Source organism: Macaca fascicularis, chromosome 8 (genome assembly GCF_037993035.2).
Source record: "Macaca fascicularis isolate 582-1 chromosome 8, T2T-MFA8v1.1".
NCBI classification, from domain to species: domain Eukaryota; kingdom Metazoa; phylum Chordata; class Mammalia; order Primates; family Cercopithecidae; genus Macaca; species Macaca fascicularis.
Genome location: NC_088382.1, coordinates 39,650,694 through 40,804,126, shown reverse-complemented (window position 1 = coordinate 40,804,126; position 1,153,433 = coordinate 39,650,694). Strand labels below are relative to the sequence as shown.

General features: G+C 39.9%; 2 protein-coding genes, 4 long non-coding RNA genes, 1 other non-coding gene and 2 pseudogenes across 11 annotated transcripts; 5 read left to right on the top strand and 4 right to left on the bottom strand.

The window, feature by feature from the left end:
• Window positions 1-98,671: 98,671 nt before the first annotated feature.
• LOC141407510 (uncharacterized) lies at window positions 98,672-118,217 on the bottom strand. Its single transcript, XR_012416911.1, has 2 exons — window positions 117,819-118,217; window positions 98,672-98,961 (listed from the first exon to the last, which is right to left on the bottom strand). It is a non-coding gene; the product is annotated as an uncharacterized lncRNA (long non-coding RNA).
• Window positions 118,218-286,960: 168,743 nt separating this feature from the next.
• On the top strand, window positions 286,961-291,918 carry LOC135964526 (uncharacterized). Its single transcript, XR_010577011.2, has 3 exons — window positions 286,961-287,118; window positions 290,193-290,292; window positions 290,422-291,918. It is a non-coding gene; the product is annotated as an uncharacterized lncRNA (long non-coding RNA).
• A 48,111-nt stretch (window positions 291,919-340,029) lies between these two features.
• Window positions 340,030-366,863, top strand: LOC102127437 (uncharacterized). 2 transcript variants are annotated; one of them, XR_012416910.1, is made up of 3 exons: window positions 340,030-340,109; window positions 364,268-364,402; window positions 366,084-366,863. It is a non-coding gene; the product is annotated as an uncharacterized lncRNA (long non-coding RNA). The 2 variants fall into 2 exon arrangements; XR_012416909.1 differs by lacking the exon at window positions 340,030-340,109 and adding an exon at window positions 364,053-364,140.
• Window positions 343,934-345,144, bottom strand: LOC102127046 (SWI/SNF-related matrix-associated actin-dependent regulator of chromatin subfamily E member 1 pseudogene; annotated as a pseudogene).
• Window positions 366,864-510,457: 143,594 nt separating the features above from the next.
• On the bottom strand, window positions 510,458-673,106 carry KCNU1 (potassium calcium-activated channel subfamily U member 1). Of its 2 annotated transcripts, none has more exons than XM_045398140.2 (27): window positions 672,894-673,106; window positions 669,763-669,882; window positions 651,452-651,513; window positions 650,224-650,314; window positions 649,110-649,221; window positions 648,076-648,151; window positions 646,729-646,804; window positions 641,181-641,351; window positions 639,520-639,611; window positions 637,145-637,255; window positions 619,851-619,956; window positions 618,643-618,725; window positions 617,118-617,187; window positions 616,540-616,692; window positions 612,909-613,021; window positions 612,481-612,552; window positions 607,793-607,882; window positions 607,560-607,657; window positions 588,913-589,030; window positions 546,245-546,341; window positions 542,517-542,741; window positions 541,012-541,201; window positions 527,507-527,581; window positions 523,848-523,987; window positions 515,419-515,613; window positions 513,549-513,661; window positions 510,458-511,070 (listed from the first exon to the last, which is right to left on the bottom strand). In XM_045398140.2, exons 1-27 carry the CDS (start codon window positions 673,086-673,088, stop codon window positions 510,665-510,667), a joined length of 3,450 nt encoding a protein of 1,149 aa, XP_045254075.2. In that variant the 5' UTR covers window positions 673,089-673,106; the 3' UTR covers window positions 510,458-510,664. The 2 variants fall into 2 exon arrangements, with proteins under 2 accessions (XP_045254075.2, XP_045254077.2); XM_045398142.2 differs by having other exon boundaries at window positions 510,665-511,070; window positions 513,543-513,661; window positions 672,894-673,088.
• On the bottom strand, window positions 562,907-567,123 carry LOC135964864 (putative translationally-controlled tumor protein-like protein TPT1P8; annotated as a pseudogene).
• A 25,281-nt stretch (window positions 673,107-698,387) lies between the features above and the next one.
• LOC123575176 (uncharacterized) lies at window positions 698,388-1,051,079 on the top strand. 3 transcript variants are annotated; one of them, XR_010577245.2, is made up of 4 exons: window positions 698,388-698,577; window positions 1,041,195-1,041,281; window positions 1,045,978-1,046,083; window positions 1,050,200-1,051,079. It is a non-coding gene; the product is annotated as an uncharacterized lncRNA (long non-coding RNA). The 3 variants fall into 3 exon arrangements; XR_010577244.2 differs by lacking the exon at window positions 698,388-698,577 and adding an exon at window positions 919,815-919,921; XR_012416908.1 differs by lacking the exons at window positions 698,388-698,577; window positions 1,045,978-1,046,083; window positions 1,050,200-1,051,079 and adding exons at window positions 919,815-919,921; window positions 1,043,435-1,043,621.
• A 74,785-nt stretch (window positions 1,051,080-1,125,864) lies between these two features.
• Window positions 1,125,865-1,134,060, top strand: LOC102141904 (putative UPF0607 protein ENSP00000382826). Its single transcript, XM_073999925.1, is given in 6 exon segments — window positions 1,125,865-1,126,147; window positions 1,130,620-1,130,657; window positions 1,132,044-1,132,135; window positions 1,132,655-1,132,870; window positions 1,132,872-1,133,335; window positions 1,133,338-1,134,060. Coding segments are annotated over 6 exon segments (1,638 nt in total). The 3' UTR covers window positions 1,133,883-1,134,060.
• Window positions 1,134,061-1,150,920: 16,860 nt separating this feature from the next.
• Window positions 1,150,921-1,151,025, top strand: LOC123575337 (U6 spliceosomal RNA). The gene has a single exon (XR_006700636.1). It is a non-coding gene; the product is annotated as a U6 spliceosomal RNA (small nuclear RNA).
• The last annotated feature ends 2,408 nt before the right edge of the window (window positions 1,151,026-1,153,433 follow it).

Here is a 1,153,433-nt window from a genome sequence, read left to right as displayed (position 1 = left end):
ATAGCTTGGAGCTGTATTGACTTTTTAGATCTAAGGGACCTAAACGACCCATTTAACTTTGAACCTTTAATATAACAGATTCAAGATCAGAATCCTCTTTGACTTTATAGACCATCAGTGGAGCTCAATGGTGACCTACCTTAAATGTTCCTGTTAGGTCCAATGAACAGGCGAGGGAATGAGAGAAAGAAAAATATGGAAAAGTGACAGTTGGAAAGACAAAGAAAAAAAGGGAAATAATAGAAATAAATTACTAGCACTTAATAAAGTGCAAATATGTATTCTTATTCTGGATCTTATTCTGATAAATAAGTAAAGACCTAATTATAAGAAGTGAGAAAAGCACAATAATAGGCAAAAACAGAGGTTTGAGGGGTAGGGCACTGGGTGATGGCCAAAGATGATTTCCTGGAGTTGTCATATTAGTTGCATCTCAAAAAAAAGTATAAAGAAGAGCAGAAGAGCCTCCAGGCTGGTGGTGGGCATGGGCAAAGGTGAAAAGCCATGAGAGCAGGAGGAGGTGAGATCCTCATTCTGTGTGGGATCCTCATTCTGTGTGGGATCCACATCTGGATGACCTCCCATGTCCATGCCTGTTCTCTTTGTTATACTCTTTTGGTAGAGATCATTTGTGGCCCACCTAACATCTGTTCTTGTCTTCCTCTGTAATAACAGGTCCTCACGTTTTACAAGGCACTTTTGTTGTCTCTCTTGCAGCCATGTGTGGTCTTGTTACTAAGTGTTAGCCAGTGAGATGTAAGTGGAAATATTGTGTGGGCCTTCTGGGCAGGCTTCTTGAAGGGAGGTGGCTCAGCTTGGAGACACTCTTCTTGTCTTGCTGCCTCTTCTCCTCCTGGCCTAGAATACAGATGTGATGGCTCGAGCTCCACAGCTGTGCTGGATCCTGAGATGGCCTGGAGAGTGGACATCATTAGCTAGGATATGGAAGTAGAATTATTGAGTCTTCTGTTTTGCTGAACATGGTATACAAGTTGAGGCAGAGCTGAATTTCTTGGGAGGACAGGGTTTTAAAGGCTATGTAAAGGCAGGATAGACAGAGAAACAGAAAACTCTTAGAAAACAGTGTGGGGCTATCTACTGTTACCCCAGAATGTCCCTTGGAGGTCTCATGAGGAGGTTAATGGAATAACACATTCAATAAAAACAGATCTTTTCTTGGGGATATGCGCTAGGTGGAGGAGATTGTGAATGAAGAAAGAAAAAGTAAGAAAATTAAGTCAAAAAGCAAGTTTCTGTAAAACACAGAGCTGGAATAATTTGAACCCAGAACCCAAATCTAACCCCAAAACCTCTTGCTTTTTCCATAGGATATACAAAAGGAGGCCCATGTTGATTCAGAGGATGAATGAGAGGTGAGATATCATAGTCACATTAGTGCCTTGAACCTTCCTAAGGGCATCACAGGGACCTAGCTTACTTCCAGAAACAGACTTATCTCTGAGAATGGCTAGCTAATTTGATGGGGCGATTTTTTTAACCTTTTGTTTCAGTAGAAGAGTGTTATACTGCTTGTGTTCAAACAGCTCTTCCCTTAACTTCCCAACCAATTTCTTTGGCCTTGATAGATTCATCCCATGAGTAACTTGGTGAAATCATATACATCCTAAGAATTTGCCTCCAAGCTTCCAAAAGGAGTGAGGGAGTGTTTTGTTGTCAGCTATTCCATTAAAAACTGGTGTGTGTGTGTGTGTGTGTGTGTATGTGTGTGTGTTTTATGTAGTGTGTGATATCTATATGAAAGAGAAAGAATCAAAGGAATGTAAAGTTCTCTTATAAAAGTGGGGAGTCCTGGCCCTGGAGGCCTTCATCCTTGATGTTTACTTCCTGAGAGGCAGGATTTGCTAGCTACCATTTTATCCTGCTAATGCCAGGTTCTGCCAGTCCTGTGACTTTACCTTGCTAGAGAGCCTTGCCAGCTCTTCTTTTTGTTATCATCTTGGTTTATGGAAAAGCCCAACAAGTCAGGGCTGGAGGGCCATCTAGGAGCTACTGGAAACTTGCTTTGCATTCGTTCTTTATTTTTTCTTTTATTTGAGCCTGGTGCTCAAGTGTTGCCTTATTAAGGAAGGCTTCTTTGCCTACCCTGACCTACTAACACTGCTAATGTCCTTTCTTCCATATTTTTCTCCATAGCATGTATCAACTTTTGATATAAAACACCTTTGGGCTGGGTGCAGTGACTCACACCTATAATCCCAGCACTTTGGGAGGCTGAGGTGGGTGGATCACCTGAGGTCAGGAGTTCAAGACCAGCCTGGCCAACATGGTGAAACCCTGTCTCTGCTAAAAACACAAAAGTTAGCCAGGTGAAGTGGTGCACAACTGTAATCCCAGCTACCTGGGAGGCTGAGGCAGGACAATCACTTGAATCCAGGAGGTGGAGGTTGCAGTGAGCCAAGATCACCCCACTGCACTCCAGCCTGGGTGACAGAGTGAGATTCTGTCTCCAAAACAAAACAAAACAAAACAAAACAAAAAAACAACCCAAAAACAAACAAACAAACAAATAAAAAAACACACATTTGACCTATTTACTTCATTGTCAAGTATCTCTTTACTAGAATGTAAACCCTAGGGCAGATTTCATCTGTTTTGTTTACTAATATGACCCTAGTGCCTAGGACAATGATTGACTAAATTTTCATTGAATGCCATGGTCTCCAGCTATCTATTGGCAAAAGGTATTGGTTTATGGATAATCTGGTCATTAGGACCATATGGACATCTAGAGTTGGCAGAGAATAATTCCTACTTTCTCCTTGGAGTGGGCCATGGTAAGAATTTTTAGATCTTCCTCCATCTCAAGTTCACACTCGCCTTCTTTTCAGCTCCCACCAATTTGGTGTTTTAGGACAACCGCCTCTTCCCACCATGTTCTGCGTAAACTCTTGCTGTCTTATCAGGAACCTCTTTATGAGGTTCCAGCAGAGAAGATAACCTTATAACCTCTATAAAGCAACATCACTGAGCATGTGGGCGAGTGAGAAGAACTCCGGAGTGTCAAGACACTTAGATTCCAGTTTTGACCATGCGGAGACCTAACTGTGGGCCTCGAGTACCTAATTCAACCCAGTACATCTTTGCCATTCACAGATTTACTGTTTGTGAACAACTTTGAAGGTCCATAGTGTGTGATATAATTTGTCATTTGTGTTGAGGTTTGAATTTGAGCTGCCTTGAGTCTTGGATACACATTTCTTAATGAGAACTATATGGCTAAAACGTAGCAGGAACCAATTTGAACAGGCTTAAGAAGAAAAATGGCTTAAGTAGGAAAGGTGTGCATGGATATAACTGAGAGACTCAAGATCCAGATTCTCAGGGTCTGTTCATGAGAATTTAGAATTCTTCTCATGCCATCGCTTCTTCAGTGGGTGTTTGAGTGCATTTATGACTTCAGTGCTAGCTAAGAGGTAGTCAGAGATAAACAGAAGCTTAGACACTGTCTTTGTTCTCAAGGAGTTTATTGGGTAGTTGAGGGACAAGACTCTCCCTCTCCCTCTACAATGAACACCAAGAGTGTGTAGCTGAGTTCACTAGTCCTGGGACTATTTCACATCATTGTGACCTACCTGTGCCCTGAGGTAAACTCAGGTATTCTTCATCCAAGAGAGAATAATGTTTTATTATTATTTTTCTTTCTAGGAACTATAGAGTTTGCTTCGTAGATCAAAGGAAAGATGAGGGGAACAGAATGAATAAAATATTGGAAATATGAGTGAGTGAATCTGGTAGTGGAAATGCAGAGCAAAGAAATGACAACAGAGAATTCCCACAAGAGGGAAAGTTCCATGCTGGGAAGAAGTGAGCAAGAAGGTGTGCCCAGCTTTGGGAGAACTTAAAATGCCAGACCCCTGAGTTTAAGCTTCATAGGGCAACATGGAACTACTGCAGATATTTTTTAAAATTTAAAATATTCTAATGAAATATTTCATTTATACAAACATACCTATATATGTGAATATAACAAATGAAGAATAAAATAAACACCTGTGTGCTCTCTATTCCACTTAAGAATTAGAACATAGCCAATACTTTTGAATTCCTTTTGTATTCCTCTTCCATATGTTTCCAATTCTGTGTTTCCTATTCCCAAAGAGTGATCATTATTCTGAATTATATATTCATTATTCTCTTGCCTTTGGGTTTAATTTTACTATGTATATATTAAGTTTCATATAATTTTAAATTATATATAGATTAATTTCTCCCTTGTTATTTCAGGCTATTAATCTTACTTTTTCTATGTTTTATTTCTCCCCTACCCTTCTTGCCTTCTTTGGGATTGTTTGTTGTTCATTTTAGTTTCCTTTTACTGGTTTGGAAATTATTCACTCCATTAATATTTATTTAAAGATAAACACTTACATTTTATTATGTGCACTTTAACAGTCTAAAATTTGTTAGTATCTTAACTACATTTTTCTCAAGTACAAGGATCTTGGAATGCTTTATTTTGTATTACCCCCGTCCTCTTCAGCATTGTCCAGTTATTTTGTTTTTAAATACACAAAATAGATATTATTACTTTTGTTTTACTTTGTCAATATTTGTTAGACTTATATATATGTTTCATTTTCATTGTTCAAAGTTTCTTCCTGCATTGCTAACCTTCTGCTAAATTCCTTAGTGAGGATATCTTTGCAATAAACTATTTTATTTTATTTTTTAATCTGATAGGAACTTAAAATCTGGGTTTTCTGGATAGACTGTCCATAGTTGACAGTTACTTTTTCCTGGCACATTAAAGATATTATTCCATTATATTCTGACTTCCATTGTCACAAGTGAGAAGTCTGTGGTTAGTCTAGTTATTGATTTCTGTTTTGCATTTTTATTTTTGGTGATCAATCTTTTGTGTGTTTAAAAATATTTTTATTTTCATTGCTCTTCTGCAGTTTAACTACAAAGTTTATAGGAATGCATTATATTTTATTTATACTACTTTATATAATTCTGTTTTTTATATGAATGTATATATTTCACAAATTTTGGAAATTTCTTATTATTTTTCTTTCAATTATTCCTTTGAATATTGCCTCTATCCCATTCACTATTTCTGTAACTTCAGTTACATATGTGTTATATACATTCTAATTCTATCCTTCATGTTTCTTGACTTCACCTTCCTTCCTGTTTTCTACCACCTACTTCTCTATGCTGAGTTCTATATAACTTGTCAGCTCTCTACCATTTCATAAATTTATTTCTCAAAGGTGTCTAAAATGGTGTTAAAACCTTTCTTGGAGTTTTTAATTTCAATGATTGTATTTTTCATTTTAATTAAAAAATTTATCTTGCCATGTTTTGATACTCTCTGGCACTTTGTCCGTTTTCCCAATTTTATCTCTTTTCTTTAAATAATTTCATAATTAGTTATATTCATTCTCTGATAACCCAGTATTCAAATCTGTTGGTGGGCATAAATTTGATGTTTGCCATTTCTACTGATGCTAGCTTCTGTTAGCTTGTTACTTTTTTCATTTCTTAAATTTTTACTTGGGCTCTTGTTTGATTGAACATAATTTGTGGGATCTGATTTGAGGATTTTGTGGTTTTTATTTTCCCCCTCAAAAAATCTGCTTCTGTTTGAAACTGGGAGCACTATTAAACCAGACAGACTTCAGTTTCTCAGATGGGCTTTTTTTTTCCATAAGAGCAATACAAATTCAGACTCCTGATGCCCCAGTGAGAACAGATCTAGGTTACACATTATAAGGGAAGACGATTTATATATATTTCCATCTAGAGCTACCACAGAGATAGTTTTGCTTTGTTAGAAGGCTGCTTTTTTCAGTTTGCCCTTTCAATGAAGACATATATTTATGTGGAGGCCTTGGTAAGTTTAGCTCCTTGACCTTGCATGAGGCCAAAGCCTGGCCTCCCATTTCCCATTCACATCAAAACCACATTGTATTAGGGACAGGACTAATAGAATAGATACGTATATGAAAGGGAGTTTATTAAGGAGTGTTGACTCACACGATCACAAGGTGAAGCCCCACAATAGGCTCTCTGCAGGCTGAGGAGCAAGGAAGTCAGTCCAAGTCCCAAAACCTCAAAAGTAGGGAAGCTAGCAGTGCAACCTTCAGTCTGTGGCCGAAGGTCTGAAAGCCCCTGGCAAACCACTGGTGTAGGTCCAAGAGTCCAAAAGCTGAAGAGCTTGAAGTCTGATGTTTGAGGTCAGGAGGCATCCAGCACAAAAGAAAGACAGAGGCCAGAAGACTTAGGCAGTCTAGTCTTTCCATGTTCTTCTGCCTGCTTTTATTCTGGCCATTGTGGCAGCTGAGCAGATGGTGCCAACCCAGACTGAGAGTGGGTCTGCCTTTCCCAGTCCACTGACTCAAATGTTAATCTCCTTTGGCATGACTCAAAGTGCTCATGCCAGTAAACTATTTTATTTACTACTTTAGGCATGACTCAAAGTGCTCATGCCTAGCACTTTGGGAGGCCGAGGCGGGCAGATCATGAGGTCAGGAGTTTGAGACTAGCCTGGCCAATATGATGAAACCCCGTCTCTACTAAAAATACAAAAAAATTAGCCGGGCGTGGTGGCGTGTGCCTGTAGTCCCAGTTACTCAGGTGGCTGAGGCAGGAGAATTGCTTGAACCTGGGAGGCAGAGGTTGCAGTGAGCTGAGATCGTGCCACAAGCCTGGGTGACAGAGCCAGACTCCATCTCAAATAAATAAATAAATAAACCAAAATTTTTTTACAAAGTAGAATTGTCTTCCTAAGGGATGGAGAAGTGTAATATGTATACACCAGTTCGCATTTCCTGTTGGTGAGGGGTGTTCTTGATGGTGTTGAATCCCTGGTTATTTCTGGCCTGCCCTGCACAGGAGCTGAGCAGTTTCCAAGGTACTAGAGAAAGCGCTCAGGCAGTGAAACAGAGTGTGGGTATACCTCAGAAGCTCTCAGTGTTCCTGGGAGCTGTCCCCTGAGGCTACAGGTAAACTCAACAGTGGACTAAGGACTATGAGGCAAGGTGTCAACAATGTCTGCTATAGACTGGAGTTTGTGTCTTATTTCTGGACCTAATTACACTTATGCAAACACTACAAAATGATAGGGACTATGGTGATTAATACGAGAATAGTATAGAACAGAAGTTGGCCTATAACAACCCCAGGGCCAAATCCAGCCTGCCACCTCTTTTTGCGAATAAAGCTTTATTAGACTATAGCCACACACATTCATTTATATCTATGGCTGCTATTATACTGCAACACCTGACTGAGTAGTTGCAACAGAGACTGTAATATTTGTAGTACGGACACAAAGCCTAAAATATTTACTATCTGTTTGCCATCCCCTGATTTAGAACAACTGATCAGGGAGGACCCTATTGTTGAGGAGACAAATTTGGGAACTGCTGTAGATTTCCAAATCTGAGATGAGAAGAGCCATGACTGAGGTCTATACCTACGACCTAGTCTACATCTACACCTATTTTTTTGAATTTAGGGAATTATGGTGAAGGAATTTGAAAACACAATGGCGAGGTCTTGAGTCTGAGAGACCGTGAGAATGGTGGTTTCATTGTTAGACACTAAGAAGTCAGGACATTTTTGTTTGGGGCCGGGAGATGATGAGGGGTTGGGATGGTGAGAAATTTGGTTCAAGAAGAAATCTTGAGTCTTGAGGGCAGTTGAAACATCTAGTTTCTAAGTAAAAATACAGCGCTGGGATGGAAGTTGGAACTGCAAGGCAATGATGGGACTTTCCATGGATCTATGTGCCTAGACAGCTTGCTGGAGCACTGGGGGGCTGCAGTCCCACCTGTCTCAAGGATTCTACCATCAAGGCCTGCACCATCCACCATGTGTTTTGGGGAGTGCCAGGTGTAGGGACTCTCTAGAAAGGAAATTCTCTAGTTTAAGCTACTTCACAGTACATAGGCTACCAGATCTGTGACTATGAAATATGAAGTAAACTTTCTTTCCCCCAAGCTCTGTGGCTGGAGAACTTGTCTAACTACACAAGACAGACAAGCAGCCGCAAGGACAAAGTGAGGCAACCCAGATGCTCCCTTTGGGCCTGGGGCTCCTCTGTCCTCCCACAACCTGTCTCGCTGTTCATCAGGAGATGCTGTAGTAATGGATTACCCCACGGTGAGGCACCCAGAAAAAGCCCAAAGGATGTGGAAAATCTGGTCAGTTCTCAGATTCACAGCCCACATTTCACAGTCACCATAGTGCAAGTGAATTGGTTAGGTGTTTTTTTTTTTTTTTTATTTTTTTTTTAAATCCAGGGCCTCTAGAAGTAACATAGCTTGTTAGTATGACTAACAAGGCCACAGATGCCAGGACATGGAAGGGACTTTAGAGTAATGCCAAAATTTCAAACTAGTTTTAAAGTGTAATTAAACAAAACAGAGTGGTTTTGTTGCTGTTCATTTATTGAATAGTCAGATATTTTATAAAGAGAGGACACTAGACGGGGAAAAAGACCTGGAAGAGCTGGGCGTGAGTCCTGGTCTCATAACTTACAAACTGTGATCTTAACAAAGTTACTTTAATTTTTTCTGGCTTTATTGTGGTATAATTGACAAGTAAAAATTTTATATATTTATGATAGATAACATGTTGCTTTAATACATGTGTACATAGTAAAATGATTACTGCAATCAAGCTAATTTACATACCTAACATATCATATATTTTTGTTTTTTGGTGTGAATATTTAAGATCTACCGTCTTAGGGATTTTCAAGTATACACTATATTATTATTAACTATAGTCACAATGTTGTACGATAGATCTCCAGAACTTACTCAACCTGTCTAGCTGAAATTCTGTACCTTTTGACCAACATCTCCCCATCCCCTGCCCCCCGTCCCTGGCAGCCACCATTCAAGAAAGTGACTTAGTTTGTTCCTAGTTCCTACTCTATTATTAGGTGGGAGTGGTTGTCATGAGAAGTAAGATAAAACCTATGAAAGGGTTTTGTGAATAGAAAGTATTGTTTAAACTGTAAGCATAAAAAAAGTATGGTGAGGCAGCAGAATAATTAATTGCGCCTAGAGTTCATGCTTACTGAGCACCCAGCTGTGAAGGCAATGGTCAGGTGCTTTCCATTCATTGGTTCGTCTAACCCTTACCTGCACCCATTGGATGCAGATGTTTTTCTATTTTCCTTGTTTTACAGATGAGGAAACTGAAGCTTGGAGGTTTTCAGTAACTTGCTTACAGAGGTGAAACAATGAGACTAAAGGACATATGGCCCCTGAAGCCACACTGGCTGCACAGACAAAGCCCCAAGTTGGCGCTACCTTGGTTTGGTTGCCAAGATCTAGGACCTCAGCCTCAGAAATTTGATTGCTAGTATACACAAGTGTGAACTGGACTTATGGATTAATTTAATCTAAAGCTAACTTATAAGAGACCAATACATGCAATCTAGAATGTCAATTTATGAATTTATAATGAGAAACATCTAATAAGTAGATTGAACCTCCTGTTGACAGATCAGCAGGGTCTTTTCTTCTAGGGAAGCCAAATTATAATCAATAGCTTGCTTGATGGAGATGAAATCAGAGCACATGAATTGGTAAGAGTAGTTAACAATTACAGCCATGATAGTAATAATGACCAACACACAGACCAACTACTAAGTGGCAGGCACAATGATTTATGTGAACTATTGCATCTAATTTCTGTAGTAATCCTAGCAGGTGCTGTTTTGTTCCCATGTTACAGGTGAGTAAACAGAGATACAGCAAGGTCAAGCAATCAAGCAACTTACCCAAGGAGGTGAATGTAATAAGCAGTAGAGCTGGAATTTCACCCCAGGCACTCTGCTCTGCTGAGGGTTGATTTGCTTCCCATAGGCAGCACCACATGCGAAGATTTCAATTCCAGATTCAGAGGGAAAGTCAGGGTGCAGCATACAGCTAGCAGCAGAGAGTAGTTTGTGATAAGGCCCCTATGGGTGGCCAAGCAAGAAGAGGACACGGAAGGCTCATGGAATCACAGAAGTCTGCATTAGGGGATGAGGAAGGCTTGAGATAGGCCTGGAAACATGAGTAGCATTCGGGAAGGTGAGACTCACAGGAAGCAGAGCAAGTGTGGAAAGCCAGAAGGTGGGTGTTGGGATGTGCACAGCACACCTAGAAGAGGTGATCTGTACTGAGCGGCAGAGGGAGGAAGTACTTGGAGAACCTCCAGTCCTCAGGGTGAACCTCAGATGCTGAGTTGGGGTTTTATCCCAGTCTTTGGTAAACATAGATGGTGCCATGTTTGTCTACAGGTCTGAATTGAGTGCCAGCTCTGCACCAGATATCCTAGGAGATGTCGAGGACAGAAATGTGGCTCATGTTCAGTCCCTGCCTTCCAGGTGCTTGCAGCTTGGTCCAGGACGCCAGCGGGACCAGACAGAAGACCACAGCGACACGTGGGGATGGCTGTTCCACAGGCAGAAATGGGCAGCCAGGAGGAAGTCCGGGCAGCCAGCCACCCAGCTCCTTCCACATCGTGGCCCTAGAACGGAGTCTTGAAGAATAAGAAGCCACAGCTTGTCAGGGAATCAGTCTGGAAAAATGTTATGAGACCAGAGGTAGGTAGGTTTGGGTACCAGCGAAACAGGGAAGGTGTGGCAGCAGGGAGCAGGGTGCTGGGCACAGAGAGAAATGAAGGGTGGGGAGGGAAGGGGGTTTCTTAACCACACACCTCAAGCATTTCCGGGCTTCCACAGAGCCAGATAGGGAGGGGCATGCAGATAGGTGAGTCATTGTCTTTGCTCTCTAGCCTGTCAATCTAGGAGTGAATAAGACTAGACTGCAGGTTTTTTGTGGGAGTAGAACCACATCTTGCTCATTTTAACTTTAATTCTCAGAGAACAGTGAGCAGGTGCCTGGCACATATTAAGTGCTCATCTGTTGTTCATGGAATGAATCAATAAACATAAATAATTTGCATGTAATGCGTAAATGAATAAATGCTAAACAAAGGTGACTATAAAGGAAGCGGTGGTTAGCGCTGACTGTGAGGATCTGAGGGCTCAGGGTCAGCGGGGCGATGGCCCCACTCACGCTGGGGTGCCCCTGGGGAAGGGGTCATCTTTAGTGTTCCCGGCCACTCACCCCTCAACTCTCATCACTTCCTCCCCTCCTCTTTCTGCCCAAGTGGCCTGGGACTGAAAATCAGCCTGGGCAGCACCAGAAGAGCTTTGCAGACGAGATTAAAAGCAAATCAAAGAAGAAAAATTGTGGCTCGGTTTATGTCTTCCTAATTAAAACCCCGCCAGTCTCCCTTCTTTTTCTTCCCAGCTAATGTTACACTAACGAGCTGAGTTTAGTGGCATTTATGTAGATAAAAGTCCCAATGATTGATCTCAATGGCTTGTTAAAATTAGTTTCAGTCCACCATATTGATTTAATTCCATTGCTTGAAAGTGCTAATTAATAATGATAATAAAAGTGTCTTGGCCCATTATTATCAGTGGGCAGGCGGGGGCGGGTGTATGTGGAAGCGGGGGGATCGTTGTTTTTAGTGTCACTTACTCTGGCTAAGGGTGGCCTTTGAAGGCTGACTGCGGGGACAGGAGGCGGGGGTACTGCGGGGCATATAGGGATGGTTCTGCCCCTTTCTCTGGATCTAGTAAGTCCTTATGGAGGTGCTAGGGGCTGCTGGAGGGGAGGGAGTGGTGGCTGCATAGGTGAGCAGTGCACCTGGCTGCCCTCTGAGCCCTCTTGACTCCCTCCAGAGTTTGAGGTGTGGGAGGGGGCACTGCTTGCCTGGGAGATTCTTGAAGGAGGTCAAATCTTTAGATCCTGTTCTAGAGGTGAGGAGGCTAGAGGGAAGGTGTCAGGAGTTCACTGCTTGGGTTCCTGACCAGCAGCAGAAGACGCAGGTCTGGACATCTGAGCTTAAAGGCACAGCCACTCAGACCTAGTGCTGTGGGAAGCCCAGGAGTGGAAGGAGGGATGTGGGGCAAGAAAGCTCGTGGATGAAGAGTCCAATGATGGACAGGGGAGAGGCATGTCTGAGGGCAAAGAAAGGAAGGGCCCACAACAGTTGAGTTGATAAGGGCGAATTAGAGGTTTCTTCAACATTAATTAATTAGTTTAGCTTTCAAGCAGTCTTCGCACCTGAGATAAAGGCTTATGCTCCTGAAAAAGATTCTTGCAGCCACTCCAGGGAATGGAATGTGAGAGTGAGGGGAGGGTGGTGCTGGGAGTGAGAGCAGCACCTGGTAGAGTGAGCAGATATTCCAAGACTGTGGAAAGGGCCCACATAAGAAGCACCTGCGTGGTGGGGGCGGTTAGTGGGAAGAAAGTGGGAGCCAGGAAAAATGTCTCCTGCAATTTGGCTAACTCGCTCCAGCCCAAATTCTCTAGGATTCTTCTATGGACCACCTTTCAGATCTCTTCATCTCTCTCTCTCTCATTCACTTGCACAAAACACAAAGTGCATCATACAGAGGCCCAGTTTCATTAACCACATGTGGTTTGCATTTTAGAGCAGTTGGAGGGCTGTATTCCTTTCTCTATTGAATGTAATGGATTATACGCGGAGAACCAGGAAGGGAGTGGAAAGAGCGTTCGGGTCCTTGGGGAGGGGTGGAAAGCCTGGGACAGCAGAAAAACACACAGGTTGAGGACATGCACGCTTTTGAGGTGAAGGGCCAGGGATACACAGACACAGCCTGCAGAGGCCACACAAGAGCTCAGCAGCCGGGCCACCATGAGGGGACCTTAATTCTGAGGCAGGTTCGGATTAGCCCATTGTCACTTATGTGTCCCTGTGAGCTCCTTCCCTGGGCTGGTCTACCAGGCAGGAATAAGCCTTTAAAGGCAGAATTCTGTAGGTTGTGCAGCTGCTAGATTAGGCAATTCTGGGCATCACAGTCTAGAATGAAATGTCCAAAGGCATTCGTCTGATGTATCTATTCCCAGAGGTGTTTTCTATTGAAGAATATTATAAAATCCCCCCCAGCTTCCTCCCAAAAAGATGAATTGAAAACTTACGCTATCGAATGCAAACTATATATGATTTGCTTTACAGTTAACTCGAGCATAATTATATGCAGTAATTATACTGTGGAGTTCTGATATTAATTACACTCCATCCTCATTAAGGAATTAACCAAACCATGTGTGGCTGGGGTGAGGAGGAGGAGGGGGTCCTTTTTATTATGATTTACTCTGTATTTTTCTTTTTCCACGTTATGCTATTTTTTTCTCCTGTGTTTTGTGCACGGGATGAACAAGATGTACTTGTTCTTCCAGTGGTTCTGGTTGGGATATGGTGTTCCTTGCATCAGGTCCTCCTTACTAACCACAGAAAGTTGTCTGTCTCTGTTTAAGTAAATCCTCTAGGTTTCTTGAAGTGAATAATCTTTACCTGGGATACATAGGAAAGGGTTTCCTGTAATCTGACCAGTCAAATCCCGACTCTCAGCTTTGCTTTCCATGGGATTTGGATTTGAATGATCCTGGCTTTCTGTTTCTTTCTGCCTATCCCCTGCCGGCTGCCCCATATTCACCACAGTGCCCTATGCTGTGATACGGTGAAGGTGTTTGAGCTCGACTCATTTTGGGGGAAGAGTAACTTCCAGATTGAGCCCAGGCTTAGAATAGATTGCCTTTGGTAAAAAATATGGGGATCCATATGCTTCCCTGTTTAACACTGTGAGGCATCCTCCCTGATTCAACTCAAGAATATTGCTGTTAACTATTTCGTACATGTGTTTGGATGGGGCAACAATGCTCTTAGCTGGAAAGGAATCTTAAGATCCTGGTAGGGATCTTAAAAGTGATCCGCTGATTTCTCTGTTTTTAGGTGAAAGACATCATTTATGTTCTTTAGGGTCCGCAACTCCCAATGGAATGCTGGAGACCATAGCACATTCCATCATCCCCGTACCTTCGATGGTTCCTTTCCATTTGGCTATAGCATTTTCTCCTTTTCCTTTTGCATTTTTCGCTTCTGCCCTCTTCTGCAATCCCAGCTTCGTCTTCCCAGCTGAGACTGACACAAGAGAACGATAAGGCTGTCCCTACTGGCTGTGGGAAGGAAAGGAAGCAGTAGGGACAGATAACCGCACTCAGGACAACATTGTATGTATGCAGTGGGGGGGGTGCTTTCTCATGGAGATTCCTGACCCTAGGAATGGCAGGCTCCACTTGTCCCGCAGGACACGGCTTGGTTGACAGCTGGGATTTCTTAAGGGACCAGAGTGATTCCCAGTTGTAATTTTGGAATAGACGTCATGGGTGATCGAGTCAGATGGATGGACACACAGCAAGGTGTTCCAACCAAGAGTTCAGTTTGGGCATCTGATAGTCTCAAGTCTGGAAGTAAAGAATCTCTGACCATACTCAGTGAAGGATGCAGTGAATAGTATCTGGTCCTGGGGTTGAGGGGCTGGCAGGGTACCAGGGCCCACTCACTCACAGAGTGGAAGGTCTATTCAATCCTCCATGGGTGAATATATGTTCATGGGAGTTTGGGGGGCTGGCAAAGAGGGTTTCTGGAATAGCCAGAGAGAAAAAGAGTAATTTTAAAATCTCACCCAATTTTGTTCACTCATACGAAAATGGAATTTGTCATCAGATCCATGGGGTAAATGCTGGCTGGGAAACTGGAGGCAAAGGAAAGGCCAGGAGCTTGGTAAATCTCAAAGTGGAGTGGAAGGTGAGGAGCCAGCAAGCAGGGGTGTGAGGTAAGAGAGTCTAAGACTCTGTAGTGAGAACAGAGAGGCTGGAGGAGGGGGAACAGCTGCACAGCAGGGCAGCCTGAGTTGATGCCACAGGGTTAAGTTGTCTGTGGGCGATGGTACTTGGCATTTCAATCCCACTGACCTCTCTAGTGAATCAAGCTGAAGCCCAAGTGTCATATGAGTGTGACAGTATTGTGGCTCAGGGATGTGGGAGCACCCAGAGCAGGTCTCTGCTATTCTGGATCCTGTGTGTGGTCAGATGTGGAGGAGAATCCATATGGGGTGGGGAGTCAAGTGTGGAGGAGAAGAGAGAAAAATTCAGTGGACCAGAGACAAACAGGCAGTGATGTCTGAGGCTGGCTCCACTGGCTTACAAGAGCCTGTTATGCACATGTCTGTCCAGTTCCAAGTTCTGTGACATTATGCTGGTAAGTTGTTAGCTAGAAACCAGCTGTGATGAGAGTATTTACACCACAGGAAGTGGCAAATGCTACAAATAGGGGTGTTTTTCCCCTTGGTTTGTTGGGTGTTAAACATTTACCAGCACTCCACTGGGAGCAGGACCTCTTTTTGTGTCCTGTAGATTTAGTGACAGTGGACACTGGTGTGTACTTTACTCTGTGGGATTAGCTCAGAAGTTGCACAAACTGGAGCCCCTGATGAGTCTGTGTTTTAAGAACTGAGGGAGAGAGATGCAGGTCAAAGAGAGGAGAGGGTTGGCACTTGCTCTGACAGCTGCACAGGCTGCTGAATGTATCCATCAGCGGCCCCACTCTTAGGCTTCTGGCCACTTGCCTCACTCTGGGCGTGTCGTGTGGGCTCTGTCACATGCTGCCGGGTAGTGAAAATGGATGTGGACCTGCTGAAAAACAAATTGGCATCATATCCCAAGAACTTAAAACATCTGTACCCTTTGACCCAGTAATTCTTCTGGGAGTCTGTCTTAAGAAATCAAACCTAAACACATGTCTATTTTTTTTAAACCTACGATGCCAAAAGATGTTAGCTGCAGTTTTATTTATATTAGCCAAAAGTTGAAATTAATTGTAATGTCTAAGTACAGCGGAATGGTTAAATCACTAATGGCATATTTTCTTAGTAGATTATTATGCAGTGATTTAAAAGGATGTTGATACAGTTTGGCTGTGTCCCCACCCGAATCTCATCTTGGATTGTAGTTCCCATAATCCCCACTTGTCGTGGGAGGGACTTGGTGGGAGATAATTAAATCACACAGGCGGTTACCCCCATGCTGCTGTTCTCGAGATACTGAGTGAGTTCTCACAAGATGTAATGATTTTATAAGGGGCTTTTCCCTCTTTCCTCAGCACTTCTCCTTCTTGCTGCCATATGAAGAAGGATGTGTTTGCTTCCCTTTCCACCCTGATTGTAAGTTTCCTGAGGCCTCCCCAGCCATGCTGAATTGTGAGTCAATTAAACCTCTTTCCTTTATAAAGTACCCAGCCTTGGATATGTCTTTATTAGCAGTGTGAGATTGGACTGATATAGATGTGAAGGAAGTTTATGAAAAAATATAGAAATGCTTATGATGAGAAGAATACAAAATTGTAGAGTAGCATTTTTCCAAGCATGTTTTTTGGAACACTATTCCCATGTCTAATATATTTGGAAATAGTTGGTATCACATGCCCCTCTCAAGACTTCATGATGCTCATCAGCACTGAAGGTTCTGAGAAGTGCTGCGGCTTAACCTATTGTTTCTTGAACTTATTTTGCCCTGGAGTCCTTTATCCAACCAACATCTATTACTATCTTTGAACATTTGTGTTCTGTGGGAGAGAGTTTTGGGAAATGATGACACATAGAATGGTTATAATTAGGTTAAAATTCCACTAGAATATAGAGAAATAGCTGGAAGAAAAAAAATAACAAAATTCAAGTAGAGACCGTGGGTAGCAATGACGCAAAAAGATTATTTAATAAATCTTTCTTTTTTCATACATCTGCCAGAAATTCTTTGATATGCATAGATTATTTTATTAAATACTTTTATAAAGGTCTCGGTCTAAGTAAGTTTGTGTTTTTATGCAGTTTATAACATGTAAGTTTCACAATTTGTGCTTTCTGCCTAATGAATAAAATAGCTATATAACCCAGTAGGATATTTGATAAGAGTCTGATGGCCTCTTAATACTATGTAATAAATAACAGTATTTATTCTAGCATGATGACAATTTCAGAGTGTGAATTTGGACTTGGGAACTGCCTACTTCATGACAACCAAAAAGAAAGAGTCTTTTAAGAACTAGTAAACAACTAACAGTTAAAGGTGTGCCAGGCACTATTCAGATCACTTTATACACATTAACTTATTTAACCCTCTCAGCAACTGCATGAGGTAGGTAGGTAGCATGATCACCGTCATTTTACAGATGAATAAACTTAGCCACAGAGAGGTTAGGTGATATGCTCGGTTCCAAGTCCTCCATCTCTAGAGACCAGATTCTGATGAGTACCCAGTGCTGCCTCCTACTTAGGGAGCCAGTGATCCCACCACAACAGCAGCCAGGATTTCACAGCTGCTGATTTAACTTAGATCCTAAACCGTTCTTGCCTGTGAGAGTGACAGAGCCCTTTCCTCTGGGGTCGGTAAGCTGGAACCACACAGGCCCCTCACGTCCTCTGGCTAGTCTCCACTAGTCGAGAAGGCAAAGAGGGTGCAGACTAGAGGAGGAGGGGGTATGAGTCCCACTTCTGGCCTCCAAGGGCCCAAGAGTAGCCTTGCTTCTCTAGCTGTTTCTGTGGACTTTGGTGAGGAATTCTGTATCTTTCTTCCAGAACATCTTCTTTTTTCTTTTTTTTAAATGTTTCTTTATACACCTTTTAGTTTTAAATTTTTCTTTAAGAGGTTGTTATAAGAGGCCATTGTAGAGTGTCTTTCACAATGATGTTTTTGAACCAGATTATACTTTAGATGGGCTGTGATGCCTACATGGTAATATCAAGTAAGTTTAGAAACCTGCTTATACACTTGAGGTGCCCAGAGGCAGAGGATGGGCTAAAGGGCCACTCAAGGTCACGTCCATTCTCTGTACTCTGGGATGTTTTGGATATCAGGTGTCAGAAGAATGTGGCTAGCCAAGTTACCATCTAGAAATGGGCTACTCCCAGGTGTGAGAGACAGAGGCAGGAAGGCTAAGGAAACAGGAGCAGAGAAGCTGCTCTTCATAGGTTTTATTTATTTTTATTTTTATTTTTTTAATTATACTTTAAGTTCTAGGGTACATGTGCACAACATGCAGGTTTGTTACATATGTATACTTGTGCCATGTTGCTGTGCTGCACCCATCAACTCGTCAGCACCCATCAACTCGTCATTTACATCAGGTATAACTCCCAATGCCATCCCTCCCCCCTCCCCCCTCCCCACAATAGGCCCTGGTGTGTGATGTTCCCCTTCCAGAGTCCAAGTAATCTTATTGTTCAATTCCCACCTATGAGTGAGAACATGCGGTGTTTGGTTTTCTGTTCTTGTGATAGTTTGCTGAGAATGATGGTTTCCAGCTGCATCCATGTCCCTACAAAGGACACGAATTCATCCTTTTTTTATGGCTGCATAGTATTCCATGGTGTATATGTGCCACATTTTCTTAATCCAGTCTGTCACTGATGGACATTTGGGTTGATTCCAAGTCTTTGCTATTGTGAATAGTGCTGCAGTAAACATACGTGTGCATGTGTCTTTATAGCAGCATGATTTATAATCCTTTGGGTACATACCCAGTAATGGGATGGCTGGGTCATATGATATTTCTAGTTCTAGATCCTTGAGGAATCGCCATACTGTTTTCCATAATGGTTGAACCAGTTTACAGTCCCACCAACAGTGTAAAAGTATTCCTGTTTCTCCACATCCTCTCCAGCACCTGTTGTTTCCTGACTTTTTAATGATTGCCATTCTAACTGGTGTGAGATGGTATCTCATTGTGGTTTTGATTTGCATTTCTCTGATGGCCAGTGATGACGAGCATTTTTTCATGTATCTATTGGCTGTATGCATGTCTTCTTTTGAGAAATGTCTGTTCATATCCTTTGCCCACTTTTTGATGGGATTGTTTGTTTCTTTCTCATAAATTTGTTTGAGTTCTTTGTAGGTTCTGGATATTAGCCCTTTGTCAGATGAGTAGATTGCAAAAATTTTCTCCCATTCTGTTGGTTGCCTGTTCACTCTGAGGGTAGTTTCTTTTGCTGTGCAGAAGGTCTTTAGTTTAATTAGATCCCATTTGTCAATTTTGGCTTTTGTTGCCGTTGCTTTTGGTGTTTTAGACATGAAGTCCTTGCCCATGCCTATGTCCTGAATGGTATTACCTAGGTTTTCTTCTAGGGTTTTTATGGTTTTAGGTCTAACATTTAAGTCTCTAATCCATCTTGAATTAATTTTCGTATAAGGAGTAAGGAAAGGATCCAGTTTCAGCTTTCTACTTATGGCTAGCCAATTTTCCCAGCACCATTTATTAAATAGGGAATCCTTTCCCCATTTCTTGTTTCTGTCAGGTTTGTCAAAGATCAGATGGTTGTAGATGTGTGGTATTATTTCTGAGGGCTCTGTTCTGTTCCATTGGTCTATATCTCTGCTTTGGCACCAGTACCATGCTGTTTTGGTTACTGTAGCCTTGTAGGATAGTTTGAAGTCAGGTAGCGTGATGCCTCCAGCTTTGTTCTTTTGACTTAGGATTGTCTTAGCAATATGGGCTCTTTTTTGGTTCCATATGAACTTTAAAGCAGTTTTTTCCAATTCTGTGAAGAAAGTCATTGGTAGCTTGATGGGAATGGTGTTGAATCTATAAATTACCTTGGGCAGTATGGCCATTTTCCTGATATTGATTCTTCCTATCCATGAGTATGGTATGTTCTTCCATTTGTTTGTGTCCTCTTTTATTTCACTGAGCAGTGGTTTGTAGTTCTCCTTGGAGAGGGATACCTTTACATCCCTTGTAAGTTGGATTCCAAGGTATTTTATTCTCTTTGAAGCAATTGTGAATGGAAGTTCATTCATGATTTGGCTCTCTGTCTGTTACTGGTGTATAAGAATGCTTGTGATTTTTGCACATTAATTTTGTATCCTGAGACTTTGCTGAAGTTGCTTATCAGCTTAAGGAGATTTTGGGCTGAGATTATGGGGTTTTCTAAATATACAATCATGTCATCTGCAAAGAGGGACAATTTGACTTCTTCTTTTCCTAACCAAATACGCTTTATTTCTTTCTCTTGCCTGATTGCCCTAGCCAGAACTTCCAATACTATGTTGAATAGGAGTGATGAGAGAGGGCATCCCTGTCTTATGCCAGTTTTCAAAGGGAATGCTTCCAGTTTTTGCCCATTCAGTATGATATTGGCTGTGGGTTTGTCGTAAATAGCTCTTATTATTTTGAGATACGTTCCATCAATACCGAATTTATTGAGAGTTTTTAGCATGAAGGGCTGTTGAATTTTGTCAAAGGCCTTTTCTGCATCTATTGAGATAATCATGTGGTTTTTGTCTTTGGTTCTGCTTATATGCTGGATTACGTTTATTGATTTGTGTATGTTGAACCAGCCTTGCATCCCAGGGATGAAGTCCACTTGATCATGGTGGATAAGCTTTTTGATGTGCTGCTGGATTCTGTTTGCCAGTATTTTATTGAGGATTTTTGCATCGATGTTCATCAGGGATATTGGTCTAAAATTCTCTTTTTTTGTTGTGTCTCTGACAGGCTTTGGTATCAGGATGATGTTGGCCTCATAAAATGAGTTAGGGAGGATTCCCTCTTTTTCTATTGATTGGAATAGTTTCAGAAGGAATGGTACCAGCTCCTCCTTGTACCTCCGGTAGAATTCGGCTGTGAATCCATCTGGTCCTGGACTTTTTTTGGTTGGTAGGCTATTAATTATTGCCTCAATTTCGGAGCCTGCTATTGGTCTATTCAGGGATTCAGCTTCTTCCTGGTTTAGTCTTGGGAGAGTGTAAGTGTCCAGGAAATTATCCATTTCTTCTAGGTTTTCTAGTTTATTTGCGTAGAGGTGTTTATAGTATTCTCTGATGGTAGTTTGTATTTCTGTGGGGTTGGTGGTGATATCCCCTTTATCATTTTTTATTGCATCTATTTGATTCTTCTCTCTTTTCTTCTTTATTAGTATTGCTAGCGGTCTATCAATTTTGTTGATCTTTTCAAAAAATCAGTTCCTGGTTTCATTGATTTTTTGGAGGGTATTTTGTGTCTCTATCTCCTTCAGTTCTGCTCTGATCTTAGTTATTTCTTGCCTTCTGCTAGCTTTTGAATGTGTTTGCTCTTGCTTCTCTAGTTCTTTTAATTGTGATGTTAGGGTGTCAATTTTAGATCTTTCCAGCTTTCTCTTGTGGACATTTAGTGCTATAAATTTCCCACTACACACTGCTTTAAATGTGTTCCAGAGATTCTGGTATGTTGTATCTTTGTTCTCATTGGTTTCAAAAGAACATCTTTATTTCTGCCTTCATTTTGTTATGTACCCAGTAGTCATTCAGGAGCAGGTTGTTAAGTTACCATGTAGTTGAGTGGTTTTGATTGATTTTCTTAGTCCTGAGTTCTAGTTTGATTGCACTGTGGTCTGAGAGACAGTTTGTTATAATTTCTGTTCTTGTACATTTGCTGAGGAGTGCTTTACTTCCAACTATGTGGTCAATTTTGGAATAAGTATGATGTGGTGCTGAGAAGAATGTATATTCTGTTGATTTGGGGTGGAGAGTTCTGTAGATGTCTATTAGGTCCACTTGGTGCAGAGTTAAGTTCAATTCCTGGATATCCTTGTTAACTTTCTGTCTCATTGATCTGTCTAATGTTGACAGTGGGGTGTTGAAGTCTCCCATTATTATTGTATGGGAGTCTAAGTTTCTTTGTAAGTCTCTAAGGACTTGCTTTATGAATCTGGGTGCTCCTGTATTGGGTGCATATATATTTAGGATAGTTAGCTCTTCCTGTTGAATTGATCCCTTTACCATTATGTAATGGCCTTCTTTGTCTCTTTTGATCTTTGATGGTTTAAAGTCTATTTTATCAGAGACTAGGATTGCAACCCCTGCTTTTTTTTGTTCTCCATTTGCTTGGTAGATCTTCCTCCATCCCTTTATTTTGAGCCTATGTGTGTCTCTGCATGTGAGATGGGTCTCCTGAATACAGCAAACTGATGGGTCTTGACTCTTTATCCAATTTTTCAGTCTGTGTCTTTTAATTGGACAATTTAGTTCATTTACATTTAAGGTTAATATTGTTATGTGTGAACTTGATCCTATCATTGTGATATTAGCAGGTTATTTTGCTCATTAGTTGATGCAGTTTCTTCCTAGCATCGACGGTCTTTATATTTTGGCGTGTTTTTGCAATGGCTGGTACCAGTTGTTCCTTTCCATGTTTAGTGCTTCCTTCAGGATCTCTTGTAGGGCAGGCCTGGTGGTGACAAAATCACTAAGCATTTGCTTATCTGTAAAGGATTTTATTTCTCCTTCACTGATGAAACTTAGTTTGGCTGGATATGAAATTCTGGGTTGAAAATTCTTTCCTTTAAGAATGTTGAATATTGGCCCCCACTCTCTTCTGGCTTGTAGAGTTTCTGCCGAGAGATCTGCTGTTAGTCTGATGGGCTTCCCTTTGTGGGTAACCCGACCTTTCTCTCTGGCTGCCCTTAACATTTTTTCCTTCATTTCAACTTTGGTGAATCTGATAATTATGTGTCTTGGAGTTGCTCTTCTTGAGGAGTATCTTTGTGGTGTTCTTTGTATTTCCTGAATTTGAATGTTGGCCTGCCTTACTAGGTTGGGGAAGTTCTCCTGGATGATATACTGAAGAGTGTTTTCCAACTTGGTTCCATTTTCCCCCTCACTTTCAGGCACACCAATCAGACGTAGATTTGGTCTTTTCACATAATCCCATATTTCTTGGAGGCTTTGTTCATTTCTTTTTACTCTTTTTTCTCTACACTTCTCTTCTCTCTTCATTTCATTCATTTGATCGTCAATCATTGATACTCTTTCTTCCAGCTGATCAAGTTGGTTACTGAAGCTTGTGCATTTGTCATGTATTTCTTGTGTCATGGTTTTTATCTCTGTCAGTTCATTTATGGCCTTCTCTGCATTGATTATTCTAGTGATCCATTCTTCCATTCTTTTTTCAAGATTTTTAGTGTCTTTGCGCTGGGTACATAGTTCCTCCTTTAGCTCTGAGAAGTTTGATTGACTGAAGCCTTCTCCTCTCACCTCGTCAAAGTTATTCTCCATCCAGCTTTGATCCATTGCTGGTGATGAGCTGCGTTCCTTTGGAGGGGGAGATGCGCTCTGCTTTTTTGAATTTCCAGCTTTTCTGCCCTGCTTTTTCCCCATTTTTGTGGTTTTATCTGCCTTTGGTCTTTGATGCTGGTGACATACTGATGGGATTTTGGTGTGGGTGTCCTTTCTGTTGATTAGCTTTCCTTCTAACAGTCAGGACCCTCAGCTGTAGGTTGTTGGAGATTGCTTGAGGTCCACTCCAGACCCTGTTTGCCTGAGTATCAGCAGCAGAGGCTGCAGAAGATAGAATATTGCTGAACAGCAAGTGCTGCTGTCTGATTCTTGCTCTGGAAGCTTCATCTCAGTGGTGTACCCTGCCATGTGAGGTGTGAGGTGTGGGTCTGCACCTAGTGGGGGATGTCTCCCAGTTAGGCTACTCAGGGGTCAGAGACCCACTTGAGAAGGCAGTCTGTCCGTTCTCAGATCTCAACCTCCGTGCTGGGATATCCACTGCTCTCTTCAAAGCTGTCAGACAGCTGTCAGACCACCCAGAGGTGGAGTCTACTGAGACAGGCAGGCCTCCTTGAGCTGTGGTGGGCTCCACCCAGTTCGAGTTTCCTGGTGGCTTTGTTTACCTACTTAAGCCTCAGCAATGGCGGACGCCCCTCCCCCAGCCTCGCTGCTGCCTTGCAGTTAGATCTAAGACTGTTGTGCTAGCAATGAGGGAGGCTCTGTGGGCGTGGGACCCTCTGAGCCAGGTGTGGGATATAATCTCCTGGTGTGCCGTTTGCTAAGACCCTTGGTAAAGCGCAGTAGTAGGGTGGGAGTGACCCGATTTTCCAGGTGTTGCGTGTCTCAGTTTCTCTTGGCTAGGAAAAGGGATTCCCTTCTGCCTTGCACTTCCCAGGTGAGGTGATGCCTTGCCCTGCTTCAGCTCTCGCTGGTCAGGCTGCACCAGCTGACCAGCAGCGATTGTCCAGCACTCCCCAGTGAGATGAACCCAGTACTTCAGTTGAAAATGCAGAAATCACCCGTCTTCTGTGTCGCTTGCGCTGGGAGCTGGAGGCTGGAGCTGTTCCTATTCGGCCATCTTGCTCCCGACCTCAATCCATAGGTTTTATTTTATTTTGTTTTTTATTTTTTAAAATTTGTACATATTTATGGGGTGCAACTGCAACTTTGCCACATTGATATTGTATTAGTCTGTGGAGAACTCTCATGGCTTTGTTACTGATGTGGGGGCTTGGGCTGGGCACTGCTTATTATTATCATCTTAGTTTTTTAAGTGACATTGTTGAGGAAAGAATCTGAAGACCCATGGTTGTCGCTTGGCCACTGAAAAATAAATCACATTTTGATAATTTCTCAATTTCCCAGTGAATTTCCTTTGCCCAACTATATAATATATGTAAGAGAGTATCCTGGACAATTGTACAGGGACACTGGGAGGACAAAATAGTATAGTATTTGAGTAATTATAACACAGATTAATACTAATTACTATTAATACTAATACTAATAGGTAGCAGGAGCCAGTAGTCATGAGTGCTAACTTTGTGTTAGGCAACTAGTGTTACATTTTGAGTGCAGAGCACCTAGAGTGATCATTTCTGTTAAATACTGTGAGTTACCAGGCATTCCATCCTCTGTTTTCTCTCTCTCCTTTCCCTTTGTAAGTACTATGGACTCTCTTTTAGCTATTTCTTTTTTTTAGTCCTTTTCTCCCACACAAGTTGAGCTCTCATTGCTGCCCATGGTTGCCATGGTTTCCTGCCTTCCTGGCCTAGGACTCTTCTTTGTCTAACCCACCTGCCACATGCCCCAGGCTGACCAGCAGATGACACCACTTCCACAAAGGCCTCCCTGTTATTTGAGATTATTCCATGTCTCTCCATGACCTGGTCTAGCACTCAGAGCTCTTCATGTTCTGACTCCAGGTTACCTTTCCAGCCCATCTCCTGTGCCTCTGCAGGGAGATCTTGCTGTAGCCAGGTTGGTTCCCTCAAGGCTGTGCCCAGAGTGTTCCCTCCTCCAGGCCTGTGCTCACCCTCTCCGCAGCTTCTGCTCCACAGTGTCACCTCCATAAATTCTCCCCATGCGCAGAGTCCAGCCCAAGCTCTTGCTCCTATTCTAAGTCTTCCCTGAGCACTTCTGCAATCACCTCTTCGGTGAGTGCTCACACTCTTAGGTGCTCCATTTGTCATTTTTGGCATTGTTTTGTGTTGTCATTTAATTCCTCTTTTTCTTAAACATTTGAGTGTCTATATTCCTCCTTCGACTAGATTGTAAATTCCTTGATGGCAGGGGTCATGGGATGTCTATCTATCTATCTATCATCAATCTATCTATTGCCTATCTATCTATTTATCTGTCTGTCTATCTATCTATCTATCTATCTATCTATCTATCTATCTATCTATCCGTCTAGTCTATGTCTATTATCTATCTATCTATCTAATCTATGTCTATTATCTATCTATCTATCTATCTATCTATCTATCTATCTATCTATCTACTGTCTAGTCCGTAGGAGGTATTTAATAACTCTTTGATTAAAGAAAGAGTATCATTTTCAGTTTCCTTCTCAGATTCAAGAAACGTAAATGTTTGTCATGGAGTGAGAGGCAAAGAGGTAGTCTGAGGCACACAGAGGTGAGAAAGAATCAACTGTTCTTGAACAGAGTCCTGGACAGAACCCTTAATAAGACCCAGGGTTTGGAGCTCAATCTAAGATTTTGTGGGGCTTTGCTTAACTAATCCAGAGTCCAGGATCCCCAGATAGTTGTGAGAAATAACCACTAGCAGGGTAGCTGGAGCAGGCTGCAGAGAAATTGTGTAGTACTCATTACTGTTAGGAACAATAATAGCAATTATGATAATAATGATGATGATGATGCTGATGCTGATGATTAAGCAGCAGCTCTGGCTGTGCCTGTCTCCAGGGTGGCAAATCCTCCAATGTGTAAGTAGGAATCTGTTTCCTTTTTTCATCGGAGTAAGGTCTCTGGCTGGCAATGCAGCCTGTGACCCCAGCCTCCCTAGGCCACCGGGGCTGGGAGGGACGGCTCAAGAAGGCTGGTCGAAAGGCGTCTGGCTGGCAGAGGGGAGGGAAGTCATTCCCAGTCCCATTGGTCTTGACTGAAAACAAAGTGAGGGTCCCTGAGTTCTCCTATAAACGGTAATGATAACACAATTATCATGCAAAACAAAAATTAAGTTTAATGGTGCAAAGCCAGGGTGTACCAGGGAGGTAATTCATATTAATTATGTTTGGATTAAAAGCTTATTTCTTTTGTTAGCATCTGCAAGTAGAAACTTAGCTGTTAAAAAAAAATCCGCATATAATTACAGCCTCTTATGGAGGAGCAGTGTTGAACTTAATGGAGCATCCCTGCACTCTTCAAGCTCCTGGAGAATGGTAATATTTCACATTTTATGAAACACAGAAGAAATAAATTACAGGTTTAATGATAAGAACTACTTGGGCTCATAATGAAATCTGATTGGCCAGTTAATCCACCGAGACCCTCAGATGTGAACCATCCAAAAAGGGTAAAAATGATGAAAAATGAAATTAAATGGAAAAACCCTCACCCGCAGCCTCCTTTGTGAAGGCTGGGGAAGTGCCAGAGCAGGAGGGAAGCCCTCAAGGGGTGAGAAGGAAAATCACTCTCTCCAGGTTTGAGGAGAGCAGAGCCGCTGGAAGAATTTCCCTGCGTCTCCAGGTTTCCTGTAGAGATGAAGCCAAGGAGAGTTCCCCGGGGAGGGGGAGGACAGGGAGGGAGCCTGGGAGGAAGAAAGAAAGAGAGGGAGGAAGGGAACGAAGAAGGAAAGAAGCGGGGAAGAAAGAAGGGGAATATTTCTTCTGGTGGGAAAGTTTCAGGACTTCCAGCAGGGGCAGGAGCATTGCCTTCAGCGGGAAAGACAAAGACAGAATGAAGGCTAATGACTTGGGCTGAGTTTGTAACATTTTTTTTTCACAAACAAGAACACATTTTGCTAGGAGGGGAAGGTGAAGGTCTTTTCTTGTCCTAAGCTCAGGGTGCACTGAATCCCCTTGAGAACCTGGAGTGTGATGTCCAAAGGCGGGAGGAGAAAAAGACGTCCTGCTCTGAGACACAGAGAGGAAGCAAGAGGGAGCTGAGTATCCCCTTTGTTCCATCTGCGATCTGCCAGCTGGGCCCGCCAGCCCGTGGGATGCTGCCCCTCACACCGAGGGCAGGTCTTTCTCTCTCAATGCACTGACTCGCCCACCAATCTCCTCCGAAACACCCTCACAGATGTGCCTAGAAACGATGCCTCACCGGCCATCTAGGCATCCCTCAATCCAGTCAAGACAGCACCTCATATTAACCATCATGGAGGCCCTGTGGATTCTGGAAACTCTTGCAGATCCCTTTTCCTCAGGCCCTGCCTGGCACTGCTCTTGTCCTGGCTCTCCTTGGAATGACATCCTTTGTCTCTCCTGGCTTGGTGGTCCCATGGAAAACGTCTAAGCTTACGGAATCTTGGGTATCACTGGGTCCTGCCCCCTCACAGCACAAATCGGGAAGGAGGTGTAACCCATGAACACTTCCCAGTGCAGGGGCCTCCCCCTTGTAGATACTCAATAAATGATATCTGTCCTTTTTCTCTTAAGGAACTTGCCTAAGGTCCCATAATGCTCAGGCTAGAAATACCAACACTCCCCAGTTTTTGGCCACCTCATATGCCAAATAATACACTGCCATGTTTTTGTGTACACTGCTGCATTTTTTTTTTTCTTTTTTTGAGATGGAGCCTTGCTCTGTCACCCAGGCTGGAGTGCAGTGTTGGATTTCAGCTCACTGCAACTTCCGCCTCCCAGGTTCTAGTGATTCTCCTGCCTCAGCCTTCTGAGTAGCTGGAATTACAGGTGTGTACCACCATGCCAAGCTAATTTTTGCATTTGTAGTACAGATGGGGTTTCACCATGTTGGCCAGGCTGGTCTTGAACTCCTGACCTCAGGTCATCCACCTGGCTCAGCCTCCCAAAGTGGTAGGATTACAGGTGTGAGCCACTGCGCCTGGCCACTGCTACAGTTGATTCTCACCAGCACCTCCAAAGCAGGGTCCTTTTTCCACTTTCTGATGAGAAGATGAAGGTTCATGATGTTAATTGATCTGACAAGATAACTAGAGGCCTTCTGACTCCCAGTGTGGAATTCTCCCCACTCCACCACACTGGCTCCAGGACTGGGGACAACAGTTTTCTATTATTTTTCAGTGTAAATAATTTACCAACTGGCAAACATCTATTGACCAAAAGGCCTTTTATGCCTTCTATAGATGGACATTTGACTGCATCTCCTAGGACTTTCCCCGTTGTTTATTAAACTACAATTACACTAACCACAGTATCTCTCGAACATACTTAGCGCTTCCAGCCCAGGGTCTTTGCACTTGGAGTTACCTCTGCCTGACATACTCTTCTTTCTAGGTCTTCAGGTGGCTGCACCTAGCAACTCTTCAGTCACTCTCTGTCTCAATGCTCTGCTTTCTGTTTTTTGTTTTTGTTTTTTTTTTGAAGGAGTCTCGCTCTGTTGCCCAGCCTGGAATGCAGTGGCATGATCTTGGCTCCCTGCAACCTCTGCCTCTCGGGTTCAAACAATTCTCCTGTCTCAGCCTCACGGGTAGCTGGGATTACAGGTGCCCATCACCATGCCGGGTTAAGCATTTTTGTAATTTTAGTAAAGACAATGGTTTTGCCAAGTTGGCCAGGCTGGCTTTTGAACTCCTGACCTCAAGAGATCCACCAGCCTCAGCCTCCCAAAGTGCTGCGATTACAGGCGTGAGCCACCACATCTGGCCAATGCTCTGCTTTCTTTCCTTTCCTTTTTTTTTTTTTTTTTTTTAAACAAAACAAACAAACAAAAACCTTTACTTTTAGAGATGAGATCTTGCTGTATTGCTCAGGCTGGCCTTGAACTCCTGAGCTCAATTGATCCTCCTGCCTCAGCCTCCTGAGTAGCTGGGATTACAGGCATGGGACACCACCCACACCTGGGCTGCTTTATTTTCTCTATAGTGCTCATTGCTCTCTGAGATTCCCTTATTTGTTTAAGAATAATAAACTCTAGGAAGGCAAGGACTATATCTTGTTGACTGCCACACCTGTAGGTTGAGAAGAGGGCCTGGCACTACGTAGACTCAGTAGGTCTTTGCAGAGTGAATGAATGAATAAATGAGTAAAAGAAATCGGACTCTATCTCCAGTCCCTCTTCAGTTGCGCTGCCCTGGTGCTCCTCTTGGGTTTGTTTCTCTTCCTGCAGCTGTGAAGCCCTCTGTGCAGGTGGGTGCTCACACCTGTGCACAGAGGGAGGGAAGTAGCACGTGGAATAACAACAGCTATTCCCACTCTGCCCTTTTTCTTGCATGCTGACTGGTAGAGGCCTGGGGAAAACAGCCTTGAGCAACAACAAGCAGCAATGATTTCCCTGCCTGTGACAAACATGGTGCTGTTTAGTTATGGTTTGGAGCTGAGAGGCCTCAGTGGGTGCCTGAAAGCTGAGCTTGGGCTGAGAAGGGACAAGGGAAAGGGGCTCTGACTGATGGCAGGGTTGGCAGGTGGCACGCCCAACTTTTCCCTCTCCTGTTCTCCCCTGCTGCGGCCCTCGTAGCCCATCTTACTGTGATTTCATGGCAGCCCAGCTGAGGACAGTGACAGGATCATGGTTTCTCCTTGCAGATTCCTCGGCAGTGCCTGGAGAAGACCAGGAGAGGAAGCAGAATACCCTCCTCAAAGAAGCGGACTTCACCTCCAGACCTCCCAGCGGGACTTAGACAATGGGGCTAGGCAGTCACATGCCTGCACGTGGAAAGTTTCTGGGACTGTGCTTGGATCCCAGCTCTGCCTTTACTAGTCATGTGACCTTGGGAAAATCACTTGACCTCTTCGTATAGGATTCCTCATCTGTAAAAACAGTCTAAGATTAGGAGCTACCTCAGGGTTGTTGTAGGAATTAAATTAATTCATGTTTATAAAGTGCTTTGAACAGCGCCTGGCACATGGTAAGCGCTATGTGGTAAGTGCTATCTATTGATTACGTAAATAGAAGTGATCACCATTAGACTTTCCATGCAGATGATATTATGCATATGCATGTCTCCCGCATATGATATCATTGGATCATTTTGCAATGGTGGTGAGTTTATTCTTTTTCTTTTTGTTTTCTTCTTTTTTTTTTTTGTCAGATGAAGAAACTGATGGGAAGTGAATTGGTTTGTGTTAAACATTAGGTTTGCTAGGTCTCTCACATATTTATTTAGTCCTCATAACAATTGTATAAAATAAATATTATTTATTCATTTATTTATTTGTAAAGATGGGTCTCACTATGTTGCCCAGACTGGTCTTGAACTCCCGGGTTCAAGTGATCTTCCTGCCTTGGACTCCCAGAGTGTTGGGATTATAGGCATGTGCTACTGCACCCAACCTAAAAGAAATACTATTATCCCCATTTTACAGATTTGAAAACAGAGGCTCACACTTCAGAGTTCCATCCTAAAGAAAGTAGGATGTGACAGGGGAAGAAATCTGCTTTGCCCCCGCCCGGGGCCTGGCAGCTCCTCATGCTGGGGTGCACGGTGAGTGGGTGCACCACTCATCTGTACGTACTTGGCAGAAGCTGTCAAATCAGTTCACGTCACTCAGGTTGATTGGACGTAAAACACACACAGAGACGCCAAGCAATTACATTATTTTCAAATTACTCAGCTCTAGGAGAATGGAATGAGCAAACAGAAGAGCAGCAACTCTGAGTTATATTTCTCAAGACACTGGGGCTCCTGATGGCATAGCAGCAGCTTGGTAGAGCTTGGTAAAGAGACTTGGGGTTGGTACCTGAAGGGCAATTCTTTGGCCATGACACTGTAGGGAAAAACTTCTATGGGTGTTGAAAAGACAAGGCGAGGACAAGAAGAGTTGAAAAGGAGCTGCTCTGCAGCAACCTGGCTGTGGATGGAGGCAGCCACATGTAGCTTAGGTAGACTGCTATTGTAATTTTCTCTGCAACTGAAGAATTTGAAATGGGCTTGGGGATTAATGAAGAGCAGAATCTGGCTTCAGGGTGACAAGGTTTGCATAGAAATGGCCTTCTTGAGCAAAGGTAGTGACTCCTACCTTTTTTTTTTTTTTTTTTTTTTGTAGAGTTATGACACCCATGTGTTAGTCAACTTGGACTGTCATAACAAAATATCACACATTGGGTGGCTTAAACAACAGAAATTTATTTTCCTATAATTCTGGAGGCTGGAAGTCCAAGATCAAGGTGGTGGCAGAGTTGAGTTTCCTCTGAAGCCTCTCTCCTTGGTTTTCAGATGGGCGTCCTCTTGCTGTCTCTTCACATAACTGTTCCTCTGCATGCATGCCCCTGGGGACTCTTTCTTATCTTATAATGACACTAGTTCTATTGGATTGAAGTGCACCCATACGACCTCATCTAACCTTAATTGCATGTTGTAAGGCCCTAACTCCAAATACAGTCACATTCTGAGGTACTGTGGACTAGGGCTTCAACATATAAATTTTGGAGCAATCCAGTTCAGCCCATAAAATCCCTTTTTGGTTGCTTGATTCTGTTTATTTGTATCATGCCTTCCTTTTCCTAAAGAAATTTATGAATAGAATTACTTTCTAAGTGAAAGAAACAAAACTTATTTTTATTAAAAATTATTTTGAGACTCTTGTGACAAATTTTTAAGTAACTGAAGATTTTCCTGGAGCTTCTACAAAATCCTGGCTGAGAATCCCTGCTTTCTGGACAGTGGAGAAGGAAACACACTTAGTACAGCTGTTAGAGGAGATATAGTTGCAACCGCTGAGTGCTTATTATCTGCCAACTCAAATATATTGCCCAAGGGAATAACAAATATCCTAGTATTCTTGTTAAGTATATTGTGTAAGGTCACACAGCTCTTAAACAACAGCTTCGGGATTTGAACCTGGAATCTATCTGACTCCTAAGTCCAGATGCTGTTCACCACATTAGGTTGAAGCGTGGCCAGTATTCATAACATACAACTATGATTCCATATCCTTTGCTAACTAATGTTCTTGTGTGTGCAAACCTTACAGGGCAGCCATTCACCACAACCCCTACTAGATGGCTTTCTGTAACGAGAGTAGAACAGTAGTACTCTCCTTTTGAGAAGTCATTTGTAATTTTGTTGGTGGGCTGACATTTAGGTCCTGCTCTCTAGCCTTAGAGGGGATCCCATAACCTGGATCAGGCCAATGATGATTATCTCCATGACTGTAGTGGCTGGTCCAGCGGGGAGGGTCAGGCAGGTAAGCTGGCCCAACCTGAGTCCTTCTTGAGGATTTTAGAAACTGAAGGTAGGAGAGAAAAATTACCTCTCTTCTTCTGGGGAGCAGGATGAAGGTGGGTGGGTAGGCAGAGCTGTTGGGATGTGGATCCAGGGATCCTGGAAGTCCTGTCCTCCACCAGGTAAAGAATACATCCTGCAGAAGTAGAGAAGGGATCCAGTACACAGAGAAGCAGAGCCAGGAGATGGAGAAGAATCCTGAGAGCGTGAAGGTCCCTGGGTCCAGCCATCGTCAAGGCTGAGTTCTACCCTCCTTAAGTTGTTTATCTTTCTTTCTTGCTTCTGTTAGAAGATGAACACTCAATGAAAAATCACCAAACATCTGAGGAAAGCCATCAAAATGAAATAAATGAAACAAACAAGTTCTTAAACACAAGTGAACAGCGTGGGCTGAGTTTTTGTCACTTGGAACTGGAAGCACTGACTATAATGCTAACCTCTGAGCAGGCCCACATGAGGGGCAGCTGTGGTGTGGTGTGATAATGCTGGGATATGAAATCAGGTGGTTGATTTGAGTTTGGCTCTGATATTATATCAACTGCATCGTTTGGGGGAAGACACAGTTTCTCAGAATTTTATTTAGTTGTAAAATAAAGATAATGATATTACATGTTCTGTCTACCATCTAGAGTTTTTGTCAAGACAAATTGGGGTAAAGCATGTTCGAGAAAAATGTTAGCAAAATTTTAAGCCTGAAGTGAGTAAACAGTGACTCTGTCCTGAGACTACAGTGGAAAGCTGCCTCTCTGGCCATATGTGAAAATCTTCTGCCAGAGAAGATGAACACTCAATGAAAAATTGCCAAACATCTGAGGAAAGCCATTAAAATGAAATAAACAAAACAAACAGTTCTTATAAACAAGGAAACATAGATAATAGAGCCATCAGCACAGGCCTTTAAAAGAAAAGCAATTATATTTAATATCCTTAAAGAAATAAAAGAGGGCATTATATGTGTGAAACAAGAATAGGAAATTATAAAACAAGGACGGTTTTTTTTTTTTTTTTTTTTTTTTGATAGGGTTTCACTCTGTTGCTTAGCCTGGAGTTCAGTGAATGGCATGATCATAGTTCACTGCAGCCTTGAACTCCTCAACAATCCGCCCACTTCAGCTTCCCAAAGAGCTAGGACTACAGGCATATGCTATGATGCTCAGCTAATTAAAATTGTGTGTGTGTGTGTGTGTGTGTGTGTGTGTGTGTGTGTAGAAATAGGATCTTGCTATGCTGCCCAGGCTGGTCTTAAACTTCTGGTTTCAAGAGCTCTTTCTGCCTCGGCCTCCCAAAGTGCTGGGATTACAGGCATGAGCCACTGCACTCAGCCCAAAATTGTTTTATATAAGACTAGTTAGAGAGCTTAAAGATGAACCATATGATTACTAAGGAACAGAATTGATTCAATCAGATATTTATTAACAGCCCGCCAGGTGCTCTCTGCTAATGCAGGGGATACAATAATGGGCAAAACCAGACATGGCCTCTGGACTCACATACTTACTTGTAAGTAAGAAAGGAATTTGTACAATAACCACACCAACCAATTTCAGACTGGGTGTGATGATTAGATGATTAGGGGGGTCAGGCAGAGCTTCCCTAGGGGAGTGACAACTGAGTTGAGATCTCAAGGATAAGTCAGAATTAACCAGGTGAAAAGGGAGAGTGAGTTCCAGGTAGAAGGGGCAGAATATGTAAATGTGCAAATCTAAGAGAATGCAGCAAGGCTGTGGTAGGTGGGCCAGAAAGAGTGAGGGGGAGTCTTAGAGAGTCTGAGGTTGGGGAAGGGGTGAAGCAGGGACAGATCATGTCAACAAGAAGCCTTTATAAGTTTGAACTTTAAGCCAACTTTTGTTTGGAAGGTAGGAGAATTCTCTTCTTGCAAAAAGAGATTTAAAACCCCCCTCCCATTATCCAGTATTCAGAATACTTTTCCTCAAAGAGAAAATGCAAACTTCAGGTTCGAGAAGGAGAGTTTTATTATCACACAGCTCATAGTCAGCATTTTGCTGAGCACAGGAGGAAGTGAAACTGCCCATAGAAATCATGTGATGATAAAACCAAGAGATGGGGCCCCTGGGGACCGCAGGTAGCAATTGTGCCAGTTGAGACCAGGAGAGCCCCTGTGATCCATGTTCATGCTGAGGTTAAACAGAGCCCAGGCAGTGGGGAGGGGAAAACAAGGCGGAAAACTCAGAAAGAAGTAGATATGGCATGAGGAAGAGGCAGAGAGGGACAGAGGAAGATAGAGACAGAGACAGAGAGAGGGAGGAGGAGAGGGCACACAGTTAGTTCACGGTGTCTTTGAGTTCTCTATTCCAGTTCCTGTGAGGCCTTGCTGAGCTAGTGTTCTACTTCTTGGGTTTCCATGAACTTCCTTTTAAGGTTCCGCTTATATCCTTACAGCTAATCCCTTTTTAATCTCCTGAGAAAAGAAAGAAAATGAAATAGAATGATAACTATTTTCTACTTAAAGACTGCCGTATTCACAGGGAATAAGTAAAGGCTGAGATTTAGTAACAGTGTTCTTGTAATAAGAGGCTTGACATTCTAGCCTGACAGCAAGGGATAAGAGCAGAAGAGCATTTTTCCTGGACCATGACCATTCTCTTAGCTGGTGGAATAAAGGTTATTGCCACATCCCTAAAGAAGAGCAGCTGAAGACATATAATTCTGTAACCTGTATAGTCAGATGCATATAATATTTTGGTACTCTGTTTGATTTTTATACAAAATATGACTTTAGCCATTCTTAACCTCTTAATATCTTCTTCATAAAGACATTAAAATAATTTTTGAAGTATTACTGTAGACTAGCACCTCCCAAATAGCATTCCTTGAAAGACTATCATCTCTAGATATACAACTGTATATTGTGTGATAAAAGACTAGTTGGTTAAAAAAATTGGGAAACACTCTTGGAGATTCATAATGCACATTTGTATATTAAAGGCTCTGAGAAGTCCTTCAGTGAAGAAGCTTGTTGAACTTTAACCCAGCATGCCCCAAATTCATTTAACTACTGTCGCCTATGCTTATGTGCAGTGGCGCGATCTTGGCTCACTGCAACCTCTGCCTCCTGGGTTCAAGCGATTCTCCTGCCTCAGCCTCCAAAGTAGCTGTGATTAAAGGCGCCTGCCACCATGCCCAGCTAATTTTTATATTTTTAGTAGAGACGGGATTTCACCATGTTGGCCAGGCTGGTCTTGAACTCCTGACCTCAAGTGATCCACCCTCCTGGGCCTCCCAAGGTGTTGGGATTACAGGCATGAGCCACTGCGCCTGGCCTAATTATGAAATCTTTTTTTAAATGAGCGCCTATTAAAATCCTTCTGGACACAAATAATATGAGGAATAGAACTTAGGAAACACTATTATGATTCTAAGAATGTTCATGTTGGCTATGGTATGGTAAAGTTGGCATGACCACAAGAGTGAATGAGAATAAAGCTTGAAAAGAAAAAGTTGATTACACTTGCAGATCCCAGAGAGGAGGTCACCACATGCCTCACTGGGCCACAGGAGAAGCACCAGGTTTGGGCCAGGTGGCAGAAGACAAGAGTGTGGGGAGAGCCTGAGCCATTTCTGCAGGAAATGCAAGGCAGGGCAGAGTGGTCAGGTTAGAGTTGGCTAGTTTGAATAATTCTGGTGGGCTTTGAGCTACAGGAGTGGTCTCTAGTTGGCTGGTACCTGGCTCTGGGATGACTTAGGGGAGAGGAAATATTGGCTTGATATGTGAGAGTTAGAGAAGGAGGTGGTTGATGCTACAGATGTGGGACTAGTTTGTTTGTACATAAGAAACATACTCCTTGCTGAGTCTTTTACTGAGGCTAAGAAGGGACTGGCCAGGAAGGAGCAGTCTCTCCTTTGTCAGAAAGCTTTTTAAGATTTCAAAACATCATAAAATATAAAAAATACAAAAACACAGTCAATACAGTGATGTAGGGATATTTTGGACGAGTGTACCCTGATTAACTTCTGAAGTCTAGATTTTGGAGACCAAAGTGGGCAAAACCCAAGTGAGATGAGCAATTCCTCATTAAAAAATTTTATTTTTATTGTATCAATCACAGTCTAGTCAGAAAAAGAAACCAACCTATGTATTTCAAACAAAGGATATTTAATACAGGAAATAGGCTACAAAGACCTTAGACAGTCAAGGAGCAAAAAAGGAGAAATTAAGGTAAATCAGAGATTATTTAGGGCTGGAGGAACAAAAGAATGGTGATGGGGTTTCCAGAACCTAAGAGCAAAGAAAGCAGATTATAGTCTCAAAAGTTGTGATGGTGGTGATGTGTACCTGTAGTCCCAAGCTACTTGGGAGGCTGAGATGGGAGGATCACTAGAGCCTGGGGAGGTTGAGGCTGTAGTGGGCCATGATCACACTACTGCACTCCAGCCTGAGTGACAGGCCAAGACCCTGTCTCAAAAGTAAAAAGCTGAGGTGATGGAAGAAACACTATTGGAAGAAGAAAGGAAAGAAACAGGAGAAGAGAGAGAGAGAGACAGAGAGAGAAAGACAGAGAGAGAGAGAGAGAAAGACAGAGAGAGGGGGAGAGAGAGAGAGAGGAGCAAAGACATCTCCCTTCCTCTCTTGTCTTGATTTTTCTGCCAGTTAGACAAAACTTAACTGGAAGCCAACTGCCAAAGAGACCGGGGAAATGTAGTTTTCAGACTTCCAGCCCCATTATTATGGAGGGAAGTTGTGGGACCATGCTTAACGAAGCTCAGTTTTGGCTCGGGGCAGTTTTGTAGAGAGCTATATATTACTAGCTATTATTATGAAGCTATCATTCAAGTCTTAATGGACCAGCCAAACAATCATTTAGACTTATACTCTCTTCTAAATTAATTAGTAGTTTGACTAATCAGTGTGATCATTTAAGGCCAACATGCTGCAAGAGAAAACATGTGTAAATAAGTTTTTTTAAATTATTCAAATAAGAGAAAATTCTACATGAAAAAAGTCTCTAGCAGTAAAACTTTTCATAGAAAAAAAAAAAAACCCAAAACTACACCTGAAAAGAACCTGAGTGTTTAATAATAGGTGATGAACTAGGATAATTTTAGTATATTACTTAGACTCGTATGTATTTATCACAAATAATAAGTGTTGGTGTTACATAAGAAAACCCATTCTTGGGAAAGGTTTAAATGCTAACCAAAGCAACTTATTTTTAATTAATATTTTTAGACTCTATGCTGTCATACTGAATTCACTGCTAGCTAAGAGACCTATCAGAGATTTAAATATATTTTCTCGAGGTTTTCTGTGGGTTTTCTTTTGGTTCTATCTATGTGACAGAGGCTCTTTCTAAAAGTATGTAGTTCACTGTGGGTCAGCTCCAGCAGTAACCATCCTCACTGCACCACATACTCCTCTGTAGATGTGCATTCAGTGGGAGTTCCCTCCAGCCCCAGGACTGCAGCAGCAGCCAAATGTTGAGTGGTTTGAGTGCCAGGTGGATCCAAGACTTTTCCTCCCTTCCAGAAGGTGCTAGAAGCTCCTCTAACTGAAGGCAGGGTGGGTCACGTGGGGCTGGCTGAAATGCTCCAACTTTTTCATAAACCATGGGTGGTCCAGTTTAGACTGATAGGAATCTTCTTGTCGTTCTTTTTAAATGGATGAAACTGATGGAAATAAAAGGTGGAAAATATATTTAAAAAAGAAAACCAATTCTTTTAAACAATATGTATTCAGCACCTATCATGTGCTAGGCACCATAATTAATGACAGGCATAAAAACACAAATGGGACCTTGGCCTCTGTTCTTATGGTTCCTATAATCCCATGGAGGAGACAGCCTTATAAACATGAAAAAGGGTTTACAACTTACCTAAGAAATTAGAATGGCAAATTTTTATGTATACAAATTTTCTATAATGAACATGTATTATATGTATAATAAAAGTAGTAAATTCTTGTAATATAGTTTTTATAACTATGTAAAACACCTAATTATTAGTAGAGAACACAAAAGAGTGAAAATAATTGTGTTAGGGTAATCCTAATATGATATTTAGTTTTATTTCAACTTGGCCAGGCTATAGTCCCAATGATTTAGTTAAACATTAATCTAGATGTCGCTGTGCAGGTATTTTGTAGATGTGGTTGACATCTTCCATCAGTTGACCTTATGTAAAGGAGAGGCCTCTGGGTAATGCAGGTGGGCCTCATTCAATCAGCTGGAAGGCCTTAAGGGAAAACACTGAGGTTTCCTGAATAAGAAATTCTCCCTCAAGACTGTAGCATCAGCACTAGTCACAATAGCAAAGACATGGAATCAACCCAGGTGCCCACCAATGCTGGATTGGATAAAGAAAATGTGGTACATATACACCATGAAATACTACACAGCCATGAAAAAGAATGAAACCATGTCCTTTGCATCAACATGGATGCAGATGAAGGCCGTTATCCTAAGTGAATTTATGCCAAAACAGAAAACAAAATATCACATATTCTCACCTACAAGTGAGAGCTAAACATTGAGTACACATGGACATAAAGATGGGACTCCAAAAGGGGGAAGAAGGGAGGGCGACAAGGGTTGAAAAACTTCCTATTGGTTACTCTGTTCACTATCTGAGTGATGGGATCAACAGAAGCCCAAATCTCAGCATCAGGCAGTATACTCTTGTAACAAACCTGCACATGTACTCCCTGAATCTAAAATTTTTTTCCCAAAGACTACAGCATCAGCTCCTGCTGCAGCCTGCTGGGCTGTCTTTGGATTTTGGACTTGTGTGAGCCCGTTCCTTAAAATAAACATCTTTATTTCATATGTATATTGTATATATTTAACACACATAGACACACACACAAACACACACACACACAAAACCCCTTACCTCCTGTTGGTTCTGTTTCTCTGGAGAACCTGACTGATACAGCTACTGCCTTTTTCTTTTAAATAGTCCTTAATTTAATGTTGGTTAATCATGTATAATTTCTTTATAGGATCTTCTGTCTTTATGAGCCCCTTTGGCTATCTTTTCTCAGTCCTCCAACAACTTCTGCCCACCACTGGCTCACAGATTCCCAAAGCCTACCTGTTAAGGCAGAATCTAATGGAGACAAGGGCCAGAGTGTCTTAGCTTGCACATTTTTTCTCTCCAAATTGGCTACTGAGCAAGGGCAGTGGTTGCTTTCAGGCTCAAGGCCAGAACAGCTCTGTGCATGCCTGGACTCTATCAGCTCTTTGTTGGATCCCAGAGAGCTGTGCTACCATAAGGGACAGTGGCCCATCGAGGGCAGTATTTTTAGACAACCCAGGACAGTTTGGCTAAGACTAGCACAAAAGTCCCAGGAGCCCTGGGTAGTGTGACATCCCCAGCATTCTTCAACCCCCACCTCACCTAGAAGGGGATTGGACAGTGAGCCTTTACTGATTCACTCTCCAGTCCAAAGCATGGTCTTGTATTTCTTGAGAGGTGGCATTGTCAAATAAACGCAGATCCTGGGAACAGAACCTTGGATGGCAATCTCAGCTAAGCCACTTTCTGGTTGTGTGAGTGCCTCCAATGTATTTAACCATGTTGTGACTCTGTTTCTCATCTGTAAAGTGGGAATATCTATTCAACCAAACTTGCAGGGTTGTGGTGAAGATGTCAAATATAATGTGTAATTTTCTAGCACATAGTAGGGGGGTCCCACAAATTGTAATCACTATGATGATTATATCTTTGAGGGTGAGGACGAATTTTGGAAAAGCCTTTGGACACCTTTCCTAAGAAGTGGAGATCATAGTCACCTCCCACATCCAGCTGAGGGTAAAGAAAGAAAGGATGTTTGCAAAGCACACTGAACCCTGAGAAGATACCAGGATTTCACTGTCATTTAATATTGCCACCATGTTGGTTAATAACATATTGACCAACTCTACAAATAGTGGAGAAAATTTACTATCGCTCAGAGATTTTGTTTTTGCAGCTATGTTCTTCTCCCAGAAAATATGCAAACAGTAAATAAATAGCTTTTTCCTCTTTCTTTTTTCTTTCTTTCTTTCTTTCTTTCTTTCTTTCTTTCTTTCTTTCTTTCTTTCTTTCTTTCTTTCTTTCTCTTTCTTTCTTTTTCTCTCTCTCTCTTTCCTTCCTTCCTTCCTTCCTTCCTTCCTTCCTTCCTTCCTTCCTTCCTTCCTTCCTTCCTTCCTTCCTTCCTTCTTTCTTTCTTTTCCTCATGCACCATATTTATAATGGTCTTGGCCTGGTGGGTGGGTGCCTGTTTGTGCTCCCACATTCTCCTAGGCCCCAGGACTCAATGCTAGTTAGCTTTCATGTATCTGCATGTGGATTATCCACTTAATGAAGCGTTTGCCAGGAAAGTTTTAATCCTAACCAAGCTTTCTCCTAGCATCCCCCTCTCCCTCTTTTCCCTCCCTCAGCCCTCACCCAGCTGATGTGTGCTTAGGAAATGCAAACTAATTTTAAAATTCGCTAGAGCAAAACATGATTAGAATGGTTAAGTCTGCTGCCAAAAATAAAATCAGCTAATGCATTCCATATATTTAGATTTCCAAAATTAAGTTGAAATGATGCTTAGTTCATCCAAAGTTTGGGTTGATATACATCATCCCATACCTCTGCTAGTTGACCCTACTTTTTCTGGCAGCAATAAATTTGGCTCTCCTGCAAATGGCATCACCTTTTCCATATCCTAAGGCAGTGTTTTTCCTCTCTCAGCCTGCTGAAAATGGGGTCCCATTCCCTGTAAAAGATGGTGAAGAACCTCTACCACTCTGGGGAGAAGCAGCAACCAAGAAACACTTCTGGCTCTGTCTAAACTTAGGTTCTTCTCTTCTTTAATTCCCTCTATTCAGCTTTGCTGGATGGTCATGGGTTCGTCTGAGGAAAGGTGCTTCGGTTAAACCAAGTGCTGGCACTGAGAGATACAAGAAAGTCTTAGAAGTCAAGTTGTTGCCCACAGGGAGCTCACAATCTCTTTGTGGAGACAAGGTTAGCATTACAGTATAGCGCACATAACAAAGTACAATTAATTGCTAAATTTTTTGGCAGAGAGTATAAGGAGAAACCCAAAGGAGAGATTATCAGCAAGGGCTGGAGCAGTTTTCGTGATGAAGGAGGCACTTGTATTAGGAGGAGGATAGGTTATGGGAATCGAGAGGGCATCTTAGGTGAAATAATCAACTGGAGTAAATGTAACAACGTAGAAATGAGGGAGGCTCATGGTTGCAGGACAGCAAAAGAAATTAGCCTGACTTGAACAGAAGCACCGTGTTAGGGAGTTGTAGAAAATAGAGGTGTTTTAAGACTCTTTTGTTTGCAGGTAACAAAAAGAAATCTGATCTATTTTAAGAAAAAAGAGGAATTTATTTGAAGGATACAAAGGAATATCATGGGCCTCCAGTAGAGCAGTGCACGGAACATCGCGTCTGGATCCAGGAAGTTCTCACAGTATCTCTTGTCTTCATTCTGCTGCAGAGCTAACTTCTTCAGTTGTCCACAGCATCTCGAGTGCTCTTGTTCATTCTCCAGTCTACTGGCTGTTATTCCACCTCAATTCCAAATTCCTGGGAGACAGAGAACCTGTGGGTTGCACTGCGTAAGCGCGGACATGACTGCTGCTGCCCCTCCTGGGTGGGAGGGTTGGAGTGGGGAGGGAGTTGGGGTCAGTCCTAGGAAAGGAGAAAAAGAGTGAATTCAACAGATGAGTGAGAATGGCTAGGACAGGCCGCCTGCCATTGGCTTCTTTCAGAGTCTGTGAGGAAAACTGGGTGAAAAGACTCCAGTTGGATGGGATTCTATAGGGTACCTCGCTTTTGGTAACTCTTGAAAAATCCCAATTTTGAAAGCAGAGAAACTGACTTGTGACTACTCACTTCTTGGAAGAGATATACCACAACCCCTTTCCACTCTCGGTGACACTTTCCAATTAGGTTTCTAATTGTGCCCATCTTATCTGTAATGCACCCTTGATTTGGAGACCTTCCTCCTTTAGTGGGATCCAGGATCCCACCCTGGGCCCAACCTGGGTCTGGCACCCTCCATGCTGGAAGGACCCAGGAGGGAGAGATGATCATCACAGTTGGCCAGTGGCTGCCTGCTGGTTGGAATGTGAGCTTTCTGAGGGCAGGGATAGGTCCTCGAGACACTTTGTCTCTATTCAATACCTGCTACCTGTTGATACTAATGAGTGCTTATTGAGCAGAATGAATAAAGTCAGTTCCCAGATATAAGCAATTCATAGGCAAGGAGCAGCTTAAGGAGAATATAGCTTTATTATAAATAAGGGAAATAATCATAGTAATATGTCCCTTCCTGGAGAAACATTACATATGACACTACTTCTGGTCCTGCCAACAGTGTCACTTGGGGGCTGGATGACCCCAAGTTCTGTTTAGATTTAGGGCATATTTTGACTGACCCACCTCAAATCATGCCCTGAGACCTTTTGAATATCTTCTGTCCAAAGGGGAGTCCCATGCCAAGCTGACCCCAGGTGCAGCTGCATCCCTTTGGGAAGGATGGGAAGCTGGCTCCAGTCACCAGAAAGAAAAACCCCACCCTTTCAATGGTGGCCCCGGGGATGGGGTGGGCGGGATGGGGTAGAGAGAAGGAACCGGCCTCCCGCAACCTACCAGTCCCTGGGCTCAGCCCCCTTAGCAGGGCTCCAGGTGAAAGGCGGTCCGGAGGGTGGTCCACCCTGGCGAATTCCTTGCCTTCCATGAGAAGACGACGACAAATGAGACAAAATGAAAAATATAATGATGCATATTATATTAATCATCCTCTCTTTTTCTGACACAATAAATCTTCTCTTTAAACTCAGGGTAGTGATTGCATCATCTCCCTCTCCCCTCGAAACAGCACAGATTAAGATAAAGTGATAGTACTGTGTCAAAGAGAGCTTTACTGCCACACTTGGGATACAAAGAGAGAGGTTAATTTATCATCGCTGGGGAGAACTGACAGAAGAGAGATATACTACCGAAAGGGGATTTAGCACAGGGCCAAGAAACTTCACACTATTTTTACCATCTGTCACATGCTCTAACAAAGCAGGGCAAAATATGAAGAAAGGAAAAATGAACTATCAAACACTGATGTAATGCAGCCCATAAATCTAATTTAATTACTTTGCATGGAGACAGGGCCTCGAGTCTGTGTGAATATACTGGATTTTCTTGGCAACTTAACAACTAAGTGTTTTAATAACATCACACTATAATTTATTCTGCTTGAAACACAAAACCCCTTTTGTGAGAGTTTCATTTTTGAGAACTGTTAATTTTTTCGGCTAATGTCAAAACTGGCATAAATTCACATGTGAACTTGAAGCCTGACTGTGAAAAAGGCTTAGGTTACTGCATGTCTTTTTATTGTTTGGCACTTTTCCCCTCTTCTGCATGCATTAGAAATAATTGGGCTTTGTTGATGACTTAGGTGAGGAGAGTTGTCTTGCAATTAGGTTTAAATATAATGACAAAGGGTGTGTGGGGGAAATCTTTGTACGATATGAAGAGGTAAGAAAATGCAATGGGGAAAAAAATCCTTATTTTCCAGCAGAATAGCAAAACCTCAAGTGCAATATTCCTGGAACCAGGCTGTCCCCAGGACCATGAGAATTTTGCTCTGGAGGATGTAAGATCTCAGGGCCAAAGGGACGCTGGGAAGGCAGGTCTGCCCTAGAGGGAACAACCGGGAGGAGAAAATAAATCAAAAATAAAATTAATATTCATTGGGTGTCTTCCCGAATTTGGATGCAGTTACAGAAATTATTGTTAATAATGAAAGCCATATATCAAAGGTTATAAAATTCATCTGTGCTAGGACACTATTTTTTTTAGGCTTTGTTCTGAACCATTAAAGATGACATATTGCATTTGTGTGCTTCTGTGTATAATAAGATACATTTAGGTCTGAATCTAACCTAAACTGGCAATTTTGGCATTGAACTCAAGTTCTTAAATGGGGGCCATGACACTACAGTCCAGGGGAGGTCGGCTGAACCCATCCGTTCTCCCATGACCTCACCCACTAAGACAGGATGGATGGGTAATTAATTTGTTAGATCATCAGTGATTCATGTTGGAAAAATAAAACTCTAAGTCTCTTGACAAATTCATTTGAAATATAATGGGAAAAAAGGATAAAAACTCCTATCCCCCCTCTCCAAAAAAACCCCTGAATCCTCATGCTGAAAGCAAATCTAAATACAGAGATAGACAGTTTGCTGAAGTTCATTTATGTTTTTCCTTCAGCAACACTGAATATATCTTTACCATATGAAAATCTTTGTTGGACACACCTTGGGTGGAGGGGTACATGCATTCGGGTAGTAGAGATATATCAGACTGAAAAAGGACCACAGTTTAGGACATTCTAAGAAAGTTTAACCTATCAGCTAATATCCGTGAAGTTCATTGGGAGGGCAGATATGGAGTTGGTGATGGTCTGGAATCTGGATAAAACAGAAGTGATTCATCTGGAAAATTCTTTTCTTTTTTTGAGACGGAATTTAGCTCTTTTTGCCCAGGCTGGAGTGCAATGGAGCGTTCTCGGCTCGCCACAACATTTGCCTCCTTGGTTCAAGCAATTGTCCTGCCTCAGCCTTTCTGAGTAGCTGGGATTACAGGCGTGTACCACCACCCAGCTAATTTTGTATTTTTAGTAGAGATGGGGTTTCTCCATGTTTGTCAGGCTGGTCTCGAACTCCCGACCTCAGATGATCGGCCCGCCTTGGCCTCCGAAAGTGCAGGGATTACAGGCATGAGCCATCGCACCCAGCCCATCTGGAAAATTCTAACAAGTGTTAGACCCCACCAGGAAATTGACCACAATCTGCATATTGTTGAATATTTACTGAATGTCATCAGTGATTTGGTCTATGTCAAATATCTAGGGCTAACCAAGGGCCTTGAAGCCAGGAAACTGAGGTGCAAAGGTATTCAGAGAAGTGCTTTCAAATAAATTTATCTTCATGCCTTTTTCTGAAGTTCATATTCCCCGGTTTAGACTTGGAAAACACTCAATTCTTGTGGTTTCTTGTTCTGTTGAATTTGTGTGGGAGAGAAATGTCCAACCTTGAACTCTGAATGGAGCCCAGTGTGTAAAGTAGTGGTTTTCAGCTGTGCTATTTCAAATGCTCTCATTGGTATTTTTAAAGGCTTCCCACATATTCGGTTACTGACCAGGGGCCCGGAATAGTGAACATTAAAAATAAAATTAAAAAAAAAACTCAAGCCGCCAGTATTTACTTATGAACTGACTTGGTTATAGCCCAGCAATCCAACTGCCTGAAAATTAGTGTACAAATTGGAAGTTTGAAGGGTTTCCTTTTTGTCATTTTGATTTCCTCATCTGAAAAATGGGGATATTAATACCTACCTCCTGGAGTTGTTGTGAGGATTAAATGCAGCTACATATGTAAAGCATTGAGTACACTAAAATGATAGCTGCAATTATTATTTTATTATAATTATTTTGATTTCACCACCTCTCTTTCTTCTCCGCTTTGCATTTCTAACCACCCCCTCTCCCCTCACCGACTCCTCCCCCCATAATGTACTTTTTTTTGCAGACCTACGGGAATCCACTTCCTTCAGCCTCCCCCTTCTGGCCCAGAGGCACACTGCAGCTATGTTGCTTTTTTTTTTTTTTTCTATCCTCGAGATAGGAAATGCAAAACAAAAACAAAAACAAAACCCCATTACCTTTGGGGTGGACCCGGGTGGCTGTCTGCAAATGAACCTTATTAGGGAAGCAGTTGGCAGAATCAGAAAGAACACCCAACACAGTGTGTGCTGTGTGGCAAAAGAAGAAAGTGCAAAGGAGTCCACTTTCTCAGAGGTCTAGGTAAGTTTTTAAGATCAAAGTGGGTGGGGAGTGGGAGGCATACCAGGAGTTTAAAAGCTAGCAAAATTTATGGTATTGTCTCCTTTAATCGGTAACTGTTAGCCCAAGTGCCCGACACAAGGTGAACATGAGCTCTCATATAAAACAATTGTACTTGAACTCTCCATGCTACTCTGTGGCTCTTCATATCCTTCTTTTAGCAGGTACCTTGCTTTAACCTTGCTGGTCAAGATGACAGATCATTTACATTAACAGGAGCATGATGGGGAAATGCTCCAGGTCTAAGCTGGAAGTGCCAGGTGATTTGGGCAGCTGATAATGAGGACCTGAAGCAAAAACCAAACAGCCAACACACCCATCTGGAAGGCATGAAGTTTCAAGGAAACATGTTAAAACCACATTGGTCCCTGTGTGGTATCCAAGAGATGTTTGGTCATACTGAATTTTAAAAAATTGTCTTCACATTCTTCCCAGTTGCTTGCTGATAAATGTTCTGTTCATTCATAGGTTCATTTAATCATCAAGTGTTTGATGCATCTTTATTATGTGCCAAGCATTATGCTAGGTGCTGAGATTGATAAAAAAGAACAAATTGACCCTGCCCTTAAGAAGTACTGAGTAGTTGAAGGACACAGACACAAACTCCCTTAACTTTAGCACAGTGTGAAAACTACCGTAGGATCAAAGTCTGAACAAAATTCTGTAGGAGAGGAGGAGATGCCTTATAGAAGAAAGAGGGAAGGTTTCTAGGGCAGGATACTATTTAAGCTGGGGATTGAAAGATGAATAGCATTTTGTCTCAGGAGTAGAAGGAGGGGGATGACATCTCTGGCAGGTGGCACAGCATGAACAAAGAGAGAGCTGAATGACTTAGTGTACAGGAAAGTCAAACTGGTCCTGATGGCGTAAGGGTCAAAATATTCTCTGATTTCCTCTTAGGTAAGGTCACAGGCAGGCAGAAGGTGAGTTAAATACCAGTAAATCTCTAGCTGCTCAGTTGCCTAGACCTTGTTCTTCAAATGCAAGGGTCTAAGCAGCAGACAGAATAGGAAGTTCTATTGGGCCTTGCTCATCTGCACATTCGTTAGTTCCAGAAGAAGGTCTTGTGAATGTTTGAGCTCCTGAAGGAGACCCTGAGGGTTTGTGGTCAAGATGGGCAGTGTCCCTTTGGATAAGTGAGTTTGTTTTGATGTATCAGGGTTGGGGGAGCTGAAAGTCTCCACTCAGGGCCAATGTATTCCTGCTAACCAGAGCATCATCTACGCAACCCCAGCGAAAGCTCATAATCACAATTGATATTTATTGAACACTCTTTCTGGGCCTACCACTTCCTAATCACTTCACTAAATCCTTACAGTCAACTTAGAGAGTAGATCCATTATCATGTTCATTTCACCAAGAGAGAAACTACAGCACAGACAGGCAGGGTGGCTTGCCTGAGGTCATACAACCAGTAAGTGGCAGAGCTGAACCCATTCTGTCTGTCCTGGAGCCTGGACATCCACCTTCCCATGCCACCCAAGACAGTGAAACTGCCATGACGCATTTACTAAACGATGTGCTTCGTTCACATATCTCATCTCATTATATCATCAGCAGGACATCTCCATGAGTCAGGTGTTACTTTCATTTGGCGGATGAGAAAACTGAGGCTCAGACAGACTGACTTATGATCATGCAGACAGTAAGTGATAGAAGAGGCACTTAGATGTGCCTGACTACAGAGCAGGTATGTTTTCCATTCTACCATGATGAATTTCCAAACAGTTTCAACCGATGTTGCTCCTTTTCTTGACATTCAAGAAGGCAGGCATTGGTGGTGCATTTCACTTAACAACTATTCCTCTTGTGAATGACCATCCAGGAACTCCCTTTCCAATCCCTGCCTGGAATGCAGGGCTGATCTTTACTACAAAGATGGTAGACACAATGATTTTGCACTCAAGCTTCTTACCCAGTAGATTGGAGCCAAACTCTATCCAGTCACTGTGGATGGGAAGTGAGTCACAAATACAGGGATACCTTATTTTAACACAATGCAAGAGCCAAAGTGAACTAGAGTTGTTCACCTTAGAGAAGGATTATTCATACTTGGTGTCTGTCATAGCTATTCAATTACTGCATGATAGTGCAAAAACAATCATAGCCAAGGCATGAATGAACGAACAGGGCTATGTTCCAATAAACTTTTATTTATGGACAGTGAAATGTGACTTTCACATAATTTATATATGTCACAAAGTATATTATTTTGATTTTTCCCAACCACTTAAAGTAGAAAAACTATTTTTCAGTTCATGGGTCATGCAAAAACTGACAGTGGAATGGTCTTGGCCTGTGGATAGTAGTTTGTATGGTTTGGTTTATAAAATATTATTATGTCCTTGTTAGGAAATCTAGTGTGTAAATTAAAACACAAAATCCACCTCTTGTAAGCCATGTAAATACTCAGTACATCTTTTTTTTTAGTGGGGGGAAGGCTTCATTTAGTTGAGTCATCTAAAGACACTTGTATCTTGGAGCATACAGAAAGACCCAAATCATACCCTGTTGAAGACAAGTTGACACTTTTCACACAAGACAGACAGCAGATGAGTTTCTGGCCAGATTTGGCCCTGCTGACTATTTCTCTCCAGTATTTGTTCTAAAGAAACTTTCTCTCTGGTGTGTTCATTGCTCTAGAATGCACTGTCTGGCCAATCTTTAGACAAACTTGCAACATCTTCTGTCAGAGCACACTCTTTGTTTTCTCATTAAGAATCCCATACTCATTTTCAAGGTTTTCCTCTACCTTTTTCATTCAAGATTGGACAAATTCCATTTCTGAAGGTTCTGTAAGCAGTTTATAGGGGAGCTGCTGGAGTTTTTTTGGCCTGGTCAAAACAAGGAACTCAAAGGGCTGGAGGATTCAGGTCTTGAGATAGTGCAAAGAAAAAGCAAAACATGGAATTTGGGGAAGTGTAGGTGTATTAGTCAGTTCAGGCTGTCATAACAAAATACCTCAGACTGGGTGGCTTAAACAACAGACATTTGTTTCTCACAGTTCTGAAGGCTGGATGTCCAAGATCAAGGTGTGGGCGAATAGGGTTCCTGGTGAGGGCTCTCTTCCTGGCTTGTGGATGGCCACCTTCTTGCTGGTTTCTCCTGTCGGGGAGAGAGTGAGTTCTTCCATGTCTCTTCTTATGGGGACACTGATCCTATTTGATCAGGGCCCACCCTTATAATCTCATTGAACCTTAGTTATTTCCTTAGAGGCCTCATCTTCTAATATAGCCACTATGGGGGTTTGACAAATGCATTTTGCGGGGGAATCCAAGCATTCAGTCTATAAGTAGGGGAAACAGTCCCTCTGAAGTCCCTTTGAATGCCACTTTTTTTCCATTCTTGGGCTTGCCCTGCTAACTGGAGTCCAATTTTGACTGACCCATCTCAAATAATGCCCTGATCTTTTGAATGACCCCCGCTTGTCTTGTGCCAAGCTGACCCCTGGTGTGGATGCCTCCCTTTGAGAAAGGTGGGAAGCTGGCTTCAGTCATCAGAAAGAAAATCCCTACCCCTTTCATGGTGGCCCAGGAGGGTAGGGTAGAAAGAAGGAGCCAGCCTCCCTGCACCTGCCAGCCCCTGGGGTTAGCCCACTGAGAGGGGTTCCAGCTGAAAGGAGCTTGGCAATGACTCCTCCTCCCTCCAACATGGACCCCTAGCTCCCTTATCCCTATTTTGCCACCACATTGTTAAATTAAGTTAAAAGAGCAGAGAAGACAAGCCTTCTTGGGTCTCCGGTGTCCCTGATGAAGATTTGCCCTTGTCCTGCCGGTGTGTGTGGATGGGGCCCTAAGGGTTGAGGAAAAAAAGTTTGAGGCCAGATGCATGCTCTGACAGCTGAGACTGGAAGATAGGGCTGGTGCTCCAGGTGCCACAGGGCCCTCCTCTCCTGGGCATCCCATTGCTGCTATAGGAAACTCACTGTGTGTCTTTCACAAGGATGTCACCTTGGATGGATTTCTGCACACCCCTCAATTCCCCTCCACCATGCCCCTAAGGGAGGCTGGCCAGGGGATTTATCTCAGGTCAGAGTTTGGTTTTGTAACTTGAGCTTCTCTTTCTTCTTGGTCCCAGTCCTGTCTCTACCTCAAGGCGGGTAGTGTTGAGGGACAGGCAGGTGTGGTCTGGTACAACAGGACCCAGTGATGAAAGATCCCAGCTCCTGGTATACACCGAGGGGTGTGGTGAGAAGGGTGAATCACCTGGCCTGGACTCAGTTTTGCATGGTTTCCAGGAGCCATGCATGCAAATGGAGGTTGGGGAGAGGGGTACATGAGGTTCCTGGATTCTGGCTACATGTGGGTCATAGGTAAGGGTTGTAGCAAGAAATATAGATGCAAAGTTTGTCTTGTGTTATATCCTCCTGCCCCAGTTCCCTCTCTCTCTGGATGCCCAGGGCCTGCTGGCTACCTGCTGTCTCTTTCCACTGTGGGATGCCACTGAGGAAGGAGGTGGGCTCTTTGAGGCTGATCGTGCTTGTAGGAAAGTTAACTCCACCTTTGGGGTATGTCATGAAAGATACCAGAAGGCTCTTGTATCAGTTAGACAATGCCAAAAAACATTGTGCAATAAACACCCCAAATGAGTGGCTTAATAGAACAATCACTTATTGTCACCACTCTGCAGTTCTGGGATTAGCTGGGGCTGGGCCTCCTCAGTTCTGTTCTAACATCTCTTATCTTCCTCCTGGAAGAAAAGACTAGCTTGGACATGTCCTTCTCATGGCAGTGCCCAAAGAGCAAGAGCACAAATGGAAATATTAATGGTTTATTGGCCAAAGCAAATTACATGGCCAAGCCAAGAAGTGGAAAAATAGGACCCAAAGTTGGGAGGAGCACTGTGAAGTTACATGGTGGAGACCACAGATGCAGAAGGGAATGCAGCATCCACCAAAAATATCTCCTCCCAAAGACCTTTGACATGGTTTAAAATCCCTGGTATGAAAATTTCTTCTTTGCATTAAAGCACTCTCTGCATAAGGCCCTTGTGTGCACAGCTTCTTAACTCTTCTTTCTTTCTTTTCTTTTTTTTTTTTTTTTTTTTTCTGAGATGAAGTTTCACTCTTGTTGCCCAGGCTGGAGTGCAGTGGTGCGATCTTGGCTCACTGCAACCTCCACCTCCGAGCTTCAAGCGATTCTCCTGTCTCAGCCTCCCGATTAGCTGGAATTACAGGCGCATGCCACCATGCCAGGCTAATTTTTGTATTTTTAGTAGAGATGGGGGTTTCATCATGCTTAGGTAGGCAATCAGTCAGTCGACACAGTGTTCTGAGGGAATGGAGCTCAGGACAGATGTGTTTTGCAGGGAATTTGGGCTACAGGAGGAGGGTGGGCCACAGTCAACCTGCCCTTCCCATTTCAGTTCTTCGTGCCTAACTATGCTTACTTTCCCCTGGTCAGCAGAGAAATCCCACAGAAATTCTTCATCTGCCAAAGGATGCTAGAAGATTCCAAGAATGGAAACATTCAGGAGAGAGCAGTTAACACTGCAAGAAACACATCCTAGGCTTTTTGGTGATGTCAGCATGTTTGTATCTTTTTGTTTCTGTTTGGGCACATGGAGCACGTGGGGTTGGGTGGGCGGCTGCGTGGGAGTGTGGAGGTCTGTGTTTGTATGCATGAGTGTTGTGTTCATGTTTTTGCCAATATGCCTGTCTCAGTCAGCTTCAAAAATCTGTCTTTGTAGTCTGGGAACAGAAAAAGGTTTTCATTATTAGACAATATTATCACCAAATAGTGTTTTTAAAAATGCAAGTTAACAGGATCAGACTTATTCCAAAAACATTTAGTAAGAGGTGTGTGTGTGCAAGTGTGTGTGTTCTGTGCTGTGTGTTTGGAGGCAGGTTATAAACAGAGAGATGTCTTTCACCCCACAACCCTTCTGATTCTATTTCTGGTGGAACTAAAATGAATTGGGTAAATTATCTAGAAATTATACGGTTGCAGAAAAACTGTATATGTCTTAATTAATTACATATTACTTCTAATAATAGACTGTCTCTATCTACATATCCACCTATATGTAATTTTGAGTCCATTTCATTCCTTGTATTGCTGATCCTCTTTTTTTTTTAAACAAGTGAGGGGATGGGAAGGAAGGATTGGCTGGTGTTCTTTCACTGTGTCTAATGCAAGGAATCCTCCTATATTTAAATTCAGCTGTAGTACATAGCTGGGTAGATTGGTTCCCGGTGAGTACACCACCTCCAGTGCCATCCCCTAGAAAACCTCAGAGCATGTATGCATAAAGGAGACGGTAGATTAGGTTACTGGGAAAGGAAATGTACAAATGTACCTTTGCAAGAAGATTGACTGATGGTAGCAGCAAGTTGCTGATGAAGGCAGTTTGTGTAAGAGCAGGCCCTAGCTGCCGGGCTCATCTGTCTCTGTTGTCACTCTCTCCCTGGCTGCTTGTGCAGCAGGCAAGCTGCCCTGGGCTCCCTGTGGCTCCCTCCCTCCTCTTCCTCCTTCCTCCATGGGAATCCAGCCTCACTGAGCCTCAGAGGCAGAGCTTCCCAGGCCAGGGGAGTTAGGAAAGGTGCTGATAAAAGTCTGTTGTTTTGCTTGTCTTCTATTCGTTGAATGGCCTGGCCTGGACATTACCTCTCCAATGTGCCTCTGGAGCCTCGGACAGTGAAAGCCTTCCTGGGGCAAGTGGTAGCAAAAGTGGGAGCTATCCTTCTTGACCACCACTCATCTTTGGTAAACATCTCAATCAACGGGTGCAAAAACAGAAGCAGTAGGATCCAGTGATCGGCCACACAATTGGAAGACTATAGTTAACAGTAATTTACTTATATTTCAAAATAACTCGAAGAGTAGGTTTGGAATGTACCCAACACAAGGAAATGATCAATATTTGAGGTGATGGATATCCCAATTACCAAGATTGGATCATTACACATTGTATGCTCGCATCCAAATATCACATGTACCCCATATATATGTACAACTATTATGTATCCATAAAAATCAAAAAATCCCACAACAACTCCTCTCTGGTAACCATGGTGTGCCCATGCCTCTGGGAGCTGGCAGGTGCAGGAGGCAGGGTGTGAAGACTCACGTGGCCTTCAGGCCTTTTCAGTTTCCAGTTCTCTGATCTAGACACAGCATTAACGATATACATGTTACTGCTAACTACAGTGACAAGGGTTGGTGTCTAAGAAGCCATTCTTTACTACTCCTGAATTCTCTCCTCCAGTTTTTGACTCAATTTTGTGGTTTTGCTCCTCTTTGACTCCCTTTACACACACACACACACACACACGCACACACACACAGACACACAGACACACATGCACTCACCTACACCCACGCACATGCACTCATGTACACAGTAAATGAAGTCTCATTGCACACCCCCACCCTATCTCCCTTCTTTTTTTTTTTTAGTTTTTAATTTAATTTATTTGTTAGAGACAGGGTCTCTCTCTGTCACCCAGGCTGGAGTGCAATGATATGATCATAGCTCACAGCAACCTCGACCTCTTGGGCTCAAGCCATTGTCCCACCTAAGCCCCCTGAATAGCTAGGACTACAGGTGTACACCACCATGCCTAAGTTTTACGTTTTTTGTAGAGAGGGTCTCACTATGTTGTCCCGGCTGGTCTCCAACTCCTGGCTTCAAGAGATCTCCCACCCCAGCCTCCCAAAGTGCTGGCATGAGCCATCACACCTGGCCTTTCTCTTCCTTTAAAAGCAACAACAACTACTAACCTTTCCAAATCCACTCTAAGATAAAGTATATGAGTCCACCTCTTATACCATACTGTGTGTAATTGTAAATACTAGTAAGATGGACAAATATATGATGAAGTTGTGCCCGTGGTGATTGTAGTGTGGGATTTACCTTTATCTTCTTACCTGTGAAGTGGGTCCTTCTGACACCTAAGAAGTGCATAGGTACTTGATGTCAGATTGAGTGCTATGGCTGTCACGGTTCTTGGGAACAGTTCAAGCCATTGAGGTGGATGTAACTTTTCCACTGATCAGCATTACTTACTAAATAAGTGGATTTATTTCCTACAGGAGAGTCACTTTCTTTATTAACCCAACTTCAATAGCCTTACAGAGAGATCCCTCTGTGTATTTAGGGCAGGCAGGACCTTCTTAAAAGCTTAGTTGTATTGGGGAGGAGGTATACTTTGTGTCTTGGTATTTCCTGATTTCTGCAGTAAGAGTTCTACAGCAGTGTGGGCACGGTGCTGGTGAGTGAACACTTCAGTGAGCGCAGTGGCTGGGAAGTCTGGGGAGGCACTAAGCTGATGGAGAGTTTGAGGTGAAGGAATCCATGTTGATTGACACTTCAGAAAGTTCCTGCTTTCTGAGAAGAATGCTGCTTTCCGTCAACAGCTATATCTATATACTATGGACTATATACTATGTACTGAATACTAATATAGCTGCATATTATATCCTAATGACTTTACTTTTACAGATAGAACAATTGAGGCCTGGTCAGTGGCAGGCTAGGGTCCTACGGTCCTGTGCCTGGCAGCAAAGAGGACCACACCAGGAGTCTTGGCTTCCAGTCTGTGCTCTTGCCCCGGGACTCAGCAGCCTGTGGTCTGAACTTCTGAGGGGCCGCTTTGCAAGTGATGTTGAAAGCACTTCATCAGGGCCATGCTTACTGTCGCCTCAGTCCTCTTCTATATTTCTTCTGTTTTAATTTGAGCATTAGCAAATAAAACAGTGGTTGCTGTTCTACAACCTATAAGACTTCTTATTTGTTGCACACACCTCAGGAAGCGCATGCGTGCACTGAAGCTGGGGCGTGCGCATACACACACACACACACACGCACGCACTGACACATGCACACACACTCACACACACATACGCAGAAGTTTTCATATTAGTTTCCTGAGTTCATGGATAAAGTCCAGAGCTGCCAAAGCTCCCACTCCTTTGCCATGTCACACTAATAGCTTCCAGATCCCATCACATATTAAATTCATGCGGCTTCAGCGAAGCCATCTATTTAATGCAATTCACTAAATGCCTGCGCAGCCCCGCTGACAGTGACATATTAGTTTTGCAGTCTTTTGCAATCTGATATCTCTGAATTTGCCACTGTACTAAAGATTTGATTAATGTGGTTCCATTTGGATGCAGTAATTGGCTGCGACTGTTGTAGAAAATAATCAGGCTTTCATTCCTTACAAGTGCACGGACATGCTAATGAGAGAGTGGGTTAATTAAGCCCGCGGCAGAAAGCGACAGTTACTGATGACTGTTATGACAAACCACCGACTCGGCATTTGGGAGCAGGACAGCAAATTTGCACTTTATGAAATTACAGGAAAACTAGGACATAAGGAATAAATAGTTACATCTGTTTGGTGAAAGGTGGAAAAAGGGTGGGGAGAAAAAAGAGGGGCTCAAGAGGAAGAGAAAAGAACAAGTGAGAGACAGTTTCCCCAAGAACAGGGCGGGGGTCCTGAGCAGCAGGAGGCCCACGGAGAGGCTTCCCGGTCCTCAGGGGCTGCTTCTGCTTGTGCTCCAGTGTCACGGTGCTGGTGGAACGTGACACACCCAGTCCAGCACCTGCATTACGGACTTTTTGCAGAAGGACCAGACAGCAGCTCCGTTGCCTAGAAACAGAAAGAGATTTGAGGAAAGAGAGAGAGATGCAGGTAAAGGTTGGGGAGAGTGTGGACTTGCTTGGGGACCTTTTGCTTGTGACCGCTCAGAAGGATCATGAGTGAGGACCTGGGGAGATTACATGCTGTTTCCTCATTTTGGAGGAGCTAGTCTATAAATATCTAGAATGAATTGGATGCCTGGGGCTATTTGTTTTGTTTTGTTTTGTTTTGTTTACAGACAAGGTTTCACTCTGTCACCCAGGCTGGAGTATAGTGGCATGATCCTAGCTCGCTGCAGCCTTAAACTCCTGGGTTCCAGCAGTCTTCCTGCCTCAGCCTCCTGAGTAGTTGGGACTACAGGCATGCACCACCATTCCTGGCTAATTTTATTTTTGTAGAGACAGGGTCTTGCTTTGTTGCCCAGGCTGGTCTTGAACTCTTGGGCTCAAGGGATCTTCCTCCCTCAGACTCCTGAGTCCGAGCCTCTGGGATTATAGGCATGAGGCCAGCATGCCCAGCCCGGGGTCTATTTTATCACCCTTTCATCTCCCTAGCTCTCCCCAAATGGATTCCTGCTTCTCAGATCCAAATCTAGGCTCCCTTCCTTGGGCTGGGCGGGGCTCCTCTCAGCTCTGCTGGCTCCCTGGAATCCCTGTGTTCTCCTGTGTGACTCAGACTCTGTTACTCCTTTCTTTGCCTCTCTAAGCCATTTAGATTTCAAAGGACCAAAATTTCTATTCATCTTCTGGGGTTCTACTTTATACATGAGCTCACAAACTTCATCTCTCCCCAGCCTGTTGAGTATTGAGGAGAAAACAAACATGAATATAACTTGGTCCCTGCCCTTCCGGAGTTTATAGACCAGTCGAGGAGAAAAGCCACACAGACAAGTCACTAATGGTCTAGGTGTCGTCAGAGAAGAATAAATGAGCCTGCGGAGTTCAGAAGGAAGATGATCACTTCCTTCTGGGCATGTGGGAAGCTCTGCAGACAAGGAGATGTGAACATGGGCAAGGTAAGAAGGGGGTGGAGGCAGAGCACACAGCAGAGTGAAATGATAGCGATATGAGTGTGACATGGGTGATGTGGGTGGGTTTGGGGAGATACAGGAAGCTGAGCTGTAGGGGTCACCTGGGGATAAGTGGAGAAAAGTCTTTGATGTTTTCTAAGGAGATCGTGTTTATCCTGCAGGCAATGGGGCATCATTGAGTATATTTTGAGCCTTGCATGTCACCATCAGACCTGTGCTTACAAGAAATCCTTTGGAAGCAGGGATGTGGTGGAAGGCATAGGATGGAGAGGTGTGGGAATAATCTGAAAACCAGAGATCAAGCAGGAAGGAGGTCAGTCCAGGCCTTCAGGGGAAAGCAACAGGAGCTGGTCAGGAGCAGGGGCTACGAGGATGAACGGGAGCGTGGTCTACTTGGGGCGGCTCTGCACCCTACTCCATTTGGCCATGCGCTTCTTAGAGCAAATGCCTTTTAGGCCCTCTTTGAGCTCAGCAGTGGGGAAGGGGTCTCCAGGAGGAAATTTCTGGGCAAAGCCCACTGTAATCAGTGTTGAACTTTCCTTTCATGGACCACGTCTTCAGTCTTCAAGTACATAAGAAAAATTTGCATCTGCAATGGTGAATATTAGGTGGCAACTTGATTGGACTAAGAGATGCCCGGATGACTGGTGAAGGACTGTTTCTGGGTAAGTCTGTGAGGGTGCTGGCAGAGGAGATTACATCTGGGTCAGTGGACTGGGAGAGGAGGGCCCACTCTCAATGTGGGTGGGCACCGTTCAGTCAGTCGCTAGCGTGGCTGGAACAAGGCAGGTGGAAGCAGATGGGATAAACTGGCTTGCTGGGTCTTCTGGCTCTCTTTCTTCTTCCTGGGCTGGATGCTTCCTCGCCCCCTGCCCTTGGACATCAGACTCCAGGTTTTTTGGCCTTTGGACTCTGGGACTTGCACTAGCGACTCTTGGGCTTTCAGCCGTAGACTAAAGGCTGCACTGTTGGCTTCCCTGTTTTTGAAGCTTTAGGACTCAGACTGAGTCACTTACCAGCTTTTCTCTTTCCCCAGCTTGCAGATGGCCTATCATGGGACTTCACCTTGTCATCATGTGAGCTGATTCTCCCTAATGAACTCCCTTTCACATATACATAGATTCCATTGGTTCTGTCTGTCTGGAGAACCCTGACTGATATAGCATCCAAGATATAAGAAGTACTATCTGCTTTCGTGTTTAGGGAATGATATGGCACAAGGCTCACTGACATGGCAAACCTGTGAAATACATTTCAGTTCTCCGAAACCCAGTTTACGGACAATGGTTCCAGGAAATCCATCACTGCACCATGGCAGGGATAGTCAGTTACATGTTGATGAACTATTCTCCAGGTGGCCACTGGCTCTTCCACCCACACATCCCATGAGAAAATAGAGACAATTTACACATATAGAGTATTCAACACAAGTAGCTGCAGGGAAAGGAGGGAACTCACTTTATCAAGGCCTAGTCTGGCCAGCACCATACAAACATTACTTGTTGTAATTCTCACTTTACCTGTGCAGACACTCAGGCTCTGAGACATAAAATAGAAGCCCAAGTTCGCTGAGCCAGTAAGTGATGGGGCCGGGTTTAAGAACAGGATCTATGTGATGCGAATACCAGGCTCCTTCTCTTGATTCTCAAGAATTATTTTTATGACGTAGGAACCTACTAAACAATCAATTTCTTGATACTCAGGTGGAGCATGCTTGTATCTTCAGGCTCTGATGTGATCCTGCCCTGCCCTGGGCCCTCTTCTCATGCCCCCTGCAGCACAGGTAGAGGCCGTCTGAAGTGATGATGAACAGCGTGAAGCCCAGGAGTTTTGCAATGTGCCATGTTCTAGGTGCTTAATGCTGTCGTGTCAAAGAGGTTCCACTGCCCCAGCCACATGATACTTACAAACAGGTTTCACATTGCTCTTCGCTCTCTTGGCTAGAAGGAGATCGGAAACTAGAGGCCCAGAGAAGTAGCCTTTGGCTAACAAGGTGGGACATGTCATTGGGTGAGGCTTGTCATTTTTGTGTTTCCTGTGACTGAGCCACCCTCTGGGAAAGAACCCCAGAGAAAGAAGAAAAAGTACAGCCAATCAGTCCACAAGTAGAGCAGGTGCCCACAGATATTGAGAAGGGCCCTTCTGCAGTCATGGGGAAGAATCATCGCTCATTTGCCAGATTAGCGGGAGCCTCCCAAACCTGCTGGCTGCCATCTGGGGGAGGTCTGCAGCCCGAGCATCCGGGCCTACCTGGGAGTTGCTGATTTAGATCAGAGAATTGTATGGTCTGAAAATGACCTTAAAATTTGTTTGGAATTACCCAGAGCACATTTTAAACACTGAAATGGCCATCTTCATATTTCTTGGTATTTGCGGTTTACCTGGGTACAATTCCTTTCCGGTCTTTCTCAGCGCTTCCCTCACTCCTCAGGCTTTCCTTTTGCTCTTCGGAAGGGCTCCAGGCTCCAGCCTTTCTCCAGCTTGCACTGAGAGGCCAGCAAGCATTTCACCCCCACATCCAGAGTGTTCTCTCTCCTCCGTCGTTCTGCCCTCTGTACCGGGTTGAAGAGCAATCCTCTGAAAATCTGTGTCCATTCAGGATCTCAGAATATGACATTGCTTGGAAATAGGATCTTTGGTGATGTAATCAGTTGTAATGTGCCATGTTCTAGGTGCTTAACACTGGCATGTCAAAGGGGTTCCACTGCCCCAGCCACATGATATTTACAAACAGGCCAGCAAGCATTTGAAGTCATACAGGATCAGGGTGGTCCCTGAATCTAATCACTGGTATTCTTATAAAAAGAGGAGAGGACTCACAGACACGTGGGGAGGACAGCTGTGGGAAAACGGAGGCAGAGATGGAGTGAGGCAGCTACCAGCCAAGGACACCAAGGCTTGTTGGAAGCCTCTAGAAGACAGAAGAGGTGAGGATGGATTCTCCCTGGAGCCTTCAGAGAAAGCAAGGCCTGCCAACACCTTGATTCCAGTCTTCCAGCCCCTAGAACTTGGAGAGAATAAATTTCTGTTGTTTTCAGCCACCCAGTTTGTAATAATTTGTTGTGGCTGCCCCAGGAAGTTAATCCTCGTGTTCAGATCACATAGGCTCTGCCAACCTTCCCTAAGAGGCCCAGCACATACTTCAGAGAAGAAACCCAGGAAGGCCTTCGTTATCTCACTTTTGAGACATGAGTTTAGGGGTTTGTTGGGTTGGAGATCCGTCCATTTCCAACCAAAAGCTCATTTCTTCCTTTATTCTGGTGTTCAATTCCTATCTCCAAGTTTCTGCCCTTCAGTGAGCCTGTAAGATCTGACATCCTGGAGACAGCATCAAGATCAGAGCTGTATTGCTTCTATTAACTTAACGCATACTAAGTGTCAGGCCTTTTTGTAATCGACACTAATCATTTATTCTTACACAAAATAGTTACTCCACCAATGCTTGGTGTCTGACCTGCACTTTAGGCCCTACCTCCGTGTGTGCTGGAAACGGGAGGAGACTGGTTGTGTTTTTAACCAATTCTAGCTCTTCCTCCTGACTGGTAACACTCCAGAAAGCTCTACAGGAACACTATGGGACCTTCCAAATGCAAGGGGACCCTGACTCCATTTGCCACCATGCAACCTGCCTCCCCCGGCCCTGTCCCCCTTTTTAACTGTGGAAGGCCTCACCTCTGTGGGCTGTCAGAGGGGTTCTGCACATTTTATACCTGACAGGACCTCTCCCAGAAACCCCGTAGGGAGACACCGTTAAAGTGTTTTATGTTGGAGAATAGGTTGGTTTCTGAGCAATAAAAAACAACCCCATTGAAGAAGCAAGCTCCCGGTAATTACGGGGACCAAGGAGATGGCTTCCATATGCCGGGTGGGTGCTTGCAGGCCGGAGCCTGCATCTGTTCCCTTTGTTCTGTCAGAGAACAGAGCCAGGAGGGGGTCTGACCTCCCGATAAACCCTGAACCAGAACCCTCTGCCGAGCTTCAGGGAGGAGAGGGTGCCTAGGGGTGGTGGAGGGAGGTCAAAGGTCAGCAACATCTGGCAGAGGGAAGGGTGGGTGGGAGGTGGGCATAGGGAGGAAGGGATTGGGGCCGGGACTGCTCCCTCCCTAATCAATAAACCCAGCTACCAGAGGAGATCAGAGAACCATTCATTAACGAGCTCGTTAAGTGATTGATAGGCTTAATTTTCCTGTCAAATGTGGACTTCCCTTGTAAACATGTCAATTGGGGAAAGTTCAAGCTTGTCACTTGGATTTATGGCTGGAATAACATGTAGGTGGGAAAGAGGGGCAGGTCCCCTGTGACCCAGGCTGGCGGCTCTGAAATGTGAAGGCCAGTGTATCCAGGTGCCTGAGAGGCCCTCCTCTTTTCTTCCCACAGCTGAGACAACAATCACAGCCTGGAGTTCTCACTCTCTCATCCTCAAAGGAATGAAGACGTGGCAATCCCACGCCCCTGCCAGCCCCTCCCACCCCACGAGGCTCTCCCTGAAGTTATTCATCCGTCCACCTGCAAATCCGGGAGGACCCCGGTGTTGGAAGGACCTAGCCAAGCCGTGGCTCTTGGCAAACAGATCTGTTTCTTTCTAGTTGTCCTGGAAGACCAGGAGTCAATGAAAACAGGAGCTGAAAGCACCACTATCATGTGACATGAACAAGTCATCAGCTCCTCAGTGATCTGGAAAATGGCTGGTGGCACTTGGGGGACAGGTTGCAGCAGAGGTAGGCACGAGAGGAGCGACTCACGCAGCACAAGTTGTGTGGTGGGCGGTGGAGGGCAGCTGCAGGCTGCAGCCTAATGGGTGGTCCTGTAGGGGGCCCATTTCTAACAGACTTTGTCAAATGCTCCATGTTAAATTAGCCAAGCGCAGCCATGCTCCTCAGATGCGTAAGAGATGCAGGCATGATACAAGTGAGCACTGGATAATTGAGTTCAAAATCCACTGGAATCCATCAGTGCTATTATTACAAAGTGCTGGCTTTAGGAGAGAGGCTTTCTAGGACCCTGCCTGTCTGCTTTAACTAGAACAGAAATGCTGCCTGAACTTGGAGATGGCCTGCCCTCTTCAGTATTAAAATATACTTGGCCTTCTATTGTGCACTTTCCTCTCTGGCATGGCTGTGGACCCCTTGAGAACAGGGGCCTCTGGCTTTGGCCTTTGTGCTTCCTGCAGTACTTAGGGGAGGACCTGAGGAGCTGCCGCCTGGCTGGGTGCTGAGAGCCTGGACTGTGCTGGAGAGTGCATCCCTGCCAAGTTGGACCTTGTCAGGTCATCTAGGAGCTTCATCGTGCAGACCCTCGGTGTAAGGAGTTAGGGTGGAGGGTGGCCTTAGCGGGTGGATGATTTCTAAATGAAACCTCTGTGGAAGTCTTGTCCTAGCAGCACTTACCAAAGTGGTGTGTGTGTGTGTGTGTGTGTCTGTGTGTGTGTGTATGTGTGTATGTAGAGGGATGCTTCACTGGGTTCTTGCAAAATCCAGGCCCCCTATGATTTATTATTTATACCATAATAAATCATGATTGCACTGGAAATGTGCTACACTTCAAAGTACAACTCTGCAGTGACATCAAACTTTTCAGATAAAATCCCAAGGCAAGGAAGAAGGAGGAGGAACATCCAGTAATGCTGCTCACGGAATCCCCCTGCTCGGTGGTGTCTCCTATTTGTTTCTTTTTCCAGAGCTGAAAAGTCTGTTATTGATATAAGCTTGCTTACATGTCAATATTCTTGAAGTGTGACCACAGCAGTCATGATAATAACAATGGACAACAGTGGCAAAGTGGTATTGTTTGGCTCTGTGTCCCCACTCAAATCTCATCTCAAATTGTAATCCCCACATGTCAAGGGAGGGAGGTGATTGGATCATGGGGTTTCCCCCACATTGTACTCATGGTAGTGAGTGAGTTCTCACGAGACCTGCTTTTTGTTGTTGTTGTTGTTGGAGTTTTGCTCCATTGCCAGACTGGAGTGCAGTGGTGTGATCTTGACTCACTGCAACCTCTGCCTCATGGGTTCAAGTGATTCTCCTGCCTCAGTCTCCCAAGTAGCTGGGACTACAGGGCCCCACCACAACACCCAGCTAATTTTTGTATTTTTAGTAGAGACGGGGTTTCACCATGTTGACCAGGATTGTCTCAATCTCTTGACCTCATGATCCACCTGCCTCAGCCTTCCAGAGTGCTGGGATTACAGGTGACCCTGATGGTTTTATAAGGCGGTTTTCCCTGCTCTTGCTTGCTTTCTCTCCCGCCGCCTTGTGCCTGCTTCCCCTTCCACCATGATTGTAAGTTTTCTGAGGCCTCCTCAGCCATGTGGAACTGTAAGTCAGTTAAACCTCCTTTGTTTGTAAATTACCCAGCCTCGAGCAGTATCTTTGTAGTAGTGTGAAAATGGACTAATACACAAAGCAATCTTTTTTTTTTTTTTTTAATAGAGGCAGGATCTCTGTCACCCAAGCTGGAGTGCAGCGGCATGATCATAGCTCACTGCAGGCTTGAACTCCTGGGCTCAAGCGATTCTCCCACCTCCGCCTCCCGAGCAACTGGGACTACAGGTGCCCACCACCACATCCAGCTAATTTTTAAATTTTTTTGTAGAGTTGGGATCTCTCTATGTTGCTCAGGCTCATCTTGAATTCCTGTCCTCAACTGATCCTCTTTCCTTGGTCTTCCACAGTGCTAGATTACAGACATGAGCTTAAGCACTTATTATGTGCCAAGCAATCCAAGAAGTTCTCCACAAACATCTCTTCTAATTCCACATCAAACTGTACTCCTGCCCAAGGTCACATAGGTGGCTGGGGATGGTGCCTGGCTGGTCTGAGGGCTGCTATGCTCCAGAGGCCGGTAGTGTCCACTACTCCACTGTGTTACTTTGGAGCCATCTACGTTAATTTTATGAAGTTGCAGCATGATTGTTGTATTGACCAGAAACGTGTATGTTCATTTTTATGGCAGGATCTCTGAGCACTTAGTGGCAGCAATTTTCTGAAATACTTTAGGTTTAGACCCACAGGACATTTTTCTTCTTTATCTAAGTGCTGGTGTATAATAGGGAGTTATATTATTACTATAATGTTCTCTCGAATTGAGCCTCTGGAAAGGCGCCAAGATCAAGTTTGGACTCAAGCAAAAGGCCCACTGGGAAGAGTTGCATAGGGAGTGTACGGGCTGGGAGGCTTCTCAGTCACAGAGGCTCCTCTTGGCAGGAGACTGGACCCTCACTTTCCTTTAATGCACTCAAGACCATTGAACCCAGGGCCAGATGCCCTCCCTCCCTATGCTATTGAGTTCCAGCCCATAATTATGAATTACCATTAAAGTAATATCTACTATTTACTGAGCACCTACTAAGTGCCAGGGATAGCCCAAGCTACTTTACATAGGCTCTTTATTCACTACCACACTGACTTTATGGAGTAAGATCTATTGCTATTTCTGTTTACAGATAAGGAAACTGAGGCTTAGAGAAAGTAAGTTTTCCCAAGGTTAGGATGTAAAGGTCTGCTCAACCCTAGAGCCTGTGCTTGTTTTTCCAGACTCAACTGCCTGCTATTCTCAAGCACTCAGCTCCTCAAATCTCAAATCCCATATCCCTGACCGCCCATATCCCTAATCCCCTCATCTAAACATCTGCAGCAATACATTTCTTTCTTTTATTCTTTTCTTCTTTCTGACAAGGTCTTCCTCTGTCATCCAGACTGGAATGCAGTGGCACGATAACAGCTCACTGCAGCCTCCGCCTCTGCCTCCCGGGCTAACGTGATCCTCCCACCTCAGCTTCCCAAGTAGGTGGGACTACAGGTATGCACCACCATACCCAGCTAATTTTTTGCAGAGATGAGGTTTCACCATGTTGCCCAGGCTGGTCTCAAACTCTCGGGCTCAAGCAATCCTTCTGCCTCAGTCTCCCAGAGTGCTGGGAGCAATACAGTTCTAAAAGTCACAACCAGTACCAAACACAGCCCCCTGGTGAAGTGTCCTCTTGTTTTGTGATATGGTCAGAACAGACAAAAGATCCTTTGAACTGTGATGCGGGGAGGGGCTGTCGCCTGTGCTTTGCTGTGTGTCCCTGGAGTATTCGTGGCAGGCTTTTCTTAGGGAATTGAAGGATTCCTTCTATCCAAGTGGTCTAGCCGGGAGGAAGCAGATATGCCTCATTAACAGGTCCTCTCAACCTTCGAGAAGCACAGCGAAGCATCCTGAGGCTTCCAGACTCTGCAGCCGCCAGCACTGTGCTGCACCTCCCTGGAGCAACTGACACTGCTTCTTAGGGCCTGCTAATGCCTGGATGCAGCTCTCATTCTTAGTACCAGATTCCCCTCCCCCACAACTTTTCCAGAAACCCCCAAGATCTTTCATTTTTAAGAAATAAACAAGAAAGTGGGCCCTGTGTTTAGTAAAATATAGCTTTCAGCCCGTTCAGCCAGCTAGGTCCTTGAACCCAGGCATTTTCATTGTAAGGAAGACTTTGATCAACTGCCCCATTTCAAAGAGACAGTGAAGTTCTTTAGCTTGCATGAAGCACAATCCCCGTCTGCACTGGAAAGTCCCGGGCTGCACAGTGCTGGCACCAGCCCCTGGGAACCAGCAAGTGAGATGAATTAGGAGCCTAGAGCAAAATATTTGGTTTCATGCAATTTAGTTTCTTATTACTACTTGCTTAAAATTCTGTGGAACAATTAAATCTTAAAAGTGTCTTGTGGATGCCTTGGGCTCTCTTTTCCTTCAGGTTTATTGATTGTATTTGATATCACTCACAACTGCAATTTTTTTTTAACATTTAATAAGACCATTTGGTTGGAACCCAGAAAAAGTTCACAAAACGAGAGAGCACCTAAACTATGGCAAGAGGCCCAAGCCAGTGGAAAGCCTCACATTTACCCACCAAAAACTTTCTCCTCGAGGTTGACTTTGAATTCAGGGCATTAGCTCGGCCCAGTGGAGAAACAATTCTGAAGGAATGCTTGGCGATCCTGTCCTTGAGTAATATAGAGAATCACTGGGAGTAAAGCAGAGAAGATCCCAAACAAAAGACGTTTGAGAACGCTTTAAGGAAACAGATGAACAAAAACAAATGGTTATAGGATTCTCTCCCTCCCTCTACTCAAACAGAGGTTCTGAGAGCTGATTTACAAATAAACATTGGCAGCATGCTCTGAATTTGACTTGCAACTTTCGGTACCAGGTAATCACACTGAGCGTCTTAACTCCAGGCATTTCAGGAGCAAAGGAGTCGTCGAAGGTAGAAAAACACTATAAGCAAGTGTTTATTTCATTTTTCTGACCACTTCTTGGCAAGTGCTTTACTCATTCTTCTTCCCAAGAGCTGGCTTCTAATGCCTGAAGAGGGCCTGAATAAATTCACGGCCTCAGTACGGCTAATGAAGCCAGATCTGCTGCCTGAGCTGCTTTTTTGTTTTTAAAAAAATCCAGGTTAAAAGGCATTTTAGAATAATAAAGTATAAGAACTGCCTCCTGTCTATCCTGGAAGATGGGCTACCATCCCACTCCATTTCAGCATGGAGGTGTCGTAAGAAGCTTAAAACACATAACCCCTGTAAAGATGGAAATGAATATTTTTCAGCAAAAGAGGAAATGGAGGGGGTGAGGAGGAGGTGGAGGAAGAAACACCGATTACACTGCTTTGATGGCCTTCTATTTTCAAGGCCTGGGAAAGAAGGATTGGAGCTGCCGCACTCAATATAGAGCAGCGATCTGTGGTTGAGGGAATGCAGCACATCTGCCTTTTATAGGTTTGGAATGAAAAATGTTTTTAATTAAGGAGTGGAATTGGGGCTTTTAGTCTTGCTACATGCTATGTACCTGTCAAACCTGCTGGATGGGAATTTAGTTCTGACCTCTCACCCCCACCAACTTTAACCAAAGGATTCCTGGGAGAAACAGAGGAGCTCTGAGCCCCTGAGAAAATCTGAATTGCTGCTTCTGGGGTTCCAGATTCATCGTATGGAATGATGCAGGAAACTCTTCCACCTTCCCCAGCCTGTGGTGACTCACAATGTGACTCCAACGGCTTGACTCGGGCAGGAAGGAAGGATGAGTGAAGAACATTATTGACTGTTCTGATACTGTGAGCCAGGAGGGCTTAGGGACCCAATGAAGCTAGAAAAACAAAGAAGAAATAGAATGATGATAAAAACTTAAGAGATAAAGATAAAAAGTAAAACAAAACTAGAAAGGTAATGCCCCATTGAAAGAGTCCCACTTAAAATCAAAGAAAATCCCTTTACCATTTCCCCTTGCCCTCCAAAGAAAGCCCACTGTCAAGGGAAGGAAAATCATTCTGTTCAGGTGACAGCTCTCTGTCTGAGATACCAAGAGGCAGTGAGGCTCAATAGCATCTTTATGGGATTTCAGGAACCAGAAAAAGGAAGTAGCTACAGTAAGAAATTGCTATTCTCTCCTGATCGTAAGCTACAGGGTCACTTGAGCTTACTTTCTGGGCTTTTCCCCAATTTTTTCTTTTTTTTTTTTTTTTTCCAAATGCCTTTCAGCTATAAGGTGCTCCCCTAAGAGATGTAACTCTTTCTCCAAATATTGGAAAAAGGCTCCTGGGAGTGAAGTCAAGAGCTAGTAATCTTCTTGGATAGTTTGAGGCAAGCTTCAAAGCAGGAGACTGGCCTAATGAGATCGCCATGCTTCTTCAGGCCCTGACATTCTATGTTTGCATTCTCTTTGACCCTCCTTCCATGTCTGCTTTATAAAATTCAGTTTGAATACTTGAATTCTCTTCTAGGCCATCAGTATTAATGCCCACGTGTTAATATGTTACTAACACTTTTTAAAAAGTTTTCTGATATGGCATTAAACATACACATGCTGAAATTAACGCCCCTCCCAATTTTCTAGTTAGATTTCTAAGTAAGTTCATCAAAGCCGAACTGTCCTTCCTCCATCTCACTCTTCCTCTCTTTCCCTCCTCTGTGTTTCTGCTTTGTGGGTTCCTTAAAAAAGTGTTTAGCCCGCACATTGGTAAACTAGCTCTAGTTGTAGTTCTAATGTCACCTCCTGGTGTTCCCTTTTGCTAGGCAGGAATAATAGCTCCTCTGTTGTGCTTGCGCAGTCTAGGAAGCACCTCCCTTTGCCTCCTCTCCTTCTCTTCCATCCTCCATTCACAGCTTAGGGGATGTAGCACTTACCACCTTGTATTCCTGTTAGCTCTTTATACACTTTGTCTTTTGGGTTACTTCAGGGCAGGGATGCTATTCTTCTTTGATCTCCATGTTCCTGGCACGTTGAAAATGCTCAAAAAATGTTGTTGAGAGCAACTGAGTTCAGAGCAGAGGAATGAAAAAAATCAGAGGGAATCCACAGTAGACTGTTGGAGCCTTGGTGGAGAAAAGTATGTCTTGCTGATGGGCTGAAGACCTATTCTGGATATTCTGCCCTTGTTGAAGGCAAGGATGGTAGTGACGGATCAACTATATTAGCCTGTCATAGAAATTGTTGCTATATATCATATCACGGATACACACATGTAGATATACTCCCTTGGTAAAATGTTGACAATTTAGAGAGTTACATTACACTGGTTTTATTTCAGTGATTGAACTTACTGTATTTCTCTTACGATTTCGTGTGGGAAATTATAGACTGATTTTGATCACATTTGGTATCAGGCTTTACATAATAGCCAATAGTAATAACTGCTAACATTTGTTGAGCCTTTACTATGTTCCAGGCACTCTTTTCTTTTTTTCTTTTTGAGACACAGTCTTGATCTGTCACCCAGGCTGGAGTGAACATGGCTCACTGTAGCCTTGACTCCCGGGGCTCAAGCAATCCTCTTGCCTCAGCCTCCAAACAGGCACTCTTAAACACTTTACATATATATTAACTTATTTACTTGAGACAATGAATCTATATGGTGCTTAAGCATGATTCATAGTTGATACTACTATCTTGCATGGCTGAAAATAGAAATTTTATAATATCCTATAAACATGTGGACAGTAGTGCCAATGAGAAATTGGGTAGAAGATCTAGAACTATTGTGATTTAACAAGATTATTTCTCTAATCTACAAAACCATGAATTCAGTTGGATGACTTCAGAAAAAAATGACATTTGGACTCATAAACATAACTTGGGGAATATGGTGTCCAGTTTCTCCACTATGATGTCAGTTCCTTGGTGGGAGCCTCAGCGAGAGAGCAGGGGAGAGAAGGTTCTACCTTTTGTCTCAGCCAGGTTCTATGAGCCTGATACTCGGGAGCTGCAGTGACCCTTTTGGGTTTATCTGGCCTCCAGGATGAAGGTGGGTCTATGTGTCTGAAGAGTGAGGGCAATAATGAGTTACTAGACGTTTACTTCACTCAGCTCCTGGAGAGACGTTTATTCTCCCCTTTGCTGTTATTTATAGGTAATGATTCTTGCTGTTCAGTCAAAACATGGAGGATTCATAGATTCAAGGAGGCTTTGACACCTCACTTTCTGTCCTTGCACCAAATTAGTTTTTGGAGATGATGAGAAGAAAGAAGCTGTCTTAGTGCTCCACACATAACAGGACCTTAATATGTGTTTGTTGAGTGGATCAGCAGATTTCTCTCTCGCCTGCTCTGGCACTGTGATAGCAATTTGCTATCTTATTATGTTAGGTTCACACCCTATTAGTATTTATTTTAGTTAATATAATGCAATTAGAGTGTAATCATATCAGTAGCTCTCAGATCATGTCAAAAAAAATAAAAATTATTGAAATACCAGTGCTAATGTAAAGTGATAGAAAATAGTTAATGTGATGGAATACCTGGATTGAGTTATACATAAAAAGACAGTTGGGGAGAAGGAGGAGTGGGAGGATCAGATCCTTGGCTTCTTCTGAGACTCTTGTTTAAGTGCTCATGAGCTCGGGAGTGCCTTGTCTCTGCATTGTCTCCCTATTGGGCTGTGATCCTATTTCTTGAGAAAAATTCTTCATTTGGATCTGTCCAAAAAGGTGGTCTTGAGGTTGATAAAGGAAAAATGGAGACCAAGATCTACTTCCAGTGCTTCTCTAAGTGACTGTGTGACATAACCAAGCCTCCTAACCTCTCTGGGCCCTTAGTTTTCACCTGTATAATAAAGAGGCCTAGATAATTAAAAAGACCCCTGGCTTTATCATTATATTTAATGATGAAAGCATATAATCCGACCCCAATTGTTTTCTTTCTGCCTGAAACAAACACCAAAGAAGCCAGTGGTTGCAGACAGACTACCAGTACTTCAGCACTGTGCAAACTAGTGGGTACCGTTCAGTGCGGGCCATCCCATCTGCCCAGGTCTCCCAGGTCCTGGATGGTCAGGTGTAGGTGAACACCTGCTCCAGAGTGTCTTAAGCCATTATGAGGCCTCCGTTGGTCATGCTTCCCACTTTTCATTGTTTGTTTGTTTGTTTTTGAGAGGGAGTCTCACTCTGTTGCCCATGTTGGAGTACAGTGGCACGATCATGGCTCACTGCAATCTCCACCTCCTAGGTTCAAATGATTTTTGTGCCTCAGCCTCCTGAGTAGCTGGAATTACAAGTGTGCACCACCATGGCCCAGTCAACTTTTGTATTTTTAGTAGAGATGGGGTTTCACCATGTTGACTAGGGTGGTCTCGAACTCCTGGCCTCAAGTGACCTACCCATCTTGGCCTCTCAAAGTGCTGGGATTACAGGCGTGAGCCACCATGCCTGGCTGCTTCCCATTTTTCGGTCCTTTCTCCAGTCCCTTGGCTGGCCCTACTTTCCCCTAACAGTCAAGGGGATGGGTGGAGGGCTTGGACAGGTAGAAAATTCTGGAAATGAGGTCACGTGAAGAGGAAGGAGTCATCTCCATGAAAAGCCAGATACTGTTTCCCAGTGGTGCTGTTGCTTGGGAGGCCAGAAGCCATTGTGATGGTTGCTCTGTTTCTGATCCCTTCACAGAAGGGCACAGCTCCTGCTCTAGGCCCTGGTCCAAAGGTTTGATTCTTTGGTGCCTCTGAAGCATTGCCACAAGAAGCTCATTGTTTGGGGTTTGTTAGGTACAGTGCTGGTGGTGCAACTCTGAGGAAATAATTAACAATTATTTCTGAGGAGAAGCTTCCAGCCAGAGCCGCACCTTGTGGTGGCACATACATCTCCCAAAGAATTGTTATTTAAGCAATAATCCTTGAGAAATTGGTCGTTACCCACATTAAACGACTCAGCCCATTGCCAAGGATGGTTAACGCTCTAATAAACTGGTCATTAACTGCAGTAACAATGAATTTCGAGGGGATTATTGCTATTATAAACTTTAATCAATGGTTTATAACAGCAATAATGTGGTCCTTTCTCTTAATGGTAAGTAGGGCAGCTTGCACCATTGCCTTGAAAATGTTTTTGTGGTGGCGGCGAAGTCCAAGGGGAGGCTTGGGAAGTGCTGCCTACTCTTCAGGAATGGACCGTGGAAGGCAAAGGACACAGCTGAAGCTCATGGCTGCCCTGGTCTGCTCTCCAGGGATCAGGTGTGGAACAAGGAGCTGAGGATTCTCCTCCAACCCACATGATCCTCCGCCATTACAGACTGGTGAGGTGCTCGGCTTTGGGACTCCTGGGCATGCTTGTCCAGCATGAGATTTGGATTGAGGATGTGACTCTGTGTAGGCCTCCTCATGAGCAATAAGAGATAAGAAACGGCCCCCTGCGTCACGGGGTGGATGTGCTGGGATTACAGAATGAACACCGGCCTTGGAGTTGCTCCGGGATCCATTCAGTCCCTGTCTTGTTACGAGATTCCAGATAAGTCATATCACCTTCCTGATTCTCTGAAAAGTGGAGTGTGGAATAAATAACTTCCCAAGTTCCTTTCTAATATAACACTCCATGGTTCCTTTAATAATATTGACATGTTATGTTAGTATACCATTATAGAGCAATAATAATAATAACTTACATAATGTCTTGTAATTGTTCTTAGTTGTTTGCATATATTAATTCAATGAATCTTTGCAACAACCCTACTTTTGTTGTGGAGGACCCTGAGGCAAGAGAGATTGAGAAGCTTGCCTGAACTACAGAGCTAATCTGAAGTGGAGATGGGATTTAGATACAGATACTCTACTATCCCTCTAGGAATCCACCTTCATTATTTAATTTGATCCTTCCATCCTTTGAAATAGGCAAACTGGGGCTATAATCTCAGGTTCACAAATGAAGAAACCAGGGCTTTGGGAGATGAAGGTACCTGATCAAGTAAATAGCATGGATCTGAGTCCTGCCTGGGCAGAACCTCTGCTTCTGGCTGTGTTGGTGCCGGGAAGCTTCCAGACTCAGGAGTCTCTCTCTCCAATGATGTGGTCCGGCAGCATCCTGAGGCCAGTCCCTCCTTGCTGAGACTTTCTGCCCCAGCAAAGGGAAAGGAAAAAGTTCACATCCTCCTACACATTACTGGAAACACGCTCCCTGGAGCTAGTAAGGCTGATCTTTATTTCCAGCCTGGCATTGCTTAGAATGCACGAGAGAATGAACGCTGTGGTGGACTTTGGGGGCCAGGGCATTTAGGTATTTAATTTTAATTTTTGTTACTATGGAAAATTTAAAACATATACAGAAAAGGATAGCATCATGAACCCCCAGATACCTATCACCAGCTTTAGCAGAATCAACTCATGTCATAGCTTGTTTCATCCAACCATTGCCCCCTATTCTTCCCACCTTGGATTATTTTGGGGTAAACCATAGCTATCATACCATTTCATCCGTTATCACCTTAGTAGGCATCACTAAAAGTAAAAAAGAAAAAAATTGCAATACTGCTGTCAGACTTTTAAAAATTAACAATAATTCCTTCATATTATCCAATATCTACTCATATTTCAAATTTCCTAGCTTGATCATAAAAATATTTAGATCTTCTTCTTGCTCCAGCAATCCCCGTGCTGTGACCTAAGACAAAACCCTTTTTGGGTTTGTTCCTATTTGCTCATCTATAGAATGAGATGTACAGCCAATGCCACTTCTCTTTCATCACTGACAGGTGGAAGGGAGGCCTCTGAAGCACTGGAAGGCCTTTGAATGACAGCACTTCTTAATAAGCCACATTGTCATGCCCAGGTGTCATCCGCACACCACTGGGAGGAAACTTTTGAGAGGCTACTGCCATAGCATGCCCTTTTGAGTTTGACTTTCTTTTTGTGCTGCACACTCCAGAGCACAGATTTGCTCTGGGAAATAGAGGAAAAGAGAGAGCAATTCTTCACATGAGCCCTGCCTCCCTGCCAGGCAGCCTGTCGGTAAGAAGGGAGAGGTGTACTTGGTGACTTTTCTCAGGAAGGGAAGCAGAGAGGATGCTGGCTGCATTTCTGCCATCAGTGACGTGCTGCTGCCTGTCCAAAGCTGGCCTTGGGGGGAATCTGGCCATATCAAATGAAAAAGCTCTGTTCTCCTCTTAGCCTTGGTTGTGTGGGTGGGTGATAAACCCAGTTCTGTCTGCTCCAGCGGGTGTCCATTTCCTCAGGTGCAAAGTGAGAGGGCTGGGCTGGGTATTCCCTGGAAGGGTGCATAGGAAACACCTGAGGGTTTTTTCAAACCTCGTATTTTCTTTTTTAAATTTCAACTTATTTATTTTATTTTATTTTTTACTTTAAGTTCTGGGATACATGCACTGAACTTGCAAGTTTGTTACATAGGTGTATACATATGTGCTATGGTGGTTTGCTGCACCCACCAACCCATCATCTAGACTTTAAGCTCCGCATGCATTAGATACTTGTCCTAATGCTTTCCCTCCCCTTTCCCCTCTTCCCTTGACAGGCCCCAGTGTGTGTTGTTCCCCTCCCGGTGTCCATGTGTTCTCATTTTTCAACTCCCATTTATGAGTGAGAACATGCGGTGTTTGGTTTTCTGTTTTTGTATTAGTTTGCTGAGGATGATGGTTTCCAGCTTCATCCATGTCTCTGCAAAGGACATGAACTCATTCTTGTCAACTTTTATTTTAAATACAGAGGATACATATGCAGATTTGTTACATGGGAATATTGTGTGATGCTGAGGTTGAGAGTACAGATTCTGTCACCCAGGTAGTAAGCACAGGATCTGAGAGGTAGTTTTTTAACTCACCTTCCCACCTTCTAGCATTCCCCAGTGTCTGTTGTTCCCACCTTGATGTCCATGTGTGCTCAGTGTTCAGCTCCCACTTATAAGTGAAAACGTTTGGTTTTCTGTTCGTTTGTTTATTTGCTTAAGATTATGGCCTCCAGCTCCATCCATGTTGCTGCAAGGGACATGATTTCATTCTATTTATGGCTGCATAGTATTCCAGATGTATATGTACCACATTTTCTTTATCCAGTTTACCATTGATAGGCACCTGGGTTGATTCCATGTTTTTGCTATTGTGAATAGCTCAGCAATAAACACACGAGTGCATGTGTCTTTTTGGTAGAATGATCTATTTTCTTTTGAGTATATACCCAGTCATGGGATTGCTGGGTCAAATTACAGCTTTGTTTTACATTCTTTGAAAAATCTCTGGACTTCTTTCCACAGTGGCTGGACAGATTTACATTCTCACCAACGATGTATAAGCATTCTCTTTTCCCCGCAGCCTCACCAACATCTGTTATTTTTTGACTCTTTAGTAATAGCCCTTATGACTGATGTGAGATGGTATCTCATTGTGGTTTTGATTTGCATTTCTCTGTTGATTAGTGATGATGAGCATTTTTTCATATGCTTATTGGCCACTTGTATTATATTTTCTTCTGGAATTTGTATGTTTGGGTATCAAACCTCTTCCCCTGCATTTCTTTTCCCACACATTGAGAGTTTTAGGGCTAAAGGATGTCCAAGTTCTCTTGATGTGCTAATGACCCATGAGCACATGGCTTTGTCGAAGCTACCAATGCATTTCCTGCCCTGCAGGACTAAGAGGGACATGCCTGCTTGGAGAGTTTCAGCCCTGATTTCCTGGAGTGGGGAGTTACCCGAAATGGTTTTTGGTGTGACTTCCTCTTTCAGATTTCTTCTGGAGCTGCAGGCTCTTTTCTGCAAGATGTGTCTAACTACAGTGACTTGTGACTTGTGAGTAGTGTGAGAGGATTATTCATCAACGTGATGGACCGATGTATTGAAATAGGGACGATTTAGCAGTGGGAAAATCCACCAAATGCCTTCTTGCCTTCTCTCTTCTGGACTCCTAATTGGGCTGTGGGCTAGGAAAATTGACCCAGTATTCTCGTGAGTCTCTCACCCACACTGTAGCCTGATTCACCAAGGGTCTGATGCATCTGGGGTGTTGCTGCAGGTGGCTCTGTTGGGTGCTTCAGTTTCAGAGCCCAGTTGCCAGTGGATGGGGGTCTTTAGAGGGTCTGCAGGTTCAAAACAGGTCCTTTCTTCTCACAGGTGGGCAACTTTATGGGGCTTATTTAAGGTGTATGTCTGGACCCCCATTCCTGGCTAACTCTCCCTCCCCCAGCCCTTGAGCTGTGTCTGCTGGGGGCCAGTCCTGCCAGGAAGATCCTCCAGGCTTTTCCCAGGCCTCCTGCCATTCCTCTGTCCCCAGCCTGGGTGGAGAAGAGCCGGTTAGGCCGGAGGCAGAGGGTGGGGGCATAAAAAGACTGATCTGGAATAAACTGAAAAGTTTACTCTGTGCAGCACTGAAATAAAAAAGCTCATTCAGAAAGTTAATGATTTATTTTATAGTTTCATTATCAGGGTCACATTACTCAATAGCATTTCAAACATGTCATTTGTACAAACTATGGTAATTAAAATTTATAACATACTTCATCAGCAGCATATGAATCTTTTAGCCGGCACTCTGCTGTCATATAAACAGTGTAATTTCAGCTGCAATTCACCCTTTATTGGCTCCCATTTGTGATTTAACAGCCATCAATGACTGTGCTATAAAGAATAAATTAACCATCCGTAAACCTTACGATGACAGGGACAGTCAAATAGACTTAAACGCCTTCCGCCCAGCGCTGGGAGCCGACCTAGAGCAGGTGAAGGCCAGGTATGCATCTGGCCTACTGCTGAAAGGACTTTCCTCTCTCCTGCTGCTGCCTCGCAGTGGGATGGCTCCTGGCTGGACCCGAGGTCCCTCTAGCTGCCACTAGCAGGAGCATCAGCTTTTCTGCTCTTTGGTTATGGAGGTAAAGGGAGATGGGCCCCTTTGCAGACCCATGTAAGATGTCTGTGCCCAAGTTGGGACCTTAGATATTATCTCCCAGTAACTGTCAAGTGAGGGCACTTGGGAACATGCTGGGGGCACTTTTGGATGATCCAACGACTGGGTAGAACTACTGACCTATGGTGCTTGGGACCAGAGATGCAGGCCGTCTTGCAGTGAACAGGGTTTTTCCTCTCCAAATGCCTCTAGTGCCCCACTGAGAAATACTGGCAACCCCATCTTCTCATCCTGCAATGAGAAACCTGAGGTCCAGAGAGGGGAAGGGCCTCACTGAGGGCTGTGCCAGCTCTTAGATGAGAACCCGGGACAAGCAGTTGGAAAGTGCCAACTCCTAGGGCAGGCAGGTCTGGCTGCCTCTCTGGGAGTGACAGCATGGCTTGGGAGCACTGCCTCTCTGAGGCCACACTCGTGGGCGCCCTCTCGGAGAGGGTGGTCAGGGTGGTCTGGCTTGGCCCCATAGCTGACACAGCACACAGCTCATAAATGAAGTGGATTGGATTTGTTACAGAGACATCTCCAAGGAGCCTGGGTCACGCAGGCCAATAAAATTGGCCTCATAAATTCATCGTGACATGCAGGATTACTCCAGCCCGCTGAGGTCACCTTCCTGGCCTGATTTATCACAAGCCTATGGGTTAATAATACTGTTTACTGAGTGTTGCTTTCTTGTTCCTCCACTTCCCCTCCCCTTCTTGGAGCAGACACTGATCAAAGCCTCCCTCTGGAGGGGTGTGGTGGATGGAGGAGAGGAAAGGGGAGGAATATGAGGGTTGGGTATTTAATTCTGCGCTGCTTTAAATCAATGCTTTATTTCTGCCCCACCTTTTTTCTTTTCTTTTTCTTTTCTCTTTTTTTTTTTTTTTTTTCTGAGAAGGTACCTGTAGTTACCTAAGTTCAGTTCCCTGCTAGGAGTTTTAGTGAAGAACGGTGGTTTGGGGTTGGAGGGTAGCTGTCCCATTATCATTTGGGAGCTGGTGACACTAGGTAAGAGGTGACTTTTCTATTGCTTTTATGGCTGAGTTGAGAGCTATTCACATTCGTTTGATGGTGCTTGTCAGTCTCTGCTTTGAAATCTTATCCAACTTCCTGTTCATATGGAAAAGATAGTGCTTTCTCTTTTAAAGACCAGAGGTTATAGATGGTAACAATATGGAAAAAGCCTCACACAGATTTTATAGTCACTGCTAAACCTGGATTCTCTGAGTCTACTTTTTACCACTTAGAAGCTTGCAAGTGTTACATTCTGGGATAGCTTGCTAGGGTTTGAAAGATTCCACCTCCACCCCCCCAAAAATAAAAATTAAATTGGGGTTACTCTTAGAATATTTCCCTTTATCCAAAAAAACAGGCTGGACAGTGAAAGCGGCTCTGGTGTCTTCTCATTTCCTGTAGCAGCACTTTGTGGTTAAACTTCTAGAGAGGCTTTTTTAGTAATGTATGTTCAAGATCAAGTACTCAATTATTATACAATAAATAAACAGATGAAATTGGAGGGCCTGAAGCATCAGAACTTCTGTGTTTTCCCTTTGGGAACTACAGCCAGCCCCTTTTAGTAAGATCACTGCAAGGATGACTTTAATTTGGACTAAATGCCCCCAGGAACTTGGAAGCCTGTGTGAACTCAGCAGCAGGGCTCTGGTTGGAACATACCATCATTAATTAAATCAGCAAACAATTCCTGAGCAGTTTCTCAAGTAATTGCTGGAGTTCCAAAGCACCAGGAATTAGACAGTCCCTGCCTTCAGGGTGCTTAGAGTTTATTGAAGAATTAGAATGAATGACTATTCAGCTGATTTGGGCACGACAATGAAGGTACGAAGAACTGTAGTAAAATAAAGGAGGGAGATAGTGGAATTGGGGCAAATCCTGGAAGTGGTTTGAGGGCTGGACATTTACTTACTCAACCATCAAACACTTGGGAAATCCTGTCTCTTACCAGGCACTGAGTCCAGCCTATTTGAAAACTTTTCTTGGCTGTTGTTTTGGGGCCAATTTCAGTGCAAGTCATAACCCTTTTCTATGCAAGTGACCTTTCTCTGCTCCCTCTCTCCAATCTCTTCCCCCACCCTGGGCTCTCATCCAGACTTGCTGATGTGCCCTGAGAGAGCATTAAGAAGACAAAGTCACATTTAGAGAACCTGGGCCTGCTTCCATCATTTGAAGGCTAAGGAGACTTGAGTCGTGCAGCCACACAGCTGTGGAAGAGATGCTGCTGTCACTGGCCAAAACCAGCCCTGGAGACAGCATGATCCTGTCTTGCTACAGTGAGAAAACCCCCTTGTTTGCTTCCCATGATCCCTGGGGCTTTGGGTAATTGTCTTAGGAGACTCTGCCAGGCAGAGGATGGAAGTAGGAGAAGAAATGGGAAGATTGGGGCTCCACCTTATTGAGAGTGGCCAGGACAGGTGGTGATTTTGGTGGCACCAGAGAACAGAGATCCCATAAACTCCAGTTGTTACCAACCTTCTACATAGCTCTTACAGTAAGGCTACCCCGATTGGGAAGACGGTACACTGGATACCAGGTGATGCAGCAAATGCTTTCACATTTGCTACATCATATCCTGCTCTCAGTACCCCTGAGAGGTAGGCATTTTTATCTCCACTTTTACCCACCAGGAAGAGATCCACTTAGAGGAGCTGAGCAGTGGGGTGACCATCACATATCTAGTAAACGATTTGGACCAAGGCCTGCCTGGCCCTAAAGTCCATGCTTTTCAAAATCATATCAGGCAGCCTCTCAACTTCTCTGAGGAAGCTAGCACTATGACAGTAAGAGGCTTGGCCAGTGGCAGAGCTGGTCTTGAATCTGGGTCTTTTCCCATGTCACCCAGCTGAGTCCCACTTGACCCACAGGAAGTCCATTAAAAATAAATACTTGCCCTTCCCAAAACATCTACTCTGTCTGGTGAATAAAAAGCTCTGGGGAATTTGGGGACAAGTACTGCCACTGTGGAGATCTCTCTGTCTGTCTCTCGGATTCATCTCTCTCTCTCCATCCATCCATCCATCCATCCATCCATCCATCCATCCATCCATGCATACATGTACCCATCCATTCATCTGATATAGGAGTTAAGAAATCACTTAGGCAGATAGCAAAGGCATGGGAGTCCTCAGTAAGATTTTTTCTTTCTAATGAGAAGCAACCACAGTCATTTTCTAACACAGAGCAGCATGTAAAGTCAAGCTGCAGACATAGACAAGCAAGCTGGGAGCTTGCACGGGTGAATTCAGGCAGGAACTAGGGTCTAGATATGTTCAAGATGGTGGCTCCATCTTCCCTCCTCTACCAGCTATGTGTACGGTAAGGAGGAGACAAGATGGCATTGGCCAAGAGGAGAATTCATTTGCATAATAAGGTTGGGGGGGCGACAAGCCTTCCCTGCATGCTATGTAAGCATCACACCTGATCGAACCAATCTGTGAGCCCTATGTAAATCAGACACTACCTCCTCAAGCCAGACTATAAAATCCGGTGCATCAGCCACCAGCCCATCTTTTCTGCTTGGAAAACCCCTCTGTCTATATAGAGAGAGCTGTTTTCTTTCCCTTTTCATCTGCCTATTAAACCTCTGCTCCTAAACTCCTCATGTGTGTCTGTGTCCTAAATTTTCCTGGCATGAGATGATGAACCCTGGGTATATATCCCAGACAACATAGCCGCTTCACATCCATGTCAACATGCATGCATGCATGCATGCATCCATCCATAATGCATTCACACATGCATCCATCTATCCATCCATCCATCTATAATGCATACATACATACATGCATCCATCCATCCATCCACCTATAATGCATACATACCTGCATTTATCCATCCATCCATAATGCATGCATATATGCATCCATTCATGCATCTATCATCCATCCACAGTGCATGCATATGTGCATCCATCCATCCATCCATACATCCATAATGCATGCCTACATGCATCCATCTATTCCTTTATCATCCATCCATCTGTCCATCCATCCATCTATAATGCATGCGTACATACTTACATCTATCCATCCATAATGCATGCATATGTGCATCCATCCATAATGCATACATACATACATGCATCCATCCATCCATCTATAATGCATCTATAATGCATACATACATGCATCTATCCATCCATCCATAATGCATGCATCCATGCACCCATCCATGCACCCATCATCCATGCATAATGCATGCATACGTGCATCCATCCATCCATCCATCCATCCATCCATCCATCCATCCAGCCATCCATCCATGTGTCTATCTACCTTTGGATTGGATGCACAAAGCTGATGGGGTGAAACTACTTCAGCGCCTCATAGGCACCATTCTCCCCCAAAGTGTTGTCAAGAGGGCCGCTGTTGGCTGTGCATTTTCATGGCTGGGCCTTTATGCCTGTTGATGCCACCAGCTGAGTTCCTTTCTTCCTATGTTTGCCTAAACAGTGCCAATTGTTTTCCCGTATCTGTTGCAATCAGAAAGGGCGGGGTTGGGGGGAAGGGTCTTCTATGAAACAAAACAAAACAAAAAACAAGTTGCAGGGAAACTGTTCAGTTAGGCCTAGCATCAGGGAAGGCTCTCTGGGTGGAAAAGATTATCCTCCACAGGTGAGTTGGTGGACACCGTTCGCTGTGTTGAACTCAACAGGGAGGTAACATTTGATGGCCAGCAAGCCGCGTGCCACAGGTAGTGTGCTGTCCCCATAGACACCTGCACATCAGATGTCAGAACTCTTTTGTGCTCTTTGGCACTTGCTCCTAGCAGTGGTGAATAACTTTTTAAGGTGACAGTACAGAGTCACACACTGAGATGGGCAAGAGCCACACATCTTGGTTCCAGACCTAGCTCTGCTGCTTGCTGCTATCTGTGTGACCTTGAGTGAGTCCCTCCCATGTTTTTATCCCTCCATTTTTCCATCTGTCAATAGAGGGGCACCTTTAATGACTGAAGCAGGACTCTGAAAACAAAGTAATACCCTGAAATGGAAGGAAGGCATGGTTAGTGTTGGAGATAGGGAGTCTCATCACTTGCGCTATGGTGCTGAGACACACAGTCATGCATCACATGTTTGTGCTTATTAAAATATGCTGGATCCTGTCTTCCCCTCCTCTCCAAATTTGTATGTTGAAGTCCTATCTCCTGGTACCTCAGCACGTGACTGTATTTGGAGATAGGGTCTGAAAGAGATGACAAAGTTGAAATGAGGCTATTTTGGTGGGCTCTCACCCAATATGACTGGTGTCCTTAAAAGAAGAATAGATAAGGACACAGATGGGTAGAGAGGGAAGGAAGATGTGAAGGCACAGAGGAAGACGGCCTCTATAAGCCACAGGAGATGCCTCAGAAGAAACCAATCCTGTTGACACCTTGATCTTGGACTTCCAGCCTCCAGAATTGTGACACAATATATCTGTGTTGTTTAAGCCAGCCGGTCTGTGGTACTTTATTATGGCAGCCCGAGCAAACTAATATACAAGATAAATGACTTAATATTCATCTTGTTTAGAGGCACTGTGGGGAATTTCCATAGCAACCTTGACAGGACAGGGCTTACTGAAGGGACCATCCAAGCTGGGGTGTGGTCACAGTCTAGGCTTGAGACTTGCATGTTATCGTCTGGGAATTGATTGAGGACGAGTGCATGGGTTTCACCTACAGTTTTCTAGGTACCATGAGAGGATGCTCATTTATGCTGCCTTATTTAATCCTCCCATTAACCCTGTGAAGTAGGGATTATACTTTCCATTTATTGATGAGGAAGCAGAGGCCCAGGGGGTTAAGCGACTTGACCCGGGCCACACTGCTAATTTCAGCAGAGCCAGCAGTTCTGGCAGTTGATTTGCTTAAATGTTTTTGCTTGCAACCAGCCCAGTAAACATACTTTGAGGCTTGAACACAGCTGCAAAGGTGACCTGCTGGAAAAGCGATTTGAAAGAAGTAAAGGTGAGGAACAAGGAAGAATTTCAAAGCCTTTCCCTAATCAGGACAAATGGCTGCGAGCCTGAGGTTTGCAGAGATAGCCTGCCACATCTCGGAAGGCAGCTCTTGCCACAAGCCAATGCCTCGCTGGCTTGGAAATTTATGCTGGAATTTAGACAGAGAACACAAATCATCGTAATCTCCCGATGAAAGATCACTGTCTCTGCAAATGCATTACCTGCTTGGAAAGCGACATGTTAAAAAATACTGATAATATATGGGCACAGGGAGAGCGATTTCCATGCCTGGGCTCCTCCAAGCTAAAATATGCACACCTGCACAAGAGGCGGCAGATGACAGAGGAAGTCACCAGGGCCCAGGAGCAGCTTCTGTGTCAGGCTGTGATTGATACTCCAAACAAAAGAGAGTACAAGCCTGTCTAGGTGTCCTCTCTTCTCCCTAGTGTGGGGCATCTTGGATGAAGGAGGCCAGAGTTGGGGGCATCTGATTCTGTTCTTTTCACTCCAGAATCAAATGCACTTAGGGTTTACACCAGGAAGGAGAGATGGGAGGAGGAATTAGAGCGATGGAGGGGGTACTTACTGCTGAGGGAAGCTCAAGGCATGAGTTAGATAAATCATTCATTTTCTTTTTTCCCTTTCACCTCCTCTGGACTTGTTCACCTCCCAGTTACCCCATTGGCAGCCTCTGCAGTCTTCTGTCACCATAAGGTCTTCTTGTCTTATTTATTTATTCCTGCCTGTTCATGGGTAAGTCAATTTCACTGATTGAAAGTAAGAGACAGCTAAAGATCGGACACAAACAAAGCCCTAAGCATGTGGGCACATGGGGGCACAGACTTCTGTGACTTTGCCATACTGGCTTCCCCCCTCTTTTTTTTCCTCAGCTGCTCCCCAATATAATGAGGTTGGGGAGAGCATGGGCTTGGAACCACACAGACTTGCTTCCTGTGATTATAACTCCAGCTCCAAAACTAATTGGCAGCGTGACCTTGGGCAAGTTTCTTCTCTCTCTAAGCCCCAGCCTCATTCCAGGCAGCACCGCGCCTCCCTCTCCCAGCCCTGAGCCACTTCGCATTATGGCTCAAGGTTGCATCTTGGTCTTCTCTGCACTGCTCACACTCCTACTGCAGTGTGCTTCCGGTGCCAAGGCTAGTTTTTCTACATGCCTCCGCTTGGGAGAAAAGCCATTCGGAGTCTAATGGGCCTGCAGAACAGGTGCATCCCTCTTGCTGTAATGATTACTGGATAAACAAAGCAAAAAGAACTCAAACCCAAGTACATTGTCCTAAAGGGGGAAATAATACTTCAGAATGGCCAGAATGTTTACCAACCCAGTGAAAAAGGAAATAGCAAAGATACACTGAGGCTCACTCTTCCCTCTTGTGGTGGGGGAGTTAACCTCTGCTGACCCACATGCATCTCCTGGGGCCAGTCTTTGTCCTCCAGAGGGATTGTCTGGTGGAGAAGAATTCAAGAATATCTTCTCTGCCATTTTTCCTCCTTCTTGACAGAAATGAAAAAGAACCCAAGAAACACTGCGGAGAGTCTGGCTTGGAAGTGTCTGTGTTTATCAACCCTATTCAGGACTGATCTGAAGGCAAGGGGAGGATGGCTGTCAGAAGATGTCTTTGAGGGGTTTCTGAAAGGCCTGTTCTGAAACTTGCAGGTGAGGGTCTGGACGCAGGGCTGTCGGATGTGTGTTTGGTGGAATAGTCAGGGCTTTCCAAATGTGCTGGGAAGGAGCAATTCTGCCTCTAACGAAACTGTGCAACAGGTGTGTAAGGGTGCCTGCCCCTCCTCCTCCTGGAGCCACATCCCATTCACCATCACTTTCCAAAAATGGGTTTTGGCGCTATCAACCCAAAGAGGCTGACAATACCAAGAACTGCAGAGAATATGGAAGCACAGGATGTCTTCTCCGTTGCTGGTGGGAGTGTAAACTGATGCAACTACTTTGGCATTCGGCTGGGAATTTCTTCCTAAAGCTAAACTCTCATAAACACTGGAATACATCCCAAAGAGTGTACCAAGGGGGCATGCAATCCATCAATGGCCTTTTGCCACGAGTTAATAAGATACAGAATCCTAGTATCCCTGTAAGCTGGTGACAGGGTGGGAGAGTCGTTGTTACCAACCTTCTGGTGTGCCTTTCGGAACTGTTCCCTTTTCACCTTACTTCTTCCTCCCATGGAATGAAAAGTGCATCAAACAGGCACACGGATGCTAAGTTCCTACCTTGGGTCTGGCAATGCTTATAGAAAATAAAGAATATGGAAAGAAGCAAGAAGAGAGGTGAATAAAAGCAGTTGAATGAAAGGTGAAGGGGGAGAGGGTAAGGGTTTGCATTTGAAGCAGTTGTGGGAAAACATGCATGCAAATGTGGCATTTATTCGTTTATCTAAAAACATTTATTGAGGACCTATTACACGGCAGGCCCAATAGATAAACTGTAAGCAAGAAATGGATGCAGCCTTGCCCTTGTGAAGTGTGCATTAAAGAATCGCACAAATATGTGTGAATATTAGAGCCATAAAAATGCTAAGAAGGAGCGCTACTTGGTCCTATGAGAGCACAAACTAGGACTTGATCACATCAAGGAAGTCAGAGAAGTCTTCCCTGAGGAAATGACCAGAGAGGTGAGATGTGAGGCTGCACAGGTGTTTGCTAGGTGAAGCAGAGAAGGAAAAGTGTCCCAGTCGGGTCAGGCAGCTGTGCAAAGGCCTGGGGCTTGGTGACATATTTATAATAGACATAAATATTATGTCTATTATAAACTCTAACAACAGGTTAGAGTCAAGAGTATATTAAGAACTCTCACAAAATCAACGCGAAAAGTGCAAACAACCTCATAAAAAGACACAAGGCATTTCATAGGGAAGAAAGCATATTCGGTGAATAAACATATATAGATTTATTCAATGCAATCAGTGATCAGGGAAGGGGAGATACCATCTGACACCATTTGGTTGGCAGTGATGAAAAGGTTGACAATACCAAGTGCTGCAGAGAATATGGAAGCACAGGATCTCTTCTACATAGCTGGTGGGAGTGTAAACTGATGGAACTACTTTGGCATTCAACTGGGAATTTCTTCCTAAAGCCAAACTCTGAAATACCCTGGAATACATCCCAAGGAGTGTACCTATGGGGCATGTACAAGAATGTTCATAGCAGTACGGTTTATAATAGAAAAAATAAACCCAGGAAACAACGTGATTGGTGATCTAAAGGAAAGTGGATTAAGAAAAACTATGGTGTATCCTCACAAGGAAATATTGTATTTCAGTCAAAATAGATGAACCACTGTGACATACAACTATATAATATAAATGAACCTTAAAACTTTAAATCTTAAAATCTTAATATATAATAAATTGAAAAGCAAGTCCGCAAATAATGCATACCATAAGGGTCTATTATTTTAGAGTAATAAACAACCTAAATTATTTTTAGGAATATATATATATATAAAAAATATGTACAGGAATATTTATACATTTTTATATGTACATTTATTTATACATTTTTATATGTACACATTTATACATACATTATATATAATATATACAATATACACATATATGCATGCGTATTGCATATGTATTGCATACGTATACATGCAATACAACCAAATGGTAAGACAAAAGAATGATGAACATAAAAGTCAAGATGATGGTTTCCTAGGGTTAATAACCAGGAGGGTTAGATGTGAAGAGACCATATGGTTAGCTGTAGATTATTAACAAGACCCTTGCTTTTGTGTTGGTCGTGGGCTTGTGAGTGCCTATTATGTTATTAAAAATTACTTACCCAAATAAACACATGAATATAAAAAAACCAAGCCATCTATGGGCAACGATGGGTCTTTAAGTAAAGATTATGATTGGTGTGATTCTGTTTCCCTGAGATTAGGAAAAAAGTCTTGCATTTGGAGAGGGGATTGTTTTTCCAGCCTGAAAGAAAGCTGCACACCTGGGATACAGAGAGAGGTGGGGTGTTTGATGTGAGATGGGACTGCAGGAGGTGGTGAGGTATAGGCCATGTAGGATCCGACAGGTCCTATTACAGAGTTTGGGCTGAAGTGGAGTGTATGATCCCCACTTCATGTGACATGATCATATTTATATTTCAAAAGACTTGTTCTGGCTGCACTGTGGCTATTTTATTATTGGTGGTAAAAGAGCATGTGGGGAAGGTGGGTTGGGAGGTGATATCAATACTCTGTGTAATAAGTGATAGCTTGGATTAAGGTGAGATGCCAGCCTGGGCAACATAGTGAAACTTCATCTCTACAAAACTAATCAAATAAATAAAAATTAGCTGGGTGTGGTGGCATGTGCCTGTAGTCCCAGCTACTCAGGAGGCTGAGGTGGGAAGATTGCCTGAGCCCACGAGGTCGAGGCTGTGATTGTGCCACTGCACTCCAGCCTGGGCAACAGAACGAGATCCTGTCTCAAAAAAAAAAAAAAAAAAAAAAAAAAAGGAAAAAAGATGAGATGATGAGAGAAATAGATAGAAGAATTAAAAGAGCAGTTAGGTAAAATTGTTATTATTGGGTTTAATATAATGAAGGAGAGGGATGAGCCACGGAGGCTGCTTACATTTTATTTGGGAAGTAGACAGATAGTGGACTATTTGCTGAGAAGGGTTGGGAAGAAAGTGAGTTTGTTTTTGAACCCGTTGAGTTGGAGGTGATTTTGAGACATCCAGGTAGGCAGCTGGACATAGGGCTCTGTAATTTAGGTGGGATCTGAATTATCTGAGGATGCTCAAGGAAGTCACCATTGTTGAAACTGTAGAAGTTGGTAAGATTGCCTAGAAAGAAACAACGAGGTGAGAAAAAAGTCATTACAAAAACAAAGCAAAACAAAAATCAACGTTAGTAGTTAACTAAATAAAGCAGGTCATGCCTGCCCCATAATAAGAGTATATCATGAATCAAGGATTATGATTAATCCAGGTTTAAAAAAATCTGGCATTTGGAGATATTCTGACTTTTCCAGAAGGAAAAGAAAGTCAGAATTCCTGGGATACAGAGAGGGATGGGTGCTGTGGGTGATGGGGGAGAGGTAGAGAGGGTTAGACATTCAGCATCTCAAAGTTCACATTGAGGATTTCGATATTTATCTTCGAAATATTAGGAAAACTTTAGAGTTTTTACATTTTTGAATGTTAATTGCATATGTTTATTTTGAAATAAACTTTGCTGAGGCATAATATAGTTTGCATACAATAAAATGTACCCATTTTAAACGTACAGTTTGAGGAGATTCGACATGTATATGCTGCCATGTAACCACCACCACCATCACAATCAAGATAAATAATTTCTCTATCATCCCCAACATTTCTCTTGCACCTCTGATATTGTTTGGTTCTGTGTCCACATCTAAATCTCATGTTCTGTTGTGATCCTCAGTGTTAGAGAGAGAAGTGGCCTGGTGGGAGGTGAATGGATCATAGGGTCGGTTTCTAATGGTTTAGCACCATCACCCAAGTGCTACTTGTTTAAAAGTGTTTAGCACTTTCTCCTTTGCTCTTTCTCTCCTGCTGGCCATGGAAAGATGTGCTTGCTTCTCCTTTGCATTCCACGATGGTTGTAAGTTTCCTGAGGCCTCCAAAGAGGCAGAAGGCTGTACAGCCTGCAGAACCATGAGCCAATTAAACCTCTTTTTTGTAAAAATTACCCAATCTCAGCTATGTCTTTATAGCAGGGTGAGAATGGACTAATACAACTTCCTTTGGAGTCAAATGATGCTGTTCCCTCACACTAGCCCCAGGTAGCCACCAATCTGCTTTCTGTCATTGGAGATTAGCTTTGCTTATTCTAGAATTCATATAAATGGAATCATACAGCATGGACTCATTTGTGTCTGGCTTTTTTCACTTAGAAACGTGTTTTAGATTCATCTAAGCTGTTGCATGTATCATAAGCTCATTCCTTTTATTGCTGACTAGTATTGCCTTATGTGGATATGCCACAGATAGTGTAAACTATTCACCTGTGATGAACATTTGTATTTTTTTCCATGTTTTGTTGCTATGAATATCATGTACAAGCCTTTGTGTGGACATGTTTTCATTTATCTTGGGTAAAATAATAGCACTGAAAATTCTGTGTGCTAGGGTCAATGTAAACCTGACAAGAAACTGTCAAAAGTTTGCTGAAGTGGTTGCATCATTTTCTACCTTTGCCAGCAATCTATAAAATTTCCAGTTCTCAAATATCCTTTCCAATACTTGAGATTGTCAGTCTTTTTAATTTTAGTCTTTCTACCTGGTTTCCAGTTGTATCTTGTAGTGGTTTTAATTTGTATTACTTTGGTGACTAATAATGCTGTGTCTTCTATGAAGTGTCAGTCCATTATTTTTTTGAGGCTTCTGTCTTCTTTATTATTGAGTTGTAGAAGTTCTATATACAGCCATATGTCACTTAACCACTGGGAGGCATTCTGAAAAATGAATCATTAGGCAATTTCATTATTGTGTGAACATCATGGAATGTACTTACATAAACCTGGATGGTATAGCCTACTAACACATCTAGGCTATATGGTATATCCTATTGTTCCTAAGCTACAAACCAGTACAGTTCCTAAGCTACAAACCAGTACAAAACAATACTGTCCTGAATGCTGTAGGCAATTGCAACATAATGGTAAGTTTTTGTGTATCTAAACATCTCTAAACCTAGAAAAGGTACAATAAAAATACAGGATAAAAGATAAAAAACACTTGTCTAGGGCACTTATCACAAATGGAGTTTGCAGGACTGGAAGTTGCTCTGGGTAAGTCCGTGAGTGAGTAATGAGTAAATATGAAGGCCTAAGACATTACTGTACACTACTGTAGACTTTATAAACACTGTACACTTAGGATTCACTAAATTTCTGAAAATATAATATTCCTTTGTCATATATATCTATAACCTTCTGCCAATCAGTGGCTAGTCTTTTCATTTTTTATTTTTTAATAGGGTGCCCATCAAAGAACAGAAGTTTGTAATTTTGATGAAATTGAATTAAGAAATCTGTGATTTTCCCCCAGAAGTTTTGTAGTTTCAGCTTTTATATTTAGGTTTATGACACATGTTGAGTTAATGTTTGTGAATGGTGTGAGGTCAGGGCTTAGGTTCATTTAAAAATGTATATTTAGTTGTGCTAGCTCCATTGTTGAAAGGACTAATCTTTTCCCATTAAATTATATTGCTATTTGTGTCAAAAATTAATTGACCATATATGAATCGGTCTATTCTGTACTTTCTGTTTTGTATCATGGATCTATGAATATACCAGCATTTTAGGTCACACTGTTTAGGTTCCTAGAGACTCCTATTAATAAATCTTGACATCAGGTTGTGTAAGTTTTTCAAATTTTTTAAAATCATTTTGGCTATTCCAGGTTCTTTGAATTTTTATTTACATCTTAATATCAGCTTGTCAATTTCTATAAGAAAAGCCTGATTGGATTTTGTTTGGGATTGTATTTCATCTATAGGTCAATTTGGAGAAATACTGACATTTTAACAACATCGAATCTCCCAGTGCATGAACATCATATATTTGTACATTGATATAGATTTTCTTTAAAAATCTGAGCCACATTAAAAACATTTCAGCATATAGGACTTACACAGATTTTATTAAATTTATTCCTAAATATTTTATATTTCTATGCTATTGTAAATGGCACTTTAAAAGTTTTACTTTCAAATTGTTCTTGCTACTATAAAACATACAATTGAGTTTTATATATTCACCTTGTATCCTGTGACTTCGTTAACTCAACTTATTAGTTAATAATTTGAAGTTATTTGAACATTTATATGAATTTGAATATTTTATCTGAGTTGCCAATTGTTGGCATAAAATCATTCAGAATATGTTCATATTATCCTTCTAATGTCTGCAGGATCTATAGTGATGTACTTTCTTTCAAATATTATGTTGGTTATGTATGTCTTTCGTATTTACCAACATATTTATATTTTCCAGTATTCTTCCATATTTTGTGCAGATCTGAGTTTTCACCTGCTTTCATTTTACTTCTGCCTAAAAATCCTCCTTCTACACCTTGCTATGTAGTTCTAGCAATAAGTCTGTAAACTTTTGTGTTTGGTAGTCTTTATTTTTGAATCATATGCTTTCCTAGATATGGAATTTTAGGTTGACAGGTTTTTTTTTTCAGTATGTGACAGTTCTTTTTCCATTGTCTTTTGGTTTGCATTGCTTCTAATGAGAAATATGCAGTGGTTTTAACGTTTTCTCTCCGTATGTACTATGTCCTTTTATTCTGCTACTTTTAACATGGCTTATTTGTCACTGGTATTTATCAATTAGATTATGATACACTTTTGTGTTTATCCTGCTTTGGGTTCATTGAGCTCTGGGATTTGTTACTCTTAGCTTTCATCAAATTTGGAAAATTTGATCATTATTTTTAAAAACTTTTTTTCTACCCCCCACATTCTTTTGGGACTCTAATTATATAGTGACTGTTTGATATTGTACGTCAGTTATTCGAGGTTTTGTTAATTTTTTCCCCAACCTTTTCCCCTGTCTGTTAGTTTGGATTGTTTCTATTGCTATATTTAAGTTTGCTGGTCTTTTTTCAGCAATGCCAATCTTCTGTATGATCTTCAGTGAAATTTTTTATCTATAGTATCATATTTTTCATCTCTATGAGCTATATTTTATTCCTTTTTAATAGTTTCTTTTGTCCTCATTGAATTCATGTTTTGCTTAAAAAGCTTGTGCGTATTTTTACAGATATTTAAAAATCTTTGTTAGCTTGTTCTATTACCTCTGTTATTTCTATGGTCTTATTTTTTTCCTGAATATTCTTCTCATGTATAATAATTTTCGACTGGATTCTGGACATTTAGAATGTAATATTTAGTGTCTGCGTTCTGTTGTGTTCATTTATAAAGTATGAAGTTTGTTTTGGCTTGCAATTAAATTCCTTGCAGATCAGCTTAATTCATTAAAGCTTGTTTTTAAGCTTCATAAGATTGGGTTTAGAGAAGCCTTTTCTCTAGAACTAGTGTATTTATACTTATTTGGTGTAACCTTTTTGGAGACTCTACTGAGTATCCTGAGAATTTAACAAGGCCCTGCCAGTCTGGCTGATTAGAACTTAAACATATCCAAGCCCTTTGTGATCTCTGGGAATTGTTTAGCTTACAGCACTCTAATAGTTATTCTTTGCCTGCCTCACGAAGCCTCACCTTAGTATTCAACAAATGACTCAAGGGGACTCCTTTCTCTGTGTAGCTCCCTCTTCTTTGATGTTCTACACTTTAAATTCAAGCCACTTTGGCTTCTCCAACTTTGATTTCTCATGATTACCAACCATGGAAATCTCTGTGCTTTGCTAATATTCTCTTTCTCTTTAATGCAGAGCAGAAGGTACCTTCTGGCAAAAAGTTGGGATGACTGTAGGCTTATCTTGTTTGTTTCCCTTTTTCAGAGCTCACAGTCTGTGATGCTTATTTTCAAACCCTGAAGTTAGTTTTTAATGCAATGTCCCCAATTTTCTAGTTGTTTATGATGGGTGGGCAAGTCCAGCTACAGTTAATTTAACATGGATAAACTCAGCAGTCAAGTTGGTAGAGTTCTGAGATGAGGAAGTAGAACTTGAGCCTATGAAGGAGACCAAGGAGCAACTGGACAGAAAGGTGGAAACTTGAAAGAGTTTTGTGTCATGGAAACCAAGGAAGGAAAGCTTGCTAAGAGAGAAATGTGCAACTATGTGGAATGCTGCTGAAGGATCAGCTAAAATTCAGATGAAAATGTATCCATTGAATTAAGTAACCCGGAAACCACTGATGGTTTTATAGAGATCTGTTTCCTAGGAACAAATTGGAAACTAGAATGAAGCAGACTGAGGAATGCTTGGTAGGTAAGTTTATTGGTTAGAGAAATACTAGTTGTTGCAACAAATAAATAGCAAAATTTCAGTGTCTTCACAAAATAGAAGCTAACATATAGATTTCCTAATAGTTGCATTCAGGTGTTCCTGGTCAGTGGACAATGTTCCTTCATGATGTGATTCAGGGAAACTGCCTCTATGCTTTTATGGTTGCATCATCTCCTAGTGGGACCTCAACACTGCAGTTGTCCAGATCCACTAGGTGAGAGGGGAAGAAGTTTAGAGGAAGTTACTTTTTAAAGCCTTTGCCTAGAAGTGACACAAAACTCCTACTCATTTTTATTGGTGCAACTAATTACAAGGCCATACCTAGATGCAAGCGGAGGTTGTAAATATAATCTCTATCTGGGCAGCCACCAACTTTCTACAATAGAAAGAGGGCTATGGCACTTATTGGGCAACATGCCATCTCTGCCACAGTAGAGATAATGTTTTTGAGAAGTTTGCACTGAATGGCAGGAGAGCAATTCCTTCAAAACTGGATAGAGGTGAGGAGTTGAGGGCATTTCTCTTTTTAATCTGAGAGACAGGTGCATGTTTGAAAGCCGTTGGGAGTGATCCAATTCAAAGGGAGAAGTTAAATATACAAGAAAGAAAGGGATAAACAGAATGAATATAACAACCCAACAAGGTGGAAGAATATGATATGCAAAGCCCAAATGCAAGGGTTGGCCTCAGGGAGGATGGATGATTATTCTGCTCTATGAAGAGGGAAGGGGGATGGGGTGGGGCCATAAGTAGATTTGTGTGCTTAGTCATAGGAACACAGAAGTTTCTCACTTCTGGAATCTTTTTTTTTTTTTTTTTTTTTTCTAGAAAATAAAAGGTACATTAAGGGGGGACGTGTGGGGTAAGGGAGTTTGGGGAGAGTGAAGACTTGAAATAATTGTTGCCTTGCTCGCTGTACTTACGGTACAGTAGGTGCTCTATAAATGTTTGTTGAGTCTATTGAAATGTGCATTGCCTTTCCCAAGAGCTTTAGGACAGCATTTGGGTATTGCCATGAATAAACTAGGGCTCCTTGCCTTTGCCTCTAAGCAGGGACCAGAACCTTGCTGTGAATCAGGTGCCATTGGCTGGAATTCATTACAAGGCAAGCCCGTCTTCTGCCACACCTGGAGGGGCTTGGTCACTGAATTCCTGAAGAGTCTGGTTCCATAAATTCCTCCTCTGACATTTTCACCTGCTGCCAACAGCTGTAAAGCCCCGGGTACAGGATGGAGGTGAGGACGGGGTGCATTTTGAAGGGTGTCCCATATCCAGTAGGCTGTCTGGCCTCCCTGAGTCAATCCACTGAAGCTTTTGCTTTCTTCTCTCCTCTTTCTGCTGCCTCCAGTACAGAGAAAACCAGACCTCAGAGTTAACAGGCACCTGCTTCCTGTTGCGTGTATTTAGGATTAGGTCATGAACCTGAAATGAATAAAATAGAAGGTGGGCACTTTGCCAGAAAATAATGAATTCATAAAACAAGCAGGATGGAGCGTTCAGAAGACCTTCAATGGGCCCCCTTAATGGGCCACTCAATCCCCTCTCCCCTCCCTGTCCCTCTTTCCCACCCCTCCCATTATTTTATTCTCTCTCTCCCATTCTGCTTCTCTCCCCTCTCCTCTAACACCCCCACTTCTTTCAAGTTCTCCCTCTGACCCCTGAGAGGCAGCGCATGCTGGAGGTGATCCCGCGGCCAAGGGCTCTGCAGCCTTCCTGGTTCCTGCTGTTCCCTGTTATTTTCATTTCCCTGTAATTCGAGGGGACAGGTGAGATGTGCTTCAAAACACTGTAATCATATTTTAAATGGAAATGAAATGTGTGAATTAAATGTAAATTACAGTAGAATGGAAGGACAATCACTATTAGTTAAGGTCTGACACCTATTTTTGCAGACCTTTCCCAAACGCCACAACTTGTTTCCCCACACGTGTGATGAGAAGTTGTAATTATGTGGCAGCTGCTTCTGCAGTCGGGCTGATGCTGGTTACCGGACCATTTGTGCAAGGGGCTCTGGATACGGGGTTGTGCATGTATTTTAAATAGATATGGACTGCTGTTGGTACTATAAAATTATCCAGAAGAAATGATATTTTTATACGAGGGCCATGGAAAGAAACCTTTTTCCCCTCTAGTTTTCCCTTTGGAAAGGTAAGGTGGTAATATAAAGGGACACTTTTATATAGTCAATTTATTCACGGATTCTCCATTTGCTTTTATATTGGAAAAATATGTGCTGTGCCAATGAGTTGCAATTTTGCCCTCAATCTCGGCCTGCCTCCCTCCCACCTAGTGCTAGAGCTGCACTGGTTCCCAAGGGAGCCCCTGTTCCTCATGTATAACTGTTCACAGAGCATTTTTCAAGACAGTACCAGCTCTTTGTTATAATTTCTTGCATGATAAAAGGAATAATTTTATTATCTAACTACCCAATGTCATGTCAAACAGCAAAAGAGATTGAAAAGGAAAATCGTTCAATTCCAATCAATCCAATCTCTTGTTCGTGGACAGAAAGACTGGTTGATTGACTACACCTTCAAACTTTCTAAACCATTTCTGGGTGTGTTGCAGAACTCTCAGGGACGAGGGCAGATCTGGATAACTAGATAAGGTCAGAAGTATGGGAAGATCAGTAAGCTCATTAAAAAGGGATCTATTTACATGCCCATTGTTGATTCCAGTGTTGTTTGCTTCAGCCAAACTCCTCTGTCTCCATTGGAGTAGTCAGCAGATAATATAGGTTGAATAATCATGTGTGTCATTGAATTTTACAAATCTTGCATTTTCAAAGCAACAGAGATGCAAGTGCAGTCAATAGTTAGTTCTTAGGGACACTTGCAATTAAGGCAGAACGTGAATGTCTAGCCTGTGATAAGCAAAGGTTCTGTCTTAAAGATTCTCAGGAATCCTGCCAATCCCCACTCTGCACTTGACCTCGGAAGAGCTCCCCACCCTTGATCCTCTCCTAGAGGCCAGCTGAGGGCTCCAGAATAGCCCTCAAAGCTCACACCCCATCACAGCCTGAGCTCATGTTCTAAATGCAGCTCTCATCATAGCATTTGCTGCCCTGTTGAGAAACCTTCAGTGGCCTTGGTGAGAGTCGAGTCCCTGCTATAGCCACCTGGGGCTGTTTCCCTTTCCAATACTCCGAGAACCTTCCCTCTGCCCAGGCTTGCTTCTCGTCCTCAAATGTTTGCTCTCACCTTCTCTGTCTGGTTATCCCATTTACCCTTGAAAGTCTCTCTCAGACTTCTCTTTGGGGACAAAAACCTTCCCGAAACACCTGCAGGCCAAATGAAGTGGCTGGTGTCCTACTGTCACTACCCTGAATCACTGCCGACTTTACAGACACACATCTCCCACCTGCTGGGACCCACACCAAAATGCCTGGTGCCATAAGCGTATCTCCTGCAAGACTTCACAGTCAACCAGAAGTCTTCTAGGTGGTGGTCGTTTCTCTTTGGAAACTGGAGGTGCTAAAATAAATAACATGAATACGTGCCAGTGTTTGAATTCCCCAATTGTTTTTTTCTCTTGGTGGCATTGTCCATCTTCATTTTTTTTTTTTTTTTTTGAGACGGAGTCTTGCTCTGTTGCCCAGGCTGGAGTGCAGTGGCATGATCTTGGCTCACTGCAACCTTCAACCAATTCTCCTGCTTCAGCCTCCCAAGTAGCTGAGATTACAGGTGTGCATCACCACGCCTGGCTAATTTTTTCTATTTTTAATAGAGATGAGGTTTGGTCATGTTGGCCAGGCTGGTCTTGAACTCCTGACCTCAGGTGATCCACCTGCCTTGGCCTCCCAAAGTGCTGGGATTACAGGCATGAGCCACCATGCCCATCCTTCATTTTTTATTTTTTTGAGGCGGAGTCTCACTCTGTCTCCCAGGCTGGAGTGCAGTGGCGTGATCCCATCTCACTGTAACCTCTGCTGCCTGGATTCAAGAAATTCTCCTGCTTCAGCCTCCCAAGTAGCTGGGATTACAGGTGCTTGCCACCATACCCAGCTAATTTTTGCATTTTTCATAGAGATAGGGTTTCACCATGTTGGCCAGGCTGGTCTCAAACTACTGACCTCAAGTGATCCGCCTGCCTAGTGCTCCCAAAATGCTGGGATTACAGGTATGAGCCACGCTCCTGGCCCTTCATTTTTAAAATAAAGCATAAAACTGCTGTACATAACAAAATGTAAACCATGTTGAGTGTCTTCTTTTTGATTGCATTATACCTACTACCAACTCGTTTATGTTCGTATGGAAATAAAATTAGTTGGCAGCCTGTGTTCTAAATGCAAATCTGATCATGGCTGTGCTCCTTTGCCACAAAACCTTCTGGCTTGGTGTTAGGAAGATTGGTTAGGATAGGCAAAAAGGACAAAAGGAAAAGTTCCATGACCTTGTAGGGATTGTTAAAAGGAAAGGGTTTGTGTTTCTGGAGACCCCTTCAACTCTTCTAATTTCTATGAAGTACAGGAGATATTCATATTCTCACTGTATAAATGAGGAAACTGATTCAGAGGGCAGATCTAAATAAGAGAAACCAAGGCAAGGAGAAATTGTAGGGTGTTCAGGATCACAGAGTTAACTGCAGCCCTGGAACCCGTGAAGTTCCTGTAGATGTCAGCATGCCTGATAGGCATCAAAGAAGCAGAGTCACTGTGGATCAAACAGATTTGGTGAGTATCCCACGAGAACCATGATTCCTGTGCAATGTATTATTAGGGAGCTTGGATGTTTCTGCAGAAGACAGTAGTTCTGACTGAGATTTCCTTGGGTTGCAGGGGTGAGATGTGATGGGGTAAGGACAGCTCTTGGCACTGACCACACCCACCCCTGGCAGCCTCCACATCACTTGCTAGAAAGTGAGTTGCCAAGTGTCCTGGCTTGAATTAGGAGTCAAGAAGATGCAACCAACCGATGCACAGAAAACTCAGCCCCCAGATCAGCTCTTTCTAGTAATGCAACTAGACAGGCCCTACAAACCTGGGATTTATACTGGTAAATCTTGGTCTCATGAGGGCCCAGCTCAATTTGTGCAGAAATTCCACCAATGGTGGAGAGTTGATTTAGTGTCAGAAAAGGGTATTTGAAACAAGTGCGTTTTCCTTTACGACGAGTCTTTTAACATCAGGAGAGAAATACAGTTGATTGGAATTGATTTGTGTACGTGGCTGTTTGTGTGAAGTGTCACAGCATGTTTGATGGGAACATAGAAACAAAGAAGGAGAAAGGACAGAAACTGCTCTTCTGGAAGGTGCAGAGCAGAGAGTACAAGAGAATGCATCTTACGGAACAAGGCTTGGCCCTCCAGGTTGCTGTTGAATCTGGACTCAGTCCCTTAATTGCTGTGTGACTAACAGCAAATTGCTTGAGGTCTCTAAGCCTTGGTTTCAACATCAGTAAGAGGGGAATAATGAGTGTCTACCTCATGGGCTGTGGGAAAGATTAAATCAGTGCATCTGAAAGGCTGATTTTCTTCTACTTCAACTTCCTCCCTAAAAGGCACTTCCAGGAAAAGGCCTTATAAAAGCCCATCTTACTTAAGCATAGCAGTCTAATGATGGTTTGGAGTGTGTCCCATACGGGAGAGCCCACAAAAGAAGACTTAAAATGTTTCTTTTCTGTACAGAGTTCTTTTTTTTTTTTTTTTTTTTTTTTGAGACGGAGTCTCGCTCTGTTGCCCAGGCTGGTGTGCAGTGGCGCGATCTCGGCTCACTGCAAGCTCCGCCTCCCGGGTTCATGCCATTCTCCTGCCTCAGCCTCCCGAGTAGCTGGGACTACAGGCGCCCGCCACCTCGCCCGGCTAATTTTTTTGTATTTTTTTTTAGTAGAAACAGGGTTTCACCGTGTTAGCCAGGATGGTCTCGATCTCCTGACCTCGTGATCCACCCGTCTCGGCCTCCCAAAGTGCTGGGATTACAGGCTTGAGCCACCGCACCCAGCTCAGAGTTCTTTTTTGTTATTTATTTATTTACTTATTTACTTATCTGGAGATGGAGTTTCACTCTTATTGCCCAGGCTGGAGTGCAATGGCTCGATCCCGGGTCACTGCAACCTCTGCCTCCGGGGTTCAAACAATTCTCCTGCCTCAACCTCCCAAGTAGTTGGGATTACAGGTACCCGCCACCACGCCCAGCTAACTTTGTATTTTTACTAGAGACGGGGTTTTGCCATGTTGGTCAGGATGGTCTTGAACTCCTTACCTCAGGTGACCTTCCTGCCTTGGCCGTTCAAAGTGCTGGGATTACAGGGTTGAGCCACCGCGCGAGTTCTTTATGATTTAAAAGACACTTGCAACCATCTTACCGCATTTAACCACCTCAAAGAGTCCCGTGTGTTCTATAAGTCAGGTATTATTTATTCCTCTTTTAAAATGAAACGTGGACATAGAAAAGTAAATTTCCAAAATTCATCTTTTTGCTTCTTAAACATGGTTGGAGGGATACATAAATGACTTATTAAGAATCACATAGTTAATGAAGTAAGAACCTGGGATGAGATTTTGTGCTGTCTGACTCCAAGTGTAGTGTATTTAATAAGAGGAAAGAACTCTAAGGTTCAGAAAAGACTAACTGCAGAATTTCAACATAATCGAACACATCAAAGAGTGGAGGGTTTTTCTGGGGTCTCTGCTCTAACATTCTGCAGATACCCAGCTGTCCATGGAAAGGCTCACCCCTGCCAAGATGTATTATACCAACAGCAAGACTTTCAACCTTCTTTTGGTCTTAATCTTTCTGAGTGTGTCTCCCTTCATTGTCTCTTCTAATAAATATATTAGAAAATATGTCTAGAAAACAGTTATGGAAAATATGTCTAGAAAATAATATTAGAAAATAATATATATACTACAAAATATAATAGAAAATGTCTTGAAAATAATATTAGAAAATGACAATGAACATATTTATCTATTGCGACGTAATAAGTTACCCCAAGACTTAGTGACTTAAAACAAATCACATTTATTATCTCATAGTTTCTGTGGGTCAGGAATCTGGCCATCCCTTAGCTTGGCTCTCTGCTTCTGGGTTGGCCGTGAGGCTGTAGTCAAGGTGCTGGGCCTGCAGTCATCTCCAAGCTTAACTGGGGGCAGATTGACTTCCAAGCTCAACAAGTGGTTATTGGCAGGGTTCAGTCCCTGTAGGCCTCAGTTTCTCCGTGGCTGCAGGCTGCAGGCTGCCCTCCTTGTTATGTGAGCTTCTCAGTAGGACAGCTCACCACATGGCAGCTTGCTTCATCAAAGAGAGAGAGAGCGCGCAAGTGAATATGAGACAGAACTCACAGCCTTTTGTAATCTAATCTCTGAAGAGACAACCCATCACTTTTGCTGTATTCTGTTCATTAGAAGTGAGTCACTAGATCCATATCACACTCAAGGGGAAGATATTTTACAAGGAAGTGCATACCAGGAAGTAAAGATCAGTAGGCATCCTCTTAGAAGTCTGCCTACCACAGGCCTCTTTTGTAGAGAAGCCTTCAAGGCCAGACCTGATCTCTACTAACTTCGTTTGCTGGTTTCTATTTTGAAATTGGTAGTCCTTCTTAGAACTTTGTGATAGCAGTTGTGAGGGTATTATCTCAATAAAGCCTCTAGCCAACTGGCTTTACAATGGAGCAACTGGAATGAAATCTGAGTGATACATCAGTAATGTCCATGACTGGCTAGAATGAATGAAAACGGGTGTGCCTCAGCATTGGGTAAACCTTCAATTCTTTTTCTCTTTCCTTAACTCAATTTGTTCTGATGATATACAAAACCATAGGGCAAACTTTTTTGACAGGGAATTTCTTGTCCCTGTACCACTACCCCCTGCAAAGGTAGGTGGTCTGAATCCAGCAGCATGGGTACTGATGCCAGCTCTTGGGGCTCAGGCGATGGTGACTGCAGCCATGCTCTGATCATCTTGGCCCAGCAGATATTCCCATGGGGACAAGTCCAGCGTGCCTTGAAATAAGAGCCTGTTGCAGGCTAGGAGTATGGGGTCTCACACACCCAGATGCACATCATCAATTTGGAAAGTCCTTTTTATTTTCATTCATTTAAATGCTTCTGTTTTCTGTTTGTTTTACGAGGAGTTAGTTTCATTAGTGCTACTGAGTCCATGTGTTCACCCACCACAGTCGAGCCTTACGTTGATATCTCTCTTTCCCTTCAGTGTACTCAGGCCCTGCAGAGAACATGCGAAGTCCTCACGGCCTCCCCGTCATTGGACTAGCAAGTTCGTGAAGACTTCCCTGTGTCTTTGTCTCTCTCTTATTTAAAAGCCATGATGGCTCCCTGCATGTCTGCAGGAGATGCCAAGGTCTTCACAGTCCAGCCCTGGTCTGCCTCTCTGAGACTCTCCAGCTGCCTGGCTGGGCCTCCTGTCTACACAACAGCTAGAATCCCATGCCACCTGAAGGTGTTGAAACAAATCATGCACTTCCCAGGTTCTGTTGCTTTCTTCACCCCTTCCCTTTACTTGGGAACAAATGTCCTCCCTCCCTGACACCCTCTGCACATCTCTCGCTAGCCATCACTGGTGCATCTGCCAAGGCCCAACTCAAATGTCCACTTTCCTTTGGAGCCTCCCCTGACCTCCTACTCACTTTAGGTGGAGCCCATGTGTCTATAGTAGCTGCCATGGGTGCTGCACCCGGATCCCTGTGGCATTTACAATATTTGCACAGGCAGTGTGACTTTCAATGGCCAGCACCAGCTGCTCTACCTGAGGGCTTTCTCTGTCTGCTCACTCTGCCCTTGCATGGGGCAGATTGAAAATGTTGGGGGTTACCTCCCTAGGAAACCCCTCTACCAATGACTGCTGGTTCCCCACCCCTGGACAGGGTGTTTCTGAGGCAAGATAGCCCAGAGAGGTCTCCTGTGGAGCTGAGCTCCTCCTGTCTGGAGTAGCAACTGGTGACAATGAACCCCGCCTGGCTTCCTTCCCTCTCCTGGGTTACTTTGTCACTCCCCTATCCGTGGTTTCTCAGTTGACTTCGAATGATCTATTTGTACTTGAAGCTTTGCTTTGGAGTCTGCTTCTGGGGAACCCACACTGAAAACAGAGCCCCTCCTCTGTGCTTATGCTCACTCTACACATTTATTACAGCCCTTACATTGCACTTGGGGGTATCCAGCATCATGCTCCTGCACAGTGACCTCCTTGAGGGCAGAAACTCTGCCTCCCCAAGGCCTGGTGCAGTGCTGGGCATACATCTGGTGCCCATACTTTTGTCGAGTTGATTCTCTTGTGCTCATTTCCCTAATTAAAAGTTTTTTTTTTTTTTTTTTTTTTTTTTTAAGTTTTCAAGGGGGCTGGTTGGAGCTTAGGTCCTCATCTTGCACTAAAGAGTGAAGTGATCCAACCATCTTGGCAGCCACTGCTCTACTGCTGTCACAGCCCTTTCGGTGAGAAGGTTGCCCAGAGCCTTAGGTAGCCAGGTGATGACAGTGGCTGCCCTGTCCTGGCCACTCTGTAAGAGACTGTGAGGTTGCATCCTTCCTGACTTGGTACAGCATCTGATCTCATCTGCTTGATTCTGATTCTATTGTTACAAATGACAAATTGGGAGGAAAGTAAACGAGCTATTGAGAATAAAATCTCCTCCTGCCAAGTGGTAATGCCCCGGAGAGAGGGAGGACATATTCCCCGTGTCATTATGGGGATAAATTAGATGTCTGCTGAGCTTCTCCCACACATGCTCACTGGTCAGATTTGGGACTTCACATCAGAATTGTCACCCTGTCTGGGAGAAAAGCATTTAGCAAGGAAAGCGGTAGAGACTGCCATTTTGGAAGGGCAGTTAAGTTCTCAATAGAAAGTCTTTCCCACAGTATTATTCTGTGAAGACGCTGTTCTTTTTTTTTTGGTTTATAATTACTTTACTTTTCTAAAACTTTTTTAAAAGTTTTTTTGAGATGGAGTTTCACTCTTGTTACCCAGGCTGAAGTGCGATGGCGTGATCTCTGCTCACTGCAACCTTCGCCTCCTGGGTTCAAGTGATTCTCCTGCCTTAGCCTCCTGAGTAACTGCGATTACAGGCACGCACCACCACGCCTGGTTAATTTTTTGTATTTTTAGTAGAGACGGGGTTTCTCCATGTTGGCCAGGCCGGTCTCAAACTCCTGACCTCAGGTGATCCACCCGTCTCGGCCTCCCAAAGTGTTGGGATTACAGGTGTGAGCCACCACACCCGTCCTATAATTACTTTACTTTATTTCAGGGGGAAAAGAGGAAGACACCAGGAAGTTCTTCACCAGCCAGAGTATCACACTCCTACTAAGTGCATCTCTGTGAAGACAAAATCCCAGAATGCAAGAAACATTCTGAGGATGTTTGCTGAGCTCTGCAATTGAGAGAAAGGTCTGTGACTTGCCAAAGGTAGGGAGGAGGCCGGGCGCCCTGGCGGCTGGGCTGCATGGTTTGGTTGGCCCTAGCCTGGTCTGGCCAGTGCCCCACTTGCCTTTGGGGCTTGAGAATGTTTCCCATGGGGCAGGAGGATGAGAACAAGGCCTCCTCTTAGCAGGGCTGATGAAGCTCCTCCTTTTTCTCCCCTGAGTCTCTGTGGAGTTCACATTTGTGGGCACTTCCCTTGGGAGAAGCCCCACTGAATCATCCACTGAAAATAGGTTTATGGTGCACGGAAGGATTTTTTTCAATAGCAGGCCCTTAATGAATTGTTACAACCTTGGGCACAATAAAATGAATACCAATGTGGAGCGTGCGGAGGGTGCGGAGTTGCCAATCGTCTTTTTGGGAGGACTATACTTTGTTCTGAGATTAATCTTTCTTACTTTGCTTTTTCAAATTAAGATGTCTTTCTTTAAGAAGTATAAATATATGGGAGCTGTTTTTTTTTTTTAATGTTTTTACTTGGCCAAATAAAAAAGTTGGCAATCCTATCATTTTCAACACCCTCTTTAAAAAATATTTTAAAATAGATATGTGATATACAAAAGATAGGGAACTGATTTATAGGAAGAGTTTGAGTCCCCACGAAGTCCTCACCCAACCCTGACTTTGGACTTTCCGAGAAGAGGTACACTTTGCCCTCCATGGGCCTGGCTTTCCTTATCTGTGAGAGCAAGGAAGAGACTGGGCCATCTAGTTCCACGCAGATCCGTTGAGAGAAGTCACTGGAAGAAGAAAATTTTATGGGAATTATGGAAGGTTGGGAAGAAATGGTCTTTGCAGATGAGATTAAGTTAAGGATGTTGAGATGGAAAGATTGTTTTGCATTATCCAGCCAGGCTCTAAATGAAATCATATGTATCCTTACACAAGGGAGGCGTAGGGAGCTTTTACACACAGAGGAGAGTGCAATGTGAAGACAGAACATGAGATGTGAATGTGAAGACACTGGCCTTGAACACTGGATGAATGAGGCCACAAGCCAAGGAATGTAGGGGCTACCAGACTCCCCCAGCACCTCCGTAGGGAGCACAGCCCCCTGACACTTTGATTTCATCCCAGCAATGCTGATTTTGGCCTTCTGACCTCCAGAACTGTGAGAGAATAAGTCGGTGGTTTTAAGACACCCAGTAGGTGGCCATCTGTTACAGCAGCCACAGGGAACTAATGCAGGAATACAGACTGCAGGCTCCTTTAGAGCAGGATCTAATTACGACTCCCCAGCAGTGCCTTGTCCTTTGCATGGAGCCGCCCATAGCTGCAGATGAAATGTATTAGCACTTCTCCAGTTATTTAAGGTCAATCTTTTTGAGTCTTCTTTTCTGGGACCTGCAGATATTTCCTGTTAACCAGGATCTTAGGGGACACCCAACCATGGTTCTTTCTCAACATCATCTCTGGAAGCATCAGCTGTCTCCTTGACATCACACATCAAAGGATGCACTTTCTAAGGCATTGTTTAGGACTTAGGAGAGGCATAGTTTTTAGCAATGAGCTGAGAGATGGGGTGGGTCCTTGCCACATCCTCCTTCCAACATTGCTATGACAGCTTTGTGTTTTTTTGGGTCCCAAGTCAGTTCTGAGTAGGACCTGGTTTGCTTTCAAACCTTATAAATGGCTACTAAAGCTTAAATTGTGTATCCCGAATTCATATGTTGAAGTTCTAACTGCTGGTACCTCAGAGTGTGACCTTATTTGGAAATAGTGTCCTTGAAGCTATAATTAGCTTGGATGAAGTCATTAGGGTGGGCCCTGACCTAGTTTGACCAGTGTCCTTATAAAAACGTGGAAGTTGGACAAGGACACACCCACCGGGAAAGCACCATGAGAAGATGATGGCAGAGACCAGGGCGACATGTGTACAAGCCAAGCGAAACCAAAGGTGGCCAGCAGCCCTTGTGAAGCTGGAGGAGAGGCCTGGAATAGATGCTCCCTCACAGCGCTCTGGGGGAACTGACCCTGTCTGCACCTTGACCTTGACCTTCTGGGCTCTAGAACCATGAGACAGCATGTTTCTGTTGTTGAAGCTACCTGGTCTGGGGTGCGCGGTACTTTGCAGCCAGAGTGAATGAATGTGGTGACACTGACCTGTGCACTGTATGTCTTGTCTGCAGCTTGCTGGTAAACGAGGGAAAAAGCAGGGAATCGGTGGTGGGGAAAGGGTAGTGGGAGAAGGGAGTCAGACCAGAGCAGCTTTAGAAGTGCAGCCTGGCCGGGCGCGGTGGCTCAAGCCTGTAATCCCAGCACTTTGGGAGGCCGAGACGGGCAGATCACGAGGTCAGGAGATCGAGACCATCCTGGCTAATACGGTGAAACCCCGTCTCTACTAAAAATACAAAAAACTAGCCGGGCGAGGTGGCGGGCGCCTGTGGTCCCAGCTACTCGGGAGGCTGAGGCAGGAGAATGGCGGGAACCCGGGAGGCGGAGCTTGCAGTGAGCTGAGGTCCGGCCACTGCACTCCAACCCGGCCGACAGAGCGAGACTCCGTCTCAAAAAAAAAAAAAAAAAAAAAAAAAAAGAAGTGCAGCCTTGAGTCTGAGCAAGAATCCTATGTCCAGCTTTGTGTCTGGTGCCTGTGATAAGAAGGCCGGCGGAGTGCCTCTCCAAGCCACCTCCCTGCTCTGATCCCTCCCGGGGGACCCAACCTTTTCCTCTAGATAGGGTCAGCTAAAGAAAGTAACGTTGCAATCACACCTTCCAAGCTGCCCTTCTTTCCCTCCTCCTTCAATCTCCCCCCACCCCCGTTCCCCCTTGTTTCTAAGTGCCCAGCCTTCTCTGAAGAGAGGGGACCATCTGGTTAGTCCTTGTTTACTGCACACCCTGCCAGTTTGAGCTTATTAATCATATTTACCCAAGTATCTTAATTACTCCCTGTCTAGCAACTTGCTTTGCACTCAGCTGTTGACCCCTCTTTTTTTATTCCTTTCTATCATTAATCATAGGAGCAGCGTGGCTAGAGGAATTCCTGCAGCTTAGATTTTGCTGGCACTGTTACCACTCCCAGAGAGGAGCGGCTGGAGTTCACCGCTGGTTTCTGACAAACTTCCTAATTAATCTGCTAAAGATCAGAGGAGGACTAATAGGAGCTGAAGACTGTGTGCGAGACCAGCCCTCCGCCCTCTCGCTTTGTGTGTGCACGTGTGTGTGTGTGTGCGCGCGCGCGCCCGCGCGCGCATGTGGTGCTGAGCTTGGCAGGGGAGAGATGGCCTCACTAGCGATTGAGCACAAAGCATTCCTGCTGCTGTTGCTGCCACCTACCTTCCCTGCTTTGGGAGGATAAATTTTCTCCTCTTGCTTAGAAGTTTAAGGGAGTCACCTAAGCCTTCTTCTCCCAGATACAACAGCGGAATAAAGTATCTTCCAAGCAACACTTTTTTTTTTTTTTTTTTTTTTTTTTTTTTTTTTTTTTGAGACGGAATCTTACTCTGTCACCTAGTTTGAGCGCAGCAGCGTGATCACGGCTCACTGCAACCTCCACCTCTCGGTTTCAAGTGATTCTCCTGCCTCAGCCTCCCGAGTAGCTAGGATTACAGGCGTGTGCCACCCACCACGCCTGGGTAATTTTTGTATTTTAGTAGAGACGGGGTTTCACTATGTGGGCCAGGCTGGTCTCAAACTCCTGACCTCTGGTGATGTGCCCACTTCGGCCTCTCAAAGTGCTGGGATTACAGGCATGAGCCACCGCACCTGGCTGCAACCAACTTTTTTGTGGAATACAGGATCTTGATGTTTGGGTGCCTGAAGGCAGAAGCTGCTGCACATGGAATGGATTAAAGGTCTCCCCTCTGCAACCAAAAATCCTTGGGATCCCAGGAGCAAAAGATGCTCCAGCGCACAGGACAATTCAGGAAGGCCCGAGGTGATACTGAAGACTGCGGAGACATCCAGCTCGGTCGTGTCTCCGGAGGTGTCCAGACTTTGCAGACAGACGTTGCACATAAAGAGCTGAAAAACCGAGGAAGCTGAGCTGGAGAAGGAAATCACTTCTACTCAGCCTTGACCTGAGTCTGATGCTATGGGGCCTCTTAGGGTTACCTCATGCTTCATGCACCCCTTTCTCTGCTCCTCAGCAGAAGGCAGGGAGCAGGGAAGTGGGTCTGTGCCTCCTTTCTCCCTGCCAGGCCTGACTCTCCAGGCCGAGAGACACCATTAAGGAGTATAATTTGTTGATCCAGGCTCTCCTTGCGTTTCAGTGCAGAGTGGCATCGTTTTCTTTATGACCTCGTAAAGTCACAGCCGAGAGGCCGATTTGGAAAACAAACTGCCTCAGGTTGACAGATAATTAGATACAGGGGACATATTATATGCCTTTGCATATAAATGTGCTCCAAGGCATGTTGGTTCATCTGAAGTTGAGGTTAAAGGCGCGCCAGGTATTCCTGACACATCAGGATATATATTTTCATACAGTCTCAGGCGCCGTGTTGGTTTTATAGGCCTTTCATCCTGGTGCTGACGGATGGGGTGTGAGCGCGACCCAACTAGAAGAAAGGGACTCCCTTGCATAGGGGCCTCCTGGCATTTTGTTTTGTGTTCTCCCTCTCCACCCCCACTTTCTGTCCTTCCTGGGAAAGGAACTGTTCTTTGGGCCTAGGATTCTGCAGTGAGTGACTAATGGCCCGAGTAGAAGGGACCGGGACTCATTTTTCTTTTCTGGACTCTAATAGGCCCAATTAATTCAGCTACAACATGGGCCCTTACAAGCTTGGGACAAGCCTGGGTGGAATTCTATATTGAGAGTAAGAAAAGGGATGGAAATAGATGTTTTCCAGAAGGTTCTGTGGACTCTGGGGGTGACCTGTGGACAGCTGCTGCTGCCCACTACCTGGCAGTTTGGCTACGTGATGCGTGTTGGCCTTACAAGGAGATCCCCCTTACCCTGGAATCTACTTTGCCAGAGCAGAACTTGAGCCTCAGACACACCAGAGACGAGGGGGAAGCTTTGCTTTTTCCTCCAGTGGCAGGAAGCTCTGGGCTGGGGAAACGTCTCTTTGAACACAAAGTTCCAGTTGCATTCATCCCCAGGAAAATGTAAAGAGCTTAATTTAATGCCCTCTGGGAGTCATTTCGATTTAAAAGTGGCATTATAGCTTGTGGCTAGAAGAATGGGCTTAACGGTTAGTCACCTTCTGTTTGGGCATGTCATTTAATCTCTTTGAGGCTGTTTCTTCATCTTAAAATATGAGTGAGAAGGTAGTACCCACCTTATAATATTGAGAAGATTAACTTAGGGAAAACACGTAGCGCAGGGCTTCACCCATGGTAAGTATTTCATAAACGGTAACTATTTTTAACAATGACAATTCGCAGAGTTAATACTAATAAAAAATGATTACAGAAGAGGACGCCTCCACCCACAGGAAGGAGCCAGCACAGTGGGGAGCTGTTTGACCAGGGGAGTGTTCTCAGCAGCTGCCACACATGGAGGTGTGGAGGTAGCAAGCAGAGTGGGGGGCGGAGGGGGAACCCTGGTTCCTGGGACGCCTGGGTCCTGCTCTTCCATGATTAGCTGCGCAGTCTTGAGCACGGCACTCCCTCTCTTCCCAGCTTAGTGTCGTCATCCGTAAAATGAGGGGCTCTCTGAGGGTCTGCCAGGGCTGCTGTGTGATCCGTGACAGCGTGGCATGTGGTGTGGTATGTGATGCATGTTCCCGCCTGCGGGGAGGCCCTCTCCCTTCCCCCACCAGGCCTCTGGGCAGCACTCACTGTCATCCTTGCTTCTGGAACAGGCCTGTGCTATTTTCCAGGCCAAACTGGAGGGCTGAGGGGGTCTATTAAGAAGACTTCAGGGAGATGCTGGAACAATTCTTGAAATTACCCTCCTCTTCAAATCTTGCCATGGCCCTATTAGAAAAGCTAAGGGGGCAGAGGGAGAGGAGAGAGCGGGGAGAGGAGAGAGAGAGAAGAAGGAAGAAGGAAAGGGAAAAGTAAGAAACCCCATAGCCCGACCCTCAGCCCTGTTGAAGGAGATGATATAAATAGAGTCGCTGTCACTTTGATGAATTAAATCCTCCGTTAATTAGGACGCATAGATTTAAGGGTTGTCCAACCAGGTAGTCCTTTTCCCTTTCCAGCAAGTTACAGCTCACGGAGGAGGCATGAGAGGGATCGTTTTCCGTGTCTGGCTTGATTGCTGGTTTCTTTCTTACTAGGCTCCATTAATTATCCTAGAATGTGGTCACCCAATTTTCTTCAACATGGGCCATTCTCCTTTCAGCGGGATCTTGGCAGCAGACTGCCACAGGAGCTCTGGGGAAAAAGGACTAGTGGGATCCCAGTACCTCCTGAGAGACCACCACCCTCCCCGCCTCCAGCTCATGCCCAGCTCTGAGTCAAATGGACTCTTCCTGTTGTACTGTGAGGTTGCGCAAACCTTAAAAGGCAAACACTGCTGGGCGCGGTGGCTCAGGCCTGTAATCCCAGCACTTTGGGAGGCCGAGGTGGGCGGATCACGAGGTCAGGAGATCGGGACCATCCTAGCTGACACGGTGAAACCCTGTCTCTACTAAAAATATAAAACAATTGGCCGGGCATGGTGGCGGGCACCTGTAGTCCCAGCTTCTCGGGAGGCTGAGGCAGGAGAATGGCGTGAACCCGGGAGGCGGTGGAGCTTGCAGTGAGCAGAGATTGCGCCACTGCACTCCAGCCTGGGTGACAGAGCCAGACTTCGTCTCAAAAAAAAAAAAAAGGCAAACACAGTGAGGGTCTCTGGCTTGCTGTGTGGACAGCCCACTCTCTGACAGGCAGATCATCTGCAGCTATCCCTGGGCTAGGAGCTGGAAGCCATTCTTGTGAACTACTCCTTATACCTTGAGCTAAACCTCTTTGGGTCCCAGAAGTCTGAGGCTCCAGCTGCCTGGCAAGACTGAGTCTATATGATTTCTTGAGTACAAGTAGTTTGGCATTTTAAAATACTGGATAAACCGCAATGTAAACTTAGATTGCATTTCAGATTGTAAACAATGACCCCAGTGCTTCATGTTAAATCAGAAATGAGCTATTAACCAAGCTAGTCCTCTTATGAATGAGCCCCTAACCCTGATCCAGGGATCCTTGAGCGAAAATCATCAAAATGATTTATCTTCACTTTACCTGTTATCTCACAAGAATCTCATTACTCAGGGAAAAGGAGGGTGTTTTTCAGGGGACAGAGGGCATGGGGGAGGGGACTTCCTTATAACTCAACTTTCAGAGGGAGCTGAGTTGTAAACAGATGGAACAAGGTGTGTACGAGAAGCCTCTTAGATTTCATCTTTCATATCAAGGCTCTTGCTGAAAATTCTGGCACCACTGTGAAATGAGGGGAGCTCTGACACACAGACACCCTCCTTGCCTCGCCAACCTTCCCATATACAGTCATGCGCACCGAGAGCAGGTACCAATACTGAAAATGCCTTTCTGGAGTTGCCTCAGTATAAACCCTTGACAACTTAGCAACAGCATCAAGTGAGGAAGCAGTTTCCTTGATCTGGGGAAGAAGAACCAACTCATAAACATGGAACTGTGCACACTGCCTCTTCCTTTGCTGTGTGGATTGGCTGTGGTTCTGCCCTGGCACTTGGATGTTGCTCGGGCTGCTTGGGAGGAAGCCCAGCCTGGGTCAGGTGGTCATAAGCCAGAGCCCCTGTCCTGTCCCCAGGACTGGCCTCCCTCTGGGGTCCAGCATGGCTCCAGTGCTGAGGCCCCCACTGCTGGAGAATGTGCCCTCTCCTCTCTTTGTTTCCATACCAAGGGGATCTGCAGGATAGAGGGCAAATTATTCTTAGCAGATTGGGGCTATGGGTAAGCCGGAAGGGATGAGGGAGAGAGGAGAGAGGAGAGGAAAGGGAAGGAGAGAGGAGGGCAGGGGTCAGGTAGAGGAGAGAGACAGCAAGAAAAAATAGAAAAAAAAAAAGGAAATAAAGGTTGCAAATACAAAGGGAGATTAACAAGGAGCAGAAGAAGGGAGGCAGAAGAGGGAGAAACAGAGAAGAGGAACAAAGAAGACATTTCCAAAAAAGATGTGACTCTTCCAAAAAAGAGTCCAGGCAGGAGGTAGACAAGGAACAAGGAGAAAGGAAGGAAGTGAGACAAGCTGGGGAGAGAAGAGGCAAAGGCAGCCAGGAGCAGGGAGAGGGGAGAGAGGAGTGGGAAACCCCAGGGTGTGCAAGGAAAAATATGAGGGAAGCCAGTGGGAGGAAGGTGAGGAAGAGGAGAGAGAGCAGGCACTGGGTGGGGAAGAGGCGAGCAGGAGAAAGCCTGTGCTATGTGGATTATTGTGTGTTTGTCATCTGGAATGGTATAAGCTGTAGGTACAGCAACTCCCGCCCATGATTTATGGTCCCTGTCAGGCAGGGACCGTGCTTTGTCTGCTGTAGCGTGGACGATGAATGCTCCGCTGTCATCCCAGCCTGGCCGGCCTTTCTCTCTCTCTGCTCCCAACGCCGGCTCCCCATTTCACGCCAGTGAACATAAACAATCTTTTGTAAACCTGACAGTCACACTTGCTTCTTTGGAAACATAAAGCAGAAATGTATGACTCGGCTTTCATTACCCAATTTCCTACGCTATATAGAAACACTCAGGAAAGACATGTAAGTGGTCACGAAACCTGGGAAACTGGAAGTGTCCTGGAGGAAAAAAAAAGGAAGAGGGGGGAGAAAGGGGCTGTAGGGTGGGAGGGATCTGGTGAGGAAAGGAGACGATGTGTCTAACTCCACCACATCCTTCCCAGAAAACGCCGGCTGATAAACGGGCCGTGCAGGCACATAATTATATTACATTTCTGAATAATAGACATTTCCTGCCTGAAGTGTTGCTTTTTTTCCTCCTTCTCCTTTTAACCCAGAGTGCAGTAATGAAACAGTCTTGAGATCAAAGCTGCCTGATAATGTGGCTTTGTTTTTTCTCACTTTTTCTGCTTTACATTTTTTTCTTCCCCACTAGCCATTTGGCAGACTCCAGGAAGTGAAAAGTGTAACTTGTTTTTAAAGAGCAATTAGGGTGTAGATCTTGGTGATTTCTCAGCCAGGAAGGCGAGATGGGCAGTGGAGAATCTGCATCCATTTTGACAGCCAGGCCAGCGTGGGACAGGTGGGAGGCCCTTGGCAGTGGGGGGATGCTGGGTGGCTTTGGAATCTGCTGAGACCCGGCCTAGAAGCCACTGGACATTTTCCGAGGCTTTTCTTTAGGGAATAATAACTTCTCTTCCAGCCTTCAGTTATATTCAGCTATAGTCTCACGCCCATCAGAGGGGAGAGGTGCCCAGGGTTTGGAGCCTGGGTGCTTTCATTATGTGGGGTCCTGGCCTTGATGGTCTGGGCGGTCAGAGTCCTGGGGAGGTTACTTCAGCAACACTGCAGGCCAATGGGATTCCTGGCTTTGTGGATCTGGAAGTGGAGAGCTATTTGCTAATTATTTTAATCATCTTTCCCCTGCCCCCGCATTCTTTGAGATCAAAATCTTTGAGAGGCATTTAGGGAGTTGCTTTAGTTTGTCCAGGTGGTTGCTTTTGGACAGAAGAGAACCTTGCAGCAGCTACTGGGGAAGAGTCAACTGAGCAACATTGCCATGGCGATGCTAGTGCACATCCTGGGCCTGGGAACTGACGCAGAGATGGAGGAGTCCTTCTGCTTCCCTGAACCTCAGCTTTTCTAGAAAGACGGACATTCCACCCACCTATCTACACATCAAACGCACACATGCCAAGTGCACGCACACGCATATACAGAAATATTAGGACACTCTTTCAAGGACTGGAACATTACAATTCAAAAGAGGTTTTGGATACTTACTATATGTCCAACACTATACAGTCATCGCTTGGTATCCGTAGAGGATGCGTTCCAGAACCTCCTACATATACCAAAATCCATGGATGTTCGCGATCCTTACATAAAGTGGTGTAGTATTTGCATGTAACCTATACACATCCTCCTGCATACTGTAAATCATCTCTAGATGACTTATAATAACGAATAGGATGTCCATGCTGTGTAAATAGTTATTACACTGTGTTGTTCAGAGAATAATGACAAGAAAAAAAGTCTGTGCACGTTCAGTACAGATGCAGACATTCATTTTTTTTTTGAATATTTTAAATCTGTGGTTGGTTGAATCCATGGATGCAATGAGGAACCCATGGATATGATACCCATGGGTAGGAAGGGACAACTGTAATAGCTTTTGTAAGATGTATGTCCTCAAAATGATTTTTGCTTAATTGGAGAGTTTCCAATATACTGATAAAGCGGTGTAGAGCTTGGACAGAAAGAGTGGCTCTAGACATGCATGTGACACCAAGAAGGCTTCCTTCTCGTCCTTCTGTCTCACCCCATCTATGCCTAAAATTTATTCATGATTGTTTCCTTGACCTCCTCCATAGAAACCTCTTGGCCTCCACACCCATGCTGAATGGTCTGTCCCCTCTGGATGTGCGGAACTTACTGTCCGCTCCTCCCCTGTGGTAACTAATCAGATGCTGTCCCATGCCAGCTCTCACGCGGCTCTCGAGTCTTCATTTGTATTTCAAGGGGCAGAGATTTTAATCATGTCTTGTTCCTCTGTGTATCCCCCGCTGCAGTCAATGGTGGGGGGGGGGATGGTTCTATAGAACACAATCTACATTTTGGGAAAACATACATCCCAAGATTATTTATAATTCCCTAATTTACCCCCACAAAGGAAGGTGTGTTTGTGTAGATTTCTGACTTTTCCCCTAACAACATTTCCATAAGGAGTTTAGTATAATTTTGAAACCTTCACAATTTAAAGTATCTTTTTTAACTAATTTGATGGCCATTTATTTTTCACAAAGAAACAGCTTCTGTTCTTTCAAAAGAATTGCAATGCACACAGTGAGTGTTAAGAATAGGAACCCAGCATAGAGATTTAGGTGCTGGGGGTCACTAGACTCACACACTGGCTCAACCAACAACCTCTTGATATCCATGATTCTCATTTGGACCTCATTTGGAAAAGATTGTTTCCGTTATTTTTTCTGGTTATAGGACTAGGGGTTAGCTCACAAATAGAGGAAACCACTAAGGAAAAATCTACCAAGCATTCATGTAGCTGGTGCCAAAAATCTGTGGATTATTTGAAAGCTAAGTGCATTCTTTATGTCCCTGAACCCTTGCTCACTTCTCACCCTCACCGGGCCTCTTCAGTCTTTCCTTCCTATAATCTGAAAAGGCTCTAGTGAAAACACATAGACTCTGCCTTCGGATCTGGTTTCAAGTCCTGTTTCTACCACTTTACTGAATGTGTTGTCTGTGATGGTTTGGATGTTTGTTCCTTCCAAACCTCATGTTGAAATATGATCCCTGCTGTTGGAGGTGGAGCCTAATGGGAGGTGTTTGGGTCATAGGGGTGGACCCATCGTGGATAGATTCATGCCCTTCCTGGAAGGGTGGGGAGTGAGTTCTCACTCTGTAAGTTCCTGTGAGAGCTGGTAGTTAAAAAGAGCCTGGCACTTCCTGCTCTCTCTCTGGTGTCACCATGTAATCTCTGCACACACCAACTCCCTCTGCCTTCCACCATGAGTGCAAGCAACCTGAGGCCCTCACTAGAACCAGATGCTGACACTATGCCTTGAGTACAGCCTGCGGAACCATGAACCAGATAAACCTCTTTTCTTTATAAATTACCCAGCCTCAGGTCCTCCTTTATAGCAATACAAATGGACTAAGACATCATCTAAGACAAATAACTACCTTGAAGTTCAGTTTCCTCATCTGTAAAATGGGCAATGTAATGACTCCCCTAGAGGGATTGTTGTGAGGATTACATGTACAATAACTACTACATAGTAGCCACGTAATCAGTGCCCATTCCTTTTCTTTCTTCTTATTCACTACAAACTTATCCTTCCATTTCATGCCATTTAAAATGCAGAGTTTCAGGAACCCCAGTGCTGGCAATACTTAAGGAAGAAATAGACAGGCAGCTCACTGAGCACTTCTAACCATGATATACAGACTCTGATGCAGACTTGGATTTCTTTGGGGCTTTGGAGGAGTCTTTTCTCTGTTATTGTTAGGCATGTTCATTGGACAAACAAAGTAAGCACGATGAGATGAATTTAATACCTGTCAGGCCTCAGAACAAATGCCATTGATCTTGCTGATACTATATAAAAAGCAGGAAAGTGGATTTGGTTTGGTCCTATGGCAATTTATAAGCCTTTGGCCTCCCTAGTTAATTTTCACTAGGACAGACATTCTTTTGCCTGCTGGGAGGAGAAGTAGCTACTCACAAAAGCTGCCTGTGCTATGCCATTAGGAAAGGGACTCAGAAGGAGGGCATCTTACATGTGCAAAAACTGGAGGAGTAGCAAGCAAAGAGGGAGGCGGTGGGGATATAGTTGAACTTCATGTGAGCAGAGTTCAATACGTGGAAATCATAGGTCCTCTCTTGTCTCTAACTGTCCCTGCCATATATATAAAATTAAAGGGAGTTATTCATAGTTCAGAAGGAGGGTTTCCTACCTTTTAATGACCCCTAGAAATATCCTGCTTCCCAAATAGGTATACTGAATAATTTACACTCGGCTTAAGCCGTATTACCATCTTATAGGAGAACTTAGGAAGGCAAAAAGATGCTCTTGGAGTGTGTTGTTTTATGGCTATAGAATGGTGAATTTCACTCCCAACGACCAAAAATGGAAGGATTTGCTTTGAGGGGTGATGGTGATAACAGCAGCATGTTTTAACTCATTGGCAGGTTGGGTCTTCTTTAAAATTTTGTCTGAGTCCGTGGAAAAGATCTCTGGCTAGGAGATCTTCCATAGCCCCTCCCATAGGAAGGGCTATGGAAGAGTCCCTATGGGCTTAATGTGTGGGATAAGAGGACCCAGCCAACAAGCTGAGAGAAGCAAGTTTTTCTTTTCATTCGGACAGTAGCTGTAGCTGCTGGTTGGTGTGAAAAAGTCTACCACAACTTTGGTCATCAGTTTTAATCTTGTTTGGAGCATCAAGGTATCTCATCTTCTATATCAGTTATCTATTGCTCTATACAACATTACCCAAAGTGTAGTGGTTATTATCTTGCAGTTTTTGTGGGACAGGGATTTGGGAACAGCTTATATATCGGTGATTCTGACTGAGGGTCTTTCATGAGGTTGCATTTAAGACATTGGCTAAGGTGACATCCTCTGAAGCTTGAGCAGGGCTGGAGAAATTCTTCCAAAGATGACTCACTTCCTGACATGGTTTTGGTTCCTCTCTGGCTATTGGCAGGCTGTTGCCACATGGACCTCTGAATAAGTTTGCTTGAGTTTTCTTACCATGTGGCAGCTGGTTTCCTCAAAAGCAAGTGATCCAAGATATAGCCAGGAGGAAGCCATAATGCTCTTTTGACCTGGGAGTCATATACCATCACTTTTGCCATACTCTATTTGATAGAAGTGAATCACTATGTCTAGCTCACTCTCAAGGAAAGGAGAATTAATCTTGACTTCTGGAAGGGATATGTACAAAGAATTAGACAAGATACTTTGAATCTCCATTTTGTCTTATTTCTATTCCTAATTATTCATATAAAAATCATAGTGCCGAACCTTTATTTTATTGCTGAAAATTTCCATTTTCACACCATGTATTATCAAAATTTGATGTTGAAATGGAACAAGATGAAATACAAATAAATGTGATTACAGACATTTATTAAATATGCAAAACCAAATGATATAAAGCTTCGTTTTGACTACTTTCCCTTTATGATTCTTCTTCTTGGGTTATACTGGGTAAAGCCCCTCTTCTACCTTGTGGATTTTCCTTGTAGACTTTTTTTCATTGCCCCAGGGACCTTGACTTTGCTTTCACATTTATGGTCATTCATTTAGAAAATATTTAGGAAATTTGCATGGCCAGTTCAATGAGGTTGTTCACTGCAAGTTTCTGAATTGCAAATAATGGGGGAAGTGCAGTTAGAGGAGCACCTCCTCCATCTTCTTTGTACTGGCCAGTCCCTGCTCTAAATGCAGAGCAGATCAAGTCAGTTAAGATGCGGCTAAACTTGACTGGCCAACTGACCAGTGTCTCACTGAGCATCAGTGTTGGCACTGGTTGTTTACTGGATGGTGAGAAAAGAAAAGAACTTTTATCTGAGGAGTGGGAGTCCTTTTAATTAACAGGCCCAGAGAGATATTAAAATGAGACAGCAATCACATCCTACTTCCCCCTTGAGCTACGTATTCTTCTCTTGAAACTGCTTGCTATTACTATAAGCTATAACTTAACCTCATAATGCCACAGCAGACACTATTAACTACACCCTATTGCTTAACAATGTTTAGCCAATCACTAATCAATGTTATTTCTGTAAACCAGTGAGAATTCCTGACAAACAACTTTGTACCAACCCACTCCTTGTCCCCCGTTTTGCCTTTAAAAATCCACTTGTAACTGCTATTAATCAGAGTGTATATTCAAGACAACTTGATTCTGTGCTCCCGGGTTGCAATTTCAAGCTTGGCCCAAATACCTTTCTATTTATACTAATGTGGCCTCAGATTCTTCCTTTTAGGTCAACAATAGCTATAAATATGTTTTCGTTGTTTAGTAGAGGGGGTTTCAAGGCAAGTTGCCATAGTCTGGGCATTATCCATACAAAAACTGGAGACTCTTAGCAGGCCACAGAGTAAGGATGACATTCAAGTACACGAAGCTGGTTCTACCTGAAGCTTTCCCAAGTCCCCAGTCAGGTTCACTTATCCAATTATCCATCCATTTCACACACATTTATTAACCTTCTACTGTGGGTCAGGCATTATGCCAAAGCAAGAGATGACAAATAGTGAAACTGCCTTTGCAAAGATGATAACAGTGAGAACATTATGACAGTGAAAGTGATCTGACCTAACCAATTCCATCTTGCCTTTAACTTCTAAGCTGTCCTCGTTCATTCCTGAACATAGGCGGAACTATGTAAAACTGACACATTAGCCACAAAATTAGACATTATGGCTCAGGAGTCACGCAGTCAGAGGCCATAGGTTTGCTAACCTCCCCAATTGCTTTGATGGCTAACATTACTATTCTAAGACCTAAGATTGGTGTTTGAGATATTTTCCAGACCTTGCATTCTGATGCATCAGCTGGCACCACCCAGACTGGTAAAGTGGCTCATCTGGTCTTGTGGCCCCCACCTAGGAACTGGCTCAGTGCAAGAGGATGGCTTCAATCCCCTATCATTTTATCCCTGACCCAACCAATCAGTATTCCCCATTCCCTAGCCCCTGCCTGCCAAACTATCTTTAAAAAGACCTAGCCTCTGAATTTTCAAGGAGACTGATTTGAGTAATAATAAAACTCCAGTCTTCTATTTAGCTGGCTCCATGTGTATTAAACTCATTCTCTATTGCAAGTCCCTGTTTTGATAAATCAGCTCTATCTGGGCAGTGGGCAAGGAGAACCCATTGGGCAGTTATAATACTTTCCAAGTAGGTGTTGAAAAGCACTGGGGTGAGGAAGAAGGGGCAGGGTATTTTTCCTGGCAAAGAGCCAGTCTCAGGGCTGATGTTCAGGGGGCAGTAGAGGGTGGTGACAAAGGAAAGGAAGGGACTCAGGACACTTTTCAAGGCTTTGGCACAGAGAGAAGGAAGAAGACAGAAGCCCTGTGGTAAGAACTGGGTGCAGGGTGGGACCAGCAGCCAGAGATTAGGGAGCCATTCAACTATCAGACTTGAGGCCAAATTAGCGGCAAGTGAGACTCACCTGCTGAGACCCTGAGGTGGGCCTAGAACCTCTTCCATCTCACAGGTCTCAGGATGGGCAGGACTGGAAGGTAGGTTTCCAGGCAAGCATGACGTCAAGTTTTCTGAGCCAGGGGAGAGGAGAGCTGCAGAAACTGGCAATTCCTGCTGCACCCCAAACATCCCAGCATGGGGGATGGCTCTGCAAATGAGCAGAGAGAGCCAGGCAAGGGAGCTAGATGGGCCCAGGTAAGAGTCCCTGTCCATCCCTGACACCCACTACACAGGCCCCACTTCTCTGCCTCCTATGGCCAGAATGAAGCCCCCAGATGCACAGGCAGGGGAGACGCCCCCAAGAGCGGGCTCCAGGAGAGGTGCCCTGTCTTGGCAGATCCAGTGCCAAGGAGCACAAAGCCCCATTGAGGTGCAGGGGAGCTTTCTCTCCTCCCCTGCAGTAGGGCCCGGCTCCTTCTCCTTAGGGGGTTCATTTCAATGTTAATGAGACTAAGAAGGTGAAGAAAGTTGTTTTCTTCTAGAAATTCCATTTCACCCTTCCTTGCTCTCTGAGCATACCTCCCTGATTTAGATACACTGTGTTTAATTAAAACTGTGTTTGTTTTTCTTCCTCCTTTGCTCTCTCCACTTCCCTGTGCAGACCTCTTCCTGGGCTGTCTCTCCCTCCCAGCCCCACCAGGCCTTTGAGGAAAGCTTGGTTCGGAAATTTTCTTTCTCCGCCTTGCCAGCTGGGATGCAGAAAAAGGTATGCATTGGGAACCTTATGGAGAGTTGCATACACATGTGCCTCACTTGAGGTAAATGTGAGAGCTCAGGTATAAAAAATCTGGATGCATAAAAACTAATTATTGAGAAGAGGAGGGTTTCCCAATGCATGGGAGAATGCTGGGACAGGGAATTGGGGAGTAGTTCTTTTCCTTAGGGAAGTACTCTTCGCCATTTGATGGGGACTTAGAGGAAGTGTCCTTTATGCAGCCAGCTCCTCTACTGCATTTAAAATAGGGATTAATTCAACAAAATGAAGAATATACAGTTTCAGGGAACATAGAGTCATAATAGGTACCATTTATGTGCCAGGTTTTGTGTAAGCACTTGAATGTATCCAGTGAAATTTTTACTGGAGCTTTGATTTATTTTATTAATAATGAAATAATTATATAAATATACATAAAAATAAATAATTTGATTTATTTTATTAATAATAAAATAAATGTATAAATATATAGAATCAATAAAATAAATAATAGTAAAATAAATTATTTTATTACTAATAAAATAAAATAAATTTATTAGATAAAATTCAAAAATTTAATAAAATAAATTATTTTATTAAAGGTAATGGCGAAATCGGCAATTACTTTTGCAGCATCCTAATACCTAGTTTACATAGGAAGAAATGACAGCTTAGTTTCTTGTCTAAGCACGTGGGGCTTATCAACAGCAGAACTGAAATCTGACTCCAGGTTTGTCCAATCACAAATCCCACATTTCCCACTATATCCAGAAAGGACCCTAAAGGTTGAGTCTGAGCAATTCAATCTGTTCTGATTTTTCAGAAGCCTACAACAGCCATAGGTGGGGATTGGATAGGAAATGCTGGCCGTGAGGTCTTTTGCATCAGGAAAGTCCAGATCTTCTGAGAGGAAGACGTGGGAGATAATGGGCTAATTGGAGGCTGTGCTTTGGTTTGACTCCCTCTCCTGGCCCACATCTGGCTGGTGGAGTTTCCAGGCCTGTACTCTTGGTGCTTAGGCCTACTGTCTTCCCATTTCTTTATGTTGACCTTCAAGTTTGCTGAGTAAAATGAGGCACACTTGTCATTAAATGCTTTCCATACATGGCATGCTCAGAGTGGAATGACCTAGTAGTCCTTGTCTGTTTCTTTCATTGGTGTTTATCCTCCAGTTCAGGGCTGTACAATAGAAATATAATGCAGGCCCCATGTGCAATTTTAAATTATTTAGGAGTCACATTATAAAAAAGTAAAAATAAAGAAGTGAAATTACTCTGAATAACAAATTTTATTTAACCTGATATATTTAAAATATAAGCAGTATGAAAAAAGTAATATAAAAATCAATGAGATATTTTACATTCTTTTTTTTTTTTTATTTTTGTGCATAGTATTCAAAATCCAGGGTGTATTTTCCACTTATCGCATGCCTCAATTCTGACTAGCCACATTGCAAATGCTCTCAGGTCACATGTGCCCAGCAGCTAAGCAATTCTGAAAGCACAGTAGCTGATCCAGTTACAGGTTCTTCCCCTTGGAGTGGATGTTTCTGACTCCTCTTGACTCAGAAGCAAAGAGCCGAAGGAGCAGACAGGTGTGTCCTCTTGAGCTACTCTCCACTTTCCCTGCTGGTCACCATGTATTCCTTGTAGCAAGCATCATGGGGCTGATCCCAACCTTCCCCAGCAAAGAGGAGCTGCAGGGGAGAGAATTTGGGTCTGTGTCGATGACTCATGGCCCTAAGTGTGGGAAGCACTTCCCAGGGGGACTGCAAACTGTGGCCCATGAAAAATGCGTCTCTTCCTGTTGTGCATTTCTGTTTAGACAAAGTTTGATGAAGTTTCTATAATCAGTAAAGGCAAGCTCGGCCCTAGGAAACCTGTGCAGCTGGTGAGGTTTGATTTCAGTGTTCCCATTTCCCCACTGAGTTTGATTCTCTCCTCCGTTCTCAAGGGGCCTAGGCCCCAGTCCAGTGGGAGGTCCAGCTCCACCATGCTTCGCCACCTGAGGAAATCGAACTGTCTTCTTTACAGCTGCTGTGCTCAGCTGGACACAGAATGTATGCAGAGCCTCCCACTGTTCTCATGTCCAGTTCTTCACTGAGTTTGTCTTGAGACTTCTGGGGAAACAGACCTTTGATAGGTGATGTGGCTTGGTTCTGTGTCCCCACCCAAATCTCATCTTGAATTGTAATCCCCACGTGCAGAGGGAGGGACCTGTAATCCCCACGTGTCAAAGGAGGGAGATGATTGGATCACAGGAGTGGTTTTCCCCATGCTGTTCTCATGATGGTGAGTGGCTCTCACGAGATCTGATGGTTTTAGAAGGAGTTCTTTCCCCTTCGCTTTCTGCTGAGTCTCTTACCACCATGTAAAACATAACTGCTTCCCTTTCTGTCATGATTTTAAGTTTCTTGAGGCCTTCCCAGCCATGCAGAACTGAGTCAATTAAACCTCTTTCCTTTATAAATTACCCAGTCTTGAGTAGTATTTTTTTTTTATTTTGAATATTTATTTACTTGGAGACAGGGTCTCACTCTGTCTCCCAGTCTGGAGTGCAGTGGTGCAATCTCAGCTCACTGCAACCTCTGCCTTCCAGGTTCAAGTGATTCTCGTGGCTTAGCCTCCCGTGTAGCTGGGATTACAGGCGCCTGCCACACTGCCTGGCTATTTTTTTTTATTTTTAGTAGAGATGGGGTTTTACCATGTTGGCCAGGCTGGTCTCAAACTCCTGACCTGAGGTGATCTGTCCGTCTCGGCCTCCCAAAATCCTGGGACTACAGGTGTGAGCCACTGCACCTGGTCCCATTGAGTAGTATCTTTACAGCAGTGTGAAAACAGACTAATACACTTGGTGTAGGAAGATGCGGGGAATGTGTACAGAACTGGCTGTAGACAGGGAAGGGATAGGTTGAAAAGATATCATGGCTTTTGGGGAGATGACAGTCATCTATTCAACCCTCTGAGCTTTCGTGTCTCTAACCTTGGACAACATAGGGGCAGTGCACCCCCACTTCTGAGACCTGCTGGCATCCTTGGACAGGAATTAAAGCCCTCAAGGTCAGATGTCTTCAGATTCAGCTGCTAGTCCTGCTCCAGTTTGCACACAGTCACAGGAGTCATTGTCCCCTTGTGATACTCTCGCTTGCTTCTGGTGTGGGTCCCTCTCTTATATTCTTGGTGCTTTCAAGGATTCATTTCTTGTTCCATAGAGATCTGGTGCCCTAAGCTTACGTCAAACTCTGCTTCAGATGAAAAGCTTAATTCTGGTCTTGCCTAGGTGTTGACAAAGGGAAGAGAATTCCACAGAATCAAAAGAAACAGCGGGTGTGTTTTACAAGTGCTAGGACATTTTAGACAGTTGGATAGGGTATGTTTTATATTGAAGGATGAGGAGAAAAAACTAAGTTCTTTCTATTTAATTGTTAGGCTACCTTGCAGAAGATGGCAATAGAAAGAGACTTTTCATTTCAGCTTTTGGGGCTGTTGCCCTAGGAGAAAGGTGCTTTTCCAGTCCCTAGTGGCATAGGTTACTCAGCCAGTATGCTTAGCAGAATTATATTAAATAGAAGTCAGGTGCTGGTGGTACCCAACATTATAACTTAGCTAAATGGTCATGGACTCAGCTTTGGAAGAATCCTTGCAACAGTCTTCATCATGGCCTGAACTTTACCCACTTCCTCTTTGCTGTGTGACTTAGGCCATCTCCTCCTGCATGCCTCCCATGCACACTTTGCTTCAGCCATATAAGCCCCCTCACTGTTTCTCAACACACCAGGCATGAATTCAGCTGAGAGCCCTTGCTCTTCCTGCACCCTTTCTCTGGAAACCGCATTCCCCCTCAACTTTCATAAAGCCCACTCCCTCACGTTCACATCTTTCTTCTAATGTCATCTTCCTAGTGAGGCTCTCCTGACCACAATCTCCTTCCTCTTTTCCAAGCCCTGCAATTCTCTATCCTCTTATCCTGTCTTATGATTATATGTCATTAGTGCATACATGTATTTGCTCATTACCTGTCCTTTCCACTAGAACGTAAGTTCAAAAAAGGATAGAGACTTTGTTTTGTTCATTACCATGGAAAACATAAGACAGTCTGTGACACACAAAAAATGAGAACTAAATGTTGAAGGGTAAGTATACGAATGAATCATCTGGTTTCACATTCCAACTGTCCGTGGCATCCTCAACAGATTCTGGCTTTTGCTCAAATATCTTTAGGAATGGTCAATTCAACATCTTTTGTTGGGTAGCTTCAATTGTTGTAAAAATATGTGTGTGGAAGCATGGCATGGTAGAGAGAGCACCAGGTGCTTTCCAAAAAGGCAAATCAAACAAACAACCAACCACACGCATGGATGTCTGGACACAAGCCTGGGGAAAAAGCAGCAGGCTACGCCTGTCGCAATCCTGCCATCAATTCCCACAAGATGTCAGAGAATTCATTTCACCCCTCTGGCCTCAGCTTTCTCTTCTATAAAACAAGACTGTGTAGACATCTTAGAAGGAGAATCCCATGACTAAAGCAAAAGCATGTAGCGATGAAGGAATCTGATAGCAGTTCACACACTGCTGTGGTTTGAATGTTTGTCCCCTCCAAAAGTCATGTTGAAATTTAATTGCCATTGTGATGGAATTGGGAGGTGGAAGCTTTAAGAGGTATTTAGATCATGAGGGCTTCACTCTCATGAGTGAAATCATACTGTTATTGTTGGAGTGGGTTTGTTTAGCAGGAGTGGTTTCATTTCTGTCTCTCTCTGTCTTTGCTCTTTTGTCATGTGATGCTTTCTGCCATGTGATAATACAGCAAGAAGGCCCTTGCCAGATGCTGTTGCCTTGATCTTGGACTTCCTGGCCTCTAGAACCATGAAAAATAAATTTTTACTCATTATAAACTACCTAGTCTGTGATATTCTGCCATTGCAGCACCAAATGGACTAAGACGAACAGTAATGTTTAACTTAACTATTGAATCCTCAGAGTGTCTCCCTGGTGTGTGTGTGTGTGGTGTGTGTGCACAGAGGTGTATAGACATGCCATCTCAAACTGGACTGAAAGCAACACCACTTGTTTCGAGGATGCATCACCTGTTTCTCTCTTACTATTCCATACAACCTGTGCAGAAAACTGGACTGGCTCAAAAGGTTGATAACTGACTTAATATAAGCACAAGAATAACTGTGCATTTATGTAAAGCCTCCCTCAAAGGAGCTCTCAGCACTCTGCAGATAATGGACTTATTTATCCTTAGAGCACCTCTGTGAGGCAGTTATAGGACAGGGGTGACCAGGCTCATGTCATAAATAATGTCAGGAACAGCGCAAAGCCCAGCCAGCCTATAATTCTGAGGCCCCGGAGAAGATGGGATGGGCCCAAGGTCACTCGGTGAGGTTGGGCTAGGGAAAGCTTTCCTGCTGCAACAAGGGGACTCATTCTTTCCAGTATTTCTGCTCCCAGGGCCTCCTCACATGTCTCCTTGGGCAGGCTTGGGCCTTTTCTGTGCACATTCTAAGGCATATTTTGTAAGTCATCAGCAGTGTCCTTATTAACCCATGGCCCAAAGAGCTCCAGAAATATTGTGTTTCACAGAGTTAAACATGAGTCTTTACTGGAGAACTTGACACTTCACAAGATCCTTTGTGTTGTGAATCTCTAAGAGGGGTCTTCAGTGTGCACAATTTTCCAAATTTACTTGCCCATGAAAACATTCCTCCCTGGGCTCTCACAGGGTTGGTGAAATGCTGCTTTCTTAACATTGAACACCAGAACTTCCCTTGTGGAAGGCGCGATCTAGGTTTATGGAAGGTCTTGGTGAGCCCAGTGGGCATGTGGTCACTTTGTCAGCATGGCTGTCAGATGCTGAGATATGGAGCGGGAAAGCTGCTCTGTATGTGACAAGGAGAGGAATGAACGGCTTTTGTTCCTAAAAGAGAGGAAGAAAGAGAGGAGAAGAAAGGAGAAAGGTAAAAGAGAGAAGCCAGGAAGAGGGGAGAGGCTTGGGCTGGATGAAGTAAAGGTTCAATGAAACTCCAGGATGGTGGGGAGACCAAAGGACAAGGATTTCAGGATTTAAGAATAAGGATTACAGTGGCTCATGCCTGTAATCCCAGCACTTTGGGAGGTTGAGGTGGGCGGATCGCGAGGTCAGGAGATTGAGACCATCCTGGCTAACACAGTGAAACCCCGTCTCTACTAAAAGTACAAAAAAAAATCAAAAAACAAAAAACAAAAACAAATTAGCCGGGCCTGGTGACAGGCGCCTGTAGTCCCACCTACTTGGGAGACTGAGGCAGGAGAATCGCGTGAACCCAGGAGGCGGAGCTTGCAGGGAGCCGAGATCATGCCACTGCACTCCGGCCTGGGTGACAGACTGAGACTTCTTCTCAAAAAAAAAATAAGGATGCTGGCTGGGCATGGTGGCTCATGCCTGGGATCCCAGTGCTTTGGGAGGATTGCTTGAGACCAGGATTTCAAAGCTGCAGTGAGTTATAATCACGCCACCGCACTCCAGCCTGGGGGACAGAGTGAGATCCTGTCTCTTAAAAAATAAAAATAAAAAAAGGAAAAAATAATAAGGATGCTTACTGCCCCATTTGAAGTTGCTGGTGTGACAATGTAAACCCCTCCTCCAGTGTCTTCCTCTCCCATTTTTAGGGGAGTCTATGAGATCATATTGCTTTGTAGTGAGTGTGTGTTCATTTCATCCCTGAACTTCTGTGGACAGGGAACAGACAGCATTAACAGAAACAGGAGCCTAGAGGCAGAGATGACCAGGAGAGGCCCTTGGTTGCTCACATAACCCTTTGGGAAGGTTGAGGCACTATAGGGCTTGAGCTAAATTCCCTAAGATTTCAATGGTATCCCAGGCTGCAAAATTGGGTACACCATGAATTAACTGTTTCTGATGATGTCCTCTGCTATGTCACCCCAGAGTCATAATTAAGTGTCTCCATTTGTACTACACTAGTCCAGGCATCTGGAAGCATAGAGAATACACATCTTAAGATAGTGATCCTATTTCCCTGTAGCGGCCTGTTCTCCAGATTACATACATTTTACTGTCTGTGATCTGGACCTTCCGCTTCTATTAAGGAAGCCTCAGTTTCATCCAGCATTGTTTTTATTTAGCCTTCACATTGTCTTCTCAGCACCTATTAAACTGGGTCAACTGAAATCCTCATTAGGTAATAAGTAAGTTCACTCTTTTTGGTTACAGCTGCTCAGATTGTATGGTATTACTGCCATGCGAGTGAGAACTGCTTAGTTTCATGTCTGTTGCATCATGATTTCAGTTTATATCATGTTGTAATGGGGGAGGATGTCTCCAAATACATGCACATGTGCAAAGGCCTCGAGAGCCACTCTGTGCCATTTTAAGGAGCGCCTGGTGTAACAAAGTGATAATTAATAGCGTCAGTCACAAACAACTTTTTTCTTTTCTTCCCGCACTTCCCAGCTTGTTTGTCAAAGCCTGCTGATGTGCCAGTGATAGGCGTGATGTAAACATAGGTAGACACAGAGATCCTGGCAGACAGTGATTGTGGAGGGTGTACTGAGACCCCCTTGCAAACATCCTTAACAATAGTGACAGCCACATGTCTAAACACAGTTCACCTTAAACAGCTTTTAAGTGCTTCTGGGGGTAAGAAATAGGAGTGATGAGGGGAGAGAAGGAAGCAGTAGCAGGATGTGGAGGTCTCTAATTCTGTTAACTGAGTTTTAGTTTCATCAGAGCTGCGTTAACATCTCCTAATGGAAATAGTGCTGTAGGGCTGCTTGTCTTTAGCCCACAGCCTTGCAGGACAATGGAGCTAACGTGGGTAGGGGAGAGAGACGGTGCTTCCTCTTCTGCTACTCACCAGCCATGAGACTGTAAACAAGTCAGTCTTTTCGAATTTGTTTCTTCATCTTCAAAACAGATTTTCCAAAGTGGATCTGAGGGATAATGAGAAGGTGGAACCAGTGCTCTGATGCTACAGAGGAGGAAATTTAGTAACCTGAAAGAGTTCTTCCCCCACTCAATATTGTGTGAATCTCTTGGGGGTCAGACCTTACGGTGGGGCCATGGACCTTAGAAGACAGGCAGTGACTCTACCTTCATACAACTGCAGAGGTGATGAGATCTGTACATTGACAACCATGAAGCAAGGCAGATGGGAAGTGCTTTAAGAAGTAAAAATAATAGGAGAAGGGAGAGCCTCCTCTGAGGGAAAGACAAGTGGGAGGAGGGGCACACTGCAAGGGCTGGCATTTGTGCTGACCCTGAAGGATGAGTGGGGGAGGATCAAGAGGAACGCCCTTTTTGAGAAAGGGAAAAAGTATGACTCCCATTCGAAGGCAGAGTGTTTCCACATAAATTATCCGATTCAGCTCTCCCTTCAGTAATGGTCACAATTTGCCTGGCAAAACATTGTCCGTGATAGAGTCTGTCTGAACTTACTCAGCAGAGGCCGTCGTGATTCTGTGCAATGTGTTACAGGGTGCAGGGAGGGAAGTGAGGGGAGACAAGATTGGAAGTGGTTTCTGGGAGCTTAGCATTTGTTGCATAGGCAGGAGGAGCCCTGAGGGTTTTGGAGCAGGGCATTGACAGGAGTCAAGGTAGTACCTTTACGGGGGTGAAGCAGGTCACTGTGTCTCGGTATCTTGTAGGCATGGGGAGTCCCCTCAAACCTCTCTCCCTGTTTTCTTGGGTGCCTGGAACCATATTTCAGTCTGAAATCATTAATTCAAAGGTGCAGGGCATGAAATTATCTTTCAAGCTGAAACTTGAACTCACATAATGCTACAGTTTTCTGGAGGGATGAATGGATTAAAGTCATTCACCAAGCACTTAATTCAGTCAACAAACATTTACGAAAGACCTAAATGAGTCAGGCACAGTCAGACAATGACTAAAGCCAGCTCTTGTCCTACCTGGCCTCCAAGGCTCGTCTCAAAAGGGCTTTACATCAAGAAGCCTTTCCTGATATGTCCCCTGAAAATAGTCTCTCCTCTCTCCCAAGTTAACCCCTGAGATCTCCCTACATTCTCAAGTAGCTCACCAGCTAAGGGTGGCAGAGCAAGTCAACAACAGACTGGATTTGATAGAGGAAGTAGGGTGGAGCCTTGCACAGGGTATGATGTGGGCAGTCAGAGAAGACTTCTTGGAGGAGGTGAAATACAAGTGGAGCCTCTGAAGGGAATGCTGAGGACAAGAAACAGCAAAAGGTGTGGGGAAAATGGTGAGCAACTACAACTTGTTACAGCAGAACCTGTGAGGCCTGGGGTATAGAGAGCTATGGCTGGACACAAGTTGATGGGGATCAGAACACAGAGGACCTGTGCACACTGTGCTCAGGAGTTTGGGCTCCATTTGACCAATGATGAAAAGCCACTGATATCTTCTGGGTGGAGGAATGACATGGTCAAACTTGAATTTTCCATGGATGATCATACAAAATACTGGTATTGGCTGGGTGTGGTGGCTCATGCCTGTAATCTCAGCACTTTGGAAAGTTGAGGCAGGTTGATCATGAGGTCAGGAGTTCGAGACCAGCCTGACCAACAAGGTGAAACCCTGCCTCTACTAAAGATACAAAAAATTAGCCGGGTGTGGTGGCACACGCCTGTAATCCCAGCTACTTGGGAGGCTGAGGCAGGAGAATTGCTTGAACCCAGGAGGCGGAGGTTGCGATGAGCCAAGATTGTGCCATTGCACTCCAGCCTGGGTGACAGGGCAAGACTCCGTCTCACAAAACAAAACAAACAAACAAACAAACAAACAAAAAATACTGGTATTATTCCAGGCACTGTTTTGGAGCTTTGCAAAGGATATGGTTTGGGTCCATGTCTCCACCTAAGTAAATCTCATGTCAAATTTTAATCCCCAATGTTGGAGGTGGGGCCTGGTGGAAGGTTACTGGATCACAGGGGCAGATTTCTCCTTTGTGGCTGTTCCTGTGATAGTACATGGGTTATCACGAAATCTGGTTGTTTAAAAATATGTAGCACCTCCCTCATCTCTCTCTTCCTCCTGCTCTGGGCTTATAAGGTGTGCCTGCTTCCCCTTTGCCTGCTAACATGATTGTAAGTTTCCTGAGGCCTCTCCAGCCATGCTTCCTGTACAGTCTGCAGAACCGCAAGTCAATTAAACTTCATTTCTTTATAAATTACCCAGTGACAGGTATTTCTTTACAGCAGTGCAAGAACGGATGAATACAGCAAATAATCCTTACAATAACTTACAAGATAGGTACTACTATTATCTCCCATTTTACAGATGGGGAAACTGAGGCTTAGAGCTGAAATGACTAGTCAGGGGCCATACATATAATAAGTGAGGAGAGTTGGGGTATGAAGCCCCAGAGTCTGTGCTTTTAGCCAGGCTATTCTACCGCACTCTGGAGACACCAATGAGAAGTCCCAGGTAGCAAAGTCTGGAAGTTGGGAGGCTCATCTGGAAGTTGTTGGCAGCATCCTGTTTGGAGATGCTGGGTTCTTAACTAGTAGTGAGCAGTGAGGGTGGATTCCATAAATGTTATGGAGGAATTCTTGAGGTGTTGATGAGTGATTGCCAAAGGAATTGAAAGAGGAACCAATGTTGGACTTGGTTAGGGGTTGGCACACTGTTTCTACAAAAGCCTACATGGCAACTCTTTTAGGTTTTGGAGGTCATATGGTCTCTGTCACAATTACTCAACCTTGCCATTGCAGCAGGAAAGCAGCCACAGACCGTAAGTGAATGAATGAGCGTGGCTGTGTTCTAATAAAACTTTATTAACGGACACTGAAATTAGAATCGTGTGGCATTTTCACGTGTCATGAAATATTCTTCTTTTGATTTTTTTTGCAATGTTAAAAAATGCAAAAATCATTCTTAGCATGAGGGCTGTACAAAAATAGGTAATGGGCCAGTTTTGGGCAGTAGTTGGCTGACCTCCCAGCTAGTTCCTGGGGGGTGGGGCAAAAGAATCCAGGATGATTGGAGGTAAGCTCCAAGTGGAGGGCATAGGAGGCTGCACAGCATCTTCCTGGGCCAGGATCCTCTGCCCTGGTGTCCTCTAGCCAGGCACACATGCTGCGAAGGGAGTGATTCACAGCCCGCATGCAGTATTCGACCCCCTTAGACCTGAGCTGCTGCTAATCAAAGAACATTCGCAAGGACAGCGTTAACAAGCAGTGGCTTTCTCTTCTTCCAGCTCCCCCTTTCCACCCCAGGCACGGTGGTAATGAAAACACGTTTACATAAACACAGAGGTCACGGTCACACGGCCACTCTCATGCTAAAGCATTTCCGAATACTAATAGTTTCCATTTAATGCAAAATCCAGGTTGTACGGGAGAGCTTAAGGTGACCTGAAATACCACTCTAAATTGCACCACTTTATTAATAAAAAATCATTCTGCAGGCTAACCGACTCCAGTTTTCTTCATCTGTGTTGGAGACGGGGGAAACAGAAAGTTTGAAACTGTGTCTGAGGACAGATCTTATGGCATGAGGGCATGGCCTCAAATGTCAAATCCTCCAGAAAAAACCCAAAGGTCATCTCTTAGACTACAAGCCCTATCAGCCAGCAGCATGCCTAACTCTGCTCTCAGAAACCCTTCACCATGTCCAGGAGAGAACCCTTCCATGGGGGTTCATTATGAGTGGGCAGTGGTTCATGGTTGCCATCTTTGAGCACCATCTTCCTGCCAGGCACCAGGCCAAGACCTCTGCAAGTGCACAATTATAGACATTTCATCGGTGCTAATGACGGCATGGACAAGGCATGGGATCTCAGAGAATGTCTAGTTCAAGTGCCCTTAGACGTTAAAAACTTTTAAATTAAGTAGAATATTGTGCACTTCATCAAATTTACACAGAACTTTAATATCTATGACATAAAAGAGGGACAGGACAGTCCCCTCTCACACAGTAGGCCCTGAGGCATTCTAGGATCTTGCATTGTGACTGTGATCCTTCATTTTCTTTTCTTTCCCTCCCTCCCTCCCTTCTTTTTCCCTTTCTTTCTCTTTCTTTCTTTCTTTCTTTCTTTCTTTCTTTCTTTCTTTCTTTCTTTCTTTCTTTCTTTCTTTCTTTCTTTCTTTCTTCCTTTCTCTTTCCTTCTTTCCTCTTTTCTTTCTTCCTTTCTTTCCTTTCTTTTCTTTCTTTCTTGACAAAGTCTCACTCTGTTGCCCAGGCTGGAGTGCAGTGGCGTGATCTCGGTTCACTGCAACCTCTGTCTCCCAGGTTCAAGCGATTCTCCTGCCTCAGCCTCCCGAGTAGCTGGGACTACAGGCACGTGCCACCACGCCCGACTAATTTTTTGTATTTTTAGTAGAGACAGGGTTTTCACCGTGTTAGCCAGGATGGTCTCGATCTCCTGACCTCGTGATCTGCCTGCCTCGGCCTCTCAAAGTGCTGGGATTACAGGTGTGAGCCACCGCGCCCAGCCGATCCTTCATTTTCTAAATCAGGCAGCTGAAGCCCAGAGAGGTGGTGCGACATTCCCAAGAGCACTTGCTCTGTCTGGATGCAGTGACTCCATAGGTCAGTACTCACTTCATTCCACAAGACAGTCTCTGACTAGCAATTTCTAGAGGAGAGCATAGGTACTCCAAGAGGTGCAGCTTGGGAACATGGAATTAGCCCTGGATTATGTGACAGCAATTTGGGTTTGAGTCTCAGCTGACACTTAACCTGCTATGTGACATTGAGCAAATAACTATGTAACATCAGCTGTGGTTTCCTCATGTGCAATAAAGGAGTCACAACCAGATTTGTTAGACGATCTTAAGAAAGAAATAAGCAGAAGCATTTTGTGAAGCGCTGTTTCAGAATGTGGTTATGAGGGCATGATGGCTCATACCTGTAATCCCAGCTACTCAGGAGGTTGAAGCAGGAGGATCCCTTGAGCCCAGGAGTTTGAGACCAGCTTAGGCAACACAGGAAGACCCTGTCTATACAAAAGATAAGAAAATTAGCCGGGTGTGGCGGTATGTGCCTGTAGTTCAAACTGCTTGGGAGGCTGAGGTGAGAGGATCACTTGAGGCCAGGAGTGCACCATGCTGCACTCCAGCATGGGTGACACAGAGAGACTTTGAATCTAAAAATATTAAAAAGTAATACAAAAAAATGATTATGGCTGTTCTAGGCATATTTCAGGGGCTGTCCCTGAGATATTAAAAGACACAAATAAAAATATTAAAAATAATACAGAAATAATACAAAATGCTGTTCTAGGCATATCTCAGGGACCACCCCATGGAGGGCCACAGCCTATGTTTGTGCAGAATGGAACTGTGTGGGATTTTCAACCAGCCCAGTTTGTCTTAACCCAATTGCGTGCTCAGCATCTAAGGATAGGCTTTTTGAGATTGGGGGGAAAAAAAAAAAAAGGAAAAAGAAAATACTACTGAATTTCAGTCCTTGGTTTGTGACCATCTTTCTAGCTCCAACCCTGTTTCTCATTTGCCATCCTGCTAGCAACTGGGAAGGAGAAAAGAACTCTTCTTTTACCCTCTAGTTCCTGGGCAGCATTCAAGAGTTATGGGCTTTTGCTCCCCCAAGAAAGAAACATTCTCCTCAGCCTTCAAGGATGAGGATCCCTGAATGTGCCAGGAACTAAATAATGCCTTTTCTCTATCTTTCATACTGGAATTTAAGAGGCCCCTAGAGCAGCTGAGTTTATTAGGACCCATAAGAACTGTACTATAACCAGGACACCAGCAGCCATAAACCTGTACCTTGAATTTTGCAACAAATCCTGAAATGGTGAACTAGGACGAGCTCTTGTCTCTGTCAGCAGAAAAAAATAAAATAAAATAAAAGGAGAAATGCAAACTCAAGCAGAAAAAGAGACCTGAGAAGGGAAGGCAGGAAGAATGAGCGAGAGCAAAAACAACAGCCACGCTATTAATGATGGCAACAGTCATCAGGACACAAAGAGGGAGGTGGTGTGTGCAAACCTCACTGTGCAAGTCTGGGGAAGTTACCTCAATCATCGGATGGGGTCCAGCTCATTAGAGAAGTGGGGAAGCGGCTGGGGCAATTAGAAAGACACTTGCACCTGTATACACACACACACACACACACACACACACACAGCCACAGAGGAAAGCATAAGAAGCTGCTTGGAGAAAAGCAAAACCCAGGTAGACAACAAAAGACCTCTTGGAACCTTCTGAGCAGCTTCCACTGATGGAAGCACCATTGGGAGCGAGGTCTCTGGGGAAGGAGTGGATATTTTCTCCTCCATCCTTTGGTGCTACTCAGATGGCTGAATTGACTTTCCTCTGAATACCCCGTGTTCCTCTAAGGCTCAGCAAAGTGGACTCTGCCCGTTTTAGAAAGGAGTACGACAAAATTAGAACGTGTTGTGTCTGTGGTGGATGTGCACAGTTGGCGCAATCGTGGCAGGGCAGTGCTGTGGAGCAGGGCTTAGAGCCCCAGCACTTTCTCCTGTGGAATGAAGACTATTTCTGCAGAGAGCATGTTGCAAACACACACACGCACACAACTGGCTCTTCCTTTGCAGGAAGCCTGCGTTGCCCCATATCCCACTTTACCAGCATGGCAAACCCTCCTAATTAATAACACAAAATTCATTCCTCTTTCCTTGCCCATAAACAGAACCCCATCTTTCTTTGGGGTTGACAAGGTGTCTATTTCATCTCTCAGGCTCTTTGGGAATCATATGAGACAATGCTGGTTAATGAGATAAATGCCTAATTTGCTGCTGGTGTAGGAGTGGGGGTGGTGCTGTGAAAACTTTTGTCTTTCCTGGTATCAGGGATAATGAAGGCTGGAGCTGTCTTTTCTCCTCTGTTTTCCCCTTGAACGTGGATACGGTGTCTGGAGCTGCAGCAGCCGTCTTGTGACTATAGAGTCAAAGAGCGCAAAAGGCAATCCCTATGAGATTCTAAAACAGACGTTTAGAAAACTTATCCAGCACCTCCCACCCCTGGACTTCCGTTATGTGAGAAAAAATAAATACTTCTTTGTGTAAGTCGCTGTGAGTTGAGTTTTTTGTACTTGCAGCCAAATTCAATCTTAACTGGTACATTCAGGTAAAAAGAACTTGGCACCTTTTTGTTTTTTTAACTTCCAACCTTCGTGTTGCCTCTTTCTAGCTCTTGAGACTTCATTGTCAAAGTATTAAATAACCCCAACATTCCCCAGGGTGTAAAACTGAGTGTCTTGGGCTGGGCTGGGGCAAAGAGAGAAGCTTCCAGTGCCTGGGCTGACTGGAGCTCTCCAGCTCTCTGTCCCGCCCTCCTTCGTGCCTGTCTGCTCCTGCCTGCCCTGCTCCCCGCCCTCCCAGGGTCTTGGCTCTCCCTGGAGGTGCTTCGTGCCTCCTACTTCGACATCATCTCTGATCCAGAATGGGTTAAATTTTTTATTGATTTATTTTTCTTTTTGTGAGCGCATAGGGAGGAAGAAGAGGGAAAATAAATTATACATCTCCCAAGATACGATCTGTAGTTAATTCTTAATTAGGACTGACAGATGCTTCCCCCATAATCCTATTCCCAACATGTTCTGTTTGCTTTGTTTGGTGCTGGAAGATGTATTGTGACACAGTAATGACCTTTCTAAGCTTGTCCTGGAAGTGTTATTGGCATTCTAATGATTTATTGCATGTTCCAGTTGATTACAGGGCCATTTGTCAACATTTTATTTCTCTCTCCATAAACCTGTCTCCTGCGTCACAGACATTCACTGGCATGAAATTTAAACAAATACAGTATATTGCTCTTATTCAACTTCTGTTTTCACTTGGAGCCTCTGGAGCCAACCCATTCTGGCCAAGAGGGGGCTTTTTATGACCGGCATTGCTGCGGCTTTCACAGGGCAGGAGCTGGTCTCTGTGTATGAGGCTGGAGATGATTTCCTCTCTATTGATTTGCAATTCCTTGTGATGGGAGTATTTTTCTACAGCCGAGTTGGTCAGGCCAGTTTCCCAATGACTTGTGTGGATTCTGTCTCTGGGTTTGTGCCTGTTGGCATGCGAGGAACTGCTTGGCTGGAAAAGAAGGTGCTGACCTGTCCTAACCAGTCTGCCTGGTAGATTTATCTCTTAACTCCTTACCACCACAGAGTTACCACACAGGTGACAGGGCCGAGCAGGCCCAGGGGACATTCAGAGAGAATGTGAGTCACGCCATCACAGCACGGAGGCTCATCCTGTTCCCAACTCGCTGGGTGACCTTGGGCCCACCCCATCTTGCCCAGGGCCTCAGAGTTATAGGCTGGCTGGGCTTCGTGCTGTTCCTGACATTATTTATGACATGAGCCTGGTCACCCCGTCCTGTAACTGCCTCACAGAGGTGCTCAAAGGATAAATAAGTCCATTATCTGCAGAGTGCGGAGAGCTCCTTTGAGGAAGGCTTTACATAAATGCACAGTTATTCTTGTGCTTATATTAAGTCGGTTCTCAACCTTTAGAGTCGGTTCATAAGATGCTGTGGGGGAGTGGGAAATAAATGAAAGATCTGGCTCCCTTTTCAGTCTCGGATTGAGAAAGCATGAATATTCACCTGTATGCCTTTTCAGACACATGCACACCCCCCCAAGTGCCTCCACCCCCAACGGAGAGCACTTGTGAAAGTTAAAGATTCAGCACGAGCAGGAATAGTGTTCAGCTTTCCTCAGATTTCTGCATCCCTAGTAGACTCTTCCTGGTCTCTAGCATTGTCTGTCCTAAGTGATGCGGGGAAGCTGGAAAGCTACAGTGGCGCCCCTCTGTATTCCAGATCCACGTGTGCCTCCCACTGGCATCTCAAAATCTCCAGATTGATAACTGAGCTTGTAATGAGTTTACATGTGTTCGTTCCCTGAAAGCTCCTTTCTCTCCTTGGAATACCTTTCTCATTGAATGGCGTGAACATCAGCTCAGTGGTCCAGTTAGAAACCTGAGAAGCCTTCTTGCCTTCGTCTTTTCCCGTATCTTCCTCAAGTCCTGGTGGATTCTGTGCCCTGTATGTTTATCAGCTCCAAACCTTCCCCGCCATGTCTATCCTCAGGCCCTCAGCATCCCTCCCGTGGACCATGGCCGCGTGCCCTTCCTTGGCTGGGGATAGTGGTTGCAAGCAACAGAAACTCAGTGTTGCTGTTGCCAAACATATTTCATGCTTAAAATAGTAGGGGGAAGCCAGAAAGTCAGGACTAGAAAATAGCTAGGAGTTAAGAGACCTCTAAATATTACACAGTTGGATCCTCAGTCAAGGTCCCCATTCCAGTGATCTGTTTCTGTGGAACAAACCACCTCACACTCAATGACTTAAAATTACAATGTTTATTTTGCTCATGAATAGGCAATTTGGGCATGGCTCAGAGGGAGCAGCTTGTCTTTGCTCTACGTGGCGTTAGCTGGGGTGGCTGGAAGGGTGGGCCCTGAAGTCTCCCAAAGGCTCCCTCCTTCATAAGTCTGATGGTCTGTGCTGGCTGTCAGCTGGAATCTTAGCTGGGATTTTTGGCCAGGACACCTACCTACACATGGCTGCTCTGTGTGGTCTGGGCTTCCCTGCAACATGGTGGCTAGGTTCCCAGGGCAAGCCTCTCAAGAGAGAATGAGCCAGATGGAAGCCATCTCACTCTTCATGATGTAGTCTCTGAAGTCTTGCAGTGTTACTTCCATTGCTTCGATTCCAGAGGAGAAATAAACTCCACCTCTTGTTGGAGAGTAACAAGACTGTGGAAGAGCATGTGGAATTGGAAATATTGCTGTGGTCATTTTTGGAAAATACAATCTGCCACAGCCTGTGAAAAGCGTGCTGTTTAGTTACCCTCTCAAAAGTCAACATTTCTAGAAGGCAGTGTTGGATTGACTGTGCCTGTCGTCCACTCCTGGCTACTCTGGCAGGTGAGGCAGAAAATCTTGCCCCTTCTATGATAGAAAGCAGCAGTGGTCTCCCTTCAGGACCACACAAAATAAGGAGTTTCCACTGAAAGGGAGATCAGGGTGCTAATAGGAAGATGGAAATGGGGATGTGGAGGACAGTATTGTGTGCTAGGCTGCCCCCAAATGACAATGATCTTCTGCAGCCTGTCTCCCCAACTCTGTTTAGGTCTTCATTACTTTGATGCCATTATGATCTAAAATTCTATTGTGATCATGTGACCGCCAAGCCTAAGATCCTCTGATGTTTCCCAACAATTTTTGAATCAGTCTCAATCTCCTCAGCCTGGCATGGCAGAGAGTTATGAACCTGGCCCTTCCCCGTGTTTGCAGGTGTCTTCTGGCCACAGCCTAGAGCCCACAGCCCATGCACAGCCTCTCCACTGCCATGTTGCTTTCTGGCTCTTTCTCACGTTTTCCATGCTCGACTTTGTCTGAAATTTTGTAGAGTATGGAAATTTTGTATTTGCAAATCTGCAGATCCTTCGGCGTCAAAAGTCTTTCCTCTGCATCCTTGTGTATTCATATATATGGATATATGTTTAATCCATATATATGAATTAAACATACAAATATATACACACACACATACACATACATATATATACTTATATACATACACACACACACACCTGTGTCAAGGGCTACGTCCACTGAGAAGCTTTCTCTGGATTCACGTCCCCCATCCCAGGTCAGGTTGTGGATCTTTTCTGTGTTTCCATAGCTCTATTGCAGTTCTGATCTTTGCCTTTCTTGCCAGTTTTCTCAGAGGGGCAAAGACTCTGTCTTTACTGTTTTTAGATCACTCAGAGCTTAGAATGCTACTGGCCACATAGTGGTTGCTCAGTAATGCCAACCAAATGGTAACAAACAACGTAAGGTGGTCCAGATCCCATTTTCTTTTCTTTTCTTTGAGACGGAGTCTTACTTTGTTGCCCAGGTTGGAGTGCAGTGGCACCATCTTGGCTCACTGCAACCTCTGCCTGCCTCCTGGGTTCAAGTGGTTCTTGTGCCTCAGCCTCCCAAGTAACTGGAATTACAGGCATGCACCATCACACCAGGATACTTTTGGTATTCTTATTAGAGATGGGATTTCACCATGGTGGCCAGGCTGTTCTTGAACTCCTGGCCTCTAGTAATCTGCCCTCCTTGGCCTCCCAAAGTGCTGGGATTACAGGTGTGAGCCACCGTGCCTGGCCGCAGACTCACCAATGCCTAGCATCAACCCCATTTTTTTCATATGACTGTCTGAGGCTGGGTGTCATGGTGGGAGATAGCTTTTGCAGTTAAATGTTGGAAAGCCAGATGAAAACCGTTCACCACCAGTGGCACTATTGACTGTGCAGAATAGGGTTGGAGGGGAAATCATCTTCACTCAAGTTTCTGGACCACATGAAAAGTTGATGCTAGGCATTGGTGACTTAGTCATAATTTGGGCCTGGGTGGGGTACCCCTGTGTGGGGTATGTACACATGCAACATAATGTGTGACCAAAACTGTTCTTTGGTTCAACATTATCCCGAGAGAAATGAACACTGGAAAGTGGCAGGGAGGAGCAAACCCATGTAACTGGCAAGGAGAATCATTTATTTTTCTTTGTACCTTTCTGATCTAATTGCTCTCTCTCGGTGACTTGGACAGAATATGAAGAAAAGCATGAGAGGTGAAATATCTTTGAAGAATGGGGATGAACTTCGTAAGTGAAAGGCAGAGAGTCAACGTGGTTCCTTTCACATGTAGACCCATGATGGGATTAGGCCCAGGGTGCATCAACTTGCTGGGAGACACAGGGATGGGATCAGCAGGGCTTTAGCTCTCTTTCTGGGGACAAATTTCCCAGTCATTGCTGGATCCTCAGTGCAAAAGCACTGTCTCATCAAGGACGCCTGCACAGGCCACATGGCAGACCCGTGACCATTGGTCCCCAGCTCTGCAGAGGTTGCAGCAGGCCCTGTACAAGGGGCAAGAAGGAAATCCAGCCTTTGGCTAAAGAGGACAGATGGGGTGAGGAGAGGGGCATCCCTGGGAGACTGGGAGGCTGAAGAGCTCCAAGCCCAGTGCGAGCTGCATGTAACGTATGGCTTAATTTCCTCTCAAATTAGACACTTGATAAAAAAAGTTATTATATCTGTCAAATTGCCAGGGCATTTTATGGGTGTGATAAACTAAGAACCACTGCTTTACAAACCTTGATGGGATGTTTCAGTACCTGGAAAACAATTTTATGGCCGCCCAGGCTACTAACAAATTGCAAATACTGATTAAGCCATAAAGTTACAACAACATTAAAATATAATGAGAGGTTATTGCATGAGGGAAGGCTTTTAAGCAACAGCCGCAGCTGCACTCAGCTGCCAAGGCGGGCTCATGCTTTCTCTGGCATAGTGAGACATGTCAGTACTCAGTGGTCGCTTCTGGGCCAGGCGTGGGCTCTAGGGAGGGCGTCTTAGGTGGGATTTCCTTCAGGGTGGAGCAGAGCACAGAGAGATGCTGCCTACACTGAAGGCTTAGAGACATCGGACATTGGACGTTGAATGTCATATTTCTTGGGACTCTGGGACATAAGACTGGGCAGAGAGCAAGGGCCCTGTGTCTGTCCCACACACCCTGGTTTGGATGTGACACTCTTCCAGGAAGTGCAAATTCCCTCCTTGACCCTTTGTTTTCACTTGCTATGGAGATTCATCTCCCCTTGATGTGGCATTTCCCGTTCTATATACTGGGCAACTCCAAATGGTCAATGTGTAGGCTCGAGGGTGGTGCTATGGGAAGCAAAAGGTAAACTGATCTATAGACCTAGTTTCTGCCCCTAAAGAGCCATAGTCTAGTGGGGGAGTGGGAACATATGCACGAGAACATAAAAATCTAGTGCAGAATTTTCTAAGAGCTGGTCAAGCCCCTCGATGGAGTCTACTGCTGGGAAAGAAGTGAAGTGGGTTTTCTCTCTCTGGTTCTCTTTGCCTCGCTGTGCTTCAGTCAAGCTGAAATTTTCTTGAGCTGCCCAGTCTGTTACCCAAGGAGGCAACAATTCCTGTCTGGATCACTGGTCCATACCTTCAGCTACAAGAAAATGTCAATGGAAGCCCAGACTTCTTGAGTCCTGGGGTGGTACTGCTTGCCTCCTGTTTGAAGTCCTGTGACAGGGGCTGTTGCCCGTGGTGCCCTGCATTTCCCAGAAGGCAGGAGTTTCCTTCTTCATTGCCCATCCCAGAGCTGAAGTCGTTTGTGTGATTCTTTAAATCTCAGAGCCTTTGCCACGGAGGGTGGCAACTTCTCAAAAGGGGTAGGTACATTAGTCATTTGGGGCTTCCTTTACCAAGCATGGGCCACAGGCCTCCTGACAGCACGTGGATGTCCTTCGTTTTATCTAAGAAATAAAAAGATGTGGCTATGAGACCCATGTCACCTCCCCAGATGGGGGAGGTAGAGCTAAATATTTTCAGGGAACTTGTGTAATGAGTCAACAACAGTGACAGCTGTTTAGTGTGGAGGGCAGGAGAGGGTGCTTCGGGGTCAGGAGGGTTGGGGAGATAAACACAAACTCAAGACTTCTCCACTGAGTGGCCCGGGGTAGGTTATTTAGCATCTTAATGCTTTAATATTCTCTTTTTAATTTATGTATTAATAGATTACATTATATTTATGCTATATTATTTGTATAATCATATTTATGTTATATTTAACATTTGTATATTTATCATTTATGTTTATCCTCATTTAAATGACCTACTCATAGGGTTGTTGGAGGATTAAATGTGTGATATATGTGAATCCTTGAAGGGGTCCACACTGGTATATCATAAACCCTCAATTAATATTATTACTGCCATTTATTGAACATCTACTATGTATTAGCATCTCTGTACTTTACATGAATTATCTCTTTAATATTCATAACAAACAACAGCATAGCTATTGTTAGCCCTATTTCATAAATGCGGACACAGTGAGGCTCAGGGGAGAAGGTCCCTTGAAGTCCCATCGAAGTGCCATCAAAGCTCTTTGATGGCGGAGTTGGAATTCACAAATAGGTTGGGCTGATTTCAAAGTCCATTCTCAAGATGCCATAATTCAGAATACTTTCTAGGACTCATAGGGCAGATACCTAGAGAAATGGGAAGAAACCTCTCTTCTTATCCTTCCTCCATTGCACCGCACCCATCTATAGGACTTCAACTTGGGCTCTGTCGATCTTGGTTTCCAGGAGCAGATCTGGCTTCTGGCAGGCTTGGGGAGGGTATGATCAAAGCCATCTGGTGTGCCCCTTATGGCAGATTGTATTTGTTGCCTCAGCACAACTCTTCAGCATTTTACAAGGATAAGAATGCCTTGGAGCAGCCTGGGTTCAGGGGTTCGAGACCAGCCTGCCCAACACGGTGAAGCTCCATCTCTACTAAAAATAGAAAAATTAGCTGGGCATGGTGGTGGGCACTTGTAATCCCAGGTACTTGGGAGGCTGAGACAGGAAAATCGCTTGAACCTGGGAGGCAGAGGTTGTAGTGAGCTGAGATCGTGCCATTGCACTCTAACCTGGGCAACAGAGAGAGACTCTGTCTCAAAAAAAAAAAGAAAGAAATTTAGAATGGAAATGTATTCAGGAGACAGGTGGTCCCATTTTGACTATATTCATATGAAGAGATGGGCAGGCATAGGGGACAATGCTACCTATGGAACAAACCACACAGTTTGCTCTTTTAGGGTGTGGTGGGGTAAGTATGCAACAAATGGAGTGATAGCACTCAGAGGCTCCTTATTCATTCATTCCTACTCATTCATAATTTATTCTGCTAAATGTAACAGTTCTTAAGCACCTGTGAAAGACCAGTGCCATCACTGGCACTTGGGATCAGCAGTTGAATAGAGAGGGAATGCACTCTCACGGCTGTTAGAGTAATAGACCATTGTACTGTCCACGGGGCATCAAATACTATAACAAATGTGAACGGAGTACAAGGGACTATAGGGGAAAAGGTGATGGCGATCTCAAGTCAGCTTGGGGAAGTTCTGAATCTGAGGCTGCAGCTGAACTGTCCAGGCCAGAGAGAATTAGGATAATCATATTTCAGTTCTGTCCCTTCTCTCTTAGGAATACTGCTCCTGGGGTCTAGGCTGTGAAAACATTCATAGTGACAACTCACATCTGTGCAGCACTTTGCAAAAGGCACAGTCGTCCCGTAAGACAGCTATTGTTGTCATTCCCATTTGATAAATTAAGAAACAACAATGCAGAGAGGGGGTGTTCTTTTCCCAGTGTTACTTTTTTTTTTTTTTTCTCTCTCTTTTGTACTGTTAGTTCTTGGCCAGGTAGCATGTGGCCCCCATGTGAACAGGGACTTGTGTCCTCTGAGTGGCTGCTCACTGGCATGTTTTCCGCACCTAGAAGAGTGCCTGGGACATGGTGCTCACTGGATAATGTCTTGTCAGATGAGTGACTGAAACACAGATTCTTTTTAATTCCAACACATCTGTGCTTTTCACTACATCACCAGCTCCTGCTGAAATGCCGGTGGCCTAGAGAGCATTTCTGTGGGAGAGAACATGACACACAACTATTACTTTCTTCCCTTAACCGATAAGCACAGAGGACAGGTACAAGGTTTTAGTGATCATCGTGTGTATGAAGCACACTCCGTTGGACCTCTCCGAGGTACCTGGGGAATGGGAGCACGGCAAGGGTGTGAGGATGGGCTGTGGAAGTGGAGAAGGTTAGCATGAGGTCTCTTGCAGGGTGGCTGAGCAAGATGGGAACAGTCTTCCAGCCATTTCTGCTCATCAGACAGGACCCTGTTGTGGCCCAGCTGGAATCAGACACAAACAAAGTAGCCTTCTCCATGCCAACAAGAGTGGAAATAAGATGTGTCAGTAAGATAAAACCTCTCCTCGAGGCTTCTCTGCAGTACCTATTAGAAGTGCAGTCAAGAGGCTGCGGGTGGTGGTGGAGAGCCTGTGGTTCAGAAGAGGGGGATATTAGCGCCGGCACACTGGGCTGTAATGGAAAATGTCACCTTTTTCAATTCCTTTGAAATAGTCACCTGTGATATATTTTCTGATGTTGCTGCCCTGTTCTTAGCTCGGTCTTTCCTCCTCTCTGGCATCTTGGGAGAGGAGAGGGATGCAGTTGCAGAGGAGAGACCCTGATGGAACACCAGCCTCCATTTCTGTTGTGTTCTAGAGCCCAGGCTGAGCTTCTCTGTGCCCAGGTGCAGTGGTCCAGCCTGTCTTAGTGAGTGTTGCCTTCACACTGGTCCCCATACTCCTGTTGCCTTCACACTGGTCCCCATGCTCCTGTTGCCTTCACACTGGTCTCCATACTCCTGGTCACTGCAAATAGGTCTAAATGTGTTCATTTCCTGCCCTCTGTGGAGCAGGGCTGACCAATGCCTGGTGTACCCCAGAGGTGTGTGCTGGTCAACCAGGGCTGCACTTAGCAGCCCTGCAGGTTGTCTCAGAGAGGCTATTTTTAAGTCTTTTGCTCCTTTCTGGAGCGCCAGCATGGTGTCATTGCCTTAGTGTTGTCGCATCTTCCCAACGTGACCAGACCTTGAGAGGTACAGGGGAATTTCATCTGGAGAAACTGCAAGTTGAAGTAAGAACAGGGTATATTGGTGACTGCATCTCTTAGAGGCACACCTAGGAAGGTGTGGCAGTGCAATGACCAGCTCCACTCTGTACAGGGATTGGCTGAGTCTGGAAGTGCTGTGTGTGGAGGGAAAGACAGAGGGGCAACTGAGAGACAAAAATCTTGGGCAAAAAAGCGTGGAAAAATAAAAAATGCAATGCACCAAACTCTAACAAACTGAGGCATGAAACTTTGAAATCGCTCAGCAAGTAAATATGATCTTGCAACTGGAGACAGAGGGCAGGAAATAGACACATTTAGACCTATTTGCTGTGACCAGGAGGATGGGGACAAGTGTGAAGGCAGCACTCCCTGAGACAGGCTGCGCCCAGTGGTCCACCACTGTGCCTGGAAACAAAGAAGCCCAGCACAGCTCCTGCAGCCCGTCAGAGAAGAGCATGGACCCCTTCAGGTCCTATCTACTTTAGCCTACACGGCGTCTTCTGTGTGTCCTGGGAACCGGGATATTCATCCGCACATGCCTCCAGATATTGCTGAGGAGTTGTGTCACTGTATAGATCATCGTCTTTCACTTTAACACTTTATATTCTATAGTACTAGGTAGCCTAACCTGCATCCTGGGGCTCCAATGCAAGGCCAGAGCATCTACGCTTACCCTATGCATTGATACAGGGATGTGTGGTAGCCTAACAGTCACAGGAACAATCACATCGTCTGTGTCGGGATCTGCAAAGCCCAGCACTATGGTTATCATTTTACATACAAAGTCTTTCATTTCCACAACCCTTTGCTGGGTTTTCACCTGCACTGATCTGTCTTCAGTTGCAAGATCACATCTACTTGCTGAGAAATTTCAAAGTCTCATGCCTGGGTTTGTTAGAATTGGGTGCATTGCATTTTTTATTTTTCCACTTTTTTTCTCAAGATTTTTGTCTCCCAGGTGCCCCTCTTTCTTTCCCTCCTTACACAGCATTTCCAAACTCAGCCAATTCCTGTGCAGAGTGGAGCTGGTCATTGTACCACCACATTTTCCGTTTGCTCTCTGAATCTCTTCATCCTTATGCCAAATTGTCTGTGTTTATTGAATTTGGGCCTGTGATGTTTCTGGCACCCCTGGGTGTTCTGAGCCACACAGCCCAGCCCCCTGAGGCTCTCATTTCCACTGCCTTGTGCTCCTCAGTCCCAGGAGAGGACCTCTTATTTCCAAAGGTCCAAGAGGCCTTGTGGGTTTACCCAGGAGTGAAAGCTGAAGGCAGTTTTGAGTAAAGAAGTTAGGGGGTGGGGAGTACTGGTGTCCCTTTTTTATATCAGGCAGTCTGTTGACCCTACAGGGCCAGAGTTGTTGTCTGCATTTTAGAGATGATAAGAATGAGGCTTGAGGGCCCTAAATAACTGGCCCAAGATATCATAGCTAACCCTAGGAGAGAGATGAAATTTCACCCTGGGTCTGTCTAATTTTAGGGCCCTCTCTGCTATATAAACTTGCCTCTTACATGAAAGGACATAACAGGGTGGATTCTGAGGAAGTGACTCGATGGCTAAGGTGTTCTGTCTCTCTTGAAGATTACCAAATGCTACTACTAAATAAGTCTGATGACTGCTACTATGCTACCGGTAGAAGTTAACATATACTGAGTTCTCACTAACCTTGTTGTAAGTGACTCTGCATACATCAACTCTTTAATTTTTATCATACTCCTCTACAGATTTATTTACTTTCTGGATAAGAAGACTTAGGCCAAAAGAGGTCATTAGAATAGCCATTTAATGGGGATTGTGGTACCAACATGATAATGAGCATGGTTATGTTTCTGAAGTACATCCAGACTTAAAATTTTTAAAGGCCTCCCACACCTGCCACTCTGCTGGTCAGGACAAAAAGGAGATGCAAGGGGAATGGAGGCTGGTAGAAACAGTATTCATTAGCAGAGTATAGTAAAAGAAAAAAAATTGTTCTATTAAAAAAAACCTTATAACATTTAATAATGCCCCCAATGCTCAAAACCAATTGCTTTCTTGAAGTGTGCCAAAATGCATTTGATCTTGCTATGGATATGAGGCAAATGCGTTTCTTCCTGGCATCCTAGGGGGCTAATGTTGATGCTGTCTGAAGATTCTTATAGCACTTGCTGCTGTTAGCGTTGTCTGTCTTGCACAGGGCAGTGTTTGGAACGCCATTTTTTTTTTAGTCAAAGTAGGGGTCCAATAGATTCTTTTGTATGAGGGCATGATTACCTTCTTGAATAGTTTGGTCCTCATTGGCAAAGATAGAGTATGAAGAGCTTTAGATGCCCTTGCAGCATGAACAAGGGAAAGTGTACACAATTGTGGGACTGTTCCTGGGGACCCCAGCATCATAGCGTGACACAGCACAGAGTGTCTGAGGCTGGTAGCCAGGGGGCTTTGATCTGAGTCCCCTCTTCTGTTGCTGACTGCCCATATGAACTTGGATAAATTATTTCCATCTTCTGGATGGCTTTGGTTTCTATAAAATTAGAGGTTGAGTTAAATGATTTCTAAGGACCCTCCCTGCCTTTACTGTCCACCTGTATGCATGCTTCATCCAGGCATTCTTCCCCTGCTGCTGCTGAGGGTCATCTATTGCCCCCAGGCCTCTCCTCTGATTCACAGTCCATCTTCCTGCTCCCGGAGTGGTCTTTCTAAATATGCAAACCCTGTCATGACATCCTTTCACCTAAAACTCTCATGCCTGTCGAATACAGACAGAATTTTTTGCCATGGATATAAATAAAGACATAAAGGATGTAGGTAACAGAACTATAGAGTGTGATTTACCAGTAGATAATCATAGAGTGGATTACCAAATACCAACTTGGGTTTAAGCACTATGGAACTCTATTTCCCCACAAAACTGAGATGCCCATTCCTCCCAAAAGCGAGTGAAACATCTACAAAATGGAACTTTTGTAGTAATAACTTCCCTGAAGTAGAAAGTTTACTGGCCACATTCACTGACCACAATGCATTAATATTAGAATTTACTAACAGAACAATACTTGTCAAACATGTTAGAAACTTAGTCTCAGCCAAAAAACCCTAAAACCTAAGAGAACTTAAAAAAAAACCCTAATTGGCCAGAGATGAAATCGTAACTGCAAAGACAGATTGTTTAAAATTATTAAAGATCTAAAATCCTGCATATCAAAAGTTATGGAATGTGGCAAAATCTATTCTTAAAGGGTGATTCATATCCTTAAATGACTTTATTAATAAGAAGAAATGAAAAGTAAATGATGTAATAACTGAATTCCAGAAGTGAAAGAAATAAAATTAAGAAAACCAAGAAAAGTAAGAGGTAAGAATTAGCAAAAACAAGAGCAGAAACAAATACATTAGCATAAAAAAGGATCAATTCTTAAAAAATACAGAACAAACAGGCAAAAATAGATTATGCTTTGGCAAGGATGGCCAAAAAAAGGAAGAATGAACAAGAAATACACAATCGAATATGAAAAAGACTGCAGGTATTAGTTTCCTATGAGTAGTGTAACAGATTACTGCAAATTTAGTGGCTTAAAACATCACAAATGTATTTATTCTCTTACAGTTTTAGGGGTTGTAAGTCTGAAGTCAGTTTCCCTGGGCTGAACCTAGGGTGTTGGCAGGCTGGCTCCTTTTGGAGGCTCTAAGATGGATCTGCTTCCTCCCATTCCTGCATTCCTTGGCTTGTGATCCTTTCTTTGACCTTTTGCTTCTGTTATCACATATCCTTTGACCTTCTTGTCTCTCTTTTATAAAAATTTGTGTTGGGAGACTGAGGTGGGAGGATCACTTGAGCCCAGGAGTTAGAGGCTGCAGTGAGCTGTGATTATGGCACTGCATTCCAGCCTGGGCCACAGAGCAAAACCTTGTCTCTGAAAAAAAGACTTTGTGATCACATGTAGAGTCTGGCTGGCAAATACTGCATCATGAACTAATCTCATGATCCTTAATCACAGCTGCAAGTTCCTTTTGCCATTCAAGGCAATATCCACAGTTTCTGGGAATTAGGACACGGATATCTTTTAGGAAAACATTATTCAGCCTACCATATTTTATAACCACAAACATTTTCAAATGTAAATGTTCAACTTGTTAGTCTTAATGTAGATTTTAAGTATTCTCACCACAAAAAGAACGTAACGATGTGAGATGAGGAAATAATTGGCATGTTAATTAGCTTGGTTGCAGTAATCGTTTCATAATGTATACACATATCAAAACATCACATTGCACACATTGGATACCTTAAATACGTGTAATTTTTATTTTTCAATTATACGTCAATAAAGCTAAAAAAACATAAAATGCATATTAGGGAAATGTTATATAAAACATGACTTTAATAATTCGGAAATTCTAGATGAATGGTGTATCCTACCCTGGAAGGATAAAAATGTTGACAATCGACTCAAGGATAAAAAATTTGAATAGAGCAATAAATCCTCCCTTCTCCCAAAGGTTCACCAAAAAGGCACCAGTTCTAGAAAATTTTGTGGACCAGTTTTTTTCATGTCTTCATTGAAAAGATAATACCCAGATTACATACATTTCTCCAGAGCATTAAAAATACGGAATATCTTCAACTTCATTTTTTTGATTCTGATAATGAAACTAGACTTTCTCAAAGAAAACACACAGAAAAAATCTCACTTGAATATAGATATAAAAAACCTGAGAAAAATATTAACAAATAAAATATAGCAATGTATTGAAGGAAAAATATGTCATAACCAAGGATTCCAATCCAAGGATTCATTCCAAGAATGATAATGAAAGCTCCATTCAACATGAGAAAGTTTATCAATGCAATTAAAAAATGTAATATGATTTATTCCATTACTAGGTTAGAAAAAAAAAATGGTCATCTTGTTGGGGTCCCAAAGTGCATTTTACAAAATTCAACATCCAGACCTGAAAATTGTAATTTAGAAAACTTTAGTATACTAGGAATAGAATAAAATTTATTAAGATAAAAGAGTATCAGAAACCAATAGTAATCATCATAGCCAACAGTGAAATCGCTGAAATGAGTAAATCAGGAATCTCCCCGAAACTGTTGTCATGTATTACTGTTGAGATCTGGCAAATGCAGTAGCAAAATAAAAGTAAGTAAGAGATAAATATTGAAAAGAGCCCAAAGAGTTCATCATTGGTAAACCTAGAAAATCCAAGCTAATCAGGTAACAATCCACTAGATAAGAGAATTCAGTATGTTGACTAATATAAGATAAAAGTCAATAGCTTTCTTGCACATTACCAACAAGCAAATGAAGGCCAATAAAGGAAAAATGTCATATTCACAAATGAAACTAGTTGCTAGAAATTAACAACATAAAATATTGAAGATTCTCATATCATGAAACATTTTAAAGTGTATTGAAAGAGCTAAGAAAATAACAGAAACATACTATATTATTCCTGGAAACACTTGTTCTTATAAGTATGTTTTTCTATTCCAGGTTTATCTGTAAATTTATGGCATATCATTCAAAATCCCAGTAGGATATTTTTAAACTTTACAAACTGATACTAAAATTCATCTTGAAGAGCGAATACATAAAAATAGTTAGCAAATTTTGGGAAAGAGGAGATTAGGGTAGGATTTTCTTTGCTATCTATCACAATAATAATTAAATGATATTTTATTGGCACAGGAATTGACAAATTAACTAACTTATCAAAGTTAATTACAAACAGGTTTGGATTTAAATGCTATTATAAAATATAGAAAAACATTCTTTAAACCTTGAGTGGGAGCAGATCTTTCTAAAGATCTTTTGAAGAACTACATTGAGGCCAAAATCCTTTAAAAAAGTCAACAGATTTGCTTACACAATAATTGTATACTTTTCTACATCAGAAGACATCATTGGCAAAATAGACAACAAACTGGGAAAATATGTATTGAGCATGTTAGGCAAAGATTTATAATATATAAAGTACTACTACTAATCAATAAGAAAAAGTAAATAGCAACCAAATTATGTTAATTGGTGATTCACAAAAAAATACAAATTTTTGATAAATGTTAAAAGAAGATATTTTGCAATAGAAAGGAATGTATATTCAATCTTTGAGATCCCACTTTTCACTTCTTCGAAACAATGGTAGCATGTGTTTTAGAATGTGTGGAAATATATGCTATTTGTGGTTGTATTAGTCTGTTCTCACACTCCTGTAAAGAAATACCTGAGAGTGGGTAATTCACAAAGAAAAGAGGCTTAATTGGCTCCTGGTTCTGCGGGCTGTACAGGAAGCATGATGCTGGCATCTGCTCAGCTTCTGGGGAGGCCTCAGGAAACTTTCAATCATGGCAGAATATGAAGGGGGAGCCAGCACTTCACATGGCCAGAGCAGGAGGAAGAGAGAGGCAGGGAGGTTCTACACGCTTTTAAACAACTGGATCTCCTGAGAACTCAATCACAAGAACAGCACTAGGGGGACGGAGCTAAGTTATTAGGAATGGCCCCCATGATCCAATCACTTCCCACCAGGCCCTACCTCGACCATTGGGGATTACAATTCAACATGAGATTTGGTGGGGACACAGAACCAAACCATATCAGCGAGGGTGTAAATTGGTTGTCACAATCATCTGGAAAGGTAACTTATCCATGCATATCACATTTAAAATGAGCATTCTCTTTTGTTTTGAAAGCCCTCAGCTAAATTGGGATTCCAGTACTGGAGCAACTAGCAACCCTTCAACTGGAAATGAAGGGACCTAGACTTGGGTGTTTATAGCTGCACCCTAGAAGCTTCTTTTCCTGGCAGATGGCCTAATGCCTAGTTGTCTGACCTGTGACCAGGGGTCCTGCACACAGGGAACTCATTTATACTGGCAGATGCCCTTGTGGCTTTTGTCTAATCTGTGTCCACTTTATGCTTGCTCTGGTGCTAGAAGCCAAATTTCCTTGGTGTTCCAGGAAAAACCCAGCCTGGGGTAGCCCCTGGTTCTTCAAATAGAAGGTGCAAATTCAATACACCACCACAATAGGTGGTCAAAGATTTTTCACTTACAGATTCTGGACAGGGAAGGTGCAATGGGGGAGAGGGCAGTCCTCATTCCCCAGATGACACAAGGCAGGAATACATACAGTTAGGAAAGAGTAAGTGAGTGAGAGATAGAGGGAGAGAGAGAGAGAGAGAGAGAGAGAGAGAGAGAGAGAGAGAGGCAACCAGCAGTATAGAAAAGAAAATAGGGTGTAATTTTAAGTTTGTGGGCAAATGCGTTAATATTCCCTTTAAAGGAAGTGACAGCCCAGTCTGCTAGATAAGAGAGTTGCCTTCAAATTCTTATTTCTGGCTACTGGCTTGAGCCATTTGGATGTGGTGTAGAACTAGAGACAATGTCAAGGGTGACACAGTTCTGGTGTGAGAAAGTTAAACCTGGATTCAAAATGTATCCGACAGAAAATTGTATGAATTCACTACACATTTTACCTAGCAACTACGTATCTATATATTTATTCTATGGAAACAGTCTCATAAGTTTGCAAAGGCCTGTATTCAATGTTATGGGTATGTTATTTGAGATAATATATCAGTTAGTTATTTGACATAAATATGAGAGGGGACTTCAACAAGTTTTCAGAAAAATGGGATTAAGAGATAAAAAGATATAAAGTTTATTATTCAACATAAGCTCCATCAGCTCTGTGATACTTTTGTAGGTGATGATACCAGCCCTTTAGTCCATCCCTAAAGGACTGAAGGTCCTGGGAATGTAACCATGTCAATGCAGTCTTTTTCACATTATTAACTGAAGAAAACTGGGTACGTTTTACAGATCTTTTTTTTCAAGAGTAGAAAACAAAAAGAAGTCAGAAGGAGCCAAATCAGGACTCTAAGGTGGATGCCTGATGATTTCCCATTGAAACTCACAAAATTGCCCTTGTGATGAGAAGAATGAGCAGCAGTCATGGTGGAGGACTTTTTGGTGAAGACTTCCTGGATGTTTTTCTGCTAAAGCTGTGGTAACATTGTCAAAACACTCATAAAAAGCAGTTACTGTTCTTTGATCCCTTATGAGCATCCAAAAAAACTGTTGCCATGACCTTTGCTCTTGGTCTGTCTGCTTTTGCTTTGGCCAGACCACTTCCACCTCTTGGTAGCCATTGCTTTGATTGCGGTTTGTTTTCGGGATTGTACTGGTAAAATCGTGTTTCATCTTCTGTTACAGTTCTTTGAGGAAATTCTTCAGGATCTTGATCCCACTTGTTTAAAATTTCCATTGAAAGCTCTGCATATTCTCAGTACCCTTTTAACAGGTCAGTGGTGTTTGGGTGAGTGACCAAGAAAAAAGATTTCTAATTTATAATAACCATTCCATAAAATTTATTTTTCTTGTCTTAATTTCACTGAAATCACTAATTATATTGTTATAATAAATATTTTTTCACACAATTTGTGTTTTATTGGCAATGCCAGAACAGACAAACTTTCTTGAGTCACTGTAGTTCTTTTTTATAAAATTTCTTCTAAAAAAATGGGATACATGTCAAGAATGTGCAGGCTTGTTACATAGGCATATGTGTGCCATGGTGGTTTTCTGCACTACTGACCCATCCTCTAAGTTCCCTCCCCTCACCTACCACCCCTCAACAGGCCCTGGTGTGTGTTGTTTCCCTCTCTGTGTTCATGTGTTCTCAGTGTTCAACTCCCACTTATAAGTGGGAACATACACTATTTGGTTTTCTGTTCCTGTGTCAGTTTGCTGAGGTTGATGGCTTTCAGCTTCATCCACGTACTTTTCAACTTCATCTGTGTCCTTGCAAAGGACATGATCTCATTCCTTTTTATGGCTGCATAGTATTCCATGGTGTGTATGTACCACATTTTCTTTATCCATTCTATCATTGATGGGTTGGTTTCAAGTCTTTGCTATTATAAATAGTGCTGCAGTAAACATATGTGTGCATGCAATATTCCTTTGGGTATATACTCAGTAATGGGGTTGCTGGGACAAATGGTATTTCTGGTTCTAGATCCTGGAGGAATTGCCATACTATCTTCTACACTGGTTGAACTAATTTGCATTCCCTCCAAGAGCATAAAAGTGTTTCTATGTCTCCACAGCCTCGTTGGCATCTATTGTTTCCTGACTTTTTAATAATTTCCATTCTAACTGGTGTGAGATGGTATCTCACTGTGGTTTTGATTTGCATTTCTCTGATGATCAGTGATTTTGAACTTTTATTCGTATTTGTTGGTTGCATAAATGTCTTCTTTTGAGAAGTGTCTGTTCATATCCTTTGCCCACTTTTTGATGGGGTTGTTTTTTTTCTTGTAAATTTGTTTAAGTTCCTTGTAAATTCTGGATATTAGACCTTTGTCAGATGGGTAGATTTTTTTTTTGCAAGAATTTTCTTCCATTCTATAGGTTGTCTGTTCACTCTTATGATACTTTCTTTTGCTGTTCGGAAGCTCTTTAGTTTAATTAGATCCCATTTGTCAATTTTGGCTTTCGTTGCAATTGCTTTTGACATTTTTTTTCATGAAGTCTTTGCCCATAGCTATGTTCTAAATGGTATTGCTTAGGTTTTCTTCTAGGATTTTTTTATGGTTTTGGGTTTTACATTTAAGTCTTTAATCCATCTTGAGTTAATTTTTGTATAAGGTGTAAGGAAGAGATCCAGTTTCTGTTTTCTGCATAGGCTAGCAAGTTTTCCCAGCACCATTTACTGAATAGGAGATCGTTTCTCCATTGCTTATTTTTGGCAGGTTTGTCAATGATCTGATGGTTGTAGATGTGTGGCATTGTTTCTGAGGTTTCTGTTCTGCTCCATTGGTCTATATGTCTGCCTTGGTACCAATACCATGCTGTTTTGGTTACTGTAGCATTGTAGTATAGTTCAAAGTCAGGTAGTGTGTTGCCTCCGGCTTTGTTCTTTTTGCTTAGGATTGTTTTGGCTATATGGGGTCTTCTTTGATTCCATATGAAATTTAAAATAGTTTTTTTCTAATTCTGTAAAAAATATCAGTGGTACTTTGATGGGAATAGCATTGAATCTATAAATTACTTTGGGCAGTATGGTCATTTTCAAGATATTCGTTCTTCCTATCCATGAGCATGGAATATTTTTCAATTTGTTTGCATCCTCTCTTATTTCCTTGAGCAGTGGTTTGTAGTTCTTCTTGAAGCAGTCCTTCACATCCCTTATTAGCTGTATTCCTAGGTATTTTATTCTCTTTGTAGCAATTGTGAATGGGAGTTCATTCATGATTTGGCTCTCTGCTTGTCTATTGTTGGTGTAAATGGATGCTTGTGAGTTTTGCACATTGATTTTGTATCCTGAGACTTTGCTGAAGTTGCTTATCAGTTTAAGGAATTTTTGGGATGAGATGATGGAGTTTTCTAAATATAAAAATCATATCATCTGCAAACAGAGATAATTTGACTTCCTCTCTTCTTATTTGAATACACTTTATTTCTTTCTCTTGCCTGATTGCCCTGGCCAGAACTTCCAATACTTTGTTGAATAGGAGTAGTGAGAGAGGGGAGCCTTGTCTTGTACTGATTTTCAAAGAGAATGCTTCCAGCTTTTGCCCATTCAATATGATATTGGCTGTGGGTTTGTCATAAATAGCTCTTATTATTTTGAGATATGTTCCATCAATATCTAGTTTATTAAGAGTTTTTAACATGAAGGGATGTTGAATTTTGTCAAAGGCCTTTTCTGCATCTATTGAGATAATCATGTGGTTTTTGACTTTGGTTTTGTTTATGTGATGGATTACATGTATTGATTTGTATATGTCGAACCAGCCTTGCATCCCAGGGATGAGGCTGACTTGATCATGGTGGATAGGTTTTTTGATGTGCTGCTGGATTCATATTGCCAGTATTTTATTGAGGATTTTCATATGGATGTTCATCAGAGATAATGGCCTGTAATTTTCTTTTTTTGGTTGTGTCTCTTCCCAGTTTTGATATCAGGATGATGCTGGCTTCATAAATGAGTTAGGGAGGAACCCCTCCTTTTCAATTGTTTGGAATAGTTTCAGAAGGAAAGGTACCAGCTCCTCTTTTTATTTCTGGTAGAATTCAGCTGTGAATCCATCTGGTTATGGGCTTTTCTTGGTTGGTAGGCTATTAATTACTGCCTGAATTTCAGAACTTGTTATTGGTCTATTCAGGGATTCAACTTATTCCTGGTTTAGTTTTAGGAGGGTGTACGTGTCCAGGAATTTATCCATTTCTTCTAGATTTTCTAGTTTATTTGCATAGAGTTGTTTATAGTATTCTCTGATGGTAGTTTGTATTTCTGCAGGGTCCCTGGTGGTATCCCCTTTGTCATTTTTTAACTGTGTCTATTTGACTCTTCTCTCTTTTCTTCTTTATTAGTTTAGCTAGCAGTCTATCTATTTTGTTAACTTATCCAAAAACCAGCTCCTGAATTCATTGATTTTTTTTGGAGGATTTTTCATGTCTCTATCTCTTTCAATTCTTCTCTGATCTTAGTTATTTCCTGTCTTCTGCTAGTTTTTGAATTAGTTTGTTCTTGTCTCTCTAGCTCTTTTAATTGTGATGTTAGGGTGTCAATTTTAGATCTTTCAAGTTTTCTGATGTGGAGATTTAGTGCTATGCATTTCCCTCTTAATACTGCTTAGCTATGTCCCAGAGATTCTGGTGTGTTGTCTCTTTGTTCTTGCTGGTTTCAAAGAAATTCTTGATTTCTGCCTTAATTTCATTATTTACCCAGCAGTCATTCAGGAACAGGTTGTTCAATTTCCATGTAATTGTGTGGTTTTGAGTGGGTTTCTTAATCCTGAGTTCTAATTTGATTGCACTGTGGTCTGAGAGACTGCTTGTTATGATTTCCATTCTTTTGCATTTCCTGAGGAGTGTTTTACTTCCAATTATGTGGTTGATTTTAGAATAAGTGCTACATGGCACTAAGAAGAATGTATATTCTGTTGATTTGGGATAGAGAGTTCTGTAGATGTCTACTAGCTCCACTTGATCCAGAGCTGAGTTCAAGTCCTTGTTAATTTTCTGTCTCGTAGATCTGTCTAATACTGACAGTGGGGTGTTAAAGTCTCCCACAATTATTGTGTGGGAGCCTAAGTCTCTTTGTAGGTCTCTAAGAACTTGTTTTATGAATCTGGGTGTTCCTGTATTATGTGTGTATATATTTAGAATAGTTAGTTCTTGCCAAATTGTTCCCTTTACCATTATGTATTGCCTTTTTTTGTCTTTTCTGATCTTTGTTGGTTTAACGTCTGTTTTGTCAGAGACTAGGATTTCAACCCCTGATTTTTTTTTTCTTTCCATTTGCTTGGTAAATTTTCCTCTATCCCTTTGTTTTGAGCCTATATGTGTCTTTGCACGTGAGATGGGTCTCTTGAATACAGCACACCAATGGGTCTTGACTCTTTATCCAATTTTCCAGTCTGTGTCTTTTAATTGGGGCAGTTAGCCATTTACATTTAAGGTTAGTATTGTTATGTGTGAATTTGATCCTGTCATCATACTGCTATTTGGTTATTTTGCATACCAGTTGATGCAGTTTCTTCATAGTGTCATTGGTCTTTGTATTTTGGTGTGTTTTTGCAGTGGCTGGTAATGGCTTTTCCTTTCCATATTTAGTGCTTTTAGGAGCTCTTGCACGGCAGGCCGGGTGGTAATGGAATCCCTCAACATTTGCTTGTCTGGAAAGGATTTTATTTCTCCTTTGCATATGAAGGTTAATTTGGCTGGTCATAAAATTCTGGGTTGAAAATTCTTTTCTTTAAGAATATTGAATATTGGCTCCCAGTCTCTCCTGGCTTGTAGAGTTTCTGCTGAGAGGTCTGCTGTTAGTCTGATGGGCTTCCCTTTGTAGGTGACCTGGCCTTTCTCTCTGGCTGCCCTTAACAGTTTTCCCTTCATTTTGACCTTGGAGAATCTGATGATTATGTGTCTTGGGGTTGATCTTGTGGAGTATCTTAGTGGTGTTCTCTGTATTTCCTGAATTTGCATGTTGGCTTGTCTTGTTAGGTTGGGGAAGTTTTCCTGGATAATATCCTGAAGTGTATTTTCCAGCTTGTTTCCATTCTCCCCATCTTCTTCTGGTATGCCAATCAATTGTAGGTTTGGTCTTTTTATGAAGTCCCATATTTCTTGGAGGCTTTGTTCATTACTTTTCATTTTTATTTCTCTAATCTTGTCTGCATGCCTTATTTCAGGAAGGTGGTCTTGAACTCTGATATGCTTTCTTCCTCTTGGTTGATTCAGCTATTGATACTTGTGTGTGCTTCACAAAGTTCTTATGTTGTGTTTTTCAGCTCCATTGGTTGGTTGTGTTCCTCTCTAAACTGGTTATTCATTAGCAATTCCTCTAACCTTTCATCAAGGTTCTTAGCTTCTTTGCTTTGGGTTAGAACATGCTCCTTTAGCTCAGTGTAGTTTTTTATTACCCATCTTCTGAAGCCTACTTCTGTCAATTCATCTAGTTGATCCTCTGCCCAGTTCTGTGCCTTTGATGGAGAGATGTTGCAATCATTTGGAGAAGAGGCACCCTGGCCTTTTGGGTTTTCAGCATTTTTTTTCATTGATTCTTTTCCATCTTCGTGAGTTTATCTAGTTTCAGTCTTTGAGGCTGCTGACCCTTGGTTGAGATTTTTGTGGGGGCTTTTTTTCTGTTGTTGTTGATGCCGTTGTTGTTGTCACTTCCTGCTTGTTTGTTTTTCTTTCAACAGTCAGGTCCTTCTTCTGTAGGACTGCTGCAGTTTGCTTGGGGTTCACTTCAGGCCCTATTCATCTGATTTGCTCTGGTGCCTAGAGATGCCACTCGAGCCTGGAGAACAGCACAGATGGGTGCCTGCTCCTTCTTCTGGGACCTCTGATCTCAAGGAGCACCAACCTGATGCCAGTAGGATTGCTCCTGTGTAGAGTGCCTGACAGCCCCTATTGGAGTTTCTTACCCCAGTTGGGTGGCACGAGGAACAGGATCCATTTAATGAAGCACTTGGTGGAGGGGGTGTGCTCCACTGGGGGGAAACCCACTCATCTGGGCTGCCTGGATTCCTCAGAACTGCCAGGAGAAAAGACTAACTCTGCTGGTCTGCAGAGACTGTGGCTGCCCCTTTCCCTAGGGACTCAGGCCCAAAGAGATATGGGTCTGTCCCTGAGCCTCTGGCTGGAGTTACTGGACTTCCTGCAGGGAAGCCCCACCCAGTGAGGAAGGATAAGTCAGGGTCAGGCCTGAAGAGGCCCTCTAGCCACAGACTGCTACAGCTGGTGTGTTGGGCTGTGGGGACGTGTCTTGGGAACATGCCGTCCAGCCTTCCTGGCTCCAGCAGGGAAAAAGCACAGCCTGGAGTTATAGAGATGCGTGCCACCCTTCCCTGCCAAAGAGTTTAGCATGTTAGGCAATTGTCAGTCCCAGTGCTGGCTGCTACCTCTCCCACAAGCAGCTCAAAGGGCTTACACAGCAGGCAGCCACAGCCAGTGCTGGTTGCCCCTTCCCCAGGAGTTTGGTAGGTTTAAGCAGATTCTAGCTGAGAGGCTATTAACAGTCTCTGCTCTCTGGAGTTGGGACGCTAGGCCCTGGTAGCGTGGGTTCATGAGTGGGATCTTCTGTGGAAAAAGCAGGGTTTCCCCAGGTGGGTAGCATGGTTACTCACCGCCTCCCTTGGTTGGGGGGAGTAGGCTCTTCTACTCCATGTGGCTCTCAGGTGGGCCACCGCATCACACTGTTCTTCCTTCTCTCCGTGGGTCACGTCAGTCTCCTAGTCAGTTCTGATGAGAAAACCTGTGTACCTTGGCTGCCAGTGAAGGATTCACATGCTTATTATGGTTTTGTTAGATGGGAGCCTCCCAACGCTGCTGTTTCTAGTCAGCCATCTTGGCCCCATCACTGTAGTTCTTATGTGGTCCTTCATTAATTTCAACTTGGGGAAATTTTGCTTAGCTGAGGTGGTAACAACTGGAATTGTCAATATAAGTCTTACAGCAATACATGGATTCAGAAATGAGCATGAATTTTACATGTTCTGTTTAAACATTGAAATGGATCACATATGGTCACATATTATTCTTAGCTCAGAAAATAGTATAGAGTTCATCACTTTCATCATATAAGTTGTTATCATTTATATCTTGATTTTCACTGTTTTTCAAAGCAATATTGGGATCCACACAGATATGTGAAGAGTTGGTGTCATACTTTATCTATTTACATTTATCCATTTACACACACAAATGTAAAGTAATATAAATTGTTTATTATTTATTTTATTTATTTTTATTTTTTGAGAAATAGTCTTACTCTGTTGCCTGGGCTGGAGTGCAGTGGCACCATCATGGCTTACTTCAGCCTGTAACTCCTGGGCTCAAGTGGTCTCTCACCAGAGCCTCCTGAGTAGCTCCACCTTGAACTCCTGTACCCAGGCAGTCCTCCTGCCACAGTCTCCCCCAGTGTCTTGCAACGGTCTCATAGCTGGGATTACAGGCACCCGTCACTGGCATTACAGGCACCGGTCACTGGCTTTTTTTTTTTTTTTTTTTAATAGAGATTGGGTCTCATTATATTGCCCAGGTGGGTCTTGAATTCCTGCCCTCAAGCAATGCTCTTGCCTTGGCCTTCCAAGTGCTGGGATTCCAGGCATGAGTCACCAAACCTAGCCTATAAATTGTTTAAGAATGCAAAATACACCTCAGACACTATGTGTAGCTCTTGTAATTACCGTGGTTACTTCATTAATACCTCTGAAACCATGAGTGAGAACATGAAAAGAAGTAAGAAAATGACCACTTGGCTCTACTGGAAAACAATAACATTTCTTTATGTCTCCATAGCATCATATTATTTGAGAGAACAGGCTAAATTGGTTAGTTACTCCCTCCTTTCTCCTACCTAAGCCCTTCTGCAGCAGTGTCAGTCTCTGACAGCAGTGGCTCCACTCACAACCTCCATGGTACTTGGGCACAACTTCCTTATATCTAGAGGATACGAGATAGAAATTAACCTGGGGCCTGAATAGGGTTAGCCATGAGCATGAATGTTTAGGGTGATGGGGCACTCTGTGCCAGCAGTGAGGACGGGATTCTGAGTGAAGAAAAATCCCATTTATTCTTTAATAAATTTAAGTGTTTTGTAGACTTGTGACGTGTGGAGTCTTTTTAGTCAGGCAAGCTATACCTCCAGTGGCTGCAGCATGGCTAATGCCCACTTGAAGCATTATGATTTCAGGTGCATTGCCAGGCCTGGAGCAGGAGTTCATCTAGCAATTGGGGAGCAGAGCTATGGTCAGCCCATGGGAAATGTAGGTGGGCAGTAAGCAGCTAGTATGCAAAACAGCACACAGGAAAAGGGCCCAGTCAGGTAGATGGAACAGGCATGGAATGGTTTAGGGTAAAAGAAATAGCTTGGCGAGCCTGTGGCTGAAGAGCTCCAGACCCTTCCTGTTAGGGATGAAGCTTCTAGCTCATATAACCAGAGCTTTCCTTGCAGGTACCTAGGAATGATGTAGGGAGGGTTTTCCCATACAGGGATTTTGGTGGGGCCCTCAGATTATGAGAACACCAAAAAGATTGTGTGTTTGGGCATGAAGAAGCATTTATGAGACACCAAAGACATAATTTGCCTTCTTTTTTGTCTAGAGACTTGACTAGGTAAGCAAAACAATGAGGATAATATAAGGGCTTTATATTTATTTAAAACCGACCATGCCAGTGTGCTAGGCCTTTTCAAGACAGTGGGTGAGCTGCACAGGATTTCTGACTTTGAAATGCATTCTGAGATGCTTTTGGGAGTATAAGTTCAAGCATTTGAGGTGTGTGCAGGCCTGGCCTCGTGGGTGTGCAGTCTGATCAGTTGCACAGGGTCCCACATTTCGAAGAGCCCTGTGCTTGGTTTCATGTCCTGTTGTCACTATCTTGACAGTCCTAATCATTGTTTAATGAGATCCATGTTTTCATTTTGCACTGGGCCCTGCAAATTATGTAGCTGATCCTGAGTGTATGTCATTCGGCCCTACCCAGACCTTCCCTTTGGTGGCCTTTGATGCTCTGGTGAGAGCTCTTCATGCTTTCTCTGGTTTCTGAAATAAAACATGTAAGTTTCTACTGGGTTCTAACTGTTCCAGAGCCTCCATTAGGGCATCCTGAGCTCCAAGTGTTATCTAGCCAGTTGATTGGCTTCTAGAGGGAGGTAAAGTAGCAAGGAGGGTTGGGGGAGAGGTGGGGTACTGGCTTGTTTGTCTAGTACAGTGAGCATCTCTCTATGGGATGTTTAACACCTAGGTGGTGAGTAGAGTTGGGACATAGTTAATACACAGTAACTATGTTCCTGAGGTTCATTACTAAGTTGTAAGCTCCTTGAAGATGGGATCCATGTACAATATTATAGTCCTAGTGTCTGACGCTTTGTAGGTACTAACAAATATGTTTTTCAATGGATGCTAAAGTGAGTGCATAAGTACATTTACTGTGTAAATGGTGGAGGTATAAAGATGGGTTTTGCATTTTTAAGGAGGGTGTGGCACAGAAGAAACTTCCAGAGACTGGAAATCAGGAGAGCTTTGTGCCTCCAGGGTTAAGACTTCCTGCACATGAAAACGAAATCAGAAGTACTCAGACATGGGGAGGCCAAAGTAGACATTAGCGGGGCAACTATAAGGAGGAAGTGGCTTCATACAGTAGAGGCTCCCACCGCAGCTAGGCTGACATTTCTCTAGCTCCCTCACTCCGGAGCACACTGAGTGTTACTCACAGCCCTTTCCGCACATGCAGGCTCATAGACTCTAAACATCCGCTTGAAGTTGGCTGCCACAGATATTTTTAGATCTGCTTACTGAACGGGAAACTGAGGCCTATGAAGAGTGAGAGGCTCTCTTAAGACAATCTATGAGTTAAGGTTGCATTTGGGCAGGCTCTGAGATCTCTGGTCTCCTAGGGAAGTTAATTCAACAGAAGGAAATTGCAGTTGGCCACCTCTTTTTCTGACCCGAGGCATCTCAGTGGGTCTCCTTGGCTGTGCAGAGCCTTCAAGAACATGCATAAGGCAGGGGAGTTAATGTCTCGACAAAGACCTGCAGCGGGCCACTGCTTGCTGCTTTCCCGATGACAAGGTGCATCCTTCACCTCACAACCACCACACATTTGGCTTTGAACACGATGGAGCTTGCAGAGGGCTTGGAGATCCCCGAGGGTGGCAGGTGCTAGATATTAACATAACATCAAATTTTGTCAAGCAGAACGTTCACTCTCGCTGCTGATGCGGAGCTCCCCCAAGTTTCGAAATATGCAAAACTGGCTCACCAGCATCTTTACACCTGGCCGAACCTCCTAATGGCATCTCCCTGCCTGGCTCTGCCCAGCAGCAGGCCTTGTGCACAGCTTGAACGCTCCCCGTCTCTTCCCTCCTTCCCTTGCCTCTTCTCCTGTCAGTTTCTTCCTCCCAGGCTTTCATGCAGCAAGTCATTTTTCTGGGGCTGTCATTTACTGCTCTGCCTAACTGCTACATCTGAGCGTGGCCGAACTAATGATGCAGCAATTAAGAGTGATTAAGGTTATTGATAATAAAGCGACTTCATAAACTTGATTAAATGCATTCATTAATGAACATGTTGCGGGTGCCTGTGTGGAGGGTGGGGTGGAATGAAAGGTGGGAAAAACAAGAAAAAAAATCTCACTCAATAAATACCCCAGTGTGGCTCTGAAGATGAGGAGGAGGACTGAGGTATTTGGCAGGAAGATCAGGAGTCCCCAGGGGCTTGGAGGTTGAGGAAATTGCAGCAAAATTGCTGTCCGGAGCACATCATTTATTTCTACACAGTAGAAGACAAAGGCAACAAGGTGCTAAAAGAGAAGAGCCCCAAGAATCACCCGGAATGCCCCCAAGCTTGGGATGTGCTTTGATTCCCACCTTTCCCGGGGGAGAGCTGCAGAGGTTGTTATTAATTAACACAAGCAAAGCTCTTTCCTTTCCATTCCCCTACCAACCTGCTGACGAAATCAGGAGGGCTGCAGCCTTCCTGCTCCTTTGATCCTCTCCTAGCTTGCTAAGGATAATAGAGCCACATTAATTACAGTCTTCTCTGTCTCTTTCTTTTGGCAAGGCTTTGGAGTTCTGGGGAGACAGAGCATAGGGTCCTTGTCCTCCATGTCACACCTAGGAACTGGGAAGACCTTACAGGCTTAGAAAAACCTTGTTAACTCTGACCTCAACTCAGAGCCATGACAACCCGGAAAGGAATTCTTTGAAGGAATTCTTCACTCAACACATGTAGATTCAAAGTGGTGCAAATAGACCTGAGTTTAAATAAATAGAAAGGGGGCATTTAAAAAAATCGGACAAGCTGTTTATTATTAGAGGAAGCATCAACACACTTCCCAAGCACCCACTTACTGAACAGGGGCACATTGCTTACAATATACTCCTGCCCTAGAGCAGGCTCCCTCCGTACCTCCCAGACAAGCAAGCCATTAGCTTGGCTCTGGTTACTGGTACATACTTACAGTTATACTGAATTTCTCTTACATCAGTTAAGGGTTAAAAAAGAAATGAAAAAATACAAAAAATTAGCTGGGCGTGGTGGCGCGCGCCTGTAATCCCAGCTACTCAGGAGTTTGAGGCAGGAGAATGGCTTGAAGCCGGGAGGCGGAAGTTGCAGTGAGCTGAGATCACGCCACTGTACTCCAGGCTGGTGACAGAGCGAGACTCCATCTCAAAAAAAAAAAAAAAAAGAAAAGAAAGAAGGAAAGAAATGAATCCACAGTGGCCCATCATTTGGCTGCAGTGAGTCTGAATTAGTGCAATTATATGGCGTTTCTCAAACTGCATTCTGGTAGGACATGGCGGACTCCTTCAGCTGTGGAAGAATCTGGTCCCCAACTTCCATGTGCTACTCTCTAGCCCTTCTGTGTCCTGAAGCCTCCCTGGGTGGAATTTGGCATGTGGGAGGCATAGATAGCACTCACTCATTCCTATAGTACAGCCACAGATGAAATGAAATATGAGAGCTGTTTTAAAAGATTTACGCAACCATCAAGTAACTGATACTGAGGAGGAAGATTTAACAGGCACCTTAGGTTTGTGAACCCCATTGATTTTGCCTTCCACTCATTTCTGTCAGTTGTTGAGTTGGTCTGAGTCTGCCTGTCATCTAGTCAACAGCATTTATTGAGAAAGACCTCAGTGTAGGCTCCTGTACTTTGGGGTTAGGAGAATCAACCATCATGAGGAATCCCTGGATCTCAGGATTGGATGGTGCTCAAACCTCATCTCAGGCTGAATCCCTGGAGAAGCATCCCTATCCCAGGGTCCTCACTCACCAACTTTTAGGGAAGCCTATTTTGTTTTGGAGTAACTCAGACAGTCAGGAAGCTCTTTGGTGGAGATGGATTCATCAGGACCTGAAAGTTATGATGCGGGATTACTTTAGGCAAGGCCAAGTAATAAAGAGGTCTTTTTGAACTTTGGCAACTAAACCTCCTGGGATGGACAACAAAGTGAATCTTCTGTGATACTGGACTCCTCTGGCGGGTAACAGGTTCACCTAAGTCTAGTGGTCCTAATTTGCGCACTCACTACCCATCTGCTGACCACTGTGGAAGGTGCCTTCAGGGGATGCTTATGGTCAGTTGGGGAGACAAGGCTCATCCTCATGGAGAGTCATTGTAATGTTAGCAATATGTCGTTAGCTGATCAATGAACTGTAGAGCATTTGTAGTGATAAAGAGGAATGTAATAACCTTAAATCATATATACACTTTGACCAAGAAATTCCATTTCTAAGATTTTAACCTTAGAAAATAATACTAGAAATGATTTATGTACAGGATTTTTATTGTAGTATTGTTTGTAATAGCTAAAAATTAGAAACAACCTTAATATCCAACATATGGGAATAGTTAGATAATTTATGGTTAAATCCATTCAATGGAATACTATGCAGTCATTAAAAGCCATTGTTTTCAAATAATGTTTTAAGGACATGGGAAAATGCTCATTTGGGGAATCTTAAGTGGAAATAAACACACAAACAAAATACAAAGCTATATATGCAGTTTTGAATATCTATTATCTATCATTCTATCAATCTATCTATCTATGTCTATCAATCATTTACCTATCATCTATCCATCTATCATCTATGCTTGACACTGGTGTTTATTACTTTCTTTATACTTGCCTATACTTTCCAAAATTTACAATGAATGTAAAAGTGTATTTTTTTTATAACCAGAAAAACTCAGTTTATGTATTGTTGCTTCTTTCTATGGTAGAAAGAGGAAGGCAAGACCAAGCTTGAAGGAGAAAATGTGGCATTTGTAGTTCAACAATCCAATAAGGGAGTAAGACCAAAGATAACCTACCCAGTGTCGTTGCTTTCTGGGTCTCCCTTTAAGCCTATAGAGGAAGGTGGGCAAGAGAAGAGACAAACATGGGGCAGAGACTTTTCAGAAAGACTCCATGAAGAGGTGATGGAGAAGCCAGGCGGGGAGGTCAGGAGGGACAGGTTCTCACTGGCATTTTGGGTGCTGGCCTGGCAAGATGGAGGGTTACAAGAAGGCCTGTTAGGAAGCTCACAACAGGTGGGTGATGCTTGTTATGCAGTTCTGCCTTTTAATAACTGGCACTCGTATCCCATGGTTTGACTTCTAACTTGAGTTGAACTTCACTGAGATTTCGGTCAATGTAATCATTCCCTTGAGTTGTGAAGGTCAGCACACCTTGCCTGGAATGCCTTTGGCCTTCTTTCTGCCAATACAATCCCGTCGTACCTCCAAGGTGCAGGCTTGGCCTCACTTCCTCCAAACACCAGCCCTCTTTCTCTTCTGAACACCTTTAGCACTTGCCCCTTAGCTGCACCCCTCACATACCACCTCTGACTGCACAGATAGACAGAATAGACCTAGCTCTCAATTTATTTGCTACCTTCATGGAGATACATCTGACACACCCTGTTAACTACATCATAAAGCTTGGGAAAGCTGCCACTCTGTCTTGTACTGTACCTCTTTGTGCTTTTCACACAGGCCCTCTTGAGCAGTGGAGTCTCAAAACCAGAAGACTGCTTCAAGGTGATTCCTACATACCTTGCATTTTATAGGCTGTGAAACAGTCAGAGAAAGAATTGGACTTGTCCACAGTCCCCTCATGATAAATGAGAAGCAATTCACTCATTCAACAAATACTCAGTGAGCCCATGTCTTCTGTCTTCAAGATCACGGCACTCAGTAAACACTTGTTTGTTTGTTGATTGAATGGATGATTTATTGACTACATCCCTAATGTGGAACTTCAGATTTAACTGTAATAAATGTTTTTAGCACCGATTCTTTGCCAGGCACCATATACGCATCACCATCTCTTTATTTCTCACATCCATCCTCTGACATAGCTTTAATCCTTTACTTTTATAGATGAGAAGATTAACCGAGGGGAATTAACAACTTCGGTATGACTGCACAGATAGACAGAACAGACCCAGCTCTCAAATTCGTTCATTGCTCTTGCCTCTACCCTAAATCTCAGACGGCTCTCGCACTGGAAGTCAGATGTGCTGGTGGAGTCATCCAGGGCAATTCTGCTTTCAATGTCAAATACTGTCTATTTTTCAGGCATCCAGGAAAGCTCTGGCCCAAATTATCCACAACTTAATGTCCAGTTATGAGCTGACTTTAAGATCATTCTCTTCTCATACAAGGAGACCTGGCATTTTGTTTTGGGGGTAGGAAATAGGTGAGGCCTCTTTTTCTGTGGTGGCTTTGCACCTTTGGCAATTAGGTCTGCAGTTTGAAAAACAACAGCAGTCAGCCTGTGCTGGGAGAGAGAAAGAGAGAAAATTCTATCATGTCAGAATAATGAGATCTGTGATTTCAGCACTTACTGGGTCAAAGACACACACAATGTGTTATCTATAATGTTTTCCTCCTGACATTTGGGGAAATTGCATTTATGCAGAGGACACGGGACGCTGGAACGTGGTACTCCACGGATGCCACTCAGAGTTGACAGACTGCAGTCTCCCCTGCCAGAGGCTGGGCTTGATATCCCTCTAGGAGGAGTGAGCCATGGTCCAGTTCAGCCAGGGTGACAGTGGGGGTCCTCCCGACTCTTGAGACCCTGCTATGCCCATGCTGCTCCAGCTATAAGGAAAACAGCCCAGAATCATGCACACAGAGTTTGTTGGTCAGCTCAGTGAACAGGGACATGCAGTGACTTCTTGAGAATCCTTTGCATGCCAAATGAAGTCCTCTTCCAACCCAACATCTTCTAGACCCCTTTCGGCTTCCAGGCTTTCTCATCACACCAGATGTTTGGGACGGCCCTGGGCTTCTCTCGGAGGAAGGTTAGTTTCTGTTTCAGCCTTCTTCTTCATTCTCCAATTCCTTCACACAGAGTCCCATGAGCACCAAAGGAGTGTGGCTTGTTGCTCTGAGGCTGATTCGGAGGCAGGGAGTTTATTGCTCTCCCTTATGTGCTCCTCCATCTTTCCTCCTGTCTCGCCGCTCTCCTTATCTGCAGTGGCAGTGATGAAGTGATTGATTATCCAGCCTCAGATGTCTTGTGTAGTTTTAAATTTAATCCTGGTACACAACAACAGGCAGACTGAGGGGGAGGCTCACACATGTGCACACACATACGCACGCACACACACAGAGAAAACCACGACAGGGAGAGATTCTCTTGCTTGATGATGGTGGTCAAATTCCTCTCCTGGACATAATACTTCAAAGGATTCTTCTTTCTGCTCTCAATCTGGAAACTGTTTACTTGTCTGGTTCTGACAGAGAGAACTGGTGGCTTGTTGAACTGGTATGGTAGCACATATCACATCAGCCATTCCTCAGAGGCTGGCATTTTCTGTGACAGTCAAATGAAGCAGTTGGATGGACGAATAGCTTTCAAACATTTTTAGAGTGGAACTCTTCCTTTTTTCTAAATGCAAATCGTACCTGGAACCCTGATGTCAAAAACAGATTAGAGTCATGAACTGATTCCCTGGCCAGTCTAGCTCTTGGCTATTTGCTCAGATTCATGCCAATATCTGCAGAGTCCCTAAAGTATCTCCTGGGAGTCCTCAGAGTCTGTAATACTCATCTGAAAACCCACCAGACCAGACGGTGTGTACTTATCAACCCTAAGGACCACAGAAACTAAATAATTGTCCGAGGTCACATAGTGAGTTAGTGGTTGAGTTGGGTTGCAACCCAGGTTTTCTGCACCAGATACAATAAACATATTTATGCCTCTGTAAGGGATGTGGAGGATTTTTTCTTGTTGCCCTAGAATTAGTGATGAAGTTCTACAGCTGAAGATAGGAGGCATTAAACCCCACATTGTAAAGAGATCCATTAACAACTGGGTCAGCATCTTCTTCCAGAGCTTCCACAAGTGGCAACATTGACTTTCTTGCAATAATCAGGCCCCTGCCCCATGACTGAATCTCAGTCTGCATATGGAGAGAACTGGGGGCTAAGAAGTGGACAGTCATCAGAATTGTCTGCTTTGTAGGGGTGCAGTGTTCACAGTGAATGAAGAGGGGAAAGAGGAGCTTCCATTCTCTCCTCCTTACCAAACCACGAGAGGAGGGTGCACTTGTGAAATTGGAAGATTAATATCTTGTTCCTTGCTTGGATATCCTACCAAGGGAACTCACAGACCTGCCTCAGAGCGAGGGAAAGGGAAATGTGGGTGTTGAGTCTTGAGGAAGTGGCAGCCATGCAGGGCCTGACCCCCCCGACTGGCTCTTCAAGTCCTTCCTGGATCAAGGAGGCACAGAGGGAGAGAGCTAACTCTCACCATCTTGCCTGCATCACACCTGAGAGATCAGATCTATTCCTTGAGAAAGGGATGCAGGAGCAAGAGATTTCAAGGAGGTGGACTACAGGTGGCAAGGGCTGAGGGGGCCAGTGTGCAGGAGGAAGAGCTAGAGGTAGGTCTTACCTGTCAGAGAACTGCGCGGGACCCACAGGAGCCTCCAAATATCCCAACATGTGCCACGCAAAGAATAGTAATAGTGACTGGTGTGCACCAGAGAAGCCATAAAAACCAGTATGGGTAGAATTATGATTGTACACAGTTAGGCAAAGAGATAATTCCTTCTCCAACACAATGTGTGAACAGACCGCCTCCCATCCTCTTGCAAGTCCCTAAAGCCCCAAGCTGTGCCAATGATGGGAGAGAGGGATCCCTTTAAATTGGGTATTAAATGGAAGTTATAAAGTGGACTGGATTTCTTCTTCAACATTTTATTAGGTAAATTAAAAAATATGCAGAAATGTTAAAAAATTGGATCAATTAACACCCATTTAATTACTTACCAGTTTCACAAATTGTTAATGGTTATTATCTATCTATCTATCTATCTATCTATCTATCTATCTATCTATCTCAAAGTAAATTGCAATGCTGTGACACTTTAGCCCTGAACATTGCAGTATGTTCTCTTAAAATTAAGACTATTTTTCTTATAATCACAAAGACATAATCAAGCCTAAAGAAAATAATTCTCCAGTGTCATCTAATACACTGAATCAGACTACTGTAATCAGTGAACGTGACTAGAAAGTTGTGGATTCTGCCTGGGATATCACTAAGTAATAGGAGAGGGGGATTAAACCTATCACAGTTTGAGGCAGTGATTGGAAGAAGTAAAACTGCTTCATGCTCACTCCTTAAGGGAGATTACAGCTGATGGCAGTTATCTAAAGATGTTTCACAAAAGATGTGTGGCTTTCTGGTCTTTTTCCATCTTCCTGATTCGAGCTAATCTTCAAAGGTGGCCCCAATGAACCACATCTCTTGGTGCTCGCACCCTTGTCTACTCACCTCCATGTGTAATCTGAGCTGGCCTTATGACTCGCTTTGACCAGTAGAATGTGGCAAAAGTGATCCTGTGTTAGTCCGGGTAGATTTTACTTTTGTACTTTTATGGGTCCTCAGCCACCATGCAGGAAGTGCAACTGCCGTGCAGAAGAAACCGCATGAAGAGACCACGAGGAAAGGCCATGTGGTGGGCAAAAGGCCTCGAGTCTACCTGGTGGAGAGAGAGAAAAGCCCAGCTGCCCACCTGCTCTGCTGAGTCTGGTCTTCCTGCCTTTCATACAAAGGCACCAGACATGTGAGTGAGCTGCCTGGAACTTTGCAGCTCAGTCCAGTCCCCAGATGATTGCAGCCCCAGCTGACATTACAGTGAGAACACCCACATAGCTGAACCTATTGAACCCGCAGACTCATAAGAAATAATTAAGCCACGAAGTTTTGGGGGTAGTTTATTATGCTGCAATAGATGTCCAAAATCAGAGCTTTGACAGAAAAAGTGTGTGAGATTTGAAAGCAGACTTTCCCCAAAATATACAATATGCATGTAGAAAAGCATGCAGTTTAATATCTTCTTGTGCTTTCATCCTCTTGATCAAAGATCCAACTTCCATGAGGGACAGGAATACACCTCCTCCAGTTAGCGCCAGATAACAAGCACCACATAAAGGACTGGGCAGGCAATGGCATTATTATCCAATGGATGCAGCAGAATGATATTTGACGATGGCAGTGATGATAGGTTATGCTATCTATAGACAACATTCCATCTTACCTGAAGCTGTCCCAGGAGAATGATGGAGGCACCTTTATCTGCACAGCCAAGAGACCAATAGGGAACAAGCTACTGAGGGCTGAACCCTCCCTAGGCTGAAACCAGCTCCCAGGGGCTCCTTTGATGATGATGAAATTGACTCGTGGTGATGTAAAGTGGGCAGCCCTGTCCAGCGGCCGATCTTTTCCGGCAATTATTTGGAAGTAATGAAAGTGAATGCATGACATTTAAAAAGAAACTCCTCTGTCAGCAGGAAAGCTGCCACATTCTCCTGCACCTCTGAGAATACGCTTAGCTTGAAATAATGTTCATTTTAGCCAAGTTGTAAATTACAAGTGTCTTGGGGTCCGAGGGGATTTATTACCATTTGGAAGGAGGTTATTGGGCCTTGTGCAGAGTGGCTGCTGCATATAGTGCATGTTACAAAGTGGCTGTGTCGTGAAGCTTGCAGCAAGGGAAAAAGTACCTTTCTTGCTTTCTTTTTTGCTTTTTCGCTTTTTCCTTTACAGCGCCTCTCTGGAGTCTTTTTATTGCTAATGCTCCACAGAAACACCAGCAATAAAGAGCACAATGTTGCAATCTGTTTTTCCAATTGTTGCTTGGATTTGATCTGACACCATTAATGACACATGACAGCGGGTTTGTTGATGAGTGGTTTGGCTGGGCTCTCTGTCTCCCTGGGTCAGAGAAGGGCAGGAACGCTGAGCTGCACTTGGAGGTTCGGCTGAGGGCTCCTGGAGCGGGGCATGCGTCAGCTGCAGCCTTGGTGCCTGCAATAGCACTGGCCTCTCCCTGCCAGACCCCTGCCCACCATGCAACTGAAGGGTAGACAGGGGAGGATGCCATGCCAGAGGGGGAAGGGCACTGGCAACCTCACGACACTCACCTTCTTTCAGCCACTCTGAGTTACACTTTTTAAAAAAAGTTATAGTCCTTCAGCTCCTTGGGACTTAAGTTTAAAACAACTCTTTTCTTGGAGAGGATCACGCTGGGAGTGGCGGCATAGAGGACAGATCCCTGGCTTTGGAATCAGAAGGCCTGAAGTTGAGTCCAGGTTCTTCTGTGGACTCTTTAAACGACCCCAGAGAAATGTATCTGAGCTTCAGTTTCTCCATCTGTGAAGTTGAAATTTAGAAAATCAAAACGGCCCCACCCAGCCTCCCAGCCTTGCCTGAGCATCAGTGTGAGAAGGTTCATCCAGTGGACACTCCTGGGCACTGCGTGAAGGTGCAGGGCCTCAGCAGGCCCAGTTGGGTAAGGTGTGGGCCTGGTGATCACTTTGCAAATTGTGAAGGGCATGTGCATGCCATTGTTTTTATTTTATTGCATGTGAGATTGATTTTCTCTTGCTGCCTAACAGATCGCCTGATGCATAGTTTCCATGCATCAGGAGACCAGGCACCTGGGTCCATTGCTCAGGGTCTTTCTAGGCTAAATCAAGGTGTCAGCAGGACTGTGATCCCATCTGAGGCTCAGGGTCTTCTTCAAAGCATATTCAGGTGTTGGCAGAATTCATCTCTTTGTGGTTGTAGGATTGATGTCCCTGTTTTCTGGCTGGCTGTTGGCTAGAGGTCACTGTTGGCAACTGGAAGCACCCTCAGATTCAAATCCTGCCTCTGGTTATGTCAGAGTGAACTCATTAGTAATTTAATCTTGGGACACAGAGCCATCATATTCTCCATCCCTGCCCAAACCCAAGTGGAGGGATTACACAGGGCATGGACAGTAGTAGGTGTGAATCTGGGGTCATCTTAGAATCCTTCCTACCACGTATGCCCATTTCAAGATGGCCTGGATATGGCATGTGGGCCACTGACGTTTTTTGGAAGCAATCAGGGACTCACGTCTTTTCTCGGGCTTCAGTCTTGAGAGAGAAGACAGCAGGCTTGATGAACTCTGTTATATGTTGGACCTTGTTTCTTTCCCTCCGTTCCTCCCTAGCTGATAGGGTGATCTACTTGTTCCGTTGGTTACTGACAGTCCTATGAGACAGCCCTTCCTTTCCCAGGCTTGGGTTCACCATTTTCTTGCTTAAAATCATCAGAGGATGTCCGAACTGGAAGGGCCATTGGGTATCATCTAGTCCAGCAGTTCCTGTGAGAACAACTACGTAAGAAGAATCACCTGGGAACTCGTTCAAAAGACAGACTTGCAGGAGCTCCTGATTCAGTAGGTCTGGGTTGGGTACAGGAATCTGCACGTTTTACAAATGCTGCAGATAAAGGGCTTGATGAACAGCTAGGTTTCAAATAAACGAAACAAAGTAGGCAGAATCCTTAAAACTGGAAGTAAGAGATGAGCTGAATCTGATGTCTGTGGGTCCTGCCCAGCTTCTCCAGCAGCTAGCTACTCCACCTGTTTGCTCACATTTCTCTCTCAGCAGTCTCATGATGTGTTTCTTATTTATTTTTGTTGATACATAATAATTATACTTATATATGGGCTGCATATGATATTTTGATACATGCATAGAATTTGTAATGACCAAGTCAGGGTATTTGAGATATTTACAATCTCAAACACTTATCATTTTTTTTTGTGTTGGTATTATTTCAACTCTCTTCTAGCTATTCTGAAATATACAATACATTGCTATTAACTACAGTCATCCTACTCTGCATTGAATATTAGAATTTACTCCTTCTACCTAACTGTATGCTTGCACTCATTCATCAACCTTTCTTCACCCCCTCCAACCCCCTTCTCAGCCTCTGGTAACTATCGTTTTACTCTCTACCTCCATGAGACCAATGTTTTAGGCCTCACATGTGAGTGAGAACAGGAAATATTTGTCTTTCTGTGCCTGGTTTATTTCACTTAACATAATGACCTTTAGTGACATCCATGTGGCTGCAAATGGCAGGGTTTCATTCTTTTTTATGGGTGGATAGTATTCCATTGTGATATATACCACATTTTCCATATCCATTCATCTATTGATGGGTACTTAGTTTGCTTCCATATCTTGGCTATTGGGAACAGTTCTGCAATAAACATGGGGCTGCAGGTGTCCCTTTGACATACTGATTTCCTTTCTTTTGGATAAAGACCCAGTAGGGGGATGGCTGGATCTATTTTTAGTTCTATTTTTAGTTCTTTGAGGAACCTGTATACTGTTTTCCATAGAGGCTGTGCTCATTTACATTGCCACCAGCAGCGTATAAGAGTCTCCTTTTCTCTGATTTCTTGCCAGCATTGTTATTGTATGTTTTGTCTTTTTGATAATAGCCATCCTGACTGGGGTGAGATCATCTCTCAGCGTGGTTTGCATGTGCATTTCCCTGATGATTAGTGATGACGAGCATTTTTTTTCATGTACCTGTTGGCCATTTGTGTGTCTTCTTTGAGAAGCTCTTAACTGTCTCACAGAACAGGTGTGAGCTTTGCCATGAAGGGGGACCCGGGACTGCAGCAACACGCTGCAGCTTGAGGCCCCAGGAGACCGCTCCTTCGCCAGCCTCAGGATGGCATCGGGAGGCCCTGCCTGCTTCCCCTCTTCCTTGTCATTGAGAATCTCCCAAATCTCCCAGCCATGCTTCCCCCAGCCACATCCTGAGCAGCACGCAGGCCCAAATTGAGTTGTAGATGTGAATTATTTAGAGGCACCCGTGGAATATTGTTGTATCAGTAACACAGACTATCACTTTGTGGCCTTGGGGCGGCCTCTGTGCACACTCCATCACTATTTTCTCTCATGAATAATGGAGGAGCTGAATTACTCTGCGTGTAGAGGATTCATACCCTGAGAAAACAAGGTGGCTCTGAAATTAATTTTCTGTACTAAAAGAGTGACAGAAAATCAATTAATCGCATATTATTCTATACGGAGACAGAGTAAAGGAAAGAGAGGATATAGCTCAGGCCATACGTGAGCAAGTGCCCAGGGTGGCTGAGAGCTTTGTCGGGGCTAACCCCAACTAGGTGGCCCTGAAAGTCCATATATCCTACCAAGGACACCAGGGTGAGGGGTTTTCCAGGCCTGTTGCTGTGCTGAGTGCCTTTTTTTTTTTTTTTTTTTTTGTCAAATTTATTGCCACTTTCCCCTTCCCTGACCCTTAGTCCTCCCCAGCTCCCTCAAACCACCTCAAGGGCCAGTTTTGCTTCTCTAAGGCAAACCACAGAGATCTCTGTCCTTTGTGCCAAGATAAAGGGGGAGGTTTTCTCTGCCTGCAGCACTTGCTGGTTATCCATTCCTTAGGGGAGCCCCTTCCCCTTTACTTTTAATTCATTCCTTAGGAGATCCCCTTCCCCTTTATTTTAATCTCAAGAAAAATCTCAAGTAAAGATTACCTATGCTTATTCTCTCTGACGTTTAAACATCCCAGATGACTGGAGGCATTTCCTGGCCAACTGGATCCCAAAACAAAAGAATGAGCTTTGCATGGTGGAATTTCAAGCAATTGGTCATTGGATGAGAGACAAGATTTTCAGGTCTGCAGGGCATCTGGTGTTGAGATTTCCTGGGACCTGTGCAATTGCGCCACCCTGTCGGCAGCTGGCACCTCCGCCTTTTTGTAAAACTGGCACCTTTTTGTGTCTCTTTTCTGCACACAGCTTGCAAAGAAGGCTGGGACACTCTTCTTATGTAGAATATAGGCGACAAAGACGACAAAGACACTGAGGCTGGCTTCCTCCAGAGGAGAACAAGGTTAACCAGCCTGTCCCTCACTACTATTTAAAGAGGAGCTCGAGCTGAAGAACCTGGGCTTCTCTCCATCACCTCTCAGCGAAGCCCGTGATGCTCCCCCCGCTGAGCGAAACACCGAACATCCCTGCAGGCTGGGCAGGGGGTGGGGGAGGACAGGCAGGAAAGCCATGAAGCTGTGATGGCCACGTGACCAGCTCCTTCCTGGTCTCATCCACCTGGATTAGCAGAACCACTTGGATACAGCAGCCTGATGAGGGGTAACCATGTAAGGTCTCATAGAGTAGGAGGCTGGACTGCATTAAAGTCTCCAGCACACACTGTTCTCCCACCCCCTCGGATTTATTTTTTTTCCATTGGATTTGACAATATGCTGAATTGATGCGTTGAAAGCTAAGAAGGTTTTGAAGAAAGCCTTTCTTGCTGGCTTGCGCTTTTTGCTGCTGTTACACTACATTACTCTACATCCCCTTCCTCCACTAAAAAGGAACAAATGGCCTGCTTATCAGCTGCCTGCGTCTCCCCCCGCGGCTGACATGCAGGCAGATGTGTTGCATCCTGCAATTCTGATGCGACGCCTCGGCACCCCAGCCGGCTGACAGGCAGGTGCACTGCACGCCCCAGCTTGGCTCTGGCGCCGCTGCCTGTCCTGCTCCGCGGTGGCAGGATGCTGGGTCTGCCCCTAAAGTCAGTGTCTGGAGATGACAACCATCCCCCATGCAGTACAGCAGCAGCCAGGCTCACATCAGGCCCGAGCCCTGAACGGAGGCAGGAGAGGATGCGGGAGCAGCTGGGCACCTTTTACCCCACGACAGGAACACCTGTTTCCAACTGCAGATTGCTTAGAAATCCAATTTTTCCAAAAAGTCATTTTAATTGCACTATGGGTGTTCTCCATTTAAAGAAACGGGATGTGGCGGGGGAGGGGAGTGGAGGTGGTGTTGGTTCAGTTTTTGGTGAGAGAAAAAAGTATTTTTACTGATAGAGATTTTAGCTCCTCCCAATTCTTGCTTAAATTATCCAACTCTTGGGTTATAACTTTGCTTTTTAGTGACAGCATAGCTGCAGCCTGCAGGGTCTCTGAAGAATGGGTCTTCATCAGAGGGCATGTCTCCTGGCAAGGGGGCATTTGCTGCCTGCTGCCCAGCTCTGAGCAACAGCCCGGAGCCCTGCTGGCTGCTCTCCGCACCCTGAAGCCGGCTCTGAGTTCGACCAATGCTCAGCCTTCGCTGGTGCGGCCAGGGCTCTCATCTGCTGCTTCCATTTCAGGTGAGGACACTGGGGATAGTTGTGCTTCTATGGTGGATTATGTCTATAGACATAGACAGGAACTCAAATCCCTGCTCTGCTGCAGCATTATTTTGGCCTGAGTTACCTGTCTCAGTTTCCCTTTCCACCCCGTAGAGGCTCTGATCCAGCAGGAGCTAGGCGCTCACTGCGGAGAATAAGCACCGTGGAGTGGAGGACAGAGGTGCAGCTCAGGGCTGCCCGAACGTGCTGGGCCGGCTCCCCGCCCCCACACTCCCACCCTCCTCAGAGGGTGCCACATGTGGAGCCCAGCGAGGTCCCCTCCCACGGGGGCAGTTGGGAGCCTGCACTCTCAATGGGCCCATGTTTATTGACTTATAAATCTACTCTGTTTAGTGGCTCATTAGAAAGGTGCCGCTCTCCCACTGTGGGCTCCCCTCAGTCTCTCCTGGTAAGCTTCAGAGCCCTTTGCCAAAGCTCTGGGGTTTGGGGAAACAGACGCCAAGGGTCTGCAGGAGTTGGAGCCCGCGAGGGGAGGAGAGCACACAGCAGCCCCCAGTGGGACCCTGTAAACAAACCCAGCCTCATTAGTTTTCTTAGTGCCTCACCCACCTGTTGCGTTTCATGTCTTCTACTTTGTCCTGGTTCCATACACACCCTCTCCAGGGAGGCAGAGATTATGACTCCTTTTTCACAGATGAGAACACTGAGGCTAAATTTATGTGTCCAAGGGGCATAGCTACAGAGAACCTAGGCTTTGTGATCCCAGCTTACTGCTCTTTGTACTATGCCATGCTGTAAATGGGATAGAGACAGGAGGCCTGCCTGTTGATTCTTCTTCTTCTTCTTCTTTTTTTTTTTTTTTTTTTTTTTTTGAGATGGAGTTTCACTCTTGCTGCCCAGGCTGGAGTGCAATGGCATGATTTTGGCTCACTGCAACCTCCGTCTCCCAGGTTCAAGTGATTCTCCTGCCTCAGCTTCTGGAATAATTGGGATTACAGGTGCCCACTACCATGCCCGGCTAATTTTTGTATTTTTAGTAGACACTGGCTTTTACCATGTTGGCCAGGCTGGTCTCAAACTCCTGACCTCAGATGATCCACCCATCTCGGCCTCCCAAAGTGCTGGGATTACAGGTGTGAACCACCATGCCAGGCCTGATTCATTTTTATTGCAGACCCCCAAGTAAAGGCCACCTGAAATTCCCTCCCCCTTGGTACTTGTTGATTGTTGGGATGATGGCAGGGAGATGGCTATAGAGATAAGACACTCTTTCTACAAATTTGGTTCAATAGACATAGACAGAACTCATAAGTCAGCCACTGGGCTGCAGGGATAAGAATTGCATGCTCCAATGAACAAGTTGGAAAATAAGAATCCAAGCTTCTGTCGGTTTCCATCTCCTTGCTTTTGTTGGTCATAAGAAGGTAAGAAAGGACATTATTACGTCTGTAGCACCATCTGTGTTCTAGAATCGATGCCTAGTGCTATCACTTAAGCTTCACAATACACTTGTGAGATAGGCAAAATTATACCCCCGTTTGCAACTCAGCAAACTGAGGCTCAGAAGAGTCAGACAGCTTGTTAAGGCCAGGCAGTGAACGACTGACAAGAGTGGACTTCATCACAGGCGAGCCTGACACAGGCACTGCAGTGTGACCAATTTGTCGCAGCCCCTAAAGTTGTCCTGTAGGTTTCACTGAGTTTTCTGATCCTCTTGGTTTCGCAACAAGTGCTGTCTGGGACTCAGGCCTCTCTCTGTACACGCCAAGGCCCTTCCTGCAGAGTGGAGAGACTGACTCTGCAAAGGGAAGGAGAGAACAGGCCCTGTCACCAGCCTCGCCTGGTGAGAAGTCCCTGTGGCAAGCTGATTTGACACTAATATGCAATTTGCATCTAAATTCTGCAGGCTTTCAGCTAATGTCCCATCTATATTGCATTGTTAAAGACCATCTTATAATGTGTTTAAACAGAAAATGTATTGTCTTAAAGTGGTGTTGAATGGAGGCACAGCTACACATGGTGGGAAGAACAATGTAGTTAACATCTCAAGACTATGTTGGAGTCTTGATTTGCATTCTAAGCCAGTTATGTGAATGTAGCCAAATTAGTTATTTTTTCTGAGCCTCAATTTCCTTATCTATAACATGAATATAATTATGTCTTCCTACGTTACTTAGCTTATATGTATATCAATGACATAATGTTTGTAAAAATTGCCTCATGATTTGTAATGTGTTACATCAGTATGATGGATACTTACAGTATCCTTATTCCACTTTATTTACCACGTTGATTTCTTCCTTAGAAAAAGAGAGAGAAATCTACATGCTCTTCTTTAGATTCCCTTTGCCCCGAACTATTGCTCGTGCTTTTAGAAAAAACTTAGTTGGAGGAAAGGTTCTGGTTCTTTGAAAATGTGAAAAGCATCTTAGACAGAGATAGCTGTCCAACAGCTGTATAAGTTGGGTCACTTTTTTAACAGCCACAAGATGCCATGAAACTATATGGAACTTGAAGGCAATAACGTACTGGCAGAATTTCTTACTGTTGGGTGGTATAAGCTCATTTTAAAACCATTGCTGGGTTAGACTGAAGTGAAGTTGCTTCCTGTGATTCTGGTGGGCACAGTCCGTGCTTGTGGAAGTGGAGACCCACCATCCTTTCATGTGGAAGAAGTGATCTGCATTTGGTGCTGCCATTCATTGGTTCATCCCATTTTTTTTTCCTGCCAACATACCCATTGCAATCTAGAAGAAACTGATACTGATTTTCTATTATCTTTTTCCTAGGAAAGCTATCAGCCATTGTCTGCTTTTTTGGATAGCGTGACAAATGGCTGATATTTCTGGCACTTGGCATATCCTTTACCTGGGAGGGTGAACGTAGAGTCTGCTTAATAAACAATTCAAAAGGAGATTGTGCTGTTAACTTGGTGTCTGTCAGGCTTTCTGAGGTGGAAGATTGTCCATGGATTCAGAAACTTCCAGGGTCTAAAGATTTGTAAGATCCTCTGGTTGGGTTAGAGTGTGCACTAGAGCTGAATTCCTCAGATAGTGATGAAGAGGATAAAAGCAAGGAATGGAATAAAACTGAGGTCATTTTGAGTCAAACTTGAGAAAAGGTATAAAGGAATTAGGAGAGAGATTATATCTGTTTGCAAATGTGTAGAGGTTGTGCCCTTTGTAATTGTCCTGTGCTAGTTCGGGCTTCTTTCCCCTTCCCTGTCATCCTTCTGCGCGGGATCAATCTTAGGCTATGATTTAGTGTAGCATGCAAGGCAATGACATTCCAGGTAGCTACAAAACCTGTTTCTAGATTGCACTCTCTCCGAATTTCATTTATTTATGCCTCCATTCATTCAACAATTATTTATTGGGTGACTAATATGTGATAGACACACTTCCAGAGACTGGGATACAGCAGGGAACAAAAATTTCGGAGACCCTTTGCCTTCTTAGAGCTTAGATTTTAGTATGGGAAGGCAGATAATAAACATAAATAGTAAATATATCAGATGATATATGATATAGATATGGCAAAAAATAAATCAGAGTAATGAAGATAGGGAATGGAGGGGTAGTGCATCAAGTAGCAACCACTGGAGAGAAGCCCACTCTCCCACTTCCAGATCCAGCAAACAGGCCTCGCTTTGATGGGCATGTGTTGTGAATTGCCTAAGGCTGCACACCAGCCTGGGCATGGCTGAGATATGGATTCAATTTTCCTGCCTTCTGGACTCCCTACAAGCTCTGCCCTCTTATTATTTTCTATTCCACTATTTAACTCATCACCCATCAAATTATTTGATGTCTTCATTTACAAATAGTAAACATAAAGAAATTCTTTACATTGAGAAGCAGGTAAACCTATAAAACATACACAATATGTCTTGGGTGGGTTGATGAGCCAAATAAAGATGGATGTGACAGGAGGCAGGCTGGCCTTGAATGACCCCACTATCAAAGGCAACCCCTTGTGTCTAACCCATGGAGCCCCTGGACCCTCTCTGACATTTGCTAATTACAGTGACTAATTAGTATGTCATTGGCCTCTAATCATGTACCCAGACAAGATTAATAATGATGAAACCATGGAAATTAATTTACAACCATCTACATACTTCTCCTGGACCTGGCTAAGCTCACTCTTCTCTTCTGGGTAGGGGAAATAGGAAGTCCACAAGCAAGAGAACAAAGGGTCAAGGGAAAAGGAGACATTTTGGAGCTGCAGCTGAACTGGGAACAATCCCCTTCCCCAAGCAAGTGGCCCCATGGAACGCAGTGGCTTGGAGGAGTCAGAAACAAAAATAAGGAGAGGCAGAAAACCAAAGGACCTTGCCAGCCTCAAACTGATTAAATTGTATGCAGGGGTTTAAAATAAAATTAAAACTTTAATTATGAGACTCTGTAAGAGCAAAAGATGCTGAGAGTCAGGAAACCTGGATTTGATCCTTAGTTCTGCATCTCACTAGCCATTTGTGGTTGTTCCAGCCACCCAATCTCTCTAAGCCACAGGCATGTTGAAGTAAGAGCAAGGCAGCGGACTAGAATCATGTAGAGTCATCCTCAACTCCTTGCCCTTCCTCATCCTTCTCTTGTGCCACAAACCGTAAGGATTCAGCCTCTGCTACCCTCTCACAGCCCTCCTCTCCCTCTGCCCCATCACCACCGCCATACATTAGGCTCTTGAGGTTTCTTATTTGTGCTTTTGTAATTGCTGTGTGGTGATCTCTAGGCCTGTTACTCCTCTACAAGTCAACCAGTTCTCCGAGCTAAAATAAAAGTAACAACACAACAACAGTTAAATACATTGCACCCTCTAGAAGTCCAGATTCTCTAGCAGGGCTCTTAGACTTATTCACAATTTGACCTCAGCCTGACTGAGGCCATCCTCTCTTTCCATATCCCCACCAAGCATACACTTGGCTCTTCCAGGTCATATATTCTTTTACTTCTGCCTTCTGCCCCCAAATCCAATATACTTTTTCTTATTTTTATTTTTAATCACAGTAAATATATAACATAATTTCCATTCATTTTAATCATTTTTAAATTCAGTGGTATTAATTATATTCTGAATGTTGCATTATCTTCACCACTATCTATTTCTAAAACTTTTTCATCAGCCCAAACAGAAACTCTGTACCTATGAAGCAATAATATATTCAGGCTATGGTAATCTCTCCTTTTTCTCTCTGTGAATTTGCCTGTTCAAGATATTTCATTTGAGTACAATCATACAGTATTTGTCTTTTTGTTTCTGAATTATTTCACTTGGAATAATGTTTTCATAATTTGTCCATGTTGTAGCATGTACCAGAACTTCATTTTTTATGGCTAAATAATATTCCACTATGTGGATATACCACTTTTTGTTTATCCAATCATCTGTCTATAGACTCTTGGGTTGTTTCTACCTTTTGGCTTGTGAATCATGCTGCAATGAACATTAGTGTACAAATATCTGTTTGCATGCCTGTTTTTCATTCTTTTGGATGTGTACCTAGGAGTCAAATTGTTGGGTCATATGGTAATTCTGTGATTAACTATGAGGAACTACCAACCTGTTTTGGATAGCAGATGCATCATTTTACATATCTACCAACAATGTATAAGGGTTCCGATTTCTCCACTACCTCATCAACACTTGCTATATTTCACTTTTTAAAAATTATAGCCATTCTAGTAAATGTATAATGGTATCTAGGCCATTGATTTTGATTTTGATTTTCCTAATGACTAATGATGTGGAACAACTTTTCATGTGCTTACTGCCCATTTTTATATCTTCTTTGAAGAAATGTCTATTCAAGTTTTTTGTCCATTTTTTAATTGGATAGTCTTTCTTCTTGTTGTTGAATTGTAAGTGTTCTTTATATACTCTGACTATTAAATCCTCATTAAATATAAACATTTGAGCATAGTTTCTCCCATTTTTAGGTTGCCTTTTCACTTTCTTGGTAGTGTCCTTTGATGCACAAGTTTTCAACTTTGAGGAAATTCAATTTATCTATTTTTTCTTTAGTTGTTCATGCTTTTGGTGTCATATCTAAGACTCTTTTACCAAAACTGAGATTATGAAGATGTGCCCCTATGATTTCTTCTAAACCTTGTGAAGTTTTAGCTCCTAAATTTAGGTTGTTTATCCATTTTAAGTTAATTTTTGCATATCATATGAGATTTTTGCATATGATATGAGAATGCAGTGTACAATTGCATTCTTCTCTGCCTGTGGAAATCCAACTGTCCTAGCACCATCTGTTGAAGAGACTATTATTTCCCCATTGAATGGACCTGGAAACCTTGTCAAAATTCAATTGGCCATAGATATACGGGTCTATCTTGGAACTCTTAATTCTACTTCATTGGTTTATATGTCTATCTTCATGCTACTACCACACTGTTTTGATTAGTGTAGCTTTATAGTGAGTTTTGTAATTGGGAAGTGTGAATCTTCCAAATTGATTCTTCTTTTTCAAGATTATTTTGGGCATTCAGGGTCTTTTACAATGTCATATGAATTTGAGGATTGAATTTTCCGTTTCTGCCAAAAAAAGCTGTTGAGATTTTACTAGGTATTATATTGAATCCATAGATCACTTCGCGTAGTAATGACATCTTAACAATATTAGATTTCCATTCCATGAAGATAGGATCTATTTCCATTGTTTTAGGGCTTTAATTTCTTTCAGTAATGTTTTGTGGTTTTCAGTGTACAAATCTTTTACTCCCTTAGCCAAATTTATTCCTGGATATTTGATTCTTTTAGATGCCATTATAAATGGAATTACTGTCAGTATTTCCCTTTTGGATTATTCATTGTTAGTGTATGGCAATGCAACTCATTTTTGTGTGCTGCCCTTGTAGTCTGCAAATTTGCTGAGTTTATTTTATTAGCCCTACTGGTTTTCTTGTGGAGTCTTGGAATTTTCTCTATCTAGCTTTATGTAATCTGCAAATAGAAGTTGTTTAAATTATTCCTTTCCAATTTGGATGCCATTTATGTCTTTTCTTGTCTAATTATTTTGGCTAGAATTTTTAGTACAATTTTAAACAGCAGCGGTGAAAGCCAACATCCTTGTCTCGTACTTGATTTTGGGGGAAAGATTTCAGTCTTTAAGTATGATGGTAGCTGTATTTTTATTTCATAAATGCCCTTTATTATGTTGAGGAAATTCCTTTTATTCCTAGTTTTCTGAATGCTCTAGCATACTTTTATACTACAAGTGATTTACTTAGTTTTTTCTTTCTATCTGGAAATTCATTTGCCCTGATTCTCTAGATAGAGGAATCCTTCCTCAAACCCAGCCCAAATGTCACTTCTCTCACCCCCACAAGCTCTTTGTATATAAAATCTTGCCTCCTAATTACTTGATTTTATGATTGTGCACTCTGATAGCCTGTGATATCCTTGAGTGTCAGGACTGTTTTATTCATTTTACTATCCCCAGAATCTAGCACAGGACTCATGAAATGTTTGCTGGAAGAATGTCGATTGAGTAATGTTCTCTCATTTTTCAACTTTTCTGCTGTTTAACTTGTCTCCATGAGCTACTGCAAGGAGCTTTCTATTTAACAAGGAAGGGCTCTGGGAAGGGCTCCGAGAGCTGCAGTCAATGCAGCTGAGGTGGGCTTGGGGGCTTCCTGGATGCTGATGACACATGAACATCAAGGTGGAGAATGGCTTCACCCTGTTCCACAATGAGCACCTTAAACAAGCGGGAGCTCACTACCAAGTGGCCTCTCATGCTTGGGTTCACTCTTAAGCTTGCTCAAGAGCTTTGGCAATGCCAGACCACCAAATCATTTTCATCTCTTATTGCCAAATCAAACTAAACTGACAAATACCGACTTAATGACTCCTGTGTGCACAACACATTGCTAGAAGCTCTGGAGAAATGCAAAGAACTCCACCTGACTTAGCACATTCCTTCACCCACAGTATTTAAACTAGGCCAGGAGAGGAAGGTTTTCAGGCCAGGCTGTGTTGCAGGGGAATGTGTTAGTTTCTTATTGCTGCTGTAACCACAAACACAATGGCTTAAAACAATACGGATTTATCATCTTACAGTTCTCAAGGGTAGTAGTCCAAGATGCATCTCACTGGGCTAAAATCAAGGTGTTTGCAAGACTGTCATCCCTATGGAGGCTCCAGGGAAGTAGCTTCCTTGCTTTTTCCAGCTCATGTTGGCTTCTCAGTATTTTTTGCTTGGTAATGCTGTTACTCCAGCCTCTGCTTCAATCATCACAACTTCTATGCCTCTGCTTCTCATGCTTCCTTCTTTTACTTATAAGGACTCCTGTGATTACACTGGGCTGTCCTGGATAAAGAAGGCTCATCTCCCCATCTCAAGACCTTTAATTTAATCACAACTGCAAAGTCCTTTTTGCCATGTAAGGTTGTGGAGATTAGAACATGAACATCTTCAGGATGTGGGGCATTATTCAGCCTACCCCAAGGACTATGGACAGGTTGATCTTTCAATGACTGGAGCAGGTCCCTTGCTACCACTCCCAAGTTCAAGTTCATGTAGCAAGTCATCCTCCCAGCCCAGGGCTTCTTCTCTTTACAGAAGAGGAAACGGATGCCTCAGGAGAGAAAGTAGCTTAACTTGGATACCATAGCTAGTGGTCGACAGAACTGAGCCTAGAAAGAGGCTCTGTAATCCATTCAATGCCAAGATTCAGAGATTTCGTGATTGACCAGGGAAAGGGGGACAGAGGAAGAGGAAATTGGGAAAGGGCCGTTACCCCAATCTTTTTTTCTCCAGATATACAACGTGTCAGCCATTCATGAGTGGATGAACTTATTTTCAGAGAGTCAGGAGAAATTTAGCTCCCTCAGTCAAGGAGGGACAAATCTATCTGGTAATTTGTGTGTGTCTTATTACTAGCTTTGGAGATTATGTTTTTCCCCTTCCATATTCCATTCCATGAGAACATCACATCAGTTACTCCAGACTTCACAAAGTTTGAACCCACCTGGACTTTCTTCTAAACACCCCGAGGTCCCTTCAGGGGTCTTGGAAGGTACCAGGGCTCAGGAAACCCCGACTCCCCAGCTTACTCAAGCTGACAGATTGCATTTCCCGTTAGCTCAGCCATTAGCTCCTGCCTTCTGTTACTCTGTGCCCACACACGGTCTCCCCACAGACTTCCAGAAAACTGCCTCCTGCCCATGCTCGCCACTCCAGCGCTGCTCTCTGCTGGGAGTGACACCCCTCTCTGCCTGCTGCCCCCCTACCCATGTCTGACACTAACTCAGAGACTTGCGTCTGGGGCTGGAATTTTGTCGTTGCTATGGAAGTGGGAACCAGCTCAGCCTTCCAAACTCACAGAGTGCCCAAAAACACACACGGCATCTCGCGCTGACACACCACTGACAACCCGCGATGACGGGGATGTACTTTTGAGTGTCATCTTGACAAGGAGCAGGAGCCTCTATCTGCCGGCCCATCCGCCTGGCCATCTGTCTCCCGAGATTGTCTGCACTTGACTGGCTCGGATCCTGAGCCCCCCCTTGCTGGGGTGCCCGTCCTTGCACGGCCTGGCTGCTTCCAGGGGGCGAGAAGGAAAGAGTCCCTTGTCAGTGGTATTGCTCTGCAGGGAAGCAGGTGGGTGAGGGAGGGCTCTGAGGGATGCTCAGGGTCGCTTCTGAGCCTGGCTTAGGCAGTCCCAAGGCCATGGGTGGGCATTTCAGCCAGTGACAGAGGGAGGAGAGCCAGATCTCCTGCCTTGTTTGTGGCCTGAAGCCACAGCTTTTGGGATTTCCTTGGCTCTTGGAAAGGCAGCCCTTTGGGGAGGCGCCAGCATTTCCAGGTGGTGTGGGGAGGGCTGCCCAAGACACATGGATTCCTTTGCTTCCTGTCTCCAAATCCCCCTGTGAGGAAGGGGTGGAGGAATTCCTGGCTTTGGTGGACTTCCCAGCAGCTAATGTCACCAGCTACTGAAGGTGAAAACTGGGACCTGCAGTTTGGGGAAGGGAAGTTTGAGCATCTGGTGAGACAAAGAGGTGATAGGAAGGAGCAGAGAAGATAAGATCCCTTATCACTTGGGATTGACACTCTCGTGCATGAAACTTACCACATCCACCTTGCATGCCCTCTAGGTCTTGTCCATTCTCCCATTAGGACATGGGGCATGGCTTTCCATATCCTACAATGCCCGCCTTAGTGGGGAAGAAACAGGGAAGCACATGGTCAGAGGGGTCAGCCCCCTCCCTGGTCAGCCCTCCTCAGTGCTTTATTCTGTACATTTACCCCAGTCTGCAAAGAATGTTCAATGCCCAATCCATCTGCAAATGGTGTTGCAAGACCCTGCAGTCTTCTGTATTCCATCCTTTCTAAGCTAATTTTTCCCAGATTGTTATCATTTCGTGCTCCTCTCTCCCACTCTTCTCTCCCATGAATATGGGGTACTAGGTGTTGTGCCTTTGATTCCTGCACAGTCACACAGACCATGTTTATCGGGGCCTCAGGTTGCCAGGACTTCTCCCCTGTGGTGGCTGCTTGGTCACTAACTGGGAGGCATTGGCTTTTGTCTGCCCTGGAGTCAGAGCCCAGAGGTGCAGCCGTCAGTGCTGCATCTTCAAAGAGACAGCACAGCTCTCTCTTCTCCTGAGGCTGGGAGGAGACCAGCCCCAGCCATTATTAGCTGATAAATATTTGGCTTGTGTCGCCTCCTAAAATAATCCTCATGCACAATGATGGCTGTCAACCCTGGCTCTGAGATCTAATTTGAGCCTCCCTGTCTACATCTGGTACTATGGCTCTTGTGTGACTGGTGATCTCTTAAGAAGGAAATGAAACTGCATCAATCAGCTGATGGGACTTAAATGCTGATGGATGTGGCAAAAGGTGGGAAACATAAGTTGAACAAAGCATTTTGTTTGGGCTCAAGTTACTGCTCTGTTGCTAAGACTTTTGGTCCAGGGCTAAGTGTTCTCATGATTTGGACAATATAGGTTCATTTCCTTAACATGAACCAGGTAAACCGTAGCCCTAGCTCAGAGGTTCTCAAAGTCAACCTACAAAAACCCTCCAGAAACTGTTCACGAGATCTCTAGCCACAGCAGACAGTCTCTCTATAATGCCCATTTATTGGGGAATAAAGTTACACAGCAAATTCTCAGCAAGATAACTAAAGTCAAGGGAATAGTTGGTAACAAGAAACAAACAAACACAAAAATAAAGGAGGAGCTTCTAGGTAAGTCTTCTGGACACTGCTCACCTAACATTTTTTGTTTTTTAAATTTTCCTATCCTGATTTTGGGGAGGAAAAAACCCCCAAATTTTGCTAGTTTAAGCCAAAATATGGAAGGTATGGAAATTAATGTGATATAATGGAAAGACTTGAACAACCAGTTTTGGAAACTTGCAAGATGACTTCAAAGGACTTCTATACAAATTGGTATCATTAAAGGGACTAGATTCCAACTATTTTTAGTTTTTATGTCTCTCTCCCAAATTTCAAAGTCTTGGAACAGAGAATTGTACTGCGCCAGCCTGAGTCTGTTGTCTACCCTTCTGCCCCCAACTATTAATCAACCATGGCTTGGGGTATGTAGTATTCACCAGAGAAGGAAGATTACTGTTGGCCAAGTGGCTCCCCTGAGAGGTATCCAGTAGGAAGCTATGAACCCCATCCACCCTAGATAGGGAAGAGTTTCCCCTAGGCAACTGGAGGCATTCACAAACATTTTGAGATAGACAGTTTTGCAGGTGTTTCTATTAATAGATTGTAGCTCCACAAGACGACGTTCCTTCAGCTGCAAAGATCTGTATAGAGCAGAGGGGAATGGAAGTAGCTGAGATTCTGCAAGCATTTATTCAGCACCTACCAGGCATTCTTTTGGATACTTAAATACATTGATGTAAAAAAGAGAGAGAGAGATCCCAGCCCTCATGGGATCATTTGGAGTAGTAGGGTTATATTGTTAGGAGACTTTACTACAGGTCTTGAGAGCTTCCTAGTGCCTATTTGAGGAAGGACCTCATTGAGTACCAATATCTAGTCAGTTCCTATTAAGATACTCCTTTCCCTCACCCCATGTACCTAATGCATCACCAAGTCGTATCTGTCCCACTTACTAAAGAGCTCCTGAATCTGCCTGCTGCTCTCCATCTCCACCACCACCGAGTCTGAGCTACCCATACTCTCAGCTCAGCGGCTACGCCTCTTCCTAACTGATTTTTGCAAATCCACTTTGTCTTTCACTTGTTCCTTGTCCACACTGCAGCCAGAGTGATTTTCTTTTATTCAAGATGCAAATCTAATCACATTGGCACCACTGCTTTAAACTTGAGTGCTTTCCTGTTGATCTTAGGATAAAGGCCAGAAGACCGAACAGCTTAGAAGGCTTTTTGCAGCCCAGTCCCTGCTTAGTTGGCCAACCTCACCTTGTGCCATTGTGCTTGTTCTCTGGGCTGTGTTCATGTCACACCTCAGGGTGCTTGCATAAGCCTTTTGCTCCATCTGAGATTGTTTTCCCTCTCTTCATATATTAAGCACTCTCCTGTTCTTCATACAGTTAATTGAATCTCAGCTAAAGGGTGAAATATGCCCTGCTACTGCCCCTTTTTCACTTCTCCCCTTTACCATGTGATTCCACAGAATAGGAGTGGTTTGTAAGTATCCATTCGTGAGTGTAGTCTTTGGATTCATGTAGGTCTCTCCTACTAGGTTGTGAGCTTTCTAAATGTAAAGACGTTCTAACATCCCCAAAAAGTGTTTGCTGAGGCTGAGAGTTTACTGAGGGATAAATCTGCCTTAGGTATTGAGGTCTCCAAAGAACAAAGAATTCTGTATTAAAAAATGGACGGGGGCAGGGGCAGTGAGAAGAAAACTCCAATAATGGGCATCTGTTTTAGTCCAGTTTAATGGTGATGATAGTACCATACTCCAAACTAGTTAATTTATAAGGAAAAAGAGGTTTAATGGACTCACAGTTCTATGTGGCTGGGGAGGCCTCACACTTATGGTGAAAGGCAAAAGGCACATCTTACATGGTGGCAGGCAAGAGAGAATGAGAGCCAAGTGAAATGGGAAGCCCCTTATAAAACTATCAGATCTCATGAGATTTATTTACTAACAGGAGAACAGTATGGGGGAAACCACCCCATGATTCTATTATCTCCCACTGGGTCTCTCCCACAACATATGGTAATTATGGGAGCTACAGTTCAAGATGAGATTTGGGTGGGGACACAGCCAAACCATATCAGCATCCATCTACTAGTTCCTTGTTAAGGGGCCGCATGCTCTCTGTGAATTCACCAAGGTAACTGGTTGATAAATCTGTGCGAGGGAGAAATCTCATTGGGAAGAGATGCACTACCCTGTATTTAGAGCTGCACCAGCAGAATGGCAGGCTGTGGGACTCTGCTTTCCAGGTGGCAGAGGAGAGGAGAGAGTTGAGGCAGTGGGTTCAGGGGGCTGCAGCTTCCAGGGTTTGGTGGCCTCAGGTGAGCTGTAGGATCTCTGAGCCTCAGGATCCTGGACTACAAAATGAGGAAAAAGAGCAGGGAGAGTTACGAGGATTTAATAGATGATGTGAAATGGAATGTTTGGCTCTAAAACTGTTCAGATATTGGCTAGTTTAATTTTTTTAGGGGTTCAAAATCATCTGGAGATTGAAAACCCTCTCTGCTGGAAGCATTTTGCCACTGCTCTAATGAGGTCTACAGTAATCCCAGACCCAGAGATCTTCTGTCCCCAGAGGAAAGGGGCCTGGTCTTTTCACACACCCGCCTTTGGAGGCCCTGGGCTGTCTCCTCGCCTCCATTTAGCATTTTGATTTGTGCAGTTTTGCTGAGAATCTCTATTGCAGTGTGTTGACTTATCACTCATCCCAATAAGTTCCCATTCTCTCCCCTCCTGACAGCCTCACCTAATGTACTTATTCATTCAATTTAAATAAATCGAACATGGGCCTATGACAGCCGATAAGTGAGTCACACAAGAACAAACAGAAGAGAAAGCTCTGCAAATAGTCAAATGTCAAGTAAGAATGGAAAACTGTCCCCACAGCTTCAACGAACCTTGGATATCTAATATTTATGGCCAATTGATGTCATTAGAAAGTAAATAAGCCCTCTTATGCTGCATTACATAAGATTAACTGCAAGCAATGGAGTTTAAATAGCAGAGATAAGTGCAGATGGAAATAAACCTGTTTAAAGCTAGAAATATTTGATGGGCCTCCTTGCTGCTTTTAAGATAATTGATCTGTATATCTGTATTGAATCTCACCATAAAAGCTTTGAAGAGACTTGTGGCAGAGCCTGTTCAGACCCAAATCACATTTCTCTGGGGCCACCCAGGCAGTGTTAGAATCTCTCCAAAGAGAACCTCTAGAGCTGGGAAACTGAAAAAACCTGAGGAGAAGCAGGAGTCTTCTGGCTCTAGGCCCACCCCTCCACTGCCCCCATCCCGATTTCCTGGATAATAGCTAGAACTAAATGACCAGGCTCTTAGGGGGCTGAAACTATGACAAGCAGGATCACAAAAGGAACCTTGGTTCTTTAGCTTGTAGGAGAAAAGAGTGAGGTGGCTGGGAGGGTCTCAGTTGCTTTCTTTGAGGATTTTCAGCAATGTTAGGTAAAATAGTGCATCTCAATGTTCTGTTATTTGTGGCAAAGGAACGGTTAAAAAAAAAAAAACAACTTCTTGTCATTTGATACACAGTTTTATTGTTTATAACTAGTATGGGCCTCACATTGCAATCCGCTTATCACATAAGTTTGACATCTGATTGTGTCTATATTGTGTCCCACACTGCATGTCCACTGGTCACATGCTTGGTGACCAGTATCCAATTGCTGTAACATTTCGGAAACTGTTCCTTTCATCTTTGTGCTCACAGAGGCCAGATAGCAAACAGTGTATGAACTCATATCTATCCATGCACCGCCCTTTGAGTAGTGCTGATGTAGAAGACTTGTTCTCTTTGTCTGCAGATGGTAGGGAGAGAATTAGGAGCAATCGATGGAGTAGGAGGAGACCTATGTTATCCTGAAAGGACAATATTTCCCAATAGTCAAAGCAGACACAAACCTCAGTCCACAAACCCAGAAGGACAAGAAATACAATTTTTAAAGCTTTTCTGTAGCAAATGTTAAAAATGTTAATTTTGAAATGAGAAATTATGATTTTTATATACATATATGATTTTTATATACATATAATAGTCACAAGTGTCACTTTTTAAAAATCTTTTATTTCCATAGATTATTGGGGTATAGGTGGTATTTGGTTACATGATTAAGTTCTTTAGTGGGGATTTGTGAGATTTTGAGGCACCCATCACCTGAGCAGTATACGCTGTGCCCTATTTGTAGTCTTTTATCTCTCATCCCCTTCCCACCCTTGCTCCCTGCATCCCCAAAGTCCACTGTGTCATTCTTATGCCTTTGCACCCTCATAGTTTAGCTCCCACTTAAGAGTGTGAACATATGATGTTTGGTTTTCCATTCCTGAATTACTTCACTTAGAGTAATAGGCTCCAATCTCATCCAGATCACTGCAAAAGGCATTAATTCATTTCTTTTTGTGACTGAGTAATATTCTATTGTACATGTATGCCCCTGTTTCTTTATCTACTGGTTAATTGATGGGCATTTGGGATGGTTCCACGTTTTTGCAATTGTGAACTGTGCTGCTATAAACATGCGTGTGCAAGTATCTTTTTCATATAATGATTTCTTTTCCTCTGGGTAGATACCCAGTGGTGGGATTGCTGGATCAAATGGTACTTCCACTTTTAGTTCTTTAAGGAATCTCCACACTGAGCAAAATTTAATTCTATGGTAATATCACAGTGTTTGGGCTAAAAACACCAAATCTCAATTTGAAGCCTAACACATTCACCTTCCACCAGGTAGTGTATAAGTTGCAGGGATTTTAACAGAGAGCAGAGGCTGGATGGGGTGGGAGCCTCTGTCTGGATTACCATCATCTGTCTGTGTTGGCATCCATTGGGGTGTCCTCATTCCTATCTGGCCTTCGGTCTTCAGTCCAAGAAGCTCTCTGCAAGGTCTTCTTTGTTCCCAGCTTGTCCTGTTTGCTGGCTGGCTGTGCCACATTCATGCCACTCGTGGCTGTGTGGAGAACACGCAAAGTTCTCTGTGAGGTTGTCCAGGCCCGTCGGCCTGCGCCCTCCCCTCCTCCCTTCCCTCCTGCTTCCAGCACAGAGTTCTGTGTCGGTAGAAGTTGGGGGGAATTTTGAGGGGTCTTGCTGGGCCCTTTGGCTCTATCACAGAGTTGGAGGGTATTGGAGTGGGGGTGGGGACAGGCATCTTTCTGCCTTTGCTCTAATCTGTAAAGTCTGTCATCCTGGCCAGAGTTGGCCCGGGTGACAGTCTCTTTTTAGGGACTTCCCTAAAAAGAGAAGTTCCTTTTCTCTTGGACCCATGGTTTCCTTCCTCTCAATTTAAGAAGATAGAATCATTTATTTACTTTTTTTTGTTTTTTGTTTTGTTTTGTGTGTGCGTGTGGGGGGGTTGGGAACCTGTCTTAGACTAATCTCACAGTCTTTTCAATCTTTCCCTCATTGTTTAGACCTCAGCTTTTGAAACTTCAGGCATAAATTTGACTCTTTGATTCTGCTGCTCCTTCCCTGAGGCTAAGGGAATAAAAAAAGCCTTGGCTGCTGTCTACCAGAGGGAAGGGTGGCAAGGTAACGGAACTTTCTGGAATTGTAAGCCGCATGAGATAATATATGAAAATGTTATTACACACCACACTCAAAAGTTAAGACCAGATAGACTGGGCTGCCTAGGTAGCAAACGCCCCATCCCTGAAGACCTCTGAGCACTGCCTGGACCATCTGTGTTGATGAGGAGATTCAGAGACCAGATGACATAACCTATCTATAGGTTCTCTAACTCTGTGACTTTGAGGTGGGAAAAGCAGATACCACATGGGAGAATCCAAGGGAAGAAATCACAAGAGACTCCTCCTGACTGCACCTGAGCTCAAGGGCAGCCAGTGCTGGAAAAATGATGGTGGAGAGCCAGGGCTGGTGTCTGACCTTCTCGGGGACAATTTCTCCTATGTGGCTGACTTATCCATGTTTTGTTTCCCTTTAAATCAGAGATTCAAGTAGGGGTGGATTTAGGTGTGTCAGTTTAACTGTCCTGTGGCACCGGTACTGTCATTAGCACTCAGTTGGTGTTAATTGGAGATGAATGTGGCATCCCCATTTCCTTTTGTAGAGATGCCAGTGATAGACAAGTCATCCTGATGGTATCATCTGCATCATTCCTGTATCACTTAGAAAGATCAATAGCAGAACTGAGTAGCGTCTGCTTTGGGTGTGTTCCGTAAACAATAGATTGTACTCTCTTATTCCAGCCCATGGCACAGTGTCCTGCTCATACTAACTCTCCAGGATGTGGCTACACATCAGATGGGGTTACAAAATCACGAAAATGATTTCTTTTGTGACTTGCAGAAAGTTCACTAGCTCATACTGGTACCATATACTTATTAAGACAGGCAACTTCATGGTGGTATGGTCAGTCTTTTAAATTTTAGTGATTCTAACAATGAGTGGTGCTTTCCATTGTGGTTTTAATTTGCATGTCTTTTATGACTAATAATATTAAATATACACACTGCTGGTGAGAATGTGTAATGGTACAACCACTTTGGAAAACAGTTTCTAGGTTTCTTTGGTTCATAATACCACACAAACACTTGTGTATAATAAAGTTTGTAGCGGATTTATTTGTAATAGCTAAAAACTGAAAACAACCCAAGTGTCTATAAACAAATGAATAGATAAACAAACTGTGTTATATAATAGAATACTACTCAGCAATAAAACAGAATGAATTGTTGATATATGCTATAGGAGAATGAATCTCAAAACAATTATGCCGAGTAAAATGTAAAAGATCAAAAAAGAATATACACTGTATCATTCCATTTATTTAAAATTATAGAAAATACAAACAAATCCAGGGTGGCAGAAATCAGATCAGCTGATTTCCTGGGGATCTGGGCTTTAAAATTACAGAGGGGATTGAGGAAACTTTTCTGGGTGATGGACATATTCACTCTCTTGATTGTGATGATGGTTTTGTGAATGCGTGCATATGCCAAAACCGATCAAATTGTATACTTTAAATGTACGTGATTTGTTGTCATAAGTCAATTATATCTCAATAAAACTGTTTCTTTTTAAAGGCAGGCACTTTTTTTTTTTTTTTTTCCTGTCGGTTACCAACCTACCTCTCTATTTCACTATAGTTGTTGACTGGTTATTTTTGAAGACTAAATGGGTAGGTTTTCTCCTTTTTTATCATCTTCTGCTTGCCTTCACACAAAGGGGAAGCAGTAATTGTGTTCCTGGCTTATGACCTATCTACAGCTTCTCCAATTCTGTGGCTTTGGGGTGGGAAAAGTGGATGCCACATGGGAGGACATCTGCAGAGTCCACTGGAAAGTAGCTGTGGTCCTCTAACAGATACTGGAACAAGAAACAGTAGGGAGATGTTTCTGGAGGATGGAAGGAAACAATGACAAGAGCTTTTTATGACTTTTTGGTGTATTTTTAAAATGCATTCTCCCAAAAGAAGTGGCAGGGAAATATGTATACTATGACCGTATTAAAAAAAAAGTAAAAAGAAAGAGACCCCAAACTATGCATACGAGTTAGTGATCTTCAGATAAACAGAACAAACATGATATATTTCAATATAGAAGAAGGGAATCAGTACAGGAATTGGCTCCTGTGAATATGGAAGCTGAGAGGTTCCACCCAATGCCATTTGCAGGCGGAGGCACCAGCAAAGCTGCTGGTGTATTTCAGTCTGAGTCCAAAGGCCAGAGTGCCTGGGGGACTGCCGGTGAAACTCCATGAGTCTGAAGGCCCCAAAACCGAGCCTGGATATCCAAAGGCAGGAAAAAAGGACATTCCACCTTAGGAAGAGCAAGTGAATTCACACTTCCCCTGCCTTCTTGTTCTATCCAGACCCTCAAAGGACTGGATAATGCCTCCACTACCTTGGTGAGGGTGGATCTTCTTGACTCAGTCTACTGGATCAAATGGTGATCTCTTCTAGAAACATCCTTACAGACACACCCAGAAATAATCTTTTACCAGCTTCCTGGGCATCCCTTAGCCAAGTCGAATTGACACTAAAAATTAACCACCATATCCTATATAGGTCTGTATGTGTTTGTATGTGCATATATGAGCAGGCAGAGAGATACAGAAAAACACACACCAGAGTATTAATATTGCTTACCCAAATGGGTTGGATTAGGGAATGGGGAGAGGGAATATTAATATTTTAAACATAACTTTCATATGCTTTTATGTGTTATGATGAACATATATTACCTTTGCAATGTACATGACCTAATTTAGAAAACTATATATCAAAACTGAATTTTCATATTTTAGAAAATTGTCCAAAAGCTGTGAAAGCATTCTGTTTTAAATTACTAATAGATAGTATATAGGTATCCTCTATTATCTACCTTGCAGTACTTCCATGACACTGATAATTTTCTACCCTGTGTTTCATAGCATGAATGTTCCCTGGGACTTTTGGCAACAAAAATGTTCCTAGAGTCCTTTTGACAGAGCCTTGTCCTCTCGTAGAAGAGAGGTTTCCAGGTGAGACCTTGTCTTTGGTTTGAGTGGACTTGTGAGCTGTAGTTATCGAATGCGTGTTTGCTGTGAATCAACTAGGAAGCTTATTAAAAATATAGATTTTTAGAACCTATATCTGGAAATTCTGATTCGCTAGCCTTAGCATGAGGTCTAGTATCTGAATTTTTCAAAGATTTCTCAGAAGATTGTGGTATGCAGCTAAGTCTGGGACCACTACTCTCTGGGACTCAGAGAATCTTCATTGAAACCTTTAACAGGAGTCTTCCCTTTATTCTAGAAACACCATTTTCAGAGTGGAAAATTGTAGGATATTTGGAGTATGTGAAATTTGTAAATTATAATACCCTAGATTGGGTGCTCTGACCAGACCCAGGTGGGGATATCAATCTGACCAGGGGCTGTTACTGCTGCCCTAGGGCAGGATGGTCACCTGAAGAGCAGCTCCCTTATCTACACTGGGCATCTTTGCGATGGTCAGCACAGGGAGATGGGTAGAGATGGATGGCACCAGGTTCTGAGAGGAATGTGAAATCTGGGTTCATGTTTAACTCCAGAGACATGCTGACCCAGCATTGTCCTGAGGAATTCTCCCTGGGGACTGTCTAGCCCAACCACTTGAATTATCTAGTGACAATTTCAAGGTATTCAGATTTAAAATAGAGAAGAAGGATGTTGTGGTATTTCTCTTTTGAAATTGCTCACAGGCAATTCAAATGTGTGCAAAGGCTTTGGAAAACCCTTCGCGTGTTCAGATGTCCTCTGTATTCCCAGATGTTTCCTGGTTGGAAGATCATTGTCTCCAGGCTGCTGGGGTCTCTCCCTGTTTTTGACAGGTTTACATTTCAGTCTTTTGGTGTGTCAGGGGCATGCATTCATGAAAGCAAGTTTTTAATAATCATTCCACAAACACGTTGACATGATGGTGGCCTGAGGTTAGGGTTAGGGTTAGGTTTGGGGTTTATGTATTACGGCTTGGGGGGACTGAGCCCTGTGCTGAGAGATAGAATTCTAGGCAAGTGGTGGGGCTCTGTCTATGGCTATGGGGAACTGCATGCAAGTGCATGTTGAAAGGACTGGGGCTTAGAGGTGCTGGCGGTAACAACGGACAACTGTTGAAGCCCCACCTTGCCCCCCACATTCTTGGTGAGCCCACTGGGTACCATCTGCAGATCAAGAACATGACAAGGCGGCATTGCTACCACTATTTCCATCATGGAAACATTTATTTGGTCTTCCAGGGTTGCTTTCAAGATGATTAATCTCAGCGTGGCTGTGTGTTTAGGCTCTCCATAAAGGCAGGTGCATGTGTCCGTGCGCGGCTCTGTCAGGACTGCTAATGTAAGCGTCTGTTTTACAGCCCAAGTGACAGCTGTATTGTTCTGGCAGGGTTACAGCTCTGACATGTGGAATCAATCTTTTTAACCTGTCAATTAATCAGCGGGCAGCTGTCAGCCCAACTGAAAGGCCTGAAGGACAGTGCCCTTTCAATGGATTATACTGGGGGCATGGCGGAGTAAAATTGAACACTTCAAGCTTCAAGGAACTCTTGCTGCATTCAAAGCCAGGCTTCACTCTCACTTAAAGGAAACAGGCTAGAGCTCCAGTTTGGGCCCCTCCTGAGAAGGCTCTATTGAGGCATTTGGTTAATGATTAGGAAGCATGTTCCTGTGGTTACCTTGCCAGGCTCAAGAGAGCTTTAAAGGGGAGCTGCCATATTTTGCCAGGTGAGCATCATCTGGGCCTGGGTCAGGTGGGGTTGATTCATTTCTGATGTCCAAAGCAAGCAGTGGGTAATAGAACACTTGGTCTTTAGGAGGATTTACAGAGCGCCCCATAGAAGGAAGCTGGTTTGGTAAGCCAACGTTTACTAAGCCCTTTTTATAAATGGAGGATTGCCCTAAGGGCACAGGAAGAATATACAGCAGACTAAAATAGATTTCCCTTCCATTATCACTTTACATTTTAATTGGGCAGACACAGGCAGAGAGCTGCATAAAAGGATATCACATAACAGTATCCTCTATAGACAGTGAATTATTGGTTGTTAAATACTGGAATAGACATAAGTTGGTGTGTACTAATAAACAACTGGATGTTGCTGAAATAAAGTTATGAACAGATTGGAAGAAGAAAGGTGTTGAGGACTGGAGCTGCAGATGAAGTCTTCCAGAAGGTGATGAGCCCTTCGAGCCTATGTTGTTTTCTGTTTTTTCTGCTGCTCTTTCTTGCCACTCCATAAATCATTTTCTCTATTCCTCCCCTCCTTTCTTCCTTCCACACATACATATTGAGCACCTAACATTTGCAAAGCCTGCTGCAAGGTGCAGTGGGGAATAGAAAGATGATTCAGAAAACATTGAATTCAGAAGAAAATCCTCACCCCTCTTGTCACTGTCAGCCCTGGGAGAGGAAGACCTCTCTCCTCACTCAGCCCAGTGAGTTCAGGAATCATCAAGGCTGTGAATTATTCAATTTCTTTTTCATCCAGGATTAACAATCTGCCAATTTGTATTTTTTTCTTTGTGAATCATAAAGTGAAAACTGAGTTCCTTTTGTCTAAATGACAGGTGAGTTCTTGGTTTTACAGGCACATCCACAGCCCCCTATCATCATGCCCTTTCTCAAATAATGTATGTGATTTCCCTCTAACACAATGTGCTTTTGAGCAGGACAGGTCTGGGTTGAATCCTAGTTCTGCCACTTACTAATTGTGTTAACTTGGACGTATTTCTTTGTCTATCTGGACCCTAGATTTTTTTTGACCTCCAAAATGTGTTAATAATGTTCAACTTTAGAGTTGTTGGGAGAATTAATAAGATCATGAATGCAAAATACCCAGTAGAGTGATGATTATAGTAGGAACTCAAAGAATGATGGTGCAGTGGCATGATCTTGGCTCATTGCAGCCTCTATCTCCTGGGTTCAAGCGATTCTCTTACCTCAGCCTTCCGAGTAGCTGAGATTACAGGCACGTGCCACTACTCCCAGGGAATTTTTGTATTTTTAGTAGAGATGGGGTTTTACCATGTTGGCCAGGCTGGTCTCAAACTCCTGACCTCAAGCAATCCATCTGCCTCGACCTCCCAGAGTTCTGGGATTAGAGGTGTGAGCCACCATGGCCTGCCCCTGTATTTTTAGACATATTTTTGGAAGGGAGAAAACATGGCTGACTTTGTCAGTATCCCCTAGTCCCTCTCTTGGTAACTGTTTCATAGTAGGAGCTCAAAAACACTGTCACATTGTATCATTGGGTGGCTGGTGATTCTGGGATCTCTATTTGGTATGGTCACCAACTGAATTAAAGAGTGGGCCTAATTGTGGTACATGTAGGTCACGCTGCTGTCGAGTGACTTAAATCTTCTCCCTGGGCTGGTTGGCTGGAAGTCACCCATGCCTCTAGCTGGGGCTAAAAGCAAAGCAGCCGTAAGAATGCCCAGGCCAATTGCAGAGAGGACTGAGAAGTGAATTTGGATCTCTGCAAACATCATGTCAGGAGCATGATTAGCCCAGTCTTTCCTCCCTCTGCCACATGGTGTTCAGCATCTGCTCCAAGCAAACACGCCCACGCCTGTTGAGACTGGCATCTAAAAGCTGTATTTTTGGTAGGATGCGTGTCTGCACAGTCCAGTGAGAGAGGAGCTGGAAAATCCTTGTGTCTCACAGGGAAGCTTATGTGCCATTCTGACTTGCAAATATGGGGGCTACTTCCAGAGATGCATATGGTTAAACCATTTTGACTAAATGATCACTCAAGAGCACGATGAAGTTTTTCACCAGAAGGACAGGTGGTCAATTGTGCCTCTGTTTCTCCTCCGACTGAAAGGGGTGGAAGAGAAAACTCCCTCCCTCTGACCACCAGACTCTCTGACTGGTATAATTGAGTGTGTTGTTGGATCCAACCATGAGGGAACAGGTTTTACACTTGTTAGTTACACCATAGAGTTTATGGAGTGTACTTCTATACTATCACATTATGGTATTAGCTTCATACAAATTCCTTTGTCGAGGCTAAGCATGCAAAGTCATGTGAATGAATGATGGCTGTTATCAGAAGCATAGTTATTATTAAATGCAATGCTGTACCTCATTTTTACTCTGTGAAATAATTCCAAGTTTACAAATCAGTAAATTAAGACTCAGAAATCCTCAGCAATTACTCAAGATCATGGAGCTGGTGAGTATAAGAGTCAGGACTTCTGCGGCCCAAGTCTTCTGCTAACAATATCCTACTCTAACACATAAAAGTACTTTTATGCAAATCTTGAACTGCTCAAGTCATTAGATCAACTAATAGCACTTTATTGCACCATCTAGCTCTGTTGCCATGAAATTGGATAGGATAAGGAAGGCATTCTAAAAGGAGGCAAATTTGATGTATAAACCAAGGCTGTGTAAAGCAATTTGCTGAGTGACAGGGGATTTAATGAGAGTAAAATTCTTGGCAATGGCAAAACTTTTTTTCTCAAAAAAGTTTTGGAAATTAAATAAGTAAAAAAGAATTGAAGAAGTATCTAAAGATCAAGAGGAGAAGAGAGATGAGACTTTGGAGTGGGGAGAGAGGTGGGTGGGGGAGAGAGAGAGAGAAAGAGAGAGAGAGAAAGAGAGAGAGAGAGAGAGAAAGAGAGAGAGAGAGAGAGAGAGAGAGAGAGAGAGAGAGATCTGCTCTGTGTTTACAGAACAGTTCCTGTAGTGGGAGAGTGGTGTCTGCTTTCATAACCTTAGCATAAAGAACTTTCATACTATTTTAACCTCCAATTTGAATTCCATTCTTAAAATCTCAATTAAGCCACATGAATGATAGTCACTTTCACAATCAGTTCGGCAAGTGAAGATGTTGCAAATATTCATGAGTGGTTATCAAATGCTACTTATTTTGTTGGGTGCTAGATGTTACAAAAATGAATATGATGGAGTCTTGCCCTCAGAAAGTTCATAGTCCAGTGGGTGAGACAGTCATCCAACCACACATTATTTTAATATAGTGAGATATGTGCAGAATGATAGACGATAGACGTGTGCAGACAGCGTGGTACAGAAGTACAACTCATTTTGGCCAGGGAGTGGAGACAAGGAGGTAGCTAAAAGGGTTTTAAAGAAGAGACAGGAAATTTATCAGGTGAGCAATTACTTTTTAGGAAAATAGTTGGAAATATCTGAAGCAAAGCATGATTTGATGAATTTGGCACTTTTAAGACTTTCTTATAAAAAGGAAACAAGAAGAATTATGATCCAGTTTAGATATACTGCAGTTCATATTTATGGTTTCCAAACCTTGAGTTTTCCATCTTCATGTATGAGACTTTCAGGGCACGTTTATCTTCATGTTTGTGACTTTACTGAAGTGGTCTGAAGGGGCTGGGCATTGATTGGAAATAGACAATGATTTCAAAGTGGAAGAAGCCAAAGCTGATGGAGATTAATATGGCCCCCAGTCCTAAAAGCCCACACTCCAAACAACCTGCTCAAAATGCAGCTTCGGCCTGTCTGGGAGGCTTTTTGATTTCAATTAAGTCTTCCAGGTCAAAAGGAATAAAACGGAATCATGACCAAAAAACAGAACACCCAAAACAAAGTGTATTTTCTGGGAATCAATGACTCTGTAGCCTGGGGCAGGGCGTTTCCTGCTAAATGAGCCTCTGTTTCCCACTATGCACTAAGAAAGGGATATGAAGTTTGTGATGAAAAATGACACGCCTGCATCCAGTAATGAGTCCACAAGGCCCACATTGCTGTATCAATTGTAGAAAACCCAAGCAACACTCCCCTTCTGACCTTCCTCCCATCCCCAGCTTTTTAAAAGATGTAGTCAAATAACTCTTGGCTAGAAGACTGCAGACTAAAATAGCCATTGGAAGTCAAATGTACTGGGGTCTTTTTCTGTTTCCCCTTTTTTTCTTTCTTCTTTTTCTTCCTTTTCTTTTTTCTCCTTCCCTCCTTCCCTCCCTCCCTTTCTTCCTTCCTCCCTCTTTTCTCTCACCCTCCCTCCCTTCTTTCTTTCCTTTCTTCCTCCCTCTCTCCTTTCTCCTTCTCTTCCTCTCTCCCTTCTTTTTCTCTTCTCCTCTTCTCTCCTTTCTTCCCCCACCTCCCTCCCCCCTCCTCCCTCCCCCTGCTCCCTCCCCCCTCCTCCCTCCCCCCTCCTCCCTCCCCCCTCCTCCTTCCTTCCTTCCTTCCTTCCTTCCTTCTTTCCTCCCTTCGTCACTTCCTCCCTTCCCCTCTTCTTTCCTCTCTTCCTTCCTTCCTCTCTTATTCCTCAGTTTTTCATTTTCGTTTCTTTAAATAGCTTTAGGTTTACAGGGTTGGATTAATTCTGTTTCTTAGTGTGCCACTAAGCACTCTGTTTTTTATTATGTAAATTGTTATTGTAATATAACACACATAAAGAAAATTGCCCAAATTCAAGGGGCACAGCTCAGCGAATTTTCACAAAGTTGAGAAAGTTCACCAGCAACTAAAGAACCAGAGTATAATCTGAACCCCAGACCAGTCGTCCATCCCCTTCTAATTGGAGCCTTTCGCCTGCTAACAGAAGCCATGATTCTAGGTTTTAACATTATAGATTAATTTTGCCTGCTTTTGAATTCCACTGAAATAAAATTTTGCTTTTGCTATCTTTGCCATTTGAGGTATCTTACTGAACATTATATTTGTGAGATTAATTCAAACTGTTCATTTATTAGCATTGCAGTGTAGTATTCAATTGTATGAATATACCAAAATGTATTTATTCATTTTATTCTTGGTAAGTATGTGAGTTGTTTCCAGTTTAGGGCGATTGCAAGGAGTGTTGCTCTGAACAACGTTACAGATTCTTGTGGTGGACACACATATGCGTATCTGTTGAGTACATACCTGGGAGTGGAATTGTTGGTAAATATCACCAAAATGTCTTCAAAGTGATACCACCAGAAATGTATGAGGGTTTAGGCTCCTTGCCAGGGCTTGGCATTGTCTGTGTTGATCATTTTGGTTGATCCAGTCGTTCTCCACAGGAGTGTGCTGCTGTTCCCAGCTGCTCCATTCCATCCAGAAGTGAGAGTCAACACTTTGTATTAAAAGATTTGTTTACATTACTGTTCACCTAAAGTCCATTGCTCTTAACTGATGCACAGTATTCCATAGTAGATATGCATTCATCACTTTAATCCGGTTCCTGAATGGTAAACTCTAAGTTGTCTAACATTTCCTGCTGCTTCTTACTTATATGATTAAAATGCTGAAGAATTGCCAGATTTTAGGGTACATGCATTTTTACTTTTGCTAAATACTGCCACATTGTTCTCCATAATAGATGCCAGTGTTACATGTCCACCAGAAATGCATGAGGGTTTGTGTCTCTCCATATCTTTCCAATATTGATTACCCAATTTTTAAATTTTGGACATTTGGATGGTCAAAAAGTGGTCTCTCACTGTTATTTTAGTTTACAGTTATCTGATTGTTATCTGATACAGTTATCTGACTATCTCTGTATATGCCAGCCATTGGGAGTTCCCCTCTGTGAACTGCCTACTTAAACCCTTTTCCATTTGCATATTGGGTTCCTATATTCTTGTTGATTTGTGAAAATTGCTGGTATATTCTAGGGAATAACTTGTTTGCTAGCTTTTAACATTGAACATTTATCCTTTTCCCTCCCTATTTCTTATTTTGTCTATAACATTTTTCATGGAATAGAAATATTGCACTTGAATTCAGAAAATATTTTTACATTATGATTTGTGTGTTTGGAGTCTTATTTTAAAAGTTCTTCCTCACCCCACATTGCAAACAATGTTCTCTTTTATTTAAAAATTATATTTGTAGTTCCATCTTTCCTATTTAGATCTTTACTTCATATAGATATTTTATTGTATCTAACAACTTCTTTCCACACATAGAGTAATTTCCCAATAACATCTACTGACATCTATTTAAAAATCCATTTTTCCCGCTGGTTTTTGATAACATTCTCTGATATACCGTGTTTCTGTGTGCATATACACATATTTTTGAGCCCCTTATTGCTTCCCAGGCTTCTATCGACCTATTGTTTCTCTTGTAACACACATTTTAAATGTTCTTTTTGTTATCAAAACTGACTTAGCTATCTATGAACTCTTATTTTTCTACACAGTTTAAAAATAAGGCTATTTCTTTGACAACAGTTCTGCTGAAATATTATTTGAGGTTGCTTTGAATTTACATTAATTTGGTTAAAACTGGTATCTTTATAATATTAAATCACTCTGTCCCTGAAAAATGGGATGCCCCTTCCCTTTTCTCATTTTCTCAATAATCCTTTTTTTCCTTAATAAAGCTTATAAAGTTTTTCTTTGTGAGATCGTGTGCAGTTTTTGTTGGTGTCTCCTAAATATTTTGTTATTTGTGCTGTTGCAGATCTCTTCCTATTTGGAATTTCACAGCGCTGTGGTCAGCCTGAGCAAATAAGAATATTGATAGGCTTGAAAGGCAAGAACCTCTTCAGAGAATGAACTTCATTAGTCACTAACCCAAGATCCCATCAGCTGAGACAGAATTTCCAGAGCAAAGGGAAGTGAGAGGTTCCCCCTGCCATGCAACTTTGCATCATTCTAGAAAACAACTTTCATTTAAATTCAAACTTTTCATTATCTGTTAAATAAAAAATGTTATGAGAAAACATGGAATTCACATTCCCTTGAAAGCAAGATCGGTTGGTCTCCATTTTTCTCTTTGTCTTTTCTCACATTCGAAGAATTTGAGAAGATGTTACACCTTGTCAGGAGTTAATAGGACTCTGGGGTGATGTTTTGTGGTTGTTGCCTCTCTATTCTTTGGTCAGAGTCAAGTCAAAAGTGGGAGCTGCTGCCCTGGTGTGTTTCCCCAACTACTGTATTTCCCTGGGCTTTGAAAACTCATTCCTTCCCAATCCCCACCCCATTTCCTCATCCCTTGGGCTTCTCTCCTGTACATCTTTATATCTTTTCCAGGACACATCCCCCTGGGCTGTGCAGTGCTTGGTTCTTCAGCTCCATCCACTGTTCCATTCCCCCCAGGGGTTTCTCACCTGCTTCCATCACCTGCCACCCTCACCTGGACCCTCATCCTGATGTGCTGACAACGCTCCTTCACAGTCACTCTACTTCCTGACTTCCTCTTTCCAGCGTCCATCTTGCCATCCTCTTATCTCTGGCCCCTCTAGGCTCATTCACCTCTACCATACTTTGTTTCCCTTACTGCTTTCTTGCTACCAAAAAGTGGTGTCTCTCTTACATACCTCATTCATTCACATCCCTCATAAAATACTTATGAAGTGCCTATTAGGCGACAGGCACTGTGCACCCACTGTGCACCCAGGGAACTCAGGTTCTAAATCACCTTTGTTGACTGGTCTCAGGAGAGAAAGGCTATTTCAGAAAGCTACCAGGCAATGAGCTTGCCACCCCTCCAGTAAATGCACACTGAGTCTGACTGCTTGATAGGCATTCAGTGCAGGGTTTTTTAATTTTTTATTTTTTTAAATGGAGTCTTCCTTTGTCACCCAGGCTGGAGTGCAGTGGCACAATCTCGGCTCACTGCAACCTCCACCTCCTGGGTTCAAGTGATTCTCTCACCTGAGCCTCCCTAGTAGTTGGGATTACAGGCATGCACCACCACACCCAGCTAATTTTTTTTTTTTTTTTCATTTTTTGGTAGAGACAGAGTTTCGCCATGTTAGACAGGCTGGTCTTGAACTCCTGATCTTAGGTCATCCATCCGCCTTTGCCTCCCAAAGTGCTGGGATTACAGGCGTGAGGCACTGCGCCAGGCCGGCTTGCTGGTTTTGATTCCAGCAGGCATATAGTGTGGGCAGTGTGCGTGTTATGGTGGGTGAGGAAGGTGCAGGGGGAAGGGATGTGCACACCATAAACCTATGACCTCAGTTCTCAGCTTAGATTCTACCTAGAGCTGAAGCACTGGGGACAGAGCATAGCCCACTGCTCTGCTGCTCTGACTTTGCTACCTTTTAGTCCCAAAGTGTAATTCCAGCGTGTTCTGCCATTCCCTGTCATTCCTTTCTCCTCACCTTGCGGGCCGTCTACAAACCCTTCGTGGCAAGTCAGTAAGTTCTTCGGCTGTGTTTATGCCCCTTCACTACATCGAATTCCTCTTCACCCCAGGATTGGGGTGAGGGCCATGGAGGGAGAGGGTGAGGGCCATGGAGGGAGAGTGTGTCAAAAATCATTTCAGTCACTGCCACTCTTAGCACATGGCCAGTCCTGAGGCAAGTCAAATATCCTTCCTTAGGCAATGGACTTAGCCTGGCAAACATCTTCTACCTATTTGGGATTGTGGGCCTGGGAGATGGGGAAGCTGGAGTTGTGCTACCACAGAGAGAGGGAGAGGTGGGGCAAAGGTCTAAGTATAAAACAGCTGGGCTCTGATTGCGCCCATTGCACCATGGCTCAGAGCCTGGGAGCAGCTGGGACTCCTCTGGAATCTACTTTCATACCTCATGTGGCTGGAAGAGCGCCTGACAAAGACAGCAAATGTGAGGTTTCCCCTCACCAGGGAATCTTGAAAATCAGCCTTGATTGTTCATTCCCTTCCCAATCAAGTCAGTCTTATTCGATGACAGAAGGAGGCTAGCCGTTATCATGAATGATTATGGTAATCGTAGCACGTAAAAGCAGACTCGTGTGTCCTTAGACAAGTTACCAAGCTTCTCCATACCTCAGTGTTCTCATCTGTAGGTTGGGGAGAATAATCATATTTGCCCCATATGGTTATTTTCAGGGATAAAATAATTTAATTACAATAACTACTTACAGAAGTGCCTATAATTTGTCATCTGTTTAAAACACAAGATCTGAAATTCACAATATCATTAGGAATTATCTCAAAGATTGAAGTTCAGAGAAGTTAAATTACTCATGCAGGCTGGGTGCCATGGCTCATGCCTGTAATCCCGGCACTTTGAGAGACCAAGGCAGGGGAATCACCTTAGGTCAGGAGTTTGAGACCAGTCTGGCCAACAAGGCAAAACCTCGTCTCTACTAAAAATACAAAAATTAGCTGGGCATGTGGTGCGCGCGTGTAGTTCCAACTACTTGCGAGGCTGAGGTAGGAGAATTGCTTGAACCCAGGAGGTGGAGGTTGCAGTGAGACGAGATCACGCCACTGCACTCTAGCCTGGGTGACAGAGAACCTGTCTCAAATACATAAATACATAAAAATAAATAAATGACTCATGCAGCTGTGAAGGCGTACAGGTAGGGTGTGGACTGAGTTCTTCCCATACCTAAACCTCTGCTCTTTCAAGTTTGCTGCACATTTACACTGTCTGATTGTGGTGACTTCTGACGTGTTTCTTAGCCTCTGGGAATCTGTCTCCATTCACTGTGCCTGAAACTGCCTTTCTGAAAGTTGTGGTCAGGCCAGCAGCAGGAATGTGTGAGAGGAGACTTAGCATGCTGGTTTTTCTTTCTTACCTTGACAATGTGGCTCCTTCTGGCAGCTTTTCTTCTGCAGAGGAAGGGAAGTACCTGGCAATTAGGGGTGAGTTTTCTGTAAGGCCAAGGCTCTGGGAAGCAGCTACTGTTTTAGCTGCCACCACCACAGTAGCAAAAAAAAGAACAGTACTTCAACTGTGCATGCAAGGAGGGCACGGTGCATGCAAAGGAGGTAGTACCTGGCGGAGATGCATAACCTTGAAAATACGTAGCTGCGTTTCCCTAGTCCCCACAGCCTAGTGTGCTGTAATACCAGTTGAACGGCCACTGATTTGATTCATATAAGAGATTTGACCCTATTCCACCAAGCTTTCTCCAGCCTGAATTTCTCTTATGTATAGAGAGTACGTAGAGCCTTTTGCATTTTTTTTTTCAGCTGTTTAGGAACTCAGATTTCTCTATTCCGCTTGGTCCCTGGTGATCAAGGTCCCAATGGCAAAGATTTTTCCTCCCACGGTGCTGCCTCATCTATTAGTGTGCTAGTGCCGGCAGGAGATGAGGGGGCAGGGGGTCGCTTATTTGATTGTCGTATCATTTATGTGTCTGTGACTTCCAATGCTATTATCTTTGTTTAGCACAAACGGAGAGCAGTTAGTGCTCCTGGTAATCTATCTCAGAATCAAAAAGCTCTGGAGACAGAGACAGCCTCTTCTCCGAGCCTTTATCTCTTACCACCATCATTTTCTCAGCTGGGAGCAGGCGACGACCCTGCTTCCAATATGCTGCTCAATGATTTTAGATGATTGATCTTTCTAAAGTGCTTTTCCGTTTCTTGCCACACAGACGCGGAGAGATTAAGCAATTATGGATTATTTCAACATCAGATGGCCCAAGACAATTAGTCAGAGGAGAAGCAAAGAAGTGGCCCTGCTGGCTTTTGGTGAAGGGGAATTTTCAGGCGGAGGTAAAGGTGGAAGCAAGGATGGGTTCGTTCACTGGGATGGACAGGTGGGGGACAGGACCTGGTTGATCTGCGGGGTTGGGAGGGAGTATACATATTTATACAGTGGGAACGGTTAGGATTTTTTTAAATGGAACTGTAGCATAAGAACCCTCACTATCTTTGAATTAAACTAGCACTTTCTAGTAGCATTCTTTTAAGGGAGATTAGATTGCTGATGCTTCTTGGAGAAAAAAAAGTTGCAAGAAGGAGAGAGAGAGAGAGACTGAGTAGTGCATGTAATAAAAGACAATAGATTAGATAGTCTCAGAATGGATCTGGGGCCCTAAATCACTCCCAGGCCTGGCTGCCAGGGCACAGACTTCCCGAGCGGGGCCTTCATGTTTTATGGTGGCGGCGGCCCTCCAGGGAGTGAGTTACAACCTTGCCGTCAGTGGGCAGCTATCTGTTATCCTACAAGTAAACAGGTATTCAAATCCTGACTCCGGAACCTTCGCCTTGGTGTTTAATCATCCTGGTAATCTAACCCCCGTCCCCCGCCAAGGTCGCTGTTTTGGATTGCGTGACTTTCAGACTCTTCTCTGGCACTGAAGGCAGGCGCAGCCGGGCTGACAGCCGCCCAACTCATCAACTGGGCTGACAGGCCCAAAAATTAACTTTGATATTTTGTGTGGAATAATTCAGTGGCAATTGGGCCAGATGATGTTCTGTAACCTAAATTCAATTTCCATCACAGGGAAGCATCAGAGAGCTAGTCACCCACTTGCCAAGAGCACCTAGCAATCTAAGGGATATGCATTCATGTGCGTGCGTGTGTGTGTTTGTGTGCATGTGTGTGTGTGCATGTGTGTGTAGATTTGTAGATATATATATACACACACAGACGCGCACACACACACACAGTGCATCAGTCATTTCTATTATTATGTGATAGATTAATATGTACTTGTGGATGCAGTCATCAATTATTTGGGGGATGATTATGCAGGGTCCTGTCCTTTCTTTCCTCCCTCACTGCCTGTGTCTAATTCTCTCCTTTTCTGTGGTGAGGGGCAGACGGGAGGGGAGGAGTGTTGGAGTGGGAGGGGAAGTGTAAAACACTCCATTATGCTTCTTAGCAGTTTTCCAAAATGCCTAAGGATGAAGGGAAGCGTTGCTCTAACGCTAAATCTGAGACCGGCTGATACTTCAGTGTGATGTGGGTCACCTGTGCCTGTTGGGCAGGGTAGCTCAGTGGGCAGCCTGCCACCCGCAGAGATGAGGAGTTGAGAGTCAAATCCTGGCTGTGTCTCTTTCCAGATGTGTGGCCTCGTTGCCTCACTTCATCTCTTGAAACCTCAGTTTCTCTGTTTGTAAAATGGAGAAAACCACTCTCTTGGTGCCTGGCGCCCAGAGCAGGTTTTCAATAAATAGCAGCTATTGCTAGTCATGAGCAGCAAGAACACGTTGAACACTGATTTCCTCCACACCTTGGCCCTTTGGAAAGCCTCCCCCTGTGGATACACCTTTTGAGAGGCAGGGACCACCTCACTGCCAGAGCCCAGAGCCTCTCCTAAAGGGAGAAGTGGTGGCCTTGGAGAGGAGCTTCTCCCAAATTAGTCACACATTCTGGATAGCAAGACTAATGGGAGCTTGGAGATCGGCCACTCTCATGGGGGCATTTACCAGAATAAGATGCTGAGGCCCAGACAGTGCAAGTGAACTGCTCAACATCTCAGAATGGCAGACACCAAGCATTGATCACATATCCTCTTGCTCGGATTCTCAGCACAGAGCAACTGCCCCTACTCTCTTCCTGTGAGGGCGTTGGAGACTTGACGTTGGGGCCAGGCTGCAGGACCGACCGTGGAATTGTTAACTCATGAAGTCCTCTTGGAGGAGGTCTAAGCCAGACACTTTATGCCAAATTCTGCTCATGCACATGTGGTGCCCCCATGGGCTTTTGTGGCAATACCCCCCATCACCGCTGGCATAGGCCACAAGGGTAGAGAACGGAATGTCTTGCTTCGGAGACGGGTGAGGTAGGGGAGAGAGGGGTGGTTCTAGGAGAAGAAAAGGAAAGAGAGGGCAAATGTAAGAAGCCATCTGCGGGTTTCAGTGCACACAGCGTCCCGCAAGACCTCACATTGGCTCTTTGGTTAGCATCACTATCCTATTTGCATAAAAAAAAATCTAAGACTCTGAGAAGTATAAGTACTTGCTCAAAGCCACACTGCTAAGAAATGGCAGAGGTGGGCTTTAAATGCAGTGCTTGACTTCAACTCAAGTGCTCTAGTCTGTGACATCTTGTAGCCACCAAAAGCAGACTCTGACCAGATTTACGTTCATGGTCCTGAGCCTGCGTCACTAATTAATGTATTTTTCTGGTGAAGTCTAAAATCTAAATATTGTGAACCCCACAGGCCTTGGCAGTGCATGGAGGGGTGTTTGCCAAATGTCAGGGTCTTATTTGTTCCTTCAGGTCTCCCCAGGAAATGCTTTACAGACATGCATACAGACATGGCTCCCTTCATTGGGGACCTTGTATTTTTTCTTTGACTAGAAACACCATGTGTGTAATGTTTTCTTTGAAAAGGAAAGCCCAGGGATCATCTGCATCAGGTTATAAAATGATCCCAAGGTCCATTTCTGGCTCTAGGCAAGTTGAGTATACATCACCTCGTTTAATTCAGCAATATCATCAATGTCAGTGCGTATCCACCGGCAGTTGGCTATTGGTCATCCGGACCTGACACAAACTCAATAAATACTCCATAACCCCTGACAGCCGCTAGCAGATTAGCCTGAAATGAGCGATGGCCCAGCCAACACCTGCTGAACCAAATCAGCCCCGTGACGGATGGGCCTGTACTGAGCTCTGGCCACGAGTGAGATCAGTGAAAGAATGATTTTATACTTTAAGAAAAGAATTAGAGATGGTGGCTGCTGGAACGATTGGAAAGCTTTCAGAGGGGGCTGTTTTTCTTCTCGTTCTTCCTCTTCCCCCGACAGATTCCCTACTGCCACTCTCCTCCCACACCTGAGCCCATGACACATTCTGAGTTCCTGGGCCCACAGCGGGAACAAGGGTCAGGGAGCAGGAGGTAGTTGAGGTCAGTGCTGGGGGCCACTTTCAGGCACGTGTAGAGTGTAGAATGTGCCATGGCAGGGTCAGGCAGGATGCCACCCGAGAGCCATGGGGCAGGGGCTGTCTATCTGACTCCATGGTGAAGTCCAATTGTGGAACAGCAGTTCAGGGATGGGGTTGGAGAGGGGATGGGGTGCACCACCTAACTAAAGGGTAGGCTGAGGTTAAGGTCCCAGGAAGGCGTTGGCTATGTATAAACTTTTAGGCTTCTTGTGACCTTGTAGAAATCATCAACAAATTCTAATCCCAATAAACTGCCTCCTACTGTATCGTCTAGCTGAGAACACAGGCTTGGTGAAAAAAACAAGGTACAGACAAAAACCCCTTGGTCTGCTTTCTTACTCTTTTCCTTACTGGAAGACACGGACATATGAACCATCTGGACAATGTTTTGAGCTTCAGTTTTCTAACATGTAAAACTAAGATCATCCAGACCAGCCATTCTACTTTCTCCAAAATCTACTTTTTAATTAAGCCAGACTTTGGTACTTAGAACATTTGTGCTTGGTTCCTGTAGAATTTTTTTTTTTTTAATAATTGGCCAATAATTCGATATTATGACATCAGTCTACCCTGAGAGATGTTTTTAAAAACAGACCTGTGAAACTCATTGCCATGTTTATAAAAAAGCTGCTTTGAGGATGTTATAGTCACTACATCACAGAGTCCCTTCTGCGAGGATCTAGGGGAGGCATTTCTGCCTGGTTTCAGTTCCAGGAACCGTTATGTTTATCTTGAACGACTGTTTAGATTTAATGTTGTGGACACTGAATTGCGTACATGATCCCGTTTCCTTATTTGCACGGGGGTTAGAAAACACCGAACCAAATTGGTGCCCCGTCCCTGACGGTGTATTGAATTCCAAGAAGTGTCTGTGTTTGGTACTAATCTCACTCACTGCTCATATTTTCTTTTTGCCTCAGTTTTCTGATTTTAAATTAATTTTATCTTGTGGAATGAGGGGTAAGCCATTTGTTGATAGGAGATAGGAGTGTAAATAAATCAAAAAGACTGGACGGGGCTATGAGACACCCTGGACTTGGATACCAGGGTGCTGGGGGAGGTAGGTCTGAGCACAGAGGCCATCAGTTGCATCTAGGATGAGAGCAGAGCTTTCTGCTATATGAGCTTTTGAAAAAGTACCCTTATACCTACAAAGTCCCTGTTAAGTAAAAGGCAAATGATTCACACAAGGCCACTAGATGACACTAGTGACACTACATGACACTAGTCACCTATCCAGTAACCAGTAACCAGAGGGAGCCCCTGGGAGTCTCGGTCCATCTCACTCACACCACTGGGCCTGGCCAGGTCAACCTGACCCAGGTAACATAGATGGCAAAGTCTTACTTGGTGGTTCATACTGCCTCTTTCCACTGCAGGGAAGGCACTACAAATTCAGCTTCTGAGTCTCCCAGCCTGGCGGTGTCTGTGACGCCATGTCCTCCTGCTCATGCTTGCCTGGTTTTGCAAAGGCAGCTGCTCTTGGTGATTCTTGCTTAAACTTCTTCTCCCCAAACCCCACCTCTGAATAGTCTCTCTCTCTCTCTTTTTTTTTTTAAGTAGAGACAGGGTCTTTCTATGTTGGCCAGGCTGGTTTTGAACTCCTGGCCTCAAGCAATCCTCCTCCTGGGCCTCCCATACTACTAGGTTATAGGCGTGAGCCACCGTGCCCGGCCAATTCTTTTTTGATGGATCATTTATCTACATGTTTCCCTTGCAGTACGGTTCCTGCTTTCCAGCGCCTCAACTCCCCTTCCCACATGGGTGATACCAAGCCCGCTTTCCTTCCCTTCTTTTCTCTCTTCTTCTCAGTATCTTTTTTTTCTTTTCTTTTTTTTTTTTTTTTTTGGTAGAGATGGGTTTTCACCATGTTGCCCAGACTGGTCTTGAACTCCTGGGCTCAAGCGATCTGCCTGCCTGGGCCTTCCAAAGTGCTAGGATCACAGGTGTGAGCCACTGTGTCCGGCCAGTATGTGAATTTTAAAGGCCTTTATGTAGCTCAACAAAGCCAGCCTCCACCTCAGTCGCGGGCCCACATGGCAGACACATCAGGGCGTGGAGGCCTTTCTTGGAGGGCCCAGATCGCATCTGTTCCTATCTGGCTCCGGTGTAGGCTGGTGGTTCTCAACGCTGGCTGCACATTTGAATCATGGGGAAGCTTTTCAAAAAGACGAATGCGGCCGGGCGCGGTGGCTCACGCCTGTAATCCCAGCACTTTGGGAGGCCGAGGCGGGCGGATCACAAGGTCAGGAGATCGAGACCACGGTGAAACCCCGTCTGTACTAAAAATACAAAAAATTAGCCAGGCGCGGTGGCGGGCGCCTGTAGTCCCAGCTACTCAGGAGGCTGAGGCAGGAGAATGGCGTAAACCCAGGAGGCGGAGCTTGCAGTGAGCCGAGATCGCGCCACTGCACTCCAGCCTGGGCGACAGAGCGAGACTCCGTCTCAAAAAAAAAAAAAAAAAACAAAAAAAACAAAACAAAAAGACGAATGCTAGGGCCACCCCAAATCAACTGGAGCTGATTCTTGAGTAGCGGTGGTGGGTTGGGGAGCACTGGACAGCTGTGTGTTTTAAAGCTCTCCAGGTGGATCTGATGTGTAAGCCAACATTGAGAACAACCACTATCATAAAGAGACCAGCCTAGGTCAATGTCCTTAAAATAGCTCCTGGCCACCGCTGGAGCTTCGATGGGGGGCTATGACTCAATAAGGGGAGTGGTGTGAGTAGGAGAACTGCTGCCTCAGGAGTGAATGCTGAGGGTCTGCTGATGGTCGATAGCTGTCAGCAATATGGACACCCCAGCTTTGGGGGTGCTGTGCTGAAGGAGGTGAAAGGCTGAAGGAACAGCAGAGGAGAAGCAGAAGCCACACGCCTGCAATATATCTCATGACATCTGTTCCCACGGGGCCTGGCACGTCTCTGTACCAGGTGGGCATTAAAGGAGAGGCTCCTGCCTTACTGTTCAATGTGCACACAGCAACTTCTCCAGCAGGGCACAGGCCAGCCTGCTGTTGGGAGGATATGGGGAAATTTCAGAACATTATGAGCTGCCGAAAAGGTTACAGGGCTCTATTTTCCTTCCCCAGCCCATCGTGGCAGCCTTTGCAGGTACAGAGCTGCCTCATTTATCTTCCACTGTCAGGGGAGTACCGTGTTCCACTTAAGTGAATTTCCCTGAAATCCCAAGCTTGTTCTTTCTAAAGCCAAAATTTCATATATTTTAGCCATTCTGAATGGAAGACTTTCTAAAATGCATTCTACACCTCCTCACCTTCTTAGCCACACACCAGAATTTAACTCTTTCTGCATGACCCTGACTAAGTTTTATGACCGCCCAGCACCCACAATGCCTCTCCTCACTTAACTTTGTTTATTTCCTCTGCTATCGGTCTGTCAGCTGTCAATTCTCATTGCTGTTATTGAGCTTTATCTAATGCTTTCCTCTTCCTCCTCCAGTAGGTCTTATACATGCAACATCCAATTTGCTGTGACTAGGAAATCAAATATGTGAGACAGACCTTTATCTTAAGCAAGAGTGAGGAGGCCTTGAATGAGTTTCTTGGTTCTTCTTCCAAGCAATGCAATCCATGAATTTGGTGTAGGATCATGCAATAGTTATTTCAGGTATCCAGGGCTTTCTTTGCTTGCACATCTTGGAAGTTACTAGAAGTCAGATTTCAAGATAAGTGGGGATGATGCTGTAGTGGGCTGGAAGAGCAGTGTAAGTATTTTCCCAACTGTTCATTTTCAGGAATGTCATGTGTCTTATCCAACTAGCTGGGCTCCTGCAGAGGAAGTGTTACTGTCTTCACCTGCCAGACTACCTGTCACTAGGTTTTTTGTCTGCAGGTTTCATGAGTCTGGACTTTGTTTGACAAAGGACCCTCCCACATGGAAGGAAATGAAGATCAAAAGCCCCGTCAGGAATATGTCCAGGTCTTCAAACCCTGAGACAGGGCCCCGGTTTGAAGACCTGTCAGATTCAGACAGATGCAGTGACATTTGGAAAGTAATTTGAATTACCAGAGGACCAGAGATATTGGATGGCCAGCAAAAATGTCTCCTCACACCTGCTGTCAACACCGATCAACCACCAGTGCAGCATTCTCCTGAGAGGAGCATTGTCCTCACCTACATTTTGGTGTCTTGTGAAGTTACAGTATTTGGGCTGGCAGTCTGAGTATGGTGCTGGGAAGACTAATAGCCTGCAATTAGGATCATCTGCAGGGAAGATTCCGGGGTTTAGAGAATCCAGCACTGGGATGTTTAGTTTCCCAGCAAAGCTTGGGGCGTGAGTATCATCACCATCATGAGGAATTACTCACGGTCACACTATGTTGGCACTGTTCTACAAGGAGGGTATGATAAGTTCTGTTTTAAAGATTGAAAACTGAGCTTACAGATAAGGTATCTTTCCTGAGGTCAGGCAACTGGAAACTGATGGAACTGAGATTAGAACTCAGGACAATGGACAAACTCATAAAACTTGCTTCCTATGTGATCATGGCCTGGCTGAAGCTCTCTGTATCCTCAGTCTACTCAAATGCTCTTACCTCCTAAACTTTTCTCTGGAATCAAGGAGATGGGAGTTTGGAGTTTGTTAGGATGATGGCAGGCCCTGGAGAACAGAAATCAAGGCCAGCTTTTCATATAGATGGGGCAGGCAGCCACCTCTGTGGTGTGCAGGGGGACAGACGAGTCACTCGTGCCCTGGAGGTACTACTGCTTATATCATCTGAGATGCCTGAAATCCTCAAATTAGAGTTGGAATCCTTTAGCTTTGAGGTTTTTTTCAAGGCAAAAAGATATAAATAACTCTGGAAAGGTGCTACTTTTAGCTATAATACTTCCTCTTATGTGCACCTTAGAGTAAACAAGTTTCAAATATTTTCTTGAGAGCAGATTTTTCCTGGAGCACAGGGCAAGCGTGAGCACTATGTGTTCACATTGTCCACTGAGAGATGAAAAGGGGTACAGAGGAGCAGGCCGGAGGCACCAAGTCCAAGTTTATTCCGTCGCAGCTTCATCTAGAATCTGTTTGGGGACAACGATGAAGTTAGAGATCAAAAGATACACTAGAAAGTGCGTACTTCATACATCTCATTGGAAGCTCAGAAGATAGTGCAGTAGATTGGTTGAGATCCAAGCACTGGATTGACACTTTGGGAGCCATAAACAGAAATCTTGCCTGTGCCATCTTGCATAGCCTCCTATTTCCTGGGCCAGTCACGATCTTGTGGAAACTTAAATAAATCTTCCAGTACTTGGCAGCACCTGAGATAAAGTAAGGGTTCAATAAATGCTCATTCAGTATTAACCTTTCCATCCCAATCCATGTTCACGTGGGTGGATGAATGGAAACTCTTGAGGGACACATGTGACCCCATGTACATTCAAGCAAATGCCCAGCACACAGGGCTGGGAGGAGGAAAACGCCCTATCTTGACACTCATATCCTTGTCAGCCAATGTGGAGTCAGAAGATAGAACCACCTGACCCCATAGGCAGAGCTAAGTAGGCTTCTCTGGCATCCTTCCAGCTTCAAGTCAAGAAAGACCACCTCTATCCACCTGGTAAACAAGAAGAAACTGAATGACTGGAAGCCCTCAAGAGATCGTGTTGTCCAAAAATATAAACCTTCTGTGTCAGCACCTTGCCATGCCATGACCCTATACTCACACTCCTCCTCCAGACATCTCAGCCCCTTTCCTAATCATGTCTCCACCCATCTTTCCAGCCTCATCCCCACTTCTCTGCACCGGGCCTCTCAATGCTAGTCACACTGGTCTCCTAATTAGCTCTGAACACACTGAAGAATTTGCACCTCTTCATCTTTGCCAAAGTAGTCCTTTCTGCCTGGGAAACACTTTATCCTGGCCAAGCCACACCCCTTGTATGGGTCTCAGCCTACAGTAGTGTTTACTTTCTGAAATCTTTGGCACTCGTGGTCTGTACCAGTCACCAAATACAGTAATGTGATGCATAATGATGTTTCACTCAGCAACCAGCTGCATATACTATGATGATCCCATAAGACTGTGATACTGTATTTTTACCGTGCTTTTTAAATGTTTAGATATGCTTAGATATACAAATACTTAACATGGGGTTACCATTGCCTACAGTACTCAGTACAATGAAAACCTGTACAGTGCTGTACAGGTTTGCAGGCTAGGAGCACTAGGCTATTCCACATAGCCTAGGTGTGTAGTAGGCTAGACCATCCAGGTTTGTGTAAGCCCACTCTATGATGTTCCCACAATGACGAAATCACCCCTAATGAAGCATTTCCCAGAACATTGCCCTGTTCTTACGCAATTCATGACTGCTTGAGATTTGCCACCTTGATTTGGTTACTTTGAGGAAAAGGTCTATCTCTTACATGTCTCATCTGATGCACTTAGAATGGTGCCCACACCCAGAAATTGCACTATAATGATATTACAATAATGTTTTCAAGTCAGTGAAACCTTAGTACTCCAGAAGGTTTTAATATGTGTTTTATGAAACACAGGTTCTCTGGCAAAATGTGTTAGGAAAGCGCTAAGTTAGATTAAATATGAATCTTTTCTGCAGGACTTGTCAGTCTACATAACACGCAGAATTTCCTACTTGTTCATTTGACCGTGAGGTCCTTCCTGTGGCCCTGTTCACCTCTGTGCACACTCTCAGTGGTGGGTTGGAGACAGCTGGCACCAGCTTGTGTGAGTCAAAATTTTCAGGAACTTTGCAAGCCAGTAGATGTCATGTTGGTGCCTTGAAATTGGCCCATAGTGGACATATTTACACCAAATAAATTGCTAAATGTGTCACTTTCTTTGTTATTTTTACTGCTAATGTCCCAAGGAAAGCAGACAAATCCTGGTTCTTCACCCCAAAGAGCCAGTCATTAAACATTTGTCAGTACATTACTGACACTAGATTTCTGAGAAGCACAGCTTGTGAAATGATGGGAACTAAGGAGAAGGTGGTGAATGTGGGAGAGAAAAAGGAAGAGAAAGGAATAACTCTTCTGACAGCCAAAAGATCACAGGATCCTTCTAAGAGATTTCCCTAGGGAAGATCGGCACAGTGTGGCTGATGGCCTTGCAGGCGATAATGAAGATGATCAGACCTAACAAACGCATGCTTCTTGCTCCAACTTAATTTGTCTCCTACCACCTTACAGAGCCTCTCGCCAATTAACCAATTAGTAGCTAATTTAATTTCCTCGTCAGGGTCGAAGCAGCAGGTTTTCTGATTTGAGTGTGAGGCATGCCAGAGCAGGTGCAGGCATGCTTATGTGCCTGTTAGTGACAGCCTGGCCTCCCTGGGGGCCGCGCATCTTCAGGAAGATAGAAGCCAGGCTGTTCATTTCAAATCTGTCACCATCTGGCTGAGTGACCTTGGACAAGTCACCTATCCTCCCTGGGCTGAGTGCCTCATCTGCAAAATGACAACCCCATAGGTCCATTTCTGTTTCAGGGCTCGCTGAGTCATGCCCCTTCACTTTCTCTGTTATTCTTACTGCTGGTGTCTTAAGGGAGACAGGTCAGTCCCCAGCCTGGTTTCCTGAGATGTCAGCTCCCACTGGGCATGCAAGCAGGTCAGTTACAATAACCAGAGTTTCTCCTGCAGGCAGGTGCCCACCCCGAGCACCACCTGCTTGTCCTACAGCAACTAAGAAAACACAACGCTCTGTGCATCACTTGCCCCCTCCAAAATGGGGGACAGACTGGGCTCTCTTGGCTAACGATAAGATTTCTTTTAAAGCAATCCTGATTGATAGATTAAAAACCAACTACACTGGGAATTGGTTATCTACTTCACAAACGGATCATTCATTCTGGAAAATGATGCTTGAAAAAGACATCTTCCTTAATGAAATTAAAGTATGAGGCAATTTGGAATTACCAGCAACCAGTCACCAGTGGGGCCCACATTCTTTCTCTTCTGACTCCTTCCCTCGGGCTGTGCCTTCATCACTGCGCTCCTGTGCCTGTCCTACCTTCCCACTGGTTGCTTCGCAGCCACCCCTCACATCTTGTTCACCTTCCCCAGGGCCTCGTGTTATGTTTATCTTCAGGAACACCCAGATCACATCCCCCTGTGCCCTCATTCCTCTGCCAACCCCAGGAGCTTCTCTACATCCCAATTTGAATGTTGGAAAAGTTCTGGATCGGGAAGTTGGACCATTCAACATGGAGCTCTTGTAGTACAGTAGAAGGACTTTCAGAGGAGGCAGAAGCAGACATCTGTGATTAAGGGTTTGGGCTGGAGGACAGTGGCCTAACTGCTGTTCACCTGCACATAGGTATGCAAAGGTAGAGAAAACTACTTTACTGTGAATGCTTTTGTAAATTAGAAAAACCCATTTTCATAGAAAAAAAATCCCACCCTAATAAACCTCATTGGGAATCAGATTTTCTGAAAGCCTAGGCACCCAAGTTTCCTTTTTTCCTTATCAATTTATGGAACCTTTTAATGTATTGTTTTGGTGGGCATTTATTTTATAATAGCTTTATTGATATGTACTTCACATTTCATAAAATTCACCCATTTAAAGTGTACACAGTGGTATATAGTATATTCACAGAGTTGTAAAATGGTAGCATTCACAATTAGAACATTTCATCACCCTCCAAAAGAAATGTACAGCCCATAAGCAATTGCTCCCTACACCATCCCTACTCCATCAGCCCTAGACTGCCACTAATCTGTCTCTTCTCTATAGACATGCCATTTCTGGACATTTTCTGTAAATGGAACCAGAGAATATGTGGTCTCTTGTGATTGGCTTCTTTCACTTAACATAATATTTCCAAGATTCATCTACGTTGTAGAATGGATCATTCATTTCTTTCTATTGTTGAATACATTATTCCATTGTATGTATATACCACTGTTTGTTTATCCATTCATCAGTTGATGGACGTTGGGATTGTTTCCATTTTTGGCTCTAATGAATAATGCTGCTTATAACATTTATATAGAATCTTTGTGCAGACATATGTTCTCATTTCTCTTGGGTATATATGTAGAAGTAGAATTGCTGAGTCATATAGTAATTATGTTTAACTCTTTCAAGAAGTGCCAAACTGTTTTCCAAAGTTGCATCATTTTATATTCCCACCAGCAATGTATGAGGGTTCTGATTTCTCTGCATCACCAACACTTGTTATTATCTGTCTTTTGATTATAGTGATTCTAGTGAGTGTGAAGTGGTATATCATTGTGCTTTTGATGTGCATCTCTCTGAACTAATAATATTGAACATCTTTTTTTTTTTTTTTTTTTTTTTTTGAGACGGAGTCTCACGCTGTTGCCCAGGCTGGAGTGCAGTGGCGCGATCTCGGCTCACTGCAAGCTCCGCCTCCTGGGTTCCCGCCATTCTCCTGCCTCAGCCTCCTGAGTAGCTGGGACTACAGGCGCCCGCCACCGCGCCCGGCTAATTTTTTGTATTTTTAGTAGAGACGGGGTTTCACTGTGGTCTCGATCTCCTGACCTTGTGATCCGCCCGCCTCGGCCTCCCAAAGTGCTGGGATTACAGGCTTGAGCCACCGCGCCCGGCCTGAACATCTTTTTATGTGTATTGACTATTTGCATATCTTTGAGAAAGGTTTATTCAAATCACTTGCTCATTTGAAATTGTGTTATTTATTTAATATAAAGTTGTGACAGTTCTTTATATATTCTGCATACAATTCCCTTATCAGACATATGATTTGCAAGCATTTTCTCTCATTGTGTAGATCTTTTTTTTTTTTTTGTTACTTCCTTCATGGTTTCAATTCATAGGACAAAACAATCTTTAATTTTTATGAAATCCAACTTACCTACTTTTTCTCTTGTTGCTTGTGTTTTGCTGTCATATCCAAGAAACTATTGCCTGATTCAAGATCATCAAGACTTATTCCTATATTTTCTTTCAAGAGTTTTATAGTTTCAAGTCTTACATTTAGATCCATAATCCATTTCAGTTAATTTTTTTTTTCAAGATGGTTTTGGCTATTTTGTGTCCATTGAAATTTTATATAAATATAAGGACCAGCTGGTCAATTTCCACAAGAAAAGGCTGAGATTTTCACAGGAATTTCACTGAACCTACTTCTCAATATGCAGAATAATGCCATGTTAACAATAGTCTTTTTCCAATCCATAAAAATAGGATCTCTTTCCATTAATTTGGAGCTTCTTTAATTTATTTCAAATTTTTTGTAGTTTTGGCATATATCTAGACGTTCTTTTGTTAAATTCATTTCTAGGAATTTTATTTTTGAATGTCTGCCTCCCTCCCTCTTTCTTTTCCTCCCTTCCTCCCTTCCTTCCTCCCTTCCTCCCTCCCTCCCTCCCTCCCTCCGTCCCTTCCTTCCTTCCTTCCTTCCTTCCTTCCTTCCTTCCTTCCTTCCTTCCTTCCTTCCTTTCTCTCCTTTGTTTATTTATTTTTTTTTTGAGACAGGGTCTTGCTCTGTCTCCCAGGCTGGAGTACAGTGGAATTATCATAGTTTATAGCAGGCTTGATTTCCCCTGCTCAAGTGATCCTCCCACCTTAGCCTCCTGAGTAGCTGGGACTACAGGCATGCTTAATTTCATTTTGTGATTGTTCATTGTTAGTATATAGAAATAAAATAATTTTTGTATGTTGATCTTGTATTCTGTAATTTTGCTGAAGTCATTTATTAGTTGTGATAGTTTTTTGGTGAATTCCAAAGAACTTTCTATATACAAGATTATGTGATATGCAAATAAAAATAATTTTATTTCTTTCTTTTCAATCTGAATGGAATTTATTTCATTTCCTTGCTAACTACCTTGGCTAGAGCCTCCAGAACAATGTTGAATAGAAGTGGCAAGAGCTGACACAGTCATCTCATTTCTGTTCTTAGGGAGAAAGTATTCAGTCTTTTGTCATTAAATATGATGTTAGCTGACAGTTTTCAGTAGATGCCCTTTTTCACATAGAGAGTACTTTTATTCCTAGTTTGTTGAGTCCTTTTTATCATAAAAGGATATTGGATTTTGTCAAATACTTTTTCTATTTATTGATGCGATAATGTGGTTTTTGCTCCTTATTCTGTTAATATGGTGTATTACATTGGTTGGTTTTCAGATGTAAAACCAACCTTGTATTCCTGATATAAATGGCACTTGACTATGGTGTACAGTCTTTATTATATATTGCTGTGTTTGATGAGAATTTTTTTCATTAATTTTCATAAGGAATACTGGCCTGTAATTTTCTTTTCTCATGACATCTTTGCCTGGTTTTGGTATCAGGGGTTAATACAATACAATACATACACTTGGGGTTAATATAAACTTAATTTCAACAGTATAGGGAAGGTTTGCTTCAACGTAGCTTCATTGTTTCCCTCTTCCTTTGTGCTATTATTGTGATACAAATTACATCATCAGCCAACCAATACATTTTTGAAGTTGTTGCTTTATGCCATGGTAGAGTGTTACAAAGATACATTTACACTTTGTCTTTATATTTACTTATGAAGTTACATTTACTGGTGCTCTTTATGTTTTTATCTCGACTTGAGTTTCCATCTCAAGTGTCCTTCATTTTAGCTTGAAGGAATCCCTTTAATATTTCTTGTAGGGTAGATCTGCTGCTGACCAATGTTCTCATGTTTTATATGAGGATCTGTTAATTTTTCAATTTATTTTGAACAATAGTTTGGCTGGATATAGAATTCTTGGTTAATGGCTCTTTCTTTCAGCACTTTCAATATGTCCTCACTGGCTTTGGCCTTTCGACTTCAACATCCACAGTGAGAACAAACAGTTAATATCATTGAGGATCCCTTGTATATGAGCAGTCATTTTTCTCTTGGTGCTTTCAAGAGCCTCTCTTTGTCTCTGTCTTAGAACAGTTTGACTGCGGTATGCCTATGTGTGAATCTCTTCCAGCGTATCCAACTGTGACTTTATTGAGCTTCTTGATGTGTAGGTTGGTTTTCATTACATTTTATAAGCTTTTAGCTGTTATTTCTTCAAACTGTTTTTTGTTTGTTTGTTTGGCTCTCTCTTTCCCTCCTCTGCTTCTGTGCTCCTGTTATGCACATACCCGTGTGCTCTGTATCCTGTACGTCTCTGAGGTCCTGGTTATGATTTTTCATTTTGTTTTTATTTTATTCTTTGTTCTTAGCAGACTGAATAATTTTATTTTATCTCTCTTCAAGTTTGCTGCATCTTTCTTCTGTGAGTTTAAAGTTACTGTTGAGCTCCTCTAGTGAATTTTGCATTTTACTTGTAATTTTCAATTATGGAATTTCTATTTGGTTCTTTGTTTTTGGTCATCTAAATTTCTTTATTGACATTTCCTATCTGGTGTGACAGTATTGTCAAACTTTATCTCCCTAGATGATTTCATTTATTCTTTTGAACATACGTATATTAGCTGATTTAGAGTCACTGTCGACTTCTGCTCCCCTATCAGGGATAGATTCTATTGACTGCTTTTTTTTTTTTTTTTTTTTTTTTTTAACTATCTATGGGTTTTTTGTTTCTTTGCATGTATTATAATTTTCTTTTCTCATAAACTGGAAATTTTACTTAACATAATGTGCCAATTCTGGAAATCAGATCTCACCCCATCAGTGTTTGTTTTTCTTGCTGATTTTGTTTTTGTTGTTGCTGCAGTTTGTTAAATGACTTTTCTAGACTAATTATGTGAAGTATATATCCCCTATGGTATAAGGCCACTAAAATTTCTGTTAGCATATCTTAGTGGTCAGTTAATGATTGGCCACAGATTTCCTTAAGTGTTTTGAACCAATACGTCTCTTATCCTTGCTGAATATCTCTGTGTTTGGGACATGCCCTAAATACTCAGGGAGCTTACAAATTTACCTTAGCCTTAACTTCCTCCTTCCTATCCTTTCAGAGGGGAGATTAGAGACCTCTTATATCTTTTCTGGGCATATGCAAAACCCAGCACTTGGCATTGTAGGTCCCCAAGAATATTTCAGCACTTTTCAAAGAGTACTGTGGACATCTCATACCCTAAATATTCCTTTTAAATTTTGGGCCAGGCTCTTATTTTCCCCAACTTGCATTGTACCCTAAAGCAGCTGCAAATGCTGAACAATTGCTTCTTTTTTCCCCCTACAAACACTTTGGGGAAAGGGCTTTTCTGCAGAGTGAGTTCTGAGTCAGGGCAAATAAAAATGCATGGTGAATGCGACTTTTCCAGGGAGCTGATAGACAGGTAAAAGAATGACAATGCTCTGGGGATGGGACTTGTTGAAGAGCTCCAAACCCAGTCTCCACCTCTGGGTGGTAACAGGGCAGCTAGTTTTCAAAACTAATATAGAGTGGGAAAGAGGGAGATAAAAGCAGGTCAAGTTACAATGCCGAAATTCCTACTCTTCTGATGGTCTTTCCGCCCATGCCATCCCATTTTATCCTTGATATTGTGCCTTTCAAATGTTAAAATATGGATTAAATAAACTAAACAAGCAGAGCATTTACAATAAATACAAGCAAAAAGGTGTTTTGGTAGTGAGTGGTGAATAAGCTCTAGGCATTTTGCATCAGAGGCGTATTGTAGTCAGAACCACTTTGGGCACAAGCTTTTTTTTTTTAATTTGTTTACTCCTCTATTTGTCAGTTCTCTAAGAATTACAGCTTTAAAAAGCTATATTATTTCTATAGTACTTTACATATGGTTTTATATCCATTACCTCGTCAAACCTACAGCAGCCTGTGATTTGAGAGGAGGAAACGTTGCCATCTAGATGTTAGGGAACCTTCTTAAGATTTTGCAACTAAACTCTGACACAGTCACAGTAGGAGCCAGCCCTGAGGCTTCTGATTCAGGCTTCTGACTCCGTCCACAACATGACTGTCTTTGTTGAGAAAGGAATAAAATGCAAATGCATCATCTTATGCCATTAGGCATAACTTCAACAATTGACAGCTTCATAGATTCTTGACCTTCCAAGGTTCTGAATTCCTTTACTTGTTTTCTTTATACAGTACTGGGTTGGCTGTTTCCTAGAGGATTTAGCAAAGCACAATGGGTTGTTTGGGTTTCACCTGCCTGTTGAGGAGGGGGATGATTCCTCCCTGACTCTGCCGTGTCCACTGAGGTTCTCCATGTTCCCTCCATGTTGGCACCTGGAAATCTAGGAGCACAATGTAGAAATATCTTAAAGAGTGGAAATTGGAAACCGGATATTGATGATACCTCCGAAGACTTGTAGTAGTGAAGTTCCTTGGATGTAGCTTGTTAGTAGTTAAATCTATACAGATATGAAATACACTTTGTGTGGAAAAACCTCATGAAGATCGCTTATATAGTTTATTGTCTCATTTATGTTTGAACAACATGTTAATGGTGCTGAATGCCTCTCAGCATCATCACAGATAACTGAAACTGGGTCTCCCTAGTACCCATCATTTCTTGCCCCCCACCCTCCACAGGCTGTTATATTCTGCATCAAGCCTTAGAAGAGGAAACAAAGGCAGGTTTGGGGGCCAAAACGATTCATGATAATTAATAAACTAGATTGAAACTTATGTATATATATATAAATATATGTATGTATGTGTGTGTAATTGTGTATCTTTAAAATTATGAGACGAAACTTTTATATAACATGTGTACTTAAATACAAAATTACTATAAAATTTGCAAAAATAATTAGACTCTTCACAGATCAAACCACCTAACGGACCTAACGGACTGACTGCCCATCCCTACCTAGTAAAAGGAATCCTCAGAGTGAATGCTTGCTCCTTTTATTTCTATGATGTTATTCACATTTAAGTCTCCAAGGATTTTGCCCAATTTGGGCTTCTTAGTCTGTGAGCTCCGAGGAGTCAGAGACAAAGGTAGACAACAAATGTTTCCTGAATGAATGAATGAATTAATGATCTAGGCTCATTTTGCACAGAAAAGCACATAGACATATGCCACTTGTCAATATCATTTAATAAATGCTTTTCTGACTGTCATAGTGGTCAAGATAAACAGACTTTGGATGTAGGGGCCTATATGGAGAATTCACAGTGGTAGAGATAACATAGGATTTTGAAAAAGAAGACTTGTCCAAGTCCTACCTCATTGATGTGGTGAGAAATTCACTTTTCCAATATTCGTTTTCTCTCATGTAAAAGCAGAAAATAACAAGAGGATCCCCAAACCCTGTGGTCCTCGTGCTTTATACTAATAAAGAAGGATGGAAGAGGGAAGACAGCTTTTCCACATGCAGCCACAAACTGGAGATGGAGAAAGACCCTCCACTGATCCAAGTTGGGACTGATTATCTGGCAGGGGCACAAAGTTTAAACAATGTTAGTTGAGAAAACTGCGAAGTCAGAAACATCTGTTTCCAGCCAGCCTCACATTTTCTGTCAGGGCCTTTTTCTTCCGCTGGCTGGCTCTACTCAAGTGCTGGGTGCCAAGTGTCATCCCTCCTGTGAGGGCCTGAGGGTCTTGTGAAAAGATATCTTTTTTCCCACTTAAGGCTCATGAATATAGGCTCAACATTCTAACCTTTCTCAAGGAGTTATTTCAGGTAAGAGGTAACCTCTTACAAATGAGAAGCCTCCTGGACCTGAAAGAATAGTCCCCCAGAACTCAAGTGCATTGATTGGGCATGATGATTTTGACAGGGAGAGCCCTCCTGACTCTTCTCCAATCAAGTCTCCTAACAGACTGACCACCCATCCAGCCTGTGGACCACCCTAGGCGAGCACAAGACGTGTTAGTGAAGGAATGACATCATTGCTTCTGGACTCCTGTCCTCCTTGAAGTTAATCACATTCATTGTTCTGCAGCTCAGCACCCTGAGCCTCACTTGTCTTTCTTTTCCTCTTGCTTCTTGTCCAACTTTGCCCCCAAAACAGTCTGATGCTCATCCAGGGTGCAGAGAGCACTTGATGCTGCTGCCACTGGCCCCTGTCACTCCTTGTCAACTCCAATCACCCTCATTTTACTTCCTCTCCACAGTCCATTAACAGCAGCTCTCAGAATCCTGGGTGGTTACCTGTAGTCCCTGACCCTTGGCCTCAGGTGTCATGTAACAAGAGAGTGACTCTTGATGGAAAAGAATGAGCAAACTTCAGCCTCTCTTCATGCCCTTTCACCTTCTAAGGAGACAATTCTTGAAAGGGTGGAAAATCCTGAGAAATTTTATACATATATATTTTTAAGTTAATTCTGCAGACTGCTGTGTTGGTGACATTTCCTTCAAACTGCAATAACTAACCTGTCACAGCCCTACAAATGCTGACAATACAGCACCATGTGGGGTTGACTTAATAAACCTCATTTACATTCATTTTGATTCACTCAGGCGTTGAAAAACATTTCACAGGAAAAACTAGGAACCTCTCCAAGACGACATGATGTTTGCTGATATGATATGAACAGACTTAATAGGCAGCATATATGAAAACATGCATTTCTTAGATTATTAGCAAACTCAGTACTTTATTTTTCTAAAAGCATTTAAAAATTATTCCTTTGAATGCTGGGCTTCTAAGCCGTGAAATGTGTCAACTTTTACAGAGTCTTTCTGTTGAGTATGTAGAGAAGAACATACTCAACTCTCTTCTTTTAGCTGTGAACTTGGGAAAATTTTTAACCTCTCTGTATCGTAGTTGCTTCAGCTTAAAAATACCTGTTTACCTAAGTGTATCATACTTGCAATGGTGCTGCCTGATAAACATTCCCCTAACAGTAACTTACACTTAGAGGCATTTATTTATCATTTGTAGGTACTTGTGGTTCTACTGGGCTTAGATACGATCAGTCACATGTAGCTCCAGGCTGTGGGTTGGATTTAGGTCTGCTTTACATGTCTTCTCATTCTCCTTGGATCAGCAGCTACATGAAGCATGTTCCTCTGAAGTGGATGGAGAAAGCAGGAGAGCCAAAACAAATCACAAATGCACATAGAGGTGCCTCTACTTATGTCATGTTTGTTTACATTGCATTGAACAACATAAGTCACATGGCCAAGCCCAATGTCAATGGGCGTGAGGATGAATTCTCCCTCTACTCTAATGGAAAGCACTTCGAGGTCACAAGAAAAAAGGAAGGAGTAAAGAATTGGGAACACCTACCATACCACCTCACATAGACATTTTTTAAAAGGAGATGATGGCTGGGTGCGGTGGCTTATGCCTGTAATCCCAGCACTTTGGGAGGCTTAAGTGGGTGGATCATCTGAGGTCAGGAGTTCAAGACCAACCTGGTCAACATGGTGAAACCCCATCTCTATAAAAATGTAAGAACTAGCCAGGCATGATGGTGGGTGCCTGTAATCCCAACTACTTGGGAGGCTGAGGTAGTCGAATCGCTTGAACCCAGGAGGTAGAGATTGCAGTGATCCGAGACAGCACCATTGTACTGCAGCCTGGGCAATGGAGTGAGACTCTGTCTCAAAAAAAAAAAAAAAAAAAAAAAAAAAAAAAAAAAAAAAAAGTGATGGTCTTGCCTCTCACCAAAACAGAGAATTAAAAAAAAAAAAAAAAAAAAAAAAAAAGGGAGATGATGTATTTATTTCAGAGCTCTGTAAATTGCAAAGTATTATGCAAATATTAGGTCTTGTGTGAAAGTTCTACACAAGAATGCTTTCTCCTAATGTGATTATTCTCTGGTTACCTTATGTCTTTGCATGCCATCTTCCTAGCCACCCAGACTTGACACTGTGTCATCCTGTTTCATCCTCCCTTTCCCTCATCTGCCATCTTATATCAAAACTGGGGAGTCTATCCAGAGATGATACCTTATCAGCCTTCTCCCTTCGTTTTTTCTGCGTCTTATCTCTCATCTCCTCTGTCTTCCCTCACCCCAAAGTCTTCTTGCTTTAGTCAGTTCTCAACACCACTATTAGGATTGTTTCCTTATGTGGCTTTCATTGTGCCATGTCTCCGCCTCAGGTTGGGTTTCCTAGAGGCAGAGGTTGAGACAGCGATTCTTGTACAAGTGATTTACTGAGGAAGTGCTCTCAGGAGAAGCCTCTCAGGAGAAGCCACTCAGGGAATGAGGGAAGCAGATCACAGGGGAAGAAGGTAGGCACAGATGTGGCTGCAGGAAGTGTCTAGCCTCAGCCTAATTGCATAGGGAGCTCTGGCGCATTAATTGCACCAAAGAGGTTGTTCCATCCAGAGGCAGGAAGACAGCCTATTTATTACTTTTCAGTCCATCACTGTTCACAAACCATCCCTTCCAGAAGCACAGAAAATCCTCTGCAGGAGAGTCTGGTATAAGCCATCTGCAGTCATTACCTACATCACCTCAGGGAAGGGTGCACTGGCCTGGTAAAGGGGCTTCCTGTGAGGCACCAACGGCATCTGCTACCCTCTCCTATCGAAAGTGTTTGACAATTCCTCATTGTCCTCAGATTAAAGTTTCAGTTCTTTGATTTGTCATTTAAGTCCCTCTGTAATGTTACTTTTCTTTTCTTTATTTTTTGAGACAGAGTCTCACTCTGTCACGCAGGCTGGAGTGCAATGGCATGATCTCTGCTCACTGCAGCCTCCACCTCCTGGGTTCAAGCGATTCTCCTGTCTCAACCTCCCATTTTTAAGCTACTTCTTTATCTTAATTTTTACTGCTGTATTCCATGGAGCTTCAGCTCTAGCTAAACCCAATCTCTCACTCTTCTGGCCTCTGAGCCTTTAATTATGCTACTTCCCCATCTGAAATGCACTTTCCACTCCTTCCTATACTTCCTCACTTTTGACATCTCACCAGAACTGCCACTTTCTCTAAGAAGTTCAGGAAGAGAAAATAGAAAATGAAGAGAGAGACATCACTAAAGAAATAACATAAGAGAAGCTCCCAGGAAGGAAGCATGTGCCATTCCAGGGTGTATGGATCTACCAAGTGCTCAATTATATCTAATATGGTGAAATGTTAGAACACTTGGAATGAAGAGAAGCTCCCAAGATAGAGAGGTTACACACAAAGATTTGGAAGTCAGAAAGCAGGAAATAGCAATAGCAAAAATATCTTAACAGTTATGAAATTAAATACCCAACACAACTATCAAATCTTAGACATTCACATTCTAAAAAACAAACAACAACCCACAAATGAACAAATAAAAATCCCAGTTCCACAGAAGGCCACAAGAAGATGCAACTGACCAAAACAAGGAAATAGAAAAAAATGGCATCTAGTAAACTGGGAATTCAGCAGAGAATAGGAACAAATAGAATTCACAGAATGATGTTAAGGGAATGTCTGGCTTACTACTGGCCTACACATGTGAGGAATAAAACGATTCGATGCAGGAAGAACAGCCCCGATAGAACAGGCAGAACAATTTCTGGAACCCACACAGGGCTACAAATAACTTAAACCCCTCCAGCCATTTTCTATATTGTTGCTTTTTGGTTCTACTTTCTGGGAAGTTTTCTCAAGTTTAGTTCCAACACTTCAGTTAATTTTTAAAATTTCTACAATTATATTTTAAATGTATAAAATCTCTTTGTTGTTCTCTGAATATTCCTTTTCATGTCTTCTCTTTCTCTGTCTTAATTAATCTCGTCTAAGACTTCTATATTGTTTAACCTTTTCAAACAGTCATCTTGGTTTGTTAATTTTCTCTCTCTCGTTTATTACTTTCCTCATGTGGCAGTTCAAGTTCAAACTTGAACACTTGTACAAAGACTCCTTGGATGATCTGCTTGTGATATTGGAGCATTTCCTCCTTGCTGGCCGACACAATGGCAAGCTTTGTCAGTGAAGAGTGCCGAAGAGACACTGCAGGAGGAAGGGGTTTCTCTCCCAGTTCCAGGGTAAGTTTCTTCCCGCTGGCTTACGTGTCACTCAGCTGTTGTACAGGACACTCAGTGAAGCTCACCCCCAGCAAGTTTTGGTGGCACTTCTGTAGGCACTTTACCTGTGAGTTGTATGGATACTCCTTTTTCCTTCCTTTCATGTGATGAGTTCAGCAGCAGCCCCCACAGGTGGCTTCCAGGACACTCTTGGGAACATTCCAGTGAGAAGAGTCTTGCCTACCATGCATGGCCACTGGCACTCTGGTGTGAGTTTTCCTGCTTGCCACTTCTCTCCTGCACATCCCTGACCACCAATTTGCACAGTAACTGTGGACCCACCTCTGGCTCAGGGCAACCCAGCAAACTTCCCACTTTCGGATAGTGGGTTGTATCCAAATCTCTTCAACAAGGTCTGAATTTCACATCTGAGATCTTGGGTGATAGCTAATTGATCGAGATGTTCTGCAGAATGAAATCGATGGGCAGCTGCTTAGAATATTTTTTTAATCTATATAGCAGAAAATTTTGGCCAAAAACTTGACTCACATAATCAGTTTCCGAACCTAAGTCAATGCACAGACCCAGGGCCTCTTGAGTGAACGGCACACTTGAGAAGGGACCTTGTTGCATTTTCACAAGTAGGCACTGTAAATCTTCTTCCAAGCCTAATCCAAGAAGATCCCAAATCTTCTTCCAAGCTAATACTATGCAAAATCTATATAAATAGTTGCTATACTGTATGCCTAGGGAATAATGACAAGAGGAAAAGTCTGTTTATGTTCAGCACAATTTTTTTCTGAATAGTTTTGATCTGTGGTTGGTTGAATACATGGATGCAGAACCCACGGATGGTGAGGACTGATTGTACTCAGAAACTTGTAGTATCCTCATGTTGGCTCTTGGACCCATTGGATAGAGGCCATCATGGTTGGAAAGGCTAAATGAAAAACCCTTGGAACTTCTCCTCCCTACCAAGGTAATAAATCAGAGGCAATATTGCATCTTTAGGGGACATTTCAGAGATTTATACCATCATCCAAGCACTGAAAGCAACTGGAGTGGTGGTACCTATTGCATTCCTATTTAATTCACCTGTTTGGCCCATGAAGCAGTTGGATGGGTTCTGGAGAACGTGGACTGTCATAAACTGGTTCAGGTGGCCCAAATGCAGCTGTTATGTCTTTACTGGAGCAAATCAGCAAAACTGCTGGCATTTGGTTTGTAGTAATTGATGTGGCTCATGCTATTTTTTCTCCATACAAATTTGAAGGGACCGCCAGTCACAGTTTGCTTTTACCCAGCAGTGCCAATAGTATATCTTCACAGTGTGGCCTCAGAGCTGTATCAGTTCTCCTGCCCTCTGCCACAGATAGTCTGCAAAGTTCTTGATTATCTTGGCATTCCACAAAACGTCACATTGTTCATTGATGGCAGTATGCTGACTAGATCTTGGGCAAGAAAGTAGAAAGTATTTTATTTTAAAAATTCATTTAGTATTTCTTTAAAACTCTTTTTAAAATATTAATTTTAGTTTTGATTCAGGGAGTACATGTGCATGTTTGTTTCAAGGGTATATTGTGTGATGCTGAGGTTTGGGTTTCTATTGATCCTGTCGCCCAGATAGTGAACATAGTACTCAAGAGGAAGTTTTTCAGCCCTTGCCGTCCACTCTCCCTTCCTCCTTTTGGAGTCCCCAGTGTCTGTTGTTTCCATCTTTATGTCTGTGTGTACCCAGAGTTTAGCTCCCACTTATAAGTGAGAACATTTGTATCTGTTTTTTTTTTTTCGTTGTTGTTGTTGTTACTGGATTAATTCACTTAGGATCGTGTTCTCCAGCTATATATCCATGTAGCCTCAAAGGACATGATTTCATTTTCTTTTATGGCTGCATAGTATTCCATGGTGTATATGTACCCCATTTTCTTTATCCAACCTACCGTTGATGGGTACTAAGTATTTTAGATGCCTCAGCAAGTCATATGCAAACTATAGGTTGGTTTAGCAGCACACTCATGGGCAGCATCTTTGCATGTTTTGTCGTTATTTCAGTGGCAAGTTTCCTGCCAGCCAGCCTCAGTTTTCTTGCCCCCTCATGAGGAATTTCCTGCTTGACAATCTGGACCTGTGGTTCCGTGCCTGACAACACTGGCCTGCCAGATTGGGACAAGCTCTGGTCTAGGGAAACCCAGAGAACTCTGGCATCGAGTGGACTGCTATCTCCCCACTCTAAGGAGGTCTGAATCCCAGCCTTGTGGAGGAGCCCCTTCCATTTCTGTTGCTTCTTTGGGTACTCTTCCTCAGACCTGGAGCATTCTTTAGAGGTCTCCTTGTCCCCACCATAATAGGTAATTCCTTGCAAAAAGCTAATAATTACCTTTAGTAAATATCCCTTGTTCAAACTACTTGGTTTTCTGTTTCTCCTGACTATACGATGACTAATACACTTACTTTTATTACTTACTTTCTTGTTTTTCTTTGGATTTAATCCACTCTTTATTTCTAATTAATTTTTAATCCTTGGCTTACTTGTTTTTTATCCTTCTTGTTTCCTAATAAATGTATTCAAATTTGTAAATTTCCTTCCCAAAACTATTAGTTTTGTATCATAAATTTGACATGATTTTCTTATTTAGCTCTAAATAGTTCTTATTTTATTTATTATATCAACTTTTCAACTCAAAAATTATTTAGTAATATACTACTTCATTTCCAAAAATTTAAAGTTTTAAGAAAGATTGCTTGGTCATTGATATCAAATTTTACTGTATGATGGTTTAAAAGCTTAGTTGATATGAGACTGATTTTATAAAATTGATTTGGTTTCCTTTATGATCCAATATACGATTTAGATTTATAAATGTTCTGGGGGCACTTGCAGAGTTTTGTAAGTGCTGAAACATTGTTTTGTTGTTCAGATCTTTTACATTTCCATTCATTTATTTTGTCTCCTTGATCTATTTGTTTCTGGGAAGGGCCTGTTGAAATCTTCAATTGGTATTTTTGATTTACCTTTTTCTCCCTCTAATATATGTCAGTTGTTGCTTAGGTCAATATTTTGAGACTGTAATGTTAGGGGTGTTTATGTTCAAAATAGTTAGCATATGATATCTTACTTTAACCCTTAGGATTTTCTGTTTCAATATTAAATTCAACTTTTTCTGGTATTAACAGTGTTAACCAGTTTTTTGGGGGGGCTTATGTTTTTGGAGTATTTTTTTTTTTCAATTTTTACATTTTTAACCTTTCCATTCTTTTAGTTCTAAGTATATTTCTTGTAGACACTATGTTGCTAGATCTCTTTTGAAACCCAATCTGAAACTTAATATTTAGATTGGTGAGTTTAACCCACTTAAACTTACAGTAGCGCCTATTATGTTAGGATTTATCGCATCTTATTTCATATTTGCCATTTGCTCTGCTGAACTCTTCCACCACTTCTCCTGCTTTCAATTCAATGTCTTTCATCTTTCTTTAATTTTAGAAAATACATCTTTTTTTTTTTTTTTTTTTTTTGAGACGGAGTCTGGCTCTGTCATCCAGGCGGGAGTGCAGTGGCCGGATTTCAGCTCACTGCAAGCTCCACCTCCCGGGTTTACGCCATTCTCCTGCCTCAGCCTCCCGAGTAGCTGGGACTACAGGCGCCCGCCACCTCACCTGGCTAGTTTTTTGTATTTTTTTAGTAGAGACGGGGTTTCACCATGTTAGCCAGGATGGTCTCGATCTCCTGACCTCGTGATTCGCCCGTCTCAGCCTCCCAAAGTGCTGGGATTACAGGCTTGAGCCACCGCGCCCGGCCTACATCTTTATTTTTAATTTTGTATTATAAAATATAGTATACATAGGTATGAGTTTATGAAAAACATATACCCACAGTTTGAATACAATTTTTAAAAAACTTACCCAGAGACCCACTACCAGGATCATAAAACAGAATGTCACCAACTACTCAGAAGCACCCTGGGTGCATTTCTCCGTCACATCCCACTCGGTCTTCTCCTGCAAATGAGCATTGTCTTAAAATTTTGTTTTTTGGTTTCAGTTTTTTACCACCTAATAGGTATTCCTCAACAACATATTATTTAGTTTTGCTTAATTTTGACCTTGATATGAATGCAATATTCTTTTCTTTAAAATATCTGCATATTTAGAGTACTACGTGTTTGAGATCTATCCATGTCAATAATTAAATCTATATTTCATTTATTTTCATTGCTGTATATGCGAGTGTATGATTATACCACAATTTATTTATTCATTGCATTGTCGATAGATATTTGGTTTTCTCCCAGATTTTTCCTATGAAGGATAGTGCTGCCATAAGCATTCTTTTACATATCTTTTGGTGCATGTGTTTGAGAATTTTTCTAAGGTAAATGCCTAGTGGTGGAATTGCTAGGATGTAGATTATGTGCGTATTTAACTTTAGTTTGGCATGTTTAATGCCAAAGTATTTCCCCCAGGTTGAACCAGGTTATATCTCACCGACAGTTCCTATTGCTTTGAGTTTCTGTTGCTTTGCATTGCGGTAACACTTGGCACTTTGAGAATACTAAATTTGGTTCACATCTTTATTATTGCTTCAAAAACTTATTTTCTAACTGGGTGCTGTGGCTCATGCCTATAATCCCAGCACTTTGGAGGCCAAAGCAGGTGGATCACAAGGTCAGGAGTTCAAGACCAGCCTGGCCAACATGGTGAAATCCCGTCTCTACTAAAAATGCAAAATTAGCCGGATGTGGTGGCACACACCTGTAGTCCCAGCTACTTGGGAGGCTGAGGCAGGAGAATCGCTTGTACCCAGGATGCGGAGGTTGCAGTGAGCTAAGATTGTGCCATGCACTTCAGCCTGGGTGACAGAGTGAAACTCCGTCTTAAAAAAGAAAAAAAAAAGGCAAGGGAGAGAATTCAAAAATTTATTTATTTTCTTCCTGTGTTATCCTCTCATTCCTATTTATAGTTATTGACCCTTCTTTTTGACAAGTTTCTTAACTTTAAAAAATTGTTTTCCATCTCCTGCTCCTTTCAGGAAAAGCTCTTCTGTTACATCTTACAACTCCTTAATTCTTTTTTTTTTTTTCTGTATCCATCATGTAAATTGCATATATTTGATTCTTTATTTCCATTATCATCTATAATATTTCCACTTGGTTCTTTCTTTCTGACTTCTTGTTCTTGTTTCACAATGCTTATATCATCCCTTGTATCTTTAAGTATTTGGTAAACCTATTTAAAATTCTTGATCTGCTTACTCTAATCATTTGGCTTTAGATGATAGACATTTTTTATTTAGTTGCCTTTCTTTTGAGTGGTTGTACTCCTCGAGTGCTTATTCTGGCATGCAGGCTCAAGTTCCTTTGGGGATATTTCCCTCTGGGGAAGAACTGATGTCATGTAGACTGTGATTTACTCACTGGGCTTAAAGAGATGATAGGTGATGAATCCTGGGTGATAAAGATAGTTAAACCCTACAGAATTATTGCTGGTCCCTCAGAATTGCCCCCATTCCTATTAGGTACTTTCTCTCACCAGGGTTTTGCTTTAAATTCTCAGAACAAGGAATTCCTGGGTGGAGAGTAAATACCCAAAATAGTTGCTTGGTCAACCCCTATTTTCCTCACTCCTCACCCCAACAACACTTTCACACCTTCCTGATATTCTCCTGCTGATGGAGGGTGAGACCCAGCAATCTTTGCTTAACAAGCCTTCCGAGTAATTCCCATGCATGTGAAGTAATGAGAACCACTGGGTTTTTCATTTCTCAGGTTGATATTGAAGGGAGGAGCCAACAGCCTGAGCTGGTTTGCTGTGTTGTCAAGATCTGAGGACTGATTTCAACATGCTCATTTTTGAAGAGTTACCTGATCCTGTTTCATGAGTGCAACATCTTATCCTTTTGAAATGATTAACTAGAGTTCAAATTTTCTTTTAAAATTTTCTCATCTTGTCTGCATTGCCTTCATTTATAACAAGTTTCTTGTTTCTGTTTTACTTGCTTGTTTTTGTTTTGGTCTTGTTCTTTCATGTGTGAGGAGTTCCCCACAGGTCTAGTAATCACTGCATGTCAGTTTGTAATGAAGGTGGGGTTGCTCGGAGGCTTTGTTTCCCAGAAGGAGGCCTCTTGGTTTGGGGATTTGCTGATTTGGGTTCTAAGTATATTTCTTGTAGACATTATGTTGCTAGATCTGGGGTAGGCTGATTGGGCTAGGACCCAGCCGTTTCATCTGGGGATCCCCTCCCCTCCCTTAATGTCACTAACCAGAGATATTTTCTCTTAGGACCATCAGTTTCCCAGGGGAGAATCCTTAAGTATCCTGCCTCAGGTATGTCAGCTTAGCTGCTGTCATAAATGTGTTTAATGTAGTTGCTGCCTCTGCACCCATTTCTAGGCTGACATACGTTATCTGAAACCCATTTCTACCCTGCCACCTTTGGCCTAGTTAAAGCTTCCCCTCCCTGTGGTGGTTGTTTGTGATATAACCCTCTTGTTCTTCATCTCATTGACCCCAAACTCAACACACCCCTCAGTTGTTGACCACAGTAAAGCCTCATGGTCAACACCAGATCGCGTAAATAAGTTTCTCCCCTCTGGAGTGTTTTCCATAAACTAGCCAATTCACAGCCCCCTTAGGGAAGCCTGAAGGGTAATACCTATGGGCTTTGATGAAGGCGGCCCCATAAGCTCACTGACTTGCTCAGTGGATGATCTCCCTCCTGTCTCCAGACTTCTCATTGGCCTGTCTTCGGTACCAAGTCTCTCTGAACTGTGAATAATACATTTCTTCTGTTTCACGCATTTTAGTTTCACCTCCTTATTGTGTCTCACCTGATGCACACATAAACCTAACTTTGCCCTCTGTCAGCACTCTCCTACAGAGTGGCTATCTTGGCTTATGGCCACTCTGAAGAGAGAGAGAGAGAGAGATCTCAAGACAAATTAGAAGAAACCATAACCATAGAAATCACAACAGCCACAAACATTTGGGGAGCTGAGAAGATGTGCACTGGAGGGCTTAATGTTCTGTATGCCAGTTTCCCCTCTCTTTAATAATTGGTTCATCATGTTTTCAGCAACTGCTGTTGTCCTTGGTGTCAGACCCTGTCTGGCTCAATCTCCACTTAGAGCAGTAGTTCCCAGACTTTAGCTTGCATCAGAATCATCTAGAGAGGGCTTATTGAAACAGATTGGTGAGCCCCATTTCAGAGTGTCCGATTCAGCAGGTCTGGGGTGAGGCCTGCAAATGTACCTTTCTAGCCAATTCCCAGGTGATACTAATCCTGCTGGACTCAGGTCCCCACTTTGAAAACCACTGCTATGGAGTAATCCCTTAAACTCCTGCTGGAGCAAAGAGGTGCCACCTGGCTACATGGGTAGAAGAGGGCATCTGTGAGCCTGACTGCTTCTTTTAAAGACTTTTACCAGTCCTTACATGGCAAGCCCTGCCCTGCACCCTTGCTGCAGAGGTATTTGGGACCTCCAATTCCTGAGCCTTCTGGGACTATGCTGTGAAGTGGCTGGTTCTTGAGGCTTTCCCCTTGCTGCCAATGTAGTTTAGCTTTTTCTTGTCTGCTATTTCTATTGTCATTTACCTGTTTACTAACCTGCTTCCAAAATTTCATTGATATTTCTTGTCAGCTGTGACGTCCTCACCAGTTCTCTGTGGGTCTGCTGAATAGTTTTGCCTTTTTTTTTTGGCTGTTATTTTAGTGTCATTAGTCAGAATCAAGCATGTATTCAACTGGCTCTTCCTCTATCTTACTTTTAAGCCACCACCATCTCTCACCTGGCAATAAATATCTTTTGGAATGATGAATGAATGACCTTTGACACACAGAGCCATGAGGGAAGGAGACGTGATGCTGCTCAACCTCATTGAAATGCATCTTCATCTTGTTGTTCCTGTAACATCTCTTAAAGTTTCAGACATAGATGCTGAATTATTGCTTTAAGCAACTTTCAGGGTGTAATTAAAGTACAAGGTCTGACTGCCAGGACTCGAGATAAATTTCAGTGTCTCAGAGGCAGTGAGATGTGGCTTTGAATTCAGGGGCTGAAACGATTCTCCCAGAAGTGGTATATGAGGCCACAAAAGAGCTCCATTCAGGAAGGAAAGGATGGACAAAGATGGAAGCCAAAGCGTGGCGTGTTAGTTATTCTTCATATGCAGGTATCTCCCATTTAAAAAGCTGAAAGACTTTATAAGGACTTTGATCATGGATAAGTAGCCACTAAGCTGATTTCTGTCATTTTGTTGACTATTTCATGACTTGAAAGAAGAATATTTGGTATCTAGAATTATCTGTCATGTCTAGAACTAGGTAAACCAAAGAACGGTTAGAAAGTTTCGTGCTGATGAACACTGGACATTTTCATGAACATCAATTATCTCTAAATGCAGTAATTTAATTTGAATTAAGTCAGTTTATGGTTGAAACTGATAGAATGAACAATCCTTTAATAATGTGAAAATACTAAAAACTCTGGGTCACAGAATGGACAAAAATAATAAGTTATCTCTCTGCCACCTCTCCCCAGCCTCACATAGAATATTGCTTTAACACATTGAGACAGTTTGCTAGGGCTGCCATAAAATAATATCATAGACAGGTGGTTTCACCAGGAGAAATTTATTTTCCCAAAGTTCTGGAGGCTAGAAGTCCAAGGTCAAGGTGTCAGAGGATTTTATTTCTTCTGAGCCCCTTCTCCTTGGCTTGCCTGTGGTCATCTTCTTGCTATTAGTCTGTTTTCACGATGCTGATAACCATACCTGAGACTGGGTAATTATAAAGAAAAAGAGGTTTAATGGACTCACAGTTCCACGTGGCTGGGGAGGCCTCACAATCGTGGTGGAAGGTGAAAGTCACTTCTTACACCGTAGTGGCAAGAGAGAATGAGAACCAAGGGAAAGGGGTTTCCCCTTATAAAACCATCAGATCTTGTGAGACTTATTCACTACCACAAGAATAGTATGGGGGAAACCACTCCCATGATGGTTCCCTCTCACAACACGTGGAAATTATGGGAACTATGATTCAAGATGAGATTTGGGTGGGAACGCAGCCAAACCACATCAGTCCCCACATGGTCTGTTCTCTGCACACACATCCCTGGTGTCTCCTTGCATATTCAAATTTCCTCTTAAAGGACACTGGTCAGAGTGGATCTCGGCCCATGCTAATGGCCTCATTTTAACTTTCCCCTTTAAAGGCTCTGTTTTCAAATACAGTCACATTCTGAGGTTATGGGGGCTTCTGTGTGAATTCAGCCAGTAACACGCATTTTGTTTTGTGGTGGACTATTATAAGTTGCATTCCTTCAAAGGGGACCTACCTTCCCCCTCCACTCGAAATGAAGATCAGCCTGAGACACCAAACGACTTGTGGGTGAAGAACTGGACCCCTTTGGCTGAACGCTTGAAGCCAGCAAACAGTTATCCAGCTGATTTGGGGAATTCTATTGAAATTTCTGGAGAAGACTCATTATCCTCACCCTCTGAGCCCACCTCTTTCAGAAACATTGTCTCTTTTGGTCTTTCTCTTTGTTCTTTAGATGCAGACAGTGGCCTAAGGGACACTGTGGTTTATCGTGGCTGTTGATTTTTCATTCTCTGACTGTTTTCTGTCAAATACTTGAGTTGCTCACTTGCTGTTTCTCCCTCCCTCCCTATCTCCTTGCTGGCTCCTCCCACCTCAAGAAAAACCAAGGGAAATTGACAAGCAGCTGGACAGGGGAAATTGAGCTATATTATTTCTCCTTTGGGAACCTCGCTTTGCTGCCTTTATCTGAAAGCTATCATTTTCTACATCTCTTGGCAAGAGTTCTCATCGACCAGTGACCCCTAAATGCCTATGCTGATCAATAGTCCCGGTATCTTATTGACATGCCCATTGACAGCTCTTACTGAGCACAGGAATCAGGAATGGCAACCAATTGCAATCTGTTCAGGCTGCTTGAGAGGCAGGGAAGGCCCCACGTTGATATTGACACTGTAAATGGAGACGGTTTACTTAGCACTCAGGGAAGATGCATTTGTTAAGGAGACCGATAGATCTCATTACTATTTAAGGGCAGAGGCTTTTCTGGCAGCCCACGGGGTTTGCTTATATCAAGCCTTTTCCACTTACGGAGCCTGGCAAAATAAACCCTGAGCGATCTGCCCTCCCTCTCGCCCCCCATAAAAAAGAACCATCAGAGACGAAATTGAATGTGAGCAAGGAGTGGACACAGAATTTAACAATGGGAGACTTTGGCCGCTGTCATTTTGGTCCTTGGTTACTCAGATCTCAGCTCTCAGGCACCAATAAATGGCAGTTTTTCTGTCTGAGTGCGTTTGGGCTCCTACACTCTTACTGAGCAAGTGCAAAGTCAAGATTCACAGGATCTCCAAGAAGGGAGGGATTTCGGGATTCATCTGCCTCAATTTTTTATTCAGTGCAGAGATTCTTATAGCAACATCCTCTGAATGAACCAGCATTTCTTTGGTTAGCTTCAGTGACATGGGACTCACTATCTGAAGAAACATCCCATTTCGTTGTTCGGGAGCTGCAGTAGTTGGAAAGGCCTCCCTTCTGTAGGGCTGAAATCTGCCTTCCTATAGCTTCTCCTTGTTCCAAGATTGATTCTCTGTAGCTGCATACATATACTAAAGATGCTGGCTTGGCATCTTTATCCCTTATCCTGTTATCTTTATCTTATCCTCAAAGAAGATATCCTTTTTACCTCCACACCTCTCCCCATTTTACAGATGGGAAAACTAAATATTCGAGAATTTAAGTAATTTCCTCAAAAACACAGAGCTGGGACCTAGGCATGCCTGAATTCCTTGTTCTTTCTCTAGCCTTGTCTTGTGTCCTGCTCCACAGTGGGTCTGGTCTAATCTTCCTTCCCTCATCATTTCCCTAAAAATAGAATTCATTTCCAAAGAGCCAAATACCTCTTTTGTATTGTGACCTCTCTGTTCTCAATCTCTCCCGCTTCTGATTCCTGGGCTGCAGGAGAAGGTTGGTGCAACCTGCTTACCCATCCTGTTTGTGAAGAGTACAAGGAGTGAGAGCATGCAGGAGGGATTGGGGTAGCTCATGGGGATACACATCATCTGTACCCCTTCCTGTAGGCCAATCGTCTAAAGTAAAGGCGAGTAGGGCCATGCCCAGGTCATTTAAGGTCTCTGCCAAGCCCTGGGAATCTAGGAAAGACTCTTGGGCCAGGGACAGAATAAGAATGTAGTTTGGGAGGTCTGTAGGGAGACTGAAGTGAGAACCATGTGTCAGGTTGCACCACTACACCAGATCCACTGTATAGAATGAAGGCTGGAGTCCAGCTGCTTGGCTGAAAATTCGTGGTGACTCTTTTTTGATCACTTGTGCCTTTGAGATCTGAGGAGGGTAGAAAAGCCCTAGATAGTTGTAGTCTCAAGACAGAAGAGGACCGTGGAGAATCCTCACAACCCAAGTGATTTTGAAAGGAGCTGCTGACACCTCTATCCTTGGCCATGGAATGGAAGTGGTTTTTATGAGCCCCACTGGAACAATAGAGAAGCAATGAGTGGGACCAGAAATAATGAATAAAAGTGGCAGAGAAGCATATTTTGAGGTTAAATTATTCCTAGGTGAGGGCCTAGAAGATGCTGACTATGAATGCGTTATGGCATCACCATGGTCAAAGTTAGCTCACTGAGGCTTAAATGCTGGTTGTGAATGTGTGGCTATATTGACATATTGCCTTCTAAATCAATGGTAAGTGAAGGTTGCCACTGATTGCAAATGTTTGGATTGCATTTTGGAAAACTGTTGAGTGGGCTAGACAAGGTCAAGAACTGATGTTCATTGGTCAATGCCTTAGGCTCGACCATCACCACCATCCACCAGAATGATTCCAACACCTAACTAATGAGTCTTGCTGCCTTTCAGACTTTCAACTGACCTTCATCTGCCCTTCATATAATGTCAGAATTGGATTATGTCCCCCCTCCTTCATTCTCCAGTGCATTAATAGTAGAGCCAAAGTTCACCACAGCATTCGCGATTCACCGTGGTTCAGCCTGTGATCCGCCACATGACTCACACACCCTGTGATGAAGTCACATTAAACCAGTTGCTCGGCCCTGAACACACCAAGTGCTTCCATGCCTTTGTGCATTTTTTCCTGCTATTTTCTCTCCTTGACAAGCTCTTCTCTTTGCATTTTTGCCAGTTAAATTCCTAGTCATTAGCGAAGACTCTGCCCTGAAACCTTTTCTGATTTCTCTCATCAGAATAAACTCTGCCTTTTGTGCTCCAATGCTAGAGCGTTTAATTCACCTTGTAGAATATTAGCATTTAATTCATCCTCCTAGAGCATTTAATTCATCCTGCTGAATATTGTAGTTAAATGTTTTTGCATATCTTTGCTACTTCACTGAAAATGAAGACAGTAACTCACTGGTCATTTTACCTCTGGGGATCTCAACAGAGTGTCTTGCACACAATATGTATCCACTATTAGGAATTGAGGGATACTATTGGCGCTGGTTGATGGCCCATTGATTGTGGCCAGTCAATATCCCAGAGCTCTAATTGTAGGAAGAAAGTCTAGCACTCAGCAGCACCCATATTCTCCTCTTCCTTGGGGACACACGGCTGGTCCACTGTTGTTGTTGTTTTTTGTTGTTGTTGTTTGTTTTTAATTTTTCCTTACCACTTTGGTAACAGGTTCCCTACTGGTTATGAACATGCCAATAGGACATGATGGGAAGTGATAAACCCACTTCCAGGCCTACCCTCTGAAAACCTTCCCCGTGTGAGCCAATCTTTCTTTTTGTATATTGAATGCAGAAAGCTCCACGGCCCCAGAAATGCTGGTTCTGAAGACAAAAGTGGAGCTTCCAGATAGAAGGAGGCTGGGCCTCTGAAGGGCTCTGAGTGGAAGGGCCTCCACCACCTCTCCAGTGACCTATGGAAGAAATAAACACTTAGGCTATAACCCACAGAGAATTAGATGGGGTTTTTAGAAAGCAGCCAGCCTAGCCTGCTGCACTGACCAGTCACACTAGCAATGGCTGTGTGTGGATGAGTGTGAGGAGCTGGAAGGCGCAAGTCAGTGTGATCTGGCTTAGGGAGAGGGGCTGCAGTTAGCTCAGTACTGCATTTGCACTCAGCTAAAGGATAACCCAAGCCTCCTCCACCCTAAGTGTCTCACTTCTTTCAATGTTCTTCTGCATACAGGTTTTTAATTTTTCTTTACCACTTTGGTAACTCACCTTGGGAGGCACTTTGGTTTTCCAATGACTACCCCGAAAGGCAACCTTAGAGTAGGGAAGTATGAAGCACCTGGGCACCCTAGTGTTTAGGAGCACCTGAGCATTAGGGACCTGGAGCTGCATAGTCTAGGTTTAATTCCTGTGCTCACTACATACTAGTTATGAGACCTTACTTTTACAATTTTCCTCCACTGTAAAATGGGGACAATAACAGCCCCTACTTCAAATTTTGAAGCTAAAATATGTAAAATTTAAAGAGATAATGCAAATTAAACATGCCATCATGCTTAAACACTCCACAATTTTCCCAACTTAATATATTATTGTTATTGCTGTAGGAATAAAGACTTTTGGTATGGCCTGAGTACTCAGAGGAGATGTTACCTGTGAGTACACAAGTAACATTTATCTTACTTGGTCTGTGTAAAAACATCTTAACGTGAGAATAAAGTTTATTTTCGGGGTAGCCTTATCCACCATGGAGTTGACATGTCTATCAAACCCCAAAAGTCATTTCATGAATGCTGCTGTTGAGGCGTGTTTTCCTCTCCCCACTCTCACCCCGTTCTGCATTTAAGAGGTTGACATTTTGGACCTAACCATAAGACTTTACACTTATCCCCTTATATTTCACTTGATTGGGTTTAGTCCCTTGTTCCAGCTTGTCAAGGTTATTTTGAATATTGGATCTGTCATCCAATATACTTAGTATCCATGTTAGTCTTTCCATCATTAAAAAAAATCCAATAAGCTTTCCACCTATGTCTTGGTCAAAGTCACAGAAAAAGTACCAAAATGGACAGAACTGAGAGCAGGTCCCTATGACATGATATGTCCCTTTAGAAACTTTTAGAGGCCACTAGCACTATTCAATAAAATCATCCCCACAATTATAAACTCATTCAATGTAGAATTTCATTCTAGATTGTTCATCTTTTCATTCATTCATTCACTTACTCATTCATCCATCTGTCAGCAACCTTTTTCTGTAAAGGGCCAGTTAGCAAATATCTTAGGCTTTGGAGCCATACGATCTCTGTTGTGACTGCTAAATTCTATCATATTATTGTAAGAAAGCAGTCACAGACAATATGTAAACTAGTAAGTGTGGCTGTGCTCTGTTAAAACTTAATTTGAAAACAGGCTGTGAGCTGAATTTGGCCCATGGGCCATAGTTTGCTGATCCCTTACTGTTGTAGGACTTTCTCCTTAGTTCAGCTAAAAATGGGGTCCTTGTCACACGACCATGAAAGATTAGACTTGCAGATACTTTGATAGGTGAGAAGGATAGGGTTTATTGGTTGAACAGGAAAAAAGGGAAACAGGGACTCTAAGCAAAGCTAGAGTCCTGCTAGCTGGCTTCCTGCCTCATGGATTGAATCCTGGATACCACCCCAGAGCAGGAGAGGCCAGGCTCCTCTCCTCTGCAAATGGCTTAAACTTCCAGAGGCTCCACCCCAGTGTATATTCCTCCCGGTGTGCAGGCCGGTCACAGGTTCTGCCAGGGAGCCCTTGTCACTTGGCTGTCTCATTATCTAAGGTATTACTCTTCATATTTAAGCAGTATTTGAGTGTTGAGTAACCATCATCCCTAGTTGAAGAGCCCTGGGGAAGAGGCATACATAAGAGCCAGATGTCCCATATAAATGGGAGTCTCTTGTCCTATCTACACTATGGATTTTCCTTGTCATCTATAAAGAAGTTTAATGCTGGTGTCCATCCAGGGGGGAAAAAAGAACCCAGACCACCCAGAGTCACAATTCTCCTTTGTTAGCAGCCAAACTCCTGGCACGGAAGACAAGAACTCCGTATGTCCACAGTGGCCTCCTGGACCCAGTTGCTGACCAGAGATCCCTGACCTTACCAAGAGCAGGGCTGTTGTTGAGGCCTACATGGGTGGCAGACATGTCTCTCAGGGGTGGGAAATGCCCGATTAAAATCACCTTCATCCCAGTTTCTGACTCTAGCCTTTGTCATCTATCTACGATGAAAGAATCCTGATTATTTTATTAATGGCTCTTGAACTTCTTTTCTCATCTAAAGACACTGTTAATCAGCCCACATCCCTCTCATATTTATATCCATAACTGGATTTCTGACAATACTGAGGTTTACTCTTTTCCTTGAAAGTTCCTCTGTACTTTGCATGGATATCATTTTGTCTGTCCCGCGTCTTGCCTCAGAGAGACGTGGAGACTCTTGGATGCTGAACCATTCTCCTCTGCCCTTCCAGTGACTCCCAGTTTAGGTTAGTTGAGGAAGGGGTGTGTGTGTAAATGTTTGGGGAGGGAGGAGGAAAAGGAAACGAATGCATGAAAGGGAATCTTGAACTTCCAGTGCATTGTAATTGCCAAATGATCGTATCTTACATGAGATGGTCCCATTGGGATTTATTGCCATATTAACAGTGGTTTTCCCATTGCATTACCTAATGAATAATGTCTGAGCTAATAACCCACTAAAAAAATTCCAGCAACAACAACATAACTCCCTTCACTGTAATTATTATTTTTTCCTAATGTGGTGGTTTTTATATAAATACTGATGTCTTTTTATTAGGTTCTTGTATAACGACTTGCTTAAAAAATGGGCCCTATTAAATCGCCATCAGTCGTAGCAGGCCATATGTTAGTGTTTTACTGATCGCTTCCCGCTGTATGGACTTGGGTTTTTCAGGCTATATTAGGGCCCAGCAGGTGGTGCCACCCTCCTCCGCCCCCTCCCCTTGCACCCTACCCACCCATCCTCTCACTGCCCCCCACCTCACCTCCTACCTGGAATTGATGGCATTTAGAGAAGGAGGAAGGAGGCCTCAGCTGTGCAAACACAGTGCTTCTGTTTATTTTGGTAGCCTCCGAAATATTTGTTGAGAGTTATTCGAGCAGAAAGGCTGAATGGAGATCATTGCAATGTGTCAAATTAAGGAGTGCTTAATGCCTGCCTAATCTCTTGGTAATTACTGTTGTGGCAGTGGAAGGCTTCAGAGCCTGGTAAGAAAGCTAATGATAGCGAGAGACATGAGGCTGCCCGGGCATCCCTGGCATCGCTGCTCAGCACAATTAGAGGCTCCACTTTGATCAGAGAGAGGGGACCTCTGTCACTCAACACTGGTGGATCGGCCTTCAGAGGGGAGAGGTGAGACAGGAGTGTCAGCCTGGGTCACTGGACAGGGGACTTCTTCAGTTGGGTGTCACTCTCCTAATGGTGTTCTAAAATGGGACAGCCTCGGGGGTGTGTGCGTCTGTGTGGGCATGTGTGTGCGTGTGTGGATGTTGTGCAAGGAAGGCGTCTGACCTCAGGGTGTCTGGGGGAAGCCAGAGGAACGCAGAGCTTTCTTCTTAATTTTCCAGTCTTTGTCTTTCCTTCTGTCATCCATTCTCTCCTCTCTCCCTGATTTTTCCCTCTTTAGCCTCATTTTTTCTTTCTGAATCTCTGCTCCCCCTCTGTATCTTCCACTTTGTAGATTTCATGTTCTTTGCCTGCCTTTTACAGCTCTCTCTCTTTCTCTCTCTCTCTCTACACACACACATACACACACACACACATAATTTGAACAATCAATTTAACAGGCATCTACCTCAATCAATCATGAATTTTTATAGAAGCAGAAAATAGTGATGAAGTGGTGAGTAAGGAAGAGAAAATAAAACTCTTAAAAATAGCTCCAAACTCTGCCTGTAGAGGATGGAGGAAAATGGGAATTTAAAAAAGTCCAACAAGAAAATTCACATAGAAAAAAGCTGGAAAAATAATATCTGGAATATGGATCTGTGGTGGAAAAGTTGTGAGAAATCTGCTCTATGTTTTGGAGATCAGTAACTGGCCATACAATTTTTTAATACTATAAATTCCTAATAAAAACTTGGTACCCAACTCAAGTTCATTTGGGGCCTCAGGGACCTGAGAGTAGCCCTCTATAGGGAGTCAGACAACGTGAGTCCCAGTCCCCGATCTTTCACTCACTGGTCCTGTGACTTTGAATATGCCACTTTACCTAGTCACTTCCTCATTTATAAAATAGGGAAATATTTATCTCACATGGGTGGTGTTTAACAGTGCTCTGGGCTGGGTGCTGTGGCTCACGCCTGTTATCCCAACACTTTGGGAGGCTGAGGCAGACAAATCATGAGGTCAGGAGTTCAAGACCAGCCTGGGCAACATGGTGAAACCCCATCTCTACTAAAAATACAAAAATTAGCCAGGTGTGATGGCGCACGCCTATAGTCCCAGCTGCTCATGAGGCTGAGGCAGAAGAATCGCTTGAACACAGGAGGCAGAGGTTGCAGTGAGCTGAGATCACGCCACTCCACTCCAGCCAGGGCGACAGAGTGAGACTCCGTCTACAAAAAAAAAAAAAAAAAAAAAAGTGGTGTTCTGGAAAAAATAAAACACTATAAATCAGTCAATCAAACAATTAAGCTAGCCATCAACAGAGGCTTATGTACAATGTGTAGATAATTGGGGGGGGTCACAACGCAGTGTAATTACTTAGATCATCATCTGCTGATGGATTAATTAGGAGTTGTTGCTTGAGGATTGCTCCAGTTTTGAACAGAATGGCCTGGAGAAGATGGAGTTTTCTTCTTCCTTGTAATGTCTCCAGCCACCCTCTGGATCTCAGTGGACCCAGAGGCATAGCAAGTGCTTGCAGGGCCCCAGGCAGGGAAGCCCTTTGCAGGGAAGGCAAATGTGGGTTTTAATGGGAGTGTGGAAGAGCCAAGGATAAGGCACAGAGCATGAATCGCTTCTGAAAGGATCTTGAATGTCATGCCAGGATGAAGCAGGAAGATATACTGTGGATTTCTATTTGGCCATTAAGCTCTGGAGTACCAGAAGAGAGGAAATACTGAGGTCAACCAGTTGTTCTTGAGAATCTCCACCCTGTGTTGAGAGGAGGAAGGTTATAAACTGAGTGTCCCCGGTGATGATAAACAATCTGAAATATGAACGACCATTAAGAAGTACTACAGCGTCCTTTTAGGACAAAATTCTGGACTTTGGCCTGCAGAAAAGCCCTTTGAGGAAATTGCATAAAGGTTCTCATTTTTGTAAGAGAAACTGAAGACCAGAGGGCAGAAGGGCCTGGGCCTGTTTTCTCCTTACGTCTCCCTCCGAGGAATCTGGTATCAAAGGTGTCTCACTGGTGAGAGAGAGGAGCTGTGTATAAATAGGCAGCATCATTACATTTCCAAATAATCTCTTTGGAATATGTTGCTTTCCCAAAGGACAGTTCTATTTGTAAACCACTTTGTCTGACCATTGGCCCCGAAACCTGATTAGAGGGAAAGATAATCAACCCCGCAACCTTGTAAATTCCGAGTCTCTGACTCTACAACAGGGAAGAATTTAGCCTCTCCTATAGATGGGGTTGAAAGTTCAGTTTTCTAGAGAAGGTACCAGAAGTCAGGGCAGGGCTTCTGCTTCTGCCACAGGCAATTTGCACAACAATGCATCCTGAAGGCCACGCAGTAACTCAGTGTTCACCGAAAAGACAACCTCTCCACTTAGAATCCCTGTTTTCCCATTAACAGAGAAAGGGTGGTGTGAAATGAGAGCGTAGAGAGGAACCCCAGTTTCTAGAAGAGAGGGAAGGAAGGGCCTGGGGATTGTGCTGTCTTTGGGTGGAGGGAGAAGGAAGGGGCAGGTCTCTGATGGAAGCAGGGCCAGAGGACAGCCCCGACTGGCCGGTTCCAGTCACAGAGCTCAGTCAGCGAGAGGTTCATCATTAACTGTCAAACAGTGGTTTTAATCAGCTCTGCTCCTCAGTGGAAGATAGATTTAATATCAAGGCACATTTTCAGACCCATTAGTTTAATTATGACAGGTGTCTGCAAACTGGACGACTCTGCTTTCAGACCTGAGTGACAGCATTTAATTCTCTAGGTCTACGGGGACGCTGGGTTACTTTACCAAAATGAGCCTCCATTAAAACTCTAAGTGTTTTCCATTCCCTTCTCCCCCCTTGCCTTCCTCCTCCTCTCTTTTTATCCTACTGTACATGTCAAAAAGAGGAAATGGATAGAAAATTGTGCTTCCGCAGAAGAGAAAATAATTTACTTTGCCTATTAGTCTCACTGGGGCTTCCAGCAGCTGAGATCCTGCTCAGGCAGAAGCCTGTATCATTTAGAACCCACCATGAGCATCTCTGCACCGTGTCCACAGTCATTGCTTGCGGGACACCCAGTGGATGGCAAATATAATGGCACTCATGATGTGGGCAGGAGGACTGACGGAGGTGCGGAGAGAGTGTGGGCCAGGTGGGGAGCCGAGGGTAGCCTGCTCCGAGGAAGCCCAGAAGCACCCATGTGTCAGCCTCTAACCTGGCTCTCTGCCCCTCTGGGGACTCCTGGGCTGCCGTTCTGTTAGATTTTCCTATCCTGAGTTCAATCCATCTGTCCTGCTCCCCTCCACCTCGAAGGACCAGGTGGCCAACATGGGCTGGGTGATAATGGAAAGGGCACTAAACTCCCTGAAACTTCTGTCTACATGGGAAATTGTTGAGTTAGGGCCGTGTTTTTCAATTTTTGCTTTGTTTTGTTTTGCATGAACAGAAGGAGGCTTAAAAAATGAAATCTTAGGAAACCCAAATTCATGTGAATCAGTCTCTGGCAGAGACCTGGCCCACTCCCAGGGTTCCATCTCTCCCACTTCAGAAGCTTCTGAGACCCAGGGCTTGGGGGCCCTCATGAATCCAGGGCTAAAACTACTGGGCAGATGCTGGTCTCTGAGGACCCTCCCAGTCTTGTGGTGCATGACCTTGGGGGCTGGAACCCTCATCGAAGGGAATCCTTGCCTTAGAAGGAGCTGATTGGGCCAAGAGCAAACATTTGAGAAAGGATGTTCAGGACATGGCGGGGGTTAAGATGCCACAGCAGGGGTCAGAGGGCGCTTTGTGAGTGGCCGAGGATGAGTTTTATTTATCTCTGGTTAGTTTACCTCTATGATCAGATGCGTGCTCAGGCTGCAGAGCGCTCTGTCTTACCTGTCCTCGCATGATGTCTACAGGATTATTTTTGCAGTCCCTTTTCTGCAAAGGTAATTACCTTTGGAGGCACAGGGAGACAGACAGCACCAGCATGGTGACCTGGCCTTGGCCTCCTGTCTGCAGTCAAGGCCAGGGCCAGGAGTTCATCCTGATTCTGGTCCTGCATGGAGCTGTGAGCTGGGCTCCTCCCGCTGGTGCACAGTGACCCCTGCTGCTGCATGGCAGGGCTGAGAGAGAGAGAGAGAGAGAGAAAGAGAAAGAGAGAGAGAGAGGCTGAGGGGGGATAGGCAAGTGTGGGGAGGGGGAGAGAGAAGAAGAAAGAAGAGGGAGGGAGAGGAGATAGGAGGGAAGAGAAGCTAGAGGGAGAAAAGGGATGGAGATGGAGGTGAGCACTCCCCAGGGAGCTATAATATGCCCTTTCCATGGCCACCCCACCCACTGTTGTCCCCATACCCGGTGGAGGTCAGAACCCCTCTTGACCATCCCGAGGTTTTTAAAATGACTCCTTTCAAAGTGGAAATCAATCTCTGGAGACCAAAGGAGGCAAATATGCTTTGAGAAGAGCCTGGTCTGGTTTCTCAGGGCACCCCTTCCAAAGGCTCTTTGTTTGGTGTGGCTGTGAAACCACATCTGGGGCTTCAGAATATGTGGGGTTCTTTGATTTGGCTCCCTTAGGAAAAAGGGGTTTTGTGTGTGGGAGGCAGGAGAGGAAGAATCTTGGGGTGAAGGCTTAGTGAAATCACGTGGGACGAAGCTTCCCTCTCTAACGAAAGGACTGCCAAGTCCTACGCTCTCAGCGGAGAAAAGAGCTGCTTTGTGTCCCTTTGTTTGTTCCTTGGTTTATTCACCCAGTCATGAGATTAATTCTCAAACGTGGTAAGCAGAGGCTGGTTGACCCTTCAAGGAAGGGGGGATCTTCTGCATGTCATCAGATGGGAGGGAGGTGCCTGGGATAGGAGACAGTCTTTACTAGTTTTCTTGTTCCTGCAACCCTCCCTAAGAGGCTGTGATACAGGTAAAACAACACTATAGAGACGAGTGCAAGTGGAGACCACTGCGCCACATGACGTCTCATTCCTCTGTGTTCTACGGGGGGCCCACAGGTGTCTTTTCATAGGAGCCTGGAGAATACAGTCCTTCATGGCAACCTTTGCAGATAAAGTATGAGCTGCATGAGTGAGCGTTGACCTGGTGTTTTGTGAGATTTGTGCCTAGAGTGGGCATTACTGATAGAGTTCCAGAAGCAATCAATGGTAGGGGAGGGTTACTTCATGCCCTTTCTTGTCTGTGAGTCTGTGCTCACTGGGAGATGCCCTCGCCTCTCCTTTCTGCCAAGCTCTGCCCACCGTCAACCTCCCCAGACCCAGTGTGCGTGGACCCCCTCCTCCTTCACCGAGCATTGGTCTACTCCACACTCCTGAGCATTTGTGCTGAGCTCCAATTGTTCTTCATGCTAAGTCCTGTTCCCTCCACTAGATTCTAAGTGCTACAACTACAAAGCCAATGTCTCACCCTCACTGTCACTTTTTGTAGCCCCTACAGCCCCTAGTACAGCTCCTGAGAAAGACTTGAGCACAAAGACACACTTGTTAGATTGACCTGAATCTCTTTAGAACCTTTTCTTCATCAGTGTTATTTACAAATCATTGGCAAACGTTCTTTTGACACCTCATGGCCTGGAAGTTCAATTTAAGATTTTCTAGACTCAGTCTTAAAAAAAAGAGGCGAATGCTACTAGCATGCAATTTGCCAACCGCACCCACATCACTTAAGAATTGAAGGAATGTACAGAATTTACATTTCCTTTTCTCCTGATCACATAGAACAGAGGCTTCCAGGAAACTTGAGCAGAGAACTTTCAGTTCCGTAAATCTTCTAGACATTGTGGAATGGGGATCGTGGTTCCAAGGCCTTTGATGAATATTAAAAAACCATCTCTGCATACCTCTCATGTCCTGTGTGAGGAAGATCAAGAAAGAAATTACATTTCTCCCATTCATTGCAGGCCTCCCTTCTAAAGAGGAAACCATTGCATGTGTGTTTTTAACTTTAGACCCTATTGAGGGGAGGTGGTAGTGTGTTTTGTAAATGAGACAACAGATAGAACAGAATCCATAAAACAAATTATATGTGTAAGATTCAACCCTAGGATATAAAAATTTGGCATTCATAGAGGGTATAAGTTGCCATAGGATAGAAGTTGTAACTCAAGAGCTAACAAACTATGTAGGTTCAAAGTGACCATTTTTGATTTGATAGTAAAAATTTATAGCTTAGAAATTGCAACATTATATTATAAGACTTTCAAGTCACTTTACCTCCTGATTAAAACAGATGCAACAATGCTCTGTAACTGTACACTATTTTTTCTCTCTAACAAAAGAGAGAAAAATAAGCAGGTTTTAAAAAATGCACAGAGTAATTAGCTTAGTGACTAATTAGCTGAATTATTGTGACTAGTTTTCCCACTGAAGTAGCAGCAAGTTGCTTGGAAGAAATGCTGAGTATACACTACTCAAAGCATTTCAAGTTCTGAATTTGTACAGACCTAATCAGTGTGAAAACCATACTGTATTATGATTCATGTGAAAATGGTGAAGTATTTACCTAGGTTTTCTTGGCTTGTGTTTTCTAAGTGTTATAGCTGAGAGCTTCATCATGTCTGGGTTGCTGGCACAATCAGGGCAAACATCTCTGGGTTTTTCTCTCTCTCGTCTGCAAAAGCTGGGATCACAGCACGGCCTGGAGACCATGGGGGCATGTGTGGTCTATGAGCCCCAAGAGATGATCTGTAGATAAAATGGTTTAGTAGCCAAATAGCTTTGAATAATACTGTGTTATTTACCTCTTGAATATTTTCAGTGTACACAATTTATTAAAAAGCTACAGTATTGGAAATCTGTTTTATTTTGTTTAAACCAGCATTTCCCAGTCCTGATTGAACAATAAACTTTTTTTGGACATAATATTCACTAACATAAACATAGCTAATTAACATCTTGACACCCTTACAATTTTGTGGCTTATGGGTATACATTTGATGCTGTGAGTACTCTCCAAAGCTATACTATCTGCTTCTTCTTCTAATCTGTCATCTGCTCCTCTTCTCTTGAAATCCTAGGTCAGAGGCCTCATCTTCCTAGAAGTTCATTCTTCAGATTGTCAGCAAAGTGAGTCTTTCCCTCTCTCCCAGCCCATGGGTAAATTGATGATACCAGTGGATGCTTTACAGGGTCTTGGGCCTGAGAGTCAGGGATCAGGCTTGAGGATTCGGGTAAAAAGATTGTGGAATTTTCTTCCTAAAGTCGAATTAATATACTCAAATGATAAAGGTGATGCTTTTGCAAACCAAATGCGAACCATTGATTAATAGCCTGATGTTTTTAAATTGCTTTTAATAATTGAGAATAGTTTGGAATAGTTGGAACAAACAAGGACAGTTGATAGACTCTCTTGGGTTTGGTACTGGTCATGCTCAATGTTACCTGTATAATTTTCTCCCAGACTTTTGATACCCAATGTCCTCATGTGTCTAATAATACATAGCTCACAGGTTCATTTTTTTTTTTCATTTTTTTATGTGTGTGTGTTGAGGATTTTTTTTAATTTATTTTTTATTTATTTTTATTTTTTATTATTATTATACTTTAAGTTCTAGGGTACATGTGCATAACGTGCAGGTTTGTTACATATGTATACTTGTGCCATGTTGCTGTGAGGCACCCATCAACTCGTCAGCACCCATCAACTCGTCATTTACATCAGGTATAACTCCCAATGCAATCCCTCCCCCCTCCCCCCTCCCCATGATAGGCCCCGGTGTGTGATGTTCCCCTTCCCGAGTCCAAGTGATCTCATTGTTCAGTTCCCACCTATGAGTGAGAACATGCGGTGTTTGGTTTTCTGTTCTTGTGATAGTTTGCTAAGAATGATGGTTTCCAGCTGCATCCACGTCCCTACAAAGGACACAAACTCATCCTTTTTTATGCCTGCATAGTATTCCATGGTGTATATGTGCCACATTTTCTTAATCCAGTCTGTCACTGATGGACCTTTGGGTTGATTCCAAGTCTTTGCTATTGTGAATAGTGCCGCAATAAACATACGTGTGCATGTGTCTTTATAGCAGCATGATTTATAATCCTTTGGGTATATACCCAGTATAGGTTCATTTTGAGGCTCTAGAGATATAGTGCAGCACAGAGGGTTAAAATTTCCACACTGTGATTCAGACATGCAAAAAGCGTGAATCTTTATTTTTGGTAACTGAATTAAAATTTGTTTATGAGCCCCCAGTTAAGGTAAAGCATATAAAGAATTCTAGGCCAGGTGCGGTGGCTCACGCCTATAATCCCAGCACTTTGGGAGGCCAAGGTAGGCGGATCACAAGGTCAGGAGTTTGAGACTAGCCTGTCCAATATGGTGAAATCCTGTCTCTACTAAAAAATGCAAAAATTAGCCAGGCATGGTGGCGTACACCTGTAGTCCCAGCTACTCAGGAGGCTGAGGCAGGAGAATCGTTTGAACCTGGGAGGCGAAGATGCAGTGAGCTGAGATTGCACTACTGCACCACAGTCTGGGTGACAGAGTGAAACTACATCTTAAAGAAAAAAAGGCTAATTCTTTATTTTGTTACATCCAATAATTATTTTCAGCCTGATTCAGTTATAATGTCTTGTGGAACATGGAACTCTTTTGCAGGGATGCAGGGAGGCTAAATCATCTTTCTCCCATTCTTTCCAGAATGTCCATGAAAATGAGGTACACCACTTCCTTCAGGCCTGGAGGTGAGGCACTCCTGGTCCTCCTTTTTTTTTTTTTTTTTCCTTCACCTGTTGGTTGGCTGAATGCAGAGAGGTCTCAGCCGAGGACTTAGGGAGGCCCTGAAAGATGATGGAACCACAAAATTGGCATGGTGATATAGTTTGAATATGTATCCCTGTGAAATCTCATGTTGAATTGTAATCCCCAGTGTTGGAAGTGGGACCTGGTGGCAGGTGATTGGGTCATGGAGAGGATCCCTCATGGTTTGGTGTTGTCCTTGCATTAGTGAGTTCTCGTGAAATCTGGTTGTTTAAGAATGTTACTCATGCCCTCCATTCTCTCTCTTGCTCCTGCTCTGGCCATGTGAGGTGCCGGCTTCCCCTTTCACCTTCTGCCACGATTGAAAGCTCCCTGGGGCTTCACCAGAAGCCAGGCAGATGCCAGCACCATGCTTCCTGTAAAGCCTGCAGAATCATGACCAATTAAACCTATTTTCTTCATAAATTACCCAGCCTCAGGTATTTCTTTATAGCAATGCGAGAATGGCCTCATACACAGGGGGATCCCCAAATCACCACATAGAAGAATTTCTACTGAACTCTTAAACTCTTGGATGGTAATGTGAATGAGAAATAAAGATGTACTTGTTAAGACATTGAAATTTTTGAGTTGCTCATGACATCAACAACTATAATTTCTATGAGTACATGGGTAGTACACATGGTCTATTGGCAATGAAAACTTTTATCCATGCAACAGCTCTAAAGTTCTAACACAGTGCATGGTAAAAAGCAGATGCTCAATAAACATTAATTACCCTATACAAAACATAAATCAATTACAAGAACATGACAGCAAAAGGGTAATGTGTTTCAGGTACCTAATTGCACACATTAGTTTGAAATTAGGGTGATGAGATAGGATCAAGAAGACAAAATGAAACTTGGACATTATCTCAATGCACATTATCTTAGCTGTACCTACCTCCTTATGAAGTAAGCACTGTTATACCTTATGTTACCTCTAAGGGGACTGAGGTTCAGAGAACTTAAGCAAATTGCCCCAAACCACAAAGCGGGCATTGATAAAACCGAGACTCCAATCTCCTGAGGATGTTATTCCAAAGCCTGACGTTTAATCACCATATTTTATGTCACCAAGGATTCCAGCTTGGTTTGGCTTCCCACAATATTTTAACCCCCTGAGGCCAAATATGTGTCTTTTTTCCCATGTGACTAGTACTGTTCTTGGTAGAGACCTCAAAAAATGTTTCTTGACTTACTGAATGCTTTGTGTTTATTGTCTCAGATCTGAATCCAAGAAAACCTAGACAGGAATGTCTTTTCCCCACAAATATGCAATTCACCAAAGAAAAAACAAAGAAGCAGAAGAAGTATATATTAGATTATCTCAAAGTAAATAGGCAGACATTGTTGCCCCTGGATGTAAGTAGTCGGTCACTTCCGAGTGCCTGACGTGGCATTGTCTCTCAGGAGCACGGAGCGCCGAACATCCTTTGCGAAACATTCTCCCAAGGAAGGACTCGGAGGGCTGGTTCACTTTCACTGATGTCTGCTGAAGCCATGGCTCTTTATTTCAAAGTCTGGTTCTGAATTTTCTGACTGAAACCCTGTTTCCATAGTCCTTTCTATTTTTCGTATTAATTTTTTGTGTCAAATATAAAATGTATTTTCATTTTAGAAATGAATAAGGAACGGCTGGGCGCGGTGGCTCACGCCTGTAATCCTAGCACTTTGGGAGGCGGAAATGGGGTAGATCACCTGAGGTTAGGAGTTTGAGACCAGCCTGGCCAACATGGTGAAACCCTGTCTCTACTAAAAATACAAAAATTAGCCGGGCATGGTGGCATGCGCCTATAATCCCAGCTACTTGGGAGGCTGAGGCAGGAGAATTGCTTGAACCTGGGGGACAGAGGTTGCAGCAAGCCGAGATCATGCCACTTCACTCCAGCCTGGGTGAAAGAGAGAAATTCTGTCAAAAAAGAAAAAAAGAAAAGAAAAGAAAAGAAAAGAATAAGGAAAACACAATTTTCTTCATACCAAAATAATTAACATTTTGGTATATTTCTTTGTAGTTTTTCCCATGTATGTGTATTTAATGCAGTTATTCTTATGTAAAATATATGTCAATTTCCTTTTACATATTATCAGTTTGGTGCAAAAGTAATTCCAGTTTTTGTCATTACTTGCAATAGCAAAAAGTGCAATTACTTTTGCGTCAACGTAATACATCCTTTGTATTTCCCCATGTCAAATACTCTTGAAAAATATTATGGTGGAATAACCTGTCTGAAGTACGTAACATAATTTATTTAAACTCTTCCTTATTTTGAGAATTTAAGTAACTAACACTTTTTGTTAATATAAATAATGCTATAATGAACATCTTTGCATATATATCACTGTGCTCTTATCAGATTTTAAGGACTTTCTTAAAAAGTATTTATATCAAGAATAAACTATAGTTTTTTTGAGGCCTTTAATACATATTATCAAAAACTTTTAAAAATGTATAAATATATATTTCTACCAGCAGTACATAAAATGTCCATCTTTCTGCACCTCCACTATCCATCGGTTAGCATGAAGTTATAGAAATTCTAAATCTAAGTTCCCCTAGACATGACATCTAGGGGTCTAAGACCCTAAAATGGTGTGCCAAATTTTATGTATATGTACATTTTTTTGGAGGAGAGGGTTCTTGACAGAATGTTTAAGCATTGAATTATTCTTGTGTTTTTGTTTAATTTTTCATGTCTTAGATAACAAATGAAGTTGAACATTTCTTCATACATTTGTTGTTCATTTGTCTTTTTACTTCTGAGAATCATCTCAAGTTCTTGCTTGAGTTCCACTGGAGTATTTGTCTCTGTCTTTTGGATTTGCAAGAGCCTCTTAGAAATAAAAGATGTTGATCCGTTGTTTGCCATATTTGTGTGGCAATTATTTTCCTAGCTTGGTGGTTTTTGATAGAGAGAGATTTAAAATACTATAGAATCAGTGTTAGTGAATGTTTCTTTTGTTTTCTCATCCATCATTTCTATGTTTAGGAAGGCTTCTCCCAATTAGAGATTGATACAGTATATGTTTGTAATTTATTCTAGTGCTTTATGGTTTGCCAAGTATTTAATCCATCTAGAATTTAATGTATTATTCACTCACTTATTCATTTCTTCTTCTAACAAACATTTATTGTGCCCTTATGTGTCAGGCATTTAACGTGAAGTGGGAATTTAACTTGATAGTTTCCTCAACTGCCTTAGGTATTTTTCTTCATTATCATTTGTTGCACTGGTGATTGCTTCCTTTATTATATTTTATTAAATTATATTAAATTCATTAATATTAAAATATACTATTAGTATGTTTATCTCATTAATATATCTACTTACAAATTTTAATTAAATATCAAATTTTATCGTTACACAAAATGGATATATTTGACAGTAAATAAATTTAAAAATTATTACATATATGGTATTTTCAGTGCAGTTTCTTGTATTTCATTAATCTTTCTTTGATTCATGCACCAATTCCACACACTTCCAATGATTGCAACTTCAGGATTTATTTTAATATTTGCTTCTTCTCATTACTCTTTTAGAATTTAGTAGAATGTTTTTGTTTTTTGAGATAGGGTTTCACTCTCATCACCCTGGCAGGAGTACAATGGCGTGATCTCAGCTCACTGCAGCCTCCACTTGCCAGGCTCAAGCTATCCTGTTGCCTCAGTCTCCTGAGTAGCTGGCACTGATATGGAATTGGGGCAGGGAAGTGCTGGGAGGAGAAGGGTGGGTCCCTGGCTAGGGCACCATCCCCGGGCCTCTGCCCACGGACCTAGGTAAGGGCAGGCATTTTTGTTTTCTTACCCAAATGTTGCAATTCCCAAAACCACTCTAGCCTGCCACGCCCCCCTCCTGTGCCTATAAAAACCCCTGAGATTCCAGCAGGCGGACACACAAGCGGCTGGACGTCATGAGGAGTAGATCAGTGGAAGAAGACACAAGCATCTGGACATTGAGAGGACATCGAGAGGAGCACGCCGGTGGAAGAATACACCAACAGGCACACGGCAGGCCGTCAACACAGCCGAACGACATGGAGTTTGGCTGGGGCAGTCGGAGGAGAGCCCAGGACGCTGAGCTGCGGGACACCAGGGAAAAACCATCTCCCTTCTAGTTCCCCCATCTGCTGAGAGCTACCTCCACTCAATAAAACGTTGCATTCATTCTCTAAGCCCACATGATCTGATTCCTCCGGTGCACCAAGGCAAGAACCTAGGGATACAGACAGCCTTCTGTCCTTGCGGTAAGGCAAAGGTCTAATGGAGCTAACAGAAGCCACCTATGGACGGCTAAACTGAAAGAGCACCCTGTAACACATGCCCACTGGGGCTTCAGCTGTAAACATTCACCCCTAGACACTGCCATGGGGTTGGAGCCCCACAGCCTGCCTGTCTGTATGCTCCCCTACAGGTTTGAGCAGCGGGGCGCTGGAGAAGTGAGCCACACCCCATCGCAGGCCCTGCGAGGAGGACAAGGGAACCTTTCCTGTTTCAGCACCACAGGGGCGCACTACTGTGTCCAGCTAATTTCTGTGTTTTTTGTAGCGACGGAGTCTTGCTATATTGCCCAGGCTGGGAAACTCCTGAGCTCAAGAGATCCACCTGCCTTGGTCTCCAAAAGTGCTGGGATTACAGATGTCAGCCACCATGCCTGGCAGAATTTTGTAGAAATTTTAAATTGTTTCTTTTTGTTCAGATGAACTTCAGAATCATTTTGTCAGTAAAATTGGTATGATATTTAGAAATTTTACTACTGAAATTCTTTTTGTGCTTATTTATATCTTATCTTCTTTACTCATCATAGGATGATATATATGTGGTAATGTCTTAACAGCTCACATCAGTATTGGATTTCCATTCTTTTCTGCTGATATTTCTAACAGATTTTTGTTGATGTTCTTGCTTTAATTTGCATAGTTTGCTTTTTCGTTTGGAAACAAAATTTCCTGACTGTTTATTAATTCATTATGTATTGTAAATTAGATCTCTAGATCTCAGATTTCTGTCTCAGATGATACACAGTTACTGGCCTGTTTTTTTCCTGAAATCTGGAAACATTAGCATCCGGAGTAACTCTGTGGCAGATGAGCCAACATCACATTCCTATTATGTCTTTGAAATAGACCCTCTGTCACTGAAGAGAACTGCTTTGTTAAAAGCATTTTCTTTGCAATCTCAAAGAACTCTATGAGTGATGCAAAAGCATGTAGGTTTTGTCACTCAAACAAATTTGAGAGTCTTTTCCTTTAAAACAGATAACTGTTCTTTTCACTCTCATAATTGTGGCTTTTCCTCATTGTATTATCTAGTTTCATGGTCTTTTGGTTTGTGTTGTTTTGCTTTTCATTTTTAGATGATTTTTTCTTACTCTATTATTATTTGTTTTTATTTTTTTGACACAGAGTCTCACTGTATTGCCCAGGCTGGAGTGCAATGGTACGATCTTGGCTCACTACAACCCGCTCCTCCCGGTTCAAGTGATTCTCCTGCCTCAGCGTCCTGAGTAGCTGGGATTACAGATGCGCGTCATCACACCCAGCTAATTTTGTATTTTTAGTAGAGACAGGCTTTTGACAGGCTGGTCTCGAACTCCTGACCTCAAGAGATCCGCCTGCCTCGGCTTCCCAAAGTGCTGGGATTATAGGCGTGAGCCACTGTGCCTGGCCTCTATTTTGTAGTTTTATGCTTTTTGCTTTGTTCAGCTTTTCTAGTTTCTCTGTTTGTTCTCTTTTGTTATGTAAAACCGTGTTTTAGGTGGTGGTTGTTTTTTTTTGTTTGTTTTTTGTTTTTTTTTTACTTTTTCTTAGTAATTTGGAAGCCTGTCTCAGTGGAAGGTAAAATCACTTTCTGATACCCAACAGGTTTGCTATGGATCTTGGTTGCAGAATAGCAGAGCGAAAGGTGTGCTTGAGAGAAGTCAGATGGTGGTGTTTACCTCCACTTTTTCACAAATTTCTTTAAACTGTTTTTAGAACTTAAAATTAGATTGGGGAGGGGGAAAGGTGGGGGTATATTCAATAATAAGATTCCTTAGTTGTGATCTGCTTCACAAGGGGGTAGCATTCCCACCGGCATAGCTGCTGGAATTTGGTGGGAAACTCACCCAGCAGAAAGCAGAGGAACAGCAGAAAAGGGTTGTTCCTGTGGTGCCCAGAGAGCACAGAGAAGACCTTGACGTCTTGGGGGTGGGGCTAACTTGTACAGTGAGAAGCAGAACTTTCCTCAAGGAAGCCAAATTGTCCAATTGGATGGGAAACAGCATGCCCCTGTAATCTAATTCTTAAGAAGTTAATTTGGGGAGTTTTCATAGGACAGTCTTTGAAATAGATTGCTATAGATAGAAGATTCCACACTTCACTGTTTGCAAAATTCTCTGGGCAAATAATTCTGTAAAATTGCCTACTTTCTCTTTATGTGGCTCTCTGTGAATTCTGTGGTCACACAAACTTTTGCGTGTACATTATTTTTTCACATTCTGTGCACTGATTGTTATTTTGTTAACACAATCTCTGATATTGATTGTTTTTAATTTAATCCATTAACACTTAAGCTTGTAGCTCTCTATCAAAGTTAAAAATGGCTTTGGACTCTTTCTAGTATAATAAGAAATTTAGTGCTTTATTTCCCTCATCCTCTTTCCACTTTCCCATATTTGTAAATTGATTATCAGTATATAAATCTACATCAATAATAGCTGTTGCATTTTCAGTTAACATTTAAATCCAAATTTGCAAGTTATTTTTATACTGTGTAATTGGTTTTGAGATTTATCTCTAAGTCTCTCAGTCTATGAGTTTTCTATTCAGAAGTGGTTCATTTCGAGTCATCTCTCAGTTTTCAAGTTAGATTTCTCAAACTTTATAACTGATACATATTCTCTGAGCAGGGGCATCTCTTTCCCCATTTTGTAACAGCTTAATTGAATCTAGAATTCTTGATCTACAGACTGCTTTCCTCTAAATTGTGCAAATACAACTCCTTACTTTTTATTTTATAACTGGAAGGAAAAGTCTGAAGTCAACCTATTTTCCCCCTGGATTCCTACTGGAATTTTTCTTCTTGAAATTCAACGTATCTATGGGACTCTTCTCTTTAGAAGTCAATGAGCTCTTCTCCTATGAAGATGCTGATTTGAAGATCCACTTTACTTTGGTTGTTGTCTCTATTCCTGTTATTCAGGTTCTCTTTTTTTCCCCCAGATCAATTCAGGCTGGATATCTTTTCTCTTTCTTCTTTAGTGGTCAATTTCTCGCTCTTCTTTCTCTTTCTCTCTGTATTGAAGATGTATTTCTTTAGTTTCTTCTCAGTTATATTGATTTCATTTTCTATAATGCTCATTCTGCTCATCACTGGCTTTATTGTTTTACTTCTTTACATTTTTCCCTCTATTTTTCTCATTTTATTTTTCTATCTTTATCTTTTCTGTTTTACACGCGTACCTTTCTTTTTCCTTTTCTGTTTTACATAGCTCTCAGATTATCATGCTAATGTTTTCTAAGTTTTAAATTTATTTAGTCTTGTAAAAAATCATTTTTAGTCATATTGAAACTGGCCCAACAGTCCCATAGAACTGATGTTTACTGTTCTTTTGGATAAACGTAGAACATGACCCTCCTGTTCTTAAAGCTTGAAACTTAACTTTTGCCTTATCTGAGTTCCTTCCTCAGGAAACTGATGCTCAGGCCTCCCAGGTGGTATCCAGGGACTGAAACTCACCAGATCCTGCGTACAGTCAATGGCATGCCAGACCCCTTACTCATCATGATTCCTGTTTACCAACTCCTCTTCCTTACCCCTTCCTAATTTCTGTTTTCCCATACGTAGTTACATTTCTTCCCTGATATACAAATTCCAGTTTTAGTTGGTCAAATAAATGAATTTGAGACTGATCTCTCATTCTCCTCAGCTGCAGCACCCGATTAAAAACTTCTTCCCTGGAAATAGTCATCTCAGTAATTGGTATTCTGTGTTATGGGCAGCAGGACCTAGATGGAACCTCTGTTGTTTTGCTAACAATATGTTCTCCATTTTCATACTCCAAGTATTGCTTCTTTTCCCTCGTGTTCCACTGTCTTAGCATTGGCTGATTATTTAATACTTTATTTTTACTTGAATCATTATCTAAAGGAGAGTAGAATCCAGTTGGGTTCATTGCTTACCAGCAGACATGGTGGATGGAGGGTACTTGACCTCTGTCTAGGCTCCTCATTTTCAGAAGAGCATTTGCCTACTAGTTAAGAGGAGGAATTCTGGAGCCATATCGTTTGGGCTTAAACCTATTAGTTCTGGAGGCACATTTGCCTCCAGAATCACACATCTATTCCCTGCTAGACGAGGGATTCTGGAGCCATATGTTTTGGGTTTAAACCTTAACTCTATCACTTACTATGTGATCTTGGCCATGCTATTAAAACAAACTCTGGGTTACCGTTACTACATTTATAAAATAGAGATCATATACAGTACCTAACTCAAAGATTTGATACAGATTAACTGTGCTATTATATGAAAAACTCAGAAAAACTCATGACACATAACAAATGCTGTGTAAGGGTTCACTATTTTTTTTTAACAATCTAACCTGAAAATTTATTTGCTACAATCCAAGGTTGTTGAATGGTCAATTCTTAACCACTCCAGGGCGGTGGTCAGTTCCTTGAGGAAGTTCTTTTCCTCTCTACAAGTTTCTCTAATTGAACTGGAGATTCATATGCTACTTGCAGCTTTTCTTTTGTAAGTACATAAAACAAACGCCACCCACATCCATCCCTCCAGCACTCTTCTTTCAGCCTTCCACTTTAGCAAGCAAAGCATCTTTAAGCTTCCTGTTGTGTTGTGAGCTGCAAGTTGTGGTCTGTAAAAGGATGAGGGAAAGGAGAGTTAGCAGAGTAAAATAAAGGTGTGGATCTGCAGGTATCATCTGTGGTGTTTGGAGATGGCCCCCTGCTATACTCATTAGCACAGTGTTCGCATTCTGAAATCTGAGAGAGAAAGTTAAGGAGTATTTAAGTCCTACTCTACCATGTGGAAATGTGTTTCTAACTCAGTTTAGAGTATGTGGCATAAAACTACATGACCAATAATACATTTCTCAATCAGTCCATGTTGACAAGGCAGCCTGTGCCAGTGTTGCCTTGCCTTGCACAGAGGGTCTTCTCTTACATTGAGTCCATTGTACTGATTTCAACTTCGTTCTTTTTTGTGTATCTTTAGTTGGGAAAATATGTTGTAGCTATGTCTTTATTTCACTTATTCACTCAACAACATTTATTTACTACACTTTCCATGATGTCAGTCCTGAAACCTCCCTCAAAACAATATGTAATATAGTGTCTTCATGTTCATGCCTTCTACCAGATCCAAACACATGCCGTCTGGAAAGAAAGACAGATTTTAAGTACCATTTTGTTTTATTACTATTATTATTATTATTTTTTTTTTATCAGAAATGAGGTTTCATCATGTTGGTCAGACTGGTTTTGAACTCCTAACCTTAAGTGATCTGTCCGCCTTGGCCTCCCAAAGTGTTGGGATTTCAGGCATGAGTCACTTCACCTGACTTTAAGTGCCGTTTTAAAACAGCAGTTTGCGACTTGTGTCATCCCTCTCAACGTGGGGTGCCACTCTGCGTACAGGACCCTGTACGCTCTTCTGTTTTCAAGGTGCCTCGGTGCAGAAGTTTGGGAAACCCTGGTTTCACAGTCGATGGGAAGACACCAACGACTTTTCAGGCAGAGACATTACGTGAGAAGGAAAGAAGGATACCCCAAGAAGCAGGGAGGTCAGTAGAAAACACCTGCAATAATTCAGGAGGGGAGTTAGTACATCTGAAACAGACTGGCAACATTGGGAAGAAGAGGAAGGGAAGTACTTAAGAATGATTTAGGAGGTAGAATGGCTTGGTTGAAGAAATGAAGGAAATTGGAGACGAACAAGGACTCCCTGGCTTTAGGCTTGTGTAATGGGAGAACGTTGGTACCATTCTTTGAGCCAGGATTCAAGAGGAAGAGACTTTGAATTGCAGGACGGGGGCCACATGGGCCAAGTCTCCAACAAAGAGTCTGAGGCCTGATTTGGATCACTTCCTGAGTTCCTTTTATTCACATTAATAAAGGAGATATAGGGAAACATATTGCTCTTAGTATGATAATTACCATGAAAATTAATGATCACATGAAAAAACTGTCTCTGAGTAAGCTACTTCTAGCAATATTTATTTGTTCTGAAAGCACAAGGTCCTCGTCATGTTTGCAAAACCTCTCTCTTCCGCTATCGTGTTAACCTTCCTGTCCCTACCCAGGAATGTCATCCTTCAGATATGGCATCTTGTGACTTTTATCAATCTCCATGACCTTTACATAATGCACCAAGAAAACAATGGAACGAGACAGGGGCAACAGAGAAGAGTTGTTGAGATTAATGAAGGGATTTTGAGACCATCTTAACAAGAGTCAGGATTGCTGAAAATGAGGACATCAGGGAGTATGGAAGACTCAGAAGAGGAAGACCTTTCATTCCATAGGGGGAATATGCCCTTCACTGCCTAAAGCCTCTGGCGTTATCCGGAAGTGAGTAGACACAGGATTTACTGCGTGAATTTGTTTCTGGTGAGACTTCATGGTGGAAGTGCACTGGACTGGGAGGCAGCAATGCTGGCTCTGGCCAGTGCTCTGTGCCAGCTGCAGGCTCCTTAGGTACTCCTGTGTTTTGGGCTTCAGGTTCCTTATCTGTCACATGATTGGATTCTTGAAGTTCCAGAGCCCAGAAGGTCTCTGCTTCTTCCACGTCTCTGTGGTGAACCCAATGCAAACAACAAAGAAATGTACTGATGACACATGAAGCATTACTGCTATTCAAATCAGCCACCTGTAAATTATTTCTCTGCTGTCAGATCACGTAAGAGGAGTTACTAGACTCAGGCTCAGAGTAAAGGTGTTCTGATGTCCAACCGTCCAGAATCTGATCAGCTTCTCATCACCCAGACATCACCTGAGAACAATGAGAATCTCCAGGTGTCCTATCACCGATAGGCAGATCCCTGTCTGCTCCTCAAAATAGAGACTTGGGCAATCGCTATCAGTCCTTGTTGGCATGGTGCCACTTTGATTCCAATTACCACCATCGCCCCTCCCTGACAGTCACGTCTGGGATACAAGGAGTTGAAGATCCTCAGTCCACCTATGAAAGAAGGGAATTCACGCACACTCAGTCAGCAAAGGGTGGCTCTCAGAAAAAAAAAATAATAGTTTAGGTGAAATTTCCTCATCCAGGGTATCAGCTATATCCCAACAGGAGAGTTGGGACAATTTTCTGATGACTCAAGGCCCCGTGAAACACATTCTTCAGCCTGGTAATGAGTGACTTATTACTAAAACCAGAAAAATATATGCCAGGATCATCACATGGTAGACATTGTAATACAACATCCTCAGCAACAACCCTACAATGGATGTGGTGATGAAGGCCGTAGAGAGTTTCCTCAAAATATTCATCAAGGTAAGTGGATGGTATCATCCCAAGGTATAATACAATTCCAAGCAAGAGTTTCATAGCTGATGTCACAAGATGCTCCAGAGAGGAGGAGCTCTGCTGGTTTGTCTTGATCCAAGTGTAACCTTGGATTTCTGCTTTGCTTTCTGGTACTTGCCAGCACTGGATTCATCATGAAAAGAATCAATCCTAAGAGTTTTTTTAAAAAGTTGAGGTGAATTCTCTTTGGCAACAGTACCAATCCTGTGAGCTAGTTAGGAGTGCTTTTAGCCACAAGTAACATGAATCCTATTAAATAGTGGTTTTATGATTTAAAAACCTAAATTGTTTGCATAGCAAAAAATTCTAAAGGCAGCTGCCTCATACTTAATTCAACAGCTGAAGTTTGTCATTGAAAATCTAGCCTCTTTCCATCTTTCTACTCTGCCCTCTTGAGAATATTGGCTGTTTGTGTTTGTGTTTTTTGCCTCATGGCTGCAAAATGACTGCGGTGGTCATTTTGTGTCAAGCATCTCAGTCATATTCAAAAGCCTGTCGCCCCGATCCATTCAAATGAGTATGGATCAGGGCAACAGGCGTTCTCCTCAAAAGTCTCTATTAGGAAAGCCCTGCCTTTCCTAGAATTCACCATCGGATATCCCCTTCCATCTCACTGGTTAGAGCTGGAACATGGGCCACCTCTATCTAAAAGGGGAGCTGTGAGAGGGCAAAGGAAAATATTAGGGCTTCTAGATAGTCAAACAATAGTCTCTGCCACATCCAGGGAAGTGCCTTGAGGCGAAAGAAGCCTTCACCTTGCTTGAAGGATGTTTCTTTTATTTTCCAGGGCCACAAAGACCTTTACAGGAGGAGCAACAAAGTATAGTTGCCTGAGACAAAAATCTATTCAAGCTTAAAATGCAAGAGCATTAGCTGCTCAGAGCCGTCACCAAGGAGAGATAAAATACGTCTGCTCTCTCAAGACCTGGGAGATGCTAGCAGTGTGATTGTTTTTTTGGCTGGGAAAGCTGCTTAGCCGACAGAAAAAGGAACGTACCTGAACATTTATGGGTTGGCTTTTCAAAGAGAGCATCCCGTCTTCCTTTCACCCCTCCCTCCTCCCCTTCCCTGTAAAGGAACACTTAGCAAAAGTAAATAAATTATCAGCCCTGGCCATGCAGAAATGCCTCTCACAGGGTAATGCAGGGATGTCTGAAGCCATAAAGGGAATTTTCAGAGCTGAAGTCATCAACACGGAAGAGGCAAGCAGGGGAGAGGCTGGAAGGAATGTGGAGATTCCCTCTTCCCCTTGGTGGTCTGGGCTATAATGGAGAAGACCTGGGGCTCCTTATGAGTGCTGACCCAAAAAAGTCTGGGCAGAAGGTGATTATCCCAGGCTGCTCAGGATCATGCAGTTATTGAGCTCAAACAAAGCACTGTGGTGTAGAGAGCTGAGCACTGGGTTTGGAGCCAGGAACCCTGGCTCTCAGGCCCTCCTCTGCCATCCTCTTGCTGGCTGATCTCCAGTCAGTGAGCTATTCTGAACTTTGTCTTATCTGGGAAATAGAAATGATAACATTTATGTTTGCAATGGACTAAATAGTGTCCCTCTCCACAAATTCAGACATTGAAACACTGACCTCTTGAGGTGCTGTATTCAGAGATGGGGCTTTCAGGAAGTAATAACGGTTCAATGAGGTGAGAAAGGTGGGGCCCCATTCTGATGGTACTGGAGGCCTTATAAGAAGAGAAAGAGGGAAAGATCTTTTGCTCTCTCTCCATGGACTCAGAGGAAAGGCCATGTGATAACACAATGAGAAGGTGGCTTTCTACGAGCCAGGAAGAGAGTTCTCACCAGGAGGCAAATTGGCCAGCACCTTGATCTTCGACTTCTAACCTGCAGAATTGGGGGAAAATCAGCCTCTGCTGTTGAAGCCACCAGTCTGTGGTGCTCTGTTATAGCAGCTCAGGCACATCATACAATCTCCTAGCGTGCTTGAAAAAAACAGTCCGAGGAGGTAGGTGAGGGTCACTGTGAAGTCCTCACTCTTCATCGGAGTGAAACACCATGATGCCATGCAGCCCGGCCTTCTCACTTAGCGCATGAGGATCTGAGGCCTAGAGGTGTTAGGGACTGATATGGTTTGGCTGTGTCCCCACCCAAATCTCATCCTGTAACTCCCCTGATTCCCATGTGTCATGGGAGGAGCCCGGTGGGAGGTGATTGAATTATGGGGGCAGGTCTTTCCTGCACTGTTCTCATGATAGTGAATGAGTCTCATGAGATCTGATGGTTTTATAACTGGAGTTTCTCTGCACAAGCTCTCTCTTTGCTGCAATCCACAGAAGATGTGACTTGTTCCTCCTCACCTTCCACTATGATTGTGAGGCCTCCCCAGCCATGTGGAACTGTAAATCCAATAAACCTCTTTCTTTTGTAAATTGCCCAGTCTCAGGTATGTCTTTATCAGCAGCATGAAAATGGACTAATACAGGGACTACCTAAGGTGGACCAACTCTGCCCTGGCAGGTGAGACACCGCTCCGTTTTCCTGGTTTGGAGGGAAGCTCTTTCCACAGAGAGACAACCTGTGGCCATCTCGAGGGAGGAGACAGACCTCTCCTGCCTCACACTCTACTGTGCTGGAACCAAAGCTCAGCTCCTTTCCTTCTTGGCAAAAAGCAGTGAGGTCCAGACGCTTTCTGTGCCAGGCAGCCACCCTCTCCTTTGGAGATTTGAGTGTCCAGGAGTTTCAGGGAATAAACAATCTGAACATGACTTTTACTCATCGAACTCATGATTCAAAACCAGCTGAACTGCTAGGACAACCTAGTTTATGTGCTGAAAATGAACATGCTTCTGTGTTTACTTCCATTTAGTTAATACAAGGTGTGTTTATGCTCTAGAATATGCATATTTCATCTCCTTTTGACTTGGTGCCCACTCCCAAAATGAACCTGGCCAGATGCTGAGGCTGCAGGTTGTTCGGTGGCCTTGTCCAGTTCTGGGGGACTGAGGTGTGCAGTGCTGAGGACTCCCTGGGGACCCTCAGGCCTCTTGCAGAAGCTCTGGTGGCCTCCTCTTGTCTTGAGGTTTGCTCAGGCTTTGGGTAGAACTTCCTCTCTTATGCAAGGTTGGGCACAATTTCCAGTCCCCTTGGGCAAGCCAAGGCCACCAAGCAATGTGAGGTCTCAGCATCTGGCCCACTTTATTTTGGAAGTGGGCACTGAAGAGTTAGAAAACATTTTTCATTACTTTTTTTTTCCCCATCAAAAGGGGGTGGAATATGCATATACTAGGGCACAAACGTCCATTTTATTAACTAAATAGAAGTAACATTTCTTAAAGATGCCACCTTCACAGAGCAGCATAGAGGATTTGGGGGTCAGCTTCCTGGGTGTGGCTGTGCCCTGTCTTGGACAGAGTGGGGGTAACAGCTGTGTTTACACTGAGCACTCCTGGTTGCTTCTGACATGGTATTTATTTTAACATCAACTTTTCCATTTATCTTTGTTTGTCAGGCAAACGCATACACACACACAGCCCCTAAATCTCCTTGTACAAAGAAAAGCTAGGTAGGTTATAATTTCCTTCTTGGGGAAAAAAAAAAAAAGAAAACCTACAAACTCCTCACAGTATGATTTCATAGGCCATGCTAATTATTTTTTAGGGCGAGCATAATAAAACCCAGGTGACTTGCCTTCAGCAGTTTCTCCTTATCTTCACACAGCTCTGGATCGTTTACCGGCATGGCAAGCAATTACCATGAGCCCTGCAGTTTTTACCAGACATTCTTTGTCAGAACCCTGCTAGAGTCCACAAAGGTTAATATGCTTTCGCACTACAAAATCTGGGCATTATCTTGTGTATTGTAAGACATGCCTGTGACACGTTGAATTCAGACGATTTACAAGATCAGCAAAACAGAAGGGGTTCCCGTTGGGAGCGTTTTCTGCTAATGATTTCCTCATCTGAATGTGACTCCGGGAGGTGTGGTGGTTTGCACAGGACTTCTGCAGGGGGCAGGGCTTTTGGTCCTGTTTCTCCAGGGGTGCTGAAGAGTTTGGAGTGTGACCTGCTCACGTGGGCATGTGCGGCTGCCCAGAGATGTGCTTCTCCTGGAAATAGTATTTTGTTTTTGTTTCTCATAATTATTGTATATAATTTATTTGAGTTAAGATTCTAATGTTAAATGCATCATCCATTATCCATATACAGAAATAACTGCACTGAGCATTTTTTTTTAAGAGACAGGGTCTTTCTCTGTTGCCTAGGCTGGAATGCAGTGGTGCAATCACAATTGACGGCAGCCTTGAAGTCCTGGGCTCAAGTGATCGTCCCACCTCAGCCTCTGGAGTAGCTGCTACTATAGGCATGGGCCAGTATGCCTGGCTACTTTTTAAAACGTTTTGTAGAATCAGTTTCACTTTGTTGCCCAGACTGGAACGCCAGTGTTTGGAGTGACTTTCTGGAAAAGACAATTTGGACCTAAATATTGATGGAATTGGGAGGTACAGTATCTGATCCCCATTAAGACCTCAACTCAGATGTGACCTCCTTCATGGGGAGTTCCCTGGCTGCCTGTCCTACATTGTCCGGCCTTCCTGTTACCACTCCTGTCCCCCAAATTAGGACTTGTCTTCCTCACTCTTTGAAGTGGTTGCATTTGTGTGTTAAACGGATTCAGTGGCTGTCACCCCTCTGGGATGTGACGCCATGGAGCCAGTACTCTGCCCGTTTTTATTCACTGTTATATCCTCCAGCCAAGACAGTTTCTGGCTCAGAGGAGGCCCCAATAAATATTTGTTGAGTTTTCACGTACTTTCTCTCCCTGTCTGTATAGTAAGCAGAGGTGCTGGGTATGGAATAGTGTTGGCTTTCTTATTCAGAATCCACTGTTTAAGGATCCATCCTGAATTTGCTCTCATTCATTCATTCATTCATTTATTGGTTCATTAAAAATTTAACACATATATTTATACTTCCTTATAGCCTTGATGTCACCGTGAACCTTGCAGTGCACATGGATGTGATTTTGAGAGCAGCCTCTGGGGACCGTCAGGGAGAACCTGGGACGTGGGCTTTCTGGCTCCTCAAGCTAAATTACAGGGTGGCTGAGATCTGTGAACCTACCTGCACTGCCACTGGTGATGAATAAACTGGTCATAGTGGATAAGGGGTGCCCCCCCACCCCCGCCAGGAGATAACCAGTCTTCATAATGCAGGTACTTCCGTTCATTAATTGCTTCATCATTTTACAAAGTAGATATTGAGGCTTCGGGGCAGCTTAAACAAAGGCTCAGTTGGTAGGCAGTGGAGAAACCTCAATGAAGAAGCACTTACTTTGACCGATATGGATGGATTTAGATAGCAGATCTCATCGTGGCCTTTGGTCCCACCGCCAAAGAAGCGGGCTCTGCTCTCCTCTCTCTGACCTGCTATTTAGGGACAGAGCAAGGCAAAGTGGCCACAGCAATTGGAACAGTTCAAGTTGCAAATGACTTCCCAAATTGTCCAGCCTCTAGCGGAGGCCCCTGGATCAGCACAGTAATTTGCTCCATGTCATATAACCAATCAGTGTCAGCGTCAAGGCTAAAACCCTGATCTTGGGGTTCCCAGGCCAGTGCTTTGGGGCAAGCGACGCTCCATGACCTAACTGGATGCCACTGCATGGCCTCCCGGGGGAGGTAAGGGCTGGGGAACAGGCAGCCTCACCTTCTTTCCTACTCCTCTTTCTCTGTTGCCTCCCCAGTGTTGTGGTCTGGTCCCTCTCACAGGCTTTTCCAGCATGAGCCCTTTCCATTTCAACCTTAGCCTCTTGTTGGCCTAGATGCAATTCTTGGCCAAGGCTGGTATAACTGGTGCCACGGCCAGTGGCCAGAATGTTGGTAGAAATTCACATAGACATTGATTTCCTTGCTTTTTCCTGCTAGAGAAAACCCTATTTCCTTGCGTCTACAGGATCTGCCTGGCGTTCACGGCATCCCTGCACCCCACCCCACCTTGCTGGCTTCAGTGGTTCCCTTCTCCTTCCCCTCTGTATCTCTCAACACCCTGCAGCCACTCACTTCTCACTGCTGCTTTCTTTCCTCTGAAACTTCTCCATAAGCTGTAGAACAGTCCATCCAATAAGCACAGGCTTGGGTAGCTCTTATTCCATGAATACTTCCGCTCCCTCTGATCGATATCCCTCTCCAAGTCCCTGCAGCGTTATGACTTACACTATCAAATCCTCACTGTGTTTCACTGCCTCTTTGACTGTTTTCTGCTATTTGCAGTGAGGTTATCTGGTCTCCCCAGCTCCAATTATGAGCCCAGGTCACGTGAGCGACATACTGGTCCCCAATACTTACATATCCATGGACTGGCTGAAGTAAAGCTTTTTACTTTTTGATTTAAAAAAAATAACAGATTACAACATAGTAATATGGTCTTTAGCAGTTGACATAAGATAAATTAATAGGTCACAGGTTAGCTTCATGTTCTGGTATCTTATGGCTTGTGATGTTTCCCACTGTTAGACTGGGGCACATAAATTCAAACTTCTTTTACCCCCACAACCCTGCCTCTGACCTTTTTATGAAATTCTGTGAATTCTTCATCAGCCACGCCCATGTCTGGCATGACGTCGATTCCTTTTAGCCTCTGCTCTTCTCGAAGGGAAGCTGGCTGTAAGTCCCCGACATCACTTTAATTCCTTGATGTCACCAGCCCCGGATTATCATTTTGTTGCTGGTATTGGACGATGAGAAAAACCATGCAGACAGTTGGAAAGCAGCCTTAAATTGTTTCCCCAAACAAAATCAAACCTGCCTGGACATCAAAGGAGGCACTGTGGAGCATCAGTCTGAGAGATTTCCGTTTTTATCAACATTCCCTCCAAACTTCCTCCATTTCCAGCTGTCTGACAATTCCCTTTAAAACACAGACCTGACCCTGTAAGGCCTTGGGAAGATGGTTGAACGGGAATACCATAAAAGCAAGGGATTTAACTTCACAAAAATAACAGCTGGAGAGAATGGAATGGAACAGGCTTTGCAAGCCAGGGAAAAGCACGCGTTCATGGACATGCACACGCACCCCGCGAAACACTGATTGGCCCACATCCATCATCATTTCATTAAAAATGTACAAACCTGAAAACATTTTTTAAAACGAAAAGTTCAAGCCCATAGTAACTGAGTCGGAAAGGGAGAGAAACCCCAGGCTATTCCTGTGTGCCCCTTTGCCAGGCATCTTTTCCCTTCTAGTCCCAACCCAACTGCTCTTCCTTCCCCTCCCTGCCCCTCATTTGCCCCTGAACAAGTCATTTACAAGAGATGGCTGTCGTGGAGCATAAAGAAATAATTTAAAAAATCTTCAAAAGGCTGGCAGCATAAAAATCCCTGGCTCTGTCGTTTCTCTGTTTCTGCAAGCAGCAAAAGATCTATAATTCTCACACTTAATGTAATTCCAAGGCATCTAAAGTGATTTACAGTCGGTTTACTCAATACTTTCAGCTTTATTTAATGTAACAGTTATGGCACATAAAAAGTTTATTGAAAATCCTTTGGGAGTGCGATTGAGTAAGAAAGAGTCATTGCTAATACCATTACAGAAACAGAAGGAAAGGATCTCAGCCTGGGTTTTTTTCTGTGACCTTTATGGTTCCACGAACAAGGGTCATGTGGGAAAAGACTCGTCTCCCATCCCTCGGCCGTCACGTAGATGTGTCTGCTGCCAGCTACAGGGCTGAAATGCTGGCTGTTTCTGGACAGCTTTTCTTTAAGCCTGGCCGGCAAAGTGACTTGGAGGATGGCCCTTGGTTTAGATTATTCTGGAGTCTCTATTATTATGCAAGGCCTAGGTTCAGCAAAATCTGCAAAAGGGAAAAAAAAAGCTAATTGTTTCCCTCTAATGCTGCCCTGTTTCTATGTTTAATAGGCCTCACTTTCTAGTTGGCTCAGCTCCTCTGGAGTTCAGTTCAGTCCCCCTGGTGGCTATGGATGCAGAGAAGTGAGGGAACGTGGACTAATACCTTCCATGCCCTTTTGAGACAAGCAGGTCTGGTCACTGCTATGGAGACAACAGCTCTGCTGTTTCCTGGGGTCCTTGTGCTGGCTGCTTCAGAAAAGAAATGATCTATGAAAATCATGGCTCTCACCATGGTCGGTCTCAAAATATTTAAATATTTGACATTTGCCCACATATATTCCCATTGGCTGTATAAATAAATAAATACATACATACATAAATACAAACAAACTGAGACGCAGAAGATCGTTTGGAGAACAGCCTGACCCACTGATGTCTGTGGATTCAACGAAAATGGCTTCCTGTCTCTTGGCAAACTGTCACTTCCTATGTCTGCTCTCCCCGTGTGACTGCTTGTATTTGGGAATTTTCTAAGAACCCTGATGGTAACAGAGTGGACCCTGGAGCAGATGTGGCACCAGCATTTACTCTTGCTTTTGCTTCTCTACAAAAATGTGCATTTCAGTTCTAGTCATAAGATATTTCTTCGTCTCTTTGGTAAAAGTAGAGCTCTTGGAGGTTTCTCTCTCTCTCTCTCTCTCTGACACACACACATACACATACACACACACACACACACCAGCTTTGGAAAAATGACATACTCTACACTTGTAAATTTTTATGACACCTGAAGTTTTACTCTCTTCTATATACAAACTTAAAGAAAGTATTATCAACGAATATAATTTCAGACTAAATTATTCACTTTCATTTCTGCCTAAACAAAGTACCCTGCATTAATCATATGTCAAGTGCTTCCTACTGCCTCAACATCATTAGTGGGACAGTTGTTTTACCACACAGTGATGTTAGGATGTTTTCAGGACCTCTTGTAGCCATTTGTCTTGACTGTTAACGGTTTCTTTTGAGTTCCCATGACTGTTTCATACACATGTGCATGCACACATATACACATGCATAATTTTTCAGTTTCCTTCAGTTTTCATTATTCTTTCAGTATCTTTCAGTTTCAGTTACTTTTCTGATAGTTTTAAATGTTCTTTTCCTTCTAACTTTTAAAATGACATCTATTTGGAGTGAGGCATCAGATAAGCACATTGGAAGCTCGATTTTGTGATAATGTATTTTGAATTTTCAAACATATTTTCCTACTTTCTGACTCTTGTTTGCATTCTTAATATTTGTTGTTGTCAGTTGAATATCGGCCATATATATGACATATGTGGGGTCATATATTGTATATAGGTATGTGTGGATATATGTACTTATATATACACTTGAGGGTTAGTTTTAAAAATTAACTTACAACATTTCTCATAAAGATTATGTATGGGAGGACACAGCCTTCTCTTGCTCTTCCATTCTGTGTTAGACAGGTGTGATGTCACCATAACCTGGTGGGCTCTGGTGCATCCTTGTGAACTCTCAGTGATGATTTTACTTCCAGACACCCAGTCCCAGGACCTAACTTCATCCTTAACTTCACCTGTTTGAAGTCCATTATTGATTGAAAACATTCTCTCAATATGTCTCAACAGTCTGATGATTCAGTTCTGTTGTGGAGATATCTCCTGCACTAAAAACAAAACAAAACAAAACAAAACAAAACTGCAGTTTGCCCACCAGTTGGGAAGCACTTGCCGAGGAGAGTGGACCTTTCTAAGGTGAGCACACAGCCCCTGTTCCAGCTGACACGCATTCCAGCTTTAAGCCTGGTGGAAGGGTGAACCATTCCCCAAAGATTTCCTCCTGCCTCCACATCAGGAAGTAACTTTGAGAATATGCAAAGGTATAGCAAGGTTCATAGTAACATTTGCATCTTTCCACTTAAATTATCTTCACAGCTGCGTGTTATTCATGGTTTTTAATGATTGTTATGTGAAATCCTTTTCCTTGCTGGATGGATTTACCTGAATCCACGGAAGAGTTGGTATGTCAGGTGGAGGTTTGTATTAATAGTACTCGGGGCTGGGCGCGGCGGCTCACGCCTGTAATCCCACACTTTGGGAGGCCGAGGCGGGCAGATCACGAGGCCAGGAGATCGATACCATTCTGGCTAACATGGTGACTCCATTTCTACTAAAAATACGAAAAACTAGCTGGGCATGGTGGCGCGCACCTGTAGTCCCAGCTACTTAGGAGGCTGAGGCAGGAGAATTGATTGAATCTGGGAGGTGGAGGTTGCAGTGAGCCAAGATCATGCCACTGAACTCCAGTCTTGGTGACAGAGCCAGACTCCATAAAAAAAAATAGTAGTCACTTTGGTCCTTGTGTTTTGGAGAAGAACATTTTGGGGTTCACCAGAAAATGTCTTAAAATTGGTCTCTGATTGCTCTGGTAGTTATTGAATAACACAGCACTTTGCAATGTGATTTGACACGTGCACCAAATTTAATCTCCTGCAAACAACTTGTTGAGTAGGTATTATCACATTTTGCAGATGCAGAAACTGATCCCCAGACAAGTGATTGTGTAGTGTTAACTGCAATACTACATACTCAGTAAGTGACAGAACTGGGACTGGAAGACAGATCCAGTAACTCCGATCCTTGTTCTCTTTACATCATACCTAATTTTGCCTCCTAAAAAAACAGATACTCCCCATAGTTTGCAAAGCAGGGAATGCCATCCGATCAACATTGGGCAGCTCTGGCTATGCACAAGGTGGTGAACATCTGTGACTGATTCTTCTCCATTCCCATATCTCACATTCTATTCCCTGAAAGGCTGTACTCTCAACGAATCCTTCATGGAAGCTATTTAATAAGAAATAATGTTGCCACCAACCCAAGAGTAAGCTATCTTAATCAGGAACCTCCTAAAGATCCCAAAGCCTTCAAGACTTAAAGAAATGAAGGTCTAGGGGCATATAATTCCATTTGCTGACAGAGTGAAAGAAAAACGTAGAGAGAAGACTCTCTTCAGTGTCAATGACATTTCGGTATCTTGCTGGTGCCCACTGACTTGTAAGAAGAGCTTGGTGGTCACCAATTCTCACTGCACATTGTGCAATACGGACCCACACTTTGGCACATGGGGTCAAAGGGGCTTTACTGGTTGGGGTAGTTGTATCAGTAGCCACCAGAGGGCAGCAGAGGGACAGAACTGTTGGTTAGAAGAGAAAGCAGGTTAATTTCTTAGGAAAAGGCTGAAGGGTAGTCCGGGGTATCCAATAGGAGAGAGCGCTACAAGTTGTGCCTACAGTGACCTTTCTCCTAGGCAGAGCCGCTCTTCTGGGCCAACGCGTCTGTCCTCCAGCTGCTGGGAATGTTGGCTCCTGGGAACATTGGCTCTTGGGAACATTGGCTGCTGACAGATGACAGATGGATAGTTGCCGGGAATTGCCCTGCTTTGTCCAAGTTGCACCTTCCCCAGAGGGATGGCCAATGATTGATAAGTGCAGGGATAGAAAGATCTGGCCCTTTTCCCTCAGTTTAGGACAACTCTCAAGGGCCTTCCAAGATCCAAAACTCCAGGACTGGTTTGAAGCCTTAATTTCTGATCAGCTTCCCCTTTGTTCAATCCTGCCTTCCTTGTCTCCTTAGGGGTAGATAGCCTTCTGATTAATCATGCACCTCTTAGAGTCAGCTTCCAGGGAACCCCACCTAAGACTTTTAGCTACTTGGTATGGAGAAGCCCAACAGTAAACCCAAAGGGGTGAAGGCATAACCCAGCATTCAACCTGAAACACTCATGAAACACAGGCTGGGAGCCCAAGATCAGAGCTGGAAGTGGACACATCAACAGATATCAGACTGAGATGAGGCAGGAAGTGGAGATGCAACTAGAATCCAGTCCAAGATCCAATCGAATTGGGGCTACAAAAGCCAGAACTAAGAAGAGTGAAGTGGTCCCAGAATGGAAATAGAATTACTTCAATAACACCTAAGCAGACTTGTTTATTTTTTGCTGGAGCAGATGCAAGGGAGTTTGGGTTTAAAATCTTCTGCCTCCACTCTCCTTCATGTCTGTGCCTCCGAACATCGAGGGACTGGCAGCACCAAGCCAAGGCCCTACCTAAGCACTGTGTGTGATCGTGTTGACTGCAGTTGCATTTGCTACCTCTTGGGCCAATCTGATCTCCAGCCACTTAAGCTGGGATCACACAGCACATTTAGTCATCCTTCCTATGAAAACTTGGCCAAAGGAGATTGGCAAAGAAAGTAAGTTCTATTGCTTCTAGGCTCCCTTTCCAATTTCCCTAATGTTTTTTTTTTTTTTTTTTTTTTTTTTTTTTAACCCTGGAGCACATAGGTCACTTCCAGTTTTCAAGTTCATGGTAGGATTATTCCACCTAAATACTAGAGGTAACTGCCTTTTCTTAGCTTCAGTAGAACCTGCTCTATCACTCCAGCTGTTGTTAAAGAAATAGACTCTTAAGAACATGTGCAGAAAATCCAGCATTTTGGAGCGTGTACCAGAGGCTGGGGCCTCCACAGGGAGATGACTGAACGGCCTATGGATTAATGTACTATTATTACATTACTCTTTAAGCTTCAAAGGTCTGCCAGGAGGGCTAAGCTCACTATCTATTCCATGACATTTTAAGAACAAATAATACATTAATATATTTAATTTGAGAATAAACACATACATTATAGACAGGGGATTTTGTCTATGCTGATAAGGCACCAAATGACCTTTTCAGAGCAATCCCAGCACGCAGAGCTGAAAAGGGACGTGTTCCAAAAAACCTTTTGTATCTCTGGGTCATAATATGTGGACTTTAATGCAGCGTTGGCCCGTGAGGAGCTGCAGCGGCCACGGTCTTTAGAGATGGGAGCTTTAGCTATAATTACCCCTTCGACACTAATCTGCAGGAACACTAAATCTTGTTGCCTCAAATTAGTTAATCAATTAAGTGTCAAACCACAAAATGTTGGAGATTTTGGTTTGTATTTATTACCTTGGCAGGCACTTCCTCCCTCAGCCCCTTGGCTTCCTCTCTCTTTCCCTTGCAGGGGAGCTAGCTTTTAAAAATGACCAGTCACTCATTGTTTATTTCTGGCCTATTAGCAAAACAGTTGAAGTTACATAAGCCTGGTGCCCAGGACTGAAGCAGCCCTAAGATTGACAGCTTGGCTGGTGTTCAAGCAAAGTAGTGTATTTTCTAGTGCTTTCCTGGGATTAACTTAGAACACAGAGCTGATGAGCAAGCATCTTCTGCTGTGTTTGCTAAAGTCAGCCATTTTGGAGCCGATGGTAATTGACTGAGGGTCCTGTTTCTCCTTACGTCACTCTCACAAGGTAAGCAAGGCACAGGCAGTGGTGTTTCTAGATTTCCCTGGCCAGAATCTCTATTAACTCTCAGTTCTGTGGTTCCCTCAGCAGCCCTGTCTAGACTAGTGATAGCTGTGGACCCCAGGGGGACTAGGAAGTGGCTTGAGAAGCTGCCCAGGGGCTGTGCCCAGAGCTCTGGACCTGGCTGCTTGTACATCTCATAGGTTCAACTGACATGACCTCCAGGAACCTTTCTATTTCACCTCAGCCCACTCTTACCATCTGCTCAGTTTAGCCACATAAATGAGCTCATCCTCCAATCTCAGAGAGGTACAACCCAGTAACAAGATTAATTCTACTTGGTGATGAAAAACCCAAGGGAAGACATGGCCCCAGTATTTAAGGTACGTATAGTCTCATTAAAGGGACAGAGATTTATGTACTTAACAACAATAAAAGGTAACGTGTGTGTATTAATTAGTGAGCTGTGCACAAAGCCTGCAACTCGGAGATGAGATTATCAGCGTGGTCCTCACTGCACAGTCTCTCTCCTTGGGACAACATACCATTTTAGTTTGATAAGTAAGTGGGATTAGCCCAGTTGTTAAATGATAGTCTGTGGACTGGTACCTGTCTCTAGTGATTACCTCCTTTTTTAGCGTTGGGGATTTAAAATGTTCGTTCATTGTGACAAAATGGTGACAGTAGATCGTCAGTTATTATTGCCCTCATGCAGCCGATTAAAAAGTTGACAACACTATGTTAGGTCCCAAAGATTTTATTTATCATATATAGACACACACATATATATATTTATCTTGTGTATATATACGTATATGTATCTCATATATACGCACATATATATATGTGTGTTTTTTTTTTCAGATGGAGTCTTGCGCTGCCACCCGGGCTGGAGCGCAATGGTGCATCTTGGCTCACTGCAACCTCTGCCTCCTGAGTTCAAGTGATTCTCCTGCCTCAGCCTCCCCAGTAGCTGGGATTACAGGTGTCTGCCACCACGCCCAGCTAATTTTTTTTTGTATTTTCAGTAGAGATGGGGTTTTACCATGTTGACCAGGCTGGTCTCAAATTCCTGACCTGGTGATTCGCTTGCCTCGGCCTCCCAAAGTGCTGGGATTGCAGGCATGAGCCATCGCGCCTGGCCCATGTTATATTTTTATTTCAAAATTTTACCTCCCCGTGAAATTCAAAAATGTGAATCCAAATATCTAAAGCCCCCGAAGCAGTGCCTTCATCAAATCTGATTGCTCCCATATTATAACTGAAGAGATTAAAGAAAGAAGACAGCATATATTTGTAAAGTGCCGCTGCAAACTCTCTCTGATCTTGGCACTCTCTGACACCACAGAGTTGAAGACAGGGAGGGCTTCGTATCTAAAGATGCCATACTCAGGTCAGCTCTGTGTATTCCAAGCTGCGTACCTTTGCCGAAAATGCTAATGGAATATAGATCATGGGATTATAGCAATTTCACATCTAGGAGAGACCTTAGGCATCATGGAGTCCAACTCCTTAATTTTAGAGGTGAAAAAACTAGGCTCAGGAAGGAGAAGGGACTTCCTGAAAAGCAGTGGCCACCCCACCCCTACTTTGGAATAGATCATCCATCATGCAATGCATTGCTTTCCTCCAGCCCTACTGGGTCTTGGATGCCAGACTCCTGAGGCCGCTTTAACTCTTGGACCCTGAATTTCCTTTGTCACCAAAACCTATGACAGGAATTTGATGGCTCTGGGGTTGGAAAAGGAGTCTGTCCTCTTAGATCACTTACAGGCACTCCCCATAAAACTCCTTTGGTTTGGTCACACACTTCTCTGGTGTGAGTCAGATGACTCCTGAGGACTTGAGATAGTATTGGGTAATGAAAAGACTTTGAAATTGGAGAGCTGTATTCAAAATTTATAGCTTGGGTCCGTAGCTGAATCTCTGTATGGCAATTTACCCACTCTTGAATCATGGCCACAGAACTTACCTGGTGAGTTGCTGTAACAATCTGCACAGTGGCAGATGTGGAGTACCTGGAGCAGGGTAGGTATGCAAAAGGGGTGAGTTTTTTTTTCCCAGCTTCCCTTCATCTGTATCATTCTTCATTAAGCTGAGAACACTAGTGGTGGGAGAGAGGGTACCATTAACACTTTACAGTACTTAGTGATCAGCTGGCAAGCTTCCTGACTAGGTTAGCCAGCCTCACTACCTTTAGGAAGCCCTAAAGCAGCTCAAAATTTAAATAGTAATGGAAAAACCAAACCAAGAAAGACAGTATGCTTTAATCCTCAGTGGATGTTGGGGTGTCAAATCCATATTATCTTGCTTGTGTTTTAGTTCAGACTTGAGGAAATGCTCTTAGGGTGGGTTAAACCAAAATCCTCTGACTTCATAGGCGACTCGCTTGCCTCATGGAGCTTTGCAATTTGGACATTGCCCGTCTCTCTGCAAGCATTAACAGCAGGCAAGAGCCCTGTGAACTTGATGTGTCTACAAGCCTCGAGGAGATTTAATGAGCCAGTCAATTCAAGGCCCCTTTGCCAGCCTGGCCTTATACGTCTGCCCATTTTAAATTCAGCCTTCTTTCCTTTTCTCAACACTTCAGATCCTTTTATTTTAATTTTCCCTTAATACATATAAAACAATGCAGAGAAATTCCTGGAAACCATGTGCCTCTCCTCCAACCAGACTTGGAGAGGGTGAGTCACTCAGCCTCGTTCCCTGCCTGCCTGCCTGCTGGCAAGACACACTGCTCAGGCAGGGCTTTTGTTTCCTCAGGTTATGATTTACGCGGGTGGACCCTGGGCAGGGAAGAGTCGAGTATCAATTTCACTGGGTTACCGTGTTAAATGACCGATGCATGGATGGTTATTGCTGCCTCGGGAGCAAATGAAAGCCCTTCGCTTCCCTGACACCGCCATCCCCCCTCTGCTGATGATCAGTTAAAAATGTAAATAAAAAGACTGCACTTTGGAGAGAGTCAGCTCCGAAGGGGTGGGGGGGAAATTGCAGAAGCGAAGTTTATTGATCCTCCGGTCAAGATTGATGGCACAATAAGAGCAGGAGGCGAAGAGTGATTTTGCTTTTGAAAACGTTGATGAATAAGCACTCAGGGGCAACAAATAGCTGGGCTCACCGAGTGATGGACGGTGGTGGGGGGACAAGATGCATTTTTATAAATGGGTGAAAGGAGAGGAGGACTTATTAAAAAAATGAATGACCACATGTGGCAGGGATATGCCAGTAGGGAGAAGAAAGCCATTGATTTATGTGTACTACTGGCATTTGAAAATTCAATAATAACATTGACAAATGAGAGGCAAACCTGGCCACAGGACAGCACTGAGCCTGGAATGGAGAAAGAAAATGCCAAGGTCAGAGAGAAGGAATAGAAAAACATGCTTATGTTGGAAAGCCTTTACATTAACTCATCTATATAAAGACATTACAAAAATCCCTCTGCGATTAACGCCCGACTCTTTGAGTCGGCAGGACTGGCAAGCAAATAGGGGACAGAAAGGTACCTTGTGGAGCCAGAGGTTCCAGCTGTCCTTCTGCCACCTGAAAGAATATTTGGGTACTGCACTTCCTGGAGCCTCTGAGCCCCACTGCCAGAGTCCAAAATAACAGTACCCTTGCAATTTAGAGGACCCTTGCTGTTGACACCTATGTTTTGTTCCGCACTGTTTCTTACTGGGGCTTGTGTTGCTGGCACTTTCCCTGTGCTGCTTTTTGTGGCTGTTGTTGTTTTTGTTCATCACCATTTGTGCACACATTGGCCCTTGGCTATGGATCATATGCTCCCTGAGGACAGGCTAATGTCTCATATATCTGTAGCTCCCCTCGTGACTTGCAAATGACAAAGGGGCCATACCCATACCATGCCATTTATTTGACCAAGAACTCATTGGCTCCAGCTCCTCTTATCCTTTTGACCTTCCTTTCTCCCCTCCATACTCAGCCTTAATGTTTTCTGATGGAAACAGCTTTCCCCGATCTCATTCATTCATTCATTCATTCATTCATATATTCAATGAGTCTGCGCCAAGTACTTGCTCTCTACTAGGCACAAAGCTAAGTGAAAAATAACATCAGATTACAGATGTTATCTGAAACGTGAAGAATTTGGTAAGAATCTTTTCTGAGCAGCGTTTGCACCTTTGAAGCAATGGTGATAGAGCTCTCTGTGTCCATTATTACCCTCAAGCAGAAGGGTGCTGGAATGCCCCTCTTGGTGGTTGCCTTTCTAAGAAAACTCTGAGAGCAGTTGAGCTGCTTTGGGGAGTCTTGGATTTGCTTTGCTTCAAGCCACCCAGCGCAATATTTTATTCATTCCTTTTCCTTTTTCTTGCCCCCACTGCCCCCAACTTACTATCGGTTGTTATTTAGCTAAAGAAGGACAGTGGAAACAGTAGACCTGAAACAATGCTCCTTGACTGTGTGTATCTACATGAGAACACACACACACGCACACACAGACACACACACGCACAAACATACTCCTCAAGGTTTTGACTCATGACCTGTGCTGGCCTCATGGCTTCTGTAGATGCTGCATCAGCTTCTCTGCCTTTAACCACAGGTGTCCCAGCAATGCTACAAGCTGATAATGGGATTTGGGGATTGGAATATTTTAGCCACTTAGTTCATTTCCTATTCTTTTGTTCCCTGGCTCTGTCTTACATGGCATGGGAGTGCGAGAGGAGGAATCCTCTGGGGAGAGGGCTGTTGCACATCAACTGACCTCTCTTTGTTCTGTTTGTCCCCCACTTTTGCTGTTGTTCCCCTGTGGCCAGGCTGGCTCCTATGACGTCTTTTCCAAATGCTAGAAGGTGAGAGGGGGCTGGAGCAGAAATATAAATCCTTGCTAATATCTTCTTGGAAGAGTCTGGAGCTGCAATCTCTCCCAGGGGCTTGTCCACAGGCCTGATGCAAGTGGCTGGACCAAACACAAGGCCCCAGGTGTGTGCACCTGATGTTAACTTAGGGTTCCTGTAGGTCTCCATAGGCCTCTAGCCTTTCTTCAAATTTTAAAGTTTAAAACTTGTGTTAACCTCTACCATGCCTTCTTTTTTCTTCCCTGATTTTCTCTCCTGCCTTAGTTCCTAGCGGCAGATGCAGGCTGTGGAGCTGAGGGCTGGGATGACGCAATCCATGGGTTGTGAGAGGCAACCCAAGGTTTTTCTAGTCACCTGTGGATTCCCAAACCACAGTAGGAAGGCAGCTTTTGTACTTCCACTCTTGCAGATCCAGTGACACAGGTATAGCTATCAGATTCATTTGCCCATTTGAGAAAACTCGTGTTGAACACATTGGTTGAAACATTTAGCTAAGGCGAGGAACGCTGCTTCCTTCTCTCTCACCCTGTAGGGACTGGGAGATTAGAGACTGAGACACAAACAAGCAATTGTCTGGGTGTCCCTGATGTATCCCCTGGGGCTTAGAGCAAGGCTTGGCACCTGGTAGGCACTCAATAAATATTTGCTGCATAAATGAATGTATACAACGTATCAAATGCTATAATGGAAAAAACAGAAGTATGCACTGGGAATCTCAGAGTTTAATTTTGTGTCTGAGAATTAAGAATGCCTTAGCAGAGTGGGATGACATTTGAATTTGGCCTTCAAGCATGAATAAGAATGAAGAGCCATCCCTCTGGCCCAATCAGAAGATGAAGGGGAAGGGTGATAACGGAAGTCAGAGATAACCAGTTTAGAGAGCTGAGAGAATTCAGGGGAGAGATAGTAAGCAACTGAACTTTATGACAGTAGTCATCACGATATTTTTTGAGCATTTAGTATGTGCTATGTGTTTTCACACTCACTATGCTATGCATTTTCAGTAAGACTGTCATGGATCTTCACAACATTATTCTTACCGACAAGGAGACTGAGGCTCAGAATGAGTGAGCAACCTTCAGCGGCTGCACAGACAATGAGCCCAGGCTGGAGTCCAGGTCAGCCTGACCCAAAGTGCTGTTAAGCGCTGGGCTGTGGGGAGTTTCCATGGAGCCGACTGATTCTCACGAAGTCAACAGCTGGCACACTGCTGTCATGCTGCAGTTCTCAGTAAATATTTGTTGAATGAGTCAGCCATTGTCAGTTACATGGGTCTGGGCAACTGAGGGGCTTGGCTCTGCTGTTTTCCTTCAATGATGACAATCTCCTGAAGGAGGTAAGGAGAGTTTTGGGGAAATCTTTCAGTGAGCACTGACCCTACACAAGTGGACTTTTAATCACAGACAACAATCCTATATCACTAAATATCAGGGCTGGAAAATAGCTCAGATAACCTCTTCAGTGGTTTTCAAAAGTGGTTTCTATTTTACCAGGGGAAAACCCTTTCTCTAAATTCAACATTATGACTTTCTGAATCTGACTGATAGATGGAGAAGGGGCTGTACTGTCTGGTCAGAGTGCAATGGGGGGTTTCAGCCCACTACTCAGCCTCTGCAAAACCCCATGGCAGATACTGATGTGACACAGGGTTTTGACAAATTAAGTAAGGGAGTAGGAGAAGGTGCTCTGGAGCATTTTTCAGGAATTTGGTGCCATGTTGGCTTAGAGAATAACACCGAGAGGGACCTTGTGAAAATTCTGCAATCCACGTTTTTTTCTGGCTCCATTTTCAGAATCCACATCTTTGGGTTTCTGGCTCCAGTTCTAACAGTCAAGGCAGAGGGCACATGTCAGTGTGTGACAGGTGTGCAGCAACTGTCCCTGGAAGGCATTGAGAAACACCCAGTAGGACTCTTTAAGGGCAAGCAAAGTATCTTCTTCATCTTCACATTCCCTCCTGGCCAGCACATTGCTAAGACCTAAAGCTTTCATTTGTTAACTGAATAATCAAAGTTTGTTTTCTTTAAAGCATTGCTAGCCATGAGGCTTCCAGGTATTTTTGCTGGGATGAATCCTTTTATTTTAGATATTTTCTTCCCTAAGCTTGTTTTTTTTTTTTCTTTTTAGATGAGACCATCTTTTGTTCACGTAGTAAGAGTGGGATTGAAATAGAGAGATGGAGAATGAGACAGAGAGGAGGCCTGCAACCTTCATTTAAGCATCATTGCTTGGGGAAAGGTGAGGTAATGGACCCAATCCCAGTCTGTTTTCTGCAGGAGCAGAATCAAGGTAAGTATAATTTTGTTAATGAGGATCTGAATAATGAACATCTTCCACCCACCCTGTTTCTTTTAAGGAACGGTGCAGGCTGCAGGCCCTTGACAACTTCTAGCCATGGGCTCTGTTTCCCTGGCTATCTTGGCATTCCAGCCCAATGTGGGCCCTGAATGCCTAGACGGAGGGAAGGGAAGTGAATCCTTGGCTTCCTGAGAATATTTAAGGCAGGCGTGGGGTAAATGTAGGAGGTGGAGGCTCCTGCATGCTTCCTTGACTGTTGACTAGGAAGCAGTCCTGAGTAGGTCAGAGCGGCTGATGTGATGTGAGTCTGCACTCAGACAAATGTGCCCTTTCTCCCATGGAGTAGTGGAAATTCTTTTCTTCTGGAAGCAGATCATCCCTCAGTGCTGTGTGGCCTCCAGCCTATCTCTGAGCCTAGGTTTCATTCGTTGCCTGTAAAGTAAGGCTGATACCACTCACCTCATAAAAGTGTTTTAGGGATTATATGTCATTATGGCTGCAAGCATACCATGTCTGTGTGTCATATCAGTGAAAAAGTTGTCTGTGATTGCGGTTGACACAAAGAGGAGGTTTCTCTCTGATGATTTCCCTGTGTGGGAAAAATCCTGAGTCCCAGGGGAATCTCAGATCCAGTGGCATCCCTCAGCCTGGGGGTCTCCTTCTTGCAGCCAGGGCAGCTTGTGCGTATCATTCCAGCATTCACAGAGTCCCCCCGGTTGGACTTTGCAGTACAGAGGCCTGGGGCCTGGATGGTGGGAGTGCGTAGGTGAGGCGGGGAGGAGGAAGGAAACGACAGTCGTGGGCGTGCTCACTGTGTTTGTTTTCCATTTGCTGTTTATAGGTGCATGGTTGGGGCCTCTAATTCCATGTTGCATGAGTCATCGAGTGGGAAGTGTGCACAGCCCTATCTTCGTTTATACAAAGCCTTCTAAGGCGTTCCTCCTTCCTGAGGTGTGGGGTCATGGTGAGATGTGGTGGGTGGATGCAGTCTGGTTTAACTTAGTCCATCTCTGGCATGATCGCTTTTTTGGCAGAGCATCTGTTACTTGTCATTTACAAGCTTCCCACCCAGAGCTGCTGTAATCCCTGGACTTGATCACAGCCTAGAAAGTGGTGGGACAGAGACAGACAGCTGGACAGACAGGCAGACAAACAGATCAAGGTTTCAAGCTTCTGGTAAGAGAGGCTGAAGAAATAGATCTCCCTTCACTGCCACAGAGGTCACTGTGATGACTAGGTCATATTTATCTGCATGTTTAACTGCTGGGATTCCTGACAAAGGCAAGAGAATCGTGGAGTCATACGGTCCACATCCCTTAGCTAGGTTGAGAATATGGGTGACAGGAATTGTTTCCAGATGCCTTGTTGGCCAGATTTTTTTCACTGCTGTTTGCCATGATCTTGACCCCCAAAATCATGGGGCCTAATTTCAACACTGAAATTAGACATTTGCGAGATGAACCCGTAAGTTTTGCTCATTTATCTGGATATACCATGGAAACACCAATCTCAGACACTGAGTGAAATAAAGAGAAAGAAAACAGTATATGATTTTATATTATGTGATATTAAATGTTTATTAACTGGAATATACCTGACTTTTGTTGTTGTTGTTGGCAGTCCTGACCCATAGGAAAGCACAGGATTCTAGCATGAATTCCCTTTGATGAATACATACTCTTTCTTCTTGAAGTCTGGATAAAATATATCAGTGACTTGACCAGGCTAGGGAATGAATCAAGAGAAAAACAAAAACAAAAAATAATAAAATATTGTTCTTCAGGTTTAGTTCCTCTGAAATATTTCATGGCATCTGAAATAATGGTTCTTGGCCCAACGCAGTGGCTCATGCCAGTAATCCCAGCATTTTGGGAGATCAAGGCAGGCAGATCACCTGAGGTTAGGATTTTGAGACCAGCTTGGCCAACATGGTGAAACCTTGTCTCTACAAAAAAATACAAAAATTAGCCGAGTGTGATGGTGGGCACCTGTAATTCCAGCTACTTGGAAGGCTGAGGCCAGAGAATGGCTTCAACCCAGGAAGCAAAATTTGCAGTGACCCAAGATCGCACCACTGCATTCCAGCCCGGGTGACAGAGCAAGACTCCATCTTAAAAAAAGAAAAAAAAAAAAGAAAAAAGAAAAGAAAAGGAAAGAAAAGTAATACTGGTTCTTCTCCTTACTCCCCATTTTCCAGGGCAGGGTCCTTAGCCTCTGCCTTCTCTGTTTTCTCATCTGTAAAATGGAGATAATAATAATCACTTTATTGTTACTGCGAAGATTACATGAGTTAATGTATATAAAATTGCATAGAATAGTGCTTTGCACATAATAAACATTCAACACACATGAGCCATCCGTATTCCAATGGAAAATGCCACTCAACTGTGAGCCTCATGAAGGCAGGGACATAACTGTCTATCGTCAATGCTTAGCAAAGTACTTGGTACCTAACAGACCTCTAATGAATATTTGTTGATTGAACAATGGGTACACTTTGGATGGAGACTGTCTAAATTGTTGAGTTCATAAAGCATTAGAAGACATGATTTGTTATTGTGAAGATAAAGTCGGTCCTTTCTATGCTTATGGCAGCTTCCATACCTCAGCAATGACAGAATAAACAGATAGGTCCTCTTGTTGAAAGTCTGAGGCTCAGACCAAGCAGGCCAATAACCTGATGTTCAGCATGGCAGGATTTAAAAACTAGTGAAGCATAGAATTGTCTGAAGCCACCATTTGGGGAGTCAAGGAGTTCGGACAGATGCTAACAGTGGCATGAAGGGTCTGCAATGCATATCCATGTGAACCAGCTGCTTCTCCAAATCTCTAGCTTGCAGCATTTCTAGCTATGTTGTTTTGGTGAAGGCTGGTGATCAGGGGAAATGGGAGATGCCATGGGGCCATAGGGTGATGGGAAATGAAGTGTCTCTTTCTCCAAGGCAGCTGGGCTTATTTTAATGGGCAAGGTCAGCAATGAAATGACCAGGAAGAGAAATTGCTGTCATTATGCATCAGTTGCAATCTTATATCAATTATTCCCTGTACCATTCCCTTTGCCACAGGCTGAAGCAAACATGGCCCTAATCAGTTTTACATCTCCGTTTAATTTTATTGGAAAGAAGAGCTGGCAATGCATCACAGAGGCCGGGTGTGACACAAAAGGTGACCCCCCTGCCAACTTAATGGCACAATACATAACCCTTAATGAAGTTGCTATCTTGTCCCTCTTTTGCTGTCTCAGCCCCATGATTTACGATGGCATCATTTTGCTTTGCCCTCTTTTCATTTCAGCTTTGACAAAGTGGATGAAACAATTATCTTCGTTATCAGCCAGAGCAGAAGAAATGTGATAGTTGGGGAATTTTTGCAGGTGGACGGCCTTGGCTGGGGATCAAAACCAATGGGTGAAATGTGCTTAGGAATTTTTTTCCTCTTCTCTTCTTCCTGTGACTATGGGCTCCTGAAGATGGATTGTGTATTCCAATGAGCACTGTGAGTCCTATATCACTGTGGCATGAAGTAATTTCAAGAGAAGGGACAGCTGCAGATAGAAGAGAGCTTGGAATTTTGCAGTTTGTTCCTGTTGAGCCCCTTATATTTGTTTTTCCATGCACGCCCAGGACAAGTTTTTTTTCTTTTTTAGTCACATGTCATTTTACATCCACCTGCATGGATAGAACATACATTTTTCTATATTATAAATGATACCTTGCATTTATTTAACATAATTAAAAGTTATTCATTTATTCACTTATACAAACAACATTTATTGGGTGCCTTCTAAATGTTAAAGAAAAGTAGGTGTTGTGGAAGTACAGAGAAGGAACAGCTATGGATTTTATCCTCAAGAAGTGGAATATTTTCCCCATGAGAAATGAGACATGAATGTAAGTGAATGTATCACGAGATGGAAAGAGATAAGAATAATTAGAGATATAAGCAGTGAGCACTGTGCTTGTTCAGAGGAAGAAGTTATTTCCAAAATGAGAGAGCTGGACCTTAAAAAGAGGGTAGGATTGGCCAGGTGTGGTGGCTCACTTCTGTAATCCCAGCACTTTGGGAGGCCGAGGCGGGTGGATCACTAGGTCAGGAGATCGAGACCATCCTGGCTAATACAGTGAAATCCATCTCTACTAAAAATACAAAAAATTAGCTGGGTGTGGTGGCGGGCACCTGTAGTCCCAGCTACTCAGTAGGCTGAGGCAGGAGAATGGTGTGAACCTGGGAGGCAGAGCTTGCAGTGAGCCGAGATTGCATCACTGCACTGCAGCCTGGGCGACAGAGCGAGACTCCAGCCTGGGCGACAGAGTGAGACACTGTCTCAAAAAAAAAAAAAAAAAAAAAAAAAATTTACTATTTTGTAGGCAATGAAGATATGTAGATGGATAGCTAGCTATAGAAATAGATTCAGCTTTGGTAGCAGTTTTATGATACTTTGCCAAAATGATACTGGAGTTGGAAAAAGATTGAATGTGCTTTGGGCCAAGGCAATGGTGAATCATTATTCTAGTTTTGGCTCTGAATATCCAACTGAGGGTGAGAATATAGCGTATCTTGTTGAGAAAGAATTTTAGTTTTACTGGTGACTTCTCATGTACTGTAAGAAAAGGGTCTATGAAGGCTGGGATGAGGGTGTGCTGTGTCTTCCGCTACTGGGCTTGGCTTGGTGTCCCCCTCCCCTTCTCTCCAGCGTACGGGCCTGAGTTGCGTGGTAGGAACTTAGACATTCATGACAGAGGCCTAGACCTGTGACGTCCTCTGCTGGTGGATATTTATGGATGTGAATACACAAATGCTTGCTGTGATTGGCTAACATTTTCCCAGGGGTCCTTTTTTTTTTTTTTTTTTTTTAGATAAACTCGTAAAATCCTACTCCAAGTGTCTTTCTTTCCATTGTTTTGGACTCAGGAAGAATTACAATTAGTTTTTATGAACTTCATAGGTTCTGGGAAATCCAAAATTCTATAAAGTCCAAAGATAATTGGTTGTAGGTTCTTTTATCAATGAGACTCTCATTGCAAATACCACCCAAATGGGGCCTGTGTTATTAATGGGATTTTCAAAAATAGTGAGGGTTTTTCCCAGTGCATTCCTCTCAGGGTGATGGAGAGCTATAATGTTGATATGGGTAATTGGGGGCTTAAGTATATCCTTCATATATATCTACATGTAAGTAAATTAAAAAATAAATACATCATGTAAATGGACATATTTGTATATGGAGAAATTATCCCCAGGAATGTCAATATGCAATCTATTTCATCTATGCCATTGCTCTGCCCTTCTTTGGGGTATAGAGAGGGAAGAGAACAGAGAAACAGGGCTGTTCTGACCCTGAGTCTATTTTCTAAAAGCAGCATAGTCAGTACAAAACTTTTAAACTAGTACATTGATGCGATGGTTGTCTAAGTCTACAGTGAAAAATATCAGGGGAAGCATTGTGAATGCAAGGGTCACATTCAATATGCAACCGAGATGTAACGGTCAGGCTGTGAGATACACAGAAGGAAGCCTGGGACTGACATTTTTTAATGCTCTTGCTCCCACATTCAATCACTGGTGCAGGCTTCCCTCACTTAACTGCCTCACCCCTGCACCCTTCTTTCCCCCAACCCAACCCACTGCCCAGCAAGGGCTCCTGCCCTGCCCAGAAGGGTACATTACATTCATCACTGCCTTTGATGTTAAAACCTGCCTGCAAGTTAGTCCCTGATGGGTGCTGTCCAGCATGAAGAGATTAAAATAACTAGAGCAACAGCAACAAAGCACCCAGAGCTGTTTCTCTTTGCATTCTCTTGGTGCAGCATCTGAGAGAAGTGGGAGGTCCTTTTCGCTTGCTCTTCTCCTTATTCCTATTAAGTGGTGAGTTGAAGGGGCTGGGTGACCCAGAATACAACTAGCACATCATGTACAGCACCATGTGTCCAAGGACCATCCAGAGACTCCCCCTGAGCAGGCAGGGGTGGGTGATGGGATAATCTTTGGGAAAGAAAACAAGACATTTTTTGGCTGGAGTTGGAGAAAAAGGGAGGCGAGAGAGGGGAACCCTGCAGTTACTTCCTTCGATCTCAGTAAATTGGAAAGGTCTTTCCCTGATGCCTGCTGATATTTCCTGATGGAAATTTCTTCCATTGACAGAGATACAGATGGAGTTTACCGACATGGGACTGTAGACACACTCTGGGGTAATGAAAAAATGCCCAAGGTAGCCATATGCTCAGTGGCAGTTTGTTAGAAGGAACTCCAGTTGGGTGAATACATAATAGCATTTTTGGCAGCGTTGACTAAGGGAGATCCTCTGTACTTCCATGTCTTTTTGCATTTTTTGGTCTAATTTATGTGGATTTTGAAATTGCAGTCCTGTTTATTAACATTCATTATGAGGTGCTCTTTTCTCCAATCATGAAATTTATTCCCAAGAGATCAGAGTGACCTGAGGAAAGTGTAAAATTGTGGAACAGATTCTATCTTCTCCTTCACTTTCTTAAAACCTCAATTGTGACCTTTATTTTATTTGAATAACTGTCTTATAATTAACAATGGTGCTATTAATGATGATGATGATGATATTATTATGTTATTATTGTTATTATCATCATAACAGTTTCCATGTATCAAGCAATTACAGCCTAATCTTAGGTGTTAGTATCCTTGTTGCTCAATTTTGGAAACTGGAAATCTTCAAGTTTTTTGCCCAAGGCAGCACAAGTAGTACCTATAAGATTTGGGATTAGAATCCAAGTCAACCTTCTTTCAAAGCTTCCGGGATTCCATGCTTTCCAGAATACAAGTATGTCTCAATATGAAGGACAGGAATGGATGACAAGAGTAAGAATTTGCTTGTAAAACATATACCACTCAGAGGTGATTGCATTTCAAGTTTAGATTCCTGGTTCATTTTATAACCTAAGGTTGCCAGAATAGATTTTTTTCCTTCAATACCTGCCTTTATTATCATGCATAGATTTCTGGAAAAGACTCCTCTCCCACCTTTTCATTACATGCATATTCTGCTTATGTATGGAAGTTTTGTAAAAAAATTTCTGGTTTTAGGATCTCCAAAATATTATTTAATTATCTTTATTTATTTACTTTTGAGGGTATTGGAGTCACTTAACCCAATGCTATTTTCATCTATCCAGGGACCTGATTCATTTTATTTGAGACTGAGTCTACATGGCAGAAATACCACTGAGACACTTTTAGGTGTGGGAATTTGTAGGGAGAAAGAAGCCCAATGGACGATAAAATGTTCTGACCTAGAACTAAGCCAGGAACATTTGGAATCAGTGTTTTGAACCTGGTGTGCACAGAGAATAATTTGCCCCAGGCTTTCTGATGTCGACATAAACTGAAAATGTGTGCAGAGTCCGGAAAACATGTTCTAGAAGGAGGCCAAGAGAGAAGAGGTGAGTGATTTTTCTTCCGTTTCCAACATCGTAGTCAATATCTCTTACGTATCATGCATGCCACGTTGTGGGCTAAAGTGGAGCTTGATGGACCAGAGCATCAAGGTTATAGTACAGCCTGTCAGGTTGAAGGTAAGTGGCTCATTCTGTAGATGAATTTGCTTCCTTCTTTTGGAAATGTACTAAAAGTCCTGTACCTTCCAGTAAGACTTTATGCCCTCATTTCAGTCTCCCAGTGTTCCTGCACACTCTTCCCAGGTCTAGCTCCCTGCTGAGGAAATTTGGTATGCTCCTAATTAAGTGAGGCTAGCTCATTCTCAGGTCACATGAAACATATTTATAAACTCCCATTCTCTGGCCAACCCCTTGGTTTCCTAAAACTTCACCTGTCTTCTTCTAAGCTCAGTGTGTGTGTGTGTGTGTGTGCGCGCGCGCGCGTGCGTGTGTGTGCGGGGGATAGGGTGGTAAAGGGGGAAAACAAATGAACTTGAACTTGATGGGACATGAAAGTCAGTTGAACTGTGCCTTGTAACAGGGCTCCTATCTGACTGGCATATCAGAGGTGGGGCCAAGGCTGTGTCTTAAAGGGAAGGGCAGCCAGCAGCTCCTATCAGCCAATTGCCCAGATCCTGGCTGCTGTCTGGCTCCTGGAGATACCAGCTGCCTAGGAATTTTCAAACTGGGTTTGCAGACCCCTGATAGCCACACCCCTTTCTCCTCTTAGTCATCCAGAGACATTCTGAGGGAAAATGACAGCTCTGGCTGGCTTGAAAACAGTTGGAATGAGTGTGTAACCAGGCCACAAGACTTCCAGTATCTCTAGAGAGCTAGCAAATGAAACTGCCCTGAGCAAAGGTGGCTATCCCAAGGGAGGATGTTGGTAGAAGTGGGGAAAGAAGAGGAAAAGTAAGATGTGTGAGATGCCTAAAATGGCCAGGACACTTTTTAGTGCTTTTTTTTTTTCTTTTTTCGTTTTAGTGCTATGACAATCCTGCTAGGTAGATATTGCTGTCACTGTTTTATAAATAAGCAATAGAAAGTTCGAGTTAAGTAGCTTACCTACATTACATAATGTGTTAAGTACGATATTTCAGTTTCAGACTCTTGCTTGTCTTGTTCTAAAGTCTGTCTACTTTCCACTCTGACAAGCACTTTTCCAGGAGTAAGAGGCCTGAGAAAGGAATACCCTCTCAGCCCTGGCTTCCTTCTTCCCGACTTCTTTCAGGGTCCCAGAGATGAAAGGGCCAGAAGAAGAAGGGGGCAGATATCTGGGGCAGAGTCTGGAACACACAGGGGATAAGAGATTCTGGGCTGGAATGGGGAGAGGGAGGGCAAGAAATCTTGTAGTCGGAGCTTGTACAAGCTACCAAGCAATCTTGCCGCTTCTCTATTGCATCGCTGTACAATGAACCCCAAGATCTTAGCCTGAAAGGCTCTGTGTCCACTTGCTTTCTCAGTTTTGTCCTGATTTTGACTACTCCTTCACCAACAAACCCATTTCATGCCTAGATACTTAGTTCATTTTGTGGCTTCAGTGGACCAGGGACATTTGATCATAAGTTCTTTCCTATTTCTGCTTCTACTAGAGCATGAGTCCATTCCTGTGCCTCCTTCTGGGGCAGAGATTAAAGAGAACGTTGAGCCATCATATTGGCCCATCACTCCAAAGCCAAGTTGTTTTTACTTTCATCGCTCAGGACTTGACTTAAGGGCAGCTTTTTTATCTCTCTCTCTCTCTCTTTTTTTTTTCTCAGAGGACCCATGCCAGGGCTTACCTCTGCTAAAGGATTTGTCCTCAAAGCAGGCAGCAAATCTGTTCCGTTGGCAGAGGGTGGAAGCCGTGGCTTGTGACATTCTCCTGATAACCCAGCCAGGCCACGGGCAGCCAGCATTTCTGCAGGGGGTGGGCACCACATATGTAAACAGAAATTGCTCCCCTATAGGAAGCAGTTTCCACTGACATTGTTTGTCACCTCGGAGAAGTGCAAGCAGTGTGACACATTTGGTTCTGGTGGGAGGGTGGGGAGGGAATTATGAAGCACCACTTGTCTTTTAGAGGAGGGGAAACTGAGGCACAGAAAGGCCAAAGGGCTATATGGCCAAACTTCTGGAATGCATGGGAGGAAGTCACTGGAACATGGGTCCTTGGAACATCTTTTGCCCTCCCCAGATACTGAGGTGCTTCCTCCAGGTGGGCATCTCTGTGATTCCTCAGGAAATCCCAAGTACACACTGGAGAACTCTGACATCTTCTAATTAGGAAAACACATGACTGTCATGTTCAAACAACCAGCAGATGAGTGCCAGGCTCAGTAAGGCAGCAGAGCAAGCGGGGAGCTGGTCCATGAGGAGTCAGCATCATTCCATGCAGTGGTCTGTTCATGAACCAGTCCAGCAGGCTGACTTCCTGTTCCCAAAAGCCCTCCAAAGGTACTTTAAGACTATCTGTATGCAGATGGCAAGACAGCATTCACTGATGCTTCCTTAGGCAATGGGATATTTTTTCACCAGGGACTTCAGGGCTGATAAGAGATGGGAGAAGAGAGAATGTGCCTGTATCCTGGGCCATGGAGGCTGGTATAGATGCCATCTGAGCATCAACTTTTCCTGGGAGGAAGCTCGGGGCAAAGCCAGACTCCGTCTTGGTTTTCCCCCTCATCTCAGCACAGTCTTTTAGGCTAAGATCTTGGGGTTCATTGTACAGCGATGCAATAGAGAAGCGCAAGATTGTTCGTAGCTTGTACGAGCTCTAACTACAAGATTTCTTGCCTTCTCTCTCCCCATTCCAGCCCAGAATCTCTTATCCCCTGTGTGTTCCAGGCTCTGGCCCAGATATCTACCCCCTTCTCCTTTTGGCCCTTTCACCTCTGGGACCCTGAAAGAAGTCGGGAAGAAGGAAGCCAGGGCTGAGAGGGTATTCCTTTCTTGGGTCTCCTACTCCTGAAAAAGCACATGTCAGAGAGGAAAGTGGATGGAATATAGAATAAGACAAGCAAGAGTCTGAAATGCAGCTCTCATACTTACGCATTATGTAATGTAGGTAAGCTACTTAACTCAAACTTTCTATTGCTTCTTTATAACATGGTGATAGCAACATCTACCTAGCAAGATTGTCATGGCACTAAAATTGAAAAGGAAAAAGCATTAAAAATCATCCTGGCCATTTTAGGCATCTTGCACATCTTACTTTTCCTCTTCTTTCCCCACTTCTACCAACATCCTCCCTCGGGGTGACCACCTTTGCCCAAGGTAGCTTCATTTGCTAGCTCTCTAGAGATAAGGGAAGTCTTAGAGCCTGGTTACAAAGTGGGTAGCAATATGGAAAATGATAATAAAATGACAAACAACAATGGCAAGTGTGCATTAGAAAAAATGCTCAACATCAGGCATAATAGGGAATTGCAAATTAAAACCACAATGAGATACCACTACATGCCCATTAGAATGGCTAAAATCCAAAAGCTGACAACACCAAATACTGATAAGGATGTGGAGCTACAGGAACTCTCATTCATCACTGGTGAGAATGCAAAATGGTACAGATACTTCGGAAGATTGTTTGGCAGTTTCTTAAAAAAGTAAACCTACTCTTACCATACAATCCAGCAATCATGCTTCTTGGTATTTACCCAGATTAACTGAAAATTTGTGTCCACACAAAAACCTGCACATGATGTTTATAGTAGCTTTGTTCATCATTGCCAAAACTTGGAAGCAACTAAAGTGTTTCAGTAGGTGAATGGACAAACTGTGGTACATCCAGACAATGGAATATTATTCAGTGATAAAAAGAAATGAGCTATTAAGCCACGAAAAGACATGGAAACTTAAATGCATTTTACTAGATGAAAGAAGCTTGTTTGAAAAGGCTACATGCTGTGTGATGACATGCAAGGATCCAAGGATATGACATGCTGGAAAATGACACTCCGGAGAAAAAAAGTGACATTCTGAAAAATATATATATGCTGTCTGCTATAAAGACAGTAAAAAGCTCAGTGGATGCCAGGGTTTTGTGGATGGAAAGGAATGAATAGACAGAGCACAGAGGATTTTTAGGCCACTGAAGCTATTCCGTAGGATGCTATAACTGGATTCGTCTTATTACACATTTGTAAAAACCCATAGAATGCACATGCAGAGTGAAACCTAATGGCAGCTACTCACTTTACTTGATAATAATATATCAATATTGGCTCATCAATTGTAATGAATGTACCACACTAACATTAGACATTAATAACAGAGAAACTATGGAGGAGGCAGGTGGCGGTGGGGGCGGTGGACATGGGAATTCTCTGCACTTTCTGTGCAAATTTTCTGTAAACTTAGAAATGCTCTAAAAAATAAAGCCTGTTAATTTTATTTAAAAGGGCCAAAAATATAAACATCAAACACACTCAGAACCTGAGGCCCAGAAGCAGTACAAGGCCCCATCTGGCTCTCCCATGCAGGGCTTCTCCAGCCCCAGTGTGTAAGGACTCAGGAATCTGGAGGAAAACATGAGGTCATGAGGTCAGAGAATGGTTTTTGTGATGGTTAATATTGACTGTCAACTTGATTGGATTGAAGAATGCAAAATATTGGTCCTGGGTGTGTCTGTGAGGGTGTTGCCAAAGGAGATTACCATTTGAGTCAGTGGACTGGGAGAGATAGACCCACCCTCAATCTGGGTGGGCATCATCTAATCAGCTGTCAGCTCAGCTAGAATAAAAGCAGGTAGAAGAACGTGGAAGGGCTAGACTGGCTGAGTCTTCCATCCTTCATCTTTCTCCGGTGCTGCATGCTTCCTGACATCGAACATCAGACTTCAAGTTCTTCAGTTTTGGACTCTTGGACTTACATTGGTGGTTTGCCAGGGGCTCTTGGGTCTTTGGCCTCAGACTGAAGGCTGCACTGTTGGCTTCTCTACTTTTGAGGTTTTGGGACTTGGACTGGCTTCCTTGCTACTCAGTTTGCAGATGGCCTATTGTGGGACTTCACCTTGTGATCATGTGAGTTGATACTCCTTAATAAACTCCCCTTTACATACACATCTATCCTATTGGGTCTGTCCCTCTAGAGAACCCTGACTAATACAGTTTTGCAAGTAGGTTTCAGTCGAATTTGGGAAATAAATGAGTAGATTTTCCAAGTTTTGAGGATCAGATGGACAGCTTAGAATCTGGCTCCCTTTGTTTCTTCTCTGTTCAGGGACACCTGAGACTTAACTCTGCACTGCTGCTATGTTCGTAAGCACAACCAAGAAAAGCATAAGGAGAGAAAGTACCCAGAAGGGACATTGACTGTGTTGGTTTTGCTGTTGTCCAGATAGGAAGTAGTAGGCTGCAAAAAGGGGGGTTCCTAACTTTGATGGTTGATCTAATTCCCCTTGATTCTTACTAGTACTTAAAACATTTTTTTCTTAAAAATGTATCAAAATAGTGCTATTTGTCATATGTATGATAAAACTATGGAACCTAGGCCGGGCGCGGTGGCTCAAGCCTGTAATCCCAGCACTTTGGGAGGCCGAGGCGGGCGGATCACAAGGTCAGGAGATCGAGACCACAGTGAAACCCCGTCTCTACTAAAAATACAAAAAATTAGCCGGGCGCGGTGGCGGGCGCCTGTAGTCCTAGCTACTCAGGAGGCTGAGGCAGGAGAATGGCGTGAACCCAGGAGGCGGAGCTTGCAGTGAGCCGAGATCGCGCCACTGCACTCCAGCCTGGGCAACAGCGTGAGACTCCGTCTCAAAAACAAAAACAAAACAAAACAAAACAAAACAAAACAAAAAACTATGGAACCTAAAGATTGGACAAGGCTTGAAATGGCGTCTTGCCTAAGTTTTCCTCAGTTGTTTGAGTTTCACTCCATTTCCAAATGGCCATCCTTGGCTTGTATTCTGGTGACAAAGAGTTCTTTCTCATGGAAGCCTAGCCTATCTTTGCACAGTTCTAGTATTAAAGCCTTATTTCTGCATAAAAGTTTGTCCTTTTTTCCTTTTCTTTTAACACAGGGTCTAGCTCTGTCGCCCAGACTGGAGTGCAGTGGCTCAACCATATCTCACTGCAACCTTAAACTCCTGGGCTCAAGCAATTCTCCTCCCCCAGCCTCCTGAGTAGCTGGGACTACAGGCTTGCACCACCATGCCTGGCTAATTAAGTTTGTAATTTTTAATATAAAATTTCAATGGTTTCAGAATGTCAGATAGTCTAACTTTTCCTAGAGTTAACATGCCCCAAAAGTTTAACTTTTACATTCTAAGTTCTTTACTATAATTTATTTTTTCCTTCTTTCTGTTGATGTGCCCTCTCCCTCTCTCATCCATTTTACAGAGAGGAAAAACTGAGAGCTCGTGTTGCAAATGCAATTATCAGCATCCAGCAGCACTGAATGTAAGTCGTCAAAGGATAGAAAGACCAGTGGAGACAAGGAATACAGAAAGGGGTTTCATGAGACTAAGCCCCACGGGACGCCAGAGGTTGCTGGGGGCCCAAACTGCATTTGGTTCCCTAAATGTGTCCTTCAATTAAAAGGCACCTTAGGCCAGGCACGGTGGCTCACGCCTGTCCCAGCACTTTTGGAGGCTAAGGAGGGCAGATCACCTGAGGTCAGGAGTTCGAGACCAGATTGACCAATATGGAGAAACCCCGTCTCTACTAAAAATACAAAATTAGCCAGGCGTGGTGGTGCATGCCTGTAATCCCAGCTACTTGGGAGGCTAAGGCAGGAGAATCACTTGAACCCGGAGGCAGAGGTTACAGTGATCCAAGATTGTGCTGTTGCACTCCAGCCTGGGCAACAAAAGTGAAACTCTGCCTCAAAAAGTAAAATAAAATAAAATAAAATAAAATAAAATAAAATAAAATAAAATAAATAAAAAAAGCACCTCAACCAAAACCCGGGGAAATTGAAGGCCAAACTACTGCCACTGGACTCAGTCCGCTATGTAATAGAGCATCACAGAGAAGTCTTCCTAATTGGGCTTATTTTAGAGCATCATCCTTTTAGGGGTTTGATGCAGGAGTATGTTGACAGAAGCCTAAAGCAGCCATCACTCAAACCAATAAAATAAAAATAGAGAGAAATAAATAAAATAAGAGTGAGATTCAACCAAAAATGAGAAAAAGAAAAAAAAAAAGAAAGAAGGAGGAAAGGGAGCTCACATTATCAACCAATAAACCCAATAATCCATTAGTGACCAAGGTTGCTGAATAATATAGTACTTTCCCAGTGCCATAATTTATACTGCAGACTAGAGAATAGACACGGTTATTAGAGTGAGGGCTACTGCATGACACATGATGCATGACCGAGCGGCATTGATCTTCACACAACAGGAAGGTGTCTAGACCGGGAGATGTATGGCTGTGCGATTCAGAGCAGGGCATATTTCATGGGAGGCCTAATGGAGTAGTGGAGCTAGTGATGGATGGGTTTGCCCAGTTTCGGTAGCACTGCAGTTATAGCAGTGCTAATGTCTGACCTCTTCTGAGCCCCGTGTCCTTCATCCAGTCAGGGTGACCTCATCTAAAGGGACAGAAAATAAGATGGGGAAATGGGAGAGGGCTGAGGGAGAGAGGGGATCAGTCAGTGAGGCTGGCAGGGGTGGGTGGGCAGGAGGGACTTAGAGGGAAGAGAATAAAAGAAGAGAGGGAGGGCAGGAATCATGTGTGAGGCAACTCTAACATCCAAGTCCAAGATAATTTGTTGACCAAATAAATGAATAAAAAGGCTCTTCAATGCCTCTTTTGCTTCCCCAGTCCAGCAGCCTTTAGGATCCCAAAGTGGCTGTCCTGGAAAACCTAGGGCTCCTTCCACTGTGAGAATAGGTTTCTATCCCCGTAGGAAAGAAACAAGAAAACAGCGAAACTTTGTCAAAAAAAAAAAAAAAAAAAAAAAAAAAAAGAAAAAAGAAAGAAAGAAAGAAAAAGAAGAGGTAAAAGATGGAATGTGAGAGGCTCTGGGCTGGTGCTAATGGTGGGAGGAGGTTCTGGGAGCAAGTTGGAATCATCTGCATTGATTATGCAATATGGAGGGAGGCAGAGAGGGAGGATATCCTCCTCCTGGTACTCCCCATTCCCTGTCAGGTGATGCTTAATGCATCCTAATGACACTCTTGATCATTCCTAGGGAAAATTAATGATTCTTGCTACAGCCAATCCAAACCCACAGAACTTTGTGGGTGTTGGTTTTTCCTTTCTCTCTCCCCCTCTGCCTCCCCCACTTTTTTTTTGGTGAGTTTCTTTCTCTGTGCCAGTGTTGGAGAGATAGGCAGGATTTCAGTGTTGCTTCTTAGCTGATATTTAACCTAGGAAGAAATATTTATCATTCTTTATCCTTCATTTTCGTGTCTTCCATTATTTCTAAGTTACTCCTTATTTGGAGTTGACTTGTTTAGATGTGGCGGCAAGGGCTCAGACACATTCATAGACTGTGCACTGTAGAAGGAAGGAAAATGTTTTAGCCACTCATACTTCCTTCATGTATTCCCATTGCCCCCCACTCACTCTCCAGCCACAATGAACACATGACTTTTCCCGTAAAAACCACACCTACTTCTTCTCAGCCTACAGCAAGAGCTTGGCAAGGTAATTTGGCTTCCTACTCTATTGGGTGCTAGAACCAGGGAGGACTGTGTGTCCGGTTGATATTTAGTTCAAATATACTGATGGTTCCCGCGGGGTAGTAGTTACTAGGGCTTAAGGTATTTTCACTGTTAGAAATTTTGAACAATTTTTAAAAATAACTTTGGCCTTTGTTTTTTCTTTAAAAAATTGTGCATAAAATGATATCAACCTTATACCTTAGGCTGTTGTCTTAGTCTGTTTTTGCTACTATAACAAAATACTTGAGACCGGGCAATTGATGAAAAACAGAAATTTATTTCTCACAGTCCTGGAGGCTGGGAAGTCCAAGATCAAGGTGCCAGCAGATTCCATGTCTGGCGAGGGCTGCTCTCTGCTTCTGAGATGATGCCTTCTTGTTGCATCCTCTGGAAGTGAGAAATGCTATATAACCTTATATTGGCAGAAAGCAGGAGGGCAAGAGACCCAAACACTGAATGAAGCCTCTTTTATAAGAGCCTTCATCTCATTCGTGAGGGAGGAGCCTGCATGGCCTAATCACCTCTTAAAGGTCTCCCATCTCTTAATACAATCACATTGGCAACCTCTGAATTTTGGAGGGGACATATTCAAACCACAGCAGCTGTTCTTGATAATCATTAATCATCAAGGCATACATTAGCTGGCAGAGATGAATGCTATGAGATGGGAAGAGGAGGCACTCATTCGGCAACTCAACACATGTTTACAGAGAGCCTACTATGGGCTGGCCCCACTCATTGTTCTGAGAATATCTCAAAAGCAAAACAGATGGACCACATGGTTTATCAAGAAGACAAACATTAGCAGATTACCACATGATAGACAAGTTACAGAAAATAACTCCTAGTGTTGGGAGGAGCTCAAAAAAGAAACCAGCATTTTTGAGCATCTACTTTATCCTGGCACTTTACACAGGAAGTGATCTATATCATTTTATTTAGATAATTATAGCATATGGTGGGTGTTATTGTGCCTTTTTTACCAGTAGGAACACAGGGTCAGAGAAAGGAAGCTCCCAGGGACCCATGGCAATTATAGAGGCAAAACTAGAGTGTTGTCAAGTTCTGTTTGATACAAAACGTACTCACGAACTTAGAAATCTACTTCACATTATACATAGAAATAAATTCCTGGTAGACTGAGTGCGAAAAATGAAATCTCTTATATTGAAATACATTTCTTAGTTAAAATGCACACATTATAAAGCAAAATATTGCTAAATGTGATTATACCAAAAGTAGACTTTGGAGGCTTTGCTTCTGTCCAAGCTGGAGTAACAAGGACTGGGTTTACTCTCTCACCTGAAACAACTGAGAATCTAGATTAAAATATTAATATATGCAAACACAGGTCTCAGGGTGTTATGCATCAAGCCAGGGAGCGCGGTGATCCCCATAGAAGGGAGGTGATGAATTTGTTTCCTATGATTACCCCGATGACACCCTGGAGCACATTTCCAGACTGTGGAGCAGGGAGGGTATAGTGGTTCATTGTACATGACATGTAAACTTGACTGGATCACAGGGTGCCCAGATTAAACATTATTTCCATGTGTGTCTTTGAGGGTGTTCAGGAGTAGATTAACATGTGAATTGATGAACTTGGTAAAGTAGATTGTTGTCTCCAGTGTGAGCAGGCATTATTCAATCCACTGAAGGTCTGCATAGATCAAAAAGTGGAGGAAGTGAAGATTCGGCCCTTTCCTGCCTGCCTGCCTAAGCTGAGGCATCAGTTTCCTCTTGCCCTTGCACTGAAATTCACATTCTCAGCTCCCCTGGTTCTTGGGCCTTTGGACTCGGACTAGAATTACACCAGGGGCTTTCCTAGCTCTGCAGTTTGCAGACCTAGCTTTCAGGCATGGGAGCTTTCAGCCACCTTAATTGCATGAGTTAATTCTTCATAACAAATAATAAATCTTCATAAAAATAAATACACAAAATATCTCTTCTATATAGTTTATATATAACATACCTTTTATATCTCATCTCTGTTCATATAATTATATCTCATGTATATTTCATACATACATACATATATACACACACACACATCTATCTACATGTGTATTTATCTATCTGTATCTCCTATTGCTTCCGTTTCTCTGAAGAACCCACCTCGCTGAATGCAGCAGAGGTGGAACTCAGACAGGGATCAGTGGGCTAAAGACAGAGCTGGGAGCCAAGGTAGCCAGAGTTTACCAGGCAGAGTATGGCGGAGAAAGTCACACAGAGAGAGAATTCTGGAGACCTATGGAGGAATCTCTTTGAGTATATAAAAGAGGACTAATCAGCAGTGTATGTGAGGAAGCAACCTAAAAAAGAACTGGCCAGGCGCGGTGGCTCACAGCTGTAATCCCAGCACTTTGGGAGGCCGAGGCAGGTGGATCACAAGGTCAGGAGTTGGAGAGCCGCCTGATCAACATGGTGAAATCTCGTCTCTGCTAAAAATACAAAAATTAACTGGGTTTGGTGAAGTGCGCCTGTGATCCCAGATACTCAGGAGACTGAGGCAGGAGAATCATTTGAACCTGGGAGGTGGTGATTTCAGTGAGCTGAGATCACGCCACTGCACTCCAGCCTGGGCGACAGAGCAAGACTCCATTAAAAAAAAAAAAAAAAGAACTAGAGCCAGAAAAAGAACCCCCAGAAGGGTTAGAAGGAACAGTATCTGTCTTAGTGTATAAAAACTTTTGGTTTTTTCCCAGAATATGAAAGTAATTAAAATACTGAAAAATTGAAACGTAGATATTTTAAAACTCACAATATTATTTTCTGTTAAGACATTATTTTGATACTCAAACCAGAATTTATTATAATTTTTCTTTTCTGGTTTTAATAGTGGCAAACTGATCAATATTTATTATAATTTTTCTTTTCTGGTTTTAATAGTGGCAAACTGATCAATATTTTCAAAGTTGGCCTTCTTGTGTTTTTCATTTTTAATTGAGAAAACTGTCATATTGGATAATTTTCTCTTGGCCAAAGGGTGATCAACATTTAATATGACCTTAGTGATACATTTTATAGATGCCTTTTATTGGATTGAAAAAGTCTCCTTCCGTTTCTATTTTCTTTAGAGGTTTTTTTTTTCATGAATGTGTATTGAATTTTGCCAAATACTTGTTCTATATTTATCAAGATGATTTTATAATTTGCTTCTTAATTTTTTAAATAAATTACACTGACTTCGGGTGAATTACACTGATTTTTGAATATTAAAACCATGTTGTATTCCTAAGATGAAACTACATGGTCATATCATTAGTTTGGTGCAAAAATAATTGTGGTTTTCTCCATCACCTTTAAATGACAAAAACTTCAATTACTTATGTATCGCTGGATTAGACTTACCGATATTTTGTCAAAAATTTTGTTTATATTCATGGAAAAATTTAGTCTGTAATGTTCTTTTATTTTTCTTAACCTGACTTTACTATCAGGATAATGCTAAAATAAGTTGGAAAGTGTTTCTTACTATTTCATTTTCTGGAAGAGATTATATAAACTTTCCATTTTTTTTTCTCTAAAACAAATTTGGTAGAATTGACCAATGAAAAAATGTGGATATGGAGGTCTTTTTTTTAAAATTTTTTTTGTTATTAGGTTGATTTCTTTAATAGACATACCACTACTTAAAATTTCCATTTCTTCTTGAATCAGCTTGGTAATCTGAAATTTTCAAGTAATTTTTTCATTTATTGCTTTCTATACTGGCATAGTTTCATAAAATTCTTCATATATTCCTTTATTATCTATTAAAAGGATATCTTTTATTTCTTACATCAGGAATTTATGTTTCTTTTATTTTTTGGTTAGTGTAGTTATAAATTTTTCTGCCCAAAGAAACAATCTTTGGCTTCACTGATTTTTCTCTATTATTTTTCCATGAATTCTTGTCTTCATTGTTTCTTTTTCTCTTTTACTTACTTTGAGTTCAAAATTAGCTCTTCTTTTTCTAAGTACATTGACTTTAAACTCTTAGCAACATACTATGCGCACTTAAAGCTACAAATTCCCTCTGCACAGCTGTGACTGCACACTGTATGTTTAGTTTTTATAACTTGCGTGTTTTTTAAATACATTGCTAAATTTTATTTTTATTTTTGAGACAGGGTCTCACTCTGTCACCCAGGCTGGAGTGCAGTGGTGCCACTGTGGCTCACTGTAGCCTCAATCTTCTGGGTTCAATCATTTTCCTACCTCAGCCTCCAGAGTAGCCGGGACTACAGATTCATGCCATCATGCCCAGCTAAATTCTTGTGTTTTTTGTAGAGACCAGATTTTGCCATGTTGCCCAGGCTGATCTTGAACTCTTAGACTCAAGCAATCCTCCCACCTCGGCCTCCCAAAGTGCTGAGATTATAGGAATGAGCCATTGTGCCTGGCTCAAACTGCTACATTTTAGATCAGCTTTAGATTTATAGAAAGTTAGATAATGCATGAATTTCCTATATATCTGACATCCTGTTTTACCGATTATTAACATCGTAAATTAATATGGTGCATTTGTTGCAATTAATGAACCAAGTCCATATTTTATTCAAATTTCCCTAGTTTTTGCCTAATGTCTAATGTCTGTTCCAGTTTCTCACCCAGAGTACCACATTGCCTTTGTTAGTCATGTATCCTTAGGCCCTTCTTGGCAGTAACAGTTTCTCAGACTTTTGGGTTTTATGGCCTTGAAAGTTTTGAGGATTACTGATCAGATATTTTGTAGACATTCTCTCAATTTGAGTTTGTCTGGTGTTTTTTCATGATTAGACAGGAGTGATGCATCACAGTTTTTGTGGCAATTGTGCATAAAATGGCTACAAATCTTCGCCTGCAGATTTTTGTTTGGACACAGATTTTCACATCAGTTAGGTAAATATCTAGACACACAATTGCTAGATTTTATGATTAAAGTATGTTTAGTTTTGTAAGAAATTGCCAGATTGTCTTCTAAAGTGACTGACTGTATCATTTCTGCATTCCTGTCAGCAATGACTGCGTGTCTCTGTTGTTTTTCGATCTCATCCGTATTTGTTGTCCTCAGTTTCTGGATTTTAGCCAATCTAATAGGTGTACCATGGCATCACATTGCTGTTTCCATTTGGAATTTCCTGATGACAAATGATGCTGAGCAACTTTTCATGTGTTTAATTTCCATATGTTTATCATCTTTGCTGAGTGGTTTGCTCAGATGTTTTATCCATTTTTAATTGTTTTCTTTTCATATTTCTGAGATTTAAGTATTTTTACATATTTTGGGTACATGGACTTTATCTTATTGTGTTTCACAAATATCTTTCCCCTATTCTGTGTCTTGTGTGCCAATTTTCTTAATTGTGACTTTCACAGATAAATTTTTAATTTTAATAAAGCCCAACCTAACAATTTTTCTTTTATGGATCGTGTTTTTAGTGTTGTATCTAAAACTTTATCACTGAATCCACGGATTTTTCTCATATGTTTTTCTCTAAAGTTTTATAGTTTTTCATTTTACATTGAAATCTATAATTCATTTTGAATCAATATTTGTGAAAGAGTAAGGTCTGAGTCCAGAGTTTTTTTTTTTTTTTAAATTATGGATGCCCAATCGTTCCAATATCATTTGTTGAACAGACTATCTTTTTTTTCCATTGAATTTTTGTGTAAGATCTATAGTTGATCTTATTTGTGCATTTGTGCAGTTGACTATATTTGTGCATTTCTACCTCTGTACATTCTTTTCTGTACCATTGATCTATGTGTCGATTAACACCCTAATATCACATTGTCTTGGTTACTGTAGCTTTATAGTATGTCTTGAAGTCACATAGATTGTGTCCACCAATTTTGTCCTTCAGTATTGTATTGAAAATTCTAGGTGCTTTGCTCTTCCATGTAACTTTAGATTAAGTTTGTCAATATCTAAAAAATAGATAGCTAGAATTTTGATTTAGATTGCACTGATTTATAGATCAAGTTGGAAATAATTGAAATCTTAACCATTTTGAGCTTTCTAATTTATAAACATAAAATATTATTTCATTTATACAAGTCTTTTATTTTTTTATCAGAGTTTGTAGTTTTCTGCATATAGATCCCATATGTATCCTTGTACATATCTTGTGAAATTTATACCTCAGTTTTGTTTCGTTTTTTGAGGAGTATCGCTCTGTCGCCCAGGCTGGAGTGCAGTGACGTGATCTGGGCTCTCTTCAAGCTCCACCTCCTGGGTTCACGCCATTCTCCTGCCTCAGCCTCTGGAGTAGCTGGGACTACAGGCACCCACCACCATGCCTGGCTAATATTTTTTGTTGTTGTTGTATTTTTAGTAGAGACAGGGTTTCACCGTGTTAGCTAGGATGGTCTCTATCTCCTGACCTCGTGATCTGCCCACCTAGGTCTCCCAAAGTGCTGGGTTTACAGGTGTTGGCCACTGCACCCAGCCCTAAGTATTTGTGTGTGTGTGTGTGTGTGTGTGTGTGTGTTATTGCACATGGTATTGTTTTTAAATTTCAAATTCCAATAGGTTAATGCTGCTATATAGGCAAGTAATTGACTTTCATGTTTTAACCTTGTATCCTACAGTTGGCTGTACTCACTTGCTAGTTCCCAGATGGTTATTTTTGTTAATTATTTGGGATTATCCACATAGACTATCATTCCATCTAGAAACAGACAGTTTTCTTTCTTTCTTTCTTTCCAATATGTATACTTTTTCTTTTCTTGTCTTATTGCATTAGATGGGACGACAGTATGATGATGAAAAGAAGTGTGGTGAGAGGTAACATTCTTGCCTTTTTTCTGATCCAACACACCAGTAAGTATGCTAATTGTGGTGTTTTTGTAGATGTTTATTAACAAGGTCAGGCAGGTAACTTCCATCTCTAGTTTCTAAGAGTTTTTGTCACGAATAGATGTTGGGTTTTGTCAAATCCCTTTTATTTGCATCTGTTAATATATGGTTTTTCTTCTTTAGCTTTTTGATGTGGTGGATTATATTGATTAATTTTCAAATGTAGAACTGGTCTTGCATAGCTGGAATAAACTCCACTTGGCTGTGGTGTATAGTTATTTTGATTCTTTGTTGGACTCAATTTACTAGTGTTTTGCTGAGCATTTTGCGTTTATGTTCATGGAGAATATTGGTGGGTAGTTTTCTGTTCTTGCAATGTCTTTGTGATATAAGTTACTGTTCTTGTAATGGCTGCTTTTGACATTGTATCAATCGGTCTCATTTAATGAGTCAGGAATTTTTTTTCATATGCTTCTGTTTTCTGGGCTGTAGAAAACTATCATCTCTTACTTAAATATTTGGTAAAATTCACCAGTGAAATTGTCAGGATATGAGTCTTTCTTTTTTGTACATTTATTAATTATGATTCAATTTCTTCAATAGATACAGACTTTTGCTGACTATGCTTGTGTGAGTCTTGGTAGTTTATGTCTTTCAAGAAATTTGTCCAATTTATCTAAGTTATCAAATTTGTAGGCATAAAAATGTTAGTAGTATTCCTTTATTATTTTTATCATGTCTTTGGACTCAGTAGTGATGACCCCTCTTTCATTTCTCACATTGGTAGTAAATGTCATCTCTCTTTCGTTCTTGATTAGCCTGGCTATAAGTTTATCACTTTTATTAATTTTTTTTCAATGAATCAGCTTTGGATTTTGGGGAGGATTTTTTCTCTCCTTTTTCTGTTTTCAGTTTTATTAATCTCCTCTAATTTTATTATTTCTTTTCTTCCTCTTACTTCAGGCTTAAATTGCTTTTCTTTCTCTAGTTTTCTAAGGTGGAAGCTTAAATGATTAATTTTAGATCTTTCTTCTTTACTAATATCTGCACTTAATGCTAATAATTTCCTCCTATCCACTGCTTTTGCTGCATCCCATAAATTTTGATAAATTGGACGTTTATTTTAACTGATAATATTTTAAAATTTCAAAGTCATTTTTTCTTTGGCACACATGTTATTTAAAAGTATGTTGTTTAATTTCCAAATATTTGGAGACTTTCCAATTATCTTTTTGTTATTGATTTTTACTTCAATTCCACTTGGTGTGGGAGCCTACTTGTATATCTTCCTATAAATTTGTTAAGATGTGTTTTGTAGCCCAGAATGTGAGTTTGTTTGTTTGTAGCAGAGAGTGGGGTTGTGAATGTTCCATACAAACTTGAGAAGAATGTGTGTTCTGCTCTTGTTGGATGGAGCATTCCATAAATGCCAATTAGATCAAGTTGATTGATAGTACTGTTTAGGCCAACTATATTCTTACTGATTTTCTGTCTGTTTGATCCATCAATTACTGAAATGGGAATGCTGAAGTCTCCAACGTTAATAGTGGATTTCCCCCATTTCTCCTTTCGATTATATTTCTTTTTCTCTCACATATTTTGACTTTGCTGTTAGGTACAAGTATGTCTAAATGCTAGATATAACATGTAGGATTGTTAAATCTTTTTGGAAAATTGACTTCTGTAACATTATAAAACATTCCCCTTTATTCCCAATAACTTTGCTTGTTCTGCAGTTTGCTTTGTCCGAAATTAATATAGCTACTCCAACTTTCTTTTGATTAGTCTTAATATGTGTTAGCATTATTCAGAATTTTTCAGACAAACAGAACCAATGGCACATACATATCCAAGGAAAGAGACATATTAGAATGAGTTCTCTTGCTCATATGAAGGCTGGTTAGTACAAAATCTGCAGTGTGGACTGGTAGTCTTAAGATCCAGGGAGAGTCAATGGTGCAGTTCTAGTACAAAGGAAGTCTGGTGGGAAGGTTTCTCTTGCCTGAGCAGGCTGGTCTTTTTATTCCATTTAGTCTTTCAACTGATTAGATCAGGCCCATGTACATTAAGGAGAGTATTCTGCTTATTCAAAGTTCACTGATTTAAGTAATAATCTTATCTGAAAACACCCTTCAAATTGACATATAAAATTAATCATCATAAGATCACCTCTTATCAACTTAGCACCTGTCTAGTCAGCTCAGAATACCATAGACTGGGTGGCTTAAACAACAGACATTTGTTTCTTGCAATTCTAAAGACTGGGAAGTGCAAGATCAAGGTGCTGGTAGGTTCAGTTTTTGGTGAAGGTCTTCTTCCTGGCTGGCAAATTGCCACATTTTCACAATGTCTTCACATGGAAGAGAGAGAAAGAAAGAGCTCTGATATCTCCTCTTCTTCATATAAGAAAACTACTTCCATTCTGAGGGGCGGCAATGAACTGAATATTTATATACCTCCTAAATTTATATAATGAATTTCCAGCCCCCAAGGTAATTATATTAGAGATGGGTCTTTGGCGAGGTGATTAGGTTGTGAGGGTGAAGCCCTCATGAAACAGATTAGTGCCCCTATTTAAAAGAGATCCTGGAGAGATCTCTCATCCTTTCCCTCATGTGAGGACACAGTGAGAAGGTGGCAGTCCATTGATACACCAGGAAGAGGACCTTTACCAGACACCAAATCTACCTGCACCTTGATCTTGGACTTCCCAGCCTCCAGTACTGTGGGAAATAAATTTCTGTTGTTTATAAGCCACCCAGTTTATGGTATCTTACTATAGCAATCCAAATGCACTAAGAAAGGATTCAACATTCTTGACACAATTAACTCACAAAGGCAGCACCTCCAAATGCCGTTACATTGGGAGTTAGGGATTCAACATGTATATTTTGGAGGAAAACACACATTCAGTCCATAATAGCACCCATAAACTATACTTAATGCCTGAATGAAGACAATATTAAGGTCATATTTCCATCTAACATGGTACAACCAAAAACATACTACCCCTTTTTTCAGAAGAAGATGCAGAGTCCTTAAATGATGTATACTATTCTCCTTGATCTCATGTAATTTAAATCCAGTGCTATAAATGCACTTCATGTAACATGAAAAGGGGCAAAGACAGTAAGGAAAACAGATATTTGATACACACACATACACAAACATATTCACGACAAAATTAGGAGAAAATACTCATGACAATTACAGTTATCATTTCTGAAATTGGTCACAAGGTCATAGCTGGTATTCATAATTACCTTCTTCTACTACCGATTCCGTATTCACTTGCTTTAAGAAAGTACCTCTGTTGATCAAGGTTCTTTACCTGAAGGACTGACTCAAACCTTTATTCTTGAAGGGTATGAACCATTAGCAGTCCTACTTGAATTGAGTTGTTGAAGTTTTTCATTGTTTTTAGACACAGGGCACAGTGATACTAAGAGACACTGCAGGGGATCTCCTGTGTTTCAGATAAAATTTTCCTGACTTCTCTTATACAGTAACAGCCCAGTTTCCCCTTGGTAGTCAGAATCCATCACTCCACCCACCACAATATTCTTTGTTGACTCAGAGTCATGATGAATCCCAAATAGCCAGGTGGCAATCTTATCTTTCAATTCAATGGAATTATTGTTATCTCTTGGCAGAAGCACTCTTCCCTTTAGAATTAAGACCTCTAGGGTTACAGAGTATAATGTCATAGGGATAGAAAGCAAAAATTTTGCTAGTGGGTCACTGGGGGTAATGGTGAATGGTGTTACTTCCATTTCCATCTCTTGGTACCTAGACTTATGAATTGTGGCTATGGGTGTAACAGCATCATATATCGGACATTGATTTAGAGCATATACAGCCTTCTGGCGAATCTTGCCATAGCCCTGCTGGTGCTGTTACTGAATCTTCAAAAGGACATTCCATTATTCTATCAAGCCAGCTCCTTCAGGAGAGTGGGAAACATGGTAAGACCGGGGAATTCCATGAACATGGGTCGATTGCTATACTTTGATTGCTCTAAAGTGAATTCCTTGTTCAAAAACAACACTGAGTAAAATACCATGATGGTGGATAAGGAATCTGTAAGTCCATGGATGGTTGCTTTGGCAGTGCAACTGTGTGCAGGGAAGGCAAAGACACTTATTCATATCTAGATTGTGCTTTAACAGTTGACACCCTGCAAGGCTGGGAATTCAATTTGCTTTGCAAATCAGCCACTCATAGAATAAGACTCTGGGATTGACTTTCATCAATCTCAGCCCTTAGGCTACAGCAGATAAGGGTCTCTTTCAGGTCAGACATGGAAGCTATCAGGTCATTTATGTGTCACTTGAGCTGGGAATTTGAACCACTGATCTCATCTTTTTCTTTCCCCACTTTGTCCAGCAACACTAGGAGTAATCAGTCAGTCTGATTATACTTACTAGTTTGACAAAAATGTTTGAAAGTAGTATATACATAGTCACTTGGGTCTTCTTGCTTCTTAAAAGTGTTTGATTAGGAGTATCCATTGATGACATTTAGTATATCTCTATTGCCAGATCATGCCATCAGTGCTTTCTTTACTACTAGAAATAATCATTAGTGTTTTTCAGTCTAATAAAGTTAAGGAACAGATTTCAGAAATCCCTTCAAAATTCAGTAAATTTATCCTTAAAGTTCTGTTTCTCTAGAACCATTCTTAGTACCAAAATTTATATTAGTTAGGGTTCTCCAGAGAAACAGAACCAATAGGAGAGTATGTGTGTGCATTTATTGGAAGAAACTGTCTCATGTGGTTATGGAGGTTAGCAAGTAGAAAATCTGCAGTGTAGGCCAGCAGGCTGGTCACCCAGGGGAGCCAATGGTACAGTTCCAGTATGAAGACTGGAACACTGGAGGCCCAGGAATGCTGATGGTATGAGGTGTGACTGTATTCTGTTGAAGAATTCCCTCTTGCTTGAGGAGGTCAATTTTTTTGTCTATTCAGACCTTCAACTGATTGGTTGAGGCCCACCCACGTTGTTGAAGGGACTCTGCTTACTCAAAGTTTGTCAATCTTTTTAAAAATTATCCTATAAGTTGGCATATAATACTAACCACTACCATATTGTATATCTTTATCCACACATTTATTTTTGACTCACCTGAGTCTTTATATTTAAAATGGGTTTCTTATGGGCAGTATAAAGATGATTATGGTTTTCTTAATCGATTCTAATAATCTCTGTCTTTTAATTGGTGTGTTTAGATTATTCACATTTAAAGTGAATGTTAGTACAGTTGTATTAATGTCTACTACGTTTATAACTATTTTCTATATATTCGTTCTTTGATTTTCTTTTCTTCTTTTTCTGCCTCCTCTGGTTGTAATTGAGCATTTTGTATAATTTTATTCTATCCCCTTTCTTAGTATGTCAATTATATTTCTTTTTACTTTTTTGTTTTCCTTGAAGTTTGCAACATACATTTTTAGCTAATAAATAAGTATAGTAAGTTTAATAAGATAAAAATATTAAAAGTGTGACTTCAGTGAACATACAAATAATAAGACAATAAAACAGCCTTATTGCTCCTATAGAGAAGGTTATAGTGGTCTGGATAGAAGACCAAAACAGCCACAGCATGTCCTTAAGGCAAAGTCTAATCCGAAGAAAGGCCCTACTTTTTTTTTCAACTTTATGAAGGCAGAGAGAGGCAAGGAAGCTTCAGAAGAAAAACTGGAAGCTACTAGAGGTTGGTTCATGATGTTTAGGATAAGAAGTCAACTCCATAACATAAAAGTGCAAGGTGAAGCAACAAGTGCTGATGTAGAAGCTGTAGTGAGTTATCCAGAAGATCTCACTAAGATAGTTGATGAAGGTTTCCTCACTAAACAACAGATTTTCAGTGTAGATGAAACAGCCTTCTATTGGAAGAGGAATGTTGTTCATGCTAGAGAGGAAAAGTCAATGCCTTCAAAGCTTCAAAGGACAGGCTGACACTCTTGTTAAGGGCTAATGCAGCTGGTAACTTTAAGTTGAAGCCAATGATCATTTACCATTCCAAAAATCCTAGGGCTCCTAAGAATTATGCTAATCTACTCTGCCTGTGTTCTAGAAATGGAAAGACGAAAACTAGATGACAGAATATCTGTTTACAGCATGGTTAAGTGAATGCTTTAAGTTCACTGTTGAGACCTACAGCTCAGAAAAAAAAGTTCCTTTAAAATATTGCTGCTCATTGACAATGCACCTGGTCGCCCAAGACCTCTGATAAAGATGTACAAAGAGATGAATGTTGTTTTTATGTCTGCTAACAGAACATCCATTCTGTAGCCCAAGAAGTAATTTTGACTTCCATGTCTTATTATTGAAGAAATACACTTTGTAAGGCTATAGCTGCATAGATAGTGGTTCCTCTGATAGATTTGGGCAAAGTAAATTGAAAAGCTTCTGGAAAAGATTCACTATTCTAGATGCCTTTTATAACATTCATGATTCATGGGAGGAGGGCAAAGTATCCTCATTAACAGGTGTTTGGAAGAAGTTGATTCCAATCTTCTTGGATGACTTTGAGGAGTTCAAGACTGTAATGGAGGAAGTAACTGCAAATGTAGTAGAAATAGCAAAAGAACTGGAAGTGCAGCCTAATTCTGTCACACATGACTGAATTGCTGCAATCTCATGACAAAACTTGGATGAGGAGTTATTTCCTATGGGTGAGCAAAGAGAGTGTTTCCTTGAGATGGAGTTTACTCCTGATGAAGATACTTTGAACATTGTTGAAATGACAAGTAACTTAGAATATTACACAAACTTAGTTGATAAAGCAGTGTCAGAGTTTGAGAGGATTGAGTCCAATTTTGAAAGAAGTTCTACTGTGGGTAAAATACTATCAAACAGGATCACATGCTACAGAGAAATATTTCAGGAAAAGAAGAGTCAATTGGTGTGGCAAACATAATTGTTGTCTTATTTTAAGAAATTTAAGAATTTATCTGCACCAAAATGGCTGAATAGGAACAGCTCCAGCCTCCAGCTCCCAGCGTGAGCGACACAGAAGACAAGTGATTTCTGCGTTTCCAACTGAGGTACTGGGTTCATCTCACCGGGGGGTGTCAAACAGTGGGTACAGGACAGTGGGTGCAGCCCAACAAGTGAGAGCTGAAGCAGGGCAAGGCATTGCTACACCCGGGAAGTGCAAGGGGAAAGGGAATTCCCTTTCCTAGCCAAGGGAAATCGTGACATACAACACCTGGAAAATAGGGTCACTGCCACCCTAATACTATGCTTTACCAAGGGTCTTAGCAAATGGCACACCAGGAGATTATATCCCGTGCCTGGCTCAGAGGGTCCCATGCCCACGGAGCCTCCCTCATTGCTAGCACAGCAGTCTGAGATCTAACTGCAAGGCAGCAGTGAGGCTGGGGGAGGGGTGCCTGCCATTGCTAAGGCTTAAGTGGGTAAACAAAGCTGCCAGGAAACTCGAACTGGGTGGAGCCCACCTCAGCTCAAGGAGGCCTGCCTGCCTCTGTAGACTCCACCTCTGGGGACAGGGTATAGCCAAACAAAAGGCAGCAGAAACCTCTGCAGATGTAAATGTCCCTGTCTGAAACTTTGAAGACAGTAGTGGTTTTCCCAGCACGAATTTTGAGATCTGGGAATGGGCAGACTGTCTGCTCAAGTGGGTCCCTGACCCCTGAGTAGCCTAACTGGGAGACATCTCCCACTAGGGCCAGACTGACACCTCACACCTCACACAGCTGGGTACACCTCTGAGACGAAGCTTCCAGGGGAATAATCAGACAGCAACCTTTGCTGTTTAGCAATATTCACTCTTCTGCAGCCTCCACTGCTGATACCCAGGCAAACAGGGTCTGGAGTGGACCTCGAGCAAACTCCAACAGACCTGCCACTGAAGGTCCTGACTGTTAGAAGGAAAAATGACAAACAGAAAGGACATCCACAACAAAACCCCATCTGTATGTCACCATCATCAAAGACCAAAGGTAGATAAAACCACAAAGATGGGGAAAAAGCAGTACAGAAAAGCTGGAAATTCTAAAAATTAGAGCACCTCTCCCCCTCCAAAGGAACACAGCTCCTTGCCAGCAATGGAACAAAGCTAGATGGAGAATGACTTTGACAAGTTGAGAGAAGAAGATTTCAGACAATCAAACTTCTCCGAGCTAAAGGAGGAATTATGAACCCAGCGCAAAGAAACTAAAAGCCTTGAAAAAAGATTGGAGGAATGGCTAACTAGAATAACCAATGGAGAGAAGCCCTTAAACGACCTGATAGAGATGAAAACCATGACACGAGAACTATGTGACAAATGCACAAGCTTCAGTAACTGACTCCATCAACTGGAAGAAAGGGTATCAGTGATTGAAGATCAAATGAATGAAATGAAGTGAGAAGAGAAGTTTAGAGAAAAAGGGTAAAAAGAAATGAACAAAGCCTCCAAGAAATATGGGACTGTGTGAAAAGACCAAATCTATGTCTTATTGGTGTACCTAAAAGTGGTTGGGAGAATGGAACCAAGTTGGAAAACACTCTGCAGGATGTTATCCAGGAGAACTTCCCCAACCTAGCAAGGCAGACCAACATTCAGATTCAGGAAATACAGAGAATGACACAAAGATACTCCTCGAGAAAAGCAACTCCAAGACACAGAATTGTCAGATTCACCAAAGTTGAAATGAAGGAAAAAATGTTAAGGGCAGCGAGAGAGAAAGGTCGGGTTACCAACAAAGGGAAGCCCATCGGACTAACAGCAGATCTCTCGGCAGAAACTCTACAAGCCAGAAGAGAGTGGGGGCCAATATTCAACATTCTTAAAGAAAAGAATTTTCAACCCAGAATTTCATATTCAGCCAAACTAAGTTTCATAAGTGAAGGAGAAATAAAATCCTTTACAGACAAGCAAATGCTGATAGATTTTGTCACCACCAGACCTGCCCTACAAGAGTTCCTGAAGGAAGCACTAAACATGGAAAGGAACAACTGGTCCCAGCCACTGCAAAAATATGCCAAAATGTAAAGACCATTGATGCTAGGAAGAAACTGCATCAACTAATGAGCAAAATAACCCACTAACATCATAATGACAGGATCAAGTTCACACATAACAATATTAACCTTAAACGTAAATGGGCTAAATTCTCCAATTAAAAGACCCAGACTGGAAAATTGGATAAAGAGTCAAGACCCATCAATTTGCTGTATCCAGGAGACCGAGCTCACGTGCAGAGACACACATAGGCTCAAAACAAAGGGATGGAGGAAGATCTACCAAGCAAATGGAAAACAAAAAAAGGCAGGGGTTGCAATCCTAGTCTCTGATAAAACAGACTTTAAATCAACAAAGATCAAAAGACAAAGAAGGGCATTACATAATGGTAAAGGGATCAATTCAACAAGAAGAGCTAACTATCTTAAATATATGTGCACCCAATACAGGAGCACCTAGATTCATAAAGCAAGTCCTTAGAGACTTACAAAGAGATTTAGACTCCCACACAATAATAATGGGAGACTTTAACACCCCACTGTCAACATTAGACAGATCAATGAGACAGTTAGCAAGGATGTCCAGGAATTGAACTTAACTCCACCCCAAGCAGACCTAATGGACATTTACAGAACTCTCCACCCCAAATCAACAGAATATACATTCTTCTCAGCACCACATCATGCTTATTCTAAAACTGACCACCTCATTGGAACTAAAACGCTCCTCAGCAAATGTAAAAGAACAGAAATTGTAACAAACTGTCTCTCAGACCACAGTGCAATCAAACTAGAACTCAGGATTAAGAAACTCACTCAAAACCACTCAACTACAAGGAAACTGAACAACCTGCTCCTGAATGACTACTGGGTACATAACAAAATGAAGGCAGAAATAAAGATGTTCTTTGAAACCAATGAGAACAAAGATACAATATACCAGAATCTCTGGGACACATTTAAAGCAGTGTGTAGAGGGAAATTTATAGCACTAAATGCCCACAAGAGAAAGCAGGAACGATCTAAAATTGACACCGTAACATCACAACTAAAAGATCTAGAGAAGCAAGAGCAAAGACATTCAAAAGCTAGCAGAAGGTAAGAAATAACTAAGATCGAGCAGAACTGAAGGAGATAGAGACACAAAAAACCCTTCAAAAATCAATGAATCCAGGAGCTGGTTTTTTGAAAAGATCAACAAAATTGATAGACCACTAGCAAGACTAATAAGGAAGAAAAGAGAGAAGAATCAAATAGATGCAATAAAAAATGATAAAGGGGATATCACCACCAACCCTACAGAAATACAAACTACCATCAGAGAATACTATAAACACCTCTACACAGATAAACTAGAAAACCTAGAATAAATGGATAAATTCTTGGACACATATACTCTCCCAAGACTAAAACCAGGAAGAAGTTGAATCCCTGAATAGACCAATAACAGGCTCTGAAATTGAGGCAATAATTAATAGGCTACCAACAAAAAAAGTCTAGGACCAGATGGATTCACAGCCAAATTCTACCAGAGGTACAAGGAGGAGCTAGTACCATTCCTTCTGAAATTATTCCAATCAATATAAAAAGAAAAAGGGGGAATCCTCCCTAACTGATTTTATGAGGCCAACATCATCCTGATACCAAAGCCTAGCAGAGACACAACAAAAAAAGATAATTTTAGTCAGCTTCATCCCTGGGATGCAAGACTGGTTCAACATAGGCAAATCAATAAATGTAATCTATCACATAAATAGAACCATCGACAAAAACCACGATTGCTGAGTGCGGTGGCTCACACCTGTAATTCCAGCACTTTGGGAGGCTGAGGTGGGTGGATCACGAGGTCGGAATATCGAGACCATCCTGGCTAACACGGTGAAACCTTGTCTCTAAAAATACAAAAAATTAGCTGGACGTGGTGGTGCGTGCCTGTAGTCCCAGCTACTTGGAGGCTGAGGCAGGAGAATGGTGTGAACCTGGGAGGTGGAGCTTGCAGTGAGCCGAGATTGGGCCACTGCACTCTAGCCTGGGTGACAAAGTGAGACTCTGTCTCAACAAAACAAAACAAAACAAAACAAAACACATGATTATCTCAATAGATGCATAGATGCAGAAAAGGCCTTCAATAAAATTCAACAGCCCTTCATGATAAAAACTCTCAATAAATTTGGTATTGATGGAACATATCTCAAAATAATAAGAGCTATTTATGACAAACCCACAGCTGATGTCATACTGAATGGGCAAAAACTAGAAGCATTCCCCTTGAAAACTGGCACAAGACAGGAATGCCCTCTCTCACCATTCCTATTCAACATAGTGTTGGAAGTTCTGGCCAGGGCAATCAGGCAAGAGAAAGAAATAAACGGTATTCAATTAGGAAAAGAGGAAGTCAAATTGTCCCTGCAAATGACATGATTGTATGTTTAGAAAACCCCATTGTCTCAGCCCAAAATCTCCTTAAGCTGATAAGCAACTTCAGCAAAGTCTCAGGATACAAAATCAATGTGCAAAAGTCACTTGCATTCTTATACACCAAAAACAGACAAACAGAGAGCCAAATCATGAGTGAACTTCCATTCACAATCGCTTCAAAGAGAATAAAATACCTAGGAATCCAACTTACAAGGGATGTGAAGGACCTCTTCAAGGAGAACTACAAACCACTGCTCAATGAAATAAAAGAGGACACAAACAAATGGAAGAACATTCCATGCTCATGGATAGGAAGAATCAATATAGTGAAAATGGCCATACTGCCCAAGGTAATTTATAGATTCAGTGCCATCCCCATTAAGCTACCAATGATTTTCTTCACAGAATTGGAAAAAATTGCTTTAAAGTTCATATGGAACCAAAAAAGAGCCTGCATTGCCAAGACAGTCCTAAGCCAAAAGAACAAAGCTGGAGGCATCACGCTACCTGACTTCAAACTATACTACAAGGCTACAGTAATCAAAACAGCATGGTACTTGTACCAAAACAGAGATATATACCAATGGAACAGAATGGAGCCCTCGGAAATAATACCACACATCTACAACCATCTGATCTTTGACAAACCTGACAAAAACAAGAAATGGGGAAAGGATTCCCTATTTAATAAATGGTGCTGGGAAAACTGGCTAGCTATAAGTAGAAAGCTGAAAGTGGATCCCTTCCTTACTCCTTATACAAAAATTAATTCAAGATGGATTAGAGACTTAAATGTTAGACCTACAACCATAAAAGCCCTAGAAGAAAACCTAGGCAATACCATTCAGAACATAGGCCTGGGCAAGGACTTCATATCTAAAACACCAAAAGCAATGGCAACAAAAGCCAAAATTGACAAATGGGATCTAATTAAACTAAAGAGCTTCTGCACAGCAAAAGAAACTACCATTAGAGTGAACAGGCAACCGACAGAATGGGAGAAACTTTTTGCAATCTACTCATCTGACAAAGGGCTAATATCCAGAACCTACAAATAACTCAAACAAATTTACAAGAAAAAAAACAACCCCATCAAAAAGTGGGCAAAAGATATGAAGAGACACTTCTCAAAAGAAGACATTTATGCAGCCAACAGACACATGAAAAAATGCTCATCATCACTAGCCATCAGAGAAATGGAAATCAAAACCACAATTAGATACGATCTCACACCAGTTAGAATGGCGATCATTAAAAAGTCTGGAAACAACAGGTGCTGGAGAGGATGTGGAGAAATAGGAACACTTTTACACTGTTGGTGGGACTGTAAACTAGTTCAACCATTGTGGAAAACAGTTTGGCGATTCCTCAAGGATCTAGAACTAGAAATACCATTTGACCCAGCCATCCCATTACTGGGGATATACTCAAGGGATTATAAATCATGCTGCTATAAAGACACATGCACACGTATGTTTATTGTGGCACTCTTCACAATAGCAAAGACTTGGAACCAACCCAAATGCCCATCAATGACAGACTGGACTAAGAAAATGTGGCACATATACACCATGGAATACTATGCAGCTACAAAAAAGGATGAATTCATGTCCTTTGTAGGGACATGGATGCAGCTGGAAGCCAACATTCTTAGCAAACTATCGCAAGAACAGAAAACGAAACACTGCATGTTCTCCCTCATAGGTGAGAATTGAACAATAAAAACACTTGCACACAGGGTGGGGAACATCACACACCGGGGCCTGTTGTGGGATGGGGGGATGGGGGAGGGATAGCATTAGGAGATATACCTAATGCAAATGACGAGTTAATGGGTGCAGCACACCAACATGGCACATGTGTACATATGTAACAAACCTGCATGTTGTGCACATGTACCCTAGAACTTAAAGTGTCATAAAAAAGAAAAAACAACAAAAAAAGAAATTTAAGAATTTTAAGAAATTGTCATAGTCACCCCAATCTTCAGTGACTACCATTGAGATTAGTTAGCAGCCACCAATATCAAAGGAAAAACATTACAACTCCTTCCACTAGCAGAAAGATTACAACTGCCAGAAAGCTCAAATTATTATTAGCATTTTTTAATCAATAAAGTATTTTTAAAATTAAGGTATGTGTGCTATTTTTAGACATAAGGCTATTGCACACTTAATAGACTACTGTATAGTGTAAAAATAACTTTTACATGTCTTGGGAAACAAAAAAAAATTGTATGACTTGCTTTATTGCAATATTTGCTTTATCGTGGTAATCCAGAACCCAACCTTCAATCTCTGAGGTATTCCTGTAATCTTATACCATTTTTTTTTTGTACAACGCAAGGACATGAAAAAAGTATACTTCCAAACAAACCCCTACAACTCAGTAATAAAAAGATAAGTTACCCAATATACAGATGAGCAAATGATCTGAATACACTTTTTCTAAAAGACAATATACAAATGGCCAACAAGTGCATTAAAAGAGAGTCAACCTCATAAGTCATTATAAATGCAAATTAAAGCCACAATGACATACCAATTCAAACCCACTAGGATGGCTGCAGTCAGAAAGACAGACAACAACAAGATTTTTATGAGCGAGTAGAGTCATTGGAATCTTCATACATTCCTGGTAGGAAAGTAAAAATGGTGCAGCTTTTTTGAAAATCAGTCTGATAGTTTCTCAAAAGGCTAAACATGGAATTACCATATGACTTATTAATTACACTTTTATGTAGGCATGACAGTGGTAAACATGTTTGCACAAAATCTTGTACACAAATGTTCATAGCAGCATTATTCATAAGAGCCAGAAAGTGTAATCAAGTCAAATTTCCATCAACTGATGAATGGACAAAATGTAGATCCAAGTAATGGAATATTATTTGGAAATAAAAATAAATGAAGTACATCACATGTGTGATGGTTAATACTGAGTGTCAACTTTATTGGAATGAAGGAAGCAAAGTATTGTTCCTGGGTGTGTCTGTGAGAGTGTTGCCAAAGAAGATTAACGTTTGAGTCAGCGGACTGAGGGAGGCAAACCCACCCTCAATCTGGGTGGGCATCATTTAGTCAGCTCCCAACGTGGCCAGAATAAAAGCAGGCAGAAGAATGTGGAAAGATTAGACTGGCTTAGTCTCCCAGCCTACATCTTTCTACTGTGTTGGATTCCAAGTTCTTCAGCTTTGGAACTCAGACTGGCTTCCTTGCTCCTCAGCTTGCAGATGACCTGTAGTGGGAGCTCACCTTGTGATCATGTGAGTCAATACTCCTTAATAAACTACCTTTTATATCTACATTTATCCTATTAGTTCTGTCCCTCTAGAGAACCCTGACTAATACAGCATGCTACGTCATAAATGAATCTTGAAAACATTATGCTAAGTGAGAAAAGCCAGTCACAAAAGACCACATACCACATGATTCCACTCATATGAAAGTCTGCAACAGGAAATTCTGTACAAATGGAAAATAGGTTAGTGGTTGCTTAGGCCTGGGTATGGAGATGGGAAGAGTAGAAGGGTGACAGCTGAAAGGTATAGGATTTCTTATTGAATTGAAGACAACATTTAAAATTGATTGCGATGAGAGTTGCACAACTCCGTGAATATATTAAAAACCACTGAATTATACTCTTTAAACGGGTGAGTTGTATGTGTGAATTATATCTCAATAAAGTTATTACCAAAAAATGGTATATCACCATATTACTCCTTCCTGTCCTTTGTTCTATTTTTGTCGTATATTTTACCTCTTAATGTACTATTAATTTCACAATATAGTTATTTTTATTTTAAATTACCTTTAAAACATAAATAATATGTCTTTCATATTTATGCACATAATTACCATTTCTGGCAAATTTTATTCTTTTATGTCAATCTGAATTTCCACTTGGGATTATTTTCCTTCAGTGTAAATAATTCCCTTAAACATTATTTTGTAGTAGAATTCTGCTTATGAGGAATCACCTCAGTTGTTGCTTGAAAATTTTAACCTTCATGTTTGAAGTATATTCTTTTAGGTTCACAATTTTTGTTTGTTTTGTTTTTGTTTGCATTTATATATCATTTAGTTGTATTCTGGTTTACATTATTTTTCATAAATCAGGGGGTATTCTCATCTTTGTGTCTCTTATATATCTGGCTATTTTAAATATTTTTCTCTTAAACACTATCCTCCTCAGCATTTTTAAAAAATGTTTTTCGGTTTTGGCTTTTGCTGCCGTTGCTTTTGGTGTTTTAGACATGAAGTCTTTGCCCATGCCTATGTCCTGAATGGTACTACCTAGGTTTTCCTCTAGGATTTTTATGGTATTAGGTCTAACATTTAAGTCTCTAATCCATCTTGAATTAATTTTCGTATAAGGAGTAAGGAAAGGATCCAGTTTCAGCTTTCTACTTATGGCTAGCCAATTTTCCCAGCACCATTTATTAAATAGGGAATCCTTTCCCCATTTCTTGTTTCTCTCAGGTTTGTCAAAGATCAGATGGCTGTAGATGTGTGGTATTATTTCTGAGGACTCTGTTCTGTTCCATTGGTCTATATCTCTGTTTTGGTACCAGTACCATGCTGTTTTGGTTACTGTAGCCTTGTAGTATAGTTTGAAGTCAGGTAGCGTGATGCCTCCAGCTTTGTTCTTTTGACTTAGGATTGTCTTGGAGATGCGGGCTCTTTTTTGGTTCCATATGAACTTTAAAGCAGTTTTTTCCAATTCTGTGAAGAAACTCATTGGTAGCTTGATGGGGATGGCATTGAATCTATAAATTACCTTGGGCAGTATGGCCATTTTCACTATATTGATTCTTCCTATCCATGAGCATGGAATGTTCTTCCATTTGTTTGTGTCCTCTTTGATTTCACTGAGCAGTGGTTTGTAGTTCTCCTTGAAGAGGTCCTTTACATCCCTTGTAAGTTGGATTCCTAGGTATTTTATTCTCTTTGAAGCAATTGTGAATGGAAGTTCATTCCTGATTTGGCTCTCTGTTTGTCTGTTACTGGTGTATAAGAATGCTTGTGATTTTTGCACATTAATTTTGTATCCTGAGACTTTGCTGAAGTTGCTTATCAGCTTAAGGAGATTTTGGGCTGAGACAATGGGGTTTTCTAAATATACAATCATGTCATCTGCAAACAGGGACAGTTTGACTTCTTCTTTTCCTAACTGAATACCCTTGATTTCTTTCTCTTGCCTAATTGCCCTAGCCAGAACTTCCAACACTATGTTGAATAGGAGTGGTGAGAGAGGGCATCCCTGTCTTGTGCCAGTTTTCAAAGGGAATTTTTCCAGTTTTTGCCCATTCAGTATGATATTGGCTGTGGGTTTGTCATAAATAGCTCTTATTATTTTGAGGTGACAAATGGGATCTCATTAAATTAAAGAGCTTCTGCACAGCAAAAGAAACTACCATCAGAGTGAACAGGCAACCTACAGAATGGGAGAAAATTTTTGCAATCTACTCATCTGACAAAGGGCTAATATCCAGAACCTACAAAGAACTCAAACAAATTTACAAGAAAAAAACAAACAACCCCATCAAAAAGTGGGCAAAGGATATGAACAGACAGTTCTCAAAAGAAGACATTCATACAGCCAACAGACACATGAAAAAATGCTCATCATCACTGGCCATCAGAGAAATGCAAATCAAAATCACAATGAGATACCATCTCACACCAGTTAGAATGGCGATCATTAAAAAGTCAGGAAACAACAGGTGCTGGAGAGGATGTGGAGAAGTAGGAACACTTTTACACTGTTGGTGGGATTGTAAACTAGTTCAACCATTATGGAAAACAGTATGGCGATTCCTCAAGGATCTAGAACTAGATGTACCATATGACCCAGCCATCCCATTACTGGGTATATACCCAAAGGATTATAAATTATGCTGCTATAAAGACACATGCACTCGTATGTTTATTGCAGCACTATTCACAATAGCAAAGACTTGGAATCAACCCAAATGTCCATCAGTGACAGATTGGATTAAGAAAATGTGGCACATATACACCATGGAATACTATGCAGCCATCAAAAAGGATGAGTTTGTGTCCTTTGTAGGGACATGGATGCAGCTGGAAACCATCATTCTTAGCAATCTATCACAAGAACAGAAAACCAAACACCACATGTTCTCACTCATAGGTGGGAACTGAACAATGAGATCACTTGGACTCAGGAAGGGGAACATCACACACAGGGGCCTGTCATGGGGAGGGGGGAGGGGGGAGGGGGGAGGGATTGCATTGGGAGTTATACCTGATGTAAATGACAAGTTGATGGGTGCAGCACAGCAACATGGCACAAGTATACATATGTAACAAACCTGCATGTTATGCACATGTACCCTACAACTTAAAGTATAATAATAAAAAATAAATTAAAAAAAAATGTTTTTCGGTTGGGCACGGTAGCTCACGCCTGTAATCCCAGCACTTTGGGAGGCCGAGGCGGGTGGATCACGAGGTCAGGAGATCGAGACCATCCTGACTAACACGGTGAAACCCCCTCTCTACTAAAAACACAAAAAATTAGCTGGGCGTGGTGGCAGGTGCCTGTAATCCCAGCTACTCAGGAGGCTGAGGCAGGAGAATGGCATGAACCCGGGAGGCGGAGCTTACAGTGAGCCGAGATTCCACCACCGCACTCCAGCCTGGGCGACAGAGCAAGACTCCGTCTCAAAACAAAAAAAAAAAGAAAAAAAAGTTTTTCATTTTTTAAACTTTTACGCTCAGGGATACATATACAGCTTTGATATATAGGTAAACTCGTGTTACAGGAGTTCATTGTATAGATTATTTCATCACCAGGTACTAAGGCTAGTACCCAATAGTTATTTTTTTTTCATGTCCTCTCCCTCCTCCTGCCATTCACCCTCAAGTAGGAGCTAGTGTCTGTTGTTTCTCTCTTTGTGTTCATGTGTTCTCATCATTTCGCTACCACTTATAAGTGAGAACATGTGGTATTTGGTTTTCTATTTATGCAGTAGTTTGCTAAGGATAATGGCCTTGAGCTCCATCCATGTTCCTGCAAAGGACATAATCTCCATTCTTTTTATGGCTACATAATATTCCATAATGTATATGTACCACATTTTCTTTATCCAGTCTGCCATTGATGGGCATTTAGGTTGATTTTATTTCTTTGCTATGTGAATAGTGCTGCAATGAACATACACGTGCATGTGTCCTTATGATAGAATAGTTTATGTTTCTTTGGACATATACCCAGTAATGGGATTGCTGGGTTGAATGATATTTCCATTTTTAGCTCCTTAAGGAATCACCACACTGCTTTTCACGATTGTTGAACTAATTTACACTCTCACCAATAGTATATAAGCATTCCCTTTTCTCCACAGCCTCGCCAGCATCTGTTATTTTTTTACTTTTGTGATTTTGATTTGCATTTATATAGTTTTCAGTGACGTTGAGCTTTTTTTTTTTAAATATGATTTTGGCTACATATATCTGTTCTTTTGAAAAGCGTCTGTTCATGTTCTTTTGAGGCAGAAGAATAGGGTCTGGATGCGGGGAACCTAAAGCTGATTCTCATTGACTTCCTAGAACTGAATCAAAAGGAAAACCCCCACCTCTCCACACCCAAGTAACAAAAGTATCAAAAGGTTACTCCCTTTGCACTGCGTCACAGATGAAAGATGGAAAGTACCTCTGATTGGTCCTGTCCCACAACCAATCAGACTGGTTGTGGGCCAAGTCTTCATATGTAACTTTGTAACTCTGCTTCAGCCAATGATTGGTCCCCTCCTAGAGCCAATCAGACTGGTCACGGGCCACTCCTTTATTTACATAGGGTGTAACCAAGTAACCAATGGGAAACCTCTAGAGAGTATTTGAATCCCAGAAAATTCTGTAATCTGGGCTCCTAAGCCACTTGCTCAAGCCTGCTCCCGTTCTGTGGAGTATACTTTTGTTTCAATGAATCTATGCTTTTTTTTGCTTAATTCTTTTGTTTCTTTGTGTATTTTGTCCAATTATTTGTTTAAAATGCCAAGAACCTGGATGACATAGTCAAGGCCCTCCACTGGTAACATTTGACCACTTTTCAATGGGGTTGTTTGTTTTTTTCTTGTACATTTGACATTTGTTTAAGTTCCTTATAGATTCTGCACATTAGACCTTTGTCAGATGCACATTTTGCAAATATTTTCTCCCATTCTGTAGGTTATCTGTTTACTCTGTTGATAGGTTCCTTTGCTGTGCAGAAGCTCTTAAGTTTATTTAGATCCCATTTGTCAATTTTTGCTTTCGTTGTGTTTGCTTTTGACATCTTCATCATGAAATCTTTGCAGTTCCTATGTCTAGGCTGGTATTGCCTAAGTTGTCATCCAGGGTTTTTGTAGTTTTGTGCTTTACATTTAAATATTTAATCCATCTTGGGTTGATTTTTGTATATGGTATAAGGAAGAGGTCCAGTTTCAATCTTCTACGTATTGCTAACCTATTATCCCAGCACTGTTTATTGGATAGTTAGTCCTTCCCCCAGTGCCTGTCTTCATCAGCTTTGTTGACAATCAGATGGTTGTAGGTATGCAGCCTTATTTCTGGGCTTTCTATTCTGTTCTGTTGGTCTATGTGTCTGTTTTGTAGCAGTACCATGCTGTTTGGGTTATTGTAGCCCTGTAGTATAGTTTGACGTCAGATAATGTGTTGCTTCTAGCTTTATTCTTTTTGCCTTGGCTATTTGGGCTCTTTTGTGGTTCCAATATGAATTTTAAACTAGTGTTTTTCAGTTCTGTGAAGAATCTTTTTGGTAATTTGATAGGAATAGCACTGAATCTGTACATTGCTTTGGGTAGTATTCTTTAAGCAGTGTTTTGTAATTCTCATTGTAGAGATCTTTGACCTCCTTTGTTAGCTGTATTCCTATGTATTTTATTATGTTTGTGGCAATTGTGAACAGATTGTGTTCCTGATTTGTCTGTTGGCTTGGCTGTTGTTAGTATATAGGAATGCTAATAATTTTTATATGTTGATTTTGTGTCAGTAAACCTTGCTGAAGTTGTTTATCAGCTGAAGGAGATTTTGGGCCAAGACTATGGAGTTTTCTAGATACAGAATCATGTCATCTACAAACAGGGATAGTCTGACTTTCTTTCTTCTTATTTAGATGCCCTTTATTTCTTTCTCTTTCCTGATTGCCCTGGCCAGGACTTCCAATACAATGTTGAATGTGAGTGATGACAGAGGGTATCCTTGTCTTGTGATGATTTTCAAAGGAAATGCTACCAGCTTTTGCCCATTCAGTATGATGTTGTCTGTGGATTTGTCATAGATTGCTCTTATTATTTTGAGGTATATTCCTTCAGTTCCTAGTTTTTTGAAAGTTTTTAACATGAGGGGATGTTAATTTTATTGAAAGTATTTTCTGCATCTATTGAGATAACTATGTGTTTTTGGTCTTTAGTTGTGTTTATGTGATGAATCACATTTATTAATTTGCATATGTTGAATCAACCTTGCCTCTGAAGGATAAAGCCTACTTGATCATGGTGAATTTGCATTTTGATGTGCTGTTGGATTCAGTTTGCAAGTATTTTGTGGCTTCAAAACATTTTAAAATAATGAATTATTTTATTTGTGTTTATTCTCCTAGGGAGTCTCTAGATTACCTTTGATCCATTAATTTCTGTTTTTCATGGAATATTTTTAAAATGTAGCCAGTATTTCTTTAAGAAGTTTATTTTGCTTCCTTCCACTATCTTCTCTGGAACTCCGTTACTTATATGTTGACTACTGGATATTGTTTCAAGAACAACTAAGATTTTAATAAAGTTTTTCCCAGCATTTTTTTCTCTGAATGTTTCAGTTTTGATCATCATTATTGCTATGCCTTCAAACTTACTTTTATTTTATTCTGCTGTGCCTAATCTAGTATTAATTCCAGTGAATTTTTAATTTCAGATTTAGTATTTTTGACATAGCATTTCCACTTTAATAATTTTTACAGTTGCCATTTTATTCCTCATTACATTCATATTTTCATTTAAATGCTTGAACATAGTAAACAGTATTCTGTTGATTTGTAATATTTTGTAATTGATTTAAAAAGTGTTTTTTTCATCTTTGTATGTCTAGTAAGTTTGAATGAGTGTTGCACATTTTAATTCTTGCATTGTTGAATGCCTGAATTTTGTTTTCTTCTTTTAAAGAGTGTTGAGTTTGGGTCTAACAGGCACTTAACTTACTTGTGAATTATTCTGATGCTTTTAAGGCTTTGTTATAAGATATTTTTTAAGGGCAGGTCTAAAATTGCCTTTATACTAAGAGTAATATAACTCTATCTCTAAGTCATGGCCTTCTGGCGTCTTTACTGAATATGCTGGGTGTTCAACGAAAACTCTTTTATTCAGGTTTATTATAACTCAAACACTTCCCCACCCTTTGTGAACTTTAGTTGTTCAGGTTACATTTTCCAGAGAGTTGTCTTTGCCTAGCCTTACAGATACTCACACTACACATGTGTAATTTAATGTCAGCCAAAGACTCCCTGGTTTCTTCATGTGGATTTCTGGAGCTCTTTATGCAGTTTGTTGGTATTCTTCCTAATAAATCTAAGCTTCTACAACCTCTCTGAACTCCAGTCTTGATCTCCTTAGTTCTTCGCTCTGATTGTTCTATTTAGGTTTTCTCTCCCTGGACTAGGTCTTCATAAAAGCCTCAGGACAGGATACCTGGATGATTGCATGGCTCATCTCAAGTACTTCCCTTCTCTCAGGGTTCACAGTCCTTCACTACCTGTACTATCTTGTCTGAAAAGGGTTGTTTCACATATTTTGTTCAGTTTTGTAGGATTTTATGGTGATAAGACCAATTTCACATAAATACTTCATTATGGAACAGAAGGGGAAGTTTTGTCATCCTTTTCTAATTATCTCTCAATTTAGAAGAAAATTATTGTGTTAAAGACATGGGATTTTGTCAAAAATAAATATAGCCCTTATTTTATTTTATTTTTTGAGACAAAGTCTCACATTGTCGCATGGGCTGGGGTGCAATGGCGTGATCTCGGCTCACTGCAACCTCCACCTCCTGAGTTCAAGTGATTCTGCTGCCTCAGCCTCCCAAGTAGCTAGAATTACAGGTGCCTGCCACTATGCCCAGCTAATTTTTTTGTGTTTGTAGTAGAAACGGGGTTTCACTATGTTGGCCAGGCTGGTCTTGAACTCCTGACGTGATCCACACGCCTTGGCCTCTTAAAGTGCTGGTATTGTAGGCATGAGACACTGCACCCAGCCAACAGCACACATTTTAAGAGCAACAGCAAAACCAAGACATATTCTTCCTTGGACCATAATACTTTGCCACTGGCTGAGATTTTTATTTTTTACATTTCTGCCTGTCTGAATCTGCTAGGTACTTTCTGGCTGTGTCCTTTGCAAATTAAATACTTAGATCTTGTAAAATCTGTATAATATAACAATGTTTCCCTAGCTTCTAAAATAATAAGCATTACCTGTAGAACTTGTTAAAAAAGAAACTTGCTTCCCAGACATGTCCCTGAGACAGTCTGATTTCCATGGTATTAGGTAGAGACTGGAAATTTGTATTTCAAAAGATATCTCACACGTATATATCCAGGCAAACTTGGAAACACTTGTATTGTAGTTTAGAGCACAGATTCTGAAGCCAGAAAGCGTAGGTTTGGATATAATGCACTATCTGGGAGCTCTGTTGCCTGAGTATGTTTTATCCCTTTATTTCCTTCAGGGTCAATGCAGATGATTGTGTGTTTTGTGCCCTACATAAAGGAATCTGGCTAAACTGGTAAGAATGGTCTGAAATCCAGCATTCTGTTTGTGAAGCCAGATAAAAAGAGGTGTTCTTTCATAATTGGTCTGCCTAGAGGGTATGTCTTTCTCATTTTCACAGGGCCACCATATAAGACTAGCAGTGTGGCTGTGGTTTCCTTGTCTTTGAAATAAGAATGATAACAGCAGGGCTGGCTACATAATCTGTGGGGCTCCTGTGTAAGAAGAAAAGGCAGGAAAGCTTTTTTCTTTCTTTTATTGTCTCTCTCTCAACCTCTCATGGTGTTTTTTCTTTGCCACTTGATGTCATGCTCCCTAGGACAACATATATTTTCAGGGCAATGCAGACCCTCCCAGGTGCCCAGGGCCCCAACATATGATTGCCATGCAGTGTGTAAGTGCCTGATCCTAACCCTTGCTGTGCCCAGGCTGCCACCAGGAGCAAGGAATGGTAGCACTAACTGGGCAGGGTTGGGGGAGCAGGAAGTGAGAACCCATCCTGGAGACATGTGTGGGTGGGGTGCAGACAGACGTGGGACCACACATGAGATGAGACTCCAAACAGCTGCCAACATACACTTCATTGTCCCATCAGATTTTACCTACAGGACACAAATTTCAAGATGGTGACCAGACTCTGAAAATGAGACCCCTACTGAACATGGTGTCCTTGTGAAACTTCACTGGTCACACACCCATGAAGCTGTCCCTGAATAATAATACCTCTGTTCAATACCTGAAATATAGTCAGTACTCAAAGAAGTCAGTTGTAATCATTATTTTTACAAGGTGTTCAACCTGAAAGCTCAGTTCTGCCCAGTGTCTGGTAAAAAGCGCAGCAGACTCACAAATGGTGGGGCTGGAACTAATTTAGCAGCCTGATCCTGGACGTGATTCTGTGGAACGTTGATTTTATGAGAGGCACTACCCTAGGCACTAAACAAGTCACCCAATCTCTGGGCACAGGAGCTCATAGTCTAATTAGGAAGGTTGGCAATTATAGCACGATGAGATGTATGCTAAAGACAGCAAAAAGGACGAGCTGAAATCAGAGGGAGCTTCCAGAAGCCTTATCTTACAGTCAGGAAATGGGAACGTACATTTAAACTGAGTCCTAGAGGACAAGTAAGGTCTAACTAGGCCAAAACAGAAGGTAGGTAATATATTCTGGGGTCTGAGTAACAGGTACAAAAACCCTAAAGCAAGAAGAAAGAAACGTGGAACTACAAGAGTTATCTATTCTATAACTAATGAATTAAGTTATGTATGAGGAGGAGCGGCTGGGTGCGGTGACTCACGACTGTTCCAGCACTTAGGGTGGCCGAGGTGGGCGGATTGCTTGAGCTCACCAGTTGAGACCAGCCTGGACAACATGGTGAAACCCAATCTCTACAAAGAAACTACACAAATTATCCAGGCATGGTGGTGCACGCCTGTGGTCCCAGCTACTTGGAAGGCTGAGGTGGGAGAATGGCTTGAGCCCTGGAGGTTGAAGTTGCAGGGAGCCTTGATCGTGCCACTGCACTCCAGTTTGGATGATAGAGCCAGATCTTGTCTCAAAAAGTAAGATAAAATAAAATAAAATAAAATAAAATAAAATAAAAAAATATGAGGAGAAACAAGAAAGGAGGTGAGAGAGAGGCAAGCAGGATCCAGAACCTGGGGTAATTCAAAGGAGTCTGCACCTTGACCTAAGGACAATTGAGGAAGACATAGGGACTAGGAAGTGGAAATGAAATTTTTAAAAGTTTTAGACAATATGTTTTATTATGATATTGGCATTTTAGAAAGATTTCTCTGGGACTCCTGGATAAAATGGAGTTGTGATTATGGATGTCTAATTTCTGCCTCATGGAATATTATGAAAATGAACTTCCTATTTTAAAAAATAGGAAAAAGCATATAGTTGTGCCAAGGACTAGGAGGAGTGTTATTTACAATCCAGCATGTAATTTCAACAATGTTTGGGTAAATAGTGACATTGTATCTAATAAAACATATATCATATCTCTTAATATATACAGAAGCATGCACTTTCTAAATAGAAATATATCTTCTTTTGAAACATCCATGCTATGTTTATGAAACTTAATCTTACTCTGGCTAAAAAGAGAAATCTTCAATAAATTCAAAGACTAGAAATTTTACAGGCCCCACTGATCACAATGCAAAAATAAAATTTAAAGAAATGCAAATAAAAGTATATACGTAAGCAATCCAAACAGTTGGCCATTAGAAGAAAAAAGTGAAACCACCACTTTTGTGCAGAATTAAAAGGCAAATAGTATATATGATTATAGACTATTTAGCAAGTAAACCATAAGTATAAGTGCATGTGAAAAATCAATAAAGTAATTATTTTCCAAAACAATTTTATGGGGGAATATGTAAGGAGACAATGCTTCCTATACTATTTAATCCACTCCAGAGCATAGAAAAAGAAGTAAATCTTCCCAACTGACTAGCTGTCAAAATATTGTACCTAAAACATGACAATTAATACTTTAGATATAAAAGCTATAGGTCAATCTCACTTTTGAGTATAAGTGCAAAAATTCTTAATAAAATATTACCATTATATCTAACACAATATTAAGAATGATTATACATGACCAAGAAAGGATTGTTCCAGAGATGCAAAGATGCTTTAACATTAATCTGTTTTAAATAAAATTCACCAGTACAAATACCCAAGCAAAATTATAATATCATCTTGATAGGTGCTCCAAAATAATTTGTAAAATTTCCATTCCTGATTAATTACAAATACAATTCTTACTAAACTTTAAGTATAAAGATACTTTAACACCATGAATGATATGCATATTAAATAAAAAGCTATAATTATATTTAAATAATGAAACACTAGAGACAGTCCCATTAAAATCTAAGAAAAATTAAACATACTGGCTACCAGCATCATCATTTAATAGTATTCTGAGAGTCCCAGAAATAGCCCAAGAAAATATGAGGCTTAAATATTGGAAAGGGGAAGAAAACAGTTGCTGTGACTTATGGATTATATTCTTAATAACCTGGAAAATGTATAAGAAGAATTTGCAAATCTATTATCATTGAAGAGTGCTTAATAAGGTGGCTAGTTACAGAATAAATATACAAACATTTATAGCTTCCATCTACATTAAAAACAACCTATTAGAAAATGTGTGAATAGACTGGGTGCGGTAGCTCACACTTGTAATCCCAACACTCTGGGAGGCCACAGTGGGAGGATCACTTGAGGTCAGGAGTTTGAGACCAGTCTGACCAACATGGTGAAACCCTGTCTCTACTAAAAAGACAAAAATTAGCCGGGAGTAGTGGCACCAACCTGTAGTCCCATCTACTCAGGAGGCTGAGGCACAACAATCGCTTGTACCTGGGTTGAGGAGCTTGCAGTGAGCAGAGATTGTGCCACTGCACTTCAGCCTCAGTGACAGAATGAGACTCTGTCTCAAAAGAAAAGAACATATGTGAATAGTAATTTCATTTAATTTCTGGGAAAAAATCAAACAGAAAATAGGCAGGAATTACTTGAAGAAAATGTTATACTTTTATGAAAACATATAAAAGATGACTTGAATTAATAACATTTTCCTCAACTCACAGAGATAAATATTAACTTATAAGTTTAATCACAACATCTGTATCTGTAAGATAGCAACCTACAGATGACTATTGGAGCCAGGACAGGACCACCCAAGGGAGATTTTGCAAAGAAGGGGGCTGAGCCCAGAACACTGGGAAAAATCACATTTAAGGGATGTCATAGAAAGTATGGACTGAGAAAGAGGAGACTACTTAGAAGTCAGAGAGATAAGAGAAAGCCATGAGCAGAGTCATAGAATCCAAGGGAGAAGATGAGGTGGGAGCAATAAAACACTAAAAGAGACCATCCTTGGCTGCTGGAGAGAGGAGACAGGTTGAGGGTTGGTGCATTTCAGGAAAAAGGGTGGGGTCAGTCGTGTCAGATGCTGCCAAGAGTCAGGAAAATCAAGCTTGGGAAGTACAGTAGTAAGGAGGCATTGGGATTTGGGCAAGAGCTAGTTAGACGGAGTAGTGGGGTGCAATCATGCCCAAGGTGCATTAAGGAGTGAGATGGAGGTGAGGCAGTAGAGACAAGGAGTTAGATGCCTCTTCTGAGAATCTTGGTTGTGAATGGGGTAGAGTCAGGGAGGGTGGAAACTACAACAAAGGGTATTTTTCTTTGTAGGCAGTATTAAACTTGACTTTGCTTTAATGTTGATGAGAGAAGGTTTTGTGGTGGGGGGAGTGAGTTGGGGGATGACAGTGGGGAACACAGAGGAGATAACTGGTCTGATGAACTACACTAGGGAAAGAGCAGAAGTGGAGATAATGTGTGCCCAGTTGGGACCTGCTTCACCTCAGACATAATAAAGGGAGGCTGGGGTTGGGGAGAGGGAGGATAGGTGGTCAGTGCTCTTGGCTGGGGATGGAGGAAACAAGAGAAACATGGCACGTAGGCTGGGGAAGGATGGCCCAGGGTGATCAAGAGGGAGGTGCTAAGGATTCACCAGATGCCAGATACACCCTAAATGATTTGTAGATGGATTGGATGTAAGGCATGAGATGCAGCCAGTATGGTGCTCAGGACTTTAGCCTGGGAAGCTAGTTGAATGATGGCGCCCTTACTCTGACTGGAAGAGGTCAGCAAAGTGGGCAAATCTTCAGCAAGACTGATCAAGATAAATAAAGATATGTCCGGGCATGGTGGCTCACGCCTGTATTCCCAACACTTTGGGAGGCCAAGGTGGGTGGATCGCCTGAGTCAGGAGTTCGAGACCAGCCTGACAAACTTGGAGAAACCCCGTCTCCACTAAAAATATAAAATTAGCCATGCATAGTGGTGCATGCCTGTAATCACAGTTACTTGGGAAGCTGAGGCAGGAGAATCACTTGAACCTGGGAGGCAGATGTTGCAGTGGGCTGAGATCACGCCATTGCATTCTAGCCTGGGCAACAAGAGCAAAACTCCATCTCAGAAAGAAAAAAAAAGGTAAATAAAGATGCAAAAATGTGCAACATAAATTTGAACAAGCCAGAATTATAGGTACCCTAGATATTTTTAAATGTTAAAAGAAATGTTTAAGCAACTATGAGTCAATACGTTAGTAAACAGAGGCAAAAAACAATATCTAAATTGGCAAAATATAAATTAAAGTCTGACAAAATTGATAATTATGTTAATACTAAAATAATTTCAATTATTGCTTCTCCCAGTGTGTGTGTATATATATATGTGTGTGTGTGTGTATAGGATATATAACTAATGTAACTAAATCTATTTCTAGGCCTTGATTATTTTATATATGAATTTTGCTATGTTTAAGAGATAGATACTTTATATCATTTTTCAAAAAATGGAAAAGAGAGAAAGCTTCACAATTTATTCCTAAAGGTACAGGGAAGGTACCTGATACTTTCTTCCCTCCACATGATCTTAAACACAAAGTCATGGCACCTGTGAAACTCCTGCACTCCCCTGCACAGGTCTTTACCACCTATTGATGCAGGAAAGACTTTGGGGTAATCCTGACTTTCTCCAGTGATGCCCTCACCTTGTGAGATGGAAAGAAAGAGGGAAAGCTGGGTAGTGGAAAGGCAGTGGGTGGGAGTGTGAAACCTGGGGCAGGTATCGAGAGTAGTGTGGAGAGATAGGATGGACACTTCCCTGATACAGTCTTGAGCTAAGGACAACCAAATATGGGTTAGTTCTCTCTCCAGAAAGCTTGTCTATATATGAAAGCTCATATAGTCATATATGGAATATGAAAGCTCATATATGGAATATTTTGCTGGAAGCTTCCTGTTGGAGATTCCTGATGAAAAGACTTATGATAGTCTTTTATTCCCTCACATCCTCTCCTTTTCATCAGAATTCTTTATCTTTGTGGACGCGCATGGTCTAGAGTCTGCTCTGGTGGTGCAGGCCGTTCCCTGGCCCTTCTGCCTAGGTTAACCGTATCCACTACAGCCACCCCTGTGATTATGGGACAGTGCCTTTTCCCTGGGGTGCCCAAGTCTCTTCTGAGCTCAATTCTTGAGACATTAGCTTCCTTCAGTCTTTGCAAAAAGGGTGGACATTGGCCTTGGGCTCCTCACCATCTGGTTTATTTTAAAAAGCTGAGTGGCAAGTGAGAAATTTGGAAGGTCTGGAGAGTGGCTGAAGCAGTGAAGGAAAGTCTCTTTGCACTTTTAAAAGGTGGGATGGCCATCTGGCCTGGCAGAGACAGTCATTTTACATCTCCACTGGTACATGACTGAAGTCATTTACCATTAAGTTCCATTTGAATAAAGTGGTAGTAGACATTTAGGTAATATTACAGGGCAATCAATGTTTAAGAGCCTTAGGGGTATGAGCTTTCCAAATGTAGTTCAGACCCAGTATTTTTAATACTTCGTGTGTGTGTGTGTGTGTGTGTGTGTGTGTGTGTGTGTAACCTTTTTTGGCCTTTTGGCTTTTCCGCACATAATGGAAGAATTTTCTCCCCTCTCCCTTTCCTTGCACATTCTGAATTGTTTAAGAGTTCCCTGGCTACAGTCCCCTCCCCCTCCCCTTTTCTTTTTTTACTACACTGGGTAGAAGAAGCATGAGGGAAATGTAGTTAAAATTCAAAATGCTTCCCTTTTATCATTACCATGAATCAACACAATAAATGAGCCCCTTCAGAGCACAGTAATAAGAATTTGATAAATCATCAGCCAAAAATTAACTAGATGTCAAAACAATCTTTGGGAAGTGTGATGGATTAGGGGTGATAGCAGCAATTAATCTCCCAGCATGAGTTCACCAGAGAGACACAATGTAGGGAGATGGATGGGGGGATTCAGGCCTGCAAGGTCAGGACACTACTGAAAGGAGTGGGTGGAGGGTGGAGGCTGGCAGGAGGAGGAGGGTGGAGAGAGGGAGAAGGGGGGGGTGGAAGAGAGGAAGAGGGAGAGAGAGTGAGAGAGAGAGAGAGAGAGAGAGAGAAGATGAGAATCCTCTGAGTCTGCAATCCCCACGCATCCTGCAGCTGCGCTAGAGGTCAGTTACATGCCTTTGAAAAGCTCGCTGCCTCCAGCTGCTCTCTGATGAGACAAGCACTTTTCCTCTTGCGCTAATAAATGCCACAACTCGGCTCATGGGGCTCAACACATGGCCTCCAAGAGTGGCAGACCTTACGGGGCTTAATTTAGAGAGCTGGGGAGCTCCGTGTAAACAACATCTAGGAGGAGCTAAGGGCTCTAGGAAGGAGGAGCAGGCAGGGATGGGAGGGAAGAGGGGAAACTGGAGTCTGGGAAGGGCTACAGCGCCTCCAAGCCAGGGCTCAGCTCTGAGCGCTCCAGGGCCCAGCATGGGGAATCTTGATGAATCCCGGAAAGGAGGAAGAGAGCCTCTGCAGGCGCCAGGCTCATCAATCTCCCTCTTTTGGACAGGGCTGCCTCTTGCATTTATTTATTTTTTCAGCAGAGTTCCTAATATTGAAAGGAATGGCAGTTTGGGGAGGATGCAGACAAGACCCTTGTTTTCCCCTCCCTGGCAATGCTGGAGTCCTCAGGTCTGTCAGTATTGCCACAATTTTGTGGTCATGGGCTCATGGGTCTAGACTGGAAAAATGCAGCCTGAACTGATGGGGCTGATGGGGAGGGAGGTGGTGAGAGAGGCAGGAAGGAGGAGAAAGAGAAGGCCAGGCTCCGCTCAGCCAATCTGAAGATCAGATCTTAAACAGTCATGGGAAACAATACTAAGGAGAGCCCTGCCTGGTCCTCTGTGATGCCTGCAATATTTGGGATGCACTGGGTCAGGGCCTAGGAGCTGGAAAACCTGGGCTGTTCCTTTAGTCTCCTCCAAAAACAGAGTTCTGTTTGACTAAGAGTTAACAGAACTCTTAGTCAGGGCTTTGATGCTGCTCCTGTTGACATTTGTAAGTGCTTCCTGCCTAGGCTTTATAATCATGAAACAATCATAACACCTGATGACTCTCTAATGCTTTTTTTGTTTACAAAGATCTGTGCAAATCCTAGGTCTCTCCTGGGGGAGTCTTGATTGTTTTTCATGACACACCTTCCTAGTGGACAACAGAATACTAGAGCTTAGCCTATTCAAAACTCCCCAAATCTCAGATACGGAAAGGCAGGCCAGAAAGGTTCAATGATTTGTGGCATATCATTAGACTGATGATAAGGGAAAAAAAAATGCCTATGGAATTCCCTACCCGGGGTGCCTTGAAGGGCATTGCTTGTCTTTAAATTCCATGGCTTCGATATTGGTGGTTCGGGGAGGTGGGATGACTTAGTCTTGTGTCTAACCCTACTCAGATGCACAGGTATGATGGGAAGTTGAACACTTTTTAGAGCAAAGACTTAGTTAGCGTTATCTATCTAATAGCTGCCAGGAAAGAAGGATGGTAACCTGGTCAATCTTCAAGAAAACTAAGGAAGACTTACAATGTAACTGACCTCTGTGGAAGTGCTTTCCTTGCTACTTACTAGCTGTGGACCCTGAGTTAGTTACCCAATTGCTCTGTGTGTCAGTTTTCTCATCTGTAAAAGGCGAATGACAATCATTCTACCTTGTAAGTTGATATGAAGATCAAATGAGTTTTGTGACCAATGCTTGCTATGTAGTCCTTCAAAATGTTGTTACCATTCTTCTGTAGTTGACAACCTCATCCTTCGGTCATCATGACCATGACCTCCCTATTGGCTCCATGGGTTGAAAATGTTCAGAGCAAAGCTGTAGAGCACACTGTGGCTCTTACTCTATGGCTAGGAGCTGATAGGAGGAGGCCTCTATGAAACTGGTGAGAAGGCTAGGGGTGCTGGCCCAGGCCACCCAGGCCACCTGGCCTTCACACTCTGGCTGGTGCTATAGGGTGAGGTCCCAGGATGTCATCCTCTTCTCCAGAGTAGCCTCAGCGGACCACCCTGCTTCTTCCCCTCTACAGGCCATCTCACTAAAGATTGGGTGTTCAGCCTTCAGACAATATTCTGCTTCTGTGTAGTACTTTCACCTTTTTCAAGCATCTTCTCATACATTATCTTGTTGTGTCATGTGCACTTTGATGAATGTAGGACAGTCATTCTTCTCTTTCATTTTCCCGTGAGCCAGATTTAATGAGGGAGTTTCTGGATTATCTTGGTAAGTTGGAGACATCTGCCTAACTTATCCATGACTTATTTTTCCTGCTACCAGATTGTTCCAAATGATTGTGCTGGCTGTGAGTTTAGAAGATCTGGCCTTTTGCAGAAATCCTGCTGTTCTCTTTTCAGCTTCCGGGTAAGGGAAAGGCCATTGGGGTTGCTCTCTCCTAATGAGAAGTAACTGTGAACACCAATGGATTCTGGAGAGATGAAGCTTCTCTTTGGGGCTGACAGTCACAGAGAATCCATACCTGTTCTTTTTTCAATTTGCTCAATACAGCATTGAGCGTTTCAACAGATTCTGTGCCTGTACTATAAACGTGTATAAATACTAACAGACGTACACGTGCCTGCACAAACCTGTATCCGTAGTCACAGATTCTATCACATACTCACAGATAACATATACTCACAGATGTAAATACACAGTGTTATCACACAGTTGCATACTGTCACACCCATAGAGTCACACAGAGGCACACAGGCCGAGGCATGCATACATCCACACACAGTCACATATACAAACACAAAGGCACACTGATTCTCTCTCTCTCCATTCTCTCTCTCTCTCTCTCTCAGTTTTATACACACACACACACACACACACACACACACACACTCTTAGACAAAGTACCAACCCAGAAAAGAAATGCAGCAGAGGCGTTTGTAGCATTGCATACCCAGCTGGGTCTTGGGAAAGAGTCTCCTCTCCAGCGCATCATGGAGGGATGAGCTTTTGAGAGCAGGTGCTGGGTACCATCCCTGATTTCTTGCCGAGATTTCTATAGAGCTAATAGAGATCTCTGTCAGAGCTAATCTATACCCTGGATGTTTGCTGACTACCCTGATCCTCAGGAGGCAGGTGTTCAACCCAGGGACCAGAGTCGAAATTATTGGGAGACATAGTGTTACGAGTCGACTTGTTTTGTCCTCCTGCAAAAGATATGTTAAAATTCTAATCCTCAGTACCTCAGAGGTTACTTTATTTGGAAATTGGGTCATTGCAGGTGGAATTACAGGCATACCTCACAGATATTGTGGCTTCAATTCCAGACCACCATAATAAAGTAAACATTACAATAAATTGAGTCACACAAATTGTTTAGGGTGGTGATTGCTGAAGGTTGGGTTGGCTGTGACAATTTCTTAAAATTTTTAAGTTTCTTAAAATAAGATAACAATGAAGCTTGCCATACCAATTGACTCTTCTTTTCCAGAAAGATTTCTCTGTAGTATGTCATGCTGTTTGATAGCATTTAACCCACAGTAGAACTTCTTTGTAAATGGAGTCACTTTTCTCAAACCTTGCTGCTGTTTTATCAGCGAAGTGTACATAATATTCTGAATTCTTTTTTGCCTTTTCAGTAATGTTCACAGCATCTTCACCAGGAGTAGATTCCATCTCAAGAAACCACTTTATTTGCTCATCCATAAATTAATCATCTGTTCAAGTTTTGTCATGAGATTGCAACAATTCAGTCACGTCTCACTGAGTTAGGCTCCACTTCTAGTTCTCTTGCTGTCTCCACCACATCTGTAGTGACTTTCTCCGTTGAAGCCTTGAACCCCTCAGTGTCATCCATGAGGACTGGAATCAACTTCTTCCAGACTCCTGTTCATAAGAATATTTTGACCTCCTCCCATTAATCATGAATGTTCCTTTTTTTAAACCAAAAAACATTTTTCATTTAAAAAAGTATTTACAACACATAAAACACGGCAAGATTTATTCTTTTTTTCTCATTTCTGGTATGGGACCTTTGGCGGCTCCTCCACTATTGCGCTGTTGCTCTCCAAGCCAATGTTACTATCACTGGTTCCTTCCTCTGCCATACTGTCTACCCCCTCTTGCCCACTCTCCTTGTCCTCAGGAGTAGACGTGCCTTCTTCACTGTTCTGTTGGCTCTCTGTCGTTTCTTCAAGGCATGCCTCATCCGTCTCCATTGGAATGTTCTTTGTCATCTTTCTTCTCCTTGCCTTTGCTGGCTGCTTGTTTTTCCTTAGGAACAATGCTGCTCTGTCTATGCTCAGCTTGCTCTGCCACCTCCTTCTCCCTTTTCTCCTGCCTTTTGTGGGCCTGTTCCTCCGCCTGTGCAATCTCAGCTGCAATTTTCTCCATATCCACTTCTACTTTCAGACCACACAACCTTTTAAGTTCATCGTTAAATGAATCTGTGCTTTCCAGGTGTTTCCTCTTCTTCTCCTGGTGTCATTCCTCTATTTGAAGAAGTTCAGCTTCTAGTTTTCGCTGATGAATGATTAAGGACTGGACCTGCCATTTGAGGATCTGCATTCTAACTGTTGTGACAATTGACCAGACATCTGGCACGCTCTCACTAAGGATTTCACTGATGAGGCGGTGGTTTCTCTGGAAATGGGCGGTGGCTATATGCTTCATTGGAAAGCTGTCATCATAATCATCTGGATCTTCAGGAGGCTAAATGTTCATGTATGGTTGTCCTTTCTCCATGCAAGACTGTCTCTGTCAACTTTCTTCCTCTAAAGCAGCTTCTGCACAACTTTTTGCATTTATGTAAGCAAGGTATCTGGGGGATTTATGACAGGCCTTCATAGATTCATTGTACTCTATCTTTTCTGCTTTGCATTCATTTAAATATTCGTGTTTTTCTTTACCAGTGAGATCTCACCACATGCCACCAATAATCTTGCCAATCTCCCACAACTTTAAGTCAGGGTTGGAAGCCTTTACTTGGTCCCAGACCTTTCTGCCTGTACCTCATGTAGGGCATCAGCAGCTTATCTGGTGGCTTTGGGGATTTTGGTATCGTAATACCAGAGGATGCGGTGACCTGGCTGTTGGTGTCTGGATTCCCTTCAAGCCTGTAGTTGTTGTAGGTGAGATGACTGTATGGATTGTATCTCACAAACCCTGGTGTGCTGGGCATTTGTGTTGCAGGAGCTGGGGTGGGAGGTGGAGTGTAAGACGGTCTTTCCATGGGCAGAAAAAGTGGCTGCAGTTCCGGCTTCGCTTCCCTTTGTCCCGCACCATGATTGTTCTTAATGACATCTAGAATTGTGAATCCTTTCCAGAAAATTTTCAATTCACTTTGCCCAGGCCCATCAGAGGAATCAAATCCTAGGGCACCTATAGCCTTACAAAATGTATTTCTTAAATAATAAGACTTGAAAGTCAAAATTGCTCCTTGATCTAGGGGCTGTTGAATGGATTCTTTGTTATCAGACAGGAAAACAACATTCATCTCTTTGTACATCTTTACCAGAGCTCTTAGGTGACCAGGTTCATTGTTAATGAGCAGTAATTTTGAAAAGAATTTTTTTTTCGAGAAGTAGGTCTCAACAGTGGGCTTAAAATATTCAGTAAAACATGTGATAAGCAGATGTGCTGTAATCCAGGCTTTGTCATTCCATTACTGGAGCACAGGAAGAGTAGATTTAGCATAATTCTTAAGGGTCCTAGGGTTTTCATAGTGGGAAATAAGCGTTGGCTTCAACTTAAAGTCCCCAGCTGCACTCACTCCTAACAAGAGTCAGGCGGCCCTTTGAAACTTGAAACCAGGCACTGACGGCTCCTCTTTAGCTGTGAATGTCCTAGAGGACATCTTCTTCCAATAGAAGGCTCTTTCATCTGCATTAAAAATGTGTTCTTTAGTGTAGCCACCTTCACCAATGATCTTCACTAGATCTTCTGGATGACTTGCTGCAGCTTCTACATCAGCACTTACTGCTTCACTTGGCATTTTATTTTACAGAGCTGGCTTTTTTCTTTAAACCTCATGAACCAAGCTCTGCTAGCTTCCAGCTTTTCTTCTGCAGCTTCCTAACCTCTCTCAGTCTTCACATAACTGAAGAGAGTTAGGGCCTTGCACTGGATTAGGTTTTGGCTTAAGGGAGTATTATGGCTGGTTTGATCTTCTATCTAGACTACTAAAGTCTTCTCCATGTCAGCAATAAGGCTGTTTCACTGTCTTATCATTTGTGTGTTCAATGGAGTAGCACTTTTAATTTCCTTCAAGAACTTTTCCTTTGCATTCATAACTTGGCTGTTTGGTGCAAGAGTCCTAGCTTGCAGCTTGTCTCAGCTTTTGACCTGCCTTCCTCACTAAGCTTAGTCATTTCCAGCTTTTCATTTAAAGTGAGAGAAGCGCGATTTGTCCTTTCACTTGAACACTTACAGGCCATTGTAGGGTGAGTAATTGGCCAAATTTAATATGTTGTGTCTCAGGGAATAGGAAAATCCCAGGAGAGGGAGAGAAATGGAGAAACTAGCAGTCCATGGTGCAGTTTGTATACATTTAGAACATATACAACATTTATTAAGTTCACTGTCTTATTTAGGTGTGGTTCACGATGCCCTGAAACAATTACAATAGTAACATCAAAGATCATGGACCACAGACCGCCAAGACAGACAAAATAAATGGTAATAACAAAGGGTGAAATATTGGGAGAATTACCAAAATGGGACACAAATACACGAAGTGAGTCCATGCTGCTGGAAAAATAGCACCAGTAGACTTCCTTGTTGCGGGGTTGCCACCAACCTTCAATTTGTAAAAAATGCAATTTCTGTGAAGGGCAAGAAAGTGAAGCGTAATAAGATAAGGTGTGCCTGTAGTTACATTAAGATGAGGTTGTGCTGGAGTAGGTTGGGCTCCCAATCAAATATAACTGGTGTGTTCATAAGAGAAGAGAGACACTCAGGGAGAGGTCACACGATGACAGAGGCAGAGATTGACATAGCTGCCAGCCACACAAGGCCACTGATTGTCTGCACACCACCAGAAGCTAGGAAAAGCCAAGGAAGGACTCAGAGGGTTCATGTCCTTGCCAACACCTGCACTTTGGAGTCTTAGCCTCCAGTGCTTAACTGTGGTTGTAAGTTGCCCAGTTTATGGTGCTTAGTGAAGGCAGCCCCAGGAAGCTAGGATATATGCATAATTTGAAGGAAAAAAAGATGTATTTAATATTTTACCAGAATTTTCTATGTGGAAAATCAGAACAAAATCCTCTTGTTCTGAAAAAACAGACATCTCAAATAAAGCGCCCACATTCCTCTAGGCTTCTGCATACAAGTAGAAGGCGACGGGTCTCTGCTCAGACCCTCCTGTGTGTCCGCATGTCACCTGGTCTGGGGTAGGAAGTGGCCGTCTTGTCATGGCAGCCTCCAAAACCTGCTCCTCTGCCCCAGCTCCTCTCTGGCTTTGGGTCCTCGCTCCACTCTAGCCACACAGACAGCCTCCCTTTTCTCAGACTCTCCAGGCAAGCCCCCTCCTCAGGCCCTCACTTAAGCTCCTCCCCTGACTGGAAGGTTGGGACCCAGGCAGCACCCTGGCTCATTCCTTTAAACCTTTGCTTAAATGTCACCTGCTTGGTGAGACCAGCAATTCCTAACAATCACTCCTCCTCATTTCCCCTGACTTTGCTTTAATTTTTTTTTTCCAGAGAACCTATCGCTTTCTGACATACCATATAATTGACTGATTATGTAGATTGTGTATCTCCCCATGAGAATGTTAGCTCCAAAAGAACATGGTTTTTTTTTTTTTTCCTGTTTTTCATGCCCTGTTCCTAGAACAGTGTCTGGAATACACTAGGTGCTCAATACATATTTCTGAATGAATGGAAACTTAGTCTCCTGTGTATCTGACTTTCATCAATGTTACCCTCTGGGAAGAAGGAGATCCCTGAAGATTTAATGTTTAGACTTATATGGAGGAGATACAGGTTTAAGAAATGAAGAAGCTGCTGGGCGCAGTGGCTCACGCCTGTAATCCCAGCACTTTGGGAGGCCAAGGAGGGCGGATCACAAGGTCAGGACATCAAGACCATCCTGGCTAACACAGTGAAACTCCGTCTCTACTGAAAATACAAAAAATTAGCTGGGTGTGGTGGTGGGCGCCTATAGTCCCAACTACTCGGGAGGCTGAGGCAGGCTAATGGCATGAACCTGGGAGGTGGAACTTGCAGTGAGCCGAGATTGTGCTGCCACTGCACTCCACAGTCTAGCCTGGGTGACAGAGCAAGACTCCGTTTCAAAAAAAAAAAAAAAAAAGAAGAAGAAGAAAAAATGAGAGGCTGTGCAGGGCAGTGGCAAAGGCCTTGAGCTGGGGCCTTGAGGGTCTCATCTGTAAAAGACAGATGAAGCCACCGGTTGCCTACAACCCACTTCACGGGCATGTTGGGAGGATGAAGAACTTGATGCATTTTAAAGTGCTCTGAGGTCCTTAAACAAAAGACATGCCATGGATATGGAATGTTATTACATAAACTAAACCCAGAAGTGTATCAGGAAATAGCTGAACTGAATCATAGCCAGTCTCAGAGCAATTTTTTTGCCTAAGAAATTTAATAGAACAGTCTACAAAACTATGATGCAATTTTCTTTCTTATCAACTGTTCCTACCTTCTAAATTTTAGCACAGGTGCTATCTTCTTTTTTCCTACACAGTAAACAGATCCACGATAAAATTTTGGGATTGGTCTGAGGGTGGTTGGCTGTGCAAATAACTGGGCCATAAAAGTGTCTTTAGAATTTTTCTCTCTCTCTTTTTTAAACAGTGGTTCTTCTCATAGGAATAAAATGTATTACTCAGAACAAATGGCTGTGTATTTAATTATGTCGAACCTTAACACTTTTTTTTTGTTTCATATTTCATGTGTTCTGTGTTGTGTAGGGGATATTGAGAATTAGACTTTGTGGTATTCCTTCTTTTTTTTTTTTTTTTGATGGAGTCTTGCTCTGTTGCCCAGGCTGGAGTGCAGTGGCATGATCTCGACTCACTGCAGCCTCCACCTTCCGGGTACAAGTGATTCTCCTGCCTCAGCCACCTGAGTAGCTGGGATTACAGGCACCCACCATCACACCTGGCTAATTTTGTATTTTTAGTTGGCCATGCTGGTCTCGAACTCCTGACCTCGTGATCTGCCCGCCTCGGCCTCCCAAAGTGGTGGGATTACAGGCGTGAGCCACCACGCGCAGCCTATTCCTTCCTTTTAAGGGCAGTACACATAACTAGAACAGCAGTCATGAATGTCAGAACTACTGAGTGCAGCCTGTGAATGAGGTTTCCCTCCTCTGGCTTCTCCTCTTGCTGTTCAGTGCCCTCTGCTGTCTGGAAGGAGCCTGCTAATGCTTGGGTTAACTGCCTAGCCTACTTATATCACACAATGATTAGTTTTTCCTTCAGGTGATTTTACTAATAGTATGAACTGGCACCCATTACGATTCTGAATCCTATTAGGTTGCTGGTAAGTGTCTGTTATTGGCCATCCCCCTTGTTTAGAAAAAGATATTAACAAGGAAGGGTTAACTTGCAAAAGTTGATCCTCTATTCTCGGTTCCTACCTTCCTGGAGGCCTAGCCCAAGGATAGATGGAGTGAACTCCAGGCAGGTGTGTCACGTTGTATAAAGGAGTAACTTAAAGTTCAGTTAGTACTTTAGTTCTGAATAAACATAGCTCTGGAAAGTCCCCTTCAATCCTGACTGTCCCATAGATAAATCTCCAGTCTTATACGTTAGGGCTTTCCTCCTAATTAACCACATTTATCAAAACATTTATTTTTTGATAATTACTATTTAAATTATTATTATTATTATTTGAGACAGAGTCTTGCTCTGTCACCCAAGCTGGAGTGCAGTGGCACGATCTCAGCTCACTGCAACATCCACCTCCCAGGTTCAAGCAATTCTCCTGCCTCAGTCTCCTGAGTAGCTAGGATTACAGGCATGTGCCACCACGCCTAGCCAATTTTTATATTGTTAGTAGAGACGGGGTTTCTCCATGTTGGCCAGGCTGGTCTTGAACTCCTGACCTTAGGTAATTTGCCCACTTCAGCCTTCCAAAATGCTGGGATTACAGGCGTGAGCCACCGCGCCCAGCCTAAAACATGATTTTTATCTCAGAAGGGAGAAAGTTGTAGTAGTTTAGACTTTGGACATTGGGGCTGGGTTAAAAATCTAGGTTTTTCCCTTTTACTAACTGTGTAACATTAGGCAATAATCATGTTAGCTTCATTTTTCCTATCTGTAGAAAAAATATCACCTACCCCATAGGGTTAATTTGAAGATTAAATACGAATATGTAAACAAAATTCTTATTTAAGGTTCTGGTATATTGTAAGCACCAAGTACATATTTTTTTTCATTTCTCCTTCATGTTTGATTCTAATTCCAAACTCAAAAGATATCTTTATTTCTTAGTTCATATAAAGGATTTCCTAGTCATCTGTGTATCTTTTTTCTTTAATATGATATTATCCTGGCTTGTTGGGTAGTAGCAAAGAGAAAAAGGAAAGAGAAGAAGATGAGAGAAATGGCTGCCGAAACACTTTCAATTCCACCTGTTATTATTTTGGTAGTTGTTGACGCTGCAAATGAGAACCAGAACATGTGGCTGGTAGATCACTCCAAAATGTTTTGTCCTTCGCTTAAAAAGATGTAACTTGGGCTTAAATAAGGTATGACACATCTGCCCAAAAGCAGATAAGGAAAAGTCATTCATCTGGAAGGGAAGTATTCTAGGATTCAAAATTTATAAATATTATACCGACCTATTCTTGACTAGCATTGAAACATGGGAAATCAACAATGTTTACTTAATTCCACTGATTTGTCATAACATTCACTGTTTGTGCTTTTATTTCCTATGGCCCTGAAAATTCAGAAGCAACTTCCAAGAAAAGTAGTTTAGGTTAAAAATCACCATTTTCGGCCGGGTGCAGTGGCTCACACCTGTAATCCCAGCACATAGGGAGGCAGAGGGGAGTGTATCACCTGAGGTCAGGAGTTCGAGACCAGCCTGGCCAATATGATGAAACCCCATCTCTACTAAAAATACAAAAGTTAGCTGGCCTTGGTGGCACATGCCTGTAATCCCAGCTACTCAGGAGGCTGAGGGAGGAGAATCACTTGAGCCCAGGAGGCAGAGGTTGCAGTGAGCTGAGATCGTGTCACTGCACTCTAGCCTGGGTGACAGAAGGAGACTCCGTTAAAAAAAAAAAATCACCATTTTCCCCCTTTAACCTGAGAGTCAGTTGACTGGAAAACAGGATGGTTCCCAGCAAGCATATAAAGCAGTTGGACCACCATGACTGCCTTCTGAAGATGCTTCCCGGAGAACAAAGCACATCCTCTACAGAAACCTCTTGATCACCAAGTAGGGATGACACTTCTTTGTAGATGGAACACTATGAAGTTCTACCAAAGGAAGCTGTGGAGTTTTCAGTCTGAATTCTCATGAACTTTCCCTGCCTGGGTGATTTGAGATGCTTGTGCCTAAAACAGCTTTCTAGGCTGGGCTATTTCTTCCTCATCTTACCAACATTAGAGTTCTTTGAACTTTCAACATCTTTTACCAGAGAAATGGAAATAAAATGAGGAAGTAGGTAGACGGAGGTATTAGAACCATTTGCTCCTGAGTTCATAGTCACACTTACTTCAACACATCTCAACCTTTACAAAACCATTGGGATGAAGAACACAGGGGAAATTCTCTCAAAAGGGATTTTTTACTATACTGGTTCTAACCAGTGGCACACAGAAGGAAAATAAGTTTTTTAAAAAATTTTGTTTGTGTGTTGAAAGAACTTGTTATTTGTGGGTAGACCAATAGGATTGTGTTGTTCTAATTATGCACAGAAAATATCAACAAAGTTAGCAGTAGAAACAGAGTCTCCTGTTATTATTTACATGAACTATCTGCCTCAGTCACTATCTTGGTGCACATGGGATCTCCATTTTTGTTGGGATCCATATATTGTAATGAAAAAAATAATGAATTTGGACTTACTTGCATTTGAATTCCTACTTCATAATTTATGGTGTGACTATGACCATCATTTATTTATCCAATTGATGTGGTGTGGCTCTGTATTCCCACCCAAATCTTACCTTGAATTGTAATAATCCCCACGTGTCAAGGGCAAGACAAGATGGAGGTAATTAAATCATAGGGGTGGTTTCCCCCATGCTGTTCTTGTGATGGTGAGTGAGTCTCATGAGATCTGATGGTTTTATAAGCATCTGGCATTTCCCCTGCTTGCACTCATTCTTTCTCCCACCACCCTGGGAAGAGGTGCCTTCCACCTTGATTGTAAGTTTTCTGAGGCCTCCCCAGCCATGTGGAACTGTGAGTCAATTAAACCTGTTTTCTTTAGAAATACCCAGTTTGGGGTATTTATTCACAGCAGCATGAGAATGGACTAATGCACCAATACTTATAAATATCTGCTGTGGAATATTTCCTGTGGCAAGTGTGTGTTGTGGCAAAGTAGAGGGAGTCACAGAAATAAGTAAAATATTATTAAGAGGAAAACTTCAGACAAATTAAAATTGTCTAAACAGAGCTTAATTGAGCAAAGAATGACTCATGAGTCAGGCAGCCTCCCAAACCAGGATAGGTTCCAAGAGACTCTGGTGCTGCTGTGTGGTTGAAGATTATTTATGGACAGAAAATGGAAAATGACATACAGAAAGCAGAAGCGAGGTACAAAACAGCTGGAATTGCAGTTGACCAACCAGCTTCATCTTGTCTGCTGCCCAGAAAAGCCAATGCACCAAGAACAGCATGTTTTGCAGCAAAGAAAGCATTTAATAATTGGAGGGCCAGCCAAGTGAAAGGACAGTAGATAATTGTCAAATCTGTCTTCCCAATAATTCAGAGGGTAGGGTTTTTCAAGAATAGTTTAATGGGCAGGGCAGTGGGGAATGGGGAATCTGGGTTGGTTGGGTTGGGAATGGAATCATAGGTCAATGAAGCAGTCTTCTTGTGCAGAGTTAGTTCCCTGGGTGCGGATGACAAGACCACTTATGTCAGTTTCTTGGTATGGGTTAGTAATCTTGTTGGTGCCAGCTGGTCTATCAGAATGAAGGATCTGAAAAATACTTTAAACAATAATCTTAGGTTTATAAGACTGATGTTATTTCTAGGCACAGCTACATGACTCTTGAACCATAATTCTGACCTGTGGCTAATTTGTTAGTTTTACAAAGGTGGTTTGGTCCCTGAGTAAGGAGGGGATTACTTTCAGAAGAGACTGTTATCATCTCTGATTTAACATTAAACTCTAAACTAAATTTCTCCCAGAGTTAACATGGCCTATGCTCAAGAATGTACATACACAGATTTTGAGGTTAGAAGCAAGATAAAGTCAGCTATGTCGGATTTCTCTCACTGTCATACATTTTGCCAAGGTGGTTTCATATAGGTTACAGCTTGGTGTTTCCCTTATTTGAATATGATTTGAACAGTTGGCTGCCTTCAATTGGCTGAAACTCAGTTACTGGTGTAAGAGTAGGTTATGGTCTGTTTACACATCCAGTTAAGTTATAGTTTACTATGTATGGAGAAACTTTTGGGCCAAACCGATAATATGTAAGGAGGCAGTTTTAGGTTAAACTTATTTTAACACTGTGTAACTAGTAATGTGTAGCCATAGTGTCTCATAGGAAGCGCAGAAGAACAAGCAGAGCTATGCTCAGAGACCCCTAAGTTCAGCTGGGGTGGGAGTGTTCAGAGATTTCTTGGAGGTTGTTTGAACTGCATCCTTGAAAGGTCAGTAGAAGTTAGCAAGCTGGTGTGTCAAGAAAGGGAGGCATGAATCAAACATATTGAAGAGCACAGGAAGGTCATGGAGATGAGAAGCTGAAGGTAGACCTGTACATGGAAGGGTGGGTAAAGGTATGGTGTGGCGATGGCGAGAAAAGGTGCTAGGGACATGAGCAAAAGCTAGAGTATGGAAGTCCTTGTATAACATGCCAAGGCCTTTCAGATCTCTTCTTAAGGTGATGGAGACACTTGACTCATCTTAAGAAGTAGATTGATTGCCTCAGGTTTTCAGCACAGAAAGACCATGATGATGGTGACATGAAAGCCTGCCTGGAATGGGGAAGTCCACACCTTCGAAGGCTTGTGGGAGCAAGAATCTTAGATTGGTTAGAGGAACATGGGGCTTGCTGTGAGACCATGTTTGTGGAATATCTAGGCACTGATGCCCTCTTCCCGGGTGAGAATGGAATGAGAAAAATAGAAACATGAGGGCAGGCCTGAGGTTTGTCAGGTCTTAAGGCATGGTGGAGGAAGGAATGTAGATAGAAAAGGCAGACAGGGGCAGACAGGGAGGAAGGAGGAAAGACTGGGAGAAGGCAAGGAAAGAGGTTTAGAGAGGGCAGGGTTAGCAGTGGTGTCAAATACTTCTGGGGGGGTCACATGGGTTAATTGTAAGAGAACATCTGCTAAGTATGAGAACTTTGATGATAATTAACAATAAAATTATTCCAGAGAAGACAGGCATAACTGGGATTGAGAGCAAAGGCAACATCTGGTGACTCCTCTACTGACACATCTACATTTCTACTCTTACCCTCTTCTCGTGGGTTTCCTATTAGTGATAAGGAAATCCTTGGAAAATGGTTGTTGCAGAAATTCCATCTTCTCTTTGTGAAGCCACATATGTTAAAAGAGTTACATTCAGTCTTCCTCTTAGAGCCAACTAGGGAGCATCATTACCAAGAGGAAAAACATCAAGTTACTTTGCATTTTGAAACTGAAAAGTAGGCAAAAGAGGTTACATGGATTTACTCAGTTCCAAAAAAATGAAAAGAAAAGAAGAAAAAAAGACACACCGCGATCACAATTTCTCTAAGCAACACCATAAGTGCTATTATCCTCTGTGATTATTTTGACTTGATTTGAAATGTTTATTCAAATACTTACATGAATGACTAATCAAAAGGATTGTTAAAACTGCCTTACATATGTAAGACACCTTCACAATAATAACAAGGTTTGCTGGGAAGTTATATTATGTTTTTAATTGCTTTTGTCAGTCAAAACTATCTGCTGAGCCCCCACTTGAAGCTGAATGCTGCATTTGAGCTGGGGATAGCAATACAGAGAAAGCCCAGGAAACCCTTGATTACTACCAATGCTTGAGGCATGCGTGTTCTGCTTAATTAGATTTTCAGGTGAGCTCCTGCTGAACCCTTTATGAACCATCATAATTTTTGTTTCAAGTTTTAAAGAAATCTTGGTCAAACTTTCTGGAAAGACAAAGACCCTATCATGACATCTCTTCTCTGGTTCTAATTGAAATAATCAACATGCTCTAAAAATAGGAGAAACCCTGTATCAGTACAGGAAACAGAGGAGGGAAGTCATTCATGGGGAAAAAATTGAAGACATTTCTACTGGATACAGCCCAGAAAGGTCACAGTTGAAGTACAAAAGCATCAGCTTTGGAGGTAGATGATCAGATTTCATTTCCAGCTTTGCCAACCATTGAGCCACTGGGCCCTACAGTTTACTGGTGGCTCAGAATTCTCATAAATAAAATGGAGCTGCAGGATCTAATGACTTGCTGAGTCCTCTTTAGTTGTAGGTGTCTATGACGCCACATTGGTTAAGTCACAGGCAGTATAAAGTGGTTAACAGCATTTGTTCTACAGTAGGCCACATGGGTTCAAATCCCACATATTTTACATTCTAGCTATGTCATGCTAGACAGATCACTTGAATTCTCTAAGCCTCAGTTTGCCCATCTGTAAAAGGGGTATAAAAATTCCTACCTCTCCAGATTCTTGTGAAGACAAATTTAGATAATATATGTAAAATCCTTAGCAAAATGTCTGGTGTATTAAACACTGGGTAACAGCTATTATTATTATCATCATAATTATTTATTTTACCAAAGGACCATCTCAAGAAAGTTATAATCATTTCTGTGCATACATATATTCATAAATGCAGTTATTATAACTCTTGTTTGGAATGTGGAAGCAGATATCATCATATGCATATATATGTGTGTGTATACCTATAATATATGTATATATGTGTGTATTGTTAATCATATACACTGTACACACATGTATATGAAATATATGTGTACATATGTGATAAGGAGATGTTGGAATGATTAGTGACCAAAGATAAAGATGATGAATTTTGAATGGTTTTCCATAGTATATGAATTTTAAGTGTAGTTTTGACAGGATGAAAAAAGTCAGAATAGGTTAGGCAGGAGTCTTATTAGTTTGCATAAAAAGACCAAAAAGTACATTTGGCTAGTTTGTTTAATTGATATATTTAGTAAAAACAAGCAAGGAAGCCCAGGAAGGGTCCTCAGCAGCTACCTCGGCCCAGTAGAGAACCTGTGCTTGACTCTCCTCTTCAGCCTTTGGAGACATATTAGTGATGGGGGTGTCTTCAAAGTCTATCAGAAGCAGCTCCAGAGACACCATCACCCCCATGGATTTGTCTGTTAAACTACAGCTAGAATCCAAAACTCCCAAGGCAGAATCTAATGGGGTGGATCAGTTACCATTCAATATGGCACACTCTTATTGGGCAGAGTTCTTGGGCCAGGTCAGCTCTGAGGCTGTGGAGTTTCTCGGTTTACATTTGCCTAGAGTATTGTTAGGGGTTGAATCGTGTTTGCCTAAAAGAGATGTGTTGAAATTCTAATGCCCCTGTGCCTCAGAATGTGATCAGATTTGGAAATAGTGTCTTAACAGAGGTAATCAAGTGAAAATGAGGTTGTAAGTGTGGGCTGTAATTCAATATGGCTAGTGCCTTTACAAACATGAAAAATTTGGATACAGAGACAGACATACATAGAGTGAAGACAGTAGGAAGACACACAGGGAGAATGCCCTATAAGGATAGAGGCAGAGACTGAATTATGCTTCCACAAACCAATGAACATCTGGGGCTACCAGAAGCTGGAAGAAAGGATCCTCACTCTACAGATTTATAAGGGAGCAAGGCCTTGCCAACACCTTGATTTTGGACTTCTAGCCTCCGTAACTGTGGGACAACATATTTCTTTGTTCTCAGCCACCAACTTTGTGGTTTATGGCAAACCTAGGAAATGAATACAAGTAACCTTCCTGGTCTTGTTTTTTGTGGCCAGGGTGGAAGTTCACATCATCCAAACCATGCCAATTCCTGAAGAAGGAGCAGCAGAAGTCAGCTTTTCCGGGGAGGTGGTGCGTATTGCAGGAGTGCAGCATTTCGTAGATTGATCAGCGTAGACTTGATTTGATTAAGATGAGGCTTCAGCAAATGTCTGATGAGGTTTTATGCCTTGGTGTTTCACAGCATTATTCACTTATATTTAGATGTCCAATTACTCAATTATATGACTAGATAATGTCCAACCAATAGACTGTGATGTCCTCGAGGGCTGGGATCATGTCTTGCTATTGGCAGGCAGTGTCGTAGAGCGTTGTGGCTCTGGAATCACCCTGCATGGATATGAATCCTAGCTCTTCCAGTTCCTTAACTTACGCCTCCATTTCCTCATCTATTAAACGAAGACGATAATATCATAATAGTACTTATTTATTGACCTATAGATCAAGTGAGTTATCTTATATCAGGAAATTAGGTATAATTTCCTGCTGGGGACAAAGTAAATATCCCATCAATATTAGCTATTATATTAGTTTTCATATTTCCCAGAACCTATCATAGGCCACATTATGCATTATGAACTCAATAGATATTTCTTGAAAAATAAGAAAAATCGTGTTGTTTTGAGTGAAATTGTTACACTTGGCCAAGTGATGTGGGGGAGGACATACCAGGGGAGTGCTGGAGATTTTAATCGGCCTAATCTTTGTCTGCAGCATTAATCACTGAGAAATAGAAATGTAGGTCCTCGTGGCCACAGAGCCTCGTGTTTTCTTTAGTGTTTGGTACAGGACCAGGATTGAGACCCTTTGAGCTCTCACGTGTCCCTGACTCCTTTCTTGGGAGTCTACGAGGCAAGAGACACAGGACAGGCCACTTAGAGGAAGCCTGTTACACACCTGCTGGGTTCACAAAAGAGCCATTAGCCACCAGGACTGATGATTCATTGCCTGCAGAGTGATTTGGGAAAGAGGTTTCCAATCCAATCCAGCATAAGACAGAGGGGGAAACAGTTAGCATTTACACTACTGAGAAAAGGAAAAGAAAGAAAAATGATCCATTACTTGTTAACAGAGTAAAGCCTGTGGAATCTTTCTGCTTTTTGCTTGTGGGGGGAAAAAATAGAAAGGCAAGATGATTTCCTTACTAGGTAATGTACAACTGCTTTCCCCTTCCCACTGTTGTTTCCAAACCATTTCACTGACTTTTATTCATCACTTCCAAACTCACGCAACATTTGTTTAAACTTCTGAAGCAGTGTCAACATTGCCAGGCCACAGAGCCTCTGCCTAATATCACCACAAATTCATATGGACCCCTAGCCAAAACGGTGATATAGAAAGGCCCATTATAAAGCTAGGTGTTCCCGTTGAAATCCATGGAGACTCTCCCTCTTTGAGCCTTGCACTCTCGGCACTACGTAGACATGAGTCTTTGCAGCAAGTCTGAGATTTAAAACCTTGTCATTCAGCAATGTAAACACACACTTTTGATTGACAATTCTTACTTTTAAAGGGAATGGAGCAGGCAAAAAGGTATTTGTGAGTCCCTCTGCAAGGCACTCGTGATGCTGTATTTTTAGCCTGGGCTCAGCCCTCTTATTTAATGATCGACAGATATGGAATCTTCCAGGAACATGATGCCATATCAGCATGACCAGCTCTGTCACTGGTTACTATATCTTCTCTCTCCCTGGCTGGGGCAGCAAGCATTCTCCCATCCTTAAAATGACATGTCAATGGCAGTTCACGATGTGCCAATATTTGGGGTCTTGGCTGCAGACGCCTTCCAGAGCACAGCACCCCTGGGACTGGACAAGAAAGAGCCATGTTCAGGCCAACCTGCTAATGCGCCAGCCCCTTAGCAGAAGAAGTTCCTTTCTCTTGCCCTCATTCTTTCCTTCTGAGAAACTCGCCATCTGAAGTCAAGTGTGCCTCTAACACTTTCAGGAGATTATCACTTTCCTCTTTGTCATCTTTAAAATTTTATTATTGCCTTCAACTCCACCTCAGTTTTCAGGACTTGATCCCATTCTTTTCATTTTGAAAATAGCCCGGGGCCAAGACGGAAAAAGAAACAACCTGCAAACCAATTTTTAAGCAGTTTTTAACTTACCAAAAATGTCAAGTTATTGCACCTTTTAAATCTCAATAGATCTATTTGTAGAAATTTTACCAAAATCAGCAATTTCCTTGTTCTCATCTTCCCTTAATCACTCCTCCAATGAGTTTGGGCAGAAGTACCCCTGTGTCCAGGTGGCTGTGGGAGGCCCTGTAATTGGGTGTAATCAGATCCCAGAGGAGCTTTTCTGATGAGGCTGAGATTCTTTTGACAGGAACTTTTGAGAAGTAGAGTCGATGTAATGAAGTCCAGAATTTTCCAGACTCCTCTTAATATATCCATCATGTCCAGCCACATCATTGACATGTTGATTCTCTTGTTTCTGATTTCAGCTGTCAGAGTCGGTAAAATTGCCCCGGCAGCTTTAGCATATGTGGCAGAACACTGACAAGATGTTACTTACACCTAATTAAGGCTGAGAGCATCATAACGGTCCCGGCATGCTAGCAACCTGATTTCCTCTGGTTTCGAGTTTTCTGGATCTTGACCTCAGCACTTTGAAAGTCAGGAGAATTTGATACAGGGACGTTTAGGAATATTGCCATCGCCACACTTTGACTTCTATATCAAAATGGAAAACAGCAGAACAAAGAGAATTTGGCAAAAGAGATGGAAACATCACACCTAGAGGGTCAGAATGGGATAGCTGACCTGATAAGAATGACTGGACGGACTAAATGACCTTTGGCTCTCTCCTGCTGTTTTTACTTTGTCTCTGTGAATGGGGGTAAATCCAGCAGGACAGGTAGTAGATGGATAGTAAGAAAAATCACACGCAGGAAAGGGAAAGAGGAAATGAATACTGGGCTTAGCACAATGACTGAATGTGACAGTGCTAAGCTTAATCACAAGCAACTGTTTCGAACAATCATTATTAAAAAGGCTGTGGGATATACTCCAGGGAAAAGAAAACATCCCCAGTGCTTGAGTCATTTAAAAGACATTTAGATGGAACCCTCCGCAGTGGCGCAGGCTGGAATTGCTCTTTTGTGGCCTGGGCTGGGGACTGGTGCCCGCCCCGTTCTGACTCTTCAGCCTCTACCTTTGTCCCCTGCTGACATAAGGCTGCTGTGATGGACAAGCCGTTCCCTCACATGGCAGAGTGAGGTTACCGAAAGCCCCAGGATGTAGAACAGTCTGACCTCTCCTCCACCCCCTCTCCCAGCCCCCTGTAAGAATTTACAAATCCAGTTAAGGGTGAAATTTTGCCATTTCCTCTGTGGAACACAGAGGTTTTATGCGATGACAAGTGAATGGATTTCTTCTCTGCTGAAGTCTCCAATTCTCATACAGTTGCCAGAGGCAGAAAAAAAAAAAATCAGCACTTTGGCAGCAATAAACAGCCTTTTGCTTTCAAAAATGCTTCCAGGTTTTTTTTCTTCTCCTCTCTCTTTTAAAAAATTTCTTCTTTTATGTATGTGTGCATGTAGGAGGGAGAGTGATATTTAGTTTCCTTTTGCTTGGTAGGAGATAAGGAACATTTGAGATGAAATCACAAATTGTCCAGCTCCTTGTCGGATGGATCAGTGAGGTTTCTCTTCTCTTCCCTCTTTGCGAACTCCAGGGTCTCGTGAATTCCTTGGCAGGGGCCTGTTCTTCTCTCGTAGAGGGTTAGTTACAAAACACATTCATAATGTTCCTGGCTAAATGTCCCAGCCAGGAGTCAAGAAGAACTCAATTTCCTGGCCTGACTTTTTTGGACTCTGACCACTCCAGGTGTTGCGACTGCTCAGGAAATAAGAGGCAGAACATGTGTGCGTGTTTTTAAAAAAAGCACAGAGCGCTTGCTGGGGACCCAGATGCGTAGCTGGGCTATTGGCCTGCAGCACAAAGTAGATCCTGAAAGAAAAAGGAAAGAAAAAAGAAAGTTAATAATTATCGTAAAAACAAGATGGAAAGTTTCAGGGATTTATGTGATTTGATAGGATAGGCTATTTCTGAGCTTCCTGTGAAGCCAGGCAACATCTCCCCTGGGCGATGCATGGATGGGTTATTTCAGCATTGGGAAGTTGGGGAGGAGGTTTAATCAAAGGGCTCAATGTTTTGTTGACTTCTTCATGAGAAAAAAGATGAGAAAAAAATCAGGTTCATTTGAATACTTAGCAGACTTAATAAGTTTAACAAGAAAACGGTTTTACCTTGGTAACAGCCAGGCTCAAACTAGTACCCCTGAGGAACTGACTGTTATCCACTGGAGAATCCTGTGTTTTAAAATCTTCTTCCTTTCCTTACCTCAAGCTGGAACAGAAGAGCATATCAAACACAAGTGCCTTGCCTAAGCTGTCCATATAGGGCAAACCTCTGGCTTTTCTGATTGGCACAATCTCCTAGTCTTGCTGGGAAGGCGAACATCAGGTCATCATAGAAATTTTGAACTGGAAGGACTGCAGGGTTTATCTTGCCAACCATCACACTCCTAACCACCACCATTTAAGGGATTAGGAAACGGAGACCCAGAGGAATTACATGACTGGCTGAAGGTTCACAGGTGATTAGTAGCATAATTAAATTCCATGACCAGAGGATAATCCTCTTTATTCCTTGCAGAGTTCCTTCCCCTTTACCAACATTTCTTGAAGTATGCACTGTGGAAGAATGCCAGCTCTATATAGTATGTTAATACATTTTATGCAAAGCAGCTGTGGGTAGGGAGGAGAGAGAAAGAGAAAGAGCGATCTTTGAGAATCTTGATTTAAGAACTTTAGAAAATGTTGGATTATGCTAAGTTAAACAGGTTTGTTTACAGTGATATTTCTCTCTTATAATTTGATAACTCTTTTTGGTTGCAGCATCTCAAAAATGACTACTTCTGTAGAACACACTTAGGGTAATATTTCCTGGCATTCAGTTCAGCCCTTTTTCTGACTAGTTGAGTTAGCAAGTTTGTGTGCTTTCACTCATCTTGGCCTATAACTTTTCATTTGTCAACTACCAGGAAAAATGTTTTATTTTGGAATGAACATGAACCCTGCTTCCAACCTCAGTCCTGGCACATCTATTCATACCTCCCCAAATCAACCATTAACCCCTCTAGGCCTTAGTTGTTTCATGTGGAAGATGATGATTTGGATTCCATGATCCATAAGGTCCCTTTGATTAATTTACTATTTCTGAGTTTGAAACGTGGTTGTTTTCTGTCTGAGCTTGGAGGAAACATGAAGGTAGAGGAGATATGCCCAGTCTCCCACTCAGGAGGTTGATCTTAAGCTCTCAGGTTCTAAGGGATTTTTATATGGAAAGATTGTTCTCAGCAGTAAACAGCCCAGAAAAAAATATCCTAATACAAGCATGAGAATAATTCATAATGGATAGCCTGGAATCCTAAAATTCAGAGTTTCAGGTAAAAATTTTTAAAACATTAATTAGAAAGAAAAAGTATATCTTAAGTGTTTGTATTTCAGAGACAGCAAAGGCACCTTGAATTCTGGACTGAAGTCTACGTGGGAGCTTCCCTTCACCACTGCAGTTCCCTCTATTGCTGGTTCTAATGTGCACATGCAGTGTGCTCTTGGTACCTGGGCTGAAATTCTTTTTTTTTTTTTTTTGAGACAGAGTCTTGCTCTCTCATCCAGACTGCAGTACAGTGGCATGATCTCAGCTCACTGCAACCTCCATCTTCTGGGTCCAAGCAATTCTCATGCCTCAACCTCCCAAGTAGCTGAAATTAAGGTGCATGCCACTATGCCTGGCTAATTTTTGTATTTTAGTAGAGAGGGGGTTTCATCATGTTGGCCAGGCTGGTCTGGAACTCCTGACCTCAAGTGATCCTCCCACCTTCGCCTCCCAAAGTGTTGGAGCTACAGGTATGAGCCACTGTGCCCAGCCTGAAATTCTCAAGAGTGGCTGAAAACTATAAAGTATAATCTCAGTCCATTTTAGCAGAATATATGATTGCTTCCTGTAAGTAGGGTTGAAAGGGGTATTTATAGAAAAAAAATCAACAACAAAATCGAATGCTTGTCTATGGAAAATTCCCATTAAAACGATAGGCGTTCCTCTCAGGTACTAAGATTCCTCAGGTAACTGCCTGAGGTCCTGGGGCATCCAGGTAATCATAGATCATAATTTCTCCTCACCAGTTTGCATGTTTCATTTAGGTATTCTCCAAGGAGAGGGGTCCTTTTAAAGAATGAGTACCAAGCATCCACTCTAAAAGGAAGATGGAGAAAACCAGTGGAAGGCCTTCCTGTTGGGTATCATGTGGATTTGCCCTTGACTCTTGGGTTCACTCAGAGTCCTCTGGTGTCCCGTTTCCAGCTGAGCTGTGCATGCACCCTGGGGATTCAGTGGAAGAGGTGACATCTGCTGACCCTCAGTCATTAATCAAGCTGCCTGCGCAAAACCATTTCCCAGGCAGGGCTGCAGCTCTTGGGAGCTGCTGAATCAAATGGCGAAAGGCAAGAGCTTATGCCCTGTCCCTGAGTTCTTGAGAGGAATTAGATGATGGAGATGGGAGGGAGTTGATGGTAGATATGAGAGTAAAGAAAAGGGACTTGAGGGAAGCTGAATTGAGGGGATACGGCTGTCCTTTTAATTGTGGGAATTTTGGGGTACACATTCATCCTTCATACTGACTGATCAAACGACAATCCATTGACTTCAATACTGTGTTCGGTTGAAAAGGGCTTACCAGAAGACCTGTACCTTCAGCCTGAGGCTGCCTTGTGACATAGGGTGCCATCTTCCTCCTCCTTAACTCTAGAGGCAGCTTGCCCTTGGCTGTTTTCTGAAGGGGACCTTTGAATCCCAAGGGTGGAGGGTGTGGCCTTTGAGTTGTAACTACCGAGTAGCAACTCGTTACTTGGTAGCAATTTGCTGCCAAACACCTGTCTTGCTTCCAGGATCAATCTGAATCCAGCAGTGCTGAGAAAACCCAAGAACTACATGGCTGACATTTCCCATCAGAGAGCCAACAGGTCAGGTAGAAAAGCCGGGTCCCTCCATTCCTGATGTTCCCATCTTTAGGGAACATTCTCATCATCCTGCAACTGGTAACAATTTTCTAAAATTAGACTTTTTCTGTTTCATTCTCTCCCTTCTCAGGGCCCCTGGCTTTGCCTTCCCGCCCACCAGCCCTGGTTAATGGAGCTTTTGTTCTGCCTGATGCTGCCTTGCTAATCAGAGTGTATCATATGGGAGCTATCAGGAGAGTGGGGCCTGCTTCAAGAAGGAACACAGGTAATCTATGAGTAAGCCTTCGTGGTTCGGTGACAGAATGACATCCTAAAGAGGGTGGATGGGGTCTATGGATGTACGACACTAAGAATAGAAACCTGTTAGCTCTCACTCAAGGGTTTTCAGTTTTCATTAACCATGACTTCCTACACCTCTCTAATATGGAAATGTTTGTGGGTTTTTCCAGCTTCCCAGATCCCTTCCTGCTTTGAAGTGAGCTGTCATTTTCTAGATTGTTGTTGCCTGGGAAACTGTGGCCCAGTTTTGGCCTCAGAAGGCATTTTAGTGGGCATGAAAGACTTTCCAATGGCTACCCCTCCAGTAGGGGTCATTGCTTACAAAGCCATCTCCCCCTAAACAGCTCCATTTCAGCACAAAAAGTAAATGGAGCAGGAGGTTATGTTTACAGGTTGGGGCAGGTTTGCATCAAATACATTTCTGAAAAATACCTTGAAGTTCAGTGTTTTGTTGTAATTTCCTAAAGGAAAGAAAAGCTATCATTCATTCATTCATTCATTCATTTATTCATGTATTCAATACATGCTAATTAACATTATCCTAGGTGCTAGTAACACATGAACAATATGAACAAACTCTCCAAGTTCCTTCTGACTCTCAGGAGAGTCAGACAATAAAAATACCCAGACAAATAAACAAGATGATTGCTTTTATGATAAGAAGCACTGTTTGAGTGCAGAACACAGTAAACTTGTGTCAGAGTGTTCTTTACTCCCAAATTATGACAAAAATGAGACTTTTGTATTGTGCTTTACAACTAGCAAAACCTTTTCATCTATATCATCCTGTCCTCACAACAACCTCATTGGAGACACAGTGAGTATTATTATCACTTTACAGATGAAGCAATAGAAGCACAGAGAGTTTAAGGGACTTGCACAAAATCACATGTCGATAAACTATAGACCCAGTACTTAAAGCCAGATCTTCTCACTCTAAATTTAGTGCTCTTTTTCCCTGCTTTTCCAAGTCTCCACATCTCCAAGATTATGGGGTTCATGAGAGCTACTTTGATAACAGTCAGGGACTGATGATTGAGCAGAGAGAGGAAGGCGGGTTAGTGGGGAGGCCTGGGGAGCCCTTTAGCCAAGAATGAGTTTTTCACAAGAACAGGAAAGTTCCTTAAGTGGCCTTTGGCTTTGCAGAGGCTCTGCTTCATCTCTTCTTGACGTTGTCCCTGGGAAGAGGGGAGCTGGGGTGGATGCGATGGGGAAGGAAGGGAAGGTTGTCATTTCAATGTTGTCTGTTATTCATCCACATAGCCCCTGGGGCCCTATTTTCAGACTTGTCTGCTTGCCCAGAAAGGGGCAGGCCCAGGATTCACAGAAATTAGAAGCACATACACTTGGCCTGGCCAACGGCAATGATGAGGAGAGATGCATGCCGGTTTAAACCAGTGCCTTCAATGCTCAGGAACAGCATAGCTCTAGGAAGAGCAGGGAACTCTTTTCTGTCTGCTTAAAAGTGAAGGCCTCTAATCAGAATCAGAGCTTCATTGAATTGCAATGAATTTTGGCTACGACAGTCCAACAGCATTATTTCACAGACAAAGGACCGAGAGGTAGTGTGACTTGGCCAGAGTCATGCAGTGATTTAGTGAATACCAGAGCTGGGGCAGGGATGCAGCCCTTCTGACTCCTGACGCTTTGTCTCTCCTCCTCATCAGGTTGCCTTTAGAGTTGGCTACAAAACTTAGAGCTTGGTGATGGCTCAGGCACAAAAGAGCTGGCTGTACTTGAGGCTGATTTCCATTCTACCTGTGACTATTACGTTCAAGGTAGTGAACCCTTGAAGCCTCTGGCATCCTGATCCCGTAATTACTGCAGAGAAAAGAGGTAAATCAAGATCTGCTTGGGAAACAGCATCATCATCAGTTCTGGCATGTGCATCTAAGCAAGCCGTGCCTCTCAGGAAGGATCTCACTCTCTGTTGTAACTGTATCATACCTTTTACAAAAAGTCACTTTGAGGTCACTTTTTTTTTGTCCAGTATTTCAATACATTAAATGCAATTACTTCATTGTTGATTTACCTGTCATTACAGGCATGTGTTTGAACATGATTTATTGAGTGAGTTTTGTGCCAGTTGACTTGCAATAGATTGCACAATATTCAAAGGGGCTCATTTGCTTGGCATTACATTAGAGGCATGATGATTGCAACACAAAGCAATGTAAATGAATTCTGAGAGGCTCCATCATTCATGTTGTCATGTACTGAACCCTATTATTATTTATTACCATAATTGTACTGTGTTTCCTGGGGCGATAAATTAGGACTGATGGGCCCTACTGACAGTCAAGAGCTGGACTCGCTCTATATAATTTAATAGGGATACTGTAGGGTCTGTGTGTTTGGAGGAGATTTTGGTAGTGGTTAAAAAAAATGAAAGTTTTTTTTTTTTTTTTTTTTTTTTTTACAAAAAGTATAAAAACCTTCCAAAGTTCTTTTTTTTTTCCCCTCTCTCTCTTTAATGCCTTGGCTGCATTTTAAAGTCTTGATAAAAGCTGAGTTATAAGAAAGAAAAGTTCTGTCTTTCAGCACAAGATGGTTAGAGTTCATTGCCTCATGCCACAGTCCTTGCCACATCAAACACTTGTGGGTGGCATTAACTCTCAAACAAACCAGGCATTATCATGCCTAAGGAATCTAGAATCAGCTGCAAACCCAATGGTCAGCATGATGGCAGCCCTAGGAACTTAGCATATTACCATAGTAAGTCTGATGGACCCTTGGGGATCTGATCTGATCTGACAGGCCAATATTTCTGAAGAAATTGAAGGGTCTGTTTTCCTAGAGCAATGGAATAGGAGCATTGCAGATTATAGATACAAAATTGCTGTACAGGATAGAAATGTCTATGCAAATACCAGCAGAATGTATTATTAAAATCACACAATGGGGCTGGGCTCGCTGGCTCACGCCCGTAATCCCAGCAGTTTGGGAGGCCAAGCTGGGCGGATCACTTGCGGTCAGGAGTTTGAGGCCAACCTGGCCAATGTGGTAAAACCCATCTCTACTAAAACTACAAAAATTAGCCGGGCATGGTGGCATGCGCCTGTGGTCCCAGCTACTTAGGAGGCTGAGGCAGGAGAATCACCTGAACCCAGGAGGTGGAGGCTGCAGTGAGCCGAGATCACCCCACTGCACTCCGGTCTGGGCGACAGAGTGAGACTCCATCTCAAATAAATAAATAAATCAAATCAAATCAATCAAATCAAATCACATCACACAATACAAGTGCTAGAAGGGATCTCAGAGATGAGTCACGTCAACCATCTTATTTCACAGATGAGAAAACTGAGACGTAGGGAGGGCACAGCCAACAAGAAAGAAGAGTCGTTAGGAATATGCACTGCACTCTAATTCCAGGAGAACTGTAATCAACTGGCCTTTTGATTTGAGTGATGTCTAAGGAGCATGAGGAGTCATGAAGCAGAGACCTGGCCATTCCACAGGGGGCAGTCCAAAGAAAAGCCCTGAAACATCACTCTTTTGTCCAACTAGAAAGGAGTGTGACCGTTAATAAGGAGAGGGAGTAAGTTGTTAGTCAAATGGTGTTGACCAAGAATCTTTTGGAATCCCTGTTTTGCATATATTCCATTGGATCAATTTTATTTCAGAAAATAATCAATCTGTCTTTGGGCCCTGGGTCAGAGGCCAGCGATTTCATAATCCCTGGGGAAATAAACTATTTGACAGTTTACACATGTGCCTTTTGTCCTCTGTCCTTATCTGTCACAATTACAAATTTGGGAGCTTAATGTATGCAAAGGAGGGATGTCTGTGGAATGAAACTCGGAAAAGAAGTTGAATTCTGTTTAGGAAGTTAGGATAGAATAGAAACCAAGGAAACCAGGGTCGCGTTAGCCTTATATACATAATCTCCTCAGTAGAGACACTATCTAAGTAGTTTTATTTTCTATTCCTCAAGAGCTTAAAGGAAAGATTTCATCCTACTTGTCTACATTCAGCTGTGTTTATAAGTGCCACTAAATGGTTTTATTCAGATTGATTCAGGCAGGGCCATAAAATCAATGCATTGCCACCTAGTCAATCTGATTGGGTTGTTAAAACAAGTGAACTAATCAGACTACTTCTTAAAAATCAGATCAGATCATCTGTGTGTGATTTGCCTGTCCCCTGGGCAACTGGCATGGTAATCAGAAATCAAGCCCAAATAAACTCAGCCAAATGCTTCATGTAGTTCTGGCCTGAGCTAGCCCCGTCTCTATAGGTAAGGGACAAGAAACATCTCCATGTTTGACCAGTTGCATGCACAATCTGAATGCCATCCCATGCACCCCATTGGGTTGGAAATGGCAGTGGACTCTGGGCATGTTCGTGCCTTTCAACAGGTAGCAGAGTCTTTTGTTTTACAGGATTAAGGAGCAGTCTGAGGCAGCAGCAATCAAAACAAAGCAGGTATAAAGCCATTAGGGAGTGGAAAGGAGTGAGCAGTTGCTTCTTACTTCACCCCTGAAATGGGGAGCTGGATTTGCAAGCAGACACCTCATGCAGAGTGGGCCTCATCACTACTTCCTGGCTTCTCCAGGGCCTCAGTCAAAAGAAAGTCTGCATCTAGCTTCCGTATTGGCTGACAGTCATGATCAAAGGGCTCATGACCAAGAGGAGCCAAGTGATCATACCATTAGCAAAAGGAGTCTCCAACTTGGGCTTTAGGTTCTGATTCTTAGTTTTTAAAAGACCCTGGCTTGTGGCCTAAGTGGATACAGTCAGTGTTTCTCCATCAAAAAATTGTTCTTGCTGGTGTCCTGGATTTTTGTAGAATTGAGGAAATTAACCAAGTGCTTTTATCTATTTATATCATGGTTGTTGCCATATTCATCCATGAGAATAAAATTGCCACCACCAAAACATGGACTGGATAATAGCATTATTGGGAGAAAAAGTCCCAAATTATAAGGTAGTAATATGAATTATAATTTTGACATTAAAGCAGAAAACCATTCTGCATTGTTTGTGAGATGATGTACTCAGGTGCAGTTAGATTTCTGTGTGTTTAATAGAGGAAGCCCTGGCCTGGCCAGGATTCAAAGGCTCAAAGCCATTTGCTTTGTCTTCAGGCCACTGGCCTGGGATTCACAGTTGCAGCAACTCACCAGACAGGAAAGGCTGACAAAATAAAAAGAAAGCAGTAACTCTGGGTGACTATGAATACATTTAAGAAGGTAAATAAGGCCAGCCATGGTGGCTTAGATCTATAATCCAAGTGCTTTGGGAGGTCTAGGAGGGAGGGTTGCTTGAGGCCAGGAATTCAAGACAGACCTGGACTACCTAGCAATACCCCATCTGTACGAAAAATAAATTTTTAAAAAGAAGGTACATAAGACAATATGGAAGTCTACACCTGATAGTCAGGGGCCCGAATCCATCATGATGTGAGTTACTTATGTTCTTCTAGACTGGGATGAATGTACTCAAAATTTACCCCTTTTAACATCTTCTTGTACCATTTTTGATGGCTTGTGAAAACATAATTGAAAATAATTAAAATGTAAACATTCATTGTGTTTAGGAATATTCTTAGCTCCCATTTCCTCCTTCCTCAATCCTTTCCCTCCGGCTAGCACGCGCACACACACACACACACAGTAGGAGAGAGAAACTTGATCATACTTTCACACAATTTTAAGTTTAAATCAAGCCAATGGCAGTCAAACGGAGGCCAGGTGTTTTCTCTCAGGTACTAAAATGATACAAAATAAGCGAATTTGCTTCAGGCAACAGGACACCACGGGAGCCCCAAACCTGTGGCATTTCCCTTGGAAACTCCTGTCTTAGAAGTTGCCTGAGCTCCTGTCCACTGCATGAGCTGGTTCCTTTCTTTGCATTCCTGTAACGCACCTTGCTCCTAAGGTCCAGGCAATGTTTTGATCGGAAGTGCCCCTGTCAGCAAGTCTTACCAGCCAGGCAGAGGATGGTGCTTCCCTTTGTTCCTTGGCCACCACTAGGCAAGCTTTACTGAAATGCATCCATGTAGTTTTTTTTGCAGTAGCTGACCTTGTAGATGGTAGCAGTTAAGGGGTCAGAATGACATGGAAGTGGCTGACATGGAAACCCTGTGGTCAGCAGATCACATCTCAGGGCCTTTCCTTTTGGAGGAGAAAGCTCTGATGTGGCCAGGGGTCCCAGTGGAGGAGTGGTTGGGCTGAATAAATGAGCTTGTGTTTTGATAGAAACAAGCCTGGTTTAAAGTCATGACTCTGTTCCTTGCTGTGAGATTTAGGGCAAATCAGGGAATCACTGAATATCATCTTTCCTGTTGCAGTGATGAATGAAAGCCCCTGTCATCGTGTAGTTTAATACTGGCGTTGCTCTTGGAAGCCAAGGAGTACTAGACGACTGAATTCTGCTGTGAGGTCTACAGCTCAGGGAGAAGATGAGACAGGTAGACTTGGAAAGAACAATCTTCAGGGGTTAGTAGAAAAGCTGAATTTTGACTCTTTGACATTTTGATGTTCTAGAACATCTCCATCCAGTAGAACTTTCTGTGATGATGGAAATGTTCTATATCTGCCATTCCTCAACATAGTAGTCACTGGTCACTGGTCACCTGTAGTTATTGAGCCCTTGAATGTGGCCAGTGCAATTTGGGAACTAAATTTTTAACTTTATTTCATATTAGCTGATTTAACTTTAAGGAGCCATGAATGGCTGTATGGCTGGTAGCTGCTGTATTGGACAGCACCGTGCTACCACAGTGGTTCTCAAATCAGGCTGCACATCTGATTTTTTTTTTTTTTTTTTTTTTTTTTTGAGACAGAGTTTCACCACTCTGTTGCCCAGGCTGGAGTGCAGTGGTACAATTATGGCTCACTGCAACTTCGACCTTTCTGGCTCAAGTGAGTCTCCCACTTCAGCCTCTGGAGTAGCTGGGACTATAGGCACATGCTACCATGCCCAGCTAATTAAAAATATCATAGAAACATGGTCTCACTATTGTTGCCCAAGCTGGTCTCGAACTTTGGGTTCAAGCAATCCTTCTGCCTCTACCGCTCAAAGTGTTGGGATTACAGGTGTGAGCCACTGCACCGAGAGCTTCTGAAGATATTTCAAAAGTACTGGTGACTTGGTTCCACACCACACCACTTAAATCTGAGTCTCTGTTGTGGGATCCTTGCATCAGAAGTTGTCAGAGTTCCTCGTATGTGAGTGTAATGTTCAGCCAGAATTGAGAACCGTGGCTCAGGGACAGTCAGGGGCGCCACGCAGTAGGTGCCCGTGTTAACCATGGCTGTTTTCTTGTTGGACAGGGGTGTGATGGAGAATGACTTGCTCTGGAAATCTCTGCTTGGGTTTTCTCTGTTGAGAATTCTAGAAAGTTTGCTCTTGGGACAAATTCTGGGTGCCTCCAACTTGGGCAGGCTAAGAGACCATGCTTTTCTTAGTCTTGGATGTGTACTTCCCTTGGCTGGTAGGATGAGGGAGGACACCTTAGTGGGGAGGGTGACAGTTTGGATGAGGGTAAGTGGAAGGAATGTGGACCCGTGGTCCACAAGGAGGATGAGAGGCTTTCTTTTCAAGTTCTGAACAACTTTTCCTCTTATACTTGCATTTTCCTTAAAGCTTCACAAAGGAAAGTTTCATTTCATATAGGTAGTAGGAGGGCTTTTAGTTGGACACCGGGATGTCCTATACTTTTACCTCCTTGTAGAGAAACAGCATCATTGATAACTTGAAAGCCAATTAGTTCAAACAGGAAACGCTTTGTTGGGACTGGAGGAGCCAGAATGGGGTTTTAATGAAAAACACATTTTATTTCTAAAGTAACTGGTTTTACGTTTATTCCAAAAAAAAAGTCCCCAGGGTGCAAAGAAGAGAAATGCAATAAAATGATAATGAGGAGACCCAGGACCCGCACAAGGGCACTGCTGCAAGTAGTTACTTCAAGGAAACTTCCTGCTGCTTGTCCAGCCCTTGGTGGCGGTGCCCAGCAGCCCATATTCTTATCCCAAATCAATGTATGCGGAGACAGCCCTGCAAAATCTGAGAGATTGTGTGCCCGGAGAGATGTTCCAGGAATGGAAACAGTGGGCGGAGGTGGGTTTCCTTCTCTCCTCCAGTCTCCCGCTAGAGTGGGCGGTCCCTTTGGTGTCATCGAGCTGTCTACACAGCCCACTGCGCTCCAGGCCTGTGTGCCCATGGCGGTCTTAGACCACGAGAGAGCCATGAGTCCCAAGCCCCAAGGCCGGGTCCGAAGCGGGCTGATGCGCGCCCCTGGCCTTGTTGCCCAGACCCTCACCACGATCCCAGCATCCCACCACTCTACTGCGAGAAGAGGCAAGGGAGGAGATGCATACCTCAACGAAGGAGCAGATTTTATTCAAAGCCCGAGGGAGGCCAGGGGTCCTGGTCCCGGACTCCGTGTCAATTGGTTCTTCCTGGAAAAGACAATTGGAGGCACCTTCACCTTGTTTTTACTGTATGGCTCGAGTGGCAGTGCTGGAGAAAAAGACAATCCCCATCGTCCTAAGGAAGAGTCAACACCTGCTAACAGTTTCTCTTGTCATACTAAGCCTCAAGCCCTGAGCACCATTGCTCAGCAGCACTCACGGTCTTGGTACTGTTGCCTGATGTAACTACACAACTTCTGGGCTGATGACGCAACAACACGTGACATGTAGTATCTCATTTAATTCTCGAAACTGTAATTATCCCCATTTCATGACTTCCATTTGACGGAAAGATTAAGTGGCGAATCCTACAACACAATTAAGTGGTTTGTCCCAGAACTAGTGAAGAGATTGAGAATTTGAACTCCTCTGTCGAGCTCCGGAACCTGTGCTCCTAAGGGAGGAATGGGCTGGAGCTCCCCCAAGTGGTCGTCATGTAAACCCAACACTTCCTACATTCATTGATTTCTGCCTAATCTACATTCCTCTTTTGTTAGTTGCTCACAAGTGCCTCCTCCATCCTCTTCTTCCCAAGCCCTGGTCATTAAAGTCAAAGTCTTAAATCTCGGATTCCACTCTCCCCGCACCTGGGCCCTTATTTTCATCCCTATCCAGAGAGTCTTAACCTCTTGTCTTAGGTTTGTCTAACCTGAACCTGTACAACCTATTCCTTGAGACTATATATTTTAAAAACCTGCACAGATCTTGTCAAAAAAATTATTTGTACCTCTTTCTGCTTCTACCATTAGGTGACCGTTGCCTTTTCTCTGAAGACACCATTTCTCATAATCTTCTCAAAGTATCTTTCTCTCATTCCTGTCCCCTAACTGAACGGAAGTGGAATCGGCTTTTCCCTTCTCTCCGGTACTTCTCTCGTCCGTTGTTTTGTGATTATTATCCAAGAGCTTTGCTGGTGTTGGACTCCATACAGCACTTTCTAACACTTTCTTGCTTTCCTGAGTGACCCCAGCATCTGGCTCACAGCCTTCCCTTTCCTTGCTAAAATCCGAGCGACTCCGACATCAAAATTGATCATCTTCCCAACTGTGTACTCAGGCAGGGTTCACTTCCCCAGGGAGTTCTGTCTTGCTTCCATGGAGCTGTCCACCTGGCTGTCTCATTTTTACACAGCTTTATTAAAACATCATCGACGCATAAAAATGTATATATTTAAGATGTGCAACTTGATGTTTTAGTATACATTATTAAATTATCACCACAATCAAGCTAATTAAACATGTACATTACCTCTGCATAGTTGCCATTGTGTATGTGTGTGTGTGTGTGTGTGTGTGTGTGTAGAGAGAGGATTTAAGATCTGTCGTGTCAGCAAATTACTAGTATACAATACAGTTCTGTTAATTAACATCACCATGCTGTACATTCGGTCTCTAGAAATTACTCATATTTCATAACTGAATCTTTGTATCTTTTGGCCAGTATCACCCTATTTCTTCCTCGACCAGGCCCTGGAAACCACTATCCTACTATCTGCTTCTATAAATTTGACTCTTTTCAATTTCACATATAAATGAGATCATGCAGGATTTCTCTTTCTGTGTCTTGTTTGTTTCACCTAGCAAAATGTCTTCCAGCTTCATCATGTTGTGGCTAACAGCAGGATTTCCTTCTTTTTTAATAGCAGTCTGTTATACACACATACACACACACACACGCACACACACCACATTTTCTTCATCCATTCATCTGTTGAAAGACTTTAGGTCATTTCCATATCTTAGCTTTGTGAATAATCCTGTAATGAACATGGTAGTGCAGAGAACTCTTTACAATCCTGATTTCATTTGCTTTAGATACCAAGAACTAGGATTGCTGCATCATGTTAGTTCTATTTTTAAGTTTTTGGGGAACCTCCATATTGTTTTCCATAATGGTTTTACTAATTTACATTCTCACCAGCAGTGTTCAAGGGTTCTCTTTTCTCCACAGGAAAACAGTCCCATTTACATTAGCAACAAAAAGAATAAAATACTTAGAAATTAACTTAACCAAAGAAGTAAAGGTCTTATACACTGAAGCTTACAAAGCATTCATGAAAGAAATTTTAAAAGATACAAATAAATGGGAAGATACAAGTCCTATGTACCCGGATTGGAGGATTTAATATTGTAAAAATGTCCATACTCCTAAAGTGATGTACATATTCAACACAATCTCTATCAAAATCCCAAAGGCACATTTTATAGAAACAGAAAATATATTCTTAAATTCCTATGGAACCAAAAGGACCCTGAATAACTAATCTTGAAAAAGAAGAACAAAGCTGAAGGCATCACACTTCCTGACTTCAAATTATATTACAAAGACATAATAAAAAGTATGGTACTGGCATAAAGACAGATGTATATACCATTAGAACAGAATAGACAACCCAGAAATAAACCCATGCATCCAAGGATGCCAAAAAATACATAATGGGGAAAGGATAGTCTCTTCAACAAATATTGTTAAGAAAACTAGATACCCATATACAAAAGAATGAAATTGAACCCCTATCTCACACCATACCCAAAAATCCTCATAATCTTCACATTGAGTAGGCTGAGGAGGAGGATGAAGCAGAGGGGTTGGTCTTGTCATCTCGGGGCAGGGCAGAGGTAGAAAGAAATCTCTGTATAAGTGAACCTGCACAATTCAAACCCATGTTGCTCAAGGGTCGGCTGTGTTTGGTTCTGCCTTGTGTTATAGTAAGGTCTTATTTCATTAGCAGACCATGTGCTCTAGAGGAAGAGTAGGCTGAAGCTGCTGCCGTTCATTGTATATCCTGAAACATGTAGCACAAAGTCTTGTGCAAAACTGGAATACAAGACATACACTTTGTTAAATGGAATAATTGTTTTATTGCCATTTCTTATCTTATCTTTCCAATTGTACTTAAATTCAGGAAGTGTAAGGCATTCCTAACAAAGTGCCTTACGTTTGATGTTAATAAGGGTTTGTTGCTTGGTTTATTGGCTTATTGAGCAAGAGAGAGCTAGGTATAAGGATAGTGGAAACACTCAGGTCTTAAAGCTACCTGTTGTGGGACTCCAGGCAAATCACTGCACATATTTAAACTTCAGTTTGATCATGTAGAAAAGGAGGGTTAAATTAAATGACTTTCACATGACTTTCTGGTTCCAAGAAATTTTTCTAAGCCTTGCTGACTCCTTCAGGGTTCAACCCAGGCTGAGTTGGAAGCAAAATAATTCAGAGGACCCAGTGTGCCAGGCTAGCATAAAGAAGTTAGGAAAGAAAGATATGTTTTGTTATGTTGAAATGCTGGATTATAAGACATAGAGAATAAAAAAGAAAAAAGGAGAAAGAGAGATCCTGGATACTGGGGAGAGAGGGTGAGCTCAGACAGAAGGGTGAGAACTTGAAGCACAAGAAAGCTGATAAAACAGTGGTTCTCAATGTGGGACAGGATGGAGAATAGCTGCCACTCCTAGGGGAGGTGGGATTTCACCCATCATTGTAATTGGCATTTAGTAGATGGGGTCAAGGGGAACAGACCTCTTGCAATACACAGGTCAATTCCATACATGAAAAAGTTACCCATTTCACATGTAATTTTCAAATGTTTCACTGGACATACAGTTGGGTGAAAGACCTATTTGGAATAATCTAAGCCTAAATCTATATTGTGTGTAAATTCAAAAACATTTTTGCACTGTTCAAATACTCCCTGAATCTTTCAGTAAAGCATCAATTTTGTAAATTGACAGAAAATAGGATGGCATTATATTGGCACAAAGCACACAGATGCTGAGGAATGGATATAACTAGAGATCAAAGTGACTTTCTAGAGATCTCATCTCTAGGATACGGTGACACTGGACTCTCTGCTGAATCACACATTCTTGCTGTGTCACTCAAGCTGCAAGGATGGCATCATATGGCACTTCTCCAAGGGTTGTTCATTATTTTAGAAAATATATCACTAACAGAGATGCCACTGTGTTATTTTAAATCACAATAAATGTATCAGCAACAGTGTTCATTTGTGGCTGGTACATTCCTGGTGGCTGCACACAGAGGAGAAGGTATTCGGGTATTGCTGCCTCCCAGGGAAGTCATGCTTGAGTATTGACATATTGCAACCCTTTCCTTGAATTTCCCCATCATATGATTAAAAACAGAGTGCTCTATGACTTTCAAACTTACGTGTTCAGGTAGGTTATAACTTTGTGGGTTTTTTGTTTTTGTTTTTAGAGACAGGATCTTGCTCTGTCACCCAGGCTGCAGTGCAGTGGCATGATCATAGCTCACTGCAGCCTTGAACTCCTGGCCTCAAGCGATCCTCCTCCCCCAGCCTCTCGAGTAGCTGGGACTACAGGCACATGCCACCATGCTTGGCTAATTTAAAAAAAATTTTTTTTTGGTAGAAACAGGGTCTTGCTATGTTGCCCAGGCTGATCTCAAACACTTGACTTTAAGTGATCCTCCTGCCTCAGCCTCCCAAAGTGCTGGGATTACAGGCATGAGCCAGTTGTGCCTGGTCAGCAGTTTATATTTTTTATAAATTTCTTCAGGATGATTAAAAAAAAGTTTAAAAGAGTTAAACATAAAAAGGACATTAGATTACGCAGACATGGAATCCATTGTATTTGCACTCTGATCAGGACTGAGTTAGTATTTGATTCTGTTCTGTAGACTTGCAAATGCTTAACTTATACAAATGCTTAACTTATACGTAGTTCATAAGTTTCTTGTATCTTCACATAAATTAAAACAGAAGCCAAAATTCCATTCTACTAGTAATTAATATTTGCATAATGTTTTATGATTCACTGAACACTTTATTTAAAGTATTTCATTTGATTCTCAAAGTCATCTAATGATGTAGGTACTGGCCACTGCTATTATCCTCATTATTTGCTGAGGAATTGATGTAGATAGAGATCAAGGTAACTTGTTAGAGGTCTCATCTCTGGGACACAGTGACACTGAACTCTCTCCTCAACCACACTTTCTAACTGTGTCACTTAAGCTGGAATGATGGCATTATATTGGCACAGAGCACACAGATAAATAAACATGGATCAGACATTGACTCTGAACCTCAAAGGAGTTAAGATCTCATAGAATTTCCTTGAGAATAAAACAAGGTAACGCACACAAAGCATTAAGAACAGAACTTGCCACATGAAAGGTACTCAGTTCATGAAAGGTACTTATTACTTCCCTTCCATATGCCACGGCTTGTAAGAAGGTCCCGTAGTTCTTCTCATGGATGCTGTAAAACCAAGGCACTAGAGTGTCATGGAGAGCTAGAGGCATCGAGTCCATAAGTGAAAAACATAAGTGCAGGTTCATATGTTAATAGAAAACTTTTTTGGCCCATCAGTGGTCAAGACATATTAAAAGACCAATTTTAGCATTTTTTCCAGGCTACGTTTTAAAATGTTTTTCTTCTTGTACCATCCTTGTTAAAGGGACTATGCTCCCCTCAGCTCATAGCTAATAGCAACTGGAGGTTGACCGTTGTGGGTCACGTATGGATCTGTAGTTAACTCCTTATTCAACGGCCTTGGTGGGAAACTTGGCAAACAGGAAGGTGTCTAACCCAACCGTGGAAATCTCAGAGGAGTCACTGAGGCCTCACCACACGGCTCTGAATTTCCTCCCACCCTCATCTCCCAAGCATGGACCCAACCTGAATAAATAGAGCAGGAGAAAAACAGGAAAGCAATAAAATAGCCCACTGGAAGGTAAACACACAGCAAAGACACGAGCCTTCTTTCTTCATACTAGGCTCCACGGGAAGCTAAGAAAAGCAGATTCTATGAGGAAGGCTTCTCTTATGATTTTGGCTCACCTCCAATTCTGCCCCTCTTCCCCCAGCACCCCCTGGCATGTGCACACACACATGTGCACACACACATGTGCACACATAACTTGACTTCCCCACTCCCTGTCCCGCTTATGTCATAGGCTGATCCTATAGAAGTTCTGCAAGACTACAATACATTTGTTCTAAATGAAATTATTGGTGGAATACTATTATCATTTGTTCTGCATTGTTCATTTCCCTCTTTGTGAAACTTTCTGCTAATGCTGTGGAATGTGGAATGGCTATTGATCCAATCATGGCCCAAAATGAATCACTGTCATAGATGAAAAGCTTTGGACTGGAGGGCTGGATTACAGTTCTAGCTCTGCCTCTGTCACGTTTGAAGTCAGGCCACACCTCATAGCTTCAGTTTCTTGTTTGTAAAATGACAGTGTAGGGCGAGATGATATCAAAGGAAAGAAAGCAAGACACCATGTATCTTAGTCTAAAGCCATGACCATGCAGAACTCCTTCAAATACTTTCAGATGTGTGGACTTTTCCACACTGAAAATAGACATAATTCTATGAGAGAATGTTCCTCGGTCCAAGAGATAGACTGACAGGTGTCACCATCGAGAGTTTCAGATATCCTCAAAAGCATTCTCATGAAATGTGCAAAGTTAACCTTTAATGATTCTGAAGGTATACTTGTAGACTCATCTATCCGTGATTTTAAAAGGGCAGTGCATAGTTGGCTTTACATGTAAGAAAATAAACACTAAATGACATGCATTTACTATTGCTTCTACAGATCTTTGCTATTCATGAAATGATTGTTTTTAGGGGAAGAGAAAACTGAATCACTTCATACCCATACCTATTTCTTGCTCTAAACATGGCAATAATCCTAACATTCCTTTGCATGTGAGATTTGTTGGAAATGACCTCTGGGATAATATGATTTATAAGCTCAAGAGACATCTAGAAACATTGGACCATCTCTTCTCTAGCATAGGAGCAAGGAGTTAGGGCTATTTGGCTGAATGCCCCCAGAAAGTCAACCAGACAGCCACTGTCAAGGTCCTTGTCTCCTCAGTGGGTGAATGACCATGTACCATGGCGGCCTTCTCATGCCTTTGGGCTAATGCATTTGCACAGCTCCACTCCTGATACATGCAACTTGCCTTCCTATTCTAAAGCACTGTCTTGTAACCTCTACTGGGCAGTATTATATTTTTGGCTTGAAGTTTGCTGCACTATGGTTTCTTGGGGAAGGAGGCAATATACTTTCAGAGCCTTCTGTCAATAACACTGGCAGGTTCTTTCCAGACAATGAGGCCACTGTGCAGGATGAGTGTGCCTGCTTGGGCAGATCCCAGGTAGTCTGATTTAGGAGGTGTGAAATATCTGCCAGGCGCTACAGAACCATTGTGGTGCCAATTATGCACCAGAGGAATCTAGGATTCAGAGAGAGAGGTAAGCACCTAGATTTGCAGACTTGCTCTGTAGGGGCATGACTGGGTTTCTAATTTCCCTCCCTGATGTCAAGATATATATATTCTTTAGTAACTCTATGGTGTTTTCATTGTAGTATTAACCTGCATGGCCTGAAAAAAATGTAGTTCTCTAACTTCTGATCCTCCCATTCCATCTTTACCAAACTACAGAAATTCCTAAACTCAGGATTTCATTGACCTATGAATTCTTTGAGCTCTTTGCTCTGGGACTGTGGTCAAACAGACACCTTCATGGCCTTGAATGCAATAATTTCCAACTCCCCTTCTCCCTTTGCAGTGAGTCGTGGAGTCACCAAAGACACCATCAGGATAACCCTCTAGTGTGTGGTATTATACTTAAAACAGAAGTATTTATTAACAAGTTGCTAACACAAACACCCCAAAGAAGTTTAGAGTGCGAGTAAGCCACCAACTACTGTTGCTTTCAAAAATACACCATCTTTAATGTGATTTAGGGATCAGGAGGCATGACTATTGAGATTCCAGTGCCACAGTGTTCCCCTGTCTGCCTGCCTCCCCATTTATCCCCTGGCAGATTAAATTACTGAAATGTATACTATTGAAAACTATATTTAAGAAAATGTAATCCTTTATATATTTGTCTCAGATCTATAAGCAGCTTGAGTCAGAGGACTATATCTTTACATTTTTGTTTCTCAAATCAATCTTCAAAAAGTGCTTGGCACATGGATTTCCTTAACAAATATTGACTGATGAATGAGTAGTATTAGTGTATTCTGATCTTAGACATGACATGAGGAAATATACAACCTTAGTCAAATCGCTTCATATTTATGAGCTTCTGATTCCACATCTCAAAAATAAAACAGCTTCCCTTAGATGATTTTTGAAGTTCCTTCTAGCTTCAACACTTAAAAATCCCTTTGCTTATTTAGAGATGTCTGAGGTTAGGTTTTACCCAGATTTGATTACTATAGAAGGGAAACAGTAAAACTGGAGATAAGACTTGTCTCCAGAAATATTAAGAATAAGTTGGGTCAGTGGCATTTCTAAGGCCCATTAAGAATTATAGCATCTTTCTCCATGGCAGGTAGTGCCAATAGCATTGTTAATTCATGCATTAATTGATCTACGCCTGGGGCCAAAACTGGAGAAGGAGAGTGCAAATACTGGCAGTGCTCCCTATCTCTGTCAAACTTTTAAAAGTTGATGAAATGTGGTTCCGATAACTATAAATGGTAGTCTTTAAAGGGAAATATTGGATAAATGTATCACTTTTTTTTCTAACTTGCCTTCTTTGAATCAAGAAGAGATTTCAAGCCAATTATAAGGAAAGAAGAGACGGCTGCTGAAATGCATCAGAAAAAGATGAAGCATAGGGAAGACAGACTCAGGGTTCCTTAGACGAGATCTTTATCTTATTGCTGCCAACACTTGGAAAGAATTTAGAGTAAAAGAAGTGAAATGCTTTTCTTGTATAAATTCCTTCTCTGAAGGTAACAGAAGCCTAACTACGGGTTGGTTGTGAGAATTCCAGCCCCTTCTCTCTCTCTTTTTTTTTTTTTTTAGAGAGGATCTTGCTCTGTCACCCAGGCTGGAGTGCAATGGCATAATGAGAACTCACTGCAGCCTCAACCTCTTGGGCTGAGGCAATCCTCCCACTTCAGCCTTCTGAGTGGCTGATGCTATAGGTACATGCTTCCAGACCCATGTAATTTTTTTTAAATGTGGAGATGGGGTCTTACTATGTTGCTCAGGCTGGTCTTGAACTTCTGGCCTCCAGTGATCTTTCTGCCTCAGCCTCTCAAAGTGCTAGAATTATAGGTGTGTACCACCATGCCCAGCCTACTTCCCAAATATTTTTAAAGAATCCAAAACGGTCTAGGAATAGAAAGGTAGTATGGGCTTGCTTTGACTTGTCACCTTTTACACTAAGTTCCTGCTCCAAAGTCAGTCAGTGGTCCCTACTTTCTCTTTAAATTCCTGCAGCTGTGGTCCCTTCCCCATAGTATTTTCTCCCTGGAAGGGCTTATTCTTCCTTCTTTATTAATCAGTGCTATTGTGTGTATATTAGTCCATTTTCACACTGCTATAAAGATACTACCTGAGATTGGGTAACTTAGAAGTAAAAGAGATTTAATTGACTCACAGTTCCATGTGGTTGGGGAGACCTCAGGAAACTTACAATCATGATGGAAGGAGAAGGAGAAGCAGGCACCTTCTTCATAAGGAGGCAGGAGAGAGACAGCACACAGGGGAAACTGACACTTTTAAAACTATCAGATTTCATGAGAACTCCCTCACTATCACGATAACAGCATGGGGGAAACCACCCCCTTAATCCAGTCACCTCCCACTGGGTCCCTCCCTTGACACATGGGGATTACTATTCCAGACGAGATTTGGGTGGAGACACAGAACCAAACCATGTCATGTGCAACAGACTTAGTGATATCTGGAGGTAAAATGAAATACCATGAAAGTAAAATGTACTACAGTACAGCAAAAATAACACACAGCCTGAAACCATGCTTTCAGCCTTCTTGCCATATGAAAAATTTCAGAAAATGCCATGATCCTTTGGCCACCTATGACTCTAATTTCCTCTTTTGTTCTATATTTCAGGATCTTTGTTCTCTAAATAACAATGTTCTCTTCTGAATAACAATGACAATATCACCAACATTTTTGGGGGGTGGGTTGATTTGGCTTCATAATTATGCTGCTATTACTTTTGCAAAACCAGAGAACTGTCCAGAGAGCCTAAGAGCAACCTAGCACCTCCTCTATCATGAGAAAGGGTTTCCACAATTTAGTCCTTTAATTTTTTTATTTTTAATTTTCATGGATATATAGGAGTTGCACACATTTGTGAGGTGGGCTATTTCAATACAAACATACAATTTGTAATGATTAAATCAGGGTCACTGGGATATCATTAAACATTGATCATTTCTTTGTGTTAGGAACATTCCAATTCTACTCTTATATTTTGAATACACAATATATTACTGTTAACTATGGTCACCACATTGAGCTACAGAACACTATATCTTATTCCTTCCAATGCTATATTTGTATCCATTAACCAAGATTTGTTTATCATTCCCTCAATAATTTATTTTATAAAATTGCATTTTTCTTTTGCATAACCTATGTATATGTAACCCCTTATATTTGTACAACATTTTATCCTTTGCACAATGATTTCTTTATCTATGATCCTAAGAGGCTTGGGTCATATGTTAGCATCAGACACTAGCACCTCTTACCCAGGCAGCTCTGAGCACTGTTTCAGTCATTTAAATAGTCTCTTTGTCTCTATTTTGCAGAGACACTGTATACCATCGTCACCTTAGGAGCATTTAAAAAAATATTATCTTGGGTGTTCTATCAAGCCTAATAAGAATTTGGGGAGGAAGGTGGGTGCAGGGCTTATGATTCTGAATGTTTAGAACTCTTCACATGTTGTGGTTAGGTAGCTGGTCTTAGGATTAGTCATTAGAACTCACTGCTGTGAAGTTCAATCTCTTGCTATGGCCAGCCTAGTTTTCTGTCTCCTTTGATTTCTTTTTTCCTTTCTCCCACCTGTATCTAGCCTCCTTCTCTGCCATCAACTTTTTTCTCTCTTGTTCTTTTCCTTCATCAAATATTAAGTTTTCAATATGTGCCCAGCACCTGGCCTCATACCCCCAGTACCCTGACCAGTTGTGATAGAATCACCCCAGTTCACTTCTCCTTTGCTCCAACCACACCAAATTGCAAGGAAACAACCCTTTTCTCAAAGGCATCTAGCATTTCATTGGTCACTATCTCCCCTCTCATATCTAAATGTTTATGAGCATTTTGGGAGTCATTCCAAGGTGACTATGATGTTGCTTTGGAAATATTAAGATATTAATCCTGTGTCCTCATGTGATAGTGACCATTACTATTTGCAGTTGAGCTGTTCTTTACTTCTATCTTCTTTTGGAATCACAGTTGAAAATACCTTCATGGCCCAAGGAAACTGAATACAACATTTATAACAATTTATATATAAAAGACAGTGGAGAAGCTCTGTCTCCTAGGAGTTCAGCACAGCATCTCCAGGAACAGTATCTGAGCCCAGGAACAAGACACCCTATTCAATATTTCTCTTATATTCTTTTAGAAAGATATTGTAATGCCATAAAACCAAGAATATTATTTATACCTATTTTTTAAAAAGCACAGATTTAGGAATTAGTCTAATCCCAGTTTCAAGTCCCACCCTTTTCTCCAGTCATGCACGTATTTAGACTTTTTATTCTTTCATTAACACAGGGAAAATGAAGACCGTTATGACAGTTAGCAGACATAATTTTAGAGAAATACAACTTCTTATCAAATAAGCCTGCAATAAGTATTTGATGAACAGGGCTCTTCAATATAACTTCCAACACTAATTTAATGAGAAGTATCAAATGAATTTTTTTTATTCTGATATCTCCCATGAGACAAATGATACTCTGCAGGCCTATTTTTAACAAATGAATTATTGACTCAAACTGGCACAATTAATCACAATATAATGGGATCGGGGATGTTAGGGGCTCATTCATCATAGCTGATGATGAGTACTGACTCTTCCGAGAAATGAAACTCTTTAATCACTCCTAGATTAACAGTTACATGCTTTCAAATTTCAATCATAGGAAACTGGCAGTGTAGAATAAGGAGCCCAGTGCAGGAGGAGAATATGAAGGAAGCATGCAGAAATTGTTGTCTGCCTTTAGTCATCCAAATCTTGCCAGTACTCTTCAGTGAAGAGGAAAAATGATTTATTAGAAAGGCAGTGGGTGTTAGTGGGCTGAAAGCAAGGATGGAAATTAAAATTCTTGGGATCTGGATTTACCTTTTCCACTAAAAATCTGTGTGATGCCTAACAAGTTGCTCAACTTCTCTGAATTTCATTTCCTTCATCTGCAAGATGAATCTAGTACAATCTCTCAAAGTAAATTTCCTGTGAAGATCAAATGAAAAAAACTTACATCTTCCTGTTTTGGACAATTCAAAAGCAGAGTGCCTTTCATATAATCCTTGTAATTGCTATATGGAATGTTTCTTTTCTATTACTAGGACTTGTACCCATTAGGTATTTTTGACTTTTTTTTTTAAAAAAAGATATACAATAAAATGTGAAAGCCAAATAAGGAACTCAGAAGCAAAAGTTATAATATATTTGCTAATTCAACAAATATGGCCATTTCTATCTTGAGCTCCGCCGATATAGAAAGATGAGTAACACGACTTTTGCTCTCCGGGAATTAACAACCACATTGGGCAGACAGACAAAAGACCCCCATCATTTGTGCATATCAAAAAGTAAAAAGGCAAAAACACTTCATGTCTGCCAAAAACACAAAAATTAGCCAGGTGTGGTGGTGCCTGCCTGTAGTCCTAACTACTCGGGAGGCCGAAGTGGGAGGATCTCTTGAGCCCAGAAAGCAGAGATGGAAGTGAGCCGTGATCATGCCATTGCACTCCAGCCTGGGTGACCGAGTGAGATCCTGTTTCAAACGAAAAAAAAAAGGCAAAGCAATGAGGGTTATTTTTTTCCCCAATCAAAAGTATGCACATAGAAAAATGAAATGATAGAGAAAAGCTCAACTGCTCCCTTTCCTGTATGGTGACTGGTGTGGCTTGAATACTTGTCCCCTCTAAAACACATGTTGAAATTTAATTGTCATCGTAACAGTATTAAGAGGTGGGACGTTTGAGAGGTGAATAGACCATGACAGCTCTGCTCTCATTGGTCGAATTAATACCATTACAAAAGAATGAGTTTTGTGCCTTCTTGCTTGCTCCAGCTCTCTCTTGTCCTTCCACCTTCTGCCATATTATAATGCAGTAAGAAGGCCCTCACCAGATCTTGGACTTTGTTTGATCTTGGACTTCTCACATCTAGATCTGTGAGTTAAAATATTTCTGTTTACTATAAATTACACAATCAGTGGTATTTTGTTATAGCAGCGTAAAATGGACTAAGGCAACGCTCAAACTTCTCAGTTGGCCCAATTCAGCACAGATTTATGCCTGTTTATTTTTTCCCCTGATAATTTTTAATAGCATCTGCTTTTACTCCCCAAAGTGTCATGTTTGCATAATACATTTTTGGTCAACCTAACTATTTCTTTTTTCTTTTTTGCTATTACCAAATATCTAAATATGCCACGTCTTTATTTTCCTTGTCATTGTTATAGCAGTCCGCAGTCTCCCCACCTTTCTGGAGACTGGCATAGCTCATACCTCCCCTGCCTTCTCCCACTTCTTCCTAATATAGTTAAGTAAGAATTCTAAGTTTCCACTTTTGCCTCCACGTGCAACTTCAAACATCATACTTAAATGTTCATATCATATTCTGTAAAGGCTAGTTTTCTTGACTCCCCATTTTAATGATGATAACATTAACATCCCACCCCTCCATTTCTATACTTCCTTCTGTCTCTTAACTATTGCTTGGTATACCTTTGCTTTTATATCATCAGACATGATTTTTCAACTTGATATTTATTCTTCTTGCCTGTGCATATGGTGCTGTTTGTCCTTGATTGCTTTTCCCTAACATATCCCTTTGGGACACTCCATATTTTTCAAGACCTAGGAAAATGTCTGTTCATTTGTAATGTTTCCATTCAGTATTCCAGCAAAACCAATTATTTCAGCTTCCACAGATTATAATAGATTCCACTCTACTGAAATCACAACTTTATACTGCACATGCCTCCTACTAAATCTGAGCTCCTTGGGGAACATTTTGGTGTTTCCCAAGTCCAGCTTAAGTTCTTGGAAGATAGTGACCATTAAATAAATGCTTTTTGTGGGAGTATGTGTCTGTTTACATATCAGTTAATATAAATTCTAACTCAAACTGGTAGTTGGCTTAAGGCTCCTTGTGTAGTCTCTTACTAAAATAATTCTTACTAAAATACTGATTAAGGTATTAAAATAAGATTTTTCAAAAATACCACCACTTGATACTGACAGATAACATGGTGGCAAATAGTTAAGATAAATAGGGCTGGTAGTGTACAGATGCCCCAGAAGTAAGGATTTCAGTCCAGCTAGGGAATCATGACCAGCTGAAGGGAAGAGAATATGGAATAGATAGAGAAAGAAAGAAGTTATAAGCACTAGCAATAATAACATAATCGAGAAGATAATTTTTTCTTTACTTAGAGGTGAATTTTGATATATATCTATAAATAAGCACATAAATACAGTTATATATCTATATATCTATTTTGATATGTAACTATAGATGTATATATAGCTATATATCTATATATACATAACTATTTATATCAATATATTTATATAGAGTGATATACATCATTAGATATATATAGTTTATAGATATATAGTTTTTTTTCTGTTTTTCACTCTTCAATTTCCATACCAATTAACATAAGATGTGCTAATACCTTTTACCTCCTTACATATCCTTAACCTTGTATTTTACAAATATTGGCCCCAAATGGATAAAATGACACGGGCCTTTGGGGATCTTGGTGTCCTCTTTCTGGGAAGAGGGTTGCTTTAGGTTGTGTGAGGGCTATTTGCATCATACTATGTGGAGCATGGTTTTTGTATTATCTTTATTTAAAAGCTAAACATAGTTTTAAAATGTGTATATGGATGTCTCATTGGCAAAGACTGAGCTGTGTGGGGTTTTATTATCATCAAGTTGGTTAACCTTTCCCGGAATCCTCTTCCAATTTGGTGATGAGTAAAGGAGTACTTGCATAAGATTTGGGAGACAGAAGGTTATGGTGGTTAGTGGTGGTAACAGACTTAGAGGCGTCAGAGAGTTCCCCTTGTCTTTGAATGTTTCGACTCTATATTCAATTCTTCTTTGCAGCTGGTCCCTACCTAGACACTTGGCTGTGGATCTGTAGATTTCTTCCATGTATTTCTCCTCTCCATGGCTTCGCTCTAATGATGGATGTACTAGGTTTCTCAAAGTAGCTTGCTAATGACTTCTCTGCTCCTCCAAATCCCCTTATCAGATATGCCCTCCTCCCTAGTTCCTCCCACAATTATATACTGTCTAATGGCTACAATAAATCCCTTGTCTACAATTTATAGTTATTCTGCTTATCTGTTTGAAAGTTGATAGACACAGATTTCATTGGAATAGATAAAAGAATAGTAGAAAACGGAGGAATTGACAGGATTACAATGGTAGTAGAAGACTGTAGCACACATATCGACACCTTTTATAGATCAAATAGAAAAAAATTAAACTAGTTATGTAAGTCCTGAATAACATAATTAATACGGCTATATGTGTAAATGTGCATATATTGATTTTTGTGTCCTACAGAGAATATTCTTTATTTTCATCATCAATAAAACATTTATGAAATATTGATCTACATTATGTCCCAAAGAAAAACTTAAAAAATAATTATAAAAAGCAAGAACTTGGATCAATGGATAAGCCTTGAGTATTTATCACAGATGTCAAAGATTATGGTATCCTGTGGGACTAGAAAAGCTACAAAAGATAGAAGTCAGTATGACTCAATAAGTATCTGTTTAATACTATGACCCAGGTACTATGTTAGGTGCTGAGGATTTGTGAGGATACACATGACATGACCGTATATTCCTGGTGCTGACAGTCTGACACAGGAGCCCAAAGGGGAATTCTAAGTAGGCTACAGGGGATGGACCGTAGTTGGGACTGAAATCAAGCATTGCCTATCCCAGGCACAGTATTTAAAGGTGAGAATAATTTGTGTCAAGGAGTGATTGAAATGATTTTTTATTTATGAAGAAACCAAATAGTGGGAAACCTGAAAACATTTGAATTGTATTCAGTTGACAGTGGAAGCCACTGGTGGTTTGAAATGTTTTGAGAAGATTAACCTCAGGAGCATTGCTATGATTTGAATGGATACCTCAAAGTTCATAAGCTGGAAATTTAATCCCCAATGCAACTGTGTTGAGAGGGGCCTTTAAGAGGTTACTAGGCTATGAGGGCTCTGCTTTCATTAATAGGTTAATGTTGTTATCATGGGAGTGGGTTCATTGTCATGAGGGTGGATTTGTTATAAAAGTGAATTTGGTCCCTTCTTGCTCTTTCTCACCCAGGTGATGCCTCCTGCTACGATACTGCAAGAAGATCCTCACCAGATGCAGCCATTTGATCTTGGGTTTCCGGGCCTTCAGAACCACAAGCCTATCCCCATTCATATCCCCATTCATATAATGGCATTCATTATAAATTACTCAGTCTGTGGTATTCGTTACAACAGCACAAAGTGGACTAAGACAGTGTGTAGGATAGATTGGAATGAGGAGCAGAGCTGGGGATAACTTGGAACATGAGGTTCCACAATAGAAGGGACTTAGTCTATATTAGTTACAGTGAAAGCAAAAGGAAAGGTGGAACTGCAAGTAGAGGTTCAAAAACTTGGAGGCTGCTTTAAGACTGGGAGAGAGAAGTAATCAAAAGTAACACCACCAATTTAAAACCTAGATGACAGAATGGTGTCAACATTGACAGAAGTAGGTTGTATAGTGTTTTCCAGTTTCTAAAATGTGTTTCCAAACTTTCAAGAAAGATGGGAACTTAAACATAAGCCAGTAACTTCTTGCCTCTAGAGTCCCACAAAAATTACCTGTTGTTAATAATGGGGTTTATTTTGCGTTGGAAACTAATGAAGGGTGCAAGGCAAGTTCCAGAAACTTGGAGAACATTTTAATAAAATGTAGGGCAAAATCTACCTTATCTGGCCAACAACCTATGCATTTTGCTGCATATGAAAGAGAAGTTTGCTAGATAAGTGAACCAAAGAGACCCAATCAAACCTCTTCAATCCCCCAACCCACCCAAGGCTCTGAGCAGTGGAGATTTTTATTTAAACATACTGTGGGATGACCTGAGAAGACATTTGTGTCCCATTAGTTTGTCTGTGGTACCAGTCTGGTTCGAGAGTCTGCATCAAGCAATTGGCTGATGGCAATTCATAATCCTGGCATAGACAACAGAATGTGGAGAGCTCTCCCTAACAATTTCTGACTGTCTCACCTTACCTAAGAGAAGTTCATCAGTGAAAATGCCAAGTCACTCTGAACTTACTACCTTCCAGTCTGACATGTCCATATTCTTCTAATGCTGAAAAATTTCTGCACTGGTAAAGTATAAAACCAGTGTAAATCTGTACCTTTCTCTTTTCTTTTTGAAACTTAAAAGGTATATATATATATATTTTTTTCTTGTAGGGACTCACAAAATCTATGAGAGAAACCATGTCAGTTCTTAATACTTTATTATTTTCAGCTCTTAACAAGCATATACAAGTCATTTAAAAAATGCACAAGTGGGCCAGGTGTGGTGACTCAAGCCTGTAATCCCAGCACTTTGGGATGCTGAGGCAGGCCGATGACCTGAGGTCAGGAGTTTGAGACCATCCATGGCCAGCATGGCGAAACCCCACGTCTACTAAAAATACAAAAATACAAAATACGAAAATACAAAATCAGCCAGGCGTGATGGTGGGTGCCTGTAATCCCAACTACTCAGGAAGCTGAGGCAGGGGAATTGTTTGAACCAGGCAGGGGGAGGTTGCAGTGAGCTGAGATGGTGCCACTGTGCTCCAGCCTGGGTGACAGAGGAAGATAAAAAGAAAGAAGGAAGGAAGGAAGGAAGGAAAGAGGAATGAAAGAAAGAAAGAAAGAAAGAAAGAAAGAAAGAAAGAAAGAAAGAAAGAAAGGCACAAATGGAGAAAAACCACTAGCACAAAAATATTCTATAATTTTAAAAGAAAACTTTCTTTAGATTTAGAGCAGCACTCTTTCTATGGGGCTCAAACTACTGCAATAAATAGAGAAATTGCTGAACATTTCAAATGTGTATATTCTACAGTACTCAAGCAAGTATTTCATTTGTGAATTTTTAAAATGTCATAGGGAGGTAACGATATGAAATCATAAAAGTCCCAAAGAAAAAAAATGCAAGTATAGACTTTAAAAATGCAAGTATGGACTTTAAATGCAAGTATAGACTTTAAAACCACAAGGTAGCAGTGAGCCACTAAATGGAGACTACTGATAAACTGAATCAGTGAAAATGAAGGAAAATCCTAGAAATTCTCCCAGAATTCAAAGGAAAAACATAAACTGAAGTAGTAAGAGAATTGTGAAAAAGTCTGACTTAGGAAATCCAAAATATTCATAGCAAGGATTGCCCAGAAGAGTAAAGCCAACAGAAATGCTAGAAGTTTTTTGAGAGAGTTCATAGACTACAAAGAGCAATAAGTGAAAATTCTACCTAGACATGACTGATGAAATCCAGTATTTAGAACAACTTTCCCTGTCTACGTCTGAGTCTACCTCCCTATTAGCATCCAGCCACCCTATGTTCCTGTTTAAAAATGCCGACATTTTAAATGTGTCAGTGAATCCCAATGACTGAGGTTTGGAAATCAGTTGATAAGTTTAATGCAATTCCAATACAAATTCTAAAATGTTTTTTTAACTTTACAAAGGAATCATAAAGTTAATCTGGAAAGTTTTTGAAACATTTAAAAAAGAATAATACATATGGAGACATGTATTTCTAGATTTTAAAGAATTTTTATAAAACTACTATAATTAAGTATGGATGATAATAGAATAGAATAAAAAGACTCTGAAACAGATCATAGTGTGTAATTAATCAAAGGATAAAGATAGTACTTTAATCAATGAAGAGAGATGATTATTGAATAAGTGCTTCTATAACAATTGGCTAGCTATTAAAGAAAACAGCTATGATATACCTCCTCACATCACCCACAAAAGGAAATTCTACATGAAAGAAAAAGATAACTATAAAATATGAAATTACTAATGACTTATAAGAAAATGTAGGTAGGTATCCATCTGACATCACATAAAAGCAAAATAAGAAATTATAGACGAACGCATTGAAAGATTTTAAAACGTAAAAAACTCAAAACCCATATTCATCCAAAAACTGTAAGCAAACTTAAAAGATTTATTATTGTGTATTTGGGGATTATTCGCACCACTAAGATAGAGCTATAAATGTATAAATGCAAAGCTATCAATGTATTTGAAAACTCAAGAAGAAAAAACAAATTTCATAAAAGAAAAATGAGCAAGAAATATAACGAATAGGCATTTTAAACACAGGAAGAAAAACAGTAGTCAATACATATATGAAGATAAGTTAAACCTGTGCTAGTTTGCTATAGATGCCATAACAAATTTCACAAACTTGGTTGCTTAAAACAAGAAGCATTTATTTTCTTATCACTCTATAGTTCAGAAGTTTGAAAGTAGTTTCACTGGGTCAGCAACAAGGCCATGCTTCCTCCGCAGGATCTAGAGAACAATCCCTTTTGCAGCTTCTAGTGGCCACAGACATTCCTTAGCTTGTGGTCATATCGCTTCAATCTCTGCTTTCTATTCGGTGTGTCTAATTTTCTGCTTCCTTTCTCTTTTAAGAATACTCGTGATTGCATGTAAGACCCACCCAGATAATCCAGCATAACCCCTAATCTCAAGATCCTTAATTTAATCACATTTACAAAAATCAATTTTTCAAATAAGGTAACATTTGCATACTTCAGGGATTAAGACCTGATACTTTTGGAGGTATGTATAGCCTACTACGCATAACGAATAATCAAATAAATGTAAACCTATTGATAAAATATTAATATATTAAGATCTATATTTCATACTGAATGAAATATTTAAAATTATCATTATAATTATATTTTCCTTTTCTTTTGTAAAATGTTCAATGGTGAAACATTTCAAGGTTGCCTGTCTCTAAACAATGAAAATGAAAACCCTATGCTCAGAGCATTAGCCGTATCTCAGTTATCTCTGCCTGAAGATATCTATATAAAAATATATTTAGATATATGCAAATATATAGATATATTTATTTTAATTTATTTAAAGGTCAAAGACAATAAAACCAGTGTTCGTAAGAGGCTGGATGATAGAATATTAATAAATTGTTTTTAGCGGGTAATTTGTTAACATATATCAAACTACTTAAAAGAATTTAATCTTCTTTGTTTAGATATTTCTCAAATGAAGGTGATTAAAGCTGTGCACAAAGATGATCATTAGAGTATTATTATAGTACTATTTATAATAGTCAAACTTTGCAAATAACCTGAATGTTCAAAATTTTCCATAAAGGTACAATATGCCAAGCATACTTTAAAATTCATTTCTTGAAGAATGTTGAGATAGTGCAAAGTACATGTGACAAAATGCTAAGCATGCAAAGCATAAAAGGCCAAACTGTTTTATTCCAATTTTGTTGAGTATATTTGAAAACAAATAAATGCCCACACACGCACACAACTGGAAGAACACACTTTATAATATTAGGAGTAAACATTTCCGGATTTCTGAGTTGTGAGATGATAAAAGGTTTTTTTAAATATTTTTCTGTTTTTTATATATATACACATATATATATATATAATTTTATTTTTTGCAATGAACTTGCCTTTCTTTAATTTTCTTATCCCTGTTGTACTGAGATCCTAATCTCATAACTACTTAATCACTTGACCAAAGGAGAATGAGCTGAATGGGCAGAGCTGAGAGGAAAGAGGATGATGGTGATTTAAATTTTTTATGCTACTGTGCTAATGGGACATATAGATACAGCTTGTATATGAGCTCTAGGCGCTTGGTGATAGAGTGGGGCTAAATGTGCATGGAGAAGTACTAGAGGAGCTTTGTGAGTTTTCTCACGCTATAGAACTTCACTCTGGTATTTGTTCCTATGGAGCCCCCATATTCAGAACCCAAAAGTCTTTCTACTTCCCTCTCCCTGAGTGTATGTGCATGTGTACTGGCTTCCTGACCTGAGATAACTCATTTCTCAGATAAAATATTAATACATGAAGATCTATATTTCATATTGAATGAAATATTTAAAATTATCATTATGATTATATTTCCATTTTATCCTTTTTATGTGGAATGTCCAATGGGTGCAACTTTTCAAGGTTGCCTGTCCCTAAATAATAAAAATTCAAATCCTGTACCCAGAGCATTAGACATATCTCAGTTCTTTCTGCCTGAAGATATCCACATCTCTATGTAAATATATAGAGATATATGTGTATATATAGTTATATACGTTGTATATGTTTTATGTGTACATATATGTTTTAAATATATATGTAAAAATATACCAATGAATCAGTTTTAGACTCTGTGTTGCAAAAGAGAACGTGGGAGGAGATATGATTCCTGAGGACAGTGAATCATAGAATCATAAACTTCTAGCTCTATGAGAGATTTACATTTAGCCTCCGGGAACATAATCTTTCCTTCTGTTTTGAGTGAAACTCTTACTGAACCACAGAGTGGCATTTTGCAATAGCTTCAGAGCTGGATTCTGGGCTCTCCGGGGGAAGTAACAAGAATATAGAAGCTAGCAGGCCACAGAGTGCCTGGGCCCTGCTTCCTGGGCAGAGGCCTGAGGAGACAAGACAAATTCAGAAAGTTAATTTTTACAGAAATTCTTAGAACCCAGAAGAAGGGCTTGAAAATAGCCAAAGGAATCCCAAACATTGTAGCTTAAATAAAGCTAAGAGAATGGGACTGGAGCAGAAAGGGCCATATGAAGATGAACGGATGCCTTAGCATCACCTTGCATAGACCAATAGCCAGGGACCAGGGAGGGAGATGCATGCTTCAGTGGGTGCTGTTCTGTGTAGAGGACATCAAGGGGCAGAAGTCTGCCTCTCACACCTGGGCATTGCTTCATGCTATGGTTTGTATATTTGATTTCCCCATACTTCATGTTGAAATGTGATCTGCAATGTTGGAGGTGGGGCCTAATAGGAGGTGTTTAGTTCATGGGGGCAGAGCCCTCATGAATGTCTTGGTGCCATCCTCAAGATAACATGTCAGTTCTTACTCTATTAATTCCCTCAAGAGCTGATTTTAAAAAGAACCTAGAACCTCCCCACACTCTCTTGTTTCCTTTCTTATCACGTGATCTCTGCACATGCCAACTCCCCTTCCCCTTCTGCCATGAGCGGAAAGAGCCTGAGTCCCTCACCAGAAGCAAATGCTGGTGGCATACTTCTTATACAGCCTGCAGAACCGTGAGCCAAATAAGCCTCTTTTCTTTATAAAGTGACCAGCCTCAGGTATTCCTTTATAGCAATAGAAATGAAATAAAACCGTTAATCACCTCAAACTTGGGTGCAACCCCAGGGAGGTGGGAGGCAGGAGAGCTAAAATGGCTCAAGTAAGTTTCTACCTCCCTAGCTGGATGGAAGCTCAAACAACTACTAACCTAATTTGGTGGACTGGATTCATCCCTGCTGAACCAGTCTGCTGGGTCAACTTCCCAGTGGAAGGCAGTGGGGATGGGCCCGTGAAGAATAGAAGTGAAAGTTTTTTGGGTACTCTCTGTGCCCATCACTGTCTGCTAACTGGAAGGAAGAAAAGAAGCTGTAGGACTGGCCCTTGGTACCCTTGAGCAAAGCCTGAACTTTAACTCTGGAATTGAGGCTATTCCTGAATATCTCAAGGGGATCCGGTAGCCAAAAATACCTTTGTTTATGGGCATGTCAGAAAGTTAGAATTGAGAGGAGAGGCCTTGGTTTACAGAGGAGAGGAAATCCAGAGACCCAAATATTGAGCTGGCCATGATTTCATTCACTGGTTCAATTTAACAGCTTCTTGCAACATATGCAGTTTACATTATGGTATCCGGCACATGTAGACTTTGGCTGGGATTATCCTCCTGAGTTCAGAATTTATGATTGCACAAATAGACATTGAAGTGAAGAGTAGGCATGCCAGAATAAGAAGAGGGGAAAGACTTTATTGTGTCTCTTCTGGGTTGTGTTAACTCTGTCCTCACCAGTAGAGGAACAAAAGGCTCTCCTTTCCCCAAAGGGAGGCTGGGCAGGAAATGAATACACTGAGATTCTGCTCTGGGTTTGGGGGAATGTAGCTTCTCACTCCTTTTCTTTCAGCTCCCAGGAGTAGGATGCCTAAGAAGGAAAAGGAGGCTGCTGAGCCCTTTTTTGGTTCTAAGAAAATGAGGTCATTTGAGCAAGAAAAATAGCAGACTGGACATTTAATAGCAGGGCCCAGAAACCTTATAAATACTTCCTCATCAGGGCAACATAGTAATTTACTGCCAAACTCAAAACAGGGTCCTTTGAAGTCAAAGGGAGTTAAAATTGAATTAGGGCTGTGAGCATGTTAGTCAGTTTCACTGATGGCCAATGTAAAGAAAATACATTTTGAGGGTTTGTCCAGTCGTTGTGTAATTACATTTAATTATGGTGAGAGTAACCATTAGGTAAGGAAATCTGATGTAACAAAAGAGAAAAATAAAACATTAACTGACTAGAGTGATTTAATTTTGACATAATTATTTGAATACCTTATGCAAATTTTATTCTCATCATCTGATGTTCTCTTCCAGTGTAGCTATTTTTTGAACTATCAATGTACTTCTGTGCTGAAGTGTTTGAAACAGCATCAAATACAATGACTGGTTCTTTTTCCATTTTTTTAAATTTTTGCTATTGGAACAAAGAGAAGAAGCAATGGAAGATCATTGGCCGGATACTGTCATAAGCATTTCATTATTTCCATTTTATAATGAGGGCATTGAAACACAATGTTTTATTCTGTTTTCTGTTGCTTAGAACAGACTATGTAAAACTGGGCAATTTATAAAGAAAAGAAATTTAATTCTTGCAGTTCTGGAGGCTAAGAAGTCCAAGGTGGAGGGGCACATCTGGCAAGAGCCTTCTTGTTGGTGAGGACTCTCCACAAAGTTCCAAGGCGGCATGGGGCATCACATGGTGAGATGGCTGAGTGTGCAAGTTCCGGTCTCTCTTCCTCTTCTTATAAAACTACCCGTTCCACTCCCATGATAACCCACTAATTAATGCATTAATCCATTAACTCATGAATGGATTAATACAGTCATAACGTCAGCGGTTTCCTGACACAATCACCTCATAAAGTATCCACCTGTCAATACTGCCACATTGGGGATTCCATTTAGACATGAGTTTTGGAAGGGACAAATATTTAAACCACAGCTCACAGTAAGGCTAAGTAATTGTTCCAAGATCACAGAGCTAGAGAGAGGTTGAGCTTGATTTAAAACTTATTTTCTTGAGTTCTCATCCCATCCAACTCCATCTGGCTTCTGTACTCACCACTCCCTCTGCTCTGCTTTTAGCAAAGTCATCAAAAAACTCAGCTGCCAGACTTGAGTAGCATTTCTGAAATGTTGCTTGTTTTGTTAGCAGTATTGCACACTGTTGACCACTCACTCTTTTTCTGAAATGCTTTTCTTCCTTAGGTTGGTGACTCTGTTCTTCCTATTAAGTGTTAGTTTATTTGGCATCATTTTACCTGATATAATTATAACAGATAGTAATGCCCACAGCTCATATTTATTAAGTGCTTCATATGTTCTAAGTTCTTTACACTGTCTCCTAACTGGATTTGTATCATTCAAATGGGAAGTATCTCAGTAGTGGAAATGATAATTCCCACTATTTGGTGGATGTGAAAGTCAAGGCTCTGAAGAGTTCATTACATTGGATACAGTGTATTGGACACTGTATTGTGGTGCCAGAATAAAAACCAAGGCTCATCAGGTTCTAAGCACCTGCTGACTGGATGCTTGTGCCTCTCCAATGAGTGTTTTTTGTGCTTTTTTTTTTTTTTTTCACTCTACACGCTTTCTTTGAATAACTTCACTCTAGGTCATGCTTCCATCCACCTCCCAAATGCTGATGACTTCTGTATCTCTCTTGAGCTCTAGGGCCTTGTACAGATGCTCCTTGACTTATGACTGGGCTATGTTCCTATAAAGTCATTATAAGTTGAAAATATAATAAGTTGAACATGAATTTAATATACCTAACCTACTGAACTTCATAGCTTAGTCGGGCCTACCTTAAACATGATCAAAACACTTTCAGCACAGTGTTCAATAAGTTACATGAGCTATTCAATGCTTTATTATAGACAGGCTTTGTGTTAGATGACTTGGCCCAGCATCTTGAGAGAGTATCATACTACATATTACTAGCCATGGAAAAGACTAAAATTCAGAATTTGAAGTATGGTGACTACTGAATACATGAATACATATCACTTTCCCACCATCATAAAGTAAAAGAAAAAATTGTAAATCAAACTGTTTTAATTCAGAGACCATCTATATTCAAATGCCTACATGGGCGTTGTCACCCAGGTATCCTCTAAGGCCTTCACACAAGCTCCAGACTGCCCCGTTCATCTTCACTGTGTCACTTGATGCTGTCACCTTCTGTGCAATTTGTCTAAGCCGGAAACTGAGAGGAGTTCTTAGAGTCCTTCTTCTCTTGACCTGCTCCACATCCAAACCTAAGGATTCTTCCTTCTAAAAATCCCTCTCACTTATCTCATCCATTCCTAAGTTCTCCCTGCTTCCCCTTGAATGCAGGATCTCAGCTCCTCTCCTGTAGCCCAGCAGGACCCTCCTTACCTGCCTTCTCTCCTTCTAGCCTTAGGGCCTCTGTCTCATCTGCACCTTAGGATCTCCTCAGCGTCAAGTCGGGTCACATCAGGGTGCTTAGAATTCTTAGAGGCCATCATAATTGTTTCCTTCTATGATTGTTTGTTTAAGCAGTGGAATCTGATTCGCATTGAAATCTTACAAGGAACCCTGATACTTAAGACAGGCAAAGGCCAGGGAAGGAGGCACAGAGGCTTTCTGTTTGGCCTTCCCCTTCTTCCCTGATGGACTTCATTCACTCATGCTTTGTGCGTGTTTACTGAGTGCCAAGTCTGTGTGAGCACTGTTCAAGGAACTGGGAATAAACCAGTGAGTTGAGATAAACCTAAACACCTCCTTTACAGAGCTTGCATTCTAGCCATGGTAGACATAGAAGGAACAGTTAAGAATAAGTTAAACAAAATTTAACAGACACACGAAATTATTTAGGACAGGCTATTCCTGACCAGCAGGAGAGAGACGTTGGCCTGACCAAGAGGGGTCAGATGGAGGACAGAATCTCAGCCTACAGCAGACAGGGTTTTCTGATGAAGCTGTGGAGCAGATCCAAAGCATAGGTTGAAGACTTGAGGGCATGTCAGATAAACCTCTGCACACCTTTACAAAATGGAGAGCATCCCTCATGACCAAGTCCTCCGCACATGTCCATCCTATGGGCTTTCCTAGCCTCTGCACATCATATGCTGCCCTTGTGCTTGTGATGTGTGACGCCCAGGCCCCTCTTCCCAGCCTTTCTGTGGGCTGCTCCCTCTTCCTAGATCTTGAACCCTTTGCAAACTCCACCTTTAAATCCCAGCTCAAATGCCTCTCCTTCTTTGTAACCTTTTCTTCCCCAGGTCTGTCTAGATGCTTCTTTATGCTTCAATTTAACTTGTTCTTAACTCCATTAAAGTATCTACTTGGCGTACAGTATCTAGTTGCTCCTTCCTCCCCTAAGGCGTTGGGCTCCTTGAATGCCAACCCTGAGTCGTTTCAGCTTGTTACTATGATGCTGGTAAGTAATGGGTACTTTACAAACACCTATTGAACAGCAGATAAATGTGTTCTAACTTCAAGACCCATTCCAGAGTGTTAGTGTTACTTTAGAATGTGAGTTCAATTTTAGCAATAAGACCCTCAGGGCTAAATTTTTCTCTAAGTTTTTCCATAGTGAGAGTGAAATTTTGGAATGTGACTCCAATGGAATAATTGCAACTTTGCTTTTATAAGAGTGTTGCATATAAAGTGTCCACCAATGAGTACCCTGAGTTGGAATAGGAGCCAGAAGAAGCCTCACATGGAATGAAAGATGGGCCGTCTGTTGTTTGGGACCCATGGGCCATTTGGGGAGCTTTCTTGAAGTTAAATGAAATAGCATAAATTGACTTTTTGCTATAAAATCTTTAAATTTTACAGCATATGAAAAGCATATGTAGGACACTGGCCAGTCTCAGCATACCAGAAATTATCTCATATTAGTAGATGTATGATGAGACTCAGGGTCTATGATTTATACACTGGACACTTTTCCTAAACTGGGAGGTTTCTTTAGGCTGGGAGACCTATACTTCCAGGACAAACCTTGGCTTGACACCATAGCTGAGGCATGATTCGTATAATCATTTGTCTTCTCAAAGGTGAAAACTAAAACAACACTAGGATCAAATACTTCTTTTTTTTCTTTTCTATTTTTTTGAGATTGAGTTTTGCTATTGTTGTTGCCCAGGCTGGAGTGCAATGGCATGATCTTGGCTCACTGCAACCTCCACCTCCCGGGTTCAAGCGATTCTCCTCAACTTCCCCAGACCAGTTGAGATTGCAGGCATGCGCCTCCATGCCCTGCTAGTTTTTGTATTTTTAGTAGAGCCAATTGTCCATTGTTAGCAAAAACTTGGTTGCAAATTAATTTTCAAGTGCATTTGTAGTAGTTGTTTATTTAAAACCAAGGAGTAATGTCATATCACAGATGTGAGCTGGGGCGTCTGCATGTTCCTGAGAATGGGAAAGAAAAATTCCAATATACCTATTCTTCCTGGGCAATGTGTCTGACACTTCACATGTTTTATCTCATTTAATTCTGACAATAGCTTTTCAAGGTATTTTATTCTCACTTTTCCAATGAAAAAGTAGAGGCTTAAGGTCACATAGCTAGTTGGGAAAGAGGCAGTTTTAAAATAAAGTGCTGTCGAATTACAAAGTTTTTTTCTATTACACGCTGCTGCCTTCCTGCCTTGGTTATTTCTCATAATGAAACCTTTTATTCCACAGACACATGCACTGTTTAAATAAGCTCTTTTAGTGGTGTCTATAAATCATCTTTGAGTAAGGTGACCTGATGTCTAGGTTTGGCCTGGATACCCCTGGTTTATGCCTGTTGCCTTGGTGAAATTATTAATAGCACCACCTTCCACTCTCAGAATTTCCCAGTCTGGAAGGTAAATTAGATGGTCACCCTCTCTTTGAACTTGCAGATCATACCACTTACTCAGTTGCTTCATGGTGAATCCTTTGCCCAAGCTCTAGGGGTAATTTTTCCTCCTTTACTTCTCAGCTCCTAGAATCAATAGATCTTTAGAAATGTAGGAGAAAATTCCAAATGGAATCATTATACCATAAAGTCAACATGACAATGTAAGCTGATTTTAGTTCACTGAACAGATTGACTGAAGATTTTTCCAGTTGTTCTTCTGGAGAACTAGATTTAAATTGTGTTGTGTTAGAAACATTGCTATGCTAAAAAAGATATATACACATACCTTTTTGAGTATACATATGTGTGTGTGTGTATAAAAATTGTACGTATACACAACGGACATATACACACACATATCATGGTGGAAAGCAGTTCTCTGTAGGGCTGACAGATGTCACGGAGAGACCCTGTGAATTTCAAATGAAGTATAAGTTGATTCTCTAAGCCCAATACAAAAATAACTGAGTCTCTATTTCTTGATATCTGGGGGTTCCCTTTGATGGTAAAGCATGCTCCTGTTTTAGGTTATCCAGGTGTGAAGCTAGACAAGCCGACCTTTCTTTTGGCTTAGTAAATCTGGTCATGAGGATACAGATCTGGAGATAAACCTTTAAAATGTCGGGTAAGAAATACCCCAAAGCCACCCCCTGCTTCCCGGCCTTGTAAGGGTAGCCATTCTTCATCTGTGTGAGTTATTTTTGTGGGACTTCTCTTCCTGTATTGCTCTTGTTAATTGAATTCCCTAGTGGGATGAAAGCATTTCTGTGCTGGCTTGAGAACAGAAGAGCCCAAATGCATCAACTGTAAATACCGATGACAACAGAATCTCATCCCTCCTGTTGTTATTTATTTTGAGAATTTTGCTGGGGCAATAGTTTTACATTTGACATTTATATAGGTCACGGTGAGCTAATAGCCATCTGCCATCTGGGGACTCTTTTATAATGAACATTATGGAAGACTATGGAAAAATTCTCTGGCATTTCTGATTTGCACACAAGCTGGGATGGGGTTGATCTTGACAATATGCTATTCCAGCTCACATTAGTCATGTGCTTGACTAAAGTGCTCACTCAGCCTCATACACACAGGCATGGTTTCCTAGGAGCCTGGGCTGGGGTGAGTCAAACCTAATTTTTTAATCAGTCTCAGATACATCTTTTGCCAGTGAAGATGAGCTCTGGCCTTAAGTTCAGAACTTCAGGGAATCTCACAATGGATCTAATGGCACTTGGACAAGACAATGTGCTTTCAATGAACCTCCTAAGTTAGTATTATGATTTCAAAAGAACAATGACTATAGGAGACCATCCTGAGTGTGTTGCCTGCAGACAGCCTGGTTCCATTAAAAGAGCATATACTATTTATTTAGAAGACCCGAGGCCAATCTAGGCATTCGCTTGAACACTTTCAGCCTTCATTTCTTCATCTATAAAATAAAAATAAAATGTCAACTTCATTTGTTTTGAAAATCACAGGAAATTATAAATAGCAAACACTGAGCACAGGTCTTGGTAAATGAAATTCTACCCCCTTTCAACACTGAATTGTTAAATTCGCTTTTTATTCTTCATGTATTCTGTCTTTCCAGTAGCCAAGAAATGTAGACATAGGTGGGGAGGAAGGAAGCAGAAAAACTTCTTTTTTTAACCCATGCTGCTTCTGCAGTTCTACCAGGAATATCCTGGGCAGTGAATCTAGTAATTAAAAGGGTCCAAGCAATTCTGGATCGTCTGTGGATTTTGGTGAGGTCAGGTCCATCTTTCCTAGAGGTATGGGTTCAACAGCCCATGGAGTAGAAGATAAGAGAATGCGTTCATACTCCCCATGATCAATGAACAAACCTGGGCTACTTGGTGAGACCACAGGGAAGAAGATGAAGGTGGGTAAGGACTGTCAGGCTGCTTCCAAAGGAGGTGTGTCCTACAGTGAAGAGGTAAGCCTGTGTATGTGGAACCTCTCTCTCTCTTTCTCTATTGGCAACTTCATGCTGCATGGTGGGAGATATGCACATTGCTAGGGTCCATTCTTGCTGTTTTTAGGTAACTTCAGTTTTTTTTGAATATGCAGTAAGATGTTTTCCAAATCATTCTGAACCCAAAGATGGATAAGAAAAGAAAGACTGTAGACTAGCACTAACCAGATTTTATTCGCAACATGTGAACTGGCTTGTTACACCAGAAAACTCTTCTCCATATCTCCATTCCACCTGCTGTTTCTTTAATGATGGAATGAATGCCCTTTATTCTATCTAAAGTGAACAAAGTATAACATTTGGATCTTCTGTTACCAATTATGCTGCTGAGATGAGATTTCTGCTGAGACTATTTGCTGATCCTAGAGCTTAATAGTTTTTGTTTTGTTTTGTTGTTTGTTTACTGATATGGGGTGAAAGAAAAGTTCCTTCTCCCTGCTAGAGATTTGCTAAAGTAAGATAAAAATAGATTAACAGATTAAAAGGCATATCCGTTTATTAACATGCATGGGGGAAAATCACAAGTGAGTGAATACTCCACAGATCAATGAGACTCGGAATCTTTTTTTTTTTTTTTTTTTTTTTTGAGACAGAGTCTAGCTTTGTCACCCAGGCTGGAGTGCAGTGGCGCAATCTCGACTCATTGCAATCTCCACCTCCCAGGTTCAAGTGATTCTCCTGCCTCAGCTTCCTAAGTAGCTGGGATTAAAGGTGTGCACCACCATGCCCAGCTAAATTTTGTACTTTTAGTAGAGAGGGGTTTCACTTACATTGGCCAGGCTGGTCTGGAACTCCCGACCTCCAGTGACCCACCCACCTCAGCCTCCCAAAATGCTGGGATTACAGGCTTGAGTCACTGAGCCAGGCCGAAACTCAGAATCTTCTATGCTGTTCTATGCATGGGAGAGGGATATGGGGGAACGTAGGCACTCTTGATGGTAATAAGGGACTTCTAGGATAATTGAATGGGCCCAAAGAGCAGACAAGAGTTTTAGGCAAAGTTCCTCTGAGTTCTGGGAGCGATAATGACAAGTTATGGGAAGTTATGAAGTGGTGGAACTTCACTGTGAAAAGGGTTGTCTTATTATGTAGATAAAGCCTCCCAGGGAATCTCTTGGAACTGCCTTCAGAAGAATAGATAAAAAGTCAGTCTGGGCATGGCTACTGATGATTTTTAGTCTCTTTTCTTCTTCAGTGGTTAATCTTCCCTGGTTGTTTGATGAAATTTATAGGAAGGGGGTTTCAAGATAATTGAAAATAAATTTTTCTCAGTCAGATAAAAGAACTTCCAGAGAGAACCCCTTCCTGTGCTTTGGAGGTGATTGGGTAGGAGCTGGAGACTGTGAGAAAGTCCTTGATTCAGAGGTATCTTCTTAAGCCTTCCGGTTTCTTTAACTCAAAAGTGCTCAGCATGACCAAGCCCCATTCTTTGGGGTATCACTCTCTGAACCCCAACACCAATGATATTACTGGAATTGAATTTTAAACATCTCTGCCTCCACAGCATTAATCTAGTAACTTGAGACTGATCATCTCCAGCCTCAGCCAGAACTCAGTCCTCTCCCTCTTTGCTTTATATTTATTCTCTTCTGTTATCTCTATATTTATGTGTTTCCTCCACCAGTCTACAAACTTTGCTTAGGACAAAGGCACATCATTTCAACTTGGTATGCCCTTAGCAGCTAGTATAGTGATTTGCACATAAGAAAGTATTCAATGAAAGTTTGTTAAGGAAAGAAAGAAGTGACATTGGGTAGTGTAAAGAGCCTGCTTTTGCCTTTGAACCACTGCATCTTCCAATCTCTGTATAAACAGCCACCCCTAAGAGAGGCCTTCTTTCATCATCCATATTAAAGAACCCCACTCTTGTATTTTTTTGTCCATATCACTCTCTCTCTCTCTCTCTCTCTTTCTTTTTTTCTATATGACATTTAGCATCATCTGTAATTGTGTTTATGTAGCTGTCTCCTGACTTATTGCTCATCTTCCTCAGTGGACTATAGTAAACTCCATGAGGGCAAGACCTCGTCTGTTTTGTTCATCACTGGATAGCCATACCAAGCAGTTGCCTGGCACATAGTGGGCGCTTAATAAAAATAACTAATGACTAAACAAAGCACCTGTTTAAAATGCTGATCTAAGAGCATTTCCTAGTGACTATGAGACCTAGTGTAGTCTGATTTTCTACTCTTGGTGAGAGAGGAGGGAAGGAAGGCAGGGATTCAAGTAGAGACTGTGCTCCTCCGCAGCAGGATGAGTGCAGCAGTTGGGGACTTGGGTTTCAGCCTTGCTTGCACCATTAACCAGCCAAGCATCCTTAGAGAACTCACCTCTGGATAAGATTCTCTGTGGGTCAAGGAAGGGTTTGGAGTAACTTATATGAAAGGAATTCTTCAGCACTACCATGCCCTTTGGAGCAATAAATACACCTAGGGATGACTTTTCCCTCAGGGCTAAGCATTCCTGTGTCTTTTAATATATGTTAATAAATGAAAACAAACACAAACTATTCATTTACTCCAGACATGTAAGGTTCATTAACCTTTAGAGCTTATTAGGCAAGGATGGTGCTCTTTGGGGACGTTGGCTCTAATACACTTTCCCCTCCCAAGAGCTCTTATACACAGTGCTTATTTCCTACCACCAAGGTAGTAAAAGGCACCTCCTTGTTATTATGTGTGGATAGGAGGAGAAGGGGGTAAGTATGAAGGGGAGGGCACAGGACTGACTTCTGATTCATACAAAGGATGCGAAAGCTGCATATAAAAGTCCAGGCTTTCTATTTTCCAAAGGAATATAGATATCAGTGGTATATCAGTGAGTTGCAAACACACAAAATGATTAGGGAGATATTGAAAAGAAAGAGGCTGGAGGCACTTAGCATCAATAATTATTGATATCAAAAAAGAGTGAACGCCTAGTATTCTGTGTTCCCTGATGAAATAATGCAACAACAGCACTATAAGCTTGCCAAAAGAACCAAACCAGAGTCTGATCAATCCTTTTGGTCCAATTTATATTTGTATTCCCAATTTATAGGGAATACAAATTTCCAGAAGAAACATAACGAACTGCATCCTGAGTTTGCAAAATTCAAACTTTAAAAACTCTACAGGTCTAATAGCCCAGGTTCTTCAATAGATAACTATATAGAAAACAAAAGGATGGAGAAGAAATCTGTAGATTAAGTGAAATTTAAGGGACATATAAAAATTTGTTTTCATTGGCGAGACTAAACTTTAGTGTCAAAGAATGGACACACAGTATTTGAATATAAAGAAAGCAAAGAGCTGATTACTATGGATTTCAAGATACTGGCTACTTTTGGAATAAGGGAGGGAGCTGTGATAGGAATGGAGCACACAGAGGGGTTTTTGGTGTGGCTGACCCAGTTCCATTTCTTGACTTGGATACAGGACTGTTTGTCTTATAATTCCTTGAGTATTGCATTTGTTTAGTATGGTTTAATTTTAACATGAAATGGTTTTAAAAAAAGAGGAAAAAATGTACACACACACACGCACTGAATTCACACTTTAAAAAATTAAGCATATGAAAAGATACTCATTGTTTTTGGATAGAATAGTTCAATATCATCAAGATAGTAGTTCTCCCAATTAAAACATTGTCATTGTTATTCTGGAGCTAGAGAGGTTAATACTAAAGTTTTTATGGAAAAAAAGCATGCCACAATATTTAGCAAAACAATAGAAGGAAGATCTCAGAGGATGACTCCAGATATTAAAAGATACTATAAAATCTCTGTAATTAATATATTTTAGAACTAGCATGGAAATATACAAAAAGAAAAGTAGAATGCAAAAGAAAGCAAAAAAAAATCTGAGTAGATTTGGAAATTTAGAATATGATAAGGGTGGCATATCAAATCATTAGAGCGAATATACTGATGTTAGGATAACCGAATAGCCATTTAGACAAAGATAGAATGAATGCATTTTAGAAACATAAATGTAAACGTTTAATTATACAGCTATTGTTAATGGGTCAATTTCTCTTTTACCTGATTTTAGGGAAAGGCTTTATAACATAATTCAAAATCAAGATGCAAAAAAAGTTTAATAAAATTGCCTACATTAAAACAATACGTGGCAGAAAACAACACAAGCGAAGTCAAAGATAAGTGAATTGGTAGAAAATATTTGGAACATAGGCAACAAATAATGGACTAATAACAAGGAACTCTTAAAATTGAAAAAAAAAAGACCAAAGTTATATAGAAAAAAAGAGCAAGGCATACACATAAAATACACATAAAATACCATTATTATTCTTCACAGAACTAGAGAAAGCCATCCTGAATTTCATATGGAACCAAAAAAGAACCCACATACCCAAAGCAAGACTAAGCAAAAAGGACAAATCTGGAGGCATCACATTACTTTACTTCAAGCTGTACTACAAGGTGATAGTTACCAAAATGGCATGGTACTGGTATAAAAATAGGCATATAGACCAATGGATCAGAATAAAGAACCCAGAAATAAAGCCAAATACTTACAGTCAACTGTTCTTTGACAACATACAAAAACATAAAGTGAAGAAAGAACACCCTATTCAACAAATGGTGCTGGGATAATTTGCAAACCACATGTAGAAGAATGAAACTAGGTCCTCATCGCTTACCTTTTTTTTTTAAAAAAAATACAACACTCAAGATGAATCAAAGACTTAAATCTAAGACCCCAAACCAAAAAAAACTGTAGAAGATTGGAAAAACTCTTCTAGACATTGGCTTAGGCAAAGTGTTCATGACCAAGAACCCAAAAGCAAACGCAACAAAAATAAACAAACAAATAAATAAATAAATGTGACCTAATTAAACTAAAAAGGTTCTGCACAGCAAAAGAAATAATCAGCAGAGTAAACAGACAACCTCCAGAGTAGGAGAAAATATTCACAAACTGCATCCGACAAAGGACTGACATCCAGATTCTACAAGGAGCTCGAACTAATTAGCAAGAAAAAACAACCCCATCGAAAGGTGAACAAATGAGATGAATAGACAATTATCAAAAGAAGATATACAAATGGCCAAGAAATATATGAAAAATACTCAACATCACTATCGGAGAAATGCAAATTTAAACAACAATGCCATATCACCTTACTCCTGCAAGAATGGCCATAATTTAAAAATAAAAAACAATTGATGCTGGTATAGTTGTGGTGAAAATGGAACACTTTTACACTGTTGGTAGGAATGTAAACTAGTACAACCACTATGGGAAACAGTATGGAGATTCCATAAAGAACTAAAAGTAGAACTACCATTCCATCCAGCAATCCCACTACTACGTATCTATCCAAAGGAAAATAAGTTATATGAAAAAGACATTTGCACACACATGTTTATGGAAGCACAATCTGCAACTGCAAAAATAGGGAATCAATCTAAATGCCCATCAACCAATGAGTGGATAAACAAGATGTGGTATATATACACCATGGACTACTACTCAGCCATAAAAAGAAACCAAACAATGGCATTTGCAGCAACTTGAATGGAGTTGGAGACCATTATTTTAAGTGAAGTAACTCAGGAATAGAAAACCAAATATCCTATGTTCTCACTTATAAGTGGGAGCTAAACTATGAAGATGCAAAGCCATAAGAATGATATAATGGACTTTGGGGACTCTGGTGGGACTGTTGGGAGGGGGGTGAGGAATAAAAGACTACACATTGGGTACAGTGTACGCTACTTGGGTGATGCGTGCATCAAAATCTCAGAAATCACCACTAAAGAACTATTCCATGTGACCAAAACTAAAAATTAAAAAAGAACACAATATACACACATACACCCCCCACTCCCACCGCACACAGATTAAATGTATGAAAAGATATTTAACTTCACATATAAAATTATAGTGAAGTACACTAATGGACTCTGTTGGCAAGACTGTGGGGAAATACACACAGATTGTTTTTGAGAATGCGAAGGGTGTTACCTCTATAGAATTGTCTGACAAAACTACACATGCATTTGCCCTTCGACCTAACAATTTATCCTGAAGACACAGCTCCAATAACATAAGAATACACCACCACAAGCTTATTTATGGCAGCATTATTCGTAATTGCACAATATTAGAAATTACATAAATACTCAAACATAGGAAATTGATTGAATAAACTGGTATATCCACACGATGGAAGACTAAGAAAAAGAAGAATTAAGAAGATTTCTGGCAGGGTGTGGTGGCTCGTGCCTGTAATCCCTGCACTTTGGGAGGCCAAGGCGGGCAGATCACTTGAGGTCGGGAGTTCAAGACCAGCCTGACCAACATGGAGAAACCCTGTCTCTAAGAAAAATACAAAATTAACTGGTCGGAGTGGCACATGCCTGTAATCACAGATACTCGGGAGGCTGAGGCAGGAGAATCGCTTGAACCTGGGAGGCAGAGGTTGCAGTGAGTCGAAATCGCGCCATTGCACTCCAGCCTGGGCAACAAGAGCAAACCTCTGTCTCAAAAGAAAAAAAAAAAAAAAAAAAAAAAGAAGTCTATGATTTGTTATGACATGAGTTTCAAGATATGTTAAATGAAAGAAGAAAATTCAAAATAATGCATAGATTGTATGCTACTTTGGGATAATAAGGGAAATAAGAAAATTACAAATATCTGGTTTTTAAAAAACTTTTTACTTTTTTTTGGAAATAACTTACACTTTTCCTGTTTGTTTGGGAGAAAGGATATCCAGAAAGTATAAACCAGAGACTAATGGAATTGGTAATCTACCAGAAGTGCAAGTAGAGGGAAAACAGAGTGGTTGGATAGGATGAGGAGGAACACTTCTTTGGACATACCTTTCCATATAGTTTTGATTTGTGAAATGATATTACTTTTCTATAAATTTAAACATTAAATGTGGATGGGGAGAAAGCCTTAAAACTGCTTGGAAACAGAAATAAATAGACCTAACTACATTTCAATGAAATGACATAATCACACCAAAGAGAGGAATACAAATTATTCCAAGTACCTTTTCAACACAGTGTCTTGACTATATATGTCTTCCACAGAAGACAAGGATACAAACATATCTTGAACTTTTCTTAGTAATTTTTTGTAATGGTATGGATGCAATCATTTTAAAACTGGTTTTCTTTTGAGTCTTATAGGATTGAGGAAATAAACAACTTTTTGTTTGTTTGTTTGATGAGCCAGGATTTTCACTGTGAAGTAAGTATATAAAAATATAAAATAGAGAAAGACAAGAAATATCACTGAAGAGATGGTTTGTATTGGAGATATCAATATAAGCAGTTAAGTAAAAATGTATATTCACCAATTCTATCTGTCAGTATCCCCTTAAAACAGTGGTATCCCAATGACAAAATAAGTCACTTGATATAGGTTCCTAAATGCTATTTTTCACTTAGAAGAATCAGGAATCCTTGGAGGAAGACTGATGTCATGGATAGGACAGGGAAACACAAAGGAGCCTGAAACATCTAGTATTGTCAAAAAGTAAGAAAATATATAAAAAAAAATTAAAACTCAAAAAGAGAACACGCCAGAAGGACAAAGGAATGCTCAGTGTAAGACAACTCTACAACCCAATGGATAAAAGAAAAAGTTCACTGGTTGCTTAGTTTATTGTGGGGGTTGATGAAGAACAGGCCATTGACATGGCCTCAAAACATTCCTTGCAAATTGCTTATTAATTACAATAGGAAAATAGTAACTGTACAGCAGAGAAGCCACTGATCACAATTAGCATCATGGATAAGAGGCAAACAAACTCAGTGTGCATCCAGATGTGTCTCCAGAACGTTTGCCTCCAGAATGTTTGGAATGTATGCTAATACTGTGATTATTCAGTCTGTGTGAGCAATTGAGGAGTAGGCCAAGACTTTTCATAGTTGTGTCTGGTTAAGGAGTAGGCTAGGAGTAGGCTGATTAAGGAGTACACTAGGGCTTTTTGTAGTTGTCTCCTATACCCTGAGAAAAACACAGCACCACTCATGTTGCGATTCAGCCAAAAGGGCACTATCTGAATCTAATCCTGTGGAACCATCAGACAAATCCAAAATGAGGGTCTTTCTGTAAAAGAAATGGCCTGCACTCTTTATCAATGTCGATTTCAGAAAAGACAAGGACAGGCTGAGAACTGCATATCAAGGTAAACTAATGAGACGTGATGATTAAGTGCAAAGATGTGATCCTATATTGGGTCCTCTATGACAGTGGTCCGCAAACATTTTGGCACCAGGGACTGGTTTCATGGAAGATAATTTTTCCATGGAAGGGAGTTGATGGTTTTGGAATGAAACTATTCTACCTCAGATCATCAGGCATTAGATTCTCATAAGGAGCATGCAACCTAGATCCCTTGCATGTGCAGTTTACAACAGGGTTCATGCTTCTGTGAGAATCTGATGCTGCCACTGATCTGACAGGAGGTGGAGCTCAGGTGGTAATGCTCACTGGTCAGTCACTCACCTCCTGCTTTGCAGCCTGTTTTCTAATAGGCCATGGCCCAGGGATTGGGGACCCCTGCTCTATGGGGAAGATGCCATAAAGGACATCATTAAGACAACTGGTGAAAGTTGACAGTTGATTAGATGAAAGTATTGTATGAATGTTAAAATTCCTGGATTCGACAACTATGAAAAAAATGTCCTTGTTGTTAGTGAATACACATTGAAGGAATGAGGGGAAACAAACACAGAGAAACCCACTCACAAATGGTTCAGGAAGAATATGTGTGTGCATATAATCAGATATAGAGCAGAAATGTGGCAAACAATTACAGATCGATGAATCTGGGTAAAGGGTATATGGAGACTTTTTGTACTATTCTTACACCTTCTGTAAATTTGGAATTATTTCAAAATAAAGTTAAAAATATTAATACATCCAAACTTTTTTTGTGTGAAGTTGCCCGAGGGGCAGAGAAAATATTGAGTTATATTATTCTCTGACTGAACTCTTATTTAACGTTATTTTATCAGGTGTTTATTGTCTACTTTGTGTCAGGAAATGTGCCAAGTTTTACGCTTTGCCCTGCCTGTTCCTTCATGCCTTCTCTCATCCAGTAAGGGGAAGAGGGCACTGAACAATTTTTCTCCCCCTTTGTGAGTCGAAGTCTCTCTGGGTCCCACTCTTCTGATTTGTACAATCTATATAACGAACCAGATGATTTCTAGTTCTAACTCAATGATTCTCTGTACCCAATTCTTCTAGTTCTTATCATTTCCTTTTCTTTGTACTTTTCACTCTCTTTTCTGGACTTTTCTCTAAGTTGTACTTGAATGGCTTTATACCAGGTGTTTCCATGGTTGGATCAAAGAGGCAGACTGCTACAATGACCTTTCATGAGTAGGAAGGGCAGCTGGAATCCATTCGAAAAAGTATAAGCTGGCAGAATCCTCTTCTTCCCTCCTGAGCCATTGTTTCTTTGGCTCCGAAAATGCCCAGCACACTATGCAGCTAGGAGCCCACAACAGTCTCTCAACCACAGTCCAGACACGCTAGTTTGAAACACTGGCACTTAACATCCCAAATTCATCAATATTTGCAAATGGCTTAGAGAACCTATAACTCAAACGTCATGTTGGGCATCACACCTCTCTCATTCCACAACAGAATGGGAAGGTGGGCACTGGGGAGTTCCCCTATAAGCCAGGCTTGTAAAGAAAATAATAAAATGAAACTAAAGCCCAAACCAGCAAAAAGCAATTGGGATATTTAATTTTATTTCCTTTATTTTGAGTTTAACAGCTGATCACTGTTTCTGATTAAGAAACTTCTGAGTGGGAACAAGGCCTTTAAAGAGAAACACGTTGTGTTTCGGCAGAAAACCTTAATGACTTAGAACATAAACTTCTGTCAAAAGAGCAGAAGGCCCTGATGCTAGAGAGAGCCCAGACTGAATGAGGCCATAACTCATGTTGGAGCTCCTCATCTTGTTCTCTCTGCTTAGTCCAAGAAGCAGGGGGACTGAAGTCCCCTCCTCATATAAATTAGCTGGCTGTATTGCGTCTATGGAGAGCCCTATTTATTTTCGTAAACTGAAGCCAATCCTGAACTTGATGAGAGCCTTGTGCGGAGGCATAGAGAAGGAGAGGACAGTGGTATCCGAGAATTAGGTGAATTTCTCTTGTCGGTTTGGGAAATGATGCTTAATGGAGGACTTGGCCAGCTTGTGGGGATTATGGGGGAAAATGCAGTACCTGGAGTATGTTATTCTCATTCATGCATCCATCATTTTTTTCAACATTTATTGAGAATCTTTCTTATTTTAGACTTGATGACAGAGGCTGGGATGTTGCGGTTGAGTAAGGCCTTCATGGTAATGCAGGCAGGTGAGCCCCCAAATTGGAACTTAGTCCAAGAGGGTTCTTGACTTCACCCAGGAAAGAACTCAAGTGTGAGTGGTGGTGTTAGACAGCAACTTTTATTAAAGCGACCATGCACAGCAGCAGCAGAGGTACTGCTCCTTGCAAAAAAGGGCTAACCCATAGGCAGTGAGCCCCGAATAGTAGCTCAGAGGCAGTTCTGTAGTCATATTCATACCCAATTCTAGTTACATGCAAATTAAGGGTTGGATTATGCAGAAATTTCTCGATAAAGGGTATTAACTTTCAGGCATTGCCATGGCAATGGTAAACTGACATGACACATTGGTGGGCATGTCTACGGGGAGGTGCTTTCACCCTGTCCCTGTTTTAGCGAGTTGTCAGTCTGATTGGACACAATCTGGTGTCCAAGCTACACCTCCAGAGTTGAATTCCACCTCCTGAGTCAGGCACCACCTCCTACCTCAAAGGGACATAGAGTCCGTTCGGGTAGACTGTCTCATAGCTAGACAACTACAACATGGCATGGTAGGTGCTGCTTTTGAAGTTTTATGGAAATACAGGAGAGGATAAACTTCATTCCGCCACAGTTTAGGTGAGGACTAGGCAATGGAAGTCTTTACAAAGGAGGTAATATTTGTGCTGGACTTCAAAGAATGAGCACAAGTTCATAGTGAAGGGGAAGAAGGACATTTTAAGCAGGGGAAAACGTTACACCCTTAGGAAAAAAACCAACATATCTAATTCCATTGGATTGAATTTTAGAGGATTCTATATAGTGCGGGTACAAGGTAATATAGGAAGGGTGGATTGAAGTGGGATTTTGGAAGTCCTAGTGCACTATGTTGAGAAGTACAGTCTTGATCCTATCCATCAGTAATAGGAAGCTAGGAAGAGCTGTAAGCTGGGAAGTGATACAATCACCCCAGGAGCTATGTAGAGGTAAATTACAGAGGGGATTAAAAGTTATAATAAGCCTGGTCAATATAGCAAGACTCCATCTTTACAAAAATAAAAAACAAAAAAATTAGCTGGGCACAGTGACCCATGCCTGTAATCCCAGCACTTCGGGAGGCCAAGGCAGTAGGATTGCTTGAGGCCAGGAGTTCAAGACCAGCCTGCACAACATAGTGAGACCCTGTCTCAAGGAAAGAAAGAAAGAAAGAAAGAAAGAAAGAAAGAAAGAAAGAAAGAAAGAAAGAAAGAAAGAAAGAAAGAAAGAAAGAAAGAAGAAAGAAAGAAAGAAAGGAAGAAGGAAGGAAGGAAGGAAGGAAGGAAGGAAGGAAGGAAGGAAGGAAGGAAGGAAGAAGGGAGGGAAGGAGGGAGGGAGGGAGGGAGGGAGGGAAGGAAGGAAGGAAGGAAGGAAGGAAGGAAGGAAGGAAGGAAGGAAGGAAGGAAGGAAGGAAAACTAGTTGGGTGTGGTGGTGCTTGCCTGTTGTCGCAGCTGCTTGGGAGGCTGAGGTGGATGGATGGCTTGAGACTAGGAAATGGAGACACAGTGAGTTATGATTGCATCACTGCACTCCAGCAAAGACAACACAGTAAGACCCTTTGTCAGAAAAACAAAACAGTTTTTTAATAATAGTCAAAATTGCCATAACATATGGTAAATCATATTATGAAAATTAGGTAAATGTGGAAGGGGCATAGATTTCTAAAACGGAACTCAAAGGGAATAAAGATGGGATTGTGTGTGGGGGGGTGGTGGGGAGAGAGAGAGAGAGAGACAGAGAGACTGGGTATATTGGAAATTTATTTACATTCAGAATTTTTAGGCAAGAAACAACTGCAGCCTGAAGTGGAAACTTATGGATGAATGAGCCATTCAAGGGCAGACCTCATTCTCCTCCTGAGCCCTAGCAGACAGGCAGCAGACACTGAGATTATAAAGCATTTCTCCTTTTCACGTGTCTACTCAAGTCCAGAAGAGAGAACTACTTCTGGTGTTCAAAGGATGCAAAAGGTTATGGAGCTTATGATTCACATAAAGGGATTGACCAAGGTGACTTGAACTCTTTAATCCAACAAAATCAGTTAAGCATGCACTAGTGGCAGTTCTTATTCTAGGTGTAGGGGATACTCCGTCAAACCAGACATAAGGAATGTCCAAGGGTCTCCTTATGACTGCAGGGGTTTTCCCTTGCCCAGGAGCACCCCAGCTGAGGGGCTCAGTGGGGAACTACATTTAACCTGAGCTCCACTTGCTGAGTCCTGGACCTGAGAGCAGTGACCACCTAAGTGGGGTGGAAGTGGTGCAATTTTCTCATTCTTACAAATATTCCTTATGCTTCCCTGGAGGTCGTGCAGATGGAAGACTCTCCTCTCCGGGAAGAATCTCTGCTCTTAAGTTGGGGTGAGAAAGACATTAAACAAGTGAACATCTTGTAAATAAGGAATTTCACAGTTAGTGTTGTAGAGACACCTCTGGTGCCTTTGTCAGTCCCTTTGGCCCAGGAGCCCTTTGTCCAGTAGCAGGCCAGCAGTGAGGGAGGAATATGCTTCCCAGAGAAACCCTCCGCTAGCAGGGATAGCTGGGAATGGTGTATAGATGCTCCAGTCTCCCAATCTTTTAGGTGAACAGTGCTGGACTGTGTTCTGAGCTCTTCTCATCTTCTCAGGAGCCTGAATGGAGCCAAGCCCCATTGCCTACAGCAGGGACAGTAATACACATGTGAACACTGGCTTCTCCTCTTTTTCCCCTTCCTCCCTCACTTCTGCTTCCTGGGATCACCTGCCAAAAAAATTTTCTACACCCAAGTCCTTGCCTCGGGTTCTGCTTTTGAGGAAACCCAAATTTTAAGACAAGCTTAATGAAGACAAAAACAAGAAAACCAGGGAAAGCAATATAGTGAGTAGTATGTGGGAGGGAATGACTTTGACTAGAGAGGCTTCTCCTAGGAGAAGATACATGAACTGGGGTGATCACCAGCCTCTCCAACAAAAACCACCTTCAACTGTCATCAGGGCCCCATGTGTTTTTGGTATGGGGAGATAATTATGACAGTCACTTCCAGGTTTGGGTTCACAACCCCGACCTCCCCCACCGATCACCAGTATCATCAATGGAGAGCAGCCTTCCTGAGGACTTAGGCACCTGCTAAACAGGACCTGTGCTTCTTTGACTGGAGCAGGAGTAAGGCCAATCGTTCAACTTTCTCCTCCACCACATGTCCCTAGAGAGAGTATCCCCAGGGACAGCAGGGATAGCAAGGGAAGGCTCCTGACATGACTTTATATTTCACGTCTGGGAACCTGCCTCCCAAAAAGGATTTAACGCAGTTTGTAACAAGAAAGTCAGAGAAGGATGCATTAGATCTGGCCTGGAAGGCAGGATGCATGATTGACCAAGATGATAGGGAAAGTCAACCTCAGGCAAGTAGGAAAACCTAAGTGCTAAAGAGGAACAGAGGCAGGAAATCCCAGATGGGTGTGAGGCTAGAAATGAAACCAGCTCTTGTTTCTGGTTCTTTCCTTCATTAGGACTCTGTAGGAACATTTCAGGGAATGCCTGGAGGCAAATGGCGTACTAACAGAAATACCCTTCATCTCTGCAGTTCTTAACCCTTCACAGCCAATGAAGTCACTGTTTCCAATGATGATACAATTCCAGCAACATTAGCAAGGCCAGAGTGTTCGACCTACTCTAGACAGGGGCATAAAGTCAGGCAGGGCCGATTTCCACACCACACTTCTCCACACCCTGGAACAGCCAGGCCTTTGGAAACAGTTCAGTAACTAGGGTTTAAAATTAATTTTCCATTCCACTGTTCTTCTCAGTTTTTATTCCAATGTGCTCACCCTGCCATCTTTCGGGTGACCTTGCTTAGTGCCTCAGCTCGGGGATATTGTAGTCTGTGATGAATGACCTCCACTCAGACAAATCAAAACAGGCATGCTCCAAGGTCAAGTTGGTGCAAATGTAGCTCATTTTACACAATAAGTTGTTTCTCACAAGTTGTGTATACATTGCCTTTCTTGGCTTATTATTTTGGAGGAAGTGAGCATTCGCTGCCTAACCTCCCTATCCAATTGTTCACCATTTGGTCAGATGTCCCCTAAAAATTGCAAATGTTAATGTTCCTGCCCTGCTCCGGCCCTTTGGTTTCATATACAAATGTCTAAACAAATTTCAGGGGATTTCCAATGAATCACTTGTAACACGAAAATCTTCTTATAATTGCAAAACATCCCACACTCTCCTCTGTTTTGTGACCTCTCCTTAGCACTCAGCACTGCGGGCCAATGACTGCCTTTGCCCACTGTCAACCCTGTTTCCCACCTTCCTTTACTGCCATGGCTGAGCCAGGTTCTGTGCTGCAGTTTCTTCTGATGTTTTTGGGTTTTTGCCCACTGAATTTTCAGAAAGTGGGGCCCATTTATATTGTTAAATTTGCTTTGGCCTGATGATTCTCCAGTAAATTCTAGACCATTAGAGAAGTCAGTGTTTTAAGTCAGGGGGAGTTCAGGAAGTAGGTTGCTTAAGTTGGCCTCTCCACTTCTTTTTATTTTATTTAAAAATTGTTTTTTAATATAAAAGTAACATTATTATGATAAAAAAAATCCAACCCCTTGGAGGTAACCACACAGAGGTATCTCTGCTAAATGTCTTACGTATCTTTCCAAACATTAAATACATGAATTTTAAAAACACACGTATTTAACATAAATTAGATTTTATTGCACATACTCTTTGCAACTTATTTTTATCATTAAACAGTATATTTTTTCACTTTTGAGGAGGCAAACTACTTGAGGAGGTTGTTTGTTTTCTTTTCCCATTGCTACCACTTGTGAAAATCTCAAGTGGCTACTTAGTGGAGAAATGTGTGTGGATGCGAGACCCAATAAACACTCACACACAGGATTTGGAAGGAACAGGGTTAAATGGGTGGACTAAGAGGCCGAAGTTGGGGAACGTGCTTGCCACTGAGATGGGCTTTGAGAGGTCCAGGTAAGGGTGAGACTGGTACATATATACTCAAGATTGTTGTATGTGAGGTCGATTTAAGTGGGTGATGGCTACAGGGACATTTAATTTCTGAGACATTTTAATGTCTGTTTCTATGTAATCACAGTGGCACAGTAGTAGCTTCTGCATCATACAATGTTAGGGACTGGGACAAAATACGTAATAATAATTGCTACCATATTTTTGCTAGCTGGCTTTTAGAAAATGCTCAAACAAGGCCTAACACGTAACTTTGCACTGTGTATGCATGACCTCAGATGCTACCTTGTAGATCACATTAGCCACATTTTACAGTTAAAAGGAATGAGGCTCAGAGGGTAAGCATTTGCTCAAAGCCTCAACCCTAGTGCCAGGCAGAGCCTCACTCAGATACCAGCCTGCCCATCTCTAGAGTCCATATTCTTTCTACCACATCATATTGGCTCACATATGGCAACATCCTTTTTAAATTAAAAAAATATATATATATATAGCGAAGGAGAAAAGCATGTTAATAAAATACGAAAAAAAACTATAAGAAAGAGAAGTCAGCTAAGCCGATAACATTTTGACTAGGCTTTGATGCTGCTTGCCACCTTTTAATGGGACCCACAACCTAAGACCTGAAGCCAGAGACCTTATCCCAATAATCCACTGTACCCACAGAAATGAGGTGTAGAAGGCAAGCAGAGAGCCTTTTAAAGTGAGTTTTAGCATCTCTTGGAAGTTTTTTTTTTTTTTTTTCCTTTAGTGGAAGATTCTTATGACATGGTTAAGATTAAAATGCAAGCTGGTAAACACAGGAATTTTATCTTCTCAGTCTGAGTGATTTGACAGTCCCCGCTGCCTGATTTTGATTTATCTGATTCCAGTGGGTCCTTAGCATTTAACTGCTTGAGTTGTCAAGGGAATGTGGTCCCATTTTAATTCCTAAGGGAAATATAGATTGCTTTAATGTCGTAACTCCCGAAACAGCCTGAGAGATTTTTCTCAAAAAAGAAATACATGCATATGTGCAAAATCTATGTGGACAGGTTGACTGTACACAAGCGTGTCCACCTTTGGGCTGAGACTGAGCATCTATCTATGTTTTGGCCAAGGAGCAGCTCTGTTTCCTGGAGTGCTGGTGGAATGACGGGGAGTTCTGACAGTCCCTGTCCATGCACAAACTTCTGAGATCAAATTAGTCCAGTCAAAGCAAAGAGGGCGTCCGTCTGGCTGGAGCAACTGTGTAGGCTGACAATTCTCAGCAGCTTTCAGCAGCCCCAGTATGATAATGGCTGAGCCCAGCAGTGAATAACCTAATCAAGCCATTAAAGGAAACAGAAGCCCTCTGCCCTGTTTGATTTCTTCCCATAATGATATAAAGTACAGTTTAATGAAGTCAAAGAGGTCCTGGGCCTCTCGGTGTGTCCAGGCCTTTGGAGGCAGCACTATTGAGTCTGCTGCTGATGTTCATTACCAGTCTGCTGCTGGCTGCCCCAGCCCACAGACCCCGCTTGCAAGCTGCATTGTAGCTGGGGTTTTCTGGGGCAGTTTTCCAGTTGCCGCAGCCCCGCCTGCATTTTGTCTACATAAATTAGACCTTGTGCAGCATATTGGCCTGTCAGGGGACTAGGAAGAAACTGTATATTGTTTCTGGCATCCCTGAGCCCTTCTGCCCCTGACATCTGCTGCGCCTGTGACAGGGAATACATTCTTGACTCATTATCCGAGCAAGTGGAATCCCACCCTGACAGGACCATTAATCAGAATCAAGCAGTCCGGCAAATAAAAAAAAGAGAGAGTGAGCGAGCATGTGTGTGTGTGAGAGAGAGAGACTAAAGAAAAGAAAGGAGACACTTTCTAACTTTGGCTTTGGTGTCATTCAGGGGTCTGGACAACTAGCAATCTATCTTTCTGAGTGACAGTCCTGATGGATGGCATTATTTATGCTTTTGTGTATTAAAAGACAGCTCTGGCACTGGCTTGTCATTTTCAGAGAGGTTTACAAAAAGTTGAAATTTAATTTGGAGGAAAAGGAGGGCAGAGATCAGAGGAAGCTGGTGAGTTGACAGTCTGCAGAGGGAAGAGAGGGAAGTGAGGGCATTTGAGTGCAATGATTTGCTGGACAGAGGTGGGTGGTAGAAGTGGCAGCGTGAGTAGGTGTGTGTAGTGTGTTGTGGCTCTCACGTATCTGGGTAGGCTATGGGTCTCTGGAGCTTTGAAATTAAATTCAGCATGTGGTAATCATTTTATTGAGATGAATGTTTGGGTTTTTGCTGAGAAAAGATGCAAATGGAAAATATACTTGAGTGTTTGGGAATGTGTGTTGCGCATATACGTGGAGAAACTTTAAATGGTTATTTTTACCACTGGAACATTGCCTGAAATGGGAACTTCGTAAATGAAACGGGTACCTCTGTTACCCAGTACATATCAAGTATTGGATAACAAGGACACGTAATTTACCTAACCTTATTGATTAAATTGTCATGGTAGGTCTATGAATGTGTATGAGTATTGGGTAGAGGGGAGAAAGGCATCAAGATGCATAGGGGATAGATAATTCTGTAGCACAAATTTCTTGCACTCTGTCATCCCTGTGACCTAGAATAAGATGCAGGATGGAAAATAAAGGATATAACTAAGAGATTACAGCAATGCATATTTATAACCTTCATTTATAACTGTATGCTCTTGAATGACCTTATACTTCCACAGACATCTGTTTGTGAACCCAACAGCCAGAATGCATCATTTGCTTTAAATTAACAACATAGAAAACCTCCAGACCTTGGTTTGTTCTCTTTTTCTATCCTGGCCCTGCTGACGCCTTCCTACCTTCTCCCTGAGGGTTCCACACACTGATGATGTCATGTATGGGACCTCAGGGTGTGTGGGTCCCACACACTGATGATATGCCTTGGCAAGGCAGCAAAGCCCAGGCCCATGTTCATGAATCATGGAGAGAACAAAGCCTGCAGCTCAAGTGGGCCTAGCGTCAACCTCCAGCCCAACCATCAGCTCTTTTTCCTCTCCCTGAGTCTTTCTCCTTGCCTGGAAAGACATGTATGGGGGGCCTACTCATTGGCCCTGCTTTTGCCAAAAACTCCCTATGTGTTACCAGCTCTAGACCTTGACCCTGGGGATCATGAGGTTGTAAAATTTCTCATAACACCTGAGAATATATAGATGACGTGGTAGTATAGGGCATAATATTCTGGAAGGTAGACTATTTCAAGGTAGGGTTAGATTTAGTCTTAATGGGAGGGCTTAGAACAGGATAAGGGTCTAACATGTACAACTGTATCATAATAATAGCTTTTCTCATTTAGAATGGGGCCACATGCTCCTAATTTGCATAAACAGGTTAGTCAGAGACGTCAAATTTCAGTGTTTACATTAACAGGCTTTAGGCTGGGTGTGGTGGCTCATGCCTATAATCCCAGCACTTTGGGAGGCTGAGTTTGAGACTAGCCTGGACAACATAATGAAACCCTGTCTCTACTAAAAATACAAAAAATTAGCCAGGCATGGTGGCACATGCCTGCAATCCCAGCTACTCAGGACGCTGAGGCAGGGGAATCACTTCAACCCAGGAAGCGGAGGTTGCAGTGAGCTGGGATAGCGCCATTGCACTCCAGGCTGAGCGACAGTGCAAGATGCCATCTCCAAAAAACAAAACCAAAAACATAAAAAAGAAACAAACAGGCCTTAGACCAACAGTTGGCTGTTCAATAAGTTGATATCAACTATCAAGCTAAGTGGAATGAATATGACAGTCAAATAATCCTCTTGGGAGAAGTTGGAATTTAGAACTCCTGAGCTACCCTGTATACAGGTTGAGTAGCGTACCCTTATTTGGAATTTTGGGTCCAGAGGTGTTTTATATTTGGAATGTTTTTAGACGTTGTAATGTTTGTATATATATAATTAAATATCTTGGTCCTGGGAGCCAAGTCTAAACACAAAATGTATTTATGTTTCATTATATACCTTACCCACACAGCCCAAGGTAATTTTATACAATATTTTAAATAATTTTGTGCATAAAACAAAATTTGTGTTAAGTACTTCTGTGCAGAATTTTCCACTTGGGGCGTTATGTTAGTGATCAAAAAGTTTCAACTTTTGGAGCATTTTAGATTTTAGATTTTCACATTACAGATGCTCAATCTGTATTGGCCTTGCTGTGAGATGGTACCAGGTTCCACTGTTGCCCACATCATTTTTAGTCTTTCAACTCTCAGTGTCTTATCAATAAAATAAGGATAATTATAATTACACCTTTGAATTGTGACATTAAAATATCATAACATATGTAAGTTGTATTGTAAAAATGATGGAACATCTCATACTCAAAGGATCCATGAACTTAAAAGGAACTCAATTTCCTTTCAGGAGTTTCAACAATGTTTTTAGTTTCCTATGCCTAACTGGGAAACCATTACTTTGAAAGAATACCTTGAACTTTCATTTATCATGATAAAGTGTCATATACTATAGTATTATGGACTATATCTCAATTGGAAACTAGAAGTTCAAAGATTGGAAGAGTGGAGGATCAAGTGATGTGCTGGTAAGTATAAAACCCAAAATACACAATAGGTACTTTCTAAATATGGCATTTTCTCTGCCAGAACACATATGGTCATGTTATACTTGAGATCATAGAGAGCAGGGCTGACACATCCCTCAGTGGCCCTGCCGGAGCCTGGAAGTCTTGCTTCTCCCAGGAGAAAGGTTACCCTCAGGAATTCCCTGCAGAAGCTGTGGCTAACCATTCCAGGCACACTAGCATACCTCTGTCTCTCTGGTATGAACAGTTGTTTCATAAACAAAGTGAAGAGAAGTGAGCTCATCTCCAACTAAGTAACTTTAAGTCAGGTCAATTAACATTGATGGATATCAGTTTCTTCATTGGTGACATGGAGATGATAATTTTTTCTCTAGAGTGTCATTACATTATAGATATTGTATGGAAAGTGCTCAGTCCAGCATATCGCCTGGAGCATAGGGTTGGACGTTCAACATTATTCTATTATTATTGTCATCGTCTGACGCTCAAAAAACAAGTTTGCACAAATGGACTGGGCATTGACCCGGGGAAAGAATCTATATGTAGTAACTCACCCAGCCATAAAGGTCCTTTAAGAAAAGCCTAGTAAAAATGGGCTTACTGCTATATTCTTTTCTTCTAAATATTTTAGTTTGAGTAGTAGCTGAAAGTTTTAGTCACTGTTAACAAAGATAATTAGAAAAGGAGGAAATTTCCGGTTGGGAAGAGAAAAAAGGCATACGGTGAAATAGATGATAGAAAGAGTAGGCGTAGAGATTTTTCCAGTGCTGCTTTAAGAGAGGAAAAGGAATTGGAGACAAACTGAACTTGGCTTTAGGACACATTATTGTGTTCATAGCAAGGTGGGGGCTGAGGCTTGATGAGGGGAATGTGCAGAGTGAGGTTGGAAGGTTCCACGGCACTCTCATGTGACGTTATCATCAAGGGTGGAGGAAGACTCCAGCATTGGTGATGGTGTTGGGGATGGGGGGTTTGGTTGATAAAGTCTCACGTTTTCCAGTGCAGAACTCCAAGTTCTAGTTCTTCTCCAGGCCTGTGGTGGGACCTTGGAGAAGAGAGGGGCCCAGGAGGAGGGAGCTAATAACTGAGTCATCATAGACAAGATTCTGAACACCTGGATGGAGCAGCCACAGGAAGGAAATCCTCTAGGTATCCATATTATCTTTGCTACTAATTAAAAGACATTTCTATGCATCCTTCACTGTATCTGAGAAGAATGGGAGAGCCTGAAAACATTCTAGTATGGTGGGGAGCGGTAGGGTACATGGAAATCAGTGGTAGACCATGGTAATAATCAAACATCTGCAAATTGCTTTCTGATAGTCTCTTTAGTATATTGTCTTCATTATTTTAGCAAGCCTAAAAATTACTCATAATGGCTTCCTTTTATCCTCCTGTTTCTCCTATTCTGTTTTTCTCAAAATATTTTATGCTTTTACTTACAAATTCTTCTACTATGGGAAGAAATGGTAGAAGAACTCCCTCTCATTGGCTTAGGGAGGAAATACCACAGACATTTGACCTTTTTTTTTTTTTTCTAGTAGGGTATGGGCATGACTTCCTGCTGAACAGATGACCTATTGCTGGTGGAATGGACAGACTTTCATCAGCTTATCTCTAATTCCCATTCTGGAGCTTCTCTGTGCTAGTCCTACCATCATAAGCAAAGTATTTAAACTGCTTCCCCATCCATCCCCAATCCTTGGTCATGTATTGAAAAATATCAATACACTGCTTTCAAGGGTTGTTAAAAACTGTATGCAAATTTATTAGCACAGTGTCTGGCCCTTGCTATAAATGGTTTCTATTCATATTATCACATTCCTATGAGAGCAGTGATCCAGTACAAATGACAGGTCTAGTACTCATACATTTTACTTGATCAAGAGGGCGAGAAAAGCCATGTGGAACTGTAAGATGAAGCAAACCTCTTCAGGAAGACATTCTATCATCAGTTATTTCCAGACAACAGTGAAATGATCTCTCTATCAGATGCCAGAGACACAGAGGGGAAAAGATACAGTCCTTGCTCTCATTGTCTAGTGGAGGAAATAAATACATAAACATATAACCCCAGTTATTGAGATAGGCACAGAAGAAGAGAGGGATCTGCAAAGAAACAATCTTTAGGAACCCCCTTGGGCCTGTTAGCTGACCCCACGTGGCCAGCTCTTTGGAGAGCTAAGAGCAGTGGAGTCATCTGCAATCCAGAGAAAGGAACTCTCTTGCTTTCTGCTCAGAAGTTCCAAGCCCTCAGTAGCCTCCCAGGACAAATCTCTATTAGGCAGGCAGTTTGCTTTTGGGTCCCTGAAGTTCATTTGGTGCACTCAGCTGTTTGTGGAACCCAGGGGAGTTATTCATTAACTTCGGTAAGAAATGCCTGACTAACATCTGGCTTGTTGGGGGCTGGGCTTGGTTAATTCTACTTGGAACAACACCAGTATTAGTTCTGCTTGGATTAACACCAGCACTAATGATGACATAAGACTCTTACTTCATTAGCCTGATGAAGGGAAAATCTTGCATGTTCAGCCCACGCCAAAGAATAGAGTCCAGGTCCCAGACTGAAGAGCTGAGGCTAATGAGTGAATCAAGCTAACTGGACACAGGAAACAACCCAAGCATAGAAGGGGGCTGCGATGGTGTGTTATAAGGGATACCCTGAACTGAGACAGATGCAACAGGAGTACCTAAGTACTTAAGAACTTATAGAGGCTGGAGGAATACTGATCTGAGTCTTATTTTTTATGGATAGTTAAAACAACCAGAGAGCTGCTGCAGGTTTTATATCTCATATGTTCAAGTGCCTACTGATAAGGGAGAGATGGCTAGTGCTCAGGGAATGAAAGCTTCCATAGTTTGAGTGGAAGTTCTTTCTCTTCCTTTCTAACTCTCACCAGTGGCCTCAAACACGTGCCTGCTTACAGACAAACAGTTTTTCTGTTATCCACTCAGATTGCAAATATGTAACAAGTATATGCCGTAAATCTCGCAAGGTACCAAGGATGCAGTAGTGGACAAGGGAGACATGGCCTCACCCCATGAAACTCAGACTGGAGTTGGGGGAATACTGACAAAGAAACAGACAATGGAAGGTATTAAGGAATTGCTGAGGGAATAGCCCTGCACTCAGACTTGGGCAGAAGAAAGAGGGTTGTGGGGGAAACCTCCGAAGCCCAGATGTACAGGAGTTATTCAAGAGAAGAACACTGGAAGCTCTGGCAGAGAGAATAGCTATTGAAGATCCTTCAGCAGAAGGAGCATGAGGGTTCAGTGGCTGGGAGAGGTTTGGAATAGAACTGGAAATAGTGAGAGCAAGAATGCAGAAACAAGCAGAAAGCGAATCCTCATCCTCACCGGCAGGGGGATGAAGGCATGTGTCAGCATTTCTGTCTCAGATGACACTTTTCACGCTCTCTAACCTGGAAGTGTGAGGGAGAAATTCACTTCAGAGAAGATCCGCAAAGTCCTACCAGCCAACGTGTTCCCACTATTCTTTCTCAGATCTGAGCTATTCCACTAAGCTTATGGCTTTGTGGTTTGAGTTCAGATTCCTCAGCACTCGCCTGTTTCTCCCAGCCTGGAAAAGACCAATATGGAGAGCAACGACTGTTTCTGCTGTCACTCTGACCCAGGCACAACCAGGACACCAACTAAGGGCTGCTGGTCCAAGAAGGCCCCAGGTCTAGAGAGCACTCTTGGATCAGGACCTCCTGGGAAGAAACTGACTGATATGCTTTGGATCTGTGTTGCCTGGTGAGGTGATTGGATTATGGAGGTTGTATTAGTCTGTTCTCATGCTAATAAAGACATACCTATGTGAACGCCAAAAATTTGAGACATGTCTCAGTTAATTTAGAAAGTTATTTTGCCAAGGTTGAGGAAACTCATCCACGACACAGCCTTAGGAAGTCCTGAAGACATATGCCCAAAGTGGTTGGGGCACAGCTTAGTCTTATACATTTTAGGGAGACATGAGACATAACTTAATATATGTAAAAAGTACAGTGGTTCAGCTTGGATAAGCAGACAACTTGAAGCAAAGGTGGGAAGACTTGAAGTGGGGAGGGGGCTTCTGTGTCACAGGTAGGTAAGAGACAAATGGTTGCATTCTTTTGAGTTTCTTATTAGCTCTCCAATTGAGGCAATCAGATATGCATCTATGTCAGTGGGCAGAGGGGTGACTTTGAATTGAATGGGAGGAGGTTGGCCCTAAGAAGTTCCCAGATTGACTTTTCCCTTCAGTTTAGTGATTTTGGGGCCCCAAGGTTTATTTGCCTTTCACACCTGAGACTAGGTGATTTATAAAGCCGAGAGACTTAATTGACTCACAGTTTCACAGGACTGAGGAGGTCTCAGGAAACTCACAATTATGACGGAAGGGGAAGCAACACGTCCTTCTTCACATGGCACCAGGAAGGAGAAGAATGAGAGTGAAGGTGGGGGAAAGTCCCTTATAAAACCATCAGATCTCATTGACTATTACCAGAAGAGCATGGAGGTAACCACTCCCATGATTCAATTACCTCCCGTTGGGTCCCTCCCATGACATGTGGGGATTATGGGAACTATAATTCAAGATGAGATTTGGGTGAGGAAATAGCCAAACCATATCAGACGTGGATTTCTCAAGAATGGTTTAGTATCATCCTCTTGGTACTGTTCTCACAATAATGAGTGGGTTCTTGTGAGATCTTTTCATTTAAAAGTGTGTAGCCCCTTGCCCCTTGCTCTCTCTCTCTCTTGCTCCTGCTGCCATAATGTGAGACAGTTGCTCCCCTTTTTCACCTTCTGCCATGATTGGAAGTTTCCTGAGGTCTCCCTAGAAGCAGAAGCCATTATGCTTCCTGTGCAGCCTGTAGAGCCATGAGCCAATTAAACCTCTTTTCTTTATAAATTACCTAGTCTCAGTTATTTCTTTATAGCAATGGAAGAATGGACTAACACATTGGGGGACCCCTGAGAAACAAGAAACCTCTTCTTTGGAATCTACCTGCCTTCACCTAACACTCAGCTGCCCAGAGTCCCTCAATCCTTGGCCTCAACATAATAAAGTTGTACTTATCTCAACTGTTCCAATAACTCTTAAGGTTCAGCTGCATGTATGTGCAAATCTAACTGAGAGGCTGAGGAAGGAAAGAGTCAACATACTTGCTATGACTACCTTGTCAGATGTGATGAAGTACTTCCAGTGCCTCAGAAGGTATTTCTTCTTTTGTTTACACATTGTATTAAGCGAGTCACGAGTGTTAAATGAATCAAATAGCCCCACAAGCTCAGCATCAGCCCCAGATCCTTAGGAGCCAGCAGAATTCATTAGTGTCATGATATGCTGTAACCTTATTCCAAAACCAAACATCTAGTTAGAGCAGGATTTGAAGACTACAACTTAATTTCCCTGAACAAGCAGAAAACAGTTTGCTAGTGGAACTTATTGAGTTTATTACAATTGACAATATTAAAATTAAAAGAAAAATTTGTTTTTTTTGCCGATTCTGCTTTTCACTGACCTAACGAAATGGAAAGGGACAGCACGCAAAGGCTGGCAATTTTGTTGTGTTTTTAGTGTTGTGGGAAGAGTGCTGAGGTTGGAGGCCCACTGTGGTTTGTTAGCTCTGCCTATACCCTTGGCTGCCAGAAAGCTTGGAGGGAGGGGGAAGGAGAACAACAAATGCTGGGCTCCGAGTTTCCCACTTCCCCTCTCGCTGATTTGCTGACAGTTCCCAAACAGGAGGTCTTGACTGCCTGGTGCCTACCCCCAGTAATAAGAGCAAATGGCTATAAATAGTTAGTAGGTTTCTGCAAATGTAAAATGTTAATGGCGACATCAAATGAAAGGATAGAAAATCCAACTTTGAGTTTAGGATTTCCTGGCAGTTAGAAAAACGTATATTCCATGAGTTCTAGTTAGGAGGTGAATGGATAAGTTAAGATTTGCATCAAGAACAAGAGTTTTGAAAGAAGTAATTGCTGTTGATTAAAAAGAACAGTCAATTCTGAGTTCCCTGTTTAAAGAAGGTCATCTCAGATATCAGTTGGATTCTGCAGAATATTGAAACCAATATTGCTTTCAGGGGGATTTAATTTTGATTCTGTGTCTATATTTAAATAAATTACATACATCATTTAGTTCTGCAACTGTCGGAAATAGACACTGGCCCTTCTTAGAGAAAGGAAAATGGGACTCAGAGAGATTAAATCACTTGCCTAAAGATACACAGCTAAGTATTGGAGCTGGGATTCGACTGGATTACAATGCTTGTTCCTTTTCCATTATACCTCCTAAAGGGCATGGGAAAATGTAGTGGTGTTTAATGAATACTTCAACTTTTATATTATCTGTGTAACTGCCCTTTTATGTTATTTTCTGAGTGAAGAAGTTGGAAGCATCAACTGGATCATCTGTTGTGGGTGCATACTCCTCCTCTCCACCCACCTCGTTCCTCAATTAATCAGCTGTGGAGTAGTTAATACCCTCCCTACTTCAGGTACTGCCCTGGCCATAATTTCTGCAAAGGGAACATGCATGCACGCACACACACACACACACACACACAAACAAACACACACACACATAAACACACACACATCACATGTGACCTAAGAAGCCTCAGGCAATTTTTTTCACTCAGAGGCTGTGGTTCAGATGCAGAGTCTACCAGGAATTGAACCAGAAGTTGAGGGTCTAGTGAACTGTGTTCCCTTCTATGTAGGAAACATCAGGATCTCCCTGTGCAGATATTCAGGGGTCCCATGTGGACATCGCCAAGTTTTCAGAGGGTGTTCCAAGAAAATGCTCCTTCCTTTCTTAAGGAGACTGCATTTGTCTGTTAAATCTTGTTTGCCTCCCGAAATCCTTTCTGCCCCCTCCCACTTTTTTACATACTACCCCTCCTTCAGAAACCGTTAAATCCCAATATTTGATGTGTAAATTGCCCTGTCTCTGGTGCTTGTTGTGAATCCAATGTCTTTCTTCTTCTGCCCATTTTCGTTGCTTCAGAAGGGGAATATGAATGTCGGTGTCCTTGTCAGATAAGGGTAGGGTAGGTGGCACACAGATCTTTTCACTTTTCCCTCAAATAGCTAAAAAAGAATGTAGTCACATCTCATTCTTCAAGAATGAGTTTTTACTCAAAAAAAAAAAACAAAAAAAACAAACTTCATTGTGGCTTGTATCTGCATAAAGAAACATTTTTCTTCCTAGTAATATAAATTTGACCTTATTATGCTAAAAGAACAATTATCTGCAAGCCCTGCCTACATACTATGGATTACGTGTCAAATTTCTTTTTCACTAATCTGACTTCCTCCAAATTCTCAGACTTCTCTCCTGGGTGTGGAAGGAGAGATCAAAGGGCATGCATGTGTGTTTTTTGGTGGGGGTATAGAGATCATAATCATATTATGCTGAAAACCTACAAAGCCATGGTGGGTACACATTGGCTTATTAGTTGTCTCAACTTCCAAAGGAGCCTGGAATTCTCACATTCTGCTTTCCATTGTAGTTTTAAAGTAGAACTCAATTTGGAATTCTGTTCCAAGCCAACCAGCATAAGTCAGATGTGTTTGTGGTCTTGCATGTCAGATGTTTTTGTTACCTCCATATTCTGAGCACACACGGCGAGAGTTAAATTCTCTGGGTTTGCCTCTCTGCAGGCTTTTGGTTCTTGTAACCCAACACTCTTAGTTTTCTAGAGGTACCATACAAATGACTACAATGTTGGTGGCATAAAATCACAGAAATGCATTCTCTCACAGTTCTTGGGGCCAGAAGTTTGAGGTCAAGGAGTAAGAAGGACCATTCTTCCTCCAGAGGCTCTAGAGGAGAACTCATTTCTTGCCTCTTCCAACTTCTGGTGGCTGCTGGCATTCCCTGTCTTGCTATGTCTCTCTCTGCTGCATCTTCACATCACCTTCTCCTCTGTGCATCTGTCTCAGAACTGCCTCTGCCTCTCTCCTGAACAGGATACATGTGATTGCATTTAGGGCCTACACAAGTAACACAGGAAAAAAGCACCTCCTTTCAAGACCCTGAACTTAATCACATCTTGTGCCATATAAGATACCACAATACTCACAGGTTCTGGGGGCCACCATTCAGCCCGTACACCATCTCTGCCTGTATTCCCTTTGCCACACCTCCTGCCATCATTCCTTGTAGGAGGGAATGCCAATTCCTTCTTGAGCCAAATCACTGAAATTATTTACGATTTTCTCTCCCCCAAGTTATCTTCAGCTTCTCAGCTGCCAGGGGCAATGGAGCACACTTGTGCCTGACAGTGGTGGTCACCTTCAGTCTGTTTGTTGCTGTTGTTGTTGTTTTATCTTTACTTTCTTGTCAGCTGTTTCAGAGCCTGTGATCCCTTATCCAAGTGTCTGTGATACCCTGTACCCTCCCTTCCCTGATCCATCCTATCTTGTACCCTGCCAGAGTAATGGCGACTCCCCACTGTAACACCATCTGGTTAATATCAAATACTGTAGGACTGAACAGAAATGTATCTTGGTCCTGGATAATGAAAATCAAGAAAGAATAAGAAAAAAAGCAGCTCGTAGCTTAAGGAAACTTTCCATCTTCTTTAAAATCATTGATTTTCCCTGAGCTAAAATGCATTAGAAGTAAAGTGAGAAAAATGTCCAATTCATGAAAAGATATTGAGTCCCAGAAAATAAAGCCTTGGCTGGTGAGAAACTATCATTGTAGGCAAAGTGTTCTCTGAGATCAGGAATGGAGAAGAACCACAATCCACCAACAACCATTGGATGTGGGAGTCAGGAGACCTAGGTTCAACTCTTAATTCTGTCACTAACAAGTTATGTACCTAGGAAAAAAATCACTTCATATTTTTGGACCTCAGTTTCCTCATCTGTAAAATGGGGATAATAATGTCATCCTTGCTTACTTCACAGGGTTATTATGAGGATCAAATAAGATGGCCGTTATGAGAATACTTTGGAAAGTTTAGAACGCCACATATGATTTATGTCTTTCTTCTTGCAAGTAGACAGGAGCTTGAACTTGCTTCATGTAGACTAACGTCAACTCTGGCTTCCGGATGCCCCACACTTCTTCACCTTCTCTTCAGTAAGTCACTGGATTTAGAATCTGCAGACAGAAATCATAATCTTGACCTTCATGTGTATCTGAGGAGTCAGGTAAATCTTACTATATTTAAGTCTCAGCTTCTTCATCAGCAGAATGGGTATACTTGTTCTTATTCAATTTAATCAGATAAAGTAATGTATTGAAGAAGCACTTTTAGAAGTTACAAAGCACTGTATAAACTGAAGGTCATGTTATGAAGATGACTGAATACCCATTGTCCTTCTCCTCTGATGGCCTAAACAATAAGGACAAACTACAAAACACAGACCTCTTACCCATTCCTGACCCCAGAAGCGAATGCAGCTGGACTGTGGTCTTCCTTTTCTCAGGGTGACTGACAGTGGAGATGCGATGGGAGTAGACAGACGCATCTCAGATTTGTTTTTTTTGTGTCCATTTCACCAACTAATGTGATATATTAGTCAGGATGGGATAACTACCTTAAAAAATTAATAAATCATAGTTGACATATTACAAGGAAAGACTGTTTCTTACATCACATTCCAAAGCATGGTCAGGGAAAAGCTAGAGACCAGGGACCCACATAGTCATTCAGGGACAAGACTTCTTTGCAGCACCGAACAGGAATGTTTCTTGACTCTGCCACCCACTTGAGCTTCAGAATCTTCCACTTTATTCTATCCATCCAGCCTGTCAATGAGCATAAGGAGAGACCCTGGAGGCCTATGTGGGGAATTTGGAAGGCTGGTCCTAGAATGTTGTATCACACTTCTACCTATGCCCCAAAGGCCAGAACCCAATAAATGGCACTACCTAACTTTAAGGCAAAGGGGAAAAGTAGCCTAGCAGTGTCCCTAATATGAAAAGGGAAGATATGCATATCTGTGAGCACTAGGAATCTGTGCCAAAGTGGAATCTTTTAGGTTGATTTAGAGATATTTAAATTAGGATTGATTTTCCTTGGTCCACAGCCAGAGACAATAGACTGAATCTAAAAGATATAAGACATTACTCAGAGAGAGAGAGAGAGAGAGAGAGAGAGAGAGAGAATGAGAGAGAGAGAGAGAGAGAGAGAGAGAGAGAGAGTGCATGCATGTGCAGGCCTATCCCATACCTATGGATGGGTGAGGTTCTTAAGATTTATGTGTAAGTCAGTTGTTTAAAATTTAAATGCATGTCTTACAAAATCATAGGCAGCTGTAGACTATACCAGTTAAGGTATAACTCTTAGAGTCAGATGGCCTGGGTACAAATCTAAATTCACCATTAGGTAGTTGAATAGCCTTGTAAAGTTAGTTAATCTAGTGCTTTCAGACACTTTTGAATATGCATACAAGCATGTCATATATATACATACATATATATGTGTATATAGGTATGCTGCTATATTAGTCCATTCTCACACTGCCAATAAAGACATACCTGAGACTGGTCAATTTACCAAAGAAATAGGTTTAACTGGACTTACAGTTCCATGTGGCTGGGGAAGGTCTCACAATTATGGTGGAGCGTGAAAGGCACTTCTTACATGGTGGTGGCAAGAGAGAATGAGAGAGAAGCAAAACCCCTGATAAACCCATCAGATCTCAAGAGACTTACTCACTATCATGAGAACAGCACAGGAAAGACCAGCCCCCATGATTCAGTTACCTCCCCCTGGGTCCCTCCCACAACACGTGGAAATTCTGGAAGATACAATTCAAGTTGAGATTTGGGTGGAGACATAGCCAAACCATATCAACTTCATATACATATCCAACCTATATATATATATGCAACTATATAAATATACATACATATAAATAACCTATACATGCAACATATATAAATACATATATACTATATATATTATATATGTATATGTATATGTATTTACATATGTTGCATGTATAGGTTATTTATATCTGGTGCATATATATGTTATCTATACATATACATATATCGTATATGTATATATGTATATGTATAAATACTGTATATGTATATGTATTTACATATGTTGCATATATATAGGTTGGATAGAACCAACTTAATTAATTTTCCACCCAGTAATGGGTCATGACCTTCAGTTTAAAATTTGACTTAACCCCTCAATAGTCTTAGTTTTTTTTCCACTGAAGAATGGGCTTGTTGAAATAATCAAACCAATTGATACTCATGGAAGATTTCACTCACTGAGCACTTCATACATGTTACCAACTATTATTATTATTATTTTAAATTATAACCTACCAAAATTTATGCAACTAGTAAAAGGTAGAGACAAAATTTAAGCATGAAATTGTTGCCGTCTTTCCATTTTAGCACAGTAGGATCATTTAAATTTAATGATTCCTTCTTACCTCTCTTCATTCAATCAATATAGAAAATGTTTATTTAGGGCAAAACATATGCCAGATACTGTGATCGCACTGGGAATACAAGGCTGAATAAATTACAACTGCTATGCAGATGCGGCTTGAGTATCTAGAACTCTGATGCCCAGAATGGTGGCCACTAGCCATACGTGGCTATTTGCATTTACATTTAAATTAATTAAGATGAAATAAGATTAAAAATGCATTTTCTCATTCACACGAGTCACATTTCAAGTGTTCAGCAGCCACATGTGGCCACCACAATAATCAGCACAGACATGGAAAATTTTTACATCATAGAAAGTTCTAGAGAATAAACAAAGAGCCTTGTTAGAATGTCACTTATGCCTCAAATTTGAAGGAAAGAGAAAAGTCATGTGAAATAGACTTTACATGTTGAAGATACTTGAGAATATTTTAGACAGCATTTCTGCAGTGCCACCCCTGGTCCTGCTGCATGCTATTAAGTTGCTGCAAATGTAATTGTGGCTTTTGCCATTGAAAGTAATGACAAAAACCTAAATTACATTTGCACCAAGCTAATACTTTCAGTTTGCCCTGTTCTCACATACTTGGGCAGGTGTCCCTTGTGGCCTGCACCACTCCCTTTTGCTGAAGGAAGTGTCCCTGAAAATTCCAAGTTGCTCTACCTGGATTGGGAAAATAGAACACTACTCGTGATGAAACAAAAGGAACATGCCTGATTCCAAATACAGACTTTAGTACCATCTGGAGTTGTTGCCTGTCCAGCCCTCCCCAGCTGTCAGAGAGAATACATCCCTTTCTCTGGAGCCAGTGAGAGCCAGATGTAGCGGTGTCCTGGGAGCATCTCCTCCACTGGAGTGGAGGTCTCGGAAGTGCCTGCAAGTAAAGTGCTAGTGTCCTCCTGGGGAACCTGGCCTTAAAGATTGAGCACAGAGTTATATCCTCTCTGATCACCACTGTGTGTTCATATTCTAACAGGATCTTGATTGCTGATGAAAATCGAGCCTGCCTGCTCAGCCAGGGAACTTGATCTTCCTCCAGAGAACTTGACCCCCCTGCATTCAAGGGGTTAGATTCCACTTTGGTGATTCACTGGCTGGACTTCACGTGGACAATTCTTCTTGGACCTGTGGACCTGACATGTCCCTGACAACTAAACTTATCAAAAGTTTGAAGCATCTATCATGATATACTCTCCCCACCTAAAAAGATAACCCTTGCATAGAAGAATTTCCAGAGAGCAGAAACAAGTCTCATTCAGGCTTGATGACCTGGTGTGGATGGGATTCACAGTATTTAATCTAAGGGAAAGAACAAGAGCTTTGGAAACCAGCCTGGGTTCAAAAGCACAGCATTTAGTAATTGTGAGCTTAAACAAGTTACCCATTTACTCTCATTAGTAGGTTCTTCAATCTGTAAAACAAGGATCAGAATGTCTATGTATATTGTTTAGGAATTAACAGAAATGTAAAGGGATTTATACATCATTGGTATAGTTTTCTTTTTCCTTTTCCTCCACATCCTCTCCTGGAGACTTACCTGTCCTGGCCTTGGCTATCTCTGCCCCTGAACCAGTTTTCCTCACAAGCTCTGGGTCTGGGGCCTTGCAAGTTTTGTTCCCTAGTCTCCAATCTTTAAAGAATAAAGAAAAATGTCTAGAGGCAGAGTGATAAAAAGGTTTCATCTAAGTGAGGGTTGGCATTAGATTCTCTAATGGAGTGTGACTAAAGTCCTAATCTGGGTTAGGACAGATGGTGGTTGTCTGTATTTTATGCTAAAGGGTAAGAATCTTTCAACTCTGCAGGCCAGTTCACCAGGAGTTTATGACCTGATTATAGGGGAGCAGATTATAGGACATGAACAATTACACATTTATACAATCAGTCTGCTTATTTACAACTCCATAGCAAACAGATATTTCACATGGGCATGCAGAACATAAGCGAACTCCCCCCAGAAGGAAAACATGAGAGGATTGACAGATGAGTGATGAGGTGACACTGCCCATTTTTCAGGTATTCAAATACCTAAGCTCTTCCCAGCTCCAGGATCTTTGCATGTGCTGTTCCAGAAATGCTCCCCTCCCTCCCAATTGCTTTTTGTACAAGCCCTATTCAACATTCACTTCTCAGCTACCTGTGCAGCCACCCCTGATAGCCCAATGTAAATCTCGCCTCTGCTCATTCTTCTGGATTATATAGATAAGCTTTATCTGTAATGTTTATCAGAATATGGGGTTACTGTATGTTCCTTTGCATGATTGATTACTTGTTTAATATTTGTTTCTTGAACTGGCCTATTAGACCACTTGCAAACAAGGAAGAGACCATGCTTGATTTTTTTTTTCTCTTCTGTAAATACAACGTCTACCCTAGCAGCGTCACCCTTGGTCTCATGACATGCTAGCCCTTGAATGCAAGAAGGCTGTGGTCCAGGGGCACCTTGTTCTTCTTCTTCAGCTACTCACAAGAAGGGAGCTGAGGTTGAAGGGTGAATTAAGGTAGGTGTTGGTCAACAGTCGGGAGAGACAGAATTTTATGAGATGAAATTAATGTGTCAGATGATGACCTAGAAGGGAGTGGACTAGAAATTAGGAGTTGTAGTGTAGTCACAACGCAGGAAAACTGTTGGGGCCAGCTTGCTATGGGATCTGCTCAATTTGCTGCATTTATCAGTGCAAGGAACACATTCCTCCCATCTATGTCCTCCTAGACTTGTGAATAAGAGTGTGCCTGGCTCAATATATTTCTTGATAGAATGGCAGAGTTCAATGGCTCAAATTAAACTGAAAGTAACAATTAAAAAATAAACAGGATTGCAAGAGTAGAACAAAGACTAGATGCTTTCTGAAGGCCTTTCCAACCAAGAATCTATGTGTGTTCCAATGACACTTTACATTCCTTCTGTTTGGCTCCTGTTTGCTTCTCTCCATGAGAGAGAGATTCCAAGTTCCAACTTAGGAAATCAGGACACATTCCCTCCTCATTGAATAGAGGAATTGGCAGAGGCCTCTTCCAAATAAAAATAGAGGCTTCATTTGGACACATCACTGACCCAGTTAACCCCAGCTCATTCTCAGTGATAAAGACAGATTCTCGGCAAGGTGAGGTGGCTCACGCCTGTAATCCCAGCACTTTGGGAGGCCAAGGTGGGTGGATCATCTGAGGTCAGGAGTTCAAGACCAGCCTGGCCAACATGGTGGAAAGCTAGCTCTACTAAAATACAAAAATTAGCTGGGTGTGGTGGTGGGCGCCTGTAATCCAAGCTACTCAGGAGGCTGAGGCAGGAGAATCGCTTGAACCCAGGAGGTGGAGGTTTCAGTGAGCCGAGATCACGTCCTTGACCTCTAGCCTGCGTGACAGAGCCAGACTCCATCTCAAAAGAAAAGACAGATTATCTGGCATTGACAGGACAAGGAGGTGGGTATAGCTACAACTGTGAGGGCCCACTCCAAAGCTAAATTCTCTGACTTCTTTGTCTCTTAAAAGCCATTTATTTGGTATTTGTATGTCTGAAGATGCCTCTACAAGGAGAATGATGAAAGTGCTGCCAATTTGTATCCTTTACCAACCACTGCCATCAAAGCTCCCTTTGGGACCCAGAGATGCAAACTTCTCTGTCATCCTTTACGATCTAGTTCAATTCCTTGGCCTTTCCTTCCATGATGGCTCCTTGCACCACTTCCAAACAAGATGTCCTCTCTCTTCTTTAACCTCCTAACACTTGTTGCACCTCTTGTTTTTCACTGGATCTTACTCACACATCACATTGTAGCTGCTCTTGCCTGGTTGAATTATATTTCCAGGGTATGTGTCCTTGTAGGCAGGTACCATGGGATTTCATAGAAGGCACTGCAGTAGACAAAAAAATGCTCCCCAGTAATGTCCAGGTCCTATCTCCTGTTACCTGTGGACACATTATGTTACATAGCAAAAGAGATTTTGCAGATGTGATTAAGTTAACCATCTACAGAAGAGAAGATTGTCCTACACTATTTGGATGGACCCAAAATAGTCAAAAGTGTCCCTGTAAGAGGGGGGCAAGAGGGTCAAAGTCAGAAGAGGTGATGTAACAGTGGAAGCAGAGATTGGAGTAATGCGGTTTAGCAATGGAAGAAGGCACCATGACCCAGGGCACACCAGTGGCTTTTAGAAGCTGGAAAAGGCAGGTCATAGATTCTCCTCTAGAACTTCCAGAAGAAATGCAGCTCTTCCAACATCTTAATTTTAGCCCGTAAGACCGTTTTGGATTTCTAATCTCATAAAGTGGAAGATGAAAAAAATATGTGTTGGTTTAAACTATGACATTCATTTTGATTTGCTACAGCTGCCATGGGAAACGAAGGCAGACATGTTTAGCAAACCCTGGACTGCCTGGATTCAGGTCTTGCAGGACATTCCACATTCTGATATAATTTTGAACCTATCTGGAAAACTATGAAACGGCCACGACATTTTTATGCAATCTACAGAAAAAGCGTGGTTACATGTGGAGAGCCCCAGAGGTGAGATAAGAATGCAGCCCTAGGCTGCTCTAGAACTGAGCAGAGTCTGTAGGCCCAGCCACACTTCTGGCTTGAGAAGCACTTGTACAGCGGCATGGAGATGTTTACAAAGGTCAGCTAGCTAGCTGTCACACATTTGGGAAGAAAATATAGTTTATAATTTAGCTTAAAGTGGGCAAAGCCTCTGCCACTCACGTCACGTGACCAGTTCCAGCCAAATGTGGCAGCCTCTTCTTTCCTCCTGGAGACTCTCCAGGACTTTGGTGGAGGCCACGCTGTTATGTGAAAGTCAAACGCCAAGCTGTCCACATGGTGAAGGAATTCAGTTCTGTCTGGTTCACGGTTGAGGGTTGAGATGGCGGCAGTTAAGCACATTTCCTCCAAGCCAAGGAAGTCCAACTCTGCCAGAGAAATCAAATTAAAACAGGAAGATGGAGAAATGATCTTCATTAAAAGCATACCTGCCACACAATTGCTTCAAGCCAATTTGGCAAGGAACTTTGCCTCTCCTGCTTTTAATAGGTGTGAACTGATGTTTTATTTAACTGTCCACCTTCTCCAGACTCCTGATTCTGCCTAGAAAAATAAAGGTTTTGAAATTTATTTCTGATTTAGCTGGCCATGAGTCCAGGCTGTTTCCAGGGTTACAGCCTCAGGAAGACATTAGGAAGAATCCTTGTTTTTTCAGAATTAGATATTTCATCTAAAAACTCCTGAGTCCCTGTTAATTACGTTTGGAACCATTTGAGTTCTGTCCTTTGTTTGTTTTTTATTTTTATTTTTTGATGGAGGACGCTTATTTTTCTTTGAAGTATTCTTTCTTTTTTTCTTTTCTTTCTTTCTTTCTTTTTTTTTTTTTTTTGAGAGAGAGTCTTGCTCTGTTGTCCAGGCCGGAGTGCAGTGGTGTGATCTTGGCTCACTGAAACCTCCTCCTCCAGGGTTCAAGTGACTCTCCTTTCTCAGCCTCCTGAGTAGATGGGATTACAAGTGCCTGCCACCATGCCCAGCTAATTTTTGTATTTTAGGGGGCTTTTGACATGCGGCTTTGCCATGTTGGCCGGATTGGTCTCAAACTCCTGACCTCAAGAGATCTGCCCTCCTCGACCTCCCAAAGTGCTGGGATTACAGGCGTGAGTCACAGTGCTGGGCCTGTTTTAAGTATCCTTAATTTTTCTTCCCAGTGGTTATTAATCAATTTAAATGTTCTTACCTTTGTTGAGAAAATTTGAGTAACTTTAATTTTGCTATAAAATACTTGTTATCCTTTTTTTTAAAAAAAATTTCTTGTATATTATCAAATAAAGTTTTTGTTTTTTCAGTTATCTAATTTTTATTAAATCTGTGAATATATTCCCTTTATCACTTCTAGTATTGCATATTTTCTTTTTTTAAAAATTTCTTGACAACTAGTGGATTTATCTGTTTTATTCTTTGGATTTTATGAAGCACTAATTTATGGAGTTTAGTTTTTGTAAGTGTGAATTCATTTCTTATGTTTTCCCTAGATTTGTTTACTTATTTTTCAAATCTTTTGAATTAAATACTAATTATTTTTACCAATTCTTGTTTGGTAATAAGGTTGTTTAAGGCTATGAATCTCCCACTGAAAACAATTTTGTTTGCATTCATTAAGTTTGATTACAGTATTTTCTTTATTGTTATTTAATATTTAAATTATGATTCTTGACATTCTCATTGACTGGAGGTTTTTAGAGATTAAAATATTTAAGTTTGTCAATTATTTGTACTTCTGTTATTTATTTCTCATTGAGTTGCACTGTGGTAAGAAAAGCGTTGTTATCTTTGAAATTTACTTAAATTTCCTTCACATTTTGTATAATCAACATTTTTTTAAAAATGTAAATTTTTCACATAAATAATAGAAACCTTTATCACCTATGGGATTTAGATAAATAGAGTTTGAAATGATACAGTATATATCGTAACTTTACTGGTTATATCATTCAGAACAGGTATAATCTGTTTAGAACATTAAGGGCATTTTACATTTGAATTTGAACAGTGTTCCAGTTTCCTATACCTGGTGTGTTTCAGTAAAATTTTCACTTCATTTTAAACAGATTTTTATTTTATATAGTTTAATTTAATTTTATGTGGAACATAGAATGAAGGAGAGTTATACATTCATTGAGTGTTATGTCTTCATCAGTAAAATAGGACTCTTTTTGTCCCATTTAATTCTTTAATTTGGAATTCAACATTGCGAGACATAGCTATTGAAAATCTAGTTACTTCTGTTTCAGTTGTATGTGGCTTTACTTTATCTGTTACGTATTTGCTTATCATTTTAGTTTCAGTCTTAATAAATGCCTTCTTTATAGCTATGTGTTTTTGTAGCCTGAAGTTATATCTTCGTTCTAGAGTTTTTCTTTGAATAGGTAAGTTATTAATTACATTTATGTTATAAAATATATATTTGGTTTTATATTGTTATTTTATTTTCTGCTTTTATGCTTTCTCCTTTTTAAATATTGTTTCACATTTTACTTATTTATTTTTCTTTTAAAATATTTTTTTCTGTTGCCACATGATCTGCACTCACTTGTGTATCTTTTGCTATGTTTATGTTCCTTGTTGGGTCAGTTTTTTGAGAACTGTACATTTTCATCTAGTTGTGAATATTTGATGTGTTTAATTGCTAAAACATAATTATTACTTAATACAATTGAAAAGGTAAATAATATTAATTTTTGTCTATTAACAATGGAGAAACCAGGTGACTTAGACTTTAGTGTCTGGGTTTTATTATTATATTCACTTTCCTAGAAAAATTATTACTACATTATATGTCAGTCAGCATTTTCTATGTAATATACTTTGTCTTTGAATAATTTGATATTTATAATATTTTTCTTCAACATAATTAACAAAGTTACTTGGGTCCAACACTGTGTTTATGTAGATTAAATGCTCAAAATTATGCTTTTCAAATAATTCTTTATTCATGACTTATTTTGATTAATTTTCTTAATTGGTTAGACGTTATCCTCAAGTAGGTTTTTCAGGGAATGCTATGCATCAACTTTTGAGTTTGCCTTTCTATTGTCAATACACATAAATAGAATTTGGCTGGATATACAAAACTTTATATTTCATTTCCCCTCCCCTTCAAAATTCTACAGATACTGTGCCTTTTTCTTCTGGAATACTTTGTTTTTGAAGATTTGTTTTGAAGTCAACCTGACTATTTTCCTTTGTAAGTTACTTTTGCCACCCTGCCTGTAGCATATTTTTTAAATGTTGTAATTAACAAGATTTATTAGAAAATATATTTAATTGTTGTTGGTAATTTCAATATTTACGGTAAATTCTTTCAGCCAGCAGTTTGAAATCTTCATTAACTTTAGGAATATTTTCTTCTGTGATGTCTTTGTATACTGTTTCTGTCCCATTTGCTCTATTTTCTCGTGAAAGATTATTTATTAATCATATGCATGCTTATTTATTTATTTATTTATTTTGAAACAGGTTCTCTCTCTGTCACCCAGGCTGAAGGGCAGTGGTGTGATCTTGGCTAACTGCAACCTCCACCTCCTGGGTTCAAGTGATTCTTGTGCCTCAGCCTCCCAGGTAGTTGGAATTACAGGTACACACTACCACACACAGCTAATTTTCGTATTTTGGGTAGAGACAGGGTTTCACCATGCTGGCCAGGCTGGTCTCAAATGCCTGGCCTCAAGTGGTCTGTCCGCCTTGGCCTCCCAAAGTGTTGGGATTATAGGTGTGAGCCATCACACCTGGCCTCATATGCTTGTTTTCTGCCTATTCTCCATACATATTACTACTTTTAGTGTTTTGTGAGTTTTCCCTACGGTCTAGATGCCTTTGCTGTAAGCCTGCTCCTTCTCCAGTAATGACCCCTGCCCAACCCCTTACTAGTCGTAAAACCTGAATTCATTTAGAATCTACAAAATAGTCTTCATACTGCAAACTTTATTTGGTTTTAAAATTTTCTCTAAAATTTCAATTTGTATACCTGATTCTATCATTGTATTGTTAATTCTGATCTTTGCTAAATTTTTATGTCACTTAAATGCAATGGCATTATCATAATAAATTGTTTATTAATTTCTAGCAACTCTTTTAAAAACTCAGTCTACTAATTATCTCACTCAATTTGTTTCATAAAGTCCATTTTCTTTAATTTCTTTAAAAGCATGATGTTGTCTACATTTTCCTAATATTTTCTTACTAAATCTTATTCCAGAGGATGAATTTAATCTAAAACTTACAATTTATATTCATTTTTATGCTTTGTGTATATACATTTGTCATGCAGAATTTTTGCATAGCTTCTGTGTTTGCTTGCTTGTTTCATTTGTTTTCCTGTTCATTACCTTTTAATGACAGAAGCTCTTTTTGGCTATATTTGCATGACTGGAGTAGGTTCTTCCTTTTTCTATTTTTAGTTTGCTTACACAGTATTCTAATCCTCCCTTTATATTTTAAATGGAGTCTAGTTGGGGGATTGGAATGATTAATTCAGTTGTTCAGTAGTTACTGGGTGAGGAGGTCTAGCCATGGGCAGCTAAGGAACTTAGTGTGCAAATTCAGACTTCATATCGCAGTGGAAACACCTGTACTAGAGGTGTTTCTACCTCAAATCATGTTTCTACATATTAAGAAGAGTTTGTCTTTTTTGCAGAGGCAGCCTATGCCACCATCAGAAAGTAATGTTAGACAAAAAAAAATGTGGCGTGACTATCTAACCTTCTGTTCCAAAAGTTGGGTTTATAAGGCATGTTTGACCTCAGTGCAGAAAGAAAATCAGGGTAAGGTGTTTGCTTTTTTGACTGTAGCCTGTTCATATACCCCGTCTTCATTTTAATAAATTTGGGATTAGATTCTTGTGGAAATTATTATATAGAATTTCTTTTCATCTTCCTACAGCACTGCATAGATTTCTTGGAAAGTGGGTGTGGGTTGTCAGCCTTTGATGACTCATTTCCATTTGGACCAAATTGTATCTTATATGTATTTGTCAGAGTTTGTGACACAAAGTAAGATTATTCTCCAGGATCATTAATCACAATAATGAGTAAAAAAGTATTTTTCTCTATTTTGCTTATTTTTCATTCTTTTGGTCAATATGTAGGAGGGAGATTTTATAAATCTTCACTGAACATTAACATCTTACCCCCAAATTCCCCATGGGATTCTGCTCATTACTTTGCTAAGTAGCTATTAACACAGTAATCTGTAGTGTCCTCTCTCTCCCTTTATCGAATCTTATGCCTTTTCCTTTTTCTAGAAAAATAACTACCTCCCCTCGGTCTATCTGAAGTTTATGTATCACCCAAGACCCTATAGAATCTCACTTGGTATATGAAATCTTTTTTGAACAACACACTCCATAGTAATATCTTCCTCTGCAACATATTATATATGTGCTTACCATTTGAACATAAAAAAAGTAACGTTTGTCTATGTGTTCTATACTCTATTTTCCACCAACTATATTTTAATTGCCCAGTATGTGATTTTGCACATAACAGACTGCTGTAAATTTTTGATAGTTTATAACAACTGTCTTTAAAAAAGAAAAAGAAGAACTATCTTTTCAACTCCCTCCCCAGTAATGACCCCTGCCGAACCCCTTCCTAGTCTGAACACCTGGATTAGTTTAGAATCTATGAAACAGTCTTCATTACTCCAAAGTTTATTTGATTTTAAGAATTTCTCTAAAATCTCAATTTAAAGGGTCATCAGTAGGCCAACTGTTTAAATATCTCCACCAGCAATGTAAATAGTGAGTCAAATTACCTATTCACTCCGGAGCCCTTTAATTCCTTCTATCCCTTCTTCACTCCTTCCCTTTTTTATTGTTCTCACTCACTTTATCCCTGTGGCAAGAAAAGTGAAATGAGACTGAAAAAAAATGCAGCTGATTAAGGCAGATGAATGGAGCTTAGGGAACTATCTTTCTAAGCCCAATCAAGTCTTTAAAACAGATCAATTTCATTTTCCATAGACAGCCTGGCACCTGAGGTATGGGTGACTTTAAAACCTCATTTGTTTGTGCTTTCTGGCTGAGCTTTAGGTTTCTAATGCCAAAAGGAATAACAGGAAGAAGAAGGAAGAAGCAAGGCTGTTAAAGCCTTGATATTTTCTTGATTCTTCTCACTTCCCTGAGAAATCTCTCGGTAAATCATTTCCACAGGATCTTTGATGGGGCAGTTTTGTGAAGGAGGTGACAATTTATAGCAAAATGAGTCAGAGAGGGAACGAAAGTGTTGAGTCAAATTCTATGCCCTATCTGCCACACACACACAGGGCAGCAGGGTAAGTCTGCTTCACACTGAGCACTCAATGACCCATTAGGTCAGGATCAATCTCTACGATTGCTGCTGCCTTTGGGGTTCCTTTGGTATAGTTCAGTTACCTGCTATTCCTCCTGGACAGAAAATCTTTAGCAATTTATATTCTACTCCTTTTATCTGTGTTTGTTCCTGCCAAAGGCCTGCTTAGGGTCTGGCACTCTTCCAAAAGTAGTATGTCCAGTGTTTAGAGCACTATCTAATTTCAGATGAGGGAAGGGGCAATGAGAAAGTGGCTACATCCTGTGGCTGCTGGTGCTTGCAGGTGGAGGAAAGGCCTGGAGCTTGTGGCATGGCTGCCAGCAGAGAATCTCAAGGCTCTGTTGACAAACCGTGTGTGTGGAAAAACCCCAAGCCCAGCATCAACCATCTAGTACTTATTGATGGCCTAGATGTCAGGCACTGCGCTGGATGCCTCGGATGCTCATAAGAGCTGGAGGAGAAGGGATATACACAAATAACTAGAGTAGGCCAATAGCATGTACTAACAAGAGTAAGATCAAAATCATATGCACATAGTCATAAGTAAATTTTTGTTTCAGGGGGGAAGAACACATGTGAAACAAATGGTGAAAGAAGCCCCCAATGATAAAGTAAGATGCTCCACCCAACTAGACAATGTTGTTGTCTTTCTTGATCAGTGATTAGAATTTTCTGACTTATCATTGCTGGCAGCCCCTCATATGGAAGATGTCATTATTAGGGGGCTCTGGAGAGATGACAAGGAAAGCAGGAGTCCCCAGTTGATTGATTTCGTGAGACTGTGGGAGAGAGGAAGCTGATTATGGATACTTCATTGTCAGCATTCTACCCTCCCAAGGGAAAACTGAGCTAAATATCCCAGGCAGGTCATAGGCCAGCAATTCCAATGGGACAATAGATGATATGTCAGAAGTAAGGAAGAAATCAGACTTCAGCAAATTGGAGCAATAAAGTGTAGTCTCTGCTGATTCCAAAAAGGCACGTCGAGCAGGTCCGGTCACAGTCACACTCAGGATCTCTTGAGCAACAGCATCTGGGTTATGTTATGAGCCAAAATGTACTGGAACTCTAGAAGAACTCTTCTGAGGCCTAGTAGGTGGGTTAGAGGTCCTGACTTAAAGTGTTTCTATCTCATGGCTTGATATTATTATTATTTATATCAAGTCTACTCTCTATTGCCCATTTCGTCATTAATACTCATGATCTTTTGCTTTCTTCATTTTTCCTTTTGGTCCTGTCTTGTCAATTTGCTTAGAGCAGTCATTCTCAGGTGCTGTTGCCAGACCAGCAGCATCACCATCACCTGGAAACTTACTAAAATACAAATTATCTGGCCCCACCTCAGACCTACTAAACAAGAAATTCTAGAGCTGGGGCTCAGCAATGTGTGTTTTAACAAGTCCTCCGGGTGATTCTGATGCAAGCTAAGGTTTGAAAACCATTGGCTAAGAATTAAGGTTATCCTAAAGTAGTAGGTGGCAGCTCTAAAAGAAGAAAGTAGACCTACAGGAGTTGTCAATGAATATTTAACAATATATTTCTGATGCTTCCTGTGATAGAGACTGCTAAGTTGCCTTAAAAATATTTGTTCCATTTTTCTTTCTTGAAGGAAGTTGTACATTTAGGTAGGCACGTTGTCCCCTGGCTAAAGACTAAATTTCTTGGCCTCCCTTGCAGTGAAGCATGGCTGTGTCTCAGTTTTGACCAATGGGATGCAAATGGATTGGTAATGTAGAAGGGAGCGTGCTTATTCACCTTTCTCTACACATCTTGCTACTTGGAAAAGAATGTGACAGCTGCAATTATGGCAACTGTCTTGAACCAAATGAACAAAGACTATAGTCCTTGGATTTGGTGAAGCTAAAAGTAGGAAGAAGCTTGATTTCATCCTGACAACGTTGTAACTATGTAAGTCTTAGAGTTATCTAACTCCAAATTCTCTTATGTGACTGAGAAATAAACCTCTACCTAATTTAGATGACCTTTTTCTAAATCCCTGTTACTTAGAGACAAATATAATCCTAAATAAGATAATCCTTACTGAATCTGCAAAACAATACTTCTTTTTCTCTACTTCCTCAGTCCTTGAGAAAACAGGTGATTTTATATGACTCCACTAGTGGTCTCATAGGAATTCAGAGCATTTGGTAGAAAAGTGCATAATTCATCCACATGGTTTAGATTTTGCTTCTTGGCTGTCAAATGAAGCAGTGTGTAAAGGTAAAAATAATTTTCTCATAGGTTACTTTTCACAGCACACTGCAGCACAAGCTGCATTAACACCTATGGGAATATTCAGCGTCTCAGAAAAAGGTTGAGAGTTGTTCTATTTGTTTTATAGATGAGCAAATTGAGCCTAAGAACAGTAAAGTCACTTTGGTTTTAGATTATGTAATTGTACTATGAGCTCCTTGAGGGTAAGAAGTGTGTCTTATTAATATCTATGTCCTGCATGCCTATAAAAATGTGTGGGATATAGCCAAGTCTTCAATAAATTTTGTTGAACATGTAATTAAATGAAAGAGAACTAGGACTAAATTCAGCAGCCTCCTCCTTCAATTGATCTATTTTAGTGAAATAAATCAAGTAGAGATGATTTCTGGGTTGTCCGTGATTTTTTGGACTGAGTTTTAGCCTTAATTTTAATTTGGGGCACTTGGGGAAGACTATGGAGAAAGGAGTAGTAGGGAATGTAGAATTTCCAAACAAGAAGATGTAGTAATTTTTTTTTTTATCATGACAGCTGAAGGTCTCTTTATAGTCCTAATTTTGCCCATGATAAGTTCTGATAACCAAGGTGATTAAGGAAAGGTTGGTCTGAATTTCACTGGTTTAGTCATATTCTATTCTTTGTTGACTGTTGATTATGGGCTGTGTCAAGAGGAGAAAGATGTGATGCTATTAATCTCATCTTTAACCCCAATTCTGCCCCATCGTGGGCATATATCACAAGCCTATTCCTCCCATCATTACTCTGTAAATGGATTTCTCTTCATTTGTAGACTGTATCATTAACATGACACCACAATCAGCTTATTAACCTAAGTCCTTAGTGCTAATTGATGTCTCATTTAAAGGTATCTGGTTTTAATTGCTGGCTTTGTTACCTACTAAGCTGTGTTTATTTGGGTAAGATATTTAACTTCTCTGGACCTCATGTTTCTTGTATTTAATATGCAAATAATACTGCATTTGCAGGGCTAGTGTAATAACAAAATTTTAAAAATAGCTTGAATTACACATTGGGTTATTTTCCACCTTCATAATGCAAGCAAACCCAGATACTCCATATTTTACATTATAGAATAATATTTTGTGTGGGGAAGAACTTCCCTAAGGTTCAAATTTGTGTCTCTGGAGGTTTATTTACCTTTTCCTCAAGGATTTATTACTAATTTGTACTCTCACAACCATTGTTCACTTTTAATTAAAGCACAAATCTAAACTTATAGGCTAAAATACTTTTAAAATGACACGCCCACAAAAAAAAGAGAGGGGTAGGAGAACTAAGCATGAAGAGTAGCAGGCAATCCACTTATAAGTTCTAGCTCATTCATTTGCATTCATATGACCAATCTTATTCAGTGTTCACTGGTTGCTAGATGCTGCAAGCCCCTGGGTATTGAGTTACATGAATGAGTGAGTCTTTGATCTCATGGAGCTTATAATCAGAGCATCTCCTTGCTTCAGTACCAACCTGTTCTTTGTGGTAGGGTTCATCTTTCTCTCACCTCCCAGAAACATAAGAAAAGTAGAGACTTAAGAGAGTGAGGACCAAGGAAAGTTCCTGGGTAATTTCAGGCTGGTTCCAGATTCCTTCCTAAAACCTAGCTCTTCCACAGATACTTGACATTAAGGAAGTCTACTCACTTCAAGTAGAGACTCCACCCTCAACCAAAGGGATGTGGGCTACTCTTGATAGTTTACATTGTAAACTGTAATGTAAAAACTGATGTAAAACATCAGGACACAGCCAACATAAACTGCAGGTTACATCTATTATGTCTTGTCCTGAGCTCTTCAGTTGCATAATCTGTATATAATGAATCTTAGTTCTATCCCTTATAAGATAATAGAATCCAAGTACCTTTGCTTTGGAGTCTTGGTCTTCTGTCATCTGTTCTAACATTGTATTACATTACTTCCTTACTTGAACTCTCTGTTGCAGCCTAATTGAGCTACTTGTTGTCCCTAAATCAGACTATGCGTTTTGTTCATATTTTTATTCTCCTCATAGAAAATGCTATTTCTTATCTATTTATTTAAGTCTTTGCTCTTCAATATCATCTCAATTTTTGCCCTGTCTAGGAGGACTTCCTTATCTAAATGAGCCCAGTCAGAACTCTTCTTGCTCAGTATTGATTATCACATCACTTGGTTGGTATTTATTTACGCTGCTGCATGCTGCTATTTATATGTTGTGGTCAAGTTAGTTCTCTGATTGGACTGTATTCTCCTGAAGGGAGATGGAGAGTTCTAGGCCATAGGTACAATGTGTTTCCTGTGAAATTTATAAATGTTGAAAATAAGTTCTTGATAACATTTTGTGTTTTATTGAACACATAGAGTATAGAATTTTTTTTTTTAAGTTTTAAAACTGTTTCTAGACAACCAAAGTGTAATAATAGCAGGGTCAGTGGACACTGATCCTAGTATTAAAAAGCAGCAGCAAGGTTTTGCTTCTAGTAATAGCAGAGTAGGTTCAATTGGGCCAATTCTTTCACAAATAACACTACTGATTCTGGACATAATACCAAAAACAAAAGTCACCTAAAAGCACTTAAGAATGACCTCAAACATAGAAACTAGAGTGCAGGGCAACATTTGGCAGAGGGGAATGGCATTGGGTGAATTTCCTGATTTTATGGCTCTTTGACTAGGTGTAGGCTTTAGTTTGGCCTCATGTGGAGTGGCTAAAACTGTGGAAACTTGTAGTTTTGCTGACTGAAGAACCAGAGGAATGACCACAGCAATTGGAAAGTAAGGGAGTATATTTTAGAGAGAAGATATTTAAATTCTGTGCAAAAATGACCCAAATATCTGGTTCATCACTGAACTACGTAAGTGCAGGGCAAACTTCAAGCATTTATATCTATAAAAAACTGAACAGAGATATCAGCTGCTTTTTACTATAGAGAAACAGAGTTTGGAGTTTGATTCCTGTCAAGTTAACTGTCTGCTAGGACCAAAACAAACAAACAAACAAACAACAACAAAAAATCAAGACTCTTTCAAGGAATATAAAATATATAAGTTCTACAATCTCTGTGACATATCATTACAATGTTCAGGATAGAATCCAAACATTGCTAAATGTGAAATTACGAAATGTGAAGATAGGGAAACATGGCCCATACTCAAAAGAGGAAAAAGAGCAATCATTAGAGGCCAACCTTAATATTACCAAATGGTGGAACTAGCAGAACAGGGTTTTAAAGCCACTATGCTCAGGGATGTAAGGGAAAATATGCTTTTAATAAATAAATAAATAGGAAATCTCAGCAGAGAAATATAAAATATAAAATATAAAAAGAAACAAATGAGATTCTAAAATTAAAAAATAAACACCTGAAATTAAAAAAAATCAACTGGAGAGCAATAAGTACACAGAGCACTCAGATCTTGGTTATGAAATATAATTCTTCCAAAATGAATGAATAAATAAACATAAGCCCAGGGCTCTTTGGAGAAATGACTGATTCTAGTGCTAGGACAGAGAAAATACAATGTAAGCCTGGAGCATTTTGTGTATCAGAAAGTAAGGAAGGGTGTGCATGCGCGCGCGCACACACACACACATACACACACACACACAGACACACACGGATGAAGATTTTCAAAAGAACACAGGAGCCCACTGAACGAGCACCTACTGGTCAAAGCAATAACAATTTAAGTAACAAAACAAATAAAGTAGTATTGAGTTGTTACCTAAAATTCAAAATAAATATCCATGAGTTCGTACTGATATAAATAGATGTTTGAATTAAAAATGCACAAGAGAGAAGAGACAAATCATACTTACATAAGAATTCCAAACACTGCATGTAGAAAATCTCTTCTTCAAGAGGTGGAGCTTACTCCTCCTTACATCCCCAAGGGTGGGCTAGATTTAGTCACTCTCTTTGAAAGGATATAATAAAATAGGAAAAGCAAAAGGTAGTAACCTTAAGGTGGAGAAACCTGGCAAACAGAACATCAACCGATGTGGTGAAGGTTAACCACCAGTGGTGTCGTGTAGATACCACGTACCCTCGGGCATGATCCAGCAAGAAGGATACTTCCTCTCTATTGTATCTTGCCCCAAACCCTAAAGCCCATTTTAATCATAAGAAAACACTAGACAAACCTAGACTGGGGCATTCTATGGGCTAACTGGCCAATACTCCTCAAGACCGTCAAGGTCATTAAAAATGAAAAACAAAGAAAAACTATCATGGATCAGAGAAAACTGGGGAGACATGACAGTCAAATGTCAAGTCGTACCCTACACTGGGTGTGGAACAGAAAGAGGACACTAGTGGAAAGATGTTAAAATGCAAACAGATTCTAGAGTTTGGTTAATAGTAACGTATCAGTGTCAATTTCTTAGTTTTGACAAATGTACCATGGTAATGAAAGATATTAACAATGAGAGAAATTGGTTGGAAGGTGATAGCACACAGGGGAAGACTCTACTATTTTTCTAACTTTTCTGTTAATGTAAAATTATTCCAAAATAAAAACGTTTATTTTAAAAAATCACTGGAGAGGCTGAAGAACAAATTGGAGATGACAGAAGTGTAAGTAAATTTGAAGACTGAGCAGTAGGAAATAGACAATCTGAAGAACAAAGTTAAAAAAAATCCCCAAACCAAAATCTTTCATAAATGCATAGAACCGGACACAGCGTGTGGCTCTCTTCCCTTTTGCGGCCATCACCAAAGTGGGAGCAGCCAAAACGACGTTCAATCCCTTTGTGACTTCTGACCAAAGCAAGAACCACCAAAGGCATTTCAATGCACCTTCTCACATTCACAGGAAGATTATGTCTTCCCCTCTTTCCAAAGAGCTGAGACAGGAGACAGAAGTGCAACATTTGATCCATGCCCATCTGAAAGGATGACAAAGTTCAGGTTGTACCAGGACACTATAAAGGTCAACAAATGGGCAAAATAGTACAGGTTTACAGGAAGAAATATGTTGTCGACATTGAAAGGGTGCAGTGGGAAAAGGCTGACAGCTCAACTGTACACATAGGCATTCGCCCCAGCAACACTTCATCACTAAGCTAAAACTGGCCAAAGACAGGAAAAAGATCCTTGAACAGAAAACCAAATCTCACCAAGCAGGAAAGGAAATGGGCAAACACAAGGCAGAAACAATTGAGAAGATGCAGGAATGAAGTAATCTTATATACAGGCTTTCATTAAAACTTGAAGAAAAATAACTAATATCAAAAGGTCTAACAAAAATGAAGTGTCAGGATAGGAGAGAGAGAATGGAGCAGGAAAATAAAATTGAAGGAATAATGATTTAAATATTTGCCAAATTTGCTCAGGCTCAGTGGCTCTCATCTGTAATCCCAGCATTTTGGGAGACTAAGGCGGGTGGATCACCTGAGGTGAGGAGTTCAAGACCAGCCTGGCCAACACTGTGAAACCCCGTCTCTGCTAAAAATACAAAAATTAGCCAGGTGTGGTAGGCTGAGGCAGAAGAATCGCTTGAGCCTGGGAGGCAGAGGCTGCAGTGAGATGAGATGATGCCAGCACACTCCAACCTAAGTGACAAAGAGAGACTCCCTCTAACAAAGAAAGAAAAAAAAAAACTTTGCCAAATTTGATGAAAGACATAAATTTACAGATCAGGAAGTTCAATGAACCCCAAGCAGAATAAATAAAAACGCCCTCCCCCTGCAAAAAAATTACCACACATTATAATGAAACTACTGAAATCAAAGAAAAGGAGAAAATTCTGACAAAAGTAGAATGCTGTTTGGCTATGTACCTCAGCATTGGAAATCTTGCTGCAATACCGGACTCGAGGAGAGGGGAGAGAGAACACAGAATTTCTCAGCACATTAGTGCAAGCTGCATCTCTTGGTGTTTGCATGCATTCACTTCGCTGCATCTTGCTTTCTGTTTATGATCTGACTTGGGGACAAAGTTAATTTGCTATGTAGCAGTGGGTGTTCTCTGCTCTTACTAAGTACCATGAGTAAGGGAGGGGAAAATCAGAGATTGGACAGTAGAGTCTTCTCCATCCCATCTCTGGAAGGGTGAAGTTAATGTTCAGATGCTTCACAGGAGTACTGGAAGCCCTCCATGTATAAAATACCACGGAGCTTTCATGAGGATTGCAGGAATTCAGGGAGTATCTGTCAAATTAACCTCTTGTAAGGAAAATCAGGAGATCTGGGCTCTGGCAATACTCAACCTTTCCCCAAATCTTAAACTCCTATGTATTGACACTGGCTCTTGAGAAAACAAAGGACCTCACACATCTTACTCTACCTTTCCTTGTAGTCTTGATCTCTTTGGGTCTTTCCTTCTCCAAGTATATTATTCTTCTGGTGACACTTTTCCTTCCCACATGGCTCTAGGGTACTTAAGAGCCAATATGAAATGATTGGGCTGAGAAGGCTCTAAGGAGCAGGATGGGGCTGGCAGTAGGGGTGACCTTGGCAGGATGTAGCAGGGCTGAAGATGGAAACCAGGGCGTTAGACAATCGTGGGAGGAATGAAGGGGAAGCCAACCTCCTCACAAGAGGCTGGTCTGTACTGCAAAGGAAGAATTCCTGACTTTGCTTATACCATCTTATCATCATTAGGTATTAGGTCCAAAGCTCTACTTCTTTGAATATGTATATTATGAATTCCATCCCCTATTCCTGCAATGACAGATTTGTCAGCTTCTGTGGATGTTGGCAACCAGGGAAAGCGTAGGAGAGAAGCCCTTTCATCAAGAGGGCACGCCCCTGTGAAGCTCGCACTCACCTCGTCACACATAAAACTTTTCCCATCAGCAGCACACTTTCTTCTCTTCCCCACCTTGTCTGCTGATCCCCTCTCCTGCCCAGTGACTCTCCTTCACCACCCAGACCGGAATGAAGGCTTCTTTCAGCAAAAGGGATTTTTCCACCTGGTTGACTTGATGAAAGCTTTATGAGTTGACATTATGTGAAAAAAGAACAAAGTGAAGTCAGAATGTGTGTGTGTGTGTGTGTGTGTGAAAGAGAGAGAGAAAAAGAGAAAGAGTGTTTTCAGGGGCAGAGGTTGCAGCAGCTAAAAAGAACTGCTGAAAACTGTATTACAAACTAAGAGACGTTAGGAGCAATAAATCACTCATGTGTCTGCCAAGAGGCACAGAAAACAGGGCTGGCTTTCAGGGAGAGTTGGACACACAGGCACCTCCTCTGTTAACAGTGAGGGTCCAGTTGCTCCTTAAAGCAGGCGTGGGCATTGTTATGGACTTTTTCTTCTTTCTATTTGTCTCTCTTTTCTTAACCCAAAGAATAAATAACGTCACTGGAAAAGCACGGAATTTAGAAAAAGGCCATTAGCCGCCTGGAAAGTTGGGGCTCTAGTTTTCCTTTGTCTCATGAAAGAAAGTTTAAAAATTAGGCATAAGGAACCAGTTGCCTCAATCAGATGTGTGTGTTTCAATTTGCGTGTGTGCCTGCATTCCCGTGCGCGTGCACATGTGTGTGCATGCTTCTTCTTGGGTCTTCTTAATTTTCATAAATAGGGAAGATAAAATACTTGGCCCTTACATCGTTTCCGATCCCTTCCAAAGAAAAATGTTATGCTCATTTAAGTGAACAATAAGGAAACATATAGAAAAGATGCCAAAAATCATCCATAACTCCATCACCCAGAGATACCTACTGTGTTTTTATAACTTGGATTTATATGTCCATAACAGTTGTAAATATAGTATTTGTACTCCTGCTAGTGTTGACATTATTTTTGTGGGAGCCTCATAGAAGTTTGTCCAGTTTCTTTCACCACCTCTCTGATGCCCTCTGGAGCCATAAAAAAGGTAAATCACTCTTTGGTGGCTCAGGGTGGGTGATTCTTCATATGAACGATTTTCAAGGTGGCAACAGGGTTCGGTATTGGAAATTAGAAGGTATCATTTGCAGCTATTGTGACCAGAACACTCTTGACCCAGCCAACTCCATGGAGAGAGGCCTTCAGGGAGAAAATCCATCAGTGCCAAGGATAAAGCTGAAGTTTCTGGAGAGTGTGGTTCATTTTCCTTTTGAAGGGGAATCACTATTATTACTACTACTCCTATTACTAATACCACCCCTGAGTCACCCTGTAATTGTTATTACAATAACAACATTTACACTGCTTTAAAGTTAGGGAAAGTATGACATAAAGAGGATTGGTTGCAAGGTCTTACTAGGTGCTAAATGCAAAGCCAGATCTTAGCCAGTTCTGTCTACAGAGCCAATGCTGCTTCTGCTACCACCTGCCTTGTGGATTCACATATGACCATTTTTAAATCGCATTCACTTATGTTATCTCATTTAATTCCTATGGAAGTTCTTTAAATTATGCATGACTTATCCTGGGTTCTGTCCGATAGTATTGCCTAAGAAGACATGTTACAAGAAGGGTTAAGGGTGAGTCCGTGACCTTCCATTTCATGGAAAGCTCTCTTCCAGTATTGTAAAAAGAAAGAAAGAGAGAGAGAGAGAGAGAGAGAGAGAGAGAAAGAAAGAAAGAAAGAAAGAAAGAAAGAAAGAAAGAAAGAAAGAAAGAAAGAAGGAAAGAAGGGAGGGAGGAAGGAAAGAAAAGAAAGAAAGAAAGAAAGAAAGAAAGAAAGAAAGAAAGAAAGAAAGAAAGAAAGAAAGAAAGAAAAGGAAAAAGAAAAAGGAAAAAAAGCAATGTGCTCAGACATCGTGGGTTATCTCCTAAAACTAGGCAGGTAAGGAAGCTGAATTGCTGCCTGCAAGGTTTATCCTAGGCTCTGCCAGCTCTCCCAATTCTCCAGTAGAGGTAAATTAGGGAGAAACTCCTGGAAGAGCTCTCTTAACAGACATCTTCACCATCACTTAACTCCCTGTCACCCTCCCTCCCATAATTACCAGCACTGCCAAATTGCCAAGCAAAGCTTTTCGCAATCAACATACAAGATTCCCTCCCTCCTCCTCCAGCCTGTCAGGCTGCAGTGCTGTGTTAGCTATGCCTGCATTCGCCCTGTTCTTGGTCTCTAGGGCGCTACTCTCTGGGATGCATTTTGCAACATAAGCTATTCTCCTGCTCTGTGAAGCAAAGCAAAGAATTAAAGACAAGCCTGAAATTAGAGCTACCGCGGCACTGGGATTCAGAAAATCATAAAATCATAGGATTTTGTTTTAGCTGAAAGGGGCCATAGAGATCTTTTCAACCTGCTGATTTTACATAATAAGAAATGGGGAAGGAGGAGATGGAAAAAGGAGAATACAGAAATGTCCAGTACAGGTGGTGATGTTAAGTTTTAGATCATTAGTGGGTGACCAGGGTGGGAAAAATAAGAGGAAACATGTTAAGTCTTACTTAGAGTTTTCTAGTGAAAGTCTGAGTCTTTAATTCTCTCTGAAAGTGCCGTGACTTTGAAAAGGCTAAACATTTTTAGAACTATGATCTAAGTCATGTCATTTCCTTGCCCATCACATACCATTTTCCTCCAAATAAAGTGAGATGGCCAAATGCTTTCATTCTTTAGATGTGGGCAGAAAAGAAAAATGTCCTTTATGTCCCTGAATATCATAGCACGTCAAGTTTGGCTCCTTTATTTGTGTTTTTAAGCAAAGCTGATAAAGTAAGAAAAATGCCCTGAGGGGCTCTTCTTTCTGATGTCTCCAAAGATAATAATAATAATTTAAAAATCTGAGGAATCTGAGAATCAAATTTTTTCTCCCCTAAAATAAAGGACTCAAGTACCTTTCAGGGAATATGAGTTGAAACAAGAGCTGCATTATTTATTCCCCCAGATTTTAACTCTTTCACCTGACCAGACCATGAAGGGCCTATCTCTTCAGAAACATCTCATTATCACCTGGAATTTTATTCCCTTTCCACTTCTCAATCATCAATCAAGTTTCCAGGATCCTTAGGGTATTAAGAACCATAGTTAGATCACTGAGGTTTTGAATGGTTTGCAAAATTCTATCTGTATGTGAATTTTCCCAGAGGGTCCCTAGCCTCCAGCACCTTCTCAAAGGGGTGTGTGATCCTCAAAGTTATAAACAAAAAGCCTGGATTGTTAGGGCTGAAGGGGCCCTAGCTCACACCTTCCTGTATTCATTGACTAGAGATGCCATAACAAAGTTCTGCAGTGTGGGTGGGTTAAACAACAGAAACTCATTTTCTTACCATTCTGGAGGCTGCAAATTAAAGATCAAGGTCTTGAAAGGGGAGGTTTCTTCTGAGGCCCCTCTCCTTGGCTTGCAGACGACCCTCTTATCCCCATGTCTTCACATAGTCCACCTTCTGTGCTTGTCTGGTTCCTAATTTCCTCTTCTTGTAAGGACATCAGTCATATCAGATTAAGGCCCACCGTGATGACCTCATTTAACCTTAAAGATGTTTCTAAAGACCCTATATCCAAGCAAAGTCACATTCGGAGATACTGCAGGTGAAGACTTCAACATATGAATTTTAGGTGCAGGACACAATTCAGACGACTTCTTTTCTTTATTGTGTAAGTAGAAAATTGAACCTTGGAAAGATCTGAGAGTTGACCTTGAGGATATGGTAGAGCCAGCTTTTGAACCCAGGCCAAAGTCCATGCTCCCATATCTGTCTTCAAAACCCCTGACTTTTATTTTATTTTATTTTTTGAGACAGAGTCTTGCCCTGTTGCCCAGGCTGGAGTGCAGTGGCACAATCTCGGTTCACTGCAGCCTCTACCTCCTGGGTTCAAGCAATTCTCATGCCTCAGCCTCCCAAGTACTTGGGATTACAGGCATGTGCCACCATGGCCAGCTAAGTTTTGTATTTTTAGTGGAGATGGGCTTTCATCATGTTGGCCAGGCTGGTCTCGAACTCCTGACCTCAAGTGATCCACCTGCTTCAGTCTCCCAAAGTGCTGGGATTATAGACATGAGCCACCGCGAGTGGCCCAAAACCCCGTTCTTTAAGGAGTTCACAGTTTCAGAAAGATAGCCTGACACACAAACATCTCAGCAGCCATATACATTGCACAATGCAGTTCTATGTGCAATGCTGAAATGGGTAAGGGCTCGAGATTTATGGGGACTCAGATGATGGAGCAATCACTTCTGCCACATGTTCAAGGTGCTCCTAAGAGTCCTAGTCCATGGGTTCTCTCACTCCATAGGGAGGCCATGTGTAGTGATGAAAAGAAAACTGGAGAAGAAAACTGACATTCATATTCCCGATATGCAATAGCCCTGTGTTTCAATTTTCTGGAGATGTTCGAGGTGGGGATGGGGCCAATCGAGGCAGGGACAAGATGGGCTCCTTCACCCAGTGGAGGTGGTGCCTTCCTTCACTCAGACCTCACTGACAGGTCTCTGATTCTACAGCCCAGGTCTCTGATTCTACAGCCCGATATCAGGAACTTGTTCTCGGCTTTTGCTTTTCTCAGGGTAATGAGCTTTCAGCCTAGCACTTGCTAAGACTAACAAATGAGGCCAATTGCAGCTCGCTGTGGATCACCTTTCAATAGTGAGTTGACAAGGAGAACAATGCATTTGTTTGCCACTGAGTCTTCAGGGAGGATCTGTCATTGCCGAGGTGAGTGTCAAAAGGGTTTCAGGCTTCCTGTGACTGTCAGAGGAGAGAAGAGGAGGAAGGCGAGTTCAGGCCTGCTGACACTTCTGGGTGGCACTTGCAGCCATCTTGCCCTCTTTGGAGTTTCTGCAGGAATAAACTTTGTTCTGGTTAAAGAGGCTTTTAATTATAATAATAGCATACTGCCAATTAGTGGGTTTTTCCCCCTAAAGAATAGTTCCCCTACACAACACTTACGCATTCATGGCTGCACAATGGGAGAGGAGTATCTTGGCTTCTATATATAGAAATATACATTTCTGCCTAAATAGAGCAATTGTTTTCACCTTCATTTCCCTGTTGGTATTTTCTGGGCTGGAGGTGGTCTCATGCCTCTTGGAAGATTTATACCAGCTATTTGGAAGGCAATGAGCAGAACAAGGTGTTCACTGCCAAGTCTCTGGCGAGGCTGCCCTTCTATTAGCTGGATGACCAGGTGGGAGGCCTGGCAGGGGTCTCAATTATTAGGAAATTTACCCTGAAGCACTGGGCATAACCCACTGACAATAACAGTCCTCTGTATTTCTCAAAGGACAGGAATTTGATGGCATAGGCAAAGCTGTACAGACACATGGGAAAGGGACTTGGTTCACATAAAATTTCAACCTTCGATAATTTAACTATTGGCAACCCCTAGAGGGAGGCCACAGGGGGCAGTGCTGAAATGGAGCCTCTTGTTCATAGGATATCTGTTTTCTTATGATGCTTTGAAGTGATTGTGATATTATTTGTGAATTGGGTATTATGTCATAGTTCCCACTTTCAGATACAATTTCTATCAGGTTTCCCTATGACCTACTTTTTTGCAAGACCATTAATTTGAGTGTCTTACAATTCCTATCCAGTTTGATGTGACCACCTGCTTATAATTCAGGGATACATGCTTAAAAGAGAAACATTTAGAGAAAACAAAAAAGACCCTTTGAAGTCATTTAAATTAACCCCATACTTCCCCTCTCATCTATACCTTTGTGAGATCACAATCCAAAATAAGGTTTTTCTTCCAGATTTGATTGAAAGAAACCTCAGTATTTATGGATAAGAGATTCTTCACTACGAAAGAGGAAAAAAATACTGCAAAGACCTATGGAAAAGAATGATTAAAGACTGAAGGAGAAGAAACATCATTTCTATGATTTGCTCCTGAACTTGGTTCAGAATTCTTTTTGGTAGCCCTTGACCTGCATATCACAATTCAATTTATAGATTATTTATCCTGCAGGGGAGCCCCCCAAACTGAAGCTGTTGTGGTCCCATTAGTCAAGGGGCGAGAGTGCTCAAACTTTATCTCATTTTATAAAAAAGCAGAATTCAAAATCTGCTGAGATTTTGAATCACTTTTTCTCCCTACACCTCACCAAAGATAGGACTACCCAAGTAGCATTGTACGTTTGAAAAAGCATGTACTACAAATCTTCCTACCTCTAGCAATTGAGACACTAGTTAAAGGTTCTTTGTCTACTCTTTTCTGAAAGAGTATTCAATTAAAAAGTCAAGAGACTGGCTTTGTGACCAGCTGACTTGCTATGATTTGAATAGCAATGAATGAATGTCTCCACCCAAATTTCTATGTTGAACCTAACCACAAATTTGATAGTATTAAAAGGTGGGGCCTTTAGAGGTTGATTAGCTTTGAGGGTTCCAGCTTCATAGATGGGATTGGTGCCTTCTACAAGATCTTGAGGGGGCAAATTTGCTTCTTCCACCTGATGAGGCTGCTGTGGGAAAGCACTGACTGTGACAAATGGGTCTTCACCAGACACTGAATCTGCCAGAACCCTGCTCTTGGACTTCCCAGCCTCTTGGACTGTCAGAAATGCATTTCTGTTGTTTACAAATTACCTAGTCTAAAGTATTTTGTTATAGCAGCCCTACTGGATGAAGTTATCACTGTAATTAAGATGTTAAATGGCTCAGTGTTTAAGAGTTTTCTCATCTCAAAATCTTTTTTAATTTCCCCCCAACTGGTGCAATTCACCCCTCTCCTCCACTCAATTCCAACTCTCTTTTTGTTAAGTTGCCACGTGCTGTGCCCTTTCCCTGTAAGGCCTCTCCATTTATTGTGAGTCCTTCCTTTTGGACATGGACTACCTTCTCCTCTGTATTGTTTGTCAACATTGGGCTGCGTCTGTCCTGCTGGATAAGAAGCCGCTGGTCACTGGCTCCTAAAGCCCTCTGAGCATGTCGAGGAGGGAGAGTTTTCACGAGTGGTTTCACGCAAACTGGCATCTGAGGCATCTAGGGTAAATGTGGTCAATCCTCATCCCTGGTGTCATCCAAACAACAGCAACAATTTTCTTCATCTCAAGATTACCACATTGCTCCTATTTATAAATAATAATAATAAATGTATCAGAAAGTGACATTGTAAGCAATAAGTCACTCTAGGATAACAAGTATCTTGGACACAATTGGTAGTACTAATTGAGGGACACAGCTAGTTTTTGTCAGGAGGTGGGGAATAATGTAGAAGGGAGTAAAATTCCATCTTTATTAAATCTTGCAAAAAAGTCTAGGCATAGAAATGAAATTGCGATGCATGTTGAGGCAGGGGTGGAGATGAAAATAATTAGAATTGACGTCTTCTCTTCTGAGCTCTCACCTATCCCTTACCAATGCAAGTAACTTCTAAGGTAACCAACTAAACAGGATTCCTGATTACTAGCCTGAGATGACTTCTGAAAGAGTAAGATGTTTACAATGCCGTTTGGAGCTGTTGGCTTCTCTTAGAACCGAATGGCCACCAGGGGCCTGGAGGACCTAAAGTCCAATGACTTCTTACAAAATCTGGAACTTGCTGCTTCTGGGATTAGGTGGCTTGGCCTTGGACAGTGGTGGATACATTGATTTCTGTGCTGTGATTCTAAGCTGAGGCTATAGCCTGCAATAGGAAACCCTTCTGGTATTCTTCTAAGCTGTGCCAACCTTTCCTTTTGCAAAAGCAGTGTTAACAATATGGCCAATCTATCCTACACAAGGTGGGTTGGCAAACTTTTTCTGTAGAGATCCAGATAGTAAATAATTGAAGCTTTCCAGGCCCACCATCTCTGTCACAACCACTCGACACGGCTGTTGTGGTGTGAAAGCAGCCGTAGACAATACACAAACATATGAGGGAGACTATATTCCAATAAAACTTTATTGATAAACACCAGCATACATTTCACAACATTTCCATGGGTCATCACTTAGTTTTGTTTTGATTTTTGTACCAACTATTTTAAAATGCAAAAACACTCTTTGCACGTTGTCTGTACAAAAATTAGGCAACTGACCAGGTTAGCCTCTGGGCCATGGTGACGGACCCCTGCTTTACAGGAAAACTATTTACCATGGAAATCTGTTCCTTCAAGTGCTGGGTGCTTACACTGACCCTCACCCTGACAGCTGAATTAGGGTGTCTCTTCAAATCCGTGAAACTAAATAAATGAGGGCAGGCCTCTCTTACCATCCAGAATGCAGCGTGTGTGCACCGGTGTTATTTCATGTATCAGATTCCCGCACGGAAAACACTGTCACATCATTAATAATCTTTGGAGGAATACCTTGAAACTTGACTCGCTGAGGGCATGTTGCAAATGGGCTCTAATGGCTTTTATTTCTCATTCTTGTCACCTCAGATCTAATCAGCTATTTTGTCATTTTTAATTCCTACTTGGAAAGATTCTCCAACTTCTCTAGCCTTTCAGATAAAGGCTCAGAGGAGAGCCTGAGGCTCCTAGGACTGGGAAACAGAGCAGAGAGATTAGGCAGCTTGAATGGTGGCCTTCAACTGTGGCTGATTCGGGAGGAATGGAGAGGTACCCATATCATCAAATGACCCCTGCCCCTACATTCCACCTCTCTATGGAGGCTCATCCATGTTCTGAAATTTGGGGACAGGATCTTTCAGTCCTCAATTAGGAATAAGTTTCAAATCTCATATTGTTCTACATCAGTTAGGAAGAAGAAAAAGCACTGAATTAAAGAACTCCAATGTGTAGCCTTTTTTTTTTTTTTTTTTTTTTGAGACAGAGTCTCACTCGCTCTGTCACCCAGGCTGGAGTGCAGTGGTGCCATCTCGGCTCAGTGCAACCTTCACCTCGTGGGTTAAAGTGATTCTCCTACCTCAGCCTGCTGAGTAGCTGGGACTATAGGTGTGCACCACCATGCCCGGCTAATGTTTGTATTTTTAGTAGATACGGGGTTTCAACATGTTGGCCAGACTGGTCGTGAACTCCTGGCCTCAAGTAATCCACTCGCTTCAGCTTTCCAAAGTGCTGGGGTTACAGGCGTGAGCCACCATGCCCGACTGAAAATGTGTAGCTTTTTCTTATGCAGAGCACTTGAGCTCTGGTCCAGCTCCCACAAACCTGAATTTCTATGACCATCTCCCTGTGAGCAACCAAAGCGCCACTTTTGACTAAGACCTTACCTTCCATGGATTGTGAATGATGAAAATAATTCACTTACATCATTATAAATGATGTAAGGGATTGTGAATGATGACAATAAATTTCTTAAATAAATATAAAATTATAATTTAATACAAGATCCTTGAAAATAAATAAATAATGAATAAATAAAACTAATAAGAGCTAAGTGATTTTTAGCATTTATCACATCCCAGGCATGATGCTAAGCATCTTTCTTATACTAGCTCATTTAATCTTCAGAACATTATTATTTTCATTGTATGGATCAGAGAAAGAAACTCAGAATAAAGCGTGTAGTTTCTCAAGGTCCACAGCTGGTAAGTAGCAGATGTGCTTTACAATATGCAGATTCATCTGGCTTTAGAGTGTATGATCTTCACAACCCCTTAGGTGGCTGTGTGTCTTTGCCAAATCATCCTACTTTTCTAAGCCTCCATGTCCTCAGCTCAGAAATGAAGTTTCAGACTATAAAATCGCCAATCTTACTTCCAAATCAAAATTCTAAATGTACAATTTTCACCCTTCTCTTTTCAGGAGGGGTACAAAACTAAATATGTAAGTTCATATGGTAACTTAGTGAAAAAGAAAAACCCTAAATTTTCAGGCCATGACACTTTGAGTCAGTGTTTATTTAGTAAAAACTCTTACACCCTCTTTGCATAAACTGGAATACCATCGAGCAGTAATAAATAATGAGCGCTCATGCTCTGCTAGATGTGGGAAAGAGACAACATGGGGACCTGCTTTGATCTCTCCTTGCAGAAGCTTGTAAAAGATCCCAAAGGGTACACATAAATCAAAGCAAAGAGCCTTTCAATCAAAAATTCAAGATTCTGAATTATTTAAAAAAGCATTATGCTTATTACACTGTATTTATTAAATCAGAAAAATAGTTGCTACCAAGATTTTTCAGCAGGAGTTGAAGCTCTAGGTGTTTAGGAGTTTAGCAGAAACTTGTCTGATGAATTATTTAAACATGAGCATTTCTGTTTAATTCTGTAATCTAAAGTAACCAATTAACTAAAGTTCCCCGTTCCTGGAGTGTTCCAATATTAAGTGTCAGAGATCTAGGGAAGGATCAGGGCTGGAATAATAAAACCCAAAGCCCTTCCCTGAACATTTCCAATTTTAAGGACAAAAGGCTGGAGCAATTGCTTTTCAACCAATTAAAACCAGAAATCTAGAGTTCATCCCGGCAGGGACATGGGGAATAGGTGGAGGATGAGATCTCTGAATCAAACCCAGTGATGTTATCCAATCAGCTCATAGAGAGAAACCACTACCAACCTTCCCAAAGGATATAACCTATGACATTATTATTATTTTTTTAAGTCAAGAGTTAAGTATCCAGCAGAAGACAACTTTCCCTCCCTAACAGGTCCTAGCAAATGACCTGTTTCTAACTTCATTTATGTGCCTCATTTTAGTCTTTCAAATATTGATTTTTAAAATATTCTTCAGGAGAAAGCCACTTGGGGACCTTTAAGTTGGGGTTCACAAATGATACATACCCAGAGGCGTTTATTGCAGGATGGAAATATAGACTTTTTTCCTTTCCTCATTTCCCTCCACCTAAGTATCTCTTTATTCATTACTTTAATTACCTAATCGTAAATTTCTTTAGGGGGTTACTTAGAAAGAAAATTAGCATCAAAGCTTGGCAGTAAATTCAGGGGCTTTTGGAGACAGTCCAAGCTGTTTCACCTGTGATTAATTAGATGATTTTTTTTTCCTTTAAGTGCCAGAAGGCTGTTGAGGTCTTTAAGCAGTTACATGACTGCCGGCGGTGCTGCAATTATGATTGATGCATGCGTCTGGAGTCTGAGGCTGCAGCCTGGCTTTTGTTGGCGGTGTGTGTGTGTGCATGTGCATGCGGGCATGCGTGTGAGACTGAGGAACAGAGACAGACTTGGGTAGCTAGAGCTTGGAAAAACTCCAAGGGTTTTGAAAACGGTGAGGTGTCTCTTTAATATTCTTATAAGTGCATGTCTTCTAGAAGCTCGAAGCCAGAATCTTCTATCAAAATATTTCAGCCATTTCAGAAATGTTGGTTTAGTAGGCCTCTTCCTAATCATTGGTTATTGTGGAGTCTAGTTCTCTTTACGGGCGGATACACTAAGGAAGGCATATTTCCAACAATTCTTTTGCTACATATAAAGAAGAGTAGCCAAGCCTATTTTTTTTTTTTTTTTAAAGATGGGGTCTTGCATGTTGCCCAGACTGGAGTGCAGTGACTATTCACAGGCACGATCCTTGCACACTACAGCCTAGAATTTGGGTTCAAGGGATCCTCATGCCTCAGCCTCCAGAGTAGCTAGGACTACAGGTGTGTGCCACCACACCTACCTCAAACATTCAAAGAGTCCATGTCTCTGTAACATTTCATACTGCAGAAAAACAAGAGGGAAGAAAGTGGTCTCTTTGGGTACTTCGTTGGTTGTAAAATTATCCCCAAACTCTAGCAATAAAGTCAAAGCCACCTCTTGATAAATTTGGGAAAAACGCAAATACTGCTAGTCACAATAAACATGCTCTCAATGATACAATATAGAAAATTGGTGATTGTTTTATTACTAGTTTCAGTTTATCAGTTTTTCTTTATTCTCTATGTGGAGGGAAGAATTCTGAAAACCATTTGACTCATTCATGGTAGCAGGAAGTTCAAAGTTTTTTACCAACTTTTGCTGAAGTCTTTATGAACTTCTAAGCCTCTAGAAATTGAGGTTATTTATTACCTAACATAGATTCCTCTACCTGTCCATAGGATCCCATAGGATAAATGCACTTGCTAGCAATGATTTAAGCAGACCCTTAGAATGACCCCGTAGGACAGATGCACCTGCATGTGTGTTCTGAGCTAGGGAATGTGGGAGTGGCCAACCCAGAGATTTGTTCCTTATTTTTGATAAACATCTGAGCCCCGCGCCTGTCCTGTGGAACACATTCTATACAGGGGATTGAGGTCCCCAGTTTTGGGTTAAATAAAGATTGCCAGGTAGAGGTCTTTGGCTGGAGGGTGCGAAGTAAAAATGCCATAGAAACTGCATGATGTTTGCAGGTGGCCATGGTTTTCCTGGCTAGCCTGCTGTCCCTGGACCAAAGAAGGTGGATCTCTTGTCCAGTCCACCACCACTGGACTCTTTCTCCTTATATAAACCCAAAATAAAATCCCACGTCTCTGAGTCTCTTCTTCAGCCTCTCAAACCTGATGCCTTCCCTACTGAGGTTAACAGGGGTTTGACACAACACAGCTATGACTTGTTTATTTATTTATTGATTCGTTTGTTTATTTTTTGAGACAGAATCTCTCTCTGTTGCCCAGGCTGGAGTGCAGTGGCGCAATCTCAGCTCACTGCACCTCTGTCTCCCGGGTTCAAGTGATTTCTGGCTAATTTTTGTATTTTTAGTAGAGACGAGATTTCACTGTGTTGGCCAGGTTGGTCTCGAACTCCTGACTTTAAATGATCCACCCACCTCGGTCCCCCAGAGGGCTAGGATTAGAGGCATGAGCCACCGCACCCAGCCCCTATGACTATATTTAAACAATAAATTAAATATCTGGGGTTAGCCTATCTTCTGAGGATGAACAGAAATGTTTGTCACATGGGTTCCTTACAGAGATTTCCGCCATCCTGGTCAGTGCAGCCTTGAGTCGGGGTTGGCAAACTCTCTCTGTAAAACAGGGTCAGAGAGTAAATATTTTAGGCTTGTGGGCCATTGGGTCTCTGTTGCAAATTCTCTGCTCCTCTATGGAAGTGTGGAAGCGGCCATGAGGAATGGGTAATGGAATGGATATGGTTGTGTGCCAATGAAGGGTGTTTGCTGACCCTTGGCCTAGAGCACGACTTCTCAGACTTTAATGGGCATATAAAACACCCGGAAAGCTTCTTAAACTGTAGATTCCTATTCAGCACGTCAGGAGTGAGCCTGAGGCCTGTCTACCTAGGACACCGCCAGATGATTGTGGTGCCACTGGTCCGCAGATCTCCCTCTGTTACCCAGACTGGAGTGCAAGGGTGCAATCTCAACTCACTGCAACCTCCGCCTCCCAGGTTCAAGCAATTCTGCCTCAGCCTCCCAAGTAGCTGGGATGACAGGTGCCTACCACCACGCCTGCACCACGCCTGGCTATTTTTTTTTTTTTTTTTTGTATTTTTAATAGAGACCAGGTTTCGCCATGTTGGCCAGGCTGGTCGTGAACTCCTGACCTCAGGTGATCGACCCGCCTCAGCTTTCCAAAGTGCTGGGATTGTGAGCCAACACCCCCGGCCTGGTCCTTCCTTTTTATATCCAGGGCATTCCTCATAACATCAAGGCTCAGAGAATAGACACGGGCTCTTCATTCATCATAAATATTTGCTGTAGGACAATGTTCTTCAAATCTATGATCTTCAAAATTTCCTCTAGCACTTCACCCCTTGGGGAGTGCCCAAATTTCCCTCTCCTGAATGTCACCTTCCTTTTGTCACCTTTAGGATTGGTCGTTGAGGGTCTCGCACTCCTAAATGGACAGATGGCTCTGGCCGTGGTGCAGCTGCACACACACCTCATCAAAGCCCTTCACACCAGCTTCGCTCCCTAACTGCTGCCCTTCCCCACCTCAGCGTGCAGGGCTCTAATGACCGAGCAGAGGGCCCTCTGGCCCCTGCCTAATTGGCTGCAATGCAACAGCTAATGTAGGTTGAGAGACCAATTAACTGGTCTTGTTTCTACCAGGGCTGCATCTGAACATCAATTATGCTAAACAGCAGGCTCTATTAAGACATTTCCCTGCCACTGTCATTTGCTATGGGACCCTTCAGGGCAAAGCAGAGAGAAGCTGCTTCTCCTTGCCTGCCTGAAGGGTTTCTCTCTCATTGTTACAGAGGGCTGGCAGTTGGGAGCACAGTTTTAGAACTAGAAAAACCACAAAGCAGGGAAATAGTCAATAATTGGCTCCTTTATCTGGACCTCAGTTTCTAGACCATGGGGATTAAGGTCCAAGAAACCAGAGAATAGGTTGGATGAGAGATTCTGGTAATGATTGGACCATTCCACTTAGAAATGGAAAATGCCAAGCACTGGGATGTTCGAAAGATCCTTTACCTAAAACTTACATAATAATGACGGAAAGCTGTGGGAAGAAAAAGATTGTATTTTCTTCTAAAGGTTTAGCTAGTTTTGAATTTCATTCCTCCATCATTTCATCTCATCTCAAGCTCCTCCTTTGGAAGGCACTTCTTGATTTCTCACATTCACACTTTGGTCTTTATGTAGCTCAATTTTATTTATTTATTTATTTACTTATTTATTTATTTAGAGATAGGGTCTCACTCTGTTGCCCAGGCTGGAGTGCAGTGGTGCAATTACGGTTCACTGTCACCTCAAACTCCCAGGCTCAAGTGATCCTTCCACTTCAGCCTCCCAAGTAGCTGGGACCATAGGTGTGCACCACCACTTTTGGCTAATTAAAGAAAAAAAAATTGTAGAGGTGGAGTCTTGCCATGTTGCTCAGGCTAGCCTCGAACTCCTGAGCTCAAACGATCCTCCAGCTTCCTTGGCCTCCCAGAATGCAGAGATTACAGGTGTGAGCCACTGCACCCAACCTTTGATTCATTTTAATGCGTCATTATTGTGTAGTTCCTTTGTACCAAACATGCTGAGTGATCCAACCAAGTTTAAGACACAATCCCCACCCTGGAGTTAACAGTTTAGTTGGAAAGACTGGACTAATTTAGACATCTACAGCTTAATCATTCATCCATTCAACAAACATTTGTTAATGATTAATTATATTTCAGGTGCTTTGCTAGGCTAGACACACTATTCCTTTCCTATCAAGGATTACTGCTACATGGAAAGCAGGTAATCAAATAAGCACTAGTAATGCTGTGTGAGCCATGCTATTATGACTTTGATGGTACAGCTACTCAGGGAGACACAAAATAGACAAAACACAACAGTACAATAAAATCATGTATGGGCATTATACCATTAAAATGTAATGTAGGTTTAAAGCAGAGTGTTATGACCTGTTCTATTCCCAACAGTGCTTAATTCAAACTTCTACTCCTCTACTTAAACTTTTTCAGACTTCAAGAGGCAACTGAAATTATCAGGCATAAACACCCTCAAACTCCAACCATTGAAAAGCTGTTCATATTTGCATTTATTTTCACACCCTCCTTCAGGTCTTGTAGGAAGAGCTGTTATTTCTCTAGTTTAAAGCCATTCCTTCCACCTGTACCCTTGACTGACAATGCTCCTATCACCCCAAGGACTTTGTTGCACCTGGGATTCCCTTTCTCCTTCCCAAATGGCAAGTCCATCTGGATTGGCTCCTTCTTCATATCATAAAATTATGATCAAGCATGTTGTCCATCTTAAAGTCCTCCCCTGATCCTACACCTCCTTTTCTTTTCTTTTTTTTTTCTTTTCTTTTCTTTTCTTTTCTTTTCTTTTCTTTTCTTTTCTTACCATCCAAGCCTACAAATTCTTGCTTCTTGACTTGTTTTCCATCTGTCCACCTCCCAGTTTTCCTTCTTCAAACAAACTGCAGCTTGGCTCCTTCTCTCCCTGCACTCCACAGAAACTGCTCTGGCAAAAGGCTCTTGCAGTCTTCTCACAGCTACACCAATCCTGCTCTCCATTGGACTGCATCTTCCTTGACCCCGACCCAGCATTTTGCATCCATGGCCATCTGATCCTCTAACTCCGTTTGCTTATCTTCCAGTTCTCCTCCTCCTCCACTGGCCAATCCTTCTGACCTTTGCTGACTCATTTCTTTGTGTGCCCTCTAAACATCATGTTTCCATGTTTCTTCTTTGGACATCTTACTTCATATTGTCCCCCAGCGATTCCCTCTAATCACCTGGTGTCAATTTCCCACCATCTTCTGACTTTGAAAATCCTTTTTGGTTAACCCTGTGCCTCTGAGCCTCAGCCTCCTCTACCTACTGCTCAGGCATCTCAACTTGCTCTAAACCTAAGCCATCAATTTTCCACCAAAATCTGCTACTCCTGTATACCCTGTCATGGTAAATAGCAAGACCACTTGAAATTTGAATATTTTTATTTTTTTTCACTTTGACACTCAATCAACCAATAAGTCCTATCATCTCTGTTTCACTAACATCTATTATATTTGTCCTCTCTTCTTTATTCCTTCTGCTCCTGCCTTAGTTCAGGACTCATTAACCTTTGTTTGAACAAGGACATTAGATTACCTTCTAGCATTCTTGCCTCTGATATTTTCTGTGACTTTACACCCTTTCAGTCTATCCAATACATTGCAGCCAGGGTTGCCTTTCTAAAGTACAAATCTGGTCTTAAACAAAAGCACACTCAAAAGTTTTTGTGGCTGGTCACTTCCTACCATGGTTGTCACCCTGAAGGATTGGTTCGCTCAAGTGTTTGCAGGGAAAGGTGGGGAGAGAAGGCAATTTAGGGCTTTGAAGTATAGACATCCTTTTTCTGCCCCCAGCCCCTAGCTTAGTATTGTGCTGGCAAATGTTTAACAACCAGCTCCCCAAAAGTGAAAACAAAAACCTCCCACAAAATCCTTATTTGTAGATTTGGCTAGTTTCTATAATACAGACACTCCCACTGTGGTCAATTTCAAACTACCAGCACCATGAGATTTTGCAAGAAATGTGAAGTCAGCTCTAGTGCACCATTGACTCCGCCTCCTTGACCATCCCAGGGCCTCAGCCAGAAAGACTCTACCTTTATCTGTCACATACACACTTGGCTTCCTCATGAGCTTGGGATGGAAAATAGGTTTTAAGTCATGAAAACTCTGATCAATTGTTAATAGCTGTCTAGAGGGCTCCAATGAAGAATTTCTTAAATTGCCTTCAGGCTCAGGGAGAGAGTGCTATGATCAATTAGTAATGTCTGCCATGGGCATGGAAAACTACAGTGGCTGCCTATGCTACGTATTTTTACTCCAGCTACTGTAAGTGCTAATGTGAATACAAGAGTCATTAAACAACTATAAAATAGTTTGAAAGCATACAAAACAAAGCCAGAGCTCAGTAGCCTAAAGTACAAAGTCCTCCATACTGGCCTAGGCATAATTCTTTGGTCTTAACTTTTTCTACCCTCCCCCAACACTCTAAGCCTTAATCATACCAAAGAACTTGATGAGCACTGAATACACACCATGCTTTTCCACAACTCTGTGCCTGTTCTTACCCTCCTAAGACCGCTTTGGGTGTGTCCTTTCATGTTCTTCCTGTGTGAAGAATACCCACAGGAATGAGCCCCAGAAAAATCTCTTGAGTTATCTGGATGCTCTAAGCAGTTTAGCTTTTAATAAGGACCTTTCCCCTTTGCTCACCAAACTCTTGCCTAAACCAGTTGAAGCCTGTAAGTCTTAACGATTTAAGCAAGAGAATGCAATGTTGTAATAGTTCAGTAGCTTCACTGCAAATGCCCTGTGGTTTGGGAGGACTTGTGGATTATCTGCATAAATGTGAGTGGTCTGCAAAGGCCTGGCTGCTCTTATCAAGAGCCATGATGTGACTTCTGTTGGCCTCTTGACATAAGTGTGCTGGTCTTTTCTGAACACGCATAGACACATAACAGGACTACATTCTATCCTGTGCTGTTCTTCTTTCTTCTCATCTGGAGAGATGGACTCCCAGTTCCCTCTTGGCTGAAACTGAAACTCTGGGATCAGTGTGTGTTGGGCCCTGCCTGCAGGGGTGAAAACAAATACCCCATCAGCGCCAGGGGACTCTCCTTCCTTCCCACAGGGGCCAGAGAGGTGACAATTGATAATAAAGTTTGCTTTCGCTTTGTACATATACGGCAAGTCTGTGTTTGCTCTGTAAGGGCACATTTGGAAGCTCTTAGTTCTATCTTCTGAACTTTATTACTAGTTTTTAAAAAATATTTAATTGACAAAGATTGCATATACACAAGGCATACAATGTGATTGTTCTATATATGTATCCATTGTGTAATAATTACTACACTTGAATTAATTTACATGTCCATCACCACCATGCTATACATCAGATTCCTTGAACTTGTTCATCTTACAACTTAAAGTTTAGACCCTTTGACCAATATGCCCTGACTTCCCCCACCTCCTACTGTCTAATAACCACCTTCCTACTCTTTGCTTGTCTGATTTTTTTTTTAGATTTCACATTTAAGTGAGATCATACACTTTGCCTGGTTTATTTCACTTAGCATAATCACCTCCAGGTTTATTTTTGTGGTTGCAAACGGCAGGATTTCCTTCTATTTAAGGCTGAATAATATTTCATTATTTTCTCTATGCATTCACAGATTATTTGTTTTTAATCAGACTATACTCACTTATGTTCATCCATAAAATGGGAGTAAGGGCAGTTTAGTTAATTTTTATGGTCGTTTTGTGAGCACAGAAGACACCACCTGTAAGTACTTAACACAGACACCAGGACACAGTAACTGCTTTAAAATACAATTGTAACAATAAAAATCATAACCATTATCATCTTTCAGAATTCACTTACAGGAAGGCTTTCTTTACCATCTTAATTAGAATTGGCCCCTCCCTTCTTTGTGCATCTGAAGAACACAGTACAGAGATTTCTCCATGGTAATTATTATTTAAAGTATTAACATTTATTAAAAATCAACTAAATGCCCAAATCATGCTAAGGATCACAGGTATGATCCTATTTTGTCCTCATTACAGATGTATGAAGTAACAAAACTGGAGGTACCGAAGGGCTAAGTAGGTAAAGATACCCAGTGAATAGATAGAAAGGTGGAGTCTGGAGGAAAGAAGTCCCTATTTCTACAGCCCATACTTTTAGGCACTATTCATTGCTACCTCCCCTTTGCATTGTGCTTGTTTTTGCAGACTGCTTCTCCACCATAAGCTGGGAGCTACATGAGGTGAGATAGCTTTTTTCCTCTTTAAAACAAGAGTATTAGCATCTTGTGCCAAGCCTGCCATCATTCATAGAGGCTGAGGTAGAATAGAGGATTTAGAAAGGAGGACATTTTGTTACGAAGCCAACACTGTTCAACGATGGAGAGTGTTTACACCTTTAAAAAGATTGATACCTTCCTTATTTGGTGTTCTCTTCTTTAGACTGTCTCTGATGCGTTTTCAGGTGGCCACTACCAGATGAGATACCTCATCTGAAGAAAGAGAACAAGAGCTATGGGCTGGAAAGATGGAAGCGCTAATGTTTCCCTGGCCACCTCTGGTCCACCATAGAGGAGGCTTTGTACAAGCCCCACCTGGAACCAGCAGAGCCTGGATGGGCACAGGTCTTGCTGTGAACTGCACTGGGCTTCAGGAAGAGGCAATGCTGGGCAGAAACTCAATGCTACCTAATGAGATGCCCGGGCTCTGTAATCAGAAGATGGGGGGAGTCAGTGATCTCAGTAACACTACTCAGTTGCTTGTGCAAATGCCCATTTTTTCATACAGAGGACAGGGAGGTGCAATAAAGGGCTCCTCTTGGTCATGGGCTGACCCACCAGCGTGCTGGTGTCCTGTGGCTGGCTTGCCTAGAAGCAGCCTTCCCTGATGGCACTGTCTCTGTTCTCTAAAGCAATACACACACAACATTTTTTATTGCTGTGACCAAATGGATTACTCCTTTCTGCATGAGAATGTATGTCATTGTCAACATCAAAAACTTCCCTGCTTTACCCTGACAGCACATGCCTTATTGATCAGGTGCCTCTGAACAACTCACTCACACAAAGCACTTAAACCTGTGTGACTTCAAAAAGTAAGGTAAGACAAGCCATGTCGCGCAGTATAGCACACACCTAATATGATTATTTCTCTTCTTCTTGGTGATAATAGAATTATGCAAAAACGGCCTTGACCCAGTAAGGATTTGCTCTTCAGAACGAAATCTCTGCTCTCCCTTGACTCACAATTCCCCCCGCCCCCCACCCTCCTTGCTTCTGAGTCCCTTGACACAGCCGCACTCATTTTTGTACCATCTGCTAAGTCCAGAGGTTTCTGAACTGTAAAGTACAACAAAACAATGAAACATGTGGCTCTACTATCTAGGAAGTAACTGATGAAGAACAACCTCCATCTTCATTTGTTAACTCATTCTCGATTGTTTATTGATCATCTCCCACATGACTGTATAAGTCAGATTGAGTATCTACATTTAATTTAATGAGTAAGACTCATAGCAACTGTCTCAGGACTCCCCATTTCTTACTTCCCCCAAGTTATCTGGATCTTGGGAAGAGGTAGGTCCTGCCACTGGTGTTCGTTACAGTAGTCAGTTACAGCTGATTGACAGTGGCCAAAAGACAGCCCTTGGAGGGATGACACAGAAGAGTTTTCAAGAGCTTAGCAGTGGCTGGGCGCAGTGGCTCACGCCTGTAATCCCAGCACTTTGGGAGGCTGAGGCAGGCAGGTCACCTGAGGTCAGGAGTTCAAGACCAGCCTGGCCAACATATCTACTAAAAATACAAAAAAATTTAGCCAGGCGTGGTGGCACATACCTGTAATCCCAGCTACTCTGTAGGGTGAGGCAGGAGAATCATTTGAATCGGGGAGGTGGAGGTTGCAGTGAGCTAAGGTTGTACCATTGCACTCCAGCCTGGGCAACAGGAGTGAAACTCCGAAAAAAAAAAAAAAAAAAAAGCTAACTAGCTCCAAGCATGGGGCCTGAACTTTTCCCCTGTGTGCCCGGCCAGGTAGATTATGCCTACACTTTACAAGGATCTTGCAGGACAGGCATATTGGTAACCTTTCTCAGGTAGGAAAAATGAGATTTGCAGAGAATAGGCTACTTCCTCAAATTCATGCCCCACAAAGCAACAGAGCCAAACCTGGAGCCTGGGCCTCTCTGACATTACAACCAGCTTCTTTTCTCCATCTTCCGTTTTACCCATTTCTGGTACTCAGATTTTTATCACCTCAATAGGAAGGTGATGTTTACCCAGTGGGGTTAGATGAGATTATTTGGGTTTGGGATGATTAACAGGCAATAATAAAATGGCTATAGAGTGAGGAGAATATTTGGGAATTGTTGGAATGACTTAAGAAACTAGGAGATTCTATTAACTGTGGAATTTTAATAATATGCTCTAAATGCATGGATTAATAAAGGGCATAAGTTCTGAAGAATATCTTCAAAAGAATAATTCTTCTTAGACTTCTTGGAGTACTGATTTCTTGAGGAGGACTAGTAAGATCTTCCAGAGGCAGAAGACTAGTAAGATTTCCTTTGAGTCTTCAATCAGAACACCATGAGTGAAGATGCCCAAATGGAGTATCTTTGATAGTAATAAAATAATGAGCTGCTATTATCCTGAACTGCTTTTGCTCATGTTTTCAGTGGTATAAAATGTCAGGACACATGTTCTGACAAAGAATTTATAAATTTATGGGTGAATTAAGTGAGAATTTGTAAAACTATGAAAAGTGCTCTTTTGGTATGAAACCTCACATGTATTATTCATTCATTCAACTAATATCTATTTAGCATCTAATATGCACTATTCTAAATATCAAGAATACAATAGCAAATGGGACAAATGAGTCTTTTACAGAATTCCACCTAAAACAAACTCAATTAAAACTTAAAATAATAACTGTTAGGAGGCCAGGAAAATTGCCCAGTTGTAAAGTGATAAACTTGAGTAAACTAAGAGGTAGTAACAATTTAATAGCGGGGCAATGAGTTTACAGAACCAGAATATATTTGAGAAATAGAAGTGACAGATTTGCTAATAGATTGGATATGGACATGAGGAAAGGAGAGGATAAGGCCTTTCTCCTTTGGCCTGAGCAATTGGGTACATGAGGGTGGAGTTAACTAAGACACAGAGTAACAGGGAAGATGAAGCCTGGGGCCCAGAAAACGGTGGAATTCATTGTTTTTTCTTGACCATATTGAATTTCAGATGCGCCCAACATTATGATGTTGATGTTGACATATGGACACATGGAACTCAGCGGGAGATGTAAGGGCTGAAATATAAATTTCACAGTCATTTGCATTTAGAAGATACTTAAAATTATGGACTTGGATGATATCACCAAGGAAGATAGTAAACATGGAGAAGAAGAGTCAGCCTTGCTCTGATCTGTGGAACATTCCAACTCTAGAGTTTAGATAATGGGATCTATCCAATATGTCTGGGAAGGAGTGACAAGTGAGAAAGGAAGAAAATCAGAAAAGTGAGGTATCATGAAAGTGGGCAAAGCAGTTTTCAGGGGACAATGATCATGGATGTTTCTTTGGAAAAAGCCCAGGGCTTATTGAGTATGCATTTGGTAGATTTACTGCCAAAGTAAAACTTATTTTAAGGCTATTTCGGGGTCCAGAACAACACAATTTCAGGGATTTAGTCAGCTGAGATAGTAGTTGCCTATTTTGCATTTTATGAGAATGAGGATGACCTCACAAGAAGTACTGAGAGCTCTCATATATCGTTCATTCTATTCCCATTTTTCAATAGAATAACAGGCAATAATAAAATGGCTATACAGTGAGGAGAATATTTGGGAATTGTTGGAATGACTTAAGAAACTAGGAGATTCTATTAACTGTGGAATTTTCATCATGACTCTAGATAGCATTGTGCTCATCGGACTCTCATCACCTGACTCTGAGTCAACTGATGTCCTTGCTTGGAGGCTCTTACAGCAGATTCAAGCACCAAACACAGGTAAAAGCCATGTGCAAAATCAATTGACCACTCAGGAGAATTGTTAAACTATTAAGGTGATTGGTCTTTGCTGTTCAAAATAACTGTCAACAAGGAATTTTATGATCACAAACATTCATTTCAATAATAAGGATGAGACATATATTTACAGAGATCCAAAAACTGATAGAATTTATCACCAGAAAATTGCTACAAAAATTTCTTAAGCAACTCTGAAAGAAGAAACATTATTACAGGAAAGTATTTTCAGATACAAGGTGAGGTGGTACAGAGAAAGTAAAGAAAATGAATGAATTTTTAGAAATGTACAACTTACAGAAACTGAATTATGAAGAAACAGAAATTCTGAATGGACCTATAACTACTCAGGGGAATAAATCCATAATCAAAATCTTCAAAAAAAAAAAAACCAAAAAAGTGCAGGACTACATAGCTTTACCGGTGAATTCTACTAAACATTTAAAGTAGAATTAACACCAGTACTTTTTAATTACTTTCAAAGAATTGAAGAGAACAGACACTTCTAAGCTGATTTTTTGAGGCCATCATTCCCCTGATACCAAAACCAGACAAAAACGATACAAGAAAACCATAAGCCAGTATTCCCGATGAACACAGACACAAAAAATACTGAACAAAATACTAGTAAACTGAATTCAACAGCACTGAATGGTCATATAACATGACAAAGCAGGATTTATCCCTAGGTGCAACATAACCCATCAATTAATGTGATACACCACATTAATGGAACAAAAGATAAAAATCACACGATCATCTCAATATATGCAGAAAAAGTATTTGGTAAAATTCAACACCCTTTTATGATTTTAAAAAACATCATCTCAGCAAACTAGAAATAGAAGGAAATTACCTCAACCTAGAAAGGCTACCTATGGAAAGCTTATAATTGACATTATACTCAACGGTAAAAAAACTGAAAGGTTTTTCTCTAAGATTCAAAAGCAAGGATGTCCACTCTTACCAGTTTAACTCAACATAGTACTGAAAGTCCAAGTCAGAACAACAGGAAAAAATATAATAATAAAAATAAATAATTGAAAATCATCCAAATTAGAAAAGAAGAAATTATCTCTCTTTGCAGATGACAGGCTCTTACACGTAGAAAACCCTAAGTAGGCCACACAGGCAAAAAAAATTGTTAAACTAATAAATGAAATTAGTAAAGTTGCAGGATACAAACTCAACATAAAAAAGTCAGTTATAAGGCCGGGCATGGTGGCTCACACCTGTAATCCCAGCACTTTGGGAGGCTGAGGCGGGTGGATCACAAGGTCAGAAGATCGAGTCCATCCTGGCCAACATGGTGAAACCCCGTCTCTACTAAAAATACAAAAATTAGTTGGATGTGGTGGCACGTGACTGTGATCCCAGCTATTCATGAGGCTGAGGCATAAGAATAGCTTGCAACCAGGAGATGGAGATTGCAGTGAGCTGAGATCACGTCATTGCACTCCAGCCTGACGACAGAGTGAGACTCCGTTTCAAAAAGAAAAAACAAAAATCAGTTGTATTTCTATGAACCAATAATAAATTTTCTGAAAAGGAAATTAAGAAAATAGTATCATTTATAACATTAATATTATCACAAAGACTAAAATACTTAGCAATGAACTTGAGGCGAAAGTCTTATACACTAAAAATGTTAAAATGTTGATGAAATAAAATTAAGAAGGTACAAATAAATGGAAAGATATCCCATGTTCGTGGATTCACGGATTTGAAAAAATAATATTAAAGTGGACCTACTATCCAAAATGATCTATAGGTTCAATGTAATCACTATCAAGTGATATTTTTTACAAAACCAGAAAAAAAAATCCTAAAATTTATGGGAAATGACAAAGAAACCCAAATAGAAAAAAGGTTGCTGAAAAAAATAATACAGCTGGAGACATCATACTTCCTGATTTCAAAATATAATACAAAGCTACAGTATTAAAGCAGTGTGTTGCTTGGACAGAAACAGACATGTAGAACAATGGAATAGTATAAAAAGCCTGAAAATAAACCCATGCATATATGAGCAACTGATCTTTCACAAGGATATCAAAAATACATAATGGTGGGGTGGGGGCTGGGGGAATGATAGTCTCTTCAACAAATGGTGTTAGGAAAACTGTATGTCCACATACAAAAGAATAAATTTTGACCTTACTTTATATCACACACAAATTAACTCAAAATGAATTAAAGACTTACACATAGAACCTAAAACTATAAAACTCTTAGAAAAAAATAGGGAAAAAATCTTCATGGCATTAGATTTGGCAATGATTTCTTGAATATGACACCAAAAGCACAGGCAACAGAAGCAAAAATAAACAAATGGGACTAAATCAAACTTAAAAGCTTCTGCACAGTAAAGGAAACAAAATACAGTGTGAAAAGAAAATCAACTGAATGGCAGAAAATATTTTCAAACCATACATTTGATTAGGGGTTAATATCCAAAGTATATAAGGAACTCCTTCAATTTGATAACAAAAAACCAAATAACCCAATTAAAAATGGGCAAATAATTTGAATAAACTCTTCCTCAGAAAAGTCATGCAAATGGTCAACAGTTACATGAAAAGGTGCTCAACCTCAATAATCATCAGGGAAATGCAAATCAAAACAAAATGATATGTCATCTCACCTCTGTTAAGATGGCTATTATAAAAACAAAAAATTCAAAAAACAGAGATAGCAAATGCTGGTAAGGATGTAGAGAAATTGGAATCCTTGTATACTGTCAATGGGAATGTAAAATAGTGCAGCTGCTTTGGAAAATCAGTGTGGCACCTTCTCAAAAAATCAAAAATAGAAGTACCATATGATCCAGCAATCTCACTACCTCAATTTCAAAAGAAAGGAAAACAGGATCTTGAAGAGATATTTGCACTCCCATGTTTATTGCAGCATTATTCACAATAGCCGAGATGTGGAAACAATTTAAATGTCAATTGGTAAATAAATGGATAAAAAGAATGGTATATACATACAGTAGAATATTTCCCAGCCTTAAAAAAGAAGGAAATCCTGCCATATGTGACAAGACAGATAAACCCTGAGGACATTATGCTATGTGAAATAATCTAGTCACAGATGACAAATACTGCTGATACCATTTATATAAAGTATACAAAATATTCAAACATGTAGATGTAAAATAGAATGGCAGTTGCCAGGAGCTGGGGAAAAAGGGAAATAGGGATTTGTTATTCAAAGTGTATAAAGTTGCAGTTATGCAAGATGATTAAGTTCTACATATCTTCTATGAAACATTGTGCCTATGGTTAACAATAATGTATTGTCCATTTAAAAATTTGTTAGGAGGGTAGACTTCATGTTAAATATTCTTACCATAATTAAAAAAAATGATACAATGCAAATATAAAATGTTAAATCTCCAGTAAATCCAAAAACATCGTCTTTATAAAATTATCGTAAAGATGATTTGAGATGTTTATAGAAAAGACTTATTAGAATTTATCTTAGAATTTAGAAAGCCATAAACAAAAATCAATCTCAAGCTAAAAACAATGCATAAACCACCCCCAGATAATCTACAAAACAATCACTTTTCAAGAAACCCATGGGGAGCTAAGTTTGCAAGGCACCTTGGTGCCCTAAATTCCAAAATCTGACAAGACCCTCTCAGCAAAGTCAGGACACACAGATCTTTTCATCTTTGCAGAGCACAGAAGGAAGAAGTGACCCACATAATAGTAGGTAAGAATAGACATCCACATTTTGTAATTCTGAGGGGCAGAATAACATTGAAAATTCCTGAGAACCTCAGACACAAGAGGAGTCCACATGCACTACAAAATTATTTCTTATGGTCCTTCATCAGATGCTCACTCAAAAGATTGTGGACAGAGCGGAGATCTGAGAGAGACTCCTTGGAGGTGCACAGGCATGAGACCTCTCCTCATTCTCCAGTCCCTTTCTCTCTTGCAAAGTACAAACCTTTAACTGCTTGAGGGAAAGCAGAAAAACCTCTTTCCCACAAGGCGTAAGCAAAGATTCATTGTTCTGGGGTAGGAGCAGGGGAAAAAAGCCTTCTGACTCTAGGTAACAGGCTAGGAGACCTTCCTGTCCAGGGTCCCAGGAAAAGGTGAACTGATACTGAGATAAGAGAAGTCAAACCTGTAGGCTCCTAAGGGAGATGTAGGAAATATCCTTAAGCACAGTCCTCGTGCTGAGTAATAAGTGAGAGGCAAAGGAAAATGCATTGAGGGAAGAGTGAAAGAACTGTTTTCCATTGGGAAGGGGAAAAACCTCCTGAGTTTGAGGATGTTGCACTGCTGCAAACCAAAGACTGGTGACCACTGGGGAGGGGCAGGAAGTGCTCTCTTGCCCAAGATCTCCCCATAGGCAGCTGGCAAAGTTTGGCAGCCATAGAAGGAAGGGAAAGTCATACTGAGAAAACCCTAACCATGATATCAAGTATGCAGTACCTGATTAAAACTGAGGTTGAAGCAAGAGAATCCAGAATCTCTGCTCCTTCCATACATATTATACCTATTAACCAGTAGTAGCATTGCTTGGGGGAAAGTACTGCTTGGGGGAAAGACAGCATAAAGAGAAATAATCTATGTAGTAGAGCGAAACAAGACCTACAAAAAAACTAAAATTGAAGTAGAAAAAAAGGCTTCAACACCCCATGCCCAACATTGACCACAAAATTACACCCCATGCCCAACATTGACCACAAAGTTACAATAGCTGCTGCTGGAGGAATTTGAGGTCCACAGGGCTTTCAGAGTAACTATTTCAACAACAAAACCCAAATACACTCAATTAACTAAACTCCAAACTCTTTACCTGAAAGAAAAATGTATGTGCTAATTTTCAACACAAAAGTTTTGCAAATAATTTTCAACACAAACTTAGCACATAGGCCTCAGCCTCTGCTGTTCTACATACAATGTCTAGCATTCAGTCAATTACTTTGATTATTTTGAGACAGAAAATAATCAAAACAAAAGTAATTATCAAAAGATACAGCAGTCAAAGCAATTAGAGGTGGCCTAGATGTTGGAACTATCAGATGAGGACTTCAAAATTACAATGATATATATGTTAAAATAACTCATGGAAAAGATTAACATTGTACACAGATAGAAAATGTCAATAGAAAAAGGAAAGCCAAAGAAAGGAGTCAAATAAAAGTGCTAGAATTTAAAAAACCACAATATGAAAGATAAAAAAACTCAATGATTGGTTTATCAAAAGTTTGATACATGAATGGAAAGAATAAGGGAATTTAAAAAAGAGACCAAAGAGATGATTTGATCTGAAACATAAGGAGAAAAATAGTTAAATAAAAAATATACAAACAAATAAAAACTGAACAGAGTATCCAAAATCTGAGGGATAATATTAGATAAATAGCATATGTGTAATTGGATACTGAATGGAAAACAGAAAACGAGGCAAAAGGAATATTTGACGAGATAATGGCTGAAATTTTCCAACTTTAATGAAAGACGACAGACCATAAATTTAAGAGTTTCAGAGAACTGCAAGTAGGGTAAACACACACACACACACATACACACACACACATAGACACACACACATAAACCCCTAGTGACATCATAGTTAAACTGCTGAAAATCAAAAATAAAGAGAAAGTCATGAAGGCAGCCAGAGAATAAAGGAACTCCATATCCTGAGGAATACAAACAAAAATTACAGCGAACTTCCCGTAAGAAACTATGAAACTCTGAAGACAATGTCTTTAGCATACTGAAATTAAATAAATAAACATTATTTTTGCCTTCCAATATTTTATTGGATGTCCCAGACAATGCCTTCAAGAAAAAGGTGTAAACATTAGAGAGGAATAAGTAAACCAAGCTTCATTCAAAGATGACATAAATATTGATGTAAAAATACCCAAGGAATCTGGAAAATGTTAATATAACTAATAAGTGAGTATGACAACATCACAGATACAAAGTTAATATACAAGAATCAATAGTACTATATTCTAGCAACAAAAAACCTATAATTCAAACGTTAAAAGTACCCATTACCACTACATCAAAAATTATGAAATACATGGGGATATATATGGCCATGATTTATACTCTAAAAACTACAAAAAAATGTTGAGACAAATTAAGAGTGAAATAAATGAAGGGGTATATCATGGTAATAAAACTTCAACAGGTTTAATTATACATATAATCAAGGTCCCTGAAGGGAGGTAGAGAACAAAAAATTCAAGAAATAATGGTTAAAATTTTTCTAAATTGGAAAAAAAACTCTAAACTCACAGATATGAGAGACTCAATGAGTCATCAATTACAAGAAACAGGAAAAAAGCTATATTAAGACATTTCATAATAAAATTATTCAAAACCAGTGACGAATAGAAAATATTAAAAGCAGCCAGAGAGGAAGAAAATTTAAGGAAAAATATCATGTAATGATGGCCACTCACATATTCTACAATCCTGCTATTACATTTTTGATTTCTGGATATATATTCTTGTGATATTATTGCACATGTGTACCACATCAGTAAAAATGTATAAAACTGTTTACAATGATAAATAAAACAAAACAAAAATTTAAATGTCCATTGACATGAGAAGTGATTTTATTGTGATATATTCAGCCATTGGAATACTATACAGCCACTGGCATAAATGAATGAGAAATAACAAAACATCACAAATTAGTCTTAGAAACATAATGTTGAGAGAAAAAGGAAAGTGTTAAAACAACACAATAGAGTTTAAAACCCACCAAAACTAATTTTAAAAAACCATTTCAGATACACCTTTAAATGTGATAAAATTGTATAAAAGCTGTGCAGAAATAGATGCAAGTTATTAAAATTTTTTAATTCTTGGGTTGGTTGGGAGGCTCAAGGATACTGACTATATTTTGTGTTTCATAATACTCATATCACTTATACTACTTTAAATGTATTCAATATCTTTAAAACATGATACAATGTAGAGAAATAGACTAAATTTATATATGTCTCAATGAATAGATCTATAATATGCTGAATAAAAATAGTAAAATTCCATTTTTGCATATTAAAAACACTGACAAGTATACATAATTCACAAATATATATGTGTGTAAAAGTTAAAAATAAATTAGAAGGGAATACACTAAATTCATGATAATGGTTACCTTTATACACATTTATTAGGAGGACAGGTTGGGATTAGGTTCAGGATCCAATAAAATTTAAAATTTTTTCTGTAATATCTTCTTTTATTTAAAAAATTGAAGTACAACAAAATGCTGATAACAGTCACTTACAAATGATGGAAGCGTAAGTGTTTTCTGTACTATTTCTAAGATTTTATTCCTCAAAATTAAAATCATAATAAATTAAAGATTCTATGAAAATGGAAATCTCGAAGTGTGGTTCCTAAGCCTGGAGTCTTTTTATGTTCTTTTTGTTCTCTCTTTCTCTCTTTGATGGGCCTTCCTTTAAATGTTATTATTCCTTAAAAATCTCTAAATGTCTCCATTAATATGTAGGCTTATGTCACTATCTTTTTTAAACAAACATTAACACTGGATAGGAAGAGGCCATTTATTAAAATGATTGTACCCTGGGGAAAAGGAAATATTCAGGCCTTTAAAAAATTACTAGCCTTTGCCCTTGCTTTGATTCTAGTTCCTAAGGCTCCAGAATGCCATTGTGGTCCCCTGGCCAACCTGGAGGCTTACAGTGATAAGGTAATAGCCAGAGTCCCTCTCTCATTGGCCCCAGTGGGCATGTGGACTCACCCCCACATGTAGTTCCTGTGTGTGTAGTTGGAACAGACATACTTGAGAATTGGCAGAATTTGCTCAATGGCACTCTGGACCCATGGGTGTGAATGCTATCATGGTAAAAAGTGCTAAGTGAAAGTCTCTGGAATTTCCTCTCCCTACCAAAGTAGTAAAGCGGGAATAATCCCTCATCTCTGAGAGAGCTGCAGAAGCTAATGCCACAATCAAAAGCTCGAATGAAGTAGGGATTAGCAATACCTATTTAACTCCCACTTAACTCAGAGGGTGGCTTCCTAGAAATTGTATCAGCCCCTCAGCAGGTGACATCCCAGGGAGTTGTGCTGGCACCCAAGTGGGTGACTTCCCAGAGAGTCACACTTCACCCAAGTAGGTTTGTTTCTAGTGATTTTCACCTGCACTCAAGGAGGTGGTTTTTGCTCACAAGTTCCACCCGTTGGCACCTTAACAACTTCTCTGGCACCCAGTGGGCCATAGCCACATCCAATGATGCCCACAGTTCAGCTTTGGGGGGCCTTGTGAACTTCTCCTCAGACCTATGAGACAGGTAATGCTTACTTCCTAAATATGCTGTTCTTCTATTCGTCAGACTTCTCTTTATCCCTCTTAACAGTTAATCCTTTGGTATCAGTTTATAATTTATTTTATTAAATCTCTTTTTAAGTTAGGGGTAAGACTTCCGTTCCCTATTGGACTCTGACTCATACAAGAAACCTCCAGATGTTTTGTTTATACTGAAAGCACAATTTCTGATAAATTACACTTTTCAGGGAATTTTTCCCAGTTCATCCATGTTGCCAAATTCATTATATAAACTTGTTCATAGCTCCTTAATATGTAAGATCTATACAATGTTTCCTTTCTGAGTTCTAATACTAATCATTTATGGCTTTGCTATGTTTTTCTTACTCAGTTTTGATAGAGTAAACCAATTCGATTAATGTTAACAAAGATATAACTTTTGGCTTTGAAAATTTCTTTGTTGTATTATTTTCATTTTATTACTTTCTATTCTTTATAATTTATTTACTATCAGTTTCTTTGGTTTTGAATACCTTTTCTTTTCATAACTTATTGAGAAAGATACTTAGACTCTTAATTTTTAATCTTTCTTTTGAACGTAGCTATTTAAAATGATAAATTTCCTAAGTATAGCTTTAGCAGCATTTCTTAAATTTTGCATATATTTCATTGTAATTCAATTCCCAATGTATTCTAATTTCTTCTTTTATCCTTGCGTTTGTGGATTTTTGGAAGCATATTGCTTGATTTCAAGGCATTTCAGAGGTTTTCTAGTTTTTTAAACATTGATTTTTAGTTTAATTTTACTGTGCTCAGAAAATGTACTTTAAATAATTTCAGTCCTTAGAAATTCATTGAGATGTTCGTTATGATCCAAATACAATCAAATGGTAAATACCCCACATGCCCTTGGAGAAAATGTTTATTCAGCAGTTGTTGCATATCATGTTTTATATTTTTCCATTAGGTTGATTTATTCTATTTTGCTACTTAAATCTTACATATCTTTACTGATTTTTTCTCTTAAATCTATCAGTTACCAGGATATGTTTGTTAAAATGTTTTACCTTGTGTATTTATTTAGTTTTTCTGTCTCTGCTGTCATTTTTTGTTTTAAATATTTTAAGAACATATTATTAGGTAAATATCATTTAGAATTAGAATTTTTAAACATTCTCATTGGATTAACATATTATTACAAAATGTCCCTGAATATCTTTATTAATGTTTCTTACCTTCAAGTTTGTGTTACTTGCTATTACTATACTATGCCAACTTTCTTTCTATTATTTTTATGGTATAAGCTTTTCTATCCTTTTTTTCAATCTTTTTGTGCCATATATTTAAGCTGTGTCTCATCGGCATTATATACCTTGGGATTGTTTGTTCAATCTGAAAATTTTTATTTTTTGAGTAAATCGTTTATTTTTATTTTTAAAGCCTACCATCTTGCTATTTGATTATTAGTAGCTTTTTTCTTTTTTCTTTTTGTCTTTTGCCTTCTTTTGACCAATCAGTTTTTTCCATTTTGTTTTTTATAGTTCATTATGTATTCTTTTTATTATTCTTTTTTTTTCTTAATGCTTACCCAGTGAATTATAATGAGTATCTTTCACTTAATAAAGTTACTATGAATTAGCATTTTCACCAGTGTTCAGTCATTTTCCAGCAATGCACAAACGTTAGATATCTTTACCTCCATTTAGCAACTCCTATTTTTTTTATTTTAAATCTTACAAGATAATTACTATCATTTATCTTGGTCAGTATTAATTTGTGTTTACCACTTTTTTGCTTTTCATTCAGTACTGTATTTCCATATTACCATTTATGGTCTCTTCTTTTGATTAAATAATTCCCTTTAGTGTTTTTTATAGTATAAGTCTGAAGGTGATGAATTATTTCACTTTCTGTATTTCTGGTAATGTTTGTATTTTGCCTTTATTTATAAAGGATATTTTCACTGGGTATAGGAAGCTGGGCAGTTAGTTTTCTTCTTTTTCAAACCTTTAAATGTTTTATTCCACTGACCTATGACTTTCATTGTTTCAATTAAAAAGTCAGCTATACATTTTATCATAGCTTCTTTGAAGACAATGTGTATATTTTGTCTGGATGTCTTTAAGATGTTTTATTTTAGTTTAATACAAAGACATTTTACCACGATGTGTTTAGGAGTTCTTTTATTTTTCATGTTTGAGGTACAAAAAGATTCTTGAATGCAGGGGTCGACGTCTTCAGTTTAGAGTAATTCTTGGTTAGTATTTCCATAAAATTCTATCCCACTTGCTATCTCTTTTCTGCCTTTCTGGGGGCTCTAATTCCATTTCAGGCATTATCACCATGTCTCTTACGCATATTTATGCATGTTTTCTTTTTTTCTTCATGCTATCCTCTGATTTTATTCTGCTAACATATTTTGCAGTTCTCTAATTTTACCTTCTTTTTTACCCAGACAACTGTTAAATGTGTCTCTTACATTTATAAATTTACTTCTTGTATTTAAAATAGTTTTTGGATAAATGATCATTTTCTGGTAAATTTTTCCATCTTGTCATCCAATGTCTTGAACGTGGTAATTAGAGTGACTTTAAAGTCCATGTCTTATGTGTGATATCTAGATCGCCTGTGGTCCATCTCCATTATCTATTTTTTCTCAGTTTCTGGTTTATTATTATTTTTTTGAGTTTATCTGCTGCTGCCATTCATGATAATTATTTACTTATTTATTTCTTGCAGGGGTAAAAAAGGAATAAGAGATGGTCAACATTTTTATAACTCAGAAAAGAAAAAAACAAAGCTTGCCTCCCTACCTAAAGAGTAAGTAAAGGCAGAGATAAGATTGAGACTAACCATTTTTATTGAGTGCTTGATACTGTGTATACAGAGCATAGAAAAGCTCTGAATAATGTTAACTTCTAGCAGAGAGAATTTATCTTATTTTTTTTCTCATAGGCAGTTACAGTAGGGATTGATCACCTTCACATAGTCAGGGAACAGGAGACATTGAACTGGATTTCGGATGTTGTGAGAACTGCTCCATTCCTAGTTTGATGTAGTCCTAAAGTAGGGCCTTTCAAGGACCCCAGTGAAAACAAGAGATGGTTTTGGGGGTCTATTCCCGTTTCCAGGATTTGAATGCCAATTTTCATCTTTCTAGCACTATGAGAAGGACAAAAGCTCTGCTTAGCTTTCTAGTTTTTTAGCTAATGCTTTCTTCTTAGGTGCTCAGCCTCTCATTCTGAACATATTGGGAATAAATAAATTCCTCAAGGAGAAAAGCAGCACAGGACCTGCTTTCCAGTTCTCTTCTCCTGAATCTAGTCCCCTCAAAACCTGGCTACCTTGATAGCCCACTGTCCAATTGTTTTCTTTCTCCCACGACCACGAGTCCACTGAAAACTAAGAGCCTTACAGTTCAACCTGATCTCTTGTCCAGTACCACGTACTAATTGGCAGATACCCTAAGGAAAAAGAGGCAGAGAATGGTGCGCTCACCTGAAAGTTTTTCTTTTTTCTTGGATCGTAGCCTTTCAAGGTCTTACCGACTTCGTTGCCCTCTGATTACTTCAAATAGATAATTTTAAAAATGCTTATCTAGTTCTAATTTTTTTCTAGAAGTGAGGGTTGGTCTGCTACAGCTACTCTATCACAGCCATAATCTAAACTTTAAAAGGATAATGTTGTCATATAAATACCCGAATTGCCAGTTTCTCTTAAAAATTAAAAAAAAAAAAAAATCTAGCAACACCGAGCCTGCATTCTTGTGTGACAGCAATGGCTAGAGGCAAGTAGCCCCTGTCCTTTTCATTTCAGTTATATGCTCTCCAGTACTTTTTTTTTTTTTTTTTGTCTGCCTAACTAAGGGATCCCTGAGAGTAAAAAAAGAAGAGGGTGCATGATCAAACTTTGAGTGATTCCAATACCTAATTGTGTTGTAGAAAAGGAGAATCAAAGGAATGTGGGAATGCATAGCCAGAGAAGTGAAAGAAAAACTAGACAATTGTTATATCATGGAAGTCGAGGGAAGACAGTGTTTCAGGTTGGAAGAGGATCAACCGTATTGAGTCCTGCTAAGGCTTCAAGTCAGGCTAGCACTAAATATTCTAGTATCCTGAGTGACATAAATGTCATTGGTAATCCTAGGAACAGCATTCTTAGTAGATGTATAGCCAGGTTGGGTGGTTTGAGTAGTGAATCAGAGATGTTGAAATAAAGTAGTGAATGTAGACAACTAGTTACCAAGTTCGTGACGGGAAGGCAAGAGAAAGGATAGGGGCAGGAGAAAATACGTGTCACTGAGCAATAAATAGAAGAGTGGTCCTTCTTTACTGCCTCCTTAGCACATTAGCTGGCTTTTCCCACTTTTTTGCCAGATGAAATGCTGCAAAGACATTTTCTTGAAGGCAAAGAAGAGTAAAAGAGCTGGTCAGCATTTCCATAAAGGAGGAAGCAAGGCTCGCTGGGCTATCTGGTGGCTAATTTAGTTTGCTAGAGAAAAGAGTAAATTAAGGCAGAAAAAAGACTGACTCCCACCATCCACCTGACCCGAGGAGTCACTGCATCTGTGTTGTACGAAGTCATCTTTCCTGCCTTTAAAAAAGGCAGCACTCAGAAGACAGCAGCACAGGGACTGCCTTATTTTTTCTTTTCAAAAACAAGAGGAGGGCTGGTACATTTCCCCCCTAGCTTCAGGGATCTGTTAATTGGCTCCCCAGTAAAATTACAGAGGCAGCCTGCCTGATAATGATTGTAAATGACAGAGATGATCAGGTTTACCTTGGGACGTCCCCAGGGGACTTGCAGCTAGTTTAGTCTGAACTTAGCATCAGCTGCTCAGGTTCCTTTCTTCTCAGCATGCCGTGGCTGGCCTCATCCTGTAGTCTTTCAAACCTAATTAGTGTTAGGGCCTTTCCTCGCTGGCTCCCTCCTGTCCCCAGCAGCCCTTCATTCTTCTCACTCCCTCCTTTCCTTCTCACTGTTCAGAGCGCCCTGTGCATGCAAATCAAGGAACTGACTTGAGATGTCTTTTAGAGCTCCGGCTCTTGTGTTTCTTTGGCCTGGAAGAAACAACTCAAGTTTTGAGCTGTAAGTTGTTTTTCTTCCAGGAAAATATACATCAACCTGATTGAATTTTAACCTCCCTTAACTCCTTTATGGTTTGAAGGTGTGCAGCTTGAAAATTTAATAATTAATTGGAGGTGTTGGAAGCTATATGTCTTAGATAGAAGTTAACATGCCAAATAGCAGCATGTTGGTGGAAGTCGTTTCATTAACACCAAACCTCCAGATCTTTTTAATTTTTCAGAAACCACTGTGTGTGTGTGTGTCTATATCTATATGTGTATGCATATTTGTGTATATTTGTGTATGTGTATGTGTACTATATGATACATATATATTGCATATACACATTCACATGTATATGTTACTATGATGAGGTAGTTTTCATTGAAACCAAACCTCCAGATCTCTTTAATTTTTCAGAAACCACTGTGTGTGTGTCTGTATTTATGTATGTATGCATATTTGTGTATATATATTAGTATATGTATGTGTGCATGTGTATTATATGACACACATATGTTGCATATGTACATGCACATGTATATATCCCTTGAAAATATTACTTTTCAAACTTTAATGGATAAATCATTTATCAATCTTGTTAAAATCCAGATTCTGATTCAATAGGCCAGGGACGGGGCCCACTTTCAGGTAACATAGATGTTGCTGGTTGGGGGACCATATTTTGAACAGCACATCTTAAAGAGATTTTTACGTATTGCTTCCAGCTTCTTCATCTTACCGTAGTTGCCCTACTCTTCAGTTCTGTTCAAACGTTGCTCCAGTATTTCTCTAGGCTACTTAAACAATCCATTTGATAGAGGATGTTTTCCCTATTTCTCAAAATAACAAATGATTAGCTATTGAGCAAAGCGGAGTCTTGATTTGTGTTCTGGTTTCCTGTTCCAGACAAGAATGTTGGGAAATGTGAAGACTGATGCAAAATTCCTGTAGACTTTTGTCAGTTTACTCTGCCATTCTTTCTCTAATTTACTATAATAAATTGAATGACTAGCTTATTAATTTTTAAGATTTCATCTATTCCTACATATGCATGTAAAGTTACAAATTCACTTCTTTCTACTAATTTATATATATGTAACAATTTATTTTATTGTGGTCAAAAACACATAACATAAAATTTACCACCTTAACCATTTTTAAGTTTACAGTAAAGTGTTATTAACTATATGCACATTGCTGTGCAACAGATCTTGGGAACATTTTCATCTTGCAAAACTAAAACTCTATACCCATTAAACAAACTCCCCTTTACCCCCTCCCCCAGTCACTTGCAACCATCGTTCTACTCTGTAAGAGTTTGATTTTTGATACCATATATTTGTGGAACCATGTAGTATTTGTCTTTTTGTAGCTGGTTTATTTCACTTAGCTTAATATCCTCAAGGTTTGTCTATGTTGTAGCATGGATACAGTATTTTCTTTCTTATTAAGGTTAAATAATATTTCATTGTATGCCTATACCACCTTTTCTTCATCCATTCATCTGCTGATGGACATTTAAGTTGCTTTCACCTCTTAGCTATTGTGAATAATGCTGCAATAAACATGGGCACATGCAATATCCCTTTGAGATACTGTTTTCATTTTTTTTTTTTTTGGGGGTAATCAGAAGTGGGACTACTGGATTATATGGTAATTCAAGTTTTAACTTTTTGAAGAACCTCCACACTGTTTTCCATAGTGGCTACAACATTTCACATTGCCACTAACAGTACACAAGAGTTCCAATTCCTCCATGTCCTTCCCAACACTTGTTATTTTCTATTTGTTGCTTGCTTGGTTTTTTAAAGACAGGGTCTCACTCTGTTGTGCAGGCTGGAGTACAGTGGTGCAATCATAGCTCACTGCAGCCTTGATCTGGGCTCAAGCAATCCTCCCACCTCAGCCTCCCAAGTAGCTGGGACCACACCAGGTGCACACCAGGTGCACACCACCACAGCTAATTTTTGTTTGTTTGTTTTGTAGAGACAGGGTCTTTCTTTGCTGGTCTAGTCTCAAACTCTTGGGCTCAAGCGATCCTCCCACCTCAGCCTCCCAAAATGCTGGAATGAAAGGAGTGAGCCACCTTGCCTGTTGCACAATTCATGGTCTACAAAGTGATGTTTCAGTACATAAAATGTATAGTGATTAAATTAGGGTAATTAGCCCATCCATCATCTCAGACACTTATCATTTCTTTTTTGTATTGGGAACATTTAAAGTACTCTCTTATAGCTATTTGAAAGTATATAATAATGCACTGTTAACTATAGTCATCCTACAGTGCTATAAAACAATATAATTTATTCTTCCTATCTAGCTGTCATTTTGTACCTTTAACCAATTCCTTTCTACCCCACTCCCACCCCCTCCTTTTCTTACCCTGTGGTAACTTCTATTCTACTCTTTACTTCTGCATCTGAGTGAGAACATGAGGTATTTTTTTTTTCATGGTTTATCTCACTTAAATTAACACCCTCCAGGCTCAATCATGTTGCCATGAATGACAGGATTTTATTCTTTGTAAAAAAATGGCTGGAGAGTACTTCATTATGTATATCTATCACATTTTCCTTACCTGTTCATCTGTTGATGGACACTTAGGTTGATTCCATATCTTGACTTTTGTGAACAGTGCTGCAAACAACATGGGAGTGCAGCCATCTCTTCAACATACTGATTTCCTTTCCTTTGGATATATAACCAGCAGTGGGATTGCTGAATCATACGGTTGTTGTACTAGTAATTTTCTGAGGAATCTCCATACTGTTCTACATAATACGTATACTAGTTTATATTCCCACAAACAGTGTGTGAGAGGTCCCTTTCTCCCTACACTCACCAGCATTTGTTGTTGTTGTTTGTGTTTTTGATAGTAGCCATTCTAAGTGGGTTGAGATGATATCTCATTGCGGTTTTGATTTACATTTCCCTGATAATTAGTGATGTTGAGCATTTTTTCATATATTTGTCAGCCATTTGCCTGTCTTCTTTTAAGAAATGTCTATTTGGATTATTTGCCGTATTTTTAACCTGATGACTTTTTTTTCTCTTGAGTTTCTTATATACTCTGGATATGAATCTCCTGTCAAATAAATAGTTGGCAAATATTTTCTCCCATTCTGCAGGTTGTCTTTTCACTGTGTTGATTGTTTTCATTGCTGTGTAGACACTTTTAAGTTAGATATAATCTATCTAACTATAGATATAATCTATATTTTTGCTTTTGTTGCCTGTGCCTTTGAGGTCTTATTTATGTAATCATTTTTCATACCGATGTCCTGAAGCATTTATCCTTTTTATTTTAGTTGTTTTATAGTTTTGGGTCTTACATTTAAGTCTTTACTCCATTTTGAGTTGATTTTTGTATAAGGTAAGAGATGGGAGTCTTGTTTCATTCTTAGGCGTATAGATATACAGTTTTCTCAACACCGCTTGTTGAAGATACTGTCCTTTCCCTCATGAATGTTCTTAGTGCCATTGCCAATAATCAATAAGCTGTAAATACATGTATTTGTTTCTGGGTTATATATTTCATTTTACTGATCTATGTATCCATTTTTATACCAATACAATGCTTTTTTTGTTTATCAGACATAGTTTTGTAGTATATTTTGAGGTCTGGTAGTATAATGCCTCCAGCTTTGCTCCTTTTGCTCAGGATTGCTTTGGCTATTTGGGAACTTTTGTGGTTCCATACAAATTTTAGATTTTTTTTTTCTATTTCTGTGAAAAATGTCATTGGTATTTTGATAGAGATTGCATTAAATCCCTAGATTGTTTTGGGTAGTATGATCATTTTAACAAAATGAATTCTTCCGGTTCATGAACGTGGGATTTCCATTTGCTTACATCTTCAATTTCTGTTATCAGTGTATTATAGTTTTCCTGATAGACACCTTTCACCTCCTTGGTTAAACTTATTCCTAGGTTTTTCTTTTTTTAGCTACTGTCAATGGGATTGCTTTTTTGATTTATTTTTCAGCTAGTTTGTTGGTGTATAAAAACACTACTGATTGTTAATGTTTTTGTGTCCTGTAAATTTACTGAATTTGTTTATCAGTTCTAAGAGTATTTTGGTGGAGTCTTCAGGTTTTTCTATATATATTATTATGTTGTCTGCAAACAGGAACAATTTTATTTCCTATTTTCCAATTTGGATGCTCTTTATTTATTTCTCTTGCCTAATTACTCTGGCTAGGACCTTTAGTACTATGTTGAATTAGAATGGTGAGAGTGAACATCCTTGTCCTAGTTTTTAGAGGAAAAGCTTTTATCTTTTCCCCTTTAAATATAATGTTAGCTGTGGGTTTGTAATATGTGGTCTTTATTGTGTTGAGGTACATTCTTCCTATACCTAATTTATTGAGAGTTTTTATCTTGAAAGAATGCTGAATTGTATCAAATATTTCCTGCATCTATTGAAACGATCGTATTGTTTTTGTTCTTCATTCTGTTGATGAGTTATATCACATTTATTGATTTGCATATGTTGAACCATTCTTGCATCCTGGAGATAAATCTCACTTGATTATCGTGTATAGTCTTTTTGACGTGCTGTGGAATTCAATCTGCTAGTATTTTTTTGAGAATTTTTGCATCTATGTTCATCAGAAATATTGGCCTGTAGTGTTGTTGTTGTGTCTTTATCTGATGTTAATATCAGGGTTAAGGTGGCCTTACAGAATGAGTTTGGAAGAATTAGCCTCCCTTCAATTTTTTGGAATAATTTAAGAAGAATTAGTGTCAGTTTTTTAAAAAAAGTTTGGTAGAATTCAGCAGTGAAGCCATTGGTCCTGGATTTTCTCTTTTGGGGACTTTTTAAATTTTTTTTTTTGATGGTGTCTCACTCTGTAGCCCAGGCTGGAGTTCAGTGGCACTATACCAGCTCATGGCAAACTCTACCTCCTGGGTTCATGCCATTCTCCTGCCTCAGCCTCCCAAGTAGCTGGGACTACAGACACCTGCCACCATGCCCGGCTAATTTTTTGTATTTTTAGTAGAGACGGGGTTTCACCACGCTAGCTAGGGTGGTCTGGATCTCCTGACCTCATGATCCGCCCGCCTTGGCCTCCCAACGTGCTGGGACCATAGGCGTGAGCCTCTGTGCCTGGCCCCTTTGTGGACTTTTTATTACTGATTCAACTTTATTACTCATTATTGGTCTGTTTCAGTTTTCTATTTTTTCTTGGTTCAATTTTGGTAGGTTGTATGTGTCTGGGAATTTATCCATTTACTCTAGATTTTCAAATGTTTTGTTCTGTAGTTGCTCGTAATAGCCTCTAGTGATTCTTTCTATTTCTGTTGGTATCAGTTGCAACATTTTTCTTCATTTCTGATTTTATTAATTTGAGTTTTTTCTTAGTATAGCTAAAGATTTTTCAATTATTTTCAAAAAAAATTTTTTTAAATTATTATTTTACACTTTTAAGTGCAGGGGTACATGTGCAGGTTTGCTATATAGGTGACTTGCATGTCACTGGGGTTTGGTGTACAAATGATTTGGTCACCCGATAGTGAACATAGTTACCCAATAGGTAGTTTTTCCACCCTCAACCTCCTTCCACCCTCCCCACTCAAACAGGCTCTAGTGTCTATTGTTCCCATCTTAGTGTCCATGGGTACTCCGTGTTTAGCTCCCACTTATAAGTGAGGACATGCAGTATTTGGTGTTCTGTTCTTAAATTAATTCACTTAGGATAATGGCCATCAACTGCATCCATGTTGCTGCAAAATACATGAGTTTATTCTTTTATGGCTGCATAGTATTCTATGGTGCATATATACATTTTCTTTATCCATCCCACCATTGATGGGCATCTAGATTGATTCCATGTCTTTGCTATTGTAAATAGTGTTGCAATAAAGTATGTATTTATGATTTTTTTGGTAGAATGGTTTATATCCCGTTGGGCCTATAGCCAGTAATGGGATTACTGGGTCAAATAGCAGTTCTGATTTAAGTTCTTTGAGAAATCCCCAAACTTATTTCCTTAGTGCCTGAACTAATTTACATTCCCACAACAGTGCATAAGCATTCCTATTACTCTGCAATCTTGCCAGCATCTGCTATTTTTTGACTTTTAAATAATAGCCATCTGAGTGGTATGAGATGGTATCTCACTGTGGTTTTGATTTGCATTTCTCTAATGATTAGTGATGTTAAGCATTTTTTTTTCATATGCTTGTTGTCCACATGTATGCCTTCTTTTGAGAAGTGTCTGTTCATTTTCTTTGCCCATTTTTAAATGGGCTTGTTTTTATCCTGTTGATTTAAGTTTCTTATGGATTCTAGATGTTAGGCCTTTGTCTAATACACAGTTTGCAAATGTTTTCTCTCATTCTGTAGGCTGTTTATTATGCTGATAATTTCTTTTGCTGTACAGAAGCTCTTTGGTTTAATTAGGTCCCACTTGTCCAGTTTTGTTTTTGCTGCAATTGCTTTTGGGGATTTCATTGTGAAATCTTTGCCAAGGCCTATGTCTAGAATGGTATTTCCTAGGTTTGCTTCCAGGATTTTTATAGTTTCAGGTCTTACATTTAAGTATTTAATCTGTCTTGCATTGATTTTTTGCATATGGTAAAAGGAAGGGGTCCATTACCAATATTCTGCATGTGGTGAGCCAGTGATTCTAGCACCATTTATTGAATAGGAAGTGTTTTCTCCATTGCTTGTTATTGTCATCTTTGTTCAGGATCAGATGATTGTAGGTGTGCAGCTTTATTTTTTGGCTTTTCTAACATGTTTCATTTGTCTATGTGTCCATTTTTGTATCAATACCATGCTGTTTTGTTTACTGTAGCCTTGTGGAATAGTTTGAAGTCAGGTATGTGATGCCTTTTACTTTGCTCTTTTATTTAGGATTGCTTTGCTATTCAAGCTCTTTTTTGGTTTCATATGAATTTTAGAATAGTCTTTTCTAAATCTGTGAAAAAAATGATGTTGGTAGTTGAATAAAAATAGCATTGAGTCTGTAAATTGCCCTTGGCAGTGTAGCCATTTTAGCAATATTGATTATTCTTATCCATAAGCATGGAATGACTTTCTATTTGTTAGTGTCATCTATGATTTCTTTCAGCAGTGTTTTGTAATTCTCCCTGGAGAGATCTTTTACCTCCCTGGTTAGCTGTATTCCTAGGTATTTAATCTTTTCATGGCAATTGTGAATGGAATTGCATTCTTGATTTGGCTCTCAGCCTAAATGTTATTGATCTATAGAAATGCTACTGATTTTTGTAAGTTGATGTTGTATCCCAAAACTTTAATGAAGTTGTTTTTCAGTTCTAGGAGGCTTTGGGCAAATACTATGGGTATTTCTAGGTATAGAATGATATCATCAGTGAAGAAAGATAGTTTGACTTCCCCTCTTCCTATTTGTATGCCTTTTATTCCTCTCTCTTACCCAATTGCTCTGGCTAGGACTTTCAATACTATGTTGAATAGGAGTGGTGAGACAGGGCATCCTTGTCTCAGTTCAGTTCTCAAGTGGAATGCTTCCAGCTTTTGCCCATTCAGTATGATGTTGGTTGTGTGTTTGTCATAGATGGCTCTTGTTATTTTGAGGTATGTTCCTTTTATACCTAGTTTGTTGAGGGTTTTTAACATGAAGGGTTGTTAAATTTTATTGAAAGTCTTTTCTGCATCTATTGAGATGATCATGTGGTTTTTATTCTTTGTTTTGTTTATGTAATGTGATAGTCTCAGTTTTGTTTATTTCTGCTGTGATCTTTATTACCTCTTTCCTTCTCTAATTTTGGGTTTGGTTTGTTATTATTGTCTAGTTCCTTGAAGTGCCTTCTTACGTGGTTTATTTGAAATAGTTCTACTTTTCAATGTAGGCATTTATTTATTACTATAAACCTGTCTTTTAATACTGCTTTTTTGTGCCCCATAGGTTTTTGTATGTTGTATTTCTATGTCAATTTGTTTCTAGAAATTTTAAATTTTCTTCTTAATTTCCTCCTTGACTCATTGGTTACTCAGAAATATGGTGCTGAATTTTTATGTATTTGTATATTTTTGAATATTCTTGTTAATGATTTCTATTTTGTTTCCATTATGGTCAGAAAAAAATACATGGTATGATTTTAACTTTTTTTTAATTTTTGAGACTTGTTTTGTGTCATAACATATGGTTAATTTAGGAGAATATTAAAGAGAATGTGTATTCTGCAGCTATTGGGTGAAAAGATCTATAAATGTGTTAGGTCAATTTTGTTTATGGTGCACTTTAAATTTGGTGTTTTTATGTTCATTTTCTGTTTCGATGATCTGTCCAGTGCTGAGAGTGGGATGTTGAAGTCCCCAACTATTATTGTTCTGGAATCTCTCTTACTCTTTAGATCTAATAATATTTTGCTCTATATATCTGGGTGCTCTGGTGTTAATGCTTACATATTTTCATTTGTTATATACTCTTGCTGAATTGATCCCTTTATTGTTATGTAATATTCTTCTTTGTTTCTTTTTACAGTTTTTGATGTAAAGTCTGTTTTATCTGACATAAATGTAGCTACTCCTGCTTGCTTTTGGTACCCATTTGATATTCCAAGAAATATCTTTTTTTATCACTCCACTTTCAGTCTATTCATGTTTGTATGGTGAATTGAGTTCTCATAGGCAGCACATAGTTATGTCTGTTTATTTTTTCAACCAATTTGGCCAGTCTACGTCTTTTAATTGGGAAATCAATTTACATCAAAGTTATTGATAGGGGAGGACTTACTCCTATCATTTTATTGTTTTCTGGTTGTTTTGTATATCCTTTTAAAATTTCCTCCTCTATTATTGTTTATCATTGTGGTTTGGTGGTTTTTCTATCACAATAAGGTTTGATTCCTTTTTCTTTTTTCTTGTATCTGCTTTGCAGGTGAGCTTTAGATTTTGTGTGTGTGTGTGTGTGTGTGTGTGTGTGTGTGTTTTCATGATGATTGCTATTGCCTTTTTACTTCCAAATGTAGGACTCTCTTAAGTGATTCTTGTAAGACTGGTCCAGTGGTGATAAATTCTCTCAGTCTTTGCTTGTCTGGGAAACACTACTTCATTTCTGAAGAATAGATTTGCTGGGTGCAGTGTTCTTGGTTGGCAGATTTACTTTCTTTCAGCACTTTGACTGTATAATCCCATTCTTGTTTGACCTGTAAGGTTTCTGATGAGAAAGCTGCACTAGTCTAATGGAGATTCCTTTATAAGTGACTTCACATTTTATCTTGCCATTTTTAGAATTCTTTGACTTTTGAAAATTTGACTAGAACATGCTTCAGAGAGGATCTGTCTGAGTTGAAGGTATTTGGAGATTTTTGCTGTTTCTCAGCAGATGTCTATCTCTCTCCCTAGACTTGGCAAGTTTTCAGCTATAATTTCATTATGTATGCTTCCTATGCCTTTTCCTGTCTATTCTCTTTCTGGAACTCATACAATATAAATATTTGTTTGCTTATTGGTGTTCCACAAATCTTATAGGCTTTCTTCATTCTTTTAAGTTTTTTTTTTCTTTTTCTTTTACATCTGCCTGTGTTATTTCAAAAGATCTGTCTTCCAGGTCAGAAATTCTTTCTCTTGCTTGATTTAGCATTTCATATAAGCTCTGGACATTTTTATTTTATTCATTAAGTTCTTCTGCACTAAGATTTCTGCTTGGTTCTTTCTTATGGTATTTATCTCTGTTGAGTTTCTCATTTAGATCATGGATTTTTTTCCCTGATTCATCAAATTGTCCATCTTTATTCTCTGGTGTTTTACTGCATGTCTTTAAGTTTATTATTTTGATTTCTTTTTGTAGCATTTTGTATATTTCCTTTTATTTGTGATCTGTTACTGGATAATTATTTTGTTTCCTTGGTAGTGTCATGTTTCCTTGTTTTTTCATGTCGTTTCAAGAGTGTTACTCATTTGGAACTGGATTTTTCTTTATTACATTTCAGTTTCAAATTTCTGTCACACATGGCATAAATTTGAATATTACATCAGCATATGATATGAGCTTGGGGCTTCAATTTCTCATGACGGGTGTTTTTCATACCCAGATTCCGAAGCAAAGATAAATGTTCTTGGTCCTCTTTTGGCCAGTGGAAGGAGGCTTTCTATTGCTTCTTGCTCAGATGGGCTAGTCCTTCCCAGCTTAAAGTTATATTGGTTCTCAGTTCCCATCTCATCTTATGGCTCCTCCATGACATCATAATCCCAGCCACTGACTAAACAGTCTTACATATTAGTCCTGTATCTCCTACAGACACCCTCCCTGGCTATGACTTCCCTCTTGCTTCTGCCTGGGAGTTTTCTTTCTTTTTAAATAACTACTATAGACCAGGTGTGGTGGCTCATGCCTGTAATTTCAGCACTTTGGGAGGCTGAAGTGGGCAGATCACTTGAAGTCAGGAGTTCGAGACCACCCTGGCCAACATAATGAAACACCATCTCTATTAAAAATACAAAAATTACCTGGGTGTGGTGACACGTGCCTGTAGTCTCAGCTACTCAGGAGGCTGAGGCAGGAGAATTGCTTGAAACTGGGAGGCAGAGGTTGCAGTGAGACGAGATTGTTACACTGCACTCCCCTCCAGTCTGGGTGACAGAGCAAGATGCTGTCTCAAAAGAAAAACAAACAAACAAACAAACAAACAAGGAACTGCTATATATATATATTTAAAAGTTATTATAGTTTACCTAGCATTTCTGAGTGTTTCTAGCAGACAGAAAATCCATTTGAATCCAGTTAGTTATACTTCTGAAACCCTAAATGCCACACTGGTCTTTGAAAAATATACAGTTGACCCTTGAACAACACAGGAGTTAGGAGCCCCAACCCGCCACACAGTCAAAAATTCACATATAAATTTTGACTCCCTTTAAACTTAACTATTAGTAACCTACTCTGGACTGGAAGCCTTACCAAAAACATAAACAGTTCATTAACACACATTTTTATATGTTATATCTATTTTGTACTGCATTCTTACAATAAAGTAAGCTAGAGTAAAGAAAATATTATTAAGAAAATAATAAGGAAGAGAAAATACATTTACTACTGTGTGGGAGTGGATCATCATAAAGGTCTCTTCCTTGTCATCTTCACGTTGAGTAGGTTGAGGAGGAGTAAGAAGAGGGATTGGTCTTGCTGTCTCAAGAGAGGATGAATAGCTGTATACAAGTGGACCCACGCAGTTCAAATTCGTATTGTTCATGGATCAGCTGTAAATCACATCACTCACTCCAGTACTTAAAATTGTTAAAGAGCTTCTTATCACACTTAGAATCAAATGTAGTCTTTTTTGTCTATAGAGTCTTTATTACTTAGGTCCTGCCTGTCTTTCCAGTCTCATCTCATGTAACATTTCCTCTGGTTTATTCACTGTGCTCTAACAATGCTATTTCTTTCTTATTTTCTGCCTCCTTCAACTAGAATGTATGCTTCATGGAGAAAGCAACTTTGTCTTGGTTACTGCTCTATCCTTGGCATCTAGCACAGTACCTGATACATAGTAAGTGAAAAAAAATGTGTTGAATAAACGAAGATGGAAGTAATGCTCAGCATCTTCTAGTTAAACTTTATCCTTTTGCAAACAGTAAAATGAGCTCAGGAAGGTTTTAAGACCTTGCCCAATATTAAAAACAAACAAACAAAAAATCTGTAATGAGATATCCAAAGCAGGTACTCAGGTCTCTTGACTTCCCTCTCCTATGTTCTATCTGGTGACTACTCTGCTGATCATAAAAAGTCTGTATCAAGGATTTTGAAAGATAATAAACAGACTATAGAGTGATCCATGTCCTCCTTCCCACTTACATGAGGAATTTTGTGAAATATATGCATATATAAATTTTTCTGTGGAGGAAGTCTGTAGCTGTCATCCAATTTTGAAAGTATTAAAGTGCCAAAAAACTTAAGAACTTCTGGTCCACATATTGTTTGTGAACTAAATTCCTTGTATGTTTTCCCTTGTCTTCATGTCAGTTCTTCTATTAACAAGAATGAAACAATTATTATGAATTAAATATCCACCATATTGCCAAAGAACCTGGTGTTTGTGATTTGTATTATAAAAATGTTGTCACTTATAGGTGAAGAGTTGGGGTCTGGAGCTATAGAATTGTGTGGCACATAAATTTCAGGGTACTCTGCCAACTACATTTATCAAGGCTGACAATATGAATACTTACACACTGGCTGTAGTTGCAACAGATATTTCCTTAGCCAGATTTCCGGTACTCATTTCCCTAAAATACTGGATTTTGAATATCCATAGGGCCAAACCATACTTTCTTTCTCAGGAACATATTGTCTCTACTAAACCTGCTATGTGTACAGACTGGCCAGGGAAATAGGGAAAAGGGACTAATACTGTATTTGCAATAGATTCTGGTGGCACTTCACCCCAGGCCATGGACCCTCCTCCCTTCCCTGAGCACAGTCCTTCATTCAGAGGCACCCTCATCCTCAGTCCTTGATAGTTGGAATGGAGTGGCCAAAGCTGAGCCCATCAAATACTTTTAAAAATTAGGATTGAGATTTAGAGACAGTCAGTTAAAAATTTGATATGCCTACAACTCTACCTATAAATTTGGAATTGCAGGAAGATATATCTTGCCATATATATGGAAAAGCAAAGTCTATCTGAACAAGGGGGAAGGATGAAGATGACTTTGGTAGACTTCAAAAAAATTTTTTTAATTTCCTTGGTTCCTGACAAATTTCCTTACAATTACTCTATTTTCCACGTAGATTGAGTTGATTTCCTTACAACTAAAGCTTAACTGATGCAAAATTGTATTTCCTCTGGATGGATATTTTTGTGCTTCTTTAGTTTGTTTTACTTTCTTTATTAGTATATTTCAAAGTATAATGTTTACAAGTGCTGGAGTGAAATAAACCAGGTCTGGATGTTGATTCAATCACTTACTAGCTGAATGGAATAATTTGGACATACTTATACTAAATATATTATTTGTTCTTTTATCAGAAATTCATATTTAACTGGGCATGTTTATTTGATCTGGCAACACTATCTGTGACATAGTTTCTTGCCCTGTAAAACAGAAGCAATAATACCAAATCAGCAAATATATTGTTAAAAATGTCAAGGATGTTATAAATGTTATGTAAAACAATTTATGAGAAATGGTTAATTATTTTCTTTCTCCTCCCACCCCCCTTCTACCTGTGTTGTATTGATAATGCAAGGACCTTGCTTACAAATTTCATCATTGTAAGACAACCAATTGAGAGTGAATACATCCTAGATATCCCGAACTTTTATTTACAATGTAAACAGTAACCTCTAGGTGAAATGACTTAATTGTAAGATAAGGTTTATAGAGCAGTGGATACGTTTGTTTTGGATTATGAAATAGGGAAATGTTTCAGACCTTTTATGCAATGATGTCTCTGTTCTTGAATTAGAGATTTTGGAAGGTTACATACTTTAATCTATCTTATTTCACTCAGGCATCCCATCCCAGGATACTCTACATTCATTTTTATGAAACCTCTACTATGTTCCAGGCATATGCCCAGGTTTTATAGACAAATTGTTTTCCAATTACAGTCACATGTCCCCATCTGGTGCTTCTTACCTCCTATAAAAAGAAATGAAATAAAAATACAATGGAATGGGGGTGGAGCAAGATGGCCAAATAGGAACAGCTCCAGTCTCCAGCTCCCAGTGCAAGCGACACAGAAGACAGGTGATTTCTGCATTTTCAACTGAGGTACTGGGTTCATCTCACTAAGGAGTGCTGGACAATGGGTGCTGGTCAGCTGCTGCAGGCCGACCAGCGAGAGCTGAAGCAGGGCGAGGCATTGCCTCACCTGGGAAGTGCAAGAGGGAAGGGAATCCCTTTTCCTAGCCAGGGGAACTGAGACACACAACACCTGGAAAATCGGGTAACTCCCACCCCAATACTACGCTTTACCAAGGGTCTTAGCAAACGGGCACACTAGGAGATTATATCCCACACCTGGCCGGGAGGGTCCCACACCCATGGAGCCTGCCTCATTGCTAGCACAGCAGTCTGTGATCTCTCGGCAAGGCAGCAGCAAGGCTGGGGGAGGGGCGCCCACCATTGCTGAGGCTTAAGTAGGTAAACAAAGTCGCTGGGAGCTCAAACTGGGTGGAGCTCATAGCAGTTCAAGGAGGCCTGCCTGTCTCTGTAGACTTCACCTCTGGGGACAGGGCACAGCTAAACAACAACAACAACAAAAAGCAGCAGAAATCTCTGCAGATGCAAATGACTCTCTCTGACAGCTTTGAAGAGAGCAATGGATCTCCCAATGCGGAGGTTGAGATCTGAGAACGGACAGACTGCCTGCTCAAGTGGGTCTCTGACCCCTGAGTAGCCTAACTGGGAGACATCCCCCACTAGGGGCAGACTGACACCCCACACCTCACACGGTGGAGTACACCCCTGAGAGGAAGCTTCCAAAGCAAGAATCAGACAGGTACACTCGCTGTTCAGCAATATTCTATCATCTGCAGCCTCTGCTGTTTATACCAGGCAAACAGGGTCTGGAGTGGACCTCAAGGAATCTCCAACAGACCTATAGCTAAGGGTCCTGACTGTTAGAAGGAAAACTAACAAACAGGAAGGACACCCACACCAAAACCCCATCAGTACGTCACCATCATCAAAGACCAGAGGCAGATAAAAACCACAAAGATGGGGAAAAAGCAGGGCAGAAAAGCTGGAAATTCAAAAAATAAGAGTGCATCTCCCCCTGCAAAGGAATGCAGCTCATCGCCAGCAACGGATCAAAGCTGGACAGAGAATAACTTTGATGAGATGAGAGAAGAAGGCTTCAGTCCATCAAACTTCTCAGAGCTAAAGGAGGAATTATGTACCCAGCGCAAAGAAACTAAAAATCTTGAAACAAGAGTGGAAGAATTGATAAGTAGAATAATTAATGCAGAGAAGGCCATAAACGAACTGACAGAGATGAAAACCATGACATGAGAAATACGTGACAAATGCACAAGCTTCAGTAACTGACTCGATCAACTGGAAGAAAGAGTATCAGCGATTGAGGATCAAATGAATGAAATGAAGCGAAAAGAGAAATCTAAAGAAAAAAGAAGAAAAAGAAATGAACAAAGCCTGCAAGAAGTATCGGATTATGTAAAAAGACCAAATCTACATCTGATTGGGGTACCTGAAAGTGAGGGGGAAAATGGAACCAAGTTGGAAAACACTTTTCAGGATATCATCCAGGAGAACTTCCCCAACCTAGTAAGGCAGGCCAACATTCAAATTCAGAAAATACAGAGAATGCCACAAAGATACTCCTCGAGAAGAGCAACTCCAAGACACATAATTGCCAGATTCACCAAAGTTGAAATGAAGGAAAAAATCTTAAGGGCAGCCAGAGAGAAAGGTCGGGTTACCCACAAAGGGAAGCCCATCAGACTAACAGCAGATCTCTCGGCAGAAACTCTCCAAGCCAGAAGAGAGTGGGGGACAATATTCAACATTCTTAAAGAAAAGAATTTTAAACCCAGAATTTCATATCCAGCCAAACTACGTCTCATAAGTGCAGGAGAAATAAAATCCTTTACAGACAAGCAAATGCTTAGAGATTTTGTCACCACCAGGCCTGCCTTACAAGAGACCCTGAAGGAAGCACTAAACATGGAAAGGAACAGCCAGTGCCAGCCATTGCAAAAACATGCCAAAATGTAAAGACCATCGAAGCTAGGAAGAAACTGCATCAACTAACGAGCAAAATAACCAGTTAATATCATAATGGCAGGATCAAGTTCACACATAACAATATTAACCTTAAATGTAAATGGACTAAATGCTCCAATTAAAAGACACAGACTGGCAAACTGGATAAAGAGTCAAGACCCATCAGTTTGCTGTATTCAGCAGACCCATCTCACATGCAGAGACATACATAGACTCAAAATAAAGGGATGGAGGAAGATCTACCAAGCAAATGGAGAACAAAAAAAAGCAGGGGTTGCAATCCTAGTCTCTGATAAAACAGACTTTAAACCATCAAAGATCAAAAGAGACAAAGAAGGCCATTACATAATGGTAAAGGGATCAATTCAACAGGAAGAGCTAACTATCCTAAATATATATGCACCCAATACAGGAGCACCCAGATTCATAAAGCAAGTCCTTAGAGACTTACAAAGAGACTTAGACTCCCATACAATAATAATGGGAGACTTCAACACTCCACTGTCAACATTAGACAGATCAACGAGACAGAAAGTTAACAAGGATATCCAGGAATTGAACTCATCTCTGCAGCAAGCAGACCTAATAGACATCTACAGAACTCTCCACCCCAAATCAACAGAATATACATTCTACACAGCACCACATCACACTTATTCCAAAATTCACCACATAATTGGAAGTAAAGCACTCCTTAGCAAATGTACAAGAACAGAAATTATAACAAACTGTCTCTCAGACCACAGTGCAATCAAACTAGAATTCAGGACTAAGAAACTCAATCAAAACCGCTCAACTACATGGAAACTGAACAATCTGCTCCTGAATGACTACTGGGTACATAACGAAATGAAGGCAGAAATAAAGATGTTCTTTGAAACCAATGAGAACAAAGATACAACATACCAGAATCTCTGGGACACATTTAAAGCAGTGTGTAGAGGGAAATTTATAGCACTAAATGCCCACAAGAGAAAGCTGGAGAGATCTAAAATTGACACTCTAACATCACAATTAAAAGAACTAGAGAAGCAAGAGCAAACACATTCAAAAATAGCAGAAGGCAAGAAATAACTAAGATCAGATCAGAACTGAAGGAGACAGAGACACAAAAAACCCTCCAAAAAATCAATGAATCCAGGTGTTGGTTTTTTGAAAAGATCAACAAAATTGATAGACTGCTAGCAAGACTAATAAAGAATAAAAGAGAGAAGAATCAAATAGATGCAATAAAAAATGATAAAGGGGATATCACCACCGACCCCACAGAAATACAAACTACCATCAGAGAGTACTATAAACACCTCTATGCAAATAAACTAGAACATCTAGAAGAAATGGATAATTTCCTGGACACTTACAATCTCCCAAGAATAAACCAGGAAGAAGCTGAATCCCTGAATAGACCAATAGCAGACTCTGAAATTGAGGCAATACTCAATTGCCTACCAACCAAAAAAAGTCCAGGACCAGATGGATTCACAGCTGAGTTCTACCAGAGGTACAAGGAGGAGCTGGTACCATTCCTTCTGAAACTATTCCAATCAATAGAAAAAGAGGTAATCCTCCCTAACTCATTTTATGAGGCCAACATCATCTTGATACCAAAGCCTGGCAGAGACACAACAAAAAAAGAGAATTTTAGACCCATATCCCTGATGAACATTGATGCAAAAACCCTCAATAAAATACTGGCAAACCGGATCCAGCAGCACATCAAAAAGCTTATCCAGCATGATCAAGTGGGCTTCATCCCTGGGATGCAAGGCTGGTTCGACATACGCAAATCAATAAACGTAATCCAGCATAGAAACAGAACCAAAGACAAAAACCACATGATTATCTCAATAGATGCAGAAATGGCCTTTGACAAAATTCAACAGCCCCTCATGCTAAAAACTCTCAATAAATTCGGTATTGATGGAATGTATCTCAAAATAATAAGAGCTATTTATGACAAACCCACAGCCGATATCCTACTGAATGGGCAAAAACTGGAAGCATTCCCCTTGAAAACTGGCACAAGACAGGGATGCCCTCTCTCACCACTCCTATTTAACATAGTGTTGGAAGTTCTGGCTAGGGCTATCAGGCAAGAGAAAGAAATTAAGGGTATTCAATTAGGAAAGAAGAAGTCAAATTGTCTCTGTTTGCAGATGACATGATTGCATATTTAGAAAACCCCATTGTCTCAGCCCAAAATCTCCTTAAGCTGATAAGCAACTTCAGCAAAGTCTCAGGATACAAAAATCAATGTGCAAAAATCACAACCATTCTTATACACCAGTAACAGACAGAGAGCCAAATCACGAATGAACTTCCATTCACAATTGCTTCAAAGAGAATAAAATACCTAGCAATCCAACTTACAAGGGATGTAAAGGACCTCTTCAAGGAGTACTAAAACCACTGCTCAGTGAAATAAAAGAGGACACAAACAAATAGAAGAACATACCATGCTCATGGATAGGAAGAATCAGTATCGTGAAAATGGCCATACTGCCCAAGGTAATTTATAGATTCAATGCCATCCCCATCAAGCTACCAATGACTTTCTTCACAGAATTGGAAAAAACTGCTTTAAAGTTCATATAGAACCAAAAAAGAGCCCGCATTGCCAAGATAATCCTAAGTCAAAAGAACAAAGCTGGAGGCATCACGCTACCTGACTTCAAACTATCCTACAAGGCTACAGTAACCAAAACAGCATGGTACTGGTACCAAAACAGAGATATAGACCAATGGAACAGAACAGAGTCCTCAGAAATAATACCACACATCTACAGCCATCTGATCTTTGACAAACCTGAGAGAAACAAGAAATGGGGAAAGGATTCCCTATTTAATAAATGGTGCTGGGAAAATTGGCTAGCCATAAGTAGAAAGCTGAAACTGGATCCTTTCCTTACTCCTTATATGAAAATTAATTCAAGATGGATTAGAGACTTAAATGTTAGACCTAATACCATAAAAACCCTAGAAGAAAACCTAGGTAATACCATTCAGGACATAGGCATGGGCAAGGACTTCATGTCTAAAACACCAAAAGCAACGGCAACAAAAGCCAAAATTGACAAATGGGATCTAATTAAACTAAAGAGCTTCTGCACAGCAAGAGAAACTACCATCAGAGTGAACAGGCAACCGACAGAATGGGAGAAAATTTTTGCAAGCTACTCATCTGACAAAGGGCTAATATCCAGAACCTACAAAGAACTCAAACAAATTTACAAGAAAAAAACAAACAACCCCATCAAAAAGTGGGCAAAGGATATGAACAGACAGTTCTCAAAAGAAGACATTCATACAGCCAACAGACACATGAAAAAATGCTCATCATCACTGGCCATCAGAGGAATGCAAATCAAAACCACAATGAGATACCATCTCACACCAGTTAGAATGGCAATCATTAAAAAGTCAGGAAACAACAGGTGCTGGAGAGGATGTGGAGAAATAGGAACACTTTTATACTGTTGGTGGGATTGTAAACTAGTTCAACCATTATAGAAAACAGTATGGCGATTCCTCAAGGATCTAGAACTAGAAGTACCATATGACCCAGCCATCCCATTACTGGGTATATACCGAAAGGATTATAAATCATGCTGCTATAAAGACACACGCACACGTATGTTTATTGCGGCACGATTCACAATAGCAAAGACTTGGAATCAACCCAAATGTCCATCAGTGACAGACTGGATTAAGAAAACGTGGCACATATACACCATGGAATACTATGCAGCCATAAAAAAGGATGAGTTTGTGTCCTTTGTAGGGACATGGATGCAGCTGGAAACCATCATTCTCAGCAAACTATCGCAAGAACAGAAAACCAAACACCGCATGTTCTCACTCATAGGTGGGAACTTAACAATGAGATCACTTGGACTCGGGAAGGGGAACATGACACTCTGGGGCCTATCATGGGGAGGGGGGAGGGGGGAGGGATTGCATTGGGAGTTATACCTGATGTAAATGATGAGTTGATGGGTGCTGACGAGTTGATGGGTGCAGCACGCCAACATGGCACACGTATACATATGTAACAAACCTGCACGTTATGCACATGTACCCTAGAACTTAAAGTGTAATAATAAAATAAAATAATAAAAAACAAATATTTTAACAACCTTAAAAAAATACAATGGAATAACAAAAAATGTGATGGGGAGAGAAAGAGGGAAATATATACTAGTTTACTGTTTGCCTGTTCTGGGATAAAATAAAATGTATGATTCTTGATTGAAGGGGGTCTCTTTACTTCTTTCCTACGTCTGAGTAATTCTCATTTTTATCTTGATTGCCTGTATTTCCTCATCTGGGGAATCCAGCAAGAACTGGAGGACTTCCTTAATGCAGCACAAATTAACATATTTTCTACTCAAGGGAAACAGAGCAATGAACTTTCCTTACAGAAGCATTGATCATATATTTCTTTATTTATCACACAAGATCCAGTGGGATTAGACTTTTGTCTCATCTGAAACAGTGTGGCCTTCATGAACCACTAAGCAATGGGTAGAAAAATGACATGCTTCCATTTTTATTTTCTTTGTTCAAAGTTAGCATCTCGGGAGATGATTTGTAAGCAGCAAGTTAAGAGCACGTGAAGAATATGGGCAGGTCTATAGTGGCTCTGAATATGCAAAGGGGTCCTCATCAGAAATCTCATCTGAGATTTTCTTTCCATTTTTTTTTGCATTGTCACCTAAAGGTTTCTGGGATGTTATAGAACTGTTTGTTCTAATCTGATTGCGTGCTGTTTGGTTAGCAGAATAGACGGAGTTAGTTCTTGACGGGTAAGAATAGACTGGTGAATACAATGTCTCATCAACTGAATAAATGGTGGGAGGAAAATTTGTGTCTGAATGTGTCTCTGTTGTCTGTGATGCTTCTTTTATAATTTCATATGACTTTTGTGATGAGAACTCTTCATTCCTTTTATAACAAGCAGTGCTGAAGGGTATGGCACAAAACACAAGATCTGAGGGCAGCAGCTTGAACTCATTGGCTGGCCGGGTGATCACAAACCTGTAAGACAAGTCAAAGATAAATGCTGAGCCTCTGCAGCTGGCCAGTGTGGTGACAGGCAGTGACCCAAATAAAGAGGTCATTTTGCTGGGCGCAAAGAGGAAACGTTTTTGTTTTGGTTTGCTTCATGGGTTTCTGATTAATAGTAAATATCTATTTAGTACTTACTCCTGTAGCACAGTGCAAGAGGAGAGGTTCTGGAGTAGGAATGAGGGGGCTGGCTTTCATCCCTGCCTCTGAACCCAACCACTTCTGACTCTGGGCATGGTGTCCTCCCTCTCTGGGCCTTGCTGCACTCATCTTTTGTTCGAGTGGGAAGAGGGGGAAGACTGTGGTTTGGACTGACAGATGTCTAATGGCCTTAAAAACAGGTCTATTTGCTTTTAAAAGATACTATACTCATTAATTCAGCTGGCACAATATTGACCTCGTAGCCAAGCTTTGTCAACAGAAAGATGACATATATTTCAGGTATTTTCATCCTGACTTAGACCTACTCTAACCTAATGCTTATGCCACCAACTTTCACACAGAATGTAGCCTGGCCAATGGAGAAAAGCATTAGAAAAAAACAGTTTCATTTGAAACCTGACTGGCAAGCAAATAGCGAATGTCAATGAACCCTAAAGAATACCCAGAAGCCTTAACACAGCATCAGGTACACAGCAAATGCCCAAAAATGTGAGTTGAAGTAATGAGTGCAACAGTGCTTATGTGGGAACATTGAGGCAGGGTAGCCTTGTATGACTTTCATCCCGCATTGCCTCACTAGTGCCTCAAATGATCACCTCTTTCCTAGCATAGATCTCAAGGTACCACTGAACTTCCTTCACTGAACGACCTACCTACTTTTATCTTTCCCACTGAGTCCTCTGTAACCTCAATTCTATTCTTAAAAAAAATGTGCTGAACAAGATCACATATTCTGTTTAAAACAAAAATATCAATTTTCCCCCTGAGGTCAAGTATTAATATAAGCTGTATATTTTCCCAGTTATCATGTTGCAAGGGCTATACGGAGGTGTTTCGGGGAGGAGTGGAGTTCAGGCAGAGAGGGAGAGAGAGAGCTATTTCCAGAACATCAGTCCTCCCCCATTGTCTTGGTGGTGGGTGCTATAAAGCCATGGCACCTTCCTTCCCCATCCATCAGAGTCATCTGTAGACCTCCACGCTTATTTTGTCATTTGGCACTTGACATGCTCTTCCTTTCAAATTTTAGTGCAGCTATCTTTTTACATGCCTGCAGTGTCTATGTGGTTTACAACTCCAGCATTCAGACACATTGCTATGACTTCCAGTACCCAATGATCTTTACCTCCAAACCACTTTCCTGGCCATGTCCTAGCTGTTTTAATTCCTAACATCGTTCCACTTCTAAAATGTTACATTTCAATAAATCACTGCTGACTACAACTTCTCATCATACTTTCTCTCTCACTCCCTTAACTCTGAGTACATCCACTATTCAATGCATTGAGATTTCCAATCTTTCTTCTTTTACTGTATGGTCTAGGATTTCTTCACAAATCCACAATAAGCTTCCTCTTCCACTCCTCTCAGCAGTTAATCTAAACATTGACTCCTTTCTCAACTCCTGACAATATTTCCTCCATCTTTCTCTCAGCAATGACTGTGCACTGAGAAATCCTAGTGCAAAATAAAAATTCCCATAAACACAGCCCTCACCTAGAGCTAGATCTGCCTTGGCATCTCTTCTTTTCCTCCTTTTCTTCTGTGGGCCAAAAAAATCATTGCTGTTATTTTCTATTCAAGACCGCTCCACTTTGAGTAATTTGGCTTCCTTCTCCTTTCTCCTGGAACAGGTTCCATCGATCTATTTCCACTCTATTCCTTTCAGTTTCTACTTCCCTACTGAATCCTGTCCATTCCCACTGTGAAGATCTTAGTCTGGGCATACACGATTGTGTGGTCTCTAGACTGTAACCTCTCCTTTCCCTTTCCCCTCCACATACATTTCTATCTTACTCAGGGCTGTCAGAGTAGTCTTTCTTTAAATTGAAAGTCGAACATATCACCCCTATGATTTATATGTAAAAAGCATCATGGCTAGCAAAGTAGATCTCAATCAATATTTACCCAATGAATCCAGCAGAAAACAAGTACATCTTTCAAATGTGGATAGTGGCGTTCAGCTTTAGAAAGTTGTACAGACATGGATGAGGAGTAAGTTACAAAACTGAAATGAGCTGATTTAAAATCTAGCTCCACATTTCAATTTTCACTAGGGGACAGAGACTCCATTCTTCTTACATGGTCAATATTAATTGGACCCTAATTATTCAGGTACCTCTTGTTTATACCCATTCCTTCTTATTCTTACATAGTTCTTTATTTCCCATGCACCCTTCCTTGCAACTATGGACCCTGAGCTCTGGAATTCTCTTTCACATTGAATAAAGTAGTTTTGGTTCTTATGCTTGAATGGGTGGATGGTGCTTTCTAATCTAGCACACTTCCCTTTTGTTTTCTGGGTTGAGTTCCTCTTCATCAATTATTCGGTATAAGCCAACACACAGGATTCCAAACAGATCTAATGAGCCACAGAACAGTTGTCCAAAGGTGTTTCTTGGCTGGAGAGAGAAGAGACAAAAATATGTCTGCTGGGCACTTTGATCAAGCAATTATAAGCACTCACTGGAGTGTCGTTTGCTTTACCTCGTAGTAGAAGCTTGGAAAGTCATTTCCTAATATCTTTGTGGCAGCACTGCCAGGTGGATAGGTAATTAAGAGAATGATTAGTTCTGAAACTCTAATCCCAGCGATTGTTTTTATCATTCTGGCTCTTTCAAGAGCTTCTGGTGTGACATACTGTTGTGCTTGTCCTTATTACCATTGCCATTCTGGTAACCACTATGAATTAACAATGAGCCACAGATTGGAAAATGGAGCTTTTGAGATATATAATGAGTTGGGATGTTAAATGACCTCTTGAGAGTCATCTTATCCTACTGTAAAACAGATCCCAGTCCCAAATACTCATCTGGACCTTATTCTCAGGCTATACCCAACAAAATCATTATGAATAGACAACAATTTCAAGCCCCTGCAGCAGTAAATGGGCTCAGCAAGGTCAAAAGGGATCAATCCATCCAGTTCTGTAATTCCTCAGGATAAAGAACAAAGGGAGGACATGGCATAAATGGAGAGAGGAGGGAGAGGAGTGGGGACAAGTCTACCATCCTCTTTGATGCCAACAGGAAGTTGCTAGCAATAGTTTCCTGGGCTTATATACACTTACAAGTCCACGTGTAGGTGAGCAACCCAGGACTACGGAAATGTAAAGGACCAGACTACATCGAAGGCACTTCTGGAATGTAGTTCACACCTGAAATGCTAATGCACAGAACATGGGTCTTGCCCCTTTTGGCAGCACACATCGACATGCACCAGGTATAGTGTTCTACCCAGGGGTTTTGCTAATGTCCTCTGAATCAACAAAAGATGTTTCCTTGGAAAAGCCTGCCCCTAGCAGTTAACACTGGACAACTGAATGCAATGCCAATTAAAACCAAACCAGAAGGCACCACGTAGATTTCTCATTTCTTTGCTAGACCCTACTATGATTCCCAAATGCCTGGATGCCCTGTTGGAATTTTCCAGAATTATTATCTTCTCCCTTGCTGTAATCTACTGTTTACCAGCTCCCTTGGCTAAGAAAATGCAAGTATTTTCCACTGGATAGCGCAGCCAGATTCTTAGACCCATGTACAAAAGTCTTCTGCCTGATTTCAGCTGACCTTATCAGATTTCTTTAGCATTTTAAGTATGGGCAGAGTAGGCAGGCCCGGGGTCAAACTGCTGTAGCTGGGTCCCTGCTCTGACACTGATTGACAATGTGGTCTCTGGCAAGTCCTTGCTTCTCTGAGCTCCAGTTTCTTGATCTGTTAAACAGAATTAATAATAATGCCTACCATATAAATCCATGGACAGATTAAGTGGAAAAAATACTAAAAAAGACAAGCACAGAGAAAATACTCAATAAACATTAGCTGTTATAATTATTATGAATACCCTTGTCAAGGTACAAAGTTGCCAGGCCTCTCTGATGCTCCCTGTAGATTCGGGTTATTTATCTAGAAGATGGGGATAATAACAACTGCATTATCTACTTCTCATAATTATTATAAAAAATAAATATAACATATGAACACACTGTGATTTGTAAAATACTCTATGAATAACATAAACTTGTATTCGTTTTTTGTTATTTTTATTGTTATTATTTCTGTGCTGTGGGACATCTATGAACCCAAATAGCCTGGACCATTTTCAGAAGCTCAGAGAGGAAAGGAAGTGAAAAACTGAATTCTGAGAAGAGTAGACTCACGTTAACGTCTGATAAAATGGTTTGGTGTAAGGACAGAAGCCCCATTTTACACCGGTTTCTTCCAGACAAGAGCGTCGTGCAGCTATCTGCCACACCATAGACTTTATCCTTATCTAAATGTTGTTCCAGCTGAGAACTTACTCCTCCTGTCACCAGCATCTGAAGCAATTCCAGGACATGATAATTGTAGAAGGCCTGGAAAACAAGGACAAACCACATACAAAGTCAGAAGAGCCAATATGTAAACTGTGGAGGGGTATAGGCTTGGAGATTTAGCGGGCATTGCTGTTTAACATGGACCTGATGGTGTAGAACAGTGTTTCTCATTATCATTATCTAATGCAGCTGAAGGATGGCAGTTTAACCTAACTGTGCTAGGTTAGACCAAGTGCAGAGAAAACAATACTGACCCAGTTCCTGTTCCTTGGAGATTACACAGCAGATGAAGAAGAAATTGGATAATGATACTGACACCAGGGATTCCCCTCTTCCCAAAATGACCAGAGGAGGTATATATGTCAGGCCACAGATACCCCAATCATCATCAATGTATATTTAAAAATACATATATTTACTGAGACATTCTGTAGATTTTCCAGTGGGGAACTAATGATATTATTGTCATCTACACTTGAGCCTTCTGGATGTGAATTTACTTTTAATCCTTTTGTTTGTGACCTACTTAAGGACACATATCGACATAGGTCTAATTAGTATTTGGATTTCCCATAGCTCTCATTATACTTTAGAAATTATAGGTGTTTAATAATTAAATGGATAGGGTTTCAGAATCTTTGGCATCCAAATTAAACCAGAGGAAGACATGGCAAACTTCTTATCTTGAAATGAGCTTGAGTCTGAATAATCCCAGCCATTTTAATAAAGTCTCTTTCTCCAGGATTGCTACCACATTCAGTATGGATCAGGCATTAGCATACATGGAGAAGTCATTGGAATATATTACCCACTAGGCTTTATTTTTCATCCTTCATTTTATCTAAATTAGACTTTTGCTTTATTAAAAATGAGAATTTCCATTTATATATATTATCTAAATGCAATCATTTTGTTTTTATAATAAACATCAGGAATAACTTCAATTGTTATTCATTTACCATTTATTTTCTCTACTTTCAAAATCAGGGATCCATCTTCTGAAACCTGGATTATCATAGGAACCTCTTTACTTCTTGTTCTGCCTTGATTTTCTTCTCATCTGCATCCCACTGTTTACAATGCTTCCACAGCAATTCCCAGAAACACAAATCAGATTATGACCTCCACTTCCTCAACCTTTTAGTATCCTCACATAAAACCAGGCCACCAAGCCCTCTGTCTCCACCGTGGCCTTCAAAACCTTCGGGATCTGATGTAGTCCTTCTTCCCAGGCTTGTTTCCTCCATGCCATGTTCCCTCTGGGGCACGCTAGTCTATCTACAGGTACTTAAGCCGTTCTTTTACCGCTTCATGCCTTTGCTTTTGAACTCTGGTTCATCAGCTTCATGACTCTTTTCTGGGTCTTCAAAGCAGAATGAAATTTCTCTTTCTTTGGGATTCCCTGGGCATTGGGTTTTACTTAATTTCATTCTTCTATATTTCACAGTTTTTTACAGTTAGTTAGAAACACTTGAGTTTGAATCTTGGACTGCCGTATTCCAGCTGGGTGCCTTTGGGCAATTCATGTGTTTTGTTTGTTTGTTTTTGTTTTTTGTTTGTTTGAGACAAGGTCTCACTCTGTTTGTTGTCTAGGCTAGAGCGCAGTGGCGCGATCTTGGCTCACTGCAACCTCTGCCACCTGGGTTCGAGCAATTCTCCTGCCTCAGCCTCCCAAGTAGCTGGGATTACAGGCATGCGCCACTCTACCTGGCTAATTTTTTTTTTTTTTGTATTTTTAGTAGAAACATGATTTTGCCATGTTGGCCATGCTGGTCTCAAACTCCTGACCTCGAGTGATCCACCTGCCTTGGCCTCCCAAAGTGCTGGGATTGCAAGCATGAGCTACTGTGTCTGGCTGATTGTTTTTTCAGCAACAGTTTTATAATCTCTAAAGCTGACATGGCAATACTTACCTTCTAGCATTGCTTGCAGGATTAAGTAAAATATAATGCACACATTGCTAAATTCTGTTTTCTTTATCATTGCTTCTTGTGTATCTGGATCATCTGAAGTGATATTAATGAGTGTAGATTTCTGGGATCCCAGATCTCCTGGATCAGAATATATGGACAGGAGTGGGAATCAGAATTTAAAGAGCACCCTGAGTGGTTCTGACACTGGTTGTCCTCAGATCAGACTGAGCAATAATTCCTGAAGATGATGTGCTCCTTCAGAAGATAGGCTATGTCTATATAACACTCATATCCTCAGTAGTGCACTGAACAAGGCATGTGTTTGAAAGCTGTAAGAATATTGACTTCAATGGATAGGTAATTTTAACAAATAAATATTGCTGGTAAAATGTAGACGTGATTGGGACAAGTTGACTTAAGGAATAATATAATCTATATGAATTAGAAGATAATAAAAATAACTTCTACAGTATTTTTTAGGTTAAAAGATGACTTCGCCCTAGTCCCCAGACTAAAGGAATTCCCTGAGTGATGTCTTCTTCCTTATGTTTCTTCTTTGCTACATCCCACTACCAGCTGGGAGGGTGCTTATGGAATAAAGTCCCCGACATCCGGGGGGTCGGGGGGGGGGTAGTGGAGGACATAAATTCAGGTTGAACCACAATCCGTTTAAGAACATGTGGCCATAGTGTAGAGTGATCAAACATAATGTGTTAGAATAATTCTCCACTGATTAAAGAAAAGGTGTAAATTCTAGGGTTATCTTGGTGTCAATAACTCTAGGGAAACATGTGCTTTACATATTTAACTGAGAGAGGCTTAGCTTTTGAATATATCATTTCTTCAGTTCTGACACCAAAAGGATTATAATTCTATACTGAGAAAAATAATGGGATTTACATGTCACCCATATTCTGTGAGCTCATCTCCTATTCTTATTATTTGGGGTTTCTGGCACAGACCTTTCTCAATATCTCTTTCTTTCTATCTTCCCTTCCCTTCTCCTCCCTCCCTCCCTCCCTTCCTTCCTCCCTGCCTCCCTCCCTCCCTTCCTTCCTTCTTTCCTCTCTCCCTTCCTCCTTCCCTCCCTCTAGTTCTCACTCCCCGTCTTGTTCTCTCTCCATCCCTCTTGTCTTTCACAAGAAAATCCGCAAGTTCAAGGGCACTTGAAATATCTCAGACTTTCAAATTTGGCCAATGTTTCTAATATCGTCTTGTTTACTGGAACCTGGACTTTCAATGTTAGAAAATGTTGATGCCCATAATGTTGTAACTTTTAGCTACTATGAATGCTATGGTCCCTGTCATAACCTGGAATATTACCAAATGGTGTAGATGCTAACATCCTAGCCAAATGCTGCTTTTCATTCTGAGAATTCTCAAAGACCTTAAGATTGAACATTCTTGGGGAAATAACTTCTAATCTAAGAGTGAGATTATAGGGTAGGAAAATTGCAACTAACAAGCCAAGTGACCTTAAGAATGTCAAATAGTTTGTGTGGGCTTCAATTTCCTTACAAGTAAAGGAAAGTGCTCCCCAAGTTCACATCTACTTTTGAAAGTCTTTGATTGTAGAACCAGATAGGAGTCCTGCATATGGGCCTGGCTGCTCCACCATATTTGAATTTTTATAGCATTGAACTGATAGAGGATTAAAAGCAAATCTGAATTACATCCTATAGGCATATTTCTTCAGCTAGTCAGGAGTTTAGGGTAGTATACCGGGGTACTTGAAGCCATTCTAATGTCAACTGTATCAGAAGGTGGCAGAGAAAAACCCATCATTTTACATTGAAAAAACTAGCACAGGTCTATCAAGGGATAGAATTTTTTAAATTGCATGAAAATTTAAACAAAACCTTAGTATTTCTAAGCAGTGACAAGTTCACAGCACATGACTGTGGGCTTTGTGGCCTTCTTGGGACTCGCACATTTATTCTTGGTGTTTATTAGGGGCAGTGGAGAGAGAAAGGTGGAACAGCACTATGGAGGTGTCTGAGTACACATGGGAAGGAAGAGGGCCCTTAATATCCGGTTGAAAATACAGTTCACTGGGATTGAAGTAATGGCTGGTATTCTCATCTTGTTTCATAAACTGCTGAAGCATTAGCAGATACATTCAGGGAGCCTGTCCTGAATGCATCTGCTCTTAGCCTTGACCTTCTGTGTAGTATAGGTATCAGGGAAACCAACGTTGAGAGTCTAATTGTAATCTCTGTAACCTCTATGTTGCAATGGGACACAGATCTCTTGGTGCATTAAGCTAGGCTGCAGGTTGGAAGTGTCAAACCCAGAATACAGTCTTTGTGGAGGGATATTATGGATAAAAGGGACATGCAAAATGGGGCAAAATGACTGACTCCTGCCTCCCACACCAGACTTCTGGCTGGAAATTGGAAAACTGTCTCAGAATAGAGGAGAATAGGATTCTGTTTATGTTATGCCTCTCTGTTGGTCCTGCATCCTAACTTCAAGGGAATGAGTTCCAAAATCTTCTTAACAACAGACGTCTCTTGTGCAATTGAATCTTATGCAGGCACCTCTAATATACCACAGATGAAAGTGGAGTTGCTCTGATGGAGGGGAAAGGTATGGGTGGGCAAGGCAGGGTGGGCACATCTCCTTCTTTCTGCACAGAGCATTGTCAGGGAAGGAGCCCTCTAACCTAAACTTGAAAATCCCTGTGTTGCAAGGACACTGATCATTACAGAAATAGATCTCTGGAGGGGCAGTTGATTGTGGCAGCAAGGAATGACTCTGGGATCACATACACTTGGATCTGAAAACCAACTCATTACTTGTAAATGATGCAGCCTTTGGCAGATTATTTACTCAGCTAAGCTTCCATATTTGACAGGAGAATTAAACCAGGTAATGGAGGTAACGCATTTAGTGAACTCCTTGGCTCTGGGTAAGTGCTTGAAAGATGTTACTCTTCTTAAGATCAATAGCTATTATTTTTGATATTATCTCAACAAGAAAACTCATCAAAATAAATTGCCTAGAGACCTATATAGAAAAAGGTATGATCTGGGGGAGGAGAACTGTGGTCATCAGCAATGTCTGCCTTGGGGGTCTGTGGAGGTCATAGCTCCAGGACCCACAACTGCCTTTCTAAGTTAATAGGGAGATCAACGTCATTGCCTTCCTACCAACCCTCCACCAGGAGATGCTCCAGCACATACAGAGAATAAGTGAAGTATTTGAGAATGTATTCAGGAGCCACTATAGTGACTCCAGATGTTGTTACTGGAAGGTGATAAATGTTCTCTTCCTCTCCGAGGGTATTTCCATGTGACCAGGTGGTAAGATCCAGAGTCCACCCAAGATCAAATGGTCCCCAGAATAAAGGAGACAATGAGATTGGAGGCTCAGTCTTGATCCTTGGGTCTTTCTTTGGTGATGGAAAGCCACCCCCACACTGATAAGGGCACATAGAACCAGTAGAATCAGGTGCAGAGAGAAGGGAAACAAGAGAAGGAAAACAAAAATAATCAGCATTCACAATTATTTTCAATGGCCTAGTTCAACTCATCATTAAATAATGTTACAGTGTGTTCATTTTGCTGTGGCGTACGTTATTAAAGATTCAAGAGCTGGGGCAGAAAACTGCTAGGTAGAGATTTAGAGGTTCAAGATTCAGTTGGCACCCTTGACATAGAAGACGCCTTCTTCCCTGATGCTCCATTGCCACCCCTGCCCAAATTCAGTTGAACAAATGCCAGTCCTAAAATAAGTACTTACCAAGAGTTCTGAAGGCAAAGCTGTTGATCCACTGTGTGTTGTGACCTCATGTGATGACTGCAGTTTCAGGTCACACTGTGTGGCCTTTATTCTCTATGTGGCACATTTTGTTTTCCAGCAAGAATCTTCCTCTTCCACCAAGTGAAGACCATTGACCCAATATCTGAAGGCAGCCTGGGAAGAAGCTGCACTCTTTAGACCACCCAAGGCCAATGTCACGATCAGGTGCTGAGTGGTGGGAGGAATTAGGCTCGTGACCAAATCTGTATTCCTCATACTGGCTTGTGCTTGTGTGTTCATTTGTTGTTGTCCCTACTCTTCCAGCCCTTCCCTGTCCATCCTGCCCTTCTGACCAATTCTAAATAGAATCTGTGGCTCTGTTCCTGCCTGCGTGAGCTGGTGGTGTTTAATTAAGTCTCAATTTTAATTTAAGGCATGAAGCTGCCTGACATCTAAGGATCTCTGAAGAGAACTGGGACCTGAAACCCATCTGAAATGTATCTGCAGACAGGTCAAGTTCATCGAAAGTCACCTCCTGCCTGACACTCCAGTCATTAATTCCAGGCGAGTTAATTGACGTATCAGTGACAGACAGTGATATAACACTTTCTCTGACAGAGCCACCTTCTCAGAAAAGTAACCTGACTTGACTTCCTCCAGTACCTCCCTGGCACAGTGAAGGCTGAGCTGCTTAACTCTTTAGGAGCTTTGCACTCTACTAATTTATTTAATGTTAAACTACCATTTAAGTGGTATTCTCTCTCTAAGAGCTTGATGGGGTGTATGAGACCCCTACCACGGCTTAGACAGGAAGAGTCCAGGGCAACACAATCTCATGCCAAATGGCACTGATGTTAGGAAGGGGATGGATATGCCCAGCCATGCTCCCTTAAACTTGCAAACTATGCCTTGAGGCATTCCTGAAATTCAGGCGTGATGCCTCTTCATGTGGACCTCCAGAAGACACAAGTTCATCAACTATGCTCAGATTCTTCTGCATATAAGCATCTGCATATTGACATCCAGCCATTCTGCAGCTCTTCCCTTGAAAATCCCAAGTAGGAGGAGTGTGGGAGGCAGTGGGTTATGTGGCTTTCCTTTGGAAGAGTTCTTGCAAGTCATTCACCAATGGCTACACACCGATCTCATGAGTCTCAGTCAATTTGAAACTCCTTTAACACCCTGGGGTGTACTCTGTAGAAAGTAGAAAAGTTCCTCTTCAAAGCTCATCTTGGTTTAAAAATAAAATAATAGACACTAGGAATAATAGCTCCTTACTCTAAATCCTCCTATCAACTATTAGTTCTTACATTTTCCTCCAGTTAGTTGTTTTGGCTTACTCAGGCATGCCTGGACAGACCCAGGCAAGTCTTAGCTCATAGTTTCTGTACCTTCCTTATGTGAAAATGCTATTGCTTCCTTAAACCTGTCGTAAGCAACTTCCTCTTCTTCTTCGTTTTTCCTTGCACTTACTTATTTAGGAAAGTTTTAGGTTATTAGCAAATTGGGTATCAGTTTAAGACTGTGATGATAGTTCCGGCCAATGAATGCAGGACACAGCAGTAAGGATGACCCAAATGCGTAAGGGATAAATATGTCTGCTTTTCCTTTGTTCAACTGTGCTCTCACCATTGTTCCATCTGCCATTGAGCACCCTTTTTGCAGAAAGTAAAGATTGCCTTGCTGAGAGATCTTTTGTCTCCATGTTGACTTTTCTTCATGGCACTGATTATCTATTTCTAACAGCTCCCACCTCACTGCTTCTGAATCCTGTGTTCTCTTCTCTTCCCCAGAGCTGGGCTCACCTGCCACCTTCTCAGCATGTTATTGAATCTTGCAATTCCTTCCCCAAATTCCACATTTCCTATCTCACATCTCCTTAGCCCGTGTAACTGGCATCCCTCTGTGTTACTTATTTATGATGCATATGCCAATACCCTCCACTCAGAAGGCCCCATGTGGGTGAGGCTTTTGTCATTCTCAAGCTGCAGATTCCCCAGCACCACCCCCCAACAGTGCCCTGCACAGAGTAGGTGTTCAGTGGGCATTTGTAGGATGAATTAATTCCATCCAGGGGGAAAAAATTTGCCAGGTGGCTAAAGAGGTGCTGAAAACTAAAGAACAACCATGTAGTCAACAATGCTCCCCATGAGAGGAGGAACATGGAGGGAGATTTGACTTAGCTTTGAACAAAACTCACCAGCAAAGGCCAGAGCTTCTCCCTTGAAACTCTGGATCCCTTTATGGCCAATTTCCACATGAGCTGTTGGAAGGATTTTAGAGAGAAGGGAAAGTAGTATCTCCTGAGCTCTGATCCCAAGGGGCCTGGTCTGCAGTGATGCCTTCGAAGCTGAGAGGCCGGCACTCACTTTTCCTGGCATCAGGGGTTCTGGCTCCAAGAGCCTCATGTTTTTAATCTTGAAAATGTGAAAATGTTGCTTCCCACACCAAGTAGTTATCAGAAAAGATAAATTAATGTGTGGGAACCAGCTTGTTTTTGAAAATCAAAGAGAACTTAGAACTGAGAGGTGTTATCATCTACTCAGCTCTTTGCCACCTGCTCACTTCTCTGCAGAGGGCTTGGTTTTGTGGGCTCCGTGGCTTAACTTTTCTTACCGTGGCCAGGAGAGAATCCAAGAAGCTGCCAGAAAAAACAGTGCCTGTAGAAAAGGCAGTGCTGAGATGCAGATTTGTTTCTTGGAGGGACCCTTCCAGTCCACCAAGCTGTTCAATAAAGTGAATGTTGGAAGGATTTTCTGCAAGACAAGAGGCAAAAAGGAAAGATAATCAGATCAAGTTAAGAATATAAGAACTGCCATCCATGCAGGCCAAGGGGCGACCACTTGATCAAAAGATCTGATGTCTTCTTTGGGGTCTCTGTCGGATCTACCCCTATTTCAGTACATTTTTTTTTCCTTTCCTTTCCAAATATCTTCCTTCCCACAAAAGACATAGTTCTGTTGGGTACATTCACCATCAAGGGGACATTGCTGGAGCACAGGCTCAGTTTCTCAAGAAGTGTTCTGATTGTCATCCTCGTATAATTCATCTTTCAAACCAGGATATTTTGGGGGAGCAAAAGGGGGCATGCTCAAAAACTGCCCTGGTATCATAGGAATGAATAGGAACACATGGTCACCCGTCACTTAAGCCTAGTGCCTCTCAAAATTTAATGCACATATGAATCACTTGGAGATCTGGTTGCAATACAGATTCTGATTCACTGAATCTAGGGTGAGGGCTGAAAGTCTACATGCCCAGCCAGCTCCCAGATGCTGCTGAGGTTGCCGATTCATGGATGGCACTCTGTGTGGCAAGGGCTTAGGGAATCATCCTAACTGAGGCCAGTATAGCAGTAGCCAAGTTATCTATCAGCATGTCTGTACTGGCCCCAGGCTCCAACTCAGACCCCCTGTAGGCAGCCTCTGAGGTGAATACAGACATCGTTGTGGTCCATGAGAGGAGAGGCACAGGCTGCCTTTGTTCCTAGACTCTTTAAAAAAAAATTTTTTTTTAGTAAGTCTCATTTCATCACCCAGGTTGCCCAATGGCACAATCACTGCAACCTCTGCCTCCCAGATTCAAGCAATTATCATGCCTCAGCCTCCCAAGTAGCTGGAATTACAGGCATGTACCACGATGTCCAGCTAATTTTTGTATTTTTAGTAGAGACAGGGTTTCACCATGTTAGCCAGGCTGGTCTCAAACTCTTGACTTCAAATGATCCACCCACCTCAGCCTCCCAAAGTTTGTTTTAGACTCTTGCTTCAAGAATGTTTGTCTCAAGAACAGCATTGGAAGATAGAGATGATGTCTCCCACAGGAGCAAAGGGAAGGCATGCTTACTGCCTGTTATAAAAGACTCTGGTTTCCTGAGCTCAGGTTCCTATCCTAAAGAGCAATCCACTGTGGGTACAGGTGTTACTCTTCAAGTCACCCGGTGGAAAGCAGGGCTTGGGCAACCAACACAAAAACGAGGATACTCTGGCTGCTGTTATTACTCTGAGTAATAAACTGATTGGTTTTGTTTTGTTCTCTGATCCAGGAGTCTTATATCTTCTGCCAGCATCCATGAGACTGGGGTAGGTGCACCTGTTGGTTTGCAAATAGGATAGCCTTAGACTTTCCACAGTTCTTGACATTACACTTCTTGAAATGACCAATCCAAACAAATATGCTGGACACACAACTCGGAATCCATTGCTTACTATGTCTGGATTATCCCCTAATGCCTTAAATTATTCCTCAGTATGTTTGGGGGAAGTGACATTAATGAATGAAGTAATATTAATGAATCATTTTCTTCTGAGAACAGCATTATTTTTATAAAAGATGAGCAAGGTATGACTAATATCAACCCCCATCTCCTGTGCACTTCTACGTTCCTCTTCTTGCATTGTGAACCCTCCACACACAAACACACACGCACACTCACAGGTGCGCGTGCGCACACACACACACAAATATCCCACGAGCCTTTGTCCAAATCCTGCTGTATCATCCTAAACTAGCGGCATCAGCTTTCCTGGCCATTTCCTTCAGATTCCCATCCGTTCTGTAACAAAGTGGTACAGAACATCAGACCTGCAGCTCCCATGTCAATGTGACCATTTCCAGTCAGCTAGACAAGAACCTGGACAAGCTAGCAGGTGGGTTGTTAGGTTAACTTGATAAGGGCTACTTGCTGCCAGAAACAAAGCCTGTAATTCCCCAGAGAGTGACCAGATGCACCTCTGGGTCAGTGAGAAACTGGCTGATTTCTTCCAACAACTCTGACTTACACTCTTCTTTGAATTAATGCATTTGATGTATACAGTTGGTCCTCCATTTCCACAGGTTTTGCATTCAAGGATTCAATTAACTGCAGATGGAAACCCATGGATACAGAGGGCTGACGGTACTACACCATTTTATATAAAGGATTTGAGCATGGATTTTGGTGTCTGCAGGAAGTAGGGCAAGGGGAGGAGTGGAGAGTGAGTTATGGAACCAATGCCTCACAGATACAGAGAACCAACTGTATACAGCTCAACAGTTAGAGATGGTTCAAAGGGGAGGAAAAAAGTAAAATATAATTAAAAACTGCAGCAGACAGCTTCAAGGTGGTTCCAAATAGGCAGGCAGGTACTAGGATCCAGGGGTCTAGGATCTTCAGAGCTGAACTGCAACAGCCTCTGCTCCATAAAACGGCCAGGAAAGCTAGGTAGCAATGAAGCAGTGACTCACCTCTCACCTTCTACACTGTCACTCCCAGCTCACATGGCGGTGACACCTACTGATTCCTCTCTAAGTTCTCCCACTTTGCAGGACTAAGAGCTCTAGATGTTCATCTAATTTGGGATAAATCCCACTGGTTTTGGTAATCTTGCTCATAAAATGCCAATTATGCATTTTTCTGGTTAGTAAAATAGGTCAAATCACAGCTAGGAGCAGCTTTTAGTGATCATCTCTGAATTGGTTCAATCTGCACTAATGGCACCGTTCTCCTCTTGCCTGAGATTTTCTCCTTTTCTCTTCAACTATACTCAGTAGTAAATCTCAGTGTGTCCCCTGGTGCCCCAGCAATGCACTTTACCAAATGCACTTGGTTACCCTTCCCTGCCTTCCCTCCCTTGTCTTCTGTTCCCAGAGCTCCTTGTGCCTAGGGAAGTTTTGTACAGGTGCTGGTGACAGATAACAGCATATTCTGTTAATTCTTCAAGAGTTTTTCTTTTCTTTTTTCTTTTCTTTTTTTTTTTTTTTTTTTTGCCTATTTTAGGAAAGTATCACTCAGGGCTGGGATTAAGGTGACAGGGGGGAAATACAGGGGACACAAAATTTGGGTACACCAAGGGTGAGCACCTCCTCTAAGTCTGTACCCCACGTGCCTCTCCTGCATTACACTGTCCCAGTGCTGGTGTCACTGCTGGAAAGGAAGGCATCTGACCTAAAGTCCTGTGATGGGTTTGACTAGTCAGTACAGGGAGATTCTTTCTAGCAGTCTTCAAATCCGTGGCCCCTCCCTCTGAATAAGACTAAGCCAGTTGCTGGTCCCCCTCTCTCTCCTGGTAACTAGAAGAGTGGAAAAGGCAGATGTCATTTCTGAACCTTGACACCAGATACACTGACGTCCCCAGTTGGATCAAAGCCCAAATGTAACATCTGGGCAAGCACTTGAAGCTCTGAGTCCCATTCTGGTTCCTGAGTCCTTTGTGCATTCTAAAAAGATCCTTGGAACATCAGTTATATATCACAAAAATTTCTCCATTGAATTTTGCCCTCAAAACACCACTTACTCAGTTCTATAAGGATAGGGACTTTTCGGCAGTTTGATTTCTCATTATGTCCATTTGTGCAACTTGCAGTCTCCTCTGCAAAGAAGAAAAGAGGTGATAAATGCAAGCACAATGCCTTACGAAACGTCAAAAATGTAGAAGAATATCATGTAACTTTGTGCTTTATCTTAGCAAAGTTACTTTCATGTGCAAATCCCAAATCCTTTACTATGTTTAGACAAAAAATTATGATGTGGGTCTCCTCAGCATCTCCTTTTGATAAATGTGGGGAGGAGAGTGTGTATGTGTGTGTGTGTGTGGGGGGGATCTTTCTTTTCTTTTTTTCTTTTTTTGCATTTTTTGAAACAGGGTCTTGCTCCATCACCAAGACTGGACTACAGTGGTGCCATCAGAGTTCACTGTAGGCTCCGACTCCTGAACTCAAGTGATCCTGCTGCCCAGCCTCCTCCTGAGGAGTTAGGACTCTGGCACATGCCACCATACCCAGCTAATTTATTTTTATTTTTATCTTTGCAGAGATGGGGTCTTGCTATGCTGCCCAGGCTGGTCTCAAACTCCCAGCCTCAACTAATCCTCCTTTCCTTGTTTCCTGAAGTGCTGGGATTACAGGTATGAGCCATCATGCCTGGCTATGTCTGTTCTTTCTAAATGGCGCTTCATATGACTTACAAAAAAGGCAAAGTTCTCCCAGTAGTTGCTTATTGATGTCACAATTAAGATATGCTTACTCTCCACTGAGTGGCTGTGCTAGGTAACAATTCAGTCAGGCAGTAGCTCAAACCACATCAATTTGCCTGTAGTATTTTAAGGAAACTGCAAATATATGGGTGGTGCTGTCCCCATGAGTGCTTTAGGACACATTATGAGTGGCTGCTGACTCCGGGTATTCTCTGCTTCTTTAGCTCCTCCCTGGGCTGAGGCATTGCTTTGTCTCTGCAGAACTGGCTGCCTGCCTGTCTCCATATGGAAGGCTGTGGGGTTTCTTAAAGACTGGGCTGGGATGTCACTCAGAACCCTTGATCTCTGTGCTCAGGTTGTAGACACGGTTCCCTCCTGTCTTCGGAGATAAGGCACTGCAGTAGCCTCTGTGAGCTTCGACCCCAAAACAGGGATGCACGGCACTGGCCTGAAAGAGCTTTATCACACGGTGAGTTTCAGAAAGGAGTATGACATCAGAGGTTTAGTCTCCAACTTAAACTAAAAATGTAAGAGGAAAGAAACGGAATAGAAGGTTGGGTGCAGTGCCTCACACCTATAATCTCAACACTTTGGGAGGCTGACACGTGAGGATCGCTTGAGTCTAGGAGTTCAGGACAATCCTGAGCAACATAGAGAGACCCGTTCTCTAAAAATTTTTTTTTTTAAATCAGCTGGGTGTAGTGGTGCACAGCTGAAATCCCAGCTACATAGGAGGCTGGGGTGAGAGGGTTGCTTGAGCCCAGGAGTTCAGAGCTTACAGTGAGCCATCATCGTGCTACTGCACTCCAATCTGGGCGACAGACCGAGAACCTATCTCAAAAAAAAAAAAAAAAAAAAGTTGGTGGGGAAAATGGGAAAATAGGGTGCCATTAAAAAATAATTAAAAGAAAAACAAAGAAAAACACTATAATGGCATTGTAAGTTGTGCTTACAACTGTTGGTTACTTTCTTAAAGTTTTCTGAGGATGTAAGAGGAAAAAAATATTGTAAACCTTCAAGATCTACTTGTAATTAAGATTCCTTGCTGCTAAGAAGAGAGCAAAATCTTTGGAAGGTCCTTTGTTCCCCGAATGGGGTAATTGGTAGGGGTAGGAAGTGGAATGAATGGAGGCGAGCTCTGTGCTTAGGCCCTCTGAGAAACAGACAATGGGAAGATGACAGGGAATGGAGTCACTGAGGTGGAGACCAGGAAAAGGGGAAACCCAAAGAGAGGTTTGTTTCCAGAGGAAATGCTACATACTACAATATTTCACACCTTTCCCATCTCGCTACTGAGATGGAAAAGAACCACTTCTTGTTAATGCAGAGTAGAGCTGAATATATTTCTGATTTCTAGTAAATTTCTGAGTAATGTATGTAGGATAAAAACTGAAGCTCCTCATGAAGAACCCAAGACATTTGGTTTATGTCTAGAACCATCAGTGACCTCCAGGATTTCACAAAATTGTTCAGTTTTTGGTGAGGAAATGGAAGCGCAGAGGGCTAACTGGATTCACACAGCTATTAAAGAGGAAGGTTCACATGGCTGGTTAGAGATCCTAATTCACTGATAATTCTTACTCTTGATGGGATCTAAATACCTGAAATTATTTTTCCTTAAAAATATGTCTGAGATTTCCATAATGCAAGAAGACTTGGGGGAATTAAAGTTCTATTTTATTCTCAGATTAAGATGCCTTATCTGTTTCATGCACCCTCTTTCCCTTTTCTTCTCCCTTCTCTTCTCTTCCTTTCCCTCCTTTCCTTCCCTTTTTTCCTTTCTAATTTCGTTCTTTTCCTTTTATCCTTCCCTTCTTTCTCCCCTTCCTCATTCCCTCCCTCCTTCCCTCCCTCCCTCCCTCCCTCCCTTCCTTCCTTCCTTCCTTCCTTCTTTCCATTTCTTCCCTCTTTCCTTTCCCTTCCTTTCTCTTTCCTTCCCTTCCCTCCCACCTTTCCTTCCTTCCTTCCCTCCCTCCCTCCCTCCTTCCTTCCTTTCCTCTCCTCCTGTTCTTCTTTCTTCCCTTTCCCCCTTCTCCTTTCCTTTCTTTTGCCCTTCTTCCTTTCCTTCATTCTTTTCTTTTTCCTTTTTTCTTTTCCTCCTTCCTTTTTTCCTTCCTTCTTTCCTTTTCTTCTTTTCTCCTCTTTTCTTCCTCCCTCCCTTTCTTCCTTTATAAATATTTTGAAGTATCTACTCCATACTAGAACTATGTACAGTTCTTGCCCCAGTCACATACCACATGTTGCAAATACAAAAGATTTTCAGATATTGATGAGTATGAGAAAACCCCAAATTTCAGAGGATAGTCATTGAGTGTGGAGACATGACTTTAGATAAGGCCCCAAAGGGGGGCTTCTCTGACATTGGGACAGAATCTGAGGAAAAAGGAAAAGTCATCCTGGCAGAAGGGTTATGATAAAGAACCCATGGTGGGTAATAGCCAGTGTGAACAGGATGAAGGAAGATAGAATCAAAGCTCCCTGCTGGCTTGCAAGATCCTAGATTTTCCTTTAATTGCCATGGGTCAACATTGTAGAATTTAAAGTAAGGAAATGAGATTATCCGATGAATATGTGTAAAAGATCTCTGGCTGCTGTAAGCAGTAGACACTGTAAAGAGATAAGAATTACATGATTATTACATGTACTCTGTGAGTTAACTATAGTGAGATTACCTTTGAGAAAACTGCCACCAGGATTTACATACCATGCCCAAGATCACGTGGCTTGTAAATAATGGAGGAAGCTTCACAGCCTGATCAGTACCAACTTCAAAGCCCATACCCTTTTTCAGGGTACCTACTTAAGTTGTAGCCCTATTAAGATATACAAGGTTTGACTGGAATTTTCAATAAAATATTGAAATCAGTTTTCTACAAGGGGGAAACCTCTGTATGGGGAAATCCCCCTTTGAACCCCACTTTCTGATTCCAGTTCTCTGCTAATAAAGGACTTGAAATATCCTGATGTTTAGAATCCAGTGTTCTAACTGGGTACAGACACATTCACATCAGCTGAAGCGGCTGTATGAAAATCTGCTTCTGATGCCGGCTGAAGGACAGCAACTGAATTTCCACCTTAACTCCATCTCCTTTTCTAGCAATGGTTAATTTGAATGTGTCATATCATAGCCTGGGTACATTTTACTAATGTCAATATTTTTGCTACCTAATAGTACACAGTATTATACCTGAAATCTTCCAGCCTGGCAGGGTGCTATTACAAAAGATTGCTTAATTGTAGGTTACTTCTGTACATTTAAATTTCAGTAGCATATTAAGTTGTCAGGCTTAATTACCGTTGTATGTTTAGATTATGCCACAGATTATTTAGTTTAGTACCTAGGTTTGCCAGCCTGTTCTCCTTGTGATGTGACAGGCCAGTAATTCGTGTATTATGGAAAAACCTAAAATTTCCCATGGAGATGTCCAGGAGGCCTGGCATTCTCACTGATCCTTCAGAAAGTCCTCACTCTGCTGCTCCCCCAAACCTCCCTGCCCCATCCAATTTCCCTGGGTGAATTTCTGCAGGGAATAGCCTTGGTGGTCCTAGCTTGGCTTCACATTTATGTTTATCATGACTATGAAGATGTGGAAACGCCCACTGATCCCTCAAAGGGCTCACCAGATAGGTTAGGGCAGAGTTTCTCCACCTGATACCGTTGACATTTTCTAATTGTGTGAGGCCGTCCTTTGTACTGAAAGATGTTTAGCAGCATCTTTGACTTCTACCCACTAGATGGTGATAGCATTCCCACAGTGGTGAAAATCAAAACTACCTCCAGACATCGTAAGGTGACCTCAGGAGACAAATTGCCACTGGTTGAGAAACACCCTATCCCCGAGTGAAAGTGATAGAAAACTTCCTACCAGCAAATCTTATTTTAGTGCTCATTGTGGACGATGCTTTCTGCCTCCTGGTAGAATCTCACAATCCTTTATAATTTCAGTTCTTGGGGGTGTGTGTTCCTGGTTCTACCTCTTACGTATGGTGGAAGAGGAGTATTATTATGGAATGAGAAGAATGATTAAGAAAGCCAAACAGGCTTCTGTGAAGATTGGGAATTTCTATATTATTAATACAAACTCCAGATAGAGACTTATGATGCCAGAGTAGTTGGGGAAGATTCTGGGTAAGAGCCCTTTGCTATTCACAGGTTGCCACAAAATGTTCTTAAAATGTGACCTCACTGATGTGACAGTGCCAGATAAGCAGACCTGACACCTTCATTAGGTGGGTCCTTAGAGCCTATCTGGATCTATGTTTCCCCGTCACACAAATGGGTGTGATCCCATCCAAACAAGCCCAACTTAGCACATTCTTCCCTAACCTTGTCTTTTCATCTTTTTGCTTAAGCACACTCATACTCATAATGATTCAAATACTTTGAAATTCCTTCCATTTCTTTTCTCTTTGCCTTTCCAATTTTTATTCTTTCTTTTCTCAACCTCCTTCCCCCAAAACCAGTTAGCTTCTCCTTTAAGGGCAACCTTCTTGCCTGTAACAAAGTACCTGACATATCATAAAAAATCAATTTTTTTTCCTGGAGTGGAGCAAGATGGCCGAATAAGAACAGCTCCAGTCTCCAACTCCCAGCACGAAAGACACAGAAGACAGGTGATTTCTGCATTTTCAACTGAGGTACTGGGTTCATCTCACTAGGGAGTGCAGGATAGTTGGTGCTGGTCAGCTGCTGCAGCCCAACCAGCAAGAGCTGAAGCAGGGCAAGGCATCACCTCACCTGGGAAGCCCAAGAGGGAAGGGAATCCCTTTTCCTAGCCAGGGGAACTGAGACAAACAACACCTAGAAAATTGGGTAACTCCCACCCCAATACTGCACTCTACCAAGGATCTTAGCAAACGGGCACACCAGGAGATTATATCCCACACCTGGCCGGGAGGGTCCCACACCCACGGAGCCTCCCTCATTGCTAGCACAGCAGTCTGTGATCTCGTGGCAAGGCAACAGCGAGGCTAGGGGAGGGGCGCCTGCCATTGCTGAGGTTTAAGTAGGTAAACAAAGTCGCTGGGAAGCTTGAACTGGGTGGAGCTCACAGCAGTTCAAGGAGTCCTGCCTGTCTCTGTAGACTTCACCTCTGGGGACAGGGCACACCTAAACAACAGCAACAACAACAACAAAAAAAGCAGCTGAAACCTCTGCAGACGCAAATGACTCTGTCTGACAGCTTTGAAGAGAGCAGTGGATATCCCAACATGGAGGTTGAGATCTGAGAATGGACAGACTGCCTGCTCAAGTGGGTCCCTGACCCCTGAGTAGCCTAACTGGGAGACATCCCCCACTAGGGGCAGACCGACACCCCACACCTCACACGGTGAAGTACACCCCTGAGAGGAAGCTTCCAAAGCAAGAATCAGACAGGTACACTTGCTGTTCAGCAATATTCTATCTTCTGCAGCCTCTGCTGCTGATACCCAGGCAAACAGGGTCTGGAGTGGACCTCAAGCAATCTCCAACAGACCTACAGCTGAGGGTCCTGACTGTTAGAAGGAAAACTATCAAACAGGAAGGACACCTACACCAAAACCCCATCAGTACATCACCATCATCAAAGACCAGAGGCAGATAAAACCACAAAGATGGGGAAAAAGCAGGGCAGAAAAGCTGGAAATTCAAAAAATAAGAGCGCATCTCCCCTGGCAAAGGAGCGCAGCTCATCGCCAGCAACGGATCAAAGCTGGACGGAGAATGACTTTGACGAGATGAGAGAAGAAGGCTTCAGTCCATCAAATTTCTCAGAGCTAAAGGAGGAATTACGTACCCAGCGCAAAGAAACTAAAAATCTTGAAAAAAAAGTGGAAGAATTGATGGCTAGAGTAATTAATGCAGAGAAGGTCCTAAACGAAATGAAAGAGATGAAAACCATGACACGAGAAATACGTGACAAATGCACAAGCTTCAGTAACCGACTCGATCAACTGGAAGAAAGAGTATCAGCGATTGAGGATCAAATGAATGAAATGAAGCGAGAAGAGAAACCAAAAGAAAAAAGAAGAAAAAGAAATGAACAAAGCCTGCAAGAAGTATGGGATTATGTAAAAAGACCAAATCTACGTCTGATTGGGGTGCCTGAAAGTGAGGGGGAAAATGGAACAAAGTTGGAAAACACTCTTCAGGATATCATCCAGGAGAACTTCCCCAACCTAGTAGGGCAGGCCAACATTCAAATCCAGGAAATACAGAGAACGCCACAAAGATACTCCTCGAGAAGAGCAACTCCAAGACACATAATTGCCAGATTCACCAAAGTTGAAATGAAGGAAAAAATCTTAAGGGCAGCCAGAGAGAAAGGTCGGGTTACCCACAAAGGGAAGCCCATCAGACTAACAGCAGATCTCTCAGCAGAAACTCTACAAGCCAGAAGAGAGTGGGGGCCAATATTCAACATTCTTAAAGAAAAGAATTTTAAACCCAGAATTTCATATCCAGCCAAACTAAGTTTCATAAGTGAAGGAGAAATAAAATCCTTTACAGATAAGCAAATGCTTAGAGATTTTGTCACCACTAGGCCTGCCTTACAAGAGATCCTGAAGGAAGCACTAAACATGGAAAGGAACAACCGGTACCAGCCATTGCAAAAACATGCCAAAATGTAAAGACCATTGAGGCTAGGAAGAAACTGCATCAACTAATGAGCAAAATAACCAGTTAATATCATAATGGCAGGATCAAGTTCACACATAACAATATTAACCTTAAATGTAAATGGACTAAATGCTCCAATTAAAAGACACAGACTGGCAAACTGGATAAAGAGTCAAGACCCATCAGTCTGCTGTATTCAGGAGACCCATCTCACACGCAGAGACATACATAGGCTCAAAATAAAGGGATGGAGGAAGATTTACCAAGCAAATGGAGAACAAAAAAAAGCAGGGGTTGCAATACTAGTCTCTGATAAAACAGACTTTAAACCATCAAAGATCAAAAGAGACAAAGAAGGCCATTACATAATGGTAAAGGGATCAATTCAACAGGAAGAGCTAACTATCCTAAATATATATGCACCCAATACAGGAGCACCCAGATTCATAAAGCAAGTCCTTAGAGACTTACAAAGAGACTTAGACTCCCATACAATAATAATGGGAGACTTCAACACTCCACTGTCAACATTAGACAGATCAACGAGACAGCAAGTTAACAAGGATATCCAGGAATTGAACTCATCTCTGCAGCAAGCAGACCTAATAGACATCTATAGAACTCTCCACCCCAAATCAACAGAATATACATTCTTCTCAGCACCACATCATACTTACTCCAAAATTGACCACGTAATTGGAAGTAAAGCACTCCTCAGCAAATGTACAAGAACAGAAATTATAACAAACTGTCTCTCAGACCACAGTGCAATCAAACTAGAACTCAGGACTAAGAAACTCAATCAAAACCGCTCAACTACATGGAAACTGAACAACCTGCTCCTGAATGACTACTGGGTACATAACGAAATGAAGGCAGAAATAAAGATGTTCTTTGAAACCAATGAGAACAAAGATACAACATACCAGAATCTCTGGGACACATTTAAAGCAGTGTGTAGAGGGAAATTTATAGCACTAAATGCCCACAAGAGAAAGCAGGAAAGATGTAAAATTGACACTCTAACATCGCAATTAAAAGAACTAGAGAAGCAAGAGCAAACACATTCGAAAGCTAGCAGAAGGCAAGAAATAACTAAGATCAGAGCAGAACTGAAGGAGATAGAAACACAAAAAACCCTCCAAAAAATCAATGAATCCAGGAGTTGGTTTTTTGAAAAGATCAACAAAATTGACAGACCACTAGCCAGACTAATAAAGAAGAAAAGAGAGAAGAATCAAATCGACGCAATTAAAAATGATCAAGGGGATATCACCACCAACCCCACAGAAATACAAACTACCATCAGAGAATACTATAAACACCTCTACGCAAATAAACTGGAAAATCTAGAAGAAATGGATAATTTCCTGCACACTTACACTCTTCCAAGACTAAACCAGGAAGAAGTTGAATCCCTGAATAGACCAATAGCAGGCTCTGAAATTGAGGCAACAATTAATAGCCTACCAACCAAAAAAAGTCCAGGACCAGATGGATTCACAGCTGAATTCTACCAGAGGTACAAAGAGGAGTTGGTACCATTCCTTCTGAAACTATTCCAATCAATAGAAAAAGAGGGAATCCTCCCTAACTCATTTTATGAGGCCAACATCATCCTGATACCAAAGCCTGGCAGAGACACAACAAAAAAAGAGAATTTTAGACCAATATCCCTGATGAACATCGATGCAAAAATCCTCAATAAAATACTGGCAAACCGGATCCAGCAGCACATCAAAAAGCTTTTCCACCATGATCAAGTGGGCTTCATCCCTGGGATGCAAGGCTGGTTCGACATACACAAATCAATAAACGTAATCCAGCATAGAAACAGAACCAAAGACAAAAACCACATGATTATCTCAATAGATGCAGAAATGGCCTTTGACAAAATTCAACAGCCCTTCATGCTAAAAAAAACTCAATACATTCGGTATTGATGGAACGTATCTCAAAATAATAAGAGCTATTTATGACAAACCCACAGCCGATATCATACTGAATGGGCAAAAACTGGAAGCATTCCCTTTGAAAACTGGCACAAGACAATGATGCCCTATTTCACCACTCCTATTCAACATAGTGTTGGAAGTTCTGGCTAGGGCATTCAGGCAAGAGAAAGAAATCCAGGGTATTCAGTTAGGAAAGAAGAAGTCAAATTGTCTCTGTTTGCAGATGACTTGATTGTATATTTAGAAAATCCCATTGTCTCAGCCCAAAATCTCCTTAAGCTGATAAGAAACTTCAGCAAAATCTCAGGGTACAAAATTAATGTGCAAAAATCACAGCATTTTTGTACACCAGTAACAGACAAACAGAGAGCCTAATCATGAATGAACTTCCATTCACAATTGCTTCAAAGGAATGAAATACCTAGGAATCCAACTTACAAAGGATGTAAAGGACCTCTTCAAGGAGAACGACAATGAAATAAAAGAGGACACAAACAAATAGAAGAACATACCATGCTCATGGATAGGAAGAATCAATATCGTGAAAATGACCATACTGCCCAAGGTAATTTATAGATTCAATGCCATCCCCATCAAGCTACCAATGACTTTCTTCACAGAATTGGAAAAAACTGCTTAAAGTTCATATGGAACCAAAAAAGAGCCCGCATTGCCAAGACAATCCTAAGTGAAAAGAACAAAACTGGAGGCATTACGCTACCTGACTTCAAACTATCCTACAAGGCTACAGTAACCAAAACAGCATGGTACAGGTACCAAAACAGAGATATAGACCAATGGAACAGAACAGAGTCCTCAGAAATAATACCACACATGTACAGCCATCTGATCTTTGACAAACCTGACAAAAACAAGAAATGGGGAAAGGATTCCCTATTTAATAAATGGTGCTGGGAAAATTGGCTAGCCATAAGTAGAAAGCTGAAACTGGATCCTTTCCTTACTCCTTATACGAAAATTAATTCAAGATGGATTAGAGACTTAAATGTTAGACCTAATACCATAAAAACCCTAGAAGAAAACCTACGTAATACCATTCAGGACATAGGCATGGGCAAGGACTTCATGCCTAAAACACCAAAAGCAACGGCAACAAAAGCCAAAATTGGCAAATGGGATCTAATTAAACTAAAGAGCTTCTGCACAGCAAAAGAAACTACCATTAGAGTGAACAGAAACTGACAGAATGGGAGAAAATTTTTGCAATCTACTCATCTGACAAAGGGCTAATATCCAGAACCTACAAAGAACTCAAACAAATTTACAAGAAAAAAACAAACAACTCCATCAAAAACTGGGCAAAGGATATGAACAGACAGTTCTCAAAAGAAGACATTCATACAGCCAACAGACACATGAAAAAATGCTCATCATCACTGACCATCAGAGGAATGCAAATCAAAACCGCAATGAGATACCATCTCATACCAGTTAGAATGGCGATCATTAAAAAGTCAGGAAACAACAGGTGCTGGAGAGGATGTGGAGAAATAGGAACACTTTTACACTGTTGGTGGGATTGTAAACTAGTTCAACCATTGTAGAAAACAGTATGGCGATTCCTCAAGGATCTAGAACTAGAAGTACAATATGACCCAGCCATCCCATTACTGGGTATATACCCAAAGGATTATAAATCATGCTGCTATAAAGACACATGCACATGTATGTTTATTGCGGCACTATTCACAAGAGCAAAGACTTGGAATCAACCCAAATGTCCATCAGTGACAGGCTGGATTAAGAAAATGTGGCACATATATACCATGGAATACTATGCAGCCATAAAAAAGGATGAGTTTGTGTCCTTTGTAGGGAGATGGATGCAGCTGGAAACCATCATTCTCAGCAAACTATCACAAGAACAGAAAACCAAACACCGCATGTTCTCACTCATAGGTAGGAACTGAACAATGAGATCACTTGGACTTGGGAAGGGGAATATCATACACCGGGGCCTATCATGGGGAGGGGGGAGGGCGGACGGGGGAGGGATTGCATTGGGAGTTATACCTGATGTAAATGACGAGTTGATGGGTGCTGACGAGTTGATGGGTGCAGCACGCCAACATGGCACAAGTATACATATGTAACAAACATGCACATGTACCGTAGAACTTGAAGTATAATAACAAAAAAAAATTTTTTTTAAATCAATTTTTTTGTTGATTTAACGAATAAAGTAGGAAAATCACTAGATATAAAGGAAACTAAAATTAGAATCATAGGTTTATGTTTTTTCTAGCCCCTAAAGAAGGTGAAATTTCAATAATAGTAATAACAGGAAGAACTATTCACCTAGACCATCAACTAAATGACTTATGGTGTTGTCAGTTATCCTGGGCTTATATTGTGCATGCATTTTCATTGTATATGGATTTATAAATTTTTTTTTTTTTTTTTTTTTCTCTGTCACCAGACTGGAGTTCAGTGGCACGATCTTGGCTCACTACAGCTTCTGCCTCCTGAGTTCAAGCAATTCTTATGCCTCAGCCTCCCGAGTTGCTGGGATTACAGGCAAGAGCCATCACACCAAACTAATTTTTGTATTTTTAGTAGAAACAGGGTTTCACCATGTTGGTCAAGATGGTCTCAATCTCCTGACCTCGTGATCCCCCCGCCTCGGCCTTCCAATGTGCTGGGATTACAGGCGTGAGCCACAGCGACCTGCCTATACTGCTTTTAAAGTGAATACTTGTTCTTTGTCCAATTATGGACAGTTACCAGCATGCGCACACACACACACACACACACACACACAGAAACAAATGATGAGTGAATCCAAGGAGTGACCCTAACTGCTAAGCTAAGGATTCCTATGGTAGAACAAAACAGCACTTTTATGGAACTTCAGATTTGCTCAGCAGAGGTAGGGTTCACCCCTCCTTAGCCTGGCTGTTCATGGCACTTTGATATTCATGAAGTGCCTTGTTATTAGCTCTGCTTTGGAAAACACCCTGAAAGCCTGGTCTCTGGGTTGGGATTGGTTGCTTAGTGAAGGTCTGTCTAACAGCTAGCTCAGTTTGCCCACCAAAGATTAGATTACTGTTTTATTCCTTTGTGCCAATAACCTTATATTTTCTTGCATAACAACAGTGTCTCAGAATCAGAGAGAGATTTTTGGTTTCCCAGTTTGAATCATGAACATTTTTATCCATAGCCATTATTATGAAAAGCCTTGCAATGCCTTCAATGCTAACTTCTTCAAGTGCCATGCAAAGTGGGACAGCTGTGGTCAGAGGTTGCATGGCCCAAGGATTGAGTACCTGATCTTGATACAGAGAATCAATTGTCCCCAAGGAACATAGTTGGATCCAGGGGATTCCAATCATGACTTACTTTTATTTCTTGAATTGGAAATCTATTTTAGATACAGAAAATTCTTTAGTAATAGTACTTTTAGATTAGGTTGAGGGGATGGTAGTCAATTTTTAGAAATAGACTAATGTATAAGCTTTTTCCCATTTTGAGGGAGAAGGAAAATCACAATTTTGTCATGGGGATTGACCATAGGCACATTTTGGGCATAGTGAAATGTGCAGAAGCACCTCAGGTGTCACAGGCTCATTTGCTGCAATTCAACGAGTATTTGTTAAACATCAACCAAATGACAGTAATTGCAATAGGCACTGAGAGAAATACAAAGGGAAAAAAGACACGATCCCCATCCTGGAAAGATCCTTGTATCTCCCTCACCATCTCTTTCTAGTCTGAAGTTGAAGTATGACAGTTTCAGTCTATAGATGTTAGAAAAGATCTTAGTCTTCTAAAATTCATATACTGAAACCATCTCAAAAAGGAAAAGAGAATCATGGTTCATTCTCTCAACCACAAAACTAACAATTTTAACTTGATTGCATTAGATCTATAAGATCCAATGAGAATTTCATAATAATAATAACTATAGTAGTACCTCATTAATTAAAATAATATCCCACATGCTATGTTCACTGATAACAACAAAAATGATAACACTTCAAAATTGTGTTTTTTCCTTAAAAATGAAAAAATAAAAAACCTGTGTTAAGTGCATTCCATTTAGAAGATGCATACCATTATCCATTTGACTTAGAATTCCAGAGCCCTGAACTGTGGGCTATTTCTACTATAGGATTCTCAGGATTGGAAGGGACCTCAGAGGACATCTGGCCCACCCTCCTGCTCCCCATAATTAAAATACTTCAAAGAGGAGTTAATTCTCTTTTCTTTCTCCATACGTCCTAGCTTCTTGTCAGGGGTGCTGTTCTCACCTGACACTGAGGGTGACGAGTCAGAGGAGGAGTCAATTTGCAAAGATCCGATGGTGAGGGTCGCCAGGATGGCTTCTGCGTCTACCAAAGTCTGGCTGCTTGATGGCTTGGATGGGGGGGACAAGACAACACACATGGAGCATTGCTCTATATTGGCCGCATGGAGGTCTCCAGAATAAAGTGCGCATCCCTAATGAGAGGCAAACAGAGAGAGGAGGCACTTGTCTGATGGAAGGATGCTATATCACGGCTCATGGTGGTAGCTCTTTGTGAGTGATGTAATTTTTCAGCATTGAGCTCCAACCTTCACTGATTTGATTTTAAAACTTAGTTACCTCATATCTGACACATTTAACCTTATCAAACATTAATATTTTAGTGTGAATAAGTTTCATAGATTCTTTCCTGAAAGCAAGTTTGGATGAGACAGAGGAGAGTGGGGAGGGAGGAACAAAAGTCCATGCCACTGACTCAGGTGGAAGAAGAGAGTAGGGTCAGGGTAACAGTGATGAGGCCCTACTTCTACTCCCTGGGTTAACTAGCAAGGTGGCAGTTGCTTCTTTCTTTGGTGGGAAAACAGAAATCGATCTGGTACTGTCTTCCAGTAGGTTGGAGTCTAATATAGGGTAATTCCTAACACTAGCTGGATCAGATTTGCTCTTTTATTTTCTGCCTTTCAATGTACTTAAGCAGGAGAGGTAGTACAGGGAACCTTACAGTGGCTTTTTTAAAAAGCAAATGCAATTTGCTTCTTGAGAGAATCATTTTTGAAATTTGAAAAATATTTCTTACATTAGATTGGTGCAAAAGTAACCATGGTTTTTGCCATTACTTTCAAATATGTTGCTAGCATTATGAAAATGCTTTGGTGCATATCTCAAGAAAATGAAATGCTTTGGTGCATTTCACAGTGCACATAATGGACTCCTCAATGAGTGAAATGGTGGCATAGAGTGGGACATAGATATACGCAAGTTCTGGGAAAATATAGTTGCAACCACAATACCACATAAGCAAAATCCCTCCTCTCCATACAGCCATCAGGGACCACGTGGCATTATATGGTTCATATAAAATGTCTCCAGAAAAGATGAAAAAGTTAGAGCACAAAGGCTGGCCAGTATTAGTTTAGGTGTAGCCATTAAATTATAATCAGACTCAGAAATGCAGAGAAACTTATTGTACAAAGACCATAAAACATGGTGATTCAAGCATTAACTCAAGAGCCACAACATCTGGATTTAAATCCTAATTTTGTTACTTACTTACTGGCTGTGCAATCTTGGTCAAGTCACTTACTCTTCCCATGCTTAAAGTTCAATAAATTTAACATCTACTCATAGGGTGGTTTTGAGATTAAATGAATTAATATAGGGAAAATATTTAGAACAGTTTCTGGCATCTGGCAAGCACTGTAGAACTGCAATATTATTATCATTATTAATTCTAGTCCCATTTATATTGAAATCCTTATAATTATTAACTATTCCTTATATGATACTTACAGGCAGAATGTATATCTGGGGAAAATTCCGGAGAAATCGCCATTCTCTCTGTAGATAGTCCAGAGACCCAATGAACACTATGTCCTTCAGCTCCTTCCTGGTATAGTTGCTGGCTCTCAAGGGCATTACAAAGTTCCGAAGCCCTATCAGGGCTGATTGGGCATCTCCAAATACACATGCTACAATGTGGTTCCGAAACTTATGTTTTAACTTGCGACTTCGTTTCTAAGGATAAGGATTCCAGAGTCTGGTCATTTTTATAAACAAGATGAGAATCCCTCCAAATGGACCACCGCTCCTCCTCCCAATTCTTCTAGGTACATCCATAGCTCTACCTTCATAAGGTGAGTAGAATTTTGCAAATTGTTTATAAAAAACAGAACTCATGCGTAAGTGGTGCAATTACACCTTTTACTTTTTTTGTGGAATTTCTTTTTTATTTCACTCTCTTTTTAGTTTTCTATTAGCTTGGAGTGCATCAACTAAAACTCAGATTAGCATCATTCTTCAGGGTGTGAAATCATTGGACCAAATGGAGAAAGTATTTCTTGATTTTTGTTACATATTTTTAGCCTTGTATGTGCCACAGTAAAATTCGGTGAAAACCTAAGAATCCAAATTCAATGCTAAATTATGTCTTTTAGTGTTATACAGCAAGCCGTATAACATATTGCATATTCAGTGGGGTTTCATTCATTAATTTGAACCATATGAATTTACCTTTTTACGGGTCAAAAATGGTTGAACAGTGGCAATTTCATATGGTTCAGTTGAATACACTGAACTGGTTCTATAGACTCCTGCATCAAGGAAATTCATCAAACAAAATGTATAAAAGAAAAAGAAATATTATAAAAATTTCATTTCCCCATCCTGTGTCCAAGTGTTCTCATTGTTCAAGTCCCACCTATGAGTGAGAACATGCGGTGTCTGGTTTTCTGTCCTTGTGATAGTTTGCTCAGAATCATGGTTTCCAGCTTCATCCATGTCGTGGGGTTGGGGGAGTGGAGAGGGATAGATAGCATTAGGAGACATACGTAATGTAAATGAAGAGTTAATGGGTGCAGCACACCAACATGGCACACGTGTACATATGTAACAAACCTGCACATTGTGCACATGTACCTAGAACTTAAAGTATAACAAAAATTTTCATTTGATCTCAAACATTTGAATATGTCTCATACTACTATCAGCATTGCCAATTGTTAACATTGTCCCTGTGTCTCTAAGTTGAAAACAAAAGAATATGTATGGAATATATTTAGGTTTCTCCCACAGTTATAGAGACCCATAAAAACAATAAATGTAACTTTTAAAGAATGATATTCCTGTGGGAAACTTATCTTAAGCCTATGTGTGGTTTCTGTCAGAGTACGGCTAATGTCTCCTCTTAACAGCACTGAGATGTGACAGAGAGAACCCTGGACTCGGAGTCAGAAGATGTGATTTTGTATTCTGGTTCTATTGTTAGCTATATGACTGAGCAAATTACTTAACTTCTCTGGTTCTCAATTTCTTTGTGTTTAAAATGGAAAAAAAATAAAACAAAGAGTTAATTTTGTTGTAGGACATAATATATTGAATGTGTTTATTTCTTAACTCACTAAAAGTTGTTCAATAACTATCAATCAAATTTAAAAGTTATTGAATTTCTATATTTTCAAAGGAGGACACTTAGAAGCTGGTACAGAGTAAGTTAAGTGTATTTAAATTTCAGCATGAGCATTTCCTGTATTCCTAGACACATAAAGACTCAGAATACTTCAAATGGATATATCATTCTTCTTTATGCCAGTCCTTTGCTCGGTTAAATGGCAATCTTCTATGAAACAGGCACTGATGAAATTTAACAGGATAAACAAGTAGCATCTGACATTTCAACAATTAAAAGTTTACCAAATTAGCATATACTGGGAATATTGTACTGTACCCTCCTTCCAAGAGGGATCTCCCTGCGAGGGGAAATAAAGCTACTTGTCTGGAGAGCCTTCCTAGAGTGATATGAATCTTAACCAAATCTATTAAATAATTGTCTCTAGCTAATCCGATTAGTTTTAACTTGAATAATGAAGCCTCTAACTGTATTTAATGTAACATGTCTAAAGTCCAACAATTGCTCTTCTGAGTAGAACTAAACAATTAGAAACAAGATACATGGCAGAGTGCATTAATGGGCACAGCTAGAGAGGCAATTTCTCCGAGAAACTGTGGCACAAAACTGTCTCCTGATTAAGAAAGATGGTGGCTATTGGAGGAAGGGGAGGATGTCCTATTTGTTCAAAGTAACTTAAATTGATCATTTCTACTTGACCCTTTTGCAGATGAAACCAAGTTTAAAGGCTCCTCAAATTTTGCAGTCCAGATATTTCTTTCCTAGGGGTACACATTTCAAATTTCTTAGCATTTTTAAAACTAGAAGGCATCCTAAAGTTAACAAAAGACCCAGTTGGTATTCTGAACTATATTCCATATCAAGTATCATAAGGGAAATATCAATCATGGCAACCTGTCTGCATTCTTAATAAATATGATCTAATAAAACTTCTGCTATTTCCATCCTTTGGTCTCAAATGTCTCAATCTGCAACCAACTTCCTAACCTTTCTAAAGATTTGCCTCCCACTGAAAATATGTTTGTCTTCCTGCTCAACGGATGTTTATTTTGTATAGTTCAGAATAAGACGTAATTGCTAAAATGGTGAGTTTCAGCAACCCTAATAGTCTTCCAGTTGGTATGACAGCTCTGACAGTTTTGTGTTTCTGATCAAATGATGGATCATGCTTTTATAAAAGTTGAAATATATTCTGTCAGGACATTGGCACTGAGCCACAAAGATGTGTATGTATGCATGTGTGCATCTATCAAAAAAGTGAACTAAACTCTTTTGGAAAGCAAGAAAATATATATAAGTATCAATTAGTCATATATAAAAAAATATATAGGGTTCATACAGCATGCAAACAATCATTTTTATTAGTTAAATTTATCAGCTACTACTTGTAAAGTAAACCACTAAGATTATACTTCAGTTTCCAACTCCAGAAAATTACAGTAGGGGGGCATCTGGAAAGCAGGTGCCAGACCCTGGGTTAGGATACAAGACTTTTTCCATCTTAGTTGCAGGTATTTCTGTGAGTTGAGTTAGTTTGTCTCTTTGAGAAGAGAGACAAGGATATGACTGTAATATCTACAAAGATTCACCCTGGTTGTATGGAGTGTTTAGGACGCATATTTGTGGCTAATGTGTTAAATCTAAGTAGAGCCAGCTTTAAGAAAAACCACTACAGAAAATCCAAATTTCAAAACCAATACATTAGAAAAATTCTTATTTACTTAAAAAAAAAAAGACTACAGAGTCCTTGTAAACAGTAGGTTTCCCTGGTGCATTTAAATTAATTAGATTTACTAGGAAAACAGCAAAATTTTGAGAACATTATTCTGAATAACTGAGTCAGCCAAACTGTTAAAGGAGAGAGGAAATAGTTGAAGACATATAATTGTTTGAAATTCCAGCATATTACTCATGTAGGCTTTGTCAAATGCCTCATGTGTTACTTTGTATATTATTCATATGGCTGGTGAGGGATATGGGTTTTTTTTTCTTTTTTTGACAAATTCATAGTTTACAAAGAGAAGTGACAGGTGCTTATGACTAACATAGGAACATCATTTACCCTAAGAAATGCTTTATCTTATTTGAGATTTGATGATGCAAGATCACCTACCAGAGTCACCTTGTCCAAAGAGATTGGTTTGCACCAGTGAAACATCCCACTGCTATCAAGCTGGTCAGAATCTTGTTCTACATCATGTGGAAAAGTCCTAAATAGGAAGAATTGAGAGTTAGTTTGAGACTATTTGGAGCTCCTCTGTAACAAAGCCGAGATGTAAAACTCATCAGAGCCTTGAGATCAAAGAGGAGAATAGCATAAGTAGAATGACCACAGGTCTGTAAGACTCTAGAATAAAGGCTTAGATGTGAAGAGCACAAAGAGCCCAGACTGTATCATAGCTGAAGACACACTTTGGGCAAAAGCTACATAGGGATTTTTTTTTTTTTTGCCTTAGATTATATGTACCTTGAAGATAGTTATTTCTGGTTTTAATTTTGATACTGTATGATACTGTTATTCATTGGTAGATATCATGAGCAGTGTTTTGGGCACCTGAATATAGAATTTACATAGCTGTGAGAGATTCAATCACGGGTGATATTTCTCTCCTTAGCATATTTTCCTCCTGTCTCCTTTCCATATATTTTTCTGAATGGTTCCCTGTTGAAACATTCTGATTTAGTAAATACTTTTTGCATTCTTTAAAGCTTTCATCACTGGTCTGCATTTGCCTAGACTTTGCTTTGATCTTGATCTAAGTCTTGGCAATGCCATCCCCGTGGTCACCCCACACTGCAGTTAGACACAAGTTTGTTTCATAATATATTCAATTCATGACAGGGTTGGATGTTCTTTTGAAAAATCTCACTCTCATCCTAAGGAATGCATATTTGCTTGTGAGAGAATAAGAAAACCCTTGTCAAATTACAGAAAATCGAGGATTAGAAAGGCCTATATCAGCCAGGAAAATCTAGGCTTACACTGCAGAAACAACCTTAACATCCCCAGGGCCTAACACAACACAACTTACTTCTTCTCACCTACACGATATATTTTACTCAGGTGAAAAGATGTTTCTGCTCCACACAGGCAGCCAGAACCTGGGGGACAGAGGTTCTACCATCTTATGGCCTCAACATCTGGAACATGCATACTCCTCAGTCACCAGGCAGGGGAGGACAAAGGAACTGGAGAACCAAGCCTAGGCCTCTAACTGCTTTGGTCCAGGGTGACTCCCTTCATTTCTCCTCACATCTCATTGGCCAGAATTAGTCACATGGCTTCTGCTGACTTTAAGAGGTCTGGAGAACATGGGAAGTAACTTAAATTGTTCAGTAAACATTTCTGTCTCTGCCAGCAACTTTAAAGACTACCCGCCCTTATTTTATGCATAAAAGTCAAAGAGCTAACAAAGTGCAAAACTGGCATTTGAATAGAGTGCTGAAGTTGAGGTTACCAACCTCACCATATCCAGCTGCTTTCCTTCCTGAGTGTAGGGACAGGTAGGTGGGGCCATGTGACTAGTTCTGTCCAATGAAATGTGAGAAGAGATGGGTCAGGCAGTGAGAAGCTCTCAGGTGAAGTTCTCAGGGTCTCTCCTAGCCTGGCTGCTCCAGTGGGCACCTTGAGCTGAGTGCCCTGGCTTGCTTGGCCTATGCTGGACATGTAATGTGAACAAGAAATAAACCTTTCTTGTGCTCAGCCACTGAGATTTCATAGTTGTTATCAGGGCATAAGTCCATCCCATTCTAACACCAATTCCTTTTGCAAAACACATGTTCCATGGTATATTAGTAACTGGAGACATCCTAGAAGTAACCAGAGTTTGAGAGCAATGGCCCCTCTTTGACAGTCACTGATATGGTCTGGCTGTGTCCCCACCCAAATCTCATCTTGAACAGTAGTTCCCATAATCCCCATGTGTCATGGGAGAAACCCAGTGGGAGGTAATTGAATCATGGGGATGGTTACCCTCATGCTGGTCTTATGATAGTGAGTGAGTTCTTAGGAGATTTGATGGTTTTATAAGGGGCTTCTCTCAAAATTCACTTTGCACTTCTTCCTGCCACCATGTGAAGAAGGACTTCCTTGCTTCCCCTTCCACCATGATGGTAAGTTTCTTGAGGCCTCCCCAGCCATGCTAAACTGTGAGTCAACCAAAACTGTTTCCTTATAAATTACTCAGTCTCAAATATTAGCAGTGTGAGAACAGAATAATGTAGTCACAGTGCACTTTGGCCTGTGAAAGGTTCTGACAACAGCATATAAAAGGATTTCTGTGATATAGAAATCCTTTAAAAATTGTATAACCCAATGTTTCACAACTTATCTGACAAAAGCTTTCACTATTTACTTACATGCTTACTTATTTTATTTATTTAAAAGTATCTGTTATTGTCCCCTAAAGTCTTTTGGAATATACTGTACTGTGTGTCACATTACAGATTCAGTCATGCTCATCTCAGATGTAACTGATAACAATGTTCTCCCATGCAATTTTACTCTACATCTTGGGAGAAATACAATCTATTCCCCTTCATGCTGCAGGGTTATGGGGTTTCCTTGTGAATTAATACAGTTTATTATTCAACGCCTAGCCCCCAAACTCAGACCTCAACATAATGACAAGCAATTTTGCTTTCCTCAAGCAGTCTAGATTCTAAATTGATATCTTACACCTTATTTTTTTTTCAGACAAAAGAACTTACTCCAACTTAGATTGAAGTGTCATACTTCAAAGTAATAGGACAGAGAGGACCTAGAAGGAGAAGCCAGGATAGGGGGAATGGGATACTAGAAACAGGTTTGGAAAGTCAGAGAGGATAATTCCTAACAAGAGTGGCCAAGGTCTTGATGCAATCCTTAATCTCCTCTTGCACTTAAGAACTACCTATAAACTTAGTGGGTTTAGTGAATTCTAATCATTTGCCTAGTTAGACGATGTAACATATAGGCTTCAAGGTCAGCTTGACCAAAATGGGTTACCCTGTTCATTCAAATTAACATATCTTTTGGCAATTTAAATATCTATAAGCCATGAGCTCCAACACCAAGTTCCAAAAGACCCACAGGCTCTCTTAATTGCACCAGACAGGACCCTGATGACAGCCTTATGACAAGCTTCTTAATGGGACTCACCAGCAAACACAGCTAATACCTGAGTCTGGTCTTGATTTTCATCAGGATTTGGAGAATTGATGAATAGTATTATTCATCCATAGAACCTCTTTGTCTCTATCAGTCGCTTCCTAGACACTCTCCCTAGGATTCCTCAGAACATGTGTTTACATATCATGACCAAGTTGGTAGTGACTGTCTTTCAGGGACTCTTTGAGAACAATTTGGAAATAGCTATGTTGCCTTTTAGGAGGTGGTTCCCTGCTGTCTGCCCTCAGCACTCAAGTCTACAGCTGCTACTACTACTTTCCTTCTGGTCACTTTCTTCAGCTTTTCTCTACTTCCCCTCCTTCTCCACCCTCTCCACCCTCATGATAAATGAAGAGTCTTTGGTCTGGTAATTAAATGCCCTTTTGGCAAATTTAAGGTGATCTTCTCCCAAGCACATTTTAACATGACTCAGAATAGGGAATCAATCACTGTACATTTTTATCATAATAAAAGTGTGATATATGTATACAAGCTGTCACAGGCAACATTTTTCTTCATTCTAATGTTATGAAAAACAGACATGCCTTAAAGGAAACACCTGTTGGAGACCGATATTTAAAAAATTCTGGAGGAAACCCACTTCATCATAAAGGCATCCATCTGGTGTCCTTGCCAAAGCAAAACCGAATGCAATTTACATCACCATCCCTTAACTGAAGCTCCCTTCTGCCATATGCTTTGCAAATGTCATGATCCTCACAGAAACATACTCTCCTACAGAGACTAATAAATCATCTATGAGAATGTTCAGCACCAGCAGTCTTAGAACTGGGAAGCAAGGAATAGACCATAAAGGTTATGCTATAGGAGGAAAAGGTAGCCACGGGGTACCATTCAGGTCAAAAAAAGACCTGTCAAAGTCTGACCAAGGTCGAGGGGGCTTTGTATATAGGAGAGGCTGGCAAGAAATGTGGCGGGAGTTTTATGGGGTGGCCTTCAGCAGGATGTGTTTGGGATAATGGTGGGGTTGGTTCCCTTGGTCACATATCTTGCTTCTTACTGCCCAAGCAACAGCGTGTTGTATTTTTGCCTGGGAGCATCCAGGAAGCAATGAACCTTGAAATGTCTGAGTCCCATCTCCAGCTTTCAGCTTTGGAAGCTGCTGGATAAGAACAGTTTTTGCAGCCTGTCCACTTGTGGCTGCGTAGAGCAGCACGCAAATCAGCGTTCCTTTCTGATGATTGCTTTTCTTTGGATTGCTTTGATATGCATGAAGACTGTGTCTCATGAGCAGAATGTGTTGCCTCATGAACAGAACGTGTCACTTGAACATGTTCCAGCAGGGAAAGGCAGCTCTGTTTTCTGTGACCATTCTGAATAGAACTTCTATTCTCTCATGTTCCTAGCAACTTATTCTGTATAAATCCTATCAGTTAAAGGAAAAAATAAATAAACCTTGTGCCTTTGGTTGCCAGTGGTGGCACCTGATGAAAGACAGACCAAACCATGTAAGAAAACTTCTATTAAGAAGGTAGACTAGGTTTCATTGTGCCAGGTCAGGAGGCATGGTTTCCAAGAATGTAAATTTGTTATCATTATTTTCTCCAACTTACAGATTTGACTCAGATGATTCTTGAAGGTGATCTGCCAAAAAAATGAGATCTTCCACTGTTCACAATATTTATTAGAAAGTTCAAAAAGCCTCTACAATTCCTTTTTTTTTTCTTTCGTAGACCTCATTTTCGGCTATGTTAGGAAATCCTGGCTTATGACCATTCTACTTGAAATTTCCTTAAAACCCTACAGATGGCTTGTAAATTCTTAAGAGAGAGTTTTCTGGCCTGGATGCAGAGTAATATATTTTTGGGGCAAGATTTGAGTTTTACAGAAATAACAACTTTCATGAAGTTCTAGCATAGAGAGAAGGAGGGAAGAGCATTTGTGTGTCCAGCAGTTTGAGTGGCTTTCTTGGTTCAATCTTTTGAAAACTCCATTGTGACTGTCTCTTGAACATAATAGTCAAGTTCTCGCCAAAACTCAAGAAAAAATCCTGTGTCTCAGGATGCCTTTGATGGTTCTGAGATTTTTGTATATCAAAGGCCACATGTGCCCTCTCTCCAATGACTTTATATATAATATAGCAAGGCTATTCAGTTTACACCTGACTTGGAAACACTCACTTATTGTCAATTCTGATGAATTCTGCATGTTATGGGGAAAAAAATCACCAAAAATTGGGGAATGTAAGGACAGGTTACATATGCAGTGCTTCCCACCTGATCCTACTCACATACCCCCATCCCACAGCGATACACATATTGTAGTCAAATATTAAAATCTGAGCCTAATCTTTATGGCCACATTATGATTTAATTTTTCTGGATTTCATCTCATTGCTGTTTATTCATTACGAGGCATTTTATTTTACCTTAGAGGGAAATTTAAGATTTAAAAAAATTGATAATTTTATATAGTTCATTTCCCCAGGAACCTGTGTATGAGCAAGCTGAAAAGAGATCCTATGAGTGCCAAGAAACTTTCAGGACCAAGCAACTGGGGACATAATTCACCCTCCCTGTTAGAAAGGCCTCTGTGACTCCTTCCTTTCCTACGAGGAGTGAAATGGGCACCAGGCTCTGTGTCTTGCATCCGGCTTGGCCAGTTAATCCTTGCTGTCACTCCTTTACTGGGTAAAGTTTTATAAAGACCTGCCATGAAGTCTCATGGGATGTGACATACATTGACAGCAGCCTGGTTACTTCCAAAGCACCAAGCCCCCTTGCTTGCCATCTGGGACAACCTTAGGAAACCATTTGAGAAGAGGAAAATAAACCCACTGTCTACCAGCCATTCTGCTTTGCTTGGGTTTCCCAGGACATGGAGACTTTCAGGACTAAAACTGGTCACTCTGTTGCCCAAATGGAGATACTTCTTTGTGCTAATTTGAAAAGCTCCCTGAGAGGAAGAAGAGGAAAGAAAGAATAAAACACTTGAAATATCATGCCTAGAAAGCCTTCCACGTTGTGCAGAAAACTTTCTACACCTCTGTGTTTATTGATGAGCTCTGTTGATGTTTAATGGAAGAGCAGGCAGAGAAGACAGTTAGGTGGCCAATAGCCCTGAAATGTTTTAAGATAAATAGGTTCTGTATTCTTCAACCTCTCTCCACTTCCTGGTCTCTCCTGATTCTTTGCATACACAGAGTCGTCATGAAGTCATTATTAAATTATAAACTTTAATAGTAGAGATAATAGGTATGATTTTAAAAACATCTGTAAATGGTATTTTTTAAAGGAGGTATATAAAAATTCAGGATATCTTTCTATTCAGTGTAATCTAATTTCAGTCTACGTAGGAGAATGTAAACTGTATTCTAAGGTAAACCAGATCAGCTGTGAGCGGAGCGTTCTGTTTGCCTTTAAATGCTGCTTTACAGATGGGCTCTATCAAACTTGTGGCCTCTGCTTTCAATGTTTACAATATAAAATCTCCACAAAGGCTTTTTTTTCTATCTTCTAGCTTAGAAGTTAGATCCAAGGTCAGAGTGGCCCCAGCCCAGGTGAGGCAAGACCAGGATAGAGTTTCTGTTAGATAAACCCACATCTGAGCCGATATTTGAACTTCTCTGTGTTAAGCTTTGCTTTATTTCTGATGAGTAAAAACTGACAGCTTTTCCACAGAGCATTTTCTGTGAAAACACTTGTGTAGGCATCTCTGAGTATAAATTGTTACCAGACGAAAAGAGAAAGATAAAAAGACAATTTCCCTCTTTCTCACCCATTCTACAGATGAACCCTCATTTAAATCCCTTTACATTTCATGGATATTGCATTTGGGATTTTCTATAACATGAGGACAAATGAGATATGACCCAGAGTAGGTTCCTTTAATAAAAGTCAGAGTCTGTGCCCTCGACAAGCCTCGGGCTCATGGCAACCCTCATAGGAGACATTTCCTCAGCCAATTTTTTTCAGCATAAGGTTATAGTTTTAGGTGCTCTTTCCCACACTCTCCAACACTTTCTAAATATCAACTTGCATAGTAAGTGTAGAGGTTGACCTAAATAAAAAATACTTCCGCCGGGCGCGGTGGCTCATGCCTGTAATCCCAGCACTTTGGGAGGCCGAGGCGGGCGGATCACAAGGTCAGGAGATCGAGACCACGGTGAAACCCCGTCTCTACTAAAAAAACACAAAAAATTAGCCGGGCGCGGTTGTGGGCGCCTGTAGTCCCAGCTACTCGGGAGGCTGAGCCAGGAGAATGGCGTGAACTCGGGAGGCGGAGCTTGCAGTGAGCCGAGATCGCGCTACTGCACTCCAGCCTGGGCGACAGAGCGAGACTCCGTCTCAAAAAAAAAAAAAAAAAAAGAATACTTCCCTCCCATAGACAGTTGTGGCATACAGTTTTCTTTGTGTATTGGACAATGAACTGAACAATTAAGTCAGTTACTCTGACACTTTCAATCCTAAAATGCATCACTGAAACAAATGCAAATTTCATACACAAGACTGTATTTTTTTTTCTTTTTTCCATTTTAGTGGGGTATGGAGATGGGGAGTAGGAGCATGAGATATCTGAAAACTACTTCCCTTTTCATTGTATTGATTCACTTCCCAAGGTTTTATGGGATTGAGTTCAGGTCAGGGTTCAACATGACATAAATGCTTTCTTTATGCAGTGGGTTGGGAGGCTTGGCCTGGAAAATTATTAACATTAATATCCCCCAAAAGGAATTGGAACTGGAAAAAGATAGCACCCATCAAAATGTTACTGGTGTGAGGTGCCCATGTGTTTATGTGTGTGAGAGAAGGATAGAGGGGGTAGATATCAAACTCTGCAGAGGAAATTAAAATAATTGCAGGGTATGTGGATATTTTAATGTATTTTCTCTACAAATGGGAAGTTATTTGTGAAGTATTCTTATCCATATTGCTTAGTTTCTCTGAAATCCCTGTGGCTGAAAGTTGAAATGGAGTCAACATAGTGTGCTGGTGATTATGGATTTTTGAAAACATTGGAAGGACCCAATGATGTGTTGAGGACCACAGACTTTAAAAATTTCCTCACATCTGGAAGCCATCACTGGAGGAAAGCCTGTGAATACAGGCATCCTGAGTGTTATAACATTTTACTTAGTACCAGCAACCTGTCAAGAAGCAATGGAGATAATGGAGATGGAGGCCATTTGGGATCACTCACGACATGGAGTCCTCCCGGTCTGTGTGTTACACAATGGCTATTTTTAAAAGGAGGCACGCCTTGATTAAAGATGAAAAGTTAAAAATAGGAGTCTCTTGTGGGAGGGAAAAGGTTATGGACAGTGTTCTTTAACAAGAAGATGTGATTAGTGTAGGGCTGTGACTAGGTATGAAAGGTAAGCATCAGAGTTTTTTAGTGGGCCGTATAAGAAGTGCAGGATGAGATAGCCTCAGTAAGGCAGGGGCACTCATACTTAGATGTTTCCTATGCTTTAGTTTTTTAAATTAAAGGTGAATGAAAATGGAAGGGGGTAAGAAGGAGGATATTCACCCTGCTCTGTTCACCTCTAATTTGAAATGAAGTTTCTAAAGGTCAGTAAGTCCTCAGCTTTCCTGATGTGTGACTCTTGGTCACATTCATATTTGGATTCCTTGAAGCTAAGACCTGTTGCACCAAGAAACTATCTAGATGTTCCACTTCTTATTCTAAAGCTCCAGAGGGAAATACTGGAAGTCATTTATTTCCTTGTAAATGTTTTTACTTAGTTGCAGCCATTTATGGGGGGAGAGAGGAAGACAGACAGACAGAGAAAGAGAGAGAGAGAGAGATATTCTATAAATTTTATGGGAATTTCTCTACAATTTAAAAATCACCACCAAACATACACATACACACAGCTTTTGGCAATAAAATTCTGTCTTATGTCTAATCAAAATGTCTGCACAATGGAACCACTGTGCATGCTGATAAGTGAGTTTTGACTCAGACCCTTTTTGCTATTGTCCCATAGCAAGAACAAAATCACCTCATGGTTCACCACTAGTTATAACTCATGCAGAAGCACATGCATTTCTCTCTTTACTGATCTTGTGGAGTAAATGGAAGATGCAAAATTGTGTACTGTTAAAGTTTTTTAGGTAAGCAACCTTGTCTTTTATAGACTAGAATAAACTGGCATATGTATGAAACTATCTTAATACAAATATAAATAATCTCACTTCCTGGTGATCAGTTTCTTGATTATTTTGCAAGAAAAAATGTTTTCCTATTATCTCTTTCTCTTTCATATCAAAAACTCCATTGAAATAAATTCCCAATCATGTCTCAGCTCTTTTTATTGTTTGAAAAAGAAAATAAACTGCATGTTCTCTGAAATCTTCCTCCAACCTCTTCTGTTTGATCATCTCAAAGGAGCAGACCTTCTTTCTCAGAGTTTCAGGGATAAAAGTCCAACAGTAACCACACCAAATTTTAGATGTCTTAATGATTATCACATTCTATTCTTTGATTCCTTTATCTGCTGTACTATTATTTTTTGTTTCCATGGAAAATTAAGCTTATATAATTGAGTCAATTTCTCTTTAAAAGTATTATTCACCCCTACCTTTTCCCAATTTTCCAACAACCTATTAATCTAAACTCAAAACATTTATTAGTAGTTTGGAATGAAAATTATTGCCTTTGTCAAATTATCATAAATCTAATCTTTATTGTTTCCAGACATCTGATGTGATACTGTTCATTTTAACTATCTAGAACAGAGTTGACAAATTTTATTTTGCAAAAGGCTAGATAATAAATATTTTAAGCTCTTCAGGTCAAGAGGCTACATTGGTATCATGTAGGTACTTACATAACAAGAAAGAAAAAAAGTTTTTATAAATATTCATTGATGGTATTTAAAATATAATAGTTTAGTAATTTAAATTTCTTAAATTATAGGTCTACTAATGAAAACAAAATAATTTTTAAGGAATTTTTAAAAATTGGCATTCATGTTAATATTCTCTATCATCAAAATTAATTGCAAATGTTCATATGTTAATGTTGACACCAACAAAATTTAACATATTTTATCTTTGAAAATGTCTTTTCACACAGATAGGTACTATCAAATACCAATAGTGCTCCAAGAGCATAAGATTCTATAATAATTGAGCATATTTATTGCTTAGAAGTCATTTATAGAATTTTATTAGATTCTTCTTTTGATATTTGCCTTTTAGCATGTCATTATATTGCAGATTAATCACTTGCAATGAAAGTTTAGGTAGAATCTTCTCAATTGCATTGTTAAGTAAACTTTGAAATATAGAATTTTTTTAGCACTTGCATCAAGGTCTAAAACGACAATGCTGAAATTGAGATCAGAAAATATATCTACTGAAATTTGTGTGGAAATATTAATCTCGTTTTTTATTTTAACTTTTGACAGCATGGGAAGTATATAAAGAAGCATGATATTAGTTGTGATTCAAAGATTGATGATTGTCATTGTAATTATGATAGAGCAAGTTTCACATATTAGCTCTGCTTTGACTTTCAATTGGAGATGATGAAACCTGCAGTGAATAATAAGTTTTGAAGTCGTTTAGTGTTCTGAAATAGTGGTCAACAGCACAGTTCTTCTTATTCAGAAACATTTTAATCTTGATCCAGGTTTAAAAAATAACACAAAAGGCTAGGTACAGTGGCTCATGCTTGTAATCCCAGCACTTTGGGAGGCCAAGGCGGGCAGATCACTTAAGGCCAGGCATTTGAGACCAGCCTGGCCAACATGGTGAAACCCCACCTCTACTAAAAATATAAAAATCATCTGGGTGTGGCAGTTAGTGCCTGTAGTCCCAGCTACTTGGAAGTCTGAGGCAGAAGACTCACTTGAACCGGTGCAGTGGGGAGGGCAGAGGTTGCAGTAAGCTGAGATAGTGCCACTGCACTCCAGCCTGGGTGACAGAGAGAGACTCTGTTTCAAAAAAAAACCCACAAACAACTTTACTATTGTTAAGTTCTTAAACTGATGTGTCGTAGGGTAAGTCAGGATATTCAGCTTTTATTTCTTACAAAACTTTATGGAACTAACAATGGCAAAGTTTATGAGAGCTAATGAAGTTTACCATTGACACTTCTGGTTCAATAACTCATGATAAATTCATATATTCTTCACAAAATACTTTGTGATGGATAACACAATAAGGACTATAGTCTTTATGCATTTTACATTTTACGAACTTTGTAAATTTGTCTAACTAGGACTGTTTCTGGTCCACGTGTATTTTTGTATCAGGTGTATTACATCTTAGCAGATTCTGCTTCAGATTATACTGACTTAATATTTTCTCAACTTCTTTGAATATATTTTCACAGGTAGTTGTGCCATGCAAACTATTCACAGAGGCCATTTAGGCACTTCAAACTCTGCACTGACTCCTTGAATAAACAATAACTAAGCTGTATCAGTAATGTATGTTAACATATTAAAAGCTGAGGGAAACCACTCACAACTATTTTCCTTATTTTTAAGTGATATTAATATTGCTTCTGATGTCTTCAATTCTTCTAGCAATGATTTTTGCTGAAAGGTTAATAGTGCTAGGCAGTTTTATTTTGTCTGGATACATCTTTTGGTCTTCTGCAATCAAACACAATTTAATTGACTCGCCATCAGTAAATGACTTCTCTTTCTTGGTTAACAAGTGAGTCACTCAGAAACAAACTCTGGTTGCAAATTCTGCTGTGCTAAGATGTTCTTTTAAAATTTTATAATTTTTCTAACCATGGCTTCACCGTGAATTGGGAATATTGTATTAAGTGCCAAGTTTGATAATATCAGCATATATTGTATTCTTTTACCACAGTTATACTTTCATCACAAATGAAACACAATGCTTTGTATGGCAAATCATATAAAAACAGGTAGCGAAGTGGATTTTGACTTCTAATCTAGAAAGCAGACTGATACCATTTTAAAATAGCATTTGCATAGACCAAAGATATCACAAATACTCAGTGGCATTTGTTAATGGAAAATTTTTTTGTGAATTATCTATATTTCTAACATTTTTGGATTTTTGGCTTGCCAACTAAAAGTGTCAAGTTAGAGATGAAGAAAGGCATTGCTGCAAAGAGACGGTCTTAAACCAGCTTGAGAGACCATTACACGTTTAATAATAAGACGAAAAATAACTATAAAAAGTAACTACAAGGGACATTCTTCCAGAATGGCAGAGTTAGGGCCTTTGAATATTCACTATTCTACACAAGCAATGAGAATATTGACAAAAAAATTATCAAAATCAACATCTTCAGAGTTCTGGAAATAAACCAGAGACTTGAAGCAATATGAGGAGTATTTGTTTAAGAAAAAATGATGAGATCTTGGTAAGAACAATAAGTTTCATGGTATTTTTGAGAAGTGCTATTCCCATTCTGCTCTCTTTAGTTCAACAGCAGCCTTCAAGATCAGAAGCCTTACAATAACAGTAGCTCTGAAAACCAGCAGTCTGGCAGCCACCAGAGAGAAAATAATAGATCTGAAGCTGTTAAATATGTTTATTCACAGAATATGTTACTATTTGAGCTTTCTAGCAGCTCCCTGGAAATGCCCACTTGCAGGGCTTATCTTTATTTGGCCTGGGAGCTTCCTCAGTGGAATTTTTTCCTGAGGCATTTTAAAAAAATAATCAGCAGTAATTTTTTAAAATTGCAAGTATCTGAGTTATAGTTAACAATGTGGCCAAAAAAGACTCATAAAAATCTTCAAAAGAAAAAGCTGGAGAATTAGAAGTCTATAGAGAGGACCAGGTGTGGTGGCTCATGCCTGTAATCCCAGCACATTGGGAGGCTGAGGCAGGTGGATCACCAGAGGCCAGGAGTTCAAGACTAACCTGGGCAACATGGTGAAACCTCATCTCCACAAAAAAAAAAAAAAAAAAAAAAAAAGTAGCTAAGCATGGTGGCTCACATCTATAATAACAGCTACTCAAGAGGCTGAGTCAGGAGAATTGCCTGACCCCAGGAGGTGGAGGTTGCAGTGAGCTAAGATTGTGCCACTGCACTCTGTCCTGGGTGACAAAGCAAGACTCTTGTCTCAAACAAAACAAAAGAAAATAACCGACTTCTTATAGAGGGTATTAAAAGGTTTTGAAACATTCACTGTAGGAAACTAAATAAAAATAAAATCATGTGCATGTGCAGAGTTGTAAATACACCTAGGGAAAAAAACCTGAGATATTCCTAATCTCTTCTGGCTGATATTGAGACTGCACAAACCAAAAATGAAGGCTAAGGCAAAGATGTAAACTGCTAAAATGTCAAAGGAATTACCTCAACATGCACACAGAATCCCTTGGCAAATATAAGAAGACTTATCAGTTGAAGGCATTTAAGGAAATCTCAGTGCAATCATTAGCTGACCATAAAGCTAAGTGAGTAGAGATTTAAGTGTCAATGTACAACAAAGCCTAGCAAAATAGTTTTTAGAGTTGTCATATAATATTATTTAAAATGCCTGGCTTTCAACAAAAAAATTATGAGACACAAAGACAGAGGAAGTATGGGCCATACCTGGCAGGTGGGGTGGGGGATGGGACACCAATAGATAGATTACAAGAAAAAAAAATGGAAATTCTGGAGTTAAAAACTACAATAACTGAAAAGAAAATTTTAGTGGAGGAGCTCAACAGCAGATCTGAGTTGACAGAAGGAATAAATGAGCTTAAATATAAGTCAATGGAGATAATGCAGTCAGAAAAATAGAAATAAAAACCTATTGAAGAAATATACACAGAAATTTGACAAAACTGTGGGACATCATCAAGTGTATCAACATACACAAAATGGGAGTTCCAGAAATAGGGGAGAGAGAGAAAGAAGAAAGAATACTTAGATAATGGACATGAATTTTACATATTTAATGGAAACATTAACTTACATATATAAGCAGCTAAAGGAAGTTTATGTAGAGTAATCTCAAAGATATTCACACCTGGATATATCATAATCAAATTGTTCAGAGCCAAGGGCAAATAGGAATCTTGAAAGCAGCAAGCAAAAAGCAATTCAGCATCTACAAGGGACCCTTAATAAGATTAACAGCTAATTTCTCATCAGAAACCATGAAAACCAGAAGGCAGTGGAAGAGCATATATAAAGTTCTCAAAAAAAAAGACATATCAATTAAGAATTCTATATCCAACAAAGTATTATTCAAAAATGATGAAGAAATGGAGGTATTTTCAGATAAAGAAAAATGGCCAGAATTGTTGTTTGCAAACTTTTATTATGAATAATACTAAAGAGTATTACAATTCCTTCAGGCTGAAGTGAAAGGATGACAAACATTAACTTGCATCCACATTAAGAAATAAAGAGTATCAGTAAAAGTAATTACATAGGTAAATAGGAAAGATAGTATTATCTCTCTATGCATCCGTCCATTCATCCATCCATTATTCCATCCATCCATCCATCCATCCTTTTGTATTATCTTGTCTGACTTAAAATACAAGTTTGCAAAGCAATTATAGGATTGTGTTGATGAATCTATGATATTATCAAGATGTAATTTGTATGATAATCATAGCATAAAGGTGAGGCAAAGAATTAGAGCTACATAGAAGTAAAATAGTTGTGTACTAGTGAGTGTTGATGAACCTATAATATTATCAAAATGTAATTTGTATGATAATCATAGCATAAAGGTGAGGCAAAGAATTAGAGCTACATAGAAGTAAAATAGTTGTGTACTAGTGAAAATAAGATGGTATTAATATGAACTATGTGGCTATAAGTTGTTAATTGTAATCTCCGAGGCAACCACTAATAAAATAAAAATATTCTAAAAGAAATCACAAGAGAATTAAAATGGTACAATAGAAAATATCTATTTAACAAAAAAATAAGGCAGTAATTGTAGAATAGACTAAAAATAGACAAGAGACATATATAAAAAATGCCAAAATGGCAGACTTAAATGCTTCATTATTCATAATCAATTTAGGTGTAAATAGATTACACTAATAAAAAGGCAGAGGTTGTAATAATATTCATAAAATATGTATTTCATTTACAAGAGAAAGAATTTAGATTCAAAGCACAAATAGGTTGAAAGTAAAAGGATGGAAAATAACAGCCTGAAAATAGTAATTAAAGGAGAACTGTAGTGGTCATACTAATAATAAACACAACAGACATCAAGAAAAAAGGTACTAAATACAAGTGTTAGCATGATTTATCTTTCTTCATTATTTTATTTTAATCTGTCCAAATATTTATATTAAAAGTAGATTTCTTATATACAGCACATGTTGAGTCTTGTTTCTTTATCAACTCTAACAATAGCGGTCTTTTAATTGTTGTATTTACGCCACTCATATTGAAAAGATTATTGATATGGTTGGATTAATGTCTACCACATTTGTAACTGTTTTCTAATTTGTTACATTTGTTCTTTCTTTCCTGTCTTCTCTGGTTTTGATTGAACATTTTATATGATTTCATTTTATCTCTTTTTGTAGCATAATACAACACTTATATTTATTTTTTTAAATTAGGAGTTGACCTCAAATTTGCAATATATATTTTTAACTGATTTAAGTTTCTCTTTGAATAACACTACACTGCCTGATGTGTAGTGCACATAGCTTATTTCTGACTCATCCTTTTCATCTCCTATGATGCTGCTGTCATTCATTTCAAGTATCTAGGTATATTGGTCACCTCATACAATTTTACTATTAATACCTTAAAGAGTTATATTTTAAGTCAATTAAAAATAAGAAAAATAAAATATTTTAATTCATTTATTCTGTCTTGAATATTCTTTATATAGATCTCAGTTTCTGATCTATATAATTTTCCTTCTGCCTGAAGACTTTCTTATCATCTTTTGACATTTCTTGTAGGGTAAGCCTGCTGGTGATAAACTGCCTCAGTTTTTGTTTGAGGAAGTCTGACTGTTTCCTTCAATTTTGAAGAAAAATTTTACTGCAAATAGAATTTTAGGTTGATGGGTTTTTTTCTTTCAATACTTTAATTCACTCCACTCTGTTCTTACTTATGGTTTCTGACAAAAAGACAACTATAATTATTTTCTATGCTTCTCCATGGGCAAGATGACTTCTTTTTCATTTGGGTTCTTTCATAATTTTCTCTATCTTTTTTTTCTTAGCAGTTTGAATATGATACGCATAGTTGTATATATTCTATTATGTATCCTACTTGTTTTCTGAACTTTCCAGGTCTGTGGGTTAGCATTATTAATTTTGGAAAGGTCTCAGCTATTACTACTTCAAACATTTCTTCTCCATTTTTTCTTTCTCCTCCTCATATTACAGTTATGCATATATTCACATTTTAAATTTGGCCCACTTTTCTTTTATATTGTTCTTATTTTTTACTCTTCTTTATGCCCTTTTATATGAGTTTGGAAAATTTCTGAAGATGTATCCTCAAGAGTACTTATTCTCTCTCTTTCTTAGTTTAAATGCATTTTATTTTTAGACAATCTACATAACAAGTTTTTTTCCTTAAAAGTAATGCCTCCATGCCAAATAAGTCAGAGTCAAAACAATTAAAGAGCTCAAGATGACATCAGTCTCATTTGTCTTAATCTCTGGTGTTGTGTCGATGACAAGTGGCAGCCAGTTGTGATGACAGTTGATAGATCCAAAGTAACTACCAAATTTGTTAACATCCTTTAATTTCTAAACCATTCTTTAAAACATCATATATGGGGTCACACTGACCATCCTTATGGTAGTTCAGCAGAGCAACCATGCCAGGTGGATTTAGGTTTTCATCAATAAAGAATTGGTAGTCTTGCTGGGCATGTAGCTCATGCCTATAATACAAGCACTTTGGAAGGCCAAGGCAGGTGGATCACTTGAGGCCAGGAGTTTGAGATCAGCCTGGTCAACATGGTGAAACCCTGTCTTTACTAAAAATACAATAATTAGCTGGGCATGGTGGTGCGTGCCTGTAATCTCAGCTACTGGGGAGACTGAGGCAAGAGAATCACTTGAACCCAGGAGGCAGAGATTAGAGTGAGCTGTGATTGTGCCACTGCACTCCAGCTTGGGTGACAGAGTGAGACCCTGTCTCAAAAAGAAAAAAAAATGGAACTAGTAGTTTTTGAAATTAGCAAAGATGTGCTTGATTTGTTCTTCATTCCTGTTATAAAAGGTTTCACTCTTTCTGGTCTCTGTTCTTCAAGTTTTTCTTTGATTGATTTCATTTTTCTTTGATTGATTTCTTTGATTGATTTCATTGATTGATTACATGAAATCAAAGTAGACTTCTTTTGTGAAGTTGCTTCCTACAAGTGATGGTTTGTAACAATATCAACACTAGTGATTATCGTACTTGCAGTAACTTCACCCTCAGTACTTTCAGAGGATGAATCTCTGCCAATGAGTGAGTCATCAGTGTTCCCTGTTGTCTTACTGACCATCTTCTGCTCCACTTCCAGGCACAGCCCATTTGTGATCTCCCAGATCTTGTAAGTGTCAGAGAACATCTTATTGTGACTGATGAGGTCCTGGAAGGTAATCGTGATGGGGCTGAAGGGAGATGAAGGTGGCACTAGCTTAGCAGAAGCCTGGAGCTCAGAGCACAGTGCAGCCAGAATGGTGTTGTGGGGGAGGGAGGAGTGGGAGGAAAAGCTACTCTCCTTTTCGTGCTGTCCAGTCTACTGGTGAGCCAATCAAGGCATTTTCTATTTCCGTTACTGTAGTTTTGATTTCTAGTATTTCCTTTGATTATTTCTGAGGATTTCTACCTCTCTGCTTACATTGTCCATTTGTTGTTCCATGTTGTCTATGTTTTCTATCAGAGTCTTTAACATATTAATCCTACTTATTTCAAATTATGATAATTCCAAATTGGTATCATCTCTTAGATTGTTTCTGTTACTTGGTTTTTCTCCTCTATAAAATAAAAATAAAATCCTAAATCCCCCTTCCCCCTACCAACTGAACAGACTCCCTCTTGGCCAAAGGCACCACAGAAAAATCTTTAAAAACTGAGTTCCCAGCCATGACAGGAGAAGAGATCAGATGAGCCTCATGATACCTCCTCCCTTCTATCATTTCAACATGACTACTGACTAGTATTAATGTAAAAATAGAGATTATAAGACTGACAGAACAGACCCTTTGTGGCAATAAGATACCAAATTACAAACAGAACTTAAGGCCATTCTAGGCAAGGGTTATGTCATGTACCCTACCCTTAAGAAATAAATGACATTCGAACTGCCACAAAGCTTTTGGTTTGTTTCTCTAGTAGCTAAACAAGCACTGAACTTAAGATAAGCAATATTAAAACAATTTGTAGCTCACCACCACATTCTGACTAATTGATCCCTGTTCTACCAGCCATAACTACAGCTTTTATGGGACAAGAGACTGATTTCAGCACTTTCTACAGATAAGAAGACCGTCAACCATGGATTGGTTCTGGCCGATTTCCAGAAGCTACACTCTTACATGCATTCATGCCTTGAAAAGAAATTTTGATGTTTAAGGCCTAGTTGTGATACATTTAAATGTCTCATTTCTCCAAAAAAAATACAAATGGCCAATAAACAGATGAAAAAAATGCTCAACATTTTCAGAAAAACGCTCAACTAATCATCAGATAAACGCAAATTAAAACCACAATGAGATACCACCTTTACTCCAGCCAGAATGGCCATTATTAAAAGTCAAAAAACAATGGATGTGGTGAAAAGGGAGTGCTTCTACATGGTTGGTGGGAATGGAAATTAGTACAATCTGTATGGAAAACAGTATGGAGATTTCTCAGAGAATCACAAGTAGATCTACCACTCAATTCAGCAATCCCACTACTGGGTATCTACCCAAAGGCAATATAAGTAATTATATCAAAAAGACACCTACACACATATGTTTATTGCAGCACAATTCACAATTGTAAAGATATGGAAACAACCTATGTGCTCATCAACTGATGAGTGGATAAAGAAAATGTGGCATATATACACCATGGAATACTACACAGCCGTTAAAAAGAACAAAATAATGTATTTTGTCGCAACTTGGATAAAAGTAGAGTCCATTATTCTAAGTGAAGTAACTCAGTAATGGAAAACCAAATACTGTATGTTCTGACTTATAAGTGGGAGCTAAGCTATGGGTATGCAAAGGCATACAGAGTGGTATAACGGCCATTGAAGACTCAGAAGGGGGACACTGGAAGGAGAATGAGAGATAAAAAACTACATATTGGGTACAATGTATACTGCTTTGGTGACAGGTACACTAAAATTTCAGACTTCACCACGATGCAATTCATCCATGTAACCAAAAAACCACTTGTCCCCCTAAAGCAGACGTTAAAAAATTATTAAGTCTCTACCCCAAGGTAAACATGGGTCTCATGTTGCACGCACATTCATAGCTTTTCCTGTAACCTGTTGAATACATATGTTTTGCCAACCTGTTCAACATAAAGCTCCTAGCTCAACCCCTTTTCCTTTGAAATTCCTGTCTCTGTTTTTTCCTGAAGGCTCACTTCCCAGCTTGTGGGATGGCCACCTTACAGGCTGTAACCTTTTACAAGAAATAAAGTCTCCTTTCCGAATTTATAAATTGTGTGATTTCAAACTGAACATCTCAGAGAGTGTTTTGTTTTATTTTTGGCTTTTTGCATTCTTTGCAACTTTGTTTTACAATGGGATATGTTGTATTAGATAATAAGAACTGAGGTAAATAGGTGTTCAGTGTGAGATTTTATGTTAATCTAGCTGGGAATTGCACTATTGTTTGCTGTAGCTGTAGTTTTCAGTGGCTCCAAATTCCTCTAGTGTCATTGCTTTTGTCTACTTTGTTGTCTTCGGGTTTTCCTAAGAACTCCTTCTTGAATAATCTGTACCTTGCACCTCTTTCAACTATAATTCACTTTTGTGATACTGAAGCCCTATTGGTGTGGTGGTAATGTGTGGGATACAGGAAGATTATATGATTGTATGATGAAGTCTCAGATTTTTAGTGGGTCTGTTTTTGGAGGCTGTGACCATCAGCATGGATCTTAACTCCCCACATTTCTCCGTTCTTCTTCAGGTGATACAGGGGTAGAGTAGGAGACATGCCATTCCCTCAGCTGAGGCAAAGCCCTGGGAAAGTATTTTTTTTTCCCCTGGAGAGCAGGCCCTTGTAATGGAGAATGTTCTGATTCTATTTCTTTTTACATTTTTTTTAGACAGAGTCTTGCTCTGTGGCCCAAGCTGGGGTGCAGTGGCGCAATCTTGACTCACCACAACCTCCGCCTCCTGGATTCAAGCGATTCTCCTGCCTCAGCCTCCAGAGTAGCTGGGATTACAGGCGCCCACCACCTGACCAGCTAATTTTTGTATTTTTAGTAGATGGGGTTTCGCCATGTTGGCCAGACTAGTCTCGAACTCCTGACTTCAGGTTTTTTAAATTTTTTATTTGAGACAGAGTTTCACTCTGCCACTCAGGCTGGAGTGCAGTGGTGTGATCTCACACACTGCAACCTCTGCCTCCTGGCTTCAAGCGATTCTCCTGGCTCCAAGTGATTCTCCTGCCTCAACCTCCCCAGTAGCTGGAATTACGGGCACCCATCAACATGCCCAGCTAATTTTGGTATTTTTAGTAAAGACGTGGTTTCATCATGTTGGCCAGGCTGGTCTTCAACTCCTGACCTCAGGTGGATCCCTCCGCCTCGGCCTCCCAAAGTGCTAGGATTATAGGCGTGAGCCACCGTGCCTGGCCTCTGGCTGTATTTCACAATGGTTACTCTTTCTCTCACCCTGCCAGAGTCTCTGAGGGAATTTTTCTAGGCCTTTCACTGGAAAAATCCTGGAACTTGGTAGAATTCCTGAAGGCAAAACCCTCCAAAGTGTGCCCCCAGGAGTTTCTCATTCTATACCTTATCCACACTCAACCTGTAGTAATTTGGCCCAGTTATCATGTAAATATTCCCACTAGCTTACAGCTTCAGTGCTTCCCCCAGTGAACAGATCTCAGCTGTGATTCTGCACATTTTTGGATTTTGCCCTATAACTTCAGTTTCACTGATGGGCCATGAAAAGTCTCTAATTTCTCAGTTTGTTTAGTTTTTTGTTATTGTAAGGACAGGAGTAATGACTTCAAAGATCTTTACAAGTCAGAGTTAAAACTGGAACTTCAACCACAGCTTTCCTTATTCACTAAGACTGCTTCCCCTAGGCCACAGAAACAGAAGGCTTGGTTTTCTTCCTTTTTTTCCCCCCGTTTTTTGTTGTTGTTGTTTGTTTTTTTTCTGTTTTTTGGTTTTGTTTTGTTTTGTTTTGTTTTTCCTTTTTTTGAGATGGAACCTCACTCTTTTTCCCAGGCTGGAGTGCAGTGGCTCAATCTCGGCTCACTGAAACCTTCACCTCCCGGGTTCAAGCGATTCTATACTGCCTCAGCCTCCGGAGTAGCTGGGAGTACAGGTTTGCCCCACCACACCTGGCTAATTTTTGTACTTTTAGTAGAGACATGGTTTCGCTATGTTGGCCAGAGTGGTCTGGAACTCTTGACCTCAGGTGATCCACCCGCCTCAGACTCCCAAAGTTCTGGGATTACAGGCATGAGCCACCGCGCCCGGGGACTGGTTTTCAAATGTGGATCACATCACGGCATACCTCCGCCACGCGTTTAACCTGAAAACTCCCCTTTCAGTAATTAAATACACTTTATTCACGGGTCATTATGATGTGATTTATGACATATGTGTAATTGTCAGAATTACTGTGGGTAATTAAAATATGAAGTGAATGCTGCCAGAGGCTTTAGTCCCTCTCAATGTCCTCATTAAAAATCAGGAGCTGACCAAATTATAAATAGACTGGTTTGCACAAGTTCCCAGCAAAACCTAATTATGAAACTTATCCTTATTCTATCAGAACTCACTCCATTAGTCATGCAAATTCTGAAAATGATTAAGTTATTTTATGTGCCGGAATTGTGGAATTAATAATAAAGAGGTGGGTAGCAGTAATTAGCCATTACTATGAAACTTCATTATCTCAGGTCATTCTGGGTCAAAGTTGCATGTCTTCCCAACCCCACATCCAACACACTGAAGATGCATCCCTACCTTTAAGAGAGTTTAATACATGATTTAATGGTTTTAGTGAATTTATGATAACTTTTTAAAATGAAAGCTAAGCTAGGAGAAGGAAGAGGATTTATGAACTCTGTATGAGGTAGTATTTTGCAACTGATTGGACACAGATATTTGGCAATCAGCAGAAGCCTTTTTTTTTTTTTTTTTTTTTTTAAAAAAAAACAGGGTCTGGCTCTGTCATCCAGGCTAGAGTGCAATGACATCATCTCAGCTCACTGCAGCCTCAACCTCCTGGGCTCAAATGATCCTCCCACTTCAGCCTCCCAAGTAGCTGGAACTACAGGCATGTGCCACCACACCTGGCTAATTTTTGCATTTTTTTTTTTTTTTTGTAGAGACAGGGTTTCACCATGTTGCCCAGGCTGGTCTTGAACTCATGGACTCAAGTGATCCTCCCACCTCTGCCTTCCCAAGTGCTGGGATTACAGGCGTGAGCCATGGTGCCCAGCCAGTGGAAGTCTTTCTTCCCAGAAAAGGCAAAGCACAACAAGGAGAAATTAGTTACCCTGAGGTTGTTTCTGGATATGGCAGCTGGAACAGGAGTAAATGATAAAGTTCAAAGCTTAGATGATTATGTCTCATTTTCTCTCTAATTTCACAGGTAGGGGATTTAGCTTGGAGAGAATAAATGACTGCCAGTTACTAAGAGAGCCAGATCAAGCCTAGTGCTATGTGTCTCTTCTTTAAAGCGTGATAGGCAACCAACTGATGAGGAAATTGGTGAGCATCAACTTTCTCAGCATGTTGAGAGAACTTTGATGGCTGGTCACGCTAAATGTTCAGAGGAAAGAAAAAATAATTCACTGATTGTTCAGCTTGGTGAATTATAGCCTCTCATGAGACAAGAAAATAACTATGTGGAAACACAGATATCATGATGCTTATTCAGAAGATGCTAAGAACTTTGATGACTCATTCAATATATCTCTGCATAAGTAAGAGCAAATAAAATGCAAAAGATAAGGAAGGAAAAAAGAGATGGATAGAAAAGGAAGGGAAGGAGAAGAAAGAAAAAAAGAGAAATGCATATTTTATAGATTGATTCTATATATAAGAGTTAAACAAATGTGGCGGACCTGGTGGCTCACGCCTGTAATCCCAGCACTTTGGGAGGCCGAGGTGGGAGGATCACCTGAGGTCAGGAGTTTGAGACCAGCCTGACCAACATGGAGAAACCCCATCTCTACTAAAAATACAAAATTAACTGGACGTGGTGGCGCATGCCTGTAATCCCAGCTACTCAGGAGGCTGAGGCAGGAGAATCACTTGAACCTGGGAGGAGGTTGCAGTGACCGAGATCGTGCCATTGTACTCCAGCCTGGGCAACAAGAGCAAAACTCCATCTCAAAAAAAAAAACAAAAACCAAAAAAAAACCCAGTGAAATGTTTTATGTATCAGTCAGCCTATGGGGGCTCAGTGCTGCCAATTTGGTGAGGACAATGGGGTTTATGCAAATGTCCCTTTGTAGAGGCAATGGGAGAAAAGAAGCAGAGAAGGGCCAAGAGTTATCTCTCACAGGAATACAGAAATTCTAGCTCTGCATACATAACTAATTGACTGCCTTTGTAAACTCAACTATCTGAAATTCACACTTTTACACACTCTCTCTCTGGGTTAAGGACAGAAAACTTTCTGTGCTACTCAAGAATGAGATCTCAAATGAGAAGGAGCAATGCTGTGAACTTTGCCTGGAAAGAAACAGTCCTCCACAGCCCTGCCGGTTTCAGGTGTGACTGGTAAATATGGACTTTTAAATGGGCTTATCCAAATGACATCCTCACATGAATGAGACAAACAGAGAGAAACCCATATGAAAGGTCCTTTTGGAAATGACATAAAAGAAGAAACGATTGAGACAAGGGAGTCAAGAGGTGTGGTAAAAGAGAATGGGTCTCTTTGTGGAGAGGCTGTAGATGACTGTCTTCAAATCACTCCTAGTAAGGTAGCACTTTTAAGAGATGATGGCGAGGCCGGGCGCGGTGGCTCAAGCCTGTAATCCCAGCACTTTGGGAGGCCGAGACGGGCGGATCACGAGGTCAGGAGATCGAGACCATCCTGGCTAACACGGTGAAACCCCGTCTCTACTAAAAAATACAAAAAACTAGCCGGGCGAGGTGGCGGGCGCCTGTAGTCCCAGCTACTCGGGAGGCTGAGGCAGGAGAATGGTCTAAACCCGGGAGGCGGAGCTTGCAGTGAGCTGAGATCTGGCCACTGCACCCCAGCCTGGGCGACAGAGCAAGACTCTGTCTCAAAAAAAAAAAAAAGATGATGGCGAAAGGACTGAATATTTAGGGATCTGGGGATGAGGAGATGAGTAACAGAGATTGATAAACTCGTGAAGATGCAGAGCTTTATAGGAGGGAAGGTAAGAATCTGGCTGTAACATGGTGACTCAAATACCTATCTTTGACAAATGTTGGGGCCAGTAAACTTGAATGTGTGTGTGTGTGTGTGTGTGTGTGTGTGTGTGTGTGTGTGTGTGATTTGACTTCTCCCAGCAACATCACGAGGTAGGCAGGAAAAAATATTTTTATCCACATTTTATGATGAAGAGAAATTAAGTGACTCATTCAAAGTCCCAAGATGGTGAGCAATGAATTTGAATTCCAGACACTCAGGCTTTGGGTCTATTATATGTTCCTCTATAATATGCTAGTACTTTGTACAACTACTCAGAATGAATGTAGTAGTGTGTGTGGAGACTAGGTGAGGAAAATTTCATGTTTCCCCCATCCCCTTAAAAAAGTTGGTTGGCTTGACCAGGTGAAACGGCTCACTTCTGTAACTCCAGTGATTTGGGAAGTCAAGGTGGGAGGATCACTTGAAGCCAGGAGTTTGAAACCAAAGTGGGCAACACAGTGAGACCCTATCCCTACCAAAAATTTTAAAAATTAGCTGGGCATGGTGGTTCATGACTGTTGTACTAGTTACCCCAGAGGCTAAGGTGGGAGGATTGCTCAAGCCTGCTGTGATGGTGCCACTGCATTCCAGCCTAGATGACAGAGCAAGACCCTCTCTCAAAAAAAAAAAAAAAAAAAAACCAGTTGGCTGGCCTTTTAGTGAGTTAACTTTCTCTCCTCCTCCAATGGTTGCAAAGCCTCAGAACTTTGCAGAATGGCTCCCGAAAGGGTTGGTGGCTGTCTGGACCTGTCAGTGGGGGCAGCTAATTACCCCTAAAGGCACACTGCCTTCAGTGTGTAGGAACTCTTGGAGCACCATGTTCCTGCCTCCTCTGTGAGATATTGAGAACCTCCAGGGTGCTCCTTTTATTTATTTTATATTGATGCCCAGGGCCCTGCAAAGCAATCCACATTACTCAGAATCCTTCATGCCCCACCCCCAAGCCCAACAACAGGATGTTTGCAGTATTAGTCACTTACTCAAAGAATATTCAATTATTTCTGTGCATCTTTCTTTTTGTTCTACCAGATTTTCTTTTTTAATTTCTCAGCTTTTTAGGAAAAAAGTAACATGACACATTTACCTCCAAATGTGGAGGTGGGTGTCTCAGCAAGAGGCGCTCAGGAAAAAAATGCATTTGAAAACTGCAATTTTTGGCTGCTGGTGCCAGATACAGCCACCTCATCTCTTGCTTGAAACCCAAACAGGGTGACTGCCAGTCAGGAATTCCAACCAGCTGGTGGGATTGGCCTAAAGCATCTGACAAAGGGATCCCTTTCCTCAACAGCAACTTCCCCACCTCTTTCTCGCTCCCTTTTGCTTGAGAATGCACAGTTTTGCACTTGTCCTTCATACCAATAACTGGAGGGTGGGAATTATTCAGAAAGCCTGTGTTCGACACCCCATCTGTTCATTTCTGACAGCAATATATAATGTAAGGCTATAAAAACTTGAAAAATAATGCAACATAAAAAGGGATTGACTCAGCTCCAAGAGGCCATAAATGGTAACAAATACCACTGGATGATTTATTTCATGCTGCAATCTTTACAGTAAGTCATCTTTCAGACATTTCCTTGTGACAGGTTTTAATAATATTAATGCCCAGAGCAATCCAAATCATCGCCAATAGACGTATTTATCAAGCTGCCAATCCGAGTAAATGAAATTCTATAAGCAATAATGTAACATGTTTAAAAGAAGCTAATAAAACAAGTCAGCAGAGAAATATTACTTCAAAGTATTCTCTCCCTCTAATCCAGTCCTGCATGTTATACAGCCAAAATGCAAATCTTTCCATACTTGATTTATTGCTCCAAAAATACCAATGACCTTTTCCCAAGCTTCTGTATATTCACTCTCATACATTCATAAAGCCTGCAGTACATCCTGCCAGAGTTGCTGCACACTGGAGTGCTTAGCATTTATTGTTATGTTTGTCCTGCTTTTACGCAAGTACTTGATTGGCGGCTGGAGTGAATAACATCTAAGTTTCCAAACCTTATTAAAATGTAACAAATACCCTAACCATAAACCAATCTTTTACAGTGCCCACTCGAGGCAGGCCTTCCAGAAGATCTGAGAAAGTGACTTGAGCAAAGTCCCAGTGATTTACTATTATAGTTGCCAGGTAAATTTCACCTGAGGGAAAGCCAATCTGCATTTTCCTTCAATCAGGTTTGCTTTGCTTTGTACTAATTTTTTTTCTTATTCCTGCAGATCACAGTACGCCAGCTGTTGAAGCATTCGGCATTTCAAATGCAGCTCAAGATCTGCCTCCTGCAGGAAGCCTTCCTTATTAATTTCACTATTTTTCTGATCTCTAGCACAATACCTGACCCATCCCTCAACACAGCTTTCTCATTCATAAATTCACGAAAGCACAATGCATATCAAAGGCACTCAACAAATATTAGATGGAAATATGCTCTGCATTAATTTATTCAATCGATTCTGCAATTAATTGATGGCTAATTTTGCTTGCATACCAGACACATACTTCTCAAGGTTAGATTTATACCACAAGTGTGTGTTATACCACTGTGTACCTAGTAGGTATAGCAAAAATATAATTTTATACAAAACTATAGCATATTATGTGTATATATATAACATAAAAATATATTTTTATATATCTCATATATTTCATATATATATATACACGCACCCACACACATGCCTGAATTGCACAAGTACTTGATTGGCAGCTGCAGTGAATAACATCTAAGTTTCCAAGCCTTATTAAAATGCAAGAAATACCCAAGCCATAAACCAATCTTTCACAGTGCCCACTCAATGTAGGCCTTCCAGAAGATCTGAGAAAGTGACTTCAGCAAAGTCCCAATGATTTACTATCATAGTTGCTAGGTAAATTTCACCTGGGGGAAAGCCAGTCTACATATCCCTATATATAAAATTGTTCATAAATAATATATAAAACATATATAATGTATTAAAATGTATTATATATTTATATACATATACAATCTTATATAAAATATGTAAATACTTTTAAGCATTATACTGTCAATTAAGGCAGATATGCATGTATAATTATATTTTATATATATAAAATATACACATATGGCCTAATTGATGTGATAATGCTTAAAAGTATTTTTTTACTATGGCTATTGTTTTTGTGTTTATTTGGAATAAATCCTTTGGCGTTTCTTCCAAGTCCGTGTCTGCACTTCTTTACTTCTTTGAGAACTATTTCATCCCCTACCCAATGGTCAAGTTTGTTCCCAATGTCTCCACTTCCTGATATAACACAGAAAGCTGACTTGACTTGAGTCAATCGGATACTCTCGTAATAAGAAACAGAGAAACTGAGAAGCTAGTCACCTAGTTTGTGAGCAGGGATATAAGTTCAGTACAGGGACAACCACCTGCTGCTTTACAGAGGTAAAGAAAGTCTTTGTGCAGTGTGAGGTCTACACAACAGCTCACGTGGACCCACGGCAGAGTGCAGCTGAGAGGGCATCCTCCTTGGGTGGGGCACACAGATTTTCCATTCCTGGTTCCAGTCTCACCTGAAGGCCAACACCACTTTCTCCCTTAGAGTTTTTCTGATCTGAAATTCCTTATCAGAAATTTTCTTGTCTTTATTTTTAATTGGTTTATCTTACTTGCAATTAATTGGGCATTATTTAAAATATTTATATTTTATTGCTAAATTAGCTTTTTAAAATACCACGAGAGGCACATTTTTGTTTGAAAAGAGATCATTCCTTATAATGAGAAGCTAGATATTTTTGGGATGTTAATAAAATACAAAATCCTTTTCATCTTGGTAATCTGGGGTATTTAGAATTGAGTTTTGGAATATCCTTGGATGGCAGGGAGAATTTATTAGGCAAACATGGGAAGACAGAAACACATTCTATGTATACACACAGGACCAAGGCAGATAAGAAGTATAATGCATATTTGGACAAGTGAGAGGGTAGAATATAGTTTGAGTTAAGAGGGCTTTTGAGAGATAGAAACTATATAATAAAGGGCATTGTTAAGGATTTTGATCTCATTCTTAAGGGCATGGAAAAACCATTCCAGGGAAGCAGTATTTCACATTTTCATTTTTGCTGCATCCCTCAAGCTGTGATATAAAAACAGAGAAGAAGGGACAAGTATAGATATGGGAAGACCACACCAGAGGATATTTCAGTGTTTGTCTAGGAAGAGAAGATGGTAGCTTGATTTGGGATTAGAATTAAAAATGGAAAAACTAGGCCAGGTGTGGCGGCTCATGCCTGTAATCCCAGCACTTTGGGAGGCTGAGGCAGGAGGATCACCTGAGGTCAGAAGTTTGAGACTAGTCTGGCTAACACAGTGAAATTCCATCTCTACTAAAAATACAAAAATCAGCTGGGTGTGGTGGTGGGCACCTGTAATCTCAGCTACTTGGGAGGCTGAGGCATGAGAATCGCTTGAACCCAGGAGGCGGAGGTTGCAGTGAGCCAGGATCGCACCATTGCACTTCAGCCTGGGCGACAAGAGTGAAACTCTGTCTCAAACAAAAAACAAAAAAAAAAAAAAAGGAAAAACTAGAGATTCAAGAAATTCTTAGGAATAAAATAGAGAAAGCAAGAGGGTTGACTGAACTGAGGAGAGAAACCCTTCTCACATCTTCCTCACTTGATTCTATGAACCCTTAACCCACCTGCTAGCCCAGGTGTGAACAATCTGCAGCCCCTTCTGGGTTCACATTGATCGTCTGCTTTGCCCTTTGTTTTTGCTTATTTTAGAGTGTGTTTCTAAGTGCAGGTAACAGAAAGTTAGAGAGAAATCAGGTGCTTGGGAAAAGTGTTGATTTTATAATTGTATTCTCTAATTTGGTATAGTAAATTATTTTTCCAGAATCCAGTTGCTCTTCCTACTTCTCTGTTTCTTCTCTTGTCTCCTCACCTCCTTTCTGCTTCAGTGCTCCCATCACCAACATCTGGCCTTGTGTATGTGCTATGATTCTTAGGGTGGAAACAGACAAGCTAGGGGGTGTATCATTAGACAAGGCTTTGAAGAAGCCTCTTATCCCCTGACATTTTGATATCCATACCTACATACACACCCACCTTGGAAAGTACTGTTTCATCTCTTCTCTACTCTTATTTCTTGGCTTGAAAAAGTACTAGAACCAAATGTAGTGGGTGCAAGGTGAACTGAAGAAGAGGAAAGGAGGAAGAAGGGGAATGAGGAGGAGAACTTGAGGCAGCTCCACAGATCTGGAGGTAAGAATCTGGTGTAAGATTCTGGGTAAGAATGTCTGGTGACAGAGCACCTCATTAGGAATGCCTACCCTGCCCTGTCTCCAAGAAAGAAGATGGTTCTAGGTGGGAAGATAGACCTTGAAAGACTGTTGGAAGGAGGGATAGAATCAGGGTTGACAGAGATGATCTGCTTGTATAATTATACAAAGATGTTTCTTCTGCGATCTTATTCCTGATTCCCTAAAGATTGAGAGTCCTCTGACATAGCTCTTGGACTTTGAAAAACAGAAAAATGTAAAAGCCACCCAGGATGGTTCCTTGTCTGTTTTCTTTTTTAATACATTCACTCAAATCTTTCCTGATTAGCTTTAAAGAAACCCAGATAGCATCTATGTAGAGAAGTCAAAGCCTTATGCCAGTGGGTTCATAGATTTTTTATTTTTATATATTTATTTATTTTTGCCTAGCTCTGAACTTGTCCTGGGTGGCCCTACGGGATGCATGATGGAAATTAATTAGTTTGAGTGGGACCTGGGTTGCTGTGGGAAGGAGATACTGGTACTGTTCCTGGAAGACTAAACTCACAAGCCAAGCAGATACCTGGCCCTGAAAATCCCTTCAAATTGTCTTTTGCCTCTGACTTATCTCTAAGTCTCTTAAAACTGGTTTCCAAGTTTTAAGATTCATTAAAGAATTCCTGAAAAGAATAAAACAGAAGTCAATTGACAAAAAAGAAGGCACGTTGTCCAAGGTCCTGGCAGCAGATAACTATGCTGTGGGCAACAGCTGAAACCAGGGATTTTTAGAAAGATCTCTGCATATTTATATTTATACCTAAACAGTGTAAAATCCAGGCACCAGGCTTGACTGAGTATAAAATCAAACAATATTTCAGTTGAAGCAAAGCCAGCTAATATGCATGAAAATATTTTTCTTAAAAATATTGTTTTATGAACTAGAACAGTGTGGCGATTCCTCAAGGATCTAGAACTAGAAATACCATTTGACCCAGCCATTCCATTACTGGGTATATACCCAAAGGATTATAAGTCATACTGCTATAAAGACACATGCACACATATGTTTATTGCGGCACTATTCACAATAGTAGTGACTTGGAATCAACCCAAACGTCCATCAGTGACAGACTGGATTAAGAAAATGTGGCACATATACACCATGGAATACTATGCAGCCATAAAAAAGGATGAGTTCATGTCCTTTGTAGAGACATGGATGCAGCTGGAAACCATCATTCTCAGCAAACTATCGCAAGAACAGAAAACCAAATACCGCATGTTCTCACTCATAGGTGGGAATTGAACAATGAGATCACTTGGACACAGGAAGGGGAACATCACACACTGGGTCCTATTGTGGGGAGAGGGGAGGGGGGAGGGATAGCATTAGGAGATATACCTAATGTAAATGACGACTTAATGGGTGCAGCACACCAACATAGCACATGTATACATATGTAACAAACTTGCATGTTGTGCACATGTACCCTAGAACTTAAAGTATAATAAAAAAAATTATTTTATGAACTAGAAATTTTAATGTGCTCTTTACTTGTAATAAAATGCGAATATAAAGGTATTAATCATAATTATTACATGCAATAAGTAAACAAAAACTGGACATTTTTATTTTGGAAGGTCACTTGCATTGTTGTCAATTACAAACTCATATCACTGGATTAAAAGGCTACTTTGAATCAAAGTCTGTAAATTTTGCCACTCCTTATTTTTGGCTCTTCTAGATCTCCCAGTATATATATAATATATCTGTAATGTGTGTGTGTGTGTGTATATATCTGTAATGTATATGTTATATATAACATATATAATATATAACATAACCTATATAACATAATATATGTTATTATGGATTATATATTATATATAACATAATATATAATAAAATATACAATACATTATATAGTATATCTGTAATATATATTATATATCTGTAATGTATATATGTAACACATGTAAGTATTGGTATGTATGAATAAGTCATACATATGTGTGTATATATATACACACATACATGTGATTTATTTTGATTGTTTCTTATGTGGCAACACGAAAATCTTCCCCTAAAGCGTAATGTATCTGCAATATGTGCACTAGCAATTCTAAGAAAATGCATTAAAAGATTTCTTCCATTATCTAAACAGAACATTTTAGAAGTTTGGGACAGACTGAAAATGGCAGCTTCTTTCATACTTATACATGGCCTTATGATTTTTTTTAACTAGCTTTTTCCCCACTGGTACCTCAGATGTAAATGAGATATAATACCACCTACATTCATTAGGAGGAAACCAGGAAGCAGAAGGGCAGCAATCTGGCTGGGTTATGATTGGAACTGGGCTTAGAACCCCTCTGGGAGGAAGAGAGGGGTTCTAAGGAAGGAACAGAACCCCTCTGGGAGGAAGAGAGGGGTTCTAAGGAAGGAACAGAACCCCTCTGGTGGAACAGAGAGCAGGGAGGGAAAGGGACATTCGAGGAGAAGAATTTGTTAAAGGTGCCTTTTCTTAACCTTCTCTCGGCAAGAAAGATTTTCCCAATTAAATGGGGACTGTTACAGACTCCATACTCACTTGTTCTTGATGTTTATTTTAAAAGGTATAAATAATTGTGTGAAAGCCAATAATATATTGTGTTGGGTAAGCTAATAATCTATAGTGTTGGGTAAACAGCCTTTATATTTGATGCTAAGTTGAAGAGGACAATGATGGTTGTGTCCTCACCTGACACACAGATACCCCAACACCCCTCATGAGATGAAGCCCAGCTCAGGGATGATGCCACCAAGATCTCCTACCCAGGGAGGGCACGTGGTGGCACCTGTGCCTGGGACGTCACATGAATGTCCTGCCACTCTGTACCATCTTTCAGTGAGGATAGAGTGGCGCTCCCACTATCACCCTGTGAGCAGAGGAAACTCCAGATTTTAAAATGAAAATGAGGGCTTATTTCTTATCTTTACATAAGGACTGCCCCACAGAATTCTATATAATAATCTACTCATTTACAGTGTAAAACAGAACAGCATTTAGGAAAAAAAAATGCATTTCCACATGTTTTAAGGAACATGACTATTGCTTAAAGCGAGATGGGCTTATAAATAAAAAAGAATGGTGACTACTCGGCTTTTCCTGGGGCTTTGAAGAGAATTGAGTAGGTTTCCAGGGAATCAGGTTATTTGGTTTACTTCTTAGCACTATCTTCAGCAATATTTCAGAGTGAAATAAGTAAAATATCTGTTCCTTTTCATTTGGCAGCAGAAAAGATCCAGGGAAAAAAATAAATAAGAAATATGTAATCCCCACGGTGTAATCCCACGGTATGGAAACTTACTTCTCTTAAATACCTCCCTCTGGCATAATTGACTTTTCATGTGCATTTTAATAATGATATTTCAGCAGGTTGCAAGAGATTTTTTTTCCCTCCTGTTGTTGTTGTTGTAAATTATGGCTTGGAAAAAAAGTGTTATAAATCTAATTACATTTTCACTTATATTAACAAGTCAGCACAATCTTCCAGCATGTTTACCAAGCAATTCCAATATTTACAGCTGACCTAATTGGTTGTGGGGTAGAGGCAATGAACAATATTTTATTGTCCTGATCGTTGCGCATGTGCTGAAGACAGCTGCCAAGTTGTAAGGCTGCCCAGCAACCCTGAAGTTCTGCCTGCCTTGTGCTTGCAGTCGTCAGCCAGCTGTGGAACAGAGAGCAAGGAGAGAAAAGGGCGTTCAAGGAGAAGAATTTGTTAAAGGTGCCTTTTCTTAACCCTCTCTCAGCAAGAAAGATTTTCCCAATTAAATGGGAACTATTACAGACTCCACACTCACTTGTTCTTGATGTTTATTTTAAAAGGTATAAATAATTGTATAAAAGTCTATAATATATTGTGTTGGATAAGCCAATAATCTATAGTGTTGGGTAAGCAGCCTTTATATTTGATGCTAAGTTGAGGACAATTATGGTTGTGTCCTTGACTTTCACTATCAAAAGTGGTGTGGTCTTTAGGAGCCAAGCATGGGTCTAATACAGGTGGAGAATTCTTATTTCTCTTATCTTTAAAGAAAAGGTTGGGAGTGGGGGTTGGGGGAAGGAAAGAAAGAAAGTAATTATTCTTAGTAGGCAAGGACCACATTGCTCCCTGGGGAGAATGAGACAGGGTCTACTTCTCTTACTACTAAAAGTGAATTCTGCTGCCACTTTGCCACCCCCACAAGATGTAAATTGTTGGGTTTTTTTGTTGTTGTTGTTTGTTTGTTTTTTGAAATGGAGTTTTGCTCTTGTTTCCCCGGCTGGAGTGCAATGGTGCAATCTAGGCTCACTACAACCTCCACCTCCCAGAGTCAAGCGATTTTCCTGCCTCAGCCTCCCGGGTAGCTAGGATGACAGGTGTGAGCCACCACACCCAGCTAATTTTTTGTATTTTTAGTAGAGACGGGGTTTCACCATGTTGGCCAGGCTAGCCTCAAACTCCTGACCTCAGGTGATTCACCCGCCTTGGCCTCCCAAAGTGCTGGGATTACAGGCATGAGCCACCGCACCCAGCCCAAGATGTTAATTGAAATAACATTTATCTCTAAGTCCTCTGTCTTACCTACTCAAACTGTTGGTGTTAGCACAAATGCAGAATTTTAATATAATTTTAGCAGAAAGCTGCTTTGCGGTGACTCTCCAGACCTTGGGTTCAATTATTTTATGGGACACTCCTGCCTCTTGCATAGCGATAATTGCTAGCATTTATTTAATGCTTACTATTCAATGCCGGGAACTTCTCTCAAAGTCTTATACTTAATCTTTTCATAATTTCTATGAGATTGGTATTACTTATTTTACTGAGTGGGGGATCTGAGCCACAGGACAGTAAGTGACTTGCTCATGGTCACAGAGCATGAGCATCACAGAGTTGTGATCTGACACTTCACAGTTTACTGCTGGAGCCCCCACCATAGTTACAGGGTGGGGCAGTGTCCCCCTTTATCCCTCATTCTGAAGCCAAAAAGCTAACATAGCATAGCATGCGATAGGCTTCGAGATGTGGTATTGGACATACACAGAAGACTCTTGTTGGAGGTCGTCTACAATTATACCTCCCCTTTATGGTGATACCTGAAATCTGTTAGGGCTTTGTTCCTTAGCTGAAGTCTCTGATCCATGATGAAAGGGAAGCTGCCCCAGAGGGGTTAATATTTTATTCTTCTGTTTTTGCAAATGAAGTTTTAGATAATAGATGTTGATGAGGACATTTAAGTGTCTGGGGACTGTGAGCCCCTGAGAAAGATGATGGTAAGGTGTTACTCGGAGGGCAAATAACACAAACTGAAAATCAGTGCCATTTCCCTACTTCACATTTTTTTTCCCTTGGAAACTATGCAAGTCATGTCTCAAGGCCTTGAAGAGAGTTTTACTTAGAAACAGTGACTAAACTTCACATAATCTTCACCTTGTCTTATAGAGTCGGTCTTTTATATCTGACCCTAAACAGACAAGGTCTCATTCCTGCCTTTTAGGAGATTATAAATGAGATGAAGAATAAAAGCATGCAAATACTAGTTAACTAATGCAAATAAATATATGCACTCAGTAAATGATCAGTCATCCCATCGTAATTTTTATTGCAATGATCTGAGGGCCACTTCCTCATCTTAGCAACCAGCCAAATCAATTTCCATACCCATAATTCCAGGAGAATTGGTTTTTAGTTTTTTAAAAGACCTGTCCACAGACTCACAAAGATATTTACAAAATGCCTTGTCCCTCCTTTATTATAGTCTGTTAAGCTAGGCAGGATGAGGGAGATGAGAGTAATGGAAGAGATATGCTGAGTTTTCCATGGTACAGTTCTGATGCTTTTATGAAGCCTAAGGCTATCCTTCTGCTATTTTTAGGCAATAACAATAAAATGTTGTTTGTTAATCTAAAGAATCAGTTTATTCAATACATACTTGATAAATTATTGCGTGCGCGCTCTCTCTCTCTCTCTATATATATATATATGGTACTTTGCTAGGATTGTGGCACATTGCTTCTCAAAAATGGGATTTTTGCCTATGAATACAAAATAAGAACTAGAAAAGAGGTATTTAGAGGATCTGAAGGAAAATATCAAGTCATCTTTTCAAAATTCTTATTTCCTGCCACCCTAACTCTTTCATCTGTTTTTGGAACTCAGGCTCATTGTGATTAAAAGTATAGTTTCTATACGTATATGTGTATGTTTATTTTCAATCCTACCCCTAGAATATCCCCCATAATTATATGAGAATGTATTTTGTCCTGCTATCTTCTTTGGTCTTGCTATTGAGACCTGATGAAAATATTTATTAAACTTCATTGCAGACACATAGCCCTGCTAGGGATCCTGGTGGTCCCAAATTACACCATCAATTAAAATGAGAGAAAACATATTTTAGGGGTCCTAGAATCTCAGGTGGAAAACCATATAATGGGAAACATAAGTGCCAATTGGACTCTTAGGGAAAGGTAACTCTGGAAGATGAAATACTGGCCATATAGTGTTACGTGAATGTAGCTTTCCAGAACATGATTTGAAATGCTACAGTAAAGGTACCACTCAATAGGCACATATGAATGAAAGAACCAGAGAATGCTTGTGATTTCCTAGTTATGGGCTATATTACACTCAAATAGGAAAGTCTATGCTTGTCTGGAGGGAAAGTAGTTTTAGAAGCTTAATATGAAATAAGAAGGGATAAAAGGAATTGCTCAGATAATCTCATCTGAACAGTTTCTGTCGAAAGCTCAGAAATGACATGAAAAGAGCCATGTACGGTGACTGGTATCCGATCTTCTGCCCCCCCGCCCCCAGGTGGACCCAGAGCCTGGCTCTCAGTAGGAGTTCAGACATCACTGAGGCTAAAAGATGGGGATTCTCTTGCCTGAATAGTTTGGGACACAGAATTCGATAAAGTGTACAGAACTGAGAGTAAAAGGGGAGGAAGGGCTTGGCTTCTTTTCCTGAGACAACATGGTATGTATGGCAGAGGAGGCATGAAAGTGAGAGGTCATAGGAAAAGGTGTCTCAGGAGTCAGGCCTGGGCATAAATTATGTAGGGCTGGAAATAGATGTGCCAGAAAAGAAACAAACAACTTCTCCCAGTTGGATTGATCCTCTTATACCCTTACGGCCAGTGCACTACTTACTAGCAAGCTTCCAGCTTGGCAAAGGCTATCCTGGCAGTCCTTCTGGATGGACTACCGTTTGGTTGGAAATGAAAGACTGCCATGGGATGACTGGAAGGCACTGGAAAATAGCCAAGGAAGGAGCTGGAATTGCCATGGAAAAGAATGTTCTGGAGGGAGAATGGCAAGTTATAGGCAGACTTGGACATGGCAAAGTGACCTTACCAATGCGAACTACTGCAACATAGATCTTCACTGAAAACCCTGCTGATATGCTTGCCAGGCTGGTGGTCTATAGATGGTGATTGTGGACAGTGAATGAAATCTTGCGAGGTCTTGAACTCTGTAACCTCTCCTCTAAAATGTGAAAGAAAGTGGTAGCAAAAACGTAGAAGTCTAAGAACCAGAGACATGATGGCAGAGGGTGACAGGAAATACAATGACAACAACAGAATGAAACATTTTTCACTTGCTGTATTTTCACTATGTATATTAGGCACTACTTAAGAATTGAATCAGTCCTGTCTCAACCAATCCTTACAACATTTCAATTAGATTCTAATACCATGTCATTTTACAGATGAGAAAACTGAAGCTTACAGGCTAAGAAGATGGCAATCTGGAACTCATGTCTGCCATAGGTGCTATTGCTCATGGCTAATATTTGTGGACCACTTATCCTTGAAAGAACTAAGGCTGGCTTGGACACTGGCAAAGAGAGAAAAAAATAGCATTTATGGTCCCTGGTATCTGTAAAAGAACATAGAGAGGATGGAGATGATGTTGATATTATAAATGTGATCTCATTCATAGATACCATCAAGACATGGTGAGAAAGGATGTTATATGGAAAAATATTTAGATTTCAATATGGGCCATAAGGTGACGTAAGCAGACCCAGTGGGGAGAATTTCCAGGGAAAGACTGATAAGGCCAAACAAAACAAGTATTTCTGTTAAAAATGTTTCCCTCTCCTGGCTCAGGTCTGTTATACAATGCTTGGAAATTTCTGCCTTGTTTCACCAATTAAATATCTTTCACCATTCACTTGAGATTATTCACATCTACTTTTTAGAAACTTGGATAATTTATTGTGGTTATGGTGTTATTAGTCACAACATCATACAAATTAGTTGTATCTAAACCTTTTCTTTCTAATATCTAATTAAAATCAGTTTTACCAAAGAAGAGAGTTTTGATAGAGAAGAAGCAGAGAATAGTAAATAATTGTGTAATACATAGAATGGGCAAAACTGTCCTAACTCACCCAAAATGGAATGGCCAAGGTAAAGAAATTGGAAGCTAGGACCAGGGAGCTCCGGAAATGAATGAGATTCATGTTCACTTACAATGAAACACTGCACAGGTCTAACTTTATCTCCCTGAAAAGAAACAGGAAATACTTTCTCGCTCTTATATCATATGATCCCTTGATTTAAGGACATAAAATTCAAGTGAATAGAGCTAATGTTTGTTTACTTATTCATTCAACAAATATATATTTAACTACCATCTATTAAACAGTCTTTTGTGTGCTAGCCTGACAACATAGCTGCTATTTATAACACTGCTTATTCTATGGGAAAAGAAAGACACCAGGGATACCATAAAATATTCGACAATAACTTTTGTATAAGTTAGAGCTGTCTGTAGTGCTTTAAGTACTAAGAATAGAAAATAGTAGTTTCTGAACTTACTGGAAAACCCACTGGTGGCCTGAAGATTACATCTTTAAAAATATCAAGCTCATTGTCAGCAAAACTATAAATAATATTATGTTGCTTTTGATTTGTGAATGCAAGACTATTAACGCATAAAAAATGGATCACAAATAGCACATACCACATACTTCACATTTTTTTCCCCAAAATGCCTACTAATCTCTATTAAGCCATCCAGCTTATTCTACCACTCATTGTTGTTATGGCAAACATAGATCCACTAGACACATGTTGCCAGTTTGCTAGCTGGAACTCCCTTTGCCCTACAACATAAACACAAAACAAACACAAACTCTTTTCTATGGTACTAAGAGGGAGTACTATACCACTGACTCGTTAACACGGTATGTAAGTCACCCGAGCTAACCAACCCCATTGATAAAATATCACAGAGACTTACCCTCAAATGGAACATATTTGTTCAAGGATATACCACCATCTAAAAGATTATGCAGTGTGGCCTTTGTTTATTTATTTAAAGCTCTTTAACTCACGCAAACATACCTTGATTTTGAATTAAGAAGTGCAAGGGAATTAATCATCAGCTTTAGCAATCATCTGCATGGGTTACTATCACAGTCTCCGGTCTACTTGGGGTCAAAAGCATATTTAGGGATCCCCAACCAGAAACAGGGCTGACAGACCAGGTCTGCAGATGAACCAGGTTATCTGGATCCATTCTTCTTTTAGACGCCTGCTTTAAACCATTTTCTTGTTTATTACAGACAAGGGGAATTAAAACCAATGGGAAAAATTCTGATATGTTAAATTACTTTTGTTTTAACAGCTGTGCTAAAGAATAAAAAGAAAAGCCAGTGAAACTGAATGGGTAAAATTACATTTGAGAATTTTCTGTGGCGTTTGATTATCCATGGCTTGCCAACCCTTTACCATCACAGAGAAGACGTGGGAGAGAATAAACAAAAGCACAAACGTGATTGGAGCATTTTCTGTGTTATCACATATGTTGTGTTTATGTGTTCACAAACAATTTTCAAATTTGAATCATGTTTTTATGACAACTTTGCATTAACATAAACATAGTGTACACACACATGCATGCATGCACAATACCAAAATCCAAGACTGTGTTCTTGATAAATTTGAGACTTTCCCATGACACTGTACCGTGCATTCTCTCCTCTTGTCAGGCTGGCTAGCTGCTACATGGAAAATGCCACATTCCCCCCAGGCTTTATCCATGTCACACTATTCACAGGAGTTGAGATTCCCACCGTCTCCCACCTTTCTAATTCCCACCCCCCACAGAAAGCTTTCTAGAACAATCTTTCCAGCCCTCATTGACCTTGTCTTCCCCTACCTTCTGCCAGAACCACCAATGTAGCACTTGAAAGAGTACCACTTTATTTGGCCTCTGATTGATTGACTGATTGATTGGGTCTTATTATGTGTTTATTTTGAACTGCAAAAACTTTTTATTGTGAAAGTTTTCCAACTTTTTCCCTTGTACTTTCTAGGGAAGAAAATTAACCTATCTTTTCTGTATATTTGTACTGATGCATAATATTTGTACACATTTATGGTGTATACGTGATATTTTGATATGTGTGTAGAATGTGTAATGATCAAGCCAGGGTATTTAGAATACCCATCACCTCACGTGTGAACCCTTTCTTTGCACTGGGAGCATTTTACATCTTCTCTTTAAGTACTTTTTAAATATGCAATATATTGTTGTTAACTATAGTCAATTTACTGTGCTGTCAAAAACTAGCACTTATTCTTTCTTTGGCCTCTGATTCATTTTATGTGAATTCATCTTGTTTACCCATCTAGACAGCATGGAAGTTGAAACATGATTTCTATATTTACAAAAGCATCAAGCATGGTGCCTACTTAGCACGTACAGGCTACTCAATAAATGCCTATTCACCAACCACTTTTGGAGAAAAAGCATCTTCAGATTCCTGTGCTCATCTGTGACTGTTTTGTTGTTGGAAATAGCCAGGCAAAATCTAGGTCCCTGAAATGCCCCAAGACCTTTCCTTCAACTAGTTCTCAGTGCTTTCCCATAGGCTATCTCATCCACTTTATAAAATCTGGGAATGGAAGGCAGGAAGGGCACAAACTGTAATTCCTGGACTTTTATATTGCTCTTAGAAAGTGCATAAAAGGGAGGGAAAATTGGTGGCTCAGACGTTTGACTCCCACCCCACCTTTGGTAGGATACAGGAAAATTTCCATTAACCAGACCCAACAATCCAGAATCCTCAGGTAAACAGAAGAGAACTGTGTGTTAAAAGAAATAAGTAAATTGTATCAAAACCAAGTACAAGTAAAAGATTTATTGCGAAATCTACATCATTGGAAGGCTCTGCACTTATTACACTCTCGGCCCAATTTCAAACATCTTCCTGGCTATAAGAATTGATCATTGCAATAATAACAAGCATTTAATGAGGACATACCAGCAGCCAGGAATCAAGCAAAGTGATTCCTTGGTACCCTTTGATCAACAGCTCCCCATTTCCCCCACCCACCACTTCTGAAAACTACCACTCCACTCTGTTCCTATGGGTTTGGCTATTTTAGAGTCCACATATAAGCGAGATCGTGCAGTATTTCTTTTTCTGTGTCTGGCTTACTTCACTTAGCATAATGTGCTTTAGGTTCACCCATGTTCTTACAAATGGAAGAATTTCCTTCTTTATTAGGACTGAATAATATTCTGTGTGTGAGTGTATGACATTTCGTTTATCCATTCTACTTTTTTTTTTTTTTTAATTGACAGGCTCTCGCTCTGTTACCCAGGCTAGAGTGCAGTGGCATGAACACAATTCACTGTAGAGTAGAACTCCCAGGCTCAAAAAATCTTCTCATTTCAGTAGCCCAAGTAGTTAGGACTACAGCTGTGTGCTACCATGCCTGACTCATTTAAATTTTTTTTTTTTTTTTTTTTTTTTTTTTGCAGAGACAGGGTATTTCTATATTGCCCCAGGATGGTCTTGAACTCCTGGGCTCAAGCAATCCTCCCAGCTCAGCCTCTTAAAGCACTGGGATTATAGGTATGAGCTGCTATGCCCAGCCCTATTCCATTCATTTTCTGAATAACACTTAGGTTGTTTCTATATCTTGGCTATTGTGAATAGTGCTGCAATGAACATGGGAGTACAGAATTGTCTTCGAAATACTGATTTTGTTTTCTTTGAATAAATGCCCAGAAGTAGGATTGCTGGATCATATAGTAGTTTTATTCTTAATTTTTTGAAGAACTTGCATATTATTTTCCATACTGGCTGCAGCAGCAAAGTGCTTTAAATACCTAATCTCATTTAATCACTATAAAAAACCTACAAAATATTTATAACATCGTGTAATGCCAGGGTATAATGACTCTTTGATAATATATTTACCCTTAGATAATCACAGTTTTTAATCATCAAAGATCTTCCTGGTATATTATCCCTAATAAACTGAAATGTTGTCAAGATATTACAGAGTTATTTTCACTGAAGTTTGGAATGATAGAACATTTGGATTGCCCCTCTAATTAAAATCAACTAAGTAGATCACCCTCCTCCAACTCTGCTTTCTGGTTAGTGGAGGTTTCAGTGTACTAAAAAGCTGCAAGGAAAAGGGCAGGGAGGAGGGATTTATTGCCCATATTTTGCAGATGCAAAAACTAAGGCAATCACATCTTGAATGTATTGGAAATGGGGGACTGATTAACAACAGAAAAGCTATTTGGAGTTGCTAAAATTTGTCTCTAACTTACATTTCTAAAGTGCCTGAAAGGTGGTCTGAAAGAAAGTTGGGTATTTACCTTTTGGGTTATTATGGGTACGGATGATTTGAGCAATAGAAGAAAGAGGTATATCTGATTAGCTTAATGATATAGGCGAGGTGGAGATGATTTCACTTTGGGGAGGAACGATTCCTTTGGTCAGTATAGGAGTTTATAAATACAATATATTACAATGGTTTAAATACAATATATTACCCCATATATATGTGTGTGTGTATGTGTGTGTGTGTGTATATCCCACTGAGTCTCAGAAAAACTATAGGAGACCAGGGTTCTCTGCAGCTCTTACCTGGTGGTGAAGTCTGATATTCTTGAAGGGCTTGCATGTACCCTTGGAGGAGAATCCTGCCCTGCCATATGAGAGGAGAGCCCCTTCATACATTTTTTCACTATCTTTACCGCTGGCACTGCAATAGGATAGAAACCTCAGTGAGTTGGCACATCTCTTCACAAGGGATTTTTGGACTATTCCCCTTGGCTGAGTCATTTATAGACCCTTGACTAAGGAAAGGCTGGGGAGTCTCAGCTACAGCCTAGTTCTAAGAGGATGAATTGTAGCAAACTCTTTGGTTTCCTTCTACAGAATTAGGGAGTGCGAAAGGATTTCAATTCCATATGGTGTGTTTAAAATAAGTACCTACTGAGTAGCTGTTGCACCTTTCTAATCCATCACCCCTCCCATTTCACCCAAGTGCATTTGAGGAGCCTTCCTGCTACAGCATGTCTAGAGGCACCTTAGGACGCTAAGAAAGCATCACTCTACAAAAATCCTGTCTCCTTCCTGCAGATGCTGCCCAGGCTTGCAGTTCATTCTGCATGGACATCACTTCCTTTTGCTTTATGTTTTCTTTGAGGCTTTCTTTATTATTAATTTTGACTTTTGAAGAATCTCGATCTTACAGTAGATGCATATCAAAGCCTTTGTATATTTCCAAATCTGGAAATAACACAAAAGGAAATAATTTTCTCTCCTGCAGTATAGGGATACTACCATGACTTTATGAAGGGTGATTATAAGGATACATGCAAGAATGTTGAAATTAATAGATTCAATGAGCACCATGAAACCACTTTAATATGGAAAAATGTGACAGGTGAGCCAATACTTCTTCCTGTACCTATATGTTGATATGTAATCATGCCATTCTTATCCTGGAACCCAGATTCAACCCAAGAATCATTTTCAACCATCTAGGCTAGGTAGGCATTGTCACACAATAAGAATTTGCACTTGCTGTTGTGACTTTTAAAAAACCTATTCTAAACAATGCTTTGCAAGTTAAATATTTCTCTTCAATTTTCAAAGAGCCTGTGTAATCCGCTTGCCAGAACCTGATTGCTTGGTGATCAGAGACGGAGAGATTGTCTGAGCAGAAGTTCCTAAGGAGGTGGACCACATCAAGGGGCAGTCATCACTGATACTCCTCTTCCCCTGCCCACCCAAGTGCAGAAAGCAGACGTGACCTTTTCCTACTGTCTCAACATAAGCATTATCTCTGTACTTAGACTAACCACAGTGGGGAGTTTGTGTGGGACAAGACCTTAATCCCAGTTATCACCTCATTTTGATCAGTGGCAGACAGAAAAAGCCATGAAGATGTCTTGGCATCCCTCTTTCTTTTGATGTAATTCTTTTCTGAACCATTCTAATCCATAAAAACATCAACTGAGTCAAAACACACTTCTGAAAGAAGGACATCCTTTGGATATGTGATTTCTCAACTTAAATTGGCAGTGACTGCATCACCCAGGTGTGCTAAGAGATGGGTTTGGAATAAGTTTACCCTACCTGTAATCCTCAGAAGCCTTCACTTGACTGATGCTTCCTTATTTCAAGGTTACATTTTGCCCTGGGGGGAATGGCTTGGGAAGGGAACACCTGAAGTAAAATCTGAGGAAGGACTAGCTGTGTTACCAACTGTCAGTCTCTAAAGGCTGGCTGGTTGTGATGGAAACTGAATTATGGAATGTCTAAGACAACATGCCTGAACTGGCCTAGGAATTATAGAACTTTTAGGAAGTCTCTCCTTTTCTCAAAGCCTAATTCTCCAGCCAATACCATTTGTCAGCTGTTAAAAAATGAGGGTTGGGAGAAGGATAAGTGGGAGGGGTGAGTGCTCTCTGTAAAACTCTCAAAATCTTTGCTAAAGCTTTGAATCTTTCCTTGAATCATTCTTAAAACCTCATCTGAAAACGCATTAATGATTTTTATAATTTTGGAAGCTTTCGTAATTACGGAAGAATGTGCATGTGTGTGGGGCAGACAGAACAGCTTGTATGGAGATTGCTGATGTTTCTGATTGGTGTTGACCACCTGAAGATCAAGGACAAACTGGCCCAAGTCATCTCTTCTGATTCCTTCCAGGTCTAAATTCTATAATTCTAATTGCGTTCAAAAAGGAAGTTGAAAATTGTTTATTTACCAGGTTGAAAGATAGGGCAGATAAAGAAATTGCAACAGTTTATCCTCAGTTTCAATATTGCTTCAAATATCTGAGGAAAAAATTTTAAGAAAAAAATAAGAAGACAAAGTCCCTTCCTCAAGGCAAGAGATAAGCAATGAAGTTTCTCTGATTTCATTCTGTTTGATCATTTTATTTATTTATATTTCTTCTATCTGTGTATCTATCTATCTATCTATCTATCTATCTATCTATCTATCTATCTATCTATCTATCATCTATCTATCTCTATCTACTTACCTATAGCTAACAGTGTGCAATATATTTTAAATCTATTTTAGGCAAGGAAAGTTGAAATAGATTTTTCCTAACACTTTAGCTAAACTGTTAATGTCATGACTTACCATGACTTCCTTATGGATACCTTACAGATTTCTAGATAAAGCATTGGATACCAAAATAAAATAAATAAATAAAAATTAAAAAATAAAATTAAAAAAAAAATGGGATCTGAGACCTGTAAATGACTAGAAAAAATGAAAGTTCTTCTAAATACATGGCCAACATTTTTGGTTATCTTTCTCTTTCAAAAGGTAATTCCTTTGAAAGCAACAAGCAAATCTTTCCTTTTCTGGAATACATGATAGGACTGCATTTTAAGAAATGCCTCATATGGATAGCAATAACTCCACTTATTTCTATCTCCCTCAAGAAGTTTTATCACAGTTCAAATGAGTGAAAATAATGCCTATATTATTCAGATTATCCCAAATCTTCTCCAATTTACTAAATAGCTAAATTGTTGCAATTATTTATAAAATGTAGTACTTTACCACTCATTGTGACATGCCTAAAAAGTGATATTACATATTCTAGCTAAAAACCACTACTTTTAGAAGCTGAAAAAGCAACAGGGCAACAGAGCAAGCCCATGCCTTAGTCTTGCAGAAGTGGGGTAACAGTCACCCATTTATTCCTTATTTATTTATGTATCCATTCATGATCAGAATGTCATAAAAATTATTACAGCTATGAAAAATGGCATGGATTGGCATGAAAGGAGACCAGAGCCAGGGAGGCCAAGTAGAAAGCTATTGTAGTCACCAGGATGAGAAAGAAGGCCTCAGCTGGGGCAGAAATAATGCTAACAACTGGAAATCACGGAAAGCCATACTCAACTGTACCATTAGAAGAATAACTGCAACTGACACAAATATAGGAGTGCAATATATCTGTGTAGGGTCTTTATAGGTTTGTTACCAAGTTGCTTTTCTTTTTATTGAAATTTGGTGGACATGTAGTCCTGAACTCTTAGAGAAGAAAATATGCAGCAACCATCTCCTATTCTTTCTCCTACCTAACCTAAGACCATTGGGATCTCTGACTGTTCTTCACTGCTGCTTAAATAAGCTAAACTGGGAAGATGAGCTGGTATATTCATTAGGGTAGCTAAATCTCTACCTTTTGAGTTTGGAGTTCTCCTCCCTAGGAAACGTTGGCTGGGGTCGTTCCTCCTTAAAAAGGTCAATTAATAGTCTGGAATGTTTATTAAAAAAAAAGGTGACCCAGGGTCAAACCTAAAGAAAACTATAAAGTAAAATAAATCCGTATTTGGACCACCTACTCAGCCCATTTCTTGTCATTTTTTTTTCCTGTCCCTAACTTTTTTGCACCCTCTTTCCAATTTCCTTTTCAGAATTCTGCTTTCCATTAGATTTGACTGTATTGCAGAATATTAGCATTTTAATGCAGACTCTGAAACAGTTCTCAAGGGGTGAGGATTAGCAGAATTTGGGCACAACTTTCCTAAGGGCTACTTTCAAATTGCCCATTCCTTCTACTCCATCACATGTAAAGATTCTTATGTACCCCTCCTTGCCTTGGTTGGATACTACTATCCTAGGTGTTAGAAACTGCAATGAAGAAATAGCAGGTAGTGAACGGTAGAGTTGAGGCTAGGAAACTTCATGCCCAATAACTTATCTAATTCCATTAAGAAGAAGGTCGGAAAGACAATTATTCTTCCTACTCTGAAAGCTTAGCCCTACTTGTGTTTATGCTGTGAACGCAAAAATCATCAGGGAATGGGTCAAGTGTGGTAGCTCACACCTGTAATCCCAGCATTTTGGGAGGCTGAGGTGGGTGGATCAACAGGTCAGGAGATCGAGACCATCCTGGCTAACATGGTGAAACCCCATCTCTACTAAAAATACAAAAAATTAGCCGGGCATGGTGGCAGGCGGGCACCTGTAGTCCCAGCTACTCAGGAGGCTGAAGCAGGAGAATCGCTTGAACCTGGAAGGTAGAGACTGCAGTGAGCTGAGATCGCACTACTGCACTCCAGCCTGGGCAATGGAGAGAGAATCCATCTCAAAAAAAAAAAAAAACAGAAAAGAAAAAAAATCAGGTAATGGGTTAAAATAAGTATAATCTACTAGGAATTCTCTTTCAATTCTTATTTTATCTGTATTTCATTGACTGAAAAAAATAAAAAGATTCCTTTTGAGTTTGTGCTCCCATGGGTGGCATAATAATTATTATATATGCAGAACTTACTAGCTTAATGCTTTTTATATTAATATAATCAATTTGTATCTTCTTTATATACTGATATTCCCACTTAACTTTCTGAGATATGCAATGTTATTGTCAACATTTCAAAAAACTCTGAAGCACCTTGAAAATTTTAATAATTTGCCTGAAGTCACACAGTTAGTAAATGGCCAATCCAGAATTCATATTCTTAACCAGCACTCTATTCTGCCTCTGTAAAATATTTGATTTTGAATTTAATTGGAGAACTTCTAGTGTGGTTCTAGTTTAGAAAAATGGACATAATCAAAAAAAGAGGGATTCAGAATTATAGAGCACCAGAGTTGAAAAGGGCATAGAGAGTGAGAATTCCCCTCCTTGGAGGTGATTACACTGAGACCCCAAAAGCTAACATGTTTTTCACCAACCACAGTAATCAGTGGAATAGCTGTGATCACAACTCAAGTCTTCTGAGTTCTCAGTGAGTATGGTAGCGGGGAGAAACTGGTGGGACCAAGGAAGTTTAATGAACTCATTAAAGAGATAACTATTTGAAAGGAGTAGACTGAGGATACTCTTAACTGGCTCTAAACCCATAAAGTATTCAACGTGATAATTGTCCTAATTCAGTCAGTGTAAGGTTTCTATGTTGTCATTTATTGATAAGTTCCTAAGCTCTTTTTGAAAGTCAATTCTCTAAGAGAATGCCCAGATATTATCATGACATTTAAAACTATATGGTCAAGCAACACCTTTCTAAAATGATGTTCTCTTTTGGCACATTTTAGTTAGAACCAGGATCTGCAGATTCAAATTCACACACCAATCTAGTGACCTGTGAGCATTTCATGGTACTCTGCTGCCATCATCTGGCAAATTGAAGTCAGTAACACTTGATCGTTGCCTGCTTATTACTTCAGAATCTCCGTACCAGATTAATAGAGTTCTGGCTGGAGTGGAATGGACTTGGTAATACTGGTGATTGAGGATCCGTATAGGGTAGGAAAAAGAAATTATTCTAAGAGTAATGAAAGATTCTGAAGAGTATGAAGACTACATCGAAGCTAAGAAATTAGATTGTAAATTGAAAGTCTCATTAACTTATCCCTAGACATCATAAAATACATGTCATAGAAGTGGGCAAAATTTGTCAGGTCTACAAATATGAAGGCAGAATCTTCCTTTTTATATAGAAATATTTTAACATTTATAGTAAAGTCACAAAAGTCAGCTAAAAAGGGATGATTATTTATTTTTATAAAGCATTTTTGTTTGCAGAATGACAGAAGTATACGCATGTGTGTGCTTGTATGTGTAATTTCTTTTCAGAAAGTTTGGTTTGTACAGTGTTTAAAGGCATATGTATACTGCATGAAACTATACTAAATTTACATATAATAGGATGACATGTGTAATGAGATTATATTTTTTAGGGTATTATCTTGTTCTTTTTTTGGGCCCTTCCTTTAATGGGACTTTCTTCCTATTTAGTCAGACTCACCCATTGCTTCAAAAAGATTCACATTTTTATTGAATGTAAGGAGTCCATGTTTAAATTTCCAGTCCCAAAATAAAGTCTTGAAGAAGCTTTAAGAAACAATATTCTTCAGACTCAAGCATTCAGTTGCATTACCCTGTAGACAATAGGGATTTCAGGATGTAGATAATAGGGATTTCAGGAAATTACATAGGAACAGTTTATTTATTTATTTATTTATTTTTGGCCATCCTAGAAATTGTCTTAAGACTTTCAAGGGGAAGTAGAAAGATTCACAGAAAATCTTACATTAAGATAACGTTAAGACAGAGCCTTTAGTTTTGGGTGTGGAATAGCAGCAGAAGAAGCTTCATAAACTTGCTCCTCAGTGAAACAGCCCTAACTAGTGAAATTATCAAAACATAAACACACACACATTGAAAATCTCTAGAAATTGTTCTGTGAACATATAGCAAATGAAGAAAACTTGTGGCCGCGTGCAGTGGCTCATGCCTGCAATCCCAGCACTTTGGGAGGCTGAGGTGGGTAGATCACCTGAGGTCAGGAGTTTGAGAGCAGCCTGGCCAACCTGATGAAACCCCATCTCTACTAAAAATACAAAAATTAGCTGGGTGTGGTGGCAGGCACCTGTAATCCCAGATACTTGGGACGCTGAGGCAAGAGAATCACTTTAACCTGGGAGGTGGAGCTTGCAATGAGCTGAGATCACGCCATTCCACTCCAGGATCGGGGACAGAGTGAGACTCCATCTCAATAACAACAACAGCAACACAAAAACTTGTATTCAGTAAAATATACTAAATCTCAATAAGGGCATCAAGAATCTTTGGCACTTGAACCACAAACTGCTTCCTTTCCTCCAAACCCAGGTAGGTGTGATAAAAGCTTCATTCTGGACAAGTGTGCTCAAGAATGCAGTTTCCCCTCCCTCCAGCTCCCAGTCAAAGGCTGTGCTATGTCCCTGTGAGGGACACAGCGTCAGTATTTCTCATCCCCTTCCCACTCTGTGTTGCAGAAACTAAGTTTCAGGTGAGTGCAGCCTAGAGGATAGAGACTCTCTTAGTCCTCACAGCTCTCATTTATAGGTGAGGCTCTGTTTAGGTATCACAGGATGAAAACAATGAAGTATTAATCTTCCTTACCTCAGCTCACCCTCAAGGCAGAGGTTTCATAGTGGGAGAAGCAAACAAAGAAGGCCAGGCTGCTACTGCTAGCAGACACTACTACTAGTGTCCTACTCATAAAACAGGTGTGTCACTTCAACAGAAGCAGACTTCTTTTCCAACACCACCCACCATTCTGCAAGCTTGGGAGCAATGGCTCAGAGATTTTGCCCAGGAGGAGAGGCAGGCCATAAGAACAAAGAGCTCTGAAGCTCTGCCCAAAGGAATTGACTTTACTTGGAACAGAGTATCAAGAATTTCAAGCCCAAGGGTGCTTTTTGACAACAGTGATTTTGGTGTTAAACAATTAATTGGAGGCTGGTATCTCCTTGAGAACAACAAGACAAACAATAAGACAGAGTTTACCATAGTGAACCAGAAAAAATACAGCTAATAACTGTTCTCTTAGGGACAGAACAAACTGCAAAGACTGGTCTTAGAAACCACTCTTGCAAAGGGGCCCAAATTTAATTGCATAATACCGTGGAGCGACAGATGCCTCAGGCATAGTAAGAAACAATAATAGGCAGCCTGCTGGTGTAGTCTAGGAACTGGGTGTGATACCAACAGAGGCAGAGAGCTTACCATAGAGATCAGGGAAAGAGATAATTAAAATGAGCCTGCTAAAACCACCATCAGCCCAATGGTTATTAACCACTGTAGTCCAAGGCTGCACTCTCCAATGTGCAACATCAGAGGCTTCACACTTAGGGGAAACTGATTTTATAAAACAGTTCAGCCAAGTCACTAACCAATTAATTACTCAACCAGTGACAACAATAAGCCTTGGTTTCAGAGCTGCTATAATTATCTACAATATCCATTTTTCAACACAAAATATGAGACATGCAAAGTAACAGGAAAGCATGAGACATGCAAATTAACAGGCAAGCATGAGCTATACATAGGGTGGGGAAAGCAAGCAAAAGAAACTTTCTGTGCAAGAGTCCATGTCAGAGTTAGCAAAAAAAATTAAAAGTCGATATTCTAAATATGTTGAAAGAAATGAAGGAAATCCTGATTAAATAAAGGCATGATGACAATGTCTCCCTAAAGAAACATTATCAATAAACAAATAAAAATTTTAAGAAGAACCAAATAGAAGTTTTATAGTTGAAAAGTACATTAACTGATGTTAATTATTCACTAGAGGGGTTAATAAATTGGAGGTTGTCTCCCCAAATATTAATACATGTCTACCCAGAACCTCAAAATGTGACTGTTGTGGACTAAATTGTGCGCTACATCACGAAAAATCTTGAAACCAGCACGAGAAAAATGTGGTTTTCATGTGAAATAGCTGACTTCTTATCAGAAACAAATGGACGTTACAAGGCAATAAGATGTTATAAAAAAGTACTGAAATAAACTGCCAACCAGGAATTTTATACCCAGGAAAACTACCTTTAAAAAATGAAGACAAGGCCGGGCGCGGTGGCTCACGCCTGTAATCTCAGCACTTTGGGAGGCCGAGGCGGGTGGATCATGAGGTCAGGAGATCCAGACCATCCTGGCTAACATGGTGAAACCCCGTCTCTATTAAAAATACAAAAAATTAGCCGGGCGTGTTGGTGGGCGCCTGTATTCCCAGCGACTCGGGAGGCTGAGGCAGGAGAATGGCGTGAAACCGGGAGGCAGAGCTTGCAGTGAGCCGAGATTGCGCCACTGCACTCCGGTCTGGGCGACAGAGTGAGACTCCATCTCAAAAACAAAAACAAAAACAAAACAAAAAAATTAAGACAAGATACCAGAATAAAAAGGTAGAGGAGGGACCTGAGACAGGCTGCCCCTGCATAAAAATAGAATAAAGTGGCAAAACTTGTGAGAATTATTTTATTTTTCAGAACTCTGGAAACTAACCAACAGGAGCCATGGAAACATTTAGTTAAGATAAATAAATAGATAGCAGTAAGAGATACAAGATTTGTGTTGTTTTAATTTACACTAGTTTCATCTCTAGCTCCACAGCTCATCAATAGCTTTCAAAATGTAATACTCCATATTCTTGACACTAGAGGGATTACAGCAGAAATACAGTTCTTCAAAAGCCTTATTTCCAAAGAAGAGTCATTATTGGACTTGTCTGGTGGTTCCCTGGATAACCTTACTTGAATGGCTTGTCTTTTGCAACCTCATTTGCATTTGTCTAGTGTTATAAGCCTATCCCCAGGGAGTGTTATCAAATATATTAACGTCACATGTGCCTGAGGCAACACATAGCAGGGCAAATTGAAGACCAAATAAAAGCATAAAAGGAAAACTGAAGAATAAAATGTCTTCTTATTTATAAGGGACTTTGAAAAACTCTGGAATGTTAGTGGAAATCTAAATGGCAATGAAGATGCCCAGAACTTTGCAAAACAGTATGCAAAAGCGGAAAGGACTGAGAAGCTCCAAAGCTCTCATCTCTGACTGACCTTGAGGTTTCATAAAAGCAGAAAATGAAGGTTAAACAGAGTTGTCAACTTTTCAGCTGAATATTGAAGGCATGCCCCAACACAAACACAGAATCCCTTGACAAAGACTGAGAAACTTCTTGGTTCCAGGTGTTTAACAAAAATCATTGTCCAATTATAAGCTTACCACTAAACTAACAGAGTAGAAAATCCAATGGCCACAAATGACAGAGATGTAGACTTTGGGAAAGTCTACTGGAGAATCTGATTTCCATAAATAACACATTACAACCTGTGTAATGTCCAATTTTCAACAAAACGTTATAAGACTTGGAAAGAAACAAAAAGATAAAAATACACAGGGAAAGGTTCTCAATAGACACTGTCCTTGAGAGAAGCTCAGACATTGTACTTACCAGTCAAATACTTTTAAAATCAGCTAATTTAAACATATTTGAAGAGCTTTAAAAGCCTATATATAAAGAACCAAAAGGAATATGAGAATCATGTCTCACAAAATAGAGACTATCATTAAATAGCTACAATTTTTTTAAAGTAGAAATCTTGGAGTTCAAAGTACAATAACTGAAATAAAAACTTTACAAGAAGAACTAAAGATCAGAGTTGAGCATGCAGAAAAAAAAAAGAATCAGCATACTCAAAGATAGGTGAATGAAGATTATCCAGTTTGAGGGACAGAAGGAAAAAGGAATTAAGAAAAATGAGGACAGCCTAAAGGACTGCTGGGACATTGGGACATTATCAAGTGTACCAAAGGATTTAATGATAGATACAGGAGGAGAGTAAAGAAAGGGGTAGAGTGAATATTTGAAGAAATAATGGCCAATAACTTCTCAAAGGGGTTGAAAAACATTAATCTGCACAACTAAAAAGCTTAATAAACTCCTAGTAGGATCAATTTAAAGAGATCGACACGTGGAGACACATCATAATCAAAAACGTGAAACTCAAAGACAGAGAATCTTCAAATCGGCAAGACAGAAGTGACTCATCGTGTACAAAGGATGACCAATCAAATTGAAAGCTATTTCTAATCAGAAACAATAGAGGCCAGAAAGAAGTAGGATGAAATATTTAAAGTGCTGAATGAGAAACAACTACCAACAAAGAATTTAATAGTTAGCAAAACTATCCTCCAAAAATAAAGGATAAATTAAGATATTTTTAAGATTAACAAGAACTTAGATCTTGTTGATATATGACAAACCCTACAATAAATACTAACAGGATTCCTTGAGGTTGAAATAAAAGGACATTAGGCAGTAATTCAAATCCACAAGAAGAAATAAAAATCACACACACACACACACACACCCCCCAACCTATACTTAACCGACCCTATAAACCAACTATACTTAACAGACATTCATGTAACATTCCATCCAACAACAGAATAATACATGATCTTTCCAAGTATACACTGAATAGTCTCCAAGATAGACCATGTATTAGACAACAGAGCAAGTCTTAAAATATTATAAGAATTTGTCATATAAAGTATGCTTTCCAACTACAATGGAATTAAATAAGAATACAATAAAAGAGAAAATTAGGAAAATTCACAAATATGTGAAAGTAAAAACAACACATTTCTAAATAATGGGTCAAAACCATACAAAAAAAAAAAAAGAAAACAGATAACACAGGGAAATTATAAAGTATTTTAAATCAATGAAAATAAAAACATAACACATTAAAAATACACCATGCTCCTAAAGGTGCTTAGAGGGAAATTTTTAGATATAAATGCCTATTTATTTATTTATTTATTTATTGAGAGAAGTCTTGCTCTGTCAACTAGCTTGGAATGCAGTGGCATGATCTTGGCTCACGGCAACCTCTGCCTCCCAGGTTCAAGTGACTCTGCTGCCTTAGCCTCCCGAGTAGCTGGGACTGCAAGCATGTGCCACCACACCTGGCTGATTTTTGTATTTTTAGTAGAGAAGGGGTTTTGCCATGTGGACCAGTCTGGTCTCGAACTCCTGATCTCAGGTGATCCGCCAGCCTTGGCCTCTCATAATGCTGGCATTACAAGTGTGAGCCACCGCAGCTGGCAGCCTAATTTTTTTCCTATTTTAAAGAAAGGAAAAATCTGAAATCAATTACTTCACTTAATGTTTCACCTTAGGTGATACTGAACAAAGGAAGGCAAGTTAACTCAAATCTACAAGAAAGGAGGAAATAATAAAAATTAGAATGAAAATAAATAAATTATAGAATAGAAAAAATTAGAAAAACATCCATTAGGAAAGTTGTTCTTTTTGAAAAGATCAACAAAATAGATAAACATTGTAGCAAGTTTGGCTGCAAAAAAAGAGAACACTCATGTTACCAAAGTAAAAAACGAAGGACAGATTATTACTACCATTCTGAAAAAATAAAAGAAATATAAAGCAATACTTATGTATATCATATGTACACATAAGTATACAACATGTATACTTATATGATCAGATGTATACTCATATGAATAGATGTATACAAGTCAATAAATTTGATAATGTAGATTAAATGAACAAATTGGCAGAAAGATGAAACTACCAAAACTGTCTTAGGAAGAAGTAGAAAACCTGAAAAACTTATAACATATAAAGAGTTTGATTAATAATAAAAGATGTTAAGTTAGGCCCTGATTGCTTCACAAGTAAAATTCTATTAGATGCTTAAAGAAGAATTAACACAAATCCTTCACAAATCCTTTCAAAAAATAAAAGAGGAGGGAATTTCCAATTCATTCTATGGAGCCAGTTTTAACATGATGGCAAAAGCAGACAAAGACATACAAGAAAAGGAACCTAAAGACCAAAATTTGTATTGAATACAGATTAAAAATTCCTCAACAAAATGCTAGCAAATCAAACCCAACAATGTATAAAAAAGATTCTATACTATGACCAAGTGAGATTTCTCTCAGAAATACGAGGTGGGTTTAACATTTGGATATCAATTAACCCAATATGTCACATTAATATTATAAAATACAAAAACCACACCATTATCTCAATAAAGCAAAAAAATTGACAAATATCAGAGCCCTTCATGAGAAAAAAATCTCAACAATTTAGGAATAGACCAGAACCTCCACAACCAAATAAAGAGCATCTATGAAAAATTCACCGCCAACATCATAACTAATGGTGAAAGATTGAATGCCTTCCCCCTATGGTCAGGAACAAAGTAAAAATATAAGCTCTCACCACTTCTATTTAACAATGTACTGATGGTTCTGTCAGGGCAATTAGGCAAGAAATGAAATAAGAGACAATCAAAAAACTATTACAACTAATAAACACATTTAGTAAGGTTGCAGGATATAAGATCAATATACAAAAATCAATTGTACCCTTATATACTACAAATGAACCATCTGAAAATAAAGCTAAGAAAACAATTTTATTTACAATAGCAATAAAAATACTTACTAATCAAATTAACAAAAGTAGTACAAAACCTATGATCTGAAAACTATAAAACACTGTTCAACGAAATTAAAGAGGATATAAACCTTGCCATAATCAATCGCCTCTTATCAGGTTCTTCCTTTGACTCATGGGGATTACAATTCAAGATGAGATTTGGGTGGGGACACAGATCCAAACCATATCAATAGATCAGAATATTTAATATAATTAAGATTTTCCAAAATTGATCTATAGATTCAATAGGTTAACAGTTAAAATCCCAGCTAGCTTCCTTGCAGAAATTAACACATTGATCCTGATTCATATGGAAATGCAGAAATCCAGATTAAAAAAATAATCTTGAAAAAGAATAACAAAGTTGGAGGACTCATTGTTCCCAGTGTCAAACTTACTACAAAACTATAGTAATGAAGACAGTGTGGTACTTGCACAAGGTTACACATATGGATTAATAGAATACAATTGAGACCCAGAAATAAACTCAGATATTTAAAGTCAATTGTTTTTTTGACAAGAATAATTTTTGAATAAATGAATTTTGGGACAACTGGAGAGCCACAATGAAAAGAGTAAAGTTAGATCCTTTTCTTATTCCATAAACGAAAATCACTCAGAATAGATCATAGAGGCTGTGCACATTGGCTCGTGCCTGTAATCCCAGCACTTTTGGAGACTGAGGCAGGTGGCTCATTTAAGCCTAAGAGCTCCAGACCAGCCTGAGAAATATGATAAAGCCCCATCTCTACAAAAAATGCAGGGCTGGGCATGGTTGTGTGCACCTGTGGTCCCAGTTACTTTGGAGGCTGAGGCAGGAGGATCTCCTGAACCCAGGAAGTCGAGGCTGCAGTCAGCCATGACTGTACTACTGCACTCCAGTCTGGGTGATGGAGTGAATCCTTGTCTCAAAGGAAAAAAAAAAATCACAGATCTAAATGTAAGAGCCAAAAATACAGAATTTTTAGAAGAAAGTTTTGGAGTAAATATTGCTGACCTTAGGTTGGCCAAAAGCTTCCTAGATATTGCACAAAAGCACCAGTGACAAAATAAAAAATACATCATTGAACATCATCAAAACTAGACAATTTTGTGATTCAAAGTACGTAACAAAAATGAAAAGCAAAACCACAGAATGGGAGAAAATATTTGCCAATCATACATCTGATAAGGGCCTATATATTCAGAATATATGAAGATCTTATACAACTCAATAGTAGAAAGACAATAATCAAATTTAAAAATAGGATCTAAGTAGTTATTTCTATAAAGAAGATATGTAAGTGGTCAATGAGATCCTCATGAAAAAATTTTAGGAAAATTTAGATCAAAACCATAATGAGATACCACTTTACAACCATTAGGATGACCACTATTTTCTAAAATGAAAAATAAGTGTAGGTGAGAATGTAGAAAAATTGGAACCTTTCTGCATTTCTGGTGGGAATATAAAATGGTGTAACTGCTGTGGACAATAGTGTGGTGATTCTGCAAATAATGAAACATAGAATTTGCATTTGATTTAGTAATTCTACTTCTGGGTGTATACATTAAAAAAATGGAAAGCAGGAATTTGAACAGATATTTTTGTCCCAATGTGCATAGCAGCATTATATACAATATGGAAAGGGCGGAAACCACCCAAATGTCCATCAATAGATAAATGTAGATAAATGTATAACAAAATGAGGTATAGATCTATACAACAGAATATTATTCATCAATAAAAACACAACAGAATAATATTCAGCAAGAAAGGAAATGAGGTTTTTGGTGTTTTTTTTTTTTTTTTTTTTTGAGACAAGAGTCTTGCTCTGTCACCCAGGCTGGAGTGCAGTGGCACAATCTTGGCTCACTGCAACCTGCACCTCCTGGGTTCAAGAGATTCTCCTGCCTCAACCTCCCAAGTAGCTGGGATTACAGGCATGTACCACCACACCCAGCTAATTTTTGCATTTTTAGTACAGACGGGGTTTCAACGTGCTGGCCAGGTTGGTCTTAAACTCCTGACTTCAAGTGATTGGCCCACCTTGGCTTCCCAAAGTGCTAGGATTAAAGGCATGAGCCACTGTACCCAGCTGAAATGAGGTACTGATACATGCTACAGCATGGCTGAATAAAAGGAGCCAGACACAACAAGCCACAAACTATAGCATCTTGTGTGTGTGTGTGTATGTGTGTGTGTGTGTGTGTGTGTGTGTGTGTGTGTGAAATGGCCAGAATAGGAAAATCTACAGTGACAGAAAATAGACTAGTGTTTTTTTCCAGGGCTGTGGGTTGAGAAGGAGGAGTGACTTCTATTGGTTATGGGGTTTCTTTTTGAGGTGAGGAAAATGTTCTAAAATTTATTGTAGTGATGACTACACAACTCTATTTGTATAAAGAAACTCATTGAATTGTACACTGTAAATGGATATGTATTTATTTCATGGTATTTGAGATATATCTGAATAAAGATGTTATAAAGATAGGACAGAGCCTGATCTCTGAGAAAGAACCCAGTTTTCCACCCCCTCCCCACAGTGCTTCAGGTTGATAAGGGGTGACTAGGCCAGGAAAATATGATATTTGTGTGATGTGCAAGCAGAAAAATGAGAGAAATGCTTCCCTTTTCATATGGATTCTCGGTGGGGTGCTCCTGAAACAGTGTCTAGCAACAACGCAAGAGGATCACAGAAGAAGAAACATGATAGTGTCTGTAAGCAGGGAGAAATGTGGAGAGAAACCCACCGAGGTTCCCACATCCTGACATACAAATGCTTATACAGGAGGAGAGTTAAAAATCCTAAACAGCAGAGAGACTAAAATGACATTAGGCCAATGAAGGTGCCACAAACACACCAAGCAGAATGGATTATCTTCAGTAACGGTGCTGGGGAAACTGGATATCCATACGCAGAAGAATGAAACTGGGCCCCTTTCTTTCACCCCATACAAAAATTAACTCGAAATGGATTAAATACTTAAATGGAATACCCAAAACTACAAAACCGCTAGAAGAAAAGAATGGTTCAAGATTTTAAACTAGGCAAATATTTTTATTGCTAAGACTTCAAAAGCACAGGGAACAAAACCAAAAATAAACAAATGGTGCTATATTAAACCAAAACCTGCACAGTCAAGAAAACAATCAACAGACAGAAGAGACACCTGTAGAATGGGAGAAAATATTTGCAAACTATTCATCTGACATGAGACTAATATCCAGAATATACAAGGAACTCGATGGCAAAAAAAAAAAAATCTGATTAAAATAGGAAAAAGATCTGAATAAACATTTTGCAAAAGACATACAAATGGTATATAAGTATGTTTAACATCATTAATTATCAGAGAAATGCAAATCAAAACTACAATGAGTTATCATTTTACTCCAGTTACAATGACTATTATGAAAAAGACAAAAAATAAAACAAAACAATAGATGCTGACAAGGATGTGGAGAACAGGGAACTCATACGCTGTTGGTAGAAACGTGAATTAGTATAGCTGCTATGGAAAACTGTATGGGAATTCATCAAAAAAAACTAAAAGTAGAACTATCATATGATCCAGCAATTCTACCACTGTGTATCTATTAAAAAAAAAATCAGTGTATCAAAAAAGTATCTGCACTTCCATGTTTATTGTAGGACTATACACAATAGCTAAGTTATGGAAGCAACCTAAATGTACACCAAAAGATAAATAGATAAAGAAAATGTGATATGTATGAACAATGAAATACTATACAGTCATTAAAAAAGATGAAATCCTGTTATTAGCAGCAACATGAATGAGACTAGAGGACATTAGGTTCACCACATGTTCACCCATACATGGGAGCTAAAAACAATTGAGCTCACGGAAGTAGAGACTCGACTTGTGATTATTAAAGGATGAGAAGGGAAGAGGGAAGGGAAGATGGGGAGAGATTGGTTAAAGAATGCAATGTTACAGCTGGACAGGAGCAATAATTTCTAGTGTCCTTCACGGTTAACTACAATTTATTGTGTATTTTCAAAAGATTAACAGAGAGGAATCTGAATGTTCACAACACGAAAATGACAAAAGTTTGAGGTGATGGATGGACATGCTAATTACCCTGATTTGATCATTATACATTGTATATCTATATTAAAATATCACTCTGTATTTCAAAAATATATGCAATTATTACATGTAAACTAAAAGTAACAGAAAAAAAATTTAAAAAGGAATGAAAAGACAAGGATTACTGAAAAGAGTTTTTACAGACTTCAAGACTAGGAGAATGGATTTCAGTAACAAGTGATAGAGCCTGACCCAAAGCTGGGAGGAGCAGATTCATTGGTTGTTGACTCAGAGGTGACAGAAGGTGACAACTACAGACCAAAGTTAATGAGGAACCTCAGGAGGAATCAGTGAAGCCTTGCGGTTCACTGCAAGAACACTCATGATGCTAAGCCAGCTTACTCTTGCATTTAGATAGCTTTCTGAGAAGAAGGAGAGAATAAGAACCTTAGGGATGAAAATAGTCCTGATAGAAAATTCATATTTTGAATGGACTAAGTTTAAATTCTGAAACACTGGGGTTTTACACAGAGTCTGAACGTACCTGGACGAAGCTAAGTTTTTTTTTGTTTTTTTTTTTTTCGCTCTGCCACCCAGGCTGGAGTGCAGTGGTATGATCTCGGCTCACTGCAACCTCCGCCTCCCGGGCTCAAGCAATTCTCTGCCTCAGCCTCCCAAGTAGCTGGGATTACAGGTGCACACTGTCACACCCAGCTAATGTTTGTATTTTTAGTAGAGACGGGGTTTCACCATCTTGGCCAGGCTGGTCTTGAATTCCTGACCTTGTGATCCATCCCCCTTGGCCTCCCAAAGTGCTGGGTTTACAGGCGTGAGCCACCGTGCCCGGCCAAGACTAAATTTTAAACCAGAAGGGACTAAGTGATTATGAATGCTTGAGATTAATTTTTCCATTTTTGCCATTAAATGGAAAAGGGTGTTGGTAAACTGCTGAGTTCAGTTAGAGAAAATAGAGAAAAATTACATTCCCTCGGCACCATGTCAGGATGAGTAAACTTTAAACTTCTTACTATCCATTAAGGAAACAGAGTACTCAAGGTATGGTCATGAAGTAGATCCTCATGGCCAACCAAGTGGTCAGATATAGGCTGAATTTTCAGTCTGAAGTTGTGAAAAACTGTGAAATCATGAAAAAGCAATGGGCTGAAAGTCAGCATGCCTGGGATTGAGTTTGGTGATGCCACTAACTGGCTATGTGACTTTGGAATAAAGTGACTGGATCTCTTAAAACACATTTGCCTGCCTTTAAAGGAATTGAATTAGATAACTAGTTAGGTTTCTTCCAGCTCTAAAACACTGATTCTCACCTCTCATGTGGCCAGTGAGGAAATAAATGTCTGCCACTTCCTGGCCAAGTTCAAATGGACATTGCCTTTTAAGAGATGGAACCCTCTTCTCTTTCCTCAGGCAGCTCCCTAGAGGCTGGGCTAAGGACGGCCAGAAATAAAGTGCAATTACCTGTGACGTGCTGCCGGCTTCTGCTTTTGCAGCCACAGTTTGTAATTAGCTCAGGAATAAACACATCATCGTGACAGACCGAACAGTAAAACAAGGCTCTGGACAATGAAAGAAAACCAAGAATGACTTATGTGAGTCTTAACACAAAGGAGGCATGGTGCTGACTCAGTGGGCCTCCCACTAAGCTGTAGTTGCTTTAGTGCTTTTCCCCCATAAAGTAACAAAAAAATTACCTTTTGACTTCCTTTGGTGTTTCAGCAATAAAGAACCCTAGTGTGTTCTTATGTATCCTAATTTGTGCAGGTGGATTTAGTATCAGACCACTGGAAACGAAAAATAAACACACAGTAATGTTTCCCTCTGATTTCAGTGGCAATAGTTGGTGCCTCTTTCTGTTACGATCAATGGATTCTCTAAGTTGCTAAGTTAATCGTATTCAACCTCCTCTTACTGCCAAACACAGTGGAGAGTGTGAATTTGACATTTGTTATTCTTTGTTTGATTGGGGCTGACTATGCAGAGGGCAGCCAGGGAACAACTTGATCAGTGAGCTGAACACACAGTGGACCTGCGGGGAAGCCTCTCCCGGATTCTGTCACGCATCTGAGATGATCCGACCACTCAGGTGCACGATATCTTTTTGATTTAAGCTATCAAATGACAAATATGCTGAGACCACACAGTTTCCAGGATTAGCATCATACTAGTAGTGCTCATCTTTAGGCCACTTGCCATTTAAAATTAATGTTTAACTAACCAGCTGGATTCAAAAGTTTCTTGTATTCAACTATGCAGCTTTTGAGGTTATGCATTTCTTTTGACTTCGGTTTTGTTTATTTTGATTGCCAGATTTCTGAGAGCAGGAACCATGTGAACTATTTCTATTATTATCTTACTTGAACCTTTTGATTTTCTATTTTCTTGTGGTTTATGTGTTTGAAAATATTGTATTATAATTTTCTGTCCATGATACTCTTTGATGCAGTATTCTGCCATGCTTTTCAAATTACCCACATTTCTCCCTGTTCATCAGGATCTCCTGCCTTTATTTCCTTCATTTCAGATGTCTATGGTGAGGTCTTACAACCCTATAATTCCTCTCACTTTTTGCAGAATGGAAGTTCTTCTTTCCTCCTTTAAAAATCATCCCTCCTCTTGTATTCACATTGCAATGAGGTGAAGTTTTAATTCTGGCAAAGCTTATTCTGTTGTTGCGATACTCACACCTTTCAAGTGTTACAGAACCCTCACAAAAGTAAATGAGCTTGCACAGCCAAAGTTCTTCAGTCTCATGCCAAGAACAGACCCAGGCTGTATAGCTGTGTTCAGGTAGATTACTACCTAAGACAATGGATGGCCTTTTCTGAGTATTTACTGACTTATATTAATGAGTGAAATAATTGGTCTTAACTTTGGAAGGAAAAGAAAATACAACTGTGGCCCCTTAAATATTATTGGCTGATGCTCACTAAGTAGCAGCTGCATGCTTAGTTGTGTCTTACACAGCCTTGGTTTTTTTTTTTTTTTTTTTTTGAGATGGAGTTTCACTCTTGTTGACCAGGCTGGAGTACAATGGCATGATCTCGGCTCACTGCAACCTCTGCCTTCCTGGTTCATGTGATTCTCCTGCCTCAGCCTCCTGAGTAGCTGGAATTACAGGTGCATGCCACCACACCCGGCTGATTTTTCGTATTTTTAGTAGAGACAGAGTTTCACCATGTTGGACAGGCTGATCTCAAACCCCTGATTTCAGGTGATCCACCTGCCTCGGCCTCCCAAAGTGTTGAGATTACAGGCGTGAGCAACTGCGCCCGGCCGCTCCTATTTTTCTTTTTCTTTTTTTTTAAGGAGAGAGGTTTCTCTGAACTCATATTAAATATCTAGCTACGAAGATACTGTCACAATAAAACATATATTTGACTGTATTTGAGAAAAGAGGTGAGCCTCTCTTAAACACTTTCCTAATGTGTTTTTAGTTGATTCCCTCTTTATGATTTGGCCAGTTGCTCTATCAGAGAATGTTTGTTCCTGAAACAAAATCATTACAGTATGTGACTGGGGTCAGATCCAGCTTCATCTGTTAGCAGGTGACAAATAATTCCCTAAGAAAAATTCTTATAATTCTCGAAGCCTTTTGCAAGTCTTACAGTCTCTTCAAACTTGCCAATTAGAAGAGGAATTAAAAGGTGAGAAAAGATAGGTTTTCTCCTCAGAATTGCAATATATTTGTTTAAAGTCCAACTATTTAAACTTTCTGTCTTCCTTCTACCAATAATGGCAGCAGTGAATTTACTACAGGATGGTTACAGAAGTACAGCCCTGGAGCCAGAGGACCTGAGTTCAGATCCTGGCTCTGCCACTTGGGTGTTGTGTGAGGTTGGGAAAATCATTTAGCTTTCTGGGGTTCAGCTTCCTCCTCTGTAAAATGAGACTAATAATGATAGTACCCATCTCACAGCACTGTTGTGAGGATTATTCAAGAGTTAACATATGTAACAGGTCTATAGCAGTGTTGGTCACAAAGTATCAATCATGTAAGGGAATGTTCTTATCAATACATTTGCCAAATAAGAACTTAATCCCTTTGATTCACCAGACTTCCAAGTGAGAAGGTAAAGTTAAATCTCTGTTTCCGTAAATCCCCTTTTCATTGGGGTATATGTGTGTTAGGTAGTAAACAGGACCTCTTAAATCTACGTGGGATTAGTTACTAAATAAACATTCATGTTTCTGGTCTGTAATGTCCTAACCATCATCTTAATAAAGTTTACAGAAATCTAGAATGTTAAGAGGTGAAAAGGATCTTAAGGGCATGTGGTTGTAGTTTCCAGATTCCAGTGAATAAACCAAATATATCATGGAGACTTGAGAAAGAATTCTCAGGCTCACCCTTGGTTTTGCAGTCAAAAGTAGGGTTTTGGAATCTATAAGTCTTTAAAACTTATGCAAACAGGCCAGGCACAGTAGCTCACACCTGTAATCCCAGCACTCTGGGAGGCTGAGGTGGGTGAATCACCTGAGGTCAGGAGTTTGAGACTAGCCTGACCAACATGGTGAAACCCCATCTCTACTAAAAATACAAAAATTAACCGGGCGTGGTGCACATGCCTGTAATCTCAGCTACTCAGGAGGCTGAGGCAGGAGAATCGCTTGAACCTGGGAGGTGGAAGTTGCAGTGAGCTGAAATTGTGCCATTGCACTCCAGCCTGGGCGACAAAAGTGAAACTCCATCTCAAAAACAAAAACAAAAAAACTTATACAAGTAATTCTGACATATAAGCCAGGTGGTTGAAAGCCAAAGTTGTTACTAAAACTTGATAAAATTTTGGGCCAGTCTGAAACCCAAACTACCTGGCTTATGATTCCGAGTCTACCCATTTTACTATGACCTGTTTCTAGTAGGAGGCCCATTTATGCAGATGTTTACATTCAGAAGTTTTGATTGTGAGATTTTCTTGAGCACAGCAGGATTTTAAAACAGAACTTAGGCAGACAGACAATACTACTTGTTATTCTCTTATTAATGGCTTGCTTTTTACAATATCCCACTGACGTCTTCTACCCAGAGGCCTTCTACAACCTCTCAACTCAGACAGGTCTTTGCTTCTTTCCAAACTTTTCACATATAATAATTCCTTTATAGTCCATCTGATATAATTGAAAATTATTTCATTTTGAATGTTTTCCTATAATTTTACAATTTCTGGTAATGTCAATTTTAGAACAGCAAGGTGTGTTAGAGTTTCATTAACTCTATTTCCTCATTCTACAAATGATGAATCCTTCTCCACGGCCACAGGGCCAGCAAATCAGTCAGGATCAGAATCTAGTCTGTTAATTCTTATTTAGCACAAGTTAATTTTTCGCTAAAAAGTACACATGAGCCAACACACAGTCTTTCTTGCCCTCATCCCATTTAAGCCCCACCCCTTTTCCTTTTTTTTTTTTACAGATCTTTTTCTCTATATTATAGTATGTATTTGTCTTTCTTTTCCCCCTTTTCTCCCATTTGTTCATGTGTATTTCATTTGCTCTGAATTTTATTTTGCATTACGTGATAACTTCTCTTACTTTCATATTTATTCACTTATGGGTTTTTGGGAAATGCTGATGTCTGGTGATGTAACATCTCCTTTATCTACTCTATCAACAAAAGCCTTTGTCCAGTCAGCTGGTCAGATTCCCATTTTGGCATATTTTGTGCTTTCCTTTTTTAAAAATTATTTTTTGGAGATAGAGTCTTGCTCTGTCACCTAGGCTGAAGTGCAGTGGCATGATATCGGCTCACGGCAACCTCTGCCTCCCAGGTTCAAGCAATTCTCATGCCTCAGCCTTCCAAGCAGCCGGGATTACTGGCCTAGGTGCACCACCATGCCTTGCTAATTTTTATATTTTTAGCAGAGACTGGGTTTCACCATGTTGGCCAGGATGCTCTCGAACTTCTGGCCTTAAGTGATCCACCCACCTCGGACTCTCAAAATGCTGGCATTACAGGCATGAGCCACCATGCCCAGCACTGTCCTTGACTTTTCATGGCCAGTGTTTGTGGGAACATTTTTATTACAAATAATTCAATTTTGTGGTATTATTTCATGGTCAAGATCTGGCAATATTGAAAGAAACAGTTCTGAGAAGGTGACCATTTCTACTCCTCTCTGCTCCTGAGAGAGGACTGGGGTAGGGTCTGAGGAACAAAAGGGAAGTGTTTATCCAAGAGGGTCACCACCCTAACCCGTGCCATCAGAGACAGCACAGCAGAGGAGCCAGGGAGCCCCAGAGGCTTCCTCTCAGCCAATCCACCAAAGGGAAAAAGCTTAGTTATAGCTGCATCTTTGGAAAAAGTCTTAATCACAAAGATTCTCCAGAAAAAAAAAAAAAAAGAAAGAAACAAAACTGAAGAGATGAGCAGACTTATTGGTACCAGAAACCATCTGTAAAGAGGGACTTGTATTCGATGGCTATCAACAGGAGGTGCATCTTCAGAAAGCAGAGCCTGGGAAAGAAGACGAGGAGTCATAAGGAGAGCAAGGGGTCAGTGAACAAAAAAATAACTAACACTCTGTGCCCTGGGCCTAGGAGGAAACCAACATCTTAGAGGAAATAACTCCCAATATGGAATGATCCCTTGTAAGTGAAACTACCTAAAGTAACCAACAGCCACTGCACCAACTGGGACAGAGATGAAATTGCCCCACCCCAACTGTGAACTGCTAAGTTGCAGGGACCCTGGGCTGTCCCTTCTTAGATCTTCAGTTTGTAATGGAGCCTGGCCTATAGTGGGCCCTCAGTGAACGTTGTTGAAAGAATGTTGTTGTCTGAAGAATGAGGGAAGAATTTCACTTCACTTACCGGGCAACTTCAGGAAAGCTCATTCCAGCAAAGTCATCAGAGAGACGTTGGGTCAGAATATTGTTTTTCATGCTATTCAAGAAGTGTTTCTGCCAGGTCTGTTTAGGTGTAACCTGGAATACATAATCATGCCACATGAAGCAAAATGACAAGGAATGTGGAACGTTAGAATTCACATTGCATATTCTGCTAAGCACAAATGAGTCTTTATTGCATGTAAGTCATAAAAAGGAGATTTATCACAGTGCCTAACTAGAGAATGTTAAAGGAATAACTAAAAAGCTAACTCCATCTTAACTATTTTCACCAGAGTTCAGGATGAGGCAGACACATCATTATTTATTTTCTTTCCAGATGGCGTTCAAGTTTCCTTGCTGGCAGTGAGAATTCTCCATCGCCAAGTCCTGATTTCAGCTTTTGAGTTAGTAAAAATCAGATGGGAAAGTTAATGTGGAATCTAAATTATCTCTCTCTGGATATGACTATTCAAGATTGGTTTAAAATATTTTAGTTTTCTACTAACCATATACCTCAGTGAAGAAAATACTCATGGCTTCTGTCTAGTATCAGAACCCTTCATAAGTTCAAATGAACTTGAAGGACCATCCTGATGCATGGAAGAGAGAATGGAGAAATCAAGGCAAACAGTAGGTTTCCAGAAAAATGGGAGATGTAAAAAAAGGAGAAAGATATCTCAAAACGGCTAAATGCACTTAACCCAACAGAAAGGCTGTTAGGAACTTGTGGCTGACGTTTGTGTAAGACCCTCTCCTCATCCTTCTCCACCTACTGCCAAGAGAATCACCACCACACTGTTCTGATATAGCAAGACAGTCTTCTTAAAGCCCAGAATCTCAGATGAAAATCTTGAATTTCTAAACATTTAGGAGCACTGTTGCTGTGGAGAGTTATGACTGGTTCAGAAATTCTCTTCAGATGGTCATCATGCAGTTTGGGAAAAAAAGCAAAGCAAAACCAAACACATAGACAAACAATTCTGCCCTACTAAAAAGGACAGACTATTTCAGGCAATCCAGTGCCTACTTCCACCACCAAGATTCAGCTGAATGAATCTTTTGCCTTTTCCTACTTTTACAGTCCTCTCATGAGGAGGGCTCTGATCATTCGGTGGTTCATACCACTAATTTCCAATAACTAAAGAAATTGGCTTAGTGTTTCTAATCTAAATGTTTTCATGTTTGAAAGAAGGTAAAAAACGATAGCATGGGGATGGAGAAGACTTCCTGAGATAGATTTAAAAAGATCAGAAAGGAAAACAGGAGGATTTTGGATAGAAGAATCTGGGTGCTCAAGTAAGCCAGTTGGATCAGATCTAATGTAAATTTAAGTTTAAGGCCATGCTCTGAACCGAGGACCAACCGGAAATGTTCTTCGAGCTACAATTTCTCACAATATGATCAATATAATTAAAACACATGGCACTGATTCAAGGCCTTTAGTCTGAGTTCTCAGAAGTTTTACAAATATTAACTCAATATTTGGAAAAACCCAGTTATGAGATTAATAACTTTAATTTTATAGGTAGAGAAACTGACAGTCAGAGAAAGTAAGGGCCTACTCTGAGAGAAATTGGTCATAAAACTCTGGAGTCCCAGCCATTAAACCAAAGTCGATAGTTTGTTTTAGAACCTAAAGCACCAAAGAATAATGCAGCTTTCACACATCTTGCCTGATGCTGTTCAGTAAGGATTCCTGAAAGTAGGTTTCAGACTTCACTCAAAAAATCATTAAGTAGACCACAAATATCTCTCAATTCCTGTAAGCTAAAATCCATCTTGTATAAATAATGACAGGTGATCATCCTCAGTGGGGAGGTTACAACTCTAGATCTTATTTTTATTTTATTTATTTATTTTTTTGAGACAGAGTCTCACTCTGTTGCCCAGGCTGGAGTGGAGTGGCATGATCTCAGCTCACTGCAATCTCCACCTCCTGGGTTCAAGCAACTCCCCTGCCTCAGCCTCCCCAGTTGCTGGGTCTACAGGCTCATGCCACCATGCCTGGCTAACTTTTTTTTTTTTTTTTTAATATTTTTAGTAGATACGGGGTTTCACTATGTTGACAAGGTTGGTCTCAAACTCCTGAGCTCAAGTGATCTGCCAGCCTCAGCCTCACAAACTGTTGGGATTACAGGCATGAGCCACCATACCTGGCCACAACTCTTTAAATAAGAAAAATACAATAGTATGTTTTTATATCTCTATCTTCTATAGTTTCATGAAGGAGAATAAGTCTTCATATAGAGTTCACATTCCATTTATTTCCATTTACTTTCTCCAGCCATGGAGATTGAAAGCGCAATAATCACAAGAAATATTGAAGTTCTCTGCTACTTTCTAAATATGCAACACAAAGACAATGTCCTTATAAACCATTTTCTAGGTTGTATACAGTGAACACTACATGAAAGTGAAAGCTTGTGTGTTGTAGCTGCATGAAGGCTCATTCCCTCCACCCTGACTGCTATTTCTTTACATCTGTATATTATATCTCTTTACATTCACAGAAGGAATTACAGAAGCTTTCCATTTGTTGCCGTTAGCATACAGCTGGCCAGAGCACCTCTTACTTCTTTTGCTTTTCCTTAAATAGCACCAGGGAAGAAACAGAAAAAGATGCAAACATTTGTACTGAACACGGGAAAAAGAGAACAGAGGAAAGAGCAAGCAAAGAGAGGTCAGGAGGGAAGTCAAGTGTATGAAAGGCAAGCATGGACTCAGAATTAAACAGACAGTAAGGTCATTCTCTGCAAGAGCTTTAGAAAAGGAAGACCAGGACCAGCCAAGGGCTAGCACGCCTTGGCTGGAGCATTTCATGGAAATGATATTTGGAAGACCACCTTTTGTGCTACAAAAATTTATCCCAAGAGTCACTTTTAGCCCCTTACTTTGTCTCAGACAAAAATATCAAAAATCTTGGTGTGGAAATAACACCAGAGACATAGAGCACTATGGTAACAACACTGTGCATCAGACAGTCCTAGCTCTGTGGCTCACTAACTTACTGTATGATCAAGTTAGTTAGCTTCACCAACTCACTGCTGGGTTACTAACTGAACATATTATTGAGGGGAAACACAAGACAGTAGGCACTTATTATGTGGTTACTGTTATTATTCCTGCATGGAATTCTCCCTAAAACAACCTGGAAAAATTAGATTTGAATTACTATTTGATCATTATTTCTATTTGATGAATATAATTATTATTATACCAATTATTTTGGATTTAATTTATATTGAAATATATGAATCCTTCATTAATAATATAACCTTTATTTATATTTTCACCTTCAATAACTCAATGCTTCTACCTTGATGAATGTACTTTGATTTAAAACATACTGGACCGTAGGTAGGAAGCAGAGTTATAATTTTTCTGTTTTGTAGATAAATATTCTTAGGCAGGAATAAAATAAATGATTTCTTCAAGGTCAGTGTGGTACCTGGGACTTTTAAATCCAGATCTTTTAATCCTTTCCCAGCTCAAGCAGAAGTCAAATCTCATTTCTTGGGGCCTTGATGCTTTTCTCAAATTTTTTTTCTATTTCTGATCTTAATATGTAGGACATGGGGACAGAGCCAAGAATTGACATTAATTTACAAGGTTACCTTTCTGTTTTGCTCCACAAATAGAGATGTTAGGAAGGTACACAAGCCTGGCACCAAACAGCCTTGGGCGATAAACCCAAGCTTTAATTCAGCAAAGCAAATGATGTTGTCTCCGGCATCCCAGTCCCAGCTGGGAATCTTTGGCAGATAAACCTGTTCCATAGCACAAAGCAGGTCAAGTATTAGGAATAAACACACCTCAAGAAAGCTCTTGTGGATGGATGTCTTTCTTTTAAAATTTTCTTGCAATCATATATTCTTTATTTTTGCACATAAAAGTGGTGCCCAGGTCAATGAAAATGATAAGAACAAATTCAGCATTTGAAAGTGGTTAGTGGTCAATGGCTCTCATTTTTTGAAACAAAAATAGCTAGAGTTGCAAAATTAGGTCAAATGGCTTAAACCTCTAATTCTGCCCCCAGTTTACATTGTTGAGTGATTATCCATCTTAATGAAACTCCAAATTTTACCTGTGATTAGCAAAAACTTTTTATTTACACATCCATTAGAAAATAAAAAAGTTAGTCTAGCTATACAGATAAAAGGAGGAGACTGAATACGCTAGAATGTTACTATACCTTGTTATGGGATTGCAGTATCTGTATGATGATTCTGGTGGTAGAGTCATAGTTCTTGATAGAGAGCACCCTATATAAACCCCAAACATTCTCATTAGTCATGTGTCATAGCCAAAGGGCTTTGTAATATAATTTAATTCAGATTTAAACTGATATGTAGGTAAGCGTAGAAAAACTTGGCATACAATAAAGTTTATTGTTATGCTGTTTTCGAAAAATGTTTTTAGTAGCCTACACAGAAAAGCGTCATTGTTTTCATAACTTTGCCAACCAAATCTATGGAATGATTATCTCTTGGTATTAGAAGACTGTGTTCTTCTGAGACCAATTCTTGAGAAGGAAATCAACAGTTTCATGTTTTAGCCTTCAAACCCAAACCTAATTATTACAGGTAAAAATAGAAATTTGATAGTTGTCTATAGCTTGAAATAGCTCATAGACTGTCTAATTCAACTTCCTCATTTTACAAATTAAGAAACTAAGATCTACCTCATATTTACTGTATTATGCATGGTACAAATTTTCAGCTGTTTCTTGCTATATATAATGTCACCTTCAGCTATGTGTATTTATTTTACTCTGGAGATTGGAAGTTCATCTGGATTAGCCAAAATGCCATTGCCATCATAATCACAGTTAGAGCTTTGTTATCACAAGTTACATTCTTGCTCAGAGTTCACAGTTCAACATGATAACATCTTGAAAATACTCACCGATGGTCAGGCCAGGCGTGGTGGCTCAGCCTGTAATCCGAGCACTCTGGGAGGTTGAGGTGGGTGGATCACCTGAGCTCAGGAGTTCGAGACCAGCCTGACCAATATGGTAAAACTCCATCTCTACTAAAAATACAGAATTAGCCTGGTGTGATGGCACATGCCTGTAATCCCAGCTACTTGGGAGGCTGAGGCAGGAGAACTGCTTGCATGCGGGAGGTGGAAGTTGCAGTGAGCCGAGATCACACCACTGCCCTCCAGCATGGGCAACTGGGCAACAAAGAGTGAGACTCTGTCTCAAAAAAAAAAAAAAAAAAAAAAAGACAGAAAAGAAAAAAAAATGAAGGAAAATACTTACTGATGGTCAAAAAGTACATCATATCGGACCATACATAATCTTTCACCATAGCTACTAGAGAAAAATCCCAATAAATAAAGTGTACTAACAGGGATAAAATTGCATCTTTATTTTTGAGGAGAGGATATTAGTTATAATGGTGCTATCTGAACAATAATCAGTTATTTGTATGCTTGCTTCTTAAATTCAGATGGCTACTATACATATGAAACTTCAGGGAATTATATGGAGAAGCACATTCACACTCAGGATGCTCTATTTTCATTTTCCTTTGCAACTGTCTGCACAGTCTTGGGGAGGGGGCAAAAAGTAGGCAGAACCTTGGAATACGATGAATCTAGTGATATGATAGATGGCATTTTCTCCTGTTTATGCTTATGTACTAGGCATTAATTTAAGAGAGATAGAAAAAAATAATCATTACAGCATACAAAATACAATACCAGATTCTTACCTCATAATGTTGGAAATATCTTCAGCATGGGAATCACTGCACAAAGGGTTGGCTATAATCAGGCATGCCTCTGCAGATTCCACCTACCCTTCAAGATTGGACAGGAGCCATGGTGTTAATTATGTGGGAAATGCTCTGGTCTTCCCCTTTTGGGTTTTCTTAGAATTTTGTAATAAAATTGCTAACAAAAAAGAGGACACACTTGGGAATGAGTTGTAATGAGGATGTCTTTTACATCAGGATTGCTGTCCTGCAAATGCCGCAAAAGGCAAGGGTTGCAGCTGATGGGCCAGGGCACAGGGTCTCTGACATAGGTAAAAGATTGCTTTCAAGTGGGTAAAATACAAAGTTATATTTTTCCTACCATCCATCATCATTGTTTGATGCCTAGTGATAAGCCATAAGACCTTTATAAGCAACTGCCTGTGTATTTATTTGTCTTTCAGGACAGTAAAGAACAGAGGAACTGGGAGTCCACTTGGCTCAAAGTAAACAGTTATTCAATATTGGTGGCGTGTGAATTTCAAAGTTCTAGAAAATTACTGAAGTGGCTCTTACAGTACTAAATTGCAGGAGAGAAAGATTTTTCTGGGTCTGTCAATTCTTCATGTTTACTCTATAGATCTTGGCTTTAAACAGAAACTTTTCTGTTTGTTGATTCTCCGAGACTAAGAACATGACAGGAAGCTGCCTTTGATCTTAAGCCAAACCTGTCTAGAGGGTTGGCTGTTGCTCATTATTTTTAGTCACAACTTTAATGAGATTTCTACTATTTTTCTTTATGTTTTTCCTATTGGAAAGCATATTCATGCATTTAGGAGGAGAAGTTGATTAAAGCTGACAGACTCAGAGATCTGCCTTCTGGTAAGAATTCTATTTGTGTGGTAAGATCAAACACACCTTGCTATCCATACCTTTTACAGACCTCTTAGGCTGATAAAATAAAACTGATTTAGATAGAGAATTTTGTGAAATAAATAATTTAAATATAAGTGTTGGCAAACAGTGAGGTCTGCTTGACATTTGTGAAATCAGATTTGGAGGTCAATTACTACACTTCCTTTACAATTGTTTCTAAAGCTGAGGAAGTTATATTTTCCTCCAGTTAAAGAAGCTGAAATAATATCTTTTCCAAAAGCAATATATCTTGTAATTTTAATTGCTGCAACTTAGGAAAACTACAAGGAACTAAAACAACTAGATCTTACCGCAACTCGCCTCAGATCCTCCCACTTCATTGCAGATCCAGAAATGAATGTTGTGTAGGCCAAGTAGCATTTAAATATGGTTTCAAGTTCCAAAGAAGGAGGGCTCCTCGACAAAAAAGAATGTGGCAGCAATGAGGTAAAAAATATGACTGATTCTGCATTTAGAGGTTTTTATAACTTATTTGGTGCATTTAGTAGAATCCCTCATAGTGATATGAAAAAATACAAATCAAGTTAATGCTATTTTTTTTTTAAATGTAATTACTAAGGATGGAGAGGTTCACTATTTAGTTTAAAAAATTGAATTACTGAAACAGGCATAACATTTTAAACAACTATACATTTAATAAAATGGCTTTTAAATATAGGAAGCAAATATGAAAAAAACTAGAAAGAGAAATTGATGAATCTGCCACTGTCATGAGAAATTTTGACATATCTTTTTAAACTATTGATAGAGCAAGCAGAAAACAATCATCATGGATTTTGAACACACATGTTTAATATTTATAAATTCTGCAAATAACATTTAGAGGAACTAATTTTTATAAAGAACACACAAATATTTATCAAAATGATACTATACTTGACAGAAAATGAAAGCCTCAACACATTACAAAAACATAGTTATTATGTATAATGATCTTTGATCACAATACAATGAACTTAGAAGTTAACCAAAACACAAATAAAAATAGTTTTTAGATTTAGGAATTAAAAAAAATAGACTGCTAAAAATTTTATGGGCTTAGAATAAATTGCAACAATTCTTTATCATTATTCTTAGAAATATGTTGAAAATATTAAATATGTATGCTTTGGGATACAACAACAGCAATGCTTTAGGAATAATTTATAGTTTTGGAGACATATTAGCATAGGATCAAGGAAATAAGAATAAAGGAAATGATAAAAACAAGAATAAGAAACAATGAAAAAGGAACAAAAAGATAAAATAGAGAAGATAAACCACATCAAAAGTTAGTTCTTTGAAAAATAACCTAGCATAATAGGCAAAAGTTTTGAAAAGTTAATGGAGAAAAAATAAAAGACAAAAATGATGCAAATATTGAATAAAGAAGATATAATACATAAAGTAGATCTAAAAAATAAAAGTAGACAGCAAATAACTAAATGTCAACAGCTCTGAAAACTTAGACAAAATGAACAAATTACTTGAAAGTATATCTTACCAGAACTAACCCTAGAAGAAATAAAAAGCCTAAATAGCTCTATAGCTGTTAAAGAAATTGAAACTGTGGCTTAAAATCTCTCAAAACACAACAAACACATGCACACACACACACACACACACACACAAACCTACACACCCAAACACACACACACCCCCATCAAATAAAATGTAGAAAACCACTAGTTCTACATGGTTTCCACATTTAACTTCTACCATACTTTAAAGCAACACATAATCTCATTTTTATACAAAGCCTTTTAAAGTAAAAATAGGAAATAGTTCCTAACCAATACTAAAAAAGACAAAATAATTATGTTATCAAAAATATCAGTGAGATCACCACATTAACAAATTAAAAAACAACAATTATATAATCACCTCAGATGCAGAAACAAATTGACAGAAATAGTTCTTCAGAGTTAAGAAATACAATTCGTGGTATATTAGAAATAGAAGATAATATTTTTAACCCAACAAATATCCTTAAAATAAAAAAGATATCTTTAATGAAAAAATATTAAAGGTGCTTTTAAAAAAGAGAAGTAGAGATATCATCACTGCTCTTTTTCAACATTGTATTTGCTGTCTCAGCAATAATTATATTATTTCAGACAAATAGTTTATTTCCTTCTTTCCAATCCTTATGTGTACAATTTATGTTTATTTTATTATAAATAATTATTTTATTTATAAATCTGGATTAATATTTATTTTATTTTATTAAAAGATAAAATAAAAATAAATTGTTTTAATGTAAATAATTATAAGTATACTTATACAAATATAAATAATATAAATATAATTATTTACATGGAAACCCCTAATATTACTATAGAAAAAAATAAAATTTATGTGGTTAGATATAAGACTAATATACAAAATTTAATTGTTTTTCCTGTACTAAGAGCAAACAACTAGTAAACCCAACTGGAAGATATTACTTTAACTAATATCAGAAAATACCAAGTACCTAGAAATAAAAGTTAGTAAGCTCTCTACCTGGGAAACTATACCGTATTATTAAGGGGTACTAAATGAGAACTAAATAAATGAATAACCCCAGTATAGTAAAAGTTGGAAAAAGTTTGTAGCATAAAGCAGTCAATGCTGCATCTAAAGTTTCAATTAGATTCACATTACATTTCTGCAGTTTTTCATAATAAAATAATACACGTGATAAAATAATTTAAAAATTTATATAAAATATAAAGGGCCAGGTAAAGCTTGTCTACTATAAAAAAACAAAATAAAAGGTTAAAAGACTTGCTCTAGGGATAGATAGAACTAGTTATAAAGATTTAGTAATTAAAAGAGTGTAGTATTAATGCAGTAATAGAAAAATTGATAAAGATTTATACAGATTTATAAATCTTGATTTAAATTTATTTTATTATAAAGATAATAAACATAAATTGGTTTAATGCAAATAATTATAATTACACAAATATAAATAATTATACAATTAATTATATATATAATTATTTACATGGAAATTCCTAATATTACTACAGAAAAAAATAAAATTTATGTGATTAGATATGATTAACATACAAAATTAATTACAAGATTAATATATAAAATTTCTCTTTAAAATAGAAAGTACATTACTCACAGTGGTCACATGCCAGATCAGTGAGGAGAGGGAAGGGTTTGTTCAATAACTGGCACTGGTAAAATAGTTATATCCATATGGAATAAGGTAAAAACTTTCTACATGTATCTTACTCTATAAAAAATTCTAAATGAATTAGAGACATAAATGACAAAAACAAAAATTTTAAATTATTGGTAGGAAATGTAGTTCAACATATTTTAAGCAATGTAATAGGGAGTTTCTAAACAAAAAACAATAAGTGCTTTAACGTAATAAAAAACATTCAATATTTGACTATAATAATATTAAAAACTTTTAAGCATCACAAGACATGTAATATTCAGTAATAAGGCAAATTATAAACTGAAAGAAGAAATTGCAGTTCCCACAACTGATGAAGAATTATTGCAAATAATATATTACACATTCCTAAAATTAAATATCAAAAACCACACAAAATAGTTAAGTAAAAAAAGTAAATAGGCAAAACACATGAATGAGTATGTCACGGAAAGAGAAAAGATGTGTGGCTAGTAAACATGGTGAAGCTCCACATCTGTAGAGCTAAAGGGCATAGAAATCAAAACCACAAGAAGGTTCCATTTTACATTGATTTTATTGCAAAGATTAAAACATATAACCATATCAGTTGTTGGAAAGAATGTATATATATGTGTGTGTGTATATATATGAAGAATGTATATATACACGTATATATGAGAAGAATGTGTGTGTGTGTATGTGTGTGTGTGTGTATATATATATATGAAGTCTCTTACACATTCCTGATAGGCTTGCAAAATGGTTCGAAGACTTGGAAAAAATGATTAATGGCCTAAAAATGAATATTCACATACTTGACACTATTAAGCACACACATGTACAAGCACAAATGCACACAAACATGCACACAGAGACACTATTTCATGTGTCCATCAGGAGCCATATACAAGCATGTTAATAACAAAACTATTTCCAATTGCAAAATATAGAAATAACCCCAATCACACCAAAAGAAGAGTGGAACTGAGGAAAATGAATATCACTAACAAGAACAACCAATTAATTACAGCAACACTCAAAAATATGAAAGCATCTTACTAACATAATATAAACTGAATAAAACCCCAAAGATTACATTGGTATGGTGTTCCTTCTATAAAGTTAAACATGTCTAAAGTAATATGCACACTTTAGATGTGAATATAGATGTAATAAAACATAGGAGAAAGAAAGAATGGTAGTGATATTTTAAAAAACTAGCCATAGGTTGAAATATGGGGAAGATTATACGGTTAGATATAGATTATTGTCCTACGTTTCACCATGGCAGTGAGTTCACACATTGGTGCTTACAACATTATTAAAAAGAACTAGTAACATAAATAACCAAAATGGGCTTATGTGTAAACCAATTATGAATGTTATGACTAAGAATTGTAATAAATCTAATCCTGATTTTCTAACACTCAAAGAAGAAAACTAAATCCTAGTAGGAAATGTAGTTCAACATGTTGTAAACACTGGGATAGGGAAAGATTTTCTAAACAAAAAACAAGAGGTGATTTAATATAATATAAATTATTCTATCTTTGAGATAATATTAAAAACTTTTAAATATGAAAAACACACAGTATTCAGTAAAAAGGCAAATTACAAACCTGAAGAAGAAATTTGCAGTTCTCATAATTGATGAAGAATCATGTCATCCCTCTACTCAAAGTACTCCAACAATCAGAACTGACACAGAGAAAATTACCTTCCTTAAAGCCAAGTCTCTACAATGGTACAATGGACTCAATACAACTTTATTATCAGGCCCACTATCAATTACAATATTTTTCAAATACTCTGAAATTATCAGTCCTTATGAGTGAAACTTCCCCCTTTTCCTTAGAACACTTTGGATTCAATATGTGACACATGACCATCAACATATGTGGAAAAGTGAGAGCTCTGCTTATGTTTGCATACATTACAATATTAACAGAACTGAGAGCTTCTACTTTCAAGAATAATAAGTTAGGTAACTTCAGCCAACTCCCTTCTGAGGATATATAAAAAAACTGGATGAAATATTAAAAATGTCTGCTAAGAAGTCATCAATGATACAAGCAAACAATGAAGAGTTATCAGGCCAAAACCTGAGAGAAATCAATAACCAGGGGGTTAGGTCCAATTTTCTTCCCCTGAAGGCATTTTATAATTCAGAAGAAGCAGCTACCAATCTGAGATAACATTTGGTGGTCACACAAGTCAAAGGACAAAAAAGTGCAGTTCACCTGACATACAAAATGAAGGGTTTGATATCTTTTCCAAAATAAAAACTGGCATAACAAAAGCACAGAAGCAAAGAAGAAGGGTAAAATTGAATAGACTCGCTTATAAATGGTCTGTCATCCTGAGTTTGTCACCTGGGAAGTACAGAGAGTTTCAAGCGTTGAGCTTGGATTAAGATGGTCCTGAGGCAGAAGTGCCCTGTTGTGTTTCAAAGAAGTAAAGAAACATACTCTCTTGAGGAAGGTAACATCATCTTTCTAAGTTAACAATGTTTCCATGTGTAATTGTGCAATACAGGAATCAGTGCTAATGTAAGACAATAGGCACATAAACAAGAAAGAAAGAAAATAAGACAGTGTGTGTAACATGCAGCAGAAGCCACAGTCAGTAAAATCAAAGATGTGAGGCATTCAATTATTGGACACTAGCTACAGCATATTTATGCTTATTTTGTTGAAATACACAAAAGGTAAGGTAGAAATGCAAGAAGTAAAAATAAAAACAGGACAGTTTGATAAATAATCAAAAATAACTAATGGGTACTGGGGTTAATACCTGGGTGATGAAATAATCTGTACAACAAACCCTCATGACACAAGTTTACCTATATAACAAACCTTCCTATGTGCCCCTGAAATCAAAATAAAAGTTAATTTTTTAAAAAAAGAATCAAATGTAAATTCTAGAACTGAATAATATAATAACTGAAATTGAAAACTTAATGGATGGGTTTATAAGTAGATTAAACACACAAAAAGAGCTAAGGTTCTGGAATCTAGGTCAAAACAAATTATCCAGAATGCAACACAGAGATATAAAAAGGGAGGAGATAAGTTCAAAAGAGGGTAAGAAATTCAGGTCATATGGCCTAGCACAGTGGCTCACACCTGTACTCCCAGCACTTTGGGAGGCCAATGTGGGCAGGTCACTTGAGGTCAGGAGTTAGAGACCAGCCTGGCCAACATGGTGAAACCCCATCTCTACCAACAATATAAAAATTAGCCAGGTGTGGTGGCGGGCACCTATTATCCCAGCTTCTTGGGAGGCTGAGGCAGGAGAATTGCTTGAACCCGGGAGGCAGAGGTTGCAGTTAGCCAAGATCACACCAGTGCACTCCAGCCTGGGCAACAGAGCAAGACCCTGTCTCAAAAAAAAAAAAAAAAAAATCAGGACATATAACTGGAACAATAAAAAAGAAAAAGGCTAGCAGAGTTAACTGTAATTGGAATCCTGGAAGAAAAGGAGAAACAAAAAGGTGACACAAGCAACATTTGAAGATATAATTAAAGTAATTGAGAATCCTCCAGAAATGATCAAAGACACCAATCCAGAGACTCAGGGAGATCTATGCATCCTAACTGTGGTAAATTGATAGAAATTCAAACCTATACACATCATAGGAAAAGTATAACATACATCCATATTAAGTAAAATGTATGACCTTTAAAAAAGATAGCTCTTTTAACAAGGTAATTCAACAGACTTCTTAATAGTAACAACAGAAGTCAGAAATAAGTGGAATAAGATTTCGTGGTTCTTAAGTAAATAAACTGCCAGTTTGTAACTCTGTATCAGTGAAATTGTCCTTCAAGAATGAAAAAAAAAGACATCTTTACACTTAAAAAAAAACAAACAACACCCAACAGAGTTAGTCACTGGTAGATCTGCATTTAAGGAAAATTTAAAAATTTGGGGGTTGGGAGATGAAAAATTACTTAATGGGTACAATATAAATTATTCAGGCGATGGTTACACTAAAAGCCCAGACTTCTCCACTGCACATCTTTCCACGTAACAAAACTGCACTCGTACCCCTTAAACTCATACCAATTTTTTTTTTTACTTTTTGGCATGAAGAAAATCATTACAATAGGAAGGAAGAGCAGAGGTGCAAGAAGAGATAAATATAACAAAAGGTTAAATGTTAGGGCAAATTTAATGAAATTTGTCATAAAACTTTAAGTTTGTAGATTTTTTTTAACATGAAATAAGCTTAATCATGCATATACTTGACAAAGGCTTGAATCACATATTACCTCATGCAAATAAAAAAGGACTAACGATTCAGCATAAAAATGGTCAAGACAAATGGATCATCATTTAATATGAGGCAGTCCAGTTGGCTTATGGATATGAAAAGATGCTTGGCCTCACTAGTAGTGAGAAAAATGTTAGTTAAAACCACAAGAAAGACCACCATCTTGATAAAGTACTACCCAATGGCTACAATTAAAAAGACTGCTGTTTCTAAGTGTGGAGTTACACTTTCAGTGTTAGTAGGATGTAGGGCACCAGGAACTCTCAGGGCTACTGGTACGGTGCAGATTGTTCAAATCATTTTGTACAACTGACAGTTCTACCTAAGAAAAATATTTAAACTTTATTACCCTACAATTACATTTTTGGGCATCAAGATACATATACAAAAATTTGCACCGCACCATTCTTTATAATAGCCAAAGTATAGGGGAGAAATGCCACCAATGGTTGAATGGATTAAGAAAAATCATGGTGTATTCATAGAATACTGTCTACACAGCAATAAAAATAAGTATTATACAACTATTTCCAGTTGCAATATGGATAAATCTCACAAACATAACAATGAGGTAAAGAAATTTATATTCCATTTAAAAAGTTTAAGAAAACAGGAAAAGGCAAATAATATTCTAAATAAACATAGAAGATAAACAAAAAATAATAAGATATAATGTTCGAACTGTAGTTACTTCTAGGAAGTAAAGATGGAGCTTCAGCTGCAGAGGGTTGTGTTGGTGTGCTACCTATGGAATATAGTAATCCATCCTTATCCGAGGGGGATACATTCCAAGATCCCCAGGGGATGCCTGAAACCACAGATAGTACCAAACCCTGTATATACAGTACTGTTTTTCCTATATACACATACCTATAATAACATTTAATTTATAAATTAGGTACAGTATGGCATTAACAATAACAAGTAATAATGAAATAGAATAATTATAACAATATGCTGTAACAAAATGTATGTGAAAGCAGTCTCTCTTTCAAAATACCATATTGTACTGTACTCACTAAGTTTTAGAACACAACTGACCATATATAACTGAAATTGTGCTAAATGAAACTGCAGATAAGGAGGCACTACTTTATTTAATGACTTGAGTGGTAGTTACATGGGTGTTCATTTTATAATCATTTTAATTCTAAGTGAGTTTTTGAATTACATTTTGGTCTAAAAAAGTTTAAACAGGCACTGGGCGTGGTGGCTCACACCTGTAATCCCAGCACTTTGGGAGGCAGAGGCCGGTGGATCACCTGAGGTCAGGAGTTCGAGACCAGTCCAGCCAACATGGTGAAATTCTGTCTGTACTAAAAATACAAAATTAGCTAGGTCTGGTGGTGCACACCTGTAATCCCAGCTACTTGGGAGGCTGAGGCAGGAGAATCACTTGAATCTGGGAGGCGGAGGTTGCAGTGAACTGAGATCGCACCATTGCACTACAGCCTGGGCAATAAGAGCAAAACTCCTTCTCAAAAAAACAACAAGGTTTAAACAAGGAGATTAATTATTTCCTTGCTATTTTAGAAGTGAATAAACGTTCTGGCATATTTTTTTCTATAGTCCAATGACCCATGTGCAACTCTTAAAATTTCTCAGTCAACTTTTCTCCTATTGTATTATTACATATTGGAGAAATTGGAAAATATTTATTGCCACTCATATGGTACCTCTATTATATATACTTACTATATATGATATATATGATAAACATATTATAAAATGAAACAATCATTGAGGATTGAAAATAAAATTTTGAGGAAATATACTGTTATCTTTATACACTTTTACTTGAATCTGCAAGGAACAATATTTATTTGCCACAATGATATAAACACTAATCATGTAACTACAGATTTAAGATCATAATACTGAAACAATAGAAGTGATGCACAGTGCTGACAATTCTCATCTGCAAATCTGATGGTTAATAAATACCATCTATAACCGAGGAATAAAAAAAGTGGTAACATTTAGACTTAAAATTTGAAGAAATATTAAGTCTGAAAGAACTGAAAGCAGTTGTCTCTGAGCAGTAGGACTGGGGAAAGGGAAGAAGGGATAAGCACTTCATGGTAAGTATTTTACTTTTGATGTGTAACTTATGGTTATATACTGTTTTTGCATTACTCTTAATGGCAAAACCACAATTACTTTTGCACCAACCAAATACTTTCTTAATGGTACTTTCTTCGGAATGCATACTCTGGTCTGCCCCATCCCCTAACAATTGCTGAATTAGCTGCCCCCTCTGTTATGACAACACTCACATGCATGCCTCTCTTTATCCCTATGTTTTGATTTTCACATTTCAAGTATATGGAAGTATACATGATTTCTTGTACCTTCTCATCTGAGAACTGATTTCTTTTGTCAAACCTAGAAAGCTCTCATCTTTTAAATTTTGTAAAAAATAGTACATATGCAGTCAGCATAAAGAATGACAAGCAAGTCAACATTTATGTGCCCACTCATAAAACAAATTACTCAAGGAAAGAGGTATCACATTATCACTGCTCCTTGCTATGTAGCCTCTAAGCCTAGTTATCTGGCTTTTGGTGGTTTTAAGAGCTGTGTAATATCTATTTATATATTCTTTTCTGCTTAATTTAACTATAGTTTTTCTTGCGTGCAACTAAGCAGTCTGACTTATGGAAATATAAGTTAATATTTTATTTTCATAATATTTCGTAGAATAATATGTTAGATACTGCTTTGTTCAAGCAATAAATAAGTAACCAAAGAAAGAAAATGATGATATGGTATCATTTATGTATTCTTGTGTAGAATCTCATAAGAACTTTGTAGCTTAAAATAACAAGTTATTATTTTTTGTATTCCTTGTTTTGACTGGGCTCAGCGGGGTGACACTTCTGTTCCCTGTGGTTTTGTTAGAGTCCTTTATAGGACTGACTTCCTTTATAGGAGAGCTTTAGTGGTCTAGAACATCCAAGATGGCATCATTTATATGTCTGCTGCCTCGACTGAGCTAGCTGGAAAGACTGGCAGTGGGATGGGCCTTATTCTCCATCATACATACATATATATATGTATGTATATATGTGTATGTATAGATGTATCATACATATATTATATATGTATATATGTAGCATACATATATGTATTTATGTATTTATCAATATATTATATATGTATGTATATATGTATCATACATACATATATATGTATGATGCATATATATACATACATAGATATGTGTGCATTTATTTATTTATAGTTATATTTCAAGATGCCAAGATACTGAAAGCAGATGTTATCAGGAGTCTTAAGGGCTGGCATAACTGGCATACTGTCACTTGTCGATATCTTACGGTTGAAATGAGTTAAAAGGCTAGCCCAGATTCAAGAGAAGGGAGAAAGGACTCCACTTTTGGTAGGAGGAGCAGAATACAGACACTCCTGAACTTATGATGGAGCTACATCCCTATAAACTCATCATAAATTGAAAACGTGGTAATTTTAAAATGCTTTGAACACAGCTAACCTATCAAACATCGTTGCTTAGCCTGGCCTACCTCAAACATGCTCAGAACACTCACATTAGCCTACATTTGGTCAAAATATCTAACACAAAGCCTATTTATAATAAAGCGTTGAGTATCTCATATTATTTACTGAATACTGTACTGAAAGTGAAAAACCAAATGGTTGTATGAGTATACAAAGTATGGTTTCTACTGAATGCATATGGCTTTTGCACCATCATAAAGTAAAACAAAATTGTTTTAAGTCAAAGCATCATGAACCAGGGACTATCTGTATGTATAAAGAGGAATTGCTATTAGCCATCATTAAACTACCACAGTCTGCATCCTGGCTACAAGAATTCACATCTCTCCCTTGTACAAAATATTCTCACATTTCCTCCCAAAGTCTCATCTCTTTACAGAATCAGCTCAAAGTCCTGGATCTTGTCATCTAAATTAGGCCCAGACCTGGTTGGGGGCTCCTGAACACATCTGGTCCTGATGTGAACACCTGTGAACTGAATGCAGAAGTGCATACCCTGACTCCAACAGCCAACCCACCATGATGACACCAACAGGGATAGGAAAATTGCAATAGACAAGCCCCATCAAAAGTGGTGGAGGTTGTAATGGAGGGCACTGAGAAATCACGAGTCCACAGAAATTCTGAAATCTGAGCATGTATTATTAGGGGTAGAGAATGTTTCTCAATTATGGCCCAGTTCTGTGGTCACGAGTTAATCTATTGTCCATAATTCTTTTCTCTGTCCTCTGATCCTGAGTCATCATGCTTCCCTTTCTTTAATAGAAGGTCTATGTTTATACTTCAGTAGCTTTCTCTGCCTGATTCTTGTGTGTGCTAAATTGGGCTCAGAAACACTTTTTTTTTTTTTTTCATTTTGAACTATTTCTTTCCCTTTTACTTCAAGTTGGGAGGGCTGCTATCAGAAAAATTCTGTTTAAAGCAGAATTCTATTGAGTAGTTTCTATAAACCTAATTCAGGTTCATGTCATGCTTTAAAAGTCAGATCCATGATTCCTTGCAGACAGATCTCTCTCCACTTTGACAGTGTCAGGCTTCCAGGACAGATGTCTGTAAGCTTCTTTGCAGCCCCTTTGCCTGACTGAGAGCCTTTGTAAGTCACCACCTTAAATCTTTCTGAGATCTTAACAAATGATCTTACAGTTGCATCCTTGATTCAATTTTTGACCTTGAGGTCAAATGTTATAGATTGCACCCTAAATTTGATTTTTTTCTTCTCTGAGGTCATTTTTCCCTTTTTTGTCCATCTGGAGAGATTGTTCTGGGCCTTCAGTATTTCTTCTAAGTTCTGCTCAAAAACTAAAGAATTTCTTTGTTTTTTTCCTTCAATTTTTTTTTTTTTTATAATACCTTAGCATGCATGATTAAACTAGAGTAAATGACCTTCCTTTGGGAAATCTTCTTAGCTTCACAATTTCATTAGGTACATTTCCTGTCTTCCACATTATTGCTGGTGACAGTGTTACCAAAATTCTGACATAATACCATGCATGGGCTTTTCTTCCTCCAGCACCCTACAGCAATTTCCTCATTGATTTTCCAGCCTTTACTGAGTCCCCATGAAACTCTTCTGGCCTCTGTCTCCACCAGTTCCAAGGAAAAGCCCACATTTTGGCTCTCAATATGATAGCACCCCACTTCTAGTACCACTTGTTGTATCAATTATCTATTTCTGCAAAACAAACCATCCTAGAAATTATTGACCTTAAGCAACAATAATATACTATGTTCATGATTTTGTAGGTTGGCTGGTCTTAGCCAGATTGTTCTTCATTTATTTATTTATTTATTTATTTATTTATTTTTTATTATATTTTATGTTCTATGGTACATGTGCACAACACGCAGGTTTGTTACATATGTATACATGTGCCATGTTGGTGTGCTGCACCCATTAACTTGTCATTTACATTAGGTATATCTCCCAATGCTATCCCTCCCCCCTCCCCCCACCCCACGACAGGCCCCAGTGTGTGATGTTCCCCTTCCTGTGTTGTGTTCTCATTGTTCAGTTCCCACCTATGAGTGAGAACATGTGGTGTTTGGTTTTCTGTTCTTGCGATAGTTTGCTGAGAATGATGGTTTCCAGCTGCATCCATGTCCCTACAAAGGACATGATCTCATCCTTTTTTAAGGCTGCATAGTATTCCATGGTATATATGTGCCACATTTTCCTAATCCAGTCTGTCATTGATGGACATTTGGGTTGGTTCCAAGTCTTTGCTATTGTGAATAGTGCCGCAATAAGCATACGTGTGCATGTGTCTTTATAGCAGCATGATTTATAATCCTTTGGGTGTATACCCAGTAATGGGATGGCTGGGTCAAATGGTATTTCTAGTTCTAGATCCTTGACAGATCGTCACACTGTCTTCCACAATGGTTGAACTAGTTTACAGTCCCATCAACAGTGTAAAAGTATTCCATTTCTTCACATCCTCTCCAGCACCTGTTGTTTCCTGACCTTTTAATGATTGCCATTCTAACTGGTGTGAGATGGTATCCTCATTGTGGTTTTGATTTCCATTTCTCTGATGGCTAGCAATGATGAGCATGTCTTCATGTTTCTGTTGGCTGCATAAATGCCTTCTTTTGAGAAGTGTCTGTTCATATCCTTTGCCCACTTATTGATGGGGTTGTTTGTTTTTTTCTTGTAAATTTGTTTGAGTTTTTTGTAGCTTCTGCGTATTAGCCCTTTGTCAGATGAGTAGATTGCAAAAATTTTCTCCCATTCTGTAGGTTGCTTGTTCACTTTGATGGTAGTTTCTTTTGCTGTGCAGAAGCTCTTTAGTTTAATTAGGTCCCATTTGTCAATTTTGGCTTTTGTTGCCATTGCTTTTGGTGTTTTAGACATGAAGTCCTTGCCCATGCCTATGTCCTGAATGGTATTGCCTAGGTTTTCTTCTAGGGTTTTTATGGTTTTAGGTCTAAAATTTAAGTCTCTAACCCATCTTGAATTAATTTTTGTATAAGATGTAAGGAAGGGATCCAGTTTCAGCTTTCTACTTATGGTTATCTAGTTTTCCTAGCACCATTTATTAAATAGGGAATCCTTTCCCCATTTCTTGTATCTGTCAGGTTTGTCAAAGATCAGATGGTTGTAGATGTGTGGTATTATTTCTGAGGGCTCTGTTCTGTTCCATTGGTCTATATCTCTGTTTTAGCACTAGTACCCTGCTGTTTTGGTTACTGTAGCCTTGTAGTATAGTTTGAAGTCAGGTAGCGTGATGCCTCCAGCTTTGTTGTTTTGGCTTAGGATTGTCTTGGCAATGCGGGCTCTTTTTTGGTTCCATATGAACGTTAAAGTAGTTTTTTCCAATTCTGTGAAGAAAGTCATTGGTAGCTTCACAAGTATGGCATTGAATCTATAAATTGCCTTGGGCAGTATGGCCATTTTCACGATATTGATTCTTTCTATCCATGAGCATGGTATGTTCTTCCATTTGTTTGTGTCCTCTTTTATTTCATTGTAGTTCTCCTTGAAGAGGTCCTTCACATCACTTGTAAGTTGGATTCCTAGGTATTTTATTCTCTTTGAAGCAATTGTGAATGGGAGTTCACTCATGATTTGGCTCTCTGTTTGTCTGTTATTGGTGTATAAGAATGCTTGTGATTTTTGCACATTGATTTTGTAACCTGAGACTTTGCTGAAGTTGCTTATCAGCTTAAGGAGATTTTGGACTGAAACGAAGGGGTTTTCTAAATAGATAATCATGTCATCTGCACACAGGGATAATTTGACTTCCTCTTTTCCTAATTGAATAGCGTTTATTTCTTTCTCTTGCCTCATTGCCCTGGCAAGAACTTCCAACAATATGTTGAATAGGAGTGATGAGAGAGGGCATCCCTGTCTTTTGCCAGTTTTCAAGGGGAATGCTTCCAGTTTTGCCCATTCAGTATGATATTGGCTGTGGGTGTGTCATAAATAACTCTTATTATTTTGAGATACGTTCCATCAATACCGAATTTATTGAGAGTTTTTAGCATGAAGGGCTGTTGAACTTTGTCAAAGGCCTTTTCTGCATCTATTGAGATAATCATGTGGTTTTTTCTTTAGTTCTGTTTATATGCTGGATTACATTTATTGATTTGTGTATATTGAACCAGCCTTACATCCCAGGGATGAAGCCCACTTGATCATGGTCCATAAGCTTTTAGATGTGCTGCTGGATCCGGTTTGCCAGTATTTTATTGAGGAATTTGCATTGATGTTCATCAGGGGTATTGGTCTAAAATTCTCTTTTTTTGTTGTGTCTCTAGCCAGATTGTTGTGTTCCATGCATTGTTGACTAGCGGCTTCCACATAGGTACATTCATCCAGGAGTTTCACAGGGAGCTGGAATGTCCAAAGTGGCTATACACACGATTGTTGCTTTAGCTATATGACTAGAGTAGCTGACAGCTGACTGGGTCTTCTCTCCAGCAAGGTAGTATGGCTTTTTACATGATGACTCAGAGCTCCAAGTGGAAGCTGGAACTGTCAATCCTCCTAAATGCTAGGCCTGAAGTAGCAAAGTATCACATCTTCTGTGTTCTATTTATCAAATTAAGCCACAAGTCAGCCCAGATTCAAAGGAAGAAGAAAGAGAATTCACATTTAAATGGCAGAAGGGGCAGGAGTATATCATAAAAGAAAGAAATGTTAACAGCTGTGTTTTATAGATTGTGATAATTGTTTTAAAGGAAACAAAACAGAGTAATGAGATAGAAGGAAATTAGAGGACACCAATTTAGACAGAATGGACAGGGACTGTCTCTCTGAGTGGGAAGGATGGGAATAAATTGGTCATATAAAGGGAGAAGAAGAGCTTTGGAGCACAAAGAACAAACAAATAAAGTGGCCTTTAGAGAAATTTTGGGAAGACAAGATTTAACTATGAATAGGGTTGTGATAGTGGAGAAGAAATGGTAGAAATAGAATTAGTATTTACATGTGAGACAAAATTAATGGTATTGATGAAAACGTATATAGGGATTGAGGGGAACAGGAGTACCAGAGATAATACTCAGTTTTCTGTTTTAAGGAAGTATATTAATCAGGTCTCATTCACTAGGATATAAAATGTTGTTTGCTTTCCTTCTTTTATTTTTGTTTGTTTGCCTTTGAGTTGGAAAGGAGAACACAAGATCATGAGTTCACTTTTGAGAATGTTGAGCTTGAGGGGCTTCATAACACTAAAAATATCCAGGAGGCAATTAGTTGTGTAAATACAAAGCCACAGAGAATGTCTAAGGGAAGATGTAAATTTTTGGAGTCATCGGAGTATAGATGAAATTAACAAAATTCTATATAGATACTTTCCACATTTTTCTCCATTAAAAAATATTATTCATTATCTTGGGAAGTACATACAACAACACACATTAGTCCATAAAAATGCAACGGAAGGTAAAACATGTCACACATCTATTGATTTCCTCTCTATCTCAACTGGATCATAATAATTAGCTTTTAATCCCTAGTTTTAGTACTCTTTGTTTCTACTATTTTCTAACAAAAGATTTAAATAATGCACAAATTGCTAGAAAGATGGACATGGTGATGCTACTTAAACAAAATTCTTGGCTGTCAGTAACATCGTAGAGTGCTTCAAACTGCTATCGGTTATTCCATATATGAGGGCCCAGATTTATGGTGAATTGAACATGTCATAATGTAAAAGCAGAGTGCTCAACTACACAGTGCCCAAAGATAGAGGCGATGCTATATACAATCCCACGTAAGATCAAAATGTCATTTCAAAATCTGGCTGACTTATTTAGTGAATGATATTTGTGTAACTGATGAATCATTTGAGAAAAATAAAGAAGTTAATTCTCTACACATCAGGCAAAACAATTCCATGGATCTTAAACACTAAAAGAATGAGCTGACTGGAGTGCATGCAAATCAAACACTTCTGTATGAAAATAAAAGTACGAAAAAAATTAAAAGGTGAAAGTAGGAAGAAAAACATGTATAACATGTAACACAAAATGACCAGTATCAACATATATTGAGTAGAAAAGTCAGTAAAGCAACAGGTAATCAATCCACCTAATAGGAGGGGATGAAAGACAGAAAAATTTCAAAAAGAAAAGCCAACAGTTAAAACATAGAAAATTAGTCAATCTTACCAAATCGAAAATTATAAAATTAAAATATAAGAAATCATTTTGTATACCTAAGCTATGCTTAAAATCTTTCTGTACTAAATATGTATTTCCCAGTGCTCGACAAAATATTTGACTTAGGCTCTGCTAGTGGAAAGATAGACTGCATAGGACAAAAACGGCATCAAGAACAATCATTTCTGTATTGATTTGAACTTCACATTTCTAATTCTCAGAATTAACAGAATAATAGTTACCAAGTGCACCAGGCTTTTGCATAAGATTACAGTCATATATGATAATAATGTGTAGTGTAACCTAAATGTCAAATAGTAATCACTTAAATCATATTAGTACCTATGCAGAAAAACATCTGACAAGACATATTCCAAAATATTTGCAGAGATTAGCGTGGTCAAAGATTTCTTTTTTGTTTTGTTTATGATCAATATCTAATTTTTCTATAAATATTGTGAAGGTGATTTTCTTGCATTAAAAATATTCACTCATATTTTAAGTATTCATTTAGAACCCATGAGCCATACAGATATACTTACTCTCCCAGGAAAACAATTTCGGTATTGATCTCTCCTGACTTGCGACGGAGGAAATTCCTCAGGAAAGCGGTCACACTGTCCACGGTGATGTTTCCACAGACCACAATAAACCTAGGCAGCAAGAACAGGTGAGGTGGATCATCCGAGGAACACAAGCACCTTCCTGTCAGCATTTAGAGATGAATAATTAGCTTAAACTTAGTTTTCAATAAATATGGTATTTGCATCACCCATTTTTTTTTTTTTTTGAGACAGAGCTTTGCTCTTGTTGCCCAGGCTGGAGAGCAATGGCGTGATCTCGGCTCACTCCAACATCCACCTCCTGGGTTCAAGTGATTCTCCTGCCTCAGTCTCCCAAGTAGCTGGGATTACAGGCATGCGCCACCATGCCCAGCTAATTTTGTATTTTTTTTAGTAGAGATGGGGTTTCTCCATGTTGGTCAGGCTGTTCTTGAACTCCCAACCTCAGGTGATCTGCCCACCTCAGTCTCCCAAAGTGCTGGGATTACAGGCATGAGCCACCATGCCTGGCCTACCTCACCCAGATTTTAAACGTTGAAACACTAAGGACTGCATTTCTAATACAAAAGAAGCATCAGATATCCACAGTCTTCTATCTCATCTCAAGTAGAATATGACTCCAAACATTTAAATTGCACCTAGCTTTTTAAGAATACAAGAGCAATTATTATTATTGCTAGATTTTTCACATTTATTTATAACTTATAATACATTTTTCACTTCATTTTTTCGCTTGATTCCTAGTTGTCTGATATAGGGTTTTTTTGTTGTTGTTTGTTTTTTTCTTGAGGAGCAGAAAAGTTCATCAATTTTTCCAGAGCCAAATATCATGGCTGAGAAAGCACCACATTCCAGATTGTTTCAGCTTATCTTCCACATTTACAAATATCTAGGAGTTACAAAAACATGAGCCCAGTGGAGGGACATCGAAGACAGGTGCAGAACTCTATGCACGTAGTTTTTGTCGTGAAAATTTTTTTTAGGTTTAATGTATTTAAAGGAACTATTTTCCTCCTATTACTCATTGAAGAAAACTGAAAACATAATTTTAGCCTAAGTTAACGTTAACATTCCCAGACCTATTGACTGATTTCGTATGTGCCCCAAAGGCTTTTCCTGAGACAAATGAGGCCTGATTTTGGCTTATCTAGTTAAATTCATTGCTTCTCACTATTTATTTTTTGTTCATTTCATCATATTTTTCCTTTCCTCTTCATAGTCCTAGGTCAATTATAGTTTTCATCCAACTGTATTAAGAGACTGCTTTGAGGGAGTCTATCTTCATTATGTGTCTTTCATTACAGCAGACAGGGACTAAGATTTTAAAAGGATCACATCTAATTTAAGATCTCCAATTCAGGTGGGGCGCAGTGGTTCACGCCTGTAACCCCAGCACTTTGGGAGGCCAAGGCGGGCGGATCACGAGGTGAGGAGATCAAGACCATCCTGGCTAACATGATGAAACCCCTTCTCTACTAAAAATGCAAAAATTAGCCAGGCGTGGTGGTGGGCGCCTGTAGTCCCAGCCACTCGGGAGGCTGAGGCAGGAGAATGGCATGAACCCGGGAAGTGGAGCTTGCAGTGAGCCGAGATCACGCCACTGCACTCAGGCCTGGGCAACAGAGGCAGACTCTTGTCTCAAAAACAAACAAACAAACAAAAACAAACAAACAAAACCCTCCATTTCATTTTTTTTGTCTTAGAAAGGAAAAAAACCTAATGGAAGCTAAGGTAACATGAATCCAAGAAGAAATAATATAAAAACAACTCCACTCCATTTTCCTCCTGGGAACACATGGCTGTGGTATGGAAAAAAAATCAGTCATCTAGGAGGCGCTACAGAAGACAGGGTAGAAACTTCTCAGGCGGGCAAATCCTCACCATAAATGAGCCCCAGATGGTTTAGGGGAGCTTTGGCTAAGACAACTGAATTAAACTAATTATTTTAAATTGGAGTCATGGCTTTAATCTTATCCATTATGTAAAATTAGCCATAAGTTACCCATACAAGGAAAATGAGTCAGACAATTGATAATGACTATAGGAGAAGTTAGTGAAAAGGAATGTACAAATAGTGCCATAATCAATAATATTTATTGACAGTGAATTACAACATTATCTGTCATTTTAGTTGATTTAGTATTCTTATGGGCATCTATGTAGCAATTTGTGTCAAGTAGCAAATATCATTTTCTTATGGTATTTAGTTTAGCACAATCTTTTTTAGTGAATGCAGGATGTTACTGATATATTCACCTTGGGTTCTACAGCTAAGCCAGACAACAGATGTCTAGAACGAGATACGTGGCTAATAGAATTTCTTAAACTGTAGAAATACTTAAAACACTACTTACTTCTTTCCTTTGAGTGCTTCATAGGAACTGGTGTATTTCCTCTTGTTAGCAAACAGTTCCACCATTTCAGGTATATAGTTTGCAAACAATATCTAAAATTGATCAGCAAATAAAATCTTAGTTCCAATTATATTGATGAATACTCCAAAAATTTCAAGATTAGAAAGGAAAAGGAGGGTACATAAAACTTTCTGTCATCTAAGAGTACATGATAGCATGTTAAAAGGGACCCCGTTTTTCTTCCTTATTTCAGCCTTTGAATTTTGTTAAAATTTAACATAAGGCTTTTCTGTATTCAAAATGATGAAAACAAAGGAAAGCAGCAAGGTGACTTCTCCACCTGTCTTATCATTTCATCACTTTTGTTTTTGTTTTTGTTTCTGGTTTTGAGGCGGAGTCTCTTGTCTGTCTCCCGGGCTGGAGTGCAGTGGTGAGATCTTAGCTCGTTGCAACCTCCACTTCCCAGGTTCAAGCGATTCTCCTGCCTCAGCCTCCCAAGTGGCTGGGGCTACAGGTGCCTGCCACCAGGCCTGACTGATTTTTGTATTTTTAGTAGAGATGGGGTGCCTCCATGTTGGCCAGGCTGGTCTCGAACAGGTCTGGAACTCCTGACCTCAGGTAATCCGCCTGTCTTGGACTCACAAAATGCTGGGATTACAGGCCTGAGCCACCGTGCCCAGCCCTGCTTTTAATTAATTAATTAATTTTTTTTGAGATGGAGTCTCGCTCTGTCGCCCAGGCTGGAGTGCAGTGGCGTGATCTCGGCTCACTGCAAGCTCCGCCTCCCAGGTTCACGCCATTCTCCTGCCTCAGCCTCAGTAGCTGGGACTACAGGCGCCTGCCACCACGCCTGGCTAATTTTTTATATTTTTAGTAGAGACGGGGTTTCACTGTGTTATCCAAGATGGTTTCGATCTCCTGACCTCGTGATCCGCCCGCCTTGGCCTCCCATAGTGCTGGGATTACAGGCATGAGCCACCGCGCCCGGCCGCCCTCCTTTTATCACTTAAAACTTCCCTTCTCACTGACTTTATTCTATTTGGAGCTTGGAAAAATGAAAGCATATGGGACAGAGGAGGGTTAAGAGACAATGACTGAAAAAAAGGCATGTGAGACCATGGATGCGTAGGTATCAAATAAGTGGAGTGGAGAACTCTGTTGTGGAATTTAAGGAATTGATATGAAAGTCACTAAAAGAAAAGAAGGCTTTTGCCTTTGCTACACCCGTAAGCCAGGCACAGATGTTCACATCTCTAAAGTTAAACGCTGTTTTAGTGAAAGGTTACTCATTTGAGCTGGGAGGAATGGAATTTTCTTCAGATCAAATCTCAAATAGCCTTCCTCTAGAAGAAAGACTTTAGTTTGATGGGCAAACTATGAAGGAAGATAGGTTTGCTCAAATCAATGTAGAGCTTAATCAGGAAAGTCTGCTTCTTTTGTCTACCATCCTTCATCCCTGGAAACCGAGCAATTTTATCCTGAGCTCCAGGTGATGCAGTTTGGAAAATACGGGATCTGTGCATGTTTTCATTTGCCCTTGACACGTGCCCCAAGTAATGCAACATTCACTCTTAAACCTATATTGCTTCATTGATTACCACTAACCAAATATTTTCTGGTTTATGTAACTATATTCAAAATATATTAAAAATACTCTTCACCAAACTCCCCAGTGTGAAGAATATGATGAATGTCCGTCCTAAGGATGTCTTGGCTACCACATCTCCAAAGCCAACAGTTGACGTTGTTGCCATGACCAGGTAAACTGAATCAAAATATGATATGTTCTGTGAATTTCTACCTTTGAGCCAGGGATCACCAGAATTTTCCACCTGTCCAAAGAGAGAAGACTCAGGAAACGTCTCTGAATAGAATCCAAGAGAAGAGTTTTAAAGAATAGGCAAAACACGAGATTAATTGCACTTCATTCAATCCAAATGAAATACCAAATGGCTTTCAGGTTGCTATGAAGAGTTTACATAAATGGAAGAGTTTGTAAATCACGGGTAGTGAGTGTAAAGTCTTGGTTTCCTTAATTGTGATCATTGCCGAAACCTGAGGGGGCTTGTAGCTGCAGGACAGCATTTGAAAAGCTCCACAGGGCACAGATGCCTCTGTGCTCTCTTTTCAAGTAGGTGCAAGCATTGCATCCTGGAGCCAGGGGACTCCAAAGGCTCTCAGACTGAGCAATTATAACATATTCTCACTTTTTAACCAGATTAGGATTATCATTAAAGAAAGAAGCGCTTAAATGAGCACTTCATTTCAGTAAGCTTAAGCATATAGAATGCTAGTGTCTATGGAAAAACAAACCAATTTTCCAAGTTGTTTATCTCTTTGCACAATGGTCTTTTTGTTGATTAAAAAAAAAAAAACCTTTAAAAATATTTTCTTCTGATTTTTTCTTTGAGTCTTCACCTTTCAAGAAAACTAAATGTATCAGATTTTTTAATATTAGATAAATGAAGTAACTTAGACATTTATATCATATATAAATTTATTATAAATATGTGTAAAATATTATGTAACATATATATAACATACATTTATACATATATAGTTTATAATAAAAATTTTTTTTGTTTTTTCTTTTTAGACCTTTTTTCCTCCTCACCTCACATATTTTCTAGATGTTTACATTTCTATTTAGCACAAAAGATGATAAAATCTTAGAGATGCCTAACTGGGGGAAGTGGGCTTTTTGTTTTGTTTTCAAGAACTAGGATGGAAATTAGAAACCATGCAGTTTGCTCAGATATTTGTTCCCTTTTTAAAAGTGATGTGCCAAGTGCTGACCCTTTCTTAAATTTAATGAATAGGTTAAGAGTATGGACCCCTATAATACTCCACTCCAAAGTAAGAATGGGATTATATGTCTGTTCTTAAGTCTTATGGCTGATAGTGGATACTGTTGCAAAGTCACTGACTTCTGGAGTCTTCACTATTTTCCAAGACGTACATTACAAGAAAACCAAATTTAAGTCACACAGATTTAAATCATTCATATTTATTTGCAGAGTTGCCTTTAAGCTAAAATCCCATAGTGTCTCTTACAACTCGTAGTACAGGGATTCAATATTATCCCTGCACAATATGTACAAAGTAAAACTAAATTTATTTTAATCTGGAAATATCCTTTACAATTTTTTAAAGAAGGCTTTAAAATTTAACTCATTGTCCTTGGGAGTAATAATTTGGTGTTTCAAATCCCTTTCCACTTCCTCAGTATCTCTTTAGTTTATGGAGGAAGGGAGTTGGCAGCCTTCTGTGGGTCTACTTATTCACATTGTTCTTCCTCTTAACCATGTTAGCGTTGACCCATCAGTCCAAGGTGGGAAATACAGTTAAGGTTATCAGACTGAATCATTATCTACTTTAACCACATATTTCAAAACTGAATTCTTATTATTTTAAACTTTGTTTCAACTTTAGATGAGATACATTAGGAAGAAGAATATGAGGACATTCTCTCATCTTCTCTTACCTGCCCATCAACATTTATATTAGCTATATTACTTTTACTTTGTGCATCTACATTCTATTCTGTAGTGATAATTACCTTGATTATGTCTTAGCTCTATTTTATATCCATTCAGTAATCACTACCACTACTTTTTTGTTTTGTTTTTGAGAGAAGTCTTGCTCTGTCACTCAGGCTGGAGTGCAGTGGCATGATCTCGGCTCACTGCAACCTCCACTTCCTGGGCTCAAGCAATTCTCTTGCCTCGGCCTCCCAAGTAGCTAGGATTACAGGTGCCTGCCACCACACCTGATTAATTTATCGATTTTTAGTAGAGACAGGGTTTCCTCATGTTGGCCAGGCTGGTCTTGAACTCCCAACCTCACGTGATCCGCCCCTCCTTGGCCTCCCAAAGCTCTGGGATTACAGTCATGAGCCAAGGGGCCTGACCAAAATATCATGGTTTTTTTTTTGTTGTTGTTTGTTTGTTTTTTGAGATCGATTCTCACTCTGTCACCCAGGCTGGAGTGCAGTGGCATGATCTCAGCTCACTGCAGCCTCCATCTCTCAGATTCAAGTGATTCTCCTGCTTCAGTCTCTCGAGTAGCTGGGATTACAGGTGCATGCCACCATGCACAGCTAATTTTTTTGTATGTTTAGTAGAGATGAGGCTTCATTAGCCAGGCTGGTCTCAAAATCCTGCCCCCCAGTGATGCACCTGCCTCAGCCTCACAAGTAGCTGGGATTATAGGCACCTGCCATCATACCCAACTAATTTTTGTATTTTTAGTAGAGATGAGGTTTCACCATGTTGGCCAAGCTGGTCTCGAACCCCTGACCTCCAATGATGTGCCTGCCGTGGCCTCCCAAAGTGCTGAGATTAAAAGGGTGAGCCACCGTGCCCAGCCACTACCACTACTTCTTACCATGCCTTCCCCATTCTTGAATTCTCTTTTCATTCATCTCCTATGTGGCTGAATTTTATCATTAAGCTATTAATACAGATTCAAAAGAAGCTCACTGGTGCGTTACCCCTTGCATGCTTAAAATGACAAGACAGGTTACACTTTCTTTTATGCAAACTTTATAGACACTGCTGTATCATCTTCTGGTATTGATCTATATTGCCAAGAAACCTGAAGCTAGTCTCATTGGTTCCCCCCCTGTATAAATCTTGTTTTGTTCTGCTTGGATTATCTTTTTATCCCTGAATGTCTGTAACTGCTCCAATATATGATTAGAATTAATATCTTAGAATTATCTTTCCTGGAATACAGTCTATCCTTTAATCTCCAGATTCAACACCTTATTCTAAAACACTTTTCTGGCACCATTTATTATTTTCTGTAATACCCTAATGATACTTACAGTAGGTTGAATCAATATTGTCCCACTTTCACGTTTCTTTTTTACAACCATTTGAGTATCTTTGTTATTTTCCATGTCAAGATTTTTGCTCCAGTCCTGTCCATCATGTTTCTGAATGTGATTTTGTCAAATGTATTACATTTTGGTTCCCTCTAATGTGGTTTTTAGCTCTGTAATACTCTTCTTGTTATTTTTCTCTGATGTCTTTTGGCCCACTTTCAATTACTTCTATTGTTTAATAATCCCTCAGTTAAAACCGTATAAATATTCTGTGAAGGATCATTTTCAGTTTTTCTAAAAAAATTATTTATTTTTTTAAATACAAATGGCTTTTTTCCTTAGCTTTTCCTTTGTTCCCTTGGGCAAATTATCTTAATTGTTGCTCTCATAACTGTTTTATTTTGTAACTTCTATTGTGCTAATGTTTCTCTCGCTTTCCAATACACCTTCTTGTTGTTTTTAGCAGAATTTAGGCACAGGTGCCATATTGATTCATTTCTAGTTAATATTAATCTTTGAATGATATCATCTTTTAGCTGAAGGATAGTATGAGAATGGGAAGATGGTGAGTTAGGACAACCATAGCTTTTATTTTGGCTTGTCATTTCAAATATCCCCTCAATAAAATCTGCTATCCTCTTTGCTCTGGGATATAGTTCTTCTAGGTTTTTAATGTTCTAGAAATTGGTATGGCTCAAAGTGGCACCATTTAATTCACATGTCATCTGATTGCTTCTCCTTTTTTCTGTGCTTACTTCCTTGCTGGAGGTCTCCTTTCCTGGGAGACCAGATGTCCAGCAGGGAAACATGCTCACATCCTTAGAGAAGTGGAGCAAAACTACAATGATTCAAGTAGGCCTGGCAGAGACTGTGTTAAACCCAAGAGCACCTGCTGTACATAGGGAGAAGATTTTTTTTTTTTTTTTGATGGAGTCTCGCTCTGCTGCCAGGCTGGAGTGCAGTGGCACGATCTCGGCTCACTGCAACCTGTGCCTCCTGGGTTCAATCAATTCTCCTGCCTCTACCTCCTGAGTAGCTGGAACTATAGATGCATGCCACCACGCCTGGCTAATTTTTGTATTTTTAGTAGAGATGTGGTTTCACTATGTTGGCCAGGATGGTCTCGATCTCTTGACCTTGTGATATGAAGCTATTCTTCAGCTATAGCTGTTGGTGGCCTTGGGAGAGTGGGATTATTAGAACCTTATATTTTCCTGAAGAATTCAGAAATTCTGATTTTTATCTGAGCTCTTCATAAAAGTCAGCAAGTGACAAAAAATAGCAAACAAAAAATTGAAACATAATTAGGTCAAATATAATAATATGCTTGTAGGCCACATTTAGGCTTCGAGCTTCTCATTGAAACAGCTATTAAAGGAAAAAGAAAAAAGCCCTAATGACTTTTCCTTTAGCATCCTGTGGTGGCCATGAGGTTTCTAAAGGGACACTAATGTCTACTTGTCCCCTGGTGGGTCCAGGACTCGAAGGTTCAATTCTCTAAATCCAGGAATCAGCCTTTACTGCTGTGACACTTCAGGACAATCTCTTTCCTTCCTGAGTGCTGTGGAGGACGTAGAGAGCTTCAGATTTCTTGAAGGTTCATATCCTTGTTTGCATTTGACATTTTTCTTGTTGAAACGAACAATGGTAACTTTTTAGTGTATTTTTAAATTGTTATTGTCTTACATTAATTTTGAGAGAAGGGCTCAGATAAAAAAAGACCTGTTATGAATTCTGTTTTGTTTATCTCAAAGGCTTTTGCAGGCTTTTAACATTTCCCATCAATTTCTGTATTTGCTAATGACTGCTCCTCAACTGTCCTCAAAAAGTAAGGTCCAGGAGTTCCTTTCCTATGGTTGAGATCCATTTCCTAGATTTCTTATTACGTGGGATAAGAACCAGCCTTTCCTATAGGCAAAGGAGGCAGCTAGGTTTACAGATTGATTTCAGGAGGATCAAAAAAAGCCCCCAAACTTCCCTTTGCAACAGTAACTCCTCCCTCATATGTCTCCAGCATTTATAAGTCTGAAATCCTGTAACTGGCTTCATTTCCTTCACTTTTTAATTTTTTTTAATGCTAGAACTCTTATGAAGATACAGTGATACATTTTACTTATTGCTGATACTTTTGGAGCTTACTGGGTCTTTCCCTAAGAGTAGGTTTTGAAAGTTGGAAGAGGAAACAGAGACACCTTGATTGTAGGATATGCATATTTGTGAGAATATGAGGGTAAAGAAAACCTGAAAATGGGAAGTAGAAAGACACACCTCTAACTGGCTTACAGTGGTGGAGACAGGGGCTCAGCAGGTTCCCTTCCATTTTTCAAAAAACGGATGCTGGTAACAACAGACACCACTAGGAATTGTGATGAGATGCTTACCAGGTGAATGAATCCTGCAGCTGTGAACCAGGTACTGAGAACTATTGACAATAGTTTGGAAAACTTCACTGAGTTACTAGAGGAAGAAAGACAAAGAGCTGTTGGGTCTAACAGATTCCAGAACAACATAAACACCTCATCCTCTAAGATGTTGCTACACAAAGTGTGGCTCATGGACCAGAAGGAATGGCGTTACCCGAGAACGTATTCGAAATGCAGCATCCCAGTCCCTGCCCCGATCTCTCAATCTGCATTGGTACAAGATTCTCTGCTTCATTCACATACACATTAGAGGTTGAGAAACACAGCTTTAAAACTCGCCCAGTTACATATACTTGTTTGGAAAGTCTGAATTTTGCTGCGATATCCACTAGCCTCATATCACTTTTAAAATATGCTACATGTGGATCATAGAGATTGTTGTATTGTCCAACATAATAATATGCAATGCATTATGCCAGGAATCCAGGGAGTAGAAATCCAGGGAGCACGTTTGCAAAATAAAATTCTGAACAGAACACAAAAATATAAAGTCACTCAGGCTGCTGAACTGATAACAGGGTCTTCAAGTGAAGAAGGATGAGAGGGGCCCTTGTCACCTAAGGAGAGCCCTAGAGTTTAGCTGAGATCTCTCTGGTTTTCAGGCAGGACCACCTGTCACACAGGAGCAGCCTTTCCTCCTCCAGCTTCTCCATAATTCATAAACACATAGAAATGAAATCCACCTGGCCTCTAATATTTGATGCTTCTAGTTTGACTGTCAAGGCATGGAGATTTTGAGTGGGTAACAGATCAAACTGCTCAAAACTTTACAAGTATTGCTGCTCAAAGGCAGTTTGGATTGTGTTCTTGTTGTCTGGAAATACTTAGGTGGCTATATTTCTGCAAGCAATAGTTCATTGCTGGCTGCTACTGGGTAACATATGCTTCCAGGAATTGTTTTATACTCTAACGCCTGAAGAATTATTTCTTTTTCTTTACCTAGCCAGGAGAGACGTGCGTTGTTAAAGCAAATATATGGAACCAATGCCTCTGAATTGTTTTGACTTTTTTTTTTTTTTTTTTTTGGTGGAGGGACCTAGAATTAAAACCTAAATAAACTTATACACCATAGCTTTACAAAACAAAGACTAAACCAGCTATTTAAAATGATTGCAAAGTTTTCAGCTAGTTTAAGATGCAATATAATGGGAGAATGTGAACAAATAATATTTTGGCAGCTGAGAGATTTCATGATCTTTGCACTGAAATTCTGATAAGAAATGCATTGAGTTTAAGGTCCAGTTAATACATTCATTTTCTAATCCAAACTAGTAAGTAAGCAGTACTTCGGTCAGGGCTATTTACCTGGTCTTGATGGCTCGTAGAATTTGCAAGATTCGAGGGAGTTCTAGCAGCCGCAATGCTCTTAGGAACCTTAAACCTACAAACCAGTGGAAAGAAGAAAGCTGCCAAAATCAGAGGGTCACCCCAGAGGGAGCCTACGTTATAACATCATTGGAATTGCTTACATTCTTTTTCTTCTCGACATGTTCCAAATCTGTTCTGTTATAGGTGTAACAGCTTAAGCTGTAGTTCAAATACTAGCCCTGACACTGTTGTAACCTAAGGCAATCCCCTCACCGTCTCTAGTTCCTTATCTGTAAGATGGGAATGTAAAATGTAAAATGTTACTATTATAATAGTACCAACCTCACAGAGTTGTAGCATCCCTATCAAGCATGTAGAAGCATGCCTGACATATTATGGGGACTATTCATTTTACTCTATTTAACCCTTCTTTAGAACAGAGAGCAAATTTTCCCTTAACCACTTAAACTCCTGACATTACAGTCTCTATGATATGCTTCACAATGTTTGTATAATATTTTACTTTAGGTGGTATGATAATGTTAGCAAGGAATGGAATTCATATTTATTTTATGAAACTGATAAAAGCTACATAATGTCCATGCACTGTCAACACATTCACCTTAAAGACAAAACAATTAATTAACTAATTCTCTAAAATGCCATAGTACATATGGAGGTGATGATTAGCTTTTAAAGACAAAGGGAGGTTTTTCACCTCCCCCAGGTCCTGTGGGATCCCAGCATAAAGGTGTCATGAGGGGAATGAGATGTTGGTACCTTGCCTCTCATATGACAAATGCAGTCAATTCCATCAACACCTATTGAACACCTACTGTGTGCCTGCTGCATTGCAAAGTGTTAAAGTTAAAAGGTTTCTGCAAGTGTATTGCAAAACCATACTATTAAGGTGAGGGGTTTTTAAAATGACAGTCAGGCATTAAGCAAAAATGAAAAATAGATACTTATAAATGAATGTTGAGTTTTTATTTTTTCATAGATATTGCTACCAGTTGCCACAGCACACTTACCTAGCCAATTGCTCTTCAAATAGTAAGAAATAAAGGTTGGTGGGATGGTAAAGATGTCTACGATAGAATTCATCTCCAGCCAGAACTTGATCTTGTCATCAGCTGCCATAAACTATGAAACGGAAACAGAATAACACAAATTCTGTTACCCTCAAGAATTTTAAAGGAACACAAGAGACAGCATTATTCAGCTACATTTTACTTATCAGCTGAAGCCTTGATCTCCTTCTGTTTTACATATACACGGACACGTATATTTATATGCTATGTGGATGCTTTGGGAGGCCAAGGCAGGCAGATAGCTTGAGGTCAGGAGTTTGAGACCAGCCTGACCAACATGGTGAAACCCTGTCTCTACCAAAAATACAAAGATTAGCTGGACATGGTTGCAGGCACCTGTAATCCCATCTACCCAGGAGGCTGAAGCAGGAGAACCATTAGAACCTGGGAGGTATAGGTTGCAGTGAGCGAAGAATGCATCATTGTACTCCAGCCTAGGTGACAAAGCAAGATCCTGTCTTTAAAAAAAAAAAAAAAGATATGTTTTTATATATAGCATGCCTATATATACATACATATATGTGTATATTTTATATACACACATTAGTCTCCCACAAACAAGGAATGAATAAAGAGATTGAAATCTAGATCTAGAAAAGGTCTTAATAAATACCTCTAGAGAGAGAGAAATATTTAACAAATGAGTGTAACAAAATGAAATAAAGATACAAAGTTATTTTCCACAGTTGTATTGCAGGCATGCCACCAGTGGAGCCAAGGACATCTCCAGAGACTTGCTACTCAAGTTCTGCTCGTTTGACTTTATTAGTAAAGATGGGAAGCCAGTAAGGAGGCCATGGGAACACGATTATGACATTTAACAAAAGAATCACTTTCATGCTGTATTGGAACTTTTAACCTGGTTTAGGGTTTCACGTGCAAGAGAAAGAGTTTTTAGGGATCAGTATATATTTAGCAAGTTAGGGCACAGATGATCTATCTTTAGAGTTTGAAAACTCAGGCAGATTGTAGGACTAACTGAGACACAGTTAGTTCTCTGTATGTTGTGCCTGCGGTGTTTGGATATTCACTCCCACTTTCAGTAGGTACTTACTCTCAATCCAAAATAGAAACTGAAGAAAGCATTGAAAACCAAATCAACAGGAATGGTTTTATCTTCGTATGATGAACAGCTTCCAACAGGGCTGGGAAAGAAAGAAGGACAGTTTGTGAAGATGAACATTTTAAAAGTGATGTCTATATAAGATCAACTAAAGGGAAAGAATAGGAAAATTTTTCTTTATTCACCGTGAATCCAGATACTTAAGTTCAGATCTCAAGGAAATTAACTTTTCTTTTGGGAGTAGAGGAATGCATGAACAAAACCAGTGGACTGCCCATGGCACTGGAAATAACAGAAAAATTACCCACAATTTCTTTCGTAGGATGTATTGGTTCTATTTCCATTTTAACAATGGGGATTCAGAGCCAGAGAGATGAGGGAGCTCTTCCTGGTTTGCAAGATCATCTATCTAGTCAGTATATTTCGACTTTATTCTCTTCTGATACAGAGATACTCTAGGTCAAATGGATTGATTTGAACCAATTTCAAAGAAAATCTCCTAAAAGATCTCTTAGGAATGTACAATGCAAAGACAACCAGTTTCCCTAGGTTCTCTAAAGTTGTCTGGCTTTCTGCGGCCCTGCAATCCCAAGTCCATTTTAGCTAGAAATCCAATATAATTCCCAGGTGATTGACATGGAATTCAGAGTAGAGTGGGCTTTGTCCAAAATAGCTGCCCTAACCCTGAGCAATAAGAAGGGGATGCTTTCAGAGACAGCAGGCAACAATTCGCTTCTTTGTCGCAGGTGAGGGCTGGCATTTTCCTTTCTTAATACCATCCGAAGTTGCCTGAAACCTATGAGAAACCCTGAAACTACAACAGAGTTTCTGCTCCAACACCCAAGGAAACCAAAAGTTTCTGCTCCAACACCCAAGGAAACCAAAGACATAGAAAATCTTTATGAGTGGCCTAAGTGAGGGAAAGAAAGCTGAAGGCTGGTGTCCCAGAGACTCCAGAATAAATCTGGGGTGGGGGTTGCAGACCACCCTGACCCCTAGCAGTGGAAGGTGGCAGGATACAAGGAAACTCTTGTATATTTTGCAGAGCTGGGCTTAGTGCTTACTGGGAGAGGCCAAACACATCATTCTTTATGAGCTTGTGTGTGTGCGTGCATGTGTGTGTGAAAGTATATTAAGCATTATTCCTGAGGAGAAAATTCCACATTAGCCGAGCAATGTACTGATATAGCAGACAAGCATGGCTGGACATTGTACTCACTCAGCAGAATTGATGAAATAGATAATAAGAGACCCAATGCTTAGTACAAAGACAAGGATCACCTGAAAATGAAAAACAGGAACAAATGTCTAAATCCACTTTATTTGCATTAAACAACATCGACAAAAGCTTGTTTTCTCTTTTTACCGTGCCTGTGCATGTACAGCCATTTATTCACATATTCACTTATGTTAGTATTCATTCATTCATTCATTCATTTATCGATTCAAGAAAAGTTTTTTTTTTGAGACGGAGTCTGGCTCTATTGCCCAGTCTGGAGTGCAGTGATGCGATCTCAGCTCACTGCAACCTCCGCCTCCCGGACTCATGCCATTCTCCTGCCTCAGCCTCCTGAGCAGCTGGGACTACAGGCGCCCACCACCACGCCTGGCTAGTTTTTTTGTATTTTTAGTAGAGACAGGGTTTCACCGTGTTTGCCAGGATAGTCTCGATCTCCTGACCTAGTGATCCGCCTGCCTCTGCCTCCCAAAGTGTTGGGATTACAGGCTTGAGCCACCACGCCTGGCTGATTCAAGAAAACATGATTGGACCTTTCCTGACTATTAAAAAAATGAATATGCACCCATTTTACTTACTTAATTTTCACTTGCATACATTTCAGAATACACAGTTTGTTCTTCTTGCACTTCTAGAGGCTTTTAATCTTTGATCTCAAGAGGCCCTATCTTGTGATCACTTATTCACTCATCAAACATCTATTAAGTGCTTAATAGGCATTATGCAACTTATCACACGCTAGAAAAGAAGGGGTTATGGGAAATAGACCCTGGATTTGAATTGTTGGTTATACTATAGAAAAAATTACAGACATGTATTCCCTAAAGTATAGCCAGAATTTTCCCAGTAGCGAAAATGCTGCAAGTGAGAAGAAGGTGGTTTTTTCCTATGCCAGTGCCTCGGTAAAACAGGGATAACTCGGGGAATGCAATTAGAAACTGTCCATTCAAAGCCCTGAGGGTGTTTGGATAAAACCTTTGGCGGCCTTAATGCATTTCAGGTTAATTTTAGGTAATTTAACATTCCTCCAGTTATTTCTTGTTTCCAAACGATCCAGCTCTTGAACATGTTCAGTCCAGTGTAATTCTAATAATGAAACTCTGGATTTTTATTTAGGATTAAATCTTCTCTTAATTTTAGCTCAGATATTCCTTGGGTGGGCTATGTATATTGTGAAAGGACTCGGTTTCATCTCTATTAACCATTTCTAGGTTGTTATTCCTGGATTCTGCTGACTAGGCCAGCACTGACCTCTCCAGAATTGTAGCTCCATCTGGGGAGGGATCAGAAAAGGGAGATGAGAGAAAGAACTTGCTTCTCTGACTGGTGTTAGATCATGGTGCTCACACCCTGGGGCTCTCTGGCCATGAAAGGTCTTTAATGTTTACTTTCATGGTGGTCCCATTGTTCTTTGGAGATTCCAACTGAATTCATGTTCAAATTCCACAAAGATTTCTCTCGCTCCTCTTGTGACCCAAGTACTCTTCTGTTCATCAGTGAGCAACATACACAAAGATCCCTGCCCCCTCATGGACATCACAGCCTGGATGACAAATGAAGATAATTAATATGCAAATCATCTGATATGTTAGAAGTGAAATTCTTTGAAAATAAAACAAAGCAAAATAAAGGGGGAAAATGCAAGGGGAAGAAGGGGAAGAGGGAAGACAATCTTTTTGATTTGTGGTTCCCTTATTTCTGTGACGCCTGTTCTCTCACAGCCACTCTTCTCTCGCTACTTCCTACCCTCCTATTTTCCGCAGGAACCCTTATCCTCCCAGATCCCCCGTTCAGCTGGTTATAGAAGTCTCTCCCCTGTGATTCATGTTTGGCCCATGGAAACTCTTAAGTTTTCTTTGCTCCAACAAACACTGGAAGGGACAGATTATGTCCTGGGTGGCAACTCGTCTGACACAAAGCAGCTAGCCAACAGTGAGCCACAGAGGAGGCACAGACCTGTCCTCTGTGCTCCCAAAGTTCCAAGGAAGGCAAATTGAGATTTCTGAGTGGTCCCTCTTCAGCTTCCTGTCCTACGTTTGAGATGAGAGGAAAGTACCCTCACATTTCTCCAACAGCAGAGTCCCTTCCAAAAATGCTCTTCTATTTCAAATTGACCCTAGTTTACAAGTGATTGGGTAAGAGGTTAGGAGCTTCAACTGGTTTTCTTTCAAGAGCTTTGTATGTGGTAGTGCTGGCGTCTCAGCTCTTATTGTAAGTTCCATTTTTGTTTTGTTTTTGGTTTTTTTGAGACGGAGTTTTTCTCTTTTGCCCAGGCTGGAGTGCAGTGGTGCAATCTCGGCTCATTGTAACTGCCGCCTTCCTATTTCAAGCGATTCCCCTGCCTCAGTCTCCTGAGTAGCTGTGATTACAGGCACCTGCCACCACACCTAGTTAATTTTTGTATTTGTAGTAGAGATGGGGTTTCACCATGTTGGCTAGGCTGGTCTTAAACTCCTGACCTCAAGTGATCTGCCTGCCTTGGCCTCCCAGGTGCTGGGATTACAGGCGTGAGCCATGGTGCTTGGCCCTGTGAGTTCCATTTAAAAAATCTAGGTTAAGTGTTGATGAAGATAGTACTAAGTTTGATGGTCTCATGCAGATATTCAGTTGCAACTGTGGTCTGAAGCTCAGAAGAGTTGTTGGGAGTGGAGATATATATGTGTTTGTGTGTATTTATACACACATATATACATTTAACCGCAGCATATTGATAATTATTAATAATTTTAATGAAATCCTTTTACTTTTATTTACATATGATTATGTACATTTTTTCTCTTATGAAATCCCATAGAAGGTTCAAGTAAAAATCATATATTGACAGATTTCTGGAAAGATGATGGCATACATGCCTTACTTTTACAACCCCCCAACCCAAGGAAATGAACAAAAACAGGTAAGTAAATTTAAAAAGAAAAAAAAATTGTCAAAACTAAGAATTGAATACCACAAACCCAAAGAACATTACCCAGAAATCATAGGAAACAAACAGCAAAATATATATTAAAACCAAAAGAAGGCACTGGGAGCTGACAGCTTTGTGGACACTAAGGAGAGGAAAGATCACCTGATGCCCATCAAGCAGACCCTCCAGAGACAAAACTCCTTACCCGAGGAATTACAAGTAATTGGGCTTTCCTATTACCTAAAGTAGGCATCTGGTTCCATGTTTCTTTCTCCCAAATTTACAAGTAACCAGAATTTCTATACATCTCTGGATTGCATGCATGTCAAAACTCATTGCGCAACCCTTGTTGACATCAAGGCACCACGATGTCTGCAAATGTAATCATTTATGCAGACCTATGGGCTAATATGGTTCAAATTTCCCTTAAGCTCCTGCTTTAAGGTCCAAAACACCCCTAAGGAAAAGTCCATCTCAGCATACTCAGTCCTCTTTTGCTGAAGCACCCTGCTGCACACTCAGTCCTGCTTTGTCAAAGCACCTTGGTGCCCACTCAGTCCTGTTGCTACACACTCAGTCCTGCTTTGCTGAAGCACCCTGCTGCCCACTCAGTCCTGTTTTGCTGAAGAACATTGCTGAACTCTACTGCAGTTTTCTTTCCTTCCGATAACACTTTCCTTTTTCAAACCTGTTATACTGTTGTCAGTCATTCTTACCAACTCTCAAGATGAGTACTTTCCGACGCTAGGGCTCTGACTGACACTGTTCAGTGAGTCGGGTAGAAATGATAGATAATTCTGAGAAGAGCTGTAAATTTTTCACTGGGTTGGAGGAGCAAAATCTGGAAGAGCTGACTGTTCAGAGACGGGTAGAAAGCCCTCTACCTGAGCCATGGAGACCATGGATTGGAGATGGGGCCACCCAGCTGAAGGTGGCGGAGAGGAGACACCCTGAGGCTGAGCAGTCCCGGAGGAGGAACCTCTTGGCTAGTGGCAACAGTTCTTTTTCTAGGAAGCACATTAGAAAGAAATCAAAGAAAAATTAACTGAAAGAGTGGAGACCTCATCCAGACAGAGCCTTGTTTGTAGAGTTGCTGGCCTCAGCCTTATTTCCCACGCTTATCTTTATGAGGAAACACATAGAAACCTGGGACTTTGATTTTCACAACTGGATTTAAAAACCCCTGTTTAGTTAGCGGATAGTTGTGGGGGTCTTCAGATAAGAAACAAAATGCAATGCCTTTTAAAAAGGGCACCAGGAGTACTCTAAACCTTGGGAATAGTAACATACCACGGAGAAGTGCCTGTTTTATGAGAAGTATAGGAAAACAGGAGGATCAGGCAAAGAAAGTACATGGAGTGACTTTCATGAAAGAGTTAACACAGAATCTGTTACGATTTAACATTTTAAAGTTACAATTAGAGTTTCTAGTGAGACTTGAGAGGATATTATACTGATGAAATAAATGCAGCCTACAATCAGAAGGAACAATAAGAGAATGAGAGAAGTCTTAGGGCAGGAGGGAATGTGACTGACAAAATTGATATCTCAATGGAGGTACTGAATAGCAGAATGGCTACTGATGAAAGTGAACTAGAATAAAGGAATTCTCCAAAACCACCAAGCAAAAAAAACGGAGATAAAAATTATAATTAAAAGGGCAGGGGCCTGGCACAGTGGCTCATGCTTGTAATCCCAGCACTTTGGGAGGCCAAGGTGGGAGGATCCCCTGAGGTCAGGGGTTCAAGACAGGCCTGACCAATATGGTGAAACCCCATCTCCACTAAAAATACAAAAAAAAAAAAAAAAATAGCCAAGTGTGGTGGCATGTGCCTGTAGTCCCAGCTACTCAGAAGGCTGAAACAGGAGAATTGCTTGAACCCGGGAGGCGGAGGTTGCAATGAGCCGAGATTGCACCACTGCACTACAGCCTGGGTGACAGAGTGATACGCCATAAAATAAATAAGTAAATAAATAAAAATAAAAGGCAGGGAGGTTAAATGCAAGAGAAACAACTATAATGGGCATTCTAGAAGGATAAGACAAACACTTCTACCCACCCCCCCCAAGGAAAAAAAAAAAAAAAGAATAGCTAAAGAAAAAAGCAAAAGGTGATTCCCTGAACTGAAAACTAACCTGAGTCTAGATTGAAAAGGCCCACCAAAACTTGTCAGGGAGGAAACATTGAAAGAAGACACACACACAGCCATATCATGGGGAAATTTCAGATTTTGAAGATAGTCTATACTTTTCTATATTGGAAAATATAAAAATACAGGTTATCTGCAAACTAAAGAGAGTAAGACTGACTTTGTAATTCTCCTTTCTAATCTGTATCAATCAGGATCCGAAAGGGAAAGCAGAAGTCATACCAGTCATTTTAAGAGAATTGAATTTTAAAAGTTTATTAAGTAGGATTGGAGGATCAGAAAGGCAAAAAGAGGAATATGGGCGTAACTCACTGTGAGCTTCTGCACCCCAGTGCCTGCGGGATCAACAAAAAAGAGATTGGAATTCTCAAAATTTAGTAGTTTCAAAGAGGTGCTCTTTGGAGTTGGGATTCAGACTATCGACGATAAGAGTCAAACTCTGTAAAATATTTGAAGTGATTTATTCTGAGCCAAATATGAGTGACCATGGCCCATGACACAGCCCTCAGGGGATCCTGAGAACCTGTGCCCAAGGTGGTCAGCGTGCAGCTTGGTTTTATACATTTTAGGGAGGCATGAGACAGCAATCAAATACATTTAAGAAATACATTGGTTTAGTACGGAAAGGCAGGACTCAAAGCAGTGGTGGGGAGCTTCCAGGATATAGGTAAATTTAAACATTTTCTGGTTGACAATTGGTTGAGTTTGTCTGGAGACCTGGGATTGATAGAAAGGAAATGTTCAGGTTAAGGTAAAAGACTGTGGAGACCAAGGTTCTTCTGAAGTCTTATGATAGCTGCCCTTAGAGACAATAGATGACAAATGTTTCCTATCCAGATCTTTAAAACTTGCTGGACTCTTAGTTAAGCTCTTTAGGACTGGGAGGGCCTGGAAGAAAAAGATCTAGCTATGTTAATAGAGATTCTTTACACATGCAAATATTCCCCCACAAAGGACAGCTTTGCAGGGCCATTCAAAATATGGCAAAGAAACATGTTTTGGGGTAAAAATATTTTGACTTTCTTCTTCTGGCATAATGTTATGCCAGTCAGATTGGAAAGTAACTCACAATATATAGGGTTAAATAAAACCTATCGATGAGAATTTACGGTTTGTAGGGCATGACTCCCTACATCCCTTAGATGGGAATTTGGGCAAGATAAAATAATCAGAATTTAGTCCTCAAGATCTAAGAGGAAGGATCCCAGCACAGATGGTAATTGTGCCTCTGCAGTGATGCTGTGAGCTGCTTGTGGCAATGTTGGAAGGAAAAAAAAGGAAACAAGAATCAAGTACGACAATTGGATTAAAAATCTGTTGAGTAGGTGGGACTGAAAGGAACAGACACAAAACATAGAAGCAACAAACAGCTCCCTTTTCTGACCTCGAGGCTTCCTGCCTCGTCTTATACTCTCTATTGGCAGAGTCTAGGAGCAAGCTTACAGAAGAGACACACTTGCTGAGTTCAGGCCCCGCCTCACAAAACAGAGGAGAGAGGCTATATTGGGAGCTGCTAGACAATAGCTTAGTACCTGGCATGTGGCCCTAAGTGCTAGAAAACACTGGAGCAGCTTTTACAGAGTTTTAGGAAAAACAGATTGCAAGCCAAGAATTCTAAACTCAACCACATTGTTGTTTACTTGTAAGAGCAAAAAAAAAAAAAAAAAAAAAAAACATTTTTGGACACTCAAAGATTCAGAAAGTATACTACCCACACTTCCCCATGGCAAATGAATATGGGCACTTCTTTAAAAAAAAAAAAAAAAAAAAAAAGAAGAAGAAAAATTCAGAAAGAAATGGTATGTTATGTAAGAAAAACTGGTACATAATAAAACTGATAAAATTAGGTTTTAGTGTAATTTTAGACTTTAAAGTAAACGTTAAGAAGGAATCATACTACATGTATAATGCTACCTGACCTCCCCTGCAATTATTCTCATACAAAAGGAGCATATAGATACAATAAACACACAAAGATACACAGAGAAATATAGTGCAGATAGTTTGTTCTGCATTTGATTTACATAATGTGTATAATAGTCTATTAAAATTAAATTAGCCACATTAGAGGATGCCAAAAAATAAATTAAAGTAATAAAAAAAATAAAGTAAAAATGTAAATATCAGCCAATGGTCAGTGCTTACTCTGCCTTGAGTGGTTTACATGTATTATGATAGAATTCTCCTCGCAACACTCTAATGGGTGTTATTATAACCTTCTTTATATTCATATTATGTGAATGAATTCCAATTTAGAAAAATTAACTCACTCAAGATTACATACTAGGAAGTGGAGGCGTGAGTGTTTGAACCGAAATCTCCTGAAATTCACAATCACCATGTAGTTCTGCCTCTCTGGTGAGATAGGAAATTCAGACCCTAGCAGAGCTCCTAGTGTGTATCCAATACCTGTTCTCTCTTTCTTTGCTAACAGATCTCCCATTTGTTTGTTTAAGCCACTAATATTTAGATATTCTATTATGCAGTACATTTAATCTCTAAATATTATAATATAAAGACCAATAAAATAGATCACCATAAAGGAAAATGATCACATTCTCCTGGCAAATTAAAAAATAAATGTATTTTTAAATCAACACAAGAACAAAAATCCAGCTATATGACACTTCCAAGAGACATACTTAAAAGGAAATAAGAAAGAAAGATTGAAAGAGAGCTTGGCAAAGATATCCCAGTAGGAATAAAATGAAAACAGGAGGATCAATGTTACATGCTAATATTGCATTCTAAAATATTCCAGCAAAAGCAAAACAAAGCCAAAAATAATACAAAATTTGGCAAAAATGGATATTTCATATTGATAAAAGGCACTATCAACCAAGAAGATGCAATAGGTGACTTTGTATATCAGTGGATATCATATAAGAATATATCATTCAAAGTCTGCTGGAAATACATGACTGTCAATAAAACTAAAAAATTATAAATGAAGCTTTCTGACATGTCCCTTTCAATCATTCAGCAAATAATTAAGGATATGGAAAACACATATAACATAATTAGTATTGCTTATACATCAAACAGATAATATATAGTCTTTCAAAATTCCATTACATGGTAATAAAAATTGATCATGTACTAGGCAACAAAGAATTTCTCCATAAATTCTGTGAAGTAGAAATCATAAAAGCTTTGACATTCTTGGACCATAAATTTCTACCAAAGTAGAAAAGATAGCCACTCTATCCCCAATCGAAAACCCCTCCATCCAAGGAAAGTGAAAGCACACAACATTTCTCTAAATAGATCATGAATCAAACAAGAAATCAAAATTAAAATTTAAACAACTTAAAAGATGAATTATGCATCAATAAAAATAAAAGCATTACTTGCCAGAGTCTCTGAGATATAGCCAAAGAAGTACTCCGAGGAAAAATTCTGATACAATTAATTTCAACTCAAGAAACTGGAAAATGTGGCCAGCCCAGATGGCTGTTTCCACGGTGAAGGCTGTGCAAGATAGTGGGACCTAACCTGGGCTTGTGGTGCTGTCCTGCGCCTCTGGGCTAAGTTGAGGGAGATGATGAATCTCTGGTCCTGAATACGGGAATACCCAGACTGACAACGAATATTACCCAAGCCCACGGCCAAGCTCATCCAGAGGGCAAAGGATGAGCTGGATCTCAGAAAGACACTTATCAAAGCTGCCCCAGTCAAGAACACAAGCTGTGTTGGAAGATCCAGTGGTCCAGTGAATTCATCAACACGATGATGAATTCATCATCATGGAAGGAGGAAGTCAAGTACAGCCAGAGCCTTTAGGACACAGACTCAGGGAACTATGGACAGAATAAGTTTGGAAAGTATCACGCTGCTTCTGCAAAGGAAGGGGTAAGTGTCCAGCCCAACCCCCACACCACCTTCCACCAACCACTGAGAAATTTTCCTGAAGTGCCAGCCTGGGATGGATCAGGTACATACCCTCCAGGGGCCATTTCTACCAAGCCCCTGTGCCCCTCATTGATCAGCCACTTCCTGGCTTTGAAGTGGATGATTACTGACAGCATGGACAAGGCATGAATGTGGATGCCAGATGTGAGGGGGGTTACTGCTAGAGCTGCTGGGTATCTGCAATCAGGGTCAGTGATTAAGAGTAAGTGCCAAGTACATGAGACGTCCAAGACTAGTCACTGCTGGTAACAGAGGCAGGTAGAGGCTCCAGGGGGAAGGAGCCCAGGCCCCTCTGCCAAAGCCAACAGTGTGAGCCACTGCCACTGAAAACCTGTGCTGAGGATGTTATTTTTAAATGGCAAGCTTCACAAGAACCATTGAGCAATGTGTTTATTACCCATTAATCCTTTTTGCCCTGTGGGCTAGAATTAGCTCTCCCTGCCCCACCTCCTTGCAAAGAGGAAATGTGGATTTGGGGATTCCTCTCAAGAAACTTAGGGCCCAACCAGACTTCCCTTTCCTCAGCTTGGGATGGACTTTTGTTTTTTATGGTTTTGTTTTTGTTGAGACAGGGTTTTGCTCTGTTGCCCAGGCTGGAGTGGGTGGTGCAGTCTCAGCTCACTGTAGCCTCAGCCTCCTGGGCTCAGGTAATCCTCCTACCTCAGCCTCTCAATTAAATAGCTGGGACCACAGGTGTGCGTCACCATGCCTGGGTAATTATATTTTTATTTTTTGTACAAATGAGGTCTCACTATGTTGCCAGGCTGGTCTCAGGCTCCTTGGCTCAAGTGATTCTACTGCCTCAGCCTCCCAAAGTCCTGGGATTATAGGAATGAACCATCATGCCTGGACAGGATGGACTTTTGGATGGTAAGAGGAAGCAGTTTGGGTATCAGAAAAAGTTTATGAGAAAATGCTCATCCTGAACTGGTGGTGTAGCATGTGATACATTCATATAACTGACTAGAGGGGGAGAAAAGGAAAATTAAGGTAAATTGGAAAAAACCATATTAAAATTAAGAAGGCTAAGGAAGATATTAATTACACATATATGTGTGTGTATAAATTGTACACACACACTGAAGTATATATATATACACATACATCTATGTAGAATTAGTGAATAAAGCTACTTTTCTTCATGAGACTAATGAAACATATACATCTCCAAAAAGGCTAAATGAGACCAAAAGGAAGGAACATGACCCATGAGGAAAGGGGAAGAAGGGTGCAAATTAGAGAAAAAGAGGCATACCAAACAAAAGCAAAAAAAAAAGGTTCTTTCTAATCAAAGCTGTAATTTAATCTGTGGGGCCATCAAGGAGACAAAATTGTCTTCTCTCTGTTGGCTCCTCTTCTTTGGAAAATGACCTGTAACTTGCTTTCATTTAAAACCAAGGTGACTATATTATTTATTGTCCAAATATATGGACTCTTTTTTTTTTTTTTTTTAAAAGAGACAGAGTCTCGCTCTGTCACCCAGGCTGGAGTACAGTGGCACAATCTCAACTCACTGCAACCTCTGCCTCCAAAGTTGAAGTGATACTTCTGCCTCAGTCTCCTGAGTAGCTGGGATTACAGGCGAGCGCTACCACGCCTGGCTAATTTTTGCATATTTAGTAGAGACGGGGTTTCACCATGTTGGTCTCAAACTCCTGACCTCATGATCCGCCTGCCTTGGCCTCCCAGAGTGCTGGGATTACAGGCATGAACCACTGCACCTGGCCATACATAGATTTTTAAGAATAAAAGAGGCTCTATTAACAATTATACTAGGACAACTAGCAGAAATCTGTGTTTATGATCATCCTAGTTACAACATAAAATGTCATGTTGATTAGTAATTACTGCTTAATGCCTCTAACAAATATTATTTCCAGTAATAAACAAATGGAAAAATGGGACAGCAGGTTTGAAATCTCAAGATAGGTGCAAGAAACTCAAAGGGAATCTAAATTTCCTGACATCTGCCTCAAAATATTATTTTGTATATTTTTTTCTGTATTGAATTGTCATGATAATTTTTATTAAACAACATAAGCTGATCATTGCAAAACATAAAAAGTAAAATTTTATAAAACATTCACCCATGAGATGGACTTTTCAAATTAATGTTGGTATTTATAGATATCACTTATTGTTAGAATGAGACAGGGTTCAACATCAATATTAGTCATTGTTTATGTTTATAGATATAAGTCCTGAGATATTTTCTTTATAAAAATATTAATAACAATACCTATATATGCTTATTATATGCACAACCTATGTATATTTTACACTTATTAACTCATGTAATAATGACAACACTACAGTAATGATTATAATGTTAACTCATTCTTATGTTTTAGCTTGTTTATTGAAATCTATAGATAGCATTTTTCATCCCCACTGTATAATTTTTACATTATATTTCTATGAGATATGTGTCAATTTCCTCATTTAAAAAGGAGGTAATGATAGTGCCTCTCTTGAAAAACGGATTGTGAAATGGTAGTGGGGGAAAGGAAAGTGAGCATGTGGAGTTCGCAGCTTCATCAATGTTAGGAAGTAGAACCAAGGAAAGCTGGAGAACCGTTCCACCTGCTGACCCCTCAGAAACCTGTTGGCATCCCTCCCTTTCTCGTGGGGTGTATCCCTATTTGAAGACAGGATCTATGGACTAACCTGAATTCAGATCTAATTTTACCTCCACTGGCTTCACTGGCCATTCACTTTACTACTCTCCACAAAGAAGTGCCACAAGAAGTAACACATTATTTCAAAATTTATATTTGTAGATACAATTATGGGAGGACAAGAGTATCCCAAGTGGCCTGAACACCTAAATAAAATAAATCTGACAATGTTGCTGAGAATTTGCAGAGCTTTGAAGGAAGAAACTCATGGCAGTAGGTACTTGCTTCTGGGGATAGGGGTAAGGAAGGAACTTAGTTTTTACTTTGTACTTTTAAAATACTGTATCATGTGCATGAAAAGATAAACAATAATATCCATAAATGATCAGTGCAGAAAAAAACATAAACAAGGTAATCATCTGCCAAAAACATTTCTAGGACGGTAGTGTAGTGTTTCCTGCCAGTGTTTTCTTTGTTCATATGATAGTGATCTCTAAACTGTATTCTCATCATATATCTGTCAAAGTACATTCTTGATGCTTGATGGTATATTCAATATGAAATATGGAATAAGGAAAGGAAGAAAACAAAGATAAAGATACAGCTTATCTCAAGGTGGTGGAAAACGTTTATTTTATTTTCACATAAACAATGCATATAAAATATGAAGAAACTGATCTTTTCCAGTATGTTTTATGTTTTTCTTATTTTTTTCCCTAGAGGTTGCATTACATTAGGAAAATGAGCAAAAATAGCAAAATAAGTTATTTAGTCATTCCAAACACCATTTTTGAAATATTCTTTCCCATTTCGAAATGAATTATGATGCTTTATTTGTGCATTTAGTTCTTCTTTATACTAAGGTTGACAACTGTTGTTGTTGCTAGGGGCTTAATTTATCTACAGAGAGGATTACATGTTCACAGAAAAAGTTATGCATTTACAGGAAGGATTTAAGGCAGAATATAAAAACACAAATGCTAGATTACCTGGAAAAAAAAAAAAAAGAGATGCCAGAGAAGCCAGAAAAACAGAATGTGAACGTACAGTAGTGCTTAGGATGATGCTAAAAATAGACACACTTGCTAAAAATAAGCCGTAATTTTGGTTTTACATTTTCTAGCCACAAAGCAATAGAGAATTACAGTCAGTTACATAATTAACTACAACACAAAATCTCAAAAAGGAATAAGATAATTGTTTGAGAATAGGATCATATTTGGAACTAAATTTAGAAGAAAAATTTTTTTCTGCAGGTAGTTGGTATAACACACCTAACCCATAAATGCACTAAACATCAAACCCATAGATGCTACAGAGTTGATCAACACCTTGTCATTCCATTAATATTAATAATATAGGAAGACTTCTAGAGGGCATGCTTGTTTGAAGGGAATCTTTTTATTTTACTGTTGGAGTTTCCTTCTCACGTTCCTTCTTTCTCTTTTCCTCTTTCTCGTTTTCCTTTTTTTCCCCCATCTTCCTAGTTTCCTCTTCCTCCTTCTTCCTTTTCTTAGACTTCTATTGAGTGGTTGCCCATGTATTCTCCCTCAAAGTGTTAAGGGCATTAGTTTTTAGGGTATATAAAATTTGCTATTTGGGGGGATTTTCATGTAAGTACTGTGTCTTCATTGGAAAAGAAAATGTAATGCTTTCTTTTCCATGACCTGGAGCTGTTTAATTAGCATTAGAGAGATCTACTCCTTGATGGTTTTATAGACTAGTCCTTGAAATCATCCAAGTCTCTCCTCAAAGGGGCAAAAAGGGAGGGTGATGATGATTATGGGTCTTTGACAACTTTGTTTTTTCCAGATACTGGTCTGTTTGAATTTCTCCTTTTATGGACAGTTTTGGTAATTCATATTATCATAAGAAATCATCTAGTTTTCAAAATTAATTGCATATATATTTTTTTCAATTTCCTTTTTATCTGTACTTATTTTCTCATTTAAATGACTTATTTCATATATTTGTTCTTTTTCCTTTTTTTTCCTTGTTTATAGACTAGCTATTGATTTCTCTATTTCATTGCTTGAAGTAATCAACTGTTTTATAATTCATTATTTTCTATCTTTTAAATTTATTCTGCTTAGATTTAATGTTTTTATTCCCTAACTTTTTGCATTTGATACTTAGTTCACTTATTTTAATTACTTTTTCATTTATCAAAATAACTTTTTAATGTTTTACATATCGTTGGGGTTATATTTTTGGTGCAGTGATGTTAATGATGTTATATCTTCTTTGTGGTTTGTTACATTTATCATTTCAAAGGTTATGGTTGAATTTTGTTGAATTTAAAGTTATGTGATATTAAAATTGTACTCCTAATTTCTTTTTTTGTGTGTGTGAATATTTTATTTATTTATTTATTTATTATTATTATTATTATTATACTTTAAGTTCTAGGGTACATGTGCATAATGTGCAGGTTTGTTACATATGTATACTTGTGCCATGTTGGTGTGCTGCACCCATCAACTCGTCAGCACCCATCAACTCGTCATTTACATCAGTTATAACTCCCAATGCCATCCCTTCCCCCTCCCCCCTCCCCATGATAGGCCCCGGTATGTGATGTTCCCCTTCCTGAGTCCAAGTGATCTCATTGTTCAGTTCCCACCTATGAGTGAGAACATGTGGTGTTTGGTTTTCTGTTCTTGTGATAGTTTGCTAAGAATGATGGTTTCCAGCTGCATCCATGTCCCTACTGTACTCCTAATTTCTACCATCATTTTCCTGGCTTACTTTTAACAATTCCTCTATTTTCAGCCTTTAGTGCCTGTTGAACCTTAAAATATAATCAGACCATGTCAACTCATGCTTTAAGATCTCAGATATCCCTTTACTTTAGAATAGAGTGATTCCCTTTGAGTCTTTTAGCTCCTCCCTATGAATCTTAAGACATTGAGCCATTTTACAGTCTCTTGTAAGACCTCGCTGTCCCCTGCCCTCCATGTCCCTAGCATAGGAGCCTCCTTCTGGTACTTGCAGTAAACTCTTGTGGCACTCTTTGACTCCGCAATTCTATTCTCTCAATCTGGAACTCTATTCCCTTAATTCTTCAATTGCTTTATTCTTTGTCATCATGCTTCAGCTCAAATCTTACCTTTTTAGAGATTTTTTCTATCATCACTGTGATCTAACTCTGTAACAACCATATCTCACAAACACTTCACTCACATTTCCCTCATGGCACTCCTTATCTGAATTTATCTTATTTACATATGTATGTAATTTTCATATCTACCCTCACTAGAATTTAAGTTTCTTAAATGCAAGTTTCTTGCGTGAATTCTCCACTATACCTAGAGTGTTTGCCTAGCATGTACTTGGCAAACAATAAATATTTGCTGAAAGAAGTAAAAGAACTTCCAACACTATGTTGAATAGGAGTGGTGAGAGAGGGCATCCCTGTCTTGTGTCAGTTTTCAAAGGGAATGCTTCCAGTTTTTGCCCATTCAGTATGATATTGGCTATGGGTTTGTCATAAATAGCTCTTATTATTTTGAGATACGTTCCATCAATACCGAATTTATTGAGCGTTTTTAGCATGAAGGGCTGTTGAATTTTGTCAAAGGCCTTTTCTGCATCTATTGAGATAATCATGTGGTTTTTGTCTTTGGTTCTGTTTATATGCTAGATTACGTTTATTGATTTGTGTATGTTGAACCAGCCTTGCATTTCAGGGATGAAGCCCACTTGATCATGGTGGATAAGCTTTTTGATGTGCTGCTGGATTCGGTTTGCCAGTATTTTATTGAGGATTTTTGCATCGATGTTCATCAGAGCTATTGGTCTAAAATTCTCTTTTTTTTGTTGTATCTCTGTCAGGCTTTGGTATCAGGATGATATTGGCCTCGTAAAATGAGTTAGGGAGTATTCCCTCTTTTCTATTGATTGGAATAGTTTCAGAAGGAATGGTACCAACTCCTCCTTGTACCTCCGGTAGAATTCGGCTGTGAATTCGTCTGGTCCTGGATGTTTTTTGGTTGGTAGGCTATTAATTATTGCCTCAATTTCAGAGCCTGCTATTGGTCTATTCAGGGATTCAGCTTCTTTCTGGTTTAGTCTTGGAACTAGAAATACCATTTGACCCAGCCATCCCATTACTGGGGATATACCCAAAGGATTATAAGTCATGCTGCTATAAAGACACATGCACATGTATGTTTATTGCAGCACTATTCACAATAGCAAAGACTTGGAATCAACCCAAATGTCCATCAATGACAGACTGGATTAAGAATATGTGGCACATATATACCATGGAATACTAGGCAACCATAAAAAAGGATGAGTTTGTGTCCTTTGTAGGGACATAGATGCAGCTGGAAACCATCATTCTCAGCAAACTATCGCAAGAACAGAAAACCAAATACCGCATATTCTCACTCACAGGTGGGAATTGAACATTGAGATCACTTGGACACAGGAAGGGGAACATCACACACCGGGTCCTATTGTGGGGAGTGGGTGGGGGGGCGGATAGCATTAGGAGATATACCTAATATAAATGACGAGTTAATGGGTGCAGCACACCAACATGGCACGTGTGTATATATATATATATGTATATATATGTAACAAACCTGCACATTGTACACATGTACCCTAGAACTTAAAGTATTAAAATAAAAAAAGAAGTAAAAGAATTACAAAGGAAGGAAAGAAGGATAGAAGGAAGGAAGCCTTCCTTTTAAGCTGTTTTATTCTCTTAAAACTGTACTTGGGATCTCTAAGAGGCTCAGTTTTGGCTTTCAATGCTAGAGTATTTTTTTTTAGATGGGGTCTCTCTCTGTCGCCCAGGCTGGAGTGCAGTGGCATGATCACAGCTCACTGCAGCACTGCAGCCTTGACCACTTGGGCTCAAGCGATCCTCCTATCTCAGCCTCCTGAGTAGCTGGGACCACAGGTGCAGGCCAATATACTGAGTTAACTTTTAAATTACTTGTGGAGGTGAGGTCTTGCTATGCTGCTCAGGCTGGTCTTGATCTCCTGGGCTCAAGCAATCCTCCTGCTTTGCCTCTCAAAGTGCTAGATTACAGGCATGAGCCACCGCACCCGGCCTGAAGTATTTATTCTAATCTAAGCTTTACTCCTTGCCTCCTGCTGTTCCAACTAGATAATCACCAGCTGTTATAGGTTAAAATAATACAGTTTCCCTTTGTTAAATAAGTAATTTTTATTGGTATGGTAATTTTTCATCATTCCTTTCCCACCCACTTCCCATATGCAATGCTCATATGATGGATGTTGTAAGTTCCCTTCTCCCTCACCCTAGTGACCTTTAATATATTATTCCCAAAGTTTCTCACACAAACATGACTTGAACGTTTGAAGAACATTGAATCCTAACCAAGAAATCCTTGATATCATCAGAGAGAATTACAAAATCCTTCTGCAATGGGTCATACCCACAGAGATTTCAGGAAAAGAGATAAAAAACTTTAGAAGACAGAAAAAGGAGAGGCACATTTCCAGATGACTCAACATTCCCTGCAGCTTTTATGAAAGCAGTTTTACTTAATACTTCCAACCAAGCGTTAGCAATGTATGAGATCAGAATTAAACAGTAACTGGAAAAGGGCCATGTTTTTGCTAGTTATAAGAAACAGAGGATAATCTTTAGCTCACACGAACCTACTTCCATTATAAGACCATCTGATGGCAGCAGACCCCTAATTATGAATTTCATCTTTTCATATTTTAGATCAAACCACACTACTGAAAGGATGATCAGCGCAATCTTCATTTACAGGGCATCTGCTATATCCAGATAATGGGAAATAAACAGTTCCATGACATAGTATGGACAGGAGCTCACTGTACTCTGAGAGAGAGAGGCATGTGCACAGATAATTTTAATAGCAATGCTCAACAAATATTAAAGAAGCTAGAGGAGGAGCTCTTAATAAAGAGGTAAGGTTAGGATGCCCCAAAGAGATGATGCCCAAAGTGAGATTTAATATGTTCAAATTACCGAGATTAAAATAGGAAGTAGAGGGATAAATATCATAGAGGGACACTAAAGGCTACTTTGCATAATGATATAAAGAGGTCTATTGAAATCAAAGGAGAGGAAAGTAGCTATATATTTCAGGTCTGATTCGTTTACTAAACATTTTTTGAAAATATCTATGTGCACACCCATCTGCATATATAAGGAGAACCAAACGCTCACAACTATTGCCCTAACAAAGCTTTCTTCCTTGTGGAAAGACTGACAATAAATATAAAATATAATTATAATACATAATTAGTAATTATATAATTATAAATATATATCATTAATTAGTAAATATATAATATTACAATTACTATTTATAAATATATGATTAGTAATTAACTATAATTAGGAAGATTATAATTATTAATAATTATATAATTATTCCATATAATTACATGTTATTACAGATAATGTATTATATACTATTAATTATATAACATTAATAATATATATGATTTACATTAATATATAATAATATAATACAATTATTAGTAATTATATTCACTCCAGATATAAAGCAAGATAATGGGTAAAGAGTGGTAGACACAGGGAGGTGGGGACGGGGAGGTGGTGATATTATAGATAAGACGACCAAAGGAACATCAGTTGTTTACCTAGAGAATCAATTGATTTATACTGACTATAATCACACCTATGGCTAAAGTTTGTTAGCAAGCTAACACTGAAAATGTACTTACCAACACTTGCCCCACAAAGGTCTGGGCCGAAAGCAACATTTCTATACGATCACGAAATCGTCCGTGGAAGTGGAGGCTTCTTACATGGTTCCTACGGATGCTACCTGATGTGAACAGTTCCTACAATCGAGAGAAAGAAATTGACAATGTGAGCTGGATCTGAGAGAAAGAAATCTGTTTTACTTATGTTGATAGAGCCTCTTGTGATGGTATCAGTCGAAAACCACTCTACCTTGTCCAAACCAGGGAACCCTGAAGTTGCTTATTCAATATTTCATAATACGGATTTTACTGGATTTGCATTTTCCTGGTTTTCTGCACAGCTTTTTCTATGCTGAAATTCTGCAATCTTCCTCTATGTCTTTCTCATGTATACTCAGTCCCAGACCCTTCATACTGACATCATTGCAACGATCAGAATTGGGAGCATCATGCTTTCTTCTGCTCTGGGTATAAGTGTAACAGTTTTCATCAAGATATGTGGACAAAGAAAAAAGATTACAAATTGATTTTTTAGGTGATTACTTAAGTGTCTGCATTTTGTGAGACAAGGGAGAAGTTTTCAGCAATTTTGTGTTGCTTTTAGTTTTTTTGGCTGGTATTATATTCTGAAATTATAATCCTTCCTCACATTTATAGAATGTCTTTTTTTTTTTTTTTTTTTTAAGACGGAGTCTCGCTCTGTCACCCAGGCCGGAGTGCAGTGGCCGGATCTCAGCTCACTGCAAGCTCCGCCTCCCGGGTTTACGCCATTCTCCTGCTTCAGCCTCCCGAGTAGCTGGGACTACAGGCGCCCGCCACCTCGCCCGGCTAGTTTTTTTGTATTTGTAGTAGAGACAGGGTTTCACCGTGTTAGCCAGGATGGTCTCCATCTCCTGACCTTGTGATCCGCCCATCTCGGCCTCCCAAAGTGCTGGGATTACAGGCGTGAGCCACCGCGCCCGGCCAGAATGTCTTCACTTATTATATTTAAATGTTACAGTAATCTCATATGATAAAGTTAGGCATGACTAAATAAATTTTATATTGATGTGGAAACCAAGGTATAGAGAAATTAAATGACTTTCCTAATATCAGGCAATGAGGAAAGGCTGGGGCCTGAGCTGGCATTCATTGTTTGCTGATAATATTTTAGAACCACCACAAAGAAATACACAAACCACCTAGGACTACCCACACCAAGCTAAATGACTCCCTCTGACTTTCAAAAAAGCTCATTTTATATGAAACCAAGATTTCCAAAATCAGTTAATGTTTCTACTCATATTTTCTGAATGATAAGAAGAGAAGTCTCATTTAAAAACTCTTTGATAAAAGTTTACATCCTGATCAATTATTTGTCCTCTAATACACACGACTCATGTCTGTTTCTAAATGTTGTCTGAGAATTAATTTAAAAAAATACTAGGTATGACATTAATATAGAATACTCATTTGAATTCCATCATAAAATGGAGCTACCTTCTGTGGAAAAACAAATTGGTCCTAAGATATAATAAAATCATATTTATAGATGTAATAAATGTTTTAAATGCACATTTAAGGAGAGAAATTATAACTCTCCAAATAATTTTTAAAATAACTCTTCACAGTACACCTAGATTTCTGACTTTTTTTTTTTTTTTGCATTTGTCCAACTTCTCCAAAGGCTTAGAGAAAAACAGGTCACTCTTAATTTGATGAAACAAAACAAATTATTGAAAACTAACTCAACTTGATCAAACTCTTTCCTCAAGATTCAAAAGCAGAACGGTACAGCATTCTGGTTGCTCAGGCTCACTTCTTAACATTTCGTAACATTTGCTAAATATTTGTAATTAAAGGATACACCTGGATTGAAGTGTAGACATAAATTACACCCAAAGTAAGAAATGAAAAATATAGGAAATTGACAAATGTACTCTCACATTTTTGTAATCACAGAAAATGAACATAATGGAGAAGAACACTGCCTAGAGCAGAAGACTAAGAAGATTTAAAAATCCTACAAATTCAGTTGTGCATTAACAACAACAAAACAAGGTAGAAAACAGGAGGCAGATTCATCAAGGCTATTTACCCATAAGTCAGTATCCCAGTATTCTTTCTCCAATTATTGTGCCACTGCTTAAAATCCATAATGTACAAATAATCAATAGAATAATCTTGTTTAGGAACAAAATCTATAAGCTTCAATATTGGCTAATTTTCAAATATGGAAAACAAAATTCTATATTACCAATAACCTTAAAAATTATCAATTTATAAATTATATTTTCTGTAGGTTTTAGTACTAAAAGAAATGTTTTAAGCAAATTTTCAATATTATAATGCACAGGTGAAATGTGTTGTGTTATGGAAATTGCTATAATCTATCAGAGAAAGAAAGTTTGGGAAGCAAAAATGGAAACAAACTACACAGGGTATAATAAAACTCTTCATCTTTGACCTCTGGTAATAGAACATCCATTACACAGCATTTGAGAGCTTTATTTCAAGCTCTTAAGCAATGCCTTATCTGTATAATACATCAGTTATCCTCATCATCATCATTTGCCAGCTGTTATTCAACAACATCAACTCCTGCTAAGGTTGTTTGGTTATAAGAAATGTCCTTGCATCTATGCCTGGATAGCACAGGCATGTATGCATGAGCTTCTCTGTGTATGTGCAACTCAATGTGTTGTGTTCACATACCATACAAAAGACAATGTACACATGTCAGTACATATGCATTATGCATGAACAATTTATGAAAGCAAGGTTGACGTTGATGTCTTGTTCCCTTTCACCTCCTTTCTACAACCTAGCACAATTGTCTTGTTAAAATTCAAGATAGAGTCATGGACATAATGTTTATGAACCTTTTTTTCAGAACAGTGACCTCCCTTTCCAGAGCTAACATTAATCATTAACCATACAAGACATTGCTTTTTCCAGTGATGGGAGAAAAAAGAGGCCTGACCCTGTCTCTTCAGGCTTCAGAATGTGGCCTGAGGTCTGGCTTACTACCCTTTCTGAGGCACCAGGCCAGAGAAGCTGACTGTGTTAGCCTGAAAAACTGAATGAAGCTTAGATCTTTTGCTGAACACAAAACTACCCCAAACTCATCTGTAACTTCACACAAAGGGATCCCTAATAAGGAAACTGACCAAGATAATTCCTGTTCCCTTGATGATTTGCCATTTTTTAACAGTTCTCCAAATCAGCCTGAAGATCAGCAGGATGATGAGTCCACTGATGAAGGTCATAAAGGAGGAGAGAATGAATGCTACTTGGATCTCAGTTGTGCAGGACATTTTCTGCAAGTCTTCCCAACTTTCATTTCGTAGCTTAGTCTGAAACATGTTTGAGACATCAGTAGAAGGAATGGCCAGACCATTTGATGACGTCGTGGTCACCTGGTAACAATTCCAGGAATCAGAGTTCACTGTACCACAGTGTTCCAACGTTAGGTGTGATAACCAGTGGGAGGTTCCAGGAACAAGGGTCTGCCAATCCCCCGGTGCCAGCTCATGGGTTGTGGACAAATACACAACTGGAGATGGCTGGGGCCTACAATATGAATAGTCAAAAAATCATAATTCTAGATCTGATTGTTACTGACTTTCCCTATGCCTTGAAGAAATCCCATTATCTATAGCAATGATCAGCTGGTTATCAGTTCAGTTAATGCAGTCAGATAATTTCAAATCAACTCCTTTTGAGTGAAACAACAGCCAACTATGTGTGTGAATGAGTTGGTTCTCCATCTGGGAGGATGCCACGTGCTTAGTAGGCTTGGAAGGACAGAAGAGAGAAGTATTTTAAAGTTTTTGTTTATCCTTTATACAAAGGAGCAGATATGCAGAATGAATAAGTCTAAAAGATTCAGTGTACAGAACAAAGAACATAATTAATAAAATTATTTTATATTCAGGATTTTTGCTAAAAGAGTAGATTTTAAGGGCTCTTGTTACATGCACACAAAAAAAGATTAACTCTGTGAGATGACAGATATGTGAATTTGCTTGACTACAGTCACTGTTTCACTACGCATAAGTATATTAAAAGAGCATTTTGCATTTATACTCATATGTGGAAGCTAAAACAGTGGATCTCATAAAGAAAGAGAGTAGATTTGTGGTTACCAGAGGTCGGGAAGGGTGGCCAAAGAAAGAAGTGGGATAAAGAGAAGTTGATTAATGGGTACAAATATTTGGTTTGATAGAAGAAATAACATATAATGTTCTAAAGATCAGTGAGGTGACTAAAGCTTATGATAATCTATTGTACATTTAAAAATAGCTAGAAGAGAAAAATTTGAATGTTTCTAGCATAAAGAAAATACAAATATGTAAGTTGATTGATATCCCAAGTACACTGACTTGATCTGTACAAATTATGTGAACATATTATCCCACGTGACTTGAAAATATGTGTATCTATTGTGCATCAATCCAAAGAATATCACATTGTACTCCTTAATTACACACAATGAAAATCAAGATTGTCTTGAAACAGAAAAAAAAAGGGTTTGTTTACTCTTTACATAAGAAAGGCATAGTATAGAGTGCAGGTATTGAAGAAGGCAATTTAACTAGTGTGGTCAGTGGTTGATTGTTATTTCAGCCCATAAATCTGTTCCACTTATCTCTTCTTTATGGAACTCTCTCCTTTCTTGCTTTTATTATTGCCCTGGTAGCAAACCTTTTGGCCCAGCAGAGGTAAAGTTCAGAATGAGAGAAATTTCTTTGATTTTCCCTGATGTTTTCAAAGGTGTAAGAAATGTCATGCCTTTCAGTGTGCACAAGTGGCAGGTGAAATGTCAGAGCCCAGTGGAGGGCCTAGTTCACCCCAGTTATTATGAAGATAACCTAACACCAGGTGAAGAGGCCCAAGAGAAATCTTCACACTGTCCTTGGGAGCCCGCCATGACTCTGAGCTGTTTGGCAGGCTGCTTCAGAAGATAACTGTAGCATTTCCTAGAACTGCTGCCACAGTTACGTTTCCTGCCTTTAAGCTTACCTATCATTTCTACAAAATCCCGTCATTGAGCTAGCTAATAATAAAGGGCGGTGTTTAAAAGAACACTGGTCGAGGAGTTAGGAGCCCTGCGTTCCAGCCTAGTCCTTTTGTTAAGTTACTGTGTGATGTCTAACAAGTCATTTTAATTTTCATAGTCTTTTGATTTTATGTGGAAGATAATACCTACTTGGTAGAATTATTGTGGGGATTCAAGAAGGTAGTGTGAACATATTTTGAAAAGCATAAAACTCAATATAAGATGCCATTAGCCATTTCAGTTCCTTTTTTGAATGGCATTAATTATAAAGAGAGGAGGAGGAAGAAAGTAAAGGAAAGGAGGGAGAGAAAGAGGGAAGGAGAGAGGGAGGGAGGGAAGAAAGAAGGAAGGAAGGAAGGGAAGGAAGGAAGAAAGGAAAGAAGGGAGAGAGGGAGGAAGGAAACAAGGGAGAGAGGGAGGAAGAAAAGAAAGAAGGGAGGGAGGGAGGAAGGAAGGAAGAGAAGGAGGGAGGAAGGAAAGAAGGGAAGGAGGAAGGAAGGGAGGGAGGGAGGAAGGAAGGGAGGGAGGGAGGAAAGAAGGAAGAGAGGGAGGGAGGGAAGAAAGAAGGAAGGAAGGGAGGGAGGGAGGAAGGAAGAAAGGGAGAAATCACTTGTTTTATCTCTTTCACATGTGTGTGTGTGCATGCACACACACACATACACTTACAGCTATGTGGACAAGATCAGAGTTTCTAAGCCAAAATTCCTCCACATCCTTTACTTAGTATTCTCCCTCTTAAGTAATGATTAATCTATCATTATCACTTTAATTTTCTCATTTTCTTCACTTTTGCTATTTACTATTTGTTAGAATGGAGAAAAGAAACAGAGACAGCGGTGGGGAGGGTTGCTCAACAGCAACACAGATTTACTGGACAAAGACTTGCAGAGGGGGAACACCAGACAGCGCTGGAGCCCAGGCCCTGCTTACTGACTGGAGCAGTTGTAGGTCTGGACAGGAGAGATTCAAAATCAGTCTCTTCAAACCCATCTTGAACCTAGAGTGACGAATGGTCCGTTCAGAACTGTCCCAGGTTCAAAACTGAAAGTCCAGTGTCTTGAGAAACCACCTTGTCCTAGCAAACTGCAGCGACTAGTCACCCCGCATCCCGCAACACGTCATCTATGCTGCACTCCAATCCTGCTGCCTCCTCTTAGCTATGAGGACATACAAACCTTTTCCTGGCCCAGGCCCTTACAGCACAATGCCTCTGTTCCCTCTGCCCAGAGCACTCACTTCAGTAGTGGTTGCTATTTTGTTGTTCTTCAGATCTCCCTTGGTCTCTCTTACGGCTTTCTGACCCTTTCTTTTATAGCACTTCATAGTACTCAAGATTTGTTGTTATGTGATTTACTTGTTGCCTGGTCTCCTTTCACAAGACTGTAAGCTCCACAAGCACGGGATGTCATTTCTGCTTTACTCATCACCGATTACTGTGTCTAGTGTTGTACCTGGCACGTGCCTGGGAATACGTACGGACTTTGTAAATATTTGGCGATTGAACAAATGCATGTTGATCCTCAAAAATATTTGTTAGGTGAATGAAATACTGAATCTACATCAACCTTAACCCAAGTTATCCAGACTTCTCTGCTCCATATTCTCCACCTCTGACTGCAAACTGTTCTTGTGACGAAAGCATCACCCATAGTGTGTAATGCATGGTTCATACTGTGTGTGTATGTGCGTGTGTGTGTGTAGTGAAAAGGGCACCTGATTTGGATCAAGTGTCAAAGTGTCACCATCTTTGCAAATTTAAATTTGGTAATTATGGCCGGATGCGGTGGCTCACGCCTGTAATCCCAGCACTTCAGGAGGCCAAGGCGGGCAGATCACCTTAAGTCAGGAGTTTGAGACCAGCCTGACCAACATGGTGAAACCCCCCTCTACTAAAAATACAAAAAAAATTAGCCATGTGGGATGGTGGATGCCTGTAATCCCAGCTACTCGGGAGGCTGAGGCAGGAGAATCACTTGAACCTGGGAGGTGGAGGTTGCAGTGAGCCGAGATGGTGCCGCTGCACTCCAGCCTGGGCGACAGAGCAAGACTCCGTCTCAAAATTTAAAAAAAAAAAAAAAAAATTGGTAATTATTCTCGGTTAGTGAGTTATTTGGTGATGGGTAGACATGTGACTAGGCATAGCCCTTTATAGCTTGGTAGCAGTTCAGGGTTCAGAACTTGGAAGGTAGAGAACTTTGAAGCAATGATACCCTTCACAGTAATGAAAGATAGTATTCTCCTTGTACTTGATGGTTTGATAAGAATAAAACACAATAACTATTTTTTTGACTACCAACTGCAAGCTAGAATCTTTGTTGTCTAAGTGTGTGTGTGTTTGTGTGTATTGAACAACTACCTTATACCAAGGACTGGCAGCACCAGGGTCACCAAAACAAATCTAGTTCATTCCCTCACAGAAGATAGAGTCAACTGAGGAAGATATTTACAATGACAAACTGCAAAAAGTGTTTAGAAAATAAACTAATCTAGTAAGGAGCCAGGGGGTCAGGAAAGCTACCTCAAATACATCATGTTTGAAGCTGAGGTCTGAAGGATGAGAAGCTTCCCAGGCCAGGACCACAGAAGGGGGTTAAGGAAGCTGGGGTAAAGCATGATTAGGCTGGGAAGGAGAATGCACCTTTTTTTTTTTTTTTTTGAGACAGAGTCTTGCTCTGTTGCCCAGGCTGGAGTGCAGTGGCGCAATCTCGGCTCACTGCAAGCTCCGCCTCCCGGGTTCACGCCATTCTCCTGCCTCAGCCTCCCCAGTAGCTGGGACTACAGGCGCCCGCCACAACCCCCTGCTAATTTTTTGTATTTTTAATAGAGACGGGGTTTCACCGTGTTAGCCAGTAGGGTCTCGATTTCCTGACCTCGTGATCCGCCCGCCTCGGCCTCCCAAAGTGCTGAAGGGCATTCTTCATCGGCCAGATGAAACGCCGTGACCCAAAAGAAGGCTGGGCGTGTATAAACGTGTTGCAGGACTTTTCCTTGGTTCGGCTAAAGACGGGGTCCTCGTCCGTCCCATGGCCATGAAAATTTAGGCTCGCAGGTGGTTTGAATGGTGAGTAGGAGAGAGTTGTAGTGGGTGAAGAGGAAGAAAAGGGGGAAACAACTCTCGCAAGGCGAGTCCCTGCTAGGGCGCTTCCCGCCTGCAGCTTGAATCCCTGGTTCCACACAGGAAGAGGAGGGGCCAGGCTCCTCCCTGCTCCAAAGGGCACGAACTTCTGTGTCTCCACCCCAGTGCGCGTTATTCCTAATGCGCAGGTTGGTTGGAGGTTTTCCGGGATCGCTTCCAACCTGGCTGTCTAAAAGGGAACCAGATTATGCAAGGCTTTGTGTTCCAGCTTAGGCTAAAAACCAAGAACAACTTTATCCTAAGGTCAAGAGGAAATATTTGATAGGTTCTGAAGAAGGGAGGTAAGTGATTGCATTTCCATTGTGAAAGCGTCACACTGGTTTCCATGCAGAGACAGCTGGTCCCGACCCTGACAGAACGCTAGTCCTGGTGGGATGGGGCTGGTGGGAAGAGACACAAGTGCGCAGATGTGAGTGACGTCTGGGGAAAAGTCAGCATTTGGGGCGTGAGGGCCAGGAAGCATCAAAGCTGATCCTGGGTCTCTGAATGATACCTCTGGGTGGTTCCGGGGGCTTTTCACTGCTATGCCTTTAATAGTAAATCTAAGAAATGAAGACTGTGCTACGGAATCTATTTTTTTTTTCTTTTTTTTAATTTCAGATGAATTTTTTAACATGTCAGTGATTTGATTAGAAAAATTGCTTCATTTTGTACACATTTCTGCAATTTGCCTCTGGGCACTCAAATATTCTGGAAAATTATACTTTGTAATGGGATTGAATAAATGTTTAATTTTTAAAAATTTACTCTCTTCAAGAAACATGCCATATCTGGGAAAGGAAAGTAAGAATTACATTTTTTAAGTGTAGATAACAGCACTCATGAATGTGTGTGTGTGTGTGTGTGTGTGTGTGTTTGCAATGCATCCGGAAGTAATAAATTATATTGTAATGTTGCCTTTTAAGTGCCTATCCATTGCACTTAATGCTATACCCCCACATTTCTCTATTTCTACAAGCAGAGTTTTTCTTTTTATATCCTCAGAGCACATTCATACCATTGGGAAATTGCAATGTTGAGAAATGCTAAGCCTCAATCTTCAATTCGTGTGGCCAGTCAATGGCAGAAGCAGGTCTGAAGTTGGGGATGGAAATGGCTGTAATGCCACAGAGCACTAGAGTCATGGCGAAAGCACATCACAACCAGCTACTTCTGGGGAACTCTCTCCTTGCTGAGTTTTTATATATATCACTAAGGAAATTGACTGAAAGATTAGAGCTTCAGTTTCTCAAGATGTGTATGTGGAGTTATTTAAGTCACCACGTCTTTACCTTAAACCTCCTTAAGGATTCATTTTTGGTTTGACCCCTCTTTTTACATTTCACCAATAGGGTACATAACATATTAATTACTTTTAGAGAAGTTCCCTCAAAGGGAACATTTTTTTTTTTCTCTACAGAATCTTGCTCTGTCACCCAGGCTAGAGTGCAGTGGTGCGATCTCAGTTCACTGTAACCTCCGCCTCCCAGGTTCAAGTGATTCTCCTGCTTCAGCCTCCTGAGTAGCTGGGATTATAGGCACACAACACCACGCCCAGCTAATGAGGGAACATAATTCAATCCGTATTTTATTTAGCCCCATGACCTATTGAGACTTACCCTTTGAAAAAGGCACTGTATTTTCTCTGCAGTCTGTTGTTCCCTGTGTATTCTAAATGGACAAACTGCAGCAAGACGTTCCACTGTGATGTGAATATTAACCCAATAACAGGATGTCTGTGATGCTCTGTTGTGCATATGGATCTGCTTTTAGAAACTGACAACTCTTGAAAGAATATTACAAACAATATAATGCATTTAACATCCGTATGGAAACCCTGAGTTTTATTTGTATTTTTTGTTGAATTTGTTAATACACTTCTGAAATATAAGACTCAGAACAAGTTTCTTATGCTCCCTGAAGCATAGTTTTCTCATCAGTGTAAAGGAGAGTCTGAACTGATCTCTGAGATCCCTTCTGGCATTGACATACTACCAATCTTTTATTCTGTAATCTTAGATTATTTCTGTAATAGACTAAACACCTTACCATATTTCTAGAATCTGACCTCATTCTCCAAATGGACTCTTTTAAAAAATGAACACAGAGGAAGAAGCATCAGTTCTGAATGGCGTTTTATTGAAGGCATCCTCTTTAATAACATAACTTGAAATCCAATTTGGTTTCTTTTTAGATCTCACAGAATTACTTTTCTTCATAAAGAGAATGTGGTTACCTTGGCCACTGTCTCTGATTTCATCTCTAATGCTACGGCCTTGTTCCCTATGTGGTCTGATTTAAAATATCCTGACTAACTTGACAGAAAGATCATCTCTCAAAAGATCATCTCTTACCATTGCTCTCCCTAGTCTCTCAATTCCTTTTTTCTCACCAATTTGCTTTCTGCAGTACTGCAGATCTGTGCCTCATTTTGGGTGTTTGCAAAGTGCATTTGAATGTTCATGCCTATATCAAATACTTGGGGGTATTCCTTGGGTCTATTGCTAAATATAAAGTAAAACATTGCTCAGTTTCTTTAATTTTTGGATTTGCGATTCCTATTTTTTTGTATTAAATACTTGAAGAGTGGTGTTCATAAATTGTGGTACAAATTCAACAACAAAAGCTAAAACATGAGTCTTCTCCATTCAGCCAGTAGATGGAAGTATTTCATAGGGAATTAGCAAGCAGCAAGCTTTTGTTGTTTTGGGACTTTTTTTGGTGTTTTTTTTTTTTTTTTTTTTTTGGTGGAGGGGGTGTTGTTTACTTTTTGTTTATTTATTTTTAAAAAAAGTTAGAGGAACCTGTCTGGAATAAAAGTGGAAAGGGGAAATGAAAAAGAAAAAAGAAAAGACTAAGAGAGGGGCACCCAATCCCATAACATGCAGGGCTTCCAAACTGATTCAACCTCAGCAAAAACCTGTTTTCTGTTCAGGCTCTGTCTATTGTCTTCTGTGATTTTGTTCCTTTTGAGAGAATAGGAGGATAAATTAAACTGTTGATAACTCTGGAGTTTTTTTTTTATTTTTAATGTAATCTCTATAGATCCTTGAGAGTCCTAAAAATCTTTTCATGAGAATGAATAATGCAATCAGTCTCTTCAGCAATCAGGCCAGCTGAGCATCAAGCTGGTGATTTTATTGGAATGCTTAATGTCCACCACAAAGCAGCGTGAAGGAGACAGCAGTGGAGGCTCACTGTTGGCAGTTCTGACTAGCAACTCTGGCCAAACTTCTGATGCCAGCCCTTTGCCCATCCTCTCCACCACTCCTGTTTGGAATTAGTGGTCTGTCATTAAAAGACTAAAGCAAATCACCAGGCATTGGCCCAGTGGCTGGTTGCATTATTTCCGTGGGTGCTGTGTGAACGTGTTTCCGAAATCCTAATTACCATGAACTGTGTATTTGTTTGAGTCCCAACATGAGGCTTAGGTTAAAAAACAGTTGTCACCCCACAACAGCATAGGAGATGAAAGCCATCTTTTCTGTATCAGATCTTATTGAATTGGCACGTTCATGCAAAAATACTCCTTTCCACAGCCTTCTGTCTCCTTGTGAGCTCTGGCAGGAGTTGAAAGGAGTGGCCATTAGATCCATCTTTGGTTTGAGGATAGCCCAGTAGTTTTTCAATTAAGGGAGAAACTAAAACGCCATAGATAAAATAGCTCTCCATAATAAAATTCATTTTAATTCACATATTTACAAGAAAATACAAACAAATGCTATAAGATGCATGCACGAGGCAAATGAAATACCCTGAAACTGATTAACATATTCTTATGCAGAGCTTTACTTATTCACCCAGCTTTGTTCTTTCTACCATCAAAGGGTAATGTTGCCCTCCTTATTGGTATTTCTGACTTTCTTCATCAGTATTGTGATTTTAATTGCATTTGTCTAAAAACTGCCTTTCTATGCAATGCCCTTGATGTGGAGCTGTTTGCATTAATACATTTATTTTCTTTTTTCAGCATGTCCTTGAAGTATGGGTCTTTGGAATATAAAATGCAAAAACTATATAGATAAATATTGGGGTACAAGAATTATTGAGCATTAAATCTGTTTAGCACTTATTCCTGTTCATTCTTTTTAGAAAGGAGGAAACTGATACCCAGGCAGAAGAATTTGTTCTTCAAACTATGAATGCAGAGCTACCCCAATTCATCCACACGCATAGTATTTCGCAGAAAAAAAGAAAACCCTATGATGTCAAGCTGTCATAAGGACTAATGATAAGCTTATTTGGCAAAACCTTTGATTTGGCAAATCCTCTGAGTTTTAAAATATCTTCTAATCTTATTTCTAACAAGCATTGAACTGATGGGAGAAAAGGGAGTACTACAGATGAGATAAAGATCAAATCCTTTGTGGCCAAGAGAGAGAGTGAAAGGAGAGAGCATAGCAATTTGGTGGCAAGATTTTATTTGCTTGTCAAGGTAGCAACTCTCTATGGAATGGCCATCTCTGAGCAAGTGACCTCTTCCTCTCCGCATGTATGCTGTGTCCCGAGCGCCCTGTGTCCAGTCCCTGACGAGCCAGTGTCATTGCAGTTTCTTCAAAGCAAAGGTCACTGTTGGGAAATTTTGCCACCAGAGGGCAACACTGTCTAACTTTTGCTCTTAGGGACCTGCCAACACCCCCACCAACTTCCACAACTTCCACCCCCTTTTTAAGGAAAAGTGTGTGTGTGTGTTTTCCCCAGGAGTATGCCAAATAAACCCTTCAGAAATCACATCTTTGCAGTCCCTGATCAGAATGGGGAGAAAGAAATGCAGTCCTGATTAACAATGAGATACAGGAGAGCCCTTGGCAACTTTCCTGGCAATTACCTTGGTGCTCACCTCGATGAAACTGGAAGGACAAGTGTTTAGGGCTATAGATGTGAATCTCACTAGTATAACTAGGCAGGGTGGTTGCATGTAACACAGGTAACTCTGTTCATTTTTTAAAAGAGTCCATTTGGAGAATGAGGTCAGGTTCTAGAAATATGGTAAGGTGTTTACAGTCTATTACAGAAATAATCTAAGATTACAGAATAAAAGATTGGTAGTATGTCAATGCCAGAAGGGATCTCAGAGATCAGTTCAGACTCTTCTTTACACTGATGAGAAAACTATGCTTCAGGGAACATAAGAAACTTGTTCTGAGTCTTATATTTAAGAAGTATATTAACATCTGAAAATCCAGAGAGGATTTAGGTTTGCAAAGTTCATTCTTGTCCTGGATCACCATCCTTAGACTAGTTAACTTAGTGAAAGAACTAAAAAGTAAACTCGTTTATTGCATCTCCACTCAAAATGTCTTCCTGAGCATGGACTTTTCTTGCAGCAAAGACCACGTTACAAGATGATCTCAGCCATAGATTATCAAGGTCTAACACAGAAATCAAGATGTAAGTGGGAGAGTCTTAACCATTTTCCCCATTTAATGTGCCCATACAAAATAAAAACGCAGAAAGGTAGAAGGTAATTAACTAATTTTCCCCAGAAAGATCGTGGTGATGTTAGAAGGATCATCCAGGACTTTCTTTCTTGGCTTTGTGAGTTATCCCTAACCCCTTCTGCAGCTAGAAAATAAGATTCTGGGAGCTCTTTTGGTTTCTGGAGTCTTGTTCTCAACCTGTCTGTCACACACTGGCTGTCATTTTCCCTCCCTGACCCATCTCATATCCTTCTCACTGCTGGGTAAGTTAACACTTGGCAGTGGATATACTCAGAGTCTAGTACCTGGCCTGACCACACAACACCCAGATAACCACACTGTTATCCTTCCCACCCAAGCTCAGCCTAAGGACAGTGGCTCCCAGGGAGGCAGATCAGCTGGCTCTGCTTCTCTGTTTGCTGAGAGTTTCCAGTTTGAAAAACACACATCCCCATTTAATGGATCATCTAATGGAAATCACCTGCTCCTCGAATAATCGTTGAACAAATTGATAGCACACAGTAGTGAGGCTTCTGGGCTTCAATACTACCTGACTGATTCCAGTAGATGGAATGAAAACAACCCAAACAAACCCCTGTTCATTGTTTAGAAGCTCATTATTCACAGGGGAATCATGGCCTCTACAAATTAGAGCTCCTCTACCGGAAAGGCAAGAGGGTCCGTGGCCAGGGGAAAAGTGCCCCGAATCCTCTAGGGAGGGCTTTGAGTGCTGGCTTTGCTACTTATCAGATCCGGGGAAAAAAAGAAAAAAAAAAACCCTGCGGAATCCATGGAGATAAAATACCTACCCTACCCTGAAGCCTCGTAGACAGTATGAGGTCAAGTTAGGCATCATGAGGAAAGCTCTTTCGTGTGACAACACTCAGGCACTCAATAATAATACAGTAGTCCCATTATCCACAGCTTCACTTTCCATGGTTTTAGCCACCCATGGTCAACTGTAATCTGAAAATATTAAACATGAAATTTCAGAAATAAAAGATGTCTATGTTTTAAATTGTACACCATTCTGAGTAGTGTGATAAAATTTTACATTATCCTGCTCCACCTCCACGAAGGACATGAATCCTTTTAACCAGGGGACCCACACTGTCTCTACTCCCGGCCCACTAGTCACTTAGGAGCCCTCCTGGTTATTAAACCGACTGTCGTGGAATTGTAGTGCTTGAGTTCAAGTCACCCTTATGATACAGAAGCTAAAAAGAAATTATTTAGGCAGATAGTGAGGGTAAGAGAGTCCTCAGTGGAATTTCCCTTTTAATAAAAAGCAGTCCCCAAATTATTTCTTTTCTCACAAACAGCAGCCTGAAAAATGGAGCTACAGACATAGGCAAGCTGGAAGATTGCACAGGTGACTGCCAGCAGCTGTGCAAATAGAAAAGGGCTACCTGAAAGCCAGTTATGTTCAACATGGAGGCTCCATTTTCCCTTTTCTTTGTTGCCACGTGTACAATAAAGAAGCAGGCAACATGGCACCCGCCAGGTAGCGAACCCATCTGCATAATAACAGATTAGACTGGGGCAGCCAGTCTCTTTGCACACTATGTAAATGGCATATCTGGTCCAAACAATTCTTTGTCCCCTATGTAAATCAGATACCACCTCCTCAAGGTAGTCTATAAAACTCTGTGCATTTCACCAAGGAACTGGCAGCTCATTTTCTTTGGGACCCCTCTCTGCAGTTAAAGAGCTTTTCTCTTTCTTTTGCCTATTGAACTTCTGCTCTGAACCTCACCCTGGTGTATCCAAATCCTAGTTTTCCATGACTGTGGGACAAGCAACCGCAGGTATTACCCCAGACAAATGACACAGCTTCACTTATTCATAATGGCCCCCAAATGCAACCTTAGTGATGCTGGCAATTCAGATCTGCCAAAGAGAAGCCATCAAGTGCTTTTTTTAAGTGAAAAAGTGAAAATTCTCCATGAGGAAAGAAAAGAAATTGTATGCTGAGGTTGCTAGGAGATATAGTAAGAGCAAATCTTATATCGGTGAAATTGTGAACAAGATATTGCTATAATTGTTCTATTTTGTTATTAGTTATTGTCGTTAATATCTGATAAATTAAACTTTATTGTAGCTCTGCATGTGTAGGAAAAATCGTTGTACTGTATGCACGTATTGGGTTTCAGGCATCCACTGAGAGTCTTGGAACATATGCCCTGTGGGTAAAGGGGGACTACTATAATAATAGCTGTTATTTATTGAGCACAGAGTTCTATATTAAACAGTTTTTGCAGACTGCCTCACTAAATCATCTCAACAGTAAGTGCATAGTAGTGTGAAAGGAAAACAAATCTTGGGACCCCAAAATCACTAAGTTAAAGGGAAAAATCAAGCTGGGCACTGTTGGGGCAAACCGGCCTCCCATTCTATTCAAAGTCATCCCTCTGTTCACTGAGATAAATGCATATCTGATTACTTCCTTTGGAAAGGCTAATCAGAAATCAAAAGAATGCAGCCTTTTGTGTCTTATTTACCTGTTACCTGGAAGCTCCCTCTCTGCATCCAGTTGTCCTGCCTTTCTGGACCAAACTAATGTACATCCTCATATATCGATTGAGGTCTCCTGTCTCCCTAAAATGTATAAAACCAAGATATACCCTGGCCACCTTGGGCACATGTCCTCAGGACCTTCTGAGGCTGTGTCACAGACGCGCGTCCTTAATTTTGGCAAAATAAACTTCCTAAATTGACCGGAGACCTGAGTTAGATATTTGGGGTTCACCGTAGACATACATTGATCCATTTTAGAGATTAAAAATTTCAGGGGCAGAGACACTCATTGATTTGCCCATGGTCTCTGAGCCAGTAAGTGGTGGTTTTGACTCACAGCTCAGTCAAGCAGGCTTCAAAATCGTTGCTCTCACTATTAAGCTTTACAGACAGATCTGTTGCAAGCTGCTGTCTGTATCTGGGACAGTGAAACCTTCAGCATCTGAGGCTGCTTCTCTGTAAAGAGGTTAAACCTCCTTCCTCTTTCTGACCACATGGGTCATTACAAAGGGGCACTCCATGTTAATGAAGGATCTTTAATGGCTTTAGGTAACTCCTGATTGCCTCCACTACTCTGATTTGGAAATCATGCTCTATCTAAGGAGACCTCTTCAGTCTAACGAGAAAGAAAAGGGGGTGGAAGTGGGAGAAAAGGGAAAAATACAGGAAAGGCTAAAGCCAGTCACCACACCTAATTAGCTGCATTTGCAGCCTGCACAGACAAGAGCTCTCCTGAGGAGCAGCCAGATGAGGAGGGTGTGTTTCTTTGCAGGAAATGTTGTCCCCTAGGAGACAGGAAGAAGTGGCCTCTAGCAGGTGGAACCAAGGTCATCTAGAAGTATTTCAGTTTGAGGTCTGAACTATGGAGACTGGGAATAGCTCCAGAGTTCTGAAATGCATCAGGAAGAGGGTATAACCTATGATACATCATTCGCCATTCCTTGCTTGGTGTACATGTCTGGGATTAGTTTGTCCCTTCTCTTAATATTTTAAAAGTACTATCTCCTTGGTTTGGGTAGGGTAGGAAGCCGAGAGTTTCAGATCTTCTTTTGCAGCCTCCACAACATCTTGCAAAATCTGTTCATATTTTAAACAATGAGCTTGCTGGAAGAGAGAGCTATGCGATGAGAGTGAACACACACGTGTAATGAAAAACTATGAAAAATAAATTTAGTACTTTATTATAACCTCAAGAGTGCAACCCGAAGGAGGGATGTGAGATCTGGTACTGTTTTTAAGGAAGAGACGGTAATAATGACCAGGTAGAATTTAGAGGATAAAGGAGACAGAGTCATTCCAGATGAGAAAATGTCAGGAACTGTAAGAATGAACGTATGTGAAAAGGGAAGGAGGAAGAAATAACATTTTTGGGATCTAGCCATTTTACACTTCCTTTACAATAACAGTCCTAGATAATGAGTGTTATGATACCCAATTAACTCTAGGATCTGAGTTGATGTGCCTAAGATCACAGACTTAATTAGGAATAGAAGGCCCAATCTTGTGATCCCAAAGCATGGATTTTTTTCCCTTATATGATGTCTCCTCTTAATTTTAGAGTGTGATTTACTAATAAATGTCTTTCAAAAAGAAAAAAAAAATTAAAACCAGAAAAAAAAATCCAGTTACTATTTATATGATATGGTAGAGCAAAGGACTTTCTAAGCATAAAAAGAATGAAAAAAGTAACCAAAAATAGATTTCTTAGCTTATATGACAATTGAATTCTTTATAGTTCATAAACATCATAAAATTAAAGCCAAGCAATACATTTTTACAACAAATAATTGGTACAAAATTTGGTACCTCTTATAAATAACTCATAAAATTTGTAAGCAATACTGAACAGTACTGGAAAAATGAAAAGAAACATTAACATTCAGTGATGAAGACTACAGCTAATATTTGATAACGATGTGAATACTTATATAAAAGAAAGTCTTCTTTGTCATGAGCACAAAAATGTTACCTCATATACAGCTGTTAAAAATGTAAATATTGCAGAAGTATCAAAATATTTATTTTGTTAACTGAGTAACTTATTTATTTATTTATTTTTGAGATGGAGTCTCACTCTGTCGCCTAGGCTGGAGTCTGGAGTGCAGTGGTGTAATCTTGGCTCATGGCAGTCTCTGCCTCTCAGGTTCAATTGATTCTCCTGTCTCAGCCTCCAGAGTAGCTGGGATTACAGGCATGCACCACCACACCTGGCTAATTTTTTTTGCATTTTTAGTAGAAACAGGGTTTCACCATGTTGGCCAGGCTGGTCTCAAACTTCTGACTGTAAGTGATCCACCCACCTCGGCCTCTGAAAGTGCTGGGATTACATGGATGAGCCACTGAGCTTGGCCTAGTAACTCATTTTTAAGGTATCTATCCTCAAGAAGTAATTAGAACTTCAAAGTAAACTTCAAAAGAATAATTTTTGTTTTTAATGGAAAAATAATAGCAAGTACCTAATTATTAAATGAAAAGAAAATAAATAAAGACATCCATTGGTGGATTATCTTGCCATTCATAGTATGGAAAATTATGACAAAAGAATATTAAATTTTTTTTAAAGTAGCAACATTAAATGTACAATATTATCTTTATAATATTGAAATTTGTATGCTTAGAAAAAAGACCAGAAGGAAATGTAATATAGGGTCATTTACTATCTTTTAGTGTGAAAATATAGGGATTTAAAAAATATATATATTTTTGGCGAGCCGCAGTGGCTTATGCTAGTAATTCCATTATTTTGGGAAGCTGAAGTGAGAGATTTACTTCAGCCCAAAAGTTTGAGACCAGCCTGGACAACATAATGGGAATCCCTTGTGTACAAAAACTAAAAAAATTAGCTGGACATGGTGGCGTGTGCCTGTGGTCCCAGCTACTCCGGAGATGGAGGTGGGAGGATCACTTGAGCCCAGGAGTTCTTGAGGCTACAGTGAGCTGTGAGCATATTAGTAAGCTCCAGCCTGGGTGAGAGTGAGACCCTGTCTCAAAAAAGAAAAGAAAAAAAAAAAGTAAAAAAAATTGTTAAAATACACTTTTTATTGTCTTTAAAATGAAAATGCACTGTATTATGGTACATACTTTAAGTAAAATAATCAACTAGCTTGCCATTGTTCCTTCATTCATTCATTCATTGAACAAGTCATTACAGAGAAGCTTCTATGTGGTGGCAGGCACTTGCCCACTATGCTGCACAGAGTCCCTGCTCCCAAGGAACTTTCAAGTGTATGATCCAGTGTAAAATTACAAATGAAAATAAGTATTATGAATGAAGAGGATACGTTTCTATAAGAATTCAGAGGCTGGGCACAGTGGCTCACAACTGTAATCCCAGCACTTTGGGAGGCTAAGGCCGGTGGATCACCTGATGTGAGGAGTTTGAGACCAGCCTGGCCATCTAAAAATACAAAAATTAGCGGGGTATGGTGGCACATGCCTGTAATCCCAGCTACTTGGGAGGCTGAGGTAGGAGAATCGCTTGAAACTGGGAGGCAGAGGCTGCAGTGAGCCAAGATTGTGCCACTGCACTCCAGCTTGGGAGACAGAGTGAGACTCCATCACAAAAAAAAAAAAAAAAAAAAAAAGAATTCAGAGTAAAGTAACCTGCTCCAAACTACTTGACAGGAATAGTTCTCAACTCTGATATTGGAATCACCTGGGACACTTAACAGACGACAATCCCTAGCTTGCTCCCCACCCTTCTCTCCTCTGTCCCAGGTCTTACTCTCCAGGTGACATACCCTTCAACCCGGTGGTTGGAGCACAACTGGGCTGAGGTGAGGAGAAGATGCAGACAATGGAACTGGACATGGCTAGAGTCAGACAAAGTGTGCGAGGCTTCTGGGTCCTGGATTTTTAACCTGTGCATTTATTTTCCTGAAAGCACTGGAAAACCTTTGAAGCATTTAAGCCTAGATTTGACAACAGATTTACATTTTCTAAATCTTTCCTCTCTCTGCAATGAGAAGAAGAGATTGCTGGGGAACCAGAATGAAAAAGGGTGGTCAGTGCACTATCATAGGACAGTGTGGAAGTGGATGAGGGTCAAACAGAGGAGGGTGGGTGGAATTGACAGATATTTATGAGTAAAATAGTGATGACTTGTTTATGACTGCATATGGGAATGGTCGTAAGACACACTAGTATTTATCATGTGAAATCTAATTGAGATTTATTTCCTAGATGCAAAGAGTCGCTAACAGCTGGTGAGCTTTATCATAATTATGGGAAAAACGCCCTTTATAATGTTCCCTTAACCAAAGTGAATTTGTAACAGAAAGATATTCCAAGATTAAGTATAAATAAAAAATAATTGAATTGTTCAAAGTCCCAAATATGTATGTAATAATGAACAGGGCCTGTCCCTAGGTCACCGGTGAGAAGTCTGGGCTTCCAGCACATTAGGCCACATTCTAGACCCTTCATGGTTGTCAGCATGATGAGGCCAGACTTTGTCTTGACACACTTATCCAATAATTCTGAGATGACTGGTATTTTCTAGGTAAGGAAAGAAGAACATGACTATTAGAATGTCCATCTGTATTTTATTTCATGCAAGGGACAGTGAAATTTGATTCCTCAACCATACATTTATGATGCAGTTTCCCCCTTTCATTTGCTGTATTAACTGATATATTTCTCATTCTACTTTCATTAAAGAAAAGACTGGATAGGTCATGGCAGATTTTAATCTGTTTTAATAGAGCAAAGCATTTGCTTTGGGATAATGTAGGAAATCAAAGACTGGGCTGAATGAGACCATAGGGGTATCCCAAGAGCATGCATTTTAGACTTTTTCTGCTTCCATCCTATCAACAATCTGGGACTGAAGTGTTTGCAGATCTTTTGTCAGACAAACAGGTAAGTACTGAGGAACTGGTAAAGTGTTTATCGCTGGGCTATAGACGAGGTTAGGAACACACAATAGCCACCTCAGCTAATTGGAAGTGGGATAGGTAGGCAAAGGAAAATATAAAAAATAAACTCGAGGTGATAAAATGTCTTACTAGGAATGAAACGCTATAGGAAAACAAAACTTGGCATTTTGAGATAACCTTTAAAATTTCAATTATTTTGGAACATAGTAATTAATAATTTTGCGGGCATCATGAATGTTTGTCGTCGTTGTTGTTTATTATTTTTTGAGACAGAGTGGCTTGATCTCGGCTCACTGCAACCTTCACCTCCTGGGTTCAAGCAGTTCTCCCTGCCTAGCCTCCCGAGTAGCTGGGATTATAGGCACCCAATACCACAACAGCGTTATGAATTCGAATTTAGTATTTTAGAGTGATCTTAATAGGTGGGAACATAATTGGCTTCCCTGTATCTAAATCTAGACGTAACTCTGTTCTCTGCTCAGCACTGTCTCTTGGCTGTAGGTAGTGATTGAATTAAACAAAACAACAACAACAAAAAACCAAACACGAAAACACACATTTATTTCTTTTGAAAAAATGACCTGGAAAAGGAAGTCCATAGCTAAGTTTGGGATAAAAGTTAAGTGGTTCTGAAGGTTATACTTCTTAGACAGAAAAGAAAAAAAAAAATAGAGTCAAATGCTGAGTTCAACTCAGCATGCCCTCTACAGAGAAATGAGAGTGAGCAATCTGTGGAACTATTTCTGCCAGAATTTATTTTAATAGCTGTGTAAAGCCTTCAGTATTGAATTTATAGAATCATTAATTGTCTAAGGGGGTCACTTAAAATTTTAAGTTATACTTTATATAGCATTTTATGGAAAAATGATGTGTAATAGGGGTATTTTCAGATTTGTAAATTTGAGAAGGCCTAGGGACATTCCCCTCATGAATGTATATTTCTCCCATCCAAGTACTGCTTGGCTTCTGAGGTCCGATGAGATCGGGTGTGTTCAGTGTGGTATGGCCGTAGACATCAATGTATGTTTCTTAAAGTGTTAATGATCTGATGAAAAGAACAAAAAAGAATTCCCTTTACCTAGTCAGATAAGGATTTGGAGATAAGGCAGTTTTAGTAGCCAGAGTCATAATAGATTGATAAGAGTAATAATAATGGAAAAAAAGGGGGTGGGAGGCAGAGAGAGAGAGAGAGAGAGAGAGAGAGAGAGAAATGTAGTGATGTAGGTAGGAGGTTGGAAGCCCTTTTTAAAAAAATGCATAAATGCATATTATGGTTAAGAAAAATTTTTGTGAGCCAGTTTCAGAAACATTCAGTGGAGATTTCAGGGACTTCAGAATTCTAGTCCTGGTTCTGCTCCAAACTAACTCTGTGACTTTGAGGAAGTCGTTTATCCTCTCCGATCTTTAATTTTTTTTCTGAACCTTAATTTCTTCATCCATAAAATGATCGCAGTGGCCTGGGTAATGCCTGAGGTACAGTTCAGTGATTTTATGGCTTGTAGGTAATCATACTATATCGTTTTGCATCTTTTTTTTCTTCCATTGAACATTATATATTGAATATTTTCCATGTCAGTAACATTACTTTAAGACATCGTTTGAATGACTGCATAATGCTTATTACATTATCTTAATTATTTAGCCATCTCCTACATATTTAAGCTCTTTCCAATGTTTTTATGATTAAAAATGCTGCATAAGCATCTTTGTAAATATTTGTCTCCATCTCCAGTGAGCTCCTTGGGTTGAGTCCTAAAAATAAAATTACTATTTTAAAGACAATGAGCTCCTTTAAAGTGTTTGATATTTGTTGCCAAATCTCTTCTTAGAAAGCTTGAAATATTTTTATGCCTACTGGAACTCCTAGGTCTTCTCCATTTCACCCATATTATTATATTTAACATTTAAAAAGTATAGGCTGGGTGCAGTGGCTCTCGCCTGTAATCCCAGCACTTTGGGAGGCTGAGGCGGTGGATCACCTGAGTTCAGGAGTTCGAGACCAGCCTGACCAACATGAAGAAACCCTGTCTTTACTAAAAATACAAAATTAGCTGGGCACGGTGGCGCATGCCTGTAATCCCAGCTACTTGGGAGGCTGAGGCAGGTGAATTGCTTGAACCCTGGAGGTGGAGGTTATGGTGAGCCGAGATTGTGCCATTGCACTGAGGCCTGGGCAACAAAGCAAAACTCTGTCTCAAAACATATATATATATGTGTGTGTGTGTGTGTGTGTGTGTGTGTTTATGTATGTATTTGACTTTTTTTTTCCATTGGAAAGCCAGTCCTGTCTTAATTTGAGTTAAGAACATCTTTTCCATTGAGGATAATATTAACCCTTTGGTTCTCTTATTTATAGCTCATAGGTGTCTTGACCTCACCTACCAGTGATTACAAATATTTAGCAATTCCAAATTCCACAAATTAGAGTCTTCACCTCCTAATCAAACTCTACTAGGGTTCCCCTCACCCCATTATTCCCTAGAACTTGGTTAGGGAAAGGGGAGGAACTGGCAGGAAAATCAGGCATCTGTTCCTTTCCGTGATGGCTCCTCTTTCTGTCTCATCATCCTTGGCCATCAGCCTGATGTTGTTCTCCACATTCCTGAACCAACAAGGGGATCTTCTGTGTGACTGACTGGCAGGACCAGCTCTTCAGAAAGGGCTTTCCGCAGCAGTTCACTGGGTTCTTAGAAACAGAATTCCATCTGCTCCTTCCTGCCTTAGGTTTTTCCTTATCAGATAGCAGAGGACTCCAAGAATAGAGGGGCTGCAACAGGCATGACCAGGCCAGCTTCACACACTCCTTTTCACTGATCTTTAGGCTCTGACACTTTTGAAACTGTGCCCCAAAGAGGTCAAGAAACGAGTGGCCAATTATTGAGTTTACATGATGACATTATAAAAAATAAAATCAGCTTGCTGAAATGCTAAAACTCCCTCTGCTTATAAAATGACAAAACTGGCTGAAATTGGTTGGAACCAATATGGCCAACTGAAGTTTGCACAGAACAATCTGGTTCAAATGTTGGTTGCATGCTTCATACTAACTCCCTGTGAATTTATGCATACAACCCAGGAATAGGCATGAAGAGACAACTACACAGCTCCGAGGATTTTCCAGACCTCCCTTTCCTTCCACCAGTCACCTACTAATCCCCAGATCCACCCCCTAAACCTTTTCTAATAAAAATACCAGGCCAGCCCTGGGAGAGAGTTGGAGCTTGACTCCACTCACCTTGTTGGTTGCTCTAAAATAAAAAGCTTTTTTTTTTTTTTGCTCAGAAATCCAAGGCCATGATGTTGGCTTCTAATGCATCAAGCAGCAAGCCCTTTCTTCCAGACACACTCCTCCATTTCCTGCTTTCTATCCAGTCCATCTGTCAGATCTGTGGACACATTTAAATCCTGATTATGCTGAGGGTTGCTGTTCTCTCTTTCTTACTGGCTCCCAGATATTTCCAAGTGATTGGCTGTGTGCAGCCTCCCTTCCCTGTCCCTGAGCATTCTGTGGTGGTGGGGCCTTTGGGAGTTTGATGGCAGGTTGAGGCTGGTCCTGAGGATGGTATGACCTGATTCCTTAAGAGGACTCATAGCCTCTGTCAAACCCCAACACAAATACTGCTACATATTGTTTAACTATTCCCAAGTTTGGTTCTGGTGTTTTGCAACATGCTAAAGTTCTTTTTGTGTTTTGTTTTGTTTGTTTATTTATTTATTTATTTATTTTTAGGTAGTCTTACTCTGTCTTCCAGGCTGGAATGCAGTGGCACAATCTTGGCTCACTGCAACCTTCACCTCCCAGGTTCAGGTGATTCTCCTGCCTCAGCCTCCCGAGTAGCTGGGATTACAGACGTGCACCACCACCCCTGGCTAATTTTTGTATTTTTAGTAGAGACAGGGTTTCACCTTGTTGGCCAGGCTGGTCTTGAACTCCTGACTTCAGATGATCTGCCTGTCTTGGCCTCCCAAAGTGTTTGTATTTTTATATGATCAAATTTAAGTTTTTTTTTCCACTCATGATTTACTCCATTGTCATTGTACATTGAAAGTACCCTAATAAGTTGAACTCTAACATCCATATAAAAGAGACTTCCTCTGAAAAGCTTAAAAGGGGAAAAGATCAAGCCTGTAATCCCAGCACTTTGGGAGGTCGAGGCGGGCGGATCTCGAGGTCAGGAGATCAGGACCATCCTTGCTAACATGGTGAAACCCTGTCTCTACTAAAAGTAAAAAAAAAAAAAAAAAAAAAAAAAGAATTAGCTGGGCGTGGTGGCGGGCACCTGTAGTGAGGCAGGAGAATGACGTGAACCCAGGAGCTGGAGATTGCAGTGAGCTGAGATCGTGCCACTGCACTCCAGCTTAGGCGACAGAGCCACACTCTGTCAAAAAAAAAAAAAGGGGCGGGGAGAAACTTGTCCTATTAGTATTACCAAGTTTATCAAGTCACAGTAATTAAAACAGTTTGGCTTTGGCAGAAAAATCAGACAAATGCATTCAAATGAGAGAGTAGAAAATCATGAAACAGACCCAATATTGCTATGTAATATATCACAAAACATTGCATGTTAGCAGGAGCAAAGCTTACTATTCTATCAATAGCAGTAGGAAAATTGTCTCTTTGGATAAAACATGAAAGTTGAACTTCATGTAACTATGACTTAATTTCAGGTAGGTAATTTTTCTTAAAAGTGTCAGACACTATTCTAGGTACTGAGGTTATATCTGTGAAATAGAAAGATGAGGACCTTGCTTATTCTAATGAGGATAAACATACACTAAACAAATGAATAAAGTAATTTAAAAAACTTCAGAATATACATGCTCTGAAGGAAATGAGCAGGTTGATGGGCTAGAGAAGAAATGAGGTGGAGGTAAAGTGACTTCAGATGGGGTGGCATGGAAGTCTCCTTTAAGAAGTTGGAATCTGAGCAGAGACCACAAGAATTGTGTATTAGTCTGTTCTCATGGTGCTAATGAAGACATACCCGAGACTGGGTAATTTAGAAGAAAAAGAGATTTAATGGACTCACAGTTACACATGGCTGGGGAGGTCTCAGAAGGCAAAGGAGGAGCAAAGTCACATCTTACATGGCAGCAGGCAGAAGAATAAGAGCTAAGCAAAAAGGGAAACCTGTTATAAAACGATAAGATCTCGTGAGACTTATTCACTACCACAAGGCTTATTCACTACCATAGGGGAGAAACTGCCCCCAAGATTGAATGATCTCCTGCTAGGTCCCTCCTACAATCTGTGGGGATTATGGGAGCTACAAATCAAGATGAGAGTTGGGTGGAATACAGCCAAACTATATTGAATTGAAACTGTGCCCAAAATAGTTAAAGAAACTAATGACTAAGATATTCATGAGTTTGTAGGATGGCAGATTAAACAACAACAAAAGACTTGCTGAAATGCTGAAGCTCCCCCCACTCATGAGATTTCAAAGACTGCCAAACATTGATTACAATTGATTGGAACAAATATGACCAACTGGAGTCTATGCAGAATGGGCTTGCTGATGTCACAGCCCAAATTTCGATCACATGTTCCATACTAATAATGCCCATCAAATGTGCACACGTGACTGACTCATGAGAAGGCAGTGAAGAGATACCTGTGCATGCCTGAGAACTTTTTAGTCCTCCTCTTTCCTCCCACCAATCACCCACTAATCTCAGAATTCACCCCCTAAACCTTTTCTAATAAAATGACTGCCTTAGAGCCAGTACAGGGAGACAGATTTGAGCTAGACTCTAGTCTCCTTGTTGGTTGACTTGCAATAAAAAATGCTTTTCTTTTCTCAAAAACCCAGGGATATAATATTGGCTTCCTGTGCATCTAGGAGTAAGCCATTTTACTTGGTAACCTCTTCAGTTAAGAGATGAGAATGAGATGTCTACAGATGATAGCAAGGAGGGAGCAGCATCTCTGGTATATTCTGGTGGCTTCAGTATCGGAGGAGCTGGGATATTGCAGGAGGAAGGAGAAAGGGTATGGAAGAGGCAAGAGGGAGCACAGAGAACACTTATGCTGCCTCATGGCCCTGCGGTGTGGGGAAATGAGAGAGGGAGATAAAAGGCCTCCAACTGGGGGAGTTTTGGAGAAATGGGAAAACCAGCTTTCAGTAAAGGCACAATCAGCAACTGTTGAAGATGGACTTGCTGTTTCCAGGTGAGGCCATCTAATGTGCATAGTGTAGACTTTGCATGGGCAGGAAGGGGAAGGCAATGGACCAGACTATGAGGGGTTCCAAGCAGGAAGGGGACAAGAGTGCAGGTGGTACCTAAGGCCAGCAGGGATGCAAGACATTGTGGGGTTACCTCTGATGGCTTCTAGAGGAAGGGGAACAATTAGTTCAAAGTACAGTTGCAAGAAGTTAAATGATATGGAGTGATTGCTTCCTCTGCAATTTCAGATGATGTCTGTGTAATAACCTTGACTGAGAATAAGACTGAGGGAGGCGAGAGTAGGATGGAAGATTCTTACTGGGAGTGAGAGGTAAGGTGTTGGTCTTTGGGTGGCTACTTTCTCAATTGTTTTCTCTAATAATGGTCAGTCGAGAATAAGGAATTATTTCATAAGACAGTTACAGACATTGATACCACAAGCCCCAGAGGGGACTGTCTCAAAAAAGAAAAGGAAGCTTTTTATGCCAAGATGTCATTGTTATTAGAAAGTTGTAAAGGATATATTTGTAAGCCAGTCTATGGGCTATGATCATTTGGCAAAAATTTTTAAGCCCTAAGAAATGTCATCCAATATTTGTCAACAGTGCTAAAAATGATGTGGATCGGTATCAGTTAGAATTTTACTTGCAAGAAATAAAAGTTGACTCTGACAAGCAGGAGAGGGATTTATAGAGGAATATTGAGTAGCTCACAGTAGCTTGAGTAGCTGGAAGTGCTGTAGAACCAAGCTTGAAAGCCATCTAGGCATAGCAAGACTCAAAATTGTGCCGTAAATCTGGTCTGATGAGATGCCAACATCATTTCCAATTTTAATTGGCAGAATGTATCCCAAAAGATATCCACACCGTAATTCCAGAGCCTGTGACATTGTTATTTTACATGACAAGAGGGACTTTGCAAATGTAATTAAGTTTATGAACCTTAAAATAGGGAAACTATCCCATATTACCCAGGTGGGGCCAATGTTATAATATGAACCTTAAAACAGAACTTTTTCTGAAAGGAGAAAGAAGAGATCTGATAGAGAAGTTGGAGAGATTTGAAGAATGAGATTTGCACCACTGCTGGTGTGAAAATGGAGGCGGCAACATGATGAGGGTTGACTGGAGCCTAATGAGATAAGAACCATTCCCAGCAGACAGTCAGCAAAAATGGGAGACTCAGCCCACATCCACAAAAAAACCGAATTCTGCCAACAACTTGAATGAGCTTGGAAGCAGGTCTCCAAGCCCACCCAAGACAAGGCAAGTCTCATTTACTGTTTAGTAAAAATACAACAAGCCACTTTTTAGATTCAAACAGCTGATTTACTTACATAGACAGCAAGAGGGAGATTAACCAAGGGCTGCAGTTCCCAATGGTCCTCATCGCTCACACCAGAAAGAATTATACAGAAACAAAAGGGGGCTATAATATGGATTGTGGGCTATGGTGTTCCTGGGGAGCTAACTCTATAGCTAAGCAGTCTTATATCCTACAGCTCCATTTTCAGGGGAGCAGAGAAGACATTCCCATGCCTCATCACAACCTGGGAAGCTGCAGTAAACCATATCATCTCATGAAAGCCTCTTGGGAGAGGTAGGTTCAGTGGGAGATGGCCTCACAGAAGCTCCTCATCATGCTCCTAGCCTCTCCTGTTCTGGAAGGATCACAAAGCATTCTTCTAAGGCTCAGGTAAGCTGTGGTTCAAGCCTTTGCATGCATGAGCTACATAAATACATGAAAAGTCACCAGGAAACCATGAAAGAGCTACTCTTCTGCACAGATTCTCCCCAGAGCCTGTAGATATTAGCTCAGACTGGCCACTACCTTGATATCTTCCTTATAAAACCTGGAATGGAGAAGTCAGTCATACCCACCTGGACTTCTGCCATACAGAATGGTGAGAAAATCAGTGTGTGTTGTTTTTCGGACTAAGATGGTGATAATTTTTTATATAGCAATAGAAAATTAGTATGATCCCTGAGCACCATAGTGGGCATGGGGCTCATTGTGACACTCATCACTGGATGCTATTGCTGGCATTTCATGGCTTGGTTACCTGGGAAGCTAGATGCACCTGTCATCTGCTTGCAGAGAAGTTTCCTCCTATCTTAATTCTTTGTTTCATCAGTTTCTCACTCAAATTCCAGAATGAGTGCTTGTTATTAGCTATGCTTAGACCATGTGCCATGCACTAACTACAAAAGAGGCTTGAAACGTGGCTACCTGTAATAATCAGCTTCTATAGTTGGGGCGGGGTGGGGTATGCTGAGCTTCTCATCAATAATTCCCCAAACATTGAAAGGAGATTCAAATAATGGTATTTTCACACTGCTGACAAAGACATGCCTGAGACTGGGTGATTTATAAAGACAAAGGTTTAATGGACTCACAGTTCCATGTGGCTGGAGAGGCCTCACGATCATGGTGGAGGAAAGGCACGTCTTAACATGGCAGCAGAATGAGAGAGCCAAGCGAAAAGGGAAACCGCTTATAAAATCATCAATCTCGTGGGACTTATTTACTACCACAAGAATAGTATGGGGAAAACTGCCTCCATGATTCAATTATCTCCGACCCGGTCCTTCCCACAACCCATGGGAATTATGGGAGCTACAGTTCAAGATGAGATTTGGGTGGGGACACAGCCAAACCATATTCAGTGATCAAGCAACAAGTGTTACTACTGCCACATACCACTCTTTTCATTGTCCAATACAAGATAAACCTTAGGCTCCCATGGTTTTAAGATTTTAATATTTCAGGAGAATACTGGTGCTTCCAGCAGGAGAATAAACAATGCTTCCATTGTATATGAAGCTGAGACATCCACTTGATAAATGTGGGCTTCTCCAGCCACTAAGTCAACAGGAGGAAAGGAGGTTTATAATATTGGGATATTGGCCAATAAAAGTGATCTTGCTTATCAAGGAGGTATATATTTGCTGATGCACAAGGTGAAATTTTGTGAGAAGACCATTATGTGCATAAAAATAAGAGGGACTCCTTTCACTTCAACCAGTTGTATTCTGTGCCTGTGTATCCAGGGGGAAAGAGCCCCTTGTTGGTTGCTGTTTAGAGGGGATACCAAGCCTGTGAGCAACACCTCTGTCTCATGTGGTATTTTCTCCTGATTAATATTGTGCCAGAGTCTTCATATACCATTCTATTTTACAGAGCCAGCTGCTTCTAGACAATTGAATAGAGAGTAAGATCAGTGAAACCCACCAGCTTGATCTCCTTTACTGTAATGTTAATTCACTATAAAGTAGGTTCCTTGTGCAAAAAATAGTGTTCTGTGGGATATTATTTTATTATCTAAAAATATCTGGAGAGTGTGAGGTGTGGATGTGTGTGCAAGTTAACATGAATCTGTACTGCAGGGATGATCACATAAGTAAAGAACGTTACCCAGTAATTTCCATTTCAGGATGCTTCAGAGGTGGTTGTTTAGAATTTAGAAAACTTTATACCATAGTTCACACTTCACAGAAGTAGCTACACACAATGTGTTTCACATATCACAGTCTGATTCAGTACTGGAGGGTTTATTAACTGACATAAGGAATATTAAAAATATATTGTTGGAGAAATAAATAGCATTCAATAGATGCTGTCTGGAAAGGTTTGTACAGAAAAATCTACTCTTGCATGATCAATCCTCTATGATCCCAGCAGGCTAATATTTTTTGAGTAGCACCTCAGCTCTAAAACTCCCCTTATTCCCAACTTTCTCACCTGATGGAGAATTATTTGCTCTATGAGACTAGAAACATTGCTTTTCTGCCATCAGAGTATTTGTAGGGTTGTCTCAGTGTGAGCTATTAGTGGCCTTGTGGTGTGCAAAAGAGAAGAGTGGGAAGGGTGGAGAGCTAGCAGTTCCTCAAGTTTGCAAGACCTCATTGTTTGCATGTTTTGATGCCTGCTCATTGATACATATTGGTACTTGTTTCAGAATTTGTATTTTTTTAAACATAGCATCTAGCAATAACATTGTAGAGAAATCAACTGACTGCAGCCATCACTAGTCACTGGAGGCAACCAATATTTACCAAGGAGAACCTGATGACTCTGAATGGCTAAATTGGCTTAGGTCTATCCTTAACAGAAATTATTAGGGTGAATAAGACATTCAGTACAGCCATGGCTTGTGATGGTGGTAGGTATGTGGTGGGGAGGCATCAATTTTCTGGGAGTTGCCTGCATAGTTTCATTGAGATACAGGAACAAATTGGCTTATATCAACTGTGATCTCTTTGTAGGTGGTGCCTGCTCACAAGTGACTCAAAGTCGATCATTTGGCACTGTCAGGGCTGCCACTCCAAATGATGCTGAAGCCCTGACCCCACCTCCATAAAGGCTGCAGCATCCCAGGTGACACCAAATGAAGCTATATTATCCTTCAGCCCTCCAGGTGCTGGAGCTGTAGAGTAACCAGAAAGAAGTAGAGAATACCAATCTCTTGGCTTGTGTTGACTTTCTCACCCAGGCCCCCAAGCCGCACTTGTACTCAGAGTCCCATAAAGACTCAAGGAGACAGCTATTTTATCCTGTGGTTTTAACATCTTTCTCCACAAGGAGTCAAAAGCCACAGCTCAGGAAGCACTGACAGTAGTAGTAGTTGTTTCATTATCTCATTATCCCAAGTCTCCCTGAATAAGGTGCCCTCCTCCAGCCTAAAACAAACACCTGGTGTGTATAACATCATACAGATAGACCCTGGTAGATAATATCTGTGTGTGTTCGAGTTTGTATTTGGGGAGGGGGTGCTGCTGAGCACCATACAAGTTTGTGTTTAGAATGATGTCTATCCTACCCTCATGCATGCCAAGTGGAAAAATTATATTTGGTAAAGATTAGTCATTACTCAATTTGGGGTAATTTTTTGTTGTGCTTAAAATCTTTTGATACTTGGAATACTTCAGAATGTTTATTATAGATTGAAGTTGTACCAAGGTAACAACTTATTTGCAGATACCTAAAGGGAGCTGGCAATCACATTCAGACCCATAGAAGCATCCAGTTAGGCATTAAAACAGTATTTTAAGTTTTTTTTTTTTTTAATTTATTTTTTATTATTGTACTTTAAGTTGTAGGGTACATGTGCATAACGTGCAGGTTTGTTACATATGTATACTTGTGCCATGTTGGTGTGCTGCACCCATCAACTCGTCATTTACATCAGGTATAACCTATCATGGGGAGGGGGGAGGGGGGAGGGATTGCATTGGGAGTTATTTTAAGTTTTTAAAACTAAGTTGTTATGATTTTAAAATTAAGAAATTTCACTTTAAAATATCTTAATGTTCATATGTATTTGAACAATCACACTGTGCCCTCATTTCTAAATGGCAGTAATGGATTATGACTTTTAGAGAGGGCTTTAGTCTCTGGCTTTGGCACTTTCTACTTGCCTGTTTATTCTGTAGGTATTTATATTTGTGTTGTCTACTTTAGAGTCTCACTCAAATGGCATACTTATGGAGGTGTCTAAAGTAATTCTATAGAAGTCAACTAACTCTACTAAAACCTCTATAAATATCACATCATAATATCTTGATCTTAATTTCATCTTCTCCAGTGATTTCCAAAATTTTATCCATGAACCAGCATCTGAATGGCTGCAGGAAAATTAACTGGGATAGTTTTCTGAATTTGAATTAGTAGGCCCCCATCCTTAAACACGTTGATTTCAGTGTGGGTCAGGGATGGAGCCTGTCTACCTTTTTCACTAAAATATCTGGGCAATTCTCTTGCATAGTGTATTGGGAGCCATTGGTTCCCTGTCCTTCTCACCCTAGGTGGGGAGGGATGAGAGGGCCACAGAAGTACATTAACTACTGCAGCTGAACTGCTGGACAGGTCCATTAATTAAATTTATTGGCATTAATCACTTTATTTCAATCTGTCAGAGCATCTCACTGAATGAGAAGGTCAGGACCCAAGAGAAGGGTAGCTGAAGCCAATATTACAGAAGCAGAAGTGGATCAGATGTCTCTTCTGCTTCTTCTATTTTAATCCAACTTATTCTCTGATGAACATAAGCTTCTCTGCCCTGCTCAGCCTCCAAATTCCCCAGACGTCTTACAATTTTTCAAAACCTTTGACGGAGCGGAGGAAAACGTGAGGAGGAGTGAGAAGGGTAGGCACTTGAGTGATTCTTTAGTTTGATATTTCTCTTAACTTCTACTTTTTCTTTAATCTCCTCTATCCACAGATATTCTTTGAGATCCTTACACAGTATCAAGACAGCACACTGACATTCTGATTGTGAATAAATATTTCAAATAAATATCTTTAGTGTAGACTTTGATATTGATCTTTTTTTTAGGTCTTTGTCAGTATTTTTTACTGGATAAGATTCATCATGTATTTCCGGGTATATTGTCTTATACTCAGAGGTGGTGTATGGTAGAGGTAGAGGAAGAAATTAGGAGCTTCGAATTGGGGACCAGAATCCTTGTGTCTTCTGGAATCTAGTCCATGTCTGAGGTGTCACCTCACTCAGCACTCTATTAACAGCTTTAAAAAAATATAGCAGTTAAAAAGGTAAAGTCGTAACACACAGGAAAGCAACAATGTTCTGGTTTGTGGGATTAATCAAAGGAAAAACTGATAGGTGAGACTAAGTAGCTACCCATTGCTGGAAGACAGATGCTGCTTCTGTAGATATGAACTAATGGCAAATGAGATAAACTCTCTTGAATTATAATGAGTTCTTTTGTCTGTAAAAATATTTCAAATCCCATGCATGAGAAAATAGAAGTAATGCAACATAACTTTTGTGTTTTTGCTGAATGTTCCCAATGCAACAGAAACTACGATTAAATAAAATGTAGGTTTAAGAGATCCATGAAAAGAAGTCATACATATGCTCAGGAGCTCTTTTATTTTTTTCTTCCTTCTCTCTTTCTTTTTAAAATCATCTCCCTTCATCTTTAGCATCATCTATCTTTCTCTATGCAAAGCACCACCACCTCAAACTGAGCGGCTTAACACAACAACCATTTGAGACATTTGCTTCAGCATATACCTGTAGTCTCAGCTGGGAGGCTGAGGTGGGAGGATTGCTTGAGAACAGAAGTTTGTAGCCAGTCTGGGCAACATAGCAAGACCCCATCTCTTAAAAGATAACAATTTTATTTTTAGCTCACAGTTCTGTGAGTCAGCAATTTGGGCTAGGCCCAGCTGTCCAGTTATTCTGCTCTGTTGTCAGTTATGCATCTGTCAGCTTATGGAAAGCCAGGTTGGCTACCTGTTAGCGGGGGTATCGGGGAGAACTGAGCAAGTATCTTTTAATACACAACAGGCTAGCCTGTATTGGTTCACATGGTGGCTGGGAGGATTCTGAGAGAGAGTGGAGGCACGCAAGGCCTCCTGAAGAGTAGGTTTGGAACTGGTACAAATATCATTTCTGCTGCATTCTATTGGTCAAAGCAAGTCACAGCCCAGATGTAAACAATTAAGGAATAGATTCCACCTTTTGATAGGAAGTACTGTAAAGTCACATTGCACAGAAGTGTGGACAAAGGTTGAAGTAGAAAATTATGACAGTGTTTATCATTGTCACTCACCTCTGAAAATTTTCATAAGCCTCTTGGTAATTTATAACCGTGGCAGTGTCTGTACAGGTAGATGCTATAAGGAGTGACAAAAGGAACGAAAAATACTGCTTCTATATTTATGTTGCCTGTAATCTATGGAGAAGGAAAGTATGAACCTCATCTGAGATCTACAGGTACAAGCATCCCCAGCTTATTATTGTCTAACCCATATGTACTAAAGAAGTATGAGTGAGAGAAATCAGTGGGACTGAGGAGTATTCCAACCATTGTGAACTGTGTTTAGCTACTTCAGCTCCCTGTTTGTTTGCACCACAAGTTTCTGCTCTTATAAGTGGTTTAATCCTGTTCTACTCTACTTAGACCTCTTAAATTTTGAGCATTTTATTTTTAATAGTTTCAAATATCTTCTAAGGCAGGAAGAATAGTACAATTACTACCCATATATCCTCTACCTAAATCAAACAATCGGAACATTTTCCCATATTTGTCATATAAATAATCATGGCACATTCAAAGGAAGAAAATACATCTCCAGAAGTTATCCTTAAAAAACACAGGCATCGTGTTTACTAGAAAAATACTTTAAAATAACTGTCTTAAATATTCCCAGAGCTAAATAAAAACATGACAGATAACTAAAGAAACGTAGGAAAGTAATAAATGAATACTATGAGAAGAGCAACAAAGCGCTAGAAGTTATTTAATAAAAATAACCAAACAGAAGTCCCACAGCTGAAAGATGTAATCATTGAATTAAAAAACTTACTACAGTTATACGACAAGAGACTCAAGCAGACAGAAGAAAGAATCAGAAAATTTGAAAACAGGACATTTGAAATTATCTAGTGTGAGGAACAAAAAGAATTAAGAAAAGTGAACAGAACCTAAGGAACTTATAAGGTACCATTAAACAGACAAATGCATACACTATATGAGTTCAGAAGGAGAAGAAAGAAAAGGGTAGAGAGACTACTTGAAAAACATAATTGCTGTAAACTTTCAAAATTTGAGGAAAGGTATGGTTCTACAAGTGGAAGAAGCTCAATGATCTACAAACTTGAAGAGACCCACAGTGAGACACATTATAATCAAATTGCTAAGTCAAAGACAAAGCAAGAATCTGGAGAAGAACAACAGCAGAATGACTATTCATGTCATGAGTAAATCACAGAATTTCCCAATATTATCAGTGTGTCCCCAGATTATCAGTGGATTTCTCAGAAGAAACATCGAAGGCCAGAAGTCAGTGGATTGATACATATACAAAGCGGAAAAAAATAAATAAAACAAAACCATCAACCAAGAATTCTATATGTGGCAAAACTGTTCTTCAAAAAACAGGGAGAAATTGAGACTTTCTCAGATAAACAAAAATCTGTGAAAGTTCATAACCACTGAATCTGCTCTACAAAAATTCCAAATGTAGTCCTTCAAGTTGAAATGAAGGGATGCTGGATAGTAGCTCAAAAGCCATACAAAAATATAGAGTTCTCTGATAAAGGGAAGTACAAAGACATTTTTAAAAATTGTTATTGTAATTTTGGTTTTTAATTCAATGTTTTATTTTTGATAAGGTTTAAAAGACAAATGCATAAAATTGATTATAAATCTGTTAACAGGCACACATATATAAAGAGGTAATTTATAACATAAATAACATAAAGGGGGCAGAGCTACAAAGGAGTAGGGTTTTTGTATGCAATTGAAATTGAGTTGGTATTCATTTAAGATAGATTATTATAACTTCAGGAGGTTAAATATAATCCCCATGTTAACCAAAAAGAAAATATCTGTAGAATATACACAAATAAAATGAGAAGGTAATTAGAATGTCACTATAAAAAATTAAATAAGATGTATGAAAAATAAATAACAGAATGTCAAAAGTAAGTGCTGCTCTTTCAGTAATTAATTATAAATGGGTTAAAGTCTCCAACAAAAGGCTTAGATTGATGGAGTGAATTTTTGTTTTAACAGATCTAGCTATGTGCTATCTACCACATAGTCACTTTAGATCTAAGGATATGCATAGGTTGAAAGTGAAAAATAAAGGGTGGGAAATTCCACGTAAACATTAACTAAAAGAAAGCAGAGGTTCCTATGCTAATATCAGACAAAATAGACTAAGTCAAAAACCATTATAAGATATATTGAAAGACCTTGTATAATAATAAAAGTGTCAGTTAATCAAAGATATAACAATTATAAATTTGTATGCACCAGACATCAGAGCTCTAAATATATGAAGCAAATATTGACAGAATTGAAGGGACAAAGAGGCAGATCTACAATAACAGCAGGAGAGACACCATATGATTCCAATTACCACGCATTAGGATGGCTATTGTCAAACAAACGAACAAAACCAGAAAAAGTAATTTTTGGCCAGAATGTGGAGAGATTGGAACCCTTTTGTCTTGCTGATAAGAATGTAAAATAATGCAATTGCTGTGGGAAACAGTAAAGCAGTTCCTCAAAGAACTAAACATAGAATTACTATATGACTCAGCAATTCCACTCCTGGGTATAAACCCCCAAAAATTGAAGTCAGTGGGTAGAACAGATCTTTATACACTCATGGTCATAGCACCATTATTTATGGTAGCCAAAAGGTGAACACTACCTAAGTGTCCATCAGTGGCTGCATGAATAAACAAATTTGTTATATAATATATACACATTTGTTATATAACATATAACAAATTTTTATAATATATATATATCACCCAATATAAGAAAGATAGTTGAATATTCTTGCAACTATTAAAGAAATTGAATTGTTATGTAGGGGCCAAGGGAAATCCTTCCCCTCCCCTCTAAAGATTCACTAAAAATGAACTGATAATAAGGCAGATTAATAAGAGAAAAAAGCATACAAATAAATTTAATGTGCATAAGCACTGAAGAATTTCAGGATAGTTATCCAATGACCCAATGAGGTACACATAGTTGTATATCCATCTTAATAGGGGAAGGGAGTATTGGAGAAATGTGGCCGTTTTGAGGGTTCATAAATGATAATTTTAGGAGGAATAAATAGGCCCAATGCTCAGACAACGGTCAGTATAATATACACAATGTAATATTATTCATCCTTATAAAGAAGAAAATTCTGACACATGCTACAACATTGAAGCATTGGTAAGTGAAACAAGCCAGTCACAAAGAACAAATATTGTATAATTCCACATATATAAGGTACTTACAGTAGTCAAATTCTTAGAGACAGGAAGTAGGATGATGGTCACCACAACTTTGAAGAGAAGGTAAGAAGTTAGTGTTTAATGGGTGGTAAGTTTAGTTTAGGAAGATAAAAAGTTCTGGAGATAGATGGTGGTGATATTTGCATATCAATATGAATGCACTTAATGCCACTGAACTGTTCACTTAAAAACAGTTAAAATAGTACATTTTATATTGTTTATATTTAACCACAATTTAACAAAGTAAGTTATTGGTGATGGTAGGTACTTCATGTTCCGTCATATCAGGAGGCACAAAATGATTGGTTGATTCATTTTTCATGATAGTAGCAATCAGATTTCTCCATTGTAAAGTTATCTTTTTCCCTTTACAATTAGGAGATTATCTGTGTGGCAGTATTTTTAGCACCATCAACTTGTCAGTTAATGATTTTAGCATTCATTCCTGATCCTTGTTGAATCAAATACCTATTAGGAGCTATTAAATGGTGGTGTTATTTCCCCTGTTATTCCATCTATAATTGTTAGTCGATGTTTTTCTATAATAAAAGTTGTCCCTCATCAATTAGGACTATTTGGTGACATTTTATGGTCAATAAAATAAAAATATAATCGTTTAATTCATTAATTTACTAATTTCCACAGAAGGACTTGGTATAATTGTCATCTCTAATGGGAGCTTTTTTTTATTTATGTGAGTGTGTAGGGGTATGTGTGCATCATTGTAGTCTGAAATTGTTTATATTCGATATGCTTAAATCAAATACCTTTATCTTTATTTTGTCACTCAGATTGTTTCAATTTTGATTGGTAGAATCCCTTTTGACTGGGCCCTGGGTCCTTTTGACAGAACTCCATTGGTCTTGGAATGCTTTTTGCTTTCTGGGACCAAAAAATGTCCCAACACTGTATTTTCCCTATTAGATCTGGAAACAGCTATTTTCAGAAACAAAGACAGTCTCCTTTAGAGACGAATGGTGTATAGAAAGCAAATTTTGGACATAAGTGGTGCCCAATACTACTTAGGTATTATTGCTCTTCAGCCCTTTCATGGATAGATTTTTTAAACTCATGAATTTATCATTTTGTTTTTATTTTAACTTGAACAAGAGATTTACTTAACTTCTTGAACTTTAGATTTGTATCTCTGTTCCCTTACAAATGAAATCTTGATATATAATAACAAACAACTATCTATTTGTAGCATAATACAATATTCACAAAAATGATTCAAAACAAGGAAATAAATATTACCACTGAGGAAAACAAAACAAAATTTCTGGATAAAGTTTTAAATTTATTTTCGTATTTTTTTTTTTTTGTCTTAGAATATATCCCAGTGTTACATCAGTGCTGTTTTTAATGACACTAAAATAATTATTTGCTCCATGTGGCCAATATTATAAGGTTCATTTGTTTCAGATGGTTTTCACTTTAAAATTTTTATTCCTTTGTTTTTCTGCTTTTATTATTATTTACTTTTAGGCATTGTATGATGTTTACATGGTTTAAAAGTCAAAACAACAATTTCAGAGACATTTAATTTCTATCTCTGTCCCCTCACCCCATAGCTCTCTACCATCTATAGCTGAACATTTAAAAAATGTTTGGTTATTTTTTCTGATGATTCTCATTTTAAGGGTGTGTATAATATATAAAATCATATACATATATGTTCTTATTTCCTCTCGCTTCTCACATAAATATTAACCCTTTTTACAGTGTTCTTCGTCTTAGTTTTTTAATTAACTTTTTCTAAAGATTATTCCATGTAAGTTTATATTTTCTTCATCCTTTTTATCTGGCCACATAGCAATTTAATGTATAATTGCATTGTTTCTTATTTAACCTCTCCCTTATTAGGATACATTTAGTGTTCTTTTCTGACTTTTACTAATACAAATAATGCAGCAGTCAATAAGCTTGTGAATTATATTTTGGACTTCTGCAGGTATCTTTTCAAAGTAAATTACTCCAGGTAGAATGGTTAGGTGAAAGCATGGATGCATTTGTAATTTAGCTAACTTAATTTTATTTACTGTCCAATGCCTACTGCCTCCTCCACATAAACAGTATAATGCAGTGGGAAATGCATGGGCTTTGGAGTCACACTGTCCTCGACTTGAACCTGGTGCTATAACTTAACTAATAAACTATGTGAACATAAAGATTCATAATTCCTACTTCATAAGGTCTGTGTTAAGACGAAAATAAATGATGTCTGCCAAAAGCATCGAGTACCTTGTCTTGTTGCAGCGGCAATGCGCTCCATAGATCAGTTCCTTTTTCAGTCCTCAGGTTAATAAAATCTGAATGACCTTGACACCTAGATGTTTTAAGAATCTGGATTCCTTGTTACAGATTCTGTTGTGACAGCTCTAATTAAACTTAATACAGCCTTAATTTAGCCAAGAGTATCCTTATGTTTTCTATAGAAAACTTTAGCCTTTGTTATGTTAACCTAGAGTGCCTATCGCTGACCACTTACAAAACTGTATGACATCATTCCTCTCTGTGTCAAAGTTAACCACAGATTTTCAATAACATGCTTTACTGGCCAACCCGTGGAAAGAAGGGCTTATCAGTCTGTACCCGAAATCCTCTGCTACATCTGTTTTTAGGAATCCAGAACTGAAATCTATGTGATCAATTTCTATCTTAAACTATCTCACCATTTTGAATTCTAAAAATTTTCTGAGCTTTAGTTTATCAAACTCTCTCTGTTCTTTCACTACTAATTGCCAGGACACTTCTCATGAATACTGATTGAGCCCAAACAGCCTAGGCCTGTGGATAAAGGAGATTTTTTAAGGTTGCTTGGATCATCCTGGCTTAGCAACACTCATGCATAAAGGTATAAGTCTATACCAAATGAATCAGAGACTAACTTGCTGAGGTAATTAGTGTTTCTAATTTGAGAAAGCAATCATATATGGATTATTCCTATAAATTATATGCTTCAATACAGTAGGGTCCTAGGCTTTTTAAAATCTATTTTCAATTTAAAACATAAATATTTAATGTTTTAATTGTTAAGTGGAGAATATCTATAGAAAATGCTCTTTTTTTTGTATTTCTAATTAAAAGTTGTTTTGGTCACAAATGGGGGTTTCTACTTCTTATTAACAAGAATCACTTCTTACTAGGGACTGCTCATGATTTGAGAAACAGATGAGCTAGCTTCACAAGGTCAGGTGGTCCCGCCCACCTGGTGACTGGACAAATTTGATTAACATGAAAATGAACTCTGGGTCTGGACAAACAGCAAACTCAGAAAATGTCAGGTGATAGGAAGACCCAGAACTGCCTCCTAATTTGGCAGCTGTTCTGAGATTATGATTTCTTCTGGATTGGGCAACATCTTAAATAAACCAGAAATCTCACTTAATATGAAAACCCAACTCTTGCCTTGGTCTTCAGTGTCCTTTGTTTTGCACCTAAGTCAGAAAACGAAATGAGGATTAAAACCCTTCAAAGTATACGAAGAGCACAGACCATTTTCTCCTGGTGCATTTTTTAAAGAGGATAAGACACATTAAGGGTGATTTATATTCTGTCAGCTTTATTTGAGAGGAATGATAGTCAACATTTCAACCCACTTTTACTAACATTTCTGAAGAGAAATATTTTCTTCCCCTTTAACATACTGAACTAATCTTGGTTTAAAATCTTATAATGATGCCTCAGATATCTGATGGAGTTTTAGACTAAGTTAAACAAAGGAAAGAACCATTTCTTAAAAAGGATTATATACAGTGATGTGACTGAATATATTATTCTAGTATTTTAAATTTTACTTCATGCTTCTGATATGCCACATAATTTTTTTGCTACCCATGCAGTCTTGAATTACAGAATAAAAGAGATCTTCTAGAATCCATGAGGCGAAAGTCACAGCTGTAGACATTTCTCCCAATTACAAAAGCACCTTTTTTTCAAAACATTCTCAATCTCTGGATTTTTGCAGTGCCCACAGAAACCAGTGGCACTTTAGAGGACAAAGGATATGACTACTTCCCACATATTTCCTTCAAGTCAGAAGCCTGCCAGGAAGCTCCTAATTTGACCCTTGGGAGCAGGTTGATCCGGGCAGAAGTCTCTAGGGACTGACCGAACGTTCCAACATCCCTACCTATTTTCTCCATAGTGTTGTATTCACAGGCAAGTGTTACCTTAGCATTAGGAGATTTTCTTTTCCAGTTTCCTCTGTTAACTTTAACATCTCTCTTAAGAATTGATACAGCAACCCAGTGCTAACAAGTTGCTAATGAATTAAAAACTATTTTATTGAGAATTCTAGAAGAGAGATAAAGGGCAAGTTAGAGAAATGGGTACTGAATGGAGGAACACACATCCCCATTTCAAGAGTGCCCTGGGACAAGTGGCCTCACACTGAGAGCACGTGGCCAATAGAAGTGAGTGGGTCAGAGAGGGAGAGACAAACTCTGCAGTGACCGACTGGGCAATTGTTGCCTTCTCATACAATTGCATGCAATCTTACAATAAATGAAGTAGAGTTGGGTGCAGAATGGCTTTTTCCTGCCAACCTTATAAATCAGAGTAAGAAATCATCAGCCTAGAGGGGAAAGGGCCTTTAACTTCATTTTCCTCTAAGGTCAAGTGATGTGGTCATTTTTGTTTAATCCTTTGCACAGTTTCCTCCTAACTGACCACCAGAGGCACTTGGTGTGGCTGAAGGTAGAAAAGAATTGGAGAGTTATGAACTGGATAATACAGGAATATCACATTTTCAAAAAATGAGTAATAAGTATAAGAAACATGAGGACCCTTAGCTAAGTGGATGGCAGAAGGTGATGTCGGGATTCATGAACCCTGGGGAACCCCGGCACCAGGTCACTCCTGCTCTCAGCTGTTCTCTAGTATGGCTTGGCTGTTGCACTTTGCGTCACTGCTATTCATGCCTATGGTGTCCCTATACCTGGACAGTAGCATGTATTTTGCAGGTAGAAGTTTGTATCAGTTTGAGTTCTGACTCTGACTCCTCCTAAATGTGTAACCTTTGGAGAATATTTTCATCTCTCTGAGAGGTAAGACTGTACGCTTAGCTCTTGGATTGTGGTAATGCCAGAATCCTCTTCCTAATATCTGGTTAGTGTTTTCCAGTTGACAAGGTCATTTCAAGTGTTATGTCTTTCTTTTTTTCACGTGCTCTTCCAAGTTGAGGTATATGAGAATATTTTCTGAATTAACCTACAAAAAGATATATTAATGTCTGTAAATCAGGTGAATGAAATATATTTGCGTATAAATATATCAAAGGTATGTAAATATAAAAATTTACATACACATACATTTATATAAAATATATAAAGCAATGAAAACTAAAATATGAAAAGCAATGAAGAAAGCATTGAAAACTAAAAAGACAAACAGGTGTGTTTTATTCCATGTGTGCTTTATATTTTTTCTGTGATTTTATTTGTTTGATTATTTTTAGCCTTTGAAAAAACACACATTTTTCTGTTGCAGATGCATGGCTTTTTTTTGCCCTTTTCCTTGAAGATTTAATACAATTCTGCCTTTCAGCCCTTGGCTTGCGGCTGTTGTCCTGTTATTGCATTGGGTTGGGCCATGCCAGAAAAACTCTTGACCTTGTTCAAAATTGCTACAATAAGGGGCTCTGTCCCTCCTTCTTGAATAGGTATGCTGCTCTAGGACTGACGAGCTGCCTGAGAAAACTTTTTATCCACCCCATAAAGCTGTCAGCAGTGAAAACAGAGAGTTTAACAGCAGGAAGTGTGAACATATCGATACCATCCACAGCATCCCGAATGCTGAGGAGAACTTGCCTCTTAAATGTCCAGAGCAATGGGATTGATATTGGGAAATAAAAACATACACTTTGTGTCAGCGAACAGGACATATTGCCCTTTGGATCTAAAATAGCATCCATTCACATTGACCAGGAGGATATGTGAGAACTTCCAAGTCAGCCCCAGGAAGTGGGTGGACAGGAACTGTGAGTGTTGATGTTTTCCAGCAGTGCTCAGTGTGCATGTACCTTGAGGTCTTGCATTTATACTTACTGCTTTTGACTTTGCTTTTCCCCCCAAAGAAGATTATTCCTATTTACCAACATTTACAGCATCGTGAGATATACAGCAATTGGGCCAGTCTCTTTCAGACTTTGGACACTTACCAAGTGGCATATGTATGGCAGAGATTGCTAATTCCCTTCCTCCAACATTTGATCTCTTCTTCCTCGAATAGATAACCCTAATTCTTAGCTGATATATTGCAGCTCAGAAATGAAGAATATATTCAACCCTCGTGTTTAGCTAGAAGAGGCAAAAGAATGTCTTTACCAGGAAAATGTGAATGGAAATGTGTAGAATTTGTGGAAAGGCTACTTGAAAAATGCTGCCTCAGCTGAACATAAGTCCATCTGTACTCTCCAGCCATTCTTCCTCCTTCTGGCCTCGACTAGCCGTGAATACCACAAGGTGACCTTGAAAAAGAGTCCATAGGCTAAAGACGGTGAAATAGACAGGAAGAAGCCCAAATTCCTGATAAAGCCATGGAGCATCTCCTAGCCCAAAGCTGCGGATTCAGGACTTCCTCTCTGCAACAACAGCAACAATAAAAAAAACATTCCTCTCTTGTTTAAGCCATTGGTTGTTGTTTTCTTCGCTAAAGGAAGGCCAATTCTAAATGTTAAATATAGGCAAGATCAATAGCGGTGCTGCACAAGGCCACACTGGAGGCTCAGAGAAGAGGAAATTTTTGTAATACTGATTCTGCCTTTACAGTTTTGATGTTTTATTCATCATGCATTTTTTTTGCATTAATTTCGATTTTTTAAATTATTGCACTGGGACTTGTGCTCCTGAAAAGATAAATTACAAATACTTTCACCTATTCCTCATACTAAGTACAACTAAAAATCTTGGACATACGTTCTATATGTGATGACAGCAGAAGGCAGAAGGCTTCCTCAGGACCAGAGGAGTGACACAGCAGTGAACTCCCTTGATTATCTTTTCACCTCATGTCACTTGCACATGTAACTGAAGAAGCAGGCAACCCATAAATGCCAATTAGAGCAGAGACAACAAGTCCCAGCAGCAAACAGTTGCTTTCACTACTCAAAGGATCAGGAAAGGGGCAGTCTACTAAGACAGGAAACTTAGAAAATAGCTACTCTGCTTTATCCAAATACTACAGAAAAAGTGTGGCTCCACTCCACCCAAGCCAGCAAAGATTAAATGGGTAACTGAGGGGGGACACTTGTGAAGATGAAACAAGGTGCCCAAGACCCTCACAGGAATTGTATCAGAGAATGCCAATATGGAGTCAGGTTTAAAAAAAATCGATTTCATTTTTTACAGTAGTTTTACAGCAACAATTATTGCAAGGTATGCAGAGTTCCCATATGCTTCCTGCCCCCACAGAAAGCACAGCCTCCCCTGTTACCTACATCCCTACCAGAGTGGTACGTTTGTTACCGTCGATGAACCTGCATTGACACATCATTGATACCTAAAGCCCATAGTTTACAATAGAATTTTTTCTTGAGGTTGTATCTTTTATGGGTTTGACAAATGCTAATGACTTGGATCCACCGTTCTAGTATCATAGAGTAGTTTCACTGCCCTAAAAATCTTCTGTGTTCTCCCTATTCTTCTCTTCCTCCCCCTAATCCCTGGTAACCACTAGTTCTATTACTGTATTCATAGTTTTGCCCTTTTCCACAATGTCATAGTGGGAAACATGTAGTATATGGTCTTTCCAGATTGGCTTCTTCTACTTGGTAATGTGAATTTCAGTTTCCTGTATGTCTTTTTATGGCTTGAGAGCTCATTCCTATTTAGTCCTGAATATTATTCCACCGTGGAATATTATTCAGGACTAAATATTCCACTGTATGGATATATACATACATATATATATATGTAACAGTTATGAACATCTTGGTTGCTTTTAAGTTTTGACAATTGTGAATAAAGCTGCTGTAAACATTGATGTGTAGGTTTTTGTGTGGATGTAAATTTTCAACTCATTTGGATAAACACCAAAGAGCACTATTGCCGAATTGTATAGTAAAAGTATGTTTAGGGTTATAAGAAACTGCCAAACTGTCTTCCAAAATGGCTATATCATTCATCATTCTGACCAGCAATGAATGGGAATGCCCAGTGCTCCACATCCAAACCAGCATTCGGCATTGTCAGTGTTCTGGATTTTGACCGTTCTAGTAGTGGTGTGAGAATAACTTAATGTTGTTTTAATTTCCCATTCCCTAATGCCATATGATATTGAGTATCTTTTTAAATACTATTTGTTTTTTGCCATCCATGTATCTTTTTTAGTGAGGTATCTATTCAGATCTTTTGGCTGTTTTTTAAATTGGGTTGTATTTTTATTATTGTCGAGTTTTAAGAATTCTTTGTATATTTTGGTTAACAGTACTTTACCATATGTGATTTGCAAATATCCTTTTTCCCAGTTTGTGGCTTGTCTTCTCATACTTTTGACAGTGTTTTTCACAGAGAAGATATTTTTAATTTTAACAAAGTCAAATTTATGAATGATTTCTTTCACAGATCAGGCTGTTGGTGTTGTATCTAAAAAGTCATTACCATACCTAGTGTCATCTAGGTTCTCTCCTATGTTATTGTCTAGGAAAGTTTTAGTTTTGCATTTTACATTTACATTTAGGTTCATGATATATTTAGTGTTTATATTTGTAAGGGTATAAGTTCTGTGTCTAGATTCTTTTTATGTAAATGTCCAGTTGTTCACACCATTTGTTGAAAAGATCTTTTGCTTTATTGTATTGCCTTTGCTCATTTGTCAAAGATCAAGTTGCCTATATTTATGTGGGTCTATTTCTAGGCTTTGTCTTCTGTTCCATTGAACACTTTTTCTGCCTTTTTTTTTTTTTGGCCAATACCATGCTGCCTTGACTACCGTAACATTTTAGTAGATCTAAAGTAGGGTAGTATCAGTCCTCTGACTTTGTTCTTCTCCTTCAATATTGCATTGTCGATTCTAGGTCACCTGCCTCCCTCTCTAAACATTGGAATCAGTTTGTTCACATCCACAAAATAGCCTTCTGGGATTTAAATTGAGATTGTGTTAAATCTATAGATAGAGTTGAGAAAAACTGACATCATACAATATTAGTCTTCCTATCCATGAACATAGAATATTTCTCCATTTATTTATTTCTTTGATTTCTTTCATGAGAGTTTTGTGATATTCCTTATATATATCTTATAAAAATTTTATTTGATTTATACCAAAGTATTTCATTTTTGTGGGGGTTAATATAAATGGTTTTGTATTTTTAGTTTCAAATTGTACTTATTCATTGCTGGTATATAGAAAAGAAACTGAGTTTTATAAATATTAACTTTGTATTATTGTGCCCCTTGCTATAATCACTTATTGGTTACAAGCAAAGTTTTTGTCAGTTCTTTAATTGTCATTTGTGAACAAAGCCAATTTTATTTCTTCCTCCTTAATCTATGTACCTTTTAATTTTTTTCTTCTCTTAGTTGCATTAGCTAGGAATTCCAGAGTAATATCAACAAGAAGTGGTGAGAGAAGATATCCTTGCCTTGTTTCTAATCTTATCAGAAAGGCTTCCAGTTTTTTTTTTTGTTTGTTTTGCTTTGTTTTTTTTTTTTTTTTTGAGATGGAGTCTTGCCCTGTTGCCAAGCTGGAGTGTAATGGTGCAATCTGGGCTCACTGCAACCTCCGTCTCCCTGGTTCAAGTAATTCTCCTGCCTCAGCCTCCCGAGTAGCTGGAAATACATGTTTGTGCCACCATACCCAGCTAATTTTGTGTGTGTGTGTATGTGTTTTTAGTAGAGACTGGGTTTCACCATGTTTTCCAGGTTGGTCTCAGTCTCCTGACCTCGTGATCTGCCTGCCTTGGCCTCCCACAGTGCTGTGATTACAGATTACAGGAGTGAGCTACTGTGTCTGGCTGGCTTCTAGTTTGTTATGATTATGGGTTATGTTAATTGTAGGTTTTGTGTAGATTTTTTTAAAAAATCAAATTTACAAACTTTTTCTCTATTCATAATTTGCTAAGAGGTTTTTTTTTTTTAATCATGAATGGTTGTTGAATTTTGTTAAATCATTTTTCTGCATCTACTGATATAAAAATGCGATTTTTCTTCTTTAGAGTTTTGATGCGATGGATTCTATTAATTGCTTTCTGAATGTTGTATCAGCCTTGCATACCTGAGATATATCTCACTTGTTGTGGCGTAGAATTCTTTTTATACGTTGTTTGATTTGATTTGTTAATATTTTGTTGAAAAGAAAAGTTTTGCATCTGTGTTCATGAGAGCTATTGGCCTGTAGTTTTCTCTTTCTGTAATGTCTTTGATTTTGATATTAAGGTAATCCTGACCTCATAGAATGAATTAGGATGTATTTCCTCTGCTTCTGTATTCTGAAAGAAATTAGAGAGAATTGGTATAATTTCTTCATTAAGTATTTAGTAGAATTCACCAGTGAACCCATCTGTGTCTGTTGCTTTCTCTTTTGGAAGGTTGTTAATTACTGATTTAATTTCTGTAATAGATATAGGCCTATTGTGATTGTCTACTTCCTCTTGTGTGAACTTTGGAAGATTGTGTCTTTTAAGAAGTTGGTCCATTTCATCTAAGTTATCAAGTTTGGGAGAATATAGTTGTTCATAGTATTTATTTATTTTTCTTTTAATGTCCATGGTATCTGTAGTGATGCCTCCATTTTCATTTTTCACATTTGTAATTTATGTCCTCTCTCTTTTTTTCCTTATTTTTCGGGGTGGGGGCGTGTGGGAGACAGAGTCTCTGTCTGTTGTCCAGGCTGGAGTGCAGTGGCGCAATCTCAGCTCACTGCAACCTCCGCATCCTGGGTTCAAGTGATTCTTCTACCCTAGGTGGGACTACAGGCACTTGCTACCACGCTCAGCTAATTTTTGTAATTTTAGTAGAGATGGGGTTTCACCATATTGGTCAGGCTAGTCTCGAACTCCTGACCTCAAGTGATCCACCTGCCTCGGCCCCCCCACAAAGTGTTGGGATTACAGACATTAGCCACTACATCTTTCTCTTTTTTTCTTAGTTAATCTAGTTGGAGGTTTATTGATTTTGTTGGTCTTTTTAAAAAAAAGCAACTGTTAGCTTTGTTGATTTTCATATTAGTTCCCTGTTTTCAATTCATTGATTTTTGCTCTAATTTCTATTTTCTTATGTTTACTTTGGATTTCACTTGCTATTTTTTCCTAGTTAAAATAGAAGTTTAGATTATTTATCTTAGATCTTTCTTTTTCCTAATATATGTATGCAGTGCTATACATTTCCATCTAATGACTGCTTTTACTGAATCCCATAAATTTTGATGTTATATTTTCATTTTCATTTAGTTCAAAATATTTTTTATGTGTCTTGAGATTTTTCCTTTGACTTATGTGTTATTGAAATATATGTTGTTGAATCTCCATTTATTTTGAGATTTCCCAGCTGTCCTTCTGTTACTGGTTTTTAATTTACTTATATTATGGTCTGAGAGTAGGCATTGCTTGATTTCTATTCTTTAAAATTTGTTAATATGTGTTTTATGGACATAAATGTGGTGTATTTTGGTGACTGTTCCATGTAGGCTTGAAAAGAATGTACATTCTGCTGTTGTTGGATGAAGTAGTCTATAGATGTCAATTATATTCATTTGATTGATGGTGCTGTTGAGTCCAACTATGTTCTTAGTGACTTTCTGCCCACTGGGTCTGTTCATTTCTCATACAGGGATGTTGAAGTCTCTAAGAGTGAATTTACCAATTTCTCCTTGTTCTATTAGTATTTGTCTTATGTATTTTGATGCATAGTTGCTGGATGCATAAACATTAGGAATTGTTATGTCTTCTTGGAGAATTAAACCCTTTATCATTATGTAATGCTTTTGTTTATCCCTGATCACTTTCCTTTCTCTACAGTCTGCTGTTTGAAATTAATATAGCTATTTATAATTTCTTTTGTTAGCATGTTTCTTCTTCCCTTTACTTTTAATCTACCTGAGTCTTTATATTTAAATATTTCTTACATATGACATCGTTGAGTCTTATTTTTCTATCCACTCTAAAATTTGTGTCTTTAATTGTTGTACTTAAACCATTTATGTGTAAAGTAATTATTGATATAGTTAACATCTGCCATATTTGTTGCTGCTTTCTATTTGTTGCCCTTGATTTTTGTTTCTATTTTTGTCTTCTACTTTTTCTACTTTCAGTGGTTTCAGCTGGACATTTTATATGATTCATTTTCTACCTTTCTTAGAAATATTATTCTTCCTTTTAAATTTATATTTATTTATTTATTTATTTTTTGAGACAGAGTCTTGCTCTGTGGCCCAGGCTGGAGTGCAGCAGTGGAATCTCAGCTCACTGCAACCTCCACCTCCTGCATTCAAGGAATTCTCCTGTCTCAGACTTCCAAGTAGCTGGGATTACAGACATGTACTATGAAGCCTGGCTAATTTTTTGTATTTTAGTAGAGATGGGATTTCACCATGTTGCCCTCAGGGTGTTCTTGAACTCCTGAGCTCAGGCAGTCCGCCTGCCTTGGCCTCCCAAAGTGCTAGGATTAGAGGCGTAAGCCACCGCTCCTGGCCATCTTTTACTTTGTTGATGGTTGCCCTAGAATATGCAATACACATTTACAAGTAATCCATGTCCACTTACAAATATTATGCAACTTTATGGGTCATGAAAGTGTCTTTTAATAACAAAATAATTCTAATTCTTTCCTCTTGTTCCTTGTGTCATTGTTTGTAGTGATTTCATTTATATATAAGCATACAGAATTCTGTGTGTGTGTGTGTGTATTCAAATATACTGTTGTTATAATTTTTAAGAAACCTATTATCTGTCAGATCAATTAAGAATAAGTTCTAGGAGAAAGTGGCAAAAAATAGATCAACTAATAATAAGAAAAATAAAATTTTATATTTTACCTTTACTTATTCCTACTCTGGAGTTCTTTATGCATGTCTAAGCTTTTGGCTTACATAACTTTACTTCTCTAAAAACATCTTTTAAAATTTCTGCAAGAAAGGTATACTGACAGCAAATTCCTCCAATTTTTGTTTTCCAAAAATGTATTTGTATTTCCTTCACTTTTTAAGGTTAATTTTTTCAAGGTACAGAATTCTAGGTTGGTGTTTTTTTTCTTTCAAAACCTTAAAGAATTTATCCATCCTCTTCTTGCTTTTATTACTTTTGAGTAGATGTCAGATATAATTCTTATAGTTGCTTCTCTTTAGGTAAGATTTATTTATTTATGTTTTATTCTCAGGCTTCTTACAAGGTTTTTTCTTTATCTTTTATTTTCTGTAACTTGAATATAATATGCCCAGGTATAGTTATCTTTGGCTTTTATCCTGATGGATGTCTTCTGAACCTTGTGGATTTTTTGTTTGGTATTTGACACTAATTTGAGAAAATTATCAGTCATCATTGCTTCAATTATGGCATCTCTTTCTTACTTCTGCTCTGGTAATGTTACACCTTTTATAGTTGATTCACAGTTCTTGGACATTATAAGTCTTTTCTGGTGTGTATGTGTCTTTTATCTCTTTGTCTTTCAGTTTTGGAAGTTTCTATTGAGATAGTTCAAAGTGCAGATATTTTTCCTCAGCTGTGTACAGTCAACTAATAAGCTCATTCAAGGTATTATTTATGTTTTTACTGTATTTTTGATCTCTAGCATTTCTTTGTGATTTCAGAATTTCCATCTCTCTGATTACATTGCGCATCTGTTCTTGCATATTGTTCTATTCATTAAAGTTCTTAGCATATTAATCAGTTGCTTTACATTTCTGGTCTGATAACTTCAACATCTTTGCCATATTCAAGTGTGGTGTGATGCTTGTGCGGTCTCTTTAAACTGTGTTTGCTTTTGCCTTTTAGTATGCCTTGTGATTTATTCTTGATAGTTGGATATGATACTTGGTAAAAGAATTGTAATAAATAGACCTTTGGGAATGTGGTGGTAAAGGCTGGGTATTGGGAATCATTCTATAGTTTTAAAATTAGGTCTCAGTCATTTAGTAAGCCTATGCCGTTGGACTGTGTACTTCACATGTGTTTCTCAGTAGCCCCTTCCTCTCTTCACAGATAGAATAGGATGGTGAGGGTGAGCTGGAATTGGGTACTTTTCAGTTTGTTCAGTTTTTTATTTGTTGTTAGGACAGAGTGATGTCTTCTAAGCTTCTTAAATGTCAGATTTACCCAAAGCCAGGATTCTTATTCCCACTGATTAGTATTGAGTCTCATTCTATGATAGTGTCATTGAAGACCATAATGGAAACCTGAATTCCCATTCCCCACTGACATTAACAGTTTTTCTCTCCTCTCCTGGGGCAATGTCAGAAGAGGGCTAAAGAGGTCAGGGTTTTACTATTGCCCAACAGTAATGAATCCTCAACAAATGTGGGATCAGTAGAGCCTACATGATAAACCAGCACTATACTCTTCATCAGCAGTAACAAAAAGTCCTTTCAACTTCCAATGTCAAAGGTATACTAGTAAGAAACTTTGACTTCTACCTACAATTAACAGTAATGAGACAGTGTTCTCCCTTCTCTTGCTGCAGTGGTGTCAATCAAAGCCAGTTAAAAAAGATTTTTTTTTTTTTTTTTTTTTTTTTTTTTTTTTTTTGAGACGGAGTCTCCCTCAGTCACCCAGGCTGGAGTGCAGTGGTCGGATCTTGGCTCACTGCAAGCTCCGCCTCCCGGGTTCACGCCATTCTCCTGCCTCAGCCTCCCGAGTAGCTGGGACTACAGGCGCCCACCACCTCGCCCGGCTAGATTTTTTGTATTTTTTAGTAGAGACGGGCTTTCACCGTGTTAGCCAGGATGGTCTCGATCTCCTGACCTTGTGATCCGCCCGTCCCGGCCTCCCAAAGTGCTGGGATTACAGGCTTGAGCCACCGCGCCCGGCAAAAAAGAAGATTTAAGTAAGATCCAGAATCCCATAACATAATGCAAAGCTATCCAGGGTAGCACCTCTCATCATACTAAGAACCAGGAAAACCTCAAAGTGTATAAAAATAGACCTAATGAATGCTAATATCAAGATGACAGAGGTATTAGAATTCTGAGAATAATTTTAAAGCAGCCATTATAAAATGATACAGTGCACAATTACAAACATGCTTAAAACAACAAAAATATAAAAAAGCCTCAGCAAAAAAGTAGAATGTCTCAGTAAAAAAATAAGAGATATACAGAATTACCAAGTGGAAATTTCAGAAATAAAATTTGTCTGAAAACTACAATAACCAAAATAAAAGCTCAGTATTTACTCTCAATAGCAGAATGAAAAGGACAGATAAAGAATCAGTAAACTGGGAGGTAGAATACTGGAAATTACCCAGAGGAACAGCAGAGAGTAAATAAACTGAATTTAAATATGGACAGCACTTTATGAACTTTTAAAATATTATAAAATTCTTAAAAGAAGAGTAGAAAGAAAGGGGCTTAAAAGAACTTGAAGAAATGACTGCAAACTTCCCTAATTTGGCACAATACATAAACTTACACATTCAAAAATCTGAATGTACTCTAAAAAGAATAAACTAAAATAAATCCACTAAGAACACATCACGACATGCTGTGAAATATCAAGAGAGAATAAAATCTTGAAAGCAGTCAAAGTAAATGATCCCTTACATATGGGAGAAAACAATTTCAATGACAACAGATTTCTCATTAGAAAACATGGAGTCCAGAAAAAAGTAGCACAACATTTTTCAAGCTCTGAAGGAAAAGAACTATCAAGCCAGAATTCAATAGTCAGCAAAAATATTACTCAAAAATAAGGGGGAAATGAATCCATTTTCAAATAGAAGAAAACTAAAATAATTTGTTGCCAGTACATTTACCTTAAGAAATGTCTACAAGAAACTCCTCAAACAGAATGAAAATGATAGAATAAGAAATCCTAGAATATCAGGAAGGGAGAAAGAACACAGTAAACAAAAATACAGGTAAGTAGTATAGTTTTTCCTTCTCTTTGTTGGTGTTCTAAATTATTTTTGGTGATCGAAGCAAAAATTATAACACTATCTGATGTAATTCTAAATGCATATAGGAGGAAATATTTAATCCAACTCTATGATATATAAGGAAGGGTAGAAGGACTTAAAGGAATATAAGCTTTCTATGTGTCACTTAGATGGACACCAGTAATTTATACATAAATAAAGTGATACCTAGAGCAACCACTAAAAAAAAAGCTATCCGTAGAGATATACTAAAAATAAATCCAAATGTAATTCTAAAAAATGTTAAAGTAGCCCCCCAACATGGCAGGAAAAGCAAAACAGATAAAGAAAGAAAGAAAAAAAAACAGCAAATGAAATAAAATAGTACAATAACTACACTAAATATAAGTGGTATAAATATAAGATAGAGATTGGCATAATGGATTAAAAAATGTAATCAAACTTTATGCTGTTTACAAGAAACTCACTTTAGACATGACATATGGAGATTAAAAATAAAATAATGCAAAAAGATATATTATGCAAACATGAATAAAATAAAGCAAAAGTAGCTATATTAACATTACATAAATTAGAATTTATTTTTTTCACTTAAGAAACTTTTTAATTATTATGGATACATAATAGTTGTACATATTTTGTGGGCACATGTGATATTTTGATACAAATATAAAGTATACAAATAAATTTGACTTTAGAGGAAAGAAAATCACCAGAGAGGGATATATTGTATAATAAAAGGATCAATTCACCAAGAAGTTATATAAATGTATATATATCAAACATCAGAATTGCAAAATATGTGAAGTAAAAACTGATAGAACTAAAAGGAGAAACAGACAAAACTACAGTTATAATTGGAGATATCAACACTCCTTTCTCAATAATTAATAGAAAAATTAAACAGAAAATCAGTAAGAATGTGGAAGAGAACTCACAGCACCATCAACTAATAGTATCTAATCTACATTTATAGAACATTCCACCCAACAACAGCAGAATACACTTTCTTTTCCAAGTGCCCAAAGGATATATAGTATGAAGACAAACCACATACTGGGTCATAAATTCAACCTCAACAAACTTACAGAAAAATGAGCTTATGTTGAATTGTTGTCTAACAACTGAATTCAAGTAGAAATCAGTAACAAAGATAACAGGAGAATCTTTAAACTTTGGGAAAGTGAACAACACACTTTTAAGTAATCCACAGGCCAAAGAAAAGTCTGAAAAGAAATCAAACTATATATTAAACTACATGAAAATGCAGCATATAAGAAATATGTGGGGCACAGCTAAAGCAGTGCTGAGAGGGACATTTGTAACACTAAATGCATTGATTAGAAAAGAGGCAAAGGGCTGGGCATGGCAGCTCATGCCTGTAATCCCAGCACTTTGGGAAACTGAGGTGGGTGGATTATTCTAGCCCAGTAGCTCAAACCTGGGTAACATGGAGAAACCTCATCTCTACAGAAATAAAAATTAAAATTAAGCAGGAGTGGTGGTGCATGCCTGCAGTCCCAGGTACTTGGGAGGCTGAAGTGGGGGGATCAATTGAGCCTGGGAAGTCAAGGCTGCAGTGAGCTGTGATTTTGGCACTGCATTTCAGGCTGAATGATAGAGCAAGACTTGTCTCAAAAAATAAATTAAAATAAAATAAAAGGAAAGGAGAAAAAGTTTCCTATCAATAATCCATGCTCCCACTTTAAGAATATAAATACTAAAGAGCAAAATAAACCCCAAACAAGGAGAACAAAAGAAACAATACCAATAAAAACAGAAATAAAATTAAAATGGAAAAGCAATAGAGAAAAACAAGAAATAAGACAAAGAACTGGCGCTTTGAAAATATCAATAAAAGTCACAAAGATCTCTAGCAAGACTGATGAGAGAGAGAGAGAAACACATAAATTACCAAAATCAGAAATGAAATAGGGGATGTCATTAGAGACCTCACTGACATTAGGATGATAATAAGCGAATATTACAAATAGCTCTATATATGTAAACTTAACAACTTAGATGAAAAGAACCAATTTGTCAGAAAAGATTATGACAACTCCACAAATGGGAAATAGAAAATTTTAATAGCTCTATAACTGTTAAAAAATTGATCTCATAATTTTAAAATTCCCCCAAAAGCAATCTCCACACCCGGATGGTTTCACCAGATAATTCTACTGAACTTTTAAAAAGAAATTAACACCAATTCAAAAGACATTTTTTGAGAATATTGAAGAGAAAGGAACGTTTTCCATTTTATGAAACCAGCATCAATCTGACAACAGCACAAAAACAAAAAACCCTCAGATCAAAATAGTTCTTAGTACAATTTGTAAATGAATATCAACAAATATAAATCAGCAACATATAATAGGAATTATACCTATGACCAAGTGGGGTTTATTTCAGGGATGGAAGTCTGATTCAGTATTCAAAAGTCAATTAGGCCGGGCGCGGTGGCTCACGCCTGTAATCCCAGCACTTTGGGAGGCCGAGGCGAGTGGATCACGAGGTCAGGAGATCGAGACCACGGTGAAACCCCGTCTGTATTAAAAATCCAAAAATTGATCGGGCGCAGTGGTGGGTGCCTGTAGTCCCAGCTACCCGGGAGGCTGAGGCAGGAGAATGGCATGAACCCGGGAGGCGGAGCTTGCGGTGAGCTGAGATCGCGCTACTGCACTCCAGCCTGGGCAACAGAGCGAGACTCCGTCTCAAAAAAAAAAAAAAAAAAGTCAATTAATGCAATCCACTACATTAAAATGCTAAAACCAAAAATCATATAATCATATCAATCAATGTAGGAAAAGCATTTGACATGATTCAACTGACTTAAAAAATACCCTCTCAGCAAAATAGAAATAGAAGGTATCTTCTTAACTTGACAAAGAACATCTACCCAAAGCCTACAGGGGACCCCAAAGTTAGTGGTGAAAGACAAAATTGTTTCCCCCTAAGATCAGGAACAAGGCAAGTGTGTTTCTTGCCTTGCAAACTGATTTCAATATTTATGTATCTATAGTAATGAAGACAGTAGGTGATTGGCACATGCATCAATAGAACAAACTAGAGAACCAGGAAAGAGACCCATTCAATATGCCCAACTAATTTTTCACAAAGATGTAAAAATAATTTAATGGAGGAAACAGCCTTTCAGAGAAAGTGGACATCCATAGACAAAAAAATTGATCTCAGCCTGTCTCACATCTTATAGAAACATTAGCTCAAAATGGATTACTGACTTAAATGTAAAACAGAAAATATATAAAAGTTTTAGAAAAGAAAATGTAAAAGAAACTCTTTGGGATTTAGCAATGGGCAAAAGTTCTTAAATTCAACACAAAAGCAGAGTCTATAAAAGAAAAAGATTAATAAATTGGACTTAGTGAAAATTAAAAACTTTTTAAAAAGCGATCTTTTAAGAGGATGAAAATATTTGCAAGTCATAAATCTGACAAATGACTAATATCTAGACTAATAAAAATGCTTAAAATTCGGCATTAAAGAAAGAAACACAAAATCCAATTAGAACAAGACAAAAGATATAAACAGATATTTCACTAAAGAGGATAAACTGATGACAAGTGAGCATACAAAAAGCTATTTACATCATTATCCATTAGGGAAGTGCAAGTTAAAAGAACAATGAGCTATCCCTTAATATGTCAGAATGGCTAAAATTAAAAATGCTGGTTAGGAAGTGAAGAAACTGGATTGCGTACACGTTTCTTGTAGGAAAGTAAAATGATATAGCCATTCTACAAAACAGTTCCGTAGTTTCTTAACAAACTAAACATTCAACTCCCATCATACTTGGGTATTTATCCCAGAGAAATGAGGAGTTACGACACAAAGCCCTGCACTATATTATTAGTCAATTATATCTCAATAAAGCTAGGAAAAAAATTTAAAAAGGAAAATAAAAACAAAATCTTCTGACAAAACGAAACAAACCATCCTGTATACAATGTTTATAATAGCTTTACTCTTAAAAACCCTAAACTAAAGTATCTCGGTGTCCTTCAATGAGCGAGTGGCTAAACTGTGGTAGATCCATACCATGGAACACTGCTCAGCAATAAAAAGGAACAAACCACTGAGACTCACAACAGCCTGGCTGACTCTCCGGAGAATTACGCTGTATGAAAAAAGCCAACCCCAAAAGCTTACTTACTATGTGGTTTCATTTGTTTCACAATCTTGAAATGACAAAATCATAGAAATAGAGAACAGGTTAGTCCTTTTCAGAAGTCGGTGAGGGAGTGGGGATGGGGAAAGCGGTTGTGGCTACAAAAGGGCAACACGAGGGGTCTTTGTGGTGATGGAAATGTTATGTATCTGACTGTATCAAAATTAATACTCTCGTATAATATTGTAGTATAATTTTGGAAGATGTTATCCTTCAGGAAAACTGAGAATAGGGTACATGAAGGGTCTGGGTAATATTTTTTATAATAGCATATGAATCTATAATTATCCCCAAAACAAGTTGAATGTAAAATATATTGCATTGAGCCATTTATTGTTTTGGTTTTGTTTCGTGTTTTGAGATGGAGTTTTGTTCTTGTAGCCCAGGCTGGAGTGCAATGGCATGATTTCAGCTCACTGCAACTTCTGCCTCCTGTGTTCAAGCGATTCTCCTGCCTCAGCCTTCCAAGTAGCTAAGATTGCAGGCATGCGCCATCACACAAAGCTAATTTTTTTTTTTTTTTTTAATTTTTAGTAGACACGGAGTTTCACTATGTTGGTCAGGCTGGTCTCGAACTCCTGACCTCAGGTAGATGGCCGCCTTGGCCTCCCAAACTGTTGGGATTACAGGCGTGAGCCGCTACGCCAGACCCATTTATCTTTATTGACGAATATTTTGTCATCCCTTAAAATTTGAGCTTGAGGCAAGTGTTTCACCAGCCTTGACTTGGTCTGAACCCTGATCCTAAAGATTCAATGAGATCTCCAGCATTTAGGACACTGTAAAAATACAAGCCAGTGTACCTAATTTTTCTAACCCCAGCTTCTGAATTTGTAAAATGAGGATATTGTCTACTACACAGGGTTATGGTTAAAATATATATAATAAATGAAAGCCCCTGTATTAGTTTGCTAGGGCTGCCATAATAAACGATAGACAGCCTGGTTGGCTTAAACAGAAATATATTTCCTTACAGCTCTGGAAGCTAGAAGCCAACATCAAGGTGGTATTGCGCCAAACCCCACTAACCTCAGTTGGGAAGAAACCAGGTTTGAGAGGCCTAAGAAGAGACCCATTATCCCGCAAACAAGACATGGGGTTTTACTGGGTCTTACATACGGAGGAGTCCAGTGCCTGCAGGCCAGACAGGAGAACCAACTTACTTATAGAAATGGTCCATTGGTGGCAGGCTGAACAACGTTACCACATGCCCCAGTGGCAGCAAGCTGGACAGGAAAACACAATCACCTCCAAATGTCATACACTTTATATAGCATTTTCACTTAACACCCTTCCCCTAATGATCTCCACTTGGGAACCTCACTTAACCCCAAACTCAGGGCCTCCCTCAATCCCCTGTATGGCTTATGTTCCATGGGACAGGATGTGGGGCTAGGATGTTTATTATAGACAAGGAATGAATCTTCAGGTTGGCCACTCCCAGATTCAATAGCTCAGAACACACATTAAAGTGTGTCTGCCATACAGGGTCATTCTAAGGGTATGCTTAAATTATTGGTGTCAGGCACATTTACTCTACAGGTGTCAGCAGGGTTGGTTTCTTCTGAGATCTTTCTCCTGGACTTGTAGATGGCTGTCTACTGGTGTCTTCACATTGTTCATGAGATCTGTCTTACGTGTCTGTGTCCTAATCTCCTTTTCTTATAAGGAAATCAGACATATTATATTAGCCCCCACTTCCTTTGACTGGATTTTACCGTAATTCTTCTTTAAAGGCCCTGAATTAAAAAAAAAAAAAAAAAAAAAAAAAAAAAAAAAAAAAAAAAAGCCATGTTCTGCAGTACTAGGAGTTAAAACTTAAACATATGAATTTGGAGGGTGGGAGTGGGGACACAATTCAGCCATACAGCTGCTAACATAATATTTATTAAAATAATTTTACTTCTCATTTTCAAAATTATTTCCAAAGATAACCAGAACTCAAGGGCATGCCTTTTGGAACCAATCTAAGAATTAACTAATGAGCAAATATTACTCAATAAGAATGCCACATATAATTTATTAAATGTTTACTATATTCTGGACAATATACATTTTAATTACTTTTAAGATTTTTTTTAAACAAGCCTTTATAAAGGACATTTTTCATTGAAGGCGGTGCTTTCCTAGGAGATACTAAAATTCAGTGTTGTATTTCATAAGTTACTCTATCTAGTTAAAGCAAATGGAAGACATGACCTTTGAATGACCCCAGTACTCTAGACTCTTACTGGACATAACTGAAAAAGCTCTTCTAACCCATGAACAACAGGACTCATTTCAACCAATTGCTCTGGACCCATGGACTCATTCTATCCATAGTGCCAGACTTCAAAGCTTAACTAGCATAACCACCATTAACTCCTCCTTTCCAGCACTTAAACTCCCCTGATTTCTTTTTCTGTAGCTAGTAAACAACTAAGTGAATTTCTTCAATGGCATGTTTCCTTGTTGGCAAATTGACATACTGTGTTTATTGTCATAGCTGTGTTTATTTTTTTAAAAAACTTTGTGATTTAATTTTATTCTTTGGTACTTGAAAGGCGAGTGCCATAGTTCTCATTTTAGATATAAGGAAAATGAGTTTGACTATGTTGGCTCTTAGAGTTAAACCAAGGTCTGCAGCTTCTAAGCCTAAAACTCTTGCATTCACTCTGCAATGCCTCTATGTGTCCACCACTTTTAGGTGCTATGAATAAGACACACATTTATCAAACAAATCCCTGATTTCTCAAGAAATTATTTTTCTTTTTGGGTACATAGGGATTAAAATAATAGCATGAGAGATTAGTTCAAGAGAAACACATTGCTAAAGAAAGGGATGGATCAAAAGTACTGGGGTCTTTTAGGTAGGAGAATCAGGGTAAAGATAGACATCTCAGGCAGGGATATGGAAGGTTAGTCGACAACAGAGTGCGCTAATGCTCCTTTATCAGAGATTCATAAGACTGAACAGAAAAGGGAAGTCAGGTATAGCTGCAGTTAGTGTAAGGATTCGTGTTTTATTCTCCATTCTAATAGACATGGGGACTGGGCGGTACTCATCTCAATAACAGGAGCTGATACCACAGTGGTCCTCAAAAATGACAGAGAGAGGAGGTTTATAAATGTCAGTAGATTCTCTGCTATAAGCCATGGGGAGCTATTGGAGATTTTTGAACAGGGAGTGGCATATAGTGACACCGATGCTTTTAAAACATTAATATGGAAGATGAGTAGAAGAGGACAATAGGAGGAGGGATGGGAAAAGTGATCGCATATTTTAATCAAGCTCAAAATTTGTTGTTTGTTTGGATTGTTTAAAGAATGAGAGGCTGAAGTTAGAAGTGCTGAACTGAGTTGAAAGAAGGAAGTCCTCTGATCGAATGTCAGCACTAAGAATGGAGAAACTGGGGCTACTTATGCCCAGCTTTATCCTCAGAGCCCAGGTCAGTGCCTGGGACACAACAGATATGCAATAAATATTTATTGCATGAATGGACATTGAAATGATCAAGCTAAAACAATACTAGAGAAATGGGTTGCAATTGTAATATGAGGACTTGGTAGATGCAGGGAAGTTGAGATGTCCCTTGTAGGACTTTCTTTAATGTCAATGTCATTGGACATTTGAGTGGGAGCTAAACTTGGGAAATTGATTTTTTAAGTTTAAATTGAATTTCTTTTTATTATTATTATACTTTAAGTTCTAGGGTACATGTGCACAACGTGCAGGTTTGTTACATAGGTGTACATGTCCCATGTTGGTTTGCTGCACCCATCAACTCGTCATTTACATTAAGTATTTTCTCCTAATGCTGTCCCTCCCCCAACCCTCCACCTGATGACAGGCCCCAGTGTGTGATGTTCCCCACCCTGTGTCCAAGTGTTCTCATTGTTCAATTCCCACCTATGAGTGAGAACATGCAGTGTTTGGTTTTCTGTCCCTGTGATAGTTTGCTTAGAATAATGGTTTCTATCTTCATCCATGTCTCTGCAAAGGACACGAACTCATCCTTTGTTATGGCTGCATAGTATTCCATGGTGTATATGTGCCACATTTTCGTAATCCAGTCTATCAATGAGGGACATTTGGGTTGGTTCCAAGTCTTTGCTATTGTGAATAGTGCCACAATAAACATACGTCTTTGTAGTAGCATGATTTATAATCCTTTGGATATACACCCAGTAATAGGATCATTGCGTCAAATGGTGTTTCTAGTTCTAGATCCTTGAGGAATTGCCACAGTGTCTTCCACAATGGTTGAACTAACTTACACTCCCACCAACAGTGTAAAAGGTTCCTATTTCTCCACATCCTCTCCAGCATCTGCTTTTTCCTCACTTTTTAATGATTGCCATTGTGACTGGTGTGAGATGGTATCTCATTGTGGTTTTGATTTGCATTTCTTTCATGACCAGTGATGATTAGAATTTTTTCATGTGTCTGTTGGCTGCATAAATGTCTTCTTTTAAGAAGTGTCTGTTCATATCATTTGCCCACTTTTTGATGGGTTTGTTTGTTTTTTTCTTGGAAATTTGTTTCAGTTCTTTGTAGATGCTGAATATTAGCCCTTTGTCAGATGGGTAGATTGTAAAGATTTTCTCCCATTCTATAGGTTGCCTGTTCACTCTGATGATAGTTTCTTTTGCTGTACAGAAGCTCTTCGGTTTAATTAGATCCCATTTGTCTATTTTGGCTTTTGTTGCCATTGCTTTTGGTGTTTTAGTCATGAAGTCTTTGCCCATGCCTATGTCTTGAATGGTGTTGCCTAGGTTTTCTTCTAGGGTTTTTATAGTTTTAGGTCTAACATTTAAGTCTTTAATCTATCTCGAGTTAATTTTTGTATATGGTGTAAGGAAGGGATCCAGTTTCAGCTTTTGGCATATGGCTAGCCAGTTTTCCCAGCACCATTTATTAAATAGGGAATCCTTTCCCCATTCCTTGTTGTTGTCAGGTTTGTCAAAGATCAGATGGTTGTAGATGTGTGGTGTTATTTCTGAGGCCTCTGTTCTGTTCCATTGGTCTATATATCTGTTTTGGTACCAGTACCGTGCTGTTCTGGTTACTGTAGCCTTGTAGTATAGTTTGAAGTCAGGTAGCATGATGCCCCCAGCTTTGTTCTTTTTGCTTAGAATGGTCTTGGTTATGTGGGCTATTTTTGGTTCCCTGTGAACTTTAAAGTAGTTTTTCCAGTTCTGTGAAGAAAGTCAGTGGTAGCTTGATGGGGATAGAATTGAATTTATAAATAACCTTGGGCAGTATGGCCATTTTCACAATACTGATTCTTCCTATCCATGAGCATGGTATGTTCTTCCATTTGTTTGTGTCCTCTTTTATTTTGTTGAGCAGTGGTTTGTAGTTCTTTTTGAAGTGGTCCGTCACATCCCTTGTAAGTTGGAATCCTAAGTATTTTATTCTTTTTGAAGTGACTGTGAATGAGAGTTCACTCATGATTTGGGTCTCTGTTTGTTTATTATTGGTGTATGGAAATGCTTGTGATGTTTGCACATTGATTTTGTATCCCGAGGCTTTGCTGAAGTTGCTTATCAGCTTAATGAGATTTTGGTCTGAGGTGATGTTGTTTTCTAAATATACAGTCATGTCATCTGCAAACAGAGACAATTTGGCTTCCTCTTTTCCTAACTGAATACCTTTATTTCTTTCTCTTGCCTGATTGCCTTAGCCAGAACTTCCAACACTATGTAGAATAGGAGTGGTGAGAGAGGACAACCTTCCTTGTCTTGTGCCGGTTTTCAAAGGGAATGCTTCCAGTTTTTGCCCATTCAGTATGATATTGGGTGTGGGTTTGTCATAAATAACTCTTATTATTTTGAGATACATTCCAGTTTATTGAAAATTTTTAGCATGAAGGGCTGTTGAACTTTGTTGAAGGCCTTTTCTGTCTGTATTGAGATAATCATGTGGTTTTTGTCGTTGGTTCTGTTTGCATGGTGGATTACATTTATTGATTTGTGTATGCCAGTCTTCCATCCCAGGGATGAAGCCAACTTGATCATGGTGGATAAACTTTTTGATGTGCTGCTGGACTTGGTTTGCCAGTATTTTACTGAGAATTTTTGCATTGATGTTCATCAGGGATATTGTTCTAAAATTCTCGTTTTTTATTGTGTCTCTAGTAGGCTTTGGTACCACGATGATGCTAACCCTATAGAATGAGGTTCTTTTTTATTGATTGGAAAAGTTTCAGAAGGAATGGTACCAGCTCCTCTTTGTATCTCTGGTAGAATTTGACTGTGAATCCGTCTGGTCCTGGATTTTTTTTGGTTGGTAGGCTATTAATTATTGCCACAATTTCAGAACCTTTTACTGGTCTATTTAGAGATTCAACTTTTTCCTGGTTTAGTCTTGGGAGGGTGTATGTGTCCAGGAATTTATCCATTTCTTCTAGATTTTCTAGCTTATTTGCATAGAGGTGTTTATATTATTCTTTGATGGTAGTTTGCATTTCTATGGGATCAGTGGTGATATTCCCTTTATTCTTCTCTCTTTTCTTCTTTATTAGTCTTGCTAGTGGTCTATCCATTTTGTTAATCTTTTCAAAAAGCAGTTCCTGGATTCATTGATGTTTTGAAGGGTTATTTTTGTCTCTATCTCCTTCAGTTCTGCTCTGATCTTAGTTATTTCTTGCCTTCTGCTAGTTTTTGAATGTGTTTGCTCTTGCTTCTCTAGTTCTTTTAATTGTGATGTTAGGGTGTGTCAATTTTAGATCTTTCCTGTTTTCTCTTGTGGGCATTTAGTGCTATAAATTTCCCTCTACACACTGCTTTAAATGTGTCCCAGAGATTCTGGTACATTGTGTCTTTGTTCATATTGGTTTCAAAGACCATCTTTATTTCTGCCTTCATTTCGTTATTTACCCAGTAGTCATTCAGGAGCAGGTTGTTCAGTTTCCATGTAATTGTGTGGTTTTGAGTGAGATTATTATTCCTGAGTTCTAATTTGATTGCACTGTGGTCTGAGAGACAGTTTTTTATGGTTTCTATTCTTTTACATTTCCTGAGGAGTGTTTTACCACCAATTACGTGGTCAATTTTTGAATACATGCAATGTGGTGTTGAGAGGAATGTATATTCTGTTGATTTGGGGTGAAGAGTTCTGTAGATGTCTATTAGGTCTGCTTGGACCAGAGCTGAGTTCAAGTCCTGGATATCTTTGTTAACCTTCTGTCTTGTTGATCTGTCTAATATTGACAGTGGTGTGTTAAGGTCTCCTATTATTATTATGTGGGAGTCTAAGTCTCTTTGTAGGTCTCTATGGACTTGCTTTATGAATCTGGGTGCTCCTGTATTGGGTGCATATATATTTAGGATAGTTAGCTCTTCTTGTTGAATTGATCTTTTTACCATTATATAGTGGCCTTCTCTGTCTCTTTCAATTTTTGTTGGCTTAAAGTCTGTTTTATCAGTGACTAGGAAAGCAACCCCTGCTTTTTTTTTTTTGGCTTTCCATTTGCTTGGTAGATCTTCCTCCATCCCTTTATTTTGAGCCTGTGTGTGTCTCTGCATGTGAGATGGGTCTCCTGAATACAGCACACTGCTGGGTCTTGACTCTTCATCCAGTTTGCCATCTGTGTCTTTTAATTGGGGCATTTAGTCCATTTACATTTAAGGTTAATATTGTTATATTTTAATTTGATCCTGTCATTATGATGTTAGCTGGTTATTTTGCCTGTTAGTTGATGCAGTTTCTTCATAGCATTGATGGTCTTTACAATTTGGCATGTTTTTGCAGTGGCTGGTACCGGTTGTTCCTTTTCATGTTTAGTGATTCCTTCAGGAGCTCTTGTAAGGCAGGCCTGGTGGTGGCAAAATCTCTCAGCATTTGCTTGTCTGTAAAGGATTGTATTTCTCTTTCACTTATGAAGCTTAGTTTAGCTGGATATGAGATTCTGGGTTGAAAATTCTTTTATTTAAGAATGTTGAATATTGGTCCCTACTCTCTTCTGGCTTGTAGGGTTTCTGTCGAGAGATCTGCTATTAATCTGATGGGCTTCCCTGCGTGGATAACCCGACCTTTCTCTCTGCCTGCCCTTAACATTTTTTCCTTCATTTCCACCTTGGTGAATCTGACAATTATGTGTCTTGGGGTTGCTCTTCTTGAGGAGCATCTTTGTGGTGTTCTCTGTATTTTCTGAATTTGAATGTTGGCCTGCCTTTCTATGTTAGGGAAGTTCTCCTGGATAATATCCTGAAGAATGTTTTCTAACTTGGTTACATTCTCCCTGTCACTTTCAGGTACACCAATCAAATGTATAATTGGTCTTTTCCCATAGTCCTATATTTCTTGGAGGCTTTGTTTGTTTGTTTTCACTCTTTTTCCTCTAATCTTGTCTCCTCACTTTATTTCATTAATTTGATCTTCAATCACTGATATCCTTTCTTCCACTTGATTGAATCGGCTATTGAAGCTTGTGCATGCATCACAAAGCTCTTGTGCCCTGGTTTTCCATTCCATCAGGTCATTTAAGATCTTCTCTACACTCTTTATTCTTGTTAGCCATTCATCTAACCTTTTTTCAAGGTTTTTAACTTCCTTATGATAGGTTAGAACATGCTCCTTTAGCTCAGAGAAGTTTGTTATTACTGACCTTCTGAAGCCTACTTCTGTCAACTTATCAAACTCATTCTCTGCCCAGTTTTGTTCCCTTGCTGGTGAGGAGCTACAATCCTTTGGAGGAGAATAGGCACTCTGGTTTTTTGGAATTTTCAGCTTTTCTGCTCTGGTTTCTCCCCATCTTTGTGGTTTTATCTACCTTTGGTCTTTGATGTTGGTGACCCATAGATGAAGTTTTGTTGTGGATGTTCTTTTTGTTGATGTTGATGCTATTCCTTTCTGTTTGTTAGTTTTCCTTCTAACAATCAGGCCCCTCAGCTGCAGGTCTGTTGGAGTTTGCTGGGGGTCCACTCCAGATTGTTTGCCTGGATACCACCAGCAGAGGCTGCGGAAAAGAAAATATTGCTGCCTGATCCTTCCTTTGGAAACTTTGTCCCAGAGGGGCACCCACATGTTTGAGTTGTCTGTTGGCCCCTACTGGGAGGTGTTTCCCAGTCAGGCTACATGGGGGTTAGACTCGCTTGAGGAGATAGTCTGTCCATTCTTGGAGCTCAAATGCCATGCTGATAGAACCACTGTTCTCTTCAGAGCTGTCAGACAGGGACATTTAAGTCTGCAGAAGCTGTCTGCTGCCTTTTGTTCTACTATGCCCCATCCCCAGAGGTGGAATCTATAGAGGCAGTAGGCCTTGCTGAGCTGCGGTGGGCTTCGCCCAGTTCGTGCTTCCTGGCTGCTTTGTTTACATTGTAAGCTACTCAAGCCTCAGCAATAGCTGATGCCCCTCCCCGCATCAAGCTGTTGCAGGTCTATCTTAGACTGCTGCACTAGCAGTGAGCAAGGCTCTGTGGGTGTGGGACCCACTGAGCCAGGCATGAGAATGTATCTCCTGCTCTGTTGGTTGCTAAGACTGTTGGAAAAGTGTAGTGTTTGGTTAGTGGTGTACCATTTCTCCAGGTATAGTCTGTCATGGCTTCCCTTGGCTAGGAAAGGGAAATCCCCCAATCCCTTGCACTTCCCAGGTGAGACAACGCCCCACCCTGCTTCATCTCACCCACCGTGGGCTACACCCACTGTCCAAACAGTCCCAATGAGATGAACAAGGTACCTCAGTTGGAAATGCAGCAATCACCCATCTTCTGATTCTATCTTGCTGGCAGCTGCTGACCAGCACTGTTCCTATTCAGCCCTCTTGGAAGCAAGCCTAAATTGAGTTTCTTACCTTGACTCTGATGTTTACCTTCTTACAGAGCATTAGAAACTACCTTAACTAAAACTAATAATTTAAGCAAGAGCTAGGTTCTTGTCATCAGATAAATTTGTTGTCTTTTCATTGGGACCAATTCTTAGAAGTTAAAAAAGTCATTTAATATTAAGAATCTGATCCTGCATTGATCCATATAATAGTTTACTTAAAATCTTTTTTTCCATAGTAAGCTAGTCTTAATTCCCTGATATTCAATTTTTCACATAAGAATCACCTGGGAAACTTTTAGAATGTCCATGCCTGCAGCCACTACCAGATGTCCAGGTATAATTGGTCTGGAAGTGGGGCCTTGGACATCAGGAGTTTTAGAAAGTTTTCTGATGATTCTAATAGCCACAGCTGAGAATCACATCCTAGTAACTTAAACTCCTGTTATCACACCTCTCTGCTGCACACATCACAACTACCCACATTCTTCACCCCTCTCTAAAGGCATCAAGCCCTTCTAAATGTTTTTGCCATTGTTCGCACTGTTTCTTGCCACTCCAATTTCATTCAGTGAATTCACACTTACTATCTTCGTGACCCCCATCAAATCCATTTTATGTTTGTTTGTTTGTTTTTTCTTTTTTTTTTTTTTGGCGACATCAACCATCTCTTCCCATGGAGTTTATTCCTCCCTGTTTGATGTCTCCACAGCCCACAGCTGACTTGTTTACCATTGCTCATTGCATTTTTCCATTGTATTGTGTGTTTGTTGAGGGCAAGAAAGAGTTCATTTCTTTTAGCAACTTGATTGCTTGGCACTTAGAAAGCAATTAATAAACATGTGTTTGAACTAACATTATGTGAGAAAAATACAGAGTGATTTCTAAGCTGTATGAAGAAGTCACATTCAAAAAATGTTTAAAAAGCATCCTTTGTATGTGCTGTGTATATAAATTAAGGCACAGAACTGAAGTCTAAAAGTCGTATTTTCCTACTTTCTGATCTGGGCAGTCATTGGATTTATCTGAGAGATAGTTTCATCACCTTTTAATTGAGGGAGTTAAGATGATGTTTAAGTTCTCATTGATTTTGAAAGCAATTCATAGCTCATAGAATGTAGAATGTTCAAATAGCCTAGTGGAGTGTGAAGAAGACTTGTAACTTCGTGTTTGCAAACTATGTATATAGTAAATACATGTTAACCACCTTGGCGCATATTTTCATGGACTAAAATTTTCTCTGAAGCCCAGAAAATCAAGAAATTTGCTGACCTACCTGCCAGTCCTTCAGTAAGCATCTGTCACTGAGTGGATGACCACCAAATGTCACACAGCAATGATAGTGTTATAGGTGACTACCTCTTTTATCGATCATTCATCCTTAAGCTGCAATAGCACTAACATATGCTGTATTCATGCTAATAGTGTTTGTTCAACAAGCAATATTGATTTATCCTTCATGACTCTAAAAAGATGAGTGGTAGGTGAAGTGAAATTAATTTTAGAGAACCACATTGTTTATTCCAAGTGAATACACAATCTTTACCCTAGAATAAAAAATTCCCAGTTTGGGGATCAAATTATATATCACTTATTGAACAACTTTTATGTGCCATGCATTATACTTTATGTTGTCTCATGTGTACCTTTTAATATTTGTTAACATGGCAAGATAGGTTTATTTATTACATATCTTTAAATTTTGTTATGAAAAAGTTTAAATATCTAAAAAATTTTGGGGCATAGTGCAATAAGTATCCATATATCTATTACCTAGCTGTAACATTTTGACATTAACTTTAAGTTTTTAAAAATAAATCATAGATATCATTGCGTTTACCCCAAATTCTTTGGTATGCATCTCTAAAAAATAAGCAATTTCAAAATAACAATTCCCAATACCATTATAGCACCAAATGATAGCAACAATTTTGTAATATACCTAATACCATTTTCACATTAAAATGTTGCAATTGAACACAGATTATGTGGCATATAAAAAATATGTATTGTCCAAACTAAGATCCAATACAGTAACCTACATTTCAGTTGGTAGGATTTATGAGGTTTTTTGTTCGTTTGTTTTGTTTTGTTTGTTTGTTTTTGAGAAAGAGTTTCACTCCATGTGGAGTGCAGTGGCAGAATCTCAGATCCCTGCATCCTCCTCCTCCCAGGCTCAAGCAATCCTCCCACCTCAGCCTTCTGAGTAGTTGGGACTACAAGCATGCACCACCACATCCAGATAATTTCTGTATTTTTTGTAGAGACAGAGTTTCATCATGTTGTCCAGGCTGGTCTTGAACTCCTGGACTCAAGAAATCCACCCACCTCAGCCCCAGAAAGTGCTGGGATTACAGGTGTGAGCCACTGCACCCAGCTGGTAGCATCTATGTTAACACACTTTTCCTGTAGCACAGTCCTGCTTTTACCTTTTCTTTTTCATGGCATTAAGTTTTCAAAGAGACCAGGAGGCTTCTAGTTTTGGCTCTGACATTTAAAGGTTTGGAAATCATAACTCCTGTCCTTGCAACATGAAAAAGGCTGAATAAACTGATAATTACTTACTGGCTTTGGACCTATCAGAGAGTTGAAGTCTCAGAAAAAACTACCATTCCAAATTTGGAGACTTAAGCAAATCCAGAGAGCATCAGCCAAGATCTGTTCACATGGAATAGTAGTTGCTGGAGCAATACAGTGGTAGGAACACTTAAAGGGTAATTTTGATAAATTGGTGGAGGCTGAATAGAAATAAGAATGAAAGTTAGAAACTCTTGGAGGCCAGAGTCTTAAGGGGACCCCAAAACTTTATTAAGTTTTACTTCCAAGAACCCTACCAGGTTCTCACATTGAAGAACTGAGAAAGATCTCATGGTTCTGGCTGAGGAAGCAGAGATGTAACCATTATGATCATTCTCCTAAAGCCCATCTCTCTAAAGGGAAAGACTGCCTGTGACTTACCCCAGCTGAAGAAAGGGCATCTGCCCTGCTGCAGTCCTTTCTAGGCTTCCTGTCTTACCTAAGGTGAGTGAAGAGATGGGAGGCAGAAAGAAACACATGTGAAAGTTACAGCTCAGGAACACAGGCTCATTTAAAGATCAAGGTTTAATCATAAGGTTATAGAATGTTTTCCTTCATCCAGACTCTACCGCCACATCCACAGGGTCCAGTATAATGTTGGATTATGGCTGAAAGAGCTCTGAGATAAAGACTCTATATAAGCATTCCTACACAACAAGGAAGACTAAAGTAAGAGGAATTTGAAGACTCTGGAACCTACAACTGCATCAAGCATTAAATGCAGCTCTGGCTAGAAAGATTTTATAAAAACAAAACCAAAAACAAACACAGTCCAACGATATGCCAGATTAATATTTTAAAAAATACGCACAAAAGGTACTCGCCTCAGTTCTTATTACTTGACATATCATGGAAGGCTTTCAACAAGAATTACAGCGTGTTAGAACAAAAGCAAAAGCAAAGCTGGCATTAGAGGCAAAGCTGGCATTAGAACCATACTCAGATATGACACACGTTAGGATATTAATATTATTAGGATATAACCAAATACCTGTGGTTACTGTATTAAGGGCTCGAATGGAAAAAAAATTGGGCAGCATGCAAGAAAGATGGGTAATGTACCTGGAAAAATGAAATCTCTAAGAAGGAAATCAGAGGAATATGCTAGAAAGGAAAAACTCTGTAACAGAAATGGAGAATGTCTTTGTTGGGTTCTTCAGAAGAATGTACACAGCCAAGGAAGGAGTCAATGAACTTGATGATGTCGACAGAACTTACCAAAATGGAATTCAAAGAGGAAAGGAACAAGAAACAACAGTAACATCAATGAGCTGTAGGGCAAAATCAAAGATATAACCTATACATTATCAAAATATGAGAGGAAGGAAGCAGGAATGGAGTGAAAGAAATATTTGAAATAATCATGGAGAATTTTCTAAAATTAATGGCAAACGATAAATAACAGATCAAAGACACTCCAAGAACACCAAGCAGTATAAATGCAAAAAATCCACACCTCGGCACATCATATTAAAAGGGGTAGGAAAAATGATGGGAAAAAAAACGTATAAGAAGCCAGAGAATAAAACACCTTATCTATTGTAGAATGATAATTACACTGAACTTCTTGTCAGAAACCATGTAAACAAGAAGAGAGTGTACTGAAATATTCAAAGGGTTGGGGAAAAAAAGCAGCCAATGTGGAATTGTATTTCCAGAAAAATTATCCTTGAAGAGTAGAAAAGAAATAAAGACTTTCTTAGACAAATAAAAAGTGAGGGAATTCCCCACTGGCAGAAAATCATATAAGAAATGTTTAAATTCTTCAGGGTGAAGGAAAATGACAAAGATTAGAAACTTGAATCCATATAAAGAAAGAAAACGCATACGAGAAGAATTAAATAAATACAAATAAATCTTTTATTTTTCTTATTTTTAGTTGATCTAAAACATAACTGTTTACAATAATAACAGTAAAATATATTAGGTGATTATAGCATATTTTATAAGTGAAATGAATAACTGCAATGTAATAAGTTATGGCAGGGAGAAATTAGGAACACTGTGTTATAGGGTGGAAGCGGTGTAATGTCTTGAAGGTGGATATAGTAAATTGCAAAGACAATGAAAACGACTACAATTTTTAAAAAGAAGTATAATTGTTATCCAAATAAAATGGAATCATAAAATACCCAATTACAATCAGATAAGAAAGAAATAGAGGGAAAAATGAGATAAGCAAATATAAAGGAGTTACACAAGGCCAATATTAATATAATTATACCAATAAGCAATTTTTGTGTAAATTGTCTAAAGCACCAATTAAAAGACAGAGATTTTCAGAGTGAATTAAAGAAAACAAGACAATTATATATTGTCTGTAAAATACATTTTAAATATAAAGATTCTGATAAGTTAAATGTAAAGAAACAGAGAAAGATATACTATACTAACATTAGTACAGAGAAAACTGGAGTAGCTATATTAATTTCTTATGGCACCAACTTCAGAACAGGGAAAATTATCAAGAATAAAGAAGTGCGAAGATGGCCGAATAGGAACAGCTCCAGTCTCCAACTCCCAGCGCGAGCGACACAGAAGACCAGTGATTTCTGCATTTTCAACTGAGGTACTGGGTTCATCTCACTGGGGAGTGCCAGACAATCGGTGCTGGTCAGCTGCTGCAGCCCGACCAGCGAGAGCTGAAGCAGGGCAAGGCATTGCCTCACCTGGGAAGCTCAAGGGGGAAGGGAATCCCTTTTCCTAGCCAGGGGAACTGAGACACACAACACCTGGAAAATCGGGTAACTCCCACCCCAATACTGCGCTTTAAGCAAACAGGCACACCAGGAGATCATATCCCACACCTGGCCGGGTGGGTCCCACACCCACGGAGCCTCCCTCATTGCTAGCACAGCAGTCTGTGATCTACCCGCAAGGCAGCAGCGAGGCTGGGGGAGGGGCGCCCGCCATTGCTGAGGCTTAAGTAGGTAAACAAAGCCGCTGGGAAGCTTGAACTGGGTGGAGCTCACAGCAGCTCAAGGAAACCTGCCTGTCTCTGTAGACTCCACCTCTGGGGACAGGGCACAGATAACAACAAAAGCAGCAGAGACCTCTGCAGACGCAAAGGACTCTGTCTGACAGCTTTGAAGAGAGCAGTGGATCTCCCAACACGGAGGTTGAGATCTGAGAAGGGACAGACTCCCTGCTCAATTGGGTCCCTGACCCCTGAGTAGCCTAACTGGGAGACATCCCCCACTAGGGGCAGTCTGACACCCCACACCTCACAGGGTGGAGTACATCCCTGAGAGGAAGCTTCCAAAGCAAGAATCAGACAGGTACACTCGCTGTTCAGAAATATTCTATCTTCTGCAGCCTCTGCTGCTGATACCCAGGCAAACAGGGTCTGGAGTGGACCTCAAGCAATCTCCAACAGACCTACAGCTGAGGGTCCTGACTGTTAGAAGGAAAACTGTCAAGCAGGAAGGACACCTACACCAAAACCCCATCAGTACATCACCATCATCAAAGACCAGAGGCAGACAAAACCACAAAGATGGGGAAAAAGCAGTGCAGAAAAGCTGGAAATTCAAAAAATAAGAGTGCATCTCCCCCGGCAAAGGAGCGCAGCTCATCGCCAGCAACGGATCAAAGCTGGACGGAGAATGTCTTTGACGAGATGAGAGAAGAAGGCTTCAGTCCATCAAATTTCTCAGAGCTAAAGGAGGAATTACGTACCCAGCGCAAAGAAACTAAAAATCTTGAAAAAAAAGTGGAAGAATTGATGGCTAGAGTAATTAATGCAGAGAAGGTCCTAAACGAAATGAAAGAGATGAAAACCATGACACGAGAAATACGTGACAAATGCACAAGCTTCAGTAACCGACTCGATCAACTGGAAGAAAGAGTATCTGCGATTGAGGATCAAATGAATGAAATGAAGCGAGAAGAGAAACCAAAGAAAAAAGAAGAAAAAGAAATGAACAAAGCCTGCAAGAAGTATGGGATTATGTAAAAAGACCAAATCTACGTCTGATTGGGGTGCCTGAAAGTGAGGGGGAAAATGGAACCAAGTTGGAAAACACTCTTCAGGATATCATCCAGGAGAACTTCCCCAACCTAGTAGGGCAGGCCAACATTCAAATCCAGGAAATACAGAGAACGCCACAAAGATACTCCTCGAGAAGAGCAACTCCAAGACACATAATTGCCAGATTCACCAAAGTTGAAATGAAGGAAAAAATCTTAAGGGCAGCCAGAGAGAAAGGTCGGGTTACCCACAAAGGGAAGCCCATCAGACTAACAGCAGATCTCTCGGCAGAAACTCTCCAAGCCAGAAGAGAGTGGGGGCCAATATTCAACATTCTTAAAGAAAAGAATTTTAAACCCAGAATTTCATATCCAGCCAAACTAAGTTTCATAAGTGAAGGAGAAATAAAATCCTTTACAGATAAGCAAATGCTTAGAGATTTTGTCACCACTAGGCCTGCCTTACAAGAGACCCTGAAGGAAGCACTAAACATGGAAAGGAACAACCGGTACCAGCCATTGCAAAAACATGCCAAAATGTAAAGACCATCGAGGCTAGGAAGAAACTGCATCAACTAACGAGCAAAATAACCAGTTAATATCATAATGGCAGGATCAAGTTCACACATAACAATATTAACCTTAAATGTAAATGGACTAAATGCTCCAATTAAAAGACACAGACTGGCAAACTGGATAAAGAGTCAAGACCCATCAGTCTGCTGTATTCAGGAGACCCATCTCACACGCAGAGACATACATAGGCTCAAAATAAAGGGATGGAGGAAGATTTACCAAGCAAATGGAGAACAAAAAAAAGCAGGGGTTGCAATACTAGTCTCTGATAAAACAGACTTTAAACCATCAAAGATCAAAAGAGACAAAGAAGGCCATTACATAATGGTAAAGGGATCAATTCAACAGGAAGAGCTAACTATCCTAAATATATATGCACCCAATACAGGAGCACCCAGATTCATAAAGCAAGTCCTTAGAGACTTACAAAGAGACTTAGACTCCCATACAATAATAATGGGAGACTTCAACACTCCACTGTCAACATTAGACAGATCAACGAGACAGAAAGTTAATAAGGATATCCAGGAATTGAACTCATCTCTGCAGCAAGCAGACCTAATAAACATCTATAGAACTCTCCACCCCAAATCAACAGAATATACATTCTTCTCAGCACCACATCGTACTTACTCCAAAATTGACCACGTAATTGGAAGTAAAGCACTCCTCAGCAAATGTACAAGAATAGAAATTATAACAAACTGTCTCTCAGACCACAGTGCAATCAAACTAGAACTCAGGACTAAGAAACTCAATCAAAACCGCTCAACTACATGGAAACTGAACAACCTACTCCTGAATGACTACTGGGTACATAACGAAATGAAGGCAGAAATAAAGATATTCTTTGAAACCAATGAGAACAAAGATACAACATACCAGAATCTCTGGGACACATTTAAAGTAGTGTGCAGAGGGAAATTTATAGCACTAAATGCCCACAAGAGAAAGCAGGAAAGATCTAAAATTGACACTCTAACATCACAATTAAAAGAACTAGAGAAGCAAGAGCAAACACATTCGTAAGCTAGCAGAAGGCAAGAAATAACTAAGATCAGAGCAGAACTGAAGGAGATAGAGACACAAAAAACCCTCCAAAAAATCAATGAATCCAGGAGTTGGTTTTTTGAAAAGATCAACAAAATTGACAGACCACTAGCAAGACTAATAAAGAAGAAAAGAGAGAAGAATCAAATCGACGCAATTAAAAATGAAAAAGGGGATATCACCACCGACCCCACAGAAATACAAACTACCATCAGAGAATACTATAAACACCTCTACGCAAATAAACTGGAAAATCTGGAAGAAATGGATAATTTCCTGGACACTTACACTCTTCCAAGACTAAAACAGGAAGAAGTTGAATCCCTGAATAGACCAATAGCAGGCTCTGAAATTGAGGCAATAATTAATAGCCTACCAACCAAAAAAAGTCCAGGACCAGATGGATTCACAGCTGAATTCTACCAGAGGTACAAGGAGGAGTTGGTACCATTCCTTCTGAAACTATTCCAATCAATAGAAAAAGAGGGAATCCTCCCTAACTCATTTTATGAGGCCAACATCATCCTGATACCAAAGCCTGGCAGAGTCACAACAAAAAAGAGAATTTTAGACCAATATCCCTGATGAACATCGATGCAAAAATCCTCAATAAAATACTGGCAAACTGGATTCAGCAACACATCAAAAAGCTTATCCACCATGATCAAGTGGGCTTCATCCCTGGGATGCAAGGCTGGTTCAACATTCGCAAATCAATAAACATAATCCAGCATATAAACAGATCCAAAGACAAGAACCACATGATTATCTCAATAGATGCAGAAAAGGCTTTTGACAAAATTCAACAGCCCTTCATGCTAAAAACTCTCAATAAATTCGGTATTGATGGAACCTATCTCAAAATAATAAGAGCTATTTATGAGAAACCCACAGCCAATATCATACTGAATGGGCAAAAACTGGAAAAATTCCCTTTGAAAACTGGCACAAGACAGGGATGCCCTCTCTCACCACTCCTATTCAACATAGTGTTGGAAGTTCTGGCTAGGGCAATTAGGCAAGAGAAAGAAATCAAGGGTATTCAGTTAGGAAAAGAAGAAGTCAAATTGTCCCTGTTTGCAGATGACATGATTGTATATTTAGAAAACCCCATTGTCCCAGCCCAAAATCTCCTTAAGCTGATAAGCAACTTCAGCAATGTCTCAGGATACAAAATTAATGTGCAAAAATCACAAGCCTTCTTATACACCAGTAACAGACAAACAGAGAGCCAAATCAGGAATGAACTTCCATTCACAATTGCTTCAAAGAGAATAAAATACCTAGGAATCCAACTTACAAGGGATGTAAAGGACCTCTTCAAGGAGAACTACAAACCACTGCTCAGTGAAATAAAAGAGGACACAAACAAATGGAAGAACATACCATGCTCACGGATAGGAAGAATCAATATCGTGAAAATGGCCATACTGCCCAAGGTAATTTATAGATTCAATGCCATCCCCATCAAGCTACCAATGAGTTTCTTCACAGAATTGGAAAAAACTGCTTTAAAGTTCATATGGAACCAAAAAAGAGCCCGCATTGCCAAGACAATCCTACGTCAAAAGAACAAAGCTGGAGGCATCACGCTACCTGACTTCAAACTATACTACAAGGCTACAGTAACCAAAACAGCATGGTACTGGTACCAAAACAGAGATATAGACCAATGGAACAGAACAGAGTCCTCAGAAATAATACCACACATCTACAGCCATCTGATCTTTGACAAACCTGAGAGAAACAAGAAATGGGGAAAGGATTCCGTATTTAATAAATGGTGCTGGGAAAATTGGCTAGCCATAAGTAGAAAGCTGAAACTGGATCCTTTCCTTACTCCTTATACGAAAATTAATTCAAGATGGATTAGAGACTTAAATGTTAGACCTAACACCATAAAAATCCTAGAGGAAAACCTAGGTAGTACCATTCAGGACATAGGCATGGGCAAAGACTTCATGTCTAAAACACCAAAAGCAATGGCAGTAAAAGCCAAAATTGACAAATGGGATCTAATTAAACTAAAGAGCTTCTGCACAGCAAAAGAAACTACCATCAGAGTGAACAGGCAACCTACAGAATGGGAGAAAATTTTTGCAATCTACTCATCTGACAAAGGGCTAATATCCAGAACCTACAAAGCACTCAAACAAATTTACAAGAAAAAAACAAACAACCCCATCAAAAAGTGGGCCAAGGATATGAACAGACATTTCTCAAAAGAAGACAGTCAACAGACACATGAAAAAATGCTCATCATCACTGGCCATCAGAGAAATGCAAATCAAAACCACAATGAGATACCATCTCACACCAGTTAGAATGGCGATCATGAAAAAGTCAGGAAACAACAGGTGCTGGAGAGGATGTGGAGAAATAGGAACACTTTTATACTGTTGGTGGGATTGTAAACTAGTTCAACCATTATGGAAAACAGTATGGCGATTCCTCAAGGATCTAGAACTAGATGTACCATATGACCCAGCCATCCCATTACTGGGTATATACCCAAAGGATTATAAATTATGCTGCTATAAAGACACATGCACACGTGTGTTTATTGCAGCACTATTCACAATAGCTAAGACTTGGAATCAACCCAAATGTCCATCAGTGACAGATTGGATTAAGAAAATGTGGCACATATACACCATGGAATACTATGCAGCCATCAAAAAGGATGAGTTTGTGTCCTTTGTAGGGACATGGATGCAGCTGGAAACCATCATTCTTAGCAAACTATCACAAGAACAGAAAACCAAACACCACATGTTCTCACTCATAGGTGGGAACTGAACAATGAGATCACTTGGACTCAGGAAGGGGAACATCACACACCAGGGCCTATCATGGGGAGGGGGGAGGGCGGAGGGATTGCATTGGGAGTTATACATGATGTAAATGACGAGTTGATGGGTGCAGCACACCAACATGGCACAAGTATACATATGAAACAAACCTGCACGTTATTCACATGTACCCTACAACTTAATGTATAATAATAATAAATAAATTTAAAAAAAAAGAATAAAGAAGTGCATTATAGAATGACAAAGAAGTTAATCATTCAAGAAGACATAACAGTATTTAACAAGTATGTGTATAACAACAGAGCATAAAAATATGCATAGCAGAAATGAATAGAACTGCAAGAAGAAATAGATCCATTATTGTACTTGGAGACTTCAACATATTCTTTCTACAATTGACAGATGAAGCAGGCAGGAAGTCAGTAAGAATGTAATTGGCCTGAACAACCCTATCAATCAGCTTGATTGAACTGACATTTGTACAATACGCTATCCAATACAAGCAGAATATACTTTCTTGTCAAGCTCACAGGGAACATTGACTAAGATGCATCACATTGTGGGCCACAAACAACACGTGAACAAATTTAAAGGTATTGAATTCATACGAAGTATGTTCTCATTCCACAGTGGAGTTAAACCGTAAATTAGTAACAGAAAAAAGCTGGAAAATCAAAAATATTTGAACATTAAACAACATACTTCTAATAACATTAGTCGAAAATAAGTCTTGAGAGAGATTTAAAAACTCTTTGAACTAAATACAAATGGAAATATTACTTAACAAACTGAGATTCAGTAGAAGCATTGCTTAGATGGAAATTTATAGCATTGAATACATTATTAGAAAGAAAGATTGGAAAATAAATCTGAGTTTCTCTTACATAGGACTGGAAAGAAAAAGCAATTTAAGCCAAAAGCAAGTAGAATAAAACAAAATTAGAGCACAAATCAATGAAATTGAAAATAGGAATACAATAAAGATACTCCAAAAAACCAGAAGCTGGTTATTTGAAAATATTAGTAAAATTGATAAATTTGTAGACAGTCTCATGAAAAAAAAAAAAAGAAGAGAGATAAATAATCAGTTTCAGAAATGAAACGGGTCATTATTACTAATTTTATGAGTACTCAGAGGCTAATAAAAAACTACTACAAACAACTTTGTGCCCACAGGTTTGATAACCTAAATGACACAGACCAAAGCCTTGAAAGACATAAACTACCAAACTCATACAAGGAGAAGTAGATAATTTGAATACACCTATATCTATTAAGGAAATTCAGCCAATAATGTGAAAACTTCCCAAAAGGAAAGCACCAGGCCCAGATGAGCTCCCTGGTGAATCTACAAAACATTTGTGAGAAATTATGTCAATTGTCTACAGTCTTTTCCAGAAAATAGAAGCAGATATGTTTTCTAACAAATTTTATAAAACTAGTATTACTCTAATACCAAAATCAAAGACATTATAATAAAAATTGGCAAATATCTTCCATAAACACAAATGAAAAAATTATCAACATGTAAGGGATAGTGATAAAGGTATATGGGAGCTGTTGTTCCATGTGTATAAAGTTACAGTTATGCAAAGGGAATGAGTTCCTGAGACCTGCTGAACAACACATGCCTATAGTTAGTAATAGGTATTGTGTAGTTAAAATTTTCAGACAGTGGATCCAGGTTAAGTGTTCTTACTATAAAAAAGAAAGGAAGAAAGGGAGAAAGGAAGGATGGAAGGAAGGAAGGAGGGAAGGAAGGAAGGAACAGAGAGAGAGAGAGAAAGAAAGAAAAGAAAGAGAAAGAAAAAAGGAAGGAGGGAGGGAAGGAAGGAAGGAAAAAAGGAAGGGAGGGAAAAGAAAGAAAAAGAGAAAGAAAGGAAGGAAGGAACAAAAAACTTTTAGAGGCGAGGGATAAAATGCCAAATGATATACATCAGTTACATGTCATATATTGGTGTACCAATTTTACCTCAATAAAGTTAGAAACAAATTAGCAATTGAATGCAACATGTAAAAGATGGATACGTTATGACCAAGTAAAATTAATTTCATCTATGGAAGGCTGGTTCAGCATTTGAAAATCAATCAGTGTAATGCATTGTATAAACAGACTAAATAAGAAAAAAAATTATCATATCAATTTGCATAAAAAATACTTGGCAGTATTCAACACTAATTCATCATAAAAAATCTCAGCCAACTAGAAGTATAGGGATTTTTTCAAGTTGATAAAGGATATCTATGGTAATATCATACTTAATAGTGAGAAACTGAATGCTTCCCTGTAATTTCAGGAAAAATACAAGGATGTCCTCTCCCACCACTTTTGCTCAATATAACAGTGCAACAAAACAAGAAATGAAAAGAAAAATTATACAGATTGGGAAGGAGGAAATAACATTGTCTTTGTTCATAGATATCATGACTGTGTAGAAAATTCCCAAAGAATTGACCAAAACAACCTCCTGAAATTAATAACTGAGTATAACAAGATTACAAGATACAAGGTTAATATTCAAAGGTCGTTTGCTTTCGTATATACCAGCAATGAACATCTGATATTTAAAATTAGAACCATAATACTATTTACAATAGTATCTAAGAGGTGAAATAAGATGAACCTCACAAAATATACACAAAATCTGTACGTGAAAAGTTACAAAATGCTAATGAAAGAAATTAAAGAAAACCTAAATAACAACAGATATATTCTATGTTCATGAACTGGAAGACCATTTTTGTTGAGATATCAATTCTTCCCAACTTAATCTATACAATCAACACAGTAACAATGAAATTAACAGCAAATTATTTTGTAGATATTGACAAAATAGTCCTAAAGTTTACCTGGAAAGAAAAAGACCTAGAATAGATATCACAGTACTGAGGAGTAACAAAGTGGTAAGATTCACACTATCCAATTTCAAGACTTTACTATCAAGCTATAATAATTGATATTAGCAAAAGAATGGTTACATTGAACAATAAAACAAAATATAGAGTTCAGAAATCGAAATCCATAAATATAGTTAATTGATGTTTGAAAAATAAATAAAGAAAATTCAATGAAGGAAATACAGTCTTTTCAATAAGCGATGATAGAACTATTGAAGAAATAATGAACCTAAATACAGACATTGTACCTTTCACAAAATTAACTCAAAATGGAACATAGGTCTGAATTTAAAATGCAAAACTATAAAACTTCTTAAAGACAATATAGGAGAAGATCTAGATGACATTGGGCTTGGTGATGAGTTTTTAGATAAAGCATTAAATGCATAATTTATGTATTAAAATATAAAAGATTGATAAATTGAACTCTGTTAAAATCATTAATGAAAACCTTGCAGTATAACAGACATTATTTAGAAAATGAAAAAAAAAAAGACACAAACTAAGAGACAGTATTTGCAAAATGCACATCTCGTAAAGAACTGTACCCAAAATATACAAAGAACTCATGAAATTCAACAATAGGAAAACAAATAACCCAAATAAAATGGGCAAAATTATGGACACTTCAACAAAGCAGATATAGAGATGGCAAATAAGCATATAATAAGATGTTCAATGACATTATTTGTCATTTGACAATTGCAAATTGAAATAGTACACCACTACCATGTACTTATTATTTAATAGAATGGCTAAACCCCAAAACACTACCACCACCAAATCCTGGCAAGATTGCAGAGCGAAATGATCTCTTATTCATTGATTGTGGCAATGCAAAATGGTGCAGCTACTTTGGAAGACATTTTGGCAGTCCTTATGAAGCTAAATGTAATCTCACCATGTGATTGAGCAAGTGCAGTCCTAGAATTTACCCAATTGTTCACACTGAAACTTGCATATGGTTCTTTTAGCAGCTTTTTTCCTAATCACTAAAAGGTGGAAGCAACCAAGATGTTCTTCAATAGGCGAATGACTGAACAAACTGTGGAAGCGCCATGCAGTGGAATATTATTCAGTAATAAAAATAAATGAGTTTTCAAGCCACAAAAGACATAGATGACCCTTCAATGAGTGTTGCTAAGGTAGAAAAGCCAATCTTAAAAGTCTACATACAATGTGATTCCAATTACATGACATTCTAGAAAGGCAACACTATGGAGCCAATGAAAACATCTCTGGTTGCCAGTGATTGAGGAGGAGGAGAAAAGTTTGAATAGAGGAAGCTCAGAATAATTTGTAGGGTAGTGAAATTATTCTGTAATACCATAATGCAGATAACATGACAACACTGTGCATTTGTTGAAACCCATAGAACTTTATAGCACAAGCAGTAAACCTTAAGGTATGCAAATTTAAAAAAATCATTTGAGAGATCGGGGGTCCCAGGATGGAAAGCACAGTGAGAAAAAGAAAATCTAACTATATCACAAATGTATGAAGCAATCCTCGTTGACGTGGGTGGGGGAAAAGGTGATGACCCAAGTAATTTTTGGAAATGGGTGGAGCCTGTAAGACTAATGACAAAAGGAACTGTATATAGGTAATGCAATCCAGTTGATAAAGTTGTTTCCCATGGGAATATGGGTTGACAATCTGGATACTGCCATACATTGAAGAAATTTAACAATGAAGGAAAGGGATGGTGAATGGCTGGAGCCAGGTTTCTCACTGTTGGAATGGGTCTTTACAGACATCCAGGAAAGGAAGCTAGAATAATCCATCCAGTAATGGATTAGAGTTAGAGATATCAGTTTGAATTTGTGTTTAGCTTAATATAAATACAGATATTTATAGAAAAGAGTATAGAGAGGTGTATATACATAGATTAAAAAACATACATGCATTTCCTTGCTGTCAGCTAAGTGGGCCTAGAAGAATGACATACCTGTGGCAACAAGCACACTAACAGCCCAAACCTTGATTTTTAATGCCATTCCCCAAGGGTCTTTAGATAAATGCTGATTTTAAGACTGGGACAGGAAATATACAGGATAAACTTACAGCATCTTGTAATGCCAGAAATGAAAGAAATGCTTAAAAAAATTCCCACACAGATAGAGATATGTCAGAGGGAAACAAGGATCAAATAAAAGAGTTCTCAATGGCCAAAGCTAGAACAATTTGAGCAACAAAATAAAGTAGTATTGGATCATAACCACCAGTATAAATTAAATATCTGTGAATCCATGATGATATAAATTATTAAATAAAAAAATAAATGGGATAGGATAGATAAATATCCCATGCAGAAGAAATGCAAATAATTTATGTAAATACTCTGCTGTCAAGGAGATGAAGAATAACTCCCTAGTCCTTCAGCATCATCTGTGCATAGTGACTTCTTTCCAAATAATACAGTATAGAAAGAGGAAGAAAGAACAACTTTACAAGGAAGGACTCTGACAAATACTACTTTATCCAGATGATCAAGGTTAACATCAATAGTGATGTTTATGTTCATCACATGGACTCAATGTGTTGTGATGAAAATGGGACTTTACCTCTGAGAATTTCCTCTCCAAAACCCATAAACCCAGCCTGGTCATTAGAGAAACATCAAATAAATTATAAAAATGGACATTCTACAAAATACCTGATCAGTACTCCTCAAAACCGTCAAAGTCATCAAATCAAAGAAAGTCTGAAACAGTCTACAGTCAAGATGAATCTAAGAAAATGTGATGACTAAATGCAATGTGGTATCCTGATGGGATCCTGGAACAGCAGAAACGCATTAGGTAAAAACTAAGGAAATCTGAATGCAATAGGTAACTTAATTAACAATAGCATCATGTTACTGGCTCATTAAGTATAATAATTGTACTAAACTAGCATAAGCTACTAATAATAAGGGAAACTGCATATGGGGTATGTGGGAGCTGTCTATTACCTTTGCAAGTTTTCTCTAAATAAAACAAAAATAAAATATAAGGTTTGCTTAAAAAGAAAGAAAAAGAGAAGCATAGTTACTTCACAGAATGTTGCAAATTCTAATTTTTTTCTAATTATTTCCTTTACATGTTGTTTAACATATTCCTCTATTTCCTATGTTCTTAAGTGGAAGTTAGTTCTAAAGGCTGGATTAGATTCAGGTTAGATATTTCTTGGTGAAAATTATTCATAGGTGGTGGTGTAAAAAGCACAGTGCAATACATCGGGATGCAGGTCAGTGGCTTGTTATCCCTGTATTCCTGATGTTAAAATTACTCATTGCATTGGTGGCCATCATTATTATCGTTTGACAGTGTGAAGTACCTGAGTCCCAAAGAGCTTAATTTACTTTCTCAAGTTATTAGAGCTCATAGATAATAAATGATGGAGTTAAAATTTAAACCTAGGTTAGTGTGCCTCAAAATCCTTCATCCTAACTGCCTAATACCATACTGCTTCTGAAATCATGTATGAGACAATATTTATCCCAAGAATCCATTAATGACTGAACCTTGACACTTTCTCAGTCTGACTATTCAGGACATAATGGTATATTCAGTGCTGTTTGTGTTAAAGAAAAGAGAAAAATGTGACTTGAAACAGTTAGGGAAAGGCTTCTTTGAGAATTTGAACTGCATCTTTAACCTACATGTAATATGGTAGGTAGAAAGGAAGATTATGAATTCATGCATCAATTTGGAATAAATAGTGTCATTAAAGAAAGATTTCTTGAATATTCTGCTGAGGAATTTGTTACTTACCTCTGAAGGGCATATTACTCCATCTGTCAAGATACACCTTCTCTTGGTGGCATTACAACTCAAAGGCAAGCTGATGGGAAATGTAATCCTGTTCCCAGGCGTAGTGTTAGAGTAGAGGACAAATGCTAGAATTATAGTGGAGCAGAATACGAATTGATTTGATGTTAGAAAATTTGGATAAGAGGCCTGACTCTTCCAACTCCCACCTGGGACCCTGACAAGCATCACTTCCGTATGAATGAGAATGGGAGTAATAACTGCTCTAAACTGGGTTTCCTGAAATAATCTGTAAGACAGACAGTTAAATGCTGAAGAGTTACAGGAAAGAAATTCTTGGAATATATGCCTTCTAGGAAGTAAAAAGTGCATTGCTGGGCAGAAAGAGAAACTACCTGCTATGTGGTTGCAACTAAGGGCTCAGCTGGTCCAACAGGGAACTGTGGAACTGGGTTGACCCTTCAAACACATGCCAAATCAAGGCCAGTGATCTCTATGGACCCAAGTGAAGGCAAGTGACCAATTCTTTATATCCTCATCTCAGCCAGCCATTAGCTGAGGACACTTCCTGGGAAGGGGCAAAACCTTGAGCAAAGAAGATCCCTCGGTGAAGGGCAATTTTCAGTGATGGACTCGGCCCTGCCCTGTCACCAGCTCATATCCTTGGTTGTGGGGAGTAGGTGATTTGGCCTAAAAAGGAGATCCAGACAAAATCATCAATAGTCTACATCCTATGTGAATCAGATCTACTTGCTTCACATAGTAAGTTTACCTCTAAAGGAACACCTTCTTTAGGATTCTTATTGGTCTCATTCTTAAAGACACTTACAAGGGAGGAGTAAGTGACCCACATCATAGTCACTCCTGCTGCAAGGGATCCTGAGGTTGTGACTGATACTCACTAGCTCCTTCCTGCTCTGCCCAATCTAGAGTTACCTCCTGCTTGACTGGCACCTTGGCCAGTCTAGGTAGTTGGCTTGATGGGATGATTCAGATCCTTATCCCTGAGGGATGTAAAGTGAGGGCCACTGTAGTAGATTCTGTGGGTATACAGACCAGATTGCCTTTTTAGAACTGAAGCACTCATTCACCCAGTTGTCAGAACTGTGTGTTGCTGATCCTCAAATTTGAGTTCCTTCCTTGGAATTACCCTTTGTCAAAGGGGCCTTGTCTTACCCAAAGTATGCCCCCTCTCCAGTGGCACCATCAAATCCAATGCCTAGTTAATATAGGGGTATAAAGGCCCAGCCCCTTACTGTGATTTGAGACAATTCTGAAGAGGCAACTTAGTTCCAGGGCTATCTGTAGGATTAGTTAATGTCTCTGATGCAATTAATCACAGTTCAACATCTCAGTCTGTCCCATCATGCTTCCTTCATTTCCACTTCCCAGCAAACCTCCTAAAGGAAAATCTCCATCTCATAGTCCGTTTACTGGATAACCTGACTTAAGATAGTTTGCTTCAAGTTTGTCCTGGGAAGCAAGCTTTAAAATGAGATTTTGGAGGAGCTGGACCAGGAGCAGGCTGGCTGGAAAAAAAGAACCTGCCACTAATGGTAGGTTGAGTGCTGAGAGCTCAGTGATGCTGTAGCATTGCGAATATTATAGCTTCCAGTGGTGGTATACCAGTATGAGATACCGGTTGGAAGGGAGCACACTGGCAGGTGAGTGTCTCAGGCATTTGAGAAAATACAGGGAAGATAGTAATTACAATTATAAGAGCTTTAGAGTAAGATGTCTGTGGCTGGGAGCTATTGATGCTTCAGGGAAAGACAATGAAAGGATGGTTAATCATCAATTTAACATGAAGGGCATATGCTGGAGATCATCTTTATAGCACATAAAGAAATCCCCAAGCTGGAGGCCAGAAAAAGCTGAGGATCAGGAAAAAGACTCAACTATAAGGGTAGCAAAATTCCAGAAAGGGTTGGCCTCTAAGCCTTGGCCAGGCTTGGTAAAGTCAGGGTTGTGATTGGGAAGAAGTAAGACCTTGACACCTGGGTTGGCAGACCTGAGTTCATGCAATTGAAAATCTTGACTCTTCAGACTGCCTCAAATTCTCTGGGGATGCTGGAATGATTCATGTCTCCCTGCTGACAGACTAGTGCTCCCATTTGTTTGAAGTCTGTGCAGAGATATTTACCATGTACGGCAATACGTTTTCAGAATCTGTGCCCCCCACCCTCGTAGCCCTCACTGGTCAAGTAACTAGAGTCAAGTCTCAACACAGTCTTGACTAGGAAATGCTGGATCTGCAAAGGAAGGAAAGGGCCCTATAAATTGACAGAACTCAGCATTTAGTTGGCAAGAGCCAGAAGCATGCGTACGGGACTGAAACCTCAGTATGCAAATCAAAAGGAGCAGAGCACAAGATTATCTAACTTTAAAGAATATATCAATATGGAGGGTGTAATATTTAATACCCTGGCAAGGATCACAGGAGATGGTGCAAAAATGCTGATGGGATGCTACTAGAAGCTTGGGGAAGCTAAGACCCAAACTAAGTTAAATGAAAATGCCAGAACTTCCAAGGCATACAGCAGAAGGAGGGATCAGAAGGCCCAGAGGATGAGCATGCTAGAGGGAGGCCAGAAAACCCACCTCTCAACTGTGTTCTGGAGGGTTCAAGAGGACACTGTGATTACCAAAGCAATAAGAAATGGCCTGGAGAACTGGACAAAAATATCACTCAGAGGCTAAGTGGTACTCCCCTTCTGAAGGCCAGGAGACTCAACGAGGCCTCCTGAATAACAATAGGATGATATGATGTGAAATTATAGGGTTCAAGTGGCTGCACTTGGAGTGAAGTCACGTAGGCACAATGATTACAAGTGTGACGGTTTGAGCAGAAGCTGAGAGGTCTGGCTTGCAGAAAGCTATGGAAACACTAGCACACTATATTTCTGGGGGCAAGATAAATGGGCAGAATAATTTTTATTTTATACAACAAATAAATTGAGAATTGATGACTAGGGGGCCAAGGAAAGAAACCTTAATACATGGGCAGCATCCCTCTTCAGTTTCCAGGCAAGAGCCAGTTCTCAGAGCCAGAATCTATTTAATGGAGGAAGAGGGCTCTGCAATACCCTGGCAAGAATACACAGTAGTGATTCCCTCAGTACTCCCCAGAAGTAATCACCATCATTCACTCAGCAAATGTTTGCTAGGGAAAGACAAGTACTTGGCCCTTTCAAGGACTGTTGCATACATGGTCCAAGCTGACATTGATACTCTGGGACACAAAGTTGTCACCCAAATAGAGTAGGGTATATGGCATTCAGGAAACACGTCAAATCTTGACCTAGACCTGGCTCACAGTGAGTCCATGGGATCCTCATTATGGCTAAGTGCAATATTCCCAAGTGGGAAAACACTGACATTGCGTTTCTTTCTTAGTGATGGGGGGTGCCAGACACAATGTGTGCTTTACTTTACAGAGGATATCCTAGTACACCGAGACCACCAAACCCATAACATGATGTTACTAACATAGCAGGTCTTAGAGTCTTCATAGGTTTTATCTTCCATCCTCTGAAGCATGTTCTTCCAAGTCCTCCAATATACTTGCCATTTTGTTTTTTTGCTCACTTGATCAATTAGTGTTATATCATCAAAATAGTGGGCCAAAGTAATAAGCCGTGAGAAAGCCAGACAGTCCAGGGCCCTGGGAAGAGCAGAATAAATAACAGGTGAGAATGCGGAAGTACATTGTGGTCCATCAGTCCAGGTGAGGGGAGTGGCTTCTGAACCACCCCGAACCTTTTCCTATGCAGAGGAAAAAGAATGCATTTATCAGATCAATAGTGTAAATTCTTGGAGGTGGCCACAGGTGACATCTTGGAAGGAGGCAAAATCTTAGGTATGAACATCCTCTGAGGCTGAAGACAATTACTCAGGAGGAAGGGGGCTGTGAGAAGCCGGAGCGGATATTTCCTTGCAGATGCTGAAAGGTGTCCTGCCAAAACACCCGTGTGGAGACAACAGTAGCTATCCCAATAACTAATTCCTACAGTTTTATTGAGAATTAGGTTATATAAGATATATAAGAACCAGAAAGAAGTCTTAAAATTTCATTTATTTATTTAATTTAATTTTTTTGGAGACAGGGTTTCACTTTTTCACTCAGGCTAGAGTACAGTAGTGCAACTGAGCTCAAATAATCTTCCTGTCTCAGCCTCCTGAGTAGCTGGGACTATAGGTGCACACTATCATATTCAGTTATTTATTTATATATTTATTATTATTTTGTAGAGATGGGGTTTCAGTATATTTCCCAGGCTGATCTTGAATTCCTGGCCTCAAGCAGTCTTCCCACCTCTGCCTCCCAAAGTGCTGGGATTGCAGGTGTGAGCTACTGCACCTGACCCTAAGATTTTAATATTATTATATTGAGCTACTGGGGTGGAAGGAAATCTAAATTTATTAAGTAATTTTTTGAACGTTCTGGTATTTCCGTCAGTGACTTCTTCCTTACTGAAGATCTTCTTTATATTTCTTTTCTAGTCACTATACTCTCAGTGTGTATGCTATAAGTTAATTTGACTGTGTCACTTTAAGAGAGTTCTCACTTGGGTCTTGGAATCAATTTATAGTTGTGAATAGCTTGTCCATTCACAGAATACTGATGTTTTGCACTTTGGGGAAAGGCTCTTACCAATAAGAATTCAACAGAAGGGACCTAGCAGACTTGCAGTTACAAAGAGCAGAAACCGGAATTAAGGCTTGTCTGCGATAGTGTTCCAGCCAGCACTAAATGCAATAACACACGTATTGATTGACCTCTCTTCTTTAGCCTTGTGGTTTGTGTAATGAAGGTTAGAAACAGTTTGATTTCTTTGTCCCTGCCTTCATAATGCAGGCAAGGTCCCTTGGTCCTTGGACAGCATACTGAGTGGGGAGAAGAGCTCATCTTAAAGAAGGCTTATCACACACTTGGCCTTTAGTGAAAGAATGGAATCTCCTTCTGCCCCTCTTGCCCACATGCTTGTGTTCTGAGTGTTGGAGAAGCAGCTCAGTCCCTTTGGGTCTCAGTTCCACAGTTTTAAAATGAAAGTATTGAAATCAATGATAATTGTGAACACTCTCAACTTTGAAATTGTTCTCTAGAACTTGAGATCACCTGTCTGTACTTAGATTATCCTAAAATTGACTTTCAGTAGCATCAGTCAATGCATCTCACATGAAACTGTGTTTTAAACAAAACCATATTATTTATATTGTTTTTTAAATTTTTTAAAATAATACATTCCTTTCAGAAATGAACTATGAATCCAAACCCTTCACAGTGATAGGTCCCTGTTGTGGTGACTCATGCCTGTCACTGCAGGAACTTGGGAGGCAGAGGCAGGATGATCAGAGACAATTATTTGAGGTCAGGAGTTTGAGACCAGCCTAATCAACATAGTTTTTATTGAAAACTTGTAAACATTAACCAGTGAGGTGGTATGTGCCCATAGTCCTAGCTACTTGGGAGATGGAGGAGGGAGAATCCTGAGCCCATGAGCTCTAGGCTACAGTGAGCTATGATCATGCCACTGCCCTCCAGCCTGGGTGACAAAGTGAGAACATGTCTCAAAAATGGTAACAACAACAACAACAAAACAACACCCAAAAAAGAAACAGGTAAAAGTCAAAACTATAGATTGAAACTAGGGACCAGGGAGGTACCCCCTTCTCCCAACTTATTTGTGAAAGGAAGCTGTAAATGCTTCTCTTGAGTTACCAGAATCTATGACTGTCATGAAGCTGCATCTCAGGCATTTGAGAAAGTACAGGGAGAGTCATAATAATAATTATAGGAGCTTTAGAATGAGATGAGGGAGGGAAACGAGAAGACATGAACTTTAAGACCAGACCTGGACTGGGCACTGTGGATCACGCCTGTAATCCCAGCACTTTGGGAGACTGAGGTGGGCGGATCATGGGGTCAAAAATAAAGACTAGACCTGAGCCAAACCACCTACGGGCTCTGCAACTGGATCTATGCTGTCTTCAGATTATCAGTATAAGACTAGGTTCTGGGCTGGGAGCATAGAAGAGACTGAATAAAGACATACCACAACCAGAAAGTAGTTATAAATGAAGAGATATAGGAGAAATAACCCCCACCATATATGGCTGCAAAGCAAAAATCCAAAACACAAGTAGAAAACTCGTGCTAAGACTGCAAAAATGTCAACCAGAACATCATTTTTTTCTAGATGATATTAAATTAATAAAACATTCTGAGAAAATTCTGTAACATATTTGTATCATCAAGGACATACATGTATAACAACTACTAATATAAAAGAAAGATGCAGCTGGAAACCATCATTCTCAGCAAACTATCGCAAGAACAGAAAACCAAATACCGCATGTTCTCACTCATAGGTGGGAATTGAACAATGAGATCACTTGGACACAGGAAGGGGAACATCCCACACTGGGTCCTATTGTGGGGAGGGGGGAGGGAGCGATAGCATTAGGAGATATACCTAATGTAAATGACGAGTTAATGGGTGCAGCACACCAACATGGCACATGTATACACATGTAATAAACTTGCACGTTGTGCACATGTACCCTAGAACTTAAAGTATAATAACAAAAAAAGAAAGATATAGAAATGAAACAAAAACAGGTAGAAAATAAAAGAGAATCAATTAGAAATATTGGAAATAAAAATATAATCACTGGAATAAATATTTATTTGAAAGCATATACACTCTAAACTGAACACAGCCATAAAACTAGTCAATCGAATGATTCTACCAAGGAAATACATAGAACAGTGGAGAAAGAGATTTTGAAAACTATGTGAGCGGGTAATTAAAAGGCATGAAGCACAGATTTTGAGAACCAACGTACATCTAAAAGAAGTTTAATAATAAACGGATAGGGGAGCTTTCCAAGAAACCGTGTTTGAAGGCATAATGGATAAGCATTTTCCAGATTGAAATGAGTTTCAAATTGAAATTCCACTGTGTATAATGAGAAAGATAAATAAAAATAATTTGTAGGCACATTGCAGTGAAACTGCAGATGACCAAGGAAAGAGGACATCTCAAAAAGCTGCCAAAATGCTGAATGAAAGGAAAGAAAATTGTTCTGTCTTTACTGGGAATAGTAAGAGGTCTTGGTCTGTTTTAGTGCATTTAGTAAATTTTCATAAGCAGGTAAACTCTACTGTATTGTTTAGAGATACAGATAAAAGAATTAAACTCTACTTAAAAAAATCAGAACACACCTATCATAAAGGCAAAGATACTGGTTACTTCTAGAGGGAAGAGAAAACATTGCAATTGAGAAGGGGCACATTGTAAATATAGGACGCTGGTGATATTCTATGTCTTGACACAGACAGTACTTATTTGAGTGTTTACATTACAATTATTATTTAAACAGTATATAAATGCTTGGTGCATTCATATGTGTAAGGCTTAGTGTTGTCTATATGTGTGATATATCTGTGATATATCTGAAATTTTTTAAATTTGGAAATACAAACGTTGCTACCAGAAATGACAGATTTCTAAGAAGAAAAAAAGTAGACTGGCAGTTGGATTTCATCAGTAATAATAAATGGCAGAAGACAATGAAGTATTATCTTTATAGTTTAAAGGGAACATAACTGACAACTTAGAATTCTGTCCTCCTATAAACTATCATTTAAAAAATAAGGGGCAAAGTAAAGACATTTTCAGATCGACAAATATTTAAAAACTTAACCATTGATAAACTCTTACTGAAGGTTATTTTTAAAACACTTCAGCATGAAGAAAAGTGAATGCTGAGGGAAAAAGCAAGATGCAAGGAACAGCAGTAGCAAAGACATTCATAAAGACCAGTCCTACCTTTAGTTAGCTGGTGAAAATTACTACTTTTTATTAAAAATCACCAATCAAATGTAAACAACTAGAAAGATAGAAATGGGAAACTTATAACTTTAGGTTTTGTTAGGAACACTATATGTATACTAAAATAATAAATATGTAGTGTAGAAATTTGGAAAATAAGGAAGTAGAGGAAGATAGAAATGAAAAAATTCTCATATGACATTAGCATCCAGAGAGACAAAACACTATCAGTGTTTGATATAATCCCTTTATAAATATGGAAATCCTTCACATATACACATATGCACACATATGTACAAAGTCCTGTGGCCCTCACCTGGAGACTGACTCAGCGCACAGGACCATTTTCTACATCCCTATAATTTAATCCCCAACCAATCAACATTCCCCATTCTCTCATCTTCTGCCCACCAAATTATTCTTAAAAACCCTTCACCTCCAGGCTCTCAGGGAAGTTGATTTGTGTCATAACTCTGTCTCCCTTTTGGTGTGGCTGGCCTCATGTCAATTAAACTCCTTCTGTACTGCAAAACAAAACAAAATTTTAAAATCCCAGAAAGTTGTACGTATAACGTTGTCCTACTGTAAATATGTGGCCAATGTCAGCTGCACCCTATCTTGCCACCACTCACAGATCTGTGAAACAGCTGAAATTCCCATTGCAGGGCTGGCTGCTATGTGATGACTTCTTCCAGTGTTTATTGGAAGGCTTTCTATGTCTCTCCATTTTCTCTCTCTTTGGTTCTGAGCTCTAACATTTTGTTGTTGTTGTTGTTCTGAGACAGAGTCTCACTCTGTCACCCAGGCTGGAGTGCAGTGGTAAGATCTCATGGCACTGCAACCGCTGTCTCCTGGGTTCATGCGATTCTCCTGGCTCAGCCTCCCGAATAGCTGGGATTATGGGCAACTGTCACCCAGTTAATTTTTGTATTTTTAGTAGAGACAGGGTTCCACCATGTTGGCCGGGCTGGTCTTGAACTCCTGGCCTCAAGTGATCCAACTGCCTCAGCCTCCCAAAGTGCTGGGATTACAGGTGTGAACCATCATGCCCAGCCCTGACCTCTAACATTTTTGCCTCTAATCTTTGAGAGACTTGGGGACTCTCTGAATGCCGAGCCCAGTTTATTACTTGATTTTTATAGGTTGGTATGAAAGTAATTACAGTTTTTGCCATTAAAAGTAATTGCAAAAACCGCAATTACTTTTGCACCAACCTAAATACAAGGCATTTCCTTCAAGTTTTGTGATCTTTCATTATAGATAAAAGTAAAAGGTGGGTGGTCAAGAAGATGCCACAGTGTAGGATGCAAGACCTTCTGTCACCTCCTGGCTCATGACATGCTTGCTCTTTCTCTCTCTGTGTCTCTCTCTGTCTCTCTTACCTTTTCCTTCCCCTGCCTGTGTTACAGCCTGATCTCTCCCTGTCATGCAACACAATGAGATCACCACTTAGCTTCCTCAGGATTGGTCTTTATAATGCCAAGAATGTCAAAATGTATTTTTCAGCAAATTCATTGACTTTTCTAACATGCAGTATTTTCTTTCGTCCTTATATTTTTCCATATCCTCACCAGGACTAATTTTTTTTACTTAAGATGGTAGAGAGAGAATTATTTTATAATATGATTTATGTTATTGACCACATTATATTAAATAAATATGCCACTTTTTATTTTGTCCCTGAACAGTAAACACAGACCTTTCTAAAGTTCCTTAGGATGTGATGTCTCTGTCATTAACTTTCGTTTTTTAAATAAGGACTTGTAAACATCGAATTTAGCTGTGAGTAAATGCATAACTTCATTTCTTAAAAGCATTGGCTTCATGGTAAAAATGAGCAGCTTTCTAAAAGTTCAGTAGTACACCTGATCAAGTTACGAATACAGGGAGAAAAAAGATAATTTAAAACATCTCCTACGTCTACTTGAAATGCTAGAATTCACTTCATGCGGGAGGACTAGGAGCTTCTGTATCATCTTAAGTCTTAAAACTCCTCAGTTCATTATTGTCACTGCACACCTTCAAACTCACCTGCACCTATGTGTTGCACTAACTTTATAAGAAATATAAGTCCTGTCTCTGAACAGTTTAATATAAAGGGTAAATCTGAAGGAGATTCATCCAGAACCTCACAGCTAGTACGTCTACTCCTGGGGGAAAAAAGGCAGAAGATAGTTTTTATGATAGTTTTAAGATAGCTTTTATGGGCCTTGTGGCCAAAATTTTATTTTATGTTTCATTCAAAAGGGATGATAAACAATCTTGTCAACAAGTTAGTACAAACCAGTTCAGGAACTTTATGTAAACTCCAATCATATAATGTTGGCAATGCTGAAAAAAAAATTTTTGACACGGAGTCTTGCTCTGTTGCCCAGGCTGTAGTGCAATGGCATGATCTTGGCTCACTGCAACCTCCACCTCCCAGGTCTAAGCGATTCTGCCTCAGTCACCCAAGTAGCGGGGATTACAGGCACCTGCCACCATGCCCAGCTAATTTTTGTATTTTTTTACTAGAGATGGGGTTTCCCATGTGGGTCAGGCTGGTTTTGAACTCCTGACCTCATGTGATCCACCCACCTCAGCCTCCCAAAGTGCTGGGATTACAGGTGTGAGCCACCACACCGGATCTTTAATTTAATTTAATTTTATTTTTATTTTTTTCCAGAAACGGAGTCTCACTCTGTCACCCAGGCGGGAGTGTGATCTCGGTTCACTGCTAGTTCTGCCTCCCGGGTTCATGCCATTCTCCTGCCTCAGCCTCCGGAGTAGCTGGGACTACAGGCGCCTGCCACCGTGCCTGGCTAATTTTTTTGGTCTCTGGCACTTTTTGATGTTACCCTTCTAATCCCCAGGCAGTTCTTTTAGGGAGACTCAAAGCTTTGAAATGGTGTCCCTGTGGGCTGTGATAGCAAAGAGAAGATAGTCACTGCATGATTTAACCTTTCTTCCCTGTGTATACCCTCTGCCAGAATCTCTGTCACACAGTCTAGACGCAGAGAGGAGGCCAGTGAGAGAAACTATGAACTGTAAAACTCTGTTCTGAGAAAACACATCATCCAATGAACGCCTTGTAGCTTTCACTGAGAGACAATAAATGTTACTGCTCTACAGTAAGGAGAAATGAGAAATCCTATTCCCAAGGGAAAGAAAATCCATCTCCACATATGACAAGTAGTTAACATTATGGATGGCATCTGCCTTGGCTCTTATCATGATGTAAATTTGTTTTCTATTCACTGGCTTGAATAGTAACAAAATAATATTGAAATGTGAATAAAGAACCATATTTGAATTTTATTACAGCTTCACAGTAATCTGATTGTGGAGGGAAAAGTGTAGGAGTGAACAAAAGCAGAGAGCAGTTAGTCAACTCGAATATATATACCCCATATTGGAAAGCCAATCTGTTTATTAATAATAAGCCAAATGCTTCTTGAAATTAAAAAAAAAAAAAAAAAAAAAGAAAAATAAGTGGCAGGTGGAGTTTTAGCAGTCAACCCTCCTAGAATTCACATACCTGAATTCTGGTCACTGAAGTTAAGTTTAAGCCAAGGTAACAGTTTTTGGCATTTCCAGGAAATGCTCTTGTTGGCAACTTGGGGATTCTTATCACCTGCTCTCCATATTGATTCCCCTCAGTGACTACCAATGGAATACAATAACACTTTCGTTTCAATAAGTTGAAGTTATTCAAAGATGGTAAAGTGGCTAATGGGGACTAATGTCAGTATTGGTGTTTTTTTTTTTTTTTTTTTTTAAATAAGAATCCTGACAAACACCTTCAATTTCTTCTTAAGGTTTTCTACCTAGTGAACTACGTGGTCTTGGAAACATTGTTGATGGTGTGGCACTACTGCCTGTTCTTCACCTTAGAGTTGGTTCTGGTTCAACCATTCACTAGCAAAATGGCCTTGCATGAGCCAGGCAGCTTTTCTGGAACCATTTTCCTACCTGTAAGACATAAGGGTCTGACGTACCTTACTCGCTCTAGCTGTGATTAGATGACATGACTTGAGTGCACGGGTATGTGTAGACGTAGCACGGAGTAGGGGGGCATGGAAGATAAAAACAGATTCTGGAGCTGGGGAAGTTCAACTTCAAATCTTGGCTCAGCTACATATTTATTAGTTGAATGGACACAATCACATAATCTTTTTATGCATATGTTTCTTCATTTTTAAAGAGAGGGTAAAAAGGCACATCCCCCCAAGATTGTGTAAGTATTAAATATGAAAACACAGGCCGGGCGCGGTGGCTCAAGCCTGTAATCCCAGCACTTTGGGAGGCCGAGATGGGCGGATCACAAGGTCAGGAGATCGAGACCATCCTGGCTAACCCGGTGAAACCCCGTCTCTACTAAAAACTACAAAAAACTAGTCGGGCGAGGTGGCGGGCGCCTGTAGTCCCAGCTACTCGGGAGGCTGAGGCAGGAGAATGGTGTAAACCCAAAAGGCGGAGCTTGCAGTGAGCTGAGATCGGGCCACTGCACTCCAGTTTGGGCAACAGACTCCATCTCAAAAAAACAAAAAACAAAAAACATAAGGAAAGATAGAACAAGCATGACACACTTACTGGCAGAGTTTGCAAACTAAAAATGGCAATTTCATTTCCTTTGATATTTAAGTATTTTCAAGTAACTGTTTGAAAACCATTTATTTATGGATGACAAAGAAATAAAACAGTGTTACACCTTCAGTTGAAAAAATTCTAGAATGTAATTAGAAATTCTGGATTTTAATCCTGCCGTGTGGATGACAATAAAAATACAATTTATCAAAATTTATGCAGTGAAACTAAAGTTGTTTCAGAGTGCAGTTTATGGTATGTATGTGTGTATACATCACGCCACTGCATTCCAGCCTGGGCGACAGAGCGAGACTCCGTCTCAAAAAAAAAAAAAAATTGCCAGAGGCCAAGAGACAAAAGAAAAAAAAAAAAGTGCGGTATAGTGGCTCATGCCTGTAATCCCAGCACTTTGGGAGGCTGAGGTGGTGGATCACGTGAGGTCAGGAGTTCAAGACCAGCCTGACCCACATGGGAAACCCTGTCTCTACTAAAAATACAAAAATTAGCTGGGCATGGAAAATACTTATATATGTATATAAATATATACGTATATAGTATATATTTTTTAAAAAAATAAAGACTAGAAATTAATTACCTAAGAATCAAAATCAAGATATTAGGAAAGTGACAGTGTAGTAAAGCCAAAGAAAATTAGACATCAGTAAATCATGAACACAAATACAAAAATTTTAGTAAAATATTAGCCAAGTGTATCTAATTATATGTAGTAATACTTTTATAAAACAACCTCATTTGATTATTTTATGATTGTATCTTTGGCTTAACATTTAAAAACTAATGAATGGAATTCACTATGTAAAAAAACGGAAAGAAAAATAGTATACTCATTTTTCAAAAAGTCCAAAAAGTATTTGATAAAACCTATTGGTCATATATAATAAAATAATAAAAAACCCATTGCAAATTAGTGACAGAAACAAACATTCTTAAGATCAATATTTAGCTAAAAATAACCTAAACATTTTTTAATGGTGTCTTACTACCAACTAAAAAGAGGATTGAGGTAAGGATTTCCTTATTTCCCCTTCTAATCAATGTGTAATAAAACAGACAATGCACAAAGGTCAGAAAATGAAATAGAAAGTTTTAAGGATTTAAAAGGATTAAGTTGTCATTATTCCTACAGGCCTTAGGCTGTGAAGAGAAAATACAAAGAAATCTACAGAAAAATGCAAAAGAATAGTAACCTAATTTAATGAGGTCACTGGATTTAAGGTCAACATACAAAACTCAGTTATATTTTAATATATCATCTAAAATAAATGTTATTTGAAATTTATTTAAAAAACAATTTATAGAGGCATAAATAACATCAATTATTTATGAATAGATTTAATAAAATATGAATATGGTTTTTATACTAAAACCTACTTCCTGAGATACATTTGAGAAGACACACGTAAATAAAAGAAATCTCTATGTCTGTGAATTCAAAAACTGAAGTTTTTAAGAAATCAATTGCATCCCAAGTTGGTCATTTAAATTCAAACTATCTTAATCAAAATTTGAGCAGAATTATGTTTGTCTGTTTTGTTTTTGGAAACTGATAATTTGATTGTAAAACTCATATAGAAAATATAAGGCCCAAGAAAATCTATGACAAACTTAAAAAAAGAGAGAGGAAAAGAATTTCCTCAGCAGATATCAAGACTTAGCATAAAGCTGCAGTTATTAAAACACTGTGGCATTAGTGCAAGGAGAGATGATCAGGCCGAAGGAACAAATTAAAGGGTCCAAATGAGACCCACATAGACATGGTTATGTGATTTATGGAAAATTGCCACTGCAAGGAAGTGGGAGAAAAGTAGCCTTTTTTCCTTCAGTAAATGATGTGAAGTAAATTGGACATTCATATGGAAAAGAGTGCATCTTAACCCTTACGACACATATACACGAAATCCAATTTTAAATGGATTGTAAATCTGAATGTGAAAGATAGAATGGTTACTGTTTTTGAGAATACACAGAAGGATAACCTTGCAATCTCAGAGCAGGTGAAGATTTCTTAAGTATGACAGAAAAGGTTCTAACCATAAAATAAATGATTTATAAAAATAAATCCTATTAAAAGAAACCTATTATCAAATATATCAAATATTACCAAATATATATTTGAAAATAAGAAACCAAGCCATAAAATGAGAAAGATGTTTATAATACATCATTTCATCAGAGGGTTCATATCTAGACTATGCAAAGGTCCTGGAAAAATCAATAAGAAAAAAATCCAATAAGAAAGGGCAATAGTCTTGAAGAAGCAATTCACAACATGGTAATCCATATGGCCAGTAAACTAAAGGTGCTCAACTTCATAACTCATCATGGGTATGCAGTTTAATCTACAATGTAGTGTGCCACAGCACACCCACCATAATTGCCAAAAATAAAAAAATTTGAAAATTGTAAGTGTTGTCAAGAATATAGAGCAACTGGTACTCTCATACACTACTGGAGAGAGTGTAAATTGGAATAATTCTTTCAGGAATCTGGCAATGTCTATTAAAGCTAAATATATGCTTACTCTAGGACCCAACATGTCCATTCTTATGGGCACACATGTACGTGACTATTTATAGTAGCACCATTTGCGATATTCCTAAACTGGAAAAATAATTAAGTGTCTATCAGAACTAAAACAGATAAATGGTGGTAAGGTGGTATATTTATGCTGTAAAATATTATACAAAAAGATTGAACAAACTATATTGCATATACAACAAATAGGAATCTAAGGACCATATGTAGCAAAAGAAGTCACAGAAAGAACATAGTATATCATTAAATTTATATGAAGTTCAAAAGCAAGGAAAACTATTTTCTAATATTAGTTGTTCAAATAGTGGTTAATTTGTGGAAAAATATGTACTGGGATGGGGCATGAGGAAGGCTTCTGGAGTGCAGGTGCTTTTCTATTTTTTTGAGCTGCGCAGTAGTTACACAGATGTATTCAATTTGTGAAAATTCATTTAGCTAGATATTTAGGACACATGGACATTTCTGCATATTTTTATATTTCAATAAAAGGTTTCCTTATAAAAATATTGGTTCTGCAACTTACTTGCTTTCTCTTCTATGGAAAATTACTTATACTCTGCTGCTTATTTTCCCCATCTCAAAAGTAGAGGTGAATAAATAGTGGTTTCACTGTGCATAAAATAGGATGTTTTGTTATTGTTGTCTCTCTACTTCTCTTTTACATACACTGTGGTTTCTTGGTCTGACATGTTCTAGGTACTGGGAATAAAATGGTCAGCAAGATACTTTCCCTGACTTCAGTGAGGTTGCATTTTGTTTATTTGTAAATATGAAGACAAGGATCATGTTCAATCCATCCTGAATTCAACCTTCCCTTTCAATTTTCATACAGGACATTGCTAAAATGTGGCAAAAATCAGCAAAATTAATACTTGATGATGAAGATAATGATACTATGAGTTTTACCTTTCCTCCCACTCTTTCTCCTACTAGTGGTCAGTAAAGTGGAGAGCCTATTTATAGAGTATTGGAGACAAAATCGAGAGCAAAAGATCTTGTCATTAAATAACAAAGATGAAAGTTATCAGGGTAGTATATTTAAAAAGCTTAGACATGTTGATAACACAGATGTTCTTCAAGCCTGATCTTTGGAGAGCTCCCTTATTTTTTTGATCACCAATCACCAGACCTAATCTGCAAATGCAGTCACTTATACATTCTCACTTAAGACATAGCTTACATTCACTCTGTTGGTGGCTGCTGGCCAGTACCCAGCACTCTTAGTAAACTTCTTTATTTCTTGCCCACAGTTCTAACCTAAAGAGAAACCCTCAAACTATTTACATTTTCAAGGCTGCTTCCTATAGAGTCTTTTGGGTCTCAACAGAAATTTGTGCACCATGAAGTCAAAACACCTAGCAATGATATTAGAACACCATCATGCATGAGTGCATGAGTAAAGAAGTGATGAGAATATAATCTTTTTTAGTATCTGGAAAAAAAATTGGCAAAACTGTTCAAACACCTGGATCGTAATGAATCTTTGAGCGAGGCTGGCTTCACTTCTGGCTCCCCACCAACTAATGAAACATTTAGAAACTGTTGAGTCCTATTTAGCATTCTTGAGCTCAGTAACACTAAAACACTGTGTCATGTTAAGGATTATCAAAAGCCTTCGTCAGGAGAAAGAACTGGCTTCACACAGACAAGATCCTGTTTTCCTAATATACCCCTCACAGTGCAAAAGGTAGACATGAGAGAATGTTCTTTGGTCAGAGTTATTCTTAAGGCTTTGTCATAGATATTGTCAAGTTTGTCATGGTTGATCGGTGACATAGGAAGGCAATTACCTTAGAGGGTAGAAAGTAGGTCTTTATAGATTATATTTAATACCAGCAAACAGCACAACATCCCTTTCAATAACAGTGAGAGTAATAGTCACAAGATCTTAGCATGTATAGAGTGCTTAAAATGTGCCAGACACTGATCTAAGTTTTCATGTCGAAATAATTTTTCTTTACACTATGCTTATATGATACAATTTTTTTGAAAGCTTGGCTGGGTGCTGTGGCTTACTCTGGGAGGCTGAGGTGGGAAAATCACTTGAGGTCAGGTGTTCCATACCAGCCAGGGCAACATAGAGAAACTCCTATCTCTACAGAAAAATAACATAAAATAAAAATGTTAGACAAGTGTGATGGTGCATGCCTGTGATTCTAGCTCCCTGGGGGGCTAAGGCAGGAGGATCAATTGGGTTAAGGAGTTTGAGGCTGCAGTGAGTTATGATTGCATCACTGCACTCTAGCCTGGGTGAGAGAGGGAGGGAGAGACCCTGCCCCTAAATGCATTAATTAAAAAAAAAAAAACTTTTTGTGATATAATTGACACATAGTAAATTTTTTCTAACTTCAAGGGTACAATTTAATAAGCTTAACATATGTAGATACCCATGCAGCCATCACTACAATCAAGATGATAAACATTCATCACCTGCAAAAGTTTTGTTTTGCCCTTTTGTAGTTCCTCCACCATATGTCTCTTCACCTCCCATCCCTGTCTAATCACTGAGCTGCTTTCTATTACTACAGATCAGTTTACATTGTTTAGAATTTCATAAAATTGAATAATAGTTTTTTTGGGTGGTCTGGCTTATTTCACCCAGCACAATTATTTTGGGATTCCTCTACGTTGTGCAGATCTATAGTTACACATGTTATGTAAATCTGTAGTTCATTCACTGAGCAGTACTCCACTGAATGGATAGTCCACACTTTGTTTATGCATGCATCCGTGGATGACATTTGGGTTGTTTCCAGCATGGACTTATTACAAATCAGGCTGCTATGATCATTTATGTTTGACTTTTTGTATATATATGTTTTTATTTTTCTTAAGTACCTAGTAGTCAAATATTTGGGTTATATAGTTTGTATACTAGTTTTCAAAAACTTCCAGACTATTTTACAAAGTGATTGTAGTTTTGGCTATACAATTTTACTTTGTATGCAATGTATGAGAGTTCCAGTTACTTTATACTTTACCTCATTCAATACTTGATATTACCTGTCTTGTTCATTTTAGCCATTCTAATATGTGTGTGTTGCAGTATCTCACTGTGATTTCAACTTGCATTTTCCTAATGGCTAATAATGTTGGGTATCTTTTCATGTGCTTATTTGCCCTCTTTTGTTTTCTATTCTTTTGTTTTCTTTTCTTTTTTTTCTTTCTTTCTTTCTTTTCAGGGTCTCACTGTGTCACCCAGGCTGCAGTACAGTGGCACAATCATAGCTCAACATAACATTACACTTTTGGGCTCAAGTGATCCTCCCTCCTCAGCCTCCCAAGTAGTGAGTACTACAGGTGCACATCACCATGGTTGGCTAATTGTGTTTTATTTTTGGTAGAGATGAGGTCTCACTATGTTTCCCAGGCTGGTCTCAAACTCCTGGCCTCAAGCAGTCCTCCTGCCGGGACCTCCCAAAGTGCTGGGATTACAGGTGTGAACCACTGCACCCAGCCTGCTTATCTTATTTGGTTAATTTCCAGTTTATAAATTTGCCAACTTTTGGAACGTTGTTTATAGTATACTTAAACATAATGTGCATAGAGCGTTCTGGAAAATAAGTAAATGAACCCTAGTCATAAACAATAATTTTTGCCGGAGATAGCTAACACCAGGCTCCTTTCTCCTTACTCTTTTTCTTTTTCAAATATGAATAACATTTCATAGATTTCATACTATTGATGGCAGCATTTCTTAGTTGCTAGTTCCTTGAGATGTGGTCTGGGACCAGTGCTGTGGAAAAATATCAAGTAGAGAGAAAAGCTTTTGTTGTATAGGACTAAGTTCAATTGGTGGCTCTGTTGCCTGCTAATTGTGCCATTATGACACTATGTCTCTGAGTCTTTATTTCCTCATCTGGACAACTGGGGTTGGAGATGGTATTCTGATATTCCTGTGACAGAGCTGTAGGGGAATCAAAGTTGCTAAAGGAAGGAAAGTGCCCAGGACTGTGCTGGACTTCTCTGTGTTGTTTTACATTTCTTTGCTTTCTTAATATTTTTTTTTATAATATAATTTGAGTGGGAGACAAGTCAGAGATGTGTGTGAGGCTTGAGAAAATGAATATGTGATTCTTTAGGGGACTCTTTTAAATATTCTTTAAGTACATGTCTTTATAATTATACTTATATGATAATAACAGCTCTGATACCTGTAGGATATCAATGAGCAAAATGCGCCTGCCACTGTCTATGTGCCAGACTTTGCATAAATAAATACACAGGTTAGGTAAGATGGAGCATCTTCCTTCAAGTTCTTGAAGCCTAGCTAGGGACACAAAATATATAGTCAAAATTCTCTCTTATCATTTAAAGTCATATGAAATGTTCACTAGGAAACAAGAGTTCCTCAGTCTAATGCTGAATGATGTTGATATTTTTATTAAGGAAGGAGACATTGCTACAGTTGAGTAGGGAATGCACTGGGAAATTGGAGTTTGAGAATACTCAACAGTGCTAAGCTTTTCCAATGCACTTAAATCTGTTCCAGAATACCTTGTGATAGACTGCATGATTTGTTCATACTTACTCATTCATCCCTAAAGCCTGATTTCCCTGTGGTTAGAATACTCTTCTGCATGGTGTTTCAGACACCAAATATATTATTCCAACACCATCTCTTTTTCTAACACTGACCTGGTGTTCATCAATTCAATTCAATTCTGACATTACCCATAATTAACACAGATCTCACAGGTTAAGGGCTCAGTCCCTCAAAACAGTGCCTACTTTGAACACCAGCTGAGACAAGATAGGGTCTCTAGGCTACCCACACTTCCAATTCTGGGATTAAAATGAATCGTTTCCCCTCAGGTGCAGTTGCTAAAATGACACAGAACTCAGGAAGGTGTATCACTTATGATTACTGGTTTATGATAAAGGATATAATTTAGGAACAGCCAAGTAAATGACATGCATGGAGCAAAGTAAGGGTGGGGAGATAGAGTTTCCATGCTCAATCTGGGTATGAATACCACTCACCTCGCACATGGATGTGTTCATCAACCCAGAAACTGCCGGAACCTCATTGTTTAGGGTTTTCATGGAGGTATCATCACATAGGCAGGATTGATTAAACCATTGGGCATTGGTGATTGAATATAATTACTAGTCTCTCTTCCATCCCAGGGTGGGAACGCTAAAAGTTCTAACTCTGTAATCAGATGGTTTGTGTCCTGGGGAACAGCCTGCCCATCCTGAAGTTATCTAGACCCGCCCCCCACCCCCAATCAGTTATCTCATTAGCATACAAAAGAGAGTAAATTCCAAGGGTTTTAAGAACTATATGCCAGGAACCTGGGACAAAGACCAAATATTTATTTATTTATTTATTTTATCATACCAACCTTTTATGCCCCACTGACTTTTGGCTTAGTCCTATGGCATGAAGCAAATGTGGATGGCAGGGACGTTGTACCAGCTTTAAGGAAAGAATTTAAGAGGAATTCATATTTCCACTTACCCTCCTGAGCTTCAGTCTTTTGTCACCAGAACAGCTTGCCCCAGATAATGAAGGTGTTACCCAACCAAGCTAGGTTCTGCATGCCTGTTGTAGTAAGCACAAACATCCACACTGAGGTTTGCTGTGGGAGAAAGAAGGGCATTTATTTGCAGAGCACCAAGTAAGGAGAACTGAGCAGCTCCTGCTTTGGACCCGACCTCTCTAATGGCTACATAAGGATTTTTAAAGGCAGGAAAGCAGAAATTACAGGCAAAGTCATAAATCAATGCATGGATGTTACACATTAGTTTCATCTAAAAAGGCAGGACATCTCAAAGCACCGGCCCACAGGTCATAGATGGATTCAAAGATTTTCTGCTTTGCTATTGGTTAAGGAGGCAATGGTTTGTCTAAAAATTTGGGATCAGCATAAAACAATGTTAGTTTTGGCTCGTGGACATGACTTCTTCCAGGCCCCTCAGGAGGAAATTTAGAACAAAGAACAGTGGTCAGAGTTCAGTCCTCAGTTCCCCTTTATCTGTGTGCCAGGGGATCTGTTTGGTGGTGGTCTGGGTTTCTGAAAAACAGCTCAGGACCATGTGCTAAGATGTTGGCTGAATGTAGTGACTCATGCCTGTAATCCCAGTGCTTTGGGAGGCTGAGACAGGAGGATTGTTTCAGATCAGAAGTTAGAGCCCAACCTGGGTAATAAAGTGAAATCCCATCTCTACTAAAAACTAAAAAGTTTAGCTGGGTGTAGTGGCACATGCCTGTACTCCTAGCTACTCAAGAGGCTGAGGCAGGAGGATTGCTCAAGTCCAGGAGTTCGAGGCTGCAGTGAGCCGTGATTGTACCATTGCACTTCAGCTTGGGTAATAGAGAGATAGTCTTAATAAAAAAGAAAAGATGTTATCTTTAGTTTCTACGGGAAAGAAAACATCTTGTGACTCCAACATATGTCCCTGAATTGTTTTAAGCTACTATTACCTTCTTGCATATCAAGTTGCTCATTTACTACTCAGGACTAGCTATGCTCCCTGAAGGAACTGAAGATTTTCCTTTATTTCCATGCTCTGTATTTTGGGGGTACATGGCAGACCCTTGGAGGGGTGTTTGCTCCATCTCAAATGCTTCTTAAGTCTGGTTTCCAGAATGAGGGTTAGTGAAATAGACTTGAACCCAAGTTGAAGCCAAGCCCAGAGAAGCCCAGCCAAGCCCAGGAGAGCCACGGCCAACCCAAGAACCCAGGACTGAGAAATATGTGCGTGGTATAAACAACTGAATTTTGGGTTTCCTTGCTTCCACAGCAAATGGTGACACATGCATACATCAACATATGTTACTTCATGCTTATCCTTTGCTTACTACTGGATATTAAATACAGTTCTTTAACATGTTGGCAATAAACTGTTTCTTACAAAGTTCAGAAGATTCTTCTTTGCATCTTGGGTTTTAAGCTGAACTTAAAAAGGCTTTAGCATAATTGGCTCCTGTGGATCCAGGCCCTCTTGAATCCACAAAAGCCTGGAAATTAAAAGAATAAATAAGTAGTATACCTATGGGGTGAAATCCAATGCAGACTTTGCAATATCCAAGGCATCTGAAAACTATGTTCCTTGAGCTGCTCAGTCCAAATGCCACTGGCTTCCTCTGTCCCTAGATGATAGTACATTATGTTCAGGAGTTATCAAAAATGCAGCCAGCCTGCAATTCTAACCTGCACACACTGAGGCAAGGTTCCCAGTGGGAGATGCCTCACAGAACTTAGTCATCTCTTGACTAAGAATGACCAGTTAGAGATGGCAACTCTAAAAGGGAAAAGGGGAGAGAGAAGTAAAGTGTGTGCTGAAGAAATATATATGGGAAAAAGACAAGAAGACAAGGGGAAAAAAAAGTCCTGAAAAAAGCATCAACTGAAGTTTGCCCTGTAGAAATTCATCTTGTTGTGTTTGTGTGTGTGCATGTGCAGTAAAATACTTCAAAGCCCAGATAATCAAAGGAAAGGTGGTGTTAGCCTACGGTAGGAGATGAACACAGGACTCTTCTGCCACGTGTTGGGGGCAGATGCTGGTTTGGACTAAAGATAGCAGAAGAATAGATGAGCGCTGCTTCTGAAATCTTTCCTTGGCATTGTCTGTTTGGGCTTTTGTTGTTTTCTTTTCCTTTTGTTCCTGGTGTTCTTCTGGCTACTAGGCTGATGCAAACCAGGGCTTGAAAGCAAAATTGACTCTGCCAATGCTATAGGAAAATGAGCGCAGCAAATTCTATCCTTTTGATCTGTCATCTTTTTCCCATTGATCTTGTTGCTTCCCCAAACCCTAAAAATTACGATGGTTAATCAACAACCCATAATATGAGGAATATGAAAAAAAATCCCTCCTGAGTCATCCTTAATTATGGCTTTTATTAACTCATTTGTGGATACCTGGGTCCAAGCCTGAGCCTTGTAAGAGAAGCTGCTTAATTTCAAAGGAAAATGAAAAGCTATTGACAAACTCAGGAGATTTTAGTCTATAAATAGCTCAATTTCAATATACCCGGCTTAACAGTCTTCTCTTTGAAACCTATTATGTCCTTTAATGGAATGCAACACTTGGTCCTTTTTATTTTTAGTAATCTCTGTGGGTGCTTGGCAAATTTAATTTCAATCCATTTCAACTTGAGCTATCAACATTAATTTTTTTTTCTGTTTTGGAGCTAGTTTCACTGAAATATTGCTGGAGCTTAGTAGGTTTAGATGAATGGATTTGTATAGGTTATATTTACTACAAAATAAATGGCTATGATTGGGACAGAGAGGCATCCTCTTTTTACTGTTGCTTACCTTTCTGGGCCAGTTTTGAAAAAGACACCTTAGGAAAGTGGACTCTACTTATCAATAGCATTGCACCTATGCATTAGGGAAAAGTCTTTAATTATTGGGAATAAATTAAAGAAGCTTTATTCCTAAAGGTGGAGATGTTCTACATGAATTGTTCATCTTAGTAACACTGGACTCCTGCTTGTACTTAATTTCAAGCCCCTTTCTCTAGAAAACAGTGGAATTCAGTAGAAATAAGGTCCAGGGGAGTTTAGATCATGTTTAAAATACACTACTCTTAAAACATTACCTCTTGGCTGGGCATGGTGGCTCATGCCTGTAATCCCAGCACTTCAGGAGGCTGAGGTGGGTGGATCACCTGAGGTCATGAGTTCAAGACCAGCCTGTCCTACATGGTGAAACCCCGTCTCTACTAAAAATACAAAAATTAGCTTGGCATGGTGGCGCACATCTGTAATCCCAGCCACTTGGGAGACTGGGTCAAGAAAATTACTTGAACCTGGGAGGCGGAGCTTGCAGCGAGCCAAGATTGTGCCACTGCACTCCAGCCTGGGCGATGGAGGGAGACTCTGTCTCAAAACAAACAAACAAACAACACCACCAAATAAAAACCCCCCAAAAACCAAAAACCAAAAACAACAACAACAACAACCAAAAAATTACCTCTCAATTGGCAACCTTGGAGAGCCTGCAGCCTGTAAAACATCTTCCCCTCCTTTTCTCCCAGCACACTCACTGCTTGTAGAGGATAATTCCCCTGATTTTCCTAAATTGAACCAGGGCATAGGAGTAAACAGTGAGTAAGTGTTGGCCAGTCTGTTGAGGAGTAAAATACATGAGATTTTCACATCATATCATCTGAGATTCCCCAAACTTGAGAGGGAGGTGATTGTGGAGAAGCAGCACTTGTCATGCTACCATGCAGGCAAAAGAAAAGAAAAGAAAATGAAAGCCTTCCCTGGGCCCTACCAAACTCTGCTCCCAGAGACTTCCTCCGGTGGCAAGCACAGATCATTAACATTGGTAATGTTCTCACTAAATCTGCTTGGAGAAAGTGACAAGTCTAATTTGTTACTGACAGAGGGAAGGCTGGGAATGTGTTTAAAATGCATTGCTCTTGCTCGGGACCCTTTGAATTGCTGTGTGGTTCCTGTCAGGTAGGCTTGGTGTTTGGTTAAAGACTATCTGTGATTCCATCAGTCTCCTTGGGGGCCTCCCAGAGGAAACGCCTGCAGCTTCAGCTCCCTGCTCTTGGCTCAGCCCCTACCATAGCCCCTGCCAGTAAGCCTGGAGGTGCTATGATTTGAAATTCAGAACCTGGGGAGGGACTCCTTAAGCAAGTAATTACCATTAATAGTCAATAGCTTTCAGCCTAACACATAATTGTGACAGACCTAAATAAGGTTAAACTTGTTCTTTGAGAAATATGAATGCAGCAATGACACTGGTTTTCATATTTAAGGCACCATTTTGATAAGTATTTGAGTGATTTTTAAATCAGACTAGGTAGAGTTTAAAAAATGATGTAAATGGGGTCTGTGAGGAATGGGATGATTTTGGCTCATGAAGGAAATGCTTAAATCATCACCTATGATTCGAATTTATTATAAAATAAATTATCCAGAAGAAGGTGATGGGTGATCTCAATGCCAACTAAATTCAGAGCAATGAAAATGGATTTTAAATACCTTGTGAAATATCTGGGCTATACCTAGGACAAGTTTCCTCCACAGTGCCAATATTGAGCTTTTGCAAGAAGCCACAAAGGGAAATGGATCAAGGGCAGAGCCGCCATTTGACCCTACATGGTGTGTCGCAATTCTCCCTGGAGGTAGGAGTATAGAGTCTTTGAAAGCCAGTCATGGGATTCTGGAAACTTTAGAACTGGAAGTTAGATTTCAAAAACGTCAAAGCAACAAGTACCTGCTGAGAAATATGTGGGTCACAACTTAAAGCAAAAATTTTCTCCTTTGATATTACATTTATTTTCTTTACAGTGTTAGGCCAGTGATTTCCTGTTTTAGCTGTAGAAGTTTAGTCTTTCTTACTACCTCATAAATCCCCTCTTCAGTCTGATTACTATAATTATATAGATAGTCAAAATTGATCAAAAATCAATAGAACAATCAATAAAAGCATAAGCACCATAAGAATGAAATATAAACTAATAATAACTGAGCCCCTGTTCATGTACCAGGCACTTTGCTAAGTGTAGTAATACATTTTATCATTTAATGCTGTAAGCCTATAAGGTATTTATGCCATTGCCTCAATTTTAGATTAAAAAAACTAAAATTCTAAAGATTCCAAAGATTTAGAATTTCAGAAATTTGGGAATAAAACATGGGAAGATAGTGTAGGAACATCACAACCACATAAAAACTAACTCCAGGGAAAGACTGTCTTAGCCCTGATTTGCACTTATATACAACTGAATATTTCTGTGTTCATTCTAAATATCAAGCACATAAAGTAAGTAAGAAACAGTCTCCATCTTGGAAGCCTGAGAGGTATGGAAACAGCTGCCTTTGCCCTCACCTTGGAGGAGGGCATGCTTCACAAAGGTGACACCCTCTGAGCTGGGTCAGGAGTCGGCATGGGAGCATGCCAGGTCAACCGCAGAGGACAGGATGGATAAAGCAGAGGGAAAAGTCTGGCATAGAAAGCTGTTGAGCCAAAGAGCCTGGGATTTGTGCATTGGTGGAAAGCATAGTACAGCTGGAACAAAAGAAGGTGATATCGGTTTGGTGAAGGGGAGTGGTGAATAAGGTAAGGGAGGGGTCCAATGGCAGGAAATGAGGCTGGAAAGTTAGATTGGAGCCCAGATGCTAAAAGAATCTGGTATGCTGCCTCATTCAGAAACCATGAGAGCAGCAGACCACCAGCAGTACATGCTTTACTTACATCTTTAAGCTCGTGCAAGTCTCCAAGTCCTGCTTCCTTTTACCTTTCAAAGGATACAGCAACCTTGGTGTTTGTTGAATGCAGAAGCTGACTGGCGTGGTATAAAACCAGAAGATTGGTTTATCTAGTTAGCACATTGGAGAATGCAGTGCTGGGCTTGAATACCCAGGTCAGGATTCTTACATCCTTTTCTTCCAGATTTCACTTGATGTCTGGAAGCATTATGCATGCATAGTACCAGTAGGGCCACCACTAGTCTATACCACATCTGTTTTAAAAAAACCTGTGTGTGTTTTCCCCTCCTTCTTCCCCAGTCCAACTGCTTACAAGTGTTAGGTACAAAAAAATGCCCCTTCATCCATGTAGACAATCACATGCAGCATATGGGACTACTGGATTTGAGTTACCTCTCTCTGCTTAGCAGAACATCTGCATGCAGATCTTGAAATGCTTATATCTTGAAATGCTTATATAGGTGTGATTACCATTCCAGATAAACAGCACTATGTGATGGATCACATTGACTCCGCATAAAGCAAACTTCTGACACTTGAAATAGTAAAGCAAAGGTCAATTGTCCATCAACCAACAATAACATTGCAGAGAAGATTTCTGTGATGGGTGGGGCATTTGAATAGATGGGCTCTCAGACCCTTTCTGGCTCAGAAAGTCTAAAGTGGCTTTATTGCTTGCCTTATCTATGGTAGATAAGTTCCTGTTACCACTTGACTAATAGCCTATGATGATGTGAAATCAGGCACAGGCAGCTCTAGGAACAGAAGGAAAGGACAGACTTCCTAATAATAATTAATCTCTTCGATATCAGTGCTCATTTTCTACCTCATTTTTTAGAGGTTAATGATTCAGTGTAAGAAAGAAGGATTTTACAGGTATAGATTATTTTATAGCCTCCTATGCTGACTACAAGTTGACTATCTTAAGTTTCTATCCCATCTCCAAATACCACACAGGTAGAGAATTCAGAGGTTTGGACATGGTCCCGGCTTGTTGTTAACGACTTATGTGACCCTAAGTAAGTTGCACTGCTTTTCTGAATCTTACTGTACATCTGTAAAATGAAGATATTTGAGAATAAGGCCTCAAATTTTTTTTTCTTTTCTTTTTTTTTTTTTTTTTTTTTTTTTTTTTTTTGAGATGGTGTCTTGCTCTGTCGCCCACACTGGAGTACAATGGTGCAATCTTGGTTCACAGCAACCTCCGCCTCCTCGGTTCAAGCGATTCTCCTGCCTCAGCCTCCCGAGGAGCTGGAACTACAGGCATGCACCACCACGCCCAGCTAATTTTTGTATTTTTAGTAGAGATGGGGCTTCACCATGTTGGTAAACCTGGTCTCAAACTCGTGACCTCCAGTGACCAACCTGCCTCGGCTTCCCAAAGTGTTGGGATTACAGGCGTGAGCAACTGTGCCTGGCCCAATGCCTCAAATTTCTTATTCTTATTTCTTACCACATAATGAGGACAAGCCTGAATTCCTCTCCCCATCTGCCCAAGATATCACCCTACAGAGGACTAGACCCCAAGGCCACTCATAAATCCTCCTCCTTTCTTTAGGACAGAGTGCCTGCTAGGAAAGGTGGCATGCTGGAGCTCCACCCATTCAGTCCTTTTCCCAGTAAGTGACACATTTAGCAGCAAACACACACTCTGCCTGAAAAGGTTATTTAAATGGTTATTGCTTTGCTTTGATTTAAAACAAAAGCTGAAACTAAAAAGCAGTTATATCCCTCTGGAGGTTTGAATAGAGACTCCTTTGAATCATTTGCTTCTATATCTGTGATACACTAGCTTTCACACAGTGAGATGTTTCTCCACTTAGTGGACTTTACTACAGAGAGCTTCCTTCAGTAATGTTACTATGTGCTTAATATTGGCATCATCACATATGCATCATTTTTAGTACCTTTTACATGCTCAGTATTCTGCTAAATATTGTACATATCACTCCAGTTAAGTGGAGAGATGTTTATTTTAGAGAGCATAAATGTAGATACACTATGTGGGGAGTGTCTTTATATTCATGGGGCAAATTTGTGTGACTATACATATTAATAACAACATTATTCAAGCAGTGCTTCTAGTGATGGGGACATACACTGTGTACTAGTCATTTAAAGTTCATTTGGGTGAAAAAATTTAGATAAACCAGAAGAAGGATTCTAGTAAATACAACATTGATTCTTACATTATTCTAGTATTTACCCTACTTTTTGAGCTTTGCAGCTTTCAACAGACAAAAAATTATACTGCAAATTGCTGAGCAAGAGAAGATGAACAAAAGATGGCTTTGATTGGCATGGTCAGGGATCAGTGTTAGACTCTCCAACCTTGGGCTTTTGAAAGCAATGTAAGAAGGGTAAGGGAAGTGCAGCAGGTCAAAAATGGTGCTGATACTGGCTTCTTCTTTCCCAGAAGTAGAAAAGGCAAGCACAGAGGCTGTGTTGGACTACAGGGGCATGAACTGCTCCAGGGCCTCATTCCTCAGTTTTCAATCAGATTCTTTCATGTCTTTAATCTCATTTATTGTTTAAGGATAAATTTTTAGAAGAATCTGACCAGTCATCAATTATTGATGCCCAACTGCTTGAATATGATAATTTTAGTTTAGTAGGTTAACTAAAGGGTAGCTTAGGCCAGAGGTTGCCAAACATTTTTTGCAAAGGGCCTGATAGTAGACATTTAGGCTCTAGGGGCCATATAGTATCTCTTCTTTAAATTGAAACTGGGTTTTGTTCTATCACCTGATTGGAGTGCTGTGGTGTGTTCATAGCTCACTGCAGCTTCCAACTCTTGGGCTTAAGTGATCCTCCCCCCTCAGCCTCCACAGTGCTGGGATTACAGGTCTGAGCCACTGCACCTGGCCCCTGACACAACTACTCAGCACCACCAATGGAGTGCAAAAGCATATATAGACGGCACATAAAAAGTGAGTATAGCTATGTTCCAGTGAAACTTTATTTCCAAAAATAGGTAGCCTGAGAGCTGCAGTTTGCTGAACCCTGGTCTAGATCAGTGTTTTACACATGCAGACTGTAGTGTGTATCAAAATTACTTGCAAGGCTGTATAAAGCATAGATATTGGTCCCATTCTCTAGAGTATCTGATTCAGGAGGTCTGAGGTGAGGCCTGAGGTCTTACATTGGAACAAGTTCCCAGATGACGTGGATGCACAGGACAGTGGGCCACACTTTGAGCAGCACTGTGTGAACACCTCCCTGATTTTAGAAATGAGGAAACTGAGACCTGCAGGTTAAGGGATGGGCCCGCAGTCACCCAGAGTCAAAAGTAGACTCAGAATAGATTGGTCTGGATCAGATTCTTTGACCTATGTTTCTAATTTTTGCTCTTGAATGACCCAGGGTGACTAAATCCCTTTTAAAATTTTCTGATTTGGGTGTCAAATTTGTTGTGGAACATGGAAGCACACTATCTAGAAGGTGACGGTGTGAAGCAGGGGTGAGCTCAGTATCTATAGGCTAAATCAGAAGGTCTGGCTTTAAGACATGGGACCTTGGGCCAGTCACTGAGCTTTAATATTCTCATTGGTAGAACTGGTAGAAAATACTTAGAAAAATGGGTTAATATCTGCTACAAATCCCCTCCCAGTGTTGTCCTTAGGTGGAATTAACATCTGTGGTGAAAAGACATTGTACTGCAGGAACTGAAAGGAAGTTCTTTAGGAAGAGTGGGAGAAGCCGGGCGCGGTGGCTCAAGCCTGTAATCCCAGCATTTTGGGAGGCTGAGATGGGCGGATCACAAGGTCAGGAGATCGAGACCATCCTGGCTAACACGGTGAAACCCCGTCTCTACTAAAAAATACAAAAAACTAGCCGGGCGAGGTGGTGGGCGCCTGTAGTCCCAGCTACTCGGGAGGCTGAGGCGGGAGAATGGCGTGAACCCGGGAGGCGGAGCTTGCAGTGAGCTGAGATCCGGCCACTGCACTCCAGCCCGGGTGACAGAGCGAGACTCCGTCTCAAAAAACAAACAAAAAAAAAAAAAAAAAAGGAAGAGTGGGAGAAAGGCTACGAGGCCCTAGGGACTGGGAAGTTCACCAATACCAGGATTCAGTTACTGGATCTTGAGACCAAGGAGGGCAAAGAGGCTAACTAGGTAGGTATCTTTGTTGTTGTTGTTTCTCCTAACCTAGAGTTCTTTAAATTCCCCACAATGGGAAGAGGTTTTGTCTTAGTTTCTTGATGGAGCTGAAGTCTGCAGTTGGGGTTAGGCCAAGGATTGAGCTGTCCCTCTCAGAAATTCCTGTTGGATTAGTTTAGATGAAAGAAATGCTTAGAGATACCAACAGGTAAGAATTTAAGAGAGTTTACAAATATATGTACAACTTACAAAGAACAAAAACGCTGCAAGCCCAGAACCAGTGAATATTCTGAATCACATTTTTTATTGATGTCTTAAATTCAGTGCCTTCTAAAAACTAAATCTATTCAAGACTAGTCAAAATACTGGTTCCATTGAAGTTTTTTTTAAATAAAGAATTTATCATTTCTAATTGCACTTTAAATATAAATCAAGTTGAACTAAACAGAAAGAGTGGCACTAAAAATCTTAGGCTGTGCCCATTCTTTTCACATATTTAATTCAAAATTACAAAATAATAACACCAGGATTTAAAGTAAAAGAAAGAAATCTAATAAAGATCTTATTTTTTCCCAAAGATGGCTCATTTGATGCTTTTAAAAAGTATATCATTGCTCACAGGACAGAAAGGAAAAACAATGAATTAAAAATAGGTATCATTAATAAACATAAAAACCTTTCAAACATCTTTTTGGTGTTCCTGTTTTGCAGGGTGCCCTAAACACAGGCTTTCTTTGCCTCCCAGGAAACTCACAACTAACTCTACACATCACAGTATGTGTAGAGCAGTAGTATTTCTCTTGTACTCTAGATTTAAAAAGAGAATGAAGGTTCAGATTCAATAAACACTTGAAGCAAGAGAATGGGGGTCAAACTTCCTAGAGCAGAAAGAGGTATTTGGGAACTGACTGTCGGTCTCCCTGCACCTCTAAGTAAGCAAAACATGGAGAACTTCTCTGGGGCTCTCTGGGTACCTAGTGTGAAGCCTATGGTTCAGCATCACAGTGCAGTGTTTTGACAGGTAATTGATAAGATCAATAATAATTTCTCTTGTAAAGATAGTAGACTTGAAAGAAGAATAGATGTATTTCTGCTCAGTTATTAAATATGAAGAGTCAGCAGCACATTTACAATGAACAAAGTTGATAGTACACATCTAATTCTTTATGGAAACAAATGCAAAGATCAAAATCTGGCAGGCTGGTCTTTCTGCCTCCCTTCCCATTATTGGCTGTAGCAGTAGATTGGCCACAGAAGACTTCCTGGGATCTGGTTCAGGGTGAAGTGGACGTACATGATTGCTGCCTCATCTTATCTCCCAACTTCCCTCTTCAGTCTCAAGACTAAAAGTCACAGGGTTTGGTTGTTTGCTGGGATGCTTGGAAGGAGAAGTGACTCAGGAAAGTAGTATCCCTGAGGCCTGCAAAGGAGGTGGATCTGAAAGATAGAGACCAACATAAGAATATAAGTTATAAAAACAAAATAGGAAATAATGGAAGAAAAGTAGCTGAGTAAGCAAAGAGAAAGAAAAATGAGAAACACAATAAAGTGTTAAATTGTATTCCCCTGAAATTCATGTGTTGAAGTCCTAACCCCCAGTACCTCAAAACATGCCTGTTGTTGAAAATAGGGCCTTTAAAGGGGTGACAAAGAGGAAATGAGGTCATATAGGTGGGTCCCAATCCAATACTACCGGTGTCTCTAAGAGGAAGAGATTAGAACATGGAAACACACAGAAAGAGAAGACCATTTGAAGATACAGTGAGAGGTAACCATAGACAAGCCAAGGAAAGAGCTTCAGAAGAAACCAATCCTGCTGACACCTTGCTCTTGCACATCCAGCCTCTAGAACTCTGAGAAAATAAATGCCTGTGTTTAAGCTAACCAGTCCATGATATTTTGTAATGGGAGCCCTAGTGAGTCAATATACAATTAGAAAATAAATAAAATACAATAAGGATACAAAGAAATAATAGAGAAAAGTAGCAGATGGAGGGGCTTCACATGAAAATAAGGTGAAAATAAATGAATAGTAGGGTGCAAGTAGGAAAGAAAGGAGAAAAGTGGAGAGTTTTGAATCAAAGAATGTGGTGGCCTTTCTCATTGAATTTCTGTGGGAAGGAGGAAATGAGGCCTAGAAGACTCATAGGCATGGAATGAAAGTAAGAGGAGATAACTGTTAGGTTTCATGTGTGTGTGACTGAAATAAAATTTGAATTGTCTGTTGAACTTCCTTATGTTGGAACTTTCACCTATTGAAGCACCAACCCCAGAGAAAACTTTGTAGTTCTTTCCAGGAAACTCAGATTATTTGGAAAAAATAAATATGTGAATGAATAATCTCAATTGTTATAAGAAGCCATTTTAAATAAAGAATAACAGCAGAGAAAATGCCAAGAGATTCTTATTTCTAGAAGAAACAAAGTTGAGCAGGTAATTAATTCTGTGAATGATGATCTGAGTCTGGCTCATTTTCTATTCGTGTTGACACCTTCCAAAACAGAAGTGTAACTGATGGTTTGCTCAATAATATGTCACAGGAACTGTGGAACAATGTCTGAAATGTGAAGTTTGTAGTCAAGTGCTGAGAAGGGGAAAAATGTGCTCTTGATTTTTTGCAGATGTTCTCAGATCAAATTATGGTGTTGAAAAATTGTATAGTATATTCAATGGAGCATCCAAGATGAAAAGACAGTTCAATGGCTTTGTAATCTGGATAAAAAATGAGTTAAGGAGCTGTGCTCATGTAGGGTGTAATTCGCAAGTTCAAAACTGTCAATGGTAGGAGGAATGGCAAGGAAGCAGAAGCATTTGGTTTTGTTAAGTAACTTTCATATAAATTTACATATAAAATCCTGGATAATAGATCTTTCTGATTCTCTGTTTCTTATAACTACAGTGTTAGCACTAGGTCTTACATCTTCTCTACATCTTTTGGATTAACCACTACATGTCTGTACACATGGCATGATTAAAACACTTGATTGATAAGGGTGTTGAGTTTCAGTTAGACAGGAGGAATAAGTTCCGGTGACCTACTGCATGGCAAGGTGACTGTAGTTAATAGTAATGTATTGTATATTTTAAAATTGCTGAAAAGAGTGGATTTTAAATGTTCCCACCACAACGAAATGATAATTACATATGTACTGAAACATCACATTGTACCTCATAAATATATGCACTTTTTAAAATTAAAATTTAAAAAGGAAAACAAACATTTGAGGGATAGAAGAAACTACTTTAAAGAACCATAGAATTTCAGAGTATAAAATAAAGTAAAAACAACATTTAGTCTATGTTCTTTATTTTATATTACCATAAAATGGAGTCTCCAAGAATCTAAGTGACTTAAACAAGGTCACTCTACTGTAGACGATGGTAAACCAAGACTAGAACACAGGTCTTGCAGCTGTCAGGTCCCTGGATATTTGAAGTCTTTGAAAGAAAGACTCTGGATTTTACAACACACACTTTTGTTATAATTAGGAAAAGAAAATATACCTTTGGATAGAGTGTATCCCTGTTAGAAGCTACATTTGAATATAAACCTTGGACATTATAGGATGTTCAAACCTATATTTGGGGGATATCATTCTTTCAGTCATTCAATAAATATTTATTGAGCGTCCACTACGGGCCTTAGGCACTGGGAATGCAGTAGTGAGCAAAACACTGTAAACTCTCTGCCTTCATGGAATTTACATTCTAGTGGTGAAAGATACCACAAAAACAAGAAAAAAATTATGGAAAGTTAGACGGAATAGTGCCACTGAGGAAATTAATTGAGAAAGAAATAGAAAGTACAGTGGTAAGTTAAAATGAGCTGATCAGAGTAAGCCTTAAGCATAAAATGACATTTATGCAGTGAAATATGCAGTGAAATAGACATTTGTGCAGTGAAATAGAAAAGGTAGTGAGCTATACAGATAATTGTAGGGGGAGCATTTCAGGTAGACGAAACAGCTAGTTCTACGGAGCTGTTAAAGTCTTTCCAGATTCTCAACGTGTCAGAGCCTTAAAAAATCAAGATTGATAGTCAGTATTTATCAAATTAAGGGAGTAATCAGTTAATAACACTTGTCCTTTTTACTGGGTAAGGCAAATAGTCTAAGAGGCTAAATATGTCTTACTATGCTTATATGTACAAACTAGCTTGGGAATGTGGATACATGGAGTGAACTGGTTGTTGGAAGATGGTAAAGGGGAAGCTTTGTTGAATTCAGTCAGTAGCCAGTTGTTTTCTTTCACGTCATTTTTATCTGTGGACACAGTATGATTGCCAGGGCTAAAGAATATAAATTGGGATACTACTTTATGACAAAAATATGATGGATTTATTCAGTGTGTCACAACCAGAAGCATAACCCTTGCAAGGAAACAAACAATTGAGCATTTCTGGGTCATGGGAGACTATGCATTTTACCCACTGAAGATGATACTTTTAGGCATGTTTAATATAAATGCAGATCCTACCAAAAGGGGAATGTCAGCAGGGTGTGTAATGGCACTTTTCCTTAAAAAGAGAGCCTCAAAATTGATTTTTCCAAACATTCCATTTTTCTGCTATGCCATCCTTTATGAAAACTTGATATATAAAAACTGAAAACCCAGCGCAGGTACATTTGAAATAAAACAAAAAGTCTCTGTTTTATATACACACACACATTCTTCTTGGTGCCCATATGTTAAAATACACAAAGTGCGATTCATTTGGTACATATCCAACGTACATACTATTAATACTTATTAAGTACTCAGTTGCTTGATACTCAGTGTGTTCAATAATAAAGCACGCCTTCACTATTGTGACGACCCACATACACTTAAGGCTATCAGGTGCCTCATATGGAATGGAAGCAGGTTAGCGATTTTACTGCCAAAGTTCAAAGACGCGATAGAGCAAGAACATTAGAGGCAATAACTGATTGCCCTGGAAACATCTTGGAGCCGTCTGGAGTATGAGAGAGCAGAGATTTGACCACATACACTATGTTTTGAAATGCTAGGAAGTAAGGCCCACAATAAGACTTACTCCCTAAAATACTTTTCCTTCAGATAATTCTGCAGAGACTTCGCTTTGTAAGCATTTTCTCCATTTATTTAAGAAAGCATTTCAGTGTAAATCCAGAGGTGTTTCGTGTGGAGACAGTATGAGGTAGCAAGCTCTGGCATCAGAAATAGGGATTCGAATCTGAATCTTCATCTCCTGCTTAGTTGTTATATGACTTTGACCTCTCTTTCTCTTTGTCCCCCTCTCTTTCACTTAAGATTATTGTAAATGTAAATGGCATAACACACGTCAAGTGCTTAGAACAGTGTCTGGCACAATGTAAACACAAAAATATATTACATATCATTATGTTTCAGTGGCCCCTGTAATAAAAAAGAATAGAAAATTGTAAATACAGTACCAATATCTAATGTGTTGCTTAAAATCCAGTCTGTTACAATGTAACGCACAGGTTTTGCAGTTAGACCTGAATTCTAATCCCAGCTCCACCTCTTACTAGAACCTTTGACTGAGTATATTCTTCATCTTCTTTGAACTTCAGTTTCCTCATCTGGAAAGTGAAGGATATCCATGCCTTTCTTACAGGGTCATAGGAAAGTGGAAAAGATTAAATGCTAATAATCAGTAAGGAAAGAAATTCCGTTTATCTGCCTTATGGGGGTTTAATGTCATAAAAAGATTTTTGTTGTATATAGTTATGATACCAAGAGTCAAATCATATCTGCTAAAATATATCAAAATCTCGAAAGCATATTTCTTGAAAGTGTGACATATTGAAAGCCTGGGATTTATTAGCAGCAAAGGCCCTGGAAACCACCTACTTCAATCTTTTTGATTTCATAAGCAAATAAGTTAAAGCTGTGAAAAAGCATGTACATTTCAGGAGTTCGTGTGGTTAATTAGTGGCAGATCTGAGGCCACAGATTTCTGACTAGCAAACCAGAGCTGTAGAATTTTCTTTCATAGCTATTGTAATATTTAGCTAATGTATTCCTAAATGAGGCTTCTAATACAGGGAAATTTTACTACAATTGCCTATCACTTAATCTAAATAGTGATGATCTTTGTACTTTCAGTTGCAAAGATTTTCACGCTTTGTTTATTCACTTCTAGTGAGCATCAATTTCAGAATATTAGACTTACTTTATGATAAATATTTTCATTTTCAGGCAAATGCATTAGTGATACATCTCCATGTGTCCACTGTTTCGTTGGGGTGGGAGTTCCATAAGGAGGATATGAGAAAGGGTATGATAGTTCAAGAGAGCATTTGGAAAAGAAATACTACTGCTCAGTGTCCATTTCCCTTTGTCAGGAAAGTGGAAGATCAATATTTTATTTATTGTATGGCAAATATCACAGGGTTTTTTAAAAAGAATAATTATTACTCTATTTCCATAGCCAAGATGAAAGAATGAGTTACAAATTGCACCCTGAGGTATTTGCATTGAACACATAGATCCTGGCACTGAAATAAGCAGTGAAATGTAGTAATATATTCAGTTCATCAACTGGCTATATAGTTTCCATAGCACCTGCATATTTATTTACATTACATATCTATATCTGAGACCAATAACTGTTCAGTTCAATTGATTCAGTAAAAGGTTAAAAAAAAAAGAGAGAAGGGGGACGTCATTAGTTATCTTGGTAGTTTCTACCACTCATCATCACAGTGACAATGGTATATTTTAAAACTCCTCTGGTGGACAGTAGTATATTTTAGTTAAAATAATTTTTAAATGACAACCAAAATCTTGGTTTGAATGTTAGTTAATTTAAATTCTCTATGACTTGTGAATCTATGTATCTTTGATGTGTACTGAAGAACTGTGCATTTGATCCAGTGGATTTTTTAAAGCAGAGTGAATATTCAAAGTACTGGCATACTCTTCCTAGTACTTTTCATATAACAATGCAAAGATGAGTCAGTCATACCACAATCATGTTATCCAAAAAATGTGTACTTATTATACATCTACTTAACAAAACTGTATTGTGTGCCCATTATATGTCAAGCACTGTATAATGTATTTTATTAAATGATAGGTACGTACACAAATGTATTCCCATTGAAAGAGAGAGACGAAGAAAGCAGAAGGAAAGTAGTGTGGAGACATTATCCAGCTATTCAATTATTACAAAGTAGGAAATGATGTAGACTGCGAATTGGTTTTCTTCTGTCCTACTTAAATATAGAAAAGAAAATTGGATGAAACCCTGAAAGAAGTTATTCCCAGAGTTCATATTCTATATGTTTATTTTGTTCCTGATTCTCGTAAGAAAAATTTATCAAGCCATACAATCTTTGTTTGTGGAACACACATTAGAAGCCCCATTTGTGGACCCCTTTAGAGAGAAAAACGGGCAGGGTGATGGTGCATTATTGTAAATAACTTGGGCTGAAATTCTGTGCAACTCTTTGTTCTGTAAAGAACCTAGTCCATTTTGAGGGCTTAATAAATGCTGAATTATAAGTAACAGTCTTAGATAGCCTCTGGGGATGGACTTGCAGTCCTAATAAGACTTTTCTAACTCTAATTTTCATGATTTGCTGCTGTGTAGGTAATAGTCATGAATTCAACAAGATCTATAAATGCAAAGCATTTTGTAGTCTCAATATGTCAAAGGTAAGAATTCATCGGAAGTAGCATTATAATGAAGAGTACCTCTAAAATGTGGATCCAAGGACGATCTATAGAATTTCGTATATGATGAGCATCATATGAAGTGCTAACCTGGATTAATTTTAAGGTGAGATTGATTGGGAAATAAGATGAAATAGAAATGAGAAAAAAGACCATTATCCTCAAAACTGAAAGCTGCTGGAGGATTTATGGTGGAACAAAAGAAGAAAGGACCAGAACCAGTGCATTAGGTAAAAGTTCAGTGTGTATCACATTGGTCATTTTGGCACTAATACATTTCTGGAATAATCCTGTGTTAGACAATATGTGAAAGAGAATAATGTGTATATATGGTGGTGAGATGTTGGGGGCTGTAGTGGTGGGGGTGTTCGGAAATATTGAAGTAGAAGTGAGGTTAATTCATCTTGTGAATTCATGTGGTCATGGTGTAATTGATGCAAAAAGAGAGTAGGTCATAAATCGCTTAAAGGGAATCAGAGGGCAGTAGGGGGCCTGAACAGACTCTCTGAAAAATAGTTTTAGAGCATCTGCTGTGCAATATGGTTTGAACTTTTTGAAGCCCCATTGTATAACTCACTTGTCACTTGATTTGAGGAAGAGATGACAGATCTGCCAGGAACATTCAGAAAGCTTTTTTTTTTTTTTTTTTTTTTTTTTTTTCAAGGAAGGGTACAAGCCAGCTGTTCTTGTTGTATTGATATTTTAACAAATGCATTGATCTTAGCATTCTGAATTTACCTCAGATTTTAATATTTCATGTAAAATACATTGGGGAAAAACACTGCCCTGGCATCTAGGAAAAGGCACTGTAGAGACAAAGTGAAGCCTGGCAGATGGATCTACTTAGATAGCACAAAGTCATTCTGCAGATTAGGAAACACCTTGTTTTATTTCTCATGATATGCTTCATTATCTTTTCTGTGAGTTGCTCTTCACCTTATGAAATGAATTTGGGAAATTGACCTTTTCAAACTGTGTGGAAGAATAAGATTGCTAAGGCACCACTTGTGAGAAAATCCAGCATTTAGAGAAGTAGAGGTTGTAAACCAGCTCCCACCCCTCAAACCTACAAGCTTATCTTCCCCCTCATATTTTCCCCACATTTTTTTCTTCCCCAAATTCACACACATGTGCATTCACACACACACACACACACACATATCCCCCCCACACCACACACACACCAAACACACACACAGTCCATTATCTCTATGAGTCGTTTATTTTACTTTATTTTATTTTACTTTTTGAGATGGAGTCTCACTCTGTCACCCAGGCTGGAGTGCAGTGGTGTGATCTTGGCTCACTGCACCGTCCACCTCCTGGGTTCAAGTGATTCTCCTGCCTCAGCCTCCCAAGTAGCTGGACTACAGGCACATGCCACCATGCCTGGCTATTTTTTTTTTTGTATTTTTAGTAGAGACCAGGTTTCACTGTGTTAGCCAAGATGGTCTTGATCTCCTGACCTCGTGATCTGCCTGCCTTGGCCTCCCAAAGTGCTGGGATTACAGGCATGAGCCACCAAGCCCAGCCGAGTCATTTATTTTTAAAGTTACCTAGGGATCCCTGTGTGATTGCCTGAGCACTCATCACTGCCTCTTTTATTCTCTCCACTTTCCAACAAGTTGGGTAGGTTTCCTACAAGTTAAATATGATGACATTACTAATATCCTTAAGAAACTTAGTGGTTACTCATTGCTATTAGCCACCTTATCATGGTGGTCAAGGCCTGAGTTTTACCGGCATTTTCAGCCTTATCATCCTCCACTATGCTCCGTGACTGCTGTGATCTTGCTTCTGGGGTCTGCTTGCTCTTCCTGGACATGCCATGTTTTTCCTTAGTGATTCTCATCCTGTGATGACTTCTCTCTCTGTCCAAAATTCCCTAAAGTCTCCCTACCTTTATTCTCCATCAGATCCCATCCTACTCATTTGTTCTTTGTGACTTGGTTCAATTGTCACCTCTTCTAGAATATCTCCCTGAAAAGTAGAGTTAGTAGTTCCCTTCTTGTGCAATTAAAGTATTTCCTTCATCCTAGCTATTGTACTTACCAATTCAGTACAGTAATTTTTTTGCTGTGGTTGTTGGTTTTTTCCTCAGTGCTGTAAACTCATTAAATCAAGAAACAGAGTTTACTCATTTCTGAATCACCCAGCACAGTCCTCACTTAGAAGAGGTATTTGTTTGGTATTTATTAATTGAGTTTTGTCCCACCAAAGATTTAGGGTTTATACTTGAGATTCTCTGTTACTTTTAAGGTTTTCATTTTCTACCATGTAGTATCCCACGTCAATCTGAAATATCCCATTAAAAAATGTAGCCTGGTTTTACGTCTATGTAGTCAATTCCAGAAATACTTAAATCCTGCACATTTGGTCTTAAATAACATGACTCATGCTTTAAGTGATGTTAAATAATCTCTTCAGTGCTGGAAGCAAATTCCCCATTGTTTGTCTGTTTTTATTTTATTTTTTTAACATACATCTAAAATGCCAACTCTCTTGAGTCCTTAATCTAAGGCTCTTTCTCCTTTGTTCTTTAGAGGACATTCATTTGTTCATTCACTTGGGATCCTTCACTGAATGCTGAGCACACTGCTAAATGCTAGAGATATAACAGGTGTATGTGTTTTTAAGCTTGGAGTCTAGATGGGAGATAGAAAAAGTAACCAGACAATAGCAATGGGATCAGTGTTCATATAAAAAGAAAGCAAGAGCACTAATGGGACCATATAGGTAGTAAATTTACCACGGCTTGAGGGATTAGCAAATGCTTTCCTCAGGAACTAATGTATGAGTTGCAATTTGAAGACAAAGTCATTGTTATTCAGGTAAATAGCTGGGAGGAGACTGAAGACCCTTCCAGCTTATAGCAAGAACAACACATGGAAAGACTATAGAACAAGGAGAACATACAGGCTCCAATTTTGACAGAATACCAAAAGGTGAGGCTTTAGAGTGCAGCTGGAGTAACACTATGCACTGTCTTGTCAAGTCATGTTAAAGTAGTTTGAATTTACCAAAGAAACAACTAAAGGCTATTGAAGTGTAGACCTAACTAACTTTGTGTTTTAGAAAGATCAACTTGCCTAAAGCATGGAGAATAAGCTGGAGAAGGTACAATTGGGTACTGGGGGACCAGCCAGGAGTAATGACTACTATTCAGATGATAGATGAGGATGGGCTAAACTAAGAACTGGAAGTAGGGTAGAGGGGAGGCAGAAAGATATGAGAAATATTTAGAAGTCAAAATGGCTCTCCTATGATTGATTAAACATGAGGATGGAAAAGAGGGCTGGGGAAGTGGTTGAGGATTCTGGAGTCAAGGAACATGCCCAGGTTTCTAGCTTGGGCAGCTTTGCAGATGGTGATAGTGATGACTCTACTAACTAAAAGTGTAGGACCAGGTTATAGGAAAGATGATGAAATCGGCTCTGGACATTTTGAAATGAGGTGTCTAAGGGAAAACACAAATGAGGATTTGTGGGTCTACAGCTCAAGGTTTGAAGAAACATTTAGTAGTCGTTAGCACTTGGATATAATTGAAATCATGAGAGTGAATGAGTTCACCAAAAATGACAGAACTCTGAAAAGATAAGAGAACCTAGGACAAAACTGATGAGATGGGAAAAGAAAGATGAATGCTCAAAAAAGACTCATGAGAAACAGAGTCACAACCAGAAGCCTCTGAGTTCATGGAATCTAATGGATTGGCATGGTTTAAAAATAATGGCCATCAGTGGGGGTCTGTTCCAAGATGGCCAAATAGGAACAGCTCTGGTCTGCAGCATCCAGTGTGATTGATGGAGAAGACAGGTGATTTCTGCATTTCCAACTGAGGTACCTGATTTATCTCACTGGGACTGGTTGGACAGTGGGTGCAGCCCACGGAATGTGAGCCGAAGCAGGGCAAGGTGTCGCCTCACCCAGGAAGTGCAAGGGATCATGGGATTTCACTTTCCTAGCAAAGGGAAGCCATGACAGACTGTACCTGGAAAAACAGGACACTTCCACCCAAATACTGTGCTTTTCCCACAGTCTTAGCAACTGGCAGACCAGGAGATTCTCTTCCGTGCCTGGCTCAGTGGGTTCCATGCCCATGGAGCCTTGTCCACTGCTAGTGCAGCAGTCTGAGATTGATCTGCAAGGCTGCAACCTGGTGGAGAGAGGGGCATCTGCCATTGCTGAAGCTTGACTAGGTAACCAAAGTGGCCAGGAAGCTCAAACTGGGTGGAGCCCACTACAGCTCAGCAAGCGCTACTTCCTCTATAGACTCCACTTCTGTGGGCAGGGCATAGCTGAATAAAAGGCAGCAGAAACGTCTGCAGACTTAAGTGTCCCTGTCTGACAGCTCTGAAGACAGCAGTGGTTCTCCCAACATGGCATTTGGGCTATAAGAACTGACAAACTGCCTCCTCAGGTGGGTCCCTGACCCCTGTGTAGCCTAACTGGGAGACACCTCCCAGCAGGGACCCACAGACACCTCATACATGCGGATGCCCCTCAGGGACAAAGCTTCAAGGGGAAGGATCAGGCAGCAATATTTTCTGTTCTGCAATATTTGCTATTCTGCAGCCTCCACTGGTGATACCCAGGCAAACAGGGTCTGGAGTAGACCTCCAGTAAACTTGAACAGACCTGCAGCTAAAGGACCTGATTGTTAGAAGGAAGACTAGCAAACAGAAAGGAATAGCATCAACATCAACAAAAAGGACATCCACACCAAAACCCTATCTGTAGGTCACCAACATCAAATACCAAAGGTAGATAAAACCACAAAGATGGGGAAAAACCAGAGCAGAAAAGCTGAAAATTCTAAACACTAGAGCACCTCTTCTCCTCCAAAGGATCGCAGCTCCTCACCAGCAATGAAACAAAGCTGGATGGAGAATGACTTTGATGAGTTGACAGAAGTAGGCTTCAGAAGGTTGGTAATAACAAATTACTCTAGGCTAAAGAAGCATGTTCTGACCTATCAAAAGGAAGCTAAAAACCTTGAAGAAAGGTTAGACGAATGGCTAACTAGAATAAAGAGTGTAGAGAAGACCTTAAATGACCTGATGGAGCTGAAAACCATGGCATGAGAACTTCATGACTCATGCACAAACTTCAGTAGCCAATTTGATCAAGTGGAAGAGAGGGTATCAGTGACTGAAGATCAAATTAATGAAATAGAGTGAGGAGACCGGATTAGAGAATAAAGAGTAAAAAAAAATTAACAAAGCCTCCAAGAAATATGGGACTATGGGAAAAGATGAAATCTACATTTGATTGGTGTACCTGAAAGAGACAGGGAGAATGGAACCAAGTTGGAAAACACTCTTCTGGATATTTTCCAGGAGAACTTCCTCAACCTAGAAGGCAGGCCAACATTCAAATTCAGGAAATACAGAGAACACCACAAAGATACTCCTCAAGAAGAGCAACCCCAAGACAAATAATTGTCAGATTCGCCAATGTGGAAATGAAGGAAAAAATGTTAAGGGCAGCCAGAGAGAAAGGTCGGGCTACCTACAAAGGGAAGCCCATCAGATTAATAGTGGATCTATTGGCAGAAACCCTACAAGCCAGAAGAGAGTGGTGACCAATATTCAACATTTTTAAATAAAATAATTTTCAAACCAGAATTTCACATCCAGCCAAACTAAGCTTCATAAGTGAATGAGAAATACAATCCTTTACAGACAAGCAAATCCTGAGAGATTTTGCCACCACCAGGCCTGCCTTACAAGAGCTCCTGAAGGAAGCACTAAACATGAAAAGGAACAACCGGTACCAGCCACTGCAAAAACATGCCAAATTGTAAAGACCATCGTTGCTATGAGGAAACTGCATCAATTAACGGGCAAAATAACCAGCTAACATCATAATGACAAGATCAAATTCAAATATAACAATATTAACCTTAAATGTAAATGGGCTAAATGCCCCCAATTAAAAGAGACAGACTGGCAAATTGGATGAAGAGTCAGGACCCATCAGTGTGCTGCATTCAGGAGACCCATCTCATGCGCAGAGACACACATAGGCTCAAAATAAAGGGATGAAGGAAGATCTACCAAGGAAATGCAAAGCAAAAAAAAAAAAGCAGGGGTTGCAATGCTAGTCTCTGATAAAACAGACTCTAAACCAACAAAGATCAAAAGAGATAAAGAAGGCCATTACATAATAGTAAAGGGATCAATTCAACAAGAAGAGCTAACTATGCTAAATATATATGCACCTAATACAGGAGCACCCAGATTCATAAAGCAGGTCCTTAGAGCCCTACAAAGACACTTAGACTCCCACACAATAATATTGGAAGACTTTAACACCCCACTGTCAATATTAGACAGATCAATGAGATAGAAGATTAACAAATATATCCAGGACTTGAACTCAACTCTACACCAAGTGGACCTAATACACATCTACAGAACTTTTCACCCCAAATCAACAGAATATACATACTTCTCAGCACCACATCACACTTGTTCTAAAATTGACCACATAATTGGAAGTAAAGCACTCCTTAGCAAATGTAAAAGAACAGAAATCACATCAAACTTTCTCTCAGACCACAGTGCTATGAAATTAGAACTTGGGATTAATAAACTCACTAAAAACCACACAATTACATGGAAACTGAACAACCTGCTCCTAAATGACTACTGGGTAAATAACGAAATGAGGCAGAGATAAAAATGGTCTTTGAAACCAGTGAGAACAAAGACAAAATGTACCAGAGTCTCTGGGACATATTTAAAGCAGTGTGTAGAGGGAAAACTATAGCACTAAATGCCCACAAGAGAAAGAAGAAAGATCTAAAATTGACACCCAATATCACAATTAAAATAACTAGAGAAGCAAGAGCAAACAAATTCAAAAGCTAGCAGAAGGCAAGAAATAACTAAGATCAGAGCAGAACTGAAGGAGAAAGAGACACAAAAAATCCTTCAAAAAAGCAATGAATCCAGGAGCTGGTTTATTGAAAAGATCAACAAAATTGATAGATCGCCAGCAAGACTATTGAAAAGAGAGAAGAATCAAATAGATACAATAAAAATGATAAACGGGTATCACCACCGATCCCACAGAAATACAAACAACAATCAGAGAATACTATAAACAGCTCTATGCAAATAAGCTAGAAAATCTAGAAGAAATGGATAAATTCCTGGACACATACACCCTCCCAAGACTAAACAAGGAAGAATTTGAATCTCTGAATAGACCAGGCTCTGAAATGGAGGCAATAATTAATAGCCTACCAACCAAAAAAAGTTCAGGACCAAACGGATTCACAGTCAAATTCTACCAGAGTTACAAAGAGGAGCTGGTACCATTCCTTCTGAAACTATTCCAATCAATAAAGAAAGAGGGAATCCTCCATGACTCATCATATGAGGCTAGCATTATCCTGATACCAAAGCCTGGCAGAGACACAACAAAAAAAAGAAAATTTTAGACCAATCTCCCTGATGAACATCGATGCAAAAATCCTCAATAAAATACTGGCAACCAAATCCACACCTCAAAAAGCTTATCTACCATGAACTACTCAGCTTCATCCCTGGGGTGCAAGGCTGCTTCAACATACACAAATCAATAAATGTAATCCATCACATAAACAGAACCATTGACAAAAACCACATGATTATCTCAATAGATGCAGAAAAGGCCTTCAATAAAATTCAACAGCCCTCATGCTAAAAACTTTCAATAAACTAGGTATTGATGGAATGTTTCTCAAAATAATAAGAACTATTTATGACAAACCCACAGCCAATATGATACTGAATGGGCAAAAACTGGAAGCATTCCCTTTGAAAACCGGCACAAAACAAGGATGCCCTCTCTCACTACTCCTATTCAACATAATGTTGGAAGTTCTTGCCAAGGCAATCAAGCAAGAGAAAGAAATAAAGGGCATTTAATTAGGAAAAGAGTAAGTCAAATTGTCCCTGTTTGCAGATGACATGATTGTATATTTAGAAAACCCCATTGTCTCAGCCCAAAATCTTCTTAAGCTGATAAGCAACTTCAGCAAAGTCTCAGGATACAAAATAAATGTGCAAAAATCACATGCACTCCTATACACCAATAACAGACAAATATAGAGCCAAACCACGAGTAGGCTCCCATTCACAATTGCTACAGAGAGAATAAAATACCTAGAAATTCAACTTATAAGGGGTGTGAAGGACCTCTTTAAGGATAACTACAAACCACTGCTCAATGAAATAAAAGTGGACTTAAACCAGTGGAAAAACATTCCATGCTCATGGATAGGAAGAATCAATATCGTGAAAATGGCCATAGTGCCCAAGGTAATTTATAGATTCAATGCCATGCCATCCCCATTAAGCTACCAATGACTTTCTTGGCAGAATTGGAAACAACTACTTTAAAGTTCATATGGAACCAAAAAAGAGCCCACATTGCCAAGACAATCATAAGCAAAAGAACAAAGCTGGAGGCATCACACTTCCTGACTTCAAACTATACTACAAGGCTACAGTAACCAAAACAGCATGGTTCTGGTACCAAAACATATACAGACCAGTGGAACAGAACAGAGGCCTCAGAAATAACACCACACATCTACAACCATCTGATCTTTGACAAACCTGACAAAAACAAGAATTGGTGAAAGGATTCTCTATTTATTAAATGGTGCTGTGGAAACTGGCTAGCCATATGTAGAAAGCTGAAATGGGATCCCTTCCTTACACCTGATATAAAAATTAATTCAAGATGGATTAAAGACTTAAATGTTAGATGTAAAACCCTAAAATCCCTAGAAGAAAACCCAGGCAATACCATTCAGGACATAGGCATAGGCAAAGACTTCACGACTAAACACCAAAAGCATTGGCAACAAAAGCCAAAGTAGACAAATGGGATGTAATTAAACTAAAGAGCTTCTGTACTGCAGAAGAAACTACTATCAGAGTGAACAGGCAACCTACAGAATGGGAGAACAATTTTGCAATCTACCCTTCTGCCATAGGGCTAATATCCAGAATCTACAAAGAACTTAAACAAGTTTCCAAGAATAAAACAAACAATGCCATCAAAAAGTGGGCAAAGAATATGAACAGACACTTCTCAAAAGAAGACATTTATGCAGCCAACAGACACATGAAAAAATTCTTGTCATCACTGGTCATCAGAGAAATGCAAATAAAAACCACAATGAGATACCATCTCATGCCAGTTAGAATGACAATCATTAAAAAGTCAGGAAACAACAGATGCTGGAGAGGATATGGAGAAATAGGAATACTTTTACACTGTTGGTGGGAGTGTAAATTAGTTCAACCATTGTGGAAGACCGTGTGGCGATTCCTCAAGGATCTAGAACTAGCAATACCATTTGACCCAGTGATCCCATTCCTGGGTATATACCCAAAGGATTATAAATCATGTTACTATAAAGACACATGCACACATATGTTTATTGCAGCACTATTCACAATAGCAAAGACTTAGAACCAACCCAAATGTCCATCAGTGAAAGACTGGATTTAGAAAATGTGGCACATATACATCATGGAATATTATGCAGCCTTATACAAGGATGAGTTCATGTCCTTTGCAGGGACATGGGTGAAGTTGGAAACCGTCATTCTCAGTAAGCTATCACAAGGACGAAAACCAAACACTGCATGTTCTCATTCATAGGTGGGAATTGAACAATGAGACCACTTGGGCACAGGGTGGGGGACATCACACACTGGGGCCTGTGGTGGGGTATGGGGCTGGGGGAGGGATATCATTAGGAGAAATACATAATGTAAACGACGAGTTAATGGTTGCAGCAAACCAACATGGCACATACATACCTATGTAACAAACCTGTAAGTTGTTCACATGTACCCTAGAACTTAAAGTAGAATAATAAAAAGAGAGAAATATGTAAATTTCCTTGTTGTTTCCAAAAATATTTGGGCCAGTGATTCTCTCTTGGTTGTAAGTTGACCTGCCAAATAAAGAGTTCTGTAATGTTCACGTTATTATTCAAAAATATTTACGAATTGCTTTGAGAAACATAAGAAGAGGATAATATCAAAAGATAATTATCTCTGGGTGGCTTCTTCCTAGAGAAATTTTAAAGCAAATATCTGCAGCAGTGCTCAGTTTATGCCTTTTACTGTGTACAATAAAACAAGTAACAACCACAATATAATCCCTGAATTCTTTACAAAAACCAACTCCAAGACATTATAGTATTTGGAGCAGTAATACAATGAATAGTCTTTCATGACTCACAGATAGTTCATTTTCCTGTGAGCTCTGAATAATTTAAAATTTTATGTTAACAAATACCGCTATAAAAATTAAAATTTTGATTTAAAAAAACATGGCCATCAGTGTGAAATACTGTTGAGCTATCAGTTGAGAGAAGGACTGAGAATTGTTCATTTCCTTTAGTCACAGGAAGACTTTGGTTTTAGTGGGTGATGAGGATGGAAGTCAGATAGGAGTGAATCAAATTGTTAATTGGCTTTGAGGAAGTGAAAATAGTAATATTTTTGAAAAGTTGTGAAGAAATAGATAGAAGGCAGTCGTTGGTTTTTACAAGTTTTCTGGCTCTGGACCCTTCCCAATTGTGACCACTCCTTTTTTTTTTTTTTTTTTTTTTTGAGACGAAGTCTTGCTCTGTCGCCCAGGCTGGAGTGCAGTGGCCCGATCTCAGCTCACTGCAAGCTCCGCCTCCCGGGTTTACGCCATTCTCCTGCCTCAGCCTCCCAAGTAGCTGGGACTACAGGCGTCCGCCACCTCGCCTGGCTAGTTTTTTGTATTTTTTTAGTAGAGACGGGGTTTCAGCGTGTTAGCCAGGATGGTCTCAATCTCCTGACCTCGTGATCCACCCGTCTCGGCCTCCCAAAATGCTGGGATTACAGACTTGAGCCACCGCGCCTGGCCCACTCTTTTTCTTTCCCCTAACCGTCCTTTGCATTTTTGTAGCTATTGAGAAGTCACTGATTTTCAAAAACCACAAATGCATCCAGCCTAAGGAGAAATTGGAGGTTTCCACACAAGGCCCCAAAGGCATCATTTCAGATGCACTCAAATGTCTTTTTGGTAATACAACTGTTTTTTAAAATTCTCATAAATAATTCTACCATATTAAAAATAGATTAATTTAGAGCTGCTCTGACTTAAATAAGTAGGGAGGGCCTGAAGCCCCAAACTCAGGCCCTCTACTTGATTTTCTGAAGTAGCCCTTAACAGGCATTTCTAAAAACCCCCGTGGACCCAGGGAACTCAGGTTTAAAGTCACCCTCTCATTCACAGGTTATTTGGACAGAAAGATACTGACTGTCAACCTCCTAATTTGAAGGTTTTTTTTTTTTTTCTCCAAGGGCTTCTCCTGGGCAGTACTGAGAAATGCCACTTGTCAACAGATATCCTGGGCTAGAACCAAAATAACAGATTTTTAAGATAACAGAGATCCTTGTGAAGGTCAAATTCAGCCAAGTACCATTTAAATGTCTTTTAAATGGTCTCCAAAATATCGTGACAAGAAATTCCATTTCATACCAGACTTCTCTGCTCTGTTCTATTTTGGTCATCACTCTATAGAGCCTTGGAATGCCAGGGCAAGACGTGGGAGGAGGATGCAGGTGAGGGAGCTGCAGGGCTTGTAGACTGCACCGTGCACTGCCTCCCTGCTTCCCCAAGGATGCCGGAGCATGCCAGCAGATGAAGTCTGAATAGTGTCCCTGTTTTGACAAAGTATAAGTTATGTGGGATCTTATAGAAATGAAAGCAGCATAAATAATAGAAAATAACATATATTTATTTGTGCAGCACAGAGTGCAAGAAAGAGCTGCCCAGAGTGAATGGAACCACGCATTCAGGACTTCTTTCTGTTTGTAACTACTGCCTGGCAGCTGAGAAAATCATTTTGCTGGGTGAATGAATGCAGGCGTGAAGAAACAGAGAGGAAGAGAAACCACCTTGTACTGGAATAATAGCATATGCAATGTCCTTAAATAGTTTATACTCTTCCTGGCAAGCACAGAAAAGCCCAGAAGAAAAATGAGGAGAAAATAAATCATATTACCTCTCAGTTACTTTTCAATATGGGTATTGTTCTCCTCATGTTGCAAATGAGAAAACCGAGGTTCTAAGAAATTGAGTGATATGCCCCAGGTCAAAGAGCTGGTAAGAGGAGAAACTAGGATTTTTTCTCATAGCATTTAAAAAATATTCTGATTACAACAGTAAGTTTAGAAAACAGCATTCATCAAGAGTGTGACACAGGACTTCCCTTCCTTAAGCCATAGAAGTAATACTATTCATGGTCTCCTAGTGTTTGTTGATTGAATTGGGTCAGCTTATGATATGGTTTGGGTCTGTGTCCCCACTCAGATTTCACCTAGAATCGTAATAATCCCCACATGTTGTGGAAGGGACCTGGTGGGAGGTAATTGAGTCATGGGGATGGGTTTTTCCTGTGCTGTTCTTGTGATAGTGAAGAAGTCTCAGGAGATCTGACGATTGTATAAAGGGCAGTTCCCCTGCACAAGCTCTCTTTCCTGCCATCATGTAAGATGTGTCTTTGGTCTTCTTTCATCTTCCACCAATTGTGAGGCTTCCTCAGCGATGTGGAACTGTAAGTCCATTAGACCTCTTTCCTTTGTAAACAACCTAGTCTCAGGTATGTCTTTATTAGCAGCATGACAGCAGACTAATACCGCTTACGTGGGGCATTTTTATAACATCTCAGTTGGTGAGCCTAAAGACCAGAGTGACGATCATGAAGTAAAATCCGAGGTGCTAACAAGGGGGTGTCAGAACATCTCATTCCAAGCTCAGAATTCCAGTCCCACTGCCTGTTTTGCCACCATTAGGGCTTTTAAAAAGTTCTTGAGTTTTTAGCTTTTGTCTTTGTTAAAAATGCAAAGGTCCTTGGTAAATTCAGCTCATTAATCTTTTCTTTAAACTTTAGTTATTCACAATCTTTTTTTTCTTTATTTGTGTGTGTGTGTTTATTGGCACATAATAGCTATATAGTTGTTATGAGGTGCATGTGATATTTTGTAACACAATTATACATTGCATACATTGTGCAATAATCAAATTAGGATAATTAGCATAGCCATCACCTCAAATATTTATCATTTATTTGTGTTGGGAATATTACAAATATTTTCTTCTAGCTATTTTGAAATATACCATAAATTATTGTTAACTAATGTCATCCCACTGTGCTTTCAAACACTAGAAATGATTTCTTCTATCTAACTGTATGTTTGTACCCATTAACCAACCTCTCTTCACCTTTCCTTGCCCCCACCGTTCCCAGCCTCTTGTAACTATCATTCTACTCTTCACTTCCATAGGATCAACTTCTTTAGCTCCCGTATATGAGTGAGAACATGTGATATTTGTCTTTCTATGTCTGGCTTATTATACTTAACATAATGTGAGTTTCACCCATATCGTTGTAAATGGCATGATTTCATTCTTTTTTATGGCTGAATCACATTTCATCAGGTATATATGCCACATCATCTTTATATATTCATTCATTGATGGACATTTAGGTTGCTCCCGTATCTTGGCTATTGCATGTAGTGGTACCAAAAACATGGGGTGCAGATATCTCCTTGGCATACTGATGTCCTTTCCTTTGGAATTATGCCCAGTAATGGAATTGCTGGATCATACGGTAGTTCTATTTTTAGTTTTATGAGGACCTTCCATGCTGTTTTCCATAGTGGCTGTGCTAGTTTATGTTTTCCGCCAATAGTGCTCTAGTGTTCCCTTTTCCCCACATCTGCAGTATGTGGGTTTTTTTTTTTTGGTCTAATTGATAATAGCCATTTTAACTGGAGTGAGATGATATTTCATTGTGGTTTTGGTTTGGATTTCCCTGATTATTAGTGATGTTAAACATATTTTCATACACCTGTTGGCCAACAGATATATATATGTATTATATATTATATATATTTTGTATATATTACATTATATATATTATATAACATATAATAAATATTATAATATATTATTATATTATATAAAGATATATTATATATTATATAAAGATATATTTATATATAAATATATAATACATATTTATATATAATATATAATTTATATATAAAATATATTTATATATTATATATAAAATATATAATATATTTTAAAATATAAAATATATAAATATATAATACATTATATAATGTATTATATAATACATATATAATATGTATACATATATAATGTATTATATAATACATAATATATTGTATGTATATATAAATATCTTTTTTGTGAAATGTCTATTTAGATCTTTTGCCCAATATTTTTAGATGGAGGTCTCGCTATGCTGTCCAGCTGGTCTCAAACTCCTGGGCTCAAATGATCCTTCTGCTTTAGCTTCTCAAGTAGCTGGTGCCCATTTTCAAATCAAATTATTTGTTTTGTTTTGTTTTGTTTTTGCTTTTGAGTAGCTTGTATTTCTTACATATATTAATAATATACTTCTTATATATTATTAATTCCTTGTCAGATGGATAGTTTGCAAATATTTTCTTCCACCTGTAGGTTGTCTCTTCACTTTGTTGTCTCCTTTGCTGGGCAGAAGCTTTTTAGATTGATGTAATTCCATTTGTCTATTTTTGCTCTTGTCATCTGTGCTTTTGATGTCTTCCCCCAAAAATATTTGCCCAGACTGATGTACTGAAGCATTACCCCAATGTTTTCTTCTAGTAGTTTCATAAGACTTACATTTAAGTATTTAATCCATTTTGATTTGATGTTTATATATGGTGAGAGATAGGGGTCTAGTTTCATTCTTCTGCATATGAATATTCAGTTTTCCCTACACCATTTATTAAAGAGGCCGTCCTTTTCCCAATGTCCTTTTCTTGGTCTTTGTCAAAAATGAGTTGATTGTAAGTGTGTGGGTTTCTCAGTTTCATTCTCTGTTCTCTTCCATTGGTCTAGGTCTTTGTTTTTATGTGAGTATCATGCTGTTTTGGTTACTATGGCCTTGTAGAATATTTTGAAGTCTAGTAATGTTATGTCTCCAGCTTTATTGTTTTTGTCCAGGATTGCTTTGGCTACTCAGAGTCTTTAGTGGTTCCATACAAATTTTAGGATAGTTTTTTCTATTTCTGTCAACTATGTCATTAGTATTTTGATATGAATTACATTTAATCTGTAGATGTATTTGAGTTGTATGGTCATTATACCAATATTAATGATTCCAATTCACCAGCATATAGCTGCAATCTTTTGTTCAGTATTGTGGTGGTATTACCCAAGGCCAAGGCTAAACCTTAATTTCTTGTAGTGATGTTAGATGGAATTGGGAGAGGTAGGGGGCTGGAAGGGAATTTCCTTATCATTAATTTTCAAAGAACTAAAATTCACATGTGAATAATTAATTAAAAGACCTGGACCTATTACCATGGCATATTTGGCATGACCCCTCCTCCTTTTTCACATGTTTGCTTTCAATGTGTTCCTTTTTGGCTATTCCTCTGAAAAAGCACTTTTAATTACCATCTTAACTGGATTTTATGAGAATAAAAGTGTTGGAAATTGGCTTCACATGAAATAAATGTCCTATCTAGGAAAGATCCTATCTCCCTGTTACCTCACGAGGGAGGATTTATGTGACTGCCTCAGCTTCCCTAATCACTGTCCAGGGTTCTGATATACTTTGCTTGGACATAATGGATGCTAAAGAAAACACCCAGGGGACACTGCTCTTATGTCCCCTCACCTGAGATCCACTGTTGTAGCCTGGGTTGCAATATCATGATTGCAATATCATTCTATTTAGCATGTTACTTGAACAGAGATTGGAAACACTATCCAATCAAAGAGGTTTTTCTTTCCTTTAAATCAAATGATTCCTAGCCATTTGATTTGGCAATGTTTGGAGATACTTTTGGTTGTCAAACTGGAGCTGTAATAGGGAGGCAGGAACTACTGGCGTGTAGTTTGCAGAGGCCAGAATACTACTAATTGTACTAAAATGCACAAGACAGACCCCCCACAACAAATGATTATCTAGTCCAAAATGCCAATAGTGGCAAGGCTGGAAAATTTTGCTTTAAGTAAGTCCCCAGAGAATAGAACATCATCACTGCTTCTCTTCTGCCATGATGAGTTAGGAAAGCTTCTAAAGAAAGGAGCATTGTGGTTAAGAGTTTGAGCACTGAGTCATGGATATGAAACAGGCATGGATTTTATTCTCAGAGCTGCCACTTGTGAGCTCTGTGATCTTAGATAAATTATATCATCTTGGCCGGGCTCAGTGGCTAATGCCTGTAATCCCAGCACTTTGGGAGGCCGAGGTGGGTAGATCACAGGGTCAGGAGTTTGAGACCAGCCTGACTAAGATGGTGAAACCCCATCTCTACTAAAAATACAAAAATTAACCAGGTGCAGTGGCAGTCACCTGTAATCCCAGCTACCTGGGAGGCTGAGTCAGGAGAACTGCTTGAACCCAGGTGGCAGAGGTTGCAGTGAGCCGAGATTGCACCACTGCGATCCAGCCTGGGCGACAGAGTGAGACTCTGTCTCAAAAAAAAAAAAAAAAAAAGAAAAGAAAAAAAGAGAAAATTACATCACCTCTCTGCAACCCAGTTCTCTTATTTGTAAGATTAACAATAGTATTACTTTATTGAGTTGCTGTGAAGAATAATCAAATGCATACAAAACCTGGCATACACACACCCTGGCAAATGGGAGCATATGTTGGCTATGATGATTGTTACTCTCCAGCGAGAGCTTTATCAACTTTCAGTTCAATACACTCAAACCAGACAGAAATAACTCTTGATACAAACCAGACCCAGATCCATAAACCAAAGAACATCCCTCAGTCCATTTTACAAAATTAACTATTTCTTAGCCCACTGTTGCTTCATGAGCTCTTTCTGATGCAAAAGGGGAATATAAGGGATGAGAGTGCTGTGACCAGTGTGGTCCATCACTAACATTCATGCCTTCTTTTATCACACCTTGCTGCTGTGAAGCAGAGGGAAAGTAAGGATAAGTGGATTGGGTGCAAAGGTGAAACAAAGATGCCTAAGACATGATTTCTGATAAAAAGACTCAAGGGGTTGCTTTAGAGCAGGGGAACCAAGCCATAGACAGAGAAGCCTGAGACACAGCAGAAGATGATGAAGTGCCAGGGAGATGAGGCCAGGATCTAGGGAGCAGTATAGGAGTTCCGAGGGAAGACACCTTCTCTGGGAAAGGAAATTTTTGAGAAGGTGGTGATATTTGGTCTGCATCTATTAGGTTGGTGCAAAAATCACTGTGTTTTTTGCCATTGCTTTCAAAGGCAAGAACCGCAATGACTTTTGCACAAACCTAATAAAAATGATTTTGGTAAGTGAGGATTTGGAGAACCCTGTCCAGACAGAAGGGATGATCTGACCAATTGATTATACAGAGGGAATAAATTATGAGGCATAGGGAGGATATGACTGAGTTTAAGATAGCAGGTGCACCACTTATGTATTGTGAGATAAGGCTGCAAATATAGGTGGGGACTGGGTTGTAGGGAGCCATGGATGTTACACAGTCACTGCTCTTATAGATCTCACAGGCCTCCACTCAGAAAGTCACCATGCAAGAGATTAAGTGCCCTCCTAAAGGCAGGCATAGTGTACTGTGAGAGGATGGAGAAGGAAGGGTCTGCCTCACCTACTAGAGCCAGGAACAGCATCACAATTGAGGTGACTGTTTAAGGTGAGACCTCAAAGATGGGTACAGAGTTTCCAAGGAAAAAGAAGGAAGATAGATGGTTATGCTGAGAAGATAATCTAAGCAGAAGAAACAGAAACTCCTAATCTAAGCAGAGCAAGGAGAGTCATTTGAAATAGTTGAGCCAGGAGTCGGTGTGGGGATGGGGCAGAGGATGAGACTACAAGGATGGACTGGAGCAAGATCACAAAGCTGCTGTGTGCCCCATTCAAGAATGTGAGCATTTCTCTGCAGTGATGGGGAGCAATAGAGCAGGCTTATGATGGGGAGCAATAGGAATGATTTGTTTTTCAGTAACTTTGCTCTGATGACACTGGGAAGAATGGTTTGAAGAGGTAAAGGTTATGTGAAAAGAAGCTAGCTTGGCAGATTTCATTTGTCACAGCCCAGGGGAGAGAAGAGGAGAGGCTGAACCTAGCAGTGCTAATAGGAAGGTGGCCGAAGGAACTGAGTTTGCAGGAAGTAGAATTTTCCTAATTTGGTGATTGATAGAAATGAAGGCAGTGGGAGGTGGGGGTGGAGAGCACAGGATTGGAGATGACTCAGACACACACTATGATCATTATTATCACAGGCTTTTGCATCACACTGTCTGAGTTTGAATACTGGCTGTATCACTTACTAGTTCAGTCAAATTATGAAGCATCGGCTTTTCTATTTTTAAATTGGGAGTGATAAAAACAGGACCAACTTTATATGGTTGTTGTAGGATATAATCCAAGAAAAACACTTGGTGCAGTGCTTGGCACATGGTATAGAATCCATAAATATTACAGTATTAATTCCTCCTCTTCCTCCTGCTCCTTCTTCTTCCTATTATTAATAATTTTTAAATCATCATCTTTAACAACATTGTCATTATTATCATTATCAAAGTTATCATCATCTTCATCATCAACATCATCAGTTCTAAATGGTTCTGGCTCAATGGTAGAATGGTGAAGTTATTCACTAAATAAACAAATGCAGTAGGCAGCACCAGAGAGAATCATCATCAAACTTTTCTGACACAACGTGACCATCAACCAAGTCTAGGCTGAAGTGCAGCCACTGTCTAGCTTCATGCTTGTGTAGGTAGGAATCAAAAAGGTAGACTAAACTTACTTCATATGCACTTATAACTTTAATGAATTAAATTGAACACTCATGGCAGAGGAAGATAGAAAGTCAAGAGAAAGGAAAGGAGAAAATGGGAGAGAGGGGAAAAAATGAAAATTTAAATAGTAGAGCTAAAATAACTCATCCGATAAGCATTTGCCTTGTGGCTAGGGACGAGAAATGAGTGTCCACATGGAGTTTGTCGACATGGCATTCAGTATCTAGACATACACACATCTTAGATAACATATTCCTAAGCATAAACTGACCCCTTTATCTGTGCCCAAATGAAAACAGGGCTGTGTCATCCAGTGCTGGAGTATTGGACCTGTGAAATGGTATAGTTTCCAACATGCCATTTTCCTAAGAAATTTTATAGGTGATTTTCAATGTACATTATTTTTGTTTTATGAACTGGCATTAGAAACCAAACCCTAGGTAAAATGTTATTCTACTCTGTATTCACTTTTATTTTGCCTTAGAATATATCTTATCCTGAGTGTTCTGCTTAAAGACTTCTCCCATAAAGTAATGCTTAATGCATTGCTGTTGTGCTAAAAGTACTCATGTTTAATTCATATTTCATAACATGAATGAAATCTGCAGCAAAGTGATCAGGCATATTTTCATTCTGGAATGTAAAACTCCAAAGATACTTCCTCAGTGAAAGTAGGTTGAGAATATGCTTTAGTTGGAAGACTTGGGAGTGAGGGAAGTTGCATTAATAAAAGTGTTTGCATTAATGAAGCTACATGTCTGGGCTTTCATAATTGGGACCTCAGATGAGAGCGATAATGACCAAACATTTGTTGTAAGTAGTTTCAATTATATTTCTTTTTATGTTTATACTTTGGATGGAAGAGCTGTTGGTGATCACTATGTCCCAAATATCCATGTTAAAATGAATATTCTTTTTTTTTTTTTTTTGAGACGGAGTCTGGCTCTGTCGCCCAGGCTGGAGTGCAGTGGCCGGATCTCAGCTCACTGCAAGCTCTGCCTCCCGGGTTTATGCCATTCTCCTGCCTCAGCCTCCCGAGTAGCTGGGACTACAGGCGTCCGCCACCTCGCCCGGCTAGCTTTTTGTATTTTTTAGTAGAGACGTGGTTTCACTGTGTTAGCCAGGATGGTCTCGATCTCCTGACCTCGTGATCCGCCCATCTCAGCCTCCCAAAGTGCTGGGATTACAGGCTTGAGCCACCGCGCCTGGCCTAAAATGAATATTCTTTCCTCTCAGTGATATTCCCTAGAGTCAGGTAAGCCTGGATTCAAATTCTGGCCCTATTTATTCCTAACTGTAGAACCTTAGAGGGTTACTGTGACAACTCAAACAATTAAATGACATAATACATGAAAATACTTTGTCTGATAAATGCAAAGTTTTCCACAAGCATTAGTTGCTGCTGCCCCACTGAAGCCTGTCGACCTGGCCACAAGGTCAATTTTAGATGGAAGGTCTCTGACCCCAAGTTTAAGAGGCTTCAATAAAGTGGTCCATGGGGCAGCCTGTGCTATGGGTAGCTGGAGCTATGCACAACTATGATTGTTCTGCTCAGTTCTCAGTTAGAGAAATAAAATCTTCCCCAAATATATGTCATGATTTTCCCAATAAACTTGAAGTTGACCTCTTGGGTTCTTTCTACCATCTCATGCTCAAGAGGAGAGTTTTGAATCACTTGTTTAATCTCAGGTGCTGGCTGACTGATCAAGTTATTCAAACTGAAACATGCAGTTTGGCATTAGAGCTGTTTGGTTTGGTTATGCCCATTGATCAAATGTACTGCATAAGCACCAAATTTTCTCTTTCATCCCATGTTCTGTAGATGTGGCCCCCCTCAGTAGGATTTGTATCAATATCAAGATAAATCATATATAAGCACATGCACATCATGTGAGGTGGACACGGCAGAAATGAGATGGCCACCTCTTTGCAAAAGCTCCTGGAAACCCTCAGACTACACTGCCACATATTTTATCCAAAACGGAGGAACACAGTCAATTTTCTTTACTTTTTAAAAATAAAGAATAATAAAAGCAAATGACTCAAAGACACTTGAGATATTCTTTAGGCTAAGAGCGTGCAGTGATTACCTGAAGAGCAAACACCATTTATTCTTTGCCGATCATTCTTTCTTACCAAGTTTAGATGGATTGTATTAATTCTAAACCAAATGATTAATTAAACTGACTGCTTGAGTTCTCCTTTCTTCCCTTCAGCTTTGGAGGTAATTAATCATGGCTATTTCTGGCTTTTAATAGCATTAAAGTTGTGTTTTACTATATTATTTTGGTTGTCTCTTCGAAACTCAATTATGTCAGCATATAATAATGCAGAGGATAGGTTCAGAAATGTAAATTAACCTTGATTCACTCCTTCCCTGAAAGGGAGCTCCTGGAGTCTTTCAGAAGAATGCTTCCCATCATTGAATGTGACGTTATCCATTAAGACCCAGGTGTCTGGAGCTTTTTACAGTGCTTTCAAAAGGAGGCCAGATTCTTTGGGCCATGAGAAGCATGTCCTTGAGCAATAGTGAACAATTTCCCTATTTAAAGAGGATTTAAGAGCTTCAGATCAAGGGGCAAGACCATCAAATAGGAAATATCACAAGGATCTTAAATTCACTAATTTAATATGTTGAAAAGTATCACATTTTTCAAGCCCTCTTTCAAAATAAAATGTTGTTTCTAGTTTAAGATGGTGATTTTGCCATTCTGAACTCCCCTGAAACTCTTATGAATATTTGGAGAGTGAAAAAAATGATATTATTATAACACATATACAGACACCCCAAGTGAATTACGGTAGCAGTGGATCGTTTCCCAGTGTTTGGAAGGCCTATGGTGATGCAAAGAGACTTCAGATGGGTGGCAGATGCTTCCACACATATGAAAGAGAGAAAACCTTCTTTCCTAGTGAACTTTAGGGCAGCACTTTGTTACTTCTCTACTTTTTGAACAAGATAGCCAAGGTCTGTATCAGCAGAAACTCTAAGGCCATCACAGTATATTTTGTAGAATAAAAAACAAAACAACAACACAGGAAGTAGAAGAGGCTGGTGGTGGAGTGCTGAGTTTTGGGAGCTACACTTCCAACCAGTTAACTGTAGGCCAGAGAGGAAACAGGAGGACGCGGTGCAGGCTGGGGACTGTAGCTGCTCCTGTGTTTCATCTCTTCTACAGGTCAAAGAGGAGTGAAGGTAGGAGAAGGAGGCTCAGCTCCATCCTGGTTTGCCCGTGAAAAAGAACATCTTGGGACCACGAGAAAGAAGCTAGTAGCAAGGCACTTTAACTGTTCTCCAGCCTCTACCTGAGAAGGGAATACCACTCACATCTGAGGATACACCTGCGAGCTCTTCTGCTTAATATGCTCGACTATTATTAGGATACTATGAAACGAACTTTATGCTTCAATTGTAATCTTTTGGATTGGTTGAGAAAAGTTTATTTTTCCCCTTGGTCCACTTAAATGGCACAAAGGACCTGTCTCCCAGTATATAAGCAAATTCCTCATACCCAGGAAAATGGGTCAGCAAGTCACATTAAAGATTAAAAATCAGTCATAGTGGCAATATAAAACAAACTTTAGTCTGACATGACCAGACCTTCTTTATCACAGTTTTCTTCCCTTCCATATCTCCCCATATCTTGTTCATTAGGATATTTTCCAACCTAACCAAGAGAACACTAGGTTTTCTTTCCTTATTTTCCTCCCTAATTCTGTAATTTTCTCTACTTTAGAAGTTGGGCACCAATAATGCACTTCACCCATTCCATCCTTAGTTGTAAGATGGGTGTAATAGTAGGATTACATTGCAGCATAGTTTCGAGTATTGCACACAGGACACTTAGTACAGGGCCCAGCACATAAAAACACCTCATATCAGAAAAACCTAGAAAACCTTATGACACAAGTATAATTCTGGGCCAGGTCACAAACATTGCTTAGCTATAAGAGGACTGACCTACATTCAGTTAGAAACAGAAAATCCAGACCTAAGGGCAATTTAGTGGCAGGGGCAGAGGAAGTGCATCCAAGAAGCCTGGGTGTCCCCTTGACCACAGCTTGCACGGTTTATATCCCTCTTCACCATATTCTTTTTGTTCAAATATCACAAGTCCCCTTTCACTCATTAAAGAAAGTCAGGCTTGCTTCTCTTTCCTTCAGAAACTAAAGTAGAAACTAATCCACATGGTCCACAGAGCATTAGTATCGTGGTCACTAAGAACTAGAAATTAATTCTCTAGCAATCTGCTGTGGACATGCTGAGCAGGATCTCTCTTGGCCCTCATCCCCTCATCTGACCAACTACCTGGAGAATTTCTCCATCTGCCACTGTGGCAAATTGCTGCTTTGATGTGAGGATGTATAATCTCTATCTCAGTCTATTACTGGTTTTTGTTTTTGTTGTTGTTGTTGTTTTCTTTTTCGAGACAGGGTCTTGCTCTTTTGCCCAGGCTGGAGTGCAGTGGTGCAATCATGGCTCACTGCAGCCTTGACCTCCCAGGCTCAAGCGATCCTTCCACCTCAGCCTCCCACGTAGCTCGGACCACAGGAATGTGCCACCATGCTGGCTAATTTTGTACTTAATTTTATTTTTGTAGAAACGGGGTCTTGCCATGTTGCCCAGGCTGGTCTCAAACTCCTAGGTTCAAGCAATCCTCCTGCCTTGGCCTCCCAGAGTGCTGGCATTACAGGTGTGAGCCACTGCACCTGGCCAATTGCTATTGAAATTATCTTGCTATTCTGCCCAAATGGCTTTGAGCAGAGATCTATCTGGACAACATTACTTGTTCAGTCCTAGTGATATAACACAATAGAAGGTTATTTGTCACTTCCTTCAAGTACAAATCAGGTATCCCTCACCATTGTACAGTTCTCTTTTAAGCAGTGATTTGAGAAGCCAGCCTTCTTTCATCTTGAACAAGGGACTTCTAAAGCCAGCAAGTGTGTCTATGTCAAGCTAGTGGAGAAGGAAAGAGCTTTGATGGGTCAGGCTTCGGACACCACACATTACTTCTGCTCACATATTTTTTGCTAGAACTTCATCACACAATCATACCAAACAAGGAAGTCTGGGAAACATATAATATCTGCAACCATGAGAGAGGGGAAAGAGTTTCAAAGGCCCCAGGCAGTGCCTTCTGGCTAACATAGTCTAGAGGTAACTTGCCTGAATCCTGAGTTTGCATCTAGGACACGCATGTCACATACTCTTTAAACCTATGGAGAATACATGTGGAGTCAGACAAATTCACAACCATACTTAAGACCCCGTGGGACATCCCATCTATGAAAATTACTTATTTCAGGAAACAGAAAAAGAGGATGAGAAATGCCATTCTCCGTGAGCCCGAAGGCATGGTCTCTTTGAAGAAGCTACGGAAGCCACAAGGAGAGAAAAGTCTGAGAAGGACACAGGGCTGCAAATAGCACTGCGTTGGAAATAGTACCACATAAAAAATATTGCATCCTGCTTTTTCATATACATTTGTGTAATAAGTATTTTCCCAGGTCATCCAGTACACTTTCACGGCCTTTGGTGGCTTATTTCATACATCTGAAGATTAACAGTTGAGACTTCCTACCCTGCTTCATTTTCTTCCTCTGCAAATGTTTAGTTAAATCATCGCTTCCTGATGCTTCTTAATATAATACTTCTTAATATATGTGTATATTGGGAAAACGGATATCTTATGGTATTGAATCTTCTTATTCAGGGATATACTATATTCCTCAATTTATTCAGGCTTTCTTTTGGGACGCTTAATACAATTAGAACGTTATTTTCATATTTTTCTACATTTACTTACTAGTAAACTTAGGCAAGTCATGTAATCTGAAGTCTAAGTTTTCTCCTCTTATTGAGATTAATAATAATAGCTATCTTCATAGGAATCTATTACATGTTAAATGAGATAATATATGTAAAAGCATTTAGCATAGTGCCTGACATCATAACTGTTCAATAAATGAGTGCAATTGTTACAATTACTGCTAGATTTATTATTTATTTATTTATTTAAGAGGGAGTCTCGCTCTGTCACCCTGGCTGGAGTGCAGTGGCGTGATCTCAACTCACTGCAACCTCTGCTCCTGGGTTCATGTAATTCCCCTGCCTTAGCCTCCCGAGTAGTTGGGATTACAGGCACCTGCCACCGTGCCCAGCTAATTTTTGTATTTTTAGTAGAGATGGAGTTTCCCCATGTCGGCCAGGCTGGTCTTAAACTCCTGACCTCACATGATCCACCCACCTCGGCCTACCAAAATACTGGGATTATAGGCATGAGCCATCACGCCTGGCTGTTGTATTGTCATTTTATTTGTCCATTTATGTAAATTTTTATGACTACGGTCAGTTCCCTATATTTTCTAATTGGTTTTTAGAGGTAAGGAGGATTTTATTTTTGTATATTTACTGGATTCATGGTTTTCTAGATTCTGAATATTTCTAATATCTTAGTTGATTACCTTGGTTTTTCATGCAGGCATTAGAAAATATTATTATAATAATAAAAAGGTTGGATCTTATTTCTAATACCTAAACTTTATTTTAATCACTGTTACAATGGCTGAAACTTCCAGAACAATGCAAAGTAATAGTATGATAGCAGGTGTGTCTGTCTTATTCCTGGGTTATAAAACATGAGAAGCATTTTTGTTAAAGTGTAGTATATGGTCCTGCTTGAGATATATGATACTCATCATGTTAAAAAAATCAAATTTTACTCCTATTCCTTTTTGCTTTCTAATTTAATGTTTTATATAGTTTTGAAATATATATATATACACACACATATATATATTGTTTGAAAACTATATAAAATAGCATTGATTTGACAAATATTATTTGGGAATTTATTGTATGGTGTTATGTTTTTACAAAATTGAGCCAATAACATTTTGAATTAGTAGAGTTGAACCATTTTTACATCAGTGGAGTAAATCTTACTTGGTTTTAATTTATTTTTACAATAAACTTCTGGGCTTGAATTTTTAATGTTTATTAAGAATAAATGGTTTGGTATATATACTTAAGATTAGACTATAATTTTTAAAATTCATTATTTGTTGGATTTTGGCATTGGGTTTTGAGGAATTTATTAAATGATTTGGAACTTCTCTTTGCCTATATTCTAAAATAGGTTATATAATAAAGAATGGTTTTTTCTTTTTTCTTTCCTTTTTTATTTTTTTGAGATGGACTTTCGCTCTTTTTGCCAAGGCTGGAGTGCAATGGTGCTATCTTGGCTCACTGCAACCTCCACCTCTTGGGTTCAAGTGATTCTCCTGCCTCAGCCTCTTGAGTAGCTGGAATTACAGGCATGTGCTACCATATCCGGCTAATTTTGTATTTTCAGTAGAGAAAGGGTTACTCCATGCTGGTCAGGCTGGTCTTGAACTCCCGACCTCAGGTGATCCGCCTGCCTCAGCCTCCCAAAGTGCTGGGATTACAGGTGTGAGCCACCGCGCCCTGCCTGATTTTTTTTAAGTTTGAAATAATTAACCCATAAAACTGTTTTGAATTGGCACCTTTTCTGAAAGAACTATTGGGTATCATTTACCATTTCTTCTTAGTTTATTGTTTTATTCCAACTTCCTTTTTCATCTTCAGCCCATTATAAGTTATGTTTTTCTAGGAAATTATTTCATTTCACCAGGATTTTTTAAAAATAAAAGAGATAGGTAAAAGTATACTTTTAGTTAAAATAACTTTTTACTAAAGGTATTAAAAAGTTAATAATTCTTAATATGAATTCCATTTTCCTTGTCTGAAAAGTAAATTGAATGGATAGGATAAATTCTAGAGTCCATTAGAACTTTAACAGTTTATGTCTGTGATTGTTTAATTAAAGCAAGTCCTAAATCTAATGAAAAAATTAAAAAATAACTTTCTAGTGCTGGATGTATCTCTACCTTCACATCTAAGTATCATCACCCAGACTCTTGCCGTTTGCTTTTTGAGACACTCCTGAGTGTCTTTTATTAAGTATCCTCCCCTCCAATTTATGCTGTTTCAAGGCCAAACTTAGCTTCCTGAAACCAGTGTGCATGTAATCCCTGTTAGCATTCAGCCCACTCCCACCTATCAGCACCTATTTTCATTCTTCTCTTCTTCAAATCCCAAGATTCCTCTGCTCTCTAAAGCCCTCTGTGTGCGTTCGTGATTCTTCCCACCATTATGGTCTCTTTCACATGTATGGTCTATTCCACTACATTTGCAAGCGGCATATATTGTCATCTTCCTATGCATATGTCCTGTTCATCTGAGTTGATAATGTGGTAGCGGTAGTGGTGGAGAGCCTGTAGGGTCAGGTTTATATTTGAAAGTCAAAGTCATCGTGCAGACTTGGCTGATGGCAGCCTTTACCGAAGACCACTGGAAAGACAAATGTGGCAGCTCTGATGCTGGACACATTGTCTTTTATAGAACTGTTCCTTTGATTTCCTCTTCTATTCGCCCAAAAAACCACCTCCACAAATATTTCTTACATGGCAACCAGTTCCTAACTATTTAGGAAAGGGAAAAACTTTCATTAGGATAAACTAATGTAATATATGATATGATATAATACATATAATACAACAAAAATACCCTTAAGCAGAAAGATGATTTAGTAGCTCATGCAGAAATCAGAAGAGTATTCAGTCACTGCTCTCTAAAGAACTGTAGCTGGGCAGAACAATGAATGGCTAAAGTAACCTTTACTCTCCTTAGAAGATAGACTACGGCTTTGTGTAAAAAATCATACCCTGACTTGGCAGGGCACGGTGGCTCATGCCTGTAATCCCAGCATTTCGGGAGGTGGGCGGATTACGAGGTCAGGAGATTGAGACCACGCTGGCTAACACGGTGAAACCTGTCTCTACTAAAAATACAAAAAATTAGCCGGGCGTGGTGGCGGGCGCCTATGGTCCCGTCTACTCCGGAGTCTGAGGCAGGAGAATGGCGTGAACCCGGGAGGCAGAGCTTGCAGTGAGCCCAGATTGTGCCACTGCACTCCAGCCTGGGCAACAGAGCAAGACTCAGTCTCAAAAAAAAAAAAAAAAAAAAAAAAAATACCCTGACTTTTAAAGGCTGGAAGTGGACAAAGAATTTCTGTATGGGGAGCACCCAAACCTCAAAGTTTTGACTCATTTTTTCCCTTCTCTTACCTTATTCCTTCTTGGTTTCCTCCCAGTGGCTACTAATGCCATAGTGAGCTCAAACAAGGTCAAAATTCATTGATGATTTCCTCATGGAGCAGCAGAAGACAGGCTGTCACATTTAAAATAAGACTAAGCCAAAGACAGATAACAAAACAGAAACTAATGCCAAAAGTAACAACTGACTACACAAATCCCTCAGGATGCTTCGACAGAACTCAGGTCTCTCATGAAAGGTTAGGGATGGAGTTTTAGTGGGAAGGAGATAACAGTATGGAAACTGGAGGTAGAAACAATAAGATCAAAGAATTCTAGAGCGTGGAAGAAATCTCAACACACCCATCAATGTTTCAGAATACAATCTAAATTCCTGACAGTGGCTCAAAAGTCTTTGAAGGACTTGAACCTCTCTTTCCTCTTGGAATTCATCTCCTGCTTCTTCCTGGGCTTCTCCTTCCTTTCTAGCTATTCCAGCCGCCTTGTTCTTCTTCCAGCAATGAAAGCTTTCTTCTGCCTCAAAGACTTTTTACTTGATTTAGTCTTTGCTCAAAATTCATCTTTTCAGTGAGTTTATATTTAGAGGCCATTATAGATAAAAATAAATCCTCATTTTACTCTATTCTCTAACCCTGCTTTGTTATTCTTCATAAAACTGAACAAAACCTGACCATACTAATATTTGTGTTTTTATATTTCATACATCTCCTCCTCTGAAAAGAAAACTCCAGGCTGGGCACGGTGGCTCACGCCTGTAATCCTAGCACTTTGGGAGGCTGAGGGGGGTAGATCACCTGAGGTCAGGAGTTCGAGACCAGCCTGACCAACATGGTGAAACCCCGTCTCTACTAAAAATACAAAAAACAGCTGGGTATGGTGGCGGGTGCTTATAATCCCAGCTACTTGGGAGGCTGAGGCAGGAGAATCACTTGAACCCAGGAGGCGGAGGTTGCAGTGAGCCGAGATCATGCCACTGCACTCCAGCCTGGGCAACAGAGCGAGACTCTGTCTCAGAAAAAAAAAAAAAAAAAAAAAAGGAAGAAAAGAAAAGAAAGAAAAAAGAAAGCTCCATGAGGGCAGGCACTTTGCTGGCTCCCTTTAGGAGACGAGCACAGTAATAGTCCTTGCAATGTCCCTGTGACTACCTGTCTCTCCCTTCCAATTCATATGTGCATACACCATGATTAAATTAATATTCTTAGAGCCAAGTTGCACTCTTCATGACTACATTGCTCAAAACATTTAATTGTTGCTTATTGCCCACGGAATTACATCAAAGTTCCTCACGATTGATTCAGTCCAAGACTAGCTTTTATAATATTATCTCTCAGCATTTCTCTATAATTTATTTGAACCAAACTGGATTTTGCAAAGTGCAAAAAATAATGTGCTCTATATCCTCACTTTGTCTTTTTTTCCTCCTCCATTCTATTACAAGACTATGTTTTACTTATCTCTGTGACCCCAGTAGAGCAGAGTGCATGATTTATGGCTAATATGCATTTATTGAGCACTTGTTCGTTGCTAACAGACCAGGTGAATGCTGGATTAGAGATAAAGTAGTTAGCTGAGGTAGAAACTATTATTAATTCCATTGCACAGATGAAGTTAGAAAACTCATCCAGGGTTACAGTGGTGGAGTTCGGATTCCAACCCAGTCATTTCATCACCATGGTCAATGCTGTGACCAAGACATACCCAAGGCACATGACGTGAAAGATCATGAGAAGTTTTACTCATGAGGAAACCATAGAATCTGGAGATATAACATCTGGTTGTTTTTGGATGTGAATTGGGGGATTTCTGTTTTGTTTTTTTTTCTCGTGGCTGGTAAAAGAGTTTATTTCTGAACTTGACCCATGTCTGTGCTGTTTTACCTTTTTGATGGAAATGATGTTTTACAAAACTGTTCTGGAAAGTATGCATTCTGTATTACTGCTCCATTCAGCCACCTGATATTTTAAGCCAGTCCATGATGCTTGTTCAAGACAATCAAGGGACCAGGAAACAATTAGTCAGGAGACCTTGACAGCCAGAGAGTAAATTACATTTATGAGCACACTCTGCAGCCATCGCAAAAATCTCTTTAATGAGAACGGGAGCTATTTGTTCTCGTCCATTAAACAATGTCTATATGGATGCTTGTTGTTGGCTTGTGCAACCCCCAGCTTTTGTTTTTACAGATCAAAGTGGATATTCTTCATGGATATTGCAGTACAGACCACTTGCAAGGGAACATGAACTGTAGTGGGCAGGGTATCAACATTTCATGGACTTGGAATTCATATGAATCTTTCGAAGGTACTTTAGCACATTTTTATTAGCTATTTGGCCATAGGATGTAATGAAAAATGCATTAAACTTGTATTTAGGAGACTAGATTTTAGACCTTCCTCTCACAGTTTGTGATCTGGGAAAGTCATTTTACTTCTCTGTTGTAAAATAGGAGATGATTAGACAAAGTTTCTCCCACTTAAAAATTCTGATTGTATGCTGACCATGTCGTGGTGTGAAGATGCAAAACTACAGTTTGTAAAAATCTCATATAATTCATAGAGAGGCCTTTCTAGTTTCCTAAGCTGCAGAAAGAGATATTAAAATATCTGAAACACTTGGTAGTTATAGTTAGGAGGGGAACTGGATTAGATGTGTTTGGTCAAAACCAAGCACTGGAGTCTGTTTCAAGGGACGAGTTAATGTAAGTCTATGTGCTTAGACTGTGCCATTGTACTAGGAACAAGTTCCTTAGACTGTGCTGTTGTACTAGGAACAAGTATGTGTAGTATCTCTGATGTGGAGTAATAGAGAGTAATATGTCTCCTCAATTATCTTAAGGTATTCAGCCTTAGGGAGCATATCATTAGAATGCTTGAAGTAAAAGTAAAATAAAATCCAACTCAAGCTATTGTTAAAAACAAATAGGGAAATTTATTTAAAATGTTGTATACATTTCATCCGGAATTATTTTTTTAAACATGTATTCATACGGTATATTTACAAATGCTCCTTGACTTATGATATGGTTACATCTGGCAAAACCATACTGTAAATTGCAAAGATTATGGGTTGAAATACATTTAATACACTTGACCTACTGAACATCATAGCGTAGCCTTGCCTGCCCTAAACATGCTCAGGACACTTTCATTAACCTACAGTTGGGGAAAATCATCTGGCAACACTGAAAACTGTCGAATGCCAGTTGTTTACCCTTGTGATGGCTTCGCTAACTCAGAGTTGTGGCTCAGTGCTGCTGCGCAGTGCTGTGAGAGAGTATCGCTAGCCCAGAACAGATCAAAATTTGAAATTTGAAGTATGATTTCTCCTGAATGTGTATGTCATTTTTGCACCATTGTAAAGTCAAAAAATCATCGCAAGTTGAACCATCATAAGTCAGAGACTGAATATACCAACATATATGTATATTCATAGTAGATCTGTGTAATATACACACAAATATAGGGTTCGTATAGGTTGTATGATTTAACACGTATGTAGCATGATATGTAAATGGATTTTAATCTTTTTTTCTGCATTATATATTTTGAATTATAACTTGGGATATGCAAAACTATTTTAATTCAATTATTTAAATAAATGTACAGTAGTAATCTATTTTTAACTTATCTCCATACATATATATGGACATTTAGGTTGTTTCCATTTGTTTGCTTGAAAAAAAAGTATCCAGTGGCCAGGCACGGTGGCTCATACCTGTAATCCCAGCACTTTTGGAGGCCGAGGTGGACAGATCACTTGAGGTTAAGAGTTCGAGACCAGTCTGGCCAACTCGGTGAAACCCCATCTCTTAGCTGGGTGTGGTGGCGCATGCCTCTAATCCCAGCTACTCTGGAGGCTGAGGCAGGAGTGTCACTTGAACCTAGGAGATGAAGGTTGCAGTGAGGTGAGGTTGCACCACTGTACTCCAGCCTGGGCGATAGAGTGAGACTCTGTCTCAAAAAAAAAAACAAAACAAAACTATCCAATGAATTATTCGTCCATCAGGACAAAGAGGTTTTCCAGTTCAGGTCAATTGCACGGTAGGGTTCCTCTTGCTTTGGCTGGCTGCTGGGTTTTTGTGTGAATAAAAGTTTCATTCATTTGAGAGAAATGCCTAGGTGTGGAATTGTTGAGTAATATGGTAGTTGCATGGTTAATATTTTAAGAAACTGCCAAATTGTTTTCCAGAGTGGCTATACCATTTTACATTCCCTCTAGCAATGTATGAGGGATCCGTTTCTCTGCACTTCACCAGCATTTAGCATTTTTTATTATGATTTTAGCCATTCTGATTGATAGGGATGGAGTGATATCTTATTGTCGTTTTCATGTTCATTATTTTACATTTAATATTATTTTAACTTATATTTATTTAATTGATTAATCACTGAACATCTTTCCACATGCTTGTCATTAGCATGTCCTCTTTAATGAAATGTCTCTTCATGTCTTTTGCCCATTTCCTGATTGGATTATTTGTTCTATAATGGTCCTTTGTCAGGTATGTGGCTCGCAAATATTTAATCCTAGTCATTTAGTCATTTGATTCTCTTGACATGGGCTTTCGCAAGGCAGAAGTTTAATGTTGATGAGATCCAGTTAATGATTTTTTTCCTTTAATGGACTGTGCTTTTGTTGTCAATCTAAGAACTCTGCCTATCCCTGGATCCTGAAGATTTTCTCTCATTGTTTTCTGCCAAAAGTTTTTTTTGTTTGTTTGTTTGTTTGTTTTTTTTTTTTCCAGTTTTACATTTTACATTTAGGTCCATGATCTGTTGTGGGTTAATTTTTGCGTGCAGTGTGAGGTTCAGGGCAAAGTTCCATTTTTTACCTGTGGTTGTCCAATTTGCTCCAGAATCGTTTTGTTAAGACTCTTCATTGCAGTGCTTTTGCACCTTTGTCAAAAATCACTTGAGCATATTTATGTGGGTGTATTCCCAAGTTCTCTGTTCTGTTACATTGATCTATTCTTCCACCAACACCATGCTGTCTAGATGACCTTAATATAGGGTAGAGTGGTTCCTCCCACTTTATTCTCCTTTGTCAAGATTATTTAGCTGTTCTAGGGCATGTGCCTTTACATAAAAACTTAAGAATAATATGGTCTATGTCTACAAAAAACCTTGCTGGGACTTTGATATAAATTGTATTAAACCTATAGATCACTTTGGGATAATTTCCTATGTCGAATCTTCTAAGTTGTGAAAATGGTATGTGTCTCAACTTTTTTTTAGGTCACCTTTGATTTCTTTCATCACTATTTCATAACTTCCAGCATACAGATCTTGTACCTATTTTACTTGGTACACACGAGTGATTTCATTTCTTTTGGCATGATTATAAATGAAATTATAATTTTAATTTTTGTCTCCACATGTGAATTGTTAGTCTCCACACATGATTGATTTTTATATATTGATCTTGTATACTGTGATCTACCTGAACTCAGTTATTATTTCTAGGAGATTTTGTAGAATCTTTGAGGCTTTCTATATAGATAATACTGTCATCTGGCAATAGGGACTATTTTATTTCTTTCTTTCCAATCTTTATGTCATTTTTTTTTTTCTTGACCAATTTGCTGCAAGTAAAACTTCCAGTACTGTGTTGAAAGACAGCAGTAACAGCAGACATCTTGCTTTGTTCCTGATCTTAGGGAGAAAGCTCTCAGTGTTTCACATTAAGCATAATGTTAGCTGTAAGGTTTTTGTAGATTCTCAAGTTGAGGTAGTTCCTCTCTATTCCTAACTTGTTAATGGTCTTTATCAAGAATAAGTGTTAACTTTTTTTTTCCAAATGCTTTTACTGTGTCAGTTGATAAGATCATATATTTCATCTTTTGTGGATGCCTTCTTTAGTGGATTACATTGATTGATTTTTTTAACGCTTAACTGGTCTTACCTGGAATACATCCCACTTCATCATGGTGTTTAGTTGTTGTTATTTTTTAAAATATTTATTTATTTATTTATTTATTGAGTTGGAGTCTTGCTCTTATTGCCCAGGCTGGAATGCAGTGGCATGATCTCAGCTCACTGCAGCCTCCGCCTCCCGGGTTCAAGTGATTCTCCTGCCTCAGCCTCCCGAGTAGCTGAGATTACAGGCACCTGCCACCACACCTGACTAATTGTTGTATTTTTAGTAGAGATGGGGTTTCGCCATGTTGGCTAGGCTGGTCTCGAACTCCAGACCTCATGTTCCATCCACCTTAGCCTCCCAAAGTGCTGGGATTATAGGTGTGAGCCACTGTGCCCGGCCTAGTTGTTTTTATACATTGTTGGATTTGGTTTGCTAATATTTTGTTAATATTAATTAATTTTGTTATTATTAATTAATTTTGCATAGGTTCATGAAAAATATTTGCCAGTAGTTTTCTTTTTGTGTACTGTTTATTTCTGATTTTTTGATATCACAGTAATACTGGACCCATACAAGTGAGTTAAGAAGTGTTCCCTCCCCTTCTGTCCTTTGAATCCTTCTTCCTCTTCTACATAATTCTTTTCTGGAAAATTCTGTAAAAGGTTTTGCCATGTGGAATTTTCGGTATCATTATTTTTAGGCATTCTGAAATTTCTCTCATGATTTCAAATTTAACTCAAAAGTTTATTTAAGTGAGATTATTACATTTTCCAATTGGAAGGGTTATTTCATCTTCCAGTTTAAATATTAATTTCTAGTTTTAGAATGCTGTTGTCAAAAAATGTTATTGGTGGTATTTCTAAACAGAAGGCTTCATTGTGGTTTTCTTTGAGGTCTCATATAGTCATATCATGTGATTAAAAAGGAGGTTTATTTCTGTTCTAAAGTTACACTATGAACTAAAGTCTCCTGTGACTCGTATGTTTCTATTTACTGATTTTACAAAGATATTTAATGTAATTTTTATTCTTTATGGGCTCTTTATCTATGTTTTTTGTCAGTAATTATCACTATAGTCAGTGTTGACTATTCCATTTATTATTATAAAGTACCTTTATTTGTTTTATGTAATGCTTTTATTCCTGAATTCAGTTTTCTAATAGAAATAATTGCTGGGGTCCGTGCCGGGGGTGGTGGAGAATGAAAGAACACACAAAAGACAAAGACACACAGAGAACATGGCGGCCGCACTCAGAGCCTCCGCCTCACTTTATTTATACCCCATAAACCCCACGTCAGCAGAAAGAATGCAATGCAAAACAAACTTTCTTTTCCCAGATGTAACCTTCTACTCAGTTCCTTGTTTCTATGCTCTTCCTTATCTGCCCGCCTTCTTGGCGCCTACGGGAGTTCATTAAAAGTTCAATTGGAGATACTGTCCTTGAGCCCTATCTATTCTCAGCATACTGTTTTCAAAGGCCCCTGCAAATAATCTATAATTTGCTTTACTTTTATTGCATTTTTTGGCATGCCATTGCTAGCTCTTTTACTTTTTTTAGATTTTCTAAGTTATTTTGTTTTAAGTATGTCTGTTGTATGCAACATATAGTTAGGTATTGCTTTGTGATCAGAGACCAGATCTCAGAGCTTTTAACTTTTAATTAGGTGATCTTATTTCATTTGTGTACGGTGCTAGAATACGTAGTTGGATTTTGTTGTGTCATTATATTATATTTTATTTTATGCATTTTCACTTAGCTTTTTTTCTTTTTATGTACTATACATAGTTCTCTGTATGGTTCAAACTGACTTTGCTTAATTGTGTGTGTGCGTGCATGTGTGTGTGTGTGTGTGCGTGCACGTGCACACACTGCCTGGGTTAACTTGGAAAGCTAGTTTTGTGATTTTTACATGATTTTAGTGTAAACATCTAGAATATTCAGCTATTTCTTTATAGAGTTTTAGTATGCCTATTATAAACAAATATCAAATTAATATGTTTCCATCTCTACCGCTCCCTGCTTTCTTCCCTCTACCACATAACTGATTTTTCTTAGTTTTTTCTAATAATTACATTTTTGTCTTTAAATACAATTTTACATCTGTTACTTGATTTTTCATTTTTAACTTACATATTTTGCTTGCCATATTTATAATTTCTTCTATTTCTCACCACCTTCCTTTCCAAGTTTTATTAGTTATTTTATTTTTATGCATTTATTGTATATCACTTTTACATTGTGTTATTTGGCCACTATTCCCACTGCTGTTTCAGCTACATCCCTAATTCTTGCTTATTAAATTTTTTTGTGTGTGATTTAGCATAAGGTTCTCAATTCACACTTTATTTCTTTGAGGAGTTAGCAGGCATTGTTTCATTTTATATTTTTGTGTTTGGACCTGGGTGATTGTATTTCCTCTTTTAGGAAAAATCTTTTTGCCTGCACACTCAAAATACAGTGTTCTTTTTGTGTGTGTGAGACACGGTCTCACTCTGTCACTCAGGTTGGAGAGCAGTGGCACTATCATGGCTCACTGCAGCCTCGACCTCCTGGGCTCAAGAGATCCTCCTACCTCAGCCTCCCAAGTAGATGGGGCCACACAGAGGCTGCTGGGCTAATTTTTAAATCTTTATAGAGATGGGCTCTCACTATGTTTCCCAAGCTGGTCTTGAACTCCTGAGTTCAAGCAATCCTCCCACCTCAGCTTCCCAAAGTGCTGGAATTACAGGAGTGCACCGCCATGCCTGGCCCTCAAAATACAGTGTTTTTGACTTAGTTTTGAAGTCGGTAACTTTCTTTGCAAATGTCTTGATGGTGATAATCTAGTTGGTGGTGTTGTTTTAACACAGTATGCCCATCATCCAGTCTTTTTTTTGACTGTAGGCTCAGTGGTGATGGGGCTTCATCTGTCTTTTACACTGTTGTATCCCTGTATATAGAGCTACCTGGTATATAGAAGGTGCTCAATAAATTGTTGTGGTTATGACTAAAACATTTTCTTAAATTATAACTGAATCTTTTTTCTGGTCCATTGTACACTTATATTTTGAGGGACACTAATATTGCTCATATTGAATAGCCTTCATCCTCCAAGTTTATTTTCTCTAGTCCTTTTAAATTCTGCCCATTTCTATTTGTTCGATTCTGTTCACCACGTATTTTGTTGCATTTCTACAAGTATCTCTTCTCCAGTTTCCAAAGGGAAGCTCATTTCCATAACAGTTTTATATTTTCTTCCGTTTCTTTTCTAAGCTAAACCAACTCATTTTTCTCCTTTAAATGTCTTTTTCATAAAATTTCTCTCAAGACTAGCATTTCTGCTTTCGGCAGTTAGTTTTTAAATGTTAATATAGTTGATGGTTGAACAATGCAGGGGTTAGGAGTGCTGACTCCCCACATGGTCAAAAATATGAATATGACTTTTGACTCCCCCAAAACTTAACTACTAATAGTCTACTGTTGAACAGAAGCCTTACTGATAACATAGTTGATCAACACATATTTTGTATATGTATTATATATTATATTATGATAAAGTAAGCTAGAAAAAAGAAAATGTTATTAAGAAAACATATTTACTTTTTATTAAGTGGAAGTGTATCATTACAGAGGTCTTCATCCTCATCATCTTCACGTTGAGTAGGTGGAGGAGGAGGAGAAAGACGAGGGGTTGGTCTTGCAGTTTCAGAGGCAGCAGAAGCAGAAGAAAATCCTCAAGTTACTGGACCTGCACAGTTCAAACCTGTGTTGTTCAAGAGTCAGCTGTATCTCATAACTTTTTCAACTTAATGGTTATGAGTTGTAATGCTTTTTTTTCAGCTCTATGGGAACACAAGTATCTGATACTGACATTTATTTTTCTTTGACTTTTGACTCTTTTTAAAAACTATTTTAGTTTCCACATTGTTACCGTATTTTATTTTATGCTTATTTATTTTTTTTCCTTTAAACAATATTGCACTACATGACTTAGATTTGTGTTGCATAATTGTTTGTCAGATTTGTGTTCTTAAATATTTTATGTTTGAATGAGTTGTCATCTTCCTAGCTTAACTATTTGAGATATGGAAGAGTTTGGCCCCTATTCTGAGACAGTAACAATTTTTCTTGATTTCAAATGAAGTTGTTAATGACAGGATTTTATGGGCACTATGCTTAACTTTGCTTGTCCCATCCTATCAACAGCTGTACTACTGCTCCAAATTTGTATTTTGTTTTTTCTACTCCAGCTTACCTGAAAACTACTTTCTGTAAACACCACTTGTTTGTGAATCCCACCTCCCCTACTTTTCCAGTGCCAAGGTAAAGACAGTAACTTCTATATTGAGCTAATGTTTTTCCAAAATGGGATTGTTGGGCTTGCATCTTCTCATAGGCTACCTAGTTTGGGATACAGAGCACCACAGCCCTTTTTGAGTTCTGCAGTCACCGGTGTCTTGACCTCATCTCACATATCCACGTCATCTTTCCAGTCTTTGCTCACCCTTCATAATATATGGAAATCAGCTAATTTATAGCAAATGTGGAATTTCTGTTCTCCTTTTCCTTTTTGTTTGAGAGTTATTTCTGAGAAGAGGAAGGCAAAAACCTCTTTATTCTGTCATCTTTACACCAGAAATCCATCATCACTACTGCATCCTAAAAACAATGGCTGGTACTGAAGGGTCATATTGGCCAAAGGCCTTGGTGCCAGGAAGTGTTAAGAACCTCATCCTTCAGTATCTGGTGAAGGAATTAACATCAAACATGTTATTGTCAGGATTCAAGATGTGAAAACGAGAAGGATGACTGTATGCTGCCTCAGCTTTTTAAAGAGAGCAGTCAGTGTTCAGATGGACCTAACAGATTTTTTTCTGTTGCAATTTTGCTGTCCTGGATAGGGAGGAGCTGCATTCTGCGGTGTACAGTCGAAATAATAGAAATAATAGAAAATTATAGAATCCATATTACGTGGCCAAAATCAGGGTATTGCAGGGCTGCATTGCTGCCAGAGGCTCTAGAGGAGAATCTATTGCATGCATCCTCAAGTTTCTGGTGGCTGCCAACATTTCTTGGCTTGTAGTCTCACTACTCTGATCTCTGCTTCCATCTTCATTCATAGCACCTTCTCCTCTGGGTATTATCTTCCTCCATCTTTGTCTTATAAGGACACTTGTAATTACATTTAAGGTCCACACAGGTAATCCAAGAAAATATCCCAATTTCAAATCCTTAACTACATCTTCAAAGATCCTTTAAAACAAATGCGGTAACACTTAGAGGTTCCAGGGATTAGGAACTGATATTTTTGAGAGTCATTATCAGACTACCATACTATGAAAAACCCATTTTTTTAAAGACTGAGTCTTGCTCTGTCTCCCAGGCTGTGGTGCAATGGCACAATCTCGGCTCACCACGACTTCCACCTCCCAGGTTCAAGCGATTCTCCTGCTTCAGCCTCCCAAGTAGCTGGGATTGCAGGTGCCTGCCACCACACCAAGCTAATTTTTGTATTTTTAGTAGAGACAGGGTTTCGCCATTTTGGCCAGGCTGATTTCAAACTCCCGACCTCAGGTGTTCCACCCTTTTCAACCTCCCAAAGTGCTGGGATTACAGGCGTGACCACCATACCTGACCCCCGAAAAACTCCATTTCTAGCATCTCAGCCACTGACACATAAACCACATTATGCCACACACTTTCTAGACACCTATAAATGAATCTTAACCACAGTTTCAACTAAAGGAATTGCTGGTTTTAATAGAGACATATAGCATTACATGAGCTAAAATGGAAAAAGAAACTTTAGAAAAAGCAAACAATCTTTCTCCTGTTACCTTTATCTATTAAGATCCAGTTTTTATCTGAGATTGTCTATAAGACAGTAGAAACAAACATAAATGAGCTGATCCATCAAGAGGCAGGTGTGTTGGCTGCTTGTTGGAAGTCATCTAGAGTCAATGCCTTGAGTCTAGAAGACAAACGGCTATAACCAACAGAAGCAATTAGGTAGTTAAAAGGATTATTACTTCCACTAGACAGTGCCTTTGTCTTCTAAATGCTAGCAAAGTTGAAATTAAGAATACCAGAAAGTATGAAGCAATGCAGCTGGCCCAAAGACTCAAATAAAGGAAAGTTGAATTTAATTTATGCTAAAATGTATAACTGAGCCAACAAAATTAACTCGTTGAACATGAGAAAAATGTAACTGAAGAGAGGACAGTTTCCTTTTCCAAGGAGCCAAGCAAGTAGGAGCATAGTGTAGGGGAAGTAGGATTGGGATGACAGATGATAAACATGAATTCTCATTGAATAAACAGCCGTGTGACTTCGCTTCTCTGGAAGTCCTGGCATACATTTGAGGATAGGGCTACGATGAGGCAGTTTAAAAACACAATCTCCTGCAGTCATTCAAGTCATAATAGTGACAATGCTGGCATATCATACTTTCCCATGTAGTTTGTCCGGGAGCATGAACTGTTGGGTTTTAGAAGCTAAATAAAGATAGAATATTGCAATTGGTAATGACTAAGATGAGGACAGTTGAATTAATTGCAACTTTTATTTCTTCAGTTGAGTAAAACATGGTGCTGATTGAGGCCAATAATATGGGTTCAATTCATCTGAGGGCCAGATGGTTTTGCTTAGTCTGGGAGCAAGAGGCTGCCACACTAGTCCCCTACCAGCCACCTCTCTAATGTGTATCATTGATCCTAGAGGAGGGGAAGATAAATCAGCATCCATGCCCTGTGAACAAACACATCACTATCATTATATCCACAGCATTTACATAATCTCAGAGTTGAAGGGAATAGTGTGACCTTCAGAAGAGAAATTAGCATCACTAGTATGATAATATTTTAAAACCTAGTACTTACAATTATTAATTATCAGATCTCCTTTCTTTGAATGGAAAATCTTTTAGGTTGGCATGATATGTCCATTAGGTTTTGATCAGAAAAGTAAAATCACGATGGCTTATATAGAATAGGGGACTCATTATATAAACAGTCCATATAAGGCAGTTACTTCTGCATCTATGCAGGACCTGAAGTAAGCAGGACTGGGAGTCAGGAAAGTGATGAATGGCAAGTAGCGGAAGCACTCAGAAGCTGTGCTGGAATCTGCATTTGCCTCTCACCATCTCCAGGTCCCAAATTCTTTAGTGTGAGTGACCTGCTACAGAAGAGACTGCTGTCCTTCTACCATGAGCTGCACATGAACTTGGCCAGGATTTGGAACAATTGGAGGAGCAGGTCTGGCAGGAGTTAGAGGAGTTGAGGGCCCAGGTGCTTCATACCAGTAAGATCAAGCAGCAGTAAGCGTGAACTGTAAAAGCACCCGGTGCCCTGCATCAATCTTGAGAGTGTAAAACGTTGGTTGTTGCTTCAAGCCTTTTTCTAAATCTCATACAAAATTTCACTTGTAGACCTTGCTAACTCACAAATATACAAAGGAGGGGATTCAGGGAAACGTAGCTTTGACTTAGCTAGATTGACACAGCACAAGTCCACTATAGATGAAATGACTCTGATTTAATGAGTCTTGTAAATAAAGTTTTGTCAGTTTCATATAGGTACTTATGCATATATATATATATAAAATGCATGTATATATGCATATAAATGTGTGTTAATTTATGTGTGTGTGTGTACACACATCTCTTCTGTTAAGAAGAACGATTTTGCCATTTTCTTCCAAGTTTCTGGATGTGGACTCACTCACCTGAGGCAGGTAGGTAATCGACATCTTTCTTCCAGTTGGATAAAGCAGGGATCAGCAAACTATAGCCTCTGAGCCAAATCTGGACCACTATTTCTGTAAGCACAAAAAGCAAAACAAAACAAAACAACAAAACAAACCTTTTATTGGAACAAACCAGTCCTATTTCTTAGGTATTGTCTATGGCTGCTTTCCCATTACAACGGCAGAGTTGAGTAGTTGCAAGAATGACCACATGGCCCACAAAGCCTAAAATATTTACTATCTGCCCCTTTACAGAAACATTTTGCTAATTCCTGGTATAAGGCCCTACATTAGGTTATTTTGACAGGTGCAATCCTGAACCTTCCTCAGACAGCTCACAGCTTCCTACTCTGGTGACCAGAGGTAGGTGACAAAACAAAGCCCTCTTACTCCAAATATCTCCCCCATTAATCCAATTGTTTTAGTACACTTCGGAAAATGCCATACTGAGATTAAGGGAAACTTCCAGAAAGCATCTAATAAAACTGCCAATATTCCATTAGGTTTTCTACATTCACATTAAAATTGATTAGAGTCCACTGAACCAATTAGTCAAGTTCACTTAGTGAACACGGTCCTGTCGAAACAGAATGCAGAGGAGGAAGCTGGTATTGGAAGTTCAGGATCATGAGCCAGTCTGTTCAAATCTCAAGGCTTTGTATGGGTTCGCCAGACTTACCTTGCCTCTTACAAAGAAAGCTATGGTGCCCGTGACTTGTGGCCAATTTATGAGAGAATTGATAGTAGAATGCAATTTCAACTTCCTCATGTCATAATTTTGTTAAGGACCAGCCTATTAAGAAGACAGACTGCTTTCTCTCTGAAGGTATGCCAGCTACAAAAATCAGTCCAGGAAGACTCAGAATTGTAAAAGAACACTTCTCATTTAAATCAAAGCAATCAGTCAGGATGTCTGCACACAGGGTATAGCTGTAGGTTCATGTATTTGGCAGGTTATCTGTAATTCCATCAACTTCATGCTGTAATTGGGCAGTCAGTGCTGCCTGTTCAGCCAAGAAGTAAGTCAATGGTCACAAATTTTGGTGGGGTTTTTTGTTGTTTGTTTGTTTGTTTAATAAATCTCTGTCACTTTTATTTTCTTGGCCTTCCTTCATCCCTTATTGTTTATGCAGCATGGTTTCTTATTTAGGTACCTGAATTTATCTTTGTAAATGGAAAACTTTATTAATAAGATACAGGTGAAATCTCAGGAGTGTTCCTCCTGGGAGGTGACTTTTACCTCAGTGTGAAGCTAACAACATGGTAAATAAAGGTTATTTCTCAAGGTCTCATGGGCCAAAAATTACAGCAAAAGAAAGGTCTTGTGTTAACTATTGCAGGGACTGTTTGGTGTAGCTGTACAGCTTACTACTACTTCAAACCACTTTATGAGCAGGAATGATTGTTCACACTGCTTAATTTTAGGGCTCAGTGTGTGTATTTTGAGGTTGCAATAATTCTACTGCTTGTCCAGGGTTTTCAAATTAGCCAGAACTCTTTTGACTTTAATCTTTGATCTTCTTTCAGTGTCCCATTTTCGACTGCTGTGATATCCAATCTTAGAAACAAAAGCTCAGTAGAATAATGCCCAAAGCATGTGAGAAAATCTGCATAGCATATAACTGCAGAAACTTGTGGTTTCCAAGGAAATGAAATGCCAGGAAGTCACTTAGCTTTCAAGAATGCAGTGCTTAATCCAAGTAATCCAAAAGCAATCTACTTGGCAATGTAATTATATCTTCTTAGGAGGAAACTGCAATAGTGTTTGTTTGCATTTAATTGCCTCCCTTTAATATGTTTGTGTTGTATTCATTTCTGACTCCGTTCCCAGTCTAAAGGTCCCTTGTAATATTTGACTTAGATTTCCACACTAACCCAGGGGATTACACTTGGACTCACACATGATAGGACAAGCAAGCTCTTATTTTGTGTATGTCAGAGCTCATGTCAGTTTCTAGAAACAATCACTTTTCTTGGACAGGTAGAAAGAAAAGGTATAGACGTAGATTGACTCAACTGTTGTGTTCTACTTATGTATCGAGGCATCAGCAACATACAGAGAGAAAATTCCCTGCCTCTCTTTCTCCCATTATGTGAGGGTGGAGGATTCTAAGAAAATGATCCATCTTCTTCAGCACTATGCAACAGAGAAATACTTGTTTAGTGGTTAGATTTTGATATGAGTTCTATTCCTCGATATCAGTGACAGTGTAATTTATACTTAATTGGAAATGCCACAGTTGCATGTCATTCCTGAGGTTTTTTCAGATACCTCAAAGGAGTTGGGTGAAGGTTGAGGTCAGGAGTTACTTTTGACTGTCAGGAAAATCACACCACAGGTCTTGAATTCAAATAGTCTTGCTGATGTGGAGAAATGCAGACATTAATTTTAATCCTAGGATCCTAGGTAAGGGTTTTTCTTCCATCTTTGCTCTATAATCATGATGGAATTTCAGTTCTTGCAAGACTTCTTTTTATCTCCTCTGTTTTCACCAGTGATGCTACTACCCCACACAGATAAAGACAAACTTCCCTTATTCGGAAAATCCTGCTTGTATCTTCAACTTCTAATCATAGTATTGAACACATTGCAAATGCTGAATACTATTTGTTAAATAAATGAATGAACATCAGTATTCTGATATGCAGTGAAGAATCACATTTTCCCACATTCAGGAAAGGAGAACACTGTGCAGACCGTGTTAATTTCCTTTTTAGAGTGTGTAGTTTGGAAAAATAAAAATACATTTAACAAGTGGGCCGTTGGGTCAGGAGGGATACTAGAAATGGAAAGGGTGGAGAGAGATCATTTATTTCCTCTTTTTTACATTTTTGGATTCTTTTTCTTCGTTATGGTAAGAATATACTACATTTTTAATTTTTAAAATAACCAATAAAAACTTCATGTTTAACATTAAACTTTATTAAAATAAATAATACATCCATAAAAGGGAATATAACAAAAGTTTCTCTTGACTAAACTAGGCAAATTGATAAAGTCTAGAGCTCTTGATATCAGTTAGGGTGACATGCTTGCACTAAGCCATTCCATGCCTCTATTATTGGTTCTGTAGACTAATCATCTATGGAACAGGGTTAATTTGGGTTAAAATGATCTATTTGTTATCTTTTCATTTTTTTCCTCTACGTGACCCACTTTTGGGCTATAGTAAAAAAAATAAGTAAACAAGTAAAACAAAAAAGAGAGAACTAATTAAAATACATAAAACTAAAGTGGTAGTAGCTAAGGTAAGTAGCTAAGCTAATATAAGGCAGTTATAAGAAATGCTAGCCCTAGCAAGAGGAATTTCAGCTCACCTTTGCACTCTGTCCTTGGGGTTAGCCAAATGACCCTCTGCCAGAAGAAATGTCAGTAATTCCAGGAAACGAAGCTTGTTTTTCTTGCCCTAGCTTCCACCCTAGTAAAATTCTTGACCTCCAGATTCTGCTCATTTGAAAGTCATAACTTGGGAATTGATATAGAATATGGATATATGAATTCCTAAAAGAGATGTGAATTTGGGTAAGAATTTTTCTACTTAAGAGAAAATAAATCAATATATTAAGCCAAGAGAAATTTCTTACTGTGATTGACCTTCCACGTCCAGATGAGACAGAAGATATACTGATAACACGCTACTTCTTTAACAAGTATTTCAACAGGAGGATGACGGTTGAGACTGTAAAGATTTTGAATTAGAGTACATTTCCCAAGGTAATAATTTCGTTAAACTAGGCCTGATGGTGCGCATCTCTAGTCTCAGCTACTGGGGAAGCTGAAGCAGGAGGATCACCTGAACTCAGAAGTTTGAATCCAACCTGGGCAATATAGTAAGATCTCATCTCTAATAATAATTTTGCAATTTTCAAGCATCTATTCATTTATCCATCTAATCATTTGTTCATTAATTCAACAGATGTTTACTGACTATCCATTAAGTATTTCCAGAGTGGGAGACAGAGCCATGAACAAAAAGTATCTCTGCCCTGGTGAAACCTACATTCTAATGGGCAGTGAGGAATAAACAATGAACAAACAGGTTAATCAGTAATATGTCAGACTGTAAAAAGTGCTATGAAGTATAATACACAAAGTAAGGGGACAAGGACTTTGGAGAGGATTGATTTAAATGGGTTGGTCAGAAAACCACCCTGTGATCTGATCTCACTGACAAGGTGACTCAAATCTCCTGTTTAGTGGTGTAGATAGAAAAGAGATCTGAAGGCTATATTCCTGCCCACCTCAGCCGTTAGAGGCCAGGAAGATGTGGCAGAATTACCTAAGGAAACAGAGAGTTGGCACCCAGTCAGTGAGGAATGTCCTGCGTGTACACAAAGGCTGAATTAACTTGGTCATGGGACTGGGTGAGACTGATCTGTAGTGGCTCAGCAGCACTCCGACAGGCTGTCTGTGCTCTATTAGGGGTCTATGAGGTGATAACTTTCCCGAACTGTGTCTTCTGGGTGCTGGAATTTTGATTGCTATGTCAGTTTTGACCCAAGTATTTCCAGTTTCTTCTTAACCATACCTGAACGAGATTTTTTAGTTTGTCATTTTAAAAAGATAATAAAAATGATTTATAAGGTCAGAACTTAAAACATAGGATATACATGTGTAACTTTAGAAAACAGGAATTGAAATGTCTTCGGGGGTTAACCCCTAACCTTCTTCATTGTCCAACAAGGTAGGGGTGAGGAAACAGCTCTCCCATGACTCTTTGTTTGGACAGCCTCCTCCCACATGGATTGTAGCTACAGTGGCCTCTCCAAACTAACCATGTTCCTATATTCAGGTTGATATGGATATGTCAAGCAATTCTCTGCCCTTTGACATTTGGTCATATGTTCTGTAGAGTCTTCACTAACTGTGTTTCTAAAGCTCAAAAGTATGTTTCTAGTAAACTGGTAGGTCCACGAACATGTGGAAACTTGGGAAATCTCACTGTCTGTCCCTCTGTGTTCTGTGAAGATGCCAGTCACAATTATTTGATAAGACCCAGAAATGGCATCATCTCCTGGATGGCAACTGTATACATGTCCCTGAATGATGGACAGACGAAAACACCTTTTAAGTTCCTGTCATTTCAAAAAGAGAATCTTCCCCAGAGAAAAATAATAAGTACCCAAATAAAGCAAAAGTGTATAGTAGTGAAAAGACTTGCACTCTGGAGGAAACATCAGGCTGTCTGAGTCACAGGAAGCTCTAGAGAGCTTACCTGGAGTCACTTGTTGGAGGCGGTGTTCAGAGAATTGCAGGGGAGTGGTGGGACTCAGAAATTGCTCACCCCTCTGGCATTATCTTTTTGCCTTTCAAAAGAACTGGTGAACTTGCCTAGCATTTGTTCAGCCAATCTGTGCTGTCCAAAAATCACCATCTTCTCCACTTAGAGACAAAAGGCCTCTCCCTTTATAGCTTTTTCTGACAATTTCCTGTCAGGCACTTGCAAAGCTCATCAGACACGCAGACAAGAGTCTTTGACAGAACAAGAGTGACATTTCAAAGAAAGAACGATGATAGGATGCCTCACAGCACACTCCAGAAATAAGCACCTTTGAAAGGTACAGTGCAAATTTCAGAACATCAGCCTGGTATTTCACCATGGAGCGCTATCCACGGAGTCCTTTCATGTGGCTCAACATGATTAAATTATGTCGAAGTTGCAAATGCCAAATCACAGAAAGGTGAATTTAAAATTCTTATTTTACAACTCCAAATTAGTGTGGACACTTCCCATCAAGAAGGACATTTGTTTCACTTGAGTTCTTGGCACAAATATTGCTCTTTTATGAACAAATTGCTGCTGGAAAAATGATATTCCCCACAGGTAGAAGTCAGGTATTGCTTTTACATTCTCAGTAACTAAATGAATATGTATATTTGATAGCCGCTTTAGAAATGCCTTCCTTGCAGGGTGTTAGAAACTATAGTTACCTCGTATTTGAAATACTGGGCCTTAAGTACCAAGAAATAGCTTGCCCTTTCCATAATACAGAATTGAGCAGGAGAGTAAGATGCTGTTAGTGGCTACATTATCCATTTGGGAGGTATGCGGCAGTGTGATTAGACTCCATGAGGGCAGAACCAACGCTTTTGGCTGCTATCTTAACGGTCATGTGAAATTCTTACAGATGGGCTCCCATATTATGCTGGCACAGCCATTCTAAAGGGTCTTGGTGGCAAGAACGTTGTTATACCAACTTCCTGCCTGGAATGAATTCACACACACACACACACACACACACACACACACACACAAACACACACCCCAGTGATTTTATCTTGTTCGTTTCCTCCAGTAAACTAGGTTTGGAGTTTTGGTTTCAATCCCAGACTCAACACGCAATCTTTGAAAATCCCTCAACTTCCCTGAGACTCAATTCTTGAAGCAGCAAAATGGAGAAAAATTATTTGATTGACATGTCCATCGTGCATCTCCTCTTCTCCAGTGCCTGCCTACCTCAGAGTGAAAACGGAAGATCTTAACCTTGGCTATAAAGCCAAGCAGGGTCAGGGTCCCACTGTGTGGCTCCTGCTGTGCCCTCTGTCACTTCCTATTTTCCACACATGGGCTGGCCTCCTTGCTATGTTTCAGATATCCTCACAGTCTCACAGGGATTTCACTCTTGCTGTTCTGTTTTTCTGGCAGGCTTGTCTCCCAAACATCCTTTCTTCAAGGGACTATTCATCCTATTTAAAATTGCAGTCCCTCCGCCTTTTCAGCACTCTCCCTCTGAATTCCTTGCTTTTTTTTCCTCCATAAGATTTATATATCTGACATACTCTATACCCTATGTGTTGCTTATTTATCTACAAACACACACACGTGTACACACAAAGATTTTATTATTCACTCCTCTGTCTCGGGGCCAAGAATAGTGCTTAACACACAGTAGGTGCTCCATAAATATTTTTAATGATTATATAGTCATCATTTTTATAGATTTCAGAAGTTTCTTACTTAATTTTTACCTACAAAGAAAAGACCACTTTAATCCCCATTTTAGAGATGATAAAAATGAGGTTTAAAGGCACTGAAGATCCTGCAGCTGGTGTACGGTTAGCTAGGACATACCTTCCATCTCTTTTGAATCTAATTCCATATTCCTTTCATGACATTATTCTGCCTCTTTACAGCTCAACAGATCGCTGTGAGAATTCAACTTACCATGATGCAAAGTCTTTGAAAATGGAAATGTTCCATTTTCATGAAAGGCATTCAAAATATTATTTTTTTTCTCTTTGTTTTTAATGAGAACATAAAACAGGCTGGTTTTAGAACCTAGTTATATTTCCTTCACATTGATTTTTGACAAGCATAGGCTGAAATATCTCCCCCACGTTCACTGACTCATTAGGAGTTGCAAATTCGAAATACTACAGCACGAGATGACGGAGAAGATGATGGTGAACGGGAAAAGATGAGGAGCCACGTGGCAATAAAGGCATTGTCTTCCTTGTTTTTCCCTTTTGAGAAATACCAACTGTTTCCAGGCACGGTGGCTCACGCCTGTAATCCTAGCAGTTTGGGAAGCTGAGGCGGGTGGATTACTTGAAGTCAGGAGTTGGAGATCAGGCTGGCCAATACGGCGAAACCCTGTCTTTACTAAAAATACAAAAATTAGCTGGGCGTGGTGGTGTGTGCCTGTAATCCCAGCTACTCCGGAGGCTGAGGCAGGAGAATTGCTTGAACCCAGGAGGTAGAGGTTGCAGTGAGGTGAGATGGCACTATTGCACTCTAGCCCGGGCAACAGAGCAAGACTCTGTCTCAAAAAAAAAAAAAAAAAAAAAGAGAGAGAGAGAGAGAGAAATACCAGCTATTGTTATCCTCAGTTGCTGCCATCATGTTAACTGCATCAGCCTCTGGGTTAAGCCTGTGTCTGTTGGCCTAAGTCACAATGTGAGGGAGCATCTATGGTGTCATCCAGCCTCATCGTGGGGTCTGCCTTGTCTTGGCCTCAGTGCCTCCATGTACTGTTTATGTTGCTTTGCATCCTGCTTCACTGTTCTGTCTCAGGTCAGCACTGACTGTCACTCTGGGAGTATGGGAGTATGCCCTGCTACTTCTCAGGTGAGAAACAGAGAAATATTTAGCAACCAATCATCCTGTCAGTCAACATTCATTAATTAAGAATGAGGACCAGGCACCCTGCTAGGCACCCAGAGTGACAAATAAAATAGCACCCCTCACCATAAAGGAACCGAATGTAGTTGGAAATATAGCTCCACGCCTGCAGTCACTTACATCCTAACATGAGAAGTGTTTATAGAGGGCAACCTAGTGTGAGTCATCTCCATTATTCCAACCTCTGCATATGCGCATGCTGCCTCTGTTTCTAGCCCATGCCAACCTTGAACAAAGAACTTGGTGACTCTTGGGTTTTCTCCAAAGAATTTAACTCAAAGATCAGAGTAAGAAATGCAGGCTTTCCTGGGGATGTTATTGAGGAAGTTGATGAGGGGCTTACATTAGACAACCTCCAACAATGTGAAGATCTATCCTAGGCAATATTGTTTTCCAGAATCTCTTTCTATTTTCACCACACTGGTGGTGGGAAGGCTTTGGTCTGTAGACCCAACTCCCATGCCTGACTGACTACAAGTCTAGTATATAGTAGATTCTCAATCATGTTTACTGAATCAATCAATGATTGATTCAGTAAATGAATAAATGACTAGAATATGAAAGTAATGTTTTAAGCAAATCGATTTTTTTCAACCTCTTAAACTCTAGAACTCATTGAAAAGACTTTTCTCTATGCAAAATCTGAATTCTTGAAAAGCTGTAAGTAAAGCATTTTTAAATGAATGAAGGGGTCTTATATGAAATTATTTTTTAAAACTAAGAATGTGTTTGTAAAAAAATCAATAAATAATTAACAATTTCAGTAATGTAATGAGCTTTTGTAAATTTGGATTTTCTTATATTGGGTTTGTTCAAAGTTAAATTCATATGCATATGAGTGAAGATCTCACATCTCTTTTTCTTAGTCTGGAAGTTCAGGTTTACAAAGCAAGACTATATTTCCTTGTAAACACCTAGGAAGTGAAAGCTGCCAATATCTAACTGAAATATTTGGAAGGGAGGGTGGGGAAATCAGCCAAAATGTCATAGGAGTGAGGAATAACTTTCAATGCCCTATCAAAGGAGCTCTTCAAGTTATGTATTGATCCCAACACAAGGAAAATATGCCTAGAAAATTAATTTGACATTTACGATCAATAGCACTCAGATGTCACTAGAGCAGAGGGTGGAAAAAAAGATGGCTTTAAAATTACAGTCATGAATTCATAATTAAATTAATGAATAGGAGTAATTTATTGAATTAATGTTTCCAGAGTCTAAAGAAAATCAGCCTGCCATAGCACATTACTGAAGGAATGGGGAGGAGGCGTCTTAGCTTTCCAGATCTGTCTTTATTAACTCATCTACGCTTTGCTTTTTTATTTGGGCCTTTGTGCTTCAATTTCTGAAGTGTCGTCATTTTTCACCTATGAACTAACCATTACACCTAGAGCAAAGATTGAGCCATTAAGGGACTCAGCTATGACAAGAATGAGCGCTTGTCTGTTGTCTCATCTCTGTCCAAAAGTCCTAGAGAAAATGCACTTTGTGTTTTGATGGAGAAGTAAAAAACATTGCACATTTTAGATTCTTGAGAATCTGTATTGAATCAATGAATCAGACAGGAGTCATTGGCATCAGTTGCATCTACACAAGCGGATAATCTATAGAGTGACAGGACACACTGAAAATAATGAAAAATGGTCTTAAAACAAAAAGACTGTGATTGCACAGTTAGTGATGTGATAATATATACTTTGGGGCTTCTTTCTGAACTTGACGGATTCTTCCTTGCTTCCTTGCTTGCTGTCTTCTCTGCCTACACCGATTTCTTTAAAGACTCATCTGATCTCAGAGTTTTAAATACCATCCTTTTGCTGATGGGCAATGCTACATCTCTGGCTGTGAACTCTTCCTTCAAGTTTAAATATCTCCTTACTCCTGCTAACCTAATGGCTACATTTTGATATTTAATAGACACCTCACACTTGACATGTTTCAAACCAAGGTTTGTAATTTCCCCTTCTGCAAAGATGCTACTCTGTCCATCTTCTTTATGCTAGCTAATGGCAACTCCATCCCTAAGACAGAGCCATCCTTGACTCCTTTTTTCAAAATCACATCTCATACGCAAGCTGCAGCAGATCCTTACCATCAAAACATGTACAGAATCTAGCTAATTCTTTCTGTTTCCTCCTAGCTCTCTGCCTCAAGCCATCATCTTTCACTAGCTGGTGCAAGGGCTTACCAGTCTCCCTGCTTCTGTTCTTTCCCATACCCAACCCTACCTATAGTCTGTTCTCGAAACAGTAGGGAATGATGATCCTTTAAAAATATAGGTGAGACCCTGTCCCTGTTCTACACTAATGTCTGTGGTGTCCTCTCACCTTACTCAGATTAAATGGCAAATTTATACAGTGGCCTATAGGGGCCTATGTGAACTGTGTCATCTGCTGCCTCACTGATTTCCTTCCTTCCTTCCTTCCTTCCTTCCTTTCCTTTTTTTTTTTTTTTTTTTTTTGATGCACTTTTGCTCTTGTTGCCCAGGTTGGAGTGCAATGGCGCAATCTAGGCTCACCACAACCTCCGCCTCCCAGTTTCAAGTGATTCTCCTGCCTCAGCCTCCTGAGTAGCTGGGATTACAGGCATGTGTCACCATGCCTGGGTAATTTTGTGTTTCTAGTAGAGATGTGGGTTCTCCATGTTGGTCAGGCTGGTCTTGAACTCCGGACCTCAGGTGATCCGCCTACCTTGGCCTCCCAAAGTGCTGGGATTACAGGCATGAGCCACCGCGCCTAGCCCTCTTTCAGCTTTCCTTCTCTTTAATTCTTTTCTGGCCAAAACAGTCTCCTTGCTGTTTTTTGAACATACCAAGCATATTCTCACCTCAGGATATTTGATCATGCCATTTCCTCTGCCAGGAATTCTCTCCCTACAGATAAATTGGCTTTGTTACTCAGTTCCTTCAGCTTTCTGCTCATGAATCATGTAACCAGTGAGGCCTGGCTTGACAACCCTACATTAAATGAAAATAACAAAATCCCCTCCCCACTATGCTTTGCCTCTCTCTCTATATTTTTTTATCCTTCTTTGCTTTCTGTTTCTCCATAACTCTGGTCACCATCTGACCTACTCTTTATTGGCTTGTTTTATTTATAACTAGTATTTCCTCACTGGAATATAAGTTCCATGAGGACAGAAACATTTCTGCTATTTATGTTTACAGCTGTATTTCCAGTGTGTGAAACAATGATTTAATATGTATGTTTGGACAAATTATACGAATGACTGTTATTGATGTAGGAGTGGTGAGCCCCAAGTGTGGCTTAGCCTGTGAGGGTTCTTGGCTTCACCCAGGAAAGAATTCAAGGGTGAGCCGGTGGTAGGGTAGAAGAAAACAGCTTTATTGAAGCAGCATTGTTATAGCTCTGTGACTGCTCCTGCAGAGCAGGCCTGCCCCTTAGGCAGTGAGCTGAGAGTAGCAGCTCAGGGCAGTTCGCAGTCAGATTTATACCTACATTTAATTGCATGTAGATTAAGGGGTGGTTTATGCAGAAATGTCCAGGGGTGTTTTACATGTAGATTAAGGGGTGTTTATGCAGAAATGCAGAAGTCACTACTGGGTAACTTCTGGGTCATCAGGTCATTACCGTGGAAAGGGGTGGTAACTCCCGGGTGTTGCCATGACAATGGTAAACTGACATGGCACACTGGTGGGTGTATCTTAAGGAAAGCTGCTTCAGCCCCATCCCCATTGTAGTTAGTCTTTGATTTGGTCCCATGTCCAAACCCTGCCTCCAGAGTCAAGTCCCGCCTCCTACCTTATTATCATCCATTCTAAAGCATTGCAAAGTAAAGCTGCATTTGCCCCTTAGAGGAGGAGTCTCAACTTTTGGATTACTCAGTGCAGTTGTATGCGTGATTGTGTAGTATCTCATACTGCACAACGGTTTTGCTCTGGGTTCCACCGTTGAATTTTTATTCACTAATATATTGTCAAGGAATTAAACATTTTTTTCATGGTTGCTCTAGGACATGGTATGTAATGATTATTGAATGAGATAATGTATGTTTCTACATGGATAACTTGGCTCCTTAAATGCTCAAGGGTCTTTTTTAGCCATATTGGCTTAAATTTGGTATTTGGTAAACCAACAGTGCTGATCTGCTGATTTTAGATACTCCAGGAAATACGTTCTTTCTTTTCTTTTCTCTTCTCTTCTCTTCTCCTCTCTTCTCTTCTTTTTTCTTTTTCTTTTTCTTTTCTTTTTTGAGATAGAGTCTCACTCTGTCACCCAGGCTGGTGGGAAGTGGCATAATCATAGCACTATAACCTTGAATTCCTGGGCTTAAGCTATTCTGCCTCAGACTCCCGAGCAGCTGGGACTACAGATGCATGACACCACACTTGACTAATTTTTTTATGGAGATGGATCTCACTATGTTGCTCAGAGTAGTTCATACTCCAGTCTCAAGTGATCCTCCTGCCTCGGTCTCCCAAAGCAGTGTGATTTACAGGCATGAGCCACCATATTTGGCCTCTGTTTCCATCTTTAAAACATTTTTTAGGCAGGCCTACTGAAATTGTTGGTAAATTACCAGCAATAGTTTACAGCTGATAGTTGGTAACTGCTTCCAGGAAAAAAGGGAAGAAATCTGTGATGTCCCCCAGAGCTCAGCACTACATCCGGAATCATGCCAATAATTTTATTTGCAGGTCCCTTCTGGTCATGACCCACTTTGGCTCTGGTCTCTCCAGGCTACAAAAGGGACTGTGGATGATATTATATATCAAGTCTTCTCCAAAGATAAATGAAAACACACAGGGACATACTTATCAGGGAGACACCTGTCTATGTGTCCAGAATGAATTTCTGGGCAGAGTCTAAGTTCTAAAATCCATTCAGATGAAGTCACTTCAACATAGAATTATGCATTTTAGTTTCAAACCAAAGGGATTTTCTCTAGAAAGGATCATGATAAAATGTAAATCAGATTATTTTGAAGGAATACCGAAATATAATCATGGAGCCTTGTCCCTTAACTGGGTGACTTGACAATTGAAGTTCTCTGCGTATGTTCACTTTAAGAGCCCTCCTTTGTCTCTATTCCAGCGACAGTGAACCAGGAGGAGCTTAACATGTTCTGTACTTTCCTATCTGTGATTTTGTTGATGGCCTCTGATGTTCTCTTCACCTAAAATGCTCTGTTTTTACAACTCCAAATACTACAGGTGTTTTCATACTAGTAAGTACAACTCAAATACTACCTTTTGCCTGAAGCTTTCCTAATTTCCTCTAAAATGAAAATAAAATTAATCTTTTGTGTCCCTGGTCTCTCATAATGTTTGTCTGTGCTTCTGTGATTCTGTTTTAGACTGTTCTTGCATTGCTATAAAGAAATAGCCATGAGACTGGGTAACTTATAAAGAAAAAGAGTTTTAATTGGATCATGGTGCTGCAGGCTATGCAGGAGGCATAGCAGCTTTCTGGGGAGGCCTCAGGAAGCATCAATCACAGCAGAAGGCAAATGAGAGCAGGCATGTCACATGTCAAAGGTAGGAACAAGAGAGGAAGGAGGGGGTGCTACACACTTTTAAATGACCAGATCTCACAAAAACTCACTCACAATCATGAGGACGGCACCAAAAAGATGATGCCAAACCATTCACAAGAAATCCACTCTTATGATCCAATCACCTCCTACTAGGCCCCACCTCCAGCACTGGGAAATTCATTTCAACATGAGATTTTGGTGGAGACAAATACCCAGACTATATCAGATTCCTATTACTGTGTGTATATGTGTGTGTACATATCCCCAAACACATATATTTTATAGTAATTTCATATCCTTTCTAAGATTGTGAATATTAGAGATCACTCATTCTTTTAACTTTCCACTCTGTGGATAAATCCACCATTCCTTGATGTCGCCAAGCAATGACTATCAGTCTCTGCTAGCTAGTTCCTATTGCAGTGGTACTCACTAGCTCCCAGGCAGCCTGCTCCTTTGCTGTGAACTTTGCACTCCACTGACAACAACTTGGGTTAGCCAGATAATTCTTCAGTATCAGAGCTGTAGGAAGGCTTTTGATTTGGCTGGTTTGTTAGAAAAATATATGAATTCTAGCCTAACAATAGGACAGTGATGGCCCACAAAAGGATTTTTCTCCACTGACAATTGAGGGAGAAAATGTGCTGTAATCACCAGGAGCTCCAGGGAGGATTAGATGGTTGAGATGGTGTTTCAAGCGATTAAAGAATTTTTGAAAATGATCTTATTTTTATGTTTTTATTTTCAGGATTTGAAACAGCTGAACTGCAATAAACAGGTTTTCTGGGGGAGATTCTTGGGAAATGGCTATCAGTGTTTAAGTCCCAAATGCTATTTTTTTTTAATACTTTAAGTTCTAGGGTACATGTGCCCAATGTGCAGGTATGTTACATATGTACACATGTGCCATGTTGGTGTGCTGCACCCATTAACTCATCATTTACATTAGGTGTATCTCCTAATGCTATCCTTCCCTCCTCCTCCCACTCCACAACAGGCCCCGGTGTGTGATGTTCCCTTTCCTGTGTCCAAGTGTTCTTGTTGTTCAGTTCCCACCTATGAGTGAGAACATGCGGTGTTTGTTTTTTTGTCCTTGAGACAGTTTGCTGAGAATGATGGTTTCCAGCTTCATCCATGTCCCTACAAAGGACATGAACTCATCTTTTTTATGGTTGCATAGTATTCCATGGTGTATATGTGCCACATTTTCTTAATCCAGCAAAGTGGATCCCTTGCTCTGCATTCCCATTGACCTGGGATACCCTTTCTCCTGACTTCTAACCCATTTTCTAATTTGTTGTAATTGCTTGCTGTATGCATATCTTCAATGCCAAACTGTAAGCCTGTAGAAGTCAGTAATCAAGGTTGTCCTGTCAGTCACTCTGTTTACTGGACTAGCAGTTGTTTGCAGACTGGATATACGGTTGTGTGTACGGTAACAGTGTGAAGTGGGTTAACTGGTATTTCAGGAATTACTGTGTTCTTTTAAAAACGGCTGTTCACCAAGATATATGGTCCCCAAGTAAAACTGGGTCAGAATGAGTCTCCCTTCTCTCCAAGGCAGACACTTAAAATGGTACAGTTTGAAACTTTGTTTTATAACTTTCATAGGTGTATTAGGATAAACACGGTTTGTCTAATAGGATGTCCAGAACTAAGATCATAGAGAATGGAAGCTGAGAAACAAGATGTAGTGAGCAGTGGAGAAGGGTAGAATTATGTAGACACTTAACTAGACATTAATTTCTTTCTTTTTTAAAAATGTCATATTTATTTTAGATTTAGGTGGTACATGTGTGGGTATATTACATGGGTATATTGTGTGATGCTGAGGTTTGAGGTACAAATGATGCTGTCACCACGGTAATGAACATAGTACTCGATAGGCAGTTTTTTAGCCATTGCCCCTGTCTTTCCCCTTCCCCTCTAGTAGTCCCTAGTGTCCATTGGTTCTGTCTTTATGCCCATGTGGACCCAATGTTTAACTCCCACTTATAAGTGAGAACATGTGGTATTTGTTTTTCTGCCCTTGCATTGATTTGCTTAGGATAATAGCCAGGTGGTTCCAAGTTACTGCCAAGAACATAATTCCATTCTTTTGTATGGCTTCATAGTATTCCTTGGTATATATGTACCACATTTTCTCTAGTCAGTCCAGTGTTGATGGGCATCAAGATTGATTCCATGTCTTTGCTATTGTGAATAGAGCTGTGATGAACATACAAGGGCATGTGTCTTTTTGGTAGAATGAGTTATTTCATTTTGTGTGTATACCAAATAATGAGATTTCTAGGTCAAATGGGAGTTTTGTTTTAAGTTCTTTGAGAAAGGTCCACTGTTTTCCACAGTGGCTGAACTAATTTGCATCCCCATTAACAGTGTATAAATATTCCCCTTTCTCTGCAGCCTCATAAACATCTTGTTATGTTTTGACTTTTTAATAATAGCCTTTCTGACTGGTGTGAGATGGTATCTTATTGTGGTTTTGATTTGCATTTCCATGATGATTAGTGATTTTTAGCCTTTTTTGTTTGTTTTTTGGCCATTTGTATGTCTTCTTTTGAGAAATGTCATCTATGACAAATCCACAGACAACATCATACTGAACAGGCAAAAACTGGAAACATTTCCTTGAAGAACAGAAACGAGAAAAGGATGTCCACTCTCACCACTCCTATTCAACATAGTGCTGGAAGTCCTAGCCAGAGCAATCATGCAAGAGAAAGAAATAAAAGGCTTTCATATAGGAAAGAAGAAGTCAAACTATCTCTCTTTGCTGACAAGATGATTCTATACCTAGGAAACCCTAAGGGCACCACCAAAAAGTTCCTAGTCTGATAAACAACTTTGGTGAAGTTTCAGGATACAAAATCAATGTACAAAAATCAGTAGCATTCCTATATACCAATAACATTCAAGTTGAGGGCAAAATCTGGAATACAATTTCATTTATAGTACCCACAAGAAAATACATTTAAATTTATCTAACTAAAAAGGTGAAAGATCTCTACCAGAACTAGAAAACACTGCTGACAAAAATATATAATACAAACAAATGGAAAATCCTATGCTCATGAACTGAAAGAATCAATATCATTAAAATAGCTATATTACCCAAAGCAATCTACAGATTCAGTGCTGTCCTATAGAACTACAAATGTCAGTTTTCACAGAACTAGAAAAAAGTATTCTAAAATTCATACAAAAGCAAAAACATGCCCAAATAGCCAAAGCAATCCTAAGCAAAAAGAACAAAGCCAGAGGCATCACATTACCCAACTTCAAACTGTACTAGAAGGCTATGGTAACTAAAACAGCATAGTACTTGTACAAAAATAGACACATAGACCAATGGAAAAGAACAGAGAACTCAGAAATATAGCCGCATACCTACAATCATCTGATCTCAACAAAGTTGACAAAATAAGCAACAGGGAAAGAACTCCCTATTCAATAAATGGTGCTGGGATAACTGGTGAGCCATATGTAGAGGAATGAAAGTGGACCCCTACCTTTTACCATATACAAAAATTAACCAAGATAGGTTAAAGACTTAAATGTAAGACCTCAAACTATAAAAATCCTAGAAGAAAACTCAGGAAATTCCATTCTGGACATTGGACTAGGCATTTTAAGTTCTCAAAAGCAATTATAACAAGCAATTATAAAAATAAAAAATGACAGGTGGGACCTAATTAAACTAAAGAGCTTCTGCACAGCAAAAGGAACTATCAACAGAGGAAACAGACAACCTACAGAATAGGAGAGAATATTCACAACTATCCATCTGACAAAGGTCTAATATTCAGAATCTATAGGGAACTTAAATAATTTGACAAGAAAGAAACAACCCAATTAAAAAGCAGGTAAATTACTTTCTTACTAATATTCTCCTAAAAACTATGAGGAAATAAAAAAAATATATAATGCTGATCTAGGTCATGTGTTTGGAAAGCTCAATAATGCAACCCAATAATGTAATAAATGGTTGACTTATATGTTAAATTGTTTGGAATAACAGTACATGGGTAGCGGCCGACGAAGTAAATATCTTGAATTATTGCTTACTATGGTATGAATTGATTAAACAAATACTAATTGAATACTTACTTAGATAGTAATAATAATAATTTATGTCCATTAATTGATTTGATCTTTCCAGATATCCAATTAAATATATTTTTAAATTTTTCACTTATTTTAAAAGTTGACTAATAGTAATTGTACATATTTATGGGGTACACAGTGATGTTTTGATACATTAAATTTATAGAAATTAGATGAGGGTAATTAGCATGTCTGTCACCTCAAACATTTATCATTTCTTCATGTTGAGAACATTCAATATTCTCCTTCTAGTTATTTGAGAGTATATATGATTATTAGCTATATTCATCCTACAGTGGTATAGAACTTATTCCTCCTTTCCCTTCCTTCTACCTACTCTTTCCAGCCTGTAGTATTCTCTGTCCTACTTTTTACTTCCATAAGGTCAGCTTTTTTTTAGCTTCAATATATGAATGAGGACATGCAGTATTTAACATTCTGTTCTGGCTTTTTTCACTTAGACATTAATTAGAATAATGTCTTCCAGTTTCAACCATGTCGCTGGGAATGACAGGATTTCATTCTTTTGATGTATGAATTATAGTATTTCATGGTGTATTTCCACCACATTTTCTTTGTCTGTTCATCTGTTGTGGGATACCTATTTTGAATCCATATCTTGACTATTGGGAATAGTGCTGCAATAAACATGGGGGTATAGAGGTCTCTTTGATATATTGATTTCCTTTTCTTTGTATAAATTCCCAGTAGTAAGTTTGCTGGATCATATGATAGTTCTATTTATAGTTTGTTGAGGAATCGAATCGCCATACTGTTTTCCATAGTGGTTGTACTAGATAGATTACATTCTCACCAACAGTGTATAAGAGTTCCCTTTTCTCTGCATCCTCCCCAGCAATTATTATTTTTTGTCTTTTTGATAATAGCCATCCTGACTGGAGTGAGATGATACCTGATTATGGTTTTGATTTACATTTTCCTGATGATTAGTGATGTTGAGCATTTTCTTATTTATTTGTTGGCCATTTGTATGCCTTCTTTTGAGAAATGTCTGTTCAGATCATTTTTCCCATTTTTAATTGGATTTTTTTGTGTGCTGTTGCAATGTTTGATTTCCTTGTATATTCTGGATATTAATCCTCTGTTGGATGAGCAGTATGCAAATATTTTATCCCATTCCATGGGTTGTCTTTTCATTCTATTGGCATTTTCCTTTGCTGTGCAAAGGAAACTTTTTAGTTTGATGTAATCCCAATTGTTCATTATTGCTTCTGTTGCCAATGCATTTAGTCTTATTCATAAAATATTTTCCCAGACCCATGTCCTGAAGTGTTTTCCTTATGTTTTCTTCTAGTAATTTCATTGTTTCAGATCTTACATTTAGGTCTCTGATCCATTTGGTGTTGATTTTTGCATAGGGTAAGAGGTGAGGGTCTAGTTTCATTTTTGTGTATATGGATATCCAGTTTTCCCACCACACTTTATGAAGAGACTACCCTTTCCCCAGTGAGTATTCTTGGCATCTTGGTAAAAAACCAGTTGGCTGTAGATAGGTGGATTAATTTCTGGATTTTCTATTCTGTCCTATTGGTCTATGTGTTTCTTTGTGTTTGTTTTTATACTAGTAACCTGCTGTTTTGATTACTTCAGCTTTGAAGTATATTTTGAAGTCTGGTAGTGTGATGCCTCCAGCTTTGTTCTTTTTGTTCAGGATTGCTTTGGCTATTTGAGGTATTTTGTGGTTTTATACAGATTTTAGGATTTTTTTTTCTATTTCTGTGAAGGATGCCATTCATATTTTTATATGGACTGCATTGAACCTGTAGATTGCTTTGGTTAGTATTGTCATTTTAACAATATTAATTCTACCAATTCATTAGTATGAAATGTCTTTCCATTTGTTTATGTGCGGGTGAGTGTGTAATCATATGAATATTTTTACATCAACAGCCAGATAGAGGAAATACATAATATTTTCTTAATACATGTGACAAAACTGTCTATGGCAGGTTGTAGTTACAACTGATTAATATAATTATGTGAACATCCATTTGACATATCCTTTGTCATTAATGAAAGTTGTGCAGAGCACATATTATATCACATACCTTATAGACTTTTTGAGAAAGTACATAATTCATGTTTAAGTATTTTTTGCTAAAAATAACATTTTTAAGATAGAAGAGGAAGACACACAGATAATTATGAATCACATTGAGATCAGGAATTACATGTGACAAATATTAAAAGTAAAAAGGTATGAAAGAATTTAGCCATGTCATCTTAGATTTTGTAATGATAAAGATAAGGAAAAACATATAAGATTTTTTATGCTAGTGTTTACAAAGACACATTTTGAGAACAGAGAAACACAAGGGTATAATAAAATACTTACCTTGTAAGTGGGCAATGTATAAATATTGATACATTTACTTCAAATTAACAACAGAATAGATCTTTTAAAAAGGTCTAATACAATAAGATATAACTTTCAAATGAAAATGGTATATTCAATGGAAAGAAGGTGACAATGTCGAACTATCTAAGACTGCACTTCCCACTTTTTTTGTGTCCCGAGAAAGGGCTTATTGCAAAGAAACACCCTTCCCCATGTGATTTTCATAAGACCAGCGGATTTCCCCTCTTTTTTTAAACCTATGACTAGGCCAGAAACAGACTCACTACTTCCCATTCTTTGCCTCAAAAATAATAAGCTATACCATTTGTACCTACCAATCAATCGGAAAAAAATACCTGCTAACTTGATTTGACTAAACTTTTGTCAGCCATCTCTCCTTCCTTAGGGTCTTGAACTCTGAGCCTTCCTCAGCCTGAGCCAGCATTGTAGTGAGGGGATGCTGAATGTTTAGGGTCTCCTTTATGGACTCTCCCAAGAATCTACTGGCCTTAATTTAAGGAAAGGCATTCTTCTTAATGGTTCCATTGCTTTACCCTTTTATTCCCCTCTTCTATACCAAGTTTTTGTGGGCATATTTATTCCTCCTCATAAAAGAAAATCCCTTTCTGTCCAACCTTATGGACTGAGAGTTTTCCCTTTTATAATTTTCTTTACTTATTGTCGTAATCTTTTTGAATAAAGTCATTCCTTAATTAAATCTACATTTGTTTTTTATTTTACTCAGAATTTTTTTTTTTTTTTTTTTTTTTTTTTGAGACGGAGTCTCGCTCTGTCACCCAGGCTGGAGTGCAGTGGCCGGATCTCAGCTCACTGCAAGATCCGCCTCCCGGGTTTATACCATTCTCCTGCCTCAGCCTCCTGAGTAGCTGGGACTACATGCGCCTGCCACCTTGCGCGGCTAGTTTTTTTTTTTTTTTTTTTTTGTATTTTTTAGTAGAGACGGGGTTTCACCGTGTTAGCCAGGATGGTCTTGATCTCCTGACCTCGTGATCCACCCGTCTCGGCCTCCCAAAGTGCTGGGATTACAGGCTTGAGCCACCACACCCGGCCCCTTACTCAGAAAAAATTTTAATGAGAAGTGTTAATGGAAAATAAAAAAATAATATGATGAAACATAAGTCTACTAAAAATAGGATAGTTATAAATGGATTAGACATACCAATAAAAAAAGAAGACTCTAAGATAAAATTAAAAACAAAACCAAAAAACTTGTCTGAAAGACATACTTAAAACAAGAAGAGAAGGATTAAAAGTGAAGGGATATAAAATATCTCAAACAAAACAGAACCAAAGGAAAGCTGGAATTGTATTCATAATATCTGAGTAAATGCAATTCAAGACAGAAGTAGCATTATGTTCAAAGAAGAATATTATATACTTGCATAAGATATAATAATACAGTGACATACACATATATGCCTCTAGTAATATAACCTCCAAATATATAAAACATTGACTGGCAGAAATGATGACAATAACAGAGAACAGTTATCAGAAATTTTAACACCTGTTTTTAGAAATTAAGACATTAAACTAGCAGAAGAAGCAAGGATTTTGAATACTAGCGAATATTAAAAACAATCTACACTCAACAGAGGTGGTATTGTTTTAAACATACACAAACATTTGGCCACAAAAAAAAATCCATATTAGGACATAACAGAAGTCTCAATAAATGTTAAAGAATCAATATAAGACAAAATATTGTTATTATAAAATCCAATATTTTAAAAAATTAAATAATAAAGATTATTAAGTAACCCTTTGGTTAAAAAGGAAATATTAAAGAAAGCTAAGAAGTTTTCAGAATAAGTGAACATAAGCGTGTTAAAAATCAAATTGTGGAAAAGAGCTAAAGGAGTGCTTAAAAAAGGATGCAGAGCTGTAAGTACAATTATCAAGAAAGAAGAAAGGTGAAAGGTAAATTATTTTCACACTCAAGTCAGAAAGTTAGAGAAGAAAAAATATGTCAAACCCAAAGAAGCAAGAAACAAGAATATAACCAAAGTAAAACAAGATATAATACAATTTAGATCATAAACAAATGATAAAGAAGATTAGCAAATGGGAAATTGACTCTTCCAAAACATTATTAAGACATACTAACTTCTGTCAAGACAGACCAAGAAGAAAGAGGGCAGATATGCTAACAGGCAAAATAAAGAATGAAAAGGTAGAAGTAGCTACAAATTAAAAACTAAAAAGGAAGAAATAACTATTGAGATTTTAACATGTATTATGAATTACCATAAGTAATACATTTGAAAGCCAGATGAAACTGGTAAATTTTTAAAAATTCTCCATAAATTTTTTTTATTATAAAGTTCTAGGGTACATGTGCACAACATGCAGGTTTGTTACATATATATATATATGTGCCATGTTGGTGTGCTGCATCCATTAACTCGTCATTTACATTAGGTATATCTCCTAATGCTATCCTCCCCTCCCCCCTCCCCACAATAGGCCCCGGTGTGTGATGTTCCCCTTCCTGTATCCAAGTGATCTCATTGTTCTGTTCCCACCTATGAGTGAGAATATGTGGTGTTTGGTTTTCTGTTCTTGCAATAGTTTGCTGAGAATGATGGTTTCTAGGTGCATCCATGTCCCTACAAAGAACACGAACTCATCCTTCTTTATGGCTGCATAGTATTACATGGTGTACATGTGCCACATTTTCTTAATCCAGTCTGTCACTGATGGACATTTGGGTTGATTCTAAGTCTTTGATATTGTGAATAATGCTGCAATAAACATACGTGTACATGTGTCTTTATAACAGCAGGATTTATAATCCTTTGGGTATATACCCAGTAATGGGATGGCTGGGTCAAATGGTATTTCTAGTTCTAGATCCTTGAGGAATTGCCACACTGTCTTCCACAATGGTTGAACTAGTTTACAGTCCCACCAACAGAGTAAAAGTGTTCCTATTTCTCCACATCCTCTCCAGTACCTGTTGTTTCCTGAATTTTTAATGATTGCCATTCTAACTGGAGTGAGATGGTATCTCATTGTGGTTTTGATTTGCATTTTTCTGACGGCGAGTGATGATGAGCATTTTTTCATGTGTCTGTTGGCTGTATGAATGTCTTCTTTTGAGAAGTATCTGTTCATATCCTTTGCCCACTTTTTGATGGGGTTGTTTTTTTCTTGTAAATTTGTTTGAGTTCTTTGTAGGTTCTGGATATTAGCCCTTTGTCAGATGAGTAGATTGCAAAAATTTTCTCCCATTCGGTAGGTTGCCTGTTCACTCTGATGGTAGTTTCCTTTACTGTGCAGAAACTCTTTAGTTTAATTAGATCCCATTTGTCAATTTTGGCTTTTGTTACCATTGCTTTTGGTATTTTAGACATGAAGTCCTTGCCCTTGCCTATGTCCTGAATGGTATTACCTAGGTTTTCTTCTAGGGTTTTTATGGTATTAGGTCTAACAGTTAAGTCTCTAATCCATCTTGAATTAATTTTCATATAAGGAGTAAGGAAAGGATCCAGTTTCTACTTTCTGCTTATGGCTAGTCAATTTTCCCAGCACCATTTATTAAATAGGGAATCCTTTCCCCATTTCTTGTTTTTGTCAGGTTTGTTGAAGATCAGATGTCTGTATATGTGTGGTATTGTTTCTGAGGGCTCTGTTCTGTTCCATTGGTTTATATCTCTGTTTTGGTACCAGTACCCTGCTGTTTTGGTTACTGTAGCCTTGTAGTATAGTTTGAAGTCAGGTAGTATGATGCCTCCAGCTTTGTTCTTTTGACTTAGGATTGTCTTGGCAATGCAGGGCCTTCTTTGGTTGCATATGAACTTTAAAGTAGTTTTTTCCAATTCTGTGAAGAAAGTCATTGGTAGCTTGATGGGGATGGCATTTAATCTATAAATTACCTTGGGCAGTTTGGCCGTTTTCACGATACTGATTCTTTCTATCCATGAGCATGGTATGTTCTTCCATTTGTTTGTGTCCTCTTTTATTTCACTGAACAGTGGTTTGTTGTTCTCCTTGAAGAGGTCCTTTACATCCCTTGTAAGTTGGATTCCTAGGTATTTTATTCTTTTTGAAGCTCTTATGAATGGGAGTTCATTCATAATTTTGCTCTCTGTTTGTCTGTTACCGGTGTATAAGAATGCTTGTGGTTTTTGCACATTAATTTTGTATCCTGAGACTTTGCTGAAGTTGCTTATCAGCTTAAGGAGATTTTGGGCTGAGACAATAGGGTTTTCTAAATATACAATCATGTCATCTGCAAGGAGGGACAATTTGACTTCTTCTTTTCCTAATTGAATACCATTTATTTCTTTCTCTTGCCTGATTGCCCTGGGCAGAACTTCCAACACTATGTTGAATAGGAGTGGTGAGAGAGGTCATCCCTCTCTTGTGCCAATTTTCAAAGGGAATGCTTCCAGTTTTTGCCCGTTCAGTATGATATTGGCTGTGGGTTTGTCATAAATAGCTCTTATTATTTTGAGATACGTTCCATCAATACCAAATTTATTGAGAGTTTTTAACATGAAGCGCTGTTGAATTTTGTCAAAGGTCTTTTCTGCATCTATTGAGATAATCATGTGGTTTTTGTCTTTGGTTCTGTTTATATGCCAGATTATGTTTATTGATTTGCGTATGTTGAACCAGCCTTGCATCCCAGGGATGAAGCCCACTTGATCATGGTGGATAAACTTTTTGATGTGCTGCTGGATTCAGTTTGCCAGTATTTTATAGAGGATTTTTGCATCACTGTTTTCAGGGATATTGGTCTAAAATTTCTTTTTTTGTTCTGTCTCTGCCAGGCTTTTGTATCAGGATGATGTTGGCCTCATAAAATGAGTTAGGGAGGAATCTCTCTTTTTCTATTGATTGGAATAGTTTCAAAAGGAATGGTACCAACTCCTCCTTGTACCTCTGGTAGAATTCAGCTGTGAATCCATCTGGTCCTGGCCTTTTTTTGGTTGGTAGGCTATTAATTATTGCCTCAATTTCAGAGGCTGCTATTGGTCTATTCAGGGATTCAGCTTCTTCCTGGTTTAGTCTTGAGAGTGTGTAAGTGTCCAGGAAATTATCCATTTCTTCTAGGTTTTCTAGTTTATTTGCATAGAGGTGTTTATAGTATTCTCTGATGGTAGTTTGTATTTCTGTGGGGTCGGTGGTGATATCTCCTTTATCATTTTTTATTGCGTCTATTTGATTCTTCTCTCTTTTCTTCTTTATTAGTCTTGCTAGCGGCCTATCAATTTTGTTGATCTTTTCAAAAAACCAACTCCTGTATTCATTTATTTTTTGTAGGGTTTTTTGTGTCTCTATCTTCTTCAGTTCTGCTCTGATCTTAGTTTTTTCCTACCTTCTGCTAGCTTTTGAATGTGTTTGCTCTTGCTTCTATAGTTCTTTTAATTGTGATGTTAGGATGTCAATTTTAGATCTTTCCTGCTTTCTCTTGTGGGCATTTAGTGCTATAAATTTTTCTCTACACACTGCTTTAAATGTGTCCCAGAGATTCTGGTATGTTGTATCTTTGTTCTCATTGGTTTCAAAGATCATCTTTATTTCTGCCTTCATTTTGTTGTGTACCCAGTAGTCATTCAGGAGCAAGTTGTTCAGTTTCCATGTAGTTGAGCAGTTTTGATTGAGTTTCTTAGTCCTGAGTTCTAATTTGATTGCACTGTGGTCTGAGAGACAGTATGTTATAATTTCTGTTCTTTTACATTTGCTGAGGAGTGCTTTACTTCCAACTATGTGGTCAATTTTGGAATTAGTGCAATGTGGTGCTGAGAAGAATGTATATTCTGTTGATTTGGGGTGGAGAGTTCTGTAGATGTCTGTTAGGTCTGCTTGGTGCAGAGTTGAGTTCACTTACTGGATATCATCGTTAACTTTCTGTCTTGTTGATCTGTCTAATGTTGACAGTGGAGTGTTAAAGTCTCCCATTATTATTGTATGGGAGTCTAAGTCTCTTTGTAAGTCTCTAAGGACTTGCTTTATGAATCTGGGTGCTCCTGTATTGGGTGCATTTATATTTAGGATAGTTAGCTCTTCCTGATGAATTGATCCCTTTACCATTATGTAATGGCCTTCTTTGTCTCTTTTGATCTTTGATGGTTAAAAGTCTGTTTTATCAGAGACTAGTATTGCAACCCCTGCTTTTTTTTGTTCTCCATTTGCTTGGTAGATCTTCCTCCATCCCTTTATTTTGAGCCTATGTGTGTCTCTGTATGTGTGATGGGTCTCCTGAATACAGCAAACTGATGGGTCTTGACTCTATCCAATTTTCCAGTCTGTGTCTTTTAATTGGAGCATTTAGTCCATTTACATTTAAGGTTAATATTATTATGTGTGAGCTTGATCCTGTCATTATGATATTAGCTGGTTATTTTGCTCGTTAGTTGATGCAGCTTCTTCCTAGCATCAATGGTCTTTGCATTTTGGCATATTTTTGCAATGGTTGGTACTGGTTGTTCTTTTCCATGTTTAGTGCTTCCTTCAGGATCTCTTGTAGGGCAGGCCTGGTGGTGACAAAATCTCTAAGCATTTGTTTGTCTGTAAAGGATTTTATTTATCCTTCATTATGAAACTTAGTTTGGCTGGATATGAAATTCTGGGTTGAAAATTCTTTTCTTTAAGAATGTTGAATATTGGCCCCCACTCTCTTCTGGCTTGTAGAGCTTCTGTGGAGAGATCTGCTGTTATCCTAATGGGCTTCCCTTTGTGGGTAACCCAACCTTTCTCTCTGGCTGCCCTTAACACTTTTTCCTTCATTTCAACTTTGGTAAATCTGACAATTATGTGTCTTGGAGTTGTTCTTCTCCAGGAGTATCTTTGTGGCGTTCTCTGTATTTCCTGAATTTGAATGTTGGCCTGCTTTACTAGGCTGGGGAAGTTTTCCTGGATGATATCTTGCAGAGTGTTTTCCAACTTGGTTCCATTTTCCCCATCACTTTCAGGCACACCAATCAGACATAGATTTGGTCTTTTCACATAATCCCATATTTCTTGGAGGCTTTGTTCATTTCTTTTTACTCTTTTTTCTCTGCACTTCTCTTCTCACTTCATTTCATTCATTTGATACTCAATCACTGATACTCTTTCTTCCAGTTGATCGAGTCAGTTACTGAAGCTTGTGCATTTGTCACATAGTTCTCGTGTCATGGTTTTCATCTCTATCAGTTCATTTATGGTCTTGTCTGCATTGATTATTCTAGTTATTCATTCTTCCATTCTTTTTTCAAGGTTTTTAGTTTCTTTGCACTGGGTACATAATTCCTCCTTTAGCTCTGAGAAGTTTGATTGACTGAAACCTTCTTCTCTCAACTCATCGAAGTCATTCTCCATCCAGCTTTGTTCCATTGCTGGTGATGAGCTGCGTTCCTTTGGAGGGGGAGATGCACTCTGATTTTTTGAATTTCCAGCTTTTCCGCACTGCTTTTTCCCCATCTTTGTGGTTTTATCTGCCTTTGGTCTTTGATGATGGTGACATACTGATGGGGTTTTGGTGTGGGTGTCCTTTCTGTTTGTTAGTTTTCCTTCTAACAGTCAGGACTCTCAGCTGCAGGTCTGTTGGAGTTTGCTTGATGTCCACTCCAGACCCTGTTTGCCTGGGTATCAGCAGGGGAGGCTGCAGAACACAGAATATTGTTGAACAGTGAATGTTGCTGACTGATTCTTGCTCTGGAAGCTTTGTCTCAGAGGTGTACCCAGCCATGTGAGGTTTGAGGTGTGGGTCTGCACCTAGTGGGGGATGTCTCCCAGTTAGGCTACTCAGCGGTCGGGGGCACACTTGAGCAGGCAGTCTGTCCATTCTCAGATCTCAACCTCCGTGCTGTGAGAACCTCTGCTCTCTTCAAAGATGTCAGACAGGGACATTTACATCTGTAAAGATTTCTGCTGCTTTTTGTTTAGCTATGCCCTGTCCCCAGCGGTGGAGTCTACAGAGGCAGGCAGGCCTCCTTGAACTGCAGTGGGCTCCACCCAATTCGAGCTTCCCAGCAGCTTTGTTTACCTACTTAAGCCCCAGCAATTGCGGGCACCCCTCCCCCAGCCTTGCTACCGCCTTGCAGTTAGATCTCAGACTGCTGTGCTAGCAGTGAAGGAGGCTCCGTGGGCGTGGTACCTTCTGGGCCAGCTGTGGGATATAATCTCCTGGTGTGCCGTTTGCTAAGACCCTTGGTACAGCACAGTATTCGGGTGGGAGTTACCCAATTTTTCAAGTGTTGTGTGTCTCAGTTTTCCTTGGCTAGGAAAAGGAATTCCCTTCCTCCTTGTGCTTCCCAGGTGAGGTGATGCCTCACCCTGCTTCAGCTCTCACTGATCAGGCTGCACCCACTGACCAGCACCGACTCTCCGTCATGCCCCAGTGAGATGAACCCCGGTACCTCAGTTGAAAATCCAGAAATCACCCATCTTCTGTGTCACTCATGCTGGGAGCTGGAGGCTGGAGCTGTTCCTATTCAGCCATCTTGGGCACCCCCTTATCCATACAATTTTAAAATATCACCTAAAACAGTGTAAGTGAATGAATGAGACTGCATTTTCCTCGACTCTGACTTGCAACAGGAATTCTAATTAGTTAGTTGAATAAAATAATAAATAAACGGGTGAAGGATGATACTCAGATATCCACTGTGATACTGAATGAAAGTACAGAGGTGGTTTCAGAGTACTGTTGTGATGGTGAAAATGCATTGGAGAGGAATCAAAATGGCTGAGATTGAAATGGACAAGAAAGGGGGTTAGAGAAATTCCAGGCAGGAGGAGGAATGATGTGGCGAGCAGACATGACAAATAGCAATAAGATTTAAGACCTTTATAAAAACAGACTTTGAGAAAAGTGTTTGTGCAAACAACCACCATCACCACCACAAAAAAACAGATTTCCTTTTCATGAACCACTTTAATTTTGGTATAACTAAAGTAAACTTTTCCTTTTGCCTTTTCATGCACTGCATCCTAAAGCTAATTTCCATGATATTAAAAGAGCAGAATTACTAAGTGCAAGACACTTTTGGGCAACATTAAAATGCCTGAGGGAAATCTGAATAAATAAAGAGAGTGAGATAATGAAGGCAATCGTTTTCTTCCCATCGTGGAATGACAATTGACTCTGTATGCAAAAAGTGAGCTTAGAAAGAGAAAGACACTGTGGTGGCAATTGGCTAACAGGAAATTGGCTAACAGTTTTATCATCATAAATTTCAGATAAAATTAAACGGAAAACAGTCTACTGGCATGGTATGTTGTTAATAAGGACATTCTCAATGGGCACCATTGCAATGCATTCAGCTCCAGTTGGGAAATGTGACAGATCCAGGAGGCATGATGAGTTCCTATGTCCGTGCCAGCTCCCAGGGTGCACAGCTGGCCTTGATCCTGAGAATATGCACATATAACATAGACCATTATTTTGTAAGGAAAATATAGATTCTCCTCTTCTATATTTTAGATTTGGGTTTTTGAAGGCTTTGCTTTTTGAAAACTGTTGACATTTTTATTCAACTCACTAGGGAAACCCAGATCTAACTTGGTGAGTGGTTGGGTTAATGCCTATATTTAGGGTCTCATGACTAATGCTGGGGAGGAGAAACACCTTTTCCTCACCCATCTAAGTTCATGACTTACACCCTGAAACAAAAGACAGATTAACAACAACAACAAAAAAAGTCAACTTATGTATGTGACATGAGACCCTCATAAGGAAATGAAGGTCCTAAGAAACAGTTAAACTTGTGTTCTATGTGTATGCTAAGTTTGAGGACATGTGGACAGTCTTAAAGAAATGTAATTGGACAAAAGAGATGTGATCTAAGGATAATGAACTGGGGGATACTTAGCAAGGCCATTTGTTCAGTTTCGTCTCTCTGACTCTGTGTCTTCAGAGGCAAGGATGTTCCTTGCCTTTACATACAGGGAGGGCACCTCTCTAATGAGGGTCTCATCCTCCCTTCAGGGAAGGTCAGAAAATCCATCCCAGGTTTTATAATTTGCTTCAGGAGAGGGTGAGAATAACCCTCCTTCTGTTGTTTTCTCAAAATCCTTCAGCTTAAAATACTCAATATTCCCAAGTGCCATTATTTGGGGATAGCATGTCCTAAACCCCATTGCTGACTTTCTCTCCACAGCTCTCTCTTTTCTCTCCCATGACCAAAGTGCTTTTCAGGGGATATTTTCTCCATTTCCCAGCTTCACAGAAGTCTTAGAATTTAATTTTGTCCTCTTTAGCATCTGTCCTTTTCCCCTGACTTCTCTTCTGATATTAGATTAAAAAAATCTTTTTGTATTTCCTTAATGTTTATGGCATTAGAGCAGAGATGTGTGAGATTAAAGGATGTAGGTTGGAAATAAAAATGTCTAAGATATCAAAGATGGTCTAATCCTTAATTTACTAAAGATAAATAGCTATCTTATGCTCTGCATCTGGTGTCTCAGTCATGACTGACCTTGCTTTTCTAGAAAAATCTGCACAGTCAGTCTGGGCAACTTGCTTTACCAAATCCTACTTCCTTTTGATCTGTAAAATCCTGAATGCTTTATGCTCCACTTAAACTCTACTCAGGCAAATCTTTAATTCACTTTGCTTTAGTTTTCCAGCTGGGCCAATTGTTAGTAGTTTCTGCTTTCTGGAGGAAGGTACTTTTCTATTCTATCACAGATTTATATTTTGGCTTCAGAGCCTTTACTGTTGCTGATATTAGGTCAAATATTCTTTCTAAAATCTGTAGGTAAGTTAAATATTTGAAACAAGTATAGATAAATGGTTAATATATTAATGTATAAAAATGTAATGCAAATAGATGAGAACAAGACCAAAAGGAGAAAAGAGAAAATATAAAAGATAATGGAAATGTGAAATATTAATGACTCTAGTAACCATAGAAATGTAAATAAAAATACTGAGATTAGCCTTTTTCTCATAAACGAACAACAAATGAATAAATTTTATCAATATTGGAGGGTACTTTGAAACTGTTCTTCTTATAAATTCTATGAATATAAATTACACAAAACTTCTTAAGAAACTAGTTATTAATAAGTCTTGATATTCTTAAAAATATTTATCCCTTTTAAGTAGTTTCTCCCCTACTAAGAGTTCATTCTAAGAAAGTAATCAGAAATGTTGCAAAAGACTAATGCATAAGCATATTCATTTTTAAAAAAATTTAAAGAATAGTTAAATTAGTTATGATCCCACCAAAGAAAGTAAAATATTATTCCACATTTGAATATTATATTTATAAAGAATCTTAATGATGCGAGAAAGTATTTAAAATATTAAGTGAAAAAGCAGTCTGAGATAAGATATACCGTAAAATCTCAAATATACCTGTTTTATATCTCTGTGGCTCCTATCCATCTTGTATTTCTTCTATGCAGCTCATCTATTCTCATTGTATCTGCTTAAATACAGGGAGTTGATTTCTTCCTCTGTCAACATTTTCTTGTTTTACTTAGTTTGATACCTCTTCCTACTTTCTCAAGTATGAGCAGAAGGTCTCAATAGTATGGAGTTTTAATAGTAGGGCTTCAAATTTTAGTCATCATTTAGTCACTTATAAAATGTTTACAGATCAAAAGCGATGTGTCAAATGTAATTTAAGTCCTAGCAAGTCAGCAGTGAAGAAGATAGAGTTACTGCTCTAAGGGGCTTATAGCAGAGGAGAGACATGATCTGAGTTATTCTTAAGAATATCCTGAGGACACTGTGGCAAATGCACTTTGGATGAAAAGAGTGGAGACAGGAAGAGTTGATGGGAAACTGTAGCAGTATTTCATGCTGGAGAAAGCAAGGGTTTGGATAGACCCATGACATTGGAGAGAGTGAAATGCAGTCAATTCAGACTATATTTTGAAGTCTATCTTATGGGACTTGGGAATTACTGATGACTTAGATGTAGAAGGTGAAGAGATAAAAGAATGCCAGATTTCTGGCAGGAACAACTAGATTGTTAGTACATTGTGGGTAGATACAGAGGGCATACATTTGAGGATTTGGTAGCATCTACTAAAGACAGAGAAACCAATGCAGGAGAGAAGCCAGTGATGAAATGAAGTTCTTCATAAGACATCCTGAGGATAGAAAGCAGGGCTCAAGTGTAATGAGGTATCTAGAATATTAATAAGTGTACATCTTCCATTGAGATGGGCAGAAAGAGCACTGTGCATGGAAAGAGTTTCTGGGGGAAATGATGAATAAATGAGATAACTTATCTAATGACTCTACCAAGTCCATGTTGAGGTTATCAGATGCATATAGGGTATAAAAAGTGGGAAGTTGGATTATTTGAGGAGAAATATGTATAAAATAATCCCCTAAGATTGTGGAAAATAAATTTAATCAGTAAAGTGAAACAAAGTCTTAGGATATTGAGTACCTGTTTTAGAATTGTAATCTGAAATTTGCAGTGAGTACAGTCACCATGGTTCTGTGACTTTTCTCCCCATTGGCAAAATTCAATGGACCATTTACAAGTGTTGAGTGAGCAGACATTTGAGTTTAAATAAAATTGAAGTTGCATGAGATAAGTAGAGTGGAGAGAAACAGATTGCGGGTGGATTAAAGAGGGAAGATGTTTGTTATGAATTCTAGACAGGATAAGGAAGTTTCACCATGTTGGCCAGGCTGGTCTCAAATTCTTGACCTTGTGATCTGCCTGTCTCAGCCTCCGAAAGTACTGAGAATACAGGCATGAGCCACCACGCCAGGCCCACATTTTGTCTATTTTATAAGATGTCTCCTCTGCCTATGTGTTACCCTGATGTTCTCTTCCTCTTCTATATGTTAAGGTGTTTTCAGTGCAAGTCACTGAAAATTCAACTTATAATGGCTGCAATGAAGAGATATCTAAAGTATCCCATAAATGCTCTAAGAGCTCTAAGTTAGGTGTTTCCAAGATTCTGTCATCCAAAAGACCACCAGGACAGCTAAATACTAGCAAAGAGAGTTTTATTAGTCTGCAAACCAGGAAGAGACAGTCTTAAAGTGCTCTCTCTCTGAAGAGAGGAAGGACAAGTGGGGTTTTATGCCTCACAGGGCCAGTATCATACATATTCAGCAGGTTTGGGGAAAAAGCTATATGTATTTATTAGGGGAGCAAAGTGCATGCAGATTGGGTAAACATTTATGTAATATACATCCCATGTTTACCTTGAGTCAGAGCTTTAGCATTAAAATGAGGTGGAATTTGGATCTTTATGTCAAAAGGTGAACTATAGGACACAAAGACAGTTTGTGCATAGCCTCTATAAGCTGGCTGAAACCGACTTAAGGCCTGCAGTTGCTTATCAGGAAAAAAGAATGTTTTTAATGCTGGTCCTGTGTCCAACCAGAGTTTTAGTGGTCTGGATTGTAAATCAGACCTGATGGCTCCCATTGTTCAGGAGTTCAGTCACAGACATTAAGAAATTCGCTATGCAAGCAGGTCCCTGAACTCTTGACTTATAGGCAACTTTGTTTCCTTAACCTTTGAGTCTGACTCAGTTGATAAACGGGTGGCTATTTTGGTCTCTTAGATCACAGTGCTAAGAACCAACCTCTTTCCATTCTGCCATTTTTAGAGTGTTGGCTTTTATCATTACGCTTATCACTGCAGGGGTCCAGATAGAGTATGTAGCTTGTGAAAAAGCCACTCAAATCTTCTTTAATGAAAGGACCTGTTGGTCCTAGTTTTGGAAATAGCCTTAGCAGACACCCTTTAGCTGTCACCTTCTTTAGGGATTGCCTCAGTTGCAAAGAGCTACATTACAAAAACTCAAGACCTTTCTGGGGTGGCCTGTTTGCAGTGACTGATTGATATGGGTGCGTAAACACCTGGCCATCTAGTCCCAGTGGGGGACAATTCTGAAGGGTCTTTCTTGTACCAGAGTTCCTGGTTGGCTAAGGCATTATATTCAACCTCTTACTCTCTCTGATCCAGCATCTGCTCTTTTTCTTTCACAGGTTTTATCCCAAGGTATTCCCAAACATCCTGCATGCTAAACTCTGTCTGAGAGTCTACTTCTGAATATCAGTCATTGGTACCTGTATGGTCCGGACAGCAACCATTAAGAGGTTGTTTTTGAGCTGGATCACTTGCTAGCGATGAGGATCCCATTAATGGAAGTAGACAGTCCCTGGCACAACTGGTGATCAGTTGCTAGAACTCTTACCAGTGGTGAAGTGTGTTGGTATATCACCAGAAGAGAATGTACTGGCTTGTACAATGTATAAGCATTAGAAAAATATAAAGTAGTAACTATAAGAACAATAGAATCAGGCAAAGTGGCATGTGCCTGTAGTCCCAGGTACTCTGGAGGCTGAGGTGGGAGGATCCCTTGAAGCCAGAATTTCAAGAACAGCCTGGGCACCATAGTGAGACCCTGTCTCTACAAAAATAAAAAAGAAAATCAGCCATTCGTGGTTATATGTGCTTATAGTCCCAGCTACTCAGGAGGCTGAGGTGAGAAGATCACTTCAGCCCAGGAGTTCACAGCTTCAGCGAGCTATGATCACAACCCTGCACTCCAACCTGGGCAATGGAGTGAGACCCTGTCTCAAAAGCAAACAAACAAAACTTTACTAAACTACCTGAGCTTTGGATAAAGGTAATAAAAAATATAGGGGAAATTAATAGTCAGTTGAAAGATAAGGGTGAAATCCAGATGTCCTTGTTGAAGGCATGTAAAGAGAATCTCATCTTTTCCAAAAGCAGGGTAGAGACCATTATGAAATAGGCCTAGGACTTAATTGTCAGAGTAGTGGGATTCTGAAAGCAGGTCTCTTTAAGATTTCTCAAATGCGTAGGACTCAAACTTGCACTTTGTGTCTCCTGTGTGAGACGGCAGCTGAACTTTCTTGCTCAGCATTCACAGCTGACAATCTATTGCATTCCTCTGAGCATCTTGTAATCTTCCCTGAGCATGTGCAGTTCAGGGGTTAGCCTAGTTTTTGAGGGGATCTTATCAGCAGAATGGGGGAACCCCTCTGTAGCTCCTGATCTTTAAAGGATTCTTCCTCTTCTGTTTCTAGACACCTGTGTCCAATAAGACTGAGGTTTTCTTCTTGATTTCTAACTGTCCAGCATCATGTGCTCTTGGAGGAAAAGCTATACAATAATGGGCCTCACCCAATGTGATTTTATTCTTTCAGTAGTGAACCTTCCAAGTTTCTTTCTGACATTGGCTTCTTTTCAGTGACTTTGAGTAGCTGCTTTTCAAATATTTTGTCCAGAACTTATACAGAAAGGATTAATTTCATTCCAGCTGCTCCAGTATTATTCAAATGAGAGCTCTCAATATTATAGTTTTCTGAATAAGAAAGAAGTAAACCATCCACCCATCACCACATAACACAACTTTGTCTGGCTAAGTCCTCCTCGATATTTAGGTTTGAGATTAAACATCCTTGACCATATGTGATCTGTCTTCCTAAGCTTTAGAGGAGGTTAGGTCTAATCACTTCTGATGTATCTTTCTATAGTTCCCTGTATACCCACCATGACAACACTCATATGATAATTTTTGAAGTGATGTTTTTAATGTCTGTTTATCTGAATAGACTAAAAATTCTCTGAGGACAGCAATGATGAGTCTTATGTTTTTTGTTGTATCCAAGGGCCTCCCACATGGTAGACAAGTGATAACCATAAATGAATGAAAAAGTGAATAAACCCAGGTTGGTAGGGAAAGTCACATAGTTTAGGCTTAAAAAATAGAACAGAAAGAGAAAAGGCTCTGTATGTCTTGAACACTGATGTTGCCTCCACCAACAGGACATAGCTCATTGGATAGCTCTTGAGTCTCTACTCAATCTCTTGACCTTTGAGATCCTCACAGGATCCCATGAAGACACCCATGTGCGTTGAGACAAGGGTTAAAAATATTCAGGGGCAGGTGCCACTGAGAATGGTGCTTGTGTTTTCTCCAAGAAATTTGGAACGTCTGTCCCGTATGAGAGAAACCAAGCCTGGGCAACATATTAAGACTTCATCTCTACAAAAATAAAAAATAAAAGAATATCCAGGCATGGTGGTGCATGCCTGTAGTCCCAGCTACTTGGAAAGGTGAGGAAGGTGGATCACTTAAGCATAGGAGTTTGAGGCCACAGCAGTGAGCAATGATTGAGCCACTGCACTCCAGCCTGGGTGACAGAGTGAGACTGGTCTCAAAAAAAAAAAAAAAAAAAAAAAAAAAAAGAGACAGAGGGAGAGAAAGGCCAGACATCACCACAGAAAAGAAAGTCCAGAGGTCTTAAATACCAAACCAGGTTTCTTTAATTGTCCTCCTGCCCTGGCTGATAAGCCAACCCAGTCAGCCGGCAATCACCTAAATACTCTCTAAACAGATATTAAACTCCTCATGCTTTGAGTAATTTTGACCCATGCCCTTTTGTGATTTAGTTTTTGTTCATGGAGTTAGGGGTTGGTAAATATATATATTTGTATTGTATCTTCAAACATTGAAAAATGAGCCTTGGGAAATAAAAACACTTCAGTCAGCGCCTATAATCTATTAAGGCAATTAATCAAACACACACTTTGTCAACTTCCTCTTGTTCTGTTATGTTTTATGACTCTATTATTATTTCACCAACACAATAAAAGGAATTAATCTTTATTGCATGGAAAAGTTTGGGAGATAAAGAAAAGAAACTTAGCTGCCAGTCTCCATATTGTGGTTCAAATCAGTCATCTGGCAGATTGGATTATTTTTAACAGTAATGCATTCATTAGGCCGTATTGGAATCATTTTAATGAATGATAGGATTTCCGCACTACCAGAATACAGATCTGTCACTTGGAATGAACTTGCTTAACAACTCAGATGCCCTTGCATTAGCTCTTTTCTGTAATAGGATATGAAAATCTTCAGAAATCGATAGTTGAATAACAGTTACTTATTTATAGGAATGCTCGTAAGTGCCTTGAGAAAGGCATGTAGGTAAACTCAGAAGAATTTTTCAAATCTAGAAATAATTACTACTAGAGGGGATTCAAGGTTTCTCAAGAGGACACTTATACACGAAGGGGTTCATTTGTTTCTAGGTCTAGCTCCTCAGACAATTGGATTATTTCTCTACATCTAGTGCAATATAATCATAGACACCCTTAAAAATAAGCACTTCTCAGTATATTAATGTGTACTTACTGAGCACTTATTATGGCATGAACAATAAATTAGGCTCCGTGGATCTAGAAGTAATTAAAACATGTAGTCTCTACGGACAATGAACTTTAATCTAGTTGGGAAGATTCTTAGGTGAGTACAATGTAAGTTGATTGTTTACATCAGTATATGAAAAATTCTGGCAGATTGATGTGGACATATGTGTCAATCAAGTGCAGAAAGAAATGAATTGGAATATACTGTGGGCCTGAGGGATCTTTGCAGACCCAGGAGGTGGGTTCAATGAGTCTTCTGTGCCTAGGAGTTGAGGAAAACCACTGCAGTACTACTGAGGATCTTGCAGAAAAGTTTTTAAGTGGTTCACAAATTTTCTCCTCTCTAGTATGATGAAGTTTCAGATCTGAAAATTTTACCAGGATAAACCTATGTGAAAATATTAGTTTCAAGATATATGTTACTTTCCTTAAATTGCCTCTTCAAAATGACTCTATTTTTGTCCTAGAAATGCCCAGAACTATCCGTCAGGTCCCTGGATAACCTTGGAGCAATTCTTTTACCTCTCTGAGCCTCAGTTTTCTCCTGTGATTAAGAGAGCACCAAACTAGAGAGTCATCACGATCTCTTATTATTCACAAGCAGTTTCATGAAGAGTTCCTTATTTTTCATTAGGTAGATAACAGGTATCAGAAAACCCAGCTGACCTATTCTTTCTGTTTGGTGCATCCATCTCTGCCTTTCAGTCAGTGCTCTGCCCTGTTTTGCTTGGCACGGGCAATTCATCCATGCTGCTGAGAGAGGGTGTGAGGTGAAGGGAAGTGTTCTGTTCTAGTTAGTTATTCAGTCCTAAATTATTAATGCCATTCCTGTTCTCCTATCACCTTGAAGATGTTGGATGCCGATGGGTATTAATAAAGGATAAGTTCCATGGGGTCAATGGGAAAGACTCCAAAACATTTTCTATGGTCAGCCAAGCAGAAGGCTAGAGGAAACAAGGTTAGGAGAAAAGAAAGAGTGACAAGAAATAAATGTCTAATCCTTGATTCTCAAGTACATAAAAATGGAGAAATATTATAATTGAAAATTCTCCACACAGAATTAAGTCTACAATAAATTCGTATGTTGGAGGACCAGTTAATAAAAACAAGGTTTACATTGAGCTGAAAAGTTCACTTTAAAACAGAAATGTTTGGGCTTGTTTTATTTCCCTTAAAACTAACCTATGCAGAAAAGAGCAATTTGAAAGGGGCAGAAAAAAATGCAAATCATCTCTAATCAAGAGGTTCTGCTGTAAACTACCTCTAGAAAGTCCAAGGCCTGGCTCTGTGACCCTAAACGTAAAAAGGAGTGATGATCCACTATAGCAAGATTCTCAAAATGCGGTGGCTTCCCCGAGTGTGCAGTCTGTTTTAGGGTTCTGTATACCAAAATTGAGTCAAGCTGTTTGATATGTGCTCTAGGCACTGAACTGAGACCAGGAGATAATGTCACAAAACACATGTGGTTGGGGCAACAGAGACTGGCACTGTGTCTACAAGGTACCAAAAAAATATTTTAAATGCTCTCCTTAGAAAGTAAGTTATTTATTTATCTGTATATTTTCATGAAACTGATGACAAAATATGTCAAATTTTGCAGAAGTGGATGCTTCTTTGTCTGTGGTGTCTGCACAGAATGAAGTCTACAGATACCTCTGAAACTCTGGAAATGGAATGCTCTCTCATGGAATACTGTCTCATTCCAAAAGTCATGAGTGACATCCCTAGAGCAGTAAAGAAAAAAAATCTAATATTAACCAAACAATAACTATCTGTCAGACACTGTATTAAGTGTGTTACACATGTTATTATAGTAAATATATCTGTCAATATCATTACAATTACTTTCTCCATTTGGGGATGAGAAATCTAGGACTCAAGGTTATGCATTCAGTGCCAGAATGGAAGTCATCTCTGCCTACTACAGGATCTGACTTTGTAAACACCATCATGTATTGCTACTCTAGTAATGATAATAGGTAGTGAAATTTCACATATATTCTGGTAATTCTCACAAATGTTTGAGATGTATAATATTCTCTCAAATTTACAGATGTTATAACTGAGCCTTGGAAAGTCTAGGAGACAAACTCGCATGCCAGTGGAAGTAAGACAGCCCAGGGGCTCCTGTCCTGCCCATAAGTTGTCATAGTTCAGAAGACACTTCATAAGTTCACGTCCTCTAGCAAGAAAATGAGACACAGGGTATTAGCAAGTAGTTGTTTTGATAGTGTGATATTAGAGTGTAAATAGGTAAACAGAGCAATGGGATTGAATGTTCAGAACTAGACCTCAGTACCTGTGCAAATCTGGTATATGACAAATGCAATATCTCAAATAACTAAGGAAACAAACTTTTCCACAACAGTATTAAGACAAATGGGAGCCATTTGGGAAAAGATAAAACTAGATCAGATATCTAAATGTAAAAAATAAGACCACACAAGTACTTACTATAGGAAAACTTGGGTATATTTCTCTTTAGCCTCCAGTGTAGGAAAAAACTTTTTAAATAGTTTTTTAAACTTAAAAGATAGGCCAGGGGTGGTGGCTCACACCTGTAATCCCAACACTTTGGGAGGCCGAGGCGGGATCACGGGGTCAAGAGATTGAGACCATCCTGGCCAACATGGTGAAACCCTGTCTGTACTAAAAATACAAAAATTACCTGGGCGTGGTGGCATGCGCCTGTAGTCCCAGCTACTTGGGAGGCTGAGGCAGGAGAATTGCTTGAACCCAGGAGGTGGAGGTTGCAGTGAGCCAAGATCATGCCACTACACTCCAGCCTGGCGACAGAGCGAGACTCCATCTAAAAAACATATATATATATATGAAAAGATAATAAATGTAATGACATAATACATTTGATATAAGCATGAAAAAAAAAAGCCGACATAAACAAGTTAAAAAAAAAAAAAAAAGCCACTGGGAAACTGGAAAGAAACAACTGAACACACATCACAGTTAAAGTTTGTTGCTATCCTGGTAATATATAGAACCCTTTAAACTGAAGAGAAAAAGACCAGAAACTTGATAGAAAAATGAGGATGTACATAAACAGACCATTCAAAAACCATTAAATAATTTCCCGCAAATATGCATTTTACCACACTTATAATGATAGAAGTATAAATCAAAACCACACGAAAATACTATTTATCATCTTTCAGATTGGTACGTTTTCCAAATCTGATAATATATTCTGTTAGTGAGGCTTTCGGGACCAAAGACTCTCATACATTGCTGTGGAAATGCAAAATGCAAACATATACAATCCTTCTGGGCAAGAATTTGGCCATAACTGACATTAAGTACATATTCAGTTACCTTTTGTTCCAATAACCCACTTTTAGTAACTTATCCTGAAGATATACCTTGAACAATACAAAAATACATTTGCAAAGATTACTCCGTGGAATATTATTTGTAAGCTCAAAGCATTAGAAACAACTTAAATATCCACACGTAGGAGAATACTGAAATAAACTATGGTACATCTGCACAGTGGAATATAATGCACCTTTAAGAAGAATGAGGAAGATTTCTATGAGCAGAGATGGAGGGATTTCCAGAATATATATATATATTTTTTTTTCCATAGACTGCTTGTATTTATTATATTTCTTGGGACTTTTAAAATTTATGTGAGTCACCCTCTTTTGCTATCTAATTCTTTTTTTTTTTTAATTTAAAGCAGAATATATTAAGTAAAGCAAAGTTCAAGAAAATATCTGTATGTTACTTTTGTGTAAGAAGGAAGTCAACATACAAAGGCGTGCATGAATCAGTGGAAATGGAAATAAAGAGCAAATCGGAAAATAGTAATATTAGTTACCTGTAGAGGGTGGATGGGAGGGGAGGAAGAGGTAGAGAAATCAGAATGGAATAGTCAGAACCTGGGGGAGTGACACTTCTTTAAGTATAGCATTTCATAGTCAGGACAGTTAGAAACATGTTAATGTTTCGCTTACCCAAAATAAATAATCAAAATCCAACTAGAATGAGAGTTAAACTCAAAATAGAATCAAAACACAAACAAATGATCCTAACTCTATTAAATGTGAGAAAGAACCACACTGGAGGGATTGGAAAGGAAAGCTAAGTAACACTGGGAAACAGCATTTTGATTATAATCTCCAAGGTGAGAGGTAAGAACTGTACATAAGCATCATAATCATATTAATAATTTATTTTGCAAGGAGGTACAGGTTACACATTCTTAAATTGTTGTATGTGTATTCTACGATTGAATAAATAATTTTTTATGGATACTGAGACTCGTGTGTCAGAGGAAAAAGTTAAAAAGAAAGAAAAGGGAAAGGCTATAACAAATCTTACGGTGTTGAATTGGAATTGGAGATAGCTATGGGAAATCATAAGATAGATTGAGAGGAAGGAAGGAAGAATGGAAGGCAGGGAGGGAGGGAAGGAAAGAAGGAAGGAGGGAGGGAAGAAAGGAGGGAGGGAGGGAAGGAAGGAATGAAGGAGGGAGGGAAGGAAGGAAGGAAGGAAGGAACGAAGGAACGAAGGAAAGAAGGACTATGTACAAATATCTCCGTTAATATAGATACAATGGTTTTTAACAAATTTTAGCAAACAAAACCCAGCAATATATAAAAAGAATTATACATTATGACCAATTCAAATTCATTCCATGGATTCAAGGTCTGTTCAATATTTAAAAATCCATCAATGACTGATCAACCATATTAACATCACCATATTAACAGGCTAAATAAGAAAAATCACATGATCATATCAATCGATACAGAAAAAGGTTTCGACAAAATGTGATACCCATTTATGATAAAAACTTTCAGAAAAATATTAATAGAGAGTAGCTTCCTGAGCTTATAAAGAACATACTCAACTAAACTACTGCTAACATTACAGTTGGTGAAAGGTTGAATGCTTTTTGCCTAACATTGGGAACAAGGCAAGGATTTCCAATCCCATTGAACATAGTGCTGGCAGTTCTGTTCAGTGCAATAGGGCAAGAATAAGTAATAAAATATAGATATATATAGAATAGGAAGAAATAACACTGTTTCTATTTGCAGATGACATGACTTTCTACATATTAAATCCCAAGGAATCTACAGAACAAACCTCCTAGAGCTCACAAATTAGTTCAGCTAGGTCACAGGGAACAAAATAAACATATAAAAGTCAAATCAATTACATGTCTATATGCTAGTAACCAAAGCGTGAGCCCCATAATTGAAAACACTGTACAACTTACAAGCCAAAAAAAGCAAATAAGACAAGTGTACATTTCATAATATAAGTACAAAAATTGCATGCTGAAAATTACAAAATGCTGATGAAAGGGACAAAAGGAGATCTAGTAGGGAGAGATACCCCTATTGTGTTCATAAGTTGGAAGACTCAGTGTAGTAAAGAGGTCAATTCTCCCCAAACTGATATACAAGTTTACCGTAATTCCTATCAAAATACCAGGAAGATATTTGATAGGTATAAACAAGACTACTCCAAAATTTACCTGGAAAATCAAAAGAACTGGAAGAGATGAAGCCATTTTGAAGACGAATAAAGAGAAATTATTCCATTCCTAGTCTATAAAGCTACAGTAATCAAGAATACGGATGATTAATGAAAGTAATCAAAGTCTTGATTATGTGATAGGAGCATAGATCGATGGAATGAAGCAGAGAACCCAGAAATGGCCCTACACAAGTATACCCAACTGATTTTTGGCAAAAGTGAAAAACAGCTTATTGGAGAAAACATAGCTTTTTCAAGAAACTGTGCTAGAACAAGTATTTCTGAATTAAAAACAAAAGTAAAGTTCAACGTCTTACACCTTAGACAAAATAATTAATCCAAAATAGATTATGGACTTGAATGAAAGACATAAAACTATAAAACTTTTAGGAAAAAATATGCAAAAATCTTCAGGAGCTAGGGCAAAGTGAGGAATTGTCAAATGTGACCCAAAAAGTAGGATTCATAGAATGAAAAATTAATAAATAAGCCTTCCTCAAAATTAAAAAAGAAGCATAGGAAAAGATGCTAAACATCATCAGTCATGAACAAAATGCAAATTAGAACCATAAAAATATACCACTACACACCAATAAGAATGACTAAAATAAAAAATACTGACAATATCAAATGCTGGGTTTAACCTGAGCCACAGAGAAATTGAAAAATTAATGAAATGTGCAGGGCTGTAGATTAAATAATGCAGTAAATTCAATGTTAATTTCTTGATTTTGATAATAGCACTGTGTTGGGGGGAATCTGGGTGAAGGTTATACGGATTTTTTAATACTTTTTTTTCAACTTTTTTATAAGTCGAAAGTTATTCAAATATAAAAGTGTAAAAAGTTTTAAGGCCGGGCGCGGTGGCTCACGCCTGTAATCCCAGCACTTTGGGAGGCCGAGGCGGGCGGATCACGAGGTCAGGAGATCGAGACCATCCTGGCTAACACGGTGAAACCCTGTCTCTACTAAAAATACAAAAAATTAGCCGGGTGTGGTGGCGGGCACCTGTAGTCCCAGCTACTCGGGAGGCTGAGGCGGGAGAATGGCGTGAATCCGGGAGGATTGTCTTGGAGATGCGGGCTCTTTTTTGGTTCCATATGAACTTTAAAGCAGTTTTTTCTAATTCTGTGAAGAAACTAATTGGTAGCTTAATGGGGATGGCATTGAATCTATAAATTACCTTGGACATTATGGCCATTTTCATGATACTGATTCTTCCTATCTATGATCCTGGAATATTCTTCCATTTGTTTGTGTCCTCTTTTATTTCATTGAGCAGTAGTTTGTAGTTCTCCTTGAAGAGGTCTTTCACATCCCTTGTAAGTTGGATTCTTAGGTATTTTATTCTCTTTGAAGCAATTGTGAATGGGAGTTCATTCATTATTTGGCTCTCTGTCTGTTACTGGTGTATAAGAATGCTTGTGATTTTTGCGCATTAATTTTGTATCCTGAGATTTTGCTGAAGTTGCTTACCAGCTTGAGGAGATTTTGGGCTGAGACAATGGGGTTTTCTAAATAGACAATCCTGTCATCTGTAAACAGGGACAATTTGACTTCTTCTTTTCCTAACTGAATACCCTTTATTTCTTTCTCTTGCCTGATTGCCCTGGCCAGAACTTCCAACACTATTAAGGAAGGAGACCACTACTACTCCTGCTGCCCTCCTCCCCGCACCTTGCCTAGTTCACAAGACAGGAGGAAAGAGAAAGAAACAAAAGTAAGATAAATAGCCAGACAATCGTGACACCACCACCCGGCCCTAGGAGTTAAAAAAAGTAATAATAAAATCATCAACCCTTGACCTAAATTACTTGTGTTATCTGTAAATCCCAGACACTGTATTAAAAAAAAGCATTGTAAAACTTTTTGTTCTGTTAGCTGATGCATGTAGGCCCCAGTCACGTTTCCCATGCTTGCTCGATTTATCACGACCCTTTCACGTGGACCCCTTAAAGTTGTAAGCCTTTAAAAAGGCCAAGTATTTCTTTTTCGGGTAGCTCGGCTCTTAAGACATGAGTCTGCTGACGTTCCCAGCTGAATAAAAAACCTCTTCCTTCTTTAATCCGGTATCTGAGTTTTGTCTGCGGCTTGTCCTGCTACACTATGTTGAATAGGAGTGGTGAGAGAGGGCATCCCTGTCTTGTGCCAGTTTTTAAGGGGAGTCCTTCCAGTTTTTGCCCATTCAGTATGATATTGGCTGTGAGTTTGTCATAAATAGCTTTTATTATTTTGAGATACGTTCCATCATTACTGAATTTGTTGAGAGATTTTAGCATAAAGAACTGTTGAATTTTGTCAAAGACCTTTTCTGCATCTATTGAGATAATCACGTGGTTTTTGTCTTTGATTCTGTTTATATGCTGGATTATATTTATTGATTTGCATATGTTGAACCAGTCTTGCACCTCAGGGATGTTTCAAAATTGATGCTAGACAAAATAGATGAGAAATATCAACTTCTCATTTGTTTATTGTTGTGTGAAATCTAAGACCTAAGTGCTCTTCCTCCATTAGGGTAACCAAGTATCTTTCACTGGCACAGACAGTGTGATAAGCCATGTACAGTCTTATTGGTATATTGCAAGATGCTCATTTCATAGTGGGGAGCGGCAGGAGTATTTTGGAAGTTTTGGGGGTTTTATTGTTATGCTGAAGAATCATATGCTTTAGAAGAATTGAGTTGTGCAGGCTCATAAAATAGATTTTAAGGCTGAGAATGATTCTAATTTGTACTCTCTTCAACTTATTTGAGTTGTCTTCTTTTCTTTCCAAGGAAAACTTCCAGCTCTGAGCAGGTTGCTGTTCTAACGTGCACAGGCAGTGGCTGTTGAATACATCTTGGCCCGACAGTGGAAAAATCCAGTCCCCTCAACCTGTCATCTCTATGCTTTGGTTTCATTTATTTTTCCAGTCTTCCTCTCTGTTCTGTGGAAATAGCAGCAAAGGCAATGCAGTCTCTGGCAGCAGTCAGAGTGGCCTAAATATTAGTGATAATTGTATGGTACAGTAATTGCAAATAGCGGTGATTAATTCTTACAATAATAGCTGTCCTAAGAACAATTGATTTCCCTTGCAGTCATGCTCAAGTTTCCCATGAGAAAGCTTTAAAATGGTTATTATTATTAGTTTAAGCTTTGAGGAGAAAAGGGAAGATGAAAAGAATGGTGATTACTTTGGAGTTGTCAGCACTGATTCTTCATTAGTGTGGGGAGCAAGGGCATTCGTGGCAATGCAAGTGGAAGTAATGTCCTACCTTAAAAGAAAATCAACCTGACTCCCAAAGCAGGGGGAAGCACAACTCAGTGAATGTGGATTTCACAATCACAGTCATAGATTTCCTTTAAACTGTGATGACACAGCACAGAAAAGGAAGAGACAAATTCCTACTCAGCAGTCACTCTCTCTTGCAGAAGTCTTTTCCAGCACTGTGTGATTTAGTTTTGAAACCTTCCTGCTATAGCTATCTAGGTATTATTATCTCCATTTAATGTACACTAATGGACAGAAATATGAGGCAGTAAATTGCCTCTTTTAGACCATTGAAGAAGTCAGCGTTGAATCTGGAATTTAAGATTAAATAGCCATGACTTCCATTTTTATGGTCAGATTTAGAAGCTATACCAAAATTTCAGGGCTAGTTTCCCTCACTGACTGCCTTCCACCCCTCTTCTTCTTGGTTAAGCCATATGTTAATTAACACCAGATAGAATTTATCACCATGTATTCAGTGCTCAGCTAAAACCAATCAGCCTATCATATATTAATATGCAAACTTCTCTCAGTGTAAAACATCATAGTTTTATATTGGTAACTTTCCAAATTGGGGAAAACAATTCCTAAATTTATTACCTAGTGTCAAATGCTTCTATCATTGAGGAAAATCACTTGATTTTTGAGTGGTATATATATGCATGCATAAATTAAGTAGTAAAAATTAAAATTTTATTTTTAAATTGTTCATTATTTATTTATTTTGACACAAGCTCTCACTGTCACCCAGGCTGGAGTGCAGTGCTGCGATCACAGCTTACTGCAGCGTCAACTTCCTGGGCTCAAGCAATCCTCCTGCCTCAGCCCCCAGGTAGTAAGTAGCTGGGAGTACAGCTGGGACTACAGACATGTGCCACCATGCCTGGTTTTTTTTTTGTTTGTTTGTTTTTTGTTTTTTTGTTTTTTTGTTTTTTTTTAGTGAGGCAAGGTCTCACTGTGCTGTTCTTGAACTCCTGGGCTCAAGCGATTCTCTTGCCTTGGAGTTCTGGGATTACAGGAATGGAGCCACCATGCCCAGCCAAGAATTTTAGAAGTTCACACTATGTTTAACATTTAATGGATTTATGTCTACTTTTATATATTTGCCCTTCCAAATAGACATGCACTTGGAAACTGATGGATAATTTTTCTAACTTCCCCAGATCTTACTAGACTCTCACCCCCACAAAAGTGAGTGCTCATCTTTATATACTCAGCTGATTCCTCTATCCTTAGGATCTGGTACAGAATCAAGTACAGTACCAGGTACCAAGTAGTTAGTAGTTGGCACAGTGTCTAATAAGTACTTGATACAGTGTGTAGTACAGTATCAGGTACCAGGTACTTAGTACATGGTACAGTGTCTGGAACATTGTGATTAATAAATGTTTGATAAATGAATAGATACATGGATTATGTCACATTATCTCCATGTATTTCAAGAAATCTGATACTAATGTTTTTGGGCACATGTCTGTCTACACCCCCAGGAGGCAAGGGTTTTAACTGTATCAGTTAGCTATTTTTGCATAACAAGTTACCCCCCAAATTTAGCAGTGTATAACAACAGACATCTGTTATCTTATATAGTTTCTGAGGGTTAAGAATCTGGATTGTCCAGGCTCAGAGTTTCTCACTAAGTTTCATGAAGCTATTGTCTAAGACTGCGGTCATCTTAAGGCTCAAATAGAGCTGGATTCATGTCTTCGTCCAGCATAAATAATCTGGACAACAGGGGGTGATCAGGTAAACATTAGAGCATATAAAATAGAAATATCAATATTTTATTACCTAACCTTAGAATGACAAACCATCATTGATGTATTAGTCACAAAGACCAGTCTTTGTACAATGGATGGGCGGAAACCACACAAGGGCGTGAATATTAGGATGTAATTGAGGGACCATCTTGGACCCTGGCTTCCATAAGGATGATGTAACATTTTACATATAGCTCTCCACTTCAAACATATGTAATATGTTGTTTGTAAATTGTTTCAGATGAGGATAACTCTTTAAAGAGGACAGAAACATCTCAGATTTGAGAACCTCTGTAGTAGGCTTTATGCTAAGTCCATTCACAAGATTTCAACATTAATCTTAAGCATAAAAGCACTGGAGTTAAAGTTGCAGGGAGCAACTAAATGAGGTGGGGGCAAATGTCAATTTGCATGCCTCTCCAATAAGCGGTCATAGGTACTCATCAAATTCCCATACCTTAGCCTCTTCTTTGGAGCAGGGAAATCTTGTATTTCCACCAACAGTTGAAAGGGCTGGCTTAGTAGTGTGAAACATGTAGTGGGGATGGCTGATAATTAGTAGAATGACTATATAATTTATTGCCCAGCCCAGCACACTATTTAGAGCAAAATGGAGCACTATTAATAATTCTGCCATGGCAACAAGCATACATTGAGACTGTCCGGGGCAGTCTCGGACACAAATTCACCCTGTAAATTAGAGCCATTTATTCTGGGCCGTTTTTACTGTGAGGTGCTTGGAATAGTGAGTTTGGTAAACAGTCCCTTGATGCTTGCCTTTTGTGCTTTTCATATGACTATCTTGCTCAGAAGAAAGATTTGAAAAAGAAGCAAGCAGCACAGTATACTGTTTCTTGACAAAGGACAGCCTCTTGGGGAAAGATTGATTTGTAAGGATGTTGTCTAAGAATTCATGTCCCTCTCAAGGAAATTACCAGTCATTAGGGATTTGAGCAAATCTTTTACGGTAGTTTTCCTCATATCAGTTGCAAATAGAGGGTCTGTTTAATTTTGCAAAATTTCTTTTCATATGCATCTAATTAAAGTATCTGTTGAGTCCATCATGTTGTGTTCAAGTTAATTGAATAGAAAAAAATTTAATGGCCCTCTATTAGATTTTCCTGGTTAATGTCATAGGCATCCATTGATTTTTTTTTTAATTAGGGATTTTTGTTAATGGATTTGCACAAATTAAAATCTATCTAATAACTGGTGCTCCTCTGGCAGTTCTCAGGACACTTGCTGGGATGTTGGCAAGCCCCCTTAATCGAATTTGGGGGAATTTGCCTTTTCAATGACAGATTCTTATAGAATTGTAAAATTAGATTAGAATTCCTGCTGATAGATTTTGCTACTCCATGGATTTTTCCTCCCCTTAGAAATAATCATGAGACTCTTACTGAGACAAGTGTATAAATAGTAACACTCACTTGCACCCAAACACAGAATATTAAGGCTAATGCACTAGAGCCCAAGGACTTCTTGGAACTCTAGGTAGAATGTTATGCTCTTGGTTTTCTCTGGGTATAGTAGTAATAGGAGAGTCACTGAAGGGCTGGCTAACTTGGAATTTTAGCATGGCTATAATGAAAAGAAACAATTGTATCCTAGGTGATTAAATTGCAATCCAGTCCCCATTTCTCTTTTTTTTTTTACATTTTCCAAAAAAAAGTAAAAGAAACTGCAAAAATTGCCTAAAGGCTTTGAATTAATTTAAGAGAGCACTTTTACTCATGCTGTTATTTTCCAGGAGTAATTTTCAGTCCTAGACTGGATCATAGTTCTGGTCTTGATGGTTTACAAGGGTTTAAAGTCAGAAAGGGGTTAAATAATATTCTTAGTGTAACTTGTTTCTTCCCAGCAAATTACTTAACATTCATTCTGGACTTGAGTCTGCTGCAAGACAAAAAGAAACCTGAGGGAAACTCGGTGGTGAAATAAACACTTTTCGGGGTCAGCATCTGGTGTGGGAGAAGGGAAAATATAAGGCTGCAGGGCAAGAGAAAGGAAAGCCTTCACCTTCATGGACTGAATGGCTTTGAAGTGGTTTGGAGCACACCAGTCCCCTCCTACAATTTCCTTTAAAAAGTGAAGAAGAAACATCCTCTGATAACCCACCTCTTCACAGAATCAGATCACCAGAGAACATGCAACCCACCACTTTAGTTAGCCTACCACTGGCCATGTAGCCAGGAATACACTGACTTAATGCAGTCTCACCTCCACTCAAGGAGAAAACTATTAATCCATTCCCTTTCATTCCTTTGAACCATCTTCAAGGAATAAAATGAAGAAGTCAGCAAAGACAATAACAAAGTCCACTCAGTTTTACATATTGCCTATAAAGATAAAAATCTTTTCATTTATATCTTTCAGGCTCTGCACTTGTTCTCTATTCATCCAAACCCTATCCATTCTTTCATTTCCTCTATAAAATTTCCCCTGAACACTGCCACTAAAATTGCTCTCCTCTCCTTTATCTGAATGCTGGCAGTATATGCAATAGAAAGAATAAAAGTTAGTGCTTAATTACATGTACCCTTTCATTATTCTTTAACTATTTCATGTAAGTATAGGGAAGTGATATTTAAAAATACATTTATGCAATTTTCTCTTATACTTCCTGATATCAGCTGCCTCACCAACTCCCTGCCTTAACATACTCCACTCCCTTCTCTCTCTCTCTCTCTCTCTCTCTCTCTCTCTCCCCTCGCTCTCTCTTTCCCTGCCTCTTCCCCTCTTCCCCCACCATCTCTTTTTTACTTTTTTTGAGATGGTGTCTTGCCCTGTTGCCCAGGCTGGAGTGCACTAATGCCATCATGGCTCATTGCAGCCTCAATTTCCCAGGCTTAAGTGATCCTCCTTCCTCAGCCTCCAGAGTAGCTGGGACTATAGACATGCAACACCATGTCAGGCTATTTTTTGGTGTTGGGAGGGTAAAATAGGGATCTCCTTTTGCTGCCTATTCTGCTCTTGAACTTCTGGCCTCAAGGTATTCTCCTGCCTCAGCCTCCCAAAATGCTGAGACTATAGGCATGAACCATGACGCCTGGCCACCACTTTCTTCTTTCTTTCCAGAAGTATCCATTAGTATTGTTCAAGAAGAAATTCACAGAATAGCCACCATCTTTATAGTGCTTATTATGTTCCAGTCACTGTTCTGAGCACTTTACATATGAACAGTCATAAAATCTGTACAAGAACCCTTTCATGCAGATGGCATTATTACTATTTTATAGATAAAGAAAACTGAGGCATAGAGAACTTACCCAAAATTACAGATCTGGTAAGTGAGAGTGGAGATCCAAATTTGGTGGTCTTGTTTCAGAGCTTATGCTCTTAAACTGCTCCTACATACAGAGGTGGAGTTTACATTAAGCTTCTGATATCCAAGTTGGATTTTGCAACAAGGTAAAAGTAAAAATTTCAGTTCATGTTAATAGATAAATTCCCACTTAGCAGATCACAAATCAAACCTAAAGGATCCAATTACAGGTGTTTTACATTGAACAGAGAAGAGAGTCCTTTTGCCAACAATGGTTTGAGCAAACAGACCCAAGATAGAGGAATTATCTGATTTAGAGAAGGTTCAAATTCTGAGTCCTTCCCTTTCAACCAGAGGAATGAAGACGAGAGACAAAAAAAGTAAGAGTGAGAAATCAGACACTAATGATATTGTTCTTGTCTAAAGTCAAAGATGGCAACTTTAACAATATCTATAAAGTATAGGAAAATCAAAGCTCATGACTCATTTCCCTGGCCATATCTTGGGGTTTTCTATGGCCTTAGTAAAATAAAAGCCTTTACTTTAGGGCTGTATTTCCTATAATATGAGAATGATGGTATGGGAGGGTGAGTAGTGAAGCTGGGATAACTAGCTGGGATTGAAATCATGTCCTAGGCTCCCTGCAGACTGGGAGTGGCAGACTTGTGATGCATAAAGCCCTACATGTTCTAGAGGAGAAGAAAAGAGGTTGAGAGAAATGGCAAATTGGAGAAGGCCTTGTTTAGGAAAAGAGACAGCTCTTTGCTGAGACCTCAAAAATGAGGCCGATGTTAATAACACCAGCTTACTTCAAAGGGCAGATACAACGATTCACCCCTCATTGGGACTAGACCAGAAAGCAAAACAACTGGTAATTCCTCATAGGGATCTAGGGATGACCTAGAGAAATCCAGGTATATCCAAGATCAATTATTACTCTCCTCAACTTCCATAAAAATGCAGAGCCCCCTTCTGACATCCAGATACCATTCAGTCAAAGTAAAGGGAATAATGAAATCTAGAAGACTGAACTATTACTTGAAGAAACTAAATCATTCAAAGTTACTATTAAACTATTACTATATTCTTATGCTTGTGAGGAAAACTTTATATAGAAACCTAGATCTTTCAGAAAAGATTTCATTGGTACTGAGATAGCTGGCTAGTCATATGCAGAAGAATGAAACTGGACCCCTACCTTTCAATATATACAAAAATTAACTCAAGATAGATTAAAGATTTAAATGTAAGACCTCAAACTCTAAGAATCCTAGAAGAAACACCTAGGAAACAGCATTCTGGACATTAGCATTAGGAAAGAATTTGTGACAGAGTTCTCAAAAGCAATTCCAACAAAAACAAATTGACAAGTGGAGCCTAATTAAAGAGCTTCTGCACAGCAACACAAACTATCAAAAGAGAAAACAGACAACTTACAGAATGGGAGAAAATATTTGCAAACGATGCATCTGACAAAGGTCTAATATCCAGAATCTATAAGGAATTTAAACAACTGAACAACCAAAAATCAAATAACCTCATTTTAAATAGGCAAAAGATAGTAATGGACACTTCTCAAAAGAAGACATACAAGCGCTAACAAAAATGAAAAAATGCTCAATATCACCAATCATTAGAGAAATGCAAATCAAAACCACCATGAGATACCATCTTACCCCTGTCAGAATGGCTATTACTTAAATTCTACTATTGCATCATGAGGTCATATAAAACAAAAATCAAAAAACAGCAGATACTGGCCAGGCTGAGGAAAAAAGGGAATACTTGTACACTGGTGGGAGTGTGAATTAGTTTAGCCACTGTGGAAAGCAGTTTGGAGATTTCTCAAAAAACTTTAAGCAGAACCACCATTTGACCCAATAATTACATTATTGAGTGCATACCTAGAGAAAAATAAGTCATTCTACCAAAAAGACACATGCAGTCCCATGTTCATTGCAGCCCTATTCACAGTAGCAAAGAAATGGAATCAACCTATGTGCCTGTCAGTGGTTGACTGAATAAAGAAAATGCGGTACATATACACCATGGAATACTACACAACCATAAAAATGAAATCATGTGTTTTGCAACAACATGAATGCAGCTAGAGGCCATTACCCTAAGGAAATTAACGCAGGAACAGAAAACCAAATACTACATCTTCTCATTTATAAGTGATAACTTAGCAATGAGAACTTGTGGACATAACTATGGGAATAATAGACACTAGGGAGTACTAGAGTGGAGAGAGGGTGGGGGTCGAAAAGGTCGAAAAAAAAGGCAAAGGTTGAAACACTAACCATTGGGTACAATGCTCAGTACGTGGGTGATAAGATCAATTACAACCCAAACTATAGCATCGTACAATATACCCAGGGAACCAACCTGCTCATGCACCTGTGAATCCAAAACAGAAGTTAAAATTATAAAAAAGTAAAAATGTTTTTAAAAAGTCTTTGAGACACACTCACATATACACACGCAAAAGAAAAGATGGCATTATTATCTGACAGGTTGAAGTGCCATTACTACCAATGGAGTAATATCTGTCACAGAAATCACATGTGTTACAGAAAATCACATCGAGATAATTTTCTTTGTACATCCAAGTTTTTCTTTCAGCAAATTTGGAACGACCCTATGTGACTACATGATTTAATGTTTTCTTCTCACCAAGCTAAACACTTTGAGATTAGGAAGCAGCATTTTTTTTTTTTTTTTTTTTTTTTTTTTTACATTTACTGCTGGTTCAGTCCACAACTGAACACAGTAGGTGCCCAGGAATAATTGTTGAAATGCTGCTTTGGGTTCCAAAGAAAGGGAAGGTATCTCTCTAGTACCTTTTCCCAGCCAATTAAATGAAAGAAATTCACACACTGTATGTGATTCTTTTCAGGCCAATTTTGTTTTCTTGCATCTGTCTTGCTAAGTATTGGTTTGGGAATCAGATCTGGACTTACTACAGTCTCCTCTGACTGTGTTATAACCCAGGGAGCAGCTCCAAAACAAGACAGGCCAATTAGTAGTGCATCTAATTTTCCTAATTTCCAAAACCCTCCATCCCAATGAGGCTATTACAGGAAAATTAACCTCTAGCAGTTGAAATCACTCAGTGTGGAGTTTAGCCAGGGGCAGAAAACAAAGCTGGGACTTCCACAGACAGAAAGCATGGAGCTTTTCCTTTCAAATGACTGTGTGAAAAGTCGGCCAAAATGTGGAAACCTTTTTCTTCCACTGACTTTTGCAATTCTGTGGCAAGCAGACAATTCTGAGCAAGCAATAGAATAAAGAAGCAATAGAGTGGAATCTATCTGGAAGGACAGACTTTCACCCGGTGACCTTGAGTGAATGGAAATGGAGAACAAAAAACAGAACAGAGAGTCAGAGAAAGAGAAAAAGAAAACAGCTTCTAAAAGAGTCTTACTCTTATAGGGGACAATAATGGAAGCTTTAATGAATGCATGAAGATTTGTAGTTGTGTCAGCTAACATAATAGGTGCATTCTTAGAATGGAAGGTGAATAGATTTTTAATATATAAATCAATTTTTTATTAAATGCAGTTAGGAAAACATACCAAGAGCTGTTATTCTTTAATAAGTAAAAAGTAGCCTCTGATGAATCTGTTTTGCAAATTTGTGATTTCTTTTATGCATTTATTAAAACAGCCCAGTAAGTGCCCTGATCTCCAATCAGGAATTAGACCCCAAGGAGGAGTTTCATGTACTTCATCCTGCACCTATGCAGTAAAACCCCTCTGACAACTCTCTCCTTGAGACAAGCATGCAGAAAATATTCACTTTCCTTGCTTTAACCTGGTTAAAATTTGGGGAAATGTCCTTGTCTGCTCACGTAACCTGAAGTTCCATATTATATTTCTTCAGCAAGGGAACCTGGTTAGAAACGCCATTTTACTTTAAAAGAACTTAGCAGAAAGCTCCATTTACTGCTACTCCATTTACTGGGTTGATTTAAAAACAAACAAACAAAAACCTCCCATCTACTTGGTAGTAAAAGCACCTAGAGGATGTTAAAGTTCTTATTGGCCCCATAGGTCTTCTCTCCAAAATGTAAATTTTTGCCATTCACGCAAGCCTGGGCAACAAGACCCAGGAGCTAATCAGTGTTTTTCTGGCAATAGCAGATAATTAACCAGAGCCCTAGTAAAAGCAAGAATAAAAAGATGTCAAGAGCATGCACACCTACTTGACCACCTCGTGGTCATATGTGGACAGAGCAGCCCAAACAATTCAGACAACTCAGGATTGTCTAGAACTCATCAGAAGGGCATTAAAAAGAGCAGTTTCTCTGTGATTTTTAAGGTGTACAGGAGTCACCTGAGGATCACGTTAAAAATGCAGATTCTGCTTTTTGCTCCTTTCCGGCATTGAAGACATCAAAGTGAGGATGTGGTGGGTCCTCTTGGTGTGAAATTCTGGATTTCCCTGGGTCTTCCAATAGGAACTGTGATCAACTGTGCTGGTAACACAGAAGCCAAAAATCTGTATGTCATCTCCGTGAAGGGGATCAAGGGTGAGCTGAACAGACTTCCTGCTGCGGGTATAGGTGACATGGTGATGGCCACAGTCAAGAAAGGCACACCAGAACTCAGAAAGAAGGTAGATCCAGTGGTGGTCATTTAGCAACAAAAGGCATACTGGAGAAAAGATGGCATGTTATTTTATTTTGAAGATAATGCAGGGGTCAGAGTGGACAATAAAGGTCAGATGAAAAGTTCTGTCATTACAGGACCAGTTGCAAAATACTGTGCAGACCCGTGGCCGCAGCGAAAGATTCTCTGGCATATTTGTAATAAAAAATTTTAAATCCACGAAAAAGTATTTGTCAGCCCCCACTCAAAAAACACAGATTCTGATTCAGAAGATCTGGAATGAGGCCAGAATTATGCATTCCTAACAAGCTTTAAGGTAATGCTGATGCTGCTGGCCCATAGTCCACATCTTGAAAAGCAAGGCACAAGATGACATGACACATATTCGAGATCTAAAATAAAAACTGTAGAGTTTAGTTTCTTTGCTTATTTTTCCTCCCTCATTGCCATCTAGGTAGGTAGCATAAATATCAGTTTAAGAACACTCAAATTGCAAACAATTTTGGTTATGGGAGAATGGTAATAAAAGTGAACTTCTTGGGATCCAGTAAACATTATCCTTCAGGTGATGCAGTAGTTTTTTTTTTTTTTTTTTTTAAGACAGGGCTCTCAACTTTGTTGCCTAGGCTTGAGTGCAGTTGTAGAAACACCACTCACTGCAGCCTCAACCTTCTGGGCTTAAGTGATTCTCCTGCCACAGTTACCTGAGTAGCTAGGACCATAGACACCACCACCATGCAGAGCTAATGTTTTGTACTTTTTGTAGAGACAGGGCTTCACCGTCTTGCTCAGGCTGGTCTCAACTCCTGAGCTTAAGCGATCCTCCCTCCTCGGCCTCCGAAAGTGCTGGGATTACATGTGTGAGCCACCATGCCCGGCCAAGAATTTTTTCTTTCTTTTTGCTTTTGGGCTACACTGACTGAAGGTTTGATGTTTGGGGATGTGACTTTAACTTTAACCTTTAAAAAGTCACCAGAGAGATGCTGCTGAGATGGGCATTAATCAGAAGGCTGCAGGCGAGTAAGCCTAAATGGCTTCCCTTCAAAGACAATAATTAATAATCAGCAATTTTCTTTTTTTTTTTTTTTTTGAGATGGAGTCTCACTCTGTCACCCAGGCTGGAGTGCAGTGGCCGGATATCAGCTCACTGCAAGCTCCTCCTCCCGGGTTTACACCATTCTCCTGCCTCAGCCTTCCAACTAGCTGGAACTACAGGCGCCCGCCACCACACCCAGCTAGTTTTTTGTATTTTTTAGTAGAGACGGGGTTTCACCGTGTTAGCCAGGATGGTCTCGATCTCTTGACCTCCCAAAGTGCTGGGATTACAAGCTTGAGCCACGGCGCCCGGCCAATAATCAGCAATTTTCAGTGTATCCCTCTTTACAGGCTCTCAAACCACTTTGCATGTTTTATGCCAGGAACTTCTACAGTACTAAATAATAAAATAGAAGAGCAATACTTCAGTATTATCAAGCTGTAGGCATGCCCTACATTTATGTTGTGAACATAAAAATAAATGTGCAAAATGACCAGTTTACCTGGTAGGGCCAATAGCCAAGCTATGAAAGAATGATAAAGGTCTGGACTTCACAAGTCAAGTTTAGAGATTCTTTCCTAAAGTGATTACAGTATGAAAAACTCTCAAGCATCCAGCACCGGGGAGTGGAGTTAGACAGGGCTTGCACTTGCTGAATTGACAGTGAAGAGGAGATAAGTAGGAAAAGTCTCAGAAAGGTGTATACGTGCTGGTGTTAGAGTTAGCTATTTACTCTTTCTGTTGATAATAGAAAAAAAAAGCAAAAACAAATAATTTGAAGAAAAAGAAGATTGATCTCAGGATTATTCAGAAACAAACTTCAATCCACATAATAAAATGTAATGTATCAAGATGAGATGATTCAGCCTCATGGCTGTATATTTACACTAAATAAAAGATGACAAAACATGAGAAGCTTGGTTAGGGCATTCAGGTGTCTTTGAAATTCAAAGACTTAGATTTGAAGAAAAAATTCTAACAGCAACCAGACAGGCAATGTGTAAACTATTCCAGGACTGGATATATTTTTTGTCTAGTGATAAGAAACTGGAAAGAAACAAAACAAAACAGGGAATAAGTAAAACACCTTTAACATGAATGAAAAGCAAAACAAACTATAGAAAAAAATGTTCTTTTTTTAAAAAGACACTGCAGAAAACAAATTTAAGAATATATTACTTTGTACTCTGCAAATTTTCAAAGGAATATAGGCTTTGTATAATTAGGGATTAGAGATAAAATAGTAAACCTGAAAATTAATATTTGATATGTGATGGAAGCTTGCTGAGAAGCATACAATTTTTGAATAGTAAAAGGCAAATGTATCTATTTTATTTTAAACTTTAATTTTATGTTCAGGGCTACATGTGCAAGTTTGTTATATAGGTAAATTGTGTATTGCAATTTGGTGTACAGAATATTTTGTCATCCAGCTAATAAGCATAGTACCTGATAGGTAGTTTTTCAATCCTCACCCTCTTCCCACCCTTTACCCTCAAGTAGCCCCTGGTGTCTACTGTTCCCTTCTTTGAGTCCATGTGTACTTAATTTTTAGCTTCCACTTATAAATGAGAACATGATATTCAGTTTTCTGTTCCTGTATTAGTTCGCTTAGAAAAGGGCCTCCAGCTGCATCTGTGTTACTACAAAGGACATGTTCTCATTCTTTTTTATGGCTGCATAGTATTCCATGGTGTATATGTACCATATTTTCTTTATCCAGTTTACTGTTGATGGGCACCTAGGTTGATTCCATGTCTTTGCTATTGCAAATAGTGCTGTGATGAATGTACATGGGCTTGCATTTTTACAGTAGAAACACTTACATTCCTTTGGGTATATACCCAGTAATAGGAGTCATGGGTCAGATGGTAATTCTGTGTTATGTTCTTTGAGAAATCTACAAATTGCTTTCCACAATGGCTTAACTACTTTACATTCCCACCAGCAATGTACAAGTGTTCCATAAAAGGAGAATTTTAGAAGGACTAAGGCTATAATCACAGATTTAATCACTAAAGTACTAATGATCATATTTGGATGTATCAGAAATTAAATCAGTGTTATGGAGGTCAAACTCAAAAATATTTCAGAATTGAGAAAAGAGATAAAAATGAAATCCTGGCCGGGCGCGGTGGCTCACGCCTGTAATCCCAGCACTTTGGGAGGCCGAGGCGGGCGGATCACAAGGTCAGGAGATCGAGACCACGGTGAAACCCTGTCTCTACTAAAAATACAAAAAATTAGCTGGGCACCGTGGCGGGTGCCTGTAGTCCCAGCTCCTCAGGAGGCTGAGGCAGGAGAATGGCGTGAACCCGAGAAGCGGAGCTTGCAGTGAGCCGAGATCGCGCCACTGCACTCCAGCCTGGGCGACAGAGCGAGACTCCGTCTCAACAAAAAAAAAAAAAAAAAAAAAAAAAAAATGAAATCCTGATGATATACATTGAAGAGAAAGAATAATGGTCTAACATATAGATAATTGATGTGTCTGCTGAAGAGAACAAATCAAACAGGGTTATTTAAAATGTGATAAACAAAATATTTCCATTGAATGTGTTGAATGAGATTGAGTCAAGTCATACTTCTGCAGATTAGAGACACCAAGAAGTACATGTGGTAAGAGAAATAGACTACTGGCTTCCACAGTTAACATAGTGAAAGTTTCTACTTTGAAGGAGAAAGAGAGATGACTATGAGTTCTGTCCTATTTTTGTTGCAGAAAAGAATACTTCAAAACTTAAAACAGGCTAGGTACAGTGAATCATGCCTATAATCCCATCACTTTGGGAGGCCAGAGCAGGAGGACCCCTTGAGTCTAGGAGTTTAAGACCTATGTTACCTGGGCAACATGGGGAAACCCCATCTCTACTAAAAATTGAAAAAAAAGTATCAGCATGTGGTGGTGCACACCTGTAGTCCCAGCTATTTGGGAGCTTGAGGTGGGAGAATCACTTGAGCCTGGGGAGGAGGGAGGTTGAGGATGCAGTGAGTCATGATCCTGCCACTGCATGGCAGCCTGGGCAACAGAATGACACTTTGTCTCAATAAATAAATAAATAAATAAATAAATAAATAAATAAATAAACTAACTAACTAAAAAAATTAAAACAATAACCATTTTATTTTGCTTATATATTTTGTGGGCCCGAGTTTGAAAAGAGCTCAGTGAGGGTAGTGTAAGAGACAAAATGCACCTGGCAATTAAAGATGCAATTTTGCATATTCAGAGTAATGCAAAAAATGAGGATGGGGGAATATTAATAATGAGAACCATCATAGAGAAGAGAAGGGAGGCCTGGGGATTTATAGAAGTAGGTAAACACAGAAGTTATCCACGAGTTTTATGGGAGTCATGGTGTGGGATCGAGAGGGTTTTATCTTGGAATATATGAGGGGAGGATGGTTCTTTGTGCTAAGTTGCTTCCTGTCACACAAAGGATGGGAAGATTTCTTGACTATCACTGTTTTCTAAACACTGTCAATGGTTTATTTCCGCCCCATTACATCTGGGAACTTACCTGGGAGTATATGACGGCTGAAGACGACTGAGGCTAAAAGCTGAAATCATATGAAGGCTGCTTTATTCACACATTTGGTGCTCTGGCCAGGATAGCATCAGTGCTAGGACTGCAAATTAGAATGTGGTCTCTCTATGGAGCATGGTGGTTTCAGGATGGTCAGATTTGCTACAGAGTAGTTCAAGCCTTCAAGTGTGAGTTTTCCAAGTAAACTAAACAGAAATTTAATTTCCTATTGTTACCCAGTCTTGGAAAGCATAAAGCACTATGCCCACCCTATCCTAGTGACCTGAGCAGTCACAAGCCTTCACTAGACTCTGGATGAGGAGAACAAGATGCCCACCTTTCAAATAAGAAAGTGTGATCTTTTGGGAAAAAAATACCCAAAACTAGCACATTGGCTATGAATTATTTATATTCTGACACAAAAAACAATGCACTCATTCCCAGTTCTGAGATCCCAAAGTCTCATTAAAGTGTAGCACCAACCCAAAGCCTAGGGTCTGGTCATCTAAATCAGGTCCAAGTGCAGATGAAGCTCTTCAGGTGTGAGTCTTTAAGTGTGGTTCCTCTCCATCTGAAGACCTGCGAACTAGAGACAAGTTATATCTGACACACCCATCAAGCAAACAATAGTGACCAGGCATGAGAAACCTACAGATACTCTCATTCCAAACAGGAAAATGGAGGTCACACAGTAGTCACTATACCATAACAATTCTGAAACTGAGTTGTGCGTGTGTTGCTGATTCCCTGATTTGGGCTCTGTCCTATTCCTTGGGAGTTGGTATATTACTCAAGGTTATCGAGAGAAACAGAACCAATAGGATGTGTGTATATGTAGAGATTTACTTTAAATAATTGGCATATGTGATTGTGAAACTGTAAGGAAAATGAATGTGCTGTGGTCAATAGACTGAGACAGACATCCGATCAGGTATGATTCAGTGAGTTTGGAGCACAGGTGCACAACTCTGCACATTATGTAACCACACCATGTGAGACGCATAAGGTGATCACCCATATCAGCTCATTCTTGGCTCAGAGCCACTATTGTCTGTGAAAGGTATAATTACCCTGCTAATGCTGTACATATGGCTCAGCTCCTGCCTGGGCTTGCTTGCGCCCAGGTTTGGTTGCACCTACAGAAAGAGTAAAGCCATGTTGAAACTGTCTACAATTCCTCGAGTGTTTTACCAGCTACCTACCACTTGCCCACTGACTCCCCTCAGACCTCAGTTAGAACCTGACAATTGTCATCACAAACAGGATCCTGAGCTGTGATGCTCAGATGGGCTCTAGCAGAAACCTAGGGGGTGGTAGATGGGTCCCCACAAGCATGGAGAAGGCGCTGAAGCAGCTGGAAGCACAGAGCACCGAGAAGGAGTGAGCTTTTGCTGACAGAGTTGGATGGGCATTTTTGACTGTGCCACAAGAAGTACACACCCAGTCCCTGAGGGATGCAGCATGGGTAAGGGCCCTCCAGATGCTGGTGGGGCACCTGGAGGCCCAGCTACACAACTCAGAAAAACAGTTAGAAGCTGCCATGAATGGGAACCTCCAGGCACAGGCAGGACACCTGCAGGGCCAGCTACAGAGTTTGGAAAAGGAATTAGAGGCTGCTGTGAATGCAGGCCTGGGTCCATCATCTCAAACAGAGGCCCCCACTCAGTCTGATAGAGCTGGAGAAGGTGCAGATAGTTCATGGCACCCACAGCCCCCACAGTTTTCCAGTGTGGCCTGTTAGAAAGCCTGATGGAATTTGGCAGATGACAGTGGGCTGTTGGGAACTGAATAAAGTAACACCCCCTTTGCATGCAGCTGTACCGTCAATCATGGATTTGACAGACCGTTTGATGGTGGAACTGGAACAGTACCATTATGTAGCGGACTTGGCCAATGCATTTTTCTCCATAGACATAGCTCCAGAGAGCCAAGAACAGTTCGCCTCCATGTGGGATGGGCGACAATGGACTTTTACAGTGTTGCCGCAGGGCTGTGTGCATAGCCTCACCATATATCATGGTCTTGTTGATGATATTATGTTAACCTTTGATTCTCTCGAAGATTTAGAAGTGGCAATGCTTCTCTTGCCTAGAATTAAGATACTGCAGCTGATACCACCTTCCCGGCAGCCAAATGGGGTCTGAAGTAGGCACAGCTCCTCATAAACTCATAGGCACAGCTCCTATGAGTAGTTAACCAGGGGTGCCTGTTTGAGCTGGATGTGCGTGTGACCATAGATGGTTTCAATTGGGGTCTGTGGCAGCACATGGAGTGCTTGAGAATGCCAGTGGGCTTTGGGTCCCAACTATAGAAGGGATCTGAGCTCCAGTATTCCTTGATAGAGAAACAGCTAGCAGCTATATATGCCACCCTTCAGGCTTGTGAGAGTGTGACAGGACAGACTGCAGTCGTGTGGATAACTTAATAGCAGGATGGGTGCGTTCATGAGTAACAATTCCCTGGACTGGGAGAGCACAGATACTCACCTTAGCAAAGTGGGGTGCTTACTTACAGCAGCGAAGTACACTGAATACAAGCCCCTTAACAGCAGAATTGCAAGAGGTCTTGGGACCTGTTGTCCTAATGCAAGATATAGGCCATGCGGCCTAAGGCACCCCTAGACCCCAAGCCTTCACCATTGAAGAAAGGGTCCTGGGAAGAATTGATATTGTGGTCTTGAGTCTATGGAATGCCTTCTTTTTGTGGGGGACCTCAATTTTTTTTTTCTTAAGGACTCCAATTGATTGGAAAAAGCCCACCCACACTCTGGAAGGCACTATGCCTTATTCAAGGCTTCTAGGCTTCGCAGCTTCTTCTAGGCTGGTATTTGACAAAAAAACAACAAGAACAACAACAACAACAACAAAAAACTAGATACCATGGTCTAGCCAGTTGATATATAAACTTAACCATCACATTGTTTTTTCTGATTCCAACCTCTGAATCATCCTTCCTTTTCCAAAGGAAATTCAGATTGCAAATGAATGGGCTTCTGGATCTAAGAGTCCAAGACCTCTGTTTGCTCCATGTTTTATATTGTTTTATACTGTCTCTGTCTTTTTGGGGTAAAGCTTTGTCTCTTCTTCCTCCGCCTCATCATATAAAAGCTAACTATTAAAAATCTGTACCCTTCTAGCTGTGCTACATGAATTAACTCATTTAATCCTCACAACAGCCCTATGAGATAGGTATAATGATTATCTCTTCTCTTTTGGCCAGAAAATGAAGCAAATGGGAAATAACTTGCACAAAATTGCACAGCTTACTCAGCAGGGTTGGGATTCAAACAGGCATTTTGTCCACAGACTTTGCAGCAACTATACAAAGCATTGGACATATTGAAGCAAATACTTCCTTTGGGGGACTGACTCACCTTCTCTCGATCAACAGGGACAGTGCACTTCCAATAATTTGTTAAAATGTAATGAACATGTTGAAGGCAATTGTCTTGGTTATGAAAACAGACATCTGTCAACTTTAGTTAGAGCCTCTGGAAATGTCATCAAAGAACAAGCCTGACCATAGATTGTCTTGATGGAGGAAATCCAGGGGAGGAAATTGGCCCTAAATACCCTAATATGTGGAACCCACAGGTGGAACAGGGCAGGATCTTCTCATTTTATTATTTCTTTATATTCTTTGAAGAAAAGAGAAAAGGCTGTAGCAGTGAGCATTCATTGTTTAATTACAGTACTTCTCACATCCAAATAATTGGCCATTCTCCTATATTTTCAATAAGTTGCAAATATATGTCTATATCTATACCTGTCTATCTGTATAGCTGTAATTTTATATATATATATATATATATATATATGTAGAGAGAGAGAGAGAGAGAGAGAGAGAGAGCATGAAGAAGAAAGTAGTGAGACACAATGTAAAACTGGGTTTTAATTTTTGAACTTTGTCTTTTTCTCCTTTTTGTTCCCTTCCTCCTCCCCTTTTGATTTCCCTATCTTGCCCTTTTTTTTTTTTTTTTTAACCCATTTCCCTTTATTTTTCCTTAAAAAAAATTCTGGGAAAAAAAAAACTCTGTGTATATGTTTGCCTCCCTTTCTTTTCCAACAAATTGATTCTTTAAAATCAAGAAGTCAAGAAGGAAAGAGGAGACAAGTGAGGGAGGTGACCTCTCCGCAGTTGAAAGTCACGAAGGTCTTCAAAAACTGTCCAGGATTCCAGAGGACATTCTCCCTGGCCTCCCCTTCCCTGCCTGAAGTCAGAGCAGATGCCTCTGCTGGCCAGCTATCTGTTTGGACATGTGCAAGGGCATCTTACAGTTTCCACGTAAGGTCTATTTGCCTGCTTCAACAGTGTGCCAGACGGGGGATCTTAAAATCTAGTGTCCAGTAGGGATCTGCCATCATCCATAGCTCTCTTGTTTGTTCCCTTTGCTCTTCCTGGAGTCTAATTTTAAACAGAATTCACACATTATATATAATTGCCTCACTCCTACAATTCAGCCTCTGGGAAAAGGGGCAGTGGAAACCACAGAGCAAGAAAGATGCTAGATCAGAGATACTAGAAAAAATATTATTTTAACGAGGTATAAGTCTGGGCCAGGAGTCAACAATGCAATAACCCCTTCCAGGAGGCATCTCCCCCTAAAATCTTCCCTTATCCTCAGCATTGCTTCTCTCTAGTCCCCTTACTTACACTAAAGATTGAGTCAGAATATATCTGTGACATTCACCGTGGAACTCTCCTGAGGCCCCCCATTTCAAAACATTTGAAATACGCTGTCCTGGAACACTTGGTGAAAGAGCGATCAAATACCACCCTGCATGCTCCTGATTAATTATCTTGTTAGGAACACACTGTATGTAGCACATTGCATCTAAATGCAAATTTTTGTATTTGAAATTTTTATTAAATTTGATCAAATGATTGCTTCTTTATGCTGAAAGGGGTTGGGACTGATTAGCTGTAGCAGCTCAAATGATCCACAAGGAGACAACTATCTTCTTGCTTAATTTAAAATAGACCCCCTTGTCCCAATTGAGGAAGTAGAAGATAAATAGTACTTTGAGGAGCAAACTGCAATAAGACAATAACAGTAGTGCAGGGCAACTTACCCCAAGACTAGTGATAATTGAGTGCTAACCATTATATTGGTGATTTTCAAATTCTGGGGCCATATTTTGCAGCGTTATACACACACACACACACACACACACACACACACACACACAGAGAGTGCATTTAACATTTTATGAGTCTATGCTTTTCCATATGATTGTACTTTATTTATTTTCCATTCTACCCGCTTTACTTTATTCTTTGTTCTTAATGTTTAAATGCTGGTTGCAACCCAGTTAAACCTCTATAAGCAAACTTGATCTTCCATTTAAGAAAAACAGAAAGAAAAGAAAATTCCATTAGAGGCTGCTCCTACTCATGGCATTTCTAAGTTTCATTAAAACCCCAAATGAATGATGGAAACAGTGTTCCTAAACAATACCTCCAGCCCAAAGTGCTCATTATAAAGGGTCAGCCTAAAATCAGATAAAGCAGCAGGGCTGAGAACAGCCTGTGGAAGAATATGCTGAAGACGGCAAGCTTGGCAGCAGAAAGTATTCCCTGGCGTGTGGCATTATGTTTAAAATGATGCCACCTTCCAAGGGCATTTTACATTCTCAAATGTAAGTGCTGGCTCTGCTTAAATGGTTTTCTAGCACTGATCCCCTCCCCATACTCCCTGCTCAGACCCTTAGACTACTGGGTGTCTGGGAGGTGAGATGGCCTCATGTCCAAGGCTGGCCATGACTATCATTTTTCTCACTGCCTTCCAGACTGAGTTAGGCATCATTACCTTTCATGGCATCCTTTTATGGTGGACAGATCTGTTTTACAGATTCTGGCTTGTCAATCACCATGCTTCCTTTGTCAAGAGTAGTTCTCAGTTCATCTGGAGCCCAACACATTAATGTCAAACATTCTATTTTGATGGTGGAAAAAGCATTGATTCAATGTCTTCTCTTTGGAACACAATGGCAGACACATTATTTAATTTAAGACTAATAAACCCATAAAAATGGTAATTAATCCTATTTATATGAAAATGATCTTCAGGAAGGTTGAGCTAAATATTCCAAAGTTCTGCAGCTAGTGGGTGGTGGGGATGAAAATACAATCCTGCCTGGGTCCCCTGAGCATGCTCTTCCTAATATGCATATAGACAGTATAGTTTCGCTTTGAACCAGAGTACATCAACTGGAACTTTCACAAAGAAAAAACTACTCTTAGCCAACACAGTGTCTCATGCCTGTAATTCCAGCACTTTGGGAGGCCAAGGCAGGAGGATCACTTGAACTTAGGAGTCTGAGGCTGCAGTGAGCCATGATCGTGCAAATGCGCTACAGCCTGCATGACAGAGTGAGACCCTCCTTCTAAAACAAAGAAAAAAGTAAAGACAAGCAACTCTTGATCCTGTACTTCCACACTCAAAATTTCCCTGTATGTCCAAAAACCCTAAGAAGGCATCTGAGATTGAATGAAAGCGGAGTTGGAGATCATGAGACTGAGTTCCTAGATCACTTCATGGGTCAGACAAGATATTTCCCTTGAAACGTGAGCGAAGAGATGAAAAGAGGGGAGTGAAAGGAAGTAGAACTGGAGAGAGAGACATTTAATTAGATACACCACTCGAGGAGAAAAAAATGTAAGATACGTACTCTCAGTTTACAGGGGCTGCAATGGAAAAGATTTGATTAAAAATCTGTTGTTCGCTTCATTTTCTGTCCTCTTCTCTGAGGTCATTATTCACAGTGCATTTACACTTTACAGATTTGGACTTAGTTCGTGATTAGTTTAGACATGACCTCTTTTCAGAAGCCTAACCTTCTAAAGCTTTCCGTCAAATCAATGTGACGTTTTTATGATTGTTACTTAATGTTTTTGTGTAAGGAAGTTACCTATTTATAATTGAAAACAAGGAGAAACAGTTTTATTGTGGTTTGGGAAATGCTCCCTAGAAGAGGCGCCCTCTGCCAGGTGCTAATTGCATTCCTATTGTATTTTGGCTTCATGCTTCCCACACTAGGGAGAGGAAGAGGGTTTCCGGGGAGCGGGGAGATTTGAAGATAATTGAACAAGGTGAAAATGAATGCTCATTACATTCCAGAATACAGGAGGACTCATTTCATATGAGAGGGCTGTAAATATGACTTTTAATGAAGTTATGACATGGTTGCCAATAAAAGTCATTTACTCTGCAGTATTACAGTTAATTATACACAGCTGGAGCCATTTATGGCATGTCCCTTGTTAACTTTGCCTTCCTGCAGATTAACCCTTTCAGCACAGGATCAGCAGGAAGCAGGCAGTTTTACACCCAAAGAAAACGCGAAATAAATGTCCCATATGACTCAGGATAATCATCACTAGCTGTAGGAGAACATGCCCACCTTTCCCTCTCCTTGGCTGGTCCTTCCTTTCAAGAGCACCTTGGAAGGTGAAATGCAAATAGAGAAGACAGAAGGAGAAAGAGAGATGTGCTTTTTTCTTTTTGAAAAAAAAAAGGTGAACACTTTTCTTGATTTGTGGGAAAATTTATAGACATAACCGTTTTATTACTAGTTTTAGGAGCATTTTATTAAATACGTTTTAGGAGCATTTTATTAAATACATGTCACATGTACTGATAGCAGTGTAACTAAAATACTAAAATAAAGCCATCAAGAAAGAGTGAAACTGACATGTTGTCCTTAGCAGCTTCACCCTGTTGACAAAGAGCCTGTTTACAAAGAGCCTGTTCCACAGCTTGACTGGAAGAGATTTCTGTTTCTGAACATCTTGCATTCTGAGAAGGGTTGATAATCACAGGAGCCTGCAGGAGAATAGTAGTTACAAATAAGCAAGGCATCCCGGTTGGTTGTACCAGGAGCCAGAATAAAAGCACCTCCTAAAGCCCTGTTTCCTGAATGCACCATGAACAGCAGGAAGACCCTATTTTTTATTTATTAAGATAATTTCAACTATAGATGCAGCTTTCTACCTTCATTCTTGGAGTATCATTGCTGCGAAAAACTAAAGCAGTGCCATGCATTGTTTTTATTATAGGGTGGGAGTAGGGGGAGGACCTTACTCTGTGACCAAAATTGTCATAAGGTTTTGGTTTGGATTTTGATTTGTGTTAACAGTTTTCTGTCCATGAGTATTCAGCTGTCCAAGTCACCCAGGTGTGGTGCTGGTATCTTCGTGGGACCACTCTAATTGGTTGTCTGAATGAGCTGTCACGGACAGTAATGTCAGAATCTCGCTGAGTTCATTCCTGGATTATTTCTGGTTCACAACTGTGTGGTTGACTGGTTTATCTCTGGTTCATGACTGATCTGAATTAGTTCTGTCATTAATTAGTGGCCATCTGTTTTCTCTCCACCAGTGTTAAGTGCTTAGAGGTTGATTCCATGTTGTATGTCTGCAGGATTTTACAAAATTTCCATCAACTCTGGCCTTCCTCTGCTTTTACAACTGTTTCAAGGGAGCCGTTATTTTATGAGACCACAACCCAGTCTAAACATTTGGTGGAGAAAATCTCTCCAAGTCACATCATACATCATTGATCTTTTTCTTGGTGGGAAGGGAGAATGGGGGAATACAGAAAGCACCTTCAAATGGCTTGTCTCAAATTATCTCGTCTGTGGGGGGTTGCTTGTGTTAGGATGCAGAAAAGAATACCTCAAAGTGAAGGCCTCAGAGGCAAAAGTTTTTCTCTCACTTTGTTATACACTCTTGTCTCTCAAGTCCTATTTTCCCCCAAGGCTACCCATAGAACCTGGAATCCCTCTTCCCCAAGGTGAGTGAGTCATAGAAACCAGAACTCCTTTATTCCAAAGCCAGTCATAAAACCTAAAATCATTTCTTTTCCCTCACCTTTCTGTGTAAAAATTGGCTATAAAGAAATTATCTGACCTACCTTGTTTGACAGTAGGCATAAGAATCCCATTGTACATAAATGGTTGTTACAAAGATACATGCACACATATGTTCATTGCAGCATTATTTACAATAACAGAAGTCATATAATCAACCTAAATGCCCATCAATGATAGACTGAATAAGGAAAATGTGGTACGTATACACCATGGAATACTATGCAGTCATAAAAAGGAATCAGATCATATCCTTTGTAGGAATATGGATGGAGTTGGAAGCCATTATTCCCGAGAGGCTAACACAGGAACAGGAAACCAAACTCTGTAAGTATGTTTTCACTTATAAGTGGAAGCTGGCTGATGTGATCACATGGACACGTGTGGGGAGGGGGTACCAAAACACACTGGGCACCTATGGTGGGGTAGGGAGAGGGAGATCATCCGGAAGAATAGCTAATGAATGCTGGACTTAATACCTGGGTGATGGGACGATCTGTGTAGTAAATCACCAAGGCACAAGTTTACCTATGTAACAAACCTGCGTATCCTACACATGTACCCCTGAACTTAAAATAAAAGTTGTGAAAAAAACCCATTCCAGAGAGGGTCCTGCTCCACATCCAGAAAGAAGGAGTGCTGTTCAGAGAGGCCAGGAATCTAGACAGACAGGCCTTGCTGTGTTTCCCCCCGCAGACTATCAGCATTAGATTATACCCTTTTTTCCCAATCATATTTCTACATGGCTGTCCAAATGTTGTTAAACCTAAGCCCATAAACGAACAATTTCCCTTGCATCTTTGAGTCTTCATTCTGAAGGCTCCCGGATATTCTCATTAAATACATTTGTATGCCTTTTCTCCAATTAATCTGCTTATTGTGAGCTGAGTTTTCAACAAATCCCCAGCACTTGCATACCATTCCCTTGTATACTGGCTTTTGTAAAAGCGGATTTTTCTGATGCTGTCCTGTGTGTGTCTGTAAGAAAAGCCTCTTCACTCTTTACAGAGGGAAAAGAATTACAATGAATGGTCTGTTTCTAATTAAAACCCCTCTCCATTTGTAACTAGATTTTTTTAAGGGACATGTTTAGACATTTGCTGATCATAAGAATCTGTCATATTTCCACACCCCAAGACAAACACACACATCTTCCATTAAAGGGGAGAAAGCGTAGGCAAATATTTTTTACAAACTGAAATGGTTTGACATGGTTTGCAGAGCACAGGGCTTGGCTTGGCTTGTCTATCAGGTTGTGGATAAACTTGAAGGATGATGGAATGTGAATGCAGATGGAATCACAGGGTTTATCTGAAGTCTGAAGACCTCTTATCAATGATCACCTTCCTAAAAAATTAAATGGCATCTATATAACCTGGCCTTTTCTTGATTTTCTCTTGAAAGATATTGAGAGTTACCCCCTCTGAGAATAAACTAGAAATCTCTACCTTAGTAGCGTGGCACCCAGACAAAGATCCCTATGTGAGGTTCAAACCCCAAATATTTCCCACTTGTCCAAGATTTTGATAAGATTAGTCTGATGCTATAATTTAAAATATTTTCTGAGCATAGCTCTAGTATACCTTTGTCTAACTCTGAAGGATATTAACAAATTAGAATACAGCATCTTAAATTTAAAGAAGAGAAGGAAGAAATTGAATTGTTAATGCTTTAAGTACACTGGCCTTTTAAGAAAAATCTCCCTACCAGCTCAGGAAAAGTCAAGCTGTGTTGACAATGAAAAATTACTAGATAAGAAACAAAGAAATGCAAATGGTATCAGCCAGCAACAACTGGCCATAAAAACGCACTAATGAAAGCTTCTAATACACATAAAACAAATAAATGCAAAATTATTATAAAGTCCTAGTATATGTAATACACCTCTGAATTGAAGTAAATCCCTTGATATATTAGGTGGGTTTGATAACTTTGTCTTAAAATTTAGCAAGGTGTCTTCTAATTTTATCACAATGAGGAATAAAATATAAATTTAGCACTTTATATAAGATTGGGTATTTTTTATAGAAAGTAACTTTATCTTTCACTTCCTAAATTTCCAAGTCTGTTTTGAAGTCAGATAAATTATCATTATTTCCATACAGTATTCAAGGTTATGAGAATGTACACATATGTAACTACTTGAATTATAATTACTGTCTTCTTAAAGATTGGTTTTTGTGGACTTTAGACAATTCTGCAAATCATCTGGGATTTTTTTTTTCCACTTGCACTGTCTGAGTAAAAATTTAAATGTCACCTCTCTGATGAAATGTTCTTGTCTATATACAACAATTTTGTGCTTTATAAAGCACCAATTAAGATGGTACGTTCAATGTGGTAAAGCCATTCTCTGATTAGGTTAATATATATTGAAGCTAAAATTAAAGGTCTTAAATTTTTCATATAAATATATATTTGTGTAAAGGAATATTGAAATTATTAAACAAAGAAAGCTTGTAACCAATTGAAAATTCATCTTGTAGTATTCGGTCAGATATTAACATAGCTAGTAAAAATCATCAATTACATATCATGGAATCTACTCTTCCCCTGATATACTCACATTCAAAAGCCTTCTAATACTTGTGTGTCTTTTTAAATTTATTTTATTTTTATTTTTAGAGGCAGGATTTCCGTGTGTTGCCCAGGCTAAGGTGCAGTGGCTTGATCATAGCTCACTGCAGTCTAAAACTCTGAGCTCAAGTGATCTTCCCACTTCAGCCTCCTGAGTAGCTGGGGTTACAGGTTCACCACCATACCCAGCTAATTTTTAATTTTTTTGTAGAGATGATGTCTCATGATATTGCTAAAGCTGGTCTTGAACTCCTGGCCTCAAGCAACCCTCTTCTCTTGGCCTACCAAAATGCTGAGATTATAAGCGTAAGACACCACGCCTGGCCTGTGTGTCTTTTTGATGATCTTTATCAAACTCAGAATTTTTTACTAAGGTATAATTTACATACACAAAATATGGAACATTTTGAAATGTATAGTTTGATAAATTTTGACAAATATATACAACTGTGTAATCATTACCACAATCAAGATGAAAATGTTGATGATTTCCAGATGGTTCCTTATGCCCCTTTGCAGTAATTCTCCTTACCACCCTGGTACTAGATAACCACTGATCAGTTGTTGCCACTGTAGGTTTGATTAGTCTTTTTAAAAATTTTATATACTTGGGTTTGTATCATATGTAGCCTTTTGTGCCTGGCTTCTCTTGCATGGCATAATGGTTTTGAGATTCATTTGCATTACATTTTGGGGCTATTTTGATTGAAGCTGCTATGGATATTTACATGCAAGTCTTTTGGTGGGCATGTATTTTTTATTTTTCTAGGAATGGTATACTGCATCCTAAGTATATGATTAAATTTATGGAAAACTGCTAAACTCATTACCAAAATGATCATTTTTAAAAATAAAAGTTCCTCATTTCCAAAACAACTGAAGTTTCTTATAATTAATAGAGTAACTTATCCTAGGTTTATATGAAAATCTTTCCTTTCTGATTAAATAAATTAATCAAAACAATAATCATTTCTTATCTTCAGGTATCTATAACTTATGACCATTTCTCAACATAACGATGGTTGTCTTCTGACAACTCATTTACATATATATATTCAATTACATATATATTCAAATTCTGAATAAAGGCCTATCATTTTTATACTTCTTTTTCCAAATTTAGGTCCCAAATTTACGATAACAAAAACATTAAGCTACCTTCTACAACTGAAGGATCACTTCCTCAAGGGCCTCTGGGTGACCCCAGGATATACTCTCTCAACCCATAAAACAAACAGATGCTAAAAATAACTAGGATCCTGTGTATTCACTATATATTTATAAATTTTTAATTAAACTTTATTTTTTGAGTAGTTTTAAGTTCACAGAAAAATTGAGTGAAAAGTACACAGATTTCCCATATATCCCCTGCCCAAACACTTGCACAGCCTCCCCCATTATCAACATCCCTCACAACAATGGTGCATTTTTACAATTATGAATGTACCTTGATATATAATTATCATTCAAAGTCCGTCGTTGGCATTAGGGTTCACCCTTGGTGTTGCACGTTCTGTGGTTTGGATAAGCGTATAATGATATGCATCGCCATTATGGCATCTTATAAAGTAGTTTCCCTGCTCTCAAAGTCCTCTGTGCTCTGCCTGTTTGTCTTCACTCTATTTTTAATTAACTCAACACTATATTGAAAGCTGTCCTATTTATCAAGATCAAAATATGGAAAGAGCTATCTAATCAAAAAGAGCAGCTCAATCTTACCTAGATGAATTATGTACAGGTAAAATGTTAATATGAATAAGTTTCAACCACTGTTTACCTTACATGATGGATAAAAACCTACTTGGCTTCACGGGCAAAGATGGGCACAAGAATTTCAACAGATTGAATTCTAAGAAGTTTTATTCATAGGGTTGAAATGCCCTTATCAATGGGTAACTATTTTAACACATACTTTTCTGGATGGGTTGGAGGGGCTGGATCATTGTTTTTCATGATACGTTCTTCCCACCAGGATAATCACTGTGTAAAGCATAAAGTAGTTATGTGTTATATTCCAATAGGTGGTTCTGCTCTCCCTCATTTTAATATTGCTGGTTACTATGATAAGTTAATCACAACTCTTTGGTCTTAGTATCAATAGGTGGTTCCTGGTTTTTCTACCACAGTTGCCTAAAGGGCTCTGCTACAAATTTCAGGTTGTAGGAGCCAAGAGGAAAGGTCTCATTGTCTCTCTGAAGATTTGCTGAAAAATCAGTTTGCAAAAGACAGATTAGTTGGAAAAAAGGCATATAAATGTATTTAACATGTATACAAGGAAACCTTCAGAATGAAGACCCAAAGATGCAGGGGAAACTCCATTTTTATGCTTAAGCTGAGCAAAATATGGACAGCCATGTAGAAATATGATTGGACAAAAAGGGTATGAGCTAACACTGATAGATGGAGTGAGGACAAACAGCAAGTTCTGTCTGTCTAGATTCTTCTTGGTCTCTCTGAGCAGCACTCCTTCCTCCTAGGTGTGGGACGGGACTCTCTTGGAATGGGGGTCCTATGACCTACAGTCCATTCAGGGAGGTCAGATAATTTCTTCATGGTCAGTTTTTACACAGAAATGTGTAGGGAAAGGTAGAGTCAGTTTTAGGTTTTATGACTGGCTTTGGAGAAAAGAAGTCCTGGTTTCTATAACCAACTTTGGGGAAGAGGGATTCCAGGTCCTATTGCTAGTCTTGGGGGAGAATGGAACTGAGAGACAAGAGAGCAGGGGAAAGTCAGAGAGAAAATTTTACTTCTGAGGCTGCTTCTGAGGTCTTCATTTTGGGATATTGTTTTCTGGATCCTAACAAGGTCACAAATTGAATCTCATGGAAGGAAAATTTTTAAAAAATGATAAATTCTGCAAAACCATGTATTAAAGATACTCTTGATACTCAGAGTAGATCAGCGACTCATGTGGCTTCAGGACAGGGCCATGGGCACATGATCCCTAGGATGAGCTAGCAGTACAGACGTGGCAGCTCTAACTGTGTTTCTCCATCTGTTCGGTGCCTGCTGAGCTGCCGAACTTCCAACCTTTGGGTGCAGGTGGCACAGGCCGACAGGCTGCTTTCAAGAGTAATATGGATACATTTACGGAACCGTTTCAACAATAGATTCCCCAACTCAATTTTAGTGCTACTCTTAATGGACCCTTGCTTCAGTCCCTCTAATCTGATTAAAGAAATGGCTGCTTGGGAAGGTGTCACCACCTATGTTTTGGGTGATCAGAAGATACACTGAAGGAGTGAAGAGTATGGAAGGGGTCAAAAAAAAAAAAAAAAAACTTGCCTGAAATAAACATCAATCTTGTGTCAGCAATGCATTCAATGACAACCAGATGTGTCAACTTTTTTTGTCCTGGTAGATTATGTCCCTTGCTAACTGACAGAGTGGGCACAGAATTCACAAAACTGAGACCTGCTGCCTGGGATGCCAGAGCTTCCTCTTAACAGCTGTCACTCTGTAGTTACAGAAACAATGATGACTCTGCTTAGGAATCCATGGCCATTTTCCTGGGCGGAGCTCTTCAGGTCCTTCAAGCCAGTCCTGACCTCTTTAATATCTTTCCTATCCCCACCAAGATTTTCTGAAGAAATTAAAATATACCTCATTCTTTAACTTAGGAGATGAATCATTTTTCACAGAGCTACACCATGTAGAAAGCAGCTGGGTGAAAAATGCTCTTTAACACTTTACCCAATAAACAAAAAGGGAAGGAGGCTTTTACCTGCTCAGACTTTGAGGAAAAGATTGTCCCATGTGGACCTCTGCAACAGAAGCCGTCAGTACAATTACACTCTGACGTCCTCAGATCCCTTTTCCACTTTTATCCAAGTGGATTGTCAATGTGTGTGTGTGTGTCTGGCGGGGGTGGGGGTTGTTTTCATTGTTTATTTTAGACAGTCTCCCTCTGTCACCCAGGCTAGAGGGCAGTGGCGCGATCTCGGCTCACTGTAGCCTCTGTGTCCCAAGTTCAAGCGATTCTCCTGCCTCAGCCTCCTGAGTAGCTCGGACTACAGGTGTGTGGCACCATGTCCAGCACTCTTTTTTTTTTTTTTTTTTTAAGTAGAGGTGTGGTTTCATCGTGCTGTCCAGGGTTGTCTGGAACTCCTGAGCTCAGGCAATCCGCCTGCCTCAGCTTCCCAAAATAGTAGGATTATAGGCATGAGCCACCATGCCCGGCTGGATTGTCAATGTGTAATTATTCCCAGAAGACAGAAGGGACCTGCAATTTTTTGTTGGAGAGCTGCCCTTGACTATCAAAACCCACTTTATTTGCACATCTAGGGAGCTAAAGTGTTTAGGAATTTATGTTCTCCACAGGGCAGTCCACCAGAGATGCCAAGTCCTCCATGCCTGATCAGGATAATTCTGAGGTGTGACTTTCTTATCTCCAGAGCTCATTTGAAGGATCGAGTTATGCTGTGTGGGACTTCATCTGATGCCTCTCACTTGCTTTGCTTCTTCCTGTTCTGGGGCCTTCCTTCCCCCTCTCACCCATTTTTTCTTAAGAATACCTCGTGATAAATCACTTTCAAGTTACTATGACTACATCCTCCTCTCCCAGCTTCAACTTGGTATTCACAGCGCCTCCTTCCAAAGTTTAATCCATCAGGTTCTATGGTTCAAGGTCCGTTTCTCACTATAGGAAGAAGAGGTTCAGTTTTTCTGACCTCTTCAAAAACCACGAAGTCAGACACTTCAGGCTTCAGTTGTCTACTGAAGAAAGGGCTGCTGAAGTTTGGGCCCAGGTTTTGCCAATTTCAGATAATGAAGAATGAAATTTGGACCTAGGTATAGGGAAGTAGGTTCTTGCAAGTCCAATCCAGTTTTTTCACCCGCTGGAGTTTCGGTAGATGACTAAGTTACCCCAACAGCCCCCTGAAAATTACATCTCAGCTCAGCAAACCTTTTCTTCTACTTTTTAATTTTGTTTTAATGGAAGAAGCACAGTCTAGTTTTATATGAGAAAATAGTCCTTGTTTAAAACACATGTTTAATCTTGCTCCTGGAAAGAAAAAAGAAATCAAAAACATGGCATTATAGAATTAAGAATTATATAACTCTCACCAAAGCTTGGCTCATATTATATGAATCACCACTTTCACTGTGAATGGTTCTATTTCACCAATGGTACCAGCTCCTTTTAAATTCTTTCTTTTGCCAAATCTCCCCTCTAATAGAAGACTGGGGCAAATGTAGAATCAACTCCACTTATCCTGAGTGTAAGAAGGAAACTCAGACAACATATTCCATTATGACCGTGACTTGTAGATATGTGAGTTGCTTCATGGTTAAGAAAAAAGTCCTTTTCATGACATTATATCAAAAACATTAAATACCTTACTGTATAAATTGTTTAATGGCATATTGAAACTATGACATAAACACACATTAAGTAGTACAGAATCTTGAGAAGCGTTTAATATTTTCAGTACTTGAAGGAAGATGGTAAAGTAAGGATCAGTCTAAACATGGATTCTCAGGGCAGTGTTGTAATTTAGCTGGTGTGAGATTGGGTTGAAGCAGTATTGACCCTAAGGTTTAATCTGAAAGTTATAAAGTTTGCTTGTTTAATCTCGTCCTTGAAAATAATTTATTATATTATCAAAACCCCCTACCAGCTCCTAATATTGTTCACAAATAGCTCCCATTAAGATAATCCCATTAATTAAGGTTTTACTGTAATTTCCTAATTAGAATGCATCATCTGTTCTTAATGCCAGTAAGAAAGGGACTGCTAGCTGCTAATATCTGTCTCCCCTTCATCATTAATACCACACCTACAACTGGGGGGTAGCCAGTAATGAGCCTAGTTTTAAAATATTAATTTCTCAGCCTTTGTAGAAACTACACATGGCCAAGGGACACAGTTCTGGCTCAAGGGATGTAAGTGAAAATCATTAGAAGTAACTCCCAAGAAAGCTTGGAAGGGGTGGGCTCAGCTGGTGGTGTCCCTTTGATCTTGATCCTTCCTTTCTTCATGCCTGGAATATGGACACAGGTCTGGAGTAGCCATTTTCAGCCATAAGGACCACAAGGGAAAGGTCTGAGGTGTGACTTTCTTATCTCCAGAGCTCATTTGCAGGATCGAGTTATGCTATGTGGGACTTCATCTGATGCGTCTCATTTGCTTTGCCTCTTCCTCTTCTGGGCCTCCCTTTCCCATTCACCTACCCGTTTTTTCTTAGGAATGCATTGTGATAAATCATTTTCTTTCTTTTGAGACGGAGTCTCGCTCTGTCTCCCAGGCTGGAGTGCAGTGGCGCGGTCTCCACTCACTGCAAGCTCCGCCTCCCGGGTTTATGCCATTCTCCTGCCTCAGCCTCCCGAGTAGCTGGGACTACAGGCACCCGCCACCGCGCCCGACTAATTTTTTGTATTTTTAGTAGCGACGGGGTTTCACAGTGTGAGCCAGGATGGTCTCGATCTCCTGACCTCGTGATCCGCCCGTCTCGGCCTCCCAAAGTGCTGGGATTACAGGCGTGAGCCACCGCGCCCGGCCGATAAATCACTTTCAAGTTACTACGACAACATCCTCCTCTCCCAGAAACTGAGACATCCGCAGAACCTCAGAGACTTCAGACGTAAGAGTTACGATTTGCTGATCTGGTGCTTGCTAACAAACACCTAACTGGTTTTGTGGAAAAAGTAAAACCCCAGTTTGTTTATATCACGTGTGTGTGTATGTGTGTGTTTTAATTTTGTTACTCACAATGGAACATAAATCCCCTGGTAAGGCGAGAAAACATTTGTCCAAATTTTGACCTGGGAACCCAGAGTCTAAACAATTATATATTCTTGCTTTATTTCTGTCCATTTTTTAGATATGCCATTGACTTCTCCATGTTTCACTTTATGTTACAAAGATGAGTAGACAGTGACATCTGCTCTGTTAAATTCAAAAAAAAAAAAAAAAAAAGATTGCTACCTATGTGGTATGATAGTAGAATCTTTAAACTCCTTGGGTACACACACCCCAACACCCATCAGCAAACTGATTTCTATGCTTCATCAAAGTATTCTGTTAAAATGCTATCATGGGGCCTGGCATGGTGGGAGAATAGCTTGAGACCAGGAATTCCAGACCAGCCTGGAACAACATAGTGAGACTCCCGTCTCTACAAAAAAATTAAAAATTCACTAAGCATGGTGGCATGTAGCTGGCTAATTTTTAGTCCTATAGTCCTAGCTACTTGGGAGGCTGAGACAGGAGGTTTACTTGAGTCCAGGAGTTTAAGGTGACAGTGAGCTATGATTGTGCCACTGCACTCCAGCCTGAGGGACAGAACAAGACCCTGTCTCAAGAGACAAACAAACAGAAAAAAACAACAAGATGCCATCAAGTAAGGAAAAGTAATAGGATTTTATTTATTGGGCATTATTCCTTTGTGTAAAAACAGCTTTGCTGGAGTTGTGTTTTGATGGTAAACGAGGGAAAGAACAGGGACCGACCAGCATCATTGATGTAAAGCAGGAGGTGGCAATTTTATTCTACTCTGTGCTGTAGTTCCATCCAACGTGTGTCTTTGTTTCTCATTTTTCACCAAACTCCAGATGCCAAAGCATGCATTGATCAAGGCCACCATTTCCACATCCTCTGTTCATCTTTGCATATGTTTGTGGGTGTTGCTGCCTACAACAATATCTAGTGTCTGGCAGTTGGGTGGCTTGCGTCCTCCAGGGTCAGATGAGGACATATCTTTCCCACAGTTGTTGATAATGGGACCAAGGAAAGGCTAATTGTTGAAAGTTCTGTGAGTGTTCTTCCTAATGTGGAGGAGTTGGAGTGAATTATTTTGTGGACCCTGTACTCTGCAGGGGGCCCCGGGTCCTCAAGGCGGGGAGTTTGATAAGCCGTCTGTTCTGAGGAGGTTGGATTAGTCCATCTGTTTCTGGTTTTCAGAAACCTGAGGTGAAGAAAATAAATAACAGAGAAAACAAAAATGGAAAATGCCCCCAGTTCCTGAATTGCAGTAAGTCTGCTTGTTTTCCTAAATCGCTTGATTCTTCCAGATGAACTAGCTCCTGCTGGATGTCCTGGAGAGAGAGAGAAAAGCAGGATCCAGATTTTACTTTCCAAGATTTTTAAATCTCTCAGAAATATGGCACATTATTGCATAAAAAGTGACATTTTCCATTATTTGGTCAAAGAAATAAGGATGTAAGGGTTATTATATAAGATTAATATATAAACTCCCTTTCTCCCTGTTGTTTGCTTTGTAAAGGCCATTTATAAGTTTCCAGCCAAGGCCTATTTGCATTTCCTTTTTCCATAAGCAGGAGGATATAGCCAAGAAATCGGATATTAAAGATGAGGTAATTATGGCCTCCAAATATCTAGAGTTGATTGTGGAGGAGGATTTGTACTCTTTGACCTTGGTTCCATAAAGTAAAATTAAGGCCCTCCGATAGGTAGAAATTACAGGAAAAGAGATTTCAGAGCTTAGAGAATATTCCGATCTATCACCCAGTAAGTTTTAAGTGAAACACCTTGGATGACAGTGGGAGTCCATATGTGTTGGAGAGCAAAGAGGAAATGGAGGCCAGGCACAGTGCCTCACATCTGTAATCCCAGCACTTTGGGAGGCCATGTCAGGAGGATCACTTGAGCCTAGTATTTTGAGACCAGTGTGGGCAACATAGTGAGGCCCCATCTCTACAAAAAATAAAAACAATTAGTCAGGTGTGGTGGCACACACTTGTAGTCCCAGCTACTCAGGAGGCTGATGCTGGAGGATCTCTTGAGCTCAGGAGGTCAAGGCTGCAGTGAGCTGTGGTTGTATCACTGCACTCCAGCATGGGTAACAGAGCAAGACCTGTCTCAAATGAAAAAAAAAAAAAGGAAATGGAAGGATAGGAGGTGAGTAGGATTGCTGTATAGAAGGTGCTAACTGGCTTGCATGTTCTTCCCTCACTCTACAAGTCATTGCAATTTGTTTTCTATTCTCAGGCATCTCTGAAACTAATATTTGCTTATGGTTAAGATGGTGTCTGTGTTTATAGTTATTTTCCACATGAGTCAAGGCTAAGGCAGATATTCAATTGATTGCTTCCTTTTCTTTTACTGGTAAAATAAGTTTTTCAAGCTTACCTTTTCTCTGAGGGTGAGAATTTCAGCTTTGTTCAGGGGTCTCAGTTCTAGACCTCATTCTAGCAAACACCCAAGGCTCTGTCTTCTGTCTCCAGCCTGCCATTTAAATTTGAGATTATAAATCCTCTGTATGGAATTTACACCCCATAGGTACCCCTTGCGTTGGAATTAGCTTCCACTCTGGTTTAAAGTCACTCTGATTTGTAGAATGAGTTGACAAACTACCTCTTACCTTCTATACTGGTTTTCTGTTGCTACTGTAACACATTACCATGAATTTAGTGCATTAAAACTATGCAAGTTTATGCAATTTTATTATCTTACAGTTCTGGAGGTCAGAAATTTGATCAATGTCTACGTAGGCTAAAATGAAGGTGTCGGCAGGGCTGTGTCCCTTTCAGAAAGCCTTAGTGGAGAACCAGTTTCCTTGCCTTTTTCAGCTTCTAGATGCGTGTGGCTCCCTTTCTCCATTTCAAAGCCAGCAACATGGCACCCTGGAAGCACTTTCATGGTCACTCCTTCCTCTGACTCTGATCTCAGTTGGGAAAGGTTCTCCTCTTTTAAAGATTCGTAATTAAATTGGGCGGCACACCTGGATAATCAAGATAATCTCCTCATCTCAAATCTTTAACCTTAATTACATCTGCAAAGTTCCTTTCTATATGTAAGGTAACATATTCACACCCTCCTGGCATTAGGATGTGGACATGGCGCATAGGGGGAAGAGTGTATATGTTCTGTCTACCACAGGTTCCTACTAATCCTACTATGGTTTGATATGCTTTTCTAGAAGGGTGTGGGGTTTCAAGACATTTTACAGCTCTATAAGCCAATCAACCACAAAAGAGCTGTAGCTCTTAGAACATTATTATAGAAGAAAATTTTAGAGTACAGTGAGTTCATTTTGACTTTTCATATAATTGTCATATTTCTGTTTCTGTATTAATCTTCCCTTTTAAAAAGCCACTCCCTGGGTAGTCTAGGTCTCCGTAGTAAATACCCTACTTATAACTGTCTTGTCTAAGCAAATTTATGCATCTAAATTTATTTACCTTTCAATCTAATGTACATGTTCTGCATTTCTTAACTTTGAAAGAGCCTGTTTATTTTCCCTGGCATTTTAAAAAATTCTGGTATGCTGCATACGAAACCAATGCTTTGGCCATATTTTTTAACGTATAAATTTAAGGGGTGCAAGTGCAGTTTTGTTACCTGGATATATTGTGTAGTGGTGAAGTCTGGACTTTTAGTGAATCCATCACCCAAATAATGCACATTGTATCCATTAAATAATTTAGTGTTCCTTATTCTCCACTTTGAGTCTCTGATGTTTGTCATTCTATACTTTATGTCCACGTGTATGCATGCTTTAGCTCTCATAAGTGAGAACATGTGGTATTTGACTGTTGGTTTCTGCATCGTTTCACTCAGGATGATGGCCTCCAGTTCCATTCATGTTGTTGCAAAAGACACGATTTCATTCATTTTATGGCTGAATAGTTTTCCATTGTGTAAATGTGCCACATTTCCTTTATCAAATCATCCTTTGATAGCCACTTAGCTTGATTCTGTATCTTTGCTATTGTGAACAGTGCTGTGAAAAACATACAAGTGCAGGCATTATTTTTATATAATTTTTGGGAGGTAGATACACAGGAGTGGAATTCCTGAATAAAATGCTAGTACTGTTTTTAGTTATTTGAGAAACCTCCATTCTGTTTTCCATAGCAGTTATACTAACCTACATTATTACCAACAATATATATGTTTCCCTTTTCTCTATATCCTTGCCAGTATCTGCTTGTTTGTTTGTTTGTTTTGACTTTTTAATAATGGCCATTCTGACTAGTATAAGATGATATCTCACGGTGGTTTTAATTTGCATTTCTCTGATTATTAGTGATGTTGAACTTTTTTGATATATTTTTTGGTGATTGTCTGTCTTCTTTTGAAAAGTGCCTGTTCATGTCTTTTGCCACTTTTTAATGGATTTTTTATGGTTGAGTTGTTTGAGTTCCATGTAAATTGTGGATATCAGTCCCCTGTTGGATGCATAGTCATGAATTCTTTGCCTAGACCCATGTCCAGAAGAGTTTTCTTCTAGTGTTTTTATAGTTTAAGGTCTTACATTCAAGTCTTTAATCCATCTTGAGTTTATTTTTTACATGGTGAGAGATAAGTGTCCAGTTTCATTCTTCTGCATGTAGATATCCAATTTTTTCAGCACCACTTACTGAAAAGAATGTCCTTCCCCAGTGTGTATTTTTATTGACTTTCCAAAAATCATTTGGCTTTAGATTTATGGCTTTATTTCTGAGTTCTTTATTCTGTTCTATTAGTCTATGTGTCTGTTTTTGTACCAGTACCATGATGTTTTGGTTACTATGGTCTTGTAGTATAATTTTAAATCAGGAAATGTGATACTTCCAGCTTTGTTCTTTTTCACGTAGGATTTCTTTGGCTGTTTGCTCTCTCTTATGGTTTCATATGACTTTTAGGATTTTTTCTTCTAATTCTGTGAAACATGACATTGGTATTTTGATAGAGATTGCACTGAATCTGTAGATTGCTTTGGGCAGTATGGTCATTTTGACTATGTTAATTCTGATTCATGAGCACGGGATGTTTTTCCATTTGTTTGTATCCTCTACAATTGCTTTCATTGATGTTTTGTATTTTTTCTTGTAGAGATTTTTCACTTCTTTGATTACATTTCTTCCTTGGTATTTTATTTTATTTTTGTTGTTATTGTAAGTGGGAATGCTTTATTGATTTAGTTCTTTGCTTGATAATTATTGGTATATAAAACACTACTAATTTTTGTATGTTGAATTCATATCGTGAAACTTTACTAAATTCATTTTTCAAATCTAAGCGTTTTTTGGTAGAGTCTTTGATGTTTTCTGGATAGATATAAGATCACCTCATCAGTGAACAGAGATAATTTGACTTCTTCTTTTCCAATTTGTATGCCTTTTATTTTTTTCCCTTATGTTTTGGCCAAAAATTATCTTTAGGTGGTTTCTAAATTTGAGAAGAAATATGTTATGGAAAGGACACCACCAGTCTGGCTGTTGAAGAGACAAGAATTCTATTCTTCTCCTGCCACTAATGAAGTAGGGGACATTGAATTATCATTTCATTTCATTGGATTTCAATGTTCTAATGGGTGAAAAGAAGGGATCAGACTAAACAACCTCAAAGGTCACTTCTACTCCAGAAGGAGGACTTACAGGGAATTCTAGATTTGTTGCTTTTTGCTTTGGAGAAACAATTCTTTATTTTGGAGGACTTAAACACAAGAAGATCTATTCTCAGCCATACCTGAAATTTCCTCCCTCTGTTCCAGTACACATTTCTGTTTTGATAAGCACATCGTTTCCATCCTTTCAAGACGAGAGTTGAACAACCTTAAGGTCTTAAGGTCTTTTATGTTAGTTTCTACCTACTTTTCCGCCTCAGCTCCCTGTCCTTCTACAAACACACTTATTCTCCAGCCGCACTGAAATACTTAGAGGTTCCAAGGTACAGGGTCTCAAATCATTTTGGACAGTGGCAATGTTATCTGTAAGAAGCAGATCTTAAATGACTTCCCTGGCAACCAAAGTCAACCCAGAAGGGCAGAGCATAAAAAAAGGAGTTCTCAGAAACTCTCCATATGAGAGACTTTGTGGGAGTCAGAGGTATGACATTATATGGGTGGTAAGAACTAGATCCAGTGAAGTTTGAGTTTTTACTGTAATAATTCTGGGGAACTTCAGGTTACTTTAATAACAGAACTGTCTACAAATCTAGGGCACAGCCCTAACTTGTATGAATTTTACTATATTAGACCTTAAACTATTTTGAATTTCTCTGTTTTGTTTCACTTCCCCACTTTCTGCCAACCGCCTAACACAGACAACTCACATCTTAGGCATAACAAGGGTTTAGAAATATGCATCAAATAAGCCTTACTCATAGGATGGAATTACAAAGTAAATTTAATTTGCCCTTCAGCGTCCATTTAAATTTAGTCAAGAGGGCAACTCTCAATGAAAATATGTGTAATTTTATGATTTTTCTGGGTTTGCTCAGAAAATACAGATTCTGACATCTATATTTTAAAATCACAGTCACTCAGTCTTAAGACTTAGATTTTGGTTGTTTTACAAATTAGGCTGTCTACTCTCGTAGGATAATTAACAATTCAATCCATTCGAAGGTAGGATTTTTCCCTTCTTCTCACTTTAAGGCCTGTATCAGGCAGAAAGCCTGTAGCCAGGGAAGGAAGATAAGGACAGAATCTTCTGTCTGTCTCACATTCTATCACACTCACTAGCTGCTATGTTCCACTAGTGCTAAAATAGGAGATAAGGGGGTGGGAGGAGCCAGGACTTGTGTTTTAGATTTTCCAGGCAGACACTGGGCACCATGAACTACTAAGTTCTCTGAGAAGTCTGAGTTGAAGGCCTTATGTGCTAACTTGAGTGAGAGAAAGAACTTTTTTCCCCTCCTCATGTGGGGTAAGTAGACAACAATAAACCCCCAGCTACCTCCAAATACTCTCTTCCCCATTTCCTTCTTTTGATGTAGGGTGTAGACCCTTTGTACACCTGCATGTTGGTAATAGATTTCAGAATCATTGAAGTATTCTCTGCTACCTGCAATTTTCCAGTTCTACAGTGGGGTCTGTCTTGCAACTCACTATGATACCTGACCTTTTCACCTAAGGGTCAAAAATGAAACACCCATTTTCATAGTCTGTTGAAGAACATAAGAGAAAGATTCTAGAGAAGGAAGCCACTGGTGATGGTAGGTTTCAGTCTGCGGACTCATCACGTCACCCAAGGATAGAAGTCCCTTAATCCTTTGAAGGCCATTTCTTGACCAAATGCAATGCTTACTTGTGCACGCCTCCAGTCCTTCTCTCCTTTGTTCACTGTTATCTGCCTATGCATCTAAATTGAATTCTTAACTGTTGTTGTTGCTCCAGCCAACTGTATCTATTTAATTCAAGATAAAGTTTAGTTTGAGAACAAATGGACAGAAAGTCCCAAAGTACCCATTACTAGGCAGTGTAGGGGACCCCTGAGTGTTGGAGGCACAAGACCTGCGCCTGTTCCAAACAACCTCGGGAATTTGCTCTCTGTTTCCTGGGATCTCACTAGTTTGAGACTTTTATAGTGGCAATAAAGAGCCTAAAACTACCTCATAAGCCTCTCTGTCAGACAGCAAATCCCTTAGCACTTCTTCTAATTAACTTCTAACCTGCCGGCCATGGGGATTTTTTTTCTCCTTTAACTGCTAATGAAGTCTAGAATCTCAAAGTCTCCGCTGATTTTACTAGAGCTTTTCTAGTCGTTAATTATGAGCCCTGTGTTTTTCTTGCTCACTTGGACTTTATAAGGTGCACCACTGTAGAAACTTACCTTTTTTATTATTATTGTTATTTAGAATCAACTCTTAATTTCCTCCCAGATTTCATTTGCTTGCCTCTGCAGGATCAATAGAAGCTTAGGAACAACAGTAACAACAGCAATATCCACATAGGTGAAAATGGGTAAACGTATTTTGGGCTATGGGACACATTGAAAAATAAATTTGAGAATATAATATCTCATTTTTAGAGAAATCATAGCCTAAGCTTGGAGAAAAGAAAGTTCAGTGAAGTGAAAGGAACAGAATAACAATGCATTCAAATTAGCAGAAGATACATAGCTCATTGAATACATCACTTATTTATTCACTTGTTCGTTTATTTAACTAGTATTAATTAGCCATCTTTTATGTGCCAGGCACTGTCTAGACACTGAGGAGGCAGAATTGAACATTCCCTTGTGGAAAATACTGCTTTAATGGAGATCTCAAGCTCTCTTCCTAAATGATTACATAGGACTCCAGAGGTCAGTTACATGGTGTTCAGTCCAGTTGCCTTACCAACTAGACTAAACCTGTTATGGGTTCTTGACCCATTATCTTTGGAAAAGTTAAAGAGAATTTCTTATCTCTGTATATGTCACATAGGCATTTCTCTGCTTTAGACATGTTATTTGTGTATTTCCCTATTAGAAGAGAGGTTATATGGTAAAAGGCATGTTGATAAATGATGAAATACATTTATTTTTTAAGTGTGTAAACTATATCTTAATTTCTAAAAAATATTTCTTTCTGCAGTAGGACTATTAATAATAATAAAATTTAAAAAAATTTCAAAAATTGCACCAAATATAAACTCAAATGACCGTTTAATAGCTTATTTTATTTCCAGATGCTTTAATCCTAGCCAAGTGTATGAATTGCCCAAGGAATTTAAAAAATAACAAAGCCCAGACTTTATCCATGAAAACTCTGATGCTGTAAGTATAAGGTGAGGCTCGATAATGAGAGTTTTTATTTTTTAATTCCATAAATAATTATGATGGGGCTTCAGAAGCAAGAGCCATTGAACTCCCTAAAACTAAAAGTGGTTCTCTTCATTCCATATGCAACAAGTAGCTCAAATTTACACAACTACTTTTTTCTGCTTTCTACTGATAGTGAACTGTTATCTTATAGAACTTGTTTTTGGTCAAAAATAAAGATGTTTTGGTAAATCCCCCAGAGCAAAAAATTTCATTAGTTATTAATAGTTTAGATGCTTAGGTTGTTGGAGAGGAAAGTGCTTCATAATACTGTCAGATTTTGGCAGCAGCCACAAAAGTCGCATGCCAACCATGCTTGAATATTCTTTCTCTCAACAATGATTACATTTACCTTAATGTTCTAAGACATTAAAATTATCTGCCCTCAGAAAAGGGACTCTAAGAATAGCTCATCATCTTATGCTGTCTTTGACAATATCCTGATATGTGCATTTGACTTCTAATGCCCTTTGAGGTATGCAGAAGAAATGTGGGTGGGGGAAGGGGAGCAGGGGATAAAAAATAGCATTTCCAATTAGAATGACCGACCAATGTACTTTGTTTTTTCCAATTGACTTTTGATTGCTATGGTTATTATTTTATATTTTTAGAATTTGGCTGTGTTCTAAGATTCAGGGAGTTTGACATTTTTAGATTGCTTATCCAAGATCAAGCCCTCTATCTCTCCCTTTAATGATGCCAGATGTTCATTACTTCAATTGTGTTGGGTATCTTTGGGTGAGGCAAGTAACTGGGTCAGGGACATGACATTTCCTTTTATGTATAAGACAGAAAAATGATTCATTAAAGTGTAATTTTTTAAAAGGGAGATGAGAAAAGAATTCCATCCAGCAAGATCACTGCAAGGTATTTTTAACCACAGGACTTGTACATTTACTCACCTGGTTTGTCCGAATCTTCCTATGAGTGGTGTGGGGCTAATCAGTGGCTTTTTAAAGACAAAGTGTAATACTTCCCAAAAACCTAAAAGTATGACTCATATGCATATTATATGAGCATATTTCAAAGATTGTATGTAATTCATTAGTTGATATAGTTAAAAGAAAAACTTCGGCCAAATTAAATGTAAAAGAGTTGAATTGAGCAAAGAACTGATTTGCGAACCAGGCAGTCTCCTGAGCCAGAGTGGGCTCAGTGACTCTAGCAGCCATGTAGGGGGAAAAAATTTACGGACAGAAAAAAGGGAAAGTGACAAAACAAATGTGAGGTACAGCTGGATTGGTTATAGCTTGGGATTTGCCTTGTTTGAACATGGTTTGAACATTTGGCCACATTCGATCAGCCAAAACTTGATGATTGGCACAAGAGTAGGCGATGGCCTGTTTATGCCTCTGCTTGTTACAGTTTACAATGTACAGAAAAACCTAGGCTTAACTTAAAATATGTAAGGAGGCAGCTTTAGGCTAAACTTAACATGAGAAAAACCACTAAGATGGTAAGTCTGGTTCAAAGGGCATTTTGAGAATTTGGGTTTTTATGGGCATTTTGAAACAACATTAGAACAAGAAAGATAGGATAAAGCAAGCCCAACTAGGGTTCCACAGGCAACCCTGCCTGGGGTCATCCTTTCTCCCTAATGGAAACTATTCACATTTCTACTGGACCAAAATCTGTAAGTTAACATTTATTGTATTAACATATATTGTATTTTTACTCAGCAGAAAACAGTGAGTCAAACCAACAGTATTCCCCTACTATAAATGATCTTTGGTTGATACTGTTAAACAGTGCCTCAGTGTAAGATTGAAAGAAGATGCTGCAAATCCTTTTACCTAATTCTTGTATTTTAAATCATTTTTCATATTATAGTTCAGTGGTAGTGACAATTTCAAAGCAGCATGCTCTGAGATAGCTCTGAGGATAACTTCCAGGCAATAGAAACGAGTTCATTTGTCTCTTTTCTAATGTCATTCCTGCGTATGTGTGTATATTGCACAAATGTATGCATGAAACATAGTCTGGTGTTGCGTAGGCAATGTGGCAAACTTTTAAATCTCCTTGGAAAAATAAATTGGCTTCTCAGGAAACAAACTACCCATGTCCTTAGAACCAGTCTTGTTAATTTTCTGTTTCTGCTATCCTCTTCATCTCAGCCCACTCTACATTTCCTATCCTGGAGAAGTAGCAAACATTCTAATCAGATCCGAATTTTTCCTTGGTACTAATTCATGGAATTCATTTCATTGTCCTTCACAAGAGACTTGTACACAGGTGCTCAAAAATCTAGAAAATAAGAAATGGATTTTCCCGGATGCATATCAAGGGAAGGGGCTGTTTTTAAGATTTGCATTTTTCTTTTTAAGATAAATTTTAAGTTCCTTTTATTGATACTGGTTACATTCTCTACTTGGGTTTCTGAAACATAATAATAGTAAACCTAGCTTTCATATTTTCCATCATCTTGAGGAAGACAACATTGAAATTGACTGTGCCATTTGCCATTGTGTCTCTTTGCTTTGATCTTGAAAATTTCTTGATAGAGAGGTCCTTAAAGATATACCTTGTGCTGAAGGATCCACAGTGACATCAGGATCACCTCTACTAAGTGCAAATGTGATTAAGTTTTGGAAACATTTTGAAGAACGCTAACAGGCTTAGAATTTATTTTTTACTATAGAATATTCAAAATGAGATCCAAACCTTTTGGAATTGGGTCAGACCTGATTCTTAATACTGCCAGGCTGTGGGCATGTTATAACATCTTATAGTGGCATTGTAATTTTCTCCAATTTGCTAACAAAGACTAATTATCCAAATAATTCAACCTGACTATCTGCTGTTGACCACTGCAAATCTCCCTGCTGTTCCTCAAAGCTCTGTTTGTTCCCCGTTTCTTCTCTTGTTTTAAACCACTCACTGTTCCGAGTGCCTTTTATTTAAAGAGAAATTGGATACCTACTGTGTAGATTTCTGCAGGGAGTCCTTTAATGTAGACTGTTGCAATTTTCTCCAGGAATATGCTAATAATTACAACGGCTAGGGATTTGGACTTTGTTATCTACAGAGAAGGAATTGTGTGAGAAAAAGAGAAAAAATAATAACTCTAACTCTCCAACACTGAAAAGAAAATAAAAAAGAAAAAATAAATGAAGGGGAGAGAAAAACAAAGTATTTGTTAAAGTACCTGCTAAAAGTAGACAGATGGATAGAAGTGGCAACTGCAGACACTGTCTTTGAGCAGGCTATTGGGAACAGCCACGCACGAAGAGAGAATCATGATCTTTGGTACCACGGGCAGCAGGCTGAGTTCTGACCTTCATAGTCATGGCAACAGAACATCCCGTTGTGCTCATGGGGTGTAGAAATGGGTCCCCCTTGAGTCCTCTGTCACCTCTGTCAGAGGTAGGAGTGTCTGCTTGGCAACTTTACAATCCTGAATTGCTCGTTACACTTGGCTTAAGGGAACTCTGGTTTGTGTTTCTTATTTTTGTTTAAAAGACAACTTTTAAAGATAAATGCATAGTTGTACTTCAGAGAAGAGTTTCAAGGAAATAAATATGGTTATCTTAGAACCCAATTTACATTGAAGTGATGTTGCATTCCCTCAGAGTTTGTTCAAAAGCACAGTCCTATCCTGAGGTTATTTTCCAAGTGGATTATTTAAGGTGACCTGATATGTTGCATAGGCTGTCCTCAAACTCTGGGTCTTAAGTAGTCCTACCATCTTAGCCTCCCAAAATGCTAGAATTATAAGCATGAGCCACTGCACACAGCCAGTAATTGAAATATTATCAATAACAGTCAACTAACATTTATTGCTAAAATTTATTGACACATACATATGTGTGTGTGTGTGTGTGTGTGTGTGTGTGTATGGTCTATATATGCTGTATTCACTTTGCATCCATTATCTCATTATTTGTTTTTACTTTACCAATGAGGAAACACAGAAAGTTTAAGACTTCTCCCCAAAGTCACATAGCTAGTAATTAGTAGAGTCAGGATTTAAATAGAGGCCATCTGACTCTAAGTCAGATCTGACTAGTATCTGAGTTCTTTTTTTTTTTTTTTTTTTTTTTTTTTTTTTTGAGACGGAGTCTCACTCTGCCGCCCAGGCTGGAGTGCAGTGGCCGGATCTCAGCTCACTGCAGGCTCCGCCTCCCGGGTTCACGCAATTCTCCTGCCTCAGCCTCCCCAGTAGCTGGGACTACAGGCGCCCGCCACCTCGCCCGGCTAGTTTTTTGTATTTTTTAGTAGAGACGGGGTTTCACCGTGTCAGCCAGGATGGTCTCGATCTCCTGACCTCGTGATCCGCCCGCCTCGGCCTCCCAAAGTGCTGGGATTACAGGCTTGAGCCACCGCGCCCGGCCGTATCTGAGTTCTTAATCACTCCACTTCAATCTACTATGCTTTTACAGCATAATTTAAAAATAGATACAAGATTTCTATGCTATGAAATAACAAAATGCTTATAAGCTGCATCACTGTTTAGATAGAACAACTACTACCCTTCACCCCTTGCTGAGCTCCCAGTATGTGTCAGACACTCTACCGGGCGTTGTGCATATATTATCTCCATTCCTCATCACAAACTTGCAGTGAAAGAAATATTATCCCCACTTTGTACATCAAGAAATGAAGCATGGAGATTTTTAAAAACTTGCTTAAGCCAAAGGCTGAGCTGCAGAATAAGCTCAAGCGTGCATCTATTTTTCCATGCCACTCTACTAGTTTTCACAAGTTGTTTGCAAAGTGTAGCTTCAGTTTTACCAAAAATGACCAGGGACAAAAATCTGTCTTCCTAGTCCCTGACTTTACTTTTAAGAAATAATAATAACATCCTAAGCCCCCTGACCAACTGAATGGACCTCCTCTTGGTCAAGGGGATACCAGAGGAACCTTGAAAACTGAGATCTCAGCCATGACAGGACAGGAAGTGGGACAGGCTTTGTTATACCCCCTTTCTCACTAACCATGATTAGGCTTACTTCCCTAAGAACTCAACAGAAACCAACCCTTTCTTTTTATCCCTTGTTTTTATTTTATTCTATTTCATTTGATACAGGGTCTCTCTCTGTCACCTAGGCTGGAGTGCAGTGGTGTTATCTCAGCTCACTGTAGCCCCAACCTCCCAGGCTCAAGTGATCCTCCTGCCTCAGCCTCCTGAGTAGCTGGAACTACAGGCACGTACCACCACAACTGGCAAATTTTATTTGATGTTTTAAATTTTTTGTAGAGAGGGGGTCTCCTTATATTGCCAAAGCTGTTTTTGAACTCCTGAGCTCAAGAGATTCTCCCACTTAGGCCTCCCAAAGAGCTGGGATTACAGAAGTGAACCACCATGCCCTGCCCAGACCTTTCAAAAGACTCCACCCCTAGTATCAACCAACCACCTGATGCTGTCCCTCGGTTTTTGTGTGGTAGGTAAACCACTGACCTCAGAGAGGTTCTAGTCAGTCTACAGAGAATGAGCAATAAGGGTTTTTGTGTTCTCTGCTCCACCTTTTGACATCAGAGGGCTGAACACTCTACACTCAGCTCAGATCATGGGTATGCGTCAGATGAAAGGGAATGAAGCTCAGTTGCACACGCATGTATGTGGTTCTCCTCTCATAAATATTCATGACCTCTCCCATAGCTTATTGCATATGTATATGTGGCCACTCTGTTCAACATAAATTCCTGTTCCTTTTGCCCTTCCCTTGAAGTGTCTGTTTCTGACTTCTGACCAGAGGCTGTGCTTCCCAGCCTGTGAGAATGGCCATCCTGGAGACTGCAATCCTTCATGAAAACAAAGCTCTTTCCAAGTTTATAAACCTTGTCATTCTTCAGATGACACTTTCCTACTAAAGTTGTTAATGAGATAGAAGTATTGTCTCTAGAAAACCTAAATGAAAATGTACAAATTACATGAGGAGACATGGATGACAGTCTGTCTTTCTAACTTTGATTATCTTCATTAGTTGATTAACTTGATTTTTATTCTTTAATAATTGAAGAATGAAAAATTAATGAAGGAATGAGTGAATGGGTGAGCAAGTGAAGCAATCTGACATCTACTGAATGTTGAGTCAGCAATAGGCACTGTGTAAAGTGATCTCATATTCTGCTTTTACGTCCTTTCCACACAAGACCTGCAATTAGGCGCCTATTTGTATTATTACTATGTTAAGAAAGAGGAATCATAGGTTAAGTGAATTGCTCAGTTTCCACTACTGAATGAGACAGTTGAAAATAGAGCTCAAGGAACTTTGACTCCAAAGTTCAAGCTGTTCCACCCATATGTTTCAATTTCTCTTTTTAATTTAAGAAAGTGTTTAGATACAAAAGAGTATTTTGGAAAAATCTGCCAGAAACAAAGAACAGCTATATAAAAATCACCCAAATATTTATGCTTCAGTATGATAAATGAAATATTGCCTTAATCCTTATTTTCCAATTTTTTATTTTTTTCACTCTATAGTGACAAATTATAGTTGTATATATTTAAGGCATGCAAAGTGATGTTATGATTTTTTAATACAATGTAGAATGATTAAATCAAGGTAAATTATCTATCCATAATCTCAAGTATTTGACATTTTTGTGATGAGAATACTAAGAGTTATTCTTTTAGTGATATTAAAATGTACAATACTCAATTATTAGCTATTAATACATGCCATGCAATAGATCTCAAAAAATGAAATAAAATCAATAAAACCTACTCCTCCTATCTAACGGAGGCTTTGTACCCTTTGACTGTCATCTCCCCATTCTATCCAGTCCCCCAGCTTGAGGTAACCACAATTCCACTCTCTGCTTCTCGAGTTCAATTGTTTTAGATTACACATATAAGTGATGACATGGGGTATTTGTCTTTTTGTGTTTGGCTTATTTCACTTAGCACCATGTTTTCCAATCCCATCATGATACAAAAGACAGAATTTCTTCTCGTTTTAAGGCTGAATAGTATTCCATCATATAGACATTCCACGTTTTCATTATCCATTTTTCCATTGATGGACACTTAGGTTTATTCCATAACTTGGCTATTGTGGATTATGCTGCTATGAACATGGGCATGCAGTATCTCCTGTGCCGATTTTAAGTAGTTCAGATAAATACCCTGAGGTGGGATTGCTGGATCATATGGTAATTTTATTTTTAGGGCCTTTATCCAATTTTCCATAATGGTGGTACTAATTTGCATTCCCACCAACAGTGTACAAGGGGTCCCCTTTCTCCACACCCCTGCCAGGTTATTTTCAATCTTTTAGATAATAGCCATCCATTATAAGAGGTCCAAGTTGATATGTCATTGTGATTTTCATTTGTATCTCTCCAATGATTAGTGAGGTTGAGCATTTTTCCATGTATCTGTTAGCCAGATGTCTTCTTTTGAGAAATGTCTGTTCAAGTCCTTTGCCTTTTTTTTTTCCTTTTGAGTCTGAGTCTCACTCTGTCACCCAGGCTGGAATGCAGTGACAGGATCTCAGCTCACTGCAATTTCTGGTTCAATTCTCCTGCCTTAGCCTCCTGAGTAGCTGGGATTATAGGCATGTGCCACCACGCCTGGCTAAGTTTTGTATTTTTAGCAGAGGTGGGTTTTCGCTATGTTGGTCAGACTGGTCTCGAACTCCTGGCCTCAAGTGATTCCCGCCACCTTGGTCTTCCAGAATGCTTGGATTACAGGTGTGAACCACCATGCCCAGCCCCTTTGCACATTTCTGAATTTGATTGTTTTATTCTATAGTTGTTTGGATTGTTTATATTTTTTAGATATTAATCTCTTATCAGATACATGGCTTAAACAGATTTTCTCTCAGTTTGTAGCTAAACTCTTCTCTCTTGTTTCTTCTGTTGTGCAGTTTTTTGTTTTGATGTAATCTAATTTGCCTATTTTTGCTTTTACTATCTGTACTTTTGGGATCAAATCTAAAAAATCTTGGCCTAGACCAGTGTTGCGTAACTTTTCTTCTATGTTCTTTTCTGGTAGTATTACAGTTACAGGTTTTATGTTTAAGTCTTCTTAATCCATTTTGAGTTGATTTTTGTATATGGTATGAGACAAAGGTCCAATTCCATTATTTTGCATATGGATATCCAATTTTCCCAATGCTACTGATTGAAGAGATTCTTTCTGTCCCATTGTATATTCTTGACACCTTTTTTGAAAATCAATTGGCCACAGATTCATGGATTCAGTTCTATGCTCTCCATTCTGTTCTGTTCGTTAATGTGTTTATGCGTGTACCGTACTGTTTTAATTACTATCACTTTGTAGTATATTTTGAAATCAAGTAATGTGATGCCTCCAGCTTTGTTCTTTTTGTTTATGATTGCCTTGAGTATCTGGAGTTTTTGTGGTCTCATATAAATTCTAGAATTATTTTTTCTTTATCTATGAAAAATGCCATTTCATAGATCCACCTCTCTTAAGGGTTTATTGTTGGAACTTTGTTAGTTTCTTCTGGAGGTATCATGACTTCCTGAATCTTCGTAATCCTCTTCTCTTTGAATTGGTGTTTACACATTTATAAAGACAGCCACTTTTTGGAGCCTTTTATAGTACTTTGGCAGGGATAAACATATGCTAGTTAGTCTAACCTGTGATTCTGGGTGGGCCACCTGCTAATGGCCCTGGGCAAGCAGAAATTGCTTTCAGGTTTTCTAGATGACTGGGCTGCTCTCTTCACTCTAAATTTGGGTGAGGTAGCCAGCCAGCTGGACTCTGCTATCCAGCAAGACCCCTTGCTGAGCTGAGCTGCTCTAGGGGCACTGCAATTGCCTCTGGTTTGGTGGGCCGTAGAGTGTATTCCCTGGCCAAAATGTACTGCTCTTTGAGTTCAGCAGTTGGTCAGCGTTTCAGGAGGGACTCTGAGGTTAAATCCATTGGGATGGATAGACCCACTACTATGCTCAGTAGAAATGTATGCCTCAGTGTTCCCTCCCTCCCTTGATGGGGCTGGCATGGAAGCACTGATTAAACTTCAAAGTTTGACAAAACCAGTGCCTGTTTTTGGCTGAGATTTGCTTCACCCTCCCTGGGTGAAGTCTCAGGGAAGAGCCTAAGCTGGGCCTGGGGGCTGGCTGAGTAGTGATTCAAGCCAGATAGCAATATCCATCTCTTCCCGGAGCAGCCAGCTTGGCTTCCAGGGTGAGCGATGCTGTGACCTGGTGCCTATGATTGAGCACCACGCTAACAGGTACACTGAGCTTTCACCAAAATCTGCACACTGCCACTCATTGCTTTGTTTCTACCTGATACCAGGTGGCCATGCCATTTCCTCCTATGTTCCCCATCCACTATGAGGTGAGAACAGAGTAGACTCCTGGGAAGCATCTCAGAATGCCACGGAAGCTAGATGTCTGCCTCCTTGGATATCTTTTCCTGCTGTAAAAACTGTGGGTTCTGGGGAACCCTCTCTATGGCACTGTGCAACCTGGGAAAGGGGGAGAGGTACAGTCAAACAGACCACCATTTCTCTTGTTCTCTCATTGAGGATTTTCATTCAGTTTCATGGAACATGCAGATGACTCGTACTCATTCCCACAGTTTGGGACTTTCATAGATGTTTTTGTCTGTGGCTAGTTACTGGTTGATCTTCCCATTGGGAGTGTAGAGCCTGGGACCTCCTCTTCCACCATGTTGCTGGCTTCCTCTCTACTTTAGATTTTATGTTCCCCTGAGTGTTCTTTCACATCTCATCCCCTTCCCTTCTATTTTGGACAATTTCTTCATAGTTTTATATTTGTTTATATTCATGAATAAAGCATTGTTTAGATACACATCCTTTTCAACTTTAAATAAATTGAATCAAACTGTGTTTTTATCTTGTACCTGAGATTCACCACGGCATTAAATGAAGCTGTATTTAATTTCTTTTTAGTGTTGTATAACATTCCATTAAAAAAATCTGCCCTAATTTATTCATTCTACTTTTGATGAATATTTGTTTTTTCCTTTTTTTGTTATTAAAAAGAATGCTCAGGTACTATGCTCACTACCTGAGTGATGGGATAATTCGTACCCCAAATCTCAGCATCACACAATATCCCCATGTAAGAAACCTGCACATGTACCCCGTGAACTGAAAATAAAAGTTGAAATTATTTAAAAAATTTTTTAAAAAGGCGCTGACAAGAACGCTTACATATCCCCCAGAGTATATCTGAGAGTGTCATAAGGTCACAAGGTTTATACATTTTTGGTTTGTTAGATAATCCCTTATTGTTTTCCCAAGCCAATGGTGCAATTTATACCCGAACTTATACTGAATAACATTGCACAATTATTCCCCTTCTCCTATGTCCTTGTCAGTATTTGACGTTGTTACCCATTTTTAGTTTCTACTAATATGATTGGTTTGAAACGGTATCTTGAAGTTTTAATTTAATTGACTTTCCAGTAAATTAATTAAATTGGATTTTCCTGATTATTGATGATTGAACATCATTTAGTGTATGTTTACTGGCATTGCTTCTCTGTGAATGCCTGTTCATTGCCTATTTTTGCCCTCTTTTTCTATTAGCTAATTTGCCTTTTTGTTATCTACTTGTAGGCTTCGTTTTTTACACATTCTGGATGTTAAATATTGTCATTTTGTCTATTGCAAATAAATTCTGCCTGCTTATGGATTTTGAGGTCATTTATTTATGTGGACTTTTGAAGAACACAAATTTTGGATCTTAATAAATTCATATTTATCAATCATTCCCTTTATGCTTTGCACACAGAGGCAATCTTCCTTAATTCAAAGCCATAAAATTATTTTGCTCAAAGTTTTATAGTTTTGCATTTTGCATTTATGTATTTAATCCAGCTAGAGGTAATTTTTTGCTCATACTGTGATGCAGAAGTCCAATTAACTTACGTTATTCTGTGTAGATAACCAGTCATCCCAGTCCTATTTATTCTCCATCTATTTCTTCTCAAGGCTCCACAGCGCTAGTCTGTCTAAATCTAGTGTCCATATATGTTTGGATGTGTTTCCAGGCTTCCTATTCTGTGTTTTTAGTTCGTTCTGTGACAGTTCTATGCTACCTTAACTTTTACAGTTTCTACTAATACTTGATATCTGCTAGGCCAAATTTCCTTACTTTGCTCTTTATAAGCAATGTCTTACTCTCCTTGTACCTTTGATTTTCCTCATAAATTTTAAAATTGGCTCTTTAAATTCCTCTAAAATCTGTTGGTGTTTTGACTAGAATTAAATCACATCACTAGAGCCATTTGGCAAGAATTTATATCCTTAAGACACTGCTTTTTGTTATTAATTTGCAGACCATGCATGTGGTATGATTTTCTATTTATTTAAGTCTTTGAAAAAAAGTCTTTAATATAATTTTCCCCATACAAATTTTCACATATATTGCTTGATTAATTCCTTGGTACTTTACTTTCTTTTTATTTGAAGCCAAAGTAAAAGCTATGTTTTAATAATTACTTTTATAAATTTCTTTTGAGCGTGTATCTAGTTGCAATTGATGTTTTTATTCTTTTTCAATAAGCTTTATTTATTAGAACAGTATTAGATTGACAGAAAAATACTGTGAAGATGGTATTGTATTCCTATAAGTCTTGTACCAAGTTCCCCTATTATTAACTTCCTATATTAGTAGAATGCATTTATTGTAATTAATACATCAATACATTATTACTGATATGTTATTATTCAATTGTCCTTACTTTTTACCTAATGTCTTTTGTCTGTTTTAGAGTCTCATCAGACTATCACATTACACTTTCCCTACCTGCCTCCTTAGCCTTCAGTTAGTCTTCAGAGTTTCTGAGAGTTTTATTGTTTGTTGACTTGACAATTTTGAAGAGTACTGGTTAGGTACTTGGTAGAATCCTCTGTGGAGTTTGTAAGATATTTTTCTCATGATTATGGGTTTGGGAAGAAAGGTCACAGAGGTAAAGTGCCATTTTTATCACATTTTATCAAGGGTACCTATTGTGGATGTTGACCTTGATCACCCATCCGAGATGCTGTTTGTCAGGTTTCTCCACTGTAAAGTGACTGCCCCCACCCCCTTCCCATTCTGTAGTCTTTAGAAAGAAGTCACCATGCACAGCCTAGATCTAAAGAGTGGGGAGTTACATTCCACCTTATTGGAGGCAGAATAGCTACATAAATCATTTGGAATTCTTCTTCTGAGGAGGCTTCTCTCTTCTCCTTCATTTTATTAATTTGTGTTTATTTAATCATTTATTCATATTACTGTAAACTCATGAATATTAAATTTACACTTTGGTTTGTAATCATATACCTTTCTATTTATATTGTTGCTAAAATCATCCCATTTTGGGCCACTGGGAGCTCTTTCACTTAGCCCCTGTGTCCCTTTGACATACCTTGTAATTAATTGTGGAGTTTTTATTTTTATTTTTATTTTTGGCCCCGAGCACTGCCTTTGCAGTTGATTTTTATACAGATACTCCTCAACTTACGGCTGGAGTTACATCAATAAACCCATTGTAAGTCAAAAACATTGTGAGTTGAAAATGCACATAATACCTGTACAAACCCATAATAAAGTTGAAAAATCATAAGTTGAACCATTGTTAGGTCCAGAGGCTGCTCAACTTACAATGGGGTGACCTCCCACGAAACTCATTGTATAAAGTCAAAAAGGACCATTGTAAGTTAGGGGCCATCTGTATATTGATTTTGTATTCAACTACCTTGCTAAAATATTATAACAATTCAAATAATTTGTTGTATATTTTTTCTGCAATTATGTTATCTACAAATAATGACAGGTTTTCTTCCTTTCAAATTATTACAGTTCTTTTAACCTTTTACTTATTTATTTTGCCTTGCTGCACTTAACTAGGACCTTTGGCATGAGGCTGAGCTGAACTTGTGATAGTGGACACACTCGACTTATTTTGGCTGGTACAAAGAATAAGTTCAATATTTCATCGTTAAGTATGATTTTGCTGTTTTTTTCTTTAATATTATTTATGAAATTAAAGAAGTTTCCTTCTAGCCTTAGCTTGCTGCCTTAGTTTGTTTGCTCTAGAAATAGGCCCGGAAACAACGATATCAATGCAATAGTTTATTTGGAGAGAAGATCCTGGGAAAAACCACAAAGAGAATGGTAAGTAAATTAGAGAAGAGAAGAAAACCAATAAAAAGTGTCTGATAAAGCCAGCTACTACTGTGGGCAACCGGTCCTTAATCCAGCTGGGGAAACTTGGGGAGCCAGTGTACAACCCACTCCTTAGAGTTATTCAAACTAAGAGATGAGGGAGCAAGGAGCCTTGGATTGAGGGCTGCCGAGGGCAGGGCTGTGGGGATTGGGGACGTGCTCATTTTCTAGCACCTTTGAGCTACAAAGCAAGAGAAAGCTCATGGGCAGATGCCAGCAGGTGGAAATCTGACCTGAGTGTGCTCAAATGAGAACCAGAACACATGGGCACCAAGAGCAGATGCTATACTTCCAGGGACATTTGTATTTTGTTGTTTTGTTACAAATAGATGTTGAATTTGCCTAATACAGTGCATCTGTTAATGGTCATTTGATTTTTCGCTCCAAACTGATACTTTGGTGAGTCCATTAATTGTAATTTGTGTTAAATGACTTTGCATCCTTGGGATATGTACAATTTGCCAATAACTCCTTTACAATGTTCATATATCTGTTCATGCAATGAGAGTGGCCTGTACTTTTCCTTTTTCATATTTTTATATCCCCTGTATTGAAGATTTCAAGACTACAGCAAATGTTCTATTATGAATTGAGGCTTATGAGTTGATAAATTCCAAGCTCATGCTTTTTCCACCACATTGATGTTAGTATGTTAATGTGGCTTGAGGATATGAGCAATAGAAACTCTGGATAGAGTTGAGGTAAACATGAATATGTCAATCACAACAGCACTGATAATTAAGAATGAGAAAACAGAGGTGTTAATGGAAAAAAAAAAGAACATGTGTGTTAGATTCTAGTTTTTTTCTTCTCTAAACATTTGATTTTGCTTCAGAATTCCTGCTCCATAAAAATGTAGATTATGTTTAGCATCATCTTTCAAATCTTCGGGAGACAGCTTTATTTCTTTACTTCATCCAAACCCAAACCAATGACATCATTCACTCTTTTTAATTGTTACAGTGTTTTAAACTTGTCTGATGTGGAATGCATCAGAGCCACCTGGAGCTATACCAGAAACTTTGAGAAGAAAGCATGTTTCATATTAAGGTTTTGCATTGCATCACCTGCTTAGTATTTCTACATAAAGCACCACCATTCATATATATATATGTGTATGTATGTATTCTAATAGCAAGACTCATTTTACTATTTTTTAAAATTTAAAAACCAAAATTCAGACCAAAAAAAGACACACACACACATATATATATGTGTGTGTGTGTGTGTGTGTGTGTGTGTATATATATATATATATATATATATATATATATATATATATATATACACCCCACATATTCAGAGGGACAATAATGCAAATCAGGTTGTGGGGCACACATTGCACATATATTCTGTTGTGCTACTTTGTATCATAATTTTCTTACTCAATTACATATTTTTTTAAATTGAAAACTTTAAATGAGCTTTGTATTAGATCCCATCCCTACCTACAGTAAACTAAAAGATGACCTTGATAAACATCAGAGCTTTTTGAAATCAAATACAGAGATATTTCTTTTTTCTTTGACCAAATATTTCTCTCCTGTGCATCCTTAAGCATCTTGTGGACCTGAGTCTTTGAATGGACCTACCAGCTCCCATGCCCATTTAGCTGAATTATTGACCCCTATCTCCTTGAGAAGTACTGGAAGGCCTAGATATCTGTGTGATTGCTTTCATAGTGCTTGCCTCAGTTTTCTGTCTTACACCCCTTTCTTTTCATCTAATTTTACCAAGTCATCTCAATCCATGACCCATACACAAGCTAGCCTGGGACACAATTGTGAATGTGACAAAGCTTGAATTTATTTTCCTTTATATTTATTCTGTTCCTCCAGTTTCTTACTTCCTGTCACTTCCCTTTCTTGATTATCCTTTCTTAATGCCCTTGGATTGAAATATTTCCCTCCCTTCACTCTATCAAATTTTGCAGCCTTAAGATATTTTTCATAAAAGACCAATTATTCCACTTCCACACCACCCTTTCCTGGCATTTGAAATTCACAGAAGATAAAAGCTTTAAACTAAAGCTATGCAGATATGTGTGTATGCTGTCTTGTGACTTAAGGTTCTTGAAGTATATAATCTTTTGGTCCCTTTAGTTTGCATTCTAAGTTATTACCTATTTGGCTGCTCAGCTCAAGTCCAAGCCCAGGACCACATGCTAGGGCCTGACAACCTGTAACATCCATGGTAGACTCAACTGATATTTCAGATTTTACTAAGCGTAGGCAACTGTCCAATGGCAAACTATCATATAATCAGTTTTGTTATTTTGGACAACTGATAGTACATATCCTTCTTGCTATTTTTGTTTGTTTGTTTGTTTTTAAATTTAAAAACCAAAATCCAGACCAAAGAGAAGAAAAAAGGTATCGCATGCCTCAGGGGCTCAATATCTCCAAGAAGCAAGGAGACTGTTATTTTTCGGTCTTATTGAGACAATCAGGTATACTGAAAGCTTTATTCAAATCATAATTGTATATAAGAATCAGTGCTGGAGCTTTTTTAAGATGTTAATTTTGATTTATCTCTCCATCCCAAATTAAGATTCAGCAGTTCATGATTGAGTCTCTGGAATCTGTCTTTTCAACAAGTGCCCTGGGTGATTCTCATGCAGGGGGTCTACTCAGCAGACTTTGAGACCCTGCTGGATTTCTTTTTTTTTCTTTAGAGGCTTTCAAAGAGCTAGTTAATAATTTATGGGCAATGTAATAGCAAGCAGAGTTCATTCTGATCTCATTCAGTTCTGGGCTATGCAGCACGGAACAAATGGACATGACCTTCTAGACATGACTGTCTTAGGAGTGCCCTGGCAATAGCTCTGTCCTTGGTGCAGAAATGAGAGGGAACTTGAGGGAGAAGCTAGTCAGATCTTACTGACTGTATTATTGTTCTATTAAAATCCTGTGGTGTAATGATATATATTGTTTTTTATCTACAGTTCCTGGCTCATAACTCCCATAGCCCTTGCTACAGTCTTTTGCTATCATATTGGGTATGTTAGGCCTCAAGAGCAGGTCTCTGACCTTCTTCCCTCCTTTCTCCTGCCACGCAAAAAGGACTCTAATGTTTCCCATCTTTCTTATTGTAAGTCTTAAGACCCTTTGATGAGAGAATCCCACCCTACACCCTGGAGGAAGGAATGCTGAGGATTCCCTGGAGGAAGGAAGTTCCTGGAGGAAGGAATGCTGACATCATGAATCTTCCATACTGGGATTCCAGGAGCTTCCATACTGGGTTCCAGTAGCTTCCAGATAGCTGAACACATGGAGCTTCCTGAAGGGTGGCACCCTGGGAGGCCTTTGAAGCTCCATACCCCTTTTCTCATCACTGGACTTGTTCATCTCTTCGTCGGTATCCTTTGTAGTATCTTTTTTTTTTTTTTTTTTTTTGAGATGGAGCCTGGCTCTGTCGCCCAGGCTGGAATGCAGTGGCCAGATCTCAGCTCACTGCAAGCTCCGCCTCCCGAGTTCACGCCACTCTCCTGCCTCAGCGTCCCGAGTAGCTGGGACTACAGGCGCCCGCCACCTCACCCGGCTAGTTTTTTGTATTTTTTTAGTAGAGATGGGGTTTCACCGTGTTAGCCAGGATGGTCTCGATCTCCTGACCTCGTGATCCGCCCGTCTTGACCTCCCAAAGTGCTGGGATTACAGGCTTGAGCCACCGCGCCCAGCCCTGTAGTATCTTTTATTGTAAACCAGCAAATGTAAGTGTTTCCCTGAGTTCTGTGAGCCTCTCCAGCAAATTAATTGAACCCAAAGAAGGGGTCATGGAAATCCCAACTGGAAGCCAGTAGTTGGCCAGAAGTTCCTGAGGCCTAGACTTGTTTTCAGTATATGGGAAAGGGCAGTTTTGGGGACTGAGCCTTCAATCAGTTGGACCTGATGCTATCTGCAGATAGTGTCAGAACTACATTAGAGAACACCCAGCTGGTGTCCACTGCTTGGTGTGTGGAGGAAAAAATCCCTATACATTTGGTCACAGAAGTCTTTGTGTGGTTTAATGATTGTTTTGGCGTGAGAATAGAGGAAAAACATGATTAGAGAGAGTTCTCCCTACACAAACCTTAACTGGAGCATACTGCAATTCAATTGTGATGCAAACCACTGGACTTAGGGCAGACTCCATGAGTTAAGGATTCAGTTCTCCACAATACTGCACTCACTTCAGATGCCAGCCACAAGTGGGGTACCTAGGCCACCCACCCTTCTGAATGACTGGGTATAAGTTTGGGAGTTCCTACAACCACCTCAGATTTGATAATTTGTTAGAATGACTCACAAAACTCACTGAGAGTGCTACACTTACTATTACAGTATTGTAGTAATAGGACACTTACAGGGCAAGATCAGAGAGGAAGTGCAAAGCTTCCCTTTCCACCCCTGGTGGAATCCAGGCATGTCATTCCTTTCCCACATCCATGTGACACCAAACAGGAAACTGCTGAGCTTTGGTGTCCGGAGATTTTATTGGGGTTTCACTATGTAGACATGATTGATTAAATTATTGCTTGTGTGACTGAACTTAATTTCCAAGCCCCCTCCCCTCCCCAGAGGTAGGGTGGCTGAAAGTTCCAACCCTCTAATCATGTATCTGCTCTTTCTGGTTACCAGTCCCCATCCCCATCATGAAGGTATCTAGGAGCTGCCATGAGTCACTTCATTATTGTGTAAAAGACATTCCTATCACTCTGGAAATTTCAAGCGTTTTTGAAACTTATGCCAATAACAGGAGGACAAAGACGAAATATAGAGTTTATTGTATCACAGTTGTATTAGGATTCTCTAGAGGGACAGAACTATCTATATCTATATCTATATCTATATCTATATCTATATCTATATCTATATGTGAGTTTAAGTATTAACTCACATGATCACAAGGTCCCACACAGCATGGGAGAAAGATGTGGGCTGGGAGGCTACACTCAATATTAACTATCACAAGTCCACCCCTTGTCAACTTGAACCCACACACATCTTAGGAGATCATACATAATCTTCAAATAAAGACAATAGTAAGGTCATAATTATGCCTAACATAATACAACTGTCCTTCATACAACTGGAAATGCACCAATCCCCAACCCAAATTCTATTACATAAAGTGAACAATGCTTAAATGCTAACATGAAGTTGATAAATCTTATGTCACATGAAAAAGGAGAAAGGAAATAAAATGAAGATACTGATTCACCTATGGAGGCCTGCCAAAGGCTTTAAACAGCATCCCCATCTGCCTCTGACACCTCAAACATCCAAGTGGCAGACAAGCTTACACAACAGCCTGGACCTGTTGCAGAGCCTTCTCCTGTTCTGAACCCCAATCAAAACTGACAGCCTTTTGGTTCAGTCGATAAATGGGCCGGAGTAACACACCCAAATGCAAAATGTGTTGCCTCCAAAATCCATATAGGCCCATTAGGCATTGCAGCCCTTTCTTAGTTGTAGTAGGGGTCAAATGCAGCAACGTATTCATCACCTTAGAAGGAATATCTTGAAAGGCCCCCTAGAAATTTTACTGGACCCCTAGAAATTTTACTGAAGTAGAAGGTCCTTGAATCTTAGTTGGATTTATTTCCCATCCTCTGGCATGCAAATGTCTCACCAATAAGTTCAGTGTGTTTGCTGCTTCTTGCTCACTGGATTGAATCAGCATAATGTCATCAATGTAAGGCACCAGAGTGATATCATGTGGAAGCCAAAAGCAATCAAGGTCTCTCTGAATAAGATTATGACACAAACCTGGAGAGTGGATATACCCCTGAGTTAGGACAGGAAAGGTATATTGTTGGCTTTGCCAGCTGAAGACAAATTGCTTCTTCTTAAGGACAGGAATGGAGAAAAAGGCATTTGTGAAGTCAATGGCTGCATACCAGTTACCAGGAGATTGTTAATTTGCTCAAACAATGAAACCACATCTGGTAGAGCAGTTGCAATTCGAGTCACCACTTAGTTAAGCTTACAATAGTCCACTGTCATTCTCCAAGATCCATCTGTCTTCTGCACAGGCCAAATTTTGCCAAGTCAATGGCTGCATATCAGTTACCAGGAGATTGTTAATTTGCTCAAGCAATGAAACCACATCTGGTACAGTAGCTGCAATTGGAGTCACCACTTGGTTAAACTTATGATAATCCACTGCCATTCTCCAAAATCCACCTGTCTTTTGCACAGGCCAAATGGGAGAGTTGAATAGGGATGTGGTGGGAATCACCACCCCTGTGTCTTTCAAGTCCTTGATGGTGGCACTAATCTCTGTAGTCTCTCCAGGGATGCAATATTATTTTTGATTTACTATTTTTCTATTAGAGGCAGCTCTAATGGCTTCTATTTGACCTTTCCCACCATAATATCCCTCACCCTACCAGTCGAGGAGCCAATGTGGGGGTTCTCTAGGCTGCTAAGTATGTCTATGCCAATTATGTATTCTGGCACTGGGGAAATGACCACAAAATGAGTCTGGGGACCCACTGGACCCACTCTAAGTAGGATTTGAGCTAAAACTCCATTAACTACCTGACCTCCATAACCCTTACTTTAACTGGGGGACCACAATGATGTTTTGGGTCTCCTGGAATCAACATCAGCTCAGAACCAGAGTCCACTAGTCCCCAAAATGTCTGATAATTTCCCTTTTTCCAGTGCACAGTTACCCTGGTAAAAGGCTGGAGGTCTCCTTGGGGAAGGATGGGAGAAAGACTCACTGCACAAGCTGTAAGAAACGTAGTGGAGTTCTTCCTCAAGGGGACTCAACTTCCCCTTCATTCAAGGGGTTCTGGGTCTGTAAACTGGCTAAAGTCTGGAACTTGATTGAAGGGCCCTGATTCTCTGTTTTTATAATTCAAATTAACCTTTTGTCCATTCAACCTAGAAGTGTTATGTTTATATAAATTAAGTAGGAATGCAGTAGGCTTCCTATCAATTTAACTTTGAGGAACACCATGATTAATTAGTCAATGCCAGAGCTCTTCGCAAGTCAGACTATTCTGATTGGCGCTTTGCCTCTGCTGTTCATTATGGTAGCTATGCCCACCTTGCCTTTGATGGTTGAATGCTGCCACTTGGCCCCTGCTACCTTGAGATCCAATTATTCCCATTGTATTTAAATTTTGTAGTTGAGTGACTGTGATTCCCCCTGTTAGACCTGACGTATAGAGAAGAGCAATTACAGGGCTCTTCAAAGATGTTGGTGCTGCCCTCACAAATCTATTTCACAAGGCATTTGTCAAGGGTATATCTTTTGGACCCTCCCAGCCGTGATGAGTAGGTCTAAAGTGGCTAATCCACTCCACCATCCCAATCTCCCTAAGCCTTTGAATCCCTTCCTTTACGTTAAAACAAGGGAGACCAGGCATTTCCATCTCACTCACCGTGGGCCATCTTTTAATCCATATTTCAGCTAACCAAGCAAATAAACTATTAGAGCCTTTTTTAACTCCCCAAGCTGTAACATTAAATGCAGAGTCCCTACTTAGTGGGCCTGAATCAATAAATTCAGCCTGATCCAATTAATAAATTCAGGCTGATCCAACTCTATGTTCCTTCCAGCATTATCACACACCCTTAATATCCATTCCCATGCCTGCTGTCCATATTTCTGTTTATACAAATTAGAAAACTCAAGGAGTTATTTTTGAGTGTAGCACACCTCCTCATGGGTCACACTCTCAATCTCACCTCTAGGAACCCACCAGGACTTTAGTCTAGTTATAGTTCTAGAAGAAAACAGTAGTGTTGGGGGTGGCTCCTGAGAAGACTCAACGTTATCTTGCATGGCAACTGCCTCAGGGGAGGTCATCACTGTTGCCTCAGGCAGCAGTGGCTTATCTCCTCAGACAAAGGTGGAAAGGCTGATGGCAGCATGGGTCAGGGAGGACATGTTGCCACTACTAGGGATAGGGAAGTTGTTTCTTCTGGCAAGAATGGTTCATCAGAGTTTACAAACTCAGTGTCCCTAGCTTCATCAGGGTCCTCCCACACATCCCCATTCTGAGTTGCAGGGTTCCATTCTTTTCCGATCAATGCCCTCACTTTAACAGTAGACACCTGGTGAGGCTGTGCATGCACCTTTCATTGCAGGTCAGCCACTCGCACAATAAGAGCTGTGTCTGTTTTTCCACAATTTCAGCTCTTTCTCTACAGGAGATAAGACTCTCACCCAGGGCAATCTTAGCAGATTTGAGGCTCAGTATCTGCTTCTGAGGCTGGGAGGTAGAATCCCTAAGTTTATCATTTTCTTTCATCACTTTATCTACTGAACGTAGGAGCAACCAACCAGCTTCATTATGTTCAATTGGTACTCCACATATGGTCACAAGTATTATGTATAGAGTCACTGAACTCCTTCCCTCTCAGGAGCAGTGAATCAGGAGTGTCAAATGCATTTGTTTTGCATAACTCTGTAAACGGTTCATGCCAAGGACTATCAGTGTTCTCCATAGTACTAGAAGTAGTGTCCTGAGCATTTTGGGGTCTAATCATATTAAGCAGCCAACTCCAGAAACCCCAAAAATGAATAACAGAACTTCATTCTTAATATTCTGTTTCTCTAGAACCACTCCTGGTACCAAAATCTGTACAGTCAGGGTTCTCTAGAGGGACATAGAATTTAATTCTCTGAGAGATTAAACAGCATTTAATCCTCTGAGGAAACTAATCGGAATTTCTCTTTTGAATCCATGCCCAAGTAGAATCAATGAGGACGTCAAACATGGAAAACTTGACTCAGACATCAGCAACAGTAATGGGCCTACAGATAAGTTAGGAGACAAAAAAAGGCTGCCTAGTGAAGAGAAGGAGAAGTTCAAGTCCAGTTCAATGCTTTTCTTTCCTCCTAAGCTGAGGCCAGTGTACTATGAACCTTTAGATTAAAAAGAAGCATATAAATGCAGAGAAACATTATCACAATTACTTTTGGCACAGAAATATTTTTAGCTAATGTTATTTTAATAAGAACTTCTGTCAAGGGGGAAAAGGCAAATCATATTAAGCAAAATTTTATTCTGATGTTCTCTGATTTAATACTCCCCTGCCTGTTTTACTGGATATTTTGGTCTCTTAAGCAGTCTGTTATTATTAGAAACATAGCATGCCTATTTTCCAATCCCAGAGAAAATATGAGACTGCTCTCTGTGCCAGACATTGTGCTAAATATTATAAGGAATGGGATATGATAATGGGACACTATTTGTCCTCAAGTAGCTTACAGTTTAGAGGTATAGTGACACAGGCATCTGGATGTTAACAACGATACTAGACAGAATGGGATTTAGGTGCCAATAAATTAACTGGATGCGAAAAACAGAGCTCAGATAATTCCGAAGGGAGATGTAGTGATGTGAATTCCCAGGAAGGTGGCACTTGAGCAGGGTCTAAGAAGGATGTGTAGAAGCATCATTGATCTAGAAAGGAAATGTCATTCCAGGCCAGGAAAAGAGCCTGAACAAAGTCAGGAAATCTTGAAAATGCATAAAATAAATCTCATAAATTTCATGAACTTTTGCTACAAAGATCAAACTGATAAAATTGCATACTTTACACTACAGAGAAATTATCTTGGTTGAAAATGCTTTCTATTTGCTTTATACCACCTAGTAGCAATATTTCTCAAAATGTGGTTCCTATACCAGCAGTGTCTGTACCAACTGGAAAGATGTTAGAAATGTATATTTTCAGATCCCACTTCAGATATACTGTACTAGAATCTCTGGGGGTGGCATCCGGTAAGCTATTTTGACAAGTTTTTCAGGTGATTCTGATGCATACTAAAATTTAAGAACCAAGTGGCACAGCTCAGTAATCATTTTCCTTCATTTTGGTCAGTTTCTCTGTCCTTGGTCACGTGGATATTAAAAGCCTTTCTTTCTTTTAAGTTTACTATCTTCACCATTCTTGATCTAAGTGAATAACTTACTATGCAGAAGGGAAAAAAATTGTTAGGAACACTTTCAGCTTTCCTGACAAACCACAGTTAAATCCTCTTTAAAGGTCACCTCCTTTCCCATAATTTTTACAGAAAGAAATATCCCTCTTCTTCTACAAGTCTAATGACTCTTTATTGTATCTTGGAGTTTATTCTTTCCACCAAGCCTCCCAGATTTTGCTGTACCAGTCATCCCTTTTCCCATGCACCTTCATAGCTCCTTCCTTACTGGTCCAATTCCTTCTTCTTATGAATCTGATCAATCTCCCAAGAAGCAAATAATAAAATCAAGAACTTTGAAAATCGTAACTGTCACTTTGTATTCTTTGGCTTTTGATTATCATACTTCTTGAATTCAGGAAACCAAACCTGCTGCCGAAATTCAGTGATAATTATCTATGATATGTAATCCTACTCAAGCTTTTTTATAGTTCCTGATTTTTTAAATGTTTTCTGCATTTAAGATTGGTCTTCCATTGATTTCTGGACTGTTACTAGCTCCTGGATATCCTACATTTCTGACTCTCACAGTTTCTTAACTTATCCTTCTGGTTCTTGCTTCTTTGTCATTTAATCTTGTCTCCATTTGTTTTACATGGTCCAATGGCTGATACTAGTAACTTAGATGGGCCCAACCATTGACTATATCTTGCTTTACTACCAAATTTGCAGTTAAACCTCTAACCTCCATACTGAAAGAAAACCCTATTTATACTTTCATTTGAACATTTGTAAATCCAAAGCTGGAATCTTTAACCCCCAGACTAGTTTTAAAACATATTAATTCATGGCAGCTACCTAATATATCAAACCAAAAACTTGGGAGTCATTCCAATGCTTTTCTTTCTTTCAAACCCTGCATTAATTTTGACACTAAAGGCTATAAATTTAACCTCATAAAATGCTTATGTACTGTGTTTTATTCAGTTGTATACCTGATAACATAGTAGATTTACTTAACAACTCTCCCACTATTAAAAATATTTAATATTTAAGAATTAATTAAAAAATTTAATCTTAGATTGAGATCTTAAAAAAAACATAAAAAGTAGAAATAAGAAACCTATACCTAGATATCATGATAGCCTATACACTAAGTCAAAGATATAATCTTAAAAGCAATCAGAAGAAAAAGATAAGTTACCTCCAAAGGAAGAATTAGAGTGACATATGATTCTCAGTGAAAACATGCCCAAATTCAAAGTCTAGAAGTAAGTGCAACTTTGACTCTCCCCCTCATTCCTTCAGCTTCATTTGCCCCTTCATCAATTCTTACCTGATTTGTTGTACATATCTCCAACCTCTTATTCCCCTTAATATTTCATTCCACTTTGCTGCATGTGATATCCTTCCCACACTCTGTAAAAGAACCTATTAAAATGTAATCATGCCACTCTTCTATTTAATATTTCTGCTCGTTTCTTACTGCAAACACAATTAGTTAGATATTGCTAACTTTAGCATTCAATGCTCTTTCCAAAACATTTCAGTACTTTTTTTCCTTTCCAAGTTTTCTCCAGTTTCCCAAGGCTCCTACCTCACACTGACTTTTCAACAGACCCTGAATTAACAGGCACTTTGATGTTAATGACCAGCTTTTAAAATGCTGTCCTTTCTCCAAGATCTTCCCTTCAAGTTCTCTAATCATGCATTTCTATCTTTGCCTGTCAGTTTCTCTATTAGACTACTTGCACTGCCATAACATAGGGACATGTTTTTCTCACAGTTCTGGAGTCTGGGAAGTCCAATATCAAGGTGCTGACAACACTGGTATCTCGTGAGGTCTCTTCTTGGTTTGCAGTTGGCTGCCTTCTCATTGTGTCCCCACATGGTCTTTTCTCTGTATGCATGTACTCCTGATGTCTCGTCCTCTTTTTGTTAGAACATCAGTCCTGTTGAATTAGAACCCCATCCTCATGACCTCGTTTAACCTTAATTACCTTCTTAAAGGCCCTATGTCCAAACATAGTCACATTGTGGATTAGGGCTTCCATGTATGAATTTTTGGGGGACAATATTTAGTCTACAAGAGCTACTCTTTTAGAATTGTTTAAGATTCCATCCCTTTGAAATATTTTCTGAATCATTTCCTGCAGACCCTTAGCACTGATCTGTCGTTCTCTGTAGGCTCACAGAACATTTTCCCTCAGAGGGTGACTATACCCATAACAGTGAGGTGACAGTGTATGTGCATGGACTTCAGGAACTGGGAATTCCTTGGGCATAGGGACCGTATTTGCTTTCAGTTTGAATCCACAGAAACCAGAATGTCTTGCTTAAATAAGTACTCAATAAGTAACAGTAGTAGATTAAAAATATATTCAAGATTCCATTTTAGCGTTGTTTATAACATAAAGTAGCACTCTCCTTTAGAGATAATGACTCTATCAATATATATTACCTTCTGTTACAGAGATTGAAATTTACCACCCATGTATGCACACCTACCAAACCTCTGGTTTCTATGGTAATGGAACAACTTCCAATTTAAGAATGTAGATTCTGTTCTCAGGGAGTTGAGTGGGGAGGTGAATAAAAATAAAACTGTAGGTAGCATATTCTTTGTTTATCATGAATAACACATGGTGATTATGAAGAATTTTCCTCCATAGGATAATGTGGTTACAGGGGTACTTACAGTGACTTTCATGTATGATACTATTGCCTCTAACATAGTCCAAGTCAGCCTTCCAAAGTGACATTTCCTCTTGTATGTATCCTCCCCCCATCCTCTGATTATTATTTTTTCTTTCGTATTGATAGGATTGCAGACTAAGAGGAAGAAAATTTGGAGGTCACTGGTGTGTTATTTCTTCAGAGGATTCTACAAAGATGTAATTTTGTTCTTGCAGCAGTCAAAGTTTTGATAAGGGAGTTTTATTAGAAGAGGTCATTTTATAGGTAGGGAGGTGGGGAAGGCTATCTATAACTAACAAAAATCCTTCTGATTTCCACTACCACTTATGCCAAACATGAAATTAAAGAAACTTTACAATAACCTGTTTCAAAGTGTTTATTCTTATTCAGAAATGTTAAGGCCTAAAGATCAGGAGACAATTGCCATTGAAGACATAGTTTATTACTCACAGTTCTCAACAGGAGTGGGTAAGCCACATATACAGGGTCGCATGGAGAAGCACCAGTTTCGGTCAGGAGGCAGAAGGAATATGATAGGAGAACATGGACAAGAGTCTTTCTTTCTTTCTTTCTTTCTTTCTTTCTTTCTTTCTTTCTTTCTTCCTTTCTTTCTTTCTTTCTTTCTCTCTCTCTCTCTTTCTCTCCCTCCCTGCCTCCCTCCCTCTTTCTCTCTTTCTTTCTTTCTTTCTTTCTTTCTTTCTTTCTTTCTTTCTTTCTTTCTTTCTTTCTTTCTTTCTTTCTTTCTTTCTTTCTTTCCCTTCCTTCCTTCCTTCCTTCCTTCCTTCCTTCCTTCTTTCCTTCCTTCCTTCCTTCTTTTATTTTTTACAATGGAGTGCAGTGGAGGCATTTTTTTTTTTTTAATTTTTACTTTAAGTTCTAGGATACATGGGCAGAATGTGCAGGTTTGTTGCATAGGTATATATGTGCCATGGTGGTTTGCTGCACCTATCAAGCTGTATTCTAGGTTTTAAGCCCCACATGCATTAGGTATTTGTCCTAATGCTCTCCCTCCCCTTGCCCCCCACCTCTGACAGGCCCCAGTGTGTGATGTTCCCCTCCCTGTGTCCATGTGTTCTCATTGTCCAACTCCCACTTGTGAGTGAGAACATGCAGTGTTTGGTTTTCTGTTCTTGTGTTAGTTTGCTGAGAATGATGGCTTCCAGCTTCATCCATGTCCCTGCAAAGGATGTGAACCCATTCTTTTTATGATTGTGTAATATTCCATAGTGTGTAGGTGCCACATATTCTTTACACAGTCTATCACTGATGGGTATTTCGGTTCCAAGTCTTTGCAATTGTAAATAGTGCTGCAATAAACATATGTGTGCGTGTGTCTTTATAGCAGAATGATTTATAATTTGGGGGGTATAATCCTTTGGGTATATTTATGGTTTCCTTGGAAATAAATGGTTATGGTGGAGTAAGCAGGTTTGGGATTGGTTAGCTTGATAATTTTAGTGAGCTCTAGGGCATATGGCTGTCCCTTGTTTTCTGACACATGGCTCTTGGGTAATTAGGGAAGGGAAGTAATGGCCCTGAGTGTAAGAGCTTGGTAGAGGAGGTAGTTGAAGGTATGGACTTTGGATTTGTTGGTTTTCATATGAAAGGCAGGTGAGTCATTTACCATCTGTAGGAATTGGCTGACTCTGGGAAAGGCAGTCTCTCTAGGGCCAGGAACATTCCAGAGTCAAAGCATCAGAATGAAAAGACATGCTTCATACATAACCCATTCAACTCAACCACAGATTCCCTTAGCAAGTTTCCAGTAGTCATCAGAGAGAAAAAAAGATAAAGGAAATTAGCAGAATGAGGTATGATGGGCTAGAAGATAAGCTAAACATCCCTTCTAAACAAGTTTTAAGAGTTTCTATCTTGAAAAAAGTGTTAGGAAAACAGGTCCATGTGGGGAAAAGCTGAGTGGATATGTCTGCAAGAAACAGCAGCGACACCCCCACCCTGTTAACCAAGCTGATCTTGTGTAAGTGAAGTATTTTTCTTGAGTGATCTCATACAATTTTACTAGCAAATTACTGTTATAATATCTTGCCGCTTTTGTTTCCTCAGAACATGAAGCTTAGAAACCCTTGGAGTCTGGGTGGGGAGGGGGTGTTTGGTTGTTGCTGTTGTTTATTTGTTCTTAATTTTAAATGGGAACACCAAAAGTGAATATTCTGGTAGGAGTTCAGGTCAATAATGAATGAGTAGATAAAGGCTACCGTGGGCCGCCACTTGGCTGGACCAGCGTAATATTCACATCTTTATTCCATGCCATCCTTTCTGGGCACATTTCTTTCTCTGCTGTACATCCCTCTGGCAACCTGTGAAGCAGCAACTTATCTGATTTTTTTCTGCACATTCGTTGCTGCCAAGAAAATACATTGCGCACCCTGTGTTGCATGTGTTGCCTTGAATTACCTTTCCGTTTTACCACTTGCTGGAAAAACTGCATCTCAGCAGTGCCCCAACTCCCCAGGGAAACACATCCATCAACACAGACCTGTTTTTTCCCTTAGGTGTCTGTCCATTTTGGTGCCTCTTATTAAGCCTCATAGGTTCCTATTCATCAAAATCATGCCAAGGAAGCCTTGAATTCTTTCTGAGGTGCATATTCAGCAGAATGCCAAGGAAGAGTGGAGATAGCAGAGGGAAACCATTGAAAGAATGTGCAAATTAGGCTTCCTATTTTTATTCAGCAGACCCCAAAATGCAAAGGCATGGATTGGAGTTTTAAATAAAACCCATTTCTGATTTATTAGAAGCTCCATGCCTACCCTCCTCTGTTATTAACCATTCAAGGAAGCAGAGAGGTTAGTGGTCAAAACATAGGTTAAGAACATGTATCCTAAGGGTAGTCATTCAGCAGGGAAGGAAGCACAGGCTTTTGTTTCTCTGCTTATCTATTTCCATAGCATTGCTAAGATATCTGAAATACATATGAATGAAAAATGTCACTTGTCATGTTGAAGAATATTAGATGAAAAGAATGCTGAGATGGGAACTGTGACAGGAATCTACCTTTGAAATCATGTTGAATTTGAGTGTATGTCCAGTGTGATAGATTACCTAGGAATTGAACTGTAATTAGATTGGAAAGATGTTAATGATTATACTATTTTTAGAGAAATAATTAACTGGTGTGGAGGACATGTAACTGCAATTCCATAGTGACTGGTGGAAGCTATGGTCAATGATGGGAAGCCAGAAGACAGAATGCCTTTCCTGAGGGGAAAGGTAATAAATAGATTTCATCTGTTAAAGATGAAGGGTGCAGAGTCCCCTTCTAGGAGCTGTACATGTGCATGTGTGTGTCTAATCTCTTTGCAGAATGGCTATCCTTGATTGGAAGCTCAAGCAAGGGAGAGAAAAATACCTGTGTCCAGGACAGGTAAGCCTAATTCAGATGATCATGATGTGCAAAGTTCAAGAGTCACTGGGCTTAGTGCCTGGCAGAAAGCATGTCTTTTGCATAAAGTGGAAGAGTAACATCAGACCACAGGCTAGAACCAGATTGAAAGAGAGAGTGAGAGTTTCCAGTGGAAAAAGAGGTGGGCATTATCTTGGTTCTCTTTAGGGGCAAAGTTTGAAGATTGCTTTCTATACTGAATAACCTCTTTGCCCATAGCATGTACCTCGATAAGTGAAGTGACAAGCACTGGCAGTGGTGCCTAGGCTTCCCTTTGAATGACAAGGTGAGAGAAGCATAGGGAATATACCTGGAGTCTATGCTGCTGGCCAGTGGTTTCCCAGGGAAATTAACCAGCATGAAAGAGAAGCAAATCTGTCAGGGTGTTTGTTGTTGTTTGTTGTTGTTGTTGTTGTTGTTTTCTCATCTCATTGCAGCCTGGTTTTCTGGAATTTGGTTTCTGGGTGTGTGGGTTTGAGATGATCCTCTCTCCATTATGTTCTTTTAAATAGCACTGGATACTGGCACGTGAAACTAGTTTCAGCCCCCAGAAAATCAGTGAAGATAGCCTCTCCCTGCATCCACCTGATTTTCCTCAGTTCAGCCACAGTCTATGCTTTCTGGGAATATATGTGCTGTAATTATTTAGGTTACTCAGAAGTGGACATAGTATTTGCAAATAAAGGATTATGAGATAAAAATTGAGATTCTAAAGTGGAGTCAAATGGGAAAGAATTGAAAGAGATTGTTTGGTTGATTACATTCACATGGGTTTAAAGGATTAATGTTAAAATGTGCACCTGCATCCTCCCTACCCAGGACATAGTCTGTGTTCCAAGATTATTTTGCTCAGTTGTAAAGATATTTGTGCATTCAAATTCCCAAATCTACGTTATATTGCATTAGATAAGATGAGTGAGAGAAAAAGGTGAAACTATTGACAGAAATGACTTAAAAGCTAGAGAAATGCTCTCTGGGGATAAGCCTCCTTCTCATTTCTTCAGTGTATGCTTGTGGAAACTTACCTAAGAAAAGCACAGAGCCCACCTGAAGAGGTTCTTGGACAGAAGGGTGTTAGGGGATCCCTGATTCAACTCAGATGTGCGTTTAAATTTCCCCCTCATCTTTCTCCTCTCTAACATCATGGAATACTCAATAAACATGTTGCAATTAATATTTTTCAAAATAGTGCATATATGAGCATAATCTTGGATTGGGCAAAGTTGGCAGATTGCTTTCTATACCTAATGCCCTCTTCGCTTATAGAATTTTACCTTGATACAGAAGGCAATATTCTATACTCCAAGTAGAAACAAAGTTTGCTGTCTGAAAACAGGAGGTCATTTTACTTTCTGGCATTGCCTCCCACTTTCAGTCAATGGCCTCTGGTTCTGAACAGTTTGTTCCAGGATCAGCTGTGTGAGTGGACCAACAGGCTGCTTCTACTATGTTACTAACTGCCTGTGGGAACCTGCCTTCGTGAGCCTCCACCATCTCTTCAATATGATCCTCTGGGTTTTTAATTATCCCAAAGCTTTCTACAAACTTTAAAATCATAAACCCATGTTTCTGTGATTCTAATTGCGGAGTTCCATGTTAGATGTTTTCTCAGAGAATGTCTCTGAGTGCCAGAAATTAAAGAGTGGTAATAGGACACATTTTTCAGATAGAGTCACTTTCATAAGAGAGATCATAATTGAGATTTGCATTCTAGTCCACAGACTTTCATAAGAGTAGTTGAGAAAGGATCTCGCTTCCAGTCTTTTTAATTACGTCTTTTTGAAGGGAAGTAAGGTCTTCTGCAAGAAAATGATTATACCACCTAACAGTGTGCAAATCACATCCATAGAACCCTATTATAAGTCAATTTTTGAGGTTGTGGCTTACTGAAAGAAGACATGAGGGTTTTTTTAATTCTCTGAATTTGTTGCTCTGGGGGTGTGTTGTGTGTGTGCATGTTCATATGTGCATTCAGTCCATTTGTGGATGGACTTATTTAAAATATAGCTTATCTGAGTGATCATCTTTCTTTCCAGGTAGCTGTTTTATAAAAGGGTTGATACAGGCACAGACACACAAAGGTTTGATGCAAACCCTGTCAGTTGCCTTCAAGTAAGCTCACACACACATCCACACACATGCTCATGTGCAGGCTCTGGAGGGCACCCTCCTCCCAATAGTTAGAATTAATTTCAGGAATACTGATTTTTAATTTAGCGCTCAGTATGCAACCCAGCTATGGAGTGAATATCTGGTCAGGAAAGATGCACCACCTTGCTGGTCACTGCTGGTTAACAACACTGGCAGCAAAAAGAAAAATACATCCAAAAGAAAGATGGGAGCAGCAGGTGTCTGGATTTCCATATCCGCTCAGGTTCCAAGATCCCTTGTTTTGATAAAGAGTCTCTGGAGACTAATAGATGCTGCATTTTCAGTCTGAATTGTGAATTTTTCTGTTTGTTTGCCTTTGCTTTTTGTTTGGGGTTGTGGTTTTTCATTATACACATGTTTTCTCTCGTCTGAGATAATTAAGGTGGAAAACTTTTAGGAGCTTAACATTAAGACTTGAGATCGAGTGAAAGGGCAGAAATTTAGCAGACAAGCCACAGGTTTGAAAATGTAGTTTTGACTTAGAAAAATACAAAGTAGGGGAACACTTTGGAAGAGAAAATGTTTTTGTCTATTTTCTTCTTAACTACCTCATATCACCTTCCAAATGCTGATCCTTGCTTTTGAACATGGATGTTTATTTAAATCAATTCTTCCTCATATCAAAATTATACATGCGTGTCATTCAAAAATTGATGTAGTTCTTTCTATGAAGCTTGTTACAAAAAACAACATTCTGGGCTGGGCACAGTGGCTCATGACTGTAATCCCAGCACTTTGGGAGGCCGAGGTGGGTGGATCACAAGGTCAGGAGTTCGAGATCAGACGGGTCAAGATGGTGAAACCCCATCTCTACTAAAAATACAAAAATTGGTTGGGCACGGTGGCAGGCACCTGTAATCCCAGCTACTCAGGAGACTGAGGCAGGAAAATAGCTTGAATCTGGGAGGTGGAGGTTGCAGTGAGCTGAGATCGTGCCACTGCACTCTAGCCTGGGTGACAGAGCAAGACTCCATCTAAAAAAAAAGTGGGTGGGGGAATTCTGGTGATTCTGGTGTTCTCTTTTCTCATTCCCAAAGGCAGCAAATTTCAACGCTTGTAGCTGATGTTCTTTTGAGGTAGGTTAGGTAGGGTGGTCACAGCCTCCCTGAAAGGAGAACAAACTTGCTAAATAGATGTGGAGAACAAACCCCCTGACAGTGTACCAATCACATCCTGGGCTGGTGCTTAGAACATCCTCCAGCAAAGAGGCAGAAGAGCAAAAGGGAAAATGCCCAAATGTGTGCAATCACAGAAACCCATGATTAGTGTTCTTGGCCTGACTTATGCTTATTATAATAGTAAAAAGCACACCCCTGGGTGGAGATTTAAGATGCTAATGAGACATGTGTCTTAAATGTACTAGCGTGTACAGCCACAGCACATGTATGTGCACTAGCGGCTACAACCACAGCACATGCACGCCAGAAAACCACCTATAACATGCTTAATGGCAGCATTCCTTCCAACCTCTTTATGAATAATCATACAAGACTCCCATAAAGGGAGTTTCCCCATGTCAGTCTGTGCTGTCTCACCTTTGAGCAGCCAGTTCTTATCAGCTGTCAGAGTGTACTTTCGCTTTGCAATAAATTCTCTTACCTGCATAGTATCAGAGGGTGCAAGGTGGGAGGAGGGTGAGGATTGGGAAAAATAACTAATGGGTACTAGGTTTAATACCTAGGTGATGAGATTATCTGTACAACAAACCCCCATGACACAAGTTTACCTATGTAACAAGCCTGTACATATACCCCTGAACCTACAATAAAAGTTAAAACACACACACACACACACACACACACACACATTCTCTTGCCTATTTTTACCATGTACTCACTCTCAAATTCGTTCATTCAGCAAAGTCAAGAATCTGAACTGGTCTACCAGCTATACTTTGAATTTGCCTACATATCTGTAAAGAACATGCATATACTTCTACCGTTTGATTTTTCAGTTTTAGGTATTATCAATTAACTCATTATATGAAAGATTAGCTCTTTTTTTACTACCTCTTCACCCCTACTGCCTACACATGCTATAAGCTTCCTTATCACACATTCTTTCAATACACTTGTGTTATAATTTTGGTTAGATCAGTATTTAGTGTTTACATTATGACTGGGTAAAAGTGCTTTACAGTTCAACCACAGTTAACTTTATTTACCTCCACAACGTGGTTTCATTTCTTGGAATTAGTAGTTGTTTTGATTCTTTTGCTTTTTTCTTTCATTTAGTTTTCTGTATTTTTAAAATATTAATAATTGAACTTGAGCTTCTCATCCAGTGGTAAAAATTTCTACACAAAATCATGTTTAACACGGTAAATAATCTGTCAGTTTCATGTTAGTAAAGCCTTACTTGCTCTTCTGTGATTGTACACAGCTGTCATTTTGATGTCTCTCTTCATCATCATCCTGGTAATTTCCTTTGCTTCTCTTAGGATTAGATTTCCTATTTTCCTGGATTGCATTTGTTTTTCCATTTTGGCTTCTTTGGTTAATTTGTTGGAATATATTTTCCAGTAGCTTCTTAAGAAAGAGGGCATTGGAGGAAAACCCTGGGGGCAATGCGTGCCTAAAAATGGTTTTATTCTACCCTCACATTTAGTTTCTAGCTTGGCTGAGTATACCGTTTTAGGTTGAGAATCATCTGATGGTGTGAAAATTAAGAAAGAAAGCAGAGCAATATCCAGATGTAATAGCCTGTGATAAGCTGTGCTACAGCAACAACCCACAAATTTGCAGCCGCATACAGTCGTGATAGCTTTTTTCTCAGTTACTTTGCATGTGGTCAACTGTGAGTCAGCTATAATTAAACTCCATCTGCCTTCTCACTTCAATATCTAGGATGAAGTAGCAGACGCTCTCTGAGCCTTGCCATTCTTATAGCAAGGAAAAGAGTATTAGGGCCATGACCCTTAATGCTTCTGCTCAAATGTCCTTGGCCAAAGAATGTCTGTGGCCAAGCCTAACCATACAGCAGGGAATTAAATTACTAATGCAGGAAGATGCTATAAGATATACGACAACAGAAGGAGATTTATTATCCTCTTATAGGAAAGGGAGTAAATAATTGGAAAAAATATTACAACCAAACAAAGTTAATATTAGGGTTTCATTTATATTTGTCTTTAGCTCATTTTCTTTTCTGTCTCTTGTAGCTTGTTTTTCTAAAAGATTTTTAAAGCATATTAAAATGGGTGAGCAGTACCTTATATTAGGTATCCTCCATTTGTTCACTCGTATTTTATTTTTTTGCTGTTGTGAGTACTTTGATTAGAGGAACGTGTTGATATTTGCTAACATTCAGTCATAGAAATACCTTTTCAAAGTTAGAATGAACTGTAGGGATCACTTGATAGCCACGAATTACTAGATTGTGAATCCTGGCTCTGTCACTTAAAATCCCGAAATCACATGTTGGAGTTTAGATTACTCTGTAATTAATTGTGTTAATCATCTTGAAGGAGCAAGATTATATAAAATATTTTTTTTTAAAGCATACCCACCTCTAAACCAGGGCTACTGATAGTTGATCCATTAGGCTGTCTTGACAGTTATACCTGATGTAAATGACGAGTTGATGGGGGCAGCACACCAACATGGCACAAGTATACATATGTAACAAACCTGCACGTTATGCACATGTACCCTACAACTTAAAGTATAATAATAATAAATAAAATATATATATATATTCAAAGAAACATAGCCAAGTGTCCAACTTATAGTAGGTACTATCTTCAAATTGAATTAAATCTCAATTTTTCCAGATTGTGAATCAATAGAAATTCAACATTATAGACAGAGTAAGAACTAAGTATACATTAGTCCCACACCTTACTTATTAGAGGTAATATTTATTATAATCAGTAGGCTATCAGAATGCATTTTTACTTATAACCGGCATGCTTATTGTTAACCCAAGAATTACAGGTTCCCAGAAAAACTGAATAAATGGTTGCCTTAAAAGAAAGCCCAGGAATGCTGTATTGCTTTCAATCTGCTTTTGATTTTTAACTAGGAACATGGTTTCACAACAATTGCTTATAAACATTTGGCACATGAGCCAGTGCATATGTTTATGGCTGTCTTATTATTGACAGTGGATCATGAAAATTCCCACTATATTGTAACACAGCCCATTCTGGCTTCCAGCCTCCTGTCCTGGTGGACAGCTTGAGGAAGCTACCTTGGGACAGAGGAATAGTTTACATACACATCAATCTGAGGTGCCGGATGGTGATGTGATTTTCAAGCTGGTACCATTGCAGGATGCAGTTAGGTTTAAACCTTGAAATCTGTAGAAGTCAGAAGGACTTTACACTTTTATGGAAATTTTTCCTCCTGCAACTTTGATTTTAGAAAACTCAAGTTTTGACCTCTGGTCGTACTTTTGGAAAGGAAACCCCTGGCTTGGTGCATATTGCCATATTGTTAATACCCAAGGTAAATCATGTCTGATGGCACACTAATGGCTATCACTGCCCCTCAGTACTTTTCCCGAGAGAACTGTATTTCCTGGATGGGAATGATGAAGCTGTTATTTACAGTTCATAATCTCCGTAAGGTGCCTTCAATCAATCTAAACTCTATTTCTTGATACACGGGTACCTCTCTCTTTCTCTCCTTCTCAGTCACTTTATTTTCCTTAAGGATTTCATACTGGTCTCTCTCTTCTGACATATTTTTCTCCATGTTTGAAATTACTGTAAATAATACAGAATTTAACAGATGCATAAACACCACGTTTAAGTCAAGACCCAAAATCCCTTACCCTCAACACATTTTTCTTTCTAATAGAAATCTATGCTTACGTTTCTTGAGGGAAAAATTATGTTGTTGAAACCTAAAAATATATTAGCTTTTGATATATGATTCTCCAAAGCTTAGGACATTTATTATTACTTAATCTAAAATGCTGAAGAAAAATATTTGTTCCTTGGGGTGTGAGTGAAAGGGCACTAAAGAGGTCCTTAAGGCTTGTGGGATTTTCATTCTTGTTTTATTTACTTATTTGTTTATTTGAGATGGGGTCTCACTCTGTCATTCAGGCTGAAGTGCAGTGGCACAGTCACAGCTCACTGCAGCCTCAACCTTCTGGGATCAAGTGATCCTCCCACCTCAGTCTCCTGAGTAGCTGGGACTACAGGGGTGTGCCACCACACCTGGCTTAGTTCTTGTTTTAGTTTCCTAGGACTACCATAACAAATGGTCACAAACTGGGTGAATTAAAACAGCAGAAATTTATTCTCTCACAGTCCTGGATGGCAGAAGTATGAAATCAAGGTGTCGGCAAGGCTGTACTTTCTGCAAAGGCTCCAGGGGGGATTCCTTCCTTGCCCCTTCCAGTTTCTGGTAGCTTGTTAGCATTCCTTGGCTTGTGGCCACATCTTCTCTGCTGTCTTCACATTGCCTTCTCCTCTGTCTCTCTCAAAACTCCTTCTACCTCACTCTTGTAAGGACACAGATGATTGCATTTAGGGTCCACCTGCTTAATCCAGGATAGCTTCCCCTCTCAAGATCTGTAACTTTGTCACATCTTTTGTCATATAAGGTAGCGTTTACAAGTTTCAGGGGTTTGACCTGGATATCTTTTGAAGGACCATTGTTCAGTTCACCACAGTTCCCATTCTAACTGTTCATGGCTATAAAATCAAGTGGGATTTTTCCTTTTCAGGGCAGGGGGTACTGGTACTTCCTGAACCTCTGGAGAACACCCCCAACAGGCGTATGATGCTCTCTGTTAGGAGGTTCCCTTTGTTCAAGCTGAGTCTGAGATCACTGTTTTTCACTCTCGCCCAGGTTCCCTCTCATCTGTTCTCTAAAGTGAGCATGCAGGGGTTTCCTTGACTCCACTGTCTCCTTTTGAACATTCAACAATTAGTCAGTATACCAGCAGCCTTTATTCAGAACATGAGCAGAGGGGATTCTTTGATGCTGTTGAAAGTCACAACACAATACCCTAAAATGAAGATCTCAGAAGCAAAAGTTCTTCTCTGATCTCCTCCCTCCTTCCTGTCTCTCAGTCCCATTCTCCCCTGAGGTCAGCCAGAGAAACTGGAATCCCTCTTCTTCAAGATGGGTCATAGAAACCAGAAACCCTTTTCGCCAAAGCCGGCCATAACACCTAGAACTATTGCTCTAATTTTCCTTCTGCCTTTCTGTGTAAAAACTGGCCACAAAAAAATTCTCTCACCTACCTTGTTGGACTGTAGGTCATGAGACTCCCTGTCCAGAGAGGGTCCTGTCTCACACGCAGAAGGAAGGAATAAGTTCTCAGAGTGGCCAAGAAGACGCTAGACAGACAGGCCTTGCTGGGTGTCCTCACTCAGTCCATCAGCATTGGATCATTCCCTTTTTGCCCAATCATATTTCTACACAGCTGTGCATACTTCGTTAAACCTAGACATAAAAATGGACAATTTCCCCGGCATCTTTGGGTCTTTGTTCTGAAGACTCCTGTGTACACTTGTTAAATAAATGTATATGCCTTTTCTCTAATTAATCTGCCTTTTGAGAGTTGATTTTTCAGCGAAGCTTTAGAGGGTGAAGGGGAAGTTTTCCCTTGACTCCCACAATGCTAGCCCATATTTCAGAATGGAGGTAGCAGCCAGACACAGTGGCCCACGCCTATAATCCCAGCATTTTGGGAGGCCAAGGAGGGCAGATCACCTAAGCACAGGAGTTTGAGACCAGCCTGGACAACATGGTGAAATCCTGTGTCTACTAAATATACAAAAATTAGCCAGTTGTGGTGGTGGGCGCCTGTATTCCCAGCTACTCGGGAGGCTGAGGCAGGAGAATCTCTTCAACCTGGGGGGCAGAGGTTGCAGTGAGCCGAGATTATGCTACTGCACTCCAGCCTGGGCAACAGAGAGAGACTCTGTCTCAAAAAAAAAAAAAAAAAAAAAAAAAAAAAAGGAGGTAGCATACAATTTGATGTGTAATAATGGATTACTTTCCCTCTTGGTGATCTCCAAGGGCTAATTCCCTTCTGTTGTAGTCAGGTAAACTCTCTGGAATCTGATTCCAACTTTCACCTTCAGGTCTCCATTTCTTAGGGGCAAGCAAGGGAAGGGAATGACTGCCAGTAGGTCTAAAAAGAACAGGGAAGGGCAATACTTGCACCTCTTTTCCATTATGAAGGCTGGAACAAACTATCAGAACAATGACCTGTGTGTTTACATGCTCTAATAATCTCAGCATCTACTGTAACCATACCTGGACATCAAGTCCAGAACTAGCTGAGTCTGCTGAGTTCCTTTTGGCATTGGACTTGGTTTGAGGCTGTGAGTCCTTTACCCCAGGGGTAATGATATAGCTTTATCATTTAATTCATAATAGGTTCCTATTCGTACTGTGGAACCCTTGCCTTTTCTCCAAACCGTAGAATGAATTATTAGTGTCCTGATATATTTCTGGGAATACACCTGACAAGGATTTGGAATGGAATGACTAAAACAAGAGTATGAGCTAAGGTTGGTTTTCTCTGAAATGGAAAAGAGTGAAAATAAAGTGCAGAGTGGGGTAGCTATATATACACCAACTTTCATGCCCAACTTCTGTTTCTTCTATTTCTCATGCCTTAATCACACAAGAACTTGTAGGGTGTATATGGATGGATTATCATGTATACTGGAAAGATAACTCAAGCATCATCCAATACACATAGCCAGTCACCAGCATCTTTTGCCAACAGCAAGCCTCCCCCTCTATATCACAAGGCAAAGAAAACATTGGGTTGCTGGGAGCGATACATTCAAAGCCCACCTATGAATGCTTATTGCAAGAAAACCCACCAAAAAATTGGAAGAAAGACAAAGTACCCCAAATGAGCATACTCGTTTTCTAGGGCTGCCATAACAAATTACCACAAACTGAGTAGCTTTAAAATAATGAAAATTTCTCCTCTCATATTTTTGGAGGATAAGAGTCTAAATTCAAGGTGTTGGTGGGGCCGTGCTCCCTCTGGAGCCTCTAGGAATGCATCCTTTCTTGCCTCCTCCAACTATGGGCAGCTGCAGGTTGTCCTTGGCTTGTAGCAGACTAACTCTACTCTCTGTCTCCATCCTCATAGGGCTTTTTTCTCAGTGTTTGTGTCTTCTTCCTCTTCTAAGGACCCCAGCCATTACATTTAGGGGCTACTTTAATCCAAGTGATATGGTTTGGCCATGTCCCCACTCAAATCTCATCTTGAATTGTGGCTTCCATAATTCCCACATGTTGTGGGAAGGACTTGGAGAGAGAAAATTGAACCATGGGGGCGGTTTCTCCCATACTGTTCTTGTAGCAGTGAATAAGCCTCGCAAGATCTGATGGTTTTTTAAGCCGCTTTCGCTGGGCTCTTATTTCTCTCCTGCCTGCTACCATGTAATATGTGCCTTTTGCCTTCCACCATAATTGTGAGGCCTCCCCAGCCATGTGGAACTCTGAGTCCATTAAACCTCTTTTTCATTACAAATTACCCAATCTTGGGTATGTCTTTCTCAGCAGCGTGTAAACTGACTAATACACCAAGATAATGCCATCTTAAGATTCTTAATTACATCTGCAAAGTCCTCTTTTCCAAATAAAGTCATATTCATAGCTTCCAAATAGACTTTTTTTTTTCTTTTTTTTTGGTGGTCAGGGAAGTGGGGGATAGGAAGCATCATTCAACTTACTACAACGAATACATGATAGGCTCTGATTTCTTATGAGCCACAATTGTTTTTTCCCATGTTCTTACCTCGTGCTATTAAACTTCAGGCACAAAACTGTTAAAGGAATAATTTTTTTAAAAGAAAGTACATTTCTGTCTCACAATGTGTTGCTGTGATTTGGATTCAATCATAGTAAATGGCTGTGAAAGAAAATATTAGAACAACTGATAATATGACAACTGCATACCATTTTTTCCTTCTGGATTGTAATGTTGAAGAAGTTTCAGCATTTTCTATTTCTCTAGTCATATAACATATTCCTGTCTGTGTGCATTTTCTTCTGACATTAAAGGCAGAGATAATATTTTCTTTTCAAAAGTGGTAGCTGTTATTCTGCGGACTTTGATTTTTGTTAATGAAAGCACAGTTTGGAGAGAATAGTACTTCCACAAATAATGCATTACTAAGCTTCTAGGTGATGCTTCACTACATCTTATAACCTCTAAAGTGTATGGAAATATTATTTCCGATGCTATAAATAAGTCTTTTGGCTAGTTTGCATTTAAGAGAATATTTAAATTCTCTTGAATGCCTGCTAGCCAACTCATTACATGACCACCATTTTACTTTGCAAGATATGTTTTTACACTTTGCTCCTTCAAAAAAAAAATCACACTTTGGTATAATCTCTGTGAATGAGTGAAGGTGTTGAATCCATAATCTTCTTGGTTGTGTAAATAAATTCCCTTTTGGGGAAATACTGGCTTCTTCTCTAAGAAATGGATAACTGTATTTGAGCATCAATTTTAATTTTATTTTTAAAATATGACAGCATCTTATTCCAATGACAAAATTATTGTTCCCCCCTTAAACCTTGTTAGGCCAAATGGATCCTTTCCCATCATATATTCCAGAGGTTCAGCTTGTCTTCACACAGGACATTTGAAAAGTGCTTTTCAAATTTTAGTGTGCATACAAATCAGCGGGGATCTTGTTAAAATGCAGATTCTGATTAAGCAGGTCTGACCTGAGGTCTGAGGTTTTGCATTGCTGACAAGCTCCCAGGTAATGCTTATGCTGCTGGTCCGTGGACCACACTTTGATAAGATTATAGGCTACAATGTAAATAAAAGCAATAGAAAAGATGGTGTTTACAAATAAAAATGTTTCCCTTGGGAATAACTGATTAATTTTAGCTGGAATCTGAGTATTAGCTCATCCTAGAAACTGAGCCTGTAGCTCATGGTTTGCTTGTAGAACCTGAGCCCCATCATTATGTAGATCGTTTTTACCATGTAATCTCTGGCTTTCGCCTGCTCTGAATCTACATTTCTTAAAGAAACTTCTCCTCTATGTTGTGCATTCCTAGAGTGAATGACAGTTATGAGGTTGGCCTCCCTGCCCCAAACGAATCCCCATCACCACCGTGTCCTACTTTGGGAAGACTGCATGTCCCAGGGATGAATATGCACATCTCTCTGGATGAATATATATCACTCTGCAAGAGAAAAATTTCTTTTCTAATGGGAATAGTAAGCTGGAGGGAGGTGACTCTGGACCTATTTGTAAAAACAAACTGACAGATAAGAATAAATAGAACCTACAATATTTGTATACCTGAACCAGCCACGCTAAAGTCAGCCCTTCTTATTGCATACATTTATAAATGTCCTAAGATATTTTCAGTTGGGCACTTTTTTCCCACTTGTAACCGAGAGCATTTTGATTAAGACATTCACTGAGATTTAGGTCAATTGGCTCACTGAAAAGCTGTGTTTTACTTGGGTTCCCCAGAAAGCAAAGCCAGAGGCAAATGCTTATGTGCTACTACTTTATTAGGAAGCAAAATCTGAGGCAGGAGGAATGAGAAAAAAGGAAAGGGAGGTAGGGAAAGAGAATCAGTAATATTAAGGTGTGTTACGTAACTGACCATGGCTTGGTGTCAAGCTCAATTGATTGCTTGCAAAAGCTTGTAGGATCTTCAGCTGAGAGGTGATGTGAACTCATGTGTCTTAGGAATCTGCTTTGTGGGAGGACATCAGAAGCATTTATCTGTTTTCATTCATCCTGTAAAGTAAAGGTTTGCTGTATGCTGTTGTAGGGGCTAAGGCCCTTGGAACCTTAAATGTTCCCTGAAAATCAGTGACATAAGGCAGATTGATTAATAGGATAAAAGGCATCCAAACCCATTTAACACATACGCGGGAGTCTTCAGAATGAAGACCCAAAGATATAGGGGAAATTGTCCATTTTTATGCTTATGGACATAAAAGTATGGACAGCTGTGTAGAAATATGATTTGACAAAACAGGAATGACTTAATACTAATAGACTGAATGGGGAAACTGAGCAAGCCCTGTCTGTCTAGACTCTTTTTGGCGTCTCTGAGCAGCACTTCTTCCTTCTGAGTATGGACAGGACCCTCGTTGGAAAGTTGGGGGGTCTTATGATCTACAGTCAAACAAGGTCAAACAGATCATTTCTTTATGGCCAGATTTTACACAGAAATGCAGAAGGAAAACTACAGTAATAGTTTTAGATCTCATGACTAGTTTGGGGGGAAGAGGGCTCTGATTTCTGTGACCCACCTTGGAGAAAAGGGATTCCAGTTTCTATAGCTAGCTTTGTGGAGAGAATGGGACTGAGAGGCAGGAGGGCAGGAGAAGATCAGCGGAAAATGCACTTCCAAGGCTGCTTCTGATGGCGTCATTTTGGAGCATTGTTTTCTGAGTCACAACGGTATATTAAACTTGTACGTCCAGGTAGTGTATGTGTAGACACCTAGCCATGTGGCATTTCAAGCCTTAGCAATGATGCAGCCTCAGGACAGAAAGTGTAAAAGGAGCAACAGCATGAGGGGAAGCCCTTTCCAGTTGCCCCTGGCTCTTCCCATATGCAGCTGGCTCTTCCCTGCAGTGGTATCTGGAAGAGGACAAGTGTCAAAGTTCCTGGAGACAGGCGAGGATGAGAAGGTCTAAGCTGATATATTCTGATGCTGCCTTCTACATCTATAAGCTCTCCTATGCATCATTGTGATTAACAATCTCTGCCTGTCCCAACAATCCTAGAAAATATTTAGGTTTTCCGCTGAAGTGTGGTTTTCTGCTGAAGACCTGGCACAGGAGAGTCCTCTAGTGACACTGGGTATATTGGTTTGCTAGAGCTGCTATAATAAAGTGCCACAAACTGTATGGCTTAAAATAATAGAAATTTACTCTCTCACAGTTCGGGAGGCTAGAAGTCCAAAATCGAGGCATTGGCAGGGCTGCACAACTTCCAAAATCTTTAGGGAAGAATCTTTTGTCTTTCTTCTTTCAGCTTCTGATTGCTCTTGGCTTTCCTCAGTTTAGGGCCAACATCACTTCAGCCTCTACCTCCGTTGTCACGTAGCCATCTTCTCTCTCTGTTTCTGTGTCCTCTCCTCTTCTTTTAAGGACACCAGTCATTAAATTTAGGATCCACTTTAAATCCATTATGATGTAATTTAAAAATTCTTAACTAATTACATAAGCATGGACCCTACTCCCAAATAAGGTCACATTCCAAGGTTCAAAGTGGACCTGAACTTTGGGTGGACATTGTTCAATGCACTACACCGGGGTAATGTAAGGACAGAGGGCAGTTTGGCTTGCAGCACTCAATGTGACCTCATTGACTCAAGATGCATGCAAGAATGATAGATATGTGCTGTGAGAATACATCTTTGTATAGAGCCCTTCCTCACGATCTTAAATAGCTCCATCCCTCAATTTCATTCCAAACTCATTGCTCACCTATTAAAAGAGCAACCTGGAATAACCATCCTAGAATAAGCAGTCGGGGGGCATTAATTTAGAATGCCAATATGTGTTAATGTATCTTAAGGGTGCTCATTCACTAATGTTGTCTTCTTTTTGAGCACTTGTTCCGCTATGAGGCATAAAGCACAAACCAGTCTATATTTTGAAAATCCCCATTACAATTTTCAAACTCCAGCCTCCATAGAACACAGAAGCTGAAAGTAGCACCAAGAATCTACCTATTTTTACTAAAGTCTGCGTCGTAATTTCACTAAAGATAAGGTAAACATTGAAATTGCATTGATCATATAAAGCAAGTATGGATGACATACAAATTCCAATTCTAATAATGTCCTAATCATAAGAAGAGAGCGTATAAAATGGCCCGAAATACCAAAATGCAGATAGAATATTTCTTGGGGAGCAGATCAAACTGATAAGGCAAGGTTTGAGACATTCAGTGTCTCAGAAACAGAACATTTCCCTGGACCAATCTCTGGTCATATAACCTCAGGCTTGAAATAATACAGCTTGCTCTATGTTTGTCTGAGTATTCAATGTCTAAACTTCTAATGAGTGGATGAATAAATGAATTTGCATCTTATTCAGGGCCTTTTATTAGATATTTCAACTCTATTATGTTTGAAGTTTCCTTAACTGGAATCTTAGCCATTTCTTCTTAATTTAGGGGTTTTGGCTGAAAAATCATGGGGAAGATGCCACAATAGCTTAAATTCACACTAAGAAACAAATGATGTATCAACATCTTTTTGGAAGGTATGCATTAATTGTAGGGTGGAGTCAAAGCCCATGAGGGACCTTGAGAAAATACAGAAAGCAGAGATTAAAGCCTACGTATTTACACTGTAGAATTGCCATCTAAGGCCTAACTCTGAATACCCCCATCCTTCAAGAATAGAATTCTAGCTTAACTTTCCACCACCATATAAGCTTGTTATTAAACAGACCTGAAATAAATGGAGGAAGTAGAATTCTCAGGACTATGAACCAAAGCTCAGTGATAGCATAAGAAAAACTGTGAGATAATAGCAATCATTTATCTTTCAGTTCCCACAACAAACAAATCACATTACAATAGAGGTTTAAGTATTTTTGAGTAAATTCTGTGGCCCCTACTGCTCCCATTCTGTGTTGGTTTGATGGTTTCTCCTAAAACAAAATGGCAAGAGGATGACGCATGAATGTAAACTCAGGCCAGGATTGTCTGATACTGTTTCTCAACCCGTAGAATTTGTTCCAAGAAACTAACTATATTTAAACGTTATCAGTCAGAAGATGACCCTCATTGAGATGACAGGAAAGAGGAGCAGGGGCTAGAAATGTCAGAATAAGTGATATGCAACTCATCTGGAATGATTTTTCCCTTAAAGTCTTCTTTAATTGGTGATATTACTGAATATCATATTTTAATTATAGAGAGTATAACATCTGTGTCAACTGAGCACCACCCACTTATGGCTCCTAGAGAAGCCATAAGTTGAGTATATCACTATGGTCCACCTGCCAAATGTCAGACCTCAGTTCTTCCCCTCTCATGGGAGTCTTCAAGAGTTCTCAGTTTCTGTCATTAGTGCACAAAAGCCTAAATGCTCCAATGCCCATCCTGCTTCGAACTTCACTAGTGGCTCCACTGACTCACTTGCTTTGGCATTTGTGGTACCCGTTCTCCCAGCTCCAGCTTTGTAGAGTCCTCCAAGATTTTGCCTGCATTCAAGTCATCAGGGATGGTCTTCTTGTTGGCAATTTCCTTCTTCTCTCTCTCTTAATCTTCTCTTAGGAAATGATAGAAATATATTCTAGCATATGTAAACTTTCAGAGCAGAAATTTGACCACAAACTTTGGTGCATATATGTATCATGAGAAGACATTGTTTAAGACGTAGAATCCTTAGCCCTGCTCCAAAATATTCTGATCAATTTGGCCTGGGGTCCAGTGCCAGAATTTTCATAGAACATCCTGGTATGGAAATGTGCTCTTTTGTCCAATACTTTGAGGTATTAATTTCCCTTTTTCCCCTTGTCCCCTCCCTTTTCTCCATATTCTGTCAATCTACAATCTCTTCTCTTCTAATTTTTAAGGAGATATTTATCAGGGTGGAGCACAGAAAAAAAGTTAATTGTCTCACTGACTTTTGTTTTCTACAGTTTTATTTCTTAGACTCGAGCCCAACCACCAGCTGTCTCTCTATTCCAGTGTCTTGGTACTTCACAAGACCCTTCTGTTATAGCAGAAGAAAACAGACTAAGCCTCATTTTGTAATAAAATGCCATAAACTGGGTGGCTTAAACAACATACTGTTATTTTTCACAATTTTGGATGCTGCAAAGTCCAAAATCAAGGTTCTCCTGATTCAATACCTGGTGAAGTCTCTCTTCCTAGTGTGTTGACATCAATCTTCTTGTTGCTGGGTCCTCACATAGCAGGGAGAGAGAGAGAGAGAGAGAGCTAGAGAGAGCGAGAGCGAGCGTGCTGGTGTCTCTCTTCTTACAAGGGCACTAATTCTATCACGGTGGTTCCACTCTCATAACCTCGTCTTAACCTAATTACCTCCCAAAGGCACCATCTAATGGCACATTGTGGGATACAATGGCATGTTGTGTATACACACACACACACACACACACACACATAAAATTCTGGAATACCTAAGTTTGTGGACTGAGACTCAGATCTCTCCTGCCAGAAAGTCCAGATACAGACACAGTGTGATGTAGATTCACCATATAATTTGTCACAGGTAAGCTGCATGCACTGGTCAGTGGCTGTCATCGGAAACTGAGGGGCAGTTTTGCCCTGGAGGTTTCCATTATGGAATTCGGGGGCTGGAATTCATTCAATCCACTACCAGTTTTGGTTTAATCTCCAGTTTGTAGAATGCACAGGAGTAGAAGATTGCCTGGAAGCTACCTGTGCTAAGGGAAGAAATCAGAGAGTGGAGGCTCAAGGTGGGGACAAAGAGAAGGCATGAAGTGGCTACAGGATATCCCTGTGCTACAGAACTGCAAGGAGCAAGCCTGTACAGGGGGGAAGGGACATTAATACCATCAAGTGCTTTACATTGAGGCAGTTTTAAGCCAAATGAAGCTGAATGCATCTCTTTAATTTCAGATGTTGCTTATTAAGAAATATTCTTCTTACCTTTGCGTCACAGCAAGGGCTTTTCCCTGCATCTGTTCTCCCGCCAGAGCCCAGAGCTTTCTGACAGAGGAAAGCAGAGATCAAAGCCAGCACTCAGGGGAAAGGAAATGAAGCCCTACAGCAGGAAAGCAGGCTGGGGACATGGAAATCCAGTGTCGTGTCGGGCGCATTCTGGCAGGCGAGGCCCTGGCAGCATGCTTTCCATCACTACGGGCTCCGTGCCGGAGCTGTGGTATAGAATAGCAAGCAAGCTCTTGTAACTGATGAAGTACTACTCTTTGCGAATTATTTACTTTAAACATATGAATGAATTAGAGTAGATTCAAGGAATCTCCATTACAGTGTCAATCACTTATATGTGTTCCTCCCAAACAGGTAAAAATATTACTTTATGGGTGTTCGGTACCTCCCCCATGCATCCCCATCTTATACCTGAGCCCAATCTCTAGACCCCACTCCAACCCAAAGGATGTTGTTGATGGGTTGACCTCCCTTGATACTCCATAAGAAAAATTCTTCCTTGTTCTATTACCTATTACTTTGCTTCAAAATGGAAGTTAAGCATAAAATTTAGGGAAAGGACAATAGCAGAAATGTGGAGTGATTCCTTGGATTCACCTTGGAAAGAGCACAGAGCTACAGGTGAAACAAATGCTTTCATAAGGAAAAAAAAATGGAAATAAATGTGGATAAGCCAGAAGAAATGAAGAATGATAATGAAGTTGAATGGTCTAGGATTTTTGGTAGAAATTTTAGCTCTAAGTAGAAATAGTTTTTTTGTGTTTTGGGAGTAGAACAGGTTGTTGTGGCTAGAGTGAGAGAATAAAAAACACAGAGTGGCCTTGTGAGGAAAGAGTATTTTAAGTATGAGTGGGTTATGAATGAGACCTTCCTATAGAATTTTGAGAAAGACTTCATTATAGATTTAATTTGCTTTTCAATTGATTTCTCCAACTCCAAAGTGTTGGGATCCAACCCTGGACAGAAGCTGCTTTAAAGCAACAGGAAGCTACCCTGAATTTATGTGGGCTACACTGGAATGGGAGAGGAAGGTGGAATTTACCCTAGCCAGGTCTTGTGCATGAGCTACAGACTGTTTTATCCATGCAGCAGCCCAGAACAGGTCCAGTCTCCCCCGGGCATGCAGCCTTCCAGCCGTCATCCGCAGCCAACCGGTCATGGCTGATAGACAGTAGAGAGCCGCTCTTGAAGGGCAGGATGCCCTGTCTACAATTGAGGAGTGAAAGAGGAGAGGAAATCTGGCAAGTCCTCATCACCAGGTCCTCACCCCATCCTTGCCTTGTTCCCATCTTTCCACGGAGCCTTTGAGACAGGATCCTTCCACTGGAGCCTGTATCCCCTCAACTTCCCGAGAATTATGAATCTGCCTGGTGCTGGGGCTGTGTGGAGAGACCTGTTGTTTACAACAGCATCCCGGATAGCTTGGTTTTGTTTTAATGGCATCTTTTTCATCCTCAATCGAGAAGTCTGTCATAACAAGCTACTATAAATTACTGCCAGCATTCCTGTTTTACCACCTCCAACCTTTCAGCTGTGATATAGGGCCCATAAATCTTGTCAGGACCCATCTCACCACATTCAGTGCTTGGACAGCCTTCTCCATGTTCTTCTGTTTTTTGCATTCCCTCTACCTCTCTTGACTGCGAATGGTTCAGCCAAAAGGGAAGTGGGGCTGCAGTAGTGTTTAATCAGACCCTGTGGGGGCTGTGAAGATGAATGGGATCTGGGACCTAGGGTTAAGAGAGGGGAAGGAAGAAGAAGAAGTAGGTCAGCAGCAGTTAAGACTCAGAGGAACTAAATATTTCAGAATGGGAATTGGCTAGAGATAGTTGCAGGGGTGTCTGACTGTAAGAAAGAGAGGTAGAGAGAGAGAGAGAGTATAATTTGTGCTGATAGATACACAAACCTCAGCAGGTTCTCCAGCTCAAAGGATAAGACTTGTTCATTATTGATTTTCTTCCATGTTTGATTAGAACTAGAACTGGAGGATGGAGAGAGAGAGTATCTCTAAGCCCTGGGCATACTTCAATGTTTGCAATAAATCAGGATCTTAATAGTTTGTTGTTTTTTTTTTTTTTTAAAGAAGGTGTATATCTAATGCTTTTTCTCCTGTATCAACTTAGAGTGCATTCTTCATTTTTTTCTGCACTACCAAAAAAAATGAGTACCAAGCCTAAGAACACACGAAATCGCACCTGATTCAAAATGCAATAAATAAGGATATTAATAAATAATATATAATGAAAAATAAGTAAATAAATATAGCTGCTTCCTGTAAAGCGCATTTACTTTTCAAAGCTGCCTTGTGATGTCCCTCTGTCCTGGCTTCTCTTCCTTAGGACAGCTGAGACTGATGACCTTATACCTTTCCTTTCACCTTACTCCAGTTTTCTAGCTGAAGTGTGAGCTTTTCTTCTCCCTGACTTTTTCTGGGTCTCTGCAACAAAGAAGCTCCTCAAAGAGGGAGGGTGGGGAGAATAGGGATGCCAGTGAACCAACTTCCTCTCAGCCATTTGGAGGCTTTGCAAGTTTATATTAACTATCAGACAAGGTTGAGGTGAGGCCAAAAGAGATAGAAATATGTGAGAGGTGGGATTAGAGAAAGTTCCAGAAAATGTTATTCTCTCCTCTGCCAAACTTACCTGAGTGCTACACACTCTTGCCTTTGTTTACCCTGGACATAATTGGCTTTCATCTGTATTGCTGCCTTGTTGCTGCGCTCTTTCTATCTAACCGAATCGTAAAACTTTTCCCCATTGTAGGCCACAGTCATTCCCCTCGATTTCCCATTTTTTTCACTTTACTCTTCCTTCCTTTCCAGATGCTCTTACTATTTCTAACTGAACACTGCAAGTTCCTCTTTCTCTTTTCATGCACTAACTAGGTTTTTACAAAGGCCCTTTCTGCAATGATCTCATTTTCTTAACACCTCTAAATTGTATATGCATTACCACAGAGAATTCCCCTCCCTTGTGACTCGATTATCACAATTTGGACCATTTAACCATCCCCTTCTCTATGCTGTCTGACTGCCTGGGGTCCATTGCCACATTTCCAGCTCTTCCCTAGGTATAGGCATTTAGACATCCTGAGAGCAATAACATTCAGGACACTTCTTTTAATGACAGCGTTTTTTCCAGCTCAAAATCTCAGATAAATCTTTGATTCTTGCTTCACTTATGTCTTCATCATGCTCTGTAAAATGCCTAGAATCCCTCCTTTCCTTCCTAGATATCCTTAACACCTCTTGCTTGGCCAAATACAGACACACACACACACACACACACACACACACACACACACACACATATTCTCTGCCCTTCAATCCAGCTATTTGTTCAAACTCTATTCACTTCATAGTTCGATACACACTGCCCAGCTGTCATACACATTTGGCTTTCTTTCCCCACCCCTAGAATAAGAAAATCTTGTTTGTAGAAAATCCCAAAATAATGGGAGAAACAGTCTTGCCTTTCACTGTAGATATTGAAAGGACATGAGTATCCATATCTCCTTTTTGGCCCCTTAGAAGCTAGGGAATACACATGTGACAGAATCGGGGTAAATGTATGGCCCCACCCATGAATTTGAATCTGATAAAGCAGCAAAAGGACACAGGGGTGGTGAAGGACAGTTTGCAGCAGCCATGGCAGAGTTCAGCAGCATGGCCATGAGCGGTCACTGGCGGAGGGCCAGATAGAGTGAAGCAGACTCACTGCTGGGCCCAACAGTGATGTGCCACCCAGGATATCCAGGGGTGAGATCTTAGCTGAGTCTTCCATTGCCCAGACCCTCTGAAATCCTGCTCATTTTTCTATCAAATTTTACATTTTTTTCATCAATTCTGTAAGTTGCCCAATATCTTTTCAGTGAATTATTTTATTTGTTTAAGTTATCCAAGTGTAATAACCATGTTTTCTGGTTTCTTCTTTTGATGCTCTGATATCTGGGGCCTCGCTGACCCTGGATGGACTGCACTTCCCAAGGTTAGCCAATTCCTGAAGACTCAGCTGCAAGCACATCTGCAAACCAATCAATCCTGAGCCCATGTCCCCAGCCGTGTTCTTTATAAATACTGCCCCGATTACCTGAGTTAAGTAGCAAGTGACTAGGCACAACCCTTATGCCCCAGAGCACACTGAAATTGTTCAAACCAGCCAATACTAAAAGGGCTTACCCTGCCTCTTCCATTCCTTCCTGTGGAAATTATAATAAAGGCTCTTTTCCATATTTTCCCCTCACTCCTTCTACCTTGACTGATGCTGGTGTTTCCTTATGTGGCCTCACTTTATGACATGGCCTACTTCTGGTTTTATAGTCACTTTTCCATGCCTGCATGTCTTACCACACCTGATTAAAATAAGTTTCAGGTACCCTTAAAACACCAGGTTTGATGTTGTTTGCAACCAAGAATCCCAACTGGCATGATTCCTGTCTTATCAGAGGTTTGTGGGAGTGATTAGAGGTAGGAAACTATTAAAACTAACTTAAGAAGGGTTATATTGATCAACCCTGTTCTATATCTGTATCCATAAGACATCCTCATAGATATCTAGGATTAGGAAATAAAGAACAGCTGAACCACACGGGATTTGGCCAGGAAAGCAGGGACCCAAGGCTCTCCCCACCATCTCTCAGAGTTTTGATGCACCTTCTTCTCTGCTCTCTCTACCAGTCTACTCCTCTATCATGTTTCCGTCTCACTATTGGCTTTCTTTGATTAATCATCAGAATGTGCATGACCACAAATGGCTGCATCCTTACCCAATTTGATCTTTCAGTTCCAACAATCACCAGGATGTGACTCAGGGCTCAGTAAATTACAGTCCACAGGTCAAAGTGTGACTGGCACCTGTTATCTAAATACATATTTATTAAAACACAGTCATTCCCATTCACTTGTGTATTATTTGCAGCTTCTTGTATGCTACAGTGACGGAGTTCAGTAACTGTGACAGCGTGACTGGCTCACAAAAACAGAATTTTTACCATCTGGCCTTATATAGAAAAAATTTCTTGACCATTCGTCTAACTAATGCAGTCTCTGTGCTTTCCTTCTTCAGATAGATTCAGCTCTGGTCAGGTTTCTACCCTGGTCAAATCACCTAAGGTGAAGTGTATGTGATGTTGTGTTACTTAAAGAAAATATCTTGCTGATTTTGTGGTGAAGGAACAAGTCTCTAAGAAAGGAAGTGAAAAAGAATGCATTAATTATCACTTCTGCATTAAGGGAAAACTCATCACTTTTATCTTTACTACATGCTTCAAAAACATGTGATAGCTCGCCATTTCTCACTAAAATAAAAACTAAACATTGCGTCATAACTTCTGAAGTTGTCCCCATTCTATTGCTATGATTTTATATGAAAAAATAAGCTCCTTTGCCTCCTGAACATGATAAATCAGGCAGAGATACCTGACATTTGTGGCTTAGAAACCAAAATGATGGGGAGAAGGGAAAGGTGGGCTGGTCATGGTACAGGCCGGGTGTATTAGATCATTTAGTGTTGCTATCACAGCATACCTGAGGCTGGGTAATTTCAAAAGGAAAGAGGTTTATTTGGCTCATGATTCTAGTGGCTGGAAGGTTCAAGATTGGGCAGCTTCAACTGATGATGGCCTCAGGCTCCTTCAACTCATGGTGGAAAGCAGAAGAGAAGTGGTATAAGGAAAGAAATCAGTTGGCAAAAGGAGAAGCAATAGAGAGAAACCAAGGAAGCCAGACTCTTTTTAACTAACTGCTTTTAGTCAAAATAATCTATTCTTGATACAGGGAAAGCCATTCACGAATAATTCACCCTCACGACCCAGACACCTTTCACTAGGCCCCACCTCCCAACATTGCCAATCTGGGATCAAATTTCCATATCAGTTTTGATGGGGACCAACCACATCCAAACCATAGCACTCGAGTCAGAGCCTGACTGAAGACAGCCAAAGGGTGCAACAGCTTAGTCCTCAAAGGAGCATGGTGACTAGTGTCTGGTGTGGGCAGTAGTTAATATCTGAGAAAATCCAGAAAAAATATTATGCAGGCTATTAAAGAGAAAGTCCAAGTATTACCTGCCCTTTCTCCTGAAATGATCCAAATTACTGAATTCACAAGGCCTCTAGCATAGGCATAAGGGAAGATCCTACCTGTGTAAAGCTTGCATGTGAATCTGATTCCATAGATGAAGCCAGCCATGGCTAAGCAGCTAGGCATCCTTAAGTTCATGAAAAGCCCAGTGAGAATCTGGAATCCTGGAGCTAAACCTAAATTTGTAGAAGAGAGGTAAGGAAAATTTTTTTAAACAAGTATCTGGTAGGCAAGCCCGTGCCCCGTAATTACTCCAATTACCCAGATACCTGGTTTGATGGAAGCAAGGCTAATTCCCAGTGTTGACAGCTAGTTGAGCTGAGGCTTCACACTCAGCCCCAGTCAGGCTCAGCTGGGAAATGGAATGTTGCTGAGCCTGCAGGTGACAGGAATCAATGGCTCCCACTGAGAGGAATTGGTAAAGTTTTATATTGTTTACTTATTTTATATCATTCCATAGTATGAGTCTTTCAATGCACACAGATTTGTTTCTATCTTATGAATATAAGCCATTGTTGGGAGGCTGGCAGGGGAGAACCACTTAATCCCAGAAGTCTAAGGCTGCAGTGAGCTGTGATCATACCATTGCACTCCAGCCTAGGGGGCAGAGCAAGACCCCTTTCCCTAAAACAATAATTAAATAAATAATAATATAAGTCATGGTGTTCATCCAAACCTAAAAAGCTGTGCTATTTCACTGACCTCTAATGCCCAACCCTTTATTATCCTATGACAAAGCAAACAATGAGAGTCTACTATGTACAAGACTATTATTCAAGGAGTCAGGGTCACAGAGGTTTGAGGTGCAAGGTATGGGTAAAGAAATGTCCCAAGGTGGTCATGTTTTTCCATAACGTGCAGTCTCTCTGATGCAAGTCATCTTATCTGGAGACTCTCAGAAACGCAAATTATCCACTAGCTATTTGCATTAAAGTTGTTTCATTTATAAGTAACCCAAATCAAATTAATTTAATTTAATAAAATAAAATAACTATAAATATGAATGTGAATGTAAATAATAACAAAAGAAACTAAGTTGACTACTTTAACTACAGAGTCCATGAGATAAAGCTCAGAAATTAGCTGTTTTCACATATGGCTGTTTTCAAGGACTAAAATTACACCAAGCTGTATTTTCTCCCTTTCTCATTTTCCTTCTCTGATCCCAGTTCTTAGCTGTACTTCTTTCTTAACTTAGTAAACAAGTAAACAGATTCTTCTTAAATTGGTGGCAAAGATGAACACAGACAGCTCCAGGCTTGCATCTCACTGATTTTGCAATGCCAGTGGGAAATTTTCCCAAAAGCTCCAGAAAAGTGTTGAGAATTATTTTCACTGGCCCAGCTGAGGGCATGTCCCCAACTTTGAATCAATTATAAGACATTTTGTATTTCTGCCCAGGAATGGGATCTTTGAGAAGGTCAGTATATCCAGTAACTTTGGTTTGGGGTGAGGGTTAGGAATCTTGGATAACATCCCTTCAAATACGATGTGACAGTAGGCATCTGGTATACCTAATTTACATTCTTACCAAGGAACACAAAACTAGAGGTCATGACTTACAGGACTTTATATATTTCTGAAAATTTCACAATATCTGATAGTTGAAAATATGTTCCTTCATGATACTTAGTGGCATTTAGTTCCTTAAATCACGATAATCTGTGTTCTTGTCTTTTGGGGAAGCAGGAAAGGAGGCTGAGGAGTGGGGCATACAGTAACAACAATGTAAGAGAGAGGACAAAAGCGCAGATAGAGCACAATGCTCTTAAAAATAATGGGGTCATTGATCCCAAGTCACATGGGTCCAATCATTGGCATGAAATACCACTGTGGTGTGATTCTATCATGCTCATTATAAACTGACAAGCCTTTGAGCTGTGAAAGCCCATCAGATGTGTCCGTCAGAATTGTGCCATCCCGGGCTAAGTGAATAACTGGGTGTTGGATGAAGACCTCATCTATCAGGTGACCTCCCATCTAGGAGACTGCCACTGCTCCAGGATCTACACAGGTCCTTCTATCATCTCTCCCTGTTCCACCATCCAGGTCGTCACTGACCTTCTCATGGTACTTTGGAGCAGACACTACCCTAAACAGATGGAATTGATAGGTCTGAAGGCTTACCAAACACTTATAAACAGGAACAAAGTCCAGTCTGGGAAGCTGAGAGTGAGAGAAGTCAAGGATAGCAAGTCAGCGTATACGCTGACCATGAGGTGAGGGTGGCAGGGACGGAGGGCATTTGTATTGGGTGCTGATATATGGCACAACAGAGGCAGGCTTTCTTCCAAATATTCCCACTCTCATGCCTTCTGTACCAACCAAATTGAACCACCTGCTTTTCCCTTTACATGCCAAATTATGTCATCTTTGCTCTTGTTAATTCTTCCAACTAGAACTTCTTTTCCATTCTATCACAATTCCATACACCCAATTTCTACCCATCTTTCAGATATTAGAGAGATGCCCTCCAGGTCATAGAATTGTTGCATTTGAACTGGATCTGGATTGTCCATAACATTTTACCAACACCACTAGAACAGACAGTCTTAGCTGATTGCCTTATTTTTTTGTTGTTGTTTTCTATGCCCCATACATGATATCTCTGAAGAGATTAGCAGCTCTTGGAGGAAAGAATCCATGACTAGTTCATTTCTTCCTGACTGACACAACTTCCTTATTCAAAGTAGACACATTCGTTAAATCAACAAATAAATAAACATTTTACGTTCCTTCTGACAATCATTTTCTTCTTTGAAACTCCTTCATCATATCCATATGTCTACACCCCTCAATCTTCTCCTCAAGTTACTGCCTTGAGTTTCACGTCATTTTCTGAGTCCTCCTGGCTCTAGGACATGCAACTTGATATTTTTCTTCCTTTTCCAGATTTTCATAAGGAGGTCAAACCCAGCACTAAGGTTTACTAAGAGAGAGAAGCAACACAATCTTGCCAAAAAGGGGAGTCATGCTGGTTGTTATGGTGTCCTGCTCTAGAAGTCTGATCAGGCAAACTAAGCTGACTGGCCCAGGTGCTGGCTCAGGTATGGTCACTCAAGTCAAGGCACAGAATCTAAGCAGTGTTCCAAGCTTAGATGAGGTTTGGCTTCTTGTTATTTAGTCTCATCAAAAAGATGTGGGGTTGAAAGAGTCTGAATGGAGCTCTACGCATGGGAGGAAGGGGAATAACTTCAATTATTCTGTGACTTGTGGTGGTAGTAAGGGTGCAGAAAGAGGAAGGTGATGAACTCCTCATTGTTGATTGTACAATACTTTTGTATTTTTGTTTCAATTTTGAAAACACTCCTTATTCACTAATTGCCTAACACATTTATTCCTTGAATCCAACATGGGACTAAAACTTAAAAAACAAAACAAACAAAAAAAACCATATCCATGTGTTCTGAACCCCTGGGCCGTATACACACAGCCTGCCCATCCCCAAACTCAGAGTAGAACATAGAACTGGAGACTCGGCAATTGACTTAATGAATAATTGAAATGTTCTTCTCTGGTCAGATTCCGTTCAGGCATCCAGCATGGACATTGGCAGCAGCCCTGTTTGAGAGTATGTTCTGGTTTTATTTTCATTTGAGTGTATGTTCTGGTTTTTATTTCATTCTATTTATGTAACCCTGAGCAATTGCTTAATAATCAATATTGCTTTTGTCTAATCTGTAAAAGTGGGATAATAAATGCCATCTGAGGTTTTTATAAGGATTAAATAATGAAATAATATATAGTGGCTGGCACTATAATATATTGTCCCTTAGCACAGTTCTTTGCTCAGTAAAAAATGTTTAATAGATAGTTAGCTATTATGTAGTCTGCATTTTGACATTATTTGGAACTATTTGATTTTGGCAATGACCACTGCCATTTCAATGTATGACTTATGAATCAAAAAGACCAATTTAGCATTTAAGAGGAAAATAGTGGATCTATGTTAGCAAAAGTAGAAATGTCTAAAGACAGACTTTAGTTATGTTTACAGATTTCTGATTTTTGTTATTTGTAGAGTTCTGGAAACAGTGAGGCAGATTCAATTGAGATGTTTGCTGCTCCCTATCAAAAGTAATTCTGAAGTGTTAATTATTTTGTTCCTTCTGTTTTGAGATTTTTGTGTTGTTTGCTACATGCCTCCAAAAAATCTATTTACTCTCAGCTTCAGTTGGGCTTACTTCTTTTTTGATAAAATAACATTACTGGTGGGAAAAGCAGAGCTTTTTATTTGTGTTCCTTCATGAATGTGTTCCTATTGCACATGTCTCAAAGGCCATTTACATCAATTAAGACACAATGAACGTATTGGTAACAGTCCTCATCATTCTAAGATGTGCTCCGCATTGTTATGTATAGAGCACTCTCTGTTCATCCCTGCCTGTGATGTCACCCTAGCCTAGCAATCCATCTGAAATATTGTGTTTTATTGAGCCATTCACCCAGTATGCATAGCATTATGAATCAAGGTTATTTCTTGTAGACTTTTGCTTTTTAGTAGTCGCCACAGCTGCAATAAGAAAAAATGGCTGATTTATTCTTAGTTTTTGTTCTACATTCCCTTTGGAGTAAATCCAATAGGAAAGGGGGAGTACAGAATCTGAAAATCCCTCATCGTAAAATTCATCCAAGCATGTTTCTAACTCTAGGGAGAATCAGTTTCTCTAAGGGAATTTTCTGATTGATGTGACCTGTCCCTGCAATCAAGCAGAATGTAGACACGGCCTGTGTGACGTCCTTAGTGTAACTGGGGCCCAGAGACCTGTAAGAAAAAAACACCTACTGCTTTGGTTTGAATGTCCCCTCCAAAACCCATGTTGGAATTTAATGACCATTGTGGGAGTATTAACTAGGACTGTTAAGAGGTGATTAGGCCATGAGGCTCTGTCCTTGTGAATGGATTAACATCTTTATTGCAGGAGTGGGTTGTTATAAGTGAGAGTTTGGCGCGCTCTCACTTCCTCTTTGTCCGTCTGTCTCTGTTCATCTCTTATGTGCTTTCTTGCCCTTCCTGCTTCAATCATGGAATCATGCAGTAAGAAGTCCCTCCTCAGAGGAGGCCCCCTTGACTTTGGGTTTCTCAGGCTCTAGAATCATAAGTCAAATAAATTTCTATTCACTTAAAGTTACTCAGTTTGTGATATTCTGTTACAGCAACATATCAAAGACTAAGACACCTACCAACTTTTCCATGATCCAGAGTTTCAATTTTTGGCCATTCTTTTCTGTTAAAGCGTTTAATGCCTCTGCTGAACTGTAAAAACTCATTGTCACAGAAAACCGCCTACAGGAAGGTTTCCCTAACTCTTTTTAGAGTCATTCCATGTGCCTCTGTGTGCCCCTCCCTCTAGCCCACAGGCTTACTCCCAGCAGAACATTATTATCACACTGTTTAGTGTCCTTGGTCCCCCCTTAGAGAGCAATTACTATTGTTGACAGAGAATTCGTTTTATTAATGAATTTCAGCTGGTCTAGCACATACTGCTTACTTCAGAAAAGTTGAATCACTCAGAATCCAGATATCCAGGTAGCATATCCTTGAATATGTGAATTAAAACAACACCAAGGCCCCGCTTACCAGCCGTTTCATTCCTGATTGTTCTAAGGACCTTTGGAGTTGTTTAGAAAGCTCTCCTTGTGGCTTATCTGATGCCTTCCCAAGAGAAGTCCACTTGAAGAATTAGCGAATAATGTGAGATTAAATTAGGCTACTGTGTTGTAATAGTGTGTTTATATGTATCCCACTCTTTTGAAATCAGTGGCACACAACACCCTTGATAGGCATGGAACATTTCTAACACTACAGTGGTTTCTGGTGTTGTGATTCTTGGAAGGTAGAGAGGGAGGACGAAGGAGCTATAATATCTGGCAGCCTATCAGAATTTCTGAGAAGCAGGTATATTTTGAAATATCTCCTTAGGTGATTCTGATGTACTTCACTCTACTTAAATTTGGTAACTGAGAACATAACCAGAGCTATTTTCCCTTGATCTCCTAGCTGTTTTATGGAACTGGCATATAATAGATGTGCCATATAAGTGAGTTAGCTAAGTTACACTGTCACTCACAAAGGTAAGAAGGGATATAGTAAAGAGAAGGATAGGTATGTATTTATAGAAAGGAAGGAAAGAGAGTTAACATAAATGTCTTTATCACAACAGGTTTCCCAGCAGAGGGAAAGGCAAATCAGGGCAGTGCGGTTCTAGCAAAGCGGATGTGGGGCCTTAGAATTGTCACTGGAAACAGGTGTCTGAGTTGAATAAAGACTACTGAAAACTACAGTTTCCTGTTTGACAGTTGCTAAGTTCCAATGCTACATGTGTTTCCGCCTTTTTTGTTTGTTTGTTTTGTTTACTTTTCCACAAGACCTGTCAGGTGACATCTGGGGCTTTGACACCAGCATCTTTTCAAACCAATGCCTGTCTAATTTAGAGTTCAGGCTATTATTTTACTTAAAGACACAGCAAACATGCAAACAACATTAGAAACATCCACTGACATCCTTAGCTGCAAATAGACACCTCTACGTGTAAACATGCTTCACCCTCTTCTATGTCAGCAATTTGCTGCCCTCTTATCAGTGTTTTCTTCTAAGTATAATCCCATTAATACTTCATACATTCACAACCACATCTCTAAAAAGAATGTTCTGAGCTTGCTGCCTTTACTAATTCCTTATTACTTCAGCCTACTAAAATCTGATTTCTGCCATCTCCAGGAGGCTAAACTTGGTCTGCTGATGACTGCAAGTAGAACAATGACACAATCCAGTGGAAGTTTTCCTTTCTCTTTCTTTTCATTCACACCACTTTTTCTGAGATTCTTCCCTGCCTCTCTAGGCACTCTGCTCAGTCTTATTTAGTGACTCTTTTATCCACGTCCACATTAAAACTTAATTTTGTCTTCAGGTATATCCTTCAAGATCTCTTTTCTCAATCTATGCTCTTTCCTGGTGATTTTGCCAAATCTCTGACTTCAACGATCCCCAAAAATTGCATTCAACTCCTAACTTCACTCCTGAGTGCCAGACCCCTGTATCACTCTCCTCTTCTACTATATCAGGATGGCACACAGGGACAATCTATTACCAGAAGAATTCCTTCTTCCTGGTAATTGCTTACAAAAATTCTGAAAGTTAAAAAGAAGGTACAAAAGAATTATGTTCTGTGCCCATGATGTGGCCTTCCATGTTATACAGAAACCTCCTCAACTGGGTACTTACTCACTGGATCTACTGCATTTCTTCATTTTCCTTCTTTTTGCCTTTTTCTGGCTCATAACTCTATCTGGTCAGCATCCTGCAGTCAGCCAAAGAAAGACACACTAACAATTCTATTCTGGAGGCAAACAGTGGATCTTAGTTCTTCAAAGTGCAGCAACAAGACAAATACATTTCCCATTTAATACTATTTTTTCCTTCTCCCAATATTACTTCAATGCATTTTTATGTTAAAATGCCCTCTGTCCACCATGGGGAGGATTAAATAATGAAATAATGGACAGTTGTTGGCACTGTAACCTATAACTTCCTAGCATAGTTTCCGATGCAGATAAATATGTTTAATAATGATTCACTGTTTTAATTAACTCTACATTCTGACATTTTTGGAGCTATTTAGGCTTGGCAGTGATCATTGACTTTTCATTGTGTGAGCTTTGCATTAGGAAGATCAATTCAGCATTATTAGTTTGTATTGGAAAAGGGAGAGGGCACCCAGTCCTATTATACATATTTCCAGTAGCTAAGAGTGATTTCACATGGCTGTGCTACAAAATCTCAGTCTCACCATCTGTAAACCAGAATGATTTCACTGCTTCTCAGAAACCTGGCCCTCCTTGCCTAAATTGGTCACTGCCATTACCCAGACTGGAATCCATCTTTAATGCACTTCCTATCTCCACTGTTCCCGTATCTTGTCAGGCACCAAATCTTTCATCGGCGTAAAATAAAGCTCAAATCTTATCTCCCCTACTGTCATTACCTTAATTCTGTTAATGCTAGTTTAGTGCTTAGCATTTTATGTGCATTATCTATTTTTTTCTTCACACACAAGCTATAAAATCTGTATTATCATACCCCATTTTGCAAATGAGCAAACTGAGGCTAAGAGAGCTTAACTAACTGTCCAGGATTACCCAGCTTAGAGCTGGTAAATCGCAATTGGAACCTAGGCTTGTCTTGTCTGATTTCAGAGCTTGACATCTTACTTGCTGCTCTGCTCTTTCTCTGCTGCTGTTGTACTTCTCGTTTTTCCTCCTCTTGCCTGACTTGCTCTCCTGATAAACGCCTGTTTATTCTTTAAGGGTGAAATAAAATAGTCACTCTGTTTATTTGACTCTCATTTGTGAGACTCTCTTCTTAACACCTTCTTTTGCCCACTGCCCTGGGAGATTTCTCTGTTTTCTCATAGCATTTCATACCTACATATGGTAAAACATTTCTTACATGTTATTCTAATTTTGGTGGACTGATATTTTGCAATGCTATTTATGTTGTTTTTACCCTTGTTTATTATATCCCTTGGCTCTTCCCACATTCATTCAGCTAGGGTAGCCTTCATTCAATATTTCAAAGATGGGGCGACAGACAGTATGCATAGGAAGAAAGGAATCACTTTCTTTTGAGATTCGAAAGCGCAGCCCCCTTGAAGAAAAGGAAAGAACACAGGACTTGCACAAGATAGTGGTGAGACCATCTGAGGAGCAAGAGCCAAGCGCTCCTTCCCCCAACTAGGTAAACATTCTATTTTCTGGATAGATACAAGGAAGCTTTTTGGGAGGATGGCAAGTTGAAAGCATATTTAAATAAAACAGACCAAATAAAAACCTCTCCTCAAACCCTTCCTTCCAAAAAAAAAGAAATGAAGAAAGAGAAAAATCTATGTTTGGCTTTTCTGCTGGGGCAAGACATTGGTCCCCTCACACCAGATTACAGAAACAATATCCTAACTACTTTCCGAGTATCTGATCCAAGACTCCTCCAAGTCTCTTTTATGCATCACAAGCTACCAAACTGATCTTCCTAAATCTTACAGCTCTGTTTTTCTTCTGGTTGATTCCTTTTCTAAATATCATGTATTCACTCATTGAAAATGCTCATCTTTAGAAGTCCATCTCCTTCAAATAGGATTGTCATGCAGATTGGTTGGCATCAAAGTGCCCTACCTGTTACCTCCTTTCCCTCTTGAAGCTGACCTGGTGTGGAGAATGACCCATACTCTGTGGGTCTTTCCTTGATATTCCAGGGTGGCACATTGAGATCTGCATACCCCCGGCTTGGCTCATTCTTCCATTCCCCCAGCCCCTCACGTAGCTCACACGCTCCTGCTGCATCCTTTTCATGGAAAGCACATCCCCGTTCCTCTACTTACTCTTCAAGATTCAACTCATGTTTTACCTCCTCCAAAAGGCCTTCATCAGCACTCAGGGCCACACTGTGCTCTTCTATCTATGAATCTTTATAACCTCTCAGTACCATTCATTTTGACACTTCATCATTTACTACTTTGCATTGTTAATTAATAAGAATAAAGAAAGAAGAAAATCTTTCATCTTATGCATTTTCCCAGATAACTCAAGTGATTTTTCTTCCAACATTTTATGTTGAAAAATTTTAAGCCTTAGTGAATAATTCAAAGATTTGTACAAAAATATATATATACTTCATCTGGAGTCACCAATTTTTAATATTTGCCATATTTCCTTTCTCTCTTTCTCTCTCTCTCACTCTCACCGTTTCTACCTCTGTATGTGCATATCTGTGTATTTTTTGCAGAACTAAAAGTCTACAAACCTGATGATACTTCACCTTAAATACTCCAGAGCATATATCCTAGAATGAGGATATGTTCCAATATAACCACAATAATATTAACACACCTCATAAAATGAACAATAATTTCATAATGTCATTAAATGTACAGTCCATATTCAAATTTACCAATTGTCCCTAAAATGATCTTTATAGGTATATTAGTTTCCTATTGTAACTATAACAAATCACTCCAAATTTAGTGCCCTAAAACCAACACAGATTTATTACACTATCATCTGGAGGTCAGAAGTTTGTATTGGATCTCACTAGGATAAAATCGAGGTATAAGAAGGACTGTATTACTTTCTAGATCTTCTAGGGGAGAATCCACTGTCTTGCCTTTTTGGGCTTTTAGAGACCACCTGCATTCCTTAACTCATGACTCTCTTATATCTTCAAAGCCAGCAATGCTCACATGAACCTTTCTCACAGTATATCACTTTGACTCCTTTGCTTTCCTCTTCCACATGTAAAGGACCTGGGATTAAAGGGACATCTTAGGTATAGGGCATGATATTTCTTCCCTCTGACCCCAAAAGATTTACATCTGTTCCACATGAAAAGTAATTCCACCCAATCCCAATATCCCCCCAAATCTCAACTGATTAAACATAAGCTCAAAGTCCAAAATCTCATCAGTTTAATGGTCTAAATCGCACCATCTAAATCAGGTAAGCATGAGGCTCTGGCTATGATACAACCTGGAGAAAAATTCCTTTCCATCTAGAGACCTGTGAAACTCAAGAAACAAGTTACCTTTCCCCAAAATACAGTTGGAATAGGCATAGAGATGTTCCCCTTCAAAAAGTGATATAATGGAAGGAAAAAAATAGTTTTAACTAATTTCAATATCAATTAAAGGATAGAATTAATTCTCTGGGCTTATGACTGTCCTTTGGGATTTAGACTCTGTCTTCTGAGCCATTTTTCCTTTTTTTTTTTAATGAAAGGTTACACATGTTTCCTATTCAGTAATTTTATCAGCCTCTTTTTTGCCATATATTTTTGGGGATATGACAGCCTTCTTTTACTTTATGCTCCCTCTTCTCTTTCAATCCAACTTGGCAACATTTCTGCTGGTGTAAAGTTCTCAGGAACCTTGTGTGTCTCTGATGTATGTCACAGAGATTTACTCAATTAGAGAAAAAGCTCTCCCCGTCTGTTCTGGATTCTGCAGGGCTGTCCGAGAGGATCCATTAATAGCATACCTGATCTCTTCAATTAGCTGTATATGAGAGAATACTCTGACCTTTCAATTCTTTCCAAGAATCAAAGTTTATGTGGCCACGCCCTTGACCTTCTCTCCAGAGCATGCTTTCCTGACAGCGAATCTTCTAATTTTAGCATTCTTTGTAATCTGGATAGACAGAGAATTTATCAAATCAGGAATTCTTGCTTTCTTTTCCCTTAATTCTTCTTACAATCTACCTCTTTTCTCTCACATTTTAGTATGAACATTAAGAAGAAGTCTGGTTGTGCCTTCAATATTTTGCTTGAAAAGCTCCTCAGCTAAATATTCACTGACATATTTAAAATGTCTGATTTATACATAACTGCAGAACACAATCCTTCTAAGCAAAGATCCTCTTTTTTCCAGTTGCCAGTAAGAAAATCCTTATTTTCTTCTGAACTCTCAGTAACAAAGCATTTAATACCCATATTTCCACTAATAATTGTCTCAGAGTACTTTAGGGTTTTTCTATCATGTCCCACACAATTTTTTCAGCCTCTGCCCGTTGCCCAATTCCAAAGCCATTTCTACATTTTTTAAGGAATTGTTAAAGTAACACCCCACTTCTGGTTCCAAAATTTTTATTAGTTCCCTATTACTGAAACAAATTACCACAAATTTAGTGTCTTAAAACATCACATATTTATTATCTTATGGTTCTGAATTCAGAAGTGTGAAATTGTTGTCACTGGTTTGAAATCAAGGAACCTAAAAAGCTGTGTTTCTTTCTGGAAGGTATAGGAGATAAATTGTTTTCTTAACTTTTCCAGTTCCTAGAGACTACCCACATTTCTTAGCTCATGACCATCCATCATCAAAGCCTATAACAGCCAGTCAAGTCATTCTCATAGCATATCACGTTGACCTGCCCTTTTTTGCCTTCCTCTTCCTCTCTTCCACTTAAAAGTTATTTGTGGTATACTGGGTTCATCTGGATAATCCAGTACAATCTCTTTATTTTAAGTTCAGTTATTACCAATTTTAATTCTTGCTTCTTTGTAATAATATTCACATGTTCTAGGAATTAGGATATGGACATCTTTGAGAGGTCATTGTTCTGCTTACCACCATAGACTTTGTCCCTCAATCCATTTTTTTTTTTTTAACCATACTTTAAGTTCTGGGGTACATGTACACAATGTGCAGGTTTGTTACATATGTATACATGTGCCATGCTGGTGTGCTGCACCCATTAACTCGTCATTTACATTAGGTATATCTCCTAATGCTATCCCTCCCCCTACCCCCTCCCCACAATAGGACCCAGTGTGTGATGCTCCCCTTCCTGCGTCCAAGTGATCTCATTGTTCAATTCCCACCTATGAGTGAGAGCATGCGGTATTTGGATTTCTGTTCTTGTGATAGTTTGCTGAGAATGATGGTTTCCAGCTGCATCCATGTCCCTACAAAGGACACAAACTCATCCTTTTTTATGGCTGCATAGTATTCCATGGTGTATATGTGCCACATTTTCTTAATCCAGTCTGTCACTGATGGACATTTGGGTTGATTCCAAGTCTTTGCTATTGTGAATAGTGCCGCAATAAACATACATGTGCATGTGTCTTTATAACAGCATGACTTATAATCCTTTGAGTATATCCCCAGTAATGGGATGGCCGGGTCAAATGGTATTTCTAGTTCTAGATTCTTGAGGAATCACCACACTGTGTTCCACAATGGTTGAACTAGTTTACAGTCACACCAACAGTGTAAAAATGTCCCTATTTCTCCACATCCTCTCCAGCACCTGTTGTTTCCTGATTTTTTAATGATTGCCATTCTCACTGGTGTGAGATGGTATCTCATTGTGGTTTTGATTTGCATTTCTCTGATGGCCAGTGATGATGAGCATTTTTTCATGTGTCTGTTGGCTGTATGAATGTCTTCTTTTGAGAAGTGTCTGTTCATATCCCTTGCCCACTTTTTGATGGAGTTGTTTGTTTTTTTCTTGTAAATTTGATTGAATTCTTTATAGGTTCTGGATATTAACCTTATCTCAAAATAATAAGAGCTATTTATGACAAACCTACAGCCAATATCATACTGAATGGGCAAAAACTGGAAGCATTCCCTTTGAAAACTGGCACAAGACAGGGATGCCCTCTCTCACCACTCCTATTCAACATAGTGTTGGAAGTTCTGGCTAGGGCAATCAGGCAAGAGAAAGAAATCAAGGGTATTCAGTTAGGAAAAGAAGAAGTCAAATTGGCCCTGTTTGCAGATGACATGCTTGTATATTTAGAAAACCCTATTGTCTCAGCCCAAAATCTCCTTAAGCTGATAAGCAACTTCAGCAAAGTCTCAGGATACAAAATCAATGTGCAAAAATCACAAGGATTTTTATACACCAGTGACAGAGAGCCAAATAATGAATTAACTCCCATTCACAATTGCTTCAAAGAGAATAAAATACCTAGGAATCCAACTTACAAGGGATGTAAAGGACCTCTTCAAGGAGAACTACAAACCACTGCTCAGTGAAATAAAAGAGGACACAAACAAATGGAAGAACATACCATGCTCATGGATAGGAAGAATCAATATTGTGAAAATGGCCATAATGCCCAAGGTAATTTATAGATTCAATGCCATCCCCATTAAGCTACCAATGACTTTCTTCACAGAGTTGGAAAAAACTGCTTTAAAGTTCATATGGAACCAAAAAAGACCCCACATTGCCAAGACAATCCTAAGTCAAAAGAACAAAGCTGGAGGCATCACACTACCTGACTTCAAACTATCCTACAAGGCTACAGTAACCAAAACAGCATGGTACTGGTACCAAAACAGATATAGACCAATGGAACAGAACAGAGCCCTCAGAAATAATGCCACACATCTACAGCCATCTGATCTTTGACAAACCTCAATCCAATTTTTAATCAAAGTTTACATATTATATCTTTTTGTGATGTCTCTTTCTTTTCTTTTAATCTACAGAAATCTCCTCATCCCACTGTCAACAAACACACCTTTATTTTATGACAGTGAGTTATATGAAGAAACCAGACCAGTTATCTTGTAAAGTAGCCCATATTTTGCCTATACGTGATTTTTTCTCATTATTAGATTCAGGGTTCAACATTTTCGGCAAAGGCACATCATTTATGATATTATGTGCAATTTACTGTATTGCATCACCACTCTTGGTAAAGCTAAATTGTATTATTTAGTTCCAGTGGACTGTCATCACTCCATTGCAAAGGTGCTGTTTCCCTTGGAGTAGTGAATAATTGGGAGTGTGACGCTTTGAGATTTTGTAAATATCTGGTTTCCCCACGATATTTTACACAATGGTTTTAACTTCTATTTATGAGTCTTTTATGCATCATTGTATTATGTTAGACATTAAAAATTAGTGACTTCCAGCTGGGCACAGTGGCTCACGCCTGTAATCCCACCACTTTGGGAGGCTGAGGCAGGCAGATCATTTGAGGTCAGGAGATCAAGACCAGCCTGACCAACGTGGAGAAACCCCCTCTCTACTGAAAATACAAAATTAGCTGGGCATGGTGGCCCACTCCTGTAATCCCAGCTACTCAGGAGACTGAGGTAGAAGAATCACTTGAACCCGGGAGGCGGATGTTGCAGTGACCCGAGATTGAGCCATTGCACTCTAGCCTGGGCAATAAGAGCAAAACTCTGTCTCAAAAAAAAAAAAAAAAAAAAAAATAGTGATTTATGATATCACATTTTTCTGAAAAGGAGAGAATTTGCTTGCCATTTTTCAAGCATTTTATGGTTCTGAGTATTTTTAAATTATTATTATTATTGTTGTTAAGTGTGCTACAATTGCTGTTGGTGTTTGTCTTTTTTTTTTTTTTTTTTTTTTTTTTTTTTTTTTTTGCCTCAAGTTATCCCCTATATAACCAGTGTGAGGCCTTTCTGGTCAGATCCTAACTTCTATTGACACAACTTAATTATGCTTTAAATAGATCTTTGCTTTCCAGCACAATAAGCTGTCCAAAGCTTGTTTGGAAATTTTACCTGGAATCACTTATTTCTCCGGGAAGCCTAGACGATTATAGATAAAATTAGTATCTTGAAACAGAGATCTGGCCAGTTAGAGGTACTCACTGTTCCTGTGGGAGTCACTTAATTATTTTTAACTCTTCTACTTTCACCTTGGTTCTAGTCTGAAACCTGACTGATCAACTGAGTCAATGAATGAGTGAATTGTTAAACAATTGACAACCTCATTCATCTTATCATTAAATAAGCTAAGACATGCTTTGAGGATGGAAAGTGCTATTCAAATCACATTTTTTTCACAAAGATTTTTTATGTAAGGCCTTTTGGAGAAATTTGATAAAGTGAGAGGGAGGAAGAAGAAAGTATAAATCAGTAAAAATTAAGGAGGCAAACGAGGGGGTATTGCAAATATTTTTGTAGCTTTATGGGACCAGACAGACTTGGTTTTGTCTATGGATTCCAAGTGTGGCTGTGAAAAAAAAATAAGGAATTATACCTGCAGATACATTCTGTGTTAACTTTTTCACAAAGCACCAGAGCCCTTGGCCTGTTAAGTTTCTGTTAACGTAAATTCTAAGAAGGCAATGGTAAGAAAAGATAGAGGGAAGCAATGCAGAATCCTGGTGCAATGATGGGTGAGCCCTCAGCTTAGGCAATTGGAAGGGCACCAGAATCTCCTGAAGAAACATACACATATCAGCTTCATGTCATTGTATGTTTTCCTTACATTTCACCTTTTCAGCAGCTGGTTTTCTATCCTGTTCGTTTCTGAGCAATTACTCTATTGGAAATGCCATCTTGAAACAAAGTGAGAAATTATTTAACTTCTCATGAAAATTATCAGTGGTTTTTCCGTTGATATATGAAGGTGATACTGGAAACTATTGTCATTAGGAAAAGTTCCAAGCTGAAGTCAATTTCTAGAAAATGGAAGAAATTGTCCAATCAAGTGATACTTATTGGGTGTAAAAAATGTACTACGCAACATCAGTTTTCTCTGTTTTCTAAAACATAATTACAAGAGAATGTGATTATGATTCATTTTTAAAAAGAACTAGTATCTACCAATGTTGATAAAAACAAAATATAGCCATTAAGCAAATAAAAAATCCCCACAAGTACTTAAGATGACTCTGGTTTAAATAAATCGATTTATGCTCATTAGAGCGCTGCAAATACCAGAAGGCACATTTCAATTAAGTAAAATTAAATTTTATAAGGCAAATTTGGACTGTGTCCAGAACAAAATAGAGAACGTATTGCTACAACATATTTCTCAGAGAAACGTCAGGTTTTTGGAAAGAGCACCACAGACGGTCCATTTAACACCTTGTTGACTTCCTGGGTCAAGGGAATTCATAGATCTATTCAGTAAAGAGCTTACAAACAACAGGACCTAAGTTGTATTTACTTTTACATTTCCATTTTCCTTCACAAGATTTGGTGCTCAGAAGGCAATTAATATTTTTGAGTGAATAAATGAATGAACCTATAAATGTGTTAAATGAAACCTTAGATGATATAAAAATAATTTTGCAAACTCAACTAATTATGTTGGAATCCATACTGCACATTAGCTGTAATAGAAAACCATTTTTAATTGTTCAGGCTTTTATCTTTCTTTCAAAGCAGAACAAAGCATGTCTTCATTTTAATAATTAATTTCACCAATATAATAACTCAGCTGCTTCAGTAAGTTTCATGACACAAGAACAACCCAGCTTTGACTTTGTGGAGTGAAAATGTATACAACTTTCCATTGAAAAGAAACTTCAAATACATTGACTATGGCCCTGAGAGGAAAGAAAACCTTGCCAATAGAAAACACGAAAAAAACACGATGTTTAAATATTGAATAACTGGGTACTTTGTTTTGATTGTTAAATCTATAACTAAATTGTATGAACATATGGCATCCTCCTAATATAAAGTTCCTCAGGATAGCTAAAGACCTAGGATGAGCCTGAATTAAGTAGCAGTCTCTTGAGACTAAACCCTGATTAATTAAAAGAATTAGTAAGCATATCATGGGTACTTTCAAAGCCATCTTCTGGTACCATGTCAACATGCTTAGGGACCTTAAACATGGGTGTCATCTGCAATGAAAGGCAACCTCGCCTTCTGATACTATTTTTTGCATGTTGCAAAACCAGCCAATGGTTGCAATTAAATCAAACTCTGGATGGGCCAGTTTGGGCCATAACTGTTGCAGCAAGGACCCATAGCACATGATATACTTGCACATTGTTAATCCCTGGGTTTCTACTTCGTTTGAAAGGTCAGGGTTAGCTGAAACCAAGTTTTCCCTTCCTCTATCCAAAAGGCATAGTACATTGTTGATTTGGCTATAGCTTAAAAGGTTTTTACATTCCATTGGGCATTGTATTTACATTGCACAGTTAATTCTGGAATTATTTATTCATTGGATAGTCAGTGCTCTTGTCTGTGGACAAAGCAAATGATACTCAGATGATTAATGCCAGTCTTTAAAGATCTGCCATGAGAGCTGGGCAGGGGTCGGGGCACAGAACATCTTCTAACTAAAAACCCCGAAGATGGCTACGTGGGCCACATTAGTATTTCTGAACGTGACCAGCCTTTTCAATTTCCATTTCCTACCTATGAGAAACAACATTCCAATGACAGGCTGACTGATGTTTCTTTGAGCACTCCAGATAGCGTTTGCTTTTGTCGAGAGTGCAGTTCACGGATCTGGCAAACCCTGGTGGTGAATTTAATTCAATGGAGGAAGAATGTTGTTTATTATGAGGCCTGAAGCAGAGCCAGCAACAGTGATGATTAAATTAAAAATATTTTTAAACAAAGAGAAGCAACATTTTTCTTGTGGATGAATGGATTATAGATGCCTCCCTGATTGGAATGGAGAAGGCTTGTATAGGACCATAAAGTTACATCTGTCCAGACTTTTACTTCTAAATGTGCAAGAGTCATGATAAGGCTTTTTCATTCTCTTCTCTGGATGTTTTTTCCCCTTCTGTAGGCTCATTCTTAGAGTTCATCCTTGGACCACAGAAACACAATGACACAATTACAAATAGCAGGAGAATCTGAAGTCCAACTGCCTTGTTTTTAAGAGTTCAATTGAGTTCAAAAAGTCTTTCTTGAAGGCCCAGGACAGCAAGAAAGACAGGTGGAATTAGCCAGACCTGATGGTTACATTGAGGTAGGAGGCAGGACTTGACTCTGGAGGCAGGGACTTGAACTCTGATTACCTCAAACAGGGAAGAGGTGGAAGTACCTCTCCATAAGACATGCCCACCAGTGTCATGCCAGTTTACCATTGCTATGGCAACATTTGGAAGTTACCACCTACCCCATCCCCCCTTTTTAAGAAATGTCTGAATAACCTACCCCTTAATTTGCATGTAATTAAAAGTGGGTATAAATATGACTGCAGAACTGACTCTGAGCTGCTAGCCTGGGCACACTGCCTATGGCGTAGCCCTACTCCACAAGGAGCAGTACCTGTGTTGCTGTGCACTGTCACCTCAATAAAAGTTGCTGTCTTACACCACCACTCACCTTTGAATTCTATGCTGGGTGAAGCCAAAAACCCTCCTGAACTAAGCCCCAATTTTAGGGTTTGCCTGCCCTGTGTCAACATGCCTTTAAGTATTTATGCAGGAGCAAAATCCCAAGGTTAGACGAACCATGCACTCACCCTTAATTTCATTTCTATTATCATGAGGGTAATATAAAATATAAAAGCAGCTGTCTGGGTCTGCCCTATATAGGAGTGGTTCCTTCTCATCCTTCAGGCTTCAGCTTAAGTCATGGTTGCCTCTTCTGTAACTATTGATTGTAATTGTTTTACCTTCCTATGGTCTATATCTAAAGTTAAAATATAACTATTAAAAGGTAAGAAGGCAAAAACCTGCTAGCTGGCCCTCAGTCATTCCCCATCCTGGTAGTCATACCCTGTGTGGTCTCCTTGCATGTTGTACCAGGGCTGGTCTGTGTGGCCAATCCTATACAGCCGTAGTGATGATACATCACTTCCAAGATTAGGTTACTAAAGACTAGGACTTCTGACTTGGGCTTTCCCTCCCCTCTTCTCCGGACACCCTCTCCCTCTCTCCCTCTTTCATCACTTGCACTAGGGGACACCAGCTGCCATAGCCTGCGTAGCCCAAGGGAGGGACCCAAGTGGCAAAAAACCAAAGTCTCTTGCCACGGGCCCTCTGGGTGTGCTTGGGAGCCAATTCTCTAGCTCCTCCAACTGATCTCAGACCTGCTCAACAACCTGACTGCAGCCTCATGAAAGACTCTAAATTGGAACCATTCGACCAAACAGCTCCTGGATTCTTACCCAGAAAAACTGTGATAGAATAAATATTTGCTTTAAATTGCTCAGTTTTAGAGCAATTTGCTCTGCAACAATAGATAACTGATAAAGGAAATATCCAGGTATAATTTCATGCTCTAACTCCCAGCACACTGTGGCTCATATATCTCAATAAATTGGCTGAAGAAATACTTGTTGAACAAACAGATAAACTTCGATAGCTTTAACCCATGGTCCAGGCACTTTCTCTAAGGAATGCCTTGTATTTGCTCAGGTCTAAAAAACAATCTTTTGACTGAAGTTGTTGGTTAAGGAAATCTATTTGTAAATAAACTGAGAAGAGTCTTTTACCTCAAAACCTCAGTATAAATTAGAAGTTTAGTTACTAATAACTGAAGCTGTCCTCCAGTACAAAGAACACACATTGTATTAAGCAGTTGACATGGCACAGATATTTACAAAATTAAGTGTAAGAAGTTATAAGGTATGATTTTGTATTAACTTCCAATTTCTTCTGTGTTTGCTGATAATTCATGTATGATGAAGGGAAGAGCCTTTCCTGACTGCTCCATTCTAGTTGTCTGGAGTCTCTGTTCTTGTTCTAGTTTTACATCATATTCTGAATCCTCTCATCTGTTCCTCTTTCTATTTGATGCAGACTGTATGAGAATGAGTGCTTCCCTGTTCATGCAATTCACAAAATATCTTGGATCCTTTAAATTCAGTTGTTCAAAGTAAATAAAGTAAATCATCAAAAGTTTGAAAACTGACTTTCCTTCATAGCCTGTTCTCTAAATAATGGTTGTTTAGCTATGCCCTGAGAGTGAATCCTCCTCTCTTTCCCTCTGATGTTTATACTCTGACTTTGCCTGTGTCCCTCTTGAGTGGTGGAAGTATTTTCATGCCCCCTGCCATTTGGCAGAAAGGGAGCAATCTCCTGCTTGAATAAAACTTGAAAGAGGCACCTTAGTGTGAGAAAAGTTGTTAACTGATTATTTATGTCATATCCACTACGTGAAGCCCACAGATGTAAAACGATTTGATGAAGCCTTTGAGATCAGCACGCCACAGTCCAGTTGAAGGTGAAGAAGGACAAGGCAAGCAGACCTGTGTGTTCAGGTACCAAAGGCCACCCAGTCTTTTGGCCCATGTCAAAGTAAAGAAAATGAAGACTACAAGGTGTAGAGATAGCTAAAGAATACCAATAAAATTATGACTAGGGCACAATTTCACAATGTTTTAATTCTTCACTTTGGAAAACTCTAGACATTTCCATGTGTCTTACAGGGCATCTGGAATTTTGAATATTTCTTTATACTGATTAGTGATTGCCATGGCCACATCTAGCCTTGATTAACCAGCTTTCTAACCGTGCTCTTAACAAATATCTTCTACTTGGAATAATTCTCCTCTGTTTTGACATATAATTAAGTGTCTTTTATTTAGGCATTTAGTAAATATTTTTAAACCTCAATGGACTCTTTACTTAGATTTGGCTGTTCAATTTATAAATATTCTCCCTCTCTCTTGACCCCACCCCACACATGCACACATAGAAATCATGCCCATTTTCACCATATTGCTGTTTTCTGAACCAGTGTTTGCCGCCAACACCCGCCAATAAATTTTGCACTTCATTCAAAATGCACTTGAAAGCTCGTCTCTATAAAACTTTTTCAGTTACAAGAGTTGTTTCCTCCATTACTGATTGGTTCTAAGCAAACTCAAACATCTGTTCGCACCATCTCTTCATTTGGTTCCTGAGTTCAAGTCTTCTCTCTACATTTAATTTGTAGATTTCTTTTGAGAAGGCACCGTATCTTGTGCCTCTTTGGCATTCCTTATTGTAACTGATCTAGTGCTAGGCATGGATTTTCATTCATGCTGTCATTAGTTAAATACACTTAACGTAATCTTCAATTAGAAGAACAAAAACAGATAAAAGTAGAAATTCCGTTTTCAAAGAAACCATAAATAGTGGCAGGTGTACTAACATCATGTGTGGCCAACATGGATAGAGTTTATTGCCTATTAATCCCCAAATGTCAAACCTCAACTTCTCAGGCTTGATTTCTCGTAGTTTTCATAAGACACAGAAGTGAGCTTGTCTCCTTTCCCTTTCCAAATAAGCCACTGCCTACTCTGTTTCTCAAGATTCTTCTCTCTACAAAACTAAATTTGAAAAAAAAAAAACTATCTACTTTTTTGCTGCCTCCTAAATATATCATGTATTATCTTTTTATTGAAAATTTTATCTCTAGTCTTTAGGGGCAAACAAAGAAAACAGTAATAAACACACCATCTATACCATATATATGGTATATATTTCACAGATTTCTTATATTTCTTAGCTATTTCATACATTTCACAGATTTCTTAGATCCTTCATCCATGATCTATTGTTCCTGATTTCTCTGCTTAAAGGGCATCTGGAAGGCAGATGCATTTCTATACTTCTAAGGGAGAAGCTTGTCACATCTTTCTCTCCCAAATTCTGTCTCAAACATCTTCAATTCTTTAAGTTTCAACTACCTTCCTACATGAAGGCTCTCTTTTCCTAGTAAATAAGACTGAAAGTGTGGATGTCTTATCACTTTAAAATTCTGCCTGTCTGCAGTGGGTAGTTTGTATATTTGAGAATGTCCTAATGGGTGGATTCTGACTTCAGTTAATGTCCTTGTCTATAAAAAAAAGGTTGCTTTGTTGTGCATGACTCCCACATACTCATAACCCTTATCCATGACCTACCACCTTCCAGCCAAGGCTTCACTGCTTCTCTGAATCATGTGGTACATTACCTTCAATCACGTGGTACATTACCTTCAATCACTCTTTTTGTCAGCCTGATCAATTCACGTGTTCTTATCCTTTTATTGCATTTTCCCTGCCAATCCCACTCTTGGACCCATCCATCTATCTACCTTCTCTGTTCTTCCATATGGGCTTTGAAACAAGAAGAAATACCACTGTTGCACACGGTAGACGACCTATATTTTATGATATCACCTCATGTATCCTCCCTAAGCTAGGCTCTCAACCATACTTGGAAGTCCCATTGTGCATCCCTGAATATATCCCTCTCTCATTTCTCATAGTGCTTATGCAAACCTTTTAAAATTTCGCCTGGTTTGTCTCATCTCCCATCAATCCTATCCCTCTAATTGTTCAAATGCTTTTGTGAGAAATAAAGAAGAAATTATGTGTAAAAAATGTAGCATGGTGCTTAAAACAGAGCAAATATCTAATAAAGGTTAATAATAATTATTATTAGATAACCAGAAAATTCAGAAAATAAATAACACAGAATCCCACCACCTACAGGTATTTGCTGTTCAGCAGTTTTTAACAGGAACAATATTTAGCTAAAATTTATCTCAAAATATAAATATTGATTAATCAATAGTCTCTCTAAGCAAAAATATTTTTAAAAAATTAAGCAGAGTTTAATATCATGTATCTTAATAAGATTAAGTTTTATACCTGTTGATAAACTATTATCATAAAAACTGAGGCATGAAAAAGATATTTTCTAATTTTTATTATAAAAAGGTAAACATAAAAGTCAAAAGAATAGTTTAATGAACACCAACATACCCATCAAGTATATTCAAGAATTAATATTTTATAGTTGCTTTAGTTCTCTTTGTGTTCGTGTATTTGCTGAATATTGTTTTTTCCTTTTTTGAGGGACGGCGGGGGGGTCTCGGGTCTCCCTCTGTCACTCGAGCTGGAGTGCAGTGTTATACCCACACTGCAACCTCAAACTCCTGGATTCAAATGATGCCCCAACCTCAACTTCCTGAGTAGCTGGGATTACAGGCAAGCACCACCAGAGCCGGCTGCAGAACATTTTAAAGAAATTTTTGGATATGACACTTCTAAATATTGTAGCACATATTTCTAGAAATAAGTACATTGGTACATATAATAACTATTTTATTATCACACGAAGGAAAGCAAACAATCCCTGATATCAACTAATATATAGGGTGGTGGTGGTGGGGGTTGTTGTTGTTGTTGTTGTTTTGAGACGGAATCTTACTCTGTCACCAGGCTGGAGTGCAGTGGTGCAATCTCAGCTGACTGCAACCTCAGCCTCACAGGTTGAAGCAATTCTCCTGCCTCAGCCTCCTGAGCGGCTGGGACTACAGGTATGTGTCACCATGCCCAGCTAATTTGTTTTTGTTTGTTTGTTAGTAGAGACGGGGTTTCACCACGTTGGCCAGGATAGTCTTGATCTCTTGACCTCGTGATCCACCTGCCTCTGCCTTCCGAATTGCTGGGATTACAGGCATGAGCCACCGCACCCAGCCAACTAATATATAGTTTTATAGCCTTTATTTAGTTTCCCCTAATATTTCCAAACATGTTTTCTAAAGCTACTTTTATTTGAATGAGATCCCATTAAGGTCTACACATTGCATTTTGTTTCTATATCTCTTTGGTTACTTTTATTCTATAATGGCCCTCCCATTTTTTTTTAAACCTATGACATTGACTTGAAAGATACAAGTGTGGTGATCCCCACCACATCCCTGTTCAACTCTCCCATTTGGCCTGTGCAGAAGACAGGTGATCTTGGAGAATGACAGTGGATTATTGTAAGCGTAACCAAGTGGTGACTCCAACTGCAGCTGCTGTACCAGATGTGGTTTCATTGCTTGAGCAAATTAACCATCTCCTGGTACCTGGTATGCAACCACTGACTTGGCACATCCCTTTTTCTCCATTCTTGTCCATAAGGCCCACCAGAAGCAATTTGCCTTCAGCTGGCCAGGCCAGCAATATGCCTTTACTGTCCTACCTTAGGGGTATATCAACTCCAGCTTTGTGTCATCATCTTATTTGGAGAGACCCTGATTGCTTCTTGCTTCCACAAGATATCACGCTGGTTCCTTACATTGATGACATTGTGCTGATTGGATCCAGTGAGCAGGAAGTAACAAATACACTGGACTTATTGGTGAGACATATGCATGCCAGAGGATGGGAAATAAATTCAACTAAGATTCAGGGATCTTCTACCTCAGTAAAATTTCTAGGGGTCCGGTGATGTAGGGCCTGTAGAGATACTCTTTCTCAGGTGACGGATAAGTTGCTTCATTTGGCCTCTCCTACAACCAAGAAAGACCCACAATGCCCAGTAGGCCTATTTGGATTTTGGAGGTAACACATTCCTCATTTGGGTGTGTTACTCCAGTCCGTTTATTGAGTGATCCAAAAGGCTGCCAGTTTTGAGTGGGGCTCAGAACAGGAGAAGGCTCTGCAACAGGTCTGGGCTGCTGTGCAAAATGCTCTGCCACTTGGGCCATATGACCTAGTAGATCCAATTGTGCTTGAGATGTCAGTGGTAGATAAGGATGCTGTTTGGAGCCTTTGGCAGGCCCCCATAGGTGAATCACAGGGAAGGCCTCTAGGATTTTGGAGCAAGTCCCTGACATCTTCTGCAGATAACTACTTTGGAGAGAGAGCCCTTGGCCTGTTACTGGGCTTTGGTGGAATCTGAACATTTGACTATGGGTCATCAAGTCACCATACAACTTGAACTGCCTATTATGAACTGGGTCCTTTATGACCCTTCTAGCCAAAAGTGGGTCATGCACAGCAGCATTCCATCATCAAATGATAGTGGTATATATGATATACACCAGCAGGTCCTGAAGGCACAAGTAAGTTACATGAGGAAGTGGCTCAAATGCCCATAGTCTCCACACCTGCCACCCTGCCTTCTCTCCCCCGTCAGGCATCAATGGCCTCATGGGGAGTTCCCTATGATCAGTTGACAGAGGAAGAGAAGGCTAGGTTCATAGAGGGTTCTGCTGATATGCAGGCACCACCCGAAAGTGGAAAGCTGCAGCACTACAGCCCCTTTCTAGGACATCCCTGAAGGACAGAGGTAAAGGGGAATCTTCCCAGTGGGCAGTGCACCTGGTTGTGCACTTTATATGGAAGAAGAAATAGCCAGATGTGCAATTACATACTGATTCATTGACTATAGCCAATGGTTTGGCTGGATGGTCAGGGACTTGGAAGAAGCATGATTGGAAAATTGGTGACAAAGAAATTTGGAGAAGAGGTATGTGGATGGACCTCTCTGAGTGGTCAAGACTGTGAAGATACTTGTATCCCATGTGAGTGCTCACCAATGGGTGACCTCAGCAGAGGAGGATTTTAATAATCAAGTGGATAGGATGACTCATTCTCTGGACACCATTCAGCCTCTTTCCCCAGCCATTCCTGTCATCGTCCAATGGGCCCATGAAAAAAGTGGCCATAGTGGCAATGATGGAGGTTAAGCATGGGCTCAGCAACATGGACTTCTACTCACCAAAGCTGACCTGACTATGGCCTCTACTGAGTGCCCAATTTGCCAGCAGCAGAGACCAACACTGAGCCATCAATATGGCACCATTCCTTGGGGTGATCAGCCAGCTACCTGGTAGCAGGTTGATTATACTGGACCTCTTCCATCATGGAAAGGGCAGAGGTCTGTCCTCACTGGAATAGACAGTTTTCATATCCTGGGTTTTCCTATTCTGCAGGCAATGCTTCTGCCAAGACTACCATCTGTGGACTCACAGAATGCCTTATCCACTGTCATGGTATTCCATACAGCATTGCCTCTGACCAAGGCACTCAATCTATGGCTAAAAAAGTGCATCCATGGGCAGATTCTCATGGAATTCACTGCTATTACCATGTTCCCCATTATCCTGAAGCAGCTGGATTGATAGAACGAAGGAATGGCCTTTTGAAGTCACAATTACAATGCCAGCTAGGTGACAATACTTTGCAAGCTGGGCCAGTGTTCTGTGGAAGGCCGAGTATGCTCTGAATCAGCATCCAATATATGGCACTGTTTCTCCCATAGCCAGGATTCGCGGGTCCAGGAATCAAGGGGTGGAAGTGGAAGTGGCACCACTCATCATCACCCCTAGTGAGCCACTAGCAAAATATTGCTTCCTCTTCCCATGACATTACATTCTGCTGTCCTAGAGGCCTTAATTACAGAAGGAGGAATGCTGCTACCAAGAGACACAACAACAATTCCATTAAACTGGAAGTTAAGATTGCCACCTGGACACTTTGAGCTCCTCCTACCTTTAAGTCAACAGGCTAAGAAGGGAACTGCAATGTTGGCTATGGTGATTGAACCGGACTATCGAGATGAAATCAGTCTACTACTCCATAACAGAAGTAAAGAAGAGTGTGCATGAAATACAGGAGATCCATTAGGGTGTCTCTTAGTATTACCATGCCCTGTGATTAAGGTCAATGGGAAACTATGACAGCCCAATCCAGGCAGGACTACAAATGGTCCAGACCGCTTAGGAATGAAAGGTTTGGTCACTCTACCGGGAAAAAATCCACAACTTGCTGAGATGCTTACTGAAGGCAATGGGAATACAGAACGGATAGTAGAAGAAGGTAGTCATCAATACCAGCTACCACTGTGTGACCAGCTGCAGAAATTAGGACTGTAATTGTCATAAGTATTTCCTCTTTCTTTTGTTGAAAACATGCTTGTGCATGTATACCTTTGTAATAAGAAAGTATGTTCATTTTATTTTATTTTCCATTATCATGTGACATAAGATGTGTTGACTTCATATCAGCATTTAAGTATTGTTAACTTTATGTAATAGTATTTTGGTAGGGAATTGGTGCATTTCCACTTGTACAGAGGATGGTTGCATTATGTTAGGTGTAATTATGACCTTATTATTGTCTTTATTTGAAGATTATTATGATATCAGGAGATGTGTATGTGTTCAAGTTGACACCGGGTGGGCTTGTGATGGTTAATACTGAATATCAACTTGAGTAGATTGAAGGATGCAAAGTGTTGATCCTGGGTGTGTCTGTGAGAGTGTTGTCAAAGGAGATTCACATTTGAGTCAGTGCACGGGGAAGACAGACCTGCCGTTAATCTGGTGGGCACCAACTAATCAGCTTCCAGAGAATATAAAGCCAGCAGAAAAACGTTAAAAAGCAAGACCAGTCTAGCCTCCCAGCCTACATTTTTCTCCCATGCTGGATGTTTCCTGCCCTCAAATATCAGACTCCAAGTTCTTCAGTTTTGAGACTCGGACTGACTCTTCTTGCTCCTCAATCTTGCAGCCTATTGTGGGATCTTGTGATTGTGTAAGTTAATACTTAGTCGATTCCTCTATATATATGTGGTCCCCTCATATATATATATACACACACACACACATATACATATATATGTATATATACATACATATACACATATACATACATATATGTATATATACATATATATATGAGGTTTATATATATATCCTATTAGATATATATCCAATTAGGTTCTGTCCCTCTAGAGAACCCTGACTTATATAGCTACTTTTTTATTTACTATTTCTGATTCCCTTCATTCTTTCTTGTGAATTCTATTTACCATCTAGTGTTGTGTCTTACTTCAACACAGCTTTCCACCCACTTCCAATACAGTTTCCAGTCAACTCTTTTATCCTGTTATTGTCAAATGTATTGCATTTCTGCTAGCAACAAGTTGTCTCAGTATTTTTTTTTTTTTTTTTTTTTTTGAGATGGAGTCTTGCTTTCTTGCCCAGGCTGGAGTGCAATGGCACGATCTCGGCTCACTGCAACCTCCACCTCCCAGGTTCAAGCAATTCTCCTGCCTCAGCCTCCTCAGTAGCTGGGATTACAGGCACTTGCCACCACACCCAGCTAATTTTTGTCTTTTTAGTAGAGACAGGGTTTCACCATGTTGGTCAGGCTGGTCTCAAACTCCTTACCTCATGATCTGCCTGCCCTGGCCTCCCAAAATGCTGGGATTACAGGTGTGAGCCATGGCTCCCAGCCCTCAGTATTGTTTTAATCTTGGAATGTTTTTATTTTACCTTTATTTTTGATAGGTATTTTTCCTAGTTATAACATTCTTAGTTGATGTTTTCTTTTTCTTTTAGTGCTTTGAATATGTCATCCCACTGCCTTCTACCTTCCATTATATTGGATGAGAACTTAGCTGTTAATGTTATTTGTTTCCTTTGTGTATGATGAGTCATTTTCCTTCTTATTGTTTTCAAGATTTTCTCTTTATCTTTGGCTTTTAACATTTTGGCTACAATGTGTCTAGATGTGGATCTTTTGTGTTTGTCATATTTGGAGTTCCTTGAGCTTCTTGGATGTATCGAATAAGGTTTTCTTCAAATTTGGGAAATTTTCAAGCATTGTATCTTCAATTTTTTTCTGTCTTTTTTTCTCTCCTCCTTCTAGTGTAGGTGTTGGTGTACTTAATGGCATCTCACATTTATTTGAGGGTCGATGCATTTTTCTTCATTGTATTTTTCCCTCTGTTCTTCTAATTGCATAATCTCCATCCATCTTTAATTCACTGATTATTTCTTCTGCCAGCTCACGTCTATTTTGAGCTTCATTAGATAATTTTTCATATGGCTCATACTTTTCAGAATTCTTATTTCCATTTTTATATTTCTATCTTATTATCAATATTCTTTGTTTAGATATTGTCATTATACATTTACTTTTTGAGATGTGATTTACTTAGTTCTTCGAACATATTTATAATAGCTTCTTTGATGTGTTTGTCTGCTAAGTCCAACATTGAAAACCCTTCAAAATCATTTTACAGGTCCTGTGTTTGTTCCCTGGGCACAGATCATACTTTTCTGTTCCTTTTCATGTCTTATAATTTTTTTTGACTGACGATTGGACATTTGTAATAATATATTGTAGCTACTCTGGATACTGATTCCCTTGGGGTGCTGGTATTTTTGTTGTTTGCTTTTTCATTTATTTATCAGTTACCTGGCTGAACTTACTCTCTGAAGTCTATTTCCCTCATTGTGTATAGTCTCTGTGTCCCTGCACCATTTTTTTCTTGTTTGTATCTTTTAGAATGATGACCTAGCAGTAACCTCTGGATCAGCATAAGCCATTAATAAATGGTCAAAGAGTACTTAAACCAGCATGGCCAGACAGATACTTATCACTTATTATTGAATATGTATATACTTCCAAGGCTGCTATCACAGTTCAAGGAGTTTATGTGTTTTGTCCACTAGTTCTACCAGGGACTAGTAGCTTGCATTTTCTGTCTTTGATTATCAGGGTGTGAAGCCTTGGTCATGCACACATTATTCCATACCAGCAGGAATGTGTGATTTTCTTTTTATGTCTAGCTTCATAGGATTTGTCACTTGGTCAGAGTAGCTTATTGTTCAGCCAGTGTTCTGTCATAGGTTATGCTTCACACTCTGGTATTAATGAGGCTTCTGCCCTTTTCGATGAATTTGTGTGCAGCTTGGGAAGTTTTCAATACTGCTTCACATACTGTTGTAATTGTTTCTGAGTGGAGACAGCCTAGCAGAAGCATACAGCCTTCTCATCCTCCAGGGTTGACTGTGATCCCATGGGGACTCTTCTTAGCTGTATTTTTAGCCAGGCTCTCTCTGTTAAACTGGTTGCTATTCCATTTTTTGCTTGCTGCCACCAGTATTGTAGAATTATGAGAGCTTCTTAATTTTTTCCAGCCAAGAACACCATTGTTTTTGACAATGCCTTTAGGCATGGATTCTCTAAGCCCTATTCCAAATAAATTTAGTTCCTTCAGGTAGAGCTGAAGAACTCTTCTCTTTAACGCCTGCCTCTCCTTCCTTACAAGACTTTCCGTCAGTGGACTGGATCTGTGGGTGAGGGCAGTGTCCTGCTTTTTCCAGAATGACACTTGTTCTGTAAAGTAGAGATGAGAGTATGGTAGCCCCTGGTAATCTTGGCTTGCCCCTACCATAAACAGTCTTATGAAGAAGCTGGGGAGGGCATGAAAAGGGTCCAGTATGCTCAGTTGTCTGTACATAGGATTAGAGCTTTCATCCTATTAGCAGAGGTTGAAGTGAAGAGAACACTGATTATTTTGGCCACGCACGCTAGCCAGAGAAGCTCTCTAACATGAGAGTGGGGCAGAGGAAAAACAACATTACTTCTCCTCGGATGAAATTGTAGGTCTAGACTAGGAGCTGGGGGGGAAAAACACTCATCTTCTTGGCCACATCTGCTCAGAATAGAGCATCTGGAGTCATTTCTGTAAGATGCACCTTGAAGTGGCTGGGAGGAATGGATAGTGGCTCTCATGCTACCCTCTTGCTATTCTTGTTGAAATTTAGTAGAATTTCCTTAATATTAAATATGTCTCCATTTGTTGTATGCTCTTAGGACAATTTCCAAATTAACAATTTAATTAAAATTTAATTTAAAACACAATTTAAACAATTAAGGTTTAAAAATAATTTTCTGTAGAGTTGTTTTCTTGTGCTCCTCTTTCTACTATTCTGGAAGTGGATTTGCTCTTTGCTCTTGATTTTTGTAAGTTCCTTAAATATTAAGATTATTGAATCCTCGCACTTTGGGAGGCCGAGGAGGGTGGATCACCTGAGATCAGGAGTTTGAGGCCAGCCTGGCCAATGTGGAGAAACTCTGTCTCTACTAAAAATTACAGAAATCAGCCAGGTGTGGTGGTGTGGGCCTGTAATCCCTGCTACTCAGGAGGCTGAGGCAGGAGAATCACTTGAACCTGGTGTTAATGTGACATGCATTTCAAATATTTTCTTCTGATCTGTCTTTCTCATTCTCTTTATTATTATTAGTTTTTTGGCCGTGAAGAAGTTTCTGGTTTCTGTGTAATTATTAAGCAATAAAATATATCAATACTTCATTGCTTCTGGATTTTGAGTCATGGCGAAAACAAACTTTTGCCACTCTGAAGTTTTAAAGAAATTGACCCAAGTTTTCCTCTAATAGTTATATGAACTCAATCTTTTTCTTAAGTATTAGATCCATTTAAAATTTATTATAATGTATATTGGGAGGCATGCACTGTGATTTATCTTTTTTTAATACACTTCTAGGATACATATGAAGTTCTAGGATACATATGCAGAACGTGCAGGTTTGTTACATAGGTATACACACGCCATGGTGGTTTGCTTCACCCATCAGCCCGTCATCTACATTAGGTATTTCTCCTAGTGCTGTCCCTCCCCTAGCTTCCCCTACCCACCGACAGGCCCCAGTGTGTGATGTTCCCCTCCCTGTGTCCACATTTTCTTATTGTTCAACTCCCACTTATGAATGAGAACATTTAGTGTTTGGTTTTCTGTTCCTGTGTTAGTTTGCGGAGAATGATGGTTTCCAGCTTCATCCATGTCCCTGCAAAGGACATGAATTCATCCTTTTTTATGGTTGCATAGGATTCCATGATATATATGTACCACATTTTCTTTATCCAGTCTATCATTGATGGGCATTTGGATTGGTTCCAAGTCTTTGCTCTTGTGAACAGTGCTGCAATAAGCACACATGTGCATATATCTTTATAGTAGAATAACTTATAATCCTTTGGGTATATACTGATTCATGGGATTGCTGGGTCAAATGGTACTTCTGGTTCTAAATCCTTGAGGAATTGCCACACTGATTTATCTTTCCCAGTGATTATTGAGTTGTTCTAATACCACCTATTTATTTAACATGCCATTGTTAGCATATACCAAGTTTGCTTATATCCTTGCATCAGTTTCTGGGCTTCATATTCTTTTCTACTAACTTACTCTCTATTCAAGAGCCAATAATATGCTATGTTAATTATAGATACTTCTTAGTATATTTTAATATAAGGCTGGATATAATAATAGGGCTGGATACTTTAATACATTTTACTCTCTTTTTATTGGTTAATTAGTTTGTTTGTTGCTATTCTTATTCATTTTCTATATAAAATTTATGATGAATTTGCCTATCTCTGGAGGAAAAATAATCTTGGTATATTTATTGCAATAATGTTAAATTTATATATTAATGCAAGAATAATTTGTATGATGTTGAGAGATTCTATTTCTAATAACGTAAAGTGTCTTCTCATTTACTGAAGTTCACTTTTTTTGACTATGAATTGTATCAAGGTTTTCATTGTATGAGTTTTGCATACTTCCGGTTAAGTTTATGAAGTTTATTACTTAGTAGTTAATTTTATTTTTCTGATATTACAAATCAGATTTTCTCTTCCATTATGTCTTCTCACAAAATATTCTTTGTATATATGAAGGCTCTTGGCTTTTGTATGTTAACTTCTTTTTTTGTTTTCTCTTTTTTTTGAGACAGAGTCTTCCTCTGTCACCCAGGCTGGAGTGCAATGGCGTCTTGGCTCACTGCAACCTCCATCTCCTACATTTAAGCAATTCTCGTGCCTCAGCATCCTGAGTAGCTGGGACTACAGGCACCTGCCACCATGCCCGGCTATATTTTGAAATTTTTAGTAGTACCGAAATTTCGCCATGTTGGCCAGGCTGGTCTCGAACTTCTGGGCTCAAATAAGTGCTGGGATTACAGGCATAGGCCATGGTGCCCAGCCTTCTATGTTAATTTTGTATCCTTTATTTCTGATTTTTTTCTTTTGTTTGTATTACATTTATTATTAATTATCTTGGGGTTTCCAGGCATATAATTACAGGCACATCTGTAATTACAGATAACTTTATCCTTTTCTCCTTTTAAGTCTCATGATTCTAATACTGTTTTAAAAGACTGAATCTATTTCATAATATCTTTAGTTTATAGTTAAATAGTAGTAAATATTGTGAGCAACATTTCCTTAGAAAAGCCTACAGTTTTTTTCCATTAGGTAAAATTCTGGATTTTAATGTGTGTTATGGACACTTTTATAATGTTTATTTGTTTTAATCAGAAATAAGTGATGAATTTTTCAAAGACTTTTTCAATAGCTTAATAGACAATTATATAATTTTTCTCAGAGATATTATATCACTATAGTCATGGAGGTTTTTTTTTTTTGTTTTTTTTTTTTTGAGACGGAGTCTCGCTCTGTCGCCCAGGCTGGAGTGCAATGGCGCAATGTCGGCTCACTGCAAGCTCCGCTTCCCGGGTTCACGCCATTCTCCGGCCTCAGCCTCCCGAGTAGCTGGGACTACAGGTGCCCGCCACTGCGCCCGGCTAATTTTTTCTATTTTTAGTAGAGACGGGGTTTCACCATGGTCTCGATCTCCTGACCTTGTGATCCGCCCGCCTCGGCCTTCCAAAGTGCTGGGATTACAGGCGTGAGCCACCGCGCCCGGCCTAGTCATGGAGATTTTTAAAAATATGTATACTGTATTTTATTTCCAAATTTTGTGCCTATAACCATGATAGAAAATTACTTTAGGTTTTTTTTTTTTTTTTTTTTTTTTTTTTTTTATTGTGCAAGCTTTACTGAATTTAAATAGAAGTGTTTTACTGGCTTCCTAATAAAAATTTGAATATACTCTTTCTAATAGTTAAGGTAGCATCGAAATCATTTAATCTTTGAAGCTATTGTGAAATTTTGCCGTGAAAACTTCTGGACCTAGTGTTTTATGTGTGTGGTTTTTTGTTTTTTTTTTTTGAGGTTTTTGTTTGTTTGTTTTCTTTTGTTTTTTTTCTTTCTTTTTTCTTTCTGCCAATGGGGGGCATATCTCTTTGGTAAATTCTCAATTTCTTGTAAAGAAATTAAGATTTTAAATTTTCTGTATCAAGTACAATTGGGTAAGTAAAAATTTCCTGAGGATTTTTTGTTTTATCTAAGTTTCCAAATTTATGTGTATAATATTTTTCAAATTAGTCTCATATTTTAATAATATTTCTTATGTTTTAATGCAGTACTGAATTCATTGAAATATAATATTTTTCTATCACTTTTTTTGTTTATTTGGCACATTTGTGCTTTCTTATTTCTTAATTAAGTTAGCTGGTAGTTTTTCTATCTTGTTAAGTTTTGAAAAACATGCTGTAAAATATACTTGTTATTTTTACATGTTAATTCATACTTTCATCATCTTGTGTTATTTCCTTAACTCTACTTTCTCTTATTATTATTATTTTTTTTAGTTAATTTTAGCTTTTTTGAATACCATGGTGAGATGTAGGGACAAGAGAACAAGATTCATCAAAAAGAACTAAGGTTTTGGCCAGAAGTCTATCTAATTTTGATCTATCAAGTCAAATAGAAACATACGTATTAAAAGCTAAGGAAAGTATCTTTAAGTACTTGAGAATAATTCCCTGCTCCCCCTCAGGGAAATAGGAATGGTACCCTCTCTTCTGCTAGATTGTGGCCAAAAAAGACTGGCAAAAAAGAGTCCAACATAGTTTTCCAAGCAAATCTATGACTTTCTCTCAACTCCATTCTTTCCTCATAAGTTAGGAGCATATATGTTGTTTTATAATTAGAGGAGAGATAAGATAGGAGGAACTTCAAATTGGCCTGCTATTCCATCCTTCTGTATGATGTCTCAGCTATATTTGAGACTTTGCAATGTTTCAAGTTAGTGGATAGATTCTTTACTAGTTTCCATAACTAATTCTGATAATGCCTGTATTACTCATTTCAATGAGAGCTAAGGGAAAAGCCTTAGTGCCATCTTGTTGGGATAACAAACACATATTTTTTTCCATTGTGTAAGTCTCTGCCCTATAAAGTCTCTGCCCATTGTGTAAGTCTCTGCCCCATAGTCCTTTTAGCAAAGGGACTATGCTTTATGGATCCTTGTTTCTCATGTTTGATACAGTGAATTTCTTGTATTAAATGCTAAGAAACATTTTCAAAAAGACAGACAGAAAAAATAAAAGAAAGATGAATTGGGGAAGAAGGGAAGGAAGAAAGGAAGAAAAGGTTTTAAAAGTATGAAAAAGGTGAAGGAAAGTTGTAACTCTAAATCAAGGTTATGTATATTAAGAAAACTGCATTTGCAAAGAAACTTGAAGCTTTGGTAATCTGTGCCCAGAATTGGTTAGACAAGAGTGAATTTTAAGACTCTGAGGTGAAAGGGAAATATAATAGTTTGTGCCATTGTTAAAAGCATGAAAAACAGAGTTATGCATAAGAAAGATTGGTAGTTTACGGTTGTTATTTAATGCCTAGAGATAGGTCAAAGCCAGAGAATGAGTCAGAAATATAGATATATACATTGAAACTTGAAATATACATTGATAATTTCAAATGGGTGGTCCTACTTAGGATCTAAGGCAAGATTTTTAATTGGCTTTCTGCACTGCATCATATTTGTTTTCAAATAAATTTATTTCCTCAGACCAAAATTAAGTTGTTATCTGAGAGGGAGGAGAAAAGTATATACTGATGAAAAAAAATGCAATGGATACAATACAATTGTTTAAAGATAGAACATTCAGGGTATGGCTATCCTGTCCTATATTTCTCTCTAGTATAAATACTGCATGCATTGGGACCATGTAGATAATAATCATAGGACCAAAGATAGAGCTTTTGTATTCTAGCTAAGCTAAGCAGTTTCTTTTTCTTCTCTTCCACTTTAGAAGTTTTAATATCATGGTGAGATGTAGGGTCAAAGGAACAAGATTCATCAAAAAGAACCAAGGTTTTGGTCAGAAGCTATGTAGCAGGTCCTGTAGCTGTGTCCTGTCCACAATAGGTAATAAAAGTCGAATGGAGTAGATATTATCTTCACCCATGCCATGGAACAAGATAGAGTCACTCTAATAACCTTAACAAGAGAATTACAAACCTAAAGCAGGGCACAGTCTAAAAAATAGAGGCCAGGGAGAGTGTGGGGTCTTCAGTGACACTTAGCTTGGGTAGACTAGGAGTAAAGACAAGAAGCAGCCAGCTTTTTATATTAAGTCAGTGAAAGGAAAACTTAAGCCTACCTAAAGATGGAGAACCCAAAAATCTAGTCAGAGGCACAATATACTATGAAGTTCAGCAGAACTGTGATCTGATACAACAGATTGCCAGTATTTCTCCTAAAAAGCATGGTATCTTGACTAGAGCATCTGCAGATGGTGTCCAGAGTCCAGGAAGTCAAGTCATTCTAAGAGCTGCCTGAATGGGGACTTCTTGTGAACTCTGTCACTTATCAACTGAATAGCTTTAAACAAATTATTCAACTTCTCTATGCTATAGGGCTAGTGAAAGAGCCTATTTCATAGAGTTGTGCAAAGATAAACTGAAATAACATACTCAAAGAACCTAGCATAATACTTGACTTATTAAAAGTGCATAATAAATAGAATATTATCATCATCATTACAATTATGGTTGAATTTTTGAACAAGTATGCCACTCCATGTCAGCACTGTTTTAAATGCTGAGAATACTTCAGTAAATGAAATATACAAAAACACCAACATGGCAAAACTGCAATTACTTTTAATGGCAAAAATCACAATTACTTTTGCACCAGTCTAATACATAATGTCTGCCCCCATGAAACTTACATTCTAGTAAGGGAAGAGAAAAAAAAAAAAAAAAAAAAAACATGAAAAGTGATAACACGAATTACTGAGAAAATGAGAGCTGGATAGTTGTCCACAGTCTGGGTGTGGTCAGAGAGTAGGGGCACTCCTTCCTTCCCATGGATCTATATGGGTATTAACATCAAGAGATAAGAGATGATGTTAAAAGGGATAAAATTCATAATGATGATTATCCTAATGGCATTGAGGTAAGCAGTGTTAGTGAGAGTCAAGGTGTTGTGGGGTAGGGAAGAGAAGATATAGGACTTTCCAGCAGTACCCAGAGTGCACTCTTCACTCCTCACAGTGCTACTGTGGCAGACGAGGGAAGTTCTTATTACTATTATAAGCCTTGGCACTGGTACTCCTTCAACTGTTTTTTAAAATTTTTGTTTCTAATTTCATTTTTAACCTTCTAAAATTAGCCTGTATTAATCATAGTTCTCCATAGAAACAGAGTTACTAGGAGAGGTGGGGTGAGGGATAGAGAGAGAGAGAGAGAGAGAGAAGGGGAGAGAGAGAGAGAGAAAGGAGAGAGAGAGAGTCTTATTATAAGTAATTGGCTTATGCAATAATTATGGAAGCTGATAAGTCCCATGTTCTTTTGTCTGCAAGCTGAAGACCCAGGAAAGCTTGCTCTTATAGTTCCAGTTTGAGTCTGAAGGTCTGAGAGCCAGGAGACCTGATACGGAAAACTCCAGTGCAAGTCTGAAGGTATGAGAACCAGGAGTGCTGATGGCATAAGTCTCATTTTGAAGGCAGGAGAATATTGATGTCTCAGGTCAAAGACAATCTGACAGAGAGAGTAAGTTCTCTCTTCCTGTGACTTTTTGGTGTGTTCAGGCCCTCAACAGATTGAGTGATGTCCACTCACATCAAGGAGGGCCGTCTGCTTCACTCACTCCACCAATTCAAATGCTCATCTCCTCCGGAAGCACCCTCATGTATACACCCAGAAATAATGTTGATCTAAATATCTGGGTACGTGCTGAGTCAGTCAAGTTGACACAAAATTAACCGTCACACTCTTGGCCTACAGGCAAAATAATAGCAAAATGAAGAATCAAATGCAACACATAAAGTTTGTTTTAGACCCAGGAAAAATTGGGAATATAGTTTATACTGAAAAGTCTACCTGATTCCTTCTAGATAAAGCCTTATAGTACTGTAAAATCTCACGGAGTGTTCTAATTTATGAAAAATTTTGATCATCAGGTAACTGGTGAGGTTATTGGGGCCACAAAACTGTGACTGGGGAAACACTGTTGTACTGGCAGCAAATGAGAAGGAAGGAAAAAGAAGGGGGTGTCTCTGCCAACTGATATAGAGTGACCTGAAGGTTTATGCTTACCGCTGGCCTCCACCTAGCCACCCCATGTCAGTCTTAGCTGCTTCAAAATGTCCCTCAGACTTCCATCTGATGACCTTTTTTACAATGTCAGTCTTCTGTTGATATTCAGTATAATCTGAATTTCCTTGGATATCAATATTGGCTGCAAATCTTGTTTGGATTGGAAACCTCTAAGGTACTCCTCTTCCTGTTGGAACTGAGAGAAGGAAGTGTCAACAAAAGTTAAGTCAGAGGTGAGCAGAAGGGGTGAGGGTCAGACATCTGAACGTGCCAACCAGCATGGAGTAGACATGAATGGTTCAAAGTTTGATGCACTGGGAGGAAGTCCATGTAGTCAGACAATCACTCTATCCAGAGGCTCTGGTGACAATTAGGAGGCCCAGATGCTGGGAGGACAGTAGCAATCCAGAAAATGAGCTGTCCCTTACTTAGGAAGCAGTTTTTTCATAAATAAGCAGTTTGGGGCAAAGGATATGCTGTGAACCTGGAAAAAATTAATAGCACCAACAGCTGAGTTCAGGGGCCACTCATGGGACAAAGAAGGAGATATGTTTCAGAATCATGAAAACTGACCAAAGCAAGTCTCCACGTCCTGAGTTTGAGGGATCCAAGTTGCTGTACAGGTAAAAAAGGCAAAAGTAGATGCCAAGGGATATGGTTTGGCTCTGTGTCTCCACCCAAATCCCATCTCAAATTGTAACCCCCAGGTGTCTAGGGCAGGACCTTTAATACCCATGTGTACAGGGAGGGAGTTGACTGGATCATGGGGGCGGCTTCCCCCATGCTGTTCTTATGATACTGAGTGAGTTCTCCCGAGATCTGATGGTTTTGTAAGTGTTTGCCAGTTCCTCCTTCACACTCTCTCTCTCCTGTCACCTTGTGGAGAAGATGCCTGCTTCTCCTTTGCCTTCTGCCATGATTGTAAGTTTGCTGAGGCCTCCCCAGCCACGGAGAACTGTGAAATAATTAAACCTCTTTCCTTTATAAATTACCCAGTCTCGGATATTTCTTTAGAGCAGTGTGAAAATGGACTAATACACCAAGTATACTTCAAGATGAGGATATGATCACAAGGCAGGAGACCAGTTACAAAAAAAGAGCTTACTACAAAAGTATCCCCAGACAGGAAGAGGTGGTGTTTCTCACTTGACTTATGAACATTCATTAAAGTCCCGCTGGCCATGGGAAGTCTGGGTTTGGAGCAGAGCTGAACCCAAATTTGGGTATTGAGTGAAAGCAGTGGAGGGAGGGTTCATGGAACCAGAAAGCAAACAAGTCATATATTATACTCACGAAAGCCTCCTAATCATAAATGGTAGTCAAGAGTCTTTGCACTCTAAAGCTAAAGGACACAATGTCATTAAAACAATAATAGCAATAATAACCATAATGATAACAAAAACAACAAATATAAAACATGATGTTCTCCACATGTACCAATCTTCTTTAATCCTTAAAATGACTCTGTAATAATTTTAATCCTTAAAATTATTCTTGGTGAGAAATCTCTGCTTTAAAAACTTACCCGAGGTAATAGCAGTACCAAAAGCCACATCAAGATAGTTGCTTCAAATCTGCTTTGACCTCAATCTAAAATCTATGTTCTTTCCATAAAGCTGCTGTGACTCTCTGATTGTACGTGCTTATGCCTGCCCTACTTACCATCCCTGAGGTTCATAGTTTCTATGTGTGCAGGAGTTCAAAGCACATGGCTTGCACAGAGTAGATCTCAAATAGTCTATATCATTGAATTTGCATATCTGAGAAGGAAGAAGATTGGTGCAAAGATCATAAGGCTTTGGCTAACTTATTGGCATATTGCTAATTCAGAATGTGTCCTCGGACAAGTCTTTTTAAAAATATTCTGTACCTCTATTCCATTTGTTATTATGTGGTGGAAATGCCTTCCACTTCTTATCTCACTGGAATACTACTATAAGAATAAATGAAGTAAAGTGATATGGCTTTGGAATGGCCATTGGATTCTCTAGCCAGAGACTGAGGGAAAAAATGTCAATTTAAATCATTTTACTTTTCCTTTTTCTCCACAGGGAGATATTGTAGGGATAAGTGTGTGAGCTGATATTTTAGGCATATTTAAAAATGACTACAGTAATAGAAGTAAAACAACTTAAGCATCTGGAAAGAAAAGTGCTATGTACACCTGGGGGTGATAATGAGGCTTAGAGTGATGAGGAAGAATTTTAATAACAGTAAATCTGAGTGAATTTCACTCAACCTGCTTGCAGGAAATAACAGCTCAAGGACGTAAAGTTCTCCCAAAGCTTAGGTTTTGTATCCAGTTTTGCAAATAGATTGCTCATAGCTTTTTTGATCCCATATTCCAGACAAAATGTAGATGTACCAATCCCATATCTTGCTTCCGACTCAGGAAAATGTTCATTCCAGTTGTGAAAATCAAAAGAAGCTTAAACTAGATCTTATGAAAGCATGTTTGCTTTTGGGAAAACTCTATCGTCTAGGTACACATATGTTCACTTTCTCTTTCTTAGCAGAATGTGAATAGTGTAGCTTTAATGCATTAAAAAAAAGTCATACTGGATTTTATCTCTTTTTTTCTTACAGTCGTGCTTGATTGCATTCCACCTAAATAAGTGCAATCCAGGCAGACGCTATAAAACCACAATCCTGCAGTGTAGTAGATTTTATTCATGAACATACAAGTGCTAAAGTCTTTAAGTAGTTCATAATAAAGTTACTAAGCAAAACTAAGGCTGTTCAAGAGCAGGATTATGGAAGCCTGACATTATGGAAACCTCAGGAAAGGGCAATCAGTGCACTGACCCAAATCTGTGGGCAGTAGAACAGAAAGGATGGCTTCATCTTCTTCTACCTTGTCTGGAGTCTCCATAAGAATTATTTGCTAATGAGACTTATTTGCTGATATTCAGGTTTGCTAGCCTTTTCCAGAAGACCTGGCCTTACTCAATGGCTATTAGTAGAAATCAATATCATTAAAAAGTTATACGTGAGCTATGGGATGCATGATTTATCAAAAAGCAAAGCAGCTCATTCTTCTTGGGAGTTTCCTTATCTCTGAACAAGAGATTCTGTGAGTAGTATTCTACCTCCTTGAATAGATATAGCTTTTGTCTGATGCACTAGCAAATGGTTAATAATGCATGTGGAATTTTTTTTTTTTTTTCTTGAGATGGAGTCTCACTCTGTTGCCCAGGCTGGAGTGCAATGGCACGATCTTGGCTCTCTGTAACCTCTGCCTCCCGGGTTCCAGCGACTCTCCTGCCTCAGTCCCCTGAGTAGCTGGGATTACTGGTGTGCGCCACCACACTGGGCTAATTTTTGTATTTTCAGTAGAGACAAGGTTTCACCATGTTGGTCAGGCTCGAGCTCCTGACCTCATGATCTGCCGGCCTCGGCCTCCCAAAGTCCTGGGATTAAAAGCCACCGTGCCCCACCGCATGTGGAATTTTATGCTGACTTTTTGCTGGAGCCAGGCTGGAAAAGGGGATAGAGCTAAAGAGAATAATATAATTTTTAAACTTTTTCTGGGGAATTTGTAATTTAATATAGCGTTTCTTGCTCCATCTGAAATGTGCTAATCTTTTAAGAATGTGAATGCCCAAGTATCACCTGAAAACAACTCCTGAAAGGTCTTCACCTTTCCCTGAGCTCATGTCACTCCCTTTGTTTATCCAAATGTGCATGACCCACAAAATATGGCACCATTGTTTCCCAACTCCTCTATTTTGATGTTTGTTTCTGGAAAAGGCGCATGGTTTGCTCCAGTGATGACTAACAAGGACTTTCTTTGGTTCAAAGCACAGTGATTTTTCCCTCTGGTCAGAGGGAAGTGAAAATCTCACCAGTGGTCTCTAAATTCTTTGGATGATACGCTCTATCGATAAAATATTTGAATCATATATCCCTAATTGTTGTATTATTATATTATTATAAATTATATATATTTACTACTGAACCTCAGAAAGTCTACTACAAATGTAACATCAAGAAGATGCAGTAAAAAATGAAAGACAAGTATTTAAACAAAATTTTGTCCCGTTTAACCTGTAAAACAAAATCCACAATGTTTTCATGAATTTATTATCAACGATTTATTTTAGACTTGGAGAAGTCTGATGAAATATAGTAGGTGTTTTTAAGCCATTTTTGTCTAATTTTTAAGATGAATGATGAGAAGCTCATTTTAAGGGTAAAAGTGCTAATTCTTCTATTTTTTTTAATTTTATTATTATACTTTGAGTTCTAGGGTACATGTGCATAACGTACAGGTTTGTTACATATGTATACTTGTGCCATGTTGGTGTGCTGCACCCATCAACTCGTCAGCACCCATCAACTCGTCATTTACATCAGGTATAACTCCCAATGCAATCCCTCCCCCCTCCCCTCTCCCCATGATAGGCCCCAGTGTGTGATGTTCCCCTTCCCGAGTCCAAGTGATCTCATTGCTCGGTTCCCATCTATGAGTGAGAACATGCGGTGTTTGGTTTTCTGTTCTTGTGATAGTTTGCTAAGAATGATGGTTTCCAGCTGCATCCATGTCCCTACAAAGGACACAAACTCATCCTTTTTTATGGCTGCATAGTATTCCATGGTGTATATGTGCCACATTTTCTTAATCCAGTCTGTCACTGATGGACATTTGGGTTGATTCCAAGTTTTTGCTATTGTGAATAGTGCCGCAATAAACATACATGTGCATGTGTCTTTATAGCAGCATGATTTATAATCCTTTGGGTATATACCCAGTAATGGGATGGCTGGGTCATATGGTACATCTAGTTCTAGATCCTTGAGGAATCGCCATACTGTTTTCCATAATGGTTGAACTAGTTTACAATCCCACCAACAGTGTAAAAGTGTTCCTATTTCTCCACATCCTCTCCAGCACCTGTTGTTTCCTGACTTTTTAATGATCGCCATTCTAACTGGTGTGAGATGGTATCTCATTGTGGTTTTGATTTGCATTTCTCTGATGGCCAGTGATAATGAGCATTTTTTCATGTGTCTGTTGGCTGTATGAATGTCTTCTTTTGAAAAATGTCTGTTCATATCCTTTGCCCACTTTTTGATGGGGTTGTTTGTTTTTTTCTTGTAAATTTGTTTGAGTTCTTTGTAGGTTCTGGATATTAGCCCTTTGTCAGATGAGTAGATTGCAAAAATTTTCTCCCATTCTGTAGGTTGCCTGTTCACTCTGATGGTAGTTTCTTCTGCTGTGCAGAAGCTCTTTAGTTTAATGAGATCCCATTTGTCAATTTTGGCTTTTGTTGCCGTTGCTTTTGGTGTTTTAGACATGAAGTCTTTGCCCATGCCTATGTCCTGAATGGTACTACCTAGGTTTTCCTCTAGGATTTTTATGGTATTAGGTCTAACATTTAAGTCTCTAATCCATCTTGAATTAATTTTCGTATAAGGAGTAAGGAAAGGATCCAGTTTCAGCTTTCTACTTATGGCTAGCCAATTTTCCCAGCACCATTTATTAAATAGGGAATCCTTTCCCCATTTCTTGTTTCTCACAGGTTTGTCAAAGATCAGATGGCTGTAGATGTGTGGTATTATTCCTGAGGACTCTGTTCTGTTCCATTGGTCTATATCTCTGTTTTGGTACCAGTACCATGCTGTTTTGGTTACTGTAGCCTTGTAGTATAGTTTGAAGTCAGGTAACGTGATGCCTCCAGCTTTGCTCTTTTGACTTAGGATTGTCTTGGAGATGCGGGCTCTTTTTTGGTTCCATATGAACTTTAAAGCAGTTTTTTCCAATTCTGTGAAGAAACTCATTGGTAGCTTGATGGGGATGGCATTGAATCTATAAATAACCTTGGGCAGTATGGCCATTTTCACAATATTGATTCTTCCTATCCATGAGCATGGTATGTTCTTCCATTTGTTTGTGTCCTCTTTTATTTCACTGAGCAGTGGTTTGTAGTTCTCCTTGAAGAGGTCCTTTACATCCCTTGTAAGTTGGATTCCTAGGTATTTTATTCTCTTTGAAGCAATTGTGAATGGAAGTTCATTCATGATTTGGCTCTCTGTTTGTCTGTTACTGGTGTATAAGAATGCTTGTGATTTTTGCACGTTAATTTTGTATCCTGAGACTTTGCTGAAGTTGCTTATCAGCTTAAGGAGATTTTGGGCCGAGACAATGGGGTTTTCTAAATATACAATCATGTCATCTGCAAAGAGGGACAATTTGACTTCTTCTTTTCCTAACTGAATACCCTTGATTTCTTTCTCTTGCCTGATTGCCCTAGCCAGAACTTCCAACACTATGTTGAATAGGAGTGTGAGAGAGGGCATCCCTGTCTTGTGCCAGTTTTCAAAGGGAATTTTTCCAGTTTTTGCCCATTCAGTATGATATTGGCTGTGGGTTTGTCATAAATAGCTCTTATTATTTTGAGGTACGTTCCATCAATACCAAATTTATTGAGCGTTTTTAGCATGAAGGGCTGTTGAATTTTGTCAAAAGCCTTTTCTGCATCTATTGAGAGAATCATGTGGTTCTTGTCTTTGGTTCTGTTTATATGCTGGATTATGTTTATTGATTTGCGAATGTTGAACCAGCCTTGCATCCCAGGGATGAAGCCCACTTGATCATGGTGGATAAGCTTTTTGATGTGTTGCTGAATCCGGTTTGCCAGTATTTTATTGAGGATTTTTGCATCGATGTTCATCAGGGATATTGGTCTAAAATTCTCTTTTTTTGTTGTGTCTCTGCCAGGCTTTGGTATCAGGATGATGTTGGCCTCATAAAATGAGTTAGGGAAGATTCCCTCTTTTTCTATTGATTGGAATAGTCTCAGAAGGAATGGTACCAGCTCCTCCTTGTACCTCTGGTAGAATTCAGCTGTGAATCCATCTGGTCCTGGACTTTTTTTGGTTGGTAGGCTATTAATTATTGCCTCAATTTCAGAGCCTGCTATTGGTCTATTCAGGGATTCAACTTCTTCCTGGTTTAGTCTTGGAAGAGTGTAAGCGTCCAGGAAATTATCCATTTCTTCTAGATTTTCCAGTTTATTTGCATAGAGGTGTTTATAGTATTCTCTGATGGTAGTTTGTATTTCTGTGGGGTCGGTGGTGATACCCCTTTATCATTTTTTATTGCGTCAATTTGATTCTTCTCTCTTTTCTTCTTTATTAGTCTTGCTAACGGTCTGTCAATTTTGTTGATCTTTTCAAAAAACCAACTCCTGGATTCATTGATTTTTTGGAGGGTTTTTTGTGTCTCTATCTCCTTCAGTTCTGCTCTGATCTTAGTTATTTCTTGCCTTCTGCTAGCTTTCGAATGTGTTTGCTCTTGCTTCTCTAGTTCTTTTAATTGCGATGTTAGAGTGTCAATTTTAGATCTTTCCTGCTTTCTCTTGTGGGCATTTAGTGCTATAAATTTCCCTCTACACACTGCTTTAAATGTGTCCCAGAGATTCTGGTATGTTGTATCTATGTTCTCATTGGTTTCAAAGAACTTCTTTATTTCTGCCTTCATTTCGTTATGTACCCAGTAGTCATTCAGGAGCAGGTTGTTCAGTTTCCATGTAGTTGAGCGGATTTGATTGAGTTTCTTAGTCCTGAGTTCTAGTTTGATTGCACTGTGGTCTGAGAGACAGTTTGTTACAATTTCTGTTCTTGTACATTTGCTGAGGAGTGCTTTACTTCCAATTATGTGGTCAATTTTGGAGTAAGTGCAATGTGGTGCTGAGAAGAATGTATATTCTGTTGATTTGGGGTGGAGAGTTCTATAGATGTCTATTAGGTCTGCTTGGTGCAGAGCTGAGTTCAATTCCTGGATATCCTTGTTAACTTTCTGTCTCATTGATCTGTCTAATGTTGACAGTGGGGTGTTGAAGTCTCCCATTATTATTGTATGGGAGTCTAAGTCTCTTTGTAAGTCTCTAAGGACTTGCTTTATGAATCTGGGTGCTCCTGTATTGGGTGCATATATATTTAGGATAGTTAGCTCTTCCTGTTGAATTGATCCCTTTACCATTATGTAATGGCCTTCTTTGTCTCTTTTGATCTTTGATGGTTTAAAGTCTGTTTTATCAGAGACTAGGATTGCAACCCCTGCTTTTTTTTGTTCTCCATTTGCTTGGTAAATCTTCCTCCATCCCTTTATTTTGAGCCTATGTATGTTTCTGCATGTGAGATGGGTCTCCTGAATACAGCAGACTGATGGGTCTTGACTCTTTATCCAGTTTGCCAGTCTGTGTCTTTTAATTGGAGCATTTAGTGCATTTACATTTAAGGTTAATATTGTTATGTGTGAACTTGATCCTGCCATTATGATATTAACTGGTTATTTTGCTCGTTAGTTGATGCAGTTTCTTCCTAGCCTCGATGGTCTTTACATTTTGGCATGTTTTTGCAATGGCTGGTACCGGTGGTTCCTTTCCATGTTTAGTACTTCCTTCAGGGTCTCTTGTAAGGCAGGCCTAGTGGTGACAAAATCTCTAAGCATTTGTTTATCTGTAAAGGATTTTATTTCTCCTTCACTTATGAAATGTAGTTTGGCTGGATATGAAATTCTGGGTTGAAAATTCTTTTCTTTAAGAATGTTGAATATTGGCCCCCACTCTCTTCTGGCTTGTAGAGTTTCTGCCGAGAGATCTGCTGTTAGTCTGATGGGCTTCCCTTTGTGGGTAACCCGACCTTTCTCTCTGGCTGCCCTTAAGATTTTTTCCTTCATTTCAACTTTGGTGAATCTGGCAATTATGTGTCTTGGAGTTGCTCTTCTCGAGGAGTATCTTTGTGGCATTCTCTGTATTTCCTGGATTTGAATGTTGGCCTGCCCTACTAGGTTGGGGAAGTTCTCCTGGATGATATCCTGAAGAGTGTTTTCCAACTTGGTTCCATTTTCCCCCTCACTTTCAGGCACCCCAATCAGACATAGATTTGGTCTTTTTTTCATAATCCCATACTTCTTGCAGGCTTTGTTCATTTCTTTTTCTTCTTTTTTCTTTTGGTTTCTCTTCTCACTTTATTTCATTCATTTGATCCTCAATCGCTGATACTCTGTCTTCTAGTTGATCGAGTCGGTTACTGAAGCTTGTGCATTTGTCACGTATTTCTCGTGTCATGGTTTTCATCTCTTTCATTTCGTTTAGGACCTTCTCTGCATTAATTACTCTAGCCATCAATTCTTCCACTTTTTTTTCAAGATTTTTAGTTTCTTTGCACTGGGTACGTAATTCCTCCTTTAGCTCTGAGAAGTTTGATGGACTGAAGCCTTCTTCTCTCATCTCGTCAAAGTCATTCTCCGTCCAGCTTTGATCCGTTGCTGGCGATGAGCTGCACTCCTTTGCTGGGGGAGATGTGCTCTTATTTTTTGAATTTCCAGCTTTTCTGCCCTGCTTTTTCCCCATCTTTGTGGTTTTATCTGCCTCTAGTCTTTGATGATGGTGACATACTCATGGGGATTTGGTGTAGGTGTCCTTCCTGTTTGATAGTTTTCCTTCTAACAGTCAGGACCCTCAGCTGTGGGTCTGTTGGAGATTGCTTGAGGTCCACTCCAGACCCTGTTTGCCTGGGTATCAGCAGCAGAGGCTGCAGAAGATAGAATATTGCTGAACAGCGAGTATACCTGTCTGATTCTTGCTTTGGAAGCTTCCTCTCAGGGATGTACTCCACCCTGTGAGGTGTGGGGTGTCAGACTGCCCCTAGTGGGGGATGTCTCCCAGTTAGGCTACTCAGGGGTCAGGGACCCACTTGAGCAGGCAGTCTGTCCCTTCTCAGCTCTCAACCTCCGTGTTGGGAGATCCACTGCTCTCTTCAAAGCTGTCAGACAGAGTCGTTTGCGTCTGCAGAGGTTTCTGCTGCGTTTGTTATTGTTTACTGTGCCCTGTCCCCAGAGGTGGAGTCTACAGAGACAGGCAGGTTTCCTTGAGCTGCTGTGAGCTCCACCCAGTTCGAGCTTCCCAGCGGCTTTGTTTACCTACTTAAGCCTCAGCAATGGTGGGCGCCCCTCCCCCAGCCTTGCTGCTGCCTTGCAGGTAGATCACAGACTGCTGTGCTAGCAATGAGGGAGGCTCTGTGGGCTTGGGACCCTCCCGGCCAGGTGTGGGATATAATCTCCTGGTGTGCCCGTTAGCTTAAAGCGCAGTATTGGGGTGGGAGTTACCCGATTTTCCAGGTGTTGTGTGTCTCAGTTCCCCTGGCTAGGAAAAGGGATTCCCTTCCCCCTTGTGCTTCCCAGGTGAGGCGATGCCTCGCCCTGCTTCAGCTCTCGCTGGTCGGGCTGCAGCAGCTGACCAGCACCGATTGTCCGGCACTCCCTAGTGAGATGAACCCAGTACCTCAGTTGAAAATGCAGAAATCACCGGTCTTCTGTGTCGCTGGCGCTGGGAGTTGGAGACTGGAGCTGTTCCTATTCGGCCATCTTGCTCCGCCCCCTCACAGTCTCTCAATTCTTCTATTTTGATACTTTTGTGTTTCATTTGTGGTTTATGTTTTCTGCGTATAATTTGCAGGAATTTTACTAAACAAGTTGAGATTATTTGGTTTAGTTAAGTCTAGATGATGCAATCAATAGATCAACTTACTCACCTGTGTATAAACTATGATAACAACAACAGATAAAAACAAAAGGACTAGTTAAATTGCCACTTTTGATCGTTTTGCCCTCTCTCACTAATCCCTCAGGACACCTGGCCCTCTTTATTTTAGATATGACTGAAGGGTGTGGCTTTCAACTCATACACATTCTGGAGAGTAATTTTTTTCTTATTTTTAGGTAAAATAGATGTATAAATAGAAATTTTAATTCTATTAAGTTTTCTTTCAGTACTCCAAATGATCATCTTATGCACCTAGCATTCCTATACCCTGCTTTAGAAGTCCTTATTTAACAGAGCACATAATTATCTCTTTCTACAAGACTTGTTTGTGAAAAGTTGAGCTAATTCTGTTTTTGTCAATAGGATCAATTAAAATTCCATAAGGATACTTATTAGCTAAAATGCCTCTGTGTGAATCCCTTACAAAACTGAAGATTCATTTTACTTGTTTAACAAATACGTATTTTCTCAGGGCTGATCCCAATTCACTTTATTCTGTCCATGAAGTCTCGTGGGGTTCCTAGAATCAACTGTGACATTCTTCTCTCTTTCTTCTCTTGACATCACCCAGGTCCACCTGAATTCCCTATTTTGAACTCTGTGGGTAAAAGTGGATAAGAATAATGAATTTGGATGAGAGTGTATGGGATGCTATAGTGAAGGAGGAGTAGTTTCAGCAATCCCCTAAGGGAGTAAAAGACAGGATGAACCATTTTCTGCACACCTATGGCATAAGGACCTCTTCCCGCTACAGCCACAGTGCTTAAAGGAAACAGCTAAGCCATTTGATGTCTTTTATGCTTCTTCTTTAAAAAAAAAAATACAACTTTGGATGAGCCTAGTCAGTAAAGAAAGGTCAAGTGAAACTGCTACGGCACATTTTGTTCCAGAGTCTTTTTTTCCCCCTCCATACTGAGCAAGATAAAGGACCCAGTTGTGACTGCCACACAGTGGTTCCTTAATTGAGTCTTCCATCTTCACAGAACCAGATGAGAGAGTCACTTAAAAGGGAATAAATTCAAAACCGTGTGCGGTTTCAGAACAAATTGTCCAAGCCACCTAAAAGTGGAATTCTTTGAAATCCTGCTGCTGTTTCTGCCACATCAGGTTCTTTCTAATTTCAGCCGAAGAACTCCTGTGTTTAAAGTGAAGATCCCTGTAATGAAGTGACATTTGACTGTTCACAGTGAATTCTGTAGTCTTTCACATGAGGGGAGCATTCACAATTGCTTTTTCTCAACTCTGTTCAAGTGACAGGACACCGCATGAGGGGTCTGGCAGCCTTATGTATATTTCTGGGAATCACAGGGTGGCACAGAGTTAAGTTTAGTCTATCCCAGGATGTCAATCCAGGTCTGATCACTGAAGACAATTAGGGGCAACCATTACAATAGTACCAGGTAATAAAGGAAATGTGGTAAGAATTGAACCTACTGTTGGGTTGGAAGTTGGATGAACATCGGGCTTTACAGAGAAAGCCAAAGATCAAGGAGGCCTGGAGTTGCCAGACTTTCTACTATAACAAAGATGGTAATGGGATATTTAAAGACAGGAGCTAAAAATTTAGGGCAGAATGACCTATTACACAGTAATATCTTAAGGTAAAGTCATATTAAATATAGACCAGGCAACATGAAATAACCAAGGTGATGAAGAATGAGAATCTAAACGTAATGGCTTCCACTAAGTGCTTGGAAAAACTTGCTTACACTAAGAGATTATCATGTGATTCAAATTACCTAAGCAAGTAATGAAATGGAAAGTTAAGATCTGCATATACAATCACTATGTAAGGGTCGAATGACTATTTGGAAGGCATAAAAGATAACTGGTATGACTCATAAACCTTGTATTGCAGTCCTGGCTTTATCAGGAAATAATTGAGTGACTCCAGGTAAATTTGAGCCTTGATTTATTCATCACTGAAATGTGAAAGTTGATAAAGTTATATCTCTCTTCATTATAAAAGTAATACAGAAGTGTGATAAAGGACTCAAACTGTAAAAAAAAGACTTTAAAAGTGCATTTATTCCCTTTCTCTCCTCTGTCTCCATAAACTCTCAGTCCAATTTTTCAGGGAAAAAAAATGTTATTAATACTTTCTTTGAAGTCTAATAAAAATGTATGTAAATACATATCTATAAATGCTTTAGAGGCAAGTAAAATCTTATTATATGTACTATTAATATATTGTTTGTTTGTTTGTTTGTTTGTTTATTGGCACCATCTTTGCTCACTGCATCCTCGCCTTCTGGGATCAAGTAATTCTCCTGCCTCAGCCTCCTGAGTAACTGGGATTACAGACGTATGCCACCATGCTCAGCTAATTTTTGTATTTTTATGGAGAGATGGGTTTCACCATGTTGGCCAGACTGGATTCAAACTCTTGGCCTCAAGTGATCTGCCCACCTAGGCCACCCTAAGTGCTGGGATTACAGGCATGAGCCACTGTGCCCGAGCCATATTATCTTATTTACATTAAAGTATATATTATGGGCTGAATTGTGTTTCCCCTCAAAAAATTCATATGTCAAAATCCCAGCACTCAGTACCCCAGTATGTGACTATATTTAGAGATAGGGCCTTTAAAGAGGTAATCAAGGTAAAATGATGTCACGTGGTGAGCCCTATCGAGATATGAGCACCTTTGCAAAGATTATAACAGTGAGAGAAACCTAACAGGGCTGACTGCATCTTGCTCGGTCATCTTGCGTCAGCCTCACAGGCTGGCTGTCTTCACCAAGTACTGAGCATAGGCCAAGCTAACCACAAGGGAAATTTAGTTGGTTGATTAACTTGAAAGCAAGGATGATAGTAGTCCTTCCCTAAAACAAACCCCCTCCTTGCTGAGGAACCAAAAACCAATGAAAGGCCACAAGATTAGAATGAAAAGCCACAAGATTAGGATTATGGGAGGGCTCTGAATTCTGCTAGAAGGTAAGCATAGTTTCTATAACCTCTTACTGCTCAGGAGTTATGTGGCCAGAGGTCACAAGATTTGTGACTTCCTCAATTGCTTCTATAGATAACATCACTATTGTAGAACCTAAAATTGGTCTGTTGAGATGTTTTGCAGATTTTTGCATTCTGATAACCAACTGACTGCACCTGGACCCGTGACTCATGACTCTGCCAGTCCCATGGTCCCAGCCAGAGGCGGACTCCATGCACAAGGACTGTTTTCCACAAGGACTGTTTTCCACACTCCTGTGATTTTTTTTTTTTTTTTTTTTTTTTTTTTTTTTTTTTTTTTGAGACTGAGTCTCACTCTGTGGCCAAGGCTGGAGTGCAGTGCCACAATCTAGGCTCACCTCCACCTCCCAGATTCAAGCTGTTCTCTTGCCTCAGCCTCCTGAGTAGCTGGAATTACAGGTGTATACCACCACACCTGGCTAATTTTTGTATTTTTAGTAGAGATGGAATTTCATCATGTTGGTCAAGCTGGTCTCAAACTCTTGGCCTCAAATGATCTGCCCACCTTAGCCTCCCAAAATGCTGAGATTACAGGCATGAGCCACCATGCCCAGACCCATACCCCTATGATTTCATCTCCAATCAATCAGCAGTACCCATTCCCTAGCCCCCTGCCCATCAAATTATTCACAAAAATTCTAACCTCTGAGTTCTCAGGAAGACTGTTTTAAGTGATAACTTCAGTTCTCCCACATGGCCAGCCTTGTGTCAATTAAACTCCTTCGTTACTGCAATACCACAGTCTCAGTGAATGGTTTTTGTCTGTGCAGCAGACAGGAAGAACCTGTTGGGCTATTACATGACCTCGTTGTAAGAAGAGGAGATTAGAACACAGGCTGGCACAGACAGAAGACCACGTGAGACACTAGAAGAAGGAAGCCATTAAAAAGCCTAAGAGAGGGGCTGTTAGAAGCAAGTAACCCTGCTGACACTTTGATCTTAGACAGCTAGTCTCCAGAACTTGGATAAAATAAATTTATCTTGTTTAGTTCCCTCCCAGTCTGTAGTACTTTGTTATGGCAGGCCTGTCAAACTAATGCAATATATCATATCTATCTATACAGATCAGCTCATAATAGATCTATTGTATAATATTGATTCTAATTATAGATATGATACCATTGGTTTTACATGAATCTATTAGTGGAAATTTAGGCTGTAATTTGCCTCTAATAACCAGAAGTCAAATTCCCTCTGGAGAAAGAAAACATCACCCAGAACCTCAGCATTTTTTTAATAGATCATACAAATAAAAAGATAACAAGCATGGAAGGAGACAAGACTAAATGCCTGAAAATAAAGGCAAAAATACAGACAATAGATTACTCTTCCTGCTTATGAAGGGGTAATTCCCACAGGATAGTCTCTCTTGTCTTAAATCACTTGAAAGTTGGAAAACAAAAGGGAAAACTTTTCAGAGACTAGATAAAAGCAATACAAGCCAGAGTTGAAAAACAATGAAAACAAACAATAAGCCTTTTGATTGCCCCATTTTCTGACTGATAGCAATCTCTTGTCTGTGGTGAAGACAGAAAAACTCAGAGCTCGGTGGCCTCTTTGAGTAGATAAAACAGACATTGAATTTCAAGAGGTGAAAGGGGCTAGAACTGCAGTTCAGTGTGCCAGAGAGGAAAAAGCTAAGGTGAGAAAGAGCTGCTGAAATCTGTAAAAGAGGCCACTTGAGTCTTGTTGAATGTCAGTCTTTACTTTTGGAGGTGAAAACTCCATGATGCTCGCTAATAAAAACAACAGGGAAAGACACTATAACTAAACAGCTTCCAAAGCTCATGCAAACTTGAGGATCTCCTGAATGACTTGCAGTCACAGTAAAAAAACAAAAACAAAAACAAAAACAAAAAAACACTCTGTTGGATATATGAGGTATTCAGCAAGGACTTTAGAACACTGAAACATAGGTCACTAGACTAAGCCAAATCTAGAGGCAAGATTTCCTTAAAACTGCCCTAAAATAATTAAAACCAAGTCTTAAAGGATCAAGTTTATTTGTAAGTAATTTCATTGCTTACTGATTGAAGGTCAGTACTCTTTAGGAATACAAAGTTCAGTAGTCAACAATGCAAAATTTGGCTGGGTGCTGTGGCTCATTCCTGTAATCCCCATGCTTTGGGAGGTTGAGGTGGGTAGATCACTTGAGCCCAGGAGTTCAAGACCAGCCCGGGTAACATGGCAAAACCCATCTCTGCAAAAAATAAAAATAAAATATTAGCCAGGTGTGTTGGCAAGCACCTGCAGTCCCAGCTATCCAGGAGGCTGAGGTGGGAGGATCACCTGAGCCCAGGAGGTCAAGGCAACGGTGGGCTATGATTATACCACTGCCCTGCAGCCATAAAAAAGTTAATAGACATGTGAAGTAACAGATAAATTTGATTCAGGATTAGGATAAAAATTGGTCAATAGAAGAGAACAGAAGTCAAACAGAAGACAAAATTAACACGTTATTGGGTCCTCCAAGAAGCAGATGTGACAATAGAATTAAAGGTAAAAAGGATTTCAACAGGGTTAAGGCTGGTGAAAGGAAATAGAGAGTGATCTGAGGAAGGCTGATAAGGCAACCAAACCAGAATTAAACTCTGACCCAAGTGAAGAGAAAAGGTAGAGAAGGTTTGGTGATAAAATCCTACACTCCATGCAGGGTAAGTAAGGTTTGACAAAATCATTGTTCTGTCCTTGAACCAAAGTCTCCCGACTAAGGAGTCCTTTGTCTCTCTGAAGTGGACCAGCCTTAGCAGTTCCATCATACTCAGCAATTGACAGAAAGAAGCCTATGGGAGATATGGCTTTGGTGCAAATACAGTGATAGATTTCAAAATGCAGCAGCTTGAGTCCTCAGTCTATGATCCTCCATGTAGGTTTCTGAGGCAGTCTCATGGCCGCAAGAGCAGACAAGAACTTTAAAACAGTCATTATAAATATACTCAAGGGTTTAAAATAAAACAAAAATAATTAGAGGAGATATGGAAGATGCAATAAGGCACAAATGGAACTCCTAGAGAATAAAATTCAATATAGGGAAAAAATTAACATAATGAACATAATTAAAGGATATTAGACACTGCCGAAAAAATATCAGTGAAATTGAAGGTATGGCAATAGCTATCCAATATGAAGCACAAAGGCAAAATAGATAAATGAGCAGAGTCTCAGTGAACACTAGGAGCACAGAATGCAGTCAAACACATGGGGAGTTGGAGTCCCAGAAGTGAAGGGAACAGAAAAAAAATTGGAAGAAATAATGGTTAAGATTTTTTTAAGTTGTTAATATCTATACAGATTCAAAAATTCCAGTATATTCCAACCAGGATGAACACGATCACTTCAAAAGAAACCATAATCAAATTACTGAAACTAAGAGATAAGCAGAAAATGTTAAAATCAGCCAGAGAAAAAGCCTATGTTACCCACAGTGGAATAATGACGGATGAGTCGACAGAAGCTATGCAAACCAGAAAACAATGGATGATTTCTTTAAAGTGCTGAAATTAAATACTCTCAATACAGAACTCTATACCTAGTGAAAGTGTATTTTAAAAATGAAGGTGAAATGAAGACTTTTTTTGTTTGTTTGTTTCTGGCACATTATGGGACTAGAAATACATGTTTTTCCTCTTATTATTATTATACTTTAAGTTCTAGGGTACATGTGCACAACGTGCAGGTTTGTTACATATATATACATGTGCCATGTTGGTGTGCTGCACCCATTAACTTGTCGTTTACATAAGGTATATCTCCTAATGCTATCCCTCCCCACTCCCTCCCCACAACAGGACCCGGTGTGTGATGATCCCCTTCTTGTGTCCAAGTTATCTCATTGTTCAATTTCCACCTATGAGTGAGAACATGCGGTATTTGGTTTTCTGTTCTTGCGATAGTTTGCTGAGAATGATGGTTTTATAGACAATGAGAGCTGAAGTTATTCCATGCCAGTTGGCCTACACTATAGACCTTCTATATATAGTGTAGAAACTTGAATTTATACCGGAGTTTCTCAAACTCGGGACTGTTGGCACAAATACCAGAGCATAGAGAGTGGAGAGAAACAAATAATTCTTTGTGGAGGAGGCTGTCACGTTCACTACGGGGTGCTATCACCATTTCTGGCCTCTACCCACTAGATGCCAGTGGCAGTCGCTCCCCCACCCTAGCCTAGCTGCAACTACTAAAAGTATCTACAGATATTCCTAAATCACCTGGGAGTCAAAATCCCATGCCTCACCATGTTAACCACTGATTTACCCATATTAATGAAGGCCAAAAGTGGTAATTTTGAGAGAGAATATGCAATATAATTTTTGCTTTCATTTAAAAATTTCACTAAAAGGTAATTAGCTGTCTAAAATAAAAAATATTAGTAAAGTATTATAGGATATTTAACATATATAGATGTAAAATTTTTGACAATAGTACAGAGGATAGTAGACGTATATTATTTAACATTTTATATGAAGAAGCGTGATATTGTTTGAAGGTAAGCTATGATGTAAAAACACAAACATTTTGTAAAACTTAGAGAAAACATTGACATATTACAAAAAATCTAAATAACATTACATATATATAATATGTAAATAACATGCCACAACTGAAAAAATAGACAATAGGAGCAAGCCCACAAGTGATTTCTATATTGTATTTATCAAACATGGATTTTAAAACAACTCATATATATATTTAATAAAATAATTTACATGACAGTGCTTTCACAAAAAACAGGAGTATTCTATTTTTATTTTATTTTATTTTATTTTTTGAGACAGGGTCTCACTCTGCCACCCAGGCTGGAGTGCCGTGGTGTGATGACAGCTCACTGTAGCCTTGACCTCCTAGGCTCAATCGATTCTCCCACCTCAGCCTCCTGAGTAGCTGGGACCACAAGCATGCACCACCACACCCGGCTAATTTTTGTATTTTGGGTAGAGATGGGGTTTTGCCATGTTGCCCAGACCGGTCTCAAACGCCTGAGCTCAAACGATCCACCTGCCTCGGCTTCCCAAAGTGTTGGGATTATAGGCATGAGCCACCACGCCTGGCCTCAAACTGGAGTTTTTTAAAACTGACATGTGATAGTTGAAATTTTAAAAATGCATATTGGAAAAAAAAGTAGAGTGAAACGTAGGCCAATATAAAATAACCAGACTGAAGCAAGTAGAAAAAATATATAGAAAATACAGAATGAGCTTAAACAATACAGCCATTATGCCACCAATGGAAGTAATGTTACGAATACCAAGATTAATTTGAAAATTTAGATACATTGGAAAAATCCCTACAAAATGAAAATTTAACAAATGCTATAAAATAACAAAGAACATCAAAAATATCTGAATTCTATGAAAAACACTGCAGTCTCCCACATGGAAAACTTCAGGCCTAAACAGCTCCACTCCTGAATTCTTGAAAATGCTTGAAATAGTATATCTTTTTAAACTACTTAGAGATGAATATAATAAAAATGTGTGGCCAGGTGCAGTGGCTCATGCCTGTAATTGCAGCACTTTGGGAGGCTGAGATGGGCGGATCATTTGAGGTCGGGAGTTTGAAAACAGCCTGGCCAGCATACTGAAATCCTGTCTCTAACAAAAATACAAAAACAATTAGCCCGGCATGGTGGTGGATGCCTGTAATCCCAGCTACTTGGGAGGCTGAGGGAGGAGAATTGCTTGAACCCAGGAGGTGGAAGTTGCAGTGAGCTGAGATTGTGCCACTGCACTCTAGCCTAGGTGACAAAGTGAGACTCCATCTCAAAAAAAAAAAAAAAAAAGTGCCACACCCTCAATGTAAACATGACGTAAAAATTATGAAGCAGAAAGGAAAAGACATTTAATTATCAGAAGTCCATAAATGGCCTCCAATCCATATAGGAAGATAATGTATGATAACAATTATATTATAAAATATAGGAAAACAGGATAAAATTGTTTAAAAATAGCATTGAAACAGTAGTTTAGCAATAAGATAAAATAAAGCTAGATATGTAAGTTATTCATTATATAAAAGTTAGTTTCATAAACATGGGTCATGTGCTTGACAATGTTCAAGGAAGTAGGATATTCATAATCAGGACATGCAACCTAAGCATCATACAGGGTGAAATTAATAAATCTGATGACATAATGAGTTACCATATAACTATAAATCATGAAGCAGATTAAAAAGAAAACAACTTTGCACTGAAGTAATCTAGGTATACTTCAGGTGTTACTTTTGTATTCTCAGGTAGGATATGGATATGTCTCTGTATTTGCTTTTAAGTAGGAGATTTTATTATTTATGTATTTTTAGGAAAATCTTTATAAGTAGTAAAATATTTTGAAATTTTGCTCAAAATGTAGCTGCCCTGTAAATGAGTTTTTGTATTTTTTTCTTTGTTTGTTTGTTTTTGAGACGGAGTCTCACTCTGCCACCCAGGCTGGAGTGCCGTGGCATGATCTCGGCTCACTGCAACCTCAGCCTCCCAGGTTCAAGCGATTCTTCAGCCTCAGCCTCTCTAGTAGCTGGGATTACAGGTTTGCTCCACCACACCCAGCTAATTTTTGTATTTTTAGTAGAGATGGGGTTTCCCCGTGTTGGCCAGGCTGGTCTCCAAGTGCTGACCCCAAGTGATCCACCTGCCTTGGCCTCCCAAAATGCTGGGATTACAAGCATAAGCCACCATGCCTGGTCCCCTATAAATGAGTTTTAAAACTTTTCTAAGTATATATCCTAATCTTTCCATTAGTAATCTGATCACAAGGACCCCTGTGCTTATTTGAAGTCATTTTGAGTTCAGGTACATACACATAGGTGTGTGAATGGCTTTCTGGTCATAATGATATACAACCTCCACTCACTGAAAGCTCAACTCTTCACAGCACTAATGAGGGAAAGTGAGACAAGGTGTGTGAGAGGCCTTTCAATGCACTCAGTAGAAAAATATATAACAAAACATTTTAGTAAAGCTCACCTGCCCTTCCTATTGAATCACAGAATGAACAAACATAAATCAAGGCTGACAAGGTTGAGTCTCTTTCCTCAGAGCTTTGAAAATAATAATATGTCATCCTATAACAATATAACATCCATCCTCCCCCATATTCTCTCTCATCTTGTTGGCAAAAGGTCCCTTTATTCGAAAACAAATCTTCATTATAACAGTTGAAAGTAATTCTCATGCCAGGAAAAGATTATCAGATTCATATTAAAGGGAAGATTGTTTTATACAAGGACTTGCCAGAAAAAGATTTAGAAATGAATTATGTTGAAGCTCCCTGTGATCCTTTAATGAAAATTCTAGTATGTAGCCAGATGTTTTATTGGGGAAGAGAATCAAGAGAAACATAGATTGTCCTGCCACTCAACTGAATACTAAAGCTGAAATTAGAGTGATTCACAAATACACATAATGCCTGGAATATTTATCTTAAAAAAAAAAAAAAAAGAGGAGAAACCTCCCCCTCCTTTGCATTTTCTTTTTTTCTACTATACCATAGAAACCAGACTTTTTCTTTTGAGAATTTGGGATACCTTGTTCCTGTGGCAGAAACAACTAATGCTAGCAGTACTACTGATATCTGTTTTCCTCTTGTTCCCTACTAATATATATATATATATATATATTTTTTTTTTTTTTTTTTTTTGAGACAGAGTCTTACTCTGTTGCCCAGGCTGCAGTGGCGCGATCTCGGCTCGCTGCAAGCTCCGGTTTCCGCGTTCACACCATTTTCCTGCCTCAGCCTCCTAAGTAGCTGGGACTACAGGCGGCCGCCACCACGCCTGGCTAATATTTTGTATTTTTAGTAGAGATGGGGTTTTACCATGTTAGCCAGGATGATCTCGATCTCCTGACCTCGGGATCTGCCCACCTCTTATTTACGATGGCAATGTGTCAGCTTACAAACAATGAAAAAGTCAGCATGCATATAAACAAAAAGCTAGTCTCCCTTGAAACAAGAAGTGCTCAGGTGACCAGATCATGACCTGTGAGATGTACATGGAAGTCATTGAGAGGTACTGCTACTGAAACTCTTTACAGGGTACTAACTCAGTTGGCATGAACTCCCTTTTCACTCTCCCTGTCTCTTTGCCTGCCTTCCTTCTTTCTTTCCCATCCTTCTTTGCTGCTTTTCTTCCTTCTCTCCCTTCTTCCCTCCCTCTCTCACTCCCTCCATCCTTCCTTCCTTCCTTCCTTCCCTCCCTGCCTCCCTTCCCTCCTTCCTCCTTCTCGCCCTCCTCCCTCCCTCTCCATTTCTCTAGGAAGGGTGAATAGGATTTTAAAAGTAGATTAGCGATCTCACGATGATGTAGCAACAAGTAAAACCTAAGGATAGCTGACTAAGTGAAGGTAGATGGTTCTGGCAATGCTGAATTTCTTCTACAGACAAAAAATTACTTACCTCTAGACTGCTTGTACATTTAGAAAAAGGTTTAAATAATAATTTTCAAAAGAGAATAAATGTACCACTTTTAGTCAAATACAGTTGTTAACTCTGCCATATGATTTATATACTTATCCCATTTTATCCTCATACGGTTACTCTTACTCAGCCAAAGGAAACTAACTTTTCTGGAAACAAAAATTACTTGCTTTATAGCCTCAAAGTGTTTTAACGAAGTCTCACTGATCCAAAATCTGAAAATACATAACTGATTTAACTTTTTTTTTTTTTTACATTTGCTTAAACTCTAGAAGAATAAATCAATTATTTCACTATTTGTGACTTTTTTGGAAGAATTGCCTTAGACCTGGTGCAGTAAAAGCTTCACTGCCAGTGCCAATGACAAAGGTCCAATGTGCCCCCAAAGGAAGACGTGGTCTTGGATGTCTCAGGCAGTGTGGTACAGCAATGAGAACATACCAAGGCTGGCACATGTAATTGAGAGAAGCACTCCACACCTGAGACAATGAAAGAAGAAGCATAAGAGTATGTTTACTTATGTAAGAAAGTACCAAACTATCTTCCAAACTGACTGCAACATTTTGCACTTCCACCAGCAATGAATGAGAGTTCCTGTTGCTCCACATCCTTGTCAGCATTTGGAATCATCAGTGTTTTTGATTTTAGCCATTCTAATAGGTGTGCAGTTTTAATTTGGAATTTTCTAGTGACATGATGCTGAACATCTTTTCATATGCTTCTTTTCCCTTTGTACATCTTCTTTGGTGAGGTGTCTATTCAGGTCTTTTGCATATTTTTTTTTAATTTTTAAATTTTAGATTCGGGGGTACATGTGCAGGTTTGTTACATAGATATATTGCATGATGCTGAGCTTCTGTTTATCCTATCACCTAAACAGTGAACACAGTACCCAACAGGTCATTTTTCAAGCCTTCTCGCACTCCCCCTTCCCTGCTCTTATAGTCTCCGGTGTCTATCGTTCCCATCTTTACATTCACGTGTATCCAATGTTTAGCTCCCACTTGTGCATGAGAACATGCAGTATTTTGTGTTCTGTTTCTGTGTTAATTCACTTAGGATAATGGCCTCCAGCTGCCTCCATGTTGCTGCAAAGGACATGATTTCATTCTTTCACATGGCTGCATGGTATTCCACAGTGTATATGTAGCACATTTTCTTTATCCATTCTACACTGATGAGCACCTAGGTTGATTCCATGCCTTTCCCATAATGAATAGCTTTTGCAGATTCTTAAATTGAGTTCTTCTTTTCTTCTTGTTGAATTTTAATAGGTTTTGGAGTATTTTGAATAACAGTCTTTTATCACATATATCTTTTGTGAATATTTTCTTCTAGTCTTTTGGCTTCTCTTCTAATCTTTTAACAGTATCTTTCATAGAACAGAAGGTTTTATTTTCAATAAAGTCTAGCTTTTCAATCCTTTTTTAAAAATGAATTATACCTTTGGTGTTGTATCTAAAAAGTCATCATCATACCCAAGTCAATTAGGTTTTGTCTTTTGTTATCTTCCAGAAGTTTATAGTTTGTTTCACATTTAGACCTATGATGCCATTTGAGTTATTTGTGAAGAGTGTAAAGTCTGTGTCTAGATTCTATTTTTATTTTTTGCATGTAGATGTCTAGTTGTTCTAGCACCATTTGCTGAAGTGACTATCTTTTCTCCATTGTATTGCCTTTGTTCCTTTCTCAAAGATTACTTGACTCTATTTATGTGAGTCTGTGTTGGGATCTGTATTCTCTTCTATTGATCTTTTTGTCTGTTCTCTTGCCAATAGCATGCTGTCTTGATTACTATGTCTTTTTTTTGTTTGTTTGTTTTGTTTTTGTTTTTTTTTTTTTTTGAGACGGAGTCTCGCTCTGTCGCCCAGGCTGGAGTGCAGTGGCTGGATCTCAGCTCACTGCAAACTCCACCTCCCGGGTTCACGCCATTCTCCTGCCTCAGCCTCCCGAGTAGCTGGGACTACAGGCGCCCACCACATCGCCCGGCTAGTTTTTTGTATTTTTTAGTAGAGACGGGGTTTCACCATGTTAGCCAGGATGGTCTCTATCTCCTGACCTCGTGATCTGCCCGTCTCGGCCTCCCAAAGTGCTGGAATTACAGGCTTGAGCCACCGCGCCCGGCCGATTACTATGTTTTTATAATAATTCTTAAACTTGAATAGTGTTAGTCTTCTAACTTTGTTCTTCTCCTTCAATATTATGTTGGCTATTCTGGATCTTTTGCATCTCCATACAAACTTCGTAATCAGTATGTAAATAATTACAAAATAATTTGCTGGGACTTTAATTAGGACTGTGTTGACTCTCTAGAGCAAATTGGGAAGACTTGACGTCTTAGCAATATTGAGTCTTCCTATCAATGAACATGAAATATCTATTTAATTCTTCAGTTTCTTTCACCACAGCTTCGTAGTTTCACTCACAACAAGATGTTGTACATATTTTGTTAGATTTATACCCTTTGAGTGTTTGTCTCTTATGAAATTCATGTTGAAACTTAATCTCCAATGTTGCAGTATTGAAAGGTGGTGACTTTAAGAGATGATTGAGTGATGAGGTCTCTGCCCTCATAAGTGGATTAGTGAGTTAATGGAATCATAAGCTGTCACGGGAGAGGGACTGGTGGCTGCATAAGAAGAGAGACGTCAGCTAGCACACTCATTCTCCTCACTGTGGAATGCCCACCTCAGTACTCTGCAGAGAGTCCCCACCAGCAAAAAGGCCCTCACCAGATGTGCCCCCTTGTCAATGGATTTCCCAGTCTCCAGAACTGTGAAAATTAAATTTCATTTTATAAATTTCCCAGTTTCAGGTATTCTGTTTAAGCAACAAAAAATGGAATAAAACAGTGTTGAAGTATTTCATTTTGGGGTGTGCTTATATAAAAATGCCATGTTTTAATTTCAAAATTCTTTTGTTCATTACTGGTATAGGGAAATGCAACTGACGTTTGTATATTAACCTTGTATTCTATACTCTTTCTATAACTGCTTATTAATTGTAGGAGTTTCTTGTCTGTTCTTTTGGATTTTCTACATAGACAATCATGTCATCTGTAAACAAAGACAGTTTTATTTCCTCTTTGCATTTTTCTGGTGACTTTTAATTGTGATCAAAGTGGGAAAATAGGTGTTGAGGACTGTATCTAAGAGACAAATCTGCCTCTTAATTTGGGCAAATTATTTTTACTCTGGGGCATCCATTCTTCATCTGTGAAATGAATAGATGAGACCACATAGACTCTAAGCCACTTTCAGCTTTAATATACTGTATTCAATTTGTGATTCCACTGTCTTGATTTTCAGTTGTATTTCTTGAAAGTGAGTTGTCCTTTGACAGAGTCCTGGGAACTCCTCCTCTATTTCTGGAGTGAGCTCCTACAGCCTTTGTGTTCTCTGAACTGTCTTGACAAGCACTTCTCCTCAGAGGGGACTGGCACACTGACTCACCAGCTGCTATCAGAGTGATAACAGCTTGTTCTGAAGCTTGTGATTTCCAAGGCTTGTGGATTATGAAGCATCCGGTTTGAGAATACAAGCAATGGAAAGGGAGGCATTCATATGGAAATGTTCTAAACTATATTCAATTTCCTGAATTTTGAGTGCAGACGTGTACATGAAAAATTGACAAAAAAAAAAAAAAAAAAAAAAAAAAAAAAAAAAAAGAGGTGGCGGTGGGGAATGGAGTGTGGTGACCAAGCTGTGGTTTACCCTGCTGTTTGAAGCTGAGCAATCCACTTAACCTATATTTCCCTGTATATAAAATGGAAACTTGTAGTAGCAGGTCATCTCATTATTTTCTAAGTAGTGAAAGGACATACTAGAAACAAGATGGCTGCCCTGTGAGCGGAGATTTTCAATGTTGTATATAATGGGTCTTTCAAATGTGTTTAGTCTAATCATTGAGATATCCCAGAATATGAGTTTCAGAAGGGAAACAATGATGTCTGTGCTACTGTGTTCAGTTCCCTCTGTCCCTAGCCATGTCCTATATGTGTAACCCTGGTGGTCAAATTAGCCAAATGTGAACAGGATGCTGGAGCTTTAAACATGTAAATTTGCAATGCACATACACACATACACATACATACACACACACACACACACAAACACATACATGTACTTACTCTTTAATGTCAAAAAATATTAGAATTACCAAACTATTCTTAGATGTCTTTTTGAAAGTACCAAACATGATTGGGTAGGTTTATTGATCTGGTAGTATGTATCAGGTTATTCGAAGCTCTGGAGATTTAGTAGTAATGAAATCCTCGTCACTGCTGTTATGCAGCTTACATTCTAGTTGGGGGAGATAGACAATAAGTAAATAAATATAATGTAAATAATTAGTTGTATTATTGCATATAACACAAGCAAAGTAGGTTAAAAATCAGGGAAAATTGATTTTCTTTGTTTCTAAGAAATGCACTTCTTACATTTGGAGACGCTTTCACCCTTTGTGTTGACAGCCTCTTTGCAAAAGTAAAATTATTCCTATTTTATTGTTAATTCCTCAAATATAGTAAGAAAACAGAAAAACAAGAAAAAATTCAATTAGCAACATTAGCTTTCATAAAAATGTGTAAAGAAGAATAAAAACGAGAATGAGGGAGCAATATTTTAGACACCGTGATCATAGAAGTCGTTCTGGTGAAGGGACATTTGAGCAGAGACATCACCGAAGGGAGGAAGTGATCTATATGGATATAGATAGCTGAAGGGAAACCATAGGAAAATAGAACAGAAAGTGAAAAAACAGACATATTCAAGAAACTACAAAAATTTCTATGTGACTAGAACAAAGAAAGCGAGATTGTGTGGCAGATAATGATGTTAAAATATAGTGAAGAGCCAGACCTTGGAGAGCGATGTCGACTGTGGTAAGAGGGTCAGATGTTATTATGCTGAGTTAAATGAGAGTCATCAGAAACCATACAGTATTACCCATTATTGTGCAATTCAATAATAGATATTCTAATTAGAAGTAAACAATGTGTGTTATTTTCAAACACTCTTCTGTTACCTAATCTACATTCCTCCTCAGAGTCATCAAATGCCAAAGAAATCACCCCTCCAAGATATCGCATCCAAATCTTGTAAGTTTATATATATATATATACATATACACACACATACACACATATATGTCTAAATATTTTTCCCCCATTTGAAGAGAATCTGTGGTCCTGCATTTTTTGACATTATGTTATAATTGTATTCACAGGACAAGGTTTCTTCTGAATGAAAGCCATTTGTATATTTTGCCTCTGATTTATCTCTAAAATAATTCATCATGTCTTGATTTGATATAGAATTGAATCTTTCTGGTCATTTTTCTCAGGTCCATCTTTAGAGGTATAAACCTCTATAAATTTTAACCCTCTATAAATTTGATGACCAGTACTAAGTACATTATATATCTTCATCTCTGTTAATTGCTATGATTCACATTAGTTCAAGGCAGTTAATTTTCCTACATTCGGAATAGTTTCATATGCTCTCCTTAAGCAACCTATTTTCCTTAAGTTAAACTTTCTTCAACTTGAGGGCCCAGGGGAAACTAGGCGAGTTGTCATTGGGCACCTCTGCTCTAACTCAGCTGTGTGCTACACATGAGCCAGAGTCCAGCAGAATATGAGGCAATTCCTGAGAAAGCTCTACAATTTCCCAGAATAGGCAACTCTTTGTATTCTTTTCTTCCCCTATCTTTTTATTCTTTTCCTTTTTCCTTTTATTATTCTAATTGTTTCCTTTACCTTTTTCCCCCTTTTATTTTCTTTTATTTACTTCTCATGGTGGAACAGCTAGTAATGTTCAGTAATTCCCACAACCATTTGTTAGTCTTGTTATTGACTAAAACCAAGTTTTATGTACATAGGAAAAAATGAGTTAATTACAGAACACAGTTTCCCTGGTCCTGAGAAGGAATTAACAATATCTGAAATTTCATTTTTGGACATTCGTCTTTTGGCCCAAATATTTGAGGTAACACAATGGTCCTATAGTCAGACTGAAAAGAATCGTAGATTTTTACCCAATATCAAACTTTACTAATTCCCAGGGTACAGGTAATCAAGAGATACAGGCAAAGCAAAGACATGTCTGTGACTCCCACACCAGCTCACTGGTCTTCCTATGCCGCATTTGGATGCACCTTATTTTTGGCAAGATCCAAAAAATTCCTCATCCAGATAAAACACATGAGGCCCCTAGTGATGTGTGTGGAACACCACTTACACAAAGGTAGCTGTTTCAGACACGCAAGCTTTCCACTTTGGTCTCAGAAAACTATAGAATTGATGTTTTCTAGAGTGTCATTCCCCATACATTCATAGATTACAGGCTTATTTACCATAAACAATCCTAGTAGACCAGTTATATCCTGTTAAAGACATGCCACGGATAAAGGTATTTCTTAAGTAGATACTAGCAACAAGTCAAATTAACATGTTAATAAAATTTGACCAAGTTATTCCCCTCTGTTTCTTGTTTTCACTTTCCTCAGGAGTCTCCAGGATAGGAAGGGTGGATTTCAAACTAACTGATAACTTTTTTTTTTCTTTCCAGAAAAATTTAAACACCTATTGCTGGCTTTGAAAATGGAAGAAGAATGCCCTGATTGAAGGAATGTAGTGGCCTCTAGCAGTTGGCAAGGTAAGGAAATATCTTCTCCCTTAAAGCCTCCAAAAAGAACTTATGCCCGCTGCATCTTGATAGCCCACTGAGACCCATTTCAGATTTCTGGACTATGGAAATTTAAGACAGTAAACTGCTGTTGTTTTACACCACTAAGTTTGTGGTAATTTATAGAGCAGCAATAGGAAACTAATTCAGGCATGTTCAACTGGCATTTATTCAGATGTCATGCATGAGGCTAAAACCAAGCCATATGAAGAAGAGTAGGAAAAACTGAAGGAAAACATATTTGGGGTATGAAGAGAAACAATATTTCTAAAGCCTTCATGTAGGAGAGAGATATAATAAGGTTCTGCTGAATTATGTGGTACAGATAATAATAAAGTATATAATATTCTGAAATGGTCAATGTAAACGTATAAGAAATTAAATGTAGTGATACTACTGTTGGTTTCACCAGTATAGTTACACTTAAGATAGATCTTCATGGTATTTACTACCCTTATTTCCTTTTTGTTATTTGCAATCATAAGCGAAAATTCAAGGTTGGCCAATAACTAGAATATTCCCTTTTGACTGCTTTGTTCTACTATCGTACCCATGGAGGTCTGGAAATAGTCTTACTAGCACTTTATTAGAGATGTTGGTTGTTAGGATCAGTTCCCTCTAAGCAAGTCAGTTCTACATGTTGTATACTGCACATTAATTTTTTCATGTATTCAGGACCTGTGTTAGCTGTTTTGGAGAACAGATGAGTTCACAGATGAGTGGAGGGGAAATTTGTGGCGTAAAGACCTTGCAGTCCCACCATAGCTCACATATACTCTGCTTCTGTCTTAATTTGTGCTGCATTCTCTCCAACTTACCATATGTCCAACTCCCTGGGAGGAGTGGAAAAAAGAGGAAAAGAAGGTGGCTAAATGAGGCTTCTGTAAAATCCCAGCTCAGGGACATTAACTGGAGATTCATATTTAGATATATAGCTATTATTTGTATTGTTTTATTTATCACAAGAAAAAGTGGATAGAAAATCAGCAGAAAGTAGTTTTTTTTGTTGTTTAGTTTTGTTTTGTTTTGTTTTTAAGAAATTGACTTCTTAAATTTGGAGACTTTCACCCTTTGCACTGACAGACTCCTTGTAAAAAATGAAAACAATGAAAAAATTCTTTTTCATTGTTAGTTCCTCAAATGTAATAAGGAAGAAAAGGAAAAACAAATAAAAATTTCAATTAGTAACTTTGAATTCCCGAAATTTTGTGTATTTTTCCCTTTTGGTATATGGATACTGAAATTAAAATTGGACCTGTTGAGCACCTTGATGTTAAGCAAATGTCAAGCCTGCTCATTCAGCAAAATGAAAACCCTGTCACTTTTGATTCTCAGTTCCTGTGGTTAGGCTAGTCTCTCAATCACTGTTTCCCATACATATTCAGGTATACTGGAGATACTTTTTGGCCAATTAGCATCCCGATGGTTTTGAACATTCATGACAGTGCAAATCCCTAATCATGAGGAGGACTTAATCTAAGAGTATTTGAGCAACTTGCTAGAGAGACAGCTGAGATTTCAGCGTAGCACATGTGTTTTTAATACTTGCTATTCTACATTGCTGACCTTTTTTTGAAATAATAATTTCACATTGATATAGTTAACCTGTAAGCATTTTACATGCAGGATTCTTATTGTGCATTGAATTTGTGTGTCATGCCATGACATGGAAAGAGCAAAGAAGGGCTGAGTAGGAGAAGTCAGGCTCAGAAGTCTCTCAGATGCCACGCACCACACAGGGAGTTAGTGATGATAAGAATTAGACCACTATGGCAGGCTACTCGGGTGAGATACTGAGTCGGGGGGATAGATGAGGTCAGGGGTTTGATGAGGGATAAACAGGCAAGAAATTGGTTCATTTAAGGGAACACTTTGAAACAAAAGAATAAATGAAAAGAAAAAAAGTCAGCAGATTTCAATTGTCTAGTCAGCGTGCTGATGGAAAGCCCAAAAGTCAGGTCACCAAGGGACCCCGAATCCTTGGGCAGGAGCTGTTCACTCCCCTTTGAGGCTTATTTGTATGAAGGACTTGAAAGTCTCTATTTGTGGTCCAAAGGAAAGACTTGATCTGATAAGGGTATATACTCCTGTATAACACAACGGCAAATTTCATGTCCTTGTAGGGGTTTCCTGCACCAAAGAATGAGCACAAAGAGAAGCTTTAACCATAAGCCGGTCAGGATCTTTCGATGTCTACATTGCCTTCAGGATAACTAAAATAAGCATTTATTCTTATATTATTTATTCATTCATTTAATCATTCAGCAGTTATTTATTGATTTTCCCTGTTATATGCCAGGCACTGTTCCAAGTGCTGAGGATATAGCAGTAAACAACATACATACATTTCCTCTCCTGTTAGAGCTTTTATTCCAGGGGTTGGGTGGGGAGATATATAATAAAGAAAGAAATGAGCATATAGTATTTTAGATGGTGATAGGCATTACTGAAGTGAATGGAGCCAGAAAATGCTTAGAGGGAAGGCTTCTTATTTCATATAAAGCAAATAGAAAAAGTTTCGCTGATAAGGTGGCATTGGAGTGGAGACCCAGAGTTCATGAGAGATGAGCTCAGATGACTTTTAAAGCATGCCAGCAGGGCAGGGAAAAATGGCTCATGCGTGTAATCCCAAAGCTTTAGAAGACCTGGCATGGTGGTTTGTGCCTGTAGTCCCAGGTACTCCGATAGCTGAGATGGATCACTTGAGCTAAGGAGTTCAAGACTACAGTAAGCTAGATTGGAGCTAGATTGGGCCACTGCACTCTAGCCTGGGTGACAGAGCAAGGCCCTGTATGTAAATAAATAAATGAAGCAATAAATAATGTTTAAAAAGCCAACAAATGTCTTGATACTCCTTCCTTAAAGAAGTGGAGCTTAATTTCTCTCTCTTGAGCACAGACTGGACTCAGTTGTTCACAGAATGCAGCATGTCATTTGGGGAGCTCCTGAAGCCTCCTGCCTACATCTGGCAGCAGAGGCACATGTATTGAGACTGCAACTCTGGCCAATATCTTCCCGGCAACCTCACAAGAGACCCTGAGACTGATCCATGCTTCCTAGAGTCTGTGCTACTCCCAGATTCTTGACCTTCAGAAACTCAGATAATAAATATGAGTTGTATTAAGCTGCTAATTTGGGGTAATAGATCACTAATTCCTGAGCCATGAGGATATCTTGAGTAAGAGTAATTCAGGAAGAAAAATTCCAAGTACAAACGTCTCATGGAGGGAGCATGGGGGTGTTTGAGGAACTCAGGACATCTTTCAGAGTTGAAACAGAGTGACTTCTGTGGGAACCCAGCAGAGGGAGATGGTGTCTAAAAGGTAGCAATGGAGCAGAACAGTTAGAATTTTAGAAACCACTGTGAGTTGAGTTAAGAAAGGCAGTAAGCTGGAAAGACAGGAGGTAGCAGTCAGAGAATAAATGATTGAAACTAAAATTGTGGAGGGGTCTAGTTATTAGTCAGTGGTGCTTCTGAGAGAGGGTTGGAGTCAAGATCATTGGTGAGAGGTAAAAAGATAGAAAATAGAAATCGAGTTTTAAGCTCTTTTTCTGAAGATTTCCATTTGTTTTCTGTCTACACATCTGCTTACATAAATGCTATGTTAGCTACAGCGAGAACCAGGCAAAATATTGAAATGGATTATCTCAATTCCAACACTACTGCTTTTAACAAAACAACACAGTGTGCCTTATTTGATTACAAAACAGAACCTGGATTTCAAAAATGATTGAATCTAGTAAATTTCCTAACTCTTAAAGAAGGAAACTGCACAATAAGAGCTCCTTAATTAATACTTCCAGTTCACCATCACTCTCATCTATTTTATTCAGGATAAACTGATTTTATTATTATTTCTCTGTTCCAAAGAAATCTATCAAATTTAAGCTCTCAGAACTTGGTAATCTCTCAGTCAAGCGTGTTTATACATATTTCTCATATTAAGTGTGGCTGATTTTGTTAGCTGTAAGTTGGAATTAATTTCTTCAAGCAACACTTGAGCAAAACACTGAGTTCCTCAGTCTACATCTACAGGAGGAGCACTCCTCCATTTTCTGTTTTTCTTCATTGAATTGAGTACAAAGAGATTTTTCAGAGTTATAAATACAAGGCATTCAACTTTGAATCAAGACAAAAATGAGAAATAATGATCACAAGCTGAAAAAAGCTAACCTCAGAAACAATGTGTGTATATAAGGCCATAATAAACATGTTGCGTTCTGTCACCTTGGTCTTTTCAATGAGGCCTGTTTTCTGTCTTCTAAGATCACTCCTATCTATTGATAAATTAACTATGACCTTGCAGCCAAAGATTAAATAGCAAATATGGATTTGGCTATTCCATGACATCAATATTATTTTATAGAGCTCTGGTGTATCAATCTGTTTTCACACTGCTAATAAAGACATGCCTGAGACTGGGTAATTGATAAAGGAAAGAGGTTTAATGGACTCACAGTTCCATATGGCTGGGGAGGCCTCACAGTCTTGGTGGAAGGGAAAGGAGAAGCAAAGGCACGTCTTACATGACAACAGGCAAGAGATAATGAGAGCCAAGCCAAAAAGGAAACCCCTTATAAAACCATCAGATCTCTTGAAACTTATTCACTACCATGAGAACAGTATGAGGGAAACCACCCCCATGATTCAATTATCTCCCACCAGGTCTCTCCTACAACAAGTGGGAATTATGGAAGCTACAATTCAAGATGAGATTTGTGTGGCAACACCATCAAACCATATCATATGGTGAACACAATAATCTCAGATGGTAAGAAAGTTTTGTTTTTAAAAATATATATATTTATCTTATTTTAGATTTTTTTTTTTTTTTGCTGAGGCAGGGTCTCATCATGTTGCCCAGGCTGGTCTTGAACTCCTGGGCTCAAGCAATCCCTAAGTGCTGGGATTATAGACAAGACCCACCAAACTTGGCAGACAAACCTTTAAAATTGTTTAATTTTGTAAGGCTGCTATAGCTTGTCAGACATTTGGAAGTTATTTTGTAATCATTTTATTGTCAATCTTTCTTAATTTATATATATTTTTTCATGAACAATTATTGCCTCCTATTCCTACTCCAGTACTCAGTAAAGCGTATAATGTAGAACATTTAAATATTTGAGTTTTAGAGATGCTATGACTCAAAATCGTGTACTTAAAATTTTTTTATAAAAGTAGGACCGATTAACAGAATTTCAATACTTTTTTTTTGTAAATAGCTGTTTTTAGCAGATGTCTTAGAACAATAGTGAACTGAAATCATGTAGGATTTTAATTACCTGGGAATATAAAATTAGGTAGAAAACAGACTTTATCCAAATTGATGTGTGTGTGAGCATATACTGTATGTTTCAGAGCAAAAAATGTTTGTGAAAAATAACTGTACTTTCTTAAGAAGACACTTTGCCACATAAGGAATATTGATGATATAACTGGAAGAAGTTCAAAGTTCACATTCTATTCAAGAGCATTAGATCCAAATAAGCCCATATTTCTGTGTGGCAAATTAAGCAAATGGCAAAGAGTAATTTTCTCTGAAATAAGGGACTATTAACAACCAGAATATGCCATCTGCATTAAGGCTCCAGAAACACTATTTAAAGTAATTTACAGGTTGGCCAATGATTACAATTTTTTCTTTCTCATTTGTACTCAAGGGGATTATTTTCAATTAAAATAATACACAGAGTCCAATTTAGCTTGACACACAGTAGATGCAAATAAAAGTTTGCTCATTTGCTTATATTTGCTTGTTTGAGTTGGGATTTTTGCCATTTCTTTTTTGCTTTTGCATAAAATCTCAACTACAGAAAATTCACTGTGTTAACAGTGTGAAGGAGAAAAATGAGAAGACGGTTTTGTCTGAGTTTTTATACCCTTGAGGGTATAAAATTTATGTCGATTTATGGGGCAAATATTGTGGCTTTTGCTTAAAACTAAAATGAAGCTAAATGCTCCCTATGTTGCTGTGAAATGATTTATTTATTCATCCAGTATTTACTGAGCACCTACTATATATTGACCAATCTTCTGGGCCTTGGGGATAAATTTATGGATAAAATAGACAAAAATCCCTGCCCTACTGTAGGTTACCTTCTAGTTGAAGAAGACAAATGATAAACATTGTTAATGTACAAAATGTTAGAAGGTCACATGTGCTCCAGATAACACAAAAAAAGAAAGGAGAAAGAACATGGGCAGGGAGAAATGCAATTTGATAGGGTTCTTAGCCTCTTGAAGATATAATTGCATTGTCTCCTGGCTCCTGTCTAATTGTTGTCAGATTGGATCAAAATTTGTTTACAACTGCTTTCGGGTGGATAAATTATACTCCACAATAACATGTGAGGCTATAAAAAGCTGCAGTAATATTAAAAAAAATTTTTTTTCGTGTAGCCAGAAATTCGCTATTCTCAATTTCCATGGTTGAAATTTTCTTGACTCTCAAAGACTCTAGAACACAGGGTCTTATTTTGGGCTTCCCTGGCTTTTGTTCCACAACAGTCACCGTGAATATGTGCAGTCTCTAACCCAGTAGTTGCTTACAGATATTTGGCATAATAGCTACTGTGTCAGTCTTTCTTCCTCTGTGATCTATGAACCATTCCACTGTGAAGAGCCTTTTAGTGCTGTGAGGATGAGCAGTAATGACCTTTCTACTTTTGGGATCTGCCTCAAACCCTGAGCATTTCTTCATGGCTGGCTTTTTTGTTTCCTCTAATTTCTCCATCTTCTCCTTAATCCTTTTACCTCTCAGTGATTCCTATCCAATGTACACTCAAAGAAACTCTCAAGATTTACTTAACGCTTTCTAGAAGTAATGGCATGGAAGGCGATGTTGACACTTGTCAGCTATATTCCTTCTGCCCTCCCTCAACTCATGCTTTTATAGTCTTACATAACACAACACAAGTATTTTCTGATAAATTGGCTTTATATGGATTAATCCAAATTGAAGACCTTAGCAGACCTGCAGTCATGCATTGTGATTATTACTATTCCTGGCTAATTTTTCTAATTTTTGAAGAGACAGGGTCTTGCTATGTTGTCCAGGCTGGTTTCAAACTCCTGATCCCAAGTGGTTCTCCTCCCTTGGCCTCCCAAAGTGCTGAGATTAAAGATGTGAGCCACCACACCTGGCCTAAACTCTTGATAGTACACCACAGTAATGCCTCCCTTGCTCCACAGAACTTCCCTACATACCCTAGCACTCCTTCCCCTATTACCTTTACTTTTCCACACGAGATGCCTCTTTGTGTGGAAAAGTTGTATTTTGAATCCTCAAAGAGGAGAGGGATTAACTATATTCCCTGACACCATTGTTTCCCAAACTGTGATCTCTGGACATCAGTGTTCTTTAAAAAAATAGGTTCTTTGATAGGGTGTGGTTAAAAATATTTGGTTAACAACTTTTTCATCAGGTGCTCTTATTATAAGGCTTCTCAGAGTGTTCCCTATGTTAATATTCATATGTTTCCCCAAGAGGGTAAAAGTACATGCAGAATTTTCCCAACGTTTTGTCAATAGGACACGTTATTTATTTTTTATTTTTTATTTGTTGGCAGAATACCAATTAATATTGTGAAAGTCACTAACGTCCAAAGAATGTAGTTTGGGAGATGCCATGCTGTACCCATCAGTAAAGCTTCCCCTGTTCCTTACCCTCAAGTCCTCACTATAGCTTAATGCTGAGTAGCAGTATTTTACGCATGTTATGATGTAATATCAATCAAATGATATCATATCCCCTTAAGGACTAAATGAGGAAATTTAAGTTTAGAGACTTAAACTAATGACAAAATCTAGCAACATTTAGTATGACAGATTACATTTTCTGAGAAAAATGCCTCCTTAAAAAAAATGAAACTTACAGATAAATGAAATTTACAACATATTGTTGAGTTGGGACAAAATAAGAAAACCATAGAATCCTTATGGGTTCTATGAATACCTCTATACGAGGTAAACCAGTAACAGTGTGGGCTTTTGATACGAATGCTTCTATCAAAACCCTAGAGATTGTAAAGCTTCCTTTGATGACTTCATTGGTCTCAATGAGGGTTAGGAAGTCAATAGGAAATCCATGAATAAAACTAGAAAAGCCAAGAGCTCTACTGTCAAATTAAGCATAAAAGAAAAATAAACCTCCCATGCAGAAGGCTATAGCAAGGTGAAGGGGTGGCCTGCCCCTCCACACCTGTGGGTGTTTCTCGTTAGGTGGAACGAGAGACTTGAGAAAAGAAATGAGACACAGAGACAAAGTATAGAGAAAGAAAAGCGGGGGCCCAGGGGACCGGCGCTCAGCTTACAGAGGACCCACGCCAGCCCTGGTCTCTGAGTTCCCTTAGTATTTATTGATAATTATCTTTACCATCTTAAAGATAAGGGAGTGGCAGGACAATAGGATCATTGTAGGGAGGAAATCGGCAGTAAGACATATGAACAAAAACCTCTGTGACATGAATAAGTTTAAAGGAAAATGCTGTGCCTTGAGATGCATATGCAAACATCTCCATAAACCTCTTAGCATTACTTCAGCCTATCACATGGGGAGAAACCTTGGACAATACCTAGCTTTCCTAGGCAGAGGTCCCTGTGACCTTTGGCCGTGTACCTGTCCCTGGGTAGTTGAAATTAAGAGAATGGTGATGACTTTTAACCAGCAAGCTGCCTTCAGGCACTTGTTTAACAAAGACACATCCTGCACAGTCCAAAATCCTTTAAACCTTGAGTCACCGTAGCACATGTCTCTTACAAGGACAAGGTTGGGGGTAGGGTCACAGATTAACAGCATCTCAAATACAGAACAAAATGGAGTCTCTTATGTCTACTTCTTTCTATATAGACACAGTAACAGGCTGATCTCTCTTTCTTTTCCCCACAGCAAGGTCAACTGGCTATTTGGACTCTGATGCTGGATATATGTCGGGAGAAATAAAAAGCCCTGAGAATTCATATTTATATGCTGGGTCTCATGAAGGATTATAGTTAAATTTATGTTACCATTGTGGTTTGAAAAACTTAAAATGAAGAATTTAGTTTAAAGTGGTCTCAGGTTGGTAGTAACTATATGTTTGGTAGAAGCAAATGCAAATCCTCTCTGAAGGAATTCAAGTTTAATTCAGGCTTCAAAGAATTCCACAGATAAAGTTCCAAGTAAAAGGACATTTTGCAGTCAAAAATCATAAAACATCTCAGGGCAAAAGACAGCATGATGGGAACCAACAGAAATAAGGGAGAGTAGAGACAGTATGACAAATAGTTCAGATGTTAGCTTTAGACACAAAATTCAAAATAACTATATTTAATATCTTTAAAAGGAGCTTGAATAGCAAAGGAGCTTGAAATTTGAGAACAAGCAGATGTGAAAAAATAAAACTGCTATAATTGGAAAATGTAATTGTATTTTAAACCTAAGTGGATAGTTTAAACAGCCGATTTGATGCAGCTGAAGACAAAATGTCCTATAAAAAACATCTGAGGTGGTTATTCAGACAACAATCAATAGATTGCAAATATAGAAGGAGGGTGAGAGACTAAGAGAAAGCATTAGAACATCTAAAATACACTTCATCATAGTTTACAGGAGGAAAAGAGAATGGAGAAGAAGAAATATTCAAAGACAAAAGGACTGACATTTTCCAGATATGTTGAAAGACACCAGCACTTAGATCTAGGAAGCCCTGTATATTCCAAACAAGATGAATAAAAAGAAATTCTTACCTTAACACATCAAAGTGAAACTGTAGAACACCAAAGAAAAATAGATAGCCTTAAAAAACAGCCAGAGAGGAAAAGCCAGTCATCTACAAATAACTGGCAATTCATTCTTAGCCTGAATTTTTATTAACAAGAAAGGATGCTGGAAAACAGTCGAAGAGTATCTTCAATGTGTTGAGAGATGCAAGTTAATCTTGAATTTTTTACCAAGTAAAACATCTTTCAAGAGTAAGTATGAAATAATAGATTTAAAAATATGAAAATATTGTTACCAAAAACATTTTGTATAAACAATTTAAAGGGTATACCTTAAACAGATGAACCCAGACGGAAGGTCATACTGAATAACTGAATGATGGGCAAAGGTAATGACAAATATTTAGACACAACTTAACAAATATGGATTGCATAATAACAGCAATATGTATTTCGTGGGAGAAAAAGAGGCTATAAATATAAAAACAACCTGTATGTTAAATATGAACATTAAAATAGGGAAAACATTAAATAATTGATGTAGAATGACTAGAAATGAAGAGAAAATTGAATGAGAAGGAGAAAAGAAATCCAAAAGACAATAAAAGAGGGAAAGAAATATAGAAAACAGGAAAAACAGAAGCTGCTTAATAAGATTAGTTGAAATATATCAGCAATTATGGTGTTGATGCCCATCTGTCAAAGATCACCAGGGACACACCAATAGTCAAAGAACATTGGGTTTATTGGCTCATTGTCACAAGGAAGACAGTATACCAGGAAGCCATAGGACATCTCGAAAGGAGATCTTAGAAGGGACTTATATTAATATAAGACTTAGTCATGTTGAGATGTGAGAGAAGACTTAAATACTGATTTGCTTAAATACTGATTTAAATACTATTTAAACAAGACTTAAATACTGATGGCACATGGTTAGCACACAGGAGAAATTTTATAAATTAGTATTTTAATGAATTTTATTTAAGAGGTAGGAGAAATAAAACAGAGCTAAATCCATAATTAGTACAGAAGCAACATTTACTAGTTTAATCAGACAAGAGGACTTTTTGACCATTTTTTTGTTTGGACAATGTTTTTGTTCCTGCTGAGACACACTTAAGGAAAATTCTAGTTTGTGTCATGCTCACAGAGAGGCCTTGTCTGATGCTAATACTCTGTGAAATTGTTCATGTTCAACAGAATAACACCACAACCCAGTTTTTAGTGCCTAGACAGCTCCTAGAAACATTCAGGCTTAGCTCTTATTGCCAGGTCACTTCATGGGTATGAGGGACTGCTTTTCTCTGTTTCAACAATAACTGTAAACGGACTAAACTTGAAAGATAAAGATGAAGATTATTTAACTAGCTGAAAGTAATACAATTCTGTGTTGTTTACATGAGAATTAAAACATACAGAAGAATTAAGTCATATGATGGAAAAGAAATACCAGAAAAATTCCGGCAAAAAAAATGTGTTGTGAAATTACATTAATGTTTGATAAAATAGACTTCAAGCCCAAAACTATTACTGGAGAAAAGCAAGTCATAATATAATAAAAGACTCAATTCATCATAAGGACATTACAGATCTAAATTTGTATGTATTTAATACCATATCTTCAAAATACATAAAACAAAAATTGTTAAAAAAAAAAAAAAAGTAGACAAATTCACAAGCATGGTGGGAAATTTTATTTTATTTTATTTTATTTTTTATTTTTTTTATTTTTTTTTTTTTTGAGACGGAGTCTCGCTCTGTCGCCCAGGCTGGAGTGCAGTGGCCGGATCTCAGCTCACTGCAAGCTCCGCCTCCCGGGTTCACGCCATTCTCCTGCCTCAGCCTCCCAAGTAGCTGGGACTACAGGCGCCCGCCACCTTGCCCGGCTAGTTTTTTGTATTTTTTAGTAGAGACGGGGTTTCACCGTGTTAGCCAGGATGGTCTCGATCTCCTGACCTTGTGATCCGCCCATCTCGGCCTCCCAAAGTGCTGGAATTACAGGCTTGAGCCACCGCGCCCGGCCCTGGAAATTTTAAAATCATGTTTCATTTTGGAAATTTTTTAATATTTCCAAAAGTGAACAGAATAGTATTATAAACCACTATGTGCCTGTCTCCAAGCTTTGTGTTGAAGTTTACAGAATGTATTTCTTTCTGGAGAATTATCTGTCTATATCCTTTGTCAATTATCTCGTTTGTTTTTATGGTCTCCACAATACCCAGTAAAGCACCTATTCAAGGTGATTATCATAAACCAATTAGGGTAATCCCATCCTCCTTCCTACAGTAATTGGTCCAAGTAACACAGATTCAAACCAATGACTACCTGTTAGTTTCCTGTGCACAGGAATAATTGATTCATGGGTGTCCCAGTTAGTACAAAGTTCAGAATATTTATGTGGTGAGATGTTAATAAGGATTCGTGTAACTCCAGGTAATCTTGGCAATCGTTTGAGCCTATGAAGAAAACAAACTTCAGTGTTGGAAATTACAGGAAAAGAGAATAATACTACTCAAAGTATAATAAAAGTATATTGGAAGTTCAGTGTACGTTGAACTTCTTATTGTTTAAGCCAGTCTGGGTAAGGTTTCCCGGTTTTGTTTTTTGTTTTTTTTCCTGCCTATGATGATGAAAGTTATGAAATAATTTTTAAAGCTAATTATTTGGAAGGGTTTTAAAAAATGTTTGTTTTGTTTTTATAAATTAGTCTGGATACTTTGATACTAAACCTGCTGTGCATGTGCAAATAGGTTTTCAAAGTTTACCATTTGCCTTTTATCCTAGTTTATAGAATAATTTTTTTTTGCCACATAGAAGGTTAGAACCAGGATTTGTAAGGACACAAATGTTATGCAATCTCCAGGGCTGTCTTTAGGAAAAAATACATAACTATAAAAGGAATTTTAGGTAAAATGTAACATTTTTAATGAGGAAAAAACTAAAAATATTAAATAGATTTTAAATAAAAATATCACAAAATCTTATTGATATTTTCATATATCAAATATTTTATAACATTTTATAGCAAGAAGATAGAAAGATAATTTAATCTTTTCTATAGCTTTATTAGTTAAAATTTGTATTGTATTACTGAAAGTTGAGATTCATAAAACCAGAGATTTTAATCACAAATAAACTCACTGTCTAGAGAACTGTTATGAACTTGGGCTCTATAAGCACAGGAATCCTGATAAATTTTATTTAATCCAATTCCTAAGAAGGTAAAATAAGCACGGCAAGTTTATAATTATATATGCTGCATTAATAAGTACATTTCCAACAGGAGAGAACTTCTATTTTGACTAGGCATTGATGAAAACCAAATCCTCTGTAATGTCTCTGATACCCGCGAGAATTTTCCATAAGCTAGCTCTGGCTCTGTAATTTCCAAAATGCTTTGTTTCCATGCACACGAGTTATTGCAAATCCTCTAAATAAATGCCAATTAACTCTAGCCTAACTCCTAACAACATCCTCCTTTCAACACTACTTTAGCCAAACCCCAGAAAGTGTTCCTGACAAATTCAGTGCCTCCTGATATGGCAGCAAATGTGACAAAAGGAAAGTTTGAGTGGAAGGAGAGAGGGATGTAAATGAGGGGTTGGCAAACTTTTTCTATAAAGGGCCAGAGAGTAAGTATTTTAAATTCGGGGAACCTAAGTCCTTTGTAAGAGCTATTCAACTCTGTCATTGTAGCACCAAAACATCACAGATAATATGAAAATGAGCAAGTGTGTTGTGTTCTAATAAAACTTTATTTAGAGAAACAGTGGGCTGGATTTGCCCAGTGCTGATTGTAACCATCTCACATAAATATCTGACTCCTGGGGAACATTTAAGGTCCCTAGTGGCCCCCGAAGGGCGTTGTTAAATTTTAAACATCATCAGCATTAAAGTAAATCCTCCTCTGAATAAAAATATTTCCATTTTGTATTCTTTATGGTTCTTGCTTTCTATGACTTGTTTTTAATATTTTCTTTCAGAAGGTTTAAAAGATTTGTTTTGTATATGCATTTGTGTCTTTATTCCCTGTGGAATTCGTTGTTTTGAAGGGTGTGATGTGAGGATCTACTTTTTATAACATTTTACATTTTCCTAGAAACACTTATCGAATAATTTGTTTCCCCACTGATTTGAAGTGCTCCTTCTATCATAATATTGAATATTGAACTCTGACTTTTTTCCTTTTATTAAGATCTCTTAATTCCTTCAATCAATTTAATATTGTCTCCATATGGAATAAAGGCTTAATACATTTTTGTTAAGTTAATTTCAAGATATTTTGACATTTTTGTAGCTTCAGTAAATAGAATCTTTTTTTTTCCTTGCTACAATTTTGAATTTGTTCTTTCAGGAGTATGCAAAGGTAATGGCTTGTATGTACTGATTATGCATCTGGCCATGTCTTACTTCCAATATAGTTTTTTTTTTTTCAATTGATTCTGTTGAAGTTTCAAGGCAGATGATTATGTTGTCTGCAATAAATTTTAAGTTATTCTGTCCTACATTTTAATTTTAATTTTTGTTTCCATATCAAGGTTATGCTAGCTTGCAAAGTGAGTTGGGTAGCAATTTATCTTTATATACATCTTTTTAAATTTTCTAGAACAACTGTAAAAAAATGAATTATCTATTCCTTCTTTTTTTGATGTCATTATACAGAATTCATCTATAAATGATGAGTGGTGTGTTTTGAGTGGTAAATCTTTGAGTATCACATACATTCATCTTAAAGAAATGATCCAAGGAGAATAGAAAGATTGCTTGTACCATTAAAAATAAATAGGGATAGGGTCTTGCTATGTTGCCCAGGCTGTTCTCAAAATCCTGGCCTTAAGTGATCCTCCTGCCTCAGCCTCCCAAAGTGGTGGGATTACAGGCATGAGTCACTGTGCCCTGCCCGTTGTCTCTTCTTAAATCACATTTCCATTTTTGCTACTGTTTACATGTGTTATTATTTTTATTTTCCTTCAGCATACTTCTCAAGAATTTATTAATCTTTTATAAAGTTGATTCTGTTTATATACTCGTATTTTATGTCCATTTGCTTAATTTTTAATTTTTCTTTATAATTTTTGTCTTTTAGTTTATTTTAATATATTTTTTAATTAAAGGATTATCATTTATTTTCCCATTAGTTAAAAAATGATTTAATATGACATAGTTTTTCCTGAGCATTGCATTGTTTATATTCTAAAAATTTAATGTACATTACATCCCTTGTTTACTTTTCTAGGTATTTGTTAATTTTCATCTTTGTTTCTATTCTACACATACACATATAAAATATTTTTATGTGTATTACATCCCTTGTTCACTTTTCTAAGTATTTAACTTTCATCTTCACTTTGCTCTTCAATTTTTTAACTATACAAAACAGAGTTTTAAAATACGGTATTTTAAAGCTATCTTTCGTGGGGTGATTTCTAATTATATCTCATCAGACATCTCTGATGTTTGGTTTATATGATACCAATATTTTGGAATTTGTTGAGATTCTTTTTCTTCATGCTATGTGCTCAAATTTCTCAAATTTTCATGTGTATTTGAAAATACGTATTCTGCACTTGTTGAGTTTGGTGAGCAATGCATTGGTATCGATATTCTCATCAATATTTCCAAGTCTTCACTCCTTGACACACTGGAAGATTTTATTTCCCTACCCCCTTAAACTCAGCCATGACCCAGTTACTTGCTTGTGAGACTAAAATGTAAGTGGAAGTGACATGTGTTCCTCTTCATGGTAACAAAATAGCTAGTGTCCAATTCTCTGTGCTGTCTTCCACTGTTTCTGTGGTCCCTGGGGCTCCACTTTGAGACTGCAGCATCCAAAGATGGTGGAGGGCAAGGTGTGGTGATCATGCCTGTAATCCCAGCAATTCAGGAAACCAAAGCAGGAGGATCGCTTGAGCTCAGGAGTTCACAATAGCAATGAGCTATGATCACACCACTGCCCTCCAGCCTGGGACACAAAGTGAGACACTATCTCTTAAAATAACAACCACCACAACAACAAAATGGTGGAGCCTCTCTCAGCCTGATTCCCCAAGTATTAACTGTGCAGAGCAGAGCACCCTGCTGAGACATTGGAACACATAGCATGAATGAGAAAAAATTCATTTTTTAAGCTCTGAAATTCGGGGATTATTTGCTAGTGCAATGTATCATCAATTGCCTTGGGCCAATGTGTGCTGTTACAACAAGTAGCCCCAAAATTGTGGTGGTCTTTAGCAGCAAAGGCTCACCTATTACTCATGTGGGTTAGCCTATGGATTTGGCTTTGCATTTTCATCTTGGACCCAGGATGAAGGAGTAGTCCCTCTGAGACATTGCTGATCCCATGGCATAGGGAAAAACAGAGCTGGTGGTATGCACAAATGACTCTTAAAACTTGCGCCCAGAAGCAGCAGCACGTGCCACATCCACTCTATTGCTTTGGCCAAAGAGCATGCACATAGCCAAGCTTGGTGTCAGTGGGATAGAAGGATTATAGTTCTATTAGGATGAGCCTAGTAGGAAAGAACTGGTAAGGAAGGCAGCAGATATTTTGAGAGTAATGAACTCTAACATATGCAATATAGCCTAGTCCATATCCAGTTCAGAATACCTCATTTTCTATTTCTATCTGATATCTCAGTTTTTTAAAGAAATGTATTAAATTCTTACAGTTTGATTGTGGGACTGACTCTTCCTTTTGAGGTTGTGTTAGTTTGTCTCTGTACATTTTAAAGCAATATTGCCATATGCATACTTGCTTCATGATTTATATCTTACTGGTGAATTATGTTTATAACTGACAAAATATGTTCCTTTGTCCTTTATTGAGGTTTTTGCCTTAAATCTTATCTTCTGTGATAATATTACTGCACAAGCTTATTTTTTACTATTTTTACCAATTTATGTTTTAAATAAATTAAACACAAGATTCTAAAGCCAAACTACCTTCGTTCTAATCCTGGCTCTGCTACTTACTACCTGTGTGAGATAGAGCAAGGTGACTAACCTCTCTGTGCTCCAGTTACTTTGTCTATAACATAAACAATAATGTCTACTTCCTGGAATTGTACCTGGCCTGTGGTAAGAACTATATGAGTAGTTACATGATTTTTTTTTTATTATTATTTGAACAATGTCTTTTGTAAACAAAAAGTGGCAAGATTTGATTCGCTTTGTTTTTATTACTCTGAAAATTTTAGTAGATTCATTTAGCCTAGTCACAGTTATTATAATTACCAACATTTTTGGACTCATTCTTTTTTTCTTAGTCTTTTCATTTATCATGCCTTCTCTATCTTTGTCCATTTTTCTGCCTTTGCTTGGATGTATTAAATTTCTTTTATTCCATTCTTCTATATTGGTTTAAACATTGTTTGATTTCTATTCTTGCAAGTATTTTAACGTTGCACTTGTAGTGAAGTTAATATTTTCCAATAAAATTCGTTTTAATCAATATCGCTATACTTCTACCCTGAGTCTCCACCTCCTCTCACATGTTCATGCAATAATATTTTTTTGTCTTAGATGGCAAGAAGAAATCCTTTCTCTAAACAAGTAATGCTTTATTAAGTCTGTAAAATTTACTAATCTGTATTCTTACTACCACTTTCCATATATCTCTCTATCCACTTTGAATAATATTTCTTTTTATTAAATTACACTACTGTCAGCTTTTAAAAATGAAACTCCTGAAAGACACCTGCATGCTTATGAATTGCCAATTCTTCTTCAATCCAGTCCTCTTTAATCACCCAGGGCTATCTCACAGTTTCTTTTGCCCTGAAATTTTCCCTTCTATTTCTGAGCATGATTATGTATTCCCTTAACATTTTTACCATAATTTGAAATATTTGACAAGAGGGACAACTGTTTTATGTTTTTCCTGATCCATTTGAAATCCTAATTATATCTAAGAGTATTTTAAGAGTATTTGGTGACAAATGATGAAAAGATTTCAAGGCTATTGATCAGTATCTATAAAATCCTAATTATAAATTTGTCTCTTCTAGTTCATGAGCTACCAAATCTATTTCAAAAATTTTACTACTGTGTTTTCTGAATGTTAATGGTACTATCAGATTAGAAACATAAAACACTACATTTTATGACTACTTAAGAATTCACCAAGTCATAGAAATGGCTATAGTCAGATTTATTTTAATTTCTTATTATTAAATGCTCAATACTTTATATTAATTTATTTTCCTTATTATGAGCAATCTAGGAAGTTGTCGAACCATGTGGGAACAAGAAAAACATTGACTGTGATAAATTCTAGTGTCAATGAAATAATATGTGTAAAAACATTTCTCATTTAATCTCCTTGTCTTTATCTCATCTAACAGAATTACACCATAGCCAGAATCATCTTTCTCAGGTGCAGATCATATTGTTCCAAAGCTCTCCATTGGTTCCCATGTGTAGTCTGAATTTATCTCATGTCACTCACCATAATAATCAACATTATGGTCCCAACTTATTTTCCAGGTGACATTCAAATTGATCTAAATGCTTCCCCTGAACTTGTCCACACATTCTTGTATTTATGCCTTAGCTAATACTATTAAGAATTACAGTCCTGTGTTTTTCCAAAATTTCTGATGATTCAAATATTACAAATGATTTAGAACTTCATCACAATAATAAATACTCCATGAAGTCTTTTGGATTTCCTCAACTGTTTATATATTTTCTGGTTTATCCATTTCAAGAGAGCCTGTTTCTTTGATGACATTTATTCATCTCTATCTAATAACATAATTTTGTATAACTATATTTTCTACACCTCTGTCACACACATACCACCTTCACATTGTATAATTCTTAGGAGCCTAAAGAATGTCTACCTCAGCCTCAGCAGTCCCGACAGACATTAAGATAGCATCTTTCTTATTTAGAAATCTCTGAATACATTTATGAATTGGACTGGATTGTATGCTATGTCTTACCTGTATATATATCTCCATATATGTCTGCATATTTGACAACTAGATTAGGTATGGGTGGGCCATTGCTTTTTAAATTTCAGATGAAAAAAATTGGATTTTAACAGTTTTGACCTGGGCTAGTCTACCTTTAGACAAATTTCTTACAGCTGCCTCCATGGGAATGTGAGTCACCATATTATAAATAATGACCTCAACATCAATCCCCTGAAATTAACTTCTAAGTTGAAAAAGCACATAATGAATGCAAAGAATCAGACGAATCTCAGTGCAAGAATATATCTTTGGTAAGGTGCTGAGAGAGAGATCCCAGAGAAATGTTTTAATTTGTTGATGAGTGCTAAATACAGTTTGTAATCTCTGAACATTTGGTAAAACCCGTTTATTTTGCTGATTAGATATTTCAATGAGTATTTGGGGAAAAGAAAGTCTCAATTCAATTCTAAAGTGTGTTCAAATGTGGGCTTGATTTGCCAAGACGAATCTAAGCTAAACTGTCAAGTCTTCTCTTGCAGTTTGTGATGTCTCAGTTCTCCCATGGGTAGTGCAGATATGAGGATAATGCATTTATACCTGGGTAGAACTTTATAAATGGAGAATGTCATATCTAGAAGAAATTTAGAGACTGACCAATCCTATTTTCTAAGCTTTGCTTTTGTCATTTCTAAAATGGGAATTTTAAATATAAATATTATGAAAAGCATTTATTTAAAAACTTCAAATGTCAAAAAAGAAAAAAAAATCCAGCAGGTGATTATCTTAACTTTGGTTAATGATATAAGAAATAAATCTTGATTGAAAATAATTGTACACCCTGGATTTTCTTAGGTCTTATATTTTGATAGCTCTAGGCTTTGCCTGCCAGAGCAGGACATCCAGCCCTCTTCTAAATTTCATTGTTATTCCTGGAAGTTTTTCAGAATAGATCACTTGTATTCTTACATAGTCCATTCTAAAAACATGCAGTGTGGATTTTGCTCTGCTCTGTGATCCCTTGTTGATATCTCCTCCTCTGAAGCCTCTTAAAGGTGCCTCCCATTCCTGCTTATTCGTTGTCCATCAGGACTGAGCTATATTAGCCCTAAAGGTGCTGTTTCTCAAGCTCACAAATCCAAAATCTATTGAAGTACCACCTTCAGGCCTCCACTGAAGCAATCCCGTATTCCCCAAGAGGTGTGGAGCATCTCCTCTTCACTCTCTGTTTATATGTATCACTAAAAATAAAACAGTACTGGGCCGGGCGCGGTGGCTCACGCCTGTAATCCCAGCACGTTGGGAGACAGAGGCAGGTGGATCACGAGGTCGAAGTTCAAGACAGCCTGGCCAAGATGGTGAAACCCCATTTCTACTAAAAATACATAAATTAGCTGGATGCGGTGGTGGGTGCCTATAATCCCAGCTACTCGGGAGGCTGGAGCAGGAGAATCACTTGAACCGGGGAGGCAGAGGTTGCAGTGAGCTGAGATCATACCACTGCACTCCAGCCTGGAGACAGAGCGAGACTCTGTCTTAAATAAATAAATAAATAAATAGTACACTTCATCAACTGAAGTAGAAGAAAAATTGCCTAATAATAAATAATGCAGACATTGAATACCTTCCTTAGCAGGAAGCCTGGCTCATCCCATCCTTTCTTTTTTCTTTAGCCAGTAGGCAATGTCACCTGTTTTGGTCACATAATAACTGCAGGAGCACAGCATTTCACATTATCACATGACAACCTCTATCAAGAATAATTATAAACTTTGAAATGAGCAAAAAAGAATACTGCATTTCCTATCTACTGTACCCTTTTAGCTTTCATTGTCTTTCAGCTACTTCATAATTTTGTAAATTATAAAACACTGAAAATATTACACATGATTTTTGTCCACAGAAATGCAAATGAATTGTGTCCAGTAGAATGCACTTATCAACTTTTATATATAATGATTTTGCAACAATTTGTAAATTTATTTTAACATTTCTGAAGTGTACTTTTTAAGTTTTCCATTGAATCAATTGTAACATTGTATTTGTTTCCTTATTAATTAATGACATTTGTGTTTTTATATTGTATGACAGTCATGATTTTACCTTTTTATTTTTTAATTATATTCTAACACATCTCAGGAAGCAAGGAAGAAGTACAGGGCTAGCTACTCTTAGAAGACATTTCTCTCTTTAAAAAAACATTGTTAGTATCGTATTGACAAATAACATATTTTCACTTCCATTGGCCAATATACATTCTGATTGTCTTAATGCAACAAACTTTCCTCTAGCCTCCTTTTTAACTTTTTAAAATTTTTCATTTAATAGATGCATAATAGTTGTACACATGTATGAGGCACACGTGATATTTTGATACAAGAACACAACATATAATGATAAAATCTGGGTAATTGAAATATCCATCACCTGAAACATTTATCATTTCTTTGTGTTGAGAACATTCCAAATCTTCTCTTCTAGCTATTTCGAAGTACACAATAAATCAGTGTTAACTGTAGTCACCCTGTGGTGCTATCAAACACTAGATCTTATTTCTTCTACCTAAAAATGTATTTGTGCCCATTAACCAACTCCTATTCATCCACCCCTTCCCACTATGCTTCCCAGCAATCAAAGCAAAAATTGACAAATGGGATTACATCAAGTTAAAATGCTTCTACACAGCAAACAATCCACAAAGTGAAGAGACAAACAACGGAGTGGGAGAACATACTTGAAAACTATTCACCCAACAAGATTAATGACCAGAATTACTTGTTATTTTCAAACTCTATGGTAGGAGCCTAGGAAGCAAGATGGATGGATGTGAATGTGTGTGGCTTGGGATCACTCAGCTCATAGAGTTCTTTAGAAGAGTTCCTGGAGCTTCTGCTGGAAATCCTTCTCTCCAGAAGTTGCAGACTAAGTTTTTGGAGCCTAATTACTTAAGGAAAAACAAAAGTCTTAGACATAACTTATGCAGTTCTCTAAATAGTCTTCCCTCTTAGATATGTGTGCATTTTTCTAATCTTCCCAAATTTCCCCAACCCCACAAGCAGGCTTTTGGTAAGTTTGCCACCTGAGCTCATCAAGCATGTTTGGTCTTGCCTCAAAAGTGGTAGTAAATACAGCTTGCACTCAAGGTTGGAGTTCTGATGCCCTGGTAAGAAAAAGAGCACCATCTTCTTCCTGAAGATACCTCACCAGGTGGTGGGAGTAGTAGCAAGGAGGAAATGGAAACCCGAAATTTGCTTCCAACTCTAGTAGAGTAATAACAACTGGCACAAAAAGAAAAATTCTGAGAAAACAAAAAAGATACCAAATTTATACTGTCAAGATGACTCGACCAAAATTTAATCTCTATGGTCTCAGTTTTGTCATCTGTAAAATAAGTGTTGAGTTAGATAAAACCTGTGAACTTACAGTGAAACATGACATGATTTTACACAATTTAATTCTTTCCAGTACTATTCTTTAAAACATAGAGGAATAAAGCCGACCATTAAACTAAACAAGAGGTGTAGAGAAGCTGCCAAATGTAAGATTATTATATTTTTCTCAGCAAATGTTTCCCAATCAATCCAAACTAAAATTGTGAGATATCAAGGCACGTGAGAGAGAATGTCAGGCAGGGCTTGCCTCTAACAACTGTGTGACATCAGTAAACTTACCTTGTCTTGGCCCCAAGTCAAGGGGACTTAGACTTAATACCTAATGTCTCTTCTAGCTCTGAAATATTATGATGTAGGATGTGCTTCTTTCTAGCTCTCATGTTTTCACTAGACTCTCAACAAAGAATTAATGTTCAAAGTAATGCTTCTCTCCGCTGCCATTTAAAGAGGAAAGCAAAGTCTGATGATAAAAAACAAAGCATAAGAAGATCAAAAAGCATGCATTTCAGTTTATTATATTAGCCTTTATCAGGGAAGTGCATTCTTGAAGATATAGAACAAGCTTGTTCAACCCACAACCTGTGGGCTACATGTGGCCCAGAACAGCTTTGAATGTGGCCAACACAAATTCGTAAACTTTCTTAAACATTATGGGATTTTTTGTGTAATTTTTTATTTTTTTTTTTAGTTCATCAGTTATCATTAGTGTTAGTGTATTTTATGTATGGCCCAAAACAATTCTTCTTTTTCCAATGTGGCCCAGGGAAGTCAAAAGTTTGGACACCCCTAATCTAGATAATTGATCATAAAACCCCGAATTAGCAGCTTACTATTTCTTGCGTATCAGTTCAAGTAATTGCAATACATATATAGTAATATATAGTATGGATATATATAGTAAAATATGTATATTATTATACATATATTATAGTGTAGTATGTATATTATTATAATATAGTATGTATAATATATAATATAGTATAGTATAGTATATATAGTATAGTATAGAGAGATGGAGTCTCTCTCTGCCACCCAGGCTGGAGTGCAATGGCGCAATCTCAGCTCACTGCAATCTCTGTCTCCCGGGTTCAAACCATTCTCCTGTTTCAGCCTCCCCAGTGGCTGGGATTACAGGCACACGCTGCCATGCCCGGCTAATTTTTTGTATTTTAGTAAAGATGGGGTTTCACCATGTTGCCCAGACTTGTCTCAAACTCCTGAACTCAGGAAATCCACCTGCCTTAGCCTCCCAAAGTGCTAGGATTATGGGCATGAGCCACTGCACCTGGTCTTGTTGCAATATATTTTTAAAAACCTTGAGTTTTAAACATTAATCATATTGGAATTGTCACATATAATATTTTTATATACAGAAAAATACATACTACAAAAGAATAGACATCTCATAACTGTAATGTTGATGGAATAAAGCCAGAGTCCAAAAAAGACAAGTCATATGATTCCATGGATATAATGTTCTAAAACAGGCAAAAGTAATATGTAGTGTTAGAAGTCAGGATAGTGGGGAGGGTGTAATGACTGGAAGAGGACAAAAGAGGGGGCATGTGTGATGATGGTGATGTTTTACTTCTTAATCTGCATGCTGGATATACTAGTATGTTCATTTCATTGAAATGCATTAAACTATACACCTATGATTTGTGCATTTTTCTAAATATTTTCTAAAAAATATTTTAAATGGGTAAGTACTATGTTGATCTATTGAGATTCAGAGAGTGAATAAGAGTTCATTTTTACCATTTTAGACATGATTTAGTCAGGAATGATTTAATTATCATTTATCATTAATCAAGAGGGAATATATGATTAATATTTCCTAATTTTTTAATACTAAGATAAGTTACATACAAATATTTAAAGTGGTTTTCTGAGTAGTTGGATTGTGGCTAGTTTTTATTTTCATCTTTCTAATTTTTTATAATTTCTAAATTCCCTACCTCAGACATGCATTAATTCTATACCCATAAAATCTATATTTATGCAAAACTTATTTTTACATAAAAGAAAATAAATTAACAAAAAATAATTGTTAAAGGAGAGGCTTTCTTTTGTTAGAAAGTCTTCACATATGGTGGACAGATGGTCAGAAGCTACTGAGACCAATTTATTTTTCAAGGTGAAAATTACATATTGTTGATGCTGCCTTTTCTTTTTGTAACTGAAGAATTTTAACAAAATATATGGCACCAAAATATAAGAAAGACCATATAGTTTTCTGGCAGTCACTATTTTTGTCCAACTTCAGGGGCTTACCCAAGGAACTTTTGTACCTTCATAAAAACTATTTATGACTCTAATGTATTTGGTGAGGAATCTACACTCATGGTGTAGTTGGTACAGTTTGCTCATATCAATAGCACCTAATACTCCTTCCCTTTTATGTGCAGGACTCTCTTGCTAGAGAATTAGAGATGTCTTATTCTCATGCTAATGACACTTAGAGAGAATTATGTTGGGCCACTCGTGGTTGATATTAAATATTTTACTGTGTGACTGTTTCTGAGCGTATAAATAATTTATTTTAAAAACTGCTATAGATGATCAGCATTAGCCTTCGTTATTCCTTCTCACTTCTCTCTTCCTTCCAACTTTTCTCCTCTGTATTCTATTATTTCCACGCCCCCGCCCCAAGCTCTGCATATTACTCATAGATGACAAGTCTGTGATGAATCAACCCCTTGGTCAACATGAACAAGAGTCAAGGGTGGTAACTAATGTTACCCCCAGGGAACTTTTCTGCTGGAAACAAACCACACATAAGAGTACTAATTAGAATAATTATGATCATTATGATTTTAAGGTAACAGCATGGTAATGCAGTTGTGCTAGTATCCAGAGCTGTCACATTTGCAAACAGCATAATTACGTAGGTTAAGATTTAGAAGTATTACCAACTATGGAAAATTGGCCATTTCTTTAAACTCAGGATGTATATACATCCATATACATCCAAAATATTATGGTGTCACAGAAATCTGACTAATACACAAAGTTTAAGGATGCTGCCAAGAAAAGTAGATTGAAGTTTTCAGACTGGGCACCATGACTCATGCCTGTAATCCCAGCACTGTAGGAGGACAAGGAGAGTGGATCACCTGAGGTCAGGAGTTCAAGACCAGCCTGGCCAACATGGAGAAACCCCTTCTCTACTAAAAATACAAAAATTAGCCAGGCACGGTGGCATGCACCTGTAATCCCAGCTACTAGGGAGGCTGAGGCAGGAGAATCGCTGGAACCCGGGAGGCAAAGGTTACAATGAGCCAAGATCGTGCCGCTGCACTCCAGCCTGGGCAACAGAGCAAGACTCCATCTCAAAATAATGAAAATAAATTTTTAGTTAAAAATGTTTCATTATTCAGTTACAATCTCAAGGAGGTTGTGTACAGACTGAATTACTTCTCTGATAATAAGAAATAGTCATGATAATTATATTAATAATAATAGTAATGCAATACTCTTCTGATTATTTGCAAATAGCAAGTAATTTAATCCCCTAAGACCTATATGCATGAGTGACTACTACTACTCTCATTTCGCAGCTTAAAATACTAAAACACGTAGAAATTCAGTAATTTGCCCAAGGTCACACAGAGTCAGCAGCAGAGCTAGGATGTGAACCCAGGCAGTCTGGATTTGAAGCCTGTGCTGTTAGATATCAGGCAACATATCCTACATAAGCACTCTTCTATTTGTGCTATGGATCCATTCAAGTTTTGTAGGAAGGAAGAGTCTTCACAGCATTCAGAGAAAAGTCTTCATCGTTATTCCTCTATTGCTTCAGAGGGCTTCCCAGTTCATGTTTATGACACACGAATGGCTCATACATAGAATTTGGCCTTATGTAACTACAAGGTAAACGTCAATTTGTCAATAGAAACACCTCCTTCACAAGCTGAAGGTCACAGAAAAATACACCTTGGGTTCGGAAACAAGGCTGTCTGAAGCACTGAGGAATTCAGGTGGTGAGTGCAGAGGAAATTAAGCTGCGTAGTGCTATGCCTCTTGACAGAATACACTCTCTTACAGTTGGAGCTGCAATAGTTTTAATTCACTCTCTTTCCTGGTTGATGCTAGGTATCTGAGTACCTATTCTGAGCCCTGTCTGACTTCTGGTTATCTTTGAGAATAATAAATATTCTAACATAAATATGTTGGATATTGAACATGAATACGGAACTGTTTCGGGAGGAAAGAATGGAAAACTGGCATCTGCAGATAACTGTGAAAATATTTAGAACAAATCTCCTTCAATGTGCCTATGAACAACATGGGAATCTTGCTACTATGCAGAGATTCTGATTTAGTAGGTGTGGCCGATTATAAACATGGCCATAGTTCTCCGTCTCTCCTTATGCCCATGTCCTTCACAACATGACTCTGCAGCCCCTCCCAACAAGGGATAGAAGCTCTTTGCCTTCTATCTGAATCTACTTTGGCCTGTGGCTTGCTTTAACCAACAGAATATGACAAAAGTTACATTATGCTACCTCTAGGCCATTTCCTTTCTTAGAATGTTACAACTACTATAGAATAAGCCCAAACTAACCTGCTGGAGAATGAGAGGCCACATGAAGGAGAACCCAGCTACCCCAGATGATAGTCAAAAATCTAGAAGTAGAGTCATCTGGCTCACCTGCAGGTTATTGTAGTAGATGCATGAGGGAACCAAGCCAGGACGAGAAGAACCTCCCAGCCCATCCATATGCTCATGAACAATTATAAATGACTGTTGTTTTGAGCCACTGTGTTTTGTGGTACTTTACTGCACAGTGATACTTTACTGATATAGTAGGTCTAGATTAGGGTTTGATATCCTACATTTCAAACAAGACCCAAGATGTTACTGATGCTGCTGATTCATGGACCACACTGAGTAGCAAGGCTCCGGGACAGGAAGTGGAAAACCGTGTAGCCTATGCACCAAATTCAGTCTACAGCCTGTTTTTGTATGACCAGTGATTTAAGTAAGAATAGTTTTTATATTCAGAAAGAAGGAAGAAGAAGGAAGAAGGAAGAAGAAGAAGAAGGAAGAAGAAGAAGAAGGAGGAGGAGGAGGGGGGAGAGGAGGAAGAGGAAGAGGAGGAGGAGGGAGGAGGAAGGGGGAGGGAGGAGGAAGGAGGATAGAGGCAGAGGACGGGGAGGAGAAGCAGAAGGAGAAAAAGGAGAAGGAGGAGAAGAGAAAGCAGGAGGAGGAAGGGGGAGGAGAAGCAGAAGGAGAAGGAGGAGAAGAGAAAGCAGGAGGAGGAAGGGGAAGAGGAAGAGGAGGGGGAAGAGGAAGAGGAGGAGGGGCAAGTGGGAGGGGGAAGAGGAGGAGGAAGAGGAGGAGGGGCAAATGGGAGGAAGAAGGAGAAGAAAGGAAGAAAAGTCATAGAATATGTAGCCCACACATCCTAAAATATTTACTAATATTTATTATCTGACACTTTAGAGAAAAAGTTTATCCACTCTATTCTAAGATATACTAAGAATTCTTTACCTTGCAAAGTATAAATAGACTTTAAATCTTTACATGGGTTCTGGGTTGTGCATTCAGCTTTATGTGCCCTGGACATCTAGACATATAGAAGTTTCACACATGTTTGGAGTGTTGATGAATAATATAATGAATGAATGAATGCACCAGTTTTCCTGGACTGACATTCCAGGCAGCCATCCTTATCATCACCCTCCTGCAATGATAGAAAAACATAGCAAATCTTTTCCTGAAACATTTACAACAAAGCTTCTCTTTCAATGACACCTCCATGGCAATGTTCCATCCTCCCTTTATGTCCCACAATACAGGAATTCAAGAGTTTTGCTTAAGTGGTCAAATCTTTGCTAAAGTTGCCCTCTTAATAGATTTTACCACCTCCTTGAAATTCTCTGGGCAGCACCCCTCTCCTATTATCAAAGTCGTGGCTAAGACATTAAAGTGAGAGAAGTAAAGTCTAGATCTAAAATCAAGTCAGAAGTGAGGTGAGGCTAGGCACAGTGCCTCATGCATGTGATCTCAATGCTTTGAGAGATCGAGGTGGGAGTCTCACTTGAGCTCAGGAACTTGAACCAGCCTGGGCATTATAGTGAGACACCATCCCTATTTTTTTTTTTTTTTAATTAGCCAGGCATGATTGTGTACACCTGTAGTGCTAGCTACTAGGGAGGCTGAGACAGAAGGATCATTTGAGTCCAGGAATTTGAGGCTGCAGTGAGCTATGATCACACATCTACTCTCTAGATTGGGCAACAGAGCAAAACCCTACCTCTTAGCACTTTGGGAGGCCGAGGTGGGTGGATCACCTGAGGTCAGCAGTTCGAGACTAGCCTGACCAACATGGTGAAACCTTGTCTCTGCTAAAAATACAAAAATTAGCTGGCACAGTGGTGGGTGCCTGTAATCCTAGCTACTTGAGAGACCGAGGCAGAAGAATCACTTGAACCCAGGAGACAGAGGTTGTGGTGAGCCGAGATTGTGCCACTGCACTCCAGCCTGGGTGACAGAGTGAGACTCTGTCTCAGAAAACAAACAAACAATAAAAGAAGTGAAGTGAGGTGGAGGGGGGGTTAGTTATATTAACAGAGAAAATAGTAAAGAGATGAGGTGCAATGTGCTGCTGATGAATTTTGCATTTTAGCGAACTATGTATGTGTGAGTATGTTTATGTGTATAACACGTGCACACACACATATATTGCATGAATTTCAGTTTTCTGGAAATCATACTATACATGAATCCATGTAAGGTTTGCAAATCTAAATTCAGTATTGATAACAGCTTTAAAACCGATCCTTTCAACTTCTTCTGTATAATTATACCAAATAAAAACTCAACAGCCACACAGATGTGTTAGGATTGAGAGCCGGTAGCTCTGACTCAAGGTTCAGGGAATAGTGTCATAAAAATGAAGAGACTGAAATTATCATTGCAGAAGAAGAGAAGAATGGATTTAGAAAAAGAAATTCGATCCCTAAGTGTTCTCATCTACAAAAGGGAATCATCATGGCTCCTACCTCAGAGGCTGGGATGAGATTTACATGTGTGTCTCCTCTCAGAAGAGTTTCTGACTCACAGAGCATGTCCAATCAACTCCAGCTGCACCACTGCTCACGCCTCTCCTCCTCCTAGGGGTGGACCTGTACCTACTGAATTCTGCCTGAGCCTTGAGAACGTGCATTTTTAGTAGCATTAATAGCTTTTGCTTTGGCCATAGAAAATCTCTAATTACTAACTACCATGAATTCTGACTGTCTTGAGTGTCGTCAGCCTTGACTAAGGATGTGCAGACTGGGCTTCTTCCTGAGCTGTTTAGGGAGGGTTGAGCTGTTGTGTGTGTAGCAACTGCCAGGTCTCGCCCAAGCTCTCCTCATTAACAAACGAATGCATCAAAATGCTAGAGGAAATTGTAGCTATATTCCCCAGTTTAATTGGCTCAGGTGATCTGTGACTCGGTAATATCCCTGCATTCGAGAAAAGTAGGGAAGCTCCAGTAGTTCTTTCTGTGGAGATATATTACCTTGTTCAGGAAAAGTACCCAGGGTGACATTCATTAGTAGCCTGTGTGTCTGGGGAGAAGGATGGAGGAAAAGTGGCCTGAGGAGGGGCGCACTAGTTCCCATGGAAACAAACATAACAACCTGACCAGCTGATTCGACTCTATAATTTTAAGGAATTTCCTTCTTAACTGGGCTCCAAAATTCCCTGGGAGGGAAGTCTAGAACTAATTTATGTACATTATGGGCTTTTCTATTTCCCCAAAGATCAAAGCTAGCCGAGCAGAGCTGAAGTAAAGATTAAGTATTTGGTGAAGCATTGGGGGAAAAGTATGAATCTATCGTTCTGTTGGGAGCAATAATTTCTTACTGTATAAAAAGCCAGAGTGAAAAGTGGAGTGAGATAGTGAACTTTAAAAATCCTATTGTCTGCCTGCTTCTTCACTCTCCCATGCTGATTAACTTCACTCCACTTTCCTCCCAACATTACAGAGTTAATGAGCATCATAGCCCTTAATAGCAGACATACACTCAGATACACATACACACAGTTAGACTTTTTAAAACACAATTCCACTCCCTCAAAGCTATGAATGCCAATAATTTCTCTTTTAACTATTTTTAGTACTATCTGATCTATAAATTTCATTAGTTGTATGGTTATTTGCTTTTAAAATGTGCAATCTATTCAGTAAGTATAATACCTGTATGCATAAACATATACTATTAATGAAGTGGTGTGATTGAACTAATAGAAAATTACATGTAATCCTGGGCCATTAAATTTTACCATTCATTAAGAAGAAAATCTTTTAAGGGTTAAAGACCAAATGGATCCTCTTTGAATTTCTGCTGAAGTTCATTCATTTATACTGGAAGAGGCAGGGCTGCAGAGTGGTTAAGAGTGTACAGCTCTGGAGCTGGCCAGACCCTGGCTCCAACAGCAGCTCAGAGAATGTGGTGGGGACTTGTAAGCTTTCTGCACCTTACATAGGGAAAATATCGGTACCTATCTTGTTGATTTATTTTTAAATTAGATGTTTGCTGTCATGATTAATCACTGCTTCTGATTATCACAGCTTCTTGTCATTTATCATAGCTTCTTGTGTCCTATGTCATCTTCTTTCTTGAATTTTTTTTACATTTAGTGTCTGTATTCCTAAGTATTTTGTTTATGCAGTCATTTAATAGTGGTGTTTGAGTCTATATATTATCCAGAGTTCCTCGTATGAAAAATACAGAATGTTGCTCTTACGATTTCCCCACACAGTACAAATATATAGACAGAATGCTTTCATGCTTCCTATGTAGAGACATCACCAATTACTAACTCTAAATTTAGTATTTTTATTTATACAAACAATTTAATATCAACAGCTAAGCTGTGCCATGTTCTATGATTATATTTCCTTTATTGTTTAACTCCCTTCCCTCCTCTCATTCTTCCCTCATCTTTTGGCTTATGTACATACCTACCACCAATTCAGGCTCAAACCCGTTGGAGGAATTGTAAATCTTCTGGCAATTTAAGGAAACACATCATAATATCCAGAAACTTTGTTACATCCTCTACCCATTCACTCCCTCACCTCCCATAGGTTTATCCCGGACTGCCTGGTCAAACGAAGATATGCATACAGGTGACTGCAGACCTGTCCTCCCAAGATCTCCTCTTACCCTTTTTCTAGAAAATCTTCTCTCTGTCCTTTACTAGCATTTCTGTTTCCTAGATTCCATGTCTTTGTTTCTTGGTTTGCTTTTGTGTTTTAGTGCAGGACAGTATCTAGTCATTCCTAAGAAAGGGAACAAGAGAGGTAGATTTTTTAAAGGCTTAAAATATTTATTTTCGCTTTCACTTACTGGGTATCATTTCCCTCAGAATTGTGAACATAATCTTTTTTTTTTTTTTTTTTTTTGAAACGGATTCTCGCTCTGTTGCCCAGGCTGGAGTGCAGTGGCGCGATCTCCGCTCACTGCAAGCTCCGCCTCCGCCTCCGCCTCACTGCAAGTTCGCGCCATTCTCCTGCCTCAGCCTCCTGAGTAGCTGGGACTACAGGCGCCGCCACCACGCCCAGCTAGTTTTGTTTTGTTTTGTTTTGTTTTGTTTTGTTTTGTTTTGTTTTGTTTTGTTGGATTTTTAGTAGAGACAGGGTTTCACAGTGTTAGCCAGGATGATCTCGATCTCTGACCTTGTGATCCGCCCACCTCGGCCTCCCAAAGTGCTGAGATTACAGGTGTGAGCCACCGCGCCCAGCCCTGAACATAATTCTTTACTGTCTTTCCGCTTCTAATATTGCTGGGGAGAAGTTTAATACCATTTGGATTCTGACTTCAAAAAAAAATAGAGCTGTTTATTCTGAGTGTGTGTGTGTGTAAATGTGTGTGTGCGCGCGCCGGTGTGTTTGGAAGTTTCCATTTTGTGTGTCTTTTCATTTTGAGATATACTGTTGGAATTTTTTCTTTAATAATTTCCTCTCTTTTTTCTCTTCTTTCTATCTGGAACGCTTACCATTTGACTGTGGACTTCCTGGATTGAAACTCTAATTTTCTTTGTGTGTTTTATTTTGTATGTTTGGGAGATTTCAATGGCTTTAGTTTTCAGTGTTCCTATTGCACTTTTCATTTCTGCTACTAAACTTCTAATTTCAAGAAGTTTTGTCCTTATGTCCTCTTTGACATTTGCTATTTTTGTTTCATGAATGCGTTTTCTTTTCAAATTTTTCACAAAATATTAATGGTTAGTACCTATATTGATTGCTATTGCTTCTACTGATAGCACTAATAGTAACACCGTTTTATCCTGCTCAGCCCCCCCACTGCCAGACAAAGTCTCAGCTCCATCCTGCCTTCTGTGGCAGTTACACTCATCCTCTGCTTGTCCTGTTTTTTATTCAGCATTGTGTTGAGTTCTTTAACCATTTATTATTATGCTAGAGGGTTCCAGGAGGAAGTAGAGATAACATGTTTTCAGTTTTTAACTTAAAGACAGAACCCATGACACCTTGTAATTTTACTCCTGAGATTTTTATAACATTTTACCAGTATATATGTGTCTATGCATAAGTAAGTTCCACTACACTTGGTGGGGATGGGTGGACAGGAAGGGACTTTTGGGGTGTGTGTGTCTGTGTGTTGAGACAGGATTTCACTCTGGTCACCCAGGCTGGAGTGCAGTGGCACGGTCTCAGCTCCCTTCAACCTCCACCTTCCAGGCTCACGTGATCCTCTCACCTCAGCCTCCTGAGTAGCTGTGATTACAGGTGCGTGCCCCATCGCCGGCTAATTTTTTTTTTTTTTTTTTTTTTGAGATGAAGTCTCACTCTGTGGCCCAGGTTGGAGTACAGGGGCTCCATCTTGGTTTACTACAACCTCCGCTCCCGAGTTCAAGCGATCACCATGCCACGGCCTCCCGAGTAGCCGGGATTACAGGCCTGCACCACTACACCAGGCTCATTTTGTATTTTTTTAAAGCAGAGACTGTGTTTCAACATGTTGGGCAGGCTGGTCTAGAACTCTTGACCTCAGGTGACCTTCCCACCTCAGCCTTCCAAAGTGTTGGTATTACAGCGTGAGTCACTGCTTCTGGCCTGGACTTTCTTTTTATTCATCAGCTTGAAATAAAATGACTTGCATTTTCATTGCTTTGATTTTTTGGTTTTGTTTTGTCTTATTTCCATTCCCATTGTGTCTCCCCTCTCCTGTAGTTAGCTCATTCTATGAATGTTTAGCATCCTAGTTACACAGTATCTTGCATATTTTGTTTACACTTCTCTCATATTTTCTATTTTTTTCCTTAACTTCAAAAGATTTCCCTGAATTCATCTTTCATATTATTACCTTGATATTTAATTATACCCATTTTTCATGGACTGATGTTTGTATTTCTCATTGGACTTTTGTACCTATATTAAATTCTTTTGATATTTAAAGAAATATGTTTCCATTGTGAAGAAATCAGAGAACATACTAAAAACTGGATGTATTAAATCTATAATCACATTCTGGAGCCAATAATCTGTAACTCACATTCTAGAGTTAACATTTTGATAACAATTTGTATTACTTTAAGCACTCATGCATTTTATTTACTAATTTTTTTACAAAACAGAATCATGCAAACTAGTCTTTTTAACCTTTTTTTCACTTAACAATGTAATATTGTCATTCATTCTCATAAACACATTGTTATTTACATTGCAATTTTTAATAGCTATATATCCTGTCTTTGCTTAGATACACCATAATTTATTTTTCATTTCCTATTAATAGGTATGAAGACTGTTATCATTTTTTCTTTATCATCAACATGTGATGATGAATATACTCATAAATAATTTTTCAGGGCTTTCCAAATACTCTCCCTAAAAATCTTTTTATATATTGCCAGATTGCCCTCTGGAAAGGTTAGACCAATTTACATACTTATCTATAGCGCCTTTTTCTCCATACCTTTTTTGATTTCTCCAATCAGTTACAGGTGGAAGAAAGGCAGTTCATTCCTGTTTCAATTTGAATTTTTATAACTATGAGGATTAACATTCTTTTCAAATATTTATAAGTCATCTATATTTATTCTACTGTGAATTATTTCTTCATGCTATTTGCTCATTTTTTTATCAAATTTTCTTTATTAAATTTTTTAATTACTAAACCTAGCTGCCCTCCTTGCCACTAATGAAACAATGTATATGCAAATATATATAAGTTATAAAAAATGTTCTCCTCTCATCTGCACACTCCTTTCCCAACCCAGGGGATTAGTGATCTGATGTTCTCCCTTCTACAGCCTCCTCCGTGCTGACATGCACATAGCATTTGCATAAGGATGTTTGTTCTTCCCAAAATGGGTTTCTACTATGCACATGATTATGCAATTTGTTTTATTTTTAATTATGAAAAATTTCAAGCATTCAGGAGTCCAGAGTAGTAAAATAAACATCAAGTAAGCAGCACCTTCAGTGATTTAAAAACTTTAAGAGTTTGCCATATTTTCTCATGTTTTAAAGAAACCATGTTAAAGATACAGTTGGTATCTAACCCAGTTCTATTACCTAGACAGCTGCTGTCACAGACCTGGCATGAATGTTTCCTGATTAAGTTCTAAAACTTATACATCCATGTGAAGACCTAATTTAAACACACATATACACATATCATAGATAGATAGATTTGTAAAAATGTTTTGGATTGTTTTGTGCTTTTTCTAAACACATTATATACTAAATTGTATTTTTACTCAACATTTTATTTTTGAGATCTATCCACATACACACTTACTTTAACTTACTTGAATAGCTCTAGGTAGCATTCATAGGTTATACGAATGTGCCAAAATGTATTCATTCATTTATTGATGGAAGTTTAGTTTGGCAGAGGATTTCACTACTCTCCACAAAGCAGCAATGTACATTTTTGTACCTGCCTTTCTGTGTATATATGCAAATATTTTATAGAATATGTTTCTAGAGGTAAAATCACTGGGGCATAAGATATAGATACCTATTATTTTACTAGATGACACAAAAATAACCTTATAAACAGTTTCTTTTTTTTTCTAAATAGCAGAGCATCAGTTTTCTCATTCTTGTCAAATTTTGTTATTGTCATACTTATTTTATTTCTGTTTGCTGGACATAAAATTATACTAATTATATTCATTTGCCTTGTCTAGTTACAAAGAAGTTGAATAGCTATTCATGTTTAGTGAAGCACCTTGCTTTTATCATTTCATTTAAATAGCTATTGTAGGATTTATTTAATAAAATTTAGAATGATTCCAATATCCATTCTCAAAGCGCTTTACCCTGTGTCCTTGTGAGAGTTAGATATTAGATCTCGGCTTAACAGTTGCAAATATGGTGATTGAAACAATGTGAGATTTCATTGGGTTCTTTATTGTGCATTTCTTTCCCTATCAGTGAGGCTGAATGTATTTTCACACATTTATTCACCATTTGGTTTCTTGAATTGCTTACTTTTGTGCTTCTTCTACTTTTCTGTGGTTGCTTGCCTTTCTCTGATAAATTTATAAAGAGCTCTTTTTATTATTAAATCTTAGCCACTTGATGTATTGAAAATGGTTTGTTTGGCTGGGTACGGTGGCTCACGCCTATAATCCCAGAACTTTGGGAGGCTGAGGCAGGCGGATCACCTGAGGTCAGGAGTTCAAGAGCAGCCTAGCCAACATGATGAAACCCCATCTCTACTAAAAATACAAAAATTAGCCGGGCATGTTGGTGCATGCCTGTAATCTCAGCTACTTGGGAGGCTGAGGCTGGAGAATTGCTTGAACCCTGGAGGCGGAGGTTGCAGTGAGCCAAGATTGAGCCACTGTACTCCGGCTTGGGGGACAGAGCGAGGTTCTGCATCAAAAAATAAATAAAATAAAATAAAATAAAATAAAATAAAATAAAATAAAATAAAATGGCTTGTTCATGTCTTTCTTCTGTTTACTCTAAATATGTGCCTTTCTTTGTTCCAAAACTATGAGGGCCATTAATACATCTGTATTTTGTTTGTTTGTGAGGGCTGGGTCTCCTATGTTCCATAGAAAGGTGTTTTCCATCTTTCTACTGGAAGAAGGGAAGGAACATACCCTCACAGTTTCTTCCCTGGGTGCATTCATGCACTGTGTCCTGCTTCTCAGTGGAACCAGCTATCAGCACCATGGACAGAACCTGGGAGATTGGGTCCTCAGAGCAAGTGAAATGATTCAGGTGTATCTGGCCAAGGCACTAACTACAGAGACTTTTATTTCATGTAAATAAACAGTTTTCTGTTTGACTCCAAGGCCAGGATCCAGTTTTTCCTTTTGCAGTTCTTCTGAGGAAGTTAATGTTAATGAGCACAAGATGAAACTTAGCTTCAACATGATCTGTACTTTACAAATCAAAATAAAGATTACCAACACAGTCACAGACACAGGTATAACAAACATTTCAAAATTCTTTAATATTTAACAACAAACAGGCTACTTTCTTTCTTATCTTTTAAAAAAGATCTATTTCTCAAAGGCATAAAAATACCTTGAGCAATTCGTATTAATATTGTATCATGTCTTGTGCCTTATAGAATGTTGATCCATTTAGTTGTTCATGGAAAATTAATTCATGAAGAAGTAATGGAAAAATACTGATGCTGAAGATAACAGTATATTTTAGACCATTCAATGAGTGTTGCATTACAAAGGATATTTACTGTAATTTTTCAATAGACCAGGCCTACCTAAACAACAACCAGTTTTCAAAATTTTCAACTGCTAAGGTGAAACGTGGGAGGAACCTAGAAAATACCTGATAGATTGCAAAGGAGGCAACAAAGACCATTGGTATATTTTTCAAGAAACCAAAAAGGGCATGAAATCCTCAAAACTATGTCCAAAACAATGTACCAAGCTTAGCCCTCAAAAAAATATATTATCCAAAATACTACTTTGCAAATAAGGAAAGAATGGGTTGTTTACCACATTCACTTCTAAGGAATCATCTTCTCTAGAAGAGTGATGGCCTAAAGGCCAGGTGGTTCACACCTATAATCCCAGCACTTTGGTTGGCCAAGGTGGGAGGATTGGTTTGAGGTCGGGAGCTTGAGGTTAGCCTGGGCAGGATAAGTCAGATCCCACTCCTACAACAAAACTTAAAAAAAAGAAAAAGAGTGATAGCATAGCAGAGTTTGTCCCAAATATAGCAATTTTTTAAATGACATTGAAAGCATTAAACCCGGAGTAGTGCTGAGTATTAAAACATAAACATGGTTTTTGCAGAAAAGTGAAACTACTTATAGGAAGAGTACAAGTCTGTGGATGAGAATAAGGTTCTAACACCATGAGATGGCTCTGTTCCTAAAATTCACACCACTTAAGTGATCACTTGGGCTAAGCTTTAGCAGATAAATAGTAACTCTTATTAAAATACAATTGTGTTGGGGGCCGAGCATTGTGGCTCATGCCTGTAATTCCAGTATTTTGGGAGGCTGAGGCAGGTGGATCACTTGAGGTCGGGAGTTTGAGACCAGCCTGGCCAACATGGCAAAACCCCCTTTCTACTAAAAAAAAATTAGCCAGGCATCATGGCACACACCTGTGGTCCCAGCTACTTGGGAGGAGAATTGCTTGAACCCGGCAGGCAGAGGTTGCAGTGAGCCAAAATAGTGCCACTATGCTCTGGCCTGGGCAACAGAGCAAGACTCTATTTCAAAAAATAAATAAATGCAATACAAATGTGTTATTTTGGAATTTCCACACATGGTCATATTAAGCCCCAAAGAACAATGGAAGCCATGGCAGAAGCCACTCTGATGGGAGCAGGAGGAAGAGAAAATCTAGTGGCAGAAGAACCAGCCAGAAAGAGTGGATACAGACAGTGCTTTAAACATGTGTGTTTCTGGATAGAAATGGATGTTATAAAGACACTAAGAAGTTCAGGTTAGCACTTAACCTGGAGAAAGGGAATCTAAGAGTGGCAGACAATGCTGAGTATAGCTTCACCATTAAGACTATAGGTTTTAAAGGCAGTTAGCCTGGGCTCACATCCTAGTTTTTATACCCACTCATTTAATTAAAACTCCTTTAACCTCAACGTTCTGACCCTAACATGAGTGCATTAATATTTTCCTCTCAAGATCATTGTAAAAATAAACAAAATATTAAGTAAGTACTTAGCATAGCATATGTCATGTGACAAGCACTTGATGTGCCATAATGAGTAATTCACAGTTTTGTCTGTGACTAGTCCTCAGCTGTCCCTTCATGGATGTCCACTGGTTGCTGCTGCCAATGGTAACAGTTTTTTCTTCCACTGTGGCAGACCTTCCTCTGTGTTCTAGATTGCAAGTGAGCTCTCCAGGCGGGGCTGGCCAAGCTCATCTCCAGAGAAGGAGATATGTCATATATAAGGGACATAATGTCTGTTTGAACAGACCTGGAGTTCAGGAATGCACAACTGCAAAGGAAAAATATAAATATGAATTTTATCATAGAAAAAGTAAAGGAGATGAGTAGGGAGGCTTATAATATCACACTATATGCTTGGTACTATGCTAGGTAATTTAACTTACGTTATTTGTACTATGTTCTTGGTACTGCACAAAGTAGATTTATTCACATTTCATTTGACATTCATCACAATCTTGTAACAAAGGCATAAGTTTCATCTATGGGTTAGAAAATTAAGGCTCTGAGGTTATACAGCTTATAGGAGGCAGATCCAGAAAAATAACTAAAATAATGTGCATCAAAGAAACAAATGCAAAATGGAGCAGAGTTTTAAAAGAGAGTATTCAGGGATGCCCCAAAATCTTCCTGAGATTTTCTCTGTATAAGCAATTCTGAGGCCTTTGGAGTTTACAGCAAAAGTAACATGGGGTTGTTGCAAGATACCCAAGTTGCTAGAGCACAGCAGGGTCGTCAGTTCTGCACTGCAAGAAGCTGTGCACTTGCCTAGAAAGTTGCAAGTGTCATTGATCCCCCTCGTGATTCTGACGTGAACATCTTGATGTTCATATGCCCTATGAGGATCAGGGCAGGAGCAAGCAATAGCCAATCATATATATATATATATATATATATATATATATATATATATATATTTTTTTTTTTTTTTTAGACAGAGTCTCGCTCTGTCACCCAGGCTGGAGTGCAGTGGTGCGATCTCGGCTCACTGCAAGCTCCGCCTCCCAGGTTCATGCCATTCTCCTGCCTCAGCCTCCTGAGTAGCTGGGACTACAGGCGCCTGCCACCATGCCCTGCTAATGTTTTTTTCTTTTTTTCTTTTTTTCTTTTTTTTTTTTGTATTTTTATTAGAGACAGGGTTTCATTGTGTTAGCCAGGATGGTCTTGGTCTCCTGACCTCGTGATTTGCTTGCCTCGGCCTCCCAAAGTGCTGGGATTACAGGCAGGAGCCACTGCGCCTGGCCTATATTTTTCATGATGGATAGGGCAAGAAAAGTTGAGCATTTGTAACCTAACAAGTAGGATATCTCACCATTGGTCAGACTCTTGGGTGACAGGAAAAGGAAATATCAGGAGGAAACTAGAATTTTATACATTAAGACTTGTTATTTTCTTTCTCTCCTAAAAGTTATTGAATGTATTTCCTGAGAAAGCTAGGTAGCATTCTACGGTCTAAGGAGTTCTACTGTGAAAAGTTTTAAGGAAATGATAACGAGATAATCAAATCAGGCTGCTTTGCTGCTGAAGGGGCCTGGTGATTTTTTCTTATACGTAAGGAGACTGATATCTGAGAAATTAGGTGACCCCATGAGAACTACCTACGAAAGTTTAGCAATGTTGGGTGTCATTGCCTTGTGGGGATCTGTCACTGCTGCTGACAGAAAAAGCTGAGGTTTCTACTATTACTGGAATTTCTACCCATTAGAGAAAGCTTTGAGCAACCCACTGATGAATGCATTAAATATAATTCAAATGCATTTATTTATTCAATTGCAAATATCAAACATTCTTTATATGTTAGGCACTGTGCTAGCTAGGAGCTTAACCTACTGGGAAGAGGAGATAGATATTGTTTCTGCCTTAAAATAGCTTGAAATTAAAAGAGGGTAAGATGACAAAATTAGGAATACAAACTGTCATGAATTTTAAGTTAAGTCAAGCAAGTGCTAGGAAAGCAAAGAGCAATACAATGTTAAGAAAAATTATTAAAAACTTGACACTGAGACAAAGTAAGGGGTAACATGTCAGTTCAACAAGGATTATGTAATTATTTATGGAACGGTACCAGTGTTTGACTTTGCTGTTTACTACTGAGGGCTCAGACTCCATAAATTTACATGTTAACTTGTAGATTTCTGTCTGGAAGAGAAGTTAACCCTAAAGTTTACAGTGTCATTACCCTGTAGAACTTTAACCAGTTTTGTCTCTAGCTCAGCAAACTTATTTTAAAACACCTAACCTGGTGGACTATAAATACCTTATTCCTCAAAATGTTATTTGAACTAGCTTTACCAATCTATCAGCGTACATGTTAATGAAGAAACTGAATAAAATATTTTATACATGTTTAGTCTTTATTCATATGAGAGTCATGTTTTAAATATTTTTAAAACTAATTATATGACAGCAATAGGAACAATTTCTGGGAGAATGGGCACATCAGTCAGCTTGGGCTGTTATACGAAGTACCGTAGACTGGGAGGCTTAAATAACACACATTTATTTTGCACAGTTTTGGAGCCTGGAAAGTCCAAGGTCAAGATGTTAGCAGATTTGGTTCCTGGTAAGGGCCCTCTCCTGACTTGTAGACAACTGCTTTCTCACTGTGTCTTCACATGGCCAAGAGAGAGTGAGCTCTGATCTCTCTTCCTCTTCTTAGAAGGACACAGATCTCACCATGAGGGCTTCATCCTCATTACCTTATCTAATTCCCTCCCAAAGGCCCCAGCTCCAAATGCCACCACATCGGGGATTAGGGAGTCAGCATATGGATTTGAGGAGGGCAGAGAGACACAAACATTCAGCCATATCAATGGGGTTGGGGGTTATGAGACAAGGCTTGCAAGATAAGGTTGTGGAGGATGCAGCAATTGATAGAAACTGATGTAGTATGAAAATGTCATAATGCTGTTGAAAGAGCTCTGGTGTCATGCAGATCTGAATTCAAATTCTACATTCAAGACTTAACAGCTTTTAGTATAACCAACTCAGGGCCTCAATTTCTTACACAATGAAATGGAGCTGGTAATAATGACAGTATCAGAGGGATGTTGTGATAATTATAAAATGACATATGTGAAACATAGTATGCTCTCTGGTACACAATGCTTAGTGAACTAAAGTAAGTTCCTTTCCTAGCCATTAATTGGCATTACTCTGGGAATTTCCGAAGGTATAAAAACTGGAAACTCCTTTCCACACTCTCAGTTAGCAGGTCTCTCCTTCTTGACATTCCTGTGATAATGAGAATGAATTATCTCTTCTATACAAATTCTATAAAATTTTCCACCAAAATATTTAGTAGACATAGTAACCCAGAAACTCTTTGAATTTAAGCAGCTATATAGACCCTACATTTCATCTCAGGTTTCAAATGTTCAGGACCTAGTGGAGCCTAAGAAAAATAATTGCACAGTAGATTTTATCTCATTAATGCAAGCTTGATTCAGTATTTGTGAAAACTGGATAAAGATAAGCCCTCTGTTACTTACCTTTGCTCAGCTAAACCTACTTCAAAGATTAACAATGTGGGGAAAATTTTAGAGAGAATTTTTAATGTAGTTAACAAATCAAACACTATTTCCATGTGTACATTAATTGCACTTAAAATATACATCAAATGACATGTAAAAATAAAATGTTCTTATCTAGTCTTTAAAACTGGTCCCCAATGGCTATTTATCAAGCTACAACTTCATCACTTTCAAGTATGTGAAGTAAGTTAAATAAATCTAATGTAAATGAGTGTTGCTAAAAGGTATTCTATAGTTTAGATTTTTCACTAATTTAAATCAAACTGCCGTGTTAGTTCAAATTGGCTTTTAGAGTAAATCCGGTTTTATACCATCTTGCAGTACACATAAACACTCTATGACACAGTCCGAAGTTAAATAAGTGATTTGCTGAAAATTGCAATACGCGGTGCTGATTTTTCTAAGACCCTTTAAAGGAAGCTGGGCATGGTGGCTCATGCCTGTAATCAGAGTACTTTGGGAGGTTGGAGTGGGAGGAATGCTTCAGCCTGAGTTCGAGACTGCAGTGAGCTACGATTGTACCACTGCACTCTAGTCTGGGCAGTGGAGCAAGAGGCCTCTAAAATCGTGAATATTTTTTAAAAGACTCTTTAAAGGAATGGGATAGAGACACAGATTATTACAAATGGTTTTTAATATCCTCTAGGTTCTTAATATATTTACTTTTAAAAATTCCGTTTTCTTGTTCTCTTTTTACTTTCTCTCTCTCATCTACACATGTTTACATCTCATGGAAGTAAATAATGACACCACTTATTGCCAACCCTTATTTTTTAGCCCTATTCTTCCAAAATATGCTTCTAGATGTTACCATTAGTGTGTCTGGCTAGGGAAAAAATGTATTTCCTAATTTTTTGAAATTTGGATAAATATTTAAAGTAATTAAGATTTATCAAACATTTAGAACATGTCAGGCATTGATTAAAGAACTTAATATGGATTAACTAATTTAATCCTCACAATAACTCTATGAATTTGTCATTATTATTATACCAACTTTACAGATAAAGTAATGGAGAATTGAAGTAAGTCAGCTCAAGGGCCCATTGATAGTAACAGTGGGGACAGGCTTTGAACTCAGGCAGTTTAGCTTAGGAGGCTGCGCTCTTATCTACTACTTCCAGGTTCCTCCCAAACATCAAACATCTGTGTTGCCTGAATATCACTCTGTTATAATCAGTTATAACTATGGCACTTTTCCTTAGGAAAGGAATCCTAGCCATTAATTTTATATGTCAACTTGACTGGGCCACAGGGTGTCCAGATATTTGGTTAAACATTATTCTGGGTATGTATGTGAAAGAGTTTCTGGGTGAGATTAGCATTTCAGTTGTTAGACTGAGTAAAGCAGATGGCCCTCCCCAGTATGGTGGGACCTCATATGTTGAACCTCATATGTTGAAGGTCTGAATAGAAGAAAAGGCTAAGCAAGAAACAACTCACTCTCTCTGCCTGGCTGTCTTTAAGTGAGGCCATTGGTCTTCTTCTGCCTTTAGACTTGCACTGTAACTTACATTGTCAGCTCTCCTAGTTCTCAGGGCTTCAGACAACAGATCTTCGACTTCTTGGTCTCTCTTATTGTGTGAACCAATTCCTTATAACAAATTCCTTTGTGCGTGTGTGTGTGTGTGTGTGTGTATGTATGTGTGTATATGTATATTATATATACAGAGATCTATGTATATGATTATCTATTATATATATAAAACTATAAGACATCTATACATAAGATCTATATGTAACATTTATATATGATATATAAGATGTATAGATATATATGATGATGTCTCTCTATATCTATCTATGTATCTGTATCTGTATCTATATCTGTATCTGTATCTGTAACCTTATCTTTCCTCTTGGTTCTGTTTCTCTGGAGAACCCTGACCAATAGAGGGACACATGAGATTTTCCCTAATGAGTATACACTGTTCTCAGTATTATATATTAAGATATGGAATATCTTACCAATATTAAGCATATTTATACACATGAATAATTTGTAAATTACTCCTATTCCTTTTCATTCCAAAATGAATATAAGCTATGAAATATCTCTCTATATAAGTATCTATATACTGAACCAATGGTTCCATTGGTTAGTATCTCTACCTTGAAACTATCAAATACCACCCCAGCCAATGCTGCTGGCCCCTCCACCCCAGTACAGCTTAGCATTTGATCCTCAGTTTTCTTCCATGCTTCAGTTCAGCTTATTCCCTTTCCTTATTTCCTTTCAAAGGTGATAGAAGTAACCTTGATTCACATTCCTAATATGATAGTATTTATCATGCCTGTGGAATTTTCTTGAAAATTTGTCTGCTTTTTTTCCCTTACACTAATTAAATAGAGCTATTTTTTCCCCTATGATCTGTAGAGTTTCATGAATATTAATCTAGGCTGGGGTTTTGTTGTATTAAGTCTTTTGTAGATTTGTAAAGAGACATAAAACTGTGACTAATCTCTCTGTGAATCTCAAGATTTGTGGCTAACTAACCAAAGCAAACCAGCACACCTTTAAGGAGCCCACAAACTACTATTTAGAAGAAAGTTCAGGAGTGGAGGCAGGCTTCTGCTTTTAAGAACTCTTAGCATGTGACAAATAATTGTCTTTGAGCATATCTGTAAATAGATCTGCAAATGAGTAAAATTGCAAATTTGAGAATATAGTTTATTCTTCAATAAAGTTTATGACAGGTTAGTTAACAGTGTCAGGTTCTCATTACTTCAGAGGCAGGGGAGAAAGAGAATTGTAAGCTACAACTGTAGAGAATTATCAGGATGTTATCATCAAGCCCAGCAGGAATTTCATTGTTGGACAAAACACAATGCTGTATGGTGCAATCTCATAAACCCTGAATTCCAATTCAATGACTTTTATTCCCAATCGCTCTTTGTTTAACATGAAAACTCAGTCACTGGAATTTACTTTTGCAGTTTTTGGCTTTCTGGACCTTTACATTAAGTACGTGTTAGAAACTACACACATTCAGCAAAGAATGTAAGCTCAGGGATCAACCTAAGAGACTACCCATTTCTCTTACCAAAAAGCGGGGAAAGGTGGGTCTGGAGAGGTACAGCAATTGGTCAATGCTAGTTTTAGATCAGACCTGGAAAAAAAAAAATCCATGTGAATTGGTGCCCAGTCCAGAGGTCCTCCCAGAGCCCATTACTCCACTGTATGATACATTGTGAAATGTGTCCTCCTGTTTTGTCTGTAAAATGCCCTTCCTTTAAATTCCATAGCTGAAAAAGGCACAGTGGACCAAACTGTGGCTGAGAAGCAAAAACAGAGAAACAGTGAGTGGTTTTGACTCCGTTAGAATCGATTCCAGAGGGCACCTCCAGCATTCTCTAAAGAACATTCAGCCAGAGCCCCAGGGGGGCGTCTTTACAAATTAACATGCTGCTTCCTGCACAAATTAAAGGTTAAATGTTTGAACTTCATATATCACTTCTACGTCAAACCCCAAGGTGCTGTACTTCAGGGAAAGAAAAGGTGTGCCCTCTGATTCATAGGTGAAAAGGGAACAAACCATTAGACTTTTGAAAATGAGTTAATGAGAGAACAATGTAAGGTGCCCTTAAGGGAGACGGTCGCCTGAATTTGGGATCTGTTGAACTGAATTTCACACACAGAGACAAACATGTTTCAAGCAGATGTTTGGTGCCAGCTCCTGTGCTACCTGCAGAGATATAAAGGGAAAAAAAAATACCAACTCTGCTTTGAAGGACTTATAGTCTAATGGGAATAAAAGACACCTAAAACTATATCGCTGTATAATAAGGAAAATAAGACCTAGAGATGCGAGCAGAGCATAAAAGAAGTGCACATGATGGCTTAGGATTTTGGCGGTGGGGGGCGGGAGGGCTCTTGAAGGGGATGCTGTCTGAGCTGAGTCTTGAAAGCCAGGTGAGGAAAGGTAGAAAGGCCACTCTATGCAGAGGACATAAGCACAGACATAGAGGTGACATATGATGGAGGGTAAGAATATTGAAAGTTTTCAAAGACTCATATCTCAAGTCGAAGGCTTGAAGTCATTGCAATGGAGATGAAAAGCCTCTTCCAGGCCCTCTGATTGAAGATCTTGAAGGCCAAGCTAAGGCTCTCACTTTTATTTTGAAGGATGTAGGGTGGCAGAGAAAAAATATACATGGTGTACGTGGATTATTCTGCACATAGTATAGAGATCCTACAAAAGAAAGAACAAAAAAGGCAGGAGGAGCGTTTGAAAACCCTTGCGATAGCCCATGTAAAAGCTGGTACAAACCCAAAAGGCAATCATGGTCGAGACAGAGTGGAGGGGAAATGGTACTAAAAAGTGAGATTTAGGGATTAATTGGGACAGAAGGGTAAAAGGTTAAGAGGAAATTAAAATGACTTTAATTAGTTCATGAACAGATTTTGTTTCCCATTTTTGGAAAGAGAGTAAGCAAGTCTTCGTTTTACAAAGGGTAGCTACAACCTATTAGGAAAAAGTGAAAATGTATGATTGCTATCATCTGGAAGTTCAAGTATGTGTAGAGAAGTATGTGTAAATGCTGAGTAGCCAATCAAGCAGACTATACTGGTAGAAGCCACTGTCTCTGGGCTCTAAAGACATCCTCCTCTGCTCTGCTTCATGGAGCTGGGGCTGGAACTCTGCAAGCAATCTTTCTGCTGTGTCAGTTTTTCTGCTTTGTCAGTTGCCTCCCTTTAAGCAGGACCAGAGTGAAATAAATGGCAGGTAGAGAGGGACAAGAGCCCTGTCCCTTCCTGAATTGCTTGTTGTTCCTGTAAGAGAAACTTCAGCAATTAGCTCTTTTCCTGGCAGTAGCATTGGCTCCAATCTCCAGTTTTTGTGTGTGTGTTTGTTTGTTTTTGAGATAGGGTCATGCTCTGTCACCCAAACTGGAGTGCAGTGGCGTTAACATGGCTCACTGCAGCCTCAACTTCCTAGGCTCAAGCAATCTTCCCGCCTCAGTCTCCCAAGTAGCTGGAACCACAGGTGCGTAACTACACCTGGCTAATTTTTAAAAAATTTTGTAGAGATAAGAGTCTCATCATGGTGCCTGGGCTGGTCTCAAACTCCTGGGCTCAAGCAATCCTTGCACCTGGGCCTTCCAAAGTACTGGGATTACAGGTGTGAGCCACCATACCCAGCCTAGTGTTTTTTGTTTTGCTTTGTTTTGTTTTAAGGTGCATCCAGAAGCAGCCTCATTTTTACCTCCTGAAAGATAAGAACACCACTTAGACAGCACTTCCTGCCTCCTCACAGAATCCTAGCTCTGCTAGACCCGCTCTGGGATGCTGAGGCATTGTGATAAGTCAGCAGTGTCTCCTCTTCAAAAAACCTGAGGTCTAGCTCTGCAAGGCTTCTCCCCCAGTGCTGGAAGGTTCTGAGAATCCCTGGCTTTCCCTCATGCCCCAGCCCTAGGTGCTAATAGGTGGCCTTAAATATTTTTGTGAAACTCCTAATACATTTGTAGTAGTTAATATTTTAGAGAATATGTGAAATTACTCAAAAATCCAGGAGAGGAAATAGTCTTCCTCATGAGTTCCCCACTGACTTGTATCTGTGTGTGTGTGTGTGTGTGTGTGTGTTCACCCCTTTCTCTGTGTGTAGGAAAAGAAATGGTTTTTTTTTTTTTTTTTTGGAGATGAAGTCTAGCTCTGCCACCAGACTGGAGTACAGTGATGCGATCTCGGCTCACTGCAACCTCCTCCTCCTAGGTTCAAGCAAATCTCCTACCTCAACCTCCAGAGTAGCTGGGATTACAGGCTTGCGTCGCCATGCCTAGCTAATTTTTGCATTTTTAATAGAGGTGGCATTTCACCATGTTGGCCAGGATGGTCTCGATCTCCTGACCTCTTGATCTGCCCACCTCAGCCTCCCAAAGTACTGGGATTACAGGTGTGAGCCACTATGCCTGGACAATGCTTAATATTTTTTGAGTTAATGGAAGAAAGTACAGAAAAAAGAAGGGGGAAAGAAAGAAAGCTGAATAAGATAATCTCAGATTGGAGGTGTGATAGAGGCTGCTAGTTGCTTACTCAATATCTATTCATTTTGAGCTATTAATGAGTCTACTTCTGAGATCTTTGCACCTAGGGTAATAACAAATGACAGCAAATGACAGAAATGTTGATTATGACTTCCAAAAAGGATCCTTAAAGAGCACTGATTCTTACAGGAGTACACTTTTTTTTTTTTTTTTTTTGGTCTTTTCTCCTTTCTCCTTTTTGCCATGCAAGGGCAGGAGCTCCAGCAATCATAATGGGCTATGAGGTAACTTGAAGATTGTGGATTAGAAAGAGAGAAGGAGTGTTGGTTTCTAATGACTAAAGCTGCCATACACACCCAAGCTGGATACTTATCTATAAGACTTGTTTAAATGAAAGAGAAATAAACTTCTATTATATTAAATCAATGTTTTATTATATATAGTACAATACATTACAGTTCAAAATGATAAAAATTGATATTAAAAATGATCTATAAGAGGTATTTGAAAGTCTTATTGGAACTTTATATCCATTGTTCACCCCATAAATGCTGGCAGGAAGTTTTTATTAAAGGAAAGAATGGATTTATACTCATTGTTCCTGGATCTAATTAATGAGCATCATCAAAAATATCAATTTCTTCTTCACTAGGACAGCATTTGGTTTCTAAGAATAGTGATCATACTCCTCACATCTCCAGCTTCTTCCTTCTTTTTTCCAATTAGACATTGTTTAAAATTCCCGTCTTAACTTAATCCCCAGATGATGACTAAAGGCAGGGATCCCTGTATGGTGTTTACCAACAGTTTTATCATAAGACTGTCACTGCTATCGATGCTGTGACCACAGGAATTTTAGTGGAATCTAACATTTGGTACTGCTACTTGCAGATGTGCTTCTGCTGCACAGGCGAGCCCAGTGGAACAGCTAAGGAAGGAAGATGGAGCCCCTCAGATGCTCCACTTTTCTGATGAACATCCTCATTAAGAATGCCTACACATATCAATTAAAGATTTCATATTCTGTTTTTAAGAGCCATATTATCTAATGAGAATGTAGCATGTGGTTAACAGTGCATTCCATAGCCAGGTGGCATAGGGTCAAAGCCTAGCTCTGCTTGTCACTTGGTCTTGCCATAAATCAGTATCCTCATCTGTAAGAAACCTTGAAAGTATCACCTCCATGCAATGATTGTGAGGATGAAACGTGCATGTAAATCCCTATATAGAGACTTACAATTGCTGGCACGTGTATCTCATCAAAGTTTCAGAAAATCAGAATAGTTGCTACTCTATAAATATCTGCTATTTCTATTCCTACCTAGTAGTGGCATTGGGTAAGTTGACTACATTCATATTCTATGTTGTTCTGAGAATCCTAACAGGTTCTTAGATTCACTTTCTAAATCTGAGAATAACATATAGATTTCCCTCTTCCTGGAATGGATGCCCCCTTTTCTTCTTGGTAAAGTCTTATGAATACTTTCTGATTCAACTCAAGCATCCCACATTTCTGGTTAAATGTCTTCTTCCCTGAAACAGCAAGCTTCTCAAGGGCAAAGATGGCATTCTATTCACATTTGACTTTCCTAATATATAATATAATATCTGGCCTCCTATAGGTGATTACTACATGTTTGTTGAATGATAATGAGTTATTGAACCATGAAAATAAGGGCTGTGAATAAACATAATTATTTCATTATATCTCCTCCTTCTTTGCTTTTTTAAAGAACAAGGCCTTATTAATTTTTGGGGCCTATGAAAAATTAATTTTAAACAGGTTAATCTTTAAAAAAGAAAAAAGTAACTTTTTTATTTTCAAAGTAACTATCACTACATACCAGACTCTGGGCTAAATGTTTTACACTATTTACATAGTTTCACTTAATTTTCACAAAAATCCTGTGAGACGGATATGATTAGTCCCATTTTACAAATGAAGAAATCGAGACTTTCAAGAATGTTAGCAACTTCCCTAAATTTACATAGCTAATAAGTGGCGGATTGGGTATTCAAACTCAGTTCTCTCTGATCCCAAGGCTGTACTTTAATCAGAATGCTCCACAAGGGCTTTTTGCAACTTACTGTGAATGTAGCAAATGACTGGGGATCTTGTTAAAATGCAGATTCTGATTTTGGTAGCTCTAAGCTGAGGCCAGAGATTCTACATTCCTAATTCACACTGAGAGGATGCTGTTGCTGTGTAGACCACCCGCTGAGGAGATGCAGTTGTTTAGATGTGCCTCTGCTGCTCCAATCTATGGATTCTGCTGGACTCAGTGTTTGGATTGGCTCCGGCTCAGCAGCAAGCACACGAGAGAGTTCCTTTCCTCGATGGCAGTGGTCTTGGCCGCAGTCTCTTCCCTTCTCCTCCTCACCATCGCCCTCTCTTTTTGACCAGTCTTGTTTTGGTGCTTCCTGCCTTGTGACCCCACTGCCCACTTTCTCATTCCTTACCCTGCCTTGACATCAGTGCTTTCTTTGTCTGGGACTCACAGTGCCGTTGGAAACATTAACTGATAGATCTTCTTTAGCTTTTGGCGTTTTTTTTTTTTTTTTTTTTTCATATCTTCACGTCTCACTGTCATCCAGGCTGGAGTGCAGTAGTGCAATCACAGCTCACTGCAGCCTCCAACTCTTCCCACCTCAGCTTCCAGACCAGCTGGGACTCCAGGTGTCCACCATGATCCCTGGCTGATTTTTTTCTTTCTTTCTTTTTTTTTTTTTTTTGTAGAGATGTGATCTCACTAGCTTGCCGAGGCTGGTCTCAAACTCACAGCTTCAAGCAATCCTCCAGCCTTGGCCTCCCAACATGCTGGGGTTACAGGAGTAAGCCACCATGGCTTGGCCTCGCTCTTGGCTTTTCAATTTAGAGTTGCTAAGAAATATCTTCAGCAGCGTGGCTGAATAATAAAACTAACATGGACTAAATAAACTAAATAAAAAATAGTAAAACTAACACGGACACTCTTTTATCTTGAAACACATAGTAATCCTGGATTTTTTTTTTGAAAAGCATCAGAAATATATACAGTCAAGTTTGAAAGATGGTAATCTAACTTTCTTTTACACAAAAAAAGAGAAAATTCATAAACAAGGCAGTTATCGTAAAAGCTGACTCAGTAGCAGTCCAGAGGGCAAAAGCAGCATGTAGGCCTGAGCCCTTTGAGAGGTTGTGATTTAACATCCATCCAGGAACTGTAGCTGTATCCTTGAAGACCGTATGATATGGAAAGCCGCAACTAAGAGCTATGCACCAAGTAAAGTCTCTGAAGGACTCTCTTTTTCAGGAAAAAAAAAATGAGTTTGAAAAACTCCACTCACTGCCATGAACAGCAACAAGAAAATATAACATCTTCCAGGATCTTTCACAGAGAAAAATATTTTATTCAAATCAAATCCCAAAACTTTATCCTAGACAGATGTGAAACCTTTATTCATATCAACACATGCTCTAGGTATCCCAATTTGATAAATTAGCATATAAACTGAATTTTAAACAGTAAATTATCCAAGGCCCTCATTAGAAGCACATGCTGTACTGCTCTATTTGTAAATTTCCAGAGGACATCTTGCACAAATCTCCCCCAATCTCCACCACACATACACACACTCACATCCACAAACTCCGACTCATTATGAGATAAGCTCATGATAAGGCTTTGCAAATCTCACAACTTCACCATGAACAGCTGTGATTCTTGAATTCAGCTCACGTGTGCTATAAGTATCCCAAGACGGTAAATTGGCATATAAACTGAACTCAGGGTAGTAATCTCCCAGGACCCTAAGTAGAAACTCATGCATGCCTTGACACTCTATTTTGAAACTCTCAAAATCCACAGGGCACAAGTATCCCCTGTGTGTGCACATACATGCGCAAAGAAACAGACCAACAAAAGAGCTTGTACTGAAGATGAGCTCATAATAAGACATTCCAAATCTCAAGACTAATGTGAGACTTACGGTGAATGAACATAGGAACTGAGTAGCAATTTCTCCAATGATCCGCAGTAGCAGTTGATGCCATAACATTCAATTTGGAAATTTCCAAAACCCAAGGTCCACAGATCTCCCACAGAAAAATCATATTCCACTGAATATGAGCTCATTGTAAGATGTTTAGGCTTTTAAATTTATAAGCACTTTCCCTTGTATATGACTTGGACTTCAAGACCAGCCTGGGCAACATAGCGAAACCCTACCTCTACAAAAATAATGTGGCATGGTGGTGTGTGCCTGTGGTCCCAGTTACTCGGGAGGCTGAGGCAGCAGAATCGCTTGAACCCGGGCGGCGGAGGTTATAGTGAGCCGAGATCGCACCATTGCACTCCAGCCTGGCGACAAGAGCGAGACTCCGTCTCAATAAACAAACAAACAAATAAATAAATAAATAAAATCACAATAAAAAAGATACCATGAAAAATAGGAAGACATTTAAAAGAAACAAATCAAACTAATGACAAAAATAATGATAATAGTAATAACTCAATTAATTGGTTAAAAAGATTTAACAAAGACTTAGAAAGACAAAAACTTAGAAGAAAAAAGGTTGAAATTACTGAGTGTTCAGCCCAGAGGCAAAAATAAGTGAACACTATAAAAATGAGGTTAAGAGACCTAAAAGGTAGTATGAGAAGGTTGAACATATGCCTTATTAAGTTTAGAAATAAAGAAAAATGGAAATGAGAGAAGTGCAATATTTAAAGAGATAAAAGCTGAATTATTTTTCCAGAATGGAAGATGCATGGATTCTCAGATTGATGAAGCCCACCAAGCTCTGAGCTCCTAGACAAAAACGCTGTAGAACAACAAAGAAAAAGACAAAGTCATACAAGCATCCATAAGGGAAGGGCTGATTATCACAAAATAAACACAAGTTAGACTGTAAGAAGACCTCTCTGCAGCACAATAGAGAGGAGAAGATAACAAAACAATCACTTCACTATGTCGAATGAAATAATTGGGCCGGGCGCGGTGGCTCACGCCTGTAATCCCAGCACTTTGGGAGGCCGAGGCGGGCGGATCACAAGGTCAGGAGATCGAGACCACAGTGAAACCCCGTCTCTACTAAAAATACAAAAAATTAGCCGGGCGCGGTTGTGGGCGCCTGTAGTCCCAGCTACTCGGGAGGCTGAGGCAGGAGAATGGCGTGAACCCGGGAGGCGGAGCTTGCAGTGAGCCGAGATCGCGCCACTGCACTCCAGCCTGGGCGACAGAGCGAGACTCCGTCTCAAAAAAAAAAAAAAAAAAAAAAAAAAAAAAAAGAAATAATTGTCCACCTAGACTTTTTCATCTAGCTCAAGTATCATTTAAAGGCAAAATTCGAAACTTTTTTTTTCCCAATAAAAGAAGGCGTAAGAGAATTGTTCTCTGTAGATTCTCTCTGAATGATCTCCTGCGGGTGGATCACAAGGTCAGGAGATCGAGGCCATCCTGGCTAACATGGTGAGACTTCGTCTCTACTAAAAGTACAAAAAAAATTAACCAGGCGTGGTAGGAGCCTGTAGTCCCAGCTACTCAGGAGGCTGAGGCAGGAGAATGGCATGAACCCGGGAGGCGGAGCTTTCAGTGAACTGAGATCGTGCCACTGCACTCCAGCCTGGGCCACAGAGTGAGACTCCATCTCAAAAAAAGAAAAAAAAAAGAATGTACTTCAGTAAGAAAATTAGATAAAAGCAATAATAAGTAAATAAACCGGTAAAATTGGTAAATGTAAGGATATAGGTAAACAATTGTTAATTGTAAAGAAAAGATAAAATAATATTTAAATTTTAACAATGAATGTGGAAAGTTAACTATAAGGAAATTCAAAATGCTGAATAATAATGGCATGTAATTTGACATGGCAGGGTTAAAATTTTTTTCTGATTTTCCTCAGTTGTTCTGGTAAAAATATAGAGATGTTGATTGGATTTACATACTGCTAAGTCAAATATACATGTTAAAGGTAAAAGAACAGAAAGGAAATTATTTCCAATGCAGAGGAAGGAAATACAGGTTTATTAGTTTTCTTTATTTCACTTTTTTTAATTTTAATTTTAATTTAATGTTCCAGGGTACATGTGCAGGATATGCAGGTTTGTTACATAGATAAACATGTGCCATGGTGGTTTGCTGCACCTATCAACCCATCACCTAGGTATTAATCCCCGCATGCCTTAGCTATTTTTCCTAATGCTCTCCCTCCCCCACCCTACCCCCTGGACAGGCCTCAGTGTGTGTTGTTCCCCTCCCTGTGTCCATGTGTTCATATTGCTCAGCTCCCACTTATAAGTGAGAAATGAGGTGGTATTACTTTTCCATGGATGCTGCAACTACTACAAACTGGATGGCTGAAAACAACAGAAATGTATTCTCTAACAGTCCTGGAGACAGATGCTCTGCATGCTTCCCTGGGCTGAGTCAGTTTCACGGACCACACTTCCTCTGCTGGCTCCAGGGGAGAATCTGCTCCTTGTCTCTTCCGGCTCTGGTGACTGCCGGCCTCTTCAGGCTCTGGTGACTGCCAGCCAGCATCCCTTGGTTTGCAGCAGCATCTTTCCAATTTCTGACTCCATTGTCACATCACTTTCTCTTCTGTGTGTGTCTGTCTAATTCACAAGCATGCTTGTGGGGGAATTTAGGGTCTATCCAAATTATTCAGGGTCTCAAGATCCTCATCCTTATCTCTGAGATCCTTTACTTAATCACATCTTCAAAGACCCTTTTCCAAATAAAATATTATTTACAGGTCCTAGGGACTAGTACATGGATATATCTTTGTCCCACAATAACAGGAATAACAAAAACACAACCTATCAAAATAATAACAATAACCAAAACAAACTAAAAACCCAACAGAAAAAGGGGGTAATAAGAGCAATATGGCCAATTTTCTGTTCCCTTTGAATACAACTCTGAGCCTAGATTGGAGGAAGGAAGAACATTCAGTGAGGAGTCAGCCAACTATGGCCTGTGGCCAAAACCCAGCTTCCCACCTCTATTTATAAATAAAGTTTTATTGGGACACAGCCATGCTCATTCTTTACATATTTACATATTTTTATGGCTATTTTTGTGCTTCCACAGCAGAGTTCAGTAGTTGCAACAAAAACAGTGTATGACCTACAAAGCCCAAAGTATCTGCTCCTTTGCAGAAACGTTTGCCACACCTTGAATTAGATTATTGACTCCACATGGATATAAGGAGGAAGTAAATTTGATGGATTAATTTATTGCGCCTCTGTGTGGGTAGGTGTGATGCATATTTTGAATCAAAATCACCACTTTCAGTGGAACTCTCAGTTCTTTTTTTTTTTTTTTTTTTTTTTGAGATGGAGTCTCGCTCTGTCTCCCAGGCTGGAGTGCAGTGGCGCAATCTCGGCTCAATACAACCTCCGCCTCCTGGGTTCAAGCGATTCTCCTGTCTCAGTCTCCCGAGCAGCTGGGATTACAGGCGCCCGCCACCATACCCAGCTAATTTTTGTATTTTTAGTAGAGACAGGGTTCCACTGTGTTGGCCAGGCTGGTCTGGAACTCTTGACCTCGTGATCCGCCTGCCTCAGCCTCCCAAAGTGCTGGGATTACAAGCTTCAGCCACCACGCCTGGCCAGTTCTGTCCTTCATTTGTCAACTTGACAAATGAAGGAAAAATGCTTTGGTTTTCTGGATTTGGGAATTTGGATTCAGGATTTCCTTCAACTCTGCAGGATGTATATGAAGAAAGAGTTGCAGTTGGATGCTAAGGACATTGGACTGGGGGAATAAGGAGCAGTAATATTGCTGAAATTTTTATGAAAAGTGTAGGCAGCCTGTGTTTTACTCCTACTGGAAGGCACATTTTGGCCTCATTTTATTTTCACTTCTATTGTAAGCTGCCTCAAATCACTTCGATGGAAGTAGATGTGGTATAAATAAATAAGCATACGTGGACAGCACAAAAGAAAGAGAAAATGTGGAGCAGAAAAAAATAAATCTCATAAGTAGCTGTATTTTAAGTGGAAGGTCAGGCCTTGGATTAGGCAATGTTTATGAGATATTTATGGAATGCCTTAAAATGCCATGGAAATGTCAATGATGGTCACAGCTCTTGAAAACAATAATGTCAGAATGAGCTGATTTAGTTATTCTGCAGCTTGACTTTCACTGCTTTATACCTGATATGAATGCCTGTTCCTCCAGGCTCCATGTCGGGCTCACATAGCACAGCGCTCTCTGGCCCAGGGGGCCACTGGCAGCCTTCACTGATGCCAGCTCATTGGGAGGGATGCACTTGGCCTCTCTGAATTCCCAGTAAGCATAACTAAGCATGACTAGGGAATTGGACTTTTTTCTCCTGCCTGTTATAGAAAAGTTGAGATAAAAATGTCTATTTAAAAAATAACTTTACATTATTTAAATTAGTACTTCACTGAGCTGTCATGAAAATAAACTGGAGGGATTATCACGCTCTCTGGGTTGAGACAGACTTTGTTCCTCATAAAAAGAGATGAAAGAGATTTGACCATACCACCTCTCACGCTGACATCAGTTCATTTTCTTTGGTCTTTCATTTCTCCTGCCTGTCTTGAAGATTCTCCGCAGAGCAAAGTCTCCCTAAACAGTGTCAGTAAGCAGCATATGGAAGTGAAGAGGATGATCAGGAAAGAGTCAACTCTGGGCTCCCCAAAGGACACCAGAAATCACTCTGATGAAGCAAGTCTAGGTTTGCTGGGCACATCACAGTAGAGAAAGATACAATGCTGGCCGGGCCTTAGTAGTAGCTCAGAAGGAGGATGTCAGGGGAAGATATTTAGAGGATTTTGAAGACTGGACTCAAGGAGTATAAGGCAGGTATTTCAAGGCTAGGAGCTGAGTATGTTTGGATGAATTATTTTTATGTAATACTTAAAGATGGGTGAGGGGATAGTCTTAAAGCCAATCTTGATATGGAAATTTTTTGTTTGATAAATGAGTTGTTTGCCCAGGGGAACAATTTATTTCTCCAGATAGGAGAGCTATTTACCTAGATTGAGGAAACTGTTCCCATATATTAATTTGCAAAAACTTCATGAAGCAAACAATGAAATTGTTTGTTGGTTTACAGCCTGATCTTTCTGGACAAGAGTGAAATCAGTTTGACACTGATGGTTTCTGTTTAGTTTTGTAGTTATGTGGATTCAGAGGGGTCTCCATTCTCAAAGGTTTTACCATAAAGCAAGACATAGACACAGGATAAGGTCATTCCTGTTCCTCCACTCTTGAGAGTTCAAACTTGTTCATCTCCAAATATATTCTCCTTAATGAAAATGTCTAAAACTTGCCATTACTTTGGAAACATTGTCAGCCCCTACTCTTGTCTGGTCACATTCAGGCGTATACTTAAGTTATTTTACTTTTTGCTCTTGTTCAGCCTTCAACAGATCTGAAGTTCTCTTAAGAGTTGACAATTGAAGTAAAAATACTTTGTTTCTTAGGAACTGGAAATAAGAACTCAGGATTTATTTTAACGCTGCACCCTGCTTTCTTCCATGAAAGATTTGTAGTTGGATACTAAGCACCCTGGATTTGAGGGAGAACGGGGAAGTAAAAGCTGGCAAAGTCATTCCTATCAGGCTGCTTCCTTTATGCAACCTCTCCAATAGGTACCCAGTTTTAAAAATGGGAGAACAAATCAGCTACATGAGCAGTTGAGCATGTTTTGAAACTTGTTACTACTGCTCATGGAGGCCAGATGTTTCATGTGACTTTGTCTTGCCCCCTGTAAGAACTGACTCATCTCTGCAATGCAGGGATTGAACTTTATACATTATCGAGTCCATTTAGAAACAAAACCCTTAACCAGACCAGAATGATTATGCTGCCACTCCCCAGAAACTTCTGGCCATAAAATTAGACTTCTTGATATCAGTAACAGTCAAAATCAGGCCTGAGTTTGCCATGATTAACCTGTCCCGTCATTAGAAATGGATGGTACTCTGTCTTTAACCCATGCTGCTGGAGACCACTGATTTTTGTTGTTGTTCTTTACATGCTGCCATAGATCCTAAATTATTTTCTTTACTTTGTCAGCCTACAATGAAGTCCTAGCGTGGCTCTTGGGCCTGGGTCCATAATAATTGGGGCAGGGCTATAATGACCTTCCCCAAGCTGTGAGGAAGACTGCCATGTCCCCACGTCCTACCTGTGCATTGACCTGAGACTGTCTTAATGTTTGAAGTCAAATCATTCCATCTGAACGGAATGAGAAGCTGACCGGAGAGCTACCCTGCTGCTTTCCATTCCCCCAATCTATTTGAACCTTATTCTCCAACTCATTCAGCTTCCTATCTTGATTCTAATCTTTGATGAATCTGTTTAGGTTTGTGACCCCTATTCCTTCCTTCCTTCCTTCCTTCCTTCCTTCCTTCCTTCCTTCCTTCCTTCCTTCCTTCTTTCCTCCCTCCCTCCCTTCCCTCCCTCCTTCCCTTCTTTCTCTCTCTCTTTTCTCCTTCCCCCTCCCCTCCTCTCCCTTTCCTTTCCTTTCCTCTCCTTTCTCTTTCTTTCTCTCTTTCTTTCTTTCTTTGTTCTTCCTTGCTTGCTTGCTTTCTTCCTTCCTTCCTTGCTTGCTTCCTTTGTCTCCTTCCTTCCTTCTTCTTTCTTTCTTTTTTCTTTCTTTCTTTTCTTTCTTCCTTCCCTCCCTTCCTCCTTCCCTTTTTTCTCTCTTTCTCTCTCTCTTTTCTTCCCCTTCCCTTCCCTTCCCTTCCTTTCCTTTCCTTTATCCTTCTCCTTCTTTCTTTCTCTTCCTAACTGCCTTCCTGCCTTTCTGCCTTCCTGCCTTCCTTCTTTTCTTTCAGATTTCACAATGCCAACAATAGCAATGACCTGGTACATGTACAGAAATCACTTCTAGCAACTGTCCCCAAGATCTGTGTCCCATAATGATGGAAAGAAGATTGCCTGTGTCTGCATCATGCCAGAGTGTTTCAGCTTCCACCCTTACAGGCTTAAATTACCCAACTTCATGGCGAGAAATCCAAAATCCACCAAGTAGGTCTACGTAGACCTAGTTAACATGGAAGTCTGAAGAGAAGAGATTACAATCTGAGTTTTAAGTTTCTCACCTAAACCTTTCTCCTTCAGTGAACATTTTTTAGGCAGACTCACTCAGCACCTCCTATCATTTCCTGGGGTGCTAAGTTCTGGCACCTGCCCTTTCACTATAGAAGCTAAGGCAGTAATTGCAGGTTCGATAGCCAGATGCTCTCTCTCAATGCCCCCTTACCTAAGACATGGCTCACTGGACTTTTATTTGGGACTGTGATTTCTCAGCAGCAAGACACAAGCTGCAGAGCTTGTTTCAGCTAGTAGGGGAAATTATGGAGCCGTTCCTGCTACGAGCACCATCTAGAGCTGCCTTGTTTCTGTGACTCAGGCTTGATTCTGCCACCCCCTTTCAACCTCATGAATTTCCCATGTCTTTCCTATAGATTCCCTTTTTCGTTTGTTTGTTTGTTTGTTTATCTTAGCCAGAGCCTGTCTCTATTGCCCGCAAGTAAGGTACCATCCCATCTTTCGTTGCTTTCAAGAGGCTGTGTGTTACAAAGCTGTGTTTTGGTGCAGCCAGTTGAGGTTGACTTCTTAATGACGGCCAGGCTAGCCCATGCCCTGTTCTGCCTAATTGTACTAGAAAACACATATCCTGTCGGTCACAGTCAGCTCCCAAAACAAGCTGTATAGCAAAGGACATTCTTACAGAAAAAATATTTTCTCTAAAATTGTATACTGAATCTGGCTCGCTTCGGAGCTAAGAGACAACTACCTCCTCCACTGATCTGATAAGCCAAGTCTGTGATGAGACCATTTCAGATAGCGATGGTCTGATAGCAATGTCTTGCTATCAATTTTGGCTTAAAGCTGGCAGTCCAGAAACAGCTCCTTTCTGAAGTTTAATTTTTATCTTCCTGGCTCTGCATGTGAGAGAGAGAAAGAGAAAGAGAGGGAGCAAGGAAGAAAGAGAGAGAGACCCTAAATGGAAGCACAGAGCTCAGTTGAACAAACCAGCAGTTCTTGTTCAGTTCATTACATCCTTTCCCAAGGGAATGCAGCTTTGTTTTACACTTATTTGCTTCCAACCTGGTTTTAAATCTGCAGCCTTTCTTATCTAGTCATTCTTTCATAGTAATAATCAAATGGCAATCCGCATGGCACCAAGGTTAAGATTTCCCAAGCATCTTGCATTGTACAGTTTTCCTTGCGAAGGGCAATGGCCTTTGTGGCTAGGACAAGTCCTTGTGTGTCCACCAGCCCACCTACTAGATTTTTAGTCAGTCGAAGTCCTGTTAATGTGAACAGAAGATGGTTTTTGAAAGAGAAATCAAAGGCCAATGGTGACTTTTAACAGGTTTCGATATGCCCTTTGTCGTAACAATGGCAACAATAAAACAGTAGATGTGAGCTAATGATTAATCAATAATATTTTCTTTTCTTTTTCTTTCTTTTTTTTTTTTTTTTTTGAGGCAGTGTCTCACTCTGTCACTCAGGCTGGAGTGCAATGGCATGATCTTGGCTCACTGCAACCTCCACCTCCTGGGTTCAAGCAATTCTCCTGCCTCAGCCTCCCCAGTAGCTGGGATTACAGGTATGCCCCACCACCCTCAGCTAATTTTTTTGTATTTTTAGTAGTGATGGGGTTTCACCATATTGGTCAGGCTGGTCTCGAACTCCTGATCTCTGGTGATCCACCAACCTCGGCCTCCCAAAGTGCTGGGATTACAGGCATGAGCCACCATACCCGGCCTCATCAATAATATTTTCATGAAGCCTTCCAGCACATGCTGTAAACATGGACATCAATATGTAAAATAAACATAATTATTCACCTATGTCTCACAACATCTTTGTGAGATAGGCATTTATATTATTAATATATATTATATTACTAATCCCAATTAATAATAATTAAATCTGCTGTTCCAACAGGGTAAGTGATTTGCTTCAGTTACAAATTAGTATATCATGGAGGTACATCTCTAGAACTTGCTAACTAAAGGATGTCTGTAAACTGGCAGCATCATTATCAGCTGGGAACTGGAAGAAATGCAGACTCTTGGGCCCTCAGCCCAAGCTGCCGAATCAGACTCTGTATTGTAACAAGGCCCCAGGTAATATTTTGCACAGCAAGGTTTACAGAGCACTAGATGGTCTGTGTTACAGTGTTATGGAAGCTTTAGTATTTTTTGTCACTAGCAGCCTCCTTGTCCCTCAAAGTATCTCGCCAGGATTTTTTTTTTTTCCACTCTGTTACTCAGGCTGTAGTGTAGTGGCATGATCTCAGGTCACTGCAACCTCTGCCTCCCGGGTTCAAGCGATTCTCCTGCCTCAGCCTCTGGAGTGGCTGGGACTACAGGCGTGCACCCCCACACCCAGCTAATTTTTGTATTTTCAGTAGAGACAGGGTTTCACCATGTTGGTGAACTCCTGTCCTCAAGTGATCCATCCACCTCAGCCTCCCAAAGTGCTGGGATTACAGGGATGAGTCACTGTGTCCAGCCCTCACCAGGATCATTTTCTAGAAATCTGGCTAATAAAGTGAGAAATCACAAAGTTTGGGGCTGCAGTTTATTCTTCACTTTTTTTTTTTAAAGTCCAAGATGTTATTTTGTCCTTTTCCAATATTATCATTAATAAAAACAAAAGTAAGCTTAGCTACAAAAGGACAGAATGAAAGAAAAAAAAGGCATACTCAGTAGATTATTTCCTCCCCCGCCCCCACCTTTTTTTGGATTTGAAGAGCTGCCCCAAAATGCACACACCATTATGACAAATTATGAGGAGGCTGAGGAGAGCTACAAATTGAGTCATTTTGCAGTCTGTTGTTAATGTCATCTACCAGGTAGAGAGACATGATTTTTCTTCATTTGTCTCAGGGCTGTAGTACACTCAGTCTGTTGTAAAATGTTCACAATGAAACCAGTATGGCTTAAGGATGTGCAAAGTGATATCTCTCACTAGGAGATCCAGGCTAGCAGTAGTAGATGGTAATTAGTCCAGGCTCCTACAAAGATGTAAAGGAGCAAAGACCGTTGGCCTGGAACCTGGAGGCTGAATTGACAATGTGTCAATTGTTCTTGCTCTGATCACACATAAGGTTTGGAACTAATTCATGTCTTATTCATGATCTGATTGCTGAAGCTCAGAATGCTGCAATGGTTTTAAAGATTGACAACCTACCTATTCCCACCCAAACTAACCAATATCTGCCTACTAAGTCTTTTGGAGTGTCCAAATTTTACTTGATTTCTAAATATTTCATTATTCCAATAACTTCTTCTTGCCTGATACACATTTTTATTTAAATTATGGTTTTTTTTTTGTAAAATAAACCTTCTCTTTTTTATTATTTATTCACTTTTATTTCAATAGCTTAAATAGCTGTAGGAGTACAAGTGACTTTTGGTTACACAGATGAATTGCATAGTGAAGTCCAGGCTTTTAGTGTACCTGTCACCCAAATACTGTACATTACCCCTCCCCACTTCTGAATCTCCAGGGTCCATTATGCCAGTCCCTATGGCTCTGTGTACCCACAGCTTAGTTCCCACTTGTAAGTGAGAACATGCAGTAGTTTGTTTTTCATTCCTGAGTTACTTCCCTTTGAATAATGGCCTCCAGTTCTTCAGATATTATTACATCCAAAGAATGTAATAATGTGCAAAAGACGTTATTACATTCTTTCTCATTTTTAATGTTAAATTTAAAGGAGTTTTACTGGTGGTGGTGTTTTTCTTTCTTTTATTTTTATTGTTTATCTGTTTATTTTTCTCAGAGTTAAAAGCTGTTGTATTCAAATAATATATAAAGGAACGGAGTGCTGAAAAACTAGGTCAAGAGCACACGTTTCTTAAGTAGACCTCTGAAAACCTTCTTCCCAAATGGGAATAAAACCTAATTAATGAATACAGAAATTTTCAAGTTTATGGTCAAGTTTATTCATTTAAGTTTATTTAATATGATATATTAAATCGAGATGCTGTGGAGGACACATAGAATTTGAACATTATCTCCACTGAAAATATGGACCTAACAACCTAGAGTCCAGAAGGAAGAAAGACTTCATCCCTGGATGGGGTGATGAAGTCAAATGCGCACCTTCAAATTGGGGGAGAGCTCATCTTTACAGACTTGCTTTCCCTTGTCTATTTCTCAGTGCTGCGTTGTCGTGATGGGGTATTATTCTATCCAGCTGTATTTACTGATGCCTCTAATGTGCCAGAGACTCTGGGGAGCCACTTGGTAAAGAGAAAACAAGGCAGTCAAGTTTTCTGCTCTCTTGGTTCTTACATTCCAGTGACTATTGGTTATTATGGTGACAGAAAAGGGACGTGACCTGGGAGAGCCATGATGTTGTAAGATGGAAGGGGTTATGGGTTATACTAATTTTTGTGAATATATTCATGGGACATGGACTTGAGCAATCAGCTTTCCTACTCTCAAGGTGCCAGGATACATCACAATACCATAAGCTTTAGAAGATGCTGAAAGACAGAGAGTCTCTGCTTCACTTTTCCCCCATACAGATCACATGAATGTCACAACTACTGAAGGGACCTCGGGCCCAGAAACAGGTTTCATCTAATTATTAAAACCAAAGGTCTTGGCCAGGCACAGTTGTTCATGCCTGTAATCCCAGCACTTTGGGAGGCCAAGGCGGCAGATCACTTGAGGTGAGAAGTTCAAGACCAGCTTGGCCAACGTGGTGAAACCCTATCTCTACTAAAAATACAAGAAGTAGCCAGGAGTGGTGATGGGTGCCTGTAATCTCATCTACTTGGGAGGCTGAGGCAGGAGAATCGCTTGAACCAGGGAGGCGGAGGTTGCAGTGAGCCAGGATGAAGCCATTGCACTCCAGCCTGGGAGACAAGAGCAAAACTCCATCTCAAAAAATAAGAAGAAGAAGAAGAAATAAAAAATAAAACCAAAGGTCTTGAAAACAAAACATAAAGGAGCACTGAATTACCCCACTCCTAGAGCTCATGTTTTCCCCACCTAATTGATACTCCTTGGGTATCCACTTTTAGTGGAGTGGATTCTCACATCTACGCTGCCTTCCATGGAATAAACTGTATCATCAGGTAACTGCAATGGCTGTTATCTGTCAGCAGATACTACCTACCATTAAAGCTCAAGGAATGTTAATGAAAAATATTCCAGCATGCTTTGTAGAATTCACAAACCATTTGAGTAATACTCACTGCAAAACTGAATGTAAAGGTTTGCCTAATCACAAAAAAATTTACCTCTCATTTCTTCTCCACACCCTCCCTTCACAGATACCCAGCGCCTATCCAACTTGCAGCAAGAAAGGCTACATTCAATTACTTAATAAAGAATTCAGACACATTTTACCAGAGGTTATTCTGCAAGGCTCTTTTGTGTTTTGTCTTCCCACATTCTGAAAAGAGTGTATGTTGAAGGTTGTCGGCCATTCTCCCTGAGCCGGCAGCTTTGTATGGACTCAGAAGCCTCGCTGTACTCTCTGACGCAGCTGCGGGGAAGCTGAAACAGTGCTCTTCGATAAATAGGCTTTGTCTGTCTGTGCTGGCAGCAACTGCTCCAGAAAGTGTACACAGGCAATATGCTCCGGTGTATTCTCCATAGGCACTTAACGCTCCTGCACACAGCTTCCAAATCTGTCATCTTTCCATTCTCTTCTCGCCAGATTCCTATTCTCCCTGGCCAGGAACATAAAACAATAAGTTTATTTTCCAGTTTCTGAGCTGCTATGCTCATCCTAGCTTTGTGAATGTTCATTTTCCAGAGGGGAGGATACTATGGGACTAATTCCCCATGGCTCAAGAAATGAAATGCATCTCAATGTCTACAAATGCATATGCTAGTCAATGGTTCTAAGTGCAAAGATGAAAGATCTTCAGTAAAACCTTGATATGGTTTGGATGTTTGTCTCCTTCAAATTTTATGTTGAAATGTGGTTCCCAGTGTTGGAGGTGGGACCTGGTGGGAGGTGATCAGATTATGGGCTTGGATCCCTCATGAATGGTTTAGCACGATCCCCTTGGTGATAAGTGAGTTTTCAGTTAGTTCACCTGGGATCTGGTTGTTTAAAAGTCTAGAACCTCATTCCCTCACCCTCTTCCTCCCACTTTCACTGTGTGATGTGTCTACTCCTGCTTCACCTTCCACCATAATTGTGAGCTTCCTAAGGCCCACAACAAAAGCAGATTCTTGCACTACACTTCCACGAGCCAATGAAATCTCTTTTCTTTATACATTAACCGGTCTCTGATATTTCTTTATAGTAATACAAACAGACTAATACAGACCTACAATCTATCATCAATAAATTGTAGCCTCTGAGGTCTTTCTGAGCTCTTGGTCATCTTAGTTTCTACCCACTGTGGCTGTCCTCAGATTGATCTGAACAATCATTTTATTGAGAAGCTCAGATGGCATGAGATTAGGTGGCCTGCCTTGGACACAGTTAGTATCCAAGCTAGGATAAGAGCACACGTGTCTGGCTCTCTATTTGACTGACTTGATTTGAGTTTCTAAGGCTTCACAGAGGAGAATTTTGAGCTAAGTCTTAGGGCAAATATCTATGTGGTAGAAAAAATAAAATCTGAGAAAAAGTAAAACCACGTGTGTGGAGGCAGGCATGCGCTAAAAGATGGTGCCCTAAAACTTCAGCAATTATCTTCCAAGTAACTTAATTTTAGTCTTTGTAACAATCGAAAACACTACATGACCCTCCAAGATTCTTATTTCTCCTTAACCAAAACACTCAGAGGAGGCCAGAGTTTTGTTTTTTCTTCTGCTTTTTTTTAATAGAAATAACATTTCCATAATATAAAACATACCACTTTAGCCATTTTAAAGTATATAATTGTATTAGTTGGGTTTCTCCAGAACGACAGACCCAATAAGATAGATAGGTAGAGAGAGAGAGAGAGAGAGAGAGAGAGAGATGAGAGGGGATTTATGAGGGGAATTGCCTCAGGTGATTACGGAAACAGAGCGGTCCCATGACAGACAGTCTGCAAGCTGGAAACCCAGGAATGCTCACTCTGTCCAAGTCTGAAAGTCTCAGGATCAAGGAAGCTGATGATGTATTAATAACTCTCAATCCAATGCAGATGGCCTGAGAATTCAGGGAGCCACTGATGCATTCTGGAGTCTGAAGGCCAGAGAACCTGGAGTTCTAACATCCAGGGGCAGGAGAAGAAAGATGTTCCAACTACAGGAGAGTGAATTCATGTTTCTTCTGCCGTTTTGTTCTGTTCAGGCCCCTACTCAATTGGACAGTGCCTGCCCACAGTGAGGGTGGATCTTCACTCAGTCCACAGACTCTCACACCAATCTCCTCTGGAAACACCCTCACAGACACATGTAGAAGTAATGCCTCACCAGCTCTCCAGAGCTCTCCAGGTAACCCTTAATCCAGTCAAGTTGACTTCTAAAATTAACCATCATGATAATTCAGTGGCTTTTAGTACATTCACAGGATTGTGAAGCCATCATGACTACCTCATTCCAGAACATTCCAATCACCTCCCAAAAGAAACTCTACCTATTAATGGGCACTCCCCATTATCTCTCCCTCCAAGCCCTGGCAACCATATATCTACTTTCTGTGTCTATTGATTTTCCTATTCTGAATGTTTTATATGAATGGGATTATATAGTATGTGACATTTTATGTCTGGTTTCTCTCAATGTTTCAAGGTTCATGCATGTTGGAGCATATATCAGTACTTCATTATCTTAATAGTTCATTATAGGTCAATATAGGTACATATTACATATTGTTTATTCATTCTCTTCATGGACATGGGTCACTTCTATTTTGGGGACTATTCTGAATATTGCTGTTATGAATATTAATATACAGTATCTGTCTGAATCCCTGTTTTAAATTCTTTTGGATATATACCTGAGAGTGGAATTGCTGGATCATATGATAATTCTATGTTTAACATTTTGGGAGACCAACAAACTGCTTTCTACAGCTGTACCATTTTACATTCCTACCAGCAATGTGCAGAGATTCTAATTTTGTCACAATATTTCCAACATGTATTATTATTAACATTATTATTGCTATTCTAATGGATGTGAACTTGTATTTCATTATGGTTTGAATTTTCCTAATGATTAGTGATGCTGAATATCCTTTCATGTGTTTATTGACCATTTGTACATCTTCTTTAGAGAGATGTCTATTCAAGTTCTTTGTGTATTTTTTAACTGGGTTGTCTTTTTGTTGTAAGAGTTTTAAAAATTCCTTAATATTCTGCATAATAAACCCTTATTAAATGTATGATTTGCAAATCTATTTTCCATTTCTATGGGTTGTTATTTCATTTTCTTGATAATGCCTTTTAATGCACAAAATGTTTTCATTTTAATGAAGCCCACTTTTTTTTTTTATCATGTGTTTTTGTTGTCATATTGCTTAATCTAAGATCATGAGAATTTATCCATTTCCTCCTAAGAGTTGTATAGTTTTGGCTTGATATGGTTTGGCTCTGTTTCCCCACCCAAATCTTACCTTGAATTGTAATCCCATAATCCCCACATGTCATGGGAGAGACCCCATGAGAGGTAATTGAATCATGGGAGTGATTACCCCCATTGGGAGCAATTACCTCCATGCTGTTCTCATGATAGTGAGTTAGTTCTCATGAGATCTAATGGTTTTATAAGGGGCTTCTCACACTTTGCTTGGCACTTCTCCTTCATGCCGCCATGTGAAGGAGAACGTGTCTGCTTCCCCTTCTGCCATGATTGTAAGTTTCCTGAGGTCTCCCCAGCTCTGGAGAACTGTGAGTCAATTAAACCTTTTTTCTTTATAAATTACCCAGGCTCAGGTATTTCTTGATAGCAGCATAAGAATGGACTAATACATGGCTCTTACATCTAGGAGTTTGAATCATTTTTAGTTCAATTTTGTATATGTTGTAAGATAGAGTTCAATTTCATTGTTTGCCTGTGAATATCCAGTTGCCTCAGAAACACTTGTTGAAGACATCATTCTTACCACATCTAATGGTCATGACATCTTTAGCAAAAATTAATTTACTATAGCCATATTTGTTTATTTCTGGACTCTCAATTATTATTCACTGATCAAAATGTGTCTCCTTATGCTAGAACTACAATGTTTTGATAATTGTAGCTTTCAGTAAGTTTTGTAATCAGGAAATATGAGTTCTCCAACTTTCTTATTTTTTAAGAATGTTTTGACTATTTCGGGTCCCTTGAAATTCCATATGAATTTTAGGATCATTGTCCTAATTTATGCAAAAAAAGATCTGTTGAAATTTTGATAGAGATTACATTGAATCTGTAGATTAATTTGAGGGAGTATTGCCATCTTATCAGTATTGTTTTCCTACCCTTGAATACAGGATCTCTTTCCATTTACTTAGTTCTTTAATTTCTTTCAACAGTGTTTTGTGTGTTTCAAAAATGACTTGTGGTACACAAGTCTTACCCTTCTTTGGATACAATTTATTCCTAAGTGCTTTATTTTTTGTGGAGTGGAATTTTTGCTTTATTTTTGTAAATGGAATTTTTTTCTTAATTTTCTTCCAGATGGGTCGTTCCTATTGGATAGAAATACAGCTTATTTTGGCATATTAATCTTGTATCCTACAACTCTGCTAAACCCATTTATTAGCTCTAATAATTTTGTGAGTGGAAGGGTTTCCTTAAGATTTTCTACATATAAGATGATGCCATCTACAAATATAAGTCATTTACTTCTTCCTTTCAAATCTGCATACATTTATTTCTTCTTGTCTAATTATCCCGGCTAGAACTTCTAGTACAATGTAGATAGGTGATGGCAAGAGTGAGCATCCTTGTTTTATTTCTGATCCAGGAAGAATGTTTTCAGTCTTTCACCATTAAGTATGATTTTAAATCTCTGGATTTTTTACAGATGCCCTTTATTGTACTGGGAAATTTTCTGTGTCGGGGATTGCCAAGACCACTGGCAGGCTCAGTGAGAAGGACTCAAAGACTCATAAGCTGTTACATTCAGAGCTATGATTTATTAAAGCCAAAGGATGCAGATTAAAACTAATTAAAGAAAAAATGCATGGGAAACGTCCAGAAGAAACCAGATGCAAGCTTCCAGTTGTCTTTTCCTAGTAGTATCATATGAACATGTTTAATTCTCCCAGCAATAATTTATGCCAGCATGTGCAGAGTGTCACCAACAAGGGAAGCTCAACCAAGCCTTGCTGCCTAAGATTTCTAATGAAGTGTCACTCTTGTTGGCATGTAGCAACTGCACAACAAAATCTCAGCTACTCAAGTTCCAGCCCCTCAAAGAAGAAGAGAAATTTGCCGTAAATCACATTTGTTAACATAAACTATCTCATCAAACTGGTACTGCATGGCCCAAGGCCACAGACATACAGAAACAGGTGTTCAATATGAAGCACATTTGTTAGCCAAGGGCCAGTCCTGAAGACAGCTTCTTCTTGGGAATGTGCAGTATTTGGCTAAGTTTATCATTTCCCACACAGTCCCTCTCACTCTGGCTCTTGGCATGGGTTCTCTTACAGTAAAATGATCAGATTTGGGGAGCATCTGCATTTGATAGAGCATTTGTATGCCTGATATAGCAATTGCATCAGCATGAATATGCCTAACATTTGAAGGAGTCAGTTTGGAGTAGAGACAGACTTAAGGAAAAATCCGTTCTCTAAAGGATTACATACATTTTCTTATTTTCATACTAATTTGATTATGCACTGTTCTCTTGATATACCATTATTGTGCCCTGTGATAAGCTTGTGCAGAACGATTTATTAAATAAATTACTTTTGCACCAACTTCTATTTGTAATAGAATACAAATTAGTTGATGGTAGTTAAATCCCATTCTTTCTTGGGTCATTCACTTTCCATTGTATTACATCCTGAGGAGGCTTTACTTCAGTCTCTCCACGTATTTGATTATCTGGTATTATCGTATGACTTATGTACACATGGTAGGTGAATCTAACCCAAAATGCCAGTGTTGCACGATATCACAATATAGTTACAGCACAATTCAGTTTTAATACAGAACAGATCAGTACAGTTTTAACACAGAATAAGTCGGTAAAAATTACAGAGATATTTCCCTTAACAGAATCAGACCTTGGTCATATGCCAGATATCATGATGGATAATTGTTACTGCAATTAGCCCACAATTCAATTATTTCTGGGTTCCAAGACAGTTAGGGATAAAGCCAATCACTTTGTCTCAGTTAACAGAGTTGTGCCACGACTGGTATCAATTGTACGCTATTGTGTAATGGGGCCCACTTGCCTCCTATGAGGAGGAAAATAGTGTTATTAAGAATTGTTATTTTTCTTGGTAACTGTACTACAGAATATATTTTATTCTGATGTATTATTGGAGTGAGTACAATCAGAGTGCATCAGTGCAAATTGCAAGTGCCCTTAGAGGTTTCCCATGAATACAGAGGTCCATGAGATTCCCATAGATGTGCCCTTTGTAGCCAGAAAGGGGAGCCGTTGCACTATGACTATTTTGTCTTCCACCTTTATTAACGTAGTCAAGAGGTCCTGCTGGGTCAGCGTACTATCCCTTTCCCAACACTGGGTCCTAACTTTATCCACCATTATCTGTGGAGCCTGCATGACCCACTTCACTAAATCCCCATCTTCTTTTCATGCTTATCCCAATCCTTTGCTTATTCCAATCCTTTGCTTTTAATCAGCCTAATCTAGTTAAGACCTCTTCCTCTAAATGCCACTCCTCATTAAAAGCAAATTCAGCTTGGTGGGGTGCAGTGGCTCATGCCTGTAATCGCAGCACTTTGGGAGGCCGAGGCAGGCAGATTACTTGAGGTCAGGAGTTCAAGACCGGCCTGACCAACATGGTGAAACCCCAGCTCTGCTAAAAATACCAAAAAATTAGCCAGGCATGGTGGCACATGCCTGTAGTCCCAGCTACTCGGGGGGCTGAGGCATGAGAATTGTTTGAACCTAGGAGCCAGAGGTTGCAGCAGTGAGCCGAGATCGCACCACTGCACTCCAGCCTGGGCAACAGAGTGAGACTGTCTCAAAAAAAAAAAAAAAAGCAAATTCAGCTTATCCCATGATGCTTAGTCTGCCACTTAGCTCTCCTAAAGCCCCTTTTCTGTTAATTAATCCATTATGAATGTTGTTGACATTGTGTACTAGTGGTCTCAATACAGTTAGAATACATGTTCTGGACCAAAAAAAGTTGGGTCTTCCTTATTAGTATCAGTCCCTCTCTCTCTCTCTCTCTCTCTCTCTCTCTCTCTCTCTCTCTCTCTTTTTCTCTACACTCACATAGAGAAAAGACCCTTTGAGACTATGGTGAGAAAATGATCATCTGCAAGCCAAGGAGAAAGGCCTTACCAGAAACCAATACTGCTAGCACCTTGATCTTGGAGTTTCAGCCTCCAGACTGTGATAAAATAAACATCTGTAGTTTTAGCCATCCAGTCTGTGTATGTTGATATGGTCGCCCAAACAGACTAATACAATTCGCATCTATTACTAAGTATGCAAAGCCCAGTCGAGATCAAATGTCTATCCACTGTCAGGACCCATCTATAGTTTCCCAGGGTTACTGGTAGTGATCCAGTGATTTCTATGTGCTGAATATATGCAGGGCCTTTCCCCTGGAGGTCTGTCTCATAGCCATCTACAATTTCTATCTCTTAGGATGGTACTTTGCTTTTAGAAGACATGAGAGGAATATATCGATAATCACTCATCTCAGCATTACTGCAGAAACCTCATGTACACTCATTTCTGGATCTAGGTGGCCACCTAAAGGGAATGCACCAGGATATCCTGGTTCTAACTGGTTCTAGTGCCTTTTCAATTAAGAAGATTATTTTGATAGAGCATTTGATAGAGCATTTATATGCCTGATTAGCAATTGCATCAGCATGAATATGTCTAACATTTGAAGGAGTAAGTTTGGAGTAGAGACAGACTTAAGGAAAGATTATTTTGATGAGTATCTATATGTTCTACTTTAATGTATCCCTTAAATTCCCATAGAGTGATTTATATCAGGACCGTGCTCTATTCAGGTGTCCCTTTAATAACTCAGTTTTCCATTTTGCTTTTGCCTGCCCATATGGCCAGGTCATTGGCCATCACTCATGAATCAATATACACCCAAACGTTAGAACTTTCAGTGTTGTTAAATTCCGCCATCACTGCAAGGAAAACAGCATGCAATTTAGCCAGAGATGGCTTGTTCTTACCTTCTTCAATCAGAGTTTTCCATCAGTTAGTTGTAATGTGATGGTCTTCCAAACAGGATGCTGTCCATCCACCTTGGAAATGCAATTCATAAACCAAACAACTTCTTGTTGGTCAATGAAGAGTTATTAATAGGATACTGCCCATGTGATCATAAAATCTGGAAGCTCCTCAAGTGGTTACAAAGTCAGTCCAAAAGGAAAAGGTATTCATCATGTATACTATGAATATTATCTTGCATTCTTCCAGTACCGTCTTCCTGTATAAACCATTTTCATTTTATTATGGAACTCTTCTTGGCACTGTTCTCCTTGTTAGAGTGTTTCTCTGACATTATGAGTATTTTAGGTTTCAAGAATATTATATGGCCTTCAGTCATATGGGAAGTTTAAATTAAGGCCCAATAATAAGCCAATAATTATTTTTCAGATGATATGTACCATACCACCGTGTGTGAAAATATTACTCCAAAATCCCAGTGGTCACTGTTGGACAGCACTCGTGGGCTTTTGTCTAAACTTTAATTGCCATAAGTACGAGTTACAGATACTTCCAAAATAATTTGAGTCTAGATCATAAAGGCCCAGAAGAATGGATTGAGCCACCACTTTTTGCAATTTTGATATAGCCTGCTATATCTAGGTTGTCTAATTTGTTGGAACACAAGTTATCATAATTTTTTTTAAAATCATTTTTTTAAGGGTTAATAGCAATAGTTCTACTTTTCATCCTTATTTTAGTAGTTTGAGTAATTGTTGGTACTACCACTCCAACTTCAAATGTGTCATTAATTCAATGGTCTTCCTTTTCTTTTGGTCATTCTAGCTTAAAATGTGTCAGTTTTATTGATTATCTCAAAGAACCAATTTTGGTTTTGTTGAGTCACCTGATTTTTCTATTCTTTTTTTTATTATTTCCATTCTAAATCTTTATTATTTCCTCTCTTTTACATTGAGTTTAGTTCTTCTTTTTCTAATTTCTTACAGTAGAAATTGAACTATATGTTTGTAATCTATATTTCTTTTTAATGTAGACATTCATAGCCATAAATTCCCTCTGAGCACTGATTTTTCTGCATCCCATACATTTTGGTATGTTATGTTTTCATTTTTATTTATCTCAAAGAATTTTCTAATTTTTATGTGATTTCTTCTTTGATAGATTGTTTATTTGAGTTGATTAGTTTTCACATATTTGTACATTTTCCAGATTTTCTTTTACTACTGACTTCTAATTTTATTCCACTATGATCAGGGATGATACCTTGTATGATTTCCATCTTTTTTGATTTATTGAGGTTGGTTTAGTGGCCACATACATGGTCCATGCTGAGTAATGTTTCATTTTCACTTGAGAAGAATGTGTATTCTATTGTTGAGTGGATTGTTCTGTGCATGTTTGTCAGGTCTAGCTAATTTATGTGTTACTCTAATCTTCTTTTTTCTTGATGATCATATATTTGGTTGTTCTTTTCATTATTGAAACAGGAGTATTAAAGTCTCTACCTATTTCTCCCATCAATTCTTTTGTTATTCAATTCATATATTTTGATGCTCTGTTATTAGGGGGCATAAATCAACTAATTGTTACAACATTTTAGGTGACTGACACTTTTATCATTATATAATATCCTTGTCTCTTTAAAAAAAATTTTGTATCTGAGTCTATTTTGTTTGGTATTAGTATAGCTACTCCAGCTCTCTTTTGATTACTATTTGCCTGAAATATCTTTTTCCATACTTTTACCTTCAACTTATGTGTGTCTTGACATCTAAAATGAGTGTTTGGTAGAAAGTCTGTACTTGGATCATTTTTGATCCAATCTGCAAGTCTCTACCATTTAATTAGAAAGTTTATTACATTTACATTTAATGTAATTACTGATAAAAAAGTATTTATTTCTGCCATTTTTCATTGATTTGTTGTATCTTTTTTGTTCTTCAATTTCTACATTACTGTCTTCTTTTGTGTTAAATATTTTCTAGTGAATCACAATTTCCTTTTTTTCTCTTACTAAATATGTTTTAGTAATTTTCTTAGTGGTTTCTTAGTGGTTGTTCTGCTGATTACAATTTACATCTTAATTTATGATGATTTAGTTCAGATTAATACCAATTTGTTTTTGTTAGTATATACATGATATTGCTGTCTTCTGTTTATGTTATTATTGTCACAGATTGTGTCTTTTTATACTGTGCTACCATCACCATCAATTTATAATTATTGAATTATGCAGTTTTCTTCATTATATAAGAAAAAGAGTTAAAAACCAAAAGTATATTCATTTCAGCCTGAACAATTATTGTTAACATTTATTGTAGGGCAGATCTATTAGTAACAAACTCCCAATTTTTGTTTGAATGGAAATGTTTTAATTTTTATTCAGTTTTGAAGGATAGTTTTACCAGATATAGGTAGAATTTTGGGGGGTGGGATTAGGGTAAGTTAAAATGCCACAAAGCTCTCTTATTGACGTTCGGTTGGTTTTTCTTTATTAAGCATTTCTCTGTTTTTTGCAAGCATTTGGTTATATTTGGTTAGTTTCCAGAGTTCTGTGAAAGTCAATTCTGACAGTTTGCCAGTTTATTTGTTGCTTTTGTGTAAGAATAAACTTTTGGAATTCTCTAATTTGCCATTTTTGCTGATGTCAACCTTTTCTTTCTGCCTTGAGACACATTTCTTCAAAAGGTGAGTGATTTTCTGAATTTCATTTGAAAACCTACCTACAACCTGTGTCACCACAGAAAATGGTCAGGACTGAGCTAAGTGGAGTATGGCCAACACAGGGATCGTAGGCCCCCAGCGTATGCTGAAACCTTGTATGTAGTTGGGACATCTAGCCACAGAGCCCCAGTCAGGCAAAAGCAGTAAATTCAGCAGCCCACACAGCACTGTGTCAAAGATCATACTAACCTCGTATATGATTCATTCAAATTTGGGTCCCAGGGATTGCAATATGGAGGGCATGCCAAGGCAGTGAGAAATTCCAGATGGTGCATAATAAGATTGATCTGGGTTACTTGGAAGTCATATACAGGAAACCAAATAATGATGTCAGAAGCTCAGAGGATATGAAGCAAAATAAGATTTAGAGTGAAAAATGATCAAGAAGTTTAGAACTAGACTATGAAAAAAATGAGTGATAATTATTTATTTTTAATTTTTTAGTGTGTTCTAGCTCTTTATTTGCTTGGTCACTCCTTCCTGTATAATACTTTCTTGGGCCATACTCCTAGTGATAAATTTTAATTCAAATTTTGGCTCCTTTATGATTTTTTAATTATTATTTTTATTTTTAAAAGGCTTCCTGTTTTTAGAGCAGCTCTACATTAACAGAAAAACTAAGAGAAAAGTATGGATGTATCCCAAATATATTCTGCCTGCACACATGCATAGCATCTCCCACTATCAACATCCCTGATCAGAGTGGTACATTTACTACCACTGATGAATCTGCATTGACATTAGCACATCATTATCACCCAAAGTTCATAGTTTATTAGAGTTTGCCCTTGGTGTTACACATTCTATAGGTTTGAACAAAAGTATAATATGTATATATTACGTATATATAATATGTATCCACCATTATCATATCACACCAAGTATTTTCACTGCCCTAAACATCCTATGTGTTCTATTCATCCCTCTGTCCCCCCAACCACTAGCAATTACTGATATTTTACTGTCTCCATAGTTTTGCCTTTTTTAGAAGGTCAATGCAATGAGCCTTTTCAGATTGGCTTCCTTCACTTACTAATGTAAACTTAAATTTCCTCCACATCTTTTCATTGCTTTATGACTTATTCCTTCTTAGCACTGCATAATATTCCACTGCCTGAATGTACCACAGTTTATTGATTCATTGACCTACCGAAGGACATTTTAGTTGCATCCAAGTTTTGGCAATTATAATCAAAGCTGTTGTAAAGATCAATGTGCAGGTTTTTGTATGGGTATGTTTCAACTCCATTGCCTAAATACTGAGAAGCTTCGATGCTACATTGTATGGTAAGAGTAGTTCAGTGTGGTAAGAAAGAACCAAACTGTCTTCCAATGCAGCTATAACACTTTGCATTTCTGGCAAACAAATTCTAATGTATATACGCAGAGGGAAATTCATTGCTGCATTTCTGGCAGCAATGAATGAAAGTTCCTGTTTCTCCACATCCTAACTAACATTTGGTGCTGTCAGTGTTCTGGATTTTGGCCATTCTAACAGATGTGTGGTGGTATCTTATTGTTTGATTTGCATTTGCCTAATGACACATGATGTGGATCATTTTTCATATGTTAATTTGGTATATATTCTGTTTGATGAAATGACTGTTAAAGTCTTTGACTCATTTTCATAATCAGGTTGTTTGTTCTCTTAGTGTTAATTTTTAATAGGCGTTTGCATATTTTGGAAAAAAGTCCTTTATTAGATGTGTTTTTCGAAAATATTTTCTTCCAGACTGTGGCTTTGCTTTTCATTCTCTTGATAGTGTCCTTCACAGCACAGAAATTTTTAATTTTAATGAAGTCATGCTTATCAATTCTTTTATAAATCATGCCATTGGTGTTGTATCTAAAAAGTCATAATTGGCTGAGCATAGTGACTCATACCCAGCATTTTGAGAGGTTGAGGTAGGAGGATTGCTTGAGCCCAAGAGTTCAAGACCAGCCTGGGCAACATAACAAGACTACATCTCTACAAAACATTAAAAAAATAAGCTGGACATGGTGGCATGCACCTGTTGTCCTAGCTACTCAGGAGGATGAGGCAGGAGAATCACTTGAGCTCAGGAGTTCGAACCTCCAGTCAGCTATGATCATGCCACTGCACTCCACCCTGGGTGACACAGAGAGACAGACCCTGCTTCTAAAAATAAAAATAAAAAAGCCATTATCATACCCAAGGCCATTTAGATTTTCTCCTGTTATATTCTACAGTTTTATAAAATTCATATTACATTAGGCCTGTGATCAGTTTTGACCTTATTTTTGTAAAGAGTATAAATCTGTGTTTAGATTCTTTTTTTAAATGTGGATGTCCAGTTGTTCCAGAATAATTTGTTAAAAAGACTATCTTTTCTCCATTGTATTGTCTCTGCTTCTTTGTCGAAGATCACTTGACTATATGCATGTGGGTCTATTTCTGGGTTCTTTACTACTTTTCATTAATCTATTCATTTATTCTTTTGCCAAACTACGTTGTCTTGATTACTGTACTTTTGTTATTTTTTTTTAAATTTAAATACTTTAGCCCTCCAATTTTGTTCCTCTTCAATATTGTGTTGACTGTTCTGGATATTTTGCCTCTGCATGTATACTTTAGAATTTGTTTGTTGATATCCACAAAATAACTTGCTGAGATTTTCACTGGGATTGCATTGAGTTTCCTAGATCAAGGTGAGAAGAATTGACATCTTGATAATTTAAGTCTTCCTATCAATAACCATGCAATCTCTTCATTAATTCCTTTTTGATGAGTTTTATCGTTTTTCTCATCTCCATCTTTTACATATTTTGTTAAATTTGTGCCACATATTTCATTTTGGGTGGTGCTAATGTAAATGATATTTTGTTTTAAAAGTCAAATTTCATTTTTTTATTGGTGATATGTAGGAAAGTAATTGACTTTTATATATTAACCTTGCATCTTGCATTTTTGCTATCATCTCTTACAGGTTCCAAGAGTTTGCTTGTTAATTGGTTTGGATTTACTACATAGGCAGTCTTTGTGAATGTTTCGTGTGAACTTGAGAAGAATGTGCTCTACTGTTGTTGGATAAAATAGTCTAAAGATGTCAATTATATTCAGTTAATTGGTGCTGTTGTTGAGCTCACCTATGTCCTTGCTGATTATCTACATGCTGTATCTGTCTATTTTTGATAGAGACTTGTTGAAGTCTGCAAACTATAATAGTTTCTCCTTGCAGTTATATCAGTTATATCTATTTCTTTTTGCAGTTATATCAGTTTTATCTCCAGTATTTTGATGCTCTGCTGTTAAGGACATACATGTTAAGAATTGTTATGTTTTCTTGGACAATTGACCCCTTTATCAGTATTTAATGCCCCTGTTTATTCCTGATAAATTTCTTGCTTTGAAGTCTCCTTTATCTAAAATTATATAGATACTCTCACATTTCTTTTATCAGTGTTAGCATGGTATAACTGTCTCCATTCCTTTACTTGTAAGCTATACATATCTTTATATTTAAAGTGGATTTCTTATAGATAACGTATGTCAGGCCTTGTGTTTTGATCCATGCCACCAATCTCTATCTTTTAATTGATGCATTTAATTATTGATGCTCAAAGTAATTATTGATATGTTAGATTAATATCTACCACATTTGCTATTGTTTTCCACTTGTTACCCTTCTTTTTTGTTTCTGTTTTTGGCTTCCACTCTTTTTCTGCCTACTGTTGTTTTAATTGAGCATTTTGTAAGACTGCATTGTTTCCTCCATTCTTAGCATATCAGTTATACTTTTTTTAAAACTAGAGTTTGCAATAAATATTTATAACTAATTCAGGATTACTTACTTACTTTTTTTAAAAGACAGCAATGATGCAACATGCACTCAGGATGGGCCCCTCCACCTGCCATTCAAGGTAACTTTCAAATAACATGATACTGCTCACAGGTACTGTAAGTACCTTATAATAACAAAATAATTCGAATTCTTCTCTCCCATCTTTTGTATCATTGTTGCATTCATTTCACTTATACATGAGCATATATATACATAAAATGTATATATAAGCATAACTAATTAAATATATTGCTGCCATTATTGTTGCAAAGAAACTTGTATCTGTTAGATCAAATAAGAGTTAAAAAATAGGCTAAGCATGGTGACTCACTACTGTAAATCCAGCAATTTGAGTTATTAAATAAAAATTTAATAACTAATTAAATATATTGCTGCCATTATTATTGCAAACAAACTTGTATCTGTTAGATCAAACAAGAGTTAAAAAATAGGCTAGGCATGGTGACTCACTACCGTAAATCCAGCAATTTGGGAGGCCGAAGCAGGGAGATTGCTTGAGCCCAAGAGTTTGAGGCCAGCCTAGGCAATATGGTGAAACCTCATCTCTACAAAAAGATTAGCTGGGCATGATGGTGCATGCACGTAGTCCCAGCTACTAGGGAGGCTGACGTGGGAGGATCACTTGAGTCTAGGAGATGTAGACTGCAGCGGGCTGTGATGGCATTATTCCACTCCATCCTGGGCAACAGAGAGAGACAGGTCTTGCGGGGGCGGGGGAAGAATAAGAAAGTAAGCTTTTATTTTACCTTCACTTACTTCTTTTCTATGCCCTTCCTTTCTGTATGTAGTTGCAAGTTTCTGACCTGTATTGTTTTTTTCTCTTTAAAGAATGTTTTTAAACATTTCTAACAAGACAGGTCTACTGGCAACAAATTCCCTCAAGTTTCTATTTGTCTGAGAAAACCTTTATTTTTTCTTCAGTTATCAAAAATAACTTTGTAGAATACAGACTTCTAGATTGGTGAGATTGGTGTGCTTTTTAAAAATCTCTCAACACTTTAAATATTTCACTCCACTCTCTTCTTTGCATGGTTTCCAAGAAGTCATATTTAATTCTCATCTTTCCTCCTCTATAGGTAAGCTGTGTTTTCCCCTCTGGTTTCTTTCAGAATTTTTTTCCTTTGATTTTCTGTAGTTTGAAAATGATATGCACCTAGTTGTAATGCTTTTAGCACTTATTCTGCTTGTGTTCTCTGCGCTTTCTGGATCTGTGATTTGGAGTCTGACAATAATTTGAGAGAACTCTTAGTCTTTATATTTTAAATATTGCTTCTCTTCCTTCGTTTCTTCTTCTAATATTCCCACTACACATCTCTCTAACTTTGGTAGTTTTCCCACAGTTCTTGAATATTCTGTTCTTTTCTGAACTATTTCTTCCCTTTGTTTTCCAATGTTGGAGATTTCTATTGATATATCCTCAAGTTCAGAGGCTTTTTCTTCAGCCAAGTCCACTCTCCTAATAAGCCCTATGAAAGCATTCTTCATTTCTTTTATGGTATTTTTGGTCTCTAGCACTTCCCTTTGGTTCTTTCTTAGGATTTCCATGTCTCTGCATACATTGCCCATTTGTTCTTGCATATTGTCTACTTTCCACTTTAGAGGCCCTAGCATACTAATCATAGTTGTTTTAAATTTCTTGTATGATATTTCCAACACCCCGACATGCCTCATCCTGATGTATGCTCTGTCTCTTCAAACTGTATGTTTTCCTTTTACTATGTGTTGTAAATTTTTCTTGTTAACTGAACAGGACGTACTAATTAGGAGATATTGCTGTAAATAGTCTGTTAGTAATGAGGTGGTCAGAGCATTCTATAGTGCTATGATTAAGTCTCAGTCTTTTATTGAGCCTATGCCTCTGAACTGTGAGTTTCATAACTGTTTCTCAGTGTTTTTTCTCCCCTGTCTCTTAGGTAGAACAGCATGGCTACAGTGGGCCGGGATTTGGTCATTTTTTCTCCGCACATGGAAGGCTAGAGTGGACTGGAGTTGGGTATTTCCCTACCGCAGGTTAGATCAGCTCTAATAAAATCCCCATAAGTTAGGCTCTGGTTAACTAGTTTCTGCTGAGAATAGACCTTGTTAAGAAGAACAAAGTGTTCTGGCATATTTCTAAGTGATCTCCTTTTCTCTTCCCCTGCTAGAAGCTAGGGGAGATTTTTCTTCTATATTTACTGTGAGAACCTGGTCAAAGTTCTGGAGGTAAGACACACAAGTTTGACCTGGGTCTGTCCTTATTAATCTAAGGAGAGTGGTTGATTTTTCAATTTGTTTAACTTTTTACCTGTTCGGACAGATTGGTGGCTGTCAACCTCCCTACATGTGGAAATGGAAACAGAGGTTATGGTTTATTTTTTATTCATTTACTCTTCATTCAGTCATCGTTTATCAATTAATCGAATAAGAAATATTTACCATGCATTTGCTAGATCTTATCCTAGGGACTGTGGATATCGTAATAAACACAATAGTCGGAACCATCTGTTAATGAAACTTTCAGTCTGACAGAACAGCATATTTCAAACAATTATAAAAATGTAAAATTTTATAAGTTATAATAAGAATGATCATTGTATACTGTGATAAAGGATAAAAAGCCACAAAGAAGAAAAATAAAATTACCTGTAAATCTTTCCTCCATTTATGTTTCCATTCAAGGTTTCCTAAAATAGTAGACACTTGTTATTCCTTCAGTACTTCCTAAATAATTTCTTGGTTATTATTTGGTAAATGTCTATTAGGTTCTCGGTCTATGAAGATTCAAAGGTAAATATTTTTCTTGTTTTCTAATTTTATTTCTGGTATTTCCAGATCTTGAAATTGACTTCAATGACTCTAACCTAGTTCATGAGCCATTCTAAAAGGGCTTACCATGGTAAAGGGAAGAAGAGTCATTTTGAGAAGATCTAATTATTGGAATAGGCAGCAAAAATTCTAACTCACTACTCATGAAAGCCTCTGAACTAAATTGTGAAGTTTACAAAAGTTGTGCTTTGAGCATTTTAACGTTGGTGTGCTTCTCCCAATGTAGCACCAAGCTCTCGCCAGAATCTGGCCTTTTATGCCATCTGCTCAAAGTGAGAATACCACACTGCTAACTGTGGTATAGATCTTTCCTTACCTCCTCAGCTCTGCCAAAATGTGTATGTCCCCTGATCCAGTTCTTTGTACACTTTAAGTGAAATGTGTAGGCATTTATCAAAAATAAAAGGCAAATACAGCGAATGTTTATTTTTGTGTTTATTTGATGCCTTCATCAGATGTCACAATGATCTAACTCAATAATTTGTTCATATCTTCAGAAGCTCCCTACGCATACACACACAGACACACACACACACACACATTCTAATGTGGAAAAATTTTATATGAAAATTTCTTATCAATGACATTTATAGAGGATGGATTTTTGTCACATGCCTTGAGACAAGTGGTTAATTATTTTTTTAAGCATGGCACATTTTAAAATCTGCTTTTAAATGTTACTCTATTGTCAAGAGCAGCATTTCATGTAGATTGAGAACAGTTGTGCTGGCTCAAACCAGAGTTTTCAAGAGGGAAAATTTTATTCTTTCTAAGTTGACTAATATCATCTAGAGGATAAATGGTATGTATGATTCTTCCTTTACCCCTATTCTTTCTATTACTCCTTCTACACAGCCTTTAAGTAAATATTTGCTGATTTGATGGGATTTGGTTGATCAATCTATCTATGATTTGGGCTTATGTTACTGGGCAACTCACCATGTATTTTGTAGCATTTTTTAAAAGTCAGACCTCTTGGAATGCCTGTAACAACTCTTCCTAAATCTTCCTTTCACTCACAATGATTGCTATCCAGAGTATTTATGAGTATAAGAAGTCCAGGTGAGGACTTCTTACTTGTCAGTCCATCTCCAGGGCTGGCTACAGCCAGGTGTCACTAACACTTTGGCATGGATGTTCCCCACCAGGCTTCTACTACATGGCTCACTTTGGTTGTGTCTCCACGATAACACTTCAGTCTAGGGGAAATTACATGCTCTATCTAGTTGCTATGTTTCCATAATGTCCAGTAACTTATGTGAATGATCCCCCTACCTGTTTGGGTACAATGCCCCCCAGCCATTTTTTTTTTTTTTTTTTTTTTTGAGATGGAGTTTCACTCTTGTTGCCCAGGCTGGAGTGGAATGGTACAATCTTGGCTCACTGCAATCTCCACCTCCCGGAGATTCTCCTGCCTCAGCCTCCCGAGTAGCCGGGGTTATAGGTGCCCACCACTATGCCCAGCAAATTTCTTTGTATTTTTAGTAGAGACAGGGTTTCACTATGTTGACCAGGCTGGTCTCGAACTCCTGACCTCAGGCGATCCACCCGCCTCGGCCTCCCAAAGTGCTGGGCTTACAGGCATGAGCCACCGCACCCGGACAATGACCCCTTTTGAGCTTAGATATAAGTTTCTGAGGTTATTTCTGCAGTCAATGAGTTTGCACTATATTATTTCAATGAACTAGTTTGGACTAGTTTTGTTCACCAGTAAATTAACTGCACTGGCCATGAACATGCCATTTTCATGAGAATGAAATGGCTACAGTTCAACAAACAGGGTCTTCTTTTTAACTTTCATTTTTCCCTTATTTTCTCAAGTCTTTAAAAAGAAATTGAGTTAACAGTCATGTAACTGCTTGTTAATGTGTCAAGTTCTCATTTATATAACTAAATTTTAATAAACACGCATGAGCAATGAATACAGAGGAAGCACCTAATTTCCTTCCCATTTTACCCTCCATAGGTAGTTACAGTAAAATATCCTGTGTTATGAACATTGCATTTTAATGCATTTTAATATGCAGAATCCTTTTGGAGAGTTTTAAAAATCATTCTTTTAATTACCAAGATCAGCTTGAAGCAAAGGATTTGGAAAGCATTGCCAAAGAGAAAAAATAATAGTATTCTAGAAAAAGTCAAAGTAAAGCGTTTTGACTTTATTTTTCTTCTGTTAAACTCATGGCAGTACTATGTTAGCAATTACCATCTTTCAAGTCAAAACTTTAAGAATCACTAGATATCAGCTAATCAGCAGCATTGTGCAATTTGCTAAGAAAGATTTAAAGCCCAAATGAAGAGAAGAAATATTCTAGCAGCTCTGATAAGCTCCCAAAGATCAGTCCTTATCTGAAAATTTGATAGAATCAGAGTAGAATGGAATGTCATAATTAACTAGAGCTATTTTTTAATCTAAACCATTTTTTTCTGCTATTGAACTTGAATAAAATTAATTCAGTTTGAAGAGGTCACTTTCTGATTTCTTCAATAAGATATTTTACAGGTCTACATGAGACTATCTGCCTTGAAATCAAAACTAGAAGAGTTTGAACTTCCAAATACTGAATTCAGAGTCAGAAAAAAATATATATTTTTTCAAGTGTGTCATCTAGTTAATAGGCAATGGTTTCCTTGATTTATTAAACGGTAACGTGCTTTTAACGGACATACATTCATTCCTTTATTCAAGAATATGTTTACATTGGGAGTAGTTAATTTACAAGAAATTCTTGTCAATCACTCCTAATGGAGAGCATTCCAAAGATGTGCTATTCACTTTGACCTTGAAGCAAGAAAACAAGTAATAATTTAGAGATTATATATTTTTACTATTAAGTTTAAGGAAAAATACTTTGAGTCATACTATCATTATATTTATGCAATTTTCTGACTTCCTGATAGTTTCCTAGAAAGGTGAATGCTTAAGGTAATAGACGATCAGTTCTCTCTTGTTTTGTCTCATTGTGACTAATGTCTACCTTCTCACACCCGTTGCCCTAAATTGTAAATTTGGAAGTAATTTTGAGCATTGCTATAGCCAAAGTATTCAGCATGTGCTGGAATGAAAGTGATTTCAGTAATTTGATAATTGTCTCAGCTTTTTTCTATTAAGTTGACAATTATCATTAAGAGACTTAGTCATACTCTGCTATTTACTAATACTGTGGCCTTAGAAAAGTCACTTGACCTTCCTGGACATCATCATCCTCATATGAACTCCCTGGAGGAGGTTTGGAGCTATAGATGGTGAAGTAGTAGGGAAAACTGTAAGAAAATTTGAGATGGAGGTGAGCAGAAATCAAGCAGCTTTTGGAAGGGACAGAAGGAGTAAGGACTTTGACTATCTATCCTATTGGATGTGGTATCAAACCCCACGAGCTCTAATTTGTGAGGTCCAAGTGCACAGTAACTCTGTGAGCAAAATCCTAAGGAAACACGAAGGCAGGGTCCAAGCAGTTGTGAAAAATCCAGGAAAAGCCAGAGACTCAGAGGCAATTCAAAGGAAGAACTTTACTACTTTTGATGTTACTCCCCGGCGTTTGTCTACAGACTGGACAGCAGCAGGTATTTGGAAAGAGAATGGGATACCACTGTAGAAACATTACCTGTGGGCCAACCTGAGATATATAACACAGTTCCATGACTCATAACATATAAAACATCATAGAGAGGGGGCAGTGGGAGAAAAAAATATTGAGTGCACCATGCAACCCAGAGAAGCATGCAGGCTTCAAGTCCTTGGCAGTCATGGTTACTGACAGAGTGGGCGACAGGGCTGAACAAAAGGTATGATTTGAGTGTCAATTCCTGCTCATCCTAGTTGCAATGAGCATCCAGCCACCTGCCCAACACTCCTCTGTAACCAGTGGAGGCCAGCTTCACAGGATACCCAGGACTATATTGGTGAAAGAAGCAGTTTCTTTACTTGTTTAGTTTTGATACACTGTTCTGGGGAACCGAAACTGCAGAATGTCAGAAATCTTCTTCTCAGTGTCCACACAGTTGGTTCAGCAGAAGTCATGGAATCTCAGCTGGACAAGTTAGTGTGAACCTTGGAATTTTGCTGAGAATGATGAGATAAAAAGGCTCTCTTTTTCTCCAGAATGTAAATGAGGTATCCAACCTAGAGCTGCTGGTAGACATCATAGAAGCACCAAAGAGCAGCAGAGTGGCAATGAAAGTGACTCCAGAGGAGAACATTTGAAAACTGGCAGAAGGAAAAGCATGCCATGTTTAGATCATCCCCTAGAATGGCCAATTACATGAGCCAGCATATTTCTTATCTTCCAAACCTGCCTTTTTCTTAAGGCTATTTATATTGGGCCTTGCATTGTTGGCAATCAAAAGCAATTATCGTACTCTCTAACCTAAGCTCCAGGCTCCCTGATCTGCCACTAACATGCTGTGGAATCCAAAGCTTATCTCTGAGACACAGTTTTCTTACATAAAACATATGGAGATTGGACTAGGATATATTTACAATCATTTTCATATCTAAAAGTCAATGATATCTGTGAACATGGTGTCTAACTCATATCAAAGTCTAATTAACTAATTCTAGATTCTACCCTGAGTGTAAAATTTCATGGGAGAAAAAAGTTACACCTAAAAGCCAAGAAAGAATGAACTAGAGCAAAAAGTATCCAGGATAAACTGCAATGGCTTTCTACCCTGAGTGTAAAATTTTATGGAAGAAAAAAGTTATACCTAAAAGCCAAGAAAGAATGAACTAGAACAAAAGGTATCCAGGATAAACTGCAATGGCTTTAGAGTTTCAGCAATTCATGACCCTGGGCTTTGTCTTACTACTCTACTTAGGAAATACTTCAATAGTTAATGGAAGGTATGTCCACAGTGATATGGAATTGTTGATGATGTAAAGGTGTGAGCACAGCAATCACTGGGACTATTGGACTGAGATCTAAAAGAGTCAGTCTCTGGTAGAAGAGTTAAAACAAGTTTGGAAATTAAGGAGCATTGAAACAAAGTCAGTCCTCTTTAAAACTGAGATGGTTTCCTCTATGTATCCATGGCATCTTATGGAGCTGGCACATTCGAGTCAATGCCTGTGAAAATCAGTTCCATGAGAATTATTTTCCGTGAATGTCACCTTGCTTGCTTATCTCCTTTGCCTAAGCAACCCACTTAGCAACATTCCTGAAACTATCTAAACTCCATCGCAGAAAATCCAAATGTATTGTTATTTCAGTATACACTTGTAACATGATGAAATAACATGTAATTAAAATCACATTGCATTTCATAGAATGCCAAAATGTGTCACTGATTGAAATCAAATATTTGAATGGTACCTCCTGCGTATTAATGAAGGTGGAAACCTGTTCTGGGGTCATTATCCCACATGATCTGAGTGACAGCCAATATCTACATCCCTTCCCAAAACCCCAAGTGACACTATCTGTGCTGCCATATTCTCTGTTCCCTGAGTTATCCTTGTCTTCCATGCCTTCCTCATAGCCCTTTATTAAAGAAACAGAAAAAGTTATAGTTGCTTCTCTTTTTGAAAAGTCACCTCTCCTCTCTTCTGCCCATAATTATCATAGTTCACTCCTCCTGCAGTTCTTTCTGGGCTTAACAAATAATTTTCATTAGTCATCATTTCCTCAGTTAGTCCTCTAATCTCCGCTAGACCTAGAACATGCCCCACATTTAACTACACACTACTGTGTGGTTAAAATAAGACATTGTAATTCTTTGATGTAAATTCAGAAGATACTTGTGTGTTATAAAACCAGTGGAATTTTACCCTAAAAACTGAAAACCTTAATGTGTCTACTGAGGGTTCAGTTGGTTTAATGTATTACTATCCTACAGTTATAACCAAAGTCATAGTTGTAGTTGCTTTGTGCTTTATTTTCATAAGCCACAAATATTTGATTTAAGCTCATTGCAGCCTTCATCCATTAATCTATTTTTGGAATAAAAATAACTTGATAACATGGCAAGTATTTAGAAACACAGCTTTATGAACTATAGTATAAACTTGATAGATGACCAATGCCATTATAATGATGACTAAAATTCAAACATCAAATAATATTCATCAGTCAGTTCATGCAGGCACACACTTATTGGGCATCTGCTGTTTGCAAAGCACAGGACTGAGTATTGTGAGAGGTACAATGACAAATAAGCTCTGGTCCTTGTCTTTCAGAAGTTTACAGAATGGAGCTGACATCTTCCATCAGCTTACAAATGAAAACACTAACAAGATTCTGGCTTAATAGAACAAAGACCATGACAAAGATATAAGCAATGTGCTCTGCATACACAGAGGCAGGATGGTTAATTATTTCAGGGGAAATTTTTACAGGCTTCCCAGGGGCATGAGAAAATAATTAGTAATGAAGAAAGGACACAGCAGTCCTAGCAAACCAAATGAACAAAAGCTGTCCACTAGAAATCCATGCTTTCCATTATTGTTTTTGCCTATATTTATGATGAAACAATGGTAATCAATCAGAAAAATAAACTATAGGTACACACAATTTTAATCCATCTTTAGGTTCTACTTCATTACTGAAGTGGCACAGATCATGTCAGTAGAATGAAGCTGCATATAAAAATGAATGGCATCTCATCAGTTTGTAAGTTTCAACTTGTCAAGCAAATTGTTTTCAACACACGTGAATGGGGATTTCTGGGAGCTATGAACTGGATCGCTCCTTCCCGTGTAGCCCAAGTCAAGTCAATGAAGTACCTTAGTAGAGCTTAATGTGGTACACAGACCTCCCTATCTCAACCATTTCCTCTCCAGCCAATTCCCTATAAAAATATTCTTATCCAAATTTACATGCTCTTGACCTCCATAGTGAAGTTTTACCTGACTCTGCCTTTGGCGGTGTTGTTCTGTCTTAGAGGAGTACCTGCTACTTTCCCTCTGCCTTCCACATGGCTATTTGTCATTGTCCCTTTAGGAAGCTTTCAGTGACACTCCCTTGTGTGATTAGCATGCCAACAGTACTTGCCCAGATTATTCAGGTACTAGAAAGTATGATAGCTTTTATAATACTTAGTTGGCTGTTTGTTCATTTGTCTGGAAATAACGTCTTGCTTAGTCACCCAGGTTGGAGTGTAGTGGTATGATCATAGCTCACTGGAGCCTGGACCGCTCCCCAGGCTCAAGTGATCTCCCACCTCTGCCTCCCAAGTAGCTGGGACTACAGGTGTGCACCACCATGCCTAGCTAACACACACACACACACACACACACACACACACACACACACATTGTTTTGTGGAGATGGAGTCTCACTATGTTGCCCTGGCTACTCTTGAGCTCCTGTCCACTGCACCCAGACAGTTTATTGATGTTTATTGCCTGCTAGGTCATGTGGTGCTTGAAAATCAGATATGTATATTATTGTGTATTAGTTTTATTTATTTGTATTTGTCTATTGGTGCTAACTGTGAAATAGCGTATTTGGCATATTTGGCCCCATTCTCTCTTTTCTCACTCAAAACACCACATTATTTCTTGCTGAGCCTTTCTCAAAATCATTCTCATCCCATTTCTCCAAGCAGATGTTGTCAATCACTCAGAGTTACACACAAATCCACATGCTACCATTGCTTTTAGCAGGCTCTAAATCCTCATATGAATAATTAGTAGAGCAAAGAGCACCCCCTGTTTTCCTAATACCACTTAGATCAGGTGTATAAGTGCCTACCATGTTTAAGCCGTCGTGTTAGGTCATTTCTATGGCTTACCTGATGTAATTGTCACAATAATATGTTTGTGCTAAGTGTTCATTTCTTGTGCTCCCCTAGATGAGAAAAATGGATACGAAGAGTTAGACACTTCTCTAAGGCCATGCTAGGAAGTCTGGATTAGAAATCACAGCTATTTGACTTCCAAATCTATCATCTTTTGTTACCTGCGAGAAGTTTGAGTTGTTTTGCTGCTTGCTGTAAAGCTCTAGCTTTTAGTCACTCATACTCAACGAACCCCAAGTCAGGCATCCACTGTTGCTGCCTCTGATCTTGTTACTGACTGATCCTGTGTCCCTCTGCAGCAGCAAAGAGACACACAGATCTGCTCAGTGTCAGCAAGGTGAGGAAGACAGCAGAGCTGGCCACACAAAGAAGCTGGGAGGAAGCCAGCTAAATACAAACTCTAGGGTTTTCATAATTTTAGGTGGAATTGGTGCTTTCCCTCACCTTTCCCCAATCATGTTTTCTGCACTGTTTCTTTCTCTTTTTTTTTTAACTTCTTGCCTTTCAATAATATCTTTGAATATAGATGGTTCCAATTCTCCAATAAAAAGATGTAAAGTGGCCGAATATTTTTTCATACATGTTTCACTAGTTCAGACACCCAAGAGTATGTCCTTCTCTTGGGGATAAGAAAATCTAGAGTTATATTTAGGGTATCATAATGTGTGGTGAAGAGTGGACCGAGCTGGCATGCTCACAATGACCAAATTATGTTGGTCATATTTTAGTCCAAAACATTAACCCACTATTAACTTGTAAATAAATAATATACTTGCTTTCTAGACACATTCTAGGAAGACCAGAGAAACTGAATTTTATCTATATGGAATAATCCACTGGTGAATTTCTTTTAGGATAGACCAAAGCTGATTTAGAACATAATCTTTACATACTTGGATCCTTCCCACCAGACAAAGAAGAATATCTGGGCTGAAAGGCTCCATTGGAAGAGCAGTGTGGGATGGTGCCGTGCTGACAACTGGTAGTCCCTGCCCTACATCTTTGTAGAGGACTGGAGCCCAGAGTGGACCACGGTCAACTTACATGTTGAAGACCTCCTTCTAGGTGTGCATGTGCTTATTACAGATATGCCACAGTGCTAAGTACCCCAGGACTGCAGGAAAAAATAAGAATACATCCTGTATCCATGATCAGGAAGCACACAGGACAGAGTGCCAGCTGTGGAATCACAGAGTGGCTGGGCCATGACCACCTGAATGACCTGAGGAACGGTCTCAGGCAAATTTGTAAAAAGAAGTGGAGACCCTGCCTGCCAGGAAGGGATGTGGTAAAGGACAGCATCCAGTCAGGTCAGGGCACCACGTCCTCTACTTGGAAAACTGCACAGTGAGGGTGGCAGCTCCCGAGGCCAGAGCGGCCATGGAGAAGGCAGACCTGGCTCCAGGTGGCACAGAGGCACTGGAGAGGCGCCGGGGGAGCCTGGTGGGATCTGGCTGGTCCTGTGCTGTGCTTCCAGCAGGTTCTGACCCTGTAACCCAGGGGAAAGGGCTGGCCAAGACAGGTCCACTGCATGCTAGCCAGCGCCTAGGCCAGGCGCCAGGCAGGAAGGGCTCTGGTGGATCAGCCCTGCACCCCCCATAGCCCCACAGCGGGGCCCATCCAGGGCCACACACCTAACCCCAGGAGCAGGACGTCCCTGAGGCTAGAGTCCAGCTGGCCCAGTGGAGGGGCCTAGCCCTTTGCCCTTTGACTCCTCTCGTAGGCGCCCTCACCTGCGCACTCCTCCACACCCTGGCTCTACCACCAGCCCAGTTGTGATGTCCCAGGTGCCCAGTGTGCGCAGGCCACAGAGAAGTGGGTGACTAAGGAGTATCCTCTCCGCTTCTGACCCTCACTTTCGTCCGCGCACAATTCGCTCAAAATGGGCAATTCACTAAGCATATTTTGTTCCTCGTTCCACTGCAGGTCCCGGCCACGTCATAGGCAACTTGCTCTTCGAACCTTTTTTTTTTTTCTTTTTTTCTTTTTTTTTTTTTTTTGACACGGAATCTCGCTCTGTCGCCCAGGCTGGAGGGCACTGTCATGCTTTCTGCTCACTGCAAGCTCGGCCTACTGGGTTAATGGCATTCTCCTTCCTCAGCCTCCTGAGTAGCTGGGACTACAGGCGCCTGCCACCACACCCGGCTAATTTTTTTTTTTTTTTTTTTTTGTATTTTTAGTAGAGACGGGGTTTCACCATGTTAGCCAGGATGGTCTTGATCTCCTGACCTCGTGATCCACCCGCCTCGACCTCCCAAGGTTCCACCGCAGGTCTCGGCCACGCCATAGGCAACGTGCTTGTCTAAGCATATTTTGTTCCTGGTTCCTCCACAGGTCCCGGCAACGCCATTGGCAATCTGCTTGTCTTGTCGGTGAGGCCTTCCCAGCTGGCGGGGCTCCCCGCTCCGCTCCTGCGCCTGTGCCTGTCCCGGGAGCCCTGTACTCTTCCAAATTCCTCTTCTACCCTCTGAGAGGTCCTGGGCCTTCTTTTCCAGCCAGGTGCGATGGCGCCCCTACAAGGCTGTGTCTTCTCCTTCGGAACACGGGCACTGGAGGTCCTGCCTTCTATGGTCTGGAAGCTCCCCTCAAGGAAGAAACCCATGCTGTCTGCTCGCAACTCCATGATGTTCGGACACCTCAGCCGCGTGAGGATCCCTAGTCTCAGACGCAAGCTTAACCTCCGACTGCCTTCGCTAGATGAGCAGATGATCAGGTCTTGGAATCTGACCCGGATCCCAGCCACGCTTCCAAAGACAGAGGTGAGGGCAGAAAAAGAGCCCCAAGAACCACTGGAGGTGGATCAGGTAGAGACCCAGGGGCAGGAGGACAATAAAAGGCACCCCTGTAGCAATGGGGATGCAGCCTCCACCTTCAGGCCCCTAGAGACTCAAGGAAACCTCACTTCCTTCTGGTGCAGTCCCAGGCCCTTGGAGGGAAATGTCCATCTCAAGGGCTTGACAGAAAAGAACCAGACTGACAAGGTCCAGGTGCATGCAGTGAGTTTCTACTCCAAGGGCGTGGAGTCTCCAGCTCACACAGCCCTGCTGGAGGCGTCCTTGCCTTTGGGAAGCCGGACCCAGTTCCAACAGTGCTCCCTGCCCCAGTTCCGCGCTGCTTCCTGTGTCCAGAGAAGGCGGCCTTGAAGGTGCTGGGTAAAGACCACCTGCCCAGCTCTCCAGGCTTGCTGATGGTGGGGAAGGAGTTACAGCGCAAGGATCCTGCAGCTCTTGCATCAAGTGGCTCTTCTCCACCCAGAGCTGTCAGCCACAGGTCCCGCAAAAGAAAACTGTCAGGGCCACCGCTGCTGCTGCCACCGACCCCTCCCCTGCAATTGAGGTGGGATAGAGACGGCCTGTCCCCACCTGCTAAGCTTCCCTGCCTATCTCCTGAGGCACTGTTGGAGCTGCGTCAGGCTTCCCAAAGGGAACGACGGCTCCAGCAGGGCAACATAGTTAAGAACATGGGGGTATTAAGTAGAACATCAAAATCCAGGAGACGAAAACAGCCGCTTGGGAGGAGAAAGAAGACATGGCAGGGCGGGCACGGTGGCTCACACCTGTAATCCCAGCACTTTGGGAGGCCGAGGCAGGTGGATCACGAGGTCAAGAGATTGAGACCTGAGGAGCATCTCGGCCTGGTCCCCGCACCATCTGGGAACTGAGGAGGGCCTCTGCCCGGCTGCCCACTGTTTGTTATAATTGCCCTGTGGAAGTCTGAAACGGTAGCAACTTTCCTTACCACAAACACTCGCCTTTTCTGTCACACACACAGACTGATTTGTTATTTCTAGGTTGTTCTTGAGTACTAGACTGTTGTTGATCATTGATTTTTTTTTTTTCTGTCTCAGAAAAAGGAGCTGCAAGGCACTGCTTTTCAAAGAAAAAGAAAGCTAGGGAGAGAAAAAACACACATATCTGAAGGATTGCATGGACTTTGTAAATAGATTTGTTTCCAAAAGTTTTTATTTTAATCCAATCAAAACATTTGAGCAACCTGAATGGTATTGCTACCTTGAAAAGACTTAGCTGCAATTTCACAGCAGAAGCACATCATTTTGAAGCTTAACATTAGCATGCCTTTAGATTCAGTCGCTAACAGTGGGAAAGGATCATGATGTGCCTCTTTCTCCTGACTGTTTCCTCTTTTACCACTTTTACCTCTTTTACTCTGCATGGCTTGGTCTTCATACAGACTTTAATTCTGAATCAGCTTGGTCACTTCTTTCATCTTTCAAATTTCAGAGTATATTCATATCCACTGATCTCCTGCTTTGCATATCTGCCTAAAAACAATCTAGGGAGGCCAGGCATGATGGCTCATACCAGTAATGTAGTGCTATGAGAGACCAAGGGAGGAGGATTCTTTGAGGCCAGAAGTTCAAGACCAGCCTGAATAACATACTGAGACCTCATCTGTACAATTTTTTTTTTTTTAAAGAATTAGTCGGGCATGGTGGTGCTCACTGGTAGTCCCAGCTACCCAGGAGGCTAAGGCTGCAGTGAGCTATGATCTCACCACTGCACTTTAGCCTGGACTGCAGAGTGGCAGAAGGAAACCCTGTCTCAAGAAAAAAACAAAACAAAATCAACAACAGCAAAAAACACTACAATCTGGGAAAATAACCATGGCATTCAGAACTGGAACTCATATCAGTGCCTTTTCAGAAATGTATTTAAAATCTTTAAAAGAAGATCCATCTTAAACCTAAAAAGTATTTACCCAAATACTTTTAGCAGGCAAAAAAAAAAAAAAAAAAAAAAAATGAAACTCCTTGTTTTCTTCTTTTGTGTTCTAAGCAAAAATAAAATTTCAACAAAAAGGTTATGTTTTAAGTTTCTAAAATATTTGTTACCCTTACAAATCTCTAAGCCTAAATTAGTATGGTGGCAACTTAGTTTTACTATGTGACAAATTGATTATAACATTTTGGAAAGCAGTAGTGAGTTAAATTACCCTTAATGTTTTTTTGAAAATAAGAATTTAGAAGTGGTAAAATTATGGCCCAAGATGTATTTGGTCTTTGATTATGTTTCTATACATTATTTTAATGATACAAATGATTTTCTTTTTTAAAAATACTTTGATATACAAATGTAGATATATGTCCCCATAAAGTTGTTGTTAATATTATTTAGTTATCATAAATAAAATATTTTTCCTTGCTACTTAATATATTAAAGATTTAAAGTGTTTTTAAAAATCATAGTACGGATAGGCAAAACTCTGTCTCTTCCACCACTGTCCCCATTGGAATCGCCAATATATCCCATCGACTGCTGAGTTCTATATTATTTACCCCAGGGAGTCAATAGTTTGTTTGTTTGTTTGTTTGTTTAACAAACTGGTAACTCTGAACAAGTATGTGAACATGTTTAGAACAATATTCTCAACTCAGAACAATATTCTGAACACTTATGGCAGATTAACTCACTTTTAGCTGAAGTCTAATGCTAAAAAGATAAAGATTCTACATCAGTTTTAGGTAGCATCCTTTCATTTGTCCACTTCTGGAACCCAGGCTAACTCTCTTAGCCACTGATGCTTTGGGCTTACAAGTGACAGGAGTGTATGAAATGAGCAGAGCAGAAACACGCTGTGGGGAAAGAGGAGCTCGCAGAAGACTTCGCTGATCAATGGGGCCTCTCCCCCATTGTCTTCACCCTTATCAGAACACATCAGCAACATGCAAGGGTTTTATTTTTCTAAATTGTTTATCTGGATCCATTCAAGGTCACTGGAGAAACTTCCATCCTACACTTCTTCAGGAAGCATTTATCAGGGAGGACAATCTATGCAGAATCTCATGCGAGAGGTTAGGGGATGGCATTGGAGGCTTAGGGAAAGGAGGCCATTACAGGAATTTCATTTCTGCTATCGGGAGAGAATATAAGCACATGCAAAAAAAATTACTCCTTACGTTGCCTTATGCTTTACTACTGAGCAAAAACATCCACATACACTAAGTATTATATTTACCTTCATTATGACTGAGGTGAAGGGACAGATACTATGAATGTCTTTTATTTTATTTATTTTTACATATTTTTTATTTTGATAGATTTAGGGGTTATAAGTGCAGTTTTGTTACATGGATATATTGTGTAGTGGAGAAGTCTGGGATTGTAGTGTAACCATCATCCAAACAGTGCCCTTGGTACCCGTTAAGTAATTTCTTTTTTTTTTTTTTTTTTTTTTTAATTTATTTATTATTATTATACTTTAAGTTGTAGGGTACATGTGCATAACGTGCAGGTTTGTTACATATGTATACTTGTGCCATGTTGGTGTGCTGCACCCATCAACTCGTCATTTACATCAGGTATAACTCCCAATGCAATCCCTCCCCCCTCCCCCCTCCCCATGATAGGCCCCTGTGTGTGATGTTCCCCTTCCTGAGTCCAAGTGATCTCATTGTTCAGTTCCCACCTATAAGTGAGAACATGCGGTGTTTGGTTTTCTGTTCTTGTGATAGTTTGCTAAGAATGATGGTTTCCAGCTGCATCCATGTCCCTACAAAGGACACAAACTCATCCTTTTTGATGGCTGCATAGTATTCCATGGTGTATATGTGCCACATTTTCTTAATCCAATCTGTCACTGATGGATATTTGGGTTGATTCCAAGTCTTTGCTATTGTGAATAGTGCTGCAATAAACATACGTGTGCATGTGTCTTTATAGCAGCATAATTTATAATCCTTTGGGTATATACCCAGTAATGGGATGGCTGGGTCATATGGTACATCTAGTTCTAGATCCTTGAGGAATCGCCATACTGTTTTCCATAATGGTTGAACTAGTTTACAATCCCACCAACAGTGTAAAAGTGTTCCTATTTCTCCACATCCTCTCCAGCACCTGTTGTTTCCTGACTTTTTAATGATCGCCATTCTAACTGGTGTGAGATGGTATCTCATTGTGGTTTTGATTTGCATTTCTCTGATGGCCAGTGATGATGAGCATTTTTTCATGTGTCTGTTGGCTGTATGAATGTCTTCTTTTGAGAAATGTCTGTTCATATCCTTTGCCCAGTTTTTGATGGGGTTGTTTGTTTTTTTCTTGTAAATTTGTTTGAGTTCTTTGTAGGTTCTGGATATTAGCCCTTTGTCAGATGAGTAGATTGCAAAAACTTTCTCCCATTCTGTAGGTTGCCTGTTCACTCTGATGGTAGTTTCTTTTGCTGTGCAGAAGCTCTTTAGTTTAATGAGATCCCATTTGTCAATTTTGGCTTTTGCTGCCGTTGCTTTTGGTGTTTTAGACATGAAGTCTTTGCCCATGCCTATGTCCTGAATGGTACTACCTAGGTTTTCCTCTAGGATTTTTATGGTATTAGGTCTAACATTTAAGTCTCTAATCCATCTTGAATTAATTTTCGTATAAGGCGTAAGGAAAGGATCCAGTTTCAGCTTTCTACTTATGGCTAGCCAATTTTCCCAGCACCATTTATTAAATAGGGAATCCTTTCCCCATTTCTTGTTTCTCTCAGGTTTGTCAAAGATCAGATGGCTGTAGATGTGTGGTATTATTTCTGAGGACTCTGTTCTGTTCCATTGGTCTATATCTCTGTTTTGGTACCAGTACCATGCTGTTTTGGTTACTGTAGCCTTGTAGTATAGTTTGAAGTCAGGTAGCGTGATGCCTCCAGCTTTGTTCTTTTGACTTAGGATTGTCTTGGAGATGCGGGCTCTTTTTTGGTTCCATATGAACTTTAAAGCAGTTTTTTCCAATTCTGTGAAGAAACTCATTGGTAGCTTGATGGGGATGGCATTGAATCTATAAATTACCTTGGGCAGTATGGCCATTTTCACGATATTGATTCTTCCTATCCATGAGCATGGTATGTTCTTCCATTTGTTTGTGTCCTCTTTTATTTCACTGAGCAGTGGTTTGTAGTTCTCCTTGAAGAGGTCCTTTACATCCCTTGTAAGTTGGATTCCTAGGTATTTTATTCTCTTTGAAGCAATTGTGAATGGAAGTTCATTCCTGATTTGGCTCTCTGTTTGTCTGTTACTGGTGTATAAGAATGCTTGTGATTTTTGCACATTAATTTTGTATCCTGAGACTTTGCTGAAGTTGCTTATCAGCTTAAGGAGATTTTGGGCTGAGACAATGGGGTTTTCTACATATACAATCATGTCATCTGCAAACAGGGACAGTTTGACTCCTTCTTTTCCTAACTGAATACCCTTGATTTCTTTCTCTTGCCTAATTACCCTAGCCAGAACTTCCAGCACTATGTTGAATAGGAGTGGTGAGAGAGGGCATCCCTGTCTTGTACCAGTTTTCAAAGGGAATTTTTCCAGTTTTTGCCCATTCAGTATGATATTGGCTGTGGGTTTGTCATAAATAGCTCTTATTATTTTGATGTACGTTCCATCAATACCGAATTTATTGAGCGTTTTTAGCATGAAGGGCTGTTGAATTTTGTCAAAAGCCTTTTCTGCATCTATTGAGATAATCATGTGGTTCTTGTCTTTGGTTCTGTTTATATGCTGGATTATGTTTATTGATTTGCGAATGTTGAACCAGCCTTGCATCCCAGGGATGAAGCCCACTTGATCATGGTGGATAAGCTTTTTGATGTGCTGCTGAATCCGGTTTGCCAGTATTTTATTGAGGATTTTTGCATCGATGTTCATCAGGGATATTGGTCTAAAATTCTCTTTTTTTGTTGTGTCTCTGCCAGGCTTTGGTATCAGGATGATGTTGGCCTCATAAAATGAGTTAGGGAGGATTCCCTCTTTTTCTATTGATTGGAATAGTTTCAGAAGGAATGGTACCAACTCCTCGTTGTACCTCTGGTAGAATTCAGCTGTGAATCCATCTGGTCCTGGACTTTTTTTGGTTGGTAGGCTATTAATTATTGCCTCAATTTCAGAGCCTACTATTGGTCTATTCAGGGATTCAACTTCTTCCTGGTTTAGTCTTGGAAGAGTGTAAGTGTCCAGGAAATTATCCATTTCTTCTAGGTTTTCCAGTTTATTTGCGTAGAGGTGTTTATAGTATTCTCTGATGGTAGTTTGTATTTCTGTGGGGTCGGTGGTGATATCCCCTTTATCATTTTTTATTGCGTCAATTTGATTCTTCTCTCTTTTCTTCTTTATTAGTCTTGCTAGTGGTCTGTCAATTTTGTTGATCTTTTCAAAAAACCAACTCCTGGATTCATTGATTTTTTGGAGGGTTTTTTGTGTCTCTATCTCCTTCAGTTCTGCTCTGATCTTAGTTATTTCTTGCCTTCTGCTAGCTTTCGAATGTGTTTGCTCTTGCTTCTCTAGTTCTTTTAATTGCGATGTTAGAGTGTCAATCTTAGATCTTTCCTGCTTTCTCTTGTGGGCATTTAGTGCTATAAATTTCCCTCTACACACTGCTTTAAATGTGTCCCAGAGATTCTGGTGTGTTGTATCTTTGTTCTCATTGGTTTCAAAGAACATCTTTATTTCTGCCTTCATTTCATTATGTACCCAGTAGTCATTCAGGAGCAGGTTGTTCAGTTTCCATGTAGTTGACCGGTTTTGATTGAGTTTCTTAGTCCTGAGTTCTAGTTTGATTGCACTGTGGTCTGAGAGACAGTTTGTTATAATTTCTGTTCTTGTACATTTGCTGAGGAGTGCTTTACTTCCAATTACGTGGTCGATTTTGGAGTAAGTACGATGTGGTGCTGAGAAGAATGTATATTCTGTTGATTTGGGGTGGAGAGTTCTATAGATGTCTATTAGGTCTGCTTGCTGCAGAGATGAGTTCAATTCCTGGATATCCTTGTTAACTTTCTGTCTCGTTGATCTGTCTAATGTTGACAGTGGAGTGTTGAAGTCTCCCATTATTATTGTATGGGAGTCTAAGTCTCTTTGTAAGTCTCTAAGGACTTGCTTTATGAATCTGGGTGCTCCTGTATTGGGTGCATATATATTTAGGATAGTTAGCTCTTCCTGATGAATTGATTCCTTTACCATTATGTAATGGCCTTCTTTGTCTCTTTTGATCTTTGATGGTTTAAAGTCTGTTTTATCAGAGACTAGTATTGCAACCCCCGCTTTGTTTTGTTCTCCATTTGCTTGGTAAATCTTCCTCCATCCCTTTATTTTGAGCCTATGTATGTCTCTGCGTGTGAGATGGGTCTCCTGAATACAGCAGACTGATGGGTCTTGACTCTTTATCCAGTTTGCCAGTCTGTGTCTTTTAATTGGATCATTTAGTCCATTTACATTTAAGGTTAAGATTGTTATGTGTGAACTTGATCCTGCCATTATGATATTAACTGGTTATTTTGCTCGTTAGTTGATGCAGTTTCTTCCTAGCCTCGATGGTCTTTACATTTTGGCATGTTTTTGCAATGGCTGGTACCGGTTGTTCCTTTCCATGTTTAGTGCTTCCTTCAGGGTCTCTTGTAAGGCAGGCCTAGTGGTGACAAAATCTCTAAGCATTTGCTTATCTGTAAAGGATTTTATTTCTCCTTCACTTATGAAACTTAGTTTGGCTGGATATGAAATTCTGGGTTGAAAATTCTTTTCTTTAAGAATGTTGAATATTGGCCCCCACTCTCTTCTGGCTTGTAGAGTTTCTGCCGAGAGATCTGCTGTTAGTCTGATGGGCTTCCCTTTGTGGGTAACCCGACCTTTCTCTCTGGCTGCCCTTAAGATTTTTTCCTTCATTTCAACTTTGGTGAATCTGGCAATTATGTGTCTTGGAGTTGCTCTTCTCGAGGAGTATCTTTGTGGCGTTCTCTGTATTTCCTGGATTTGAATGTTGGCCTGCCCTACTAGGTTGGGGAAGTTCTCCTGGATGATATCCTGAAGAGTGTTTTCCAACTTGGTTCCATTTTCCCCCTCACTTTCAGGCACCCCAATCAGACGTAGATTTGGTCTTTTTACATAATCCCATACTTCTTGCAGGCTTTGTTCATTTCTTTTTCTTCTTTGTTCTTTTGGTTTCTCTTCTCGCTTCATTTCATTCATTTGATCCTCAATCGCAGATACTCTTTCTTCCAGTTGATCGAGTCAGTTACTGAAGCTTGTGCATTTGTCAAGTATTTCTCGTGTCATGGTTTTCATCTCTTTCATTTCGTTTATGACCTTCTCTGCATTAATTACTCTAGCCATCAATTCTTCCACTTTTTTTTCAAGATTTTTAGTTTCTTTGCGCTGGGTACGTAATTCCTCCTTTAGCTCTGAGAAATTTGATGGACTGAAGCCTTCTTCTCTCATCTCGTCAAACTCATTCTCTGTCCAGCTTTGATCCGTTGCTGGCGATGAGCTGCGCTCCTTTGCCGGGGGAGATGCGCTCTTATGTTTTGAATTTCCAGCTTTTCTGCCCTGCTTTTTCCCCATCTTTGTGGTTTTATCTGCCTCTGGTCTTGATGATGGTGATGTACTGATGGGGTTTTGGTGTAGGTGTCCTTCCTGTTTGATAGTTTTCCTTCTAACAGTCAGGACCCTCAGCTGTAGGTCTGTTGGAGATTGCTTGGGGTCCACTCCAGACCCTGTTTGCCTGGGTATCAGCAGCAGAGGCTGCAGAAGATAGAATATTTCTGAACAGCGAGTGTACCTGTCTGATTCTTGCTTTGGAAGCTTCCTCTCAGGGGTGTACTCCACCCTGTGAGGTGTGGGGTGTCAGACTGCCCCTAGTGGGGGATGTCTCCCAGTTAGGCTACTCAGGGGTCAGGGACCCACTTGAGCAGGGAGTCTGTCCCTTCCCAGATCTCAACCTCCGTGTTGGGAGATCCACTGCTCTCTTCAAAGCTGTCAGACAGAGTCGTTTGCGTCTTCAGAGGTTTCGGCTGCGTTTGTTATTGCCCTGTCCCCAGAGGTGGAGTCTACAGAGACAGGCAGGTTTCCTTGAGCTGCTGTGAGCTCCACCCAGTTCGAGCTTCCCAGCAGCTTTGTTTACCTACTTAAGCCTTAGCAATGGCGGGCGCCCCTCCCCCAGCCTCGCTGCTGCCTTGCCGGTAGATCACAGACTGCTGTGCTAGCAATGAGGGAGGCTCCGTGGGTATGGGACCCTCCCGGCCAGGTGTGGGATATGATCTCCTGGTGTGCCTGTTTGCTTAAAGCGCAGTATTGGGGTGGGAGTTACCCGATTTTCCAGGTGTTGTATGTCTCAGTTCCCCTGGCTAGGAAAAGGGATTCCCTTCCCCCTTGCGCTTCCCAGGTGAGGCAATGCCTCGCCCTGCTTCAGCTCTCGCTGGTCGGGCTGCAGCAGCTGACCAGCACCGATCGTCTGGCACTCCCCAGTGAGATGAACCCAGTACCTCAGTTGAAAATGCAGAAATCACCTGTCTTCTGTGTCGCTGGCGCTGGGAGTTGGAGACTGGAGCTGTTCCTATTCGGCCATCTTGCTCCGCCCCCCTCCCGTTAAGTAATTTCTTATCATTCACCTCCTCTCCGACCCTCCTACCTTTTCAGTTCTCCAGTGCCTATTATTCTATTCTCTATGTCCATGTGAACACATTACTTAGCTCCCACTTATAAGTGAGTCATCTACATGTGATATATGACTTTCTGTTTCTGAGTTATTTCACTCAAGATAATGGCCTGCAGTTTCTTGCGGGTCGCTGTAAAAAAACATAATTTCATTTTTCATGGCTGAGTAGCATATCATGGTGTATACATGCCACATTTTCTTTATTCTATCCTTTGTTGATGAGCACTTAGGTTGATTCCATGTTTTTGCTGTCGTGAACAGTGCTGAGAGAAACATAAGAATGTAGGTATCTTTTTATATAATTATTTTTCTTTTGGGTAGATGCCCAAAAGTGGGATTGCTGGATCAAATGGTGGTTCTATTTTCAGTACTTTGAGAAGTCTTCATACTGTTTTCCATAGAGGTGGTACTAATTTTTATTCCCACCAACAGTTTATAAACATTCCCTTTTCTCCACATCCTTGCCAACATCTGTTATATTTTTACCTTAATAATAACCACTCTGACTGGTGTGAGATATCTCATTGTGGTTTTAATTTGTATTTTGCTGATGACTAGTGGTGTTGAAAATTTTTTTACATGCCTGTTGGCTATTTGCATGTCTTCTTTTGAAAAATGGATTATTATCCTGTTTTAGAAATGAGGAAAATATGTCTGGGAATATAAGAGAATTGCCTGTGGTAGATGGCATGCCTGGCTAAGTTTCTCACTCTTTTCTATCCATCCTCTTTACCATGGGACTGTCATTTGTCACATAAGGAGTGGGGAATATTGCCCGACTCCTTGACTGGGACGCTGGATTTATCATTTGCATTGGCCATCAGAACAAGAGGGAAGCAATGATTCTGAGTTCCAGCCTCAAAGCAACTTGCATGTTTCCGTTTACGCTCTTGACCCTCCACTCCCACCATGAGGACATGCCCAAGCTGATCCATGGGTCCCAGGAGAAGGATGAGAAGGACATGGAGCACAACCACCCTGGCTAAACCCAACTGCAATCAGCTGACCAGACCTGTGAGGAGTAAGAATTGGTTGGTCATTGCAGCCACTGAGTTTTGGCTTAGTTTTGCAGGACTAACTAACACATTGCCAAAAACTACACAGATAGTTAGGAACTGAGACAGAGAAGCAGTCATTCCTCTTGCCTTAAAAATCGTTGACATTCTATAATGCCAGCCAGATCTCCTCCTAAACATATTTATGGGTAGACAGCTTTTAAACTTTCTTTTTTTTTTTTTTTTTTTGAGATGGACTCTCGCTATGTTGCACAAGCTGGAGTGCAGTGGCGTGATCTCGGCTCACTGCAACCTTTGCCTCCTGGGTTCAAGCAATTCTCCTGCGTCACCCCCCTGAGTAGCTGGGATTATATGTGCGCACCACCACTGCAGGCTAATTTTTTGTATTTTTAGTAGAGACAGGATTTCACCATGTTGGCCAGACTGGTCTCAAACTCCTGACCTCAAATGATCCACCTGCCTTGGCCTCCCAAAGCGGTGGGATTATAGGAGTGAGCCACTGCACTCAGCCAAGAAACTTTCTTTTAGTAAGCCGTACCTTATCTAGTCCAATATATCTCTCATGATTCCCAAACATAGTCCAGCGTCTGTCCACCAACCATTCCTACACTTGATTTTCTTTCTCCATGTACTCTGATGTAGTGCCTGTTTCTCCCTCTCAGCTCAACCGAATCTTCTACTGATTGAGCACCCTCTTCTAATCCCCGATTTTGAGAGCTCCCCTAATTCATCAATTCTCTGCTTACCTGGAACTTAGCATTCTGATGTGGTCTAATCCCACTCAATTACACCCTTAATCCCCACTCTTGAGGACTGTATCCCACACTTGCCTCCATAGCTCAGCATGAACTGCACACAGGAACCAAGACCTCTCTTCCCTTGGTGCATCTATATGCACAGATGAGTGAATAAATAAATAAATGTTGGAAATAATTAAACTCATTGAGTATGAGCTGCACTAGTAGGAAGGCTAAATTAGTACAACATCTTTTTTACTTCTTGTATAATTGCTTCACATCTCTAGACTGCTCAGAAGCAAATACAAAGATCCTGTGACATTGTCTTGATCTCTTGTCATCTGAAATATTACGGATACAAAGAAGTAAGTGTACCTTACCCAGAGAGAAGAATGCTTCCATTCTCCACCAGGTGTCTCCTCAGGTTCAGCCATTTTCTGCATCCCTGTAAAAGATCAGCTTGTGGCTAGGTCTAACAAGCACAAAACAGAGGAAACCCACCTCCTGTAAAGGACTGCTGGGTCTGTTACATACCAGAGTAAGGCAGACAGAGTTACAACTTCAAACATTACCTTCCCTGCATGCAACGTGGGCACACAAATATTTAAAAGAACATACCTTTTGAAAGGTATGTTCATGGATCATTATTTATCAAAAATTTCCAGCTCTTCTTTTAAAATTTAATTTCTACCTGAGGGAAAACCTTGATTTCTATGCATATTACATGTATTACCTTTGGTATATAGGTGGCTTATTAGCCGATTTTGGTATTCTTCATTACCCATTTATTGGAACTTTTGCATTTGAAAGAAAACCAAATCAGCAATAATAGCCCAGGATTTACTCTGTTGTTCTTTCCAGCTTTCCAGTTGCTGCACTCAGAGTTGTAAGCTTATATTAGCCTTGCCAAAACTGTCATCCCTGTATTTCATTTCCCCTGATGTGATTATTATGCATTTTATGTCCATATCAAAATATCTCATGTACCTGATAAATATGCACACCTACTATGTACTCAGAAAAATTTTTTAAACTGTCATCCTTAAGAAGGGCTGTTATTATCACCAATAGCTCCTCTGTGAGCCCAACTAACTGAGAGGCTTCCCAACATGGAGCGAGGCCTAGGTCATTAGAGAGCTGTGTAGTCAGTGAAAGAGGAAGAGGAGAATCTGCCAGCTTGTGTACAAAAAGACACAGTTTTCAACTACAGAACTTGTATAACTACTAGGCGCTCCTGAAAAGGCACTTCTTATTCATATAGAGCATGCACACTGGTATTATTTCTTGCTATTTCTTTTCAGGGACTTCCCTGGATACTTATTTTAACACAGTTTTCTCAAACGTGTGTGTGTGTGTGTGTGTGTGTCTGTAGAGGGAGTTGCACGTGTTCACATGGATAAACATGATCTAGGAATAAGATCAAATACTGCTTTGTCCTGGGTGCTCCATCTTCTAGGGAGGGCCTTACCAGATGAGAGGGAAGGAGAACGCATTGCCGGCCCACTGACTTGCTAATGTCCCTTTCCACAGAGACCCACAGAACTGAATAACCTCGTCTTGCACTTTAAGATTGTGCCTATGACCTAATCGGGTAGATCACACTGAGGATGGGGACCTAGAATGGTGGAGATGTGATGTTGCGGGCTGAATTGTATCCCCCTACCCAAAAAAAGATATGTTGAAATCTTAAATCTGGCATCCCAGAATATGACCCTATTTAGAAACAGTGTTGTTACAGAGGTATGCAAGTTAAAATGAGGTCATGAGGCTGGGCATGGTGGCTCATGCCTGTAATCCCAGCACTTTGGGAGGCGGAAGCAGGAGGATTTCTTGAGGCTAGGACTTTGAGACCAGCTTGGACAACATGGTGAAACCCCATCTCTACTAAAAATATGAAAACTGAGGCGAGATAATCATCTGAGCCTGGGGAAGTTGAGGGTGCAGTGAGCCATGAGGGCATCACTGCACTCCAGCGTGGGTAAGAGAGTGAGACCCTGACCCCTCCAAAAAAAGCCATTTAAGCCATCATGATGGTGGCTTATGATATGTCACTTGTTCAACTACTCATTCTCAATTACCCCATCTAGTCATTAAGTCCCAAAGAAATGCTTGGGTTATAGCTACCATTGCTATGTTAAGCAAAAAATTCCACAAAAATTCAAGATAAAATAACAACCTCTAATGTCAATTTTTGTCATGCATTTTAGGTAGCGTAATGTTTAGATACGGGAGCATTATTAAGCAGCTGAGGAGAATTCGAATGAAGGAGACATTATTGTGAAGTTCTGTCAGACCCATCACACTTCCCTCAGCTCTGAAGCACGCCTGGTGTGATCTCAGGGTTAGAAGGAGAGCCCGGACACTAGCATTCCCATCTGCCATTACTGGGGTGTTGAGTCCTACTGCCAAGATCTACCTTGGATGCCTTCCTGTCCTCCCATCCACATTTTCATTCTGGTAAGGTATGGAGTCAAATATTGGTATAAACACAGAGTAATGATACTGATATGGTTTGGCTCTGTGTCCCCACCCAAATATCATGTTGCATTGAAATCCCCACGTGTTGCAGGAGGGCCTGGTGGGAGGTGATTGAATCACGAGAGTGGACTTCTCCCTTGCTGCTCTTGTGATGGAGTTCTACTGTGTAGCACTTGCTTTTTCACTCACTCCTTCTCTTGCTCCGCCACGGTAAGATGCGCCTGCTTCCACTTCACGTCCGCCATGATTGTAAGTTTCTGGAAGCCTCCCAGCCATGCCTCCTGTTCAGCCTGTGGAACTGCGAGTCAATTAAACCTCTTTTCTTTATAAAGTACCCAGTCTCAGGTAGTTATTTAAAGCAGTGTGAGAACAAACTAATGCAGACACTGACTACTTGCGGATCTAGTTTTATAACTACATAATCTGGAAAGGTGGAAGTGTTAAAAGGTGTGTGAGTAAACAACACAATATGTTCCAGGACATCTAGAAAGAAATAGCTATTCTCAATTAAATAGCTCTACTCACAAGGCAGGGAGACTTCACAATACACACAGCTCTACTCAGGTTTTAATTCAGCCCAATTTAACTCAATATCTATTAAGGGGCCCCGCCCCCATGCATCCAATGCTGCATTGATGTTTACACAATGTTTCTGTTTTTCTTTTCTTTTTTTCCACTGTTTTTTCTTTGCTTGCTTTCAAGAAAAAAGTACTGCCAGATTATCTCCCCTATTGGATCTCTTGCATATTAAAAAAAAAAACACAAAAAAAAACTTTAAAAATAATGGAAGAAACCAAAATTGTCTTTTATGAATGTACTGATGTCTTCTTTGGGGAGATACAGGGCATAGACATTTGGAACTGAGAACCACTCTTAATATAAGGGATCTTTGGGGTTTTGGGAGCTGACCAGGACCAAGTGATAGATGCCCTTGACTAGGATTTTCTCCAAAGAAGATGGCCTTGTGCGACTACACCCGAAGGTGCACAGCTAGAAACTGAGCTGCAATAAAAAGATGCATGTAGACCATGAGTGAAGACACCTGGTGGCAGAAGAGCATCCTGTTCATGTTTTATTCCCAGCAACTGACATGATGTCCGCCCCATATGAAACCTCATCGATGTGTCCTGAATGAATAAAATAGCAAGATTGCTAGTGACTGGACTTGAGGTAGATAAAAGAATAAATAAAATACAATAAATCAAAGTAAAGATAAACATTGAACTCATTTGGATATTGAGTTCTTCACCCTCAGAATCTTATCATCTCTACTACTCTTTCTCACTCAGAAGTCAGAGTGAAATTGATCAATTAACAAACCACAAATCTTGAATTGATTCTGTTTGTTTGTCATGGGTTGAGCAGGAGGTGTGCATGGTATATTTGAGACTGCTCTAGAGTTACTATGCCCTGTAGGGGAGTATTTCTAGAAAAAAAAAATCTACGAAGACTGGCAGTTTTCCATTCCACCATGACTGCCTACACATTTCTCCTGAAGCTGAAGGCAAAGGGCTCTTACGCCGTAAGTACAGCTCAGGGTGGGATGGGGTAGGGAGAGTGATAGACCAAGCCCTGAGAACAAGAGCACACTATGGATAGAAAGAAATTCTTCCCGGCATAGCAGACTGTGACATAGAGAAAAATTTCAAACTTTAACTCTCTGCTTTGCCTGGATCTGTGTAATACCCATTAGAAATAGCAGCAGCTGTAGATTCAAAAAGCTGATGAAGTGTGAATTATGAGCAACTGCAGACAGAGACAGAATTCTCTGCAAATGGTTCATAAGCCCAAATACAAGGAAGCAATTATTCCAGGGAAGGCAAGCTTAGGGCACAGAGAAGGATCAGCAGAATCCAAGACAAAGTGTCCCATACTAAGACCATTACAACAAAAGAAGATTTCCATTGGCTTAGAGCATAAATAATATTTCTCTCTCATACTCCAGTGGTGGTTTAACAGCTCCCTAGTGAGGCAAGACGTGACGCTAACACTGATGCTAAATGGTACCACAAGCATACCACTTGCAATTCTAAATATATATTTATTCTTTAGCATATTTAGAGTTAACTTAATAGTTCACTCCACAGTATGGACCTGGTCATCTCAGATAATCCTTATTTGCTTATTATGATCTCTCAAATAAAAGATATGCCCCAATTATCAGAATTTTCTCTCTCTTCTCAGTAGCCTCCTATTGACAGACAACTGCAGTCGAGATTCCAGTTTCTAGATGAGCAAAACAGGTAAAACAAACAAACAAACAAACAAAACCATCTTTTAAATAATGCTTAATAAAGGTGTGCTTCTCACTATATTGCTTCACAAATTCTGGAGCTGGCTGTACCTTAATTGTTTGGATGCTAGCAATGCAAGGTGCTGAGAAAAACAGCATCTGTTTATGAAAACAAATTCTCATTTTGAAGCTCCAGTAACAGAACTAGCCACATAGACAGTGGTGAATGCAAGTTATTTTCTTTTAAGTTGTGACAAATACTAAATGCATACTTTTTAGTCATTTTTCCCTTGGGAAAATGACTGCCGCAGGCTCCCTGCTGACAAAGCTTATCACTAATTCATTCGCCTTCTTTAACAATAAAAAAACATTTTCCATAAACTGAAGTGAATTTGCTACATTATAACTCAATCACCAACTAGGAGACGTTTCCTTCTGCATCAGTTGAAAAATATTTAAATTTTTCTCAATTTCTTTGCAACGTTAAGAATCTATGTGCTTTTATATTCCCATTTTTAACCCTGAAAAAGCTATTTATCTCATTGTTGAAATCCAGCATGTTCTAGACACTTAATCAAACCTCTCCTGTGTCTTCATAAAGTTGGCATAAATTACATGCATCTGGGAAGGCACTAATTCTGAAATTATTAAGTTTGTACAAGTGAATAAATAGGATATAGAATCTGAAACCAAATAGAAATCAAACTTACCTCCAGTCTTCCTGGAAACTTTTGCTTTTATTTATTCATTTTCCTTTTCTTATTTGTAAGTGCTCACAACCTAAACTGGAGACAGTTCAGCTGAGAATATATTACAAAATAACATCCTTTGTTTGTAAATAGCTAAAACACTATTTGGGCAAATTTCTTAAAGAAGTGTGATGCTTTCAAAACAATCATTTAATTTAAAGGAGAAAAATTAGTTGTTATATAAATAAATATCAGTTGGTTGTTGAAAGATTATTTTGGAGGCTATAAGTAACTACATTTAAGCATTACACTACTTTCCCCAAATTACACAAATATCAAGTGTATAATTAGGGTGGAAAATTAAAGGTCTTTATGCTGTCATGATATAAAATGGTGACACCATGACTGTAGTTGCAAAGAAAGCCCCATGTGAAAAACAAGCAACAAATGGAAAACCCATTACAAAGCAAAGCAGCTTGTGGTGCTCTCACACAAGCATGGTATCTGTGCAATATGATTTAATTCAAGTGTCAGAAAACATTCCTCAGAGTGTCTAGACTTGCTCTTTTGAGGTACATGTCACCAGAAGTAACTCTGCTACAGGTTAAAACAGGAATCCCCAAACTTTGCTATACACTGAATCCCCTGAAGACGTTTTAACCCTGATGCCCAGTCACATCCCATCTTAATTAAATCACAATGTTTGGGGAAGGTACCCCAGACTTTAGTTTTTGCTTTGTTTTGTTTTGTTTTTTAATTGAGACGGAGTTTCACTCCTGTTGCCTAGGCTGAAGTGCAGTGGTGCAGTCTTGATCTTGGCTCACTACAACCTCCATCTCTGGGGTTCAAGCGATTCTCCTGCCTCAGCCTCCGGAGTAGCTGGGATTACAGGCGCGAGCCACCACGCCCAGCTAATTTTGTATTTTTAGTAGAGATGGATTTCGCCATGTTGGCCAGGCTGGTCTTGAAGGCTCACGCCTGTAATCCCAGCATTTTGGGAGGCCGAGGCAGAGTATTATTTTTAAAGATGTGCTGGCTTCGGCAGAGCATACACTAAAACTGGAACAATACAGAGAAGATTAGCATGACCGCTGCTCAAGGATGACATGCAAGCCTTCCACATAATTTATTTTTATTTTTATTTTTATTTATTTATTTATTTATTTATTTATTTATTTATTTATTTTGAGACCGAGTCTCCCTCTGTCCCCCAGGCTGCAGTGCAGTGGCGCCATCTCAGCTCACTGCAAGCTCCGCCTCCCGGGTTCACGCCATTCTCCTGCCTCGGCCTCTCCGAGTAGCTGGGACTACAGGCTCCCGCCACGCCCGGCTAATTTATTTATTTTTTTTTTTTCAGTAGAGACGGGGTTTCACTGTGGTCTCCATCTCCTGACCTCGTGATCCGCCCACCTCGGCCTCCCAAAGTGCTGGAATTACAAGCGTGAGCCACCACGCCCGGCCCATATAATTTTTTAAAAAATAAAAAAATAAAGATGCTCAAGTGATTCTGATGTGCAGTAAAGTTTAGGAGCTACAGTATTATAGAAAAATAAAGGTTAAACCATCATCCAAATGTCATTCAATGTTGAGAACAACATTCATATTTTGACAGGATGGATACAAGTACAGTTTCCCATTTTTTATTTTGAAATCTTTGGGGATGGATATGTTTTATTATGTGGCTTTTTTTGTAACTACAGTCACAATGTCACCATTTTGGGAAAGTAGTGTAAAGGTTAAATTTAGTTAACTTGCAGCCTCCAAAATAATCTTTCAACAACCGATTTTTAATTATGTAACAACTGATTTTTCTCCTCCAAATTAAACCGTTGTGAAAGCATCACATTTTTTAGAAATTTCCCCAATTAGTGTTTTAGCTACTTACAAGCAAAGGATGTTATTCTGTAATATATTCAGATTCTTTTCATATTTTAGACATTACATAGACCAGAACAAACCAAATTGTGGAGATGGAGCACTCTGTAACCATCAAGCACTAATATTTCTGGAGGAAATAATTCACGCTAAGTGAGATAATTGAAACTGTAGATCATCTCACCTCAACTGATATCAGATTTTGACACCAAATATATTTTTTCATAGGTTTGTAAAACCACTGTTGCTCACAGAGCTTTTAGGATTTTGTTATTGTGGATGAAGGCATGTGGACCTATAAACTAAGTCAAACCATCATTAATCCAAATCAGAAGGTACAGCAAGACTCTATTCACTGCAGCAGCCCCTACAAGGCTGACAGTGATGAGACAGAGGGAATCTTACCACCTTTTCATCACTGTCTCGATTCCTCATCTGTAGGAACAATTCTTTTTTTTTTTTTTAACCATTTTAGTTTACACTCTTTTAATCCCTTAGTCCCCAAAAAATAAACATTCTAACGTGTAAGCAATAGAAATAATGTAAACTCTACAGAAACAGACATAAATTAGTTTCTAGACTTGGTGGAGGTCCTTTTGCTGAACACTATACTCCATCGAGAACAGAATTCATCTTGAAGGAAGAAGAAATCTTTGGCCTATTTCGCCTTGTCTTCAACACTGCATAACACACATCTTTCAAATTTAGCTTCTTCTCCAACTGCACTAAAAAGGCAAGGATTAGTCTGTTTTAGGAGCCTGCATCCGATTCTGTGAGAGCTTTGTCCATTTAGAACAAGCCTTTAACTTGTTCTGTTTCAGTATCAAAATCTATGTCACAAAAGCAGGGCCGAGTGGGCAGTTCTGGCATGCTGCTCATCATTCTGATCGAAGGGTACATGAACCCACTGCCATTCTTATACAGGAGCTAACAAGTTTTCTAATGGCTGAATTTTGTGTATGTGTGTGTGTGTGTGTGTGTTCATACACACATACATACATATATCATACACACACATGCATGTATGTGTATAATTAAAATGCCAACCCATTGGGACCTATGCCTTCAGAAAATTAAGCAGCCACAATCCATAAAAATAAATAATCATCATGGTCTGTACCCCTTAAGGCTGTCAAATAGAAAATTTACAGTCATCAGTAATAACCCATTATTTAGTATCTATAAACCACAGTTGTGGTTCAACAGCTCATGGCTCTAGAAGCCAGTCATATCACATCCAAAATAGAGCATGCTGAGTCAGTTATTGGAAACAGCCTATTGACTTTCTGTCCTCTGGTGGAGTTGCTCACTGGTATTAATCAGATGAGGAGGAAACTCATGGATTTTTACTGGGGAAAGACATGGATCGTCAATTAGAACAGGACCAAACCAAAGACTGAAGCTTTTACTCTAGAGGCATCTAAAGAAAACATAGCTTCATAGCATGGGGTGGAAGACCGATGCTGATTATACAGTTTTGGTGCTAGGCAGCCAGTGGATAGCACCTCATAAGTAGTCTCTACAGGGATCTGATAGGATAATTGTATGAAAAGAACATGAAGTTAGAAGAGGCATCCTTGTGGATAAAGTTCCCAAGGCTTCCTTCAGGAACTCACTGAGAAATAATTAGCTTCCTTCGATGATCTGCGTGTTTCCTCCACCCACTCAC

What these genes read in the sequence shown, in the direction of transcription:
- KCNU1 (XM_045398142.2), bottom strand. Translation starts at nt 673,088, where the DNA reads ATGTTTCAGACTAAGCTACGAAATGAAAGTTGGGAAGACTTGCAGAAA. An exon ending in CCTTTGTGGGGCAAGTGTTG is followed by an intron (nt 651,514 to 669,762) that starts GTAAGTACATTT and finishes TTTCATTTTCAG; the next exon opens with GTGATCCTTGTCTTTGTACT. An exon ending in TCTTCACACTGGGGAGTTTG is followed by an intron (nt 639,612 to 641,180) that starts GTGAAGAGTATT and finishes GATCAATTTTAG; the next exon opens with ATATTGTTTGCAAACTATAT.